Genomic DNA, 1,110,537 nt, shown 5'->3' with positions numbered 1-1,110,537 from the left:
TAAAAGCATTTTTCCTGTTTAACTGAAAGAAAATGAAAGTCCACTCAGGATGCTGAAACTTGAGCGAAACGTATCTGGGAAGCAGAAGAAATTGTGTTTTGCTCAGGGTGAGTCCCCCTCCAAAAACAAATCTATCGTAAAATTTAGTTCAAGTCAGATTGGAATTTAACTTACAAGCTTTGTCTTAAAGTTTCGTTTGAAACAGGGCTAGTCGCTTTCACATTCTGCATGCAAGGAAAGGCCAAGCAGCGGGTTTCTCATACATAAATCACATTTTAGTGTTGATTGGTTGTGAGAAGATCGCAAAATACCTCGTGTAAGATGGAGAAATGTCTATCAGCGTACTTCGAAATTCAACAGCTGCAGAACAGTGGCCTATCAAGACTTGGATTTATCGTTCAGTGATATCACTGTTCGCGATGCTCGGAATATTACGACTGGCATAAAACTGATGCGCTCAGCGAAATTGTACTGGACACCGTGCAGGATATGAACAGCCTCACGCGACCACCATCCGACAAGGAACACGGTGCACTCGGTCTTGCAGAATTCTACATGCCGTGTTGCGCATCTCCAGTCAGGACTCAGAAGATGTTGCTTTTTGCATGCACGCGGACGGTGCAACGATTTTAAAGGAACACCAGGGTCGAGGCTTGTGAGAAAGACAGACCACGTCACGTGCATCACAGCGTGGCGCACTGCAGGTCTTACGAGTCCCGCCTGTGCATTTAGAAGTTGCGGGAAATTCCTCTGAGCAAATGGCCAAAATTCATGAATGCCCGGGAAATTATGTATTTTAAACATTAACTGATAATCGGCATTTACAAAAAATTTAAGCTGATATTTTGTATTGTAAAAGGTGGTTAGCAACACTGTTTATGTAGTGGTTGCGTAATCAAGTTGAAAAAACTGCTTCAGAGTTAGAGGAGAGCTATTGGGGGAAATAAATTGGACTGTAAACATAACTTTTACATCTTTAATGACGTCAATTCTTGGGGTGGTACATAATAAAATAAGAAAACAACATACAAGTTTAAAAGTAATTATTGAAACGAACTATAGTTTATATCAAGTGGCTACCCTGTATGTAGATTTTTACTTATACTATACTACTGCAAAAAAATAAACTAAAAAAAGCTACCCACAGTAATTTTATTTAAGGATGTATCGTATTCCGATTACATGATTCCGATAATCGGCGATTCTCTGGGAATCGACTAGTATCGGAATCGAATGATTCCAGTATCTTCGGCATCAGTTCTTTGCTGTTAAAACGCTTTTTTTGTTAATATTCTCATTTTAAATTCACAGCAGCGCACTCATACAAAAGAACATAAAGAAAGCAGCAGAACAGAAAACTACAGTTTGTCCCAAACGTCGCTACATCTAACAATACAGCACTTTTTTTTTATTGAAAACAGTTTAACTATTAAGAATACATTCGTCATCTAGAAACACATTCCAGCTGTTTAATACATTCAATAATAATTCTGTTCGCAGTAATAATTATTTAATAATGTTCAGGGATTTAAGAAGGATTATAAAGCGTGTTACATTACATGGCGATGACCTAAGAACAATGTCTTTTTTGTCATACCAGCGTATAATTACACAGCTGTTCAATGTGATGTGTGTGTGAGAGAGAGATATATATATAGAGAGAGAGGGAGAGAGAAAGACAGACAGGCAATAGAAAGTGAAGAGGAGCAGTAATACAAAGGAAAAGGACATTGTAAATGATAAGCAAATGTCAACACGCGCCCTCCCTTGGTTCAGAAAGCTGGAATACAAGTAAAGAATATATATATTTCTCTCTTCTTTCCTTCCATTCTTAGTAATAAAGGCAATGAGTAACATACGTTCGTTTAAGTGTAAACATTTACTAACATTTAACGTCGAGAGTATCGTCCCATCCCTTCTTTTAGTTCGTATATATTATACATTTCAGCAGCAAAAACATTAAATATACTTTTTTCTACATCACCCAGATTTGGGCATTTAAAACTGCTTTGGGATAATTCCTGGGAAAATGCCCATTTAATAACGTGCTGCCCACATGGGCAGCCGGCCGTGCTGGCCGAGCGGTTCTAGGCACTAACGGTCCGGATCCGAGCGACTGCTACGGTCGCAGGCTCGAATCCTGTCTCAGGCATGGATTTGTGTGATGTCCTTAGGTTAGTTAGGTTTAAGTAGTCTAAGTTCTAGGGTACTGATGACCTCAGATGTTAAGTCTCATAGTGCTCAGAGCCATTTGAACCATTTGGACCACCTGGGCATTTGCCAGGCCCATGTCGCTGGCCAGCAGCCTTCTCCGGCGGGGACTGAGTAACTGTTTCAGGCGAATTTAATCATTCTTAACTCCATGTTTAAATGCAAGCAAGTTCTTGATGGCAGACGACAAAGTTAAGACCTACAGTGGGTATATTTTCACTGACTAGTGATATCCCGTTGCGTGCACGGTGCAGAGTGTTTGTGATGTATGGTGGGCAAGGCAACTTCACTAGTGCTCGTTGGCATCACACCAGTTGTGAGTCTCAGCACTGCAACCGATGTTGCGGCTTTGCTTGACGCGGCAGCGGAAACGGGCGTGCCAGCTTGGTGCGACCAGTCACAATGCGAGAAACAAGTAAGGCGTAATGTCGTATGTTGCTCCTGACGAAGACGATGGAGGTAACCCTGAATTGACGTGGCAAGAAGTCCAAGAATATATTACACAACAATGCAGTGAAAGACTTCGTTCTTACAGCATTGCTTGGCATATCTATAAATGGTTATGGCATACCTGCTTATTCTTATTCCTCTTACATCGATAGCTTTCAACAGGCAATATACGTGCGTTCTCTATTTCATGGCTGAAAACCCTAACAAAAGACGGATAGGCCGGACTTTCATTTGTTTTTCCGGAGACGACCGTAAAAAGCCGGACGCGTCCGGCTAAAGCCGGCCACCTGGTAGTGCTTCGCGTGAGGGCGACTTGAGAGCCGGCCGCCGCCGCCGCGGTTCAGCGTCCGCCGGCGGCAGGTGCCGCCCGCGCTCGCGGCCGGTCGCGTGCGCCGCAGGTAACCCGAGCCCCCGCCAGCGCGGCTCGCGCCCGCCGCAGCCTCGAGGTCGCACCGTTGTGCCCGTGCCAATGCGGCGCGGCGTCGCTCAGCGTCGCTTTCCGGCGTGTGGACCAGCGCGGGCGACCTGCCGAGCTGTCGCCCGCATTAGCATGCGGCGCCGTCCGACTGTCGCAGCGGCCGCGTGGGTGGTCGCCGGCCGGACCCCTGCCGCGCCAGCCGCGTCACATTCCGCGGCTGCGGCCCGGGAACGCCTTTAAACCACCGCCAGGTGTTGCAGCGACCCCGCGGCCGGGCAACGACCTGACTTTAAGGAGCTCAAGAGGCACCATTAATAGAAGGTAATTCAAAGAAAAAGGGAACTGAAAAATTCGGATTGAGGAGAAAGACATGCTCAGCTGGTCCGTGCAGTTCTGCAAAATCACTGTGCCACGATGACGTAGTGTGGTATTGGTTAGCGCATCTGCCTAATACACTACTGGCCATTAAAATTGCTAAACCAAGAAGAAATGCAGATGATAAACGGGAATTCATTGGACAAATACATTATACTAGAACTGACATGTGATTACATTTTCATGCGATTTGGATGCATAGATCCTGAGAAATCAGTACCCAGAACAACCACCTCTGACCGTAATAACGGCCTTGGTGCGCCTGGGCATTGAGTCAAACAGAGCTTGGATGGCGTGTACAGGTACAGCTGCTCGAGAAGCTTCAACACGATACCACAGTTCATCAAGAGCAGTGACTGGCTTACTGTGACAAGCCAGTTGCTCGGCCACCATTGACCAGACGTTTTCAGTTGGTGAGAGATCTGGAGAATCTGCTCGCCAGGGCAGCAGTCGAACATTTTCTGTATCAAGAAAGGCCCGTACAGGACCTGCAACATGCGGTCGTGCGTTATCCTGCTCAAATATAGGATTTCGCAGGGATCGAATGAAGGGTACAGCCACGGGTCGTCACACATCTGAAATGTAACGTCCACTGTTCAAAGTGCCGTCAAAGCGAACAAGAGGTGACCGAGACGTGTAACTAATGGCACCCCATACCATCGTGCCGGATGATACGCCAGTATAGCGAAGACGAATACTCGCTTCCAACGTGCGTTCACCACGATGTCGCCAAACACGGATGCGACCATCATGATGCTGTAAACAGAACCTGCATTCATTCGAAAAAATCTTATTTTGCCATTCGTGCACCCAGGTTCGTCGTTGAGTACACCATCGCCGGCGCTCCTGCTGTGATGCAGCGTGAAGCCATGGTCTCCGAGCTGATAGTTCGTGCTGCTGCAAACGTCGACGAACTGTTCGTGCAGATGGTTGTTGTCTTGCAAACGTCCCCATCTGTTGACTCAGGGATCGAGACGTGGCTGCACGATCCGTTCCACCATGCGAATAAGATGCCTGCCATCTCGACTGCTAGTGATACGAGGCCGTTGGGATCCAGCACGGCGTTCCGTATTACCCTCCTGAACCCATCGATTCCATATTCTGATAACAGTCACTGGATCTCGACCAACTCGAGCAGCAATCTCACGATAAGATAAACCGCAATCGCGATAGGCTACAATGCGACGTTTATCAAAGTCGGAAACGTGATGGTACGCATTTCTCCTCCTTACACGAGACATCACAACAACGTTTCACCAGGCAACGCCGGTCAACTGCTGTTTGTGTATGAGTAATTGGTTGTAAACTTTCCTCATGTCAGTACGTTGTAGGTGTCGCCACGGGCACCAACCTTGTGTGAATGCTCTGACAAGCTAATCATTTGCATATCACAGCATCTTCTCACTGTCGGTTAAATTTCGTGTCTGTAGCACTTCATCTTCGTGATGTAGCAGTTTTAATGGCCAGTAGTGTAAACAAGAGGTCCGTGTTCAGGTCCTGACGTTGGTAAAAATTTTCATTCGCCGCTTCAGTCTGCACGTATACGTCGTGAATCCGGCCTGACCAAACAGCGCTACGCGAGCGCGACGCCCTCGGCCGCTCTCCTGTCTAGCGCTCGGAGCGCAGCAGCGGGTGGGTCTGAAAAACGAGGAGTCACACTAAAAGGCTGTTATCGGACGCCGCTAGACCGACGCAGTCTGCTTGTAACATTCAGCTTACAATACGAACTGTGTTAAGTTACATTTACGTTCCGTGTTAGGAACATCAGGACGTCTACGCAATTGTGAAAAAAAAGTGAGAGGAAGTGCAGAAGCCGCATTATTCAATGCTGATTTTGCATTACTTCAATTTCTGTGTAGTTTGAAGGCCATGCAAAGTGCTTAGTTCTCATATCTCTTAAGCGATGCACTTTAGATCCCTTGTTTGCTAGATACCTTTCTTTTTTTTTTTGTGTAAGGAACCTATCCCTAAAGTTTGTCGGTGTCTCTCTTTTTTTACACCCTGTATAATACGTCAGTAATATTTGAGGATTGAAATGGTCTCTGGGACGGTACTGCTTCATTTGATTAAAAACTGTTCATTAGAGATAATACAATTTTAATGCAACACCTTTTTAGAACGGACTGAAAAGCGTAAAAAATTTCATTTTTTTCAGTTTTAACATTTTGTTGCTGCAGAATCTGTAGCTATTTTTAACATATCACGAAGCGCTTATTACCAAACCTGATACAGCTGCAGTACTTTTGGTGACTAGTTTCAAACCAACTGGTTCATTCTCAAGCCTGACCTACTTATGCTACAAAAATCTACGTAGTTTTCACTGAACAGTGAGTACACATGTGGAAATACAATATAAACAGTTCAAATTTAACAGAAATTAATACTTTGAATTCAGACACACCTGCACTGAAAGTGCCTGATCTCAAGAATAAACATCAAAATGGCAATACGCGCTTTATTAAAGTATCGCAATGACAGATAAAATCAATATGTGCCTACATAGCAAGTCAGAATCAAACTGGAGGCCGACACAGCCAACAGTAAAAGGAAATTTTCTATGACACTAGTGTCACGCCTCATGCACAAGCGCATGGATTGGATTGGATTGGATTGGATTGGATTCTTTTGGGGGAGACCAAACAGCGAGGTCATCGGTCTCATCGGATTAATGAAGGATGGGGAATGAAGTCAGCCGTACCCTTTCAAAGGAACCATCCCGGCATTTGCCTGGAGCGATTTAGGGAAATGACAGAAAACCTAAAGCGGGATGACCGGATGTGGGATTGAACCGCCGTCCTCCCGAGTGCGAGTCCAGTGTGCTAACCACTGTGCCACCTCGCTCGGTCTTAAGCGCATCTCCGTAGCCAGTGAGCGTGTCGGAGTTTACGTGTGGATGCATCGAAGCACCTTTCTGAGTATTTTCATCATTGTAGTAAATCACTAGCAAATGTACGAGTATTGCACAAATGCAAATAATTGTGCTATGCACACACATTTACATATTCGAATATATGTCAAGTGTTCTTTGTCCATGTGCGATTCCACAGCCAATGGGATCGTCGAATCAGATAGAAGGCATCGCAGCATCTCTATTAAACAGTCTCTGATGTATCCTCCCTACTCGTCAAATATGGGGTGCCTAGAAAACCTGATTTCTCGTATCCCTAGACAACAGTTCAAGCAAATCGTATTAATGAAGCTTTTATTACAGAAAATATATAATACTCTGAGAAATACAGATGTGTCACGAGCAAAGGGCGACAGACAAACAAGACATCTCTTCAGTATATACAATGCGTAATACAAGAGAAGTAATGCTACTATCCAGGTCACTGGTCCTGCTTCTCGTAGAACTCGCAGAACTCTCCTGCCGCCAGTCGGGTGCAGCGCTTCTCTTCACGTAGAGAGCGCTGCCATCGAGTTGCCGTCCTAGATAGAGATCAGTCCGTGTGGTAATGGCTGCAGGGGACATCAGGCTCCAGGTCCTACCCAGCAATCTGGCCTTTGCCTTGGGGAAAACTTCCCCCGGGAAAGGACCAGAAGGGTACGGGCCCACCTCCTGAGGCCCATAACCAGATGTAGAAGACGTCGGTTGCTGCAGTGTGGGCGGGTCCAGCTCCATCGATAGGACGAGAGGAGGCAGAGGAGGCGAGGGCTCCATCTCCATGGGGTCGTCCCGCGATGTTGTGAGGACACCCTCTGGTGGCTGCTGTGGCCGCGCTGTCCTCGGGATCCGTGAATCTGAGGGAAGAGATAAAGAACGATCACCGTGCACATGACAGTGGCGAATTTGATTGTTCTATCGGCGCTGCAATCCGTCTGGGCCTGAAAAGAAATACACGCATTCACCAATTCGACGAAGGATCTCACCTCTGCTGCCGCTAAAAACCCTGTAAAACACAATGTCATGCGGCACGAAGCGATACTTGCGGCCTTCATTGGGCGCCGGATTCTGAGGAGGGTGGAGCAGGTGGAGCAGTGTCCGTTGGCGGCGGCCTCTGAAGCAGTTCCGACGGCGATGTCGGATGGATGTGAACGATAGGAGGCGAGAAACAGTTCCAACGCTTCATCCCTGGTGCGAAGTTCGGCTATCTGATGCTTGAATGTCCTGACGAAACGTTCCGCTTCGCAGTTTCACTGTGGATGGAACTGTGCACTAGTTAGATGCTGTATGCCATTGCGTTCACAGAATGTTTCAAATTCGTTTGACGTGAACTAAGTAAGGGCCGTTGTCCGACACTATGACTTCAGGCAAACCTTAGAAGCAAAAATAAAAAAATAAAAAGGACGACGCCTGAATTGTGCTACGTCGTGTTCTCGAGTTCATTGGCACAGCAAGAAAAACTTGCCATAAAAATCCACAATCAACCTACGGGTGTTCCAAAATGGTGCCGTAACGTCGATGTAAACACGTTGCCATGGATATTGCGACGGGACAAGCAGAGAATTATTGTGGCAGAGCGGATTGATTTTCCGCACGTGCATGACACTGTGACGTCCTCTGTTCTGTCAAGTACAGTGTCGACGCGCTAAATGTTTCTTAAGAAATTTAGGTCTTATGTCAAAGCGGTAGATGGATCAAAACAAAATCTCCAGACACTCTGTGACCAAATTGGTACTGAAACAGAGGATGACAGACTAAAGGCCGAAACACTAAATGCCTTTTTCCAAAGCTGTTTCACAGAGGAAGACTGCACTGTAGATCCTTCTCTAGATTGTCGCACAGATGACAAAATGGTAGATATCGAAGTAGACGACAGAGGGATAGAGAAACAATTAAAATCTCTCAAAAGAGGAAAGGCCGCTGGACCTGATGGGATACCAGTTCGATTTTACACAGAGTACGCGAAGGAACTTGCCCCCCTTCTTGCAGCGGTGTACCGTAGGTCTCTAGAAGAGCGTAGCGTTCCAAAGGATTGGAAAAGGGCACAGGTCATCCTCGTTTTCAAGAAGAGACGTCGAACAGATGTGCAGAACTATAGACCTCTATCTCTAACGTCGATCAGTTGGAACACGTATTATGTTTGAGTATAATGACTTTTCTGGATACTAGAAATCTACTCTGTTGGAATCAGAATGGGTTTCGTAAAAGATGATCGTGTGAAACCCAGCTCGCGCTATTCGTCCACGAGACTCAGAGGGCCATAGACACGGGTTCCCAGGTAGATGCCGTGTTTCTTGACTTCCACAAGGCGTTCGATACAGTTCCCCACAGTCGTTTAATGAACAAAGTAAGAGCATATGGACTATCAGACTAATTGTGTGATTGGATTGAGGAGTTCCTACATAACAGAACGCAGCATGTAATTCTCAATGGAGAGAAGTCTTCCGAAGTAAGAGTGATTTCGGGTGTGCCGCAGGGGAGTGTCATAGGACCGTTGCTATTCACAGTATACTTAAATGACCTTGTGGATGACATCGGAAGTTCACTGAGGATTTTTGCGGGTGATTCTGTGGTATATCGAGAGGTTGTAACAGTGGAAAACTGTACTGACATGCAGGAGGATCTGCAGCGAATTGACGCATGGTGCAGAGAATGGCAAATTGAATCTCAATGTAGACAAGTGTAATGTGCTCCGAATACATAGAAAGAAAGATCCCTTATCATTTAGCTACAATATAGCAGGTCATCAACTGGAAGCAGTTAATTCCATAAATTATCTGGGAGTACACATTAGGAGTGATTTAAAATGGAATGATCATATAAAGTTGATGGTCGGTAAAGCAGATGCCAGACTGAGATACATTGAAAGAGTCCTAAGGAAATGCAATCTGAAAACAAAGGAAGTAGGTTACAGTACACTTGTTCGCCCACTGCTTGAATGCTGCTCAGCAGTGTGGTGTCCGTACCAGATAGGGTTGATAGAAGAGAGAGAGAAGATCCAAAGGAGAGCAGCGCGCTTCGTTACAGGATCATTTAATAATCGCGAAAGCGTTACGAAGATGATAGATAAACTCCAGTGGAAGACTGCACGAGAGACGCTCAGTAGCTCGGTTCGGGCTTTTTTTTGAAGTTTCGAGAACATACCTTCACCGAGGAGTCAAGCAGTATATTGCTCCCTCCCACGTGTGTCTCCAGAAGAGACCATGAGTATAAAATCAGAGAGATGAGAGTCCACACAGAGGCATACCGACAATCGTTCTTTCCACGAACAATACAAGACTGGAATAGAAGGGAGAACCGATAGAGGTACTCAAGGTACCCTCCGCCACACACCGTCAGGTGACTTGCGGAGTATGGATGTAGATGTAGATGTACGAACAATTCCTCAGTGTCCTTGGTTAAGTGACTGCAACACTTCTTTGAGCAAAGTTTTGGGGAAAACACATGTGACTGTCTACTGTCATTTTGAACAGGAAACACACCTTTCTGTATAGCAAGGCTCTGCCAACGTGTAAAGTATCGGCCACTGCTATGCAGTGAGCGATGCCAAGATGTATTTTAGCAAAATGTTCAAATCTGAATCAGCTTCCTATAGTTTAGAGGTAAGGGCTGAAGCAATTCAAATTCCTGAGCATCGATGTGACAACATGATGCAGACGAAGCGCAGAAGTCTATATCAAGGCCAACGGATGACGTGAAAGTGCGTCATTATTAACATGTAGAGCTGTCGGACGATCTCGTACTGGTATTGATACAGCAACAAAGCCCATCTTTCCAATTTTTCGGTAGTTCGTACGGTAACCGGCTTCGTCGAATGAAACAAGGACTGCAATGGCTTCTGATACGTTACTAAGTGGAATTTTCGTCCATACAAATAGTGGTGGAATTTGGTGACTCCATACACAATATCCAATGCCTCTTTCTCTCTTTGTGAATAGGTACACGGAGCTTTTGACAACACGTTTGATGCGGAAGCAGTAATCATGTCTTTACCACCAAATCTGTGCGAATACACTGCACCGATTCCGTAAGAGGAAGCGTCAACTTGCAACACAGATGGTTTTTTAAGATCAAAATGAACCAAGTATCGATCACTGAGCAATGCGTCTTTAAGTTTTTGAAAGGTTCTTGGTACTCATCTGTCCAAACAAAGGGGACATTCTTACGAATCAAGCGATTCAATGGAACTGCGATTTGTTCTGCATTCGGTATGAAACGAATACAATAGTTCATTTTTCATAAGAATTATTGCAATTCTGTGACAATGTGAGGAACAGGCAAGTCTCGTATGGCCAACAAATGTGACTGAAGAGGATGTACACCTTGACTGTTTATGACATGACCGAGATATAGCAACTCTTTAAAAAATTACACTTGTCCAGTCTACACTTTAGTCCTGCATAAGATAATATATGAAACAAAGCACGCAAATTTACAATGTGTTCTTCAGGTGTACGACCGGCTTCAGCAATATCGTCCAAATACTTTGAACAGTTTGGTACCTCAGCAGTCAGCTGTTCCAAATATCTTTGGAAAATTGTGGGTGCGGAAGTACTGCCAAGAGGCAAACGCAAATACTTGAGCAAGCCCGCATGAATGTTCACAACACAAACTTTTTGAGATTCTTCATCGAGTGGTATTTGAAGATATGCGTCCCGCAAAACAATTTTTGAAAGGAAGCGACCAGCGCCTAATCTGTCCATGAGATCCTCTGGGCGTGGCAATAGATGAGAATCGATCACAGTTTGTGTGTAGACTGCAGACTTAAAGTCAAGACAGAGGCGAATGCGACCTGAAGGTTTGGGGACCAAAACCAGTTGACTGGCCCACTGACTAGCTTGTATTGGCGCAATAGCTGCTCTGTCTTGGAATTCGTTAAGTTCAGCAGTGACTTTGCCCTATAATGCAATGGGAATAGTTCTGGCCCGGCAAAATTTCGGCTGAGCATTTTCTTTCGTAGTAATACGTCCAAAAAAATTGTTAGCCTTTCCTAAATCTTAAGAAAATAGTTCACGGAATTCTTTCAGCAAGCTAGCTACACTGTCTTTAGCACTGACTGCAGTCACTGACAACACGTGGTCCTGAATGTGAAAGCCAAACAAATCAAGTGTATCAAAGCCGAAAAGGTTCTCACACTCGCGTGATTGTGGCACAGTAAAAGTTACAGTTCGCATACGCGAGTGACACGTGGCAGGCAAAGTACATTTTCTGAGAATGGTAATGTCCTGTCCATTATAAGCCGTAGCTGCGTGCTAGTTTTAGACAGGCGTGGGGAGCCTAGCACTTCACATCTGTTACGATTCAGCAATGTAACAGAGACACCTGTGTGACAATTGAAATATCACACGTTTTCCACTAATATACAAATGTACAAAAAGCTTTTTGGACTGGCGTGGCACTGAAGAAACCGTTCGCTTGCTAGTTTTGCTAATGCCTGCAGCAGGCTTTGAATACACTGCATTGGTAATATGGGCCTTGTGGAGAGCATTATGTGAGTGGGCAGAATTCTTATGTTCGTTATGTTGCAAACATATGAATTGTACATGACCTTTCTTTCCACAAGCATAACACTGTTCTACATCTACATCTACATCCATACTCCGCAAGCTACCTGATGGTGTGTGGTGGAGGGTACTTCGAGTACCTCTATCGGTTCTCCCTTCTATTCCAGTCTCTTATTGTTTGTGGAAAGAAAGATTGTCGGTATGCCTCTGTGTGGCCTCTAATCTCTCTGATTTTACACTGATGGTCTCTTCGGGAGATATACGTAGGAGGGAGCAATATACTGCTTGACTCCTCGGTGAAGGTATGTTCTCGAAACTTCAACAAAAGCCCGAACCGAGCTACTGAGCGTCTATGGTGCAGAGTCTTCCACTGGAGTTTATCTATCATCTCCGTAACGCTTTCACGATTATTAAATGATCCTGTAACGAAGGGCACTGCTCGCCGTTGGATCTCTCTCTCTTCTATCAACCCTATCTGGTACGGATCCCACACTGGTGAGCAATATTCAAGCAGTGGGCGAACAAGTGTACTGTAACCTACTTCCTTTGTTTTCGGATTGCATTTGCTTAGGATTCTTCCAATGAATCTCACTCTAGCATCTGCTTTACCGACGATCAACTTTATATGATCATTACATTTTAAATCACTCCAAATGCGTACTCCCAGATAATTTATGGAATTAACTGCTTCCAGTTGCTGACCTGCTATATTGTAACTAGATGATATGGGATCTTTCTTTCTATGTATTCGGAACACATTACACTTGTCTACATTGAGATTCAATTGCCATTCCCTGCACCATGCGTCAATTCGTTGCAGATCCTCCTGCAAAATGTAGCAGTGAATGTACTCGTACTCGCGACATTTTATCTACGGTGCGCAGCGCTTACCATTACGCTACTTGCTGTTCTAGTCTTGGCGTTTGTGCTACGAATTTTGTCGTTTTATGCAAGGTTTGGCAGACCTGCATACTAAAATCCACCATGATTTCAGAGGCTCATAGGGAAGTACCTGAGTTCCGAACTAGCCGAACGCGAGACCGCGTGTTTGCATACTTCGGGCGGGCGCCGTTAATAACAGATTACTACCGTCCATGACTTCAGTCGCCGAACGCATCGTGGTGTGCCGCTCTGACCAGAAGGAGGGTAAAGTATTCGCTGCTCTGCCCATTGCAGCGGCGACTTCTCGGCGCTAGTCAGCCAACCTGGACGTGGCCGCCTTCCTACCGGTGCCATCCAAAATGTCTGCGCAATGAGACCGCAGAACTCGGCATTCCGCAAATGTTTTCACCCAGGTTCCGCAGAAAAAAACGCTCCCCTCAGCCCTCAGCCGCCATACACTTTTGCTGCAGTTGTTTAAATTGGCGCCCTATTCCTGTGAACACAGTCGGGCGAGGCACTTACGTCCTCTTCGTATAGAGGCGGCCGCTGTAGCGTTGTCATTCCGGAGAGGGGACGGTCAGCGTGCAATTGGCTGACGTTTTCTTGACAGCTCTCTCTGCTCTCTCGTTCCAAACTGGCGTGCCAGCGTTTGACTTTACGCCATGACATGTGGTGTCTTGAAGTGATTGCTAAAGTCTCTGCATACAGCATCCATAGTCTCGTTATCTTTGCAAAAATCTTCCATGCAGAAATCATGTGCTGATGGTTGGCATCTTAACTTGACATGATAACAAAATTCTCTAGATATATCCTCCATACTGTCGTTGTCTTTGCAAAAATCTTTCACCGAAAAAGAGTGTGTTGATGGAACTTAAGTGTGGCGTCTTAAACTGAAGTGATGGAGAAATTCTCTAGGTCCAGGCTCCATAGTGTCGTATTTGCGAGAAGCTTCCTTAGAAAAAGCATGTGCTGATGACAGTTAGAAACTTCACAGAAGTTTTCCTACGACACTTCAGGACAGCTTCTGGAAAAAAGAATATTGCGGAGATATGGCCTAACAACAGCTTGGGGGATGATTCCAGAAAGGAACAAATGTAAAAGGACGGGTACTGGGTCGTTCTTTGGAAGCTCAATCACTTCCCAGTATGGCAGTTAAACTTGTTCTGTCAGAGGGTTGGCTGCCCTGTTAACAAACAAAAAAGAATAAATAAATAAAACTGAGCGAAATCTGCATCTACAGCTACATCTCCACGGATACTCTGCAAATCACATTTAAGTGCTTGGCAGATGGTTCATCGAACCACCACAACTTTCTGTTAATCCAATCTCGTATAGCGTGCGGAAAGAACAAACGCCTATATCTTTCCATATGAGCTCTGATTTCCCTTACTTTGTCGTGGTAATCGTTTCTCCCAACGTAGGTCACTGTCAACAAGATATTTTCGCATTCGGAGGAGAAAGTTGGTGATTGGAATTTCGTGAGAAGATTCCTTCGCAACTAAAACGCCTTTCGTTTAATGATGTCCAGAACAAATCCTGTATCATTTCCGTCACACTCTCTCCCATATTTCACGATAATACAAAATGTGCTGCCCTTCTTTGAACTTTTTCGATGTACTCCGTCAGTCCCATCTGGTAACGATCCCACATCGCGCAGCAGTATTCTAAAAGAGGACGGACAAGTGTAGTGTAGGCAGTCTCCTTAGTAGAACTGTTACATTTTCTAAGTGTCCTGCCAATAAAATGCAGTCTTTGGTTGGCCATCCCCACAACATTTTCTAAGTGTTCCTTCCAGGTTAAGTTGTTTGTAATTGTAATTCATAGGTATTTAGTTGAATTTACGGCCTTTAGATTTGACTGATTTATCGTGTAACGAAATTTAACGAATTCCTTTTAGCCATCATGTGGATGACCTCACACTTTTCGTTATTTATGGTCGACTGCCAACTTTCGCACCATTTCTTTTCTTAATTGTTCTGATCTTCTGATGACTATTAGTCGGTAAACGAAAGCGATATCTGCAAACAACCTAAGACCGCTGCTCGGATTGTCTCCCAAATCGTTTATATAAATAAGTAACAGCAATACTACTTTGGGGAACGCCTTACATCACTTCTGTTTTACTCGATGACCTTCCTTCAGTTACTACGAACTGTGACCTCTCTGACAGGAAGTCACAAATCCAGTCACATAACTGAGACAATATTCCATAAGCACGCAGTTTCACTATAAGCCACTTGTGTGGCACGGTGTCAAAAGCCTTACGGAAATCCAAAAATACGGGATCGATCCGATATCCCACGACAATAGCACGCAACACTTCAAACGAATAAAGAGCTAGTTGTGTTTCACAAGAACGATGTTTTCTAAACACATGTTGACTGTGTGTCAATAGACAGTTTTCTTCGAGGTAATTCATAATGTTCGAACACAATATATATTCCAGAATCCGGCCGCATATCGACGTCAATGATATGGGCCTGTAATTAAGTGAATTAATGCTACTACCTTTCTTGAATATACGTGTGACCTGTGCAACTTTCCAGTCTTTGGGTACGGATCTTTCGTTGAGCGAACGGTTGTATATGATTGTTAAGTATGGAGCTAATGCATCAGCATACTCTGAAAGGAACCTAATTGGAATACAGTCTGGACCAGAAGACTTGTTTTCATTAAGTAATTTAATAAGCTGCTTCACTAGTCCGAGGATATTTACTTCAACGTTACTGATGTTGGCAGCTGTTCCTGATTCGAATTCTAGGATATTTACTTCGTCTTCTTTTGTGAAGGCACTTCGTAAGGCTGTGTTTAGCAACTCTGGTTTGGCAGCACTGTCTTCGATAGTATCTCCTTTGTTATCGCGCAGAGAAAGCATTGATTGTTTCTTGCCGTTAACATACTTCACATACGACCAGAATCCAGGTTTTGAGACAAAGTTTCGTTGTGGAAACTGTTATAAGCATCTCGCATTGAAGTCCTCGCTAAATTTCGAGCTTCTGTAAAAGATCGCCAATCTTGGGGATTGTGCGTCTGTTAAAATTTGGCATGTTTGTTTCGTTGTTTCTACAATAGTGTTCTCACCCGTTTTGTGCACCAAGGAGGATCAGCTCCGTCATTTGGTATAAATCTTTCAATTGCTGCCGATACTATTTCTTTGAATTCAACCACATCTGGTCTACAGTTAAACTATTAATTTGGAAGGAGATTGTCTTGCAGGAAGATGTCAAGTGAATTTTTATTTGTTTTTTGAGTAGGTATATTTTTTGTTTATTTTTGGAGGATTTGGGGGTTACAATATTCAATCTCGCTACGACAACCCTGTGTCCACTAATCCTTGTATCCGTTTTGATGCTCGTTATTAACTCAGGATTATTTATTGCTAAGAGGTCAAATGTCTTTTCACAACCGTTTACCGTTCGCGTGGGCTCATGAACTAACTGCTCGAAATGATTTTCAGAGAATGCGTTTAGCTCAATTTCTGATGATATTTTATATGTACCTCCGGGATTAAAAATGTATTTTCGCCAATATGTCGAGGGTAAATTAAAGTCACCACCAATTATAATCCTATGCGTCGGGTACGTGTTTGAAATAAAACTCAAGTTTTCTTTGAACCTTTCAGCAACTGTATCATCTGAACTGGGAGGTCGGTAAAAGGATCCAGTTATTATTTTATTGCGGTTGCCAACAATGGCCTCTGCCCATACTAACTCACAGGAACTACCTACTTCAATTTCACGACAGGATAAATTACTTCTATCGGCAACAAATACGCCATCGCCAACCGTGTTTAGTTTATCCCTTCGGAACACCGTTAGGTTCTACGCAAAAGTTTCAGCTGAGCTTATTTCCGGCTTTAGCCAGCTTTCAGTGCCTATAATGGTTTGAGCATCAGTGCTTTCTATTAGCGCTTGGAACTCTAGTACTTTCCCAACACAGCTACAACAATTTACAACGGTTATAACGATGGTTCCTGTATCTACGTTCTTCTTGTGCTCGGCCTGCACCCTTTGTGACTGAAGCCCTTCTTGCGAGTTCCCGAGACCCTTAACATAAAAAACCGTCCATTCCACGACACGCAGCCCATGCTACCCGTGTAGCCGCCTCCTGCGTATAGTCGACACCTGACCTATTCAGCGGAACGCGAATCCCAACCACCCTTTGGCGCAAGTTGAGGAATCTGCAACCTACACGGTCACAGAACGGTCTGAGCCTCTGATTCGGACCCTCCACTCAGCTCTGTACCAGAGGTTCGCAATCGGTCCTGTCGACTATGATGCAAATGGTCAGCTTTTTTTTTTTCGTCTTGCAAGCAAGACTGACAGCATTTGCCACTTCTGTTAGCCGCTCGAAACCAAAGAGAATCTCTTCTGATCCAAAGTGACATAAACCATTGATACCGACGTGAGCAACCATCTGCAGTTGGATGTACCCTGTGCTCCTCATGGCATCCAGTAGGACCCGTTCCACATCTGGAATGACTCCACCCGGTATGCATACGGAGTGCACATTGGTTTTCTTTCCCTTGTTGGCAGCCATGTCCCTAAGTGGCCCCATAGCGCGCCTAACGTTGGAGCTCCCAACTGTCAATAATCCCATCCTCTGTGATTGTCCGATCTTGCAGGCAGACATGAACCTGAAGGGGTGTCATGTGACGCCAGCCCAAAACAAATTCCCAGAACAATGACGAACAAATTGGAAAAAAAAGAACGGTAGAGCATTTGTCCCCGAAAGGCAAATGTCCAAAGTTCGAGAGTCGATCCTTTACACAGTTTTAATCTGTCAGGTAGTTTCATATCAGCACATAGTCAGCTGTAGAGAAAAAATTTCATTCTGGAAGCGTCCCCCCCACGCTGAGGTTAAGCAGTACCTTCGCAATATCCGTTCTTGCGGAAGGACTTGTCTTGCATGTTTCGCCGTAGAGAATTTGTGCAGTTTCGAAGGTAGGAGATGAATTAAATTGGAAAAAGTAACGTTGTGAAGACGGGTCGTGAGTCGTGCTTGGGTAAACGGTCGGCAGAGCACTTTCCCGCGAAAGGCATAGGTCCCGAATTCGAGTATTGATCCGGCACAGAGTTTTAATCCGCAAGGAGGTTTCATATCAGCGCACACTCCACTGCAGAGTGAAAATTGCATTCTGGATAGTTTAATTATGTTCTATAGTGACTTTTCAGGCATAGAATATTAGGAGAAAATTTACATTATTCATTTTGAGTATAATTTTGGAGTTCGCGAGTGTTTTCGATTGTTACTTGAGTTATACTCTTTGTATAAATCGTTTGGCTGTCACGTGGGGTGATACGACAAAGGAACAATGCGTATTTAGTTATGTTGTCAAGTTATTTCATCCTCAGTTCTTTAGATAAATAAAATGGGTTTATTTGTGCGTGACGTGGTTTTGGAATTCAAAATTTCCCGATTTTTAATGAACTGTGTAGTTTTAGCCACATTTTCCTGCGGTATTGTAATAGGATAAAAAAATGGCTCTGAGCACTATGGGACTTAACGTCTGAGGTCATCAGTCCCTTAGATATCACATACATCCATGCCCGAGGCAGGATTCGAACCTGCGACCGTAGCGGTAGGCCGGTTCCAGACTCAAGCGCCTAGAACCGCTCAGCCACCCGGCGTAATAGGATCGATGGACAAAAACTTTTCTAGTCTTTCATAAGTGTTTGCACCTTCAGTGGTGGTCTATAAGGTGGGTGGTTTTTCATTAAGATGTGGTTTTTGTAGCTAGTAGTCTGATTTTGTACCTCGCGTATTAGTGTTCTGCTACATGTTCACTAGCTAATGTTGAGGTAACTATTCGTATTCACCGTTCAATTTTTCCTTCTTAAATTGAAAATCTGTTGTAGCTAAAGTCTATTCTACTGATTACCGATTTAATGTCTTTTGTGATTGGTTCCGTCCGCCAATGTGCTCATCAGATTATGCTGGGGTGTGCCACAGCTATCTGTAATCGATTCCTCTCTTTACTTAATGCATAATGAGTACCCACATATATAGCAGTATTTTATTAATTTTTATTTTTCTCAATTTAACGAAATTTCTCTATTTTCTTACCTATTCTTTTTGATGACTTTCTTGTCTGCACAGTCTGCAGCAGTTTCAGTAGATACGATAGTGTGGTAGAGTCTTTCTTGCTAAATCCAGTTTCGCATGAGTTATCGAGTGTGTGGCTCTACATTTAGTAATTTTCCTTATGAAACAACGTGTTTCCTTCCCTAACCTCACGTTACGACACAGTGATCTAAGCTTATATCTGCAATAAACGAGAGATGATTCCGTGTAATTCTTTGCTGACAGTTAGATTTATGAGCTCATAGTATTACGTTATGAAATGTATTGATTGCCTTATGTCGATTTTGGTTTCTTGTAGACTTGAAAATCGGGGTCAGGGATTTTCTCTGCCTCGTGATGACTGGGTGTTGTGTGGTGTCCTTAGGTTAGTTAGGTTTAAGTGGTTCTAAGTTCTAGGAGACTGATGACCATAGATGTTAAGTCCCATAGTGCTCAGAGCCATTTGAACCATTTGGACTTGAAAATAAATTTAATTTGTCAAATCTTAAATAAGTCCTAGGTCTTCTGCTTTACAAATCAGATCCTATTTCAGATCCATTCGGATGCTTTTAGTGAATAAGGCACTTGACCTTTGATGAAATAGAAAATACTGCGTTTCTGTTGCCCAAATTGATTTTGTATGTTGATAAAGATTGATTTACGGCCACAATTAGTGAATCAAATTCAAGAGCCAGTAGGGCAACTGTCTTTCCGTTATCTTGACCATGTTTCTCTTCACATAGCCTCCAATGTAAACCAACAAACAGGAATCTTTCAGCCTAGGGTGTACAAAAGTGTTGAGACTATCACGACCACTTTTTATCGCATTACGTGTTGGATTCTGTTTTGGGAATTTTCGCCCGTCGTTTGTTTGACGAATTTCCTGACGTTTCCACAGTAAGTGTAACTGGCATTGTCATATATTCATCCTGCGTTGCTAGTGACAGAATGTAGTCGACCTCTCGGCTGATGATTATATTGTCTGTTTTCAGCAACTTCTTTCTAATCGGAGCGCCTTGCAGCGTTGTTGACCAAAGCATTGCGTTCAGAGCGCAGGTGATTGTGGAGTACTGGTATCTAATGTAACAAGTTTTGCTCTGCGACAGTCATTTTCGTTCACTACGAAGAAATTTGAAGAAGAGCCGGAGAGGCTGAAGGGAGTGGAAGTGACGATAGTTGCAGCTCTCCCTTTTGCGAGAAGCAGAGTGTTTTTTGTAGCGGAAACAGAGAAAACCAGCTGGCTACCTACAATGCGCTCTTCTGTCATCAATAACTTTTTCTTTGACATTGCAAATATTATAATACTGAATCAGACTGAATACCATAGCTAAACTGGTTAGATGAAAAGCAATGGCAACCTGACGGCAAAGGTAGCTTTTGTGACAACTGGAGCTTGATGCATTATAGGTCACAAATTAAATATCCCAATCTTTAGCGAACATCACATCTTACTTAAATTTTTTATATCATTTCGTCCCTTTTATTAACTTCAGCAGAGTTTTGTTTGTATGTGCTTGTCATTTATCACCTGCTTGTTTTCTGCCATCGATGTGGTAATTTTCCTGCTTTGGGATTAGGCATTTGTCCCGATTATTTGTCCTGGTTTTCATGTCGTTTTCTATGTTGATGGGTTGTGTTGTTTTAAGTGCTCTGCGACTGTGGAATGGTTCGTTACACACTTCCATCATCTGATGTGTTCCTGCTAATGTGTTCTATACGTCATTCCTATCTATGTTGTGTCACAAATTTAGCACTCAAGTCAGTATATTCTTGGTCTTTGGAATTCTTCCCTCTTATTTATTGGTTGGCTTGAGTCTGTTGCGATTCAAAAAAGTAAAGATGACATGCGAATGGACATAAGATTGGTTCTACGTAGACGGAAGTAATGTGCAAATTATCATCGTAATATTTCAAGCAACTGAAGTCGAAAGAACAATAAAAGTTAACGATGTCTTCCGAGATTTTTTTTAAAAATCGTTATTTTTTTACTGGCTGCGGATCTGTTTGTTTTGTATACTTTCTCGGGAACTGAAAAATCTTTGGAAACCTGAGAAGTGGTCCAGCAGTGGGAGAATCAGCTGACGGCGCGAGTCGGCCAGCGGCCCGAAAGAGAGAGTGCGCACTTGTTGCGTAACAGGTGTCCCGGGGCCCGGGCGGGAACCTGTTCCGAGGCAGGGAAGGGCTGTCTGAATGGATCGGAGCGGAGTGTCGCTGCCCCGCTGATCCACATCGCGGCCCGGAGCGGCGTCACGGTCAGCGGCAGCCGCTTCCGCCGTGCTTTCTCCGCGGCAAGTGGGTTACCCAGTCCGAGGCGGCCGAGACTGTCGCACCGACTCGCAGCCTGCCAAAATGCGGTCGGTACCAACGACAATGTCTTCTGCCGTATGTCCGGAGTTTGAAGTGCTACATTGGCGTAGCCTTCCGGTAAATATCGTCTCTATGCCGACGATCTTCCTCTCTGCTCAAGTGCATGACCTCAGATATGCCGCAATCGTAGAGACGAATTTACCGCCTGTTTTCAATCCTCTGATAAGGCAAAATCTAAGACTTGATCTATATATGAAAAACTATTGGGGTAGCAACATTTCGAAACGTGTAACGGACTATTTATTTCAGTCATCCATTACCCTCCCTCCTCAGATGTACAACAAACGAAACAAAAATGTCCGGTAGGTGGAAGATGCCAAGCCACGTCGGGTGTCTATCTTATGGGTCGTCAGGTGAAATTTCTCTGGTGTTTCCGTTCAACACGCCTCACATATGACAACCAGCTTCGACAGAAAGCGTCAGCTTGTTTCCAGTTACAAATAAAATGATTTTTAATGAGTAATTTCGTGCACGTTGCATAGAGCGGTCTCAAATTAGTGTAGTGCATTATTCTTTTTTAATGATATGTATTAACAGGACCGCTCTATCGAACGTGCACGTAAAATTCCAATTTAAAAATCATTTTGTTTGTAACGGAAAAGAAACCGACCCTCTACACCGACGCTGGGCGTCGCATGAAAGTATTTGTCTGGACTGACGCCAGCTACAGGTTGCAAAAACGAAACTGCAAATATCTGCCGAAGCAACAGAGAAAATGCGCCTGATGGCTCCCACACCATACCGTACCTATTATGGCGTTGGAAATACGATGGCATTCAGAACATCTTTTAATCCTCTAGTCCATCCGGTATTGATAAATACAGTCCATGCACAGTTTTCAGGGGAATATTATTCTTCCTGCAAAATAGTGGAGAGTTTATGTAGGATAGGATGGAGGTGGATTGCGATCACGGACGCTTCTCTCCAAAGTTGACCACAAAGAATGAGTAACAGAGATTAAGTGTGGTGGCGAGGGAAGATCTGACAATTGATACTCAAAAAATGCTTCAAATGGCTCTGAGCACTAAGGGACTTAACATCTGAGGTCATCAGTCCCCTAGAACTTAGAACTACTTAAACCTAACTAACCCGAGGCAGGATTCGAACCTGCGACCGTAGCAGTCACAGTCGCGCAGTTAGAGACTGAAGCGCCTAGAAGCGCTCGGCCACACCGGCCGGCAATTCACTTTCGTGCTCACAAAATAAAAAAATAAAAAATGTTCCAATGTGTGTGAAATCTTATGGGACTTAACTGTTAAGGTCATCAGTCCCAAAGCTTTCACACTACTTAACCTAAATTATCCTAAGGACAAACACACACACCCATGCCCGAGGGAGGACTCGAACCTCCGCCGGGACCAGCTGTCACAAAATCAGTCCTAACGATGCGAGCCGTGTGAACAGGTGCCCTGTCTTCTTGGAACACAGCATCACTACTGGGAAATAAATGTTGTACCATGGGATTTACCCGATCAGCCAAAATGGTGCTAATATGGTGACAAGGATTATATTATAATCCTTGTCAAAAATGTGACTATGAACAGCAACCATTGGCTCATGAAATACGATATGGCTGTCCAAACCATTACTGAACTCCCGCCATGTTTCATACTTAGCAGTAAAGAGTCTTATCGTAGGCTTGGGTCGACTTACATCAGAGATAAACTCGAAGTTGAAAACAGTGTGAAACAAGACTCATCCGACCAAATAACTTTCTTCCATTGCTCTGCAGTCCAAGCTTCATGTCTTTGGCACCACGATTTCATCTTACCAGCATTTGCATGAGTGATGAGTGGTCCTGAAATTGCAGCTTGCCCTGAAATTTCCTGCTTAAGAGCTCCTTTCGCGTTGTTTCGGTGCTGAACCGTTCTCGACTGCGATCTTCATTTCTGCAATGACTTCTGGTGCTGTCACTCTTATTCTTAGTCACAGTCCTCTTCGGTGACCGTCCGTCACTGTTACCCATCACACTCAACAAACTGTAGTCCGCGCCTTGACTTAACGGATGATGGTTTCTCATTTCGCTGTATGCGGTACAAATCTTCGATACGGTGCCTCTGAAAACACCAAACACTTCGGCTATCTTCTACAGAGGCACCCGCCATAGGAGCATCAACAATTTGCCGACGTCCGAATTCAGCTGGCTCTGACATAACGCACTCGGAACTACACGGAACACTGTTCTGATCACAACGTATGCTTGCAACGTCTAGGATTAGCAAGCATCTGCATTTATGTTTGCCATTTTGGCCTGATGGATACACTAAACTATTACATCCACATCATTACTTCATGCTACAAGTAGTTTCTAATCATTGAACTGTAGAATCAAATTTACAGCGCAAAGGGTTTACATTTACATCGTACATGAAATATAGAAACAAATGCGTTAGTTCTTAATCTCAAAATCAGGCACACTTGGTATATGTCGATTACAGCTCCAAAACAATGGTTTGAGTAATCCGCACGTATGTTTTAGTGTACAGTCCGAATATGCTATAAAATCAGGCCGGAGGGGGGGGGGGGATTCTCATTTGAAAATACAAATTTGACCTTGTCCGAGCAGGAGATGTGGTTAGGAGATGATCAGTTCTAGCTCAGACAGACGTGTGCTTTACTAATGTTAGCTTTTCACCTAGAATTTTTTATTTTCGTATGACGCGTTGTTTTCGAGGTATTTAATTGTCTCAGGTTGAAGCATATCCCCTGCATATAAGGACGCATGTTTGTCTGACAGTATGTCAGCTCATAAGAAACTCAAAAAATCGTACTTAATATGACGAAATCGTCAGATGCAGAAATAACTTCGTTAGTACTGCAGCAGGCTTCATCTGTTCTCCATTCATGATCTGTTAATAACATCATAAGCTTAGTGAGACCGCATTATCGATAAGTAACTTGAAAAAAACGAACGATCTTATAAAATTTGTTGTAGAAAAAACATCTGTCAGGCTGAGATTCACTGAGAGAATCCGAAGGAAACGTAACTTAAAGAAGTGATTTACGAAATATTTGTGACTGTTTGTAGGTGAGAGTCTCTTACCAGGTAGAATTAACAGAGTTAATTCAAACAAAAGCGGCGTTTTCGATAAGCGGTTCATGTAACAAACGTCAGATCGGTACGAAGATGCTCATGAGACTGCGAGGGCAGACGCTAAATGTGAGACAATGTGCACTGCTAGGAATTTCACCTTCAAATTCGGAGCTCATATCGTAGTTCTTCCCGCACAACTTCCACGGATGGAACAGTAAAGAAGGGAAACGGCAGAAGTGACAGAAATACATTCCATTACAGACCTTATGATGGCCAGCCGTTTGCAAAGATAGACGAAGATGTTGCAGACGTACCACCAGTCCACCACTCAGCGGACGACGTTGAACGTTCGACGCAGACTGATTCACAAGTGCGTCATTGTTGCAGCACGGAGCCAGCGCAGTGGAAGAAGATGGAATGGCTTGTTAAGGAAAATTGGGGAAACGTTGCCGTCAGACCTTTCTGTCGGCCACCATTTTGTCGTCGCTCAGTTTATGTCCTTCCGTCCAACAGTTACTCACACACACTCGTCTGTCATGAACGACGCAAGAATACAGTTTGAGAAGGACCAGTCACTTCACCCAACTGAACTCGCTCACGTAGTGATACTGCACAATCGGACAGTCGCGAGAGTTTCGGTATTCGTTTTCAGGTTTCCACATCGTACGAAAAGTTTGTACTGAAGTAGACTTGGCGTAACTTTGACAATTCTGGGGTAAAAGAGAAGTCGCTGGTGGCTCTACGGTGGTTCCATTGCCCGACAATCTTTTTAACTTACTGATCTTGGTAAATTCTTTTGTGCTGCAATATTTGCAACCTTAAAGTGCATCCAAAAAACTTACATGTTTAAATTTTGTATTATGTCACGAGCATTTAACAAATATTCTTGTGATCTTCATCCTGAATTATTGTTTGATACAGCTTTCGACGCTAGTCTGTCCAGTGCAACACTGCGTAACTACTGCGTCCTACAACAATTTAAACCTATTTACGGCACTCAAGCATTGTTCTCCCTTACAGTTTTAACGTCCCACATGTTTCTCCCTTGCCAAACTGACGCTTCCTTGATACCTCAGGACGGATGCTGTTAGCTGATTCCTTATTTCAGTCAAGTAGTCTCATAAATTTATTTTCTTCCCTATTCGATACAGGACGTTCTGAGAGTGGTGGGTTCTTCTTCTGTATTTACAGTCGGTCGATCGGAGTGAAGATTTAAATAGATCCCTTCTCCTGACCCGGTTACACGTGGTATGGATTAAATTGATTATAGCTTATGCTGAGGGAATTAGAGTAGGAAATGAGATACTTAAAGTAGTAGATGAGTTTTGCTGTTTGGGCAGCAAAATAACTGATGATGGCCGAAGTAGAGAGGATATAAAATGTAGATTGACAATGGCAAGAAAAGCGCTTCTGAAGAAGAGAAATTTGCTAACATCGGGTATACATCTAAGTGTCAGGAGTCCTTTCTGATAGTAATTGAGTGGTATGTAGCCGTGTATAGAATTGAAACAAAGTGAAACACCGACGAGAAACAGTTTAGCCAAAAGAATAGAAGCTTTTGAAATGTGATGTTACAGGAGGATAATGAATATTAGATGAGTCGATCACGTAACTAGTGAGGAGGAACTGAATAGAATTGTGAAGAAAAGAAATTTGTGGCACAACCTGAGGGAAGCGCGCGGGGGTTTGGGGGGGGGGGGGGGGGGGTGCGGCCAAAATCGTAGTAGAGGGAGACCAACAGTGAATACAGTAAGCAGATTCAGAAGGATGTAAGTTGCAGTAGTTACTCGGAGATGATGAGCCTTGCACAGTTGCACAAGAGAATAGCATGTAGATCTGCATCAAATCAGTCTTCGGGCTAAAGACCACAACAACAACAAGAAATAAACTGTCTCACATAAATATATTATTACCCTTTACTGCACACTCTTTGCATAAGGAAAAGCTTTCTGCATGAGGACAAGGAAATGACTTGGGATGAAATTATTTTCTTTAATCGAGTTTGATTATAGATTCCTCTGTGAATGGAACCGCAATACCGCTCCGGTCGCAGGTTCGAATCCTGCCTAGGGCATGGATGTTTGTGATGTCCTTATGTTAGTTAGGTTTAACTAGTTCTAAGTTCTAGGGGACTAATGACCTCAGTAGTTGAGTCCCATAGTGCTCAGAGCCATTTGAGCCATCCTCTGTGAAGCAACCCATCTTCACATAAAACAGATATTACAGATATGAAACAAAAAGCTAATATCTTAATGTAATGTTTTATGGAGATAGCAGTTAAATGTAACGAAAGCAGCTCATGAATAATGTGCTGGGATGAAAGAAGGAGAAGCGTTACTTGGATACGCAGTCAAGCACTCCCTGAATACATAAAAGCTTGTATTCTCCAATCAAATAATTACTCAGAGGAAAGAGGAGTCTGCAAGCTCCGAGATAAGACCCACTAACGACACGTGGCAGCGAGTCTGCACTCGTGATCCTCTTCCAATCCAAAAATACATTCCCGTATTGCGCAAAATAATTTTAGTAGCGGTACGTCTTGTTTTCAGGGATTGCCGACTTCACGAATGATTGCTAATGGCAATGAACTTCTATGGACGGACAAACATAAGTTGTAATGCTTCACGTACACACACACACACACACACACACACACACACACACACACACACACAAACCAGATGAAATTTGTACACGAATAGGAAGTAAATCAGAAACAAGACATAGCTTTTATCAGAAGTAACATCATACCGAATCATTTAATGAAATGCAGCAGCGGGTTATTCAAATAAAATACCACTGATGATTGCAAGTGGTCGTCACCAAGTCGAACAAACCGAAGTAATTATCCGGATCATTAGCTCTTAAGAATTAACCAAACTGTTTCATCAAAATTTAAAAACACTCCCGGAAAAAAAATTAGTATACCCTTTTGGTGGTTTCCAATCTATAGAGCATATGGAGTACAGGAAATGATTACATTTACAAATCAACAACACAAGCGATTCTAAGTTTCCACATGTCGACCCATGCTGAAACACCGATATCCATACGTGGTGTAGCATCGATGGGCGGCAATGTAGGCTATCGTACAGATGGCGAATAATGTCTTGGGATACGTTATTCCACGTCTGTAGGATCTGTTCAGTAATACTATAATCGTGTTGGTAGAAGACTCACATGAGTCACTTCTCGTCCCATCATATCCCACACGTGTTCGATTGGCGACACAAGTCCGGAGATTAAGCTTGCCAGGGAAGTTGCTCCACGTCCTGCAGAGCATTTTGAGTTTCCCGGGCAGTGTGTGGGCGAGAGTTATCCTGTTGGAACAACACGTCATCTTCCTGTTCCAAGAAAAGCAAAAAGAACACTTCTAACTACATTCTGGTACCGAGAGCTGGTTAGAGACGCTCCAGAAACGCCAAAGGTGAACGAGACTTTTAGCTTATCGCTTTCTAGATCATAAGGCCTTGGGAGGTCAGTGTGTGTTGGGCGTATGCACTCTACGAGACGGCAGTGACCTACGTCGTAGGCACAAGCGACTTGCATGCAGGCAGAATCTGCTCTCATCGTTGAAGACCAAGGAGAGCCTTTCCGTCTTCCAAACTGGTGTGCAGGTCAATGGCAGCATGTCATGACCTCATACAAATGCGGGATGCTTTTCGATCGGTACCCCTGGGATTTGTAGTGGGATGATAGAGGCTAGCACGAGTGGGGGAGTGTAAGAATCTGGAACATTCTATAATAATTAGCCGACTGGAGTGGCCGTGCGGTTCTGGGCGCTACAGTCTGGTGCCGAGCGACCGCTACGGTCGCAGGTTCGAATCCTTCCTCGAGCATGGATGTGTGTGATGTCCTTTGAAACGTCCCCTTAGAACAATTATACATGACCGTGCTTAAACTGATACACAATATTTTTTTTAGCGCAACGCAATCTGACTTTCAAAAAATCCCTACGAAAGAATGGCCCTGACTAACATTAAACTATACCCTTCACAAATCACTTACCTCACAAAAATCTTCGCTACTCAAGCTACTGCAATACAGCGAGCGCCACTACTGCCAGCTAAATAAAAGATTCAAACTATGGAAGGCACTAACTACTGATAGGGATAGTTAGCAAATGAAAGATATTAGTAGAGAACAATCAAAGTATTTACCTTGATATCATCATATATAAATATAGCAGTTCATGACAAATTACAAATCTCCGCCATCTCTCTCCCCACATCCACCACTGCTGGCGGCTCACCTCCAACTGCGCAACGCTACGCGCTGTTCACATCCAGCTGCCTAACACTACAATGGCGAGTATTACAACAATGCAAAGCAGACACAGACTGCCCACAGCACAGCCAGTGATTTTCATACAGAGGTGGCGTTACCAATAAAAAACCTAAACAGTCTACTTACATAGCCCCCATGCTCCCCACAAAAAATTTTACAAATTTTTTTGGGCACTGGCCAATACATATTTGTTAAAAATTTTTTTCACAATTACAATAACAAAGAAATCAAATGCACACACTTATTGATACAATGTTGGTCAAAAGCTCAAATTTTCTCACAGTCCATGAAGACAGTCCTGATTATGAAACGTCCCCTTTGAACAATTTATACACGACTGTTCTTAAACTGATACACAATATTTTTTTTTTCTACCTGTGCCGCTAAGAAGGGCTCGCAATAATGGCTTTTCCTCCAGGCAACTGGCACACCTGGCCGCTCGCAACGCATTACGTCACGGTCACTTACCTTTCTTACCTACATATTTACGACAGCAGTTTCCGCTACAGTGACAGTCTCATATAAACATTTCACAGGTCGAAAATTTGCGTAACAAATGTGTAGAAAAAAAATCCTGTAAATATAACAGTGTCCAAAAAATTTTCGCCAGCATTGTGATACATTCACGCATATACACACATTTCATAACTCTTAAAGTACGATTCTTGGTTTCCAACATCCTTTTTCACAAGTCAAGAGTCCCTACCCACTATTCATTACTCCTTACCTTATTACACATATACGTATCCATCGCCACTCGTCAATATTTCGTCATTATAAATATGAAGCATAATCAAATAACTCATATAGCCTCAGCCTATTAATCATAAACATACCTCAGCAGCATAATACACATCGTCGTCGTAAAAATATCATCATAACACCTCAGTCAAATCTCAAAATCGTCGTAGCTTCCTCCAATAATTAAAAAAATTCTCTGCTCATGTCAAAAGTGTCATCTGCCTCAAACATACTTTATAAATCATGAATCCATACTAAATACATCATTCAAAGCTCTCATAGTATCACAATGGTTCCGAAAAAATATGAAGAGTTCACACAGTACAGACAAAATACAATTTCATAAGTGTGAAGTTTTCCAACTGTGTAATTGCGTAAACATGAAGTTATCCAACGGAGTAATTAAGTAAACATCTGTCACTGACGTAGTAAAAAAAATGTTTGTCTCTCTCAGTTAAATGATCAGATAGCTGTGTAATTATGTGTTAGAGAAATATGGTACCGGTGTGTAAAGTTGTATAAGCAAATACCATATTAGCTAGGGCTCCTTGTGTTTGCCAGACACATGGTACACAAAGTAAGCATGTACCCCCCTGAGGATTAATGTAATTATACCCTCAGGTGTTACAGATTACAGCAATGGAATGAAATGTATCACGGAAAATTTTCTTTGTAATTCAAAAAATCTTTAAAAATAAATGTTTTAAGTACAAAATTAATCACTCAAATACGTGTACTGTAGCGCTAAATGTGCGTCTTGTTGCAACATAATCTGTGTGTAAGTGTCGTAGTTATCGTCCTCCAAAAGCTAAGTTCCGCAGAAGTCAATGTACTTACCTCATAATACACAAAAGTGAAATGCTTTGCGTATAAATGTCTTAGTTATTACGCTTATTGCCGTGATGAAGAAAGTACTGTACTGTAACGTATTGTTGTGCTACGGAAAAGGCAGTCTCATTGTAGCTATACTACAAAAGTTACTACTAAAACCTGTTTTACTTTCCAGAATAAAACAGAAAACTGTGCAGATATAAAACAGAAACACTGCAAAAGCAACATTGTAAATTTTCACTCATTAGTAGCGTCGTGATAAAACCGTGTAGTTGTCACATAAACTAACCACTGTGTCGTCTGGTATCTCACAGAAAGTACTTTAAACCCAGAATGTATTTTCAAGTAAACCAAAATGTTGCATTAGAATCTCATTAGCAGTACCAGTATGTGTCCTAAGTATGTAAGCCTGATAGTCGTTACGTAATCGTGCAACTAACAAGCAAGAATGTACAATTAACAACACTGTGTCGTCTGTTCATTATAACAATGCATTTGTAATTTCTGTTTAAATAAGTTCTCTTGGTTCTTGACTGGATATTTAACTTCAAACATTGTTGTATGTTAACAGTTTCTAAGTCTGACAATGCATACTAGAAATGTGAAGTTAAGAGTTTTATGGCAAAGACAAGCAGATTATCTCTCAATAAGCGGTTTTACATGTGAAGTGTGGTGCAATCCTTTACTCTTCATAGTACTCAGAGTTTGAACTTGAATGCAATTGTCATGCGGTATACGTTGGTAAAGAATACTGGAATTTTTCCCAAGGTTAGCGTCTATGTTATTTTTCTCTGAGCCACCTGGCGCACGTGGGTGCCTGCTGTGCGAGTCATTGTCTGTCTCTTTGTTGGCGCGCGCCGTTATTGGGATTTGGAGACCTAACTTCTACAAATTCGCCTTGCCGAGAGGGCCCAGCTCTGTTAGAATCCCGCCAGTTCTGATGAAATTCAGGTCTGTCGTTACGAATATATCGTCTGTCGTCATGTCGGTAGATTCCGTAGTTTCTTCCTTGTCCTTCACGTGGTGGAGAATTTCTCCCTGAATCGTGACTGTGCGCCGAACTGTTGCGTCTGAAGTTATTCTGTCTCCCGTAATAATAATTATTTTGGTTCCCATATTGTCTGTTTCTCTGATTGTCTCTGTGATAGTCATTACTACGGAAATGCGATGTTTCTCTGTAACTATTATTACTCTGCCAGTGGTTGTCATATGGGTGGTGTTTGTTTTGGTCACGATTTGCATTGTAAGAATAGGCTTGTCGTGTCCAGTTATTGCTTTTGTCGTCACGGAATTGTGACGGATGTGACCTGTAGTGATCGTTTTCCTGTTTTCGCATCCCGCGACTGTCTGTGTCAATTTCTAATTCCTGTAAGAGTCCTTGAAAAGCTTCAATGTCATCTTTGCAACGTCCTGCTAAAATAATATGTCGTAAATGTTCAGGCAATTTCATTAAGCAAATGCGGATGAGTTCTGAAGGGCTGTATGGGTTTGAAAGATATTGATTCTTATGCAACATGTCTTCAAAATATTTGACAAGACTGGAAAATTCAGATTGTTCGAAATGTTTCATCATTATGATGCCATGTTTTACTCGGTCTTGTGTGGCTTGAGACCAATATGCTGAGAGGAAGGCATGATAAAACTCTCCTTCACTGTGGCAATCGTGAATTACCGATCGCATTCTTACAGCTGGTTCATTCTCCAAGTAGCCACACATAAATTCTAATCTGTGTTCTAACGACCAGTTGGGAGGAAAACAATGAGAGAATTGATGGAGCCATGCTTGTGGATGAATGTCGTTGCCAGAATTCTTAAATGTTTTGAATTTACGTGTAGTAATGAACAGCTTATAGTCAAAATCGTCATGTCGGCGAGTCGCATGTCGGTCATTGTTACTTCGTTTCGGCGGTTCCATCTCAAAATCCAATGCGCCTTGCCAATTTCTTTCATAATTTCCGAAGTGTCCTGTGTTATTATTTTGTGGTTGTTCCGTATTTCTATGTCCCTCTTCCCGTATTGGAGCGCGAGTGTCCTCTGAAATACGTAATTCTTGTATTACCTGCGTCAACTGATCTTGTACTTCCCGGATTTCTCTTTTGTACTGTGTATTGATTTGATTTTGATTTTGTTTGAATTTTCTTATTTGTTCATACTCTTCTGTGTCAGTGAAGGCTACGGGTCTTGTGTCATTCAGATCATCATCTACCTTTGTAGATAAGTTAGTGACCTGATCCGAAAGTTCGGCTACTTTCTCCGATAGTGTACTTATTTCCTCCATGTGTCTTTCTGAACCAATTTTCAGGGTATCTACTGTGTCCTTTAAGTTTTCCTGAGTTCTTGCAAGTTGCGTAACCTAATCGGTAGATGCAACTGAGTCAATTTTAGCTTGCAAGGTCTCATGATTTTCATGAACAATAGTTTGCAGTTCTTTTATGGCTGCTTCGTGATTCTGTAATACATTTTCATGACGCGAAAAAATAGGTTGGAAATGCTCACAAATTTGTGTTTTTACGTCATTACAGACTTTTTGACATTTCGATTCAATGTTATGTAACTCACTAGTTAAACCTTCACGTGTTTGTTCAAGTGTGGTGTCTAACTTTTGAAGATTTTGTCCCATTGCGTCTAACTGTTGCTGTGTTTGTCTCTGATTTTGTTCCATTGTGTCTAACTTTTCAAGCTTTTGTCCCATTTGTTGCATTAATTGTAATAACAATGCACTGGTGTCTGAAACATGTTCCTCAGTGCTTTTCGGCAGTGAATTTGCACCGGCAACATTCACATTTTGACAAGCGGAAAATGTGTCTTGACTCATTTGAGAAAACGGTGAGAACCCAAAACCTGAGTCTGCAGTATTTGCAATATTGTGTTCTGTCATTCCCGATTCCTGAGGCGAGCTGTTGCCGACCAATCGATCGATAACGCTTCCCTGTTCACTACCTGTTTCACTGTCTACACCATTGTTTGCCGCCCGCTCCATTTCCCTATGCGCAATTACCAAATTACTACTTTGAACATTAGTTAATTCATTACTCTGCGGCGCTAACACACTGCCTTCGCCTTCACTGTCATTTCTCAGTTTACTTTGGAGCCTAGTATTACGTTTTTCACACGCCATAATCGTCACAATATTTCACACGATAACACAGAAAAACGCAATTTGAAGATCAAAAATGAGAGAACACATTAACATAGCACTGAAAATAATATCTAGTTAATTGCAGCTGCGAAATACTTGGTGCAAATCTACATGCATGCCACAACTGTTTTACAGTACAACAATGAAAAACCACAACTACCAAGGAAATTCTCTCTATAATTACGCGCTAGCAATAAACAAAAGCTACACTAAATACACAAACTACAAGAAAAAAATCAGAAGATTCCAGTGAGGTATCCTATGCTAAGGGTCGACATATGAAACGTCCCCTTAGAACAATTATACATGACCGTGCTTAAACTGATACACAATATTTTTTTTAGCGCAACGCAATCTGACTTTCAAAAAATCCCTACGAAAGAATGGCCCTGACTAACATTAAACTATACCCTTCACAAATCACTTACCTCACAAAAATCTTCGCTACTCAAGCTACTGCAATACAGCGAGCGCCAGTACTGCCAGCTAAATAAAAGATTCAAACTATGGAAGGCACTAACTACTGATAGGGATAGTTAGCAAATGAAAGATATTAGTAGAGAACAAACAATGTATTTTCCTTGATATCATCATATATAAATATAGCAGTTCATGACAAATTACAAATCTCCGCCATCTCTCTCCCCACATCCACCACTGCTGGCGGCTCACCTCCAACTGCGCAACGCTACGCGCTGTTCACATCCAGCTGCCTAACACTACAATGGCGAGTATTACAACAATGCAAAGCAGACACAGACTGCCCACAGCACAGCCAGTGATTTTCATACAGAGGTGGCGTTACCAATAAAAAACCTAAACAGCCTACTTACACCTTAGGTTAGTTAGGTTTAATTAGTTCTAAGTTCTAGACGACTGATGACCTCAGAAGTTAAGTCGAATAGTGCTCAGAGCCATTTGAACCAGCCATATAATAATTAGTACTGGAATACTTTAGTAAATAACTTTTACTTAACTTTGTCCTGCGACTGCTCTCCAAGAACATAACTAGTAACAACTATCTTTCTTGAATACAAATAACTCATTAACAAACAAACATTAACTGGATTACACAACAAGCAAGAAAACACAATTCTGGTATAACATGCGTAATACATGCGCGAACTAGAGGCTGCGAACCTAGCGAGCTGAAGGCAATTCTGATCTGACTTCGCTCACGACCTGTAGCTGACTTGGCCGGTGTTAACTGCAGGTCTCTGTCCTTGCCATAAGGCGGCGCTGCAAGCGCCAGCGAGTCCAGAGAGGTTGGAAGTGCTGCGCCGCTATCGATTATCACAACCTCTAGCGTGGTGTCTAACGTTGACACCACACAAACGATCCTCTGACGGCACCAGGCGAGCCGCGCACGTCGATGATGTGGTGTGAGTGGAAGACGGGATAGAAGCGCGCGAGCCGGAAGTCACACTGCTAATAACCGGTTCGCAACATTTCGTGTTGACAAATCTGAGTTCACAAGCCCTTTTATCTGTGCTGTGATAGCTGTAAGATCTGCCACTGCTACCCTTAAAATACGCTGATCCCAGCGCGCGCCTTTGTTGCGTATACGTCCAGAACCTTGTCTATACATGTGAGAATGTTCACGTGACTACTGAAAGAAGTATCGTTGCACAACTGACGCAGCACGTCGAACTTGTGTAGCAATTTTTCGAGAGGATCGTCCCGCCACTCGAAAGGTCACAATTTGACCCCTTTCAAACTCGCTTAGTTGACTGTAGGAAACATGAGTGCTTCTCCGTGGAATGGTTGCCTTGTTGTTTCACACGACTGCAGTACACTGAGCCTTCTGGCTGTGAAAATTCCCTATTAAACGGTAGACACGAATGGCGCTCTGGTAGCTATACCACTACGCTATTTGTTGGCGAACAACGTTGAAACCATTATCGGTACATCTACTATCGCCCAGGAGACATTAGCAGTCATCAGATCAAAGTCGACGTCGTCTTACAAGATGTAATAATTTTTTTTCCTGCAGTGTAACACTCCCGAACATCATTGAAACTAACGTCAATGACTTTCATCCACTTAATTATCACTGGACCACCCTAACTGAAATCAGCTCATCTTAAATTATGTTCCGAAAGAACAGTGCATCTTAACCATACTGCATCTCGCCCACAGCTAATAACACGACCACTGAGTGCGTGCTGCATTAAGATGACGCTGCCGCCTCTCTCAGCTCCGTTGATAAAAACATGTAATGCAGCGACTTATCATTTAAGGAAAAGCATAATGTTGGGTTCGAGTGAGAACAGTTATTGTTAGCGGATCAGGAACTTTACGGTTTGTTATTCACAACACTACTCGTCGCAAACACTTTTAAATATGCACAGCTTAGCAATATTCCGCATGCCACCATACGACATGAAACTTTTCTCACAGAAACTCTAAAGCGCTTGTAATCATATTCTAAAGAAATTAGGAATTTCATCCGAACAGTGCTGACCTGCGTATCGTCTCAACCCAACTCCTGGACTCGGACCCACGATCTGTCCTCTGGTAAGATTGCCACGCAAAGTGCTCGCTCACAGCAACAAACCAGTCACACATTATTCTGAACACTGTCAGTGGGCAGCGATTACTTTGGAATGCTGGCTAGGCAACACCAAAGGTAGCAACACAGACACGCGATGAAGCGGATCAACAAATTTACTATCGAATGTTACATAAAACGACAAGTATCTTGACATTTGACTATGTAGGATCCTCGGGAACTGCCTAGTCCTAAAGATTGTCAGACTCGGCTTTAAGTTTCGTAGAACGTTTTTCACTACCACTGGTAGGAGGACAACTAATACGCTCTTTGCTAGAGAGCGAGAACGTTCCTGACTGGCCGAAAGAGAACTCGGCGAAACGTTCCAGAAAAAGATACCAATATCAACAGGCGGGAAGCGCCCTAATTCGTCGAAAAGAAAACGAGCAGGATCCCCTGCAAGAAGCTACAAAAGACTACAAAAGAACCACTCTGTTTCCTCCAGCAATCGACAGAGACGCACAAAGTCTCAGACATTATATAACCTGAGCATTACCTGTAGAACTGGAGAGGAGGTGGAGAAATAGGTAGCCAGCTAAAACATGAAATAACTTCCAGAAACACACATACATGGCGGCATTCTGCTCACGAGATATTGGGACACAGGGAACGGTTCTGTGTTTGTGTCGGAATATTGATTGAAGCAGATTAATTAATAATGAAAGATGGCTTACATGGTGGGCTTTCATTTCAAATCCTTCTATTCACCTTGTCTCAACATTTTATCTTCCATGATACACTTCCGTACAAAACTACACTATAAGCAAATACCTTCGGAAATGGCATCCCAACATTTACATTTATATTCTTTATTAACAGTTTCTTCTTTTTCACAAATGATTTGCTCGCTATTGCGAATTTTTATTCTATACCTATTTTAATTCGGCTGTCGTCACTTACTTTGCTGCCGAAATAACAAAACTCGTATTCTACTATTAGTGTCCCGTTAGCCAATCAAATGCCATTAACTTCGCCAGATGAAATTCGACTTCATCCCATTAACCTTGTTTTGCATCTATTGATGTTAGTTTTACATCCGCTTTCCTTCACGCTATACATTCCGCTCAGCTGATATTCCAAGTTTTTCGCCGTTTCTGACAGAATTACAAAGTTCATCATGAAATCCAAAATTTTATTACTCCTAACTTTTGAACCTTAATTTCCTTTAGAAATTTCTCCTTTGATTCCTTTCGGTTTGCTCAGTGTATATATTGATTGGGATAAGGGATACGATTAGTGATATGCTGTACTTGCATCTACGTTCGCAACCCTGTCTCACACCCTTTCCAACTAGTGCTTCCCTTTCGCACTCCTCAGTTCATACTCCTTTGATTTGGTTTTTGCACAAATTGTGGATTCCTCTCCTCTCCCTGTATTTTATCCATGCTTCCTACAGAATTTTGAAGAGTTTATCCAATCAAAAATTTTCTCAAAATCTACAAAACCTGTAAACGTAGGTTTATTGTTCTTCACTCTATCTTCTAAGTTTAGTTGCAGTCAATGTTGCTCTTGATTTGTATATGTTACCAAGAACCCAAATCAATTTTCTCTCAGGTAATATGGATTACAAGGTTACTCATAGGTATGGTGCGGGATGCCGATACGTCCTTGAACCGGCACATCTCTGCTTCCTAGTGTCTTTGCATGCGACGGTGGCGTCACCGAAAGGCCGTGCAGAGCCGAGAGTGGCGGTCTGGGTTGAGTGGGAAGCGGAGACACCAAGGTTTGGTTGGCGCGCCATCAGTGTTGCCAACTTACAAGGGTAGGCCGCCAATTGTGAAATTCAGATTCGATTCATACGCGCATAAGAAAAGCTCATGGCCAGAGGTGTAATGTGGCAAAGCACCAAGATGCACTTCTCAGCCGTTGTCGAGAAAATCGACAGTTAAAAGAAACCGTTGTGGTGAAATACTCTCTACGATTAATAATTTTCTACAGCGTCGTGGCGCAGCGGCAAGCGCTCGGGTTCGTAATCCGAACGTCGCCGGATCGAATCTCGCGCCATGCAATTTTTTTATTATAATTAGTTTTTTGTAATTCAAATATATATATATATATATAAACTATTAATGAATTTCTTATGCATGTTGGTGAAGGCGGATCGCTCTCCAATTGTACGGTCTCCATTTTTCCGTTTTTTTAACAGGGTGTACCAAAGCTCTCCCGTCCGCACTGATTTTCGACGATGTTATAAGTTGCGCTAGGGACCGCATCTACCTTCTTTCGAAGTTAGCAGGCAACTACGCTGTTATGCGGCGGCTCGTTTCGGCCCATTCAACATCTGTCCTTCAAGTGTAACGAGCGAGTAACGGAGTTTATATTTCATACACGCCGCGGCAAATTTGTGTTCGTGGGGTCTCTATTCTAATTCGAACATTTGACTTACGCTACACGTATTCGTTTCGGAATACCGTTTCTACGTCTTCCGTTAACTATACGTGGTTAACATTATGAAGACAATTAATAACATTTGTGAAATACAACTTTGTTTGCGGAAAACATAATGATGTTCGAAGTCGCCAGTTTTTGCACGACAAACGACTTTCAACAACTTATTATATGCATAATTGTTGCAACTTTTTGCCGGGAATTATATATATATATATATATATATATATATATATATATATATATATATATATCTGAATTACAAAAAACAAATACAAAAAAAGGGGTTGCATGGCGCGAGATTCGATCCAGCGACCTTCGGATTACGAACCCGAGCGCTTACCGCTGCGCCACGATGCTGTAGAAAATTATTAATCGTAGAGAGTATTTCACGACAACGGTTTCTTTTAACTGTCGATTTTCTCGACAACGGCTGAGAAGTGCATCTTGGTGCTTTGCCACATTACACCTCTGGCCATGAGCTTTTATTATGCGCAGTATGAATCGAATCTGAATTTCACAATTGGCGGCCTCCCCTTGTTAGTGGATTTGCCCCTAGAATTGGAGGTGAAATATTGCTTCAAGTGGCTGGTAGATTTTATAGTGGTTTAGTAGAATTCAGTTTCAGTTGCTGAAAATGCGATCTCTCAACCACTAAGGTATTTAAATGTTTCGAAATATGTTTATCTACTTTATCTGAGTTCCGGAATATTTAGCTTTTACTGCAAAGACAACACCGATGCATTATAATGTGGCATCAAAAGAACCATCACACTCGATAGACTACATGCGGGGATTACCCGTGAAATGAACAGTATTTAGTAGCACCTAGTTATAGTTCATTTCAGGAGCGAAGGCGGCTTGCGCAGGTGCAGGGAGTTGAGCAACCGGTTGTTGTGCAAACGGTTGTTGTTTGAAGGTAGAACCCTGTTGAGTGGGCTTTGGCTTCGCTCTGCTAATATGGATGGAATGTGTAACACTTATATCGATTAGAAGTAGGTTTATATTATGTAACTGTGTATCTATATTGCGAAGTGTGTATTCTTCATTGATTAAGGTCATTGATTTGTGACACGAAATTTGTTGTTGTTGTGGTCTTCAGTCCTGAGACTGGTTTGATGCAGCTCTCCACGCTATCCTATCCTGTGCAAGCTTCTTCATCTCCCTGTACTTACTGCAACCTACATCCTTCTGAATCTGTTTAGTGTATTCATCTCATGGTATCCCTCTACGATTTTTACCCTCCACGCTGCCCTCCAATTCTAAATTTGTGATCCCTTGATGCCTCAGAACATGTCCTACCAACCGGTCCCTTCTTTTTGTCAAGTTGTGCCACAAACTCCTCTTCTCCACAATTCTATTCCATACTTCATCATTAGTTACGTGATTTACCCATCTAATCTTCAGCATTCTTCTGTAGCACCACATTTCGAAAGCTTCTATTCTCTTATTGATCAAACTATTTAAATTTAAAGTATTGTAATGTATATATGGGAAAAGCTAAGTGATGTTTAAAATAATGAAATTTTATAATCTGTGTATATTTAGAAGAAAAGAATTGTATATTGGAAGCTGGTTCATGCTTAGGGCACTTGCGTTGTGAAATGCAAAAGATGTAGAGACGTCCCTCCACAACGGAAGTGGCTCGGCTCGATGTAAAAGGTGTTTCTGACGGTCGAACATGGCGGCTACTTGGTGGGAACGGTACGTAGTCAGTGGCTAGCAGTTGCACAGTACACATTGACGGTGCCAAGCAGGCAATAGGAAGCCACTTTGCAAGGAATTTTGTTTCGAATGTGGATTTCGCTGTTGCATGATACTCTCGGCAATAACTAATGGCTCGAACACGTTAAAAATCTGTAGCCAAGAAGAAACTGTATAGAGCATTCAAACATCAAGAGCCGTGAGTACAGTTAGCCACCACGTCACTTGCCACAACTACTTCGCCAATGCTCCACCAACTTCATGCATACACATATGTATCAGAGCATGGACCAGTTAATTTCTGTGAGTGATTTTAATAACAATCCAAGTGCTATAAACCTGTGTTTAGAACCATAGCTTTTATCCTGATTATGAACGCATGCAGGATCCCCTCCTAAGTGTTTATAAAACAGAGTATCCTGTTTCACACGGACTATTATTGCTTATTTATGTTTGTCAGTTGTTCAAGGATTATTAAAAGTGAAGTTAGTTAGAATTTTACTAAAATACTCTCAACTTATTGCAAAGCATCGTTTTGCAAAAATCCACTGCCAGACTGTGTAAACGTTACTGTCTAAAATACCTGCTTCACAGGCGATGAAAGAACGGCAAATAAGTTACACTCGTTTGAAACTTAATTTAGCTTTGATTACTATCATGAACGAATTTTTTATGTTAATTGAGCTCAGTGTTGAACAATTTTCCTTGAAAAGAGTAAAAACATAAATCATTTCAAGTGAAGCTAAGAACTAAATTTAGTTGAATTTTGTTACTTAAATAATCATGGAGTTTGACTAGTGATACAATATCAGTTTATAGGTCCCCACCATATTCTTCTCATATTAGAAAGATAGTAGGAATATTATTGCTACTAAATAAATCTGATACAATTTCATAATTGGGAGTATAAACAGTGTAATTGTGGCATTATTTAATTTTATTTGTGGTATTTATATGTCAGTTAAGTTAGAACCCCCTCCTAGACAATTTTAGTTCTGCACTCCTTGCGGTAACTTTTCAGTACTTATCCAAGTAACAACCTTGAGTGTAGATCTTATTAGAGTGAGTTTGGTACAAATTTTGCTTTCTATGATTACTAGTACATGCAGCATTGGTGACTGCTGCTATACACAGCTCAGAGTGCCCTGTGTTTACATCCTGTGTATTATTCAAAGGGAAACATTAATGAAAGTATCTGCAATAACTAATATTTAATTTTGTTAAACACATATTTCCAAATTCATGTGCCTATTTGGGCTGGAGACAGTTCATTTTTTCATTCGTATACGAAATTACTGCTTTCATTAAACCCCAAAGTTTAAAACCTGCTTAGTTTTTCTGTTAAATTCACCATATTCAAAATAACTGTCCGATACCTTTATCCGTTAGACATAGATGCACGATCAAAATTATAAATCCTCTCAGAGGGTACCGTAACGTTAATTTGTGTAACGACAGGCTAGTGTTATAAGTGGAAAACGAGTACCAGGCAGTAGTGCATGGATTCTGCAGGAAATGAAGTTGTGTTAAGGTAAATCATTGTCTGAGTAGAGCTTCTGCCCTTCAACATTGCTGAATTTGCATTATACTGCAGAAGTAATTCAGATACGTCCACAAGTAGGTTTAATTGTTGTGGATAGCCACTAATTACCTTTTAAGCTTTACATTAATGCAATTCTGTAATTTTGTTTTAACCGCTTCGCGTATTCAGTGGAGTACCACCCGTATTGTGGCTCTATTAAATTCAGTGGGCGTTAAATGGCTAAATCTTGATTTGAATTTCACTATTTATGGTTTATTATTATAAATCTGTTGTAAATACTTGTGTGTTTTTACCTTCTCTTCAGAAGAATGAATGTGGTATGGAAGCTATAAAATATGAAAAGTGGAATGTAATAGCTTAATCTGCATAGGATTTGTGGTTAGGTGAGTTTAGGATAATATCAACAACAGCAGAAAATGATAAAACGGGAGTAGGGCCCGTTATAAATAGAAAGGTAGTGGAGAGAGTGTGTTACTGTGAACAGTTCAGTGATACGGCTGTTCTGATCGGAATCGACAGCAAACCGACGCAGGTAACGATAGTTCAGGTATATGCTCCGACATCGCAAACTGAAGATGAAAAGCCAGAGAAAGTATATAAGGTTACTTAACGGGTAATGCAGTACATATAGGAAGCTGAAAATCTATTAATCATGGGGGACGGGAAAGAGGCTGTAGTGGAAGCAATAGAAGAAAGGTTTAAAAGATAGTATGGGCTTTGTACTAGGAATGAGAGAGAAGAAAGACTAATTGAGTTCTGTAACATATTTCCGCTAGAATTTCCAATACTGTGTTCAAGAATCACAAGAGGAGGAGGTATACTTGGAAAAGGTTAGAAGATATAGGAAGATTTAAATCATGGTCAGACAGAGATTCTGAAATCAGATACTGGGGTAAAGCGTACCCAGGAACTTCTTACCACATTATCTGATTTCGTAATCTCTGTCTGACCATGATATTTAAGAGATTATTCAGGAAGAAGTAGTGCACAAAGAAGTAGGATACAGAAGTACTAAAGAATGAAGAGTTACGTTTAAACTTCTCTAAGGCTATAGATACTGCAATAAGGAATAGCTCAGTAGGCAGTACAGTTGAAGAGGATTGGTGATCTCTAAAAAGCGCAATCGCAGAAGACGATAAAAGAAGGAAGTACAAAAACGTTCAGGGAAATTCAGGAATACAAGAATACAAGTCGCTGGGGAATGAAATAAATAGGAAGTGCAGGGAAGCTAAGACGAAATGGCCGCATGGAAAATGTGAAGAAATTGAAAAGACATGATTTTCGGAAGGAAACACTAAGCATATAGAAAGGTCCAAACAACCTTCGGTCAAATTAAAAACAAGGATGGGAACATAAAGAGTGTAACGGGAATTCCACTGTTAAAAGCAGAGAAGAGAGAGGATACGTGGAAAAAGGACATTGTAGGCCTCTATGAGGGGCAAGATTTATATGATGTGATAGAAGAAGAAACAAGAGTCGAGTTAGACGAGATAGGGGATCCAATACTAGAATCAGAATTTAAAAGAGCTTTAGAAGACTTAAGAACAAATAAGGCTGATGGGATAGGTAATATTCCATCAGAATTTCTAAAATCATTGGGGGGACGTGGTGAAAAACCGACTACTCATATTGGTGTGCATGATGTATGAGTCTGGCGATATACCATCTGATTTTTGTAAAAATATCATCCATACAATTTCCAACACTGCAAGGGCTAACATGTGCGAAAATTATCGCAAAATATGCTTAATAGCTCATGCATCCAAGTCGCTAACAAGATCAATCTACAGAAGAATGGAACAGAAAATTTAAGATATGTTAGGAAAGGTAAAGGCACCAGTGAGGCAATTCTGACGTTTCGGTTGATAATGGAAGCAAGACTAAAGGAAAATCAAGGCACATTCAGAGTATTTGTCGACCTGGAAAAAGCATTCGGCAATGTTAAATGGTGCAAAATGTTCGTAATTCTGAGGAAAATAAGGATAAGTTATAGAGAGGGACGGGTAATATACAACATCTAGAAGAGCCAAGAGGGAATAATAACAGAGGAGGACCAAGAATTAAGTGCTCCGATTAAAAATAGTGTAAGACAGGCACACACTCTTTCGCCCCTACTGTTCAATCTATAGATCGAAGAAGCAATGTTTGAAATAGAGGTTCAGGTGTGGAATTAGAATTCAAGACGAAAGGATATCAACGATATGATACGGTGATGACATTGCTATCCTCAGACAAAGTGAAGAACGTGATCTGCTGAATGGAATGAACAATCTAATGAGTACAGAATATGGATTGAGAGTATTTAATAAAAGGAAGACGAAAGTGATAAAAGCAGCGGAAATGATAAAAATCGAGAAATTTGACATCGGGATTGATGATTACTACATAGGCAGGATAATAACCGATGGCGGACGGAGTAAGGAGGACGTCAAAAGCAGACTAGCACTGGCAAAGAGGACATTCCTAGCCAAGAGAAGTCTACTAGTACGAAACACAGACTTTAATCTGAGGAAGAAATATCTAAGAATGTACGTTTGGGGCACACCATTGTATGGTAGTGAAACTTGGACTCTGGGAAAACCGGAACAGAAGAGAATCGAAGCATTTGGTATATGGTTCTGTACACGAATGTTCAAAATTAGGTAATCTGGTAAGGTAAGGAATGAGTAGATTCTGCGCAGAACCTGAGAAGAAAGAAATATGTCGAAAACACTCACAAGATGAATGGACAGGATGATAGGACATCTGTCAAGGCATTACGGAATAACTTCCGTGGTTCTAGAGGGAGTTTAGAGAGTAAAAACTGCAGATGAATACAGAGATTGACATACATACATCAAATAAACGAGGATGTATCCAGAACGAGATTTTCACTCTGCAGCGGAGTGTACGCTGTTATGTAACTTCCTGGAAGATTAAAACTGTGTACTGCACCGAGACTCGAACTTCGGGCCTTTACCTTTCGCAAGCAAGTGCTCTACCACCTGAGCTACACAAGCACGACTCCGGGCCGGTCCCCATAGTTTTGCTTCCGTCAGTACCGCGTCTCCTACTTTCCAAACTTCACAGAAGCTCTCATTCGAACTTTTCAGAACTAGCACTCCTGGAAGAAAGGATATTGCGGAGACACAGCTTAGGCACAGTCTGGGGTATGTTTCCCGAATGAGATTTCCACTCTGCAGCGGAGTGTGCGCTGTTATGAAACTTCCTGGCAGATTAAAACTGTGTGCTTGAACGAGAAACGCAAAGGTAAAGGTCCCGAGTTCGAGTCTCGGTCCGGCACACAGTTTTAATTTGCCAGGAAGTTTCAGTTGAGGAGGTAGGTTGCAAGTTCTACTCCGAGATGAAGTGGCTGGCACAGGAGAGGAATCGTGGCGGGCTGCATCCAACCAATCAGATGACCGATGACTAAAGAAAGATTCAGTAATGCTTTCAGCTGCACGGCCTCCCTATATAAATTACCCCTTTGGCGGACCCATTAAAATTTAATGATAAAAGATTTTGATTCTTTTTAAATAGTTGCTTTGATAAATTAACAAGTCTTGAGCGAGGGAGAGAATATGTAATGTTAGGTGTCGTCAGTAATGTAATGTGAATTTCAAATACCTTGATTGAAATAAATTTGTCAAAGTGTTATTCTGTACCTCATCCACTCAACCATTGCTCCACACTCCTATGTGGTACAGTACCTCCACTGTACATTCCTGAATGATCAATCTGAGTGGGATCTGAAATTTATGGTAACTTGCCAAAATCGCTAAAAAACGCATTGTGTTGGATGGCCAGTTTCAGCAGAACTATGCTGTCATCGTAAGATCCGATAATAACGGTATAGTTCTGTCTAAAACGGTCATCTAATAAAATGCTTTGTTAGCGATCTTGGCAACTGAAGTTTTCTTCATTTACTATATCTCCAATGTTTCAGAGGACGAATGTGCAAAAACTACAGAATATAAAGGATAATGACACGTATCAGTATACATAGCATCTCTCCACGTGCCGATTCGTTATACGCGCCGTGGCGTAGCTGCACTACGGGAAGGCCCGTCAGACCATGTAGACAAAGTCACATCAAATTTGTTCTCTCCTGCAAGAAGACATGCCGATGAACAAATTTCCAATATGCACTGCTGTGGGCAATTCGTAGTAGCAACGTATTAATATTTCATACATCACAAATAGTGCGTGTATTGAGTTAAAAACTTGGCGAGGTACTCTATTCATTGATACTGTGATGAGCCAAAATGTTATGACTACCTGCTTATTAGCTTGTTTGTCTGTCTTTGGAACGCAATTTGTCATGATTCTGTTATCAGGGGTCTGACAGTTCGTTGCTAGTTTTGGAGAGGTATGGGGCATTGTATGTCTAAGCACAGGTCATAGAATTCGGGTAAATAATGGGCCTCTATTTGCGTGTGCGATGATGGCGCCTGATAAAGACACAGGTGGGTTCCATAGAACCTACATCAGGCCGCAGAGACATCAACATGAGTTCACTCTAATTCTCCTCAAACCACTGTAGTATTGTTCTGGTTCTGAGACACGGACGGTTATACCGCTCAAAAATGACATCGCCGTAGGGGAGGACATCAAGCATGAAGGGATGCAGGTGGTTCGCAGCTGTCAGTGTGTCTTCTATTACTACCTTAGGTCCCATGTAAGCACAGGAGAATGTCTCCCATAGCATAATACTGCTCTAACCAGAGTGCGCCCGCGACGTGCTGTACGTTTCGAGCCATCATTTACCGTAACAACGTCGTCTATGGAGACGACCATCCACTTAGTGCAGCAAAAATGTGATTCACTGGAAGAGCCGACACGTTTCCATTCATTGACGGTCGAATCCCGGTAATCCTATGCCTACTTCAACGCAATTGACGATCTCGTTGGGTCAACATGTAATCATAGGAATGGTCTGCCGCGGAGTTCTATGTTCAACAAAAAAAACAAAAACAAAAAAAAACAAAAAAAAATTGTATCAAATGGCTCTGAGCACTATGCGACTTAACTTCTGAGGTCATCAGTCACCTAGAACTTAGAGCTAATTAAACCTAACTAACCTAAGGACATCACACACATCCATGCCCGAGGTAGGATTCGAACCTGCGACCGTAGCGGTCTCTCGGCCCCAGACTGTAGCGCCTAGAAGCGCACGGCCACTCCGGCCGGCAACGTTGTACTCCGAAACACTTGTTCGTGCAGGAGCGTTGTGCTCTTTTGGCAGAGATGCTTTACAGAGCAGCCAAGTCTCCGAATCCCATCTTCTGTGAAGTGTCGGGGAATCCAACCATTTAGCACCTAGTGGTGGTTTCACTATTCTTCTACCTTTTTCTGTATATGTTCGTGACAGTAGCAAGTGAATATTCGACCAGCTCCGTCGTTTCCGAAATATCCGTTCACAGGCTCTACGTGATAATAATCTGCCGTTTGTCAAAGTCGCTTATCTCAATGGAAATGGTAAGTCCACATAGACGCTGAGCGACGGGTTAATACGAAGGGCATTCATTGAGTAATGCAACACTTTCTTTCTGGACCAATTCCGTTCTATTGTTGTGGAATATTTCCACTTAAGCCCCTATAGTTTCCTGAAGGTCCGATAGCTATGCGTCAGCTTCAAAGTGGTGTCTGCACTGACGTGCGTTCCAAGCGGAGAGCTGTCACTGAGTTTCTTTCAACGGAAAACCAGAGCATTGCTGGTATTCATAGCCACTTGCAGAATGTCTGGAAGACTTGGCAGTGAACGAAAGCACAGTGAATTGTTGGGCAAAGTGTTTGTCATTATTGCACCAAGGTCGGCAAAACTGTGCGATCTCCTTCGTGCCGACTGACCGCACGCAGCTTTGACTCCTGAAATGTTGGAGCGTGCGGACACTCTCATTCGAGGTAATCGACGGGTCTCAATCAGACGTCTCACTGCATGACTGGACGTCTCTGTTTGCAGTGCTGACACTCTCGTTCCTATCCAGAACACCATAAAGAGAAACAAAATACCACGTGTGTAGAATCACTTGCACGTTATGAGACTAATCTTCGCAATATTTTTTGTCGAACATCATCACATGTGATGAAATATGTGTTCATCACTTCGAACTGGAAACCAAACGGCAATCCATGTAGTGGCACCATGCACCCTCTATTCCAAGGAAAAAGTTCAAAGCCGCTCCCTCAGTCTGCAAAGTGATGGCGGCGGACTTCTGGGACTCTGAAAGGGTTATTCTGCTTGATTTCGTACCTCACGGGGCAACGATCAACTCTGAAGTGTAATATGCTACCCCAGGAAATTGAAGAAAGTATTTCTGCGTGTTCGTCGCCATAGTTTTCCATGACAACGCAAGGCCTCACGCAAGTCTGCGCACTCAGAGGAGCTCATAAAAAATCTTCCTCATCCATCATACAGCCCCGATCTCTCACCTTCCGACTTTCATCTGTTTGACCCAATGAAGGGTGCACTCCGCGAGAAACAGTACGTTGATGATGGCGAGGTGATTTATGCAACAAGACGTTGCCTCCGATGTGAGCATTAGAGTGGTACCACATCAGTATGTAGGACTACCAGTAATGTGAAGTAAGGCCGTCGCAATGAATGGAGATTACGTCGACAAATAAGGTTTTGTAACCAAAAGAGTGGGGTAGAATGTGGTGTTTTGGAATGCTGAAAGAAAAAACAACCTTGCTATGAGAAAAAAGTGTGTTACGTTCCTTAATGAAAGCCCCTCGTATAGAACGAGAAATTTATTTTAGCCTGATGGACACAGGTCTCCTACATACGTCATTAATACGTTTCTCTGTAACGACGATTTAACTTGTATAAAAGACGTAAATAAAGATAGCGGACGTATGTTTCTCTTGATATAAATTATGTCGTTGGACGAAATGCAACACTTGTATTCACCCCACAATTCTTTGAAAAAATATAGTGTAGTAGTTATGTATTATTAATATGGATAAATTAAGTATGTTACACAGTCTTAAGTAATAAATGACAGTGTACTCTTTCTCAAGCAAGACATTGTTCTTAAAATTTTTTCTACATTTCAATGTACTACTTAGATTTATATCATTCCCGGTATAGCTCATAAGTTCAAGTCAACATCATTTTAAGTTTTCTATTTTTATAAGATAATTCATCATAAGTATTTTTCAGTTCACGTCCGCACTGAGTAACCTAGACATCGGGAGAAGTATGCGATGATGTAGATGAACATTGTATTGACATGGTTAAAATTATGTAAGTTTGTTACTATTTCTTAAAGTCTATCTCGCTAGTATTGTGCGTATGGCACTGTTTTTTAAATAAAAAAGCAAACACATTGCCTAGCCGTTATGGTGAGAAAATAGACACATAAAAATGGGCATTCAGATGTAAATTACAAACATGACACAGTTTACACTACAATACTGATTTCCTTACTTGAAGATAAATTTCTTCTAAAGTTCTTGTCTATATTTAAACACTGCGAGCGTAAGAATTTATTCGTTCCCTGATGTATGTCATAAAAAATTTTGTCTTTCAAAATTTATCCACGTTATCTGCTTTAATTATACATAAAATTCCCATATTTGTTGATTTGTATTATATATTAATGTAAATAAAAATAGTCCTTAACAATGTATTAAAATTTATATAGAACTATGTTTAGTGCTGTATACTAGATGATAATCCAGTCAGCCGCCACAGCGCTACCTAATGAACGTACGTAGTGGTCGTTGTGTTTACACCAAAATTTATTCTACATTTGACGTGGCGATTTGTAGTGATCTTCATGTTAGTGGGAAGTTTATATGCAAAGCGAAATGACAATATATCGTAACATTTCAAAGCACAAGATATGTTACGGATCCATAGTTTGTGTTAAAAGACAATTTATCGTGTTGCGATAGCACGATTGCAAAATATTTTTCCTGCCAATTCCTCTTCACCCTCTTGCAGATCCGATGATGACAGCATAGCTCCGTCGAAACCGCCCATCCAGTAAAACCCTTTTTTACTGATCTTGGTTTGAGAAGTTTTCTTCAGTTGCCGTATACTGTATACCTGCCCTGACTGGCAATGACAGAAATAAGTGAAGAATTTTATTAAAAAAATATTACGATATTATTTACAAACAAGCAGGCAATATGGGTTACAGGAACTCATGAAGCTGCTAGTGATCGAAATGAAGGGTGTTCTATAGACTGAAGAAATATCGACAGTATGTGTCTGCAAGGCAGTCCCTTCTAGTGGCCGTACGGCCTGTCTGTATTGCATTGCTTCCTGTGACATCCTGCCTGGACAGCTTCTCTGCTGCCATCGCACACTGATGGGACAACAAATGGAGAACCTTGAAAAATAACGGTCTAGTCTTTGTCGTTCGCCGTAGCTTGCAAGTGAAGGACTTGACATTGTATCCAAGCACGGCTCAAGATACACGCAGGAAGCAGAATAAAATCAAGCAATAGCCATGAATGCATAAGCGATTATGTTAATAGCCTTTTCCCTGAACCAGCTTTCTCATGGTCAGGGTGGCATGTTAAAAGTATGCAAAATAAAACCAGTTTAATATGCAATCCCAAGAAATCAATCAGAGGAGAAGATTTCTTCTTCTCATGCAAGGAGCATCGTGTGTCTAGAATGTGATCTGTAATTGCTCAACTGAGGTTACAACGATACGTGCATGTGAAGTTTTGAGATATATCCTTGATGCTGTGATTCCAGAAACAATATGTTCCTGTGTGACTGTTACTCGATTTATTAGTAACACAACCACGATTTCGGCATTTGTGCCATTATCTAGTCGGTTTACTGCAGAATTCTTCAGCATATTCTAGGTTCGAATGCAACAAGTTTCCTTGAGAGAGAATAGTTTATATCCCCAAATCAATACGGATTTAGATAACATCGCTGATGAGAAACTCAGATGGCGTATTTCTCGCACGATATGCTAAGAACAGTGCATGAAGGGCGACAGAAAGATTCCATAACTCTAGATTTCTGAAAAGTGTTTGATACTCTGCTACACTTCACACTGTTGACGAAGATCCGAGGATACAGAACAGGTTTCCTGTTATGCGAATGACTCGAAAACTTTTTATATAATAGAACCCACTACGTTTCCTGATAAACGAACGTTCATCGGAGACAAACTTATGGTCAGAAATACGTCAGGAAAGTGTGACACGACCGTCCTTATTCTCTGTGTACGTAAATTATCTGACGGAAAGGGTGAGCAGCAGTCCGCGACTATGTACTGATGGCTCTGTGATGGACCAGAAAGCATCGTCGCTGAGTGAATAATGTAGGGTACAGAATGGCTTATATTTTCTGGTTGGTATAGTCAATGAAACGGAAAGTGTAAGGCATTGAGATTGGTATAATAAATGACATCCTGCTACCCCCCCCCCCCTCCCGCCGCCCCCCCTCCCCACCCTCCTATTAACCATGGATCTTGCCGGTGGTGCAGAAGCCTGTGCGTGCCTCAGCTATACAGAAAGCCGTACCGTAGGTGCAACCAAAATGGAGAGGTATCTGTTGGGATGTCAGACAAACATGTGGTTCCTGAAGAGGGGCAGCAATTTTTTCAGTAGTTGTAGGAGCAGATGGCTGTCTGAGCTGCCCTTGTAACACCAACCGAAACGGCCTTGCTGTGCTGGTACTGCGAAAGTCTGAAAGCAAGCTGTAATTTCCCCCTAGTTCATGCATCTCTGCTCTATGGTTAATTTATGATGCCATCCTCTTTGGTAAAATATTCTGGAAGTAAAATAGTCCCTCATTCGGATCTCTGGGCAGGGACTACTCAGGGGGATGTCGTTTCAGAAGTAACAAAACTGGCGTTCTAGGGATTGGAGTGTTGAATGTCATATCCCTTAGTAGGGCAGGTTGGTTAGAAAATTTAAAAAGGTAAATGGATAGGCTAAAGTTAGATAAAGTAGGAGTTAATGAAGTTCGGTGTCAGGAGAACAGGACTTCTGATCAGGTGAATACAACGTTGTAAATACAGAATTAAATGGGGTAATGCAGGAGTACGTATGATAATGAATAAAAAAATTGGAACGCGGATAAGCTACTACGAACAGCAATGTGAACGCATTATTGTAGCCAAGATAAACACGAATCATGTACACACCACTATAGTACAAGTTTATATGCCAACTATCTCCGCAGATGATGATGAGATTGAAGAAATGTATTATCAGATAAAATAAATTATTCAGATAGTTAAGGAAGACGAAACATCAATACTCAAGTAGAAAAAAGAAGAGAAGGAAAAATAGTAGGTGAATATGGACTGAGGGATGGAATGAATGAGAAATCCACCTGGTAGAATTTAGCACAGAACATAATTTAATCGCAGCCAACACTTGGTTGAGATGTGGAGACACTGGAAGTTTTCAGCTTAATTATATATTGATAAGACAGAGATTTCGGAACCAGATTTTAAATTGTAAGACATTTCCAGGGGCACATTGGGGTCTGACGACAATTTATTGAACTGCATATTAAAACTGAAGAAACTGCGAAAAGTTGAGAATTTAAGGAAATGGGACCTGGATAAACTGAAGGAACCAGAGGCTGTAGAGAGTTTCAGAGGCAGCATTGGGGAACGATTGACAAGAACAGGAGAAAGGAATACAGTAGAAGAATAGTATGTAGCTTTGAGAGATGAAATAGTGAAAGCAGCAGAGAATCAAGTAGGTAACGAGATGTGGGTTAGTAGAAATCCTTGGGTAACAGAAGACATATCAAATTTAATTGATGAAAGGAGAAAATATAAAAATATAGTAAATGAAGCAGGCGAAAGGGAATACACGCGTCTAAAAAACGAGATTGACAGGAAGTGTGTAATTGCTAAGCAAGAATGGCTACAGATCAAATATTTAGAATCGTTTATCACTACAGGAAAATTAAAAAGACCTTTGCCTCAAAGAGAACCACTTGTATGAATATCAGGAGTTCAGATGGGAAACCAGTGCCAAGCAAAGAAGGGAAAGCAGAAAGGTGATAGGAGTATATAGAAGGCCTGTAGGAGGGAGATGTACTTGAGGGCAAAATTGTGGAAATGGAAGACGACGTAGATGAAGAGGATGTGGAAGATATGATTTTGCGTGAAGAATTTGACATAGCACTGAAAGATCTAAGCCGAGACAAAGTCCCAGGAGTGGACAACAATCCGCTGGAACTACTGACAGCGTTGGGAGAGCCAGCTATGGCAAAATTCTTCCATCTAGTGAGCAGGAGGTGTGAGACAGGCGAAATACCCTCAGACTTCAAGAAGAATGCAATGATTTCTGCAGGTGCTGACAGGTGTAAAAATTACCGAACTCTCAGTTTAATAGGTCACCGTTGCAAAATACTAACACGAATTCGTTACAGCAGAAACTCGTGGAAGCTGACATCGCGGAGCATGAGTTTGGATTCCGGAGAAATATAGAAACACGAGAAGCAATACTGACCCTGCTTCTTCTATTAGAAGACAGACTAAGAAAAGGCACGCCTACGTTTATATCCTCTGTAGACCTCGAGAAAACGTTTGAGAGCGTTGACTGGAATACTCTCTTTCTAGTTCTAAACATGGCAGGGGTTACATACAGGAAGATGAAGGCTATTAACAATTTGTACAGAAACCATATGGCAGTTATGCAAGTCGAGGGGCCTGATAGGGAAGCAATGGTTGAGAAGGGAGGGAGACAGGTTTGTAGCCTTTCCCTGATTTTATTCAACCTGTTCATTGAACGAGCAGTACAAGAAACCAAACAAAAGTTTAGAGTAGGAATTAAAGCCCAGAAAGAAGAAATAAGAACTTTGAGATTTGCCGATGTCACTGAAATTTTTTCAAAGGCAGCAAAGGACTTGGAAGAGCGCTTAAACTGAATGACAGTGTCTTGAAAGGAGGATATAAGATGAAGAACAACAAAAGTAAAACAACGGTAATGGGAAGTACTCTAATTAAATCGGATGATGCTGAGGGGATTAGATTATGAAATGAGACACTTAAAGTAGTGGATGAGTTTTGCTATTTGGGCAGCAAAATACACTACGGGCCAATAAAATTGCTACACCAAGTAGAAATGCACATGATAAACGGGTATTCATTGGACATATATATTATACTAGAACCGACAATTGATTACATTTTCACGCGATTTGGGTGCATAGATCCTGAGAAATCAGTACCCAGAACAACCTCCTCTGGCCGTAATAACGGTCTTGATACGCCTGGATATTGAGTCAAACAGAGCGTGGATAGCGTGTACAGGTACAGCTGCCCATGCAGCTTCAACACGATACCACAGTTCATCAAGAGTAGTGAGTGGCGTATTGTGACGAGCCTGTTGCTCGGCCACCATTGACCAGACGTTTTCAGTTGCTGAGAGATCTGGAGAATGTGCTGGCCAGGGCAGCAGTCCAACATTTTCTGTATCCAGAATGGCCCGCACAGGACCTGAAATATTCGGTCGTGCATTATCCTGCTGAAATGTAGGGTTTCGCAGGGTTCTAATGAAGGGTAGAGCCACGGGTCGTAACACATCTGAAATGTAACGTCCACTGCTCAAAGTGCCGTCAATTTGAACAAGAGGTGACCGAGACGTGTAACCAATGTCACCCCATACCGTCAGGCCGGGTGATACGCCAGTATAGCGATGACGAATACACGCTTCCAATGTGCGTTCGCCGCGATGTCGCCAAACACGGATGCGACCATCATGATGCTGTAAACAGAACCTGGATTCATCCGAAAGAAATGACGTTTTGCCATTCGTGCACCCAGGTTCGTCGTTGGCGCTCCTGCCTGTGTGATGCAGCGTCAAGGATAACCGCTGCCATGGTCTCCGAGCTGATAGTCCATGCTGCTGCAAAGGTCGTCGAACCGTTCGTGCAGATGGTTGTTGTCTTGCAAACGTCCCTATATGTTGACTCAGGGATCGAGACGTGGCTGCACGATCCGTTAGAGCCATGCGGATAAGATGCACGTCATCTCGACTGCCAGTAATGCGAGGCCGTTGGGATCCAGCACGGCGTTCCGCATTACCCTTCTGAACCCAGAGATTCCATATTCTGCTAACAGTCATTGGATCTCGACCAACGCGAGCAGCAATGTCGCGATACCATAATCCCCAATCGCGATATGTTTCAATCCGACCTTTATCAAAGTCGGAAACGTGATGGTACGCATTTCACCTCCTTACATGAGGCATCACAACAACGTTTCACCAGGCAACGCCGGTCAACTGCTGTTTGTGTGTGAGAAATCGTTTGGAATCTTTCCTCATGTCAGCACGTTGTAGGTGTCGCCACCGGTGCCAACCTTGTGTGAACGCTCTGAAAAACTTATCATTTGTATACCACAGCATCTTCTTCCTGTCGGTTAAATTTCGGGTCTGTAGCACGTCCTCTTCATGGTGTAGCAATTTTAATGGCCATTAGTGTAACTGGTGAGAGTCGCAGTAGGAAGGATACAAAATATAGACTGACAATGGCTCGTTTCTGAAGAAGAGAAATTTGTTGACAGTGAATATAGATTTAAGTGTCAGGAAGTCTTTTCTGAAAGTATTTGTATGGAATGTAGCCACGCATGAAAGTGAAACATTGACGTTGCTGAAGATTAGGTGCGTAGATCACGGAATTAATGCGGTGACACTGAACAGAAATCGTGAGAAAAGAGATTTGTGGCATACCCTGACTGGACGAAGGAATCGGCTGGTAGGGCAGATCCTTGAGACATCAAGGGACCACTAGTTTAGTACTGGTGGTAAGCGTGAGGAGTAAAAATCGTGGAGGAAGACCAAGAGATAAATAGAGTAAGCAGATTCAGAGGGATGTAGGTTGCAGTAATTACCTGGAGATGAATACGATTGCACAGGATAGAGTAGTGTGGAGAACTGCATCGAAGCAGTCTTCGGACTGAAGACCACGACAACAACATACTGATTGGCTGGTTTACTCTAAATGGAAGAAAATGTAAGTTAATGAAGATGAGTAGGAAAAACAATCTTTTGGGGTTCGAATACATTATAAGTGGTGTTCTGCTAGATAATGCAACGCCGATTAAGTTTGTAGGCATTACGTTCCAAAGTGACATGAAATGGAACGAGCACATAAGGTGTGTTGTAGGGAAGTAGAATAGTTTATTAGGAGAATTCTACGGAAGTTTAGCTTATCTATAGAGGAGACGGTGTACAGAGGATTTGTGCGACGCATTCTTGAATACTGCTCGAGTGTTTGGGATCCGAACCAGGTCGAATTAAGGGAAGACATGGTAGAATTTGGAGGCGTGCTGCCAGATTCGACGCCGGTAGTTTCCTTAACACTCAAGTATTACGAAACGGCTACGTGAACTCAATTGGGAACCGCTGGAGGGAAGAAGATTAGAGAACCGGCATTTAGGACACATGCAGAGCGATTCTACAGTCACCAGCATACATCTCGCACAAGGGCCACAAAGAGAAGAGAAATTAAGGCTCATACGAAAGCATGTAGAAAATTAATTTTCCCTCGCTCCGTTTCCGAGTGGAAGAGAAAATGACTAATAGTGATATAGAGTGCCCCTCTCTATGCACCGCAGAGTGGCTTGTGGAGTATGTGTGTGGATGTAAGACTACACATTTTATGCCACCTGCAGCACATTGTCTACCTAGGCAACAGCCGCGCTCTATGTACTCATCTGACAGATGGAATACCACCAACAATAAGTGTCATATGCGTGCACTCCACGAGACACTGCAGTGACGCTCGAATTAACCAAGGGCAATGGCGCAAATTCTGGTAAACATTTAAGTCATTACGTGTCCTCCCCTTGCCGGCCAAATTAAAGGCAGCGAAAATTTTCTTTACCACCAGGAGTCGAACCGGATCCGTCCGAGAGCCACTGTTAAGGTTGTTTTTGTGTCTACGTCCAACAAGGCGGTTTTTTAATAATAATAAAAGGAAGGAATATACAATAAACTATCAATACACTTGGTTGGTTGTCATGTTGAAGACTGTTGGTAGTTGAAACAAAGCGTCAGTTGCGATTTACTTTTAAATTAGAGAGTTTCTGTAAGCACGTCCGACGTTACCTGAATGACACCATTCCACGACGTTAGATTGGGAGAGGAGAAGCAGAAAATTAATTTCATCGCCGGTGACTTATCTTTGGGATTACGTAAAATACCTCGTTTTCATCCTTCCTATGCCTGACGCTCTATAAAGTCTACAGCATCACCTTCATGAAGCTGTGAGTTCGATAATGAAAGACCAGCTGCTGCGCGTGTGGCAAAAAATGAGCCACCGTTTTGATATTTGTCGTGTAAACATGGTGCTCACATTCAGTGCAAAAAAATTTGAACTTTTCTTTTCCCTTTCCAGGAACGTTATTGCTATCTTATGTAGACTGGAATCAATAAATGTCTCATATCTGTTCCTTCTTTTTGAATAGCCCTGTACTATTTCTACCCACACGTATCTCTCAAATTAACCACAACGAGTTCTTAATTAAGCTTAACGACAACCACTCTTCCCACGCGTCATTTGAACAGGCCAAGAAGTGTAGAAAACAGAGTGGTAGCAGGAGTAGTCTCCACCACGAGTATTAAGACACGTCACAGCGACATACTGGATGGATCATATGTGTGGAACTACCCTTTTAAAAAACAAGCGGATAAACAGAATTTTCAAGTAAAGTAGTGCCAAATGAAAAGGGGTTTGGTAGCTTCTCACGCCCGGGTTCCCGGGTTCGATTCCCGGCGGGGTGAGGGATTTTCTCTACCTCGTGATGACCGGGTGTTGTGTGATGTCCTTAGGTTAGTTAGGTTTAAGTAGTTCTAAGTTCTAGGGGACTGATGACCATAGATGTTAAGTCCCATAGTGCTCAGAGCCATTTGAACCATTTTTGAAAAGGGGTTCAAGGGAACTACTAAGAAAAACAGTTGCATGTATCATTTGAGCACAGTTTCATTCATTCTCGAATTCCGCCGCATTTTGTAAAGAATAACGCAAATACTGGTGATAAACCTTTAAGGCTACAGAACGTGTTTCACGTGTTGCACAGCACATCGTTGTCATCCGCTTTAACAATTCCTCTTGGAATTCAATCTACACATGTACCGGAACGCGAACACAAGCGTAAACAATGCTCATTATTGATGTACGGTTGACCCCTGAGAGATGCGGTGAGTATTGGGCTCTGGGTTCTCACTGGATAAAACTAGAACAACCGCTGATTTTGAACCCATTTTGACTATTTTTCGACCATGACTGTCTCAAGAAATATGTAAAGGTTTTTTTAAAGCACCGCTACCAGTCACAAACTTTGTCAACTATTGAGGATCTCGTTATATCCCATGTGGTCATGGATGAATATTTCCATTTCTTAACGAGATCCAGAGTGAAATGACAGACTTCAAAAATTCACATTTATTTTCCAATTTCATTACTCCTAGAATAAAAGATACATAACATGACAGCCGTTTGACTCTGGCCCCAGCAACAGCTTAGAAATACGTAAAATAAATAATTTATATCATGATGTATTCAATAATATTGTAACAGGTGCTCAATTTGTAATGTATTTCGTCAACCTACATCTGTAATACGATAACAAGACGTGCAGAAGACATGTAAACATCTGACACCATATAAATCGACAAATCGATAGTCAAATCGAAACCAGCTGTACTTCGACCGCCATCTTGTCCACTTCACTACAGAACTATTTATGATCGTGTTTCCAAGTTACGGCTATGTTAGTGACAATTTGTGAACAGTGACCAAGAGAGCCACGGAAATGGACACACCTTAACGCATTACAACGAGACTGTCACGCCAAAAGAACAAAGATAACCACAACGTTTACGAAAAGACTATGTAACATCAGTATGACCTCATTGTAAAGCTGTTTTTGTAATGCCATTTAGCCTGAAGATGGGGTATAACCCTCGAAACATGTAGCTAAATAAATAAGTAATACAGTATTTGACAAAGTTTGTGACTGGTAGCGGTAATTTTTTTTAAAAAAAAGAACCTTTCAAACCGCTAATTTTGCTTCATCCGTAGCTAGTTTCAGTCGTCCTGCTTTCTGTTAGTCGGCGACAGATCCAGTTTCACGGAATTCTGCGAGAACCTTCAATACGGCACTGTGGGTAATGGGTGGTCTGTCAGTGTGGCGTTTGTTGAAATGATCACCGATAACACGATATCAGGACGATCTCAGTGCATTCGTCTTGTGTAAACGTCATCAGCTATCACATCAGAGGTAGTAATTTGCTGGCTGGTTTCTCGGAAGGTACGCTCATATTAAATCACTCCTCAATATACAACGACTGTCTTACAGTGTACGTCACCATTGTTTGATAGGACGCCTGTAAGGAATAAACGACACTCATAACACGTGAATGGAAAAAAGCTAACCTCAAATGAAAGGCATCATTACTTTGTTCCATCAGTTTAATGTGCCATTTGACTCCCACCCATATGAAAATTACGTGGTTCCTTCAAGATGGAAACTTCCAATAAATGGCCGCTAAGCTGGTAACACAGCTTCACAGGTTCTCCTCCCTCTTTGACCAAATACTACTTTAAATTGCTATTCATCCACCTGATTTGTTTTAGAAGAATCACCCAGCAGATATATATAGATATAAAAGTAAAATTTATAGTATTACCGTACTGTTCAACGGTTTACTATTGAAGAAACTCTCCTCCTGCAAATGTTAATACTGTGTCCACGGTACTGGTCTCATTTCTACTGAGACTTCAGTCGCTAACGGGGTCGCAGCTGGATGTTAGCGAGTCGGAAAACACCCTACAGTTCTGATAAGTGCATTGACAAGGCATCTTCGTTCCTAGCAGTTTGTAACAGTGCAGTTAAAGGCGAGGCAATGGAACTAGCACAGGTACCATTAGCTTAAATCGATTGCTACTATACTTCACTCGGGTATTCGGGCTTAGGGACATTATTAAGTGGTATCAAAATTTCTCAAGCGATGCTAGGTACAGTAATTTTTCTACGTTGTTGTTGGTACACACGCCAAATAATCCATATTTAACACAAAATACATTAAACACACAATGAACAACAAATAACTTTCCTACCTCGTAACTGGTCTGCGTTGCTCACAGACTCGGCCGAAACACAAACTCATCGCTGCCGGCAAGGCGAGAACACCACAGCTAACTGCCAATGCCTATCACTTGTTGGGGCATTATTCGTGACTATGCGATGCAGCACAAAGTGATTCAGGCTGTTCCTGTCTTTCATTGCACAAATATTAATCAGATTATTTTAATAAATACAGCTTAAACAGTACACAAAGGAGAGATCTTTACTCTTTTGCTAATTCCAGTTTGACGTCTTGTTTAACTAACAAATAGTATTGAAGTTATAGGTTGTGGCAAGCAAGTTGTACACTACTAGCCAGTCAGAACGTAACAGGTTCCGCTGTTTGCACTTCTGTAGGAGTTAAACGAACTAAAGCTTAGTTTGTGCAGAAATAGACGCGTGGCAACTTTCCTTGGCCTCAAACACAAAATCAATACTTTTCTTCTGAAGTCATTTGCCTGCTTTTGATGACAATAAACTAATCGTAGTTGGAAAAGCCAGAAATTTTACGACTGGGAACAAATGATATTTTCCTTTTTACGAGCTGCGACATAATCGCGAGTAAAAGGGAAGTATAAAATTTGTTTCTTTAAATCCAGTCTACGATCATCAAAATTGTCGTCAGATTATTGACTTAGTACCCTAGTTACCACCTTCAGATCTGCAATAAAGCGGAAAACTTAACTTTTTTTCCAGCAGTCTTCTGACTGGTTTAATGCGGCCCACCACGAATTCCTCTCTTGTGCCAACCTTTTCATCTCAGAGTAGCACTTGCAACACACGTCCTCAATTACTTGCTAATTTATTCCAATCTTTGTGTTCCTCTACCGTTTTTACCCTCTACAGCTCCCTCTGGAACTATTTCCTAATGTCTTAACACATGTTCTGTCATCCTGTCCATTCCTCTTGTCAGTGTTTTTCATATATTCCTTTCCTCGCCGATTCTGCGGAGAACCTCCTCATTCTTTACCTTATCAGTCCACCTAATTTTCGAGTTTCTTCCGTACCAATACATATCAAATGCTTCGATTCTCTTCCGTTTCGGTTTTTCCAGAGTCCATTCATTGATGTGCTCGAAATGTGCATCCGCAGATATTTCTGTCGCAAATTAAGACCTAGGTTTGATACTAGTATACTTCTCTTGGCCAAGAATGCCCTTCTACCTGTGCTAGTCTGCTTTCAATATCCTCCTTTCTCAGTAAGTCAGGGGTTATTTTGCTGCCTAGGTAGCAAGATTCCTTAACTTCATCTGCTTCGTGACCATCAATTCTGATCTTAAATTTCTTGCTGCTTTCATTTCTGTTACTACTCATCACTTTCGTCTTCTTTGGATTTACTCTCAAGTCACTTTTTGTACTCATCAGACTATTCATTCCAATCAACAGATCTTGTAATTCTGCTTCACTTACAACGAGGATAGCAATGTCATCAGCAAATATTATCATCAATACCATTTCACCTTGAATTTTAATCCCATTCTGGAATATTTCTTTTATTTTCGTCGGCCGGCCGAAGTGGCCGTGCGGTTAAAGGCGCTGCAGTCTGGAACCGCAAGACCGCTACGGTCGCAGGTTCGACTCCTGCCTCGGGCATGGATGTTTGTGATGTCCTTAGGTTAGTTAGGTTTAACTAGTTCTAAGTTCTAGGGGACTAATGACCTCAGCAGTTGAGTCCCATAGTGCTCAGAGCCATTTGAACCATTTTTTTTTATTTTCGTCAATGCTTCTTCGATGTATGGATTGCGCAATAGGGGCGAAATACTACGTCCGTGTCTTACATCATAGCATATGTAATAGAATAACGCTTCATTCTTGGTCTTCCACTCTTATCGTTCACTCTTTGTGCTTATACATATTATGTATCACCCGCCGTTCCCTACAGCTTACCCCTATTTCTCTCGGAATTTCGAACATCTTGCACATTTTATATTATGGAACGCCTTTTCCAGGTCAACAGATCCTATGAACGAGTCATGATTTTTCTTCAGTCTTTCTTCCACTATCACCTGCAACGTCAGAATTTCTTCTCTACTGCCTTTACCTTTCCTAAAGTCAAACTGATCGTCATCTAGCAGATGCTCAGTCTTCTTCTCTTTTCTTCTGTATATTATTCTTGTCAGCAACTTGGATCCATGAGCTGTTAAGCTGATTGTGCTATAGTTCTCGTACTTTTCAGCTCTTGCAGTCTGTGTGGATGAGGTTTTCCCGCAAACCTCATGGTACGAGGGCTGTTCAATAAAGAATGATCTTAATTTTTTTATGATCATACTTTCTCGCGCTAAAATTTAATGTTATGATATTCTGTTAGCTTAGTAAGCAACAAACACGTCGTAGTAGTTTCACTGTTGGGACTCCTGGTTCTCGCCTGTGAGAGGCAGGCAATATCAGATACGTTCAGTATCGCCTACCTCTGCAATGGAGGTAACGCGCGAGGAACAATATGCGGCTTTGAAATTCTGCTTTCGTCTCAACAAATCTTCAGCTGAGGCCTATACAATATTACAGGAGGCCTATGAAGAGTCTGTTCTTCCCTGCAGCACAGCTCGAAGGTGGTTTAAAATGTTTAAAGAACGGAGACAATTTCAAAGGAAGGTGGACCCGGTGCTCCAGTTACAGCTCTAACGGAAGAAAACATCAACACTGCTGCTGTCATTGTGGGAGGGGATCGACTAATTACCGTAAGATCACTTTCTGAAATGCTGAACATTTCATTAGGTGCCACCCACACGTTGGTGACAGAAAAATTACACATGATACATGTTTCTGCGTCATGGGTTCCAAGACTGTCGATTCGCAAACAAAAGGACATTTGCGTACAGTCCTGCATGCAGTTAAAGTTTATGTTAGATGATGATCCGGAGTTTCTTTCAAATGTAACCACTGCTGATGAAACTTGGCTACATCATGTTGATCCCGAGAGCAAACAGCAAAGCTCAGTGTGGAAATCTCCTTCATCACCAAACCCCAAAAAAGCAAAAGCGGTTGCTTCTGCTGGGAAAGTTATGGTCATCTCATTCTTTGATATTCATGGAATGGTTTATCAGCATGCTGTGCCTGCTCACACACCTGTAACAGGAAAGATCTACAGGGATGTCCTGAAAACATTTCAAGTCCTTATCAAGTGCAAAAGACCACATTTCCGTGAAGCAGCCTGGATGCTGCACCACGACAAAGCGCGGCCGCATATTGCCAATGTTGTTGCTGAATATCTTGCAAAAATCAACGTGAAGTGCTTCCATCACCCTCGTTCCCTAAGATGGAGAAGCGGTGGTGAAGACTGCGGAGGCGATTTTGAAGGACCTCTAAAAAATGGCTTCCAGCATGTATTTGAGGAGAGGCAGAAACGCTGGGACAAGGGAGACTACTTTGAGAAGGACCACCAAAATTATGAGGATGAGTAAAGGTATATTGTCAAAAAAAATTATAATCATTCTTTATTGAACAGCCTTCGTATATCGCGAGCCTCATACATTCCATATACTAAAGTGAACAGTTGTTTTGTTGAGAATGCCCCCAATGATTTTATAAATTCCCTTCTACCTTATTTTGTCTTAACTTTTCCAAAGCTCTTTTAAATTGTCATCCTAATACTGGATTCCTATCTCTTCCGTTTCAACTCCGGCTTCTTCTTCTTCTGTCACGTCATCAGACAAGTCCTCCCCATCATAGAAGCCTTCAGAATACTCCTTTTCTCCTCTGCATTTAACAGTGGCATTACTATTCCACTCTTAATTTTGTCGCCCTTGCGTTTAATTTGACCGAAGGTTGTTCTGAGTTTTCTGTGCGGAGTCAGTTGTTTCGATCAACATTGCTTTTTTCGATTTCTTCACATTTTTCATGCAGCCAATTCGCTCAGCTAAACGCTAAACGTATAATATAACATCCAAGCAAAAATTGGCCAAGTGCATCCCTTTAAATACAGGCGAAACGCGTCGCAAATGACAAACTAATAAAACCAATTTTTTTGCAGCCACGACTGAATTCTCTCTGTAACACTACGGTGGTTGCTGTACCAGCGCCTAGAATTTGAGAATGTAGAGGAAGGACTTTTGTCTAGTACCTATGTTTTTCTTTCACACTTCCGTTACTGCCATGTTTAGAGATATCCATTCCTCCTCTTCAACTGAACCGCTTACTGAGCTATTCAGTATCATAGTATCTATAGCCTCCGAGAAATTCAATCGTATTTATTCATTCCTTAGTGCTTCCATATCAAATTCCTTTGCGCAATGATCCTTCCTGACAAGCCTCTTAAACTTCAGCCTATTCTTCATTATTACTAAATTGTGATTTGCGTCTATATCTGATCCTAGCTACGCCTTACAAAATTGTGATTTGCGTCTATATCAGCTCCTAGTTACGCCTTACAACCCAGCCTGAGATTTCAGACTATCAGTAATAGCCAGCTACCCTGCTATGTAAATTGTTTATACACTACTGGCCATTAAAATTGCTACACCACGAAGATGATGTGCTGCAGACGCGAAATTTAACCGACAGGAAGCAGATGCTGTGGTATGCAAATGATAAGCTTTTCAGAGCGTTCACGTAAGGTTGGCGCCGGTGGCGACACCTACAACGTGCTGACATGAGGAAAGTTTCCAAACGATTTCTCATACACAAACAGCAGTTGACCGGCGTTGCTTGGTGAAACGTTGTTGTGATGCCTCGTGTAAGGAGGAGAAATGCGTACCATCACGTTTCCGACTTTGATAAAGGTCGGATTGTAACCTATCGCGATTGCGGCTTATCGTATCGCGACATTGCTGCTCGCGTTGGTCGAGATCCGGTGACTGTTTGCAAAATATGGAATCAGTGGGTTCAGGAGGGTAATACGGAACGCCGTGATGGATCCCAACGGCCTCATATCACTAGCAGTCGAGATGACAGGCATCTTATCCGCATGGCTGTAACGGATCGTGCAGCCACGTTTCGATCCCTGAGGCAACAAATGGGGACGTTTGCAAGACAACAACCATCTCCACGAACAGTTCGATGATGTTTGCAGCAGCATGGACTATCTGCTCTGAGACCATGGCTGTGTTTACCCTTCACGCTGCATCACAGACAGGAGCGCCTGCGATGGTCTACTCAACGACGAGCGTGGATGCACGAATGGCAAAACGTCATTTCTTTCGGATGAATCCAGGTTCTGTTTACAGCATCATGATGGTCGCATCCGTGTTTGGCGACATCGCGGTGAACGCACATTGGAAGCGTGTAATCGTCATCGCCATACTGGTGTATCACCCGGTGTGATGGTATGTGGTGCCATTGGTTACGCGTCTCGGTCACCTCTTGTTCGCATTGACGGCACTTTGAACAGTGGACGTTACAGTTCAGATGTGTTACGATCCGTGGCTCTACCCTTAATTCGATCTCTGCGAAACCCTACATTTCAGCAAGATAATGCACGACCGCATGTTGCCGGTCCCGTACCGGCCTTTCTGGATACAGAAAATGTTCGACTGCTGCCCTGGCCAGCACATTCTCCAGATCTCTCACCAATTGAAAACGTCTGGTCAATGGTGGCCGAGCAACTGGCTCGTCACAATACGCCAGTCACTACTCTTGATTAACTGTGGTATCGTGTTGAAGCTGCATGGGCAGCTATACCTGTACATGCCATCAAGGGCGTTACTACGGCCTGAGTTGGTTGTTCTGGTTACTGATTTCTCAGGATCTATGCACCCAAACTGCATGAAAATGTAATCACATGTCAGTTCTAGTACAAAATATTTGTCCAATGAATACCTGTGTATGCTCTGCATTTCTTCTTAGTGTAGCAATTTTAATGGCCAGTAGTGTATTTTATCTCATTCACAATGAGCCCCTTTCGGCAAATTGCCATCGTCAGGTGCTCTGTAAATACATAAATAAGCGATGGTCTTAATACAATGGTCTTGTAACCATGGTTTGAAAACCTATAATATATCTTACATGTAACATCGTTGCTGTCATGTCCTGTCTGTTTTGGAATTATTACTTTCTCCCAGGTGCAGACAGTTTGTCAGCGATGAAATGAAACGATCGTATGGCACTTATTGGCCATGATATCCTCTTCGGAGTTCGGCCTCCGTCTTGTAAGTCTTTTTAGTAGCCGCCACTTCGGCGACTTGCGTGTCAATCATGATTAAAATGATGATGATGGACACACAACACCCAGTCCCCTGCCGGTAGTCGAACCGGGGCCCCTTTGTGTAACGCTAACGCTGCACTCCGGAGGCGGACTGGGTCAGCGATATTACATGTTTAGATAGTTACCGTTATAAATAAGTGATGTGTGACATTCAGTTGTTTTTTATTATTTTTATTTTTATATAGGTTAGTTTCTAATTATGTTTTTGCCTAAAATTTGTTCCAGTTTTGAGTTTTTTTTACGTTTTTATTATTTTCGTGATGATTGCTATTGTCTATGATTTACGTTGGTGTTCTGTCTCTGTTTTATACTATTCATGTTGTTATCGCTGTTGCTATGGATATGTGTTGTTTATAATCTCAAATTTTATTAATTTAACGATTTTCCCGATTTATAATGTGAATAAAGTTTCGTGTATACTTTTTTGCTTTAGGTCGGTGTGTTCGTTCAGTAAATTCGTTGGGTTGCTGTATGCATGTGAATATCTCTCTTTCCTCAAGGATATTCATAAATGTTCCCTTCTGCTTAATATGGGGGATTTCTAGTACTTCGTTTATGGGTTTTATGCCTTGTTTTTCTGCTTGTAAATGTTGGAAAAACGTGGTTGGGTTGTATTTACTTAATCTTAGAATACATAGTTCAGCTAAGCGATTATGAACCCAACACTGTAACACAATTATACTAAAATAAAACACAACCTGTAAGGCACAATATACATAAAGAAATAACACTAAACATATACACAACGAAAAAGAAAGAAACAAAATACGTAACTATGGCTTATCTAGGAAACATCTCGAACTAAATCAACAAATTATTCAACTAAACCGTCATCGCATTTGCGTTTCAAAATATACGCAGCGTCAAACACAAAATTCACAAAGACATCTCGAAAATTTCTATACACAACAATCCCGGCGTTTCCAAAATTTCGTGTAACACGCCACAAATTCTACATAGGGCAAACCGGCAGAAACTTCAAAATTAGATATCAAGAGCACACCATACAAAATGAAAACAACCCATCCACATTTTTTCAACATTTACAAGCAGACAAACACGAAGCAAAACCCATAAACGAAGCACCAGAAATCCTCCATATTACGCAGAGTGGAACATTCATGAACATCATTGAGGAAATAAAGATATATTCACATGCATACAGCAACCCATCAAATTTACTGAATGAACAAACCGACCAAAAGCACAAAAAGTGTATGGAAAACTTTATTCACGTTATAAATCAAGAAAATCAGTAAAATAATAAACTCACACATATGCATAGTAACAGCGATAACAACATGAGCAGTATAAAACAGGGACAGAACACCAACATAAATCATAGACAACAACAATTATTACGAAAAAATTAAAAACGTTGCATGGGGGCTTAATTAAATAAATTTGAAAATACTTTTGGATTTTTAGTAGCTGTAAGTCCGATTACGCTGTTTCGTAAACGGTTGGCCCTGACTAGTTTTATTACGCTATCTGACTGCATAGAATAACAACAAACAATGAAAGAAAATTTTCGTTAACACAGTTAATTAATTAAGTCCCCAGCAACTATAAAACCTACTAAACCAAACCACAAGTATAACTGTTCTGTATGTGGGAGTGTGACTCAACGTACATCTGGCACGGTTCTACTTCAACAAGACAAGAATTTTAAATACCAATTATACTGACGTGATAAAAGAAAATTAGAAAAACTATAATTACGCAAGAAAACCAGAATTACACTCTAATACAAGAACACATGCCAGATGCTTTGTTGACTGAACCTGTAATGACGCATTATTTAAAACATGGAAATAATGAAAAAGCACGCAATATTTTACCTTCATATATATTGACGAAAAGCACTCTGATCGTTACAGTATTTCCATTCGAATCATCTGCTGTCCATCCCATCAAACAACTGCATAAAACATGGAACAAGCACTCCTTACTACAACATCTCGACAAGCCTTGCCCACTAGCACATCTCGACAAGCGCTGACTACCACGAGTTCTCAACAGGCACTGTGGATGCGGCTTAATAATACTCTTTGGCGCAATCTCTGGCGCAGTGGTTCAGTGTAGCCACCTTTCAACGTAAAATAAAAATTTCAAATAAAACTAAAACAAACTTTAGGCAAAAATATAATTAGAAACAAACCTAAATAAAAAATAACAATTAAAAATTACTGAATTTCACACATTACTTATTTATAATGATAACTACGTAAATATGTAATATCGCTCACCCACTGTCATCCAAGCAGTCAGGAAGGCATCATACGTGGAAAAGAAGTAATATCCGATATACATCCACAGTGTACACCTGGGAGAAACTAATAATTCCAAAACAGAAGGACATGACAGCAACGACGTCACATGTAAGGTAAAACACCTATGATATATTATAGCTTTTCAGATCATGGTTACAAGGCCATTATATTAAGACCATCGCATATTTATGTATTTACAGAGCACCTGACGATGGCAATTTGCCGAAAGTCACTCATTGTGAAAGAGATAAAATATAAACTCTTTACATAGCAGCATAGCTAGCGATTATTCATAATAACGATATAGTCTAATTGGAATCTTCTCGTATCCCTAAGCCTTTTCCGCATATACCTCCTCTAATTGTGATTCTCCAAAAGGAGTATTCGCTATTACTAGCTGAAATTTATTGCAGAACTAAATTAACCTTTCTTCTTTCTCATTCCTACTACCAACCCATATTCTCCCTTATGACTTTCCTCTTTTCCTTCCCTTAAAATTGCATTTCAATTGCCCATGACTATTAGATTTTCATCTCCGTTTACGTACTAAACTACCCGTTCAATATCTTCACATATTTTTCCTTTCTCTTCAACTTGAGCCTGCGACATCGGCGAAATATCGTTGTCGATGTAGGTTTGCGCCGATACTGGCGAGAGCAATCCTATCACTGGACTGTTCACAGTAACTCATTCTCTGCTCTACCTTCCTATTCACAACGAATCCTAGTCGTTATATTATTTTGTGCTGCTGTTGATATTACCCTATGCTCATCTGGCCAGAAATTCTTGTCTTTTCCTCATTTCTCTTCAATGACCCCCGCTATATCTAGAGTGGGCCAAGGAATTTCCATTTCAGATTGTCTACCTTCCCTACCACATTCAGACTCCTGACATTTCACGCCTCTACTAGTAGAACTTTACCATTTCGTCCTTCATTCTTTTCCTCGTGGTCACCTCCCCTTTGGAAGTCTCGAAGATCCGAATGGGGGAATAGTTCGGAATCTTTTGCCAATGGAGAGAGCATCATAGCACTTTCTTTTTCAATGAAGGCCATTAGTCCTTTGGATAGACCAAATGTGTTTTTATGCTGTGGTTTCCATTGCCTTCTGCATCTTCATGCCGTTGATCATAGCTGATTATGGCACGTTTTAGTGGCAATTTCCCATCCCATGGGTAAGACAGTGCCCTGAACCTCTTTCCGCTCCTCCGTCCTCTTTCACAAGGCCGTTGGCAGACAAGGGTGACTTCCTACACCGGAAGTCTTTGGCTGCAACTGCTGATGATTTTTATTCAAAATAAAACTTTCTTTGAGGCGTTCGCGTAGGAAGCACTTTTTTTGCATTAGAATTGTACCCCAGTTTGCTACGAACAGTAATGTAGTTCACATTAAGGCTCTGACTGAACTATGGCCTATTCACACCACATTTTAAGTTCCGTTCAAGGTGCTTATGCCATTTTGCTTAATATCACTTGACGATGCCATTCTGGCTTTATTATATCAAGACATGTTTTAAATAGATTGCTAAACCTATAGTACAATTGCATTTACACTATGCGATCAAAAGTATCGGGACACCTGGCAGAAAATGACTTACAAGTTCGTGGTGCCCTCCATCGGTAATGCTGGAATTTAATATGGTGTTGGTCCACCCTTAGCCTTGATGACAGCTTCCACTCTCGCAGACATACGTTCAATCAGCTGCTGGAAGGTTTCTTGGGGAATGGCAGCCCATTCTTCACGGAGTGCTGCACCGAGGAGAGGTATCTATGACGGTCGATGTGGCCTGGCACGGAATCGGCGTTCAAAAACATCCCAAAGGTGTTCTATAGAATTCGGGAGAGGACTCTGTGCAGGCCAGTCCATTACAGGGATGTTATAGTCATGTAACCACTCCGCCACAGGCCACGCATTATGAACAGGTGCTCGATCGTGTTGAAAGATGCAATCACCATTCCCGAATTGCTCTTCAACAGTGGGAAGCAAGAAGGTGCTTAAAACATCAATGTACGCCTGTGCTGTGATAGTGCCATGCAAAACAACAAGGAGTGCAAGTCCCCTCCATCGAAAACACGACCACACCATAACACCACCGCCTCCTAATATTATCATTGGTACTAAACACGCTGGCAGATGACGTTCACCGGGCATTCACCATACCCCCACCCTGGCTACGGATTGCCACATTTTGTACCGTGATTCGTCACTCCATACATGTTTTTCCACTTTTCAGTCGTCCAATGTTTACGCTCCTTACACCAAGCGAGGCATCGTTTGGTATTTACCGGCGTGATGTGTGGCTTATGAGCAGCCACTCGACCATGAAATCCAAGTTTTCTCACCTCTCGCCTAACTGTCATAGTACTTGCAGTGGATCCTGATGCAGTTTGGAATTCCTGTGTGATGGTCTGTAAATGTCTGCCTATTACATAATACGACCCTCTTCAACTGTCGGCGGTCTCTGTCACTCAACAGACAAGGTCGGCTCATACGCTTTTGTGCTTTACGTGTCCCTTCACGTGTCCACTTCACTATCACATCGGAAACAGTAGACCTAGGGATGTTTAGGAGTGTAGAAATGTCGCATACAGACATTTGACACAAGTGACACCCAATCACCCCATTCTGCTCTCTTACGATGTCTAATGACTACTGAGGTCGCTAATATGGAGTACCTGACGGCAGCACAATGAACCTAATATGAAAAACGTATTTTTGTGGGGTGTCCGGATACTTTTGTTCACAATGAGTACGTCCTAATCCCCTTCCCTCCCTCTGTCACCTCTTCCTTCGCCCCTCCCTGTCCATCTCCTCCTCTCCACCCTGTCTGTATACGTCTCCTCCTCCTCCTCCTCCTCCTCCTCCTCCTCATCTCACAGTCCGTCTCCTCATACCCCACCCCAAACTCTCTCCATCACCCCCTAATCTCTCTCTCTGTCCATCTCATTCTGCCCCCTTCTCTTTGCCCATTTTCCCCCTCCCCTCTCTGTCCATGTCCTCCCGCGTCTGTCCTTGAGCCTTGTTTGTTGTTGTTGCAAACGAAACCTCGATAGGGAGATGGAGTCATGTGGTAAATCTGTTGCGATTATTAATGCAAGGAGTATAGGAAAGGCCTCTCAAGCTCCTGGATCTGTGAAGATAGTAGCTTCAATGAGAGTATTTCTCATAGTTTTAATCTGTGAATGGGTATGACTGCAAAGTTTCGGTTGATTCAGATTCAATATCAAGTATTGTAACCTTTAGTCGATAAGCCATAAATACAAAATTCCTCTTTCCTCTTAAAACTGACTGCAACGAAAGAAACCAGACTGTTTTGCATGTAAGGAGAAAGAATATATGTGGAGGGAACAATCTGTCTAAAGGTTTAAATGCCCTAATATCTGAACAGAAACTGACTGCGAGGAAGATAAAGAAACAACACAGATTCAGAGCACAGCATTTTCTTTCCCGCATTCGGTTTTAACAGAAAATCTGTACATTGTTGTTTCAAATAAATTTATAGCCTGTTTCCCTCTCAAAGCTATTATCATGTAAAAATTTGAGGTAAAACGATCAAGAAATTTTCGAGCTTTTGCTAATAGTGTTTCCCTTTTGTATACTCATATGTCTTTATGTATTACATATACTTAAAAAATACAGAGCCTGTGTCTCTCCATGTGTTCACAAAAGCATCCTGTAAAAATTTAAAATATACTGGTCAAGAACTTTTCGAGATTTTTGCTGACAACTTTTCCCTTTTGTGTATTTAATATATATTTATTTAACACATACATTTAAAAAATATCTAGCCTGTGTCATTCGGAAAATTTATTAGAGTACCATGTAAAAATTGGAAATACAGCAGAACCCCTCTAATCCGACCTTGGATGGTCCTTCACTCCGGTTAGTCCGACCACGCTCAGGCTCGCGAGCCTGTGCCGACTTGTCCCTGACTGGATGCCTGTCGGGTCATTGTTGCGGTATCTATCGCTGTGCATATTGTTATACTATACGTTATTGTGGAGTGTGTACAGTCGTCTGTTTCTCAACATGTCTGGATTCAAACGTAAACACGTAACTCTTTCACTAAATGAAAAATTAGCAGTGCTACAAAGACTGGACGAAGCAGAATCGCTCCAAAAAATTGCAGTGGAACATAATGTAGGCGTTACGACAATTAGCGATTACAGAAAGAATATACAGTTACTATTGATGCTGAAAACACTCTGAGGAAGCGCAAAACATTAAAAAAGCCTAAACTTGAACTGCTTGATAACGCATTGTGGATGTGGTTTTGTCAAGAAAGAAGAAAATGAGTTCCAATATCCGGGCCAATTCTCAAGGAAAAAGTGATAGTTTTGCACAAAAAACTGGAAGCCGAAAGTAAATTTGCTGCCATTGAAGGCTGGAATGATCGTTGGAAAACTCGTCACGGTGTCCGATTTGTTTCTATTTCCGGTGAAAAACTATCTGCCGATGCCGCAGCTGCTAAGGAGTTTTCTGTTAAGTTTCAAGAAACTGTTACCCTGCCGAGTGTATAACATCGACGAAACAGGGCTGAACTTTAAAATGTTGCCAACAAAAACGCTCGCAGCTTCAAATGAATCCGTGGTAGGAACGAAACTTATAGAAGACAGAATAACAGTCATTCCTTGTAGCAACGCAGATGGTACCCACAAGCTCCCATTGTTCGTCATTGGCAAATCTAAGTAGCCAAGGGCATTCAAAAATATAAACTTATCTTCCTTGCCGGTTTATTACCGCAATCAAAAATCTGCTTGGATGGACTGCAATCTTTTTAAATCCTGGTTTTTCGACGAGTTTGCGCCATCGGTCGAAAAAGACTTGAAGCAAAAAAAATCTGCCTGTTCGTGCTCTACTGCTGTTGGATAACGTACCATCACAACCATCTGAGGAAGATTTGGTGAAAGGGGACATAAAAGCTCTCTTTCTGCTTCCTAATGTGACCTCACTCATCCAACCAATGGATCGGGGCGTTATCCAATGGTTAAAAAGGCGATATCGGAGAAAGTATATCAGCTCAATTTGAAGGATGTCATAACTTATTTGAGGCAATGAAATGCCTGAACATCAAAGATGCTGTCTACACAATCGTTGCATGGGAAGAACTGAAACCTGACACACTGCGGAAATCGTGGCGTAAGTTTTGGCAACAAGTTATGACTGAAAATGAGCATACCAAGGTGAGAAAAACAACGACGCACTGGAAATCGTTAAAGATTTACAAACTCTGGAGCCGAACGTCCCTGCCAATGAAGTTGAAGAGTGGATTAACGAAAGTGACAAAGACTGTGACACTTTTGAAGAGCTCAGTGACGACCTGATTGTTGCCACTGTTAGCCAGGAAACTGTGAATGAGGACTCGGACGCCGAAGACGAACCCCCACCCGGATTTCACACAACGATCCAAAAAACCCTTTTGACATCGAGCAGAATCCACCTTCAACTCAAATGGACGTTTTGTTGATAAAAAAATGGAGGGACACTGCAGGTAAATCTAGAATAACATCTGCTAAACAAAAATGTATCACTGATTTTTTTCCATGTTATTTGTTTTCGTTTTTACTGTAAAAACAGTGCATACAGTATAATCATTTCTTAGTTTATACGTACAGTAGTTTATTTCTTTGTAAAAAATTTCTTTTTCATATACACTGCTATAAACATTTTTTAGTTTATAGTATATATCGTTTATACGTTATGAAGTATAGTACAATACTGTAATTTGTTTGTCGTTTTTCCTTTTAAAACCAATACATATTATTGTGAGTAGACGTTTTTTCGTTAGTATATTGTTTAACACTGTGTAAAAAACATCTTTTTATATTACCGTAGACGTCTTTTAGTTCTTAAATCGTTTAATTGTTTTACTAAATGTCTTTTAATATTTTTTGCAATAAATATTAGATTTTTCTGATAATCCGACCTTTTTTTCGTTCCGACCATGGTCCTGGTCCCGAAGGTGCTGGATCAGAGCGGTTCTACTGTAAAGCGGACAAGAACTATTCGAGATCTATACTTACAACGTCTACCCTTTACGTATTACAAGCACATTTATGCACCATGTATATTTTAAAAATTGTAACCTATATCTTTGTAAACGTTTATCAGAGTATAGTGAAAAATCTGAAGTAAATCACTCAAGAACTTTTCGAGATATTTACCAAAACCCCTTTCCCCTTTGTATAGTATACATAGAGTTATATACCATTTATATTAGAAAACGTGTAGCCTATATCTGTCCGAACTCTTATTGTGGTATCGTCTAAAAATTTGAAGGAAATCGTACAATGAAAATTCGAGCTTTTTGGTAACAACGTTAAACAATGGCTTACTTTTATAAATAGTATAGACAGAACCATGAACCATGAACCATGGACCTTGGCGATGGTGGGGAGGCTTGCGTGCCTCAGCGATACAGATAGCCGTACCGTAGGTGTAACCACAACGGAGGGGTATCTGTTGAGAGGCCAGACAAACGTGTGGTTCCTGAAGAGGGGCAGCAGCCTTTTCAGTAGTTGCAAGGGCAACAGTCTGGATGATTGACTGATCTGGCCTTGTAACAATAACCAAAACGGCCTTGCTGTGCTGGTACTGCGAACGGCTGAAAGCAAGGGGAAACTACAGCCGTAATTTTTCCCGAGGGCATGCAGCTTTACTGTATGATTACATGATGATGGCGTCCTCTTGGGTAAAATATTCCGGAGGTAAAATAGTCCCCCATTCGGATCTCCGGGCGGGGACTACTCAAGAGGATGTCGTTATCAGGAGAAAGAAAACTGGCGTTCTACGGATCGGAGCGTGGAATGTCAGATCCCTTAATCGGGCAGGTAGGTTAGAAAATTTAAAAAGGGAAATGGATAGGTTGAAGTTAGATATAGTGGGAATTAGTGAAGTTCGGTGGCAGGAGGAACAAGACTTCTGGTCAGGTGACTACAGGGTTATAAACACAAAATCAAATAGGGGTAATGCAGGAGTAGGTTTAATAATGAATAGGAAAATAGGAATGCGGGTAAGCTACTACAAACAGCATAGTGAACGCATTATTGTGGCCAAGATAGATACGAAGCCCACACCTACTACAGTAGTACAAGTTTATATGCCAACTAGCTCTGCAGATGACGAAGAAATTGAAGAAATGTATGATGAAATAAAAGAAATTATTCAGACTGTGAAGGGAGACGAAAATTTAATAGTCATGGGTGACTGGAATTCGAGTGTAGGAAAAGGGAGAGAAGGAAACATAGTAGGTGAATATGGATTGGGGGACAGAAATGAAAGAGGAAGCCGCCTGGTAGAATTTTGCACAGAGCACAACATAATCATAACTAACACTTGGTTTAAGAATCATGAAAGAAGGTTGTATACATGGAAGAACCCTGGAGATACTAAAAGGTATCAGATAGATTATATAATGGCAAGACAGAGATTTAGGAACCAGGTTTTAAATTGTAAGACTTTTCCAGGGGCAGATGTGGACTCTGACCACAATCTATTGGTTATGACCTGTAGATTAAAACTGAAGAAACTGCAAAAAGGTGGGAATTTAAGGAGATGGGACCTGGATAAACTAAAAGAACCGGAGGTTGTACAGAGATTCAGGGAGAGCATAAGGGAGCAATTGACAGGAATGGGGGAAATAAATACAGTAGAAGAAGAATGGGTAGCTTTGAGGGATGAAGTAGTGAAGGCAGCAGAGGATCAAGTAGGTAAAAAGACGAGGGCTAGTAGAAATCCTTGGCTAACAGAAGAAATATTGAATTTAATTGATGAAAGGAGGAAATATAAAAATGCAGTAAGTGAAACAGGCAAAAAGGAATACAAACATCTCAAAAATGAGATCGACAGGAAGTGCAAAATGGCTAAGCAGGGATGGCTAGAGGACAAATGTAAGGATGTAGAGGCCTATCTCACTAGGGGTAAGATAGATACTGCCTACAGGAAAATTAAAGAGACCTTTGGAGATAAGAGAACGACTTGTATGAATATCAAGAGCTCAGATGAAAACCCACTTCTAAGCAAACAAGGGAAGGCAGGAAGGTGGAAGGAGTATATAGAGGGTCTATACAAGGGCGATGTGCTTGAGGACGATATTATGGAAATGGAAGAGGATGTAGATGAAGATGAAATGGGAGATACGATACTGCGTGAAGAGTTTGACAGAGCACTGAAAGACCTGAGTCAAAACAAGGCCCCCGGAGTAGACAATATTCCATTGGAACTACTGACGGCCGTGGGAGAGCCAGTCATGACAAAACTCTACCATCTGGTGAGCAAGATGTATGAAACAGGCGAAATACCCTCAGACTTCAAGAAGAATGTAATAATCCCAATCCCAAAGAAAGCAGATGTTGACAGATGTGAAAATTACCGAACTATCAGCTTAATAAGTCACAGCTGCAAAATACTAACACGAATTCTTTACAGGCGAATGGAAAAACTAGTAGAAGCCAACCTCGGGGAAGATCAGTTTGGATTCCGTAGAAACACTGGAACACGTGAGGCAATACTGACCTTACGACGTATCTTAGAAGAAAGATTAAGGAAAGGCAAACCTACGTTTCTAGCATTTGTAGACTTAGAGAAAGCTTTTGACAATGTTGACTGGAATACTCTCTTTCAAATTCTAAAGGTGGCAGGGGTAAAATACAGGGAGCGAAAGGCTATTTACAATTTGTACAGAAACCAGATGGCAGTTATAAGAGTCGAGGGACATGAAAGGGAAGCAGTGGTTGGGAAGGGAGTAAGACAGGGTTGTAGCCTCTCCCCGATGTTGTTCAATCTGTATATTGAGCAAGCAGTAAAGGAAACAAAAGAAAAATTCGGAGTAGGTATTAAAATTCATGGAGAAGAAATAAAAACTTTGAGGATCGCCGATGACATTGTAATTCTGTCAGAGACAGCAAAGGACTTGGAAGAGCAGTTGAATGGAATGGACAGTGTCTTGAAAGGAGGATATAAGATGAACATCAACAAAAGCAAAACAAGGATAATGGAATGTAGTCTAATTAAGTCGGGTGATGCTGAGGGAATTAGATTAGGAAATGAGGCACTTAAAGTAGTAAAGGAGTTTTGCTATTTGGGGAGCAAAATAACTGATGATGGTCGAAGTAGAGAGGATATAAAATGTAGGCTGGCAATGGCAAGGAAAGCGTTTCTGAAGAAGAGAAATTTGTTAACATCCAGTATTGATTTAAGTGTCAGGAAGTCATTTCTGAAAGTATTTGTATGGAGTGTAGCCATGTATGGAAGTGAAACATGGACGATAAATAGTTTGGACAAGAAGAGAATAGAAGCTTTCGAAATGTGGTGCTACAGAAGAATGCTGAAGATTAGATGGGTAGATCACATAACTAATGAGGAAGTATTGAATAGGATTGGGGAGAAGAGAAGTTTGTGGCACAACTTGACCAGAAGAAGGGATCGGTTGGTAGGACATGTTCTGAGGCATCAAGGGATCACCAATTTAGTATTGGAGGGCAGCGTGGAGGGTAAAAATCGTAGAGGGAGACCAAGAGATGAATACACTAAGCAGATTCAGGAGGATGTAGGTTGCAGTAGGTACTGGGAGATGAAAAAGCTTGCACAGGATAGAGTAGCATGGAGAGTTGCATCAAACCAGTCTCAGGACTGAAGACCACAACAACAACAGACAGATTTAATGTTACACATATAAACCGTGTAGTACATATCCGTCTAAACGTTTATTAGAGTATCATGTAAAGATTTGAAGTACATCAGGTCAGGATTATTTCGAGTTTTTTGCTAACTAGCTTTCCCTTTTTATGTAGTATATATTTATATACCGGAGATGCTGAGTAGCATTCCATACATTCCTTCCCGGATTTCACATTGTTTCATATAGTTATATACCATGTACATTAAAAAATTATGTCGCTAGCACGCAGAAGAGCTGTGACACGAAGTGGTCTGGACTCGAATAATGTCGGAAACAATGCTGGAGGGAATTTACACCATGAATCCTGAAGGCTGTCCATAAATCCGTAAGATCTCTTCTGAACAGCAGGTTGCAATGAATCCCAGAGGAGTTTTGAGACTATCGTAAGTGTTTGAACTCAGAAGTGTGTTCCTAGGTTACATTCTGTAGCAATTCTGAACGTATAGGGTGTCTCATTGTCCTGCTGGAAATGCCCAAGTCCGTCGGAATGCACAATGGACATGAATGGATGCAGGTGATCAGAGGAAGCTTACGTGCGTGTCACCTGTCAGAGTCGCATCTAGTAGTCCCATATCACTCCAACTGCACACGGCTCTTCATTACAGAGCCTTCACTAGCTTGAATAGTCCCCTGCCGACGTGCAAGGTCCATGGAGTCATGAGGTTGTCTCCATACCCGTACACGTCCATCCGCTCGGTACAATTTGAAGCGAAACTCGTCCGACCAGGCAACATGTTTCCAGTCGTCAACAGTCCATTGTCGTTGTTGATGGGCCCCGGCGAGGCGTAAAGCTTTTTGTCATGCAGTCATCAGTGGTACACCAGTGGATCTTTGGCTGCGAAAGCCTTCGGCTCCAAAAGCCCCTATCGATGATGTTTCGTTGAATGGTTCGCACGCTGACGTGGAGTATCGTATAAGAATTTGAAGTAATTTCGACAAGAACTTTTCGAGATTTTTGCTACCGACATTAAACTACAATTTGTCTTTATATAGTATAGCTATGCCTGATGTTAGTACTCTTTACTATAGCTTAATTTTTTGTTTTACAGAACTCTGATTGATTTTCCCCTTTATCTGCAGTTCTGAAGATGGTCACTACAGTACGAAATCGATAATCCGACGACAATTTTAGTGATCATTGACTGGAATTACAGATATAAATCATCTTATCTTTACAGTACATCACTAATTTTTATTGGTTAAGCATGCTTGAGATGGGGCAGTGACAGGTACACTAACTGAGCCCAGTAATTGTCGATGTGCTTGGTTTTGGAAGCATAAGAATTTAGTAACAGGAGAATGAGGCTAGGAGAGAAGGTGTATGGTTGCTGTCTTTTATTTAAGAGCGTTTGATGAACACTACGTGGCGATTGGAGTTATGGATCACGAGATATTTCAGTTTTAAGTATTAAAATCGGAGTTCGTGGCAGCGCATGGAGGGCAGAAGCAACCACTGTCACCAGATGCGGTGACAGGAAGTCCAAAGATGGCAAGACATGGCGACTTAGAGCGTGACGTTGGAAAGTTTTCGGGAAGTCGGCGTAAGGATATGAAGAGCAAAAACTTGAAGTTAGGTGCAACCTTGGTAACAAACAGGTAGATGAGTCCAAGGCGTGAACGAATGGGAAAAGAAAAACAGTCCGTCCGAAAAGTACATTTTATATGAGTGATAATTAAGAGAGGGTTATTTCAGATAGTATTCTAGAAGAGCTGCCATTTAAGGAACCAATATAGGTCAGTACAATTTTCACAGAAAAGTATTTGTACAGGGGTTTGTGTGACGTCACAGAAGTTGAAAAGTTATAAGTTGTTGCTAGTTCATAATTCTCAATGACACTGTATGTTTACAAAGTGATTACAGCTAGTTAGTGGTGTTGTTTGAGTTACAGGTTTTTTATTTAATCTTTGGTTGCTTATTTCTTATCCATTGTCAAGTTCCAGATTATTGTGCAGAGAAGAACACATCGGGGCGTGACTGGGGTAGGAGCTATGCCAGGTGTCAGCCAAACTTAATTAGATCGTAAGCGTAGTATATGCTCATATGTTGTCGACTAATTGTGTATATGTACAGTCGCATAGGCAGTGCTTTAAATAGTGCTTCAATGTATATTTTGATGATGACAGCATCTACAGACTTACAATAACTGAACAAATCTTATGGCGTGGCGTAAGTCATCGCTCAACCAAATGTGGGCGAGTTTGACGATTTTCATTATCTAGCCGCGTATTGCCTCAGTTTTATGATGGATTGACGCTGTTGGCTATCTGGTCTCCCGGACTGTAGGATTAGCGTATTCTGTGTCTTTGATAAGTCTTGTGACTTACTGCCGGCAAATCAAAAACTATTATGGCCATTCGCGCCAAAGCCCGCCTGACAGAGCATAGTGGTGATTGTAACGGTATATACAGGTGGCTAATTCGGTAGGGTATAGCTGGTTTGTCAATTGGGGGTAGTCTCAGTCTCGGAATCTCGTTGAACTCTAATTAGTGCTACTGTAAGCTTTGCACAAATGTCATAAAATATGTATACCAAATTAATTGGATGACAAAGGGCTTCAATAATATATTTCCTTTTGTGCTTTCTTTAATGCATTCTTTAACAGTGTACCGACTCCTCAGGAGTCCATTTTGTTTCACCTATGGGAGTGCAGCAAAAGAGTAATGCATCACAGGCAAGGACAGGTAGGTTAACAGGTCGAGTACTTATCGCTGGACGTCGGAATCAGAAGGTAGGTCTGTGTTAGTCTCCTGCTTACCGTACCCGTCAGCTTGTAATTACATTGCAGAAGTGAGTTTTTGTGCCTGGTTCAACCAATGTACCGTACAATGCTTGAAAAATTTATCTGTGCAGTTTTGCATAGTGCAGGTTTTATTTCAACGAGCATCAAATTGCTAAACTATATATTAATTTCATATTCGTTAGGGAGTAAACCACGTTCCAAGCTGTTGTCTGGACACTATTTTATGCAAGCGCAGATTGAATATCCGGGAGAGATTGGAGGGAGGGGGGGGGGGAGGAAAGGAGAAGGAGAGACGTAGCTGGCTGGACGCCGGCGGCGGATCACCTGGTCCGGACTGCGGTCGGATAGAATGTCCGCCGGGTCACGTTTCTCGGTTTTTCTTGGTCCGCAGCCCCGTTTCACGCATCGCTTGTCGTTATGCGAAGCTGCTAAAGGACACCTGGCCGCCAAAACTCGTCGCTTCCGTCCGTCGACCGCGCTATAAATATCGCCACATCGGCGCCACGCGGTGTATCAGTACGGTCACTAAACACGCGAACACGTTTGTCAAACGTATTTCCTACAGATCTAACAAGTAAATTACCAAATTAGGGACGAGCAACAGAATGTGGCCACACCGGCTGACATTATGCTTCAACGAAGATGGTGGAGCTACGATGCTAGGAACAGACTTTCTTCATAAAAACAACAAAAAATTACTGATTAATTTTCACCTCCAGTTTTTGAATCGAAGGAACACAGTACAGTCTATACCGCTGGTTACTGGCTGTATGCCGATGTACGATGTTGTTCTCCAAGCTAATCTGTCCTGTGCAGGTCTCGTCATTCACGTAACAACAGTACCTAAACCTACACCCATTTGAATCTGCATACAGTATCCGAAGCTCTGTCTGTTCACAGTTTTAGATTTGTGTGTTTTATAGTGTGCCTGAATTTAGCGGATTCATTTTAGTGCTTATGTGGATATTTCACCCTTTTAGTGATGTAGAATCAACTGCCACTTTTTACGCCATACAGATATTTTCTCCAAATCATTTTGCAATTCGTTTTGATCACCTGATGACTTTACAAGGTGGTAAGTAATACCATAATCTCCAAACAATCTAAGAAGACCGCTCTTCTAAATCGTATATGTAGATCAGGAACAACAGAGGGCCTATAAAACTTCTCTGGGGATCGCCAGATATTACTGCTCTTTTACTCGACGACTTTCCATCAATTAGCAACTGACATTGTTGCTGAAATAGAATACTGTATTTTGAAAAACTAGACGATGCAATTCGATAGCAATTGTTGTATTTAAGAGTCCTTAGTTAAACAAATCTTGTTCCACTACTCAGTTATTCAGAAACAGAAATCTTTAGTTGCAACTTTTATAAAGACAGTGAACAACAATACCTGAAAGTAGTTTTAATTGTTGTAAACTTCCAAAAGAAACACTTCGGGAGTCATTTTAGTCAGTCTGCCGGAGGTTATGATATGAGCAAGATCTGTGCTCGAAATTTCGGCACAATGTACGCAGGCGAGTTAGCACAAAGTCGTAAAAAGTGCCGTCTCAGTGGTGTGTTTATGGTATGTCTGTTTTTAATGATTCACTGCAAACATGCAGTTAACCTCAAGAACTGTGTCAAACTCCAGTAATGCATTCTACTACCTGTGACAATAGTAATGCGCTCTGAACTGTGTTTCTTACAAATGATATTTACTGTGCACATAGTTTACGTTTCGATATGACTATCTACTTGGAAGGGATGTGTAATTAACAATATGATAATAATTTTAATTATTGTGAGTAAGTAAGTCTATATTAGGTTACTGCACTCGAACAATCACCATTATAAGACATCAGTCGAGTGTAGTATATGGCCTAACCTTTATCACTGCAAACATTGCACTAAATGAGACACTATCTCGCCACAAACAGTAGTTTATTTAACATCAAAGTGCACTTACAGTGTTTTGGCTTCTAAACCTGTAAATTTGGAAATTTATGGTAAGGTCTTATGGGACCAAACTGCTGAGGTCATCGGTCCCTAAGCTTACGCACTACTTAATCGAACTTAAACTTACACTAAGGACAACACACACACACATACACACACACACACACACACACACACACACACATATATGCCCGAGGGAGGACTCTAACCTCCGACGTGGGGAGCCGTGCGAGCCATGACGAGGCGCCCAAGACCGCGTGGCTACCCCGCGCGGCTCTCTAAACCTGGTGTTAAGAACATCATTGGAAATAGCCTACCTCTGTTTCGAGTGCTCTACCACTTGTATAATTTTGACCCAAAAGGCTTGGGACTGACTGTGTAATACTGTTCTGCAATACAGGGATAACTGTGTGGTATAGCCTTTACTTCATCGTAGAATCACCTGCCTGCAAGCTTTTTTAGACAGCTTCTGCGTAGTTTCCAGAGATGATTATTGTAGAGCTGAGTGCTGATTCTGAGGGACTGATGACAGCAGATCGAGTCATCCAGTCGCTGGGCAACATATTCGGATGGTGAGGCTCCTACCTCAAGATCTCGTGCCTGCCAGATTTTCAGTCGTGGTTGTCTCCCTGAATCAGACAACCACAATTTAAGGACTCTATGGAGCTGCGTCTCACACGTTCACTTTTGATGAGCTCTGAACTGAGAACAGCGCCTAAGTTCCTAGGGTGCACATTGCTACAACAATGTATACGCTTAAGTACGGTAGACATACTAGGAAATAGTGGTGGTGTGTTTTGTCAGTTGTTTAGAATTCTAGTCGACTCAGCAAAGACAGGGGGGGGGGGTCTTGAGATCAAACTAGAATGTATCATTATACAAAGAATACAAAGAGATTTTATCGTGAATGTTGTACTGAATATCCATAGTACTTTATCAGTAAAAGCGTCTTCTTCTATCGGGTACTTTATCCCAGTAACACCCAAATACACTAAGCAACAATGATCTGGAAAAACCAAGAGACTGTACAGAGATATTGGCAGAGAATCTGATATTTCACAATGAGTGTATGCTAGATGAGCAAAATTGAGTACTTTTCAAATAATGTGCGTTAATGTTCTGTAAATTTCACCATGAAGATTGTCTGAATATTTCTCAGATTTACTCAGCCTTCAAAACTCTCGAGCTGTTGTGCTTTACTTAAGCCCCCTTCCATTATCTTCGTCATGATGAATAGGTCCTAGATTGTTTACCCTGGCCTATTCTGCAGTAAATTTCGAAAGCATTGATGGAAGCAAATTGTTTTTGTAAATTTTCAACAGCATAAATTACGGTAAAGTCTGTGTAATTTAGCATCTTTTGGCACAAGTGTGACACGAGTATCTAATCTCAAGCTCGTCTTCGTAACCTTATTCTAAATAAAGTAGTTTCAATTGTAATTACATGAAGCCTTCCGTATAAACATCTAAGTAGGTGAAGACGTGGATGACTGGAAACGGGTGGAGTTTCCTAGTGTATAAGCAGTTCTGTCCACTATTTTATCAACAGTCATGGAGATATTTTTTTTAAAATGTGTGGAGATTATTTTCACTGCTTTTTCTTATAATTCATACGAATGCAGATGCAGTGTCTGCAGTCGGTATTCGTAATGACGACTGTAACTATCACGATATACGAGTGATATTTGGAAAGTAAGGAACGATCGGTCGCGAAATGGAAAATACAGTGAAAATCTGATGGAGCTTTGCACAGATGCGTTGGGCACTGTGTCTAGTACGCCAGTCTATCGCATCATGTCGCTCTTTTCAATTCTGAGCTCACAGTGAGAACTTAAGGATGGGTAGAAATTAGCACCCCCTGCCAAGTATGAGGACCTGGCGAAAGATTTCGCCTGAAGCTATGCAATCCACATAACATAACTGTCATGCAGTTCGTTCTACACGACAATTTTCGGCCGTACTCTGCAGGGGCAATGAAGATGCTCCTGCAGCGTTTTCGATGGGAAGTGTTTGATCACCCACAATACAGCCCGTAATTGGCTACCCCTGATGTTCATCACTGCTAAAATGAACCGCTGGCTATGAAGACAATATTTTGGCACAACGAGCTGCAGTCCAGAATATAAAATAGTCGAAAAGCAATGGCACCTGTCTTCTATAACGAGGGAATTGAAAAGTTGGTACAACGCTATGACAGATGTCTAAGTCTGAGCGGCGACTGCGTAGAGAAGTAGCTGGAAGGTGTAGCTAACCGTTGCAAATAAAACAGTTTTGATTTTCACTGTGGTTTCCATTTCGCGACCTATCGTCCCTTACTTGCCGAATAGCCCTCATAGATATTGGTAATGGTTCTTTTTGTTGAAGTTGCAGTGGTTATGACAGAACCTTGTTGCTCGTTATCATACCAGTGTGTTTGCTGTACAGAAACAGATGGCAGTGCCGGTAATAGAAGGTGGTGACTTTATTATGACGCAAAGGGAACATTAAAACAACAGCTATACGTATCGCAATGCTCAGCCTTGTCTTTAAAATACTGCACCATGCTAGATAGAATTTTTAGTTGCTGAACAGCACTTTGAATTTCCTTAGTGTTTTCAAAATATGTAAAGAGTACATTCCAGTCTGCCCGTGAAAGGATACTCGACCTTCTTTCTCAACTGTAACATCCCATAATTGCTTTTCACTTCCTGAAGTGAAAGCCCGCCCTTCACCGCAATGGCGAAGTTACTCCGTAAATTTCCTGAAACTGCGCCTTGCGCAATGCTGGGATACGCTACATTACGCTTGAGCAATGTGAATGTGGTGGATCAAGAAACCTGAGATCACGGTCTTTCCTTGGTTGCGTTTGCAAGTCGCCTTGTGGAAACCCATACGAGGCTTGTAGCCTCCTAGCCCTCCCACCCCCGTCCCCCCGCCCCCAGAAGAGAGAAAGTTATATCGGCATGCACAGCGCAGATACAAACACAGTGAAATGCTAATGTAGGTATTAACTGGCGTGGAACGTAAGCTTGTAGTAATGCATTAAACTAACAAACCATTGAACGAAACATGAACAGTATAGGGAAACAACTGAATTATCCACATATGAGTACGAATTACCGCAATTTCAACCACAGTTAGTACACATACGACCTACTGTTTGTGGGAAGCATCCCTAGTAACACACAGTGTGTTACTAGCTGGCCGGCACAGGTGGCCGAGCGGTTCTAGGCGCTACGGTCTGGAACAGTGCGACCGCTTCGGTCGCAGGTTCGAATCCTGCCTCGGGCATGGATGTGTGTGAGGTCCTTAGGTTAGTTAGGTTTAAGTAGTTCTAAGTTCTAGGGGACTGATGACCTCAGAAGTTAAGTGCTCAGAGCCATTTGAACCATTTTTTGTTACTAGCTGTCGATATTAACTTGCTTCTTGACGAAAATTATCGTACACAGTCATTACTGTGAGAATTTTTTTTTACGTACTATGGTGGTCTTAAAAGAGCAAATTACTTTTGTTGAAATTATGGTTTAACTTTGCTGCCCTTTATGCCAGCTAAGCTTGATAATGGTCATTGAACGAAACTAGTAGAGAATTCGGCAAAATAAATGACAGCTGAAGGTTTCATCATGAATTTTAACAATTACTTGGCGGCTGAATACCCCCACCTGTAAACATACATAAATATAATTCTGTAACTCTTGATACAGTTTCAAACAAACCTGGTACACTTGTTTTATAAAGTGGCCTTTCCATGCAAACTGTTTATACTCTTTCTGTATGTTAAAATAAAGTAAAGTAAACGTCACCTTCTGCTGGATTTCTCAATGCATTTTAAGTATTAAGTTTTAAATGTTTACTTGCACAACAGACATCTATATATGTTTATATGATGTAATCTTACTGCAATGCAATAATCGTGAAAGAATCTGCTGCATGCAAACTTCAATCTGGATCACTGAAATTCTCAAGCCTGAAATCAGTTTTCTACTCACACGCATATAATCTGCTCCGTGTTACTTTAAGATGGTGATGAGCACACCCTGTGGGTTTCGATCCTGCTGATGTTGATTCGTAGATAAGTGATTAAAAGGTCTACATTCATTCTTACTGGGCAACTCAATCATTTAATCTCTAAGCGTCAATAAAAATAGGCTGCTTAACTGGGTGACTTTTCTGAACTTTTTCCAATGGTGCTTTTAGTATTTCTAATTATTTACGGATGTTGCACCATATTCGAATGCAAGTGCAATACTACCTGTACATGTTGACGGTTCTGAACTATGCCATATCTGCATAATTTAATATAATCAAAGCCTTCTGCAAGATTAAAGGAAACATTATGTATCCTGACGCAATTTCGTCAGAGCTAAAAAACTGACGCACTCAGCAGTCATTTGTATCTCTGTTGCGACTATGACTTTATGCATCTATATCCAGTTAATTTTTAAAAGTATATTGAAGAATCATTAATCTATGTAAACTGGTATAAGTATCATACTTATCTTAGTAGAATCATCCGGTAAACTCAGTGCTTTGGAATCACTGACGCAATCATTTTGGTGTATTTGGAGTTTTGTACGGGTAATGTGGAAATTGATTTTTGTTTTGTTGACAAAACATTCTTTTCTTAAGTAGGCACGAGGCCTGCCATTGTGACTTCTTGCGTGAACACAAGTAACATGGTCGTCACCACTTTGACACTGTGGCCGGGATAGTTTGCAAGCCGTCGCTTCCTTTAATCATAAATATATCTCCGAATGATGCTAAATGTTATTGTCTTTACATAAAGAAAAGTATTATCTTCTGAATAACCTTCAGATCGTGAGCTACAACTTTACTTTTTATGTATGATGTTAGTGACTTGACTCATAGCTCTTTTGTTGCCTGTGTCTATGGTCGCATTCAGAACGCACATTAATAATCAATTAACTAATTTAATATGAGTGAATTTTGAATTGCTAGCGTATCTGCGTATCACCACAATAAAGCAAAGACAGTGAATAGCTGAAGGAGTAGGAATGAGAAGAGTAGATTAATTAACTTTACAAAAATAATGAAAAGTTTTTATTAATCCTTTTATAACTACAACGAGATGATAAATCTTACGGAGAAAATGACAAACACAAATCGGAAACGGGATGATGGTTGTTTGGCAAAGCATGCATTGGGGAGGAAACTATACAAGTGCTCCTCGAATTAATTCCTTTTACAACGCAATCTGACTTTGTTTACATGAAACCATTGTGAGGCCCAGTTCTGTTCAAATGGTATCAACTACCACCAGGTACACCACAAACTATGGTTCACTGAAGAACGGGGATTTGTGTATATCATTTAACAACCTACGCCAGTGCAGCAATACTTTACCCTTTACTCTTGCTTCAGGTGGGTGCAGAAAACAGCACGCTGTGGGTGAGGAGTGACGTTCTGCAGCAGCTGTAATGTTATGAGGTTTGCTGCTCTGCCCAAACAAATTTGACCCACAGGCACTATAGTGTGAGCTGAAATTGTCGAATGTCAGATGGCCGACTCCAGATGAATTAGTTTACTCTCATGACAAACGACATCTCCAAAATGATATGCAGTTCTACTGTTGGTACAGCTGAAAACTGTCACTGCCTCTTAGTCCACCACAAGACACAGACCACAAGTCTTACCCACTAGGAAACGACCTGAAGGTCTCCACCAGGGCAGGACCAGAAGAAGGAGAAGGCAAAAAATCACAACCGCTTACCGCCAAGCTTCGGCACAGGAGCCGAATCATCAAAAGAAAAGCGATCCCACATAGCACAAACCAATCAAACTATCCACTACTCATTGGATCTCCCCTCTTGACAGTTCTGTTGGCCTGATAGCCAATCCAGACACACCACTGGGGTTCCCACAATGGGGAAACAAACCTCCACTTTGCATATCCTGAGAGGAGCCAATCAGTGACTCAAAATATCTCTTGTCAGAAAAAAGAAAATTTTAGACTAGGAAGACGTCGTTCTCACAGTACGTATGCACATGTTTTGGCAAAGAACGTCTACCTAGATGGAACCATAGTCCCTAATTTACAAAGAGACCTACATGGAACCATAGTCCCTCATTTACAAAGAGATCTAATCTTTCCGTGCAGATCACTTCTAATTTCTGAAAGAAGACTGCTAAGCTTCGGAGATGATCGTGTCCATGAAACATAAGTTTTTGTCGCTCGGTAAAAGAACTTGGTGACTTCCTCGCATCAGGGGGTTACAGTCTTGCTTCCACTAAACATGTGTACCAGCTGCTCTGTTCGTATTGTCCCAGCTTCAACATGACAATGCATGGAGTTTTATGGCCTTCCCACTATTTGCGCAAAGGCTCAGTTTTCAGCAGTCTCTCTTAAATGACTTCTGCCACCCATATCCCACTAACTTGGTGCCCTCATGATGGACTGCTGCCGGCCTCATGTAAAATGTTTTGCAAACCAGCGCCCTCCTCTCCAATCCTAAGCAGAAAGAGGAGAGGGCTTCACTGATTGCTACTTCCCAGAATCACTCTCACAGCCAGGTCGCTTCACTCAGTATTTATGGCCCACAGTTCGTCTCTCTCCTTGTTCTCTAATGGTTCAAATGGCTCTGAGCACTATGGGGCTTAACATCTATCGTCATCAGTCCCCTAGAACTCAGAACTACTTAAACCTAATTAACCTAAGGACATCAAACAACACCCAGTCATCACGAGGCCCTTGTTCTCTGTCACCCCACTACAGCCCCACGGGCACAAGTTCTCTACAGGTTACACATACAGTTATAGAACACTCTGCCTACAATTTCCTGTTGTAAATACGTCTTAAACCACACCTACGAAGCGCAGGATTAGCCGAGCGGTTTCAGGCGCTGCAGTCATGGACTGTGCGGCTGGTCCCGGCAGAGGTTCGAGTCCTCCCTCGGGCTTGGGTTTGTGTGTGTTTGTCCTCAGGATAATTTAGGTTAAGTAGTGTGTAAGCTTAGGGACTGGTGACCTTAGCAGTTAAGTCTCATAAGATTTCACACACATTTGAACATTTTTGAACACCTACCAAATGTAATACTTGGGAACGCTGAGATCATGACCTGAAATACAAATATTAACTTGATTGACAGTGTTGTTAAAGCGAGAGAGTGGCATGCCACCTCTCAAGTTCAGACCAATGTCTTCTTTCCTTCGATACGAAAAACCCAGACATCCTCATAGGGTTTATCGACCTAGAAAATAGTTTATACAACTCACGAGAGTGCAAGATGTTTGGAGTACTCAGATGAATAGGTGTAAGCTATAGAGAAACAGCAGGGATATACCATATGTACAAGAACCAAGCAGGAACATTAAGAATCAAGGGCCAAGAGAGAATTACTCTGATTTAATTTGGCATAAGTCAGAGATACAGTCTTTCTCCCCTGTTGTTCAGTCTGTTCATAAAAGGAGAGATTACAAAAAGAAAAGAATGTTCCAGGAGTGGGGTTAAAGTTCAGAGTGAGAGAATGTCAGTTAAATTCGCTGATGACATTGTTATCCTCCTTGGAAGCGAGGTAATATTATAGGACCTTCTGAATGTAGTGAGCTGTGTAAGGAACTCAGAACTTAGATTTATAGGAAATCGATGAAATTCGAAAGTAATTAGGAGTAACAGAAATGAGATTAGCGACCAATGTAACATCAGAACTGGGGTCCACGAAGCAGTCACAGAGAAGGAATTCTATTACTTTGAAACGAAGCAAGTAGGATATGAGAAGCAGACTAGCGCATAAAAGAGGGCATTCTTCACTAAGATAGTATCAAACACAATCCTTAATTTGAAGATGAAATATTTGAGACTGTAAATTTATGGCATGCAAGTGGATCATGGACTGTGGGAAAACAAAACAAAACAATAAATTGAGACGTTTGAAATGTGGTGCTGCAGGAGCATACTGAAAATTATATTGACTGACAGATTCTCCGAAAAATCAGTTAGGAAAGGAATAAGCAGGGAACATCGACAATCAGAAGCGACAGAGAGACAGGACTTGCATAAGACATCAGGCAGTAACTTCATTCGGACTATAGGGAACTGTAGAAGTTAAAAACTACAGGAGAAGACAAAAATCATCGAGGTAGTTGGGTTTAAGCGCTGCTTTGAGATGAAACGGTTGTCACAGGAGAAGAAGTCTTGGCAAGCGGCATCAGACAACCAGAATAATGATCATCCATAAAAAGAAATAATGAAATCGGATGAGATCTTTAGTAGTATGAATGCTCTTCTAAAACTAAACTAAACTCCAGAACAGGCCACGAAGCCCCAACGGTACCGACCGGCGGCCGTGTCATCTTCAGTCCACAGGCGTCACGGTATGCGGATATGGAGGGGAATGTGGACAGCACACCGTTGTCCCGGCCGTATGTTAGTTCCGAGACCGATGAATGCTGTTATAGCATACGTAAATAAAAACAGTCGCAGGATCACTTTGTAAGTGAAAATAAATGAAATGACTGGTTAAGCTTTCGGTATCCATTAATAACCGATTCTGTGTTTTCACAGGACGGAAACCAAACGGCGCCTTGTCGAATCGGAGACTTCAACGCTTCATCAGAGCAGCGGCTCTTACGAGATAGACGCCAGAGTGACAGGACACTCGGTAGGCTCTCGCAACGCGTTATAAATAGCTTGAGTTGTGCCGGAGCCACTGGTAAGTGGTCCCCGACTTGGACGCAAGAGGGCGACAGGTGAACCTTGTTGCGACACGCGAGGCGCTGTCGGGTGATGGATTAGCCGGTCGCAGCCGCGGCTCGCTGACGGCGGGCTGCTCGGCACCTGCGCGCGGCGACGCGGCGGCGTGTCACGGGCTCCGTGTCCGAAGTGCGCCTAGCCACACTTACTCGCCAGCTCCGAATGATACTGTGTGACACCATTCGAGTTTGAGCCAAAGAGGAGTTCTCTGCGTCTGTGTAAACACCACCACCTCTATCACAGCATTTTCTGCCACATCGTGCACAGGCTAGATTTGTTGCACTTCGTTTCTGTTTTTCCATTTCCGGCAGGAACAAACAAAGAGCCGGTCTCAAGAACCAGTCAACTCCAACTTTTGATCAGTTTGGTTCTTTTTGCTGTAAGCTACCACAAGTGCTTTATTGCCGCAGCAGTCCGACAGCTCTTGGAGCTGTGTTTCTTGCAGCGGCAATGCTATAGCATTCATAGACAGTGTTCTCTTCAAATGGTGATAACATCCAGGTAGATCCAGGAACGCCAAATGCCAGCCCGACCAACAACACCACGCCTACTGCTAAAAGAGAGAAGTGCCACAGAATGGAAGCACCATGGAAGAGGAGAAGGAGAAGATTAGGGTCTAACGTCTCGTCAACAACGAGACCATTAGAGACGGACCACAAGCTCGGATTAGGGAAGGATGGGGAACAATAACTTCCATTTGGTCCATGTTTGCATAGAAAAACAACATCAGAAACTTAGTCCGCCTTGATGCAAAACACCATGTTATTTGTTTACTTATTTACTTTCTCAAACCAGTTTCGGCGACAAATGTCACCATCATCAGTGGGTTTTTTAATCTAAAACATGCAGAAAATAGCATAGTTATACAAACACAGTGACACATTATTATATTTTTACTATTCGTTCTCTGAAATATAGTTTTCAATGGATGCTTTCACTCTACCTTAAATATATTATGTTATAGCATGTTCTGGAGAAGGAAATCGGCCGGGAACTTCAAAAGGAACAATTCCACTATTTGCCTTAAGCGGTTTAGGGAAATGACGGAAAACCTAAATCAGGACCACCGGACGCGGGATTGAACTGTCGTACTCCCGAATGAGAGTCCAGTGTCATGGAAGAGGAATGTATTAAAAAGTCCAGCTAGTGTTGTTATAGCCGGCCGCAGTGGTCTAGCGGTTCTAGGCGCTCAGTCCGGAACCGCGCGACTGCTACGGTCGCAGGTTCGAATCCTGCCTCGGGCATGGATGTGTGTGATGTCCTTAGGTTAGTTTGGTTTAAGTAGTTCTAAGTTCTAGGGGGACTGATGACCACAGATGTTAAGTCACATAGTGCTCAGAGCCATTTGGTGTTGTTATAGTCGCTGGTATTACAGAGCCTGACTGTAAACGCAAAGCGAAATGTTTTACCAAGGTGGCGGCTAATACTAAAACATAGTTAATACAGCACTTCAGTTCAGTAGGGGACAGAAACAAACAAGTTACATATTTAGGCGAACTTTAAAGTATTACTTTTATACGAAGACGCACGCCTAAAACCGGCAACGGACCAAAAGCGAGCTTACGCATATAAGTATAAAATAAAGCAAGCTGACTTTGAGGGTAAGGTGTGTAAATGGGCTTTCTTTCCTTTGGGCGGTGTGGGTTAAGGGAGGACTGAACGAATAACCAAAAACCTACAAGGCATCAGCCCGTCTTCTGTGGACAACTGTGAAAAGCACAATAATAGGCCAAGCAAAATACCTGGCAATGTTCTGCAGACTACTGGTGACAATATAACTAGCTTCACCAAACAAAGTTCTCAATACAGTCGCGAAAGAACCGAAGAGAAATGCAATATGTCACCGAAATAAAATTTGGCAAAAATGCGTAGGCTGTTCTTGAAAAACTATACAGCGACCGTCTATGAAAATAGGTTAGGTTAGGTCAGGTTAAGTTTAGTCATTTCTCGGAGTACCACAACGTATCCTTTTGGGTGCCAAGAAATGACAAATGCCGTTTGGACAATCAGATCAAGGGGGGGAAAAGATTCTGCTATTGTCAAGAAACTCCAAGAAACTCAAGACTGAACTAGAGTTGCATACGCGGAAAAGTGAGGAATTTTACTCAGATTTTCAAGATAACACAAAGCAGGCTAAGGAAATGAAAACATTGAAGTGCTATCTTTTGGTTTTGAGCAAAATCTGCCACTGCCGGTAATACCGAGTGAATATATATTTTATAAAAGATAGTTGTGGTTGTATAACTTTGTATACAGTCTGGAAAGACAGGTAAATAATTTCGTTGTATGTACGATGAAACTAGTGGTAGGAAGAGTCGAAATGAGGTAATTAGCATGCTTAATCATTTTATACAAAGTGAGGTAAGTGATGACATGACAGTATTGTATCTGTCCTCGGATAACTGTTCGGCACAGAATAAGCAGCACGGTTTTTTTCACTTTCTGTATATACTTGCCAAAAGACTTGGGAAATTAAGCAAATAATACACCGGTATCCTCAGCTCGGACACAGTTTTCTCCCCTGCGACTGGAACTTACATGTAATTTAGAAGGAAAAACGAATGTGAAAGAGTATATATTTGCCACGAGATTATCTTACCTTGGTACAGATTGCGAGTCGCAAGTTTATTGCTCATGGTGTAACTCGAGCACACTACACAACTCACTTCTAACTCATCCTCAAATCGAAGGTCAGTCTTCGTGAAAGTTCAACGTTGACTGTGTCCAAATGTGGATATGTTGAGTATAACAGTAATAGTCTGTTGTGCAGTGTCAATGGGAGTACAACGATAAAGGATGCCTTGTTTTAGAGAAAGCAGGAGCTATTCTTTCCTTACCAGACGCATCAAGTGCCCTACATCGCAATGTCTTAAACTTCAATACAAATAAGGTGAAGGATGTTAAAGATATAGCTTCTAAATATGTTCAACCTGAATGTTTGTGGTTGTACAACCACATAGTATCATTGGTGATGATGTTGGTGCTGAATAATGTCAGACTTCCTATGAACGTCGTTTTCTTGATTTATATATATCTTATTGTATTGTAACGATATTTAGTCTCACTGTAAGTCTCCTGTTTAATAAACTATCTCACTTTGATAACTCAGGTAAATAGTGCTGGTTATTGCGTTCTCCACCGTAAACAAAACTTACTGGGGCATCAAATAGGACAGCTCTAGCGGATGTGCGAATAAACTGAGAGGAGTCCAGCAACACAACCCGTACCATCTCCACTTCAGTATGTACGTTACTACCGCTTCTAGCTAGTGAACGTAGATAATCCTTACTTTTTCAACATATAATTATTTTAGAGGCTTTTACTGCCTCCTGAAATTTTTATATGCTGGAGCTGTCTGGCTCTCCAATTGTAGTACTTTAATTTGGTCATACAACGAAAGAGACTTCTAGATCGCAAAATTTTTTAATTAATTTCCTTCACTGGAATTAGAGACAATTCCCATTCTTGAGACGCCGTGCTGCCTTAAATTCTAGGCACAAAATCTGGTTCACCGTGGATAATTTTCTTCTTTCGCGCTTGTGCTCGATATCCTTAAACCCTGGATGAAAGGCAACGGGAAGATTCCAAATTCCTAGATTTCCAGAAAGCGTTTGTCACAGCGCCACACGGCAGTCTGTTAACAAAGGTTCGACCACACGGAATAGGCCCTCAGATATGTGAGTGGCTCGAAGACTTGTTACATAACAGAACCCAGTAAGTTGGCGTGTGCGGTGAGCGTTCATAGGAGACAAAGGTAGAGTCAATAGTGCCCCAGCAAACTATGACTGGACCGCTGTTGTTGTCTATAAACACTAACGGCCTGCCAGGTAGAGTGAGAAGCAGCCTGCGACTGTTTGCTGGTGACGCTGCAGTGTGCGGAACAGTACGTTTTAAGTGGTTGTAGGAGGATACAGGATGACTTTGACAGAATTTCTGTTAGTACGATCAATGGAAGATTGCTCTAAATGTGGAAATATTCAAATTAATGCAGACGAATAGAATAAATAATCTTATAATATTCAAATACAGTATTAGTATTCCGCTGCTTGACACAATTGCGTCGATTAAGTAAGCTCATTGTATATCGATGCCTCTTCTTTAGTCTTTTTCTTCTTCTTGTTTATCCCGGCTTCTTGAGATCTCTTGTGAAGAGAGACGATACAACAAGTTCCGTAGTGGTGTAGGACAATCACTGAAGTTACACAACAGTTAATAATTTAACTTTTGAAACTGCCGGTTTATTCGCATTTACGGAAAGAAAAACACTCTCATACTCTCATACTCTCAGCAAACTTCGTGTAACATTTTGAGTGGGTAATGGGCCTTACTACGTCGCAAATCGCTATAATGAATTAATTAAGCTGCTTTATAGTGTTGCTAGGCAATGTAATCAACAAAGTGATACGAGTCTCAATTAAAACTGGACCTCGATATTTTGAATAAACTTTCGGTTCATTTTTTTTTTCAAAATCAGCACTTGTCTCAAAATTAATTTCCAACTTCGTACATTAGATCCAAACGCATTTGCAACTATTATACGCGATTTACTGGACAGCTCGATCACGCACTGGCGTGTAACGTATTTCAAATCGAGCACGCAGGTTTCGGTGTTCCCTAATGGGCTAAACGACTCTTTTGTAATAACGTGATGTGTCTATCTCACGTAAAATTTAAATGAAACTGGATTTACTCTCCATTCGGGTCAAGATCACAAAATAAAAAATCACCACATAGGTCAGCAAACTGTACACTGTACTCTAAGCGATAACTCGTCTCATAGTAAAAGTCACACATAAATTCACACTTTTGTCTTATGCGTACAAAATTGAAAACAGCTTTGTATTAAACAAATAAAATACGGCATGTAGTTACTAATTAAACATTTCCGATTCTGAATAATCTTCAAGAACTTATATTTCATGATAAATAAAATTTTATCGCCTGAGAGAAATTATTCGTTTGCTAAAACGGATTCAGATTACAGTTAACTCGTGTCTGGACGATGACGTCACGAATCGACACTTGTTTGGAATGAACGAAATACCTATACTGAAAAATACCGTATGTTGAGTAATTTACTGACTTTTATAACAAATTTGGTGCCATTTGCATCGCCACAACTGGAAGAAACAGTAGTCATCCCTAGAGGAAACATGCAGGCGTCATTTAATACCGTGTAATTCCGCCTCTGGACTTAATAACCGCCTGGATTCATTTAGGAAGCGAGTCCACAAGATTGTGCAGGTACGTCGCATCTAAGTTAAGCAACTCGGTGAAGGTTTGATCACGAAATTCCACCAAATTTGCAGGTATGCTGATGTCGGCGATGTACCCGCTGGTCCAACATGTGCCACAGACTTTCTATAGTTTTAAGTCGTGTGATTTTGCACACCAGTCGTTATTTAAAAGAGCAGGGAAGTGTTCAGAAAACCGTTCACATATTCTTCCAGGCGTATGAACTTCGCTGTTGTCTTCGTGTGTCTGTATGGGCAATGGCCTCTTGAGAGGTGGCCGTATCCAAATGTTCATTGCAAACAGCTCCGGTCGCTAACATGCTGGAATGGACCTTCATTCACTGCCCGCCAGTGAGTCCTGTTGTGTGTGAAAGCGATTTTGATTCACAGGCCGTGAAACGCGTCTGCAATACCTCTGTCAAGATCTTTTTCCGCTCACATTTCCGACTAAGCTTTTATTAATTAAAACTTCCGGGCTAAGAGGCCGTTTTCGAACAGTAGAAATTCTTCCTCCTGACGTTTCGTTGCCAACTGCTGACAACATCCCACTATGGGAACCAACGACTGGCCTCTAAGCCGTGGAGTCCCGTTTATGTAAAGCACCTAGAAGGCGCCACCACTCGTCACGTGTTGCCGACAGTGAAACTATCTCTGACTAACGTCATTACTCTCGATCAAAGGTAACCGATTGTCACATCGTTCGTGCAAAGTCGACCCCCATATCTAGCTTTAAGCCTTCTTCTTTCCTGTTAAAATTATTGTGGTGTTTATAAATCTTTATGCCCGCCCCGATAGCTGAGTGGTGAGCGCGACGGTCTCTCACGCCAATAGGCCCGGGTTCGATTCCCGGCTGGGTCGGAGATTTTCTCCGCTCAGGGACTGAGTGTTGTGTTGCCATTTTCATTTCATCATCACCAGTGGAAGGCAACGGGAAACCACCACTGGAATCACTTCCCTAGACGCTCATGCGGTGCACCCCTCTGACGAGGCTTCCCCCATGACAAGACCTGCCGTACGGCAGGACACAACGTATAAATATTTTGGCACATAATTGCATCAAATGCTATGTCTTAGTTAGCACGCGCATTTCACTGAATTTTATTTCATTATTACCATCTTGAAAAACATGTTCTGCGGCAGCCATTTGTTGGTGTGTGCCAGACGCAGTTCCTTTTGTGGTCAGTTAGACGGGTATTAACACTTCTTTTCGTTGTTCCAATATAAACACTCCCACAACTACACGGAATGTTATACAACCCAGGTTTTGCAAAATGGTGTCATGCACCTTTCGCCGACCTTAAACATTCGCTAATCTTCTCGGTGGGTCTGAAGATTGTTTCAACTCGAAACTTGGCCGGAACTTTGGCAATATGATCCGTAATATTGTGGATAGATGGAAGAAAAACTTTCACAGCCGATGCTTATTGACTAATTTTTTCCGCTGAGCTTATCTAGGTGTAGCGTTGCAAAGCGATTTGTGTAACGATCACGTGTGGCCGGTAGTAGGGAAAGCGTATCGTCGATTCGGTTTATCGGGAGAATTGTAGGAAATTATAGCCTACCTATAAAGAAGACCGCGTACAGAATACTTGTGTGACCCATTCTGGAGCACTGTTTGAGTGTGTGGGACGGCTAAAGGAAGACATTGAAGCAATCCACACGCTCGTTGTTAGATTTTAAACCAGTATGTTCGATGAAAGTGCTAGTATTGCGGAAATTCTAAGTGAAGTCAAATAGCAATTACTGGAGGGAAGAAGATGTTCCTTTTGCAAAACACTATTGAGAAAGTATAGAGGACCGGCATTTGCGATGGAATGCGGAACAATACTACTGGCACCAACCAACTACACATCTCCCGTAAGGACCGCGAAGACAAGAGAAATCAGGACTCGTACTGGTGCATATAGACAGTTGTCCTTCCTTCGCTCTATTTGCGAGCGTAACAGCGAAGGGAATGACTTGAGGCAGCACTGTAAGGTGCCTTGTGCGGCGTGTGAGTCCTTAGGTATACGAGGTGGGCGGGAAAAGTAATGAGATTGACAACACTGCCAGCGATCTGACAACGCTGAGTTGTTCTACTTGTGAAGAAGATTGTGTTCATTCCTCCCAGATGCTCAGTCTGAGTGTTTACCTCCGTACAGCCATCACGTGATTTTTGAGATCATCGGTGTAGTTGTGTTTTTATTGTGTGTTACGGAAAATGGAACAATGAAATTTAGAGCAACGTTATGCTATCAAGTTTTGTGTCAAACTTGCGGAATCCACTGAGATCAGCCCGACGTCAACAGTAAAGATGGTAGATGACCTGTTAAATACTTCAACCTTACATCACATTTTGACCAAAGTTTTGCACATGCTAAATGTTTATTGTTAAACAGTGCTGATAATCCTCACAATTGTTCAGAAGGACAATCGAAGAAATGTGTACGTTGATCTTTTTGGGAGAACTGCCACGAATGGTTCTGCTTTGTCATCACAGGTGATGAATTCTGGATTTTCTAGTATAATTCTGAGACAAAGCGAAGAAGTGAGGAGTGGCACACTGAGATGTCTCCTAGACTGATGAAAGCTCGAATGAGCAAATCAATGACCAAAATAGTGCTGATTTGCTTTTTGACAGTAGGTGTAAACGTGCATAAAGAATTCTTTCCTCCAGGACAAACCGTCAACTAAGTGTTTTACAAAGATGTCCTTGAAAGGCTCAGGAAAAGGATAAATCGCGCGAGACCGGACATTGCATACAAGAGGGTTGTGTGTATTGTGTATTGAACCAGGAACTTAGAAAAGAGGAATAGGCTTCGTCCCGCCGTAGCCCACAGTGGTCCACAACCCTACAACAGGCCACAGTAGTCCACCCACCCCATCGCCGCCTCACACCGAACCCAGGGTTGTATACAAGAGGATGCTTCTTCACGAATGTGCCCCATGTCACACGGCCACTTCCACCACGCAATTTTGACTTCAAAGGCATTCCTGTTGTTCCACAGACCCCTTTTTATCTGACCTGAATCCTTTTCACTTCTTTCTTTTCCCGAAACTAAAAAATATCTTAAAAGGACGTCGTTTTAGGACATTGTAGAACATTCAAAAGAATATGACCGACATATTAAAGGCTCAATCAGTTGAAGCCTTTCAGTGCTGCTACCATGACTGCGAACGACTCCACCAGTGTACAGCTGTCGAAGGGAACAACTTTGAAGGAGAAAAATGGTTGTTTGGTAGATAAGACAATCAGTCTCATTATTTTTCTCGCACACCTTGTGTAGGTAAGCTGTCTTCCTTTCTGGCAGCCCAAACAAGCGTATGAGTTTGTGAGCATTTGCTCTGGTGCCGGTTGAAGACACAGTTGCGAAACAATCGTCAGTGAAGTTCAGAGACCTCACTATTATTAACCGCCTCATGCCAGTTCAGGACAAGTCCGTTACTCACAAGCAATGATGCACAGCACTAAAGGTTTCGGCTGCTGGTAGCCTTATGTGACGGGAAATGTTCAGCGTGCCATCCTCTCGCCTTACATCCCGCTGCTTCTTTAGCAATGTAAATGCCTGCTAGCTCGTTGCTGGTGCACGTGTTCATTGTGGCTCCTGCTTGGTACTCCACACGATAGTAAGTGCAGATGAGCGCAACAATTACAACATACCAGAGCAATAGTTTACCGGCACAAAACTGCGCTGCTATATACACCCCAGCATGTTCGCTTACTGTGCAAACTTCCGAGTACTCTTCGCTGATTGTTGTTACATGCCTGTAGCTGCACAACGGTACATTTTCGACGAAAGATTCTTTGGAAAATGTTGCCGAATTCTCAGTGAAGTCCATTACCCTGATCTGGCGTTATTATCAGGTGCTTTTTTTCCATCCTGTATATTATGTCAAACGTAGGAAATACACCTTAAAAAAACAAAACAAAACGAATCATTATAAAGGTATTACCCGAATGGGATGGAAAAGCGGTAGATGTGATGCACATTTACTGGCAAACAATTTATTAAAATTTCAGAAAAACTGGATCATTTACCCAAGAGAAAGAGCTTCACAAATTTAACAAGTAAAAACGTAATGCTCCGCCTCTGTCCCTTACGCAAGCAATTATTCGGTTTGGCACTGATAGACAGAGTTGTTGTAGTCCTCCTGAGGGATATCGTGCCAAATTCTCTCCAACTGGCGCGTTTCATCGTCATAATCCCGCGCTGGTTGGAGGGGCACGCCCATAATGCTCCAAAAGATCTCAACTGGGAGAGATCCGGCGCACTTGCTCGCCAAGGTATGGTGTGGCAGTCGGGAAGACAAGCACTATAATTACATTAACTATATTCGCTATTGTGAATATGGACAACCATCAGTTGCAGAATGAAATAACAACCGTAAAAATTTATGCCGGCCAGTCAGTGATGACCATCTTCAGATCTACAGTATAAAAACATATACACCTAGTGGGCAGTCTATCTTTGGCTATCTGTGCACTGCTCACGCCATACCCATACCGTGAGTATCAGAATTCATTTCGTTATCATTCCCAGCATCCTTACAGCACATCGGTTTGTCGAAAATATTCTACGCCCCATTTTGTTGCCCTTCATGGCAAGCCATCCCGGGTTTACACTCCAGCAAGACAATGCTCACCCGCCCTACCTTGGCCAGCCAGGTCGCCGGATCTCTCCGCAGTTGTGAACGTTTGGAGCCTCATAGCCAGGGGCCCTCAGCCAGCTCAGGGTTTTGACGGTCTAACGCGCCAGATCGACAGAATTCGGCACGTTAGTCTATCCAACAACTCTATCAATGCCGGGTAGCCGCTTGCTCAAGGGCCAAAGGTGGACCAATGCGGTATTGACTTGCTCCTTTTGTGAATCTCTTTCTCTTGAATAGGTAATCCATTCGTTTGTCTGTACATACACATCTCATCTATAGATTACCGTCCAGCCCAGATAATTCATCCGTGGTGCGTCGTCTCTAGTGGCCTTATAATAGCTGAGACCTTCAATCCCATATTTCTTATTCGTTTGTAGCTTTCCATTTGAGTCATAAGCGTTTCAAATTTTTTTCCCCAAATTTCTCACGTCTTTCAGTCGGTAACCACGAAGTACTCGTAGAGAATGAACAAAGATCAGATATAATATTAGAGGATTACTATAGATTATGTTTCAAAAGAAATTGCTAAAGGTTATCATTTTCGTGTCACATCCCAGCGATATCCCCTCGAACCTTTCATGAGATTCATGAAAAATCTGATCAATAACAAATAAATTTGATCGTTGTCTAATACATTCAGCAAATTATCTCTCAACGCAGACATTTCCTAAATAAGCAATAAGTTGAAACGTCTCGTGTGATGCTGAAGTTCTGTCTGTTCATTTGAGCAAATTCCCCTGTTCTCATAGTGAGGAGATAGTTGAGGACGTGTTATATCCTGGTCTACTCCATTTTGCTTTAGCCACTAGAAACAGCTCATGAAGTTCCATTGCTGGCCAATACACTGCTGGCCGTTGTGCTCGCTGTCCATACTGAATGCTGTCAAATCAGCAATTAATATTCACTGTGGCGCCAGTCAAACTGACAAGCGCAGAATTCTCTGCTAATTTTAATCACTTTATGCTTGCAAACCGCTATGTATTGTTGAGAGTGCCGGGTTTGCGCATGGTAATTCAGTTTCAGATCTCTTTAACTCGTCACGTGTTGAGACATATTTGACAAGTTACTCTACATCGCATATTACCGGCACAGTAAACTGATTTTGTATATCGTAAAGAACCACTTAACAGACCATGAACAATTCTACCCATTGAAAATCAAATTTATTGGGTAAGTGAAGTGTGCACCTTATTTTGATATAGGTAGTCAGCTTTTTTGGCGAATATTTATCAAAATTTTCGCAAAATATACTTAAAATCATCCTCTAGCGGCAGAGAGCTGCAAATATATAGGCGTGAAGAATAAAGATGTAGACTACAAATAACGTTCGTTTTATTTAAAAAGCTCTTAGAGTTTTCACGAATTCGGTGGCATTACTTTTCAGCATGTCCTCGTATTTCTACGACGTTGTGGACTTCCTCATCCCACTCACAGCAGACGTGACCCACTGCCACCGTAGCATCAGGTAACCAGAACCATGGCAGACAGAAACAACACCGAATCCAAGCACTTTTATTATTTCCACAGTTGTAGCTCTCTTTACAGATGGCACGAATATCACCATTCCTTTTGTTTTTTGACTTTTGTTATCCCTTGGACACTGGTTTAACTGTGCTATAATGGTTATGGATTACTCGTTTAACTTTCAGGTCGAACCTTGTTCCCCGCATTCATACTATGAAATTAACTAACTTCCAGTTCACTCTTAAAGGCAAACGATCTACCCATTTCCCAACGGTCACATTGTCTTTGCCACCATCACTGCGGTCTAGATAGTGTTTTAAAGTATTGTGTGAAGCTTTGTATATCTATCACTTTTCTTCCAAAACATTCTGAAGTGCTCCACGAAAATCTTCTCTTGCCCACATAACCCATTTTTGGCTTGTTCTTCGCACATTTGGTTGGAGATGGAGACATTGTTTCTGAAATGAGCAGAAAATTTGGAGAGTTGTTCTCGTTTTCCTAAGCTAATGATTCAGTAATAAGGCATTTAAATCTATCATGATGACTAAGATTATAATTATGTTCCATTGTTAACACAGATGTATATTTCTGACTAATTACTTGAACAACTTACCTTAATGAATTTGTATTGCAGGATCAGCGCAGCAAACGAGTATTTACTTCCACACAACAAACAATAAACTACCTGTACCGCGCACAGCGTTTGGTCCCACCCAGAATGTATTTTTCCTGTGTGAAGACACTTCTATCATTTCGTGAGAACAGTTGCAACTGTGTGCAGTAGGCCGACCTTACTTAAGGACGAAGACTGTGTCTGCTATTACGAAATAAAGTATATCACGGAGTTAGGTAGGTTTACCCTATTACTGCCTACCACATGCATTTCTCGGCAAGACCACATCGATATAAATCAGAGGAACTCGATATCATACTCAGTCTTTCCGAAAGTTGTTCTTCACGCTCATCATTCGTAAAAGGTGGAGATAAAACTGTCATTAGCCAGAAGTTTGATATGAATGCCAGACTGCTTTAGATGTCATAAGGAGTTTGTATGCTATTGGCCTCCTCCGACCTTTCAACTGAGGCGCCTGTCTCTAATAAGGAAACCCACGATATTTTTCACACTAGTGAGTGTGGCCATAAGGGAAATGAGTAAGTGGTGACAGATACAAATTCTAGGGCTGATTCGAGACTGAACTCCAGACATTTGGCGGTAAGCCACTTTGCAACTGAGCACACTCTATTAGCAAAAAGAAAGAGGGGGAATGATAATATTCAAACAATAAGTCAAAAAATGCACACGCAGAAATTACCCAAGTTGGACGGAAATCAGTAGATGAATTTACATGTCCAGACAAACAAATGATTACAATTTCAGTAAAATTTGGATGATTTACTTAAGAGAGAGAGCTTCATAAACTGAGCATGTCCATAACGTGTTGGTCCACATACAGTCTTTAAAAAGCATTTATTCGTCTTGGCACTGATTAATATATTTGTTGGATGCCCTCCTGTGGGATCTTGTGCCAAATTCTGTTCAACTGGCGCACAAGATCGTTAAAATCCGGAGATGATTGAAGAGACCTGCACATAACTCTCCAAAATTTCTCAATTGGGAGAGATCCAATGATCTTAGTGGCTAAAGTAGGCTTTGCGAAGCACGAAGGCAAGCAGTAGAAACTGTCACCCTCTGCAGGTGGGCATTATCTTGCTGGAAGTTGAGCTCAGGTTGGCTTGCCATGAAGGGCAACAGAACTGGTTGCAGCATATCGTCGGCGTACCGGTGAGCTGTTGGGATGCCGTGGATGACAACCAAATGGGTCCTGCTATGAAAATTAAATGGCATTCCAGACTATCATTCCTCGTGATCGGGCGATGTGACGAACGGCATTCAGTTTCGTATCCCATCGCTATCCGTAATGTCTCCAGACAAGTCTTCGGTCGGTAATCTCTCAGACTGGGGGAGAACTGTCTTCAGGGATGAGACCAGCTTCGAGCTGGTCCCCGATAATCGGCGGAGACGTGTCTGGAGACGCCACAGACAGCGCTGAAATACCAACCTGACTGTCACACACCATACGACCTGAAAACCAGGAGTGATGGTCTGGGGTGCCACTTCTTTTCATAGAAGGACCCCTCTGGTTGTCATCCGCGACACCCTTACAGCACTGCGGTACGTCGACGATATTGTACACCCCGTTTTGTTGCCCTACATGGCAGTTCATCTTGTGATTATATTTCAGCAAGATAATGTCCGTCCGCACATGGCGAGAGTTTCTAATGCTTGTCTTCGTGGTTGCAATACTCAGCCTTGGCCAGCAGTTGAGAATGTTTGGAATATTACAGACAGGGCCGTCCTGCCATCTCGGGACTCTGACCGTCCAACGCGTCAGTTGGACAGAATTTGGCACGATATCCCTCGGAAGGAGATTCAACATCTCTATCAATCGGTCCCTGGCCGAATAACTGCCTTCGTAAGAGCCGGAGGTGGTCCAATTTGTGAAGCTCTTTCTCTTGACTAAAACACCTAGTTTTTATGAAATTGTAATCATTTGTTTGTCCGTAAATGTACATCAAATCTCCCGATTCGAGGGCCATTCCTTAGTGGAGCGTCGTATTTTTCGTTTTTTTTGTGTTAGTGTATTAATTCTGAAACATCCCCACAGAAAAATTCATGAATTACTGTGCTGGTTAACCCCTTACGTTATTTGATTTTCAAACATCTGAGCAAAACTGAACGTACTCAGACATTTCTCTCTTTACGTATTCTGATCATCACTAAACTGACACACTTTTTTTTTTTTTTTTTTTTTTTTTTTACCGCAACGCAGTCGGACTTTCAATAATCCCTGCAAAAGAATGGCCCTGACTAACAATAACCTATGCCTTTCATGAATCACACTTACCTCATAAAAATCTTCGTTACTCAAACTAGTGCAATACAGCGTGCGCCAATACTGCTAGCTGAATAAAAGATTCTAACTACTGAAGGCACTAACTACTGATTGGCATAGTTAGCAAATGAAAGATTTTGATAGAGAACAAACAATGTATTTACCTTAATCATGTTCAAAAGTCATTACATATATATATCAGTTCATGATATCCAGTATTACAAATTTACTCTTTCTGATGGACACACGTCCAGATTGTCCGCTCTCAAAATTCTGCCATCTCTCTCCCCACATCCACCACTACTGGCGGCTCACCTCCAACTGCGCAACGCTACGCGCTGTTCACATCCAACTGCTCAACACTACAATAGCGAATATTCTAACAATGCAAACCAGCCACAGACTGCACACAGCACAGTCAATGATTTTCATACAGAGCACTACGTGGCGTTACCAACATAAAAACCTAAACAGCCTACTTACAGTTCTACCAAAAATATCTTCCGTCACACACCGTTGACGTGCGAAGTGTAATTGTAGATGTGAGTACTGACAGATTCGTAACGGTAGCAGATTAAGTGGCTCCATCAGAAACTGATAGTCTATACAACTTCAGATTCACAGCAACAGGGGAGCAGTTCACTCGTTGCGCATCCAGTTGGTCAGTACTATGCCACCGACACACTGAGTGCCCAGTCTCGCAATTACACAGGCCTCCTATAAGAGTTTATCGTTGTATTTATGCATTCTAGAACAGGTAGCCACAATAGCAAAGCACTGCCTATTTTGCTAGACACCGTTATCTCCTTTGAGGCATTGCTTCTCCGGCAGGACGGACGGGAGCATAACTTTCACGTTATCGCAAATATCCAGTACTTTCCAAAAGAGGCCTGCTATCGAGTAGCACGCTAATGCACCGTACACAGCAAAGCCTCGAAGCCTGCCTGGGTTGCGCTTCTGCATTCCTGGCGCCGTCTCATTATCTCCACGAACCTGTCTCTTTATACTCTTCCAGCGACGAACGTCGGCAGGCGGCTCTCCATGAGGAACTATCAATATTCTCTTCATAGCCGCTCCCGCAAGACTAGTTTTCCGCTTCATTATAAGGCTCGTTTGCACGCTTATTACAAGCTGAGTCTGCTTAAAATTGCTCGGTCTTCGGAGTGGCTGTATTCCCCTCGGTTCACTATCGATTTCGGATGGTTAACCGCGATACCGTACACCGCATTAATTGTGGTAAGAGGACCACCGTACTAGGGATGGCATCACCACCTCATTACCGTCTATCTGTACTCAATAGAGAATTTATTGCATTCCTGGCGTCAGTGAAGAGTTTTAGCATCCACTATTCGTCTCTCATGTTTGCTAAGCGAAATCACTACTTGTTAGTGTCTCCTTTTATTGTCATTTGAGAGTCTTTCACTGCTAGTATGTCGAAGAGGCTAATATTTTTATAGGTGTTGCGTGTGAGTCCTTAAATGATCTGACTCTTTTGAAATTCTATCTGTTAACCTGCATGTATTACAGTCGAATCTAGATAAGAGAGACTTCAAGGAAAGAGGCATTTTTCATTATTCCCAATTTCTCAGCTGTCATGAAACTTCAGCCTTCACGCAAGGCAGACAGAAGTAGTGTAGCGCAGGAATGGAAAGCTTAACAAGCACAAAGTCCCTTAGTAATAATCACAGCAAAAACTAAGGTGATAAAGGATAGCAGAAAGGAGACCAGCGATTTGCTCAACATGAAAATTGCGACCGATACTGTAGAAAAAAAGTGAAAATATTCTTCTGTCTTAAAAGTGGGACGTGAAACAACGGCCGACGGGAGAAATCAGAAGCTTATTAGCACAGACGAAGAAAACTTTTTCAATAAACGTACATTGTCTCATAAACAACATGAAACACTCACAAGGGGATGAGGAAGTGAAATGAAACTTCACGGGTTGAGAGGGTATGTGTGGTTATTTCAGTGATTACAAAATCGAGACAAATTAATAAACCTGGCATTATAATCCCACTTATCAGTATGACGGTGCACAGTTCTTGCCTGGTTCGTGCACTAATTACTTTGGGGAGGGTGTTATAAAGCCACTGTATCTTCTCGTAGGACTGTTGTAACTGGTTCTTCATATCCTTCATACGGTCACTGGGATGGAGTTGACGTCCAGCTGACCCCACACATATCCTGTCGGGGACAGATCTGGCGAAATTATTGGCCACGGGGCGCCTCAGCATCACGCAGCCACTCACAGACCCACGCGACATGGATGGACAAGAATTGTCATGTTGAAAAGTTGCCTCAGTCACTCCCAGCCGTGAACTGAAATCATACCCAATCGCTCCACACATCGTGACGCCAGGAGTAATATCGCCTCTCCAGAACATTCTAAGAAAGGGATCTCTTTTCAAGTCGTCACGATTGCCTGTCAACATACCTATCGATCATGGTCATCTGAGATAGTGCAGAACTGCGATTCATTTCTGAACACAATGCGACACCATTGATCAGCAGTCCACGCTTCCTAGTCGCGGCACCACTACAAAAGCAACTTTCTTTGTGTGGCGTTCACGCCAGACTACACAAAGGACAATAATTTCCTAGTTCGGCTGCTGCTAGTCTAATGGTGCAGGATGTCACGGAATATTTCAGGGCGTCCGTTACATGTTCTCGGATGGCAGGCGCAGATGTGAAGCAGTTACAATACCAGGGGCGTTTGAAAAGTCTGTGCAAAATCGGAGAGATGGCAGCACCGGCGCGTATCGTGGTCATGTTTAATTAGTAACATCTTTGGAAAGAACGCACACCAAGTTTCAGCCATACTGGTCTATTTCTTTGTGTTTGGCATTCGTGTGAATCAACGAAGTCGAGTGATTGTCAAAAAATGGACGAAAAAGAATTTCGTGCGGTGATTAAACATTACTTTATGAAATGCAAAACGCCTCGAGAGACTAAAGAGAAGATTTATAAACATTATGGTGACTTTGCACCTTCGATTATAACAGTTTATAAGCGGTTTCAAAATTTTCAGAGTGGCCATATGGGCACAAACGATGCTGAACGTTCTGGACGCCCTGTGGAGGTTACGACTCCATGAATCATTGATAAAATCCATGATATGGTGATGGATGACAGAAGAGTTAAGGTGCGTGACATTGCTAGTCCTGTGGGCATCTCGAATGAATGGGTATATAATATTTTGTGTAAACATTTGGACATGAGAAATCTCTCCGTAAGATGGGTTCCGTGATTGCTCACGCTTGACCAAAAACGGAATCGTGTGAAGTGTTGCAAGGATTATTTGTAGCTGTTCAGGAAAAATCCGCGGGACTTTAAGCGTCGTTTTGTCCCTGTGGATGAAACATGGGTACATACTATACTGCTGAGACCAAACAACAATCTAAACAATGGGTTATCAAGGCAGAATCTGCACCAAAAAAGGCGAAGACCTTCCTTTGGCCGGAAAGGTTATGGCGATTGTGTTTTGGGATTCGCAAGGGATAATCCTCATAGTCTATATGGAAAAGAGTAAAACTACTACAGGTGCATATTATTCATCGTTATTGGACTTTTTGAAAACCGAGCTGCAAGAAAAATGCCGGCGATTGGACCGCAAAAAAGTCCATTTCCATCACGACAATGCACCAGCACACATCTCAGCAGCTGTGGTCGCAAAATTAATGAAAATAGGATTCTAACTCGTTTCACATCCCCCTATTCTCCAGGCTTAGATAACTCGGACTACTATTTGTTCCCCAATTTGAAGGCATGGCTCACGGGACAAAGATTTTATTCAAACGAGGAGGTGACTGCAGCACCTAATAGCTATTTTGCAGACTTGGAAAATTCCTATTATTCGTAAGAGATCAACAAATTAGAACAGCGTTGGACAAAGTGTATAAGTCTAAAAGGAGACTGATGAAAAATAAAGAAAAAGGGTTAACCCAAACACGTAAGCAGTTTTTTTATTTTTGCACAGACTTTTCAAACGCCCCTTGTATGCTTGGTGCACAATACAACAGTTTTCCGTTGTGATGGTCAGCCGTGGCCGACTGGAACCTGCGAACTCATTTTTATGTCCTGCAGTATATACTACGAGGGAGAATGAACTTTCAGGTATCGAAAAGTGAAAAGGTGGTCACTACATCAATTTTCAAGTTTATTTCATTCGAAAGAGAATGTTGGATTTTTACATGATATCGGAGTTAAATACAAGGAGGTGACAAAAGTCATGGGATGGCGATACGCACATATACAGATGGTGATAGTATCGCGTACACAAGGTATAAAAGGGCAGTGCACTAGCAGAGGTGTCATTTGTACTGAGGTGATTCATGAGAAAAGATTTTCGACATGACTATGGCCGCACGATGGGAATTAACAGACTTTGGACGTGTAATGGCAGTTTTAGATAGACGCATTGGACATTTCGTTTCGAAAAGCATTAAGGAATTCAATGTTCCAACAACCACACTGTCAAGAGAGTGACGAGAACACTAAATTTCAAGCATTACTTCTCACCACCTACAATGCAGTAACACTTGGCCTTCACGCAACGACCCAGAGCAGCGGCGTTGTCAGTACTAACAGACAAGCAACAGACCGTGAAATAAGAGCAGAAACCAATGCAGGACGTACGATGAATGTATCCGTTTGGACGGTGTCGCGAAATTTGGCGTTCATGGGCAATGGCTGCAGACGAGTGCTTTTGCTAAAGGCAACTCCCCTTGGCTCGTGGCCACATCAGCTGGAACGTAGACTACTTGTTGCAATGGTTAGAGTGTGGCACAGACTCCACAAAGCCATGGACTCAAGTTAAGGCATTCTGCAAGCTGCTGGTGGCTCCACAATGGTCTGAGCTGTGTTTACATGAAATGGATTGGGTCCTCTGGTTCAACTGATCCGGTCAGTGACTGGAAATGGTTATGTTCGGCTACTTGGGGACCATTTGTAACTATTCATGGGTTTCATGTTCCCAAAAAATGATGAACGTTTTGTGGATGACGATTCTCCATGTCACCGGGTCACAACTATTCGTAATTTCAAGCATTCTGGACAATTCGAGTGAATGATGTGGCCATCGCGATCGCCCGACGTTAATTCCATCGGAAATTTATGCGACATAATCGAGAGGTCAGTTCGTGCACAAAATCCTGCGCCCACAACACTTCCGCAATTGTGGACGGCTATAGAGGCGCTATGACTCAATATTTCTGAAAGGGACTTCAAACAGTTTGTTGAGTCCATGACACGTCGGATTGCTGCACAACACCGAGAAAAATGAGGACCGACACGATATTAGGAGTTATCCGATTACTTTTGCCACCCCCCCCCCCCCTGTATGATTACAATTCCCCATGTGCAACTGTAATTTTGTGCTTGCAGTATGTTGAAGAATATATTTATTGTAAATGACTTGGTGAACAGTCATTTCCAATCCTTTCACCTTGTTCATTAATGTTTTGCTTAAATACCAAGTACGTAGACTGCTGCCATCCTGCCAAACTTAGTTTGGAGAAATAGAGCCTGAAATAAATCAATCCGATGATTAGAACAACGAGCTACGAAATACGGAAGGGCACAGATAGTGTGATATGGCACAAACCATACACTTGGTAATTAGTCAATTTTCAGACAAGGTAAGGCTACATTGGCTACTCGTGGTGTACACTGGATTCCTAAATGTGATAGCATTGACTCAGATTGTGTTATTTGGTTTACGTACGAGGAGTGTGGAATGAGGCTGAATGATTCCTATGCATGTACTTTCAGTTGTTGCGAAATGATGAACAATATCGTTAGCCGGATTCCATTGTTGGAGGACACTACAATAAAACTTTACTCTCGGAAACCGTGTCTCCGGTATAACTACCAACATATAGCTGTGTTCCACGAATAACGTTCTAATATGAGACAGCGGGGTAGACAAATGTCCAACACATACCTGTGTGGGACCACCTCTGCTATCAGGGTTGTAGTAAGATTACCTGTTAGTGGAAGACCGAGTCGCCGCACTGAACGAAGGTACAGCGACAGCGCTCTATGCTTGACGTGAGTGAGTCCAACACCTCCTTCGTGGAAGGGTATAGTAAGAGGAACAAACGGATCTTGAAAACTGCACCCTCGTTCACCACGTGTCCGAACACTTCCTGTATCCTGGAATCCATCGTGTTTGTCACGCGTAATACATGGGCGTAGTGGTTAAGTTGAGAAGCCATGTACACACTGACGAACCGAACTCGTCACATGAGAGCCAACGACCTAAATTTGTTGAGGTGAGCCTGTGTTCGGATACGTAAAGGCCGCCGTAGGTTGTATTTGTTGATGGAACGATAGCCCTAAAAATTGGTCATTGGGATCTTCGTCAAGGGTACATCCATTTCCGCAGGCATACTTCGTCCCACCTCCATATAGCGTGATTTCCGTATGTTGATCATATTACGCGCCACCGACCCATACTGTTGGAGCCAGGAAAGTGACGTACGCATTTCGTCATCAGTCTGTGCTAAGAACATCACATCATCGGCGTACACGCCACATCGAAAGGTCACGGAGCGGAGGTTAAATCCTTCCAAACGTCGCCTCGCCGCAGTCCGTGAAGAGCTGGTTCGAGGGTAATGGCGGATAGTATGGCTGGGGTGGACCGATAGCCATTTACCATAATCCTCGCGGGCGCCCCAAGGATCAAACGAAGCACAACAGATCTCATTACGCGCGGGATACCGATGTGTTCCATAACTGCACGCAGGAGTCCATGATCGTCGCGATCGAAAGCCTGGTCAAAACCCAGCACAACAAGAGCGCCGAGGTGTCGGCATGTTTGCATCAGTGCCACTACATCTCTATGTGTGCTCAAAGTCGTAAACACTTAGTGTTGAAAAAAAAGTGGTTCAAATGGCTCTGAGCACTATGGGACACAGCATCGGAGGTCAACAGTGCCCTAGACTTAGAACTACTTAAACCTAAGGACATCACACACATCCATGCCCGAGGCAGGATTCGAACCTGATACCGTAGCAGCAGCGCGGTTCCGGACTGGAGCGCCTAGAACCGCTCGGCCACTGCGGCCGGCACTTAGCGTTGAATCCGAGGCAGATTTGACCAGTGTGAATGGCCGCCTGTACCGTAGATTTGAGCCTCTCGCGGACGATGCGTGTCAACAGGTTGTAGTCGGTGTTTAGCATTGTCAATGGGCGAAAATCAAGCAGCCGACGGCCTCCGCCGGATTTGGCACCAGAATCAAGAGGTCCTCAGTAAATTGAAATGGTACTTGAAAAGCGGGGTTCAGGAGTTCTCAGTACACCCTGACCCACGTTGGGCGCATGAGATCAAAAAATCGTTTGTAAAACCGGCCTGGCGTTTTGTTGGCAGCACCACACAATATAGACTCTCGTAGTTCTTCGAAAGTCACCTTCGACAAGAGCACAGCCTTATCTTGTGCATTCTGAGAGGCGGGTAGGTCGGATAGGACTTCCCGAACTCCACCATCCTTGTTGTAATCTCGCTCGTAGAGAAGTGTATGTGAATGTGTGAACGCTCGGACGATATCCATATGTGTTTAATCGCGTCGTCAGTCCTCCGTCTCGACCTCTGCAACGAGCTGCCTCTTGCGTCGTCTCCTGTCTTGAATGAATTGTGGAAGGAAGGTCGTTTTTCATTGATATCATCACTTGTTCTGGCCCGTACCCGCATACACAGGTGTTGTGTCACGGTGATACGTAGCACGCGTGCTTTGACATAGTCTTCTGCCGATTATAGTACCGGCGAGGACGGTTGCACAGCCAGATTACGGAGCGCATGGATTAGAAATCAGTGGTCGCGGTGTACCAGCGCGCTCTATCACGTCCATAGCTTGGTAATGTACGGCATAACAAAGGTTTGACATACCTGTCCCCACACTGGTAGACCCGTGGTCTAGGGGGCCGGCTCGGTAGCTCAGTGTGTTCGGTCAGAAGGTTACCTGCCCTCTGTAATAAAAAAACTGAGTTAATCAATCAACAACGAACTTAAGCGGATGTCTTACGACGTCAGCTCCGAGCAGATGTAACGAACAAAAGTGAACAAAATGAGATTAAATATATATATATATATATATATATATATATATATATATAAAAAAGGGGGTAGCGTCTTTAATTCATAATCAAAACGCCCTCGGTCACGGGTTCAAAACCCGCCATCGCATAAATTTTAATTAATAATTACCAATGGAGGCTGAAAACTTCCGGCACAAAAAGTCGCCCTTATTCTACCAACAGCTTTGTCAAAAAGGGCGGACGAGCGGACAGGTGGGAAACTGCACGTAAAGGCGGAATAATCAGCAATGATCAACGGCATGCGGATGCAGAAGGCAATGGAAACCACTGCATTAAAGACACATAGCGTTTATCCACAGGACATGTGGCCTGTAACTGAAAAACTGTCATGATGATCTCTCCATTGGCAAAAGATTCCGGAATAGTCCCCCATTCGGATCTCCGGGATGGGCCTGCCAAGGGGGAGGTGACTATAAGAAAAATCGTGAATAATCAACCAAAGGATAACGTACTACGAGTCGGGGCGTGGAATGTCAGAAGCCTGAATGTGTTAGGGATGCTAGAAAATCTGAAAAGGGAAACGCAAAGGCTCAGTCTAGATATATAAGAGGTTAGTGAAGTAAAATGAAAAGTAGACAAGGGTTTCTAGATGAATAGAGAGTGATATCAACGGCAGCGGAAAATGGTATAACAGGAGTAGGGTTCGTTATGAATAGGAAGGTAGGGCAGACAGTGTGTTACTGTGAACAGTTCAGTGGTAGCGTTATTGTTATCAGAAGCGACAGCAAACCAACACCGACAACGATAGTACAGGTATACATGCCAACGTCGCAAGCTGAAGATGAAGAGAGAGAGAAAGTATATGAGAATATTGAAAGGGTGATACAATATGCAAAGGGAGATGAAAATCTGACTCAGCACAAAGGAAGGTCAAAACAATCTTCGGTGAAATTAAAAGTAAGGGTGGTGACATTAAGAGTACAATTGTAATTCCATTTTTGAAAGAGAACATTGAACGCCTTTATAAGGGGGAAGATCTGTCTGATGTCATAGAAGAAGAAACAGGAGTCGACTTGGGGTGTGCAATACTAAAATCACAATTTAAAAGAGCTTTAGAGGAGAGATCAAATATGGCAGAAGGGATCGATAACACTCCATCAGAATTTCTAAAATCATTAGGGGAAGCGGCAACAAAACGGCTATTCACATTGGTGAGTAGAATGTACGAGTCTGGCGATATACCGTCTGACTTTCGGAAAAATATCATCCACACAGTTCCGAAGTCTGCAAAAGCTGACAAGTGCGATAACTATCGCACTGTCAGCTTAACAGTTCATGCATCCAAGTTGCTAACAATAATAATATACAGAAGAATGGAACAGGAAATAGAGGATGTGTTAGATGACTATGAGTTTGGTTTTAGGAAAAGCAAAGGCACCAGAGAAGCAATTCTGACGTTGCGGTTGATATATGGAAGCAAGACTAAAGAAAAATCAATACACGTTCGCAGGATTTGTCAACGTGGAAAAAGCTTTCGACAATGTAAAACGGTGCAAGATGTTCGAAATTCTGAGAAAAATAGAAGTAAGCTGTATGGAGAGGCGGGTAATATACACTCCTGGAAATGGAAAAAAGAACACATTGACACCGGTGTGTCAGACCCACCATACTTGCTCCGGACACTGCGAGAGGGCTGTACAAGCAATGATCACACGCACGGCACAGCGGACACACCAGGAACCGCGGTGTTGGCCGTCGAATGGCGCTAGCTGCGCAGCATTTGTGCACCGCCGCCGTCAGTGTCAGCCAGTTTGTCGTGGCATACGGAGCTCCATCGCAGTCTTTAACACTGGTAGCATGCCGCGACAGCGTGGACGTGAACCGTATGTGCAGTTGACGGACTTTGAGCGAGGGCGTATAGTGGGCATGCAGGAGGCCGGGTGGACGTACCGCCGAATTGCTCAACACGTGGGGCGTGAGGTCTCCACAGTACATCGATGTTGTCGCCAGTGGTCGGCGGAAGGTGCACGTGCCCGTCGACCTGGGACCGGACCGCAGCGACGCACGGATGCACGCCCAGCAAATTAGGGACACTGTTGCTCCTGGGGTATCGGCGAGGACCATTCGCAACCGTCTCCATGAAGCTGGGCTACTGTCCCGCACACCGTTAGGCCGTCTTCCGCTCACGCCCCAACATCGTGCAGCCCGCCTCCAGTGGTGTCGCGACAGGCGTGAATGGAGGGACGAATGGAGACGTGTCGTCTTCAGCGATGAGAGTCGCTTCTGCCTTGGTGCCAATGATGGTCGTATGCGTGTTTGGCGCCGTGCAGGTGAGCGCCACAATCAGGACTGCATACGACCGAGGCACACAGGGCCAACACCCGGCATCATGGTGTGGGGAGCGATCTCCTACACTGGCCGTACACCACTGGTGATCGTCGAGGGGACACTGAATAGTGCACGGTACATCCAAACCGTCATCGAACCCATCGTTCTACCATTCCTAGACCGGCAAGGGAACTTGCTGTTCCAACAGGACAATGCACGTCCGCATGTATCCCGTGCCACCCAACGTGCTCTAGAAGGTGTAAGTCAACTACCCTGGCAAGCAAGATCTCCGGATCTGTCCCCCATTGAGCATGTTTGGGACTGGATGAAGCGTCGTCTCACGCGGTCTGCACGTCCAGCACGAACGCTGGTCCAACTGAGGCGCCAGGTGGAAATGGCATGGCAAGCCGTTCCACAGGACTACATCCAGCATCTCTACGATCGTCTCCATGGGAGAATAGCAGCCCGCATTGCTGCGAAAGGTGGATATACACTGTACTAGTGCCGACATTGTGCATGCTCTGTTGCCTGTGTCTATGTGCCTGTGGTTCTGTCAGTGTGATCATGTGATGTATCTGACCCCAGGAATGTGTCAATAAAGTTTCCCCTTCCTGGGACAATGAATTCACGGTGTTCTTATTTCAATTTCCAGGAGTGTGCAATGAGAACCTAGAGGGTGTAATAAGAATGGACGACCAACAACGAAATGCTCGAAATAATAAGGGTGTAACTCAGGGATGTACTCTTTCGCCCCTACAATTCAATCTATACATCGAAGAAACAATGATGGAAATAAATAAAAAGGTTCAGGAGTGGAATTAAAATTCAAGTTGAAAGGGTATCAACGATACGATTCATTGATGACATTGCTATCCTAAGTGAAAGTGAAGAAGAATTACATGATCTGCTGAACGGAATGATCAATCTAATGAGTACAGACTGTGCATTGAGAGTAATTCGTAGAAGGATGAAGGTAATGAGAAGTAGCAGAAATGAGGACAGCGAGAAACTTAACATCACGATGGATGGTCACGAAGTAGTTGAGGTTAAGGAATTCTGCTACCTAGGCAGCAAAATCACCCATGACGGACGGAGCAAGGAAGACATCAAAAGCAAACTCGAACTGGCAAAAAGGGCATTCCTGGCCAAGACAAGTCTACTAGCATCAAACATAGGCCTTAATTTGGGGAAGAAATTTCTAAGAATATATGTTTATTACGCAGCATTGTATGGCATCAACCATGGACTGTGAGAAAACCGGAACAGAAGAGAATCGAAGCATTTGAGATGTGGTGCTACAGACTAATGTTGAAAATTAGGTGGGCTGATCAGGTAAGGAATGAGCAGGTTCTGCGCAGAATCGGAGAATAGTAATATGAGGAAAACATTAATAAGGAGAAGGTACAGGACGATAGGACATGTGTTAAGACTTCAAGGACTGACTTCCATGGTACTAGAAGGAGCTGTAGAGGGTAAAAACTGCAGAGGAAGATAGAGATTGGAATACATGCAGCAGGTAATTGAGAAAGTAGGTTGCAAGTGCTACTCTGAGATGAAGAGGTTGGCACAGGAGAGAAATTCGTGGCGGGCCGCATCAAACCAGTCGGAAGACTGATGACAAAAAAAAAAAAAAATCATACTGAAGAAGTGCGGAACCGTAGGCGGGTAAACGCCGTTCGCATCTGCTCCACGTGGACTCAGCTTCGCATTTTCAATTTAACTCATCAAGAAGGACCACATTGAGACACCACGGACCACTACTACGTCGAACGCGTTGGCAGGGAAGGGTGAAAGAACGCACATACGCTAGGTAGGCTAGGTGGTTCGTGAAGGCTGTCAACCACATCTCAGCGTCGACAACTGCCGACCCCAGGTCTCACGAGTAGGTTAGTAAAGTAGGTGTATTCCTGTCGGTCGCCGTGTTGTATGACTCGCTACAAGCGCCTGAAGTGCCGGACCGGTGATATAGTGCGGCATCTGGTCGGATTGTCAAAGAACGCAATTGAAATCTCCACTTACTACAAAGTGGTCCTTATTGCCCTGGAAAAGCACTGCTATGTCTTCGGCGTAAAAGGTGCGGCGTTCTCTCCGTCTGTCAGTTCCGGAAGGAGCGTACAGGTTTACCAGACGAATTGTGAATGCGACCCCTCAGGCCGAGCAGGATACTTCAGTTGCCATAATCCTTTTTCTGGGCAGAATAGCCTACTTCCTCCACCCACATCTAAATGCAGGATGTAGGCGTCATATCCATAGGTAGCTAGACAGAGTCCTGGTCGAACTTCTTGAAGGAATACAAAATTCCGATCCGCAGCTCGTAACGTATCCTGCAGCAAATGGGTTTCGAGAGCAGAAGTAATGCCGTTGACAAGGGTCGTGGCGAGGCGGTATGCCTGTTCCCTCAAGTCGCTGGGACTGGCCTTGGTATTACTGGCGGACAGTATTCGCAGTGTGGGGCTTCTTGAAGGCGAAGAGATAGGAAGCGACGGGTGCAGGTTATGCCGGCCTAGGCGTCTATCAGCGTCAACGCGGACGCGGCCAACGGCAACGGTGTATCATCCGGGACCTAAAACGCATCCTGCATATCCATCTCCTGCGCCAGTCTTCCAGGGAGGTCGACAACAATGGATCTCGAGATGCAGACGTAGTCGTGAGAGCATCCCCAGGGCGAGGTTTCGGTGACCTTCCGCGTCCCCACAAAGCGCGGTCACGCAGGTAGCGCGGGAAGACATCGACCCTTATGTTAGAATCGGTGGATCGGCTGACACACCTTATCACCATCGTCGCTTCCTTGGGCTAGTCTACTGCCTCGGTCTTTAAACACCCTTTCGCACGTCGGTTAGGGGAAGTCTGTTTATATCGTCTAGCCTCTGTGCCCAGCGCAGAGTAGGGGGTGAATGCGGCGTCCTCTTCTTCAACTGCTACCTGAGCGCTATCTTGTCGTTGCAGCAGTGCAAGCGTGCCACCTGGGCTCGACGAGAAAACAACATAGACATCGGCGCTAGAAGACGCTGGGGCTCCTCAGGAACGATTGCAGCGTCTTCCAAGGCTTGTACAACAATGGAAGGGTCGTCATTAATACCTCGCATTTCCCGTCTCGCCTCCACAACAAAGGCATAGAAGTCATTATCAACCGTCAAATCCGACTGCCAGAGGGCGTCTGCACGGGACGGCATTGCAGGCATTCCGTAAGTACATGGCCTTCCTGTACACATCAGGAGCAGGTCCTCGGTTGACCGCCGTAATTAAATATCGCCCAGCAACCAGCCATCGTGAGATATTAAGGTATATGGCGGCGAAGCTCAATGCTGACCAGTCGCACCCCGTTAAGGACAAGGCTAAGTTCCGAAGTTCTCCCATTTTTCGGCCGTGTGGCCGAGGAATGTGCCGTAGGGTGGAAGAGCATGGGTGACCAAATCCGCTGGTACGTCAAATGGTAGCTCAGACAAGCGCACATTTTGCATTCCCAGTCCTGTGCGTTCAAGTGTTACCACATCCACGTTTCTGTCAGAATGGCAGAATCGGTAACCTGAACTTGAGATATGTAATGCTGTTGCGATAGAGACATGGATACCCAGCTGCTCTTTCGGGTCAATGTTTCACGTCTCGTAAAAATCTGTCAAATTCGTGGGTCTTGAGTCTGGAGTACGTTGCGTCAAACTGCGTTCCGACACGAAACAGCCGTCGGATGTCAGGAACGTAGCTATGACACTCGGCACTAGCGCAGTGGCACGGTAAACAACAACAGACCCGGGAACGCGACAGGGAGCGGCGGGGACACACCGCACTGCCCCACAGCCTAAGGACGATTGAAGAGATCACTGACTGTCCAAGCCTTAATTATGTACATGTGGCGTCTGTTCTTTCGGTCATGTCCGAGAGAATAGACACCTTATATATTTTCGTGGATATTGAAGCTTTTATTTATGCATGCGTTTCAGTAGAGCTAATGTAGGAATTCGGCGCCCGTCCATTACGTAAACAATGTGATTTGTGAGACATACGCAGCCGATAACTGCCGCTGGAGCGCGCTGCGACCACATATCCCACGTTGAGGCACAAGTACCGTATGCACAAGCCCCTTCGTTTCTGAGCCGTCAGCATCCTGGCGAACTCAGCACGTTCACCGTCGACGTTCATATACACAGTCCTTGGGCCGACGTCTTAAGCCGTGTGAAAATCTTGTACTGGTTGCCCTCCGTTCTTCAAACCGACGCTCATTTCTTCTTCTATCACGACAGTAGCCAGTTCTCGGCTCCACACTCCAGAATCACCCGCACTCGTCTTTGAGTTTAAGGAGGAATGCTCATGAAAAACACACACTGTTTAAACGGTGCACCAGATCTACAATTTTCTAGATACGGCAGTAAAATTTTGTACCATGCGCCACATGAAATTAACAGATTTACTATTGATTATATATATTTAAATTTCTTATGGAATTTAAATCTCATGTGTTTACCTTTTTCTCGGAAACTATTCGAAAGATTCGAACAAAATTTTCACTGTTTAATCTCTGTGCCTACTGTAAGCTTCTCTCTTGAGTTTTCTTTCAGTATACGGAATAAGAGAATTTTAATAATTTTTTAATTGCTACTTTGTAAGCACAACATAAAATTCGTGCAAAATACCGAGCACTTTGCCTTTATCTCAGCTTACACTCAGAATTTCAAAATTTACTCTTGAGCCATTTGTTGGGTTTACAGAAATAAGTGTACGAAATTCATAATTCTTGTCCTCATAGAATCTGAGAAAGAAGTACATAAACTTTATTAAACATAATTTCCAGAAAATTCAATTTCAAGGCGAACCTAACGTTTTTTCTTACGTCACCCATTCAGAAGACCCCAGATTTGTAGTCAGGGTCCTCTTTCCCTTCAAGGCGTCTCTTGTGGTTTCTTGTTTCCTATCTTCTATCCTTTTCTAGATCTTCAGCCGCAGAGTCTGAGATGTCTAGAAAGAAATTTCCTATCTTAAGGGTCTCTAATACCTTCACCCTCCCAACGTTCCCATCACTGTACACAAGAACTGCATCCTTAGTTGCAATTCTGACTATTGTAGCAGATGAAAATGTACTTTTAGGGCATTTCTGTTTCACAAAACAAAGCAACTGGTCTGTTTTTGTTCCTAAGATATGGAGCAGAGTCACAAATGACCTATAAAACCAAAGAGAATTTTAATAATTTTTAATTGCTACTTTGTAAGCACAACATAAAATTCGTGCAAAATAGATGTACCCCGCGCAAATTTGCTTGGAAGTAATCCAAGGGATCGTCGTTCACCGAGCTAGTAATGTTGCTTCAAAATGTGGGCGCGCAACGCATTTAATTATTTTTCAGGCACTTCGGATCCAATTTCATCATTGAAAATTTTTTTTGTGGTATGGTCTTATGGGGCCAAACTGCTGAGGTCATCGGTCGCTAAGCTTACACACTAGCTAATCTAAGTTAAACTAAATTACACTAAGGGCAAGGACTCGAACCTCCGGCAGGGTGAGCCGCACGGGCCGTGACAAGGTATCCTAGACCGCGCCGCTACCCCGGGCGGCTTTCATCATTGAAACTTTGGATACTTACTGTCCACGAGTTCTACTAATAAATGAAAAATAAATTGAAAATCGACGATTTTGTTCAGGTTCATGATCGTCCCACCTTAACAGTCGTGTGCTGTGTGGAGTGTTTTCTCGTGACAGGAGATCACGATGATAGGGCGGTACCCTCTTTGCAGCGGCAGCAGGCGTGGCACACTGGCAGACGCGCGGGTTGTGTATGCCCGTTGCACGACCCGCGGAGAGGGCAGATTACTCACGGAGAGCGCCTATCCATTGCAGCTGCTCGGCTTTCTCGCCGTTAACGTCCGCTCCCGTAAGGCCGCGTGGAGCGCCGCGTAATTGTGGGGGCCGTGTGTGGCAGCGCTACCGCCGCTGCAGCCGCTTCCTTTCACCTCCTCCGAGCGCAGGCAGCGCTCTTTTTACGAATATGGCCGTAATGCGTCACCTTAATGGAGAATATCTGTCCGTAGCGGCTGCCGGGCTGCGTGGGCCTAATGATTATTTAAAAGGGCCACCACAAGGCACGGCGTGGCGTGTCCTCCGGGCAGAGCGTTGCTCTCTAGCAGCTGAACACTTGGTCCAGGTGCTGGCCTGCAACTCGCAGTCTGACAAGTCGACTACCTCCACCCCTCCCTACCCCCTCCTCGGCCACACCGCACGCACACACACACACACACACACATACACACACACACACACATACATACATACTCAGGGCGCTGGATACGGGACAGACTCACGAATTCCTTTGTCTTCAGGAAAGGCAAAGCCAAACGTTCCTAATGGTTGGAAAAAGGCACAATTCACTCCCCTTCGTAAGAAGAACTGTAGAACTACGTCTAACGTCGGTCAGTCGTAGAATTTTGGAACGTGATTTATGCCTACGTACTGGGACATTTCTAGAGACCGAAAACCTCCACTGTAGGCTTCCGAAGATAACGATCGTGTGAAACCAGCTCGCTCTGTCGACAACGAGACCCAGGAAACAGCCCAGGTTGCTGCCATGTTCCTTGACTTTGCGTGGCGCGTGCCCCCGAACGCCAACAGCGTGTTGATGTAGTCGATGCCGTAGAGCTGCTACTGCCACAGCTCTCGCGGCAGAGCCACGATGTGATATAACGTCAGTCCCCGTAGATTAACGGGAAAAAAACCTCAAAAACTTCCGAAAAGGCGTTCCTCGCGTAGTCGTTGTATCTCAATTACAAGTCTGCAGCGTTTCCACTTGTGCGAACTCGTATAATTGTTGCTTTTTATTATTAACATTGTATTGTTAATTGCCCGAATTTGCAGTAGTTATTAATTCTCCTCTCGTTCGCATAGCACACACCACTGATTGCGAGGAAATATTTTAGTTAACAGTTTTTTCTTGAGCTGTTGTCTCGTTGCTATGGAATTGTTGTGCCGGTATGCGGCGAGATCCAGAGATACTCTTTGATTCAGTCGTAATACGAAAATATATTAAAGTTCACTTCTCAACTAATGACATGAATATTTGCACTTCAATGAAATAGTCTTTCATGAGTAGTCGTTGATTTAGCCATTTATCAAACTATTTAATGATGTAGTCCACACCAGGTATTTAACTGATAACGAACAGTTTATTGTTATTTTGTCACTAAATACTTATAACTCTCACACCACACGCACACGGAATAGTTTAGTTAAGTCAGTCCGATTGAGTTATAGTTTCTTGGCAATTACCACAACTCAACACTTTAGCGTAATTGTTTTATCTTCATGATGTCGTGTACTTGGTCCTACTCAAGACTAATAGCGTGTAGTCTTTCATAGAATATTCACATCTCCTTAAGGCCCAACTAATTCAAAGTCAAGTCCAATGTTCACTAATTCCGTTATTAGATTTCAATTAACACGTAGTGTTGCTGTCTCAGTTCATACTGAGCTTCTTAAGCCGTGAATCCCGTCACGCAACAAACACTTCTAAACTCGAAAACAATCTCGTCACGATTCGCAATCTCAATAATTCGGATCACAACTGCTCTCGTACGTCTGCACTGGATGAGTTCTAGCAAGCGACTTCTTCTGTGGAAGAGCATTGTAGGCGCATTGAATTTCTTCGTTGCTCTTTCAACTCTCTTCCACATAAAAGTTATCTCTGATGACATTACTTTAGACCTAACTTTTGAGATATTAATTTCACATTTGTTACATGGCTATTTGTCCATTGCTGAAATAAGATGTTTCTTCTTTCTCTTTCGCCAACAAATATGCCCAGTGGTGTACAACGTAGTTGTTGACAAAACTCTTTCGTGTTAGCTCATCGGCAAAGATGTTGTAACTGCCAAGATAACTTTCCCTACTGCATGTTCTTTCTTAAATGACATTAAGGTGATCGTTGGGGCCTTACAACTTCCGGAAGGCGTTCGATATGCTTCCGCACTGCCGTCTAATGAACAATGCATGCGAGCGTTCTTAACGTCAGATCAATTGTCGACTGGATTTTAAGAGTTTGTAGGAAACACAAGGCAGCATGAGAGACATCTTTAGACATAAAAGTAGCTTCGGGCATACCCCAATGTAGTGTTATTGAACTATTACCTTCCACAGTATATGTAAATAACCTAGTGGATAACTTTGGAAGTTCCATGAGGCTTTCCGAAGATGATTCGGTTATATAAAGAGAAGTCACAACGTTATAAAATTGAAGCCAAGAAGATCTACAGACGATAGACCCTTGGTGCTGGGATTGGCAGCTGGCCCTCAATGTAAGCAAATGTAACTTATTGCGTATAAATAGGCAGAAAGACCCATTATTGTGTGGCACGGAAAGCGTTTCTGAAGAAGAGAAATTTGTTAACATCGAGTATAGATTTAAGTGTCAGGAAGTCGTTTCTGAAAGTATTTGTATGGAGTGTAGCCATGTATGGAAGTGAAACATGGACGATAAATAGTTTGGACAAGAAGAGAATAGAAGCTTTCGAAATGTGGTGCTACAGAAGAATGCTGAAGATTAGATGGGTAGATCACATAACTAATGAGGAGGTATTGAAAAGAATATGGGAGAAGAGGAGTTAGTGGCACAACTTGACACGAAGAAGGGACCGGTTGGTAGGGCATGTTCTGAGGCAACAAGGGCTCACAAATTTAGCATTGGAGGGCAGCGTGGAGGGTAAAAATCGTAGAGGGAGACCAAGAGATGAATACACTAAGAAGATTCAGAAGGATGTAGGTTGCAGTAAGTACTGGGAGATGAAGAAGCTTGCACAGGATAGAGTAGCATGGAGAGCTGCATCAAACCAGTTTCAGGACTGAAGACCACAACAACAACAACACGGTTGCAGAACAACCACGCGAAACAGTCTTACATAAAATATCTACGATCATGCGCATGTAGCGGCTTAAAGTGTAACAACCATATGAAACCATTCTCAGGTAACGCCGATGCCAGACTGACATTCATTGGAAGAATCTTTATGAAATGTAATCAACCGAAAAAGGACGTATCTTACAAAACACTCGTTCGACTAATATTTAAATATTGGTCATCACTCTGTCATACGTACCATTTACGATTGATTAGAAAACAGTGACGACCGAAAGAAGAGCAACGAGTTTCGTTAGAGGTTCATTAGGTAAGCACGAAACTGTCACGGGTGTGCCGAAATCAACACCAATGTCAGAAGCTGCAGGCGTGGCGTTGTGCATTATGGAGCGGATACCTGTTTAAGTTTCGAGAGCATACGTTCTTACAATATCAACAAATATATTGTTTTCTCGAACATATACCTTGCGGAGAGACCATGGAGACAAAGTTAGAGGCATTTGAGCGCTCACGGAGGGACATTAGCAGTCGTTCTTATCGCGAACCATAGGCGACTGTGACAGGAAAAGTGGAAGTGATTGTGGCACACAAAGCATCCTCCGCCACACTCCGTAAGGTGATTTCTGGAATACAGATGTAGATATAGACATAGCGAGCCAGCTACGACTAGGGACAAGGTGACAGTATGAAAACTTCTTGGTATCTATTACTTCTAACTCGATAAGCTTTGCTTGATGCTTCTCACGTCAGTTCTTTATACCAGTCATCGTATCGATTTATCATAGTATTCATTTATGGCATTTGTTTTCTTTACCCTAAATTTTGTCCAAATGACTCAGTTTCAACACTTTCAACAAATGAACGTGTGAGAACCAAATCAACACACGAAATACCGGTGTGTGTGCGAGCTGCATTGAGAGTGCAGGAAACATTTGCGAAGCTACACCAACCATGACAAGGTTTCCTTTGAATCCTGTTCGCTTGGATTTCCCCCAGTTTTCACACCTCGACTTAGTTGACTGATTTTATGTAGTTGCATAAAACAGATTCAGAGCAGACATTGTCACGGTCCAACTATACCGGTCGTGTACACTACTGACCATTAAAATTGCTACACCAAGAAGAAATGCAGATGATAAACGGGTATTCATTGGACAAATATATTATACTAGAACTGACATGTGATTACATTTTCACGCAATCTGGGTGCATAGATCCTGAGAAACCAGTACCCAGAACAACCACCTCTGGCCGTAATAACGGCCTTGATACGCCTGGGCATTGAGTCAAGCAGAGCTTGGATAGCGTGTACAGGTACAGCTGCCCATGCAGGTTAAACACGATACCACAGTTCATCACGAGTAGTGACTGGCGTATTGTGACGAACAAGTTGCTCGGCCACCATTGACCAGACGTTTTCAATTGGTGAGAGATCTGGAGAATGTGCTGGCCAGGGCAGCAGTCGAACATTTTCTGTATCCAGAAAGGCCCGTACAGAACCTGCAACATGCGGTCGTGCATTATCCTGTTGAAATGTAGGGTTTCGCGTGGATCGAATGTAGGGTAGAGCCACGGGTCGTAACACATCTGAAATGTAACGTCCACTGTTCAAAGTGCGGTCAATGCGAACAAGACGTCACCGAGACGTGTAAACCAATGGCACCCCATACCATCACGCAGGGTGATACGCTAGTATGGCGATGACGAATACACGCTTCCAATGTGCGTTCACCCCGATGTCGCCAAACACGAATGCGACCATCACGATGCTGTAAACAGAACCTGGATTCATCCGAAAAAAATGACTTTTTCCCATTCGTCCACGCCGGTTCGTCGTTGAGTACAACATCGTAGGCGCTCCTTTCTGTGATGGAGCGTCAAGGGTAATTGCAGCCATGGTCTCCGAGCTGATAGTCCATGCTGCTGCAAACGTCGTCGAACTGTTCGTGCAAATGATTGTTATCTTGCAAACATCCCCGTCTGTTGTCTCAGGGATCGAGACGTGGCTGCACGATCCGTTACAGCCATGTGGATAAGATGCCTGTCATCTCGACTGCTAGTGATACGAGGCCGTTGGGATCGAGCACGGCGTTCCGCATTACCCTCCTGAACCCAACGATTCCATATTCTGCTAAGTGTCATTGGATCTCGACCAACGCGATCAGCAATGTCGCGATACGATAAACCGCAATCGCGATAGGCTACATTCCGACCTTTATCATCGGAAACGTGATGGTGCGCATTTATCCTCCTTACACGAGGCATTACAACAACGTTTCACCAGGCAACGCCGGTCAACTGCTGTTTGTGTATGAGAAATCGGTTGGAAACTTTCATCATGTCAGCACGTTGTAGGTGTCACCACCGGCGCCAAACTTGTGTGAATGCTCTGAAAAGCTAATCATTTGCATACCACAGCATCTTCTTCTTGTCGGTTAAATTTCGAATCTGTAGCACGTCATCTTCGTGGTGTAGCAATTTTAATGGCCAGTAGTGTAGGTGCCTTTCTACTTCTTCCTGCAAGGTTGTAAGCCTAGAGCGACGACGTAAAAGTATTGACTGAGAGATGGAATTAAAGTTGCATGTTGGGCATTATCTTTGTATTATATTGCTTGAAAAATGCCACGCCGTCCTGTTATTCAGCCAGGCAGGGAATGGAGAACCTGTTGTAACGCCGTCAGCACATGGACCGTGCAGTCGAACGTTAACGCTGAGCACGCCGAGTTTCTGACGTCATAGCGTGGAAAAACCACGTTGGGGAGTCTTTCTGAATGTGTAGGGCAATTCAAGCGTGACAGAGATTCTGAAAATGCGGCTAAACGTACACCAATAAGATGGAAGAAAGCTACCTACTTCACAGGCACACCATCTTTTTTCAGTGAAAAGTCGGTAAATGCCACACTGGCAATTGGTGTGTTTCACATTATAATTCATCTCCAACGAAAATACGCCGTTTCAAAGTAGTAGGAAATTGAAATCTGGAAAACCTGTGTGTTATTGGTACGATTTATTGTGATAAAAAGGAGAAAAAGAGGCTCTGAGCACTATGGGACTTAACATGTGAGGTCATCAGTACCCTAGAACTTAGAACTACTTAAACCTAACTAACCTAAGGGCATCACACATATCCATGCCCGAGGCAGGATTCGAACCTGCGACCGTAGCGGTCTCGCGGTTCCAGACTGAAGCGCCTAGAATGTGATAAAAGGAGAGGGAACCCCATATTGGTGTTTAAATAAATTCCGAATTGTAACTTGTGTGTTATGAAACTATCGCGTTTCAAGGCAAAGGCACAATGAAGACCCATCAAAAACACATTTTTCTTTGTGCAATTTGTTATAGTTAAAGTCAGTTATAAGTACATTTACTTTAAAAGCCTTTATACGATAAATCATAGAAGCCAAGGTCACATTTCCTGGAAGTTCAGTGTAGTGTCATCAACAGAGACGCAGAGTTACAAGACGTGTATGGTGTGTTGCAGGTTGCTGTCTCACTACTTCCAAATTTGTGTGTGTGTGTGTGTGTGTGTGTGTGTGTGTGTGTGTGTGTGTGTGTGTGTGTGTTCGATTGGCCTTATCTACAAGACAGCTTGCACTACTTCCAGTAGGATATTTTGCACTTTTTTGTTTAGTCTTGCATTGCACATATTCTAAAGTTTCTGCTACTGAATAAAAACAGTTATATCAAATAAGAATGACATTAGGATTTTGCTAAAAAGTGAGAATGATTACCTCATGTGGAAGACTATTGTAAATTTGCTTCGTAGTTTTTGCAATGGAATTTTTGCAAGCTGATGTCCTTACTCGCTGTATATGGAACTTTCCTTTTTGATTATAACATGTTCATGGAAACTGAAATTTTTGTTTATGTATACCACAGAAGAAGCAAAAGACTAGCACGTGGACAAGGGAGGAACCGTACGTTTCAATAGTCCATAAGTAGCAGCTCTACACACGTCCATTTAATAAATAAACTCTGTGATTTTCGAACCAGATACAGCCGACAACTGCCGCTGGAAAGCGCTGCGGTCGTGTGTACCACGTTGAGATACGCTACGATAAGCACCAGTCGCACCGTTTCTTTGTGTTCAGTAGCATGATGAACTCGGCACGCTCAACTTTGACTTTCGAATGCATGGTCTGTGTGTCGACAGCTTAAGCGGCGTGAGTAGTTACGGCAATCTGACAATCAGCTGACCAGCAAAGAACGTCCGGAAATCATGGCAGATTAATTGATGACTAGTCTGATGTGGAAATAGACGATACTAAAAGAAAAGCCAAAGTTTTAAATTTCCGCATTTAAGAAGTCGTTCGCACACTGCAATATAAGCCCAGGATAGCTTGCCATGAAGGGCAACAAAACGGGGCACACAATATCGTCGGCGTACCGCTGTACTGCAGGAGTGCGGCGAATGACAACCAAAGGTGGTCCGGCTACGAAATGAAATGTCAGCGCAGACAGTCATCCTGGCAGTTGGGCTGTACGGTAGGCGACAGATAAGATAGTACCTCACCGCTATCTACGGCGTATCCAGACACGTTTTTCACCTGGAATCTCACTGACTGCAGTCTAATTGTTTTCAGTGATGAGTCCTGCTTCGGACAGAATTGAGATAGCACCCTGACTGTCACCCACCATACGGCCCAAAAAACAAGGAGTGATGGTCTGAAGTGCCATTTCATTTCACAGCAGGACCTCTTTGGTTATCATCCGCACCAACCTTACAGCCCTGTTGGTACCCTTCATGGCAAGCCATCCTGCGCTTACATTTCATCAAGAGGCAGTAGCTTCTACTGGTTGTCTTTGTGCTTGCCAAATCCTACTTGGGCCATCAGGGTCGCCGGATCTCTCTGCAACTGAGAATTTTTGGAGCATTATGGGCAGGGCCCTCCAACCAGCTCGGGATTTTGACGATCTGGCGCGCTAATTGGACAGAAGTTTGCATGATACCCCTCTGGAGGACATCCAACAATTCTATCAATCAATGCCTAGCCGACTAATAGCTAGTCTGCACGAGCATTTCGGCAACTGCACGACTTGCATGGTGTTCGAGGAGTGCTGTGGTGAGTGTCCTCAACACATGGCGAAATCAAGGCGATACTGCATCCTGACGTCGTGGGGTTGTGCGACCACCCCTCATTAGAGACGTTGGACGACATAGACTGAGCACAATGGTAAAACTAACATCAGACTTTTATGATGGGCAGAGTACAAGTGTGTCTAGCTAAAGACACAAGGATGTGTCAAGTTTAACATCATGACATCGGCAGCTATGACTCAAGTGGCCACGTGACCATCGGCAATGGACGTTGGCGCAGTGACAGAGCATTGTATGGTCTGAAGAACCCCGAAACCTTCTTCATCCTGCCGATAAGAGGGCACGAATCCGTCTTCTTCCAAGGAACCCGTCCTGCCGGGATGGAGGCAAACTGTTGGCGGGTCCATTATGCACTGGGAAGCATTCACGTGGGCATCCGTAGGTCCAGTGGAGCTGGTGCACGGCACTTTGATGACCAAAGCGTATCGTGCACTCGTTGCAGACCACGTATACTCCTTCATGACGATCATGTTTTCACGATGACAGTGGCATTTTTCACCAAGATAATTTGCCATGTCGCAAGGCCAGGAGTATGATGGTGTGGTTCGAGGAACACATACCTCAACCCGATAGAACATATGTGGGATTTGATTGAATGTAGCGTCAGAGCTCATTGCCCCCCTCTCCGAAATTTGCGGGAAGTAGGTGACTTGTATGCAGGTGTATTACCAAATTCCTCCAACGACCTACCAAGGCCTGACTGTTTCCCTGCCACTACGCGTTGCCACTTATGCGTGTTACAGGCTATTAGGTAGATGTTCATGATGTTCTGGGTGATCAGTGTACCTAAAACAGTGCAGGAAACAGGGTGGCATTCGAAATAGCATCCAGCCGTCTCGGTAAGTATAAATATAATTCGTCTATGGTTTTCAGGGGAACAAATGCCATACATTTTGAAAAATAGTGGCTAGTACAGGTAACGATGATGAAGGTGGAACTCGCACCCTTCTCTCCGAAGTGCACCACAAAGGCTCCATAATACTGAGATCTGGTGACTGATATTGCCAGGCCAGATGTGACAATTCATCCTCATGCTCACAAAATCAGTCCTGGACTGTGTGAGCTGTATGAACAGGGGCCCTGTCGTCTCAGATCAAAGTACCAATAGTGGTGAATAAATATTCTGCCACTGGTTGGACCTGAGCAGCCAAAATGGTCACATAATCCTTGGCAGGAATGCGACCTTGCAGAATAGCCATGGGGCCCATCGAACGCCACGGAACGGCTGCCCAAATTCGGATGGATAAAATTGTACTCGTCACAGTTCGCATAGAGGCGTACAAGTGTTAATTCCTCCCACACTACATCCGTGAATGGAACGGGACGAAACATTAATACATGGTACAGTTGTGAAGTGCAGTACTACCGATAGTGGTGCGCTCCCTTCACATGTCGCTAGTTCTCTGGAACTTTGGGAGCTGGGCGCGCCTAACCCTAGAAGAGACTCCGGATTGGGGATCATTTGCGCAATTTTGGGGAAAAATATTTTTTTGGTATTACATCTGGGGAAAGGGACACGTCGAGAAAATATTCGGGGAAGAAAGTTCCGGTACTGGCGATATCCGGGAAGTATTTTATCTGCCTTGTCCTACGATTAATGTCATCCCTGATATTTTAGTTCAGACAACACATACGTAGTTCTCTAGATATTTACAAAATGTCACACTCTTTCTTCACATCAATCGATACCCCGTTCTCTTTGTGGAAGACGTTAGGCTCATCGCTGACATACTTCACCGTGGCATCACTGGGACGTGTACATGGCTAGTTTCGACCATTTAGGATGTCTATCGACCTTCTTTGTCGTATCGTGTTCTTAGGAGACGCCATATTGCATTTAGTCGTTTTATTTGAAGCTTGTATTTGATGGGTTTTATATTAAAACATATGTCCTGTGAATGTACGCTGTTTCCTGTACCGAGGATATCTCGGAAATGCGTCGGTATTGGTATGAAGTATTATAATTAAATGTAAGGTAATGAGAGATCAGCTTTTATGAGCCCTTCAGGCGTGTAAGTGAAAACACGATCACAGGTTTTACGTGTTTACGATACGACAGTGGATAGCGATGTTGAGCTGTGAAGCGAGGTATACGAATAGTTGGTGCGCTAATTGTGAATCAAAAGAATCAAAACAGGACGAAGAAAGAAAATGTGGCACCGCTAGAGCAAGTTTTTTTTATTTTTCTGATCAGTTTATATGTTTTTGTTTACAATTAGAAATTTCAGTTTATGTATTATAATTTCTTGATATGTACGATAATTTTACGGCGCTGAACACATAATTCCACCTCTTCGGACTGCCAGTTCTGATAATAAATAGTAGTCTCTAGGAATGGTAGATTTAAAATATCTGTGTGAAAGTTGCCGAAATGGTATCATTCCGGGGAGTCTTTCTTTTTGGTATGGGGGAGTTTCAAAAATTCAGCCTCGAAACGTTGAGTTCACGGGCCTTTCGTGCGAGGCTAGATCAGTCGCTGTTCTGGTTGCGTGTAAGACGTTAGCATACGGTCGAGTCACAACAAAAAATATACGAACAGTGTGCAGATGTTGATAAAATATGAATCTGGAAGTTTTCCGTCGAATCGTAAGGCAACAGCTAGTCGTTATTGGTTTCTTTCACGGAGGGAGTGCATAATTACATACGAAATCAGTGAAGAAATTTTCCGAACAATTTTTAGGGGTACCGTGAATGGCTATAGCGTGGTAGTTTAATTTGGAAGAGCAGTACTGCAATAGCAAACTTCGGTGTGAATGTGGAACGAAATTAAACTGCTAATATGAGCATGGTTGGGTCTAACAATTGTTTTAAAGTGTGTTACAAACTCAATAAATGAAGCAACGGTATGAAGTGCTTTTAGAAGGTATGGAGTGTTTCCTTTTCAAAGCAACTCTAATAGTCGCAAAGACAAGAAATGCTTTTTCTCTGTATTAATCATCCCTTACCAATGTCCGATTGTCGCTAAGACTGGCAACACGAATGTGCATTTCGTGGAACTGTTTCAGCGTCACGATCGGCCTCATCTTAATACAGCCGTCAGGCGTAATAACATGAGACTTGGGGGTGCGCTGATGACAGAAGGCATGAGTCACATTTCAGTGGTGTCGGTGGAGTCTATCAGTAGGACGGGTTTCACTAGACATGGCCTGCACCTCAACAGGTATGGGAAGGGGAGGTTGGCAAAACTTATAGGTGACAGCATAGGTGGGGGTGGTGGGACCACTCATGGGAAAATTCCGGTAGTTGTGGGTGTTAGAGCTGTACCTTTTTTAGATTGAAGTCAGCTGATAGGTATTCCTGCTTAAGGGAAGTCTCTCTAACAAAGAAACCACTTTCTACAAAGCTTGGGTATCCGATTAATGAGGGAATTAGTATATTTCATCAAAATATACAAGGTATTAGAGATAAAGTTAGTGAACTGCTTATTGATGTTGACTCTGAAATTATTGGTATATCTGAACACTTCTTAAATAAGGAGATAATTCAGAGGCTTCCTTTACCAGGATACAGGTTGGCTGGCAGCTTTTCTAGGAGCTCTTTGCGGTGTGGCGGAGTAGCCATGTATGTGAAAAACGGTATCCCATTTGAGTCAATTGATGTTTCAAAGTACTGCACTGAAAAGGTGTTTGAATGTTGTGCAGGTGTGGTTAAATTTAGTGGAGCTAAACTTCTTACTGTTGTTATTTATAGATCCCCAGACTCCGATTTCACAACATTTTTGCTAAAGCTAGAGGAGGTTCTTGGTTCACTTTATAGGAAATACAAAAAGTTAGTTATATGTGGTGACTTCAATATTAATTGTATAAGTGATTGTGCAAGGAAAAGGATGCTGGTAGACCTCCTTAATTCATATAATCTTATGCAAACCGTATTCTTTCCAACGAGAGTGCAAGGGAACAGTAGAACAACCATAGACAATATTTTTGTTCATTCGTCATTATTAGAAGGGTATTCTGTTAGCAAAAAGGTGAATGGCCTTTCAGGTCATGATGCACAAATTTTAAGTCTAAAAGATTTTTGTGCTGCAACACATGTTAAATGGACAAGGACAGTGTTCTGCTCATGGGAATACAAGGTCTACCTGTCAGGAGTCAAAGCAGGAATAGCACAATGGGGTGTAGGGCTTTACATCAGGAAAGAAATGGAACCCAGCGTAGTTGCAATAAGGTATGTAAACGAACGACTGATGTGGATAGATTTGACAGTGTCTAGCAAAAAAATTAGGATTGTGTCAGTATATTCGCATTGTGAAGGGACAGATCAAGATAAGATGGACAGTTTTTATGAGGCACTCAGTGATGTAGTTGTTAGAGTAAAGGACAAGGACAGTGTTCTGCTCATGGGTGATTTTAACGCCAGGATTGGAAATCGAACAGAAGGTATGAAAAGGTTATGGGTAAATTTGGAGAGGATATGGAGGCCAACAGGAACGGGAAACAACTCTTGGATTTCTGTGCCAGTATGGGCTTAGTAATCACAAACTCCCTTTTTAAACATAAGAACATTCACCGGTATACTTGGGAAGGCAGGGGAACCAGATCTGTCATTGACTATATAATAACAGATCAGGAATTCAGGAAGGCTGTGAGGGACACACGTGTATTCAGGGGATTCTTTGATGACACTGATCATTATTTAATCTGCACTGAAATTGGGATTGTGAGGCCAAAAGTGCAAGAGGTCAGGTCCATATGTAGGAGGATAAGAGTGGAGAAACTTCAGGATAAGGAAATCGGGCACAAGTACATAACAGCGATCTCAGAAAGGTACCAGTTAGTTGAATGTAGTCAATTACAGTCATTGGAAAAGGAATGGACAAGGTACAGGGACACAGTACTAGAAGTGGCTAAAGAATGTCTTGGAACAGTAGTGTGTAAAAGTAGGATGAAGAAAACAGCTTGGTGGAATGATACAGTCAAGGCAGCCTGTAAAAGGAAAAAGAAGGCGTATCAAAAATGGCTACATACCAGAACCCAGGTAGACAGAGAAAGTTATGTTGAAGAAAGAAACAAAGCCAAATAGATAATTGCAGCATCCAAGAAGAAATCGTGGGAAGACTTTGGAAATAGGTTGGAGACTATGGGTCAAGCTGCTGGAAAACCATTCTGGAGTGTAATTAGCAGTCTTCGAAAGGGAGGTAAGAAGGAAATGACAAGCATTTTGGACAGGTCAGGAAAACTGCTGGTGAATCCTGTGGATGCCTTGGGCAGATGGAGGGAATATTTTGAAGAGCTGCTCAATGTAGGTGAAAATACGATCAGTAATGTTTCAGATTTCGAGGTAGAATGGGATAGGAATGATGATGGAAATAGGATCACATTTGAGGAAGTGGAAAAAATGGTCAATAGATTGCAGTGCAATAAAGCGGCTGGGGTGGATGAAATTAAGTCGGAACTCATCAAATACAGTGGAATGTCAGGTCTTAAATGGCTACACAGGATAATTGATATGGCCTGGGAGTCGGGACAGGTTCCATCAGACTGTACAAAAGCAGTAATCACACCAATCTTTAAACATGGAAACAGAAAAGATTGTAACAACTACAGAGGTATCTCTTTAATCAGCGTTGTGGGTAAAATCTTCTCAGGTATTGTTGAAAGGAAAGTGCGAGTATTAGTTGAGGACCAATTGGATGAAAATCAGTGTGGGTTTAGGCCTCTTAGAGGTTGTCAGGACCAGATCTTCAGCTTACGGCAAATAATGGAGAAGTGTTATGAGTGGAACAGGGAATTGTATCTATGCTTTATAGATCTAGAAAAGGCATATGACCGGGTTCCTAGGAGGAAGTTATTGTCTGTTCTACAAGATTATGGAATAGGAGGCAAACTTTTGCAAGCAATTAAAGGTCTTTACATGGATAGTCAGGCAGCAATTAGAGTTGACGGTAAATTTAGTTCATGGTTCAGAGTAGTTTCAGGGGTAAGACAAGGCTGCAACCTGTCTCCACTGTTGTTCATATTATTTATGGATCATATGTTGAAAACAATAGACTGGCTGGGTGAGATTAAGATATGTGAACACAAAATAAGCAGTCTTGCATATGCAGATGACTTAGTTGTGATGGCAGATTCGATTGAAAGTTTGCAAAGAAATATGTCAGAGCTAGATCAGAAATGTAAGGACTATGGTATGAAGATTAGCATCTCCAAAACGAAAGTAATGTCAGTGGGAAAGAAATATAAACGGATTGAGTGCCAAATAGGAGGAACAAAGTTAGAACAGGTGGACAGTTTCAAGTACTTAGGATGCATATTCTCACAGGATGGCAACATAGTGAAAGAACTGGAAGCGAGGTGTAGCAAAGCTAATGCAGTGAGCGCTCAGCTACGATCTACTCTCTTCTGCAAGAAGGAAGTCAGTACCAAGACTAAGTTATCTGTGCACCGTTCGATCTTTCGACCAACTTTGTTGTATGGGAGCGAAAGCTGGGTGGATTCAGGTTACCTTATCAACAAGGTTGAGGTTACGGATATGAAAGTAGCTAGGATGATTGCAGGTACTAGTAGATGGGAACAATGGCAGGAGGGTGTCCATAATGAGGAAATCAAAGAAAAACTGGGAATGAACTCTATAGATGTAGCAGTCAGGGCGAACAGGCTTAGATGGTGGGGTCATGTTTCACGCATGGGAGAAGCAAGGTTACCCAAGAGACTCATGGATTCAGCAGTAGAGGGTAGGAGGAGTCGGGGCAGACCGAGGAGAAGGTACCTGGATTCGGTTAAGAATGACTTTGAAGTAATAGGTTTAACATCAGAAGAGGCACCAATGTTAGCACTGAATAGTGGATCATGGAGGAATTTTATAAGGAGGGGGGGGGGGGGGGGGATATGCTCCAGACTGAACGCTGAAAGGCATAATCAGTCTTAAATGATGATGATGATGATGATGACACATGTTAAATATAGTTACCAACTTTTTAGGAAAGCTGATCCAGTTGCTGTACAGACTTTTGTAAACCTTATCAAGGAACAAGAGTGGCAAGATGTTTATAGTGCTGATACAGTAGACGATAAATATAATGCTTTCCTCAAGACTTTTCTCGTGCTCTTTGAAAGTTGCTTTCCGTTAGAACGTTCAAAACAGGGTACTAGCACAAACAGGCAGCCTGGGTGGCTGACTAAAGGGATAAGAATATCTTGTAGAACAAAGTGGCAATTATATCAAAACGTTAGAAACAGTCAAAATCTAAATGCAGCAGCCCATTACAAACAGTATTGTAAGATGCTTAAAAAAGTTATTAGGAAGGCAAAAAGTATGTGGTATGCAGATAGAATAGCTAAGTCTCAGGATAAAATTAAAACCATATGGTCAGTCGTAAAGGAAGTGGCTGGTCTGCAGAGACAGGTCGAGAATATAGAATCAGTGCGTAGTGGGGATGTCCGTGTTACTGATAAGTCGCATATATGTACAGTACTTAATAATCACTTTCTGAATATAGCAGGTGAACTAAATAGAAACCTAGTCCCAACAGGGAATCATATAGCGCTCTTAGAAAAAAGTGTTCCGAGACTGTTACCTGAAATGCTCCTCCATGATACTGACAAGAGGGAGATTGAGTTAATAATTAAATCTCTAAAGACCAAGAATACTGAAGTATTGTTCCACGTATGTTAGCTCAGTACTTAGCCATATCTGTAACTTTTCCTTTAGGAGTGGTCGGTTTCCTGACCGATTAAAGTACTCGGTAGTGAAGCCACTTTATAAAAAGGGAGACAGGGATAATGTTGACAATTATAGACCTATTTCTATGCCATCGGTGTTTGCTAAAGTTATCGAGAGGGTTGTATATACAAGGTTACTGCAGCATTTAAATTCACATAATTTGCTGTCAAATGTACAGTTTGGTTTTAGAAATGGCTTAACAACTGAAAATGCTATAGTCTCTTTTCTCTGTGAGGTTTTGGACGGATTAAATAAAAGGTTGCGAACGTTAGGTGTTTTCTTTGATTTACCGAAGGCTTTTGACTGTGTTGACCACAAAATATTACTGCAGAAGTTGGAACATTATGGAGTAAGGGGAGTAGCTTACAATGGGTTCGCCTCCTACTTTAAGAACAGAAAGCAGAAGGTAATCCTCCGCAATATTGAGAGTGGTAATGATTTTCAGTCCCAATGGGGCACTGTTAAATGGGGCGTTCCCCAAGGGTCGGTGCTGGGGCCACTGCTGTTTCTTATTTATGTAAATGATATGCCTTCTAGTATTACAGGTGATTAAAAAATATTTCTGTTTGCTGATGACACCACCTTGGTAGTGAAGGATCTTGTGTGTAATATTGAAACATTATCAAATAATGTAGTTCATGATATAAGTTCGTGGCTTGTGGAAAATAATTTGATGCTAAATCACAGTAAGACTCAGTTTTTACAGTTTCTAACCCACAACTCAACAAGAACTGACATTTTAATCAGACAGAATGGGCATGTTATAAGCGAGACGGAACAGTTCAAGTTCCTAGGCGTACGGATAGATAGTAAGCTGTTGTGGAAAGCCCATGTTCAGGATCTTGTTCAGAAACTAAATGCCGCTTTATTTACCATTAGAACAGTATCTGAAATAAGTGACATTTCAACACGAAAAGTAGTATACTTCGCATATTTTCATACGCTTATGTCATATGGTATTATTTTTTGGGGTAATTCTTCTGATTCAAAAAGGATATTTTTGGCTCAAAAACGGGCTGTTCGAGCTATGTATGGTGTAAGTTCGAAAACCTCTTGTCGACCCCTATTCAATAGTCTGGAAATTTTGACATTGCCCTCACAGTATGTATTTTCTTTAATGTCGTTTCTTGTTAGCAATATTAGCTTATTCCCAAGAGTTAGCAGCTTTCACTCAGTTAATACTAGGCAGAAATCAAATCTGCATGTGGAATGCACTTCCTTGACTCTTGTGCAGAAAGGAGTGCAGTATTCTGCTGCATCCATTTTCAATAAGCTACCACAAGAACTCAAAAATCTTAGCAGTAGCCCAAACACTTTTAAGTCTAAACTGAAGAATTTCCTCATGGCTCACTCCTTCTATTCTGTCGAGGAGCTCCTGGAAGAGCTAAAAAATTAAGCAAATTCCAGTGTTACGTTCTTGATTTTCTTTATTTAAACTAACGACTTGTCGCCTGAATATGTTTCTTATATTTCATTTTATCTGTTTCTACAATCGTGTTATAATTTCATGTATTGACTCGTTCCATGACCATGGAGACTTCTCCTAAATGTGGTCCCACGGAACAATAAATAAATAAATAAATAAAAAATAAAAACTGTTTCAATTAAGAATCAGCAAAATACTGTGGGAGGAAAATTACACAATAAATAGTTATATCCGTCGGACATGTCAAAGTGATTCACGGAGTATAGGTTTAGATGTAGATTAACGAAATGAAACGTTGAAATGCGTCTGAATTCCTAAGGGATCAATCTGCTGAGGTCATCGGTCCCTAAACTTACACACTACTTAAACTAACTTATGCTAAGAACAACACACACACCCATGCCCCAGGGAGGCCTCGAACCTCCGGCGGGAGAGGACGCGTAATCAGTGACATTGCGCCTCTAACCGCGCGGCGTAGATTAACGTTCCGATCGATAAATACCATAGGTGCCTGAAGTTGTTTATGGTCGATATAATTGTGTAAAGACAGCTCACAACATTATAACCTAAATGCGAAATGCAGGAAGACCGGCAAAATCAGAATTTTTAGTCATCACCGAAATCAGTCATAATCCTTTCAGTGCCTGTCCTTAGCGGCATATGGTGGAACAACAATCAAAATCTTGTTTTGGGGAAGTCAGTAGCCAGACTGATTAACTAAAAGACTCGCGTGGCAGAGTAACTCATCCACGAAGGAGATCGCTTATAGAGCTACTGATGACACACACCGACTTCACACGGGTAGCACTTTGTACCTATGGTCAGATGATTTGTCTGGCGTTGCAATAATTTTGTTTATTGGTCATTGCATAAAGTAAAATTCAGATCACAATATTAGGTAACTGAGTATCATTACATTCATAAAGGAAACGATTTAAGCAGGACCCCCCGACGAAGTTCTCAGAAGACACGAATGTTATCTGTTCCCTATTTAATTCGCTTTCGGAGTGAAATTATATGTATGTGGCGGGAGCTGCAAGCTACCATGCTGCCCAATCTACCCGACTGCGGTCGTACGTCCTGCATTGGTTTCTCTGGTTATTTAACGCATTGCTGCTTGTATATCAGCACCGATAACTCTACGCTAATGTCGCTGCTCTCGTTCATTAAGAGAAGACCGGTGGTCAGTGTGTGGGCCCCGGTGAGAGGTAATGCCTGAAATGTAGTATTCTCGGCACAATTTTCACACCGCATCTAGGAATGGTGAATTTCCTAACGATTTCCTACATGGAATGTCCCATGCGTCTAGCTCCAATTACCAACCCGCGATCAGAGTCTGTTGACTCCCGTCGTGTGGCCACAATCATGTCGGAAGCCCTTTCACGTGAATCACGTGAGTACAAATGACATCTCCGCCAAGGCACTGTCCTTTTATACCTTGTGTATGTGATATTAGCACCACCTGTATATGCGCATATCGCTATCCCATGACTTTTGTCTTCTTCGGTGTATTTGTAGTAGATAGAAGAAGACTGTCCAACTGACTATTAATTGCTATTAGTCAGTCTAAGATCCTTACCAGGTTGGTTAAATGAGAAGAGTCAGAGATATGTGCACCTCATAGCAGGTTTATGTGTCAGCTTGAGAGTGTCACAGAAGATCTGTACAATCACTACTGAAAGACATTTCGGAAAGACGTTGTGCATCAGAGGCTTACGATTAAAGTTACTAGAGCGTAAACTCCAACTGTATTTAAACACTGAAATATACAGGTGGTACAAAACGTGTTTTGAGTGTTGGTAAAGTTATGTTCACTATCACCCCCTTGTTCTACAGGAGTTTCTCCATTTGCCTGACGAAATATAATGCTCTCTGAGACCTGATAAGTATTTAGTATTGTGTGCTGATCTGCATTCTTGTGACCGAGCGAGGTAGCGTGTGGTGTAAGTACTGAACGTATATTCTCAACGAATGGACTCCAAGTTCGGGGTCGGTCATCCAGATGTACGTCCCCATTGATTTAGCAGGTGAATTACGGTTAATGGCAGGAGGGTCACTTTGGAAAGGACAAGGTTCTCGTTCTTCCATATTCTTGTCCTATTCCAGCTTGTGCTCTCTCTCTCTCTCTCTCTCTCTCTATATATATATATATATATATATATATATATATATATACTGACCCTGTCGTCGACTGGAAGTTTAGCCCTAAACATCGCTCTCTCCACCCTTTTTCGCTTTTCTGACGCGTCCTATTATATACATCTCTGTTACATTCATCCAATTTTTTTTAGGGAGTTGCTCAAAGCCCTTTCTTCTCTATTGCTTTTGTTGCTGCTGTTTCATTTCTTTTATTATTTTTTATTTCATAGTCAAATTTTAGAGAATTTTTTCCAAACGTATTACGTTTCATCTTCATCTCGTTGATATGCTGACTACTGGGCAGCAGCTATTGGCTCAGCCTCGTCGGACCAAGTGCCTTTCCTCGCTTCCTGAGTGTCACATTTTCACGCATTCCTGCACCTTTTCGGTGCGTTCCACCAAGCACAGATGTTTTCATAGCACACGTCTAAGCTTTTTTCATTAGTTTGTTCACCAGATATATTTCTCTCCCTTTTTTTCGAGGATACTTCGATTGAAAGCGTAAGAAAAAGGAGTATCATAAATGTTAAACAAATTACGCTATGACTTGTAAGCCTTCTGGGCCCATCAGTAATTACGGTACAGCAAATAAAAGCGTTACTAAAATGGTATTGAAAAAAAAGTGATTTCCAGAAATTTACATAACGATAAGGCTAATCTGATTACAACCGACGTAAAGAAAAGGGGAAGACGAAGAGGCAGATAAGCGACTCATCTGGAATTCTGACTTTCCGAACAACTCTGTTCCTTCTGTCTGTCTGTTGTCTGACTACAACTGCTAAGCCAAAGCGACGTATCATTAAATAATCTTTGCCGTTTTTCTGCTTCATTTTCCTTCAAAATTGACGTCTTCCCAGCAATTATTTCCTGACTATCTTATTCAGACGTATGGTAGTTTTCCTTTGGTTATCATAGAATGCTAGAAATGGAAATCCCCTTTAAAATACGAGCTCTATACGAAAAGTAAAGCCGATCATTAGAGAAATGGAAACCACAGTGAAACTCAAAAATATTTTATTTTGCTACACATTCCAGCTACAGCTCCACACAGTCGCTGCTCCGATTTTGAAATTTATCGTAGCCTTGTACCATCTTTCCAATACCCTCGTCATAGAAGGCAACCGCATGTGGTTTCCACCACTTCTCTAAGTTGGTAAGCAGTTCGTTGTCTGTGCCAAAATGTTGTCTTCATAGCCACAGTTCCATGTGAGCCGAAATGAATATCAGAGGAAACCAAGTCCGAGCTGTATGATGGGTGATCAAATAGTTGTCATCGAAGACGCTGCAGGGAGCTCTCATTATCCCTGCCGTGTGCGGCGAAGAATTGTCATGAAGAAGGACATGCCTAACAGGTATGTTGTGTGAGGTTGCATGAAATCAGGCGAAACCTCGCAATGGCACCCATGTGTGGCGGGAGACATTATTGTTTTACGCGTCTATGCGTACTCACTGAATGCTCCAAACGGAAAAGAGCAACGTGACGCGATTGACACATACAGGGTGTTACAAAAAGGTACGGCCAAACTTTCTGGATACATTCCTCACACACAAAGAAAGAAAATATGTTATGTGGACATGTGTCCGGAAACGCTTACTTTCCATGTTAGAGCTCATTTTATTACTTCTCTTCAAATCACATTAATCATGGAATGGAAACACACAGCAACAGAACGTACCAGCGTGACTTCACACACTTTGTTACAGGATATGTTCAAAATGTCCTCCGTTAGCGAGGATACATGCATCCACCCTCCGTCGCATGGAATCCCTGATGCGCTGATGCAGCCCTGGAGAATGGCGTATTGTATCACAGGCGTCCACAGTACGAGCACGAAGAGTCTCTACATTTGGTACTGGGGTTGCGTAGCCAAGAGCTTTCAAATGCCCCCCTAAATGAAAGTCAAGAGGTTTGAGGTCAGGAGAGCGTGGAGACAATGGAATTGGTCCGCCTCTATCAATCCATCGGTCACCGAATCTGTTGTTGAGAAGTGTGCGAACACTTCGACTGAAATGTGCAGGAGCTCCATCGTGCATGAACCACATGTTGTGTCGTACTTGTAAAGGCACGTGTTCTAGCAGCACAGGTAGAGTATCCCGTATGAAATCATGATAACGTGCTCCATTGAGCGTAGGTGGACGAAACTAAAATGAGCTCTAACATGGAAATTAAGCGTTTCCGGACACATGTCCACATAACATATTTTCTTTATTTTTGTGTGAGGAATGTTTCCTGAAAGTTTGGCCGTACCTTTTTGTAACACCCTGTATAGTAGAGACACTGTTCAAACCTCTGTTCAAAGCTTCATCGGATTTTCACTGTCGTTTCCTTTTCGCAACCTATCGGACCTCACTTTCAGAATAGCCCTCGTTTATCGAACTGGGAACTACTTTGGCCGATCCCCAGATGTGTGAGATTTCGCTAATAATGACGGAAATTTACGACAGCCCGTCCTGTGCTCTGGGTTATGACGTGGAAGTGTAAAGAAAGGAACAGACAGAAAAACGCACTTTTTTTTTCTCTGCCCAGCCCCCAAAAAAAAATTAATCTTTATCACGAAATTCATACTAAACTGTCATCTATATATCACTGTATAATGTTTGATCTACTTTGTGAAGCTCACAAGGAATTCGCATTTGGAAATAACTGCATGGTATGAAACTTCCTTGCAGATTAAAACTATGTGCCGGACCGACACGAACTCCAGTCCTGTCTTTCGCGGACAAATGCTCTATGGACTGAGCTACCCAAGCACGACTCAAGAGCCATCCTCAAACCTTCACTTCCACCAGTACCTCGTCTCCTACCTTCGAAACTTCAGAGAAGCTCTCTTATTTACCTTCAAGACAACCACTCCAGAAAGAAAGGATACTGCTTCGAGAAGGCTTAGCAACAGCCTGGGTGATGTTTCCAGAATGAAATTTTTCCCTCTAAATGGAAAAATGCGCTGATATGAAACTTCTTGGCCGATTGAAACTTTTCTTCAAGGACAGCAAGTCTTCCAAGGTTCCGCAGGAGAGCTTCTGTGAAGTTAGGAAGGTAGGAGACGAGGTGTTAGCGGAAGTGAAGTCCTGAGGACGGATCTTGCACTTTCCCGCGTAAAGCAAAAGTCTCGAGTCCGAGTGTCGCTCCAGCACGCAATTTTCATCTGTCAGAAAGTTTCATATCAGTGCACACTCCGCTGCAGAATGAAAATTTCTTTCTAGATCTGCATGGTACGTGTTTCCCCCTCCCTCCAATCATTATATGTTTTCTCCCGCCCCTCCACCCCACCCCCAATCATTACATGTTTTATTTTTCCTTTTCATGTTACATTTGTCCAATTCCATTTCTAGCGCATACATATTCATTCAAGTAAGTTATATCTTACGCTGCTATTCCGACGGATTTGTCTTCGGAGACAAATACAATCTGCTTATTCAAGTGAGAAATAGTGTTACGTAATCGAGACTCCGGCCCAGCGACGTGGCGTTATAAATGAGAGGGAACCGCGAAAAGGTCTTCAGAAAACCAAGATCGAGTTTTAGCGTCTGTTGTCTAGGAAGCTGTATTTCCTTGTCCAGGCAACAACCAATCAGTGAAGGAGATGTTAATTCAGCTCAAAAACTGTGACGCATCTAACTGGTAGCAGACGGAAGAACGCTGAGTAACTCAACGGTCCGCTGCTCGTTCGCGGTTCGTCAGGGTCGAACGGCCTTTCGGTGCGCGGTTCTTCGCACGGATGCGCATCTCAGCTATGCGAGTGAAGGGAAGGCGGTTTTGTAGGTCGAGCGCAGATAGGCGGGAACCGGAGGAGTCGTCCTGTTGTTTCGTCCGTAAGAAACGACGCAACCATGACGAAGCCCAGACACTGCTGAGAGACCAGTAGTCTTAACTAAAGTAGACCCGTTAAGCGAAAACGCTCTTGAGAGCAGTCGCTCGTAGTACTTAAGTATTGAGCTGCTCACACATGAGATCGACTTTTCTTTGTACACTGTGTGATCAAAATTATCGGAACACCTGGCTGAAAATGACTCACAAGTTCGTGGCACCCTCCATCCTTAGCCTTGATGACAGCTTCCACTTTCGCAGGCATACATTCAGTCAGGTGATGGAAGGTTTCTTGGGAAACGGCAGGCCATTGTGCACAGAGTGCTGCACTGAGGAGAGGTATCGATGTCGGTCGCTGAGGCCTGGCACGAAGTCGCAGTTCCAAAACATCCCAAAGGAGTTCTGTAGGATTCAGGTCAGGAATCTGTGCTGGCCACTCCATTACAGGGATGTTATTGTCTTGTAACCACTCCGCCACAGGCCGTGCATTGTGAACAGACCCTCGATCGTGTTGAAAGATGTAATCACCACCCCTGATTTGCTCTTCAACCGTGGGAAGCAAGAAGGTGCTTAAACCATCAATGTAGGCCTGCGCTTTAATAGCGCCATGCAAAACAACAAGGGATGAAAGCCCCCTCCATGAAAAACACGACCACATCATAACATCACCGCCTCCGAATTTAACTGTTCGCACTACACAAACTGTCAGATGATGTTCACCGGTCATTAGCCATACCTACACCCTACCATCGGATCGCCACATTGTGTACCTTGATTTGTCACTCCACACAACGTTTTTCCACTGTTCAGTCGTCCAATGTTTGGGCTCCTTACGCCAAGTGAGCCGTCGCTTGGCATTCACCGGTGTGATATGTAGCTTATGAGCAGCCGCCCGACCAGGAAATCCAAGTTTTCTCGCCTTCCGCCTAACTGTCACAGTACTTGCAGTGGATCCTGATGCAGTGTGAAATTCCAATGTGGTGGTGTGGATAGATGTCTTCCTATTACACATTACGACCCTCTTCAACTGTCAGCGGTCTCTGTCAGTCAACAGACGAGGTCGGCCTGCGTGCTTTTGTGCTGTACGTGTCCCTTCACGTTTCCACTTCACTATCACATTGGAAACAGTGGGCCTAAGGATGTTTAGGAGTGTCGAAATTTCACGTACAGACATAGGATGCAAGTGACACCCAATCATCTAACCACGTTCGAAGTCCATGAGTTTCGCGGAGCGTCCCATTCTGCTCTCTTACGATGTCTAATGGCTACTGAGGTCGCTGATAGTGAGTACGTGGCAGCAGGTGGCAGCACAATGCACGTACTATGAAAAACGTATATTTTTGTGGGTGTCCGGATACTTTTGATCAGACAATGTATATACGCAGATATATTTTCGTACATGAAAGGCTGAATTTATTTCTTCTGGAGCACATGTTCCCAACACGAGTCTTGAACCTAGGAGCTTTGCCTTTCACGGGCAAGTGCTCTACTGACTGAACTATCGAAGCACGACTCACGATTCACCCTCACAGCTTTACTTCCGGCAGTACTTCATCTCTTACCGTCCAAACTTTACAGAATTTCTTCTATACCTTGCGGGACTAGCACTCCTGAATGAAAAGATACTGCCGAAACATGGCGTAGCTACAACCTAGGAGACTGTTTCAGGAATGATTCGTGCGTGGATAGCTCAGTCGGTGGAGCACTTACCCGCGAAAGGCCAGATCGTAGGTTTGAGTCCCGGTCAAGCTTACAGATTTAATCCTCCAGGAAGTTTCAAATCATCGCTCGCTACGCTGCAGATTGCAAGTTCATTCCTGAAATTAAAAATAGTTCGTATCTCCAGCATTTACCAAGGTTTTTCCGGATATTTCCGTTGTTTTTAACGTAAATGCCACAGTTGGAAATCAGCTTCCAAGTTTTCAGAACTAGGACTCTGCTCCCGCGCCAGGTTGCCTGGTATTTGGCTGAATTGCCGTGTTACAAAAGTGCTACGTAAACGTAGAGCACCTCACCTCAGATTCAAGAGAAATAAAAAGCTATCTGACAGACAAAAGCTGAACGAAGAGAAAATGAGCGTAAGGAGAGCAATGAGAGTAGCGTTCAATGATTTTGAAAGTAAGACGTTGTCAACCAACCCGAGTAAAAACCCTAAGAGATTTTGGTAATATGTAAAATCAGTACGTGGGCCAAAATCATCTATTCATTCTCTTAGCGACCACACTGGCACCGAAACGGAATATAACAGAGAGAAGGCCGAAATACTGAATTCTGTCTTCCGGAATTGTTTCACCGCGGAAGACGGTAACACAGTCCATCCTTTCAATGGTCGTACGTACATCGGAATGGCACATATTGAGATAGCTGATCGCGGAATTGAAAAACAGCTACAATCGCCTAGTAGCGGAAAGGCTTCAGTACCAGATGAGATACCGATAATATTCTATAAACATTATGTGAAAGAACTTGCTCCCCTTCCAGCAGTAATTTATTGTCGATCGCTTGAGCAGCGAAAGGTACCTAACGAGTGGAAAGAAGCGCAGGTCATCTGTATATTGAGCAGTAAAGGCTACAAAATAAAAATTCGGAGTAGCTATTAAAATCCATGGGGAAGAAATAAAAACGTTGAAGTTCGCAGAAGACATTGTAATTCTGTCAGAGACAGCAAAGGACCTGGAAGAACAGTTGAACAGAATGGACAGTGTCTTGAAAGGAGGATATAAGACGAACATCAACAAAAGAAAAACGAGGATAATGGCATGTAGTCGAATTAAGTCGGGTGATGCTGAGGGAATTACATTAGGAAATGAGACACTTATGGTAGTAAATGCGTTTTGCTATTTGGGGAGAAAAATATCTTATGATGGTCGAAGTAGAGAGGATATAAAATGTAGATTGGCAATGGCAAGGAAAGCGTTTCTGAAGAAGAAAAATTTCTTAACATCGAGTATAGATTTAAGTGTCAGGAAGGCGTTACTGAAAGTATTTGTATGGAGTGTAGCCATGTATGGAAGTGAAACGTGGACGATAAATAGTTTAGACAAGAAGAGAATAGAAGCTTTCGAAATGTGGTGCTACAGAAGAACGCTGAAGATTAGATGGGTAGATCACATAACTAATGAGGAGGTATTGAATAGAATTGGGGAGAAGAGGAGTTTGTGGCACAACTTGACTAGAAGAAGGGACCGGTTGGTAGGACATGTTCTGAGGCATCAAAGGGTCACAAATTTAGCATTGGAGGGCAGCGTGGAGGGTAAAAATCGTAGAGGGAGACCAAGAGATGAATACACTAAGCAGATTCAGAAGGATGTAGGTTGCAGCAAGTACAGGATAGAGTAGCAAGGAGAGCTGCATCAAATCAGTCTCAGGACTGAAGAAAACAACAACAACAACATGGGGGAAGCGGTAAAACATCATACGTTAAGTCACAACGCAGACGAATGTTGCTGAATGATCGCGATAGACGGTTATTGAAGAGAACTGTGACGAAAAATTAAGAGAACGACAGCAGCAAAAGTCACTGCAGAACGGAATGTAGCAGACGCAAACACTGTCAGCAACGAAACAACGCGAAGGGAGTTTCATAAGCTGGGAATCGCAGGGCGAGCAGTCATGCAAATGCAAAATGGTTCAAATGGCTCTGAGCACTATGGGACTCAACTGTTGTGGTCATAAGTCCCTTAGAACTTAGAACTACTTAAACCTAACTAACCTAAGGACATCACACACACCCCTGCCCGAGGCAGGATTCGAATCTGCGACCGTAGCAGTCGCACGGTTCCGGACTGCGCGCCTAGAACCGCGAGACCACCGCGGCCGGCCATGCAAATGCCTGTAACAGGCAAACGTGGTGCCGAAGCCATAAAGCCAGTGTTATGGAGCAATACAGGAAAATCATTTGGTCGAATGAGTCTTGCTTCACACTATTCCGGCCGAGTTTACGTCTGGCGTAGGCCATTCCATGCCTACGATGCAGATTGATTGCTGCCAAGAATGAAACACGGCGGGCGTTTCGTGATGATATGGACAGAAAAATTGGTTAAATACTCAGTGTGTATGACTACGGTGCTAATTCAAAACGTTGAAGACGCTATATTAGCAGCAACTGGAAGTGGAGGATACAATCATTGGCTCATTATAGCTCGCGTCGAACAAATGTAGCCTGTCACATTGTTTGTCGTATTTGCTGTCAGTGTTCCGATGGAGCTCACTGTCTCGCTGGTACTAGAGACGACCGTGGGCGTTTGTTGTTGAGCCGAGTGGAAGAACTATACCAGTGACTTCAGTAATTCTATGACCACCTTGCTACTTTGCAATGTTTCGTCAAAGGGTTGCGGGTTGTAGAATCTCCCTAAATGGGTCAGGGGTACACTGCACACCAGGGGCGACCACCAGTGTACTTGACTGTGTGTGGAACGCATAGAAGATATTTTTCAACAACTTATTTTTCATCCTATTTGTATCGACGTCGTTGCAGAGTGTTTCAAAACATTAATTTATCCATTTTAGTGTACATTCCTTAAAAAATATTATATTAATTACGTATAAAAGGCAATACCTGTCTGTTGTCCATTCCAACGTGAGTCCATCCTATATATGTAGTAACTCTCTACCTTCTAAGTAATTTGTTCCACATTTAATCACTCTAAATCCAAGTCCAGTACGTCAGTTTATTAACTCTGGGAAAACACGTAATTCTATTTTTACGTAAATATTGCTGTATTACTTTTGTAAACTTGAATATAATTTAGTTTATCATTGAATGCTGCACTTCATTAATAACCATGCACGTCAGTAGCTAAACTTTTTTTAAGAAATAGGTCTGTAAAAGAATCTAGAATGGCACAGTATATTGCATGTTAATAAATTTTATTTTTAATCGCACAGAAGCTTACATCAAATTTAAGATCAACAATATTTAAAGTGTTCAAAAATGGTTCAAATGGCTCTGAGCATTACGGGACTTAACTTCTGCGGTCATCAGTCCCCTAAAGCTTAGAATTACTTAAACCTAACTAACCTAAGGACATCAAACATGTCCATGCCCGAGGCAGGATTCGAACCTGTGACCGTAGCGGTCGCGCGGTTCCAGATTATACACCTAGAACCGGTCGGCCACCCCGGAGGGCCTATTTAAAGTGTACACCCAATTGAATTCATCAGTGCTTTCAGAACTTGGAAGGAGGTGTAGCTTTGACTTTAGAAGTAATGTCCGATGCAAACAAACATATCAGCCGGCAAGATAGAGAACGCTGCGCTATTTTTGTGCACGTCCGCAGCTCGTGGTCGTGCGGTAACGTTCTCGCTTCTCACGCCCGGGTTCCCGGGTTCGATTCCCGGCGGGGTCAGGGATTTTCTCTGCCTCGTGATGACTGGGTGTTGTGTGCTGTCCTTAGGTTAGTTAGGTTTAAGTAGTTCTAAGTTCTAGGGGACTGATGACCATAGATGTTAAGTCCCATAGTGCTCAGAGCCATCTGAACCATTTTTGTGCACTAGGCAAAGAGAATAAAAAGCTGAGGTTGCACGCTTATACACTCTGAAGAGCCGAATAGGACGGAAATCAGTAGATACATGTACATCTACAGGCAAACAAATAATTATAGTTTCAGAAACAATGTATGTAAGGGAGTCGCGGATGACAAGAAATGGCACTCCAGAACATCACTCATGGTTGTGGGCCAGTACAGCGGGCGACAATCAGGTGTCTCCAGACACATCTTCGGCCTGGAATCTCATTCGAGTAGAATCGTCTTCAGTGGTTTGGGTTGGGTTGTCTGGTGGAGGAGATCAAACAGCGAGGTCATCGGTCTCATCGGATTAGGGAAGGAAGGCGGCCGTGCGCTTTCGAAGGAACCATCCCGGCATTTGCCTGGAGCGATTTAGGGAAATCACGGAAAACTTAAATCAGGATGGCCGGACGCGGGATTGAACCGTCGTCCTCCCGAATGCGAGTCCAGTGTGCTAACCACTGCGCCACCTTGCTCGGTCGTCTTCAGTGATGAGTTCCGCTTCGAACTGAGCACCGATGACCGGCAAACAAGCGTCTAGAAACAGCTCAGACAGCGGTGGCTACCAGTGCAGTAAACAGATGCGACAACAGAACAGAAAGTAAACGCAGAACGGAAAGTAAGTGCATCTAACGAATATTAAATTGTAAATATACAACTCACAAAGTATAATAGCTAAGCAAATAATTACTTTGCACAGGGGAAATCCAGCATTCAAAATACAGTCACTGTGTTAATGATGTGCTACTGAAGACTGTAATATATATTACGCCAACTGAAGATAGGCGAAAGCCCGAACCGCCTACTATTGTACGCAAACATACATAAAAAGTGACTGGTATTCCTTCAAGTATTATGCTTAAAAATCCTTACATCAGACCTCAATAATTACCCCAGATAGCTGAGAATTTCGAGACATTAACGACAAATGGTAGAAGCGTTAGCGAAAAAGAGATTCAATTTGAAGCAGTGCTGAAAATCTGTTGGATTTACGAAATAGAAAGTCAGCTAAATCTATAAATTAATAACAGTGAGAGCTTCGAAGCAAACCTAAGTGATTACCGGAAATACAAGATATGCGGGATGGTAGATAGCGTATTTTCAGCTGTAAGCATGAACCTTAAATCAACTGAGGCACAAATTGAGGCTCAGATTCAGCTGCAAAGCTAACTTCAAACTTTAGTAAAAAGCTTCGTTCCCTGGTACGTATGTTTCTCAGGTACACTATAGTAAATGGAGGAGATCTTAATCACGTCACCGTAGTTTTGGAGGGTTTGACAACTTCGTAAATGATGTAATCTAAAAATAACCCTTAATATTTATAAAACCCTTTCTCTTTTATGTTTATAATCAAATGTAAAGTTTCTTGCCCACTCCCTGTGGTTATGACATGTTTCCATTAAAACCGATGTAGTGAGTCTATCAACTTGACTTCGTATTTTCAGGAGCAGAAAGCATGCTTTTAATGTATCATCCCCAATAATCTATTCTACACGACAATGTTGGTCATAATTCTGATACCACTAATTTGTTACCTGAATGTACAGCTTTTAAACTTGATCATGACTCACTCCGTCCCATTGCAGCAGCATAACGCCCGAGAGCAAAGCAGTTTTCACTGAGAGTAAGAAAGAGTTTTGTGTTAAGAGAGTGGGCAAACCAACAAGTGACAGGCCACACCTCCGGGAGTGGTACGGAATGACGATCAAATTGCAAAGTTTAATAGCCACAGAACGAGGGCACCAGAAAGTCGTGACTGGTAAGCATCATTACTCGTGGCTGTTTGACTATATTTTATACGTTATTGATGGTTACAATGTCTATGGTTATGTAGTATCAGTATCTTCTCTAATGTTAAGATACAGACCCTGTACTAACACAGACATTTTAACCATGCCTCGACGGGCAAAAATGACTCTAAAATATTCGTCTGTGTACGAGAATCACGAAATGTGTGAGGATAAATACCGTTGACTCCGTGACATATGGAAGCTCGGATCTGTCGTAGAGGCGTACTCGTATAGCCGACGTGGCTAGGGCGACCACTCGCAATTAGCGGAAAATCTGGGTTCGAGTCCCGGTACGGCCCAAATTTTCATGTCTAACAAACAGCTAAAGTCAGTCCGGATTCGCAAAATGTGAATCCATTTCGTATAAAGTTTATACAAGGCAAACGAAAGCGTACAGGGTTTTCTTTGTGCTGTCGTTTATGTAGTTTAGTTTCGTTGCGGCTATTATATACAATTTCAAGAATGAAGACGTGTCAGATATAGAGCAAAATAGGGAACTTACGTTCGATACTTCTTTAACTGACGTTGACAACGATGATGATGAGGCTGCTGAGCCGTGCGCGGCTCTTGTTCATCCAGTTTATTGTTTGTCGTCGTCTCTTACGGTACTGCCGCCTGGTTTTCTTATTCCATTTCCTTAAGTCAAAAACTTCCTGCCTTACTTGCCCGTGAGTGGCAGCAGCAGCGCTTATCGATAAGTGCACTGTCGTACCATCTCTGGAGCGACCGCTAGTATTTCCGGGTTGTCGTGTGTGTGTGTGGTGGTGTTGGGATCTCACACGGGGTGCAGCAGCAATGGAGTACGGACGCAGCAGCTGTGAAGTGGGTACATAGCGCCAGTGAGGTGCGGACAGCCAGTGCTCGCCGACCGCTGGCGGCACACATTAACTGTCCGACGGAAGGAGATCGGAGCGGGACGACAGTTGGTCGGTCGTTTGGTTGGTCGTGTCATCGGGTGACGTGTATTTGGTCTTTTGACAGTTTCTGGGCCACGTCACTTGGTCTTAGTGCCGGACGCGGGTCGGTTCCTTCTTTGCGCAGAGATGTCGTGGCCAATGGGCAAGAGTTACCTCTGCATGGATGGGTCCGAACAAGTATGCCCGGGACACCGTGTCTCCGAGTTCCGAACGGACATGGCGTTGAATCGGGTTGGAGCTGTAGTCAGTTTCGGACGGCCAAGACTCACGCGACCTATGCCGACACATGTAACTTGAGTGGAAACGACCTGGGTTGGTCGTTCGGTCGGTCGTCTCACCGGACGACGTGTATTTGGTCGCCGACCGCTTGTGGAAACTCTCTGTGTGTCGAATTCATTCGTCCTTCTGATATTCTTCACGGGTTTGCAGCCGGATCATGTCGTCGTCCAGACACAATATTTTGGTGGACCAGCTGGCCGCCTTCTTCGGGTGAGTTAATGCTCGTGCACTGCCTCGCCGGAACTGAATTCCAGCCACAACGACGGAAACCTTTATACACCACGGACAGAGCACCGCGCGTGCGCGAGATGATGGGCAGCGCCTCCTGGCGGCAAGTAGACACGCAGCGGGCCGGTGGGAGAAGAGGGTAGAAACGATAAATCGCAACAGCACTAGTTGGAAGAATCCAATGATCGAAAAGAAGACCGTTGTTGCTTAATGTCGGTCAAAATCGGATTCCATATCTTACTTAGAGGAAAACCTTTATCCCTGCCAATAATATACTTCAAAGCATTAATGCCATGTGGCCAAACCATTGAAATGTCATCAACGTATCTCAAAAACCACTGTGGTTTAAGAAACGAAGTTTTGAGTGCCTTGTCCTCAAAGTCTTCCATAAAGAGGTTGGCGACTATGGGGGAGAGTGGACTCCCATAGCCACTCAGTCAGTTTGCTCAAAATATACATCATCAAAAATAAAATACGTTGAAGTCAACACATGACGACATAACTTGGTGGTTTCTTCATCTAATTTCTCACCGATTAGTAACAGGGACTCTTCAAGATTCGTCCTTGTTGTTCCACAGTGATTGCTTTTACGATTGTTCGAGTTCTTGTGCAAGTGTGTTTACGTGGAACTGTGTGTAGCTTCTGTGATTTCCACTGAGCAGATGAATGCTGTCTGCGTACTGGGGTAGTCAGTCGGTCGATTGAAAGAGAGCAGCGAGAGTGTCAGGTGGAATGGAATTGATTAGGCTGTTGGTTGGTTCCTCAGACGTCCCTAGGTCGTGTTGCCACCCGATTGTGCAGTCTTACGCTTGGCTGCCTGTCTCACCCAAACTGTGGTTAGAGTTTCCTCCCCAGGCCGACCCTTGGAACATTTCTGAGTACCACTGTTTATTGTTTGTGATTGTCATTTTATTTGGTCGCAGGAATTGTGCCAGGCTTTCAGCCGGATATTAATATTGTCTGTTTATGTTTAGTATATAGCCTTCAGCCGAACTTCATGACAACTATTTTAAGATTAGGCCTTCAGCCATGTTTCATTTAAAATTTTTGTTGCTCTGTATTTAGGCCCTCGGCCGCGTTTGTTTCAGAATCTGTGGCTTTAATATGTAAATCCTTGTCTGTAAGGTTTCTCTTTAATTATCTAGAATTCTTCAAACGGCCTTCAGCCGTGTTCTGTAAATGTTTATTTTAAGGTTGTCTTTAATTATTCTTGAGAAATTGTTTGGGCCTTCAGCCGACAAGATATTTCAAGTTTTCTTAAGGGTTATCTTGAAAGCCTCTCTTTTATAAGGTAAAGTTTTTTTTTTTTTTTTTTTTTTTTTTGGGCCTTCAGCCGAAGAATTAACTTGAATTTTCCTTAATATGGCATTTAGCTGTAATTTGTAAATGCTTGGCTTTTAAGCAATATCCTTAGCTGATCTGAAATATTATTGTAGAAGATATTGTAATTTTGCTTAAGTAAGGCCTTCAGCCGTTACTCTAAAGCCTGGTGTTTCAAACTTATTCTGGAGAAGTTACTTGGGCCCTCAGCCGTGAATTGATCTTTGTTGTTTTAAAGAGAAAACTGTGGATTGGTTTGAGCAATAAAGTTGTGTGTCTTCTTGTATAACTAACAGTAATTGATCTTGGCCCCTTTCCACACCTTGATCCGCTCTGTTTTGCGAAGCCAGATTTCAGCTGCCCTTTCATCTCAGTCAAGTTCGTCGATTAGCTTCTGTGGTACTACGGGGCAGAGATGTAAAAGCGAAGAAGTAAGTTATGGTGAAACCTGCCATGAAGATGTAACATTGAATACGACTTTGCCCCTGTCCGTAAGAGGGGAGTATGGGAAACAAGCTGTCACATGTGGGAAATGTGAAAAGAAGAGAAAACTTTGTTTCAGGAGCGTCAAGGAGAACGTTAAATTATTAAAACACGGAAAAGAAAAATCGGAATTTCGGTATTGCCGAAACCATCATCTGGAACAAGACACTGTCAACCAGAGAATGTTTTTCGTATCCGCATTTTCAAGGGTTCTGTCAACAGGTTTGCTACTCGGCAAGACTTCCTGGCGTCGCTGTGAACTCCGCTCAGCGTGGCAACATACTTGAGGTGCAGTTTGTTCTTTACAGGCAGTTACGTGTGCCAGTATTTCAGCGCAGCTGGTCATCCAGCACGCAGGTATCGAAGCTTGTGCACCAGTGACTGGCTAGATAACTTCCAACAGCCGGTGAAATAATGTTTTGAAATTAGTATCGTGCTTTGTTCTGAGGGGCAAAGTGCGAGGTATCTAAACCGCAGCTGGTGACAGAGATATCTTGGCATTTTATGTAGCGATTCACAAATTCAATGAAAAATGAATAAAATGGATGGGTGTGTCATTAAAGAAGTAGCACAGTGCCATTTAATTATTAACATCTCTGTTGTGTTTTTTATTGTAAATCTGACACTGTTAAAGTGAAGTATATTGCAGAAGTTGCATCTATACAGCATACTAAGTACTCATATTACTTACATTTTTTCACGTAAAATAACATGTGTTCTCGATCAAGACTTCAAAACACTTTTACCACAAATGGCCTTCTTCCCCTTTACTCTTCCCTTGCCTTCAATATCCCTCGAATAGGAGGGCTCTGGCTGCCACTCCGCTGCAGAGTACTTCGCACCCGGTCACCAGACAGCTGCACCGGGGAGGAGCGAGTGAAAAAAAAAGATGAGCTATAAAGTTGCGGACTATCGGAATTGTGACCCAGACTTTATCACAGGACTGTTTACAGGGCCGATATCCTTGCATGCGTGTTTTTTTTTTCTTCTTAGAATATGAGTTCAGATTGGTGATGGCCTGGTTCAAATGGCTCTGAGCACTATGCGACTTAACTTCTGAGGTCATCAGTCGCCTAGAACTTAGAACTAATTAAACGTAACTAACCTAAGGACATCACACACATCCATGCCAGAGGCAGGATTCGAACCTGCGACCGTAGTGGTCGCTCGGTTCCAGACGATTGGTGATGCTTCCCTGTGAGAAGTATTCAGTCGAGTTACGTATATGACAATACATACAGATGATTTATTCTAATGAATAACGTCATGAGACTTTTTGCAGACGATTTTGTTGTCTGTGGCAGAGCTGCAACACCAAAAGACTGTAGCAATTTACAGAATGTTCTGCCAAGAGACGGTAATTGGTGGATTTGATCCTCAACGTAATTAAACGTAACATATTTCGCGTAAACAAGCGAAGAGATCCATTATTGTTCGATTTTGCTATAGGGGAAAAATCATAGGAAACATTAACAACCGGAAAATATTTAGGAATAATCGTTTCGAGCTACCTGAATTTGAATGAACACATGCAACAAGGAAAAGTAGATGCCAGGTTGAGGTTCACTGGGTGAATCTTGAGGAAATGTAATTCACGGAAGTGGTGGCTTAAAAATACTTCTCCGACCGTTTTTGAGTACTGTTCATCAGTCTGAGATCCTACACAAATAAAACTAATAACATAAATAGTGAATATACGGTAAAGTGCTGCACATTTCTTGAAGGGATCGTTTAATAAGCATCAGAGCGTTACGGATAAGCTAGACAAAGCCCAGGGGCGGTCGCTACTAGAAAGTCTTTCTGTAAGGTTACTGCTAAATCTCCGACAGCGTTCATCCGAAGAACAGTTATGCAACATATCAGTTTCTCCCACAAATCTCTCGTGAACTGACTAAAACGAAGAAATAAGAGAAATTTGATGTCATACGGAAGTTTGTCAACAATCCAATCGTTCCTCTCACTCTTCCACGCACAGTTCGCGAAGGAAAGAGCGAGGGGGGGGGGGGGGGGGGGTAAGAAATGACCATAAAGTAGAGTGCGGGAATATAGACGTGGACGTACGTTGTATGTCATTGCACGAGCATGTAAGAACAGAGAGGTAGATGTATCCAAGAGAAATCAAACGCATAAGATCAAAAGAACAACACAGTGATGAAAGAAAAGTGTGATTTCAAAAGATGGAGGAACATAACAAGTGAGTAGAAGCATAAGACAATAGATTTTAGTCAGTTGTCACCATTTTCTTTTCCTTTTTTTTTTTTTTTTTTTACTGTATCGAGCGAACTCGAACTGAAATAAAACTGTCGAAACGATTTACTCTGATCGTCTCGTACTAGAACGCGTCTCTATTTTGCGTTCTCCCTCGTTCTGTCCTCAACATCATAAGAAGTACAAACTCCTGTTACCATGACCCACCACCTGCGACGCTCCAGCGCCGAATGCAAGTCTCCAGCGGCACGCGGCGCTCTCGCGAGCTGAAGACGACGGCGGCGGCCGAATGCTGCCGAGATGTGCCGACGCGGGCCGAGCGGCCGGCGCCGCGGCTTCAGGCCACTTTCCCCAGCAGATCTGCGCGCTGCGCCACCGGTGCAGGACGTGTCGCCCACAGCCACTGTGCGTCGGCTGACGCGTGTGACGTGCCGCGAAGTGACGCGACGCGCCGCGCCGCGACTTGACAGTGCCGACCGTCGGATCACAACCCAGGGGTCGCCACAGCCGCAGCTTAAAGCATTTGGTGCTTAGGGTGAGTACATCACAGCGACTTCTCAGTTCGCCCGCCTGACCGCTTTGTTTACCTTAACGCTCTCTTAAGTGCAACGCACTTTCTCCCTCATTTAAGTGAGGTACTCACGTTTCCCGCTGAGTTACAACAAATGTCAGTGTTTCTGATGCCAGGAAGAAGTAAAACTGCGAATCATTGTTCCAGTGTAGTAGAACTATTTTCTTATTTTGACATGTGGAAGCTGTTTTGCTCCTTAAGTGATGGGTTATTTAATAGGAAAGGCAGATCTAAGGACTGATTGTTTGTAAATCTGATAACTGTAATGTGCGAAAAAAATGACTGTTGATAGAAACTGTTATGGAACTACTTTCTTCCTGTGTTTTAATTATTACATTTTATCATTTACTCCCTTTCCGCAGTCTTGTTTTTGTTTTGCCTCCATCTGAAGGACAGTGATCGAACCCGAGTGAAAGTCGAGTTGTAAAAGACACCGGTATGAAAAATTTTGTTATGGTCCAGGAAGACTGAAGTGAATCAAGACTGAAACAATCCCTGCCTCCACCTGTAAGAAACTATAGAATATATTTCCGAATGTAACCAAATGAAAAGCAATGAGACAAAAATTTTCATTACTACTATTACAATTTTTAGATGTAAACCCAATAACCAATTTTTCCCCGACGTCTTTCAACTCTACAGCTTTCTGTATTACTTCACCACAGCTTTGAGTCGCAACATTGAATACTAGATCCGTACCGCTACTTTATTTTTAACCTCTCTACTTTGCTTTTAGCATAGTGTCAAAAATGTTCAAATGTGTGTGAAATCTTATTGGACTTAACTGCTAAGGTCATCAGTCCCTAAGCTTACACACTACTTAACCTAAATTATCCTAAGGACAAACACACACACCCATGCCCGAGGGAGGACTCGAACCTCCGCCGGGACCAGCTGCGTAGTCAGTGACTGCAGCGCCTAAGACCGCTCGGCTAATCCCGCGCGGCTAGCATAGTGTCCACTGATTTCCCGCTCCATTACCCGCACTTTCGTCTCATTAAACGCGGTCAATATAGTGACATAATGGCCTTATTTCTCGTTTCCTTGAGTGCGTAATTCGTGACACGCGTCATCAATTGTTACGACAGACTGCATCTTATACTACGCCATCCTACAGCAGTATGTTCTGCCGCTCAGTGCTACAGCTACTAGAGGAGATTCAACGACACTCTGCTTCAAAATTAATTGCTGTAATAGTTCTTTCAGTGACAAAAGAAAAACCGCAGTGTACCAGAATGTATTTACTCTTGGTGTCAGCCGAATTGTATTGCGCTGTTTTCATTCCGTTGTCACCCTGTGTATACGGATAGTGATGTAGCGAAGTCAGATCAGGATACGATATGTACGAGTAGACTAAATGTTTCGCCTGATGTTCTGTTCTGCAATACCGTCTGCTGTCATTGATAACTGTGATATATTTCCCTCATTTAGTCCGTATTGTAGTAGTTAACCGTCTATGCATCGTCCTTAATCGTCCTCTCACATCGTGATTTCTCTAGAACTGCAAAGAAATTTTTAGTATGCATGCCAGTAAAAAACTCTAAGAAAGTGTTTCAGAATTTATGTGTCTGATACAAGAGTTCAAATATTGTGTTAAGGAATCGTAGTACACATCTTCGATTGTATAGTTATTTAATATGCTGAGCTTAGGCAGTCAAAATGTTGCCTCTCTTCGCTGGCAGAGCAGTAACGATGTAAAGAGAGATTAAAATAATATGGGTTCTATGACGAGACCCAACTCAACGCGGACTTTGTGAAACGACAGCGACTGGTATAAGGATTTGAGTAGGTCGCTATTAATATTAGTTAATATCAACTTACAATTCACAGACACCTTTCTGCATCTTGTTGCTCATCCAATTTCAGCGCCTCTAAAACGTTCACCTACTCTCTCTGTCAACAGCGAGTAGTACAGGAAGCTGGCAACGCTATTGCACACTGAGGGCAATCTTTTCGCGTAAGTAACTAAATGCCAGCTTGTCACCTGGCGGCGCAACAGTTGTGGTACAGTACAAGGAGAGTGACACGAAGCGAATGTGTATCTGTTCCAGTTATGACACTTGATATCTTTGAGCTTGCGAAATCAGATGCTTCGAAAGGTGAACGACCTCATTTCGTTTCCATGCTTCCAGACGTACAGTCCTGCTAAGTGCAGTCTTCACATGTAAACAGCTCTCGCTGGATTGAGAGCACATCTTGCATTGGCTTTAGAATGGTTGTTGTACACGAAACTAATGGGTCTCACGCTGTCAAAGAGCTGTCGAAGTGTCGTTGTGCTGTGGTACTGACATCATTTCAATAGACTTCATCATTGTACCTGCCTGTGTACGTATGATTCATACTTTTGAGAAATTGTGTAGATAAGTTACAAATGCGATTAAAGGTAAATTGCGTTAAAAATAGAAAAAAGTGAGTAATGAAACTGATATCAAGTTGTTTTATCTTCTTTTCTTACAGCTGATTGCGCTAATAACGAGAGGCAAAATCAGTGGTGATCAAAGTATGTGATGAAAGGTAATAAACGAGAACCACCACAAGTAATCGTTTACAAATAAAACGAAACCCTTCAAGTGAAAAACTTTCTTAACTTTCAGTACGCTTAAGACTGGGAAAACCAAACGATACTGGCTAATTTATCGACTTCTGCAATTTTAGCCATTCCAGCTGAATTGCAAATGTGCGCGTGTGGTATAGCTGTTACTCCCGGTATATCGAATGATTGGAAAAACGTGCTGCTCGAAGCCGTGACAACTATTGTTAACTTACGGCACTGTGCAGTTCAGCATACTGAAACGTCACATCGCAGATGAACGCCGACGAAATGGCTGTCAAGGGAAGAAAAGGAAGAAAGTACAGTATGAAAATGTTATTTTCGTGCGAGCTGTTTTGTGTCTTTATTCGTTGAGGTATTCTGATCCGATTCTCGTACAGATATCTGTATATCTGTAGATGGAAACTTATTCTGCCGAAAAGCGACAGTTTTAATATGGTTGTATTTTAATGTTTATAATAGTATATAAATTTTGTTGAAAATTACTGTCTTAAATTATTAGCCTCTCAATGGCTCTGCCATAGTAAAATCGCTACATCGATAAAAAAGTAAGGAAAAATGATGGAAATTATAGAATTTGTGGTGTACGTCCCGTTAGCGTATAGGAAGGATGCTGTCATGTATCACGTCGGAGAGCTGTCATCAACATCAGCTGCGTCGCAGTTAGGAAACAGGAAGGCAGGGCTGGAGTTGTGCGTAATGCACGCCCACCTCCCTCCCCCGACTGCCAGTGGGTGTCCGCCGCGACTGATCGCAGCGTCGGAGGCGGCTTGTGGCCGGGCAACACTGACCTAGGGCAAGCCGCCGGCGACCCGCGACAGCAGCAGCAGGGGGCGCGGCGCAGAGAGGAGCGGCTGCGAGGAGCCGCCACACCAGTGCAGAGGCGGCGGCACTACAGGCTGGTCGGAAAGTAACACACATCAAACATAATCAGGTGTGCACAAGAACCTCGTTTATATTGGCTACGTGAGACCGCTTGTAATCCGGATTATCGAAAATCTGGATAATCTTGAAATATTTTATGAAACGCTAAACCTCTAATATGTAGCGTAAGGTGCCCTATTTTCGAAATCGAAGTATATCGTTGATTAAAACTCAGCTGAAAGCTCCAGAAAACGACTCACATACGAAAACATAATAGATTTGGGTTATACAGGCTGGTCCATTGATCGTGACCGGGCCAAATATCTCACGAAATAAGCGTCAAACTAAAAAACTACAAAGAACGAAACTTGTCTAGCTTGAAGGGGGAAACCGGATGGCGCTATAGTTAGCCCGCTAGATTGCGCTGCCATAGGTCAAACGGATATCAACTACGTTTTTTTTTAAATAGGAACCCCAATTTTTTATTACATATTCGTGTAGTAAAGAAATATGAATGTTTTAGTTGGACCACTTTTTTCGTTGTGTTCGGGGTGGCGCTGTAATAGTCACAAACATATGGTTCACAGTTTTAGACATACAGTTGGTAACAGGTAGGTTTTTTAAATTAAAATACAGAACGTAGGTACGTTTGAACATTTTATTTCTGTTGTTCCAATGTGATACATGTACCTTTCTGAACTTATCATTTATGAGAACGCATGCTGTTACAGCGTGATTAGCTGTAAATAACACATTAATGCGATAAATCCTCAAAATGATGTCCGTCGACCTCAATGCATTTGGCAATGCGTGTAACGACATTCCTCTCAACAGCGAGTAGTTCGCCTTTCGTAATGTTCGCACATGCATTGACAATGCGCTGACGCATGTTGTCAGGCGTTGTCGGTGGATCACGATAGCAAATATCCTTCAACTTTCCACACAGAAAGAAATCCGGGGACGTCAGATCCGGTGAACGTGCTTCGACGTCCAATCCACCTGTCATGAAATATGCTATTCAATACCGCTTCAACGCGACCTATGAGCCGGACATCCATCATGTTCAAAGTACATCGCCATTCTGTCATGCAGTGAAACATCTTGTAGTAACATCGGTAGAACTGTACGTAGGAAATCAGCATACATTCAACTATTTAGATTGCCATCGATAAAATGGGGGCCAATTATCCTTCGTCCCATAATGCCGCACCATACATTAACCCGCCAAGGTTCAAAAATGGTTCAAATGGCTCTGAGCACTATGGGACTTAACATCTATGGTCATCAGTCCCCTAGAACTTAGAACTACTTAAACCTAACTAACCTAAGGACAGCACACAACACCCAGCCATCACGAGGTAGAGAAAATCCCTGACCCCGCCGGGAATCGAACCCGGGAACCCGGGCGTGGGAAGCGAGAACGCTACCGCACGACCACGAGATGCGGGCTAACCCGCCAAGGTCACTGATGTTCCACTTGTCGCAGCCATCGTGGATTTTCCGTTGCCCAATAGTGCATTTTACGCCGGTTTACGTTACCGCTGTTGGTGAATGACTCTTCATTGCTAAATAGAACGCGTGCAAAAAATCTGTCATCGTCCCGTAATTTCTCTCGTGCCCAGTGGCAGAACTGTCCACGACGTTCAAAGTCGTCGCCATGCAATTCCTGGTGCATAGAAATATGGTACGGGTGCAATCTATGTTGATGTAGCATTCTCAACACCGACGTTTTTGAGATTTCCGATTCTCGCGCACTTTGTCTGCTACTGATGTGCAGATTAGCCGCGACAGCAGCTAAAACACCTACTTGGGCATCATCATTTGTTGCAGGTCGTGGTTGATGTTTCACATGTGGCTGAACACTTCCTGTTTCCTTAAATAAAGTAACTATCCGGCGAACGGTCCGGACACTTGGATGATGTCGTCCAGGATATCGAGCAGCATACATAGCACACGCCCGTTGGGCCTTTTTGATCACAATAGCCATACATCAACACGATATCGACCTTTTCAGCAGTTGGTAAACGGTCCATTTTAACACGGGTAATGCATCATGAAGCAAATAACGTCCGCACTGGTGGAATGTTGCGTGATACCACGTACTTATACGTTTGTGACTATTACAGTGCCCTCTATCACAAAGCGAAAAAAGTAGTCCAACTAAAACATTCATATTTCTTTACTCACTACATAATATATATTAAAAAATGGGGGTTCCTATTTAAAAAACAACGCAGCGCCATCTAGAGGGCCAACCATAGCGCCATCTGGTTTCCCCCTTCAAGCTAGACGAGTTTCGTTCTTTGTAGTTTTTTTTTGTTTTATGCTTATTTCGTGAGATATTTGACCCGTCGCTATCAATGGACCACCCTGTATATGACCTTTTACAGCGAAAATCAACAGATTACGATTAATAATTCATGTCAAAGAAACTTGTGAATTTTGGAGAGCGTACTAAAATAGCGCGCAGTTTCAGATAGTACGGTTCTTAATTTAGGATAGGATTATACCACAAGGAAAATTCAAGATTTCATTTCTATAGGAATTTTGTTTTATTCGAAAAAGTAATGAATACATTGAGGCTATCATTTGCAGTTTTTATATTTTTACGTCTTCCAGTCATGTTTCTTGGTCCCAGCACACAGTTCACGTACCCACCGGAAACGTCTTACACACATAATAGACGCACTCCTCATCTGCACTGTCTTCATTATCCGTCGTGACAAGGGAAACAGAACTTTGGAATCCTCAGTAGAAGATAACACTCACGTCCTTTTCTTTGTCCCCTACTCATTGTAGCCATCTTTGTATTCTTCTGTCTGGCCTTTTGGGTGCTTGACGTTTTCCTCTTTTTGAAGAAATGGTTCAAATGGCTCTGAGCACTATGGGACTTAACATTTGAGTTCATCCGTCCCCTAGAACTTAGAACTACTTAAACCTAACGAACCTAAAGACATCACACACATCCATGCCCGAGGCAGGATTCGAACCTGCGACCGTAGCGGTCGCGCGGTTCCAGACTGAAGCGCCTAGAACCGCTCGGCCACACCGGCCGGCCTTTTTGAAGAATCTCCTAGTTCTTCATAAACTGCCCACTTGCATTTTAACTTGTCTTGAGCAGAAGGCTCTTTCTAAAGCACGTTTTTTGCTACCCTACAACTCAGTTTCTCTTCCAAGTTTCCTGCCTTAACATAATCTAAGAGTGTAAATTTTGGAACTAGAAACTCTTTAGACATCTTTAATAATCTCATTTCTTTATTTCTAATGGCATCCATTGGCTTTCTCGTATTTGCCTCTCTTTTTTTTTTTTTCTTCCCAGCCATCTCCTGAAACAAAATAAAAGGGGAATTTTTACAGAGGCCTATTAGTCAGTTAGTAGAAATTAGGCACCTTAGCAGTATCCGAAATTAGACACATTTACCACCTGAGAAACGTGGATGAATTACCGAAGTATGTAATGAATTATTGCATTTAAAAACTACTCACAAGTTTCATTAAATATAATATATCACTAACAAATATGGCTAAATCAAACATTGGAAACTCAAGGTAGGAATATCAACAAAATATGAAAAGAGACATTTTTACTTACGGTAAAGAAGACACTTTAAGTTGTAGACAGGCAAAATTAAAAGACACTTGCATAAAGCTTTTGGCCACAACCTTCATTAGCAAAAGAAACACGCAACATTCATACACAGAGAAAGCTTACCTCAAGCACACAAGATCGCCACCTCCAACACCTTGTGTCTCACCTGCCTCGAGATGACTGGGTGTTTGTGGTGTCTTCACCATTTCATCCTCATTCATGAAAGTGGCGAGATTCGACTGACCAAAGGTTGGGAATTTGTACGGGCGCCGATAATCGCGCAGTTGAGCGCCCCACAAACCAAACATCATCATCGTCATCCAACATCTTGTCCCGGAATGCAACTATCAAGTGGGACGCAAGCAGCAATCTGAAGGGAACGGATAACAGTGTACCGGGGAGGGGGGGAGGAACACTATCTGGCGGAGTGTGCAGGAACTAGAATGCCAGAAAGGTGCAGCTTCAGGAGGTTGTGCTTCAGGGAGGTGGGAGGGAGGAGCGAAAAGGAGAGAAGCGGGGAAAGTTGGGTGGGTGCCTTGACAGAGGATGGCAAACAAAGAGAGTGGGAGACGAGAATGGGAAGGAGATGATAGGACAGAGGGGGTGTAAACTTTTGATTGGAAGATGTGGGGACGGTATGCCACCGTAGGTTGAGGCCGGGATAATTACGGGAATGGAGAATGTGTTATAAGGATAACGCCCATCTACGCAGTTCACAAAAGCTGGTGGTGGAGGGAAATGTCGGAGGATAGGAGGATCGGAGGATTTGATTTCAATGGCTTCTTCACTGCCCGAACCATCTGGGTCTATAACGAATTCTGCAACCACCCATGTAGGCCATCATATGTCAGTACAGTTAACTGAACGTACTGAGGGGTGGCTATGGAGCTTTTGAAATAGGGCGTTTTTTAAATTAATTGGATGAATATACTGTATTCTACTTCTCCTCTTTTCAAACGAACTAAACCCCATTTTTTCACATTTCTCTCGCTGTAACTATGCTGAAACACGCGGAAGGAAGAAAATGACGACAGTTACCGTGCCGCGCAGTGCACAACAGCTGCCAGCTAAATGTGTAACCGCGGCAGCGGCCGTTTGGACGGCTCCTTGACAAGTGTAGAGCTGAGCTTGGATGGCGTGATCGAGATTTAATCCACACTCCTCTCTCAGTTCAAGCTGCTGTTACTCCTTACATATCCATCCTTGTGAACGTCTAGACGACTCGATTTACAATATTCTGAAGGGAAAGAGCATGGAACATCCAGTAGTACTACAACTAGAAGAGAATTGGCCACTGCTATTAGGACAGGTTCCTCTCCGATTTGGTAACTGTTCTGATATCGGAGTCATAAAATTGCATCTTTAGACACCTGAATTGGACGGTCGGAATAGTCCAGAAGTAACAAGCTAATACTTTATGAAGAAATCAGAAAAAATGAAGGCATCCAATGATTTGGAACAACACGCGGCATGTACCAGGATCACCACCAGTTTCTGTAAGTAGTTGTTACCTTAATACCACCATGATCACAAGTGCTATCTATGCTGACGAGCCGGCCGGAGTGTCCGAGCAGTTCTAGGCGCTACAACCAGGAACCGCGCGACCACTACGGTCGCAGGTTCGAAACCTGCCTCGGGCAGGGATGTGTGTGATGTCCTTAGGTTAGTTGGGCTTAAGCAGTTCTAAGTTCTAGGGGACTGATGACCACAGCAGTTAAGTCCCATAGTGCTCAGAGCCATTTGAACCATTTTTATGCTGACGAGTGTAAAAACAAGTCTAATGATTCCGAAATCTTTACAGTTTGAGCACTGGAATAAATAATATTTGAGCGGAAAATATATTTCGCGTAATACATAAATTGGAAGCTGTCAACCACAAAGCTTTTTTCGTAATTGCTTGGATCAACAAGATTTAAATATATTATTCTACTTGGAATTTACCAGAAGATTTCAGGCTAGTAAATGCTAAAATGAATCTGTCAATAGTTTGAACAACGCTGCGTATCACAACCTCCAATACTGCCCACATGTTGCATTCGGCATCCCTCGTTCTCGAAGGGTGAGCAGTGCCCGCTCATACGACTAGTTTTAGAAATTTGTGGTGAGGACTATGGGACTAAACTGCTTAGGTCACTGGTCCCTAGGCTTACGCACTACTTAATCTAACTTAAACCAACTTACGCTAAGGACAACAAACACACTCATGCCCGAGGGAGGACTCGAACTTCCGACGGGGGGAGCCGCGAGAACCGTGATAAGATGCCCCAGACCGCACGGCTACCCCGCGCGGCCATACGACTACTGTAGACTCGTTCAACCACCACTTGTCAACCAATGAGTTGAACCGATAGCCTCGTAACAGTTTCCAGTCTAGTATGATCGAAAGTAATAAGTTTCTTGAATTCGCCTTGAAATTTTCTCTCTCGGAAATTGAGTGGTAAGTCTTTGCATGAAGCGCAATGTCTTTTCTGAGGCCGTTTGCGGATGATATTGCTGAGCATTTGTGTCAGGCTCTCGTACTGACTGGATATTCCCTTCACGGCTCGTTCAATTGTACTTTTTACACATCCAGTCAAAGAAGTGGAGCACCCTGAAAGGGAACGAGGAAACGAGAGCTCCCGAATCGAGATGTTACAAGATGTTGTTTCAGTGATTACAAAATCGAGTCAAATTTACAAAGAACTTGGCAGTAGATCCCACTAATCAGTATGACGTTGCAAACTCTCAAGCTTCCATGCTTTCACTGACTAGGTAGACAAGGGTGTCATGAAGCCATCGTATCCTCTCCTGAGACAAACTCGCCCACTGGTCTTCGATAACCACGCTACTGGCATTGGGACGAAATTGACTTCCGAGGTAGTTCCACATATGTTCTATCAGCGACAAACCTGGGAACTTGCTGGTCACGTGCGTCCCTCAACATCATGCAGGCAGTTCAAATACACACCTGCATTTTCCTGTTGAAAAAGCGCGTGATGATGCTGTCACTTGAGAGATGACACTTGAGGACGCCGGTGTCCGTGACGTACAGTTGTGACGTCATAGTTCCCTCAGTCACCACCAGTCGTTTCGTGATGGCATACCCGATGCCTGGTCACACCGTGACGCCAGTCGTAATACCGCTGAGCTCCTGCAAAACGTTGGAAGAATGGACCTCTCCCAAGGTCGCCAACGACTGTCACCTGTGGTACTGCTGAACCCGCTCAGTGCGACGACTTTCATCATCAGTCCATACCGCGCCGACACAGCACCACTACAAACACAGACGTTTGTGTTGTGGTGTTAACGGCAACCTAGGCACGGGACGGTAATTCCTTAATTTGGCTGTTGCTACCCTCCGACCAGTGGTGGGGGATGCCGCCGAATGTTGCACATAATTCATTACTTGTTCTTCGATGGCAGGCGCAAATGCGAAGGGGTTTATGATGTGCTTGGTCGGTAGAACAGTGAAAACAGTAATTCCATAATTTGGCTGTTGCTACCCTCTGACCAAAGGAGGGGGATGCCACAGAATTTTTCAAATGATTTATTACTTGTTCTTCGATAGCAGGCGCAAATGCGAAGGGGTTTATGATGTGCTTGGTTGGTAGAACAGTGATCCTACTTTGTTGTTGGGCGTCGACTACTGGGAGTTTGATGAGTATGTCTGTGCTCACGTTACCATGCAGTCCAACATCGCGACAATGGCAGGTCCGAACGCCCTATAAATCTGGGTATTGCGCGATTCGACCAATCGACCGAACGGAGACCGACAATGAGGCCCCTTTCCAACTCCGACAGTTGCTGATAACGCATCTCTATATCCTTCACAGTGCTTACTCAAAATCTGACTCTTTCTTGCCCCTTATGTCCCCTACCTGGTCTAGTAACAACAGCAAAATTTGCAACACTATTGCACACTGGTGACCGTCCTACCTGTCACAGAGAACTGCAACTCTGTTGACTTACATAACCGGCGATAGTTTTTAAGTGTACGAAGCTAGACTGACATCAGACCATGTGAAGTAGTTGCTTTACTTTTTTGTGACATCTTCCAGTAATCCATTTTCGTAATGGTCACTCACTGATTAACAATAACTGCTGAATGCTTGGCTCATAATTTGAAGGTCTAAATGTAGTATGCTGTACTCGTTCACCAAGGCAACATGTGCCGAAAATCCATCATCCAGCAGAGCCTTCAGAGATGTGGAACAAGTTACATAATAGCACCCATTGCCGACCGCTTGGCCAAGATATACTGACAGAGAAAGCTGCTACTAGTGGAAGTCTATTCACACTGATAATTATGCAAATTTCTTATGCTTTATATTATGTATACAGAACGAGTTGCGCAACGCAACACCCTTGTTATTTCGTCTATGTTTCTAGTGGTTCGGCAAATGACAATACGCAGAGTTCGTGTAATTTTATTATCCACAGTCAGCCACACACAAAACGCGACTGAATTTATATTCCGTAACTGCCAATGCCATCAGTGAACGGATGCATGAAATGACTAACGTGATATTTCGACTACCTTCCGTTTTAAATTTAACAGTGCTGGAGCACATTGCTCTTAATAACCGAAACTTTAATATTATATTTTGAACGTCGGTCGTGAAAGAAGCAATAAAGCAACGCTCGCTGTTTTGTTTTAAATAGCAACGCTCGCTGTTTTGTTTTAAATCGCGTAAAAGTGCCACAGACACTTTCGAAATGATACAATATGTTCACGGTAGTGAATTAGTGAGTGGTGAAAATGTTTTTAACTGGTAGGCAAGGTTTTGTGATGGTAGAGTGACCATCGAAGATGATGTACCTCCAGGAACATTACTGATAGTTTGAGTCGAAGAAAATGTTCAAAAAGTGGCTGAAGTTCTGGAAGTGGTCGTTGCGCATCTACCGAGCTAACTGGAATTTCTAAAACAACTGAGCATCGCTTTTAATTTGGGCAAAAAAATGTCGCTTTGTGCACCACTCACTCACTGACGAACAAGAAGATGGCAGTGTGGAACACATTTTATGTTAATATATACTATTAGTTTCTAACATTTACATGAGTTAGATAGTTCTTCTTTGATATTTGTTTTATGGCAGGACGTGATATATAAACGCATTCACACATGAATGTTGTTCATCCTCCATAGGTTCTTGTGCGAATTTTTCGTATATTCTTCATATGTTATAGCTGGTTTCCCATATTTGATCTTTTGACACGTCTTAGTCATTACGTTTTGTAACTAAGCATTTTATAACTTTGACATGACACATAGATGCATTTATGTTGTCATTTTGACAGCTTTACTTATATTGACACTTAGATTTTGTTGAGGCTGTCCTGTTGCAAGGGCTACTTTCACATTGATGCGTATACGTCGTTAACCTGAGCGTTATTTTGCGATCTGTATATTCTGTGCATTGTACGTTAGCGTGGTCTTCTGCATTCGGTCTTTTAACATTTTTTCGAAGTTCATTTTATGGATATGACATAAGTATGCCCCTCTACGGTTTGCATCTCAACATTTTATACTTTGACATGACACATAGATGTATTTATCGTGTCATTTTGACAGCTTACCTATATGAGACATATTTTGTTGAGACTGTCTTTTTACAAGGACCTGTTTCACACGGGTGCGTGGATGTTGTTCATAGTGAACATTATCTTGGCTTCTATATACTCTGTGTTTGATATAAGATCGGTGGTTTTCTACATTTGGTCTCTTGACACGTGCTTGGACATTCACTTCATGAATGTGGCATAATATGCCTACATTCGGTTTTCAGCTTAGCATTTCGTAACTTTGACGAGACGTAGAGATATATTTATGCTGTCATTTTGATAGCTTTAGTTATATTGACGCTAAGACATTCTTGGTGCTGTCCTTGAGCAAGGTCCGGCATGGATGTTTGTGATGTCCTTAGGTTAGTTAGGTTTAAATAGTTCTAAGTTCTAGGGGACTGATGACCTCAGCAGTTAAGTCCCATAGTGCTCAGAGCCATGTGAACCATTTTTTGAGCAAGATCAAATTGGAGATAGGTGCATATTCCTTCGGTTCACTTTTCTCTGGTGTTGTGGTTGCTATCATACGTTTATCATTCTCTACAGTTATTTTTGTAAATTAGTAGGTTACTTCAGGATTGTACAGTTTAATGTATGATTCAACTGATCAATGTTAACACTGGAATATTTAAGTAATTATTTTATTAATAAATAGTACATTTGTACAACGTATAGAGTAGAAATTCGTTATGATATGCTATATACAATTCTATTAAGTAGGTGAGAATGGATGCATCCGTTGGTTTTATCAGATTATTACTGTAAATTCAGTTGTATAGTATTGTCCTTTATTCTTATTCCATTTTTAATCTGTCTTTGTATTTGCTAGAGTAGAAGTTCGTTATGATATGTTACATTCAATTCTATGTTAGGTATGTCAGAGTGCATCTGTTGTTTTTATAAAATTAGTACTGTAAATTCACTTGTATAGTACTGACCTTGACTCCTGTTCTGTTTTTAATCTCTCTTTATTACAGTCGGTCACTAGTGACTCGGAGCCGGCCGCTGTGGCAGAGCGGTTCTTGGTGCTTCAGTCTGGAACCGCGCGACCGTTAAGGTCGCAGGTTCGAATCCTGCCTCGGACATGGACGTGTGTGATGTCCTTAGGTTAGTTAGGTTTTAGTAGTTCTAAGTTCTAGGGGACTGATGACCTCAGATGTTAAGTCGCATAGTGCTCAGAGCCATTTGAATCATATTTTGAAAATCCCTCTAAAGCTGTCCAAGCTGACTGTTGGTAATGTGACTGTTAAGTCGAAACGCTAAAGAGGAACCACAGTTAAAACAAACCCGGCAGATCTCATGTACTGAACTGCAGGGACCGCCGAGCACTACAGAGGGTGGCTGTAAAAGTCACGTGGAATCAGCTGAGGGAAGCACTTGTGCGATACAGAGTTCTACCAGCAGTCCAGGTAACCCAGTGTGGGTGGGGATTTAGAAGGAATGTTTAGTGGTCAAACATCTCCTGATATTTCTCCAGTCAGTGCTCGGCGACGCTTGAAGTGGTGTAAATAGCGACGCCACAGGAAATTGGACGACTGAAAATTAATAATCTGGAGTGCTGAATCACGCTGTACCCCATCAGTCCAATAGAAGGGTTTGGGTTTGGCGAATGCCTGTAGACCTTTACCTCCATTATGTATAGTGTCAACAGTGCAGTACGGAAGAGGTGGTGCTACGGTATGGGGCAAGTGTGCGGTCCCATTATTGCGCTTACAAAAACGATAACTGCGGAAGGTTTAAGAAATGTGTACTGGAAAGAGCTTGGGGATAGTGCAGTCTGTTATAACGTAGCATTTTCGAGACAATGTTTTGTGGACAGTAACATTCTTGAAATGGACTGGCCTGCCCAGAGACCGACCTGAACCCAATGGTACACCTATTGGATGAGTCAGAACGTCGACTTAGCTCCATACCGGAGCGTCCAACAGCGGCTCTTGAGGATGAATCTACTAACATTCCTCCACAATTATTCTGACATTGGAAGTGTTCCCAGGAGAGTTGAAATCGTCACAAAGGCGGAGGGTGAACACACCCAAAATTTATGTTCACTAACGGATGTCCGGATAGAGTATAAACATCCATCGTGAATTACAAAACCGCAGCTGTTTATATCGCGCGTCTCTTCTAAGAGCCATCAGGCGCATTTTGGTTCAAATGGCTCTGAGCACTATGGGACTTAACTTCTGAGGTCATCAAGCCTCTAGAAGTTAGAACTACTTAAACCTAACTAACCTAAGGACATCACACACATCCATGCCAGAGGCAGAATTCGAACCTGCGAACGTAGTGGTCGCTCGATTCCAGACTTTAGCGCCTAGAACCACTCGGTTAACACATATCGATAAAACGAATCTATCGCACTACACTAATATGGGATCTCTCTATCGAATGGTCACGTAACATTGCGCTTTAAAAATCATTTTGCTTGTAACTGCAAGCAAATGAACACTTTCCTTCGACACTGTGCGTCGCATGTAAGATGTAATGAGAACTGTTCGTCTGCGATGACCCAAGCTACACAATGCAAAACGAAGTTGCAAATATCTGCCGAAACAGCAGAGAAGGTGCTCCTGACGACTCTTAGGAGAGACACCATGTATATTAAAGTAAAGGCAACAGAATAATTCAGCACATCATACATCGAAAAAATCACACATAAATACCACAATACACGAAAAACCGGACTCATACCGTAATACACGAAAAAAGCACTCATTTCTCGGAAAACGTCGTACAACGCTGTAACTGGAAGCAGTAAAAGTTATTTTATAAATAAACCCGTTTGCCACTTTCTCTCGTCGATTCCAAAAATGGCATTCGCTACTGCGAAATAAGGACGCGGCTAGAGACGCGGTCGCTAAATTACCCCGAGTCAGAAATATAAATTTGGCGCCTTCCTTTACGTAGTCCACCTCTGTTGTGGGGAAGCAACGTGCAGGTAATGAGTTTCCGGTACCCTTGGGTAATTACCTGTAGTTTGTAAGTGGAGGGCGCTTAGCCGTCTTCCGTAAGCAGTTCCGGGAATCCGCGGTCCGAAAAAGCTACAGCAACATTCCCTCCCCTCCTCTCTCGCCTCCCATCACCTCTCCTAAGTACGCGGTGTCCCAACGGAAAAACTGCAGTCCTACATTACCTTGTAATTTATTCGGGCCTTAATGGTCTTGCAGCTGTGTAAAAACGTCATTTATTCTCGAAATAAACGGGCGAGTGCGAGAGTGTTTTTCACCTCTAAGTTAGTGTAGTGACACGCACTGCGGGACAGGATTAGCTAACGCAGGCGCTTGCCCGCGGGTCTGGTTTCCTTTTATTGCCGGCCTACTGCACCGTAATACTAGCCGATGAGCGAGTGGGCACAGCTCAACGCAACTTTCTCTCGACAGCGCGGCGCGCTCACGACGTCTTCCTCACTATCCGCCGAGAAATTACATCCTAGCCAACGACGGCGGCCGAGCAGCTGTTTCCCCCTAAAGCCTCGCCTAACGCCGCTGTAATGTTGTATTCCCTCGCCGGCGCAGAACAATAAAACTTGTCAAAGGACGGGCGGGCTTTTCAGCTCGTCGCGTACAACTGCACGCTGAACGCCTCTCCGCTTAAATGCGGTGAAACCGCGTTTCTGTACTAACGGCCGAGGCAGCTCTTCTTCTAAGAGCCGTACCGTGCTGTAACTTAGTACCCCATCCTCATATTTTCAATGGACGGTGATTCACAACTGCCATAAGGAACGAGCTCTTCTATTACGTCGTCGTGGAAATTGTTTCTGCTTTGCACAAGTATTCGCATATTCGAGCTGGACACATGCGTTGTGGATGTGGTGGGAGGGCCCTATAAGGCGAGGGAGGTAAGTGCAGTTTATTGCGTCTTGTGAAAACGAAGTGCGCAAATTTGCGTCTGCCGGTCTCTTCGGCTGCATTTAATATGACACGTAATGGGGTTTCCACTTCACCTATACATCCAGGTCCACTGAATATTTGCCATCTGGTCCATATTTAGAGACTTCTTAAAAGAGCAGTTCACTTATACTGACGAACCAAACCATTACGACAGCTGCCTACCTCACGATGAATGCGTTCCGTTGGCACTGCGGGCACGCGACTTGGTAAGGGAAGTATAAAAGCGGAACAGAGTTGAACGGGGGATCATTCTAGCGACTATATGTCCCCCGCAAAACGGGGAGGACCAATGACGTAAGACGCTCTCACAAAGGGAGACGCCTGAAAACGAACAACTCAGAATCGACGAAGTTAGTCGGCATTTCGTGTGCTACTATCGTCAGAATCTGTGGTAAGTGGTTGAAGGACTGTGAAACCACGAGTACCTAACAAGCTGCTGCATATCTAGGCCTCATCACAGCTTGCCTGCTCTGTATAGTAGGACAAGTGGTGATAAGTGACTGACCTGTCGACAGAGTACGGCAGATTAATTTAATTTTAAGTTTGTGATCGGATGCCTTGTCTGTCACCACAGTCATCATGTAAACGAAGTGATCGAAATATTGTGCTCCTTATCTCTGTGAATCGAGTAAACATTTTCTGCGTATCATCGTTTTTTAACTGTTTAAGTCCTTTCTGAAGCAGGGACGTGACCATTCGCCCAAACGAGAGTGGGAAACAGTCTAAAACCCTACTCTGGCTGACCAGAACACCAGATCGTCGGTCAGTAGCACTCGCTCTGGTCGACCTGTGGCTGGTTAACCTCCCTATCTCGTTAGCTAATGAACTGTGTGCAAAGCTACACGAGCTGGTGACAGTGAGCTTACATTCCAGTGGTGTAATGGTAACAGAGCATGTTGCCTGTAATTGAAAAAATCTCATGACTATTTCTCAACTGACATAAGATTCCGGAATAGTCCCCCATTCGGATCTCTTGGAGAGGACTGCCAAGCTGGAAGTGACCATGAGAAATAGATGGACTAACCAACGAAAAGATAAAGTTCTACGAGTCGAGGCGTGGAATGTGAGAAGCTTGAGCGTGCTAGGGAAGCTAGAAAATCTCAAAAAGGGAAATGTAAAGGATCAATCTAGATTTGGTAAGAGACAGTAAAGTGAAATGGAAAGAAGACAAGGATGGTAGTATCAACAGCAGAAAAAAATGGTATAACGGGAGTAGGATTCGTTATGAATAGGAAGGTAGGACAGGTAATGTGTTACTGTTAAAGGTTCACTGAAAGGGTTGTTCTTATCAGAATCGACAGCAAACCAACACTGACAACGATAGTTCAGGTATGCATGCCGACGTCGCAAGCTGAAGACATGTAGAAAGTATACGAGGATACTGAAAGAGTAATACAGTACGTAAACGGAGATGAAAATCTAATAGTCATGGGGAACTGGATTGCAGTTGTAGGGGAAAGAGTAGAAGAAAAGGTTACAGGAGAATATGGGCTCGGGACAAGGAATGAGAGAGGAGAAAGACTAATTGCGTTCTGCAATAAATTTCAACTAGCAGTACCGAATACTCTGTTGGAGAATCACAGAAGGAGAAGGTATACTTGGAAAAGGCCGGGTGATATTGGGAGATTTCAGTTAGATTACATCTTGGTCAGGCAGAGATTCCGAAATCAAATACTGGATTGTAAGGCGTATCCAGGTGCAGATATAGATTCAGGTCACAATGTAGTGGTGATGAAGAGTAGGCGGACGTTTGAAGGACTAGTCAGGAAGAATCAATACCTAAAGAAGTGGGATACGGAAGAACTAAGGAATGACGAGATACGCTTGAAGTTCTCTAAGGCTAACGATACAGCAATAAGGAGTAGCTGAGTAGGTAATACAGTTGAAGAGGAATCGACATTTCTAAAAAGGGCGGAATTTAAGGCAGCTTTGAAGGACTTAAGATCAAATAAGGCAGAAGGGATAAATTCCACCAGAATTTCTAAAATCATTGGAGGAACTGGGAATAAAACGATTACACACTTTGATGGGTAGAATGTATGAGTCTGGCAATATACCATCTCACTTTCGAAAAGATATCCGCACAATTCCGAAGACTGGAATTGCTGAAAAGTGCGAGAATTATCGCACAATCAGCTTAATGGTTCAGGCATCCAAGTTACTGACGAGAATAATATACAGAAGAATGGAAAAGGTGACTGAGGAGGTGTTAGATGAACATCAGTTTGGCTTTAGGGAAGGCAGAGGCACCAGAGAAGCTATTCTGAAAGTGCGGTTGATAATGGAAGCAAGGCTACAGAAAAAGCAAGACACATTCACAGGATTTGTCGACCTGGAAAAAGCATTCGACAACGTAAAGTGCCTTAAGATGTTCGAAATTTTGAGAAAAATAGGGGTAAACTATAGGGAGAGAAGGGTAATACACAATATGTGCAACAGCCAAAAGGAAATAATAAAAGTGGACGACCAAGAACGAAGAGCTCGTATTAAAAAGGGTGTAACACAGTGATGGTCCGCAGCTCGTGGTCTTGTACTAGCGTTCTCGCTTCCCGCGCTCGGGGTCCCGGGTTCGATTCCCGCCGGGGCAGGGATTTTCTCTGCCTCGAGATGACTGGGTGTTGTGGTGTCGCCTTCATCATCATCATTCATCCCACCAATCCCATTCAATCACCAGTTTTCTCCTCCAAATGTGAAAATATTCTATTGGCAAACACCTACATAAGGAGGAATGATCATCATGACAAAATCTGAGAAATCAGGGCTCGCACAGAAAGATTTAAGTGCTCGTTTTTCCTGCATGACTTTCGAGAATGGAATGGTAGAGGGACAGCTTGAAGGTGGTTCATTGAACACTCTGGCAGGCACTTTATTGTGAATAGCAGATTAATAACGTAGATGTAGATATAGATAAAGAAGAATTACATGATCTGCTAAATGGAATGAACCATCCAATAAGTACAGAATAACGACTGAGAGTAAATCAAAGAAAGGCTAAAGTAACGAGAAGAAGCAGAAATGAGAACAGCAAGAAACTTAACATCAGGATTAATGTTCACGAAGTAGATGAAGTTAAGGAAATCTACTATCTAGGCAGTGAAATAACCAATGAAGGACGGAGCAAGGAGGACATCAGAAGCAGACTAGCTCTGGCAAAAAGGGCATTCCTGGCCAAGAGAAGTCTACTAGTATCAAACATAGGCCTTAATCTGAGGAAGAAATTTCTGAGAATGTACGTTTGGAGCACAGCATTGTATGGTGGAGAAACATGCACTGTGGGAAAACCGGAACAGAAGGGAATTGAAGCATTTTAAATGTGGTGCTATGGACGAATGTCGAGAATTAGGTGGACTGATAAGTTAAGAAATGCGGAAGTTGTATGTAGAACCTGAGAGGAAGGGAATATGTGGAAAACTCTGACGAGTAGAAGGGCCAGGATTATAGAACATATGTTAAGAGGAATTCGTGGCGCGCCGCATCAAACCAATCAGAAGACTGATGACTCAAAGAAAAAGATTAGTACTTCGTTAAGCCATCTGGATTTAAGAGTTTCCTACAATGTCTATAAATCACATTTTCAGGATGCGGAAACTGTGTCTTCAGTGTTACTCCTCAGACTGAATTAGCGGTCAGCTCTGAATACCATAAATTAAATACTGATTTTTCCTTGTATTGTTATAAATCTTTCAGAACAGTTTCGCTTGTAGTTGCATCTGTAGTGGATATGTGTTAGCGTCATTATAACCAAGAAATTGTCTTACCTGTGCAGGTTCTCCACATTTGATGATTCCTTCTATGGCAGAGTAAGTACCGTGGTTATCGGCTCATTTAGCAAGCCAAATATACGAGGATGATCACAAGGTAAGGCAGAAAAGACTGAGAAGTAGCGTAACGGGTCACGAAAACTGAAAACGGCTGGGAGAACGGTATGCTGACCACATGCCCCTTCGTATCCGCATCCGGTGACGCCTAGGGACTGAGAATGACAGGGCGACTAGTCAGTACAATTGGGCCTTCAAGGCTTGTTCGTAAGGTGTTTGTCTTATACAGACTACGAGAGGCTGATCTAGGAGCCACTTAACAACTGCCTCAAATCATGTAAATATTTAACCCATGCCACGATCCACCTGAATCAGTCCCTGTCATTCGAGGTGGACATGAGTGGCTGCTCTGACGTTTTCGCATCTCGTTCATCTGCCCTACTTTTCCTGTTACCAAAATCACGCCTTGTATTAAGTAATGTTTGCTGCTTCAGTCACGTTTGTTTAAATATTTGTTATCAAATTGCGTTGCGGTAGCATGCTGCCGTCATCAGGTGCATTAGAGTTAAATGTTCGTTAATCAGAAATACATCAGCATTATTTGGTATGTGTGCTTGTCAGATTATGTACCAAAATTTAATCACTTTTGTTGATAATTTATTTGTCTGGCACACAGAGCACAGTAATAAACACATTACTTAGATTTTTACATTGTAAACACAACCATTTACACAAACGCTATCTGAAAAAGAAACATTCAGTCAATTTTCGCACAAACTAAAACAACATCAGTCAGAGACGAGATTCGTGCACTACATACAAGTTAAGCCAGTTTGCGGGACACTACTTTGGAAATTTACACAAGATTGCATTTCGCGAACAAATGAAATAGCCAGCTCAACAGCCCTAATATACAATGATCCTTGTAGTTCGCAACCCTTAACTACTTGCGCCCGTGCTTGGTAACCCTTATTCGGCTTATAACTGATCAGTGTGTTGACAAATAATAAGCCACAACCTGAACAGCCTGTATTACCTGAGAGTGAACAAAAAGAGTGTGATAGCGCTGTTATGATTGCGCCTAACATTCATTTGAAATCATTGCACTTGAATGAGTACCGGTAGCGAACTAAAGTACAAGTCAAAACATAATTAAAGCTGACATACTACTGGGTGGTGCAACAAATGATCCAACATTTGTTTCTGTAAAAACGATGTTTATTTCAGCCAAAATGAATAAATGTAAAATACAATGTGTTAACAATATACCTGAAGATTATGTTCTGCTTTTTACTTGTTCAGCATGACCACCATTACGTCAGGCAACTTGTTGAGCATGAATTCCTATATCCTGAATTACTCGCCGGTACATATCCACGGTTATCTCTTTTCGTGCGTCATTTACCAGCAATCGCAGTTGCATCACTGTACGAGAATGTTTAGTGAAAGTCATTTATTTCCCATTGAAGAAAAAGTGTCGTGTGACGAGGGCCTCCCGTCGGGTAGACCGTTAGCCTGGTGCAAGTCTTTCGTTTTGACGCCACTTCGGCGACTTGCGTGTCGATGGGGATGAAATGATGATGATTTAGGACAACACAACAGCCAGTCCCTGAGGGGAGAAAACCTCCGACCCAGCCGGGAATCGAACCCGGGCCCTTTGGATTGACATTCTGTCGCGCTGACCACTCAGCTACCGGGGGCGGACCCCATTGAAGAAAATCACATGTATTAAAATCAGGACTGTTCTTGGACCAGTTTTTTTCCACACGCGAAACTATTAGGAAATCTGTGGGATAAGACATTTGCCTTAGAAGTTTAATGCAGTAAGTCTAAGACAAAATTATCTGTGCAGTTTGGCTCCATCCTGCATAGTGGTTTTCTAATTGAAACCCTTTTACAATAGCATAAGGAACAAAACTATTACACAGCATATTGAGATAGCGCTCACTATGTTAAAAAGAAAAAAAGAATGGCTCTGTTACCCTTGACTTGAGATAGGGGAACTTATAATAGTTCTTGGAGCGTGATACATCTTTTCACGAAGCACTTTTGAATTCTCGGAAGCCCAAGAGCGAACATTTTGCTTATTAACAACTACATCAAGGTGAAAATATGCCTCATCTGAAAACCAAATACTATTCAATAATACGCCTTGATTCACAGCCTATTCAACGATTGTCATTCTTCGATAATTTTGTCCGTCGTTAATTCAGGCAACACTGTTATTTTGTACGGATACAATTGCAAATCATTTCTTAAAAATTCGCTGTACAGTTTGTCTAGAAATCCCAAGCTGTGCTGCTGTTCTCCTGGTTGATTTGGGTGGGCTTCTCAGAAAAAGCCGCTCTGAAAGCTTCGACATTCTGTGGAGGATGAACATTGGCAGGCCGTTCGCGCTTCGTCTCGAACACTGAACCATCACTACTAAACGTTTCATGATGTCTACACATTTTTTTAGATAAGGGCGGCCATCGAGTTTTAAAAAACGCCCGATTTCGTCTATGTGAAAGCACCGCGCTTCTCAGTTCATGAAAAAAATAACGGTTTTAACGCGCGTTTCAATAGCCATTCTTCCTTTGTCATCCACCTTGGAACAATACACAAACAGTGCACTCGAAAAAGAGAAAGTAATCTCCATGAGCTACTCCCATTTCTGACAACATAATACACACAACCCATAACATAAAAAATTTATGCCAAAACAAATGTTTGATCATTGCGTGCACCACCCTATACATCCCAATGACTCTTCGCGCTACTGGATTTGTGCAATGACCACATTCCCCTTTTATGAGGCAGTCAAACTACTATGGTACCCAAAAAACATTCGCACCTTCTTCGCTCCGAGCATTAACTGTGGAAAGTGAGAATCGGCACGTAGATTTAGACGCCGCTCTATGTACGCTGCCCGGTAAGCGTATCAGTACTGCAGTTTGCCTCTCATAAGGCGCCCATTTGAACTCGTCGAGTGTTTAAGCCACACGGCGTTTCCTCTCTTCGATCGTAAGAACGTCCCAAACTTTTATTTGCTGGCTTCAGGGGCAGCGTTCTCAAAACAGCCCCTAGTTGTGACTGTTTGTCTGTATACATCAGACACTTATGCACACTTTTCATTCTGCCTCATCTATTTACCGAACGAGATGACGAAGTAGTTAAGTCACTAAACTCGCACTCTCCTGGATGGGGTTTACTTTCCCCTCTAGCTATATAGATTTAGACTGTCTGTGCTTTTCCCTAAGCAGATGAAGACAAATGCCATAATGATCCATTTGATAAGCTCATGGTTGATTTCCTTCCTCATTCCGCGCTTGTACTTCGTCGCTAATGACTTCAACGTCTTAGTGTGCGCTAAAGATTTGCCTTCCTTTTTCTTCAAATTTATATGCAAACTTAACTGTCACCTTTTTGTGGGGAAGTTGCTGATATGGTCTCGGCCTCTTAGCGGAATCAGACATGGTTGCCATTTCCCGGTGACTTTCTTTTCATTTAGCCATCGTTCTCAAATTCTTTGTTACATGTCAACTTTTTCTCATACCTATCTTCTCTGCTGGCCGTTATAACAAGTGAATGTCTGGGGTCTTTTTCTGTCGTAGTGGCTTCTATGAAGCGTAAAAATACAAAAATATTTAATCTGGTGGTCGTAAACCAATACTGCATATTACGTTATCTCAGTTCTCATTTTTCAAAGAATAAACCCATATTGCTGGAAGTTTATCATTCTCTTTGTACGTAACATTACGTTGGACGTATCATCATATCACATTACTCGTTATAAGTGACAAACATGAGTTCGTTTATTTCATGAGTCGGGGTTCGAGGATATATGTAGACGCCAATCCTAGGTTCTTATTGTTCACGTAATATCTTTCTTCCAATAAAATTGAAATTACTTTTCAAATGGCTACTTGCCAACGTACTCGGATAGTGTACTCTGGTACGGACGAAATAACTGGAAATTATTAGAATCTTTTGAAATAAACATTTAAACTTTTGTCAAAGTAAGGAAATTCGGCAGTTGTCTTCTGATAACAACGGCTCCTCTGGCCGTATTCAAGCAAATTTTACTGAATGCCGTAATGGCGGGCAACAATCCAATAATGCGAATACGCTAAAGGCGTTATTCTTTATAGAAAACAGCGTACAGTAATACAGGGCGCGAGTTACTCTTCCACATGAATGAAAAACATCTCCGTTTAATAGTACTCAATTTATTTTCATATCAAGCTAAAGATAATATACTTTACAGACCTGAGCAGATAATGGCGACCGAATGCGTCGCACAGTGCTCAATAGAAAAATAATGAAGCTCGTACTAGTTAATTGATATCGCCGTTCTTTTTCTTTATAGCGTCTTTGTATACTGATATTCTCTGTTAGACTGTTCGTTATCACCATTTGTCATTGGGTCTTTGACCTTACGACACTTTGCGCTTGACGCCATCCGACAGTCCTTTTGTTGTTGTTGTTGTTGTTGTTGTCATTTATGGCATTCCACGATACGGTTCACCGTGGCAGGGACGTTTAACCCCACAAAATTTTTTCCCACGTTTTAAACCACCTGTGTACTGAGTGTGGTTGAAATTGTTCCAGTCGTTCCTAGGTTATCCTGTACATATCCCTTCTTCCAGCCACCACATCCATCACTAGATATTAAATGTCATCGGGACAGTCATCAATCACTCGAACAATTCCAATAACTATGGATTCGATACTAGTGCAGTCTATGGACAAGACTTTGAAAACAAATCTCTCTTCCTTCCTACCTACAAGTGTAGTTCGTTCTTAATTATTTTTATATTGATCACCTTCACGTCCCAAACACATCTATGGGATTCTAGGAGTATCTTACTTCTATAGTGCCTTATTTCAGACGGGAAGATATGTAAGACATCTACTAAATTAGGTTTAAATTGCTCCTGACATTCAGAGTTTTTGAATCCAGGGGTGTAGCATGAGAAAGCTGCACGAGATATTATTCACCCAGGTCTCCGGGCTCTAAGCATAAGCTTCTGACGTTTGCTGGTGGTTTCCGTCCAGTCACACACAGCTATATCTTGGGTTTTCTCGGCGTTGTTAATTAATGGTGTGCTTCCGGGCGTTCTGTCTCGTCGTTGTTTACATTTGTGTACAAGACTTCGACAACTCACCAATCCTTTTTCTTTAGGTACTGAGAGTTGTGCTGTTACTATACTCGCTGTCTAATCGTCAACTAGACTGTGAACTACTGCTGGCCTCGCTTCGCTATTTATATCCGACTTCGGCTCCTGACGGTCGCTAGGCCCTCTGATGCTATTTTGTTTTTCAGTCCGCACAGATATTCCGTGAAACGCGCACTGCTGCGACTTCTGGAACCACCCTCCAATAGTCGCTGGATACCTCTTGTAACACCGGTCTGATAAGCATGGGATTCACACGAGCAGAATTCCAATACGAGCTATACATTTATTTTGTTGACAACTCTAAATAATCTGCAATTTCACGGTTTCCACTTTTTTTAGGTACAGCTCCATACCTCTACACATACTTCACATCCTTAAATAGGATACTTCCGTCTCAGAAAGCTACCGATGCATGATCCTTTTCTCTCAAGTCTTTACACAGTTGTGTAGATTGTTTTTTTTTTTCATCTCATTGTGTATATTCTCTTTTGCTCATCTCCTCTCTTCATTTCATTTGAAGGTGATAATTTTCTACATTTTCGTGGCCCATAACATAGTTTAGTTCTGGAACATTATTTCTTTTCAACTGCAAATTCCTTAACGTTTAATATAAAGGGAGTGGAAGGACTTGACCCATACAGTGACCATTTCATTTCAACACATTTATTTGCATCATAGATAAATCATTAAGAGAATTACAATCATAAATCAGTTAACAATTTCTTTACGAAACGCCACTAAGGCAAAATTTACAAACTGCTTGTTATAAAACCACAAATGAATAAAATTGACAATAATAAAACTAATTTCATTCCTTTAAGCACAACCACGTACTCTAATGATGCAAACGAAACTGGCTCATTAAAACCTAAGCATCACATGAGGCACCTCATGTGGGCCTGTAAGGTACCACACGGCAATATTTAGACACAGAATATAGACCGCTCGATAAGGCTGCGTACATGTATCAATTTATTTATTTGTTTATTTATTTATTTATTTTTTGACACTTGCCAGCTGAAGTAAGAACTGTACTATTAATAAGCGAAGCACACACTTAATAAGAGGCATAATATATATCACATCAAAGTCCTTGCAACACTTTGCTGCCTCAAGAGCAATCATTCTTATATTTCACTAATCGTTGGTAGGACTTGAATTACTTAGCTTGATGCCAGCTGCTGGATCGATGTGGCGAAGACGCCAGACGTTGCTCAGTCCGATAGTAACAGCGTGTTCCTTCACGGAAGCGAGCACGTGCACAGCTTCACAAGGTTTCCAAGAAGCTGTCACTGACCCCAGTACGATCAAGCGCTAACTGCCGCCCGTACTCAGTCACACCGTGCTCGCTTCCGTCTATCCAACGTCTCGCTAATACGCGCCGTGCCCAACGTTGTTCTCCCCCCTCCACTCGGTACTGCCCGCTATATCCTCAGCCAGCCCAGGCTCCAAAGACAAACTTACGCCAGAGGGAATCGATAGTGCCTAAGCCAAAGATATCCCTGGCGCCAGTCCCGCCACGGCTCAAGTTCCTTATGACCTACACGTGTTTAGGCGTTGCTGTGGTGTCACCAATGGCTGCGCAGTTTATTCTTTTGTTTTATGGTATGGAGCGTGAGACATATTGCAGAGCTGTAGATCACTAGGGTATCTGTACCAAAGGCGACAGTATTGACTTTGTGTCAAACACAGGAATAATTTTATTAAGATTGTATAGCAACTCCTATACTGTATATCTTAACGATATAGGATCAGAATTGTACATATTAACCGTGTGGAACAGAACTTATAACAAGCTTCCAAAGATGTCTAGAACAAACCATAGAAAAAGAAAGGGAGATTTGGGCGTGACTTCCCACAGCCGATGAGATCACTAGGGAATGAGCACTGACGGTTTGCGGAAGGATAGGGAACGAACTCGACTGTGTTTGTTTGTTTGTTTTTTTTTCTTTTTTTGGTAAGGAATTATCCCTACATTCACCTTAAGCAATTTAGAGAAATCGTCGAACCCTAAATCTGGTTGGCTGTACGGGAATATGCCAATAATAATCCATTGTCTTACCACAGCGCCACCGCGTTCAACAACAGACGATAGAGATAACACGGAAAACATTTTTATCCTCAAATGATGTCCTAGTACGTCACAAAGCCTTCCACGTCATACTATTACGCAATAAAAAAAAATGTTAACCACTCATCTTACCGCAGCGGTATCGAATTATGTTCGGATTAACAAGAAACCAAACTGTTTTCCGCATAAGGCCAGATTTCTCTCCAGATGCTGAGGGTGTGTCAGAAAACAAAGTTTTGGGTCACACCGTTATAACAGCAAGTAAATAATCCGTATGACTTATAGCCAGAAATCATCCGTTCTTTAATTGTTAATGGAAGACTTCTTCAATTTTTCGAGACGAAAAGCCAACAACCGTAGTTTCTAAATAATAATTTAAATTAATTATATTATATAATCTACTGATACCATCGACACAGTAACCCGCTCAATGTAACCTCTGTAGCAATATGCTACTATGTAAATGGGCTCACATTTGATATTCGTGTACATCAGGGAATTTTGTGTGCTCTCGTGAGAATGGTAACGCATAAAAGGCTCCACACCCGTATCAAAACACTTTTCATGAGTTATCCAGCCTTTGATGCTGCTTACCAAGTCGTTGCTAAAATAGGATTAAATGGATCAGCCGAAGAAGCAAGAGAAAACATTAAAAACATCAATCCACAAAACTTTTAAGCAACTAGAAATAGCAGTAACATTCTGCTCTGACATTAACAGAATTCCAAAAACTCTAAAAAACAAAAGCTCATATGGTGATTATGGAATATCAAGCATAATTCTGAAAATGTGTTCTATCTTAATAAGTAATGACCTTAGTGATGTACGTAAGGCAACGTTTGCACGGGGAATTTTTCCTGGCACATGAAGATATGCAATTGTTAAACCTCTTTGTAAGAAAGATGACAAGAGGGACCGAAATGACTATCGGACAATTTCCTAACTCACTTTTTATTTCAAACCATTCAAAAAAGAAATGTACTAATAGTCAAGAGTAATCTCACATTCAAGCAGAAGTAATTTAACTAGTGCATCACAGTTTGGATTCCAGAAGGCTTGTTCAACTGAGAATATTGTTTATATCTTCAGTCACCAAAAATCACAAACGTTAAATAAGAAAATAGCGCCAATTAGTATTTGTGCATTATTTTCGAGGTCTTTGAGTAGATCATGTTGAAAGAAAGATGTGAGGAAGACTATGTTTAGCGCCTTGTCGACATCGATATCATTAGAGGGGGGACCACAAGCTCGGATGGTGTCAAGGATGGGGAAGGAAGTCGGTCGTGTCCTGTCAAAGGAACCCTCAAGGCATTTACCTGGAGCGATATGGGGAAATAAGGGAAAATCTGATTTGGATGGCTGGACGCGGGTTTGAATAGTCGCCCTCTGTAAAGCGAGTTCAGTGTGCTAATCACTGCGCCACCTCGCTCGGTGTAGATCACGTTGCTACCTTAGAAAAATTTAACTTTCATGCAACTGATGACTTTACACATGACTGGTTTGAATCACATGGAACAAACAGAATACAGAAAGTTGTGTTGAATGATTCGATGTTGGTAGGACAGAAAATTTCTGTGATTTGGGAGGAATTACGAGGCGAATGTTCAGCCGCGGCCGCCATGTAGAAACCTCTTCAAGGACTGAGGCACTTTAACTGGGCCAAGACAACACATGTATTGGCTAAAGATATTCCTCTCACATTATCCGTAAAATCTGAGAATAGTGATATAAATACCTACAATACTAAATGGAAAAATTGTCTTTATTTCCCATTATTGAAGCTGTCAACGCTGCAGAAAGGAGCTTAATATGAAGCAACATTATTATTATTGTTATTATTATGTGCCAAATAACATAAAATGTGTGCAAATAATCAAACAAATTTTAAATCAAACCTAAAATAATTTCTCCTGGCCAGCTCCCTCTATTCCATGGACGAATATTTACTTAAAGGCGTCGACTTGCAGTAGGATTTTGGGCACATACTGTGTTCGAACTTTATGAAGTACCGAGAAGTGAACGACTTACTGACAAACAGTCAGCACGGATACAGAAAACATCGTTCTTGTGAAGCACAACTATCTCTTTATTCTCACGAAGTTATGAGTGCTATCGACGTGTGATGTCAAATTGATTCCATATTTTTAGATTTTCAGAAGGCTTTCGACACCGTTCCTCACAAGCGTCTTACAATAAAATTGCGTGCCTTTGGAGTATCCATCAGCTGTGTGAGTGGCTTCGTGATTTCCTGTCAGAAATGTTACAGTTCGTAGTAACTGATGGAAAGTCATCGACTAAAACAGAAGTAAAATTTAGCGCTCCCCAAGGAAGTGTTGTAGGCTGTCTGCTGTTTCTCATCTACGTAAACGACATAGGAGACAATCTGAGCAGCTCTCCTAGATTGTTTGCAGATGATGCAATGATTTACCGTCTTGCAAAGCCATTAGATGATCAAAACCAACAGCAAAATGATTTAGACAAGATAACTGTATGGTGCGAAAAGTGGCAATTGACTCTAAATAAAGAAAAATGTGAAGTAATCCACATGAGCACTGAAAGAAATCCACTAAATTTCGGTTACACAATAAATAACACAACTCTGAGGGCTGCAAATTCAACTAAATACCTAGGGATTATAAGTACGAATAACTTAAATCGGAACGATCACACAGATAATGTTGTATGTAATGCAAACCAAAAATTGCGACTTATTGGCAGAGCAGGTCTACTAAAGAGACACAGGTCTACTAAAAAGACTGGTTATACCAAATTTGTCCGCCCTCTTCTCTTCTGGAGTACTGCTGTGCCGTGTGGGATCCGTACCAGATGAGACTGACGAAGGACATCGAAAAAGCTCAGAAGAGGTCAGCTCGTTTTCTATTGTCGCGAAATAGGGAAGAGAGTGCCATCGACATGATACGTGAATTGGAGTGCCAATCATTTTTCGTTGGGGCAGGATCTTCTTGTAAAATTTCAATCACCATCTTTCTCATCCGATTGCGAAAATATTCTGTTGACACTCACCTACATAGGTAGGAAACGTCATCGTGATAAAATCAGAGAAATCATGGCTCGCACACAGACATTTAAGAGCTCGTTTCTCCTCGGCGCCGTTCGAGGGTGGAACGGTAGAGAAAAGCTTGAAATTGATTCGATGAACCCGATGAACCCTCTGCCAGGCACTCAATTGTGAATTGTAGAGTAATCATGTATGTGTATATGTAGAAAAACTCATATATGTATGAAAACATGATTTTTAAGTGTAGCTGTATGAATAGGAATGGTTCAAATGGCTCTGAGCTCTATGCGACTTAACTTCTGAGGTCATCAGTCGCCTAGAACTTAGAACTACATAAACCTAACTAACCTAAGGACATCACACACATCCATACTCGGGTCAGAATTCGAACCTGCGACCGTTGATTAGGAATCAAAAATAATATATTCTCCCTAAATGGTAATATCATTCATATACAATTACGTATACATTTCTTGTAAAATGACTCGTTCCTCGTTATTTAGAAAATCGTTCAAATTATCTATGAAACACGTAATTAACTAACAAATATATATAGCCGTAGCGCCTGGCCTCGTTTACGTCACAGAACAACGTGGACGATGCTTGGCCATCATTTCCTGTAGCTTTATCATCTTCAAAGGGTGCAAGATGTGTCACCTCCATATCAGTGGCCATAGAAGCATTTTGCCGGTGTTGTAGTGAGCAGGCAGTAAACGCTTTAATGGTGTGCTTCTGGGTGAACCGCCGAATTGCTGCTTCCATTTTCGTGCACGAAATTTCGATGCCCGACCACGTCATCTTCTTCAGCTGCATTCTCTGGGCGTTTTACCACTCCGATGACGAACGAAACGACCTACGAGATCATGGCGAATTCCTTCAAATAATAGCAAGCATGCAGTTTATGCGTGAGGGGACCCCATATCTGTCGTGACTGGAGTAAGACTTAGGTAAGTACATAGGGAAGACGAAGTTCCATGGTCAGCTCGTTCCTCTGACTTCATTATTATAGTGATTATCATCATCATCAGTGGAGCCGCCTGAAATATTAGGGTACCGGAAAGAAATGTCGTTTCTTATATTAAATTGAAACAGGTAAATTGTTACGAAGTTTTTATTTTTAACCAGTGATGTAATCACCCCAGTTATCAACAATGTTTTGCCATCTAGTACGCAAATTTTCAATGCTGGATCACTAGAAATCAGATAGTTTTTAGTAAAATATCAGGAGATGGCGTTTTTGGCGTTTTAGACATCAACCGAATTTTCACACTTTTTGCCACGTTCGAAATGTAGTGGCAAAATTAAGAGTAAATGGTTCAGCTGAAGAAGCAAGAGACGATATCAAAAACGCCAATTCAAAAAACTTTAACCAACTAGAAGTAGCGCTAATATTCTTCTCCGAAATGAATAGAATTCCAAAAAACAAAAGCTCATATGGTGTTGATGGAATTTCAAGCATAGTTTTGAAAATTTGTCATAGTTTAATAGGTCATTTTCTTAGTGATACGAGTAATGCATCGCTGACACAGGAAATTTCTCCTGGTACATTAAAATATGTAGTCGTTAAACATCTTTATAAGAAAGGTGACAAGAAGGACAAATGATTAATGGCCAGTTTCCTTACTGACGATTTTTTTTCCAAAACAGTCAAAAAAGGAATGTACTCACACTCAAGAGCAATCTCACATTTAAACAGAAATAACTTACGTAGTACGTCCCAGTTTGGATTCCAAAAGAACTGCTCGACTGAGAATAGTGTTTATATTTACTCGATCCATTTGTTCACAACAAACATCTGCACTCACATTTTGTCCAGGTTCCGTTAAGAGCGACGGGTTGGGTTACACACGCAAATATATTCTGAATCATTGAAGGACATTGCAGAACTATATCAAATTCCTGGCCACTAATGTGTACGGCGCTCTGTATCTCAAGGACGAACAGAAGAAGCAGAGGTCCGCAAGGACTTTGTTAGCAGGATCCATGTTGATTTTTGCGAAGGAGATTTTCTTTCTCCAAAGACGTTTTAATGCTTCAGGAAAAAACACGATCCATAGTTTTACAATTGACGTCAGCGATACAGGCCCCTACATTAAGCCCCTCTGGCTCAAGTCTTTTGTTTAGTCTCGTTCCTATTACGAATTTTTCAAGGACACAGTTGAATAGTAACAGGGATAGGTCATCCCTTTGTCGTACTCCTATAGCTACTTTAAATTATTTACTCAGTTCTTCCACAAATGTTGCTTTTTATTATTTCTGTGAGTGTTATCACTATGAAGTTTGTTGTCTTCTCATCTACTCCAAATTCAGATTGTCTTTCGAATTTTCGCGTATATACGTTCAAATTTTTCTCTGAGTTCATGCCACGTCTTGTCTAAGTGAAAACTCTATCTTTCGAAGATGTTCGCCATTATCTTCGCCTGGAGATGACTTACCGTCGGGCCTTGTGAACTTGGGTCTGGAATGACATGTGGGAGCGGCAGTTGCACGAACAAATTTTATGCATGGATACCGCCTCAAAAAAACGCAGAGGCTATGTATTTCTATTGGTTTGCCTTCTTTTTTGTGTGTGAGGATACCGTACTCCAAATGTATAAACTTGTTTCTCATGCATCCTGTAGTCACACGCAAAAACGGTAAAAACAGAGTCTATGAATACGACTACTGAAGATTGTTATAGATGTTCGATAGTTAGAAGTTACCAGCAAACTGCGCTTTGCTCTTGACCTCTAGCTATGTCCTCACCTTGTTTCTTTCCTTTCTCCGCAGACTTGCTTTCACGTGGTACATTCCTGATAAGCGACAGCGCTATCTTCATGCCAAGTTAGCGCGAGCATTAACCAGGAGCGGAAAAACTACTCTCGGAGCAAGTTCTATTCCCGCTAAGGAGTCGCCTGACGCTGAAATGCTGAAGCTGTCGGAGAAGCGGCGGCGACCTCATGCTTTACTTCTGTCGTGGGCTGGGAACGCCAATCAGTGACGTACAAGCTCTGCGCTGCGATAGCGCCTATCCGGGGCCATTAGCGAAGGCCATTGTGTGAGCAGCACCTGTTTCACGCCCCTACAAGGGCTGTAATGCAGTCGATTAGCGATTGCCAGGTGTGCGGATCCGATGACGTAATAAATGAACCAGAGGTCAGACTGCTGAACCCGGCCGGATCTAAGAGCAAGAATTGAGTTGTGTGGGCTCTTAAGGAGCATGTCCGACATCTGTTGTAGCGGCCGCAGACAATAGGGCTAATTGTTGAGCGTACTAGCGGCTGATAGCGGTGTGCGTGAAACATACGAAACATTCTTCGAGCGAAAATCATCGTCTTCTCTGACTGTATTCCACTACTCACGCCATAGTGTGCCTACTGGGCGGTACAGTCTACAGAAATCCTTAGTTCAGTACATATCGAATGTCTTCTATCTCCCGCATTCGACTGATGGACTGCACGTACGAGGTAGGGAACTGACTGACTGCTCCAGTTTTAAGTCATAATATAAATTTATGTAATATATCAGTTAGATTTCTGTGACACAAAAGTTACACTACTGGCCATTAAAATTGCTACACCACGAAGATGACGTGCTACAGACGCGAAATTTAACCGACAGGGAGAAGATGCTGTGATATGCAAATGATAAGCTATTCAGAGCATTGACACAAGGTCGGCGCCGGTGGCGACACCTACAACGTGCTGAAATGAGGAAAGTTTCCAACCGATTTCGCATATACAAACAGCAGTTAACCGGCGTTGCCTGGTGAAACGTTGTTGTGATGCCTCGTGTAATGAGGAGAAATGTGTACCATCACGTTTCCGACTTTGATAAAGGTAGGATTGTAGCCTATCGCGATTGCGGTTTATCGTATCGCGACATTGCTGCTCGCGTTGGTCGAGATCCAATCACTATTAGCAGAATATGGAATTGGTGGGTTCAGGAGGGTAATACGGAACGTCCTGCTGGCTCCCAACGATCTCGTATCACTAGCAGTCGAGATGACAGGCAGCATCTTATCCGCATGGCTGTAACGGATCGTGCAGCCACGTCTCGATCGCTGAGTCAACAGATGGGGACGTGTGCAAGACAACAACCATCTGCACGAACAGTTCGACGACGTTTGCAGCAGCATGGACTATCAGCTCGGAGACCATTTCTGCGGTCACCCTTGACGCTGCTTCACAGAGAGGAGCGCCTGCGATGGCGACGAACCTGGGTGCACAAATGGCAAAACGCCATTTTTCGGATGAATCCAGGTTCTGTGTACAGCATCATGATGGTCGCATCCGTGTTTGGCGACATCGCGGTGAACGCACATTGGAAGCGTGTATTCGTCATCGCCATACTGGCGTATCACCTGGCGTGATGGTATGGGGTGCCATTGGTTACACGTCTCGGTCACCTATTGTTCGCATTGACGGCACTTTGAACAATGGACGTTACATTTCAGATGTGTTATGACCCGTGGCTCTACCCTTCACTCGATCCCTGCGAAACCCTACATTTCAACAGGATAATGCACGACCGCAAGTTGCAGGTCCTGTAGGGGCCTTTCTGGATACAGAAAATGTTCCACTGCTGCCCTGGCCAGAACATTCTCCAGATCTCTCGCCAATTGTAAACGTCTGGTCAATGGTGTCCGAGCAACTGGCTCGTCACAACACGCCAGTTACTACTCTTGATGAACTGTGGTATCGTGTTGAAGCTGCATCCACAGCTGTACCTGTACACGCCATCCAAGCTCTGTTTGACTCAATGCCCAGGCGTATCAAGGCCGTTATTACGGCCAGAGGTGGTTGTTCTGGGTACTGATTTCTCAGGATCTATGCACACAAATTGCGTGAAAAATGTAATCACATGTCAGTTCTAGTATAATATATTTGTCCAATGAATACCCGTTTATCATCTGCATTTCCTCTTGGTGTAGCAATTTCAATGGCCAGTAGTGTACTTCTGTCAACACCTTAATTTTACTCATAATATCTGATTCATCGTGTGGTTATTTGGGTATGAATCCAGTTACGAGGGACTGTTCAACAAAGATAGATTAATTTTCAAACATGATGAAAAGCCCATTGCACTTTCACCTACAGGCTGCCTCATGTACTACTAAGTATCCTCGATTGCTATCAGTCTCCACCCATGTGTAATCTCAGTCCTTCTCCGGAAGTAATGTCTTAAATGTGGTTGTAGCTTGAGCCGTCTCTAAAATTTACAATGAGAAGTAGCTGAAGCAACGTTATGCAATTAAGTTTACGGTTCTGCTGAAGATCACTGCTTCAGAAACGCTTCAAGATCTTCGTAGAACGTATGGTGAGTCTAAAATGTCTCGTGCAGCGTGTTTCGGATGGCATAAAGCTTTGGAAAATGGGGCTGTGAGCTGAAAGGAGGGGCGGGAACCCCTCGAGAATTCTTGTGTAACTGTTAGGCAACTTGCAAAAATTCTAGAAATTTCGGCGGGAAGTGCTCAAACTATTTTGAAGACCATAGAAACACGCCACGAGCGTGAGCTCGTTGGACTCTCAGACTAGTGATTCCCGCTCAAAATAGACTTGACGGATGCAGCTTATAAAGAAAACGTGTCCAGTATGAAGGGGGCAATTGATGGAAAACAATCATCAATGCCGACAAATCTTGGGTCTGTTGTTATGACCCTGAAATGTAAAGTTGGTTCAAAAGGGACGGTCTCGCTCGACAAAGTGTGCGTCCAGAAACGAGCCAATAAGATCTTAGTGATCATATGTCTTGATTATCGCGGTATGGTACACACACATCAAGGTCTCACACGTCTGACTGTAAATGCAGAGTACTACAAGAATGTCCTTCAATAACTAATGAAAGGTCATGTTTCAAAGAAACGGAAGTAGCTCCACGGAAAGTGGAAACCCACAGCCTCTTGTTGAAGCCTCTGTTACGACGCTTTTAGCCAAGTATGGCATTCCGTAAATGACGCAGTGAAGGACTCAGAGGCGATTTTGAGGCCATTGTCAAGAAATTTGATGATGTCTTTCAAAAGTGGTTGAGAAGACGAGACAAGTGCATTTCTGTCAATGGTAACTAACCTGAAGGGGAAAATGTTGATTTTTGATTAATTATTTCGTAATAAAATGTTTTTGTAGCATCAGGCTAAGTTTTTGTTGAACAAGTCTCGCATACGCCTATCCATCAGCTTCGTTTACACGCCAAATAATAGGAATTTCGCAATAGAATGTGATTCCAGTGGATAATTTCCGTAGAATGCGTTACGAATAGAGTTGGTAGTAAAGAAGTTAAAAGGCCTTGCCTAATGCTCCCGTTGTACTGCACGACCAGCGAAAATGTAGCAGGCGATAAACTTTTTTTCCTTTCATAATTTTGTGTGTGTGTGTGTGTGTGTGTGTGTGCGTGTGTGTTTGTGTTGCGGGGGGGGGGGATCAGGATGGTGACAGCGAGGAAGAGTTTCAGAGTTTTTCTTAAAGGTTTGTAATTATGTGTAAAGTTTGTTGGAATTCTCAAAGAGCTCTCATTCTCAAATACTGGAGTAACGTTGTCTGGATAATTTGCGCGCCGTGAGTTACGCTGTCTCAACTCAGTTTCTAACTGTAATATTTGACTTATTGTGTTAAACTTTTAACATAAGATAGTAGTTCCTAATGAACAGATTATATGAGAGCCTTTCATATTTTTCGATTTGGTCAAAGTAACTGTATGAAATATTGAAAATCAAATTTTTGTTGCCTCTGGAAGCCGTTAGATAGGCAACCTGCAACTAAAGCCGTGCCTAGGGTTAGCCGTTTAGTAATATAGACTCTATCCTTATGACTGGATCACAATAACGAAATGGTTGACAGCTATTCATTTACAGTACAGCAGATAAAGCAAACAACCTGAAACGGGTGATCAGAAACAGGGTGAAAAGCTCTTAAGGGTATTATTGGTAGGTCGTGCTGAGAATTAGTTGTTAAAACAATCGATCATGTGCGCCGTTTCCGACCTAATTGGCATTGTTGTTAGCCAATCAGCTCCTTGGGCGCGCGCAAATTCAAGCAGCCTGCCAGAGACAGTGTCGCCAAACGTGTTGTTCGAATGGTTTCCTCAAATGAAAAAACGTAGCTTTTGCTAACCTAGCCTAAATTTAAAACTCCGGAAAAAGGCACATTTTACTTGGTAATGACCATTTGAAGAAGTGCTAACTCACTGACGCACTCTGTGTATTGTCGAACGCGGGGCAAGTGCTTGAATTTGTACACGCAACGATCTGTCTGACTAATGTAAATTTAATCGAAAACGGCGAAACGTTCACATTTTTTTCTGAACTATTATTCCTCGGCACAATATACTCTGGAACACCCTCACAAGCTTCTCAGATTGTTTCTGACCACCCTGCACGTGATCGCACGTTCTCTCCTGTGCACAGATATCGCTGGCGTCCACCAGCCGGCCGCGGGCGACGATTACGTCCTACAGCATATTAACTAGGCATTGTTGGCTGGCACATAATATGGTCCTAATGGTAGAGGGGGTAGTACAAGCTCCGACCCATCATGTTCGGGGCCTTTGCAGTCAGATTCCAAACAAAGCGGCTGATGGACAGAGGAAGACCTAGTTGGAAATAATTTGGAAGGGGACTTCCCATTCTAGTTGGCTTACTTTTCCCTTATCGTTGACACTTCCGTATGACTGATAATATTTTAATTTTTTTTCTTTGAATTCGTACAGCTATGTCTACACCACCAATTATTTGTATTTATTAGTTTGCAGGTTCGTCCTCTTCAGACAGAATAGACACAACAGTGTTTAATCGCTTCTTGTTAGAGTCACTGTAGTATAGCTGATTGCCGTGTTACTTGGCCAACAAGCTATTATGATTAATAGAGCGCTCACTAAATACACTGACTCTCTGGATTTTGAGCTGTTATTACAATATAAACTTTTATATATTCTACTCTTCACCCATGTAGTTATTTTAAATAAGTGAAAATTAACTTTCTGTTACCTCCCTGTAGTAGATTACACTGTTCTTTACAAAGAGCTGTTACTCAGTTCAAATGAATTTAATTGGCTTATTTCAAAACCAAAGATATCGTTTCTTGATTTTTGTTTACTTCACTATTCAAATCCTTTTTCTTTTCAAAGTCAACAATCGTTACATTAAATATTCGTGAAGGCACAAATTCAAATAATGTTACTCATAGTACTTTCAGAAATATTCAGAATTCCAGGAATATTTTCTCTTTGCAAGCACTTCAACCCGATATATTTATTGGCAAGTATTTAAAACCAGTCAGTAACGTAAAACATACACATATTCCAAGGTCGACCACGACGTGCAGAACTCCACGCGAGCATGATATGCTGGCCGTATGGGGGCCGAGGCTACGTGTGTTTCCGCTTTGCTTGGTCCTCCTCGCAATATTCGTTATAGCGAGACATTTCATTTAGCGTCGAAGTGCAGCATTTCTCGGTCGGCACCACATTCCTCAGTCAAGCATACTCGTGGTATCAACGCTTTTTACCCTTTGCTATTTGTTCATGGAGTAAAGGAAGTTGACAGGGATAGTGGCTGTTTGCACAAAAAGAGGCAGTCACGTGCCTTTGAAAATGAATGGGAATGACAGAAGAGAAGGATGAGAATTCTCAGTATCTATTATGCAGTCACATAAACGATCGGTACCACAAATTTGAAAGGGAACGACATTAAAAAATCTATGGAGAAAGAATGTGCAGATTTCGTTGATGGAAGAACAAAAATTTGCAATGATCGACGGATGGGAGTCACTGTTTTGTCAATCGAGAAGGAGCCATTGATCCGTACATCAAGAACAACTTTGTATTAATTTGCAGACATGGAACACGTGATCAAATTGGTGGTAGGAATAGTAATTATCAGAAGTAGCATGCATTATTACACTGTCAGTTACAAGAGTTTCCGATGGAATTGAACGAAGAGTGTGGAGACTTGGCACGTTACCGTAAAGTACGTTGGTTAAGTCGAGGGGTACGCCTGGAACGATTTTTCCATCCAATACCCGCTATTGTTGAATTTCAGAAGGAAAAATGAAAGGCGGAACCAAAATTAGAATGGCTCTAAGCACCATGGGACTTAACATCTGAGGTAGACTTAGAACTACATAAACCTAACTAACCTAAGGACACACACACACACATCCATGCCCGAGGCAGGATTCGAACCTGCGACCTTAGCAGTCGCGCGGTTCCAAACTGAAGCGCCTATAACCGCTCGACCACCGCGGCCGGCGAACCAAAATTAGAATGGCCCTAAGCACCATGGGACTTAACAAAAAAAAAATGGCTCTGAGCACTATGGGACTCAACTGCTGAGGTCATTAGTCCCCTAGAACTTAGAACTAGTTAAACCTAACTAACCTAAGGACATCACACACATCCATGCCCGAGGCAGGATTCGAACCTGCGACCGTAGCGGTTTCGCGGTTCCAGACTGCAGCGCCAGAACCGCGCGGCCACTTCGGCCGGCGGGACTTAACATCTGAGGTCATCAGTCCCCTAGACTTAGAACTACTTAAACCTAACTAACCTAAGGACATCACACACATTCATGCCCGAGGCAGGATTCGAACCTACGACCGCAACAGCAGCGCGGTTCTGGACTGAAGAGCCTAGAATGTTCTGAATGGATTGCAGGCGTCACTTTTATTGGACTGTACTGCACACTGCCCACAAACTAAGAAACAACTTATTTCTGGTTTGATGCGGATTCATTTCAAAATAAAATCGCATGTGGAAGGAACTACTTTTGACAAGAAGCTCTATCCGTTTCTCTGAGCTTACTGGCCTGAAAGAAAACTCGAATTTTGATCAAGTAATTTTGGCGCTTAAAGAATTGCAAGAGAAGCTTTCTAAATGTTTTGAGGGCACTACCAATCAATAGTTGTTTTTGAGACTATTTTTCTTTTCAGTAGAAAGTCCCTCTGTGCTTGTGCGGATGCAACTGATCGATCTGCAGTGTACTTCCCATTTAAAAGACAAATTCTTTTACGTTAAAACCGTCCATGAATCTACGTTGCTTTCTTTGGGAAGACTTTCCACATATCCATAATGAGGTTGCAAATGTGAAACAATATATCGATCGACATATGTGCATGTAAGGCTTTTTCACTATTATGAATCTAAATAAGTCACAATTACATGTCAACCTGAGCGACGAAAATCAGCGAAATTTGTGTGCCGTCTGTTCATAGGCCGACATTCTGTACAGATAGAAATTTCATTATGTCTTCAGCGTACAAATATTAATTGAATAGTATTGAAATTTTTTATGTTTGTGATCTATGTTGCTGCAAAATACTAACAACTTAGAAATTCAGTCTTTCATACATTGTTCATTTTGTTTCATTGAATATTAGTAATAGCTGCAGCAGATGTGACATGGCTTTGGGATTCTTCTTGCGGTAGAAAGCCATCGACTCAGTAAGTTCTAATCTGGTTACATGAAATTACCATGTGACACGAAGAACAGCCGTCAGCTGTCGACCGATCTCCGTGATCGCGCAACAAAGAAAACAGTAAACAGATTTTTGTGGTTCTATGTTAAACAGTTACTACTACAACAATCATTAACATTCATATATAACACATTGTACAGCTTACTTTACCATGTCTCGTGGTGGCAAAAATACTGTATCACCTCACCATTCCGGCAGTTGCATTGCAAGCAAGGAAAAACGCCTGAAAACCTTAATCTGAACCAAGTGACAGTTCATTTAATTCTGTTAACAGTAGTTCCCAGAGAAAAATATGAGAACTGCTAGCGCATGTGTAACTGTATATTTTGATATGTATATACAATGAAATCAGTGACTTGCTCGACGTTTAGTTTCGCTATCCCCTGTTAGTTATGAGACCTCAATGTGTAGATCAAGAAACCTAATCGGAAACTGTTTGCTTCCGCCTTGCACGATAGCCACTTTTCTTGTGATGAATGAGAGTTGTATCTCAGATTTGTTGAGTATAGGTGACTGTAATGCACGTGTGTATGGTTGTAGAGATAAACAGAGCAGGATAGCACTGTTTTAAACAGACTGGCCTTGTATTCGGGAGGATGGAGGGTAGAATCTTTATGTCTAGCCATCCCCATGTAGGTTTTGTGTGGTTGCCTTAAATTACTTTTGGCAAATGTGACAATAGTTCTTTGTCAGATTACACTTGAAAGTGTATCATTATTTTTGTTGTTATCAAACAGCTAATGCATGACATATCCAATATCCTTGCATAACGATCCGTTAATGAATAAAACTGCTGCTACTATTACTACTACTACTACTACTACTACTACCACCAACATCACCAACAACACCAAATACCTCTTAGCGTGCCCATCCAATCGACAGTTCACCATCAACAATATCACACGCATTCACTTAACCCCATTCTGCCGAGAGGTTTGGAATTTAGTCCAAGACACTTGCGCAACGTTTAGTGATCGGGAGCTTTATGCCACAACCTGTTCTTCCCTTGCCGAGCAACTCATGGGGGTGATAATTTCTTGCACCTCCAACATTCGAACCACGTACCTACGAATTGACCACCACCACGCAGGCTTGCGTTGCGACTACGAGGGCGGTGTATACTGGACGACATGAGGCCACACGGCTCATTGTGACATAGACTATGTATAGGACTGCTTTGTTTCAGTCATCTGCCACATCTGATTTGCATCATATATCAGAGTAATTGGGTGTCAAACTACCTCTGTACAGGGAATCGAATGCGAACAAAAATTTGCATCTTAATTAACAATGCATTTTATTTCAATTACAAGTTTTTACTGCATTATTTACTTATTTACTCGCTGTTACGCAAGTTAGACGACGAACTTGTTTCGGCGCTTTGCCAATATCGGGTGTATATCTTAGCTATTGGGACACGGTCCATATGGCATCTTGGACGTACATATCGGCTGTCTCTTTGTTGTGATATGACCACTTTATTTATGTCTTTACTTTTTACTTGCATGATATTGTAAAGTTATTTTTAGACAGCTTTTAATTAATCATCTCATACATCACAGGGCGATTTTAATGTCAGAAGCAGCCTATACGCACAAAATTAAAGTGTACGACATAGCGAAAATTATTTTTACAATTTCATATTTTAGGGAAAAGGTATGTATTTTTACTTTTAAGTGTCACTCCCATTGCCTCCGTCTTAGAAATTCAGTTTAGTCAAATAACTATGAATCGTACACACAAACCAAAAAACTGGCATCCTCGGAACGAAACTACGTAAAACTGAACTCAGTTAATATATATTTGTGGTCTTCAGTTATAAATATTATTACTCGAAATTACTTTTTTATTCTTGACTGATTATGTGGACATAGGTGTCATTAATCACAACCGCATCAAGCTGACGTGGCAGTAGTTGTTGAGCTCACGTGAGAATTAGACGAGTGAGAATTAGACGAGTGAGAATTAGACGAGTGAGAATTAGACGAGTATGTCAATAAAAGTTTATAAAACTGACAATATCTCTTTGCTTTGGTGACACAAAACCCAACAATCGAGTAACTCTACAGCTTACCTGATGACATTTAATTATGGGTAACGCTATAGACCAAGTGATGAGTTCATTTACGCACAAATGGACATAACTGCAGTGTGGCGTTACGAGATTCAACTAAACGTGAAAAGGTGTCAGCCGTAAATGTCATACTCCCCTCCTCCCCACAAAACATACACACACACACACACACACACACACACACACGCACACACATACACACACACCAATCCACAGCTTTTACACTTTTCTTTTTCGTTCGTGCATGGAGCACGGGAAGGGGGATTCTCTAGTCCAGATTACGTTAGATTTACAGTCGAGCTCATTATGTGAAATGTAAGCTAGAGGTTGTATTAGAAAGGGAGGAAGGAAGAGTTTAACGTCCCGGCGACAGTGCGATTATTAGAGACGACGAACACGCTCGGATTACTAACGGGTGGGGAAGGAAATCAGCCGTGTCCTTTCAGAAGGAACCATCCCGGAACTTTCCCGGAATGATGTAGGAAAATCACGGAAAACTTAAATCTGTATTGCCGGACGGGGACTTGAACCATCGTCCTCCCGAATGCGAATCCAATGTAATCACCACTGCGCCAGCTCGCTCGGTACAAGCAGTATTCAGTGTCTTCACCCGCAAAGGAACGTGTGTGCTAGGTATCTCGACATTAAGGCGGTGCCCTTCTTGTACCATATTCCACTGAAAAGAGAGAGCCAACATTAACGCCTCATGTCGCAGTATCGTTACTTCATTGAAAACCGGTTTCGCTATCACAATGCCAACATCTTCGAAATCGTGTAACTGCACATATTATGACATAAGTAGGAAAATACTAATTCATATCAATGAGAGTAACATGGTGTACTCTTTAGAATACATTTACACAAATGGTAAATTTTCTCCAGTTTCAAGTGAACGGTGGACCTTGACGCATTTCTTGTGGCTTGCGTGCCTCAGCGATACAAACAGACAAACCCTAGTAATTTTTTGGTTATGAAATACAGAGAAAAGCAGAAGAAATTGCAAAACAGACAAGATAAAGAGGGGATTAGATCTGGATATCGAGAAGCAGGTACAGATCCCGCGTTTCAAAGATAGCGTTACGTAACGAATAACTGAAACAGGGGAGAGATATACAGTCTATAAGAAATGAGTAGCAAGATGAAGTAACGAAGGCAGAGGCGAGAAAACGTTTTATACACAGTCAACACCCAACCTTGTAAAACAAAGGAGATTCGCTTTATTGATGGAAGCAAAAAATACAAAGTGCAGAAAATCAAGCAAACGTATCTGTAATATGTTCAACATCTCTGAAGTGACAGTGTAAACATAACGTTCAATAGAGAAGTACAATTTACTGTCACAAATTCGTGCTCTTTAACTTTAAAAGTGCCTTTTCTAAAAACAAAAAAATAAAAAAATTATCATCAGCTAAAGCCGTAACATAAGCTATATTGACCCTGGCCTGCTGCTGTGAAAAGGCGTATGTGCTTTTGTCTAACACCAGCTATGTAACTAAACAGTTCTTCACCTGAAGGTGATGGTGTGACTGATGCAGAAAGTAGCTTTATTTGTTTTTATCAACAGTCACAGCCCTGACGATGCCGTCCTATATGGACGAAATATTCGATAAAGTGATGTTTATACAAAATGTAGACAGACAATAACAAGATAAGTATTTCCAAAACTAATAATAATAATAATTATTATTATTATTATTATTATTATTATTATTATTACTATGTTAGCATCATAACTTATGCGTTAGGGGTATTTTCAGAATGCATTTGTCTGGCGTGTAGCTTTATACATAAGTGAGTCATGCACAATAAAAATTAGAGATAAAGAGAAAAGAAGAAAGTGAAATGTGATGCCTGAAAAGGATTTTGAAGATTGGATGGGAAATTCTAGTACCTAATAAAGAGGTACTGAATCGAATTGGGGAGAAAAGAAATTTACGACACAAATAGAATAACAGAAGGGATAGATTTGTAGCACCCAGCCTGATGTATCAAGGTATAGTCAGTTTGGTAATGAAGGGCAGTGTAAGGGTTGGCGTTTGTGGAGATAGATCAAAGTTTGACTGTATTAAGCGTGTGTAAATTAATGTTAGTTGTTGTAGTTACACCAATATGAAGAGAGTTGCACTGGAGAAACCAGCATGGAGACGTAGTTCTGTCTTCGTACAGAAGACCACAACATAAATTACGGCCCCCGTACCTACCAGTGAGTCCTTGTGCCTAGTCAGCTGTCCTCCAAGCCGTCAATATGACCAATACAAGGCGTTTAGCACTGCGGCCTGAAAGCAGAAAGCTGCTGCAGTTATCGGGTTTAGCACCGTGTGAACCAACGGGGCCCTGCCTATGTATGAGGAGCGGCGTAGCACAGTTCGGTCACGCGTGGGTGTCCGTTAGAGGCAGCCCGCCTGTCAGCACGTCCCCGAGACAACGGGGGCTGCCGGGCTGTTCAGCATCCTAACACACACATTAGCTTTACTTCCAGAAAACTTTTAAAATTTTATCTTCCTGTACGTGAGCGAGTTTATAGCCTCCGTTCTCTATCTTTTTCGTTGTTAGCAAAATGGTGTAGATCCTGACAGTACAGGACTTGGAACAGATAAAATGTTTTACCTTCATCATTTTGGCGACAGAAAATGGAAGCTGTGTGATTAAAATAAGGTTGGAAAGTTTTGAAGATCTGTAAGGTTTATTGACATGCAAAAAGAATTCCGATAGCACTTACGGTGAGATTCGCCAATTGTAGTGTTCTATGGCTGTGAATTACGGACTGTCGAAGAGAAAGAGGATAGTTTTGAAATGTGGTCGAGGATAAGAATATTAAACGCGAAATGCCCTGAAAGTATGAGGAATGAATAGGTACGTCTAAGCGCAGGACAAAAATGTTGTGGAAACCTTAAGTATGATGAAGTCATCTTGTCTGGGACAAGAAGCCTGCAATGAAGAGTCGCCGAAGAAAGATTACAAGACAGAAAGGCAGAGGAAGAAGATGGCTTAGGACTGTTTGATGATATTGAAAATGGACGATGGTAACAGCAAAAGGCAGACCTACATGACACAGGAAGAGGAGAGCGTCCATCCATACCTGTCGTAAGACCGATATACCCAACAAAGAAGATTGTTCTGCATAATTGGATATGGGCCCAGATTCTACAACGGACGTCTTATACCAAAATGGATTCCTTAACGCGCTACAATTCCGTTCAGTTCCATAGTAATTTTGTATAATGATTCGTAGGACGGGATTGGTTTATACGCCAATGCACACGGCGGCATGAATTTTATGTACAATTTCCGAATCCAGTTGTCTTTTAGGGAAAACAGCTACAAGTCATTGGTTGGCACACAATTTCAAATTACCATGAGTGCACGCCTTGCGGTTTTTCCACCCCACTTAGTACTTTAAGTATTTTGCAGTTTTCGTTATACTTTTTTTTTTCGAGAGCGGATTGGTAGGAATGTTGTTTTAAAGTGGTGTAATGTAGGCCAAGGTATTAATAACCTTGGAATCCGTTTGGAAGCTCTTTGGATCAAATGTATGTTTTTCTTTTTTATTTTTCCTGTCAGACAGAGCAATTCGTTTCAAACAAGACGTCTCCAGCTATCACACGCGAATGAACGCTATTTTTAGAGTTCGGTATCTCAATCAGTAAAAATGGAACCCGTGTAGGATCACTTTGTTGTTTGTCTGTCCGATTGTTACGCCCCCTTTCTCCGAGAAACAGGTGGAGGCAACGAGTTGAAAATTATGTCACTTACTAAGGTCCACGGTCTCTCGGCGCAGTAAAACATTTAAGCTTTTAAGTCAATGCAATAAAAAGATAACGGCCATTTTTGGTACTCGCGGACACATTCATCAAAACCTATAGGGTAGTTCCCGTTGACCTACAGTCATGAAAGTTGGCAAGAAGCAAGATTTCACAGTGCAAGTAAAGCAAAAATTCGAAAATTATTAATTTGTAACTGTATCACACAAAGAAATGCTTTTTGCCATTACAAACTTACATTGCATTCGTAAACCGTCAAAAAACTCAGGAATTGTTGTAGTGATTTTGATTGGTTTTCAGTAATAGGTAGAGAGATTCACGAGGCACGTTTATGTGCATAATTTACTGATATTTCATACTAGTTGGCTGATTTACGATGAAGTGCTGCCACATGCCTCTATGAAAACGATGCCTTTGCCATCTAGCAGTGATTGTCATAAAGCCACCCGATTATCGCGCCACGCCTGTGCTAACATCGCGGTCCTTTACGATCTGCTCAATCTACTCAAAAACATTCCCTGACAGTCTATCCCTACGAAACGTACAGCATCTGTAATGTTTAAAAGCAATAATAATACAGGTAATCCATGAAAGATAGTACATCCATTGTTTGGGATGAAGTTCCGACGTCGCATAAAGTATCCGTTGAAGCTGTCTGCAGAACGATTCGACATTCGCGTAACAACAATGACCGACTATATCATTTACTTCTCTGGAGGTTTCTGTCAAATCTTACCACTCACTGCCGGCCGAAGTGGCAGCGCGGTTCTGGCGCTGCAGTCTGGAACCGCGAGACCGCTACGGTCGCAGGTTCGAATCCTACCTCGGGCATGGATGTGTGTGCTGTCCTTAGGTTAGTTAGGTTTAACTAGTTCTAAGTTCTAGGGGACTAATAACCTCAGCAGTTGAGTCCCATAGTGCTCAGAGCCATTTTTTTTACCACTCACTAATCGCAACAGCGATGAAAGCAGACGATGCCAGCGCATTTACAGTTGTCAATTCCTCACCATAGCACGTTAATATATCTCCAGAATTAATCAAATGAATGAGAAATTACAATAGCGATTGCAAAATTACACTAAAATTTTAAACGTAAAATTAAAACGTTATCGAAAGTATCGGAACCCCTGTGATCGATCTCTTGCCAGTATCGATATCGACAACAGACAAAAGTCGTTGATATTCAGGGTTCCCTGGATGCATGAACTGTCTACATGCATAATTTTGTACTTAACCCTCGGAGGGTGAGCCTTCCCCTCACTTGCCCGATTTTTTCTTATAGGTTGTCAGGAGTGGTATCACCCTCATGTTTTCATTACGTAACTGACGTTTATTATTATCAATCATTATCATTTAGTTGCTCACTTTATTCTACGTAACAAAGTTCAGTTAAGGTGTATTTTTTACGTTATATTGCGCAGCGCTGCAGTATCTGCAGGCACTGTTGTTAGGACTGAGAAGCCTGTCCATTGTTGCGGAATCAGCTTTCTTGGAGCTAACTGTGGATTCGTTTTTAATATCATTAACCATTTGCCTGGCAGAACGATGACCGTTTTCGCAATCATTAGGATTTTTGTGGCTTTCTTTTTCTTGGTTATAAGAAAGCATTAAAAAACATGTTGCTTGAAGAAAAGTTATTTTCATTGAGCTAAGGTTTCAAAACACACTATAGTGTCCAGTGAAAATATATTATTAGACTGAACTAAAACTCACAACAAAACAAACTAAAGCTGTGATGGTGTGCGTTCTGTGGTCGTCAGAATACACGTACACGAGAACGAAAAAAAAAGATAATTACCGCATATAAACGTTTGAGCCGGCCGTGGTAGCCGAGCGGTTCTAGGCGCTTCAGTCTGGAACCCCGCGACCGCTACGGTCGCAGGTTCGAATCCTGCCTCGGGCATGGATGTGTGTAATGTCCTTAAGTTAGTTAGGTCTAAGTAGTTCTAAGTTCTAGGGGACTGATGACCTCAGATGTTGAGTCCCTTAGTGCTCAGAACCATTTGAACCATTTTTTTAAACGTTTGAGAGCGTTACTGGAATCGTTGTTGCAAAATAGCTGGCGTCAGAAAAGTATAGCAACTTCACAATAATGAAGCAAGCCATTCTAAGCAAAGCTGACTTTGATTTACCCAGGATGAATCACAAGTGGTTCGCTTTACTGTACTGTCGCAATGAACTGTATGCCAACAACTGAACTGAGGACAGGATCAGCGAACTTCTATTCAGTGCAGTAATTTTGCGAAGGTGTCAACCTCACTACAGTATACTGACGATTTGAATTAAGCAATATCAAATATAGATTCCATGGATACAAATTAATGTTTAAATTAACACGTATAGTGATGAATATCATCCGTTTTGAGCTTAAAAAATGCGGGTCCGTTTTTTGCCGTATTATCAGGCACATGAAATTCAAATGGTGTTACAGATTCGCAGTTGGTTGTGTTACTGTATGTCCAGCAAATTAATAAAATAAATATCGATTGATGCTAGACTATTACAAAGTATAATTATTGCAAAAATAAATCTGCACGTAATACACCTTATTTTATTTGAGTTTTTTCTGGCTTCTTTTTGTAGACACATTAAGCTTCTTTCGTTTTGGAGAATTGGCAACACTGACAAACACACTCTAGCTTCCACATCGGTAAGACGCATGCGCGCCAGTGCGCACGTCACGGACATCTGTTATGCTTAAATTGAAATGGCAGAGGCCAAAATATTAACAGAGTCACTGAGATAACACATGGTGTATTCTATAAAACATTTCAATAATCCATGAAAGTTTATGTTATTAAGTGTTGTTGTTGTGGTCTTCAGTCCAAAGACTGGTTTGATGCAACTCTCCATGATACTCTAACCTGTGCAAGCTTCTTCATCTCCGAGTAAATACTGCAACCTACATCCCTCTGAACCTGTTTAGTGTATTCATCTCTTGGTCTCACTCTACGATATTTACCCTCCACGCTTCTCTAAAATACTGAGTTTGTGATCCCTTGATGCCCCAGAACGTGTCCTACCAACCGATCCCATCTAGTCAAGTTGTGCCACAAATCTATCTTCTCCCAATTCTATTCAGTACCACCACATTAGTTACGTTATCTACGCATCTAATCTTTAGCATCCTTCTGTAGCACCACGTTTCCAAAATTTCTATTCTCTTCTTCCCTATACTATTTATCGACCATGTTTCACTTACATACATAGCTACATTCCATACAAATAATTTCAGATGGGACTTCCCGACGCTTAAGTCTATACCCGATGTTAACAGATTTCTCCTCTTCAGAAACGCTTTCCTTGCAATAGCCAGTCTACATTTTATATCTTCTTTACTTCGACCATCATCAGTTATTTTGCTTCCTAGTATCCTTGTTTTTCTTTTGTTGATGTTCATCTAATATCCTCCTTTCAAGACACTGTCCATTCCATTCAATTGCTCTTCCATGTCCCTTGCTTTTTCTGACAGAATTACAATGTCATCGGCGAACCTCAAAGTTTTTATTTCTTCTCCATGGATTTTAATTCCAGCTCCAAATTTTTCTTTTGTTTACTTTACTGCTTGCTCATTATATAGATTTAATAACATCTGGGATAAGCTACAACCCTGTCTGACTCCCTTCCCAACCACTACTTCCGTTTCATGCCCTTCGACTCTTATAACTGCAATCTGGTTTCTGTACAAATTGTAAATAGCCTTTCGCTCCCTGTGTTTTACCCCTGCCACCTTCAGAATTTGAAAGAGAGTATTCCAATCAACATTATCAAAAGCTTTCTCCAAGTCTACAAATGCTAGAAACGTATGTTTGCCTTTCCTTAACCAGTCCTCTAAGGTAAGTCGTAGGGTCAATTTTGCCTGGCGTGTTTCAACATTTCTACGGAATCCAAACCGATCTTCCCCGAGGTCGGCTTCTATCAGTTTTTCCATTAGTCTGTAAAGAATTCGTGTTAGTCTTTTGCAAACGTGACTTATTAAACTGATAGTTCGATAATTTTCACTCCTGTCAGCATCTACTTTCTTTGGATTGGTGTTCTTTCTTTGTGATTAACTGTTATGTGACAAAAAATTGAAATATGTATTAGTTAATATGCCTGTCATTGTCAATGATCTTTGCACTCCATTATGGCTGCTGCCAGTCCCTGTAACCAGACGACAAAGTTCCTTTCTGCCCTGGAATACATTAACTGGATCATGTGAATTTACCTACAGCGACCGTGAGAAGAACTAACGACGAGAAAGAGGTGGCTGTATGTGGGATACCTATTACTTGATCGCTTTCTCTGACAGGAAGATCCCGATTTAACGTCCGCCGACAACGAGGTTATTAGAAATGGAGAATGTACCTAAAGGAAATGTCTCATTTTGCCACCGACATCAACAGGGTTACTTGCATAGTAAGGAGTCCAGTCTAATGCACCTTACGGTGGTGAAATGCACGAAGACCTGCACAGGATCGACAATTGGTCACAGGGCTGATATTCGACCCTCAACGTAAATAAATGTAGCATATTCAGCATAAATATTCAGGAAGATCCATTATTGATCGATTGATGATAAATCATTAAATGGTCAACATCGAAAAACATCTAAGAGTAACCTTTCAGAAGGACCTAAAATGGGGTAACCACATACAAAAACTTGTAGGAAAAGGTAACGCCGGTCTGAGGTTCAATGGAAGAATCCTGAGATTGGAAATATAATTCATCCATGAAATAAATGTCCCACAGAATGCACATACAATCGATTGCTAAGATTTTATATATGGCGTCTGTTCTTTCGAACAAGTCATCTCCATGACTTTTACAGCTACGTCCACACTCCGCAAGCCACCTTGTGATATACGGTGGACGAAGCTATCATTTCGACCCTTTCCCGTTTCCATTCACGAATAAGGACACTTTCTGTAAAATTCCGTCTAAGCTCTAATTTATATGATTTTCACGTCGTGCTCATAGGAAATGCTATGTTTCCTGACGCAGCTTGAAACGTACACTTCGGAATTTTAACAGCAAACTTCTCCGTGATGAACGGCGCCTTTTCTCAAACGTCTGCCAGTGGAGGTTTATGGGTATCTCCGTAACGCCCTCGCGCTTATTAAACGAAACTGCGAGGAAGGGGGCCACTCTTCTTCAGATCTAATATCTTCTACTAATCTTACCTGTTAAGGATCCCAGGCTGACGAGCAATACTTAATAACCAAGACACAAAGAAATTAAAGACATTAGCTGCGAGTGAGCACTGATTTATGTCATTGTCATAATGAACAGACAGCACATATATACTTAAGGCGATTATCGCCAATGATCCCTTAAGTGCAGATGCACATCAAGCTCGAAATCTTAGAAGAATCGGCGAGGTGCCGCGAGTAATGAGGCTAATGAACACGGGCACTACATCAATAGTGTGTGGCATAAGTTGAGAATTTTGGTCTGACGGGAGTCGCGCTAGGGCAGTCCGCGTGATTGTGGTGACCACTGTGTCCGGATGGTGTAGTAATCAGCGCATCGGGCTAGTAACCAGGAGACATGGGCTCGAATCCGAGTCCAGCAAAAATTTTCAGTTGCCCCACTGACGTAAATCAGTGCTCACTGGCAGTTAATGTCTTTAATTCCTTAGTGTCTCGATTATTAAGTATTGCTCGTCAACCTGGGGTCCTTAACTGGTAAGATTAGTAGAATAGATAGGATGACGAATTTATTAAGCGTGAGGGCGTCACGGAAATTCTTATAAACCTTCACTGGCAGACGCTACAGAAAAGGCGTTGTGCATCACAGAGAGGTTTGCTGTTGAAATTCCGTGAGTGTACGTTCCAGGCTCAGTCCCACATATATCTCGTGACATGCCCACGACGTGAAAAACAGATAAATTAGAGTTTAGACGGAGGCTTACGGACAGTCTCCTTATTCGTGGAAGTAAAAGGAGAAGGCGGAGGGGGGGGGGGGGGGGGGGGGGCGACGAAATAACGGCTCCGTCCACCACATACCACAAGGTAGCTTGTGGAGTGTGGACGTAGCTCTTAAGTCAGAGTGATAAAAAACATCGACCAATGGAGACGAGAAATAATGTTTGTCATTAACCGAGTAGTCGGCTCACTATCAGCGATTTTATCAAATATAACATTCAAGTTACAGGAGATACTTTCTCAATATATATTACTGTAAAATTGAATTCGTTCAAAAGCAACTTTGCTCTAAACAGTATTGGTAGTCAGCACGAACGTAACGTACTGGAAGCTCTCACTATCTTGATCAAGATCTTATAGCCTACATATTTGATCACTTTCATGATAAGTCTGCCCTGGAGTATTAATTTTATATTCGGTCGAACCGCGGATGAAGAGCGAAATACACGATACGGGTGCGGTTGAAGGCATTATTTCTTGCAGTTTCAGCGCTATGACGTTTATTAGAAACGTCCTACCTGCTAGACATAAGTTTCTTAAAATTTTTCACACAAGTCACAGCGAGAATAACATAGCCTGAAACTCCCAGAATTGTTGAGGTCGCCATTCTTCCCATATTTTCAATATTGACAGATCTGTCTTTATATTTCTGTACATAGAAACCTCTGCATATAATACACACTGATCATATGAAAAACGGAACCTGCAATAATAATTATAGTAATCATACAATAGCAAGAGTTTTATACACTCCTGGAAATGGAAAAAAGAACAGATTGACACCGGTGTGTCAGACCCACCATACTTGCTCCGGACACTGCGAGAGGGCTGTACAAGCAATGATCACACGCACGGCACAGCGGACACACCAAGAACCGCGGTGTTGGCCGTCGAATGGCGCTAGCTGCGCAGCATTTGTGCACCGCCGCCGTCAGTGTCAGCCAGTTTGCCGTGGCATACGGAGCTCCATCGCAGTCTTTAACACTGGTAGCATGCTGCGACAGCGTGGACGTGAACCGTATGTGCAGTTGACGGACTTTGAGCGAGGGCGTATAGCGGGCATGCGGGAGGCCGGGTGGACGTACCGCCGAATTGCTCAACACGTGGGGCGTGAGGTCTCCACAGTACATCGATGTTGTCGCCAGTGGTCGGCGGAAGGTGCACGTGGCCGTCGACCTGGGACCGGACCGCAGCGACGCACGGATGCACGCCAAGACCGTAGGATCCTACGCAGTGCCGTAGGGGACCACACCGCCACTTCCCAGCAAATTAGGGACACTGTTGCTCCTGGGGTATCGGCGAGGACCATTCGCAACCGTCTCCATGAAGCTGGGCTACGGTCCCGCACACCGTTAGGCCGTCTTCCGCTCACGCCCCAACATCGTGCAGCCCGCCTCCAGTGGTGTCGCGACAGGCGTCAATGGAGGGACGAATGGAGACGTGTCGTCTTCAGCGATGAGAGTCGCTTCTGCCTTGGTGCCAATGATGGTCGTATGCGTGTTTGGCGCCGTGCAGGTGAGCGCCACAATAAGGACTGCATACGACCGAGGCACACAGGGCCAACACCCGGCATCATGATGTGGGGAACGATCTCCTACACTGGCCGTACACCACTGGTGATCGTCGAGGGGACACTGAATAGTGCACGGTACATCCAAACCGTCATCGAACCCATCGTTCTACCATTCCTAGACCGGCAAGGGAACTTGCTGTTCCAACAGGACAATGCACGTCCGCATGTATCCCGTGCCACCCAACGTGCTCTAGAAGGTGTAAGTCAACTACCCTGGCCAGCAAGATCTCCGGATCTGTCCCCCATTGAGCATGTTTGGGACTGGATGAAGCGTCGTCTCACGCGGTCTGCACGTCCAGCACGAACGCTGGTCCAACTGAGGCGCCAGGTGGAAATGGCATGGCAAGCCGTTCCACACGACTACATCCAGCATCTCTACGATCGTCTCCATGGGAGAATAGCAGCCTGCATTGCTGCGAAAGGTGGATATACACTGTACTAGTGCCGACATTGTGCATGCTCTGTTGCCTGTGTCTATGTGCCTGTGGTTCTGTCAGTGTGATCATGTGATGTATCTGACCCCAGGAATGTGTCAATAAAGTTTCCCCTTCCTGGGACAATGAATTCACGGTGTTCTTATTTCAATTTCCAGGAGTGTATTATCTGCCTAAATAGTTATGTTTATCCTCAGCTTATTCTGAGCATTAAGCAGTAATTTCTTAATGATTTTGCATGTACGTTCGTCCATTTCTCAATACATTTTTCAAATCAAATTGCTGTACGTTATGGGCTGCACAATTTTTCAAATCTGAAAATTGTACAGTCTACAATGGACAATGTTTTCATTTTAAATATTCTATCATAACTTTGTTATATATATATATATATATCCTTTCTCTGTTTTCTTTCTGTGCTGTACGTTACATGTTTATTCCGTATTTAAGGTGTTTCTTTAAGGCGAGAAGTTCACGTCAAACACACACTATTTAAAAGATGAAGCAGATCCATAATTATAGAGATACAGCAATGAAATTTTGTACCATTCTTTACATGAAACTAACACATTTACTTTTAATTTTATTGGCTTACGTATATGTAACTGTTTATACAATTTAAAAATGTTATTTTCAAAAATAATATATTCTCCTTATTCTCAGAAATAATTCAAGAGATTTCTACAAAATTTTCTTCTTTAATCTGTTTTCTTTTGGCAAGCATCTCTCATGAGGTTTTTTTGAACATATCAAAAAGCAATAATATTTTTGAAATTTTGTATGTATAATATAAAATTCAAACAAATTTCCAAGCACTTTGCCCCATATGTAAGCATATAGAGCAGTTCAAGATTTACTCTTGATGCTACATTTATTAGGTTTATAGAATAAGTGTACATAATGCCATAATTCTAGCGTTTTTAGATTATGAGAAAAGGGTGCGTAAACTCTAAAAAACGAATTCCAGGAAATGCAATTTAAAGTTCAACATAACTTTCTTTTTTATGTCACATCCTCAGAAGATCCCATATTTGTAATCAGAGCTCTCTTTCCCTTCAAGGCTTCTCTTCTCATTTCTTGTCTTCTGCCTTCTTTCGTCTATCAGGTCTTCAACTGACTCCTCAGACGCAGAGAGGCGCTGCAAATCTATTTTCTCAAGATTTTTTCAGTGAAATTTCCTATCTTAAACTCATTCTCTCTAATACCTTCATCCTCCCTACTTTCCATTATTAAGTACAAGAACTGCATCATAAGTTGCAATTCTGAGAATGTAGCAGATGAAAATGTCTTTTTAAGGCGTCGTTTCCATGTGAGTGAACTTACAGACTCATCTGGATTCTGGATTTTGTCTTGAACACAATCTAGAAGTTCAGGATTCACAGCCTTCTAGATGTATTCCGTGCAGATTTGCTTGAAAGTAATCCATGAAATCATTGTCACGGAGCTAGTATTGAAGTGTTGCTTCAAAAAGTGGACTTGGTGGGAAGGTCGCATCAAACATATTATTTTTCACACATTTCGTATGTGATTTCATCATTGAAACTTTGAGAACTTATTTTTGATGAGATCTACTAATAATTAAGTAAAAATTGATATTTTTGGTCAATTACATGAAAGTCCCCACTTAGTTTCGGTGAGAATAGATATTTAGAGACCTTGCAAGTATGTACTTAATCATTCTTGAAATTGTCCTGGGTAATAGGACGATCCATCAGTTTTTAATAGAATGACCCATCAGTGTTTCATTCTAAGGCAGGGCCGTCATTATCTCTGCTTTCCTATTTCAATCGTCATTCCAGATATTATAAAGGCGAGTCGGCGACTGATGCTCAATATCAGTCACATATTTTCTTCGGCTCTTTAAGACATTATCTATGCTGCATTACGCCACGTATTGTCTTCCACCTTCGACCGTTCCATTAAACGAAAGTTTTTCTGCCATCTGAAACTTCAGCTATTTCTTGTTCGTATGGTGCTGCATATTCTGTTCTACACAGATAACAACTACTCTTTATCATAACGTTTCCTAGTGTTTCGTTCCCACGATGACGTAAGATCAGCTTAGTACTTTTACGTGAGCTTACAAATCCTGTATTGAGCAAACCTGATTTCTCAATAAAGCTTCTGATTAGTCATAGACTTCAGCCCCTGCGTATCGCTCCAGTATGCTACACGAAAACAACGATTAAATACAGCACGTAAAGAGGAATTTTTGCAGTCATTATTTCCTTACTCCATACTGGAATGGAAAGGAAAGAAACTCTGATATGTGGTACGATGGAAAGGACCCTCTGCCATGTGCTTCAAAGTTGTTTAGAGTGTAAGGATGTAAACGAAGACGTAAACGATCCTCTAACATTGTGGAAGAGCTGTTTTTTCTGCCGGATTATACCTTCCACAGTCGATAACCTCTCTCAGTTATTGCATTTATATTGTGATTGGGTTGTCAGGTTGCTACTTGCGTTCCAAAAGCATATTGGTATTATGATTTTGTTTGGGTTAGTATCCTAATGTTGCTCTGATGTGGGTCTACGGTCCTATCACTGGTAAGCTATCTTTTTCGTTTGAGAACAGCTATTGCAGAGAACCTTCTTGCTCGGATTGGTAGCCAGTATTGCCAACTTTGTGGATTTTCCACTAAAACTGGTGACTTCTACCCTCCTTTTAGTAGCGAAATATTGCTTCTTGTGGCTGGTGGATTTTATAGTGGTTTAGTGTAATTCAGTTTCAGTTACTGAAAATGCGATCTTTCAACCACTAAGCCATGTATATGCTTCGAAATATGTTATTTCTAATTTATTTGATTTCAGGAATATTTAACTTTTACCACGAAGACAACACTTATTCATTACAATGTGACATCAAACGAACCATCACTCCGATAAACTGCATGCGAGGATTCCCTGTAGAGTGGACAGTATTTAGTAGCACCTAGTTATAGTTCATTTCACGAGCGAAGGCGATTTGGGCAAGTGCAAAATGAGTGCTCGCTTATTTCACTGTCGCTTTGAATAACCACTGAGGGTTTGTTGGCTCACGCAGATGCGCAGAAAAAGTAAGTCGACTGTTGTCGTTCGTAGTGTGCACTACACAATGCTGATTCTCAGTGTATGGTATTATTTCACGACTTCATACATGTATGAAACCATAATAAAAGCAAAAGTTATGGGATTCTTGCCTTCAAGACCCACATTTAAAAGATCCGCTTCAAGTTGTTGAAAGTATTACGAGTCAGGTAGCGAAGTTCAAATTTTGTGGCACAGTTTTAAGGAGTCAATATGGAGATTTGAATTCTCATGGGATGTCAAAGAAGCATCTACAAGATAAAAAGGTAATCAGCCTTTTTTTGATTGATTAGTCATTTATTGATCGGTTTTACATCTTTGAGCACTTTCTGACTAAGTAAATTGTTGCAGGTTGTAGCTATGCAGCCTAAAATTGTTTATAAGTCAGAGTCCATTAGGGAAAAAAAAGGAAGAAACAAGACTTGGTTATTCACAGCCATGCCTAGTAGTATATGTGCAGTCGACCGTTGGGAGAGGTAATTAATCACAGTCATGAAAAAAATATCGAAAAAAGTTCAGATGCACCGAATTAAGCACACCTCAGTTATAAGAAACGTATTCGCACCGCATTTCACTGACGTTCTAATACAAGATTGCAAAGATCAACCATTTAGCTTATGAACTGATGAATCTACTGATATTGCTGTACATAAAAACTTGGGATTGATTATAGTTGCCGGCTGGTGTGGCCGTGCGGTTCTGTGCGCTTCAGTCTGGAACCGCGTGACCGCTACGGTCGCAGGTTCGAATCCTGCCTCGGGCATGGACGTGTGTGATGTCCTTAGGTTAGTTAGGTTTAAGTAGTTCTAAGTTCTAGGGGACTGATGACCTCAGAAGTTAAGTCCCATAGTGCTCAGAGCCATTTTTTGATTATAGTTTATTACAGTAAATTACGCCAAGAAATAAGATGTACGTATCTTGGCCTTGCTGAACTGCACGAGTGTAATGCTGAAGCTATTGTCTCTACTATAAAGAAGACATTACAACGATTCGATTTGCGACTTGAATGTTTAATGGACATAGGTATAGATAATACCTCTGTCATGGTTGGAGTAAATAACGGAGTATTTACGAAATTTAAAGAAGAGGTACCATACCTGACTTTAGTACATTGCTTGAGCCATTCCTTGAAACTAGTTGCTTCAGCTGCTGCAAAAGAATTTTTACCTGGAACAGGGAGTTTTCCATTAAAGAGACATATGATTGGTTTAGTCGCTTCTCATCCAGACAATCTCTTTTTAAGGAGCTATACAAAACAATCAACTACGGACAGAAACCGGTAAAAATAATTCAGGCGTGCCAGACAAGGTGGTTATCGATAGAATCCGCTGTATCAAGAATATACACGCAAGGGTCAGAGTTAGAAACACATTTTTCTGTAGTTGAAGTGCACGAAAGGTGTCACATGGCAGAGTTATTGCACGCTATGTATGTGAACGAGATTAGTTATGTGTATGTTTCATTTTTATATCCAATATTCCTTGAAATAAACAGAGTCAATAAAATGTTCGAGTCGAAAGATACAGATCATACCAAAATCTGATGAGTTGACCAACCTGATAGATATGCTTGTCAGCAAAGTTACTTTACCTGAAAATAAAGATGTTATCTGGGATTTCACTTGAAATAAGAGAAAAAGGATTACCACGGGAAGATGAGTAAATGTTTTGTAATTGGTGCATAACATTTATAGTAAGTCTGATTGAAGAAATAAAAAACAGGTTCCCAGAAAATTTGACGTTGATGAAAAAAAAATTCAAGAATAAGTGTTGAACAAGCACTTAATCACAACCAGGAAAATGTAATTGACATAATGGCTCAGTTCAATAAAAGTGTAGAATTTATAGGAACAGACGATAATCACTGGCGATGAATTCATTTGTTGAATTGGAAAGACACCAAAGATACAAAAAATTTTGGAATGAAGGATTGCATTTCAAAGATGCTAAAGGGAAATCCAGATTTGAGGAATTAGTGACTTTTGTGATTACTCTCCTAACACTGTCTCATTCCAGTGCTGACGTTGAGAGACTATTTAGCAGTATGAACGTCATAAAAAGAAATCAGAGGAACAGAATGAAGTTAAATCTTTTAACTGCCATATTAAGAATACGCTGTGGTTTCAGGTTGGAAGGAAAATGCTGCAACGAATATGAAATCCTAATAAATGTTGTAAAACAAATGGGTACCAAAGAATCGTATCAATATGAAATCACTGATAATAATGATGCACACAAAAATGATTCATCTGAAGAAGACGAATTCGTTAAAATAATTAACTGTTCTTATAGAACTTTTTGTATGTTCCTGACCTTGACTTGCTGATTTATTTATTGTATCTTCATTTAATGATGGTGAATATTTTATTACTTAATAATAAAGGAAACTCATTACAAATATATTTGTTGTTTCCTTAAATAATAATTTTAAAAAATTTTATTGGAATTTTAGCGATTATCAGAGTAGGATCACTTTGGTTAGTGGTTTTCTCGTGGTTTTTTTTGCACTTGAAATTAGTGTGGAGCTAACTTCAGTTGTTGGCAACACTGTTGGTAGATCCTCTTGACGTTTTTCTGTGTTTACGATTTAAAATTTGATTTTCAATCCGTCTTATACAAAACGCAACTTATTTCTTTTTTTCACCCAGACATGTTTTGAACCTATGTATCGTCTTCTGTGAGTAAAATTTTTTACTGTAGAGTATAATAAAAAATTCATAATCGTTTATCTATTGTATGCTTAAAAATTGTAACAGCTGCATTTAGTTTGGTTTGTTTCGATTGCTCACCGGAATATTACATTGCTAGTGAACATGTATTTGTGCAGATCGATTCTTTGGATCCTTCCATGTTGTCTTGACAACATTTCATCTGCAAATTAGTCACAAAGAAAAAATTTGTGGATTTTTAAGTAATTTTTCTGGGAAGCGGTTTGGTATGACACTGTTCTTACATTTTGCTCCCTGTTGTGTATCTCTGATGGACATCTCTTTCTACTGCTACAGTGAACACTGTTTTCACACCGTTTTTCATATCATTTCACTCTCACCTTTTCTTCACACGTGTTTTCCACAAAACATATTTGAGAAAACACTTATGCCTCCATACACATTGGGGGATACTATGTTATTGTCACTGTTCGCTTGTTCGACGTCTGGCTTATGTTTAGCGTCACCCTAATTTTCCTGATGTGTTCATGAGTGAGTGTGTGTGTGTGTGTGTGTGTGTGTGAGAGAGAGAGAGAGAGATACAGAGAGAGAGAGAGAGAGAGAGAGAGAGAAGAGAGGTGTTTTTGGATATTTCAGGATATTCTGTTATTATGTTTTATGTGGGGATGTGTCTTTGTATAGTTCACTGAGTGTTCCAAACAGTGTTTTGTTGCACAGTGTTGTACTATTTTTTTTCAAGCCATTCCTTCCATGTCTGATTACCTTTGAAATGTGATAGTTCTCCTCTATTGTGCTTTTTTGATAGATGCTATTTCTGTCTCTAAGGATCTTAAGATCAGTCAGTGCTGCTTAGATGGTGGTTTTGGTGGTTTTCTTGTGGAAGATGAGCTGCGAAAGTCGAGTATCTACCGTAACTTTTTAATCTAAGGTGATCAGAACATTTCCTATTGAAATATCAAGTTTGGCCTATGTAGACACTGACGTTAACTGCAGGTTAACATATGGCATCTTTGGAGAATTTGTCTCTGGAGATGCTCTTAGTGTTTTCTACAGTGTCGTCTGTGCGGAACGATATTTGTAGTCCTTGTTTCTTCAGCATGTTCCCCAGCCTGTAGACGTTTTTGTTACTGTATATTAGTTTGGTAACTATTACATTTCAGATTATCAGCGGTACATCTTACATACCTAGAACTGCTAAATCGATTCTTTGTCTCTGCCACCCCTTCAACTACAGGTTTCAGCCAACTGTTAAATCTCTTCGATTTAGTAATGTTCTTTAATAGGAATTTCATTTATCGGCGGAGTGCATTCCATCCTCAATCAATCCGTCGGATTTTCAACAGTCTCTAGCATCACCACATTTCAAAGCCTTCTAATGCCTTAAACTCAATCTTACCCACTGACAGTGCTTCACACCCACATTGGGAGTGCGGCCCACATTGATCATTTTCTCCTGTGAATGTGGCAACTGTTCCTTTTTGCGAAAAGCCTTTTCACCTTGTGAGACCCCTGCTACTATGCCTTTTCCGCCCCTCATTCCCCATCCCTCCTCCCCCCATCCGATCCAGTCGTGGTATGTATGCGCCCAGACAGCCGGCGCCGGCTGCGCCGACGCACATAATCCCTGTCTAGCGGCTCGGCGCCAGGGCTTTCACAGCCTCGTGGCTCTTATCCTTGTCTAGTCGCGGTAGGGGTTGGAGGTACGGGGGAGGGGGCAGTCCTGGCAACCCGCGCAAGGCGTGCCAGAGCGCTCACCTTTACACCCCCGCTGTGGCCACTTCCTGACTCGTAAACCCCACGAAACCGTTTGTTTCTCAGGAAAATAGAACCAGAGCGTGATGTAAAACTCAATGACAACACTCTGGACTGCTTTATATGCTCTGGGTCGATAAAAATAAAGTTTGAGTCCCCTTTCAATACACCATGCCACAAATCCAACTTGTGGTTTTCATTAATGTTATGTGACGAATTTAATGCCTGCAGCTGAATACAGATGTCTGGTCCTAAAGTTCATATGCGCAATCGGTTTTTTGTTAATAATGATAAGTCAAAACATATATCCACAGCTCAGTATTTACTGCTTAAGCAGTTCACAAAAGACGCTCACAGTCACAACTGTCATCGGACATGTTTGTGCATTGTTGCCAACCGACATTTGGTTGGCATTCAGGAAACTTGTAGGTCACCGTGATCTTCCACAGTGTCAACTCACCTTCAAGTGTCTCTTCGCATCTAGAAAAAATATATATTGAAAGACACTCTCCTCACCTGTTTAGTGGCTCTCATGTCACAAAGCGAAGTATGGGGTGATTATAATTGAGCTTCTGCTACTAGAGATAAAACTATTTACCGTCAGGGTATCTAATTTTATAGGAATAATGTTAAAAAATATTAAAACTATTTACCGTGAGGGTATCTAATTTTATAGGAATAATGTTCGGACTCTGCACTGCAGGATTTGCGTTGTTAGTAGTGGTAGTGTCATGATTTCCCGTTAGAAGTCAGTACTTGTACGTCGACCTAGGGTTGAAACACAAGTATCAGTGCGTATTACATTTGATGACAGTCAAGGTGGGTCTCGACAAGCTTACCAGGGCTTTACTCGTAAAGCTGTATCTTCAAAACAACAGCAATAGTGCTGCTACTCTTTCCGAGTATCGACGCATTAAAGGAATACAGAGAGGTCCTCTTATCGCACTGGGTTAAACAACATGACTCGGATGTTCGAATTAACTGATGATTTAGGAATTGCTCCTGGGAGAGGCCGACACAGAATTGCGCCACAAATTGCTGAAGAAGTTACTGTTGCACTGCGTAAGCACTGTAACGACAGCTGAACATTCCATGCAACATCATTCGAAAAGTGCTGAGAGCCGGTATCTCTTGTGCAGTTCCAGGTTGTCGTGGACGCGTATGGTCGTCACATTGAGTAACGTTTGTAACGTGGAACGTAAACGTGGTAAACCGTTGACAAATGTTACCCTCTCTTGTGACAACTGAAATGTGTTTTCTTCAATGTTTTATTATTTCTCTTCCGCATTTCCGTAAAAATGTGTCCACAAAGTTCCACTGCCCTAGGACCACTCGTTTTTCGAGGGGGTCCTTGCGAGTAGTGAAAGCTTAATTATAAGAAGCCTGTATAAACATGTATTTAATAACAGAACTCAGCTTCCTGATTATCTATTCCTGTTTTTATTTCATTTTAAATTTGTTTGATGTACAAGTATATTAACATGGTAGCAACCATATTTGAGTCCGCTATTAGTTCCATGTCTGCCATCTTAGAAAAATAAAATGAATGAATGAAATTTAAAAGGATTGGGAATTAATACGACTGGGAGCTAGTAAATTGTCTCATCTTAAAGGAATGTTCCTGCTGACACTTAAATTGTCCTTAAGTTTTCCGACTCTGCAATATTTCCGGCGTTACGGAAAATTTAATATTGTGATTTTTATTTTAGTAACATTAATTGATGTGGTGCGTTTGATTTACATTTGTGTGTGTAAGATAATCTTTACAACTCCAACATCTGAGAATAAATGTTACTTCCCAAAATAGTCTTGTAATTGAATTTTAATATTACACAACAGCTTGCTCTGTTAACACATGATACAATTTTGGAAATAGTAAAATGAGATGGTCCCCCATCAAACTTGTTATCTTACTGTGTTCTCATTTCGTGGCAGCAAAATATGGAGTTATGTATTAAAGCCATTTCATATTCGAAATAAGCTTTTCTTAAAGGATTCCTAAAATACAATTTCAGATAGGTTGTATGATATCTATGGAATAATCGGACAATCAGCAATGTTATGCTGTTGTCATTATTAAGTGTAACGTTAAGGAAAATGGAACTCACTTGGTGTAAATTTAGCCTGGGGTCAAAAGCACTGGTGTTTGGTGTAGCGATCCTGATTGCTTTGGTAATTGATTGTGAAATTATGTCACACATTTAGGTTCTGAATGGTTTCCCAATGTCACTCAAGGGATATGGCTGAATGGTTTCTTTGTAAAGATCACGACCTGTAATATCCCGCCACTCCAGTGATATGAAGACAGTCTCGGAGAGTGGCAGCCATGATATTTGTGTGGCCCGGAGTTCCGCTTTCGGCTGCCAAGTCCAGGGTTCGCTCAAACACGCCGATGGCACGCTGCAGAAAATAAATGGCCGTCTCGACGATAGGATCGTCAGCTTGTACAATGCCACTGAAACCTTCGAAGCGCAGATATCTAAATACAACTATTACCTCAATTTCCTGGACTTTCTCATGTATCTCTTACTTCTACCGTTTCAAAATATAACAAGTCAGCAAACCTGACAAGTCATTTCCATGAACATGTTTGCATGATGTGATCTCCAAACACTCAGAACAAATACGAAATAAAATTAGAACTGTTCAACAAATATTTTATAAATGAGTCTAGCAGTTTTTAACTTAACGTGCGTTCTTCATTTGAGGCTTCAGGACGCCTCTGCTGTTGCCTCTGTAAATTCAGCGGCGTGAGATATCCTACCTACAGGATGACTTCCAACTTTTAGATTACAATGTGAACGTGATACTTCGAAGAAAATGTTACAAACGTGGTTTTCTTTCACACATAACTCTTAATTAATTAATATATTCTTTACAAATTTTTGACACTGCACAAGTTACAATTTTCCAATTCGTTCCAACATGTCAGATCTTCCAAACACAAATCGACATACACTGTAAAGTGTTTTCCCGCCAAGTCCTATGGACCGGAAAGGAACAATGATAACATATACAGCAAAGAGAATACACCAATGAAAAAAGAGAGAATACACCAAAGAGAAAATAGTTACTTTACGGTAATCTTTTCTTCAGTTAATTTGAAAGTTTTAACTAACAATAGCAATGACAATAAGTTCGAATGTAATTACATATTAGAAAAACTTCGATATAAATTAAGAATATGAAAAATATCTTTTTTTTTTGGAAAAAGACCAAATTAATATTATCCATATTCAGTTTCTGTTAAAATGTATATTATTGACATAAATACACACAAACATTGTATTTGCGTGACTTAAACTACAAATAACTTGTATAAACGTGAAACTACAAATTGATTCTTGTTGGATTGCATAGTGATTTTATAGCATGCATCGCGTTCTTTACTAAGTACTAACAGTGTCCCACTGACTAGTCCAATTAGAACATGGGCTTCAATTTGGAGTTCTGTGTGATTCTGTATTGCAGTTTAGGACGACACAAGCTTCGTTCACTGGTACTGATGTGAGCTCAGCAGCTGTAACGTTCGGGCTCTTCGGTCTCTACTGAGTTTTCGGCCATCGACGTACGGTCGATCTTGGTTTGCACATAACATGTGCCTAATTTGTGTCAGGCTACGATATGAAGGTCAGATTTCCCTCCCGTGGTTCCCAATCTGAGATTGTGCTCCGTTCTGAATGACCTCTTAGTCGATCTAATCTCCTTCCTTCTTTGAACGTTCCTGACTAATTTAAAACATCTCCTTCCTTCACCAACAGGAAATGTTTGAATGTTCCTGACTAGCATAAAACATATATTCGATAGGAGATTCTTCACAGCGGTAGCAAATTTTATGAAAGTCATGTTAGAAAACACACCTAGAATGTGTTTTCTAACATATTTATTAATCAACTTCAGTCTACATCATCTGGTTCAAAATGGTTCTGAGCACTATGGGACTTAACTGCTGAGGTCATCAGTCCCCTAGAACTTAGAACTACTTAATCCTAACTAACCTAAGGACATCACACACAGCCATGCCCGAGGCAGGATTCGAACGTGCGACCGTAGTGGTCGCGCGGTTCCAGACTGTAGCGCCTCGAACCGCTTGGCCACTCCGGCCGGTTACATCATCTGGCCATAAAGTGTCACTTATCAACAAAACTTACACTGAGCTGATGAAAGTCACGGGATACCTCCTAATACCGTGTCGGACCTCCTTTTACCTGGCTTAGTGTAGCAACTCGACGTGGCATGGGCTTAACAAGTCGCTGCTTCCCCTGTGGAAATTTTGAGCCATGCTGCCTCTATACCCGTCCATAATTACGAAAATGTCAGAATTTTGTGCATAACTCTCTCGATTATATCACATAAATGTTCGATCGTATTCATGTCAAGCTATTTGGGTGGCCCAATCAGTCGCAAGAACTGCCCAGAATGTTCCTCAAATCACTCGCAAACAGTTGTGGCCCGGTGACATAGAGCATTGTCATCCATAAAAATTCTATCCTTATGTGGAAACATCAAGGCCATGAATGGCCGTAAGTGGTCTTCAAATGGTCAACATAACCATTTCCAGTCAATGACAAGTTCAATTGGACCAGAGGACCCAGTCCACTCCACGTAAACAAAGCCCACGCCATCATGGATCCACCACCATCTTGCACAGTGCCTTCTTGACAACTTGGATCCACGGCTTCATGAGGAATGTGTCACACTCGAACCCTTCCATCGGCTCATAACAACTGAAACTGGGGCTCTTCCGATCAGGTCAGAGTTTTCCAGTCGTCTAGGGTCCAACCGGTATCGTCATGAGCTCAAGAGAGGCGCTGAATGCGATGTCCAGGAAAGTCACTCGCGTCAGTCATCTGCTGCCATAGCCATTAACGGCAAATTTCGTCGTACTGTCCTAACGGATACGTTCGTCGTACGTCCCACATTTATGTCTGTGGTTATTTCACGCAGTGTTACTTGTCTGCTGGCACTGACAACTCTATGCAAACGCCGCTGCTCTCGCTCATTAAGTGATGGCCGTCAACCACTGTGATGTCCATGGTTAGAGGTAATGCCTGAAATTTGAAATTCTCGGCACACTCTTGACTCTGTGGATCTCAGAATGTTGAATTCCCTAATGATTTCCGAAAATGAATGGTCAATGTGTGCAGCTCCAACTCAAAGTCTGTTAATTCTCGTCATGCAGCCATAATCACATCAGAGACGGTTTCACGTGAATCACTTGAGTACAACGGACTGCTCCGCCAACGCACTGTCCTTTTATGCCTCGTGTACACGATACTACGACCATCTGTATATGTGCATATCGCTATGAGTTTTGTCATCTCATTGTGTAGTTCACCATGATTTTGATGCGACAGCCGGCCGCGGTGGCCGTGCGGTTCTGGCGCTGCAGTCCGGAACCGCGGGACCGCTACGGTCGCAGGTTCGAATCCTGCCTCGGGCATGGGTGTGTGTGATGTCCTTAGGTTAGTTAGGTTTAAGTAGTTCTAAGTTCTAGGGGACTTATGACCTAAGATGTTGAGTCCCATAGTGCTCAGAGCCATTTTTTTTTTTTTTTTTTTTTTGATGCGACAAATATCTCTCAAGTTTACAAATGTAGGCTTAATGTCAAATTTACTTTTAAATTTCTATCTCTGAAATGACGATATGTATAAAATTAAGGGTTGAACGAATTTGATGGACTTCATTAGGCAGCTTAGTTTGGAAAGACAGTACCTTTTCAAACACTGCTCTATGGCAGTTATTCACTGCCAGATGTAATTACCCTGTTATTTGTCATCTTAAGCATAGTAAAGGAAGGGGAGAACGTAAGTGTTACAGGTCCTCATCCATTATGTTGGTAAATGCTGAGTTGAACACAGATTTTAAATATGATCTGACGTCTTATTTTTGAATTCTAAAGTTTTGAGGGTACTACGGGATGTTGCTTTCTGATCTATTTATAAATTCAGTTTCGGCTTCCGAAAATCAAGCCGGCCGCTATGGCAGAGCGGTTGTAGGCGCTTCAGTCCGGAACCGCGCTGCTACTACGGTCGCAGGTTCGAATCCTGCCTCGGGCATGGATGTGTGTGATGTTCTCAGGTTAGTTAGGTTTAAGCAGTTCCAAGTCTATGGGACCTATGACCTCAGATGTTACGTCTCATAGTGCTTAGAGCTATTTGAAACATCCAAAAGTCAACACTCCACATTTTAAATGATTTTCCTTTCTCAGAATTTCTGGGCACACGAAATTAAACTGTGAAGTTAAATTGTGGCTGCTTAATTCTAATTAAACGATTCCCAACTGAAAGATAAACAGACAGATATTACGTGGAGCGATCAGTAGCACACGCTACCCGGAATGCGCGCGCGTGTGCACACACACACACACACACACACACACACACACACACACACACACACACACAATCTAATTCTACATACATGAAACTGATTACAACTATCTTTCCTGTACACTATAGTTACACTTTTGTATTATGATGAACAGGTTTGTGTGTACCGCAACTCATCAAAAACGGGTAAGTAATAGTGATTTTTTTTTGCATCGGTCCAACTTCAGTGTATCCACTGCGAGTCGCAAATAACATGCCACAATCTTTAAACTACTCCGTGCTTTACATATGAAGTCGTCCTTACGGCAAGGGGACGCTACGTGTTACTGACAGTCAGCGACAACATCTGAATTCATGTGTATCGTATTACGCTAATGTTAAAATACTAGCGTTAAATACAGCACTGATATTTACTGCATGCAGGTATTTCGTATCTACAAAACTGCTTACGCTGTTCAGTGTAAAGGTCAGACTGGACGGTGAAAGTTCAAAGAAGACGTCAGCGCTTACTGCTACAGCATACTCGTCTGTACATATGACGCAAAGCTGATACAGTTGAAAGGACTTGATACTAGAGTCAACAGCATTTCAGAAGTCATGCTTTCAGAAAATAATGTTGTTCTTCTTCTTCCACTGTGCCTTTTCCCGTTTCACTACGTGGTCGCATTGGTATTTCGGTTCTGACAATGACGGTGGTAGCTGGTAGCCGGATACCCTTCATGACGCCACCATCTCCCCTGCCCGCGGGGAAGGAATCTGTGTACCCTGACTCTCTGTGTGTAGCATAGAGCTCATTTTGGAACTTCTCTGAATGTTTTCGCATAGTGTAACTAAGGCAGAAAGTGGATACCAGCATGGAATTTATCTAGCTGGATGTGGAAATCAGCCTGAAAATCACATCTACTCGAGCCGTCTCGCCATCCCTCGTAGTTAATTAGCAACGCGGATTCGATGCGGGTCTGATTCGTCTGCCCATGTGCCGGAAGAGGCGTGTTAGCGTGCTTGGCTATCCGGACGAGTCCGAAAATAATGTAATTGGAAATTTATTATTGCCAGCTCATGAATATTTTGGTAATTCCTTTGTTTTAATTAACAATGAATGCAAACGTTCTTTGATATCTTGCTGTAACATGTGCCTACAGTCATATTTCGAAGCAGAACAAAAATTATGATCTTTATTATTTATGGACATTATTATTTATCAACATTTTCATTATTATTTTGCCCGAACTGTACTGCATTTGTAGTTTGTATAACTAATTTTTAAAACTATCTTAGGAACGTTTATTTGGGTAACTCTGGTCTTTTCATTTTGGATATCATCTGAGGATGTGCACTGGAATAAATAAAAGTGTACATCTTCGAACAGTTTCGTTCTCTTGCTATGTTGGCCAGATGCAATATTTGTGAGTTTAGTGCTACGTCTGTCAATCTAGAGCAATATATAGGGCAAAGATGGATTTGTTAATATGCTAGACTGGTGTAGATAAGTGCTATTATCGACATGATAGAGTGGTCGACTCGTGACGCACTCTGAAGAGAAATGTTGTAAAAATATGTGTGACGATGGATGACATACCATCATGAGAGATGCTGCGACAATATAAAGGGTGACTTGGCTGCCGCCGGCCGCGGTGGTCTAGCGGTTCAGGCGCTCAGTCCGGAACCGCGCGACTACTACGGTCGCAGGTTCGAATCCTGCCTCGGGCATGGATGTGTGTGATGTCCTTAGGTTAGTTAGGTTTTAGTAGTTCTAAGTTCTAGGGGACTGATGACCACCGATGTTAAGTCCCATAGTGCTCAGAGCCATTTGAACCATTTGAACTTAGCTGCCCCTACCTATCTGTTTTATGCAACCTGCGACGCATTGTAAAACCACACGTGATATTTTCATACTCTCTCGCTTCCCACGTGCACTACAGAAGAAATGAGCAGCACCTTTATGTGGGCAGTTTAATGTAATCAGATGTTATAATGGGATACGTTCTGCTGGATGCCACGATTTCCAAGTTATTTAGGAAAAACACATTTGAAGGTCACTTTTGTATGTTTTTCTTGAGTAATTGGAAACGCACAGCCTCTAGCGAAAACTTATCTCAGTTCAAAATTCAATCACACTAAATTTCCTGCAAACGGGACCTGATCAGTTTTTTTGTAGTAGTTTTAGTTTGTACGTAGTGCGTGAGAGGATACAAAAATGGTGGATGTAATATTAGATGTCGCGGGTTGCATAAAACCCGAAAGTAGCGGTAAATGAATCACACTGTACATATTTTCCAAAGGCCTTGCCCCAGTGGTAATACCGGTTTCCGTCAGATCACCGACGTTAAGCGCTGTCGGGCTGGTCTAGCACTTGGATGGGTGACCATCCCATTTGCCGAGCGCCGTTCGCAAGCGGGATGCACTCAGACCTTGTGAGGCAAACTGAGGAGCTCCTTGATTGAGAAGTAGCGGCTCCGGTCTCGTAAACTGACATACGGCCGGCAGAGCGGGGTGCTGACCACTTGCCGCTCCACATCCGCATTCAGTGACGCCTATGGGCTAAGGATGACACGGCGGCCGGTCGGAATCGTTGAGCCTTCATGGCCTGTTCGGGCGGACTATATATTACACAATCTCAGTTGCAGTTAGTCACACTTGATAACTAGTTTGATCATATTTAATGATCATCTTACGATCTAGTCAATCGGAAGTTGTGAAAAACCAAATTTCTTTAAAAGCTACATACACTCCTGGAAATGGAAAAAAGAACACATTGACACCGGTGTGTCAGACCCACCATACTTGCTCCGGACACTGCGAGAGGGCTGTACAAGCAATGATCACACGCACGGCACAGCGGACACACCAGGAACCGCGGTGTTGGCCGTCGAATGGCGCTAGCTGCGCAGCATTTGTGCACCGCCGCCGTCAGTGTCAGCCAGATTGCCGTGGCATACGGAGCTCCATCGCAGTCTTTAACACTGGTAGCATGCCGCGACAGCGTGGACGTGAACCGTATGTGCAGTTGACGGACTTTGAGCGAGGGCGTATAGTGGGCATGCGGGAGGCCGGGTGGACGTACCGCCGAATTGCTCAACACGTGGGGCGTGAGGTCTCCACAGTACATCGATGTTGTCGCCAGTGGTCGGCGGAAGGTGCACGTGCCCGTCGACCTGGGACCGGACCGCAGCGACGCACGGATGCACGCCAAGACCGTAGGATCCTACGCAGTGCCGTAGGGGACCGCACCGTCACTTCCCAGCAAATTAGGGACACTGTTGCTCCTGGGGTATCGGCGAGGACCATTCGCAACCGTCTCCATGAAGCTGGGCTACGGTCCCGCACACCGTTAGGCCGTCTTCCGCTCATGCCCCAACATCGTGCAGCCCGCCTCCAGTGGTGTCGCGACAGGCGTGAATGGAGGGACGAATGGAGACGTGTCGTCTTCAGCGATGAGAGTCGCTTCTGCCTTGGTGCCAATGATGGTCGTATGCGTGTTTGGCGCCGTGCAGGTGAGCGCCACAATCAGGACTGCATACGACCGAGGCACACAGGGCCAACACCCGACATCATGGTGTGGGGAGCGATCTCCTACACTGGCCGTACACCACTGGTGATCGTCGAGGGGACACTGAATAGTGCACGGTACATCCAAACTGTCATCGAACCCATCGTTCTACCATTCCTAGACCGGCAAGGGAACTTGCTGTTCCAACAGGACAATGCACGTCCGCATGTATCCCGTGCCACCCAACGTGCTCTAGAAGGTGTAAGTCAACTACCCTGGTCAGCAAGATCTCCGGATCTGTTCCCCATTGAGCATGTTTGGGACTGGATGAAGCGTCGTCTCACGCGGTCTGCACGTCCAGCACGAACGCTGGTCCAACTGAGGCGCCAGGTGGAAATGGCATGGCAAGCCGTTCCACAGGACTACATCCAGCATCTCTACGATCGTCTCCATGGGAGAATAGCAGCCTGCATTGCTGCGAAAGGTGGATATACACTGTACTGGTGCCGACATTGTGCATGCTCTGTTGCCTGTGTCTATGTGCCTGTGGTTCTGTCAGTGTGATCATGTGATGTATCTGACCCCAGGAATGTGTCAATAAAGTTTCCCCTTCCTGGGACAATGAATTCACGGTGTTCTTATTTCAATTTCCAGGAGTGTATTTATAAGCCGTAAAATGAAAGTAACAGCAGTATAGTCCACTTTTGACCACATTAAATCTTCTTCTGTTGCCTTTAGCCCGTATGTATATGTGGGCGGAATGGTTGTTACCGCATTTGACCTTGTTAGTGTTGGATGATGACCGGATGCCGTTCCTGTTACCACCCTTCAACGCCTTGTACGGAGTTGGCGAACTTCGAACTGTCTGCGTGTAGTGTCACGCGTTTGAAAATGTGCGAACGTTGCCTAAATGTTTGTGAATCGTGCAACAGGCGGTACATGTGTATCATCGCGGTATTCACCTGGATGTGGGTGGCCGCCTAAAGACGACAACCAGACTGGCTGGCACATCTGCACTCGTCGTTAAGGAGGTAAGCAAGGGTATACATTTTTATAGCCCAATTTTCTATTGGCTTAAAATATTCCTTAGAGAGACTATTTTTAAGATTCTTTTATATAAAGTGTGCATAAATATTGAAATATCTTAAAACCGCAATTTATTGCATGGTGATCTAAGGCATCGAAGCAGTAGAATGTAGCCGGTGTAATTCTGGAATAGTTACGGACGGAATAGTAGCCCTTTTAGTTTCGGATAGTATCAGAGAGGGTGTTAGTATCAACTAAAATGCAGTTCTCAACAAGCGTTCTCATCGTAACAAGATTCGATTATGGTAAACAGTTTGAAAGCATGTGCTTGTCTCTCGTCTGCTCAACTTTTCATTTCGATTGTTTTTTATATGAAGTAAAATACGAGTCCTTGAAAATGACAAATAAACGTCTTTATACTGATAGAAAAGATTCGACTGGTAAGCGGAAGTGACTTAATCGATATAATTTCGTCAAAATGAGTGTGTTTCGGCATCGGCGAAAAATATTCACTGTCCGGTTTCAATGTTGAAAAACACAGGATGAAATTTTAAAGATTTTTCTTCTTTTTTTCAAAACAACGTTTATTCGAATTGGTGGCCGAGCGGTTCTAGGCGCTACAGTCTGGAACCGCGCGACCGCTACGGTCGCAGGTTCGAATCCTGCCTCGGGCATGGATGTGTGTGATGTCCTTAGGTTAGTTAGGTTTAAGTAGTTCTGAGTTCTAAGGGACTGATGACCTCAGATGTTAAGTCCCATAGTGCTCAGAGCCATTTGAACCATTTTTTTTCGAATTGGCAGGATCTATAACACTTGAAATATACAAGTAGTGCCTTGTGAGTCGGCGTCTCTTCTTTTTTAGTACGGAGTATTTTTGCAATTATTTTAATTTAGAATTTGTTGTACATATTTATAACGATTTTTTTTTGTCGAAAAACAAACTTTTATCTCATAGTGCCGCTACTCCGTTAAAAGCCATTTTTTAAAATATCCCTCGATTAGACAGTATCATCAGTTTGAAAGCGATTTTTGAAATTTTGTGCTAAACTGAAAATTGTGACCTTCAGAGCTCCCACCAACCCTCACTCCGCGAAGGCCTTCCGTCGATTAGTGTCCTCTGGGTGCAATTCTTTTGCTCGAAGTTTTAAGGCTGTGCAATAAAAGTATAAAGCCGGTTTTGTAATTCCTTTCTTATTTTATTGAAAAAATCATGAGTGTCGGTTTCAAAGTCGAACTTCACCCCGGTCTATCCCTTTAATCTGCTGGTGCGACTGCTCGAATTCGGAAGCGGCGTGCTAATACGCGCTACTGTCAGAGAGGGTTGTGATTATATTCAGTGGTATCTGGAAGAATAATGGATACCACGATGTGGTCACATGTGCACTATACTGCTATTCCTTTCATTTTATATCTTATGACTGTCGCTTTTTAAAGAAATTTGACTTTTCACCGCTTGTGATTAATCAGATCTGAAGATGACCACCAAATGTGGTTGAAGCTAATTATCGAGTGAGAGTGTTACAGTAAATATTAGGGGCTGGGAGACAAGTTGTGAGGACGGCAAGGTGGCGCCGCTGAAACGTGTAACAAAAGCAGACGGCGGGGGCGCCTCGCACTGAGGGGAGCGCCGAGACAAAAGCCGAGCGCCGGGCCACTCCAGCGGCCGCGTGTTGTAGCCGCCGCCGCCGCAGCGCGCGGCGCGCGCCTAATTGTAGCGGCAGAGCCAGCGGCCTCGGCGGGCCTTTTAAAACAGGTCCGCCCCGCCCTGCCAGCAAGTGTTTGGCAGGCTGTCGCGCCGTAGCGGTCTGCGGCAGACCGCAGCTATGCAGACGGCCGGCTGGCGCCCCACCGATAACGGACCGGCCAGACCCCTGCCTAGCCCCGTGTGTGTCCCACGTCTGCCTGCCTGGACGCGACAAGCCTCTCGCCAGTTACCCTGCGCCGCTGGCTGTGGGAGTTCCAAGAGAGGGCATCATTCAAAACTTGCCAGTTTTGATGTAAGTTTATTCGCAGGGTTTAAAAGCTGATCATGCCCCAGACCTACATTTGAAAAGGTTTTCGGATACCCCCTACCAGCCACAAATTTTTTTACTACTAAACTATTTATTTACCGACATGTGAGACCTCATCATCAGGCTATACTGACATTACAAAAACCTTTCACGTAACAATGGAAAATTATACTGTAATGCAGGGGGATCTGCAACGAATTGACCCATGGTGCAGGGAATGGCAATTGAATCTCAAAGTAGACCAGTGTAATGCGCTGCAAATACATAGAAATAAAGAACCTTTATCATTTAGCTACAATATAGCAGGTCAGCAACTGGAAGCAGTTAAATCCATAAATTATCTGGGAGTAGGTATTAGGAGTGATTTAAAATGGAATGACGATATAAAATTAATCGTCGTTAAAGAAGATGCCAGACTGAATGGTTCAAATGGCTCTGAGCACTATGGGACCTAACATCTGAGGTCATCAGTCTCCTAGAACTTAAAACTACTTAACCCTGACATCATCACACACATCATCACACACATCGATGCCCGAGGTAGGATTCGAACCTGCGACCGTAGCGGTCGCGCGGTTCCAGACTGAGGCGCCTAGCAACGCTCGGTCACCACGGCCGGCTGCCAGACTGAGATTCATTGAAAGAATCCTCAGGAAATGCAGTCCGATAACAAAGGAAGAAGGTTACAGTACACTTGTTCGCCCACTGCTTGAATACTGCTCACCGGTGTGGGATCCGTATCAGATAGGGTTGATATAAGAGATAGAGAAGATCCAACGGAAAGCAGCGCGATTAGTTACAGGATCATTTAATAATCGCGAAAACGTTACGGAGATGATAGATAAACTCCAGTGGAAGACTCTGCAAGAGAGACGCTCAGTAGATCGGTACGGGCTTTTTGAAGTTTCCAGAACATACCTTCACCGAGGAGTCACGCAGTATATTGCTCCCTCCTACGTATATCTCGTGAAGAGAACATGAGAATAAAATCGGAGAGATTAGAGCCCACACAGAGACATACCGACAATCTGTCTTTCCACGAACAACACGAGACTGGAATAGAAGGGAGAACCGATAGAGGTACTCCAGGTAACCTCCTCCACACACCGTCAGGTGACTTGCGAAGTATGGATGTAGATATAGATGTACTGTATACAGATAGTAGTTTTCTTACATGACTGCTGTGATCATCCTGTGGATAAGGATAAACTAGTATGTGGCAAAACAGTCACTCACGTTGTCCTTGTGGCTTTGCATTCTTCTTGTGATGTGCTGAGGTTTCGCTGTTTCTAAGCGTTTTTGGATTTATTCATCATTGTTCACAATCTTCACAAGATTGACTTTATAAAACGATAACACAAATCATAACAGCTGTGCAGGAAACAAGATGGCGGTCAAAACAAGGCTAGTTCCGATTTCACTATCGATACGTCGATCCTGGTGCTGTCAGTAATAATATCTTCCGCATGTCTTGCTGTCGTATTACTTACGTTGGTTGGCATAATATATTAGAAAATGAAATTCTGTGACAGTTTTATAATACAAATGACAGCGTAAAAACTTTTTATTTTTAGAATTACGATAACCTTTGAACTGACTGAAGTATTTAGTGTTTTTAGTTAATATGTAGCTGTATTATCAAAACGTTTTTAGGTTTATTACACTTTCTGCTTCTAATCCACTCATGTAGGCATTCCTAATGTTAAATCTTGAATAATGAAACTTCGGGTTAACAGTAATCATTACAGACAATAATTGAAAACGGATCCAGTATTCGAGTATGTAAGCAAGCCCGTAATCTTACAGATGAAATTGCCTTTAGAGCCACTGTAATCTAAAGAAACACATCAACAGGTTCAAAGAAAAATTTTGCATTCATAGTGGAGTACAGTGTGATGCAAACTGAAACATGGAGACTTACAACAACATTATATTCACTGGGCTGTTACCAGGTTGGTTGGGTAGATCTAGTAAATTTCCACGAAAGAATGAAATACTTTTGTTGGGCCTTCATGGTTGGTAAACTTGATTATTTCAAGGTTCTTATAAAGAATTTCAACAATTTACAGCGTGCAGTTCATTGTTGGCAGCCGTCTGAATTGGTCAGAGTGTCGACTGCGATTGAAAACGGACAAAATCGAGTTTAGTGCTGTTATGAAACATCTTCAATTGAAGGATTGGACTGCCGCACAAATCAAAACAGAACAGGATGCAGTTCACGCAGACTGATTAAGACTGAAGAATATTAAGACTATTCACTTTTGGGTTAATGAATTGAAGCCTGGTCGGACAAGTGCCGAAGACGAAGCGGCCTCCGCTCGTCCAACTGAGATCGCCACAAATGAAACCACTGGCAAAATCAATGATATGTTAATGCATGACCGCCGAATAAAAATTCGTGAGGTTGCTGAGACTGTGGGTATCTCTGCTGAACGAGTGCATAATATCCTGCACAGGAGATTGCCTATGAAGAAGCTGTGTGCGAGGTTTGTGCCGTGATTGCTCACAGTATATCAGAAACGCAACCGGCACATCATTTCAGAACAATATCTGGCGATGTTTAACAGCACTGTGCAAGACTTTTTGTGCAGATTTGTGACTGCTGATGAAATCTGGATCTATCATCACAGTCAAAACAATGGACAAAGTCTGGTGAAAGTGCACTGAAGAAAACAACGACCATTTTGTAAGCTGGTAAAGTGATGGCCCCAGGTGTTTCGGATTACCAAGGAATAATCCTCGCGGGTTATTTGGAAAAAGGCAGAATCGTTATTGGACTCTGATATGCTTCGTTGTTGGATCGTTTGAAACTCGCGTGAGATGAAAAAAGACCATAGTTGGCATGCAGAGAAGTACTCTTTCACCAGGATAATGCACCATACAACAGACAAGCAACAACAATGGTGGAAGTGTATGGACGGCGCTTTGAATTGGTTCCTCATCCACCCTGTTCACCAGACTTAGCTCCAAAAGCCTTCTTCTGGTTCCTTAACTTGAAACTTTAGCTTACTGGGAAGAAATTTTCATCAAATGGGAAAGAGATGATTGCAGTTAAAAGAGTATTTTGCAGAATTTCACAGAACCTGTTTTTCCGATGTGGTGGAAAAACTGGAGGATCACTAGACCAATATCACTAGTCTATATACCTCGATTGAGACTATGTGGAGAAGTATGGTGAGTTATTTACCAAACAAAAAATGTTCTTGCTTTTTTACGAGACGTTTCAAATCACTCTCGTATTCTCACATTCGTTTCCTGATGCGTCTGAAGGAGAATCCTTCAGAAATGTGCAGCACCACATCTTAAAAAGAGTATACAATTACTACAATTTTCAGACGACGTGTAATCTGAATCATCATCAAATACTTCGACTTCATCGTTTATAGGCCCGTCAAGGACTTTGTAAATCAATTTCTCCAAACGTTTCTCGTCTTCACTGCATAATCTGAACATAACATCAACAAAAAAGCATGTAAAACGTCCGAAACAGAGAGAATTCAAAAATCGCAAAGCAAGAGACAATAACAAAACTTTCAAAAACGTTGAATTGTTCATGTGCTACCGTTTCTGTCATCTACGAAGCCTACAGACCTCACAAAGTATTCTGGAAGGCATCACAGTACTTTAGAAACTGCGGAAATTCATCGTAACTGGCGTCACGTAATATTACGTCCGCCGCAAATTTTCACTTCCTGCAAGCACCTTATTATTATATCAGCTACACGTTACATGTTAAGGCAGATTACTTTGCTACATAAACGCTAAGCATATTTCAATAGTGTATGCAAAGCTTAGCTGCTTATGTTAGTAATATGAATGTAGATATGAATGTCATATTTTTGGTTCAACGTGTTTACATCCTCATACGATTAAATGTAGGGCATAGAACGAGTTGTGAAATGAAGCTAAAAAATATACATAAAAATAAAAAATAATTTACTCATATTCCTGTATTGTTACACTGAAACCAAAACTTAAAAGCCTGAAATAAGAAACAAAAGTCAGAACGGGTGAGATTATCTCACTGGGTAGCAACAAAAAAATGCCATACTAATGCTCCTCGAAGTGGAGAAACCGGGAATGAACTTTTAAAAATGGCTTATTCAGTTACGTTGTCATCCACAACACTTTGCCTACAGAATTTCGTAGCTTGTCACATTAACTGATTTATTGCATTACATTCAAGATTTCTATTTTTCAGTGTATAGTGTCAAAATCGAAGCTTAATAAAACTTGTTTGGATTGGGTTGGTTCAATATAGTGTGGTCCAGGACCAGTATACGATTAGATGAATGTTGGAATCCTCCGTAAACCATCCTCGAATTCGCTAGTAGAATCAATTTTTAGCAGCCACGACTGCACCAATGTAATCCTCGTCTCTCCGGTTTGTCTCGTTATTGTGCTGCATGCCGACTAAAACACAGAATTCGTAGCTTTGTGACTGCATGTGGCGCTGTATTGTACCCATAGACTTTGAGAAGTTCCCAATACTGGAAATCACACACTTTTTCTCAAAATTTCACATTTTTTCCCTACTCCTGGCGTAGAAGATGGTGTTTTCTTTTTTCGGTCGATGTGTTGTGGATTAATTTACATGAACACGCCTGCTATATAGTTTTTCTGTGTTCTTTCGAGTGTACTACTACAGTAGCTCTGTCGCCTAAAACTGGATGCAGAATCTGCAAGCCATCATGGGCATCTCTTCTCCACAGACAAATGGTAAGGCTCTGTTGTGATTCCATTATGCATAAGAGGGAGTGGGTGTGCTTATGGGAACTGTGGTCAGATGGCTGTCACGTGTACATAGCTGCATGTTTCGCCGCCCGAATCCGTGAACCAGGGTGACAGTCCGGCTCCCTTCTTCCCGCTAAGATCTTAATGAGAAAGCGACAGTGCAAAGATTCAAGTCACTATTTCGGCACGGTTCTACAAAGGTTCACATCAATCTTGACTGCACATCAGCGGCGAAATCACAACCTTACCAAGAAATCAGCATAATTTCCCGTGTACAGGGCGAGAACTAAGAAAACCCCAGAGACATAGTGATCTCAAAGTTACAGTATCTTTCGCTGTGGTCGGCAATGTTAAGACCGCCGTTTATTCGAGTCAGACAGCGATTGCCAGAAATTCAATAGAATTCTGTAATCAATAAAAGCTACTGCCTACAGACCAGCAGGGGCTCTTGCTACCCTCCTCCCCAGGCACACCCCCTTGCGGACGACTATGGTGCTGGCCCGAACCGCCACGCATACGAAAGTTCGGCCCACTCTTCTTGGTCTAGTCCTTAGCGTTGCTGCGTCTAGATCCTGTGGCCCCGGATTCTATTACTGGCCGGGTTCGGAATTTTCTCAGCTGGGGGACTGGGAGTCTGTGTTATCCTCATCATTATGTTTCATCACCATCAGCATCGTCGCGCAAGTCGCCAAAGTGGCTTGGAACAGAAAGAATTGCACTAAGTGACCAAACTATCCCACATCCTGGCCACTAATGCTGTAAGATCATCTCATCAACAAAATAACAAATATGCTGACTTTTGTGGAGTTTACAACGCCCACAATAGCGACAATGGACTCAACCTCGAAAGATGTGTGCAACAATATAGTTCTGCATCTAGGCACAAGTAAGTTGGCGGGCGCGTGATGCCTTCCGCACACAGAGGGACAGAGCATTCCTTGCGGTGTCGCCATGCTCTCTGTCTTTGCCTCATGCTACAAGCCCCAGATGGTTTCCGTTCCGGTGACTGGCAACGCTGGGGTAAGCGCCACAAGTGGCCACTGTTTCTGATTCTGAGTAGTGCTAGATAAATTTAAATGCACAGAAAACTATCGTTGTCGCTTTTTAACGCTCTACTTGTTGTGTTTGCTTTGTACAGTGGCTAAATGTCTTCACCATATCAGACTAGGATGAATATCAAAACTACTACGCGCATCCGTTAGTGCCTGCTGCAGTCACACATTATTGGCTGAGTGTCTCGTGGTGCTCTGCTCCTTAGGCCCGTATTATAGTACACTCTTAGAGTTGTTACACAAATCTTTTACAAAGGCTCTAACTTTATAGAAAACTAGTTGAGTACCTGAGATTTTTCAGCTAAGTATTTATTCCAATCTTCTGTTCGTCCATCTCCTCCTTCCCCCTCTCTATGTCCATCTCCACCACCCCTCTCTCTGTCCATCTCCTCTTGCCCCTCTGTCCATATTCTTCCCCCCCCCCCCTCTCACTGTCAGTGTGCTCCTCCCCCATCTGTCCTTCTGCGCCTCCCCCTCTACCTATCTTCTGCTCCTCACTCCCCTCTGTCCAACCGCTCTTTCCCCCTCTGTCCTTTCACTTCTTCCCCACTCTAATTCCATTACCTCCTCCCCTCTGCAAGTCTCCACCTGCATCTCTCTCAGTCAATCTCCCTCCCCGTCTGTGTACATCCCCTCCACCGTCCCTCCCTGTTCATCTCCTCCCCTTTACTCTCTCTGCCCACTTCCTCCTCTACTCTCTCCATCCATCTTCTCCTATAACATTTCTGTGTCCATTTCCTCCTGCCCCGGTGTCTATTCATCTCCTTCTCCCCCCATTTTCTTTTCCTCCCCCAAGCCGCGTGGTCTTGGGCGTCTTGTCACGGTTCGCTCGGCTTCCCCCATCGGAATTTCGAGTCCTCCCTCGGGCATGGGTGTGTGTGTGTGTGTGTGTGTGTGTGTGTGTGTGTGTGTGTGTGTGTGTGTTTTGTCCTTTGCGTAAGTTAGTTTAAGTTAGACTAAGTAGTGAGTGAGCCTAGGGACCGATGACCTAAGCAGTTTGGTCCCATTAGACCTCACCACAAATTTCCAATTTTACAGAGTAGACGTTATTTGTCTGGTGCGCTATGATTTAGAGCATCATACAAGTGCCTGTGTGATGCTTCTGTGACCAATTATTCCACAAAATAATCGGTAGTATTTTTTTCAAACCCTTTTCATTTCCAAGTTTTATTCATAAAGAATGAACGTCAATCGTCATTTAATGTCATTAAGAAGTATATAGATCAAGAGGAAGCAGAGAAGATTCCTTTATGCTATTATTTGATATTTACTTTATTTTTTCTAACATGACCAAAAGAATTTTCCCTCAAACCACTAATTAAGTTTTTCTTTACTAACGTGATTGCTTTCAAGCAGTTAAACCTTCGTTTGAAAAAGTAGACCTGTTCTGGTCCATCTGATATTTTTCCACACTCCATTTGGCTACGAAAATTCAGATGAAAATTTTCCATTAAATCACTCTTCTGATTCAATTGCAAATTAAGTTTTTCTTAATCACCCTGATTTCTTTCGAGCAATTACATCATTTCTTACAAAACTAGATTTCGCGTTGGTCACTTCAGTGCCCCATTTGCCCATTTCCCACTCTTCGTTTGGCTATGAAAATTCGGAGAAAAACCAGCTGCGTAATTTCTAGGGAGTTTTGTTTTCATTCCTCTCAAACATTCCACCTCAAAAGGTGTCTACTTCACTTAAAAACACGCCTCGTATTGCACGCAATAGAATATTATTAACGATAGTGACTTACAGAAACAACGTGCACGGTGGGAGCTTAATTAAGCAAGGGAACTGCGTACGTTACGCAGAGATATATAAAACTCGGTCCGTCGCAGGCGAGGACAGAAGGTGGCGCGCTGTTCTCTTGGTCGTCCGGTGCCCATTGAGGCGGTCGCCGAGTCGGCAGTCGCCGCGTTCTTTCAGCCGCAGAGAACGCAGTGAGCGCTGAAGGAAATGCGAGAGCCCATCCCAGGACGCTGAAAGCGCGTCCCACCGTGCCGCACGGACTAATGAATAGAGACAGGCATCCGAACCCGGGCGGCCGCGATTCCGCGGGGGCGCCCCGGCGCTGAAAGAAGTGCAAACAAGATTACCGCCGCGCGGGACTGCTCTCTCTCTCTCTCTCTCTCTCTCTCTCTCTCTCTCTCCCCCTCTTCCTCCTTCCCTCCCTCCCCCCCTCTTTGCCTCTCTCTCCGGAGGGAATCTCCGCTGCGATGTCAGTCCGCGCCTTGAAGCTGATCTCTCGCTCTGTCTAACTGGAACTTTTCCTTACTATCCAGTTCAACAGACCAGCTAGCACTTCACAATTCCTTTTCTTTCAGCTACTTACTGAGTGGAAATTCCGTCTGCTTCTGACCCGAGAGAACTCCTCACTACTCCGAAGTCAATTATTAATAGCCTTGTGCTATCTAAATAAAAAGCGACCCGTAAAGAAAGCTATCTTTAAACTGAGCGCATCTTTCAGTTTTTTAGGTTGCTGGACCCGACATTCAAGCGACTGTCATCTGCTGATATTGCGATTACCGATGGTCATTGTCACTTGGAATTTGTCCACATTGTTATCAGCTAAAATGGAACGATACACGAAGGATCAACACATCCACATTTTGAAAGTGCATTTCAAGTACGGTGAATGCTATGCAGAGACCATCCGAAGACTTCGTGTAATTTTTGGTAGGCGAAATGCACCTAATATGTCAATATGAAACGTCCGCTTAGAAAATTAAGAATGACAATGCTGGAAAAACTCTTACGTTACTCGATTTTCAAACAGCTGGCCAAAACTGAAAGTACTCAGACAGTTCCCTCTTTACTTATTCTAATCATTTCTAAACTGACACAAAATATTTTAGCGCAACGCAATCTCACTTTTAATAATCCCTACAAAAGAGTAGCCCTGGCTAGCAATAACCTATACCCTACATGAATCACTTATCTCACAAAAATCTTCGGTACTCGAGCTACTGCAATACAGCGAGCGCCAATATTGCCAGCTAAATAGCTAAATAATAGATTCTAACTACTGGAAGCACTAACTACTAAGAGGCATATAGTTAGCAAATGAAAGATTTTAATAGAGAACAATGTTCAAATGTCATTATATATATATATAATTCTCTTGACATCTATTTTGACAAATTTCCTTTTTCCGACGGACACACGTCCAGATCGTCCGCTCATATTAACATCTCAAAACTCTGGCATCTCTCCCCCCACATTCACCACTGCTGGCCGCTCACCTCCAACTGCCCAACGCTAAGAGCTGTTCACATCCAACTGCCCAACACTACACTAGCGAATAATCCAACAATGAGTCCAGCCAGCCACAGACTGCACACAGCGCAGTCAGCGATTTTAATACAGACTGCTACGTGGCGTCACCAACATAAAAACATAAACAGCCTACTTACAAACAGTGCAGAGAGTGGTAAGGAAAAGTGAAGATACGGTATCGACAGTGAACATCAAATCAGTTGGACGTCCTTGTCGATCCTTACGGCGCTCAGTCCGGAACCGCGCGACTGGTACGGTCGCAGGCTCGAATCCTGCCTCGGGCATGGATGTGTGTGATGCCCTTAGGTTAGTTAGGTTTAAGTAGTTCTAAGTTCTAGGGGACTGATGACCACAGCTGTTAAGTCCCATAGTGCTCAGAGCCATTTGAACCATTTGATCCTTAGAGAGTGTCGCCCTCATCAGTGAGAGCGTCGCTAAGAGTCCAGTGAAGTCGATTTCCCGCCGTTCTCTACGGTCAGCCGTTCCGAGAAGCAGTTCGCATCGAATTTTAACAAAAGATCTGCAGTTGCATCCTTTACGATCCAACTAAAAGAGCTGAAGAGCCGAAGCCGATGGATCATTTGAAGCGTCGAACATTTGCCGATTGATATATTCACAAAACAAGATAGTGATTTTCGTAAGAAAATAATCTTCAGCAGCGGGGAACACATCCAGCTTAATGGTTATGTGTGTGAATTCCTAGGGAACCGAACTGCTGGGGTCATCGGTCCCTAGATTTACACACTACTTAAACTAACTTATGCTAAGAACAACGCAAACACCCATGCCCGAGAGAGGACTGGAACCTCCGGCGGGAGAGTTTAATGGTTATGTGAACAAACAAAACTGCCTGATTTGGGGCGCAGAAAATCTTCGCATGATCATTGAGAAGTGTCTTTATCCAGAACGAGTCACTGTTTGGTGCGGGTTGTGGCCTGGGGGACTAACTGGGCCACATTTTTTTGAAGACGAGACTGGAAAAGCAGTGACAGTGATTGCTGACCGTTATCGCCACTTGACAACACAGTTTTTATGACCGCAGTTGCAAGAATAGGTTGGGGAACACGTTTGTTTCTAACGGGATGGAGCAAACTGCTACACTGCCGTTGAAATAATAAGGTTGCAGAGAGAAAGACTCTCTGCTCGACTGTTCTCTCGTAATGGTGATCAGAACTGGCCACCGAGATCGCGTGACTTTTTTGTGGGGGTATGTCAGATCTTGTGTTTTTGCGAACAATTCACGAATCACCTCTCGACTCAAGGTAGAAATCGCACGTATCATGGCTCTAATTCAAGCAGAACTTTGCACTGGAGTCGTTGAAAATTTTGTCCTCAGAGTGGATGTGTGCAGACGAGGTCGTGGAGGACATTTGCCTAATACAGGGTGATTCAAAAAGAATACCACAACTTTAAAAATGTGTATTTAATGAAAGAAATATAATATAACCTTCTGTTATACATCATTACAAAGAGTATTTAAAAAGGTTTTTTTTCACTCAAAAACAAGTTCAGAGATGTTCAATATGGCCCCCTCCAGACACACGAGCAATATCAACCCGATACTCCAACTCGTTCCACACTCTCTGTAGCATATCAGGCGTAACAGTTTGGATAGCTGCTGTTATTTCTCGTTTCAAATCATCAATGGTGGCTGGGAGAGGTGGCCGAAACACCATATCCTTAACATACCCCCATAAGAAAAAATCGCAGGGGATAAGATCAGGGCTTCTTGGAGGCCAGTGATGAAGTGCTCTGTCACGGGCTGCCTGGCGGCCGATCCATCGCCTCGGGTAGTTGACGTTCAATTCAGACGATAAGGTTTCATAACTAACCTTTTTCGTAGGACCCTCCATACAGTTGATTGTGGAATTTGCAGCTCTCTGCTAGCTCTGCGAGTCGATTTTCCTGGTCTGCAAACAAATGCTTGCTGGATGCGTGCTACATTTTCATCACTCGTTCTCGGCTGCCCAGTACTTTTCCCTTTGCACAAACACCAATTCTCTGTAAACTGTTTATACCAACGTTTAATACACCACCTATCAGGAGGTTTAACACCATACTTCGTTCGAAATGCACGCTGAACAACTGTCGTCGATTCACTTCTGCCGTACTCAATAACACAAAAAGCTTTCTGTTGAGCGGTCGCCATCTTAGCATCAACTGACGCTGACGCCTAGTCAACAGCGCCTCAAGCGAACAAATGTACAACTAAATGAAACTTTATAGCTCCCTTAATTCGCCGACAGATAGTGCTTAGCTCTGCCTTTTGTCGTTGCAGAGTTTTAAATTCCTAAAGTTGTGGTATTCTTTTTGAATCACCCTGTATTTTGTTTCGTGTTAATCGTAGTCTTTGTGTTTCATATTGACATAATAGTACAAGCAATTTTCAAATAAATTATGGGTTTCATTATTAAATTAAAAATTGCGTTCTTTATGAGACACATTGTACGCTCAGGAAGATTCGGAGATCCGAATATAGAACTGGAACTTGTTCTCCGCCAACAGTTCACACGGCTTCCAATTGGTTGCTAGCAACTCCCATCGATAATGTCCACAACAACAGAATACATCACAAACAGCAGGGGAAAAATCACACGAGAACACCACACGCTAATTTCCACGGAAACAAATGTAATTTATTGGCTTCCTCCGGAAGTCCGTCTCGTTCACTGAACATCACCGTCTTACCGTCTTGGCTCCACAACCATATTTGAGGTCTCTGCCCACTCTATACAAGCATCACTCATCTAGGAAACCAGAATGATTCAGTCAGAAATTCAAGTCCGACCAAACTCCATTGATTTTCCGTATTGCAAGAAATAACGTGGATAATCATAAAGCTCCTCCCGCTCTACGCAAATGGTCCAACGGAGAGCAGCGCGCTTCGTTACAGGATCATTTAGTAATCGCGAAAGCGTTACGGAGATGATAGATAAACTCCAGTGGAAGACTCTACAGGAGAGACGCTCAGTAGCTCGGTACGGGCTTTTGTTAAAGTTTCGAGAACATACCTTCACCGAAGAGTTAAGCAGTATATTGCTCCCTCCTACGTATATCTCGCGAAGAGACCATGAGGATAAAATCAGAGAGATTAGAGCCCACACAGAAGCATACCGACAATCCTTCTTTCCACGAGCAATACGAGACTGGAATAGAAGGGAGAACCGATAGAGGTACTTAAGGTAGCCTCCGCCACACACCGTCAGGTGGCTTGCGGAGTATGGATGTAGATGTAGAAAGTCCCCCCCCCCCTCCCCCTCTCCCTCCCGACTTCTACACGGCTGTCGGCCGACCCCTCGATTTCATGAGCTACAAACCCCTCCACTAAACTGTCATAAAATCTAGCCCTTTCAGTCAGTCATAAACAGGAGGAGAATGTAGTCATCTTCGCTGGCCCATTCTTGCTTCCACTTTCCCACCTACAGCACTTCTGTAATGACTGAGAGCGCATGATGTTATTCTGAAATGAAGGCGCAGGAGAGGAATTCGTGGCTCGCGCCGCATCAAACCATTCAGAAGACGGATAACAAAAGGAAAGATATTGCTTCCTGCGAGGATTTTTAAATGAGGATGGTTGTTGGCTAACACTGTTAGGGAGGTTATCTGCTGTCGCGTATTTTTACCTGTGAAGCAGACTATTCTGCATCCTAAACTTAATAAAAAATGCAGTAAGTATTTCTTTTAACATATTCTAGAGGCTCTAAATCGTGCGCTGTACAGCGGGAACGATATCGATAGATACGTTTGCATTTCCAGATCCATTCACGTTTTCCTCTTCGAACTTCCCTATCGTTCTGTTGTCAGTACGTGAGTGGAGCTTCACAGGCTGCTCTCCCAATAGATTGGAGAACTCGCAGTTAATTACGACCAGCGAAGGAAACGTCCCTTTGCTCTAGTTCCCTTCAGTACCGCCAGATATGGGTTTAGGAGAGTAATTATGTGAGGACTTGGATATTGATCTGACCTTTGACGCCTCTGAACGCCACAGTTTCCTTCTGGCGACCTCTTTGTGTTCTGAACTTCCATCTGAAGGAGCAACTGCGGTTCCTATTAACTGTTAAGTGATAGCCCAGACGGTTGAAAGAAAAAGTACTTCTACAATGCAGTGATCTGAATGTGGATCCTCGGCAGCGTGTCAGTCATGAAACGTAGTAGCCGCTTTTCCACGTCTGTTTAGCAGGCGAGGTTCAACATTATAGCAACATATCGGATTCGCATTCGTTGGGAGTGGGATTGAAATTCCCATGCGACATCCAGGTTGACCTAAATCATATCAGACGAATTTCGAGACAGTTCCCTTGAAAACAACACAACCGATTTCTTACCTTCATCCGCATCCACTTGTATTCCGTCTCTAACGATCTCGTCTTTGGTGAGGCGTGAAACCTTAACCTACCTACCTACCTACCTTCCTTCCTTCCTTCCTTCCTTCCTTACTACAAGTTATTACAGCATCTCATTTCGTAACACTAAAATTATGTATCGTACTTAATTACAATGCTCGAAAGTGCAGTACTTTGTAATAGATTTACAAAGAAAATTGTGACGAGCGTTAGCTAAACCATTATATTGCTGGTAAGGCGGGTGCCAGGTTAAGATTCATTGGGAGAGTCCTTAGAAAATGTAGTCGATCAACAAAGGAGGTGACTTACAAAACACTCGTTAGACCTATACTTGAGTATTGCTCATCAGTGTGGGATCCGTACCAGGTCGGGTTGACAGAGGAGATAGAGACGATCCAAAGAAGAGCGGCGCGTTTCGTCACAGGGTTATTTGGTAAGCGTGATAGCGCTACGGAGATTTTTAGCGAACTCAAGTGGCAGACTCTGCAAGAGAGGCGCTCTGCATCGCGGTGTAGCTTGCTGTGCAGGTTTCGAGAGGGTGCGTTTCTGGATGAGGTATCGAATATATTGCTTCCCACTACTTACACCTCCCGAGGAGATCACGAATGTAAAATTAGAGAGATTCGGGCGCGCACAGATGCTTTCCGGCAAGTTCTTCCCGCGAACCATATGCGACTGGAACAGGAAAGGGAGGTAATGACAGTGGCACGTAAAGTGCCCTCCGCCACACACCCTCGGGTGGCTTGCGGAGTATAAATGTAGATATAGATGTGATATAGATTACAAACTGGTCTTTGATCTTCAATGCATTTCGTCTTTAGATTGGGTACGGTGGCTACTTTTGGACGTAAAAGAAAGTACGGCATTTAGGTCGTGTGGTCATGTACGGATGTTATCTTTAGTTTCGTGATCACCGATACTCTGAGACTGAGTATCCACCTAGAATAATTTTAAACCATTCTTCGACCTAGAAGAGCGAACACTTAAGAACACTGAATGTGTTCGTTGATTACATTTTCTTAAATAAAATCTTTCGAAATTACGATATTAACTTAGCAGATATTTTCTATGCATTTAAAATATTTATTTCTGTACTACATTGATATTCTCTCCATGATTCATTTATTATACTGTTATTTTACTGTTTGTTCCTCACAGTCCCTATTTTGAGAAAGTTCTTAGCAAAATGCAAGAGGACATGCTGAAAATTTATGCCTCCGAATTTTTTGTGTGAAACTCATACCTTTTCAAGTAAAATAGTCTTTATTAACATTTAGCATCTTTATTCTTCATGTACAGATTTTTGCTTCTATACATAGTCACCAAGACGACGAACACGTTTCTCTCAACTAAAAACAATTTATTGATACCGTCAACGTAGACTGTTTGATTTCGTTAACAGAGCCACAAACTCGCCTCTGCTTGCACTGCCTCATCTCTATCAAAGTGAGTTTCTGGAAACAGATGAAATCGGATGGGGCCATATCGGTGAACCCAAGGTGTGGTATTGCTGCAGATGTCGCAGCGCCCGTTTGTGGTCTGGCACTGTCGCCCTGAAAGAGAGGGTGCCCCATGTGCGGACGAACACTTCTAATTCGAAACTCGATTACAGGACATTGTTTCTCACGCACCGACATGGTTACGTTACACGCCGCCACGTGCTACGTACAATTCTCAGTCCTCTAGCGGCAAACGGCTGCGGATATGTAGACATTAAGAATAAAGGTGTAGGATATTAATAACATTTCTTTTATTTAAGGACCTTCGAGTTTTCACATTAAAAAAATCGGAGGTATTACTTTTCAGTACTTCCGCGTATATAATTTGGTCCGGAAGATAGAACTCTCATATTACTTTTAAGTTCCAATTTTTTCATATGCGGCCATGGATGCGATCTTTTCAGTGTTGCCTTGACTTCGTCTTTCGTCACTCTTGAGAATACTGGAAAGATCTGACGGAGGTCTTTAGAGAATTCATATTGTTGTTATGCAAATCTCGCATTGTTTCGTATAATGCTTCAACGGATGTTTTATGGGACATGAAAACCTCGTCCCAAACTATCAATGTGCAATTATGTATCACTTTACCAATATTACTTGCTTAGAAGTAGTACAGGCATTGTAGGTGTCGTCACCAAAAAATTTGAGGAAAGTTTGAGTGTAGAACGAGCAGTTCGGCCGGCTTCTGGAAGTGTGACCAGCAGTGCCAGACGTACCCACAGGAAGGGAAATTTTTACACTAGATTTTACTTCTTCAAGAGACAGACCAATTACAAATGCCTCTAGGCGCATCTAAAAATATAATAATTCCCTTTCGTTGTTGTTGATTGATGACATTATCAGCCGGCCCTTGTGGCAGAGCGGTTCTAGGCGCTACAGTCTGGCAGTCTGGAACCGCGCGACCGCTACGGTCGCAGGTTCGAATCCTGCCACGGTCATGGATGTGTGTGATGTCCTTAGGTTTAAGTAGTTCTAAGTTCTAGGGCACTGATGACCTCAGATGTTAAGTCCCATAGTGCTCAGAGCCATCTGACATTATCAAGTATTCAACTTTTTTTTTTTTTTTTTTTTTTTCTCGTGATTCAAACGACAGTCATTTTGAGCGGTGTGCAAATGTCGGTAATGATCGAATACTGTTTTTCGCAAATACTCCTCATTGGTTGATGTATTTATGTTGGAATTTATTGATAAATAACTTCCAAAATGCGTTATAGTATTACGTGATAGATATTTAACCTTAGGGATTTAATCTCTTCACTCGCTCAGTAGAAGCTTCATCAAACCTATTGCGGTTGTTATCTGTATCATCTGATGACAGTTCTTGTCGTTGCAGTACGCCTTTAGCTATGCTTCCGTGATGATTTTGTCAAAGAAGCATAGTGTCAGTAACTGCACAAAACGAAGTAGTGATACCACATAGATGTGTGAGTGATTTTGCAGTCGGTATATCGCAGCTTCGGATAGCGGTTCTTTTCTTTTTTTTTTCAGTGAGAATCGTCTTCTAGTACACCCATGGCTTTAGACGCTCCTTGTATTGTAAGCTGCCTGTCACAGCTAGATAGTAACTTTCACAAACTGTGGTAATAGTAATACCTTGTGGATGAGTGTCCTGGTGCAAGTCTTTCAACTGGATGCCGCTTCATGGACTTGTCTCCCTAGCCAGGAACAGGGACCTATGGTTTAACGCGGTATCTGAAACACATTTAGTTTCTGGTGAATGTCCACATCATTGAGAAATCAATGTTAAGTTAAAATAGAGACTTAAAAATTAATAGCCCGACCAGGTTTCGATTCTACAACCTTTCGGTTTTCAGGTACGCGCTTTGCAGCTCCACCACCAGGACCGACTCGAGTTCCAAACAAGATTCGCTCATCTCTAGTGATGTAGCAGCTGTATCGTTAGATGGCAATTCCATAGTTTGCATAACGGCGGTAGACTAAAGTTCCTCATAGTTCAGTCAATTTCCATGAAATATTTACGTAAATAATATGAACAACCTTTCTTGTGAATCAATCTATCTATTAGTCAAAAGCCGGCCGCGGTGACGGAGCGGTTTTAGGCGCTTCAGTCCTGAACCGCGAAACTGCTGCGGTCGCAGGTTCGAATCCTTCCTCGGGCATGGATTTGTGTGATGTCCTTACGTTAGTTAGGTTTAAGTAGTTCTCAGTTCTAGGGACTAATGACCTCAGATGTTAAGTCCCATAGTGCTCAGAGCCATATGAACCATTTTTATTAGTGAAAACCAGATCAAAATCTCTACAGTAGTTCCTGAGAATATTCCGAACATACTGACAGAAGCGAGCATGGAATTTCTATTTATGTACTCGCTAAGACAAAAGGAAAACGACACACCATGAAGAAATTATCCGAATGGGACGGAAATCGGTAAATGTGATGTACATGTATAGACAAAAAATGATTGCAACTTCAGCCAATTGGATGATTTATTCAAGATTAAGAGCTTCACAAACTGAGAAAGTCAATAAGCAGTGGTCCACCTCTGGATGTTATGTAAGCAGTTATTCGACTTGCATTAATTGATTGACTCACAGAGCTGTTGGATATCCTCCTGAGTGACATCGTGCCAAATTCTGTTCAACTGGCGAGTTAGTTCGTCAATCTCCTGAGCTCGTTGGTGTCCCCGACCCATAATGCTCCACACGTTCTCAACTGGGGAGAGATCAGGTGACCTTGCTGGTCAAGGTAGGGTTTGGTAAACACGAAGACAAGCAATAGAAGCTCTTGCCTTGTGCCGAAGGAAAGTATCTTGCTGAAGTGTAGGCCCAGGATGGCTTGCCATGAAGGGCAACAAAATGGGGCGATGAATATCTTCGGCGTACCGCTATGACGTAAGGCTGCCGCAGATGACAACCAAATGGGTCCCGCTATGAAGTGAAATAACGCCTCAGACTATCATCCTGGCTGTCGGACTGTATGACGTGCGGCAGTCAGACTGGATCCCTACGGTGTCCAGTTTCACGCCGGATCGATGATAATCATGAATCCGGTGCTCTGAGTGCCTCTGACGACTGCTCGGTCCCCACATTCTGGGGTCCCTTTAGGTGGACAGCTTCCTTACGCTGTGTTCTGCCATGGTTCACACATTCCTTCCAGCATCGTCGAATAGCATCATCGCTCCTGTTCATATGTGAAACGATTCACCGATTACACCAAGCCGGCCGGTGTGACCGAGCGGTTAAAGGCGCTTCAGTCTGGAACTGTGCGACCGCTACGGTCGCAGGTTCGAATCCTGCCGCGGGCATGGATGTGTATGATGTCCTTAGGTTAGTTAGGTTTAAGTAGTTCTAAGTTCTAGAGGACGGATGACCTCAGCAGTTAAGTCCCATAGTGCTCAGAACCATTTGCACCATTTGATTACACCAACCGGCATGAGACAAACTACACGTACTCTCTCAAATGCTGATATCTGCGTGCGAGGCATAGTTACTGTCCAGCCGAGTACACACAATGAAATTTGCAATGGCTTTATGCCCTGGTATCGACATGTCCCCTGTTTACCATCCTTGTCAGCGGCGCGGTGAAACTCCGCTGCAGCGTCACACATTCAGCAATAGGCCGCCAAAGTTTACTGTTTTCCACTTTTCGTTGATGCCTGTGTGAATATCATTCTGTGACAAATTTTTATAACTCAATCGTGGTGCTTTGTTTGTTTTTGCCTTAGGGTGTATATAGAGAAGAGGACTGCATTCAAAACAGCTGTGTGCAAATCAATTTAAATCGAATTACTGTCAGTTTCAGTTATGAAGCTAGAAACGCTGTACTTGTCATGGATGGATGCAACATACTATACGTAATTAACTTTGTTTATATGGTTGTTCTGGTGGAGAAATATTAATTTAAGTAAGGAATTCAACCGAGTAACGGTTTTTCTGCATACACAGCTCAACCCGTCCTCTAAACGACTAAGGACGAGATGTAAATCTGCTGGTGTCACAGAGTGACAAGCTTCCTCGATGCCCTGTTGTGTTAGATGTCTTCACACGGCCGCACACAAGGCAGGTCGGCATGCACAAACAAGATCCTGACTGCTATGGATATCGACGTGAGATAAACTTAGCCTAAACGTCCAACGAGTACAATGACATGCGGCTGATGCTCGCTAAATGTCGACATGATGCCTGTAAAGTAGCCATGGCTTGTGCAGTGGAATCCCCTGGCCCGCACGGCGTTTATTAGAAGGCGCATTCAGTGCATATTCAGGGAAATGTGCTCTCCCTTGAACAACTCAGATAAATGAACATTCTGCCACCATAAAATCCATCTGAACACAGCAAATTATGTAGAGGATGTTTTGTAACCATCAGTGTTCTGAATGGTTTGATGCGATCCGCTATGAATTCTTGTCCTGCGCTATCCCCTTCATCTTAGAACAGCACACTTGCAGCCTATGTCCTCAGTTATTCCTTGCGTGTAGTCCTATCTCCTCTTTCACCATATGCAGCTCCCTCTAGTACCGTGGAAGTTACTCCCTGATGTCTAACACATGTCCTATATTCGTATCCCTTCTTCTTTCCAGTGTTTTCCATATGTTCCTTTCTTCGTCGATTATGCGGAGAACATCCTCATTCCTCACCTTGTCAATCCACATAATTTTTAACATTCTTCTCTCCTGTTCCGGTTTTCCTACAACCCATGTCTCACCGTACAATGCTGTACTGCAAAAGTACATTCTCAGGAATTTATTCCTCCAATTAAGATTGATACTAGCAAACCTCTCTTGGCCAGGAATGGGAGTCTGCTTTTTATGTCCTCCTTGCTTCTTCTGTCAAGCGTTATTTTGCTTCCAAGGTAGCAAAATTGCGTAACCTCATCTACTTCGTTATCATCAATGTTGAGAATATTTTATTATTCTCATTTCAGCTACTTCTCATTACTTTCGTCTTTCTTTGGTTTATTCTGCATTAATTATCCTCTTCATTCTATGCAACAGATCCTGCAATTGTTTTTACCCTTCAATGAGGATAGCAATGTCACAAGCTTATCGTGTCACTGATATCATTTCATCCTGAATTGCACTCTTGAACCTTTCTTTTATTCCCGTCATTACTTCTTAACTGTATGGATTGAACAGTAGGCGCAAAAGACTGCATACCTGTATTATACCCTTTTTAATCCGAGAGCTTCGTTCGTTGCCTTGCAGTCTTATTATTCCATCTTGATTCTTGTTCATATTGTATATTATCCATTTTTTCCTATAGCTTACTCCTATTTACTCAGAATTTCGAATATATTACACCATTTTCCAGATCGACAAATCCTATGAACGCTTCTTGATTTTTCTACAGCCTTGCTTCTAATAGCAAGCGCAGGATTGCCTCTCCATTGCCTTTTCATGAGCTACTTGACACAAGAATATAATGTTCCATTCAAAAAGTTATGACTCGTTGCTTACCTCTATCGAAAATAAATGGACTATTTTCGAAACTCTCCAGAAACGCTAAGTCTCTTACGTTTATCTGTCAACACAAATATTCATTTCCCTTATTTCAGTCCGGAACCGCGCTGCTGCTACAGTCGCAGGTTCGAATCCTGCCTCGGGCATGGATGTGTGTGATCTCCTTAGGCCAGTTAGGTTTAAATAGTTCTAAGTCAAGGGGACTGATGACCTCAGGTGTTAAGTCCCATAGTGATTGGAACCATTTGATATGAACCGTTTCCCTTATTATTTTGTAAGTTACAGAGACAAACACCTTATCTGAAACACCTTATATATGACAGAGGGCGCGAAGCCCTATAATTTTGCCCGCTGAAATAAAAGCATAAATAAATAAAGACTTGATAAAACGTTTCGCATCGTATCGCAACAGAGGTGAGCATATCAGCCGTGATATGTGAAAAGTCAGGAGTCCCGTAGTATGGGGGTGTCAGGTTACAACCGACCCTTACTTTGCTGGCGGAGGCTACATGTTCGCGTCGCATGTCTGGCCGAGTGTGCTGAGGCGGACGCGAGCCGATCGCAGCTTGTGTGAATGCTCAGCCGAGCCAAAGCGCGAACGCATACATGCAGAAACGCTTGCAGTTGCTACGTGTAACGCACGGACATACATCATTTACGCTGCATTATAAATACTATAAAGTACAAACGCACGAAATGCTAACCACTTTTGATATAGGCATCTGATAGCAAACATATAACTGCTTTGTTAACTCCTAAAGGTCACGCGATTTTAAATGAAAGTTTATGGAACATTAAAACAGCGTTATTGCTGAGCTCGGATTTCTGCATTTCAAAAACATAACAGATTCAGCGATGCGAGGACATCTCACTCTCAGAAGGAAATAGTAGTGGAAGCGCTCGGTTCGAAGCCAGTCGACAAAAGCGGTGATGAACTCAGGAACTTCCACAGCAGTGTTTTGGTCGGAAGGGGGAGGACAGTTCGTAATTGCCAGATCATAATACGTTGCACAGTCAGAAATGTGATTTATGGAGGGCGTGCTAAACGTGCTGCTGGTGGCTGTTCGTCGTACAGGTTTTTGTGTTCAATTGTTATTTACTTCTCGTGTCAGAAACACTACATTACGTAGAAGAAAGAAGTTATATACGGTATTGAGACCATTATAACTATATGTTCCAAGTTTTTTTAATATATGTTGCTGCCATCAGCATACATGATTTGTTCTCTAGTTCGCTACAACTGGTCATACAGTAAGAACATAGCTTCCTGTTTATATAGGGTGACAGCAGTCCTATATTCAGAAATTTACTGTCTTCTTTATCGTAATACAATATCAGTAATAATGATAATAAGAAAAAAACACTATGAATGTTTTTTTTTAAATGGGAAAGTACCGTACGTTAACAAGATAAAATCATCATTATTCCGAAAAATAATGCATATATATATCTACACCAGATAATAATAAACTATGAACTGAAACTATACTTGGTTCTATACATACATTTCAGAGTTCTGTTCAACATATGAAGCCCACTGGTTTTGTGTAACTCAGTAGGAGTCAAGTCACCGCGCCCCATGTGGGCTGCGAGTTTTCAGTTTTGTGATATGTAGTATGAACGGAAATTATTATGTACACTCAACTTATTGGACACCCACTGAGTCTGCCTGCACTAACAGTAAACAGAATACCAATTTCGACAAAACGCAATATAAGAAATAATAGAAGAATGCAAACAGCTGTCAAATGTACGTGTATAATTCATTCAGTACCAGTAACACGAAGGTAGCGTCACATGTACTAATAATGTTAGCAGCTCCCTGTGAGGTATCTTGCAGACAATGTATTTAAATGTGCCTAGCAATCAGAATTCAACAACGCAGTGCGTAGTTACACATCTGCAGCTTCGTTGCATCACAAGTTTAAAGGACAGTAGCATAACATGACGTCGTTATCGTTATTTAGGACACAACACACAAATGTGAAGATTGCGTCCCACAACTTGTGTGTTGTGTGCTAAGTAACGCTAACGCTTATCTTCGCAGCCGCCACCTCCAATCCTTACGATGGATAATATTAGACAACATGACCTGGTGTTATAACCTCATTAAAATCTGGATGTACTGCCGCTATCTTATGTTTGCTATCTTATTAAATAATTAAACCGGAAAAATTACTAAAATTCTCAAGACATGAAGCCAGAAGGACTTTAATGAGATTGACAACTGCCGCGGAATTTTACCTACTTATATTGGATTTTCGATGTCCCTGCATTCACGGTTGTCTAATTGTCTTTTATAACATTAGAAGCCAAGATCGCCTGAAGTGAAATGGTTTATTTCATGTCCGGTTTCGACAGTAACTAGCTGTCATCCTCAGATTCTCAGATCTCCTCAGATGTCGTCGACCCATCATCTTTACTAATGAACCTGTTTTTTCTCCTATGCTCCTTATTGATGCTATGGATATTTTATTTAGCTTCTTTTATATATTTGAAGAATCAGTGTGCAACTGTATTATTATAACTGGAGCACGTTCTCAGTATATCGATGAGACTGCTGCGAAATTATATTTCTGGGATATCTGAGTATCTGAGGATGACAGCTGATTATTGTCGAAACTGCTCATCAAATAAACTATTTCACACCAGGTGATCTCGGCTTCTAATATCATAAATTATAACATTAGATCGCCCCAACGATGTGATTTATTATAAGTCTTTTGCTCCTTTCCTCGTGTAGAGTAGGTACTATGTCCCACCATGGAATGGATCGTGCCTCTAATTAGGTTCATTCAGAACAGCTTCTTTCTTCCGCGAATGTCTGGCCTGCGTTCACGACGTAGAATTTTGTCACAATTTCAGTCCAGACATCAGCGACCTGGAGTGCGTCTGCCGTTGGCTGGGTGGGGTCTCGATTAAATTCTTGCGCACGGCACGGGACTGTACTGATATAGATCAGACATCGTTTGTGGTAATCTGCAATCGCGCTTCGTTGACTTGAACTTCAAGCCCCACTTTTGCTGCCCGTAATAACCGGGTCGCCGTGGGAAGCAATTCCTCGGTGTAAGCACGTATCTGGAAGACTTAAATTTCACACGCTCTTTATTGGCTCGTGCTAGCTGAGATGTTTCTGTAAATGTGTCTGTTGTTCTGAGGATACTTTTTTTTCTTACTTTAGCCACACTGAACAGGAGGAAAAAGTATGTCTTCGGAAGGCAATATCATGCACAAATTATGATTTCGCACTAAAACAGGTAGTACAAAGGAAATCAGGCTTTAATCTGAAAACTTACCTAGCATTTTTGGATCATGACAAAGCGTTTGACAGCCGGACGGTGTGGGCGAGCGGTTCTAGGCGCTTCAGTCTGGAACCGCGCGACCGCTACTGTCGCAGGTTCGAATCCTGCCTCGGGCATGGATGTGTGTGATGTCCTTATGTTGGTTAGGTTTCAGTCTAGGTCTAGGGGACTGATGACCTCAGATGTTAAGTCCCATAGTGCTCAGAGCCATTTTTGATAGCGTTTGACAGAATTCTCAGAGATAAATTACGAATAATAACGGAGAAAAGAAGAATCTCTAGAGATCTGATGCGAGTCGCAAAATCCCTGTGAACACCGGCCGGTTTTAGACCTTCTTCTCACATCTTTATCTTATTCCCAGACTTGTTTCCACATGAGATTCTTCTTACGTCGTTTATCTTCAGATTCGGTTTTTATTTGCTGGCATGTCACTTGTACTGCACGCTGCTTATATGAGTGGTTACTGCATAGCTTGTACCAATGTAGAGACCTCATCTCTCTGGACTTCTTTAACATGTAGTACCTTATATATCTGGCTTTGGGACTACGGGAACTCCTTTCGCTTGTGACGGGCTACAGGTGAAGAGTTCAAACGGTCTTGAGGATCCAGCCGTCACTCAAAGTGCGGTTTTCGCGGTAGCAGACCACACACACACAGCCAAGCGAGCCTTTCAGTGCTAATCTTGCTGGTACCCTGGACAATGGGACGGTAGGATGTTCGGTGGAGCGTCCTGCGCTTTCAATAGCCCAAGGGCAAACCGGTTGCTGTAGGGATGAGAATTTCACCTGTTAGCAAACATTCGGTGGTGCTTTCCTCTGACCATTTGCCGATACTCTGCTGTGTTGGTTCATCAGACTGTGTTCCACAATCTGGATATTGGCCACACGTGTGTCTGTAAAATTTACCAACTCTGCCTTTCTCTAGGAACGCAGGGCAAATTTCACACAAAAATTTCAAGAATTTCAGACGTGGAACTTATATTTCAACTCGTCTCCTTATTTCTTAATCTGTTATTCGCTCCCTTCTGATTTTACAGTTTTATGTGTCTGAACACGACTTCAACTGTCACCAGCATTATTCAGTATCTAAGTAGATTGAAAAGGGATAGAACACAATCAGGCATAAGTACCGGGAGGAACACACATATTGTTGTTGTTGTTGTTGTGGTCTTCAGTCCTGAGACTGGTTTGATGCAGCTCTCCATGCTACTCTATCCTGTGCAAGCTTTTTCATCTCCCAGTACCTACTGCAACCTACATCCTTCTGAATCTGCTTAGTGTACTCATCTCTTGGTCTCCCTCTACGATTTTTACCCTCCACGCTGCCCTCCAATGCTAAATTGGTGATCCCTTGATGTCTCAGAACACGTATGTCCTACACATATTAACACAATGTTATTCGTGAATGATCAAGTTATCATACAAGGTAGCTCAGACAAAATACGTTTGGCATTTCATGAACTAAACAAGATCACAAGATACTATGTGACTATATAAATAAAACTAAAACAATGGCCGTTTTAGGTATTCATCAGTACGAAGGAAAATAATCCTCTATGATAAACCGGTAACACACGTAGCCCATTTCAAATATTTGGGATGTGACATATCATTTGATCAAGACATGAATATACAGTAAAAACTAATACTTACCTGTGCATATGTGGCACAGTAAGGAGAACACTTAATGACAAAACAACGAAAGAGACGCAACTGAATTTTTATGAAATCATGACACTTTCCAGTATATTGTACTGACGGAAAAAAAATCACAACACCATGAAGGAGTTATGACACATAAACGAAAATTGGTAGGCGTTTTTCTACATCCGAAAGATCATATCTATTCAAATTTTGTGCCAGTCACAAATCAGATTTTCTTTAACGTTCGTAGGCGTTAATTGCTTTAAAATTGGCTTTAGTTACCTTTGGGACTGGACATGATGATGTCTTAAAGGCGACAAAGGCGCTGTTATCAACACGTCCTTGACTTTGAATGAGATCGTGTAATAGGACTATGATAAGATGGATGTTCCTTCTGCGATACTGCAAGAAAGACTTGGCAGGTATGTAGCAAACTGTACGTGAATGCTGGAAGCGGAGGTCACGGGAATACGCTCTCGCAAAATACCGGGCATCGAACGTCCACGTGTCATTACCGACAGGCAACACCATCTTGTTCGGTATATGGCTCTGGCGCATCGTACTGCATTTTCAACTGCAAATTGAACAGCAGTTGGCACCACCGTGACTCAACGAACTGTTACAGATTGGTCACTTCAGGGACAACATCGATCCACACACCCTGCAGAGTGCATTTCATTGAACCCAAACCACCGTCATTTGCAGCTTCGGTGGTGTCAAGCGAGAGCTCGTTAGAGAGCTGGATGGGGGTCTGTTGTGTTTTCTGATGAAAGAAGGTTCTGACTCGGTGCTAGAGATGGCCCTGTGTTAGTTATATGGGTTCCAGTTGAGGGCTTGCAACCAACCTGTCTGCGTGCTTGTACCTACGCCTGGAGTTATGGTGTGAGGTGCCATTTCATAAGACAGCAGCAGTAGTCTCGTGATTATTCCATGCGTCCTGACGGCATTTGTATGTCAGTCTGTTGATTCGACCGGCTGTGCTCCTATTCATGTGCAGCATTCAAGGTTTGTTTTCCAACAGGATAACTCTCGCCCCCATACCGCTGTTGTAACCCAACAAGCTCTACAGGGTGTCAGCATGTTGCCCTGGCTTTTTCGATCACCAGATCTGTCGCCAATCGAGCACATATGGGACTTCATCCGACGACAAATTCAGTGTCATCCGCAACCAGCATTAACAGTCCCTGTGTTGACCGACGAAGTGCAACACGCATTGAACTGCAGCCCACAAACAGACATCCGGCAGCTGTACAACATAATGGGTGCACATTTCCATGCTTGCATTCACCTTTCTGGCTGTTACACACGTTGTTAACGTAGTAGCATTTCACATTTGCAAATGCTTATCTCGCGCTTGCTTATCCTGCAATCTTGCAACGTTAATCACTCAAATATTTATTCCCGAAATTTCATTACTCTACATTAACCATTTTTGGTGTTGCCATTTATTTTCCGTCAGTTTACCTGTTAAATTCTGTATGTAGAAACAGCCAAAGTCTCAAGATTCAGTTTTTCATTTACTTTACCATGTTCAAATTGTACATAAACATGCATCAGATTCAAGTTTTCTTACGAACAGTGGTAGGACAAATACTGAGAAACAGTGATATTCTAAAAAGTTTGGAAAGTAGGAGACGAGGTACTGGTGGAAGTAAAGCTCTGAGGACGGGGCATGAGTCGCGCTTGGGTAGCTCAGATGGTAGAGCACTTGCCCGCGAAAGGCAAAGGTCCCGGTTCGAGTCTCGGTCCGGCACACAGTTTTAATCTGCCAAAAAGTTTCATATCAGCGCACACTCCGCTGCAGAGTGAAAATCTCTTTCAGTGATATTCTACTTCCTACGCTGTCACAAGGAAACCACAGGTAGGGGATTGTGGCACCATTGGAAGTAGAGTATGTTCTGCCACCGTTCATAGAAAAACTTGACGCTGATATACGTGTATTTAACTTGCTTTGCATGCTATTACCAAAAATACTGTTTTGTCTGAGTGGTATGTACATCCTGGCACGATATGCTCTCTATCATGTAATATGCACTCAGTTTCTGTAACAGACTGTAATTTTAACTTTCAGTCTCAAAGGATGGCTTGAAAATGGATTCAGGTAACTGTAAATTAGTCATATATTAAATAAAAAACTGTATCTTGCAACTCTGGCTTGTTTCTAAATCAGACAAGCAAGTTGATGTCCCGTTATTAACACAGCATGATGAAAATCATAAAATAGTTTCCATTTTCAGATTGAATCACGTTCATATCTTTAGACCATCGGTTGTGTATCAAATGGTCATCTTGAATTCAACGCGTAGCGCAGAAGTATCACGCACTGTTGAGTACGTCTTTCAACTCGTTATTGTATCATTATAATGGAGCGCCGCAGCTGATCAAAGGAAAGCCGCAGTAATGATACTGAGAGTCCTCAGCACGGAAGGACGGCTCTGCGGTCTAGAGAGGAATACGAATGTTGCGAAGCTTACGACTTCGTTTTGCTGCCTAGTCACAATGAAATGAAATACAGCAATTGGCTATATTTGAAATGGTCTGGTATATGCGACACGATCGATGCTGGATGAGCAGCTGGTCGGTAATTTTTCATACATTCTGCACTCCCACCACTGTCTGCCTTTTTTCTTAGTCACAAATACGATTTCGTGCTTTACTTGGACCTAGTGCGTCATAATTATCAGGTCACTAAAGGCAACGTCTCGTTGATGTACCCATACTTACTCTATCTGTCACTATCCGCATCACTTGGTTGTAGTTGCTGCGGCTCGTTCCACTTATAACACTTTGTAATATGGATGTTCTCGGCCGCTCTTTTGTTTCTTTCCCATAATTTTTCCTTCCCAGATGTATTTTTTATGAAATTGTTAATAATGTTCTTTTTCTTTAATTTCCTTTCAGTCCCGGAAGCTTTTATGGCTCTCCTCCATGTCCACCTTTCTATAGATTTTAATTTGATCTTTGCATGTTTCCCTAGAGTTCACCCGTCTTTAGTCGTTGCAGTCGTTCTTTTAATTTCCACTATATTACTGTTGTCACCTGTTGTCGTACTTCCCTCGTAGCAATATTCATTTGCTTGCATTAACATTTTATTTCGAATCTTAAAGTTTGTCTTTATTGGTCTGTTCGATTTATCTATTACTGTTGTTTTCACTTTGGCACTATCCAAGACATCAGACAACATTTTAAACAAACAGTTCATGTTCTTTTCAGAATTTACTAAGACTGCCATATTTTCAGAAAATCAGTACAGTGATCTCGGTTCGTGTTTATAAATTTTTAATCCTTTAGCGCTGGTATTCACTGTTTTTATTGCACTTTCTATAAATAATTAAAAAGAGAGAGACTAATCTTGTTCGACATCTTATACTATCCTCTTTCTTAGTGCCATTGACGTCTACTTCTATATTTTGATTTTTGTGTAGACTGATTCTCAATCTTTTAACTCTTTGTAGTTCGTGATAGCCCAAAAACAATAGTAGAAATTTTTTTCAGGGTAAATAGTCTTTTGAGTGTCTTAATGATGTCCTCCATCTTCTCTCTACTTCTACTAATCTTTTCATGTCTATATAAAAACTGTACCCAGTAACCTCAATAACCTGTTCAGAATGTTGTAGTCTTGGTCTGCTGCTACTATCTTTTCCCCTCTGCTGCCCCTCCCAGCTCCAAGTTAACTGTTCCTGAATTCTGTAGCAGATACCCCCTGATAGGTGCCTCCCATAAACTTCTTTCCCCACCTACTCTTTTGAATACTTCTTCTTTCTAAACTTTATTTTGCATCTATTTTAAAAAATCGAAATTCCATTTCGGATGCTTTCATTTTCATACCCTCCGTATTTCCGGTAGTATTTTCACTTCCATACAATGCTTTTCTTCAAACATGAAGTTTCAGGAACTTTTTCTTCATTTCCATACCAATATCTGACCGAGCGAGGTAGCAGAGTGGTCAGCCCACTGGACTCACATTCGGAAGGACGACGGTTCAAACCCGTGTCCAGCCATTCTGATTCAGGTTTTTCGTGATTTCGCTTCAAATGCCGGTTCCTTTGAAAGGATACGGCCGACTTCCTTCTCCATCTTACCCTAATCTGATGGGACAGATGACCTCACTATTTTGTCCCCCCCCCCCCCACCCACCCATCCACCCTCCCTGAAATCAACTAACCAGTGTCTGATACCAGTTGTGCTCTTTTATTAAAGAAAGTCTTTTTCGCCTGTCACAGTCTAATTTTGATATCTTCCTTTGTTATCTTACTTCGTACGTAAGAGAATCATTCCATTCCTTACATTTTTGTGTCGTTTCGAATTTTAAATATGAGTGAGTCTTTATTCTCCTTTCCACTACTTTTCATTACCCTTGTCTTTGTTTCGTTGATCCTTAAGTATATTATCTGTCGTTTCCAAGATGCCTAAGTATTCCTTACTAGCATGGTGTGAGCTGTGGGAAGTGGCAAGGTGCCGCACTACGATTACTTCAGACATGTTCTTAAACAAATTTATTAACAACAAATTTCTACTCAACATTTACAAAAAACACATTACCCAATAAAAAAGTAACCACTACAATGTCCTTCATTAAACAGTAACCATGATCCATAATTGAAGGCTAATTGCGGTGATAGAGTGATGTCAAATTAAAGCACAAGACAATTACAACGTCATCAATTAAAAGTTTCAGCTGAAACTAGGTAACTAATTGACATTAAAATTTAAATCCCCATACCTCTCTTACAAATGCATATACTAAACCCTTAAACAAAATTTATAATTATAAAATGACATCAGTTAAATTTTCAAAACAATCTTCAGATGAAATCAGTTTATCAGCACAACTTAAAAGACACAACAACAATCACAGCGGGACCCCCGTCCACAAGTTTAACGCACACCGGTTTCGCTCGTGGCACAATTTAAGATTTACTCAACCACTGTACGGAAGTGCGAGATAATTTTAAAACAAGCTTAGGCGCCGAGCGTCTTCAGATGAACGCCACATAAAGAGACACAAGTTGTTCAGTTACAAAAGTCGATAACTCAAAGAATGATCTGCTGCATTAGAATGGCTAATTCAGTGGCTATACCTCTTTTTGGCGATACATTTTACACATCATTAAGCTGGTTCATAAATGCAACCAGGCTGCAGTGACATAGTAGTGAAAGCTGCACAGACCTTACGGCTTTGCTTTGACCGATAGTCTCTTCCGGACAACGGATACGAGATACGACAGCGCACACACCGTTCATTGCCAAAACGTTTACAAACACCAGCACAGTGCGACCAGTGAACACTTGAATCCAGAAGAGGTGGTTCTTTCTAAATAAACGGCCCCCAGCCCCAAAGAGACCGTGTTATCGCTCCAGGTCCAGATAAGACGTTTTCCGACACAAACACGGGTCTATTCCCAGTACCGGCCCGGCTCGAGATCACCTCGCCGCTTCTTTTATTTTTTGAGTCATCAGTCTTCTGACTGGTTTGATGCCACCCGCCACGAATTCCTCTCCTGTGCCAACCTCTTCATCAGAGTAACACTTGTACCATACGTCCTCAAAAGTTTGGTGGGTGCATTCCAATCTGTGTCTTCCTCTACAGTTTTTACGCTCTATTTTTACGCTCTACAGCTCCCTCTGGTATCATGGAAGTCTTTCCCTGATGTCTTAACAAATATCCTACCATTCTGTCTCTTTTCCTTTTCAGTATTTTCCACATATTCCTTTCTTCTCCGATTCTGCGCAGAACCTCCTCATTCCTTACCTTGTCAGTCCACCTAATTTTCAGAGTTCACCATATCTCAAATGCTTCGATTTTCCACTGTTCTAGTTTTCCCACAGTTCGTGTTTCACTACCGTACATTGCTGTGCTCCAAAGGTACATTCTCAGAAATTTCTTCTTCAAATTCAGGCCTATGTTTGGAACTTGTAGGCTTCTCTTGGCCAGGAATTCAGGAATTTCCTTTTTTTCCAGAGCTAGTCTGCTTTTGATGGCCTCGTTGCTCCGTCCGTCACTGATTATTTTGATGCGTAGGTAGAATAATTCCTTAACTTCATCTACTTCGTGACCATTAACCCTGATGTTAAGTTTCTCGCTGTTCTCATTTCTGAAACTTTTTCATTACAGTCGTCTTTCTTCGATTTACTGTCAGTCCATATTCTACACTCATTAGACTATCCATTCCATTCAGCAGATCATGTAATTCTTCTTCATCTGTATCATCATCTACGTTATTACTCTGCTGTTCACAATAAAGTCGTGGCAGAGGGTTCAATGAACCATCTTCAAGCTGTCCCTCTACCGTTCCAATCTCGAACGACGCGCAGGAAAAACGAGCACTTAATTTTTCTGTTCGAGAAATGATTTCTCTTATTTTGTCGTGATGATCATTTCTCCCTGTGTAGGTGGGTGCCAACAGAATGTTTTCACAGTCGGAAGAGAAAACTGGTGACTAAAATTTCGTGAGAACATCCCGTCGCAACGAAAACGCCTTTGTTCAATGATCGCCACTCCAATTCGCGTATGATGTCTGTGGCACTATCTCCCCTATTTCGCGATAGTACAAAACGAGCTGCACTTCTTTGAACTTTTTCGATATCATCCATCAGCCCGTCCCCCACCATCCCTCGAGGCGGATCTCACACCACACAGCAATACTCCAGAATAGGGCGGACAAGCGTGGTATAATCAGTCTGTGTAGTAGACTTTTTGCACTTTCTAGGTCTTTGGTTTGCTCTACCCACAACATTGACTAAGTGACCGTTCCAATTTAGGTTATTTGTAATTGTAATCCATAAGTATTTAGTTGTATTTAGAGCTTTCAGATTTGAGTGACTTATCGCGTGATCGAAATTTAGTGGATTTCTTTTAGTACTCTGTTGAATAACTTCACACTTTTCTTTGTTCAGGTTAAATTGCCACTTTTCGCACCATACATATATCGTATCTAAATCATTTTGAATTTGGTTTTGGTCATCTGATGACTTTAAAAGACGGTAAATGACAGCATCATCTGCAAACACTCCAAGACGGCTACTTAGATTGTCTCTTATGTCGTCAATATAGATCAGGAACAATAGAGGGTCTATAACACTTCCTTGGGGAACGCCGGATATTACTTCTGTTTTACTCGATGACTTTTCGTCTATTACTACGAACTGTGACCTATCTGACAGCAAATCACGAATCCAGTCGCACAACTGAGGCGCTATTCCATAGGCACGCAGTTTGGTTAGAAGACGCTTGTGAGAAATGGCGTCGAAAGCCTTCTGGAAATCTAAAAATACGGAATCAGTTTGACGTCCCATGCCGATAGCACTCATTACTTGAGGAGCATAAAGAGCTACTTGTGTTTCACAAGAACGATAATTCCTGAATCCGTGCTGACAGGGTATCAATAAATCGTTTTCTTCGACCTACTTCACAATGTTCGAATACAGTATATGCTCCAAAATCCCACTGCAAATCGACATTAGTGATATGGGCCTGTAATTCAGCGGATTACTCCTACTTATCTTTTTGGGTATTGGTGTTACTTGAGCAAATTTCCAGTCCTTAGGTACCGATCTTTCTGTGATCGATCGGTTGTATATAATTGCTAAATATGGAGCTATTAAAGCAGCATACTCTGAAGGGAACCTAACTGGTATACAATCTGGATCGGAGGTCTTGCCTTTATTAAGTAATTTAAGCTGCTTTACTACACCGAGAATATCTACTTCTGCGTTTCTCATCTTGGCAGTTGTTCTTGACTGGAATTCAGGAATATTTACCTCGTCTTCTTTGGTGAAGAAGTTTCGGAAAACAGTGTTTAATGACTCTGCTTTAGTGGCACTGTCATCAGTGGCTTCACCGTTGTTATCTCGTAGTGAAGGTATTGACTGCGTTTTGCCACTGGTGTGGTTTATGTATGACCAGAATCTTGTGGGTATTCTGCCAGATTCCGAGACAGACTTTTCGTTGTGGAAATTATTAAAATCATATCGCATTGAAGTACGTGCTATATTTCGAACTCTTGCAAAACTATGCCAATCTTAAGGATTTTGCGTTCATTTAAATTTGACATGCGTTTGTCGTTGCTTCTGCAATAGCGATCTGATCCACTTTCACTCAGGATAGCAATGTGAATAGTGTCATTGATACCCTTTCACCTGAATTGTTCTTTTTGGAGATGTCCATTCCTCTTCAACTGTACTGCCTACTGAGCTATTTCTTATTGTTGTATATATAGCCTTTGAGAACTTCAAGAGTATCTCGTCATTGCATTGTACTTCCTTAGCCCACTTCTTTGCGTATTGATTCTTCCTGACTCATCTGTTAAACTTCAGCCTACTCTTCATCGCTAGTACATTGTGATGCGAGTCTGTATCTGGTCCTGGGTACGCCTTAAAATCCAGTATCTGATTTCGGAATCTCTGTCTGACCACGATGTAATCTAACTGAAATCTTCCCGTTTCACCCGGCGTTTTCCAACCATATCTACTCCTCCTATGATTCTTGAATAGGGTATTTGCTGTTACTAGCTGACAAATATTACAGAACTCAATTAGTCATTCTCCTCTCTCATTCCTTGTCTCAACGCCATATTTTCGTGTAACCTTTCCTTCTACTCCTTCCCCTACAACTGCTTTCCAGTCCCCCATGACTATTAGATTTTCATCTTCCTTTACGTACTGTATTATTCTTTCAATATCCTCATATACTTTCTCTGTCTCTTCATCTTCAGCTAGCGACATCGACTTGTATACCTGAACTGGAGTTGTTGGTGTTGGTTTGCTGTCGATTCTGATAGGAACAAGCTTGTCACTGAACTATTCACAGTAACACACTCACTGCCCTACCTTCTTACTCATAACGGATCCTACTCCCGTTATACCATTTTCTGATGGTGTTGGCATTACCCTATACTCACCTTTCTCATTGTCACCTCCCTCTTGGCAGTCCCCTCCTCGAGATCCGAATGGGTGACTAATCTGGACTATTGCCACTTTTTCAAATAACGGCTACATGTCCTGTGGCTTCCCATTGCCTCCTGCGTCCTCAGGCCGTTGATCATTGCTGATTCTTCCGCCGTTAGGGGTAGTTTCCCACCGCAACGACAAGAGAGTGCCCCGAACCTCTGTTCGCTCCTCCGCCCTCTGTGACAATGTCGTTGGTAGAATGGGGGTGACTTATTATGTCGGAAGTCTTCGGCCCGCAATCTGATTATTAATCAAAATTTAGGTGGTGGCGAGTTTCGAACACGGGGCAGACGATGCTTTGATTACTACACTACTGGCCATTAGAATTGCTACACAACGAAGATGACCTGATACAGACGCGAAATTTAACTGGCAGGAAGAAGATGCTGTGATATGCAAATGATTAGCTTTTCAGAGCGTTCACAGAAGGTTGACGCCGGTAGCGACACCTACAACGTGCTGACATGAGGAAAGTTTCCAACTGATTTCTCATACACAAACAGCAGTTAACCGGCGTTGCCTGGTCAAACGTTGTTGTGATGGCTCGTGTAAGGAGGAGAAGTGCGTACCATCACGTTTCCGACTTTGATAAAGGTCGGATTGTAGCCTATCGCGATTGCAGTTTATCGTATCGCGACATTACTGCTCGAGTTGGTCGACATCCAATGACTGTTAGCAGAATATGAAATCGGTGGGTTCTGGAAGGTAATACGGGACCCCGTGCTGGATCCCAACGGCCTCGTATCACTAGCAGTCGAGATAACAGGCATTTTGTCCGCATGGCTGTAACGGATCGTGCAGTCACGTCTCGATTCCTGAGTCAACAGATGGGGACTTGTGCAAGACAACAATCATCTGCACAAACAGTTCGACAAAGTTTGCAACAGCATGGACTATCAGCTCGGAGACCATGGCTGCGGTTACCCTTGACGCTGCATCACAGACAGGAGCGCCTGCGATGGTGTACTCAACGACGAACCTGGGTGCACGAATGGCAAAACGTCATTTTTTCGGATGAATCCAGGTGCTGTTTACAGCATCATGATGGTCGCATCCGTGTTTGGCGACATCGAGGTAAACGCACATTCGAAGCGTGTATTCATCATCGCCATACTGACGTATCACCCGACGTGGTGGCATGGGGTGCCATTGGTTACACGTCTCGGTCACCTCATGTTCGCATTGACGGCATTTTGAACAGTGGACGTTACATTTCAGATATGTTACGACCCGTGGCTCTACACTTCATTCGATCCCTGCGAAACCCTACATTTTAGTAGGATAATGCACGACCGCATGTTGCAGGTCCTGTATGGGCCTTTCTGGATACAGAAAATGTTCAATTGCTGCCCTGGCCAGCACATTCTCCAGATCTCTCACCAATTGAAAACGTCTGGTCAATGGTGGCCGAGCAACGGGCTCGTCGCAATACGCCAGTCACTACTCTTGGTAAACTGTGGTATCGAGTTGAAGCTGCATGGGCAGCTGTACCTGTACACGCCATCCAAGCTCTGTTTGACTCAATGTCCAGGCGTATCAAGGCCGTTACGGCCGGAGGTGGTTGTTCTGGGTACTGATTTCTCAGGATCTATGCACCCAAATTGCGTGAAAATGTAATCACATATCAGTTCTAGTATAATATATTTGTCCAATGAATACCCGTTTATCATCTGCATTTCTTCTTGGTGTAGCAATTTTAATGGCCAGTAGTGTAATTGAAGACCCTTGTGCTAGAGCACGGGTGCCGCTGTTCACCCAGAAGCTCTTGGCTGACCAGCACGCACCAATTCGCGGTCTACGTCTACACAAAAAATTGCTCTTTGGCAAAGTGTATCTTTACCACCACTGACTCCAAAGAGGACAATATAAAACCACTTTCGGAAGGGTTGCACTCGCGATACACTTACGTCTTGCTACGTGATCTATGTCGTCTATGAATTATACTATTGATGTCTTCTTCCCTTTACTCTTCTTCCTCTGAAATTTTCTTTCGCTTTTCTCATAAGCTGCAAGCCTGTCTCACGCCGTTCTTAATACGAATTTGTTTTCTCAATTTTTTCTGCTTTACTTTGAAGATGTTACAGATTGCTAGCGTGTCCCCGTGATTGAACAAAAATGTTGTAGGGATTGTGAACAGCTTGTCGAACCAGAAGAATAAGAACCCCATACCAGTCACTGTGTGCCGGGGCACAGTGGGGCCTCACCCAGACAGATCTCGCGTCCCGCTGGTGCTCGCTGCATGGGCCTCCTCCTCAAGAGCCACCTGTAGCCTGTATCCTGAAGCCTGCAACCTGACCTTCACGCATGGCGTCCTCCGCGCTGTCAGGCTTGACCGCTCGGCATCTTGACTGGAGTTGGGGACGTCCCTGCTGGAACGTGGAATCGAAAAGCATTTCGCTCCGTCAAGGCATCTCTATTTAGTGCAGTTTCAAATGATGACCATACCTCTGGCGCCGTAGAGGACAACGCAAAATTTCAGCACTTCTCACGTCGCAGACGCCAGACGTCATAAATTCCCGCAGTTCGTAAGTTCGCTAACTGGGTGAGGCAGCAGAAAATTTAAAGGCATCCAGACTATTTACTTGTAGATAGGATTCGTTTGACCCAATAAGGAACACTCGTTTTCAATGCCTTCATAGTTTGAGTGAAGCCTTCTTTCAGATTTTTCTTGCGGTTATCGATCAGTCTTCTCGGCATTTACGATCTACGCGTTCGTGAACCGTTGTGATGCACTTTCAGGAAATCGATCGCAGGTTACTATTCCTGCGTGTTAATTCAAAAAATGTTCAAATGTGTGTGAAATCTTATGGGACTCAACTGCTAAGCTTATCAGTCCCTAAGCTTACACACTACTTAACCTAAATTATCCTAAGGACAAAGACACACACCCATGCCAGAGGGAGGACTCGAACCTCCGCCGGGACCAGCCGCACAGTCCATGACTGCAGCGCCTGAGACCGCTCGGCTAACCCCGCGCGGCAAGTTTTCACTTCCATTCTCTTTGAAAACGTGTTTTCTTCTGAGTGTTTCATCGATCAGTTTGTAATTCTGAAGTTACGTTTCTTTAGTAATACTTTTATCGCATAAGTTTATATTACGACCGATCGAAGATAACGAGTCTTGAAAAGACGACATTTAGATCGCCTGTTTACGGGTTTGTTTAGCTAGCGAGAGAGTGTTGTTATTTCACTCTTAATTGGCAGACACTCCAAGAAACAGGAAACATACCCTTCGACTATCCGCTTAGGGAATTACCAGAATCGTCTTTCAGGGCAGCAAATACGAATATTCTTGAAACTGATACGACAGATGTTGAACAAAAATATGGAAACACCGCGAAAAAAAAAATGTTTCAAATGGCTCTAAGGCATGGGACTTAACATCTGAGGTCATCAGTCCCCTAGACTTAGAACTACTTAAACCTAACTAACCTAAGGACATCACAGACATCCATGCTCGAAGTAGGATTCGAACCTGTGACCGTAGCAACCGCGTGGTTCCGGACTGAAGTGCCTAGAACCGCTCGACCACAGCGGCCGGCCATCGCGAGAAATGCATGCTTGAAGATAAATACTGTTGCATTTCACCACGAATAACACCTGTGGGATGTCCTCAATGTTGCAGTTGTCAGTCGGGGTCATAACAGTGTTCTGTGTACTTGTGAATACGTTATGTCGCAGCTAAGTGAATTCGAACATGGGAAAGTTGTTGGTGCTGGTAAGGTGGGTTCTTCTTTAACCAAGGTAGCAGAAGTGTTTGCTTTTTCAAGAGGCACCGTATCGAAGATTTATACCGCATACTAGGAAAATCGGAAAAACATCAGATAAGTCACACGCGGACGAAAGTGTATATTGAATGATCATGAGGGACGATCACTGAAGAGGATTGTGAAGAAAAAGTAGAGGACACGGCTGAAAAACTTAGTGCAGAACTGAATGTTGCACTTGCGGACCCCGCCAGCAGCAAAAAACAACGTGGAAGTTCCAGAAACAGGGAACTGTAGAGATATTTGGAATTCTAAAACCACTCCTCATAGTCGCAAATGGCTGTAACAGGGGAAGAGTGGTGCCAAAGCCATAAAACCCGGATTATGAAGCAAAGGAAGATTAACATTTGGTCGCATTAGATTTATTTCATTTTATTTCCAACTTCTGGCCGAATTGATTCTCGAAGAATGAAAGATGTCGGTTGCTCTGTGAAGATTTGGGTAGCCACATTCATGGGCTTCGTGGCTTCTCTGCAGCGTCGCATTATTGCAAACTTTATGTGATCAGGTCCATCCCATGGAACAGTGTTTGTTGCAGAGCGGTAAAGCTGTCTTTCGAGGCTACAGGGCTCCCGTTCACACAGCTCGCATCGTCCAGGACTGGTTTTGTCAGCACGAGGACCAACTGTTGCATCTCCGCTGGTCACCACGGTGTGCAGAGCACGATATTATGGAGCCTCTGTGGTCTACTTTGGAGAGATGGGTGCGTCATGGCTATCCATATCCACCATCATTACCTGAACTCGCCACTATTTCGCAGGAAGAATGCTATAACATTCCCGTGACAACCGTCTAGGGGCTACATGTATCCATTCCGAGACTACTGGGAGCCCGTTTTTAACTCCAGTGCATTTCATACATGATATTAGGCGTGGTAATGTTTTGTGACCTTTATCTGTCCATTGCAGATAAAAGTTAGACAAAAACCAGCTCTCACGAAAGAGTACAAGCAGACATTTTCCCCACACTCCTCCGAAGAAAACCCTTCGTCAAGCAATGCATAATGATTCACAGAGAGAACCTGTATCTGCAGAACTTTGATCCGTTTGGGCCAGTCATTCCAGGTGTGCCCAGTGCCATAAACCTTAATGTACTTGAGCGATTAAATGGCTAATAATAGTTTATTTGCAATGCACATTCCCAGAACCTCATACTGTTGATTTATCTTTTGGAAACAAGATTAACAGTTCGTCTGTAATTGTTGTTAACACACCAGCTTTATTTCCTGCACTAAGTAATATGGCTAGGAACTGAACCCTCGGCCAGGCACTTTATTGTGAATAGCAGAGTAATAACGTGGATGTAGATGTAGATGTAAACAGGACTGTTGCTGAGGGGCAGAACTGAAGACCTCGGCTTTAAACAACGGTGAGGACAAGTTCGTTGTTTAGAAAAATTGCGCAGAAGATTTTCAATAAAATCTCATAAGAATGATATTTCAAGTACATCCGATGCGAGTTTTCTTATTCAGATTAGTCCTTATTTTCAAGTATTTCTACAGGAATAACTTGTTTTTAAAAGTGCGAATTCCATCCAAAATATTATTCTTAAAACACATCATTGGGTACGTAACGTTGTTTACTTGCAAAGTGAGTGCACTTACCGTGGACTACATTTGATGTACCACTACTTACTTGCTGGGTGAGTTAACGAAACATTACTGTAGAACTCCACAAAAACACAAATTTAAAGGGATCGAATTGTTACAGTTTATGATAACAAGAAGCAGTAATAAAGCAAAACAACCTCGAAAATTAACGTATAATTCAGCACAGTATAAAATTAATAAATTGTCGCCTTACTGCAGCATGTAAAAAATGTTAAGGATTGGCCTTAACATTTCTGCCATCTCATTGTCACTTAAATTCACGTAAACTATGGTGAGGGACACAACATTGTTTACTTGCTTAAATATGTATTCATATTTCCTTGGTTATGAACCACGTTTGAAGAGCATTGGCTTTCAGGAACATATTCATATCGTTATCTGAGTCGTCGTTATCCACAGCATCCTCAGATTCGTACAAGTCGTCCCTGAAAAGCAGTTAACTCCACACGTTACTGTTATTGGCAGCCATGTTTTGGCATTTACCATTGTTTAGATGGACACACACTGACAAATTTGCCATTAGTGAGAATTTAAAAACAGAGATACAGCTGAAATTTCGCGGTTTATCGTGCAACAATTATCTAATACGAATCAAGCCAACCATACACCATGCCTTAGATGCAGTATCTCTGTTTCTCGTCGACTGTCGCTTACCGGTGTTTACAGCAGATGTCTCCAGTTAAGCTGCAAGTGTATTAACTGTTCGGAAAACTGTTGCTAGAACAATACGCTGCCACGCAGTTGTCAGAAGCGCATGGAAATTAAGTACCTGGCCTTAGTAGCGTGCGCTGACAGATGTTCGGCAATGGACCGGCAGCTAAGGAGCGTCCAGACACCACTGCAGCTATTGCAGAATTATGTTAAAAATACATACCCGTCAGTCATTGCTCCGTGTAACTAGCAGCCCGACGTACTGACCTATGTTGCGCCAGGTCAGATTATTTAAATGATTTTGTTGTAATTACTAAGTGAATTATTTAAAGAACAGATACGGAATTATTTGGCGCAGGGTCTGTAACCGATATTTACAGAATGTAGTGTGAATTTGATGTTCTGTATTTCGTTGTTCCTGCTAAAAGTTTGGAGATATCTGAGAGATTATATCGAAGTGTAGTAAATGATTTGATGCTTCATATACAGTGCAACCACAGTCTAATACATACAGTCGCGACACTTTTTGCGGCAGTAGCTATTACCGTTTGACAGCTGGAGCGATACCAGCGATGAGAAAGCAGACATATATGCATCGTAAGGACAAAGATTCTTATTAACCATTTTTGTACTTAATTAACGGACAAATTATTATATTTGTGCGTTCTATGCATTTGCAAATTTACAAGTTATATGAATATCGTGAAATAAATGTAACAATAGCAGAATCTCACTAATCCAGCAACATAAGCTACAACTCCTTCCTGAAGAAATACATTCGAATATTTGTTTAACTGCAACTTCCTCCGCTGAAAGCAAGATAATGTTGTTGTTGTGGTCTTCAGTCCGAAGACTGATTTGATGCAACTCTCCATTCTACTCTATCATGTGCAAGCCTCTTCATCTCCAAATAACTGCGGCAGCCTACATCCTTCTGAATCTGCGTACTGTATTTATCTCTTAGTTTCCCTCTACGATTTTTATCCCAAACACTTAACCTCCAATACTAAATTCGTCATCCCTTGATGCCTCAGAAAGTGTCCAATCAACCGATCCCTTACTCTAGTTAGGTTGTCACAAAAATTTCTTTTCTCATCAGTTCTGTTCAGTATCTCCTCATTGGTTATGTGATCTACCTATCTAATCTTCAGCGTTCTTCTATAGCACCACAAAAAGCCTCTAGTCTCATCTAGGCTAAACTGTTTATCTCCACACTTCATTTCCACACATTGCTACACTCCAGACAAATACTTTCAACAAAGATTTCCTAACAGTTAAATCTATATTCCACGTTATCAAATCTCTCTTCTTCAGAAACACTTTTCTTGCTATTTCCTGTCTACATTTTGTGTCCTCTATACTTTGGCCATCATCAGTCATTTCACTGATCAAATAGAAAATCTGATCTACTACTATTACTGTCTCATTTCCTAATCTGATTCCCTCAGCATTGCCTGATTTAATTCGACAACGTTCCATTATCGTTGTCTTGCTTTTGTCGATGTTCATCTCATGTCCTCCTTTCAAGATACTGTTCATTCCGCTCAACTGTTCTTCCAAGCCCTTTGATGTCTCCAGTTTTATTTCTACTCTAAATTTTTCTTTGGGTTCCTTTACTGCTTGCTCAACGCCCAATTTGAATAACATCGGGGATAGTCTACAACACTCTTTCACTACCTTCTCAACCACTGCTTCCCTTTCATGCCTCTCGACTCTTGTAACTACTTTCTGGTTTCTGAGTAAATTGCTAATAGTCTTTTGCTCCCCGTATTTTACCCTTGCTACCTTCAGAATTTCAAATAAACTACTCCAGTCAACGTTGTCAAAAGCTTTATCTGACAAGTGGAGGCCGCCAATTGCGAAATTCAGATTCGATTCATACTGCGCATAATAAAAGCTCATGGCCAGAGGTGTAATGTGGCAAAGCACCAAGATGCACTTCGCAGCCGTTGTCGAGAAAATCGACAGTTAAAAGAAACCGTTGCAGTGAAATACACTCTACGATTAATAATTTTGTACAGCGTCGTGGCGTAGCGGTAAGCGCTCTGGTTCGTAATCCGAAGGTCGCCGGGTCGAATCTCGCGCTATGCAACTTTTTTTTTCTTAGTATGTTTTTTATAATTCAAATATATATATATATATATATATATATATATATATATATATAATTCCCGGCAATCAGTTGCAACAATTATACATATAATAAGTTGTTGAAAGTCGTTTGTCGTGGAAAAACTGGCGACTTCGAACATCATTATGTTTTCCGCAAACAAAGTTGTATTTCACAAATGTTATTAATTGTCTTCATAATGTTAACCACGCATAGTTAACGGAAGACGTAGAAACGATATTCCGAAACGAATACGTATAGCGTAAGTCAAACGTTCGAATTAGAATAGAGACCCCACGAACACAAATTTGCTGTGGCAGGTACGAAATATGAACTCCGTTACTCGCTCGTTACACTTGAATGACAGATGTTGAATGGGCCGAAACGAGCCGCCGCATAACAGCGTAGTTGCCTGCTAACTTCGAAAGAAGGTAGATGCGGTCCCTAGCGCAACTTATAACATTGGCGAAAATCAATGCGGACGGGAGAGCTTTGGTACACCCTGTTAAAAAAAAACGGAAAAATGGAGGCGGTACAATTGGAGAGCGATCCGCCTTCACCAACATGCATAAGCAATTCACTAATAGATATATATATATATATATTTGAATTACAAAAAACTAATAATAAAAAAAAACTGCATGGCGTGAGATTCGATCCGGCGACGTTCGGATTACGAACCCGAGCGCTTACCGCTGCGCCACGACGCTGTAGAAAACTACTAATCGTCGAGAGTATTTCACCGCAACGGTTTCTTTTAACTGTCGATTTTCTCGACAACGGCTGAGAAATGCATCTTGGTGCTTTGCCACATTACACCTCTGGCCATGAGCTTTTATTATGCGCAGTATGAATCGAATCTGAATTTCACAATTGGCGGCCTCCCCTTATGAGTCTACTAACGATGTAAATGTAAGTTTGCTTTTCCTTAACCTATCCTGTAAAGTAAATAGTAGGGTCAGTATCGCTTCGCGTGTTCCTACATTTCTTAGAAATCCAAGCTGAGCTTCCCCAAGGTCGGCTCCTACCAGTTTTTTCATTCATCAGTAAAGTATTTGTGTTAGTATTTTTCAAAGATGAGTTATTAAACTGATAGTTCGGAAATTTTCACATCTGTCACCACGTGTTTTCTTTGGAATTGCAATTATTACATTCTTCTTGAAGTCTGAGGTTACTTTGCCTGTCTCATACATCTTGCATAGCAAATGGGACAATTTTCTCACGGCTGGCTCTCCCACGCTCTGGCTGAATGTTGTCTAGTCCCGGGGCCAGTTTTCGATTTAGGTCTTTCACTGCTCTGTCAAATTCTTGTTACTTTCAAGGTCATCTCTCTTGCACAGACCCTCTATATACTCCTTTCAGCTTTCCCTTCTTTGGTTAGGACTGACTTCCCATCTGAGCTCGTGACATTCATATAGCTGCTTCTCTTTCCAGCTGCTTCTCGTTTCTCCAAAGGCCTCTTTAATTTTCCTGTAGGGAGTATCTATATTTCCGCTAGTGACGTATGCTTCTAAATCCTTACATTCGTCCTCCACCCATCCTCGCTTAGCCATTTTGCACTTCCTGCCAATCGGATATTTTAGAAGTTCGTATTCCCTTTCACCTGCTTCATTTGCTAAAGTTTTAAATTTTCTCTTTTTGTGGCGGTGTTCGTAGCGACAAACACTTGGCTGTAGAAATGGCTTACGAAGTCACCGCCACACTTTTAATAGCGGGCCGACCGGTCCGCTGGAACAGTAAACAGAAAGATGAAAAACCAAACACTCTGATTAAATAAAAGTCGGTACTTATCTTTATTGATAAAGATACAGAAACACAATAGGGAACTCCGTGTCTACAGAGATCTGTCTAGTTCGAGTCGGAGCGGCTAGGTCAGCGTCGGCTGACGACAAACAACAACTCTGCTGCGATGAACACACAACTGACTAACAAGTACACAATTCGGTGGCGAGCATACAACTGAGCGGCGAATACAGAACTGTCCTAGCGCTCGCGACTCCAGCGCTTAAGAAGCCAGAAGCCAGCGGTGGCGCGCGCAGACTTGCAGCGATTTGCTGTCTCGCTGGCGCTGCTTATGCGGACGGCGTCCGGACTTTGATGCTGCCAACCTTTTGGCAGCGGGCTCGGGGGCATTACTGGCTAGGACATAACATCTCTTGTCATCAATTGAATTCAATATCTACAGTGTTATCTAAGGCGATTGCTAAATTTGACCTTTTTACCTGTTTGTTTCTCAGCTGCCTTCACAATTTCATCTATTTAAGCTACTTATTCGTCTTTCACCGTGTTCCTTTCCCCTGTTCGAGTCATCCGTTTCCTAATGGTCCCTCTGAAACCCTCAACAACCTCTGACTATTTTAAATTATCCAGGTCCCATTTCCATAATATCCTACCTTTTTGCAATTTCTTCAGTTGGTAACCAATACATTGTGGTCAGAGTCCACATCTGCCCCTGCAAAAGTATTGTAGATTAAAATCTGGTTCCGAAATCTCTGTCTTATCATTATATAATCAATCTGAAACCTTCCGGTGTCTCGAGATCTTTCCCACGTATATAACTGTCCTTTATAATTCTTAAACCAAGTGTTAGCGATGATTAAATTATGATCTGCACAGAATTCTAGCAGGTGGCTTCCTCTTTCATTCCTTTCCCCCAGTCCACATTCACCTACTATATTTCCTTCTCTTCCTTTCCCTGCTATCGAATTCCAGTCCCCCATGACTATTAAATTTTCGTCTCCCTTAACTATTTGAATAGTATGTTTAATCTTCTCGTACGCCGGCCGCTGTGGCTGAGCCGTTCTAGGCGCTTCAGTCCGGAACCACGCGGCTGTACGGTCGTAGGTTCGAATCCTGCCTTGGGCATGGATGTGTGTGATGTCCTTAGGTTAGTTAGGTTTAAGTAGTTGTAATTCTAGTGGACTGATGACGTCAGATTGTAACACTACCGCCATAATCGGACGTAGGTTAGCTATATAAAGCCTGTACTGTAATAAGTTCACGGGCTTCACCTTATAAACAAGGATTTTTAGTACATTAGTTGACCGCGTGTACCTAATAGAAGCAAAATCGGACTTATCTTCAGTCAATAACTACAGTGATGCATCAAGCAAATGTACAGTATAATTACTCTTTCGCATGGACAAGAAGTACACACAGTAGATGCTACCTATAACTAACAATTCGGTCGCCAGCCTACTTAGGCAATTAGTGAGTTTTTTCCTTGTACAAGTGGGTGCATGTACAAGCATAGTAACACGTAGTAACGATACGGTATATGGCAAAGTTTGGAATCCGAAAAATCCACTGAACTAAAGTTTGCTCTTTTTTGTACTAATTTGGACGAACTACATTTACACAACACCACACAGTAATGATTACTACTAACTACATTTTTGTATGTTGAGCAGACTGACATCGGGCATAGATTACCCTATAATTAGCAGTTTTGAAAGCACATATACAATGTTACTATTAAAGATGGAAAAACACTAATACACTTAGGTATAATATAGAATTTAGCTTTACTGGTCAAATCTGAGCAGTACACATCAAGGTTTTAACGAATGGATAAGAGAAAAAAGAGGGGGGGGCCCTGAAACTGTTATAGTGGTTATACTGAAACTGTTAAGTACTGAAGGCAAATTAACACACAAAATTTATCAATCTCTGGATAACTACTCTTTTGTCTTACTTCTGAATAATTTAACTGTCATTATTTCTGTTTCAAATTAATTAAATAACATCGCTAACTCAATTAAAAAAAAAACTCTTTTGGTCTTTACCAATATTTGCAACAACACACAGAACTATAGATTCCTTTATGGCATAGATTACTCTGCTGATAATTTTCGTCAACACAAACATTAAACTTTCTGTTTAGGATACTCGGATTGCACAATACGAGGTAAGGATCCTGTCTAGGTCAGTGATCAGGATAAGTCATGGCTAAAGCAATTCTGGTAAAAGTCACGTTATTATTGAACCATTAGAAACAGTTTCGACACTGGTCCACACAGATACACTTCTAAAGATGAAATAAATGTTTGACCTGTGCAAGTCGGTGCGGCGGATGGCGGGCAGCGAGATAGCGGGCAGCACGGCACACATACAAGCACGGCTAAGGCTCACACAACATCGGCACTTTCCATCTTCTTAGCGTCGTAATTTTTCCAATTTTGTGCCTCAGAATATAGCCATGCCAAGTAGTCGTCGGAATCGGTTCATCCGAGGCTCAATGGAATCCACTTTTCCTGGGTAGCCTCCTCGGTACAGTACGTGTACTTCCGACTGTTGCTCGCCTCCGACTGTGTTACTGAGCCCGTTGTGTCGAACCGCGCCAGTGTGCGTTTTCCCGCCTCGCCTGCCTCCACCTTTTCCCGCTCCCCTACAGGTAGGGTATTCACCACAGGTTTTCTACTACACATATCCTAATGCATTACCTACGTATGGACCAAGTGTATAAATTACAATTTTCACATCTTACAATAGTTTTAACATTAAATACACGTCCCTTTGATTACCACATTATTTGAAATCTAACATAAATAATAATATTCGTTTCAAAAGTTGCTCACAGTTTCTTTAACATGACACGAAAAGAATCGAAAAAGAAATTCAACACATTGCTATTATTAATTTATCTAAATTCATAAAGAAAAAAATTCTTATACGTATAATTCTCGTTACAAGATGTTAGGTCCCATAGTGCTTAGAGTCATTTGAGCCATTTTCTCTTCTCGTAAATTTCTTCAATCTTTCCATCATTGCGGATCTAGTTGGCATATAAAATTGTACTGCTGTCGTGAGTGTTGGTTTTGTGTTTATCCTGGTTACAATAAAGCGTTAACTATGAGGTTCATAGTGTATTACCTGCATTCCTATTTTCTTATTCATTGTTCAATCTACTCCTGCGTTACCCCTATTTGAGTTTGTATGTATAACAATGAAATGAAGTGAAATGATCGTATGGCATTGTTGGCCGGGAGGCCCCATGAGGGGAAGTTCGGCCGCCGTATTGCAAGTCCTTTTTAGCTGACGCCACTTCAGCGACTTGTGAGTTAATGAAAATGAAATGATGATGAAGGAAACATAACAGCCAGTCATCATGAGGCAGAGAAAATCCCTGACCCCGCTGGGAATCGAACCCGGGACCCCGTGTGTGGGAAGCGAGAACGCTACCGCAAGACCACGAGCTGCAGACTGTATAACAATGTATTCACATGACGAGAAGTCGTTTCCCTCCCGCCACTTCAACCTGTCCATTTCCCTTTTTAAATTTTCTAACCTACCTGCGCGATTAAGTGATCTAACATTCCTCGCTGCGATCTGTAGAATCTCAATTGTTTTTCCTGATGATGACATCCTCTTGAGTAGTCTTCACCCGGAGATCGTAATTGGGAACTATTTTACCTCCAGAATATTTTACCCAAAAAGGTGTCATCGTCATTTAACCAGAAAATAGAGCTACATGCAGTCGGGAGAAACACAGCTGTACTTTGCTCTCATTTCAGCCGTTCGCAGCATTAGCACAGTAAGGCCATTTTGGTTGATGTTACAAAGCCAGACCAGTCAATCATCCAGACTGTTGTCCCCACAACTACTAAAAAGGCTGCTGTCCCTCTGCAGGAACCGCACGTTTGTCTGACCTCTCAACAGAAACCCCTCTTATACTGCTGAACATACGGTACGGTTAAGTGTATCGCTGAGGCATGCAAACCACCCCACCGGTGACAAGGTTTATGGTTCATGGGGGGGGAGCAAGATAATATAAACACTTATTTCATGCACGAGAAGTACATACTTCTATTGTTGTCTGGTTTTGCGACGTATCTGGTACTTAAATAAAATAGGCGTTACATTCCCCATAAATTTCGTACGTTGCACATCCACTGATCTGGAAGAAAGAATAGGTTGTTGAGTAAATATACACGATCATTCTGCAAAAAGGTCAGTTCTTCTGGTTGTTATTGGCAGTTTTTTGTTCTTAAAGGAAAACTGCATGATTCAGTAAATATATGTACATCACAAGAGAATCGTAAATAAAGAGTCTTCTAGTGTACCGTTTCATACCTCACGGAGTGCTTAGGAAACTAAAGAAAGGAAAGTGCGATGTCCTTTTATGTGTTGGTTTTTATAACACTACATACGCTGTATACTGTAAAAAAACTGTGTTACAAAAGAACGTAAACGATGCTATTCGCGCTAATGCAATATCGTATTCAGAAGTGTAGCTTGCTGGCCGCTTGGCGCGCTGCTATCGCAGTGGGGTAACAAAAACGAGACAGAGCGTCGCAAATGTTATGTTCGACTGCCGTGCAATTTTTATTTAATATGAAGCACATTACGAGGAATATGTAGAACAGCTGTTCCTTGGAACTGATAGAAGTTCTTATGACTCTGAACTTTAGACTTTTCATACGGAAGAACTTTATTCAACTTGCACCCAGATACATATTTAGGCCCATAAATTGACACCTTCGATTAAATATCCGTTGCGCGCAGACGAGTATTTCGCATCATAAGCCCCTATAGGTGGATGTTTCGGTGGATGGATCATTTTTGGAGCCTCGAGGAACGGAAGTGTGGAACAGACAGGTAGACAATTAATAATTCTAGCCTCCAAACAACAGAATCCCCACAACAAGTAGGTCACTCACTTGTCGCCACCCGCCTACAGCTGCCGTGACACAGCAGAAAACACCGCCGCAGCGCGACGGGCGCAGCATCCACTGGACGGGATTGTCTCCAAGTCTCCTCGCTCCGACCAAAAGTTCCACCCGGCGCTGCTGTGAGAGGTGATGGAACGCCAGCAGCACTGAGATCTGTCCGCCAGGCCACGCCAGGCGGCCGGGCATTGTTAGTGTGCTGTGCTGTGCTTGGCGCGCAGCTGGACGGCCTGGCGCAGTGAACTCCCAAAAAGCGACCACGGAGAGCGCCTTCCGGTGGCCGTCGTCCGCTCCCAGCAGACGGGCGCACGTGGTCGTGCCGACTGTTGCCTCTTTAGCTGCCCTGAGGGCGCCGTCAGCGGAACAAAGAAAACACTTCGGCGTTCGACGCGGCACAACCCTCATTATCATCTCTGCAGAAAAGCTGTTTTCTCCAAAGTGATTCACGGCATCCCAATAAATCCACTTGTCGTTCCCTACTGGCACAGTAGAATTTAAATTCATTGCACGTCAATTGGAATTCGGCACTGTGTTCCTCGAACCACTCCATCACACTCCCGGCTTCGTGACATGGTGCGTAATTTTGTTGCAAAATGCCACTGCCGCCGGGAAACAAGATCGTCACGAAGGCGTGCACAAGATCTGCAACCTGTGTGCAACATTCCTTGACCGTCATAGTGTCTTGCACGAGGTCCACTGCCGCCAGCGTGTCTCCATCCCGTAGTACAGGTATCAAGTAGAAGACGACGGATTCGCTCCCTCACATTGGCATGATGATGAAGGTATCGGGATTCATCAGACCATGAAACGCTCTGCCACTGCACCAGCGTCTGGTGCCAATGGTCACGCATCCATTTCAGTCATAGCGTTAACACTGACTCATGCAGGAGTCGTAGGCTACGCAGGCCCATCGTTAGGAGTGTTCGGTGCACTATGTACTCAGACCCATTGTACTCTGCCCAAAGTTAAAGTCTGACGTTAGTTCCGCCACAGTTCGCCGCCTGTCCTGCTTTACCAGTCTGCCCAGCCTACGACTTCCGGCATCTGTAATGAGGAGTGACCACCCAACCCCACGACGTCTGGATGTGATCTCACCTCGGTTTCACCAAGTATTGAAGACACTCACCGCAGCACTCCTCGAACACCCGACAAGTATTTCAGTTTCCGAAATGCTAATGCCGAGCCTTCGCGCCATCACAATCTGCCCTCAGTCAAACTCAGATCGCACGCTTTCCCTAGTTTGCACAATGATACTACATGCAACGTGCATGTGTCTGATTAGCAGTCATTCCTCGCCACGTCAAGCTGCTATCGTCTTGACGGGTTTATGCCTACAGTAGGGCCGGCCGCGGCGGCCGAGCGGTTGTAGGCGCTTCAGTCTGGAACCGCGCGACTGCTACGGTCGCAGGTTCGAATCCTGCCTCGGGCGTGGATGTCTGTGATGTCCTTAGGTTAGTTAGGTTTAAGTAGTTCTAAGTTCTAGGGGACTGATGACCTCAGATGTTAAGTCCCACAGTGCTCAGAGCCATTTCAACCATTTTCAACAGTAGGTCGGTGGTCATGATATTCTGGCTCACCAGTGTATATCTCCGATAACAAGATCTTTTCACTTGTCACCGAAATGGAATAAAAAGAGGATGAATATAATTTTTCATGGTGTATGACAATCCTGTAGAACGACGATAAATCTAGAAGTGCGTTTTTAACTGACTGAAACAATAGACGGAAGTTATTATCATATTTGTGTTGCCTACGTCACTGAAAATCCAAATCGTTTAAATTATATTGCATGTAGTAGCAGCAACAGTTCATATGCAGCAAGAAGCGTGGAATTACATTAGAATAGCGATTTGGAAGGAGTGGAGACAGATTTGAAGCTCAGCCACCATGTTATTCAATGTGTACACGAAGCGAACAGCAAAGTAAACTAAAGGAAATTTGTAAATGGATTGTAAAGAGGTATAAAAGTGAAAATAAATAATTATTGGGTTTGGCGAAGACGCTGTATTTCTGTCGGAACGGTGAAGTACTTCGAAGATCAGTTGAGATAAGCAGATAACTTCTCGTAAAGACATCAGGTTTATATTACTTAAACAAGGATATTAGATTGTGGTGTAATTAAGACAGGGGATGCTGCACTAATTACATTAGGAAATGAGACGCTAAAAGGTTTTGGGCGAGTTTGGCAACTTGGGTAGCAAAGTAACTATTTACGGCAGCAGCAAAGAGGATATAAAATGCCGACTGACAACAGCAAGGAAAATCCTTCTGAAAATGTAAATTAGTTAATATCGAATATTAACAGAAGTGCTAGAGAGTCTTTTCTGAAAGCATTTGTTTGACAGAGTTTTCAAAGACTTGCAGTCAACCCCGCCAGAAGGTACAGACAGCACTGGTTCCAAGTTTCTCAGATCATTAGAGGAACTTCCAACCAATCGATTACACAAGACAATATTTAGGATTTATAAGACTAGACGCATACCAACGGATTCTCAGAAGAATATCATCCGCACAATCCCGAAGATACTTATGGCAGATAACTGCTGAAACTATGGCACTACCATGTTAACAGCTCGTGCCCCCCTGCCCCCCCCCCCCTCCCCATCTGTAGCTGACATAGTATACGGAGGTATGGAAAAGAAGATTCAGGACGTTAGGTGACGATTAGTTGGGTGTTAGACATAATGAAAGCAGAAGGGAGGCAGTTCTGACGTAGCGCTTGGAAATAAAGGTAGGGCACCCTCATAAGATCTGTCGACCAAGAGTAAGCCTTCGACTAGATAGACTGCTGGGAGAAAGAGTTACAGATTTTCTCCCCTACTTTTCGGCCTGTGCATCGAAGAAGCAGTGACGAAATAAAAGAAAGATGAAGGTACAAAATTAAATTTCATTGACAAGACTGGCTGATGGCATTATGATATTCAATGAAATTGAGAAAGTATTACAGAAGGGAACGACCTGGCAAGCACAGAATATGGATTGAGAGTAAACCAAACAAGAACAAACGTAAGGAGAGGTAGCGGAAATGACTTTAGCAATAAAAGTGTTATCAAAGTATGGAGCACGTAGTAGACGACATGAATAAAATTCTGCTACTTTGGAAGCAAATTAAAGAGTGACACCCATAAGCAATGAGGATATAAGAGGCAGGCAAGAGGACATTCCAAGACAAAAGAATTCTATTAATATTAAACAAAGGGCTTAGTCTGAGGATTATTTTTTGCGAATGTACGTCTGGAGCACTTAGTTGTTTGGAAGTGATTCATGGATTGTGAGAAAAAAGCAAAAGAAGGGAAATACATAGCCTAAGATTTGGTTTTACAGAAAGGCACCGTAAGTGATGCGCTATTTTAGCGTTACAAGAGAGTTAACAGTGACTCTTCCAAACGTACAGACGAAGCAAGTGTAGTTTTATGCATCTAATGAAATGTTGACATGCTCGGCACCATGTTGCAGAAGAGCGATTTGGAGATGTGGAGTTCCAGATGTTTGGAATACTCGTTGTGCAACAGCCGGTGCAACAGCCAGCCCTTGTGGCCTAGCGGTTCTAGGCGCTTCAATCTGCAACCGCGCGACCACCGCGGTCGCAAGTTCGAATCCTGCCTCAAGCATGGGTGTGTCTGATGTCATTTTGTTAGTTAGGTTTAAGTAGTTCTAAGTTCTAGGGGACTGATGACCTCAAATGTTAAGTCCCATAGTGCTCTGAGCCATTTGAACCATCCGGTGCAACATGCTTGATATTCCTTCGAAAGCGACGCCATCCTCAACGTTTAAATAATATGAACAGTATAATGTGGCATTAGGACCGAGTAAGAGATGGTAGCCAACGAACTTGCCGCAGTGCTAACACAGGTTCCCGTCATATCACTGAAGTATAGCGCTGTCGGGCTGGTCTAGCACTTGGATGGGTGACCATCGGGTCAGCCTAGAGCTGTTGGCAAGCGAGGTGCACTCAGACCTTGTGAGGCAAACTGAGGAGCTACTTGATTGAGAAGTAGCGACTCCGGTCTCGTAAACTGACACACAGCCAGGAGAGCAGTGTGCTGACCACATGCTCCTCCATATCCGCACCCAGTGACGCCTGTGGGCTGAGGATGACAGGGCAGCCGGGTCGGTACCGTTGAGCCTTCCTTGCCTGTTCTGGCGAAGTTTAGTTTTATGTAAGAGGTGGTAGCACTAGTTACCGTAGTATACCTAGGCTTGATTACGTTACTAGCGTGATTGTTTTATTCAAATGTAGTAAAATAAACGTCGACAGTTTAATTCAAATTGGCTTCTTCCTTTTTTGCGAACTTCAGTATCTCGAACCCAAGTTTTGTTTCTTCAGCACAGTAACGGTAGCTCGCAGACGATTAAAGTGGTTCGTTTGCTCAGTGTGTTGCGGAGGTTTCAGCAATCCGATCGGCGGAAGTGGACCGTGAATGAATTTTCCGCCGGGTTGAACTCCAGCGGAACATGATACGCGGGGCTGTAACTGCAGGCGCTGCTCGCAAAACGACGCTCGCATTCGAGTAGCTAACGCGTAAAAACTTGACTTCGGAGACGTCTGAAAACATCCTGTATAGCAACCAACAAGGATTCTCGAAGACCGTTGAAAGTACCCTCTATAGCAATCAACATAGATTCCGCAAATAGAGACGTTGTGGAACTCAGCTCATTTTGTTCGCCAGTGTGATCCAGAGCGCAGCAGGTAACGGGTCCCTGACGCTGTGTTCCTTGTCTTCTTTCAGGCATTTGATACGGTCACGGACTATCGCTCAATGAGCAAAATAGGAGCTTACCGAATATCGGACCAATTTTGTGATGTAAACGTGAAAGTAACTGCAGAAGTGCCCAAAGGAAATTTTGTGAGGCTGTTGGTGCTGCTGGGTAACGTACGAGGTTCTGTGTTTGTGGGTGCTCGTGTCGCGTACAAGGAAAATGCAGCCCAAAAAGTAGTTATTGAAACGTAGAGAATGACGCTGTGGTCCAACGCGTGGCGCTTTGGCTGGCAACTGGCCATCAGTGGAAGACACCTCTCTCATACTATGCATGTTGTACTCACGAAGAGTTCGGTGGTAAATGTAAATGGCAGCAGGGATCGAACCCCTTAACACAGGAAAGTACACTACTGGCCATTAAAATTGCTACACCAAGAAGAAAATGCAGATGATAAACGGGTATTCATTGGACAAATATATTATACTAGAACTCACATGTGATAACATTTTCACGCAATTTGGGTGCATAGATCCGGAGAAATCAGTACCCAGAACAACCACCTCTGGGCATTGAGTCAAACAAAGCTTGGATGGCGTGTACAGGTACAGCTGTCCATTCAGCTTCAACACGATACCACAGTTCATCAACACTGGCGTATTGTGACGAGCCAGTTGCTCGGCCACCATTGACCAGACGTTTTCAATTGGTGAGAGATCTGGAGAATGTGCTGGATAGGGCAGCAGTCGAACATTTTCTGTATCCAGAAAGGCCCGTACAGGACCTGCAACAGGCGGTCGAGCATTATCCTGCTGAAATGTAGGGTTTCGCAGGGATCGAATGAAGGGTAGAGCCACGAGTCGTAACACATCTCAAATCTAACGTCCACTGTTCAAAGTACCGACAATGCGAACAAGAGGTGACCCAGACGTGCAACCAATGGCACCCCATACTACCACGCCGAGTGATACGCCAGTATAACGATGATGAATACACGCTCCCAATGTGCGTTCACCGCGATGTCGCCAAACACGGATGCGACCATCTTGATGCTGTAAACAGAACCTGCATTCATCCGAATAAATGACGTTTTTGCATTCGTGCACCCAGGTTCGTCGTTGAGTACACCATCGCAGGCGCTCCTGCCTGTGATGCAGCGTCAAGGGTAACCATGGTCTCCGAGCTGATAGTCCATGCTGCTGCAAACGTCGTCGAACTGTTCGTGCAGACGGTTGTTGTCTTGCAAATGTCCCCATCTGTTGACTCCGGGATCGAGACGTGGCTGCACGATCCGTTACAGCCATGTGGATAAGATGCCTGTCATCTCGACTGCTAGTTACACGAGGCCGTTGGGATCCAGCACGGCGTTCCGTATTACCCTCCTGAAGCCACCGATTGCATATTCTGCTAACAGTCATTGGATCTCGACCAACGCGAGCAGCAATGTCGCGATACGATTAACCGCAATCGCGATAGGCTACAATCCGACCTTTACCAAAGTCGGAAACGTGATGGTACGCACTTCTCCTTACACGAGGCATCAAAACAAGGTTTCACCAGGGAACGCCGGTCAACTGCTGTTTGTGTATGAGAAAATTGGTTGGAAACTTTCCTCATGTCGGCACCGGCGTCAGCCTTGTGTGAATGCTCTGAAAAGCTAATCATTTGCATACCACAGCATCTTCTTCCTGTCGGCTAAATTTCTCGTCTGTAGCCCGTCATATTCGTGGTGTAGCAATTCTAATGGCCAGTAGTGTAATTGTCGTATTTAGGTGGCGTGTTTGCAGTATTACAACCAGACTTCGCAAAGGTCGATCACTATTATAAAACATACCACTGGCAACTCAATAATAATCCACTACTAAAAAGTTATTAAAATATTCGGCGCGAAATCTCATTGACTGGAGTAGAATTGTCTTGAGTGACGAGTCCCAATTCGAACTGAGCCCTGATGGTTAGTAGAGATGTGTCTGGAGAAGCCCGAGACAGCGTTGGGATACAGACTTGACTGCTACCCCCATGCGGCGTGACACCTCAGATGATGGTCTGTGATGCCACTTCATTTCATAGCAGGTTCCCTTTGATTGTCATCCGAGTCACCTTTACACCCCAGCGGTACGTCGACGATATTCTACGTCCCAGTCTGTTGGCCGTAGTGGCAAGCCATTCTGGGCTTACATTTCAGCATGATAATGCCCGTCCACACGCGTAGAGTATTTCTACTACTTAGTCTCGTGTTTGGAATACCTTAAGTCGGCCAGCTAGGCCACTGGACCACTCTCCAGTTGACAACATTTGGAGCATTGTGGGCAAGGCCCTCGAATCAGCTTGTGATTTTGATGATCCAATGCGCTAGATGGATAGAATTTGGCACGATATCTCTCAGGAGGGCATTTAACAACTGCATCAATCAGTGGCAAGCCTAATAACTGCCTGCTTAATGACCAAATGTGGATCACCATGTTATTGACTTGCTCAGTTTCTGAAGCTATTTCTCTTGAATAAATCATATCTTTTGTTTGTGCATGTACATCATATCTAACGGTTTCCGTTCCTTCCAACCATTCTGTCGTTTTTTTGTCCTAGACTGTGTAGCGTTAACAAACTGCAACGTTTGAAACTGGAAAGCATTCATGCCCAATGAGGATGGGCCGCACAGAATCGGAGCTGTGAACGGCGAAAGAGAGGCCTCAGCAGCTGCTGGAACAAGAACTCGAGCTCTCCGTGGCACGTCTCGGGCGCCGGTAAGAAACTGCGCCTCCGGAGGCGCTGCCAGTGGCCTGCAGGGAAACAGAGCGTCATTGACCGGCGATGGCGTGGAGCGGGAGGACACACAGGGAGCGACGCAGGCGTCCCCGAGAGCTTCCTGGGCAGCAGACCGCACCAACTGTGTCCGCCGCGTTGTTCCGCCTCTGCCCAAATACCGAGATGCTGGACCACGTTCTGCTTCAGGCAGCCCCGTCCCTCCCTAGTAATCACCTTGCTCAGGTTAGAAGCTCCTGTTACCGTTTTCTCTCCGTATTCGCCAATTTAATAGAGTAACGGAAATGGAAAGATTTGTAGCATGGACCATAAGACAGATAATATCAAATTTGTGTGACGATGTTCGTCGTACAGCTGCCATGAAATGATTAAACTTTTATTCCGTTAAAAACTGATCTCAACCTTCAACATTAGTGTAATACACAGACGGAAAAAAACCACAACACCATGGAGCAGTTGTGCGACATAGATGAAAGTTGGTACGCGTCCTTCATCATCTGAATGATGATGTCTATCAAAATTTCGCACCAGTCGCATGAAGTGGGGCTACTAGCGCCACTATGAGGTTGGTTATAAATACACGCTATAATGGACGTGAGACTGGAGATGGTGAGTTCATGATAGTGAAGAAAGCCCTTAAGACGACAAAGACGTTATAATCAACACTTCATTGAGTTTGAACATAGTCGTGTCATATGGCTACGAGAAGATGGATCTTTCTTTTGCGATACTGCAGAAAGACTTGGCAGGGATGCATTCACTGTACATGACTCTGGCAGCGGTAGTCATGAGAATGTGCCGTCGCAAGAAGACCGGTCTCTGGATGGCCAAGAGGCACTGCGGAGAGGGCAGGCCATCATGTTCGGCATATGGCTCTGGCGCATCGTACTGCATCTGCAACTGCAATTTGAACAGCAGTTGGCACCACCGTGACTCAACGAACTGTTACAAATCGGTCACTTCAGGCACAACATCGGTCCACACACCCTGTAGAGTGCATTTCATTGACCCCAAACCACCGTCAATTGCAGTTTCGATGGTTTCAAGCGAGATCTCATTAGAGAGCAGAGTAGAGGTCTGTTGTGTTCTCTGATGTAAGAAGGTTCTGACTCGGTGCTAGAGATGGCCCTGTGTTATTTAGATGGATTCCAGTTGAGGGCTTGCAACCAACTTGTCTGCGTGCCACTGCAACTGCAATTTGAACAGCAGTTGGCACCACCGTGACTCAACGAACTGTTACAAATCGGTCACTTCAGGCACAACATTGGTCCACACACCCTGTAGAGTGCATTTCATTGACCCCAAACCACCGTCAATTGCAGTTTCGATGGTTTCAAGCGAGAGCTCATTAGAGAGCAGAGTAGAGGTCTGTTGTGTTCTCTGATGTAAGAAGGTTCTGACTCGGTGCTAGAGATGGCCCTGTGTTATTTAGATGGATTCCAGTTGAGGGCTTGCAACCAACTTGTCTGCGTGCCACGTAATTTGTACCTACACCTGGAGTTATGGTGTGGGGTGCTATTTAGTAAGACAACAGATGTAGTCTGGTGGTTATCCCACGCGTCCTGACGGCATTTGTATGTCATCTGGTGATTCGACCTGCTGTGCTGCCATTCGTGAATAGCATTCAAGGTTTGTTTTCCAACAGGATAACTCTCGCCCATATACCGCTGTTGTAACCCAACAAGCTCTACAGGGTGTCAGCATTTGCCCTGGCTTTTTAGATCACCAGATCTTTCTCCAATAGAGCCAAAAATGTTTCAAATGACTCTGAGCACTATGGGACTTAACATCTGAAGTCATCAGTCCCCTAGAACTTAGAACTACTTAAACCTAACTAACCAAAGGACATCACGTACATCCATGCCTGAGGCAGGATTCGAACCTGCGACCGTAGAGGTCGCGCGGTTCCAGACTGAAGCGCCTAGAACCGCACGGTCACACCGGCCGGCGCCAATAGAGCACATATGGGACTTCATCCGACGACAACTCCAACAGCATCATCCACAACCAGCATTAACCGTCCCTGTGTTGACCGACAAATTGCAAGAGCATGGAACTGCAGCCCACAAACTGGCTTCACAAGACAGCTCCGTGACGGATGCCCCGTAGCTCTCATTCCACTGACGCCAAACCACCGCCATTTCCAACTTCAGTGGCATCAAGCGAGAACTCACTGAAGGGCAGGGTGGAGGTTTGTTGTGTTTCCTGATTAAAGGTGGGTCTACATCGGTGCCAGTAATTTCTGTGTATTCGTTATAGGATGCCAGTTGAAGGGCTGTAACCGACCTGTCTGCGTGCTAGACACCTGGACCTGCACCTAGAGGTATGGTCCGGGGTGCGATTGCGTATGACAGCAGAAGCAGATGTAGTTACGCCACACGCCCTTATTGTACGTCAATCTGGCGATTCGAGACATATTCTGCTGCTGTTCATGAACAGCATTCCAGGATTTTTTTTCCAACAGGATAATGCTCATCCACATACCACTGTTGTAACTCAAACGCTCTACAGTGTGTAGACGTTTTGCCTTGGCCTGCTCAGTCACCAGATCCGTCTGCAGTCGAGCACATATGGTACATCATCGACGACAGCTCCAGCGTAATCCACAACAAGCATTAATCATCCTTGTATTGACCGACCAAGCGCAACAGGTATGGAACACTGACATCGGACACTTGCACAACACAGTGCATGCACGTTTGCATGCTTCCATTTAACATTCTGGCTGCATTTCACCTTGACCTAGCTCATACCGACTTTAACCTGTGATCTTGCAATGTTAGTCACTTTCATATGGTACAAATGTATTTCTAAAATTTTTCTCTGCCTCGTGATGACTGGGTGTTGTGTGATGTCCTTAGATTAGTTAGGTTTGAGTAGTTCTAAGTTCTCGGGGACTGATGACCAAGTATGTTAAGTCCCATAGTGCTCAGAGCCATTTGAACCATACTACTAAATTGCTAAAATTTCATTGCTCTACATTAAGTTTTTTTGTGGTGTTATTTTTCCCGTATGTATGTAGCGCTCAGTGGCACTAATACGCTCTTCTATTCATTGTGGTATGGAACCAAACAGGTTCCCAAATTATCGTATTGAATTTCGTACCATGCCTGGAACACATGCCAAGCCAGTTCACGAAAATTCCCGGCTGGAGGCTACTATATGTCTTCCCATCGCATTTGGACGTTCTCTGTAGGTGACAAATCGGGACAGGGCAGCCGAGTCAAGTAATCATACATTCTTCGACGTATTTGCGGTGTGAACTGCAGCGTGAGTTCTTCCACTATCCTGCTGAAATATGTCATTCTTGCATTATCCTAATGAAATATGCCATTTGGTCTCCTCGTCTAGAAGGGTATGCGACAACAAGGTTTGTCATTCTTGACACATGCTGCTGAGCATTCAGCCTCCTTCAGTAATTACCAGAGTAGTACTGTTATCATTTTCAGCGGCTCCTCACACCACAGTTCCAGGTATTGCTTCTTGTGGCCTTTCGTCTGGTCTTTATAAAGCTACCGTCAGGATTTACCATTTAATCACTCTCTTCAGTTAGGAAAAAAGACCGTGAGCACTGGACCCCCAGTGTGGTGCTACAACAGAAATTTCAAGTCCATGCAATAACAATGCATGCAATTTTACTTTGACGTCCACAAAAATAAGACACTGAAATTAAAAAGAAACTAAATGGTGATAATAGTTGGAAGGCACGCTTGGATATTACTAGTGATGTAATATTGTATACTACTGGTTTGCGTAGAAACAGTGTGGAATAATGATAATAAATAAGCACTCGCAGACCCATAGTTTATGTAAACGTAGTACCGAAATAATAAGTATCGCAACTTTATCCTTTCAAATAACGACTGCTATGCTTTTGTAATTATCAGTTGTGAAATAAATTATTAACCAAGAACTAAGTCATTAAATGCGTTTTAAAAAAATTAAGTCGAAGTAAGTATGGAAACAGTCACTGAGAAGCTGTATGTCACAAATTGTCTTTGAAGTTATCTGGTTTGGTGCTATATACAACGTGAATGTTATTTTCATTTGGTAATCTGGTCGACAAGGTTAGTGACAACAGGGTTTTGTCCTTCTTGCCACATACTGGTGAGCCTTCAGCGTCCTTCAGTAACTACCAAATTCAATTTTTTTTATGATAGAGCTTTATCTCCACATCCTGTAGATAACGTTCTATTAAACTATTGATTTTGAGGTTGTTCTCACTCGTTAATGTTTTAATATTTGTTGATGAGGGAATCTTCATTTTTGCAAGACTTTTACAAAGTTTATTTTGATTTGAAGCGTACTTGGGACATCCCAAAATGATTGGTCAAGATCTCTGTTGTTTTCTAAATGATTATTGCATGTGAGAGAGTCTGTCACTCCAGACCTGTAGAAGCGTGCAGGAAAACATGCGTGTCCCAACCTTATTGTAGTAACTGATGTAACGTACCTCCTTGGGAGATTTTTCTGACTACCGCTCGACTGAAGCGGTCGAAAAGTCCTTTTTCTGCTGTGATGTTTGACATTGTTTGCACCTATTGTTATTTTTTTCGGGCAGGAAGTCAGAATTCCGAGGCTGTGTAAATATTGACTTCCCTTCTTTGATGCTGTCTTTTGTAGGACCATCTGCTAGTTTCTTATGCCGAATACCTGAGTGCCCCTTTATGCCCCGAGTGCCCCTTTAGATGTACGGATTTTTTTTCTTTGTTGGCTTCCGTTATTAATTCCACCAAAAGCGCAGATACAACTGTTTTCAGTTTTCCACTTTCAACGCTCTAATTGCTCCAAAGCACTTCTACGGTCAGTCAGAATTAGTGTCTTGTTTCCTTTTTCGGTTCCAAGCTTAACTGCTTCTTTAATAGCTGTGTAAATACTTCTTAATGGCGGTAATAAAAACTTTTTAGCTATCAGCATGCTAGGGAAATAATAAACGGAACCAACTCGCTCATGAGTTTTGGACCCGTCTGTGTACATATATGCAAAAAAATCTGGCCATTCGCATTCCTGTTAATTTATTACTTTCATATATGCTCGAAGCTCTTCACCCTATCTGTCTGGTAGATAAAAAAAATTCAGGTTGGTAAACTGTTTTTCCATATTCTTTACTAAACACTGGTAACATTCGGTCCTCCAATGTGAAAGAGAACGTAAATCTGAGACATCGGAAGCCTGTTACTAAGAGTGGTATTCATTTGTATTCAGCTAGGTATCCTCTTTCTGCGAACCGCTTAACTTTAATGAGATGATTATTTACTCTGCCCCAATATTACACAGTCTACGTTTTGTAAGTTATCTGAACTTTTAAAAAATATGCCACACACATAATAACAAGGAGCAAAATTACAATTTTGCACATAATAAGCATACAAGGGCTGTTCAGGAAGTATGGTCCGACTGGGCGTGAAATGAAAACCACATTGAAAATCCGACGAAGCTTTGCATATACGCTTTGGGCAGTGTCTCAAGTATGCCTGTCGATCGTGCCACGTTGCTCTTTTCAGTTCAGAGCGCATAAAGATGCCTAGAAAATAGTGTCTCCCGCAAAGAATGGCTGTCTGCCGTGAGATTTCACCTGATTTCGTGCAGCCCACTTAACATAACTGTCATGCATTTCCTTGTTCATGATAATTCTCGGCAGCAAACTGTAGGAGAAACGAAGACGCTCCTGCAGCGTTTTCGGTGTGAAGTCTTTGATCACCCACCATGCAACCCTGACGGGGCTCCCTCTGATTTTCATCTCTGTTCGCACGAATCGCTGGCCGTGAGGACAACATTTTGGCGCAGACAACGACCTGCAGACCGGCGTAGAGAATTGGTGGGAAACAAAGGCGGCTGGCTTCTATGACTGCGGCACTGGAAAGTTGGTTCAACGCTACAACAAATATCTAACTCGGAGCAGCGAGTATGTGGAGAAGTAGCTGGAAGATGTAGCTACCTAATGCGAATAAAATATTTTTTATTCCTCTCCAGATACATTGTGGACCCAGGACAGCAGCTGGTCAGATATTTATCAAAGAAGACTGCCGAAGAGCCGTACTTATTTGAGAAGTTATTTTATTTTATTTTGACCGTTAGTTTCGGCATTTCAGTATGCCATCTTCAGGCCCCAAATTCAGTTCATATATAAATATTCAGCGGTGTCAGTAATGGCATACTGGAGCCATCAGTGTTTGGATATCGTGAATTCATTATTCGAAAACTTGACAACAACTTAGTACACCTGCAGTCCGCACCTACTCGGACTGCAGATGTGCTCAATTGTTGTCAAGTTTTCGAAGGCAGCACTCGAATAACGAATTCGCAATATCCAGACACTTATGGCTCCAGTATGCCAATATTAATACATCTGAATACCTATGTATTAAGTGCAAAATGGGGCCTGAAGATGGCGTACTGAAACTCCGAAAGTGGTAGTCAAAATAAAATAAAATACGGCTGTTTGGCTATCTTCCTTGATAAATATTCACATAACTTATTTTCTGCGCCAGTAACAGATGGAATTAATTGTTAAATTTGCGGAGCATTTGTGTACACATTGAAATACTTCAAACTGAGTTATAAACCATTTTGAAACTGTGCGTCTTAAATTTATGTCAATGTCTTGAATTAACTGTGACATTACGTCATGTTGGTGATGATATGACTGCCACAAACAGAAGCGAGACTCAGCATTCAGCACTGAGCACCACTGAATGCCACTCCGTGTCTCACTTGACCCTAGCTTTACGTCGCGCAAGTTAGTGCTGTCTGGGGCATGGCGTTCCCAGTATACGATGCTCGGAAACTCGATATCTCAACCCAGCTTTCAGCAGCCTGGGTAAACAAGCAGCAGCGTTTGCCGACGACACTGTGGTGCACTGCAAAGTATCGTCGTCGAGATGATTTTAAATTTCTAATTGTTGAGATGAATGGCAGTTTGTTCTAAATGTATAAAAATATAAGTCAATGGAGATGAGAAGGGAAAAAAATTCTGTAACGCTCGAATACAGTATTGTTGGTGTGCTGCTTGACGTAGTCACGTAGATCAAATATGTAGTTGTAACGCTCAGAGTGATACGAAATGCAGCGAGCGCGCAAGAGCCGTAGTCAGGAGCCGAATGGTCGACTTCGATGATGATGATACGTGGTTTGTGGAGCGCTCAACTGCGCGGTTATCAGCGCCTGTACAAATTCCCTATCTTTTCACTGTCCAGTCTCACCACATTCCCCAGTGATGATGAAATGATGAGGACAACACAAACATACAGTTCCCGGAAGGAGAAAATCCCCGACCCGGCCAGGAAGTAGACCGAGGGCCTCGTGATCCAGAGGCAGCAACGCTAGCCACGAGACTATGAGCTGCGTACTGATTGGGAGAATTTTAGGAAAGTGTAGCTCATCTATAAGGAAATCCGCTTATAGAACTCTAGTGCGGCCAATTCTTGAGTACTGCTCGAGTGTTGCGATCCCCACTAGGTCGTATTAAAGGAAGATATCGCAATAATTCAAAGGCATGCTGCTACGTTTGTTACTGGTAGGTTCGACCAGCAGGCGAGTATTGCGGAGATGCTTTGTGAACTCAAATGGGAATCCCTGGATAGAAGACTACGTTCTTTTCGTGAAACATAGTTGAGAAAATTTAGAGAACCGAAATTTGAAGCCGACTGCAGAACGATTCTGCTGTCGCCAACGTACATTTCTGTAAGGACAACGAAGATAACAGAAATCAGGGCCCACAAAGAGGCAAATAGGCAGTCGTTTTTCCCTTATCCTGTTTGCGAGTGGAATAGGGAGAGAAATGCCGTAGCGGCCGTCACCAAAATAGCCATCTCAGGGCCGTCTCACCATCCTACAGCATTGCCACTTGGTGATGATTTCGGATGTTAGTAAAAATTGGGAAAAATATTACACATCTCTATTTATAGTCTAGAACGTGATGGAGTACTTTCCAAAAGAAAATTCTTTACCAGCTGCTACAAACATAAATAAATAAGTAAAAACCAATATCACAAGAAATTTTGGAGAAATACATTTGTTTACTTCAACTTGTGGAAGAAACCGAAACACTGACATATTTAGACCGAAAATAATATATGAAAATTCTCACATTCTTTTAGATGCATGTGATTCATATTTCATCAAGAAAATAAAAAAGAATTCCGAGATAAAAAATAAAATACTGAAAGAGGTGTGGAACTGTTCCGCCTGTGTAAAGATAAATGCGTCGTTGATGAGTTTATATTCTGCTGGACCTAGTAGAGACTGCCAACGAGAAAATTGTTAAGGAAACTATGAAATTAATTTTGGTAACAAATGATTCAAATGGTTCTGAGCACTATGGGACTTAACATCTGCGGTCATCAGTCCCCTAGAACCTAACTAACCTAAGGACATCACACACATCCATGCCCGAGGCAGGATTCGAATCTGCGACCGTAGCGGTCGCGCGGTTCCAGACTGTAGCGCCTAGAACCGCTCGGCCACCACGGCCGGCAATTTTGGTAACATCTGCAACATTATTACTGCATTGCGTCACGTATGAAGGCATTTTATTTGTGAGAGATTCCGTGCGTGGCTGCGCAGGAGTACTTGTATGCCGTCACCTGTGTTTTTAGTTCCGACGGCTCGATTGATTATTATTATTATTATTATTATTATTATTATTATTATTATTTTTCAGACCATCCAGATCGCCGATATACGCTATATAAAAGTAACGTTAGGTACATTCAGGCTATGATTTACGTTGGAGTTGAGGAAAACATGTTTTTGCGTGTGGTTTTGTGAAACCCAAATCGTATCTAATTACCCAAGAGTATTGTCCTCAGAATTTTACACAAAACTTCATTCTTACTGCTGCAAGGTCCACTTCTTTCTGAATCGAAAACCAAGTGACGGGAGAAGGCAAAGAACGGAGATCTCTGTGCCACAGTAATGAATTTTTTCACAGAGGTCGCTCTATATCTTTCTAGCTGTCGGATACTCTCCTCTGTCCTAGTATCGAAGTACAGTTCTACGCACTAATTTTATGTCAAAATCGTGAAACTTCATGATTTCTGTTTTCATTTATATTCCTACCTTGGAGAATCAAACCACGGGCTCAGATCTAGAGATTCTGCCAATGTTACTGCAGTGTTAATACGGAGTAAGGTCAATTCGGAAACATCATAAATTTTTGTTGTCATTTTATGAACTTGTGTAAAATTCATATTGTTCCTGGCTCGACTACCGTTTGGTCTTCGGGGGCTGATAGTGGGGTTTTCACTGTTGGCCTCATCAGTACCTTCGATATGACAGTTTTAGATTGTTTTCTAATGTCTTTACGCCCTTTATGCACGCCGACCAGAGTAGCAGTACACGTAGGCCCCTGCTCCTGCTTTTCGCATACTATCAAACATGCGTCAATGCACCGTTCCACACGTGATAAACGATATCACTTGGAGAAACAGAACGTTCAGCTGGCGGTGCGCTGTTAACACTGTACACGCAGCTGCAAGGCTGTTTGGAGAGCTAATCAGAGCGCTTAGCACTGGCAGGCTGCAGGGCGTGGGTGTGACCTTGAGGCGTCTAATTTCGTGACGGCCACTGTAGTAGAGATACAAAGTGCTTTCCGCTATGCACGATACAGTGGTTTGCGAAATGTGTATGTAGATGTGAAACAATAAGGAAAACAAAAACATTTCAGGACCGCCAGGAGATGCTGATAAAATAAATCTTAATTAACTGCCGGTTTCGATAATCTGATCACATACATGAATCATAAAATTATTTACTGTAGCTTGTATGATAGTCAACAGTAAAATACAGTGATTTTTTCCAACTGTATCATTATACTTCGCTGTTGACCGTGTAGTACATTTTACATTGACGGTAGTGATGCAGGATGGTTTTTATTTTATGTCATACCACGGTAAGAACGTTGCCATACAGGCTACTGTAAATAATAATATGGTACCTGAACTTATTCCAAACCGGTAGTTATCAAACATTTGTCATTAGCTCATAGTGCAGCTGAAATGTCACTTTTTTCTAATATTTACGAAGAGGTACCAGCTACACAAAATGTATTGAAAACATCGTGTTTTGTAGAAGACTGAGGTTTATAACAATCAAGCCTCTCTAGCGCATATGGTATATTGTCACCAGTACGACTACCCCCATGTTCAAACTGCTTCTAATGTCATCATATTAAACGGTGTTTAACCCGTGTAGATTTATTTATTCGCTTCATTTTCGTTTAATTGTGCATCGGCATCTGTGGTACAAGGCCATACAATATGTCAAAACAAATCCAGAACTTATTAAAAGACAAGAGATCTTGATCTTAAAATACTAAACTTTATAATTTCAGGTACAAGTTGTGATAAAAACAAGAACTGTATTTATTAGTTATAATAACATTTCACATTTGTTACTTATTTGCTGGCTTCACAGAACAACACACAGTTTAATTCTTCATACAAGATTTCTCAAACCTACGTGATACCGAGCGTACAGACGTCAAGAATTTCTACAAGAAACAAAAGAAGTGATTACTGAATATAACGGGGTTGAATGTGTAATTATCGTTGTAATGAAAAAAGAGTGATCAGTTTGGGATTTATACCCCAGGTGAATGGATGCTGGATGGAACAAGGAATTTCTGTCCTAGATTACAAGATCTAAAGAAAGACAAAGACAAGGACCTAATAGAAGGGGCACAGGTGACATCAGAAAACTTTCGAGACTAAAATTGATGGTTTTAACTTGAGGATGTAGTGCCATGTTGGTTCTTTTGAAGAGTTTAGTGCTGCTTACCTGCTATTTGACTATCTGAGCTTGTAATCCTTTATTCCTTCGTTCTCCTAGTATTCCATTCCGCCGAGCGGGAGGGAAGACTTCCTGGGGAGCCAGCAGCACAACTATTACGTGGCCATCAACCGCCGTGTGACTTTCAGCTAGCTTGGTGTACGGCTTGTTCTAACCTAGACTTCATTACAGGCGATTATGCTATGCTCACATGATGAAGTGCCACATTTGCAGTGTCTGCTGATGTAGCATGGGTAGTTCCGTAAGAGTGTTTATTCAACGCGTATGCTTTAACGAATGTGTAATCCCATTTCAATCATTGTCGGGGTAGTGGCTTGTTGTAGCACTTGTACGGACTTAAAAGAAGCAAAATCAGTCCATGAATCTGCCGAATGGACTTGCTAAGTGACCTAAGATTTTTGTGATAGCGTAATTCATCGTTTTATGTTCCAAAGATAGATTTAATTCAGAATGGGGATGATTAGCCTTTCTCCTAGTATTGTAGGCATGCACATTGCTATTGTTTTCGAATTGGGATGGGTTGTTAATAAAAAGATTTCATAACTGAATACATATGTACTGTGTAGCTACTGTGCAATGAATACTTTTTTCCTTAATGATGAATTTCTGCAAAATATTCTGCTACACGAAAGCAGTGACAGAAAATAGGCGTAGTAAGCTAATTTACTAATATGTTTATCACCAGAATTTGCAATACCCCTGTAGCGTAAGTAGCTGAACTAAAATTTGCAAATAATCATAATAGCATTAGTAACTGAATTCAACGGTTTCAGTAGATCATCAATGTGTTTCTTCCAGTTCAATATCAAATCAGTGCATACAATCAAAAATTTGGAGTATTCTGCCTTAGCTGTAGACTTCTGTTCCAACTCTATTTTTATTAATGGTGTTACGCCTTTTGCTGTACAGAACTGTACACACTGTGTATTATTAAAATTTAATGAGAGTTCATTTGCAGAGAAACACTTAATAATTTTCTTAAAGACATTATTTACAATTTCCTCAGCTATTTCTCGTTTGGGGGGTATGATTACTGTACTTGGGCTGAGCCACCGCCGGTAGTGGGTCTACCCTAGTAAAGGACGTTGTGGTATAAGTGGAATTATATTTAGTCTACAGAAAATCGATAGTTTTGTATTTATTTGGATATTATGTATTTTAATAGAATCACTGCCAAATTGTCTCGTTTTTTTCAAGAACAATGCCATATTTAAACAAATATTTTGTTCCTGACAGCTTGACTGACAAAGAGTACAACTGGAAGCAAATATACCAGGAGACAATATGATAGACTACTCGTGGTGCAGAAGAAGCTGCTGCGACTATTTCTCTATCATGATGTCATTGTTGTTGTTGGAACGTGATGTAAGTAGAGGTGATTTCATATAGTCACGAGGCAGATATTTCCCGATGACGAGGCTGCTACGGTAATTACAGAAATCAAAACAAGTCTCCTAGTTACTTCCTCCGTTGTATGCCTCTGAGTCAAAATGATTACCACAGGTAATGTTCATTTGAAAGAAGCTTTTTTTACCGTATCTGATAAAGAGCGTAATAAAGAAGAAGACTCGTCTCTGCTACGTATTTCGCTACGTAAGCAGTGGTGGCAGGCACAGGACTCGCATTCGGAAGAAGCGGGATTTAATTTTGAGTCCTGACATCCATATCTAGGTTTCGTGGTGCTTCCTTAAACAGATTAACAAAAATGCGTGATGGTTTCTTCGAAAGCATTTCGACTGTTTCCCTTCCCGTGCCTCGTTCAGTCTAAGTTTCAGCTATTCTTCAGTTACCATATCGTCCACGGAACTTCGAACTATAATCCTCCCTTTTTTTCTCTGCAGCCACGCTGAACACTGTTAAGGTATAAAGTCTTCTGTTATGCATTCTTGCTAACTGTTTGACCCTAAGAAACACGTAAACAGTTAAATAACAAAGTGAAAACCAGGTCGAAAACGTTTGTGGTGCTCCAAGCAGTTATCCAACACAACGAAACAAAAACTGACGTTTAAAAATACAGATGGTTAAAGTTGCCAATATAGGAATTATATTACACAAAAGATTCACAGATTCGCCAATTACAAGTCCCGCAGAAACTGTGCCTAAACAGTCAGCTCCTCTTTTTCATTTAAGACTTTTGCTTTTATAAGCCCAATTAAGGTTCAGTTTGAGATGTAATTCAGTGCCTAATAGTAGGACAGACAGTCTGTTACAGACTGCTGATTACTTAAACATGCAAATCAGGTTATAGTATGTGAGTGAACCAGGTTCTTTTGGAGATATTAACACAAGTAATACAACTAAACAAAAATTACTAAGCCTCGAAACGAGCCTAAGGCCAAATCAGTGAGTGATATGGTCGAAGCTATTACTAAAATAAAAGCTACAGTTTTGGAGCATTGCATATCAGATAATATCATTTTGTCCAAACAACGCAAATCTGGGGTTGCATTTTTTCTATGTTACATGTTTTTACTGACTTTTAATATATATGAGAAACTTTAGGCATGACATTTCAAAGTAAACCGAAAGTGAAGTATGGATTCATATCCTGATATCTATTTGAGTTAATGTGCGTAAAGTATATGTTATCTAAATCACCTTTACTCTGTTTCGACTTAACTTAGAAAATCAAAAGGCTTCTAATTTGACTCATTCGAATAATTACAGATTGTGTGCCCAATATCGATCTTACAGTATGGGAATCGGTGGATCCATGGGAACTGTGTCACTGAGGAACATCGTATACGTTCGACTGTTCTCTGTCAGGTGAATGATTGTAGACCTGTCATCAGTTGCTTGATAAGATGTTTTATAGTTTACATTAACACAATGTATCGTAATACAGACAAGGACAAGCTGTTTATTGTGTTTTATTAATTGTAATGAGGCCGACAGGAAGAGAAAAATGGCTAACAGGGATGGCTAGAGGACAAAGGTAAGGATGTAGAGGCATACATCAGTAGGGATAAGATAGATACTGCCTACAGGAAAATTAGAAAGACCTTTGGAGAAAAGAGAACAAATTGTATCAATAACAAGAGCTCAGATGGAAAACCAGTCCTAAGCAAAGAAGGGAATGCATAAAGGTGGAAAGAGTATATAGAGGGTCTATACAAGGGCGATGTACTGGAGGGCAATATTATAGAAATGGAAGAGGATGTAGATGAAGATATATGATACTTCGTGAAGAGTTTGACAGAGCACTGAAAGACCTAAGTCGAAACAAGGCCCCGGGAGTAAACAACATTCCGTTAGAACTACTGATAGCCTTGGAAGAGCCAGCCCTGACAAAACTCTACCACCTAGTGAGCAAGATGTATGAGACAGGCGAAATACCCTCAGAGTTCAAGAAGAATATAATAATTCCAATCACAAAGAAAGCAGATGTTGACAGGTGTAAAAATTACCGAACTATCAGTTTAATGAGTCACGGCTGCAAAATACTAACACGAATTCTTTACGGACGTATGGAAAAACTGGTAGAATCCGACTTCGCGGAAGATCAGTTTGGATTCCGTAGAGATGTAGGAACACCTGAGGCAGTACTGACCCTACGAATTATCTTAGAAGATAGATTAAGGAAAGGCAACCTTACGTTTGTAACATTTGTAGAGTTAGAGACAACTTTTGTCAATGTTAACTGGAATACTCTCTTTTAGGGAAGCAGTGGTTGGGAAGGGAGTGAGACAGGATTGTAGCCTATCTCCAATGTTATTCAATCTGTATATTGAGCAAGCAGTGGAGGAAACAAAAGAAAAATACGCAGTAGGAATTAAAATCCATGGAGTAGAAATAAAAACTTTGAGGTTTGTCGACGACATTGTAATTCTGTCTTGGACAGCAAAAGACCTGGAAGAGCAGTTGATCGGAGCGGACAGTGCCTTGAAAGGAGGATATAAGATGAACATCAACAAAAGGAAAACGAGGGTAATGCATTGTAGTCTAATTAAATCAGGTGATGCTGAGGGAATTAGATTAGCAAATGAGACACTTAATGTCGTAGACGAGTTTTGCTATTTGGGGAGCAAATTAACTGATGATGGTCGAAGTAGAGAGGATACAAAATGCAGACTGGCAACGGCAAGGAAAGCGTTTCTGAAGAAGAGAAATTTAACATCGAGTATAGATTTAAGTGTCAGGAAGTCTTTTCTGAAAGTAGTAGTATGGAGTGCATACATGTATGGAAGTGAAACATGACGATATGTAGTTTAGACAAGAAGAGAATAGAGGCTTCCGAAACGTGGTGCTACAGAATAATACTGAAGATTAGATGGATAGACCATGTAACTAATGAGGAGGTACTGAACGGGATCGGGGAGAAGAGGAATTTGTGGCACAACTTGAGCAGAAGAAGGGATTGGTTGGTAGGACATGTTCTGAGGCATCAAGAGATCACGAATTTAGTATTGGAGGACATCGTGGAGGATAAAAATCTTAGAGGGAGACCAAGACTTGAATATACTAAGCACATTCAGAAGGATACAGGTTGCAGTAGGTACTTGGTGATGAAGAAGCTTTCACAGGATAGGGAAGCATGGAGAGCTGCATCAAACCAGTCTCTGGGCCGAAGACCACAACAACAACAATTATTAATTATGCTGCTTTATGATGACCTGACAGACTTTCAAGTGTATGAAATCGGTTTCGATGCGATGTGGAAGAAGATAAAGACCTTTGGATTTGGAATTGATCTCAAATTACCAAAATCGATTAGAACAACTGGCTGTAGATATTATAATAATAGAGTTAGTTACCTTCACGTTCCATGGATCATTTTGCACGATAAATATTCATGATGTGGAAAGAGTCATTTTACATTCATATTGCAAATTAATTTGTGCATCTATTTGTACTCTAAACATTATCATGTGTATATTTTTCTTTCCTCGAACTGAAAACAAGATGTTCAGATTGAGCTGGAAATTCCTACCCATCACCTTTTACACATTGTAAACATAGTAATTCTTCTACGGAATAGAAGGAGTTGTCAAGGAGAAACTTTTTTAATATAAAACTTTTTATTCTCCATTATAAAACATATAGCAACTTACTTCCCCATTTTTTCCACCTCTACGGAAACAACAAGATACACAATCTTACTAACAGTATTCGGACACCCCTATGTAATGCTGAGCTGACGACTAAATATGTCGAGAGGTAGGCTCACCATTAGAAAACGAAATGGGGAGCATTAAGTTGCCAGTATGAAAGCTGTAATAGCAGGATGGATAGGTCAGAGTAATTTAGTGACTTCGAACGTGAACTACTTATGGTGTATCACCTGAATACAAATCCATCAGTGACATTTCAATCCTTCTAAATCTGCCCATATCGACTGTTGATGATGTGACTGCGAAGTGGACAAGCGAAGGAACAACCACAACTAAACCAAGACCAATTAGACCACACGTGCTGACGGATGGTGGTTGTAAGAAATCGTATAAAACCAATGGGAGGAACCTCTCGTGAGTTTCAAATAGCTACCAGCAGACGAGCAATGGCTGTGCGTAGGGAGTTAATGTTGTACAGTGGTCGAGCAGCTCCTCGTAGGCCACGCACCTCTTTAGTCAGTGTTAAGCGACGCTTGAGGTGGCGTAAAGAGCGACGCCACAGGACAGCGGATTACAGAAAATGAGTAATTTGGAGCTCTGAATCAAGATATACCTTGTGGCGATGCAACGGAAAGGTTTGGGTTTGGCGGATGCCTGGAGAACGCTACCTGCCACCAGGTGAAGTGGTAACAGTGAAGTGCGGAGGAAGTGTTTGGAGTTATACGGTATGCGGGTATTTTTCGTTCCTTAGGGTTTCGTCCCTTAATGTGCTTAAGAAAAATCTAAATGCGTACTGTGTGCAATAGAGGAACAATTCAGAGACGATGGTTGTGTCAGCAGGTGAAAGCACTCTGCCGTAAAGCAGTCTTGGTTAGGCAATGGTTTGTGGACAACAACATTCCTGAAATGGACTGGGCGCTGTGGAACACTTAGGGATGTGTTACGGCGTCGCACTCGTTTCATAGCCCGGCACCCAACGTCACTACCTTCTTTGGTTTCGGATCTTGAGGAAGAATGGACTGTCATTTCTCCAGACATTCGGACACTCCGTTGAAAGTCTCCCCAACTGAGTTCAAGCTGTCATAAAGACGAATGTTCGGCATTGCCCATATTAATGTCCACCAACTGGTGTAACGATACATTTGATCAGATAGCGTGCATTATGTGTTCCATTTATCGTCGTGTTTCTAAAGTTCGTTCACGTCTATTTGTCCACAGTGCAGAAATTGTACATGTAGTGGAGGATGCTAAACTCAGTATTTTGAGGTAAGGGATTGATGAAAATAAGTGTTTTTTTATTTATAGAACTTATCCCTTACAGTCCCCCCCCCCCCCCCCCCCCCCCAGTGAACCATGGACCTTGCCGTTGGTGGGGAGGCTTGCGTGCCTCAGCGATACAGATAGCCGTACCGTAGGTGCAACCACAACGGAGGGGTATCTGTTGAGAGGTCAGACAAACGTGTGGTTCCTGAAGAGGGGCAGCAGCCTTTTCAGTAGTTGCAGGGGCAACAGTCTGGATGATTGACTGATCTGGCCTTGTAACACTAACCAAAACGGCCTTGCTGTGCTGGTACTGCGAACGGTTGAAAGCAAGGGGCAACTACAGCCGTAAATTTTCCCGAGGGCATTCAGCTTTACTGTATGGTTAATGATGATGGCGTCCTCTTGGGTAAAATATTCCGGAGGTAAAATAGTCCCCCGTTCGGATCTCCGGGGGGGGGGGGGACTACTCAAGAGGACGTCGTTATCAGGAGAAAGAAAACTGGCGTTCTACGGATCGGAGCGTGGAATGTCAGATCCCTTAATCGGGCAGGTAGGTTACAAAATTTAAAAAGGGAAATGGATAGGTTAAAGTTAGATATAGTGGGAATTAGTGAGGTTCGGTGGCAGGAGGAACAAGACTTTTCGTCAGGTGACTACAGGGTTATAAATACAAAGTCAAATAGGGGTAATGCAAGAGTAGCTTTAATAATGAATAAAAAAATAGGAATGCGGGTAAGCTAATACAAACAGCATAGTGAACGCATTATTGTGGCCAAGATAGACACGAAGCCCACGCCTACTACAGTAGTACAAGTTTATATGCCAACAACCTCTGCAGATAACGAAGAAATCGAAGAAATGTATGACGAAATAAAAGAAATTATTCAGATAGTGAAGGGAGACGAAAATTTAATAGTCATGGGTGACTGGAATTCGGTAGTAGGAAAAGGGAGAGAAGGAAACGTAGTAGGTGAATATGGATTGGGGTAAGAAATGAAAGAGGAAGCCGCCTGGTAGAATTTTGCACAGAACACAACTTAATCTTAGCTAACACTTGGTTCAAGAGTCATAAAAGAAGGTTGTATACATGGAAGAAGTCTGGAGATACTGACAGATTTCAGATAGATTATATAATGGTAAGACAGAGATTTAGGAACCAGGTTTTAAATTGTAAGACATTTCCAGGGGCAGATGTGGACTCTGACCACAGTCTATTGATTATGAACTCTAGATTAAAACTGAAGAAACTGCAAAAAGGTGGGAATTTAAGGAGATGGGATCTGGATAAACTGACTAAACCAGAGGTTGTACAGAGTTTCAAGAAGAGCGTAAGGGAACAAATGGCAGGAATGGGGGAAAGAAATACAGCAGAAGAAGAATGGGTAGCTTTGAGGGGTGAAGTAGTGAAGGCAGCAGAGGATCAAGTAGGTAAGAAGACGAGGACTAGTAGAAATCCTTGGGTAACAGAAAAAATATTGAATTTAATTGATGAAAGGAGAAAATATAAAAATGCAGTAAATGAAGCAGACAAAATGGAATACATATGTCTCAAAAATGAGATCGACAGGAAGCGCAAAATGGCTAAGCAGGGATGGCTAGAGGATAAATATAAGGATGTAGAGGCTTATCTCACTAGGGGTAAGATAGATACTGCCTACAGGAAAATTAAAGAGACCTTTGGAGAAAAGAGAACCACTTGTATGAATATTAGGAGCTCAGATGGAAACCCAGTTCTAAGCAAAGAAGGGAAAGCAGAAAGGTGGAGGGGTAATATAGAGGGTCTATACAAGGGCGATGTACTTGAGGACAAAATTATGGAAATGGAAGAGGATGTAGATGAAGATGAAATGGGAGATATGATACTGCGTGAAGAGTTTGACAGAGCACTGAAAGACCTGAGTCGAAACAAGGCCCCGGGAGTAGACAACATTCCATTAGAACTACTGACGGCCATGGGAGAGCCAGTCCTGACAAAACTCTAACTTCTGGTGAGCAAGATGTATGAGACAGGCGAAATACCCTCAGACTTCAAGAAGAATATAATAATTCCAATCCCAAAGAAATCAGATATTGATAGATGTGAAAATTACCGAACTATCAGTTTAATAAGTCACGGCTGCAAAATACTAACACGAATTCTTTACAGACGAATGGAAAAACTAGTAGAAGCCGACCTAGGGGAAGATCAGTTTGGATTCCGTAGAAATATTGGAACACGTGAGGCAATACTGACCCTACCACTTATCTTAGAAGCTAAATTAAGGAAAGGCAAACTTACGTTTCTACCATTTGTAGACTTAGAGAAAGCTTTTGACAATGTTGACTGGAATACTCTCTTTCAAATTCTGAAGGTGGCAGGAGTAAAATATAGGGAGCGAAAGGCTATTTATAATTTGTATAGAAACCAAATGGAAGTTATAAGAGTTGTGGGGCATGAAAGGGAAGCAGTGGTTGGGAAGGGAGTGAGACAGGGTTGTAGCCTCACCCCGATGTTATTCAATCTGTAAATTGAGCAAGCAGTGGAGGAAACAAAAGAAAAATTCGGAGTAGGTATTAAAATCCATGGAGCAGAAATAAAAACTTTGAGGTTCGCCGATGACATTGCAATTCTGTCAGAGACAGCAAATGACTTGGAAGAGCAATTGAATGGAATGGATAGTGTCTTGAAAGGATGATATAAGATGAACATCAACAAAAGCAAAACGAGGATAATGGAATGTATTCGAATTAAGTCGGGTGATGCTGGGGATATTAGATTAGGAAATGAGACACTTAAAGTAGTAAAGGAGTTTTGCTATTTGGGGAGCAAAATAACTGATGATGGTCGAAGTAGAGAGGATATAAAATGTAGACTGGCAATGGCAAGGAAAGCGTTTCTGAAAAAGAGAAATTTGTTAACATCGAGTATAGATTTAAGTGTCAGGAAGTCGTTTCTGAAAGTATTTGTATGGAGTGTAGCCATGTATGGAAGTGAAACATGGACGATAAAGAGTTTGGACAAGAAGAGAGTAGAAGCTTTCGAAATGTGGTGCTACAGAAGAATGCTGAAGATTAGATGGGTAGATCATATAACTAATGAGGAGGTGTTGAAGAGGGTTGGGGAGAAGAGAAGTTTGTGGCACAACTTGACTAGAAGAAGGGATCGGTTGGTAGGGCATGTTCTGGGGCATCAAGGGATCACAAATTTAGCATTGGAGGGCAGCGTGGAGGGTAAAAGTCGTAGAGGGAGACCAAGAGATGAATACACTAAGCAGATTCAGAAGGATGTAGGTTGCAGTAGGTACTGGGAGATGAAGAAGCTTGCACAGGATAGAGTAGCTTGGAGAGCTGCATCAAACCAGTCTCAGGACTGAAGACCACAACAACAACAACAACAACAACATTCCTTACAGTAGCTGCTCAAAGTGACCCTGCGTTAAAGCTACGCAGAACATTTTAACACTGTGTCTCAAATATCTCTACTGTCTGTTATACAACGGGGAAACATACTCTCACTCTACCAGACAGTTTCCCTTCCGTTACTGACGGGGTTTCACGCACTAACGGCCTCTTGTAACTCATACAAATAAATCCACCATGGACAGAAGATAGGCGATTCTGTATCTTTACGAAGTTAACTCTACCAAAGCCGACGCAGAAACATCAACAGTTTACTGACACGGCATCACACAGGTTACTACTTCGAGACTTCGTGCATTGCTTCCTCATTTAAAAAAGAAAAAAGTACAGTTTAGGACTGTCCACGCTCTGTATAATTATTGCGTTAAATGTCGACTGGAGGGACAATCAAGTGCCCTACGAGAAAATAAACCCACCCCCCTAACGAGATGATGACAAACGATATCTTGATTTGTATCATACCTACCGCCGTTTTTCGGTTTTACTGTTCTGGTCCGTTACAATGCGTTACAAATTGCCTCTCCGTGCATTCTGTTGTATGTTCTGATCGCTCTGTTTCGCTGAGAAATATAGTAACTAGTACTGGGGTTCTTCAACATTTATATCGATACATTTTATAACGATATATTTATATCTCGTTATTGTGTTTTCATTGCTATTACTTCACTTATAAAACCATGAAAGTAGTGTAAAGTATTACAGGAATAATAAGGCAATCATTTCAAAGCATTCTTCCGCGGGTTTTTTTTCGGTTTTTCTAACTATATGAGAACATGTTCGTAGAGTGAGTCAGCTTATACTGCGTCAATGAAACTAGGCTGCATTCACTGAGCTTCAAAGAACTGGTGCAGAAACAAGTGAAAGCAGACATGAGTGCATAGGTATGTCGAACAATGAACGCGAATCTCTGCCGACAAAGGAATTTTTGATTTAGTAAAATTCACTGCACGTAACCAAAGTACTGGCTCGCGGCACCGAAACAAAAGAACGATGCAATATGCAACGCGACCCACGACTCACGATGCAGGCAGCGCTTGTGGTTCACTTATCGTTGTATACGGAAAGTGGACTGAAAACAAAGCATCGTTGTGTTAAATTAACAAATAATCATTGACTGGCAGTTTTTTGCAGTTTGGAGAATATTTATACAACATAACTTTTTCGTGTTCCACGTAGAAAATTTGGAAGAGTGGAAATAGGAACCGTGACGGTTGTACATTTAATATGTGGACCTTATCACTTCGTTTGATTCTCAGTATTCTCACGTACCGTTCACATTACTGTTGCCACTAAAAACTTCCTTATTCTACAATTCAGCCACGAGTTCCTAATCTAAAAAGTGCGAGAACTATTTCCAATCATTTTAGCCTCATAGACTAACAAGAAGCTTCCTGTAGGGCTACAGTGGGTGAATCAGTCGACTGCTGAAGACTCAGAGGCCGTTTTCGCTAACGTGACAACCGCGGCGCGAAAAAGAGGGCTGATCGCTCGTCGACGGAGCTGAGCAACACGTTGTAGGTAATCGCCTGATACTTGTTATCATCGATGGCCTTCGTTTCGTTTCTCCGTTTGATTAAGGACCCTTTCCCTCGGTACTCCAGTTAGCATGTTTTTCGTCAATCCCCACTGCCACAAGGAGTTTATTCCACCTCATCACGCAAGTAGGTTTGTATTCTACTCTCTTTAGGTGAATGCTACTTTCATAAACATTTTCGTTCGCAGTTTAATCGACAGCCATTCCTTGTCTTTAGATGATGATATCATTGGGTCGTGATTGTCTCTCATATTCTTACCTGAAAAATATATTATTGATGGCCAACTTTAATAAGCTGCTCCTATGCGAACATTCTGTTGGGTTGTTTGGGGGAGGAGACCAGACAGCGAGGTCATCGGTCTCATCGGATTTGGGAAGGATGGGGAAGGAAGTCGGCCGTGCCCTTTCAAAGGAACTATCCCGGCATTTGCCTGGAGCGATTTAGGGAAATCACGTATGCGAACATTAAAACGATTACCACATAACTTCAGACTTAACAAAATCCTCCTTTTCGAACGCATGTTATAGTTTCTCATTTCCCTTCGTATTTCTTTCCCTCTCCAAGGTCTTAATTTGGAGTCATCTCCCCATCACAGTCATCCCACTTCCTTTCCCAAACACACTCCAACGAAAAGCAAACATTTGTCAAATCCGAATGTAGGCTTCACTTCATCGTTTTAACATGGCTCACTACATATTAAAGTTAAAAATTGAACTATCCCCGGAAGATTCAGAATTTACTACTCAAGAAAAGATGGCAGCCAGACTCCACTTATCATACGTCAGTTGGACAGCCCCTTGTGGACTGAGAACAGGGATCTCTACACGTAGGGACGACGTCGTGATACGTGGTTAGACAAATACTACTACGAAAAAACCCAGACTTTGGAAAATTTTGTCCACTGCGCAAATGTAGACGATGTTGTGAGTCAATGAGATACTATTGAACTAAAATACACAATCTAAGGAGCCGTTGAATATTGGAAAGCAGAAATTTAGTGCACTCTAAAGTAGCTACTTGTCTTCCATCCCTACTCTTTGATTGATTCTAAACCTTCATCATGAAGAATGCTAAAAACTGGATGTAAGAAGTGTGAGTCAACGAGATATGATTGAACTAAATGACACAATCTAAGGAGCCGCTGAATATTGGAAAGCAGAAATTTAGTGCACTCTAAAGAAGCTACTTGTCTTCCATCCCTACTCTTTGATTGACTCTAAACCTTCATCATGAAGAATGCTAAACCTGGATGTAAAAATTAGGATTTATTTATACAGTCACCAAGGCTCCTGGGTTTGCCTTTCAAAAAAAGACTTTCGTCGGCTGAAAAGTGTAGCTAGCCACTACTACTGAACGTTATCCACTATGTGGGAGGAGTGAGAGGGATGAAATAATAATTCAGAAAAAAACTTGCTAACATCACAAATATTTCAGTTTTTCTTTTTTTTTAGTCAACAGTCTTTTGAGAGGATTGATATGGAACGCCACGGATTCCAGTTTAACTCACGAATAATATCCCGTGGTGCACTGCTGTGGATCCTTTCTTCCCACTGCTCTGGAGACCGTTGGTACATGGCGGAGTGCTAAGAATTTTCAGATTATGGAGAATTTGTGAGCTGTGGAGAATTTGCAGACTTTACAGGATTTGCGAACAGTGGAAAATTTGTGGACTGTTGTGAATTTGTGTACAGTGGAAAATTTGTGTACAGTGGAAAATTTGTGGACTGTTGTGAATTTGTGTACAGTGGAAAATTTGTGGACTGTTGTGAACTTGTGGACTGTGGAGAATTTGTGGACTGTGGAGAATTTGTGGACTGTGGAGAATTTGTGGACTGTGGAGAATTTGTGGACTGTGGAGAATTTGTGGACTGTGGAGAATTTGTGGACTGTGGAGAATTTGTGGACTGTGTAGAATTTGTGGACTGTGTAGAATTTGTGGACTGTGGAGACTTTGTGGACTGTGGAGACTTTGTGGACTGTGGAGACTTTGTGGACTGTGGAGACTTTGTGGACTGTGGAGAATTTGTGGACTGTGGAGAATTTGTGGACTGTGGAGAATTTGTGGACTGTGGAGAATTTGTGGACTGTGGAGAATTTGTGGACTGTGGAGAATTTGTGGACTGTGGAGAATTTGTGGACTGTGGAGAATTTGTGGACTGTGGAGACTTTGGAGAATGTGGAGACTTTGGAGAATGTGGAGACTTTGGAGAATGTGGAGACTTTGGAGAATGTGTGGAGCCTTCAGGGAGTCTGTGGGGAGTTTTGAGGGCGTGTGAAGAGTTCGAGGAGTGTGTGGAGTGTTTGAAGAGTGTGTGGAGAGTTTGAGGAGTGTTGATGGTATGCGTGGGGGAGAGCGTACTTTGGGGAGTATAAGGAGAGTTTTTTGGTGGTGTATGAGGCGAGTGTGGAGAGTACAAAGACCGTCATCTGTTGCAGGCGGGTGCAGCATGCGCCTGTTCCGCGGCCGGCGTAGCTCGGAGACGCCGTCGCCACAACCGCAGCCGCCCCCAGCCGGAGGGCAGCAGAATGGCGCCGACAGCCCGCCCCCAGGCACCGACTTCCAGACCGTCAAGGCGGTGCCAGCGCTCGTTCTCGAGGAAGCTGGCCCCCGCGAGGTCAAGAAGAGTGAGTACACTTGAATAAATGTATTTTTTTGCGGTTACTGTATATATTGAAAAGTAATATGAATATTTTAGAATAATTTTTACAGGAGCAGTTAATGGATTATTAAGCTACCAAATATATATATATATATATATATATATATATTTCGAGTTGTTAGCGGAAGACTGAGAATTTGGAAGTTACAGTGTTACTGCTTCCTAACCGAGAGTGACACTTGCTGAAAGGTATGGTGTGGCCACTCATAGCTCACAATTAGCCAGTCGTGACAGCTATTTAAGATCCGCTACTCTAAAAAACAACGATGATTTCATTACTTTCCCAACATAAATTGTCACTGTAGAGTTAACAAATATCTCCTATGACCATTAAGGAATAGTTGCAAGTGCTGACAGTAAGTAATATGCACACTGCACTGCAATAACAGAATCAATTACGGCTGGTTATATCTCTGTTGTCGTATGCATACCACGGTATCTTCAGTAATTGTCAGACAGGCTATTACATTTCTTTTAACATCAGCTCACTTTCTCAGCAACAAGAAAATTTAAATTCTTATTCATTTTCAAATATTCGATAAGAGAATGTATAACCTACTAACAGTTACAAGACTTTATGTGTCAAGACGTGCGGAATTGTTGTAGTTACATCCCTTTAAAGAATTTGAGAAGTACTTTTAAACGAATTTTTTACTTTTTCGCCGTTCGGGCTCAACATTGTACCACTTGTATTACAGTGGGAAGGTGCGGGAGAAGGTTATTACTCGTAATGTAGTTCGTTAGCCACTGCCCATTACAGTGATAACTGTGCACTAATTTTCCAGTCTATACCCTGAATAGCACATTCAACTTGTGTAGTAACACTTCCACTCACAGTAAATCGCTGTGTAACTTCGTTAATATTCTCCAGTAAGTTCTTTTTGCGAAGTCACAGCTCACATTACTAGACACTTTGACGAGCACAGTTTGAACTATTATCAACAGTTCCATTACTACAAAACCTATTTATAAATTCACTCTAGAACATTTACCACTTTTTATTTGCCAGAGTCAAGAGACAAGATCACTATGCAAAACTTTCGATATACGCTTCCTTCGCAACCCACTTGCAACAATACACTAGGTGTCCGTCCTAAGAGTCGTCAGACCAATTTTCTCTAGTGTTTTGAGAGATATATGCAATGTAGTTCTTGTGATGTGTAGCTGTAGTTACCCCAAACAAAGTCTGCTCTTCACGTCTTTCTTCCCACACCCAGTGTCGACGGAAAGCGTCGATTTGTTTCCCCTTACGAACAAAATTATTTTTTAAGCGTAATTTTACATGCACATTCGACAGAGCGGTTTCAGATTAGTGTAGTACAATAGTCGTTTCATCGATGTATGTTAACAGCGACCTTAAAAAACGAAGAATTATCGGTACACTAGCAACAACTCGGGTGCTGCCCTGTGTGCTACCGCCATGCAGAAGCGCTGCTCAGTCATTGCTGGAGTACTGTCTATTCTTCCTGTCTTAATGTGCATCTCAATTCGTTTCGATAAAACGAATATCACACTTCACTGATTTGAGATCGCTGTATCAAATGGGCACGTAAAATTCCACTTTAAAAATCATTTTGTTCATAGTGGGAAACAAACCAGCGCTTTCGTCCACACTGGGCTTCGCATGAATGTACTGATGAACAGTATTTGTTTGGGGTGCCTCCAGCTACACATTCCAAAATGTTAATTACAGATACCTGCCAAAACACAAGGTAAAATGCGTCCGACGATTCTTAGAAAGTACACCCTGTATACATTTTCTCACGGCTCCCGATACATATGCAGACAAGGGGCAACGAGTTTCAACAGATCCACGTCTCTCAAAGAATACAAAAGTAAACGGAAGTAAAGTATACAGAATATTGTCTCGAAACAATTTTCAATTAGTTGGTTACACATACAAATGATTTTACAGGTATTAATTTCATAATAGTGGAATTACAATCGGGAACGATTTGGTAATTTTATCGATTAGTCAACAAGTATCTCTAGTTTGCCTCATAACAATCCACAGAAATAAAGGTTCATCACAAGATTTTACAAACATCCAACATGTCTTGTGTTCATCACTACGAAGTTTAAAACCGTTATGTGGAAATAGGTAAAAAGAGCTCCAAAGGTATCTTCGTTACAGTGTGGTTGACAATATACCAAAATAATAATGGGAACAATTAAGACATACTTCTAATCAGCGACGCATCAGAAATAATAATTCAAACCAGATCAACAATAACTCCATAAAGTCCTATTTAAGAGACAGTGAGAGAGATAAAACTTTATTTCGCTGTAACTAATTGTGACAGCTTCGTCGTCATCTGGCAGGATTTAAAGAATTAAGAAGTGTATACCAAGCATCCATAATTAAAAAAATATGTTAGACAGGGCTGTTGAAACAAGTCGACTCGGTGTATGGCACGACGTCATCTAGCATCAAAACACGCCGCTAATATCAGTTGCATTACGAACGAATACACAACCACATCAAATTATTAAAGGAACAAATTGGAGATGTTAGGTCAACTACAGATGTCAGAGAGAATGTTCTACAGTAGTAATCTCATATTACTTTAACACTTCCATCAGGTCATTGCAAACTTGGATTTTATTCACGAGAATTCAGGTGCACCGATACAGATAAATAAATACGTATGTAAATAAACATGGGAGTCTGGAAATGTGGGACAAAATCGCTCCACATTTGCAAGTCTATTGGACGACATAATCACAAGCATACGTCTTGAGAAGTTGTCATGAAAGTAATCACAATAATGAACAACAAAAAACTTAAAGTGAGGACAAAATTATTGTATATGCAAAAAACTAAAGAAGGAAATAAGACGCTTTTAAATGGATACGTAAACACGATAAACAGCTCACTGTTTACATTAACACAAAAATTAGTAAAACAGCATCCCAACGGGTAACCATCAAAATAATACAACACTATCTCCTTTCCTCTTAAACTAATTTGACCCTTCCAAATAACATACAATCATCATCCATTTTTCCCCTCACTTAGTACCCCCCTTCCCTCTTTATCCACCCTCTCATAAATATTCTAGCCGTATCCAACATACTGTAACTCCTTACCACTGTCACTGTAATACCACTCTCCAACCGTCTTAACAACCGAGCGAAGTGGCCAAGTGGTTAGCACACTGGACCCGCAGTCGGGAGGACGACTGTTCAAACCCGCGTCCCGACATCCTGATTTGGGTTTTCCGTGATATCCCTAAATCGCTTCAGGCAAAGGCTGGGATTGTTCCTTTGAAAAGACACGCTCGACTTCCTTCCACATCCTCCCTTAATGTTTGGTCTCTTCCCCTGAATCAATCAATCGTCTTAATATCGTGTTTAATAATACGCAGTGTTTAATAAATAAGCTAGTCTGTCTCTTCTCTCCATTCACTGAGGAGAAGAAAACTGAAATGTGTCAGACAACGGGTTGGCAACACTTCTATACACAAACGAAGAAACGGACGTAAAGTTAACTAACACGTCTTCAGTCAAAATCGCCTCAGTTTACGTGATGACCATTTTAACTGACTGCCTGGAGTATTAATGAAATGTTGACATCATATGACACTCAGAAAACTAGGTCTGCGAAGTATGGAAAATGAAAAATTTCGTTGCTAGTACATGTCAAATTTTCGTAAGTGAAACAAAAGTGTTTCAACCTGTGGTTACATACCAGCAAGCACAGTGAACATCAATATGGACAAAACAGCTGCCATTGCTGTTTTATTAGTGCAAAATGATGAGAACTTGAAATACACTGAGATGACAAAAGTCATGAAATGGTGATATGCACAGTTAGATATGGCGGTAGTATCGAGTACACATGGTATAAAAAGGCAGTACATCGGTGGAGCTGTCATTTGCGCTCAGGTTATTCATGTGAAGAGGTTTCATACGTGATTATGGACACACGATGGAAATTAACAAGTAGGAACGCGGAGTGGTAGCTGGAGTTAGATGCCTGAGACATTCCATTTCGTAAATCGTTAGAGAAATCAGTATTCCGCTATCCACAACGTCAAGATTGTGCAGTGAATACCAGATTTCACGCATTACCTCTCATCACGGACAACGCAGTGATCGACGGCCTTCACTTAAAGACTGAGTGTATCGGCGTTTGCGTAGAGTTGTCAGTGTTCACAGCAAGCAACAATGCACGCGAGAAACGTAGAAACCAGTACTGGACGCACGACGAATGTATCCGATTGGACAGTGCGGTGAAAAGTGGCGTTAATGGGCTATGGCAACAGTCGACGGACGCGAGTGCCTTTGTTAACAGCACGACATCGCCTGCAGCGCCTCTGTTGGGCTCGTGTCCATATCAGCTGGACCCTAGATGATTGAAAAACGGTGGCCTGGTTAGGTTAGTCCAGATTTCAGTTGGTAAGAGCTGATTACAGGGTTCGAGTGTGGTGCAGACCCTATGAAGCCATGAACCTAAGTTGTCAACAACGCACTGTGCAAGCTGGTGGTAGCTCAATAATAGTGTGGGCTGTGTTTACGTAGAATGAACTGGATCCCCTGGTCCAATTGAACAGATCGTTGACTGGAAATGGTTATGTTCGGCCACTTGGGTACACCATTCATGGACTTCATGTTCCCAAACAACGATGTCATGTCACTGGGGTACAATTGTTCGTGATTTGTTTGAAGAGCATCTTGGACAATGCGAGGAATCATTTGGCCACCCAGGTCGCCCGACATGAACCCTTTCGAACATTTATGTGACGTAATCGAGAGGTCAGTTCATGTACAACATCCTGCAACTGCATCACTTTCGCAGTTAAGGACGGCTGTAGAGGCTGCGTGGCTCATAATTTTGCAGGGGATTTCCAACGACTTGTTGAGTCTATGCTTTATTGAGTTGCTACACTACGCAGGTCAAAAGGAGGTCCGACACTATATTAGAAGGTATCCAATGTTTTCTGTATCCTCACTGTATTTACAATTTATGGTAATCCACTGAAGCAGTACTTTATGTAAAAGGCGAAACGAGTCTTGAAGATCAGACATCAAAATTGCGTCGAGAGAGGTCCTCTCATTTTTAAACACGTGTTTTACATGAAAATTGCGAAGTATGTATCAGTCTGCGTACGGATGTGTGTGTGTGTGTGTGTGTAACTCGATGGCCGCTTCCGAGGAGTAACTGAGCACGGACAATTTCAATGTCAGTAGTGCTGGAGAAGATGACTGCAGCAGAGCAAAGTGACGCTGCTTTAAAGACCGCTTTAAAGGCCGCGAGTCTCGCTTGGCTTGGCCTCCAGCAAGGTCAGCCGGTGCGGACGGTAGCGGCAGGACTGGCGCACACTGCACACAGCAGACGGTAGACAGAAGTCGCTAGGTGGCACTTTGCCATCCCTCCCAGCGCACCAGGACATGAATAATTCGCAGGGAGCGCCCAGACATCGTGCTCGCACGCACCACGCCCTCTCGGAGATCATCGGCGTCGTGCCAGCTGCCGCCACACTTTGTCCTCGGCTCGCCTGACGCCGCTCTGACCGCGGTGCCGCTGCTTTGTTGTCTGAGACGCCACCTCCACAGCGTGGCGTAATCACCATTACACCTCGGCACCTCAGGAAACTATGCTTGGATTCGTAACCGCGTGAGGTGCGGGGCTGTGGAAGGGAGTTGTGCGTGGTGGCAGCAATGTTGTGAAGAGCAATCTGTCAGTAATTTAGTCGCGGTGGTCAGCGATCATTTCTCTCGATGGACCTAATTAATGCTACAGCATTTCTGCTGAGGTCCTTCTGTTTGTCGTCGCTACTGCTGTCACCCTACAGACGTACTTTACTCCACTACTGGCCATTAAAATTGCTACACCACGAAGAAGACGTGCTACAGACGCGAAATTTAACCGACAGGAAGAAGATGCTGTGATATGCAAATGATTAGCTTTTCAGAGCATTCACACAAGGTTGGCGCCGGTGGCGACACATACAACGTGCTGACATGAGGAAAGTTGCCAACCGATTTCTCATACACAAACAGCAGGTGACCGGTGTTGCCTGGTGAAACGTTGTTGTGATGCCTCGTGTAAGGAGGAGAAATGCAAACCATCACGTTTCCGACTTTGATAAATGTCGGATTGTAGCCTATCGCGATTGCGGTTTATCGTATCGCGACATTGCTGCTCGCGTTGGTCGAGATCCAATGACTGTTAGCAGAATATGGAATCGGTGGGTTCAGGAGGGTAATACGGAACGGCGTGCTGGATCCCACCGCACTCGTATCACTAACAGTCGAGATGACAGATATCTTATCCGCATGGCTGTAACGGATCGTGCAGCCATGTCTCGATCCCTCAATACAACCATCTGCACGAACAGTTCGACGACGTTTGCAGCAGTATGGACTATCAGCTCGGAGACCATGGCTGCGGTTGCCCTTGACGCTGCATGACAGACAGCAGCGCCTGCGATGGTGTACTCAACGACGAATCTGGGTGCACGAATGGCAGAACATCAATTTTCGGATGAATCCAGGTTCTGTTTAGAGCATCATGATGGTCGCATCCGTGTTTCGCGGCATCGCGGTGAACGCACATTGGAAGCGTGTATTCGCCATCGCCATACCGGCGTATCACCCGGCGTGATAGTATGGGGTGCCATTCGTTACACGTCTCGGTTACCTCTTGTTCGCATTGATGGCATTTTGAACAGTGGACGTTACATTTCAGATGTGTTACGACCCATGGCTCTACCCTTCATTCGATCCCTGCGAAACGCTATATTTCACCAGGTTCAGCAGGATATTGCACGGCCACATGTTGGTACGGGCCTTTCTGGATACAGAAAATGTTCGACTGCTGCCCTGGCCGGCACATTTTCCAGATCTCTCACCAATTGAAAACGTCTGGTCAATGGTGGCCGAGCAACTGGCTCGTCACAATACGCCAGTCACTACTCTTGATTAACTGTGGTATCGTGTTGAAGCTGCATGGGCAGCTGTACCTGTACGCGCCATCAAAGCTCTGTTTGACTCAACGCCCAGGCTTATCAAGGCCGTTATTAAGGCCAGAGGCAGTTGTTCTGGGTACTGATCTCTCAGTATCTATGCACCCAAATTGCGTGAAAATGTAATCACACGTCAGTTCTAGTATAATATATTTGTCCAATGAATACCCGTTTATCATCTGCATTTCTTCTTGGTGTAGCAATTTTAATGGCCAGTAGTGTACTTCGACGTATCACTTCGGAACCAAGTGGCATACGCAATTCATGTTTAGTTTTGAGACATTCTCTAACTATTGCCAGTCGTACGTCTTCCAATCTTTGAATTTACCATCATATTTTTTCCTTTGTGTCGCCCTCTCATATCAAATAAGTTACTGCCTCATATCGTAATAAATCTACTCGCGTTTCCGAAAGACACTACAACGCATGGTGGAGTGTATATTGAACCAACACTACCGAATCTACGCTGAGGTTTCATTACGTAAGACGCACAAGTCGTCCAATGCCTCGACCATTTCGCAACACACAGATAGGGACATTGTGGCTTCGTAGACTTTCCCGGAGTAATAAGTCTTGAAAGTCTCCTCGGGTTTGCTGTCCGATCCTATAATCAACTTGGTTCAATATTTCGACGATCCATCTGTCCGCCATCTTCAGGAGCATATTGTTGCTGCTGCTGAGTCCCACTAAAAACTGGTGCCAAGGCTGCAAATTGCCCTCTGTAGGCCTCTATAAGTTTCGCAGTTGCTGCCCTCCAAGACTAGGCTGACGGCGCCTCCCAGAGTTTTGATGCGGGATAGTAAAGGGTTCCACGTCCTGCTAAGAGAAAAACCATTGCCTCTATTAATCAAATTGTCTGCCAACCTAATTCCAATAGCCTCTTCAAAAACGCTGTACCAAAAATCGGAAGTGTTTGCAAGTATAACAGTCTCTTCAAAATTCGTACTGTGCCCCTCGTTAAAGCAATGTTCTACTACCGCCGATTTTTCCGGCTGTTGTAGCCTCGTATGACGGCGGTGTTCCACGCACCTATCCCGAACTGTTTGAATCGAAAAGCAATGTAAGCCTTCCCCCACGGACATGGAATTTTATACATGCGAGACTTCTTAAGTCCCAAATCGTCTTTCACAGAGCCGAGTAGTGTTATAACTTTGGAAGGTGGCCGGAACATATCCTGATTTTAAAACTCTTTAAAATTCTTCCAATTTCAAGCGATACGACATAAGGATTAAATGTCACAGATCCATGCTTCTCTTCATACATCTCTGTATATGGCCTAAACTCCGTAGTCCGGCGAATCTGCTTCTAACGGTATTCATTGTCCTTCAAAACAGCCATCAATTATGCAAGTTCTTGGTTTTTTTTTTTTTTTCGATCGGGCACTTTCAGTTCAGTCTCAGTAAGCCGCACTTGATAATAACACGACCACTGTGAAAGCGATATGCTCGAAAGAAGGTTAGTTGAAGCACAGTGGAAAAGCGCAGTGTACCATGTGACATTCGACCCGTTAACGTCACTCTGCTGCGTTTGTCTGTAGCGTCGCGTAGATATTTAGTGTTGGTTATCATGTTACTTTAAGTATGCTGAAGATATTTAGCCGCTACTGTGTCCATCATAAGAGAAGCAGGTTAAATACCAAAAGTACACTGTCTCATCAAAATAGCCGGACATCCGCATGTAATGCAGAATTGACGACTAGACGCCACTGGAGATGGACCCACAATATGAAAGGAGACGGGGAGTACTGTGTTGTTAGTAGAGAATCAGTAAGAACAAAATGTATCCATCAGGAGAACTCAACGACTTCGAAAAGCACTAGTCATTGGGTACACCTGAGTAAAAAATCCATCAGGGATATTTCAGCCCTACTACAGCTTCAATATTCTGAACGTGGTTCCACTTCAGCAAAGGTTACAAAATAGCAGGTGAACAAGATAGCCAACCCCGTTGCAATAGCCGGCCGCGGTGGTCTCGCGGTTAAGGCGCTCAGTCCGGAACCGCGCGACTGCTACGGTCGCAGGTTCGAATCCTGCCTCGGGCATGGATGTGTGTGATGTCCTTAGGTTAGTTAGGTTTAAGTAGTTCTAAGTTCTAGGGGACTGATGACCACAGAAGTTAAGTCCCATAATGCTCAGAGCCATTTGAACCCGTTGCAATAAATGGTGGTATTCAGTTAACCTTAACCGTGGTTTCAATGGATTTAAATCCGTCTTCAGAAAGACAAGAAACGGACTTCATATTAGCAAACAGCCAGTTAGTAAAGCAATCTAACGTCTCCACATAAAATGCGTCGCCTTCTCAAGTCACCATGTAGCTCTTAACATGTCTGGCATTTTACGTGATCGATTTCATTAATGTGACAAGCCCTTGACTTTAGACGCCTTACCTTTTGCAAATGCATGTACAGATCGTTGTCGACGCTTTTCATGTGAGTCAGCCGAAGGAATCACGCGAGAGTTCCAAAGTGCTAAGAACAGTCCAGCTAGTTCAGTGGTCGTTCGTAGGGAGATAAAAAGATTCAGGTACAGTGGCCGAGAAGCTTTCATAAGCCACACACTTCCCCCTAGTCAGTGCTAAGTGACGCATGATGGCAAGTAAACAGTGACGCCGCTGGACGGTGGATGCCTAGAAACGAATTATTGGAGTGATGGATCATGCTATGCCCTAGGGCAGGATTTGGGTTTGGTGAATGTCTGGAGAACGTTACCTGTCATCAAGTCTAGCGCCGACAGTGAAGTGTTGAGGAGGTGATTGGTGTTACGATACGGAGACGTTTCTGGTAGTTAGCGTGTGGTCCTGTGATTGCGCTTAAGGAAACGCTAAACATGGAAAGATATGGACACTTTTTAGAACACTGATAGTGCGTGCAGTAGAGGAACAGTTCGAGGACGTTTCTATTGGCATGGCAATGGGCTCTGTCATGAAACAAAATACGCGAGGCAGTGATTCCTGGACAATAACATTTCTGAAATGGACTGATCTGCCCAGGGCCTCGACCTCAACCCAATGGAACACCCTTAAGTTGAGGTAGAACGTCGACTCTCGAGGTAGAACAGGCTAGCATTCCTCTACAGACATTCAGAAACTTCACTGAAACTGTACCAAGTAGAGTACAAGCATTCACAAAGGCGAAGGGTGTACACGTAGTAATGTCCACTAATAGGTATCTAGGTGTTTTTGATTAGATAGTTATTACCGTAAGATGTTACAGTGTGAGTTTTACAAGTAAACATTTCTGGAACGAGTCAGAGTAGAAACAGTGGTGCAATGAGGTGTTTACCCCAGCGTTGCCAGTTATTTGAGCAGGCAACGGCTGGTGCGCGTTGTGAGAAGTACAGGCAGAGAGGAGGAAGCCGAAAATTATTCTCCGTCTGTCTCTGTGCAGAGCACATCACGCACCCACCTTTTTACTTGTATATCACGTATAACACGAGACTTCTTCCAAAACCGACACGCTACTCGTTGCTGCTTTCGTCGTCCACCATGGCAATGCATTCCTAACTTAAACAGCAAAGTCCATGTAGATTAGCGGAAATTTTGGTACGATTCAATTACTTCGTATGCCTCTCGTTACAGGAATCCCTACACAGGGACGAAGGTATCACTTATTTGAATCATTGGACCACGGATCTCGTTCACATGCTTTTGGTAATCTCGCTTTTTGAAAAACCCACTTGCGAAAAAGACCAAATGTTGTGTGACCAAGGAAGTAGGGAATTGGGCCAACACTAACCAATGCAATGTTCTGGAAACTCCAAGTCGTATGCAGGGCTCTTCCGTGGTGATATTTATATCAATCTGAGCTAAGGGACCCCAGTCCGGAAACAGAGCGCTCAAACTAAGGGACCCCATTGACGATCCCTCATCATGACGTACGGAATTTGCACTAAATATTCCCCCAATATCCCCAGATACTTTTCTCTGTTGATGGACTAGTAACAACACATTTAGCTTGGTGTCAGAGAGACCGAACGTTATCTCTGATACAATAATAATGAAATCCATTTACATGCAAAAGTTCCACAAGAGTTTTACAAAATGGCATCTCCCAGCGTTAATGCACGCATGGCATCGTCACACAGAGCTCTCTCGTATCCGTTCTAATATCCTTGGTGCCGTTTGAACAATGTCACAGAAGTCTTGTCTGGCGATCATCTTCAGTCTCGACAGGCGTCATGTGCACAAGACTTTTCACATGGCCCCACAAGAAGTTCTGATCCAGGTGTCCACGAATCATCAGTCCAAAGTGAGGTAGGAGTCCATCATGTTGGAAACTAAGTGCTCGTCGGGAGCCTTCAGTCCAAAGTGAGGTGGGGCTTCATCATGATGTAATCGAAGCGCTCGTCAGGATTGTCCACCCTACAATCTTATCTAAACGGCACCGGAGAGGCGCTGCAAGACGATGTCATGTGTTGGCAAAGGCACCCGCATCTGTCTTCTGCTGCCATAGCACACGTCACGCCGCACTTCCCTAATGAGTACGTTCGTTGTACGTCCCACATTGCTTTCTGCGTTTATTTCACGCAGTGTTACTTGCCAGTTGGCACTGACAACTCTACGCCAACGGCGCTGCTCTCAGCCGTTAAATGAAGGCCTTCTGCCACTGGAACGCCTGGAATTTTATATCCTCGGCACATTGTTGACACTGTGAGTCTCAGAATATTGAATTCCCTAACTATTTCCGGAATACGACTATCTCCAAAATTCCGCGTTCAAAATTTGTTAATTTGCCTCGTACGGTCATAATCACGTCGGATACCTTATCATATGAATCACCTGAGTACAAATGACAGCTTCGTCAGCGCACTACCCTTCTACATCATCTACACTACTGGCCATTAAAATTGCTACACCACGAAGATCACGTCCTACAGAAGATAAATTTAACCGACAGAAAGAAGATGCTATGATATGCAAATGATTAGCTTTTCAGAGCAGTCACACAAGGTTGGCGCCGGTGGCTACACCTACAAAGTGCTGACATGAGGAAAGTTTCCAACCGATTTCTCCCACACAAACAGCAGTTGACCGGCGTTGCCTGGTGAAACGTTGTTGTGATGCCTCGTGTAAGGAGGAGAAATGCAAACCATCACGTTTCCGACTTTGATAAAGGTCGGATTGCAGCCTATCGCGATTGCGGTTTATCGTATCGCGACATCGCTACTCGCGTTGGTCGAGATCCAATGACTGTTAGCAGAATATGGAATCGTTGGTTTCAGGAGGGCAATACATAACGCGGTGCTGGATCCCAACGGCCTCGTATCACTAGCAGTCGAGATGACAGGCATCTTATCCGCATGGCTGCCACGTCTCGATCCCTGAGTCAACAGATGGGGACGTTTGCCAGACAACAACCGTCTGCACCAACAGTTCGACGACGTTTGCAGCAGCATGGACTATCAGGGCGGAGACCACGTCTACGGTTACCCTTGACGCTGCATCACAGACAGGAGCGCCTGCGATGGTGTACTCAACGACGAACCTGGGTCCACGAATGGCAAAACGTCATTTTTTCGGATGAATCCAGGTTCTGTTTAGAGCATCATGATGGTCGCATCCGTGTTTGGCGACATCGCGGTGAACGCACATTGGAAGCGTGTATTCGCCATCGACATACTGGCGTATCACCCGGCGTGATGGTATGGGGTGCCATTGGTTACACGTCTCGGTCACCTCTTGTTCGCATTGATGGCACTTTGAACAGTGGACGTTACATTTCAGATGTGTTACGACCCGTGACTCTACGCTTCATTCGATCCCTGCGAAACCCTACATTTGAGCAGGAAAATGCACCACCGCATGTTGCAGGTCTTGTACAGGCCTTTCTGGATACAGAAAATGTTCGACTGCTGCCCTGGCCAGCACATTCTCCAGATCGCTCACCAATTAAAAACGTCTGGTCAATGGTGGCCGAGCAACTGGCTCGTTACAATACGCCAGTCACTACATTTGATGAATTGTGGTATCGTGTTGAAGCTGCATGGGCAGCTGTACATGTACGCGCCATCCGAGCTCTGTTTGACTCAATGCCCAGGCGTATCAAGGCCGTTATTATGCCCAGAGGTGGTTGTTCTGGTTACTGATTTCTCAGGATCTATGCACCCAAATTGCGTGAAAATGTAATCACATGTCATTTGTAGTGTAATATATTTGTCCAATGAATATCCGTTTATCATCTGCTTTTCTTCTTGGTGTAGCAATTTTAACGGCCAGTAGTGTATATATGTGCCTATCACTATCGCATGACTTTTGTCACCTCAGTGAATATTTTACGTGTGAATGTTCTAAATACTATTAGGTAGTGATGGTTCTGGCATGAATAAATAAAAAAATAGCGTGGAAAACTTACCATATAAACAATGTAGTACATTTGTTATGCATTTGTTTAAATGGTTCAAATGGCTCTGAGCACTATGGGACTTAACATCGGTGGTCATCAGTCCCCTACAACTTAGAACTACTTAAACTTAACTAACCTAAGGACATTACATACATCCATGCCCGAGGCAGGATTCGAACCTGCGACCGTAGCGGTCACGCGGTTCCAGACTGAAGAGCCTAGAACCGCACGGCCACACCGGCCGGCCTATGCGTTAGTTTTGGCCTTTGATAAATTCTACGATCATCCTTCAGAGATGGCCGCGTCATCTCTGTAGATGTTTACATTCTGACTTTCCATATGGCTTCAGTGTGAGATGTGGTAATATGACGACGCTCTGTGCGGTCTGAACACAGATTTGGAAGTGACGTCCCCACTGTTCCGTTGCCGCCTGATGTGAATCTGCTCGAACGGTGGAAACTGACCCGATGAACTTACGCGGCGCTGTTGCCATCGACGTAATGAGCAGCCAGACGGAAGCTGACTCCTTGCAGGCGCCGCGGCTCAGTAGCAACAAGAATGAAACAAAACCGAGGGCAGGCGTCGCCCTGTCCGATTAATCTCGCCGTCGCGGCGGCCACTTCATAACTTTTCGTCTCCCCTTTTTTATCCCGCGGCGGCAAAACATACATAATCCGTGGCCGTAATTAATATCGGGTGCGCGGCTCGGTATTTCAGACCGCGTAATTGGCCACCGGCCGTGCTCCACGGGGCGGTGCCCCCCTCCCCCTCCCCCTACTACTGTCGCCTTACTGCCGTCGCTTGTTCCGCAGACAGCCGGGACGTCGGACAAGTTAAAATGACGGAGAAACCTCTGGTACGGCGACTTGTGCATGGGAGGACTTGGGAGCATTTTCCCAGGAACTGGTATTTCGACACTATATGTGGGGTAAGTCCGGGAGAGACGGACCGCTGGGTGAGACACACCAGCGGTGTTTTTCACAAATGCGCCGCACCTGTCAAATGTGAGGAAAATCCTTTTGTGAGTGAACTTGGTGCAAAGTTTTGCTGTTATTTTCGTGTTGTTTCTGGAGAGAAATGTTTTCTAGTTAATATTAAGACTTAGTTTGCACAATGTCGATGTAGGTTTTTTGCTGTGAGTTTGACAAATGTGCAGGCATGAAACTAACCTAAGATCGTCAGTGAGTTAGCCACCAGCAGATAGAGTCGGTGTGTTCTGTTTCTCCCAGACAGTCGGGAGAGGTAGACCAATGTGATGGACCACTTGTTTTAATGTAATCTCCCGAATATGGCCGCAGCACCAGGCTATGCTTATTTGTCGGAAGATAAGTCTGCGCTAGCAAATGGAACGGTAGAATCTCATACATAGGCCAACCAACTACTTCAGAGCTTAACAGAAGACCTAGTGATCCCAGGCATATCAAAAGAACAGAGCTAGCTGCAAACGTTAAATTCTTTCACTAGCATAACTTGGTACTCCACTCGTATTAAACATAAAATTTCCAAGATCATCACTTCCATACTTAGTAGGGCTAAGCCAAAACAGACAAAACTTTTGTAAGAAATATCGTCTGTGCAGCTGGGTACGAGGGGCCCTCTGGCGGTCACGTTCCTCTAACAACTTCTCGCCTATGCGTAATTCTTGGGTTAGCGCTAACAGAGGGCGCTGATTACGTGTAGCAGTATGTTTTCTCTCATTGTGACTTCTTAAGCTATTTGCTTTATAGTTTTTATATTATTCCGTGCACCATGAAAGCTGTTTACTACTTATGCCATTTTCTAGAATATTGGAATCATACATTACATATATCTGATTGGCAATGCATATTTTCCTTCCTGTTAGTTAAATTGTGCACACAAAGAAGGATTTAGGGATTATTATTCGCTTTTAACGCAATTTTAGTAGTGTTTCATGTCTATATTATTATCTCTAAGAGTAACGGTTTGTCACCTAGACTTATAATACCCCTATTTAGTTCAAATGTCTGGTATTGATCTATAATGTAAATAACCGTGTATATATAATCTCATTTGTACTTGTTTGTACCATATAAATTGCTAATGTCTCACATTGTTTGTTTTATGCATGGTGTGTTGTATAGGGCCTGAAGATGGCGTTGACGCAAAGTCTAAAATAGTAGCCAAATAAATATGAAATCTTAAGTACAGCTGGAGGAGTTTCATTTTTAATAAAAATTATACCAGTTGCTGACCCATAATCATCCAAACTAAATATGGATGTATGAAGATAGTCATAATAATATTTGCAGTTTTTTTTCGGATAAGGAGAGTTAAGGTGATGTGGGGGAGAGGGGGGGGAGGTTTTAGTGCGTTTTCTAAATGGTTTAACGCGGCCCAACATGATTTACTCTATTGTTCCAATTTCTTCGCCTCAGAATAGCAGTCATGTCAAATTCAACTTGACTGAATTCGAGATAACATCATCAGAATTCGAGGTCCTCGTAATCACCAAATGCATAGCCGGCCGGTGTGGCCGTGTGGTTAAAGGCGCTTCAGTCTGGAACCGCGTGACCGCTACGGTCGCAGGTTCGAATCCTGCCTCGGGCATGGATGTGTGTGATGTCCCTAGGTTAGTTAGGTTTAAGTAGTTCTAAGTTCTAGGGGACTGATGACCACAGATGTTAAATCCCATAGTGCTCAGAGCCATTTGAACCCTTTGAACCAAATGCTTCATGAAGTGACCCGATTAAGTTTATTCCCGTATCAGGACTACCCATGGAGGCAACACACTGGACCCGCATTTACGTTTTCCGCGGTTTAGTTAAATCGACGAATGGTTACCTTTAAAATGTGTATAGATAATTTCTATTCCCAATCTCATCATATCAGAGCGTGTTTTCCTACGTCAACGTCTTTTTCTTTGTCATGGCATTAAGCTGAACTCATTTTAATCAGAAAGCAGTGCGAAATTGAGAGAAATTATGTCAGTCATCATGTCAGATGAGCACTATGTACCGTGAGTCCCCTGGAGCTCTACAGATGCCGAGACACATCGTCTCTTTGGGCTGGAGCGAGCAGCCACCAAACGGCGCCTTCATTCGCCTCTCCAGAGGAGTTTCGAGGTCGATGAACCGTGTACGGCACGACAAAACCACAGGCATGCCTTTCGTCTGTGGCGAACACACAACTCCTGGCCATCGCTACACGTTCTGTCAACAGCCATTCCGCTACCTCACCGTATTCCTGCGCTTAAAACACGTAGCGAACCAGTCAACATCGACCAGACACCATTCTCAATCCGAATTTATCACGTCGTCGTCATCGTTGACAATACGGATTAGATCTACGGCCTGTTCCACCTCCGAATTGTTCACGCCATCTAAGATTGTATACGCTGGGGTTCTTATATTGTCTAGTGCTTCCTATAATATTTTTCTTTTCTTCCTGTAATAAGTGAGTAAATTAAACTCGTTCTGTTAACAGTTATCTGTGCAAGTGTAAAAATAGTCTGAACGTAGTCATCCTTTCTAAAGCCATGTTTGATGTCTGACATACTGTGTATCAACAATAGTGCCTATTCTTTTATTAACTACGTTGGCATATTCTTTGTAACAAGACTTTGGGATAATTATTCCTCTGTAATTTGTACAAAATGGTATCACATTTCTCATACAGTGCGTATATTGCAGCTCCATTCTAATCTTCTGGTGCATACACTGCCTGGCAAGAAGTGTTCATAACTCTCAGAAGCTTCAGTAACAAGCTATGTGACGCATATTTGTTTTGTTTCATACTGATAATGCCAGTGCGTGGTGATTACTTACTTTACGCATCTTTAATGGAATTCTTTTATTGATATCATTTAAACGTACTTTAATTTCGGTGTGTTCTTCGTTACTGGTCCATAAGGATACAAAATAATTTGGCATTTTGTACAGGAGTTCCACCGAAGAGTGAAGTCCACGACGGTTACTGCGGGCTTTTCGACCCGTAAGACTGTACTTTGTACGCTAACGTCGCTCATATGCCAGGAATAAAATCAGTCTTGCAACTGTTTGGTCAGACGGCACATGTGTAGGATTTTTATAAGTTAAGTGTTAGTGCGTCTCTCTATCAGTGGCCACATAAGAAAAATGTAAATTTTATCACTGATGATACTTTTCTCATGCACTACTGGCCGTTAAAATTGCTGCACCAAGAAGAAATGCAGATGATAAACGGGTATTCGTTGGACAAATATATTATACTAGAACTGACACGTGATTACATTTTCACGCAATTTGGGTGCATAGATCCTGAGAAATCAGAACCCAGAACAACCATCTCTGACCGTAATAACGGCTTTGATACGCCTGGGCATTGAGTCAAACAGAGCTTTGATGGCGTGTACAGGTACAACCGCCCATGCAGCTTCAACACGATACCACAGTTCATCAAGAGTATTGCCTGGCGTTTTGTGACAAACCAGTTGCTCGGCCACCATTGACGAGACGTTTTCAATTGGAGAGAGATCTGGAGAATGTGCTGGCCAGGGCAGCAGTCGAACATTTTCTATATCCAGAAAGGCCCGTACAGGACCTGCAACATGCGGTCGTGCATTATCCTGTTGAAATGTAGGGTTTCGCAGGGATCAAATGAAGGGTAGAGCCACGGGTCGTAACGACCAATGTTCAAAGTGCCGTCAGTGCGAACAAGAGGTGACCGAGACGTGTAACCAATGGCACCCCATACCATCACGCCGGGTGATACGCCAGTATGGCGATGACGAATACACGCTTCCAATGTGCGTTCACCGCGATGTCGCCAAACACGGATGCGACCATCATGATGCTCTAAACAGAACCTGGATTCATCCAAAAAAATGACGTTTTGCCATTCGTGCACCCAGGTTCCTCGTTAAGTACACCATCGCAGGCGCTCCTGTCTTGTGATGAAGCGTCAAGGGTAACCGCAACCATGGTCTCCTAGCTGATAGTTCATGCTGCTGCAAACGTCGTCGAACTGTTGGTGCAGATGGTTGTTGCCTAGCAAACGTCCCCATCTGTTGACTCTGGGATCGAGACGTGGCTACACGATCCGTTACAGCCATGCGGATAAGATGCCTGTCATCTCGACTGCTAGTGATACGAGGCTGTTGGGATCCAGCACGGCGTTCCGTATTACCCTCCTGAGCACACCGTTTCCGTATTCTGCTAACAGTCATTGGATCTCGACCAACGCGAGTAGCAATGTCGCGATACGATAAACCGCAATCGCGATAGGCTGCTATCCGACCTTTATCAAAGTTGGAAACGAGATAGTTTGCATTTCTCCTCCTTACACGAGGCATCACAACAACATTTCACCAAGCAACGCACGTCAACTGCTGTTTGTGTGGGAGAAATCGGTTGGAAACTTTCCTCATGTGAGCACGTTGTAGGTGTCGCCACCGGCGCCAACCTTGTGTGAATGCTCTGAAAAGCTGATCATTTGCATATCACAGAATCTTCTTCCTGACAGTTAAATTTCGCGTCTGTAGCACGTCATCTTCGTGGGGTAGCAATTTTAATGGCCAGTAGTGTAAAAGGCGGAACGTGTCTGGGAAGTTAAACAGTAATAGTGGAGTAAGAAACAAACAAATGTTTCAACCCCATGCTCCAATCTAGCGCAGTTGGCACATCTGCCCACATATAACAATTCGTCTGCCCAGGGAACTGCGGAGTCAAAGCGTAACGTGTGGATCGTCCTCACTGCACTTGCGTCGAACCAGGTATGAGCTAGCGATAGCGGTTATCGCCGAAACAACCGGTTTTAGGTTATATCGGTTTTTTCCACGCCAGTTTAACCTTACTGTTAATGTTATTTTGCTAGAGACGGCCGAAATGCACGCTATAAGCTCACGCAGGATGGCGTGAAGTCTGAAACAGGATACGTAATGAATGCTATAAAGAAAAGTACGTAGCTTCCGGAATACTTAACTTTAATTCATCATTTGTATACATCGTTCTTGATGAGACATGCTTCATACGATAACTATCAATTGCTATGGCGCCTTGCTAGGTCGTAGCCATTGACTTAGCTGAAGACTATTCTAACTATCTTCTCTGCAAATAAACGAGGCTTCGTCAGTGTTGCATCGCTAGCTAAGTCGTCCGTATAACTGGGGCGAGTGCTAGTAAGTCTCTCGAGACCTGCCGTGTGGTGGCGCTCGGTCTGCTATCACTGACAGTGGCGACACGCGGGTCCGACATGTACTAATGGACCGCGGCCGATTTAAAAGCTACCACCTAGCAAGTGTGGTGTCTGGCGGTGACACCACATTCCTCCCCCGCAAATCGGCGTACGGTTGTGTTATAAGGCTTCCGCCCGCCGTGGAGAGGACCCCATGTTGGCGTATGCGACGAGGTGGGGAGCCTAACAACAGGCGAGGCTGTGCCACCCGCACCCGGCCATTCGGTCCGAGGGGAGCTAAGAAACGCCTGAAAACCTAGTCCAGGGTGCACGCCAACATGCGGTGTATGCGCCCGTAAAGAGACAGGAGGGGCCGAAGGGTCGACCTCCATCGCGTCGGGGTACCCGACGCGCGAAGACGACATCTGGTCCGGAGCGGGCAAAAGGTCCATGTCGGAGGACAGCTGGTCACGGGAAGCGATCGGCGGCGCGGGACCCATGGAGGCGCGTGGCGGCTGCCGCGTAGCGTGCACTACGGGCGGCGCCGGCGGGAGAACAGGCGACGGTGGCGGCGGCGGCGGCGCGTCGCTATGGGGCAAAATGGAAGGCAGCGTCGGTAACACCTGGGGATGAGGCGAGCCAGTAGATGGGTCCCCAGGGCGCTGACCGGACGGCACCGTCACTGAAAGCAGACGGGGAGCGGCAGAACCCTTGCGACGACAGAGGCGCAGATGATTGAGATGCCGACGCACCTCACCAGAGGCCCCCAAAACCAGATACATAGCGCGGCCGAGGCAGCGAAGAATACGCCCTGCGAGCCAACGCCGTGAACCTCGATAGTTGCGATTGTATACAACGTCGCCTGGAGCAAAAACAGGAGTCTGCCGCTGCACAGGAACCTGATGCGGCGGATGCAGCAAAGACATCAATGTTCGATGAGGACGACCGTGGAGCAACTCAGCCGGTGAGCGACCATTTCGGGGCTGAGAGCGATACGATGACAAAAAGAGCAACAACGCGTCCTCCCGAGAATGCGACTCTTTCAACTTCAACATCTGTGACTTGAAAGTCCGGACCAATCGTTCAGCGGCACCGTTTGATTGAGGCGAAAACGGCGCGGATGTCAGATGTTGAATACCATTGGCTTTGCAGAATGACTGAAATTCTGCGGACATGAATTGTGGGCCATTGTCGGAAACAATAGTCTGTGGAAGACCTTCAATGCAAAAGATAGCAGATAACGCTTGGATGGTGGCAGATGACGTCGTGGAAGACAACCGGACAACAAAAGGAAAATTACTGAATGAATCGACAACAACCAACCATCGAGCATTCCAGAAGGGACCAGCAAAATCGATGTGTAAGCGTTGCCAAGGGGAAGTGGCTTTCGGCCACGCAAAGAATTTCCGCGGTGGGGCGGATTGTTGTTCGGCCACCTCGTCGCACACGCCAACATGGGGTCCTCTCCACGGCGGGCAGAAGCCTTATAACACAACCGTCCGCCGATTTGCGGGGGAGGAATGTGGTGTCACCGCCAGACACCACACTTGCTAGGTGGTAGCTTTTAAATCGGCCGCGGTCCATTAGTACATGTCGGACCCGCGTGTCGCCACTTGTTATTTTGCTAGAGACGGCCGAAATGCACGCTATAAGCTCACGCAGGATGGCGTGAGGTCTGAAACATGATACGTAATGAATGCTATAAAGAAAAGTACGTAGCTTCTGGAATACTTAACTTTAATCCATCATTTGTATACATCGTTCTTGATGAGACATGCTTCATACGATAACTATCAATTGCTATGGCACCTTGCTAGGTCGTAGCCATTGACTTAGCTGAAGGCTATTCTAACTATCTTCTCTGCAAATGAACGAGGCTTCGTCAGTGTTGCATCGCTAGCTAAGTCGTCCGTACAACTGGGGCGAGTGCTAGTAAGTCTCTCGAGACCTGCCGTGTGGTGGCGCTCGGTCTGCTATCACTGACAGTTAAAACTTCTCAAAATAACAGGTTTCCGAAATAACCGATTTTCGGTTTTTATTCTTATTAATTCCTGTAACATACGTAAAATCGGAGAGAGATTGAATAACTTTTAATCTCAGTTTCAAGATACATAGAATCAAAATATTAAATTAAACAGGCAAATAAAATAAAACTTTGTCTGTCCACTGTTCGCAGGTTTTCTCGAATATTGGTAAGTGGTTGGATGTTACAAAAAATCGCCAGTGTTGTGCTGTAGGGATGGTGCCGTTCTGTAATACAACTACCGTGTGACGATAACAGCGAAATACTACCACATAGACCAGACAGGGCAAGTCGAGTACACCGCGTGAACACGAGTACAATGCAGCAGGCTACGCCACATGGTAACTGGTACATTATTGTCTCGGCAATGCTGTTCCAAGTCTTACGTGATAAGTTTATCGCTCGTTTCTGTCAGCGTTGTTATTAAAACAACACTGACTGCTTTTCCCATTTTCTATAATAACGCAATATTTCAATGCGATGTAAACTTTACGAATAAAAACTACTCGTTCTTTAAAAATAGGTTTATTTAAAAACGAAAAATTTTAGCACTGCTACTATGGATAATTGATATTTCGGTTACTTTACACATTAGGAGCAAAAAAATGTGAAACATCTATTATAATCTAGACCAAAGACATACCAAAAAATACCGGTTACTTACAATTAAAATGCCGGTATCAGTTTTAGCCGGTCGGTTTTTCCCGTCCCCAGGTTATGCTGCCCGGGTGTCAGACTGCTGAACAGAGATGCTAGAGAGCCCGCATTCGGCGTGCTGTGGGAGAAGTCTGGAGGTTCGCAAACCGGAAGCCGAGCTGGGCTGCCCTTCCCACGGGCCACGAGCCACAGGTTCACGGCCGTCCCTCGCGGAGACGTCACTTCCAGAACGAAGCGCGGGAGCATCCCACGACGGAACAACTTAGCAGCGTGCTTCGCGCGAAACCAAGTTCTAATATCTCGGACCGTTTCTTCGCCCTCACATATTTATCTGCTCTCTTGAACGCCTTGTTGATCTGTTATGATCTTATCAATACTCCAGAAACTTCTTTGAGGAATAACATCACCAATTCTTCAACAGCAGTAGTGCTTTTCAATAGCCTGGAAGGCGCTCGGAAAAAATTTCTACCGACACACATTTAATCCCTGATTAGTGTACATCCACACTATCGACAGTTAACACGTCGACTGCGACGACGCCACCGGCGAACACAGCAAGTCTCACGCTTCACTCTGTTTAGTACAGGTTTTAGTGCACTAGTGTACATCAATTTGTATTTATTGACTGTGATGACGCCGTTATACATGGAATCCGGTGCAACAACTTGATCAACGTTTTGCAATTCGTTCTTTTACGCCATTACTTCCAACAGAGTTTTAGTTATTTATTTCTACGAAATTTCAACTTCACTCAACGTTCATTATTAAGTTGACTGCTAGTTCATAGTTTGATGTGAACAGTGACGTCTGCTTTTTATATACACTGACGGAAAAAATCGCGAAACCAACAAATAATTAATGTAGAGTAATGAAATTTTGTCAATACATTTGTCTAGATAACATATGCAAGAGATACATCACAAGATCACAGCTTAATGTAAATGCGAGATAAGCCATTGCAAATGTGAAATGCTGATACATTGCTGGCCGGAGTGGCCAAGCGGTTCAGTCTGGAACCGCACGACCGCTACGGTCGCAGGTTCGAATCCTGCCTCGGGCATGGATGTGCATGATGTCCTTAGGTTAGTTAGGTTTAAGTAGTTCTAAGTTCTTGCGGACTGATGACCTCAGAAGCTAAGTCCCATAGTGCTCAGAGCCATTTGAACCATTTTTTTACTGATACATTAATAGCCGGTGTAATCACCAGAATGTTGAATGCAAGCATGCATCCATTGTGTTATGCAGGTACCAGATGTCACTTTGTGGCATGGAATTCCATGCCTGTCCCGTTCGGTCGCCCAATACATGGACGGTTACTGCTGGTTGTGGATGGCGATGGACCTGTCGTCCGATGATATCCCATATGGTGATCGAGCAGGCAAATGCGTCATGTCGACACTCTGTAGAGCATGTTGGGCTATATCAGCGGTATGTAGGCGAGCGTTATCCTGTTGGAAAACACGCCATGGAATGACGTTCTATGCGCTACAGTCTGGAACCGCGCGACCGCTACGGTTGCAGGTTCTAATCCTGCCTCGGTCATGGATGTGTGTGATGTCCTTAGGTTAGTTAGCTTTAAGTAGTTCTAAGTTCCAGGGGACTGATGACATCAGAAGTTAAGTCCCATAGTGCTCAGAGCCATTTGAACCATTTTTGAATGACGTTCATGAATGGCATTACAACACCTCAGTCTCCAGATTGTCGTACAAATTTGCAGTCAGGATCCTTAGGCAACTACGAGAGTGCTCCTGTTGCCATACGAAATCGCCCCTCCCCCCTTCCCCAAGTCATAACTCCAGGCACAGGTCCAGTATGTTTACTATGCAGACAGGGTGATTGCAGGCCCACAACTAGCCTCTTTCCAACCTAAACACGGCCATCACTGGCACACAGGCAGAACCAGCTTTCATCATAAAACACAACAGATCTCCAACCCGCCCCAGAACTGTTTGTTGTGCCACTGTGGTTCCAACTGCTTCTCGAATTACTGATGCAGATGCAGTAGCATGCTCCAGAGCCATAAGCCGAACACAGTGATCCTCCCTGTCGGTGGTAGCACGTGGCTGTCCGGAGCCTGGTCTACTTGCGGTTGTACATTCTCGTGACCAATGCTGACATCAGTAATGTACGGTGGCTACATTCCTGCCAAGTCTTTCTGTAGTATAACAGAAGGAATATCTTTTCGTGGGCCTATTACACGACCTAGTTCAAACTAAGAGAGGTGTTGATAATGGCGATTCTCTCCCCTTAAAGGCACTCTTGACTGATATCAACTCACCATGTCCAATTTGAAAGGTAACTAATGCTCACGACCGTTACAGCGTCTATTTACAGCAAACCTGCTTTGTATCCTCATAGTGGCGCTACTGGTGCCAGCCTTAAGCGAAATCTGAATAGACATCGCCTTTCAGAAGTAGAAACACGCCTACCAACTTTAATTTACGCTTCACAACTTCTTTTTTTCGTCAGTGTAATACGAGTGTAAACTAAAATCAAGAACTACCAGCCTCAGGGAAATGACATGGAAGGACTAGGCCACTTTAACTGCCGTCATTAATTCTTGGACAACAATGTACATACTGGTAAGCCGGGCGGAGTGGCCGAGTGGTTCTAGGCTCTACAGTCTGGAACCGCGCGGCCGCTGCGGTTGCAGGTTCTAATCCTGCCTCGGGCATGGATGTGTGTGATGTCCTTAGGTTAGTTAGGTTTAATTAGTTCTAAGTTCTAGGGGACTGATGACCTCAGATGTTAAGTCCCATAGTGCTCAGAGCCATTTGAACCAATACATACTGGTAACAACAGGTCCCCTTTGAAAAACAAGCAGGAAAATTTGAAATTCATTTGTCGTTACAGACATAAACGCGTTCAAAATGATGAATGACACAGCTGTTGCATTACAATAATAATAATAACCTCAAACAAATTCAATAGATAAAATCCTAACAATAATGGCCCTTTAAATTTTTTTAAATTAAACATTTTTAAATAAACATCTACTTAAAATAATTAAAACAGCTCTAGATAAACTCCTTCAAGCCAATTCGAATCCAAGATATTGGGCAGACTCCAAAAAGACAAATATTAACTAAAATAACTCCTGGCTTTTAGGGGCTACTGAAAAAATTTATAATAAAACTTAGAACAAGGATACAATGTGTGTTAAACATTGAAGTGAAGATTTCTTGCATGAAGCCAGTAAATCAAGGGCCCCCTGGCCGACAGCAAAATTTCGTTTACAGTGCAAGTCAGGTAACAAAAGATACTCAACTTGAGCGCAAGCAGCCAGGACGCGCGACTGGAATCAAATAGCAATGAAATTACAATTAACTCAATACAATTAAATGAATAACCTTAGCTGCATACAGGCGTCGATTTACGTCAACGGGGACAGTTGAAAATGTGTGCCCTGCCCGGGACACGAACTCGGGATATCCTGCTTACATAGAAGACGCTGTAACCAACTTTTTTTTTCTTTGTTGACCGTTGTGTTAGGTCGTTGCGGACGTCACATGACATCATTCGTTTGTTGAACCTTCCACTCAGTTTTTTATTACAGAGGCCAACCAGCTCTCTGACCGAACGCGCTGAGCTACCGTGCCGGCATCTGAGCCAAAGAGGACACAGAGGGCAGTGCGACTGCAGGGATTTATCACTGGAACACCTCCCGTGAGACCCACATTCCCAACTTATTGTCCCGCACTATATTCGTAGTGCCCCTGCCCATTACAATCATTACTCGCGGCTTTACCGATTCCCGTAAGAGTTCGGGCACTGTTTGTGCATTCGCACATAAGATGGTCAAATGGCCGGTGAGCCTTAACTATATATAAGAAGATGGTGTGTGTTCTCTCGGACATGTCCGAAAGAACAGAGACCATCTTCATATATAAACAAATAGCAAGCCGTACCAGGAAATACTCGAGAGCCGCGTACACGGCCACAAGTCAGCCAGGCCCACACGGCAACAAGCCGCCGATATGAAAAACTCTCCCAGCAGCTTGGTAAGTGCTGTTAACAAACAGGAAAGATAAGTGTCTGACTGGATTATACTACAAGTACGGTTATGGTTTAACCCTGATTCCACTTATAAAGCCTTTTATATAAACTGATACGCCCTCGGAAATAAGCTTCACTAACAGAGAACTACTGAAATGGAGCTGTAATCTCTTCCAGGAAGGAATATAACAACTCGCTAGGGTCTTGCCATTATCCGGAGCTCACAACATGCTTAAATAGTTGGATAATAGTGATACCAGAGAGCCTACCAGCTTCTAAAACATAGTGAAAACAAATTTAGACACCGCTGAATTTTAAAATGAACACAGTTTTTTAAAAAAATAAGACAAAGTAGATGAAGCGTAGGCCCCTAATATAATTATGTGTGACACCTGAGCACATTACATAATCAAAATGACATTAACCATGGCAGTTTTTTTGAGAATATAACACAAGTCACTTCAAAATCACGAAGAAAATAAAGGGCAACACACTAGTCCTAGAACCGCAGGGTCAGATAATAAGGCGTGCATGACTACTCAATGAACATTAACATGAACATCTGCTCAAACTGCTCGTGGAGCGGGAAATCTGTGCACACAGCTGAACAACTAGTTGCGCGCAACGTAAGCAAACCAAACCTTGTGCCTCCTTCCCAGTCCTGGCGAAGAAGAGTGAACAACGACCCAGGAAAGGCGTCATGCCGATTCGCACCGCATGTGCGTTGCTCCAAGCACTCAAGCACTGCTGCTGCCCCTAGCGCACTGTACGGAAACTTCCCTCCCCCCCCCCCCCCCCCTCAACTGCCTGCGCCGCGCTCTTTGGAGGCATCTCCCCAGACGCGAGTCTAGTGGCGGCTTTTGAAGAACAGGCGAGCAGCGAAACTGCACAACAAGGGAGTGACCCCCCCCCCCCCCCCCCCAGGTGAGACACAACTAAAAGTTATAGATAGTTGGAAGGAGAAATGAGCCGCCACGGCTCAACCTCCCCCACTAAAGCCAAGCCCCACTTCCTTTTAAGAGAAGGAGGGAAAGAAATCACCTACCCTCAAGATTTTCCCAGTTACCACGCTGCGCACTAGCAGATCAACCGGACTTCAGATGTTAACAATTGCACAGGGTCCCGCAAACCTAGAAACAAGCTTCCTGGCAATACCATTACCCTTATAACCACGAATGCTATGAGTCCGAACAAAAGCCTTATCCCCAACTCAGCCCCAAAAGGGTCTCCTTCCCTGATTATACCGTCTCTCTTGACCGCAGTGGACTAGGTCGATGTTTTTCCTGGCTCTATCCCAGTTTCCCTCAATCAGAAAAGTGGTAATCCGCTCAGGTAATATATTGTTTATACTTCACAAATTATCCGGGAACATCAAAGGAGCATGAATTACTTTAGAAGCCCTATGCTGTGCCAAATTGAAGGTACATTAATCCAAGGGGTAGAAACACCCCATTTGGTCTGATTCTTATCATCGTTAATAATTAAGGGGACCTTAAGATTACGATTAACCCTCTCCGAAAAGAAAGACTGAGGGTAATAGAGGGTGGTCGCAATGTGCTTAATGGTATTACCAAAACAAAACTGTGCAACTTCTCGTGGCGCAAAGGTGTGGGCATAGTCACTGACAAGAGCCTTTGGAGGACCGAACCAGGAAAATGTTTGATTTAAATGACGAATAGTTAGAGAGGCTGAAATCCCAATAATTTGTGCAAAAACTACACCAAACAAGAAAAGGCGTCCACGACAACTAATATATAACGGTTCACAGCTTTTGTTTGAGGCAGGGGACCCACATAATCAATTAACACTTTATCATAGGTCTTTGCTCCCGCTCGGAATGTAATAATCCTTTATGTGAATTGGAATTGGGCTTCGCCATTTTGCAGGCTTCACACTCCTGAACTAATCGGCGAATATCCTTATACAAGGACGGCCATGTAAGATAAGCACGGATCTTAGCGAGGGTTTTATAGAGGTCCGATGCCAACCTAATCAGGAACTATAAAAATAACAAAATACAGATGGCACCAATTCAACTAGTAAACAAAGTTTAGGATCGGCGAATTTCCCAACTTCACCACAAATAATACCCTTTCTCAGGGAATAACTGGGAAGTTGCTCATCTGCTAACAACCTCCTTGTTATTGGACCTAAATAAATGTCTCGGTCCCGCTTTTTCCTGAGATCAGAAAATAATTGAGCTATCTCAGTTAAGATATTAAGAACGGAAGAGCGGATGACAGAACAACACTCCCCGGATTCGTGTGTACCCTCCTCAAACATGGCTGAGTGCATCGGCCACCTAGTTATCTCAACCGCTGATTCTTGAAACGAAAGGCAGATATACGTTTCGCTCATCTCGCAATCTTGCCTGTGTTGTTGGGCAAGCCAAAACCCAACTTATGCTCTCGTTGTCAGCCTCTTGGTCAAATTCTCTGTGTTCAAGATAAACGTTTCAAGCTCGAACAGGATATCCAAAGCTTCACACTCATACACCGAATACTTAAGTTCAGGTCCCGCCAAGCATCACCAGGCAAAGGCTGTCTCTCACCTGAGTCTTCCCGTAAAAGGACTGTGGCCACCCCGGAATTCCACGCGTCAGCCTGGAGAATGAATCTCCTTTCAAAATTAGAAACCGCTAATACTGGCGGCTTACTTAGAGCCATCATAATCGCCTCAAATGCCGCCTGCTGGCTCTCAGCCAAACAAATTCCCGTCCCTTCTTAAGAAGATCGCTAAGACGGGCAGCTAACTGAGTCATGCATGGATACCAGTTTTACAGCAAACAAGCCTCTTTTCAGACTAAAGTATAGCAACGTGGCACGTACAAGCTTCCTCGGCCATGAAAAATGTGTTTGTTCTCTTGAGCGTTCCATCGATTTCACATTCGCGTGACTGTCATGGAACCCCGCCCAGTGAGAGGGTCTCTGGTAATCCATCAAGGAAAGTGGGGCAGCAGCCGGCCTGAAGAACTTAAATAATGATAACAAAACCAACAGCTGTACTGGAATATAACGTTCTTTATTCTTTTTAGCACATGCTACCAGTTTCGACACCAAATGGTGTCATCTTCAGGTCCCAAGCGCCACCTGCTATCCACAACTACAATAACAAGAACTAAGCAAGTCTTCCAGTGGTAACAGCTATGAAGAATGTACGCCAGTATGTGCATCGAGCCGAGTCGTATGCAGGGAGGCCAAAATTAACTGGCTTCCGTACCTTCGTAGCTGTAACAATTACCGCAGGGTCAGACGACGACTGTCACGATCGTGCCACAAGGATTTCTGACAGTTGCCGGTGACGTTTCTCCTTCTTCCTCGCGGACAACACGATTTTCTCACAAAGAACCAACATTAAAATGTAATTTGTGAATGAGAAACCTGCTGCGTAATCTTTCCTTGAACACAGAATGAAGATTGCGTTACTCGTAACTACTCTGTGTCGTTGTTCGAAATGTTAATCAGTTACATGCATTGCAATTCATAGTAATGCGAAATTTGTTGCATCTCATTTTCATATGCTGTAATTTCATGGCCAGCTGTGTATTTTGTCCAGTTCTTACGTATCAGACATTTTCTACGCTATTTCGTACATTATTCTTTTTCCAACCGTACTTTCAAATTTTATTCATGACATTTCATGAGCTTCTCAGAAGACTCTGGCCATCTTTCAAGGATATCATACAAACAACTAATTTTCTGGGTTTTATGTTTTTATTTTTGCACTGTGTTGGTCGAATTACCAACTCCAGTGACGATCCAGTCATCACTTTGGCCGGGTTTGGGTTCCAAGCAATAACTTCATTTATTTACCCATTCGGGATCAACTTGTGACGGCCAGGAACTTGGACCCTAAGGTACCTCCTCCAATTTGTTTACGTTCTGCGTGTTATAGTGCTGTTGAGCATTGTACCTTGTACATACGCCACTCAAGACTTGCTGACAGTTTGGACGTTATGAACAGTGTCCTTCAAATCGTCTATTCTCCGATAAAGTTTCGTCGTTCTTTTCCTAATAGCTTCAGTGATGATGTCCACGCGCAGTTCGGGGTGGAGGTCGGCAATGGGCGCGAGCCTAATCATACCAAGTACCCAGAGAAGTACACTGACGGAAAAAAAATCTCAGCAGCAAGAAGCAATGGTGCGACGTAAACGACAGTTGGTAGGCGTGTTTCTACGCTTTAAAGATGACGTCTACTAAAAATTTGCGCCGGTCGCATAAGACTGGCGCAAGAAGCGCCGCTATGAGGATCCAAATCAGGTTTGCTTTAAATATACCCTGTAATGATCTTGAGCGTGAGTTACCTTCGAGATTGGACGTCGAGAGTTGACGCTAGTCGAGAATGCCTTTGAGGCGACGAAGACGCCGTTATCATCACTTCACTGAATTTAACTAAGGTCGTGTAATAGGGCTACGAGAAGTTGGATGTTCCTTCAGCGAAACTGCAGAAAGACTTGTTAGGCATGTAACCACTGTAGATTACCGCTGGCAGCGAAGGTCACGAGAATGTACAGTATCAAGAAGACCGATCTCCGGTCGGTCACATGGCACAACCGAGAAGGAAGACCATCGTGTTCCGCTAGTGGCTCTGGCATATCGTACTGCATGTGCAGCAGTAATCTGAGCAGCAGTTGGCACCACTGTGACACAACGAACTGTTACAAGTAAAGAAAAACGCCGAGCCAGACACCGTGTAGCGCGCATTCCTCTGAGCCCAAACCACCGACATTTGCGACTTCAGTGTGTCAGCCGAGAGCTAATTGGATGGCAGGGTGGGGGTCTGTTGTAGTAATCTCGCTACATACCGCTGTTGTAACCCAACATGCGCTACAGAGTGTCGACATGTGGCCTTGGCCTGCTCGATCACCAGACCTGTCTCTGATCGATCAAATATGGAACATCATCGGACAACTCCAGCAACGTCCAGAACCAGCATTAACCGTCCTTGTACTGAGCGACCTACTGCAACAGGAACGGAACTCCATCCCACAAACTAACATCCAGCACCTGTACAACACAATTCATGCACATTTGAAAGCTTGCATTCTACATTCTGGTGGTTACAGCGGTTGTTAATGTACCAGCATTTCACACTTGGAATGGCTTATCTTGCGTTTACATTATCCTGTGATCTTGAAATGTTTAACACCGAAATACGTTACCTAGAAAGATGTATTCCCGAAATTTCATTAGTCTACAATAATTATGTTTTGGCGTTGCACTTTTTTCCGTCAGTGTACATTGATTTGGAGTATATGAATGCATTTGCTTTCAAAGGTCTAAATCCCATACTGAGCTGCCATATACGAGGGTCACTCCAAAAGAAATGCACACTATTTTTTTAAGTCCATCTTTTATTCTACATGTTTGAAAGTTTTACAGTGTGTAGATACATCCTTTAGGAACAATATTTTCATTTCTCCACATAATTTCCATCCCTCTCAACTGCCTTACGCCATCTTGGAACCAGCGCCTGTATACCCGAACGGTAAAATTCTGGACCAACCTGTTGGAGCCACTGTTTGGCAGTGTGCACAAGGGAGTCATCATCTTCAAACCTTGTTCCACGAAGAGAGTCTTTCAGTTTCCCAAAGAGACGATAGTCACATGGAGCCAGGTCAGGACTATAAGGCGGGTCTTCCAGTGTTGTCCATCCGAGTTTTGTGATCGCTTCCATGGTTTTTTGACTGACATGTGGGCCGGGCATTGTCTTGCAACAGCAAAACATCCTGCTTTTACCGATGTGGTGGAACACGACTCAGTCGGGCTTGAAGTTTCTTCAGTGTCATCACATATGCATCAGAATTTATAGTGGTTCCACTAGGCATGATGTCCACAAGCAAGAGTCCTTCGGAATCGGAAACACCGTAGCCATAACTTTTCCAGCAGAAGGTGTTTTGAATTTTTTTCTTGGATGAATTTGCATGACACTCCACTGATTGCCTCTTCGTCTCTGGTGAAAAATGATAGAGCCATATTTCATCACCTGTCACAATTCATCACCTGTCAAGAAATTCATCTCCACCATTCTCGTACTGTTCCAGAAGTTCGCTGCATACCATTTATCTTGTTTCTTTGTGAGCCACTGTCAACATCCTGGGAACCCACTTGGCACAAACGTTTTTTAACGCCAACTCTTTCAGTATTCTGCAAACACTTCCTTCCCCTATCCCAACGTAGCGTGACAATTCGTTCACTGTGATGCATCTGTCAGCAGTCACCAATTAGATAACTCTCTGCACATTGTCTGGAGTGTGTGCAATACGAGGCCTGCCGCTGCGAGGACAATCCTCAATATTGCCGTGCCCGCTTTCATCACGTAACCTGCGTGCCCACCGACTAACTGTACTGCGATCGACAGCAGCATCTGCGTACACCATTTTAAACCTCTTGTGGATGTTTCCCACTGTCTCGTTTTCACAGCACAGGAATTCTATGACAGCACGTTGCTTCTGACGAACGTCAAGTGTAGCAGCCATCTTGAAGACATGCTGTGACGGCGCCACTCACGGGAACAGGTTGAACTAAGTTTGGAAACAAGCGGAAAGGATGTATCCACACACTGTAAAGCTTTCACACATGCAGAATGAAAACTGTATTTTTGCAAAAATAGTGTGCATTTCTTTTGGCGTGACCCTCGTAAAATCTTTGAAATTACTGTTGTTTGTAGAATCACAGTTGGGCCAATGTATTTAAATGCTTGTTGACAAAAAATGGCTCTAGTTGCTTCGCCATGCCACACGCCTTGTTCTTGAAAGACTCAAAGTTGTTATCCCAAATAGGTAACTGTTCTACTCCAAGAAAGTCTTTTCCATGCAATCTCAAGTTGATAGTAAACTGAGGTCGTTTTTTACTTAAGTAAATCGACGTCGTCTTCGCCAGGTTCAATTGGACCTTGTCAGTTTTGCACCAAACAACTGTCGCATCCATTTTGGTTGAAATCGACAAATGTATGACGCCCACTAGTGATGAAGACCGTTATCATCGGCAAATTGTGCAATATGAACCTCCTCGACTGTTGTCATGTCGTTAATATAAATACTGAAAATACTGGGGACGGTGAGGACTCTTGGGGAAGTCGTTCTCTGGCCAGTCTTTCATTAGATGACGGGCGCTCAATGGTAACTTGTTTTGTGATTTCTTTCTTTATTTATAGAATGCAGTGCACCTTTGTAACGGTCCAGAACTTAAAGAACGCGGTCGGAGCTAGCGCGTCCTCACTTTGTTTACGTCCGCGCCATCTGGCGGCCGATGAGATGCGAGATAGGGCCGAGGCACGGTCGGCAGCTGCCGCCTGCGTGTGGTCCCAAGGCCTTCATCACCACCAGCGGCCAGCCGAGTTCCCACCCTGGACCTGTCTGCCTATACCTGGACGCCCGCCGCAGACCGCTGCTCCGTCTTCGCTGTTTAGCGAGCACACATCTGTACTGTGCTCATCGCAAGAATAAACCTAAAGTAAACATTATACCAGGTATTCTCGTCGTTTGTTGGAGTCTCATTGAATTTCGTTCCACGTGGAGCGGATGCTAAGCTGTCTCGAGTGCAGTCAAGTGCAGGGTGGCGCACGAAATATGTTACCAATTGTTTCTTTCATAATTTACGACGCGCATTAGATATCCCGCTGGGATCTCTACAGCAGTACCAGCAGAGCTTGGAAAAACAAATGAGTTACGAAATGACGTGTAATTCACGATATTGCCGCTAGGAGACTAGTAAGCAGCAATGGATGACAATGGAAGACTGACGACACAGCAACGATCGGCAATTGTGTTGCTTTTTCATGAAACGAAAAACCTCGTTGTGACTCAGAGGCGTTTTCGACAACAGTTTAACACACGATGGGTCCCTTGCAAGGAGACCATCTACAGGTTGTACGATAAATTTGTACGGGAAGGAACAGTATTGGAAGCGGAGCGACCTCGGCCTAAGCCTGTTTGTTCACTGGAGAATACTGAAATGGTACGAGTTGCTGTACGGAGAAGTCTCGGGAAATCGTGTAGAAAGGAAGCAGTGCGACTGGGAATATCGAGACGCTCCGTTCAACGCATTCTTAAAAGTGACCTCCATATGTACCCATACAAGATGACCTGTGCACAGAAGCTCACTGAAGAACATAAGCAGCAGACACTACTGTTTGCTCAGTGGGCGGAGGATAGGGAAGAAACTCTCCAGAACGTTTGGTTTTCAGACGAGGCGCATTTTCATTTAGACGGTGTGGTTAACAAACAAAATGTACGCTTCTGGGTCACTGAAAACCAACAAGTGCTTCATGAACGACAACATTATGCTCCGAGCATTACAGCGACGGCAGCAATTTCCAGTCACGGACTTATTGGGCCGTTTTTCTTTGAAGAAACTGTGAACAGCGAGCGTTATTTGAGCATGCTTCGCAATAGCTTCATTCCACAGCTTCTTGCTTCTGCGTTGCCCTTCAACACGCACTGGTTCATGCAAGATGGAGCAAGGCCACATATTGCAAACACTGTGTTGGAGTTTTTACTTGAGCATTTAGTCATGCGGATCATTCCACTCAGGTTTCCAGGTCGCTTCAATGACGAACAAAACTGCCCCCCCCCCCCCCCCCCCAAGTAGCCCAGATCTCAATCCATGTGACTTTTTTCTTTGGGGATACCTAAAGGAAAAAATTTTCCCGAAACGTCTATGTGATTTAATGGAGCTCAGAAGACTTATTCTTCAAGCTTGCAGTGAAATTACGGAAGACATGTGCCGTAGGGTAATCACTAACTTCAGTGTTCGTTTGAAGGAAGTTAGGAAACGAAATGGTGGACATATTGAGCATGTGCTGAGTTAGAACAAATCTCCATGGATGGCTCTTTATTGTAGTATATGTTCCTTTCAGATTGTATTGACAATAAAGTTTATATTCAAAAACAAAATGGTAACACATTTCGTGCGCCACCCTGTACGATACTGAGAATGCGTTTCATGCTGTGCGTTGCGCGCACATCGCCTCAACAATAACACGGGACAACAGCTTGTACATCACTGGCTAGACAGCTGGTCCACATAAGCTGCAGTGATGTCAGCAGTCGCAGTTACGACGTAAAAAGAGACGACCATAGAAACAACAGAGTGTAAGTCAAACAGGACTTTACAACTTCGGTACGATATGGAAACTTACTGAGATAACTTGCAGAATCGGTAGGTGTGTCATTTTGTAGCAAACAACCACAACTTTCACAAACAAGTTCATGTGTCATGTTGGTTTGACGTGACTACCATCTGTGATGCGGCAAACATCCTACCGGCAACCAGTTTCTTCCCACACTCGTTGCAACAAATCGGGTGTAGTTTGTGCAACTGCAGCGTAGAACTGATTTTTCAGGTCGGCTAAATTGGTGGCAGGGGAAGAACATATACACGGTCTCTGATGAAACCCGACAGAGAGAAATCCAGTGGTTTCAAGTCTGGGGAGAGAGGTGGCACCGAGCGATGTGGCGCAGTGGTTAGCACACTGGACTCGCATCGGGAGGACGACGGTTCAATCTCTCGTCCGTCCACCCTGATTTAGGTTTTCCGTGATTTGCCTAAATCGCTCCAGACCAATGCCGGGATGGTTCCTTTGAAAGGGCACAGCCGGCTTCCTTCCCCGTCTTTCCCTAATCCGATGAGACCGATGACCTCGCAGTTTGGTCTCTTCCCCCAAATAACCCAGAGAGGTGGCCATGCAATTGGCCCTTCACGGGCAATTCACCGACCTGGCAAGGGATTATTGAGAAAACCTCGAACTTCCGAGAGGAAATGAGGTGGCACGCCGTCTTTCTGGTAGAAAAAACATTCCACTAGGCCATCTTCATCGATCTGTGGAATTAAAAATTCATCAAATCAAAACAGTCAGCGAACACGCTCCGCACCAGTGAATAGCATAAAATTGGTACTGAATTCATTATGAATTTAACTATTCACTTCTGCAGATGTAGAAACTGCGGCCTTATGATCTCAGAAAGAAGTAGATGTTTTGTGGGGATGTTACGGCCATTGTGAACAAGATGAGCGTGTGCCGGGACGGAATGTAGAACAAACACTTCATTTATCTGAAAAAGCGTGGACGACGTCTGGTAATCGGATCGGAAAAGCTAGAGTTTGATGTTTGCAGCCCAAGAAAGGAACATGCTAAATTAAGATTATGCATTATGATACTACACATTAATATTAAATAAAATACCAAATACACTTATAAAATAATTCTTTTATCTTCTTGAACCAGCTTTCTAAAGGGCGCCATACAAAATAAGCAATCTCATTCAGTATAAACAATCCTAACAAGGGAACCTCCCCATCGCACCCCCCTCAGATTTAGTTATAAGTTGGCACAGTGGATAGGCCTTGAAAAACTGAACACAGATCAATCGAGAAAACGGGAAGAAGTTATGTGGAACTACGAAAAAAATAAGCAAAATATACAAACTGATTAGTCCATGCAGAAGATACGCAATATCAAGGATAATCTGAGCTCAGGAGCGTTGTGGTCCCGTGGTTAGCGTGAGCAGCTGCTGAACGAGAGGTCCTTGGTTCAATTCTTCCCTCGAGTAAAAAGTTTAATTTTTTATTTTCAGACAATTATCAAAGTTGAGGGACTCACACATAATTAACTTCGCTCCCCAAAATTCCAGGACATGTTCAGATTTGCTTGGACATATGCAGGATTTGATGGTCTACACATGGAAAAATTTGAAAACGTTAAAAACATATGTTTTGACAGAGCACAGGGAAAACTGTGCGACTGTGAAACTGTTGCCTTCATGTGTTGCAGTTTATGTGACAAACTCTTATGTTTCCATCACTTTATGGGAGTGATTATCACATCCACAAGAAAACCTAAATCGGGCAAGGTAGAAGAGTCTTTTTACCCATTCGCCAATTGTACAAGTTAGGTGGGTCGACAACATATTCCTGTCATGTGGCGCACGTGCCGTCACCAGTGTCGTATAGAATATACCAGACGTGTTTTCCTGTGGAGGAATCGGTTGACCTATGACCTTGCGATCAAATGTTTTCGGTTCCCATTGGAGAGGCACGTCCTTTCGTCTACTAATCGCACGGTTTTGCGGTGCGGTCGCAAAACACAGACACTAAACTTATTACAGTGAACAGAGACGTCATGAACGAACCGACAGATCATAACTTTGTGAAAATAAAGAAAGTAAACTTTTCGCTCGAGGGAAGACTTGAACCAAAGACCCCTCGTTCCGCAGCTGCTCACGCTAGCCACGGGACCACGGCGCTGCTTACCTCGTACTATCCTTGATGTTGCCTGTCTTGCGCATGGACTACTCAGTTTGTATATTTATTTTTTTTGGTAGTTCCACACAACTTCTTCCCGTTTTCTCGATTGATCTGTGTTCAGTTTTTCAAGGCCTATCCACTGTGCCAACTTATAACTAAATCTGAGGGGGGTGCGATGGGGAGGTTCCCTTGTTAGGATTGTTTATACTGAATGAGATTGCTTATTTTGTATGGCGCCCTTTAGAAAGCTGGTTCAAGAAGATAAAATAATTATTTTATAAGTGTATTTGGTATTTTATTTAATATTAATGTGTAGTATCATAATGCATAATCTTAATTTAACATGTTCCTTTCTTGGGCTGCAAACATCAAACTCTAGCTTTTCCGATCTGATTACCAGACGTCGTCCACGCCTTTTCAGATAAATGAAGTGTTTGTTCTACATTCCGTCCCGGCACACGCTCATCTTGTTCACAATGGCCGTAACATCCACACAAAACATCTACTTCTTTCTGAGATCATAAGGCCGCGGTTTCTACATCTGCAGACTGATGATAGCTGTCTCCAGTTGTAATGTGAACACATCGTCGGAAACCTGCTATGTCACTGTACATTTTTATTAACTGAAACATGTATAGGTAAGTGAATAGTTAAATTCATACTGAATTCAGTCCCAATTTTATGTAGAAGTTCGACAAGAGAAACGAAAATCTTTGGAAGAATATTGGAATTATCGGCAAATCATATGAAACCATGTGCCGCTATCTATGAAAGGCATATCGTGCGACGCTAAGCGCAACACAGAGGGGCCTAGGACGCCCAGAGAGATAGACGTAAGAGCGAACGACGGGGAAGAGACGGGAGAGCACTAGGAATCTGATATAATTAACAGTTTTTAGACAGAATACGAAGGACATAAGATCGGTGTAACTGTTGAGTAAGAAAATTATCGAACAAGTTTTAGTTTTATGAAGTGGTGAATACAGCGAAATAATGTAGCCTGATCAATGGTAATGTATAGTTATAGTTGTAAATAATCAGTTTTATTTATTTAATAGTATGGCTAGGGCCCCCCATCGGGCAGCCCGTTTGCCGGGTTCCGGTCTTTCAATTTGACGCCACTTCGGCGACCTGCAGTCGATGAGAATGATAGGATGATGATGATACAGCACAACAACCAATCCCTGGGCGGAGAAATTTCCCCGACCCAGCCGGTAGTCGAACCCTGGCCTAGAGGATTGACAATCCGTCACGCTGAACATTCAGCTGCCGGGGGCGGACAAAGAAGTAAGTGATAAGTCGGAAGGGATAATCGTTGGTCTTTTATTTCATTAACTAACTTACTTACAGATCAGTGGCAAGAAAACATCGACTCACTCAAGCAGAGCTTATCATAATATAGACGGTAACACATCGGAGATTCTACGCGTGTATGGCAGAACACTTCTTCAAAGCAGACGATCCCTCACAACAATATTTCAAGATAAAGATTCGGGAATTTTAAATGACAAGATTAACGTTTGCATCTCGCAGATTCTCACAATATTTAGTTTCAGTCGGATTACATCAAATGAACAGGTATAAAAAGCCGTTATGCAAATAAATGATTCAAAACTATCACTTAAAAGTTCAAAAACAGTAGAAACACAAGAGTAGACATACTATACTTGGCTGGTTATGCCAGAATTTTAACAGACAAAGCCAGTATAAACAGATATAAGGGAAGGGCACGTTATAAAGTTTACCGTAATGATCTCTGCAGATTCCGTTACAAAATTAATCGAACTTTTTCGTCTTTCCCTTAAAGTAGGCTTTAAAGTCGAAAAAACAGCCACGCACTTAATACGTCATAACGAATCGGTCGTTAGTATTGGGATATTGTTACTCCTTTGGTGTCGAGCTAGTAGAAATAAGCGAAAGCCGTCCCAGCCCCAAAGCACAACACAACCACCACCGACCTGTTGCTTTTGCAGTTCTGCAGTTCCTTTCTGTTAGGATGTATTTACGACCACTGTTCTGAAGCCGCATTACAAGGCTCAGAGAGATACACGTTGGACAGTATGCTTTGATAAACCAACATATCAGGCAATTTCATTCATGGTATGGTGATGGGCACGTTCAAACACATTAACTCCCTTCTGCCAACCAGTCAAGTCTCCACTTCGAACCATCTTACTCGGCACATACCGAGCAACTGCTTAACCGCTGTGACTAACGTCAGCGGTGGAGAGTCACATGACCGACTGGCATACCATCTACAGCACACCAAACGGACTAGTTCAAATGGCTCTAAGCACTATGGGACTTAACATCTGAGATCATCAGTCCCCTAGACTTAGAATTACTTAAACCTAACGAACCTAAAGGCATCGCACACATCCATGCCCGAGGCAGGATTCGAAACTGCGACCGTGGCAGCAGCGCGGTTCCAGACTGAAGCGCCTAGAACAGCTCGGCCACAGCGGCTGGAAAACGGACTAGTATACTCTTTCGTAAAGTGGTGAGTAATACGCTGTCCGTTGAGCTTACGTTGAGCTACGAAGTGCAGCGTGAGGATGTCGTTAACGTAGCCGTGAACGCCACGAAGCAGACACACACGTTACGCACCTCCTTGGTCTGCTGAGACTTGGGCGCTGTGGAGACGAGACGGCTGTGCTTCCGGCCCGCGGGCTCGTTGTGGGCTCGTTTGTCGGCGCCACAGACGAGGTGGAAGCGGCAGGTAGCTGCGCCGCGCGCCGCAGCGCTCATTACGGCGAATTGAGGGCGCGGGCCCGCCCCACCACCCCCACACAACCCCCCTCCCCACCCCTCCGCAGCGCGGCAATTACGGCGGGGGGCGCGGCCGCTACCGCGGTGCGCTACGGACCGGCAAAAAACCCCCACAGGAATCCCGACTCCTGTCGCGGCCGATTCACTCCTCTCGCAGTCGACCAGCTGGCGCTTCTTCACACTTGTCCAAGACGTACGGTACGTACAAGCCTTGCGCGTCAGAGCTAGAACGGCGTGCAAATTACGAAGCAGTTCCACGCTGAGGTGACGAAAGTCATGAGATAGCGATATGTACAAATACAGACGGCGCTAGTTTCGCTTACACGAGGTGTAAAAGGGCAGCGCATTGGCGGAACTGTCGTTTGTGATTCATGTGAAAGGGTTTCCTGGTGATTATGGCAACATGACGGGAATTAACTGACTTTGAACACGGAATGGTAGTTGTACGAATGAGACATTTCATTTCTGAAATCGTTAGACAATTCAATATTCCGAGATACACAGTGTCAAGATTGTGCCGACAATGATCTGCTACATTGTTTTAGCTCCCTCTACCACTTTCTTCTTGTGTTGTCCATGTTTTACTGCTGGCGGCATGCTTCGTCCCACGTTTCGGTGTGGGTAGGCACATATTTTTCCAACCTTGTCACCTGTGTTTTACGTCCTGTTTTACCTTACTGTCCGGCCGGGGTGGCCAAACGGTTCTAGGCGCTACAGTCTGGGACCGCGTGACCGCTACGATCCCAGGTTCGAATCCTGCCTCGGGCATGGATGTGTGTGATGTCCTTAGGTTAGTTAAGTTTAAGTAGTTCTAAGTTCTAGAGTATTGATGACCTCAGAAGTTAAGTCCCATAGTGCTCAGAGCCATTTGAACCATTTTTACCTTACTGTTCTGAGTATTTTCTTGACACCCGTCTCAACCTGTTACCGAGCAGGCGCTGAAGACCTTGCCGTCGTGCGCCCATACAACCCTCTCCATCCATCCCACTACCAAATATCAGGCATTAACCTCTCTCCATGGACAAGCAGTGACCGACGGCCATCACTTAACGACCGAGACAAGCGGAGTTTGTCTGCAGTTGTCAGTGTTAACAGAGAAGCAAAAGTCCACGAAACAACCGCAGAAATCAATGTGAGACGTACCACGAACGTATTCCTTAGGACAGTACGGCGAAATTTGGCTTTAATGGGCTATGGCAGCAGATGAGCGACTCGACTGTCTTTACAAATAGCGCGATATGGCTTCCAGCGTCTTTCCTGGGCTCTTGACCATGTCGGTTGGACCCTATACGGCTGGGAAACTGGTCAGATGAGTCGCAGCATCAATTGGTAGGATTCAAGTGTGGCGCAGACCGCAGGAAACCGTGGACCCAGCTTGTCAACAAGGCACTGTTCTAGCTAATGGTGACTGCATGATGGTGGGGGTTGTGTTTACATGGAATGGTCCTGGTCCCCTGATCCAACTAAACCACTCATTGACTGTAAATGTTTATGTCTGGCTACATGGAGACCGTTTGTGGACGTCACGTTCTCAAACAACGATGTCATGTTATTGAGCCACAATTGTTCGCGATTGGTTTGAAGAACATTCTGTACAATTAGAGTTAATGATTTCGCCACCCACGTGGCCCGATATTAACATTTATGGGACGTAATGGAGAGGTCAATTCGTGCACAACATCATGCACAGGCAACACACTCGCAGTTATAGACGGTCATACAGGCAGCATGGCTCAATATTTCCGCAGGGAACTTCCAATGACTTGTTGAGCCCATGCCACGCCCAGCTGCTGAACTACTCCTGGGCAAAAGGAGATCCGACCGATATAAGGAAGTATCCCATGACTTTTGTGAGCTCAGTGTAAGTCATGTGTTCTACAAGTGGACAGGTACATTGTGCGCGTGTCCGGTACGACGCTATTTTTCGCAGGAAATACCGTCATTTGCAGAACGAGTTTACGTTTTCTTTTTTTGTTCCTTTTTTTTAAGCGAGTTTAGTAAGTAATCTGCGTGTATCTTGCCAGTAAGTGAGTCAGCTATCTTCTTAGTACCCACACGAAATCATAACGTAGGTTAAGTTTTGTAAAAATGAAAGGAGTAAATTTTTTTTTCCTCGTGGCAAAAAAAGTTTGTCGTACACTCTTGAGAAAGAGACGCTCAGTGACAGGCGATGCGAGTGAGATCTGACTGTGGAACGTGAAAACTTGGAAGAGAAACAGTGACTGACGAGACGAATGCCATCTGGCTGTGAGTCGCGAAAACCTGGAATAGGATAACGACAGACGATGCGAGTGCCGCTGCCGTCTGGCTCTGACTGGCAAAAGTTGAAAAAGACTCTGCGACAGTTTTAATTATACAGAATCTGTGACGTTATTTTAAAAAATGCGTTGTTCTTTGCTTTAGATATGTAACAACGTTATCTATATATTTTCTTTGATTTTTTAAAGACATCAGAATGTTTCAGACTACAATACAGTGTATATTATTGGAAGGAGCTGATTCTTAGTATCCAGACTGTCGAGTACTTAATTTTCAAAAACATGCAGCTCCATATTGCACTTACGTGGCGCTGATTATGACTTTCTTTTTGGAGAGCAATACAGTTTTCCACCATATCTCCATGCAAGCAAAGATGAAATCAGTTTCATGAGATTTGATGGATCTGTAACAAATTGTAGGGCAGCGATGGTATTGTATTCTTCTATTCTTATGAAATTACAGAAGAGAAAGAGGTGCTAGCTGGATATTTTCTGTTAGACATGCATCCACAATTCTTGTTTCAATATGATGATTGACTCCTATTGTGTGTGACATCGGGAGATTGCATATATATATATATATATATATATATATATATATATATATATACACTCCTGGAAATTGAAATAAGAACACCGTGAATTCATTGTCCCAGGAAGGGGAAACTTTATTGACACATTCCTGGGGTCAGATACATCACATGATCACACTGACAGAACCACAGGCACATAGACACAGGCAACAGAGCATGCACAATGTCGGCACTAGTACAGTGTATATCCACCTTTCGCAGCAATGCAGGCTGCTATTCTCCCATGGAGACGATCGTAGAGATGCTGGATGTAGTCCTGTGGAACGGCTTGCCATGCCATTTCCACCTGGCGCCTCAGTTGGACCAGCGTTCGTGCTGGACGTGCAGACCGCGTGAGACGACGCTTCATCCAGTCCCAAACATGCTCAATGGGGGACAGATCCGGAGATCTTGCTGGCCAGGGTAGTTGACTTACACCTTCTAGAGCACGTTGGGTGGCACAGGATACATGAGGACGTGCATTGTCCTGTTGGAACAGCAAGTTCCCTTGCCGGTCTAGGAATGGTAGAACGATGGGTTCGATGACGGTTTGGATGTACCGTGCACTATTCAGTGTCCCCTCGACGATCACCAGTGGTGTACGGCCAGTGTAGGAGATCGCTCCCCACACCATGATGCCGGGTGTTGGCCCTGTGTGCCTCGGTCGTATGCAGTCCTGATTGTGGCGCTCACCTACACGGCGCCAAACACGCATACGACCATCATTGGCACCAAGGCAGAAGCGACTCTCATCGCTGAAGACGACACGTCTCCATTCGTCCCTCCATTCACGCCTGTCGCGACACCACTGGAGGCGGGTTGCACGATGTTGGGGCGTGAGCGGAAGACGGCCTAACGGTGTGCGGGACCGTAGCCCACCTTCATGGAGACGGTTGCCAATGGTCCTCGCCGATACCCCAGGAGCAACAGTGTCCCTAATTTGCTGGGAAGTGGCGGTGCGGTCCCCTACGGCACTGCGTAGGATCCTACGGTCTTGGCGTGCATCCGTGCGTCGCTGCGGTCCGGTCCCAGGTCGAAGGGCACATGCACCTTCCGCCGACCACTGGCGACAACATCGATGTACTGTGGAGACCTCACGCCCCACGTGTTGAGCAATTCGGCGGTACGTCCATCCGGCCTCCCGCATGCCCACTATACGCCCTCGCTCAAAGTCCGTCAACTGCACATACGGTTCACGTCCACGCTGTCGCGGCATGCTACCAGTGTTAAAGACTGCGATGGAGCTCCGTATGCCACGGCAAACTGGCTGACACTGACGGCGGCGGTGCACAAATGCTGCGCAGCTAGCGCCATTCGACGGCCAACACCGCGGTTCCTGGTGTGTCCGCTGTGCCGTGCGTGTGATCATTGCTTGTACAGCCCTCTCGCAGTGTCCGGAGCAAGTATGGTGGGTCTGACATACCGGTGTCAATGTGTTCTTTTTTCCATTTCTAGGAGTGTGTATATATGCAATCTGTCGACTGCAGCCTATTACTCTCTAAAGCCCCCACATTAGTATTACAAAAGAAGAAAGATACTTTTCGTGAAACATAAAGATCTACTAGCTTCACTGTTCATTAACTTTCTAACACCAGACTTGCTTTTATTTGCAGATATAGATCTGTCAGTCATTAATATCTTGGCCATCAAATTCTCCATACAGTTTAGTTAAAACTATGCTCCGTTCACCTCGCAGATGAAGTTTGACTTGTATGAATACCACTGTGCTACTGGCGTAGTGGCCCATTATAAGTTAGTGTAATGAACTGAATTTGGAGAAATGTAAGATAATTTTTACAACAAAGAGACTTTGTTATAAACTGAATGCTGAAAATCTTGGGCACATCCGTTATATAATACTAAGAAGTGATATGAAATGCAACATCACATACAATCAGCATTAGGAAAAGTGAATTAACGATTTAAATTTGTTGGATAGATTCTCGGAACATGCAACTCATCTCGCAAGGAAATCGCACGCAAGACACCAGTGTGACAAATCGTAAAGTATTGTTCCAGTGTTTGGAGTCTTTATCAAGTAGGCATGACAAAAAACAGCGAGTGAATTCATTTACGGTCCACAAGGACTGTAACGGGTCAGTGTGGCCCACATTAAAATACTCGGGGAACCAAAATAGTAATCCTTGGGGAAAGACGAAGCAGTTATCCTCAAAATTTTTCGGCTAAATCTGGAGAATCCATACTTGAGGGAAACTGTGCGACCATCATACATCTCGCGAAGCAATCATGAGAATAAAGCACGAGAGATTATTGGGACGTACAGAGGTATATAGACTGCCATATTTCCCTCACTCAGTACGCGAATGTAATAAGAAAGGAAACTGATAATACTGGTACGGTAGTACCCTACGCCATGCAGCATACAGGGGCTTGCAGAATACACACACACTGCGGGAAAAAGTTAGTACACCGAGAAATATGACGTTGATTTTTATCCGATGACGGCATATGTCACCTGGGGGACAGTAAATGTACTGATAATGGTTTCAACATCGTCCGCCAATAGATAGTGTGTCTACCATTTAATAGGGAATGCTCACAATCAGAAGGTTCAATGTGGTGCAAATATGTGGAGCAAACAGGCAAGCATGCCACGGAATGTTCTCGTGCTTCCTACAGCCAACTGACTGAGTTTGGAAGCGGTCTCCTTTCGGAGAATTGCCACACACGTTGGCCGTGCTGCATCAGTTGTGCAACGATGCTGGTATCAGCGGTCACGTGAACATTCTCACACCCGTAGACAGGGTTCGGGACGTTCATGCTTCACAGATGCCCGGTAGGATCGTCGTATTGCAAGGTCAGCAGTGGCAGTTGGTACAGTTGCCACAACACATATAAGAGGTTTTGTGAGCCCAGACATGTAAACACGAATTAAAGAGGGCTTGTGAGCCCAGACATGTCAGCACGAATTGTTGTGAGCCGATTGTTAGCAGTGGGACTACGGGAACGTACACCTCCAACCAGTCTTCCAGTCATGCCACAGCTTCGCCGTGCATGGCTCGACTGGTGCTGCCAGAGGATCACTTGCAAGATGCTCTACAGTGATGAAAGGAGATTCTGCCTGCACGCAAGTAATGTCCTTCTGCGTGTACGACGTAGACCTGGTGAGCACTGTTTCGAAGAGTACGTTCGTCCAAGACGCACTGGCACCACACCAAGTCTTATGGTCGGATATGAAGGCCTGGGGTGCGATAATCTACAACTGTCGTTCACTCTTGGTGTTTCTGGAACAAAAGTTTCTTTTTCCATTTGCACGAGAGGAAGGTGAAGTGTTATTGTTCCAAGGGGATAATGCTCGTTCACACGATGCCCATGACACTTAAACGTGCTCTGCAAGATGTGCAGCCATTTCCCTGGCCAGCACGATATGTGGACTTGTCTACAGTCGAGCACATGTGGGACATATGACGGGACAAGGAGTAACTCGTGCGACTCGTTAACCAACAAATCTTACAAAAATCTTACAGAAGTACGTGAACAGGTCGAGCAAGCGTGGAGTAACGTATCCCCGGATAGTATTCACCATCTGTACGATCTAATAGGTGGAGAGTAAGCGCTTGCATTGCCACCCGTGGAGGCTATACCATGTACTTATATGGGTATTTCAGCATGGATCGATACATGGTACTGCATAATTGCTTGTGACATTGACCCTTAAATGTAATCATTTCATGTACTCCATATGCACTGTCACAACAATAAATCTTAAGTGAATTGTAAACGTCTGAAAGGGTGCGCAATTTTTTTTTTCAGCAGTGTATATATGGATGCAGATGTGTAATGTAGCCAGTGTGCCCTCTGTCTCTGACTTGCAGCATAGGCTGAGCTGGCAAGTGACGGCCCTGGGTTGTGCTCTGCTTGGAGGCACTGTTTCCTTCTGATTCTAGCATTCCCCTCCCTCATATCCCCTTTCTCTCTCTATTTCTCTGTCTATCTATCTATCTGTCTTTCTCTCTAGAAAATTAAAATAACAGGAGAAATATCCCTGTTACCACACTGATATTCGTGAGTCCTTCCCAACGATATTGGTTCCTGAGCATCTCTGATATTCACATTTTGTTTCTTGAGTTCATTTTTCGTTCTGCAGCTGAGTGTGTTCTGCAGCAGTGCGTATTATGCTACGGAACTTCTTGGCAAATTAAAGCTGTTTGCCGGGTTAGAACTCGAACGTGTGGACTTTGGCTTTCTCAGGAAATTGCTCTATCAGCCGAGCTGTCCAAGGACGAATCAGTCTGTGAACATCACCCCATCGTTTGGCTAAGCCATGTTTCCGCAACTCTTTTCTTCCAGGAGTTCTAGTCCTGCAAGTTACACAGGAAAACTTCTGTGATGTTTGAAAGGCAACAGATGAGATACTGACAGAAGTAGACCTGTGAGGGCGGGTTGTGAGTCGCGCTAGGGCAGCTGCTGTGGTAGGACACTTGCCTGCGAAAGGCAAAGGTTCCAGATAGACTCCCACTCCGGTGTACAATTTTATTTTGCCAGGAAGTTCCACATTTTGTTTCTCATTAAATTAAATCAAATTATAAATAAAGGTACTCTCGGATCGGGTAATAATAGAGTAGCAAAATTGATAGCAGCAGTTGTCGTGATGCGATTTTTGGGTGTGGGGTGACTCCTCCCAACAGTAAAGACGGTATGTTTTTATGGCTCTTTCTACCCACTGCTTTTCACTCTCATTGTCATCTTTAGAAAGTGAACTATATCCTACGCTATTTTATTCACCAAGCGAGGTGGCGCAGTGGTTAGCACGTTGGACTCGCATTCGGGAGGACGACGGTTCAATCCCGCGTCCGGCCATCCTGATTTAGGTTTTCCGTGATTTCCCTCAATCACTCCAGGCAAATGCCGGGATGGTTCCTCTGAAAGGGCACGGCCGACTTCCTTCCCTGTCCTTCCCTAATCCGATGAGACCGATGACCTCGCTGTTTGGTCTCTTTCCCCAAAACCAACCAACCAACCAACCTATTTTATTCCGTATCTCATTCAACATCAGATCAGACCCCCCTGTGTCACTGTCTTCACTGTCACACCTGTCATCGTCTTCGCTTGAGATTAAACACTCCAACAAGAGTTTCTGAGTTACCTGAATATCTTTTTCTCTATGAGATTATGTATTTTCCTCGACATAATTTTTATAAATACATATATTTTTAAATACTTTTTACTTGTACGTGTATACTCCACAAGCTACTGTATAGTATAGCGCATGGGGGATGGCACACTACATCAATATTACCGATTTTCTTTCGTATGAAATTTACGTATCAACCGTGGGAAGACTCTGTAGGTGCACCAACCCCCTCTTAGCTTATTCTAATGATCCCTACGAGAAATATGCGACGGTGACATTACAATGGTCACACAGCCTTCTTCGAATATAGTTTCTCTAAATTTACACAACAGGGTTTCTCGAGAACTATGTTGTCTAACAATATACATTATACACGGAAGAGCCAAAGAAACTGCTACATCTGCCTAATATCGTGTAGGGCTTCCACAAACTCCCAGAAGTGCCGTAACACGACGTGGCTTGGACTCGACTAATATCTGAAGTAGAGATGGACGGAATTGACACCATGAATCCTGCAGGGCTGTCCATAAATCAGTAAGTGTATGAGCGGGTGGAAATCTCTTCTGGACAGCACGTTACAAGGCATCCTAGATATGCTCAATAATTTTTGTGTCTGGGGAGTTTGGTGGCCAGCGGAAGTGTTTAAACTCAGAAGAATGTTCCTCTAGTCACTCTGTAGCAATTCTGGATGTCTGGCGTGTCGCATTGTCTTGCTGGAATTGACCAAGTCCGTCGGAATGCACAATGGACATGAATGGATGCAGGTGATCAGACAGGATGCTTACGCACGTGTCACCTGTCGCAGTCGTACGGAGACGAATCAGGGATCCCATATCACCCCAACTGCACACACCCCTAGCCATTACAGAGCCTCCACAGACTTGAACAGTCCCCTGCTGACATGCAGGGTCATGGCTTCATGAGGTTGTCTCCATACACGTACACGTCCATCCGCCCAATACAATTTGAAACGAGACTCGTCCGATCAGGCAACATGTGTCCAATAGTCCAATTCGGTGTTGACGAGCCCAAGCGAGGCGTAAAGCTTTGTTTCGTGCAGTAATCAAGGGTACACAATGGGCTTTCGGCTCCGAAAGCTCATATCGATGATGTTTCGCTGAATGGTTCGCATGCCGACACTTGTTGATGGCACAGCATAGAAATCTGCAGCAGTTTGCGGAAGTGTTGCACTTCTGTCACGTTGAACGATTCTCTTCAGTCGTCGTTGATTCCGTTCTTGCACTAACTTTATCCGGCTGCAGCAATGTCGGAGATTTGGTGTCTTACCGGAGTCTTGATAGTCACGGTACACTGGTGAAATGGTCCTACGGGAAAATCTCAACTTCATCGCTATCTCGGAGATGATGTGTACCATCGCTCATGCGCTGACTATAACGCTACGTTCAAACTTACTTAAATCTTCATAATCTGCTATTATAGCAGCTGTAACCGATCTAACAACTGCGCCAGACACTTGTAGTCTTGTATAGGCGTTGCTGACCGCAGCGCCATCTTCTGTCTGATTACATATCTATGTATTTGAATACGCATGCCTACACCACACTTTTTATATGTGCGTCTGTGTACAGTATGCACATTATTAATGAATTTGTGAAATCCATTCTAGGGAACAATAATATGCAGCGATCTAATGGACAGGGGTAACGAATGTGGTCCGGGACATCTTTCAAGACGGAACGTTTTAACGAGAATCTGTCTAAAATACCATAAATGGAAATCCTTGTAAAAGGTAAAGCTAATGGATTGTTAGAAGAAAACTTATTTTCCTTGAAGCAAAAAACTTACACAATGGCTCACGTTTCTTCTCGTAAATTCAACTCAATTCTCATACCCGTAATAATGCTCACAATACGTTTACAAAACAATACTGACAAAATTTGCGGCAAAGACCTTCAACAAGCGCCCACCGGTCTTAACGCAATTAACTGCAAGTGCCTAAAACTTCAGTATCCACCAAGTTTCTGTGCATGATGAAAATCTAATACTTTCTCGCCACTGAATTGATGAAATTGTTGATGAATACCTTGCACATACGGTTATGAGTTTACAGACGTCAGATTTCGTTTGTCTACTTCTATATCCGTTCTTTACAAGTAGAACATTAACAGAGTTATTTGATATGAAGCCATCGTACAGCTGTCTCATGAAATAGTATTGAGAAAGTTACGCACCACTTTTGACAACATCAGTACTGTTTTATAGCATTGTTCATTGTTTGTGGATTTCCTCGTTCCGCAAATGTTCTGTCAAAAATTTTGCAAACTTGTTTATTACTCTTATTTGCTTTTTAAAATCTTATGGGACTTAACTGCTAAGGTCATCAGACCCTAAGCTTACACACTACTTAACCTAAATTATCCTAAGGACAAACACACACATCCATGCCCGAGGGAGGACTCGAACCTCCGTCGGGACCAGCCGCACAGTCCATGACTGCAGCGACTAAGATCGCTCGGCTAATCCCGCGCGGCTATTACTCTTATTCACGCTTCTGACAATGTAAATTCTGTCATCTTCATGCACAGAAGTTCTTCTTTTTTCACACCTCGAATGTCTCTACGCACTTGATCTGGCATTTCTTTCAGATTTTTCTACCAGATTTCGTTATCAGCTGTTTGTGTTTCTGATTTATTCCTGAACTACACAATCATTTATAGAAATCTTGAACTCCGTCTTCAATTTCCTGTGCATTTTTAGGTAATACGCCGTCTGTCATCTTAAGTGATGAAATCTATAATCTCTTTCGTCCCCTTCCCAATCTATTTCTGTTGGTTTCTGTAGTATCTTCTACATGCTACATTATTTACAAAAAATGTTTACTGCATGTGAAATGCGAGATAAAACGGAGGCCTTATTAACTACCTCCAGATCGAGTCTTTGACTCTGCGGAGGAGCGTGTATTTTTGTGAAACTTTATGGCTGATTGATACTCTTGTGTTAAAGCGGGTCTCGAACTCGGAAACTTGACATTCGCGGGAAGTGCCCTAACCGAGCTACCTTTTTTGTTTTCTTTTGAATTTTTGTAGTTTGTTATTCTGTTGATAGATTAAACCAATGAAATATTCTTATGATAAGGATTTTCTTGAAGAACTACAGTTTAAAAACTAATTTCTCCTTGTGACACGCAATGACTTCGAGAAAAATAAAGTCTTCTTGAAACTTAAGGACAAATTGTAGTTCCATCTACTATAATAGCTAAAGAAATTCTTACTGGTGATGAAAACAACACGGTGATCAAATTATATAGAAAGTTTAAGAGAACACTCCCTTCTGTTTGTCTCTTAGTAAATTAAATAAGACATTAACTTCTTGATTTCCCTTCTTGACTGCTGTGCTGAACGAATGATAGCCAGCCGGTGTGGCGGAGCGGCTCTAGGCGCTTCAGTCTGGAACCGTGCGACCGCTACGGTCGCAGGTTCGAATCCTGCCTCGGGCATGGGTGTGTGTGATGTCCCTAGGTTAGTTAGGTTTAAGTAGTTCTAAGTTCTAGGGGACTGATGACCGATGTTAAGTCCCATAGTGCACAGAGCCATTTGAACCATTTGAACGAATGATACTTTTCCTAAAGGAAAGCTTCCCCTCCTCGTGGCTGAAACACTTGTCGGCAGCAGGAGTGTGTAGGTTCCCTGTATTGAATTTGTATAGTCCTCGCTTCTTACGCGATGTTCCTGTGACTAGCACTGGATTACGGTAAGCAGCTTTCGCGGTGGCGACAGGCCACGTGCTCCTTAGCTTCAGCAGTTATCTTGTGGCTTTCTAAGGGCTCTGATGCCATGGGCTGCAGGAGTCCCTCTCCCTTGTTCTGGTTTAAGTAGTTGCCTTCGGTTTGTTCCCGAGGTTCCAGAGCAGTAAGCGTAAGGATTCAAGTTATTACTGTACAAGCTCTTTTTTTTTAATTATAAATTTCGGCTTCAAACTGACAAGAAGACCACTGTGTTTGCCTAAGGCACTATGACTGGTCTGTGGTATCCTTCTGCACCTGCCCCCCCCCCCCCCCCCTCAACGTAGTTGCACAATACATCGGATTTTCTGTCAGTGAGACGCAAGGGTTAAGCTCTTCAGTGGGGAAAGGTGTACAATTTGATCTCCAGATATTGTCGTTGTCGATTAGTGGGTTGCGGTCGACTAGATAAACACAGCTTTTTACGGGTCCAATTCCAAATGGCAATAGTTTGCTTGCGTAGAAAAATGTACGCAGCAATTCCCGACAAATGGCACCTATCGCGAATCGATTTTGGGAACAGACTGATTAGTTTTCAAAACTAAATATAACCAGATTATTCGTAACTCGCCCTCAGAACTCTAATTCTGGCTACATGTCTCTCCTAATTCCAAACGTCACGGAAGCTCTCCAGCGTACCTCGCTCGAATGAGCTGCCACAGTAACAAAAAGTGTTATAAGCGTGAGGTTTAGGGTCACTCTGCAGCTGTAAAGTCAGCTTAATGCGGTGTGAAAGCGCAACCCCTGGATCGCCCACTGCAGGCTGCGGCTGAGAGAGCGTCCAGCGTCCAGCCGCCGGCCCTTCCTTCGCCTCCCGTCACCCTCGGTCCCCCCCCCCCCCCTAATCTCCTCACCATAAATTATTCATCCCCGGCCGCCTGCCGCCCGCTGAGCGCCACAAATGAAAGCTTTAGCCGCCGCAGACACTCCTCTACACTCCACTGGCCCCATAGCAGGCTCGAGCGTCTGGTGTCTACCAGCCGATGGTGAAGAGACAAAAAAATGGTTCAAATGGCTCTGAGCACTATGGGACTTAATTTCTGAGGTCATCAGTCCCCTAGAACTTAGAACTACTTAAACCTAACTAACCTAAGGACATCACACACATCCATGCCCGAGGCAGGATTCGAACCTGCGACCGTAGCGGTCGCGCGGTTCCAGACTGTAGCGCCTAGAACCGCTCGGCCACTCCGGCCGGCAGTGAAGAGACAAATCACCATCGTGGCGTCACCAGAGATTTGCAAAATACGAGGGTCATTCAGTAATTAAAGAGAAAATTGGTCTGGGGAGAAAACTGCTAGTAGGGTAAGTTTGGTACTTTTATGACTTGAAGTTGGCATCACTGGGATGAGAACTGATTAGCTGACGTATCAACATTGTTTTGTTAATAACCACAAAAATACATTTCTAGATGGCGACTCCGCTTGAAACGTCCACATTAGTTGAGCAACGTTCTGTTATTCGTTTTTTACTTGCTGAAGGCGAGAAACCAGTAAATATATACAGTGGAATTTCTAAGGTTTATGGTGAAGATTGTATGAATCGTGCAAATTTTTGCAAGTGGGTAGAGCAGTTCAAAAATGTTCGCGACTCAGTGACTGACGAACACCGTTCTGGCCGACCAGTTGCAGTTCCAACTTCCTCACTTGAAAGTCGAATTGATGACATTATTCGCGGTGTGTGACTGTGGAAATGATAGTTGATAAGTTTCAAGTTAGTACTGGTTCAGTTCTTAATATGACCTGTAACAAGTCGAAGTACCGCAAAACATATGCAAGATGGTTCCCAAAGGATTTGACGCGGCTACACAAGGAAACAAGGTTGAGAGTGAAACTTCCTGGCAGATTAAATCTGTGTGCCGGACCGAGACTCGAACTCGGGACCTTTGCCTTTCGCGGGCAAGTGCTCTACCAACTGAACTACCCAAACACGACTCACGCCCCGCCCTCACAGCTGTACTTCTGCCAGTACCTTGGTAGAGCACTTGCCCGCGAAAGGCAAAGGTCCCGAGTTCGAGACTCGGTCCGACACACAGTTTTAATCTGCCAGGAAGTTTCATATCAGCGCACACTCCGCTGCAGGGTGAAAATCTCATTCTGGAAGGTTGAGAGTGTGCACAGAGCTAAAGGGATGCTACGAAAAAGAAGGTGAGCACTTCCTCGACAAAAATTTTAACTTGTGATGAAACTTGGTTTCACTATTATGAGCCAGAATCAAAAGACAAAGCAAAGAGTGGAAGCACACCAACTCATCTGTCAATAAAAAATTCAGAACCCAAGCATCAGCAGGAAAAGTCATGTTGACGATGTTTTGGGATGCTGAAGGTCCATTTTATGTGATTATCTCGAAGAGCAGCGTACAATGAACAGCCAACACTGCTCGGATTTGCTTTTAAACAAGGTGAAGCTAACCATGACAGAGAGTCGCCGTGGATCTCAAGGGAGAAATGTGATTCTCCAGCAAGACAACGCACGTCCTCATATTGTTCAACTAAACCGTGAAAACATCGACAAAATGGGCTGGGAAGTACTGCCTCATCCCCCTTACAGGCCTTATTTAGTACCTAGTGATTTACCATCGTTTGGTGCACTGAAGGAGGCATTACGTGGGAAGAGGTTCCAGGACAACGAGGACGTGGAAACGTTGGTGGGAAATTGGTTCAAACATCAACATAAAGAGTTCTTTGCAGCCGGCAAAAAAGCTTGTAGCTCGTTGAAACAAGTGCATAAATGTTCAAGGGGATTATGTTGAAAAATAGAAAAGTATCGCTTTGTAAAAATAAACGTTTTTTTCTCCAGACCAATCTGTCTCTTTAATTACAGAGTGACACTCGTAGTTTATCATAAGTATTTAAATCCAAAATACAAATACCTCATTTTTTTTCTATTTCAGATGTAAATACAAAATGGTTTTAAATAAAAGTATTTAAATATAAAATACCAACACTGTATTTTCAAAATATTTTATTCAAATAAAGTACCTCTAGTTACTGAATATTCTACACGCCATTAATTTCACTGACTTTATCACCAGTAATTGTTCAAATACTTCATCTTTCATGTTCCGTTTACGTGGCCTCATTATTATACCACCAGAGGCAAAATAGTCATTCAGCAGAAGCAGAACTTGGTAAACTGTTACTGTTTTTAGGGAACACTTTTTTACAGTTGGATATCTCTTGAAACAATCAAAACTATTGACATTGTCTTTTAAACATTGTAGTGTTTCCAGATGCATCGTAGCGTCACCACCATCACTGGCTACGGAAGAGTAAGAGTCCTTAACATACATATAATGAGATTCAACTTTTTTTATCAGAATGTTGCAAGTTCTTGGCATGTTCTTCTTTTTGTTTCCTCTTCCGCACTTCTGAACTAAGCAGTTCTTCAAGGTATTCTATACCAGCCTTCGGTACCCATTGCAGTTCGGAAATAGGGTAAGATACGGATGCTAACATCCCATCTTTTGCTTCTGTTTCCTCTAATTTACAGAATCTCTCAAAACCCCTATTAACACTTTCTTTAATAACTTCTATCTGTACACCACATCAAAGGTTTATCCATTGGCAAGCTGCTTGCATTCTCGTTAGTGCTGGTAGAAGATATGCATAGTAGTTATCTTTGTTCTCTTATAAACTTCTAATGTCATCAGCAAAAGGCTTTGAATAAGTTATGTATTCATTAAGAAATTAAGTATTTCAGTTCCTTCAAAAGATGCTAATCCAAGTTTCCTTGAAGTGTCATTTAGAGTGTCCTTAATAGAATATAGTGTGTATTCTATCATGTGGGACATGGATAAGTAGGGGATTTTCCAGTTGATTTTAAATAAGTTTCACAAGCTTCAGGGGACCTTGAACGCAATTTGCAGAGTGCTTGATATTTTGACATGGCTACGTATTAATTACTTTGACATCTGGCCGTGTGCAAAGCTCTTGAAGCTAATAAATACAATGTGTATGGTCTCGCTCCCTCCTTTAATCCGATCCTTTGGCTTATCAGATGTTTTAGCTACGTTTTATATTACGCAAACAATAACATCCCTTTCCTAATAATTAGGGCCATCCTCATATTCACTTAACAGATGTACCTTCGAAGATTATTGCGCCATCTTTATCCATCATAGAAGTACTTTTGTTGAAACAAATGGCTCATTAAATAAATAAAAACTCCCAAGTATGGAATAAAAGAAGCCAAGAGAAGCATTCTGCATTTTACAAATAAAAAATATCTATAGTGTAAGTATTTTAAATAAAATAGTTTTCTGAAAAAAAGTATTTGAAATACAAAATCAAAGTATGTATTACGCATTTCATATTTGCATTTCAAGTACATGTATTTCACTTAATTCGCATCTCTGGACGTTATAAGTTGGTTGTATTCTTCCGCTGATAATACCTAGGAAGGAGTACTGGAAGCCGGATGTGAACTTACTTGTAGCCTGTTCCTCTCGTTTGTTGTCCATTCGCAAAACCATTGACAATATGTTCTTCATGTAATTACCTTACCTTCTGATGAAGTCACCCTTAGAGGTGACGAAACCTGGTCAAGGTATATAGAAAACCTACGCAACCGGTTGTCAGATTTTTACATATTTTTCAAATTTGTGTATACGGTTGCTGCAAACGTCAGCCATGTTCAAAGTTGGATCTACAGAAGAGTGTTTTCGATACCTGTCTTGGGGATAATCATACGAATCGTGCTCTCGTGTTATACAAAGCTTAATTTCTGTTGTGCGGAACTTGGATGACCCTCAAGCGCTACGCTACTTGCTTCTAGAAAGAGACGGGTTTCAAAGAGACACTTCCGACTTCACAACGTTATCCAGTGAGTCGAAAAAAAAGTCATGGGACAGAGATATGCATAGATACAGAGAGGGCAGTAGTATCGCGTACACAAGGCATAAAAGGGCATTGCATTCACAGAGCTGTCATTTGCACTAAGGCGGTTCGTGTGAGTAGGTTTGCGACGTGATTATGACCGCACAACGGGCATTAACAAACTTTGAACGCGGAATGGTAGTTGGAGCTAGACACATGGGACATTTCATTTCGGAAATCGTTAGGGAAGTCAATATTCAGAGATCCATAGCGTCAAGAGTGCGCCGAAAATACAATATTTCAAGCATTACATCTCGCCACAGACAACGAGTGGCCGACGGTCTCCACTTAACGACCGAGAGCACCGGCGTCTGCGTAGTCAGTGCTAACACACAAGCAATACTCCCTGAAATATCCGCAGAAATCAATGCGGACCGTACGTGGAGCGTGTCCATTAGGACAGTGCTGTGAAATTTTCCGTCAATGGGCAATGGCAGCAGACGACAAAAGCGAGTGTCTTCATATTCCTAAACAACGAAGGAATTTCATGAATGACAATGCTCCATGTTACAGGGACACAATTGATCGCGATTGATTTTTAGAATATTCTGGACATTTCGAGCGAATGATTTGGCCACCCTGGCCATCACCTGGAGCACCTCTACTGGTCTCGTGAGCATATCGGTTGGATCCTAGACGACTGGAAAACCGTGATCTGGTCAGATGAGCCCCCCTTTCAATCGGTAAAAGTTGATGGTAGGGTTCGAATGTGGCGTAGACCCCACGACGACATGGATCCAATTTGTCAACAAGGTACTATACAAGCTGGTGGTGGCTGCATAATGGTGTGGCCTATGTTTACATACAATGGTCGAACTATACTGGTTATTGACGGGAAGCAGTTATATTCGACTACTTGGAGACCATTTGCAGCTATTCAAGATCTTCGTATTCCTAAACAACGAAGGAATTTCATGAATGACAATGCTCCATGTTACACGGACACAATTGATCGCGATTGGTTTTTAGAATATTCTGGACATTTCGAGCGAATAATTGGGCCACCCTGATCGCCCGGCATGAATCTCATCGAATATTTATGGTACATAATCGAGAATTTAGTACGTATACAAAATTCTACACCAGCAACACTTTCGCAATGATGGGCGGCTATAGCGGCAGCAGGGCTTCTGGAATCCATGCCCCATCGAGTTGCTGCACCACGCCGGACGATTGGAGATCCGACACGATGTTAGGACTTATCCGACAACTTTTGTCACCTCAGTGTATCTTCTATTCTCATGAGGATAGAAATTTGGGGTGAATTTTAACTTATGCATAGGACTACAAATTTTTTATAAAAGTCTGTACAATTCTTCAAACTAGTTATATAACGTGTAGTCGTTTAAGCCACAATTCGTCATTCGGGCACCATCTTGCACCTTTAAACGGAAGGTCTGTTTACCACGAACACGTGATATTTGCAAATGAACTTAGTTTCATTAATGCTTTAACAATTTTCCCTGTCTCGAAACTGGGCATTTGTGTTACTTGCCAAGAGCTTCTATTTCAAAACCTTTTTATCTTGTAAGTGATTCTTTATAATACTTTTTCCTTAATTTGATTTCATTTGTTGGCTGTTGGTATGTAGTGCAGCAACAATGTAACAAATGGCTCTGAGCAGTATGGGACTTAACTTCTGAGGTCATCAGTCCCCTAGAACTTAGAACTACTTAAACCTAACTAACCTAAGGACATCACACACATCCACGCCCGAGGCAGGATTCGAACCTGCGACCGTAGCGGTCGCGCGGTTCCAGACTGTAGCGCCTAGAACCGCTCGGCCACAACCGGCTGGCAACAATGTAACATATAGGCTATTAAATTTAATATTGACAAGATTTCCTCGTTTCCGACAGTTTTAAATTTGAATAGAATATTTGTTCCTAGACACATGACCATTGAAAGGCCTGCGTTTATCGCACTCCTTTCATATTTTTTATAATACTTAATCCTGAAATGGTATCTTTACCATATTTGATCTGGAAATCTCATTCCCTGTTGGTTCTTCATTTTCTACACCTAAAAACATACTGACACTTGAAAGAGAATGTGAGCAAGGTATTTCTGTTTTTATTTTCTTAAAAAATACACACTCTCCCAAGTAGCCGTAACGGAGTCCTTTTCCCTCCTGGACCTTTTAGCTTAAAAGCATGGCTTGCTAGTTTGAATCTCTTGTATGAGCCAAAGAAGCCCCTTTATTCCCACCAATAGCAGTACCAAACTTCGAAACTTTGCCTCTCTTGCATGTGTGGTGAAGCAAAGAGGTCCTCCCGCCTCAATTTTGGCTAATCGCGAGCCACCTTGCTGCATTATGGCTACTTTCCAGAACAGCATGTAGTTTACGCTGCAATCTTACGCGACCTCATTGGCGAGAACGGCGAGCGGCACGTTCCGCCACCTCAAAGTCGGGTCTCCACTTTGAACACGGGAGAATGGTAGACTTCGCTAGGGGTGTTTTGTTCCTGCCGTCAATGGGTAAGGATGTGATCCTATTTGACACAGATAATTAGATGAAGTCCCTATGTGTGTATTAAGCGAGGAATCACGTAAACTTAAAAGCACCAGCGCTTTCTCTTTCTCTTATCTGCTATTACCCCAATTTTTTATCATTTTTCGTGTGAAATGCATTGAATGTTGTGTGGAGCTCAGTACTCGAGCTTTGTGCGTTGGATCGCATGCACGCGGAGACACTTGATAACCGCTTTAAGGAAATTCATCCGACTTTCATGGATTCGTCTAGCTCTGAGAGAGTTGTATGATTCAGTACTTCTTCAGTGAAGTGAATATTTTTGGACATGATCTTGTTGCTTTGTTCTGATTTAAAACCACGTGGCAAGTAGTTAGTTTTAGTATTGCTTAACAATAATTATACGTGGCTGAGCAACACATCATGAGCACTGTAGTAAGTTACAGATCGTGTGACGAATGCTCCAGTAATTTACCTATCATGGGGATGGGATTATCCTCTGCTATGCTACCTTCCCTGTAGCGACTTATTATCCCGTTTCCGTATCTCCAATTGCTGTATGTTAATCCTCCCCATTTCTTTGTAACCACAAACGCGATTTTCCCGTTGTAACGGTCAGGCCCCGTCATTCTTCTCTTCTTCCCACTCGATTCTGTATTGAGAGACAAGACTCTTTTTGTTCGTGCAGATATAATGTTAAACTGTGGTAGGCTAATCATGTACCGCCAGTAAGCAATACTGAAGTTCGCTGTAATAACTCCCTGTAATTCCTTCTTTTAATGATATACAACCCCAACAAAACCGTAGATGAAACGCATGAAATTGCGAAGAATCTGTCATGGAGATCAAATAAGTTATAGAAATGGCATTTGGTTTTCGAACGTTCGTCATGGATCTCGCGTTGTCGTTGTGCTACTGTTTTGTTGAATTAAACCTGGAGGTCAGGGCGCCACATTTGAAGATCTGTTCCGACCACTGCGCTTAAGAAAGCCTAGTTGAATATCGTTCCTTCTAGTAAAGTAAGCTTCGTGTCTTCTTCTTTTTTTTGCGAGACACGAAATGAAATTGTAATTGATGTCGTGAAAGAGGATGCTTGGTTTTGTTCCTTGAAATTATTTTATGAAGTCAGTTTTCCTTACCTACCCTCCCGAATATCCCCGTTTATGACAATACATTATCTTCAAGGAACTATAACCTTTCCCTCTTGCTTTGTTGGGTTACGAATCCTAGTAAAACCTTATTTCACACCACCTGGCACCTCTTTTACCACGTTGTTCACATTTGGAAAAAACTTTATATTTCCGGAATAATTTTTGTGATTTCAGGAAAAGGCTGCAGCGCACATGAAGTAAAGGTTATAATTTCAGAATGGGATGAGAAATAATATTTTAAGCTTCTACTGAAGAGCTGGAGGGAAGCAACGTCCTGAGAAGTGTTACATGGTGCAACACTATCCCCTGTATATTTTTCATGCATCCCTTTGATTGCTTGTTACAATTATCGTTAGGTTCAAAGTTTTCAGTTACCTTCCACAAATGTTCATTGTGTCTTCCATTGTAAGCTTCTCGGGAGGTTAAAATCACAGTATCACCAATGCGGTTCCTCCACGGAGGCACATGGACCAGAATATTTAATGACCGTGTGTCTGTTTCCGTTCGTCTCCTTTATCCTTGATGCTCCAACCACCGATGAAGATTTGATCACATAGCTCTTTATTAATCAGCTCCAGGTTGTGGGAGCATGCAGATAATGAGGACCACAAATACCTGGTAAAGGTTCAAATACAATCTACTAATAAAACACTATAATTTGGGTTGTACTGTTCACAACTGGGCTGATTACAGAATAGATGTAATAGTAATTAATACTTCAGCCACGTGGTCTATTTTCAGTACAATGCAACCTACTGACTTGCCGGTCACTCACGCTGTTCTATTACTAGCAACGGAACCACACAAAAAGCAGGTAATTTGCTCTGGTTTTGATAGGCACAGTTCTCGCGGTTCTCATCAGTTCACCCTCACAGTGCTACCAATGATATCACGTATGGATGCGTAAGTGTTTAGCGACGCAGCTGACCTTAGATCTCACGACACTACATGCGAACGAAACTACGAGGGGCGTTCAGTGAGCAATGCAAGACTTGTTTTCTCAGCCAATTTCGGTTGAAAAAATGCAAAGTTTCATGAAGTTTCTATAGGTGACGACGCTATGCGTAGTCATCAAAATGGAGTCTGTAACGGAGATGTGTTCCAAGCAGAGAGCTGTCACTGAGCTTCTTTTGGCGGAAAACTAGAGCATCCTGGATGTTCATAGGCGCTTGTAGTATTTCTGTGCAGACCTGAACAAAAGCACGGTGAGCGTTTGGACGAGGTGTCTGTCGTCACTGCAACTAAGTGGTTCAAACCTCTCCGATCTCCCGCGTGCCGACTGGTTGCACACAGCTGTGACTCCTGCAATGTTGGAACGTGTGGACACTCTTATTCCAGGTGATCGACAAATCACAATCAAACATCTCGCTGCTGAACTGGTAGTCTCTATTGGTACTGCTGACACACTCGTCCACCAATTGGGGTATTCAAAGGTGTGTGTGCGCTGGGTTTCTCGCCGCCTGACAGAAGACCATGAGAAACAACGAAGGACCGTCTGTGCGAAACAGCTTGCACTGATCGTGACAATTATTTGTCGATCATCGTCATACGGGATGAAATGTGGCTTCATCACTTCGGACTGGAAACAAAACAGTAATCCATGGAGTGGCGACATACCACTTCTCCTCCGAAGAAAAAATTCGAAGCTGTACCCTCAACTGGTAAACTCATGGTGACGGTCTTCTGGGATTCTGAAGGAGTTATTCTGTTTGATGTCCTCCCTCATGGTGCAAGAGCATTTCGCTACAGTCAGGAAATGAAGAACGACAACCGCTTGTTCGTCGCCACAAAAATGCAAACGAACTTCTCTTTCTCCATGACAACGCAAGGGCTCACAGATGTCTGCGCACCCGAGTGGAATCCACAAGGGTCATTGCACTCTCCTTCCTCATGTATCCCACAACCCTGATCTCGCACATTCCGATTTTCGTCTGTTTGGCCCAGTGAAGGATGCAGCAAGACTTCGGCTCTAACATTGACCGCATGGGCATACAGCCCCTCCAGTAGGGTGGTGTAAGTCCGTCGCACTGAAGTTGAAAAGTAGGGTTTCGTAAGCAAAAGAGTGGGGAATAAATCATGTATTGGAATGCTTAATAAAAATAATCTACTTTCAGAAATAAATGTGTTGCTTTTTTCTTATTGAACGCCACTCGAGTCTGCACTCCTCAGTTTTAGTTACACAGATTATAAAATCTCTCTCAATTAGAATCATCGCTGAATTGCGATCAATACAATGTTTGTTAATTCCGTAACCGTCGTGACGCGCCTGACTGTTATCTCGACGACACGACACGTGAAAGCGGAAATCAGTGTTTTCGTGGTAATTCACTGACACTGCTTTTGTTGAAATGTATGTGAAATAAACAGCTTTTGCGGTGAAGGTCTTAACAGCTTTTTGTCAACGTAGTAATTTGCGTTTTTGAAGGCCACGTTCCCGACTCTACACGTGATGCTCCGCTCACCACGACTCGCTAAAACACGACTTGCGCCCCCGAGAGACGATAGTCGATGTCGTGGCGGAACTGGCAGCGATGTTACCGTACGCTGCGCACGCCAACACCTTACGAGCATGTCTGGAGTCAACTGCATTCACTGCTGTTGGTTTGATGCAGGGGGAGATCCGTACACCAATTACGGCTGATACATCGTTGAGTCAGCTCACTGTTAAGAAATGTACCAAAGCCACGCACAAATTTGCCACTGCAAACATGCTTACATCGCAAATTTTGTCGTATTGTTTTCGTGTCGTTTGCTACGGTACGTCTAGGGACGAGGAAACTGTTGTGACATATGGTGTTGCATTATTAATACCGAGCGAGGTGGCGCAGTGGTTAGCACACTGGACTCGCATTCGGGAGGACGACGGTTCAATCCCGTCTCCGGCCATCCTGATTTAGGTTTTCCGTGATTTCCCTAAATCGCTTCAGGCAAATGCCGGGATGGTTCCTTTGAAAGGGCACGGCCGAATTCCTTCCCCATCCTTCCCTAACACGAGCTTGCGCTCCGTCTCTAATGACCTCGTTGTCGACGGGACGTTAAATACTAATATCCTCCTCCTCCTCCATTATTAATAATCGAAGATTCACGCAAACAAAACGAAAGGAGTCGTCGTCGTTGGTAGACGAAAACATACAACAGAAGAACTGGCAGGAATAATTTGTTACGAGAGCTAAATACGGGAGACGGCTCTGCTTTCCGAAACTTCACACGGTTGCATTTACCGATTTTTAATTTCTGGCAAATATGGCAGCACAATTTATTTCAAAAAAAGACACTAATTTTGAGAAAGCAATTATAGTCGACCAATGTCTGTTATCGTTCGTTTTTCTACAACGATAGATTCGTTTCAAAAATGGTTCAAATGGTTCTGAGCACTATGCGACTTAACTTCTGAGGTCATCAGTCGCCTAGAACTTAGAACTAATTAAACCTAACTAACCTAAGGACATCACACACATCCATGCCCGAGGCAGGATTCGAACCTGCGACCGTAGCGGTCACGCGGTTCCAGACTGAAGCGCCTTTAACCGCACGGCCACACCGGCCGGCAGATTCGTTTCAGAGCCTTGCATATTTATTTCACCTTTCAAAGCATGCACTGCATCAAATAGCACCTGAAGTTTGTAGAATACTGGTGGAAGCCCTGAAGCATTATGTGAAGGTAAGTAAATGAAAAAACCTCGTTTAATATTAAATTGAATTTTTACTCATTTTGTATGATTTTACACAAATCATCGAAAATTACTTCCACAACAGTGTCGTCAGTTTCGCGGTTGCTTGTGAATGTGACAGAGGAATCAACACTACTTGCCCCTGACACGTCCACGCCCAGTTAACGACTCCACACACTCAAAATAGTAGAGTTTTTCTTGTATTAAAACAGCATAGTGTCGCCGTTGCCTTTATTCTCTGCACCTTTGACAGTTTTCGTAGCATACATGCCACTTACTGACCGTGGGCACCGAAATTGTATACTGTTCATCCTGTCTTTCCGAGACGAGTTTGCATATTTTTTTCTAATCCCATAATGAAGTGTATCGTGGCAAAATAACTGTGTATGAATGTTACTGTACAGTGTAAAATACAAATAAAGACAACCAAGCATAATTATTGTACCTCTTTGTCCACGTGTCTCTAGTTTCCTTCGTGTCGTGAGCATCATCAAGGAACTATAGGACTAAATAGCCGAAACAAGTTAGTTGGCAGACAGTGCCCTCAACACTGCCGATGTTTTGCTTTTCACCACCTTCTTCTTTTCCCGTCGATATGCGACGACGGGCGACCTTATTTTCTCTTCAATGCAGTAGCTGTCAGTACCAAACGTAGCAGCAATTCTGCGCAGAGCGTCTTGTTTGGTACTGCTGTTCTTGTACTGCTTCCTTCGTATATTCCACAAGTAGTTCTCAGCCTGGTGCAGCAGTAACAACTTGACAGAAACAGTAACTAGCATGCGGAAAGACAACACGCAACAATTTTATACAATAGACAAAACAACTCCAGATATAAACATACGCATCCGCCGTGCAGCGATGACATGTGATAGTTGCTGGAGAACATGTTTCAAGTTCAGTGTGTACGCTGCTTAACATGCAGGTGTGTTCTCGTAACTGCGAAAAATGGCTCATCTCAAACATATCCACGTATGTGGTTTTTTGCTGCTGTGTTTCCCGTATCCTTCGATTATGTCGGTCCCCTTTTCCAGTCAAACGAAATTTAGCCTCATCACAAAACATAATTTATGGCCGGCCGCGGTGGTCTAGCGGTTCTGGCGCTGCAGTCCGGAACCGCGGGACTGCTACGGTCGCAGGTTCGAATCCTGCCTCGGGCATGGGTGTGTGTGATGTCCTTAGGTTAGTTAGGTTTAAGTAGTTCTAAGTTCTAGGGGACTTATGACCTGAGATGTTGAGTCCCATAGTGCTCAGAGCCATTTGACCCATAATTTATGAAAGAAAACAGATATCTTCCAACTTCATGCTCAGAATTAAGTCGAAAAGCTCTACAAGTTGTTGTTTTTCATCACCATGAAACGCTTGCGCCGGCTGAATTCTGTATAGTTTGGAACGCATATGTTGCCAAAAAACAAACCACATGGGTTGGTTGGCTGCCATGTAACGTATATCAAAAATTAAACTTTCTCACGGGAGCAAAATGTTTGTTCCTCATAATTAAGACGAGATAGTAACTTCTGAATGTAAACTTTCTATCATAACACTCAAATCTGCTAATGAAAGACTTTAAACAACACAGAATTGAAACACTCAAAATCTTTGTTTGGAAAGGGGAATGAGCTTAAATAAAAGTAGACGAACTACTCCAGAAACAGAACTAATATTGTATTTACTGTCAAACGATACTAAAACAAAGGAAAGTTCAAAAACACGAAATGAAATCTAGACAATGTCATTATTTTGATGTTTTCGTGGTATCACGAAACTGATTGTTACTGTTGGAGAAGTTGCCACGACCACATTGTAAAACTTGAAAGAAATTATACTGATTAGGATGTATAACGTTTAATAGAATTGCCATATTTTTTCTTTTACGCCTGTGCCATCGCGGGAAGCTGTCTAAAACTGAGCCGTGCAAAGCTCAATGACAGGCGCCCAGGCAGAAGCATGTTCTTATCTCGAATCAGCCCCCTGAAATTCACCCCTGTAATTCAGGGGTTGTCTACAAAAAGTAGATGTACCTTGCGCTTGATATGAGGCGTTTTCAGCCAACTGATTTCATTTCCAGCAACATTTTTCAAGTTTTCATCTCTTCATGACACACTCTTGAAGCTCTCTGTCAGAAAATGTGAGCGTTGCATTATATAAACCACAAACTTATTCATCATCAGGCCATGGTAGCAGACCTCAGTGTCACGAGCATTTGGACGTACGTCACTCGACAGACAAGATGCTCAGCAGTTTCGTTCAGTGTGAGCGAACTACTGAACTAGGACTCATGCCGCTGGGGGATATAAAGATCTGTCCGTATAATAATAATAAATGGCTCAGCGCATTTTCCAACTTTTGTATCGTACATGGCACCAATGTGCACTGTCTCTCACCTGCGACAACGAGCGGACTTCTGTGGATTAAGTGCAAAACTCTGCTGAATGCAGTCTCCTTCTTGAATGAACGCATGGGACTACCTGTGCATTTCCTCTTACATAAACAACCAGTGTATCCAAAGTGCTGGGGCCATCGTCGAATACTTAGAGCTGTAGGAGGTGCAGTGCGGTACTTTCGATGAAAATCGCACAGTACAGTTGTAACCGAACTTAAGCTCTTAAAACGAAGAACGTAAAACGCCTTTTGTATCTCTGTTGTCGTCATTCATTGGTTAATGAACCAGCGAACGAAAGAGATACCTGCACGACGCAGAATACCAGCGACCACACGAACAGACAACAATATACAGCTGGCGCCGAAGTAAAGTTTGAGATTCAATGAAATCGGATGAATCTTTTTAAAAGACACTGTATCACCAGTGTTGTCTGAAAAGAACCCCCAGAATAACTGCCCAGACCAGAGTACTAACTCTAGTGTCCCATAAAAGCCTATATTACTAGCATCATGGTGACAACATCAGAGCCGCGCGGGATTAGCCGAGCGGTCTTAGGCGCTGCAGTCATGGACTGTGCGACTGGTCCCGGCGGAAGTTCGAGTCCTGCCTTGGTATGTTTGTCCTTAGGTTAATTTAGGTTTAGTAGGGTGTAAGCTTAGGGACTGATGACCTCAGCACTTAAGTCCCGATAGTGCTCAGAGCCATTTGAACCCATTTAGTTAAGTCCCATAATATTTCACACACATTTGAACATTTTTGTCAACATCAGCTTCGGTGAACTGGTTATGTGCATCATATGAGCGATTTTCGTCTCCCCAAACGAATCATGTAGGCTCATGTTAAGATGGGGCAGTTTACCCGGGGAATACAGCGTAATACGTATGAAGATTCTCTGAAATCCAGTGTGCAGACCTACTTCAACAGCCTATACTCGAAGGCTCACATACGTATTAACGGTTGTAAATGATGAATGAATACAACTCGAAGAAACAATCTTCATTACGTTATGACTGACGTAGACATTTGTGACACTGTGGAAGAGTATACGGCTAAGAATTCGTCACTAGAATAAGTAGATCCAAAAGAAGACATCATTACAGTTAGAATGCTACTGTGTTGGAACTTGTTGTTTTGTGCTTAAATAGGACATATCGAGGGGCTGCATTAAGTCAGACAACGGAAAATAACGAGAAGCAAGGAAGGTTCTTTCAGTCTATCCAATGTTTACATTTAATGACAGGAAAATAGTGTCGTATTAACATTGTTGTTTTGGATCTTAAATACGTGATGAGCCAGCTAAGACACGCCATCCAGTAACAGTAAATGTATCGAGATGCTGTGTTCTCTAAGATATATCTGTAGTGAACACTGTAGTCAAGTTTCTGAAGTTTATAGCTGCCGAATAATGACAACGATCCTGTTTCTTTTTTATAGAACTACCTACATTTCGGAGTACGAGATTTTAAAGCGCCTACAAAGACGGGACACGCCTACTTGCTGTAACATGTCAAAAATGGAACCACCCCTGTCGAAATTACCGGCTATGCGAACGAGAGGTCGCCATGTTGGGTACCCAGTGCACTCCTTACAATCTCGCCAACTGCTGGACTGTGGAACTGCTGCGACCTGTGGCCAATGTTGTCGTTGGGTACAGAACAATCACTGGGTCTTCCTATGTTGCCACGTCGAGGGAACCCACAATTGTCACCATAATGACAGTCCGTCCAGACGCGGTCGCACTGTCCATGTCGATAGGTAATATATTCTCCCCTCGGGCGCTACTTGCGTGAACCTGTAGAGGTCCTGCATTGAGTCAGGGCGCTCCTAAAAAGATGACGTAGTAACACTCCTGTGTCTAGTGTTGTCGTTGGGCGATCACTAACAGTGAGCCTATCTATGCTGCCGCATCAAGGGAAGCCACAACTACGGTCGCCATGACGACATTCTTCCCAGTCTTGTCTCACTGTCCATGTGGATACATAATAAATTTCTCCTCTTGGTCGCTATCCACATGGGCCGGCCGAGATCTGCATGGATCTGTAATGCTCCTGAACAGACGACATAGTGGCACTCCTGTGTCCTGTGTCCAGTGATGTCATTGGAGGCACCACTGTCAGTTGGTCTTTCATGCTGCCACGTCGGAAAAAGCCACATCTATGACAGTCCATCCAGAAGTCGTCGTACTGTCCATGTGGGTACTTAATATATTTCTCCTCTGGTGTGTTGGCCTGCCGAAGTTCAGCATGGACTTACGGTGCTCCTGAAACGACAATGCTGTGACTCTGCCGTGTTGTCGTTGGGTACACCTCTATCAGTGGGTCCTACGATGCTGCCACAACTGTGGTCGCTCTGATGACAGTCCATCGACATGTCGTAGCACAGTTCATGTGGATAATTAACAGTCTTTTTTCCTTTCGGGTGCTAGTCGCGTGGGCACGCCTGCATGGAGTTACGATGCTCCTGAAAAGACGACGCAGTGGCACTCCTGTGTCCAGTGTTGCCTTTGGGCAACCACTGTCAGTGGGATTTTATATGACACCGTGACAAGGGAAGCCACAATTATGGTCTCCATGATGATACTCCGCCCAGGTGTTATTTCACTGCCCACGTGGCTACTTACTGTATTTCTCCTCTTGGGCACTAGTTGTGTGGTCCTGCCGAGGTTCTGCAAGGAGCTATGGTGCAACTGAAAAGACAACACAATGGCACTCCTGTGCCCTGCGCTCAGTGTTGTAGTTGGGAGACCACTATCACTGGATCTTTCTATGCTTCCACAACTATGGTCAAACTGAAGCCACTCCACCCAGATGTCGACACACAGCCTGTGTGGAATTCACTACATCTCTTCCTCCCAAGCGCCAGTTGCATGGGCCTGCCGAGGTCCTGCATCGAGTTATGACGCTCCTGAACCCATCGGTTCCATATTTTCATGATAAGAGTGGAATCTCCGCCAACATGGGCAACAGTATAGAGCAATGATAAAAGTGCTGCCTCGATATGTCATATGTCGCTTTCGAATTGCGACACGTGTTGATAAACGTCTCTCCTCCTTAAACATAATCTTCTAGAAACAAACATCTTTCAAATAAGATTCCTGAATGATAATTTTTCTTTATACGCAAAGTACAGATGTTATTATTCCTACTTTCTATGGTTGCACTGAAATGCTATTCATTTGTATATCCAAACGTGTAGTACATTTCATGTCAATTTGACGTTCTTTGCATGCCACTTTCATTCTGTTACTATTTTCATTGCCGAAAAAGCAGTATAAGATTGCCTCTATTAACGAAATCATTGCGGAGTGCTGTGAATAATATCTCTTTTATTTGTAAGACTTGAAATCGTCTAGTGATATAACCACAGTGATCTCTGTTATTTACTACAAATTTTAGTAGTCTTGATAGCAATAAAGTGCATAGTGTATTCCTCATAGCAGTTGCGAACACAGAAATGATCTGAGGATGCTTGCTCTTTATTCGAAACCGGTAGTCATCAAGTTTTAATTCATTTTATTGCGAGAAAGACTTAAAAATTGTAATCTGTTATTATTAGTGAGTTAAATATTACCGATAGTTAAAAGTTAAATAACTTAATTGAAGTGAAATTATAAATTAAATGTGCCTACAATAAAGACGTGGTTAATGATTAAATCGGCTGCAACATTTATCTAGGCTGCTCTTACACTTCTCAACAGTTGTTGTGAAGTGACAGGACTTCAGACTGTTACAATCCTAATGGAAATCAGTTTGTCGCTGTTACCCCGCTGAGCATGTCGCGGTCACATTCGTTCTATCTGGAAGGAAATAAGGCATTTCTTCCGTTCTCCATGCATCTAGATTCATTAGTGCAACGCGATAGGGTTGTTCTAGCTCACAGCTAAATGTATTAGGCTCACCATCTTCGGTACCTGTACACCTGGGTACCGGTAACCTGAACACTTACTCCATAACATAAATCTGTTCGGCGCTCTTATTTTGCGTAACAATAGCGAAACCTTCATTCAAACAAACTCATGCCTAACTCCCAAATACTTATTTACAGACTATTTGTTTTAATGGGCGGCCGGGGTGGCCGAGAGGTTCTAGGCGCTCCAGTCTGGACCCGCGCGACCGCTTCGGTCGGAGGTTCGAATCCTACCTCGGGCATGGGTGTGTGTGATGTCCTTACGTTAGTTAGGTTTAAGTAGTTCTAAGTTCTAGGGGACTGATGACCTCAGAAGTTTAGTCCCATAGTGATCAGAGCCATTTGAACCATTTATTTTAATGGCTCTGAGCACTATGGGACTCAACATATGAGGTCATCAGTCCCCTAGAACTTAGAACTACTGAAACCTAACTAACCTAAGGACACCACACACATCCATGCCCGAGGCAGGATTCGAGCCTGAGACCGTAGCAGTCGCGCGGTTCCGGACTGAAGAGCCTAGAACCGCTCGGCCACCGCGATTTGTTTTAAAATGATAGAAAATATTTATGACGAAGGCTTTACAATGAAGGCTTTAAAATGCAGTAATACAACATTTATGTTTTTATTTTATTTCACGATATGCGAATGTTCATATAGTTGAGCCTTGAACATAAATTGAAAAAAATTTAATAAACACACGAAGGTGTCCCATTGGTTTTTGATTTTATGAAGCGTACAGGGCCCTATAGACAGTCGTTTATCTTCCGTACTATGCACGCAAGGAAAAAGACAGAAAATCTCTTCCATTGACACAAAGTGCTCTCCACAGCTTACAGTAGATCGCAGAGTACGTTTGTAGATGCAGAAAGGACGTACGCGTCATTCTGATGCCGAAATGATAAAGACTGACTTACCATCATGAAGTACATTCATTACGCTTTATGTAACGCATGATGCAACAGAATATAGGCAGACATGATAGTAAGATTTCAAAAGATCATCTCTTTGCTACTTTCTCCACTATTTCGTTTCCCTCGATCCCCATTCAATTAGAATACCATCTCTCATTCCTGCGTTTGCAAGACAAGGCTGCTGTTAGTATCATTTGGAAAAACATATCTGCTTGGTACGTGTGCTGAATTCCTTGTAAGGTACTAAGTAGATTGCAGAAGAAGAGGAACCTCCAACCACTTTGAAATCTCTTTTGTTACAACTTTTTCGACCGTCCATAGCCTGCTACGGTCGCAGGTTCGAATCCTGCCTCGGGCATGGATCTGTGTGATGTGCTTACGTTAGTTAGATTTAAGTAGTTCTAAGTCTAGGGGACTGATGACCTCAGATGTTAAGTCCGATAGAGATTAGACATATTTTTGAATAAATATTCACCCTACGAGAAAACTAGACTGTGATTTCAGGCTATTGAGGCTTACTGCCGTCCAGGAATCAGGTTTCAGGTTTTAACGTTCCGAGGTCAATAGTGGCGGAGCATCGGCTCGGAAGTATCTGGAACAGAGTGAGCTCATCCACGCCAACCAGTATCTATTCTGAAAATATATATAACGCGAAACGCGCTTTTCTAATAAGACGTCATCAAAGCCATGGACCAAGGAACTCAGGTACTACGCCAACGTTTATTACAAACTTAAGATTATATAGGGTATAAGAAAATAGTGATTGGCTTGAGGATTTTTAGTAGGAAGGTCGCAGAGCGTTACCTTGGATGAAGTCATCGACAGAAGCTGAAGTATCTTCAGAGGTGCTCCAGGGAAGTATTTTCGGACCCTTCTTGTTCAAGATGTACATTAATGACGTAGCTGACAATGTTACCAGTAAAAATCATACTTTCTGCAAAGGAATCAGTTAGCTATGCTGTAGTGTTGCCTGCAAAAAACTGCACAAGTATTCAGTCAAAACTTTATAGCATTTCAAAGTGGTACAAAGACTGGCAACTTGTTTTCAATGTTCAGGAACGTAAAATAGTCCGTTTCACAAAAGAAACGGCATTAACGCAGTGGTAACATCGGTTCTCGTCAAATTACCGAAGTTAAGCTCTGTCGGGGTTTGCTAGAACTTGGAATGGTGACCGTTCCAGCTGCCGAGCGCTGTTGGCAAGAGGGGTCCACTCAGCCTTCGTGAGACCAATCAAGGAGCTATCTGACTGATAAGTAGTGGCTCCGGTGACGAAAACTGCCAACGGCCGGGAGAGCGATTTGCTGACCGCATGCCCCTGCTTATCCGCATAAAGTGACGCCTGTCGGCAGAACATCACATGGCGGTCGGTCGGTACCGTTGGGCCTTCCAAGACCTTTTTTTGGACATAATTTTTTTAGTTCCGTATAACTACAACATCAATTACTCTCAAACGAGCCAGTCAATTCATACAAATACCTCAGTTTCTAACCACTGGTCAAGTGTGTGGGATCAGTACCAAATAGGACTAACAGAAGAAATCGAATGTATACAAAGAAAGGAGCCCGGTTGATAACAGATTTGTTAGATATACGCTAAAGAAACACGAAAATGCTGAAAAACCTTAACTGGAAGACGCTTTTAGATACAGGGCGTGGACAACATTATGGAAATACCGAGGTCACAACATATTACCGAGTCTAGTATAGTGTATGAAAACGGTTGCTTCCATTCCTTTAGAAGAGGATAAACACAGGTCATGTGTGGTTTTCAAGGGAATCTTATACCATTATTCCTACAAAATAGTGTCAAGTTCAGGCAACGGTGATAGACGCGGATAGTGATCAGGCACCTTTCTCTCCAGAGGAGACAACAAAGGATAAATAATACTGAGAAGTGGTTATTGTCGTGGTCAGACGAGATGCGAGAATTCATCTTTGTGCTCATAAAATCAGTCTTGGACGGAGCGAGTTGTGTGAACAGGAGCTCTGTCGTCTCGTAATACAGTATCACCACTTGGGAACATTATACCATGGAGTGGACCTGATCAGCCTAAATAGCCCTATAATCCTTGTCAGTAGTGCGAATTTGCAGGGGAACCATGGGGGTCACGGAACAGCACGATGTGCTGCCCAGATCTTCACCAAACGCTCGTCATGTTTCACTGTTGGGAAGTGAACTCGGCCAGACATAGGAAACAGGGTGAAAGAAGATTAGTCCGACCAAATGATTTCCTTCCATTGCTGCATAATCCACGTTTTATGGCTTTGGCACCACGTTATACTGTTACGGACATTGCATCGCTGGTGAGTGGTTTGCAATTCCAGCTCGCCCTTGAGATCCTTGCTTATGGAGATCGCTTCGTGCTGTTTTGCTACTGACAGAGTTCGCGAGTGCGGCATCTAGGTCTGCAGTGACGTTTGCAGCTGTCACCCCGTTTTTCGTCATAGTCTTCTTCAATGACCGTCTGTCACGACCACTCAACGCACGCTTTCGTCAAGTTGTGACTTAGCGGCTGATGTTTCTCCGCTTTCCCTGTATGCGTTATAAATCTTCGATACGATGCTTTGGTTACGCAGGCGCCCACGTACGAGCACCAACAATTTGCCCATGTTCGAATTCACTTTGCTCCGACGTAAAACACTTATAACGACACAGAACGCTTTTCTGAGCACTACTGACGCTTGCAACGTATTGAGGGCATTCCACAGGTGCCGTTCGTAGTCAGATACTTGAGTGCAACATGCAGGTTTGTCTTGAATCTGCGTTTAAGTTCAAGAATTCGTGGTGTTTCCACACTTCTGTCCAGACATTGTAGACGTCAGTGGTCCCACGAAAGCCTGCTTACAGACTTTCAATAACTAGTGTTAAATGAAGAATCTAGAAATCTTCTTCAGTCCTTTAGTTTGATCGTGAAGACTACACACACAGAGGCATTCATCAGTCTTTTTTGTGTGCGCCTGGAACGCGATAAAACTGCAGCATGTGGCACCATGCTTAGTTGCCTCTGCCAAGCATTTTACGGGTGTAGATACAAACTGGGGAAGCACGGGAAAGGAAACGGCTGTGTATTTTTCAAAGAAATCACTTCAGTGATTGTTTTAAAGGGTCTAGTTAAACAACAAAAACAGAAATCTGAATAGCCTGTTGGTGACATGAACCACCGTTCTCCCAAATGCGAGTCCAATGTTCTAACCACTGCGCCCATTCTCTCGCTATTTCAGGAATTCGTAGAAGGTGGAACGTACTGCGAGTGCCTGCCCAAAGGCACAGTGGCCGTGAGACGGCCAGACTCAGGTGGAAAGCTAGTCTCTCCGAAGGACGAGGAGAGCGCCCAAGCGTCCAACTGCGACCAATTTATTACCATTTACGCGGAAACGCACAGTAGCTGCAAACTGGCTGCTGGCTGTCGGCGGTGCTTTTAACGCTGAACACGTCACGAGGCTACTGAACAAGACTGTTCGGGAGAGGCAGAGGGGAAGACAGGGTGAGAGAGAGAGAGAGAGAGAAAGAGAGAGAGAGAGAGAGAGAGAGAGAGAGAGAGAGAGAGGTCTTGATAGCTGGCAGAAGGCGCACGATTTCTCCGCAGTCAAGGGCGGCCGTTGGCGCATCTGTTAGCGTCCATTAGCGACCTAGCGGAGAAAAGCCACTGCACTTGCGAATAAGACTCTGTCTAGTGCGGGTATGTTATCTCGCCTGAACCCTCCTCAAATAACGGTGCCGTATCTGAGGGCCGTATAGGAAGAAAAAGAGTAAATTCTTGCGTTTTATTTGCTGACAAAATAGTCAGGTGTGTAGATAAATTTTTGGTGCATTGCATCTTGCGGAGCGAAATAGATGTGCATTTGAGAGAAACGTATCCATGATGTTGACTGTTAAGAGATTATTCCGACGGTGACAGTAAGCTCCCCTCAGTATAGACGACACTCTTATTGTGCAGTATCTCCTGCCAGTCTCGTAAGAGAAACGAAACAGGCCTCACCTGTCATCCTATTGTTACAGCAATAAGTGGACGCTGTGACTAAGCTAAACCAACCAGACCAAGCTGTGGTCAATTACTTCTATTCCTAAACTCTTGCAGTTATATTTTCGTTTTTCGGAAACGTTATGAACAAAATTTATACGCTACGTAGCTACAGTGGCCGCATGTTCCGGCGCCCACCGGTCCTGATAGAAAATGCTGATCTGCGAATGTTTTCGACAAGACAAAATTTAGAGATAAGGAAATCATAATCAGTAACTAAATTAGTCTTCGGAAGTCAGCATCAGCTACAGATATTCACAAATTTAGACAGCATAATCTATGGAGAGCAGCGACCTGATGCTGTATATAAGTTAAAATGAACATTATAAAATAGAGGTTACTGTGATCTCAACTGTTCATTTTAACTTAGCTACGGATATTGCTGTGTTGTGTCGTGTTAATGAACAGGAAAAAATGGCGTAAAATGGAAAGAGCATCGTCATGAAATATCAAAACATGTGACATTGACGGCCGCCTGTGTCCTCATCTAATTCAGTTCTTTATCGTAACCTACATCTATACCCGCAATTCGCAATCAGGTTGGTGCTTTACGAGTTTTGTGACATCATTTCCTGCTAGTTCATGTTGAGAAGCCATTTCCACACGTGAAACACAAAATAAGATCTGCGGTATTTCAGCAGCGTGCCACATGAAGTAGAATCAATAGGTAGCAATAACGCTCCCTACGTCACAAACAGTACGATTACTTTTTTCCCTTTTCCATTCTATTCACTAATGGTACAAACAACGAGTGAACTTCGACGTATCTACGTAATAGATCTAATTTCTCTGATTTTTCCGTCGTCGTCGTTTCTTATGATTTTTGATGTAGGAAGAAATAAGTAGCGCTACTGTCCTTGGAACGTACGCTCTCCGAATTTTAGTAGTTAAGCCTTCGGTACACGGAACGAGTTAGTTAACGTTGAGGTGGTGCTTTACGAGTTTTGTGACACCATTTCCTGCTAGTTCCCGTTGAGAAGCCATTTCCTCACGTGAAACACAAAATAAGATCTGCGCTATTTCAGCAGCGTGCCACATGAAGTAGAACCAATAGGTAGCAATAACGCTCCCTATGTCACAAACAGAAAGCAAGATGACGTACTGTATTGACCGTGTTCAGTAGAAGCCCCTTTACGATGAGTTTTTGTGTCATACTCTACGCCTCGTGAATATACGCTGTTTCTAATCACCAGCATATTGAATTTCTCGCAAATAAATCGTTATTGGTATGATTTGTTGTAATAAAATAACGGGAAACGTCATATTGGTGATTAAAGAATATTCATATTTAATTATTTTCGTGTTATAGCTCGCGTATCATGAGAGTAGGCAACGACCCATTGAAGATCGATGTAAAAGTGTCGTTCGTTTTAGGATTTGTTATAATTAAGAATTAACGAAACAGAATTTCGTCTATTAAAGATGAATGAAGAGATCGCTTGCAGAAGTTTCAGCATAGCATAGTTGGTTGAGACGCCGTGAAATGGAACCGAGGATAGATCGGTAGAGGACTCGCATCCTGCGGTATACATTTTTTTTCACCTTCACGTTTTATAAGAGGTTTCGGTCGCTTCCTACGAAATTAATAGAAATAATTTCTGTACTATTTGATGCTATGAAAATTCACTACTGACCATTAAAATTGCTACACCAAGAAGAAATGCAGATGATAAACGGGTATTCATTGGACAAATATATTATACTAGAACTGACATGTGATTACATTTTCACGCAATTTGGGTGCATAGATCCTGAGAAATCAGTACCCAGAACAACCACCTCTGGTAGTAATAACGGCCTTGATACACGCCTGGGCATTGAGTCAAACAGAGCTTGGGTGGCGTATACAGGTACAGCTGCCCATGCAGCTTCAACACCAACACGAGTAGTGACTGGTGTATTGTGACGAGCCAGTTGCTCGGCCACCATTGACCAGACGTTTTCAATTGGCGAGAGATCTGGAGAATGTGCTGGCCAGGGCAGCAGTCGAACATATTCTATATCCAGGAAGGCCCGTACAGGACCTGCAACATGCAGTCGTGCATTATCCTGCTGAAATGTAGGTTTTTGCAGGGATCGTATGAAGGGTAGAGCCACGGGTCGTAAAACATCTGAATTGTAACGTCCACTGTTCAAAGTGCCGTCAATGCGAACAAGAGGTGACCGAGACGTGTAACCAATGGCACCCCACACCATCACGCCGGGCGATCCGCCAGTATGGCGATGATGAATACATGCTTCCAATGTACGTTCACCGCGATGTCGCCAAACACGGATGCGACCATCATGATGCTGTAAACAGAACCTGGATTCATCCGAAAAAATGATGTTTAGCCATTCGTGCACCCAGATACACCATCGCAGGCGCTCCTGTCTGTGATGCAGCGTCAAGGGTAACTGCAGCCATGGTCTCCGAGCTGATAGTCAATGCTGTTGCAAACGCCGTCGAACTGTTCGTGCAGATGGTTGTTGCCTAGCAAACGTCCCCATCCGTTGACTCAGATATCGAGACGTGGCTGCACGATCCGTTACAGCCATGCGGATAAGATGCCTGTCATCTCTACTGCTAGTGATACGAGGCTGTTGGGATCCAGCACGGCGTTCCGTATTACCCTCCTGAGCCCACCGATTCCGTATTCTGCTAACAGTCATTGGATCTCGACCAAAGCGAGCAGCAATGTCGCGATACGATAAACCGCAATCGCGATAGGCTGCAATCCGACCTTTATCAAAGTCGGAAACGTGATGGTACACATTTCTCCTCATTACACGAGGCATCACAACAACGTTTCACCAGGCAACGCCGGTTAACTGCTGTTTGTGTATGAGAAATCTGTTGGAAACTTTCCTTATGTCAGCATGTTGTAGGTGTTGCCACCGGCGCCAACCTTGTGTGAATGCTCTGAAAAGCTAATAATTTGCATATCGCAGCATCTTCTTCCTGTCGGTTAAATTTCGCGTCTGTTGCACGCCATCTTCGTGATGTAGCAATTTTAATGGCCAATAGTGTATAAGTTTATTGTCTTTGGTGAACTTTTACAGCCTGATGTCCTAACTGAGTGGACACGTATTTTTTATTTTTGTCTGATTGTACGTTCACGAAAATTGAAGGTTTTATTTCTGTGTTGCACAGACAGAACATTAATAGAGCTAACGTTCGAATTCTACGTGCGTCCATTTTCGTGAAGAAACTGTATGGTCTGCGAACCATGCAAAGCCGACAACTGCTGCTGGATAGCCCCGAGAGCGCAAAATCACGTTAACCGGCTTGTCCCGTGTGCCAACGCTTCTGCGTCTCGTGATGACGCTGGATATCTCGTTTGCATGCACGTCAGCGTTAGCTGCCTCGTCCCGCGTGCCAACGGCTCAACCCTCAACGTCATATGTATCGCTTCTCTTGTAGCGTATGCCAATGTGGTTTGGCGAACAAACCCGTAACGCTCTTCCGCGGACTAAACCGCTCTTCGTTAGATCTTCTTTACCTCTCGCATTAATCCAACTTGATAATACCAAATGGGTGCATGTAAGTCACCAAAGTAATGCGTTACGTTTACTGCCTTCGACAATAAAGGTGGCGGAAATGAGAATATGAACGGTGTTTTGCTTTGGTGCTCGGGGTTTTTAGTTCGGAGGGACAACTAAACACAGAAGACAAAAGTCTGTGCAGCCTGCCTACAGGTTCCGTCCTTTCGAAGCTGTTCGCACAAATATTCCAGGACATCGCCGGAGAGTCAGAATTTCTCTTTTAGTTTCCGGGCGCAATGTAGGTCGCCAGGCGCGCCGACTATAGTGAATGTTTGCCTCGTGCTACAAAACAGATGCTCGCGTTCGGGGCCCAGTATCGATTCGTGTATGCTATTAAGCGCGAGGTTTTTCATTAGCCGGTAGAGTCGCATGATGGCTCGCATTACGGTAGCTGGCGGCGGCAATTCTCGTCAGCGGATAAATTGCGGACTCCCGCGTAACTCACATCACGTTTACGACGAACCGCCTCATTCATTTTCCAAGCGTCAGCAGAAGAGTCCAGCATTCAGGTCCACCCACCCCACCCCTCCCTCTCATCTATACTAAAAGCACCACTTTTCTCTTTCCTTTCCGCCTACAGCTGGTGAGGCAGACAAAGCGCAGAGTTCAAACCTGAAAAACGTTTATTTTCTCTGACTCTTCAAGGCGAACCACAAATTATTTTTCTTCTATTTGTTGATTCGTTACTAATCCATTAACTTGGGAACTAGCGTACACAATACCAAGGAGGGGGAGGGGTAAGGGGTACGTTGTGCTCATCTTTCGAAACTATAGTAATCTCGTCAGTTACATCGAATTTTAAAATTTTGAGAAAACAGATTATTGTTTCTAATGAATTCTTCTACCTCATTCCATAGATGTTTTAAACTTAACCCAAAAATTTAAGTCTCACACATATATGTCAGCTCCCTATTGAACGTTATATTCAATGTATTCAGGTTCAGCACCTTACTTACACATCAATATCTCTTTAAAAAGTATGTTGTGAGTAAAATTCAACAGTTAACGAAACTTGCATGTTTTAATTTTTTTTAGTTTGGGCATAAAGTACTCTTCCCCTTCCCACGCCCCACTGGGTGGTACGCGTTACTGAAAATGTGTTGATGTTGCTAACAGCGTTCTAAAACGTATTTTCATATTCTCGATCGTAGTAACATATCAGTATCACTTTAAAAAGTATGTTCGTAATATAAGTCAACAACAATTAACGAATCTACTTTTTTAAATTTTTCTTAGGGTTGGCATAAAGTAGCCCTCTCCCTCAGTGTAATACACGTGTAGAAAAATGCGTTGGTACCGCTAGGGCGAAAGCGTACGTTTACAGACCACATTCACAGCTTTTCACCAAAGGAAGATGGTTACATTCTTAACTTCTTTTTATGTAGCCTGCCACGAATTCCACTATATTTTTCTCTAGTACATGGAAATTCTTCCCCCATGTCTTAATGGGACTAGTATTTGAGAAAAGTGTCGAAAGATACATAGATTTTTAATTTTTGTGTTAAAAATTCTCTGTAGTTTTCTGAACAAGAAAAAGTTTACTTCGAGGAAACTGCACCAAAGAATACCCCAAAATTCGAGGAATTCAAAAGTGCTCCACACATGACGACCAGCCATGTCACACAGACAGCCCTGTTAAAAACAGAATTTTGATCTCCCTTGAAACTTCCTGGCAGATTATTAGAGTCTCGGTCTGGCACACAGTTTTAATCTGCCGGGAAGTTTCATACTAGCGCACACTCCGCTGCAGAGTGAAAATTCCATTTTGATCGCACTTACTGGTTTTTATTGACTTTATTCTCTAACGTCTTAGTGACATAAGATTATTAGAGAAGTAATTAAATGGTGCGATTCAAAATCCGAATGTGTGCTTTAACAACTGTATATGGGGATGTATGCCAAAAACTGTTCTGATAAGACTAAATAATTTGAAAATAGGTGTGTATTCACTGCTATGTTTCATTGTTGGTGCAATGTCAAGGTTTAAGGGTATGGAATTGATGGGAGTGCCTGGTAGACTAAATATACAAAGAACTTTTAATTGCCGTTGACCGCAGGAGATTCTTCGAAGAAACCAAGGAAGTAATAACAATGCGAAGAAGTCTGAGACATAAAAGGGAGGGAAAAACACCAGAAACAAGACGGATAAGGATCTGGGACGCATCAGTGTTATGCTGAGTAAGTAAAGACGCTTTAACTTAGTTTTTCGGAAGTTCACTTTTTCGATTTTCACATACACATTGGTTAAAAACTATTAAAGATAGAGGCCTGAAATTTTGCATACTATCTTAAAACATACTTAACTAAAAGGTAGAATATGCTTATGACATAGATCTGAAAATTCAAGCAACATATTTTTAAAAATTTGAAAATAATTGCGTAAAGAACATTCAGAAAAAATCAAGCTTCTACTTTTTTATGTATCTATGCTGTACATAAATAATTAACATGCTTTATTTCACTTGCAACACAAAATACAATTCAGAAAAAACTGTGAGACCAAAAGCTGCATTTCTTGCTTCAAATTGTTCCCAAAAGTCCTGTTAACAGATGGTAAGCATAACATGGTCTTGCAGCTCTTATTCTTTGAGCTACACTACGTAGAAAAGAGAAAAATTTTTCAAGATTTCCCCTTAAGTCCACTAAACAGTCCCCTTAACCCACTTTCCATCATTCTATCCCTTCTTGTCGTTGGCCTTCAAAGTCATTTCTTTATTTCTTTATGCACTTATTCCGCCTGGCAATATTAGAGCCTTTGGGCCTTCTCTTATGTCTACCTAGACGTTCTCACTGAACAAACATTACAGTTCGTATGCATATAACAACAATAACAATAATAATAGTAGTAATAATACGTACGGAATGTGAATAGTAACGCATATTGAAATTTAAGAAATTTCAGTCTTATTAACATATGTTCCGCTAAGTTACGTCACTATTAACGACTGTGCCACTGTAGCGTTCTGAAATTACTTCACAAATAAATTAGCCCAAGTAAAATAAATCTTATTCATTATAGCTCACAGATTATCTTCACATGAACTTTAGAGCACAAGTATTCCAGTATGACATCTTTCAGTAGTCTATAGCAAATGCGGGTAACTTTTTAACTGCAGCTATTGGCTGTAGAACGCGACTGTTCACTGTAGTCTGTGACCCCAGAATATGACGGGCTCCGCAGGCATATCACCTCGCGGGTGGCTAGGTTAGATCCGCATCATTGACTGTCGATGTTATAGATTAGCTCTCCTGGCCTGTTGATGCCATCTTCGCCTGTGGTAGGTGCGGCAATGCAATTCTTCCGTCGAGGGTGACCTCCGCTGAACAGATGCCAAGACTTGAGTTGCTCTCCGCCTTGAATGAGGAGCGGGCAACCCGGAACACAGCGGTGTGGGAAGGGCTGTATCCAGCACGGATAGCCAGAGAATCCAGCATACGTTAAACAATTTCCTGATTATGTTCTTATTGAATTTGAGTAGTGCCATCTAACAGAAAAGTGTGAAAATAGTACTGGAGGAAACAATGCGAAGAAGTGAACTTATCAGGGGAACAGCGAGTAATACTAGGATACGATTAGCCGATACAAAGGAAAGAAGAGAACAGAAATACAAAAGGGATGAGAGTACAGACATTTTATAATGTGACAGTTTATAATGTTGGGCAGAAAAAAAAAATGGGGAGCACCATGAAAGAAACTTCGCTGACGAAAAAACATAATACTTTAATCTCCTCTAGAACACAGAATGGTTTTGAATGTGACGCAAATTACAGGATATAATTTCTCCCACAGCTGTATGGCTGAAGTGTGTAGGGAGACACAGAAAAATTTAGTGTGACGCGAAAGTATAGCCAAGATGCTGGACCTATCCGACATGACATTTCAGTTAATCAATGATGAAATGTATTTGATATGTGGGGTCAGACATTGAGGACAGATGTGATTAAGAAACAGATGAAGTAAACAGAGCCGCGCGGGGTAGTCGCACAGTCTTAGGCGACTTGCCAAGGTTCGCGCGACTCCCCCCATCGGAGGTTAATGTCCTCCCTCGGGCATGGTTGTGTGTGTTGTTCTTAGAATCAGTTAGTTTAAGTTAGATTAAGTAGTGTGTAAGTCTAGGGAACTATGACATTAGCAGTTTTGTCTTATAGGAACTTACCACAAATTTGCAAGTAAACAGAGCGTGTGATAATCAAACTGCCCATTCGGTTGCTTCCTAGTACAAGAAGGGCAGATACTATCAAACAGCGGACTGTTGCACATACAGCCTTCCCTCCCTGATCTTGCAGAGAACCTCTTCATTCCTTATCATTCAACCACAATTTTCAACTCCTTCTGTAGCACTACATCCCAAACTCCTCAGTTCTCTTCTTTTCCACTTTTACCTCTGCCACAACTGTATTGTTACTGTCTGTACAGTACCTCTACTCTCTCTAGGATATTCTTCTGCCTCTCATTTCCACTTAGTGTCAGGTTTCTACTGTTACCGGCTGATGCATCTGCTCCAGTACCAGTTTGTACGTATTAAGTAGTACACAGTTCCGTTTGCACAGCAAAATTTACTGAACAGCCGGTTTGGTGTGTCAAGTTCCCATTTTTAACACGTTTTTATTAGGTTGCTTTCTCGCCTGTTTGTCTGCACGGTACAAATTTTGCAGTTCAGTTTGAACTAACTTCCCGATGAGCTAGAGACTTGAAACTTTCAACATAGCTCACAATTGGACAAAAACGCAACATTAACTCACTTTCTTGTCTGGTGTGTGGCTAAGGGTACTCTGTGTACTAGTGTTGTTTTACCTTTTCCTGTTCGGTCACGAATGTTCGCGGTAAGAATTGTTGCCAATAAGCCTACTTGTGAGCTCTACTCCCTCTAATTTGTACCTTCGCGTTCTTTTCGCGAGATGTGCGTAAGACAAAGCAGTATGTTGGCAGACTCAGGTGAAAAACACAAATAAACATAAGATTTAGCACTTGTCCCTGTTGGAATCTCATCAACATGTTTGAAATTGATTGAAAAGTTTCGCACACACAAGACTAAAAAGCAGAAAATAATTTTTTAAATAAAAGTCTTTTCAATAGAACACGTTTATACAAGTATAAAATAATTTCTCCTAGCCCCATACAGATTCCAAACGCCATCTTGAAAATTTGTCCTTGTGAATTTTTAGTAGCTACGACAATATTTGTAAAATTTAAAACGAAAAATGTGTGGTGCACTCAATACAAAATAGTAAGGAATGCAGAGAATAGCTGCCGTTGGGAAAAATCACGCAACACGTCATATCATTTGCTCTACAAAAAAATTGTTTATGACTTAGGTGCTGGGGGCCGACGTCTTTCGTTTTACAAGTACTGTCATAGCTATTAAAAAGTCACAATAACAAATTTTCAGGATCATTTGTAATAAGTTAGATATTTTTTATGCTTTGTTCTCCGTTTTAAAAACATGTTATACGAGAAAGGTTTTTCTTTACATAATTATTCTTTCAAGTCTCTAAAACTAACATTTTGTCACGTAGATTTTACTTCAAAAGTGTCCTTCACAAAGCATCACTACATAAAATCGAGCCCAACATGAGGCTGAGAAACTGATATATATTGTTTTGCATGAGAGGCTAAGCATAGACACTTCATTACCAAATTGTTAAGGCTTTCGTGGCCACTTGTTGACAAACTGCGTATTGGCTTCTGTCTCGGGTTCTTCGGCCGACGTTCATCTAATGATTTTGCTGACGTTTCGCCAGCACGAGTGGCTGGCATTGTCAAAGCTTCACCACCGGCAATGGAGGGTGAAGCTTTGACAATGCCAGCCACTCGTGCTGGCGAAACGTCAGAAAAATCATTAGATGAACGTCGGCCGAAGAACCCGAGACAGAAGCCAATAGAGCAAATGATATGACGTGTTGTGTGATTTTTCAGACACTTCATTGTTATATTAACTGAATTACTGAGCCGAAACGGAAAATCTTTTCAGTTTCAGTCCGACTCAAATATTCAGTCGTTAAAGGTGTGCAGGCGACTAATAAGTTGTGGGTATTTCCCAATAGGCGCTCGTGTGTACGCTTACCACTCACACTGTGATAAACAGAGAAGCACTCGCTTGCGCGCTGATTTACAGTCGAATCTCCATAAGTGAGAAAATTCTATAAGTGAGGCTAATTCCCATGCCCCGTCATTTTTATCCCCTAAAACCAAGTTTGTAAAAGCCATTTTTCATGTTTCATCGGTAGGTGAAAATGCATCAAAAATACGAGAGTGATTTGATAAGTCTGGTAAAAAAGTAAGAAAGTGTGTGTTTCGTAAACAACTCATGTTGCTTCTTCACATAGTCCAGCAGTCATCCAGTTTTTTCATCCCATCGGAAAAATAGGTTCTATCAAACTGTGAAAAACACTCTTTGGCTGCAACTATCACATCTTCGTTTTGATGAAAATTACTTCCAGCAAGCCAAAGTTGCAATTTAGAGAACAAGAAGAAGTCACTCGGACTATGACTGGTGAACAGGGTGATGAGGAACCAGTTCAAAGTCCAATTCACGCACATTCACCACTGTTAACGCTAATGTGTGGTCGATGCATTATCCTGGTGAAAGAGCAGTTTTTTGTGTTACCCTTGTCCTTTTTTCAGCCAGCGACACTTTCGAACGATCAACAATTAAGCATAATGTGTCCTATTACGATTCTAAATTTTTCCAAGTAATCTTTGAAAATTATTCCTTGGGAATCCCAAAAAACAGTGGTCATGATAACAGTGACTATCACCTTACTAGCTGGCAAAATAATCTTTACCTCATCGGTGCACTTTCACCGGCCTTTGTCATTGTTTTGACTACCGATTTGACTCAGGTGTGTAATGATGGATCCAGATTTCATCAACAGTCAGAAATCACTGTAAAATTTATAGTGGATTGCAATTAAACTTCGACAGACATTCCGTTGAAATGTGCCGGATGCGCTTTTGGTCGACTGTGAGCAATCGCGGCATCAACCACGCACACACCTTCTTCATAGCCAATTATCTGTGCAGTATATTATGCACTCGGTCAGTTGATATGCCTGCAGTCTCAGCAGTCTCACGAATTTTTATTCGGCGGTCTTGCGTTACCGTATTATTGATTTAGCCAATAGTTTCCTTTGTGATAGACGGCTGCAGCACGCTTCGCCTTCGATGCTTGCCCGACCATGTTTAAATCAATTAATCCAAAAGCAAATGGTCCGCAATAACGGTACAGAGTCCGCGTGAACTCCATCCAATTCTGTTTTGACTTGTGCTGCAGGCCAACGCTTCAAAATAAAATGTTTAACAACAGCACTCTGTTTTCTCTATTTTCAAATGCAGTCAACACATTGATTAGTTCAGACAGCTATCAACAATGAACTGCGCACTGTGCGTTGTTGAAATTATTTAAAAGATCCTTGGAATAATCAAGTTTACCGATCATGAAAGCGCAACAAATATCTTCCGTTCTTTCATGGAAATTTACCAAACTTACCAAACCACCTTCGTAATGTGGTTTAGTATCCAGTTCAAGATTAACTCTACTTTGCTTAGTTATTCAAATAATTACGAACTTGTAGGTACCTCTCTTCAGTGTTGATTGCACGCTTCCTCATTATAGTAGAATGATGGTAAGTTACTTCAGAAAGATCAGTTATAAACGTCGATGTCAGTTTCATTAAGTACGGAAAACTATTTGGACGAACGAAGAAAATCAGCTGCCGCCTATTTGAAGGAATTCAAATTTCAAGAAATTTCGAACTCCATCGAAAACGAAATTAGATTTCCTAAATGGAGTCTTGGACCGCGCACCTTGCGAATAAGGGTGCAGTAGTATGCCAGCTGATTCAGTAATGGCATACGCCTAGATCAGAAAGAATGGACGCATATATGCCCGCCTTCGTAACTATGTTAGTGTGGACAAGAGACGAAAATAGGAAATGGCTCACAGGTGAAAACGCTGACGTGAAAACGTGCAATGAAACCAGGAAAAAGTATGCATCAAGCGAGTAGCACTTTGCGATTCCTCTGAATCCTTTTCTGAGACAGTTGCAGGCTTCAGACCGCTCGAACAAGTCGAGGTTGAACGTGGGAAGTCTGCTTCTCACGATTTGCAGACAATCAGATGTAAGCGAATTCCAATGTCCGTGCTTTTTGGATGCGGCGATTATTGTGACGTGCTGCCTCTCGTGACAGCGGTGGACGGGCTATGTAACTGACCGTCGGCAAGGTGGCCACATATAAGGGCCGCAGTGTCGCCTGCACGGCAGCTCGCCTCGGCTCAGCTCAGATCGCAGCTTATCGCCGCATCTGCAGCAGCCGCGCCAGCGCGCCGTCAGCCCACGCCGCTGTCTGGAGACCACTCCCATAAAGGTGACGGCGCTCTGCAGACTGCGTGCCTCCCCTCCACATGTTGCCACATAGTAGGAATACCGCGAGACCATAGAAACAATGGCGGATGAATGTAATTTGTCATCACGTATTGCGCAGATTCAACCACGATCGCCGAGACAGCTCTCCATTCAAATAAGAGTTGATCTGGAACCTCCCCCTTTGAATGTAAAGAATGAATGTGCTGATAAGGCTTCTAAGTTACTTGATTTTCAAACTCCAGAGTAAAACTGAACGTACTGGGACTGTTTTCTCTTTACTTATTCTGATCATTTCTAAACTGACACACAATACTATTTTAGCGCAACTCAGTCTGACTTTTAATAATCCCTACAAAAAATAGCCCTGACTAACAATAACCTGAACCCTTCATGAATTACTTACCTCACCAAAATCTTCGTAACTCGAACTACTGCAATACCGCGAGCGCCAATACTGCCAGCCAAATAAGAGATTCTAACTACCGAAGGCACTAACTACTGATATGCATATAGTTAGCAAATGAAAGATTTTGATAGAGAACAAACAACGTATTTACCTTAATAGTGTTCAAAAGTCATAGTATATATAAATTCTTGACATCCAGTTTAACAAATTTCCTTTTTCTAAAGGACACACGTCCAGACCGTCCACTCACATTAACATCTCAGAACGCCGGCATCTCTCTCCCCACATCCACCACTGCTGGCTGTTCACTCCAACTGCCCAACGCCATGGGCTGTTCACATCCAACTGCCCAACACTGCACTGGCGAATGACTTCCAACAACGAGTCCAACCTTCCACAGACTGCAGACAGCGCAATCAGCGATTTTAATACAGAGCGCTACATGACGCTACCAACATAAAAACTTAAACAGCCTACTTACAATACTTACAAGCCCTTGTTGGAACAGAACTGGTTGGGGAGCCCACGCCATAATTCTCCAAATCTCTCAATTGTGGGGAGACTCGTAGACCTTGCTGGCCAAGGCAGTGTTTGAGAAGCACAAAGACAAGCAGTAAAAACTCTCGCCCTGTCCGGGCGGCCACTGTCTCTCTGAAATGTAAGTGGAGGATGGCTTGCCGTGAAGGTCAACATAACAGGGCTTAGAATATCGTCGACGTACCGCTCAGCTACAAGGGTGCCGCGGACGACATCCAAAAGGGAGCTGCCATGAAAAGAAATGATACGCCAGACCGTTGCTCATGATTGTCAGTCGTTTATCGGGCGACAGACAGGTTTGTACCCCACCGCTGTCTAGGGCGTCTGCAGACACCTCTTCGCTGGTCATCATGACTCAGTTCAAGGCAGGAGTCATCACTGAAGATAATTCTACTCCAGTCTGCCGAATGTGCACGACACCACTGCAAACGGGCTTCTAGGTGTACAGGAGTAAATGGTAGTCGGCGCAAGGGGCACCACGAGCTCAGCCCCGCTCTGTGACCCACCTGTTATTGGTCTTTGAGATCATTGAAGCACCAGCAGCAAGTCGCATCAATGACGATGGCGAATCTGGTACTCTCGAGTGTCTCTCTCTGACATCACGTTCTGTCGTCTCTCTAGGTCGACTGCTTCCTTTTTGACGCTGTACTTGGCCATGGTTCACCCATTCCTGCCAACATCGTCGAACAGCGGCATCGTTCCTATTCAAATTTCAAATGACACGCGATTCACCGATTACTCCAGCAGCCTTCTTTGTGCCCAACTACACGTCGTCTGTCAAATGCGGACATGTGCGTACATTGTTCATGCGCCTGTCTGCCAGGCGTAGTTACTGTTCAACTGAGTACGCGCAATGAAATTCACAAAGACTTTATATGCCTTGGTATCGACATGTCCCATGTTTACTATCCTTCGCAGCTGTGCGGTGCAAAGGCGCTACAGCGCCACGCATTCATACATCGGCCGCCGAAGTTCACTTGTGTCTTCCGTGGACACCTGTATGAATGCAAATATGTGACCAATTTGCCTAACTCCTTCGTGGTGCGGTGTTTTTTCCTCTTAGTATATGCATCACTTCAGGGGAAAAATGCCGCATCCTCAAGGACAAGGTCGTTTTACTGACAAGTGATGAGCTATGTAGTACATCATAGTAGGAGAATATGATAACAAATTCAGACCATATGAAACACGCATGACACAATAATAAACGTCCAGAAAGTCGCATCAGTACACAGCGTACTTGCGTAAAGACAGAACCTGCTCTCATCACTGACGACAACAGAGCGCCATTCCACCTCCCAGTTGACTTTTTCATCGCACCAAATAGCCATGCTTCGTGTTCGGTCGGCCACTGCTGCTGGACATGCGCCTATGCTACGCGGATGTCCAGAACCAGATCTACGGGCTCGAGAATGTTCCACAGAGCAGCGACGCAACACATATATATTGTATATGAAGACGGTATCCTCTCGGACATGTCCGAAAGAACAGATACCATTAGTGATCTTGCAGCTCTCGAAGAATTAAATTACAACGAAATCCATGCCATTGGCTGCTTGCAGGCGTTGATAACTATCAGCGGGGACAGTTGAAATTCTGTGCAGCGACCGGGACTCGAACCTGGGATCCCTTGCTTACATGGCAGACGCTCTGTCCGACTGAGCAATCGAGGACACAGAGGATAGTGCGACTGCAGGGACTTATCTCTGAATTTCACAAACCTGTCGAAACACGAACTCGTTCTATCAGAACTAAAGTATGCACCGCATTTAGCCACAACTATGAATATGGGAACAAGACAAACAGATGTTTGCTGCACACTGTATCCATCGACAAGAACAGAAAAGAGATAGCTGTAGAAGAGGTATGTTTCGCAGCAGCGAAAAAGAAAAGGTGCTATGCATTTTTAAGCTCATGTTTACTGTACATTTTTGCTTGTTATGGTACATACTACCACCACGCACAATACGTTATAAATTTTTTAACATGTTCGTATCCCATGTAACTTGAGAACCACAAATAACTTATTGTACAGAAACATAAAAAAAGCGTCAGGCAGATTTTGAAGTGTTGTTTAGCTACCAGATGGGACACCCTCTCAGCAAGATCTGTACAAAAATGTAATACCAGGTACCGTTCACGTAAACACGACGTTATTAAAAACATAACAGATAACTGACTTCGAGTCTCCTTTATTAGAAAACCTCTTGCTGGAGTCGATAGTAAACAAGTAGAAACACAAGGAAAAGCACACCGGTCACTCGGTCAACCGTGTTCTGTGGAAGGCCTGTATGTGCAAAACGTACACCAACGAAGACAATGTAGAAATGCAACTCGTCTGCTGAGAATGTAAGTCAACACAACAGTAATAATGTATTCTTACTTAGAACTAGCAAACTCGGCATCGCTTGGCAATTGCTGAATATGTGTGGGAATTGGATATGCGTCCTAACCTCCTTATCCCCCCTCTTTCTCTATATCTCTGTCCGCCCCCGGTAGCTGAGTGGATCAGCGTGTTCGGTCAGAGAGGCGGTGGCCGTCTGTAATAAAAAAACTGAGAAAGGAATCAACGATCAACTTGAACGGATGTCTTGTGACGTACGTCCAGACCAAACGCAACGAACAACAACGAACAAAATAAAGAGAAAAAAAGGTGGTCAGCGCGACAGAATGTCAATCCTCAGGGCCCGGGTCTGATTCCCGGCTGGGTCGGAGATTTTCTCCGCTCAGGGACTGGGTGTTGTGTTGTCCTAATCATCATCATTTCATCCGTATCGACGCGCAAGTCTTCGAAGTGGCGTCAAATCGAAAAACTTGCACCCGGCGAACGGTCTACCCGACGGGAGGCTCTCGTCACACGACATGTTTTTTGTATCCCTCGCCTCCTCCCCTCCATTTGTCCTCCTCCTCCTCCTCAGTCCATCACTTTCTCCCAGCTCCCTTTACATCTCTTATCCCACACTCTGTCTATCCATCTCCTTCTCTCTCATCTGTCTGACCATATCCTCCTTCCCCTTCTTTACATCCATTTCCTCCCCCCTTCTATGTTCACTTCCTCCTCCCTCCTCTCTCTGACATTAATTATTATTGCAAACGGAATCTTTATTGGGAATAGAAGTCAAAATCAATGGGTAAATCGATTGAAATTATTAGTGCATGGGGTACGAGAGAGACTTTTCTAGCTGCTGGATCTGTAATAGTAGTTTTAATAACAGTAGTTTGCATGGTTTTAATCTCCGAACAAGTATGATTATAAAGTTAGCCATAAACACAACTTTCCTGTTTTCTGTTAAAAATTACTGTGAAATGGAAAACAAAACCTCACATTCTTTCTCGCAGCTGGTGTTGATTCAAATGGTTCTGAGCACTATGGGACTTAACATCTGAGGTCATCAGTCCCCTAGAACTTAGAACTACTTAAACCTAATTAACCTAAGGACATCACACACATCCTTGCCGGAGGAAGGATTCTAACCTGCGACCGTAGCAGTCGCGCAGTCCCGGACTGAAGCACCTAGAACCGCTCGGCCGCCACGGCCAGCGCAGCTGGTGTAACAGAAGGTGTTTATTGTAATAACGTTATGAAAAGGAAAGTTGCTACTCACCACCTAGCAGAGATGCTGGGTCGCAGATAGGGACAACAAAATAAACTCAACTCACACACACATGACTGCAGTCTCAGAAAACTGGTGTAGCTTCAGTTGCCTGAGACTGCAGTCATGTGTGTGTGTGTGTGTGTGTGTGTGTGTGTGTGTGTGTGTGTGTGTGTGCGTCTCCGTCTATTTTCGACGAAGCCTGTACTGGCTTACAGCTTTATTTGTGACAGTGTTTTTGTTGCACATATCTGCGACTCAGCATCTCCGCTATATGGTGAGTAGCAACGTTCCTTTTCGTAATATTATTACATTCCATCTTGGATTTTACATTGTTTGAAGTGTTTATTGTGTAATTCTTATTCGATTTGCCTCCAAACGCTGTCTATGCTCTCCGTCAGTCTCATAGACTCGACGATCATGTAGCTGGCCTGCGTTGCATGTACGCCGACTGATATTTCGACACGTCATTGGTGCCATTTTTTCCAGTGAAATAATCCACGAACTGAAACCAATTCAATGTTTGCTATACCAAATTACAACAAACTGACATCAAGTCAATCTTTATAACACACCAACGATAACACACTGAAGTATCTCTTTCATTTGTATTACTTTATCTCAAAACATCAAAATTCAGTGCGGAATTTGTTCTTGTTATGAGAGTATGCGGCAACAGGACTATCGTACTGAATGCCACTTTTTTTATGAGAACATGTGACAGTAGAACTGTCTCAAACCGACCGTCATATTTCTTTCATTGAGATTTTCATAAAAAATTCCACCAAAATTCCCGAATGCTCTGGTGGATTTTCCAAAAGTTTTCTTCATATAAACGTTGTCCTGACAGTCAAGAAAAAACAGCCAAATCGGTCAAGTCATTCTCAAGTGATGGTCTTTCATACAAGCGGCAATTGATTTCTTATTTATATAGATACAAGTGCAAGTAGTACAGTATTGTACAAATCTTCTTTGGTTTACATTGTACTCACACAACCCTCCAAGGGAAATAGGTTGCCTGAGTGACCGGTGTGCATTTTCATTTCAAGCTGTTTGCTGTCAAAATGGTCAAATGGGTCTGAGCACTATGGGACTTAACTGCTGTGGTCAGCAGTCCCCTAGAACTTATAACTACTTAAACCTAACTAACCTAAGGACATCACACACATCCATGCCTGAGGCAGGATTCGAACCTGCGACCGTATCGGTCACGCGGTTCCAGACTGTAGCGCCTAGAACCGCATGGCCACTCCGGCCGGCATTTGCTGTCAACTCCATCAACTGGGTGAGATACGTTATCCCGGATACTTGCATTGCTTGCTAGTATATGAAGGTCAAAATCAGTATTGTATTACGGTTAATAAAGCCATGTTTACGTGAACCATAGATTACGACACATTTTTGAACAGATCTTGAGGAGATGATGTCCCCCAGGTAGCTAAATAGTAATTGCTTCATACATTTTTTAATTTTGATTCTGGACAAACAGTAACTGGGATGTGTGTGTGTGTGTGTGTGTGTGTGTGTGTGTGTGTTTGTGTAACGTTAGAGATAAAATAGGATCGTTTTTTCCGGATTTTTGTGTCTAACAGCCAAATCTCCAGATGTCAGTCACTCAGATCGGTACCAAATGTTGTACGTCGATAGAGTATCAAGAGTATCAGCCGAGACACCGATTTAGTTCGTGTTATGTGCTGTCATCCAGTCGACCATGCGTAAACAGTAATTAAAAGTAACGCCAGAACTACGGAGCACTGTCAAAGCGTATCAGTGAGGGAGTGGTTCTAAAATCTCTCGTAGGTCAATTGGTAGAGCGTGAGGTCGACATACTAAATGTTACGCATTAAAATCCCCCGATGATTATTAACTGTTTATGTTTGAAATTGTTATATGGGAAAACATTTTCATGACATGTTTAAGGGACTTTTTGAAGTTAGTAGCAATGTGCGATAGAACACCACACCTACAGTACAAATGTACTCTATAGGTTTGCTACTTTCAGCTAACGAAGAGAAAGCAGACTGCCAAAAGAACATTGCTACTGACTCCGAAAAGTCCTTCCACATGTGAAGAAAATGTTCTCCCATATAACAGTTTCACGCGTAAATATTTAAAAAAATCATCATCACTGGATTTTTACTGCTGGACCTTTGATACTATTACCTCACAACCTACCAACCTATAGTCTGTCGGTAAACTGAAGAGCGAGCGAACGAGTCCCCACTCTACCTTGCTACGTCACAGGGCGCTTCTACAGGCTGTTTCACAACGTAGTACCGGCCCTGCCACGGCGCCCGCTTTAAATCTGTGGCGACGCCGTGTACAGATACGTCCCGGCTGCGTTTATTTTTAGACAAATGCGTTAAGAGTATAAGGAAAACAAAAGACGATAGCTTCTTCGAAACAAAACACTATACAGTAAATAATATTAACATATAATAATATTAACGGAAGTCAGGATTCTACTACAAACATACATTCACCTGAATAGGCATTCGGTTCTATGTTCCTCTGTTCATAAGACGAACCAGGTATAGTGCAATCAATCTGTAGAATTTAAGGCTTGTTATTACTTTGTGTTTTTACTAAAAGGTAAAAGTTTTCTTTGAAGGGCTGCATTGAAACATAACAATTCTTGCAACACGAAGAGTGTTTAAAAAGTAACCGGAAATTTATAATTTCGTCTGTTGTATTGGTTCGATTCGCACTGCATTTTTTGTCACTGTCTTCGTAAACATGTCTGAAAAGTATTTGCATCCATTTCACGCATTGTCTTGTGTAAAACATCTTTCTTTGAAGGAAAATGTATTTTTTGTTTCACTGCAGTAAGTAATTTCCGTAACGTGGGTACTATTTTTTGGTTTATGTAAAAGTCCTCCATCGTTTGTCGAATGACCGATTTTGTGAAACTGGGCTATAACGATGGGCTCCCACCCTAAATTATTAGTTTTCCTTCGCGGCGATTCCAATAAACCATGCGCCTTGTTTTCGCGTTCCTTCCTTATGCATCCTATTTGGGGAGGCTGACGTTTGCATGAACTGGAGCCTTTGATTGGGGCTGGTAATATTAGCCAACAGCTCTTTTTGTGTTGCCTCCTTAACACACGCTGTAATAACGTTAGAGACGATCTAACGCTCGTTACTTCGCAAATACTTCCGCTTCTTCGTATTCTGCACATTTTTTGCAATGCAGGAAGATTATCCATCACTTCCGGATACTGAAGTATATCAGTGAGTACACAAAGTCAACTGACTGACACTGGCAACCAAGGTCCCAAGAACAGAAACGACGTATATCACTGCACGCCGAGCTACACCGCTAGACAGGTAACGGGCAACTGATTTTGGGTGGCCCTGTAGGCCAGTGGCAGGGTTCTTCCGGGAAAGGCCACTTCCTCCACCAAAAGCGCTGCTCGCTCTTGAGTTTACAGACAGACTATACCTATGTGACGTATTCAAAATTGTTTGCGCACAGATATGGTTTTCCTATGCTCCACAGTTCTGGTATTACTTTAGATTATAGTTAACGCATGTTCTACTGGACGACAGCACACAGCACGTACCACATTGGTGTTTTCGTTGATACTCTATCGTCATACAAAGTTTTGTAACGATCTGAGTGTCTGTCATCTGGAGGTTTCGATGTAAGGTTACAAGTGATTACCAGACCAAGGAACAAAATCGGTCGTGACACAATAAATGTGTATTTACCCAGCTGTGGTGGTTTCTCTTTCTTCTTCTTCTTTTTTTTTTTTTTTTATTCGTTCGTTCGACTGGGCCCGCAGCATTGTACACGTCATAATTGGACATTTTGAAAAGGAGGTGTCTTCAGTAGCTGCAATAAGTTTAACATTTTTTATTACTATAGTTGTTTCGATTTTATTTCTATTCTCAAGCAACCTGCGAATACAACATTGGTGAAATTTTCTACACATACAGTGGTTGTTAATGTGAATTATTATACACTAGAGTTGTACATTGGCTTTTACGTCTAATTTCATTCGACGTCCATATTGCATCTATAGTAAAATGTCATTGTCTAATTCGTAGAGATTAAGTGACATGTAGTAATTATATACTTGAGGAATACATTTTGTCAGTAGATAGTTCGTTTACTATAAAGTACGATTTGGCATGTATTTGATAGTTTGTTTACTCCGATGCTACATGTTTACAAAGTATAGTTAGCTAAGCTACGACAATGTTATACACCACTAACTGGAATTTGCTGTGAATTATAGTTTTCTTCTGAGTACGTTTTTCTATCTATATGCACTATCCCTTTTCCTGTTTGAGTATCAATAAAGTTTTCCAGATAATATTTATATTTAAAGTGTGTGTGTTGGTGTAGTATTTCGTCTGGATAGCATTTTGTATATATCGAGTTCTTCAAGTATATTCGTAGTGAGTCCTTTCGGTGTTCTGTTTAGTATTTGCAATGCAGTTTGTTTCCTCAGCTGTGTGATATTGGTGTTTCTTGTATAAAAAGAAGCTACATTTATTACTGTCTCTGTTTCTGGTGTGTTCTTTGAATCTAATACTGAAATTTCGTCCTGTTTCGCCAACATAGAAATTATTGCAATGAACACATGTGATTTTGTGTATTCTGGGATTCGAAGTTTCTGAGATTCTTGTATTGTCTGAATGCAATTTCCTTACTAGGTTGTTATTAGCAACGGAAGGCAGTTGGATGTTCGTGGTTTTGAATAGAGCATTTATTTTGTTTGATATGTGCCCTACGTAAATTGCAGGCACGTACATTGTTCTTTGTTTAACTGAGGTTCCTCTGGTTACACTTAAATTTATCCACGTTATATGGATGTTATTTGATGTGTGCGACTTTACCATACGATTTTTATGAAGTAATATATACTGCAACAGTCACTTGTTGTTAATATTTTATTAGCATGAATGGTTCCAGCAGCATGCTGCCATCATCAGATGCATTATTAGTTACTTTTTACGTTGTAATTATTGTAATTAATGTGAAGTAAGGGTAGATTTCTTCGCTGTGTGTGCCAGTGAAATTACGTGCCGAAAAAGAGCCTATTCAGGAAGATAAATATGTTATAGTGTGCACATTATGTAATTGGCATGATTTGTCATTACGTTACTGCATTTATTTACATTTTGGTCGGTAATTTTGTTGTCTGCCACACAGACCACAGAAACAAGTACATTACAACTTAACACTTTCATGATCATTTATTTACATCAATCCAAAGAATGTTAAAAGCTAAGATAAGCTAGTTTATGTTACTAAAACAGTAGCATACAGTGAAGATGAATAATTTGTACCTAGATGTCTTTCTGCCATGTAAATATTAGGTGAGTAGTTGGTAAAGACAATATCTTTTTTTTTTTTTCAATGAAATAGGCATTCCGCATTGTAGAAGTTTTTAAAGAAGTTAATATTATTACTTTCAAGTTTATCAATTAGTAACTTGTCTCCGTGTACTGTGCTATGAATGACTATTTCCGATTCTTCATATTAAGTCCATTTGGTGTACCTTGTCCATTTTATGTAACATATGAAGATTGTGCGCAATATCATTGAACGAATATGAAATTGTTAAGTTGTGATGTACTTGTTATATGCTCTGTGTACAAGACAACAGGTGCCTTTTTCAACACATAACCTCATTAGCACACACAGCAAAGGAAACTAATCTCACTTTATATTTCTTACAATGTAAAAAGTAACTGTGAAATGCACCTGATGATGGCAGAATGCTGCCGAACCACGTCGTGCTAATGAAATATCAGTAACAAGTGACTGTTGCAGTATATATTATTTCATAAAAATCTATCCCTAGTTAGATGTGAGTAGTATTGTATTGTGTTTGGGTTTCGTGTGTATTTTACATGTATGTAACGGAGAGTTTCAAGTTCTTTTTGTTTTGCTGGTTTTCCTCGTAATAAATTGATTAGTCTATTGATCTTTGAGTGGAAGTACGAGTGCTTTTGTGATTTCGGATGACATGAGTTGGCGTTTGTTTGTTGTTAATCATTAAAATATTACTTTTGGGAAATGCCTCCCTTTTGAGCGAGCTACTGACTCCCTCTGCTCACCCACTCATTGATCTCCGCTTAACGCCTCCCCTCCCACCCCTCCCCCACCCCTCCCTTCCACTCCCCCAATATGACCTTGTGAGGTCCTGACGCTGCGCCAGCCCAGTACGTAGCGGGGCCACGCGTCCTTTGAGCCAGCCACACAGTGAGCCAGCGGGTTCGTGTTTTCACAAATTGCTTGCACGCCGTTCCGGCAGCACCACTGGCTCACACAGACCCAGAGAGGGGGTCTGAGCGGAGGCTGTGGTGCGGGCCTGCCGAGCTTCACATGCAATATTCAGGCCGCCAGATTGCAGGGGCGACAGCTATGGCGCCTTAAGCTCCAGGCGCGCGCCCCACTGACGTGACGATCTGGCGAGATCTGACAGTCTCTTTTTGGGAGGCAGCAACTTTGCTTTCTGATGAGTGCACGTCAAAGCCGAATGCAAAGCCTCACATTAATAATCTCTGAGAAAATACACAACGAACCAACGTCTTTAAATTGTGGGGAATAATCACGACGTGTGTGCAGCAGGGCTCTGTTATTTCTGCAACACGTAAAATTGCTCTCATTGTGCACCAAAGAAGCTGAAATAGTTCTCTGCGCTCTCACTGCATGTATCAGGTCCAGCCTAACGGTGAAACATGAATACTTGGAAATGTAAATAAAATTTTCTTCAAAATTACAAGGGGCGTTCAGTAAATAATGTAACACATTTGGCTTCTGAAAGCAAATTGGTTTTATTCAGGATTCCAATACACGATACTACTCTCCACTCTTTGGCCTACATAACCCTATTTTTCAACATAATCTTCGTTCAATGCAACAGTCTTACACCACCTTACCAGGAGGACCTGTATGTCCGCATGGCAGTACTTTATTGGTAGACGTCGGAACCAAAGTCTTATCACATCAATAACTTCCCCTTCATCCACGTGCTGCTTCCCGCGGAATGCATCCTTTTTTGGGCTAAATAGATGGAAGTCGGAAAATACGAGATTCGGTCTGTATGGTAACTGAGGAAGAACAGTCCAATGAAGTTTTGTGAATTCCTCTGGAGTACGCAGACTTGTGTGAGGCCTACACGCTATAGTCACCTGTTCAGTATGTGTAGCTGGCCGGCACGTTGGAGATTGGACAGGTTTGCACAACCTTGCTGCGATGATGGAGAGACGCCTCGCCCAACAACTCACCGGTCTTTTATTCTCTGCCGGGCCTTCGTAAACATTCAGCAAGCGCCTATGAATGTCTGCGATGTTCCGGTTTTCCGCCAAAAGATATTCAATGACAGCTCTCTCCTTGGATTGGACCTCCGTTCTACAAGCCATATTGGAGACTACTTACAGCGCCGCCACCTATTGTAAAATCGTGAAATTAAAGGGGCTGAAACGAGGATATTCCACTATGTCCCAGAATAAATTCCGGATTGTTTCACCGAAATTTGCTGAGAAAAAAATATATTGAATTACTTATTGAACGGCCCTTGTATTAACTGTTCCTGTTGTTGTTGTGGTCTTCAGTCCAATATATTGAATTACTTATTGAACGGCCCTTGTATTAACTGTTCCTGTTGTTGTTGTGGTCTTCAGTCCAGGGACTGGTTTGATGCAGCTCTCCATGCTACTCTATCCTGTGCAAGCTTCTTCATCTCCCAGTACTTACTGCAACCTACATCCTTCTGAATCTGTTTAGTGTATTCATCTCTTGGTCTCCCGCTACGATTTTTACCCTCCGCGCTGCCCTCCAATACTAAATTGGTGATCCCTTGATGCCTCAGAATATGTCCCAAAATGCGATCCCTTCTTCTAGTCAAGTTGTGCCACAACTTCCCAATTCTCCCCAATTCTATTCAATACCTCCTCATTCGTTATGTGATCTACCCATCTAACCTTCAGCATTCTTCTGTAACACCACATTTCGAAAACTTCTCTTCTTGTCCGAACTATTTATCGTCCACGTTTCACTTCCATACATGGCTACACTCCATACAAATCCTTTCAGAAAAGACTTCCTGATACTTAGATCTATACTCGATGTTAACAATTTTCTCTTCTTCAGAAACGTTTTCCGTGCCATTGCCAGTTTACATTTTATATCCTCTCTACTTCGACCATCATCAGTTATTTTGCTACCCAAATAGCAAAACTCATTTACTACTTTAAGCGTCTCATTTCCCAATCTAATACTCTCAGCATCACCCGATTTAATTCGACTACATTCCATTATCCTCGTTTTGCTTTTGTTGATGTTCATCTTATATCCTCCTTTCAAGATACTGTCCATTCCGTTCAGCTGCTCTTCCAGGTCCTTTGCTGTCTCTGACAGAATTACAATGTCATCGGTGAACCTCAAAGTTTTAATTTCTTCTCCATAGATTTTAATTCCTACTCCGAATTTTTCTTCGTAAATGGATTGCTACTTAATACAGATCAAAACAGTACATGAGCATAATTACTGGTCAACGCCTGAGAATACTATTTGAAATAATTCACTAGGAAAATTTAGTAAACCAAACGGAATAATGTAAATTATCGGGTGTTTTTATTGATAAGAACCTGAATTACATGGAATGTGCTACTGATATTTTAACTCAGAGTTCTGCAAATTTTAGATTACAGATAGTAACAGACTTTGGAGATGCAGATGCCAAAAAGTTGACTTAATTTTCCGTTTTTTACTTACCAATGCCTTATGGTTTCATATTTTGCAACAACTCTTCAATGATGAATAAAGTATTCGTTTCAGAGAAGCATGTAAACGGGATAATATATGACATCCACTGAGAACGGCCTGTCTATGTTTGTTTGAGCAGCTAGATATGCTAACAACTAATTCACAGTTTAATTATTACCATATCCGTCAACAATCATTCACCGTGAAATTCGTTATTATAATTCTATTAGGAGAAAAGTGTTACATTATCTATTACTCAGCATTCTTTTGACGCAGAAAGGACTGAAGTATTCGGCCGTATATGACTTTGGCAGCTCACCCGTTGACGTAAATAATTGAACAGGTGACAAAGTTAACTTCAGTCACAAATTGAAATTATATCTGCTTGACAACCCCTACTCCATAAAAGGCTTTTTGAGTGTATAGCCGCGCGGGGTAGCCGCGCCGTCTCGGGTTCTTGTCGCGGTCCACGTGACTCCCCCCCGTCGGAAGTTCGAGTCCTCCCTCGGGCATGGGTGTGTGCGTTGTCCTTAGCGTAAGTTAAAAAATGGTTCAAATGGCTCTGAGCACTATGGGACTCAACTGCTGTGGTCATCAGCCCCTAGAACTTAGAACTACTTAAACCTACCTAACCTAAGGACATCACACACACATGCCCGAGGCAGGATTCGAACCTGCGACCGTAGCAACAGCGCGGCTCCGGACTGGAGCGCCTAGCGTAAGTTAGGTTGTCAGATTAATTAGTGAGTAAGCCTAGGGACCGATGACCTCAGCAGTTTGGTCTCATAGTCCTTACCACAAATTTCCAATGTGAGTGCGTAACATTATAAGGGGACCGCGCTGTGTGTGTGTGTGTGTGTGTGTGTGTGTGTGTGTGGTAAAGAGAAAGAGAGAGAGAGAGAGACAGAGAAAGATTAATGTAGAACAGAAGGTAATCATGTAAACGATTTCCACTGGTGCCATATTTGTCCCGTTTTGCAGTATATTACATTTGTAAACTAACTGACTCTTTTCACATCATAGCGATCAACCATAGAACATAGAACTGACGCAGTTGATTCTGCTAGGACACTCCACAGGCCACCTTCCGATAAGCGTAATGTGTGCAGTTCTCTTCAGACGACTTGCTAAAATAAACTCCTACAGGAAATAGTCTGATTCCAGCATCGCTCTCAGTCAAAACGCAGGCAGCGCTTCTTAGCTCGTACACACATGTTTTTTAAAGACTATGTTGCTGTGCTGCTGGGCGATGATGTGCAGATGCAACGTTTCAAAACGACGAAAGCGGCGCTCATTGCACGATGGGTCTAGAGAGCAAGTACTCAACGTGAAGCCAAAACAGCGAGGGCGCTTTTTTCCTAAGAGAGAAACCAATTGTGAGCCTGGAAAGAATGCATAGCAGTGTTCTACGTCCAGTTTACTCATCGCGTCTTTGTTAATCATTCTAGTGTTTATTTCCTGCGATTAACTGAACTATTACATATTTAAAGCTGTATCCTCAGCCATTTGAAATCCACTGCAGAGTAAAAGCCTACCTCACACTTCTCGATGCGTTTCAGTATTGAGATATAGGTAAAACTTCTACTTCTACATATTTTAATAGTGTCTATGTAATTTCCATTAGGTCGTCGAATCGGTCTTTTATTATATCTCGACGTTCGGCAAAGAACTTTCATGGTCTATCTACTATCAGTGCCCCTGGCTACATTTTCTGTCCATTTCATTTTCATAGAAATTTTAATTACGTCTCACATTTCGGTCTCTTCGCTCATTTTACGTAATGTAATGTAATATTTATTGTATCTTTATACAACATGCGTTTATGTATCGAACAAAATTTGTACATGGAACAGTCTACGTGTGTCTAATAACTACCATTTACTAAACTATAACTATGTAAATCTTTCATTCTATGCCTATGCCTGCATGAACCGATTTTCTGGACAAAATTCAAATATGTTCACGATATTCTACATCTCGAGACATAAGATAGCCGTGCCACAAGGAAACAGAACTTCTTCCACGAGCCCGGACACCGTACAAGCACATCCTATGCAGGACTAAATCTCCTAGTAAAAGCCGCTTCGAACTCGAGTGACATAAATGCTAAAAAGATTTTCAAAACATCTCTCAAGACATTTTTGAAACAAAACTCTTTCTATGATTTTTGAGAAAGAGTGAAGTGGGGTGGCGATACAAATCCTACGCCTCTTGAATGGCAACGAGGGGGGCAGCCGATCTTAACGCCTGCATACAATAGAGGGACCACTGTCAACAGTGTCACATGAGACACTGCAGAGGGGTTTCGAGTATAATCAAGGATACAGGCGCAAAATCTAGTAACAAAGAAATTCACGCAACCATCATCTCCTTCCTCTGCCTGCCAAATATTGCTGCTGAAAATTTCTTCGAACACTAGGATTCGAACTGGCTACCTGTGTCAAGCGTCACAGCGACGGGCATGCTTTAGCAACCTCAGCCATAGCGCTGAGAGCAGTCTCGAAATTGAATGAGCTTAACATCATAACAGTTTATTACAGCTGCATGGGGAAATCTTCGCTGCTGCTGGAACAAATCAAACGACAGGGTAGAAAACGCTCATTATGGAAGCCTTATCAACAATGAAGTCATTGGAGGAGAAAAAAGGAAATTGATATAATACGCTGACGGGAAACCTTGCAACACCAAGGAGTTGTTTGATATGATATTGATAGGCATCTTTCTACATCTGAAAGATGATGTCTATTCAGATTTCGCGAATCGCATTACAGTGGCGCTAGTAGTCGCCGTTATTAAGATGCAAATCAGGTTTGCTTTAAATAAACGCTGTAACGGCCGTGATCGTTAGTTATCTTTTAGACTGGACATGGTGAGTTTTTGTTAGTCAAGAAAGGTTTTAAGGTGACAAAGACACCATTTTCAGCACCTCACTGTGTTTGAACGGGATCGTGTAATAGGGCTACGAGAAGCTGAATATTCCTTCTGCAGAAAGACGTGGCAGGAATATAGCCACTGTACAAAAGAAAAATTCGGAGTAGGTATTAAAATTCATGGAGAAGAAATAAAAACTTTGAGGTTCGCCGATGACATTGTAATTCTGTCAGAGACAGCAAAGGACTTGGAAGAGCAGTTGAATGGAATGGACAGTGTCTTGAAAGGAGGATATAAGATGAACATCAACAAAAGCAAAACAAGGATAATGGAATGTAGTCTAATTAAGTCGGGTGATGCTGAGGGAATTAGATTAGGAAATGAGGCACTTAAAGTAGTAAAGGAGTTTTGCTTTTTGGGGAGCAAAATAACTGATGATGGTCGAAGTAGAGAGGATACAAAATGTAGGCTGGCAATGGCAAGGAAAGCGTTTCTGAAGAAGAGAAATTTGTTAACATCCAGTATTGATTTAAGTGTCAGAAAGTCATTTCTGAAAGTATTCGTATGGAGTGTAGCCATGTATGGAAGTGAAACATGGACGATAAATAGTTTGGACAAGAAGAGAATAGAAGCTTTCGAAATGTGGTGCTACAGAAGAATGCTGAAGATTAGATGGGTAGATCACATAACTAATGAGGAAGTATTGAATAGGATTGGGGAGAAGAGAAGTTTGTGGCACAACCTGACCAGAAGAAGGGATCGGTTGGTAGGACATGTTCTGAGGCATCAACGGATCACCAATTTAGTATTGGAGGGCAGCGTGGAGGGTAAAAATCGTAGGGGGAGACCAAGAGATGAATACACTAAGCAGATTCAGAAGGATGTAGGTTGCAGTAGGTACTGGGAGATGAAAAAGCTTGCACAGGATAGAGTAGCATGGAGAGCTGCATCAAACTAGTCTCAGGAATGAAGACCACAACAACAACAACATAATTGCTGCCAGCGATGATCGCGAGAATGTACGGTCGCAAGAACACCGGGCTCCAAAAGGCCACGTGGCACTACAGAGAGGGAAGACCGTCGTGTTCGGCGTATGGCTCTGCTGCATCATACTGCATCTGCAGCAGCAATTTGAACAGCAGTTGACACCACAGTGACACAACGAAGTATAACAAATCGGTTACTTCAAGGATAGCTCCGAGCCAGACGCCCTGAAGCGTGCTTTCCCTTAATCCCAAACTACCACCATTTGCGATTTCAGAAGTGTCAAGCAATAACTCATTGGAAGGCGGGGTGGAACTCTGTTGTGTTTCCTGATTAAAGCTGGTTCTGCCTCGGGGACAGTGACAGCCCCGTGTTGGTTAGAAGCAGGCCAGTTGAGGGTCTGCAACCAACCGGTCTGCGTGCTAAATTCCTGGCCCTACACCTGGAGTTATGGTCTGGGATTCTGTTTCGTATGACTGCAGGAGCACTCTCGTGGTTATCTCACGCACCCCAACTGCAAAACTGTATATTAATCTCGTGATTCGACCTGTCGTGTTTATATTCATGAACAGCATTCCAGGGGATGTTTTCCAACAGGATAACGCTCGCCCACATAGCTCTGTTGTAAACCAAGATACTCCATAGAGTGTAGACATGTTGCCTTGGCCTGCTTATTCACCAGATCTGTCTCGAGTTGAGCACAAATGGGACGTCATCGGACGGCAATTCCAGCAAAAACAGCATTAAGTGCCCCTGTATTGACTGACCAAGTGCAACAGGCGTGGAACTCTATCCTACAAACTGACATCTGGTACCCATACAACAGAATGCAAAGACGTATGCATGCTCGCGTTCCTCACTCTTGTGTTTGCACCTATTGTTAATGTACGAGTATTTCAAATTTGCAATGGCTTATCTCGCGCTTACATTAACCAGTGATCTTGCAGTGTTAATCATTTAGCCGGTCGGGGTGGCCGAGAGGTTCTAGGCGCTACAGTCTGGAACGGCGTGACTGCTAAGGTCGCAGGTACGCATCCTGCCTCGGGCATGGATGTGTGTGATGTCCTTAGGTTACTTAGGTTTAAGTAGTTCTAAGTTCTAGGGGACTGATGACCTCAGAAGTTTAGTCGCATAGTGCTCAGAGCCATTTGAACCATTTTTGTTAATCATTTAAATATGTTCCCTTGACAAATGTATTCCCGAAATTTCATTACTCTACGTTAATTATTTTTTGAGTTTGCAATTTTTTCCCGCCAGTATATTTTATCAGCTTTAAACCAATGCCAAACAAACAAACAAAGCGTTCAAAACTATGCAGAGTCCACGAAAGGAGCTGGGATAGTAAGGAACAGACGTTGAAGGACAACAGTGCAATTTCTCGATTGACTGTAAGCAGGAAGGGAGGCATCTGGATCTAGCGCGCAGTATTCCCGTTCTGACCTGGACGGGGCGTGGGCGTCAGTTGCGGGGGTGGAGTGCCGCCTGCTGTCGCTTCGCAACAGCCATAGAGCCTGGCTGCTGTTGCCGTCACCTCACCTGCTTGCTCACGCGGCTGCTTCCTCACGCCTCGCTTCCCACGCAGCACATTATAAGCAGCCTTGCGCACATACAAGCGTGTACGCAGAAAACTCAACCATGTGAGTTACTGCTGGCTTGCTTTATGAAGGCAGGTCCTATAACGAAGAGTCTCTTATTTAATGACTTCATTTCGAAATAAGTCACTAGTTATGAACGGAACCATCATTCATTAATGCAACTGAAACGTTCAACCTTAGATTTGTAGGCGCGTCCACACAGCATCAACTGTGGGTGCAGGAGGGTATGAACGAGCAATTTGTCGACAAACCGTGTCACAGGCATGTTCGGTGGGCGACGTATCAGGCGAACGGGAAGGATAGGGAACCAGTGATACCCGTCTTTCTGCGAGGAAGGTTTGCACATTCCTCGCCACATGCGGCTGGGCGTTGTCCTGCTGAAATATGGCATACGGACCGGCCTGCAGGGAGGGCAGTGCCTCAGACTATAAAACGTTCCTTATTTAGTGGCGATGATGATGATGATGATGAGGTCCCATACTCCGAGGAGCGTAGGGGATGATGCAGGAGACCCGCACCGCCGTACTAGACAAGGTCTTAGCGGAGGTGATTTGTCATTGCCTTCCTCCGCCCGTAATGGGGATGAATGGTGATGAGGAAGATGACACAACACCACCTAGTCATCTCGAGGCAGGAAAAATCCCTGACCCCGCCGGGAATCTAAGCCTGGACCGCGTGCGCGGGAAGCGAGAATGCTACCGCAAGACTACGAGCTGCGAACCATGTAGTGGTAGTTGCTCGAATGGTCCTCAAGAAGTATAAGGCGAGATCGCGTGTTACAGGCAATGACACACCATACCATCATACTTAGCTTTTGTCCGCTATGCTGCTAACATTACAGTCCACCCAATTGCACTCACCAAGGTGGTGTCGAACGCGTATACGAAAATCACTGCCGGAAAAGCTGAAGCTGGACTCGTTTTAAAACACTACATTTTGACGCTCAGCGCACCAGTGTCGCTGTTCACATATCCATTGCAGTTTGTGGCGTTGGTGGTCTCTGGTCCGTGAAACCCAGCGCAATGGCATGTGTGCCACCTTTCCAGCCCACAGGAGACAGCATCGAACCATCGACGTACGCTTGTCCACACCCGTTGCAGTGTTCCAACATCGCGCCAACGCTATGGACAAAGCTGTTCTGACCGCCATGGCCAAGCGGACAAGATGGCGGTCATCTCGAGCTGTGGTCACGTTTTATCGTCCAGTACCCTGTCGGCGATGTGGACGCCCCTCTCCTCTCCACTGGTTCCACAAGCGCCTCGCTGTTGAAGCAGCATGCCGTGTACGAGCTGCAACGTCACGGACCATCCTACTGAAGGCCATCACTCTACCCTATTCGAACGTACTCCCACGCAGACAATTCCACCCTGCAAGGTCGGCGAGGCATAGTGGCACTTGTTTACGCTTTTCCACTTCGTATGAGGCCTCCGCACCGACTGAGCGTTGTGTAACAGTGACCTGTCTGGCCACACAAAAGGCGGCGCTACTGCGCCTACATGCATGCCGCCTATCTGCAATTTAAATAACTTATTACAGTTCCGCTGTTCTACATGTCCTCTTATCGTGGCGTGTTGCAGACCGTTGACAGTGTTTCACTTTTTAGAATTAGTAGTGTAGTTTTATTGGCTAAAAATCATGGCCGGTTTCGGGCGATCATAAGCCTATCTTCAGGTGTACAGGACTGCAAAAGAGAAAGTGAATAAATTATAACAAGAAACTGTACAAATTCCGTGTAATCCATACAATAACATACACCTATTCTGGTAGTGAGCTGATGACTCAGAAAAAGCTGGTGTCACAGCGCGATTTTTTATACCAAGCAGGATTGGTCTACATTATGAAGTTAGGATCTACAACCGCCACATGGGCTCATTCATTTGTCAAACTAAGTGAAATGATTGTTAATGCCTCAACATCACTCAGCTGGGGATGTACTTTTAACATCCAGTTCAAGGAACATCTGCACCTTAACAACTCTAGGTCCACTTTACCTAGTCTTTTTAAAACTAATGGTCACTCTGTTGGAGACATATATACCAATTTGTGTATCCTTCATCGTCACCACAAAGGAGCGTCCTTAATTTATTACGGGATATATAAATTATGCACAGCTTTAACAAGCACCCTTAAACCATCCTTAACCAGCAAACCACGCTAAAGCAAATCATATAAATAATTATTCATTTCTGAAATAGCACTCAAACCTCACCAATATCCCTTCAGACTTTGTTCTCAGAGGAATTTTCTTTTTCTTTTTATCCCTTCAATTTTAGTCGCCTAATTGATACTACTTTTTCTTCGTAGTTACTTGATGTCGTTATGTTTATTTTATTTTTGTGCAACCTCCCACTGCTGGCTCGTTAGCGTCTTAATTATATTTTATTTTGTATAGCATTTTTAACCCTATTTATGCCCATATGCATAATTTTCACCTTACTTTTATGTTTTCATGATGAGCATTTAAGTATCTTTTGTTCACTTCTGTATTCACCAGTTGTTAACGCGGGCTAGACAGTCACCTCTTACACTGTTCGCCACTAGATGGCTTCACTGTCCTTTGTAATATGACTGTCGCCAGTTTTCGTGCGCCGCTGCTTTCTGCCACTATGTCATTCCAAATCTCGGCTTCATGTGCCGGTGTCACCTGCCTGCAGCCTGGTGATCACGGTCTGCGGAAACCATATATCTCATGGTCCAAGGTTTCTTACATTGTTCGGTGACGTTCTCTTAGTATTTCCCTCTCTTTTTTCTTCCTCTGACGGCTCAGTTTTCTTAGGTCATTTTGTGACTATCTGGTTTCACCAATGTTTTCATGCCGACTTTATCAACCTAATATTTATAGTCGAACAGTGAATCCACATTACTATCATAACAAATAAGTGTTAAGTGTTATAGAATCTCTTATTATTGTTTCTTCATTTTCCCTTTCATTGTCTTGTACACCTGAAGACAGGCTTATAATTGTCTGAAACCGGCCTTGATTTTGAACCAATGAAACTATTTACAACTGAAGCGGTTAATTATATGACTCTGAGACGCTATGCACGAAAATGTAGACTTATCGGTAATTTTCGCTGTTGAAACCTTCTCCGGTTATCGGCTGAGTCGCAGTGGCCTCTTGAAGCACTGTTTCAAGAAGTTTTCCAGTCGTCAACTTAAGGTGTGGGTCTGAAGACGACTAGTAGGACACACGTTCAAACTTTGCGTCGAGACTATGCCTCCACTCAGCTTGTAACCCGAGCTAATTTTATGATAAAAAGATGTTTCTAGAAACAATCTCCCCAGGTTGTGGCTAAGCCATGTCTCCGCAATGTCCTTACTTCCAAAAGCACTAATTCTTTAAGTATCGTGGGAGAACTGTGAAGGTTGGAGGGCAGGGGATGTGATACTGACGAATTAAAGCAATGAGGATGAGTCGTGAGTCGTGCTGTGGTAGCATCGTCGACCGACACGGTAGCTCAGCGTGTCTGGTCAGGGGATCGCCCTCCCTCTGTGACAAATACTGAGTGAAGATCTCGATGCAGGAATTTCAAAGATGCCATGCGATATCAGCACAGAACTTCTGACGAAAAAACGGGGAGGAAACGTATCGAAAAAAGACAACAACAAAAAAATCTCAGTAGAGCAACTGCCTGCAAAAGATGAAGATCTCCTGTTCGAGTCCCGGTCCGGCACACTGTTTTAATGTGCCATTAAGTTTCATACCAGTGCACACTCCACTCATCATCACCACCATCATTTTCGTGGGCCTTTGTCCAGCTTCAACCTATGATCGGCCTTATTACTATAGACTTGGCGATGTTAGTGTCAGACAGTGGCCGGATGCCCTTCCTGTCGCCAGCCTGTACCCCCTGGGATGGAACTAGTGTACCCCAGCTGTATGCGTCTAGCGTAAGCCATGAAATAGTGCGAACGTTTTCAAATGTCTGAGAGTAGTGTAACTGATGCGGAACGTGGGGACCAGCCCAGTATTCACCTAGTGGGATGTGGAAAACCACCTAAAAACCACATCCAAGCTGGCCAGCACACCGGCCCTTGTCGTTAATCCGCCAGGCAGATTCCATACGAGGTCGGACCGCCTACCTGAGTCCAGGAAGCAGCACCTTAGCGCCATCGGCTAACCTGGCGGATGCCAGTGCACACACATTCCGCATGCAGTCCTTTGAATCTTTTGTATCTCTTGCATTAATCGAACTTGATAATGACCCTGACTGACTAACGACACTGCACAATTAATTGAAAGATGATTTTACAAGCGACTTTTATTGCCCGTTAATTTCATTTTGATATGTTCCTTTCCATAAACATGAGTCTGGCACCTGCATTCCCAGCTCTAGATTCATGTGCTCGTTCTACTTTAAATCGCTCTGCGTGGATTCCCCTAGCTATCTGAAATTTGGGTTGAGACTGATTTCATTGCTTCCATTGACTGATGCTCAGTGACATAGTAAAACAACGTTATACCCTTTGACTACTACTTGTATACATTACATTTATTAATATCTAAGAATCAGTTTTTGATATAGCTACATCTACATCTGTTTACCACGAGCTACCTTAACGTGTGTGGTGGTGGGGGGGGGGGGGGGGGGGGGAGGTATTTTCTCGTACCACTATCATTTCATCTGTTTCCCATTCCTCCATGAAAGGTGCATGTGAAGAACGGCTATGAAGTCATATCACTTTATATTTTCTGTTTTCCCATTGTAGTCATTTCATTAGATGTGCAGTGCAGTGGCAGCTCTACAAAAATAAACAGAAAACAAATTTACAAACAATGTAGTAAAATAAAAAAGCTGTGCTCAGTCTACAGTCCGCTGCCTTCAGCTGCAGAATTTATCTATAATTTTGGATATGAAAACCTCAACGTTCGTAACCATATTCTTCTTAATTCTTCTGCCTAACCACACACTCAGAATACACGACCTATTCAGATAAAACGGCCAAATATTTATGACAATGACAATCCCAAAGAAGGAAAAAAAGTAATGTTAGGATGCAACAGGCTGTGACTCTAATTCTTTAGATTCTGTAGTTTGACATCTTTGTCCACATGGACTTAAAACACACACAATATTTGACAATGTTGTTATTTATGTTAGGATCTCTTGAAGGTTTATACCGCTAATGTGTCATGAATTGACATTTAATTATAAGAATTCATACCAAGGGTGGTATATTTGTGCTAAATCTTCAATGCATCAAACACCACGTTAGTAATGTAAACATAACCACAGATGAAACATAGCGCTTTTGATTGGCCGCCAGTTCAGATTTTTCATTGGTCGCTTGATTAGTGCTCAGATGGGGTTGTTTTCGTGGTGCTACACGGACTGTAGTACCGTCAACGCCGGCGGGGAAGGCGGCACATCAGAGCATGCACAGCCGCACACACGCAGCTGCATTTTTTCTCTGAGTGTATCATAGCGTGACTGAAATCATTTCAGCACACGACACTGTTGTTGCAGGTTGACATCGAGGAAGTGCTACAAAACATGTTTTTGTCCATTTTCTTAACATACCAGTATTCATTCGAAGAGAAATGGCGTAATTTCAGCGAAATTTCTGGTTCGTATTTGAACAAAAACGGCATAATTTTAGAGCGGTATTTATAGTCTGCTGTAGTACATTAGCAAATGATCACCTGCTGCCACTGATGCAGGGTCTTTCAAACATACAAAGAACTTAAAAAAAAGTGTCACACATCCCTGTAGGAGGTAATATTGGTCAAAACTAGGAGATAAGTCCCTGTATTTATGTCTCTGGAAACGAATACTTGGAGATATGGGCCACTGAAGATCCACACTTCACAGCCAGCATTTTATTTCCATATGAGGCAAGATTCACAAGAGATGACATAGTAAACTGCCACAATATGCACGTGAAGGCAGATGCCAGTTATTGAACAGTCATAGAAATGAGGCATCATGATCGCTTCAGAATCAGTGTATGGTCAGGAATTTTCACTGACAGACTCATAGGGCCATACATCTTACTAAACAGGATAGAATATGCTTTATATCACCGATTTCTGCACGATAAGTTAGACTGCTATTGAACACATTACTCTTGCAATATGCGAATGTGTTTTTTATACGGTGGGGTACTACCCCATTTTCTATGGATCATGCGACAGTTCCTCACTGCAACATTTCCTGGGCGAAGGATTTCTCGAGGAGATCCTGTAGTGTGGCCTCCTCATTCACTAGGCCTTAACCCGTTGAACTCCTGGCTTAAGGACATTTAAAGGCACTGGTGTTCATCCACCCAATTAACAATGTGCAGACGTTACAGGAGCATGTCACCAATGAATGTAAATCAGTCATAATGGATCAAGGTGTATTTAAAAGAGTGCGTGATTAACTGCTAAGAATGGCTGAAGGAAATGACAGGACCACATACAGCACTGCCCGTAGTGATACTTCCACGTACCAGACAGATGGGAGTGAGAGATCGCATTGACCCATATCTCATTAGGTACTGGTTTCTGGACATATTATTATAGGAACATATATCAGCTTTGAATAAACCATAGCTACCTCGTGTATGGATATGTGACACTTTCTTTTAAACTCTACATATTCATCTGTTTTCACACGACTATAACGTCTACATCAACGACGATAGGAATGGTAGCTAACTTCAGCTTGCCTATGGGGCTACAAAGATTTTCATTTACAGACGAGTCATACGATTTTACTAGGATATAATTGAGCCACTTTTTACAATTACTTTTAGGATCATTATTTTTATTTACCCTCCACAAATGTTCTAGATGCTCTCACCTGATGCACGACAAACATAACGACGATAATCAAACTTGTCCCTTACGTTCGTGACCATGTTTGGAGAATCTGCATTCTCTTCTGTTGCTATGCGACGTCATAGTTCACTCGAAGTTGTTGGAAGAGAAGGCTCATCGACAAGAGTCTTACAAAACTCGTCATAAAAAGACACATACTGTGATATAGAGCGACCTTGGATGCCTATGTTTCAATGCAAGCTCCGTGCGCTTCTTAAGCAGCAAGATGCGCAGTGGCGCACTCTCGACGACAATAATAGAGCTCGTTTGTAACTGAACTGCACCTGTTGAAGGCGAAACCGGAAATGGTCTTTTGTTGCGGTGTTAACGGCGTCTTGACTCGACTCTCGTTGGACAAAGAAGAAGGTAGTTGCTCAGGAAGACTCCTATCATCAAACACGAGAACTGCCGGCTAACAACTGCCACCACGGTAAACGTCTAGTTTCAGTGCGTAAGTTGGTAATTTCCAAAAACGCTTGCAAGCGATGTATATCGTACACTTGACTGTCTTGGAGCAAGATATCGATTTTTTTTCAGCAATCGGAAGTACTACAACAAAAGACTAACGATGTGGATTTCGGTTATGGCGTTGCCAGCGACAAAAACAATACATGAAAATTGTCCAGATACGACATTAAATGTAATTTCACTTACCTTACTCGGTGATATCTTCGTCCTGGACAATTCCGCATAATACTTATGCTGCCGGTAGAAGTCCTTTCTTTTGATGCCGCGGCACACTTTAGCAGTATCTCTTAAGAAAATTGGCAAAGTCCCGCAGGGAGGTTTTATACCACGTAACCGCAAATTGTGTAAGTAGATGTTTAAAAATATGCAGTTCATCTCGGCCTCCCGGTCGTCCTTCTCTTTTGATGGGTGATTTCAAGGATTTCCATAATTGCTTCATCTTCTGTGTGTGCACAGATGGATCATCAGAAAACAAGAATTCGACAGAATGGTTTAGAGACTCTTGGTGAAATCCCTCTTCCTTCAAAGAGTTGTAAGAGTTCCATCCAGCTGTAACGACTTTGGTGCCGGGCAAGATGAAGTTTTTAATAAGAGGCACTATAGTTTGCTTAGTCCTAGAATTCACTTTCACAGTGAAACATTTTCTTGCGTCTCTTTCTATATCTCCCCATACCAAAACCTATTCAGTTTCGTTCTTGAGAAGTCGTCCTTTCCCGTATTTTCGAGTTATGTGTGACTCATCTATTTCCACAGTCTTGTTGACACCACCTCTCATTAGTTACAATTACGTGACACACTTCTCGATAAAAAACCGTAATGCTCACAAAGAGTATTAATCGACAGTCCAGTTTCGGATGCTGTGTTTTCCAGTACATAATCTCTACTCCAGCAAAAAATCAAGATAATGCTCTGCTGTATTGTCATTGTATACTTCTCAAACCACGTGTTTTTCCTTATACTTGTCGTTTTCGGACATTTGCTACAATACAATTCTAATTGAAACTCACAATCGCTACTATTTGAACCAAGTTAGGCGCAGTTCTCACCATAAGAATCCACCCAATTTCTGGTGTCGTGATTCCGCAGAAAATGGCACTCCCAGCAGAAGTCTAAACAGTTTTCAACGGAACTCAACTTACGTGTAGGAATCAAATCACGTCACGTGAGACTAACGCTATTGGAAACTGTAGCTGCTTCAGTCGTCCCTACGAGACTCCTGAAAATAAATATACTTTTCCACTTATTATACGTCAATGCTGTCACCCGAAGCGAGATTCTTTGTCGCTGATTATGTTTCATCGCTGCAAACAAAATCGATATCTTGCTCCGCGACAGTCGCTCGCTCTATATCGCTTGCAAGCGTTCTTGGAAATTACCCGTTAGTTAAAAATTCAACCCAAGTCTCTGTCCTTATTCGCGTGGAAGAAATAGTGTTTTGAAATAGAATGAATTTTTCTCAAACGCACTACACATAAGAGGGAATAACATACACTATTATTTGTAAGCACCTCTGGAGTTCTATGTGTCGATTGCGCGAGAACTGCAAGACACATAAAAAAAACGGCACATGTCAGTGGTCAGAGCATCTCGCCAAGTTTAGATTCGCAACAGACCCCTTGCGTAGCTGTACTACAGGGCAGAAATGTCAGTACGTGAAAACAAAATACCCTCCCCGTAATGTCACATCCAGTTAATTCTCCCTGCAGATAGGCAACCCAGTGAACGGATTTCGAAAGGACACTGTTTTCACGCATTCGAGGCTATTTGTATCAGCGACGTCAATGAATTCCACGTAAGTACTGACGTTTACTGCATCACAACCAGTGCCAAAGTGAGTTAAGAATTTGGAGAGGTACACTATCCACAGACGTATGTCTGTGTTGTGCATATTTTGTAGTTTTTCCCCAGTTATGTTCTGAAACCCCACAGAATGACCCTGAGTTATCCGACACTAATCCTCTCTGTGAAACCGGCCGGGGGGCCGAGCGGTTCTAGGCGCTTCAGTCTGGAACCGCGCGACCCCTACGGTCGCAGGTTCGTATCCTGCCTCGGGCATGGATGTGTGTGATGTCCTTAGCTTAGTTAGGTTTAAGTAGTTCTAAGTTCTAGGGCACTGATGACCACAGCAGTTAAGTCCCATAGTGCTCAGAGCCTCTCCGTGAAGGAGGATGGCTCTCCTATAGCGTCTGCCTCTGGTGTTCTGGAGAGAACTTCTGTAACGATCTCGTAATTAATGGAAAGCGCCTTTCTTCTTTGAATCTTCTCTAGCTCGAACTTTAAGTCCACGTCGTAAGGTGTCAACTTGAAGAACGGCTCTCGAAAATCTGTCAAACTATCACTTTATGGCCAACGTCCTTACCGCAGTGGTAACACCGGTTCCGGTCAGATCACCGAAGTTAAGCGCTGTCAGGCTGGGCTAGTACTTGGACGGGTGACCATCCGGTGTGCCGAGCGTTGTTGTCAAGCGGGGTACGCTCAGCCCTTGTGAGGCAAACTGAGGACCTACTTGACTGAGACGTAGCGGCTCCGGTCACGGAAATTGACATACGGCCGGGAGAGCGGTGTGCTGACCACATGCCCCTCCATATCCGTATTCACTGACCCCAGTGGGCTGAGGATGACATAGTGGCCGGTTGGTACCGTTGGGCCATCATGGCTTGTTCACGGGGGAGTTCAGTATTTTTTATAACTTTCATTTGAGTAGGTCATTTTCTTCGACTCCTATTTCTACATCTACATCTACATTTATACTCCGCAAGCCACCCAACGGTGTGTGGCGGAGGGCACTTTACGTGCCACTGTCATTACCTCCCTTTCCTGCTCCAGTCGCGTATGGTTCACGGGAAGAACGACTGTCTGAAAGCCTCCGTGCGCGCTCTAATCTCTCTAATTTTACATTCGTGATCTCCTCGGGAGGTATAAGTAGGGGGAAGCAATATATTCGATACTTCATCCAGAAACCCACCCTCTCGAAACCTGGCGAGCAAGCTACACCGCGATGCAGAGCGCCTCTCTTGCAGAGTCTGCCACTTGAGTTTGCTAAACGTCTCCGTAACGCTGTCACGGTTACCAAACAACTCTGTGACGAAACGCGCCGCTCTTCTTTGGATCTTCTCTATCTCCTCCGTCAACTCGATCTGGTACGGATCCCACACTGATGAGCAATACTCAAGTATAGGTCGAACGAGTGTTTTGTAAGCCACCTCCTTTGTTGATGGACTACATTTTCTAAGGACTCTCCCAATGAATCTCAACCTGGTACCCGCTTTACCAACAATTAATTTTATATGATCGTTCCACTTCAAATCGTTCCGCACGCATACTCCCAGATATTTTACAGAAGTAACTGCTACCAGTGTTTGTTCCGCTATCATATAATCATACAATAAAGGATCCTTCTTTCTATGTATTCGCAATATATTACATTTGTCTATGTTAAGGGTCAGTTGCCACTCCCTGCACCAAGTGCCTATCCGCTGCAGATCTTCCTGCATTTCGCTACAATTTTCTAATGCTGCAACTTCTCTGTATACTACAGCATCATCCGCGAAAAGCCGCATGGGACTTCCGACACTATCTACTAGGTCATTTATATATATTGTGAAAAGCAATGGTCCCATAACACTCCCCTGTGGCACGCCAGAGGTTACTTTAACGTCTGTAGACGTCTCTCCATTGATAACAACATGCTGTGTTCTGTTTGCTAAAAACTCTTCAATCCAGCCACACAGCTGGTCTTATATTCCGTAGGCTCTTACTTTGTTTATCAGGCGACAGTGCGGAACTGTATCGAACGCCTTCCAGAAGTCAAGAAAAATAGCATCTACCTGGGAGTCTGTACCTAATATTTTCTGGGTCTCATGAACAAATAAAGAGAGTTGGGTCTCACACGATCGCTGTTTCCGGAATCCATGTTGATTCCTACATAGTAGATTCTGGGTTTCCAAAAACGACATGATACTCGAGCAAAAAACATGTTCTAAAATTCTACAACAGATCGACGTCAGAGATATAGGTCTATAGTTTTGCACATCTGCTCGACGACCCTTCTTGAAGACTGAGACTACCTGTGCTCTTTTCCAATCATTTGGAACCATCCGTTCCTCTAGAGACTTGCGGAACACGGCTGTTAGAAGGGGGGAAGTTCTTTCGCGTACTCTGTGTAGAATCGAATTGGTATCCCGTCAGGTCCAGTGGACTTTCCTCTGTTGAGTGATTCCAGTTGCTTTTCTATTCCTTGGACACTTATTTCGATGACAGCCATTTTTTCAAAAAAATGGTTCAAATGGCTCTGAGCACTATGGGACTCAACATCTTAGGTCATACGTCCCCTAGAACTTAGAACTACTTAAACCTAACTAACCTAAGGACATCACATACACCCATGCCCGAGGCAGGATTCGAACCTGCGACCGTAGCAGCCCCGCGGTTCCGGACTGCAGCGCCAGAACCGCACGGCCACCGCGGCCGGCCCATTTTTTCGTTTGTGCGAGGATTTAGAGAAGGATTTCTTGTGATAATTTCACTTTAGGTCGCTCCAGGCTCTCAATCTCACATATTGCACGGTTGTTGCTGTCTGCAAAAGGTTTACCATCAGTAGAATAATAGAGCAGTAAGTTGTCTTTCTTGTTATTAAGACTAATTACGTAACAATGATGTTCGCTGAACGTCACTGCCAGTCCCAACACCAACGGTCGATTCTCTGTAGGTATTCCTGCATTTCACTACCGTTTTGCCGGCCGATGTGGCCGTGCGGTTCTAGGCGCTTCAGTCTGGAACCACGTGACCGCTACGGTCGCAGGTTCGAATCCTGCCTCGGGCATGGATGTGTATGATGTCCTTAGGTTGGTTAGGTTTAAGTAGTTCTAAGTTCTAGGGGACTGATGACCACAGATGTTAAGTCCCATAGGGCTCAGAGCCATTTGAACCATTTGAACTACCGTTTTCTGCCTAGCGACATTCTTATATATGGGAGCATCAGCCGAGAACAACTTGACAGACTTCAAACGTTATTCGGCAGGACATTTACACCGGGTTGCCTCACAATTCCTGTTATAGGCATCCTGGGGTCGTAACGAGGTCTTAGCAGACGAATTTTAATATACGCTTAGTGGGACATCAATAACAGTTGCTTGTTCATGGTCAGTAAAATCCGGTGCTTTAGTAATTTCAAATTTCTTTTATTTATATAAAGTCACGCACTTTACCCGGATTTCAGGAGACTAATCCCACCTTCAGCTGCTATTGCAACAATTAATGAAGACTAAGTAGGATTGTAAACAAAACAAATTAACATTAGAAGTTCCATTAAGGCTGTAATCCACCAGTAGAATATGCCTTAATTGCGTACAACACAACCGTACAACTCTTGCAGAAAAATTAACAAATTTATCCAGTAATATGAGAAATCCTGCGCGAGGGATTCATGGAAAATCTGGGTACAACCTATAAAACTTGAGGTAAGCAGGATTAGCCCGAAAAGCCAGGAACAAACGCATAAGAATGTACTGCAGTTCGATAGTTGGTATTTTGGTTATTTGTAACGGCATTTAGGCCCTGAAGTTGACTTCCTCAAGTCTGTGCCATATCTCGGCCGGTTCATAGTAGGACGTCAGGTTATATTTTTCGTTGCATTTTTACCGATTTAGTCCTGATCTTTTTTTTCGGGATGACCCTGTTTACGCCGAGTTTTACCGGTCGACTTTCCATTTTCCGCGCCTCACTCGCACAGGCTTTCTCATACTACTGGACAAATTTTGTAGGCGGACGAAAATGGTATGTGGTATCATAATTATAAAGGGGCTTAAGGATGGCGCCTTTGCCTTAGTGTGAATATTGTAGAGCAGGATATTTGAAAGTCATTCGGCCTCCGAATCATGTTGTATTCAAACGGTACATTTCCAGATAGAGGTTCCTAATCAGATCCCCTCTACAGCCCCTAGAAACCCATATAAAGAATTGTGAAACTCCCTGCATATACTGTGAACAACTCCCGTTCCATACTGCCAAAGTTATTACACGGCGCAAAAAAAGCAAAAGTGGTGGTCTCCAATTGCAACGTATAAGAGTAAACCCCTTCTTCGACATCCTTTAGGTGGGGTTGCCTGCCATCGGACGCTAAAGCAGCAGCAAGGCAAAAAATGGTTCAAATGGCTCTGAGCACTATGGGACTTAACAGCTTTGGTCATCAGTCCCCTAGACTTAGAACTACTTAAACCTAACTAACCTAAGGACATCACACACATCCATGCCCGAGGCAGGATTCGAACCTGCGATCGTAGCAGCAGCGCGATTCCAGACTGAAGCGCCCAGAACCGCTCGGCCGCAGCGGAGGGCTCATCATACTGTTCAAAGCGTCGCTGTGCCCGAGGGTGACGTCGGAGGGCGCCACGTTTCAGTATCATTAGAGGAAGGTTGTAGACACCTTTGAGCTACTTTTCATTTCTGATACTCTGCAGTGGGATACTATTACGGGTTTTCGAAAAAATTATACTTTTTTGTGTAGTGTATTACAGCTGGCGATTTCTTCCCTCTATGAACGATGCGTTAGTTTCTATCCATCGGAAAGTCTCGAAACCAGTTACACAGCTGGGCTGATATTCCGAGCCGGCCGTTGTGACCGAGCGGTTCTAGGCGCTTCAGTCAGGAACAGCGCGACCGCTGCGGTCGCAGGTTCGAATCCTGCCTCGGGCATGGATGTGCGTGATGTCTTTAGGTTTAATTAGTTCTAAGTTCTAGGGGACTGATGACCTCAGATGTTAAGTCCCATAGTGCTCAGAGCCATTTTTGATATTCTGAAAGTTCCTATCTTGATGAGATAAGTAGAAGGCAGCAATTTAGTGTCGTACACTGAACTGCTGTTTTTTTTTTTTTTTAAGAAGAATATGGACGTCGATTCGAGGATGTAACCTAAGCTCCCACAATGAATACTACACTCCGCTACGAAAAAAGCGTTCTTCTGTAACTTTTTAGCAGATTAAAGCTGTACGCAGGAGCGGAATTCGAACCTGGAACCTTGCCTTTCGGCGGGCAATGCTCTAACTCATTGAGCTATCCTGAAGTAAGGTTGTCAGTGCGGGTCGTGGGTGTGGCTTGAATAACCTGTTTGTACTGATATCGCGTGTTTTAATAGCAAAGAAGAAAGCTGAATCGCTAATTAACCCTATAGCGGGCCGTGGGGGGATATACTTCCCACTAAATGTATTTCATTACAGCTCCTGGCATCTAGTGGCAGATGGCTGCACCAGCTTTAATTTATGTTTGTTGTGAAATTTAACCTTCAGGACTGCGGGAAGTATATATCCCACCAAACAACGGTGTTTTAAAGGTTCTTGGGAAGTGTGGTTGCTATCAAAGTAGTTTGTGGAAGGGGCTTGTGAAGTATACTTACCACAAAGTTAATCTGTCATTTGTGGTCCTTGTGAAGCATACATACTACCAACTTAGGGGTATCCCAAAGCTTTTGGGAATACGTCCTGCCATCTCTATCTATGCCTGACATCTTTTGGTAGTACACTGCACCAGGTGTACGAAAACTGCTACAACATCAGTTTCTGTTTGTCGTGAGATCAATTGTTATCGGATCACATTGTTTCGCTTCTGCATATACATTATTGTGACCTGCATCAGCTCATACCTTTGTTGCGTGATAAAGTTTCTAGGACTCTTTTTCACGTTGCAGTAAGTAAACTAACATTGGTAAAAAAATATTTCTTTTAAATTAAGTAAAAAAACATAAAATGAAACAGAAAACGCTGTTCATTATTTTTTATGTGTAATGGCAACGGACAGCACCTCACAAAAGGGAAGTGGGAAATCCATTTACCACCGTAGTTTTAATACCTCATAATGGTGCCGTGGTGATATATTTACCATAATTGTTTTTGGTCGTAAATCACAAAAATAAAATTATCAAAAAATAAATATAGTCAGTTGATCACAATTCTAATAGCATAGCAAAAAGTTATCTTCGCCGAGCCCCTACAAAAAATGCGCCAGCGAAAAGATTAGATCGAAACAATGTTTTGATCGCTATGTTGTTTCTACTTCCCAATAGAGCTGATTGTGATGTCGTGTTTTAAGGGTCCTCTGCAAATTTATGAACAGCGATTAACAAGGTTTTTGGTTTATTTATTAGGGTTAGAAGCCGTTAAAAACTTTACGTCACAAGACAGTTTTGTGGGACACTACTAAAACAATATTTTATATAATTTACATAATGAACTAAAAGATCTTCGCCCAGAACTGAGCAACAGCAACTGCGCCACCTTCAGCCTTCATCAGCTTTTCATCATTGCGTAACTCAGAACAGCATTCCTGATGTGTCGATACTCTTGAAAGTTCCCATTTGACTAGGCTGCCCCTGGGTTTACCGACATCTGATCTTAGCCTGTCTAGTGAGCTCCATGTTGACCAGTCGACAGTACCCGCAAACGGTAGACACTCAGCAGGTTTCATCCACGCTTGAAGCTGGTCGCATATAGCTGCTTACAGCTGTTCTCTAGCTACTCGTGGAGACGACGTGAAATGAAATGATTGAATGGTACTGACAAGGGAACCTCTCCATCGCACCCCCCTCAGATTTAGTTATAAGCTGGAACAGTGGATAGGCCTTGATAAACTGAACACAGATCAATCGAGAAAACAGGAAGAAGTTGTGTGGAACTATGAAAAAACTAAGCAAAATATACAAACTGAGTAGTCCATGCGCAACATAGGCCACATCAAGGATAGTGTGAGCTCAGGAGCGCCGTGGTCGCGTGGTTAGCATGAGCAGCTGCGGAATGAAACGTCCTTGCTACAAGTCTTCCGTCGAGTGAAGAGTCTATTTCTTTATTTTCAGACTATCATCACCACACGTACTGTTTATCAACAAATGTAGGAAATAATCATACAAATGTTCGACAATCGTTCGATCCCTTAAGGAACTTTCCGATTCCTTACAGTTCGGAAAATATTCATTGACCTTGTTATTGAAGTCGCGAGCTATATTTGCTGGATTCATATTGCCCACGGAATACATCTCACCTATTTAATGCACTCTCGTCCAAAGTAGTGAACAGTCAACTGCTAGCCCGGGAGCCTCGTTAGCAGGAATACTCTCTCTTCCGTGCGCTGTAGTCGACTGACGTCGTGTGTTTCGATGTTTGTTTAGGTGTAGCGTCCCCATACTACGGCGCAGTTACCTCGCATCAGACGGACGGACAGATAATAATTGTCTGAAAATAAAAAATTAAACTTTTTACTATAGGGAAGACTTGAACCAAGGACCTCTCGTTCCGCAGTTACTTACGCTAACCACACGACCACGGCGCTCTTGAGCTCATACTATCCTTGATGTTGTGTATCTTGCGCATGGGCTACTCAGTTTGTATATTTTGCTTATATTTGTCATAGTTCCACACAACTTCTTCCTGTTTTCTCGATTGATCCGTGTTCAGTTTTTCAAGGCCTATCCACTGTGCCAACTTATAACTAAATCTGAGGGGGGTGCGATGGGGAAGTTCCCTCGTGAGCGCCGGTAGTTCCCACGTGAGGAAATTCGGACCCCGAGTTGCAGGTTTTTTCAGTCGACGCCGCGATGGGCGACTTGGGCGTCGATGATGATGAAATGATGATGAGGACAACACAACACCCAGTCCCCAAGCGGAGTAAATTTCCGACCCTGCCGGGAATCGAACCCGGGCCCGCCGCATGGCACTCAGACTCCTGACCACTCAGCTTAGGCGGCGAACATATAGTTAGTGCTAACGCCGAATTAACGAAACTACTTATGGATTTCAACCTAGATATTATTGGTTGATGGTCTTTGAACATCTGAAGCTACTTTACGACATATATTTACGTAATTTACGTTTCACAAAACAAGGGATGAGTAACGACACAGAAAACCGTAAGCGGGTGATAATTCGGAATTATTACACCATTATGGCGTGACACGCGTAATGCCGACGTTCCCCGAGGCCGCGGTTGCGATACATTGTAGCCAGCCAGCCACCTGCCGGAGACCGCGCTCTCAGCATTCGACAGTGGCAGTCGGTGATCCCGAAAACGCCGCAGCGGTTCTCATTACGCATTCCCGCGGCAAGCATTGCAGTAATCGCATTACCCGCTAGGCGGCAGTCGTGAATTAAGACCGGCGACCCCGCTAATGCTAAAGCAACAAGCGGCCGGGCAGTCCTCTTTTTCTGGTTGCCAGCGCAGCACTCTTCTGAGAAGCGTGGCGAATGTTTGACGAACGGAAGCCGAGCGCACGGGGCCAGGCCCCAGATTCGCTTTGTCATTTGTCAGGCAGGGAATTAAATTACCGGGGCCTCTTAGTGTCCATTACGGGCACGCTCTATATTGAGATAATCCGGCTCACGGCGATTTAATGAGGACATCGCTCCAGAGGGCGCCGTTGGAATAAGCGGAGCCCAGAAGCTCCCTCGGGGGGGAGGTATGGCGGCAGTGGGGAGGATGACGTAGTGAAGGAGGACGAGGAGGAGAGAGGATGAAAGGTGAAAAAGCGAATTGCCACCTTGCCCGCGCAAAGTGAAACACTCTGGGGTACTTCCCACTAAGCGAAGCGTTTGGAACACTCCACTGTTCCCGCGAAAACACTGCAATTAGCCGCCGTGGCACATAGTAGATGGTACCAAAACAAGACCATAATGAACAAAGTCATTCACTGACTACAGTAGAACCTCGCTGATCCGTCCTCTACGGGAGTAGGAGCATGGTCGGAACGCGAAAGATCGTATTACCAGGGAAACACTTTTATTGACCCATAACACAACTTTAAATTTTCAACTGGAAACACTGTCTGAAACATTGTTCCTTGTTATAACAGAAACAAAACGAAAAGAAAACGGCAACTGATTAAAAGATCTTCCACGACTGTGTAATGTATAGTAGTTAGTGCCTGTGCTATGATATACGTCGGTATCGTATAGAGTTACCGTGAGTAAAAGTTTAACGTCCGTACATATCTTATTACAATATTGCATTGACACACAAGTGATTTGCACTTAATTGTTAAAAACATGAGAAATCACACGGTAAAAAATGTTCTGTCCTTAAGCAGAACGAAAAAAATATTTTTCTTTTTAGCAGACGACGACTTTCATTTTGCCGCGATGTTCCGGCATTTCCTAATCCACAAAATGTCTATTGGGCTACACGTAGAGCTTGGTTCAATGTACTGAAGAGCTATACGAAATGTATTTTTAGCATCAGTGTGTGATACTCGAGCCGTAGGTTCATTGTATTCGTTGTCGTTCTCATCGTTTGTTCGGGTTAGAGCGACTATGATTCGATCGTCAGTTAATACTGCTTCCGTTCCACAGTCAACATCAGCTGTTCCGATCCACTCACTCACGCCACTGGGCTCAATATATGGTTGTAAAGACAGGGTCACATGTTTACGTTTAGTTGGTGTCATAATTTAGTTTTACACAATTTAATATGTAAAAAGAACATTGTCACTCATTTATAAAACAAATGCGTGCACAGTAACTGATCGATCCATAGCATCTAGCAACGGTCGACTGCCTACTGATCCATTTCACTGACGATTAGTCGCCGACATGTACAGACCTGATTGTAGAAGCCGCATGTGTACGTAAATAAACATCAGAAATGGGATGGTCGGACTAAGCGGGGAGTAAGACCGTCTGAGGTCGGGTAAGTGACGTTCTACTGTACATCGAAATCAGTACACATATGAAGAAGTCTTTCAGAAGTTGTTACTAGTCACAAAGTTTGTTGACTTACTTAAATTATTTACTGAAGCAATTGTTTCGAGATACAAAGCTCCTCTCCAGGCTGCAGTTTATTTATATTTGTTTTTTCCGGGCTTGGCATGTGCTGTGTTTATCTTGAAGAGAAACAGGATAGTCTAACATGAAGGAAGATTAACTTCTTTTGTTGATCTAATGTTAACGTAAACGTGTTTTAGATTATCTCATTTTATCCGTATAAAATACTACCATCTTCTGGGATATATTACCCAGGGCAGCTACTTTATGGCTCGTGCACTGTCGAATTCTTTAATAATCGCTTGACGGAAGCAGGTCCCCAAACTAAAAAAAAAAAAAAAAAAAAAAAAAAAAAGTTGTTGTCTCCTCGAAAACTGAGGGAGAACCGCCCAACCCCAAAAAGTTATCGACTTATTTCACTCCTATGCTGTGGCTTCTTGGGGCTTGTTAATCACTATTCATAAATTTGCAGAGAACCCTTAAAACACGACATCGCTGCTGTGCGGTACAAACAACATGGCGGTCAAAAAAAAGTTTGTTTGTATTTAACTGTCGATTTTTCGACCTTTGTGTTATTCACGTGCACGTCTCTGATATTGGTTGACGAAGTATACTATAGTCAGACAGACTGTGATAATGTTAAAAATGACAGTATAAAATTATTTTAATGGATTACAAAGATCATAGATTCAAGAACTGACGGAAATAGAGGTAATTAAAGTTACAACGAGAAGACAGTTACTTCACATGAACCAAGTTAGTGATAATCTGAAAAAGTTTTATGTGAACAGCAGATCAGCAAATGAAATGAGAGTTCCCCCACATCAGGCTGCCCTCTCTCTTCGTAGGATGACCACAACATGTGCCCAAACTGGAAAGAACAACTTACGCTTCTACGTGAACTTCTTAAAAATGTTTTTCTATTGCCATTGTATTCTGAAGATGAGGCTTCTTTAAGTCAGTAAATTTCGCGACACGTAGCTGTCCATGAAAATCCTTCTCATTTTGTTAAAACAGTTACGGGCGATTAACTGTCAATATGACTTTAATCTGAAGTATACAGAGTCAACCCGAATTTCTCCGACAGCATTTCGAAGGGTTTTTAGGGAGATTTTTTGAATATTTTGGTGTAAGGGATCCATGGTCTCAGGTAGTTGGTTACAGTGAAATTTCATTTCGTTTCATTTTTTTACTCCTCGTTTATTTTTGTATCTGTGCTCAATGAAAACATCTGCAAACCTGTGTAAAAGTCAATGATCAGCGTTGTGTGCCTTGTCTGAAAACAAGCTTGTTCCCTATACTCACGGTATTTGCTGCTGACAACAGTATCGCTCACTTTACTTATCGACCTCAATGCTTCTTTCAAGTACTTCTCGGTGCTGCCTTGAATGTGTTTCTCCGGTATTGTTAGTTGTACATTAACAGTGATGCACTGAGTTTGAGTACGTTTACCAGTGAAGAGCGGGCCGAAATGTAACTCGTGCAAAGGTTCGATGGATCTACTGTATGAGCCGTACAACCGAGATGTTCCCTCAGCGACAGCAGCCACATCATAGTTTCATTTGAGAATTGTTATACTGCATTGTGTTTTGTGTTTCACGTGTATTTCATTGTTCATTAATCTCATTTTCACTCTCGTGAAATCATTATCACAGAAATAAAGGTAAATGGGTTAAAAACGTAACAAATTATGATGTCACTATTCGTCCGTGACGAATCACCGGATACCACGGTCCCCTCTATACAAATACTCGGAAAGTGTTCCTGAACAGCTTCCGAAGTTTTGTCGTTGTAGTTGAGATTCATCCTCTAGACTGAACAGTTATGACAGATATCAGTCACATGTGATGAATGGACTTTACTTCGTTATACCATAAACTGTTTCACGCATTTCTTTCTCCACTAATTTCCCATCCTGGTACGTGGATGGCCCTTGGCCAATATATCCCACCTTCTGCAGCTTCACCCATTCCATCGATGCAACACATGAACATGTATCTATATGCACTTCGCATCCTCTCCTGCACAATTTTAACATATCATTAATCCGAGTAATCTTCTTCACCGTCTATTCCTGTTACCAGTCTCGTTTATTCCAATTTACCACATCGTGCCTATCCTTCCACCTTTTCCTTTTCTCGGATGTCCACAACCATTGCCTCCCTCCTTCCTTCTTACGTATACCACAGGTTGTAAGCCATTCTACCATAAACTTTTGGGTATTACACTATCCGCAGCGTCTCTGCCTCCTAGCTCTATCAGTATTCCACGTGTTACACTGACACAAAACCACTCATCTTTTCCTTTACCAATATTCCCCTCTCGGATCCTCCCTACTCAGTCAAGTGCATATCTTCCCTCTTTCTCTCCTATGTTCTGTGGTAACAGCCTTCGTTTTTTATGTATATGTACATTTTAATAATTTTGCAGCACACGTAAGTATTTCGCCTTCTTTGAGTGTTTAATGACTGTCTTTATACTTTAAAATCGTGAAATGCGTCTGCCGAGTTTTAGGAGGGACATCAGGTATAGTTAACGTTGAACCCTCCCAGATAGCCGAGCGCGTTGACACACTGCTTTTGGGATTCATCGAGACGAACCTGAGGCTTAACGATGATGGCTGGTGAGTCGGCCACTCTGGATATGATTTTTAGGTGGTTTCCTACATCCAACCAGATAAATACCGGGCTGGTATCCACGTTCAGCCTTGGATACATATTATACAGACATTAGGAAAACGTTCTCACACTTGAACGTAGATTTGCTCCAGCTGCACACAGAAAGGCTTCGTAGGTTCCATACCTGGGGGAGTGACGGCATCAGGAAGGGCATTCTGCCACCCACTGTCACTAACTGCTTCAACACAGATAATGATGGTGACAACGTATAAGGAACTTAATGATGTGGAAGCTTCTAGTGACAGCTGTTTATTCGCCATCAAAATTTTAACAGCAACCCGTACTTAATGAATAACGTCTCTACTACAGTGTCTGCTAAAAGGGTTTGATGAGTACAGCCATAACTGTCTCGCGCTTATTAGACGATCCCGTAACGAAAAGAGCCGCTCTTTTTTGGGTCTTCAACCTTTTATAAATTATGTTCGGTATGGGTCTCAGATTGACGAACAACATACCGTGGAAGTAGTGTTTTCTAAGCTACATCTTCCGAGGGTGAGTCGCGTATGTCTAAGGAGCAATCAAAAAGAAACGACCCGGAAGCTGTAAATTTAAAGCCGCTGAAGGGACTGTAATTTCCTGCGGAGGAAGTTGTGATGAGGCCCCAAACTCGACTTTAGAGGGACATAGGCGCACACATACGTTAAGACAGAGCAAGCACATGGCTGCGTCAACCGTCCATTGCACCCAGTCGTGCTTCAAAAAACAAAAGTGCAAAGGGATGTAGTGCGTTGCCTTAAAGCAGAAGGAATGCAGGGAACGGAAAGTCAGCGAAGAATGGCACAAGTGTACGGAGAACACTGAATGTCCTTTGTAGTTCCGACGCTCGATTCCATTTCTGGGGCTATCGCAGCCACCGAAACTCGCCGATCTTCTATAATGAGAACACCCACCAGCTGTACAATGGTACCGATAATGCGGTGTGGTGTACCAGGCCGTGCGTCACCGGACAACGACATTCGTCCTTCCTTCAGTTCGTTGTCGAAGGCCTTGACCCTTGAAACGGACATGTTGTCCTCCTCGCACACTTGTACCATCCTTCAATGAATTGCCGTTCCCCGCACCCTTTTCGCTATCAGGAAACGCACTACACCTGTTTGCTCTTCTTCTGAAACCTCTGTTTCAAAACGACTGAGTCTGATGATGTTCGATTTGCGGGGCGCTCAATTGCGCGGCCGTCACCACCCGTACAAAGTCCCAGTTTTTACGCAGTCCACTTTTTTCAGAATCGAATCTAGCCACTGCCACGAATGACGATGATGATGATGAAATGATGAGTACAGCACAAACATCCAGTTTCCGGCCCCAGAAAAATCCCCAACCCGGCAGGGAATCGAATCCGGGACCCCCTGATCCAGAGACAGCAACGCTAGCCATTAGACCACGACCTGCGGACAACACGACCGAGTGCAGTGGATCGTCGATGCGTGAACGTGCTCGTTCTGTCGTCACGTGAGTGTGCCTCTGTCTCGTTTCTTTCTGATTGACCCTTAGAGTTGTTCCACTTTAAGCTGCTCTCATGGGTTAGTGATGTTACGACCCACCGACCTCAGGGGTCGTAATGCGCCATAATGACTGATACATGTGGTTTATGAAAGAGGAGAGTGCCGAGGTACACAGACAAGTTTGGCACTGACTTTTATTCCGCCGATGCGGGGTGTATACGTGTATCCACGCAAACGCCAGCGCCGGAATTTGCTGCTGTGGCACCCCGTCGCTTCGTTCTCGTGAACTAACGCGTAGCAGCAATGTGCATCGGCTCGGCAGCGAGTGTTGGTCGAGCCGGAAGCTGCGCGCCTGCCCTCCGGGGCGCAGCTGGGTATTCCCCCACAAGCTTCTCGTGGTCACCATGTAGAGTGAAGAAGGGTAACAGCCAGCAACAGTCGTAGTAAAGCCTCAGTAACCCCATTCGTCCTTCCAGGGTGGCTCGGTCGGTGATTGAGGACAGTGTTGGACCCGAGGGCCGTGAAATCGCGCCTCTGCTCCACCCCCTTGAAGTCCATTGGACGACGACAACCAGAGGGTGGAGGCTGGCCGCCACCATGATCCCCGCACCTGTGCAGAGCCAAGTTTCGGACCCGCCTCGCCATGGTTGAGGCGCGTCCATAGAACAGAGCTTGGTGGTTGTATCAGTAGGCCGGTTGGTCACCGTGATTCGTCAACATATGGTCGTCGTGGTTACCCTGCAACTTAAACAATTGTCATTCTCCCTGGTTCCAGAGCAGACAGAATGGCGACACGACTGCCGGCCTTGAGCTTCTGGGTTCCCTTATTTAACCTCCTTTTCTTATACCTCTGACGTAGTTCGTCTTGAGAAGAAAAGTGGATGTTCCTTAATAATTACAACGTCAGCTTCTTCCAGCCCACTTCTGCCTCTACACACAATTGCTAGGCGTTGTTGTGTCTGCAACATACAGGTTTGTCATAGAACGTCAGTGCCCCGTGTTGCACCTGATTACTCCACACCTGTCTCCACATTTGTTTATAGTGCCCGCCAGACGGTGTTTCCTCGTCTGTGGATGGTATTGTGAACTTTCCTCTCAGAACCGTTTGACTAACAACATCATTGCGTGTACCCCTTACCCGATGTGTCCATCGGTCCCTTAACTTCTACCTTCTGGCGACAGCTGCCCAATATTTACAAGAATTTCCAAAATCCATGCTTATACTTACTCACGGCGTATCAGCGCTAGATGTTTTATGCTTGTTACTATTTCTTCTAATTTATCACCAATGGTGCAATCGAACATTTATGGGTTTTTCTGCCTTTCTAAAATTCACGTATTAAATGCTTGTGTGCCAGTGTAAAGAGCAGTGCCTCATCTTTGGCGAATAGTCTCGAAACAGTAGTAAACTCCACAGTGGACACATCACAGGCCATAGTACAGACGGCTATAAAGACGTGCTTGCTCATTCAGAACTTTGTAACAATTAAAAGAGTCATTTACAGTCATTAGTTCCTGCAGTCAAAATACTCAGTTTGGAATCTGCTATCATCTGTGTAATTTTGGCTCTGTAACTTCGAGACATCCTATATTATCGTTTCATCCAGCGTCTGTATAGACAAAGGAAAAGTTCGGCACTGTGAACTGTGAAGCAAGTTAATTTCGCGCCTCCTACGTGCATTTTAGAGTGCGCCACTCAGCCACGGACAAACAGCCTGACAGAGTGTAAACGCCGGCAGCGGCGGCGCCGCCTTGCATCAGTAATTTGCTCTGCGGCGGCCGACGTGTCGCAGAGCGTCGTCTTCCGCCTGACGAAAGCCCGCGTCACCGCGCGGAATTAATTAGGCCGCAGACAGCCCGTAGTCACGGCGTTTTGCGGCTCGCGCAGACGAGCGAGGAGAGAAAGAGCAGATGTCGCGACGCCGAGAGGGAAAGCAGATGCGGTTTCAGCAGCCCTGCCACTTGCCGGGCGTGCCGGGGCACTCCTCGTCTCCAGGCGCACTCACTGTCTACCCAATCTGCTGCGTCCTTCGTACTGTCGGTCGTCACTGTCTACCTACAGAGTTCAGTACCTGACCCAGTGAAAAGTAGAAGATAATACACTTCTGGCCATTAAAATTGTTACACCACGAAGATGACATGCTACAGACGCGAAATTTAACCAACAGGAAGAAGACGCTGCGATATGCAAATGATTAGCTTTTCAGAGCATTCACACAAGGTTGGCGCCGGTGGCGACACCTACAACGTGCTGACATGAGGAAAGTTTCCAACCGATTTCTCATACACAAACAGCAGTTAACCGGCGTTGCCTGGTGAAACGTTGTTGTGATGCCTCGTGTAAGGAAGAGAAATGCGTACTATCACGTTTCCGACTTTGATAAAGGTCGGATTGTAGCCTATCGCGATTGCGGTTTATCGTATCGCGACATTGCTGCTCGCGTTGCTCGAGATCCAATGACTGTTAGCAGAATATGGAATCAGTGGGTTGAGGAGGGAAATACGGAACGCCGTGCTGGATCCCAGCGGCTTCGTATCTCTAGCAGTCGAGATGACAGGCATCTTATCCGCATGGCTGTAACGGATCGTGCAGCCACGTCTCGATATCTGAGTCAACAGATGGGGACGTTTGCAAAACAACAACCATCTGCACGAACAGTTCGACGACGTTTGCAGCAGCATGGACTATCAGCTCGAAGACCATGGCTGCGGTTACCCTTGACGCTGCATCACAGGCAGGAGCGCCTGCGATCGTATACTCAACGACGAACCTGGGTGCAAGAATGGCAAAACGTCATTTTTTCTGATTAATCCAGGTTCTATTTACAGCATCACGATGGTCACATCCGTGTTTGGCGACATCGAGGTGAACTCACATTGGAAGCGTGTATTCGTCATCGCCATACTGGCGTATCACCCGGCGTGATGGTATGGGGTGCCATTGGTTACACATCTCGGTCACCTCTTGTTCGCATTGACGGCACTTCGAATAGTGGACGTTACATTTCAGATGTTTTACGACTCGTGCTCTACCCTTCATTCGATCCCTGCCAAACCCTACATTTCAGCAGGATAATGCACGACCGCATGTTGCAGGTCCTGTACGGGCCTTTCCGGGTACAGAAAATGTTCGACTGCTGCCCTGGCCTGCACATTATCCAGATCTCTCACCAATTCAAAAAGGTCTGGTCAATGGTGGCCGAGCAACTGGCTCTTCACAATACGCCAGTCACTACTCTTGATGAACTGTGGTATCGTGTTGAAGCTGCATGGGCAGCTGTACCTATAAACGCCATCCAAGCTCTGTTTAACTCAATGCCCAGGCGTATTAAGGCCGTTATTACGGCCAGAGGTGGTTGTTCTGGGTACTGATTTCTCAGGATCTATGCACCCAAATTGCGTGAAAATGTAATCACATGTCAGTTCTAGTATAATGTATTTGTCCAATGAATACCCGTTTATCATCTGCATTTCTTCTTGGTGTAGCAATTTTAATGACCAGTAGTGTAATTAAAACAACGGTCTGTGAGAGAAATACGCTCGTACAGAGAAAAGAAAACGACGCACCACGAAACAGTTACGCCAATAGATCACAAATTGATATCAATACAGCTGTCGACAGATAGTGCAAAGCTGTTAATTTTGGCAGACAATTGGATGAATGTCTGACGCTGTAGCACAATTTCACTGCGCAGCTGGCGGGGATAGTAACCAGGTGATATGCCGACACCAGTGTATGAAGTGTTTGCGAATTTCATTTCATGTACTAAATTCGAGAATAACTGTGCCTCGCAGACTGGCCCTTGCACAAGATATATGTCAGCATTTGTGAGAGGACGTGTAGTTGGGCTCATAGAAACAAGCAGGAATAATCAGCGAATCTTTCGAAATTTGAATAGGAGCGATGTTGGCGGGAATGGCTGAACCATGGCCGAATACAGCATCAAGAAGGAAGCGGCCGACGTAGAGAGACGGTAGAACGTGAAGACCCTACAACTGTCAGGGAGGCAGCCAGAGCACCGGATTCATTCAATAAAATTTTTTTGTGTTTATGAGTATTGGCGCGCCTCGACAGGCGCTAGAAAGCAGGGAAACAACGCCACGTCATAGCTGCCTCCTGGTTTTCCATTCGCCAATTTCCACCAATTACAAGCAGTAATGCAAACACCAATCAAAACGTTGGGTATCCACCAATGAAAACAAATAATAAAAAAAAGCAATAAAGACTTCTAACGTCTTTCCCCTTCATCCTTAACAGCCCGTCATAATTACATAACAGCCTTCTTCAGGGTGTTTTGATTTAATGCTGAATGAGAAAACTTTATTTCTGATACTGGGTGGTCCATTGAATGTGACCGGGCCAAATATCTCACGAAATGAGCGTCAAACGAAAAAAACTACAAAGAGCGAAAAAACTACAAAGAACGATACTTGTATAACTTGAAGGGGGAAACTAGAAGGCGCTGTGGTTGGCCCGCTAGATGGAAGTGCATAGGTCAAAGGATATCAACTGCGGTTTTTTTTTTAATAGGAACCACCATTTTTATTACATATTCGTGTAGTACGTAAAGAAATATGAATGTTTTAGTTGGACCACTTTTTTCGCTTTGTGATAGATGGCGCTGTAATAGTCACAAACACATGGCTCACAATTTTAGACGAACAGTTGGTAACAGGTAGGTTTTTTAAATTGAAATACAGAACGTAGGTACGTTTGAACATTTTATTTCGGTTGTTCCAATGTGATACATGTACCTTTGTGAACTTATCATTTCTGAGAAGACATGCTGTTACAGCGTGATTACCTGTAAATACCACATTAATGCAATAAATGATCAAAATGATGTCCGTCAACCTCAATACATTTGGCAATACGTGTAACAACATTCCTCTTAACAGCGAGTAGTTCGCCTTCCGTAATGTTCGTAAATGCATTGACAAAGTGATGAAGCATGTTGTCAGGCTTTGTCGGTGGATCACGATAGCAAATATCCTTCAACTATCCCCTCAGAAAGATATCCGGGGACGTGAGATCCGGTGAACGTGCGGGCCATGGTTCGACGACCAATCCACCTGTCATGAAATATGCTATTCAATATCGCTTCAACCGCACGCGAGCTATGTGCCGGACATCCATCATGATGGAAGTACATCGCCATTCTGTCATGCAGTGAAACATCTTGTAGTAACATCGGTAGAACATTACGTAGGAAATCAGCATAAATTGCACCATTTAGATTGCCATCGATAAATTGGCTGCCAATTATCCTTCCTCCCATAATGCCGCACCATACATTAACCCGCCAAGGTCGCTGATGTTCCACTTGTCGCAGCCATCGTGGATATTCCGTTGCCCAATAGTGCATATTATGCTGGTTTACGTTACCGCTGTTGGTGAATGACGCTTCGTCGCTACATAGAACGCGTGCAAAAATTCTGTCATCGTCCCGTAATTTCTCTTGTGCCCGGTGGCAGAACTATATACGACATTCACAGTCGTCGCCATGCAATTCCTGGTGCATAGAAATATGGTACGGGTGCAATCGATTCTCAACACCGACGTTTTAGCGGATTAGCCGCGACAGCAGCTAAAACACCTACTTGGGCATCATCATTTGTTGCAGGTCGTGGTTGACGTTTCACATGTGGCTGAACACTTCCTACTACCTTAAATAACGTAACTATCCGGCGAACGGTCCGTACACTTGGATGATGTCGTCCAGGATACCGAGCAGCATACATAGCACACGCCCCTTGGGCGTTTTGATCACAATAGCCAGGCATCAACACGATATTGACCTTTTCCGCAGTTGGTGAACGGTCCATTTTAACACGGGTAATGTATCACGAAACAAATACCGTCCGCACTGGCGGAATGTTACGTGATGTTGTGTGATGTCCTTAGGTTAGTTAGGTTTAAGTAGTTCTAAGTTTTAGGGGACTGATGACCATAGATGTTCAGTCCCATAGTGCTCAGAGTCATTTGAACCATTTTGTTACGTGATACCACCTACTTATACGTTTGTGACTATTACAGCGCCATCTGTCTATATCAAAGCGAAAAAAGTGGTCCAACTAAATAAAACATTCATATTTCCTTACGTACTACACGAATGAGAAAAAATGGTGGTTCCTATTTAAAAAAACGCAGTTGGCAGTTGATATCCGTTTGACCTATGGCAGCGCCATCCAGTTGGCCAACCATAGCGCCATCGGGTTTCCCCCTTCAAGGTGGACGAGTTTCTTTGCAGTTTTTTCATTTGATGCTTATTTCGTGAGATATTTGACCCGGTCACTATCAATGGACCACCCTGTATAAGAAACAAAGTTTTCTCATTCAGCAGTAAAGAAAAACACCCTGAAGAATGTCGCTTGTAACAGGGACCGAAACGTCGATTCCAATGCGGTCACAAACCCAGAAAAAAATTGTTGTTTGTGACAATGGCCGCGGAAGCCTACGTTTGTATTTCACCGGATTCATTATTATCATCGATTCGAAGTGCAATTGGTGTTCCAGCAACACGAGGACCATTAATAGGTGGCTTACAGAAAGGGGGCTGAGCTCGCGGCGTCTCTAGCGCCCAGTACGACTGACCTCTGTACACCAATAAGCAGTTTGCAGTGGTATCGGGCACATTCGGCCTGGAATCTCTTTGACTGGAGTAGATTTCTCTTCAGTGATGAGACCCGCTTCGAACTGAGGCGCGACGACCAGCGAAGACACGTCTGGAGATGCCCCAGACAGTCGTGGGCTGTCAACCTGACTGTCGTTTGGTATACGGCCCAACATCTATGAGTTATATGGTCTGAGGGACCATTTCATTTCACAGCAGGACCACTTTGATTGTCATCCGCAGCATCCTTGCAGCACAGCGGCGCGTCGACGATATTCTATGCCCCGCTTTTTGCATTTAAGGGCAAACCATCCTGGGCTCACATTTCTGCAAGACAGTGCCTGCCCGCACACGGCAAGTGTTTCTACTGTTTGCCTTCGTGCCCTGTAAACCCTACCTTGGCCAGCAAAGTCGCCTCATCCCTCCCCAATGGAGAACGTTTGGAGCATTATGGGCAAGGCACTCCAGCAAGCTCCCTGGTGTTCATAAGATTTCAGTCCAGTTATACCTACCGATTTGTAGACCATCGCTCCCAAGAATACCAGAATACGGTATTACGAGGGTGAGTCAAATAAAAACCTTAAATATTTTTTAAAACATTATTTATTGTGCAGAAGTGGTGCAGAGCTGTATGATTTTTCAACATAATCTCCCCTACGCTTAATGCAAGTCCTCCAGCACTTACAAAGTGCATAAATTCCTTTAGAAAAAAATTATTTTGGTAGTCCGCGCAACCACTCACGCACCGCGTGGCGTACTTCTTCATCAGAACAGAACTTTTTTCCTCCCAGTGCGTCTTTCAGTGGTCCAAACATATGGAAATCACTTGAGGAAATGTCTGGTAAGTATGGTGGATGAGGAAGACTCAATGCAGGTCTGTGATTGTCGCAACTGTTGTACGGGCAGTGTGGAGCCTTGCATTGTCATGTTGCAAAAGGACACCTGCTGACAGCAATTCACGTGGCTTTGTTTGATTGCAGGCCGCAAATGATTTTTCAGGAGATCTGTGTATGATGCACTGGTGACACTGGTCCCTCTAGGCATGTAATGCTCCAAAATGATGCCTTTTTCGTCCCAAAAGAGAGTCAGAATAACCTTCCCTGCTGATGGTTCTGTTCGAAACTTCTTTGGTTTTGCTGATGAAGAATGGCACCATTCCTTGCTCACTCTCTTCGTTTCCGGTTGGTGGAAGTGAACCCAGGTTTCGTCCCCAGTACCGATTCTTGCAAGGAAGCTATCACCTTCTCGTGCAAAGTGCCGAAGAAGTTGTTCATAAGCATCAACACGTCGTTCTCTCATTTCAGGAGTCTGCTAGCGTGGCACCCATCTTGCAGACACTTTGTGAAACTGGAGCACATCATCCTCAATGTGGTGTGGTGACCCATGACTAATCTGTAAACATGCTGCAATGTCATTCAGTGTCACGCGGTGGTTTTCCTTCACTATGGCTTCAACTGTTGCAATGTTCTGTGGAGTCACAACTCGTTGTGCATGGCCTGGACGAGGAGCATCTTCCACTGAAGTCACACTACTTGCGAACTTCCTACTCCATTCGTAGACTTGCTGCCGTAAGGAACAAGCATCGCCGAACTGAACCTTCATTCGTGGATGAATTTCAATAGGTTTCAGACCTTCACTACGCAAAAACCGAATAACAGAACGCTGTTCTTCCCTAGTGCAAGTCGCAAGTGGGGCGGCCATCTTTATACTCATACTGCGAGGGTATGTGTGCATCTGAACAATGCTGCCACCTACAGGCCATTCTGCACGCTGTTTGTAGCACTCTTACCAACTTACAGGATAACGGAGCGAAATTTCGATTTGTTATTACAAATTTAAGGTTTTCATTTGACTCACCCTCGTAGTTGGTGTGATTTCGCTCACATCTATCAACGGGTAACCGCCGAGGACGCCTGCGTGTTACCTTCAGCAAACATCTCAAATTGCCTGAACTCCCGTTACCCTACGACGATAGGAGCACGGATAGAGTAGTTTGCCAGGATGGTTGTTGCAGCGTCGCCCGCATGCGTCAGCGAGTCGCGCTATCACCTGACCCAAAAGCCACCTGCCGCCTCCATCCAGTGACACACGCACTGGGAGTTACTTTTACCGACCGGATTCCGCGTTTGGGGTCTGGAATAAACAATACGAGTACTCACCTAAAGCGGCGCAGGGAGCCGGGCGCTGCAAACAGCTTGAATTTTTCCAGGGCAATCAGAAGGCGCAAACATGGAGACATGTGACGTATTTGAACAAATAATATTTCAGGTCCACAGTTCCCCATTCCCCAAAGTTTCTATGTGGGCTAGCGTATTATCCTGATGAAAAATACGGGGTGCGACTAAAATGATCTTACAGTTATTAGTTAATAATACTTCACTGAATAATTCTGCGAATGGCGGTGTTTACTTTAGCCAAAACTTCCGGACTGAAAGGCCTTGGTCTATTAATAAAAGTTGTTGCTAACGATTTATCCCCCAGCTGCGAGCGTGACTTTCACAAGTCTAACAGGTAACTCCGGTAACTTCATCGAAAGATAATAGGGCCCTAATTTATAGGTGCATTATGAGCTATATAGAGGGCACCGCCACTCGTCGTGATTGCCTCTGACCGGTGACCACGCTCAATTAATACTCATCGGTCGTTTGTCTCTTGCTGCAAAATCGGCATCCATATTTTAATAAATTCAATTCCTCCTTCCGTTCCGTTAAAATTGTTACAGTGTTTATGAATTTCTATTGCCTCTCTATACATGAGCGCATGATAACGTGTTGTCTCAATTAAAACGCTAATTTTGCACTATATTGTATGTTCCGCTACCGTCGACTAATCACTTTGACCCAAGCGACGGTTTCTCTTACGATCTTCTAAGCGAGTGTTAATTCTTCTTTTTCTGGTTCCAGTGTTACCGTACACTTCGTCACAAATGCACAGAACTTTATACACAGCAGCTATCGTGTTCATACAACATATTGGGGTACATAAGCCATTTAAAAATGATAAGAAATAAGGCTATAAACAAAGTCTTAGGATTTGGAAAATACGTCATCTAAGTGGTGTCAACTTTTCGCTACGCTCTCGTCAAGTCTGCTGTCAGAAACAAACCCGAAGTACTTAGTATGACAGAAATTTCTTGGCGAATGATTGTTGTACGTTCGTTCAGTGTATATGGCTTGTTTACGTACTCCCTCGAAGTAGGATATTATTTTTATGCAATATTCTGCCTAGTGGCAAGTACGTGCCTTCGTAAGGAGTATTTCTATCCCAAATGTACCCTGTCTTCAGCTTCTTCCTTTAGTCCGCTGTATCTCCTTCCATCTTTCATGTTATCCAGATGCTAAATTCTTCTTCTTCCTCGTCCTGTTGTTTCTTTTATCGTCCCTTCGATGACTTCGTGTATGCGCCCCTCTTGTCTAAGTTTGCCTCTGATGCTGTTGGCCTTTCTCTGAAGAACTGTATTCAGAACAGTTTTCTTCCTTCCTACTCTTCTCAGTACATCGGCGTTTGTCACCCGATCTGTCCATTTCATCTACTCTATTCTTCATTTTCCTCATGATCCAGTCTCTGCTCCGTACAGTTCAATGCTCCAGGTGTAGCATTTCACCAGTTTCGTCCGTAATTCCAATACCGAGCGAGGTGGCGCAGTGGCTGCACACTGGACTCGTATTCGGGAGGACGACGGTTCAATCCCGCGTCCTGCTATTCTGATTTAGGTTTTCCGTGATTTCCCTAAATGAAGAAGTGAGTAGACTTCCCACAAATCTTCACTTACTATGAAGTTCCGTTAGAGACGAAACGGCCAAAAACAAAGAATATGATAACTACGATATCCAGGTCTATCTGTTTCAAAGAAACGCAAAACGACTAATTCGGACATCCACATAATGAAAATTATTACTTACATCAAGTTTATATTTGCATGACAAACCAATAATATCACTGATTTCATCACCAGCTTAGTGACAAGCTGAATAATTTCTACCTTGGGCTCATATCTGGGTAGCCGCTGTCTGTCTGCGTCATAAGAACTTAAAGAGAAAGAAAATAAAAGAAAAACTACAGTTGCAATAAACCAGATAAAATTCTCAGTGCTACCGTAAAATGCGTGTAAATGAAGCAATAATGAAGTTACTTTCTCTAGTAGTTCTTTCATTTTTAGAAACAAACGATTTGTACAGCTGTAGCGGATTTTATGATTGACAATAAATAACAGTTATGAATGTCACGTGAAGAGAAACGTGGTTTTTTTTTGTGCCTGTTCATCCTACAATCACTTCTTGAGCGTGGTCCTTTAAAAATTCACTTAATGCGATAGCTTCTTTGTTTAATCAGTTTTCCAGTTTGAAGAAACATTAATAGACGCTTTTGTAAGAAAAACAAGAACATACTGAGTGTGAAAGACGCTTTCGTCGCACAGTATTACGTGGTCGTTTTATGAGAAAGTCACAGCTGGATGTAGACAGACCCACGTGGCGAAACCGTGCGCTACTACCCTTCGGCCCCTCAACTTGGGTCGGAGTTTAATGGCACTTTGTGAAGTTCCGCCTTCTTCAGCCACCGCGGGAGCGGTAAACTCGCTTAGTTAAGCACGATCAACTCAAAAATTTAGCTCCATTAATATGAACATACTTCGTTTCAATTGGTTATTGATTGGGATTAATACTGCATCTACTTCCCACTGTAATCCGGACTCACAATGTGTAATAATGTAATGTACTTGAATTTGCCATATTGTGGTGGATCATAATTAAATATCAAATTTATTTTCACAGCCGAAAACAAAGTTTACAGCTATCACCAGTTTGGACGTTTGTCATCTTTAGATAGTGGATTCAACTGCGACTCTCGATCCTCGATAATCTTCCGCAGCTGAAGTCCACCTGATGGTCAGCTCAAGCTGGACTTGACCAGCAGGAGCGAAAAATCACTGAAGACGTCTCCACACGGATCAGGAGCAGCCATAGTACCGATTATCTCAAGACGACAAACGTCGAATCTGCTAATAGTTGGAATAGTTGATTGCCGCCTTGCCTTTAAGCAATACAGTTTTTAATGTAATAAGGTCGACCTAATATCCTGTTCCTCAATTTTTTTATGTCGTTTTAAGGCAACCAAGAACAACATGAATATAACTCTTTATTTTTCTTTTCCTTCATTCTTCATCTTTCATTTTCTCAGAATCATAAATCTGACCTTTCGACTCCAGTTGTTTTTCTGTTTCTTTTATCTTCCTGAAAACCTGTGAGGCAATAAAGGCTGCCTAAATGATCTAGTGGAGAATTTCGGAAGTCCTGAAAGGTTGTTCCGAGATGGAGCTATTCTAGGTGTGAAAGGCCTACATATAATAATAATTCCGTGTGGTTCAACGGCCTGGCGCATGTTTCTCAATTGGAAACCATTTAAACGACTTGAGTGTCCTTAACCCCAGCAATTATCCACCAGATATAAAGTTCAAAATGGAATCTAAATCATCGTTCCGAGTCTTCATATCCTTGAGAGATGAAGGTTAGGTTAAAGGCAGAATGAAAGTTCAGCGGTCCGAGCGGGATTCGATCCCACGACTTTCCGGTTTCCAGGACCGCGCATTACCACTAGAACGCTAGACAACTATAGATAGCGTAATGCAAGAAGACCTGCAGAGGATTTACCACTGCTGCGGGGACTAGTAGTCGACGCTCAACGTAAAAAAAAAAAGGACGCACTGTGCATTAACATGTGTAGTGACTCATTAAGTTGGCATGACACAATTGGCCATAAGTCGCTGGAAACTCATAAAATATGTAGGAGTAACCGTTCGGATTTTCGTGAAGTGGAACGACCACAGAAAACAAATTTTGGGACTAGCAGAGGAGATAGAAGAGATCTAAAAAATAGCGGCGTGTTTCGTTCATGACTTCGTTTCGTAGTACGAGAGCATTAAGTAGATGCTCATAAAATTACAAATCTGCCCCCCCCCTCCCCTCAAAAAAAAAGTTATTAGATATCACGGAGTTATTTAGTGCTAAAATTCCGAGAGCGTACGTCCAATGAAGAGTCTGGCAACATATTACTTGTTCCCTCATACATCCACGAAATCGCAAAAACGAGGAAATCGGATAAATTATTGCTGATACGGAAGCTAATGGACAAAGTTCTTTGGGTGCATAATTTGCGAAAGCAGCTGGAAAAGGGGAGACCATAGTGTTCCGTCCACCACATAACTTAAGGTGGCCTACATCTACGTCTGCACCCCGCAATACCTATTGGTATGTGAGGGAGGGTACTTTGTGTACAAACCTCGCTTTCCGTCTTTTCTTTTGTAGTAGAAAATTATGAAGGGTAAAAACCATTATTGTTAAGCCTGCGTGTGTGCTCAGATCCCTGTAGTTTTACCTTCATGGTGTTTTCGAGAGATATACGTAGAAGGAAGTATTATATTAGCTGACTCTTCATGGAGAGTACCCCCTTGAAATTTTATCAGTAAACCATATGCGATGCACAATGCCTTTCTCGTACCGCCTGACCGTACAGGCTTGATGAACATTTTCATGACTGTTTCACGCTTACTAAATTAAATTCTGACAAAACATGCACCTCTTCTTCGGATCTTCTCTATTTTCTCTTTTAATCCCATTTGGTACGTGCTCCAGGCTGAAAAGCAATATTAAAGTATGTGTCGAACAAGGGTTTTTTATGCTATCTTCGTCGCGGGTTCTTCCAGTGATCCTCAGTGTGGAATCTACCTTTCGTAGGACTAGTTTCAAGTGTCCATTTCACTCTAAATTGCTACATACGCATAGTCTCAGATAATCCATGGATTGACTTTTTCCAATGATAGTTCGCCAATTACGTAATCACACAACAATGGGCTTATTTCTGTGCAACACGTTACTTTAGTTTATGCTGCGTAGATGTAGACTAGGGAATCACACAATACACACTGTCTGATAAATTTATTCTGACGGCTGTTAGTGAACATTTATATGAGGTGTTTCTACACTTCGCCTTTACGACGGTTTGAACTCTGCTGGGACACTTTCAGTGAGGTGTCTGAATGACTGTGGAGGAATCCCGGCCCATATTCATGGACGGTCCAGATGAGAGAAGGTAGCAGTGTTAGCCGCTGTGGTCTGAAGCGAAGTGACGTTCTCACTCATCCCATAGTTGTTCCATTAGTTCACGTCGGATCTCTGGGTAGGGCACTACATTTCAAGAATGTCACTCTCCACAAAACATTGCCCCACATACGCTGCTTTAAGACAACACGCATTATCATACTGATGCAATCGTCACCAACTTTTTCTTCCAATACACGCAGCACACAGAGCTCTAAATTGTTTACACATCCTTCCGAATTTAGTGTTTTCTTAAGCACAATAAGGGAACCACAACCTAACCACGGAAATCACTTTCGCATCCTACCGCCACGTCTTCTGTACTCCACTATGCATGATGTTCTCCACGCATTCGCGGAATCCATACATTTCCGTCGGATTTCCACAGTATACAGCTTGATTCAGTACTCCAACTCACGCATTCCAGTCACTCATTTTCCATTGGCGTCGCTCTTGACATCACCTCAAGCTTCGCTCGGCACTGGCTACAGAAATGAACGGCTCATAAGAAGCTACTCGATCACTGTGTCCCATTCTTTTTAAACCCCTACGCGCAGCCATTGTGATACCTGGACTGCTGGCAGCACTCTGAAACATACGAGTGACTCCTTCCGTTGATTCTACGCGATTTTTTATAACCACCCTCCACAATGCTCGATACTGTCGGTCAGTGCACGAGGTCTGCGTGGTCATGGTATTGCTGTGGTTGTTCCATCGCGTTTCCACTTTACAATCACATCACCAACAGTCGATTTGGACAGCTTCAAGAGGATTAAAATTTCCCTTCAAAAATGGTTCAAAGGGCTCTGAGCACTATGGGACTTAACAGCGGAGGTCATCAGTCCCCTATAACTTAGAACTACTTAAACCTAACTAACCTAAGGACGTCACACACATACATGCCCGAGGCAGGATTCGAATGTTCCAGACTGAAAGCGCCTAGAATCGCTCGGCCACTTCGGCCGGCAAAATTTCCCTGAAAGATCCAGTGACTAGACCACGTTCAGTGTTACTGATTTCTCCTGACCGACTTTGCTGTTACTACTTCTCTACTAACAGCACAATACTCCTCGTCTCCTCTTTTATGGGTTGGTTTGTTCTTCGTGACACGTATCACTTGCTATATGGAAAAATTTACAGGGACAGTACGGCACCACGTGGTTGAGGGATTGCGTTCGAATGGCGTGACCCAAAAGCGTAAGCCAGGAATGCCTGGAGGAATTGCAACCAAAACTGTTCTATACATCACTCACTATTTGCTAAAAGTGCTGTGGGTTAACATATTCCACTAGCGCTAGGGACGACGTTCGACAAAAACTTGTCACTATTAGTCCCGTAAGGCGCAAGCAATTCCGCAGACAGTTCCTCGTTGCTCTCTATGGTTTCTGTTAGGTGATGACGACCCCAGCGGGCACACAGTTTTGGGTAGTCCAACTGGCGGACGAGTGTGTCGGCACTACCAACAGAGGCCTCCACTTGAGCAGGGAAGTGTTTGATAGTGATCCATCAATCACCTCGAATGAGAGTGTCCACACGTTCCAACACTGCACGAGTCACAGCTATGTACGGCCGAACAGCACGCGGGGAGATCGCACACGTTTGGGGGACCTTGTTGCGATGATGACAGAAGCCTCGACCAACGACAAAAAGTGCTTTTGTTCATTGCCAGGCCTCCGTAGAGATTCTGCCAGCGCCTATTAATATGTGCGATTCTCTAGTTTACCGCCAAAAGAAATTCAATGACAGTTGTCTTCTTGGATCGCACCTCATTTACAGACGTCATTTTGAAGGCTACGTATAGCGACACCACATATCGGAACGTCATGAGACTATAGGGACTGAAGTGGGAATATGCCACGATGTCTACGACAAATTCCGCATTTTTGCAACCGAATTTGCCCCTCGTACATAGGGTAGTCCGAATACTTTTGATGACGAGCCGTTCATTGTGGCTGCCCTGTAACGAGCACTCTCCCGGGTTTCATAGACTTCCGCTGCCATTTGTGGTGGCAGGCAGAGAACTGATGACGGAGGAAGAAACCAATTCAGGCCGGTTAATGAAGGACCGCGGAAGAGGAACTGCCTCTTGAACTGCCTGTTGAAGGCCGGGAGACGCGGCTCGCGGCGGCCGTGCTTGCGTTTCGCCGGCCTGCCATTAGGAAGCGCCGCGGTCCATTTGCAGATGGACACACCCGCGAGCTGGCGCTGGAGGGCCGCTAAGTGCCGCCGGCAGATGAGATGAGAGGCCGGCGCGGCCGCCGCATTAGCGGGAACGCACAGTCACGCCGGTGGCTGGCGGAGACGGGCCACAGGCTAAGACACCTGCTGGGAGCCCAGGGCGCCGGTTGTTGGCCCTCCCAGGCAGCTCCTCGCTTCGTCGCTGCGAGTCAGCTCCTTAAGCCGTCCCCTTAAGGCTGGCCATGGAATACATCTTCATGGCCTTTTGGCAAGATGTAGGTGGGAGGAAGCAGCATGTAGAGTACGATGTTGCAGTGCCTGTTTTGTTCATAGTCAACGGCCTTGCCGCAGTGGTAACACCGGTTCCAGTTAGATCACCGAAGTTAAGCGCTATTGGGCTTGGCTACCACATGGCTGGGTGACCGCCCGGGTCTGCTGGCAAGTGAACTGCATTCAGACCTTGTGAAGCCAATTGGGGAGCTACTTGATTGAAAATCAGCAGCTCCACTTACGAAAATTGATAACGGCCGGGAGAGCGGTGTGCTGACCACATTCCCCTCCATATCTGCATCCAGTGTCGTCTATGGCCTGAGATGACACGGCGGTCGGTCGGCTTCGTTGGATCTCTCGAGACCTGTTCGGATGAAGAAGGGGGTTGTTATTCAGAACTACGACGCAATGTGGAAAGGGCACTGTAGCAATTACAGCCGTTACCTGGATTCAAATTTGTGAAAAAGGACTACCGTCAGCTGTATGATGGAGCGACGACAGTGAAAATTTGCGCCAGACCGGGACTGGAACCCGGATTTCCCGCTTATCACGAGCGGTCGCCTTGCCACTAACCTACCCGAGCACCCCTCACGGCCAGACCCAAACACACGTGAATGGACGACAAAAGGAAGTTTGGCGGTGGAGCGTGCTCAGTTAGCCTCATGGTAAGGCGACCGCTCGCAATAAGCGGGAAATCCGGGTTCAGGCCCTTGTCAGGCACAAATTTTCGTTGTCGTCATTCCATTATACAGCTGATGTAGTCCATATTCGCAACCGCGAATACATTTCATGTACAATATGTGGAGGCTCATTCTGTGACAATGGAACAAAATTTCAGGGATGATGGAAAAGGGCAATGTATCAATTTGAGATAACGGACGCCCTGGTCCGGAAACGACCGAATCTAAACTTATAAGCGGAAGTCGTTCTGATACCTTCTTCAATTGCATGCTCTTTACTTTCCACACTTTGGGAGAAGGTAGTATAGAACAAAACATGTTCAGTTTCACGTCTCTTCATCTGTTCATATCTCGGCAGCCTCCCGTCACCTCTATCGTGTATGGACCGTTGTGCACTACAGCTGCCTCGGCGCCGGTTTAGGACATCGTCATTGTGCCATGCACGGTATACTTTAACCACGGCGGCACGTGAACGCTTCACCAACATAGCCGTTTCGGAAATGCTTCCACCCTTGGACCGAAAGCCAATGATTATGCTCGTTTGAGCGTCAGATTTCCGCATTAACACGACTGCCTGTTTTCCAAGTCCCTCCAACGCGCTTTATATGTCCTCCACTGCTAGTACTGCCTCGTGCCATCTGTGAGTGGTTATTGCAAGTTGACATTGAACAGAGGCTGTGATCACATTACTGTGACTGTGGCGTATATATCACACATACATCTAATACATTTCACACACATTTATACATGTATTTCATCCGTATCTCTAGCGAGTTTCGCACCGCAGTTTCACCTAAATTCTGAGCAAGCCTGTAATTCTGCTAGTAACTGATCGCAGTTTCGAAAAAAGAACTGACGCCGGGAACTGTTTCATTCTCCGCTGAATCACACCATGTGACTCTAGAGAGGACGTTAAATTTGTAAGTGGCATTGAGCCGTGTTGCATGATCTTTGGTCCCAAAAAACGCCAGCGAAATTGTTGGATCACTCCAGTGCTCATTCTCGCGATGTGGTTGATGCAATGACAATGCAAATAAATTCAAAGGCAACTAATTACAGGAAAGAAATCGCAGCACATAGATTTCGGACTTTCCTACATGTCACCTCTGCTCGTCGCCATTCCCATCCCTAGCGCTAGTGGAATATGTTAACCCACAGCACTTTTATGCAAATAGTGAGTGATGTATAGAACAGTTTTGGTTGCAATTCCTCCAGGCATTCCTGGCTTACGCTTTTGGGTCACGCCATTCGAACGCAATCCCTCAACCACGTGGTGCCGTACTGTCCCTGTAAATTTTTCCACATAGCAAGTGATACGTGTGGCGAGTTCCGTATAAATTTTTCCAGGCGATGCAGAAATACCCTGATAGGTAGCGCGTTAGCAGCGTCCCCCCCCTCTCCCCTCCCTCCCCCCCCTCCCCCCCCCCCACGCTTTATTCACGACTCTACATGTAAAGTCATCGTGACTGTCCCAAATATTGCACCCAGAGACTCCGGAAACTATGGATTTAATACTAATATCGGTCGTTATATCATACTTTCACCTGTTACGTTTTCTCAGCCTCACCTCCAGCGCTAGGTGTGGTCCGGCTATATTACAGCACAATATTTTTTTGGAAGTTCTGTACAAATAGTGACGCAAGTATGTGAAAAATTTTCATTGAAATTGCTCCAAACGTATCTGAGTTAAGCGTGCGTGTTACCCTTTTTCACCCCCCACCACTAAGTAAGTGGTTCTTATCCCCATAGAAACCTTCGCGGGCATCCACGTAACAATTCACCAAAATTTCATCGTAATGAAATGAGTGGAGTAGGAACGCACAAAAGACAGATAAGCAAGTAGATTGTTCATTTCCATAAATTGGACTTCCCATTATTGGGCCATATTGAAGTTGTAGCTGAAAAACTACAGCTCGAAAATGGCATAGTACCTGACCATCACTAGAAACTAAATAGTAATTGTCTAAAGCGAACAATATTGTCATTTCAGGAATTCTGTACGACTGTAGCACTTTCCCGAAGAAAGATATTCAAATAGAAATTCTTTTCGGGTCGACTTCTGAATCCCTCCCACTGTAACATGACGATGACAGATTCCAGTACAAAACAGCGTCATCAGCTAACAGCCTCAGATTGCTGCGCAGCGTATGCAACAGCTGTTTATGCAGACGGAGAACACCAGCGCTGCTACAACGCTTCCTCGCGTTACTTTTGTCCCTCCGTAGTATCGTAGTGTTGTTGCTAACACTGTGTACAGGGAGACCGGCAGCTGTTCCGTGACACTACCTCGCATTACCTGTGCTCTGCCGTGTTGTTGCAGTGCTGTCGACGTGGGGGCGGCGTATGGGCCGCAAGCTGGAGGCGATGCGGCGCCAGAGCGACGGCGGCGCCCCCGCCTCCGCCGACCGCGAGCCCAGCGTGCGCAGGAGGCCGGGCTGGCGCCTGGGCCGCGCCTCCGCCCCCGAGGTGTCGCCGCGCCGCCCCCTGCTGCCGCCCGCCTCCGGACCCACCCCCTCCCCCGCCCATGCACCTTCCGCCGGTCCACCGGTACCCGCCCACGTGGCGGTGTCGCTGTCTGCGTCGTCGACGCCGCAGCCGTCGCCGCGGCACGAGCTGCTGCACGCCGCGCCCTCACCCCTGCGCAACTTCTTCACTCGCATCGGCTCCACCGGCATGCTCTCTAGGAACCAGGTACCTTTATCGACACACTCTCCAGGAACAAGGTACATCCACCGACATGTTCTTTGGAAATCAGGTACATCTACTGATATGCTCTCCAGGAACCAGGTACATCTGCCAACATGCTCTCCAGAAATCAGGTACAACTACTGACACGCTCTACAGGAACCAGATACCTGTATCAGCATCCTCTATAGGAACCACGTACTTCTACTGGCATGCTCTCTAGGAACCAAGTACCTCTACTTGCACTCTCCAGGAACCAGATACCTCTCAGGTACCTCTATCAGCCTGCTCTCCAAAACCTAGGTACCTCTGTGAGCATGCTCACCAGGAATCAGGTAAATCTACTGACATACTCTCTAGAAACCATGTACATCTACTGATATGCTCTCCAGGAACCAGGTACATCTGCCATCATGCTCTCCAGAAGTCAGGTACAACTACTGACACACTCTGCAGGAACCAGATACCTATATCAGCATCCTCTATAGGAACCAGGTACTTATATTGGCATGCTCTCCAGGAAACAAGTACTTCCACTTGCAACTCTCCAGGAGCCATGTACCTCTATCAGCATACTCTGCAGAGGCTAGGTACCTCTGCGAGCATGCTCACCAGGAATCAGGTAAATCTACAGATATACTCTCTAGAAACCAGGTAGCTCCACGAGTATGCTCTCCAGGAACCAGGTATCTCCATGAGCAGGCTCTCCAGGAAATAGGTACACCTATCGACATGCTCCACAGGAACCAGGTTTCTCCATCGGCATGCTCTCCAGGAATCAGGTAATTCTACTCCCATGCTCTCCAGAAACTAGGTACATCTACTGGCTTGCTCTCCAGAACGAAGATACCTCTACCAGCATGCTCTCCAGGAACCAGTGCGCTGTTACACCTAAACCGTCTGGCATTGTTCTTCTAATTCCAAGTGGCGTAAATGAAAAGAAATTGCTCCAGTCTGTAGACGAGATAAATATTAATACGCCGCCGGGATTTCAGATTTATTTTCAACCCAGTATCAGACTGTGGAAGGTATGGACTATGTCCCTACTTGCATGAACCGTTGATTTCTGTGGATACAAGAGAAACGTCGTACGATTTTCAAGACTAATATAAAAAAGATATGTTACTGTTGTTGTGGTCTTCAGTCCAGAGACTCGTTTGATGCAGCTCTCTATGCTACTCTATCCTGTGCAAGCTTCTTCATTTCCAAGTGACTACTGCATCCTACATCCTTCTGATTCTGTTTAGTATATTCAACTCTTGGTCTCCTTCTACAATTTCACCCTCCACGCTGCCCTCCAATACTAAACTGGTGATCCCTTGATGCCTCTGAACATGTCCTACCAACCGATCACTTCTTCCAGTCAAATTGTCCCCAGTTCTATTCAGCACCTCCTCATTAGTTACATGATCTACCCATCTAATCTTCTGCATTATTCTATAGTATCACATTTCGAAAGCTTCTATTCTCTTCTTATCTAAATTATTTATCGTCCACGTTTCACATCCATACATGGCTATACTCCATACGAATATTTTGAGAAAATACTTCCTGATTCTTAAATCTATACTCGATGTTAACAAATTTATCTTCTTCAGAAATGCTTTTCTTTCCATTGCCAGTCTACATTTTATATCCTCCCTACTTCGAACATCATCAGTTATTTTGCTCCCCATATAGCAAAACTCATCTTCTACTTTAAGTTCTCATTTCCTAATTTAATTCCATCATCATCACCCGATTTAATGAGACTACATTCCATTTGCTTTTGTTGATGTTCATCTTATAGTCTGCTTTGAAGACACTGTCCATTCCGTTCAACTGCTCTTCCAGGTCCTTTGCTCTCTGACAGAATTACAATGTCATGGGCAAACCTCAAAGTTTTTATTTCTCCTCCATGGATTTTAATTCCTACTCCAAATTCTTCTTTTGTTTCCTTTACTGCTTGCTCAATGTATAGATTGATAACATCGGGGATAGGCTACAATCCTGTCTCACTCCATTCCCAACCACTGCTTCCCTTTCATGTCCGTCGACTCTTATAACTGCCATCTGGTTTCTGCACCAAATGTAAATAGCCTTTCGCTCTTTGCATTTGATCCCTGCCACCTTCAAAATTAGAAAGAAAGTATTCCAGTCAACATTGTCAAAAGCTTTCTCTAAGTCTACAAATGCTAGAAACGTAGGTTTGCCATTCCTTAATCTATCTTCTAAGATAAGTCGTAGGGTCAGTATTGCCTCACGTGTTCCAACATTTCTAACATTTCTACGGAATCCAAACTGATCTTCCCCAAGGTCGACTTCTAACAGTATTTCTTTAAAGAATTCGTGTCGGTGTTTTTCAGCCGTGACTTATGAAACTGACAGTTCGGCAATTTTAACAGCTGTCAACACCTGCTTTCTTTGGGGTTGGAATTATTATATTCTTCTTGAAGTCTGATGGCATTTCGCCTGTCTCATACATTTTGCTCACCAGATGGTAGAGTTTTGTCATGGCTGTCTTTCCCAAGGCTTTCAATAGTTCTAATGGAATGCTGTCTACTCCCGCGGCCTTGCTTCGACTTAGGTCTTCCAGTACTCTGTCAAATTCTTCACGCAGTATCGTATGTCCCATTTCATCTTCACCTTCGTCCTCTTCCATAATATTGCCCTCAAGTACAATGACCTTGCATAGACCCTCTATGTGCTTTTGCCGCTTTTCTGCTTTCCCTTATTTGCTTAGAACTGGTTTTCCCTCTGAGCTCTTGATATTCATACAAGTAGTTCTCTTTTCTCCAAAGGTCTCTTTAATTTTCCTGTAGGCAGTATCTATCTTACCCCTAGTGATATCACTAGGGTAAGAAAAGATGTAGAAGTAATAAAAATATAATTCTGAAATTCGAATATAATAGGATGCTTTTTATCTGAGGGCAGCCTTCATTGCCATTAGACAAAAACAAAAAGAAATAGAAGTCAATTATTGGACTATAGCCACACGCATACAGCTCAGAACCCATCAGAGAGAAAATTCTGAACGATGAGAAGCAGATATAGGCGACAAAAGTGGAGAAGATTTCTACGAACCTTACTGCATGGCTGGCGCTACTGCCCTGCCATTGTAACGGGAAATACCCGCTATCGCCAAGCAGACGAAAGGGCGATCGAGATTGAGAGACATTGCTAAGCTGAACTGCAGTAAACTATAGCAAGACGAGGCACCTGCTGGTACTTTCACGAAGATCTCAGAGAATGGGCTGATATGAAGATGGCCAGACCGTCTAAAAGCCGACCACTGCCAAACACTGGTGCTCCTATTCCTGTGTTCGCACTCATCTCACGAACAAGAAGACGCATCTTTCGATCTTGAATCGCTGTTAATACTCACTGCCGTCTTGAGTAAATTGTTAACTCAGAATTATGTCAGTCGAAATCTAATTCCAGATTTTGGTTCCTCTGTATGCCTGAAATTATTATTATGAAGCTTATTTCTTCTGTGAAATTTCTTTCATACTTTAATTTTCCGATGAATTTCTGAACACTTAGAAATAAGATTGACTATGACTACACCATCGGGTTGTTCTTCATCAAAAGATCCTCAGTCTGTCAACTTATTTATTACTTACTATTTCTATTAAATTCTCCCCTTGTTTTTGGCCTCATGCTGCCACCCACGCGAGCATCACGGCACGTAGCGACCTTGACGGAGTTCATAACAAGTGGAGTTATTCCAGGTACTTCTGCTTGCACTTACAGTGAATATACTGCTATTATGGTAGCACTACTTGCAGAAATAGCATCATCATGGAAGGCTCCTGTCCCATTACCTCACATCGTTTGTACAAGGTGGGGCAAATAAAAGTGAATTTGTGGCAGCATTAACGGAGGAGGAATAGACCTACAGCTACTTCCGAAAAGATGGGGCAACTGTCCATACAGCCGACCGAACCTTGGAGCACATTTATACACTCTGCACCCTTGACAGAGTCGTTAACAGAAGTTAACCGGCCGCCCAAGTCACTTGATCTGTCAGTGTGCAGTTACTTTGTGTGAATAGCCCGCGGTCTAAGGTGTATCGCAACAACCGTCATAGTCTTCAAGAACTGCAGCAGAACAGTTCGGATGAGAGCAATTCCAGCAGTCCAGCTTCCATCCGCCTTCATAAACCTCCTGACCAGGGCCAAAAATTGGCAAGAGACAACAGGTGGTCACATTCAATATCTGCTATAGTCAGGATCGTAGCGTATTTTCACAGTCACCATCTGTTATATAGTCAGGTTAGTAGTATATTTCCTTTCTTCTGCTGTGTAGCTTTCTACTGCGGAACGCTATTCTTCGGGCCAGTTTTATTAGTCCCGCCCTGTAATTATCCTTTACTGTGTCGATGATGGAATGTTTCATCAGGAGTAATCTTTAATAACAGGTTGGGTAAAGTTCATAAAGCGTAATGGATCGAGGTGCGCCTATTCGTTTATTATATCCTTTGTTGTAAGGTATTATTGAATCAAAGTTATAAAATGATTCCACGAGATTCGAATAAAACTTTGACAAAATGAACGTTTCTGTATGACCTATATTCTCTACCTGCGAATTATTGTTCAATGTTCTTTCTACACGCCGCATTAAAATTTATTACACAACTTGGCCTTCTCCGACCGCTAATTCGCGACCGACCAAATCTGAAGACGACTCATTAGTGAGTACGGCGCGGGCGTGGGCTCCAAGACAAGCAACCCTGAAACTCATTGCTAAGCACTGAGGTGCTTAACAGCGCGTTGCCGCAACTCACAAAGGTTGTGTTTGTTCTCATATCGATTGACTCGCAACAATCGTGACCTTACAAAAATACTATCCAATCACATTGCCCATTTATTTATTTCTTACGACGCAATGGGCTGACGCAAGTCTTTTATTTGGACGCCACTTCGGCGACTTACGTGTCCCTCGTCTATCCCAGTCATTCAACCGGGGAAAGAGGACCTACATCTTAACGTGGGATCCATCGTTCCCGGCGGCTCCTCACATCGTTGAGAGGTAAAGGCTAGATTAAAGAAGGACTAAAAGTTTCCGTGGTGCGGATGGATTTGATTCCATTCGGTTTCTAGGCAACGCTACCGGCTAAACGACCACATGCTAGTAGCCAAACTAGCCGATAAGTAGTACTTCAGGCGAAACAGACTGCGGACCTTGGACTACCGATAGCACAAATGGATGTCTTACAGTCAGTGTATAAAGATCCTACGCAACTTTGCTCTCGGAATCTACATGAGTAAACAAGTTCTTCATTAGCAAACGATTGTATACGTATGATTAACTGGAAGCACCTGAGGGGTTTTGTGAATCAGTCAGTGACTACTATCCAAAAGATGTGTGATTCAGTCCTGGATTTGAAATTTTTTTTCATTTATCTCATCTTTCACATAGCAATTTGTTACAATAAAAAATGCCAATTTGGAGCAAGTTGCATCCAAGCTAAACTAGATAAGCCAGTTCTATTGTAATATCGGTATCCCCCGTTAGTCCTATTTCTTATATATCCCATATGTCTGGGGAATTTTCAAAGATGTTAAGTACGAGTGTTTTGTATACAGTGTCTTTTGCACACTCCCCCCTAAAAAGTTTTTGGTCGTGCTGCTTTACAAATATTTAATTAGTTTCCATCTCAGTTTAGATGTTCCATTTATTCGAGGACTGGACTGTCTAATCTCAATGTCATATAGTTATCATATGTCATGTCATATGTCAATGTCATATAATAATGTCATGTTGCTGGCAATGCTAAGAAGAGTTTTTATTATTTAATTAGCAGCCACAAACTGAGCACAATTCAATTCCTTCTCAGACCTGGTTCCTACTGTACACTTAAAAAAACATGACGCATCAAACAAATTACATCGTGTAAACTTTTACGACGAACCATGCCCTGGGAGCAACGAGAGGTTTCGTGTATTCGTTTAATATGCACTTGTTTGAAAAATTAGAAAGGTACCTCACACAATCCATTACCGTGCTCAGACTGCAGACATCTGACGCTCATACTTAACGACCAAGATAGCTTTCTTACGTCGTTAGAAGGTTAGCCAAACAGCACTAAATTACAGGGCTCAAGTTAGCACTGCACTGTTCGTCATTCGGCTACCCTGTGCAAGACGGAGACAGAATAAACTTCGCATAGCTTGGCGGAACTTGCCGGATATGACCGATACTACCTCGCCTACTGACGTAGCAGCCTGACCATACATATTTTATTTTGCACATAGGCTGAGTAGTTGCAATGTGTGCAGGCTCGAAGTGCTGTAATAAAACCGCCTTGTTTCCCTATTTCCTAGGAAGAGCCATGCGCCATTCGGGTCGCTCTCGGCAAGTGCTCGCCCACGTGAAAGTGAGTGAGAGAATTGCCGCTTGAAGCGAGGTTACGTGGAAAGCAAGTGCTGAGAAACTAGTGCCCTTCAGTCGGCTTCCACACGCAGATACAGTGGTCTGTTAGTTGACATTTGCAGAACGTACAGTGACTCATTGAACTAAAGATACACCTGCTCTGTACAGTTTGCAAGCCATGTGCTTCTATGCAAGCACGCTACTTGTGTGTGAACACTGTTTCGAAATTCACTTGCTGCGTGTCTTCAGTGATGTGGTGCCGCTGGTGTCGACACCTACAAATATACCCATGCGGATTTGATTTCACTGACACACGTTAATAAAAAAGATCAGCGAGAAACAAAGTGGTGGGGACTGAAAGAAAGTACTCCGGAGCTCACTCAGTTACGCATGGTGTTTCGCAGTTCCTATTAAAGGCTTCTTGGGGATAAAGTTTTCATGATGAACCAATTTCCATAATTTACTGTTGGATATACAATAAATTTGAAGATCAGATCACCTTTAAATCTCCCCTACGTCAATTCCTGTTTTAATTATGACATCACACATCGTTTGAAGAAGACGTACTTCCTTTCGTAGAGGAGAAAGTGACGACGATTTCTCGAAACATTGCCCATGCCAAGGGCACGTTTAAAACATAGATCAGAACTCACTCTCCCCGCTGTGTACATATGACGACACAAAAGATTTGAAGTGATCCGATCGTCAAGCTTATTTTACATCCAACGGTACATTTCTTAACATGGGTCCCTTATCAAAACCTTATCTACAAAACTGTCTCTACAGCATCTAAAAGCCTGTAATAGGAATTGTGAAAAATCTTGTACATGAAGAGCATTTTCTTACGAAGCTGCAAAATACCGTATGTGTTGACGACGTGGTGTGACGGACACCAATACGTCCGTAAAGGACATTTTGTCGACAAAAAAATTTATGCCTCGGAATATTAACAAAAAATCCTTTTTTAGCCGTAACCTATCTGTAACAAACTACATAAACATGACGGTGTAAATGAAAAGAGTTGTGAAATGATCGATAGCATTTCCCCACTCCTGCTCACCTAAAACCAGTCTGTACTCCTGTCAAAAAGAGTCTCTCACAAATTTACATACTAGTTACGACTGTAATATACACTACTGGCCATTAAAATTGCTACACCACGAAGATGACGTGATAGAGACGCGAAATTTAACCGACAGGAAGAAGATGCTGTGATATGCAAATGATTAGCTTTTCAGAGCATTCACACAACGTTAGCGCCGGTGGCGACACCTACAACGTGCTGACATGAGGAAAGTTTCCAACCGATTTCTCATATACAAACAGCAGTGGACCGGCGTTGCCTGGTCAAACGTTGTTGTGATGCCTCGTGTAAGGAGGAGAAATGCGTACCATCAATTTTCCGCCTTTGATAAAGGTCGGATTGTAGCGTATCGCGATTACCGTTTATCGTATCGCGACACTGCAGCTCGCATTGGTCGAGATCCCATGACTGTCAGCAGAATATGGAATCGGTGGGTTCAGGAGGGTAATACGGAACGCCGTGCTGGATCCCAACGGCCTCGTATCACTAGCAGTCGAGATGACAGGCATCTTATCCGCATGGCTGTAACGGATCGTGCAGCCACTTCTCAATCCCTGAGTCAACAGATGGCGACGTTTGCAAGACAACAACATCTGCACGAGCAGTTCGACGGCGTTTGCAGCAGTATGGACTATCAGCTCGGAGACCATGGCTGCAGTTACCCTTGACGCTGCATCACAGACAGGAGCGCCTGCGATGTTTTATTCAACGACGAACATGGGTGCACGAATGGCAAAACGTCATTTTTTCGGATGAATCCAGGTTATGTTTACAGCATCATGATGGTCGCATACGTGTTTGGCGACATCGCGGTGAACGCACATTGGAAGCGTGTATTCGTCATCGCCATACTGGCGTATCACCCGGCGTGATGGTATGGGGTGCCATTGGTTACACGTCTCGGTCACCTCTTGTTCGCATGACGGCACTTTGAACAGTGGACGTTACATTTCAGATGTGTTACGACCAGTGGCTCTACCCTTCATTCGATGCCTGCGAAACCCTACATTTCAGCAGGATAATGCACGACCGCATGTTGCAGGTCCTGTACGGGCCTTTCTGGATACAGAAAACGTTCGACTGCTGCCCTGGCCAGCACATTCTCCAGATCTCTCGCCAATTGAAAACGTCTGGTCAATGGTGGCCGAGCAACTGGCTCGTCACAATACGCCAGTCACTACTCTTGATGAACCGTGGTATCCTGTTGAAACTGCATGGGCAGCTGTACCTGTACACGCCATCCAAGATCTGTTTGACTCAATGCCCAGGCATATCAAGGTCGTTATTACGGCCAGAGGTGGTTGTTCTGGGTACTGATTTCTCGGGATCTATGCACCCAAACTGCGTGAAAATGTAATCACATGTCAGTTCTAGTATAATATATTTGTCCAATGAATACCCGTTTATCGTCTGTATTTCTTCTTGGTGTAGTAATTTTAGTGACCTGTAGAGTAATAAGGTAATTACATTATTGTTACCAACAAACGTCTTTATCATTTCGTACGGAACCATAAGATGGCACGGATTTTGATATATATAAGTCTTTCATAACTGCGATTATATCGCAAACTACCCTTCGTGCAGTTGTGTTAATTGATACTGCGGCCAGACAATGATATGTTACGCAAACACTTTACAAAAACAGAAATAAAACAAAGCACGCTGACAGGGACACCTGTCAATCTCTCTATGCAACCGAAGAGTTCTTGGGGGATAATACACGCAGTATAGATGACGATCAAGCTGACTCCTAATATCCAGTTAGGTACAGATATGGCGAATTCGTAGGTCAGGGAAATACGGTAAAACTTTTATAGTAGAGGTCAAAGAGAATTCCATTCGCACTGTGACACTTTTCGCGTCATCTTATTTTCATGCAGCAGTTCTAGACAGTGTTTGTCGTTTTTTGCCACACAAATGTGATGGTACCTCACAAAACAGCATTCTGAAGATTTCATATTTTATTAAACTCCATCAAATTTTCGCATAGAGTTGATCTGTAACTTCTTTACGCGTTCATGAACTTAATTAAATGTTTCTAGCGTCTGTAAATTTCTTCCAACTATGAAATTCGAAAGACATCCCTCTGGATCGAGCGCAGTTGAACAAGCGAGGGTACAGAGTTGGTGTCGCCATGCCTTTGCTTGAGGAATAATATGATCACCTGCTTTCGTGAAGAATTTTGTCAGTGCTACGGAAAGTTATATAGATCTCGAGTTTCAACGAAGGCCAGTCACCTAAAGGGTTTTCATCTCAACCACTCTTGCAAGTTGTAGAAACATCTCAAGTACGTTCTTTGAGCCCAAAAATAGACAAGTAAAAATCAATCCTTAAAATTAATTATCTAGTCATAGTAGCCCGAGGTAATGGAAAATTAAAGATGATTGCCTTACTTTTCCAAATGAACTTGCATTCTTGACTGGTAGTATCACAACAGCCCAGAAATAATTGAGCTCCTAAAACAAATGGAAGAAACAGAATTTATTCAAAAAGACAGAACACATTATTTGCAACAAACACGAATATAGAAACAAAACAGCACCAAACCATGCAAGTCCAAGAACTTAATATCTACGTCAAATAATTCACGAAAATGGAACCAAAAGAAAGCTAATGGTTTTAGATGAAAAACAGGGAAACCGCATTCCGTTTTATTAGAAGTTTCTAAAACAAGAATTTAGTCTCGAAATGCGCAAAGGGGAATATTACAATTTCGTCATTCAATCAATATGTCTTTTTTTCCCCCAGAAACACTACTTTTGAATGGGAACGGATATGTCTAAAAGATTGGAAAAGGAGAAAAGAGAATGAAAGGTAATATGAAAAATTCATGACCAAAATTCACAGGTAATCAGCTCAGGGTAAGTGCAACCAAGAGATCGAATAGTACACAAACAGTCGCAGCTGCATTAGAAGATGCAGATTAAAACTTTGTTCCTGACAATATTCTCTCATTTTTTTAAATGTGCAAATGCTCGTCGCTTTCATCAACTTCATCTACTATCTTACAATTACATTACCCTGCACATGCATGTCTTTACTATATGATTAATTCAGTCATGTTACTGTGCTAGCCTTTGCAAACGCTAGTAGAAGAGTAATTGACTTCAGTTTAAAGACAGCATAGAGCTACGCATGTCTATTAGTAATGACCTATGGTGCTTATCCACTGCTCAAAATGTTTTACCAACTACGACCAATTGTTTAAGGTATATTCACATTTGATTATTGCATAATCCAGACACCTTGTGTATTAGACACATTATGGCTAAGAATTTTGCCTTCTATCCTTTCTAGATCTGAAGTTATTTGTCTAAAAGTCTATCCCTGTAAACCGAATAATAATTTGCGATCAAAATAAATAAAACTTGTATTGATCAATCACATCACATACTCCCCAGTTTGGCTATGGCAAACTTCATTTCTGTATAATGTGTGTTCAGTTTGGAACAGCTGTCTTCTGTTCTTCTCGTGCTGACGTAACAGTTTCTTCATTTGGTTCAAAAGAAGCACTTTCCAGCGCTTCCGTCTCTGAAGTATTTTCGTAATAAGTATTATCTCCCGCCTAATGAACTCGCAGTGCACAAAGCACGAGTGGTTGGCATATGGGCCTTCACCACCCCTCTCCCCCCCCCCCCCCCCACACACACACACACACTGCACAAACGACGAGTGTGTTGCATGTAAAAATCAGGAGTAACTATAGTACTTACGGGTGATAATCATACTGGCCCAGTCCGCTAATATGGTTACATAAATAACTCATCATCATCATTTTGTTCATCATAATCATCTCCTCCAATGATTATGCCATAAGCCACAAAAGATGTCGTTGGTTTGTTTCCACTTTTAATAATATTTCTTAATGAATAATCCTACATTTAATATACGTTTTTGTGTATCAGAATGTGCTGTGATGAAGAGATCAACAAGGTATTCAGCGAAAAATGAACAGCCCCAGTGTAAATTTGTGAGTTTGCGTGTAACAAGAAAGTTTATGAATTAAAATTGGAGAATAAATAGAAACCTAATGAAATTCTAGTAAAAGTGCTCCTGAAAACTGGAAAATGTGTCCAGTTAATGGGCTGTGCAAGTATAGACTTAACCTCTTCTGACAACGAAAGGAAAAACCAGTTGTCATTATAATATATGAAGGAGAAACAAGCAGTGCACGGTAATTACCCCAGAGGCTGCTTTACCAATAAGGCAAAATACCTCTCCTGATTTAGTTTTCAATTTTTAGTACTCTGAGGACAGAAAATAAACGTATACAAATTCGTAATTTTTTTTTATTTTTTCAAACACAACGTTAGCTATTTGTCTAAACGAACTGTTGAGAATCCCTGCTCTGCAGCTGTGAAAAACAATCAACATTGATGTGGAGTGAACTCGTAAGTGGCCATAATCAATAACGGGTTAATAGTCCCATTTTTGCGTCGTCTCACTAAAGTGCACCAGCGTACGTTGAGTTTCTGAGACACACACTGCCACTTCGTTAAAAGATATTCCATTTGATGGTCAGAAACACGTGTGGTTCCAACATAGTGGAACCCAGCCCACTGCGCACATCTTGCTCTCAAACACGTGCAATAGATGTTCCATGACAGGGAAGGAAGGCCACCGTTCGTGGCTAGCACATTATCCGCAAAAAAGACGAATATCCTAAAGTAACAAAATGTCGTGAAGAACACTCCCGTTAAACCGAACGTCGACACGTAAATAACCACTATCACGTGGTATTTAAGCGAAAGTTCAACTGCTAAAAGCCTTTTGGCGCCATAATAGAGGCATGTCGGAAACGGACTGCAGCGGAGGGGCTCTCTTTTAAATCAGAAACATAGGTAGGCACCGATGCGGAAAGTGAAGACCAGAATGCCAGGGATTACTGATTAGCCCTGAAGTAGTGCCGTGAAATTCTGGTCTTCACTTTCCGAGTCGGTGCCGATCTCTGTTTCTGGTTTTAATGGGAACCCCTCCACGGCAGTCCGTTTCCGACACACCTTCTTTACGGTGGCAATATATTTTAAGCAGGTGGAGTGTCACTTACATACCACGTGACAATGGCTGTACGCCCCTACACGTTGACGTTCGGTCTTACTAGCGAGAGTTCTTCACCATATTTTACTACCTTAGAACATTCGCCTTTTCTTGCGGATAATCTATTGCATAGGGCTGACTATGAATTTGGGTCTTCACGTAAAATGTATGTCATGACTTGACTGCAGTTTGCATCTGAAGATACAGCTGTAAGTGCACTGAAACCGGTAGTGCCCAAGAACAAAGAACGATTTCGAAGCTGTAGCGGTTTTTTTCTCAACATTTCGGTATAGGAAGCAAACTCGGCGCACAGTACCACATGAGGTGAGGTGCCGGTTGGACGGCATGTCTCCGACCCCTTGAGTTGTGCTCACTGTCGCTGGCGGCTGAGGGAGCAAGTAAACAGTCGCACTATCTGAGTCGCTGGCTACAGTAGACATAATTGATTTTTTGAATAATCGGTCATTTACGGAAGCGTGTCGTACCAGTGTTCATGGGAATATGAAACAAAGAGACACTCAATCAAACACGAAACAGCTATTTTGACCATCATAAATAACTTCTTTTTTCCAAAAGCAAAATAAAAAAATGTATTAAGCACATGTTGTTTGTTTGACAGGGTATGGCAGATTTTCTTCCTCATCTTTCCCCAACTCGGGCTAGTGCCCATCTTTAACAACCAAAACATAACCTTTCTTTTTTCTTTTTTTTTTTAATCATCAGTTTTCTGAATGGTTTCATGTTACCCGCCACAATTTCATTCCCTGCGCCAACGTTTTCATGTCAGCACAGCACTTATATACATCATCTTCGCCGGCCGGAGCGGCCGAGCGGTTAAAGGCGCTACAGTCTCGAACCGCACGACCGCTACGGTCGCAGGTTCGAATCCTGCCTCGGGCATGGATGTGTGTGATTTCCTTAGGTTAGTTAGGTTTAAGTAGTTCTAAGTTATAGGGAACTTATGACCACAGCAGTTCAGTCCCATAGTGCTCAGAGCCATTTGAACCATTTTTTTCATCTTCAATTATGTTGAACATATTGCAATATCTGTCTTTCCGTATACTTTTTTGCATTCTACAGCTCCCTCTAGCATCATAGAAGACATTCTCTGATATCTTTAACGGATATCCAACAGCTGTGAGCATGGGGATGGGATGTGAAGCGTGCTCGAGTCAGTTTGGACAACTAACACTTTACAAAAGTTATTAATAGCAACAAGATCTAGAGTTTTACACCTAGTTCTAAAAAGACATCTTACAGTAACAAAGATAGGACAACAAACCAGAGTAATTAAACACTTAAATGACAGTTAAATTAATCTGAGACACATGCTGCCACTTCATTAAAAGGTATTCCATTTGATGGTCAGAAACACGTGTGGTTGCAACATAGTAGAACCCAGCCCACTGCGCACATCTTTCTTTCAGACACGTGCAGTAGATGTCCCATGATAGGGAAAGGAGACCAAAAAAATTAAGCCTCAATAACACTTTTCAATTACATACTCTACGTTCTTAAATATATAATTATCCTGACACAGCACATGAATAAAAGGACAAAATTTCAACTGAATTAATATACGGCGCCACCTGCACTCTAAATGCTTTGACAGAACAGTTATGTGTGGTCACCTTTGATGAACTAGTTTAAATATGCACTAAAATACATACGTATCAACGTGCATAACCAATAAAATAAAAGTGTTAACTCTACTACTGCCGACAACAAGAACAGGGAAAAAAGTTTTACTCTTAGACAATCAGACAGACAGTCAACTTACACCAAAACGAAATTTGATGATCAGAAACAATAGGGACACAATATTCTGTTCTAGGTCGCAACCTAGTACCATTTGACTCGATAGGGAACGCGGGTCGGAACCTTAGATAAGAAACTCAATTTTGTGACAAAACCAAAATTTCTGCAAGACAGCGCCGTCCAGACACTGCTTCAATATACTCCTGGTCCAGAAAAAAAAGGCCAACTCAAATGGCCTTTACCGAAATTTTGAGTCCACTGAACCGCTCACTCGCAAGAAAGTTCACATCGGCCTCTGCTACAAGTTATGCCCTCTTCAGTCCGCTCCCACGACAGCGGGCCGAAACCAGTCAGTTCCACATACAACCTTATCGAAAGCGACCGCAATAGCTCACGACAGTGCGCTGTCCTCGCTACACATCTCAGCGAGAGAGAAAGATAAAGGGAGAGAGAGAGAGAGAGAGAGGAAGGAGGGAGGGTCGGATAGCATTGTATAGTAGGCACGTAGTAACCTCTTTGGGATCGATAGCCTCAGACATTGCAGTAATGGCTCACAATCATCCAGTTCATTCGTCCAGTCAGTATTTTCCAGTTATTTCTTTCCTCGCTGATTCTGCAGAGAACGTCTTAATTTTGTATTTTATCTTAATTTTCAAAATCCTTCTACGGTGCCACGCCTCAATCGATTTGATTATGGTCTACTGCGGTTTCCCTAATGTCCATAATTCGCTTCCGTACATCGTTGTGTTCCAAACGTCCATTCTCGGACACTTTTTTCTCAAATTAGGTTCTATTTTTGATACAAAAGCACTGACGAGAAAAACTGCAACACCAAGAGGGAGTTTTGCGGCATCAGCAAAACTGATGGGGGTGTTTCTACATCTGAAAGATGATATCTATTCAGATTTAGCACCAGACGCATAACAGTGGCGATAGTCGCGCCACTATGTGGATGCAAATCAGATTTGCCTTAAATACACGCTGTAACGAAAAAATGGTTCAATTGGCTCTGAGCTCTATGGGACTTAACTGCTGAAGTCATCAGTCCCCTAGAAATTAGAAATACTTAAACCTCACTAACCTAAGGACATCACATACATCCACACCCGAGGCAGGATTCGAACCTGCGACCGTAGCGGTCGCGCGAGTCCAGACTGTAGCGCCTAGAACCGCTCCGCCACCACGGCCGGCACACGCTGTAACGGCCGTGAGCGTTAGTTACCTTTGACGGTCGACGTTGTAAGTTGATGTTATTCTAGAACACCTTTAAAGACGAGGAAGATGCCGTTATCAGCACGTCATTGAACGAAGCTGTATAACAGGGCTACGAGAAGGTCGATATTTCTTCTGCGAGACTGCAGAAAGGCTTGGCAGGATTGCAGCCACTGTACATGACTGTTGGCAGCGGCAGTCATGAGAATGTGCGGTGGTAAGAAGACCAGTCTCCAGACGGCCACGTGGCACTACAGAGAAGACCAACGTGGTCGGCATATGGCTCTGACGCATCGTACTGCAACTGCAGCAGCAATTTGAGTAGTATTTGGTACTACAGTGAGACATTGGTTCCTTCAAGGTCAGCTCAGCGAGGCGCCCTGCAGCGTGCATTCCACTGACCCCAAACCACCGCCATTTGCGACTTCGGTGGTGCCAAGCGAGAGCTCATTGGAGGACAGGTTGGAGATCCGTTGCGATTTCTGATGAAAGCTGGTTCTGCCTCGGAGCCAGTGAAGACCGTGTATTGGTTAGAAAGAGCCCAATTGGGGGCCTGCAAATCAACCCATCTGCACTCTAGACACAATGGATATACATTTGGAATTATGGTCTAAAATGTGATTTCGTATGCAAAATTGTACGTCAGTCTGGTGATTCGACCTGTTACGCTGCCATTCATGAACAGCACTTCAGGGAATGTTTTAATAGGATAACGCTCGCCAACATACCGTTATCGAAACCAAACGTCCTCTACTGAGTATCGACATGTCTTCTTGGCCAGATCTGTCTCCAGCCGAGCAAATATGGCACATCATCGGACGATAACTGTAGTGTCATCCACAAACAGCACTCATCAGCCCTACCTTGACCGACCAAGTGCAAGAGGCATGAAACTGTATCCCACAAACTGACATCTAATACCAGTACAGTACAATCCACGCACGTTTGCATGCTTGCATTCACCATTCTGGCGGTCGTACTGGTTATTAATGTACCAGCATTTCAGGATTTCACAATTGGAATGGCTTGTCACACGTTTACATTAATCTGCGATCTTGCAATGTTAATCGCTTAAAGCCGGCCGCGGTGGTCTAGCGGTTCTAGACGTTCAGTCCGGAGCCGCGCGGCTGCTACGGTCGCAGGTTCGAATCCTGCCTCGGGCATGGATGTGTGTGATGTCATTAGTTTAGTTAGGTTTAAGTAGTTCTAAGTTCTAGGGGACTGTTGACCACAGATGTTAAGTCCCATAGTGCTCAGAGCCATTTTAATCGCTTAAACATCTTAATCAGACAAACGTATTTTGTGGTGTTACGATTCTTTTCTCTGTGTACATTTCTCTCAGTAAGGAATGCCTCGCCATCTGTGGGTAGTTAAACATCATTCTCCAAGATTCATATAGAGCTTATATGAATAGCACAGCTTTGCATGCGCGTGAGGCTGCGTGGCGGCGTTTCGCTGACAGCTGCGCGTCCATCCTCAGGTGAGCCCGTTCCGCGGCGGCTCGGCATGCAGCAGTGCGGCCGGCTCGGCGTCGGACGTGAGCGCGGCGGCGCTGTACAAGAGCTGCAGCACGTCGCACCTGGTGCGCGACGACGGCCTGCGCTCGCTGGCCGCCTCCGTGGTGGGGGTGGCGGCGGGAGCGGCGTCGGACGCGGAGGATGCCGCCTCCACGGCGTCGGGCTGCACGGAGGCCGACCTGAGCGGCGGGGGCAGCAGCGCCGGCGGCAGCCCCGCCAGGGACGCCTCCTCCGCCCCCACCGCCAGCAATGGCTACGTGCCCACCAAGGCCGTCTCCTGCGACAACATCAACTCCATAGGCACCGCCGGTGAGTCCCACCACGGCGAAATATTAGCTTACATTAGGCACCCTGTTCTATTCATTCTACATATTCCGAATGAGATGCCCCGAAAGTGTGGATATGGAAAAAAATAAAACCATGTAAACAATCATCATTTTGAATCTTGATATGCTCATTCGTGCTTTTTCAGCGCTCAGTGAAGCTGTGCCCTTCCATTGCATGGGCTGGCGCTTACAGTGAGTCCAAAAAGTATTCGTATAGTCGTAATTTTTTTAAAAAAGCTAAGTGTATGTCACGTGAAAGGAAGGGAACATAAAACGTGAACATCCAGTCATACGCAACGAACCTTGGAAGTTATTTTTATTGATGGATAAGAAAATAACTACCTCCATAGCGATAACAAATTTGACAAAATGGAGAATTTATTCAAGGGCTACTTCAAAAAGTATTCGCCCACGCTTTTTTTTAAATTTACAACCTGAAAATATTATTTCAGTTACGAAAATTAATATTTAGTGCGGTTTCCCTTTGCAGCTATTACTGCTTGTAATCGTCTGGGCATCGACTTGACCAAGTGTGCCGTCAGAGAAGCTGGAATTTTCTCACATTCGTCTTGAAGTGCTTCTTTTAGGTCTCTCTTTTTAGAACTGTGTCTGCTCCTCAGGCTATCTTCCAGTACATTCCAAAGGTGTTCAATAGGATTAATGTCTGGGCTCTGAGGAGCGGTGTTAAGTCGTTTTCGGGTATTGTACAGGAGCCACAGCATTGTATTTAGATCCGTATGATTTGGGTCGTTATCTTGGTGAAAAATGTAATTTCCTCGCAGATCCAATTTTTCGGCGCTAGGATTCAGATTGTCCTTTAAAATGTTGATATATATATGGTGATCCATTGTACCTTCTATGAAATGTAATTTTCCAACACCTGCAGCACTCATACAGCCCCACAGCATCATGGAGCCACCACTGTGTTTAACCGTTGGCACAAGATTGAGTGGCAACATCTCCGCATTCACCTTCGCCTACCATCCGACGTGAATACGTTATATTTACTCTCATTAGAAAAAATTAATCTATTTCATAACTCTTCTTTTTTGAATCTATGTTGCATCGTAAAATGAAGACGTTTCTTTCGATTCTGTTCATTGACCCAAAATTTCTTGCGCGCTACCCGGTCGTGATACCCATACGTTTTGAAGGTATTTCTGATTGTGTTGGCACATACCTTCTTTCCCCTAGACTAACTCACCAGCCAACTTAGGAGCGCTGATTTTAGGTTTCTTCTTCATTTAAATCTCACGTCTGCATCAGTCAGAGTGTCAGGGCATCCGGTACATGGTTAGTTTCTTAGTGATTTTGTTGCGCAAAATAGATCTATTATCGACTGAACCGTCGATCTAGGTGTACCGACTACTTTAGCAATCTCGTAAGAAGATTTGCACTCTTTATGTAAGCGCAGAATAAGTTTCCTTTCGATCAGCGTCGTCTCACTACCCTTACGGCCGATGGTGCTAATTGCACTGTATCGGCGCCTTTCAGAATCACACACAAGCGATAGAGTGGGGCTGCGCGCGGTTGACTCTAGTGTGTGCCGTGGGCCAGCGTCATAGTTTATTCACTGCGCGCAGACTCGGCATGTTCAGATGGTGGACGAATACTTTATGAACTAGCTCTTGTATTATATTTTCTATTTTGTTAACCTTGCTGTCGATTTGGATGCATTTCTTTCCTTGCTTTTCAACAAAAAGAACTTACGCGGTACCTCTTACATGACTGGCTCTTTAGATTTTGCATACATTTATTTTCATGTTACACGGAATTTGTTTCCTAAAAGACATGCAGCTAGACGAATACTTTTTGGACTCACTGTAGTTTCTGGATGACAAGTGAAAAACCAAGATTCGTCAAATGTTATGACCCTTTCATAGAAATTATAATTATTTTCAGTCGTATTCATAGCTTCAGTACAAACATTTACACGACCTTATTTTTGTTCGATCGTCAGAATTTTCGCCACCAGTTTTGCACACACTTTAATCTTGTTAAATTGGTGGTGTAAGATTTGCCACACTCACTCTTTGTCAATTACTTCAGTTTCCTTCGCTCGATTGCTCAACCGACGGTCAGATCGAATCAACTTACCTCCCTTTATCGACATTTTCATCCGTTTTTGACGTTGAATGGCGGCCTGGGCGTGAATCTGCCTCAACGGCTTTTCTTCTGTCTTGGAAACGCTTGAAACACTCAAAAACTCGCGTACTGTACGTGATAAACAGTTTCCGCCAGACACTTATGTTAGTAAAAGATACGTTTCAGTAGCAGTTTTTCCAAGTTTCATGTGAAACTTCACGGCAGTTCGTTGCTCTATTATTACACTTATCATTTTTGCGACAAAGAAAACAACAGCTCTTAAACAAACGGAGGCCATAACCATATTGATTTCTCTGCAGACATCAGAGATGCCGCATTCGACTGTTTAGGATTCACGTTTCGCAGCAACTGGTCGTTCATCTTTGGCGCATGCGTACTTACTCGGTGAAAGCATCAGTTCTGTTATTTTATAGCCACACGTTGTATTTTTTCATTTATTTAAAAATCTTACGACAGACATACTAAATTGCATTAAATAAGTAGTACGCTTTGCAGTACCCGGATGATAACAACAAATGATTGACAGCGAGCGCAGTTTGGCGTGGATGGTGGCAATATTGTCGGTTCGCCGGTTCGTGTGCCCCATTATGGCCGTAGCAGCAACGGCTGTGCAGTTCCGTACTGAATACCTTCTCACGCCACCTTTCAACGTGCGGTATTGAGTTCGCTTTACAGGAGAGTAATATACTCGCCGCTTAATTAACGCACTCCTGTGTATAAAATGATACTGTGTTTCTATTGTTTGTAAATGTCTTCAAAAGCATCAGGAAGAGCAATGTCTTTTGCTGAAATCAGAACGCTTCACGTTCAGCCGTAGTGTTCGATACGAAAGGGATGCTAAGATGGGTCTGAATAGACCATTTAAATACAATAACTAACAACACTAAGATAAGCATTTAAAAGGAAAATTAGTACTTAAATATTTACATTAAGTTATTAAGCACTTACCAGTCACTATAGTGTGCATACTTGTGCAGAGGGGTATTCCTTAATAATGAGATGAGATTTATTACACATCATTCAGTCAAAAGTATGATACACAAACACAAAAAAGACGAATTACGGCAAAAATTAAACACCACTTAGTTCAGAATCACTGTCTTCGTGTCACTTGAGTTGCCTAAGAACATAACTGTATTTTCAATACTACTTTCTACACTCATTCCACCTTTGCATGCTCCCTCAAAATCTGTGTGGTGTACAACATTACTCCTCTTCTCTGGCGCTATTTGCGCTACTGGCTCCTCTAACAATTTTTGAATTTTTGGTACAGTGAAGTTGTTATTTGTTACCACATAATGTTTGACCTCCGCCCAAACATTTTCGATGGTGTTGAGGTAGCGGTAGTGGTGGAAGTCTAAGGACTCTGTGGCCATGTTCTTTAGCTACCTCGTCCACAACAACTGTTGAAATTGTGGCGTTTTTCCACAGTTTCCAAGAGCTTCGCGTTTCATGAAACACCCAGAATTTTCACAATATGGTTTTTGAACCTTTCAACAAAGTCGGCTGTGTACCTTGCTAACCTCGAAGCTTTATCTTTAGTATCTGAATGCTATGATGCTCCTTGAAACACTTCAGAAAACTGTCGTGATCCATCTCCTCGTGGTAGTCGGTTGTTTTCCTCGATTTGTACACGAGGATACAGTTAAGTACGAAATCAGTTCCAGCATTCAAGACAATAATCCTTACGCCCTTTCCAATGGGAACAGCAGAACTTCAACATATGCTATCATCTATCCACCCTTTTCTGACGGAATGACCGGCGTTTATCCAGGTTTCTTAAAAATCGACAACGCCACACTATGATGTCACTTCTCTCCATTATTATTTTTAGTCCATTAACCTTTCTTGTATCACAAACCGAGGGCTCTGACAACCGTTAAGAAAGAAGACTTGCTGCTGCTGAATAACTCCACCACGCCAGGAGCAACGCACTGTTTTTCTATAATTGGATACTCTTTTCTCTCGTAATATTAATGTTCACACACCAAAAAAAGTTTTGCATCACGTCGGCTCCTAGAATTCCTGAAACTGTACAGAAAATTGGCATAGAGATCAACATAAACATCATTTCCGCCCTTTTTATTGTTCACGAAAACCACACATTGATGATGCACCACAATACAGCGAGACCTTCAAAGGTGGTGGTCCAGATTGCTGTACACACCGGTACCTCTAATACCCATTAGAACGTCCTCTTGCATTGATGCATGCCTGTACTCGTCGTGGCATACTATCCACAAGTTCATCAAGGCACTCTTGTTCCAGATTGTCCCACATCTCAACGGCGATTCGGCGTAGATCCGTCAGAGTGGTTGGCGGGTCACGTCGTCCATAAACAGCCCTTTTCAATACATCCCAGGCATGTTCGATAGGGTTCATGTCTGGAAAACATGCTAGCCACCCTAGTCGAGCGATGTCGTTATCCTGAAGGAAGTCATTCACAAGATTTGGGCGATGGGGGCGCGAATTGTCGTTCATGAAGACGAATTCCTCGCCAGTATGCTGCCGATATGGTTGCACTATCGATCGGAGGATGGCATTCACGTATCGTACAGTCGTTACGGCGCCTTCCATGACCACCAGCGGCGTACGTCGGCCCCACATAATGCCTCCTCAAAACAGCAGGGAACCTCCACCCTGCTGCACTCGCTGGGCAGTGTGTCTAAGGCGTTCAGCCTGACCGGGTTGCCTCCAAACATGTCTCCGACCATTGTCTAGTTGAAGGCATGTTCGACACTCATCGGTGAAGAGAACTGAAACCTGGGAGAAAAGGGAAGGTAGGTTTCGGTTACGATTGTGGACGGGGTCGTAATCAGTTACTATTGTTTGCCTTTTACAGTTACACACAATTTATTAACCAATAATTCCAGACTCAAAAAAATGGTTCGAATGTCTCTGAGCACTATGGGACTTAACATGTGAGGTCATCAGTCCCCTAGAACTTAGAACTACTTAAACCTAACTAAACTAAGGATATCACACACATCCATGCCCGAGGCAGGATTCGAACCTGCGACCGTAGAGGTCGCGCGGTTCCAGACTGAAGCGCCTAGAGCTGCTCGGTCACAACGGCCGGCTAATTCCAGACTCAACAATAAATAAAAAAATACTACACATTATTAATGAAGGAATAAACAGTTGTGTACATAATAGTGTTTTCAGTGAGCTACGATTTAGTAAATCACCATTAAACATAGATACAACAGATAATCTTTTAAAAGCAAGCCACTGTGATTCGGGCAGAAGGTCTTACACGCCAGGAACGGCAATAAATTAAGAACTGTTTACAACACGCTGCAACTACAAATTACAGATATTGAAATATTAAATGTAAGTTGCCACAAACACAGCAGACGAGATCAGACGCCAGGAATGGCAGTAAATAAGGTTTTAAAGGCTTCCAGTACGAAATTAGAATTTTAAGGCAAGCGACGACAATCACGGCTGAAGGCTTTACACGGCAAGCATGACAATAAATTAAAAACAAATTGAAACCTGCTGTAAAACAGCAAATGCAATAGCAAAGTTAATTAAAAAAACAAGCAACTGATCCAGAGAGTGCACCAGGAATCGACCTCTGAGAAGGTCTGGCAACAAACAATTTCGCGAGTAATGAGATAGGCAGCCAAAAGTTGCATTCACTTCACAAGATGGAAACTCGGACTAGTGGCAGTCTAACGAATGATTAATAATACTCTTGCTCAAGCCACCTGACGTCCGATAAACCAAATTCAACGATGGAACAATACGCCAAAGCCGGAACCGGCGGTCTGCATTACGTTCCCAGAATACTGTGTTTAGAGCGCCCAGAACGAGAAAGTAACCACTACCACCAGAGTAGAAAACACTCCACTCACTGCTCTTCGACTCGGTGACACTACGAAGAGCAACACTTAAAGCTTGCTGCGGTTTACGACGAGGTCGTGCAACCTCGTGACCACATCTCTGCCATCTGGCAAACATTGAGTGCCGCAAGCGGTCCCGGCGTGTTCCCGCGCTGCGTGGACCTGGCTCCTTCTGAGTCCCCAACCGAACTCGCACACTCACACTCACACGACCCGGCAAAACAGCGACTTCGCCCCAAAGATAGGACAACAGTTACCACATATTGCCACTAGTGGACAGATAACGCTTGCGAAACCGAGTGGCACCAGTCAACACAAGAAGAAGACAAACAACCGCAACCATGCCAACTAAACGATACCGTCTGGTCTCCAACAGGGGACGGAAGCCTACAAAGAGCACCAATGCGAGCTGCAGAGCGTCTCAAGAGCGTGATGCCAATCCTGAGTGGTCCATTCGGCATGTTGTTGGGCCCATCCGCACCGTGCTGCACGGTGTGGTTGCAAAGATGGACCTCGCCGTGGACGTCGGTAGTGAAGTTGCACATAATGCAGCCTATTGCGCACAGTTTCAGTTATAACCCCGCCGGAGGTTCGAGTCCTCCCTCGGGCATGGGTGTGTGTGTTGTTCTTAGCATAAGTTAGTTTAAGTTAGTTTAAGTAGTGTGTGAGTCTAGGGACCGATGACCTAAGCAGTTTGGTCCCTTAGGAATTTACACACATTTGAACATTTTGAGTCGTAACACTACGTCCTGTGGTTGCACGAAATGTATTATTCAACATGGTGGCATTGCTGTCAGGGTTCCTCTGAGCCATAATCCGTAGGTAGCGGTCATCCACTGCAGTAGTAGCCCTTGGGCGGCCTGAGCGGGGTATGCCATCGACAGTTCCTGTATCTCTGTATTTCCTCCATGTCAGAATAACATCACTTTGGTTCACTCCGAGACGTCTGGAACTTCCTTTGTTGAGAGCCCTTCCTGGCACAAAGTAACAATGCGGACGCGATCGATCAGCGGTATTGATCGTCTAGGCATGGTTGAACTACAGACAACACGAGCCGTGTACCTGCTTCGTGGTGGAATAACTAGAACTGATCGGCTGTCGGATCCCCTTCGTCTAATAGGCGCTGCTCATGTATGGTTGTTTACATCTTTGGGCGGTTTTAGTGACATCTCTGAACATTCAAAAGGATTGTGTTTGTGATAAAATATCCACAGTCAACGTCTATCTTCAGGGGTCCTGGGAACCACGGAGATGCAAAACTTTTTTTTATGTGTGTGTGTGGCTACGAACACCATGTTGCTGAAAAGAGTGCAAGTTCGTTACTCTTGATTCAGTCCTCTTACCGGGTGTCCGTACTCTAGACAAACCAGACTCGCCCCCTTCCGCACAGTATCTTCCTTACAAACTTTGACGACAGCGTTTTCATGTATCTTCGAAGCGGTTGCAGTTCTGTAGACTGCGTTCGTAAGAGGCTCGCACGGAGTACACAGACTCACATGTCTGACCACGCAAAACATGAGCAGGTTGCTGAACTTTCCGTTTAGCGATCACAGTTTTTTGAATACTTCCGCTGCAAGCTTCAGACATTCTGCAGCGCAAAATAAGTTCAGTGCACAGTAAAACAAAGCACTCCACGATATGTACCACAACTATCTATGTCATCGGCCGCGAGCATCGTCTACAACTGATTACAGTAGCCACTACCCGCAGTAGCAGACAGATTTAACAACAGTGAACGGAACAGAAGGTGCGACCAAGCGCGTTCTCTCATTGGCTTTTGCTATGGTAGCAGCCCTCTAAACACTTTGTTATTCTGATATCGTCAAAAACAAAAACATTTTTTAAATCTTACCCACACGGATCACTTTACTGTACTGAAACTTTGCCAGAGTCAGATATTATGGAGCACTCAAATCATGTGATGTACTTTATAACTAGCACTTCATTGGTTCTGCTATGAAATTCATCAATGACGTAGAAGGAATTGGCCACCAATAAATGCTTTATGCTCCTCCTCCTAAAATGTACTTTACTAGTAGCTTAACGTCTTGTGTTTGCTGACAAGCTGTTTTCAATATACGATCAGATCAGTAGTACCCAGATACCTGTACGTAATGCACCGTTGACCACTAGACGTCATAGGATGCGGACCGGCAGGCGGGGAGTGTTAAGTTGACAGCAGAGAGGCAGGAACAGCAGAAAGGGTCGATCAGGAGGGCCCGCTGGCTTCGAACGTAGACTAGTCACTGTACTCTAAAGCTGCCCAAGTCGATTGTTGACGATGTGATTCTGAAGTGGAGCCATAGAAGAACAACAATATCTAAAACCAAGACCAGGCGGACGTCACATAATGAATGACACTGACCGTCGAGCATTGAAGAGGTTGGTTGTAAAAAAATCGCATGAAATCAGCAAAAGGAATTACTCGTGACTTACAAAGTAATACCAGCAGTCTAGCTACCACAACGGTCTGCGCTGGTAGTTAAAAATAATAGAGTACAATGGTCCAGCAGCTTCTCATAAGCCACGCATTCCTGTAGTCAATTCTAAGCTTGAGGTGGTGTAAAGAGCGACGCCAGAGAACGGTTGATGAACCAAGCTGTCTCTCTCTCTCTCTCTCTCTCTCTCTCTCTCTCTCTCTTTCTCTATTCGTTTAGTCGGTTCCGACTCTTCGTGACCCCATGAACCAAATCACGCCACTTTTTTCTGTCTTGCACTTTCTCCCGTAGGCCTTCCAGGTTGGAACACATTGCTTCTGTGATGCCATCGATCCATCTCATCCTCTGACGTCCTCTTCTTCTAGTTCTTTCAATCTTCCCCAGCATTAATAATTTTTTCCATCGAGGCATGCCTTCGCATTGTGTGTCCAAAGTAGGTCAGCTTTTGTTTTAACATTAGACCTTCCAGGGAGAAATCTGGTTTAATTTGCTCCAATATTGATCTTTTGGTTCTCTTTGCAGTCCATGGAACTCTAAGAAGTTTCCTCCAACACCACAATTCGAAGGAGTCAATTCTTCGCCGTTCAGCCTTTCTAATGGTCCAGGTCTCACATCCATACATCACAACTGGAAAGACCATAGCCCTCACAATACGGATCTTTGTTGCTAGTGTTATATCTCTGGACCTTATAACCTTGTCAAGGTTTGACATCGCCTGTCTACCGAGCAACAGGCGTCTCCGGATTTCATGGCTGCAGTCGCCGTCAGCAGAGATCTGGGAACCGAGATAACTGAATGCGGTCACTACCTCCATGATTTCTCCTGCTATATCCCACGGATTGGTAGGTGTAGTTGCCATAATTTTCGTTTTCTTCACATTCAGTATAAGACCGGCCTTTTCACTTTCGTCTTTCACCTTCAGTAAGAGTGTTCTCAATTCTTCTTCACTTTCTGCCAACAGGATCGTATCTTCCGTGTACCTGAGGTTGTTTACATTTATTCCAGCTATTTTAATTCCTGTTTCTCCTTCATCTAGCCTCGCATTCCTCATGACATGTTCTGCATACAGATTGAATAAGTACGGTGACAGTATGCAGCCTTACCGGACCCCTTTCTGAATCTTTATCCATTTCGTTGTTCCATACATAGTTCTCACCGTGGCTTCTTGGTCAAGGTATAAACTCCATATCAGATGAATGAGGTGATCTGGTACACCCATGTTTTTCAGTACGTTCCATAATTTGATGTGATCGACGCAGTCAAAGGCTTTGGCGTAGTCAATAAAGCAGAGGTACACATCTTTCTGGAATTCTCTCGCTTTTTCCATAATCCACCGAATGTTAGCAATTTGATCTCTAGTTCCTCTTCCTTTCCTAAATCCAGCTTGTTCTTCTGGCAGCTCTCGATCTAGATATTGGCGAAGTCTATTTTGTAAGATTTTCAACATAACTTTGCTAGCATGTGAAATAAGTGCGATTGTTCGGTAATCTGAGCATTCTTTAGAACTTTTCTTCTTTGGAATGGGGATGAATACTGATCTTTTCCAGTCTTCTGGCCACTGCTGCGTGATCCATATTTTTTGACATATTGAGTGCGGCACTTTCACAGCATCCTTTCCAATGACTTTAAACAATTCTGCTGGTATTTCATCATGTCCACTAGTTTTGTTATCAGCCATATTTTCAAGGGCCCACAGGATTTCGCTCTCCAAAATATCTGGCTCTAGTTCTAAATTAACATTAACATCAGCAGTAGGAGCCCTGTCATGATGCAGTTCTTTCTTGTATAGGTCTTCTACATATTCTGCCCATCTTTCCTTAACATCCTCTGCTTCACTCAGATCTTTCCCGTTTCTATCTTTTATCATTCCAATTTTTGCCTGGAATTTTCCTTTAATTTCTCCAATTTTCATATAAAGATCTCTTGTCTTCCCCATTACGTTACTATCTTCAACTTCCTTGCACTGTTCATTAATGAATATATTTTTATCTCTTCTAGCTAATTTCTGAAAATCTTTATTCAATTCAAACATAGCTGATCTATCTCCCTTGATTTTTGCTTGAACCAAGCTGTACCCTGTGGTAAATCCGATGGAAGGATTTGGGCTAGGAAAATTGGTGGAGGACGTTAGCTGCTGTCGTGTGTAGTACCACCAGGACACGTACAGTGCAAATTCGGAGGAGCTGTTTTTACCCTTTGGGGACATTTTTCGTGGTTGGAGTACGGTACCCTTATTGCGGTTAAGATAACGTTAAATGCGTAAGGATGTGAACATGTTTTGCAACATTTTGTATTGCTTACAGTAGAAGAACAGTTTAGAGATGATTATTGTTTCTATCAGCATGACAATGCACCCTGTCATAAAGTAGCATCTGTGAGTCAATGGTTTGTGGATAGTAACATTCCTGAAATGGATTGGCCTTCCCAGAGTCCCGACCTGAACACTCTGGGAGACATTTGGGATGAGTTAGAACACCGAGTTCACTCCAGGCCCCAGTGTCCACCATCACTACCGTCTCTCTGTTGCGGGTCCTCAGGGAGAATGGGCTGCCATTCCTCCACTGACATTCACAAATCTCTCCAGGAGAATTTATGTGGTGAAGTCTCGGCTTACCAACCAAGTGACATCGTTATTCTCCACTTATAATCCAAGATTTGAGCCCTGAAATAATCAAAGAATACCTCCTTCTGGCTCAAGGAAAGGCATTTCTGGCGTTAATTTGACAATGGAAGAATGTGTCAAGAAACATTAGGACAGTTTCATACGATATGTCGACCTAGCAAAATTGGTGAAAAGTATTAAAAGAAGTTTTAACTCAACGGAAAAATAAATATACACTAAAGGTTAATCGGGTAGTAGTAAAATATCTACTAGAGCCAACAATACGAATGGAGACCCATGGGCTTATCGGCTATTCTTGGAGCTCCTCGGTGATTCCCAAATTGAGGCAACTGCTGGCAGTTGTCATAAGTGTAGAAGGCGAGTTGCGGGCGTTTGGCCGTTGTGGGTGATGTGTTAATTGTGTTGTATATACCTTATTGAGATTGATCTAATCTTCATGTTCCATAAGGTAACTTTTGTGTGCAGGTACAGACTTTAAATTGATCTTTTTCTGGTTATCTAGGCGGATGTTGCGGTTTGGTGAGCACGCATGTGCTCCGAAGAAAGAAGCTTTATATCAGATTATGGAAGCAGAGACTTGATGGAGGTGGTGTCTCATGAACAAGATGGACTTGGAACGATCTAATGAAATTATATTTGTTTCTATAAGAAACTTTGTGGGGCGGCGGCTGGAATAAGAATTATTGCTCGCTGCCTTTTATTATTGCCTGAAAACTATTTTTGCGGTCAGCCAGAAAGCGATAGAGAACATACTGACCACAGTTTCCAATCTGCAAGTCGACATTCTTCTTGTGCTCACTGGAAGAAATGCTTCTACTCACTGTTTACTCAGCGGGATCAGGTATTATGATTGTAAATAAAAGTTTTGAGCTGTAACTGATTCACATATTCAATAAATCTTCAGACGCGGAACATAGTAAAATTCCTGATAACAATAATAATAATAATATCTCCATCATAAACAGCACTATAAGCAGTTCAGAGGCGACCTCTTCGGTAAGTTTCCATTAAATGGTCTTTCGCCCTGACCACTAGTAATCAGAATTAATTGCTCGCCACAAAAGAGGAAAATAATATCACCACCAGCCACGAAGTTTCATTAACATTACGGGCGGCACACAAACAGTTACTTCCGGGAAATCTAAAGAATCCAGGAAGATGTACAGTCCTCGCGAGTTCACTTCCTATGTGTACCGAAAACATGCGTTTAGCAGCAGGCCGTCTGTGACGTCATCCGAGGCAGGCGTAAGCCGGCGTTTAACTGACGCGGACCGATTGGTAGTTGAGTGTGTGTCATTACTACTCAGGCCCTATCTGTATTTGAGAGCAGCGGACGGCCAAAGAGAACATCTGCCGTCATCTGCTGTATGCCAATGGTAGCAGCATCTAAATGGACGCTTTCTCAGGTACATATATTTTAGTAACTCGATCATAAATCAATTTATAAAATTCATATTTTTTATATGAGTGGAGTCAAGTTGGTTTTAATCACAGAAAAAGTTTGAGCTCGACTGCATTTAAACTTTGCCAGCTAAAATTGTAGACGAAACTGACAATAGAACATGAACTCTGAGCTACTTCTTTAAAAGGCCTTTATTTACATTAAGGTCTTGAAAGTTGCTATCACTTCACCATTTAATGGATGTAATCAAGTGCTGTGAACTGGACTTTCTATCATTAATATAACTGATACTTAATCTATTACAAATAAGGACGTTTTTGTTCCAGATTTAGTTTTTAGTAAATTACTTGAAAGCTATTAGAGGTAGCTTAATGATGTTACATTGTTAATTTTTTTTTCAAACTGAAGCTTCATAAGAATTTTCAAATTTCTGAGTCTAATATTTAGCGTCTTCTATATTTCGTAAAAACGCTGATTTTGACCAAAATATTGCTCCTATCAAGTTGAGACTTGTTGATTGCGACATACATATGCATATTCTGGACAATCTTTAGCTTTCTGTCTTTATTATTTAGCGCCACTTGTTTTTTATTTAAAACGTTGTATTTATGTGTGGTGTCACCGCCAGACACCACACTTGCTAGGTGGTAGCTTTAAATCGGCCGCGGTCCATTAGTACATGTCGGACCCGCGTGTCGCCACTTTCAGTGATAGCAGACCGAGCGCCACCACACGGCAGGTCTAGAGAGACGTACTAGCACTCGCCCCAGTTGTACGGACGACGTAGCTAGCGATGCACACTGACGAAGCCTCGCTCATTTGCAGAGCAGATAGTTAGAATAGCCTTCAGTTAAGTCAATGGCTACGACCTAGCAAGGCGCCATTAGCCTTACATAGCTTGTATCTAAAGAGTCTCACTTGTATCGTAAAGAGCGATGTACCACAAGGATGGATTAAAGTTAAGTATTCCAGGAGTTACGTACTTTTCTTTATAGCATTCATTACGTATCCTGTTACAGACCTATCTCTAGTCTGCGTGAGTGTAACGCGTGCCTTTCGGCTACTTCCGAGTGGCGTGGCTGTCTTGTTACGCCACAACATTATGGATACATATTCATCTGATCACCCAGAATTTTAATAATTTTAAGAGTATGTTGACAAAGTTTGTAAAAGCAACCTGAATTTTTAATTTTCATTCTTAGATTATGGCGCAATACTTTGTATGTTACGCACAGGCGCGCAATTAATAGCAGTGAATTGGGATAATTCCCGGCACACTCGCTCACCCCTGTATCTCTCAAATGATACAGCGCTTGTTTCGCCGCAAGTTGAACTCTGTTAGTGTTGTGTGTCTTTTGACCAACTAATTTTGATCTGTATTTCAGTTTTTGTCTTTGTGGGTATAATTATAAGAATCCGCCTGATTAGTTGGCTGGTAACGTGCTTGCCTCCCGTGCATCGGGCTTGGGTTCGATTCCCTGCCGTGTTGCAGATTTTCTCCACTCGTGGACTGTCTGTTATGTTGTCCTCATTATCATTTCATTCTCATCACCTGCGCTCAAGTCGCCCAATGTAGCGTCGATTGAAATAAGACCTGCACTTAGCGGCCGAAATTCCCCGTACGGGGCCTCACGACCAACGATGCCACACGCTCATTTACTTTTTTATCACAAAAAGTTGATAGGAGACAGCGGCATCTGATGAACTGCTAGCAGTGTGCGTTTTTCAGTCCGCTGGTTGTATCCCGAACACTCCCGAATGCAGCTTTATAGCTACGGGACACCGATCACAAGTTTTTTAGTAGTGACCAGTTTGATCGTGTCAGCTGGTTCAAAACATTTTCTTTTTGATTTGTAATAGTACTGAGCATTAAAATCCGTTCCGCTAGTAAATGTTTCTCCACTTAATGGGGAGATACATTTTCTTATTGAGTTATAGTAGCGCTGAGCATTAAAATCCGATCCGCCAGCAAACGTTTCCCCGCCTAATCTTGGGATTCGTCTCGAACGCCCAGAACAACGGGATTCCGACCGCAGCCGCGACTGAACCTTATTGTGACGCGGCGGAAACGCCGAGGACAACACGAAAGAAATGTTTCAATATAGCTATAATCAACGACTTTAATATCCGTAAAAATGAAGAATGAAGCCTCCGTAATTGGCAGCATTTAATAACGTGCATTGTGTCAGAGGCAGAATTTCGTTTACTGCTTTCAATGGAACAGAGCAGTGCGAGTCAGTGGTACGACAGCCGACTCGTAATCGAAGACAGCAGTTCAAAGCCCCGTCTGGCCATACGGATTCGGGTATTGCGTAATTTCCCAAAATTGTTTGAGGCGAATGCCGGGCTGCGTCACATGATCGGACACGATCAAATTCTATTTCACATCTCCCGATATTTCCCCTATCTGAAATTGTGCTCCGTATCTAATGTCCTAATGTCCTCGTCTCTGAGGGAGCGTTGCGCCCTAATAATCCTTCCTTCGTTTTTACATCTAATAAATGCCCAGGATACTTACAAACATACTTTCTTTACGTACACTATCTGATCAGAAGTATATGGGCATCTGTTTCTGGACATTAATATGGAGTGTGTCCACGTTTCAACTGTATGACTGCTTGAACTCTGCAGAGGAGACCTTAAGTGAGGTGTATTATTCTCTGAGAAGGCATGACAGCCCAATCTTCCACAAGAGCCGAAACCGGAGAAGGTAGTGGTGTTGGACGCTGGGGTCTGGAGCGAAATTGACTTGGAATTCATCCCAAAGGTGTTCCATTATGTTCAGGCCTGGACTCTCGGCGGGCCAGTCCATTTTGGGAATGTTGTTGTCCACAAACCATTGCCCCACAGTTGCTGCTATATGACAGGATGCACTGTTATACTAATAAAAATAAACATCATCCCCGAACAATTCCTACACTTATAGTACCCAATATTCTCCCGCATTTAGCGTTTCCTTAATTTCAATAAGGGAACCATAGCATAACCATGAAAACCACCACTGTACCTTTGCACCACCTCCTCCATACTTCACTGTTGGCACTAAACATGATGGCAGATAACATTCTCTAGACATTCGCCAAACCCAATCCCTTACATCTTACTGCCAGGGGCCTAAAGTGATTCAGCTCCTCCAAATCATTCATTTCCAGTCATCCACGGTCCTGTGGCGATGCTCTTTACACAAACGCAGTCTCGCTTAGCACTCTCTACTGCTCGACCGTCTTACCCTACTCTTTTTTATTCCCAGCGCACAGTCATTACGCCAGGTGGACTGCTGGCAACACTTTTGAACTGACGAGTAATTCCTTCCATTGCGCTCATGCGTTTTTTTTACAATAACCCTCTGTAATGCTTGACTGTCCCTGCTATCGGCAAATGAGCCCTGTCTGGTCTTGTTCTAGCTGTGGCTGTTTCTTCGCATTTCCATTTCCAAGTCCCATTACGAACAGTCGACTTGAGCGGCTTTTGAAATGTCTCTGCTGAATATAGGGTAGGGTGGGGCTTTCTTAATCATGGGGATATGTGGATAGAAATAAGAAAATGTTATACTGCTCAACCCGTGTGGTCAGCTTGGATGACATTATGTTTCCAACAGCATCACAAGACAAGTCGCGCACTTGCGCAAGAATCTTTTTCCAGATATATTTAATCTAAACAGCAGACATCCAGAAAGGAATAAAAGAGGTAAGTCAGCACCGCTTATAACAATCCGCAATACAACATTAAACCTGTTAAAAAAAAAAAAAAAGTTTCATATGGCTCTGAGCACTATGGGACTTAACATCTGAGGTCATCAGTCCCCTAGAACTTAGGACTACTTAAACCTAACTAACCTAAGTGCACCACACATATCCATGCCCGAGGCAGGATTCGAACCTGCGGCCGTAGCGGTCGCGCGGTTCCGGACTGAAGCGCCTAGAACCGCTCGGCCACATCGGCTGGCTTAAACCTGTTTATAATTAGGTCTGTTGTTAAAGTTCATGAATGTTGGTCATAAATTTTTCCGCTGCCAGTTACATAGGATCCACCAGGTCTGCATCAGTACAACTAGCGACGTCTGTTATAAACTTGAGTAATTGCTCACATCAAAAAATAGTATGGAAATGGGATGTGCGTCAGTCCTCGTGGAACTTTGTGAATCGGAATATGTTATATATTATATCTTCTTTATGAAAGTATTCACGTAGCCTAATTATACAAAATAATACCTCAACCTCCCTTACAGAATTCGTTTTTGTTGAAATTTTCGACGTCACCTGGAGACGTGGAGCTAATGTAGGAAATGCCGTGAAGGGATCTGAGTGCAAGGGAATTTCCCCCTTCAGTCCCAACAAAATACCATCAAATTCCTTCCGTCAACCACATTCCTGAATGTGAGTCTTGCTCTTTTACCACAGAATCTGAATTAAACCCAGAGCCTGCAGCTCCTTTTAATCCTACAATAAATTCGGAAAGTCAGTGCTCAGAACCACCATCTTCATCATTTTTTTCTGTATCACCAACAGCTACGAAAACCATCGGTACCACACGCGCGAGGAGAGGAAAACTCACCACTCCATCTGATTTCACCAGCCCATCTCACTGTTCAAAATGGTTCAAATGGCTCTGAGCACAATGAGACTTAACTTCTGAGGTCATCAGTCCCCTAGAATTTAGAACTACTTAAACATAACTAACCTAAGGACATCGCACACATCCATGGCCGAGGCAGGATTCGAACCTGCGACCGTAGCGGTGGCGCGGTTCCAGACTGTAGCGCCTAGAACCGCTCGGCCACTTCGGCCGGCTTCAAAGAAGGAAGAGAAAATTGCTGTTTGAAAAGTCTCAAAGAAAGAACGTCAAGGACTACAGAAATGCACTGGATGTCAAGAGGACAAATCCGGAAGAGAATTCATCTTCAGCTTTACCTGAAGCTGGATCAAAGGAAGAAGACGTACCTCGAGGTTTCTGCAACATCAAATATTACGATCATAGATCTGTGAAGAAAGGGGATTGGATCAGGTATGATAAGAGCAATGAGTCATTTCACGAAATTTGTGTGGGGAGGCTGCTGCTTGTAAACATATCAGTTGTAGCAAATGCATGCAACAACTATTAGAACAGTTAATAAGTGAGAACTGCCATATTGTGTAGCCCCACAAATTTTTAATTTTTTCGTTGTTTCAACATTTTAAATTTGAGATTGGATCAGGTATGATAAGAGCAATGAGTCATTTCACGAAATTTGCGTGGGCGGGGGGGGGGGGGGGGGGCTGCTGCTTGTAAACATATCAGCTGTAGCAAATGCATGCAACAACTACTAGAACAGTTAATAAGTGAAAACTGTCATATTGTGTAGCCCCACAAATTTTTAATTTTTTCGTTGTTTCAAAATTTTAAATTTTGCTATTTATAATGAAGGAAAATAGATCTTGGAGAAATCTCCCTTTATTATACAAAACTTATTCACCATTACAATTTAACGCCTGTAATAAAATATTTTGGGGCGCAAAAAGTTGAAATAATTAATTTAAACCCATCTTACCCTATTACTCAACGGGCATCTGTACTAACAATGCAGTATGGGTCCGCCTCTGGTGACACCTATTGGTCAATTCTGCATTACATAGAGGCGTCTGTATACTTCTGATCGGGAAGTGTGTGCGGCTCCTTGTTAACTCTGCCGAGAATTCAAACTGTCAGTGTGACATGGTTATATTCCTGGTGCCACTAAGATTTTCTTCCTTGGGCAGAGGGCTATCAGGTCTTCTTGCGTCGCAGGTGGCGCGGCAGCGCAGGGCGCTGCCGGTGCGAGGCGGACGTCGCATTTCCCGTACGCCTTCCTGCGTTCCAAGCTTTCGGTGCTGCCAGAGGAGAACGGCGCCGGGGGCGGAGGCCGGGGGGCGGCGTTCCGAGCTGCCATGGCCGCGGCGGCCGGCAGGGGCAGCGTCGGAGGCGGCGATGTGACGGCGGCGACGCTGCAGCCGCCCACTGTGGGCGACGCCCGCTGCGGGCTACGCGCGCGCGCCAGCTCCGAGGAGTGCGTGACGCGGCTGGCTGAGAGAGCGCGCAGCGCAAGTGACGCGGACGTGGAAGCCGCGCGGCGCCAGCTGCAGCTGTGCGGCACCCTGGGCCGTCCCGGCGCGGGGGCGGCGGCGGCGGCGGCAGCGGGAGTTGGCAGCAGGGAGCAGCGTCGCAGCTTCCCGCCCAACGTGGCTGCCGCCGCCGCCGCTTCTGTCTACCAGTAAGTTTCGCCAGCTGCACTCTGTCGTAGTCTCAATGTATAAACGTTCTTCCCAAAAGAAGAATGAAATCTGAGGGGGGCGCGGGGAGTGGGGGAAGTAAGCTCCGCTATTAGAGATATGCGTGTTTATTGCGGTGAGAAAACTTATCTTAAATAGCCAAGCAGTACTGGTAGAACAAAAGCGATACAATATACATTACTTCATTATTGTAGCAATTATATTCTAAACAGTAATATTGACACTGATCAGCCATAACATTATGACTACGCCCTACTATTGATAAGAAAACCCGTCCACGAGATAGCAGCGTCACCTGGCGAGGAATGACTGCTAGTCAGACACAGGCACGGTGCATGTAGTATCAGTGAGCCTGCTGTCCGTTTGTAGAACGGGAAACGCGCACGATCTATCTAAATTTGACCGTGGGCAGATTATGATGGCATTTCTGAAACTGCGCAACTTGTCGGGTGTTCGAGGAGTACTGTAGTGACTCTCTTCAGTAAGTGGCAAAACCAAGGTGAAACCACGTCCAGACGTTGTGGGGTTGGGCGACCACCCCTCATTACAGACGTCGAACGTCGTGGGCTGAGCAGACTGATAAAGTGGCGAACTGTGGCGGAACTAACATCAGACTTTAATGCTGGACAGACGTCTCTTGCTTACCCCACCGTACTGCTGTTTGGTGCGGTGCGGTATAGTCGAAGTGTGCAGTAGTACTGCATCTACTCCCTGACCCGTTTTAAGATTTGCGAGGTGCATCCATATCGACGTATAATCCCAGTATGCAATTTGTGTAAGTTGGTTGCGCCCTGTTAACGTTTTGTACATCGTGGAAAATCTTTCCCGTGCCGTATGTGATCCTGAAGGACGGCACGGTGCACAACAGCGCATGACCTCGACGAAATCAAAAGATATGTATGGTAAGATTTTTTTTAACGGATGTAACCACTGAGCTTAAGAGTTGATTTGTGAGTCTCTCTTAATTTAAATTGAAAGGAAAAGATTTACATACCTGGTTAATTATAACATCTATGCTTAATTATTTGTCATAATTCGTTGGATGTAGCATGCATCACATGTAGGGAGGTTTATGGTGTACGTGTTTAAAAGGAATGAAAATATTTTGTGATACGGTGCCCATCGTAGAGGCTACGGGGTTTGAGTGTACGTTGATAGTAATCAGATTTTATTGCATTTAATTTGTTGTTTCTATTAAAATTTTGTGATCACTATTTTATTGCCTCTAGAGATCACAGGTGATATCGAGGAAAATTCTGGTATTGCCATGTGGCGTTGGAATCTTTTATTTAACCTTGAATTATGCATTTGTATTATTTTTCCATGCTTAAAAATGGATTTTGAGTTTTAAGTGTTGTAAATTGATTCTGAGAGCTGTTCTTTGATCTGTTATTATTAAAGAGACTGTTGATTAAATAATGCTTCAGGAATTTTCATTAAGGAACTATATTGAGGATCTTGCTGTTCATGATAACAAATGTTCACTTACTATTTTATAATCAAGTTAATAAAGCTGTAAAATTTTAAAGGCAAAAAATATTTTATTAGGGAAACGGTGCCTGCCCGTACTCCCCACAACTTTGACGTATTCAAGGTATTGGCCTTCGGGCGTTGTCTGATGTTTTCCCCGGTATCCCAACTAACGCCTACGGGGCCATGTCACCCTTCTTTTGGTCAAGCTGTGCAACAAATATCTTGTATTCCCAATTCTATTCAGCACCTCCTCATTAGTTACGCGGTCTACCCATCTAATATTCAACATTCTTCTACAGCACCACATCTCGAAAATTTCTGTTCTCTTTTTGTCTAAACTGTTTTTGTCCACGTTTCACTTACATACACGAGAACACCCCTTACAAATACCTTCAGACAAGACTTCCTAACACTTTAATCTATATTTGATATTAACAATGTTTATTGTTCAGAAATTGCCAGTCTCTATTTTAAATCCTCCATACTTCGGCCTTCATCAGATATTCTGCTGCCAAATAGCAAAACTCATCTACTCGTTAAGTGTCTCGTTTCTAATGTAATTTCCTAGCAGCACATGATTTAATTCGACTACATTCTATTATACTTTTTTTTACTTTTGTTAATGTGCATCTTATATTTTTCTTTGTAGACACTGTCAAGTCCGTTCAACTGTTCTTCCTAGTCCATTGCTGTCTCTGACACAATTACGATGTCTTTGGGAAACCTTACAGTATTTATTTTCTCTCCCTGAACTTTAATTCCTGCTCCAAAGATTTCTTTGGTTTCATTTACTGCTTCTTCAGCGTACAGTTTGGATAACATTGGGGATAGGCTACAATCCTGTCTCACTCCCTTCGCAACCACTGCTTCTCTTTCACGTCCCTCGACTCTATAATTGCTGTCTGTTTTCTGTACAAATTTTAAACAGCCTTTCATTCCCTGTATTTTATCAGTGCTACCTTCAAAATTTCAAGGAGAGTATTCCAGTCAATATTGTCAAAAGGTTTCTCTAAGTATACAAAGTTAGGCTTTGTCCTTCCTTAACCTATTTTCTAAGATAATCGTAGGATCAGCATTGCCTCGCGCCTTCCTACATTTCTCCAGAGTCCAAACCGATCTTCTCCGAGATCGGCTTTCACCAGTTCTTTCATTCTTCTGTAAAGAACTCGTGTCAGTATTTTGCATTCAAGAATTATTAGACTGATAGTTCGGTAATTTTCACACCTGTCAGCAACTGTTTTCTTTGAAATTGGAATTACTACATTATTCTTGTAGTATGAGGGTATTTTACCTGTCTCATACATTTTGTACACGAGATGGAAATTTTGCCATGGCTGGCTCTCTCAAGGATATCATTAGTTCTGACAATGTCGTCTGACCCTGGGGTCTTGTTTCGACTTAGATCCTTCAGAGCTCAGTCACATTATTCTCTTAGCGTCATATCTCCCATCTCATTTTCATCTACGTCCAGTTCCGTATCTATAATATTGATTTCAATTTCATCTCCCTTGTATGCACCCTTTATATACTCCTTCCATCTTTCAGCTTTCTCTTCTTTGCTTAGCACTGGATTACCATCTGAGCTCTTGATATTCAACAGCTGCTTTTCCCAAAGGTCTCTTCAATTTTCCTGTAGCCAGTATCTGCCTTTTCCCTAGCGAGATATGCTTCTAAGTCCTTACATTTGTTCTCTAGCCATTACTGGTTAGGCATTTTGCCCTTGCTGTCAATCTCATTTTTTAGGTGTTCATATTCCCTTTCGTCTGCTTCATTCTTTGCATTTTTAAATTTTCTCTTTTCATCAGTTAAATTCAATGTATCTTATCTTATCGAAGGATTTCTAACCCTCGTCTTTTTACCTACTTGATCCTCTGTTGCCTTCTGTAGTTCATCTCGTACAGCTATCTCTGGTGAGGGTTCCTACATTATGCCACATGGGAGTTTGTCTTTGACTTGTCGTAGACGTGTTAAGATAAATTCTGACTCCAATCTTCATTTATGGGTTAAGGCCAGTGGGTCACCTTCTTTGGAAGATTGTCGCATTGTGGGCGACTGTACAGTGTATAACCATTGAAGCAGTTCTCAACAAAAGGCCCTTTTAAGGGCCACAATACTACACATTGATCTTGCCAAAAGCCGAGAAGCGATTCTTCTTGGTGTTGTAGCTCTCTGGGGCATCCTGGAATGCTCTCTGGGCAACTCTCTGGGTGCTCAATAGATGGCTCCACAGTAGAGCGCGTGACCTTGAGCGTGCGAGAGAGAGCACTGTGGAGTGTGTTTAATCACGACACGAAATTCTTTTTCGTTCATTTTTTGGCAATCACTCGACTTCCTTGATTCACACGAATGCTAAACACAAAGAAATAGACCAATATGGGTGAAACTTCGTGTCCATTCCTTCCAAAGATGCTACTAACTAAACATGACCACGATACGCGCCGGTGGTGCCATGTCTCGGACTTTGCACGGACTTTTCAAGATGTTATAATTAACCAGGTATGTAAATCTTTTCCTTTCAAAATAAATTAAGAGAGACTCACAAATCAACTCTTAAGCTCAGTGGTTACATCCGTTAAAAAAAATCTTACCATACATATCTTTTGATTTCGTCGAGGTCATGCGCTGTTGTGCACCGTGCCGTCCTTCAGGATCACATACGGCACGGGAAAGATTTTCCACGATGTACAAAACGTTAACAGGGCGCAACCAACTTACACAAATTGCATACTGGGATTATACGTCGATATGGATGCACCTCGCAAATCTTAAAACGGGTCAGGGAGTAGATGCAGTACTACTGCACACTTCGACTATACCGCACCGCACCAAACAGCAGTACGGTGGGGTAAGCAAGAGACAAATCAACAACTGTTCTACGGTAACCTCAGCAAAGGCTGCAAGAAAATATATGGGGCTTTAAACTCTTGGGAGGGCCACACAAAACCACAGAATGACGTCCCAAGCAAAATTGTGAAAGTACTATCGGCGATTTTGCCACGACAAGTAGAACCATTAAATACCATAAGAAGTAAACTGCAATTAACACGATTCATAAGTGTCCGACTGAAAAGCTCCACAGTCAATCTTTCCATCACTACAAACACTTAACAGTACCTCCAAAGTTCACTCGTGGGCACTGCCAGAGTGTCAAATTACTCGTTACAACTGTAGATAGCAGTTAACACGCCGGGAGCCTACTTAGGTTCCTTAATAAGACAAGCAATGATTCGCTGCCCCACTTGGATCCACCTTCGATCCAAAACAGTCATTTACTTTAAAACAGGTAAATAGATGACAATGCCGATATCAACGCTGTCCTCCCAAGCAGCGCTGCACCTGGAGACTGCAGTACCGAAGCAAAGCTTACACCACTCACAAGTCTAACACACGCGTCACCAACGTGCACCTTTTTAGAATTCTTATGTTCACCTCACATACAAAACTTCCCGTAATTCTTCGTCGGAATCCAAGGGCAGAACCAAAAAATCACTTCTCGGCCCTTGAATGACCACACGATGATAGCCATCGGGACGACGCCGGCCCTCCACACTAGGGTCTTCGAGCTCACGGCGTTCCGTCCCCAACCGACTGCTTCCGTGGGGCCCACCGACCAAACGACCTTGCCCTCCAACATCGTCGTCGCTCCTCACACACTTCCACAGTTAACTCTCAGCAACCCCCTTCTTCGTCGTTCTTTCGCCTCGCGGCGCGCGGGAAGCTAACTCGCCAAAGATATGCGACGACCAGAGGCTCCAAAACTTCACTGGGAGTACTGAGATGGCGGGTGATTTCAAAAACAAAAAAAATGAAATAGCGAGCCGTACCGACTCAAAGCGATCGGTTGAATAGGACACATTCGGAGACATCAAGGAATCTCCAATTTAGTATTGGAGGGGAGTTTAGGGGAAGGGGGGGGGGCAGGGCTATTTTATTTTGACAAAGATTTAGGGAAATTTGGGTTAAAATCACACTTAAGGTGGTAACTCTATTTTTTATAGTAGAATTTGTGGCCGCAACGATGTATTAAAGGGGATTCCCACCCACTCTTGTTGAATGTAATCCTTCTAATTGTAGCTTACTATATTAACTGAGCTGTTACCGTTGTTGAGGGCATCATAAGAACTTAGTCGTATTATACCTACAGTAATCGCACGAAAAGTTGACCCGTATGAAGTATAGATGAAAAACAGATGTTCCGCCGCGTGGTGTCGGGACGCGAGAAGGGAAACCTTTACGTGTTTGTCTTCCTCCAATCCTCAAGTAGCACTACTTGCTGGTGTCAAAAATCAGCATGCAACAAGCAACAGTGATTGGCGACATCAAGCTATCATCGAAGCCAAGAATTTTGAAGTGAGGAAGAACTAGAAAAAGTGCCAGCTGAAATATATTGGAATAAATTAGTAAGCTTGAAAGATAATCATGGCTATTTTTTTATGAAAACCACAAAATTGGTCATTTCACTTTTATTACCAGTTCCATCGTAAAATAGATAATTATTCAGTGTCCTCAAAAATGTAAAAATAGACAAATGAAACAGACTTAACATCGAAACCGTTAACGGGTTCTTTGATACAAAACTGGAATACTAGCATTTTCAGAACCAACAGTGCTATGCTGAATGCAGCAATAGGTGTAAAAGTAGTGCTTCATTCTCTGGCCCTGTAAATCTATGAATGTTTTGTGTAATATACTATAGTTATTTTATGTTATTAAATACTTGAAGTAATATGTTCTTCTTTATTATAATTATGAAACCTAAATATATGTATTTTTAAAGTTTTCAGGGTATTTTAGAGATAATTCCGAAAGAAAGTAGGATAAAACCTAAATCGTAAGTGGTTTTAAGACTCTCAAGTAGGCACGTAACGCACAAATTATTTACCTCGACTGAACTCATGCGGCAGTACCCTGGCTAAGAGAACGACTCGGAACTTTTCCACTCATACCTTTCGACGAACTTCTTTCAGACATTGTTCACTACCGTACAATAAATAAAGTAATAATAAACGCAGTAACAATTCCTGAAAGAGTAAAAATGACAACAAGCAAAAAGTCACAGTGTGCAAAGATCACACAGACAGCAAGCTGCCTGAAACTCAAACACAGCCGGAAGTGTTCTGGTGGTGGGCTGAAGGTTTGGCAACTTCGGGTGGTTGCTGCGGCAACAGGTATCCCGCGTGAGCTCCCCCTAGAGGTGCGCTCTACCAAGACGATGGTCCGGTAGTTTTGGTGCACTACATAAATGACGTAGTAAATTGTAAGGTTACCGACAGTATTGGTAGGGAAAGAAATATGTATGAAGATGTGAGACAGAAAATGGCAGCCGACAGCTTCTCTTTACTCTTTCGTTTGTTTGGTTGTTTGTTGGCACATAATTGTAACTGCACATCATTCAGTGTTAGTACAGTGTATATTGGTTATTTGGTACTCAACAGAAAGTTCTTCATCATGGTCAATGGCAAGAGTTTCTTGTTATTATTGATAAATGCAAAAGATATTTATGAATAACAGAAACATGTTTTATGTAAATTCGTCGTAGCGTTGAAGTGATGTTTGATACATTTTTGTTTTGCAGTTTATTTTATTTTACCTTTTTAAAATTTAGTAGGATGAAATCTTCTTGTAGAAACAATAAGCAGCTAATCAGTTGCGAAATAGTTTCAACATTTATGAAAAAGTCTTCTTCAGAACTTTTTTGGAGGGTAACTTACTATTTGTTGCCATTTTATTGCTTTTAAATATGTGCGCAGCTAATCATGATCTGTTTTTTAATGTCATAATTTTAATTTTAACTTTTAAGCAACTTTAGCATGAGAGAGTTTCATTCACTGTCGTGCACCCTCCTTGCGTATACTAATAATGCCCTGTCTTGCCAAAAGCTTTCCTTAGCCCAAGCGTTGCGTACGTGACTCTAGTGCACCAGCTATGCATTGGTGAAGAAATATCAAATGACAACAACCATGTTGTGCATGTCTCAATTATTATGGAGGAGAGATTTCATATTTGACTGACGCCTTTCGTGCCTTTGTCATAACATGTAATGCAGTGAGTCCCAATAATTTTTTGCATTCGTTTAAAGAGATTATTGTACCTCTATATACAGGGTGTAAATTTTAAGTTGACAAACCAGAATAACTCGAAAAATAAGCGTCATAAGAAAAAATTTGTAGAATCCAAAGTTGATTATTTTCGAGAGGGACATCTGCTGGTGCTAAAATTAGCCCGCCACTCCAGCCTCCTGGGGTTGGGGCGGGAGGCAACTTTAAAATTACAAATGGGAATTCCCATTTTTTATTGCATTTGGGTCAACATTTGTAAAACACTAATTGCTCTCTCTCTCAAACCCCACCCTGTGAGGAGAGAAGGAAAGTTCTAGTTTTAGTGAATCAAAATACACGAAGTAAATGAGTATTTTTTATTTATCCGTAACCATTTTCCAAGCCAAAATGAGAACACGGATTTTCTTGAATTACTGCGCCAACTACTAAGAATCAAAACAAATGTTTAAGACAAAATGTACGTAGTTTTTTATGTAAAATCTGATTCTGCAATAAAAAAATGGGGATTCCCATTTGAAATTTTAAAGTTTCCTCCCACCCCACCCCAAGGCGGCTGGGGTGGAGGGTTAATTTTACCACCAGCAGATGTCCCCCTCGAAAATAATCAATTTTTGATTCTACACATTTTTTCGTGTGAAGTTTATTTTTCGAGTTATTCTGGTTTGTCAACTTAAAATTTACACCCTGTACATCTGAATATATTTTCACTGTAAACGCCACCCATCGCGTGGCTGTTTCAACCGTTCTCCAACTTGTTATGCGCCTGCCATACTTGGACTTATGTATTTTAATTCTCACAGTGTGTGGTTCTTTATGTGTAAAATACTTTTTATTCATTTTACAGTCACCCCTTTTTTGTATACTTTCTTCTATTATGTTCCCCCTTGTTTATATCTCTGTTCACCCAAGTTTCTCCTTTTTATAATTTTAAATGTCCTCCTGTGCAATTGTACCGTCTCTAGGCTGAACAGCAGCGCCTATGCTGCTGCCAGCCTGCCCCGGCTGGGGAATTCAAAATACAATAAAGGGAAAAAAAAATCACTGTTAACTTTCTTAGTTGTCAATATTTTCTGCAGAAGACGACGTTCTTTCAAACGTTGGAACCATAGTAAAGGGGTTTCAATAAACCTTCCTTTTTACAGCTGATTGGCTGTTTAATATTCCTACAAGATGATTTTATCTCTTTATTGCGGAAATTGCATTTTCTAGAGCTTTATGGTAAAACTGCAATATTCCTCTGCTTCACGTTACGAATCAACAACTTTAAAGAAAAACCTGAATTAAACATTCGCAGTTTCAGTTTTGCTTTAAATACTGTCTATTCTTAAGTAACAGGAGGGTAGTTATGTAGATCGAAACTGTTCCGTCAGTTAGCCTCCCCTTTATACATCCTCGCTCGGTTTCTAGATAGTTCACCGCTTCCAGTTTTTAGGGGACGCTGCTAAGACACTGATCGTATAGAGTGAATCGGGGAAGGTAGTATTCGGGTTATGAGGCTTATTTGCTCGTATTACTTTACTGTATCACGAGAGTACGGCACTCAGCCGTCAACTGCTTCCTCGAGTCGAAGTCTCGAGCGGCACGAGGCAGGTGCAGTTGTAAAGGAAACTTTTCGTCTTTGAGAGCAAAAAAACGGTGGTACCTATTATACGATTTGAATGGCTGATGTATTTAAAACAATAATAATGATTTCTATACGTTTTTATCACTTCTAATAATCTGTTTATACGTATTCTGTATCTTGTGGAGCGTGTTCGTCCAGTTACTTCCAGTTTGCTGCCATATGAGAATACGTATTTCAACAAGGATCTCACAGTGATACCTGGGAAAGACGCCATATATTCTTTGGGGTAGGGTGGACACTCGTAATAACTGTTTTTTTTTTTAACCTCTATTTCCAGATGCTGCCTAGAAATGATGAAACGACCACAAACAGAGATCAGTCGAGTGAGGAAAGCCTCCAACTAGCAACAGAGCACGTAAAAGTGATGGCATGAACTGTTTTCTAGTTTCTCAGTGTACGGGATTTCATATCGGGGGTATAACAGTAAATGTCAACCAAACAATGGTCAGTAATTGCAACACAAAGTTTCATTTAGTAGTACTTGACAGCAAAATGTACAATCAAACTGGAGATATACTACATTCATTTTGTCATCTTCCCTCGATCTTCGCGACGAGATGCCTAATATTGCAACCTGTAAAAAATCAGTTACTCTAGGTCATAAAGTTTATGATTCTGTCTTATACATCGCTTTTAAATTTGAAGAAACCATGCCAAACATATGGGCTTAGGCTTGTTTTGAAAATCGCATGATTTCCCACTAAAATTTCGTGTAGAAACAGGAAGTATGACATCCTCCCCCGATGCACTATACGTAAAGAAGGCGATCGTTCTGAAGTAATGGTCGATAGGTGTGACGTCGTCAGTGATACGACCACACCGCCGCCTGAGAGATCGATCCGCAGGATGTGATTCTCTCGATAAACGGAACAGAAGAGCGGCTGTGCTAGCCAAAGAATACACAGACAGTCGCAGTACTTACGCTCGCCGCGAGGCCACTTCAAGAGTGTAGTGGAGTTGTGCCAGTCTACAGTTCGTAGCCGCATTCAGTGGTCAGCCAGCGCCGATGTTAGTCAGTCATCGTGTGCTGCTCAGTTATTGCTGCCATCAAGTCATTGTAGCCCAGTTGTAAAGTTCCGTAATAGTACTACAGTAAAGTCAACAGTACTAAGTCGGCGGTTATAAACAATACTACGTTCTCTCATGTCGACAGCCAAGTCAGTCTTCAAATTCACCGGATTAGACATTCAGATTACGAGAGATTAATTCGTCACTCCAAGATTTGTCACTTGTAAATTATGTCATTCCAGAGATGCTTAGTCTAGTTGCGTCTTCTATAACTGTCAACCAACAGACCATGGACTACAACAAATTTAAGTAATAAATACGTTCTTATTTTGTACTCCTGCTAATTAACTGTGTTTTCCTGTTGTAGCTACGAACCACCTTGGCATAGTAGAAACCACGTTTCCACCTCCTTGGCTACCTCATATTTGCTACCTCATGTTGATGGACTCGGTTATGGTGGAAGATCGAGAGCCATCAATAGGTATGCAACACACACAATGTACCGGGTGATCAAAAAGTCAGTATAAATTTGAAAACTTAATAAACCACGGAATAACGTAGATAGAGAGATAAAAATTGACACACCTGCTTGGAATGACATGGGGTTTTATTAGAACCACTCTATATTGCTAGACGCGTGAAAGATCTCTTGCGCGCGTCTTTTGGTGACGATCGTGTGCTCAGCCGCCACTTTCGTCATGTTTGGCCTCCCAGGTCCCCAGACCTCAGTCCGTGTGAGTATTGGCTTTGGGGTTACCTGAAGTCGCAAGTGTATCGTGATCAACCGACATCTCCAGGGATGCTGAAAGACAACATCCGACGCCAGTGCCCCCCTATAACTCCGGACATGCTTTACAGTGCTGTTCACAACATTATTCCTCGACTACAGCTATTGTTGAGGAATGATGGTGGACATATTGAGCATTTCCTGTAAAGGACATCATCTTTGCTTTGTCTTACTTTGTTATGGTAATTATTGCTATTCTGATCAGATGAAGCGCCATCTGTCGGATATTTTTTGAACTTTTGTATTTGTTTGGTTCTAATAAAACCCCATGTCATTCCAAGCATGTGTGTCAATTTGTACTTCTCTATCTACATTATTCCGTGATTTATTCAGTTTTCAAATTTGTACTGACTTTTTGATTACCCGGTACATGTAACGCGTGTACACCCATAACTGACTAGGAATGCTGGAATATTCCAGAATTTGAAACACGAACAGCTGCTAGTATGATTTTCTTAGAAGTAGATACCTTAGGGGTTGCGAAGCAACTCAAATCGCTTGATACGGGCAAGTCTTCAGGTCCAGATTGTATACCGATTAGGTTCCTTTCAGATTACGCTGATACAATAACTCCCTACTTAGCAACCATATACAACCGCTCGCTCACCGATAGATCCGTACCTACAGGTTAGAAAATTAGCGCAGGTCGCACCAGTGTTTAAGTAGGTTAGTAGGAGTAATCCATCGAACTACAGACCTATATCATTGACGTCGGTTTGCAGTAGGGTTTTGGAGCATACACTGTATTCAAACATTATGAATCACCTCGAAGGGAACGATCTATTGATACGTAATCAGCATGGTTTCAGAAAACATTGTTCTTGTGCAACGCAGCTAGCCCTTTATTCGCACGAAGTAATGGCCGCTATCGACAGGGGATCTCAAGTTGATTCCGTATTTCTAGATTTCCGGAAAGCTTTTGACACCGTTCCTCACAAGCGACTTCTAATCAAGCTGCAGGCCTATGGGTATCGTCTCAGTTGTGCGACTGGATTCGTGATTTCCTGTCAGGAAGGTCGCAGTTCGTAGTAATAGACGTCAAATCATTGAGTAAAACTGAAGTGGTTATCAGGTGTTCCTCAGGGAAGCGTCCTGGCACCTTTGCTGTTCCTGATCTATATTAATGACCTGGGTGACCATCTGAGCAGTTCTCTTAGATTGTTTGCAGATGATGCTGTAATTTACCGTCTAGTAAGATCATCCGAAGACCAGTATCAGTTGCAAAGCGATTTAGAAAAGATTGCTGTATGGTGTGGCAGGTGGCAGTTGACGCTAAATAACGAAAAGTGTGAGGTGATCCACATGAGTTACAAAAGAAATCCGTTCTCAAGGCTGTCAATTCAACTAAGTACCTGGGTGTTAAAATTACGAACAACTTCAGTTGGAAAGACCAGATAGATAATATTGTGGGGAAGGCGAGCCAAAGGTTGCGTTTCATTGGCAGGACACTTAGAAGATGCAACAAGTCCACTAAAGAGACAGCTTACACTACACTCGTCTGTCCTCTGTTAGAACATTGCTACGCGGTGTGGGATCCTTACCAGGTGGGATTGACGGAGGACATCGAAAGGGTGCAAGAAAGGGCAGCTCGTTTTGTATTATCACGTAATAGGGGAGAGAGTGTGGCAGATACGATACGCGAGTTGGGACGGAAGTCATTAAAGCAAAGACGTTTTTCGTCGCGGCGATATCTATTTACGAAATGTCAGTCATCAACTTTCTCTTCCGAATGCGAAAATATTTTGTTGAGCCCAACCTGCATAGGTAGGAATGATCATCAAAATAAAATAAGAGAAATCAGAACTCGAACAGAAAGGTTTAGGTGTTCGTTTTTCCCGGGCGCTGTTCGGGAATGGAATGGTAGGGAGATAGTATGATTGTGGTTCGATGAACCCTCTGCCAAGCACTTAAATGTGAATTGCAGAGTAATCATGTAGATGTAGATGAAAGCCACTGTAGTCTACGATAACTTACGGTAGTCTTTGGCAGCCTACGGTAGTTTTCCAATCTAGCTTCCCCTCCTACTTCCATCGTAGCCGTCTATCGTAAAGTAATTTTGAACAGTATGTAACTGTCTACACAGTCGTGGCCACATTCACGGCAAGTGGCGGTTGTTTGCAGCGGGGAGAAGACGACGCTGCTGCTGCCGGGAAGCTGCGTGGGCGGCGGCGGCGTCAGCTCCAACGAGTCGGGCTACGACAGCGACGGCGCGGGCCGCGGCGGCGGCGCCACCGAGAGCTCCGACTCGGGCAGCCTGCACGAGGCGGACCCCTACGGCGGCGGCATGGGCGCCCTGGGCTCCACGCCTCCCCCACCGCCCCCGCCGGTGCCCGCGCGCTCCGCCGCCCACGCCCCCATCCACGCCCCCGCCGCTCCCGGTGAGGAGACGCGCACGGCCTGGCCGCGGCGCGGACGCTGGGCCAGGTCGTCTTCGGCCAGCCTCCTACTGCCCTCCGCCAGCAGGTAGGCCTACGCCCATTCCTCGCAGAATATACTAGGTCAGAAAAAGAAGAATACGTACGCAATAAAATGAAACGACGGCAGCGGTCGTTTTGATGTTACTTTATTATACTGCAGTCAGTTATAGTGACTCAAAAAGACACGCCATCGCTTTTACAGTACTCTGCGGAAGCCACTACATAGATGTTGGTCGCTGAGGGGATCGTGCATACGAGTGGCGTTCACCCCGTCAGCGTCAGTTAAGGCCCGCAGATGGTGGGTGTACTTAAGTCACCGGAACTGATTGCAATATAATAAAATAACATCAAAATGGCGGCTGTAGGTGTTTCATTTTATTACGTGTGCGAACGACTGAAGTCCCGCAGACCATCAGTCAGAAGGATAGACAAAAAAAAAAAAAAAAGCAGGAGAACACCGTCGTTACGTAATGTCACCACTTATGCTTGGTACCTGGATAAATAACTAGAGGTACCGGGTGATCAAAAAGTCAGTATAAATATGAAAACTTAATAAACCACGGAATAACGTAGATAGAGAGATAAAAATTAACACACATGATTGGAATGACATGGGGTTTTATTAGAACCACCCCATATTGCCAGAGAGATAAAAATTAACATACATGATTGGAATGACATGGGGTTTTATTAGAACCACCCCATATTGCCAGACGCGTGAAATATCTCTTTCACGCGTCGTTTGGTGATGATCGTGTGCTCAGCTGCCACTTTCGTCATGCTTGGCCTCCCAGGTCCCCAGACCACAGTCCGTGCGATTATTGGCTTTGGGGTTACCTGAAGTCGCAAGTGTATCGTGATCGACCGACATCTCTAGGGATGCTGAAAGACAACATCCGACGCAAGTGCCTTACCATAACTCTGGACATGCTTTACAGTGCTGTTCACAACATTATTCCTCGATTACAGCTATTGTTGAGGAATGATGGTGGACATATTGAGCATTTCCTGTAAAGAACATCATCTTTGTTTGTCTTACTTTGTTATGCTAATTATTGCTATTCTGATCAGATGTATCGCAACCATCTGTAGGACATTTTTTTAACGTTTGTATTTTTTTGGTTCTAATAAAACCCCATGCCATTTCAAGCAAGTGTGTCAATTAGTACCTCTCTATCTACATTATTCCGTGATTTATTCTGTTTTCAAATTTTCACTGACTTTTTGATCACCCGGTACTTACAAATAAAACAGTCTACATGGTGCTCAGAGTAAACCTGCCTTACAACAAGACCATACGGCAAGTCGATTTTTGCAATCTTTTTTTTTTTAATTTTTATTTTATGTGAAGCTCAGAACTCAAATATCAGTCCCGCAAAACAGTTCAATGCACCTCTCAAAAATTCTAGAGAAAATCGACTTTGAAGTTTACCGGGTGTAATTAGTACCCTAAACCAAGGAATATTCTTTCGATGGGAGGTGTGAACTGTGGTAGAACGTTCATGTGCCAAATTCGATTGCTGGCCGACGCAAATTTTTTAACAAAGGTGCACGTTCAACGAGTATTTTCATGAATGGTAGAGACACATGAAGACGAAAACAAAATATTTGCAATGTCTTTTATTTAAATAATCTTTATTAATAACTTTTTACAAATACTCGATAATTTAGAAGTTACACTGAGGTGACAAAAGTCGTGGGATACATCCTAATCACGTGTCGGCCCCGCTTTTGGCCGGCGTAGTGCAGAAACTCGTGCGGCATAGACGCAACAAGTCGCTGGAAGTCGCCTGCAGAAGTACTGAGCCATGCTTGCCTCTATAGCCATCCACAATTGCGAAGGTGCTGCCGGTGCAGGATTTTGTGCACGACCTGACCTCTCGATTACGTCCCATAAATATTCGATGGGGTTCTTGTCGGGCGATCTGGCTGGCCAAATCATTCGCCCAAACAGTCCAGAATATTCTTCAAACCCATGGCAAACAGTTGTGGCCCGTGACAAGGCGCATTGCCATCCATAAAAATTCCATCGCTGTTTGTAAACTTGAAGTTCATGAATGGCTCCAACTGGTCTCCAAGTAGCCAAACATAAAAAATTCTTCCCATATAAACACAGCCCATACAATTATGGAGCCACCACCCGCTTGCACAGTGCCTTATTGACAACTTGGGTCCATGGCTGTCACACACTCCAACCCCAGCATCTGCTCTTACCAAATGAAATCGGGTCTCATCTGAGCAGTACACAGTTTCCCAGTCGTCTAGGAACCAACCGATACGGTTAAGAGCCCAGGAGAGGCGCTGCAGTCGATTTCATGCTGTTACCAAAGGCACTCTCGTCGGTGGTCTGCTGCCATAGACCATTAACTCTAAATTTCGCCGCAATGTCTTCAAGGATACGATCTGCGGTCATTTCACGCAGTGCTGATTGTCTGTTAGCACTGACAACTCTACGCTGCTCTCGGTAGTTAAATGCAGGCCGTCGGCCAAAGCGTTGTCCGTCGTGAGAGGTAATGCCTGAAATTTGGTTTTCTCGGCACACTCTTGACACTGTGGATATCGGAATATTGAATTGCCTAACAATTTCCGAAATGGAGTGTCCCATACGTCTAGCTGCAATCACCATTCCGCGTTCAAAGTCTGTTAATATCCGTCGTGCGGCCATAATCACGTTGGAAAACTCTCCACATGAATCACCTGAATACAAATAACAGCTACACCAAAGCACTGCTCTTTTATACCTTGTGTACGCGGTACTACTGCCATCTCTATATGTGCATATTGGCCGCGCGGAGTCGCCGCGCGGTTAGAGGCGCCAACTCACTCACTGCGCGGCCCCTCCCGCCGGAGGTTCGAGTCCCCCCTCGGGCTTGGGTTTGTGTGTTGTTCTCATCGTAGGTTAGTTTAAGTAGTGTGTAAGTCTAGGGACCGATGACCTCTGCAGTTTGGTCCCTTAAGAATTCACACACATTTATTTGCATATTGTTATACCACGACTTCTGTCACTTTAGTGTATGACACTCCGATTTTGGTATTTTTTTTTTTATTTTTATGGTACGTGCAGTTAAGAACTCAAACATCAACTCCACAAAGCAGTTCAGTACAACTCTCAAAAATTCTCTATTTTGAAGTTTAACTAGCATAATTAATACACTAAACCAACAACGATTATTTGGATCTAATGTGTGAGTCTATGGCAGAATTTTCACGTGCCAAATGGGGGTCAACCAGGATCTATTGCTGGCTGATGCACATTTTTAAACAAACAACGAACATTTCCGTGAAGGATAAAAATTTGAATTAAATTTTTTTCTTCTGCAAATGCAGATGAAAAAAACTTAATTCAAATTTTTTTAAATTTAAATAATGTTTATTGACAATCTCTTATACGAGGTCGATAATTTAAAATTTATATTTGAAACGAAAGCTAAATTCTTAATGTGTTATAAGTAGATAAAAATAAGAAGTGCTTTTTTTCGTACAAAGGACAAATATTTGTGTGTTAATTAGCACTCATTTGATGAATTTTATATTTAAATGATGTAGGTATTCCAACTGGACAGGAAAAACAATAACATGTGTACCAACAAGATAAAAAAGTTTTGAAAACCGGATGTATAAAGCCCGCGAAATTAAAACAAATCCCGTTACTTTTTGATCAAACTTTGCATATCTCATTCCTATCCGTTCCCTGATGTTGTGGAGCAAAGTATAGACTCTCCTCCCCTTATAACAGCTATTCCATTCCCGTTGCCAGCTATCTGTCCGCTTATCTCTTCTTTAGTCCTCTGATACGATAGTGATCTTCTCCACCCTTCCCATCTTGAGTCAGTAAACTGGGGCCCGATGTCCGTTGGTACAGTTACCGGGTGGATTCCAAAGATCAGGACTGACAAAGCGTGGCTGAGCGACACACAACTTGACCTAACCCACTCATTTCACTGCAGGCCGGCAGCGCCCACGCCGGAAGGGACGCCGCCGACGCTGCGCAAGGCGTCCGCCCCCGCGGCTGCCCCCGCCTTCGTCGTTCGGAGACTGGTGCAACAGTCTCCGCCTCCACCGCTGCCGAGGAGAGGCTCCACTCCGCCGCCCACCACACCGCCGCCCCCACCGCCGCCCCCGCTTCCGCCTCCGCCTCCGCCGCCGCAGCGCTACTACCACCAGCAGCAGCAGCTCAGCCCGCTGCTAGAAGCCGCGCCTGCCCCCGGCCCGAGCATCCACCGGCCGCCACCGCCACCGCCACCCCCACAGCCGCCCTCCGGTGGACACCACCAGCACCACCATACGCCGACGCCCATTCCATCACCCGTAAGTCTCGTGCCCCAGTAACCTACACACGAAGTCGCAGTACCTAATGATTAGCTTAGTGGTTTATGTGAACTGACAATGTTAATCACTAATCAAATGTTGTTACAGTGCCCATTTTGCCACGCATGTGAGCACTGTAACAACATTTGATTAGTGATTAACGTTGTCAATTTACATAACAAACTGTAGGGTTTGTTATTTAACTAGGGCGACTTAGCTCTAAAAAATATGACTATGTGTAATGAATATCACACACTGAACCACATTTTGGAGAGATCTGAAGATGCCTCGGTAATGAGCTGAATCCGGTAATAAGTAAATGAAATATACGATCTTGACGTAGTTTTTTTTATCCACATACGTTTTAAATCATAACTCCACCCTTTGACAATGTCGGAAAAAAAGCCCTGATTTTTGTTGTTAATGCCGCCAGTAGCCTCTACCGTTAAGCGTTTGTTGACGATTCTGTCAACAGTTGTGGTACTTATATTAGGCAACTAGTTTCAAATCTTACACTTTCATTTTCAAGCATGGCCTACTGAGGCTGCACTGACAGCACTTGGTCTTAATAATAAGTGGCAACACATGTTTTATAAATGTCTGCAGAATAAATGTCACGAACCACACGTACCTCTTGGTAAGATGTTTATTAATAAGATCAGGCACTGTCAGAGCAGCCTCAGAGGGCGAGGTCTGAAAATGAACCTGTAACGTTTGAAACCAGTTGCCGAATGCAAAAACTGCAACTGTTGACAGGATCTTTAGCAAACGCTTTAAGAAATTTGATAGAGTTGCTGGTTCCACGTCAGCAAAATGTGCAACTGAAAGATTTCTCTTTTTTAGTACAGCCGGTGGCCTGTCCTGTTAGTGTATACCTTAGATCTCAGTGTATCTCTGACTTTTACTATTTGTGTAAACATCGACCTTTCCTGTTGGTGTATCGCGTGGACTTTATTGTTAGTGCGCCCTTAGGCCTGCGCTACTAGCACAGCCCTGGCCATTGTTGTCAGTGCAGCCCCTGGCCTTTACTGTTTGCGTAGGTCCACCCACTGCCACCCGCGCCTTCACCTTCGCCGTCGCCGACGCCGCTGAGCTACTCGCGGACTCTGCAACCGTCCCCTCCACCGCCAGTGACGCCCCGCAGTTCGACGCCTCCGGCGCTGCCCCCACGCCCCCACACGCCTCCCACGCCGCCCCCTCGCGGCCAGACTGACGCCCGCCGCCAGCAGTTCCTTACGTCGCAGCTGCAGGGCACAAAATCTCCCACCACCACCGCCACTACTACTACCGCTGCCGTTGCAGACGACGAAGAGGCAGCGGAAGCCAGGGACACCTTCCAGGTGCGTCTCTTCGTGCAGTGTTGTTACTTCATTATTTTGACAATTATTATTGTTCTACTCGTATTTGTCCTGTATTAATAGACGAGAGTCACATACAACCTTCAGTTCCATTTCTTTATTCATTGCGGCATATTCAAATTTCTTCCATGTTATTTTTCTTTATTGCGTCCATCCTGTTCCTAGTTTTCCTTTATTTACATCAGTATCATAAAATTATTATTTAATTCGTAATATCGTTTTAATGTGCCATTTATTATTCTTAAGGATTGTTTCTTTCTAGACTGTTCTTTTATTACTCAAACCATATATGGTTTCTTTCTTTAGAAATATTGAAATACGTATTTTTTTAATCCACTGTTAATCATTGATGAAAGGAAACTAAATGACAAGGCAATCTTGCACAATGAATTTGCAGCGGAAGATATGTCGTATCAGAGATGTGCAAGAATAATGTTTCTTTCATGAAATCAAAGGAACACACGCTACTTACCAATGGATCGAAAATAAAGAGTCCCGAGTCCTTTTGTGGATGAGGACCTTTTGCGTCTAGGTTCCCGTCTGCTATAAGCCAAATGAACCGTCGAGGAACGACATCCTCTTATCGTGGACAGAAAAAAAAGCACTCCGTCTTCAGGCCACGAGTGGCCTACCGGGACCATCCGACCGCCGTGTCATCATCGGTGGAGGATGCGGAGAGGAGGGACGTGGGGTCAGCGCACCGCTCTCCCGGTCGTAAGATGGTATTCTTGACCGAAGCCGCTACTATTCGGTCGAGTATCTCCTCAATTGGCATCACGAGGCTGAGCGCACCCCGAAAAATGGCAACAGCGCATGGCGGCCTGGATGGTCACCCATCCAAGTGTCGACCACGCCCGACAGCGCTTAACTTCGGTGATCTCACGGGAACCGGTGTAACCAATGCGGCAAGGCCGTTGCCTTCTATCGTGGACAGAAACTATCATTTAATGTGGCTTTTAATTCTACATACTAAGATCCGTTTACATCATCTTGGGTTCAGAATCATGCTTCCAGACCTTGGTTTCTCCTTCTGGATATACATGTCTGCAGTGCCATAAAAAATTTTACACGTCGCTGCCTCTCAGGTAGAAAACCACTGGTAAAGAAATGGTGACAGGGACGGAGCAACTAATCGTAACTGGCTTGACGATAGAATTCAGACGCCATCAGAAAACAGAAGATTTTTGGAAGCGCTGGACGAAAGAGTATCTCATGATCATGCACAGTTTCCACCAAGTGAGGATGCAAGATCGGTGAAAATCCATGTTGGTGGCGTCGTCCTTCCGCAAGAAGTACTTCTCCCACAGCACATACGGAAGAAGGTAGAGATGGAGTCCCATGCACAGCCATTCTTGTCACTGGCGACGGAAGACTCCTTGCCATGCTCGTCCAGATGGTCATACCCTAAAGGAAGACCACGGCGGGGAGGATGAGGGAGAATCATTAAATGACAACTCTTTATTTGTATCTATATTCATCATTTGTAACTAAAAGTATTATGTAACTTCGACGATCTGCAATTTATGTGCAAATAAGTTCGGATGTTAACATAAAATCACTCTCTAATTGCTCCCACAGGCAATTTCCCAGGAAAAAAAACTCAGAGCTCTTCGATTACTTTCCTTGGCATTTGGAAGTTTTAATTGGAAGTCGAAGAGTTCGACGCCTTGCGATCTTTCAGAGATAGAGACGAGTTAATGATTTACAGCATTCCAATCGTGATCGTTGTACCTAATATGCGCTACATAGCTCATTTCAGACATATCATCCTTGGTTTTGCAAATTCCACTAACGTTGCAGTGCTCATCAACACGTCTTAAGTCATCTTGTGCAGGATGAGAGAGAGAGAGATGAGTGGACAATAGAGAAGATTATGGATGCGGGGTTGAGAGAGCGATAGGTAAGCATGGGAGAGAGGCGGCACAAGCATTCTATGATATTAAGCAATATAAGGTGTTACTGTGCAGAACAACAAATAAAAAAAATTTTTTTTCGCCATTGATGAATGGGTCACCTACAGTCTGGAGACGAGTTTTGTCATTCAGTGTTATGCTAGTAAGACATACGAAAGAAGTCTAGCTCTCGTTGGCCATCAGCCGTAGTGTACGTGCCACCGCCTACTGTGTAGACTATTTGCCGTGCGTTTGTGACGGTTGGGTTGACTGCTCGCAGGAGGACCCGACGCGCTGTCCGTCGCCACGGAGGCAATCGCAGCAGCAGGTGCAGCAGCAGCTGCAGCTGCAGGCGCAGCAGCAGGCGGCGAGCCGGCGGCGTTTCAGACTAGTGCGGCTGCTGCGCGAGACGGCGCCCGGCCGCGCCGCGGAGCTTGGCATCTCGCTGCGACAGCTGATCGAGCCGCCGTCGGCAACGCCGCGCTACCTCGTAACGCACATCGCGCCCGGCAGCGTGGCCGACAGGTACATGCAGAGAGCCACCTAGTGTATCTGTTTTCTCCAAAACATTGAAAAATTACCGTCAAACTTCCTTGCCTAGGGACGCCAGATGTAAGTTGATTTCGTCAAGCCCTGAATGAAAACTACGCAACGGATAACTGGGGAGGGGAGCTTGAGAGCACTGCCTAGAGAGCGTGCTCTTTCTGTACGATACTAGGCAAGGGGCTGGAGGGCTCACACGCTGATGTGTGGGTCCCTGCATTCTATATCTTCGATTTTTAAATTAATTCCTTTAACTGGACTCCTATGTGATTTTTTAAAGTTATGTTAAAGATTGATGACAATTGATTACCTATATATTTTAAACATTATCACTCGATTTTACAGCGATTGCAGCAATTGTTCCAGTTTACAGATATTACAATTTTACAACTTATAGCTCGGGTACATTATATACTAATCTGCACGCACATTTCTACGGGCAAGACGGAATTGCGTTGGCCAAATGTATAGCACCAAAGTCTCCCAATATTTTACATGGGACATCCACTATGTGAGGAGGATAACGGGCAAACTGGGGACCAGATACATTAACACAGGGGGTCGAATTTCCGGAATTAAACGAGAACATTCATTTCCTTACACAATCCGAAGCTGGAAATAAAAGAATTAGTAGAAATATTCAAATACCTCTCTTCCTTGCTTGAACATTGAGACAGACGCACTGAGGGCACGTCTGCTCACTTACCAGTCTTCTGTAACAAGCAAGAATATGGTGGGCACCCGCAGGTCTTCCTGGGCCCCGGTGGAGAGGGTTGTCGAACCACTTGGCTGTGACCAACCTCTCCACCCCAAATCTTGTGACACTGGAAAGTCTTTGACTTTTACCTGCCTGTGCTGTCTCTCTGATCCCCTACCCAGGTGTAAGGTTGGCACTACTATACTGCAGAACTACTTTCCAACTAAGATTTGGCCACGCTTTACGGAAAGGTGTGAGGAGGGTAAGGAAAGTTCATGTGCAGATTCACATTCACGTACAAGAAATGCATAATACACGACACATATAAATACGTATTATGAAGCCTGACACATTTCTTTCCACCCGTCCACATGGGTTCTGTTGCACCCGCGGCCGGCCGCGTCGTGTTTCCCGGTGCGAGCGAGCAGCGAAACCTGCTGCTTATGGAGCGGAAACTACTCTACAGTTTCAACATATACCAATTACGGCGTAGCGCTACCTAAACAGGGAACGCTTTTGTCATTTACAATGGTATACATATCAATATTTGAAAATTTAGAAAATTTTTTGATAATGTTGACTGGAATACTCTTCGAAATTCTGCATCTAGCACGGAGGAAATAAAGGGAGTGAAATGTTATCTACAACCTGTATCGAAATAACAGTGCTCAAAGGACGTGAAAGGGAGGTAGTGCTTGAGAAGGAATAGAAGCAGGGTTTATATTATCCCCAATGTTATTCAACCTGACCAACGAGCAAGCTATGAAGCAAAGTTCAGGGCGAAGAAATTAAGACTTTGACGATTGCCGACGACATTGTAAACTGTCAGAGTTGGCAAATGACTTTGAAGAGCAGTTCGACGGAATTTTGAGTGTAAAAAATGAACGTCAACGAAATTAACTATAGTAATGACGAGTAGTCGAAATAAAGCAGGTGAAGCTAAAGGAATTATGTTAGGAAATGAGACGCTAAAAGTAGCAGATGTCTTTTGCAATTTGGGCAGTAAAATAACACGATGGCCGAATCAGAGAGCTTATGAAATGCAGACTGGCGTTAGAAATAAAAGTGTTTCTGAAAAAGAGAACTTTCTAATATAAATTTAAATGTTAGGAACTCTCTTCTGAAGGCATCTGTCCAGATTGTGGCGTTTTGTGAAAGTGGTACATAAATGATAAATAGTTCAGACTAGGAAATATAGAAGCTTTTGAAATATTGTGCCACATAGGATCGCTGAAGGATAGGCCAGTGACTGGGTAACTGATCTGCTGGATCGAACTGTGGAGAAAAGCATTCAGAAGGGCTCGGTTGATAAGACATATTTTAAGGCATCAAGGAATCACCAGTTCATAGATCTTTTGGTTAACGTTGCTGACTCGATCACGGGGGCACAAGTTCGATTCCTGGCCGGGTCTAGGACCTTCTCCACGCGGGACCGGGTGTGTGAGTATTTTTGGGAAGAAGTGTGTGCGCGCTTGGGGGGGGGGGGGGGGTTAAACTATTGTAGCGGAAACCCACGGCTCAAATACCCTAAGCAAGTTCAAATGGGTGTAGGATGGAGTAGTTACACAGAGATGAAGAGGCTTACTCGGAATAGACTAGTGTGGAAAACAGCTTCAAACCAGTCCTCGGACTTTAAATCACATAACACATAATTCTGACCTGCTAAGCATAGCTAATAGCTAACACTTGAGTACGTTAGTTAATGTACCTCGATATAGTTTTTCAACTAGAGAAGTAAATAGGATTTAATTTCTATAGAAGATAATTCCTTCCATTTCAATATCTTCCGCAAGGAAACATATTCTGATAATGTCATTCCTGCTGACTCAACCCATCCAAAAGCTCATAAATTGGCATTTTTTCATTCCGCCATTCACCGAATGGTAACCACTCCTTTATCACCTGCGGATCAAAAAAAGGAATTGAATGTCATCAAAGCGATTGCGGTTAATAATGGGTATAACCAGAATATGATCGATTACCTGCTCAATAAGAAAATCTCCCAAAAATGTTCGACTTTGAGAAATATTCTCCCCACGGATACCACAGAAACTAAAAAATTTATTTCCATCCCTTTCCTGGGTAACTTATCGTATAGGATTAAACGTCTTCTAAATAAAAAATATAACTGTAACGTCTCCTTTTCTACAGATAACAGTTTAAAAAGAAATCTTGTACAGTCAGTAGAGATTGCCAGCGATTGGTTTTCTAATTCAGGTATTTACAAGCTAACCTGTAATAACTGCCCCTCTTATTATATTGGTCAAACCGGCAGAGCTGTGAAAACACGACATAAAGAACATCTGTTAGGTAAAAAAGGAACGAATACTCGCAACTCTACCTTTGCTGAACACCTCTTGATAACCGGCCATACGCCTAAACAGTTAGAAGACACGGTTATCCTACATAGACAGGTCAAAGGACGGAGACTAGATCCGTGGGAAGAGCTATTTATTTTTAAACATCTAGAGCTCAAAGACGGCAATATTCTGAATGATCAGTTGAACCTTGCCTGTAAACAATTTTTCGAAGGCTTTAAACCCGTACTGTGTAATATATAACATTAATGCTAGTAACCTCAGTAGTCTATTTCCTCAGGAAGCTATAATGCACTTTCAAATCTTCCATTTTACTATCGTTCATATAATGTGTTCTTTTCACGATGTATGGCTGCCACTACAGCGGCCCTCATGTAATTTTCTCTTATTCTATATTACGTAGTAACTGGATTGTAGACCAGGTCTCGTAATTTTCTTAAAAGCCATTACTGATTGTTCTTGATGTTTTGACTTATATACGTTCTATGGGCTTCACTAATATGGTAATATAACTTTATATTTTGCCTATATAGACCATTGCATGTAACTCACGGCGGAAGCGCCACCTGTCTTTTTGATGTATGTATCTACGTTATTATTTCTATACCTCCCACAATGTCATAACGGGAGTGTTAAATGCTTGCCAATTTTTTTATTATCACTCTATTTAAGAACGCATTTAATATTGATGTTTCAAATGTTACTTCAGTACGCCTATCGGCACATAGTTCGCGACATGAGCGCCACCTGCCCTGGCCGCTGTGCTACTACGCTGGCCGATTTTACTCAGTCGCTTAGGCGCTCTGCAACTTCTATGTACCTATTTTAATTGTTTGACAAACCCTGTTGTCAGGGCTATATTTTATATGATTAATGTAACTATGCAGATGTTTGCCTAAACGATAAGGACATATCACTTCATGTTGTTATAATACTGTAAGTACCAAGAATCTTTCTCACATCTTGTAATACAATATTTTCCTAATATATGTTAAACTTTATTCTTGACTCATGTTTCATACCTTAATATATATTACGATGTTCATTGTCCCCAGGCCGTCTTCTGAAGAAGATAGATTTATATCTATTGAAACCTAGGTAAAGATTACTTTATCCTTTGCAACTGGTCGGCTGTTCTTAGTCTGATATAGTTTGTGTGATCCGAGACTGAAAAATTAAATAAAAAAATCTGCTTTTCTTTTAAGGCATCTGCAGTCGTTACCGTAGCAGATGTCTCACTTACCTTTCCTTTCTTCTGGTTCTTAGAGCTCCATGTGCTTCTTTCTACGACGTTTTTCTTTAATCTTTCTTCATTTAGTTTTCTATCTGTCAACTTAAGTTTTCATATGCTTCTGTAACACCATATTTAAAATGCAACTAAAATGAACAGCAATTAATAATTCCGCATATTATACATTTGTAGTTATTGTCTGAGAGAGCGTACGGTTTTGGAAATGTCACGTACGATTTAGTTCCAACTGTTACATTTGTTTGGCATCCTGCTGCCGGGATCTGTTAGGATGTGTGACATGTATTCCGTAGGTTAGGAAATACCGTTAATCTCAGCAGCACTGGACCAGTGTTTGTATGAGAGACATAGACACTTTGAGACACGAATAAAATATGAAGTCTTTTTTTCAGCGAGCTCACACCATGTACGCATGTGCGTTACAGGGTGGCTATTCCGTATTTTTATTACAATACCTTTCGCTTTACACAGGGCGGTACAACAGACATTATTATTCAACAGAGTTACAGGAACAGAATTTGGATCAAACACCTGTATACACGCATATATTTCCTTCCGACGCATTTCAGAGATAGACCGCGTTTGCCGTACAATGGCTAGTGGCCTTCCATCTCTCCTTCAAAGTTCTGTGCTCTGAACATCTTTGCTGCCTCGAAAGGGTACCACTGAATTATCGATTGGCTGCTGTCAGTTACGAGTCTCTTGAGCGTTTGTGATTACAGTGCATCACAGGGAAACATAAATCCATTTTGCATCGAGTAAGATTCGCTGTAAACTTGCTTGCTGGTTCACGTAACAGCTCCCAAGCGGGCTTCCATCGACGATGAAACTAGTTCCCTACAGAGAGCTTCATCTACTTTCGCGTGAGAGCTCCGGTGCTTTTGCACTTGAGGGATTCTGTGAATGCTACCTGTTCTGGCAGTCAGTAGTACTGTCTACGTCTGAAAGGTGCGGCCTCATCGCAAGTGCATCCACGCCAGGGAGGCACTCGTCTAGGAAATAACCTCAAAGTGCGTCTTAGTTACCATAGATATCACCACAGTGGAAGATAAAAAAAGCATTGTTGTTTTAAATGATACATATAGGGGAGAGTCTTTAGAGTTTGAGAAACCTCCCAGTTCTAACAAACAAGAGTAATTGAAGCGGACATTTTACAGCGAAACTATTTTCGTTAGGCCTTACATAATGAGTCTCCTTTGCCGTGCGAGCTGGCCGTCGCAGCTTACTACTAGACAACAATCAAGCACGTCAACTTGAAAACTTACGGCGAATCTCACTCAATGTGAGACGGGTTCTAGGTAACTGTTTCATTGTGTGAAAGGAAAGATAGGAGGAAGGAAGGTTATGGCTGAATGTCATTGACGGGACGTATTACACTTGTAACCTCGCAACAGATAAATTAAAATTTATAATAACCTCCCAACAGTAAAAAATATAACTATAACATTGACATTTAGCGTAACCTAGCGACAGTTTATTATTCCGTAACCTACCAATAACAAAAATGTGACTGATGACTCAGTAAAAATGTGGGTCACTTATAACCTTTCAATAATTGACTGTGAATTTAAACTGGTAGATTTTGGAGGTCAGCAGTGCTGCGTCATGGCCCTGAAAGATCATACTGAATACATTGAAAATTCTTACCTCAATGAAGTCGCCGGATAACGCATACATATCTGCTCTTGTAATAAATTTTTCTGACACAGCCCAGTGCAATGCTGGCCGATAGATTTGTCATGTATAAAAGGAAACAACTGATTTTTCTTTACAATAATCGGAATGACCATGGATTGGAGAAATTAGTAAATTCTTTAAATTGAGATGAATTATTGTCAAAAGTTAATTTTTATAAAAAAGATTATTATTAAGAGATTTTTTAAACATTTACATGGGACTTGATATAACAATACTACATATGCGCGAGGCTGCTTTTACCTTATATCGCTCAGGCTCCGCCATCGCTCCCCACGACCAGCCCAGCCAACTTCATACACACGACTGCTAGTTACTACTACTCCTACTGCTACACAGTTCCGACTGCTGACAACAGTACTCTCTGGTCTGAGATTCTCTTATGCCTTACATATCGCAGGCAACAAGTGAGCAATCCATCGAAATTACATCTGCTCGAGTGCGCTAGCAACAAATTCCTTAATCATGGACTTCTTACACACTATTCTACCTAGTACCCCTCTTCTTCCTTTTTTTTTTTTCTTTCGTTCCTTCCTTTCTTCGTACAATACACAGAAGACCAACTGATCCATAATTGTATCTCTCACTGGCGCAGTGCGGATTGTAATTAGTAATACAATAGTAATAAAAGAGAGTGAAGCACCTGGAAGGGGAGGAGGAAGAGATATAAATCTTCATTGCTTTAGAGAGTATGTGATGTTATTCCGGTGATTACAATATCGAGTCAAATTTACGAAACACTTGGCATTATGAAACCATTTATCAGTGTGACGTTTCGTCCCTCTGGCCTGGATGAGTGCACTGATTAGGTTAGGAAGGGTGTCGTGAAGCCATTGTATGCTCTCTTGATACTGACAGCCCCAACTGCTTTAATTGGTTTTTGATATCCTAGATACTGGCACTGGGTTAGAGTCGACATGCGAGCTCGTTCCACACATGTTCTCATGGAGTATACATCTGCCGGGACGTAAATAATGGTTGTATCATTCGAACTTTACACGCAAACGGAGCATCTATATTTTTTATTTGCGTTTACTTACATGTAGGACGAGGAATCTACTGACCAATCTGCGGACCTTGCAAGTCACCGGAGTACCTCAACATCATTCAGACAGCTTATAGAGACACGTGCCGTTTGTTGATGACCATAGTCTTTTTGGCATCACGATATTGTCGCATGAGAGGTAGCATATTGCGACGCAAGATGCACGTGAAGTACAGCTCTGCTCTCCCTAAATCACTATCAGCCATGACGTGAAGTCATACCCGATGGCTCCCTCCCCACAACATAACGCCAGGAGTAACACGGATACGCCTCTCCAGAACATGGGAAGAATATATCATCTCCCCATATAGCTGTCGTACTAGTCGACGATAGTATTCGGATTAACACAGAACCGCAATGTATCGCTGAACACAATGCGATGGTATTCATCAGCATTCCATGATTACCAGTCCACGGCACCACTCCAAATGCGATAGTTTGTGTTGTGGTGTTAACACCAGCATTCGCATGAGACTGTAATTCTCTAGTCCTGCTGCTGCTAGTCTCTCACCAAGCGCGAGGGATGACACATAATGTTGCAGGAGCCCATTACTTGCTCTCGGATGACAGACGCTGAGTTTAAAGGGTTACGACGTCCTTGGTACATTATACAGCCATCCTCCCTCGAGTCAGTAAGACATAGTCGACTGGGACATAGACGATGAGTATCTCTGCCCTCACGTTCCCATAGAGTCACACGTCAGGCTACTGGCACAACCAAACTCCCCACAAAACTGAATGCTGCACGATTCGATCTGCCCTCCAAATGGAGACCCACAGTAAGGCTCCTTCAAACTCTGTCATCTGCTGATAACGCTGCCTCACCCGAGTAGGGGGCATAGTCGTGTCCTTGAAATTGATTACTCAACATCTGATGCCTTCACGCTAGTTATACAATGTGAGTCACTAACTATTGCCACCTAGAATAACTCCGAAAGTATGATAGCACCTGAAAAGTTTGTGGGACAAACACTGCGTGGGATAACGGGGTTCATAACATGGCGTCGGTTTTTTGTTGCTGGATGGGGTCGCGTCAGAGATATGAAGGTCAACTTTCTCTTTTTAAATTGGATGCTGTAGTTTGGTACTTATTTTCTGATAGCTGCTATCGAGACGAATCCAATGATGTGTAACAGTAAGGTCTTTGAAGGTCAACGAAGTTCAAAAAGGTGGCATGAACGTCCGTTTACAGAAGGTGTTCGAAGTGATGACCATTGGTATCAATGCAGTGCTGCAGTCTTCGTTTCATGGATTTAGTGGTGTTCCTTATCACTTCAGCACTTATCGAAGTACATGCTCTGACTATTCTCTCTCGTATATCATGCAAATAGTAAATATTCTCCGAATACGGCGTATCCATCTCACACCATTGACATGGAAACACCATTCGACGGTGTCGCAGTACAACACTAATAGGAACGGTAAGACTAGTGTCATCGAATCAAGCGAATGTGAATGATTTACTCCTCCGAAGAACAAGTCGATATGGTTCTCATTTACGGAGAATGCCAACGAAATTCAGTGAGAAGTAGAGACTTATACGCTGAAAGGTATCCTCAGCGTACTCACCCTACAAGTCGTACATTTAAATATGTGTATGATAAATTGAAAACAACTGGATCTTTAACGCATCGGAAACATATCCGGCAAAGAAAAGTTACTAACGAGGAAACGGAAATTGGTACTCTTACCACTGGTTCGAGATCCTTGTGTTAGATCGCGTCAAATCGCAAGGGTATCTGGCATGAGCCTGAGTAATATTGTTCGTGTTCTGCATCGCCTAAATATCATCATATCAGTCTCCAGCAAGAATTAACTGTTACGGATTGTATGCATCGCATTGAATTCTGCCGATGGGATCAACTTCAGATTCAGAGGGATGACACATTTATTAATTTGATTTTGGTTCAAATGGTTCAAATGGCTCTGAGCACTATGGGACTTAACTTCTGAGGTCATCAGTCCCCTAGAACTTAGAACTACTTAAACGTAACTAACCTAAGGACATCATACACATCCATGACCGAGGCAGGATTCGAACCTGCGACAGTAGTGGTCGCGCGGTTCCAGACTGTAGCGCCTAGAACCGCTCGGTCACTTCGGCCGGCAATTTGATTTTATTTACTGACGAGGCTACATCACGAACCATGGAAACGTTAATTTGCATAACATGCATTATTGGGCAACTGAAAATTCATGTCGGCTGCGACAAGTTGCACACAAAAAACCGTGTTCGGTGAGTGTATGGTGTGGTATTCTGGAGGACAGAATTATAGATCCCAATTTCATCGGAGGAAATCTTAATGGTAGGAAGTATACCACATTCCTGCAAGAAACATTAGGTCTCATATTGGAAGAAATACCTTCAGGAACAAGGAACAGAATGTATTACCAATACTATGGATGTGCGGCACATTTTTCGCTGATGGCTGGAAATGAGCTGCAGAGACAATTCCCATATCGTTGGATTGGACGCGGAGGAGATGTGTCGTGGAGGACTGGTTCGCCAGACTTGACGCCTCTGGAGTTTTCCTTGTGGGGATTCGTAAAAGACATTGTTTATAAAGACGTTCGAACTACACCTCAAGATGTGCGAGATAGAATCCACGCTAAGAAGATTGCAGGACTGCATTGATACCAATGGTCATCACTTCGATCACCTTCTGTAAATGGATGATCATGTCACCTTTGTGACCTTCATTGACCTTCAAAAACCTTACTGTTACACATCAGTGGATTCGTCTCGATAGCCGCTATCAGAAAATAAGCACCAAGCTATAACATCCCCAAAAAAAAAAAAAATAAATAAAAAATTGAACTTCATTTCTCTGAAACGACCGCACTTACAACAAAAACCCAACGTCGTATTATGACCCCCGCTGCCCCATGCAACTTTTGTCCCACAAACTTTTCAACTCCTACTTTCGAAGATATTCTCGGTGGTAAAAGTTAGTGGCTCACTCTGTATACCCAACCGGTCATCGTAACAACACTAATGGACTTTGGAAGCTGTTCCAACAGTCACAGAGAATTACCGCTCAAATCATTTACGCAGCCACCAGTGATGTGTCCGCATAGGAAATTACATTTACATTCGAGCTGGTCTTCTGAGTGCTTCACTTTTTTATTAGGCGGTGTATTGCAAAACAGTACACTGAGGTGACAAAAGTCATGTGATTCCTCCTGATATCGTGTCGGACCTCCTTTTGCCTGGCATACAGCAGCAATTCGACGTGGCAGGGATTCAACAAGTCGGAAGTCCCTTGCAGAAATAATGAGCCGTGCTGTCTCTGTAGCACTTCATAATTGCTAAATTATTGCCGGTGCAGGATTTTGTGCACGAACAGATCTCTCGATTATACCGCATAAACTTTCCATGTGATTCATTTGAGGTAATCTGGCCAGCGAAATCATTCCCTCAAATTGTCCAGAATGTTCTTCAAACCTGTCAACAATCGTGACCAGGTGACATGGCACGTAGTAATACATAAAAATTCCATATGTGTTTAGTAACAAGTCGGCGAAAATAACGATTTCTCGTCAATGATCTGTTCATTATGGAACCACCACCAGTCAGCATAGTGCTTTGTTGACAACGTGGGTCCGTGGCTTCGTGGGGGTCTGTGTCACACTCGAACCCTACCATCAGCTCTTACCAACTGAAATCAGAATTCATCTGACCAGGCCAAGGTTTTTGAGTCGTCTAGGGCCCAAACGATGTGGTCACGAGCCCGTGAGAAGCACTGCAGGCGACGTCGCGCTGTCAGAAAAGGCACTCGCGTCGGTTGTCTACTGCCATAGCCCATTAACGCCACATTTCGCAGCAATGTCTTCACCGATACGTTCGTCGTACGTCACGCATTGATTTCTGAGGTCATTTCACGCAATGCTGCTTGTCTGTTAGCAGTGACAACTCTACGTTAAATGAAGGCCGTCGGCCAAAACATCGCCCGTCGTGAGAGGTAATGCCTGAAATTTGATATTCTCGGCACACTTCTGGCACTTTGGATCTCGTAATATTGAATTCCCTAACGATTTTCGAAATGGATTGTCTCATGCATCTAGCTCCAACTACCATCGAAATTATGTTAAAGCCCGTCTTGCGGCCATGTTCACGTCGGAGACCTTTTCACATGAGTCACCTATGTACAAACGACAGATTTTACACCTTGTGTTCACGATACTACCACCGTCTGCATATCGGAATTACGTGACTTCTGCCATCTCAGTGTAGTAAAAGATTTCCAGTGATTTAAAGAGGATCTAAGGAATGTAGAGTAAAAGATAGTCGTGAGGTATTTTGCTCACTCCCTGAAAAAGGTGTGCTTCGTATTGGTTATGTATCTGTATATAGATCTTACACAGCAAACCAGAGGATATAGTGGCTGCTTGACTACTGCGGCAGTGACGTTCACCAGACACAGAGACGTCCACGTTCGCCACTTTGTGTAGGGACGGCCGGCTGCGCGTGGACGACGAGGTGGTGAACGTGGACGGGCGGCTGGTGCGCGGCCTCGCCACGCTGTCCGAGGCGCGGGCTCTGCTGACGGACGCACGCCTGCCGGAGGTGGAGCTGGTGGTGGCGCGCGACGAGCAGCCGCCCCCGCCGGCCCCACCCGCCCCCGGGCAGCCACCCAGCCCGCCCCCTCGCGCCGCCAGTCCTTGCCCCAGCGGGCGCATCAGCCCGGCGCACTCTGAACACCACAGGGCACCTGGTGAGTACAGCCAGACAGTCAGTGGCACTGCTGGAGTTAACACTGGGAAATACACACGGGAGTTCGCAGGGTTCTCTCCTCGTAGGAGGACGGAACCTCAGTACAAACACTGTACAAAGATAAATCGTAATGATATGGAATGAGTCATTTTACGTTCACATTGCAAATTAATTTGTGCATAACGTTACAATCTGAACACATTTTTATATTTATATTTTTAAAGAAGAATGGAAAGATGACGTACATACGTGAGTTAGTAATACCTACCCACCACCATTTAAGCATTACAATGATATAAATTCTTCATCGGAATAGAAGTTGTCCAGGAGAAACTTTCTCAGTTTGTTTTCAAATTTTACTTTCCTGTCTGTCAGACATTTTATATCACTGGGTAAATCATCAAAAATTTTGGTTTCAGCATTGAGCACCTCTTTTTGTGCTAAAGCCAACCTTAATGTGGAAGTAATCAATGTCTTTTTTCCTTCTTGTATTGTAATTGTAAACAGCATTACTCCATTTGAACTGTACTGGATTATTTACAACAAACCTTATGAGAGAATAAATATATTGTGAAGCAGTAGTCAGAATACCCAACTACTTGGACAGATGTCTACAAGATGTTAGTGGATGAGTACCATATATTATTGTTGCAGCACATTTTTGAGCAACGAAGACTCTTTTTTTAAAGATAGTCTACCCCAAAACATTATTGAATGAAAATAAGCAAAATTTGTTAACCTACTGCTTTGCCTCTTCCCAAGATATGCAATGATCCTAAGAACAAATGTGGCTGAAATAAGTTGTTTTAGGAGTTCCAAAATGTGCTTTTTCCATATTAAATTCTCATCACGATGAACTCCTGAGAATTTTGAAGTTTCCACCTTATCACTTATTTCCTCAGCATGTGCTACACTCATTACTGGTGTAGTACCCCTATATGTTCAGAACTGAATGTTCTGAATCTCCATTAAAATTCAGGATGAGATCATTCGCAGAATACCTGCCAATGAGGCTTTTAAGAATTTTGTTTACCATTACTTCTGTTTCTAAGTGTATGCTTGGGTCGATTCAATACTAGTGTCATCTGCAAAAGAAGTAATTCTGCTCGTATATAAGACGGAGATTCCTTTACAGCTATGACGAATAATATTGGACCTAACACTGAACCTTGGGGAACACTGTACATGATTTCTCACCAGTCAGACTTACGTCCCCGGACATGACAACCATCTGCATCCATGTCAGCCTGAACCGAACTAGAGATATCATTTCATAATTGTTATCAGCACTTTTCGAATATGGAATGATCAACTGTTGTGACACGGTTCGTGCACAATATGTTCAGTATTCTCAGCCCTAAAAACAGTAACTTCTTCAACTATTTGTGGCGCAATCGGTCTTTCCCAGAAGCAACTCCCAAATCGTCAATTGATTCGAGTTTCGATTTATGTTCTTCAATCCCAGTGCGGAAAGAGGACCTCTCTGTATTCCTTTAATGCGCGAAGAGCAGTAGCACTATTACCCTGCAGGCCCCACCCCCGTCGAGCGTTTGAGACGGGACGTCAAAAATTTTTAAAAATTAATTTTTCAAAAATATGTTCATTTTGTAGCGCATATCTTTCTGAAGAATTTGATACCTAAAACATATATGTTCGACGAAATATAAGACATTGTATTTGGTCTTAATGTGCCAAAGTCCCACACCTATTCACACAGCATTCTTCTATCGCTCGTCGCTGTATTTCGCTCAGTGGAATTCAAACGTGTGTATTTTGTAATAGAAGCCATCAAACCTGTATTCAGAATGGTGGAAATTAAAACGTCCTGCTGTACGTCTGTTGCTCCCAGTCGGCCTGTTTGGCCGCCATTTAAAAAGCTCACCATTAATACTGGTAGGAGAATAAGCACTCTTCAGAAAATTTGCATCCTTCATTGCGTATTAGCTTATAACTTTCTATTTTGTGTGGCATAAAATTAGATATGGGAAAACATAAAACCATTAAAGACAAGAAACAAGCAAGACAGTACCTATATCTTCAATTTTTTACCCTCTAATCTTGCTATAGCTTCATATGGCATGCTTTCCTTTCTGCGAAAATTTGTTACACGTTTTACCACATAAAATTCAAAAAGTGGTTGCCTAATACTGAAAAAGCTGTTAATACGAATATTACCCATGACACGTGTGGTATGTCGATTTGATTACGTCTATTTTGTCGTCGTCTGCTAGATAAAACGAAATTGGCCTTTGTAATATTGCAGCAATTGTAACACGTTCCAAATAGCGAGACTGTTTTGGCACAAATGGCCATTTTTTTCTAGCTCATATGTTAATAATACTATAGCAAGTAATTCACGAAGTACCAATATCAAATGCCTATTGGGCCTACTTCAAGCAAAAAGTTTTATGTTAGGAAATAGTTTCACATTTCATTCATACTCTCCAGTTTCTCAAGCACGAGATCGAAAAGTAGTAGTACGAAATTCAAATACACTACCGGCCATTAATATTGCCACACCACGAAGATGACGTCCTTCAGAAGCGAAATTTAACCGACAGGAAGAAGATGCTGGGATATGCAAATGATTAGCTGTTCAGAGCATTCACACAAGGTTGGCGTCGGTGGCGACACCTACAACGTGCTGACATGAGGAAAGTTTCCAACCGATTTCTCATACACAAACAGCAGTTGTCCGGCGTTGCCTGGTGAAACGTTGTTGTGATGCCTCATGTAAGGAGGAGAAATGCGTACCATCACGTTTCCGACTTTGATAAAGGTCGGATTGTAGCCTATCGCGATTACGGTTTATCGTATCGCGACATTGCTGCTCGCGTTGGTCGACATCCGATGACTGTTAGCAGAATATGGAATCACTGGGTTCAAGAGGGTAATACGGAACACCGTGCTGGATCCCAACGGCCTCGTATCACTAGCAGTCGAGATGACAGGCATCTTATCCGCATGGCTGTAACGGATAGTGCAGCCACGTCTCGATCCCTGAGTCAACAGATGGGGACGTTTGCAAGACAACAACCATCTGCACCAACAGTTCGACGACGTTTGCAGCAGCATGGACTATCAGGTCGGAGACCACGTCTACGGTTACCCTTGACGCTGCATCACAGACAGGAGCGCCTGCGATGGTGAACTCAACGACGAACCTGGCTGCACGAATGGCAAAACGTCATTTTTTCGGATGAATCCAGGTTCTGTTTACAGCATCATGATGGTCGCATCCGTGTTTGGTGACATAGCGGTGAACGCACGTTGGAAGCGTCTATTCGTCATCGCCATACTGGCGTATCACCAGGCATGATGGTATGGGGTGCCATTGGTTACACGTCTAGGTCACCTCTTGTTCGCATTGACGGTACTTTGAACAGTGGACGTTACATTTCAGTTGTGTTACGGCCCGTGCCTCTACCCTTCATTCGATCCATGCGAAACCCTACATTTCAGCAGGATAATGCACGACCGCATGTTGCAGGTCCTGTACGGGCCGTTCTGGATACAGAAAATGTTCGACTGCTGCCCCGGCCAGCACAATCTCCAGATCTCTCACCAACTGAAAACGTCTGTTCAATGGTGGCCGAGCAACGGGCTCGTCACAATACGCGAGTCACTACTCTTGATGAACTGTGGTATCGTGTTGAAGCTGCTTGGGCAGCTGTACCTGTACACGCCATCCAAGTTTGACTCAATGCCCAGACGTATTAAGGCCGTTATTACGGCCAGAGGTCGTTGTTCTAGGTACTCATTTCTCAGGATCTATGCACCCAAATTTTGTGAAAATGTAATCACATGTCAGTTCTAGTATAATATATTTGTCCAATGAATACCCGTTTATCATCCGCATTTCTTCTTGGTGTAGCATTTTTAATGGCCAGTAGTGTATAAATTTGTAATCGTCTTATTCTTCCATATAATTTGTGTGCTGTCCTTCCTCGTTCTTACAAACAGTCTAGTTATCATTAATTCTGTAACTTTTCCTGCTATTCTCAAAACACCGAGCGAGGTGGCACAGTGATTAGCACACTGGACTCGCATTCGCGACGGTTCAGACCCGCATCCGGCCATCCTGGTTTAGGTGTCCAGTGATTTCCCTAAATCGCTTCAGCCAAATGCCGGGATGGTTCCGTTGAAAGGGCACAGCCGACTTCCTTCCCCACCCTTCCTTAATCCGATGGGACCGACTACCTTGCTATCTGGTCCGCTCCTCTAAATCAACCAACCATTCTCAAAACTTATTCTCCGGAGCCCCCCCCCCCCCCCCAACTTCACAAAACTTGCCACAATCACCACTGTAGTTATCCCGCGTTTATTCTCCGGTTAGGTATTATTACGTGTTCATACAACGCTTCTTCCGCGCTAATCTGAGAATAGAAGTTCAGCCGCTGCTAACCAGGGACTGTACAAAAAAAAGGCTCTGAGCACTATGGGACTTAACATCTATGGTCATCAATCTCCTAGAACTTAGATCTACGTAAACCTAACTAACCTAAGGACATCACACAACACCCAGTCATCACGAGGCAGAGAAAATCCCTGACCCCGCCGGGAATCGAACCCGGGAACCCGGGCGTGGGAAGCGAGAACGCTACCGCACGAGCACGAGCTGCGGACCAGGGACTGTACAACAGGCTCTTAGAAGTGTAGCGATATGGCATAAATTTCTGTCAGAATTTCATTTTCTTGGATACAAAGAGAAGATTAATATCTAATCTTACTTACCGGTTATTCCTGTTAGTCGTTTATCCATTCTGGTAGTCTTAATCTATGGATTTCGCTAATAATTATAACATAGCTGATCATTCGCACACCCAATCAACCATGTAAACAAACAGCTATTGGCATTTACTCGTTGGGATTTATCCGTCTCAGCTCGTAAAGCCCGCCCCCCCCCCCCCCCCCCCATTTCGTCTGTGGGAAAGCTTTTTGTTCCTATATGCGACGGGGTTCCCACTGGCAAATGCATAATGTACACTATACACGCATTCAAAAATCAACTTATGATTCGTTCAGAAATCATCTTAGAATGTGTTCAAAATTGTTCAAAATCATATGAATAATCGATAGATCAACGTGCGCTTGATGCTAAGTGCTTTATGAAGCAAGGTTCTTTTCTTCACGAATAAGAATTTGGCGCCCCTTGAAATTATCATCCGGGGCAAATACACTGGTTTGCTCCACCCAGATCCAGGCCTATTCTTACTAGTGCAGCCACACGCTACACGTCTGTTCACGCCACTGAATGAAGTGCCCATCTAGAGCTTGAACAGAAACAGAACGTATAGTATAGGTCACATTGGCTGCTCAAGACGCTTCACTGGCAGTAGCTTAAAACTTCCTTCCCCGGTGATACCGTCATTTTCGTCGTTTGCTGCTTCAGCTGCAAATGATGATTACCGCCTGATTTGTTTCCCCGTCCGTCAAAGTACGTCGCTCCAATCATCATCAAACACATTTTTGGTGTGATACTTGACCTTTCTAGTTTCCTAATGTTACCTCACTGAATCCTAATATCACGCCAATAAAATAAACCCCACTGCATTAGTGATTAGCGGTTTTTGCTAGTAGCATCGAGGTCAAGGTCTGGAGTGGGTCTCTCAGCAATTGGAGGCCAACTGAGAAGCTATTTGAATAGAGAACCAGCGAAAGTGATGTTCAAGTCGCCGAAGTAGTGTTTTACGTGGAAGAATTTCCACGAGGCTAGGTGACGAACGAGGTTTATGTAGTAAGAGAAAAAGCATCAGACTTTTTCGGGTTAGAGTACGAGATTCCTGACGTATTGTGACTATTGATGTTATTCTTTGCAAGACTCCAGGCAAGTTCTATAGGAATTTAGGTCCAGATTGTACGGCGCAAATAGGAAGGGAATCATTTTCTTCGTAAGTTTTGTCAGTGGAATAAGCAGAAGAGGGTTGATGGTCCTTAATTAATGCCAAAAGTTCGGTTTTCCTTCTCTTTACGAATTTTAATTATTTTTCTCTCCATTCCAAAACGATAGTCTGACTTTTTTTATTGTAGCCACAGAAGAGAAGTGAATACAAACCGATACTCAGCTTTCACAACAATGAAACGTTGACCGGCACTTTTTTTACTGTCAGTACTCTTCATAAACTGTCACTTCGCAAACTTTATTCACAGTTTAGTCTGTATTAATCCTAGGTTCCTCTAAATAAACTTCTGGCCCCTTTTTGCTTCATTTTTTGTGAAAATGTAATGTAGCATGCTCATTTTCTCCTGCAGAAAATGACGTATTCATTCTGACATCTTTTAATATCAAATCCTGTAGATGGAACAGTATTTTTTCTCAAGGTTTCTTTGCTACCATGGAATTCCAGTTCTGTGAAACAAAACCTACAAAGTTTTTACAAAGACGATATTTCTTTGTACTGTTCATAATATCGCAGATATTACTGGCTAATAACACATTTATCTATTGTTGTTGTTGTGGTCTTCAGTCCTGAGACTGGTTTGATGCAGCTCTCCATGCTACTCTATCCTGTGCAACCCTTTCATCTCCCAGTACCTACTGCAACCTACATCCTTCTGAATCTGCTTAGTGTATTCATCTCTTGGTCTCCCTCTACGATTTTTACCCTCCACGCTGCCCTCCAATACTAAATTGATGATCCTTTGATGCCTCAGAACATGTCCTAGCAACCCACCCTTTCTTCTGGTCAAGTTGTGCCACAAACTTCTCTTCTCCCCAATCCTATTCAATACTTCCTCATTAGTTACGTGATCTACCCATCTAATCTTCAGCATTCTTCTGTAGCACCACATTTCGAAAGCTTCTATTCTCTTCTTGTCCAAACTGGTTATCGTCCATGTTTCACTTCCATACATGGCTACACTCCATACAAATACTTTCAGAAATGACTTCCTGGCACTTAAAAATCTATACTCGATGTTAACAAATTTCTCTTCTTCAGGAACGCTTTCCTTGCCATCGCCAGTCTATATTTTATATCCTCTCTACTTCGACCATCATCAGTTATTTTGCTCCCCAAATAGCAAAACTCCTTTACTACTTTTAAGTGTCTCATTTCCTAATCTAATTCCCTCAGCATCACCCGACTTAATTAGACTACATTCCATTATCCTTGTTTTGCTTTTGTTGATGTTCATCTTATGTCCTCCTTTCAAGACACTGTCCATTCCATTCAACTGCTCTTCCAAGTCCTTTGCTGTCTCTGACAGAATTACAATGTCATCGGCGAACCTCAAAGTTTTTATTTCTTCTCCATGAATTTTAATACCCACTCCGAATTTTTCTTTTGTTTCCTTTACTGCTTGCTCAATATTGAACAACATCGGGGAGAGGCTACAACCCTGTCTTACTCCCTTCCCAACCACTGCTTCCCTTTCATGTCCCTCGACTCTTATAACTGCCATCTGGTTTCTGTACAGATTGTAAATAGCCTTTCGCTCCCTGTATTTTACCCTTGCCACCTTTAGAATTTGAAAGAGAGTATTCCAGTCAACATTTATCCATATCGTCAAAGAAATGTTTATATATTTTTGTATGCATTTCACTTACTCTGCTTTGTTTATCTTTCTATAATTTGAACATCACTGACTTACTTTAACTTTTGTGTGTTAACATTCGTGTGTACCTTCCGTCGCCTCCTCTGTCAGCGCTATCATAACATTCTCGTTCTCATTGTCAGGGAAGTTAATAACGTCAACAGCAAGCGATCGCTGCTTAGCGCGACGGTATTTTTCGCCATCATCTTTCGTGTTCGTACTGCGGGTTAAATAATACACCCCAGTTTGAATTACAGTGCGACCGTACGTCATCACGTGACCAAGTTATTCCACGCAATAGCTGCCTTGCTGAGTGTTAGTTTTTATTGCTGCACTTGTGTTTTCTTTATAGATACTGCATACAGTTTAATGTTCATTAAAATAGCAGTGTCTGTGGGTACTCCCAGTACTGATATACTGATAATTGTTACGATGCTGTGAAGTTATCGCACTCTTGGTATCAATGTCAATGCCATAAGTATCTATACAACAGTATCGACACTTAGATATATCAATAATGTCCAATCGTTCCTAAACACACGATACCGACTTAACGCATGTTAAAAAGCAAACGGATCAAAGAGATTGATATTTTACAGCTTGGGCTACTCGCTGAATGGCCAATTATTATGATTACAGCTTAACTGAAGTGATTTAATTGATTTCTGGAAACCAGAGTGCGCTGTCAATACTTAAGAATCTTCTGAAATAAGAAATAGACACAGACAAAACTACTGGATGTTGGGGAACGATTTCATTCAGTCGACCAGTGAATTTTTTTAGGAATTAACTCTCGCGATGCAATGACTTAACTGTAATTCAAAGAACTATGAAACCCAACTCTCGAAAGACGTTTTACAGGAGATTAGCCTTGAGTGAGTTTAAAGGGTTGAACTGTAATGTGGTTATAAGTCAACTGTAGCTACAGGTGTCCCTGGTCTCAGACATACCGTGTCTTGTGTTTATAAAAGGTCTACAGAGCCATCTCTGAGAAGGATGACTCAGATCAGCGCTGGAATTCAATGTTAACCGAATACTGTACTTTTTTTGTCATAATAGCTTGAGCCTTGAAATTCGTCAACAACAAATGCATTTTATAAGGCTTCTTGTGTCCATCAAATTCTTCACTATGGCCAGTTCAAATAACAGACAGTGTGTTTCCGTGACCACCGATGTTTCAGTCCTTGGATCTACCTACAGTCTCGGTATTGATGTTCACTCTGCAAGTAGAATCTACCTGATTCCTTTTGATCCACAGTATATCTGTGAATACTATTTCGGTAATTTTGAGCTGTTACTCTTTCGACATCGTCGACTAAGATTAATGAATCATGGGCAGTTAATTAATACTGACAGGGATGCTACCACAACCAGAGAACTTCCCATGTTCTACTTCTGACTGGTTATAGTTGTAGGTCTTTACAATTTCTAGGCATATTAGTTAAAATACAGATGGTACTGTCTTTCAGTTTCATCCATGACCAAATTTTAAAAAAGGAAAGGAAGATTAGGGTTTAATATTACGTCAGTGAAAATCAGCGCAGAAGTGTGATTGTACGAGAGAGAGTGGGGAGCAGATTGTGTGTGAATTTTAAAGGAAAGCATTTGTTAATTCCAGACCTGTGGTACACATGCAGGACGATGAGTCATCACAAAATGCTAGGGCTCCAGGAAAATGTTACTATCGCTTGTGGTGACAGTGCAACATAGCCTGCACACGTGACAAAAATGAGGAAAACCAGGAGAAACGCAAATGTCGGCGTTTCGACAGGCAACTGAACGCTGATGCTCCCAAATGTAAGCCCAGGGCCTAATCATTGTACAACTTCACCGTGTCAAACAGAAAAGGATTATTAAAGAGAAGTCTTCATTTTGTCGAGCCCATGTTATAATTTCGTCTACACAAAACTTTCGTTTGAAGCAACTCTTAGTTACGGCCTGTTATTGATGGCACACCGCTGAAGTCTGGGACTCAGTTGTTGGCATTTTATTTATATGTCAGTATGTAAGGCAGAACGTGCCAGGGAGAGTGAGCGAGGCCTCTCTGCACTTACAGGTGGCAGCCCTGAGCACCGCGTGGCTGTCGCGGCTGCAGCTGCTGCGCCAGTGAGCCGGCGGGACAGCGACGTCGTGGTGCCGTCGCCGTTCGGCAGCCCAGAGCACCGCGGCAGTCTGTCCGCGCGGCGGGACAGCATGGGGCTGTCGCGGCGAGACAGCAGCGGCAGCGCCGGCAGCCCAGCGCTGGGGCGGCGCGACAGCACGACGAGTCAGCGCAGGCTCGGCCACCGGGACAGCGTCTCGAGCACGCGCCGCGACAGCACGGCTCAAGGTGCGTGCACCACACCTGCTGCTTGTCGCTACATTACAGCTCAGCGATCGTACGTTGCAGATACAGCATAGGTCAAGATGCACACAGTGCACTCAGTGCATATCGTGACAAAATGGTTCAAGCTGTGGACACTATTGTTGGCGCATGTCCTGAAGGCACCGCTAAAGGTGCACATAAAGGAACAGGCCCACACTGTGACAACACGGTTCGAGGTATGCACGGCGACAGTACATCTCAAGATGCACACAAGGCATCTTGCATGCGGTTTGACAGCACGTCTCAAGGTACATATCCTTCAAACAGCGTGCATCCTGGTGGCACAGCTCAAGGTGCGCTGACTGCAGCTGCATTAATTCTGACAATCTGGCTCAAGATGCAATGTCTACATGGCAGCTAGGGCTCATTGTTGCAGAGCAACTACCCCAAGATGTTTGCATTGGACTGCAGTACAAGGAGAAGTAGATTAGTGTTTAACGTCCCTTCAACAACGAGGTCATTAGAGACGGAGCACAGGCTCGCATTACGGAAAGTTGTGGAAGGAAACTGGCCGTGCCCTTTCAAAGGAACCATTCTGGCATTTGCCTGAAGCCACTGTATATTGACCACTCATAATTATTTAAATAAAAATATATTTTTAAAATAACATGTTTTCATATCCAACTTAAAAAATCAAATAATTTTTCCAATCTGCATCCAGATTTCTAACCCCATACTGATAGTCCTGAAAATTTGTGCTTGTGAGTTTTTTATAGCTATTACAGTACTTGTAAGACTTACAACGAAAAACGTGGACCCCATGTATTACATGATTGATGCATGCATAGTTCACCATCCATCTACTATCTATTGCATGCCCATGACTTTTATCATTAATAACACTACAGATTTTGGCATAGCTATTAAGAATTCACAAGCACAGATTTTCAGGACTATCTGTATTGGTTTAGGAATCTGTAAAGAGGTAGGAAAATTTATTTTCTACGCTTGTACATTTAGTTCATTCCAAAAATACGTAATATTAAAAATTTATTTGTATTTAAGTACTTATTTGCTGAATTTTAGTCTTGCATGTGTGAATTTTCTCTGTTGGTTTTAAACATTTTAATGAGATTATATTTTTGTATTTAATTATTTATTTCTACAAATGTACTAGATTTCTACCCATATCTTTGCCTGTGTATGCATATGTCACACGAACTGCTCACATCTCCTTCTCCCCCTCTCTCCATCCCTCTCTTCTTCCCCACTCTCTCTGCTCAGCCATGCCCATCGACTCATATACTACCTGCAACATACATTCCTACAGGGAAGCTGAGATGTCAGGCGTTGCAAGGCTTCTTCACTCCCACCCCCACCCTTACTGCACAGAAAGTGACTTAATATTGCAATGTCATCCAGTTCTGAACTATGTTTAAAATTTTAAGTCACTAGCTCATTGGGAAGTTATTTTCAAATCAATTTCAAAATTTGTACAGAACAGACTGACAGACAAGAAATCCACCTAATAAAAATATACAGGGTGAGTCACCTAACATTACCGCTGGATATATTTCGTAAACCACATCAAATACTGACGAACCGATTCCACAGACTGAACGTGAGGAGAGGGGCTAGTGTAATTGTTTAATACAAACCATACAAAAATGCACGGAAGTATGTTTTTTAACACAAACCTACGTTTTTTTTAAAATGGAACCACGTTAGTTTTGTTAGCACATCTGAACATATAAACAAATACGTAATCAGTGCCGTTTGTTGCATTGTAAAATGTTAATTACATCCGGAGATATTGTAACCTAAAGTTGACGCTTGAAACCTCCGACGTTCAGTTGCGTGTTGTAACAAACACGGGCCACGGTCGGCGAGCAGCATCTGCAGGGACATGTTTACGATGACGACCGTGTTTACGAGTGTGGCTGTAGTGTACTGTTGTGGTTTGGTCTAGCTGTCGCAGTGTCCGCATGTAGCGCTTGCTGCTATTGTTATTCTGCATTCGCCTCCGCACGCAGACTAACTGTAGTACACCGTGTTACCAGACGTCCGTGATAGTGTAGTGTTGTAGGAACTGTGACCATGGTGTATTCGAACTCTGAAAAGGCGGAGATGATACTCATCTATGGCGAGTGTCGACGAAATGCAGCTGAAGCCTGCAGGGTGTATGCAGAACGGTACCCGGACAGAGAGCATCCAACGTGCCGCACATTGCAAAACATCTACCGCCAACTGTATGCAACAGGTATGGTCGTAGCACGCAAACGGGTCCGTAACAAGAGAAGCGGCTGCAGTTGGTGTGTTAGCTGCTGTTGCCATGAGTACATGGGACATTGCGAGAGCCAGTGGACTGAGTCAAAGTAGTGTCATGCGCATACTGCATCGTCACCGCTTTCACCCGTTTCATGTGTCGCTACATCAGCAATTACATGGTGATGACTTTAATCATCGAGTGCAATTCTGTCAATGGGCGTTAACAGAGAATGCGTTGCAGTTCTACCTGTTTACCGATGAAGCGGGTTTCACAAACCACGGGGCAGTGAATCTACGGAACATGCATTACTGGTCCGTGGACAATCCCCGCTGGGCCCGACAGGTAGAGCGACAGCGACCGTGGACTGTAAATGTATGGTGCGGAATCTTTGGCGACCACCTCATTGGTCCTCACTTCATTGCAGGGGCCCAAACAGCTGCAACATACATCGCGTTTCTACAGAATGATCTGCCAACGTTGCTCGAAAATGTCCCACTGGAAACGCGTCGACGTATGTGGTATCAGCATGATGGTGCACCTGCACATTCCGCAATTAACACTAGGCTGACCCTTGACAGGATGTTCGACGGGCGTTTCATAGGACGTGGAGGACGCATAAATTGGCCAGCCCGTTCTCCTGATCTTACACCCCTGGACTTCTTTCTGTGGGGTACGTTAAAGGAGAATGTGTATCCTGATGTGACTACAACCCCAGAGGATATTAAACAACGTATTGTGGCAGCCTGTGGCGACATTACACCAGATGTACTGCGGCGTGTACGACATTCATTACGCCAGAGATTGCAATTGTGTGCAGCAAATGATGGCCACCACATTGAACATCTATTGGCCTGACATGTCGGGACACACTCTATTCCACTCCGTAATTGAAAACGGAAACCACGTGTGTACGTGTACCTCATCCCTCATGGTAATGTACATGTGCGTCAGTGAAAAAGACCAATAAAATGGTGTTAGCATGTGGACGTAATGTGCTGTTCTAGTCTCTTCTGTACCTAAGGTCCATCACCGTTCCCTTTGGATCCCTACGTAATTCGGTGCTCTCCGATACACACGATCGAACAGCGGAGGAGTGGTACTCAAGCGTCAACTTTAGGTTACAATATCTCCGGATGTAATTAACATTTTACAATGCAACAAACGGTACTGATTACGTATTTGTTTATATGTTCAGATGTGCTAACAAAACTAACGGGGTTCAATTTAAAAAAAACGTAGGTTTGTGTTAAAAAACATACTTCCGTGCATTTTTTTATGGTTTGTATTAACCAATTACACTAGCCTCTCTCCTCACGTTCGGTCTGTGGAATCGATTCGTCAGTATTTGATGTGGTTTACGAAATATATCCAGCGGTAATGTTAGGTGACTCACCCTGTATAAGACATACGAGATACGTGCGACCATCAAGTAAGTCACAGAGAATGTACAGCCCAATTAAGCTGTCTCCGACCTCTCGTGGCGTTTGCAACCCCTATTTTCTATGTGATTATTGATCCTAGTTGTATTCCCGATGCGCCATGACAATTTGTAACTCCTCTCCTCACGTTCGGTCTGTGGAATCGATTCGTCAGTATTTGATGTGGTTTACGAAATATATCCAGCGGTAATGTTAGGTGACTCACCCTGTATAAGGCATACGAGATACGTACGACCATCAAGTAAGTCACAGAGAATGTACAGCCCAATTAAGCTGTCTCCGACCTCTCGTGGCGTTTGCAACCCCTATTTTCTATGTGATTATTGATCCTAGTTGTATTCCCGATGTGCCATGACAATTTGTAACTTTTTTTTAATCGCTCTGTATAATAAAAACATGTTAAAATGGCCCAGATCTCAACAACTATTTGTTACCAGACTTACTTCTATAGCTCTTTGTACTAGCTTCCACCTGTACTATCCCATATATTAAGAGGTAGTAAGTACCGTTTTGAAATTAAAAAAAGACGTGCTAAGATTTCTCAATAATTTTATTTTTACATGAAAGCCTGTACCTTAATCTACTTTTCTACATAATTTCCGTCAATATTGAGGCACTTATCATAACATTGTGCCAGTTTTTGAATATCGTCCTCATAGAAGTCTGCCACCTGACTTGTTAACCACTGCATCACCACTGTTTTGACTTTGCCATCGTCGTGAAGATGCTGGCCTCCCAGGTGTTTCTTCAAGTGCAGGGACAGGTGGTAGTCACTGGGCGCAAGATCGGGGCTGTAAGGAGGACGATCTAGAGTTTCCCATCGAAAAGATGTGATGAGATCTTTGGTCTGTTTCTCTACATGCGCACGAGCATTGTCCTGCAGCAAAACGATGCCCTTGCTCAACTTGCCACGTCTTTTGTTCTGAATTGAACGGCGCAGACTGTGCAATGTCTTATAGTAAGCTACTGCATTGATTGTCTCATCACGAGGCAGAAATTCCACAAGCAGTACTCCTTTTCTGTCCCAAAAAACTGTGCACATGATTTTCTGGGCAGCAATTGTTTGCTTAAACTTCACTTTTCTGGGTGAATCTGAATGCCGCCATTCCATGGACTGTTGCTTTGATTCTTGTGTGAAGTAAGCCACCCACGTTTCATCGCCTGTAGCAATTTGGCTTAAGAAATCATCACCGTCGTTGTGGTACCGCTCAAGGAAAGTCAATGCACTGTCTAAACGTTTGGTTTTGTGCACATCCGTCAACATTTTCGGTACCCAACGTGCGCAAAATTTTCGGTAATTCAAGTGCTCAGACACAATGCCATACAAAACACTTCGAGAAACATTAGGAAAGTCGTCCCGTAAGGAGGAAATCGTAAAGCGTCTGTTTTCTCACACCTTATTGTCCACTTCCTGCATAAAACTTTCATTAACGACCGAAGGACGCCCACTCCGTTGTTCATCATGCACATTTGTGCGGCCATCTTTAAGTGATCTCACCCACTTTCTTACCTTTCCATCACTCATAATGATTTCTCCGTAAAGCGCACAGATCTTACGATGAATATCGATCGCTTTTAGGCCTTTAGCACTAAGAAATACACTCCTGGAAATTGAAATAAGAACACCGTGAATTCATTGTCCCAGGAAGGGGAAACTTTATTGACACATTCCTGGGGTCAGATACATCACATGATCACACTGACAGAACCACAGGCACATAGACACAGGCAACAGAGCATGCACAATGTCGGCACTAGTACAGTCTATATCCACCTTTCGCAGCAATGCAGGCTGCTATTCTCCCATGGAGACGATCGTAGAGATGCTGGATGTAGTCCTGTGGAACGGCTTGCCATGCCATTTCCACCTGGCGCCTCAGTTGGACCAGCGTTCGTGCTGGACGTGCAGACCGCGTGAGACGACGCTTCATCCAGTCCCAAACATGCTCAATGGGGGACAGATCCGGAGATCTTGCTGGCCAGGGTAGTTGACTTACACCTTCTAGAGCACGTTGGGTGGCACGGGATACATGCGGACGTGCATTGTCCTGTTGGAACAGCAAGTTCCCTTGCCGGTCTAGGAATGGTAGAACGATGGGTTCGATGACGGTTTGGATGTACCGTGCACTATTCAGTGTCCCCTCGACGATCACCAGTGGTGTACGGCCAGTGTAGGAGACCGCTCCCCACACCATGATGCCGGGTGTTGTCCCTGTGTGCCTCGGTCGTATGCAGTCCTGATTGTGGCGCTCACCTGCACGGCGCCAAACACGCATACGACCATCATTGGCACCAAGGCAGAAGCGACTCTCATCGCTGAAGACGACACGTCTCCATTCGTCTCTCCATTCACTCCTGTCGCGACACCACTGGAGGCGGGCTGCACGATGTTGGGGCGTGAGCGGAAGACGGCCTAACGGTGTGCGGGACCGTAGCCCAGCTTCATGGAGACGGTTGCGAATGGTCCTCGCCGATACCCCAGGAGCAACAGTGTCCCTAATTTGCTGGGAAGTGGCGGTGCGGTCCCCTACGGCACTGCGTAGGATCCTACGGTCTTGCCGTGCATCCGTGCATCGCTGCGGTCCGGTCCCAGGTCGACGGGCACGTGCACATTCCGCCGACCACTGGCGACAACATCGATGTACTGTGGAGACCTCACGCCCCACGTGTTGAGCAATTCGGCGGTACGTCCACCCGGCCTCCCGCATGCCCACTATACGCCCTCGCTCAAAGTCCGTCAACTGCACATACGGTTCACGTCCACGCTGTCGCGGCATGCTACCTGTGTTAAAGACTGCGATGGAGCTCCGTATGCCACGGCAAACTGGCTGACACTGACGGCGGCGGTGCACAAATGCTGCGCAGCTAGCGCCATTCGACGGCCAACACCGCGGTTCCTGGTGTGTCCGCTGTGCCGTGCGTGTGATCATTGCTTGTACAGCCCTCTCGCAGTGTCCGGAGCAGGTATGGTGGGTCTGACACACCGGTGTCAATGTGTTCTTTTTTCCATTTCCAGGAGTGTATTATAATACCCCGCACGTCACAGTCAGCGGGACTGATGATTATCGGAGGCATCTTAAACACTCAATACACAACGTATACCAGGAAATATGGCGTCAGTGCGTAGATTAAGGTACAGGCTTTCATGTAAAAATAAAATTATTGAGATATCTTATCACTTCTTTTTTTAAATTTCAAAACGGTACTAATTAAGAAACACGCCTCGTAATATAGGACACTTACTTTTAAAGAAAACTGTAATATCTTAGTCAACAAATATCAGTGAGTTGGCCGTGCTCGGCCTGTGACGACGTGCGGCCTGTGCAATTGGCAGGCCTGGGCCACCGTGACAGCCTGGCGGCGCCGGTGGTGCCGGAGCCGTGGCGGCGCCACAGCGACAACCTGTGCCTGCTGAACCACCGCGCGCGTCTCTTCGTCACGTCGCGCAACGTGGCCTCCTGCGACGAGGCGACGACCATCGTGCCGGTGCTGGCCGCCGTCACGCCGCCGCTGCTGCGCGAGCGCACCGAGAGCCACGACCTCGACTCCTCGCAGGAGGACGTCTCCGGGGAACCCCCGCCGCCGCCAGCGCCCAGGTCAGCAGCTGCGTCTACTTATCTTCTCAGCATTCGCACCCATACTGCTGGGAAGTGCATAGCAGAGGGTACTTCCCACTGTACCAGTTATTACGGCTACCTAACGTTCCATTCAAGAATGTAGCGCGAGATGTATGACTGCTTAAATGCTAATTTACACGTAATTGATCTAATCTTGTGAGACCTGAGTTTCTCCTGGCGTACACAACTTTCAAATAACTCCCGGCAATTGAGCCAGGTAACACTTTCAGCGACCGCCGATATTTCGGCGGGAGAACACCCCGCCATTTTCAAGGCAAACTGCAACGGACAGGCGACGTACATGCAAATTTAAAACCTCGGTTCTCGGACTGAAGCAGGAAAGATAAGACAAGATAAGACACACACTGAACACTAGTGCTCGCAGGTGATGTGCCATTGACTATGTCCCTCCGACTTTTTTTTTTTTATTGACAAGGGAGAGAGCCGGATTCCAAACAGACTTTAAGCAAAAACCTCCATTCCTGTTAACGAGGTTGCTCGCTAATTTAATCTCAACTGCCTCCTTAATACACTGTCCCAACAGCTGGACGCTCATGCCAATATATCGGTATTATTATATGCCATAGGGCGACTAGTATCCAAGCAATGTTCGGTAAAAGCAGATCTACTTGGCTGCTGTAATCGTGTGTGCCGTTTATGTTCAGTAGGGCTAATAGGGGGTATTGTAGATACACAGAGAAGGGTATCACGAATAATCCTAAGTTTGTTTGACCTGCAGGAGAGTTTCACAGATGATGATGATGTTTGGTTTGTGGGGCGCTCAACTGCGCAGTCATCAGCGCCCGTAAATTGTCCCAATTTTTACACAGTCTAATTTATACACAATCCAGTGTAGCCGTTCTCACGAATGGTGATGATGAAATGATGAGGACCACACAAACATCCAGCCCCAGGCAGAGAAAATCCTCAGCCCTGCCGGGAATCGAACCCGGGCCCCTGTGATCCAGAGGCAGCAAGAGTGTCACAGAAGTACTACGGAAACTTAACTGGCAGACATTTGAAGATCCCACAAAACACCACTTAGATTCAAGAAATGGTTATAAAAGATGGCTATAGGAATATACTATGACCCAATAGATATCGCTCCGTTAGGGATAGCGAGGACAAGGTTAGATTTCAAATAATTTCCGGGAATTCAGCCAGGTAACACTTTCAGCGACCGCCGATGTTTCGGCGGGAGAACACCCAGCAATTTTCAAGGCAGACTGCAATGGACAGGCGACGAACATGCAAATTTATAGCCTCGGTTCTCGGACTGGTGCAGGAAAGATAACACACACACTGAACACTAGTGCCACTAAAGATGACCAAAGTCAGAGCTATCGATAGTGTGAGACTACGAACTCGCAGGGGATGTAGCATTGACTCTGTCCCTCTTTTTATTTTTTAACAAAGGAGAGAGCCGGGTTCCAACAGAGTTTAAACAAAAACCTCCATCCCTATAAACGAGGTTGCTCGCTAATTTAATCTCAACTGCCTCCTTAATAACACTGTCCCAATAGCTGGACGCGCATGCCAATATATCAGTGTTATTATATACCATGGGGTGAAAGCCATGTTCGGCAATAGCAGATCTATTTGGCTGCTGTAATCATGTGTGCCGTTTATGCTCAGTACATCGGTGCTCCACGGTCCTGATAGTTTGACCAATATATGCCATGCCGCAGCTACAAAGAATGCGATATACACCCGCCTTACGCAGACCAAGATCATCCTTAACAGAACTAAAAAAAAATGGTTCAAATGGCTTTGAGCACTATGGGACTTAACATCTGAGGTCATCAGTCCCCTAGAACTTAGAACTACTTAAACCTGACTAACCTAAGGACATCACACACATCCATGCCCGAGGCAGGATTCGAACCTGCGACCGTAGCGGTCGCGCGGTTCCAGACTGAAGCGCCTAGAACCGCTCGGCCACGCCGGCCGGCCAGAACTCAAAAACGCTCTAATTTTAGATGGAGGACGGAAAACACATTTCACATCGTATTTCCGTAAAATCTTGTTGCAACTGTTTTCTACGTAAGGCAAAAAGGCAGTAGACTTAGATGTCGACTCAGAATTATCATCAATCACTCGATGTACAGTTGGTCGATAGCGCAAAGCAGTCTACAGGAAATGTACTCACACCGACTTGTACTTACAGGCTAATAGTTGTCACCATCCGGCTCAGCGTGAGAGGTACTTCGTATCTTGGTACATAGGGCACATGTCGTTTCTGACTTTTCCAGCTGAGCTTTCCCATCTTGAAGTTACATTTCGTCAAAATGGTTATAGAGATAGACAGATTGACCGTGCGTTGCGCTATCGACCAACTGTACATCGAGTGATTAATGATAATTCTGAGTCGACACTTAAGTCTACTGACTTTTTGCCTTACGTAGGAAACACTTCCACCAAGATCGGCCGTATTTCACGGAAATACGATGTGAAATGAATTTTCCGACCTCCAACTAAAATTAGAGCGCTTTTGAGTTCTGTTACGGATCATCTTGGTCTGCGTAAGGTGGGTGTATATCGCATTCCTTGTAGCTGCGGTATGGCATATATTGGTCAAACTATCAGGACCGTGGAGGACTGATGTACTGAGCGTAAACGGTACACACGATTACTGCAGCGAAGTAGATCTGCTATTGCCAAACATTGCTTGGATACTGTTTTATAATAACACCGAGTTATTGGCATGCACGTTCAGCTATTGGGACAGTGTTATTAAGGAGGCAGTTGAGATTAAATTAGCGAGCAACCTCGTTAACAGGATCATTTTATACGAGATGTGAGAGAAACCTCACCAGCTGCCGAATCTGTGAGGATATTACCTTCTATCATGGGATAATTTTAACGTGCCAAAGGGCAGGATTACAAACTTTTCGACGGTTCAGATACCATAGTAGTATTCTAATCATAAGCCGATAAGTCATAAACCAAATTTCCTGTTTCCTGTTAAAACCGACTAAGAGGAAGAGAACGAAACAGTACATTGTTGTGTATATAAATGTACTGCCGTAATATTTAAAACTGGATGTGAGAAAGAAAACGAAACCGTACATTTTCACAGAGCAGTATTACCTTCCTCGCATTTAGTTTTAAAAGAAAATCTGTACAGTGTTGTTTAAAAAATGTGTATCCTATGTCTGACTGAGTGCTTATTAGAGTACCATGCGAAAATTTGAAGTAAATCAGTCAAAACCTTTTCGAGACTTTTTCTAACAACGATTCCCATTCGTACACTGATGGAAAAAAGTAACAACACCAAGAAAGACTAGTGCGACGTAAACGGAAGTTCGTACGCGTGTTTGAACGACTGAAAGAAGATATCTATTCGAATTTCATGCCAGTCGCTTGAGAGTGGTGTTAGTAGCGCCACTATGAGGAAGCAAATCAGATTTGCGTTAAATACTAGCGGTAACGGTCAAGAGTGTTGGTTACTTTTGAGACTGGGCGTGGTGAGTTGATGTAGTCAAGAATGCCTTTAAGGCAACAAAGACGCCAATATCAACACCTCAATTAGCTTGACGAGATCGTCCAATAGGGATGCTCGAAGCTGGATGTTCCTTCTGCGATTTTACAGAAAGATCGGTATAACCCGATGGTTCCTGTATCTACGTTCTTCCTGTGTTCGGCCTGCACCGTTTGTGACTGAAGTCCTTCTTGTGTTTTTCCGAAACCCTCTAACCCAAAAAAACAGCCCATGCTACCCGTGTAGCCGCCTCCTGCGTATAGTGGACACCTGATCTATTCAGCGGAACCCGAAACCCAACCACACTTTGGCGAAAGTCGAGGAATCTGCAGCCTAGACGATCGCAGAACCGTCTGAGCCTCTGATTCAGACTCTCCACTTGGGTCTGTACCAGAGGTCCGCAATCTCTCCTGCCGACTATGCTGCAAATGGTCAGCTCTGCTTTCATCTTGCAAGCAAGACTAGCAGCCTTTACCACTTCTGTTAGCCTCTCGAAACCAGAGAGAATCTCTTCTGATCCAAAGTGACAAACATCATTGGTACCGATGTGATTAACCACCTGCAGCAGGCTGCAACCTGTGCTCTTCATGGCATCCAGGAGGACCCGTTCCACATTTGGAATGACTCCACCCAGTAGGCACACGGAGTGCATATTCGTTTTCTTTCCCTTCTTGGCAGCCATGTCCCTAAGGAGCCCCATAACGCGCCTAACGTTGGAGCTCCCTCCCACCCTCTGTGATTGTCCGGATCTTGCAGACTGAAAGATTTCCTCTGAAACAGGACGGGCGACAGCATCTGGCTCGCGACAGTGTCAGTCAGACAGCGCCTGGAACCTGTTTGTCAGACAAACCGGGGAGGCCATAACGTGCGGCTGCCTGGGAAGTCTTTCGCCGCATGCTACGCCCCAGGGCGACCTCCCACTCGCCCACAGGTGAGCGTCAACCTCAGTGCGAGCAGTAACTGGGCTGGCCACAGGTGAGGACCGATCGGAGGACTCGGCCGTGCTGGACTTCCGTTGGATCCCCACGGCCGGCCCACAACTGTGGTGACCATCCACTGCAGCCTCTAGCTGTGTAACCGAAGCCATCACAGCCTGAAGCTGAGAGCGAAGTGTCACCAACTCGGCTCGATTCCGCACACAACAGTCGCAGCCCCTGTCCATACTAAAGACCGTGGAAAATAAACTATGCAGATAAACGGACTATCGTCACGTGCTGCGGAACTCTACTGTAGACCCTGACGAAAACGCAATAACTGTGTCTAATAAATTGTATTAACACGCAAAGATTCAAATACCTAACTACCGAAGCACTCAGGTGAAACTAAATAATTCGCCCCTGATTTAGAACTTTTAATTTAGCACAAAATCGGTTTAATTTCCGGCGCAGAAGGAAACGCGAGAACTGTTGCTATTAGATATTAAATGAACACGCAGAAACTCAAGAAACTAAACTATTAAAGCACACAGTTGATATTATAAAATTCACTCCTGGTTAGGAACTCGTAGAAGTCACAAAATCGGTCACTTCCTTGTTGCTGCTTGTGTCTCGGACGGGTGCTACTACCTAACTGAAATCTTGTCGTATCTCCCGACCTTTTACAAGTATACCTCTTCCTCTTGTGATCCTTTAACACAGTATTTCCTATTACTAGCTGAAATTTATTGCAAATTCAATTAATCTTTCCTCTCTCTAATTCCTAGTACCAAGCCCATATTCTCCCGTAACCTCTCTTCTACGCCTTTCCCTACAATCACATTTAAATATTTCATCATCCTTGGCGCACTAAATTTCCCATTCCAAATCCTCATATACTGTCTCTATCTTTTCTTCTTCCGCTTGTGACGTCGGCAGATATACTTGCCGGTGTTGGTTTGTTGTCGATTCTGACGAGGACCACCCTATCACTGAGCTGCTCACAGTAACTTATTCTCTACCCTGCCTTCATATTCATAACGAATCCTACTCCCGTTATACCATTTTCTTCTGCTGTTGATATTACCCTATATTCATCTGACCAGAAATCGTTGTCTTCTATCCATTTCACTTCACTAACTCCCACTATACTGTATCTAGATCGAGCCTTAGCATTTCTCTTCTGAGATCTTCTAGCTTCCCTACCACGTTCAAACTTCTGACATTCTACACACCGACTTTCAGAACGTTATCCTTTCGTTTGTTATTCAATTTTCTTCTCTTGGTCACCTCCGCATTGGCAGTTCCCTTCCCTAGATCCGAATCGGGGACTAGTCCGGAATCTTTTGCCAATGGAGAGATCTTCATGATACTTTTCAACTACAGACCACGTGTCCTGTAGAAACACATTATCTGTCATTAATGCAGTGGTCTCCATTGCCTTTGCTTTCTCATTTCGTTGATCATTGCTGATTCTTCCACCCTTAGAAGCAGTTTACCACCCCAAGGACAAGATATTGCCTTGATCCTCTATCCGCTCCTCCGCCCTCTTTGAAAAGGCAATTGGTTGAATGAGGCGAGACTTCTTAGGCCGGAAGTCTTCGGCAGCCACTACTGATGATTTTCGTTTAAAATTTAAGCGATGGCGGGGTTGAAACACGGAATGGAGAACATCTTGATTACTAATCAAATATGCTACCCGTAGACTACGGTGGAGTTGCAATGTTAACCACTAAAATGTGTTACCTAGACAAATATATCCCGAAATTTCATTGCACTACATTCACTATCTTTTGGTGTTCCGTTTTTCTCCTGTCAGAGTATGTTACACACATATTTATTCATTAGAAATATATACAGCCTACATCTGTCCGAATTTTTATTAAAGTATTATTTAAAGATTTGGAGTGAGTCGGTCAAGAACGTTTGGAGATGTTTGCTAAGAAGATTTCTACGTTATATATTACATACATATTTATATATTATATGCATTTAAAAATTATATCACCTACGTCCATCCGAATGTTTATAGTAACTGATGTAAAAATCTGAAGTAAATTTCTCAAAAACTTAACGAGATTTCTGTCAACAGCGTTGCTTCTTTAAATACCCGTGTGGAAATGTATCTTACTGAAGAATTCTTGAATCAGTGTAATTACTATCCCAGTCTCATGTTCCCTGAGTCAGTTCCTTAGACTATAGCAAGTCCATGAATAATTCCATTAGTAGTGAGCGAGGACTAAGGCAATTTTCAGAACACAGGTAAGTCGTATGCGCTTTTTAATAATATTATTACAGCGTTCTGTACTATAAAACATCATCTTTAACACACCCCACTCGGCATGCAGAATAATTTGCTATGAAGTGCATTTTGTCTGTACATCACACATCACACTGATAGATGTTACTGGCTATGATGAGGGGGATTAAGCACTGGATCCACAGCCCAAGTAAAATTAACGTCTCGTATCTTATAATTTATCATGTTGTAACATATTATTCCTGGCAGCACCGGTGTGTTCGTCCTGTTGGATATTGTGAACGCCAGAGGCGGTTTCTGGTACACAGTGGTATGGACTTTTTGGGTGAGATTTTCCGTAATCTTTCTAAGTGGGGTGTGGCTGGGGATTTCCAATAACAGCAGATGTTTTCCATCAGTCGCTGAAAAGTTATAGTGGGGAAACAGCACCTTCCACTGAAGTTCTGTTAGAGGGAGTAGAAACTGACGAATGAAATGCCTGCAATTTAGCTCCTTAGTTCTGACTGGCGGCAAGTACAGGGTGCCCACAATGAGACTCCAACATTTTAATATCCTATATCTTTCTCATTTCAGATGGTAGACCTGTGATTCCTGAAGGGGCAGACAAAGCAACTCAACAAGTTTGTGGTGTGCAAATTTGATACGCCAAGTGGCCGTAGCGGAGGTGCAATGAATTGCTTTAGCAAAATTGAGGATATGAAGGAGCGTGCACCAGTGGCCTGGTCGTATGCAGAGACACAATCGGCGACTCAAGTGGAAAGAAACTTTCGTCGAGTTTACAACAAATCACCCCCGTCTTTCAAGACTATAAAGTAGTGGTGTCATCAGTTATTGGCTACTGGGAGTGTTGCGAAAGGGCATGGTGGTGGTAAGCCTGGGATCAGCGAACATCATGTGGAACAAGTGCGGCAGTCATTCGAACGAAGTCCAGAGAAGTCAGTGCGACAGGCAGCACGAGAACTTCGTATGAAACGATCAACAATGCACGAAGCGCTTCATCAGCGATTACGTTTGTACGCATATAAAGTGCAGATTGTGCAAGAAATGAAGCCTGATGATCGACGAAAGCGAGAAGAATTTGCATGTGTCATGTTAGATCGCATTGCCGCGGACGAGACATTTTTATCACGCGTGATGTTTACTGACGCGGCAACCTTTCATGTGTCAGGGGCTGTCAATCATCACAATGTGCGCTTCTGGGGGTCCTAAAATCCACATGCACCTAGGGAACACATGCGCGACAGTCCGAAAGTTAATGTGTGGTGTGGTTTGATGATGAATCGCATTGTTGGGCCGTTTTTCTTTCAGGAGCCGACTGTGGATGGAACCATCATGTTTCAACAGGACGGTGCACCACCCCATTGGAGCCTTGATGTCCGAAAATTTTTAAATGAGACATTCCCGCAACGATGGATTGGCCGTGGAGGTCCAATTCCTTGGCCGCCACGTTCGCCCGACATAACCCCCTTCGATTCTTTCTTGTGGGGTTATGTGAAAGACCGGATATACGCTACACCAGTAAAGGGCCTGCAAGACTTGAAAACAGCGCATAAGAATTGTCATCAACTCTGTCACAGAACAGATGCTCCGCAACACAGGGCACGAAATCGATTATAGACTTGATATTCTTCGCGCTACCCGTGGGGTCCATGTTGAAGTGTACTGAACCGTCCACCCGTGTATGAAAACTTGATGAGCTGCTGTATGATTTCCCTGTATTTGTTAGTCAATAAATTGTGTTTCCTCTCAGATTTTATGAGTTCAGATGTTGGAGTCTCATTGTGGACACCCTGTATTTTAAAATTATTTGGATTCGGGTTTTGTTATTGAAGGTGAGTACTTCCCTTGTAAGAGCGCTGCACCACTAGATAGCTAAGGGTTCCCCTCGCCTGCAGGCCGATCATCCCGCCGGTGTCGCTGACGAACCGGCGTGACCCGTACCTGGCGACGCGGCGGGCGTCGCGCGCGGCGCTGCACGTGGCGGCCGTGGCGAGCGCCGGCGGCGTCGGCGTCGGCGTCTGCAACAGCGCCAGCGGGCTGCTCTCCGCCGGCAGCGACGCCGCGCAGAAGCGCACCCTCAGCGACAGCACGGGCGCCCGCTCGCCGCTCGCAGAGATGGTCGACGACGTCTTCGTGTCGACGCCCGCGCTGCGCGGCGCCTCCCCGGAGACCAAGCAGCGCCAGCAGCAGCACCCCATGACGGTGAGTCGCGCCTCGCCGGTCTTAGCACCGACAACTGACTTCTATTTTTTGTTACGACCTCTGAACGACAAGGGTAGCCCCCTTAATGGGTTCTGTTTTCTTCTTCTCCTGCCACAACCTCTTCATCCAACTGTTGTGCTTCCGAGATCTTCAGCGTTCTCTTCTCTCCTCCACTGGTGACTCTCTCTCTCTCTCTCTCTCTCTCTCTCTCTCTGTCTCCATTTCCTCTATCCTTCTCTTTTGTTGCTCTCTAACATATTGGTAGGTGTGCACTTTCTTCTCTAGTTCTCCTTGTTCGCCAATTCCGACCAATCCTTTCAGAGTTAAACAAATCACTTGCTTGCCCTACCCATTGTTTCTCAGAGTCTTTTGATCATTCTATCTCAACCGTGGATTTAATTTTCAAAGAATATTCTTAAAAATTTATTTTATTTAGTAGCGATTCATCAAGAACATTAACACATTTAATCGCACTTTGTGAGCGTGGAAGTAGTTGCCAGGGAGTAACTGAAGAAATCAAAATCAAATTGCTTTTAAAAAATGGGAATTTTATTCCTAAAAGATTTTTTTATTTTATTTTTTTGAAAGAAACGTATTTTTAATTATAAGCAGAAAGCACCCTCTAAATATCAAGTTACACTTTATTCACAGGCAGAAAGAAACAAATTTTTGAGTGTATGAGCTTTCGGGCTGAGAACCTTGCCGCTCCCTTTTGACACGGCCGTAGTCACGACCGCTCACAACAATCTCTGAAAGACTACACTGGTGCAAATCTGCAACACACCAGATTATCTTAAAGCAAAAGTTTTAACAATTGACACAAACACACAAACTATGCACCCCGTAGGAGGGATGGAAATGGTACAAAATACTAAAATTAAAAGATTAACTTGCCACCGAAGGTGCAACTTGATTTTGACTTCTAAGAAAAGTCTGACGGTGGAAGGGTGGCAACTTTATGTACTAAAATGACCATTTAAATAAAAGCCCATGAAATGCAATCTTATATAAAATTATACAAGGTTGGCCAAACGAGTTACCATGCTCTACAGTACACATATACCGCCTCTCAAGATTATAGGCACGATAAAAATATATTTCAGGAATTAGGCCGTTACACTCCAAGCAATAAATTCTTTAACACACTGAATCCGACAAACATGACAGAGGTAGCTCCGAACGACAGACATACAGAGAATATCGGCCGCTGTCGAGTAAACCAAGATACCTACACCTTCTAACTCGGCCTCACCAAGATCAAGGCATCAAACACCACTCAAGTCAAGTTTAAAAGAATACAGAAAACACAAGTCACAACTGTCAAATCACTACGGAAGAAGGCTGAGGGTTCTAGACAACAACACACACCACTTTTTATCACACGCGTGAACGGCTGAGGAAACAATAATCCACAAATAACGAACAAATCGTAACAGTCGACATTTAAAAGGAAGTAACCAATTACCCAACTTGAAGATCCTGCTTCGGAGGAAAGCGAGAAGTCGCTCTCGCAGCTAGCGCCTCCAAACGCAACAGCGCGTGCCCGCCGCCAAAAGCCTCGGCCTGGCTTCGCGCTGTGGAGACTGCGTCGCTGCTCAGTTCCAACGAACCAACAAGGTCCAACCACATCCCGACTCGGAAAATGGTGTTCATCCTGAGAATCCAAGACGTCGTTGACTAAGACGACCGGCCGAGCAAACGACCAACGGCAGCCCGCTTTCGCCGACAGCGGTCCCGGCGAATACTAAAACCATACGTACCCGGCTGTTGCTGGCTGCCTACTCTTCCCGACTGATCCTGGTGTCGACGCTCAGCAGACTACATGTCGCCATCCGACGACCAGCCGACCGATCGACCAACGGCCTTCCGTCTGCTTCGACCACGGTCCCGGCGCGTACTTGCACCGTGCGGACCTGCCTGCTGCTGACTGCCAACTCGTCCAACAGCGGAGTAACGACGAACCCGACTCGGTCCACATCCTAACAGCGACGGAGACTTAGGGCCGACTGACTAACATGCGAGTGTCTGCCATCCGACTGACTCTGTCGACTCACTGCACCGACTCCCAGACTCACCGACTGGCGAGCTCATAGCGCCCCCTCAAATGCACGTGAACAGGCTACCTTTCCCCTTTCCCACTAGAGGGAGACACCAAAACTGCGATTGTCACAGCGGCGCCACTGCCAGAAACGGAGGGAGACTGCTTCACCCTACGCGCTGCGGCGCGCTCTTCAAAACAGCAATTCTTACCACGGTTCACTATCCATATTCATTCTGATCAAATAACCCATGACCTCTTACCAACAATCAACTGAAATGTCAGAATGTTGTGTAATATTTGATTATCTTTACCACTTACACATGAAAAAGCAGGCTGGAAAATCAAGACGCGTGAAATCAATGTCGAAACTACAAATTTATGTCACACCAGTACCCTGGTCTACGGTGTGTGACGTATATTGCGTTTCAACTTTCTTTTTACAATGGCTCCAAGCAATGCGCATCTCCGCTCTTTCTACTCGGGCAGCTTCTTTTAACATAGTGGCTAGTGACGCCCTTGTTAGAGCTATACACGGAAGCGACAAAAGTCATGGGACCACCTAGTATCGTGCCGGACCTCATTTTGCCCGGAATAGCCAGCAACTCCACGTGGCATGGACTCAACAAGTCATTGGAAGTCCCCTATGGAAATACTGACTCGTGCTGCCTCTAAAGCCGTCCATAATTGCAAAGTGTTGTCGGTACAAGATTTTGTGCATGAACTTACCTCTCGATTATGTCCCATAAACGCTCGATGGGATTCATGTCGCGCGATCTGGGTGGCCACATCATTCGCTCGGAATGGCCAGAATATTCTTCAAACCAATCACGAATAATTGTGACCCCGTGACATAGAACATTCAATGGGCTCTAAGCACTATTGGACTTAACATCTGAGGTCATCAGCCCCTAGAACTTAGAACTACTTAAACCTAACGACATCACACACATCCATGCCCGAGGCAGGATTCGAACCTGCGACCGTAGCAGCAGCGCGGTTCCGGACTGAAGCGCCTAGAACCGCTCGGCCACCGCGGCCGGCGACATAGGACATTGTCAACCATAAAAATTCTATCGTTGTTTGAGAACACGAAGCCCATGAACGACTGAAAGTGGTCTCCAGGTAGCCGAACATACCCATTTCGAATCAATGATCGGTGCAGTTGGATCAAAAGACCCAGTCCATTACATGTAAACACAGCCCACAGCGTTATGGAGCCACCACCAGCTTGCACAGAGCCTCGTTGACAACATGGCTCCATTGCTTCGTGGGGTCTGCGACACACCCGAACCTTACCATCAGCTATTACCAACTGAGATCGGGATCCGTCCACCACGCCACGGCTTTCCAATAGCCTAGCGTCCAACCAATATGGTAACGAGCCCAGGAGAGGCGCTGCAGGGCATGTCGTGCTGTTAGCAAAGGCACTTGCGTCGGTCGTTTACTGTCATAGCCCATTAATCTGAAATTTCGCGGCACTTTCCTAACGCATGCGTTCGTCGTATGTCCCACACTCATTTCTGATATTATTTCACACAGTGTTGCTTGTCTGTTAGCAATGACAACTCTGCGCAAACGCCTCTGCTCTCAGCGGCCGTTAAGTGGAGCAAGTCGGCCCCTGCGTTATCCATGGTGAGAGGTCATGCCTGATAATTTGGTATTCTCGCCAGACGCTTTACACTGTGGATCTCGCAATACTGAATTCCCTAACTATTTCTGAAATGGAATGTCCGATACGTCTATCTCTAACTCAGTCTGTTAATTCCCGTCGTTCAGCTGTTATTACGTGGGGACAGCTCCGACATTGCACTGCCCTTTTATACCTGTGGACCTGGTACTACCGCCATCTGTATGATGTCACTACCCCATGACTTTCGACAGCTCTGTGTGTGACATAATAACGACTTTAATTCGAATTCAAGTGATATTTTGTATATTGTTTGAGGCTGAAAGTTAATTTTGTGTGTAACTCAACAGAAATGGCTGCCCGCCACGCAATTTCTAGACGCTGCGAGTATTACCGTGCCTATGGAGTTCTGTCAAAACTTAATGACAACCCATTTGCCTCGACGTGCATGTTGCTATTTAAATGTATTTCGGTAACTACTCAAGGAGATTAGTCCTTACGTCTTGGTTCCTCTGTGGGTATGATTGTGCCATTAAAGGAAAGTGATGCTGTTGACGTAGGGGTACCTTTTCCAGGTGTGACGTGCTCACCAGTGTCAGAGTATCCTGTCGGTGTGTGCAGGTTCACACCGTGCTGTTCGAGAAGGGCCCAGGCAAGAAGTCGCTGGGCTTCAGCATCGTGGGCGGCCGCGACTCGCCCAGGGGCCACATGGGCATCTACGTGAAGACCATCTTTCCCACGGGGCAGGCCGCCGAGACCAAGACACTCCAGGAAGGTGAGCACATTCCAACATTCAGCGCTTTATAAACGAGCCCCTCCAGTATCTTCGTTTGTGTCGCCACTTACCGAAGTCACCGTTGGTAATGGTGTTGCAGAATTGTAAAACATTGTCTACATGTAATTTCTGACAGTGCTCGTTTTTTGTACATCGAGGTCTTCTATAATCTACTTTTCAGAACATCATCAGTGATGTGATTCTTCAGTTTCTCCCGGCGTATTTGTTGCTCGAACAGTCCACGGGTATGCTGCCGGTTCATAGTGTCCAACGGGCACAATATTTCGGCGATCAGTCATGTCGCCATCGTCAGGTGCGCTGACGAACGAGCTCCTGAGGGCATGCGGCCGATTTAAATCCCCTACCCCCGCCGGCGTCATCCAATTGAAAACCTACTTGTTTCTTCCGTTATGTCGATGACACGTTCGTCATCTGACCCCACGGTAGGGACAAGCTCCTGGGTTTCCTTACACACCTAAAACCCATACATCTAAACATCAAATTCACTATGGAGACCGAAGCAGTAGGAAGATTACCATTCCTCGACGTCATGGTCAAGAGAAGAGCTGATGGTACCCTTAGCCACGGTATGTACAGGAAGAAAACGCATACTGACCTGTAACTGCATGCAGACAGTTGCCACCACCCTTCTCAGAGGAATGGAGTACTAAAAACACTAGTACACAGGGCGAGCAGCATCTCAGACGCAGAGAATCTGCCCTAGGAATTGGAACACCTCAAAACCGTGTACTCGGAATGGCAGATTAGACGCGCTCTCCGTCCCACCACCACAGCACAACCTGTGGAGACGGATGAAGTCACGGAAGAAGAGGTAGCCACTGCCTTTATTCCGTACAACGGCGCACTATCGGGGAAAATCGGCCGTATATTAAAGAAACACCGAGTTAAAACCGTCTTTTGCCCGTCCAATAAAACACGAGCATTACTGGGAAGTGCGAAAGATGACCTCGGTTTGAGGAAGGCCGGCATATACCAAATTCCCTGTGAGTGTGGGAAGACTGATATCGGACAAACAGTACGCACCATCGAAGATCGTTGCCGAGAACATCAAAGCACACTCGACTGAAATATACAAATAATTCGGCGGTAGCAGAGCACTGTTTGTCCGAGAAACACGAGATGGATTATGAGCGTACCAAGATCCTGGCTCAGACCTCTAAATATTGGGACAGCGTTATAAGGGAGGCTATCGAAATTCGCACCAGGGAAGATCTTATCAACCGAGATTGCGGCTACAATCTCAGCAAGGCTTGGGACCCGGCACTGAATGTAATTAAGAAGACTCTCAGCAAGAAGCACGAACTGGCGACCAGGGCGGACGTAGCAAGCACATCGACGCTACGACAGATTCCGACGCCCACGTCTTCGCGGCCGCCGGCGCGCGGGCGCGGACGGCGAAGAGAGTGGCCCGCGGGGGGAGGGAATTTAAATCAGCCGTTGGCCCTCAGGAGCTCAGTTCGTCAGCGCACCTGACGATGGCGACATGTCTGATCGCCGAAATATTGTGCCCGTTGGACACTATGCACCGGCAGTATACCCGTGGACTGTTCGAGCAATCATCAGTGATGTTTCTCTCTGTTATTCTAAATCTACATACAATGATCAGCCAAAACATTTTGACCACCTACTTAATAGCTTCTTTGTCCGTCTTTAGTACTAAATAGATCACTGATTCTGCGAGTTAGGGATCCGACAGTTTGTTGGTAGGTTTGTGGAGGTATGTGGCATTAGATGTCTATACGCAGGTTTCGTAATTCGCATAAATAACGAGCCGCTGATTTGCGTATGAGGCGATGGTGCCCGATGCCGACCCGGATGGGTTCTACTGAATTTGCATCAGGCGAATTTCGTCGCCGAGATATCACCATGAGCCCACTACAATGCACCTCAAACCACTGTGGCACGCATCGGGTTCCGAGGCACGGACAGTTATACTGCTGAAAGATGACACCGCAGTCAAGCATGAAGGGATGCAGGTGGTTCGCAGCTGTCAGCATGTCTTCGGTTACTACCACAGGTGCCATGCAAGCGTAGGAGAATGTCTATCATAGCTTAATATTCGTTCCACCTGCGTCCGTGGTGCGCTGCACGTTTCGAGCTGCCCTTCAATTAGGTGACGGTATCTGTGGAGACGACAATCGACCTAGTGTGGCAAAAATGTGATTCGCCCGAAGAACCGACACGTTTCCATTGATCGCCGGTAGAATTCCGATGGTTCCGTGCCTACTGCAGTCGTAATTACGACATGTGGGCTCTTTGGGTGAATCACATTTATACGTTTTCATTGATCGCCGATAGAATCCCGATGCTCCCGTGCCTACTGCAGTCGTAATTGACGATCTCTTTGGGTCAACATGTGAACACGTAGGGATGGCCTGCTGCAGTGCTCCATGTTCCACAATGTATGATGAACGGTGCGCTACGAAACGCTTGTGCGTGCACCAGCACTGTGCTCTTTCGGAAGAGATGCCACAAATCACCATCTATCCTACATTACACACCAGAAAAGCCTGCGAACGCCACGTTCTGTGAAGAGTCGTGGACGTTCAATCATTTAGCGACTAGTGGCAGTTTCATTGTCCTTCTACCTCTTTCCGTATATGCTCACAACAATAGCGCTAGAACATTCAACCAGCTTCACCGTTTTAGGGATACTCGTTCTGGAGCTCTGCGTAATAATAATCTGCCCTTTTCAAAGTCGCTTATGTCAATGGATTTCCCCAGTTGGAGCCCATATCTCCGCTAGGGTGATCCTCCATCCGTGTCTGTACCGCTTTGATACTTTAGTTACCGCGTCACGTGCCGAAACGCCAACAGGTGGCATCCAATGTCGCTGTGGGCTGTGGTCATAATGTTTTGGCTGATCAGTGTATGTATTATGCAAGCCACCTTACGACGTACCTCTGGTACCACTATCTGTTTCCAGTGTGGCAGGAACGGTTTTCGATGAACTCCTGTGTGAGATCTAATTTCTTGGGTTTCCTCGTCATGGTTATTTCATGAAACATACACTGTACGGTCTGAAGTATCCGGACACTCCTATGTAATGGGGAATTCGCTACTAGATGTCACTAGAGGCGGACCCGCACTTAAAAGGAGGCAGTGAGTATTGTGTTGTCAGTAGAGAAGAGGTAACAGCGGAATGGACCGGTCGGTATAGCTCAGTCTCTTCCAATGAAGGTTAGTCGTTGGATGTCACATGAGTGTCCTATGTATCACTGACATTTCAATCTGGACAGGGACCGTCGAACATCTGGAAGGATGGCTGTAAAAATCGCTTAAAATGAGCAGAAACAATCAATCGTCAGTTCCAAAATGCTGCTAGCAGTCCAGCTAGCACAGTAACTGTGCGGAGGGAGTTAGAAAGAATGAGGTAAATTGGATGAGGGGCTCCTCATAAGCCACAAATTTCCGTAGTCAGTACTATGTGACAATTGAGGTGGTGTAAAAAAGCGACACCATTGCACAGTGAATGACTAACAACGAATGATTTGGATTGATGAATCACGCTATCACGCTATACCCTGTGGCAACCCTATCGGAGTATTTCGGTTTGGCGAATGCGTGGAAAACTTTACCTACCATCAAGCATAGCGCCAACATTGAAGTACAGGGGAGATGGATGCTATTACGGTACGGGACTGTTTTGCGTGATTAGGGCGTGGTGCCCTTTTAGCGCGGTACACTCTCTCTCTCTCTCTCTCTCTCTCTGTTCAGATGTGTGTGAACTGCTAAGGTCATCAGTCCCTAAGCTTACACACTACTTTACCTTAATTATCCCAAGGACATACACACACACACCCATGCCCGAGGGAGAACTCGAACCGCCGCCGGGACCAGCCGCACAGTCCATGACTGCAGCGTCTTCCTCTCTCTCTGTATGTCTCTCTTCTCTCTCCTTACATTCTCATCTTCAGTTTTCTTTGGATTTATTCCAGTCTCCGTCGTCCATTACAGATTTTACCCCCTACAGCTCCCTGGAGCACTATGGAGGTTATTCCCTATTCCTTCTTCTTGTCAATGTTTTCCATGTGTTCCTCTCTTCATCTATTCTGCAGAGAAACATTTTCATTCGTTATCAGTCGACGTCAACATTCTTCTGCAGCACCACATCTAAAACACTTCGATTCTTTTCTGTTTCGGTTTGCCCACTGTTCATAATTCACTACGATACAATGCCGTGCTCCAGACGTTCATTCTCTGAAATTTCTTCCCAAATTAAGGCCTATGTTTGATACCAGTAGGCTTGTCTTCTCCAGGGAAACGCTCTTTGCCGCGATACTCTGCTTTTTATGTGCTCTTGCTTCATACCTTATGGATTATCTTGCTTCCGAGGTAGCAGAATTCCTTAACTTCGTCTACTTCGTGGTCACCATTCTTGATATTAAGTTTCTCGCGGGTCTCATTGGTTCTCTTATCAGTTGACTGTTCTTGTTCTGTTTATTATCACCTTTCTCGATTATTTTGGATATTTTACTAACTACGTTGTTCTGCTCTACTACGGGAAGCTTTGCTGTATCTATTGTAGTCCCTATATGTTCAGTCGTCTCTGTTGTTCTACTGTGGCACTGTTTCCTCCAGTGCTGTAAGTTCACCCTTTCTGTAATATGTTTGTTTCACTTTCACTAATGTTCACATTCAGTACTTTTGGTAACACTTTTTGAGAACAGCGATCTTATAAGCTATATAAGACTAGTGAAAAACTGTCTTGATCGCAACGGTTATTTTATCCAAAATGATCAGTTTCGTCCTAGTCTTAGGCAATCTTCAGAATAGCACTGTAAAGTATAGAAATCGTGCTAGTTACATAAACAAGTCAGTAACTTAAAATGAAGTAACTTATTAAAACCGAGGAGTTGTCACCCATCAGCTGAAGTCGAGGATGTCCAGAACAGTCAGTAGACGCCTCAATCACTGAAATTGCTGCTGTTGTCTAGGAAGCATTGTGTTATATAGATCTTGTGATGGTGTGTTTGTGCCGACGTTAACGTCAGCCAATGAGGAACGATTTACATAAATTACGTATCATTTGAAGATACGATTTACCTGAAAGTGAATAATTATAAAAAGCAGAGCCTATAGGACAGAATAGATTATTCAAAATAATGACTAACTGTAATGAGACTATTTAAAAATTATTTCTTATATTTCTCTTATTTCTTGTAGTACCATCTGTCGGAAATAATTTTTTTAAGTAGTATGATATATTCATAGCATCGGCTATTTGATCAATAGAAAGTGTATATAGAATAAACAAATGGATTTATGTAAAATAACTATAAACTATGACAATTATACAGTAATTATGCTGTGATCTGAGTAATACGAAATTAAATAGAACATTGGCGCACTCTTCTGGCCTGGACTTCCTAGCTACGGACGCAGTTGCCAAGGAGACGTCGTAGTAAGATGGCCAGCAAATATCAAAGGTGTGTATCATGGACATCATTCGTTAACATAACGAGTGAGGGCGATCGCAGCTGGAAGATAATCAAGATGGTGTTTCTGAAGTGGCGGCAGAACAATTTTTTCTATAAGTTGCCAGCAAAAAGCTAGTCATACTCGTAATACAGACCTGCTTTACGAAAGAACAATAGTACTTGGAAGCCAAGCGCGGGATTAGCCGAGCGGTCTTGGGCGCTGCTGTCATGGCCTGTGCGGCTGATCCCAGCGGAGGTTCGAGTCCTTCCTCGGGCATGGATGTGTGTGTTTGTCCTTAGGATAATTTAGGTTAAGTAGTGTGTAAGCTTAGGGACTGAGGACCTTAGCAGTTAAGTCCCATAATATTTCACACACATTTGAACATTTTTGGAAGCCAATAAATTGTTATTTGTGGTAAAATTACGTCAACGCATAACATATGATTATGAAATAGCCCCTGATCATATAATAAAACTGGAATGCTGGTCACATTCTTTAATATAGAACTGTTTTCACAAAGAACAATGTACCTGGAAGCCCATAAGCCGTTATTTGTTGAAAAATTTTGTCACCGTATAAAATCTAGTGATAAAAAAATGTACGGTCAATTAATTAAACTGGAAAAATTCTAGAGTACTCACTCGTATCAAAGTTTTGTTAATAAATCCTCAACAACATAATTATACGTATCTATCTGTTACGAGATTATACACTCCTGGAAATTGAAATAAGAACACCGTGAATTCATTGTCCCAGGAAGGGGAAACTTTATTGACACATTCCTGGGGTCAGATACATCACATGATCACACTGACAGAACCACAGGCACATAGACACAGGCAACAGAGCATGCACAATGTCGGCACTAGTATAGTGTATATCCACCTTTCGCAGCAATGCAGGCTGCTATTCTCCCATGGAGACGATCGTAGAGATGCTGGATGTAGTCCTGTGGAACGGCTTGCCATGCCATTTCCACCTGGCGCCTCAGTTGGACCAGCGTTCGTGCTGGACGTGCAGACCGCGTGAGACGAAGCTTCATCCAGTCTCAAACATGCTCAATGGGGGACAGATCCGGAGATCTTGCTGGCCAGGGTAGTTGACTTACACCTTCTAGAGCACGTTGGGTGGCACGGGATACATGCGGACGTGCATTGTCCTGTTGGAACAGCAAGTTCCCTTGCCGGTCTAGGAATGGTAGAACGATGGGTTCGATGACGGTTTGGATGTACCGTGCACTATTCAGTGTCCCCTCGACGATCACCAGTGGTGTACGGCCAGTGTAGGAGATCGCTCCCCACACCATGATGCCGGGTGTTGGCCCTGTGTGCCTCGGTCGTATGCAGTCCTGATTGTTGCGCTCACCTGCACGGCGCCAAACACGCATACGACCATCATTGGCACCAAGGCAGAAGCGACTCTCATCGCTGAAGACGACACGTCTCCATTCGTCCCTCCATTCACGCCTGTCGCGACACCACTGGAGGCGGGCTGCACGATGTTGGGGCGTGAGCGGAAGACGGCCTAACGGTGTGCGGGACCGTAGCCCAGCTTCATGGAGACGGTTGCGAATGGTCCTCGCCGATACCCCAGGAGCAACAGTGTCCCTAATTTGCTGGGAAGTGGCGGTGCGGTCCCCTACGGCATTGCGTAGGATCCTACGGTCTTGGCGTGCATCCGTGCGTCGCTGCTGTCCGGTCCCAGGTTGACGGGCACGTGCACCTTCCGCCGACCACTGGCGACAACATCGATGTACTGTGGAGACCTCACGCCCCATGTGTTGAGCAATTCGGCGGTACGTCCACCCGGCCTCCCGCATGCCCACTATACGCCCTCGCTCAAAGTCCGTCAACTGCACATACGGTTCACGTCCACGCTGTCGCGGCATGCTACCAGTGTTAAAGACTGCGATGGAGCTCCGTATGCCACGGCAAACTGGCTGACACTGACGGCGGCGGTGCACAAATGTTGCGCAGCTAGCGCCATTCGACGGCCAACACCGCGGTTCCTGGTATGTCTGCTGTGCCGTGCGTGTGATCATTGCTTGTACAGCCCTCTCGCAGTGTCCGGAGCAAGTATGGTGGGTCTGACACACCGGTGTCAATGTGTTCTTTTTTCCATTTCCAGGAGTGTAGAATACAAAATGAAAATGCCACTCAAATTAAGGTAAAACAGAGAAACAGCAGTCTTCTTAAATGAAGCCGCCAAATAATTCGAAGAAATCTTTTCCTCGGAAATCCGCCTGTTCATTCAACAGGGTTGACGGATTATTTTTGAAATAAACAGTTATTTCTATTTCTTCCAGAGTGTTCACGAGTAAACCTTTTGGAATAGAATTCAGAATTTTGATGTTATTCATGATTGCTCGGAAATCCGCCTGTACATTCAACAGGGTTGACGGATTATTTTTGAAATAAACAGATATTTCTATTTCTTCCAGAGTGTTCACGAGTAAACCTTTTGGAATAGTATGCAGAATTTTGATGTTATTCATGATATCTCCTTCTGAATGATTTTTGCAACTCAGATGTTGTCCAAAGACTGATTTTTTACGTGCTGTATCCGAGATATGTGCTTTGAACCGTGTTGTAAAGTTACGCCCAGTTTGACCAATACATATTTTGTCAAAATCACTGCACATTAATTTATAAACTCCTGATCTACAATGGCGATTATTAGTACTGCCAGGCACATTATAGCGTAAAGAACTGTTATGAATTAGCAACAAAATGATATTCCGCCAGGGGCTAGATTTGCATCGCTCGATACAAAAAACTTATAAACCAACATTTTAATAGGAGAAACTATAGACATTAAAAACAATCTCGTAATACCTAGAATGTTAGCCCTAAGTACATGTTAATCCGTTTATTACATCGTACGAACGACGATTCATTCATCCCTGCATTTCTCTGGTAGAGCTCCCGCATAGCACGTTTCTCTTCTTACTATCCGAATCACCCATTTCGGGAGCTGGGTTCTGGATCTACGTTGACTTTCAAAGACAGAATAGCCGACGGAAGTTATAGAAGAACAGTCTCCTTCAAGGAAGCGTATTGGCGTCAATCCCGTTCAATATATTTACTGATGACCAACTTCTGGCCTCCAGTACCAGAGTTCATTGTATACCGATGATCTCGCCCTAGCCATACTGAGCAAACACTTTGAATCGGTAGAAAACATACTCACAAATGCTCTTGAAAGGGGCGTCAAGAGATTACAGTGCAAATCAGCTTAAACCAAATCCATCGAAGACGCAGGTATGTGCTTTCCAGTTAAGAAGCCGGGAAGTCACTCCCAAATTAAAGGTTGTCAGGTCAGGGGTTGAATTGAAACAACATGATACTGCAGAATACCTAGGAACGACACTCGAACTCTCTCTTATACACAAGAACCATTACTTGAACACCAAGCTAAGAGTTTCTGTCAAGAACGGTCTCCTTAGAAAACTGATTCACGATGGCGTAGTAAAGCCGAAACAGTTCAAACTTCTGTAATGGCACTGCGGTATTTCGCTGCAGAGTGTGATGTTCTGTTTTGTATAAATGTAGTCATACATTTGAATGTAGAGGTCAACAAGAAATGCAGACTTACTACAATATGTTCAAAATCTACTCCAGCCGTGTGACTTTATCACCTAGTGTTCGAAGTAAAATAGCTGCGAACAAGGAAAGGAAGTAAATGGAGCCGGAGGTAACACATCCATTACGCGACATGAAATGCATGCGTAAAGAGTGAAATCTGGAAGTAGCTTTCTCAAAACATCAGATGAACTGAGCACCAGAGACCAAAGCTAAAGACCCCTTCGCCCTGGCTGGAAAAATGTGTCTGAAATTTTACCATCAGGGATGGCTGACATGGAAGTCCTTGACTAGATTGATTTTAGCATTGGGTAGGTTCAGGGTTAATACGGCAAGACTGGTCGACGACAAAGAAGACAACTTCAAGTGCGACGGTGCAGAAGATCAGACAGTTACTGTGTCCGATCTCTTGCATGGAAGATGACTTGTATCAAGCCTCGGATAATGTACTAGATATAGCCAAGTTTTGATTAAATGTAATGTTTGTTAAGTGTGTAAATCTGCATATTTCTGACACGAGAATAACAAAAAAATGCCAAACCGATACATTTTCCGTTTTCTGTCAGTCCTGAAAATTTGCATCATCAAGTAAACATTCAACGGGTAGTGGAGGGAAGCTGTTGGTGTTTAGATCCTCCATTTCCTCGGCTGTTCATTTTGGTGATATGGAGAATCCGCCACATCGCAAATTGAGGTCTTACTTCCTTAATATGCCAGGGCTGAAACATGAGATAGACAGACACCAATGAGACGAGTCTAATAGCAGAAACACTAGTTACTGTTGCAGCAGAATTGGCAGACATGCCCAACCCAGCAACTCCACAAGAGCGCCGTTTGTTCGACGTTGTGCTACTCTTAAAAAGGAAAATAAAGAGAGAGAAAAAAACCACCGATTGCTTTTGGGTGACTCGTGCTCTGTTTTGCGTGTGGCAATCAGCTGTACTTCAAAGTTCAACTGAAATTGGATTCTAAAACTGAATGCTGGTCCAACAAGTTACTCTTGTGTCGTCAGAGCACAGCCGGCCGTCAGGCAATCACCGTGTTGCGTGTGTGTGTGTGTGTGTGTGTGTGTGTGTGTGTGTGTTTTGGAGGAGGGGAAAGAGGTGTGGGTGGGTGGCTTCCCCACCCCAGGCCTGAGTAATAAATGGGGCAGCGACGGGCGACGCCGCTAGGGAGCCAGGGGCGCCGAAATGGAGTAAAGTTTGTTGATCGACAGGCCACACCTCAGGTATTAGCGCTTCATTCATCACCGACGCATTCCTGTAAAACGTGACGGCGGAAACCCTCTGCCCCGTCGTTGCTTGACTCAATCCCACACTTCTTAGCTTATTGTAGCTGTATTTCTCCAAATACTGTTAATGGTTCACTGTAATCCACAAGTATTGGTCATTTACAATTGTTTGCAGATCGCAGTCTAACCGTCCGCATTCTCTCTCTACCTGCAGACGGGAGTAACTGGAAACGAAATGATTAGCGGTACCTTCCTCTAGACATTAACATGTTGGCGTGTTACTACATCCCACTCGATGTAGGTGGTTGGGATTTGGACCATTACCTGTTAATATTAGTACCATGCCCCCAGTAGGAGAGATGTCGCGCTTTGTGAAACTGCTTCTCTATATTTAAAAAAAATTCATTTTGTTTCTGAATTACAGACTTTTGTTTAACAGTATTCAGATTCATTGTGTTATGATACAGATGGTAGAGTACTACCAGTTAAAAACTACAGTGCACCCACTCACAGAGGTCCAGTGTGGGCTGTAATTATCGTATGGCAGCGGCACTAGTGCATAATCTAATACGTTAATGCGGAACCAATTCAAGCTGAACAAAAAAAATTGGTTCCAATGTTGACCACCAGGTGCAAACCTGACGCTTGAATGCAAGAAACGCCTCCAGAAATATTTCCATATGTAATGGATTAGTAAAGGGAATGGGCAGAAAACGTCAAACAAGGGAGAAAGACATAACTTCGATTTTATTACTACCCACTGCTTTCAGAGTTTGTTCAGTATGACCACAAGGAATGTCGAAGAGATGCTGCATACGTAAACCGACGGGATCAACAGTTGCCCCCAACAGTTCTGTTGGAATCTGAGTACCGTGTTCTTGAACAATGGCCTTCAAATCATGCAGAGACTGAAGGCGTCCATAATATCTTTTAGATATCCGTAGAGTCACATAGATTCAGATCACGTGATCTTGTAGGCCATACAACTGGAAAACTTCCGGAGATGATTATAAAACATCCAACATTCCACATAACACCTTCACTTTTTTGTTTTTTTCTCCTTCTTTTTTCCTTTCTAGAAATACTTACCCCCAAGCTACGCATAGCACAATACTAACACCTCCTCCTCTTTCTGAGCTCGACATCTCACTCATTATGGAGGGATGCTGACTCAGTTTTTCAGGATAGCAAAGGGGAAGTTGCGGTACAGAAAATGACCCAGAAATCATCACTGTGTGTGTGTGGGTTGTGTGTGTAGTGAGTGGAGTGTTATGAAACAATGTGTGTATAGTGTGTGCAGTGACTGATAGTGAGATATGAGTGAACGACGTGACATTACATTATTTAATAAGTTATTTGTAAAAAAGTATTGTATACCAGGAGTAAATCTAATGATTGTGTCTAACTAGAAGTCTGTAAATATATGTGTATACGAATTAGCTTATTTTAAATTGGTCTAAACTTGTAAATACTTTGACATGACCTATATCCTTGTACAAAGAGATCTATGGACAAATAAAGCTACTACTACTACTACTACTACTACTACTACTACAACTACATAACACATTCACCGGGCGAGCGACATGAAGTGCTGCCGCATCTGCATGAAAACAGTGGTTTCCATACAGCTGCGCTCTTTCAAAGCAGGAATCACATGTTGTACAAGGTGGTCTCGATAACGTGCAGACATCACTGTACACTGACAGACCCTCTGGGTGTATTCTTTTAAAAGAACAGACCAAGAATAAATGTGCTTGTGAATTCACACCACACAGTGACATACGGTGAATACAGTGGCTCTTTGTGTACAACATGTGGTTTGACAATACCCCAAATTCCGCAGTTCTGTGTATTCTAGCGTAAAATGCGCCTCGTCAGTCTGTAGAATATTTCCCAGCCACATGTCCTCAACTTCTATCCCTGTCAGAAATCAAAGAGTAGATTCAGAACTTTGCTGCAAACAATGAGGCTTCAGTTGTTGCATGGGCCGGATCTTGTACGGGTAGCAGAGTAATATAGGCTGCAAAAGCTTCCGTACTGTTGACCAGGGGATGGACAAGTGTCGTGACACTGCACGAACACTAGTTCTATCCGGGGCAGGTTCTGCATGGTCAGTTACAGCAACAGCAACCTCGTCAATAGTTTCCACCAAGACAGGACGCCGTCCTCCTCCAGGCGACACATCAAACTCACCCGTGTTATTGAATTCCATTATCATCTTCTTTAAACCATTTAGTGACATTGAGCCTCTCTTCAGATCTTTCACTCGGCGATACTTTCTCAATGCAACACTGTAAATGCTGCCGTTCACATAAAACAGTTTCACTAACCATGCACGGTCTCTCTTGTCGATAGCAATACTGTTCACTCACATGATAGCTGAAATGATCAAATTCGTTTGTTGATCCTTCTACTTTTTTTATTATAGAGGCCAGCCAGCTCTCTGACTGAACACGCTGAGCTACCGTGCCGGTGCCCATCTGAGCCATCGAGGGCACAGACGATAGTGCGACTGCAGGGATTTATCCCTCGCACGCTCCCCGTGAGAGCCACATTCCCAACTTAATGTTCACACACTACATTCGTAGTGCCCCTGCCCACTTCACTCATTACTCGCGGCAGACAACCTTACCGAGTCCCGTAAGAGTTCGGGCAATGCGTGTGCATCCGCACAAAAGAAGAAGATTAATGATCGGTTAGCCTTAACTATATGGAGATGGTATCTGTTCTTTCGGACATGTCCGAAAGAACAGATGCCACCTCCATACACATTATAGTGCCGGAACGTTCACAGGAGCTCAGTCCGTCAGTTCACCTGATGATGGCGACATGTATGATCGCCGAAATATTGTGCCCGTTGGACACTATAGACCGGCAGCACACCCGTGGATATTTTGATTATCAAATACGCCGGGAGAAACTCAAGAATCACAACATTATAGCTTGTCAAATGGGAATTTCATACCGTCATACAAACTGTACAGTGCTAGATTTGCGCCCGGTGGCAAGAACTGAAACTATTTTTCTTTCCAGTCTGAATCGGATCCACATAACCGCATTAGCATAGCTACCAAGTTGCACTGGCATATGATAATTACAGCCCACACTGGACCTAAGGGATTAGCTGCAATATAATTACAACCACTCGGTACATCGCTAACACCTAGAAATTGTCGTAGTACATCAAAACATGTGCAAATTAGTAGTAATCACGGGTTTCAAGCTGCAATTTGTATATCTTTACTGCCACCTCATAACTTTCCCATATGTTCGTAGTTAGAATAAAGGTTCATAAAAGAAACGTTATCTTTTTTCTGATCAAGTCTACGGTTTTTCCTTCATGTTAAATATAATTCTACTGTGAAAACTAAGTTGCTTTTTGATGAAATATACTTCTTTTCAATATAAAGATTCTTAATCTCCGTTAAACTACCTTGGCGAGGAAGTTGTTGCTCCACTTCTTATTTTTTCATTATTCTGCATAATTCTATGTTGTTGAGTGATGTAACACGTATGTATATTCTTGGAGTGACGGACATTTTTTTGTTAGAATGTACTAGGCGCCATTCCCGATGAGCCAAATGCAACTGTTGCTTTTCGTCTCTGACAATAATCTCCAATCCTTTTTTATTATTTATAGCGCTGTTATGGCGTTCTGTTTAGTACTGCCGATAACTGATAATTTTTTCCTGGTCCATGTCCAAATCTGAGTCTGGTTCCGAAAAGTAAAGATATGTTGCAGGGTTTCAATTATTTGGCATTTCATGCACTGCGGTGAAGATCTTAGTTTTATTTTGTGTGCCTTTCCTCTGTTGGTACGAGCTTGTTTTTACTGTGTCATACCATACAGTCATGACTGCTATGTAGAATTTGATTATTTATGTTGTGTCAGACATTCCACAATTTACCTGTGGATACTTGCACTCGATTGGGTTTCGTGTAAGTCCCACTGTTGGCTCACTGTATAGTTTCGCCGTACTGACAGGACACGGATCGGAATTCATCGATTGTAGATAACTTGACCATAAGCTGACCTCGCGTACAAGGCTAATTATTTATAGTGGCGAAATTTTTTGGAATTGCCTTATCTGTCGGCTCGAACAGATAAACAATTTGCCCGCCACTGCTGTTGAGTTGTTATGTACTACATACTCCAGTCACGTTAATGTGACCACCGTCTGTGTTAGCTGTCAACACGCGTTAACCACACACAGACATCAGTTGGCAGCACTAGCAGTGGAGGGTCTATAACCACGTCGGGAGGATGCAGGAATCAGTACAGTCGTTGTCGTAATAGGGCAACGGAGCGATTATCTGACGCCCAAAAGGGCATCGCGATTAGCGTTCGGGCCAAGGATGGAAGCATTTCATCACAGACCATAGATGACAGGGGGTCAACGATGGCTGCGGAAATGTGTACAGGCGAATAGATATGCAAGCTTTGAGGAACAAAGTGCCCATATGAACCAGGGAGCTGCCAGCCATACCTCCTTATTGACCATTCAGTGAACATAGCTGTGTACGGCCCTCCGCACCAGGCGCCTGTTTCATGCACCCATGCTGAGTGATGATCATTGGCGACGAAGGCTAGAATTCGCACGACAATACTGCATGCAACTGGGCGTCCACTGCGTGGCGACAGGTGTCCTTTTCAGATGAATCACGTTCTATGGTCCATCGGAAAGGTGGCCAGTGGCTTGTACTGCATTAAACGTCTGAAACCAAAGACCCTACAAACAGGGAGCGTTGTGGTCTGGGGAATGTTTTAGTGGCATGCTCTGGGGGATCTCGCCATTGTAGATGGCTCAATGGATCAACACAACTATGCATCTATCTTTAGGGACCATGTCCACAACTACATGCAGTTTGTTTTTCCTCGGCACAGTGGCATCTACAAGCAGGACAACGCAACGTGTGACACAGCTCGCAGTGTATATATGTGGTTCAAAGAGCATCAGGATCAGGTCACCATACTCCTCTGCTCACGAAACCCACTGGATTTTAACCCAAGCGAGAATTAGGGCTACCTATATCGGTTTCTTCATGCCATAATCCTCGACTGAGAAACCTAGCACAGATAGCCATGGCACTGGGGCTCCACACCTCTGTTAGTACCTTGCAGAATCTCATTAACTTTCTTTCTGCCCGTCTCGCACTGCAAAAGGTGATATATCAGAATTATGACAAGTGTCACATTAATGTGACTGGACAGTGTATTTTTGTGGGTCTGGTGACGAATAAAGCTTTGCATAGCTGTTGGATATTTTAAAGCCCAGTCCTTCTTGTGGGCATATTTTTAAGGCACCATATGAATAGATTACCGTGCTAGAAATACCGACCATCGTAACCTAGGAACGTCGTGCCATATTGTATGGGAGCGGTACGGTGGATGCAATGAAATATAATTTGCTTTACATGGAAGCTTTGGTCACTGCAATTTTCTGTACATGGTTCAGGCCACTGGTGGTATGTTCTTTGAAGGTTGTCGCTATCATATTGAGCTTCCCATTCCAATTCACGTTCGTTATTTCTTTGGGGTTGGCAGTGATCAGGAACATGCTGCATGCCCGCCTTGCAATGGTTCCATTGTCCCAGTCAGACTGCCATTCATCTAAATTCCAGGCTCGTTAGTGTCTTTTATTAGCAGCTGTGTGCTCGTACACACAATCATATTGTTCATGTCCCAGTAATACACAGTTGCCCTGTAACATGCCACGACTCATTGGCCATATCACGAGGATCACCAGTGAACCTTCGACTGATGTACTGCGAAACGCACCGGCGAGCCTCAGAAGTACGTACCTGTAAATTCGTCGCAGTATTTCTCTGCAGGTCTCCAGCCAAAGGCGATGCGCCCGGAATCTGGCTGCGAAGCCCACAATGACGTTGAAAATATCCTCGGGGTATGACCGCGCCACATTCAGTGACAGTTTGTAGTCGATAGTAACAGCACGGGCAATCTGGCTCATAATTTTAGCCGCTTTGCTTATCAAATATCTAAGAAGCGACTGCTCAGGTTTCAACCTTTGACATTCAGTTCATGCTCTGAATATAAAGTTAACGTCATCAGTTCAAAAGAAGTGTTTCCTCCGTTACAAAGAATGATTGGCACTAATGAAATTTGGTTAAGAGAAACTATTAAAATATAATAACACTAAAAATTACATAAAAATGCGGTGGCCAAGCAGATGGGTATGCGCAGACTCGAAGATTGCTGAGGCACGCAAATACCAAAGGGGTAATATAGAACAGTATAGCAAGAATAGGTCTAGGAGTAGTTATAGTTGAGGTTATTCGGAAAACCTGGAGTCTTTCCGAAGCTGCCAGTAACAGATCTAGTAATATAAGCTGGGAGTTATTCAGTTAGCAATTGGATTAAATTCCTATTATTTTATATTAGCATCATTTTACTGCTAACATAGTTTATAATTATATATAATACGTATGTCGCCATGAGTATTGATTATGTTCGGCCTATTTAGATTTCAAGATAACATTTCTAAAATTCATTGCAATAAACTGAACTGAATTGAATTGAATTGTTTCATATTAAAAGACATTTGATTGGCGATTCGAACGGTACACGCAGTGAGCTGATTGCGAAATTTCTCAGAATCAATTTAATGGATTTTTGGTATCACTAGCCACTTCATTAGGCTGATGCATAAATTCGTAGCGTTTTGTTTTGCTTGTTGATATTCTGGTTGGTATGGGCTTATTTGTCGACTTTCATATTTTGTTTGAAGTTCACTGTTGCTATTTGAGCTTACATATAGACATTTTGTCATTTGGATTTAGTGCGTGGAGCTGTGAACGCTACAAAACGGACTGCCAACTAGAGAAATCGGAATTTTTCCTATATATTCTTTTGTTTGAGTTCAGTGGAGGTCTGACGGCATCAGAGGCAGCCAGAAACATATGTGCCGTGGTTTTAAGGAATATTGTGTTGACGTTAGTGCCTCTCCATGTTCAGGAAAATCTTCGGACTGTGATGCAGATCGTTTAAACGCATTAATCCACAATGATTCACGTCAGTGTATTCGAGAACTGTGTGAACTGTGATCATACAACCATAATGCGACATTTGTATGCAGTGGGGAAGGTACCGCAGTCTCTTAGCCAAAAATCAGCGGGCGGCCATATTTGCATCTCTGCTCGCTCCTTTTCAATTTACTTGAGAACAGCACCGACTATTCCTGTCCTGCATCGCTACTGGCGACGAGAGATGGTGTCTTTATGATAACATAAGGAAAAGAAAGGAATGGTTGAGCTCAAAAAGAGCAGCAAGTCCCCGTACAAAGACCTGCACGCATCCACAAAAGATAATGTTATGCATCTGGTGGAGCAGCGACGGTGTGGCGTATTACGAATTCCTTCTCCGAGGTGTAACCATCACTGCTGACATTTATTGTCAACAACTGAGATGTTGCAGCCGTAGTCCAAGAACAACGACCAGTAAGATTGCGTGAAGTCATGCTACGCCACGATGACGCCCGCCCGTATTCTGCTAGACTGACAAAAACACTACACGCGAGTTGTGTTGGGAACTCATTCTACACCAGCCTTATTCACCTGATCTTGCGTCCTAAGATTTTCAGGTTTTCCTCTCTCTATCAAATAATTGTCAAGGAACTTCCTTTCGATGTAACAGGAAGGAGTATGTAAAGGCACACTATCGGGCGGCGAAGACTAAAACTCCTCCGTGCTTAAAAGGGAACAAAAAATATAGGTGGCACCAGTGCCGACACGGCACACCGGGTGAAATTGCGCTCCGAATGTTCTTCGCCTCAAAACAGCGTGATTTATACAGTCGAGGAATCTAAAAGTTTACCCGGCGTGGAGCAGACAGTTGTAAACAGTGAAGGAGAATGTGTTATTGATAACTAAAGTCTCTGTTCTGTGTATCTGTTGTGTTTATTTACCTTATGGGAAAACGTTACGAACTTATGCACCAAGCCAATATTATGAAATTATGAAGTTCCCCGAAAAAAAAATTCCGTGTTTTCCAGGAATTTTTCTAAAGTAAATTATATCGCTTCTATATCCACAAGATTTTATTCGTGAGTCTACTCACATCCAAATAACCTTTGTGGCCACCCTTCATGTATAGTTCTGTAAACGGAGAGAAAGAGACACACTGTAATGTTTGCCTAGCTCACCCCAACTTTACACTCTTTTCTCTTGGTTTTTCTTGGGCATTGTATTCGGTAAGACTTTCGAGTTTTGCTGACTGATGTAATCAAAAGTCATTCGGAGTCATTCCCATATGTGGAACTGCCGTCAATGCCAAGGTTGCCGTTCCTTCCTTCAGTCTGTTACGAAATTTCATTTGCGCATCTCTTTCTTACGGATGATTGCGATGAGTACTTGTACAGTGTAGTGTTATGTTTGTGTTGCTATGGTGATGGGAACCGAGAAATTTGGAATTCATTTGAACGTTTTTGTATAAAGCCTTGTTATTAGGAGCACAGCGCTACCTCTTCTCCTTGCCGGCCAAATACTGGAGATGAAAATTTATTCCACCAGCAGTATTCAGAGCGACGACAGCCGAATCGAGCACCCCACTCAGGTGTATTCAGTCGTGGACAAATGCAAGATAATGACTATAACAAGAAGAGAGATCCGGACTGCATACGATTACAAGATTACTACTACACATACAAATTAAATACGAAGCAGTAATAAAGTGTAAAGATATCAAATGCAAAGACCTCACTAAATAAGTAGCAGCAAGGACGAATGGAAGACAGATTTGTAACAAAGATTTCAGAAAGTACAGTTCAGCTGTAGGTCGGCCGGTGTGGTCGAGCGGTTCTAGGCGCTTCAGTCTGGAACTGCGCAACCGCTACGGTCGCAGGTTCGAATCCTTCCTCGAGAATGGATGTGTGTGATGTTCTTAGGTTAGTTAGGTTTAAGTATTTCTAAGTTCTAGGGGACTGAAGACTTCAGATGTTAAGTCCCATAGTGCTCAGAGCCATTTGAGCCAGTTCACCTGTATGGGAACTAGCAGTTCCAGAAAGTTGCTCACATGGTTTTAAAATATTACTAACATTCGATATAAAATGAAATGAACACAGTCTGCAGTAGGGAAGCAAACTGGCAGATTTAGATTTGTTGGAAGGGTTCTGGGAAGAAGCGGTGCATCACTTAAAAAATCGCTTACAAGAGGCTAATGCGACCAATTCTAGGACACTGCTTCATGCTTTGGAGTTCTTATGAAGGAGATGTGGCAGGAGACATCTAAGAACTGAGATACACGCTGCAACGACCGTAACAGATCGGTATTAGACCATGCGACAGTGCGACAAAGATGCTCGGAGAACTTAAAAAGATGTCTGTGGAAGAAAAGTAACGTTGTTCTCGCGAAACCCAGCTGGATATATGTAAACGATCTGTTACCAAGGAAAACTGTGCAGTAGTCCAACAGCCATCAACGTGTATCTCGAGTAACCATCATTGTAATAGCCGGCCGGTGTGGCCGTGCGGTTCTAGGCACTTCAGTCTGGAACCGCGTGACCGCTACGGTCGCAGGTTCGAATCCTGCGTCGGGTATGGATGTGTGTGATGTCCTTAGGTTAGTTAGGTTTAAGTAGTTCTAAGTTCTAGGGGACTGATGACCACAGATGTTAAGTCCCATAGTGCTCAGAGCCATTTTTGAGCCATCATTGTATTAAAAAGAGAGAGATTAATTTGCATACAGAGAAATAAACAGTTACTGTTCCCTCACGCAATTCGTCGATGTAACAGAACATAAAATCGCTAATACTGATGCTAAGTATCTTCCACCACGTTCTTCACACTAACTTGGTAGTACATGTAGACATAGGAGCATGCGGTTTGACATCACTCACGGACGCTAACATTTTTTATCCAGAATCAAAATAAAAAATTGTTGAGTTTGACAATGTATGACCATTTCCGCGTGAAATGCCACCTATAGGATCTGAAGATGGTGCTGTGATCCGAACCGATTATGATTGTCTCATAAAGTGATCGTGTCAGTAATAAACAGAACTTTTTAATAAGTCAGTCAGTCTCCTTAAACGAAAAGTTTTTCCAAAGCCCATCATGCTCGTTAATGCCTCTCTGGTCCCTAAACAACATCTTCTTGATACATTTTGTACTTTCTTTCTGGACAAAAAACTATTTGGGATAGCAGTGACACCCTCCATACGATACAAATTGAAGAATAAATTGCAGCTGAAGAGAATAGGGCGCGTCGCGCGGTTCCAGACTGTAGCGCCTAGAATCTCTCGGCCACCGCGGCCAGCTTTCTCGTCTCAGTCCACTGATATTTATACACCGTTTATTAACTTCTGTTTCTTCATTTCTGATGAAATATACTTGTAGAACTTTATGGTCTTCGTTGGGTAGTGTCAGTAACGATCCTATGCTGTGATGGACTTGTCCTTGGATGGAAAAACCATAATCGATTTCATCTCCGTTTGTGTAGATCGAAGCGTCATCGAAAGAAGTCATTTGGAAGCAAGCGTTGTACGCTTTTATATTTTTAAGGAAGTGTTTTGATTCTGGAGTTTTCCCGATCATATATTGTAAAAATTCCCGCAGAGGTAATTCTAGTGGTGGTAATCGAATTTTTCAATTCATGCAACAGAGTCCTGGTGTTTCTATACTGAATTTTTTCGCTTTGAAAAATTGCCAGATGTTATCCATTTTTCCTATTACGATGTTGTTGTGTTTGTTATATTCTTTCATCGGGTGTTAGTGGAATACATCGTTTGTTACGTTGTACCGTTTACTTGTCCGCGTTCGCACTTCTCGTAGGCTTGAGTTCTCAGTCTTTTATTATAATCTTTTATTATAAGTGTGTGTCGCAATTCTTGATTCTTCAGTCCCTTCGTTTCGTTGTTCTTCGGTTTCTCTGCGCCTCACGGTGCTCATTCTCGTTCGTTGGGAACTTAAACGAGCTTCACGCTCTTCGTCTGTTTCGTTTTCTCACTGTTCTCTTTATTTTCGTCGTTTTGTTTCAGAAATGGCAAGATCTCCTCCTCTTTTACGTTTCGGCATTGTCTAGGATATAAATCACATCAACTTTTTACTAACAAATACACTTTACACTCTTTTCACACATGTTTTCAGTCACCTTATCACTTTTATTCGTGAGTGTTCTGGAACGTTTCACAATGACCTGGGATGTTACTGGATGTTCCCAAACATTCTGGAATCTTCTCTAATGTTCCAGATTATTCCAGAACATACTGCATCATTGTGGAATATTCCGGAACATTGTGGAATGTTGTAGAATGCTCTCGAATACTCTCGAATGTTCTGGAATGCTCTCGAACACTCTGTAATGTTCTAGAAATTTCTAGAGGACGAAACTTCCCAGGTCTTATATTTTCAAAACCACGCCCTTCAGGTAAAAACGGGAACCTCCTTCGTGGATAGAGGGCTACCACACCATATAACTCTCTCGATCGTACCGGGACTTGCTTCTGAGTTTTATCGGCACGCATATTGTACATTTTCTTTTATAATATATATTGATTTAAAAGCCACGTAATGAAAACAATAAAAAAGGTTTAATTACCCATCCTTCACTCTCTCGCTCCGTCTCACTCATCTTTGCCGCCTCCCTCCCCTATCCCCACCTGCCACCTTGCCACCTGCTCTCCCCCCCCCCCCTCCCCCCAATCACTCCCATCCTACCTAGCGACCATTTAGATCTTCAACTCCTACTCCTTCAATTTTCGTACACATTAAGTAAATGCATTGTAACTTATTCAAACGATGTAACACACATGTGAGAATCGCAGAGGAAGAGCACATTTTTAGAACAAACGAAAAGCTAATGGTTAAGTTGGTAACACTACTGCCGGCCGTTGTGGCCGAGCGGTTCTAGGCGCTTCAGTCTGGAACCGCACGACTGCTGCGGTTACAGGTTCGAATCCTGCCTCGGGCATGGATGTGTTTGATGTCCTTAGGTTAGTTAGGTTTAAGTAGTTCTAAGTTCTAGGGGACTGATAACCTCAGATGTTAAGTCCCATAGTGCTCAGAGCCATTTTTTTTTTTTTTGTAACACTACTCACACAAACGCATAAAGACAACTCATAAAAATGCCAACACATTGTGTTGTGTTTGATGTTAATAAAGGCATCTCCAAACCAACACGCGATTAAGCGTTAAACAACAGTGCCAATATCTCAAGGAAGTGCTAGCAGACGGCATTTCCTGATGTGAGCGAAAATCACACACATAGTATCCCATGTAAAGTTCACATCTTTTGCTGCGAACTGTTTTTCGATCATAAATCAAACCAAATTGTAAGTATATAAATCACCTCTGATGACGTTTTATTTCAGTGAAACAAAACTTCTTTAGTGACAAAAATATGCATTTTGTGTAGTCGCAAAGATAGATTTAAAATATCGTCAATAAAAAAATACGTTATGTTCAACTTAGAATACGATCTCAAATATAATAAGCATATATAACTCCCTGTTTAGTTTGTAGAACAGCGGAAGGTGAAAGGAGAGTATTATCCACTGGTACACCATGTACCAGATGAGGAGTGTGGTGGCTTGCAGAAAGTGACGTAGAAGTAAAGGACGTCCGAGCAGCTAATAGCAATGCAGCGCGCAGTGGCACGCACGTGTTGAAGCAGCGTCGTTAAACCGACAAGACAAATCAATTAAGAGGGGTCGCGAGACCTCAAGGCCGTGCTGTCGACTGCCGTGGACACGCGTCCCATGAGAAGCCGGCCGCCGCCTCCGGTGTGTCCGCAGCCCGGCCACTGACATTCCGATGCAGCCGCGGCGACCGCCGCATTCTCGGCACGCACCCGGCGCCCGCCGTGTCCTCATGCCTACGCAAGGAAGCACGCAGCACGCAGCCGCCGTGTGTCCTCTACCATCCCTTCCCCCCCCCCTCCCCCCGCAGTGACTTTTCATGAAGGAATCCACGCAAGGCCGCCCAACATCCTTTACGATCATCCGATAACAGCTCTAACATGGCAACGAACTTCACGGGATACAACGTGGATACTAACTGACGCCATCACCAACTGCATAGACAGAAATAATTCATTTTAAACAGCCTAAGGAACGGGCCGATTTTAAAAGTGTATATCGCACTGCAGAAAATTTCCATGTCGCGAATGAGATTATAAGCTCACCAGAGAAAATATTAGCCACTTGCTTATAAAGGCTTACTGGTCACTGTGGAGCTTTGCAAGATGGCTTAGAACTGGTACCAGGCGGTTCACGTGACCTCCTGCCGTTGATATAAGTCCAAGCAGTGAAATGGTAGATATGTGCCACCTGGTTGTATAGAATCCGCACAGTAATACAATGACTGACCAAAAAAGCAAAGCATCCAGAAGACATGGTCGGAAGTCAATATAACTTCATACACGTACATGATATCGATTAGCATGTAAGTGATTAAAGCTGAATTTCTCAGTGATAAGTAGAACTGCTACCAGAGTGCGTTAGCATTGTTCATGTATAGTGCAGTTATCAGGACTGGTAGTGTATACAGGGTGGTCCATTGATAGTGACCGGGCCAAATATCTCACGAAATAAGCGTCAAACGAAAAAAACTACAAAGTACGAAACCTGTCTAGCTTAAAAGGGAAACCAGATGGCGGTATGGCTGGCCCGCTAGATGGTGCTGCCATAGGTCTAACGGATATCAACTGCGTTTTTCTAAATAGGAACCCCCATTTTTATTACATATTCGTGTTGTACGTAAAGAAATATGATTGTTTTAGTTGGACAACATTTTTCGCTTTATGATAGATAGCGCTGTAATAGTCACAAACGTACTAGTACATGGTATCACGTAACATCCCGCCAGTGCGGACGGTATTTGCTTCATGAAACATTACCCGTGTTAAAATGGACCGTTTACCTGTTGCGGATAAGGTCGACATCGTGTTGATGTATGGCTATTGGTTCAAATGGCTCTGAGCACTATGCGACTTAACTTCTGAGGTCATCAGTGGCCTAGAACGTAGAACTAATTAAACCTAACTAACCTAAGGACATCACACATATCCATGCCCGAGGCAGGATTCGAACCTGCGACCGGAGCGGTCGCTCGGCTACAAACTGTAGCGCCTAGAACCGCACGGCCAGTCCGGCCGGCTATGGCTATTGCGATCAAAATATCCAACGGATGTGTGCTATGTATGATGCTCGGTATCCTGGACGACATCATCCAAGTGTCCGGACCGTTCGCCGGATAGTTACGATGAAACGTCAAGCACCACCTGCAACCGGCGTTTTAGCTGCTGTCGCGGCTAATCCGCACATCAGTAGCAGACAAATTGAGCTAGAATCGGGAATCTCAAAAACGTCGGTGTTGAGAATGCTTCATCAACATCGCTTGCACCCGTACCATATTTCTATGCACCAGGAATTGCATGGCGACGACTTTGAACATCATGTACATTTCTGCCACTGGCCACAAGCAAAATTACGGGACGCTGACAGATTTTTTGCACAAGTTCTATTTAGCGACGAAGCGTCATTCAGCAAAAGCGGTAACGTAAACCGGCATAATATGCACTACTGGGCAACGGAAAATCCACGATGGCTGCGACAAGTGTAACATCAGCGACCTTGGCGGGTTAATGTATGGTGCGGCATTATGGGTGGAAGTATAATTGGCCCCCATTTTATCGATGACAATCTAAATGGTGCAATGTATACTGATTTCCTACGTATTGTTCTACCGATGTTACTACAAGATGTTTCACTGCATGACAGAATGGCGATGTACTTCCAACATGATGGATGTCCGGCACATAGCTCGCGTGGGGTTGAAGCGGTATTTAATAGTACATTCCATGACAGGTGGATTGATCGTCGAAGCACCATACCATGGCCCGCACGTTCACCGGATCTGACGCCCCCGGGTTTCTTTCTGTGGGGAAAGTTGAAGGATATTTGCTATCGTGATCCACCGACAACGCCTGACAACATGCGTCAGCGCACTGTCAATGCATGTGCGAACCTTACGGAAGGCGAACTTCTCGCTGTTGAGAGGAATGTCGTTACACGTATTGCCAAATGCATTGAGGTTGACGGATATCATTTTGAGCATTTATTGCATTAATGTGGTATTTACAGGTAATCACGCTGTAACAGCATGCGTTCTCAGAAATGATAAGTTCACAAAGGTACATGTATCACATCGGAACAACCGAAATAAAATGTACAAACGTACCTATGTTCTGTATTTTAATTTAAAAAACCTACCTGTTACCAACTGTTCGTCTAAAATTGTGAGCCACATGTTTGTGACTATTACAGCGCCATCTATCACAAAGCGAAAAAAGTGATCCAACTAAAACATTCATATTTCTTTACGTACTACACGAATATGTTATAAAAATGGGGGTTCCTATTTAAAAAACGCAATTGATATCCGTTTGACCTACGGCAGCGCCATCTAGCGGACCAACCATAGCGCCATCTGGTTTCCCCCTTCATGCTAGACAACTTTCATTCTTTGTAGTTTTTTTCGTTTGACGCTTATTTCGTGAGATATTTGGCCTGGTCACGATCAATGGACCACCCTGTATATGTACCACTTGGTTGTATGGAATCAGCACAGTAATACACAGACTGGCCAAAAAAGCGAAGCACCCAGAAGACATGGTCGAAAGTCAATATAACTCCGTACACTTCCATGATATCGATTAGCATGGAAGTGATTAGAGCTGAATTTCTCACTGATAAGTAGAACTGCTACCAGAGTGCGTTAGCGTTGTTCATGTATAGTGCAGGTATCAGGACTGGTAGTGTATATAAGGGGTGCGAGCAGTGTCAGATGTTAAGTGATACCTGTGAAGATCATGGAGATGTCGTGTACCCGTGTCAGACAGTGTTATCAGCTACTGACAAAGAGTGATAGGGACCTCACTGTGAGTCCCGTTTCGCTGTCTGGACGAGTCATGCAGTATCCAGATTTGTGGGGCATTTGGATGCGATACTGGCCCGGTATTAGACTGTATGCGAACGTGAGGGATAGGCATACTCATCGTCAAGATTCGGGTCGACCACATGTGACCACCACTAGAGAAGATCGCCATAATGCACACCAGCACATCATAGCCCCCTCACATCCGCACCTGCCACCTGAGAACGAGTAATGGCCTCCCGAAATTTTCTGTGTCATCCCAGAGAACTGGTCGGAGACTTACTGTCCCATGCGGGAATTAACGTCCCATGCATAGATTGTGGTTAGCACTACAAAACAAATGGCTGCATTTGGAGTGGTGGCTGACTGAGAGGCTTGGACTGCTGATGAATGGTGTGGCAATGTCTTCAGCAGTGAATCGCAGTTCTGCACTTACCCAGATGACTAGCGTCGCCGAGTACGCTGGCGACCTGGGGAGAGGTCCCATTCTTCCATTATCTTGGAGAGGCGCAGTAGTGTTCCTTGTGGTGTCCGTCGGATATTACTTCAGATCACGGAGGTACTGATTAAGGGAACTCTCAAGACACAACGGTATGTCATGAACATCCTATGTCCACATTTGTTTCCTCTCATACGAAAATATAGTGGTGCCATTTTTCAAAATGCTTGTACACACATGACACATGTCTCTATGAACTGTCTGCGTGGTTTTGAGGCACTCTTGTGGCCAGCAAGATCCCCAGCTCCATCCCCTATAGAACATACGGGGACCCAGCACGGATGTCAACTCTGTCCCAAGGTCAGTGTCCAGGATATTTAGGACCATTTCAGCAGCGGGCCAGCTTGGTTCATAAGACGATCCAACGGCTTTATGATACCGTTCTCAAACGAAACAGTGCATGCATCCTGATCATAGGGTGTGCAACGTCGTACAGATAAGTGGACTTATACTGCCAAATTGTTTGTAAATTTGATTCGAATATACAAGCCTTTTTTCCAGACAATGTAGTAATAATTCCGTCTGATTCAACAGCCTGGTGCAAGTCTTTCAGTTGGACACCATTTTAGTGACTTGCGTATCCCTAACCCATCCCAGTAAAGGGTACCTGCTGTTTACTGTGGAATCCGAAACAGTGTCTTTCCTAACGATTCACTGAGACGTGTAGGCTAGATTAAAGTCAGACTGAAATACTCCCAGTCCGACCGGGATTCGATACCACGAACTTCCAGTTTCCAGGTACGCATTTTACCACAAGACCACCAGGCCCAAGGAACAGTACAGTGATACGGGTCGATGTGAAGAAATGATAAAATGTTACGAAGAAGGTATTGTATTTCGACTATCTCATAACCACACTGTGAATTAAGTTTCGCGATTTGTTGATTTACCAACGCGCACTGTCCAACACGTCAGCATGAAACGGTGTACCACCTGCAGCCATGTTACACAGCATAACTACGGTGATCGTAAAATGATTCTGGCATACAGAGGCCAGAGACGAATGTCACGTGTTCTCAGGGGTAATCAGTTTCCAGCCTAACAGGAATTCGATGAATACCAAATACGAGTGCCTGTGTTATTAATAAGTACAATGCAATGTTCCTTAAGACATGCATACATCTCCAAAGGACAATTGCATCGTACTTCTTAATAACAGAGGCACTGCCATTTCGTGTTTACTCGCCAGTATCAGGCCCTCGACTTTCAATAAATATGTCCTTCCTGGACAGAAACAGGCGTTACGTACGAGTACAGACTGTGACACATGGGCGACGAAATATGGAACTTTGGGTCTGATTCGTGCACGGATGGCCGAAGCGGGTAAGGCGACCGCTCGCGTAAAGTGGGAAAATCCGCATTCGAGCCTCTCTGCCCAGCACAGATTTTCATTGTTGTCATTCTCATATACACCCGGTGGTGGATCATATTCGAAAATTGCGAAATACATTTTCTATAACAGAATTGTTGTTGTCAGTGAATGCTAGCCCATCGAAACTAGTTCAGAACGAACGCTGCAAAGAGAATTGTGTACAATGGACGTTTAGAGAGTGGTACCTCACAAAATACCGGTGTTCGCCGTGTCACATAGAGCACCCTATCCTGAATTGGCCAAACAATCCAGAAACTGAACTGTACATGAGGGAAGGCGTGTAGTGTGGACTGACGAGTCACGATTTCGTCTCTTTTAAAATGTAAGGCGTCTAGTGCATCTAGTGCACTGACGGCAGAATCGGATGTTCAATCCGCAATGTGTGGAGTGTGGAGTGCAGGCTGGAGATAGTTCTGTGATGTTTTGGGGCCTTTTTGGTACCATGACTTGAGTCCAAGCATTCATTTTACCGTGAACGTGAAACAATATTTTTATTTCAGCATTCTCGATGACCAGCTGTTGATCTTTCTCCCACATGTTCACTTTGAACATGTGCACGCTCGAGGGCTGTAAGCATTAGGGTGTTCCAAAAAATCGAAGTCGTTTTTTCGAATGCATACACTCTTACTTACTTTTTACGATGTCGAAACAATAGCAGACAAAATTTTAGAAACGGGGACATCGGCAACACGTGCCGACTTGTATTGAAACATGTCAGGGAGCAATACTTCCTAAGTAAGCTGAACACGCGCTCCCGCGTCGAAGTGCGTGTAACACTGTTAGTAAAAGTATTGTTGTCAGTATGTGAACATGTCAGTAGAATTAAATAGTAGTTCTAGAAAGTGAAGATTTTAATAGCTGCCGTAAAACACCAAATAAAAGGAACTGGCTCTTAACGGACAAGTTCTGACAGTTTTATTTTATAATATCCGTGAAGCTAATTTAACTGTCAGTGAATATACAAATCTCACTATTCGCGAATGTATTATCTTTTGGGAGAAGGAACATGTACATACCAAATCTTTGCCTAATTGTGTGAGGAAATTAGTAACCCAACATCAAGGCTGAAGGGAGTTACAAAAAAAATGCACAAAAACCAAAGGCGTATTTGAACAGCGCCGAAAAGTGTTTGTCAACAAGTCTGATGATTTGTTTGACATTTCACACGCCAATACACTTCAGTTAATGAAAATAAATGAAGATAGAGTTTTCTTACAGCGACAGAGAGAGCCAGATCGTTTTGGTCACTTGGTTGAAGTGGGCAAAAAACTGGCTAATAAAGAGGAAAGGTCGCGCCTCAGAACTATGGAGGAAGAATAGCGATAAATATTTTTCCATCTCACCTCCTTGGACATCATCTTATGAGCCGTTACAAAACGATTCATCTTCTGATTCTAATGAAAATAAGGTACAATTACAAGAAGATTTCCCCGCTGTGATCGATAACATACAACCTACAACCAGTAAAACAGCTATGCAAAAAAATTTCATTACTCCAAAATTTGTAGCAGCGCCAGATATGTGTCATTTAAGTATGAGAGATCCAGTGTTTATTCCTGAAGCTACCACTGAGGCACTTGGACTTAATGCTGATGAATTTTCTAAAAGTAAGTCCTCAATTCAAAGAGTTCGCACGAAAAAATGGAAAGAGTGAGCGCAAGCTACAAAAACTAATTTTTAAAATGAGCGAGATGTTGTGACTCTTCACGGGAATGAAAAAATGTCACTTGCTTTACATGACAGGAAGCCAAAAGAAGAACATCTTCCGATAGTTATTTCATATGGAAATAAAAAACAACTTATTGCTGCGCCATGGTTGGAAAGCTCTTCAGAAGGCGAACAGACGAAGGCTGATTAGCACGCGATTGTAGGCTGGAATCTCAACGATAAAGTGCAGTTTCTATGTTGTGATTCTATGGCTTCAAATACAGGTCAATTGTGCCTGTGTGCTCCTCGATCAAAAAGTTAAAAGAAATCTGATTATTTTTGCTTGCCGCCATCAAGTGTGCGAAATGGTGTTAAAAAGCGCGCTCGGAGCAAAAATCAGTCAAGTTACAACAAATCCTGATATTCCACTCTTCAAAAAGTTCCGAGATCACTCGAAAAGTGTCGATCCAAATAAAATACAGTGCTATAAAGAAAAGCTCATATTGCACCTGCCTGCTTTCGAAATTAATAATCTGCTTGAATTTTACCGAACTGACCTGACCGAAGAAATAGTCAGAGATGACTATCGAAAGTTGAGAGAACTTTCTGTGATTTTTTAGACGAAGATACAATCAGAAAAGTTGAGATTCGACCTCCATGTATTATGCACCAATCTCGATGGGCGGTGAGTCAACAAAGCGCTGTTAGACATTTGCCTCTTCATCGTGACATCCTACGTCAAGCCATGGATCCAGTGTAATTTTGCAGCAAAAGCACGCTACCACGCTTTACGCCTTTTGAAGTCCATGAAGAATTACGAAAAAAATGATAAAAGCATCTCACAAGTAGCTTTACAGAAGATAAGCCAACTTTTACGATATTCAACTAATGAAATTTATGTCTTGCCACTATTTGTCGATGATATGGATCTAGGGATTAAAGTAAATACAGTTTAATATTTAACGAAAGACAATTTACCATCTCATGGTAAACGTTACATTCCTCTGAAGGAAGAACCTTGCCGTCCATCGGATGGTAAGTTAAAAAAGTAAATATAGAAGTTGTTTCTTTAGTTTCCCGTTCACATCACAATTTTGTTAACACACTTTTACTTTTTTCTCTTTTTCAATTACAGAGAAAAACATCTACGACTTCATTTCAGTAAGAAGCAAGTTATTGTACGATCGTCTTAAAATCGATGACATCTTTTTCAAATGGCTTTGAGCACTATGGGACTTAACATCTGTGGTCATCAGTCCCCTAGAACTTAGAACTACTTAAACGTAACTAACCTAAGGACATCACACACATCCATGCCAGAGGCAGGATTCGAACCTGCGACCGTAGCGGTCACGCGGTTCCAGACTGAAGCGCCTATAACCGCACGGCCACACCGGCCGGCACATCTTTTTCCTCGAACGTCCTATCATATAGTCAAATAATGCTTCATTTCAAGAATCCAGAAAGAAGAGTTCAACCCTGAGGGCAGTGAACGATACAGCGGAAAGGGCGGTCAGTTTTATGAAGGACTTTCATGGTTTCGTCACTGTTGAGGAGAAGCAAACGCAATTTTTGTTACATTGTGTCCAAGAACACAGAAACATTCATCCTGACTGCAGAAAGCAAACTTTGAAAAGAAAATTAAAACACTAACTTTTTTACATGTTAAACAGTATATGAACACGATTTGGGTGTATTGGTGTTTAATGTGCCACATAAACATTAAGTTACAATATCCTTCCATACTCTGAACGTATTTTAGTCTCTCACATTTAGCATCGATTCGGCACATGTTGCCATAATTTAATCGTAATAATATTTAGTATGTGAATTATTAAGGTCAAACAGAAAAAATAGAGGGTATGCGTATTTGATTTCCCGAAAAAAAAGTCTCCCTTATGTCTTGGGACATGCTATCATGCACACAGTCCTGATCCAAAGAACACTCAAGTACCGTATAACACCCTAGTGGTCCGTTAACTTACCCTGTCTCAATCCCATTTACAGTATGGTATCTAAGATTATTTGGTACAACGATATACATGGAGCAATCAACTTCGAAGCAATTTAGTGGCCCCACGAGATGCAGTCATCAAAGACTTCCCCTTAATATGGCGTACCTGAAGAAACTCGTGAACCCTCTTCCTTGCTGACTTGAGGCTATTATCAAGGCGGTGTTACACAATATTAACATGGAATCTCCTGGGGGACGGGGTGGGGCTGATGTTTTGACCAGCGCGCTTAGAAAGAAGCAGTGAATGTGAAGTACCAATTTGCCTGGGAACTGAAGATTTTAAGATCTCTTTTGAAAATTTTCTTGTTGTATAGATGAGTGATGCTGCAACATGACTACTAATAAACGCATAAAACCAACGTTTCGGCCACTGTTCCCATGTCGTCCCACCGGACCTATTAAGTATGGACTGCTGATTTAAAACTCAGTTTCCTGTGATCATGGCAGAAATGTCGGTTTTGTCCACCTATTGACTGTCATTGCACCACATTACACGCCTCCCACTCAATAATTATTTTATGTCAGCTAACTCCAGCCACGGAATCCTGTACAAATACTTTTGATCCTCTTTCAATAAAAAGTGTACTGACAAGTTTTTTGAAACAAGATATTGGTTTACCATATGTTACTATAGTCCACAATACGTACAATGGTGTGCGAAAGTTCAGGCGTACTGATTTGAAAAAAAAGTCGGCCTTTTCGGCCGTTGTCGGTACTATTGTGGCAGCAGCCTCACTAAATAAACCAGTGATGAAACGCTCTTCTCTTCTTTGGATATTATCTACCTCCTCCGTTAATCTTACCTGCGTATCAGACTGACGAGCAATATTCATGGATATGCGAACGAGACCTTTCGTAAGTCACCTTTTTTTTTTTTTTTTGGGTGGGCTGCTTTTTCTTAGCATTCTTCAGTGAACCTGTTTGCCTCTGCTTCATGTACATATTGTTTTGCTATTGCGTTCCACTTCAGATCACTCTGAACAAGTAGTTCCAGATGCTTTACAGGTGTCTTACAGCGTAATCCAGATAGACTGAAATACGCTATTGTTAAACCACTGCATAAAAAAGGGGGTAGATCTGATGCTAACAATTACCGCCCAATCTCACTTCTGACAGCTTTATCCAAAATTCTCGAAAAAGATATATATTCAAGAGTAGCATCACACATTTGTAAAAATGAAGTACTAATAATATGTGAATTTGCTTTTCAGAAAGGCTTTTCAACAGAAAATGCTATATATGCTTTCACTGATCAAATATTATATGCATGGAATAACCGAATATCACTCGTTGCGATATTTTGTGATATCTAAAGGCTTTTCATTGTGTGAATCATGAAAATCTTCTAGATAAACTTAAGTATTGTGGTATGAATGGGACAGTGCACAGATGGTTTAATTCATATTTAACTGGAAGAATGCAGAAGGTTGAAATTAAGAGTACAGATAGTCTGCAAAAATAGGAAGAGTCCTCTAACTGGGGAGGTATCAAGAATGGTGTCCCACAGAGTTCAGTCTTGGGTCCCTTATTGTTCTTGATATACATTAACGATTTGCCACTCTATATTCATGAAGATGCAAGGCTAGTTCTTTTTGCTGATAATACAAGTATAGTAATTACACCCAAGAAGCAACAATCAGCTGAGGAAATTGCAAATAATGTCTTCCAGAAAATTATTAAGTGTTCTCTAAATTTTGAGAAAGCACAGGTTATACAATTCTGCACAGTAAATGACATAACACCATTGATAAATATAGGCTATGAACGAAAGACTGTTGCTAAGGCAGAATGCTCAAAATTTCTGGGTGTGTACATTGATGAGAAATTTTATTGGAAGAAACACATCGGTGATCTGCTAAAGCGGTTAGGTTCAGCTACTTATGCTATTAGCGTTATTGCAAATTTTGGTGATAAACATATCAGTAAATTAGCCTATTATCCCTATTTTCATTCACTGCTTTCATATGGCATCATATTTTGGGGCAGTATTCATTGCACAAAAGCGTGTAATCAGAATAATAGCTGGAGCCCACCCAAGATCGCCTTGCAGACATTTATTTAAGGAACTCGGGATATTCACAGTACTTTCGCAATACCTATATTCACTTATGAAATTTGTCATTAATAACCCATCCCAATTCAAAAATAACAGCCAAGTGCATAGCTACAACACTAGAAGAAAGGATGAGATTCACTATTCTGGATTATATCTCACTTCGCCACAGAAAGGGGTGAATTATGTTGCCACAAAAATCTTTGGTCATTTGCCAAATAGTACTCAAAGTCTGACAGATAGCCAACCAACATTTAAAAGCAAAATTGAAAGAATTTCTGAATGACAACTCCTTCTACTTAATAGATGAATTCTTAGATATGAAGTAGTAACTGAAAGAAAATTAATTAATGATAGTGACACATCCTACATTATTACGAAATGTCGTATTCATTATCTACGGAACAACGATTAATGTATGTATGCAAAGAATTGAACAGAGCTTTCTGCGTCACCTTCCAAATCATTTATATATTGTGGACAGTAGCAGCTTGTAACAATAAAGGGAGGAAGAAAAACTTAAACGTTCTTTCGAAGAAACGGCGGTCGTAGGCGAGACATAACATTCGCCTGGGGTACTACCGAAGTTGCTTCTACATCTGACGATTTCGCCTCTTTAAAAATGACGAGTTGAGTTCCAGCTGACAGGAATTTCTGAGTCCTCAGATGGATGACACGCCTTGCCGTAAGCTAGTAATTTGCTTTCTAGGCTTCGCTGAGGAATTGTACTGAATTATAGATATGAGCGGTGTGTTTTCTGTTGGACATATTCGGTGATGATGATTTATGGCGGAGTGCGCTAAAGTAATCAGCGCCCTTGCATTAATGATATACTGACGAAGATTGTGAAAATCCATGGAAAAGGATCGATAAACTGGAAAACTAAGTTTCATCCCACCACAAAATCGTAAAGCAACCCTAAGGAAGTGAGCTTCAGAAAAGCCCGTAATAAAATCCCAACGAGACACAGCAAAATAACTAAATAAAGTCGTCTATAAAACACCCGTAAAGACTGTTAAAAAAAAGGGACAGGTAACAGCGGCTGTATGTCGACTTAGAAATAATACGTGACCCAGCCACTTTGTGACACATTAAGGTCTCACAACCAGTATTCTGGGAGGAATTCCGGACACCACGCAATCCGACAGTACAGACACCACTCATATCTGTGCTCCTATGGGCGCGACAGCAGTTTGATGAAAAAGTTTCAGTGCAGATGCACAACCAACGTCCGAATTCCTACGGGAGTTAGTTAGAAATCTGCGAATAGTGGGTTAATGGGAAAGAGGGGGGGGGGGGGGGGGGTTGCGTTGCAGCGAGCGAGAAGTTGGCAATTTGGGTCTGGACGGGAGCGTGTTCTAGAGAAGCAGGGTATCCGGGCTCGAGTCCTCGACGGACACAAATTTTCAACTCTCGCCGTCGCATTGCCGCAGTGCCCTGGAAGTCATTGTTTCCTCCCTATCGCCCTGCCATCCCGTTGCCTTCCCATTCCTTGCACGCCACTCATTCACTGTACCGAATGCCTTACGGAAGTCAACGAACACGCTATGAAACTGGGCGATGTTGTAGTCTGTCTGCAAACTAAAAAGTGAACAGGTGAGCCCCCACTGCCACCACCCAGCTGCGTCAGATTAGCAATTACCGGCTGTTTCATAGGTTATACCAACCCTTAAGTAACTCGCGTTTTAAGTCAGTGTTCAGGCGCGCAGTGAGTTTGTTTAGTTGCCAGTAAATGCCATAACAATGCACGGAATGCAAATCAGTAACTAATACAACTAACGCAATAAACGCTCATGAACAGGATCTACGTAAATCAGCACAGACTGTACTACACAGCCAGAAGAGAACCTAATACGATAGTTATATCTTTTTCCAGGGAAGGTCACATCCCCAGCGATTGTTCACAGACAGACATACATGTCTTGTCCTCTGGAGGTGATAAAACAACACAGCAAGAGCCGTTCAGCAAGAGCCAGAACACTTGTTTTCTTATAGAGGAGATTTTCGAACCTCAAAACATTCATTTTACATGAAAATTACAGCGCAGTAGATAGGTATTTTTAGTAGAAGATACTACAAACAATTGTGTTTAGTGGTTTTGTTTGCGCGTTGTCTTTCCTTGCCTCTCAACTTCAACACAATGAGGTCTAAAGACACGTGCAGAATGATTTTTCCCATTTTGTTACTGTTTATTACAAAAAAAACGGAAGGATATTTAAACATAGGAGTGATTTGGTGAAATTCCATACAAATAGAATCTCCACACGAACTTAATTTTACTGCATAAGCTCTATCAGCTTGTAGCGACGGGAACTTGTTTAAGCTTTCATTACACAACAGCAAAGTTTCTCATTTATTTTGTATTTCGTACGTTTAGGCTGATGAAATTAAGTCTCTGCAAATTTCGATTCGTTATAATTTTATTTCATTATCTTCACCTTCTTTTTATGTCAGAAACGGACTGAAATGCGCACCTAATCACGATGGAAACGCGAAACCCATGTCTGTGTCAGATATAAAACTACTTTACGTCCTACTAACTTCTAATTCTTCATTAAATCTGTGTCCCGCGTACAAAAAAGTGGTTTAGTAATATAAAGCCCCTGTGCGTGAAAAGATCAGACGTTAGTTCAGTTAACGAGACCCGTATCATAAAAGCGGGTTCATTTCTGTAGCGGCTAATGAGGCGAAAGGCGCTGCAGTAAAGACATTCTCAAATTAGCAGCAGTAAAACGTATAGAAAGGCACTTAACAACAGGTTTTTTTTTTTTATCTACTTGCCTGTCGGGTTCTGTGGGACCAAGCAACCAATCGATGTGGTGCAGTGGTTAACATACTAGATTGGCATTCGAGAGGACGACGGTTCCAACCCGCTTCCGGCCATCAGGGTTCAGGGTTTCCGTGTTTTCCCCAAATCGCTACAGGCAGATGCCGGGATGGTTCGTTTGAAACGGCGCTGCGGAGTTCCTTCCACATTCTTGACACAATCTGAGCCTGTGCTCCGCCTCTGATAGCCTCGACGACGACGTGACGGTTAAACTCTAATCTTCCTTCCTTGGGATCAGGCTACCAGTCAGTTTACAATTCTGATTACAAAATTTGTAAGCAGAAGAATTCAATAATTGATAAAACGAGAAAAAATTGTAAAAGACTATACGAATAAATAGCCCGTTCTACATCTACATGTACATACATACTCCGCCAGCCTCCGTACGGTGCATGACCGTGGATACCCACACACTATTAGTCCTTTCCTATTCCACTCGCAAACAGAGCGAGTGAAAAAGGCGAAAGGGTTCTCTATATGCCTCAGTGCAAGCCCTAATTTCTCAAATCTTATTTTCTTGGTCCTTACGCGAAACATACATTGGCTGCAGTAGAATCGCTCTGCAGCCAGCTTCGAATGCCGGTTCTCTAAACCTTCTCAGTAGTGTTCCTCTAAACGAACGTGTCTTGCATCCAGGGATTCCCATCTGAGTTTCCCAAGCATCCCTGTAATACTTGCGTGTTGTTCGAACCTACCGCTAGCAAATCTAGCATAATTACAAAGAAAATGTCTCCACTGTTTCGAGGAACTTCTGTAGAGAATAGAAGGCGTGTGTCACAAGGAACCCTTTCAACTTGGATTAAAATTCTTGGAGTTTATTATTCACCTTTTTTCAGTTCTGCAGCAAGACTTTTGAAAACGAAACCTGCTGAAAAATCCAAACACTTCTGTGCACTGCTTAACCCTAGGATGCATACACAGGGCCTCCGAGGCCCTTGTAAGTCTTCATTTTTGAAAAAATTCTGTAATTTTTTGTTTGATTTCAAACTGCTTTCCAGTACTCTTTCACTAACACTGTGACATTACTCCTATCAAGTCTGTACGAGATAGCTTTTTAAGTTTTTTTTATAATTCAATGCGTTTACCCATACACCGCGAATGCATAAGCAGGGCTTCAGTAGCCCTCACACATTTGTAAATGTCCTTTAGCCTATATTGTCTTCAACATTTGTTTGGGAGCAGTTATTAATTCAACAATAACTGTAATGATATTTCCAGCAACAGGAGTGTAAACAGCAGCAGTAGCTGTAGTAGTAATAGTATAACTAAAAAATAATACACACTACTTTCACAAATTGGCGATGTTGGTGTATTGTTGATCTTTCTGCTATCAAATGTTTTATTATTGCATAGTATTGTTTTCCTGTGCTGCTCTTGTCAGCTTCATTGTTACTCTAGTTTGTTTGTTGCTGCAAGGCCCATATTGATACGAGTATGACTCGATTAGTGCTGTACAAGTTGCTGTTCGAGAGACACGCCTTTTGCTGTGGCTTCGACACGCAAAGCAAGAGAGTCAGTACGTGCAAATGCAGCTAGATTTGAAAGTGTTATGGCTCAGTGGTTTGAAGAAGATGATTCTTGCGAGGAAGGAAATATTTTTGAAGATGCATGTAGTGAAGAATCAGCCAATGAACCTGTAGATGTGAATATTGAGGCAAATGACAGTCCTTCCTTCTGAAAATGAAGAATCACCACAAAAAGGTATAGAAGACCACACATACATTAGTTGGAATGGAACGATTTGGAAATTAGATCCTCCTGCAACTTTTCGTACGCCTGTCCATAATATCATAAAGAAGGCACCTGGTCCAGCCTGTGGTTTGAAAACCTGTAAACCTAAGGATGCCTGGAACTATTTCATTTCCAAGGAAATACTAGAGAAAATCATCAACTGCACAAATATTGAAGGTAGAAGAGTGGCTGCTTTACGTGGTAAGACGTGGAAAAACGTTTCGCTTGCTGAAATGGAGGGTTTTCTTGGTCTTTTACTGCTTTCTGGTGTTGAGAAGAGTTGGGATGTCCCTAATAGAGTATTATTCTTGGATGAAAAGGCAAATCCTACATATAAGGCCACCATGTCAGTAAATAGATTCGATGATATAAGGAGAATGATTAGACTTGATGACAGGCATACCTGTGAAGCTCGATCTGTAGATGACAAACTTGCAGCTGTTCGCTATGTATGGGAACTATTTCTTGACAAGTGTAGAAATAGAATGATTCCCAATGATTTACTCACAGTTGACGAACAACTAGTCCCATTCCGTGGAAGATGCAGCTTCACCCAGTATATGCCCTCTGAACCAGCCAAGTATGGCATAAAAATATTTTGGTTATGTGATGCTACATCTGCATATGCTTTAGACAGAATTGTTTACACGGGAAGGAAGCCCAATGAACCTATTCAGAAAAATCTTGTATTTAATGTGGTGAAAGATCTTGCTAAAAGCATTGAAGTATCATCAAAAAATATTACTGTTGGAAACTTCTTTACTAGTGTGCAGCTGGCAGAAGAGATGCTTCAGAAGCAAATTACAGTGATGGGAATAATCAAACAAAATAAACCAGAAATTCCTAATGAGATGAAACCAGTTGCCTCAAGAGCGATTCATTTCTCCTCATTACAATGGTGAGATATGTTCCCAAAAAGAAAAAGTCCTGTAGTTCTCATTAGCACAATGCATCACGACAGAAACATTGATGAAACTCATGCAAAAAAGAAACCAGATATAATAAAGTTCTATAACTGTACGAAGGATGGAGTAGATCAAATGGACCAGAAAATTCGTTATTACACTTGCAAAGAGACAAACAAGAAGATGACCATTTGCATTATGGATGAATATGATGGACGCCGCAGCAATGAACAGTGACATTTCATTTTCCGCCCAACATCTGACATACCATAGTGGAAGAAGTGATAAAAGGCGTTTGTTCCTAAGAGATTTAGCAGAGGAAATGGTAAGACCACTAATGGAACTTCATATTCAGATCCCTAATCTTCCAAAGAAAATCGTTGATGCCATGCAAATATGTGGTGATAAAAAGATGTCATATTGCCGAACCAACTACCTGTTTCAGGAAAAAGAAGAAGATTCAATCGTTGTCCATATAATAAACACAGGAAAAGTGCTGACATGCATTAAGTGTAAAACCAATATTTGTAAGGAACATAGTGGCGTTCTTTGTGCTTCTTGTTTGTCACGTGTTGAAAACTAAGAAAAATGCAATTTTATGTGAACAATGAATAATAACTTTTTGTCAAAATATTGCCTATATACATAATATTGTGAATAATGAGTATGTTTTAATTGAAGGAATTGGTTGTAATAAATGTTATAAAATGTAAACTGCGACTTATAAGTGCATTAATAAAATTATTTGTATATTTTGTATGTAACTGGATGTAACTAATAAAAATTCACTCTTAGAGTTTTTTAAAAAAATTAATAAAATGTTAATTAGGCCCAACAGATCCTGTTACTGTATCTTAGGAATCTTTCAATATGACAACAAATTTCACAGAAATAAATTTAACTCCAAAGAATGATTATATGAAAAGAGGAAAATTTTAAATTAGGGCAGGGCCTTGGAGGCCCTGCATATGCATTCATGCGAGTTTACGGCACCATGCATCCTAGGTTTAAGGAAGTTTTTCCAAATTCGTATTGTTTTCCCCCTAGCTGCTGCCATTTCTTCAGAATGAGTCAATATTGTCAACATGATGGAAGATACAGTCTGATACAGTTCCCTCTATAGATAGGTTTTATACGCCCCCACAACATTTTCAAAAACTCCATGCAAGTTTTTCATACTCTCTCACTCCTACGTGCAAAGTGTTAGTCCTACAGAAAAAATGAACGGGGGCTTTTTGTAGGGAATTTAATTTAGTTGAAGTTTTTACTGAGAGGCAACGGTTTTCGAGTTATTCAAGAAAAAAGTGTTTGAAAGTCACTTTTGTACGTTTTCATTGAATAATTCGAAAACTTGAAACGACCCCTTAGAAAAATTAAAAATGACTGTGCTGGTAAATAAGTACATTATTTGATTTTCAAACATCTGAGTAAAACTCGACAGGCTCAGACAGTTTTCTCTTTACTTATTCTGATCAACACTAAACTGACACACAATATTTTTTGCGCAACGCAGTCTGACTTTCAATAATGCCTGCAAAAGAATGGCCCTGACTAACAATAACCTATACCTTTCATGAATCACTTACCTCACAAAAATCTTCGTTACTCTAACTACTGCAATGCAGCGAGCGCCAATACTGCCAGCTGAATAAAAGATTCTAACTACTGATAGGCATAGTTAGCAAATGAAAGATTTTGATAGAGAACAAACAATGTATTTACCTTAATAGCGTTCAAAAATCATCATATATACCATCATCATATATACCACTGCTGGTGGCTCACCTCCAACTGTCCAACGCTACGCGCTGTTCACATCCAGCTGCCCAACACTACACATGCGAATATTCCAACAATCAGTCCAACCTGCCACAGACTGCACACAGCACAGTCAGCCATTTTCATACAGAGCACTACGTGGCGTTACCAACATAAAAAGCTAAACAGCGGACTTACAAACTATATCTAGCGAAAACATATTTCAGTACTAAACTGAACTACATTAAATTTCCTACAGAAAGGTCCTGTTCATTTTTTTCTGTAGGTCTAATAGCTTTCACTTAGCGAACGCGAGGATATGAAAATCTTGCACATGGTGTGTGAAGCTGTTGCAGCTTGTACGAAGTCCATCGGTCTGGGTAGCTGAATCCTGCTGCATGTACAGCGATGGCAGAGCTAGAATTCTGAGATACCTAAACAATGGCCCCACAAAAATCGCGAACTAACACGACAGATCAGTCAGACAGCCCTTTTCTGAGCTAACAATGTTCTTGATGAGTGCATAGACTTTCCCCAAAATGTGACACCATATGGGACATCAGAGAGAAAGAAGACTGTCCTCGATATGAAGATTGGTTTGTACTCCTCAATACCTTACTAGACATGGTCTTATTGGAGCGGGTTTATACACAGGATGAGGAAAAGATTATACGCCATAGTAACGCCATGTTGGAATCACCCAACTCTTACAAATACCTGGGTGCAACACTTTGTAGGGATATAAAATGGAATTATCGCATAGGTCCGGTTGTAGATAATGGTTCTGAGCACTATGCGACTTAACTGCTGTGGTCATCAGTCGCCTAGAACTTAGAACTAATTGAACCTAACTAACCTAAGGACAACACACACATCCATGCCCGAGGCAGGGTTCGAACCTGCGACCGTAGCAGTCGCTCGGTTCCGGACTGTAGCGCCTAGAACCGCACGGCCACTGCGGCCGGCGGTTGTGGATAAAGCAGGTGGTAGACTTCGGTTTATTGGTAGAATACTGGGAAAGTGCAATCATCTACAGAAGAGTATCTACATTGATACTCTGCAAATCACATTTAAGTGCCTGGCAGAGGGTTCATCGAACCACCTTCACAATTCTCTATTATTCCAATCTCGTGTAGCGCGCGGAAAAAGCGAACACCTATACTTTCCGTACGAGCTCTGATTTCCCTTATTTTATCGTGGTGATCGTTCGTTCCTATGTAGGTCGGTGTCAACAAAATATTTTCGCACTCGGAGGAGAAAGTTGGTGATTGGAATTTCGTGAGTAGATTCCGTCGCAACGAAAAACGCGTTTCCTTTAATGATGTCTAACGCAAATTCTGTATCATTTCTGTGATACTCTCTCCCATATTTCGCGATAATACAAAACGTGCTGCCTTTCTTCGAACTTTTTCGCTGTACTCCGTCAGTCCTATTTGGTAAGGATCCCACACCGCTTAGCAGTATTCTAAAGAGGACGGACAAGCGTAGTGTAGGCAGTCTCCTTAGTAGATCTGTTACATTTTCTAAGTGTCCTGCCAATAAAACGCAATCTTTGGTTGGCCTTCCCCACAACATTTTCTATGTGTTCCAACTTAAGTTGTTCGTAATTGTAATACCTAGGCATTTAGTTGAATTTACGGCTTTTAGATTAGACTGATTTATCGTGTAACCGAAGTTTAACGAGTTCCTTTTAGCACTCATGTGGATGACCTCACACTTTTCGTTATTTAGGGTCAACTGCCACTTTTCGTACCATTCAGGTATCTTTTCTAAATCGTTTTGCAGTTTGTTTTGATCTTCTGATGACTTCATTAGTCGATAAACGACAGCGTCATCTCCAGACAACCGAAGACGGCTGCTCAAATTCTCTCCCAAATCGTTTGTATAGATGAGGAACAGCAAAGGGTCTATAACATTACCTTGGAGAAAGCCAGTAATCACTTCTGTTTTATTCGATGACTTTGCGTCAATTAATACGTACTGTGACCTCTCTGACAGGAAATCACAAATCCAGTCACATAACTGAGGCGATATTCCATAAGCACGCAATTTCACAACGAGCCGCTTGTGTGGTACAGTGTTAAAATTGCTTGCAAAAGTGCTTGCAAATCACTCGTGCGACTGGTTATAGAATATTGCTCAAGTGTGTGGGATCCGAAGCAGATAGGACTGGCAAGGGATACTGAATGTATACAGAGAAGGACAGCACGAATGGTCACACGTTTGTTTAATCCGTGGGAGAGTGTCACAAAGATACTGAAAGAACTGAATTAGCACGCCCTTGAAGAGAGGTGTAAACTATTCCGAGAAAGTCTATAAACAAAGTTTCAAGAACTGGCTTTAAATGATTACCCTACGGATACACTATATCTCCCTACATATAGCTCACATAGGGATCGTGAGGTTAAGACTAGAATAATTACTGCACGCACAGAGACATTCAAACAATCGTTCTTGCCGCGCTCCATACGTGACTGGAACAGGAAGAAACTCTAACAACTGGTACAATGGGACATACCCTCTACCATTCACCTCACGGTTTTGGGCAGAGTATAGATGTAGATGTAAATGTAGATGTAGATGTAGTAAGCCCGCTAAGCTCTCCTATTTTCATAGTACCTGTGGGAGAAATATGACGGAGGCAAAAGAAGTCTCACAGCCCATCTCGAATACATATTCTTCAACTTTCAGGGGAGTATCACCGCCTTCCGTCCAAAGATTAGTCTCTTCCATGTGGGTTGTGCCAACCTATTGTGATCCAAGTTACTCTGAGTTCATGTCATGCCTGCTGTTGTAATGCTTCCAAATGCTGTAGCAATATTTTAGAGCTGGTTACACTAGCGCCTTATAAGATTTACTTTACAGATGCACAGCATTTTCTCAAATATCTTCCAACAACTCTTAAGTCTTTATTTGCTTTCTCCAAAATGGATTTGACGTGAGTAAGAAGTTTGTCGCTAAAACATTCTTGTATTAAATAATCACTGTTTTCTTGCCGCGTCAAATCTAAATAAAACCTCAGTCCTTCGACAGTCACCTCCATAATCTTCGTCAGGAGCTCTTAGTAGTCATGATCAGAAGTGACTGTCGAAAGACTGGATGTTCACGCAGGTTTCACGTGCCAAGAAAAACAATGTTTTATACTTGAATTTTACGATTTCATCTGATTTCCTATAGTTTTACAGCGATACTCGAGGTAACGATGTGTCATCGTAAAAAGTTTCACGACTTATCTTATAATGGCTTCTTTCTGTTTATTATGAACATTATCTTCAGTTATTCCATATTTCAAGTGAGCTGCCGTTCATTGCACCAAAAGGAAATAATGTCAAACTCGTCTTATATTTACTTGTGACCATTGATAAGTCGTTTACCTGTATTGAGAACATTAGTGGTAGTATAAAGCTTCCCTCTATCATATCTGGTATTACTGTCTATTCTTTTGAACATTCGTTGTCCGGTACAACGTATATCGTTCAGTCACTCAGAAATTCTTCGACTGTATCTTAGTTAACAATCGATACTCATCAAATGCCTTTTGGAAATTTAGGAATCTACATTTTCATGTACATCTGCTATTTGCAAGATATAGTGTGTGCAAAAAGGAATATGTTTTTCACAGGATTGGTTTTCCTTGAAAGCGATCTGCTTCTTTGATAGAAAGTCCTTTTTCCCCAGAAATCTCAAAATGTCGGAGCCTAGGACACGCTCGGATCCTGCAAGAGACGGAAGTTAGCGATATTGGTCTGCAATCCTACGCATCCGTTTTCAATCCTTTTATAATCAGAAATGACCTACGGTCTATTTTCACAGTCATCTGGAACTTCTAGCTGTGTGAGAAATTCTCAACAAATATGAGCTGCAAAAATGCTATTTCTACGACATAGGCCTATTCAATGTATATTTTAATAGAAACATCGTCATGGCCTGATACCTTGTTCATTTCGAGTAATTTCAGTTGTATTTCAACCTCACGAGTATTAATTTCAGTACCTTAGACTTTTGAGTTTATGACAGTGCAATAAAACTCACAGTAGCAACACCTATCCTGAGAAAACTTCCTAGTGGGAAACCTCGTCTCACGATCTTCTAGAGAGACCGCTCTTTAAACTTTTCCTTCAGACGTTCTTGTGCAACCAGTAGTAGTGGCTTCTCTTCTTGGTTGTCATTTCTGTCCTGTCTGTATCGATCTGAAACACACGAGAAAAGCCGAGCGAGGTAGAGCAGTGGTTAGCACGCTGGACTCCCACTTGGGTGGGCGAAGGTTCAATACCGCGTCCGGCCATCGTGATTTAGGTTTTCCGTGATTTTTCTAAATCGGTTCAGAGAAATGCTGGGATGGTTCCTTTGAAAGGGCACGGCCGACTTCCTTCCCCAACCTCCCCTAATCTGATGAAACCGATGACCTCGCTGCTAGGTCTCATCCACCAACTCAACCCCCCCCCCTCTCCCCCCAAGAGACAAAAATGGCTCTGAGCAATATGCGACTTAACTTCTGAGGTCATCAGTCCCCTACAACTTAGAACTACTTAAACCTAACTAACCTAAGGACATCACACACATCCATTCTCGAGGCAGGATTCGAACCTGCGACCGTAGCAGTCGCGCGGTTCCAGACTGTAGCGCCTAGAACCGCTCGGCCACCCCGGCCCGGCCCGGCCCGCCCTCCCCCCCCCCCCCCCCCCAAGAGAAAAGTTACCTCAGAATCCTGCAAAAAAATAATGATACTCCATTAGGACAAATTTCATTAAGGAGTAAATATACTGAGAGGCAGTAGTTAGTACACCCAGTTCTTTGAAGAGGTTTCTACAGGACGTCCGTGAATTTACTCCACAAATAATACGTATTACACGCTTTTAGACTCTGAAAACATTTGTTTGACATTAAGAGTTACCCCAAAATATTATACCATATGACATTAAGGAATGAAAGTAGGAAAAGTATGCAAGCTTTTTCATTTTTATGTCTGCTAACACTCGAATTGCAAATACGTATTTGTTAAGGCATTTCTGCAGTTCTGTGGTTTGCACCTCCCAACTGAATTTATTATCAAGTTGTAATCCCAGGAATTTAAGACTGTCAACCTCTTCTGTCTGCTCTTCTTCATAATTTATGTATATGCTGGGTGGAAACCTCTTGCAGGTTCTGAATTGCTTATAGTGAGTCTTTTCGAAGTTTAATGTCAGTGAGTTGGCTTTAAACTATTTATTAATATCCATGAAAATATCATTAGCAGATCTTTCTAGAACTGCACTCAACATACTATTTATTGCAATACTTGTTTCATCTGAAAACAAAACGAACTCTGTTTCTGGTAGTGTAACTGATGAGAGATCATTAATGTGCACAAGAAAAAGCAATGGCCCTAAGATGGATCCTTGTGGGACACCACATGTAATTTCTTCCCATTCTGATGATGACTAATGACTTAATTCACTAGTCCCTTGCACTGACACCCTTTATTTCCTGTTAGCGAGGTATGGCTTGAACCATTTTGCAGTACTGCCCTTGACACCATAGAATTCTAATTTATTTAAAAGGATGTTGTGGTTCACACAATCAAATGTCTTTGACAAATCACAGAAAATACCTGCTGCTTGTAATTTGTTATTTAATGAATTAAGTAGATTTTCACTGTAGGTGTAAATAGCCCTCTCGATATCAGAACCCTTCAGAAATCCAAACTGTGTTCTTGATAATATGTTATTTGTGGTCAGATGGTTGAGAAGCTGCCTGTACATTACTTTTTCTAAAATTTTTGAGAATGCTGGCAAAAGTGAAATCGGTCTGTTTTTGATGGTATCTCTTCATCCTCTTTCTTGAATAGACGCTTAACATCTGCATATTTTAGCTAGCCAGGAAATGTCCCAGTTATAATTGACTGGTTACACAAGTAACTTAGAATTGTACTAAACTCACAAGAACATGCCTTAATTAACTTTGTTGGTATTTCATCGTAACCACTAGAATGCTTTGTTTTCAAAGATTTTATTATGGAAGTTATTTCTTTTGGTGAAGTGAGTGACATATTCATGTAGCTGAAGCTATTTGTAAAGGCTAGTTTCAGATATTCAAGGGCATTATTTACTGATCCTGACAATCCCATTCTATCAGTAACAGATATAAAGTACTTGTTAAATAGATTTGCCACACTATGCCCATCGGTTACTAATGTGTCATCTACCCTTAATGCTATTTACTCCTGTTCCTTTCTGGTTCTACCAGTCTCCTCTTTCACTATATCCCATATTGTTTTTATTTTGTTCCCTGACATTGCTATCTTCTTTTCGTTGCGCATTTGTTAAGATTTCTGAATTACTTTTTTTAATATTTTACAGTATTCCTTGTATTTAGCTAAATCATCAGTATTGGAGCTATTCTTGGTCGACAGATACATTTTCCTTTTTGTCTTACAGGAAATCTTTATTCCTTGTGTGATCCATGGTTTTATTATCGACTTCTGTTTAATTTGAGTACTTTTAGAGGAAAACAGTTTTCAAACATGGTACTGACATTGTTCAAGAATGTATTATATTTTTCATTCATGTCATGGGCACTATAAACATCTTTCCAGTTCATATCTTTGAGCAGTTTTCTAAAACACTCAATTTTTGGTTGACTGACTGCTCTCCTGTACTCAGCAGTCTTGATAATCTGCTCAGAATTTACATCTAAAACAAGGAGCTGCATGTCATGATCTGATAGTCCATTTATTACACGTTTTATGATATGATTTTGTTCCTTTGATTTGTCTATAAAAATGTTATCAATGGCTGTCCTTGAGGATTTAGTGATCATAGTTGGAAAGTTTACAGTGTGAGTTAGATTGAAAGACAACATTACTAACTGCAGTAAATGTTTACTGGAAGATTGCATTAGAAAATCTGTATTAAAGTCACCAGCAATCAAAATTTCTTTGTTTCTTCCTGTTAAATAACCCAAAAGAGCTTCTAGATGATTTATGAATAGATTATAATTTCCTGCAGGTGCTCGGTAAATAGTTACTATTATATAGGATCTGTTATGGAACTCTACTTCTGTTGCACATGCTTCTAGATGCTGGTCTAAACAGAATTTATTAATGTCAATGTTCTTGAATTTATGGCAGTTTTTAATAAATGTGGCAACTCCTCCTCCATACATATCTACTCTGAAGAAGTAGGAAGCTAGCTTAAATCCTGAAATGTCTAACATATCTATGCCAGTGATCACTTGATGTTCAGAGAGGCAGATTATGTCAATTTGGTTAGATGAATTCATTTCATCAATACAGATGAGTAGTTCATCAATTTTCTTTCTGAGTCCTGGAATGTTCTGGTGTAATAAAGATAACTTATACTGCATACTATGGGATTATAACTGCTTTAGCGAAGATGAACTGGCAGTTTCTGATTACTTTCTGTTAAACATTGTTTAAATGGAATCTGTATGCTGAAATCTGACTCCTGTTCATCTGTTTCTAAAACTGGGTGTGTCTGCCAATCTCTCTTAAAACTCGTTTTCTTTCCCCCTTCCCTATCCTAAAAAAGGCATTCCTCTGACACCTGTGACCACTGGTATTTTACCACTAGTGACAGTGCCCCCCTTACGTTTTCTGCAGTCAACCCAGACAGTTTTCCCTTCCCTTTCCTATTGAGGTGAAGGCCATGCCTAGTGTAGTTCCACCTATCGATAGCATTCACAGGAATCAAACCAATATGGGACCCCATATCCGTCCTAAGCAGCCACTCCAACTCCAAGTTCACCCCCGTTAACGGAAGAGTTCAAATGAGGCTGATCATGGCGTCTCAACACAGACACAAATCCCACACTCGTATGCTTCGTTACTGATCCTATCTTCACCAGGTCACTCTCTATGGAATATTCAGAGTCTCTGTCAATGCTATTTCCCGGACCACCCACTATAACCACGGCATCCTCCTTCGTGAAATCTTTGCATAAAGAACCTACATCCTCTGTTACCTGACCCAGATCTGCACTAGGCTTGAAAAAGTTTGTGACCTGGTACTCTGGACCTAGATTTTCCTGCAGTAGTTGGCCAACACCTCTACTATGGGAGCTACCTAACAACAGAACTTTCTTTTTCTTTACAAATTTCCCTACCTTTTTCAAGTTATTGAAAGCTTGTTGTGCCCTTTCTACAGCTTCGGCTACATTAGGCTCATCCGATTCTGACCGAGGCAACAGGTCAAATCTATTTTCAAGATTTATGACAAAGCTGTCTGATGCTCTCCTTTGCCTGTTCCCCCTATTACCTGTTGCCACTTCCCACCTCTGTTCACCCTTCTCCCTCTTTAACCTGTCCAGTTCCTCCCTTGCCTTGTCTAAGTCAGCTTGAAGAGCTGCAACTTTCCCTTCCTGTTCCAGTATTTTCCTGTCTCTACTGCAGATCCTACAATACCACTGGTGAGCCTCATTTATGTCCCCATTTCCCACGTCAATACATTCGCCCCAATGAAAGAAACTACAGCACCCATCACACCACACCCCGGAACTAACGATCCTACGGCATGTGACACACTTCTCACTCATGGTAAAAACAGAAATCGTATAAACTGGTTTCAGTATTGACTAAAACGTAAACAAAGACCCTAGAAACTATTCAAGCAGATATAAATAAATTGAAAGATTACTGAATAAAGAAACTGGTGATTACATATAAGTTTAAGTCACTGTTTACTTACGATACGCGCGCTTGAAATTAAGCCTAAAATCCGTGCTATAGGCGCGAGAAGGAAAATAAACTTCTTACCCCGTTTAATCTTCTTTAACACTTTTAACACTTCACTACCACCTCCACTGCTTCTTTCTCAAGTAACAGTTGTTCAGATCACGCACGGATCCAAGGGAGAGGCGAAGCGTCAAGGGGGCCAGAGCATCCCCCCCCCCCCCCCCCACACACACACACACACACACACACACACGCATACACGCATACAAAAAAATCACGTGGAATACAATGCCTGTGTGAGAGAGAACTCGACAGTGCGTTATTATAAAATTAGTTGTGAACAACTGTCTCATACGTATTTAGTGGTAATACCAAGAAGCTTTATGAGATGTACAGATACGAGTGACGCGCAATACATAATGCAACGCTTTTCTTTCTCGGCCAATTTCTGTTGAATAAATTGGGAATTTGTGTGGGTCGTAGTGGAGTATTTCCGCGTCAGCCCCTATAGTTTCATGAAGTTCCGATAGGTGGCAGCGCTATAAGTAGCCTTCAAAATGTCGTCTGTAACAGAGGTGTGTTTCATACAGAGAGCTGTTATTTCGTTTCTTTTGGCGAAAACCGGAGCATCGCTGATATTTATAGGCACTTGCAGAATTTCTACGCGATCTAGCAGTGAAGAAAAGCACGGTAAGTTGTTGTACGATGAGTTTGTCATCATCGCAACAAGGTCGCGGAAACCCGTCCGATCCCTCACGTGTCGGCCGGTAGCACACAGCTATGACTCCTGCAATGTTGGAAAGTGCGCATACTCTCATTCGAGGTGACCGACGGATCACAAACAAACACCTCGCTACGCAACTGAACGTCCCTGTTGTGCTGACACATTCGCCCACTAGTAAGGTACTCCAAGCTGTGTGACTGCTGGCTTCCTCGTCATCTAACAGAAGACCATAGAGAGCAAAGAAAGGCCATCTGTGAGCAATTGCTCGCGCTTTACGAGGCTGAATGTGACAATTTTTTGTTGAACATCGTCACAGATGACGAAAGACGGGTTTTTCATTCCAAACCGGAAACAAAGCGCCAATCCATGGAGTGGCACTAAACCAGCTCTCCAAAGAAAATGTTCAAAGCTGCGCCCTCAGCCGGTAAAGTCACGGCGACGGTCTTCTGGTATTCTGAAGGGGCTATTCTGTTTTATATCCTCATTCATGGTGCAACAATCAACTCTGAAGTGTATTGTGCTACTCTCAGAAAACTGAAGAAACTACTTCAGTGTGTTCGTCGCCAAAAAAGTGCAAACGAACTTCTCCTTCTCCATGACAACTCGAGGCCTCACACATGTCTTGCCCACCTGAGAGCAGCTCAGATAACTTCGTTGGACTGTTCTTACTCAGCATCCCTACACCCCAGATCTGAACAGTCCGACTTCCGTCTCTTTGGCCCAATGAAGGATGCGCTCTGCAGGAAGCAGTACTTGGATGATGGGGAGGTTACTGATTCAGCAAGAAGAATAGTAGAGTGGTACCATGAGGGCATATAAACCCTACCAGTGAGGTGGCGTAAGTCCGTCACATCGAACGGAGATTATGTTGAAAAATGGGGTTTTGTAGACAAATTGTGTAATGGAATCCTGAATAAAACGAACCTGCTTTCAGCATTCCTTATTGAACGGCCCTGGTAATAACAGATTTAGAGAAACTGAATGGAAGACTTGGGTTATTTTGAATGACTTTGAACAAATATACTGCATACACAAAGGAAATCGCATACAAACACTTGTACGACTAATTATAGAGCATGGTTCCAGTGTTTGGAGTCTTTATCAGGCAGATATGACACAAGAATTCGGAGACACGCTGCCAGGATCGTAACAGGTTACTTTGGCCCATTCGAAAGTGAATGAGAAAGTCTCGAGAAACTTAAATCGAAATCCTTGCAAGAAAAACGACATAGTTCTTCTGAAACCCTGATCGGTAACTTTAGATAGCATGTATTCGAAGAAGATTGTGCTATCGGTACGCTACATTATACTCGCTTTATTTCGTTTTGCGTCTCTCACTGATTTGATGCGACACACCAGGAATTGCTCTCCTGCGCTAACCTCTTCATCTCAGAATAGTCCCTGCACCCTGTGCCGAGTTGCCTGTTGAATGTTTTCCAATCTCTGTCTTCCCCTACAGTCTTCACTTTCTGTAGCTCACTCAGGTATCATGGAGGCTATTCCCTGATGTCTTAACACATGTTCTATCATCCTCTCCCTTCTTCTTGTCATTGATTTACACATGTTCCTTTCATTACCTATTCTCCATAGAACTTCCTCATTCCTTATTTTATAAGTCCATCTAATTTTCAACAGTTTTTTGTTGCACCACATCTCAAACGCTTCGGTTCTCTTCCCTTCCTGTTTTACCACTAATCATGATTCACTACCATACAATACTGTTCTCCAATAGTACATTCTCACACATTTCTTCCTCAAATTAAGGCCTATGTTTGATAGTAGTAGACTTACCTTGCCGGAAATGCCCTCTTTGATCGTGCTAGTGTGCTTTCTATGTTCTCCTTTCTTATATCCCTTCCAAGGTAGCGGAATTCCTCCACATTGTCTACTTCTTAATCAGCAAGCCTGATGTTAAGTTCCTTGCTGTTTTCATTTCTGCTACTTCTCGTTACTTTTGTCTTTATTCCAGTATACTCTCAATCCACGTTCTGTACTGATCAAACAGTTCATTCCATTCATGAAATTCTGTAATTTTTCTTAACTTTCACTAATGGTAGCAATATCATCAGCGAGTCTTGTCATTTTTATCCATTCACCCTGAATTTTAATTCCACTCTTGAACCTCTCTTTTAATTCTATCATTGATTCTCGGATGTACATATTGAACAGCATAGGTGAAAGAGTGCATCCCAGTCTTATACCCTGTTTATTCCAAGCACTTCATTCTTGTTCTTCCAGTCTTATCCCTTTTGGCCCATGTACGTATTGTATATCACGTCTTTTCCTATAGCTTACTCTTATTTTTCTCTGAATTTCGAACTTCTGCACTGTTTTACATTATCGAACGCTTTTTCTGGATCGAAAAATTCTATGAGCATATCTTCTTTTTCTTCAGTCTTGCTTCCAGTACCAAGTGCAGCATCAAAACTGCCTCTCTGGCGCCTTTAGCTTTCTTAAACCCAAAATGATCTTCATCTAACAGATTTTCAGTTTTCTTTTCCATTTTTCTGTATATTACTCTTACCGCCAACTTAGATGCCTAAGCAGTTAAGCTGATTGTGCAATAGATCTCGTACTTATCACCTCTTGCTATCTTTAGTATTGTGTGGATGACTTTTTTTCCGAAAGTCTGATGGTACATCACCAGTTTCATAGATTCTACACACTTCCGCCAATTATTTTAGAAATTCCGATTGAATGTTACCTATCACTTTTGCCTTACTTGATCCGAGGTCTTCCAGAGCGCTTTTAAATTCTGAGTCTAATTCTCCATCACCCATCTTCTCCATATCAACTCCAATTCATTCTTCTATCACCTCATCAGACAATTCCTCTCCCTCATGTACTCTTTCCACTTATCCGCTCTCTCCTATGCGTTTAACTGTGGAATTGCCATTGCAATCTTAATAGTATCACCTTTCCCAACATTTCTGTATACCGAGTGAGACCTTTCATCCATCACTTCTTTTTCGATTTCTTCACATCTTTCCTGCAGCTATTTCGTCTTGGCTGCTCTGAATTTATTGTTGATTTCATTCCTAAGTGGTTTACGTGGCTGTATGCCTATCTTTTCCTAAACATTGTTGTTATTTCTTACATCGATCAGCTGAAGTATTACTTCTGTTCCCCTAGGTTTCTTAGCTGTTACTTCCCCAGAACCTATGTTTATCTGTCCAACACTTGAAGCCGAGCGGTTATAGGCGCTTCAGTCTGGAACCGCGCGACCGCTACGGCCGCAGGTTCGAATCCTGCCTCGGGCATGGATGTGTGTGATGTCCTTAGGTTAGTTAGCTTTAAGTAGTTCTAAGTTCTAGGAGACTGATGACGTTAGATGTTAAGTCCCATAGTGCTCAGAGCCATTTGAACCAATACTTGAAACTGCCCTTTTTAGAGGTCTTCTCTCCTCTCTACTCTTCAACGTAACTGGCCACTCCACACACTTTATGAACTTCAAACGTGTCTCGTCATTCCTCAGTACACGGTACCCACTTTCTTCCAGACTGATTTTTCTGTACGATTATCTTAAGCTTCAGTCTACTCTTCTTCATTTTGAAGTTATAGTCTGAATCTAGAACTGCATCTGGGTACGCTTTAGAATTCAATATCTGATTTCGGAATGTATGTCTGAGCATCATGTAATCCAACTGGAATCTTCCCGTATCTCCAGATCTTTTCCAAGTATACCACCTCCTCTTGCGATACTTGAACAGAGGATTTCCTATTGCCACTTGAAATTTACTGCAGAAGTCACATAGACCTTTTCTGTCTCATACCTACTGCCAATCCTACATTCACCTGTAACTCTTCTATTCCTTCCCCTACAACCGCGCTCTGGTCTCCCGTGATTATAAGATTTCATTTGCCTTTACGTACTTAGTTGCCCATTCAGTTTCCTCATATACTTTCTCCATCTCTTCATCTTGTGCTTGCGATGCTGGCGTGTTTACCTGAACTATCACTGCTGACGTTGGTTTGTTGTCAAATATGATGAAAAAATCCTGTAACTGAACTATTCACAGTTGCTCACTGTCTGCCCTAAAGTCCTATTCATAACGAATCCTACTTATACCATTTCGTCTACATCCACATACTGTTACGGCCTAAAGTCAAGCGCCGGCTCGCCAGTCAGGAACGACAGAGCAGAGAGGACTGTGAGAAGACGTCAGCCAATTGCATGCTGACCGACCCCTCTCTCGGACGACAACGCGGCAGCAGCGGTCTCTATGCGAAGAGAACATAAGCACCGCGCCCGACTGCTCGCGGCCCAATTGAAGAGCGGCTTCAAGTTTTGACGCTTGTATCGCAGCGACTTGGAATTGTTACACTGAAGAAACTTGATTATTTCGTATGTCACCCTTTGCTTGCGACACATCTGTGTAACACAAAGTATTGTAATTGCTCATTTTGTAATAGAACTCATTAATACGATTTGTTTGAATGTCGTCTAGCAATCCGACAAAGCGGATTTCCTAGACACCTCACATTTGCCGAATAGGCTGGATTCAGCACATACATACTACCCAAGCCACCTATAGTGCGTGGTGGAATGTACCCTGTACCTCCACTAGTAGCTTCCTTTCCTGTTCCACTGTCAGATAGAGCGAGGAGAAAACGACTGTCTAGATGCCTCCGTATGAACCTTAATTTCTCGTATCTTATTTTTGTGGTCATTACTCGAAATGCATGTCGGCGATAGTAGGAGCGTTCTGTAGTCAGCTTGAAATGCCGGTTCTATGAGTTTCCTCAACAGTGTTCCTCCAGAGTTCCAGGGATTCCCATAAGGATTCCCAAAGCATCTAAGCATCTCCATAACACTTGCCTGTTGTTGGAACCTACCAGTAACAAACCTTGCAGCCTGTCTCTGAACTGCTTCGATGTCTGCCTCTAATGAGACCTGGTGTCGATCCCAGTACTGTAACATATAAGGGCTCCTTTACACATGATCCACAATTTCCCCAAGATTCTCCCAATAAACCGAAGTCGACAATTCCCCTTCGCTACCACAATCATCACATGCTCATTCCATTTCATACGCTTTACAACGTTACATCCAAATACTTAAACGGTGTGACTGTGTCAAGCGGACACCAGTAATGCTGTACCCAAACACGCTGGGTATATTCTTCCTACTCATACACATTGACTTACATTTTTGTTCATTTAGAGAGATAAGAGCACGTACAGAGGCATAAAGCCATTTTCCCCTCGCTCAGTACACAAATGGAATGGGAACGGAAATGGACAATACTGATGTGATGTACAAGGTGCGACAATAAAGTAATGAGATTGATTTTCTTTGCAAGATGTGGCAACCCTGCAGTCTTGTATAGGCACAATATCTTTGACCTTGGTCTATAAGCTGCTTCTAGTCCAAGCGGCACATGGATGCAACTGCTCAGTCGGGAGTTGCGCTGTAATAAGTTAACATGTCTTTGTGTCTCTCGTCACGGAAATGGAACCACATAATATTGCGCAACGGTATGCCATTTCTTTTTGCTTTAAATCGGGTGAAAACGCGGTGACAATTTACGGTAAGCTTGAGAAGGCTTTTGGAGAGGAGGTTATGTCAAGAGCTCAAGTTTTTCGTTGGCATAAAATGTTTAGTGAAGGCAGAACGAATGTTAAAGATGAGGACCGCAGTGGACGACCATCAACCTCACGGATGGATGTCAACTTGACCAGTGTGCATGAACTCATATGATATGATCGAAGATTATCCGTGAAAACGATTGCAGATGAACTGAACATGAATCGAGAAACGGTTCGTCTAATAATAACTGAAGATCTTGGCATGAGAAAGATTTGTGCAAAAATGGTCCCCATACTGCTCTGTCAGTACAGCAATTTTTAACCTCAAAACAAATTTCAGTACTACCACAGTCACCTTATTCGCCAGATATCGCTCTGTGCGGCTTTTTTCTATTTCCAAGAGTCAAAACGGCGATCAAGGGACACCATTTCCAAACAACACACGATGTCCAGAAAGCTGTGACGACGGTCTTGGAGGATATTACAGAAGATGAGTTCCAGAAATGTTACCACCAATGGCAGAAGCGCTGGAAAAAGCGTGTGCAGTCAGAAGGGAAACTACTTTGAAGGAGACAACACGAAACTTGACTAAAACGGTAAGCAACAAATTTTGTTTCACATGATTCTTGTTACTTTATTGTCACACCTCGTACTCTCTGCCATTCATTGTACAGTCACTTGAGGAATTGTGTAGGTGGAAATGCGGTAGTCGGACCCACATTTCCAGAATAGATGTTCAAATGTTTACATAGTCAATAAAAAGCAGTATCGACATTGGGATATTTGTTTACGAAAACCGGGTTTTGGGGGGTCCTATGTAAAAGTAGTGAACGAGGTACATGGGTAAAGAAGGTGGGAAATCGTGTACTCGCTCTACTGTTGCCGCCAGACTACAAATGCGTGCCGTACTCGTGCAGTACACAGCCATCATACGAATCACTGAGACTGACCGCGTGGCCGGAAGGCGTAGCCACGGAGGCACAAACCACAGCACAGCCGGCGTGTCTGCGGGGGCAGCGCCGCCGAGTTCCAGCGCGTCCGCAATGTCGCCGCGAGGCCGCAGACCCCCATCCCTTACCCCCACCCCCTAACCTCCCACCCCTACATGCCGACGCCCAGGCATCCGCCGGACGCGCTGGTACCCCGTGCGCCCCCGCACCTGGCGGCTGGGCTCGACAAAGAAACAAATGCCAGCCACCTGCGTGTATTACGTGAAGCGACGAGTGTCGAGGTCCGATATTGCTTGCCTCCACACATGGGCCCCCAAATACGGTTTCCCAATACTGTGTGCTGCCGGTCGTGTAAACACTCCAAATGCTGATTTGGCTGCCAGATTTCAGCACACACAATCGATTTCCGCTGCATGTAAATTCTGTACGGTACAGTATTTGAGTCGTGACTATGCCATCAGGTTCTTACTAGCTTTCCAAAATGTTGGTTGATGTGGACGAAGTGATTGTATATACAAAAAAGATATTTAAGTGAATCGGTCTACATGTCATCTTTAGTACGTACGAAGAGATACATAAATTTAACGAGCGCAGGCATTCCCTGAATGCGAATAGCGACCATTAGAAATTAAAATTGTGGCGCAGCCACAAATCGTATGATTTTATTTTGACATGTTTCACTCTACGAACGTGGATTTCTTCGGAACTGTGGGAATAAAATGTATTACAACAACATACAATGAAATAAAATCACACATTCAGATTACAACTTGACAACGTACATTAGGTAGCCGAGGGACACATGTTAAAAATACCGTGAAATGTATTCGCAGTTGCGACTATGGACAAAAAAAAATGGCTCTGAGCACTATGGGACTTAACATCTGTGGTCATTAGTCCCCTAACTAACCTAAGGACATCACACACATCCATGCCCGAGGCAGGATTCGAACCTGCGACCGTAGCAGTCGCGCGGTTCTGGACTGAGCGCCTAGAACCGCTAGACCACCGCGGCCGGCCGACTATGGACAATCATCAATTATACAACGGTATGACACTGAAAATTTGTGTCGGACCAGGAGCCAGACGTTTTACGCTTTGGGTATCCGTGTACGACTCAATGCTAGATTCAAACTTACATCTGTCGTCGTTCATGCGCCACAACTTGCACTCGTATAATATTACATATTATGTAATTCTCGTACAGGAGTACTGGTTGTCACACATGACGACATATGCGATGATGTCCAACCAAATTTGATGATGTGTTCCCGAGTTCTGAGTCTTTTATGTAAGTGTGCATTGTCAAGATGGAGTAAGATTTCTTTTGGATTCTTTTCAGATCGTGCGCGCCAGAAACGGTTATTGAGTTTGTGCAAAGTCTGCACATATGTCCCTGAAGTAACAGTTGACCCCTTTGGCAACGCATCTATGTGAATGACGCCATCACTAACCCAAAAAGGCGTCATCGTGACTTTGCCAGTAGAGGGAACGGATTGGAATTCCTTTCTTTTTGCTGAGTGTAGGTGGTACCATTTCAGTGGCCTTCTCTTCTGTTCTGGTTCAACGTGTTGCATCCAGCTTTCGTCACCTGTAACGATACGTCAGAGAAAGACCATTCCTCACGCTGCTCCTGGAGATCAGAAGAACTGCTTTTCCTCGAATCTTGTGGTCTGTTGTTGGCATTCGTTAAATCCACCTTGAGCGCACGTTTAACTATCCAAAAGTGCCAATCATTGCACATGCGTTTCCAATGCTACAGAGCCAGTTTTCGAGTTGAGATGCGCCAATCAACACGAACAAATGCACTCGTGCGATTCGCTATGTCGGCGGCAGTCGCAATGAAAGCACGTTCCGAACGTAGCCTGTTGTTGAGCTCAGTTTCTCCACTTCCTGGTGTTTTCTCTCTCATTATTGATCGCCCAACAGCACACCTATTACCTACGTCATTACCATACACTGCACACAAACGTTTATGGATGTTCACCACAGTTTCTTTTTCCGCTTCCAAGAACTCAACTACAGCATGTTGCCTGTAACGAGTGTCTTGCAATGACGCCATTTTGATGGTTCACTCCGGCTCTGCCATCTGTCGGAATTGTTCAGAAATTGACACATGTGCAAAAGAAACGTCAAATCTGAAGCACCTAAAGGGACGCTTTCATGCTCATAGTAATGGCTTAAAAATGTAAAAAACAAATTGCTTTTACTCGCTCCTTCGCTCGCATATCAGTAGTTTTGTTATGAAGAGTGATGGTGAGTAATTAAGCTACTAATTTTATGAGATGTCTGTGTATACAGTAGTATACAGATGTAAGTATAAAACTGCATGCAGTAATGATTTGTAGATACATAACGAATGTGTTTCTATTGTTTTGCTGTATGTCGAATCTGAAAGCATGCATTGTATTTCCTAATGATATTTAAAAAATACCTGTTGTTGTTGCGGTCTTCAGTCCTGAGGCTGGTTTGATGCAGCTCTCCATGCTACTCTATCCTGTACAAGCTTCTTCATCTCCCAGTACCTACTGCAGCCTACATCCTTCTGAATCTGCTTAGTGTATTCATCTCTTGGTCTCCCTCTACGATTTTTACCCTCCACGCTGCCCTCCAATACTAAATTGGTGATCCCTCGATGTCTCAGAACATGTCCTACCAACCGATCCCTTCTTCTAGTCAGGTTGTGCCACAAGCTCCTCTTCTCCCCAATTCTATTCAATACCTCTTCATTAGTTATGTGATCTACCCATCTAATCTTCAGCATTCTTCTGTAGCACCACATTTCGAAATCTTCTATTCTCTTCTTGTCTAAACTATTTATCGCCCACGTTTCACTTCCATACATGGCTACACTCCATACAAATACTTTCAGAAATGACTTCCTGACATTTAATCTATACTCGATGTTAAGAAATTTCTCTTCTTCAGAAACGCCTTCCTTGCCATTGCCAGTCTACATTTTATATCCTCTGTACTTCGACCATCGTCAGTTATTTTGCTCCCCAAATAGCAAAACCCCTTTACTACTTTAAGTGTCTCATTTCCTAATTTAATTCCCTCAGCATCACCCGACTTAATTCGACTACATTCCATTATCCTCGTTTTGCTTTTGTTGATGTTCACCTTATACCCTCCTTTCAAGACACTGTCCATTCCGTTCAACTGCTCTTCCAAGTCCTTTGCTGTCTCCGACAGAATTACAATGTCATCGGCGAACCTCAAAGTTTTTATTTCTTCTCCATGGATTTTAATACCTACTCCGAACTTTTCTTTTGTTTCCTTTGTTGCTTGCTCAATATACAGATTGAATAGCATCGGGGATAGGCTACAACCCTGTCTCACTCCCTTCCCAACCACTGCTTCCCATCTGCTTTCTGTACAAATTGTAAATAGCCTTTCGCTCCCTGTATTTTACCCTTGCCACCTTCAGAATTTGAAAGAGAGTATTCCAATCAACATTGTGAAAAGCTTTCTCTAAGTCTACAAATGCTAGAAACGTAGGTTTGCCTCTCCTTAATCTTTCTTCTAAGATAAGTCGTAGGGTCAGTATTGCCTCACGTATTCCAACATTTCTACGGGATCCAAACTGATCTTCCCCGAGGTCGACTTCTATCAGTTTTTCCATTCGTCTGTAAAGAATTCGCGTTAGTATTTTGCAGCCGTGACTTATTAAACTGATAGTTCGGTAAGTTTCACATCTGTCAACACCTGCTTTCTTTGGGATTGGAATTATTATATTCTTCTTGAAGTCTGAGGGTATTTCGCCTGTTTCACAGATCTTACTCACCAGATGGTAGAGTTTTGTCAGGACTGGCTCTCCCAAGGCTGTCAGTAGTTCTAATGGAATGTTGTCTACTCCGGGGGCCTTGTTTCGACTCAGGTCTTTCAGTGCTATGTCAAACTCTTTACGCAGTATAGATTCATTATATTCGTGCAAGAGTAGAGTTTTTAGGGATTTCTCTGGCATACTTAGTACTGGTTGTGAGATTCTGCCGCCAGAGCAACGCTTACCAACCGTTTCTCCCTTACATCTTAATGCGTTTGGTGCCTACATTTTTGATACGTTCCCCTATGACAAATAATTTATGATTAACATAGTTAATCAAATGCAGGCTCATCAAAAGCCTCCCATGTTACACATGTAAAGGTAACACACTCTGCATGTAGTACAGCCTTTAAATACCGCCGTTGTTGTGAGTCTTCAAGAGTCTTGGAAGGTGTAAGAGATGCGTGACGCACAGTGTCTAAAATGCGACTGGCTTGTGACTGTTCTAATGTCTCTACAGCTCTTAAGGCCGCTTGACGTTCCGCATCTAAGTTCTGGCGGGATAGATATTGTTCTGAGGTCTACTGCATACGTGTAGCTTTCGCAGCATGAGTTCTCTTAGAACTATGCGCTAAGTCAGACTTACGTTTGCGAGGCTTATAGTAATAGTTTTAAATATGGTTCTTTGGCTTACCAGATTTCATTGTTCTACCCCCATCAAAACTCTCCAGCTATACCAGGTGGTGAAAGAACTCAATATCATAGACCGTGTGCACAATAACAGTGATTTTCACTGTCATGGGGATAATCTACACGCATTAAGTGTCGCCTACCATCGTGCCAGGGTCGTCTGCGTGCCACACACGTATATCATATTTAAAAATGTTAATAATACACAAGAAGGTACAACTTATTGGTACCCTACGGTCCTCCTCAAGGTTCAAGCTATCACCATACCAAATACCATCGGAATTGATTGAGTGGTAGAATCATGAAAACTTGAGAGAATGCATTACTTTTGCAATTAGTAATACTGGTTTGGTATGGATTAAACACGTTAAGAACTGAATAAGCATTGTATTGATTACGTTGAATCATGTTACGTAGAAAATATTAACCAATAAAGGCGTTTTTACAAATATGATAAAGTTCAAAAGTGAAAGAGTAAATATTTTTTTCGAAGAGTAAATTTTTTCCATAATTTGCGTAATATTTTTCATAGTAATAAATAACTTGAACTACACACTAGGTAAAGCAGCCTAGCTTCTTCACCAGGGTTCAAGCTATATCACGCTAGACCTCATGGATATCAGTTCAGCGGTTAAATCATGAAAATGTAGCAGTGAGGGTTACTTTTGCATTTATAATGTTATTATGAAAGTATAGATTGGCACGAACTAAACACGTTGAGGATTATATATACTATATGATCAAAAGTATCAGGACATCCCCCAAAACAGACTTTTTTCATATTAGGTGCATTTTGCTACCACCTTCTGCCAGGTACTCCATATCAGCGACCTCAGTAGTCATTAGACATCGTGAGAGAGCAGAATGGGGCGCTCCGCGGAACTCACGGACGTCAAACGTGGTGATGATGATGTATGCTTTCGGGGCGCTCAACTGCGTGGTCATCAGCACCCGTACTAAGTCCCAGTTGTTACACCCTCCATATTTTTTTTACACAGTCCAATCTATCCACTGCCACGAATGATGATGATGATGATGATGAAATGATTGGGACAACATAATCACCCAGTCCCCGTGTAGAGAAAATACCCAACCTGGCCGGGAATCGAACCCTGGACCCCGTGATCCAGAAGCAGCAGCGCTAGCCACAGACGACTTCGAACGTGTTCAGGTGATTCGATGTCACTTATGTCATACGCTTCACACTCCTAAACATCCCTAGGTGTGATAGTGAAGTGGAAACATGAAGGGACAGCACAAAAGCGTACAGGCCGACTTCGTCTGTTGACTGACAGAGACCGCCGACAGTTGAAGAGAGTCGTAATGTGTAATAGGCAGACATCTATTCAGATCATCACACAGGAATTCCAAACTGCATCACGACCCACTGCAAGTACTACGACAGTTAGGCGGGTGATGAGAAAACTTGGATTTCATGGTCGAGCAGCTGCTCATAAGCCACACATCACGCCGGTAAATGCTAAACGACGCCTCGCTTGGTACGAGAAGCGTAAACATTGGACGGTTGAACAATGGACAAACGTTGTCCGGCCGGCCGAAGTGGCCGTGCGGTTCTAGGCGCTGCAGTCTGGAACCGCGAGACCGCTACGGTCGCAGGTTCGAATCCTGCCTCGGGCATGGATGTGTGTGATGTCCTTAGGTTAGTTAGGTTTAACTAGTTCTAAGTTCTAGGGGACTAATGACCTCAGAAGTTGAGTCCCATAGTGCTCAGAGCCATTTTGAAACGTTGTCCGGAGTGACGAATCACGATACACAATGTGGCGATCCAATGGCGAATGCCCGGTGAACACCATTTGCCAGTGTGTGTAGTGCCAACAGTAAAATTTGGAGGCAGTGGTGTTATGGTGTGGTCGTGTTTTTTATGGAGGGGGCCTGCACTCCTTGATGTTTTGAATGGCACTGCCACAGCACAGACATACTCTGATGTTTTAAGCACCTTCTTGCTTCCCAATGTTGAAGAGCAATTCGGGGATGGCGATTTCATCTTACAAAACGATCGAGCACCTGTTCATAATGAACGGCCTGTGACGGAGTGGTTACACAACAATAACATCCCTGTAATGGACTGGCCTGTACAAAGTCCTGACCTGAATACTGTAGAAAACTTTCGGGATGTTTTGGAACGCCGACTTCGTGCCAGGCTTCGTCGACCGACATCGATACCTCTCCTCTGTGCAGCCCTCAGTGAAGAATGGGCTGCCATTCCCCAAGAAACCTTCCAGCATCAGACTGAACGTATGCCTGCGAGAGTGGAAGCTATCATCAAGGCTAAGGGTGGGCCAGCACCATACTGAATTCCAGCATTATCGATGGAGGGCGCCACGAAGTTGTGAGTCATTTTCAGCCACGTGTCCGGATACTTTTGATCACGTAGTGTAAACATTGGCTTCCAGCTGTTACCGACGGCTGCGCTCGCGTACCAGTAAAATGAAATTACATGAAATATGCGCGTGGCTTTATTGGCTAGGAGAGCGCTTTTGGGATGTCCATCTCGGTGCAAGTCTTTTTATTTGACGCCACTTCGGTGTCTTGGACTCGATGATGATAAAATGGTGATGAGGACAACACATACATCCGTCGCGAGCAGAAAACGGACCGCGGCAGGAATTCAATCCACGTACGCACGTTCATAAAACGGCAACGCTAACCGTATGACTACGAGCTGTACAGGTAAGTATGGGTGCAACTGATGAGTTATAAGAGACTCATGACGCTCAGCGGCTAAATTTTGACGTATTGTGTTTGATATTAGAATGGAAGCGTTGATGAAAAACAGAGCATTGTTTAAACATTTTATTCATCACAATGAATCGTACTATGCAAAACATATCAAACAATAAAAGTATTTTCACAAATATAAAATCCAAAAGTCAAGGAGCAAATAGCTTTTCAAAAACTAAGTATTGTTTCATGTTTCGCGTTGTACTCTTCAAATCAATAAATATGCAGTACTACGCACTTTATAAAGTCGCCTATGTTCTTCCTCAGCTTTCAGTCTACCTCCACACTAAACTTTATCAGAATCGGTTTAGTCGCCAAAGTGTAACAGGCAGAGTTACTTTCGCATTTATAATATTAGCATTGATTGGGGAGATGCGTACAAGTCGCACGCTCTTTATGTGAACCAAGGCATAAACAACTCGTTGTCTAACTTATACATAGAAGAGATGCCCAATTAATGGTATGCTCGGGTAGAAAACGGATATTAAATCAAAGTAAAATAGATATATTCACACTCCATTGTTTGCTGATTATCATGTTATTTACGAAAGAGAAATTGACGTCAAGGTGAAACCATCTTCTACTCGCTATGGTTAAACTGAAACATTGTGGTTTGTGGACAACTATTGTCAAGTTGTGTCCGTTGATTATTATGCTGTGGATGATGGTACGCTATTTCTGTTGTATGCATACTGCTTACGAGTACGATGTGTCCACATCCACAGTGTACTTGAAAATGAGCACAAACTCGAAACCAGCTATTAGTGATGAATAAAATACTCATTTAAACTGACAGCCTCGTAGAAATGATGTCGTTCTTTAGCTTATAGCATTGTTTCAGTCTCGGGTCACTGTCTGCCTCTTCAGACAACCTATAAACAATTTTGCGTATTTCTTACGTTTTATTTTACTTTCAGCATCAATCATTTTTACGACAGCAGCAGCATCGTCTCCAATATAACCTGTATAACTACTAAAGTATTTTACGAAGCGTAAATTATTCTCTGGCTACTAAATTAGACGCCCATGTAGAGCAATGGAAGTGCTGAACAAGAGTCTTGTGTGAACTGCTATTACAAGAGTGGTTATTCTAAATGGCTGTTTCCTTGGTAGGTGACGAGATACTGGCGCTGAACGGAGAGCTGATGACGAGCTTGTCACACGCGGAGGCCATCGCAGCTTTCAAGAGGATCCGCTCAGGACCCGTGGCACTGCGCGTCGCCCGCCGTACTGGACACGGCGCCAGGTGAGAAGGCCTCAGCCATGTCGTAACATCACAGAACACCAAATTACAAGAAGTGGAAGTTCCATGATAAGATACGGAAGCAGAGCACGAGAGCAGCGCTCCTAGTGGCCTGGCAGTGAACTTCGAACGTGAGAAAATATGAGGCGAAAATCCACATTTTTAATACGAAATACGAGATTTAGATGAGAATATTTTTCATTTATGCTTTATGGGTGGGGCCTCGTAGACCAGGAGTAAAGTGTGTGCCGAGAAACAGAAAAATATTTTTTTGTGATCTTGCAGAGTAGCATATTCGTAGAAATCTCAATCTAGTAGCTGGGGTAGACAGGCATGCAAAATTATGTAAATGATGTTGTGGTCGTCTTTTGACCTAAAATCTTTTATTTGTAAAACCCAATTGCAGTTTCGACCGTGTGGAAATTATCAAGTGGAATAATTGCGTCTTAGCTGATGTCAAAACATAAAAATATCTTCTGACATGACATGATACGGAAGCTGGTTTCACGGCATTTTCTTCCTGATTATGGCTTCTTGTATGCATTACACTCTTTGAGTTGCATCCTGGATATGCTGATCGTAATCTGCTTTATTTTCGCATGCATCTACAACACTCAGTATGGAGTAAATGATTCCGTATTTGTTTTTCTTTCATATGAAACAGAAGATAGTAGCGGCACATAGTGTTCTGTGGGCTCATATACACTTGTTTCTGCTTACTAATCCGTGCGTGAACTGCTCGATTTAAATACTTTGTAAGAATATTGTTCTCTGCCCCCGGTAGCTGAGTGGTTAGCGCGACAGAATTTCAATCCTAAGGGCTCGGATTCGATTCCCGGCTGGGTCGGAGACTTCTCCCACTCAGTGACTAGTGTTGTGTTGTCCTCATCTTCATAATTTCATCCCCATCGACGCGCAAGTCACCGAAGTCGCGTCAGATCGAAAGACTTGCACGCGACGAACGGTCTACCCGACGGGAGGCCCTAGTCACACGACATTTACATTTAGTATATTGTTAGTATTCTACTTTATTTTTAGTTTACATTTATTTTTCATACTTTCCCGCATTTAATGGAGATCTCCATACTAGCTGCTTTCGACAGAATTGTCGTTCAGATTTCTTAGATCTTGTCACGAAATGGGTATGTATTTCTTCTTTGAACGGTGTTGCTTCTTGCCACTGAGTATAGTTTGCAGTATTAATGACTAAGGCATTCATTCTTCCTTGAGAAAGCTAAAACTGCAACAGTAGTAACGCGCATGTGTTCATACGTTAGAGTGGTACTGCAAACAATACGTTTTAGCAGAAGTCAGAGTACTACAGTAATCCTCCCACTCCAATGGAAATTTGAAAACAAATAATGCACATTATCATACTTTCATCACCGGATCTTCTAGTAAATTCTGTATAACTATTGTTTACTAAAGGCAGTAGCATTAAGTACGGCGGAAATACAGGGTGTATCAAAAAGAATCATCCGATTTGGCACGTCTGTATTTCTGAAACTAATAAACGTATACAATGAATTTTGTTTGTTGATGAACGAGAAACTCAATAAGTTTTATTTCATAGCTTTTCATAGGTATTCAACACGCCCCCTTGAGATGCACGGTATATGTCAATGCGGTATTCAAATTGTTCCTACACTGCAGCGAGCTTGTCTTGAGTTACAGCTTTCACAGCTGTTGTTATGCGATGCCTCATCTCAATAATTGTTGTTGGTAACTGAGGCACATAAAAAGAGTCTTCTATAAACCCCCCCCCCCCCCCACAAGAAATAATCACATACAGTCAGATCTGGCGACCTTGGAGGCCAGTAATAGAAGGCTAAATCACTTTTTTCCAGTGCGACCGATACATCGTTCAGTAATCCCTTGATTTAAAAATTCCCGCACTTCCAGGTGCTGCTACCTAGCGGGAACCATGTAAAACTTGAGAGTTTGCTCTTTCTAACAGTACGTTATTCACGCACATATCTCAAATAACATAATAGTTATTATTTTCATTAAATCGAAAGATTCTTTTTGATACGCCCTGTACTCGTACTTTCACGCTATACCACACAATCCCATGTACAATAATATGCACTATGATGTAGACTATTTTTGCTGCATAATAACACCTGGCACAATAACTACATACTCTGTCACTAATACTACAAAGCATACTCAGCGGGACCGAGCGAGGTGGCGCAGTAGCCCACTGGACTCGCATTCGGGAGGACGACGGTTCAATCCCGCGTCCGGCCATCCTGATTTAGGTTTTCCGTGATTTCCCTAAATCGCTCCAGGCAAATGCTGGGATGGTTCCTTTGAAAGGGCACGGCCGACTTCCTACCCCATCCTTCCCTAATCCGATGAGACCGATGACCTCGCTGTTTGGTCTCATCCCCCAAACAATCCCACACATACTCAGCGGCAAGAGGCAATACCATTCAAAGCAGAAATACATACTCATTCCGTAGCAAGAGTTATAAAGATGAATATCGTTCTGTCAAATGATGCTAACATGGAATTTTCAACTAAATATGGGAAAGTAAGAAAAACAGACGGGAACAAAAATAAGGCAGAATTATGAGCATGCATTTAAATCAAGAAGTTCACACTCAGATTTGTAAGCAGGAACAAATGACCCCAGAGCACCAAGTCACAAAACCAAATTGTTTCACACTGTCCAGTAACATTGATGTCACCACTTGTGAAAAGTCTGAGTAACCACTTTTGCAGTAAGGACCACTACGAGACGTGCAGGAAGAGTTTCAGTGAGGTTCTGGGGGGTACCGACAGGGATGTTGAGCCATGCTGCCCCCAGTTCTGTGGCCAGCTGCAACAGCTTTCTCGATTATGAATCCATGAGTCATACAGGTCCAGTCGAGGTGGACCCACAAATTCTCGATTGGCTTTAAGACCAGCGAGTTTGGTGACCAAGGGAGTACGGTAAACTCATCCTGGTACTCTTCAAACCATGCACATACACTGTGAGCTGTGTAACAAATTGCACTGTCCTGGTAGTAGATGCCATTGAACTAAAGCAAAACAAACAGCGTGTAGGAGTAGACATGATCCACAAGGATATGTGAATATTTGCGTTGACAGATTGTGCCATCCAGAATGACGAGATTATCCAGGGAATGCCACGAAAACATTCCACAGACCATAACGCTCCCCCTCCCAGCCTGGACCCTTCCAAGGGTTGTTGCGGCGTATCTGCTTTCAGATGTTTCACACCATGCATGCCAACAGCCATCTGTCCGATGGAGCATAAAACGTGATGCATCTACAAAGACCACCTGTCACCACTCAGTGGATTTTCAGTTGCAGTATTGGCTTGCAAATTACAGATTTCGTCACCCTTGAACAGCAATCAGCATGGTTGCATTAACCAGGTGACTGCTGCAGAGGCCCATACACGGCAACATTCGCTGAATGGTCGTTGAGGAGATACTGTTGATAGCCCCTTGGTTTATCTGGGTGATCAGTTGCTCAACAGCTGCACGTCTGTCGCCCATACATATCTCTACAGCCATCATTCACCCCTGTCATTTATGGCCCGTGATGTCATACATTTACCTTGGCACCAGTTTTGGATAGCGACATTTCACCGTGAACGGTACACTTTATCCATGGTGGCATGCAAACTGTTCATAAACTTACCCGTTTTGAAAATACTTCCACACTTTGCCCGGATGCCAATTACCATGCCGTTTTGGACTCTGTTTATGCACTGCGACGATTGCACTTTTTCCCGCGTCTCTACAACACCCTTCATATACCTTCTGCCGCTAATGCTGGCATCTGTGAGTTGTTATTGCATGTTGGCATAGGCAGTAGTCACATTAACGGGACTGGATTATGTATGGAAAACAAAAACAGGCATGGAATCATTTACTGCACACAGAATTACGGATTTGAGAAGAATTCGAGCAAAATACGAGTAATATATTCACACTGAAATACACACACGAAATCGTAACAAGGAACACAATGCTATGACTCCACTTCTGTTTTGAATGATACCAAAATAAATATGGAAGATTTTAAACCACCCTATAAGAAACTGAGATGAGGCATTGATACACTTGCAGTGCTCCATGGGTCTAGCAGTGAACTAACGCTTTGTTACTGGAAGTCCCTGTATGAGCTTCACCTCTTGCATAGCATGCTACCGTCACTCTTGCTGTCTCTCCAAACATCTATAGGCCTCACTAGTGTTCTCCCTAATGATGGCAGCCACATAACTTTGGTAAAGTCTAGGAACTCCATTTGTTACTGTGGATTTTACCCCGAGATGGGGAAAGGTAACGTGTAGTAATGACACACATACATATAATATGCATTTTATCGCTCCATCCACATGGGGGACGGTCGCAATGATGTCGATCCCACTCCATGGCATATAGAAGGTATTCGTTGAGGTGAGGTGGATGTCGGCCATAACGAGAATGAACGATGACGGATGTCGACAGTGCGGGGCTAGAGTGTGAATGTAAGAAAGCAGCGGAGGTAGTGAGGCCAGGATCTGCAATATTGGTTGCAGGCCATTGTGATATCCTGGGGCCAGGACGATGATGACGAAGCCCTCAGACAAAAGTTGTGAAATGATTGCGACTTTGTCCAAATTGCTCAGAAGTTTGTATTTATGAGATAAATGTCAAGTCATAAATTAATTCTCGTGTTTACATTCCTCACGCCACTCCTGAACCATGTAATGTGATGTCTGACTCGTGTGATGAGGGTGGGGAGTTCTGAAGTATCCATCGATAGTACTTGTAGCTTGAAGTCTGCAGGCAGATCGAGCAATTCACTGTAGAGAACTTCTACGAGGTAGTTATGGAGATCATTTTTTTGAGTGGTGTGCATATGTAATAGCACAATACGTAATGCTTCTGTCCAGTGACTTCCTTCAGACATAAGAATGGCTTTAAGTATACAGTGCTATCATTCCTTTGTGGATGGTAGTTCACTGTGTGGGAACATTGTACACTGCAGAGATCACACAGTTTGCTAAATAGGAGCAACTCAAACTGTCTCATCCTTGGTCAGTGGTTATAGAGATCGGGCACACAAAACATGATATTCATATATTAAGAAATATTCTCGTTGTCGTTTTTGCCATAATGTCCTTGAGGGGAATGGCTTCCACCCAGTATGTCAAATTTTCAGTGACAAAGAGAATATAACAACACCCTTCAGATTCAGGGAGAGGACCTACCTGGTCGAGATGGGCACGTTGAAATCGACCTTTTGGAATCCCAAAACGACTGAATGGCGGCTGCGCATGACAACCCACTTTGCTGTGCTGGCAAACTGTGCTCATATATGTCCACTCTCAGCAATCATTTTTGACGTTAGGCCAAACAAAACAGTCCACGATGAGTCATGCTAATGGACATTTTGTGGAGTTAGTTAAATATGGTCTTCCACACTTATTTGAGGTCAAATTCGATTTTGTGGAACTTCACGCATCACTTGCTTGGTTGAGCCAGGGAAGGGACGACGTTACATACTTAAATTGATTGTAGAATCTTGAAGGAAGTCCATAATTTGTCGGTCTTGAAACTGTGCTTCTGCTAAGTTATAGTTGACGTGTGTGGAGAGAGTGTTTATCCTTAACAGACAGTCTGCGATGACACTGTCTGCTCCGTGGAGACGTCTAACATCAGCTGTGAATCGTGCTATATAGATTAGGTGACGGAACCGTGGAGGGTAGAAAGCTTTCAAAGGCTGCACATCAAACCCACCAAATCTCAGTGCTCTGTATAAATGATGAAAATCTGCTCTCTACATCATCTTTAAACTGGTGGACTGCCTCACACACCGCCAAGATTCACGATTGTGGGCAAGCCACTTGCACAGAGAATCCGTCACTTTATGAGTACTGCCTTGATGGCAAAGTCACTCGTGTCCAACATAATCGTCAGTTGGGCATTAGGTAGTGGCTGCACTTAAGTCATGGCTTGTGCAAGACACTCTTTTATTATGTCAACGTGGAGTCTACTCAATCTTGCATCTCCTGTTCGTGCTTTTGCCAGTTAGAACTTCTGCGAGCGGTGCCTGAATGGTGGCAGCATTAAGGAGGTGTCAACGATAACAGTTAATCATGCAGAGTCAACACGTATTTCAGGGAAATCTTGCAGTCGACTTAGTTATTTGACAAACTCGGTTGGTTGTGGCTTAGGATGGATTGGAATGGCATTAACTACGTGGCCGCAAAAGACTACTTCTTGCTGATGAAGATGTCGTTAATGACGAACTGTTATCAGAAAACGCATCGAGAACGTGTTTGAGATGTAACTCGTGCTCTTCTCGTGAAGGGGGGACAATTAGAATGTCCAAAAAAAAATGGTTCAAATGGCTCTGAACACTATGGGACTTAACATCTAAGGTCATCAGTCCCCTAGAACTTAGAACTACTTAAACCTAACTAACCTAAGGACATCACACACATCCATGCCCGAGGCAGGATTCAAACCTGCGACCGTAGACGTCGCGCGGTTCCGGACTGATTCGCCTAGAACCGCTCGACCGCCGCGGCCGGCAATTAGAATATCGTCCAAATACACAGAGCAGAAAAGGAACTTAAACAGTGCACTATCAGTAGATTGCTGCCAGTTCTGAGCCGCGATTTCGAGACCGTAATGCATGTGCAGAAATTCATATAAACTGATGATGACCATCTTTGGCATGTCCCCCTCACTCACTGGTATCTGCAGGGATGCCTCTTTGCAATCTAAGTCACTGAGAACCGATGCTCACGCAAGGTAGTGGGTGAAGTCCACAATATCAGGGGTCAGATAGCCGTCAGTGACTGTTGTGGGGTAGGACAGATTCCAGCGGCATTAACCAGATGGCAGAGGAAGACTATTTCAGGCTGGTGAAGATGACGTTGTCATCATTAATGACGTACCCTAATTGTACCATCTTTCTTGGGCACAAATTTGATAGAGATGAACTATCTGAAAGTTACAAAATTCTGGTTTGTAGTAGCCGTTATGGCTGCATAGAGATCGCCTGGCAGTAACCACCATAGTCCGTGGCAGACAGGATAGCCCAGGATGGTGATAATATTGTGAACTCTCCCACTGCAAATAGCAATTCACATAAACTAAACTCACAGCTGTGTGGTGGGCGTGGTAATACACTGAGTCGAAACAGAAGGATCATGAAAAGGATGCACATTACTAACCTGGGTTGTGTGTACAGGTACTGTTGTCACGCATACTGCAGTGGTAGGTGTCCCATTTGTGCAGAGTTCTGGCTGAGATGCCACGTTGGAGTCCATGGGAGCAGACGGATGAGATTATTGTGTCAGAGACCAGATGGACTCATGAGGTAGCAAATTCAACTAAAACTGCGCAATTGGTTTTTCATATGGTTTCATTTCCATCCCACAGGCACAATGATTGTTACCTTGTGTCGAAGTAACTTTGTTGCAGTTGGACCAGTGATGTGAAGCAGTTGTGCAATTATCGTTGACGTTCATCAGTCATGTCATGATATTGCATGCCTTTCGAGAGAGCAGTAGTAGAAGTCTGCCGCGGCAGTGGGGACCTGCAACTGACGACACCAGGAATGAAGTGATTGTTGTCTTGATGTTCTAGTGTGATGCATGCTAAATCTGGTGATACATGGAAGTGTCTGAGCAAGTCAGCTCCGAGCACTAGTTCAGCGACATCTGCAACGAGACCAAAGGTACGAGATGCGTATTTGTATATGGTAATAGAGAAGCCATTTGCCATGTGGAGCTGGATGGCAGGTAATCGCTCATCGCTGGAGAATGTCCAGGGGGTGGGGTACTCATGTCCAAAAACCAAGTCAGGGAGAAAATATCGTCTTATGTATGCAGCCAAACGTGTACTGTCTGCCACTTTGCTGAAGGGGTGACATATTGCTATGTTGCAATGTGAGGTAACTTGAATTGACACTACAATTCGTTGTACTTACTCTGGATCGTGCTTCTCTTTTCGCCAGTCACATGGTGGCTGAAAATTGTGCACCACATCGCCAAACAGTGTGTGGAACCAGCAGAGCTGTCCCCATACAGTAATGTAGAGCTGTCCCCATACAGTAATGTGAACGCATATTGCATGTTTGCCTCACAAATTTTTGTTGTGGTACGCTGAAGGTCACCATCCCCTATGGTGGAGATGACGTCACACTTGGCTTCTTTTGGGCATGATTAGTCTGGTTCAACTGTGCCTAGGCAGTTGGCACAGCATAGTACCTGCGATTCAAAGTGAGGGGCATTGATATCTGTGACGTTTATGCATTCTCGTTGTTGTAAAAAAGTAAAACTCCTGTCTGCCAGTATGAATTTGGTTTCCAGTGATTCACAGTCGTGTGAACTCATAGCCAGTTGTACCTGAGGCAGGAGCTTGACGATCCACAGAGTCCATTGTGTATGATCAGACATGAGGTTAATATCCACCAGTGTACATAATCGGCGCCAAAGTTGTGAAGGCATCCTGTTCCCCAGGCATTCATCTTAGATTATTTGTTTTAATGGCTGCCCCAAACATCTGTGAAAGAAGTTGGAGCAGTGCAGACTTTGTAGCATTGTATTTATTTCTATCTGGGGGGGAGAGAGAAGTGGAGGCATAATAATATCATTGATTACGTCAACATGTCCACCGAGGTGCCTGAGCAAAGTGACGAATTGTGTACTGTCCTCCAAGAGGCTTTGTGTGGCCGGAATGCACTCAGTGACCGCAATTGCTGACCCATGATTACTGTGTACTCAGCTCATCTGAATGCTCCTACGTTCCCAGTCTGGATACTGTGTGTTGACAATGGAGCCATATTGCAACATCACTGAACTAGTGCACGTTGGTTTGAATGGAAATGAGACAGGTTAAGTTGTCAACCGAAACAGTTGGTAGATTCGTTGGTGCATGGTTGTGCTGATAACCAAGATGACATCTGGAGAGGCACAACAGACATGTTCACAGTACCTGTACACAACGTGGATGTACGTTCAGTGGCAACATCTGAAAACTGTCCAACCAGTTAGACCACATGATGCAGTACGAATGGGTTGATAGAGGTTGGATGTGGCGTGGCCGCACGTCAACATCAGTAAACATTCGAGAATTTGCTTGTCCATGAAGCTGGTGCACGGTATTGGAAATGCATACATGCAGAATAAAGTCGGGAATGAAAGTACCAATAGATTGTCTGTAGGAATACATTGTTGGTACCATAGGTAGCATTGTCAGCACTGGTGACACTTAATTGAGAGTGGTCATTTTCCTGCTTGAACAGAAACAGTTGCCGAGTATTCCACTGTGAAGCACTAAGCACATTTGTCCAAAAGTCATTGTCTTGTAAGAAATTCAGTACTCTACAGATGCAAGATGGCTTGATTGTCAACTCACAGTATCCAAACTGGGAATGTAGGAGCATTCAAATGAGCTGTTCACAGTCATCATAGGTCACAAATGTGAATTTTACCCCAAGATGAGATAGAGATAACTTAAATAAATAATGCAGTAGGTTATAATATGCAGATTGCTCCATAATCAACACAGGACAAACACACGTTGAAATACACGGCAGGTATAAAGCACATCGAATCATAGTCCCTCAGTCATTCCATACCTGGCCATCGTCATTTGTCAGAAAGTTCCCTATCTGCAGCAGCTGCTGTCACTTATGGAGTGCCCACATTACTATATCATACCTTGCCTAAATAAAAATGTCCCTGCATCAATAAAACAAACATTCAGACATAGAAAAACATTGGTTTACCTCAGATCAATAATTCAAATATTATAGCATATAACGAAAATGATTGCTCTGTGCCTCTATGTAGTTTTGTGTTCATGAAATTGCATTCAAACTAACTTTAAGCACAACTGTTCCATCGACTGTTTCAGTAGTCTGGCTGAACAATTCCTTCACTTGGGCTACCATCTCAGTGACACAATCATATACTTTTCCTTTTAAATTACCCCGTAAATAAAAAAATAAGCAGATGAGGCAACCACAACTTTTGTATATTTCTCTGTGAAGTTTCGATGAATAGAAGATGGCAATTTATGAGACATGTGGCACATTGTTCCATCTTGCTGGGAAAAAAAAGGTTAGTGCCCTTCATTTTCTTTTTACTGATAATGGCAGTTCATGAAAATCTGCAGATAAACTTCTATATCAACAGTGGTCTCAAAGAATGTCAGGCTGATAACTTGACTACCAGAAACAGCACAACAAACTTCATGTTATTTATCATGTAGAGGTATCTGATGAACAATGTGAAGGTTTTCAGTGGACCAGTAGAGATTAGTCTGTCTGTCTGTCTGGAGTAATCAGAAAGGTGGAGTCAAGTTTTTCACTCTTAAAATACCGTGTCAGGTCAAGTTCGTCATCCACAACTCTTTTAAGTAACCACACACAAATCTTAACCTTCTTTTCCTTGTCAGCTGGCAAGCATGCATGAATGCACTGAATGCCACAAGATTTCAGGTGTATGGATGAAAGTACAGATGACAAGATATATATTTAACAGCTGTCTGTTGTGAAAGCTGTCTGACTCACTTTTTTGGGTAGGCAGTAATTTTCTACAAAATGCTTGCACCTACTTCCATAAATCAAACTCAAGACTTACATTTATGCTTACAATTAGAGATAATGCCATGGTGCCACCATTTTGTTGTCAACTTCTGAACATTATTATTTGCAAGAATACTACAGATAAGAAGTGAAAATTTTCAGTGGTTTTTTTTTAATGGACCGGTATGTTTGTGAGATTCAACCATACAAACCCTTTCATTCAGGGAATATGGCATACTTTACTTGAACAACTCTGTCAGCAAAGAAAAGTGCAAAAGACACTTACAGCGCTTTTGAACAACAACCAACAACTAAATCTTGTGATAGTGATTCCTGCCTGTCACTTGATTAGATCAGGAAATAGAGAAAATTAAAATCACGTTTTGTTTCTTGTGGTACTACAGTGTTTGATGTTTGTAAGAGGCTTTCCACTAAGTTCTCATGTCCTGAAGGTTGAATTTGTATCCATTTATCCCGGAACTTGGCCAACAATTGGATCCCCATTATCATTTTAACATCTCCTAACCTCCTACATTACTGCAGAAACCTTCAGTCAGCTGGAAGTTACCATCTACCAGTAGCTTTCCCACTCAATGTTTCCTACACAAATTCATTCTGCAGATACCATTTTCCAGTGTCTATCTATAAAATATCCAGGACTATTCCCACATAAGCACCTACAGTAACTCCATTAATACCTGAATATAATCCACCCCATGATCACTCTGATCGTATCCCTCATACTGCATCATTTCTGCAGCAGAGTTTTGTGAAGATTTATCTGCCACCACCCCCAAAAAATCCATCCATCCTTACTGACTCACACTTTGTCCATGATCCTCCTCCTCCACAACTTCCAACAGCTATACCATCACCTTTTGTATACTTCTGACCAGTTACATTCATACACCACTAACAAATACACACACATACTGTGAAACTATTCAGTGTGACATTATGCCAGGACTGGCCCAGACATGTACCAACCTGAAGTCTCTAAGTATAGGATTGCTTTCTGTTGTCTCACAGGTAAAAACTACTTCCAGTGCTCGCTTCTGCACAATAATTCTCTTTTGCCTGTTAACTGAGCATTGCTACCCTACCTTGTTGTTACCTCTATAAGTCCTGTACACCCTCATTTTCATTATTATTTTTTCCTGACCGTCCATGAACTCATTTGTAACTTTGCCCCTGTCTTGCTTCCCTTTCCAGTACATAGATAACATACTACACACAGGAGTTAACTCACCAATTACAGTATAATGCATCAAACAGATATATCATAAAAAAATGAATTCTCTTGATCATGACTATAGACACATGAAAGAATCTCCTTCTTTCTTCATATCCTGATCTCTGGAAAATCTATAGAACTGTACTTTTCCTTATATGCAAACCCCCCCCCCCCCCCACAAGTGGCACCTCCTCCTACTGACCCATCAGTCTCATTTTGTGATTCAGTAAGGCCTTGTTCAACAGTTGGCTTATGTTTCAACCTTTCTCCTCTAGAAAAATTCCTGTTCCACTCATACCTCTTGTGGCATCAACCTAATAATAAAAAACCCATCCTTTAAATGAACCTTCAATTGAGAGAGAGCCTTTAACCCTGCATGACATCCAGTTACCTCTTCATGCTCCAGAACACATCTGCAAACTATGTCTGCCTAATTGCTTCCTTTCTGTTGAATTACTAATCCCTTGTCACCATTAACAACAGCAATTGCTGTGCTGTCCATGCCTTTTGCAGTTGGGTGAAAGTGCTTTGTCCTCTCTCCTCTTGCGTATACCTTTTTTACACTGCCAACATGCCAAAATCATTTTATTCTGTTCATCTCAAATAGTACACCAATGTCACCACTTTCCTAGCTCTCTATCTGTGCTCCATAGCTCTTCACAGTCACTCTGGCTCAATTTTGAACAGTATGCCTCCTGGAAAAACTGATGGCTCCTTAAAAGACATCCTTATAAAACCCAAGCAATAATTATTTGACATACAAGCCAGCTGGGATCCCCATGAGTTCTATTTAATCAACCTTCCATCAGTTTCCACACTTACAAAGCCTTGATCTGACAAAAGTGCTGATGTCACCTGAATATCCGTTCTACTCATATTCTGTCAGCTCCTCTAATTCTCTGAATATCTTTGCCAAGTTTTACAATGGTAAATCCAGGATGGAATGTAACAATATTAGAGAAGGAAAGTGTGGTTTCAATTGTCTGAGACTGCAAACATGGGTGCAAGTTGCATTTGTGTGAGTGTGTGTGTGCATGTGTGTCTATTGCTGACAAAGGCTTTAATGGCCAAAAGCTATAATTGTGTGAATCTTTTTGTTGTGCCTATCATGACTCAGCATCTCCACTATATAGTGTTTTCCAAGTCGTCTTTTATTTGTGAGTAATGTGTCTTGAAAATCTTGATGTACCCTTTTTATGCTATGCTCTTTATATAACAATAATTTTTCATAATATTATTATATTTACAATTTAGAGCCTGTCTCTTTATCCCTCCTACTAACAGAAAATTTTTGTTACCCTGAGTACTACTGGGGTGAATATGACTCCAAGCAATTACCATGGGATATATTGGCAATATTGAAAACAGGTAAACTATGTATATAAGCACTTATAGCTCTTGTTATAATCCTTGATCTTATAGATCCTTACATCTAAAACAAAGCAACTCTTTACATTTAAAACAAAGAATCTCTTAATATCGTTTACAGACAAAAGAAAAGCATCTTCTACATGTTTCTGAATGTTTTTTATCCATTGAAGGTTCACATAGAGAGCACCATCCATGTTTTCCCCCGTATGCACTTCTGCTGAAGGAGGAGGATAAGGAAGAGAAGCTCTGCTGTGCCAACTTCTGTTTTTCTGTACTAGACTTGTTCCCAGTGCCAGAAGAAATTGTCTTCCTTTGTAGTGATTTCTTTATTCCAGTTAGGATTTAAGTCCCGCCAAATTATGAAAGCATTTAGGGCACTAACATCCAAAATTTTATAAAAATAACCATGGGCCATCTTCTTGTCATACATTTTGTGGTGTAGGTCCTGACTAACTTGTCCATTGTGTCTACACATGATTTAGTTGCATTATTGTCTAGGATTATAATAGGTTTTGCTGCTTTGCCATCACCTGTTTCCTCTCTGAAATGCGTGGTATTCAGCAATGTCAGTATCTTACTCTTTTTTTGGCAATAGGAGACTATTGTAGCTGATTCCTGGAATCTGAAGCGACATGAAGCTGCATTTCTTCCCCTTGCTTCGATAAATTCTGCAGGTACTTCACAATGACTTTTTCTTAGTGTCATTTGTTTTCATTGTAGTTCCTTTGCCAACTCCAACTTGTAAAGAAATTATCTGTTGTGATATTTCTACCAGCCCAGGATAAATGTTCTGTCAATCCTAACACTACTCTTTTTCCCTGCTTTATTTCTTTAGGCTGGCCTTCCCCCTTCCCTGTATACACCTGCAGGTGTGTGACACAGTAATTAAAGCTGCCACATGCAGCCCATATCTTTATACCATACTTTCCAGGTTTTGAGGGGATGTAATGGTGAAATGGGCACCTACCTCTAAAAGTTACCAGTTGTTCATCAACTGTAATATTCTCATGTGGTTCATGTGCATAATTTAATGTGCTTACCCACTGTTCAAATAAATGCCTTTTAGGAGCCAATTTATCAGGGCTATGATTCTGTCACCGATGCTGAGTTCATCAAACCAAATACAGTGTGATATTTCTGTAAAATGGTTCCTAGTCATAGAACTATTGAAAATAGGTCAGCCATGCCCTTCATTCCATAAATTCACTATGCCCTCATTGTGACCTTTTCATGCTCCTGCAAGAATAAACAGGCTAAAAAAGCATTCAAATCCTTCTCTATCGAGATCTGTCCACTTGTTTCCAAAGGTAATGTTACTTTCTCTGTTGGTCCACTTCAAAATAATCTGGAAAATCCTGGGTTTCATAAATATTTCAAATGCTGACTGCACAGTATTTATGTTCCTTACAGTATGCCTTATGGGACCTGGAGCCATCTTCAAAATATTTCATGCTGGCTGCTTCCCATGTAATCTAACAGGATTTTGTCCCCATGTTTCATTTCCATTTCTCAACCTGAAAAAAGTGGGATTACTATTTTACATATGTACTTACATTTTATTATTATTAATACTATCACTAAAGTTTTTGCAAACATATAGTGGATTATATACACTCCTGGAAATGGAAAAAAGAACACATTGACACCGGTGTGTCAGACCCACCATACTTGCTCCGGACACTGCGAGAGGGCTGTACAAGCAATGATCACACGCACGGCACAGCGGACACACCAGGAACCGCGGTGTTGGCCGTCGAATGGCGCTAGCTGCGCAGCATTTGTGCACCGCCGCCGTCAGTGTCAGCCAGTTTGCCGTGGCATACGGAGCTTCATCGCAGTCTTTAACACTGGTAGCATGCCGCGACAGCGTGGACGTGAACCGTATGTGCAGTTGACGGACTTTGAGCGAGGGCGTATAGTGGGCATGCGGGAGGCCGGGTGGACGTACCGCCGAATTGCTCAACACGTGGGGCGTGAGGTCTCCACAGTACATCGATGTTGTCGCCAGTGGTCGGCGGAAGGTGCACATGCCCATCGACCTGGGACCGGACCGCAGCGACGCACGGATGCACGCCAAGACCGTAGGATCCTACGCAGTGCCGTAGGGGACCGCACCGCCACTTCCCAGCAAATTAGGGACACTGTTGCTCCTGGGGTATCGGCGAGGACCATTCGCAACCGTCTCCATGATGCTGGGCTACGGTCCCGCACACCGTTAGGCCGTCTTCCGCTCACGCCCCAACATCGTGCAGCCCGCCTCCAGTGGTGTCGCGACAGGCGTGAATGGAGGGACGAATGGAGACGTGTCGTCTTCAGCGATGAGAGTCGCTTCTGCCTTGGTGCCAATGACGGTCGTATGCGTGTTTGGCGCCGTGCAGGTGAGCGCCACAATCAGGACTGCATACGACCGAGGCACACAGGGCAAACACTCGGCATCATGGTGTGGGGAGCGATCTCCTACACTGGCCATACACCACTGGTGATCGTCGAGGGGACACTGAATAGTGCACGGTACATCCAAACCGTCGTCGAACCCATCGTTCTACCATTCCTAGACCGGCAAGGGAACTTGCTGTTCCAACAGGACAATGCACGTCCGCATGTATCCCGTGCCACCCAACGTGCTCTAGAAGGTGTAAGTCAACTACCCTGGCCAGCAAGATCTCCGGATCTGTCCCCCATTGAGCTTGTTTGGGACTGGATGAAGCGTCGTCTCACGCGGTCTACACGTCCAGCACAAACGCTGGTCCAACTGAGGCGCCAGGTGGAAATGGCATGGCAAGCCGTTCCACAGGACTACATCCAGCATCTCTACGATCGTCTCCATGGGAGACTAGCAGCCTGCATTGCTGCGAAAGGTGGATATACACTGTACTAGTGCCGACATTGTGCATGCTCTGTTGCCTGTGTCTATGTGCCTGTGGTTCTGTCAGTGAGATCATGTGATGTATCTGACCCCAGGAATGTGTCAATAAAGTTTCCCCTTCCTGGGACAATGAATTCACGGTGTTCTTATTTCAATTTCCAGGAGTGTATATTTACTTGAAAACATTCTGATTTGAGATGTCAGCAACTTCAGGAAATAGAGTTTCCAAATCTACATCATCTTCATCAGAATCTTCAATTGATTCACTAACTCTAGAAATAATAGCATTAATCTCTTCATCGTCATCAGGAGGTATATTTACTAATTCCTCCTCTACTTTTAAAACTGCTTGTATTTTAGCACTACTCAAACATTTTCTATTCACAACGCATTTCTTGCACACAGCAGGTGAGACTGGAAACTGCAACAATGGGTACAAATAATAAGTGGGAAATGTTAGTTTAATTATTGCAGGTGTTTCATATAACATCTGTTCAATGTAACATTTGCCATTCTGTTTTCATAATGTTACATTCAAGAAACAAAATAAAAATTTAGATTGGGTTCATGCTGACCCCAGTGGTACTCAGTGCATAGCCCTTGAATAAATTTTACTACATTGTAAAGGTAAAACTGAACAATATGTCATTGCATACTAGCAACTTCAAGAGACAAAGTCATAAATTTTTAAAATAATCATTTTGAAAATTTGCTTGTGGGGTCTTATTGATCCCAGTGGTACTAGGAGGGATACTTTATGGATGTTCCCTCTTGTCATGATTGTACATGTTATTTAAAGTGTTTCAAATTACACCAAATTGCTAATTTTGTCCTGTTTCTAGATCCAGCAAGTCCAAATCTTGTGAAAACCTGGAGTGAAAAATACACTGCTGCTGCAGCAGGAAATGAAACTTCCACATTACTTGCAAGTCAGCATAGTGTTTGCAAGAAGAAAAGTTCCACTAGTCACAGAGATCAGAACAACAACATACTGGGAAGTGGTATCAAATTCTTCATCTGGCAACTGTAATCACTTCTGAACATTTCAAGTACAGGTTATTCATTCTTCAATAAGAAGACAGTCTGTTATTTACAACATATGCTAAATCATTTGAAATTTCACTTCTGGGATTCTTTACCTTTTGTTGAAAGGAAGACACTTTATATTCATATCTCCCTATTAGTTGTAACTGTTTATGCCTTGTCACATACTATGCACATTTCCTAGTCGTAACTGTTGATATGGCTTGATGATGAAAGAATTATTTTCCATTTTGAATAAAAGACTACAATGAAAGGCAGATATGCTTGTCAAATACTCAGTTATGGCACCAGTAATACAAAATTGGTGGAAACATAGAAACAAGTTCTTCATCCAGGCCCTGAAGGCCCATGGGATGTCAATCAGCTGCTGTGCCATCTGCTGCCATGTGGCATCAAACAGATGCAGTATGAAGTGGCATGTGGTTAGTACACCACTCTCCCAGCCATTTCGCCAACTTTTCAGACCTTGGAGCTTCTGCTTCTCACTTCTCAATCAGGTAACTCCTCAGTTGGCTCCACAAGGCTGAGTGTAACCTATACCAATCCTCCCACCAAGGGAAAATCCTTGACAGTAGTAGGAATCAAATCCAGATCCTCCACATGGCAGCCATCTACGCAGACCACTCAGCTAAGAAGGTGGATGTAAACCTGTAATGGAAGGAATAAATGTAATGACTTAATTCATAGTTGAGGTTTTTTGGGTGGTCAGCAGATACATAAAAAAATCCTAGAAATTCTGCAAAGTTTTCAGACAGGATCTTTCCTCAGAGCTCTGTAGTGTGAGGACAATATAGGCAGTCAGAAAAGTCACCTTATGAATGTATTTGTGTTTATATTTTTGCTAATCATTTAACTCTGAAGAAGCAGTCCAAAAGCTTAGCAAGAGTTTCAACATTTTTGTGTGCCTATTAAGTGTTCACTGCCTCAACTGTATGATGAGAGGCTTCCTGAACTCCTTCCATCATTTACAGCACCAGTTGTTCACTGCATTTCACAGAGCAACCATGAAGCAGAACTTTCAGGAAAATGAAACAAATCATGGTACATGAGTGGACCCAATGAGGGCCATTGACATGTGGTTGTCTTTGCCTCTCCCTCCCCCACCCCCCCCCCTTACCCCTCCATCAAGAAACAAAGAAATTCGGTATCAGTTTGAAGAAAGATGGAAAAATTAAAGGATACTGATTGGTAGCAAGTGTACTCAGAGCCATTTGCAATAAAATCTCAAAACCATTTATCATTCACTGTGATACCACCATGAATTGTCTGCTCATCTTAGCTGACATCTGGGTATACACTTGTCAAGGTATGTCTTTACTAAGAAACTGCTTTTATCAAACAGAATATAATTCTTTCCAAATAATGTTAGAAACTACATTAGCAATTATATAATGTCCAACTGCTACAAACTAGCTGTACATGCTGATACTAAATTAAGTTCTAGGTTATTTATATTCAGTCTTTAAGTAATTGATCCATTCTCAACATTAACACATACGAAATGTGCATTGTGCTTGTGTTATTACCATACCACTAAAATTGAAAATTATTCAAATTGTCACTGTAGTTATGGAGTTTGTCATAAATTATATAAGAATTTTGGCTACAGATATCTTCAAAGTTGTATACAATTTCCCTGAGACCACTTCTCCTCTTGCATTCTACATTTTCTGTCTGATTACAAAATGTGCTTGTGTGTCATGTGCCAAAGTTTGATAAGCATTTTTCATTTCTTAAATGTGCTATCTGACATAACACGATGAAACTGACAATTCGGTTGGAATTGTGTAAACTTTTAACAAATTTCTAAGCTGGTATTATCCCCAGTAGAGTTTTAATTAAGTATTATTTTCACATGTTAGTATGTATTTGTTTATATACTGGATGTTTTTCCTTCATATCTATGATCATTGAAAAAACAGTGATGATAATACTGTTGCATATATCTCTCTCCCATATTCATATTCAAACTATTATACTGTACAAAATACCCATGTTGGTGTAAATAATAGTTTACATTCCAAAGATATTACTGCTGTTGCTGTCAGTGTCATGTTGTTTGCATATATGTATGTCACATTATTTAATTTTTGTGTAATTTAATGAGATATGTGAATTGAAGTCTTGTGTCATAATGACATGGAAAAACAAATTTTTGAAATAAAAGAGAAAGGAATATGTGGACTCAAAAGTACAACATATATTTATCAGTGTCATTAAAGTGAAAGTGTTTGTTGTAAATAAAATTACTGGTTACAGCTCAAAACTGCTTTCATCAAAAATTACCTCATTGCTTTGTTGCTTCTGCCTATTTTGCATATGGCAAAATTCTCTGTGTTTTCATTTACAATACAAAATGTACCACAAAAAATTTCTTATACTTCAAATTTATGAAAAACTTGGTTTATTTAAATAATTTGGTTTGTTTATTAAAAAATATTGTCACTGCATTAGGCTTCTATAACATGCACAATTGCTACGAGTGGTTTCTCTTACTTCTGGAAAGTTGATACACACTACCTTAGAAGCAAAATATGGATTTTTAAGAGGTTGACATAACAAATCACATGAATGTTTATCCTACTTGAAAGAATATTCACTTGAGAACATTATTAAATCACAAAAAAGACTGAATGACTCGTCAGTACTTGCCATCAAAAAGCAAAATTCTGGAATTGATGAGACACAAATGTAAAGTGGAAAAAACTGTTTCTGGCTTTCAGAACTCTTAGTTCATTTGTCAGAGGAAAATGCAAAGTGGGTTGGAAAAAGTCAGAATGGAGGGCAGGTAGCTCAGACCCTCGACTGAGAGGGCCTCACTTGTCGTGACTGAGGGGAAACTTGTTACTATGCGATCAACCAGTATATATATGAAGATAGCATGCAGTGGCTGAAGCTGAATGACTTTTATTTATTTGTTCCTTATTGACAAATAAAGACTTAGGTTTGGATTGTGCACATGTTTTATGCTTCTTGTCATTGCTTTTTGGGAACAATTACAAACCATAAGAAAACGCTTTATATCTTGATTACTGGTATTTATGAGTACTATTGGCACCATTGAAAGAAAATTCTTCAATACTGTCAAAACAATTATTGATAAGAAGCTCCTTCAGGGGCACTTCTGTATGATCTTCATTTGAGCTTTATAAATTTTTTTGAAGTCTGTTAGATTAGATTAGATTAGATTAGATTAATACTAGTTCCATGGATCATGAATACGATATTTCGTAATGATGTGGAACGAGTCAAATTTTCCAATACATGACATAATTAGGTTAATTTAACAACATACTTAAGTTAATATAACAACTTTATTTTTTTGTGTTTTTTATTTTTATTTTTTTTATTTTATTTTTTTTTATTTTATTTTTTTTAATTTATATCTAAAAATTCCTCTATGGAGTAGAAGGAGTTGTCATTCAGAAATTCTTTTAATTTCTTCTTAAATACTTGTTGGTTATCTGTCAGACTTTTGATACTATTTGGTAAGTGACCAAAGACTTTAGTGCCAGTATAATTCACCCCTTTCTGTGCCAAAGTTAGATTTAATCTTGAATAGTGAAGATCGTCCTTTCTCCTAGTATTGTAGTTATGCACACTGCTATTACTTTTGAATTGGGTTTGGTTGTTAATAACAAATTTCATAAGAGAGTATATATACTGAGAAGCTACTGTGAATATCCCTAGATCCTTAAATAAATGTCTGCAGGATGATCTTGGGTGGACTCCAGCTATTATTCTGATTACACGCTTCTGTGCAATGAATACTTTATTCCTCAGTGATGAATTACCCCAAAATATGATGCCATATGAAAGCAATGAGTGAAAATAGGCGTAGTAAGCTAATTTACTAAGATGTTTATCACCAAAATTTGCAATGACCCTTATTGCATAAGTAGCTGAACTCAAACGTTTCAGCAGATCATCAATGTGTTTCTTCCAATTTAATCTCTCATCAATGGACATACCTAAAAATTTGGAATATTCTACCTTAGCTATATGCTTCTGATTAAGGTCTATATTTATTAATGGCGTCATACCATTCACTGTACGGAACTGTATGTACTGTGTCTTATCAAAATTCAGTGAGAGTCCGTTTACAAGGAACCACTTAGTAATTTTCTGAAAGACGGTATTGACAATTTCATCAGTTAATTCTTGTTTCTCAGGTGTGATTACTATACTTGTATCATCAGCAAAGAGAACTAACTTTGCCTCTTCATGAATATAGAATGGCAAGTCATTAATATATAATAAGAACAACAAAGGACCCAAGACTGACCCTTGTGGAACCCCATTCTTGATAGTTCCCCAGTTTGAGGAATGTGCTGATCTATGCATTTTACGAGAACTACTTATTTCAACTTTCTGCACTCTTCCATTTAGGTACGAATTAAACCATTTGTGCACTGTCCCACTCATGCCACAATACTTGAGCTTGTCTAGCAGAATTTCATGATTTACACAATCAAAAGCCTTTGAGAGATCACAAAAAATCCCAATGGGAGGTGTTCGGTTATTCAGATCATTCAAAATTTGACTGGTGAAAGCATATATGGCATTTTCTGTTGAAAAACCTTTCTGGAAACCAAACTGACATTTTGTTAGTACTTCATTTTTACAGATATGTGAAGCTACTCTTGAATACATTACTTTCTCAAAAATTTTGGATAAAGCTGTTAGAAGGGAGATTGGACGGTAATTGTTGACATCAGATCTATCCCCCTTTTTATGCAAAGGTATAACAATAGCATATTTCAGTCTATCAGGGAAATGCCCTGTTCCAGAGAGCTATTACACAGGTGGCTGAGAATCTTACTTATCTGTTGAGAACAAGCTTTTAGTATTTTGCTGGAAATGCCATCAATTCCATGTGAGTTTTTGCTTTTAAGCAAGTTTATTATTTTCCTAATTTCAGAGGGAGAAGTGGGTGAGATTTCAATTGTATCAAATTGCATAGGTATGGCCTCTTCCATTAACAGCCTAGCATCTTCTAATGAACACCTGGATCCTACTATATCCACAACATTTAGAAAATGATTATTAAAAATATTTTCAACTTCTGACTTTTTGTTCGTAAAGTTTTCATTCAATTTGATGGTAATACTGTCTTCCTCTGCTCTTGGTTGACCTGTTTCTCTTTTAATAATATTCCAAATTGTTTTAATTTTATTATCAGAGTTGCTGATTTCAGACATGATACACATACTCCTGGATTTTTTAATAACTTTTCTTAATATAACACAGTAGTTTTTATAATTTTTGATAGTTTCTGGGTCACTACTCTTTCTTGCTGTCAGATACATTTCCCTTTTCCGGTTACAAGATATTTTTATACCCTTAGTAAGCCATGGTTTGTTACAAGGTTTCTTATGAGTATATTTAACTATTTTTTTGGGGAAGCAGTTTTCAAATGCATTTACAAAAATGTCATGAAAGAAATTATATTTTAAATTGGCATCAGGTTCACGGTACACCTCATCCCAATCTAACTGCTGTAGGCTTTCCCTGAAATTTGCAATTGTTAAATCGTTGACTGAACGTACTAATTTGGAGGACTGTTTAGTATTGCTGAATGGAGCTATGTCATATATTGTAACTAGCTGTGCACCATGATCAGAAAGACCGTTCTCAACAGGCTGAGCATTTATCTGGTTAAACTTATCTTGGTCTATAAAGAAGTTATCTATCAGTGAGCTGCTATCCTTTACCACCCGAGTAGGAAAATCAATAACGGGTGTCAAATTGAAAGAACCGAGTAATACTTCAAGGTCATTTTTCCTATTACCCTCTTTCAGAGAATCTACATTGAAGTCCCCACAAATAATAATTTGCTTCCCCCTGTCTGACAGATAGCACAACAAGGAGTCCAAATTTTTCAGAAATAGATGAAAATTTCCTGATGGGGACCTATATACAGTTACAATTATAAATGTGCCTTTATTTAATTGAAGCTCACAGGCACATGCTTCTATATGTTTCTCTACACAAAACTTTTTTGTTTCTATACTTTTTGCACAATGATAACTTTTGACATATATGGCAACTCCTCTTTTCTCCATATTTTCTCTCATTACATGTGCAGAGAGCTTATAACCACTTACATTTACCTTATCCATATCAGTAACAATGTGATGCTCAGACAGGCATAGTATATCTATTTCATTCTCAGCTTCTAAATCTTCTGAACAAACCAGAAGCTCATCTACTTTATTCTTTAAACTCCCAATATTTTGATGAAATATACTTACATTATTTTTAATTATACTTTTATGAGAACCTTTCCTTATTCTAACATTTGCAGTACTCTCCTGTCTGAGTTTCTCATTGTGCTTAGGCCTAGTTCCTATACCAGTGGTCACATGGTGTTCAGAGAGGCACATTATGTCAACTGGGTTGGGTGACTTTAATTCATCAATGGAATTACCTAGGACTGAGATACAACTTGGTGGAGATAAAATTTCTGGTGATTGGTGAAAATTTATAATTGATAGCTGTGATTGGTGATCCAATGTGCTAGAATTGTGCTGTTTAATTTCTTTCCTAAACTGAAGATTTGTTTCAATCCTGACCTCTCATAGAACTTGACATCTTTCTGTCTTACCTATCCTAAAAAAGGTGCTGCTCCAACACCTGTAACCACTGGTATTTTACCATTCATGGCAGTGCCTCCCCCCCTTAAATTTCCTGCTATTACCCCAGCCAGTTTCCCCTTCCCTTTCCTGTTGAGATGTAGGCCGTGCCTGGTATAGTCCCACCTACTGAGATAATCAACAGGAACCACACCAATATGAGCCCCCGCACCCGATCCAAGCAGCCGTTCCAACTCCAAATTAACTCTCCCAACAGAAGAGTTCAAATGAGGCCGGTCATGGCGTCTCAGGACAGATACAAATTCAACATTGGTGTGTCTCGATGCTGACGCAATCTTTACCAGGTCACACTCTATACTGTACCCAGGATCTCTGTCGATGCTGTTCCCTGGCCCTCCCACAATAACCACGGTGTCTTCCCTGGTAAATCCTTTACAGAGTGAACCTAAATCCTCTGTCACCTGATCCAGACTAGCACTTGGTTTGAAAAAATTTGTGACCTGGTATTCTGGTCCTAATTCCTCCTGCAGAAGTTGGCCTACACCTCTGGCATGAGAACTGCCTAACAACAAAACTTTCTTCCTTTTCGATGACTTTCCTACATTCTTTTTCAATTTCCTATTGAAAGTTTGTTGTGTCCTGTCTACACCTACCTCTGCTTGAGGCTCATCAGTTTCTAACTGAAGCAACAGGTCAAACTTATTTTTGACATTCACCACAAAACTGTCAGACTTAGTTCTAGGCCTATTCCTTCTGCTACCTGTTGCCACTTCCCACCTCTCTTTGCCCTTCTCCCTCCTTAACCTGTCCAGATCTTCCCTAGCCTGATCTAGCTCAGCCTGAAGGGCAGCAATTTTCCCCTCCTGTTCCACTATCTTCCTATCTCTGCTGCAAATCCTACATAACCACTGATGAGCCTGATCCACTTTCCCAACACCCACGCCACTGCAGTCCCCCCAGTGAAAAAAACTACTGCATCCATCACACCAAACCCCGGAACTAACAATTCTATGGCAAGTCAGGCACTTCTCACTCATGGCAAAAATAATACTTTAGCTAGAATAAATCAATTAAATTACCGAAAATCAAAAAAGACGTTACAAGAATTAAGCCTATTCACAAATGTATATAAGCAAGTTTCTGATTTAAAATTCCGCTGTTTTTCTGAGATCTGTATTAAAACAACGAAGGTATACGCTATTTATTATATATTTCACTCGATGGAATGAAAAAAAGGACAATTAAACGAGATACTTTAACTTTGATTCTCCAAAAACGTTACGAGAATTAGGCCTATAAACAAATGTATATAGGCAAGTTTCTGATATAAAGTTACGTTGTTTTTCTGAAATCTGTATTAAAACAATTAAGTTATACGCTATTTACGGTAGTTTACTTATTTGTTACCGAGAAACTAGTTAAATTACCGTGAAACAAGAAACAAACACGTTTACAAAATTTAAGCCTAAGCGCGACTTCGCGAGTTTACGATCTTTTCGTGTTTTCTGAAAAAATACGCAAAGAAAAGTCAAACCTTTAACGGCAAGACTAAACGATACAAATGCACGGTAGTTTACTTATTTGTTACCGAGAAACTAGTTAAATTACCGTGAAACAAGAAACAAACACGTTTACAAAATTTAAGCCTAAGCGCGACTTCACGAGTTTACGATCGTTTCGTGTTTTCTGAAAAAATATGCAAAGAAAAGTCAAACCTTTAACGGCAAGACTAAACGATACTAATGCACGTATTTAATTTGTTGTCGGCGTTAAACTAAATTATATTCCTGTCTAAATCACTTAACTTTCTGGAAATGGTTTCTGGCGTCACTTACTCGGCGGCCATTTTGGAGCGAACATAAAATTTGCTTCTCAAGTAAATGGACTACTGTCTTCACTTTTTGTGGTATGCCTTTCCAGATGACAATCATGGTCTCTCATAGCATTGAAAAGGTGTACATCTTTATTTACATTATGTACTGGCTGTATTTTAAAATTATTTGAACAGTTTTATAAAAATAAATTTATAACAATGCTGTAAATTCTTGCTTTTGAACATCCTGTTGCAAGACTCAATATAACTAAGTTTGCACAGAGTCTTACTGCCTTTTTTGATAGGTGAATACTCTGTTTATATGTTTGTCTGTAGCACATGAGCACATGCCCATATTTCAGTTTCTTATGTGAGGCATGGACACAACACAATAGTATATCACACTCATCAGCTCATAATTCTGAACTTGTGACACTGTTCTCATAGCATAAATTGATTTTCTTAATTTTTGGTATAAAAGATCAGTGCTACGTTCACAACAGAGAAGCTTGTCTAACAGTACACTATAGGAGGCAGTTGTATCGTCCAATTTTCTTTTTGTACCATCATCAGACATAACATTCCAATGCATGCCATCAGGTTAGTAGTGTATTTCAAAGTTAATGACACATGTTTTACTAAGGTTTAAGCTACCACAATTATTTTGGAAGTAAGTCTTCAAGGAAAATAAGACACAAGAGCAGTTCAGGGAAAGAGCATTCTAGTTGAGTCTCCAGTTAAGAGCTGTTGTGTCATATGCCTAGTTAAGTACCTTGCTATTGTGCACTGTGGGTAGATCATTAATATAAAAGGTGGTTTTGTTAATGGGCACAATCTGAAGGGGATAACATAACAGATGCACTGTATTACAAAAATCCTTCAAGTATAAACTGTTGTGGGAGGCATTCTATTTCTCCGTGAGTGGTTGTGATACTACCTCCGCTCTGTTTGGACAGGGTAAAACTAAATTTTGTGCCACACGTCGGACTGATGCTTCCCACAGTAAAAGTGTTTGTATTTTCAAAGACCCAGTTACAGTGAAAACAGAAGATCATGGAAGCGACTGAAAGTTTTCTTGTGGTACTGTATGGAGTTGTCTCAAACACTTCTATAGATGAGTTGTGATATCTTCGCTTTGCTAAAGCTGCTTCAGACAGAAAATTCGATTTGGCATGACTTCCTCCAACAAGGATTGCAGCTCAGTATCATTTATATAGAACTTGTCCACACGCAGTTCATAGTAATAGACAGCAAATCATCGAGTAAAACTGAAGTGATATCAGGTGTTCCCCAGGGAAGCGTCCTGGGACCTCTGCTGATCCTGATCTATATAAATGACCTGGGTGACAATCTGAGCAGTTCTCTTAGGTTGTTCGCAGATGATGCTGTAATTTACCGTCTAGTAAGGTCATACGAAGACCAGTATCAGTTGCAAAGCGATTTAGAAAAGATTGCTGTATGGTGTGGCAGGTGGCAGTTGATGCTAAATAACGAAAAGTGTGAGGTGATCCACATGAGTTCCAAAAGAAATCCGTTGGAATCCGATTACTCGATAAATAGCACAATTCACAAGGCTGTCAATTCAACTAAGTACCTGGGTGTCAAAACTACGAACAACTTCAGTTGGAAAGACCACATAGATAATATTGTGGGGAAGGCGAGCCAAAGGTTGCGTTTCATTGGCAGGACACTTAGAAGATGCAACAAGTCCACTAAAGAGACAGCTTAAACTACACTCGTTCGTCCTCTGTTAGAATATTGCTGCGCGGTGTGGGATCCTTACCAAGTGGGATTGACGGAGGACATCGAAAGGGTGCAAAAAAGGGCAGCTCGTTTTGTATTATCAAGTAATAAGGGAGAGAGTGTGGCAGATATGATACGCGAGTTGGGATGGAAGTCATTAAAGCAAAGACGTTTTTCGTCACAGTGAGATCTATCTACGAAATTTCAGTCACCAACTTTCTCTTCCGAATGCGAAAATATTTTGTTGAGCCCAACCTACATAGGGAGGAATGATCAACAAAATAAAATAAGAGAAATCAGAGCTCGAACAGAAAGGTTTAGGTGTTCGTTTTTTCCCGCACGCTGTTCGGGAGTGGAATGGTAGAGAGATAGTATGATTGTGGTTCGATGAATCCTCTGCCAAGCACTTAAATGTGAATTGCAGAGTAGTCATGTAGATGTAGATAAACTAATGTGGATTGCATATAAAAAAGACGCCCTCAAGTGGGATTGGAAGCAATATTGGTTGTCTAACTGTAGTGCCAATGAATAAATAACACGATTTCGTGCCAATGCAAAAAGACTTGTGGCAATAGATGCAGCTACAAAAAAGCAGGACTTCGATGCTCCAGTGTCTACTCGAATCATGCGGAAATGCACCACAGGCTGAACTCAACATGGAAGGAGATGGGCCAGACGATCCATTGCCTATTGGTCGAAGTGATGAATTGTACACATCAACCATATCTGAGCCAAAACAACAGAAATTGATGAACTTTTTGCTTAAAATATTGTAAATATCGTTAAAATAATATTTAAGACATATTTATAAACTCTATTTTGTCGAATTATAAGTATGTGGGAAAGCGGTGAAAATTTATGTTTTCCTTTTTCAAAAGTACTTATTCCCGAGAAATTATATTAGTCGCATGAATTACATGTATATATACATTGAATACATAATGGCTTAAAAATGATAGTGCATTCAGAACACTTTTACTGTCTGACGATTGTATTTTTACTTTCGAGACAACTTTCTCTAAGATTATGGTCTTGAGATTGAAGCTCTTCTGTCTATATTTGCTTGCAAATAGATCTGTTTTTGGAGAGGGTCCACCTTCAGTAAAAACACATTTTTTATTTTTATTTTCCAGACATATTTCACTGAAGCTTCAGGATCATCAGCGCTTTTTTTATTACCTTCCCTAAAAACAGGAAAAATGCTTTTTCCTACTTGTACACATATAAATATGAGTTATTAAGACAGTATTTACATATTTGAGGAACAGACAAAATTTTGTATACATACACTACGTGATCAAAAGTATCCGGACACCCCCAAAAACGTACGTTTTTCATATTAGGTGCATTGTGCTGCCACCTACTGCCAGGTACTCCATATCAGCGACCTCAGTACTCATTAGACATCGTGAGAGAGCAGAATGGGACACTCTACAGAACACATGGACTTTGAAAGTGATCTGGTGATTGGGTGTCATTTGTGTCATATGTCTGTATGCGAGATTTCCACACTCCTAAGAATCCCTAGTCCACTGTTTCTGATGTGATAGTGCAGTGGAAATGTGAAGGGACATGTACACCATAAAAGCGTACAGGCCGACCTCGACTGTTGACTAACACAGACCGCCGACAGTTGAGGAGAGTTGTATTGTGTAATAGGCAGACATCTATCCAGACCATCACGCAGGAATCCCAAAGTGCATCAGGATCCACTGCAAGTACTATGACAGTTATGCAGGAGGAGAGAAAACTTGGATGTCATGGCGGAGTGGCTGCTCATAAACCACACATCACAGTGGCAAATGACAATGATATCTCGCTTGGTGTAAGGAGCATAAACATTGGATGATTGAACAGTGGAAAAACTTTGTGTGGAGTGACAGTACACAATGTGGCAATCCGATGGCAGACTGTGGGTATGGTGAATGCCCGGTGAATGCCGTCTGCCAGCATGTGTAGTGCCAACAGCAAATCTCAGAGGTGGTGGTGTTATGGTGTGTTTGTGTTTTTCATGGAGGGGGCTTGCACCCTTTGTTGTTTTATGTGGCACTATCACAACACAGGCCTACACTGATGTTTTAAACAACTTCTTGCTTCCCACAGTTGAAGAGCAGTACGGCGACGGCGACTGCATCTATCAACACGATCAAGCACCTTTTCATAGTGCACGGCCTGTGGCAGAGTGGTTACATGGCAATAACATCTCTGTAATGGATTGGCCTGCACAGAGTCCTGATCTGAATCCTATAGATCACCTTTGGGATGTTATGGAACGCCGAATTCATGCCCAGGCCTCATCGACCAATATTGGTACCTCTCCTCAGTGCAGCACTACTTGAAGAATGGGCTGCCATTCCCCAATAAACTTTCCAGCACCTGATTGAACATATGTCATCAAGGCTAAGGGTGGGCCAACACTATACTGAATTCCAGCATTACCGATGGAGGGTGCCACGAACTTGTAAGTCATTTTGAGCCAGGTGTCAAGATACTTTTAAACACAGTGTATCTTGTTACCACATAGTGTGGGTTTCCTGGATTTTATATTATTTAATGCAGTCGTTTTGTTTCACAAATTGTCACATGCTGTAATACACAACATAATGTAGAACAGTTATTTACTTCGACACTTTGCAACTGGGCATGTTTTATTATGCCTACCATAAAACCAGATATTTGTGTGTGTGTGTGTGTGTGTGTGTGTGTGTGTGTGTGTGTGTGTGTGTGTTTGGAAGGGGGTATGGGTTGTTTATGGGCTTGTGTTGCCTGGTAGTTCTTTGGGGACAGAGAACAGAGATCCATTGATGAAAACTACGTATTCATTTATTACTTGTTTTTCTTTAGTTACGTTTTTTTTTATTTGATAGTTTCTTCAAGTATTAGGTTTTGTGAGGGGCTGTAGCTTTATTTGAGAATTTTCAGGGCATTGTTGACGTTTGTCAGGTTGTGCTTCATGTTCATAAGGTGTTCAGCAAATGTGGGATGACAGCTGTTACTTTTTAATGCTCACCCGTGTTCTGTGTATCTGGTACTAAAGTTTCTGCTTTTCTGTATTGTACAAATTGATTTGCAGTCTTGGCATGTCAGTTCATAAAGAACAGATGTCTTGTGCTTATATGTGCTTGTGTTGGTTGCTCTCAGTTTTCTCTGTGGTAATGAAATGAGTGTTTGGCATCATTGGCCAGGAGGCCCCTTACGGGGCAGGTCTGGCTGCCTTGGTGCAGGTCTTATTACATTCGATGCCACATTGGGGGACCTGCGTGGGGATGAAATGATGATGAAGACAACAAACACCCAGTCCCTGAATGAAGAAAATCTCCGACCCAGCCAGGAACCAAACCCGGATCCCTGCAGTCCATCACACAGACCACTCAGCTATCAGGACGGACAGTATTCTCTGTATTGAGTTGTCTGTCTTGTACACAATTTTTAGTCTTTTTTGTTTTTAATATGTTGCCTTTTCTATGGGCTGCTTTGTTGTTGTAAGGGTGGGTATACCATTTGCTTGTTGTTACAGGTGTTTCATGTACATGTGTGGTTGTGTGTGAGTTCTGTGTTTTTGTGTTATGTGTGTTTATGTTCTGTGTGCATGTTTGTAAACTGGTGACAGGTTGTTTGGTTTTATATGCTAGGTGTACCTTTTATTTTTTTTTCATCTTTGTGACTTAGTTCCTCTATAACGTGTGTATCATGACCATTCTCTATAGCCATTTGTTTAATTGTCTGTAATTAATTTCTGTAGCTATCGTCACTGAGGGGAATTTTGTTCAATCTGTGCAACATATCCTGGAAATCAGCTAGTTTATGTGCAGTCAGATGATTAGATTATTTGTGTATGGCCTTGTTGGTGGTGGTGACTTTCTTGAATATGGAGAACTGGTGTTGGCTATTGTATCTGTATGTGACTGAGGAAGTCGGGATGAGGGGTACACTTAGCATGGAATGTCAAGGCCTCTATAATGTCACTCCTTAAACACAACAACTATCAAATCAATAAATTAACAATTTACTCAAAGACAATATTTATAAAACAGGTAAGAGACAATCAACACGTGGCCATCTTTAAGACAATACCAAAATATCAGAGATAGTGTTCTTCTTAAGCAAGGCAGCAAATTACAATTACGAAAACTGACTTAAAGAGATGAGCCACAAAAATTTCAGTACTTAAAGGAACAATAAATTACATTCTTGAGGTGATTTAAAGAAATGTGGAACAGATAATTTTTTTTATAGAGCAATAATTTGCAATACGAAAGTGATTTATGAAACACACACCAGTTCATTAAGAACCCAAATAACACAATCAGCACAACACCTTACAAATTAATACAATTCATTCCAAAGAAAAAAAACTTATTTTCTTAAAATATACACGAAACACTTTAAATGTTTACCAAACAGGCAGTGACGCCAGGCTGCAAGGGCCAAAAGGTGACTTAACATAAAATGCTGGAAGCAGCAGACAAGCCATTCAAAACACCTAAACGCTGGGGCCCAACCGGGAGTCACTTCCTATTAGATGTCACGTCACAGCTTCTGTTTACCAAAGCAAAACATGGAGCTGTTCCCACACACCCTTACTCCAGAAAACTGGAACAAAAACAGACCACAGAAGACATGGCAAACACCAACCAAACATTAATTAATATGAGTTCAGAGATCAAAAAATAACAATATAAATGAAGAAGCAATTACTCTTTTACTAATACTGAGTGAGTGCATTCAAATAAATGCAGGTAAATAAAGGAACTATGTATAAATGACTAGCTTTACAGAATACCAGTCTTTACTAATAACTGAGTGAGTGCTTTCAAATAAATGCATGTGTATATAAGTGACCCAAATTTTGCAGCAATATACAAGGGACATCGATTTCATGGCAATCAAAATACACTGAAGATCTGTTACAGACAATACACAAACTTCTGGATACTGTTGGTGGGTTGGTTGTTTGGGGAAGGAGACCAGACAGCGTGGTCATCGGTCTCATCGGATTAGGGAAGAATGAGGAAGGAAGTCGGCCGTGCCCTTTCAGAGGAACCATCCCGGCATTTGCCTGGAGTGATTTAGGTAAATCACGGAAAACCTAAATCAGGATGGCCGGACCCGGGATTGAACCGTCGTCCTCCCGAATGCGAGTCCAGTGTCCAACCACTGCCCCACCTCGCTCGGTGGATACTGTTCCAAAAACCCAAAATATAACACACACACACACACACACACACACACACACCTTCGTGCTTATCAGCTTCCTTACAGTAATCCAACCTGCGGATTTTTAAATAGAAGTAATAACTGCTGGTCTCCATGCGGTCACACACTTTGTCGGCTGCTCTTACTTCAACAACGCGTATATTCGGGGAACCAAGCAACAAGTACACTCGCTGCAACGCAAATGGTTCAACGAGATGAAGGCACCAAAATAACTTACACCTTCAATGGAGAGCTTTGTTCAAGATGGTCTCCAGGGATGGGTCTCTCATAGAAAACACTCACCAAGGCAATGCGACGAACAGCGCACGGAGTTGACATCAGGCAGGTCCACCACAGACTTGTGACCGTCTTACGAGGTAGACCCGCCGTGCCGCTGCTGGCCGAGCACGCGTGTTTTCCTCTTTCGACCATGCAAGCACGTCCTTGCGCCTCATAGCGAGTCCAACACCAACTGCCGCGAGCATGAAACACCCGCGAAATCACAACAGGGGCAAAGATCCTCTACGGCCGGGTAATCGATAATGTCGTGCCGAAGAGCTGGTGTGCCAGAAAAGGAGCACCACGGCTCAGTGAGGCCAAGGAAATTTAGCGTTTTGTCATTTTCTCTTTCTATGGTGAATTTTATTTTGGTGTGAAAGTGTTTATATCATTGTGTTGTTGGCTGCGACTGGGTGTTTCATCTAGAAGATGTATGAAGTCATCTATATAGTGATAGCCTGAGCAGTAGTGCCAGGAGCCAGTCATAAGTTTCTAGGACCTATTCTACCTTCATAATAACCTCCAAGCTTTTTGACGTGACAAACACGTAATGTGTTGAGCTCAAACTATTTCGTTTACTGCCTGCTAAGCATTTCTGCTACACATCTCCGACAGAGGATTTAGCTGAAACAGAGAATGACATTCACATAACACAACATTAGTTCCTTCCAGGAACATAATTTACGTGCCATCCACACACTGTGGCTTTCAAGGTGGAGTGATCATACAGAACTATTATTTATCGCCTTCACACGAGATCTTAGTCTGCTACAGCAGAAATTAAATTTTCTTCCTATTTAACAAATTGTTCAGTGATACTCAGTAATTAACGGAATCATGGAATTACATGGATGTAATGTCGAATGATTGAGTATGGCTGTTGGGGGTATGTTGATGTCTTTCATTTTTCGCATCATCTCTTCAGTGTTGTGTCTGCTTCTGTTGTCTGCGCATACACAAAATTGCTGTACGTATGTGTGTGTTTCTCTTGCTAGGTGATATGTGGGTGAAATTTAGCACTGGGCGTATCGGAATTTCGTTAATCTAACATTTCTTGGCTTGTATGGGGAGTAATTACAAATGTTTTTTTAATCTTAAATGAAATTAAATCCTTTACAACACTGGTCGTTACGCATTGTACACAAAACTCCACTAAAAAAGTTATTTAGCCCAAACCACTGACATATCAAACTTTTTGCGATTTCTCGACAGTTTTGTGGATTTTCACAGCCTCGTATTTCGGTAGCTGTTCCCAATTTTACAAATGTCGTATTTTTGTCTAAAATGCGCTGAAAGCGAATTACTGAGGGAAAATTGAAAAATGTACCATTTCTTAGAGATTTTTTCAAGATATCAGATAACGCGCAAGGGGAAGAAGGTCAAAAACTTGGATTTTTCATGAGAGGACCGATACATACAACATATGTGAAAAATAAAATTACTCCACCTTTTTCAACCCAACGTCTTTTCCAAAGCTATCTCTACTGCGCTATATAGAGCTTTTGTAGGACTAATCCGAGGTTAGCCCTCAATACTTACGCTACAGAAAATCGGACGGAAGGTTCGCCTTGACGAGTCAGCAACACTGTCGAGAACTGACACGATATTTTTCTAAATTCCTCAGATTCCCCGAACGCCTCTCAAGATTCCTTGAGGAAATCCCCGCTTAACATCCACACCGAAACCCTACCACCCTTACAAAAAGACATTCACAGGAACGTCCTCAAATACAAAAATTGCACAGCTTCAGGAGCAGACGATGTCACCCAGAGGCCGTCTACGTCCGTCAGACGCCCGGGCGCAGAAACCAAATGAGGCTCCTGGGATGATGTATTTGTAGTGCACATTTTCTAAAAAATGATTAATGTAGATGCAAGGGCTGACAAAAAAACAATTACCTACTTATAATGTGTGTACTCTACGCTCTAGCAACTGCAATATACTCGTACACACTTAAAGATATAGGTGAGAAATTCAGAATACGAATCAGCATTTAGCACTGCAACTATCAGGTAGCAGACAAAAAAAATTGTTGTATTTTTATTTCACCTGCTTCGAAATGAAGACTGTACAATTATAATATCAGTCAGTTTCGTAAACTGACTACGAGGTAGTAGTTATTATTGATATTATTGTAGTATATTACATGTTTTCGTCCCTTTATTTTAATGAAATTCTCAAGAAAGTCTTTGAAATCTGTTTCATCTGAAATTTTTCTTTCAGTAGATAAAGTACACATACTGGCTAGCATTCTTGATTCATCGTAGAGTCAAGAAAATTTATTATTAATTTCAATTTAGAAAAATTTCTGTGGAATGATGCGGCTCATACACAGGGGTCAAGAAGTATTGGTTGTAAGTGATGTACAGAGCAATGATTCGCTGCAGTTCCGTTTACTTATGAATTGAAGAATTTCTTGGATGTCCAACCAGCAGCAATGGTCACACCTTTTCCGGGCGCATGTGGATGCCTACAATACGATTTTATGTCTTGCGCCACCTGCTCATCATCAAACTTCCATATCGTAAATTTCTACCAGATTCACCAAGGGATTTTTCGATATTCCACCCCTACGGGGTGGAGACTGAAGGTTTTTTGAAAATATGTCGCCATTAAGGCCGAAAACTGGTATTTGGTTTCCCTGACAGAAATTTAAAGAATACGTGTTTCAGCACTTTTGGAAAACAGGGTGAAGTACTGGATAAATGTTTTGATAAATCATTGTCAAAGAACTACTGAAGCATTTTTAAGGCTACGTCTATGAAAACTGGTACTTGACTTCTCGGTTACAAATGAAAAAAAAAAACCATACGTTTCAGTGTTTTTGGAACTTCAACGCTTAAAGAGGTGAATTTTGTAGCTCGCTATATGAAATTACATTAAACCCACTGGGACACTTTAATTATACAAAGACTGGCAGTCATGTAAAGGGTCACTAACGCTTTTATAATGTGCAGATTTACATATGAGCCATGAGAGTAACAAAAAACAAGTACAATTAAAGAAAACAAAAAGGTTTCTGTGCAGACCATAAAGTCTATGAGAGCGAGCAGTAAGCTAGGTCTTGTATAAATCGGTCTATGCATTAAAAACATTGATCGACGAACTTCGCCTTGAATCAATAACGCAGCGTCATGAGAAGTCCACTCAGCATTGTTTTATTTATCCTTCTTTCTCACTGGTCAATGTTAGTGTCCGTATCATATCATTTACTTAGTGCGAAAACCAATAGCACTGTCAATTATTGTTGTTCGTTTCATCATTAAAATCTCATTATTAATTTGGTGAGTCCTTTATCCAAAGTCATTTTAGGAGACCACAGACACTGTTAGACTGAGTTAACTTTTTCCAGTATCGTGTGCCAAAAGATGATGTAGGTCAAAAAGGTAAAATCACATATAGCTGGAAGGACCAAGCTTGCTGCAGATCTAGTATGAAGATTTGACTTGGAAGGGTTTTGCTCATATTCCAAAGCGCTCACAATTGTGTTCACATTTTCTTTTATGTCTTTAACTGAACTGTAAAGAGCTTTCCAGCGAGTATCAATAATTTCAAACTTTCTACTGCTTTTTCTACAAGTAATGGCCATCTATACAAAGGAGACAAGTAAAGTGAATATAACTCCTCTACAATTTCAAAACGGGTGACGCTTGAGGGGACACAAGAGAGTGCACAAACTGCACAAAGATTTAAGGAATGACTAGCACAGTACTTTTGGACTGAATTCGCGCTTTCTTCATTGTACTTCTCTGTGTGTACCTGACTTTGACACTGCATTGACATACCCTTGAGCCTCGTAAAACATAATCTCCATTCCAGCCTAACTCTTCCCAGATGTTTTGAAATATCCTCTGCGGTGTTTATCGACATACAAAAAGGTTACAAAACGTTTTTCTGTGGTTATTTCAAGCGAACAAACCCTAGGCGATTCTAGTGTTTATCTTAATATCTAGAGCTGGTAACAACTGTTGTTTAAATCTAGATCACTCTACTCTGTTTCATCTAGTTGGATTTTCGTATTCGTATAATGAGCTTTACTATAATTAGGTATAACGTTCGAAAAAGTAGAGCTCTTCACTGCACTTATGCGAGTATTTTGAACCCAGGAATACTACCTGGTGTACACCTGTACACCAGAGGGGGAATACAATTTGACCATTGCCACTAGGTAATGTCGCCAGTTTGTCCATCACAGTAGTTCCATATGACAGGTGGACAGTCTTGTTTCCGTCTAGGATGCTTGGTTTTGTCTGCATGTATTTCAAGTGCAGACTGGGGTATGTCTACACACTAGGGTAGCTGAACTGCCTGGTTATTTCCACTATTTTCTATCACGTGGCAATTATGTACCTAATGAAACTCTGTTCTTTGCTTACCGTTAACTTTTCGATTTTCATGTTTACTTTTTATCCTCATTTCAGACAGAAGCTTGAGTTTCAAACAGATTTTCGATTTGACGAAGGGAGCGGATATAGCAGAAATTCATATGACACATCTCAATTCAGATTCTGAAGACATAGATGTAGAGTCCTATGAAGATGCAGTTATCGCCGATTTTAGAGAGGATACTGCAAGCGCACACAAACTACCCAATACATCGTCAACTACACTTCACATTCATAGTACGTTACCTCGAACTTCCGATTCTAGCCGAGAATGATACATCTCAAAACAGGATGAGCTGCATGTTTCAAACGAAAATAGACTAGTAGGTGTGAATGCGCCTCCTAAACTGTTTAGCAAGGATGGCTTCAAATGGAGTGGCAAGAAAGGAAAGCTTCATAAAAGACCGAAGAAAAATTTGATAGTTCATTTGCCAGGCAACAGGAAAGAGGCATAGAATGTAAAATCAGCCTTAAAATCATGGAAATTATGTTTTACTGAAGAAAATTTAAACTTAACTACGCAATTTACAAACAAAGAGGGCTGGATGTAAAAGTGACCAACACGTGGAAGACGATGTTTAAAATGAAGCTTCGGGCCATCGTTTGCCCAGACAACTAATGGCACAGAAATTTTAGCCTTAATTGGGTTATTATATTATGCTGGTGTAATGAAAATGCACGGAATGTTCACTAAGGAATTATATTCAATATTTCATTCAACAATGCTTCAGACTAGCTTTCGATTTTTACTGAATTGTCTCAGACTTGATGATAAAGACACTAGAAATAAAAGTAAAAAAAAAAAAAGAAAGAAAAAGAAAAAGAAAAACACGGTAAATTAGCGGCCTTCCGAGAAGTGTTTGAGAGATCATTTTTTTAAAATGATCAGAATGCACCACAACTGATGAGCACCTGGTGGGATTCAGGGACCGCTGCCCATTCAAGGTGTATATTTCATCAAAGCCGGACAACTACAGTATCAAAGTCCAGCAGCTCAGTATTACCGTGAAAAACGGACCGCTTCGTTCCATCAGACGTACAGAAACGTGACCACAGTTAACTAGTTTACGCCATTGAAAACAACACAACAGTTGCTAGAAAAGAATAACGGTTGTTGAAATTATAAGGGCCGGCCGCGATGGCCGAGTGGTTCTAGGCACTACAATCTGGAACCGCGCGACCGCTACTTCGCAGGTTCGAATCCTGCCTCGGGCATGGATGTGTGTGATGTCCTTAGGTTAGTTAGGTTTAAGTAGTTCTAAGTTCTAGGGGACTGATGACCTCAGAAGTTAAGTCCCATAGTGGTCACAGCCATTTGAACCATTTTTGAATTATGAGGAAAAAGAAAAGATTCCTCCAACGTTTCACGAAGTAAAAACTAAACAAATGAATTCTGCAAAGCATATAGTGATCAGCTCACTCTTTTGTCTTACTATCCGTCGAAGAAGAGGAAAAATATAATACTTATGCTTTACACTACACACCAGAAAGAAGATGACTCAAACGAAAATAAGACATCGCCAGATATTGTAGAATTTTACAACCTGACCAAAGGGGGCACTGACACTTTTGACCAGTTGTGTCATACGTACTCTACATTCAGAAAAACTAGACACTGGTCATTATGTTTGTTCTGTTACTTGCTAGATGTTATTGGAGTCAACAGTGCGATCCTTTTGAGGCGTCCCGCTGCATGAGGGAAGGAAACGATCAGGAGAAGGCGTTCATATTTGTAAAAAAACTTGCCATGGTCATGGTAAGGCTGCAGATCAAGGGCCAACTGAATATTCCAACACTGCCTCGCCAGCTCCGTTGGCCCATGTGTTGAAAATAAACAATGAAATTCAAACACCTGATGGATCACAATCACAACAGGAAGATATCCCTTCTATGCTACGCCATGTGATCAAAAGCATCCGAACACCTGGCTCAAAATCACTTACAACTTCGTGGAGCCCTCCATCGGTAATGCTGAAATTCAGTATGGTGTTGGCCCACCCTTAGCCTTGATGACAGCTTCCACTCGCAGGCATACGTTCAGTCGGGTGCTGCAAGGTTTCTTGGGGAATGGCAGCCCATTCTTCATGGAGTGCTGCACTGAGGAGAGGTAACAATGTCGGTCGGTGAGGCCTGGCACGAAGTCGGTGTTCCAAAACATCCCAAAGGTGTTCTGTAGCACTCAGGTCAGGACTCTGTGCAGGCCAGTCCTTTACAGGGATTTTATTGTCCTGTAACCACTCCGCCACAGGCTGTGCATTATGAAAAGGTTAACTGGAAATTTGTGGTAAGGTCTTACGCGACCAAGCTACTGAGGTCATCGGTCCCTAAGCCTAAACACTACTTAATCTAACTTAAACTGACTTACCCTATGGACAAAACACACAATCATGCCAGAGGGAGGACTCGAACCTCCATCGGGGGAGCTGCACGGACCGTGATAAGGGGCCCTAGACTGCGCGGCTACACCGCGCGGGTATGAAAAGGTGCTTAATCGTGTTGAAAGATGCAATCGCCATCCCCGAATTGCTCTTGAACAGTGGGAAGCAAGAAGGTGCTTAAAACATCAATGTAGGCCTGTGCTGTGATAGTGCCACGCAAAACAACAAGGGCTGCAAGCCCTCTCCATGAAAATCATGACCACACCATAACACCACCGGCTCCGAATTTTCCTGTTGGCACTACACACTCTGGCACTTGACATTCACTGGGCATTCGTCATTCCCACAACTTGCTATCAGATCGCCACATTATGTACCGTGATACGTCACTCCACACAACGTTTTTCCACTGTTCAGTCGTCCATTGTTTAGGCTCCTTACACCAAGCGAGGCGTCGTTGTCATTTACCAGCGTGATGTGTGGCTTATGAGCAGCCGCTCGACCATGACATCCAAGTTTTCTCACCTCCCGCCTAACTGCTACAGTATTTGCAGTGGTTCCCGATGTAGTTTGGAATTCCTGTGTGATGGTCTGCATAGATGTCTGCCTATTACACATTACGACCCTCTTCAACTGTCGACGGTCTCTGTCAGTCAACAGACGAGGTCGATCTGTACGCTTTTGTGCTGTGCGTGTCCCTTCACGTTTCCGTTTCACTATCACATCGGAAACAGTGGACTTAAGGATGTTTAGGAGTGTGGAAATCTCGCGCACAGACGCATGACACAAGTGACACCCCGTCACCTGACCACGTTCGAAGTCCATGTGTTCTGCGGAGCGTCCCATTCTGCTCACTCACGATGTCTAATAACTACTGAGGTCGCTGATACGGAGAACCTGGCAGTAAGTGGTAGCACAATGTACCTAATATGAAAAACGTATGTTTTGGAGGTGTCCAGATACTTATTTGATTACATAGTGTAGGTCCCAAGACAGAAAATCCAAGGTTAAGTACACCATATGTAACAAGTTCGTCTCTTTGACACACCAAATGAAAATATTTTTTCCTGTTAAGAATGGTGTGTCTGATCACGATGCACAGCTAGTTACAGTACATGACATAGCTCCATGCAGTAATGCAAAACAGTCCTCCAAAATAGTGCATGCCATTAACGATTTAACACTTCAAAATTTTAGGGAAAGCTTGCAACAGTTAGACTGGGATGAGGTATACAGGGAACATGATGCTAATTTAAAATTTATCCTATTTAATGATACCTTCGTAAGTATATTGGAAAGCAGTTTCCCTAAGAAAACAGTGAAATATAATTGTAAGAAACCGTGTAAAAAGTCATGGCTTACTAAAGGGATAAAAATATCTTGTAAACAGAAAAGGGAAATGTATCTTATAGCTAGGAGGAGTAATGATCCCGAAACAATGAAACATTATGAAAACTACTGCACTGTATTAAGAAAAGTTATTAAAAAGTCCAGAAGTATGTACATTATGTCTGAGATTAGCACATCTGATAATAAAATTAAAACAATTTGGAGTATAGTGAAAAGGGAAACAGGGCAACCAAGAGCACAGGAAGACTGTATTTCTATCAAACACAATGAAAAGTTTGCTAGCAAGAAGTCAGAAGTAGAAAATATTTTTAATAATAATTTTTAAGTGTTGTAAAGAAAATAGGTTCCGGCTATTCATCAGAAAATGCAAGGCAGTATATGGAAGAGGCAGTACCTACGCAATTTGATAAAATTGAAATTCAACCCACCTCTCCTACTAAAATTAGGAAAATAACAAATTCACTTAAAAGTAAAAGCTCACATGGAATTGATGGCATTTCCAACACGGTACAATAAGTATGATTCTCAGCCACATATGTAGTAGCTCACTGAAACAGGGAATTTTTCCAGGTACACCGAAATATGCTATTGTTAAACCATTGCATAAAAAAGGGGATAGATCTGATGCTAACAACTACTGCCCAATCCCACTTCTGACAGCTTTATCCAAAATTCTTGAAAAAGTTATGTATTCAAGAGTAGCAACACATATTTGTAAAAATGAAGTACTAACAAAATGTCATCTGGTTTTCAGAAGGGCTTTTCAACAGAAAATGCTATATATGCTTTCACCGATCAAATTTTAAATGCAATGAATAACCGAACATCACCCATTGGGATATTTTGTGATCTCTCAAAGTCTTTTGATTGTGTGAATAATGAAATTCTTCTAGAGTGCAGATAGTCTGCAAAAACCAGCAGAGTCCTTTAACTGGGGAGGTATCAAGAATGGTGTCCCACGGGATTCAGTCTTGGGTCCCTTATTGTTTATAATATAACGACTTGCCACTCTGCAGTCATGAAGATGAAAAGTTAGTTCTTTTTGCTGATGATACAAGTATAGTAATTACACCAAAGAAGCAAGAATCAGCCGAGGAAATTGCAAATAATGTCTTTCATAAAATTATTAAGTGGTTCTGTGCAAATGGACTCTCACTAAATTTTGAGAAAACACAGTTTATACGATTCTGTACAGTAAATGGCATAACACCATTGATAAATGTAGACTATGAACGGAAGTCTGTCGCTAAGGTAGAATACTCAAAATTTCTGGTTGTGTGCAATGATGAGAAATTGAATTGGAAGAAACACATCGATGATCTGCTGAAACTATTAGGTTCAGCAACTTATGCTATTAAGGTTATTGCAAATTTTAGTGATAAACATATCAGTAAATTAGCCTACTATGCCTATTTTCATTAACTGCTTTCATATGGCATCATATGAAATTTGTCATTAAGAGAGAAAGTATTCATTGCACAAAAGCGTGTAATCACAATAATAACTGGAGTCCACCCCAGATCATCTTGCAGACATTTATTTAAGGAACTCAGGATATTCACAGTACCTTCACAATACATATGTTCACTTACGAAATTTTTCATTAATAACCCATCCCAATTCAAAAATAACAGTGAAGTGCGTAGCTACAACACTAGAAGAAAAGACGATATTCACTGTTCTGGGTTAAATCTCACTTTGGCACAGAAAGGGGTGAATTATGCTGCCACAAAAATCTTTGGTCATTTGCCAAATAGTATCAAAAGTCTGACAGATAGCCAACCAACATTTAAAAGCAAATTAAAAGAATTTCTTAATGCTTCTTTTACTCAATAGATGAATTTTTAGATATGAAGTAGAAACTGTAAAAAAATATTAATTATTTTGAGCAAAGAAAACTTATGTTAAAGTGACAGGTTCCACATCATTATGAAATGTCGTATTCATGATCTATGGAACAAAGATTAATATATATATATGTTCTACCTGTCGTTAAAACAACTTCTTTGTTCTATCGACTGTCGTTCTTTATGTTAAGGCAATGTAATTTAAGTTTTATGTTAACTTAAAATATATACTTATTAAAAACAAAAATTATGTCCTTTTTCTTTTGGGGTACACCTGTACCCCATTGTACTATTTTTGTACTGTAAAATATGGGTAGAATTCCGGGGTTAAATTATACTTACAGTACTCCTGTGTAGAAGGTACAGGTATCAAAAGCCTTTCATAGATGCTTATTATTTCACAGCTTTTATGTTTCATGTGATATTTTACAAACATTCTAAAATTCTGAACACACCCATTGGCAATTGTCGTCACTTATACGGACTCACTAACTAAACTAAGACACTTCAGGTAGTTTAATAAAGTGTCTTACAACCACCACACCAGGCAGAAAGTGGACTGAAGAGAGAAAAAACTCAACTAAGAAAAAAATGACAGCTGCTTGAAAACTCCGATGACTTAACAGCGCTGCGTGATCCGATAAGGCCTAAGAACACATAATAATAAATATACGATGCGACGTGCTCCCGGTGTTCGACACTAATCTTCTAATCGTATACTATCAGGTTCTTTTTCTTTTTTGTGGACATTAATCTGCCTTTTACCCACATTAAAAGAAATCTGCCATTCATTTCACGACAGAAACTGTTTCAAAGGACTCCATCAAAAATTTAATGAAGCATTGCACTGCAAAGAATTACGATATACTGAAGCTAAATACTTTTTGTGAAGGCTCACATCAGCACATTGTTGGTTTGAAAGATGGCCATTGTTTGATCGCAAAGGCGCCGCAGCATGCTATTGTTTCTGCGCCAGTCTGCTGCATGGTTTCGGGGAGTGTATTTTCGGGCTCTGCTGGTGAAGATACGGTAGTCATAGGTCGACAGTTTTACGGACCTTAAGTAGAATGACTCGTGCTAATGCAGTCTAGCGAAGTAAGTCAGCAATTCTGCACTCTGCTACAACTGCTCTTGGTACTGAAACGGGCACTTGTAATTGTAAAAATCTGAGCTGTCCTTCTAGAGTCCCTTTATCGCAAAATAAAGATTAAGTCACTGTAATTGATATTATTCAGAGAATTATTATCCCACCGTCATTGTATGGGCCTGAATTGCTGTTGGATCGAAAGTTTTTATAACAGTAGGATCAATCTGTAACAATAACTTTATAAAAGAGTAGATAACGATACCACGTCATTCCAAAAATTAGTGATTATTTTAGTAATTTTACAGTTGTTTATTGTCTTTTATTGTATACGCAGACAGTGTCCTTAACGCCATTGTTTTGTCGTCTAGTGGTAACGAGTGCACACTCCATCATGCTCCGCATTATCCCGCAGCGATAGTTCAGTAATCACCAAAACTAGAAATTTAGATTCACCGAACAGCGAAATTAGTAATTACCATGTTTCTGCATATGAAGCGTTAGGAGACAGTGTGATCAATATGCACCAGGTATGTGTCATGATTACGACGAACAGGAAGGGTTTTCTTAAGTCGCAACTATATTTTTCCCAGATGTAAGTATACAATCAACCATTTTGGGTTACGAGATCCTGCTCATTGATATCTTTCAGCAAGTGAAGCCACTAATATTTTCGATTTGGTCTTTTTTGTTCCATGCATATTAGTTTCTGTACTATAATTGCCTCTGTGTGAAACTCCAATTCTTGACACAAATTGTGTAACTTTTTATGGGTGTAGCTTAGGGTGACCGAACGTCCCGGAAAACCGGGATTGTCCCGGTTTTCATCCCTGTGTTCCGGTGTCCCGAAAATTTGTTTCGGGACGCTCAAAAGTCCCGGAATTCAGTTTTTAAATACATTTCGTGAAACTTTCTCAAATTTTTGGGATTTCGCTATCGTGAAACTTTCTCAAATTTTTGGGATTTCGCTATATTAAAGGAAATACAACACAAGAAATTAATATATTTTAGCTTATTTGTCTAAAACCTCCTTTGTCCCATGCTAGTAATCACAGTAGCAATATTGATACACTCAGACAATAATTTACTTTGAGCGGAACTTTGGCCAACAAGTAGTAAGTTGTATTATTGTAACAGAGCTATGAAACCGTCCGATTGTCGCGCCACTTACACACTCATTGTCAGAACAGTGTAGTAGTTCATGTTTTGTCAGACAAACGGCAATAGTTTTTTCTCATATCAGTGGTATTATTGTTGCAGTACTGTGAAACGCAATGCCGAAACGTGCCTGCAAGTTCTGTGACTGTTATTCCAAGGAATGGAATTTCATTAAGAAAGGTCGTTTTGATTACGAAGCAGAGTGTTCCGTATGTAACTGTTTTATTAGTATAAGTCATGGTGGACGTTCCGACATAGTTGATCACATCAGGTCAAAGAAACACATAACAGATACAGTGCACCGAGCTGCAGTAAAGCTCTACAAAATTATTTTGTGAAACATCAGTCAAGTGAAGAGACGAAAGTTCGAGCAGCCGTGCTTACACTAGCCTACCACACGGTAAAACATCACCAAACTTATAGATCTAGTGATTGTATTAATAAGCTTCACAGCATTATGTTTGATGATTCTTCCATTGCAAAAATGTTTAGTTCAGCAAGAACTAAAGGGTCAGCCTTATCGAAAGGAGTTATTGCTCCCCAGAGTGTAAAAGAAAGCCATGAATACATCAAAAAGTCTTCTTTCTACGGGATATCCACTGATGCCAGCAGTCATAAGGCCACTAAAATATTTCCGTGTGTTGTTCAGTTTTTCGATATTAATCAGGGAATTCAGGCCAAACTTTTGAAGGTGAGTTCCCTACCTAATGAAACATTTGACGAAATTTCAAGATTTTGTATGAATACTATCGAAATGTTTGATCTTGAGAAAAATAAATGTGTGGCATTTTGTGGAGACAACACCAACTCAAACTTTGGTGGTTTAAAAAGACAAGGCAAATGCATCGTATTTACCAAATTAAAGGCAACATTGCATGAAAACATTGAAGGCATAGGGTGCCCTGCACATGTTTTACACAATAGCGTGCAGACATCTGCTGACAGTTTAAGCTGTGATTTTGAAGCTATCGTCATGAAGGTATACTCACACTTTTACATTTATACTGTTAGAACAGAGAGGCTTAAGGAGTTCTGTGATTATGTGGGAACTGAATATGTGAATGTAATGTGTCACTCGAAAACTCGCTGGTTATCACTGTTTCCAGCAGTTGAAAGAGTAATCCCCCTGTTTGAACTGTTAAAAGATTTTTTCCTAAATGAAGGCAAAGCCCCCAAAATATTGGTTCAGTTTTTCAGTAACCCTTTAAGTGAAGCCCACTTATGGTTCTTTCAACTCAGCTTAGAACTCTGCAGCATGAGATAAAGGAAATTGAGGGAAGCACGAAAAGTGTAGTAGAGGTAAATGATGTTTAGAAAAATACTCTGGAAACTCTTACTAAGAAGAGAGAGCAGCAATTCATTGCTTTTAATGTTAAATCTGTCCTTAAAAGAGCAGAAGTATCAGAAGCAGCGGAAAGGAGTTTTAGAGAAGAAGTTAACAAGTTTTATGACACTTGTGTAGAATGTCTCAGCAAGTGGAGCGCCTCATATTTACCCTCATCGCCGGTGTTTGATTGGATGTTACTGAAGAGAGTGCCAAAATGGGAAAGTGTTGAAGAGACAGTTTCTTATTTGAAGAGTAAAGAGATTGAAATCAATGATTCCATTCTCTTTGATCGGTTCGGCATACTGACACATTTTGTTGAAGAAAGTCTTCGCAAGTGGAATGATGAAAAAAAAAAACACCATTGGAATGTCATGAAAAGTGGGTGAGTTTTTTGAAAGCTGTGACTGTCTTCAGCATTACTCTGAGTTGGTAATAATTGCAAGGTATTTATTTGCAATCCCAGCCCATAATGCCAATGTGGAAAGAATATTTTCGTTCATGAATATCCAGTGGACTGATGAAAGAAACAGAATGGGGGTGGACTCTCTTGAAGCAATCCTGCAAATCCTGTACAACTACAAAATGGATTGTGCCGAGTTTTGTCACTGTGTCTCAAAGAACAAAGACATGATCAAGAAGGCTGGAGGCAGTGAAAAATACCCTTTTCTCCAAGGACAAAAAAATGGCTCTGAGCAATATGGGACTTAACATCTGAGGTCATCAGTCCCCTAGAACTTAGAACTACTTAAACCTAACTAACCTAAGGACATCACACACATCCACGCCCGAGGCAGGATTCGAACCTGCGACCGTAGCGGTCACGCGGTTCCAGACTGAAGCGCCTAGAACCGTACGGCCACACTGGCCGGCTCTCCAAGGACAGTTAATTCCATCTACAAGCGCTCAGTAATATTAAAGCTCATGTTAATATTAATTGATTAAAAGTTGAATGGCTGTACAATTTTGTAAAATCGTAATACATTTCTTTACTACAGTATACGTTTATTAAATGTCATTAATTATGCAGATAATCTAGATTATATCAATCTTTTGTATCCTCTTATCAGTTATAATAATCGGGTTAACAAAATGTATCAACAATCCATTGATATTTAAAATTAAGAAACTTGGGTACATGTGGAATGAGGTGTCCATTGGCACCCGGGTGAATGTGTCCCGGTTTTCACCGGAAATAATTTGGTCATCCTAGTGTAGCTTGATGTAGTGACCTGTGCTGTGTGTTTCATGTTATGTGGTTGTCTTTAGCCCACAGAACATAAAATGTGCTTTCTCTAAATGAACACCTATATTTAGTGCTTCATGATGTGTTACACAGAAACGCTAGTTATTTTCACAAAACGAGCAGAGGCGAATTTTTCGTAGAAAGTTTTTTTTTTTTTAATTGCAACAGTATGATTTTAAACAGACGTCTTTCTGTGTAAAAGATGCTATATCGTGTGCTGTGTGTTTCATGTTATGTGGTTGTCTTTAGCCCACAGAACATAAAATGTGCTTTTTCTAAATGAACACCTATATTTAGTGCTTCATGATGTGTTACACAGAAACGCTAGTTATTTTCACAAAACGAGCAGAGGCGAATTTTTCGTAGAAAGTTTTTTTTTTAAATTGCAACAGTATGATTTTAAACAGACGTCTTTCTGTGCAAAAGATGCTATATGAAAACCTCAACAATGCATTGCGGACTGGATCGTTGCCAAGCATTCGTCTGAGCGAGTCTCTGCTCGCATAACTTCAAGCGTATGGACATCTCAGAAAAGTGCGCGTTATGTGAATATTGCAGCATGAAGAGATTCAGACGCGAGGTAAGATAGCACCAGATAATATAAGTAAATAGTTGTGGTATGTCTGAACTCAGTAATATCGATTTATAGAAAAAATGCCTGTAAAGAGGGATGTATATTATAGGGGCTGTGAAATAAACGAATTGCAGTCTAGATCATAACTGAATATAAGACCAATATAACTTCAACCATCTTACCGCAAAAATGATTATTCTCTCGGTGAAAGTATTCATGATTTCAGAATTAATACAGAATTTCTTTTCAATTTTTAATTTGTTAGTTGTATTTACTGCGAAAATGCCACTTGATAGAAGGATTAACCGTAAATTTACCATCGGGTTTTTACATTCATTGGATGTTATCGGAGAATTTTGCAAGTGTAATATTTGTGGCAATTGTAAGGTGTTAACAAAAGTTTCTGCTTCAAGTGGAGGCGCAAAAGCAAAATTATGTGGAGGTTCATTATGTGAGAGACTGGTTCGAAAGAGCGAGGCTACATTTAGTGATAGTGACGTCAACCAATTATTTTTGCTATGAAAATTCTACTAAATGTGCCATGCACAAAACAGGGGTTGCGTGTAGTATTTAGGGAAGTTTGTGGGTTGTTGATCATGCACATCTTTTTTAATTATTGTTGTCATTTGGGTTGCTACCGCCGGCTGTTGTGCCCGAACGGTTCTAGGCGCTTCAGTGCGGAACTGCGCGACTGCTGCGGTGGCAGGTTCGAATCCTGCCTCGGGCGTGGATGTGTTTGATGTCCTTAGGTTAGTTAGGGTTAAGTAATTCTAAGTTCTAGGGGACTGATTGTTAAGTCCCATAGTGGTCAGAGCCATTTGAACCATTTTTGGGTTGGTACCTTTGCGGTTTCTTTGGGGGATGTTTTTCTGTTGTTTCATTATTTTTTGGGCAGGAGGATGGGGAGAAGGGTTTGTTGTTGTGTCTTGTGCGCGAGCGTTTGCGTGTTTGGTGTGTGATTTCCTGTGTGTTTTTTATTTAACAATTTGGAGGGTGGGGGCGGCTGGTTGGGAGGGAGAATTGAGTTGGGTGGTATAAGTTTCGTGCTTGACATTTATTACTTTTTAGTAATTTATTCAATCACTTTCGTTTTGTTAAATGTTAGCATTCTTACTGCATTTTCTGCCCATATTTTTGCTTCTTCCTGACATCCTCGATGTTTCATTTCTCTGATAGTTCTTGTTGAGTTTCCTTACATTCCCGAAGCACAAATTTAATGTTCGTCGTTTTTCGAGCTGGTGTGTGTCACAAGAATTCTAGTTACCGATTCCAAGGTTTGTCATTTTTGTATTTTCGTACTTGGTATGTGCGGTGATGTTTTAAAAGATTTTCAATTTTGGAAATGTTGTTTGTACTTCTTTGGAAGATATATGTCCTTTGAAATATATAAGTAAATTTGTCCTGGTAGGTGAATTATACTTGTAGACTCCAAGATATTGCAAGTTGTACCTTTTGCCAACGTGTGCTTGCAGTGGTATTTTCAGCATTTCCATTGTTTTTTTCCTCTGTATTTCTGCGACAAACAACCAATTTATTTATCGCAGTAGCACAGAAATAACAGTAAAGTTACGGGGGTTGAAAATCATCTACAAACAGCGTGTTTCGAGATGAAGGCGAAAGAAATTTTGCAGAAATAGATTTATCACTGTTACCACCAAATTCACATTGCTGATAATTGTGATATCTCATGAATATTTAATTGTGTTAACATTCATTCAACAATTTCCAGCTTTAACATTAAGACAGTGATGAAGCAGATATGTCAAAATGGCCAATTTTGTAGATACCAGTAAGTTGTTATGACTCTAAACCCTTGAATGGAAACCCTACAACATACCATGACACAAACATACATAAACTGTAAAAACAATGAATTTTACTATTGGTAACTAGAGTTGACCTCTATGGATTAAAAATTTACCATGGAATGATTGGAACCAATAAACAGAATTTAACTCTACAGGGTGTTTGGGGAGGAAAGGTCAATGTTTTACACAGTGATAGTATAAGTAATTCTAATAATAAATGAAAAGCACCAGTTTGCTTTTGTTCTACAATATTATTTTTATTGCTAACCGGTTTTCGGCTTACAAGGCCATCTTCAGGCATTTACTGAGTATTATCACCAAAGAAGTTAAATGTTAGCAGACAACACTGGAAGAGAAGTAACACATCTAGAGTGAAGTAGAAACATACAGTGAGTAACATCTTTGCAATGAAATAGTAAAAACTGAACAGTACATAAACAACAATGGAGTTGACAGAAAAACATTTAGCACAATATAAGAATAACATGCCTACATAACGGTATCTATTGATAAACAAAACTATTGAAATAAGATAAACTTAGTACTAGGCAAGGCTGCATCAAGAGGTATGAAACATGGAGAGTGATACACAACCAATTAAAAAAAAGAAGAGACAGTTGTCAATGTAAATACAGAATACACGAAGAACTTAAGCTATATCAATACGATAAACAGAAATTAATAAATGCAGGAAAATTGAGGTGTTTGAGGGAACCTACAGTTTGAGAGTGTGGTGGTACTGCATTTTAACATTAACTTTATAATCAAAGCAGTGGCTGTATACCAGTTTACATTAAATAAATGAGCAAAGTAAAATATGAACAGTATTTGATGAGACAACTACAAGGGGAGTTAAACATGGACAGTAATACAAGTACAAGTTAAAAGCAAACCCTTAACTATTGAAACTACAGCATATGTGGAATACAAAGACAACTGCAACAAATAAAACAACTTAATGACTACAGAAAAATGGGAATATGTAGGAAGAGAGGGTGTGACAACGTGTGTACACATCTAAAAGTGGTACATATGGCAATCACATCTAAGTTACACCCGTGTGAGTTCGATGTTTTCGATCGAGAAGTTCGTCAAAGTGTAAGTGATCTTATTCACGACGTATTTTTGCGTCAGAACAAGAAATTATCTATGATTAGGAAGGTGAGTGAACCTCTAACCTCAAACTGTAAACAAAATTTTTCGCAACGTGTAATTAACTTATCGAACTTGGTTCTGTCCCCAAAGGAACAAAAAGTGCTTGAAAAAGGTTTTAAATATGCTCCTCCCCACCCTCCATCAGAAAAACAACTGGATTTTATGAAAGTTGATATTGAATATGCCTTAACGAAAGACACCACTGCAAAATATATAGTTGCCAATGCACTAAAGAACGAAACCAAATTCGTGTGTAACATCCCACGGTCTATTGACTTTCACACCCTCAAGTCCTTAAAACAGAAATTACAACACCAAGGTATCGTTGCCACAAAATCTGATAAAGGCAACAGCATTGTGCTTTTGAACAAATGTGATTATGTGGATAAAGTTAATGATTTTCTGAATACCACAGGCTTCCAAGTCTGTCCTAAAGACCCTACTAAATTGTTCAAAGAGGATGTTAAATATGCAATCATTTCATGCAAAAGCATATTCTCTGAATCTGAAGTAAAACTGTTAATTAACATGAACCCAATGCCTCCTAGAATGTATGGCCTTCCTAAACTGCATAAACAAGATATTCCTATTCGTCCAGTTGTATCATCATTCACTGCTCCATCTTACAAACTAGCCAGTAAACTTGATGTCCTAATTAAGAGCAAGACTAAATTTAAATCAAAGCATGGTATTACAAACTCTGTGGACCTAGTAAACAAGTTAAAAGGTATATCTGTCTCACACAGTGATAAATTAGTATCCTTTGATGTCAGCAGTTTGTTTTCTAACATACCAGTAGTAGAATGTATAGACATTCTGACAGAGCTGATGCACAAGTCTAATGTCAATCCTGTGGAATTGAATGACTTGAGACTTGCCACACAGACCTGCCTTGCACAGAACTATTTCCAGTTCCAAGGCACTCTTTATAAACAATTAGATGGCTTAGCTATGGGTTCCCCTCTTAGTCCACTGTTGGCTGAAATATTTATGGACCATTTTGAACAAAATTTTCTAAAAACAGAACCTTTGAGTGCAAACATCAAATACTGGTTTAGATATGTAGATGATGTCCTGTGTATGTGGACTGGTACTACAAGACAACTCAACACATTCTTGAAAAACCTAAACGGTCAACATAAAAATATCCAGTTCACTATGGAAATTGGCAACAAATCCATAAACTTCTTAGATCTCACCATTGACATCAGTACACACACACATTGTTTCAAAATTTACAGAAAAACAACAACTACAGACACAGTAATACCTTCTTGCTCACAACACCCCATAGCTCACAAACATGCAGCTTTCCACTCAATGGTACACCATCTCATATCCATCCCCATGTCCAGAGATGATTTTAAAGCAGAGTTAGATACAATAAAATTTATTGCCTCAGCCAATGGCTACAATCCAGTTCTTATTGACCACATCTTGCACAGGAAACAAAAACGGAAAATTATATCCCTCCTCTATGCCCCACCTGCTTCCCCATCCACTGTCTGCAAGAAATGGTGTACTCTACCATTTCTAGGTAAGGTATCACAGACTATAGCCAAAGCACTGAAATCCTGCAAGTATAGGGTTTCCTACTATGTCAGGAACACTACAGCCCAGTGTGTTTTTAATAGCAAAGATAAGATCCAGTTATTAGCCAACAGTGGGGTATACAAAATCACCTGTTCTGATTGTGACAAATTTTACATTGGTCAGTCAGGCAGAGACATATCAACTAGGCTGGCTGAACATGAACGCAGCTGGAGGTTGCAGAATTCAGACTCTGCATTTGCTGAGCATGTACTGAGTGAGGGTCACAACTACCAGCCAGTGTCCCATGTACTTCACTTAGCAAACAAAGGCCATAAACTCAACCTGCTGGAAGCCCTGGAAATTAACAAACATCTTGCTCACAGTCCAGATCTCATCCTAAATGACCAGACACAACTCAACACTTCCCCTCTCCTAAACTTCATATAATCATCTTTGTTGTTCATTACTTCCCACACCCTCTCTTCCTACATATTCCCATTTTCCTGTAGTCATTAAGTTGTTTTATTTGTTGCAGTTGTCTTTGTATTCCACATATGCTGTAGTTTCAATAGTTAAGGGTTTGCTTTTAACTTGTACTTGTATTACTGTCCATGTTTAACTCCCCTTGTAGTTGTCTCATCAAATACTGTTCATATTTTACTTTGCTCATTTATTTAATGTAAACTGGTATACAGCCACTGCTTTGATTATAAAGTTAATGTTAAAATGCAGTACCACCACACTCTCAAACTGTAGGTTCCCTCAAACACCTCAATTTTCCTGCATTTATTAATTTCTGTTTATCGTATTGATATAGCTTAAGTTCTTCGTGTATTCTGTATTTACATTGACAACTGTCTCTTCTTTTTTTTAATTGGTTGTGTATCACTCTCCATGTTTCATACCTCTTGATGCAGCCTTGCCTAGTACTAAGTTTATCTTATTTCAATAGTTTTGTTTATCAATAGATACCGTTATGTAGGCATGTTATTCTTATATTGTGCTAAATGTTTTTCTGTCAACTCCATTGTTGTTTATGTACTGTTCAGTTTTTACTATTTCATTGCAAAGATGTTACTCACTGTATGTTTCTACTTCACTCTAGATGTGTTACTTCTCTTCCAGTGTTGTCTGCTAACATTTAACTTCTTTGGTGATAATACTCAGTAAATGCCTGAAGATGGCCTTGTAAGCCGAAAACCGGTTAGTAATAAAAATAATATTGTAGAACAAAAGCAAACTGGTGCTTTTCATTTATTATTATAATGTTGTTCTACCAAGAACCGACGGAAGATTCTGTTAATATGATAAGTAATTCTGATCAAAAAATGTTAGATGAACATGGGTCCGCAAATGCTCTGTTAGGGAGGTATGGGTACTGAAAGGAACTTCAATTCTGCAAAATTGATGTGCACAACGTAAACACAATACAACTAGACCGTAATGTGATTTTCTTGAAAAAAATATTACAGAGAAGTACAGTTACGTTACACATTTTTACATAATATTTATTTACTTTTCATTTAGTACATAATGTATTATAACATGCATGTTACATATATTCAGTTGGAAAAGACTTACTACGTCATTTACAAATCTCTTTTAACACTTATCGTGCAGATGTTGTACAGTTCATAGAACAGATTCGAATCCCACCACGAACGCTCCAGTGATAACGTGATGTGTTGCTTGTTCAGTTGGTTATGGTTGGTTCTTAATGAATTCAGCAGCATCCGTGATGCGACATAGCAGTTCATCTCGTTTATTTATCTTCACTTTGTGCACCTCTGATTTCATCCTACCACATAAACAGAAATCTAAAGGTGTAAGGTCAGGTGATCTTGGAGGCCAGTTAATAGCACCCCTAAGGCCAATCCAGCGATTAAGGTAGGTGCGTTTGAGATGGTCCCTCACACACAAGGTAATGTGTGGAGGGGCACCGTCATCCTGAAAGTACATTCCAGTTTGATTGGCTAAAGGAACATCTTCCAATAGTTCCACATAAATGAATTTTCCAATAAATGCAGGTACCTCTCTCCCTTCAAATGCTGATTGATAGTAAATGGACCTATCAAGAGGTTACCGGTCATCCTCCACCAAACATGTATGGCAAAACAAATTTGGAAATTTCTATCCACTGAAGTGTGTATATTTTCCCCCGATCATCGATGATTATTGCACATGTTGTTTATGTCATGAAAACTGGGCTTCCTCTGTGAATTGTATGTATCAAAGCAAATGACTATTCTCAATTACCCAGTGACAGAGTTGAAATTGTTGGGCATTGTCGCCAACATGGAGATTTTGGACACACTGTATGTGAAATGGATACAGGTTTTCTGCATGTAATGTTTTCCATACACGTGTCTGTGGAACATTCATATGCAGGGACTTTGTTCATATGCTCATACCGGGACATTGCTCAACACTTGAGATAATTTCTTCCCGTTCTTGCAAAGTCTGTTGACGTGCACACTTGGTCGAAAAATGTCTAGTTGGAAGAGAGTCTGTTGCACGCAAGGTGATAAACACTTTGGTAAACACCCTGCGATCAGGTAATCGTTGAGTCAGAAAGTGCCTCTTCTATTCTTCTCTTACAGCAGTAGCACTACTGTTGCAGAAGCCATAAACATACACCATATCTGCCTATTCCTCATTACTGTAGACGTGTGGCATTGTTAGCAGCGTTTGTACGGACACAGTTAACACCATACACTATACAGCTAACCGATCTGTTGCCAGTACACTACACAATGCGGCTTACATGGCACAACTGCTCAAACAACGGATAATAGTACTACGTATGTCACATGAGCGTAATATGTGTGGTAGGTTGCACAGTGCAAACATGGCATGTACCCGTGCATTGTCTGCAAGAAAATCACATTACGAGCCAGCTGTATTGTGTATACATTCTTACTGTGCACATCAATTTTGCAGAATTAAAGTTCCTTTCAATACCCATACCTCCCTAACAAAGCATTTGCGGACCTATGCTCATATGACATTTTTTGTTCAGAATCACTTATACTGTCACTGTTTAAAATATTGACCTTTCCCCCTCAAACACCCTGTATAGCTCAATTCTACTTACCAATTCTCGCCATTCCATGGTTCGTTATGTAGAGCATTTTTCCAGCAGGTGTGTCTTATGAAATGTAATAGGATGACTGAATTTGTGATCACTCTCAAAACTACTGCAGAAAAATAAGAAATATTTGAAATGGTAACTAGAGTTAAGCTATATAAGTTAATTCTGGTACTGATTCCAGTAATTGCACGGTTTGACAAATAGAGCTTTTCTACAGCGAGTGTGCACATTAAAGTGTTACAGAATTTCTACGTTGGGTATACTCTCTTAACTACTGCATGCGAAAAATTAAAAAAAGCTTGTAATTGGTACCTTGAGTATTTTTTACCTTTTTGCAGTAGTTCAGATATCAATGAGAACTGGAGAAATAATACATAAACCCAACCCGCAGACTTCTGCAAAAACAGCCAAAACTAAATATCAAATGGTTGGAATTGGTGACTGAAACTGAGCACGGGTTAATTCTAGTTCCAGTATTTCATTTTTTTTCTGCTGTAGTTTAGAGAGCAGTTACAAATGTAGTCATCCTATTACATTTCAGTGTACATCTTTTGGTAAAATGATGTACATAATGAACCATGAAATGGTTAGAATCGGTAACTGGGTTTGGGCTATATAGCTTCATTTTAATCAGTAGTTTCAATATTTGATATTTTTTCACAGTAATTCAGAGAGCAATTACAAATGCAGTGCCATGGTACCAATGAAACATCATTCAGCTAGCAATCACTTACTGGTGAGTGCATATAACTCCTGCAAAATTGATTTACATGCTGAACCATGGAACGGTTCAAATCGGTCACTGGAATCGACCTATATAGGTTAATTATAGTTAGGCTACTGATTCTGATACTTGTTACCCTTTGTGAGTTTTCATTATTTGTGTACTTTCTTTTCTTTTATGATGTAGTGTGTCAGTTTCTCCACATTTCATGCTACTGCTTCATACATGTTGTTATTTATTTCATTTTCCTATTGCTCCATTATGTTCTACCAAAAAATAGTTTCTCCCCAATAGTTATTATTAAAAATTAATGCTGTTTCATAATATTGCAACATCATCATGCACTGTACTGCAATGTAATGTAAAGGTTCCCTGTGCTTTTCTTACTTGCATAAATTATTATAATATATGTCAAGACACGTATATTTCTTTTTCATTTTTGTTGTTATTTATTTTCGTTATTTTTGGTTTGTTTCGATATAATTCGTCGCTAACAGTAAATAAATAATCATGTGAAATGTGATTGTAATTTTACTGCAGGCTACACTGATTTGTTTACGAGTATAATCAGTGCCACACACCTACAGGCTGCGACACTGACCACACACAACGCCAGGATCTGCAGTCAGCAAGTTCCTCGCCAGGCACTAATGAGCCACCCCACGCTTTCAAGCAGTGCAGACTCAACATGATAACTGCTAGGCAGCGGTGGGAAGAAAACAGAATAACTGTGAAACATTCGCCAATAAGGGATTGCTAATTGAATGATGTTTCATTAGTACCCTGGCACTCGACATGATTACTCATCCCTGCTCTTCGCTCAACCTTGTCATAACAACACAACCCCTTCTTGGTTTTAACAATTGTATGCCATAGTGCGTGTATGAGAAAATTATCTCCTTAATCACACATCCATTCAGTATCCTTAGCAGATTTAATACTCTTGTGAATTTAATTCAGATCTCTGATATGTGGATCTTTCAGCATAATTTATTATCTGGGTAAATGAATTAAATTTTTAGAGTTCTTAAGTTCATTTTCTTCATTATCAGGATTTTTAAGGGCATGGGGCAAGTGATTTGCATTATTGTCTTTTAATGACAACATATTTTCCTGAAACAACTGATTTACAATTTACATCATGTTAATAACAGGCCCACAAGAAACAAAGCATGTTTAGATAACATCTTTGTAAACTTCAAGACCACTGAAAACACATGCGAAGTTGTAGTGTTCCCATTCTCTGACCATGACTCCGTATCTCTAAATTATGCAAGTAAAATTCCCCTCAATAGGAGCAATGCAAACAGACCTGTCCCAACAGTTGTGATTACCAGACCCATAACTGAGGATAAAATTAAAACATTTCGTAATTCCCTTGCTGACAGAGACTGGTTTGGCCATTGTAGTGTCGATGGACATTACACATCAAGTAATGATCTGCCAGCCAAAATAATATTTGATAGATTTTTTAATGCATTCTTGACCCTATTTAACCATAGTATTCCCATAAAGAAAATCAAAATAATGGACAGCAGCCACAAATCCAGATCTCAAAACAGACAAAATATATGGTACACTAAACAGCTGACAGACCTAAAGAAACAAGTTTTGTTACTGTACAACATATACAATAGTATGAAGTCTGACTGTGCCAAATCAGCCTATGTGGAATGCAGGAATGAATACAAAAAAGCCATCCTGCAAGCCAAAAAAACCTACAATGCCAACAGCATACATAATTCCACCAATAAATGCAAAACTGCTTGGAAAGTAATTAACAGTGCTGCCAGAGATACTAAAAAAGACAAAATTAGTATCCCACCACAAACTCTCAATGAGTTTTTTTATTAATTCAGTGAGAGAAATAGGAGAGACAATTATCAAACCAGACATTAGTCCATCAGAGTTACTCTCCCAAAATTGGGGTAGACAGTCACTAAATACAAGCATGGTAACCTTCTCCGAAGTATCGCCTAGATATGTACAAGGGGTCATAAAACAACTGAAATCATCTGATAGCTTAGATATATATGGCATATCATCCAACCTGCTAAAAAAAGTGTGTGACTGCATTCTCTACCCCTTAACCCATTGCATAAACAAGTGCTTACTTGAGGGATATTTTCCTGATGAGTTAAAACTGTCTAGGATTGTCCCAGTATACAAAAAGGGAGATAAAGACTCTCCATCTAGCTACAGGCCTATTTCAATAGTACCCACATTCTCCAAGGTAATAGAATGCATCATGTACCAACAATTATCATCTCACTTTGAGAATCTAGGAATAATTAATGCTACACAATACGGGTTTAGGAAGAATCTGTCGACCATTGATGCAATCAACACGGTAGTCAGTTACATCCTCAAAGTTTTTGAGAACAAAGGCTTTGCTCAGGTCTCATTCTGTGACCTAAGCAAGGCCTTCGACTGTGTTGAGCACATGCCACTACTAGAGAAACTAGAATTCTACGGCATCAAAGAAAACAGTCTCAGACTATTAAAAGCTTATCTCAACAACCGTAAAAAGGTAGTTTGTGTTGGTAAGGAAATGTCAAACATAGAAAATGTTAAAGTAGGTGTGCCTCAGGGATCTGTACTGGGGCCCTTCCTGTTTCTGATAATGATCAATGACCTCCCCTCGTTTATTAGATCCACCACTGTATTGTATGCAGATGATACGACTTTTCTCCATAGCAGTAACAGTCTTAATGATCTTAAAACCTGTGCTGAAAATACACTCACTCATGCAGCATATTGGTTCAGAGCAAATAGTTTCCTGCTAAATGAAAATAAAACTCAGCAGATAATCTTCACTCTAAGAGACAAGCCACTATCTGATGACCCTAGTTCTGTTAAATTCCTGGGAGTTTATTTAGACGAAAAGTTATCCTGGGGCCAACATGTAAACTATATTAGTAGTAAACTATCTAGAGTAATTTATTTATTAAGACAACTCAGAAATTGTGTACCTGAAACATACATCAGATCATCTTATTTTGAATTTTTCCAGAGTATAATATCCTATGGCATTATCTTGTGGGGTAACTGTAGTCATATACATGACATCCTATTATTGCAGAAGAAAGCCATTAGGATAATTACAAATTCTTCACATAAGGCTCACTGCAAACCCTTATTTACTAAACAAAAAATTATGACTGTAATAAACCTCTATATATACAATGTCTTAATCTTTACGAAGAAGAACCTACAAGATGTGAAACGTAGAGAAAATGTACATTGTTACAACACAAGAAGCATCAAACACATATACACGCCTTACCACAGACTATCAAAATCAATAAATAGCTATGAAGTCACAGGGCACAAGCTATTTAATAAGCTGCCACATGCCATACAGGATCTTCCTGAACATACATTCAAAGAAAGACTGCATGAATGGTTTATTGCCCACCCGTTCTATGATATCAATGAATTCTTCAACTGTAAAATGCAGTAATCCAACAGATGACCCACTGTACATTTATTGTAATATAAGCTAAAATATTTCAGTAGTCAATACCTTATCACACTGTATTATAAATTGTAGCTTCATTTGACGTTGTCAATTGCTGTAATGGCTTAAAGACAATAAAATCTTTATTATTATTATTATTATTATTATTACTACTATTTTCATCATGGAGCTGCTTGTTTGCTTGACATCCACTGATCTGCTATTTACATCATGGAGTTGCTCATTTCCTTGACATCCACTGATCTGCTGTTTCCATTATGGAGTTGCTCATTTGCTTGACATCCACATTAATTATCTGATGTCATGTAATTTGTGCTATCAGCATTTTATGGTAACCAGTGAACCCAGCAATGCTTCACACTATCTAATTATGTATGGGAATTGAATACATGTTCTAGTCTCCTTCTCCTCCCTCTTCTCTCTCTCTAATCCTCTACCCTCCCCCTTCCTTTAGTCTATCTCTTCTGCTTCCCACCTATTTCTCCCCATCACCTTCCCCCAATCTGTGTACATCTCTTATCCTACTCTGTTCCTCCCCCCCCCCCCCCCCATCTCTTTGTTCATATCATTGTTCCCCTTCTGTTTATCCATCATTTCCTCTCACCTTCTCTGTCCAACTCCTCCTGCCCCCTACCTCTGACCTTATTTATTTTTATTACCACCTTTCATGCATTGAAATGAGGAATGTCCTATCCACTTCCTTTCCACAGGGATATTCCACTGCCTGCAGAACCTGTACACTATCCATGTCCATCCCATTTCAATCCCTGCTTCCAATCCTCTGCCTCATGGCGCATCACCTATCCATCAAAGACAAGGCTACTGTGAAATCAGTCAAGTGATATACGAGCTAAGCTGCAACCACTGTGTTGCGTTCTGCGTGGGCATGACAACCAACAAGCTGATCAATGGACATTAGCAACCTGGCCAAGAAGCAACTGGACCGCCAAGTTGTTGAGCACGCGGCCGTACACAAAAGGGACCAATATTAAAAAGTGTCCCCAGTCGACCATCTCCAAAAACTAATGAAATTTAGAGTGGAGGTTCTACATGGTCTTTGATGGTTATATACCAAATTTCATTCCAGTGTCTTGCTGAATTTTCTGGAGCTTTAAAAACAGGCTACTCACCTTTGCATCATGTACAAAGGTGCAAATGTACAAAGTTTGCTGGGCTTTTTAAAAGTTCCAGCAAACATTTGGTCATTTCTTTTAACATACATAGACAACTTTCTATGCTGAATAACACCATGGAAAAAATTTGGAATTTAACCACACCTAAATGTAGATATAGGTCTCTAAAGTGGCTAAAAAATTTGTTGCGCTATTCTGAGAGCCAAGGTTTGACCAACCACTGCTACTTTTCATATGAACCAATCACATGGAAACTACAAGGGGTTATTCCTATTTATGATGTCTATATATGGATCAAATTTAAATAACATTGGATGCCTAGATGAAATTATATGCATATGCAAAGTTGATCAAAATTTTCTAAAAAGCAAATTTTAGGGCCTTTAGGGGGGCAATATTTTAACTGTGTCTTGTTAAGTCTGTTTTTCTAGCAACAGATGGAAAGAGCATGTTTAGGAAGCTACATGTTTAATTTCTGGAACTTGCATTTTGATGAATAAAAATGCCTATCAAAAGTACGGAAAATGTGTTATCGATAAATACAAAAGTTAATATAATTTGAACCTCTAAATCAAAATATGCTTAATTGTAGTGTCGTTTAACAGTATGAGATTTGCCTGTGGTTTAGGAAATGTAACTGTACTAATAAGAAGTGTTTACATTATTTTACGGTATAGAATATAAATATAATAAAACCTCAGAAAATGCTCTTAAGCTTATAAAATCTAGAAGATCATAATGAAATGCTATGTTGTTTTAGAACATTTTAACCCTCCTACAATGCATGGTGGTGCATATATTCATTGCCACTAAGTTAACATCGGCATTGTAAAGCAGATATTGTTTTTTAAGCTCTATCCTCACAGCAGTGATACTTTGTTGAATCACCAATTTCACCTGTTGCTTCCATTATTGGCAATTTTCCCAGTGACAGTCTTCTGTGTGGTGTTATCTTGGTGTTGACATTGTACAATCTTAGCTTTGAGTGCTGAGTGTTTGAATAATCAATAACCATTATTTTAGCTGAAGGTAAGCACTAAAACAATGAATTTTGATAGCCTAATTTGTATATTTTATACACAAAACAACCTGTTACAAGTAATTTACAAAAACTGTGAGATGCATCAGCATGTGTAACAACATCTTTCATTGTGCTTCAAGCCACAATATTCATGAGCTCTCAAAATTGCTTGTTATAGGTTAATAAACTGTTGTATAAAATGAACTAAGAGATAATTGCACCCTTCTACTTTGTTGGATCATATGGAGCTGACTGTCGTAAGTAATCATCATTCTATTATGGCAAAAGTCAACTACAGCTAGTTAAGGAAATGTCACCAATGGACATGGAGCCTCTACGATGTAGGTCTGGGTTGATTTTACTGGAGATGCTCAAATATGTTCCTACATTAAGCCTTGTTGACGACAAAATTTCAGTTCCTGCAGAAGACTTGTTGCAACCAATTTGGTACAGAAAAACACTTAACCAAGAACACTTTAACACCAGTAAATATTGAAATTTATTATAGGTTGAAGTTACTGACTAATGTAGCTTTTAAACCTGGTCAGAAAATTTGTGCCAAATATAGACATGAAGTGGTCCAAAAAGAATCACCCCACCAGGATAAGCAAGAATCACCATCCAGTGAAGACATGGATGTTGTCAATGCTTGCTGTACTGCTAATACTTCACCATTAAAGCTTCAATGGATCAGCAAAAGGGATTCAATGGGATACATAAGTCCTAAAGTTCAGAAAGCCCAAAGCAGCATCAGTAAGGTAACTGCCATGGCTGCTGGTATGACCCAAGTAGACATTGCTGAGATACAAATGGAAGAGTGCCGAAAATATAAAGATATGGACATCTTAATTGAAGAACTTAAAATTATGCTTCAGATTTCAAGCAGTAAAGTTCAAATTTTGACTGTGGCCACAAATAGCTGGACTGTTGAAAAAATGGCTAAAGAGTTTGCTGTTTCAACTTAAATGGTGAATAAGGCTAGAAAACTGAAGATGAAAGGTGGGATTTTGGCAACACCTGCACCCCAAACAGGGGAAAAGCTCAATGATGAAGTAAAACAAAATGTCTGCACTCTTTTGAGGATTTTTCTCAGGATTGTGTTTTTGCAATAAGTTCAAATTTTGACTGTGGCCACAAATAGTTGGACTGTTGACAAAATGGCTAAAGAGTTTGCTGTTTCAACTAAAATGGTGAAGAAGTCTAGAAAACAAGATGAAAGATGGGATTTTGGCAACACCTGCACCCCAAATAGGGGAAAAGCTCAATGATGAAGTAAAACAAAATGTCTGCACTCTTTTGAGGATTTTTCTCAGGATTGTGTTGCAATAAGAATAAACGAGGAAAAGATTCACAAGTAGAAACTCCTGCTCCTATGTAAACTGAAAGAAATGCCCATTGCTTATTGCAAGTAATATGGGAATCAACTGAGCTTCTCAAAATTTTTTCAGCTTAGGCCAAAATGGTGCACTACAGTTGGTGCCTGTGGACTACATTCAGTACGTGTATGTGCAATTCATGAAAATGTCAAATTAATGTTGTCTTCAGCAACATCCAACCAAGATGATTACAATACAAGGATTTTATGAAAACAAATGTATGCAGTTTGGAATCACAAGACTGTATGCTGAAACATTGTGAGGAATGTCCAGGAAAAATGCAACTGGAGGCTTTTCTTGAAGACACATTTAAAGACTGTGACCGTGAAGAAATAGTGCAATGAAAGCAATTGATCCATACTGACAGAAACATTGGAGACAAGTCAGAGAACTGTTGAAGATTTCATGGAGTCAGTGGTTTTGAAAATTACCGTTGGAAGAAGCCATCACTTTGTGTCAAAACACCAAAGTTTATACCTTAAGCAGCCAAAAGGAAATTGTGCAGAAAATGAATTAGTTATATTGATGGATGTTGCTGAGAATTATTTATTTGTTGTTCAAGGTGCTGTGCAAGGATTTCATTGGGAGAATAATCAGGCCACATTACATCTATTTGTTGTCTATTTTGGTGGCAAAGAATGTCAGAGTATTAGCATTTGTATGATTCGTGACTGTCTACATCACAATACAATTGCTGTCCATGCCTCTCAATGAAGTTAATAGCATATATAAAGACAAAGACTGAAAACATTATGAACATTTATTACTTTAGTCATGGTTCAGCTGCTCAATATAAGAATCTCAAAAATTTCATCAGTTTATGTCTGCACGAAAAGCATATGTCTGCATTTTGGCATCACTTGCCAAATGGAATTGTTTTTTGGAACAACCCACGATAAATTGCCTTGTGATTGTGTTGGGGGAACAGCAAAAAGACTTAACATGCCGTGCCAGTCTGTAGATACCCTTAGATAACCAAATATTGACTCCATATGATTTGTTCAAATTCTGTAGTGATAAAGGTTTTTATGTACCAAAAAAGGCATAAAGTTTTTTATGTACCATAACAGAAATTAAAAAAAAATTGGACAGATGAAGAAACAAGGTTTCCCAGGGGACATACAATTTCTGGAACTAGAGAAAATCGTCAATTAAGCCAATTAGTTGTAATCAGATCATAGTAAGAGTTTTCAATGAGGCTACAGCATTTCTGTAGATGAAGAAATTCTAGCAATCTCAATTGCAAATTTACAACCAAGTCAGTATGTTGCATGGGTGTACGACAATTTTTGGTTGGTTGGAAATGTGTGTGAAGTTTCACATGAACAACAAGATGTCCTCATCAGCTTTATGCACTCATATGGTTCTGCTTGTTCCTTCCACTGGCCAACTGCTAGAGACACCTGTTGGATTCCTGAGCAACATATTTTCATGACTTAAGAAGCACCATCATCATCATCATCAATACAGTTATCTGCAATCTGTCCTTGAAAAAACTGTAGAAAATGGAACTGACTTTTTAGTATTTTTGTTTTGTAAATTTGTGTTGTTATGTATTATACTTGTTTGTATGTCATGACTTAAATTAATATTTGAAACTGATTTATTTAAGTGAATAAAAAATTAATTATGGGACTTAATGAGGAGAATATTTCACTTTTCAGTCTTCTCAGAGTGCTGAAATAGTAACTTTTGAAATGTATTCTTGTTCATCAAAATGCAGGATCCAGAAATTAAACGATCTAGCATTGAAACATTAAAGCGTGCTCTTTCCAGCTGTGGCAAGAAAAAAAATTTGACATGATACAGTTGAGAAATTGCCTCCCAAAAATACCTAAAAATTTGCACATATAAAATTTGGGCCAACTTTGCAGATGCATATCATTTCATCTAGGCATCCATTGTTTATTAATTTTGATCCATGTGTAGACATCATAAGTATTAATAACTCCTTGAAGGTTTGATGTGATTGGTTCATATGGAATGTAGCAGTGGTCAGTCAAATCTTGGCTCTCAGAATAGTGCAACAAATTTTTTAGCTCCTTTCGATGCCTATTCTGTGTTTAGGCGTGGCTAAATCCAAAATTTTTGCCATGGTGTGATTCAGCATAAAATGTTGTCTATGTATATTAAAGAAAATAACCAAATATTTGCTAGAACTTCTAAGAAAGCCTAGCAAACTTTGCACCTTTGTACATGATGCAAAGGGAGTAGCCTCTATTTAAAAGCTCCTAAAAATTTAACTACTGGAGATACTGAATTGAAATTTTGTGTATAACCACCAAAGATCATATAGAACCTTCACACTAAATTTCATTAGATTTGGAGATGGTCTGCATCTCCACTATATGGTGAGTAGCAATCTAGCCATTTCGTAATATTGTCATTATTCCATCCTGGATTTTCCATTGTTTGACCTTATTTATTGTTATTGCAAACAGAACCTTAATTGGGAATAAAGTCAAAATGAACAAATAATTCGCTTGGAATCATTAGTACCTGGGATCATTCTTCTGGCTGGTTTGATGTGACCCACCACAATTTCCTCTCCTGTGCCGACCTCTTCATCTTATTCATCTCAGAGTAGCACTTGCAACCTACATTCTCTGTTTTCCTCTAAAGTTTTTGCCCTCTACAGCTTCCTCTAGCGTTATGGTAGTCTTGCCTGATTTCTTTAACGGATGTCCTACCATCCTGTCCCTTTTCCTTGTCAGTGTTTCTCATATATTCCTTTCCTCTCCAATTCTGTGCAGAATTTCCTCAATCATTTACGTTATCAGTCCACCTAATTTTCAACATTTGTCTGTAGCACCAAATCTTAAATGCTTTGATTCTCTTCTCTTCCAATTTTCCGACAGTCCTTGTTTCATTACCATACAGTTCTGTGCTCCAAACGTGCATTCTTGGAAATATTTTCCTCAAATTAAGGCCTATGTTTGATACTAGTAGACTTCTCTTGGCCAGGAATGCCCTTTTTGCCAGTGCTACTCTGCTTTTGATGTTCTCCTTGCTACATCCATCATTGGTTATTTTGCTGCCTAGGTAGAGAACTCCTTAACTTCATCTACTCTGTGTGACCATCAAACCTGATATTAAATTCCTTGCTTTCTCATTTCTGCTACTTCTCATTACTTTCATATTTCCGAGATTTACTCTCAACCATGTTCTGCACTCATTTAACTGTTGATTCCATTCAGAAGATCATGTAATTCTTCTTCAGTTTCACTCACAATAGCAATATCATCAATGAACCTTATCATTTTTATCCTTTCTCCCTGAATTCTAATCCATCTTATGAACCTCTCTTTTATTTCCATCATTACTTCTTCGATGTACAGATTGAATGGTAGAGATGAAAGACTACACCCTTTTTAATCTGAGCACTTCATTCTGGAGCGTCCACTCTTTATTATTTCCTATTGGTTCTTGTACATATAGCACATTACTCATCTCTTTCTGTAGCTTACTCCTATTTTCCTCAGATTTTTGAACATCTTGCACCATTTTACATTATCAAGCACTTTTTCTGTGTCGACAAAACCTACAGATGTGTCTTGATTTTTCTTCAGTGTTACTTCCATTATCAACCGCAACGTCAGGTTTGCTTCTATGGTTCCTTTAGCTTTCTTAAAGCCAAACTGATCATCGTGTAACACTCACTCAATTTTCTTTTTCATTCCTCAGTATATTATTCTTGTCAGCAATTTGGATGCATGACCTGTTAAGCTGATTGTGCTATAATTCTTGCACTTGTCAACTCTTGCAATCTCAGGATTGTGTAGATAATATTTTTCTGGAAGTCAGATAGTATGCCACCAGACTCATACATTATACACACCAATATGAACAGTCATTTTGTTGCCACTTCCCCCAATGATTTTTAGAAATTCTGATGGAATGTTATCCATCTCTTCTGCCTTATTTGATCTTTAGTCCTCTACAGTTCTTGCAAATTCTGATTCTAATACTGGATCCCCTATTTTGGCTCCTGTTTCTTTTTCTATCACACCAGACAAATTTTCCCCCTCATAAGGCCTTTAATGTGCTCTTCTCAACTATGTGCTCTCTCCTCTGCATTTATCAGTGGGATTCCCATTGCACTTGCTTTTAATTTCAAAGAAAGTTGTTTTGACTTTCCTATAGGCTAAGTCAGTCCTTGCAACAATCATTTCTTTTTCAACTTCTAAACATTTTTCATGCAGCCATTTCATCTTAATGTCCCTGCACGACCTCTGTATTTCATTCCTCAGTGACATGAATTTCTGTATTGCTAAATTTCCCGGAACATATTTGTACTTTCTTCTTTCATTGATCAACTGAAGTATTTCTTCAGTTAGCCATGGTTTCGTCACAGTTACCTTCTTTGTACGTAAGATTTTCTTTCCAAGTTCAGTGATTGCATTTTTTGGAATCTCTTTCTGTTGTTGTTGTTGTTGTTGTTGTGGTCTTCAGTCCTGAGACTGGTTTGATGCAGCTCTCCATGCTACTCTATCCTGTGCAAGCTTCTTCATCTCCCAGTACCTACCGCAATCTACATCCTTCTGAATCTGCTTAGTGTATTCATCTCTTGGTCTCCCTCTACGATTTTTACCCTCCACGCTGCCCTCCAATACTAAATTGGTGATCCCTTGATGCCTCAGAACATTTCCTACCAACCCATCCTCTCTTCTAGTCAAGTTGTGCCACAAACTTCTCTTCTCCCCAATCCTATTCAGTACTTCCTCATTAGTTATGTGATCTACCCATCTAATCTTCAGCACTCTTCTGTAGTACCACATTTCAAAAGCTTCTATTCTCTTCTTGTCCAAACTATTTATCGTCCATGTTTCACTTCCATCCATGGCTACACTCCATACAAATACTACCTGACAATTGAATCTATACTCGATGTTAACAAATTTCTCTTCTTCAGAAACGCTTTCCTTGCCATTGCCAGTCTATGTTTTATATCCTCTCTACTTCGACCGTCATCAGTTATTTTGCTCCCCAAATAGCAAAACTCCTTTACTACTTTAAGTGTCTCATTTCTTAATCTAATTCCCTCAGCATCACCTGACTTAATTTGACTACATTCCATTATCCTCGTTTTGCTTTTGCTGATGTTCATCTTATATCCTCCTTTCAAGACACTATCCATTCCGTTCAACTGCTGTTCCACGTCCTTTGCTGTCTCTGACAGAATTACAATGTCATCGGCAAACCTCAAAGTTTTTATTTCTTCTCCATGGATTTTAATACCTACTCTGAATTTTTCTTTTGTTTCCTTCACTGCTTGCTCAATATACAGATTGAATAACATCGGGGTGAGACTACAACCCTGTCTCACTCCCTTCCCAACCACTGCTTCCCTTTCATGTCCCTTGACTCGTATAACTGCCATCTGCTTTCTGTACAAATTGTAAATAGCCTTTCGCTCCCTGTATTTTACCCCTGCCACCTTCAGAATTTGAAAGAGAGTATTCCAGTCAACATTGTCAAAAGCTTTCTCTAAGTCTACAAATGCTAGAAACGTAGTTTTGCCCTTCCTTAATCTAGCTTCTAAGATAAGTCGTAGGGTCAGTATTGCCTCACGTGTTCCAACATTTCTACGGAATCCAAACTGATCTTCCCCGAGGTTGGCTTCTACTAGTTTTTCCATTCGTCTGTAAAGAATACGCGTTAGTATTTTGCAGCTGTGACTTATTAAACTGATAGCTCGGTAATTTTCACATCTGTCAACACCTGCTTTCTTTGGGATCAGAATTATTATATTCTTCTTGAAGTCTGAGGGTATTTCGCCTGTTTCATACATCTTGCTCACCAGATGGTAGAGTTTGGTCAGGACTGGTTCTCCCAAGGCCGTCAGTAGTTCTAAGGGAATGTTGTCTACTCCCGGGGCCTTGTTTTGACTCAGGTCTTTCAGTGCTCTGTCAAACTCTTCACGCAGTACCGTATCTCCCATTTCATCTTCATCTACATCCTCTTCCATTTCCACAATATTGTCCTCAAGTACATCGCTCTTGTATAGACCCTCTATATACTCCTTCCACCTTTCTGCTTTCCCTTCTTTGCTTAGATCTGTGTTTCCATCTGAGCTCTTGATATTCATGCAAGTGGTTCTCTTATCTCCAAAGGTCTCTTTAATTTTCCTCTAGGCAGTATCTATCTTACCCCTAGTGAGATATGCCTCTACATCCTTACATTTCTCCTCTAGCCATCCCTGCTTAGCCATTTTGCGCTTCCTGTCGATCTCATTTTTGAGACGTTTGTATTCCTTTTTGCCTGCTTCATTTACTGCATTTTTATACTTTCTCCTTTCATCAATTAAATTCAATATATCTTCTGTTCCCCAGGATTTCTACTAGCCCTCGTCTTTTTACCTACTTGATCCTCTGCTGCCTTTACTACTTCATCCCTCAGAACTACCCATTCTTCTTCTACTGTATTTCTTTCCCCCATTACTGTCAATTGTTCCCTTATGCTCTCCCTGAAACTCTGTACAACCTCTGGTTTAGTCAGTTTATCCAGGTCCCATCTCCTTAAATTCCCACCTTTTTGCAGTTTCTTCAGTTTTAATCTACAGATCATAACCAATAGATTGTGGTCAGAGTCCACATCTGCCCCTGGAAATGTCTTACAATTTAAAACCTGGTTCCTAAATCTCTGTCTTACCATTACATAATCTATCTGAAACCTGTCAGTATCTCCAGGCTTCTTCCATGTATACAGCCTTCTTTTATGATTCTTGAACCAAGTGTTAGTTATGATTAAGTTGTGCTCTGTGCAAAATTCTACCAGGTGGGTTCCTCTTTCATTTCTTAGCCCAAATCCATATTCACCTACTACATTTCCTTCTCTCCCTTTTCCTACTACCAAATTCCAGTCACCCATGACTATTAAATTTTCGTCACCCTTCACTATCTGAATAATTTCTTTTATTTCATCATACATTTCTTCAATTTCTTCGTCATCTGCAGAGCTAGTTGGCATATAAACTTGTACTACTGTAGTAGGCGTGGGCTTTGTATCTATCTTTGCCACAATAATGCGTTCACTATGCTATTTGTAGTAGCTTACCTGCATTCCTATTTTTTTATTCATTATTAAACCTACTCCTGCATTAACCCTATTTGATTTTGTGTTTATAACCCTGTAGTCACCTGACCAGAAGTCTTGTTCCTTCTGCCACTGAGCTTCACTAACTCCCACTATATCTGACTTTAACCTATCCATTTCCCTTTTTAAATTTTCTAACCTACCTGCCCGATTAAGGGATCTGACATTCCACGCTCGGATCTGTAGAACGCCAGTTTTCTTTCTCCTGATAACGACATCCTCTTGAGTAGTCCCCGCCTGGAGATCTGAATGGGGGACTATTTTACCTCCAGAATATTTTACCCAAGAGGACGCCATCATCATTTAACCATACAGTAAAGCTGCATGCCCTCGGGAAAAATTATGGCAGTAGTTTCCCCTTGCTTTCAGCCGTTCGCAGTACCAGCACAGCAAGGCCGTTTTCGTTAGTGTTACAAGGCCAGATCAGTCAATCATCCAGACTGTTGCCCTTGCAACTACTGAAAAGGCTGGTGCCCCTCTTCAGGAACCACATGTTTGTCTGGCCTCTCAACAGATTCCCCTCCGTTGTGGTTGCACCTACGGTACGGCTATCTGTATCACTGAGGCACGCAAGCCTCCCTACCAACGGCAAGGTCCATGGTTCATGGGGGTTCTGAGGATCTCTTTCTAATAGTGATTTAATCTAACTGAAATCTGCGTGTATCTTCTGGCCTTTTCAAGTATATGTTCTCTTGTGAGTCTTGAACAGAGTGTTCATTGTTACTAGTTGAAATTTATTGCAGAACTCAGTCTTTCTCCTCTTTCTTTTTTTGTCCCAAGCCCATATTTTCCTGTAACCTTCCCCTACAGCTGCATTTCAGTCCCTCATGAGTATTAGATTTTCATGTTCCTTTATGTAGTGTATTACCCTTTCAATATCCACATATACTTTCTCTATCTCTTCATCTTCAGCTTGCTATGTCAGAATGTATACCTGAACTGTTATTGTTGGTGTTGATTTGCTGTTGATTCAGACAAGAGCGACTGACCATTATCTATACCATTTTCTGCTGCTATTGTTATTACCCTATACTCATCTGACCAGAAATCCTTGTCTTCCTTCCATTTCACTTCACTGACCCATACTGTACTTAGATTGAACCCTTACATTTCCCTTTTCAAATTTTCTAGCTTCCCTACTACCTTCAAGCTTCTGAAATTCCACGCCCCAACTAGCAGAAGATTATCCTTCCATTGGTTATTCAATCTTTTTCTCTTGGTCGCCCTCCCCTTGGCAGCCTCTCTCAGAGATCCGAATGGGGCACTACTCTGGAATCTTTTGCCAATGGAGATATTATCATGACACTTCTTCAATTGCAGATCTTGAGTCCCTTGGATACACATTGTCCGGTTTCAGTTGCCTTCTGCATCCTCATGCCATTGATCATTGCTGATTCTTCTGCCTTTAGAGCCATTTTTCCATCACAAGGACAAGAGAGTGCCCTGAATTTCTGTCCACTCCTCCACCCTCATTGCCAAGGCCATTAGCAGAATAAAGGTGACTCCTTATGCCAGATTATTAATCATAATTTAAGCAAGGCAGGTTTCAAACACAGGACCGAGGATGTTTTGATTACTAACCAAAGACAGTACCACTAGACCAGAGGTGAGGATAGTAGCTTTTATGACAGTATTTTACATGTTTTTAATCTACGAACAGGAAGGATTATAAAGTTAGCCATAAATGCAGCTTTCCTGTTTTCTGTTAAAAGTGATTGTGAAAAATAAAACAAAAAATGCATGTTTTCACAGGATAATGTGTTCTTTCCTGCAGCTGGTTTGCCACTGTTTATTGTATAACATGCCTATATCTCAAGTTGTTTAGGCTGTGCATTGTCTATTAGTCAGTCAGTCGGTTGGTCCCGACTTGATTTATCCAATCAAATGTTTCCTTGAATTGTAACAATACCAGGGAAGGAAAGTGGCTACTCACCATATAGCGGAGATGCTGAGTCGCGATAGGCACAACAAAAAGATACACACAATTAAAGCTTTCGGCCATTAAGGCCCTGGATTTTCCATTGTTTGATTCTTTCTTTGACTTTGTGTGAATTTAATGAAGTTGGCTTGCATTGGGCATATGTTGATCAATATTTTGATACCACACTGGTGGCGTTTTTTTTTTTTCTCTAAAGAAATAAACCACAAACTGAAACCAATTGAAAGTTTACAACATACCAAATTAGTGTAGCAGCTCAATCTTTGCAACACACTAAAAATATGATCAGTTTTGTCGATGTCCAAATTATTTTGTGTGTAAGATCCAACTAAGTGTACTCAACTATATCCATTGTTCTGGAATCATAATGGATTGCACTTGAGAAATTCTTATTTGATTTGCCTTCAAATGTTGTCTAGACTCTTCATCAGTCTCATTTATTCAATGGTCATGTAGTTGGCTTGGGTTGCGCGTACACTGACCAGTATTTCAACGCCTCACTGGTGGCATTTTTGCCAAAAAAATAAACCATGAACAGAAATCAATTGAATGTTTGCAAAACACCAAATTACCATGAACTGACGTCAATTCAGTCTATGGAACACACCAGGGATATCATCACCACTGATAACGTACTGAAATATTGGTTTCAGTTGTATTCTTTTTTGCAAGATATCAATATTCTTTGCAGAATTTGTTGTTGTTATGAAAAGATGTGACAACAGAGCTATCAAACTGAAGGTCTCAATTATAATATATATTTATGTATGAATGAAAACGTGACAGCAGAACTATCAAACTGAGAGTCACATTTCTTTCATTGAGGTTTTCATGTAAAAATGCCATCCAAATTTCCAACTTCTCAAGTGATGATCTTTCATACATGCAGCAATTGATTTTATTTACATAGATAAGTTGGGTAGATCACTCACATAGACAATAAATAAGAACATTCACAGCAAAAGTCTCCTGGGGCCCATGTATTACATTAAGAAGCTCAGATATTTTATTTAAATTAACAGGCACCATTTTGTTCCTGTTTGCCAATTATGATTTCACATCTTCTTTACTGTGTAAGACCATGGAATCCACATTGTACTTTTTACTTTAGAGAAGCAGTGGATTTCTTCCGTTCTGGAGATACTCAGAGACCTGACTGCATCAATTTAACCGTGGGACAGACAGCTCTCCACCCAAAATTTTTAAAGTCTACCTTTAGCTCTGTTGCAAATATGTAAGTCTGTCAACATTGCCTGATAAATTATTTTCATTTAACATAGCTAATTTACTAGAATTTATGGAACTATTGTTGAAATCATTTGTGAGTAGAGGATTTATTTATGTTTTCATCCTTAAACCATTCAGCAGAAGAGTATCAGACATGTCAGATACAGCACAGAAGAAATATGTACATACAAAAAGGATTAATCAAGGTTGGGGGCAAGGATGTGGCAGAAAGCTGGCCATGATCTTGTAAATGGAACCATTGCAACATTCATCTGAGCTACTTGGAAGAATCCAAGACAGTATGATTGGACAGGATAGAACTCTGCTTCTCACAAATGCTGATCCAGTGGTCTAATACTTGCTTAACCACTTCACTTAGTACATGATTAGGAAAGTGTGTTGGGGAGCATACTCTCCAGTGGCTAGCTTGCTGTGATGGTGACCTACATCATCCTGCATCCACATCTTCCTGTTCATCTTCATTGTCCCGGAGTTGGCATCGGCTAAGATCGGTTTGCTGTCTTCTGGCTCGGGCGCCATCAAATATCCGCCACTTTTCTCGACAATAGTGCACCCCATGTCCCAGTTGTCCACAGGGGAATCATACTGGTAGGTTATCCTGGGTCCTCCAGACGTCAGTCTTCCTTGGTACCCAAACAGATTCCTCATGTGGTGTTGTAGGAATGTAACTCCGCCTAGATCTCGACTTTTTCACCATTTTAAAGGGAAATGAAGGATGAGAGACTGGGTTCAATGTCTGTTCCACTTTCTCCCTTATCACCTATTGCAGCATCTCAGTTTTTTGCTCGCCAAGCGCTCCAAGTGCCTTCTGAACTTCCTCTCTCACTATCTGATGAAGAACACTTTTGAAATCAGTTGCTTCGTCCATCACAGACATCGATACGATGTTTGAAAGCCATTAAAACTTCTTGTGTGTAATTCTTTTTTGATGCATTGTCTCGATATACTGGCACCCGTTTATGAAGTCGTCTGCTGTTAAAACCTCCTTCAGGAGTAGGGCTTGATACATGTACTCAGCAACACCCTTCATGAGATGTGCAACCTAATCTTCCTCCTTCATTCTAGGATCCACTATTTTACACAGCTCTAAGATGTCTTGAATGTAGGATGCTGTAGTTTCTCCTAGATGCTGTGCTCTGCACTTTTAATTTATTTTCAGCCTTGCACTTCTGTGGCGCAGTTCCACGTAGAATACTTCCCAGCTTGTGAACTTCTCCTCATTGTTCCCATACCATTGCTCGGCAGTGCCCTCCAAGTAGAAAAATATGTTAGCCAAACACACAGTGTCATCCCATTTGTTAAATTTGGCTATACGCTCATATATCTTCAGCCACTTGTTTGGATCTTGGCCATCGTCACCAGAGAATCTGGAAAGATGTCTCATGTGGTGGCATATAGTTGCTGTCATCAGAACATTCTCTTGTTCTGTCTCAGAGAGATTGAGATCTGTTGAATATGGCTCGAACTCAGGTTTCTCGCCATGTAAGCAGCGACTCTGTCGTGGCCTGATGGGAGCCACTGTGTCATTGATAATGTGCGCTATCACAAGTTCCAATACCCAGTGCCTCCACCAGAATAATGTCACATAGAAGAAAGTGTAATTAGTTCAGTGACACAACACTAACTTCACTTAACGAAGGTTTATTCAGCACTTGCACATACAAGAGTGTGGAGCAAACTGCCTCTGGCTAGAACACGTACAGTATATATACAGCTACAGAACATTCCAGTACAGTGATTCTTGGCATTTGTGGATACTTCTAGAATGTACTTGAACCAAATATAGAAATTAAAAAATTGTACAGTCCAGGTGAATTTTGGACTCGCGACTCTCCATGCAATAGTTTAGTATCATAACAACTACACCATGGTGCTACTCAGCTTCTTCTGCGACAATATAGTCAGACGTGTTTCTTTTCTGTTCTTTCTTAGCATCTCATTAGTAACCTTTTAAACCTGATATTATAATCTGCTGTACTAACCTGTTCCTTCAGTTCATATTTTCTACTGCAGAACTTTATCAGAGATGCACAGATTGGAGTTGCATGAGGCTTGCCATTGATCAGATTGTGGATCACCCCTCACTATTCGTTCTTGTAAAATTTATTCACTGATCCTTCATCCACTTCCAGGAAGGAGAGGATGGGTTGTTGTTCTTTCGAGCCATGCTGATCTACCCCGGAATTGGGGCATGGGGATCTCAGTTCAGAATAACTAGTAAACGCTGACTCTCAAAGAATTGAACTTCCATGTATAAAACAGCTTCAGACATGATTACTTTACAGATGAGTTTCTGTGTAAAATATTTTTTGTCAAGTATGAAACCAAGAAAAAGTTTGGAAAAGGTTTGAAATTATGCTTAAATTTTTTTGGAAGTCACTAAATGTAGTGTTGTAGTTAAGGGCTGGCTGGGCAGGTAGTTCCTGGAGGGGGAGGGGGATGGGCAACATTCACCTTACACTTTACAGATGCTCAATCTGCAGATAGCTGGGGCACAGGAAAAACAAAATTTAAGCACAGTGTTAACTCATTTCAACAGTGAGCATAGCATAACACTTTATGGAAATTCCCACTTTTCTTCCATTTGTAAAGAAATCTCCTATGCAATACAGTAGTTTTCCTTGCGCAAAACATTTACATTGCTGGGATAAAAATATTCTTTTGCGCACTGAAAATGGATTATTTTGTTTTATGTCACATGAAAAAGTATGACAGTCATCAGTCAGTAGAAAAAGTAGATAACTAGGTTCAAAGTTAAGTTATAATTTTAGTTTAAAGTTATATTATTTTAATTGTTTTTTGTTATTTAGAATGCCAACTCTGGAAAAATCTTTTGGTTCTCAATTCTGAAAGATCACAAGTGCAGAGAAAGAGGAACAAGGTCAGTCAACACATTAAGTAAATGAATGTCGTCAAATACAGAACATGGTAGTGCAGCTGCTACATGACAGCTACAAAGTAACGCCACAGCTTCTTCTATAGAAGAAGTTGATGCCTCGCTGGATGGACACAAAAAAAGAACAGTAATGACACTGACAATGAAGCATCTCCAGATGAAAAAGAAAAGTATGGTATGCTTTGATTAATGTATTATATTTAGTATTGTGTTATATACTTAGTTTATATGCAGTTGCTCTCTCGTTAGTTACCTGATGCCCCTGTTTCTCAAATTTTCTTCTTTTCTTCCTACTCTCAAGCCAAGCATATAATTTTCACAAAACTACCTAGTGTTTGCTTAAGAGTATTAGCATTTTTTTTTCTTTTTAAAAAAAGATTAACCATTACACTTGTTTATGAGCTCATTGGTATTGTTACCTATATAATATTTAAAAGTGAACTGGGCAGTATGCAATCATAGACAAAGTCATCTGATAGCAACACAACATTTTGTGCATGCCTGCAAACATTCTGAGTTAACACAATCATTTTACAGTAAATAGTAGAGCAAGAGTGGCTGTGGCCAAAACTTTTATTTTTTACCAGGCATTCTACAGGCATTGTACTGATACTGCGTTTTTTGATTTGGAAGATGCTAATTTTAATAAGCCAAAGTGCATAAATTATAATGGTCTTAGAGGAAGTGTTTTGTTTACAGTGTAGGACACCAAATCTGTTTTTTTGTTTTCTCCTATTATTCAGTATGAAAGGAAAAGTTTTTTAAACATTTTTGTGATTGGAAGCATTTAAATTCAGGAATAGAAGAACACTGGAGAACACGCAAATTTTATATAACATGGAAAAAAATGGAACTGTGGCCGATACGAGGTAAGAGTTTTGATATCTAGTTGCAGTGAGGTATGTTTGCAAAAAAAGAAAGTGGAGGTACTTTCCCAGGGGGGTGATTCATCTGGATAATCTGAAATTCTCAGGGAATTAAATTTTGTCTGAAAAGTTGGGGAAATCACAGGGAATTTCACAAATTCAGGGAATTTTATTAAGTTTTATAACTCACAAATTTCAAAATACATAATATTTTAGAGTGTGGTAATTATATGAATATTATTCCATGTAAAGTATCAATGTATAAAAACAGTCTTCAAACTACTTCTTATAGGTAGTAGCTAGTATATTTCAGTCACGAGGAAAGAAAAGTCATTATTGTGAGAACTTAATCACACCTTCTTGCTCCTCATACCTGGAATTTTCAGTCCTCCCTCCCCCCTGAGTTCGCGTAGCCTCCCTGATTCTAAGGTACCAGTAGTAACAGACGTAGTAGTGTTTTGTGCCAAAAACAACTTGGTACTGAGAGGCAGGCTCAAATAAACTGGACTCATAAATCTGGTACAGCACATATTTTTAGTACTGTAGAAAAAACTGGCAGTGGACTTATGAACAAAATTGTAAATAAATTAAGCCAAGATGGTCTTACACTGTCAGACTGTAGGGGATTGTCATATGACAGTGGTGCTAATATTGCAGGTAAATATTAAGGTGTTCAAGCATGAATCTTAGTCCTCACTCACTAAGTTCTGTGGAGTTCATTTGTCTTCTATACATTTTGGCACAGTGTAAAACATTTTTAATTGTTTTTCCAGGTCAGTTGAACATTGGCAAGCTTTGTCACATGTAAAACTGACTTTCAAGGGTCATTTTGATATGGAATTGTCATGAAATATAATTAAATTCACATATACACACTCAGCTACTGTAAATAATGAAAACCTTACATACTATTGCAGCAGGAATTGATGAAAGCCGATTTTGTACCTTCAGCTAAAATTGTTTTAAAAATGATTAATTTTGAATTCACTGGTTATTGGCCATGTGTGATTATCTCCTTAGAACTGTTGACACAATTAATCACATTCTATGGGAAATGATTGCCTCAAAACGTTTGCCCAGGCTTGTGGATTTTTTGAACGAGTCCAGAGAAAAAAGAAAAAACGTAGTTCTGTGTTGATACAGCAAAAAAATTTAACAAAGAGCTATTGGAATTTTCTGAAAAGCATAAACTAAAGATTAAAACAATATTTAACGAAAGAGCCAAGGATGACGCAACCATAATGACTTCCTTTACTGTGAATTAGACACACTTATTCGGCAAATGGGATGGTGATTTCAAAGTTCAGCTGTTGTAGCTTCGAATTTTGGTTTTGAGTTGTGTTTAGTGATTAAAAGCTACAAATCCCAAATAAAATCATTATTGTCTGGTTTAAAAAAAGTAAAATAATTTGTACTCCTTAATTGCACTGAAGAATATGGCTTAGTGACTTATTATCCCAATATAGGAATTCCCCTTTCCCTAGCATTGATGCAACCTGTGACTTCTGTCAGCTCTGAAAAACCATTCAAAAAATTAAAATTAATAAAAAAATTATTTATGATCGCAGATTGTCAGCAATGTTTTGAGTATCTCACTAGTCTATCGATTGGGTATGACAATGCAATAAGTGTTAATGCAGTCTGTATTACCGACAAATTGCCCTCAGAATAAGCCAAAAAAGTAAACTTGTAAAAGTTTCTCTTCCTACAAATTGTAAGTAAGAACTAATGTATACATGATTTGAATTAGACTTTCAAAGTTATTGTGTTGTTTCTCTCCTTATAAAATAAGCCCTTTTTTAGGGAACGGGGTGTGCAAAATTCAGATCTTGCCAGGTGCGCATATGACCCTAGCTATGATACAGGCATAATATGAAACACCAGACGAATATAGTGTGGATAATTTTCATTCCATGTCCTCAGGTAAAGGAAGAAAAAATAGTGTAGCCAGATGTTTTTCTTGCAAGAAAATTATTTAAAAGTCAGTGTTACATAGGTTTTTAACAGAGTCACAACTGGAACTTTCTTATGGCTACTTAAAAGTCACCATTTGTCTTCCAAAATAATAAAAATACTCCATACCCCAGGTCTTGGCTACCTGCTACAAACTATCATATGGGCTCCTTTGTTATACAATGATATAATTTTGCAGATACAGTGAGTGACATGTGCAAACTGTATTGCAGATAGTGTTAATAGCAAAGAAGTGTAAGTAATACATCCCAGGACCTGTGCAGAATGAGCCACTAACCTGATATGAGGGGTGTTCGGAAGAAAGGAACAAAGCAACACTAAGGGTATAATTGAAGTCTTTATTCAAAAGTAATCAAAAGAGGCCTGAGCACAACTATCCCACTATTTCATGAGCCGAACAATTCCCTGTTCCCAGAATTCTTGTGCCTGTGACAGGAGACAGTCTTCCACTATGTCCTTCAGTTCATTGTCTTGAGTTGAAGCACCGTCCTTCATGATGTTTTTCAGTGGACAACACATGGAAGTCACGGGGCGAATTGTCCAGGCTGTAGAGCGGATGTTCAAGCTGCTCCCACTTTAATTTGACTGTCACACTTTGTGTAACTTTGGAATTGTGTGGATATGCATTATCATGGAGCAGAATCACTCCCGATGCGAGCATCCCAGACCGTTTGCTCTTGACGGAGTTGTATAGGCTACAAAGTGTCTTACAATACACATAACTGTTAGTGTTTTCTCTATGTTTGAGGAATTCCATGTGTATCATACATCTAAATAGACAAAGAGCATCTCCTTGCCTTCTGAAGGCACAGCTTTGAGTTTTTAGGAGGAGATGATGTCACTATATTTGAGTTCCCAAATGTCTAACTATGTTATCCCAAAGTGGCATATGCAAATTTCATCTGGCTTGGTTGTTTCGACATTTCATACCTTTTCATCTGAACACTCCTTATGTAAACTCTGAATAATTTTTTACTGCTCTTAAATCTAACCAACATACATGTGAGTGTCAGATCACAAAGCTGTACAAAACCAAACTGCTTGGACACTAAATACGCCACACATGTCTCTACTACTTTGTTCTCTTACTCTCAGTTGTTTATATCAATACTATTTCATCGTTCCATTGCATCTTGCTGTGGGAAAGTCCCACAGAGCCCTCTCCCAGCCAACCCTCCATGATGCAAAGTACTGGGGAAGGCAAAACCATGACTAAGGATCCAGTTGTGTTGAATACAAGTCTTCACATTTGGAAATGAGCTACCCTTCAAGATATACTGAACTATAGAATTCTGGTCATGACACTGGAGCTAAGTAAACAGTTGAAACTGGAAATTTGCAGTTTGTGTGGAATATTTAATATGTTTGAATTTTATGGGAGGATGGGAATGATGGCAGCTTTTGTTCTATATACCATGGTCACTGAAGAGATGAAATTTTTGACAGCAGATTTAAAAAGAAAAATTTTTGCATTTTTAAAAATAATGTTGTAGGATACATACTTTACAGTCTGAAGTATTAAATTCATATTTGGCAGTATACATGAAAATCAGTGGAGTTTGTTACATATCCAAATTCAGAGCTGTAGTACTAGCTATTAAGTTATGTTTGAAACAACATAAATTGCAGAACAAGCTATATTGCTTTAGGGAATGAAGAGAAGTAATTTTCTTAGATTCATCACAGGTGCTTAGTTTTCTCTGCATAAATTTAATACTATATGACAATAAACAAAAGTTTAAACATTATAACCAGTGTGACTCTTCAAGCTTTCCTGGTGGATGTGTTGTAAATAATCTTCATAGGTTTCACACTGGATCACATTGTGTAAATTCCACAATATTTCCTTGGAACAATTGTCAACATCTTCATGTGGTTCAACCTTACTGGTGGCTAGGTAAGACTGACGGTATCCACACATTGACACCCCATTTCTCAAACACATGCACGAAAAATGCGCAGGCGCAGAAATTCCTCATGCACAATGATTTGCAGATAGATGGTGCCATATTCAAACTCCCTCTACCGAAAATCACAGACCAGCTCTCCTGTGCATGCACTGTACAGTGCTTTTGCCAACAGTGTGGCCAGATGTTATAAATGGCCATACTAGACCAGTGTTATGATGGGCCTGTTATCGAAGAATCTTGATTTTCGCATTGTGATTTAATAGCAGCCAATGCAGGGTTTCTGGCTGTGCTCAGTTGAAATCCTGCATCCTTGTTGATGATCGGCTGTACAGATATGTATTGCTTCCTTAGTGATACAATCCCAGAAAGATGATGCTGGGGATAAAACTTTCATCTTTTCATAAATCATTCAATGTCCTGTATTCAGACAGTGTTCTGCAATTGCCAACTTTTCCAGTTGACGAAGGCATGTATGACACTGATGTTCATCACAGCATTCTTGTACTGTGCAGCATGTCTGGCTTACATACACTGCCCCACAATGACAAGGAATCCTGTACACACCACATTTCCTCAGGCCAAGGTCATCCTTAACTGAACCCAACAAGTTTCTCAGTTTTGCAAATGGTTGAGAAACACACTTAATTCCATATTTTCTGAGGACTCTTCCAATTCTTGACAACATGTGCACATTTCATTCACCTGATGATTTAAAAGATTACTTCATGCAAAAATGTTGTGTGTACTGATGTCTATTTGACAGCAATGGGTTGATGAGGAAAACAAAGAAGTTGTCATTGTACAATCTTTTAAATCAAGCACCTGAAAGGAATATTGACAATAACAATTTGAAGTTCTTTGTTATAGATGGAAGGTTTCTTATCCACCATGTCGGTGGCCCAGGAATGGAACTTTGGTGACATTTATACAAACTTAATAGCCTATATTTAGAGACATTATAAAGATGTTGCTATTTATTTGATGGATATTCAGAAAGTTCTCTGAATATAAAAGCTATTGACGCCAAAGATGAACAATGTAGCGGACATCATGAGAAGTTTTCTTTGATGATGAGATGTTATGTGTTGAATCACAGTCCACTTTTCTTAGCAACCTCAGCAATAAGGAAACTTTATTACATAGCTAGTGCAAAAACTAGACAGCTTTGGTATTGAAACCAGGATTACAGATGATGTTGCAGATGTTGAAATTGTTGTAAAAGCAATAAATGCCCCAAAATTTTACCAGCAAGTGATTATAGTGGGTCAAGATGTAGATCTTATTGTGCTACTTATCGCTCTCACTGCAGACAACAGAGGCATGATCCTGATAAACGAAGGTAAAGATGTTTCAGTTCTAAAAATATAAGTAACTTATCACTCATTCATGAATGCAAGAATTCAGTGCGGTTTCTTCATGCAATAAGTGGTTGTGATAGCACTTCAGCCTCGTCTGTTCAACTGGTATTCCCAGCTTAATAATATTCCATGGATATTCTACAAACCTGCTTTCTCTCCTGATACCATTGCAAAAGCAGGAGAGAAATTTATACTCTCTCTCTACACAAAAACAGTAGAGTTTCCTCATGATAACTTAAATGTCAATCGATTTAAATGCTTTAATGTACTTGTAGGTCAGGCAAACAATGTTGTCATACTCTCTCGTTTGTCACCCGCTACTGATGCAGGACGCCTCCACTCTTACTGGCTCTGGCTGGGAAACAACTTGAATCTCAGAAACTGGAGCTGTAGGGAGTAAAAATTCATACTTATCCACGATTCACATGAAACAACCACCAGCTCCAGAGAAAGTACTGCTACCGATTTCATAAGGCTGCACTCAAGGCTGCGGAAGGAAGTGCAGATGTGTGAAGCCTGTCCAGTATTGCACTACAGTGTCCAAAAACTGTAGTGGACAAAGCTGCACTAATGTACCTCACAGTGATCTGACAGAAGATTTGACAAAAAAAAGTTATTTACAAGAATTTATTTGTTTGATAGATACTATGGTATTTTCATTGTCTACATGCTTTACATATGATTGTAAATATATCACGGCAAAAGTAATTGTTGATTAGTTTTACAGTAATTCTTAATTTTCATGAAAAATGCTTTTCATTCCAATAATTTAAGTTGCATAAATCTAAAGTAAAAGACTATAAAGCAAAATTGTTCCATATAAATAAAAGTCTGTTTTAAAAGAAATTTCACTTTTTTTACCATCAAATTTTTGCAATCATAAACTACCTACCTTGTTTAAACATGCATTTGACCTTTTCTGAGTAGAATTTCACCAGAAATATTTTCTGTTATTTGATACAGTTCTCCACACTACTCTATCCTGTGCAAGCCTCTTCATCTCCGAGTAACTACTGCACCCTACATCCTTCTGAATCTGTTTAATGTATTCATCTCTTGGTCTCCCTATACGATTTTTACCCTCCGTGCTTCCCTCCAATACTAAATTTGTGATTCCTTGATGATTCAGAACGTGTCCTACCAATCAATTCCTTCTACTAGTCAAGTTGTGCCATAAAGTCCTATTCTTCCCAATTCTGTTCAGTACTTCTTAATTAATTATATGATCTATCCATCAATTTTCAGCATTATTCTGTAGCACCACATTTCAAAAGCTTCTATTCTCTTCTTGTCTAAACTGTTTATTGTCCATGTTTCAGTTCCATACATGGTTACACTCCATGCAAATACTTTCAGAAAAGACTTCCTGACACTGAAATCTATACTCAATGTTAACAAATTTCTTTTCTTCAGAAACACTTTCTTTGTCATCACCAGTCTACACTTTATACTCTCTCTTCTTGGCCATCATCAGTTATTTTGCTGCCTAAATAGCAAAACTATTATACTACTACTACTAGTGTCTCATTTCCTAACTTAATTCCCTCAGCATCATCTGATTTAATTTTTGTAGCAGAACATTATCTTCACAGCCGATGACCGTGTTCTTGGACGACCACTTTTATTGCGAATCTTGTGTTCAGAGATGTTGGACTGTTATCATTAATGCAGCACCAACACAAAACAGTCATTCACAACACTTGACTGTAGAACACTTCAACGCCAGAAAATGTCACTTTACTATGAGAGCTAATGGACGTAGGTGCCTCCAAAGCATGACACCCCGTGGTACTGTTTATGCATGGCATGGCAACAGGGGTGCTTTACCAAGCGAACTGCTGGTGGTGTGGTAGGGAAAGCTGGCTCACCATTGGTGTTACCGGGCAACAGCACTGTGTCCCCACCGGTGAGCCAAACATCAGAAGTCACAACTGATTTTAAACGTACTATAAATTTTTGCCTCCCTTAACTATCTGAATAATTTCTTTTATCTCATCATAAATTACTTCAATCTCTCCATCATTTGTAGAGCTAGTTGGCATATAAAGTTGTACTACTGTGATAGGCATGGGCTTCATGTCTATCTTGGCTGCAGTAATGCATTCTCTATGCCGTTTGTAGTAGCTTATCTATGTTCTACTTTTTTATTCATTATTAAAACAACCCATGCATTACCCCTATTTGTTTTTGTATTTATAACTCTGTATCCACCTGACTGGGGGTCCTGTTCCGTCTGCCACTGAACTTCACTAATTCCCACTATACCTAACTTTAACCTACCCTTTTCCCTTTTTAAATTATCTAACCTATCTGCCTGATTAAGGAATCGACACTACATGCTCTTGATTCCCAGATATTGCAGTATACTAAGCACTTTATTAAAGCAGGACAAGAAATCAGTAATGATTGTCCTTCAGCAGAAGAAAGTCCAGGTAAGTCTGGAAGATACACAAATAATAGAACTTGGATAAATTCCTTTAAAGATAGATAGTCATTTGGTAAACAAGTGGATGGGTTGAGATGAACAAATACAGAATTTCAAAGTACTGCAGGGCCTACGTCTTTGATGGCAACTACTTGAAGTCTGATTTAGTAAGTTCACCAATCAGGATGATTCAATACAGATATTCCATATCTGGGGTGGATCTTAGTCACTGTCTTAAATTTCTGTTAGAATTGAAGACCTTTCTGTTGTGACAGTGCCACGACATTTAACAGTGCCGCCACGACAGTACGCGCAAACGGCGATAGAGGCGCTCCACAACTCGGCTGAGTGCAGGAGCGCCACCTAGCTACGAACGGCGCCAGCCGCATGTCACGGCACGGCAGTCGAATGAGAGATACTGAGTTGTTATCATGTAACCAGCTATTGTTCATAAGTGAGTGTTTGAATATCCACCCAATTATTGGTGATTAAAGGTTATAACACTTTTTGGCAATGAGGTCGGATATTTTCACTGCGTTGTGGATTTGTGTGTTCGTGACGGGGCAGACATGGAACAGCTTATGCAAGCGCTCATTGAACAACAAACACAGCTGACGGCTGCTATTCAGGCACAACAAACACAGCTGACGGCTGCTATTCAGGCATTGTCGACGTCGCTTACTCTTCGTCTGTCTTCCTCTTCCCCACCTCCATTCCCTCCTTACGACGAGGCCGCTGAAGACTGGGAGGATTATGAGAAGCGTTTGCAGCAACACTTCTTGGCTTTCGGCATTGTCGACGCTCCTATGTGTAAGTCGTTATTTCTATCTTGGATTTCCCCGCGGATCTATCAGCTGCTATCTCAGTTAGCCCCTCTACGGGAACCTGCCTCCCTGTCTTTCCAAGAAATGTGTGACTTACCGTCTACCTATTACCGCAAAAACACTCACGTCGTTGCCGCCTGCGTGGCATTTTACCGGTGTCGTAAACAGACCCATCAATCTTACCGGGCTTGGGCGGCGGAACTACACGGTCTGAGTAGGAAATGTCAGTTTGTCACGGACACTCATCATGAGTGTTATGCTGATTCAATGGTTAGGGATGCTATTCTACAGCTTGCTCCTGATAAAGAAGTTCGGCAAGGTGCGCTACAACTGCCAAACCCATCGTTGTCGGAAGTTCTAAGCATCGCTCAATCCATTGAAGTGTCTCACGCTGCTGGTGCGCAAATAGACGCGTGGTGTGATGTAGGTGCTGTACAGTCAACTTTCGACACGGACAATTTGCCTGTTTCACAGGAGAACGAAGATGTGGTGGCGGTTCACTCGCGTAAACAACGTCGCGTTGGGCCGCAATGCTCGCAGCGAAAACAGCAACCACAGGAGGTTCGTTCCGTACTTCTTTCTTGTCCACGTTGTTTCGTACAGCATGACAGGGCCGCGTGTCCAAAATGTTGGGTCACGTGTAATTCATGTAGGAAAAAAGGCCACATTGCTTCTGTGCGTCAATCCCCTAAAGTTCCTGTCGACGAGGACGAGGCATCGGACATGGATGTTAACTGTGTGCTTTCTCAAACAAATAAGTTGTTTGTTACTGTTCGTGTTCTGGATAAAGACATTCACATGCAAGTGGACACTGGCTCTGCAGTAACTCTCATTAATTCTCGCACGTATTTGGAGTTGGGCTCCCCTCCCTTGTCTCCAGTTACGCGAAATCTGAGAACTTATAATAAATAGAAAATTCCTATCATTGGCCAGTTTGATGCTTCCACTGCCTACAAGTCTGTTGTTAGGCCCCTCACGTTTTATGTGGTGGATCATGCGGGCACTGAAAACCTGTTCGATTATGATGCTTTCCAGTTGTTAGGGTTCTCCATTGATGATGATGTGCACCTCATATCTGAGGATATTCCGTATCAACAGCTGGATGGATTGTGTTCTGATTTTTCATCCGTGTTCTCTGCTGGTCTGGGTCGTGCCAAGGATTTTGAAGCCCACATTACTCTTAAACCTACAGCTCGCCCTAAGTTTTTCCGGGCACGCCCTATTCCGGTGGCGTTGCCTGCACCTGTAAAGGCTGAGATAGACGGGTTAACAGCTTCAGGGATTCTCCTTCCTGTTACCTCCAGTGAATGGGCATCGCCAATTGTGGCGGTTTCTAAACCAAACGGAAGTCTGCGATTGTGTGGTTATTTTAAAGCCACCGTCAACGCTCAGAGTCTCATTGACACTTATCCTCTTCGCCATCCTGATGAGTTATTTACCAAGCTCGCTGGGGGCCAGTTCTTTTCCAAACTTGACTTATCGGAGGTGTACCATCAGTTGCTGTTGGATGCTTCTTCCAAGGAATTTCTCATCATCAACACTCCTTGTGGGTTGTATCAGTACCAGTGGTTACCATTTGGCGTCACTTGCGGCCGGCCATTTTTCAGCGGTTTTAGGAACAGCTCACGGCTTCCGTTCCCAGCTGCATAAACTATCTGGATGACATTGTTGTCACAGGGGCCTCCACTGAGGAGCACCTTCGCAATTTACATTCACTGTTTCGGGTTTTGCATTTGGCTGGGTTGAAGTGCAATCTGGACAAGTCACAGTTCTTCCAACCCGCCATTGTGTATCTTGGTTTCCACTTGTCCCGTGCCAGTATACGTCATCTACGTCAGCACGTTGTGGCCATTAACGCTCTACCCCAGCCGTCTACGGTCAAAGAACTTCAGGCGTTTCTAGGCAAGATTGCTTATTATCACAGATTAATTCCATCCGCGGCGGCGGTAGCTCATCCTCTGCATCAGCTGATACGCAAAAACGTCCCTTTCTGCTGGTCCGACGAGTGTGAGCAGGCTTTTGTCCACCTGAAGGCTCATTTGCAGTAGGTGCCTTGTCTTGCCACATTCCGTCCGGGTCAGCACTTGGTTCTGGTGACTGACGCGTCACAGTATGGCCTTGGGGCTGTTCTCGCCCATCGGTATGAGGATGGGTCGGAACGACCCATCGCCTATGCTTCCAAGACCCTCAATGATGTGCAACGGTGTTACTCTCAAATTGAAAAGGTGGCGCTCGCTATCATTTATGCTCTAAAAAAGTTCAGCATTTTTTTGTATGGTTCTAAGTTTCACCTCCTCACTGACCACAAGCCGCTGGTCTCTCTGTTCAGCCCATTGGCGTCGCTTCCGGATAAGGCAGCTCACCGCCTGCAACGTTGGGCCTTATACTTGTCTCATTTTCACTATGAGATTCACTATCGCCCCACGGCCCAGCACGCCAACACTGATGCATTGTCGTGATTGCCGATGGGCCCCGACCCGGTTTTCGATCATGATGAACTACTCTGTTTCCACATTGATGAGGAAGAACATCGTGCGGTCAAGGGTTTTCCCCTTACAGGTTCGCAGGTCGCGTCGGCTACTGCGCGGGACCCGGTCCTGCGTCAGGTGATTGGTTTTGTTCAATGGGGTTGGCCGGACAGGACCAAAGGCCGGGCATCGGATCCCCTTCGCAACTACCATGCCTTGTGCCTTCGTCTGTCTGTTCATGATGGTGTTGTTCTTCTGGCCACGGATGGCGCATCTCCACGGGTCGTGGTGCCAGCCTCTCTTCACAAAGATGTTCTCAAACTGTTGCATGAAGGCCATTGGGGGATTTCTCGGACTAAGTTCCGGGCCTGCAGGCACGTTTATTGGCCCGGTATTGATTCAGACATCGCCCACATGGTTGCTGCGTGTGGTCAGTATGCTCAACAACTGGCTGCACCTCGTACAATGCCCTCTCCATGGCCTGATCCGGCACAGCCATGGGAACGGGTGCACGCTGCCTTTGCCGGCTCCTTCCTCAGTACTTATTGGCTACTGTTGATTGACGCCTTCTCGAAGTTTCCGTTTGTTGTTCATTGTCCGTCGCCCACCACTGTGGCGACATCGGTGGCTTTGTCCAAAATCTTTGCGCTAGAAGGTCTTCCATCCACGATTGTCACAGACAATGGCCCTCAGTTCTCTTCGCAGGCCTTCTGTGATTTTTGTACTGGACAAGGGATTCATCATGTTACAGCACCGCCCTTCCATCCGCAATCGAATGGGGAGGTCGAGCAGCATGTCCGCACTTTCAAAAGCCAGATGAAGAAATTCCTTAGTGATTTTTCCACAGATGACGCTCTGCTGCAATTTCTGAGTTCTTATTGCTTCACCCCTCTGGGTGATTGCAGCCCTGCTGAACTCTTGCATGGCCGCCAACCGCGCACTCTACTGCACCTGCTTCACCCTGTCAGGCCTTGTGCTGTGTCCCCTAGTGCGGGAAAATACTCGGTGGGCGCCGACGTGTGGGCACGAGGGTATGGATCTCGCCCTAAATGGATTCCAGGGGTGGTCAAGGCTCTTCGCGGCCGTCGGCTTTGTGAAATACGTACGGACGACGGCATGGTTGTTCGCCATTATGACCAGATGCGCCCACGAGTGGTGACCACGCTGGTGCCATCGCCCCTTCCTTCGCCTCCACCAGCCCGAGAAGCCAGTCCTGTCGCTGCTGCCACTCTACCGTACGTGTTGATGCAGCCGACATCGCTACCGCTTCCGCGTCTGCCGGAACCAGCCCCAGTTGCGACGCCGCCTTCTCCGGGACCCATCTTGCTGGAGCACACCCCCAGGTCCACGACACCTATGGATGCTGCTCCGGAGTTTTCACCCATCATCTCGTCCAGGAGGCACGTTCCACGCACGAGCTTCCGTCCTGGACATTTTTGACAATACTCTCGTGTCTCTCCGCGGGATCTTCTCGGGGTCTCACAAGAGGCCATGGATGTCTCCGCACTGTCCATGTCTCCAAGGAAGTGAGTGGTGGGTTTTTTTTTTTTTTTTTTTTTTTTTTTCCAAGGGGGGAATAGTGTTGTGACAGAGCCACAACATTTAACAGTGCCGCCACGACAGTACGCGCAAATGGCGATAGAGGCGCTCCGCAACTCGGCTGAGCGCTGGAGCGCCACCTAGCTACGAACGGCGCCGGCTGCATGTCACGGCACGGCAGTCGAATGAGAGATACTGAGTTGTTATCATGTAACCAGCTATTGTTCATAAGTGAGTGTGTTTGAATATCCACGCAATTATTGGTGATTAAAGGTTATAACACTTTCAGAAAGAAGCGGTTAAGTCCATTTCATAGATTTTTCAAGAGAGCAATTTTAAAGTTTAAAACATTACAGTTTCATTGGTTATTGAAATCTGCTTTCGTAAGTTGTAAAGTATATTCATCAGTCTTTTCTTTAGGATTCCTTAAAAGTGGAAAAAAGTACTATAGGAAATTAGACCCTGTATGTCTTTTTATCTGAATGTCTATTTTTTAATTTTTTTGTGCAATGCACTAATTAGATTCTAAAAGTCAGACTGTAATGTGATATTGGGATGATACTTCACTACAAAACTTCCCTGCAATTCCCTTGACAAAGATCTATTCATTTTTGAGTCTGGTCATTATTGTACAGGATGTTCGTGACTAATCAGGTTTTAGGAACAATACTGTTTATCAGTATTCTGCTTTTATTTTCATTGAACTCATTTAAATTATAATGATTAATAAGCCCATGTCTCAACTTTTGTATCTTTAAATCACCTAATATACAACTACCAACAATTACTGAATAAATGGTTACAATACGTACATTAAAAATATAGTTAATAGGACATAATTTCAGTTATCAGCATAAATCACAGTTTTTATAACCCGCAGTCTTCATTTCTCACTTTTCACAAACAAATAACACAAAACATGTTTATAAATTCACTGTCAGAAAGGAATATTTGTATAGTACTCTTGGGCCACTGTTTCACAGAGCACCTTCAGTTTTTGCAGATCTAATACTTTCCTTGGTGATAGGCAGCAGTCCTGAAACACTGGACATGCGACCTCTTATTAGCATGGTATCTCAATAGGTTTGTTATAATAAAGCAGGACCTGCTATTTCATACACTGACATGATCTAGTTCCATTTAATTACTGTGACTAAAGTCTTTACCAGCCTGTCATCATAATAGGGTGAAAGGGAAAAGATCTCTCCTTCTGCAAGTTCTGGTTTCTCTTCCATTCATCCAGCAGGAGCAGTAACAACTGATGTGATCCGAGATCCATTGTAAGTGTCATGTATGATAAGCCTTGGATGATGACATTCTGTCTTCATCTCCTTAATAATTCATAATGGGAATGGACATTTTGGTCAGTATCTTGGTTGCAAGAAATCAGTCAGTCATGTATCATTGAGACATCAACTTCAACAACCTGAAAAGGAGTGAGTTTTGTACGCACATCTTTAATTGTGTCTGTCCAGTCCTTTGGAAGCTCAGCTTTTGTTTTACATCTGATGAGGCCCATGTCCCATGTCTCTGTCACTATCCACGCATGAATGTCCTCTTACTGGGAATGTCACACAAATTGATTCAAATCCCTTTGCATGATGGATAAGATAATGGATGAACCTGAAAATGGTGTGGTTTTTGTTTTGACCACCACATGAGTTACAGATGATTTCCAAATTTTTAACCTCTGGATTCAGAAACGCAGTAACATAACAATACAGGAAAGAAACTACACCATTTGAACTTTTCATCCCCATAGTTTCAGGACCAACTTAAAACAATGTTGGTGCTGATGTTTGGACATTGAAGATTTCGTTAGAAATCCATACATATCAATTCTGTGTTTGTAAACTTTCTGCTTCTCTGTCGAGATTGTCTTTTACACTGATAGAATGCATCAGCTTTGTGGCGGACCAGTTCATATTAAGTCTTCTTCCTCTTAATATTACTTTGAACGTCTGATCTTTCCTTTCCATGTGTTGTGTGTGTGAGTTGTGCCTCTAGAGCTTTGAAAGGTGCAGAAAACTTCTCACAGGTACTGCATGTATCACTTTGAGGGAAATCAAATAAGATATTAAATTTTTTATTAAATATTTTATGATAAATTTCATATGATACAGAACAAGTAGAATGTATCTCTTGAAACATCTTGAACATCTTCTTGATTGTGAGTTCTTCAGGCAAATACAGTTTCTGTGTTTTATTCATGCTGTTATGACTGGACCATCCTTTAAATAACTTGATGTGAGTGCAGATGTTTTGCTCTGTTTCTGTTGAAAGCTTACGAACTTGGTTTCTGTGTTTCCCTCGTTTATCAACTGGCACCATGTCTTCATTTTTTATGGAATTCCTGATAGTTTCTAATGTTTTCTTTGAAATACCATGCCATGATATAAAGGCCTTTTGACAAACAGACAATTATGTCACAGTATTGTCTCTCATTATTCTGACCTTATAATGAAATATATAATCACGCAAAGTAGCTACTGTCTCATCTCTGTGAGGCCTTCGGCATTGTACATTGTCAACAGAAATCAGTCCTGTCAGGTGACAACTTTGCTCATTCCAGTCCTTCAGCAAATTGAAATTAGATATTAGTGTAGACTTCTCTGCATAAGTTAGCAAATCAGTACAATTCTTCTTGCAGTTACAATGCTCTCCTATTTCATGCAACATTGTTCTTAGCTTTTTAGATACTTCAGATTGCCTACCATAGTTCTGTCTTTTTTTAGACTTACCACTGCAGCTTGACTCTGGATATTCTATCACCAATTGAAAACTGACTGCAGTACACAAAATTCAATTCTGTCTACCACACCACAAAATGCTGAAGTGATTGTCAAGGCTGCACTGTGTTAGCACAAATCATGGCACAAAATTTAGTTCCACCACAGCACAAAACAAAGAAACTAATGCCAAATCTGCTCCATGTTAGCTTCAACAATATATAAGAAAGATCACCAATGACATAGCATTTAACAATGTCAACAATTAGACTTCTATAAAAGCAGTCAATAAAATCAATACAGCTCAGAAACCCACATCTGCTGGACTTCATCTTTTCTGTCCATATATTGGACAGACTTGGCCCAATTTCTCTGTGTATGAATCACAGTCCATTTGAAACCTTGGTCTGTAGAGAGCAATGGCTTCTGGTTACTGCTGGACTGCTTATTGTTGGTGCCTTAGTGTTGATCCTCTGGGATGCTAGCTGTGGCTGAAACTTCCATAGACCGTACAAAGAGTAGATCCTGGAATGGCACGACAAACAGAACTGCTTTACTGCTGACCAAATGGCATCTTAAGTACATGCCCAGCAGATGAATACCTGCTCTTCACTCGCGGACATGTGATGTGTGTTGGTAAAATGGTGTCACAAATGCATTGATGTTGTTGGTGATTCAAGTACTGTGGATGGTGATGCTTGTGCCACTCGTTTCTGTGGAGTCTGCTTTAGGCTCCCTTGTAAAAACTTTGGATGATTGCTGTGTGTACACTGATTGTTCCGTTGATTTACATTCAGTGCATGCCAGCCAGTAATGTGATTGATCAGCTCTGCCTGCCAACCCATGTTGATCGAGCACAGCAACCCCCTGGTCTCATCTGCATTGCTGAATAGTTGTAGTCTTCTGGGATCTAGCACAACTTATCATAATGAAGGCAGTCAGATATTTCACATACTAAGGAGTATTTCATTAGTATTTGTGTGCCTGGGGTATACTGTAAGGGGTGATTAAAAAGTTTTGTTTGAAGGACGTATAGTCTAGAATCAGTATGCCAATCAGGCAAAATCACCACAAGCCCACTGATGCAACATGTTGAAGATACCTGCTTGGCAAAACATTGTGTCCTGTTGTGTGAAGAAGTCCATACTTGCCTGCTGCATATCCTCATCCGATGGGAACTGTTGACCCTTGGAGACCTTTTTTAAGGAATGACTATAGGTCTGGTTTTCAAGAATCTTCCACTTGAGTTGGTATGACTTCTGCCCCTTGTGTCAAACTGTAACCAGTGTGAGACATTGCACACCATTGTGCAACAGTGTTTATTGACAGACATGCTGCCCCATACACATTCTTCATTTTGGATGGATGCCTACCAGTGTTTGACCTCTGGCAGCCAAGATAAGAACAGCAGCATGTCAGTCCTGTTTGGACGTGTCTGGTAACAATGTCACCTTAGTTTACATTTCCACTTTCATGTAGCTGCCAAGCTTCAGAAGTGGCTGGCAGTAATAACATGGAAAATATGGAAGCAGTTTTGGAAGGGGAGGGGGGGTCCTTAGATTTTAATGTCCCATCACATCGAGGTCATTGAGAGATGGCGCCAAAGCTCATATTGCATCAAGGATGGGCAAGGGAATTGGCTATGCCCTTTCGAAGGAACCATCTCGGAATTTGCCTAGAGTGATATAGTCAGAAAATTCTAATAATTAGAACTGTGTTTTAGGCCTGTAAACACTGTATTATAGACACTTTCTGGATCCAAGTAAAGAAGATTTTCCAATTAAAACAACAGTACATCAAAAACCTAAAAATCACTTAAGTAAGCTTTAGGAACTTAAGTAAGTACTTAAGTAAGCTTTAGAAACATTACTGTAATTTACAAATACTGCAAAATCAATACACTTATGTCTATCAAACTATTAATTAAGAGGAAACTAAAACATGTTAACAAAATCCTCTTACATCATGAATGTGGCTTGTCTTCAGTGTTCTACACAAAAATATTAGTCTTTCTCATTCACTACCCCTTCTTGCTGGATCAGTAGCATCTAATTGTATAATAAAGGATCTTCACTGGTGACTGATGACAATTTTCTCTTGAGTGATAAACTTTTTGCAGCCTGAATCTGATCCTTTAAAAATTATTTTGGTAACGTGCTCTTCCTGAGGATAAATGGTTAATTTTACTGATGATCAAGGCACTCAAGATTCCTGTATTCACACTAGATCAAAATTCAGTACTGTTTTTCCTAACAATACTAAAAAATCTCTCACACGCAGCATTACTATGAAGGACAAGCAATAATGCAAGCATACTTTTTAATATCTGATGCATCACACAGAGCATATATTTTGCACCAAGCAGTATCATTTCTCTCTTCTTCCACCATTCTTGAAAATGACTCATTGACCTTTACAACTGACAATAAAGATTTTCTTTTCCTAGGTCTGATATCTTATAACTTTTAAGTATTTTGAGAAGTCATCATACAGTGGAAATTTTTCTTTGATGTAACTAAATGAGTTGATGAAAAATCTTCTGACATCTTCATACAATTTTGCAATTACGGATTTTTCAAGCTTGATGTGGTGAATGTAGCCCCCTTTTGATATTTATTTTTCAGAAATTTCAGTTCCAGCAGAGTACCAGAAGTAGATACTTCTGAAGGACTGATAAACATCACAATTAAATCTGTAAAAAAGTTATTTAGGATGCTATGAAGTCTGTGAATTACTGGCTCTTCTTTCTGAAGGAATACATTTGCTTTGGTAAATAACAAATAGGTATTGTGCAAGAAAAGAAGATACAGCATAGTTACTAGATCATTTAGAACAGGGTGCACTCTAGATAGGCGAGAGTTCTCTATGTTTTTTGAAGCTTCCTTATTGACAATTTTTACAAGAGGTTCCTGCTATTCAGTTATTATTTATATTGATTGGAGCAGAGAGAGCCATCTTGTATGAACATACTTCAGTATTTTATGGGGTTTAGTGCCATATATATTTTGACTAAGTTTAAAAGTAGACTGTCTTTTTGAACTCTTGAACAAAGTATAAAATGTCATTTACAAATTCTTCAGAATCAAAATATTGTTAAGCTTTTTACACCTTTTGTGGAGCTAAATGAAACAAGTGGCAGGAAGCAGATTGAATTTTCTTCAGAAAAGCAGCAACTTCTTTTATAAGTCCCACCATTGTATTTACGTTATCAGATGCAAATGAAATGCAATTTTTCCAAGGAATTCCTTTTCTTAACAGTTCATCACTCAAGAGATTAAAAATTCCTTCACCAGTATTTAAACTTGATTCTAGCAAGGACAGTATTATGGTACACATCTTCGCCTGTTTAACATCAGAGTAAGAAACAACAGTTGGATATAGTTTCACATCTTTAATATCTGCGTTACTATCTGTTGCAAGAGAAAAGAGGTTTTCTTTTAAGTAATGTACTACATCATTGTGTGTTCCAGATGACAAAGAATTTATAATTGCAGTTCTTTTAGTTCTTCCACAAAAGTATTTTTTTTTTAGAAATCTGAGAAATAGGAAACATTTTTTTTGAACAGCTGTGACTTATGATTGCACAAGAAATTTGCAGGCAGTGTTCAATAATAAATGAACTAAAAAGCAACTCAGCTTTGCTGACCAGAGTCTTCCTTATCAGATTTTATTCAAAATGATGACATTGATGCATTTTAAGACTTAAGGTTTGTTAGATCTACATGTACTTTAGACAGAACATGATGATGGCAATCATCATGACCAGTATGCTTTATAGAAATGTCTCATGAACACTTGTACAAAACATGTTGGTCTGATTTATTGGATCTTACCAAACATGGCCGTTCTTTACTGTACTGTTTCTGAAATTTGTACTAAACACATGTTAGTCTGATGTGTTGGATCTTACCAAACATGGCCATTCTTTACTACACTGTTTCTGAAATTTGTGTCCAGTTTTACATTTTTTCATTACACTGCCATCCACTATACTAACACTTATGTACTTGACAATATTTGATTTGATTTGAGTTTGGTACAGTATTTTTCTCACTTTCACCCGGGATACCTTTTCACACTGTTTAATTTCGCATTATTGTTTTTGTCAGGCTTTTCTTTGCAGACACTACTAACAGTTGCTGAAGAAATAATTCCTTGCATTTTCAACAAACAACTAAAGCATTCCTTGCATTTTCAACAAACAACTAAAGCTTTCCTCAGCTGCTAACACAGTGTTTTCAAATTCTGTATTGACAAATATTACCAACGAACACAATGTAATGATTATCAAAAATATCTGGTCTATACACAATGCACGCGGTATAGTCTCTGTGAGTTTTTGTGCATGCATAGTAGACTGAGATGGATATCCTCATCACTGGAAATACCATGCAAAACTTGAAGGGGACTGTCTGATTTTTTGTAGAGTCATTCATTCGAATTAAAAATTTAAGAGAACTTAGGGTTCCTATTTATTAAGTAATTGTTTTTTGTTATTATTTCTTGTGTAATTTTTGTTCTATTATGTAAATATCATGAAACTTTGTTCTGGACACGTGCAATGTTGCTGCCTAGTATGCATGCACAGATTCTTAGGTGGTTACAACATTCACGCACGTATGACATGTCTACCAATTTTCTCATTTCCAGCTCTAGATTGCTGTCACACTAGAGTTGTTTGTTGAAATCATTCATAGACATATTTACTATGTACTCTGCAAAGAAATCCTTACATTCTGTAAAACATTTAAGCAGCATATGACTGGCGGGAAACCAAACAGTATCTTCCCCAAATTTTTTTAACATGAAATGGATAATGCCCCTTTTTGTAATTTGTTAGTATCTTCCATAACTCCATAATGAAGGTAGTAAATCTGTAATAATTATGGACAATTTATAACAGTTGGTAGCTATACATTTACTGTGCACACTTTGGGAAGACAGATGCCACACTAAATTCTTTGCCTACATGTTGGTGCTTATATACATGCATCAGAGTCATGCTACAATGCATATGCACTGCAGCAATGCCCTCAAATCGAAACGTTTTGATCATCTGTCTATAAAATGGTGAAATGTAACCTGTGAATTATTCAAGTGCAATTGCTGTACTTCATTCAGAATGGTAAAGGAGTAATTCTCTGTAGAGTCACAAACAACAATATGTTCACTTACTTTGAGCTCTTCTCAAGCGATTTTCAGAAATTGTCACTGTCACTGTTACTGTTTGGTAAAATGAATGTGGTAGAAGCTGTTGTAAACTCAATGCAAACACCTCAAAGAAATCGTCTTTTGGTTTTCTTATAGCCTGTAGAACTGCCCTGGCCATTGTTATTCAACACTTATATGTAATTTCACTAATGCGGTTCATTCCAAACAGTTCAAACAGGTAATCAGTCAGTCTTTTCACACATGGACAGTAGGGACACACACCTAAGAAAAGGGCAGGAAGAGCAGGATTGCATGCAAAAGATGGTGCTTGTGTGATGATAGTCTATGTTCTTCACACTTCGTTAGTTCTTTAAATTTACACCCGTTGACCACCAACTTAAAATTCTGATGTGAGGCACATACACAAACAGCATGGGCACTACTGCCATTAACAAGAACACAGTACTTTTGCTGCAACTCACAAAATTTTGAGAATCTGATTTCTGCATCTGGGTATGTGTCTTTGAAATATGCATACAATTCCTTAAGATTGTGCAGCACTAGGTGCTTCTGCTTATGTACTCCAACTTCGTTTCTTTCACAGACACACAGTCTTTCCTTCTTTGCATTACACAGCTCGTATTATGATCACAGTAAAAGTAAGATATGCATTGAATTGTTTTCACACACAATGTTGTACTAATATACATTGTTCTGCTACTACCTGTTTTTCTCTCTGTACCAATCTGAAACAGTCTGTTCCTTCATGGTTTTCTTATACTCCAACTCTTTGGAAGTACAGTCTAGACTTGAATTTTGTCACACACAATGTCTGTATTATGAACTTACCTTTTAGCTTGGCTATAATTTCACTTTCTGGATTTTTTCATGCACTCAAGTTGTACCACTGGAGAATGATCCAACACTGGGGTAATATTTTTCAGTTTTTGCTTGGTATACTTTTTCCCGTGTTGAAGCCTCTTTTTCTTCACAAGAAATTCACCTATATATGAAGGCTAGTGCTTAAAGAATACAATGCCACATGAGATGCTGTTTCATCTTCACTTACATCTTCTGTGGAAATACCTAGCATAACTGAGGCTGTATCTGCAGGCTCATTGTGATGTTTGGCCTCTACATTCGCTGCGAATTTTTCCACCTCTAGTAGTACGTTACACACTTGTTTACTATTCACTTCTGAATATTTGTCAACATCATCTTTACTCTTGCTTGACGTTCCCCTTTAAATGGGTTGCTTGCTGCAATGCAATTTTAACTTAAATCTATTTTTTACAAAGTAACACTGAATATTTGATTCTGTTGCTCACAACTAGTGGTTAGCATGTCTTGCTGCTATGCACAGGACCCAGGTTTGATTACCAGTACTTCCAAGGATTTTTCATTGGTGCAAGGACTGGCATGCCAGTTGAAGAACTACTTGATTTAGAAATCAAGAAGCCTGACAGTGACCATTAGAATACTGTGTTGACCCCAAGTCTACACTTCCCTCCCCCCACAGCGCAGCCAAATGATGGCATCGGTGGAAAATGACAAAGCGATCATATGGTCCCAATTAGCCCATGTTGGCAAAAGTGCAGAGCTTTGGTGTCTGTTTCTTTCCTTTCTAAATACTACTTCAACTTAGAAGTGCATTGCAGTTTGGGTAAACAAGCCACATACATGAAACAAGCTAATGATGACTGGTTGAAAAAAAGATGTGTCTGATTGGCTGTTCACAGCAAGAAATGTTCACTGATTGGTCAGAATAATTGACTGCTGTTCTCAGGCTTCATTCGAATATGCAATAATCAAACTCTACAAGATTGCCAGATATTTGACTTGATTTCTACATTTTGTTAGTGCAGTGATCTAGAAGAAATTAAAATTTTTGGGCATGGTGCCTTTGGTGCATCACGTTCAGCTGCTGATGAAAGGTTTGTATTTCTATGAGTGTAATATCAATGGGCCACTGCTGGAATTGGCCAACTCATATATGTACCCGGATGTAACACTTTGTAGGGATATGGAAAGGGATGATCACATAGGTTCAGATGTGGGTAAAGTAGGTGGTAGACTTAGATTTGTTGGTATAATACTGGAGAAGTGCAATCAGTTTACAGAAGTGATTGGCTACAAATCACTCGTGCAACCCATCCTAGAATATTGCTCAAGTGTGACGAACTTGTACCAGATACAAATAACAAGAAATATTGAATGTATAGAGAAAAGGGCAGCACGAATGGTCACAGGTTTGTTTAATATGTGGGAGAGTGTCAGAGATACTGAATGAACTGAACTGGTAGACTCTTGAAGAAATGTAAAGAATCCTGAGAAAGTCTATTAGCAGAGTTTCAAGAACCGGCTTTATAATGATTACTCTAGGTATATATTACAAGCCCTTACATATTGCTCACATAGGGATCATGAGAGACCCAAGGGCATACAAACAATTAGTCTTCCCACACTCTGTACATGAATGGAAGAGGAAAAACCCTAATAACTGGTACAATGCGACATGCCCTCAGTCGTACACCTCATGGCGGTTTGCAGAGCGTAGAAGTAGAAGAGACTAAACATTCTTAGGTCAACAATCTCTTATTCTCTCTCCCCCCCCCCCCCCCTATCCCCCCTCCCCATGGCTGGAATCTGTGCACCCCATTTGTCTTCATCAAGAGTTAATCCTTTGTGAGGTTGTTTTGTAAATGTTTGAGTAGTTTCTGTCTGAGGTGGGACAGGGGTGACAGGCCAGTCTTTGCTTAATGGTGTGTGGGAAATCATCTAAAAACAGCATCAAGGCTGCCCAGCTCACCAGCTTTATTACTATTCCCAAACTCCTGTTAGTGGTGTATTTTGAGCTTGACTATACGGAGGGTGGTATGCCATGCAGATTTTTACCATTTTTATAGTAACATAATGGTTACAATCATTTATGCTAAGACACATATGTTTAAAACTTTTAACATAACTTCAAGAATTTGCAGACCCGCAACTTCCTTTGCAATTGCAAATACCTCTAATCTATCACAAAAAAAGGCTGAGAAGAGTCTTTTAAGGAGAGGATGCAACTGTCTTTTCGCTGCCAAGCTCTACTGCCCACTTTTTACAAGTCTGGTCGGTCAAGCTGAAATGCTCATTGGCACCCATTTGTACTTTGGCCCTGTCATCCTTCATGGAAATTAATGGCCTGGACTGCATCCTTAATCAAACCAGCAGTGTGCCACCACTCATCATTCAAACAGCCTACATGTTTGGCTTTCCCTATACAGAACTAAGACAATGCAAAATACATCGGTGAATCTTTAGTTTCTGTCCAACCTTGGAATAATTCTTTGTTGATTTCTATTGTGCCTAATTACCCCTTTGCAAAAGTAGCACTTGTGCCTCTCAAAAAGTAGCAGTTATGCCTCTACATATTATGTTAAGTTTCAGATAACTGTGAGCCTTTGTGGTCTGCATGATATAATCGTGATCCGTGATCCATGTGTGTCCCTCTGCCTGTGGGGACCTACTGGATACATATTGCTTATAATAGGGACAAATTCCTTGATGTTTGTCTTGTCAGATGTTTGATATCATTGAATATTCTATCCATGCTGTGGTATGGATTCCAGAAACTTCTGTGCAATAGTTTGACAGAGCAATTCCACATCTGTCATATACAGGAGTTACAACTCTAATGACTACATCTCCAAACTACGTTTCTCTGTCCTTTACCCCAGAGTTAGTGTTTTCTTTCCTGGCTGCTGTCTCACAATTCTGGTCCCACTTTCCTAACCCCTTTAAATCATGTCATATTCTTTGTCTGGGTAAATACCATCTTGAGATTGGTGGAGTGTTTAATGGGAATCAAGATGCTCATTAACACTGCATCTTTCCTTGTCTGAGTAAGATTCAGATGTGCCATAATATTGTATGTCAGGCTCAACCCACATCACAACTTCTGCATCTAAATCTTCTTCGTTAGCATTTGTTCCACATGCTGGCAGGCTCCACTGTTTTGGCTTCTTGTCGCCACTTCTTGCGAACTTGTGCCTGATCAGGGAGAAGGCCTGAGATCTTGAGGTCTACATGCAGAGTGTCAAGCCTTCACTGCCTTGGTCATCCTGCTGGCCATTTCCCATTTACATTTGGGTTGAAACTACTCTTTGCCACTATTGTCTTGTCTGCTCTAAGGACATGCCCATACCAACATAGGCAACTTTCTCTCATTTTCTCTACTATTGGTGCAATACCATATAGCCTGCGAACTTCATTATTTGTGACATGGTCATGCAATGTTAATCTGATGTCTACCTAAGCATTTTTGTCTCCATAACAGCAAGTCTTTCAAGTCTTTGCCCTGCTTCCTTTGTTGGAGGCCAGCATTCAGCCCCATACAGTGCAACTGGATGGATTACCGATCGGTATATCTTTGATTTGAGCCTATTTGGAATTTTCTTGTCGAGCCTATTTGGAATTTTCTTGTCGAGCCTATTTGGAATTTTCTTGTCACATAGTACTCCAGTAGCCAAACACCATTTGAGCCACATTCTGCTAAGGCAATTGGAAATTTCTGCACTGAGATTTCCATCGGCAGCAATTGTCGAGCCCAAGTACTTAAAAGTCCTTGCTGTTGGGAGGTCAACACAGTTGATTTTGGTGGTGGTGGTTACAGAGTCATTTAAATCTGTTGAAAGGTAATACATTTTCAACACATTGAGCCATAGTCCCATAGTCCTCCATCTGCAAGGCAGTCATCCTGGGCTTGGACTTGGAGTTGTAGATTATTCTTATTTTCACTGGCCAGTAGCACATCATCAGCATACACTAACGTCCAGGGTGAGGTTTTCTGCAGGTTTCTTGTGACAGTATCCATGACAGTGATAAATAGGAGTGGTGAGAGAGCAGATCCCTGATGAACTCCCACGGAAATAGGGAAGTCGTCAGATAGTCCGGTAGCTGACTATAGAGCAGTCGGGTTCTGGTAGAGCAATCTGACTCACGTAACGAGCTCTTCAGATACTCCATGCTCTTGCCGGGCAAACCAAATTAACTCATGAGGCACTCAGTCAAAGGCCTTTTCGAGGTTGAGCAAGGCAGACTGTAGATATTTTGGCTTCTCATGGTGCTTTTCGATAAGCAGGTGAGCTACATGGATAGAACCTGTCATCCCACAGCCCTTCATGAATCAACGTTGATTGGTGGAAAGACTGTTAATTTGTCAGATCCTATTATTGATGATGTGCTAGAATACTTTCATGGTGTGTGACAGAAGGTGTATCCTGTGCTACATGTCCAGTCAGCTGGAATCTTTTCCTCCTTAATGATCTTATTAAAGTAGTCTGTCAATCCTTCAGGTGAATCCCAGACTCCTGATTTTCATAAGTCTGCAGGAAGATCATCTGGTCCCATTGCCTTTCCATTTTTAATTTTCCTTAATGCTTTGACAATCCCATCTTTGGTGACAAGTGCAATGGGTCCCTGTATTGGAGTTAATACTGAAATTGGAGCATGTAGAAACTCATCATTACAAACTTCCTCAAAATATTTCCTTTCTTTCTGTTGGTGATAAGTTTGCCTTCTTCATCGTTGATTTCACAGAATTTGTTTGTGGTGCTGCTTCACCACTTGATAAATTTCTCGTGCTCCAGTAGGTGTTTATAGTTTATCGCAGACTTGCTGAAGTGGGCTGATATGGCTGCCACAACTGCATTCTTTGCTGCATTCCTAGCTTCATGGTAATCCTTCCAGTTCTATTTTAGATGTGAGGAACTTTTTGTATAGTTGCATTTTAAAGTGCACAGCCTCCTTACCTCCTCAGTCCAGATCCATGTTTGGTGATCGATTTTAAGTCTGCCTGGTTTTGTGGTGCTTGATTTTTCCTGGGCCGCTGTTATGACCTTGTCTTTCAGGGTATCCCATGTTGTTCCTATGTCAGTAATAGGGGGAAGAGTGATGGATAAATAATGTCTCTTTCTGCTGCTTTGATTCGCCACCATTTAGTAAGTGCTGGGCAATTGCATCCTCTCTTTCTTTAATTTGGAGGTTTGAAGTGCAATTTGACAACTAGCGGGTGATGTTGTGAAGAAACTGTTTCAGATGGAATAGTTTTTGTATCCAAAACGAAGATTAGGTCACGTCACTGTACAAGAATGAAATCTATCTGGCTCATGTGGTTACCACTGTAGTAAGTCAAAAGGTGGGACATCCTCTTCTTGAAGTAGGTGTTCATGATGACTAGTTTGTGTGTTTCTACAAAGTTCAATATTCTCTCCCCATCTACATTTATAAGTCCAGCCCCATTACTACCATCAAATCGGTATCCATCTGCATTTGAACCAACATGACCATTGAGATCGTCAGATACTATGAGAATATCTTCAGGTAAGACTTCTAAGATCTTATCATCAAGCAACGTCCAAAAGTCATTTTGTCTTTTGCATGCAGCCTGTTTGTGGAGCATAACATAAGAATGTATGGATGTTCCTCTTGTCCGTAGCCAAGACAACTTTCATCATATCGCCCAACTTGTGGTGCAGAGTCCTGAAATTTCAAGCTAACATTTATCCCAACTCCTTTGATGATGTGACAGAAGTGTACTGGCTGGGCTGTCATAATGGTCTGTCGCCAATCCACAGTTTTAAGCTGTGGGCCTAGTCCTTGATGAGCCAACATCCGACTGCAAGATGGCAGTTTGTTGGTCCATGGGAGGTATTTCATTTCCCTCCTACCACCCATATCTGGGAGGCATTCCCCTATCTGCTAACTGGGGATGTGCCCTCTAGGGGTTACAGACCACCTGAGGGAACTTCTGCATCTAAATGCCATTCACATATGCTCTTTGTGAATTTGAAGTGCTTGTAGATGCACACTTTCAGTGTGTTGTTATTGCGAGTAGGGGAAGGTTGTCTTCAGTGCATGGTTGAACCATTTGGTTTCTTGGAAGTTGTAATCTTCTATGCATTTGTTCTTTGTGATCTGTCTGTCTCTGGTCATTAGTTTACAAAACTCTAGCACTTTTCAAGAATTCATAAACTCCCAAAATTTATCTCCATCTATCTGCTTTGCATCACTCATATAAATCTTCACTCTGGCAAATAAATCCCTGACATCACAATTTGGGGAAGAAAGGCCTTAGTATAGACATAAATAAAAACAAATTTAACATGATCCTCAATAGAAAAATGATCGGTTTAAACATATCCATTTTCTTATGCTCGCTTGTAATTTTCTAATGCTACCCTGCAAAGTATAAGAACAGACATAAGTCTGTTAGCTAGATGTGATGTGCCATGGTTCATTTATGGCAAAATGGCAAACGGCTATAAGGACCAAGTGCTTGATGGCAGAAACAAATCTGAAAGGACACACAGAGAGTAATTCAAAACTTGAAAAACATGAATTGTCAGCAGTATGCAAACAAAGCCACCATGGCAAATAAGAGTGAAGAACCAAGAGCAAGCAAGTAACTGTATGCGAAACTAATGTCAATGATCAGGAAGCTTTGGTAACATCAGCACATCTGGGTTAGGAAAGCACATACACTTTCCTACTTGCTTACATTATCAGAGGGTCTTGCCTATTGGCGCGAGGGCTGTGCATATGTGAAGTTTAACAACTCTAGATGACCAACGCTGGTGCATCTATCTTGATCTCAATGTCTGCATCTGGTGAGGACACGAAATCCCCAACCCCTCCCCCCCCCCCCCCCCCTCCCTTTAGTAAGTGCATAGTATCAAATGTGACCAGACCAGAGTTTGGCTATGGGAGGCAAGGGGGAGTGTTGTCCATTGGTTTCAGCAGCATTTCAAATTACGGGGTTTCTAACCTTGTGGCATCCTGTACATGCAGTGACTGGTCCACTTGCTGCAGTTGCTGCTGAGGTGTTAAGTATGTTGATGATTACAGTATTGAAAGATATGACTCAATCTCTGTTGGTTGCCAGTTCTGTATCGTTACTGTTGTTGCTGTTGTTGTGGGTGCCAGTTGTGGCAGTGGCTGGGGTGCGAACCTAGGAGCACCAGCTGTCTGTGAGGGAGGCCTAAAAGTGTTTTTGCTGAGAATGGTAGGGCTAGAGTCCTCTGCTTTGGCTCCAGTAGTGGGGACAGCTTCGTGGGCACAGTTGATTGCTGTTAAGGATCAGGTGATCCTGTATAATTTCACAACACTGGGTCTGATCCTTTGGGAGACACTCTTGCCAACTACTTTGCACTGCTGATTGACTACACAGAGGTTGTCCTGACTAAGTGCTGCTGCTGCTGCTCTTAAACAGTGATCAGAAAATCTTACAAGGTGTGGTGCATATTCTCATCCACTTTATGGTGCTCAAACTCAACACTGGTGACAATGGGGTGGTGTGAGAAAGTGTTGGCATTTGCATTCTGTGCAGTGGTACAAAAATGAATGTTAATGATAATTGCTGAAGAAAAATATCCAACTTTCCAAAAGTTGCACAATTTTGTGTAGAAGGTGAGAACAAAGACCAAAATGAGAAATGAGGGCTTTGTGATTTGTTAGTAACTAGAACTTTTTCCCATGTAGGAAAATGTGAAATTTTTTAACACTGTACACAATTGCCAATCACTCCTTCTCAATCTGTGAATACTTCTGTTGAGCATGTGAGATTGTCTTAGACTTGAAAGCTATTGGCTGCTTATGGCATCAGCAGTCTTATGCTATGGGATGCATTGGTGGCAAGGGTCATAATCTTGCCCATTATGAATGTTGCTAAGTGCAGGGTCAATCAGTTCAGGGTCAATCACAGCTGATTTTTCAGCTGCCAGAATGCTTTGTAACACTTGTCAGATCAAACAGTCACAATGTCGTTCTTCCTCAAATGGTTCAGTGGATGCGTGAGGTTAACTGACCAAGGAATGAGCTATTTGCAGTAGTTCATGTTCACCAGAAAAGACTACATTTCCTTTAAGATTTTGGAGCTAACAGTTTCTCAATAGTATCAACATGCTCTGTCATCAGTGTGATTGCTTTGCTACTAAACTTACGCCCCAAATTTGGTGAAGACTTTGCAAAGAACTTTCATTCCATCAGGTTACAATGAAGACCACACACTAGCAGCTACCAAAATAGTGTTTGTTTGTTTTGCATGTGTTCTTCCCTTGTAGCATCTGTCACCCAGATGTAACAACTGCTTTGGAATACCTTGAGTTAGTTGTTGTGTATCTTTCGAAAATTCTCAGTGCTGATGTAATCCCATATGGTAATCTTTTGTATTGAGGTGAGCTTAAATGGTAGTTTTTGTATTAGTAAATTCCAAATATGTGTTTATTTCCAAGGTTTTCTGTGTGTCGCATATCAAGATAACTGCAAGAATCCATGCTTTGAGTCAGTCTTTGAAAAGTTTTGTGCCTGTACAAAATTTGCTACTACTGTGATGGCTGTAGACAGGAGAAGCACAAATGCTGATACGTTTTTTGGGTAATCATATTATAAACTACTGCCTCTGTGTCACCTTGAAGTTAGACCATAATAATATTGACATTCAATTTAATTAGGAGTTTATTTGGTGGTTGTCCAGATCTGACAACACCAGTTAAAGTGAACACCAATGTGTGGTTAAATTCTTCTGCTCATAGTGTATTGGTTGTGAATCGGACATTGAGATGGAGTGACATTGGAGGTGAATCTGACACGTGTGGTGATCTCTGAGATCCGCTACAGATATGGAAAGGTAACGCTGTCTGTCTGTATGCCTCTTTCCAGGTGAAAATTCTTATGCAGTGGGGAAACCTAAGAAATGTAAGCTACTTCTAGATGCTAGGTTGTGTCTGTGTACCAAGTCTACTGAAAATTATTTGAGAACCAAGTCTACTGAAAATTATTTGAGAATAAGAAATTCCTCCTTGCTCTGGATTCACTCCCTGATTCCTGATTGTCATCCGGGGACTAACTTTTCGACATCAGGCAAAGAGCTGAGCTATTTGTTAACTGTCTGAAAACTCATTTCGAGTGTTGCAGACACCTCAGATGTTCTGGCAAGATTTACTATCATGTTTAACATGGGACAGGATGATACCAATGCTCTAATCTGGACTTCTTTGTTAGGTGCTAAGTTTGACAATAAGGGGTCTGCTTAAAGAATAAGTACATGAGACACCAAAATTAGTAAGTACATACTTTTAGTTTTTGCAGGCCCTTTCAAGTCTTATACCCGGGACTGGTTAAACTGCAGCTAGGCTGTAACTTTAGTGTCAGAAATGCCCACTCAGCAAATTGCTCAGTTCATTAAATTCTAAAGCATGAGGGTCCATGTGTGGGGACACAGCTTTCACACAATCTTTATTAACTTTTACTACTGCTCAGTGACAGAGCACTCTGGACTTCAGCTCTTGCATCTGCTCCTGCTGTAATCATTGCAGACACATTTGTTCCTTCTGTTTTTGTCATTGCAGTTGCAATGTTCCTGCTGTTCTTCCTGCGGCATTATTTGACACTGCATAAGCTCCTGAAATTTGTGCTCCATCATTATGAGCTTGTTTCCATATGAGAGTCAGAGTTCCCACTCCTTTATTAATACACTAACCAGATGTGGAAGTGTCACAAGTCAGTCTCTGAGAAAATGTCAAGTACTCAATAAAACCAAGTGGTGAAAGCAAAAATCGTACACAAATCCAAAATGGGAAACATATAATAATCCAAAACATGAAAAATGCACACACTTTCCTCATATCTTACACCACCGGATAAAATTGCCAACTGATGTGAAGTCCACACTGTCTGCATTGTGGACATGAAGCCAAACAATTTTGGATGGCCAACACTGGTTTGCCCATCTTGTTCTTGATGTCCAAGTTTGATGAGGATACTATAGTGTGCACAAATTTAAAATACAAGGAAAATTATCCAATTGTAATAATATAATCCATATAGATGTAGATTACATATATTTAAAAATTACTGGATTCTTCTTTTTTATTTTTCACGTGACTTGTGATGTAGGATCTGTTATTCCAATAATTTTGATTTCCCAAGGATTAGCATTCTGCATGCTCTCACCTTTTCCATGCTTTGTCCCAAAGTTCTTCTGATGATATTTCCTTGATAAGTGCTGTATTTCTCATTGTTTCATCATCTACTAACATACAACCAGCTACTTATTCCTTTAGATACTCACTGCTATACCCCTTTACCTGATGCTTTCTCTCTTATTAAATGATGAATTTCCAATCCTCAGTCCATTCATTTAGCAAAAGTTCAGTTATATTTCATTGTATTTCTTTCTGCTTCCCAAGACACTTGCTCCAAATACATTTTCAAATCCACATCTCTCTACACAAACAGGTGCATTTAGATATCTCATTACAATTGTGTTCTGTCCAGTTATCTGAATCTGTAATTCATCTTCTAACTACCCTTTTTCCTCTGATGCATATCCCATCACTGTTTTCCTATCCAATGATATTTTTGTCTTTATTATTCTCTCATTTATTCCAGTTACTTATTCTTCCTTTCTGCCTCTCAAAACTTATGTGCATCCCATCACTGTTTTCCTATGCAGTGATATTTTTGTCTTTATTAAGCTCTCATTTATTCCAGCAACTTATTCTATCACCCCGCTTCTCAAATCTTCAGTTTTTGTGTCCTCTGCACTGTCTACGAAGGGGTACCCAAAAAAGGAATTATTTTTTAAAAGCTACATATTTTCAAATTGCTTACAAAACAGCCTTATCCCCTTCAAAATACTCTCCATTACAACTAATATGTTTGTCCTGCCGCTGCTTCCATTGTTTGAAGCATTTTTTGTAGTTTTCTTTAGAAATGGCAGACAGCTCCTCCCTCATTTTTTTTCTTGACTTCTTCAGTGTTGTCAAATCAATGTCCTTTCATGCCCCTTTTCATGCATGGAAATAAGAAAAAGTCACACAGAGATGTGTGGGACAGTGGAACCACGCCATTTTTTTAGCCAAAAACTGTCTAACAGAGGTGGCTGTGTGTGCAGATGCTTTGTCGTGGTGGAAGAATTGGTCTCCTGTCTGCCACAAATTGTATCTTTTTTGATGAACTCTGTTGCACAATCTTCTTAAAACTTCCAAATAAAAGGTCTGATTGACAGTCTTACCTGAGGGAACAAACGCTGAATGAACTATGTCCTTGGCATCAAGAAAGCGAATCAGCACTGTTTTGGTTGATTTGACTTTACGACATTTTTTTGGTGGGGTAACTATGATGTCTTCCATTGGCTTGACTGTTGCTTGTTCCTGCATTGTAATCATAGTACCATGACTCATCACCTGACCTTTGACGGAAAATCTGGATCAGTCTCAAGTTGTTTCAATGCATAATATGTTTCAACTCAACTTTCCTTAACCTCTGACAGTTGATCAATTGTCTTTTGATGGTCCGTAAGCACAAGCTCTCGATTTTTTTGAATATTTTCATCGTTTTGGGCTTTGTCATCAATTACATGTCACCATTTTTAAATTGAGCAAACCACTTGTATACTTGAGTTTTTCCCATAGCATCTCTTGTTAAGCATTTTTCTACATTGAAACAGTTTCAGCTGCCTTTTTACTGAGTAGGGAACAAAATTTCACAACTGCACATTGTTCACTTAAACTTGCTATCATAAAAAATGAAACAAGAACAAAATAGAGCTAGCTGCAGGTGAACAGAACAAGCCAGGTCAACAACAAAGGTGGCACTGAACTGGCAATGAGTTGCATACTACACAAGTGTCACTCACGACAATGTTATTCCAATTTTTTTGGGTACCCTCTCATATGCAAAAGTGCTAAACCACAGTCCACTCTTTCATTCACCTCTGCACCTTTTTTCTCCAATCCGTAAAACACCCAGTTTTTTTCTTTATATCATGTCAGTGACTTCTTCTGCTTGCCCTTTCAAAGTTCAGATATTTAATGTTCCAAATCAAAACCCACAGACAGTCCTCTGTCATCTTCCTTTAGACCCACTATTTGTTTGGAGGCTTGTTTCATTATTAAAAATCTCTTTATTTATCCACTGTGGGCTTTCTGGGCCTTCCACAGCTACTTCTGATACGTAATTTGCAAGCGCATTGAAACATAACAAGTTGGAACTCCTCCATCTGTCATGTTTTCTACTCCCATGACTTACTAAATTCTTTCCTGAGTTTTCACTCTGTTTTCAGTACAGTAGCTGACGAAATATATAAAATGTACAGGAATATGTTAAAGTGTTTTTAAGCAACATTTCATTTAAATATGTTGTTCAGCTGATTGATTCTGCTGATCCTCCTGATTACAATGATGCATTTAGTTTAACAATAAGCTCACTTAATTAAAAGTCATAGCTAATTGAAAATCCTACTACTGTACAAAATGGATAAACATTGTGAGCTAATCCATAGAATCCAAGGTATTGTTACATTTCATTCAGTAGCAGATATTCCACTCTTTCTGAAAATATGCTTCAAATTAGCTGAAATTATTTACCTTACAAAATAATTGACATTGAAAGTTCAGATCAGCATGATTTCCATTATCTATGTTGCCTTTGTATTTGCAGATTCTGAACTCGTAACACTGTATTGTTGTTAATATAATTTTTCCAATTCATATAATAGCCATTTTTAATACATTATCCAGTCTTGTAAACCGACAGCAGCCAGGAGTGTTGTGTGCTGACCACACGCTTCTCCATCTCCACATCCAGTAACACCTAAGTGCTGAGGATGACACAGTGGCTGGTCAATACCATTGGCCTTTCAAGGCTTGATCAGACAGAGTTTAGTTTTTCTTAATAGATTAGGGCACTAATTAAGATTTTACATAGTTTTTCACAATGAGAAATTATTTTCAAGATGGATGCTATACTTATGGTATTCCCAATGTGAAATTATAACATGGTTCTGTGTACTTCTATAATCTACTAACCTTCAGCATTTCTCTTAGACCAGGAAATAGTTGAGTCTTAGGTGTGGTTCACACTGAGGTGACACAATATGTGATATGATACGTGATTTGATGCAGAAGCCACCTACATGGGCAGAGTACATAGAAACATAATGGAAGTGACTTCACTGGTTCTCACTGGTATGGCATCAATACAAACTAGTAGCACCTCTGTTGGTTTCCCGGTGCAACAAAGCATGCTGGTGAATCCATGCAACTCGTATTGTACAATACACGGGGAGGGAAATTTCAAGTCATCCCATGTGGCTTGTTTTATGTAGATGGAACCGAAGCCACATTCATCTTAGCAGTTAATTTCTCAGCAAAACTATTACTTTTGGAATAAAAAATAAAAAAAACTACTGTTTTATGTTTCTCATGGTGTTCTCCATAATGGAATCTTCCTCATTCGATTTTGAGAGAACTGTTTGGCAAAAAAAAAAAAAAAAAAAAATTGTGTCTTATAGTGTGATATCACAACTTGATAATGAACTTGGTTCCTTTTCACTATTGTACATAGTTGTTGTGATACTTTGAAGTGAAGTAATGTGTTGTGTTGAAGCTGTATGGAGAGTTGGGACACTATCCAGTCTTGAGTAAACATATGATATATTTTGACGTTTGGCTGTGGTGACCTATAATGTGCCACAGTCAACACCAAGGCCACATGCCATGCTGTGTGGAACCTCCTTGTATTTTCTTTTTTCGTTTTTTTTTTTTTTTATTATTTTTTTTTTATTTTTTTTTTTTTTAAATTCTGCTGATACAACTCAAGAATTCACATAAATCATATTCAAAGGAAGATGTGATCAGCTTAGTGTGGAGGAAGATAGCAGCAGAAATGAAAGAAACCATTAAGAACTTGCTTTGGAATCCACACTGTCACTCCTTATTTTCATTGTTGCTTTTTCTTACTCGGACAACAAATGTTGGGTTTTTGGCTGTGATTCTAAAAATTACTTCATGTGAAACTGAGATGAAGGAACCACTATTTAAGTTCTGAAAACCTTAATTGTAGGTATAAAACTGGAGCAGTCCCGAGTTTCAGTACATTTAAATGTGCAGTTTAAAATAAAATTTGTGTACAGTCACGAATCCATATCATTTGGCTCACACCTTTCATTTCTTTACTCATACATGAAGGGGACTCACGTCATCTGGACATGCACCACCACTAAGGAAAATGAAGGCCGAATGGCAAATGTTATGCAATGCTGTCCGCCACAGACCCTCATGTAGCGGAAAGTTGTCAGATGTCAGAAGAATCAAGCAATATGCTTAAATGTTCTGTTGAAGTACTACCAGCTTCCCCAGAACAAAAGCTATAGCCAGCAGGAGCGATGCAAAAAAAGCATTTGTGGACTGGCTGGCAATTAGAAACAATGTAATGGAAAGACACTCAACTTATGATGCTGACTGAATGTTTTTGCAATCCATGCTCCCTGATTTCAAGAAACTTAGTGACTGGTGTAGAAGGGCTCTAAATGCAAAATTCCTGTTACTTTTGAATGAGCAGTTGGATGAACCCAAGAATGAGACACTGGAATTTTTGTCTTCTTCATAGACTTCTTCTGTTTCAAACGCATTGTTTCCCCTACACACACTTCACCAGTCACTGCTACAACTTCAAATCCAGCAACATTTCTTGTGAATGAATCTGAAGCTGAATCACATTCTATCTTAAGATAATGAATAGTTGTAGCTTTTTAACTTGTACTGGTAACCATTATTTATATATGTATATCACAAATAAAGTACCACACGAGGTGGTGGTCTTACTAAAAACAAACTTTTGACATTTTTAACCACCGTCCCCGCACTTGCACCAACTTACCTTCTTAGCAGGAGAAATAGCATCTCAAAAATTTTTGTCCTGCTTTGTCAGAGTAGCTTATACTAGTGACTCCAAAAAGTGGAAACTGTCCAGACTCATTTGTAGACTTTGTGTTCATACCGAGAGAGCTGACGTAACACCACAACCAAATCATGTTTGATACAGCATTGTATGGATGCACCCAGTACACTTCCTTTTCTTTTTCAGTTGGTGGAGCTTAATGATATGACAGAATAACATCCTCTTCAGAAGAGCTCATAACTGCAACTGAGCCAGTAACATGATTTTTGCTGCCTTGTTGCTTGTTGTAATGCAGGTCACATTGTGTATCGTCAGGTCACATTGTGTATCGTATCACATATTGTATCATGCCAGTGTGTATCATGCCAGTAGGCACACATGTTTTGCACCAACAAGCATCCATTGTGTGAACTATAATACAACATATATTGCATGTTGTACCAGCATCCATGCTGAAATGAAACACATATCATCAGCGTAACATAGTTGTGAAATTCTGCTCAGACTGCATAACTGCTATGCATCGTAAAGTCCCAAGCATGATAGTAAATACCTGACATTCGAGTATAACTGTGCTGTAACAAACTGTCATTATCTAATTTAATTGTGGTTTTTTGCATTACAGGAACATGTGCACTGTGTTTGTTACAGGTCTTGCCACTATGTCAGATTTTCACTTTGATATTCAATAATTAACGTCACTGATAAAAGACTGGATTATTTCTCTCCTGCATGTGTTGACACAGGAAGAGATGTGATTCTCTTTACCTGTTCGATCTATGAACAGTAAGACTGGAACTTGCTATCAAAAACACTATAATGCCAATGAAATGGAAAAAGTCAATTATGAGTAAAATTCAACTACTGTGTGGTCTACATCATCCATTCTTGAATCAGTTTTCAGAATGTTATTTCAGGACGAGACATGAGACTTTGAAGTAAATCGATCTGAGTGCAAAACAAGCAAGGGGAACATTGCAACTTTACAAAAATTTTATGGAGCCTTCACAGGTATTACAGCTGTTGGGAAACAGGTTCCCACTATACTTTGCCTCTACAAGTAGTCTCCTGCTTCATAATGTTGCCCATTTCCCACTGCTTGGATAGTGCATTAGACCTTGATTGTCATGTGTAATTCATCAGTTCCTTTTGTAATCCACTGTTTGCTAACTGGAGCTACCTCAGCTTCACTAGAACCTGACTTGCCAGCACTTTTCAGGGTTGCTGTAAGGTCTTCACAGCTCATAATGTTCGCTGGGCACAGATCCTCACTGTACTATGCCTCTCAAGCAGTCCCCTCCTTAGTAACATTGCTCATATCGCATGACTTGTACATTTGTGCAAGAGATTAAATTTGATTGTCACATCTAATTGGTGACCTCATTTTGTTATCCACTGTTGGCTAACTGCAGCTATCACATATTCACCAAAGCCACTACTTGCCCACTATTCTTTGTGTTCCTGTGAGAACTTAATGGCATCCAAGCAAGTAAGGCTACACAAGTCCCTGCCACTGCATTTCACTCCTCCAGTCAGTCCCCTGCAATGTGGTGCTGCCTGTCTTCCACAACTTGATCGTAGGTTGGGAATTTTATTGGTATATGCAAAATGTCTACTCTTTTAACTGTTTTCTATTGCAGCTTCCCCAATGCCATGATTTGCATGATCCTTAATGTGTTCCTGTAGGGACTTAATGGCCACTATAGATGCAACGGGGACACTGTCTCCACTGCTCTTCATCCCTCCTATCAGTCCTCTGCTTCATTACATTACCTATCTCCAACAAGTTGGACAAAGGGTTGGACATTGATAACTACATGTAACTGGTCACCTTTCTGTCAATGGTCACAGACATCTTTATCATCCACTGTTGGCTTACTGCAGCTTCTTATCCAATCCATGTATCAATGTGTAGTAGGAGCATTCATATCCTCGGGTCCCCTATCTTCTTTGTTCCCTTGCTTCTATAGCCCCAGCTTCCTTTTTTCGGCAGTCCCCACATATGAAGGATGTTGTATCTTATTGATTCTACTTTTTAAACAGGAATTTCTGGTTTGTCCCATCATTTTCTTCCTTACAATCTTGCGTTTGAATATCATGCCTAATTACGTGTCCAATGAGATTTGATTTGCGTTGGCCTATAACTGTGAGTAGTTCTTTCTTTCATAGTTATTGTAGAACTATATCAGTTGTTTTTCTGTCAGTTCAGTGAGTTGTTGCAATTTTATTCCAGAATAACATTTATGCAGCTCAGCTTCCTTCATCTTCACTAATGTCCAAGTTTAGCATCCATATGACAGGACACTGTATAAAGGCCTTTGCAGATCTTTTCTTAGTGTGGGTGCTTATGTGCTTGTTCAGTAGAAGGTAGGTGGTCCTAGTCAATGTTATTCTTCTCTTGATTTGCTTAAGACATCTATTGTTTTCTTCCACGGTACTAACAAGCTAGTGAAATTTGATTGTTTCCTCAGGTTGTTGACTGGCCTGTTCTTGTCGTTCTTACTGCCAGCTCCTCTCTTATCTATAGCCATGACTTTTGACTTCTTGGTATTTATTTTTAGTTTTAATTTCATTATCTGTTCATTTAGGACCATAAGCATTTTATGTTGTTCCTACCCTGAGTCCACCACTGTTAAAAAGTCGTAGGCAAATCTGATGCAATGAATATACATACCATTAATTTTGATTCCAGTTGTGTTTTCTTTAATGTGTGTTATTGCCTCCTCGATGAATGCCTGTCTCACTCCCTTTCTCATTTTTCTTCTTTCCTGCTATGACTAATACCCAGTTCAGTACTTTGAATTGTGCATGAACTCAAAATTAGTCACCTGTCCTTCCACTCAAATCCTATTTTGCACTTTACATTCAATATGTATGTGCAAATCATGTGTTGTAGTCAGAAAATAAGTTGCAACATCATTGTATGTCAGAGCTAAGTTAGTAATATTTAGTTTTATGAAAATATCAGTAAATTTATGCATTTCTTGGTTTCATATAACTTCAGTATTTCAGTAAACTCTTGGTTGAGTAATAGTTATTGCAATTCATTTTGATTCTGTAGTGCCTTTGAAATAATCTCCATTTATTTGGTATTAGCACCTGTTGTAAAACATTCACTTATCAGTACTTAAGATCTAATAAATTGCTTTTGCTTATGATGTGACTGTATTATCTTGTAAATAATTTTAATTCATTTTTCTGTAGGAAGTTATCTTTTGGGAATACTTTTCATTTTATTTTGTATATAATTTCACTATGCAAGATGTATGTGATGGAAAGGTACGGTAACTTTAAATTATCTAACACAGTTGTCACTAAATAATCCCCATTTTTAGCCATTTGATCAAATAATCTGTCTTAGTATTACCTTAGATGCTACTTTTCATTGAACAAATTTTTTTAACTAAAAATCTTGACTGTCACAATGGACTAGTACGCAGTGTAAATCATGGAATACTTCTAGGTGAGCTCAAGTACTGAGGTATGAATGGGACAGCACTCAAATGGTTTAAATCATACCTAACCGGAAGAGTGCAGAAAGTTGAAATAAACAGTTCACATAATATGCAAAAAACCGGTGATTTCTCAAACTGGGGAACAATCAAGAATGGGGTGCCGCAAGGTTCGGTCTTGGGTCCCCTACTGTTCTTAATATACACTCCTGGAAATGGAAAAAAGAACACATTGACACTGGTGTGTCAGACCCACCATACTTTCTCCGGACACTGCGAGAGGGCTGTACAAGCAATGATCACACGCACGGCACAGCGGACACACCAGGAACCGCGGTGTTGGCCGTCGAATGGCGCTAGCTGCGCAGCATTTGTGCACCGCCGCCGTCAGTGTCAGCCAGTTTGCCATGGCATACGGAGCTCCATCGCAGTCTTTAACACTGGTAGCATGCCGCGACAGTGTGGACGTGAACCGTATGTGCAGTTGACGGACTTTGAGCGAGGGCGTATAGTGGGCATGCGGGAGGCCGGGTGGACGTACCGCCGAATTGCTCAACACGTGGGGCGTGAGGTCTCCACAGTACATTGATGTTGTCGCCAGTGGTCGGCGGAAGGTGCACGTGCCTGTCGACCTGGGATCGGACCGCAGCGACGCACGGATGCACGCCAAGACCGTAGGATCCTACGCAGTGCCGTAGGGGACCGCACCGCCACTTCCCAGCAAATTAGGGACACTGTTGCTCCTGGGGTATCGGCGAGGACCATTTGCAACCGTCTCCATGAAGCTGGGCTACGGTCCCGCACACCGTTAGGCCGTCTTCCGCTCACGCCCCAACATCGTGCAGCCCACCTCCAGTGGTGTCGCGACAGGCGTGAATGGAGGGACGAATGGAGACGTGTCGTCTTCAGCGATGAGAGTCGCTTCTGCCTTGGTGCCAATGATGGTCGTATGCGTGTTTGGCGCCGTGCAGGTGAGCGCCACAATCAGGACTGCATACAACCGAGGCACACAGGGCCAACACCCGGCATCATGGTGTGGGGAGCGATCTCCTACACTGGCCGTACACCACTGGTGATCGTCGAGGGGACACTGAATAGTGCACGGTACACCCAAACCGTCATCGAACCCATCGTTCTACCATTCCTAGACCGGCAAGGGAACTTGCTGTTCCAACAGGACAATGCATGTCCGCATGTATCCCGTGCCACCCAACGTGCTCTAGAAGGTGTAAGTCAACTACCCTGGCCAGCAAGATCTCCGGATCTGTCCCCCATTGAGCATGTTTGGGACTGGATGAAGCGTCGTCTCACGCGGTCTGCACGTCCAGCACGAACGCTGGTCCAACTGAGGCGCCAGGTGGAAATGGCATGGCAAGCCGTTCCACAGGACTACATCCAGCATCTCTACGATCATCTCCATGGGAGAATAGCAGCCTGCATTGCTGCGAAAGGTGGATATACACTGTACTAGTGCCGACATTGTGCATGCTCTGTTGCCTGTGTCTATGTGCCTGTGGTTCTGTCAGTGTGATCATGTGATGTATCTGACCCCAGGAATGTGTCAATAAAGTTTCCCCTTCCTGGGACAATGTATTCACGGTGTTCTTATTTCAATTTCCAGGAGTGTGTATTAATGACTTGCCATTCTATATTCACGAAGATGTAAAGCTGGTACTTTTTGCCGATGATACAAGTATAGCTATCACACCCAACAGACAAGAATCAACTAGTGAAATTGTAAACGATGCTTTTCAGAAAATCATTAAGTGGTTCTCTGCAAACGGGCTCTAATTAAACTTTGACAAAACACAGTATATACAGTTCCACACAGTAAATGGAATGACCCCGTTAATAAATATAAACTTCAATCAGAAATTGGTAGCTAAGGTAGAATATTAAAAATTTCTAGGTGTATGCATTGATGAGGGATTGAACCGGAAAAAACACACTGAGGATCTGTTGTTGATAATTCTTCCGGGTTATATGGCCGGGGTCCATGGAATATTTCTATTCCTAATGTTTCGTCCAATACTACGTTGGACATCCTCAGAGGTATTTTGCTGGTCCTGTTGAGTCCTGCCGACTGATGAGTTGGGCGTCGGAGAGCGGCCTAAACACCGAGAAAAGTGGGCATGGTCTAGCTTGCACATAAAAGCAGAGATAAAACTAGTCAAAGATAAAATGTTAATATCGATAATAGTCCATCGTAGATAAAAATCACTTATCGATTCTGTAACGCCACTGTCCATATCTCGCTTAATTTCGAGGCCTCTTCTTTTCTGTTAAAATTATCTTCATGCTTATAAATTTCAATAGCCTCCCTATACAGTCGTGGATAATAGTTCATGGTAGCACGTAAAACTGTAGTTTCAGAAACTTAACTACATGGTCACCAGACTGAAGTACATGTTCCGCAACGGCCGATTTATCTATTTTACCCAGTCAGCAAAGACTTTTATGCTCCTTTACCCCCTCGTATTCACACTTCTTTTCGTAGTACCAATGTAGACCTTGCCACAGGTACACGGAATTTGATACACACTGCTAGATGATAATGGTGGCCTTCTATCTTTAACAGAATGAAGTACTTGTCCTATTTTTATGGTAGGTTTGAATACCGGTTTCACTTTATTTCAGCAAAATTTTGCCGATTTGATCTGTAACCTTACTAATGAAAGGTAAAGACACCATGTTCTTCCATTTTTGCGTACCATCCTTGTCCTTTGGCCTGCTGTAATCAGGTCTTAAAACTCTGTTAATTTCTTTGTTTGAGTACCCATTCTTTTCGAAGGCCTGTTTCAGATGAGTCAGTTCCATATCCAGATGTTCCGGCGTACAAATCTGTTTTGCCCTGTCCACTAAACTTTTGATTACACCTCTTTTTTGTTGTGGGTGATGATTGGAGTTCTTATGTAAGTATCTATCAGTATGTGTGCTCTTCCGAAACACTTTATGTTTTAGACTGCCATCAGTCTGTCTCATGACTAACACATCGAGAAACGAAATAGCCTGGTCTTTTTCCACTCCAATAGTAAACTGAATTTTAGGGTTTATGCTATTAAGATAATCAAAAAATTCATCTAAGGCTTCATTTACCATGTGTCCAAACCACTAATGTGTCGTCTACATAACGATACCAACAACATGGTTTCTTATTTGCTTTAGCGTCAATTAGCGTTGATCCTAATTGTTCAAATTTCTCCATGTAAAAATTGGCAATCACAGGGCTCAATGGGTTACCCATGGCAACACCATCCACTTGCTCATGAAACTCCTCATCCCACTGAAACTGACTAGATGTGAGACAGTGTCTAAACAGAGCGGTCAAATTTTCAGGGAAAACTTCCGTTATGTAAACCATAACTTCATTGACCGGAATCATAGTAAACAGAAATACAATATCAAAACTGACCAAAATGTCTTTAGGAGCCAAGGTTAGACCTTCAATTTTCTCAATAAAATGACATGAATCCCTCACATAAGAATCAGTCTTACCAATGTATGGTTGCAGAAGAGTAGCTAGATACCGAGCTATTTGATAAGTAGGGGAATCAATCGCATTAACAATGAGTCTCAGAGGGAGATTTATTTTGTGAACTTTAGGTAAACCATAAAGTCTGGGACACTTAGCTTCACTCCTTAGCAAAACTTTTTTATCCTTCTGTGGAATGGAAGTAGAAGACTTTATCAGCTTATTAGTTTTCCTCAAAATAACAGCCGTCGGGTCTCTTCTAAGTTTATTGTAATGTCCCGTCACTAATAGATCCAAAATTTTACTTCTGTAGTCCTCTTTGTTCATCACCACAGTTGCATTGCCTTTATCAGATGGAAGAACAACTATCCCTTTGTTTGAATTTAAATCCGGTACAACAGTACCATCCGGTCGTGAAAGCCTTCATTGTATGACACTGAGGATCTGCTGAAATGTTTGAGTTCAGCTACTTAATGCTATTAGGGTCGCTGCAAATTTTGGCGATATACATCTGAGTAAATTAGCTTACCATGCCTATTTTCATTCTCTGCTTTCGTATGGCATCATATTCTGGGGTAACTTATCATTGAGTAAAAGAGTGTTCATTGCACAAAAGCGTGTAATCAGAATAATTGCTGGAGCTCATCCAAGATCATCCTGCAGACACTTATTTAAAGAGCTAGAAATATTCACTGTAGCCTCACAATATATATATTCACTTATGAAATTTGTTATTAACAATCCGAACGAATTCAAAAGTAATAGCAGTGTACATGGCTACAACACTAGGAGAAAGGATGATCTTCACTACTCAAGGTTAAATCTAACTTTGACTCAGAAGGGGGTAAATTATGCTGCCACAAAAGTGTTTGGTCACTTACCTAATAGCATCAGAAGTCTGACAGATAGCCACATAGCATTTAAAAGGAAATTAAAAGAATTTCTTAATGGCAACTCCTTCTACTCATTAGATGAATTTTTGGATATAGTAAGTGGGTAATTTCCCAACCTCCACCAAAAAATAAAAATAAAAATATTGAGTGTCATGTAATGTTTTGTCTAATGTAATATCTTGTATAGACACCTTTTATTAACCTGACACATTCCACATCATTACGAAGTGTCAGTATTCATGATCTATGGAACAAGTACTAATCTAATCTAATCTACTGCCGCAGAATCATCAAGACTGGTAGTCAGTGTGAGGAATGTCTTCATTAATTTCATGTGAGTTGTTGTAAAATAACCTACAAATATAGTGTAGTGATTGTCATAACTGCTACACAGTATTAGGAAAAGAGCGGTTTCAGGTTTTGACCTGGTCTGAATATGGCACAATAAAAGTTGGCTCTCTTGCATGCTGTAGTAATTAAATTGATTCTAGATCAGAAGACTTGGTTAGAGTCAAGCCTTCCAAATCAGTAGAAAGACCCGGGACATCCTGTAAGTTTTATAGTTTTTCACTGTAGTGGTCTCCAACAGCTTCAGTGCTTTGGAGACTGAAGACAAAATCCTTCAGAAAACCCAAGTTGCTGCAAAGCAATCTGACAGTTCAGAGCATAAGGTGTAAGCTAAGACCAGGAGAGAAACTTTTAAGAAGACCAGGAAGATCATGTTGTTGGGTAGTAATCATGGGAGAAGAATGTCGAAAATGATTCAGAATTCCTTGGGAAGTGATTGCCAAATAACTAGTATTTTTATGCCAAGTGCAGGGCAAAGTGACCACCCAAGAAACTCCTTGGTGATGTATCGTGGAAAGGTGGATAATGTTATGATTGTAGGGGTGCTGGTGACAGCGGTCTGGAACTTTAATTGTACAATGGAGGTGGAGGATGACAGGAACATTGCTCACAATACTTGTCACTGTAGTATGTACATCATGTCACTCATTGTGCAGTGTGATAAGCCTTGAATGAAATGTTCTGTGGAATTTGTTAATGCAGAGCTTGAAAAATTGCTTAAAGGGGCTGGACTTTCACATATGGATGTAATTGATGTGTGGCCCCTCACTCATACACAGACTAATTTGATTCTGAATGTTGCTTGTAAGAGGATACTTGAATGACTACTTTCCAGAAGGACACAGTTAGACAAAAATAGTATCCATCATATTCCAGTGATTTACATTGTGTTCACTAGGCCTTTTTTAAGGTAAATTCATCCAAAAGACACAGCTGGAAGTAACAGCTACTAATACAACAAAAAAGTGTAGGTTGAACAAAGCTAAGGACATTAAAGCAAATGCATTTAGTGGCTTTCATAAAAACACCAGAAGCCTTATAAATAAAAATGGTGAGACCATCATACCCGTTCAGGAAAATGAAAAGGTAGATGGAATTTTAGCTGAATTATTGTCAGCTCTCCAATGACAGTGAATATCCTCATTATTCTTGGTGATAGTTTGTTTGTTTGTGTGTTTGTTTTTGGGGGAGGAGACCAGACAGTGAGGTCATCGGTCTCATCGGATTAGGGGCGGATGGGGAAGGAAGTCGGCCGTGCCCTTTGAAAGGAACCATCCTGGCATTTGCCTGGAGTGATTTAGGGAAATCACGGAAAACCTAAATCAGGATGGTCGGACGCGGGATTGAACCGTCGTCCTCCCGAATGCGAGTCCAGTGAGGTGATAGTTTATTTTGTTTTAAAGATCCTCATTATTCTCAACTTTTGTTGTAACTGCTGTGTCATTAGAAAATAACACTGTTCTGTGGGCTTCAGTGCTCAAGTGCAGGTCACTAATATAGATAAGAGGAATGAGTGGTTGCAGCACAGATTCATGTGGAATGCTGTGAGTGTTTGATAAGCACAAAGAGACTAATTTAGTTTTGTTGTCTGTAAATGTAACACTAATTTTGTGTATATAATTGCTGAAAAGCAACTGAATCTCTTCATTTGATAATCCCTTATGTCACAGCTGTCAAGTTGTTAAAGTAGAATGGAGTGCTCCACGATATCAGATTTCTTTGCAAGTTTATGGGTTTTCCTGTTACTTGTCTCTTTTCATCCATAGTTTTAGGACATTGTACCGGACTGATAATTAAACTGATGGTGTTCCAAGTGATGTAGTGTGGACTGTATACATTATAGAATACCGAAATATTGTAGGTATGTTCATTAATTGGTGCACTTGCACGTAGCCGGCCGTAGTGGCCGTGCGGTTCTAGGCGCTACAGTCTGGAGCCGAGCGACCGCTATGGTCGCAGGTTCGAATCCTGCCTCGGGCATGGATGTGTGTGAAGTCCTTAGGTTAGTTAGGTTTAATTAGTTCTAAGTTCTAGGCGACTGATGACCTCAGAAGTTAAGTCGCATAGTGCTCAGAGCCATTTGAACCATTTGAACTTGCAAGTATGGCAAAAAAATAACTGTTCCACTCTCTGCCACCAGGTGAAAATATGGCACTGTAAGCAGTCAGAATGTGAAATGACTCTTGTTTTATCATCAGTATGCTGTTTGTCAGTTGGTGGCACATTTTGATTTCTTTTACGTAAATTGTAAGAAGATTGAAGTTTTCTATATGAAATTAAACGCAATACCTGTTGAGAAGGAAGACTGTGCGCTACTGGTAAAGTTCTCTTATCAGAACAGCAGTGCTGCATTTCAGGAATATCATTGACAGAAGCAGCTGCCAAGAGGCCCCACGTCAATAAATGGGCTTAAGAATTTGATAAATAAATTTGAAGAAATAACTGAGTTACGTGGTGCAGCAAGGAGAAGAAGGTGGCCCATTCCCATGGTATTAGTAGATGAAGTTGCTGTAGCTGTAGCTGATCATGCAGCACATGCCCCATGTTCTGCAGCCAGTGTTCAAACTGTGTTCTCTCCCTAGTCAACAGTTCAAAAGATCTTGCAACACATTTTACTCTGGTATCCCTACAAGGTTCACAACATGCACCAAATGAAGCACAAAGATAGGCTACAATACCATGATTTTGCCCTTAATTTTTTGGCATGCATGAAAATGGATGATTCGCCATGGAAATATTCTTTGGCCAGTTGAGGCACATTTTACTCTGCACAGTGCCTAGAATGAACAGAATTGCCACACATGGGCTTCTACTCCACCACATGTTGTGCTTATGTGACAGTGTGGTGTGGTTTCACATGCTCCTTCATTCTCAACCATTTTTCTTTGAAGAGATGACACCTCATGGGCGTGTTAGTTGTGGTGTGACATCTGTGCATTATATGGTTTTCCTTGTGCATTACCTGATTCCAGGTTTGTGTCCACACCACTTTTTTCATGCAGTATGAGATGACATCGCATGTTGCTTGCCTGGTGAAAAATTTGCTTCTAGAAACCTTGGGTAATGACCACATCATTTCTAGGTAGTTTCAGGATACCATACGATGACGTATCACTCTTATTACACCAGATATTCTGCAAGCAACTGACGACTATACCATGTTACAGATGCAGCATGTTGCCCATTCAGGGGACCACACTGAACACAGATCATAATTTGTGACCATATCCTAATAAACATGTTAGAACCACTTTTATCATGTGTTTACAGTTCCTCCTATTGCCCTGCATGCACACCACATTTTTACTGATTACAGTGCCAAACGTTCACCTGATAGCAGAAAGTGGAACAGTGCCAAACTTTCACCTGATAGCAGAAAGTGGAAGAGGTATTTTTTCAGTATCCTCTTCGAGCACACCGAATAATGAGAATACCTACAATATTTCAGCATCCTGTGATGTATACAGCCTGCACTGCAGCACTCAGAACACTGTCAGTTTAATCACAACCATCCAGTATATACCGGGCAAATAGCAGTCTCTGAATACATTCAAGTACCATTGAAAACCTGGAAATCAAAGTGATTGGGCAGCAATTACATACACTATCTTTCTCTCCCAGTTGATGAATGAGTTTGATTTTGGGTCTATTTAGAATGTCTGGAACAGTCCTGACTGGAATGAGCTATTGCATAAGTGTATTAGGTGTTCAGTTAATCTTTCTGACATTTATTTATGATCAGGTTAGGTGTACCATCAAAACCAGCCAAGTTTATATTTTTTAGTTCCTCAATGATGAAGTGACCAGATAAAGTCTCACTGCCAAAATTATGATGTGCCCCATTGGGACAGTATATGGGTTTCAGAGGCTGAAATCCAAAAAATGAGAGAACACAATCACTGTGAGACATACAGTGATATACTAACTTAGTACAAAGAATACTCATCAAAATTCTTACATGAGTCCTTGGACAATGCTGAGACAAGTTAAACAGCTTTCAGTTCACAGAATAAAACATAAGTCAAGTCTTGAGGCCAGTTCTGTTGTATTACACTTGTACAGAAAGTTGCGATTGCCACTTTTATGATACTTGCCTGCTGCTAAACTAGAACTACTCAACTTGGGAAAGCTGCTGTTGAGTAGCCTCTTTAAGCACATGAACTGTGGTGCCTCAGCTTGGGCAGCCAGAGGTTGATCGGCACCAATCGCTGCCACTGTTGGAGAACAGTGAAACCTGTAGTGCCAGCCTCTGTACCCAGAATGACAGCCCCTTGTGTGGTATCAACAGGCTACAATACCACAGATAACTTTTATTATGTCTTTGATTATGATGATGGTTAACATTGTGATCATGTACTCTGTTGGTTGTATGTTTCTAGAAAAATAATTTTATTGCAAATCTTCAGTTTGAAGAGGATGCTGTTTTTTTAAATCAACTATTTCCTTATTATTATGTGCAATACTAATATTTTTCCTCCTGAGGAGGTCCCACACAGATTTTACTTTATTTGTATGTTTATAGATATTATCATCATCATATATTCCTTTAAGCTGTTTAATAACTTTTCATGATATATTTTTGAAGTATGTGTGTATATATGTTGGAGGAGCACGTCTCTTACACATTTCATGCAGTTTTCTTAATATTTACTGGGCATGAAGAAAAGTATGATTAAAAAAGCATTATGTATAAAACTAGGTGTACTTACAATCTACACAGGCAGCTAGAGGGAAGTGATAATTCTCATTAATAATTCATGAAAGTTATTTAAGTTAACCACATTGAAGTACTGTTTCATATTCAGCCCAGTATTTTTGAAGATTGTTTCTTTAATATCCTTTCTGATGATTGGTAACTTAGGGTCATGGAAGTGTGAAGTGAATACACGGAAGTATGAAGTGAACACTTTCACTTGTTAATTATTATTTTGTCTAAAGCTTTCTGGGTGCTAAATGTGTTTCTAGTTGAAACATCTACTGTTGTTTCTATATTTTGGTTGCTTCACAGTTTATTGCACTTATATTGTTTGTATGGTTTTGCTCAGCTTTCCACAGTAGAAATGTAATGCCAACATTTGAACTAGGAATACCTGTGAGGAAACTGCATGTACATGGCTAGTGGAGTGGATCTGCCAGTCTACAAATGATGTGTTGAAGTACCACTTAGGTGAAGAATGGTAAACAAAGGAAACGTTTGTTACTCACTGTTATTAAAGTATGTTACTAACAGTTTTGTTACATGTTTGTAATGTTGTAGGTAATTAAAATAGTGTAAGACAGAGTAAGGTTGTTATGTAAATAGGTGAGGAGAAAACAATTATCTGATAAAAAGGTAGTGTTAATCTTCCAGTAATATCTTATAGAAAATGCATTTTCACAGATGAGATGGTAAAACTGAATGAACACAATACTAAGAGATAACATAGATGGTAAAATTGAAAGAGGGGCAGCCATGTAAATCTCATAAAAATGGTCATAAAATAAACTAAAATGTACTCTGAGTCTGACATATCAAAATCAGAAGTGAGACAGTGTATAAGGTTAGAGAGGTATGAGTGTAAATACGTGCCTGAAATATTTAAAAAGGTTCATGACACATTAAACACTCCACTTTACACTAGCATTAAGGAAATTGATATTAAATGTTGGCAATGACAGTAAAAATGTTGTAAAAGAATCATTAAACTTGTCAATAGTGGAAAGTGTAGTCAGTGATGAGCTGTTTGTGCCAAAATGTGAAACCGATTGTAACATTGAAAACTCTGGTAATGTAACAGTTGATAAAAGTGTTGTAATGAAAGTAATCATTGATATTCATGATGTATGTGGTAATGTTGTACTAAAAATGAATAATGAGAGGTAGAAAAGGATACATCAATGTTGTTGAGGATGGTTCTGCTAGCAAAATTTAAACTGCTCCAGTTTGAGGACATGATGGTGTTAGCACAGTCAACTGTGAACTGTCTCTAGACATACAGCTAAAATATGCTGATAAATTCTATCCATTATTGGAAGTGGGTCAGTCTACTGCTACTTTTCAAAGGAGACTAACTATGTGTGTACCACATTTCATTGTGACAGCTCAAAAAATTATAGCTTTTGTGAAGTTGTAAGCACACATTTGTTTTATTTATCTTGACTAGTTGATAATTTTGTTTACTACTTTTAGTTGTATCTTTAGAGAAAGGCGTTTACCAGAAATTCTATTCAGGTAATGCATATTGGTGCTGTGGAGATCACCTGCTACTTTCATGCCTCTTAGCACTTTTTATGGAGTAGTCACACACACACACACACACACACACACACATACACACACACACACACACACACACACACACACACACACAAATACAAATACAAATACACACACCTTCTAGACATGTAGCATAGAGACCAGTTAGCTACATCATGTCCCTGTGTTTGACTACTATATCAGAAGTTCCAATCAAGTCCTCTCTGAAGAGTTCCCTAACAGAATGTAACAAAGGAAAAATAAAAGTCCTTACTTCAGCAGGAGATTTCTCATATGAGAGGATTCTTTGAAGTGCACTTTTTCACTTTTGTAATGTGCAATTTGAAAATCAAACAAAGAAAATCCACTTGTAGTATATGAGTTCACTGCTATAACCTTACCAAACAACCAAATGCAATCAGTACTCAAAGACCCGTCCTTTCGTAACTTAAGTGAATGTAATGTGTTTACACCTATATACATATTAATGGAGTTCACTATAAATTAAAAGAAAAAATTTGTACACCTAGACCTGGGTCTATCGCTCTTACATTATTAAATGAAATAATTTGTCATTTTTCTGGTATGGTTTAAAGAAATGACAGAACACTCTTATCACAAGTGTCTGTTAGTGTTTTTAACAATCTTTGTCACTGAAAATAGAGTTTTTAAATTTTAATGCCATTTATTCCAACATAGCAAGGGGGTGAGGGAAAGTGTAGTGCAGTTTGTAAGAGAGCAGGGTAGGTCTGCTCTGGGAACAGACAGACGCGAGGTTTCGGGGGGGGGGGGGGGGGGGGGGTATCTCTCAGACAGAGTACAGAAAGTAGTGATTACATCAAAAATTGGTGAAAATGCTCAATCAGAGGAGCAAGTTGTAAGACAAGGTATTCCCAAGGCTCTGCACTTGGTCCCCTTTTATTTCTAATATTCATCAATTATCTGCCCCAAAGCATTCAGGAAGGTCTACCGGTAATGTTTGCTGACAATACCAATATACTGTTTTCAAATTACTGTCCTCATCAACCCAACTCCACAATTGCTGATACAAATTGTAGTCCGGTAAACTGGTTGAACAAAAACAAACTTCTCCTAAATAAAGATAAAACAGTGTATATAAATTTCCACTTGACACAAAAGGTATCGTCTGTGATAGATGATATCAGGATTGAGAATGTGCCCATACAGCGATATATGACACACTACAGTGGGACATACATAAAGATAAATTATTAAGTAAAATGAACAGTTTATGCTATGCTTGTTTTTCTATTTTAAGTAAAATCTGAGATATCGAAACACTAAAATGTGCCTACTTTGCATTAGTACACTCAGTAAATACATACTGCATTCCTTTTTGGGGCTTCTCCCATAAGAATGTATTTATTATGCAGAAGCAAATAATTAAGACAATGAAACAAGTACCCCTATCTTCCACCGCTAAACGTCTCTTGTAAGGAGCTCAGTATTTATATTCATGAAACAGTGTGTTTTATTCATGAAAATCTCCATATATTTACAAAAAATAGAGATGTTCACTATCACAATACTCGTCTTTCCAATGACATACACTCCTGGAAATTGAAATAAGAACACCGTGAATTCATTGTCCCAGGAAGGGGAAACTTTATTGACACATTCCTGGGGTCAGATACATCACATGATCACACTGACAGAACCACAGGCACATAGACACAGGCAACAGAGCATGCACAATGTCGGCACTAGTACAGTGTATATCCACCTTTCGCAGCAATGCAGGATGCTATTCTCCCATGGAGACGATCGTAGAGATGCTGGATGTAGTCCTGTGGAACGGCTTGCCATGCCATTTCCACCTGGCGCCTCAGTTGGACCAGCGTTCGTGCTGGACGTGCAGACCGCGTGAGACGATGCTTCATCCAGTCCCAAACATGCTCAATGGGGGACAGATCCGGAGATCTTGCTGGCCAGGGTAGTTGACTTACACCTTCTAGAGCACGTTGGGTGGCACGGGATACATGCGGACGTGCATTAGCCTGTTGGAAGAGCAAGTTCCCTTGCCAGTCTAGGAATGGTAGAACGATGGGTTCGATGACGGTTTGGATGTACCGTGCACTATTCAGTGTCCCCTCGACGATCACCAGTGGTGTACGGCCAGTGTAGGAGATCGCTCCCCACACCATGATGCCGGGTGTTGGCCCTGTGTGCCTCGGTCGTATGCAGTCCTGATTGTGGCGCTCACCTGCACGGCGCCAAACACGCATACGACCATCATTGGCACCAAGGCAGATGCGACTCTCATCGCTGAAGACGACACGTCTCCATTCGTCCCTCCATTCACGCCTGTCGCGACACCACTGGAGGCGGGCTGCACGATGTTGGGGCGTGAGCGGAAGACGGCCTAACGGTGTGCGGGACCGTAGCCCAGCTTCATGGAGACGGTTGCAAATGGTCCTCGCCGATACCCCAGGAGCAACAGTGTCCCTAATTTGCTGGGAAGTGGCGGTGCGGTCCCCTCCGGCACTGCGTAGGATCCTACGGTCTTGGCGTGCATCCGTGTGTCGCTGCGGTCCGGTCCCAGGTCGACGGGCACGTGCACCTTCCGCCGACCACTGGCGACAACATCGATGTACTGTGGAGACCTCACGCCCCACGTGTTGAGCAATTCGGCGGTACGTCCACCCGGCCTCCCGCATTCCCACTATACGCCCTCGCTCAAAGTCCGTCAACTGCACATACGGTTCATGTCCACGCTGTCGCGGCATGCTACCAGTCTTAAAGACTGCGATGGAGCTCCGTATGCCATGGCAAACTGGCTGACACTGACGGCGGCGGTGCACAAATGCTGCGCAGCTAGCGCCATTCGACGGCCAACACCGCGGTTCCTGGTGTGTCCGCTGTGCCGTGCGTGTGATCATTGCTTGTACAGCCCTCTCGCAGTGTCCGGAGCAAGTATGGTGGGTCTGACACACCGGTGTCAATGTGTTCTTTTTTCCATTTCCAGGAGTGTATTTATAGCTGATCAACGGCTACATAAAGGGCACAGTAGTGTAAGGCACAGGGGGAGTACTTCTGTACAAGAAGCTACCTGAAAATGTTAGGTCTTGCCAGAAAGTATTCAGATCCAAATTAAAGTCAATCCTACAGAAGCACTGCTTCTATTCAGTGGAAGAATTTATGAATAGTAATCTAAAACAATTTTTGTAATGTATTTTACTGCATGTGTTAAAATATTACATTCAACTGACTTATTTGACTCTATTCACAGATATAACTGTTCCTTGTTATGGCTAATCTGCACTTACGATAACACAATGTAAATAGTGTTACTCTGTAATCATTATCTGATGACTGTATGTAACCTACTAAAAAAGTTATGATTCGCTATGTACAGCATATAATTTATATAAATGTATATCTTAAGAATGTCTATACTTATGCATGTAACTGAATGCCTACAAAATAAGTATATTTATGTATCAAAGCATGTTAAATGTAACTTATCCTACATCTATGTGTAATAACACAACAAGATTTCTGGATGAATAAATAAATGAAAAATAAATAAAATAAATGAGAGACGGAAGGAGAGAAGCAGAGTAGGGGGTGTGTTGTGTGTTGGTGAAATGGAAGGCTGTGTTGGGAGAAGGGAAGGGGATAGGTAAGTGGCAGATAGGGCCAGCAGGGTTACAGAAACATCGGATATATTGCAGAGAGGGTCCCACCTGCGCAGTTCAGAAAAGCAGGTGGTGGTAGCAAGAACCCAGATGGCACAGGCTGTGGAGCAGCCATTGGAGTGAAGCAGTCATTCAAGTGAAGCACATTGTGTTTAGTAGCATGTTCAGCAGCTGGGTGGTCCAGATGTCTCCTGGCCAAAGTTTGTTGGTGGCCATTCATGTGGACAGAGAGGTTTTCGGTTATTATGCCCATCTAGAAAGCAGCACAGTGGTCACAGCGTGGTTTCTAGATAACATGATTGTTTTCACGTGAAGCTCTGCCTTTTAGGGGATAGCAAATGGCTGTGACCAGACTGTCATGTAAGTGGCAGTGGGAGGATGTAGGGAACAGTTCTTGCATCTTTGACTACTGCAAGGATATGAGCCTGAGGCAAGAGGTTGGCAGCAGGGGTGGAGTAAGGATGCACAAGGATATGTAGGTTGGTGAGTGAAACAATGCTACTGTGGGAAGGATACTAATTACGATATTCTTCATTTCAGGGCTGATGAGAAGTAGTCGAAATTCTGATGGAGAATGTGATTCTGTTGATCCAGTCATGAGGGGAGTGCTCCTTTGTGGCTGTACAGTGGGAAGTGGTACGTGTCTACAAGGTTGGGTGGCTAATTTTGGTCTGTGAAGGGCTCAGTGAGGCCATTGGTATATTTGGAGATGACTGCTGGTCAATGCAGGTGCTACAACCACAGGTGTATCGAAGGGACTTCTTGGCATGGAATGGGTACAGCCTCCCACCACTGCCTACTCAAGTCTGGTCACAGACATTTCCTATCCTATCATAGGGCTACATGAGAAAACAGTCATAGGACCTACAAACTAGGCTGCAACTGCTGTGCTACTCTCTAAATGGGCATGATGACTAACAGCCTGCCTGTCCCCATGAATGGGCACCAACAACTGTGGCCAAAAGACATCTGGACTACCCAGTTGCTGAACACGCTGCCCAAAAAGCAATGTGCTTCACTTCAGTGACTGCTTCACAGCCTGCGCAGTCTGGGTCCTTGCTACGAATACTGAACTGTGTCTGTGATAACTCACCCTGAAATATAATCCTAAGTTCCTGTTACCACTCTGTCCTCAACCTTCACTAGTCCCTGCCTTTCACTTATCTGTTCTCTTCATTTTTCTACTCACAGTCTTCCATTTCACCAATGCACCCATTTGTGCTTTTCCTTTTCTCAACTCCCCCCAAAACTCCAGACTGCATCTAGTGACCCTACATCCCCCACCCCACCCTTCTACTCCCCCTGCCTTGCCCCAGGCTTCCTCCTCCTTACTACCACCACCACTGGATTGCTGCTTTCATCATGTGCGGTTGCAGCTCAGTCCAGCTTCTGCAGCTAGAGACAGAACCCAGTGCTTGTGAGTTGTGCTTGCATTAATGTGTGTGTGTGTGTGTGTGTGTGTGTGTGTGTGTGTGTGTGTTTTCTTCATCAGAAGAAGATATTTTGGCTGAAAGCGTAAGTGTATAGCAGTCTTTTCATTATGCCTGTCTGTGACTCAAGATCTCTCTATATGGTGTGTAGCAATCTATCTTTTTCGTTGTGTTGTTGTTATTTCATCCTGGACTTTCCATTGTTTTATTCCAACTAAATTATTTTTTTCTTCACCAGCCAGTAAGGTAAAGTTGCTCATAGAATGGGACATGAAACCAGTATCACCAGGAAGTAGTATGTTCATTAAAAAACTTGATGACATATAGTTGAACTGAACTTAAAAAATGAGTCAAAGAAAATACAAACTGTTAGTAATTATTTTCTGTTAAAATCATTATTAAAATAAATTTGCTTAGCTTTAACATATAATATCAGCATTAAAAAACTTAAACAGTGTCACATTCAAGAATGTGTTACCTACCTGATCATCTCTCAGAGAAGATGAAGACCCTGTGACCCCACTCTATCCTAATGTACAGTTGTGTATAAAATCTGGAAATCAGATGCATAAGGAAGGTACTACTCCAAACTTACAGATGGGAAATTTTTCTTACAATGTGCATTTCATTTAACCTATGCTGTGTTTCCTGCAACAGGGAACTATGGCTATTGGTTGTTCATAAAAGGATGAGCTACATTGCGCAATATAACTTTTTGTTTATTGTAATTCTACAAATGAAAGATGTAATTGGGCTTGTTTCACGCCATGCATTTCAAGAACTGATTTTCATTTGAATCAGCTATTTAGATGAATTCTTACAATGTTCTCAGTGCTAACTTTGACAAGTTATGCCATATTACTTCACCTTCGGAAAGCATAAAATATTCTGATAAAATACTATGAATGCTATGAATCTTTTTATGGTGATTGACAGCAAAAATAATCCACCAAAATTAGTTTTTTTTCACTAATTGTCATCAACATACACACAACCCACTGCAATATCCCATAACCAAATCTCTCCTTGTGGGCCAAACCTATGCTAAGTCTCAAATGCACTCTTAGTGGCTTCTAACATGACTGTCAGGAACATCCTAGAAAAGGCTACGATATTTACAATGCTTTTTGAACAGAAGTTATATATTTTAGGAAGATGATTGTTTATGAAACTTCTTGGTAGATTAAAACTGTGTGCCAGGCTGAACCTCAGGTTGTCACTGTCTAGTGAATAGTCTAACTGACTGTGCTATCTATGCTTGACCAATGCCTTGCCCTCACAGCCTTACTTCTGGCACTAGCTCTCCCCCACTTTCTGAAGTTGGGAGAATGGTAGACAGTTACTGGTGAAAGTAGGGTTATGAGGGTAGGTTGTGTCATGCTGGGATATTGATTGGAGCATTGTCTGCAAGAAGTAAATCTGCAGGTTTGAGTTCATGTCTGGTTCACTTTGCTGCATATTAATTATGGAAAGTCTTGTACTTTTTAAAATTCAATATCATACAAACTTCAATGTTACTATAAACTTGTTCAGGTGGCTTCGCTCTAACAAATAATAATTCAGCTTAGGAGACCAGTCTACGTTTGACTAATAAGTCATCAATACCTATTGTTTAGACAACCTACTATCTTTACCTTGTGTGCTCTTTTTAATGATTCCTTCCAGCACATTGATTACTTTCTGTTGCTCAGAGCTCTACTGGCCATATTCCAGATGAGCAGAATCTCTTTTCCCCTCATTATTAAGTTGTGATGCTAATTTGTATTCATCACCAACTGACCTGTAATGATATCTAGGCATCAGAACCATACACGTTATTTCAGAAAGTTCATATTACGTTAGAAACAGTTCTTGTTATAGGCAATGAAAAAATTGATACATTCATAAACTAGATCTTCCAGAGTGTAGAAAAGTTATAATTTTGTCTCTCATGCTAAAATGGTTTTAATTTTTCCTGAGTATCCAGAACAAAATAATCTTAGATCTGTTTCACAGAACCACTCTAGGAAATATGTAACATTGCCACTCTCATATATTACTCAGTGAAAACAACAAGGCTAGTATTAGCTTTGAAAAAGTATTGAAACTCTTAATTATAGATGATGTCCATAAGAAATGATAGTTTTTACTTGTAACAGCAAGGCTTACCACTCTTAAGAAGGATGAAGTTTGGGCTCATAATCTGTTGTTATTGAAGAATGAGATAAAAAATGTTACAGTTTATTGATAAATATCAACAGAGTGTTCTCACAGAATTGCACATTAAATATTGCACTTGGTTTCATATACATTACTGTTATTGTCAGTCCATTGTCCAACAGACAAACTTTTCAATAAGTCCTCCTTTGTGCTTAAATTTTATTGCACTTCACCAAATATAAAATGAATATGGCTTGGAACTCTCCAAGGACAGTACCAGGTCTGTATAGCAATATAATAATGTCTTCTTTTGTGTTTAAAATGTTATTGCACTTAACCCAATATACAATGAATATGGATTGGAGCTCTTCAAGGACAGTGTCAGCACTGTATAAAAATATAACAATGTCCTCTTTTGTGATTAAATGTTATTGCACTTCGCCCAGTATACAATGAATGTGGGTTGGAACTCTTCAAGGACAGTGGCAGGTCTGTATATCAATATTTCAGCATCAAGTACTACAAGTCACAAGTATCAATTCAGTAACAGTCCAGAACTGCAATAAACAGAAAGTTAGGAAATTCTTCATTGACCATTAAGGTGTGAGGCACAGATTGCATATGGAACTTTCCTGGAGAAATATAAATTCAAAGGGACGAAAATGTTTCAAACTTTGTGCCATTTTATTTTGATCCCCCCTTATCACAACTGTATATAATCCCCAACAATTTTAGCTGTGGAATTTATGGATGGCTACCTTCTGATTCCTACATTAGAGTTAATGCTAGGCCAGTAATTTAGCCCATTGTAGAGTGACTCAGTAACTAAATACATTTGTATAGAGAAGCTTAATCAAATAGTTTAGTAAAATGAAGCTAATGTAGACAGTTAACTTCCCACATCCCAACTCAGTTACCAGTAGTGCACCATTGAACATGCCTGAGCAGTGTCTGCATAGTCATTAGTCAACTGCACATTTCATTCCTCTCTGTCTTATCAGTCATCTCTTAATTCTTGATTGATTATTTTGTAAAAAAAGAGGTGTTTTTGAAATGTTGACTTTCTGAAACATTATTTTAATGTTTTCATGAACACTTTAAAAGTGTGAATGCAACATTGGTTTTAAATCATTTCAACTTCAGCAAAAGTTCTATCACACCACATTTCAAAATCAGTGGTTCTGATTTCTTTTCTTCAGAGCTACCAGTATGGCCTACTGGTGTGTACCATTACAAGTGACAAGTCAAGCACTGACATGACTTGTTGGGATGATAGAACAACATATTTCTACAGTGTTAGGAGGGAACAGAAGTGCATTAGGAATTTAAAATGCCCACTTGTATAGTTAACCTCTGTAACTTAGAATAGTTTGATGGAGCTTAAGATGGGTTCGGAATAAGATACAACACTGCCTAAAGTAGTGATTTGGTAGCCCTCAGATGAAAATAAATTTCTTAGAATATAGCTTATATTTTTTCTTAGAGAAATTTGAATCAATTTTGTGACATTCTCTGTAAGGAAAGAGAAACAGAGTTTAATATTTTGTTCATGATAAAGCTGTCAGAGATGACTTGGAAATTAGAATGAGGAAAGAAATCAGCCACATCCTTTTTAAAGAAAATTAGCATTTGTGTTAACTGATTTGAGAAAACCTAACTATACTATACAAGGATGGAGATTTCATTTGTGCTTCTCAAGAATACATCTCCAGCGTGGTAACAGCAGCTTCACCTGACTCATTGACATTGTCTGTGAGGAAAAGTATTCCTTTGCATTTTCAGTGGTGACGTATTTGAGGTTCCATGTACAACTCATTCAGCCATTATAGTCTCACGCTTTTGTAATTTTTAATCTCTTCTTCCTCTGTGGGATTTCTGAAGTGTTTATTGCTTGATTCCTTCTTCCTCATTAGATAATTTTGCAATTCACACTTCCACAGCAGTCACCAGTTGTTAAACAACTAAACTTAGCCTTTTGCTGTTCATTGTTTAGTAAGGAAAGTATATTCACTTCTCATTGGACTAAATTACTGGCATAGTGTGAACCAGCATGAACTGACTGGAGAGTAGTTCTTCTCATGGCTGTGTTTTCATTTCTGATTACAGCAGTTATCTTACATGTAATTTAATCAACTAATTGGGAACTAGCACAAAAATAATGGGAGATAAAAGGTACCATGTTCATAACATAGTCATGAAAAAATGTCTGAGAATCTGTTCTGCAGTTAATAGGTGTGACCCTGAACACCTTTCACATGTCTACAATTAAGTAAGTTGAATACACATCCATTGGATGTGACCATATTATGGCTTATTAAAGCATGAGAAATGGTTGTGAATGTGCATGTAGACATGCACATCTCCATGCAATATTTTCATTATCCATTTCAACATATTAATATGCATGTGGTGTCATTGGCAGATAGTCTTTTAAACTCTAATATGTGTACCTGGGTCATTGTCCCAAGAAGATGTCTTACCAGGAAAGACTTTTTTGTCTTAACTAAAATTTTAGTTCATATTATGTAAGGACACTGATAACAACAGTTGAACACTGTAAAACCAATATTATTATCATCATCATCATCATCACTTGACACCCTGACTGAACAGAGCTGCTATGGAAAGAAGCTGCAATGGAAAACAAAGGAAAGTCCATTTCGATACATGTGTGAACCTGACCAGGGATGACCACACACACTGGAGATACGATGCTTTACTTTCAAGTCCATTTGTCATGTAAAATCTAGTTTTGTAGGTGAACAGAAAAGTTTTGTTTGGACCATTCAATCTTCAATGTATTAGGCACAGTTTACGAAGTGGTGGGTTCCTCCTCCTCCGTCAGCTGCGGTGCCGCTTGCCAGCTGCCAGCCCAGACAGTGCCTCCCTCAGCCGGTCATCAGGCACTGTGGCCACACATGTGGCTACCTTACGGAAACTGCCAAAGAAAACTGAGTCAGTGGCGACGCTCTCTCCACCAGACTCAGAGGCTCCATCACACAGTGAACCGTCTGCCTCACTGTCGCTGAGGCTGCCACAACCAGCACTCACACTGCCACCGAGGCCAGGACTTGAACTGTGACTCTCCTGTGGTGTCGCTGGGCTCCATGATCCAAGCTGCAACAAGTATGAAGCAGAATTAGTGGCAATGAAGTCATCAGTCAGATTGCTGGCTCAGATTGGAAAGGAATCCAGGCATCCACTTTTAAAAGCATCTGTCCAGCCATTTATGTTTGGTGATATGCTGTAAAATTTACTATATAGATAAATACTCACAATTAATATTTCAGTGTCTTAATTAAAGTTAAATAATTAGCTATTTTAAATAGCCCATTGGATTATCCTTAGCTCTAAAGCTGAGTCAGGTATTGTTAATGGTCACAATATATGTGTGGCTGCTACCAGATGCTCTATGTAGAAGTCATGCACATGTGGTGACCCTCAACATAACCATAGAGCAGGAATCATTTGATGAGAATAAATGCTATTGTAAAAAGAATTGTATTCACTGCTGCTATCCACCAGTAACATGGGAAGCACGAACAAATTAAGCCATTTATGAAAGTAACAGGTATCCAGAACCAGACTGGTGGATTGGGATTTGAAACAATGTCCTTCGAAATGCAAGTACAGAGTCTTGCCACTGTGCAAAATAGCTTGGTGTGAGCTTCAGCATGACACCAACTGCTACCATTTCTGCAAAATCTGTCAGCTTCCCTGAGGACTTCACTTTGCGAGCTTTCTATCACTTGCCCAAAGAGATCGTGATGTTTGGAATTCAGACTAACTCAACAGTTTATAGCGTCAATAATAACATGAAATGATTCAGGTTGTACCCTTTATGTCTACATATCCACAGAATCAAAGTACTAAGCTCCTCATAATGTGAAGATCACCTTTCATAACTATAATCATAACTCACTGGTTCTAAGTTGACCAGAAGGCTTGAACCGAAGACCAAAGCATCTGTGACAAACTACACACATCAAAAAAGTTTTACCTCACCTTGGTTCTGAGAGTTCTAGAACCTGTACAGAAAATTGGAATAGAGATCAACATAAACATCAATCCTGCGTTTTTTATTGCTCATGAAAACCACACATTGCATGTTGTACCACTATACAGCAAGACCTTCAGAGGTGAGGGTCCTGATTGCTGTACACACTGGTACCTCTAATACCCAGTAGTACATCCTCTTGCATTGATTTGACATGGCATACTATCAACAAGTTCATCAAGGCAATGTTGGTCCAGATTGTCTCACTCCTCAACAGCGATTCAGCGTACATCCCTCAGAGTGGTTGGTAGGTCACGTCGCCCATAAACAGCCCTTTCGAATCTATCACAGGCATGTTCGGTAGGGTTCACTCTGGAGAACTTGTTGGCCACTCTAGTCTAGAGATGTCATTATCCTGAAGGAAGTCATTCACAAGATGTACACAATAGGGGTGCAAATTGTCGTCCATGAAGACAAATGCCTCACCAATATGCTGTCATTATGGTTGCACTATCAGTCGGAGGGTGGCATTCAAGTATTGTTCAGCTGTCACAGCACCTTCCACAACCACCAACGGCATATGTCAGCCTCACATAAAGCCACCCCAAAACAGCAGGGAACCTCCACCTTGCTGCACTCACAGGATGGTGTGTCTAAGGCGTTGAGCCTTCACTGGGTTGCCTCCAAACATGTCTCCGACAATTGTCTGGTTGAAGGCATATGCGACACTCATTGTTGAAGAGAATGTGATGCCAATCCTGAGTGGTCCATTCAGCATGTTGTTGGGCCCATCTATACCATGCTGCATGGTGTCGTGGTTGCAAAGATGGACCTTGCCATGGAAGTTGGGAGTGAAGTTGTGCATCATTCAGCCTATTGCGCACAGTTTGAATTGTAACAGAACGTTCTGTGGCTGCACGTAAAGCATTATTCAACATGGTGGCATTGCTGTCAGGATTTCTCCGAGCCATAATCTGTAGGTAGCAGTTATCCACTGCAGTAGTAGCCCTTAGGCGGGAAATGTCATCGACAGTTCCTGTCTCTCTGTATCTCCTCCATGTCCAAACAACATCGCTTTGGTTCACTCCGAGACACCTGGACACTTCCCTTGTTGAGAGCCCTTCCTGGCACAAAGTAACAATGTTGATGCAATCAAACTGTGGCATTGACCGTGTAGGCATGGTTGAACTACAGACAACATGAGCCGTGTAACTTCTTTTTTTACTGAAAACAAGCAGAAACTAAAGATTGAGGTGAGCAAATCAGGATATAACTAGTAAGATTGCTGAATTATTAGTACTTTTGCTTGATCAGCTAAGGGACGTTTCAGTTTGATGTGTTAGTGAACATTAGTTAAAGGAAAACCAAGCGTGTACTGCTAGAGTAACAGAATTTAAATTTCTGTAGATTGTGTAGAGACTTTTATAGGTGGAGGAAAATGCATGTATGTTAAGCAAGGAACTGAATGCAAAAAAAATTAAGTTCAGCAACAAAAAAGATATTGAAAAAGTGTTTGAATATTGTGTTCACGAACTTAAAGAACCCAAAATAATCATTGTGTGCAATTACCATTCCTCATAACTTAATGGTGTTTTTGGACAGTGTAGAAAGACTCTAGTGAATTAAGGAATTTTAAAGAATACATTATTGTAGTTGGTTATTTCAATGTAAACTTTGAAATAACTTGTCAAAACGTATCTAAGCTGAATAATTTGTTATATTCACATAATTTATCTCCAACTGTCCATGAATATACCAGACTTGGAAAGATCTCTAAAACTACAACAAATCAAACATTTTTTGAGTTGCAGACAGTTGGCCGTAGTGTTCAAGTGATTGAAGTGGATTCTCAGGAATAACATTTAGCATAAATTATGTACTCAACCCAGATTCTAGGGAAAGTGAGAAATACTTCTACATAAGATGTATAAATGAGGACAACATTAGGATTTTATTTCTTTGTTAAAAAAATTCAGATTGGGACTTGGATAAACATGGCAATGCAGATAAGAAGTTTGAATCATTTTTAGCTTGTTACAAATATAACAATGAAATTGCATTCCCTCTTAAGAAAATGAAAGTAAAAACCAGAAATAACCTTTGGGTAACACAGGGCATAAGAAACTCTTCAGAGCAACTTAGAAAATTAATTAAATCAGCTGGGAAAAATCCAGCTCTGAAACAGTACGTGAGTACTTACAACAAAGTGTACAACAAGGTCATTACAGCCGCAAAAAAGTTCGGAAATGATTCATACATCAACAGAAACAAGGGTAACAAAAAATGAAATCAGCCTGGACTGTGTTAAATACAAACTTAGGCAGAAGCAAAGAAAGACACCAACATTGTTATTAAAAGTGAGGGTAAAACTATAAATGATCCTTTACTTATTGTCACTACATTTGTTAGTCACTATATAAGTATAGTACAAAATACTATGAAAAAACTAACGTCACATAAAGGCTAATCACAGCATCTGTAAATCCAAAACAATGTTTTTGTATCCTGCAGCAGCACAGAAGGTAGAGAACGCAATCAGAAATTTAAAAACAAATTATCCCGTCGTACAGATGGTATTCCAGATAAAGCAATTTAAGACAGCAAATATATTGTTGCTCTACTTGTTGATATAATTAATGCTTCTCTTGGCATTGGTGCTTTCCTTAGAGAACTTAAGCTATCAATAATAAAACCAGTGATGGTGCAAAAAACTACAGACCTTTATGAAAGTTGCCTTGGTTTCTTAAAAAATTTTGAAAGAATAATTTATGAAAGAGATACTGTTTTTGTTAGCAAAAGTGAAATATTTGCCAATGAACAAAATAGTTTTAGAAAAAACAGATAGACTGAAACTGTTATACAATAATTTCCTAAAACTTATTCTGAATTCCATTGCTCATAACAAAGTAAGGCATTTGATGTTACTAATCATAAAATATTGCTTGACAAAGTATACTGCTATGGAGTCTGTGGCATTAGTCATATGTGGTTTAAATCAGATTTATCTGACAAATACCAGAAAGTAAAGTAATTCGTGAAGGGAAATCCTACTTTTCTGGATACGAGAAAGTTACGGTGTATCAAAAGGATTCGTGTTGGGACCGCTGTTGCTCTTGATATTTGTAACTGTCTTAACCAAGTTATTTAACACAAGCGGATGCAGTGTTTGCTGATGATACTAGTCTCTTTGTTAAAGCTCAGAATGTTAACTGTCTTAAACAGAACAAAAAAATAGAAATAATGAGTGAAGAAGCAGTTAAATGGTTTAGAGATAACACCCTATCTGTTATTGGGAAGAAAACATTATGAATGAATTTCAGGCATATATCAAATATAGTAAACCTTAATATAATAGTGAAGTTAGTTGGAACAGAAAACACTACAAACTTGAAATACTAAATTTTTAGGAATTTGGTTAGGTGAGCATCTTGAATGGAATAAACATACAGAATGGTTCAATAAAAAATTACATAAATGCTCTTCTGTATTTAGAATGCTTGAAAATTCCTGCAGTGAAGAAACAATGATGAGTGCCTATTATGCATTCATGCATAGTCTGCTGCTATATGGTGTCTTATTTTGGGGTATTTCAAGTTAAGAAAAGACTCCTTTACTATTCAGAATTGAGCAATAAGTATTATAAAAGGGGTTGCACCTAGGGAGTCCTGTAGGTAAATATTCAAAGCACTGAAATTTATAACTCCTCCATCTATATGTACTGTTGAAAGTATATGATTTTTGAAAGCCCATTCCCAGTTCTTTTCTTTGAACAGTGGTTACCATCACTATGAAACTAGACACAGGACTGACTTTCATAGAGAAGTGCATGAGAAAGCCCAATATCATAATGTAATATAACATTCCAAAATTCTTTTTAGCACTCTTCCCTTAGGAATTACAATGATATCAAAGTTGCACATTTTTAAAAATGACATAAGGAAATGCTTATAAGTGAAATGTTGTACAGTGTTGAAGAGTACATAAGTTTCTGAATTCAGTGGCCTTCCGTAACAAGTTAAAGATATCCATGTGTCACTGGATGTGTTGTAAACTTAGAACTTGCGTGGTTTATGTATTTTGTTATCTGTATGAATTGTATCTGTATGATTTTGTTCTGTTTATGTATTTAATTATCTGATGATATGTATACAGTCACCCTTTTTTATATCAACATGTGACAAGTCTCGTAACATTGCATATGATAAAATGGATGACTGATAAATAAATAAGACAAATAGTACTAAGTACAAACATCTGGCTATAACTTGAAATTGACATAAGTGAGATTGTGGAAATCTAAGTTTATGTTGAATGAATTGGCTAATCGGTCAAAATGGATTTGGTGAATTTGTCACAGGAGACTGGAAATTGAAGTCCACTGAAATTGAATTGAAATTAAAGCTGAATGAGAGATTTATTGTGCATGACTCTGTATCAGTGGTGGAGAAAAACATTAATTTGATATTTGTATCACCTGCTGGACTCCCCTAGCCCCCCTCCCCCAGATGCAACCAGAAGCTTTTGAGAATATACCAGCTCCCCGGTACACAAGTTCCATTATCATACTGTCATCAAGAATTTTATTCACCATAGATCATTTTACAATGATATTGGCTTCGTCATACAAGATGTACTAGTACATACAGAATAACAAAATAAACTTCTGTCAATACATTATAAATACATTTGAAGCATGGCAGTGTACCAAATTACAAAGAATAGCTTTTAAAAGCTAACGCAACAAGCTATCTTATAATCTAAAATAAGGTATTTTATTGTTTATAGTATAAACTTTGTAATTACACACGATTAACCACAGCACAAAATAATATGTTTAACTACAGACAACTTTTAAATGCTTATATTCTCCTCAGGCATCTCTAAGAATTCTTTAATGTCATAGAATGGATGATCTGACAGCCAGCTGTAACACTTAATTTTAAAAGAATTTGTATCCATAGACTGAACATGAATTGGCAGTTTATTGAACATTTTGAGTGGGTTAACTTTGTGGGAATTTCTTGTTCTCGCTAATCTGTGGCGCGGTATGTCTAAATTACTGTTCGCCCTGGTGTTGTGTTCGTGTATTTCCTTTCTGGCAATAAATTCTGAAATATTATTTTTAATATAGAGTACAGACACATAGATGTATAAATTTATAATTGTAAGTATTCTGAGTCTGGAGAAAAGAGGACGACAGTGCTCCCTATGACCTCTTTTACATATTGTACGTATGACTTTTTTTTGTAATTTCAATACGTTTTTGATGTGAGGGGAGTGCCCCCATATAATAAGACCATATGAAATATGTGACTGGAATAGCCCAAAGTATGTCACCCTGAGGTACTCCAAGCTCACTACCTCCCTTAGTTTCAAGAGAAGGTATGCCACCCGAGATATTTTTTCACATACATGATTGACATCAAAGGAAACTTTATCGTCCAATAATCAGCTGGCATAGTTACAGTTTTATAAATAGAGAATGTGGCATGACATCTTAATGAAGCAATACTAAAAGTGCTCTTGGACAGCTTTTTAGAACAGACAGTTTGGCAGCCCACTCATGACAGAAATATAGTAGAGCTAATAGCAACAGACAAACGTACCTGACATTATAGAGGAGGTTCACATTGGTACAGGTATTGGTGACCATATGGCAGTTAACCAATGATTAATAAAGTAGAAAGGCCATCTAGAACAAATAGAAAGATTTACATGTTCAGTAAGCTAGATAAAGAACAGTAGTGTCATATCTCAATAAGGAACTTAAAGCAGTGGGTCCGAGCAGAAGCACCTACAGAAAATGTAAATTGAATTTTAGAAAATAACTGTTCAAGCTCTGGATAAAAATGTTCCTGGTAGAGCAGTTTGTAATGGGAGCAGACCCTCTACGTGTACAGTCTCTGTAAAGGAATTTCTAAAGAAACAGTGACAACTGCACAGTAGGTTTAAAACAAGGCAAATGCACAGGGCTGTAGATACATGATTTTATGAATGGAGCACATGTGGCCATCAAGAAGGCAACGTATGAAGCTGTTAATGACAACCTTAGCAAAATCCCACCGAAGGGTCTCTCGTAAGACCCACAGAATTTCTGTTGCCATCTAAGCATTGTCAGTAGCACTAAAACTAGTTTAAGGACACTCATAAATGATCAGAAACCATGAAATTGATGGTAGTAGTGCAAAATCAGAAATGATGAATTCCATTTTCAAATGTTCCTTTACAAAGGAAATTCTAGAGTATGATTTCAGTTTAATTCTCACATAACTTCAAATATGAGTGATACAAATGTTCGTACCGCTGAGGCTGAGAAACAGCATCAACAGTTAAAGCTGAACAAGGCCTGATGGAGCATCTGTGAGAATATCATATTTCAAGCTGACTAAAGTGAAAGATACCGTAGATGCCTCAAACAAAAAACTGTAGTTTGTGGTTGTAAGAAAGTAAAGTATGTGTTCCATCTGTCTACAAGAAGAGTAGCAGAAGTCTGATGTACTTGACATCCATGCATGATAGAAACTTTGAACATATTCAGAATTCTTGATGTAATGAGGTATTTTGAACAGACTGACCTCCTCCATGTCAATCAGCATTATTTCAGAAAAAATCAGTTATGTGAAACCAAATGTATGCCCTCTCATAACATCCAGACAGCCACAGATTAAGGCAGACGGAATCCGTGTTCAAAGTTATCTGATAAGCTTTGACTCAGTTCCGCACCAATGTTTTTTTTAATGAAAATACTATCACATGGGGGTATGAGGAGAGATTTGTGACTGTATTCTGAATTTCTTGTTTGGGTGGATGCACTGCATTATCTTGGAAGTAAGTTCAGGTATGTATGAGGGAGGTTGTTGGGACACTTACTGTTCATGTTGCATGTTAATGATCTTGCAGACAGTATTAGAAGGAAGTGGGGTAAAGCAGCTATGTTGGGATAAGTGGCCATTGCCTAATTTTTGCTGTGAACACTGTGGCTGCCAGGCAAAACATGGTCAAACTAGTTCTATAAACCATCATTGTGTTAAGTTAGTTTGGCAAAGGAAGCTTGTTCTGCTATTTTTTTATAAAAACTTTCCTATCAGTTGTTTGATGTAAGGTCAATTATTTATATTACTCTTGTTACTTCACTCACACATAGAGTATAATACAAATGTTTAAACATATTTTAAATTATAAATGTAGTTCCTTGTTGTTTCTCTCAGTTTGATAGTTTCATCTGTAAACCGCTAATGCCAACATTGCATCTTTGGGAAAATTGGTGACACTGCTCATCGGGAAAAGTGGCCACTTTTTCTAGCAGTTTATTTTTAATTTGTTTATCCCAATGAGAATTAGATACTTCCATACATCTTGCAGAACATTGCAGTTAGACTTCTATTTTTCTTTATATTCAAAGCTATCATTTGTCATTCTGTGTGTTTGTGATGATGTTGAATTAATTATGTTTAAAACCATCTCTGTTCTATCTGGAATAGTACAAAAATCTTATTGAAAGTGCTCTGATGCAAATGCTTGGTATTGTCTTAGGTACTAGGGCATTGAGATGCCTTGAACATATGTCCAAAAAACACAAAAAACAGAGCAACAAACACGGAATCCTGTTGCGACAGTGGCAAAGAATGATAAGATGCCCCTTTTAACTGCAGTAGCTGAAAAGAACATATATAAAAAAACAATAAAGATGCAGTGTTAAAAATTATATGGGAAGCTTAATCAGTGTGTTGAATGAAGAACAAGTACAAGAAATTCTTATCTCTCTCTCTCTCTCTCTCTCTCTTTTTTTTTTTTTTTTTTAAACAATGTTGCGACAGTGGCAAAGAATGATAAGATGCCCCTTTTAACTGCAGTAGCTGAAAAGAACATATATAAAAAAACAATAAAGATGCAGTGTTAAAAATTATATGGGAAGCTTAATCAGCGTGTTGAATGAAGAACAAGTACAAGAAATTCTTATCTCTCTCTCTCTCTCTTTTTTTTTTTTTTTTTTAATGGAAAAAGTAATTTCATGGGGTAGTGAATGAACAATAGAGGTTAGTATTCCAGTTATCAGAGCAAACCAAAGCACCACATCACTTTTATACTAACAACCCACATGGATTAGTGGGCAGGCACTGGCCGCATAACCTCCATGTAGGTAAGGAAAGGTGGCCACTACATAAGTCTTCTGAAAGGTACATATAGTTCCTATGTATCGCTCTCTTTTTTACTTGAATATATTTGTTGTGATACTTTATAAGAGGGAGATTCTAAAATGTGTAAGTAGAAAGCTTATATTAATAACCAAAGTTTGGGAAAATTGAATTTTGCTTACAGTGCCCTCTTTACCCCCCATCTAGTGGCTAGTGTTGCTGCCTCTGGATCACGGGGTCCCGGGTTCAATTCATGACCGGGTTGGGGATTTTCTCTGCACAGGGACTGGGTGTTTGTATTGTCCTCATCATTTCATCATCATTCGTGAAAGTGGGAAGATTGGACTGTGTAAAAATTGGCAACTTGTACTGGCACTTATAACTGTGCTGTTGAGAGCCCCACAAACCAAACATCATTATCATCATCATCATTTATGCCACATTCCCTCAAAAGCAACTAGAGACTTTTTCCAAATGATTTACTTTGTCTACAAAGAAGTACTGTCTGAAAAAACTTGTATAAGTACGCAGTTAAATCTTGATAATATTTCACTGGTTCAACGATTCGCAACTCACTGTAAATGTTCAGCAATGTAAAATTGTGCACTTCACAAAATGAAAAAAACATAGTATTGTATGGCTACTATATCAGTGAGTTACAGATGTAATCAGCCAATTCAATTCACACACATTCATGTAGGTAGCAACCTGTAGGTATATGAAATGGAATGATTACATAGACTCAGCTGTAATAAAAGCTGTTGAGATACTTCATTTCATTGGTAGGATACTGGGGAAAATGCAATCAATTTTACAGGTTTATTTCATTCATGAGAGAGCGTCACAGAGATGCTAAAAAATGTGAACTGCCAGACACTTGAAGATTGATGGTACTTTTTCCACAAAAGCCCACTCAAAAAGTTGCCGGAGTCAGCACTAAGTGAGGATTTGAGGAGCATTCTACAACACTCTACATATTGCTCCCATAGAGAATGGGGAGTCAATTTTGACTAATTACAATGTGCACACAGGAATTTAAAGGGGCTCTCAGATGCTGAGGGACAGGAATTTAATTGTAAGAAAGGAAGAGAAGGACAAGTAGTAGGTGGATAAGGACTGGGGGTAAGGAATGAAAGAGGAGGCCACCAAGTAGAATTTTGCACAGAGCACAACTTAATCATAACTAACACTTGGGTTAAGAACCATGAAAGTAGGTTGTATACATGGGAGAGGCCTGGGGACACTGGAGGGTTTCAGATAAATTACATAATGGTAAGACAGAGCTTTAGGAACCAGGTTTTAAATTGTAAGATGTATCCAGGGGCAGATGTGGACTCTGACCACAATTTATTGGTTGTGAACTGTAGATTAAAACTGAAGAAACTGCAAAAAGGTAGGAATTAAGCAGATGAGACCTGGATAAACTGAAAGAACCAGAGGTTGAACAGAGTTTGAGAGAGAGCATTAGGGAATAATTGACAAGAACAGGGGAAAGAAATACAATAGAAGAAGAATGGGTAGCTTTGAGAGATGAAATAGTGAAGGCAAGAGAGAGTCAAGTAGGTAAAAAAAATGAGGGCTAGTAGAATTCTTTGGGTAACAGAAAAGGTACTGAATTTAGTTGATGAAAAGACAGAATATAAAAATGCAGTAAATGAAGCAGGCAAAAATGAATACAAACGTCTCAAAAATGCAAACGACAGGAAGCGCAAAATGACTAAGCAGGGATGGGCAGAGGATAAATGTAAAGATGTAGAAGCATATATCACTAGGGGTAGGATAGACATTGCGTACAGGAAAATTAAAGAGGCCTTTGGAGAAAAGAGAACCACTTGTATGAGCTCAGATGGAAAACCAATACTAACCAAAGAAGGGAAAGTGGGAAGATGGTTGGAGTATGTAGGGGTCCTTACAAGGGCAATGTTATAGAAAGGGAAGAGGATGTATATGAAGATGAAATGAGAAATATGATACTGCAAGAAGAATTTGAAAGAGCAATGAAAGGCCTAAGTCAAAACAAGGCACCGGTAATAGACAACATTGTATTAGAACTGCTGATGGCCATGGGTGAAGTTAAGTCCCATAGTGTGCAGAACCATAATTCCAGTTCCAAAGAAAGCACATGTTGACAGGTGTGAAAATTACCGACCTATCAGTTTAATAAGTCTCGGTTGCAAAATACTAACACAAATTCTTTACAGATGAAGTCGAAAACTGGTACAAACCGATCTTGGGGAAGATCAGTTTGGATTCTATAACGGTACTTTGCGGGCAGGCGTGTCAATTAGCATCATATCAATTAAAATCGGGGATCAATAGACTTTATTTTGGAAGAATTAAAAAGTAATAAAAAGCAAAGTAGCAAAGACCAAGTGGGACAGAAAGATATAGGGGCGCGTTTGTTTTTTAATGCATATAAAAGAACATGTAACACAGTATTGAGCTCTCTACCTTCAGTTATCGCGATCGGGCTAGTCGATGAAAAAGTGGTACGCGACTGCGAAATTCGTTAAGGAGATTATTTAAAGACTCTTCAAGCATGTTTAAAATACATTACGTGTGACGAAGTGATCAGAGACGTTTTTTGTCGGGTGAAGTGAAAATGATTCCGACAACATAATTCGAACTTTGTGTTAGCTGGCAAAGATACCGTTGGGAAACTATTATGGTTTTGGAACCCACGAAAGTTGTAAGCAACGGAAAGCTATAGTTTACGTAATTCTACATTTTATAAAATTGTGAAACGCGGGGGCCCGGAACATTAAGAGAATTTTATCCTTGGACGGTAGCGCGGGGAACTGCTACAAACAACGCGCCAGCATAAAAATAGTTCGCTTATTAACTACCAGATATTAATTAACGGGGACCTAAAATTCCAAAAAAAAAAAAAAAACAGTGCATACACCGTTAAATTGAACCCTGCGTGTGAAAGACAGTCACATCGAACATTTCGAGAGCGAAGAATAGACATTTAAGTGCCGAATTGAGAGCCTGGATCGTGTCGATATTTGGACATTATATGACGTGCGTTATTCAGAACACGATATCGACCATTCTAATACTGAAAAGAAGGATAGGACCATCACCTCCAATCCCGATTCATATTTCATATTTAGTTAGTGAAAAGAAAAGTGTTAATAAACGAACTACATTTCAATTTTATCCACGATTTTGGCTTCTTTACGTAGTCTTGACTACATGATAAACAATATCTGTGGAAGTTGTATACAACGTATCGTCATAATATTTAGCCAAGCAATATTGTGGGACACCAAAAATGTAAATGCATGAATTTGTTCTCACAGCGGGTGTATAATGTGTGAGTGCGACGAACTATATTGAGAAACTGAACATCCATTACGTACTTGTATGTTTATCTGCGAAAATGGTCCTTGTCGGTACATCAGCATAGAGTTCGAATAGAATCGCTGGAACATTGCAAACCATTCAGATTAATCGAACATCTAAATACGCATAATGCTGGTATCACCAGGATGTGCTCTTTCTCCTCACTCCCGTGGCAGTAATTGAATTAAGAGTCAGCACTCAGTAGTGATGGGCTAAACTGCGATTTTCCGATATCAGTGATTTCTGTCAATGCTACTTTTCAGTATCTGTTATTCCAAACTGTGATTTGTCGCAGTTAAGGAACCTAGGTCGTTATCCCTCCGCCACTGCTATTTCTGCTACTTCCGCGATTTCTGCGACTTCTGTGATTTCTGCGATTTCTGCTACTTCTGCGACTCCTGCGATTTCTGTGACTCCTGCGATTTCTGCGACTTACCACCGTATGAAAAAGTTACATCTGTCCACACAGAAAATTGCATCTCAACAAACCTGTCATTGGTAAGTATGTTTTACGTTTGTTCTTCCGTTGGCTTTAATTTTGTATTGAAGAAACAACTGTGAAAATATTAATAGTGTAATTAATATCTAAGTAGCCATACAATAGCGTAATAGTTCGCGTTTATAAAATGAATTCTAACATATTGTTGTGTTCACAGGTACGCGAACTATATTTTAGTCACTCAGTAAAGTGATAACTCAAAATATCATTGTCAACAGATCTGGAGAAATTGCCACTGCGTCTTTAGACCGTTTTCGTCAGACGAGAGGTTAGCTTCTAAGTGTTTCGATGGACTTAATTACTTCAGTGAGATCGTTCTTGCAAATGTGAAATACACCCCATTGAGTGGCTTTCATTAGAGCAAATTTTAGCAATCTACTCTGTCAATTATATTACTTGTAATTAGTAACAGCAAAAATTGTTTAATAATCCTTGTGATTTTGCAGACACAGTTCTGACTCTGATTACTGGTTGCTGTAAGTATCTATCCACATCAAGGCTGTTGAGAGAGACTCGTGAAGATTCAAGACAGCTCTTAGAAGGTTCTGCAGTTTAAAAGTGACATAATTGTGAAATAAGTGTGCAGATGAGTGATTAAACTGTGTTTTATTGAAGTTGTTGTGCGATTTTAAAGGAATAATAAATGTTAAATACAGTGAGTGAATAATGAAAATCTCATTTTCCACATGTTTAAGCCGTCCTATACTCGTAATTTTGCAATTTTCCGCCGCTTATTTACTGGTAAACACTAGTTGGAGAGTGACATGCGCCCCCCCCCTCCCCCCCCCCCCCCCCCCCCCCCGTCTCCACAATCTTGGTGTGACACTGACCTGTAACATATCCCAAAGTCTACAATATGCATTTTGAGGCTGTTGATATGAAAGTGGGAAGTACAGATCTTACATTTAAATCAGGAATAGCTTAAGTGCATTACTTGAAAGTAACACAGGAAAAGCTTACTTATGTAGGTGGTAGTAGTGTCAGCAAAAAGTTCTTGTGTGTGAAGTTACCATGTAGAACACCAAGTGTAAAACTTTTATCCCGAGTCTTGAACTGTGTCGGAACAAAAGTGAGGCATTCATATGACCCAATAATACTGTTTTCATCTCACTACACTTATACAGATGTCTGAGTTCCTCTGTGTTGACATTGCAAAGTCCTGTAGGCATGTGGAGTATTAAGCAAAACTGTCATATTGGAAGCAGAATCAAACACATTTGTTACGTTACTTGATATTTTCAGGAGGAAAAGGCAATGTTGCTTCTTATTAATATAATACTTTCAGAGTCGCAGCTGTGTTTGGCCAACCATAACTGATGCTGAATGTGCATGTCGTCATATAATATGAAGGGCTTATTTCAATAGTGGTACAAGTCCATTACCTCCACTTTTCTGTCTATAATGCTTCTGAAATTAATGATCCAAACAAACATAAATAAAGGTTCATCTCTAGCAAGAAGCCATATGCTTGAATATTTCTGGTATCTCAACTGCAGATTTTTCAGCGCTCATTTAACTTTACGACTCTGTATCTCAAAATGAACAAAGATGGACTTGTACCACTAATGAAATAAGTCCTTCATATGCACACACAGCACACCGATCTCGTGAGGCACAAGGCTCTCATAACGAAGTATGTACGTCGTTCAACAGATGGCACTAGGAAAAGAATGTTAACTGCGCTTTTTAGTTGCTACTTGCGACTCTTAGTTGCGATTTGTCACAGAAATCGCAGTTTCTCGGTAGCGAATAGCGTAGTATGAACTTTGCTCAACAGATGGCTCTGCTAACTGCGCTTTTTAGTTGCTACTTGCGACTTGTCACGGAAATCGCAGTTAGACTCGATATCGTATCGCAGAGATGGACGTAGTACTAACTTTCGCCAACAGATGGCACTGTTAACTTCGCTTTTTAGTTGCCACTTGCGACTCTTAGTTGCGACTTGTCATGGAAATCGCAGTTGGACTCGATAGCGTGCCGCAGAGATAGACGTAGTACGATCTTTGGCCAACAGATGGCACTATTAACTGCGCTTTTTAGTTGCTACTTGCGACTCTTAGTCGCGACTTGTCACGGGAATCGCAGTTGGACTCGACTGCGAATCGCAGAGACGAGCGTAGTACAAACTGTGGCCAACAGATGCCACTGTTAACCGCGCTTTTTAGTTGCTACTTGCGACTCTTAGTTGCGACTTGTCACTGAAATCGCAGAAAGCAGTGCTAAATTCGACTTTGAATGTGAAATACTACTTGCGACTGCTAACTGTCACTGAAATCGCAGTTAGATTCTGTAAAGTTGTTATTGTGATATCTGCGACTTCTCAGTCACTGTGATTTCTAACAGATACGCGATTCCCTGCCCACCACTAGTCAGCAGGGAATAACTGACGGCCATTGAGCTAGCGTCACGAATTTTCAAACGTCCACTGCCATGTATGAAGGCGAGTGACACCACGAGTGCTAACGTCGATCGAGTGGTGTCGTCGTTATCGTGTTGAATGACATTGAGCGGTCACAATTCTATTGAAGGGTTGGAACATGTGAGGCAATGCTGACCCTTCAATGTATCTTAGAAGATAGGTTAAGGAAAGGCAAACCTACATTTCTAGCATCTGTAGAGTTAGAGAAAGCTTTTGTCAATGCTGACTGGAATACTCTCTTTCAAAATCTGAAGGTGGCAGGGGTAAAATACAGGGATCAAAATTCTATTTACAATATGTACAGAAATTAAACGGCAGTTGTAAGAGACACAAAAGGGGCACAAAAAAGGAGCAGTGATTGAGAAGGGAGTGAGACAGAATTGTAGCAAGCAGTAAAGGAAACAAAAGAAAAATTTGGAGTAGGAATTAAAATCCATGGAGAAGAAATAAAAACTTCGAGGTTTGCCAATGACATTGTAATTCTGTCAGAAACAGCAAAGGACCTGGAGGAGTGGTTGGATGGAATGGATAGTGTCTTGAAAAGGGAATATAAGATGAACATCAACAAAATCAAAACAAGGATAATGGAATGAAGTCGACTTAAATCAGGTAGTGCTGAGGGTATTACATTAGGGAACTAGACACTTAAAATAGTAGATGAGTTTTACTGTTGGGAAGCAAAATAACTTATGATGGCTTAAATGGAGAGGATATAAAATGTAGACGGCCAATGGAAAGAAAAGCGTTTCTGAAGAACATAAATTTAGGACTGAATATACATTTCAGTGCTATGAAATCCTTTATGTGGTGTGTATCTATGGAAGTGAAAGATGGGTGATAAATAGTTTAGACAAGACGAGAATAGAAGTTTTAAACATGGCTGCATTTACAATTTAAAATTAAAGCAATAACAGCCTTCAGTCGCAAAAATGAGGTCAATTTGACCTAGGTTTTGGACACTTCCAAGAGTGCTTTCAAAATGTGGTGCTACGGAATAATGGTGAAGTTTGGTACGTATATCATGTAACTAATGAGGAGGTATTGAAGAGAATTGGGGAGATGAGAAATTTGTTGCATGTGACAAGAAGAAGAGATCAGTTATAGGACACTTTCTGAGGCATCAAGGGGTCACCAATTTGGTACTGGAGGTAAGTGTGGAGGGAGACCAAGAGATGAATACAGTAAGCAGATTCGGAAGGATCATCAATCAATCAATCTCTCTATTCATCCATTAACAATATACATTGTATGGATGTTGTCAATAACAATATAATTTCTTGCATTTCTTTAAAAAAACTTGGGTAATAAATACAAATATTTTATATCAGTATATATTAATATTTTACTTTTCCATATTAATATTTTTTCCAATGTTATAAAAACTGTGTGTTAGTAAAAATTGTTTAAGATTGTAATGGTACTTGAATCACGTAACCATTATGGTACCTCACATGAACCTCTCAATACCAGTAATATTCTACTGTATTTCTGTTAACTACTTACATATTTCTGAGACAACATTCAGATTTGATTTCACTTGTGATACATCGATATGTTTATATTGCAATGATATTATTCTTATGTGTATTCTTTCTTTTGTCACTATGATATTTGACGTACTTGTAACTCTGATTTTTGGGCACGTAAGCAATAGTTATTTAGTTGTTAATAGCGGTGGGCCAAACGGTTATTCTGGAGTAACCATTATCAGTTCCAGTTATTCTTTGATAACCGTTATTGTTAACGGTTACTAATAACTGCCAAGTTATTTTTCGCTAGTGAATACCGAATACTCCGAGGAGCTACAGTTAAATAACGACATAGTTGGAATCCATCAGTTTAGTTATCAATATAACTGCGAGTAGTGTGAAATGGCAGAAATGTCGTATGAATCGTGTCATAACCTTAACTTATTAACTCCGGGTACATTTTAGTTGATGTTAGAACGATTATTAGTGTTTCATATTATATGTTTGTAGGTTATCAGTCGCTATTAGAAATATTATCTTCGCAGCTGCAACAGAAAGTACGCAGAACTTCGCCACAGCACTGTTTAAGTAAAATGTTAACAACATGTGTTTTCTAGGTATGAAGTAATATGTAAACTGAGTACTGTAGGTTAAATTCGAAGCTTAATTTCTTGTGCTGCTCACATAATAGACTAAAGTGTACAGCCTTGTAATACAACAAAAAATCTACGTAAAGTGACAGATTCGTTTACTCCTGTGCTGTAAAAGATAGTCCTATTGGGGAAAGTGTGAGTACGCTAATCCAAGTTTTATGTGAGATTTGGGAACTGCTCCATTTCTCCAGCTACAGCATGTTTATAACATATGAAGACATGCAGGTCGAAAAGGTTGACAGTGTTACATTTCTGGGACTACAACTCGATAATGAATTCAGTTGGGAAGGGCATACCACATTTTTTTACTCTATTATTTCATAAGGGAGCATATTCTGTGGTAAATGATCAAATGTAGCAAAAGTTTTTCGCATGTAAAAGCATGTAATAAAAATCGTTTGTGGTATAAATTCAAAAACATCATGTAGGAACCTGTTCAAGGAACTTTGTATTCTAACCACTGCTTCCTAGTATATTTATTCCTTAATGAAATTTGTTACAAGTATTTCCAACCAACAGCTCAATACGTAATATCAGTAGTAGAAATAGGAACAGCAATCTACATAAAGACCTAAAATCACTTACCTTGGTCCAAAAGGGGTCCAATATTCAGGAACATGCATTTTCAATAAACTGCCAGCAAGTCAGCAACCATTAAAAACTTGGTTTCAGATAAAGCACGGTTTACAGTGTGTTTGAAAGACTTTGTGATCATCAATATGCCGGAAATGGCTATTTTAAGTGTGTCTGTGACGTCACTACATACACATGGCAACAAACACGAAGATACATATAGATAATACAATAACATCTCCCACCAAAAATACAATCAAACCAACGGGACAACTGCGGGAAGTTGGAGGTTTTAGGGTGAGGACAAGCTAGTAAAAAAAAAACACACCATGATCCCAAAACACAAAATGAAGAACAAAAAGAAAAAAATACAGCATTCTGCTACACCAACAAAAATCTGCAGGAATCAGACACTTCCCTTGAACACTATAGGTCAACCATAGGTGACCATATCAAAACATTAATGCCCACAACTAAAAGCACGAAAATTGGAATCGGACATTTCCCTTGACCTACATAGGTAAAAATCAGATGACGATACCAAAACATCAACACGTACAACTATGAAAATGGGAATTGGTCATTTCTGGTGACCTATATAAGTCCACCACAGCTACGATGCCAAAAAACCAACACCTACAACTGCGAAAAATAAAACCACAATCCCAAAAATCCACAAATCAATCATCCCTACATAAATTAAATCACATTCAATACTCCATAAATACACAAAACATCACAGCTAGAAACAAAAACATTAATTACCACCAGCAAATTCCGGCACTCCAATCCAGATCAGCGAGCCCCCCCACCCCCCCCCCCCCTCCCAACCACACACAAAAAAAACCAACTCATAAACACCGTGCCGTAATGACATTCACACACCACAACACCTTTTTACAACGAAGCAGACGGGTGGAATCGGACGCTTCCATTGACCCCTCCTCCTACTCTGTAGATGAATATCGTAACAGAGACTGATAGACCAGCTTAGGTAAAAATTCTGCTGCATTTCAGTTTTGACAGCACTTGGTTGCAACAGTCAAGATCGGGTATTCTGTGTATGATGAATTTATTAAAAGTGCGTTAACTGTGTTTTATTCTGACAGTGTATCAATTCTGTAAATATTAGCAGTTACTGTAATATATTCACATATTTTGACAATCTCCTGACAAATGATGAGGATAATAATTATTATATTCAACTGTATTATGTTATACTTCCTGACATGTTATTTGTCATTCGCGATGACCAGCGGGTATTTCAGAAGAAGTAAGTAAATATTTGTTCGCTCCAGTAACTATCGTCTCTGAAATATCACCGGGGCCAAAGACTGGAGTCACTGTGTCAGGAACACAGACACACAGTTATTCCGTTACCAACTTCCAGGTTACCTGTAGGCTGTAATGGTAGCCCGATAACTGCCAGAGAGCGAGAACTGTGAACCAATAACGATAACTGCCAGAGGAAAATAACGATCTCTGACAGTTATTTCCATAGTCGCTCGAATTCCTTATGGTACCTCTCTTTATACTACCCGTCCAAGCTAAATTGACATATGAGGCGGTGGCTTAAGGGAACAACCGTACTTGTTAATGCCTGTACTGTATCTCCTATCAGCCACCGCTCGGACATTAACTTTAATTAATTGTTTGTGCTAAAAGTAACGAAGACGCACGATATAGTACACAGTTCTTATCAACAGATGGCGCGTAGTCTCACAGTTATTCTCATGGCCTATAGAACGCCTTCCAAATGGTCTACTCTCTCTGTAGTTCCTAGCCAGATCTCCGATGAGTTGACGGGAAAGCGTAGTATAATCTTCGGTCAACAGATGGCATGAGGCACTGTTGACATTAGACAGTTATTGAAATAACTGCCTGTATCAGAGGAACGGTTATCGCAGTAACCGTTACTTTTCAGTAACCGGTTATTTCTATCAGTTATGTTATTTTTTGCCACCTCTAGTTGTTAAGTTGTGAGAGAGTCGGACCTTGAAAAAATCAAGTCTTGGATGTAATGTAGGAAAGACGCATATTGTAGTCAACTTACAAAATGTGAACTTTAACAGTGACTGTGAGAAAGATGTTTTCAAGTACATTTTGTATTGTGAAGTGATGTTTGTGTGTCACGTGATATTGCAATAAAAGCAATTAAAAGGAAGTGTAACTTAAATTCGGAGTGCTGATTGCTTTTTCTGCATCACCATTGTCCTGCAAAAGTGTAATCTTCAAGAATGGTTTGAGAAGTGTATCTACAAAACTTTTGAATATAGCAGAATAAAACCTAAGCCTCTTTGCATCCGAGCTTGGAATCATAACCACCTAGATTTTCAATGATTGAGCCATGATTTTACGACGAGACCTGCGTAGGAAACACAAAAAGATGAGTGCCTAGTTTTTTTATTATTACACGAAATGTCTTTATTAACTGTGCACTAATGACACCTGCCACACAATATGACTGCTGTTGCCTGATAATGCAGTATTTAGCAGTGTGAGCAACACCACAATTGTTATTAAAATTTTGACCTTTGTTGTGATAGGGTTGTTATAAGGTCTACCTTGAATTTATGAAATTCTTTAATTTTTATTTTGTAGCAGGCAATGCATAAAAAGTATTTTGGGCTGGTAGTTTATACTCTTTTGGTAGAGCGCTCCTTTGTGGGGGTCTCTGTGAAAATCATCTCTGTTCCTTGTCTCATGGTTATGAACCTGATTATTTAATGTTGAAAATTCCTGGTGAGTTTTGAGAAGGCAGACACATTCATAGATGTATAAGCTAGGAAGAGTTATTATTTTAAATTCTTTAAATATTCCCCTGTATGACACTCTACAGGGAACCCCGTTCATTATGCTAATAGCCAATTTTTTAAGTTTAAAAGCTTGTTTTGCCATACCTGTATTTCCCCAGAAGATCACACCATATCTAAGCAAACTGTTCGTATAAACATAATAGGCACACAGCAGTGATTCAGTGTTGCAACAGTACCAAAGCAATCATAGCACATAGCAGCATTTACTTAGTATTTTACTCAAAACTTCTAGATGCTTTTCCCATCTCAAGTTCTCACCCACCGATATACCTAGGAATTTTGTGTATGGAGCTTGTGCAATAACATAGTTCCCTAACTCAGGTTTTATTCCTCTTCTAGCTTTACTATTAATATTGCTGAAATTCATCAATACCTTTTAATCCTTATTTGTGAACAAATTATTATTGTTAACTCATTTTCCTATCTCATTTATTGTTCTAGACACACTCTGTTGTAGATTATTCTCAGTGTACCCCTTTATGAAAATGCTAGTGTCATCAGTGAACATCACCAGTTCTGCAAGTGTCAGATGGTTTGACAAATCATTTATACACATCAAGAACAACAAGGGTCTAACATAGAACCCTGGGGCACTCCATAGTTAGTTTTTTTTAATCTGAAAGATACTCTTTGCCTTCTTGACATTTGTACTTCCTGTCGTCAATCAGAGAGATAAGACTTGAACCATTTGAAAGCGAGTCCCAGGACCCCATAAAATTCTAGTTTCATTAGCAGTAAGTCATGGCTAATTAGATCAAATGCTTTAGATAAATCTAAGAATATCCAGCAGCTTAATTCATTCTCCTCCAAGGCATTTAGGACCCTTTTCATGAATTGTAAGACTGTCGTTTCTGTGGATCTGTTCTTTCTAAACCCATTTTGAGCATTAGTCAGCATTTTATTTTTATTCAGGAAGTCAACTAGCCTTTTATATATTACTCTTTCAATTACTTTAGAAAAACCTGACAATAATGACACTGGCCTATAATTATTGTGAAGTGGCTTTATTATGGAGAGTTTTAGTTTTGATAGGAACACTCCCATCCGGAAAGGAGTATTTATTATGTCAGTTAGGTGAGTATCTATACTGGTAAAACTATGTTTGATTACCTTGCCTGGAATTCAGTTAATACCACAAGACATTTTATTTTTTAGCTTATTAATAGCATTTCTAACTTTACATTTTGTTACTGGGTACAGAAACATGGAATTTTCACAAGTTGGTACTTTTATGTTTTTGTTCTTTGAATTGCACAGACTTTTAATTAGGTTCGGTGCCATGTTCACATAATGTATGTTGAATAAATTGTCTATCTGTTGAGCATCTTCTATCACTTTACCCTCACTTTTAATTTTGAAATTATGGGTCTTGATTTTACATTTTCCTATGCTATTGTTTATAGCCTTCCAAATTGATTTTCATTTATTGTTTCCCTTGTTAGTGTATGAATCATTTCTTAGCCTTTTGCTACCTGTAAAACTTTACTATAGACCCTTCTATATTTCCTATAGTATGGTTTTATTGTTGTATTTATTTTAGCATGTTTGCTTGGGTTTCTAAGGGTGATTGCTGATTTTTTAATCTCTTGTGTTACCCATGTATTTGTCTTCTCACTGATTTTAATTCAATGCCACATCACAGCAATATTTATAATCAGAAAGAAAACTGTCATACTTTTTGTCTACTCTATACTTTTTGTTCTCTGCTTCAATACACCCTTTTTAGCATGTAATTAAAAACCTTTATGTCATTTGCATTAATAAGTCTTCTTTGTACATATTTTTCAGTGACTGTGCATTTCTTATTGTTGTCATTCCTTATCATTTTTAAAGCAATATAGTCAGAAAAGCCTGTATCTGTTACTTCAATATTATACTCACAGCTTTGTTTATTGGTAAATATCTGATCAAGTGTTGTTTCAGACCCATCACCATATCTGGTAATTTCCTGCACCATAGGTTGCATGTTGTATGAGTTAAACAGATTTAATAATTGTACCTTGTTCTTATTACGTTTGTTAAAATTAATGTAAAAGTCACCAAGAACTATTGTACATTTTGACCTGCCTCAGTTCATTTAAAAGTCATCTATATGATATAAGAATTGGGTGAAGTCACCTGACCTATAGATGCAAGCAATAATAGTTGGACAGTCTGTAAGTTCAGAAATACAACATTCAAAATCTTTTTTTGCACACTTCACCTTGTTAAGTTTTACCTCTTTTAGAGTTAACATTACTTTTAACATAGATGTAAACGCCTCCACATTTATGTTTCCCCTCAAAAGCTACTTATCAAGTCAAAGTCTGGTTGCAGCATTATGCAGAGATGAGGCTTGCACAGGTTGGAGTAGCATGGAGAGCTGCATCAAAGCAGTCTCTGAACTGAAGACTATAACTTACACGCTCAATATTTATTGTGATGTACTACATATCGCACAATAATATTGTGCGCCTGAGAGAGCTAGCGACGGTTGGCGCAATATAATGGAGACTGCAGTGCTTTAAAAATACTGACGTTCACTCAATATATTGAGCATTATATTGCATCATTTAAGAGCAGCAGTGCGCAATAAATGGCATTTTCAGCCGAAACAGAGAGAAATTCAATTCACTCCGAATGAATTTACGCGAAGAACTGAAAAAAAGATCGGCAAAAAGATCAGTGAGCGTGCTGCAGGATGTTATTAAAACAACATGCCGTACTTTGAGAAAAGAAATTTCGGACTGTTAAGGAAATGCCAGGGCCTCGCCCACAATAGCAGAAGATACTGCAGACCTTGGTGTCATACTGGTAACATTTTGGGTTACTGTTTATTTTGCTTGCAGCAGTTTTCAGAACTGGCAAATAAGACCAGTTCAGCTTCCAGAAGTAAGCATGGGTGATGTCCCCCCCCCCCCCTCCCCTTTCAACTGTTGGCACGCATCGGACATAAGATCATGTAACGTTTCAATCAGTAATCAGTAAATACAACTTAATTGTTTTATTTCGTCTGCAACAGTTGTTACAGTAGAGAAATACACAGAAAACGGGGCACGTAGGCCTCCGCAATAAATAACGCAGTTCACCTGTCTAAGTTGTAATTAGTTGTTGTTGTTTACGATTCTATGATGCAGTGAATGGAGCCCCTGGTCAATTGAGATGTTTACTGGTAGCTTTACAGACTTATTTCGTCCGTTATACATAATGTCTGGTTTTATTTTGCAAGGTAAACAACTGACGGCTTTATGACAGTAATATTTGTAGAAAACGATTGTCGAAAATAAAAACGAATTTCTGCAGTCTTGGCTGTCGAAAGTTTTTTACCAAGCAACCACCGCAATATGCGCTGAGGTGACAAAAAATCATGGGATAATTCCTAATATCATGTCGGGCTTCCTTTTACCCGGTGTAGTGCAGCACTTTGACGTAGTAAGCACTCAACAAGTCGTTGCAAGACTCCTGCAGAAAATTTGAGCCATGCTGTCTTTATAGCCGCTCATAACTGCGAAAGTGCTGTCGGTCCGGGATGCGTACTTCCTTTTCTGTGTACAATAGGAGGCAACGGTGGCTTGAAACACGCTCGGTTTTGTAACGCTAATTCCCTTTCTAAACTTGTGTTCAAATCAAGGCGTGCGTCCTTCAAAAGTGCATTCTTTTCTAATTCCCATGCGCACTGATTGAGCGCTACAAATCCGTTTTTGTTTCTGTGCATGTTTTGTGTATGATAAATGAGCAGTAAAACGCAAAGTCTGTAAGTATTTTTTATTATAGAAGATAGAAATAAAACTACTTTCAAAGGCGTATGCTATATGTAACACAATCAACATAACTAGGCTCATATAAAAATATAACGGGAATTTCGTTATAATCAATATTTGATGCAATTTTGTGAACACGTTTTCTTTACATCAGCTCAGATTAGGTTGGTCATCCTTATTGAATCCTTCCTTTGCCGCGCGGAAGACGCCTTTCTTTGTGGCGACCGATCAATGTAGGTTGTGCAGTAATTTCTCGAGATCTCCGTTGGTTATTTTTTTCTACTATAAATGATATAATAGTTGATGGAGTCTGTAGCTTCGACAAATCAGATCCAAAGTTCGTGAGAAATTTTATATGCTCAGCATTTGAATTCCTTTCTAAGATAGCGGTAATTCGTTTCCACTGTGCTTTCCTATTTTGAACAGCATTGTCAAAGTTTTCATTGCTGATATTTATACTGCTTTCTTCTCGATTTATGGAAAGTTTAAATGTTTCTGGTACTTCATCCGGTGTAATAGTCACTTTCACTGCTTTCATTATTTGCATTTGATTCACCCATAATATTTTCGAAGAATGCTGCTGAAAACTGGTCACCCAGAGCGTATTTTGCAAATTGTTGATGATCAGAAGTACAGTGATGAGGCAAGCAGCCAACAGTCCCATGGTCTTTTTTTTCCCTACAGAACAGAGATGTTACAGAATCGGCCCTAGCTCAATCTGAACAATCATACGTTGCCATTTCACAGTCGACAGTGTACAGATTAGTCTTCTGTTTGATGAAGTAAGTATTGTCATTCACGTTTACAGTATCTTCGGTATTGCTACTTGCTTGGCAAATTTTTTTGAATGCTAACGTAAGATTTCTCGCTCTCCATTTGACAAACTGAATCCGTCTTTTCTTTAGTGGCTTGCTTCAAAAGTCTTAGCGATAACTCCACTAAGATGAACACGTTAAAAACTTTACAGCGCAGCATTACTACCTCCTTAAAAATTCGTATTGAGAATTCACAGTAAATGTTTGTGTTATTTCCCCGCGTTAAGGTATTGGTGCGACATGCTAAATACCACTCCTTACGCCGTCCACACAAAATTTGGTGTTTTTCCAGCTTTTTATTTTTCTTTACTTCGTCCTCACTCATCATACATACTGACTTCGGTTCCTTGCATTGTACTGACATATATTACAGTTCGCAATTTCCTCATAACTGTTTGTACATCTTCTTTAATAACGCTTGATCCACAACCAACGCCAAAGATCTTTATTAGCATGGAATATGCAGAGAAGTAACCATCTGTTTGGAAGTACGGTTCTTAAGGCATTACTTTCTGCACTGCTGTCATAACTATGTTTGGGTGAAAAATCCGCTGGCATTTACAATCTTTTGCGGACTGAAAGGCATGTATGTGATTTTCTTGAGACTGACTTGTGTGCACAATGACAACAGGCAAAGCACCAATTTTCGATAAATATAACACAGACATCTGTTTGATCATAAAATCCAGTTCATCAGCCAAACCAGCAACGAACAATCTTTACATAATAGGTGTTGTTATAACGCACACATTTATTTCCTCTTTGTCACAAATGTATACATTTATGTTAGGTAACTCACTCTTCTTTTGCTTTAAAACGTTGATGACATCACTGATGTCTTGCATCCCGTAGGTTTGAGGACGCCATTGTTCATATAGATACATAACTTGATGGTCAAATGGAAATTTTTGTGCATTCCACAACGTAATGTAAGCGTTTTCATGACATTCCTCAACGACAGCCATTTCATGATAAGATTTGGCTGCTGTAGATGCCATGATCAATGTATGGGCGACATTGACTCGGGGGAAATTATTATAGTTAATCTCTGTTAGGACAATAAGTCCCCGTCTCATTAATGTTAATTTTGTAAGGGACGCTTATTTATTTTTAAAAACTTGATTCCTATATTTTTGTTCCGGATAACGTCTCATCATAATCCAATTTGTTTGAGCTCACTACGAAAATTTTTCTGTGCAACACACACACTTTGCGTCGTAATCACCTTCATATGGTATAGAGCATCGAATTTTACGATGGTAACTGTCATTGTCTCCATCATACACTGAAGAGCCATCATACACTGAAGTAGTGCTGGAGGGAATTGACACCATGAATCCTGCAGGGCTGTCCATAAATCTGTACAAGTACGAGGGGGTGGAGATCTCTTCTGAACAGCACATTGCAAGGCATCCCAGATATGCTCAATAATGTTCATGTATGGGGAGTTTGGTAGCCGGCGGAAGTGTTTAAACTCAAGAGAGTGCTCATGGAACCACTCCGTAGCAATTCCTGACGTGTGGGGTGTCGCACTGTCCTGCTGGAATTGGCTAAGTCCGCCGGAATGCACAATAGACATGAGTGGATGCAGGTGATCAGATAGGATGCTTACGTATGTGTCACCTGTCACAGTCGTATCTAGACGTATCAGGGATCCCATATCACTTCAACTGCACATGCCCCACACAATTACAGAGCCTCCACCAGCTTGAACAGTCCCTGCTGACATGAAGGGTCCATGGATTCATGAGGTTGCCTCCGTACCCGTACATGTCCATCCGCTCGATACAATTTGAAACGAGACTCGTCTGACCAGGCCACATGTTTCCAGGCATTATCTTTCCGAATGGTTCGCACGTCGACACTTGTTGATGGTCCAGCATTGAAATTGCAACAATTTGCGGAACGGTTGCACTTCTGTCACGTTGAATGATTCTCTTCAGTCGTCGTTGGTCCCGTTCTTGCAGGATATTTTTCCGGTCGCAGCGATGGTGGAGATTTGATGTTTCACCAGATTCCTGATAGTCACGGTACACTCGTGAAATGAATGTACGTGAAAATTCTCACTTCATCACTACCTCAGATATGCTGTGTTCCGTAGTTCGTGCGCCGACTGTAACACCACGTTCAAACTCACTTAAATCTTGATAACCTGCCATTGCGCAGCAGTAGCCGATCTAACAACTGCACCAGACACTTGTCTTACATAGGCGTTGCCGACCGCAGTGCCGTCTTCTGCCTGTTTGCATATCTCTTTATTTGAATACGCATGCCTATGCTAGTTCCTTTGGCGCTTCAGTGCATTTCACAATTTCAAAATTTTCCGCAATACCGCCAAGTATGTTCTTCTAAAGTTCCGTATTAACCAACAGCACACGCTAAAAACGTAATCTCCCATGCTGCATAACGGAAAACGAACGTGAGTGATGGACGAAAGGCGAGCGTCGTGAAATAAGTTCGCGAACTTCATGGTTATGTCCCATTAATCACTTCTTTAGAAGAACAGCTTGCGTTTAATACCCGTGCAAGATTAGCGGACGCGCTTTGAAATGAATAGAGTTTAGAGAAGAAACCAGAGTAACAAACCGGTGCGTGTTTCAAGGCATTATTTGCTTCATACTGAGAACGGAAGTGGAAATACGCAGCACAATGGGATTCATGTCGGGCTATCTGGGTGGGCAGATCATTTGATCGAACTGGTGAGAATGTTCTTCAAACCAATCGAGAACAACTGTGATCCTGTGTCATAGCACATTGTCATCCATAAAAATTCTATCGTTGGTTGGACACATGAAGTCCACGAATGGCTGAAAATGTTCACCAAGTTGCCGAACTAAATATTTCCAGTCAATGATTGGTTCAGTTGAACCAGAGGACCCGTTCATGCCAAGTCAACACAACCCATTTCACTATGGAGCCACCATCAGCTTGGACAGCGCCTTGTTGACAACTCGGGTCCATGGCTTCGAGGGGTCTGCGCTACACTCGAACCCCACCAGCTCTTACCAACTGAAATCGTGACCAGGCCACGGTTTTCAAGTCGTCTAGGGTCCAAATGATATGGTCACGAGCCTAGGCGCTGCAGGCGATGTCGTGCTGTTAGTGAAGGCACTTGCGTTGATTGAGCTGCCGTAACACATTAACATCAAACTTCGCTGCACTGTCCACGGATACGTTCGTCTTACAGCCCCCATTGACTTTTGCGGTTATTTCATGCATCGGCCACTGCATTGTCTGTGGCGAGAGGTAATGCCTGAAATTTGGTATTCTCGGCACACTCTTGACACTGTGGATTGTGGTATATTGAAATCCCTAACGATTTCCGAAATGGAATGTCCCAAGCGTCTAGCTCCAGTTACCACTCCGCGATAAAAGCCTGCTAGTTCCCGTCACGCAGCCATAATCACGTCGGTAACCTTTTCACAGGAATCACCTGAGTATAAATGACAGCTCTGCCAATCCACTACCGTTTTATACTCTGTGTACTGCCATTTAACGACATCGGCTAAAGATGAGTAGACAACGCTGCAGACGTCGGTGAGGGACGCCGTGCGGGACTTACCAGGCGTTGGTGGGCACTGCGGCTGACATCGCACTCCTCGTAGTCGGCGTCGGCGTCTGCGCCTCCACTGTCGAGGCTGTCGGAGCTGGGAGAGGGCGATGCGGCACGCCGGGCCCACGTCGTCCTGCCTGTTGCGCAGCCCCTGAAAGCACCCGCAAGCTGTCGATCAGCTCGCTCTCTTCACGCGAGGGACCGTCCAATATATTTTGTAGATTCTTACAACATATTTGAGCTCAAATGTAACCTCGAACAGAATGACATCCTCCTTACAAATTAATTGCGAAACACAACTAGTGGCTTTCTGAACTGACATCCTGAAAGCCATAGACCAAACCAGTTAGATAGATACAGTATTCCTTGACTTCCGAAAAGCATTTCATTGCTTGCCATATTAGCACCTAATAACGAAAATACGACCACACGTGTTATCAGAAAATGGAATTTGCGACTGGACTGAGAATGTCTTGGCAGGGAGAACGCAACCAGTTATCTTGGATGGAGAGTGTAACACTGCCACCTGATCTGTGGTAATTATTTTCGTCTCTAAAATCACTGCTAGTTTCGTTGTTGTTGCAAAATTTGTGTCTTTGCTAATCGATAGTAACTGGAGCTTTAGAATGTGTATGATTTTTATAGGTTGCTGCCTGAATTTCGAATACAGCTGTTTTCTTATGCATCTCGGTTTAATGGCCAACATACTTACACAAAATTATCTTTTATGAAAACCATATAAAACAATACTGCCCGCCATGCTAGTATTAATTAATACCCTACATGAACTTAAGTTACGTTCATAGACGCGAGAGTGATCTTAACTGAATACAACCTACGCAACAACTGCGCTCACTTTCCATCTGTCTATCTGTACAACGGTGTACTCTGTGCAACCAACAATGATATATTTTAAAATTGTTGTCACTGGTTATGAATTCCGCTGTTGTGTTGCTGTTGTACAATACAGTGATCAGCTGTAAAGAGCCTGAATAACCACCTTTTGTAGCGCAGGCCGTTGCGAGACGTGCAGGAAGAGAGTCATTGAGGTTCTGGAAGGTACCAACAGGGATGTGAGGCCAGGACATATAGCCAGAGACCACCCCTGTGTGTGCAGTGCTGGAAATCACGCATCTAGGGACTGCACCAAGAGAACAGATGGGGGTAGGGGAACAAAATGCTTTATCTGCATTGGACCTCACCCAGCCTATTACCACTGATGCCTCCTCTTAATGTTGGCTAAGGAGCGTCAACAGTCGGCCGGTGTGGCCGTGCGGTTCTAGGCGCTTCAGTCTGGAACCACGCGACTGTTACGGTCGCAGGTTCGAATCCTGCCTCAGGCATGGATGTGTGTGATGTCCTTAGGTTAGTTAGGTTTAAGTAGTTCTAAGTTCTAGGGGACTGATGACCACAGATGTTAAGTCCCATAGTGCTCAGAGCCATTTGAACCATTTGAACGCCAACAAGAGCAACAAGCTTCAGAAGAAACAACCAAATAGGGAAAAAGACACAAACAAGCACAAGGGAACACTAGACGCAACAAGGCAGGCGAGAGGGGCCAGAACACTTCCAGAGACGTCGGCACTGAACCGACACAATGTGGGCGCTGCCAAAAGCCGCATGATAGTAACCGCGACAGGAGGTCGCACCTACGCCCTAGTCACCATTATTGTCAGCAAAAATGTCTTCCAAGGACAAGCGCCATCTCGCAATCCCATCAGCACCTGGTTCTCAAATCAACGAAGGGAAGCAGAAGGCAGGCAAGACTGACCACCAAAACAAGAGCAGAATTGCCAAACAGCCGTGAGTGATCAACAGCCCTGCAGCAGCCAGACTTCCACACATCAGAGCGACATTTCGCTGTTGGCAAGTTCGATGAACCAGCTCATGGGGGCCTTCAACCAGCCACTGTCGATGAAGGAGCACCTAATAATGCAATTCGCAGAAATCTCCGCCACTACAGCAACGATGTCTTCGCAATCAGCTGCAAAAACCCCGGTAACATCCCCCCCCTCCCCCCCCCCCCCCACACACACATGTGATGATAGAGAGACATCCACACGTGCAGCGTCTAACGAAACGCGACTTCAACGCAAACGGAATCCATAAATAGATATAGGAATTTAGGGACTTCCTAAAAGACGAGGACATCAATATTTGTTTGCACCCAACAAGCTACCACAAAGACATGCCTACAGCAGGAGGTGGTGTAGCAGTCTTCGAAAAACGAGGCATCCCTCACCACCTAGTGCAACCCAACGCAACACAACAGACATAGACGGTAGCTATTGAAATAAACACAGCCACCGGCCCACTCACGGTCGTGGCAGCGTACAGACCTCTCAGGAACATCATACGCGAAGTTGGCATAACGGCACTAGCCCCGCCAAGAGGCAAAACCCTAACTGGGGGAGATCTTAGCGCTAAGCACTCAGATTGACACTCGAGGATAACCAATAGAGCTAGCTGCCATCTGCAAAGACAAGCGCACACACGTCAGCTCAATGTGTGGGGCTCAAGAGCCTCCAAGTGGTGGGAGAACTGATGGGCTAGACATAGCTATAACCAAGAGGATTACGAGCTTCGTGGCCGCGAGTTCACTGAACAGAATGTCGTCAGACCATAATCCTGTACTTCTAGAAGTAGACGTGAGCGAATGGCTCCCAAACCTACCACACCAAACCTCCTTCCGACTCAAAGATTGTAAGTAGCTCCGATACGAACTAACAGCGGATACCGACCACACCCTACCTCCAAACGCAGACAACACAGAACGGGCCCTGAAGCACATCACTGAAACGACCCTACAAGCAGCAGAGGGAGCCACACCCAGGCTTGCAGAAAGTAGTAAGCAACTTCCACGGCATCTGCTTGCACAAATCGACACAATAATAGGATCGCAAAAAAGTGAAAACTGACGCAAAACGCACGTACCAGCAGACTACTTAACAGAGTGAAACGAGAACTGAAAGTAACGCTCGATGAGCACAGAAACCAGGAATCCTCTGCTTGTATATCCGTCCTAAAGGTGGAACACAACAGCTTATGGCAGATGACCAAACAATTCACAGAAAGGTGTGCAATAATTCCGCCTTCCCCCCCCCCCCACCCCACCCCCCGCTCCCCCGTCCAGACGGTGAGCAAAACCTCAGACCTCACAATTAACGCTGCGGAAAAGGCAACGTGCTCGCAGACGTCTTCCAAGGACAGTTCCAACCAGCAGAGGCACAAGATAGGGTCCAAGAAACCGTCGTCAGAAGGCAATACAGTCCATCCTTGCAGCAGGAGACAATGAAAATGCCGCGCTACCATCCTCCACAACTTATGACGTAGTAGGTTCCATAAAAGCACAACGTACCGAAAAGGCGCCTGGCCACGATGAACTTGCTAAAGAGATACCAAAAAATCTACCATGAGTTGCCGTCGTACCCCTGGTGGATATCTTCAACGCGATCACGGAAGTTTCCGAAAACTTGGGAACATACAGAAGTAGTCGCGATTGCCAAACCTGAAAAGGACCCCCTATTCCCCAGACCAATTAGTCCACTCTCCACACTGAGTAAATTATACGAGCACCTCCCCATACAGCAGCACTCCAGAACAGAAAAAATCCTCCCCAAATCGCTGTTTGGTTTCCAGAAAGGCCATTCCGAGACACAACAACTAATGAGGGTGGCTAAGGCTGTCACCCTTGCATTCAGCTTCAGAGGCTATAGTGGGATGGTACTACTAGGTGTAGCCAAATCTTTTGATACGGTCTGCCGCACAGTACTCTCTACAAATTGTTTACGTTTGGCTTCCCAGGGTCGGTAGTGAAGCTGTTGTAAAGCTACCTCTCTGGTAGAAGCTTCACTGTAAAAGTAGACATAGTTCACTCTACGAAGAGATACATACGCGCGGGAGTCTCCCAAGGATCGGTTATAGGGCTCATGTTGTACAATCTCTATACCGCAAATAAACTGACCCCACATGTACACAACGCGCAATTTGCGGATGACATCGCGTTTTTCGCACTTGGCGGAAAACGTAACGTAGCACATCGATGTGTACAGGGCGTTCTCAACCGAACAGAAACATGGGTCAAAAGTTGAAGAATCGCCTAAATTAAAAAAAAAAAACCTCCCAAGCCATCATGTTTACGAAAATATTAGGGAAAGTACTACTTCTACGACACACAGCCCCCAGTATTATCTCTTCGAGGGAGGAATCTGCAGTGGAGACCAAATGTGAGCTACCTAGGAATCATTTTTGAAAGGTGGCTCACATGGCGGACCGCGATAGGAAACGTCGGAAAAAAAGGCAAGCGCGAGATTAAGCGTGCTTTACCCCTTATTAAACCGAAGTTGCGGGCTAACAAGAGAACTAGGAATCGGCATATACTGTTGTCTGGTGAGGGCAATGCTAGAGTATGCGTCCCCTGTGACGGAATACGCGGCAAAATCCTATTTGAAAAGACTGCAAACAGTGTAAAACCGAGCCTTAAAGAGAGCACTACATGTGGACCGCAGATTCGCGACGGCCGACCTACATCTACATCTACGTGATTACTCTGCTATTCACAATAAACTGCCTGGCAGGGGTTCAATAAACCACCTTCAAGCTAGCTGTCTACCGTTTCACTCTCGAACGGCGCGCGGGAAAAACGAGGACTTAAATTTTTCTGTGCGAACCCTGATTTCTCTTCTTTTATCTTGATTATCATTTCTCTCTATGTAGGTGGGTGCCAACAAATTTTTTTCGCAATCTGAGGAGAAAACTGGTGGTTGAAATTTCATGATAAGATCCTATCGCAACGAAAAACGCCTTTGTTTTAATAACTGCCACTCCAATTCATGTATCATATCCGTGGCACTATCTCCCCTATTTCGCAATAATACAAAACGAACTGCCACAGGGGTAGAGAAGCTGATAGACGGACACAAAGTCGTCACAAGAAAATAAATAAAAACCGGCAATCATGCCCACCAACAAAGACAACCAAGACACTAAAACAATAGAGCAAACCGGTAAACAGGAACAACAAATAAATATCCCTCTAAAGGTCTGGAGGAAATGTCTCTACTGAGACTCTTAATGCAAAAGCGCCACATATTTAGTGACCAGCAGCAGGAGCCATGCTGGCTCTAGTGCCGTGGCCATCTGCTATGTTCGTTGGTTGACGATCCATGGCGCGAACAGCCTGATCAAGGTTATCCCTCAGAGTCTCGACTGGCTTTAAATCCGGGGAGTGTGGTGGCCAGGGGAGTACAGTAAATTCATCCTGGAGTTCTTTGAACTACACACGTACACTGCGAGCTGCGTGACACGTTGCCTGTCCTGCTAGTAGATACAATTGTGCCGAGGAAAAGTAAAACTGCTAGTATGGTGGACATGGTCCCAAAAGATAGATGATGATGCCGTGTGGCTAGGGCCTCCCGTCGGGCAGACCGTTCGCCTGGTGCAAGTTTTTCAAGTTGACGCCACGTCGGCGACTTGCGTGTCGATGGGGATGGAAGGATGATGATAAGGTCAACACAACACCCAGTCCCTGAGCGGAGGAAATCTCCGACCCAGGCGAGAATCGAACCCGGGCCGTTAGGTATGACATTCCGTCGCGCTGACCACCCAGCTACCAGGGGCGGACAAAAGATAGATGCATAGCTGTGATGATCCACTGTGCCTTCCTGAATAATGAGATCACCCAGGGAATGTCACGAAAACATTCCCCAGACCATAACGCTCCCACCTCCGGCTCTGGGCCCTTCAGTGGTTGTTACATGGTGTTTGCTTTCAGATGTATCGCGCCGGTGGATAATAAAACGTAATTCGTCTGAAGAAACCACCTGTCGCCACTCACTGGGCGTCCAGTTGCGGTACTGGCATGTAAATTCCAGCCTTCGTCGCCTATGAGCAGCAGTTACATAGGTGCATGAACTAGGTGCCTGCTGGATAGGCCCACATGCAGTAGTGTTCGATGAACGGTTGTTGAGGATAGACTGCTGATAGCCCCTCGCTCATCTGGGCAGTAAGTTGCTCAACAGTTGCACGTCTGTTCGCCCATACATATCTCCACAGCCGTCGTTTATCCCTGTCATCTATGGCCCGTGGTGCGCCACAGTTGCCTCGGTGCCAGTTTTGGATAGTGGCTTTTTTCCATACACGGTATACTTTTACCACGGTGGCATGCGAACAGTTTACAGCATTCTAGCCATTTCTGAAATGCTTCCACCCTTGGCCTGAAAACAAATGATCATACCCTTTTGGATGTCAGATAAATCACCTTATTTCAGCATTGCGAAACGACTGTACTGTTTTTCGCGTCCCCCCTCCCCCCAACCCTCCGACATATGTTATATATTGTCCACTACTACTGCTGCCAGTAGAGGAATAATTTTCTTCTTGTTCTTGTTCTTCTTCTGATGACTAGAGTTGCCCCTGTTTGTCTGCCTCATTCCGTGGATGTACTGGACAGATTGCTGTCCCATCTCCTGGGTGGTCGTCTGGGTCGTCGTTTCCGTCGGGGTCGTCTACGTTTATAAATTTTAGCTAGTCTTGAAGGGTCCAGCCTTCCCCGATGATCCTTCCAATTTATTTTTCTTATCTTCATCCATTTATTTATTTATATTTTATATTCCACACTGTTCCCTTTTGAACATTTGTTTTTTTGTCTCACATGGTTACTCCTTGGATCTGTCTTAGTATATTTACTTCCACTATCTTTAACTTTTGTTTTATATTTTTCGTTTCTTCTCTAGTTTCTGCTGCATATGTCAAAACAATACGCACCACTGTTTTACATATTTTTATTTTCGTCTCAGCTGCCATAAGGCCGCGCGTGGTTGCCGCACGGTCTCAGCCACCTTGCCACAGTTCGCGCGGCTCCACCCGTCGGAGGTTCGAGTCCTCCATCGGGCATGGGGATGTGTGTTGTCCTTAGCATAAGTTAGTTTAAGTTAGATGAAGCAGTGAGTAATCCTAGGGACCGATGAACTCAACGGTGTAGTCCCACTGGAACTTCCCACCAGACTTACAACCGTGCTGGAGGATGACAAGACCGCCTATTACGATATCTTGGAGGATGGTTTGGTAAGACTGGTAAAAAAGCAAGACAAAATTTTTGTTTCGTAGACAACTGACCTTACTTCTGGACATAGCCTTCTTTGAGGGATATACGCTTGGTCCAGCGATCCTCTAGCTTTCTCGTCACATTGGAAAAATGGGTTCTGTCAAAGACTGGAAAATACTCGTTGGCTGCAACTATTACTTCTTCATTTGATGAAAATTTATTCTCAGTAAGCCAAAGTTTGAAGATGGGGAACACGAAGAAATCAATTGGAGCTCAAAGCCCAATTCATGCATTTTCGCCATTGTTAGCGCTGATGTGTGACATGGTGCATTATTCTGGCGAAAGAGTAGTTTTTTTGGGTGCCATCCTCATTTTTTTTCAGCCAAAATGTTTCAGACGGTAGAACAATGAACCATAATAGGGCCCAGTTATGGTTCTACCTTTTCCCAAGTAATTTATGAGGATTATTCCTTGGAAACCCCTCCTAAAAAAAAAGTGGCCATCACCTTACCAGCTGAAAAAATGGTCTTTGCATTTTTCGTGCGCTTTCACCAGCCTTTGTCCATTGTTTTGATTGCTGTTTTGGCTCTGGTGTGTTATGATGGATCCATGTTTCATCAATAGTCACAAATCAGTGCAAAAGGTCTTGTGGATTGCAGTTAAACGTCTCCAGACATTATGTTAAAATGTGCCGGATTGGCTTTTGGTCGACTGTAAGCATCTTCATAGACAATTCTCTGTGCAGGATATTACGCACACGCTCAGTTAAGATGCCTACAGTCTCAGCATTTTTCATGAATTTTTATTACCATACTATGGTTTTTGTCAATGGGTTCCTTTGTGCTGACTTGAACTGTGCAGCCGCAGCGCGCCGGGTCTCTGGTGCTCGTCCGACCACGTTTAAATTCATGTCCAAAAGTAAATGGTCCAGAGTCTGCGTGAACTTTATCCAATTCTATTTTTATTTGTGCAGCCATTCAGCCCTTCAAATGAAAGTGGTTAATAACAGCAGTCGACACACAGGAGTTCAGAAGACTGTCAACAGTTAATTGTAAGGTGTATTTGTTGTGGTCTTCAGTCGGAAGACTGGTTAGATGCAACTCTCCATGTTACTCTATCCTGTGTAACACTCTTCATCTCCGAGTAAATACTGAAATTTACATTCTTCTGAATCTCCTTACTGTATTCATCTCGCGGTCTGCTTCTACGATTTTTACCTCCCCCCCCTTCCCCCCACATCTCTTTCCAATACTAAGTTGGTGATCTCTAGATGTCTTCGAATTTGTCTTATCAACGGCTCCCTTTTTCTAGTCAGGTTGTGCCAAAGATTTCTTTTCTCCCCAGTTCTATTCAGTATCTCCTCATTAATTACGTTATCTACCCATCTAATCTTCAGGATCTAAACCGTTTATCATCCACATTTAACTTCCATACATAGATACACTCCATGCAAATAGCTTCAGAAAAGACTTTCTAACACTTAAATGTATATTCGATGTTACATTTCTCTTATTCAGAAACGCTTTTCTTACCATTGCCAGTCTACGTTTTTTATTGTCTCTTTTTCGGCCATTGTAAGTTATTCTGCTTCCCAAACAGTAAAACTCATCTACTATTTTAAGTGTCTAGTTCCCTAATGTAATACTCTCAGCACTACCTGATTTAATTCGACTAGATTCCATTATCTTCATTTTGCTTTTGTTAATGTTCATCTTATATCTTCATCTCAAGACACTGTCCATTCCGTTCAACTGCTTTTCCACGTCCTTTGTTGTCTCTGGTGGAATTACAACGTCACCAACAAACCTGAAAGCTTTTAATTCTTCTCCCTGGACTTTAATTCGTACTCCAAGTTTTTCTTTGGTTTTCTCTACTGCCTGCTCGGTATGGAGACTGAATAACATACAGGCAACAACCCTGTCTCACTCTCGTGTCAACCACTGCTTCCCTTTCACGATGCACGACTCGTATATCTGCCGTCTGGTTTCCGTACACGTTGTAACTAGCCTTTTGCTCCCTGTACTTTATCCCCGCTACCTTCAGAATTTCTAGGAGAGTATTCCAGTCAACACTATCGAAAGCTTTTTTCTAAGTCAACAAAAGCTGTAAGCGTAGGTTTACCTTTCCTTAAACTATGTTCTAAGATAAGTCGTAGTTTCAGTATTGCCTCGCATGTGCCCACATTTCTCCGGAATCCACACTGATCTTCCCAGAGGTCGGCTTCTATCAGTTTTTCCATTCTTCTGGAAATAATTCGTGTTGCTGTTTTGCAACCATGACTTATTAACTGATAGTTTGGTAATAATCGCACCTGTCACCACTTACTTTCTTTGGAATTAGAATGATTGTATTTTTGAATGTATTTTTCTTGAAGTCTGATGTTATTTCGCCTGTCTTATATATCTTGCACACCAGATGGAACGGTTTTGTCATGGCTGACTCCCTCAAGGCTGTCAGTAGGTCTGACGAAATATCGTCTACTCCTGTGGCCTTGTTTTGACCTAGGTCTTCCAGTGCTCTATCGAATTCTTCTCGCAGTATCATGTCTCCCATCTTATCTTCATCTATGTCCTCTTCCATTTCTATAATATCGTCTGCAAGTTCATCTCTCTTGTACAGACCCTCTACACAGTCCTTTCAACTTTCTACTTTCTGTTACTTGCTTAGGACTGCTTTTCCATCTGATCTCATAGAGGTGGTTCTCTTTTCTCCAAAAGCCTCTTTAATTTTCCTGCAGGCAGTTTATCTTTCCCCTCGTGAAACGTGCTTTTAAGGCCACACATTTGTCCTCTAGACATTCCTGCTTAGCTATTTTGCACTTCCTCTCAGTCTCATTTTTTAGACGTTTGTATTCCCTTTCGCCTACTTCATTTGCTGCATTTTTATGTTTTCTCCTTTCATCGCTTAATTTCGATATCTCTTGTGTTACACAAGGATCTCTATTAGGCCTTTTCTTTTTACTTATTTGATCCTCAGCACATTTTGAAAAATCTTTTACTATTCTTACTAACCACGAAGGCGTAGCAAAAAAGTTCTACATCTACATCTACATCGACACGGATACTGTGCAAATCACATTTAAGTGCCTGGCAGAGGGTTCATCGAACCACCTTCACAATTCTCCGTTACTCCAATCTCGTATAGCGCGCTGAGAGAATGAACACCTATATCTTTCCGTACGTGTTCTGATTTCCCTTATTTTATCGTGGTGATCGTTCCGCCCTATGTAGGCCTGTGTTAACAAAATATTTTAGCATTCGAGGGAGAAAGTTGGTGATTGGAATTTCGTGAGAAGATTCCATCGCAACGAAAAACGCCTTTCTTTTAATGATTTCCAGCCCAAATCCTGTATCATTTCTGTGACACTCTTTCCCATATTTCGCGATAATACAAAACGTGCTGCCTTTCTTTGAACTTTTTCGATGTACTCTATCAGTCCTACCTGGTAAGGATCCCGCACCGCGCAGCAGTATTCTAAAAGAGGACGGACAAGCGTAGTGTAGGCAGTCTCATTAGTAAGCCTGTTACATTTTCTAAGTGTCCTGCCAATAAAACGCAGCCTTTGGTTAGCCTTCCCCACAACATTTTCTATGTGTTCTTTCCAATTTAAGTTCGTAATTGTAATACCTAATTATTTAGTTGAATTTACGGCTTTTAGACTAGACTGATTTATCGTGTAACCGAAGTTTAACGAGTTCCTTTACGCACTCATGTGGATGACCTCACACTTTTCGTTACTTAGGGTCAACTGCCAATTTTCGCACCATTCAGATATTTTTTCTAATTCGTTTATCAGTTTGTTTTGATCTTCTGATGACTTTATTAGTCGATAAACGACAGCATCATCTGCAAAAAACCGAAGACTTCTTAAGTAATAGAACCCAGTACGTTGTCCTCGATGGTGAGTGTTCATCGGGGGTGAGGGTATCATCTGGAGTGCCCCAGGGAAGTGTGGCAGGTCCGCTGTTGTTTTCTATCTACATAAATGGTCTTTTGGATAGGGTGGAGAGCAATGTGCGGCTGTTTGCTGATGATGCTGTGGTGTACGGGAAGGTGCCGTCGTTGAGTGACTGTAGGAGGATACAAGATGACTTGGACAGGATTTGTGATTGGTGTAAATAATGACAGCTAACTCTAAATATAGATAAATGTAAATTAATGCAGATGAATAGGAAAAAGAATCCCGTAATGTTTGAATACTCCATTAGTAGTGTAGCGCTTGACACAGTCACGTCGATTAAATATTTGGGCGTAACATTGCAGAGCGATATAAAGTGGGAGAAGTGTGTAATGGCAGTTGTGGGGAAGGCGGATAGTCGTCTTCGGTTCATTGGTAGAATTTTGGGAAGATGTGGTTCATCTGTAAAGGAGACCGCTTATAAAACACTAATACGACCTATTCTTGAGTACTGCTCGAGCGTGTGGGATCCCTATAAGGTCGGATTGAAGGAGGACATAGAAGCAATTCAGAGGCGGGCAGCTAGATTTGTTACTGGTAGGTTTGATCATCACGCGAGTGTTACGGAAATGCTTCAGGAACTCGGGTGGGAGTCTCTAGAGGAAAGGAGGCGTTCTTTTCGTGAATCGCTACTCAGGAAATTTAGAGAACCAGCATTTGAGGCTGACTGCAGTACAATTTTACTGCCGCCAACTTACATTTCGCGGATCGACCACAAAGATAAGAGAGATTAGGGCTCGTACAGAGGCATATAGGCAGTCATTTTTCCCTCGTTCTGTTTGGGAGTGGAACAGGGAGAGAAGATGCTAGTTGTGGTACGAGGTACCCTCCGCCACGCTCCGTACGGTTGATTGCGGAGTATGTATGTAGATGTAGATGTAGATGTAGAAGACGGCTGCTCAGATTGTCTCCCAAATCGTTTATATAGATAAGGAACAGCAAAGGGCCTATAACACTACCTTGGGGAACGCCTGAAATCACTTCTGTATTACTCGATGACTTTCCGTCAATTACTGCGAACTGTGACTTCTCTCTTTCAAGGAAATTTACCTGACTTACCAGACCACCCTCGTACACCGCTCAAAAGCGACCAGTGACGGACATTTTGCCCGGTGAGTGAGCCAGCAGCACGGTAGCGCCTACCTGTCGTCGGTGAGGCTGCGGCTCCTGGGCAGCACCGGCCTGGCGGGCCAGCATGGCGCCTGGTAGATGGGGGCGCTCGTCTTGGGTGGCAGCGGCGGCGGCAGCGACTCGGCCTCCACCTCCGGCTGCAGGTGCGGGCACGGGGACTGCTGTGCCTGCGCCACCCTGCGCTCGCGGCCGCGCGTGCGCGCCTCGAAGATCTCGCGCAGGCTGCCGTAGGCGCGCGTGAACGGCGCCGCTGCCGGTGCCGGCTCCGTCGACGCTGCGGCCGACCTGCGGGAAGCGGTGGCGGCGTCTTAGGGATGGGAAAAACCGACCGTTTAACAGCGATACCGATATCTGAATAACCGCTATATTTTTGGTCTCGGCTGTAACAGGGCTATTATTTTTTACTAATACCGGTTAAACCCCCCCCCCCCCCCCCAAAAAAAAAAACAATTAAAAGAATCCGCCGCAGGCGGAACTAAAGTCGCTAACTTTCCATAAATATAGTTCTTTGGAAAAAAAAGGATATACTCGTCTGCTTCGATGAGCCAGACACAATTAGCACCAGCCTGAAGGCCTTTGTTCAAAAACTCAGTCTCGTACTAGGCTGAGTTTTTCCACGAACTAATACACACATCAAATAAGGTTTTGCATCACCCCGATTCCCAGAACTCCTGAGGATACGCATTGACTGTGGATGTTGTATCACAGACACAGTCCCTTTGACTGTTCAGAGATGTCACTACACGCGCCCAAAGATATAAACAAACATGCATAAGCATCGCCTATTAGACGGAGGGGTCCGAAAGCCGATCAGTTCCAGTCATTCAGCCAGGAATGAAGGTACACGACTCGTGTTGTCTGGCCGGCCGCGGTGGCCAAGTGGTTCTAGGCGCTTCAGTCCGCAACCGCGATGCTACTACGGTCGCAGGTTCGAATCCTGCTTCGGGCATGGATGTGTATTATGTTAGGTTAGTTAGGTTTAAGTAGTTCTAAGTCTAGGGGACTGATGACCTCAGATGTTAAGTCCCATAGTGCTTAGAGCCATTTGAACCATTTCGTGTTGTCTGTAGTTCAACCATGCCTAGACGGTCAATATCGCGGTTCGATCGCGTCTGCATTTTGCTTTGTGCGAGGAAGGGATCTCAACAAGGGAAGTGTCCAGGCGTCTCGGAGTGAACCTAAGCGATGTTGTTCCGAATTGGAGGAGATACAGAGAGACACGATCTGTCGTTGACATGTCTCGCTCAGGCCGCCCAAGAGTTACTACTGCAGCGGATGACCGCTACCTACAGATTATGGCTCTAACCCTGACAGCAACGCCACCATGTTGAATAATGCTTTTCGTGCAGCCACAGAACGTCGCGTTACTCCTATTAGACGGAAGGGGTCCGACAGCCGATCATTTCCAATCATACCACTAGGAATGCGATAGATGGCTCGTGTTGTCTCCAGTTCAACCATGCCTAGACGGTCAATACCGCGGTTCTGTCGCGTCCGCATTTTGCTTTGTGCCAGGAAGGGCTATCAACAAAGGAAGTGGCCAGGTGTCTCGGAGTGAACCAAAGCGATGTTGTTCGGACATGGAGGAGATACAGAGAGGCACTAATTATCGTTGACATGCCTCACGCCTCGCTCAGGCCGCCCTAGGGGTACTACTGCAGTGGATGACCGCTACCTATGGATTATGGTTCGGTGGAACCCCCACAGCAAAGCAATCATGTTGAATAATACTTTGCAACCACGGCACCATGCAGCGAGGTACAGATGGGACCAGCAACATGCCGAATGCATCGCTCAGGATTTGCATCAAGTTCTCTTCACCGTAGAGTGTCGCATGTGCCTTCAACCAGACAATCGTCGGTGTCGTGTTTGGAGACAAAGCGGTCAGGCTGAACGCCTTAGACACATCGTCCAGCGAGTGTAGCAAGGTGCAGGTTCCCTGCTGTTTTGGGGTGGCATTATGTGTGGCCGACGTATGCCGCTTGTGGTCATGGAAGGCGCCGTAACGATTGTACGACACGTGAATGCCATTCTCCGACCGATAGAGCAACCATATCGGCAGCATATTTGCGAGGCATTCGTCTTCATGGACGACAATTCGCGCCCCCATCGTGCACATCTTGTGAATGACTTCCTTCATGATAACGATATCACTCGACTAGAGTGACCAGCATGTTGTCCAGACATGAACCGTGTCGAACATGCACGGGATGGATTGAAAAGGGCTGTTTATGGACGGCGTGACCCCCTAACCATTCTGACGGATCTACTCCGAATCGCTGTTCAGGAGTGGGACAGTCGGGACCAACAGTGCCTTGATGAACTTGTGGATAGTATGCCACGACGAATACAGGCATGCATCAATGCAAGAGGCTATGCTACATTAGAGGTACCGGTGTGTACAGCAATCTGGACCATCACCTGAAGGTCTCACTGTATGGTGGTACAACATGCAATGTGTGGTTGTCATGAGCAATAAAAAGGGCGGAAATGATGTTGATCTCTATTCCAATTTTCTGTACAGGTTCCGGAACTCTCGGAACCGAGGTGATACAAAACTTTTTGTGATGAGTATATTCAAATAGTTCTACTGCTGCACACGGATATCAAGTTCCCTAGTTGACTTTTAGTATGTGCACAGTGATACAGATCCTTAGAAAAACAGAATACTATCAATGTTCTACCAAGTTTCAGAATCAGGTTACGACATACGACCACGGAGAGTGGACCTTCGGCCTAGCTGCAGGGGCCAGGAGGTGTCCGTCGAGGAGGCAGCTGGTCAACAGCAGGCAGCGTCGTCGTAGTGGAGCGTATCTGTCTTTAGTTCCGGCTAGACGTGAACTCACTCCGTACGGCGGTGCGCGGGCCTAAATACTGTCGCGTGGCAATATATTGCAGGAACTATTTTAGGTCACTTGGGTCGCGTATGCAAATAGGTCCTTCCCGATACGGGGATTCGGTCATGGAACTGCTGCAAAACTGTTTTCTGGTACAGACCGGTTGCATGGCAATTATGCAACACGCGATGTTGTTGTGCCAGATGGTTTGCCGGCCATACAGGCGGAGCGCCGCAACATGTCACAGTTAGCCATAACAAAAATAATTAATTTGCTGCCTGTGTCTACATAACATGCCTTTATGTGCCTGTAGTCTTTAAAAACAGGCAAAGTAACACGAAAAATATTCTTCAACCTCATTTTTCACCCTTTAGGACTGACTACTCGTAATATACAAATAGTGGTATGAATTTCTGTCACAACATGATTTTTGAGAGGAATTTCAAAAAATTAGAATCAATAGGATAGTACTGCTGATTTTTTGCAGTAGTCAACCACTTACAACTTTTTGAGAAAAGAGCGAACCGTGGACGGACTAAGTTTTCTTTTATTTCCATGCTTAATTGAAAATTTTGATTCTATGTATCTTGAAACTGAGGGTGTAAAAATTTTTCAGTCTCTCTTCGTTTTCCACGTTTATTATAGGAAAAAGATTAATGGAAATAAAAAAACCGATAGTCGGTTATTTCATAAACTGGTTGTTTTGATTAGTTTTGAAACTACGGGTAAACTGGCGTTGAAAAGAACCGATATAACCGAAAACGGATTGTTTCAGCGATAGCCGTCATCCCTACGGCGTTCAGGGGCTGGCAGCCAGCCAGGGGGGCTACAACATTAGTTTTCACGAGTCTTTGGTGACCACTTTATTTACGCGGTTGGAATGTCTGTATTACTAAACGACTAAGCCGCTGCACGGTCATCCGGTTCCCCGTCGCAGATTGCCTATCTAACGGTTTCCAGGGGCAAAAATCTGTATCCAATATCTGATACGGTTACTGACAGAATTTAAAAACTTCAAATTCTGTCTCAGTCTTCTCTTTAAGAGGTGTAATTTTATGTTCAAGGTTTAACACAATTAATCAAGTATTATAGTTCTAAGGGACAGTCAAATGAAAACAAGACTGATGAAAAGAAAAAGTTGGCCAGGTGCGAGTAGGACTCGCGCACTGGGGATTAAATACGAAGTCAGTTATGTATACAGATAGTTCATCCATTCAGTGAATCGAGAATCTCGATCATTTTTGCCTGTTATCGACATCGCAGGGATTTTCGAGCATTTTTTAATTTCAAGTTTGAATTCGGTTAACACATGACAAAAAGAAATATTTTTTCATGTGATATATAGCTACAGGTTTCAATTTTTCCAATGTTTTTCTTTCTTTCTTTGTACTGTGGGACCTTGCTTCTTGCCAAATTTCATGATTCTAGGTCAAGGGGAAGTACTCTATAGGTTTTGATAACCGGGTTTGCGAGTGTCAAAATAGGTGATGTTAAAGACCGTAACTTTTTAATACACTGTCTTGGAAGCTTAAATTTTTTACACCGCTAAGAGAGCATAGGCCTTAGTACGCGACATAAATTTCAATTTAATAAGTCCTCCCTTTCCTGAGAAAAAAGGAGTCTCAACAGGCGGATGAACAGACATAGAGTCAGAAGAGAAATGAGAAAACTTTTTTCCTTGTGATATAATTGCAAATTTACAGTTTTCGGATTTTTTTTCCTTTGCTCGCATGTGAAACCTTGCTTCTTATCACATTTCATGATGCTAGGCCAACGGGCAGTACTTTATACGTTTTGATGAGTGAGTTTGCCAACATAAAAATATGTGACTTCAATGGCCGTATCTTTTGGTTCCGTTCACTTAGAAGCCAACGTTTTTTATAGCGCCAGGGGACATAAATTTTAACTTGATACGTCTGCCCATTCCTGACAAGAAAACGTCTTAAGAGGTGGACGAACAGACAGAGAGTTAGATACGAAATGACATTTTTTTCGTGTGCTACAATTACAAATTTACAGTTTTTGGATTTTTTCCTTTGGTTGCACTGCAAAACCTTCCTTTTTGTCAAATTTCACGCTCCTAGGCCAACGGGAAGTACCGTATAGGTTTTGATGAGTGAGTTTGCGATTATTAAAATATGTGACGTAAATGGCAGTATATTTTGAGCGCATTGAGTTAGAAGCTTCAATTTTTACAACACCAAGGGACCTGGTGCTGAGAAAAAGGTCTTTTAACGGTCTAACACATAGGCAGACAGATAGACGGACAACAAAGAGATTCGGTAAGGGTTCAGTTGCTACCGACTCATGCACGGAACCCTAAAAAATAAGTAAACTGTTTATTATTTCAAAAGTAATAGCTGTAACTATGAACAGATTTTTCCCACTGTGATACGAGATGGTTAGTGCCTTCAAGGAAAAATGTATAGAAGATGCTTACGGAACGGTGATTGTATCCAGGCGTGCAACTCTTCATCCGAAGCAAAACGATGGCCATGAATGTCTCTATTCGGGGCTAAAAATATGGAAATCGCATGGGGAGAAATCAGGACTGTTTGGAGAATGTGTGAGCTTCTCAGTGAAACTTATGCAGGAACAAGTGTACAGTCACACAACGACGACCTAAAGTCTAGAGAAGAGGTTAGAAGAACTAAAGGCCAGTGCAGGAAAGGGGATTTCAGAGAACAGAGAGGAGATTTATAAGGCTGTTAAGAAGGTCAATTCCTATAGCGCTGCTGACTGTTAATGCTGAGCAGAGTTCATATGGCACAGTGCCAGTACGTGTTGGTGACTCGGTATAAATTTGGTCGCTATTGAGATTCAAAGTTGGTCAAATGGAGATTAATAGGAGGAGAGAAGTGGGTCACGAATTACAAGAGAGAGTTTTTAAGATCAAGGAGAAAGTAGGCAAAGATGCGTCAAGAAGTCATTGCAGTGGTAGAAGTCCGGTGCCTGACAAAGAGCTTGATTCAGGTCACGAAGATGAGCCAGAACTCATAACTCAATATTAGAGGAGAAAGACTCATCGGAGCAGAGAACAATTTAGTCATGAACGTGTGAACCGAGAAGGAACGTTCAAGTTCGATTATAATCATTCACTGTCAGTAAGCAAATTTCAAGTGTTTAGTGGAACATCAAATAATATTCGTTCTCCTACTTGATTACAGAAATTTGTTTCTCAAGTACTGAATGAATGTAGTCTGAGAGATTTTGGGCGCCACAAGTTAAGCTACATCAAGACATACATATAGTTTCTAAAAGGCCAGTCAAATGAAAACGAAACAGAGAGAACAAAGTAAATAACTGCTTATTATTTCAAAAGTAATTGCTATAGCTGTTAATACATTTATCCCACTGTGAGACAGACGGTAAATTGCTTTATGGAAAAATGTTTTCGGTTTCCACGGAAACGTGAGTGTACCCAGGCACGCACCTCTTCGTCCGAAACAAATCGACGGCCGTGAATGTCTTCCACTTGTCCTGCTAGTCATAGTACTGTATTTGTGTGCGGTTGCATGGAAGGTGAATCTGCAGTGCGTATACATACTCTATATCACTTGTACAAAGAGTTTCGTCATTTGCTCTTGTCTGTATATTGATCTGAAGCTGCTCAAGACAGAGTAAAGCATGGAATACTGTGATGAAAATTTTTAAACAATCCAATTTCACAACTCTTGATTGATACTTTGAGACGATATTTTTAAAAAATGCTGTCTTGTGCAGTTTGTACAGTCCTGCTGATTTAATTCCTACTTATTTGATGAAACGACCTTTAGAGTAATGGCAAATCATTTTTCTTGGGTGATGGGGGCATCAGGAGGATTCTGTGACTAGAAATGAAAGCAGTAACTTCCGCAGAGGACGAGATAATTAGAATAATAGGAGATTTGGGCACAGCCACATTAGCGGTGGCAATGGAGAAAATGGTAGGCAGCAGAGTTGAGATTCTGGTCCACGAATCGTTGAAGTACAATCAGCTGATCTACGGAATAACACGTGCGTAGAGAGTCGACCACCAAGAGTGCGGCAGTTGTTGTCAGCAAATGATACGGGAGCTGCAGAACGAGTAGGTGAGAGTTTCGAGCAATTGAACGATTGTAGCTAGCTAATCATCAGCATCAGTCCTCAAATTCTTTTTATATATCCTTTGGGTGTCATTTTTTACAATAACTGTTAGCCTTTCTACATTACTGAACAAAACAGTTTTGCACTATCTGTGTATCTGCAAACATGTTTGGGCTTGGCTTCAATGGGGGAAGGGAATTAAAAATGGCTTTACAAAATTCTTCAAAGGTGCATATCTGTGAAGTCATAATTCTGAATTTTGTTGCAATGTTGCATTCAATGCAGTCTTTCTGTACCATGTATCTTGCTATTAATGAGCGTTATTGCAATTTGAAATCGTCAAAACATTGTGAAACACCCTGCGTAATGTCCTCGATACGTTGCAGGTTCAGTCGTGATCAGAGCAGTGTTACGTGTAGTTGTGAGTGCTTTTGTCGGTGACAAGTGAATTAGAACGTGGGCAAATTGTTGCTCCTCGTACGGTGGCTGCTACTGTAGGCAGTGTAGCCGAGGTGTTTGGAGTTTCAAGAGGCACCAACCACAAAGATTCATTCGCTTACAGGAAAAGCAAAGCGAAGGATCACTATCCGCTCAGTGACATTACGACGAATGTATGTGTTGAATGATCGTGACAGACAACCGTTGAAGTGGATTGTGACGAAAAAGAAGAGGACGACAGCTGCACAAGTCATTGTAGAACTGAATGTCGCATTGCGAACCCTGTCAGCACCAAAACAACCCGAAGGGAACTCCATAAGCAGCGAATTGTAGGGCGAGCTGGAATTTTTAAACCGCACATCAATGATGCACTCCCCATAACAGGCAAACGTGGTGCCGAAAGTTTAACTGTGAAACGATGGAAGGAAGTTATTTGGTCGGTCGATTCTCATTTCACACTGTTTCCAACTTCTGATTAAGTTTAGGTCCCGAGCATGAAACACGGCCGGGGTTCGGCGATGATTTGGACGGCCATATAATGGTACATTACGAGCCCCATAGTAACTCTGAATGTCGGATTGCTGCAAGAATTATGTGTTCATTTTGGATGATCAGGTCCACCTCATGGTACACTGTTTGTTCCCCAATGGTGATGCTGTGTTCCAAGATGACACGACACCTGTTCACACAGCTCCATTGTCCAGGAGTGGTTTTGTGAGCACGAGAATGAATTGTCGCATCTGCGCTGGTCACCAGATTTAAGGTCTTATTTGGGGAGGAGTGTACCTGACCCTTTTCCACCTTCATCTTCGTTACCTGAACTTCCAACTATTTTGCGGGAAGAATGATCTAAGATATCCTTGAAAACCATACTGGACCAGGTTATCTATTCTGAGATGGCTGGAAGCTGTTTTGAATGCTAGCAGGTTTCCTCCATCGTATTAGGCAAGGCAATGCGTTTTAGTTTTGCGTTTCCATTTTGTCATCAACTGCTGTAGAAGCAGAACTAGTGAACTTATGCATCCCGCTACTTTGAATAAGAAAAGTGCGAAGTGTTCTGAAACACGAGCTGCACTACTAGTTGGTCCCACAAATGGAGCACGGACAAAGCAAATGCGCAGAACGCACCTAGTGATGGAGTCGTTGCGGAAGCTGCCGGAGGTCCTCAGCAGGATGTGCCCAGGCCTCTCCAGGGAATCCAGCGACCGCAGTGACGTCAGCGTGGCGTCCTGACCAGGCTGCGGCTGCTCGCGGGCCACGCCCCCCTCCCTGTGGTGCTGCGACCCCGCCTTGCGGTCCAGCGTGTCGGGCTCGAAGCTGCTGTAGTCGTCCGGGTTGTACTCGTAGTCCGCCGGGTTGTCCTCCACCTGCAAATAACGCGATGTCTAATGTGACAAAGCGGCAGAGCTGAACATTCGTTTCAGAACATTGGAAAATATTGACCAACTGTATCTGTAGATCAGTGGAACGGGTGGGAGAAACCGATGTGAAGGAAAATCGGTTTTAGTTCGAGAGAAATGTGGGAATCAGAGAGGAAGCACAGACCCTTCCATTGTCTCCGAAGATACCCTGAAGAAAGACAAAGCCACGTTCGCAGCATTTCGAGATTTAGAGAAAGCTTTTGACAAAAATACAAGAATATAAAGTTTGAAAACCTGAAGTGATCAGTGATAAAATACAGGGAGTAAAAGTTCATTGCCTACTCGCGCAGAATTCAGACTGTAGTTGTAAGAGTCGGATTAGTCAGACAACGTATTACTTCCCCCCCCCCCCCCCCCCCCACATAAATCTCGCGTATTGACCACGAGGATAAAATTCGAGAAATTAGAACCAATACAGATGCTTACCGACAATCATTCTTCCCACGCACTATTCGCGAGTGGAACAGGGTTGGAGGGATCAGACAGTGGTACCGAAAGTACCCTCCGTCACACACCATTAGGTGGCTTGCGGAGTATGATGTAGATGTAGATGTAGAAATGAAATGGAGGCAGTAGCTGAGACGGACTGAGAGAGGACTGTAAACTATCCCCGATGTTATTCTATCTGTATACTGAGCAAACAGTTAAGGAAACAAAGAAGAAATTTTGAATGCGACTTAAAGTTCAGGGAGAAAAAAAATAAAAACTTTGAGGTTTGGGGATGACATTATAATACTGTCAGAGATGCCAAAGAACTCAGAAGATCAGTTAGATGGATAGTGTAGTGTCTCGAAAATCGGTTATAATATGAGTAGCAGTGGAAGTAAGAAAAAAAAAGGCAATGGCGTGTAGTGGAATAAAGTCATGTGTCGCCTGGGAAGCTAGATTAGGAAATGAGACACTGTAAAAATAGACCAATTTTTTTCTGCCCATGCAGCAAAACGACTAACGTTGGCGAAGTGACCAGTAGCAAGTAAACGTTTTGTGTAAGAGAAAACATAATTTTTGAATCTACAGCCTTATACGGAAGTGAAACGTGTGGGTAATTGTACTCAACAAAGAAATTCTTTTGCAGTATGGTGTTGCAGAAATATTCTGAAGATTAGATGCGTAGGTCGGATAACTGATCAAGAAATACTGAATCGAACCAGTGAGAAAAACGTTTTCGACACAACTTGACGGAAAGAATGAACAGGTTAACATGACATATCTTGAGACATCTGGGAATAGTTGATTCGTAATTGTGGGTGTTGTTGCATATGCGGGGGAAGGGGGGGGGGGCAGCTTGATCACAGTAAGCAGTTTCAGACAGGCGTAGGATACAGTAGTTATGGAGAAATGAAGAGACGTTAACAGAATACGAGTCTTCGCACGGCAGACCACAACAGAAAAATCTTTAGCTGTTGTGTTAAGCAACACTGTCATTCACTTAAATAATTTATGTGCGCCGAGAAATAGAAACATGATTCTTAACAGTTTTCATTTGAAACACACTTTTTCACTGTGCGGTGCCTTTTTTCGTCTACGTTTTTCTATAGAATACAGTTTTGCAGTGAAAGCATTACTGTATACTACATAACTCTGACGTTCCGAAAAAATGGACGGACATTTACTAAACAGTCACAGCACGTTTTGGAATGAATGATATTTTTTAAATGGTTCAAATGGCTCTGAGCACTATGGGACTTAATTTCTGAGGTCATCAGTCCCATAAAACTTAGAACTACTTAAAACTAACTGACCTAAGAACATCACACACATCCATGCCCGAGACAGGATTCGAACCTGCGACCGTAGCGGTCACGCGGTTCCAGACTGTAGCGCCTAGAACCGCTCGGTCACTCCGGACGGCGAATGATATTCCTAGAACATTGCAGGAGGTACTGAAAACTTAGGTCATTGTGATTAAGGGAACTCTTACATAGGTGCAACTATTTCACGGGTTCGAATTTTGAGACTGGAGAACTACCATGCTATGCCATCCTCTTATGAGACCAAAATTGCCTGACTCTGCAGTTCTTGTAACACAGATTTCTCTTCCTGCAACTCGGTATAATTATCAATACGAAATTGGTTTGCAAGTTGAAGAGACTAAAAATGAATCTAGTTAGAATGTTAAGTTTCATGATTCAGAACTGTAGCAATGATTTTAGTTAGTCTTGCTATAGTTTTATTTCAAACACGACAGCATAAGAAAGAAAGAGAGACAGGTAGCAGTTATAATTAAGGGGTCTTCTGGTAAGCTTTTTCAAGAGTTGGTAAGAATCTGTAACTAAATGTTTGTGACATTTAGGTAAGAAGAGTCGCTACTGAAACGATCAGTGGTATGACAGCAGATGCAACAAGAACATTTGTTGGTGCACATAACTTCAAGTCTTCGTTAGTGATAATAAAAAGTAGTAAATAGTTACTCTCAGAAGGCCGTAATACAAATAATGCAGAAGAGCATATCAGACTCAGGGAAGCATTACAATTTCATTTCTTAATTGATAGCTTTCATGCCACTTGTGCTGTTATCAGCAGTCAGTGTTATCACTAACAGTTTACCAGGTTTCGCACTATGGACCCATAAAAGTGTCTGATGACGTAGTGTGATAAATGATAATCCAGCTCCAGGAGACTTAAGTCACGCACTCCATCAAATTTCATGATGGAAATTCGATCTATAGCATGCTTCCAATTTTGTCACAAATATTACCTACTTGGGAGAGGGGAAATTATGCTGAAAGCCTCTTGGTTGTTTCTTGGAGGCATATGACATCTACGAGAAGACGGAATTTGTGTTGGTGCTCTGCCTCGTGATGGCTGGGTGTTGTGTGATGTCCTTAGGTTAGTTAGGTTTAAGTAGTTCTAAGTTCTAGGGGACTGATGACCTAAGATGTTAAGTCCCATAGTGCTCAGAGCCATTTGAACCAATTTTTTTTTTGTGTTGGTGCAACATTTTTCAGCGAGTGAGGCATAGAACGAGAAGTGGATTGATAGTATTGCCTCCTGAGCACAGCACTGTTTTATCAAAGTTCTTGGAATGAATTCAGGGAATGACGCAATTGTGGGCAATTACACCTCATACCGTAACAATAGTTCTTCCAGCGATGTGGAAGCGTTCATCTACGTACAGATTCGTTGGTCTCCCGGTAGAGCAGAGAGTAGTAGGTGTGGTCCAGATGGTGTATGTTTTTGGTCCGGCGTTACCTGTATGGTGAGGTGTCCTGGCTGGCCCTGGTAGGTGACTGCGGGGTCTGCAGCAGTCTGCTGGTCGCACCCGGAGCCCTGATCTGCGCTGCCGTTGACGTACACCTCGCTGATAAGATTGTACGCGGTTCCTGCAACATGGGACCGTGATCTTGTAACAGAGCTAGCAACCTAGATGGATGAGCTCTAATATCTGTTGCTTGAGCTGTGTACATCTGCAGCTGTGTCCACAGAACGGTTGATGACATTGACGGTCACAATAGATTTACATTTTTGACATTTTTATTGAGTGATTAATTTTAAGCAGCATATTATTCTACGACAACAATGTCAGCGTCACAAATGGAGTCAATCAACTGATAGAAATACATGGGTATTACAAATTGTGTGATATATATTTGTACAGATTGTGTGGCATATATTAGAACAAACTGTGTGATAGATATTTGTAGCGGTTAGACCGCACATGCTCAGTCGTAGGTAAATGAAGCGGCAGACTTCTATTCGTCGGCAGGGAACTGGGAAAATGTAATCAGTCTATGAAGGCTATTATAAAACGGTCTTGCTACCCTTCCTAGACTACTACTCATGTGTGTGGAATGCGCACCAAATACGACTAACATGGGATATTGAATGTTTACAAAAAGGGGCAACACGAATTGCGAAAGGTTTGTTTGACTCGAGGAAGAACGTCAAGGAAACCATGAAAAACTTGAAGTCGCAGACAGCTGAAAATATATGATGATTGTCCTTAGAAAGCCTCATTATATGTTTGAAGAACCAGTACATAGCGAGGACTAGGAATATACAAACAATCCCCTTTGCGAATGGACTGAAGGGAAAATGATTGTCCATATGCCTTCTAGCATGTCCTAACGTGTCCCTGCGAGAAACAAACGCTGGAGATAGAAAAACTGTTACAAAATCTACCGTGAATACTGACTCTCTGGATCTACCGATCAGGATTTTGAGAGAGCTACGTCGCCTTTCTCCCAAAGATTCCCATTTCATTTCTCTGAGACTTTATTCTACCCATTCGTAAGGGCTATATCAATCTTTAGCTGTCATATAAACTGCAATTTTCCCAGAACTGTCCCAATAAATACGAATCTTTTGCTCACCTATCCTACTACCGATTTCCTGCGTTCAGTCGATGTGATTCGTAGCGTTAGCATCACCATTATTGTCATAATCTTCACTTCCAAGGATTGTGCTAGCTGACTGCTGAATCTTTAAGTCTCATTTTCGTCCTACAGGGGTTTCTTCTTCCTGTCGGCTTGTATATCAAAAGTTCTTTCCTTTTTCTCGCATTATGTTCAAATGCCTTTTCCACCTGTTTCTGTATTTAGCTGTTGTGATGGTTATCCTTTCAGTTTTCAGCTCTTCCCTAATTTGTTCATTCCCAATCTGGTATTGCCGTGTGCAGCCTTTCTTTGCTCTTAGAAATCTGATTTCAGCTGCCTGTATTGTGCTCTTATCCCTCTTTTTGAGAACCTAGGTTTCACTGTCTTACAGCAGATTTGTCGCAGCCATTGTTTTATGAAACTTAATTTTTGTTTGCTTTCAACTCTGTTCTTTAAGGTACGTCACATACATGCTGGAACTGATGAAGTTTATTGTCTACATCTCTATTACTCTCGTAACTTATATGGATCGCTAAATACTTAAAATAATTACTCTTTTAAATTATCCTGTTATTGACAACAATTTTTCATCTGATTGGCTCAACTCTTTTACATGCCATTACGCTCCTTTTACCAAATGAGATTCCCATTTTGTATTCCTTGCCCAGCAGGTGTGACGATCATATGAAGTACTGTATTTCTTTTCATCGACAATACAGTAAATTCATTGACGACAATGACAAACTGCAACCTTATCTGATATCCTGATTCACAGGTATCATATCTGAAAAATGTCCCTGTACATATCTTTCAGAACATGTATTTTGTGTTTAAGATAACCTCGTTTTTCTAGTATGCTCCATAGTATTTGCCTATTTACATGATCCAAAGATTTTTCGTAATCCACCCTGCATAAAGACAAGCGATAAGGGGCAGGCTATACCAATGCACCATGTAATGTATGTGGAAACCCGGCGTCAGACGTCGAGCAGTTGCGCGTGAAAAAGCACTGAATAACTCACAGAGCATGCCGCTCTGAAGGAGGAGCAGGCTGTATGCACTTCCGTATTAAATTAATACACTATCTGTGCAAGAAGTTTCCTTCCTGAAATCATTCTGTTCTCCTAAAATTAGTATTTCACTTTATCCAGTAGTCTCTTGCCAATCATTCTAGCAGGTGTCTTATAGGCTGTCTAACAAATAAATCCCTCTATAATTATCACAGTTATTCCATTTTCCTTTTTTAAAATGAGAGATGTCAATTCCACTCCTCCATGCACTTGGTATATGCCTATCATTTTAGCATATATCAAACAGATATACCAATGTACCATTTTATTTTATATGTACAGCGTTTATTCCATCCTTCCCGATCGTCTTTTTATTTATTGTTTCTTGACAGAGTTTCATCAAGTTCTTCTTGTGTCAAAAGAACATCTAGGTAAGGTTCATCTGTGAAACTGCGTATTGATACTTCTGTTTTTCATTGTACCAAAAACTCTTGTAACGTCTTTCCCAACCTTCCTCTGATATTGGGTTCAGATTAACTGTATCCTTCTCTATCTTGTTGAGATGTTTCACTCCTCGATGAGCTGTTGTTCGCTTGCCATGTAACTCATTCTCCATATTACTAATAAATCTGTTCCATTCTTGATCCTTAGCTTTCCTTATATCGGCTTTTACTGTATTTCTCTTTGTATCATATTTAATTTTATCACAATCTGTTCTTGCCTATAAAAACACATGATAAGCTTTCTTTTTCTCCTTTGTGGCTGTTGCTGTTTCTTTATTTGATAGTCTAAGACCTTTCTTATCCCTTAGTTAACGATTTTCACCAACTACTTCAAATGCAACATTGTGGATGCAACTCCTAATGCGTTCCCATTCTTTTTCAATATTTCCACTAGTAATTTGATTCTGTAAGTAAGCAAGCCTTGTGCAGTTCAGATCCGTAATTCCGTCGTAGCATTATTATCAGGTTTTTAAACGCACTAACTGGCTGCGAAGCTTTACCAGTAATCTAGTAGTCGGATACTATTGGATTCTTCCTCTCATTTAAGGGCATTACTCTATTCACAAGAGAGCAGTTGTACAATACATAAAAAATACGGTTCACTTTTTTCTGCAGTTTTGTTCATCCCACTATAGACTTTTCTAAAGTGACCCATAGTGTCTCATGTCTGGATTGAACATCGACTTAGTGGCACATGGTCAGTTGAAACTACTTAATGTAATGTGTTGTATAGCTTCCTGTACTTTACTACCCTACATACAAGTAGAACACAAAAGTTTTAAGTCTTTTGCAGTTCTTTACAGTCCAGAGACGATCAGTATGGTAATGTATGTCGTGAACGATTTGTTCGTCAAATGCCGCCTGTGATGTGTAGAAACTGAAGATGACCAATATATAGCGGAAAATGGTTATGGTTATTATCATACTGTGACACATTGTCTAAAATAAAAAAGTACGAGTATATAATACGTCAATATCACTTCTCCATAGAATGAACATCATATGTTCCAAAAAAAGTTTTAGTGATTTTAGTTTATTGTTGTTTTTATTATGTTGTTTAATAGTCCACTTCCCTCGTTAGTTGACTGTCTAGGTTCAGTTTAAGGAAGTTCAGTCTGTTAGTTGATAGGATGATCTTAAGTGCTTAGGCAAAAGCCATGTAGGAGGAAGGTATGAGTTGTCCGTCCCACAGTCATTGGCTGAGTTTTGGAAGGATAGGTCTCGAAGAACCACTGATTGCGCCAGGATGTGAACTGGTTAAGATGGAGCTGAAGGGACTAGTAAGGCGTTGTCATCAACGTACCAGGGTGTTGAACAGGATGTGGCGAGTCATATACGGTGAGTGTAAATGATATGTAGGACTGGAGAGAGAGCTGCAGCAGTTTGCAGTCTATGTCACTTGATCAGGTTGTTTATACCACTGCTGTGCTCTCTCAGAGCATCAAAAGGCATTTGTCTCGATGACATAAATAGATTTCAGTGCCGCTGGTTTGCACATTGTAACTGTGTTTTGTGTAACATTTTATTTTCTGTAACAATTGCTTCTATTTAAGGGGGAACGTGGAACGTTTGTGGTACTGACTAAAAATGCCAATTTTCAATTTATTTTTTATTTATTAGTAGAACTCATGGAGAATAAGTCCCCAATGTTTCAACGATGAATTGCATCGAAGTGCCTGAAAAATACAGACAATCATCTCATTCATCATCTGTGCCACATTAGCCCCTGTAAATACCTCAGGTTCAGAGGGATAACAACCCCTGCATTCACAAGAAGAGGCTGGATGTTGTCAAGACCACTTAATAGATTTCTGGCAGAGCATGAACTTCTAAAAAAGTGTGTTCATGGCAAAACTCAGAATCCAAATGGGTCTCTAAGTCCACTGATGTGGAAACGATGCCCTAAAAACACATTTTCATCTGCTACAGTAGTCAGAATTGCAACTCACGATGCAGCTCTGCATTTAATTATGGGAAAGTAGGGAGGATGAAGGTATTAGAAAGAATCAGTTTTAAGATGGGAAATTTCACTCAAGATACCTTGAGAAAAATAGACGTACATCGCCTCTCTGCAGCTGAAAAGTCAGTGGAAGACCCGGTGAAGGAAAGAAAGCAGAAGACAAAAAAGCAGAAGAGAAGCCTTGGAGGGAAAAGGACCCTGGTTACAAATCTGGGGTCTTCTGAAGAGGTGACATAAGGAAAATCATTACGTTGAAATTTAAACTGCGTTCCCTGAATATTGTGTTTTCTGAGAATGAATGACGGCTAGAATTATGAAATTTGGTCAACTTATTTCTATAAATCTAATAAATGTTGTCTCAAGAGTAAATTTTGAGATGCTTAATGTAAGCTGAGATATGGAGCGAAGCGCTTGGGACTTTGCGTGAATTTTATATTAAACTAGGAGAGTTACAATTAAAAATTGTTTAAGTTCTTCTACTCGATACACTCAAAAAACCTCATGGAAGAAGTTTATTTCATATAAAGGGATTAAACAGAGGACATTTTGTAGAAATCTCTTGAATAGTTTCTGAGAAAAAGGTACTTATATGATTTTTTGAAAATAAAATGTTTACGTTCCATAAAAAATTGAATATACAGGGTGTCTCAAAAGATAGTTTATATCTGATGTGTCAAAATGAAATAGAGGTTGAAGTCTATCGATAAAATCTTTATTTATTGTTGAAATATATACTTTAGGAATTTATTTCTTAAAAATAATGTCATTTAAACGCAATCCACTCCGCCTACAGCATTCATTTAAACGATGAGTAAAAGTTTGCATGACTGCCCGGCATGTAGACACTGGCATGGCTACCACTTCGCTACGAATATTTTCTTACAGTTGCTCCGGGGCAGTTGGATTATTGACATATACTGTAGATTTGATATATCCGCATAAGAAAAAAATCATGAGGCTCAAATCTGGACTGCTTGGGGGCAATTTATGTCACGTCTCCTGGAGATCAATTGGGCAGGGAAAATTTCACGAACTCGCAGTATAGACGCATTTGACGTGCGTGCTGCGACTCCGTCTTGCAGAAACAATGTTCTTTGGTTATAACCAGGAGAGTTTTGCAATTCAGGCACCAAAAAGCGTTTAACAGCGTCACATAACGTTCCGAATTCACTGTAACTGCACGACCACTCTCATCCTCGACAAAGTACGGGCCAAATATTCCTCGAGCCGACATCATAGCCCGTAAAGTAATTTTTTTGTGAATGAAAGTATTTATCATGCTTCCATTTAGTATTAGTTGCTTTGCAGCAGCGGCACCTTTGCTTATCGACGTGGCCGTTCAGGTGAGAGTGAGCCTCCTCAGAAAACAAGATGATGTTAAATGAAGGGCTCTCCGTCATATCATTAACGAACTGCAGCTTATATATGGCATCCTGAGTCTTTAATTCTTCCACCAATTGAATTTTGTAGGCGTGTATTTTAAGATCTTTTTGCAGAACTCGTTGCAGTGATGATGTATTCACGTTTAAAGAACTTGTTCGCTTACAAATGGAGAGGTTAAGATCGCCACGACCAGACCGATTTACACTCTCCACAGATTCGCTCGTTCTTGGTGATCTTGGTCGCTTGATTTGGGTTTGATCAGTATTGAATTGCTCTCCTCAAACGTTATGATTCATTTCTGGATAAGGGGAACATTTGAAGCGTCGTTTAAACTATGCAATCCACGATCACTGCAAAATTTCCTTCGTGCTACAGTCATCGAATCACCTTTTTTGTAAAATTTTCGCACACAGAACGCGCGTCCGCTTCCGAAAGCGCTCCATGTCTACGGAAGCGATGAACGTAGCCCCACTCTCCTCCGATTTGTAGCGCATGCGCAGAGACCTCTTCAAATATGAACTTTGTTTAGAGATACCCTGTATATAATTCAAGGAACTTAAACAAAAAATGTGTTGATCTTACGTAAAGCATGGTACAAAATTTCTTTGCCTTGTCTTCAAATTTGTGGATTTGGTGCATCTTTTAAATAGTGTGTGTTTTTCATGACCCTCCCCCTTAATCGAGTTACTGAAGTGGTTGTTTTTCCGTTAATCAGGATATTTACGAAACAACACAGCACTGGCACGTCTTTACAGAACAGTTGGCGGACACGCGGCAGAACAGCAGAGCCAGAGCGCGCCTACCGGCTTGTTCTGGAGCAGCCTGATGGAGCACATCGTTGGCGGCGGTCATCTCCTCGTCTAGCGGCAACGTGGCCGTGGGGCTGGGTGTGGCTGCGGGGGTGGTATCGGGAGCGGGCGTGGGGGCCGCCTGTGGTGGCGCCGCGGGGCTCGAACCGCGGTCCGCCGCTACGGCGGCCGCCTGCCGCAGCTCGCGCAGCACCTCGTTCATCAGCCGGCGGGCTTCGCTGTCAGATGTCTCCACTGGAAAACACCGCGCCGCTCATTATACATGTAATGCCAAATTCAGTTACCGTCATCCCACTGCTAATGTTACACTCCGAACAAGAACGCCCATACTATGGGGCGGGGGTCTAGACATGAGGTTTTGGGGTATTTTTAAAATTTTGGAAGCGAATGGGGACTTGTAAGTAGCCATAAAAAAGTTCCAAATCTGACGCTGTTAAAACCGGCATAATACCACATTTTAAATCAGAAAACTAAAAATTAAAGAAAGACACAAAAATCCTCTAAAAAGTAAAAAAAAAAAAAATAAGTGTTTGCTCTGTTAAGTGTAATGGAAGTAGTTATAATCTGATCCAAGCGTCGTCCCGTCGGGGAACCGCTAAATAAGTAAATAAAAAAAAGAAGTTTACAGCAGCTACTCTTACTAGAACAGAATATTTTAATTTTTACTGGGTCTGAGTCTCTTCTGTTTGGCGCCATCTCTTCCAGGCTGAAAGTCATGCGTCCACACCTCTAAATAGCTAGTGAAGTTATAATTACTTATTGTATAAAATATGAAAACCAATTCGTCATTAATTACCGAAATATTCTTAAAAATGGAGTCACCTATTAATTTTATATCATATTTTTACGTAATTACGTATGAACTTGATTTCATGCATTGATCTATCCTACAAGGAGTATGTCCTGCAGTAGTCTGAGGTTAGCGCACAAACTCAAGCTTCATTAAACCGAGAGCGCGAGTTGCGTGGTGCGAGGTATGTGGCGAGCGGGGCGGGCAGTCGCGTGACGGCAGGTGTCATTGACGATCGTGCCTTTATTGTGAATTTTTCGGAGTAAATTAATTAGGAGTTAGACTCAACGATTTGCTTCTGTTCTTTTGATATTTACCTACTCTGCAAAAATGGTTCAAATGCTTCTGAGCACTAAGGGACTCAACATCTGAGGTCATCAGTCCCCTCGAACTTATAACTACTTAAACCTAACTAACCAAGGACGTCACACACGTCCATGCCCGAAGCAGGATTCGAACCTGCGACCGTAGCAGTCACGCGGTTCCGGACTGAGGTGCCCAGAACCGCACGGCCACCGCGGCCGGCTACCTACTCTTCCTAGTTACCTTATTTGTATATAAATTTCATACTTTATCGTTTTTATATGTATTCTGTTTTTATTTTATTTACTTAGCAGTCTCCCGACACGTCAATGCTTAAATTAAAAAAAATTTCTAGTTATATTAAATTTAAAGGGGCAATACATTTTTATCTTTTACTTTCTAGAGGATTTTTATGTCTGTTTTTAAATTTTAATTTAAGATTTATGTCGTGGTTTTTAAACTTCGTATTTTATTAGCAGACAATGTACGATCGACACTCTCTCCCCACATTCACACAAATACTTTCCAGGGAGAAACACGAACTATGATGTGAGGCCTTCTCACTTAAGCAATTTACGTGTTTCTTTTTTTGATTCACCCATATATTCATCGATTATGTTTTAGTATATATTTAGCGAATTTAGGTGACACAGACAATCAGTGGCGATAATTAAAAAAAAAAGTTGGAAGAAAGTGTGCTGCCATTTCTCTGTTTTGCAATAGGCTGTCTAAGGTATCAGGGAAAAATCATTTGCTTTTTAGTACTGAATTTTAGACCTCAAGCAGACATACAAAAAAGTCTGAGAGAGCATATGTTTATTTTTTACAGCTGAATCACAATCACTTTTTTTTTTTTTTTTTTTTTTTTTTTTTTTTTTTTTTTTTTTTTTTTTTTTTTTGCTGGAATTGGCGACTTCAAAAGCGAAAAACCATCATTTGTGGTCAACTGTAAAAGTTGAACATTTTTCTCTCGGACTTTTATATAGATCTTTTTGAGTTCTGCGTAACTTAATTTTGCTCTTACACTATGTGATCAAAAGTATCCAGACACCCCCCAAAAACATACGTTTTTCACATTAGGTGCGTTGTGCTGCCACCTGCTGCCAGGTACTCCACATTAGCAACCTCAGTAGTCATTACACATCGAGAGAGAGAAGAATGGGGCACTCAGCGGAACTCACGGACTTCGAACATTGTCAGGTGATTGGGTGTCACTTGTGTCATACGTTTGTACGCAAGATTTCCACACTCCTAAACATACCTAGGTCCCCTGTTTCCGATGTGATAGTGAAGTGGAAACGTGAAGGGACACTTACAACACAAAAGCATACAACCTGACCTCGTCTGTTGACTGACAGATACCGCTGACAGTTGAAGAGGGTCGTAATGTGTAATAGGCAGACTTATATCCAGACCATCACACAGGAATTCCAAACTGCATCAGGATCTACTGCAAGTACTATGACAGTTAGGCGGGAGGTGAGAAAACTTAGATTTCATGATCGAGCAGCTGCTCATAAGCCACACATCGCGCCGGTAAATGCCAAACGACGCCTCGCTTGGTGTAAGGTGCGTAAACACTGGACGATTGAACAGTGCAAAAACATTGTATGGAGTGACGAATCATGGTACACACTGTGGCTATCTGATGGCAGGGTGTGGGTATGGCGAATACCCAGTGAACATCATCTGCAGTATGTGTAGTGCCAACAGTAAAATTCGGAGGCGGTGGTGTTATGCTGTGGTCGAGTTTTTCATAGAGGGGACTTGCACCTCTTGTTGTTTTGCGTGGCACTATCACAACACAGGCCTACATTGATGTTTTAAGCACCTTCTTGCTTCCCACTGCTGAATAGCAATTCAGGGATGGCGATTACATCTTTCAACATGACTGAGCACTTGTTCATAGTGCACGGTCTGTGGCGGAGTGGTTAGACGACAACACCATCCCTGTAATGGACTGGCCTGCACAGAGTCCTGACCTAAATCCTATATAACACCTATGGGATGTTTTGGAAAGCTGACTTCGTACCAGGCCTCACTGACCAATATCGATACCTCTCCTCAATGCAGCACTCTGTGAAGAATGGGCTGCCATTACCCAAGAAACCTTCCAGCACCTGATTGAATGTATGCCTGCGAGAGTGGAAGCTGTCGCCATATTGAATTCCAGCATTACCGATGGAGTGTACCACAAACTTGTAATTCATTTTCAGCCAAGAGTCCAAGTACTTTTGATCACATAGTGTGTGTATTATGTAGCGTATGTTAAGAAACTGCACTGGTGGAAAACATTTTTACTTAACTTGTCTGCTGAAATTTAAACGTCTGAACAGACTTTCAGGGAACATAGCTAAGAACCATTCTGATCAAATTAGATTTCAAATAAAAAAAATTAAAAAAACTGCATTAAAATCAGACTTTCAGTTTGGGTCTAAGATCATGCCACTGGCAGGTACACACGTTAAACATTAACACACCTCTGTTTGCATCAGGATTTAAAAACACTTCATTCATTATATTTTTTGAACTGTAGTCTTCTTTTGAAAACTAAGTTATTTGTCAAGGTTGCTACATTAATACAGTTACTGGGTTTCCTGTTTTGGCAATAATCCTCAGGTCTACAAAAAGACAATTTGTCGAGGTTCCAGATTTACAATCATACAAGAAAAGGTAGTACGGTATACACAACAGCTCAGTGATAAAAATTACATACCCATAAAAGTAGACAGAGGTAGTTATATCACATAATGCATACAGCACTATGTCACACTAGTACTGTACAATATACTGTAAAGTAGTAACTCTCATAAAATTCTGCTCATATGGACCGATACAATGCAAAGTCAACCGATAATAACGAATACCTCTAATAACCAAAACATTTTAAATAGAAACATACTATAAAAAAGGTCAAGATGTGCTACCATGGCCGGCCGGGGTGGCCGAGCGGTTCTAGGCGCTACAGTCTGGAACCGCGCGACTGCTACGGTCGCAGGTTCGAATCCTGCCTTGGGCATGGATGTGTGTGACATCCTTAGGTTAGTTAGGTTTAAGTAGTTCTAAGCTCTAGGGGACTGATGACCTCAGATGTTGAGTCCAATAGTGCTCAGAGCCATTTATGCTACCATAATGTACATGCAACTTAGAGTACAAATGGTGCGAACAAGGCAGACACATTCCTCATTTTTTATGGTATGCTTTTATTTAAAATTTTATGAGAGTTACTATTTTACTGCATATTGTATAGTGTTTCTCTGACACAGTACTGAACTCATTATGTAATGTAACTAGCACTGTCTGGTTTTATGGGGATGTAATTTTTGTCATTGAGCTGTTGTGAAAGCCCTACTACATTTTTTGCATGATTGAAAGCCTGTAACATCGACACGTTGTCTTTTCATAGATCTGACGATGGCAATAAATATTGCTGAAAAAAGTAATCCAGTAACTGTGTTAATGTAACGATCTTGGCAAGTAAATTTGTTTTCAAAGGAAGACTACAGTGCGAAATTATAGGTTGCCTCCTGCACTGAATGATCGTGTCAGATAACCATAACAACATTTTCAAAAAATGGTTCAAATGGCTCTGAGCACTATGGGACTCAACTGCTGTGGTCATCAGTCCCCTAGAACTTAAAACTACTTAAACCTAACTAACCTAAGGACATCACACACATCCATGCCCGAGGCAGGATTCGAACCTGCGACCGTAGCAGTCGCACGGTTCCGGACTGCGCGCCTAGAACCGCGAGACCACCGCGGCCGGCATAACAACATTTTTTTCTGCTCCCCTGAGAGCTAGAGGAAGGATGTCTGTACCCCTCCCCCCCCCCCCCCTTTCCATGTTCCTGTGGATGGGCGCCTTTGACTCTGAACGAATATCTATGAACACTCACCCTCATTACTTCGCTTTCACTAGGAGTGCAATTTGGGATGAAAATAGAAGGCTGGTTCTAGCTACAGATTAGCTGAACTATTAATTACGAATAACAGGTTAAAATTCACCAGTTATAACCAGGTAATTCATTCTAGAAACCTATTAATTGTTTAATAAGTTCAACTATACTGAAAAGAGCGAAATATGATGGGCAATCAATAAGTAATGGAAGACTTTTTTTCGAAATTGAGCTGATTTCATTCGAGACTCCAGGTACATCGTACTATTCCCACTCTTTTGGATACAAAATACTATTGTTCAGTATAATCTCCGTTCAATGCGACAGCCTTACGCCATCTTATTGGGAGTTAACATATGCCGGCACGGTATCAGGCTACTTGTCGACGCCGGGGCCAACGTCTTGCTGCATCAGTAAGCTCCTCACCATCCACGTATTGCTTCCCGCGGAGTGCATCCTTCATTGGGGCGGCAGATGAAAATCAGAAGGTGTGAATTCAAACATTGCAGGAGTCACAGCTGTGTGCAGCTGGCTTGCGTGTAATAGGACAGGTTTGTGCAATCTTGTTGCGATCATGACAGACGCCTCGGCCAATGAGTCAACGCACTTTTGTTCACTGCCAGGTCTCCGTAGACATTCTGCAAGCGCCTCTGAGTATCTGCGACGCTCTGGTTTCCCGCCAAAAGAAACTCAGTTACAGCTCTTTGCTCGGAACTCGCCTACATTACAGACGCCATTTTGAAGGGTATGTAAAGCGCCACTTTCTATCGGAACTTCATGAAACTATAGTGGCTTAAACAGGAATACTCCACGATGTCCCACAACGAATCCCGAATTTCTTCAATTGAAACTGGCCGAGAAAAAATGTGTTGCATCATTTATTGAACGCCAACGGCCTTGCCGCAGTGGTAACACCGGTTCCCGTCAGATCACCGAAGTTAAGCGCTGTCTGTCTGGGCTAGCACTTGGATGGGTGACCATCTGGTCTGCCGAGCGCTGTTGGCAAGCGAGGTGCACTCAGCCCTTGCGAGGCAAACTGAGAGGCTACTTGACTCAGAAGTAGGGGCTCCAGTCTTGTAAACTGACATACAGTCGGGAGAGCGGTGTGCTGATCCGCATCCAGTGACGCCTGTGGGCGGAAGATGACACGGCGGTCGGTCGGCACCGTTTTGCCTTCATGACCTGTTCAGGCGGAGATTAGAATTTGCTTATTGAACTCCCCTCGCAGTTTGCATAACTGTAGCAACGTTTTCTAAGTATTTTTTGTGGCTGAGTAAATCATTTTGAATTTGGATTTATGTAAGATTTGCCGAAGACGCGCCTTTGAACAAAAAAAAGCAGTAATCACAGCTTGAACAGAGGAATGGTGGCACTGCTTGCGCAGTGGAATGGCATAACCCCGGTGAGCTGTTGCCAAAGGAACGAATATCAGATCATTCAAAAAGAAGCGAGGCGGAAGTTCTAAAATGAAAACCGCTGAACGTATCGTAAAGCCATTGCCTACGGCAAGAAGTCTGGTCCCTGTAAGAGCGATGAGGTCTCGAATTCATCGCTAGAGGGACATGGGTGCACACCGTCGTGACGAAAAAAACGGAGCACCTGCACGCATCAACAGTACAGTGCACTCAGTCGTACTGAAAACAGAGGAATGGAGGGTTTAATAGAAGGGCAAACATAAATTCATCGAAGACTGGTACAAATGTGCGGCGAGCGCTGATCGTCCCTTGCAATTCCGACGCTCAGTCCGATTTCTGGGTAATGGCTGCCACTGCAACTCGCCGGTCCTCAATAATGAGCGCACCCACCTACTGGACAATGGTATCGATAATGTGATGTGGCGTTCCAGATCGTGCATCGTCGGCTAACGACATCCGTCCTTCCTTGAATTGCTTGTGCCACGCCTTGATCCTTGCAACGAACAGGCAATGCTCTTCATACACTTGTGCCATTCTTTGATGAATTTCCGTCCCCCGCACACCTTTCGCTGTCGGGGAATGCACTGCACGTCGTAGCTCCTTCATGTCTGCGTCTGCCATCCGAGAACAAGTAATGGACATTCTGCGTCATCCCGCATCAATGGACGAAGACTGCCAAAGAATGGCGACGCATTGTGTTCAGCGATGAACAGCGGTTCTGCACTACTCCGGATGATCATCGTCGGCTAGTATGGTAGGGACCTGGGGAAAAGTCCCATTTTTCCAGTGTTTTGGAGAGGCAGTCCTGGCACAATGGTGTAAGGAACCATCGTGTATGGCATCACGGCTGTTGAAAAATGGTACACTGGCAGCATAACGATATATCACGGACAACCTGCGTCTTCATGTGATACCCCTCACGCGACAGTATTGTGGTACCATTTTTCAGTAGGACTGTACTTATCTACACATGGCACATATCTCTATGAGCTGTCAGCGTGATGCTGAGGTTCTCCCGTGGCTAGCAAAATCCCCAGATCCTTCCGCAACGGAACGTGTGTGGGACCAGCTCGGACATCAACTCCATCCCAGTGCCATATCCAGGATATCAACTATTATTTACAATGATTGTGAGCCGGTTTGCCTCAGGAGAAGATGCTATGGCTTTGTGAGACCTTTCATAACCGCATCAGAGCATACATCTACGCCAGAGGTTGTGCGACGCCACACTGGTAAGTAGGTTCATACTGGCAAGTTCTTCATTTCGTAATCTTTGAAATAATCTCACATACCTCCCCAAACGTGAAGTGCTTAACTTGTTTTATCAGGCAGGGTACATAATGACGATATGGTAGTCATGTGCCATCTTTTGAGTTCCGATCGATGTACACGTGCTTTGACGTAGAGCGATAATACTTGTTTCTAATCTGATGTCATGTTTAGCGCTAACCAGAAAAGAGCGGGTCCCTAATTTTGCTAAAAGTTGTGTTGTTTTTGAGGACAGTCATCTTCGGAATGACGTTAGAATAATCTTATTTAACAAATATGTCAACTGTCAGAATAATGACATAGCAGGATATATCAGTGTAATTTAACTGAATATCTTTCAGCAATCGGTGTGGTTTGAGGAACAGTCCACGCCAGCGTAGCTGCTTAGGTGACTTCACTCCTATTGAGTACACCGAGAGAGAGAAGCGGGCCTTGTGCATCTACATGTGTTGTTGCCGCAGTTGATGACTGTGCATGAGGATTGTTTCCTAACGCCTTGAGTGCATCGCTATCGCTGTTTCGAATGGGATAAACTGACGCAGCAGTGTTCGTCTTTGACACTCTATTGTATGATGTTCTACTAAATCAGTTAACTCCATTATCTGCGCATTTTGCACTTTTATTGAAGCTCTTACGCCAACTTCCAGTTTTCTTTCGTCTGCGAGCTAGACGTGTCACAAAAGTTGGCTTCAAAGTTTTACGTTCTAACGTTTTAATTACGGAGTAAACGTGCTGTTCCTATTGCGGTATCGATAGCTACGATGCCACGGCGTAGGTGCAAGTTCTTAGGTTGGCACTACGACACCGACACCGACGACAGCGCCCTCTAACCGGCGCTGTGGAGATCTACGAGATCCGCTCCAGATTCAGCCCATTTGATTCCGAGTAGATGACCAAGCAACTTTGTTTGTACTTCATAGGGGGCCGTTACTGACTTTGTTACTTCAATGATAGGTTTTCTCACTACTAATTGCCCTTACCGTTGACACCTGTACGGCTTCGCAACTACGTGCTCATCTGTACGCAAAGTTAAGTAAAAGAGTTATTACTTATACGCAGTACCGCAGAACTTCCTTTTCCTACTCCTACTCGCTTCCTACGTTCGGCCTACCCTTCACTTTACAGCAGACCCACGCGCCGCCTTCCAGGGGGCATGCGAAACCTATCTTTTTCTTGTTATATAAGAGGATATCAAAAAATTTCCATCTAAGGTCGTTGCTGCAGCGTTTATCCAACCCAGCGTGACTACAGTGCAGTTACACATGCATCAACATGTAGGCAAGGGGACAGTGTGGTCTTCGACGGAAACTTTCTGATCGTCCCTTAAATTTCACTTATTATATAAAAATGTTTGTGCGTCGTGATATAGTGCGTACTTTCGAACGTTTACAAGCGTATAATTAAACTTAATTCTTATTATGTAGTCAGCTGTAAGCTAAATTCACGATTTATACAAATTTTGGCAGAAGTGTGCTCATTGTGACAATTGTTCCACCTACTTTCAGATAATATCCTCATTTTTAAAGGCAGGTTGTTGAGAATTTGGGGAAGCTTAAAAGCGTTGTGCGTAACGTATTTCGTAGGACATCGGCGGTCGTGTGTTACATTCGTGTAGTCTACAAATTTTGGTAGCATTAATTGTTCAAGAAATTATTTTCTCTGAATTGTAGAGCAGATAGTTTTGTGATTAGTGCAGTATTTTCATCTGTCTCCGCTAACTGACTAGTTTGTTCCGAAGAACTGTTTGAAAGTTCACGACCACAACATAGCTCTACACATATTTCGACAGCTCATATCATACGTGTGGTCTGACAAATCAGAAGAACTGCTGAGATTGAGAGTGCAATGAATGTGAAACATCCAACCGACTTGGGATACCGATTATTCAATACACTTTTTAAATTTTCATAAAATGCTAAAACTTTATAAGATACCTCGAAGAAAATGGTCTACTGATCCATAAAGAGTTGCCACACAGAAAACATATTTTGTGTGAAAGACAAATAGCTCTGTGTTTGCACGAAGTAGTTAGTGTTACTTACGTCATAAGGGAGTTAGGATGATAATCCTTAAAGCAAATGAAATATTTCAGTGTGGTGAACCCTATCTATAAGTTTCAAGGAATAAATTTCTCCACCGAATGCGTAAATATTTTGTTGGCAACCACTCACACACGCAGAAGAAGTAAGAGCCCATACGGAAAGATTTAGATGTTTATGTTTCCTTAGGGCTAGAGCGTAGAACGTCAGAGATGTACACTATTTTATCAAAAGTATCCGGACACCCCTATGCAATGCGGCATGACCACTAGGCGTTACGACAGGTGGATCCGCCAACATGAAAGGAGGCGGGGAATATAGTGTTGTGACCACAGAAGCAGTAACAGCTGAATGGTTCCGTCAGACGACCACAGTGACTTCGAACGAGGACTAGTCATTGATCGTCACCTGAGTGAGAAATCCATCAGGGAAATGTCTACTCTAAAGCTGAGTGTTGGTGACTTGACTGTGAGGTGGAAACGCGAAGGAACAAGCACAGCTAAACCAAGACCAGGAAAATCTCATGTAACGGATGACGGCGACGGTCGAGCATTGCGGGGGGTGGTTGCAAAAAATCGCATGGAATCAGTGGAAGCCACGCGGGGTAGCCGAGCGGTCTGGGGCGTTCTGTCACGGATCGCGGGGCTCCTCCCGTCGGAGGTTCGGATCCTCCCTCGGGCATGGGTGTGTGTGTGTTGTTCGTAGCGTAAGTTAGATTAAGTAGTGTGTCAGCTTAGGGACCGATGACCTCAGCAGTTTGGTCCCATAAGATCTTACCACAAATTTCCAAATCAGCGGAAGGTGTCACTGAAGAGTTCCACAGTGTTACCTGCACTCCAGCTAGCTTAATGACTTTGCGTAGTGAGCTATAAAGGAAGGGGTGCAATGGTCGAGCAGCTCCTCACAGGCCACTCATTTCTGTAGTCAGAGCTAAGCGACGCCCCTGGACAGTCGATATCTGGAAACGAGTGTTTCGCAGTGATGAATCAGGCTATACTCTGTGGCATTCCGCTGGAAGGATTTAAATTTGTCGAATGACTGGAAAACGTTAGCTACCATCGTATGTAGTGTCAATAGCGAAGTAAGGAGGAGGTGGTGTTACGGTATGGGGATATTTTTCGTGGTTAAGTGGTGGTCTCCTTATTGTGCTTACGAAAGCGGAAAATGCGGGATGAGGGGACGGTTTCAATATGATGATTGAACCAGCATGACAATGCAAAAAATGGTGCAAATGGCTCTGAGCACTATGGGACTTAACATCTATGGTCATCAGTCCCCTAGAACTTAGAACTACTTAAACCTAACTAACCTAAGGACATCACACAACACCCAGTCATCACGAGGCGGAGAAAATACCTGCTCCCGCCGGGAGTCGAACCCGGGAGCCCGGGCGCGGGAAGCGAGAACGCTACCGCACGACCACGAGCTGCGGACCATGACAATGCACCATGCTATGTAGCAGCATGTGTCAGGCAATGCTTTGTGGGTAATAGCGTTCCTGAAATGGACTTGGCTGCGCAGAGTCCCGATCTGTAACCAATGGATCACCTTAGGTATGAGCTAAAATGTCGACTTCTCTACAAACTCCATCGTCCAACATCAGTACCTTCTATGATTACGCCTCTTGAGGAAGAGTGGCAGTCATTCCTTCATAGACATTCAGAAACCTCGCTATATGTGTCCCCAGCACAGTTAAAGCCGCCATACATGTAGAGAGTGGACACACAACATATAACTGCCCGCTGATTGGTGTCCAGGTATTTATTGTCAAATAGGATAGTTTGCAATCTATACAGCAGAGATACCACCAAAGTGGTACTTGCGCGTAACAGGTTGAAAATTTGGGCCTGACGGGAGCCGTGTCCAGATGGCCGAGGCGGTGCCGGCACAGTAGCTCAGCTTGTTCGGTAAGAGGGTTAGCTGTCCTCTGTAATATAAAAACTGAGTGAACGGATCAACGATGAACTTGAACGGGTGTCATGGGACGTCCGCCCGAACAAATGGAACGAAGAATATGAGATTTAAAAGAAAGAAAAAAATACCGGTTAAGGCAAACGTTCTAGGTAAGCGGAGAATTCAGGTTCGAGTCCCGGTCAGGCACAAATTTTCTACCTTCACCACTGATTTACCTATTTCAATGCCTGTAGATAGCTGACGGTCCAGATTTCTAAAAATCTTGCAATCGCGTCCGACATAGCACATAATTCTATAGTGTAGTTTGAAAGTGATATCTAGCACTAAGTGTGCTTTGTAGAGTTGTCGTGAAGATGTAGAGCCTGGCTACTTTTTCGTGCGGCTCTCGCTTTTGGAGAGTGCTGTTGACAGAGAGGCAGCGCGGCAGCGGCCGCACAGCACACACCTGCGAGCAGCGCGGGCACGGCGGGTGCCGGCCCCTCGTCCTCGCCCTCGGCGATGGGCATGAGGCAGGGCGCGAACCGGCGCGCCGCCAGCCGGCTCTTGGACAGCGACACCACCTCCCGCAGCTTCGACAGGAACTCTAGCGCCGCCAGCGGCGGCGACTGCAACAACACGACGCGACACATAAGATCCGCGTCAGGACAGTATAACAACCTGCAAGCTACCTAGCTAACAAGAGGACCGTACGAACTTCTCACCGATTTCATTCATATTGACAGGATATGTAAGGCACCGTTTTCGGGAAAATCGAGTTTGAAAATTTTATGCGTACTTATATACGAGGGTGAGTCAAATGAAAACCTTAAATATTTTTTTAAATATTATTTGTTGTGTAGAAGTGGTACAAAGCTGTATCACTTTTCAACATTATCTCCCCAACGCTCAATGCAAGTCCTCCACCGCTTACAAATAATATAAATTCCTTTGGAAAAAAATTCTTTTGGCAGTCCGCGCAACCACTCGTGCACCGCGTGGCGTACCTCTTCATCAGAACGGAACTTCTTTCCTCCTATTGCCTCTTTGAGTGGTCCAAACATATGGAAATCACTTGGTGATGAGTAATGGCGCCTTTCCTTGCTCGCTCTCTTTGTTTCCGGTTGGTGGAAGACAACCCAGGTTTCGTCCCCAGTAACTATTCTTGCAAAGAAGCCATCACCTTCTCGTTCGAAGCGCCGAAGAAGCTCTTCACAAGCATCAACACGTCGTTCTCTCATTTCAGGAGCCAGCTGCCGTGACACCCATCTTGCAGACACTTTGTGAAACTGGAGCACATCATGCACAATGTGGTGTGCTGACCCATGACTAATCTGTAAACATGCTGCAATGTCATTCAGTGTCACTCGGCGGTTTTCCTTCACTATGGATTCAACTGCTGCAGTGTTCTGTGGAGTCACAACTCGTTGTACCTGACCTGGACGAGGAGCATCTTCCATTGAAGACACACCATTTGCGAACTTCCTACTCCATTCACAGACTTGCTGCTGTGACAAACATGCCTCACCGTACTGAACCTTCATTCGTCGATGAATTTCAATAAAAAACCGAATAACAGAACGCTGTTCTTCCCTAGTGCAAGTCGCAAGTGGGGCAGCCATCTTTATAATGACAATGCGACGGTATGTGTACATCTGCACTATGTTGCCACCTACAGGCCATTTTGCATGCGCTCTTTGTAGCACGCTTACCAACTTACAGGATAACGGCGCGAAATTTCGATTTGTTATTACAAATTTAAGGTTTTCATTTGACTCACCCTCGTACTTTTTATGGTCGAAAGCATTCAGCAAGTCTGTTCATAGGTTCATAAACGCGAGGTTATTGGATCGAATCTCGGTGCTGGTATTTTTTTCCGTTCCCACATAATCATAACAAATGGTATGGTTCTTACGACACGAAATTGTAAGATGAACGAGAACCTTTTATGAATTTAAATCAAGTTTGGTTTCCAAATAAATGCACATTCAAAAATTCATTATGTTTGCTGTATGTAGTATAAATTATTGTTTTCTATATTTTTGTGATCAGTATCATCCTGATTCATGAGCTGTTCCACACGTTACACATTATACTTGGCACAAATGTAGATATAAGTAAATAAAATGACTATACTGATATAACTGAACCTCCTTAAGGAAAAAAATGTTATTTTTTAAGGATAAAGTTTAGGAAATAATAAATATTGATAATTTGCACATTTATAATAAGTCTGTTGTTAGAATTACGTGCGAATGAAGAGAAGGCACCGGCAGCGAGATTCGATCCAGATACGTTGCGATTATGAAACTAAATGCTTACTCGCTCGACTGCAGACTCCTTGAACACTAGAGACCATACGAAGTTTATAAGTACGCCTAAAATTTAGAATTATTTTCTCGAAAACGGTCGAGGGTTGCGTCTTCCTGTTTACGTACGTTGAAGTCCTAGTCGTACACTGCACACCCTGTCATTATGAATCAAATCGATGAGGGGAAGTTCGTACTGTCCCCTTTTAAGCACAAAAGCGGCTGCTTTAATCCATCTATTTGTGGAGCTAGAAGGTAGACCCACTTCTGATGAGAAAATAAATGATTAGATATTCGATGTCCTCTCGGCGTCTTTGAAGCGCTAGGCACAAGAAACCCTTACCCAAAAAAGAGATTTCCGCTATTCGGAAATCAAACTGTTTATAAATGTGTCTACGTATCACCAGTTATCAGAAACTAGTCTGGAGAAATTACCCTGTCACGTACTACATCTACATCTGGCTTTGTATTCCACAGCCACCTTATGGTTCGCGGTGGAGAGTGCTTTTGCTGCCCCTCCTGCCTGTTCGATTCACGAAATGATTGTCGATAAACCTTACCATGAGCTCTAATTTCTCCAATTTTTTAGACTTGATCGTTTCGCGAGAGGAATGTGAGAGGAAGTAACATATTGTTCGACTCTTCGTGGAATGTACGCTTTCAAAACTTCAACGGTAAACCTCTCCGTGACGTACAACATCTCCCTTGTAGCAACTGAAATTTCTTGAGCATCTCCTTAACGCTCTCTCACCGATTAGACTATCGCGTGACGAAATGCGCCTTTTTTCCTTGGATCTTCCCCATATTTTCTTTTACTCCAGACCGATGAGCAATCCTCAAGAATCGATCGAATAAGTGTTTTGTAACCCACTTTTTACTGCTTGAATTACGAGGGGCATTCAATAAGTAATGCAACACATTTTTTTACTTGGCAAATTTTGGTTGAAAAAATGCAGTATTTGTTGTGGGACATCGTGAAATATTTCCGGTTTAGCCTCTACAGTTTTCTTTTTAAGTTGGGATAGGTGGCGGCGCTATACGTACCCTTCAAAATGGCGTCTGTAACGGACGTGCATGTCACGCAGAGAGCTGTCATTGAGTTTCTTCGCCTCGCGGAGTAGCCGCGTGGTCTAGGGTGTCTTGTTACGGTCCGCGCGGCTACTACCATCGGAGGTTCGAGTCCTCGCTCGGGCATGGGTGTGTGTGTTGTCCATGACGTAAGTTAGTTTAAGTTAGATTAAGTAGTGTGTAAGCTTAGGGACCGATGACCTAAGCAGTTTAGTCCCATAAGATCTAACCAATTTTTTTTTTTTTTTTTTAGTTTCTTCTGATGGAAAACCAGGTTATGGCAGATATTCATAGGCGCTTGAATGCAAAGGCGTCTGTCATCATCGCAATGAGATCACACAAAAATGTCTGATCTCCGCGTGCCACCTGGCCGTACATAGCTGTAACTCCTGCAGTGTTGTAACATGCGGACACTCTCATTCGAGGTGGTCGACGAATCACAATCAAACACCTCGCTGCACAACTGGACGTCTCTGTTGGTAGCGCTGACACACTGGTCCAGCAGTTGACTTACTCAAAGGTGAGTGCCCGCGGAGTTCCTTGCCGCCTAATAGGAGACCGTAAAGGTCAACGGAGAACCATCTGGTCTTAATTACTTGCGTGTTACGAGGCTGATCGTGATAATTTTTTGTCACACGTCGTCATAGGCAATAAACATGGGGTCGTCACTGAACTGGAAACAAAACGACAATCAATCGAGTGGCACCACACAACGCCTCCTCGGGAGAAAAAATTCAAAGCCGCACCCTCACCTGGTAGTATGACGGCGGTCTCGGCGACTCTGAAGAAGTTACTCTGTTTAATGTCCTCCCATGGTGCACCGATTCTCTCCGAAGTGTATTGTGCTACCATTAAAGAAAAGACCCGAGCGTATACGTCGCCGTAAAAATGCAAACGAACTTCTCCTTCATGACAACAATAGGCATCACACAAGTGTGCGTACCTGAGGGGATCTCACAAAACTTCATTGGACTGTTCTTCATTATCCACCCTACTGCCCGGATCTCGCACTTTCAGACTTCCATCTGTTTGGACCAATGAAGGTTGCGGTCCGCGAGAAGCAATACGTGGATGATGAGGAGGTTACTGATGCAGCGGAACGTTCACTCCGACGTCGACCAGTACTAGAGTGGTACCATGCAGGTTCAAAATGGTTCAAATGGCTCTGAGCACTATGGGACTGAACTTCTGTGGTCATCAGTCCCCTAGAACTTAGAACTACTTAAACCTAACTAACCTAAGGACATCACACACATCCATGCCCGAGGCAGGATTCGAACCTGCTACCGTAGCAGTCGCGCGGTTCCGGACTGAGCGCCTCAACCGCGAGACCACCGCGGCCGGCACCATGCAGGCATATAGGTCCTCCTAACAGGGTAACGCAAGGCCGTCGCATTGAACGGAGATAATGTTTAAAAATAGGGTTTTGTAGCCAGAAGAGGGTGAATAATATGGTGTACTGGAATCCTGGATGAAACCAACCTCCTTTCAGAAAAAAATGTGTTGCATTACTTGTTAAACATCCCCCATACATTTCCTTAAGGTTCTCCCAGTGAAACTCAGCCTCATATGTGGTTTTTCTACAGTTTTTCATGTGGTTGTTCGACTTTGACGTTTCGAATGGATATTCCTAGGTATTTTATTGTAATTATTGTTTCTAGCGGTTCATCGCAAGTAGTGTAATCGAACAGGAGTGGCTCTGTTCACCTGTCTATGTGTAATACGTTACATTTATTAACGTTTCCGAGTCAACTTCCAGCCCCTGCAGGCCTTCTGACGTTGCAACCTTCCTCTAAATAACAGCATCGTCCTCGAATAGCCTTCACGCAATTCCCATTGTAATCCAGTAACGGATCTATCACATTCCGTTGGAGTACAGTTGGAACTACTTTTAAATTTGTCGATTGCATTCTATTAACAACGACATGTTCTATTCTGTCTACAAGGAAGACCTGTAGCCAGTCACGAGCGTGGTTCGATAGTCGGTGAGCTCGTATTTTGTTCAGTAAGCGACAGTGCAGCAACGCATCGAAATGCTTGACTGAAGTGAAGAAAAGCAGCATCAACTAGTACGTCGTTGTCTAGCCTTCCGGACCTCGTGGACGAACACAGCGAACCGAGTTTCGCAATATCTGCGTTTGCGGTATCCATGTTCATTTTTATACACCAAATTTTAGTTTTCCAAAAACCTTTTAATTCGTGAGCATAAAACATATACTAATAATAAAACTGCAAAATCGCCGTGTCTGTCTGTTTGAACACCTAATCGCCAAATTGTCACGAGGTTTTCACAGGTACCTTGAACTTAGCTTCGGACAACCTATAGGTTTTTTTCATCGAAATCGGATCACGAAAGAGAAGATATCGTGATTTAAAGTTTCAGGAGTACGCGACAAGTACCATAACCTGATTTCCCAGAAACTTCGCTCAGTGGAGGAGGACCCACAGTAAGCGAAGGAAACGACTGTCAAAGTCTTCAGCGTAATTTAGATGCCTTTTAGCGCGTTACCACCTCAGTGCAATAGTTGATGTAGTGGTTTGCCGCGGTCTCACTTTTTACGCCCGTTTTGTAAACACGACTGTTGTTTTTATTTATTTTATTTTTTGATTTATCAATCCAAGTCCGTAGGAGATTACTACACAAACGATTCTTATTTAGTTACGGGATACAAGGGCGTTGTTTTACTTTTAATTGTAAAATTACAACTGGATTTCACAATAAGGGTCATACATTTATTATATAATGTGTATGTGTGTGTGTTAAGATTTTGAACATGGCTGCACTACAAAAACTGTTCATTTAATTCTGATATCAGTTCTCAATTTTTATATTTTATTTTCATTTTGATTCTTCAGGAAGGTTTGGTGCATCCACTTTGGATGATATTAATCGTAGAAATATTCGAAATATAGAAATTCCGAACACCAAGGCCACTGCGCGAAGGTAGGATGGGCACCGCTATATTTCTTCGTATGAAGCTCACTCGGGAAAGGCATGTTGTTAACGTTGCTGAAGATTTCAACCTTTTGCTTTAATTTTACGGCAAATCTCGCATAACTGATAACTTTTTCGAAAACTGGTGCTTCCAGTTGAGTGTGCATCAAGATACACCTCAGGAGTTTCACCGAAAACAACTGAAAATAATTTTTCGATTCAGTAATTGATTTTTATTTTTATTTTTTACTCCTAATTCATTAATCAGACATACAGTTAGTAGACGAATAAGGACAACATTATTTCAAAATACGTTTGAAAACATTTGTGCACTAATCTACCACGAAAATGGGTAGACAAATGAAAAACAAAATAAAAATAATAGTAAGGTTTCGAATATGGGACGCAAAAACGCCAAGACGCGACCCTAACCATTTTGCCACCTCTTCGGCTGGACTATTCAGTTGCTAAAGGGCACAGAACATGCCTCGAAAACTTTGATCGCCGTATCCTGAGGAACGGTCGAATATCTACGGATAAACCGAGATACGGGCTCGCTTATTTTAGGTCATCTTCCATTAAGCGAAGTTTCTGAGATATAATTTTACGGCATTTGCCGTGTTCTCCTCGTTGGTACTTCGGATGTTTACCTTAATGAAGGCGTAACACACCAAGGAAACAATCGAGGGCGCTGTTAGTTTTTATTACCTCAGTGATAGAAATATTTTCAGAAATTTACGTCAGTAACAGAATTAAGCGCTGCAATCTTATCTTTGCGAATACTAATTAATAATGAATATACTTGTCTAGGATATACGAATATAATATTTCGCTTTATGTATTAAAAAGCTTAACGAAAGTGCGTTGCTTCTTTCGATACGTTTCATTTATATTTGACTTCTTAACTAAGAAAAACGAATTTGTTGACGACGTGATGCTAGAAGGATCAATTTTTTACCAACTTAGGTGCGGAACTCTAAAAAGCGAGGGTTTTTAAAGCACACTTTAACCTTAGTTGCGAAGCACGGGCGTATCATTGGTGTTCCATAATTTTAGAAAACATTAACATCAGTAATTTCGAGCTATACTTGTGTGACCCAACGAACATTGTTGAAAGCGGAAATAAACTGTGCTTTTTCCAAACACTAGGTACTCTTCCGTTATTCTAGTGGCCCACGATAACCTACCGCTTGAAGGGCAGCAAGTTCTTTAGCATAATTCCTATCGTATCTTATGGTGATCACATCCGGTCCATACTCTTTACCAGAAATGAGCGTTTGAGTTGATTTTCTATTCTACCAGCGCTTATCTCAGTGTCTGACATTTCATCGTTCATGCAATGACGGTTTCAGGGTCACCTCCTGAAACCATCTGAAGATGAACCTGAAAAGGTTCGAAAACCGGTTCATTGAATAAAACAATTATTCACAAAAGTGACTGGTTGCAGTTTTGTATAACTTATTTACACTCTGTGATTAATTTTGTTGATATATTATCGCAAACACTAGAATACTTAGATTTTAAGGATTTTATGATGGATGCTACTTCTGTGGGAGATATGAATGTCATTTCCATTTTACTGAAGTTATTTGTAAAGATTGGTCTCAGATACTCCATTGCACTGTGTACCAGACCTGATAATCACAAGCTGTCAGTAACAGAAACAAATTACTTGTTTAAGAGGTTTGCAACACTACATTCACTTGTTACCAATGTCTCATTTGGTTTTAGAGCTGTCTGTTCCTCTTCCTTTTTGGTCCCATCTGTCTCTGTCTTCACTACATCCCCTATAGTTTTCGCTTTATGGCCTGGTGTGATTATCTTTTTCTCCTAATGAAGATGCTTAGATTTCTGAATTACTTGTTTCAATATTTTGCAGTATTCTTTGTATTTCATTACAATGTTAACCTCAGAGCTGTTCCTGGATAGTAGATACAATCTCATTTTTGTCCCACATGATATTTTTATTTTGTTGCCTGATGTAATTATCTTTTTCTCATAATAAAGCTGCTTAGATTTCTAGATTACTTGCTTCAATATTTTGCAGAATTCTTTGTAATGAATTACAATGCTAACATCAGAGCTGTTCCTAGATAGTAGATACAGTCTCCTTTTTGTCCCACACTATATCTTTATTGCTTGTGTAATCCATGGTTTATTTTTAGACTTCTGCTTGATTTGAGTTACCTTTAGTAAGGTAAGTAACTTTATAAGGAAGTAACTTTATAAATGAATGGTTTGTACACTCCTGGAAATGGAAAAAAGAACACATTGACACCGGTGTGTCAGACCCACCATACTTGCTCCGGACACTGCGAGAGGGCTGTACAAGCAATGATCACACGCACGGCACAGCGGACACACCAGGAACCGCGGTGTTGGCCGTCGAATGGCGCTAGCTGCGCAGCATTTGTTCACCGCCGCCGTCAGTGTCAGCCAGTTTGCCGTGGCATACGGAGCTCCATCGCAGTCTTTAACACTGATAGCATGCCGCGACAGCGTGGACGTGAACCGTATGTGCAGTTGACGGACTTTGAGCGAGGGCGTATAGTGGGCATGCGGGAGGCCGGGTGGACGTACCGCCGAATTGCTCAACACGTGGGGCGTGAGGTCTCCACAGTACATCGATGTTGTCGCCAGTGGTCGGCGGAAGGTGCACGTGCCCGTCGACCTGGGACCAGACCGCAGCGACGCACGGATGCACGCCAAGACCGTAGGATCCTACGCAGTGCCGTAGGGGACCGCACCGCCACTTACCAGCAAATTAGGGGCACTGTTGCTCCTGGGGTATCGGCGAGGACCATTCGCAACCGTCTCCATGAAGCTGGGCTACGGTCCCGCACACCGTTAGGCCGTCTTCCGCTCACGCCCCAACATCGTGCAGCCCGCATCCAGTGGTGTCGCGACAGACGTGAATGGAGGGACGAATGGAGACGTGTCGTCTTCAGCGATGAGAGTCGCTTCTGCCTTGGTGCCAATGATGGTCGTATGCGTGTTTGGCGCCGTGCAGGTGAGCGCCACAATCAGGACTGCATACGACCGAGGCACACAGGGCCAACACCCGGCATCACGGTGTGGGGAGCGATCTCCTACACTGGCCGTACACCACTGGTGATCGTCGAGGGGACACTGAATAGTGCACGGTACATCCAAACCGTCATCGAACCCATCGTTCTACCATTCCTAGACCGGCAAGGGAACTTGCTGTTCCAACAGGACAATGCACGTCCGCATGTATCCCGTGCCACCCAACGTCCTCTAGAAGGTGTAAGTCAACTACCCTGGCCAGCAAGATCTCCGGATCTGTCCCCCATTGAGCATGTTTGGGACTGGATGAAGCGTCGTCTCACGCGGTCTGCACGTCCAGCACGAACGCTGGTCCAACTGAGGCGCCAGGTGGAAATGGCATGGCAAGCCGTTCCACAGGACTACATCCAGCATCTCTACGATCGTCTCCATGGGAGAATAGCAGCCTGCATTGCTGCGAAAGGTGGATATACACTGTACTAGTGCCGACATTGTGCATGCTCTGTTGCCTGCGTCTATGTGACTGTGGTTCTGTCAGTGTGATCATGTGATGTATCTGACCCCAGGAATGTGTCAATAAAGTTTTCCCTTCCTGGGACAATGAATTCACGGTGTTCTTATTTCAATTTCCAGGAGTGTATTTTCCATTTGAGTCAAAAGTATTGTAAACATCTATGCAGTTCACGTCTTTTGCCAGTCTTCTAAAGTTCTCAATTTTTGATTCATTTATTACCCTCCTGTACTCAGATTTAATAGATTTTTTTATCCTAATGAGTTTCAACATTTAACACAAGATCCTGCATGTCTTGATCAGATAGCCCATTTACTATTTGTTTTGTGACACAGCTTTTTCCCTAGATTTGTTTACAAAGATATTATAAATAGCAGTCCCAGAGCATTTACATAACCTAGCTGCAAATATCACGGTAGGAGTTCAATTGAATTACAGTGTCACTGACTGCAATAATTTTTCACTGACAAAGCTTTTCAATAAATCCACATTAAAATCAACAGCAACCACTATTTCTTTGTTTTTCACTGTGAGGTGGGACGACAGACCTTCCAAATTTTTTATGAAGAGGTTAAAGTTTCCTGAAGGTGCTCCGTATATACTTACTATTATAAAGAACTTATTATGAAATACTACTTCTGTCGCACAAGCTTCTGAGCGCTGCTCTGAGCAAACTTTATTAATATCAGGAGTCTTGAAATCAAAAAAGTTTCTGACAAAAATGGCAACTCTTCCTTTGTCCATATTTTCCCTACAGAAGTAAGAAGCTAACTTGAATCCTGTAATATTTAGCATATTTACACTATATGACTCCTCCGCTGCTGTTAGCCCTCCAGTGAACTCAAACATAAGAACATGTCGGAAATGTTTCGATTTTTCTCTTGGCATACCATTTTCTAGCATTCACGATTCCACTCATTATCACCAAATGACAACACGGTTGTATGTAAACTCAAATATCAACATCGAACTACAAACAAAAAATGACAATCGATAAATAAACCCATAGCGACCGGAATACCGACATGAGAAACAAAAACGCTACGAACTTATAGACCAACGTAATAGATGCAAAAGATTTAAGAAGCAGCTTACATTACAAAGAAGAGGAATAGCTGTGGGACGCAGACCTTGAGCATGTCCGGCTCGAAGAAGACGGGGTTGAAGTAGAGCCTGCGGCGGTGGTGGTGCGCCTGCAGCGGCCTGACGGCGGCCGGCGGCCCCCGGCCCTGCATCTCCGCCCCCACGGGAGGCTGCCGCGCGTCTCCGCCGCCTCCACCGGAGCCGGTCAGCGCCAGGTCTGCCGTCTCGACGATCTGCAGCGCCTCCTCCGGCAGGCACTCGCTGGCACCGCTACTGGCGCCGGACACCAGCAGGCAGCCGGCAGGTTCCAGCAGCGCCGCCTCCACCTGTAATCCAGTAGACAACACATCAAGGGAGCCCTACCTCCGTAAATATCACCGTAATACTAGATAGTGAGTGCCAACGGCCGTGCTGCAGTGGTTAAACCGGTTCCCGTCAGATCACCGAAGTTAAACGCTGTCGGGCTGGTCTAGCACTTGGATGGGTGACCATCCGGTCTGCCTGGCGCTGTTGGCAAGCGGGGTGCACTCAGCCCTCGTGAGGCAAAATGAGGAGCTACTTGACTGAGAAGCAGAGGCTCCGGGCTCGTAAACTGACATACGACCGGGAGGGCGGTGTGCTGACCACATACCCCTCCATATCCGCATCCAGTGACGCCTGTGGGCTGAGGATGACACGGTGGCCGGTCGGTACCGTTGGGTCTTCCAAGGTCATTTCGGACGGAGACAGTAACTGTTACGCGTTATTACACACTGTAAACATATACAGTAGGTTATAGACCATTTAATGATACTAACAAAATGGTTCAAATGGCTCTGAGCACTATGGGACTTAACTTCTCAGGTCATCAGTCCCCTAGAACTTAGAACTACTTAAACCTAACTAACCTAAGGACATCACACACATCCATGCCGGTGGCAGGATTCGAACCTGCGACCGTAGCGGTCTCGCGGTTCTAGGTTGTAGCGCCTAGAACCGCTCGGCCACCCCAGCCGACAATGATACTAACAACTTAAGTAAAAAAAAGAGAGGGAGGATTATAGATTAACGTCCCGTCAACGAAGAATCATTAGAGACATGGAGAAGGAGCAGAATCTTAGTTAGGGAAAGGATGAGAATGGAAGTCGGCCTTACTGTTGAAAAGAAACCATCCAGGAATTTACCTTAAGAATTTTAGTGAAATCTCGGAAATCCTTAAACAGGATAATTGGACGGAGATTTGCACCGTCATCCTCCAGAACACGAGTCCATTGTGCTAACCAATGCGCTGCCTCGGCCGGCTTAGCGTATTTCGACAATCTTAGTCGTAACTTTGTGCTAAGCTATTGTCATAAGCGACGTAGTTGTAATTTACTAGCATAACACAGCTATATACGTATATCTTATAGATGTCTGTGACTTCAAAAGGTCTCTGGAACCATAAAGTTTCATTTGACAGCTCAGTACTGTCCTCAGCTTGTTGAACCTGGAATACACCCTCAATCAATTAAAAATTTTAACAAGAGCAGTATCACGACTTACTCTGCTACCTAGGCAGCAGGTTAAAACTCAATACCAACCAATAAATGGAAATAATAGTCTAATGCACCCTGTGATAAAGAAGGCGGATTCATTCCAGCTGTTATTTTACTCTCCAACCCCCCCTCCATTTGTTTTACAAATTCTTTCAATAATGTTATTTTTACGACATGTACACAATACCAAATATCTTAAACATTAACTCAGGGCGTATCTAACTTAATTTCATTATCTGTTACATTCATTTGGTTAGTTAGAATCCGTTAGATTACTTAGAAACTATGCTGATTACAAAACATCAGTGATTTAAAACTCCTTTATCATTGTTTATGTTCATACATATACTCAATTGCTAACTTTCGGGTAAAGTACATCAAAAGTATGTACATTGATCGGCCAGAACATTATGACCCTGGACCTACTATCGATATAAGTCCGTCTAGAAAACAGCAGCGTCACCTCGCAGGGAATGACTGCTAGTTAGACAAACGCACGGTGCATATAGCATCAGTGAGCCTGCTGTCCGTGTGTAGAATGGGAAAGACGTACGATCTATCTCAGTCTGACCGAGGACAGACTGCGGTGGCCCGGACGCTCGGAACGAGCATTTCGGAAACTTCACAATTTTTCGAGTTTTCGAGGAGTGTTGTGATGAGTGCATCCAGCAAGTAACGAAACTAAGGTGAAATCACGTCTAGACGTCGTGGAGTTTGGCGGTCACCCCTCATTACAGATGTCAGACGTCATAGGCTGGGCAGGCTGGTAAAATAGGACAGGCGACGAGCTATGGCGGAACTACCATCAGACTTTAATCCTGGGAAGAGTACAAGAGTGTCTGAACACACAGTGTACACCGAACACTCCAGCCGACGACCCATGCATGTACCAATGAGAACACAGTTACATCGGTGACTACGACTGAAATGGTCACGTGACTGTCGGCATTGGGCGTCGACGCAGTGGCAGAGCGTAGCATGGTCTGATGAATCCCGATACCTTCTTCATCATGCCGATGGGAGGGCGCGAATCCTCGTCTTCTAGGAGAACAGCTTCTTGACGCCTGTATTGTGGGACGGAAACAAGTTGGTGGTGGCTCCATTATGCTCTGGGAACATTCACGTGGGCGTCCATGGGTCTAGTGGAGCTCGTGTAAGGAGCTATGACGGCCAAGGAGTATCTTACGCTAGTTTCAGACAACATACACCCCTTCATGATGATCATGTTTCCAAACGGACGTGGCAGTTTTCAACAAGATAATGCGCCGTGCCAGAAGGCCAGAAGTGTGATGGAGCAGTTAGAGGAACACAATAGTGAGTTCCAATTGATGTGCTGGTCCCCCAACTCACCAGGTGTGAACCCGATCGAATACATCTGAGATGTGATTGAATGTGGCGTTAGAGCTCATAGGCCCCCTCCACGGAATTTACAGAAATTAGGTGACTTGTGTGTGCAGAGTGTGTGCAGAGGTGGTGCAAACTCCCTCCAGCGACCTACCATGGCCCGACTGCTTCCATACCACGACACGTTGCTGCTGTTAGCCGTGCCAAAGGTGAACATGTCGGCCATTATGTACGTGGTCATAGTGTTCTGGCTGATCGGTGTACAAATAAATGAAATATCTGTAGAGCGAATGCTGGAACTGTAGAAACTTTTGCATTCATTTAGTTTCAGACTAATTAACATACTTAACTACAACATTGTACTAAAACAAAACACCACATTTTGGCAATCTAGACAGTGTAACTCAACAGTTGTATCTAAAAGGTCACATTCAGAAGAATCCTTCCCCACTATTCAATTAATCAAGAATGTATATTTTTAATTGTGACTTGTAAAACTCCAGCGAACAATAATTGATAAATGTAATCTTATAGAAGAGAGGTTCATAAAAGAGCGATTGTCGGAAGCCAAGTCAGTCAATCCGCAGAAGGTTATGATAAGAGCTATATCTGTGCACGAAATTACTTCACAATGTATGCGGACTAATTATTACAAACCACAAGTCGTAAAAGATGCAGAGTTTTATCTAAATTTGGTTTTGGAGAGTTAACACAGTGAATCTTATTCATTGATTGACTGTGAACTCCTAATTAATTTTATGAACTGTGCTAATCTTCAGTAATGCGTTTTGCAAACTGTGGCAGGTTGATTGGATTGTGAACGGTGTTATTTCCAAATTATACCTACTATGCACATCGGTGCGAATGTGTTAATGGTTTACTTACCACACGTTCGTTATTGTCAATCAGTTTGTCTCTGTTAGGTTACTAGACTCAAACAATCACATTACAGGACATCAACAGAGTGTAGTATGTGGCTTACCCTTTATCTGCGCGTAAATTATATGGAATGGAACCATCTGGTCATAAGCCGTTGGTTATTTAATATCAAAGTGCCATTGAAGTTGTCTGGATTGTAAACTTGGTGTGGAATAATTTGAAACAGCATACTTTCACCAATTACGTTTCAGCCAGATTCAATGGAGGCGCAGCTACCGGAGGCATATTTGCATATGTAAATAGATAAAGTTACAACCCCTGCCAAAGGATTTTAGGTATTTTCAGAGAATGTGGTACATATAATGTGTATTAGATATAATTAAAAAGATTAGGGCGCAGAGATATAGCTGAACGTCTGAGCATGTTTACTTTGAATGTGACAAGTATACTGAATTTAGACATAGACAAGACACAAGACTAAACAGTGTGTGTGTGTGTGTGTGTATTTAGAGAAAAGTGGTAGCAGCTTGCCACTCTAACTAACACGGAAATACAAAGCTGAACTAGATAAGCACAAATGTACAAGAAGTATCCAGCACGAAAGAGAATTATGTCTCAATAAAAACACGTCATTTAGTATGGTTGACCTAAAAAGTGACAAGATCAAGACGTGGCCTTTCAAACAATCCGTACCTAGGGGAAGAGCGGAGACAAATATTTACTGACAGAATATGGGTTTTATCTCATTGAGAGGGTGGTGTCGAGTGTCTTGTCCCATGTGCTCGCCAGCCGTTCCAGGATAAATTTATCCTATCGGCGAGCGTGCGATGTTGAATACTGGCACCGCGCCGCTGTAGAACTTATGAGGCACTTTATGGGTTTGTTGGCATCGATGTGTCCTCAAGAAAACACCGCTTCCAGGATTCAGGGTGCTGCGACGGCCTCAGACCGAACCCGCCCGGCGGATTAATGACAGAACTGATGTCACGACCAGCCGGAATGTAATTTTTAGGCGGTTTCCCACATCCGCCTCAGTTACGCGACTCGCAAATACTTTCGAAAAAGTTCTCACACTTCCGTGTAGGATAATATTAAATGCAAACAGATAGCGTTGTTGTTCAGTCTTCAGTCCAGAGACTGGTTTGATGCAGCTCTCCATGCTACTCTATCCTGTGCAAGCCTCTTCATCTCCGAGTAATTACTGCAGCCTACATCCTTCTGAATCTGCGTAGCGTATTCATCTCTTGCGCTCCCTCTACAATTTCTACCCTCCAATACTAAATTGGTCATCCTTTGATGCCTGCCGGCCGGAGTGGCCGAGCGGTTCTAGGCGCTTCAGTCTGGAACCGCGCTACCGCTACGGTCGCAGGTTCGAATCCTGCCTCTGGCATGGATGTGTGTGATGTCCTTAGGTTAGTTAGGTGTAAGTAGTTCTAAGTTCTAGGGGACTGATGACCTCAGCTGTTAAGTCCCATAGTGCTCAGAGCCATTTTTGAACCTTGATGCCTCAGAACGTGTCCTACCAACTGATCTCTTCTTCTACTCAAGTTGTGCCACAAATCCCTCTTCTCTCCAGTTCTAGTGTAGAATACAGAAATTACGTCCTTGATGGACGGTGCGAGGGAGGGGGGGGAGGGGCGGAGGGAGGGAGATAGGAAGGGCACCTGGCGGTCCGGCCGTCACCATCACTGCTAACATTGCCAAATCCACATTAACATGCCGAGCCCGCGAAGAGACGCTAAGGCCAGAAAGAAGAAGAAAATCAGAGAATTTAAGTGGTAGTCTCATAGTAGTAATGTAGTTTGCAGTCGTAAAGGGTAGTGATGGTCTGCATATTTGAGTTTAATATAGACTGAATGTCAGAGTACTTAAGAGCTTCAGGAATATGTATAGAGTCATTATTGCTATATAGCATTGGACGTCTACTGAAAGTGATGTTGACCATAATTGATTTTTAGTTCCAAGAAGTTAAATAGTGATTTCTTACGACAGATTATTCTGCTGTAATTAAAACATTCAGCATTTCGTAATGATTTTACGAATTAATTATTTTCATTATTGTTAGAGTTAAAGTTGTTATTATGCAACCTGCATTAGGTAACAAGACTGCAGGTTTAGTTTGTAACAACAATAAACATATAGTTTACCCGCCAGGGTAGCCGAGACCGCTAATGCGGTGCTTCCTGGACCCGGGGAGGCGCGCCGACCCCTGATCGAATCCGCCCGGCTGATTAACGACGAGGGCCGGTATGCTGGCCAGCCTGAATGTGGTTTTTAGGCGGTTTTCCACATCCCGATTGGTGAATACCGGGCTGGTCCGCAAGTTCCGCCTCAGTTACACGACTCGCAGACCTATGAAAACGTTCGCACTATTCCAGGGCTTACACTAGACGCAGACAGCTGGGGTACACTAATTCCGTCCTGGGGGGTTCGGGGTGGTGGAAGGAAGGGCTTCCGGCCACCCTCTGCAACTAACACTGCCACATCAATAGTAACCCGGCTGCTCGCGTTTTGCAGCGGGACAAAGGCCACAAGAAAGAAAGAAAGAACATTAAACATATAGTTTAACACCTTGCAAGGTTCAAATCACCTGTCTCCTCATCTTATACTTTCCCTTATTTCTTACTCACACCAAGTAACTCATGTATTTCCCACTCATGTCTAACAGACGTTGAACACCATTATTAATGCCTTCGCTGTCAACTGGACGTTCAGAAAACCGAAAAGAAGCGTTTCCGAGTATCCTGTCCGTTGTCTGCTTTTTTCTCCTCGTTAATGGAGTACTTTCGTGACGATGATAAAAATCTCCAGGGATTGGAAAAGGGATAAACAGATCGCTCTCGGACATGGAAATCTGGTCCAAAACAATGGAGTCGATAGTTGAAAGAAAAATGTGAACATTTCCTATCGTTAGCAGATTAACAGTACAAATTAAAAAATCAAGTGGACACATTTTTGCTAAAACTTTATTTATCTGCATAACTAATACAAGGTGCTCCATTCACAGCAGCTGTTAAACGAGGCGTCCTCCAGTTCTATGCGGGTACGAGATCGTCATACAAAGTTCAGTCGCACCAGTTCGAACAATCCTGGTGATGTTCGGACAATCCTTCCCAGGAGATCTTCTTCATTTTCTAAAGGAGTCTCATACAAAATACTTTTGGCGTGACCCCACGAGGAGAAATTAAGTGAGGCCAGAACAGGTGAATGAGGTGACCATGGAATAAGACCTCTTCTACCTACGTATCTTTGTACAAGACGTGTAATGTGAGCCGGAGCACCATACTGCCGGAAACACGAATGTGCACGAAGATCAAGTGCAATATGTTCCCAAAATGTATGGATTCTCTTAAGAACACGGGCTACACCAATGCTGTTAAGCAGGGAGAACAGATACCTAAATATTAACCAGTCATTTTCTATGCCCAACCACAGATACACAGTGAATAATTGTTGATGATTTCATAGCTGTCGAATAGGGATACTCGTGCGCCCACACGTAAGTTTTGTGACCTAAAAATTCCATTGTCGGTGAAAAGGCTTCATCCGAAGAGTAACCACTCAGCACTACAGCACCCATTGGTCCAATAGGCGAAGTCGGTAAGATTTAAACTTGCACATTATGTGAATGTAGTTGTATGATGTAGCTGTGCGATATAGAGTCTGTTTCCGTATTACTTTACACACACTATCAGTACGCGATCTGTTTCTCTTCTTATGCCCGCGAGCAAACACTGCTTCTCCACAGTCTTGAGATCGTACAATTTGTTGTCCTTCTCGATCGTTGTGTCGTTGAAGCACTTCTGTTGTTTGCCTTAACCTTTGGAACAGTCCTGGGAACATGGTATACGTAAGAATTATCCAGGTAGGGGACAAGGTCCGGCAGATACTTTTCTATTTCAATGTCCGTGAAAGAAAATCATGTCCACTAATTTCGTAACCGGTTGCAGTCCTAATTCATTACGGCTGATCCACTATAAACCACAAGTTATAAACTTACAGAACATTACATCAGAACTGACCAACTGCAACGCGGCTTTAAAAGTTTCGTGCCCCCACTCCACATGATGTGCACCCGTATGTTGCCCGGATCTACGTACCATGCAATGTTAGCAGCTACATACATCATAAATTACGTTATTACATAGCGCAAACAACGATTAGTAGGATCTCTAATTCCGGTAGCAGAGTAATCCTACGTCTCATTTGACTTAGTTCCTTCTGATTCAGTCGTATCCGGGCAAAAGTTTCTTAGCACAAATTTATAAATTTTGTCTTCTCCATAGTCTCTGGAAGTGTGTATCGGTGTAAAGTAAACACAATGTTTAGTTTCTTCGATTTTCGTCATCTGTTATTTCCGTTCTTCCAATGCGTTTTTCTAGCTGCATTTGCTCTGGTCAGTAGCCCAGACGGAATAGAATCTCTTGTCACCCAAGCCAGCTGTTTCGATGTTATGGATAATACAGTGTCTATTGACAGACAGTTTACTCCTTCTGCGAGAAGACGCACCAGAAGGTTGTGGAATATCACTTTTTTTAAAAAGAAACATATAATATCTAGATGCTTCTAAAAGGGTACCTGCCTGAAAATCTAGATATCCAAATTCTGTTTTAGCTACCGGACGAGACAATATATTGGGGATGGGTTTGAAATCTTTGTTGCTGCACAGAATCATTATTAAAATATTGTACTGGCAGTGATCGCGTATGACTTATGACACTATTCGAGTGTCCTGAGTGGTATTCCTACATGAAAATCCATAATAAAAGTTCCTATTTATGGCCCGCTCGCTACTCACTTTGTTACTTTGCTGACTCTACGTACTTCTTTCCATCTGAGCACGCCACCTGTGGCTTAATGCCATTTTTAGCATACCCTTACCTATGACTGCTTCTAATCTTCTTAGATTTCCATCACTCAGTCTGAACCAAAAGACTTCGGCAAATGTGAAATGTGTGTGTAATGGATGAATGGAATTAGGGAAAGACGTAGAGCAAGGTCGTTTCTTATCACTTACACTCCTCAACATACATTTAGAGGATATGGCGCTTGAGATTTGTGAAGATATGGTCCTTGTCACCAATGATCGAAAACAGCTCCAAGAAATTGTAGAGGAGATAGTAACTACTGGAAAAGATTACGGAATGAAAGCAAACATAAAAAACAAAAATAATGGCAATAGGATGAGATGAAAGAGTAATATAATGTTCAATGGGCAGAAATTCGCAGAAGTAGCACAGAAAGCAATTGGAGATGCAGTTTAGACATTAACTCGAAAATATCGGTAGTAAAATTGTCATTCTCCAATCATATGGAAACGGGATAAAGGGAAAGACTGATAAAACGTTATGTCTAGAATGTCATGCCGTAGTGTCGGAACCTGGACCGTGAGAAAGGAAGTCATAAAGAGAACGGGAACCTTTTGAGAGGTTGATATAGTGGAGAACGGAAAAAAATCAAACAGGTAAAGTGCATTCGAGGATGTACTGTGAAGAATGGGAGTGGAAGGCAATTACTCGATGTAACTGAACTCAGAAAATGGAGATGGATTCGAAGCCTACTGTAAGAAGGTCGTGTGGAGGGAAGAGAAGGCAAAAATGACGAGGACCCAGAGCCCAGACGGTTTGCTTAACGAATTCAGCTATAACAACCAGAAGAAGGAAGTAACCGATCGCAAAAAATTGAAAAAAAAACAAGCATCAGAGGCCAGAAAACCGATGCTAAGGGTGATCTTCTCATCCACAAGAAATATCTTCCATTTACAGTTACATGAAATAAAATTACCATCTGGTTATTTCATAATATTCAACAGGTTGCAGTTTTCATTATAGCTACAGTTAATCCACTAGTAGAGAACGTAGTCTTGCCACTGTTGGCTCCCCCTGCTAACTGAAGCTGTACCTGCTTGAAATCTGGGTAGTGCTCGTCGTAGTCGGAGCAACCGCCCCCGCTGTAGTCGGTGTCCTCCGAGTCGAGCGAGAAGGAGTGGTGCCTACGCAGCAGCGTGGGCCGCCTCGCCGCTTTGGACGCCGCTGCCGCGGCCGCCTTGGATGCCGCCTCCGCCGCCCCCGCCGCCGCCGCGGCTTCCGCGTCCTTCTGCCTCTGACGGTCGGCGCTGCGCCGCCGGTGCCTGGCCAGGTAGAGCAGGACTGCCACCACGTAGGCCGCCGCCAGCGCCCCGCCCACCGCCCCCACCAGCAGGTACGTCGAGCCGCCGCCCGCCTCGCCCCCACCGCCCCCGGCGTCCTCCTCCGCCTCCAGCGGTCCGGCGTCTGCTAGATCCGCACCCAGAACTGTCGAACCGGAGGCGACTGCAGACGGCGGGAAGTGCGCCTCCGACGCGGAGCTGTCGCCGGGTTCTGAAACAGCCACAGTCGCCCCCACATATATCTTCCGGCATTTAGAATGACACAGAATACTTCACCAGTGGGTGAGAGACTGAAGACGGCAGCAGCACTAAAATCAACAACCTCAGGTCAGGCAATGTTGTCAAGACCGTGCATAAGGCTTTCGAGGTTGAATGGGTAAAGGTTTATTTCACACTTAACTGCCAGAAAGGAAAAAGTCGTGTTTGATTGTTCATGCAGCTCTCGTGATGAATATTTTTCTGAGTTGGAGCAAATTACTTGTGCGTTCCACAGAGTTAAATTCTGTAAGGACTCCTGTACTGCTATGTGCAGAATCCGATGAAAAGCATCTGTCCTCTTGTATGTACTGTATTGTATGTTAACCGCGGCCCAGAAACGACGGAGAGGCTCCGTCCCCGCCGCAGCCGCAGTGGTCGACAACCCCACGTCGGCTACCGCAGTCCACTTCACCCCTCCCGCCGCCCCACACCGAACCCAGGGTTATTGTTGTGCGGTTCGGCCCCCGGTGGACCCCCCCCCCCCCGCCCCATGGGAACGTCTCACACCAGACGAGTGTAACCCCTATGTTTCCATGGTATAGTAAAGGTGGTGTACGCGTATGTGGAGAACTTTTTTGCGCAGCAATCGCCGACATAGTGTAGCTGAGGCGGAATAAGGGGAACCAGCCGCATTCGCCGTGGCAGATGGAAAACCGCCTAAAAACCATCCACAGACTGGCCGGCTCATCGGACCTCGACACAAGTCCGCCGGTCGGATTTGTGTCGGGGACCAGGCGCTCCTTCCCACTCCGGAAAGCCGTGCGTTAGACCGCACGGCCAACCGGGCGAGCCGTCTGTCCTCTTACTTAGCTTGCATTTATCTCGAATCTCTCGCCCAGCGTAAACTACCATGCAACTGAAAAAGGGCAGATGATTCCTGTATATAAGAAGGGTAAAAGAACGGACCCACAAAAACACAGACTAGTATCATTAACATCGGTTTACTGCATAATTCTTGAACATGTACTGAGTTCGAATATAATAAATCTCTATGAGACTGAAAAGCTTATGTCCGCGAATCAGCATGGTTTTAGAAAGCATCGCTCGTGCGGAACTCATTCCCCTTTTCTCATATGATGTGAGTGGCTCGAAGACTTCGTAAGTAATAGAACCCAATATGCTGTCCTCGACGGCGAGTGTTCATCAGAGACAAGGGAATCGTCAGGAGTGCCCCAGGGAAATGTGATAGGATCGCCTTTGTTCTCTAAATACATAAGTGATTTGGCGAGCAGGGTGGGCAATAATCTGTGTTTGTTTGGTGATGATGCTGTGGTGTACGGTGAGGTGTCGAAATTGAGTGAGTGCAGCACGATACAATGTTACTTAGACAAAATTGCTAGATGATGTGATGAATTGCAGCTAGGTCTAAATGTAGAAAAATGTAAGTTAATAAGTGTGGGCAGGAGAAACAAACCAGTAGTATTCAGATACAGGATTACTAGTTTCCTGCTTGACACAGTCAATTCGTTTAAATATGTGGGTATAACGTTGCAAAACGATATGAAATGGGACGAGAATCTTAGGATTTTGGTAGGGAAGGCGAATAGTCTACTTCGGTTTATTGGGAGAATTTTGGAAAGGCGTAGTTCATAGGTAAAGGAGACTGCATGTAGGACACTGGTGCGACCTATTCTTGAGTACTGCTCGAGTGTTTGGGATCTGTAACACGTCAGACTGCTGGAAGACATCGAAGCAATTCAGAGGCGGGCTGCTACATTTGTTACTGGTAGGTTCGAGTAACAAGTGAGTATTACAGAGATGCTTCGGGAACTCAAATGGGAATCCCTGGAGGGAACGTGACGTTCTTTTCGAGGAACACTACTGAGAAAATTTAGAGAACCGGCATTTGATGCTGACTGCAGAACGATTTCACTGCCACCAGCATACATGTCGCTTAGGGACCACTAAGCTGAGGTACGAGAAGTTATGGCTCATACTGAGGGATTTAGACATTCGTTTTTCCCTCACTCTGTTTACAAGTTGCACAAGAAAGGGTATGACTAGTAGTGGTAGAGGCTACCTTCGGTCAAGTACCGTACGATGGCTTGCGGAGTGTGTATGTAGATACGTAAATCTAGTGAACAGTAATGTGGGGTGTGTTCAGCCCTTCACCTTTGTGATGAATTGCTGGGGACACTTTCAGTGAGGAGTGTGAATGCCTGTGGAGAAACGGCAGTCCATTCTTCCTCAACAGCCGAAATCAGGGAAGATAATAACGCTGGGTGCTGCACTCAGGTGCGAAGTTGACGTTCTGCGCAGGCAGCGGAACTGCACAGAGATCGATATCCTGACAAGAACCCACCTTCCTGTCGGATGTTTTCTCGTCTTGTTGCGACGATTCATGAAACGGGAAGTTTCAAACCACGACAACGCAATCGTCGTAGCACTCGCACAGACGAAGCTGCCAAGTTACTGTTCTCGCTTCCGTTGCTATGAATCCATATGTGAGCACACGGCGGATTGAACATGAGATTGGCATTCCTAAAATCAGTGTACATCGTATTCTTACACGTCACCGGTTCCATCCTTAACATGAACATCGACATCAAGAACTGCATGGGAATGGTTTCAAGAATCGTGTACAGTTCTGTCAGTGGGCGCAGCAGCAAATACTCGCCAACCGGAACTTCTCCTCCAGTCTTCTATTTACCGATGAATGTTCCTTCTCAATCAAAGGACAGGTAAATACAAGGAACAAGCATTATTGGTCCAGCGATAACCTACGATGGCTTGGACAGGTGGAACATCAGCGTCAATGGAGAGTTAACGTCTGGGGTGGGATGCTTGATACTACAATTATTGGCCCTTATTCCATCAATGGTAGTCTAAACGGCACAGCGTATGCCACCTTCCTCAGACGAATTCTTCCTCCTTTTCTGGTTGAAGTGTCGCTAAGAACCAGAATGCTTATGTGGTATCAACACGATGGATGTCCAGCACCTAATGCCTTGCGTGCACGTCGTGTTCTAGACCGAAGGTACCCTGCCAAATGGATTGGTCGAGGAGAAACAGTTATTTGGCCTGCAGGGTCTCCTGATTCAAATCCTCTGGACTTTTTCCCTTGGGGACGCATTAAATACGTTGTCTATCGCGATATTCCAAAACTCGAGAGGACGTGCAGGAACGTATCGTGCTTGCTTGTAATTTTCTTCAGCATGCAACACTGAAAGCAGTAAATAATTCTTTTATTCAACGAGTGCACTAGTGAATCGGTGTCCAGGGTCACCACTCTGAGCGCCTTTGAATGTTCTACTCCTGAGCAGTGGTACAGGAGAGTCAAAGTCAATTTTGTGATATGTTTTTACTTGGTTTTCATTTGTTTTCTGACAACTCCATCAAGTGGACGAGTTTGTGATCCCGGGCTCAAATTCAATGTTGTGTTATATAATTAATAACATTGTGTTTCAGTGAATGGTACACTGTGACACATTTTTGAATAGGTTTTTAGTAGAGGAAATGAATTACCAAATATAAATACAGGGTATCATTTAAAAAAGTCATACCGCTGTTCATATCTTTGTAAAAACAAAGCTACAACGAAGGCAATCATGCTGGTTGATCTCCCCCTGACAGCTAAAGAACACTTGCTTGAAACATTTTGTAATTTGCATCTGGACAAACAGTTGTTTAGGGTGGTCAAGATAAATGGGACACCCTGTATATGTACATTAATGAGAGCTTGTATTGAAAATCGTGTATTATAGATATTCTCAAATGTTCGAGTTCAGCAAAATTTTTCCTATTTGTAATTACTGATCTTGGTGATGGAAGAATTATAAAATTAATTTACTTTGCATTCTTCTATTTACTGTAGCCAGAAGGGATAATTTTCTCACATAAAAGCGAACTATTAATTGCACAGAAACGTGCTGTAAAGATAACTCCTGGTGTCTCTCCCGTAACCTCATAAATGCATCTGTTTAAAATCTTAGAAATACTAAACAGCAATACATTTACTGTCTTAGAAAGTTTGTTGTGACTGAAACAGTGCGTAATAGGCTGCATGATGCACAACTTCATTCCCGACGTCCATGGCGAGGTCCATCTTTACAACCACGACACCATGCAGTGTGGTACCGATGGACCCAACAACATACCGAATGGACCGCTCAGGATTGGCATCACGTTCTCTTCACTGATGAGAGTCGGGTATTCCTTCAGCCAGACAATGGTCGGAGACGTGTTTGGAGGCAACCCGGTCGGGCTGAGCACCTTAGACACACTGTCCACTGAGTGCAACAACGTGGAGGTTCTCTGTGTTTTGGGGTGGCATTATGTGGGGGAGATGTACGCCGCTGGTCGTCCGTCATGGAAGACGCCGTAACGGCAGTAAGATACGTGAATACCATTCTCCGGCCGACAGTGCAACCATATCGGCAGCATATTGGCGAGGAATTCGTCTTCATGGACGATATTTCGTCACATCTTGTGAATGACTTCCTTCAGGATAACGACATCGCTCGACTAGAGTGGTCAGCGTGTTCTCCAGACATGAACCGTATCAAACATGTCTGGGCTAGATTTAAAAGGGCTGCTTATGGACGACGTGCCCCATCAATCACTCTGAGGGATCTACAGCTAATCGCCGTTAAGGAGTGGGTCAATCTGGACCAACAGTGCCATGATGAACTTGTGGATAGTATGACAAGATGTATACAGGCATGCACAAATGAGTATTAAAGGTACCGGTGTGTACAGCAATCTGGACCACCACCTCTGATGGTCTCGCTGCGTTGTGGTACAACATTCAAATGTGTGGTTTTCGTGAACAATAAAAAGGGCGTAAATCATGTTTATGTTGATTTCTATTCCAATTTTCTGTACAGGTTCCTGAACTCTCGGAACCGAGGTGATGAAAAACATTTTTTGATGTGTGTGTGTGTGTGTGTGTGTGTGTGTGTGTATATATAAATACGGATTTTGCGCTTAACTTATTGTTTGTGGAAAATTTTAACGTAAAACAGATTTTTAACTGCCACAAGAAAAAGGGCATCACGGATGCCCAGATTCACACCTATATTTTACGAAGCTATCTCGTCGGTTACGATAAGACACTCCCTTTTCATATTACATTCTTACAAATATCATTTTCTTTGTTTTAAAGTAGTTATTAACTAATTTGTATACAGCATTGTCACAGATAATAACCTTGACCACTGCCGTAGTCCATTGTCTCTGCCCGTCGAAAAAGTTGACTTTTCTAAACGAATACACTTTCCGAAACGACAAAACATATTTGTCATTGTCTCCTTAAATTGTGATTTACCTGTTGCCACCACGGCCTAACGTGCTTACTGTGATTCAGAATGTTTGTCGAGCTAAAGCTACAGATTTTGTGGCCCCGCTGACGCTTTCTCGGCTCGTCGTACAAGCCAGGACAAACATTCCGAATGCAAAATACATTTTTGGACACAAGGAAATGTATACACAAGGATGTATCATAGATTCACGATTATTATTTCACGTCGTTTGATTTATTTTTAAAGGTGTTTTCTCCTCTTTCCCACAAATACTCTTATCCCAACGACTACGCTTGTTCAAAATACTGTGATTATTTAAAAGTAGCCGGCCGATGTGGCCAAGCGGTTCTAGGCGCTTCAGTCTGGGATGGCGCGACCGCTACGGTCGCAGGTTCGAATCCTGCCTCGGGCATGGATGTGTGTGATGTCCTTAGGTTAGTTAGGTTTAAGTAGTTCTAAGTTCTAGGGGACTGATGACGTCAGATGTTAAGTCCCATAGTGCTCAGAGCCATTTGAACCTTTTAAAAGTATAAAATGGTCCCGGCGGAGGTTCGAGTCCTCCCTCGGGCATGGGTGTGTGTGTTTGTCCTTAGAATAATTTAGGTTAAATAGTGTGTAAGCTTAGGGACTGATGACCTTAGCAGTTAAGTCCCATGAGATTTCACACACACATTAAAAGTGTAAAAGTGCCGTAGTCCCGGAAGGCTCATCTGGTTTGTAATTAAAAGTAATATTCATAAATCTAGCACTAGAAACAAAAATAGCCCCTACAGTCCGCAACTTAACCTTACTCTTTAACAGAAAGGATCAAAGTGTAAACTATCTGACCATTCACCAGTGAATTACAGCAGCTGGCAGATAATGAATTTCTTTAAAAAGAAGTCGAAATCATTTCTGCTTGAAAACTCCTACTACATAGAGGAATTTTGGAAATCAAAATATGGACGTGGTTTGTTTCCATTTATCAGATATTTTGTACATTAAAGTTTAGGTAGTCCAGTCCTATAAATGACCTCCATATAGCCGTCTTTCCACAGACAAAATGTTTCTGCCTTGTAAATCTACTGACACGTTCTACATTATGGACGATTGTCACTGATTTGAAACTTCGTGGCAGATTAAAACTGGAATCACTGCCTTTCGCGAGAAGATGCTCTAAAAACTGAGCTATCCAAGCGCGACCCATGACCCGCCCTCACTTTTTCTGCCAGTACCTTATATCCTACCTTCCAAATTTCACAGAAGTTGCCCTGAATACTTGCTGGCGTACCGCTCCAGAAAGAAAGGATATTGCGAGGGCATGTCCTAGCCACAGCCTGGTGTACTCGGGAGAATTTCTATGAAATGTGAAAGGTAGGAGACGAGGCACTGGTGCAATTAAACCTATGACGACGGGTCGTGAGTCGTGCTTGGGTAGCGCAGTTGGTACAGCACTTGTGGAAAAGATAAAGGTCTCAAGTTCGAGTCTCGGTCTTGCACACAGTTTTAATCTGCCAGGAAGTTTCATATCACTCTGCAGTAGAATGAAAATTCATTTCGTCACCGATTTAGTCCAGAGAATATAAGAAACATGTAAACTAATGTCACGAAACTTTTCCGATCTAAGATGCTAGCAGGAAGTGAAGGGCACTCCAGCGCGGAGTTGAGAAACACTAATTCTAACGGTAAGAAATCGAGAGATGTACCGAAGTCGATGTAATACGACAGTATACAGCGAATGACTATAGCTTTCACGGGCAGTGCACTGACTGTGACCTACTTTTATTTTGTGATACCTTTCATTTCTAGCTGCAGCAATCTGATCAAGTAATGGCCTATTGTAAGGTGGTCGACTTTTGGGAAAAATACGAGGCGAACTGGTAATGGGACAAATGCAACTTCAACAGAGGACATTTTGAAAAAAAAATTGTTAAAATGGCACTAAGCACTATGGGACTTAACATCTGAGGTCATCAGTCCGCTAGACTTAGAACTACCTAAACGTCACTAACCTAAGAACATCACACACATCCATGCCCGAGGCAGGATTAGAACCTGCGACCGTAGCAGCAGCGCGGTTCCGGACTGGAGCGCCTAGAGCCGCTCGGCCACAGCGGCCGGCGGACATTTTGAGAAGAGTTCCTAGCTTCGGGATGTGCCTTTTCACCAAGGCGAACACCTCGAATACCTTGGCCAGAATCGGGAATACGATCTGTTTTTAATTTTAACTCTGGGACATTCCTATTCAATGTACAGTAGTGCGCAAAACTTAAAGACTTAAACCATACATAGAAAGAACTGCTACAGCAGAGTACGGATCGAGAGGACAGAAATGACACTTTTATTCAACGACAGTAATTGCATTGAAGTCACCGCGATTTATGATGATTCCCGAACATTATAAAAGGTGGGACATGGTTCGTAATAGAGTGTGTGATCACCATGGATGGCAATTCGTTCTCTGCAACGAGTTCCTATGCTGGCCGTAAGGTTGGTAAGTAATTCTTGTGGTAGGGCGTTCCGTTTTTCAGCCAGCGCGACCACAATCGTTGGATGATCGTTGGTGCATGTAGACGTGAAGCAGTACGTCTCTCCTACACATCCCTCAAGTTCTCTACGGGAGTTAAGTCTGGGGAACGGGCAGGCCGGTCCATTCACCGAATGTCCTTTCGTTAAAAGAACGCTCCTACCTGCATTGTTCGATGCGATCGCGCATTGTCATCCATAAAAGCGAAGTCAAGGTTGAACGCACCCCTGAAAAGATGCACGTGGTATATGAGAACATTGTCACAATAACTTTGACTGGTGAATGTGCAAACGTCTGGAGTGCAGTACGTCCATGCAACTTTACTCCCTCCACACTATAAAACCTGGACCACCAAAACGACCATGTTCGACAATCCTGGACATAGTGTCATATGGAAAGAAGCTGGAACACATAAGGCATTCAGGAACGTTCTCGAACATCATCGTTTTGGTGGCCCAGGTGTTAATGTGTGGGGGGATTAACGTTGCATGGGCGTACTGGCGTCCAAATCTTTGAACACGGTACTCTCACCGGTCAACGTTATTGTACCCCTGTACTCCTTCCCCATGAGCGTCTTTCCAGGGCTGCATTCGGTCCTGACTTCATTTTTATGGATAACAGTGCGCGACAGCTCGAATTGAGAAGGTGGAGGAACGAGAGAACATTTGGCGATTGGCCAGGCCTGTCCGTTACCCCGACTTAAATCCGATCGAGCCGTTGTGGAATGTGTTGGGGAGGCGCACTGCAGCAGGCCCTATGCACCAACAACCATCCAGCAGTGGAGGAATGGAGCACCCTACGACAAGAACTCCTTGCCAACCTCGTGGCCAGCATGGGACACGTTGCAGAGCAAGCACTGCCGTTCCTAGTGATCACGTACCCTTAAGAGTAATGTACCGCAGTTTATAATTTCCGGGGGACCATCATAAATAGCTGTGACTTTAACGTAACTACTGTTTTTGAACGATGTTCGTCTCATTGCGTAATTGTTTCAGTTACCTTCTGTGCTTTACTGTAGGGGTTGTTTTATGTATGGTCCAAGTTTCATCAGACTCTGTTACTTGGCAGTGTCACATAATGCGACCCTTACCTACGTTGTCCGTAAGTTCTGCGCACTAGTGTACATTTTGTCACAGACTGTAAGGTGGCTTGCGGACTGCACGTGTGGATGTAGAGGTTGTTATTGACAAGATGTTCTGACCAAGCGGCTTTAATCTTTCAGATCAGCTGAATAAAAGACTACTTGATGTCCTGATGTCGTATTTTAATCAGTTCCTGCGCAAATTCCTCGAGAAAACTTGCGAGACGTCGTGGCTAGATGTCAGTAGCCGAGCGCCCTAGTCTGCTTAACCGCCTAACTTAGCCGTCAGGTGGGTTGCCGCACGGAGTTGGATCAGGCGCACACCGCACCTCTGCCACAAGCGAATCACTCTTTTTCACTGAGTTCACATCTTATGTAGCTACAAATGCCTCTACCCTATAATGTGTTCAGCAGGAAGATTTTCACCCTCAAACAGAAAATGAAGCAAAGGGACAGGTTTTTCTGTTACCATAGGGCACCGTAATATCACAGAGAGCCAAGCAGTATTCCAGTTTTCGTCGTCGGTCTCAGAAACGTCTTACGTGATGTGTTAGACGGGAGCAGTAATAACGATTGAAATCAAGAGAAAACTAGCCGTTATTTCTTCCCGAGGGCATACAGCTCTACTATATGGTCTGACGATGATGGCATCCTCGTGGGTAAAAGTATTTAAGAGGTAAAGTAGGCCCGCTTTCGAATCTCTGGGCGGGAACTACATAGGAGGATGTCGTCATCAGGAAAAGCAAAACTAGGTCGTATCACGGAACGTTAATCGAATAGGCAGGTGAGAAAATTTAAGAAGGGAAATGGGTAGGCTGAAGTTAGATATGGAGGGTTTTAGTCAACTTCGGTGGTAGGATGAAAAGGACTTCTGGCCAGGTGAGTATTTGGTTACAGACACTACAACAGATGGTGGTAATCCAATACCGAAAAAATAAAAAAACAAGAATGTGGGTAAGCTAATAAGAGCATCGTATCGAACGCATTGCAGCGAACAAGACAGACATGAAGCCAAGCACCACAACAGTAGTGCAAGTTTATATGTCAACTGACTCCGAAAATGATGAGAGTAAAGGAATGTATAACGAGATAAAGGAAATCAAAAATCGATTAAATACTTAAGGAAATTGTAGTGGGTGATTGTAATTTAATGTTAGCAAAAGCGAGAGAAGGAAAAATAGTAGGAGATAGTGAACGGGGGGGGGGGGGGGGGGGAGGGAGGAGGGATGCAGGCCGAAAGCCCCCTTGTATAATTCTGCACAGAGCATGATGTAATCATTGCTAACACTTGCAATCAGTTTAAGAATCATTATAGATGGTTGTATAAGTGGAAGAGATCTGGAGACACTGGAAGCTTTTAGACTGATTAGAAATTTCGAAACTAGATTTTAAACTGTAAGACATTTCCAGGGACAGATGTGACCTCTGCACATCCTTTATTGGTTATAAACTTCAGATTAACACAGGAAATTAAAGAGATGATGCCTAGATGACAGAAGGAACCAGAGACTGTTCAGATTTTCAGAGGGAGGATTAGGCAACGTTGGACTGAAACAGAGAGAAGGAATACAATAAAATATGAGTAGGTTCCTTTGAGAGATGAAATAGAGAAGATAGCAAGGAATCACATAGGTAAAATGACAAGCATATATTGAATAAATTGACGAAAGGACAAAAATTAAAATGTAGCAAATGAAGCAGGTGAAAGGGAATAATGATGTCTAAAAATTAGATTGATAGAAATGAAAAATGGCAAGGCAAAAATGGCTGCAGCCGCTTAACAACAGCATCCTGAACGACTGCATCGGTTCTAAAGTGGCGACCCTCAGATGTATCTTGAACGGTGCGTCGAAATGCATTCGCTTGGTGCGAGATCCGGTCTGAAGAGACGATGATCTAATACATTCCATCGGACACGCCGGCATGAAATGCGTTTAACCGTGTCCTACGCTCTCTGGTGTTGTCGTGCAACAAAATGGCATATTTCGAAAAAAAAATCCTGTTGGTTTCCTCCGAATCGTCTTCTGCAAAGTCTCCAGTGTGGCACATTCTTCACGGATACCACCGTTTTAAACTGCTTTGGAAAGGAAAGGGTGGGGGGTTTGGTGTTTCTATGACATATGAGGAATGTTTTCTTCGTCTTGGGCGTCACATGTTGTACACACGTCTCGTACCTTCTGATGATGTGGTGCACGGATGGAACACCCTCTGCTGGACACTGTATTATATACTGAGGAGACAACACCATCCACTGTCGCAGTACCTATTGAGAACACGTCTCCTGGAAGTTAAATATGTTGTAAACGATATCCACTACCGTGCCAGTGGAGACGCTGAGTTCGTATGCATTTTGTCTCACACAGTTTCGTTAGGCGATCGTCTTGAGGCAGCCTTTCATCACGGTACAAGTTGTCATCGGAGGTGCTTGGTCAGTTTGACGTTTGCTCCTCTCACACGTCTGTTCTGTCTTTATCAAATTTCTGGCATCGAATACACTACTGCTTTCGTGACATTACACTTAGCTAATAAAATTCCGCTGTATGGTGGTGAATTGAACATGGGACGTTTTATTTAAACTTAGAAACCTTATTATACTTCGCACTTCAGTCGCCGACAACGTATCCGTTTACGTCTCCACCTTGAAACTGTATTTGGAAGCGCAACGACGCAGTTACCTCCATCTACCAGTAGCATTTGAGCACCTCATGGGTTTGAGTCTAGCACGACTGCATGAGCCAACTTTGAACGTTCGTGCACATTCGTGATTCTTTCCCGCCTGTCGATAACGCCAGTTGCTGGCAACAGCAGTGAGTGAGGTAGTGTGTAGTGCTCGCGCCGGTTTTTCATTGCAAAGGAAATGACAGAACGACTGGAGCAGTGCAACTGCATCAGATTTTTCCAGAAACTGGGCGACAGCCAGTTGGAAACCATTCACCCAGATTACGGAGTGGTACTACCGGTTTAAAGACAGCTGCACATCGGTGGAAAGCGACCCTCGTCCTGGTAGGGCATCAACATGCCGAAATGACCAGGTCACTGCCAAAGTGAACGCTGTGATGATGCGGGTCGCGCAGGATTAGCCGAGAGGTCTAGGGTGCTGCAGTCACGAACTGTGCGGCTGGTATCGGCGGAGGTTCGAGTTCTCCCTCGGTCATGGGTGTGTGTGTTTGTCCTTAGGATAATTTAGATTAAGTAGTGTGTAAGCTTAGGAACTGATGACCTTAGCAGTTGAGTCCCATAAGATTTCACATAAATTTTTTTGATGATGCGGGACTCTCGTGAGATTATCAGAGAAATTGCTGAAGAGGTAGGCATTATCACTTTTTCGGCACATTCCATTGTGACCAGAGATCTGGCCACGAAGAGACTGTCGACGATGTTCGTGCCGAAGCTGCTGGCGGCAGCGCAAAAGCAACTTCGTGTTGAAGTCTCACAGGACATGCTGGACTGCACAAACAGTAACCCCGACTTCATGAACAACATAATCACTGGTGACGAGTTCAGGTGTGCGGGTACGACCTGGAAACCAAATCCCAGTCGTCACAGTGGAAGCATTCCTCGTCACCAAGACCAAAGAAGGCCCGCCAAGAGCGCAGCTATGTCAAAGTGATACTGATTGCTTTCTTTGACTCCCACGGTAAGGTACACGACGAGTACGCACCACAGGGTCAAACAATCACCAAAGAGTACTACAGGATTGTCCTACGTCGCCTACGTGATGCTGTGCGCCGAAAGAGACCGGACTTAAAAGCGGTCGATGGGAAACTGGCGCCTGATACAATTCACTACATACGTAGAAGTGCTCCAGCACCTTCCTCTCACTTGATTCAAATTTTTTGGTTAAAAACCAGATTCCTGTGCTTCAACAGGCTCTTAAGTCTCCTGATATGGTCCCCTGAGACTTCTAGCTGTTTCCCAGACTCCAAGAGGCCATTGAAAGGAAGGTGATCTCAGTCAAGAGATGGCATTATGGGATCAACTACAGCCGTGCTAAATCCATTCCGAATGAGGGATTTTCGGCATGCTTCCAACAATGGAGGCACCTCCGGGAGAAGTGTGTGGAGTCCCAGGGGAACTCCTTTGAGAGTGATTAGGTGTCCAATGGTCCAGGTAAGCCAGTTTTTTCCCAACTGGAGGTTGGATATTTTTCTAATAGACCTTGTATTTGTGCGCGAGCGAGAGCTCTTGCTGCTTTACCTGCTGAACCAGCTTTAGTAGGTAAATATACTGACCTGCGACAGAACCCGCGACTCTGAGGGCGACGCAGCGGCCGCAGCTCAGCGAAACCACCACCAGTCGGCCCTCCAGCTCCCTCCGGAGAGAGGCGGGGCCCAGCCACTGAAACACACGGGTACATAGTGCCACCACGGTCTACTGTCTGACAGTAATAACATCAATAAATAAACAGACTTGATAAGGTTTTTTTTTAATCTTACGGGATTTAACTGCTAAGGTCATCAGTCCCTAAGCTTACACACTACCTAACCTAAATTATCCTAAGGACAAACACACACGCCCATGCTCGAAGAAGGACTCGAACCTCCGCTAGGACCAGCCGCATTGATAATGTTCACAGTTCACAGCTAAAGACACGACGGCCAATGAAAACTCCATCTGGATCATCACACTAGTTAATGTTTCAACTATTGGTGCTGCCCATTTCGCTTTTGTACTTCTAACACAACGGGTTTTCTTGAATAAAAGTCTGACACCATGCACCGTACTAATGTGTATCGAAAACTTGTTTCTTCCGTGCTCTATGGCTGCGATCGTAGCCTTTGAGTTTCAGTGTTTTCTACCTGAAAACAACCATTTTAATAATTTTTTGTGAAGTACCAGTGCTTCTAGCACGAAACCACGAATGCTGTTGCAAGGCAGAGACATCTAATGATACAATGAAGTACTTGTACGTATGTAGTGTATTGTATCAGTAGCTACAGCGCTCAAAGAAACATTTGGAGCGGAGATTGTGCTACGTGATTGCAGGAGATTGTGATGTGACGCGTAAGGTTTTTTTTTTTTTTTTTTTTTTAATAGTGGTCATATTTAGGAGGTCATTGACAGGGAAAGCAAGCATAGCTAAAGTTACTGTAACGTAAATCTGAGTCTGTACTACGACATTTATGAGTGGTTTCGATGTGAAACCACTGGTGAAGTATACAATCTTAAACATATATTAAAATTTTATGCCCATTTTTTCTTGTTGTTTAGGACTATAATTTGTTTCAGGCATTATGAGTACAGGGAAGTTTCGAGATGTGGTATTGTGTCTAGGAAAAATGCGAATTTGCTTTCAAATATATCGCATGAAATGATGGGTGGTTGAAAAATATACACTACTGGCCATTGAAATTGCTACACCACGAGGATGACATGCTACAGACACGAAATTTAACCGACAGGAAGAAGATGCTGTGATATGCAAATGATTAGCTTTTCAGAGCATTCACACACGAGGTTGGCGCCGGTGGCGACACCTACAACGTGCTGACATGAGGAAAGTTTCCAACCGATTTCTCATACGCAAACAGCAATCCCAAAGAAAGCAGGTGTTGACAGATGTGAAAATTACCGAACTATCAGTTTAATAAGTCACAGCTGCAAAATACTAACACGAATTCTTTACAGACGAATGGAAAAACTGGTAGAAGCTGACAACGGGGAAGATCAGTTTGGATTCCGTAGAAATATTGAAACACGTGAGGCAATACTGACCTTACGACTTATCTTAGAAGAAAGTTTAAGGGAAGGCAAACCTACGTTTCTAGCATTTGTAGAATTAGAGAAAGCTTTTGACAATGTTGACTGGAACACTCTCTTTCAAATTCTAAAGGTGGCAGGGGTAAAACACAGGGAGCGAAAGGCTATTTACAATTTGTACAGAAACCAGATGACAGTTATAAGAGTCGAGGGGCATGAAAGGGAAGCAGTGGTTGGGAAGGGAGTGAGGCAGGGTTGTAGCCTCTCCCCAATGCTATTCAATCTGTATATTGAACAAGCAGTAAAGGAAACAAAAGAAAAATTCGGATTAGGTATTAAAATCCATGGAGAAGAAATAAAAACCTTGAGGTTCGCCGATGACATTGTAATTCTGTCAGAGACAGCAAAGGACTTGGAAGAGCAGTTGAACGGAATGGACAGTGTTTTGAAAGGAGGATATAAGATGAACATCAACAAAAGCAAAACGGGGATAATAGAATGTAGTCGAATTAAGTCAGGTGATGCTGAGGGAATTAGATTAGGAAATGAGACACTGAAAGTAGTAAAGGAGTTTTGCTATTTGGCGAGCAAAATAACTGATGATGGTCGAAGTAGAGAAGATATCAAATGTTGACTGACAATGGGAAGGAAAGCGTTTCTGAAGAAGAGAAATTTGTTAACATCGAGTATAGATTTAAGTGTCAGGAAATCGTTTCTGAAAGTATTTATATGGAGTGTAGCCATGTAAGGAAGTGAAACATGGACGATATATAGTTTGGACAGGAAGAGAACAGAAGCTTTCGAAATGTGGTGCTACAGAAGAATGCTGAAGGTTAGATGGGTAGATCACATAACAATGAGGAGGTATTGAATAGAATTGGGGAGAAGAGGAGTTTGTGGCACAACTTGACGAGAAGAAGAGACCGGTTGGTAGGACATGTTCTGAGGCATCGAGGGATCACAAATTTAGCATTGGGCCGGCCGAAGTGGCCGTGCGGTTCTAGGCGCTGCAGTCTGGAACCGTGTGACAGCTACGGTCGCAGGTTCGAATCCTGCCTCGGGCATGGATGTGTGTGATGTCCTTAGGTTAGTTAGGTTTAACTAGTTCTAAGTTCTAGGGGACTAATGACCTCAGAAGTTGAGTCCCATAGTGCTCAGAGCCACTTGAACCATTTCATTTAGCATTGGAGGGCAGCGTGGAGGGTAAAATCGTAGAGGGAGACCAAGAGATGAATACACTAAGCAGATTCAGAAGGATGTAGGTTGCAGTAGGTACTGGGAGATGAAGAAACTTGCACAGGATAGGGTAGCATGGAGAGCTGCATCAAACCAGTCTCAGGACTGAAGACCACAACAACAACAACGTAATTTATTAGCTTTGTCCACCAAGGTTTTAATAACACTTCTTTTTTGTATTGGTTGATGTTTCGATGCCTTATGGAGGTAACAGTCACGAGCACAGCTCTTCTGTACACCTTCTGACCCAATGTCCCATTCGCCCATTTGGCACAGGTACACCCAGAATATTACGCTGCCCATTGCTGTCCCTTTTTATCTTAAACTGAATTTTTGGGTTGTCTTCTTAAACAAGAATTTTTGTGTTGATAATATTGAGGGGTCCCAAGAAGACATCCAACTCCTCTTTAGCGTGTGGCCGCGTTGCAGAGGTATGATACACTTAGCAGTACCACTTATCTGGTCTTTTATTGGAAACGTGCAGCGTCCATTGTTCGGAAATTTCCGCAAACAAATTGACAACAGTTGGATGAAGAGGGATGCACATGGTCATCCTGTAAATTTTCTTATAAAATTGTAGCTCCACTGGAAATAGACGCCGCGTGGGATAAGCCGAGCGGTCTTAGGCGCTGCAGTCATGGACTGTGCAGTTGGTCCCGGCGGAGGTTCGAGTCCTCCCTTGGGCATGGGTGTGTGTGTGTGTCCTTAGAATAATTTAGGTTAGGTAGTGTGTAAGCTTAGGGACTGGTGACTTTAGCAGTTAAGTCCCATAATATTTCACACACTTTTTTTTGGAAATAGACTTCAGTGGAACTGTATCTAAACAAAGCTGTCACATTGGTCGAAAAAATATCTGCTGTGTATGAAAAAGCTTCGTTCACGGGAATCATCGTAATTAAGGTCACAACATCAAGGCTGACAAGAATGTCGCACAGGCCCACGTTCACGTCTTGTGTTAGTTTTTCAATAAAACTGTTTAATTTTTAGTACACCTGACAGTTCCGCCAACAGATTGTTGCAAGATTTTGGCTAGAATTCTGGCCACATCCTGGGTGTGAGACCCTATAGCGGTCATAATTGGCCCAAAAGAAACTCCTGGCTTGTCAAATATTGGTAAGCTATACAGACTGCATGGTTAACCTCCTGTCCTTCTGGAGACTTCCGTTGTGGGGTCTTTCTCAAGCTAGTTGGACACAAAAGAACTTTCATCAACGATTAACTCAAATGATAAATATTTTACTCTCATGGCTACAGAATGTGTGAGACATTATTCATTATAGATTTGCCAGGGATCATGGTAAATAATGAAGTAAGCGTTACGGTAAAATTAATGTTGTTCATTCAGAACCTTGTCTGGATTATTTCTTTTGGCATTGACTCTTCATCACAACTGTGGCGATACCTCTGTTAGTAGTAAGGACAATGATGTTATCATCGGCTGTGATACACCTCAGCACTTTCCTTACCGATTGTGACAAAGTACTTTTTCATGCCTTAGATTTCCTTAGTATGCTATACATTTCTATCCTAATCAGCGATCTTTTATCGTAACAGATGTATTACTGCCTCAACATTTGCAGTGGCATCCTCTGTGGGAACTTTCAGTGGCGTCATAATAAAATTACTTCCATTACATAGAACTGAACTTCCATATTTGGTTAATTCTCTGCCAGATGAGTTTATAACCTTTCGAAAATTCTCAGCAATTAAAGCTTCTCGGTTCTTTTGTAAACTAACAAACTACCTCAGTTCGTCTGTTAGTTGGCAACTTTGCACCAAGTTTCATAGTCCTGAACGTTGGTCTAATGTTCTTGATTAAAACACTTCAGACCCAATTTTGAGATTTAACGTAACATATGAATGATGGAACTGTAAAACAATGGCTGTTTGGGGAAACATAGGAAGTGGCTGTGACAGCGAGCCCACATCTATTGTAACTTCAGCGGTGAGCAGAAAAGTAGTGTTTTATGCGTGGTGTAGAAACCTGACCGCGAAGACCACCATCCATCAACGATTAACTCAAATGATAATTATTTTACTCTCGTGGCTACAGAATGTGGGAGACATTAGTCATTCTAAATTTGCCAGAGATCATGGTAAATAATGAAGTAAGCGTTACGGTAAAATTAATGTTGTTCATTCAGAACCTTGTCTGGATTATTTCTTTTGGCATTATGTATTTCTAGTTCTTTTAGCACTTCTATATATAATCCTTTGTTAACTCCATGCTAATATCTTGATGTTTATATCTGTGATCCTATGGGTATTGTTGGAAAATGTGTGCCCAATGCGATTTTATGTAGTGTACAAATGTGTTCGTTAAAGTGAGTTTTTAATGTTAGGTCTGTCTGCTCCAAGTACTTATGTTTTCTGGTATTGGTCACATGTAATTTTATGATCACTGGAGTGAAGTTTCATAATATTCGTAGTGACAGAAGACAATATTTTAATATTTTTACGGGTGTTTTGCAGCAGTCGCCGTTTCCCGCATCCAGTATGCTTACAATCACCATTTTGTGCAACATCTTCCAGCAGATGCCTGCTTTGCATGCCTTTCTGCGCTCCTTTTACGCATATTCTCTTCGGAATTCCACGCCATTGCTTTACAAGAAGTCCAATTTCATAATTTTGCAGAAGCTCTTTCCTCCATCACATTTCTAACATTGTCCATACCGCAGCACTCTATTTCGCTCTAAATCGTCCATAAACTTTTGCCGCCATCACCCGTTTTTATGGTTTGCTTAGAGCTTTTTCCACCAGCTTTATTCTGCAGGCTCTTCTCCTAACATTAGTCTCCAGACTTAATAATTTCCTCTACCTTTTTACTAGCACCTCGTACTTATGGTTGAAGCTAAATCTTCTGTTTCTGAATGTCCTTTTAGAAAGACAAATATTTCAACCTATTTTTCGAGTATCCCCAGTACATATCAGTTGCTCTTTGGTATCTCCTATATTAAGTCGTTGTTGAAGGTCCGGAAAAGAGACTGGATGCATTCGATGTGAGGGCAGTCGTTTGGTGTTCAAAATTAAGTGAACATATAAAGTACGAAATCAAGAAATACCAGAAAGTGTTGGCGAGGATAGAAACCTATGGAAGATGAGAAGAAGGGACAATCTACCTTGCACGGAAATGACTTCTCGTTGGAGCTCATTATCTTATTGTCTTTTATTCAACATTGCTGTGGAAAAAAGCATCACAAACCTGTAATTCTTTCTACCCTCCCGCAATGGCGTTTCCAGAAGCTTTCCAGTAACTCTAAGCACGGGATGTGTGGATATTAGCACAACATTCTGCTACGGTATATTTCTCGGATGACTCCCAAGTCTCAGACGGCAGCGAAATTGAATGGAGTATCAAACAGCGCCAAGCTGCGGTTGCATAGTAACAGCTGTCAGTTGATTACGTTCCGTCACGTTCGCATTTCGTGGCCGTTCGCCACGAGGAGTCCGCAATTTCCATCTGCTACGCTTGTGCCAGCCTGCCGCAAGCCGCTGATGCGCCGACGCAAGCGTTTCGCAATGCTGTCGGCTGATGCTGCCGAACGCTCACTTTACGGGATCCAACAGCCTTTGAACAGCAGTCACCGAACTAGGTAACAGATCGAAGCTCTCAGAAAAATGGTGTAGGATCTGAAGTCAGCTGAAATATGACTCATTTGTTTGCCTAAGGAGTTAGGAGTATTTAATTGTACATATGAGAAGGTTGTGGTGAAATTAAACGTGTGCAAATGACAGCTTAGTGATGATTTCATTCAGTCAAGCAGATTTTAAGCGCGAAACCGAAATAGATTGTTTTCCACTGGCGTTTTAAACTTAAGAGCGACTAGAAAGCTGCAGCAACACTTTGGAATGCATGTTTCTTTAGTTATGCTCGAGGGCAAGATGGAACTTTCCCAGCCTCACAGTGAAGCGTAGTGTAGTCAGATGCATTTCTTTTCCAGATAGTCGCCCTTTTAACTCAATGCAATTTGTTCAGTGATTTTCTAGTGAGTAGATTCAATTCCTGAAATGTGATTAAAAAAGGTTTGAAAAATACTGTCTGTAGTAGAAGATTATCAGTGACGATTCTAGGCGAGGTCCCAGTGGAAGGTTACATATCTGTGCGACTTATTCAAGGTTACCCCCCCCCCCCCCCCCGCCACTTCAGTGAACCACTGAAAATACATCATGTCACCCAACCCCTCCCCATCTCCCCACCCCTCCCCTCCTTCTCTCACCCTCATCCCCTCACTCCTGGAACAATAAGATTCAAGCCCTTCCCCACAGTTATCTATTATAACTGGAGCACTGTAGTTGGTGGGTTCACTCTGAAACTGTGCACCATAGTGAGAGGGTCTGTTAATAACAAATTAATATTATTTTAATTGCCTTAAGTCATGTCACTCGAGGACTAGGGAGTGGGTAATTGTTGATAACAAATTAAATGTAATATTAGCTGATTTTCGTCATTTGAGACACCAGCTGAGACCATAGACAGTGAGATATATAAGTACTCTAATTTTTTCTATGTTCCTAAATTTTCCACAGTTTTACATATTATTCTACAATTTTTATATTTTCATAATCTTCCATATATTTCACGTATTTTCAAACTTTTTTTTACAATTTTTCATATTTTCCACAATTTTAAGCATTTTATCCAGTTACGTGAGTTTCGTCTCACAACTCTCGACGTCAGGTCAAAGCCACATCACACCGCGTCGCAACGTCACGTCAGTGTTGGGTCGTGTCACATCAACATCACAATGCCCTCAGTCAGTAACAGTGCAACATATGTCAAAAGTATCCAAATTAATTATCACTGCTAAGCCACCACTACATTACTAGTGTGTGTGTGATGTCATAGTTTATGTGTATTGGTAGAAATAATGACATCATAGAAAACTCTGTAAGCACTGCAGTTGTACCGATTTCCAGTCAAAGATACTGTGTGACAAATACCACACCGCAATGATAAGCTCTTGCTAAGCCACCACTACATTACTTGACTGTGTGATTTCATGGTTTGTGCGTTACTGGAAATAATGATGTCACAGTAAGTTTTTGATTTCATAAAGAAATTCTGAGGTTTATCGATTTCTAACCAAAGGTGAGTTATGTGTGTATAAGAATTAGTACAGTGCTACTAAATACGCACCTAGAGAGGCGCCCAGTATCTCCAACCACTGTGGTTCATTCGAGACAGATAGACTTAAAGGATAAAGTAGGGCCTGTTGGTGTAGACCACACCTCGAACGCTGATGTGTGGAGTATGGCTGCCACCGTGAACACTGGGCCAGAAATTGTTGAGAGGTTTGCAGTATTTCAGGTGTAAATGTCTCCTACGCGACCAACCTTGTTGCTGGTGCAAAAGACACTGCAGGTATATCAAGCATTGTAAGGGGGCTCCCACCCACAGTAATAATGGCAAAGAAGTCCCAACACGTTGGTGGAAATATGTGGGCTGCTCTGTAAATAAGTGTCATCACCTCCCTCTTTCCTCTCTCTGGGCCAATCACAATCGAACTCCCCAACCAATCTGCTTTCAAAAGCTTATGCACGGGTGGCGTCAGTCTCGGTCAGCCAGAATTCCCATGCAGAAAAGATAGCCATGTTATCTACCACTACACGGTACAAACTATTGCATTATTATTAGTGACCGTTTGACATAGCTAGAAAACATACAAATAACTACGAAAAAAATCCTAGTAGTAGTGCGACCAATTCCTCTGTGTCCATCACACTGGTAAAGTTAGTCTGGAATTCCTTCAAATGAAATAGATATGGAAATAATCCGAAGTATATACAGGGTGTTACGAAAAGGTACGGCCAAACTTTCAGGAAACATTCCTCACACACAAAGAAAGAAAATATGTTATGTGGACATGTGTCCGGAAACGCTTACTTTCCATGTTAGAGCTCATTTTATTACTTCTCTCCAAATCACATTAATCATGGAATGGAAACACACAGCAACAGAACGTACCAGCTTGACTTCAAACACTTTGTCACAGGAAATGTTCAAAATGTCCTCCGTTAGCGAGGATACATGCATCCACCCTCCGTCGCATGGAATCCCTGATGCGCTGATGCAGCCCTGGAGAATGGCGTATTGTATCACAGCCGTCCACAATACGAGCACGAAGAGTCTCTACATTTGGTACCGGGGTTGCGTAGACAAGAGCTTTCAAATGCCCCCATAAATGAAATTCAAGAGGGTTGAGGTCAGGAGAGCGTGGAGGCCATGGAATTGGTCCGCCTCTACCAATCCATCGGTCGACGAATCTGTTGTTGAGAAGCGTACGAACGCTTCGACTGAAATGTGCAGGAGCTCCATAGTGCATGAACCACATGTTGTGTCGTACTTGTAAAGGCACGTGTTCTAGCAGCACAGGTTGAGTATCCCGTATGAAATCATGATAACGTGCGCCATTGAGTGTAGGTGGAAGAACATGGGGCCCAATCAAGACATCACCAACAATGCCTGCCCAAACGTTCACAGAAAATCTGTGTTGATGACGTGATTGCACAATTGCGTGCGGATTCTTTCAGCCCACACATGTTGATTGTGAAAATTTACAATTTTATCACGTTGGAGTGAAGCCTCATCCGTAAAGAGGACATTTGCACTGAAATGAGGACTGACACATTGTTGGATGAACCATTCGCAGAAGTGTACCCGTGGAGGCCAATCAGCTGCTGATAGTGCCTGCACACGCTGTACACGCTACGGAAACAACTGGTTCTCCCGTAGCACTCTCCATACAGTGACGCGGTCAACGTTACCTTGTACAGCAGCATCTTTTCTGACCCTGACATTAGGGTTATCGTCAACTGCACGAAGAACTGCCTCGTCCATTGCAGGTGTCCTCGTCGTTCTAGGTCTTCCCCAGTCGCGAGTCATAGGCTGGAATGTTCCGTGCCCCCTAAGACGCCGATCAATTGCTTCGAACGTCTTCCTGTCGGGACACCTTCGTTCTGGAAATCTGTCTCGATACAAACGTACCGCGCCACGGCTATTGCCCCGTGCTAATCCATACATCAAATGGGCATCTGCCAACTCCGCATTTGTAAACATTGCACTGACTGCAAAACCACGTTCGTGATGAACACTAACCTGTTGATGCTCCGTACTGATGTGCTTGATGCTAGTACTGTAGAGCAATGAGTCGCATGTCAACTCAAGCACCGAAGTCAGCATTACCTTCCTTCAATTGGGCCAACAGGCGGTGAATCGAGGAAGTGCAGTACATACTGACGAAACTAAAATGAGCTCTAACATGGAAATTAAGCGTTTCCGGACACATGTCCACATAACATCTTTTCTTTATTTGCGTGTGAGGAATGTTTCCTGAAAGTTTGGCGGTACCTTTTTGTAACACCCTGTATACATGCCTTCGCTTCTCAAAAGAGACTGACCAATGGCCACAGTGCAGCAAAAATGAACTATTTTTATTTACCAAGTCACTGGCTCACAGGTCACGACAGCTCCGGCACTATACAATAAAATGATGCTTCCGAGAACAGCAGCATACGCCGCCTGTTGATAAGTCTCCGAACAATTACGGACAAGGACCTGCATGTCTCTCTGCAGGAGTTACAGTCGATGCTTCTGACACTTCTGAGCCTCGAAGTCGACGGTGCAAACCTACATTCAGCCCTGGGAGTCGTGGCGGGGCCGCCCAAAGCCTTTGCAATGGCTCTCCTCACCTAAATGAAACGTCTGGCCCTCAGGAATACCAACAGTTCATTGGCTCCAAGTAACCGTGGGAAAGCATCCTATGCACTGGACGATCCCCACCCTTTTCGCTAGCAGTAAAGGTCAAGAAATCCTTTCAGTGTGTCTGAACACACGCATGTGCCTTCGTCAAATAACTCACACCACCTCTTAAAACGACCACCTGATAGGAGAGCCCACGCAGTGTGTGGTGTCTGAATCAGTTACTGAACGCTGTATGAAGCGACCTTAAAAATGTTCTAAAGTTATTTTTTACACGGCTAATGTACGTCTTTGAGCACGTCTATGAGCTGCTGGTTTTACCTGCACAGTCTTATTAACAAAAATGTGTCGATTATTCAGTAACAAAGACATTCCGACACGTACTTGATGCAATGAAGTCATCAGACGTAAAGTGTTGGACGTTAAGATTTTACTACAAATCGTCCTCCTCTCGCCTGATTCTGATATATCGTTAGTGCTCTTACCCATTCCTGTCTGTGACACTGTCATTGAAGTCGAAGCACAAATCATCTAAGGACGGAGTCAAATCCAGTGCCTAATGCTGCCGACAGGAGAAGCCATATTGTTTTGCTTATGACAAGTAGATAGTCTTCCACACAAGAACATACGTAGTATTTCACCAAGAGATAGTGCGTAATACGACTGTCAGTACCCCCATTTGGCATTATGTGTACTCCTATATCTTTCGTCGTTGTCTGGAGTATATTTATTTCCAGGCAAGTCGGCATATTTACATTAATCCTCCAGATGGTGTCGATTCGAGCCCACGTTACTCTATCTTAGCATTTGTATGTCTTTCACTTCTCTATTAATCGGTAGACGTTAAATAATTAAAACTACAGGGATACAGAGCATAGTTCTATAATCAATTATCGGATCTGACTGCCAGGAATACGGGTACTTCTTCACAAGTCATCCATATACACTGGATTATATCCCACATCAGTTGTGTCGGCTACGCGGGAGTCAGCACCGACACAATCAAGGAAGGAGACAAGTTGCGATGGCCGACGGCAGGGATCCAGAATCGTCTGTACAAAACGCTTTAAGATTAACTGAACCCCTTATTTCTAAAAAGAAAAGAAAATTAACCTCTTGTGCCTTCTAAGTGCAAGTACTTTTCACTTTAACTACTCGCAGAATGCAGGCGAAGTGTCGTCTTCCTATTACTCAATAGTGATGCTCTCGAAATCTGCGACCGAACTAGGCTGACCAGAGATAGGTGGCTGGTGAAATTTGTGTTGACAGGGGGTGCTGAACTCGTTTCTTCTTGGAGGTGCGGCGCTGCCCGTTCTTTCCACTGGCGCGCGGGTCAGCGCCTTCTTGATGCCGTTTCGTGGTGCTGCGCTGGTCGGTTCGCAGTCATTGCTCTAGGACTCCACATCAGTCTATCTCAGTATTTGTAAGTGTACAACAAACACAGGAATTTCTTTTAGCATAGCAATATAGTCAGAATGACCACAAATATCAGCAGAAAAAAATTTCAAGTAAAGGTGCAAACTCCGCTTACGTATTTTGACTTCCATATAATTATCTCAGTTAATTCGCAGTTCCATAGAAACTGGTATAGTTACTCTACTTACTAAACACTGACCTTCAAAAATTTCGTTATATTTCTTTAGCTCAGCATCAATTTTCGATGATTTCCCATGGGTACCCAGCCTTTCGATAGTTTCCCTGCTTTCTCAGTTTCGCTAAAGCCAGCTTCCTCTTCTCTTCCCGACTCATATTTTGCTCTTTCAATCACTGGCAGCGACCTCGGCGTTATCCACATAAACAGTTTTCTTAGCTAATAGCTCTACCACTCGTCTGGATTCCGTCATTGAATGCCGCGACAGATACATTTAACCCGAACGGCAGCACTTTGAATTCATAACATCTGTCTCTGTACACAAAAGCTGTGGACTGTCTACACTTTTTTGACAACTTTATCTGCCAATATCCAGCCGTCAGATCAAGACTGGAGAGTTTGCTAAGCTCCTTAAAATTTCTGTAGTAGTTTTTCTGATTTTTTGGCCTGTCATTCTGAGGTTCAGTTATTTTATTTAATGTCTTCACATCTAAAGCCATCCTTACTGATCCATCCTTTTCGTCACATACGCTAAGGGATTACATTACTGACTCATTGAGCCCTCTATAATTTGCAAATTCAACATTTTTGGATTTCCTTTTCTATAACATTCCCTTTTACTAATGATATCACGTGGAGGTCTCAGCTTAATCAGCTGGTGTGGTTTGACTGTAGATTCATAAGGCTCTTCTCTCATTACTCTTAGTTTGCCGGAAAACTTTTATTCTTTATGTACAAATCTTCCAGCTCTCTTTCTTTCTCTTGGTCCATTGTGGTAATTTACCTACTTTAGCCCTTATCTCATCATCTGTTACTTCTACTCCAACCTTAATTTTCGTATTCCTTCTCTTCTGTATAGTAATTTCGTTCGAACCTATTGCCCATTGAAACACTCATTCAACACCTTCAATTAACATCTCCCTGTGCCTTGTCAACATGCCTAACATTATTCTGTACCATTTATGGTCATGGTCTTGTTGTCTGTTTCCAAATGTACAATAGTTGGATGATCTATCAACAGATCAGTTGCTATTATAAGACCAGTATAAAGATCTGGTACCACCATGGCACTGACCTTCAACATTATTCGCTGAATTCTCAGTTCTAGTAACACCTGATCGTCTACCACTTCACTCTTTCTACCAACAGTCCCTATGACAGTAACTCCCCGTACACGTTTTATCGGTACCTCACTTTTGTTTACTACTTGTCTGTAAAGTCCGTCTGCAACGGCACATACCTCACAATCGGTGCCAATGACCGCAACCGGCTGCAGATCACTGATCTCAACATCTACTGTAGATTGACATTTCTTGTTAATTTAAATCTCATCTTTCAAAAGGGCTTCTCTCGTATCTCCTCGGTCCTCTTTTATCACTCGTGTTATTGCTACAGATGTGTCTACTGCTTGAGTTTGGCGCTCGGACCCTGCACAAACTCCTCTCCAGTTTTCCCTCTCTGTACTATCCTTCCCGTCATCTCCAACCATTCTCTTCTCATCATTTCTTTCGTCACGTTCCTCATAACGTCTATTCCAATGGCTATTCTAACCTTCTCGTTTTCAAAATTCTCTTCCTCACCTGTTGAACCAGTGTCTTTCTTTCTCCCTGATCGCATTGTGATTCCCATTACGACCACATTCGTTTTCACTTTCTCTAGCTCTCCAGCTCAGGCCTTTCCAACCATTATTGACTGTCTCTTCCCTGGATAATGTACCTAACTGTTTTCTTTTCAGGTATTCGTATTAATTTTTTGTACAGTTATTGGTAGTTTAACCAGTACCACCACAATAAGATCTTTTTCAATTAGGGGGCTGTCAAGATATAAATTCTTTTCACGATAGCTTTGGAAATAATATTTATAACCATGGTACCCAGTACTTGAAAACTTCCTATTCTGTGTAATGTTTGACCAATATCTATCGAGAAACTTCCTAATGAATTCCTCCTATGACTAACACTGTTCTCTTGCTCTCATTCACCAAGATAGAGCATCCCCTTCCATCCTGCGGGTGACTCAGCCTATATTCCTCCTGTCGTCCGAGTGTCCTTTAATACTCCGTCAAACTGTTTTACAAAAACTTTTGCATATAATTTCCCGTTTGCAGTGAAATTATGGAACGTACATACCTTTAAATAGTGGTCTTCATCGCCAAAAATTCCGCTATTTTTACTTACAGTTATTACAAATTTTATTTTTAAATTTAATGTCTTCTCTGCTATCTCAGCAAACACGTCAGTGCCTCTGGCAGTAAAATCACTGACCTCCTGCTGAATAGCAACTACATTATCAGACACCTATTTTGTATTATATGTTACAAATTTTTGAACTGAGGGGGAATCCATACTGTTAAATAAGTGTACGCTCATTTGCACCTATTTTATTACTCAATCCAGAAATTGTAACATCTCGTCTCTTAATCTCTACACTAAAAACATTATAATTCATTTACTGTGTTCCACTATTTTCGCTTCATCAGCAGTTGTTCTGCATGATATTTCATTGGTTACTTTCATCCGTTCTTTCATGATTTTGTCATCTTTTATAACAACTTTTTTAAACTCTTTCAAAAATGGTTCAAATGGCTCTGAGCAATATGGGACTTAACAGCGAAGGTCATCAGTCCCCTAGAACTTAGAACTACTTAAACCTAACTAACCTAAGGACATCACACACATCCATGCCCGAGGCAGGATTCGAACCTGCGACCGTAGCGGTCGCGCGGTTCCAGACTGACGCGCCTAGAACCGCTCGGCCACACTGGCCGGCTTTAAACTCTTTGTTAGTACCTTTAATATATGCGTGTAATCTGTTATTTATCCCTTTCAGTTCCCTGAATGGTTTTGCTAATTCATCAAATTACTGCGCTCACAAATTTTTTCTAATGTATCGTTGGCTGTATCTAGTTTACTATTAACCTCCCTAACAGATTTGTTAGTAGTCTCATTCACTCTTTTCATTTTAACAAATACAGCCCTAAACATATGGTAAGTTTCCGTAGAAAATGATTTCATTATGTTATCAAACTCATCCTTCGCAAATTTCATAATGTCTTGGAAGGATGTTCTTTGAAAATTATTCCTCATTATTTTCCACACTCTGCGATGTGTACAATTTTAACTCTATGCTGCTAATAGCAAGCTATAAATATTCGTCACTTTTAGCTCTCAGTTCACTTTCTACTTTTTTGTTCATCTCATTTGATTTCAAATTGCATCTTCTTTCCACAACACAGATGTTTCGACGAAATAGTCCATGTACAAAATTCACTATCCACCTCCTCTATGCTGCTTTTCAGCAGGACTTTCCCCACACAAGAGATGCCACGTGCAAACTCCATTCGCGTATTTGAACCTCCATACAAGTTTCTCACTTCAGTCATGATCCATAAAAAGTGGTATAGGTGACAAGAAATATAATGGTCAAGCTTTCCCACCACATGCTGCGCTAGTTAAGATGATCCTTGGATTACCTTAGTGAATGAATGCATAGGGTTCTCTCCCACCTTTACTCTCTGAAGCTCTCGTAGATGCTGTCCCCAAAAGCAGATCTGGTAGTGCACTTGATTCTTGCGACGTGTTTATTTGCAAACACTGTAAAACAGTAACAGTTTAGTAGCCCTATTATAAAACTATTCATTTCACAAAGTTAGGAAGTTCCGAGAGCATGACAAAGCTGAATATCAAATCTGAACAATATCTGAATATGTTCTGTCACTGGCTGTGACATATTGACGGACTTAGAGTACGTCCTATCGCCGTCTGACGAGCTTGGAGTGCAGCCGAAATCTCTTGTTCAGACCTAACACTTTGTAGCCTCTCGTATAACTTCGGTTAATTTAAAATGCCCATTTGTTTATTGAATTTAAGGGTTTATTGCATAGCATTATTATTGCAGTGAATGACTTGTAGGCTCCTCCTAGTACCAGTTAAGTCAGAAAATGTCATTAATAATTAATATTTAATAAAATAAAATGTGCACTCCGTATCAGAATACTAGTGGTTCCTTTGGCCTATACGTTTATTGTCTTGTAAGCTTAATTCTCAATGCTCGGGTTCCCCTCTCCACTGTCATGATTCACCATCGCACTATATCGTCTGGTCGCCACCTCCACCTCCGTAGGAACTGGTTTGCTGCTCACTGCCGGCTTATTCTGGAGCAATGCTTAATGTAGCGAATTGACTTTGGCTACTTGCCGAGTTTCAGTAATCTAAAATTTGGGAAAATAAATACCGCACAAAACAATAGGCATCTCACAAAGATCTTGATGACAACACTTACAATCATGTGATTTTCTGGTCATACCTTATAAATGAAACTGAACTTGCAATCCAATTACATTAACTTGTGTGTACTGTGAGGTGTACAGCCCAGTGCTATGGGATCGAGTGTCGGTCCTGCAACGACAAACAGCATGTAAGTGTTTCGTTTGTGTGCTTAGTGCTACTCTGTAGACCAAAGAAACGCATACTTAGCGTTGAATATTTATTATTAAAATATCAGTCGCAATGAATGTCTATAAAAAGGTGCGAGATGCCACTCCCAATGCCGACAACTATACGGAAGAAAGTGATAATCTTACCGTAGCAGGGACGGCCACCATGGTGTACAGATGACTTTGATAGAACTAAGAGGTGTATTTTGATAGCCGGCCAGAGTGGCCGAGCGGTTCTAGGCGCTACAGTCTGGAACCACGCGACCGCTACGATCGCAGGTTCGAGTCCTGCCTCGGGCATGGATGTGTGTGATGTCCTTAGGTTAGTTAGGTTTAAGTAGTTCTAAGTTCTAGGGGACTGATGACCTCAGAAGTTAAGTCCCATAGTGCTCAGAGCCATTTGAACCTTTTTTGTATTTTGAAAAAATAATGTACATAAGCTAGAAAAACGGCACAAGCTTGCATATTCATTTCCGCATTACATAATTAAAATTATAGACAGATGGATAATATTTTGTATTAGACCCCCACACGTCAAACGCAGTTTACTCAGTTATTTGCATTCGTATAAAAAATCTTATGAATAGTGACACAAATGGCACCACTTTCGGTAATACACTGTGCTGTGATGCGGATACATCAGATACAGGGGCAGGATGGACATGACTTTTTTTTGTATGTGTGACGTTACACAAGACGTACACAAATAGAGGAAATTCACTTTAAAGACTCCCAGGTCCACTTTATATGAAGAGTATTATCGTTTATTTAAAAAATAACGTATGACAGTAAGAAATCCTTAGTTAGTTTGTAGCGAAAAATAGATGTCGCTATGATTTTGTATTTCGTGCGTGTTAGGTTATATGTTGTTGCGTAACATACGTAGATAACACACTGAAGAGCCAAAGAAACTGGAACACCTGCCTAATATCGTGTAGGGCCCCCGCGAGCACGCAGAAGTGCCGTGACACGAGTTGGCATGGACTCGGCTAATCTCTGACGTAGTGCTGGAGGGAACTGACCATGAATCCTGCAGGCCTGTCCATAAATCCGTAGGAGTAGGAGGGGGTGCAGATCTCTTCTGTACAGCACGTTGCAAGGCAGCCCAGATACGTTCAATAATGTTCATGTCTGGGGAGTTTGGTGGCCGGCGAAAGTATTTAAACTTAGAAGAGTGTACCTGGAGCCATTCTGTAGCAATTCTGGACGTGTGGGGTGTCGCGTTATCCTTCTGGAATTGCGGAAGTCCGTCGGTATGCACAATGGACGTGAATGGATGCAGGTGATCAGACAGGATGCAGGTGATTAGACAGGATGCTTACGTACGTGTCACCTGTCAGAGTCGTATCTAGACGTGTCAGGAGTCCCATTCCACTCCAGCTCACACCATTACAGAGCCTCCAGCAGCTTGAACAGTCCCTGCTATCATGCAGGGTGCATGGATTCATGAACTTGTCACCATATCCGTACACCTCCATCCACCCGGCACAGTTTGAAACGAGACTCGTCCTATCAGAGAACACGTTCCCGGTCATCAACAGTCCTATGTTGGTGTTGACGAGCTAAAGTGGGGCGTAAATCTTTGTGTCGTACAGTCATCAAGGGTACACGCTTGACCCTTCGACTCCGAAAGCCCTTATCGATGATGTTTCGTTGAATAGTACACGCTGGCAGTTGTTGATGGCCCAGCATTGAAATCTGCAGCAATTTGCGGAAGGGTGCACTTCAGTCGTCGTTGACCCCGTTCTTGCAGGATCTTTTTCCAGCCGCAGCGATGTCGAGATTTCATGTTTTAGCGGATTCCTGATATTCACAGTACACTCGTGAAATAGTTTTCGGGAAAATCTCCGCCTTATTGTTACATCGGAGATGCTGTGTTCCACCACTCGTGCGCCCACTATGACACCACGTACAAACTCACTTAAATCCTGATAACCTGCCATTGTAGCAACAGTAGCCGATCTAACAACTTCGCCAGACACTTGTTGTCTTATACAAGCATTGCCGACCGCAATATTGTATTCTGCCTGTCTACCTATCTCTGTATTTGAATACCCATGCGTATATCAATTTCTTTGGCGCTTCAGTGTATATTGAATTATTCTTTACATTTATAAGGATATCGCTGCTTATTTCCAATCTCGAGAAAATGGAATGTATGTAAAGCGCTGCTTCACTAACTCGTGCGTCAGTGGAAAACTTGAATGAAATATTCATAAACTCCCCGTCTCTCATAAATGGTTTGAGGTATCGAAACAAGATTTTAGCAAATGATAGCCGCAGAGAGGAGAGTGTGTTGCCATATGATTAATGCGCTAAACTTCCATATCTGCCGCAATATGCAGGCGACTACAGATTTTTTTCAGTGAAATAAAGTTATTATTGAGGGCCATTGATAGTTGGTGAAACGAGAGCTGCTGCGAGTTTTGTAATAATATTAATGAAGAAACTACACGTTTGTTTTTGTACTGAGAATGGGCTGTTTCGTAAACTATTGACCTGACCTGCACTCAGCAGTTAGTTTAATAATACACTATTTCAGAATTTGACAAAAGAAGCAGAATTTAACATGGTAACAAAAAAAGTTACGTATTCATCAAACCTCATCACAGTCCATGAACCAATTTCTTCCCAGCCAACTTCTTGGTATGGCTGACAACTCTAGATCAGTCCTGTCGTAACATTTGCAGTGGGTTCTTTTGTCACCATTTCAACTCCAGTGAGCGTAAACTTCTTGTTGTTCTTTGCCACATCACTTTTCACCTAGGCCCATACACTTGCAGTCGGATTTAAATGTGCATGATACGGAGGAAGCCCGATTAAACTATGCGCTTCACTGTTAACCAATACTTCAACCTGGTAGCGTCACGTTTTGGTTTGTACAGCAATACAAGTTCCATTAACTTCGCCTTATACACGCTAGATTGAACTTTATGTCATGGAACATTTCTTTGTAACCAGAGCAAAATATTCGCTTTCATCCAGTGCATTATTAGAGTTACATGCATCACAACAGAGAGGTATAGTGTTTTGTCCATTACTGTAGTCGAATTTCGAGGAATTTTTAGCAGCAGAACGTTACCTTCCCAGCCGGTGAACGTGTTCTTGGACGACACTTTTATTGCAAAGCTCGTATTCGGATATACTGCACTATTGTTATTAAAGCAACGCCAACACGAAACACGTGTTCACAACACCTGACGACTACAGAATACTTTATCGTCAGAAAATACGACTTTACAACGAGAGCTGACGAATGTTGATGCATGTAATGCCTGACACCAAGTGGTACTGTTTATTCATGGTGTGGCAACAGGATCACATTGCCAGCAGAACCTCTGGCGGCGTGGTAGCGAAAGTCGGCTCACCATTAGTGATACCTAGACAACGGCGTCACATCCCCCTCCGGTAGACCAAACGTCATAAGTCGCAATTACCTTTATACGCACTGTACTCTGTGCAACGCTGGAAGCTGCAACCACAACTACCCAAAGCTAGATTAAAAGCTCACTGTAGCGTCTTCCTTCTGCAATAGAAGCAGGATACATCATTGAGAACACTGACCGTGGAGGTAGTGACATATAGTCTTCAACGAGTCAAGCGGTATCTTCTGTAAGCGTTCCGTAACTGTGAGCCTGCAGACAGTTGACATCAAAGCTTGCCAGTCCAGTGACGCAAGACGGTAAGCTGTTGGGAATCACTTTAGACACCTGTTTACGTGATGTCAGCTAATCACAGAGGCGCAGGGGAACTTGCTTCCACACCTCCTTCTTCCACACACCGTGCTAAGCCACGCACTATTACTGCCGCCGCACCTTGGCCGTCTGTTATTTAAGTCGCTCACTGCCTCGGGTGGTAGTGAAATGCTGTATACCACTGTAGTGTGGGCGGACGCCGCGACCTCACGATTGTAACTCTCGAAAGAATAGTGTGCTCTGTCTGACCTGGAACCTAGTCGACCACCTCCAACACCCAACACCTGCTGCACATCTACATCTACATGGATACTCTGCAAATCACATTTAAGTACCTGGCAGAGGGTTCATCGAACCACCTCCAGAATTCTCTGTTATTCCAATCCCGTATAGCGCGCGGAAAGAACGAACACCTATATCTTTCCGTACGAGCTCTGATTTCCATTTTATCGTGATGATCGTTTCTCCCTATGTAGGTCGGTGTCAACAAAAATTTTAGCATTCGGAGGAGAAAGTTGGTGATTGGAATTTCGTGAGAAGATTTCGTCGCAACGAAAACGCCTTTCTTTTAAGGATGTCCAGCCCAAATCCTGTATCATTTCAGTGACACCCTCTATCCTCTTTCGCGATAATACAAAACGTGCTGCCCTTCTTCGAAATTTTTCGATGCACTCCGTCAGTCCAATCTGGTAAGGATCCAACACCACGCAACAGTATTCTAAAAGAGAACGGACAAGTGTAGTGTAGGCAGTCTCCTTAGTAGATCTGCTACGTTTTCTATGTGTCCGGCCAATAAAACGCAGTCTTTGGTTAGCCTTCCCCACAACATTTTCTGTGTGTTCCTTCCAATTTAAATTGGCGCCTAGAAAGCGTGGAATCACAAATCGCGATGCCTGTTAACCGAGCGTATGTGGTCGCTGGTTCAGAAAATTCATCAAAGCGCTTCAACCATATTACTAGCCCTGCTAAATTGTTGGTTTGTTCAGTAATGAAGAAACAAGATGAATAAGGATACACAACGTAAGGACAAACAACAATATACAGTAAGGAAACAAAAATTTCCTGACTCCCCTGTGTAGTGCAGAATTGATCACTAGATGTCACGAGAGACTGGCCTGCCAGCATAGAAGGAGACGGAGAGTGTCGTACTATCAGTAGAGAAGAAATAACAGCCGTTTGGGTCGGTCAGGACAGCTCAGTGGCTTAGAACGTGGACTAGTCACTGGATGTTACCTGAGCAAAAAACTCCAGCAGGGACAATTCAGTCCTTCTTAGCTGCTCAAGTCGACTGGCGGTACTGTCACTGTGAAATGAAAACGCGAAGGAACAGCCATAGCTAATCCAAGACAGGCGAATCTCATGTACGGTCGGACAGGGATTGACGAGCACTGTCGAATGGCGTTGTAAAATCGCATGAAATCATCAGAAGGAATCATTCGTGTATTCCAAAGTGTTTCCAGAATTCCAGTTAGCACAATAATTGTTGCTATGGAGTTAAAAAGAATGGTCGAGCAGCTTCTCATAAGCCACACGTTTCCGTATTCAGTGCTAAGCGACGCTTGAGGTGGTGTGAAGAACGACGCACTTTACAGTGGATGACTGCAGACGAGCTATTTGGAGTGATGAATCACGCTGTACCCAGAGGCAATCCGAGGAAAGGGTTTGGCGAATGACTCGAGAACGTTGCCTGTCATCAAGTGTAGTGCCAATAGTTAAGTCTGGACGGTGTGTGGGGTGTTTTTCGTAGTTAGGGTATCGTCCCTTTGTTGCGATTATGAAAGCGCTAAACGCGGAACGTTATGAAAACATCTTACGACATTGTGTGCCGCGTACATAAATAACGGTTTGGAGGCGATGATTGCTTGTATCGGCTTGACTGTGCACCCTGTTATAAAGTAGCAAGTACGGGGCGCTGGTTTGTGGACAATAACTTTCCTGAGATGGACTGGCCTGCCCAGAGTCCCGACCTGAACCCAGTGGATACGTGCGGGGTGCGTTAGAACGTCATCTTCGCTACAGACCTCAGCGTCCAACATCAGTATCTTCTCTGGTTTCTACTCTTAAGGATGAATTGGCTTCATTCTTCCACAAACATTCAGATACGTCAGTGAAAGTGTCCCCAGCAGAGATCAAGTCATCATTAAGAGGAAGGGTGGACACACCACATAATGATGTCCACTAATACCTGTACGGATATTTTTGATAGTTAGTGTAGATTCCTTTAGATTAATAATAATAGGCCTAATTTTGAAGCTAAATCTATCAGATTGTAGAAATAGAACAAACTCAATGTGAGCATGAACAATCTTGTAACGATTCCATGTTTTCTGAAATGTTTATCCATGCTCGGTAAGCGAATGAAGCACATGGCGTAGATGGCATATGAAAGTTTCTTCGTGTTCGTGTCGCGGATGGAGCACGAGAAGAATTACTCCTTAAATGTCTCTCTGCATGCTGTAATAAACATAATCTTGTTATAATCTTGTTTTTGCTGTCCTTGGGGGAGCGATACAAAGACTGCCGTAGTAAAGCCTTATATTATTCATTCAACACAGAGTTCTGAAACTTTTAAAGTAGCTTTCACTGGATAGCTGACGTCTATCTTCAAGCATCCGCCAGTTAATTTTTAGCATTTGCGTGATGCTCTCCCGTGAGTGAGACTATTGACAAATCAAGCTGCCAGTCTTTCTATACGTTCAGTATCCACTGTTAGTCCTATCTGCTGTTGCATCCACACGCTTAAGCAATATTCTAGGATGGGTCAACTGTGTTTTCTGTATTTTCCCAGTGTTCTACCAATGACCAGAAGTCTGCCACCTGTTTTATCTACGAATGAGTCCGTGTACCATGACAATCTCCAAAAACTGGTCCACATAGATATGTGTAATAGTTGACTGATTGCTACTGTGACTCATAGGTGTTATTTTACTTCTTCCACCTTTCAAATGGTTCAAATGGCTCTGAGCACTATGGGACTTAACATCTGAGGTCATCAGTTCCCTAGAACTTAGAACTACTTAAACCTAACTAACCTAAGGACATCACACACATCCATGCCCGACCGTAGCAGTCGAGCGGTTCCGGACTGAAGCGCCTAAAACCGCTCGGCCACCGCGCCCAGCCTCTTCCATCCTTGCTAGGAGGGACTACAGGACGACAGCCGATATATATGTAACAGCGATAAACAAACCAACAGCTGTATTTTCATCTCTGATATATTCAGAGGTAACCAATCGGAATGCCATTATGTCATCATCAGGCCCTCTACGGTAACATAGTGGATGAGCTTATATAGCCAGATAAAATTTCATTCAAAAGCGAATCAGTATCCACACCACCGTATGCAACATGGTTATACGCTTGTAAACAATGTGAGCGCTCTGACTGTTTACGAGTCTATAGCCGTGTTACAAATGATGGTGCGGACACTAGTCTGTTTTGGGTGATATTTGTCTGGCAATATATGATCATCCACTATTTTACCTTAGATGGCTTGTTGATGATATAATGGAATGCCGAAACCAGCTGTCCCTGCAATAAATCAGAGATGAAAATACAGCTCTTCGTTTATTTATTGCTGGTTACACTGATGTGACAGTCATAATACAACACTATTCTACGTTTCGTGAAGCCTTCACTCGGTAAACGGAAGGGTGCGGTAGAGCAGCAGCCAGATTTTAAGGTTGTGGGCGTGCAGATGCTTACCTGCAGGAAGACGCTGCCGTCGACCGTGAAGAGGCTGAAGGCGTCCCCGGCGGTCACCGCGTCGCTCCACCCGCGAAGTCCCAGCGACTGCCAGCCCACCACAGGGCACAGCTCCGGGTCTGCAGGAAGACGTGCCTCCGTAAGTCACGCAGTCTCACACTTCAACCCACTGCAGTCACCGGCAGAATAGGCACTGGTCTTACCGTCTGTGTCATTCACTGCGAGTTTCGTGCGTGTGTATGAAGTAAATCAACGTTACAATAAGTGGTCAGAACTTTCTTACCCTGTTATTATAATATTCAGTGCCATTTTCCTAACAATATAGTGAATTTCAATACCCACTGAGAAGGTCGTACTAGTTTTTGTTTTCAATAGGCTCGCTGCTAACGGCAACCACGTAGAGGACGAGCGAAGTCACTCTGGAAAATGGTTGGGCATTTGAATGTGAGGTAACCACTCGGATGTACCCGGAAGGATCCCTTATTGTATGATTATATGATAGCGGAACAAACACTGGTAGCAGTTACTTCTGTAAAATATCTGGGAGTATGCGTACGGAACGATTTGAAGTGGAATGATCGTATAAAATTAAATGTTGGTAAGGCGGGTGCCAGGTTGAGATTCATTGGGAGAGTTCTTAGAAAATGTAGTCCATCAACAAAGGAAGTGGCTTACAAAACACTCGCTCGACCTATACTTGAGTATTGCTCATCAGTGTGGGACCCGTACCAGATCGGGTTGACGGAGGAGATAGAGAAGATCCGAAGAAGAGCGGCGCGTTTCGTCACAGGGTTATATGGTAAGCGTGATAGCGTTACGGAGATGTTTAGCAAGCTCAAGTGGCAGTCTCTGCAAGAGAGGCGCTCTGCATCGCAGTGTAGCTTGCTGCCCAGGTTTCGAGAGGGTGCGTTTCTGTTCAAATGGTTCAAATGGCTCTGAGCACTATGGGACTCAACTGCTGAGGTCATTAGTCCCCTAGAACTTAGAACTAGTTAAACCTAACTAACCTAAGGACATCACAAACATCCATGCCCGAGGCAGGATTCAAACCTGCGACCGCAGCGGTCTTGCGGTTCCAGACTGCAGCGCCTTTAACCGCACGGCCACTTTGGCCGGCTGCGTTTCTGTGTGAGGTATCGAATATATTACTCCCCCCTACTTATACCTCCCGAGGAGATAACGAATGTAAAATTAGAGAGATTCCGAGCGCGCTCGGAGGCTTTCCGGCAGTCGTTCCGCGGGGTATAAATGTAGATGTAGTAGATGTAGAATAGAAATATGCTCACTACTACTGAAATGAGCAAAATGTATTTTAAACCACTAGATTTATACTCAAGTATGTGAAACGCAGAAGTACGATAATACCACAGCACCGTCAGCATCAACACAAAGATGTGAGTTAACTCATGTGTTACGAAATTAAATCGAAATCAATAGTAACATATTTTTAAAGCATTTTTTCAACTAAATCATCACATTCTCAGACTACACGGAACATACGTTTTAACCATTCACAGCTCAGCAAGCAAGAGGCTTAGTATGCAGACGAAAATCCTTTCTCTCTGAACCTCAGAAAGCCGCTTAAATTGGTTAAGTAGCGGCCACTGTTTCATCTGTCAGTCTCCCTTGTTGTTGTTATTCTTGTCTTCAGTCCGAAGATTGGTCTAATGCAGCAGCTCTCCATGCTACTGTATCCTCTGCAAGCCTCTTCATCTCCGAATAACTGCTGCAACCTACATCCTTCCGAAGCTGCTTGCTTTATTCATGTCTTGGTCGCCCTGTACAATTTTTACCCCCAACACTTTCATCCAATACCAAATTTGTAATCTCATGGTGTCTCAGAATGCGTCCTAGCAATCGTTCTTGATTCTAGTCAGAATGTGACACAAATTTCTCTTCTCATCAGTTCTATTCAGTAGCTCCTCATTAGTTACGTGATGTACCCATGTAACCTTCACCATTCTCCTGTAGCTGCACATATCAAACGCTTCTATTCTGTTCATATTTAAACTGTTTATGCCGGCCGGAGTGGCCGAGCGGTTCTAGGCGGTACAGCCTGGAACCGCGCGAACGCTACTGTTGCAGGTTCGAATCCTGCCTCGGGCATGGGTGTGTGTGATGTCCTTAGGTTAGTTGGGTTTAAGGGACATTCCATGTTAAAGAGACTTTGTGACAAAAAAATTAAAATGACAATATTTCAAATATAATCTTAAAAATGCCAAGTTACAAGTACATTTGTTCATTGCAAAATAATCATGACTATGAAAAAATTAAATTTCTACCTTCACTAAGTGTTTAAAGTGCACTACTCTATTTCCAGATGAGTATTAGTTGTGTTTGAAGTCAACATTGTTATAGCTCACAATAATTCGTTTTGTTGAGCTAAGCTAATTGCATTTCTTTATTTTGTTAGTTTTATAATATATGTGCAGCTTGTAACACCCGTAACAAAAAGATACAAAAGTTTAATTTGTAATCTAGTAAATTTGTTCTGTACAATACCTTTATGTAAAAGTGAGGTTATGCACATGTTTCACAATTCATACCATTACATGGCATTTTGAAGTCTTATTTAACACTCTTAGAGCTGTTACGGGTGTTACTGATTTTTGTTTCTGGTGTTACTTAACACATGCGTAACACCCGTAACTTGAATTGGAAGGTTTAATGCCACCTTCATCTTTAGTAGGCCTAGGCCGTACATTTAAATTATAACCATAGGGTATTATTATGAATGGAAAAAGTTTTTTAACTATGTTTATTACATATGAAAACAGTTTTAAGCTTGAAAACAAAAATTTTTATTCCTCTGCATACACTTGTTTAAGCACTGCACCTACATTATAAAAGTTAATTGGGGCATTAACCTGAATCAACTGATGTTCTCCTAAAAAGTTAATTAAGCCCAAAATTCTTTAGATTACATATAGTTTATATTTTCAGTTCTAACTTTCCCAAGGGCATCAATATTGCTAACCTCAATTTTAAATTTTATATAGGCCCAGTAAACTGCTTATTGAGGCAAATTCTAGCCATTCATAAGAGCCTACAATTTCATAAGCATACTTGAGTCTTTGAGCAAAGCTGTTCCAAGCAATCACAAGGAATTATTGAACGAATTAAGTTGTAATTCACAGAACGAAAACTGTGTTTTTGGGTCATGCCAGGAATGTCAAATTAAATTGAGCAAATTTATCCCAGAAGGCTTTGACGTAACTAAAAAGATTGTCTGGCAGCAATGGGAAAATGATGGGAAACATCATCCTTGTCTTAGTGAACATTCCGGTTGACAAATTGCCGCAGTTTAAAAAACATTGCTACGTGAAGATAAAGCAGAGTGATTTCATCAAAGGAAAGAAAAACAGCCTTGATGCTGAAGAATGTGTTCTTCAAATGGACTTTGCTGAGAATTATGCTCTAATTTCGTAAGATGAGGTACAGAGTGCACACTGGGCACATTCACAAGTGACTATTTGCACTTTCTGCATTTAGTTTGCAAACCATGAAGTCAGGTCCTATGCAGTCATCAGTAATGACCTTTCACACACAAAATATTTTGTGTGGACTTCTCTTAAAACTGTTATAACGGACATTAAAAAAGCGTTTCCTAAAGTTAAAAGAGTTTTTATATTTTCTGACAACTGTGCTGGGCAGTTCAAAAATAAATACACTTTGCCCAATCTATGTTATTTTGAGAGAGACTTCGGATTGACAGTTGAGTGGAATTTTGTTGCCAGTTCACATGGTAAAGGAGCCATGGATGGCATTGGAGGTGCACTGAAGAGGAGCGTGTGGACAGCTGTTAGATCTAGGAAAGTTATTATTAACAACGTAATTGACTTTTATGATTACACTCTGATGAGCTTTTCTAAAATTGAGGTACTATGGGTTGATAAGATAACAGTGGAGCATAACATTCCTGTTGTTGTTGTGGTCTTCAGTCCTGAGACTGGTTTGATGCAGCTCTCCATGCTACCCTATCCTGTGCAAGCTTCTTCATCTCCCAGTACTTACTGCAACCCACATCCTTCTGAATCTGCTTAGTGTATTCATCTCTTGGTCTCCCTCTACGATTTTTACCCTCCACACTGCCCTCCAAACATTCCTATTTTGGATGAAAGGTGAAAAACTTTACAAGCAATCCTTCAAATCCAGGGCTGCCATCACTTTCGGCCTTGTAACACAACTGATTTGCTGGTTTCAAAAACGGCAGAGTCATTAATGACAAGGGTGTCAGTATTTAGCACTGAGGAGGCCAAAGTTAAAACATTACATGCAAAAGATGCATAAACTTCTATGAAGTGTGCAGTTCTGATGATTCTGATCTGGAGACTGTTTCACTATCTGAATCACAAGCAATATTGGAAGTGCTTGTGAGTTAAACCTTACTAATAAAATTGGAAAGTCTGATTTGAAATTTGGGTTATTTGTCTTGGTTGACATTCCAAGTGACAAAAAGAAGCTAACCCTATCCAAAACTCAATACCGTTACTTGGGAATCTGCCAGAGTGAGGTTGATGAAGAGGAGGATGTGAAAATAATGTTTCTGAAGTCAGTAGGAAAAGGTAAAACACTTTTTAAACTAGATGAAACATGTTTGTTTTTTGAAATTCAGTCAAGTATTGTCTAAGGTAACAACACCAGAAATCAAACAACAAGGTAACCGATTGTACTAAGAGTTCAATTTTGAGTTGGATGTTGCGGAAAAAGATTATTAAATGAAGTTTTTAAACCAATCAATAATAAGAAACAAAATGAGGTAAATGTTAAGTAAGTAACAATATCTTGGCCTAGTTGTACTATAAAACTGTAACAAAATTTTTTGTGTAATAAATAGCTTTATCCTTCAAATATTTTTCCTTAAGTACATACTTTTATTCCAAATAAACTACAATACTTCTTTTCTTTTTATGCAATTGTAAGAGGTAAATTTATTCCTTCAAGAATCAAATCTGATGCATCTATGTAACACCCGTAACATTTAATGTAACACCCGTAACAGCAAAAAATATATATTTACTAAGTTATGATGTCCAAAAAAATAAAAATTTATATTTCAAAATAAAATTTGGGGCAATACCTCTTAACAGGTGTTTTACAAGAATAAAAGCTTCATCAAGTTTGCAGGAATTAGAGAATTCCCTAACTCATAACAGGGGCCAGGTCTACTTTTGGTAACACCCGTAACACTACTTTTTTGATTAATAACTAGGAGAACAATAAAACAATTCCAGTATCAACATTTCTAAGATGAAATATAATGTAAGCCTTAAAAGTTTTCAATATTAAATTCAATAAATATTTTTCCTTACATTATTTTTCCTGGTTTTAAGGTGTGTACATGTAACACCCGTAACTGTGGAATTGCCCTTAAGTAGTTCTAAGTTCTAGGGGACTGATAACATAAGAAGTTAAGTCCCATAGTGCTCAGAGCCATTTGAACCATTTTTCTGAAACTGTTTATCGTCTGTGTTTCTCTTTCATGCTTGGTACGTCCCAGACAAATCCTTCAGAAAACACTCCATAACACTTAAATCTATATTCAATGTTAACAAATTTCTCTTTTTCGGAAAAGGTTTTCTTGCCATTGACAGTCTACATTTTATATCCTCTCTAGTTCGGCCATCAACAGCTATTTTGTTGCTCTAATAGCAAAATTCATCTACTACTTTAACTGTCCCGTTCCCTAGTCTGATTCCCTCAGCACTGCCTGATTTAATTCGACTACATTCCGTTATCCTTGTCTTGCGTAGTTGATGTTCATCTTATACCCTCCTTTAAAGACACTGTCCATTCCGTTTAATTGCTCTTCCAAGTCCTTTGTTGTCTCTGACAGAATTACAGTATCATTGGCAAACCTCAAGGTTTTTCTTTCTTTTCCTTGAACTTTAATTCGTACTCCCAATTTTTCTTTGGTTTCCTTTACTGATTGCTCAATGTAGAGATTGAATAACATCGGGGGTAGGCTACAATCCTTTCTCACTTCCTTCTCAACCACAGCTTTCCCTTCATGTACGTCGACTCATAACTGCCATCTGCTTTCTGTACAAGTTGTAAATAGCTTGTTTTTTCTCTATCAAAATCTTTCATTTGCTAACTATATGCCTATCAGTAGTTAGTGCTTTCAGTAGTTAGACTCTTTTATTTAGCTGGCAGTATTGGCGCTCGCTGTATTGCAGTAGTTAGAGTAACGAAGATTTTTGTGAGGTAAGTGATTCTTGAAGGGTATTGGTTATTGTTGGTCAGGGCTATTCTTTTGTAGGGATTACTGAAAGTCAGATTGAGTTGCGCTAAAATATTGTGTGTCAGTTTAGAAATGTTGAGAATAAGTAAAGAGAAAACAGTCTCAGTAGGTTCAGTTTCACTCAGGAGTTTGAAAATCAAGTAACGTAGAAGTTTTACCAGCACAGTCGTTCTTTACATTCAAAGGGAAAGTTTCACTAGTTAGACGACTTTTGAGCGGTGTAAATATTTTAGGGCTCATAGTTAAAAATAGGCCGGACCTTATCGAAAATGGCAGTATAGAGGAAGGGGTTATTAATCACGATGACATTATGGTAACAATGGTTACTAAAGTTAATAAATCCACAAAAAGGCTAGCAGCGTGTTTCTGCTGGGAGAACAGATAAGCAATTGAGTGGTCGTCAATTAGTTCAATCAACAAATAAACATGGTAGAGCACTTGCCCGCGAAAGGCAAAGGTCCCGAGTTCGAGTCTCGGTCGGGCACACAGTTTTAATCTGCCAGGAAGTTTCAAATAAACATGGGTTTAGGAAGCATCGTTCGTGCAAAACTCGGCTTACCCTTTTCAGGCACAGCATCCTGTGAACCACAGACGAAGGGCAACAGGATGTTCCTAGCTTTACGGAAAGTGTTTGACATAGTTCCACACTGTAGACTCTTCACGAAGGTCCGAGAATACGGAAAATGTACTCAGGCATGTGAGTGGCTCGAAGACTTTTAAAGTAACATAAGCCAGTACATTGTCCTCGACGGTGAGTGTAATTGGAAACAGAGGAAAGGGAAGTGTTATAGGATCACTATCGTTCTCCGTTTATATGACCGATCTGCGGAAAAGGTTGAGCAGCAACCTGTGGCTTTACGTGGATGACACTGTAGTGTACTGTTAAATGTAGTCTGTGACTGACTGTGGAAGGATACCGGATGACTTACTCAGGCTTTCTATTTGGTGTGATGAATGTCAGCTTGCTGTAAATGTGGAGAAGGTGACATGAGTAAGAAAAACAGTTCTGCAATGTTCTAATATAATACTAGCGGTGTGATACTTGAGACAGTCACGTCGATTAAAATAAATAAAAAAAATAAAGCACTCCGTCTTCAGGCCACAAGTGGCCCATCGGGACCATCCGACCGCCGTGTCATCCTCAGCTGAGGATGCGGATAGGAGGGGCGTGTGGTCAGCACACCGCTCTCCCGGTCGTTATGATGGTTTTCTTCGACCGGAGCCGGTCGAGTAGCTCCTCAACTGGCATCACGAGGCTGACTTCACACCGAAAAATGGCAACAGCGCATGGGGGCCCGGATGGTTACCCATCCAAGTGCCAGCCACGCCCGACAATGCTTAACTTCGGTGATTTGACGGGAACCGGTGAATGCACAGCGGCAAGGCCGTTGCCACACGTCGATTAAACAAGTGGGTATAACACTGCAAAGGGACATGAAATGGAACGATCACCTAAGGTCGGTAGTAGGGAAGGCGTACGGTCGACGTCGATTTATTGGGAGAATTTTAGGAGCTGCATAGAGAATGCTTGCGTAACCCTCGCGATAAACTATCCAGAAAATTTAGTAAATCGCCATTTGCGGCTGGCCGCAGAACGATTCTACTGCCACTAAAGTACATATCGCTTAAAGACCACGAGGACAGGATAAGAGAAATTAGTTCCCGTACAGAAACATATAGACAATTGTTTTTCGCTGATTCCATTTGCGAGTGGAACAGGAAAGTAATGAGCAGCAGTGGTACAATGTATCCTCCACTATGCACAGTACTGTGGCTTGCAGAGTAGGTTTGTACATGAAGGTGGAGAATAGCTGGAAGAAATAGGGACAATACTGAAGCTGCCATAGAAGTTTTTGAATGTTGTCAATTTTTTAGATACTAGAGGAAGTAAGAGTAGAGTTTAATGTCCCGTCGGCGCCTAGGCCATTAAAGATGAAGCACAAACTCACTTTGGAGAACGACGTGGAAGGAAATCGGTCGCACCCTTTCAAAGGTCAGGATTTGTCTTGAGAGATGTGGGGAAATCGCGGGAAACTTAATCTGGATGGCCAGACTGGTATCTGAACCCTCAGCCTCCCGAATGCGATTACAGCGTCTCACAACTGTGTCACCTTTCCCACTATAGTCACTGGAATATGTGCCGATATTGACTGTTAATTGATAGTCTGCTATTTAGAAATGGTTTGTATTGGTTTTACGTCCATCCGTCCCTTGCACGCAACAGCCACACTTAACAAGAGGTATCTCAATGGTTTACGGCGTTAACATGACCGTATTATCAGTGGTTATAATAGATAACTAAGCAGCAAGTTCCTAACTTCATTAATGAATTGTGCAATTCACAACAGTTCTCATAATGCACTTATTACTTCGCGAAATATTACGACACTTGAAAATAGGCGTCTACTAGCTCCGCTACTTCTCATGAGACTTATCACACACCTGTGATATGGAAGACTCGCCCACACACATCCATGCGCCAGAAGCACTGACCCGTACCGGTCTTGCCAACTCGTCAGGTTCCATCCTGGTGTTATTGAATAGAGTGTTAAAGTTGATTAAGTTACGTGATGTGATATTCAATAAAAAGCAACAGAACATACCTTAAAACCACAACGACGGCATAACTGCCCCAAATGATAATCATTTTCTCATAAAAAGGCGCTTCACTCTACTCGCGAGATTACCCGTGTGTGAGATTTATAGAGCTTCGACGAAGTCCGCTAACTGGTCCGGAACTGGTTTTCAGATCAGCGCCAGCACCGATTACGGAACGAATTACGCTAACCTAACGACACAGTTACCATATCTGTCAATCAGACCTCCTGATGAAGCTTTTTCGCACGGTAAAAATAAATTATTCTGCTAGCGAAGCAAGCTACGGTGTCAACACAACAATGGAAACAATATATCAGATTCAGTTACTGGACTAAGTTTTCTCATATCTCGGTTTTTTACCTGAATTGTTCCACACAAATTTTATTGCCCCTGTAGCAGAACCACAACGAAGCTGTGATGTGACGTTAAATTACACAGGTTATTTATTCGAGTCATGAACAAATACAGTACGTGGTTATTACTATTAAAGACAAATGAAAGAAAGAATAATAAAGTGACACCATTGCTGACTGCGGTCTTGCAACATCAATTGTACTCCGAGTCGCAAGCAGATGATCTTCTGTACCAAATACGGGCTGTTGGTCTTCTTGTACAATTAATCTCAAAAGACAATATGTTAAATTCGAAAATACTATTTGGAAACTTTCATTTGTTACAATAAAAACATCAAACACTCAAACAAAAAACTGATACCTAGACTTCTTACTTCGTGAATTTCAAAATGTCAGTTATTTAAAAACATAAAATCAACACAAAGATGAATTATTTATAGAACTATAGGTTATGAACATAAACGTAAGCCTAAATCATCCTTCCCTCCACATCAATATGTGAGGTAGCTAACTGAACGTTTTCGGGAAATTTCACAACTCGATCAAATCGGGCAACTTTCTTTGGCGAGACTCTTGGTGGTGTGTGTATCTCATTCACAGGTAAAGTGCACTGTAAGTTATCTTGTAAATCAGTAGTGTTTGATTTCACAAGGAAGTAGGTGGCTTTCAGTCTGTCATGCGAGATGTTAGTTGGTGCATCTTTAATTTGTAGAGTGTAATCCTTTGTTTTTCGCTCCAGGACTTCATTCGAGCCTTGGCGGGGAGTCATTAATTTGGCCTTCTCTTTGTCATTCCTCACAAATACAAGAGTCGTATTATGCAGATCTTTATTTACGAATGGTGTTTCTTTTAGCTTCTGGGAACATTCTAAATGTTGTGGTTTATCCATAAATTGGAGTAACTGAGAAGCTAATGCCGGTAGATTTACTTCTAGTTGGTTTTCCGACCTTACATGAAATCACGAGGCAAACTTAGAGTTGTGCTACTCAGCATCTCAGCAGTTGTTGAGCTACTTTCTTCTCTCACAGAGCAACGCAATCCTAAGAGACTTGTAGGAATGATGTCACTCCATTTATTTTTATCGTTTGCTCTGATGGTCTTCAATTTTCGATGCAATCTATTTTCTCATTTGTTTGTAGATGATATGCCATAGGTTAATTTAGAACCACAAATCTTAACTAACGCACGGAACAGCTCTTATTGGAACTGTGCTTCTTAGTCAGCTACTGTTTCTTTTAGTGAACGAGGATTTATAAAATGATCGTGCCACAGTTTCTGCGCGAACATGCACCTTACATGAGTCCAATTAACGTGATACTTTAGGTTTTGTTGGAGTAATGCTCTAAATTACGGTGTAGGAAATCTATGTGGAAACGCATCGACACACGAGAATTCCACGTATTTTAGTAATTATAAGATTTTGTGGAAAGGCAGTACACGAGACAGAGCTCGGCTACGTCCCCGCCTAGCCGCCGAAGGCCACAGCCTGACGGTATGAATGGTGAACTGGGGGATTTCTGTAATCCGTTTAGAGAGGCCACAGCAGCCGCCAACCTCTTGAGGGACGGGCAGCTGTGTTCAAGTGTTTACCAAAACAGACCAGTGGATAGCTGGATGGGCTTTCCTGTGCGTGCTCTCGCCTATGGTTTAAATGGTTCAAATGGCTCTGAGCACTATGGGACTTAACGTCTGTGGTCATCAGTCCCCTAGAACTTAGAACTACTTAAACCTAACTAACCTAAGGACATCAAACACATCTATTCCCGAGGCAAGATTCGAACCTGCGACCGTAGCGGTCACACGGTTCCAGACTGAAGCTCTCGCCCACTAATTTTACGCCTTCGAGTAACTCGAGTGGGGCAGGCCAGGAGTTCCGAATTACAAACCTTCAATGCAAGAATCTGTGTTCGCTACGACGAGGAATCTTGCTGGGAAAATCTCGAGTGGTCTCTTGGGAGAAAACTTCCAGTAAACGTGTTATTGCCCACAGCTGTGGTTCTTCCCAGCCGGCGAGGGTGGAGTTTACTTGTGAAATTTTGTAGAAATAAAAGAATTGTGGAAAAGAGTTCTGTCCCAGACCGTACATTGGTCGGCAGTGGCAAACTGGGTATTTTGAGAGCTTCTATTGATGTGATTTGCTCGGTAAAAGTTGCGGTGAGAAAACAAAGGTGAAGAGCGATCTTGCTGGACTCTCGGTAGGGGCTTCCGTTCTGAGAGGACCTTAGCCGAGCCAGCTCATTGCTGACGGAAACATTGTGGCAATTAGAGAAGTTTACAGACAGCAGTCTGGTGTTCGAATACTGTAGGATTGTACTTTCCGAGACGCCGCACGCCAATCGCACGGCCGCGCCGTCGCCGTCGGAGACTGCCGCTAAAACAGGAATATTACGGTGAGATCGCTCCCGCTTCGGCTTGTGTTAGGAGTAACGTTAAATAGTTGGATCAATTGCAATTGCTATTTCCACAGAGGTTTCACAGTGCTTTGGAGTGTAGTGGTTCTTCGTATATATGTTATAAGAGATCGCGTTTTGGACCGATTTTAACACAGTTACTAAGTTAGGAGGATAATTTGTAAATTGTTCATTGTGTTTTATTCAGCATTAATCTGAAGGTTATAATAAAATTATTGTGATTCAGTAGAGCCTTTACTTTCAGTAGTTGATCCTGAATTCACCCTTTTGCTTTATTTTATTTTTGTGTATGTGTTTGATGTCATTGAACAGCCTAAGTGTTCATGATCGTTCATGTTGGGAAGTAAAAATAGATGTGATTTATAGTCAACATTACCACCGCAGATTAATTAGGAGTGACAGGGCCACATTTAAATCCAGCGTTATCCATTTTTGCATACAGTTCCACTCCCTATTTCTCTGTAAGTTGTTTATTGGGGTCGAACACACGCAAAAATCGGACAAGCAACGGGTGGGGCGTTTCAACACCACGTAGTGGAGCGACTTCTTTCCAATTACTGAACAAATCGATGAACATTAAGCAGTATATGAACTCATCTGAGGGGGGCAGCGGGCTAATGAGATCGATATGTACCACCTTAAATAGTCCACCTGTGCTTGGAAACTGGCAAATAGCAGATTTAGTATGTCTAGTCACTTTGTGCTTTTAGCGTGCTATGCATGATTTCGCCAGTTTTGTATATTTTGTCTGATGTATAACCAAATAAATCTGCACTTGCGTAATTTCACAGAAGACTTAATCCCAGACTGTGGCATACTTTGGTAACGCTGAAAAAAGGAATATGTAACTTTCCTATGACTGTAAGGACTAAAGTTACTTGTTGATACATCGCACCATAATAGTCTTTCACCAGGGATTTCATACTGTTTGAACTTCTATGAGGTATGAGGACTAAAGCGAAGTTTGTCGAGTTCTTCACCACTCACTTGAGCATCTGCTGTCTTCTCGTAATCAACTGGTACTGTTCCTTTCATTCTGGATAGGTTGTCCTTCACATTATTTTCTTTTCGAGGAACGTGTCTAGTACGAGTTGTTAACTGTGATATCAACTGTAGGTGAAGCAACTGCATAGGGGTTGCCTTGTCGTTTCGTTGTTTTTTTTTTTTTTTTTTTTTAAGCATGAGTCAAAGGAGCATGGTCAGTGCACACTGCAAATGAACATCTTTCAAGATCTTTCAAGGAAGTCCTTAAAATACTTTATTGCCATGTACATGATGACACGTTCCCTATCGTAGGTTGAATATTTGTTCTGGAATGGCGAGAATTTTTTGGAGTAGAAACCAATTGGTTGCCATATTCCTTTTTCTTTCTATTGTAGCACTGCATCCGATGAAAAATCTGAAGTGTTTACAAATAATACAAGATCATTGATTACATTCGGGAATGTTAAAAGGACTCCGTTTGCGAGGTCTATTTTGCACTTCTCAAACTGCTTTGTTTCATCTTCTATCCACTGTATGCTTCTTTTGTCGTTTCTCTTTGTAGTCATCAAGGAAACATTTAGAACAGCTTTGTGTTCTGAGGCATGTTCCAAATGCCTTCGATAAAAATCCAGCATGCCAAGGAAACGGTGAATTCTGACACAGTTCCTGGAAGATTAAAATTAGTTATCACTTGCACTCGTTTTGAGTCTGGTATGATACATTCTGGAGTAATCAAATAACCTAAAATGTTAATTTCTTGAACTACAAAAACGGATTTTTCCAACATTAATCCTCAAACCAACGTTTTTTTAATCGTGCAAACAGGATAGTTAAACGTTGAGCATGTTCTTCTGGACAGATATAAGCTATCAGTATATCATCAAAATATGCAAAACAGAAATTTAAATATGTGAAAACTTCGTTAATAAATCTGTGAAAGGTACTGGGTGCGTTCCAGAGGCCCATTGACATGAAACTGAATTCATAAAGTCCAAAGGATGTGGTCACAACACTCTTTTTCTTAGTACTTTCAGCTTGGGGGGGGGGGGGGGGTTTGGTAGCATACTTCGAGGAAACCGCCTTTAGAGAACATTTTCTTGCCCACAAGGATGGAATTTACATCATTTACGTGGGGAAATGGATAGCGGTCAGGAAGGGTCCGGTCATTAAGAGATCGGTAGTCTCCACAAAAGTGCCACTGACGATCCGGCTTTTCTACCATGTGCAGAGGAGCAGTCCACTGGTATTTAGATGGGAGTGTTACTTTATGATTCATTAGAAAGTGGAATTCATGTTTAGCCAAATGTAGTTTATGTGGTTCTAACTGCAGGCTTTTGAGTAAAATGGAGCGCCACTGCAATATAATGTTTAACATGGTGCTTAATTTTTCCCCGCGTAAGGGTGGGTTTCGTCAGGTCAGGAAATTTTTTACGTAGTTCAGTGTATTTACAGTTAGCATGAAGTGAACTAACAGAATTAGGGAAATCAGCTGGACACTGTAGTACAGCCACATGTAACTGAGTATTACCATCAACTAATCATTTTCTTTTCAGGCCTATTAATAAGCCAAACTGATGATGAAAATCTGCACCGATGACACCTTATATTGTGTTGGCTGCAATGAAAGACCACTCAAAACTGCTTTTTAAACCTAAATCAAGGTTCAATAACTCTGATCCATAAATTTTAATCTCAGATCCACTTGCAGCATAAAGTCTGCCTCTTTAACCTTATCCTTGGGACACGCTAGTATAAGGGATCTTGACCATCGCTGTCACCCGGAAAACGCAACCCTCAAGTCTTATCTCTCACAAATAATCGATATTGGCGGCCAGATATAACCCTTGTGGCAGAACACTAAGCCGCTACTGTACCTACCGATTCGAGTTTCCCTCACTTTTCAGTTAGTAAGATTCTCTTGTAAAGAATTCGTGTTATTATTTTGCAACCACGACTTATTAAACTGATAGTGCGATAATTTTCACACCTATCAGCATCTGCTTTCGTTGGAATTGCGATTATTACATTCTTCTTGAAGTCTGAGGGTTTTTCACCTCTCTCGTGCATCTTGTACCCCAAATTGAATAATTTTAAGATAGATGGCTATAATTTAATGTTGTTGAGACTACCATGTAACAGTGGTTTTCGAGGGATGCTAAAAACCTATTTTAGTCAATCAGTACGTATTATTAATAGCTCTCCATTGGCTGCAGTCTCTGATACAGGCGCAGACCATCCATGACCATTCTGTTTGAAAAGGACGTCTATGCGAAGCACAGGGAAGTTAGGCGCCACCTCCATAGCTAAACCGCACTCTCTCCATTTATCGGACCAAGACACCAGTGTCTCTATAACAAGCTGCTTCTTATGTCTTTCAAGCAGTTCTCAATCACAAAATTACAAGTTATGCCTCACGTCACCCAGAATTTGACTTTCACATTGTGGTAAATAACTGTCGTATCCCTCTCGCAGGTGTACTACGACACCCAAAAATAATCTTTGACGCGATGAATTTCTTAATCACTAGAAACAATTGGTTGCAATCACCAGCGTCTGCTACACTGGTAACACCCCAGCCTGACCCATCGTTAATTTTACTAACATCGATCCATTCTCAAAATACTACAGCTCTCCTTGTAAAGACCACGGCCAGCATTAGTGCAGTTCTTTGCACTGCAGTGCGCAAGTGTTCGACGCGTCTCGTACCGGAGGTGTTTTGATTTCGTGCCGTCAATTCAGTTCCCGTCCCCGCCGCCAGGAGCGGTGTGTTATGACGCCATTCCCACGCTTGTTTATTCTTTGTGTTTTGCAACGTTCTTGTTATGTTTTCTCTGTGTCTTTACTGTTACAGACTACCATTCACGTTTTCTCATTGTATAGCTTAGTTATGGATAAAGAGTCACGCTTATTCTATCTCTCCGGCTCATTATTCTTCCACTCCGTTTAACGACGTATTGTAGAAGCTTGTAGACTGGGAGAATTAAGTTCCTTTCAATCTCCATAACCTACGGGAATCGTCCGTTATTTATTCTAATCGAAACAGGCAGGTTAACTGGTCGGACGAGTCGGACTCAGCCCAACGGCCAAATCCACAATATCCTTCAACGACATGGAATCTGCTTAGCTTTCCATGTGCGCTATCCTCTTCAACTACGAATCTTCCACCACCTTTTGTAACTACCACATTTCGATCAAAAATCGATGCACATGCTTTCTGTCCCCTACCCTTGATGTCAACCACTGCCGAGATTGTCCCCTAACCTCCAGTCCTGGTACTCTGCTAATCCAATAGCAACACATGCCATCAACCAAGCACCTAAACACTATATATCCTTTGATAATGAAGCTTTCAGTCGACTCCAACGGCTAGACCGGATGATGTGTCCTGAATATGCACACACTATCTCCCCCCTCTTCCTGCAGTTGGGCTGCTTTCGATTTCCTTGCATTTCTAAACGCCAGCCAAGAAACAACGCATAAAATAACCGTTAATTTCCTATAAAACCCTAAATAACACCAGTACAATGCTTAACACTCCATCTTCCAATGCATTTAATCGGGCTTTTCCTTTTTATATAGTTTTTCATTCCCCTACTGCACATATCTCATTTGAAGACCAATAGTCACCAGCATATTAATTCTTTACTGTAAAAGTGTATTAAATATTTGATACATCGTTCAACAATCATTTAGTTCAATTTTAAAATAAATATTTTAGCACGCCTTTTCAATTTTTTTAAAATACTGTTTAAAGAGAGAGCTGCAGTTATGCCACTGGAAGCATCAAACCTGACCTATGAAAACAGTGGGTCCAGAAAATAATAACACAAGATGAAAAAAAACTTTCATTCCATAGTGATTATGTTAGAGTCGACGGCACAAGATTCGAATACCGAGGGATGGAAGAAATTCCGCTGAATATCAAGAACAATATTTGCTTATGGCATTGCTATCCACAGTACAAACGGGGACAAACTACTGGCCACACTGAGTGAAATGAATGGTCTACTGGCCATATAATAAAACAGAGAGTAAACTGAAGAAAGACGAAAGTAATGAGGAGTAGCAGAAATGAGATTAGTGAAAAACTTACCATCAGAATTGGTGGCCACGAAGTAGACGAATTGAAGTAGCTGTGCTACTTCTGAAGCTAAACGACGCATGACGGATGATGGGACATTAAAAGCAGACTAGCATAGGCAAAAAAGGATTCCTGTCTAAAAGCACTTTGCTAATAAGGAACACAAGCCTTAATTTGAGAAAAACGTTTCTGTGAATGTACATTTGGACACAGCGTTGCATGGAAGCGAATCACGGACTATGGGAAGACCGTAAGAGAAGTGAATCGAAGCATTTGAGATGTGGCACTATAGAAGGATGTCGAAAATTTAGTGAAATGAGGAGGTTCTTCGCTGGATCGGCGAGGAAAGAAATATTTGGCAAACGCTGACAAGAAGAAGCGGCACGATGATGGTGCATGTGTTAAGATATCAGGGAATAACTTCGATGGCGCTAAGCGAGCTGTAGAGAATAAAAACCGCAAAGGAAGGTAGACATTGGAATATATATCAACAAGTAATCGAGGATGTTGGGTGTACACGCTAATCTGAGATGAAAAAATTGACACAGGAGAGGAAGTTGTGGTAAGCCACATCCTACCACTTAGGGGACTGATAATCATCCGCCCCCCCCCCACACACAAAAAAAATATGTGTATGAAACTGTCGGATCACATTCTCTTGCTCCTTGCCCTCCTACCAACTGCCAGTTCCCAACCGTTCTCCACCTCTCTATGATGCTTGCTTCTTCCTCATTTCCCCAAACTGAGCCGAAACGGCAGAGATTTTCCCTTGCTACTCCTCAATCAAAATGTTTCTGCTACATGATATACAGTTCCAGGAGAGCCCCTCTTAGTTTCGCAGTGTTTACCCCATCGAAACCCCCACCTAAAGTGAAAAAATTTCCTACAAGACTGACAACAAATACTCATTACCCTGTAATATCTCCCATACTTCTCACTCAGCTAAATGTGATTTAGAAAATAATAATTAAGTTGAACTTGAAAGATAGTATTAAGTTTGTCTGGCTGGACGTAGACAAAACAACTCTGACGTGTTTTGCGCTGTTGCCACTATTTTTGTACTGATTTAGAGATAGAATGACTGAAGAATGAATTAGTAGTTGCATTGTATTGAAAGAATTCGTCGTACTAACATTGTTTGGTCAGCTTTTTAACCATTTGTAGCTCTGAAAATTTAGACCTAGATCACATTTATCCAAAAGTAACAAACACAAAATGTGTCCGAAAATGAGATTTGGAAACGTTAAATTGAACTTGTAAGGCGCGAGTAGACACTGCTGAAACTAGTAGCTGCTGTGTTTTGAAGAAATTTATACTACTGGGAAAATTTAAATAGATTTTTCGATGTTTACAACACGTAAAATTTCTCCCTACAATGCAGCTATCGAGATTTCGAATAACACGAGTTGTTTTTAAGAAAATCGATAGATACACTAAACATTCACTCGAGTAACACGAATAGGAACTACGAAAAATATGCAAAAGAAAATAAATTCACGGTTCATTTTCAATTTTAAATAATGATAGTTCACCTTGTATATCGCCCATTTTACGCACCTTATAATGTTAACGTAGTAAGCATACTTGATAGCGAAAAAGAATGACGATGACTTAACTGTGAGACATGTCACTAACAAACGTAACATTTTCGCATTTTTCTCCTCGAAACTGCAAGCCAAAGTGATTGAGGTAGTGTGTAAGTCTAGGGACCGATGACCTCAGCAGTTTGGTCCCTCAGGATTTCACACACATTTGAACATTTTCGGAACGATGGTGTCTACCAGCAGGACAACGCAACGTGTCACACAGCTCGCAGTGTGCGTACGTGATTTGAAGAGCACCAGTATGAGTTTATCTGGCCACCGAGCACCCCGGCTTTAAACCCAATCGAGAACCTGTGGGACCACCTCGATCGGGCAGTTCACTCCTTGCATCCTCAGCCGAGGAACCTAGCGCATCTGGCCACGGCGATGGAGTCGTCATGGCTCCAAATCCCTCTCGGTACCTTCCATAATCTCATTGATCCTCTTCCTGCTCATCTTGCAGCGGTCCGAGCTGCAAAAGCTGGTTATTCAGGCTTTTGACAGATGGTCACAATAATGGAACTGTACCATGTAATAAGTACCTCCGGTATTTGAGAATACGACTGCACCGAAACTACAAGATATGCAGGAAAATGACGCACATCAGTGGAAAGAGCACCTCTAAAAATTTTAATTCACATTACAAGTGCTCGGGACAGGAGTTGTTTGTCACATGATTCAAATGGTTCTAAGCACTATGGGACTTAACATCTGAGGTCATCAGTCCCCTAGACTTAGAACTACTTAAACCTAACTAACCTAAGGACATCACACACACCTATGCCCGAGGCAGGATTCGAACCGGCGACCGTAGCAGCAGCGCGGTTTCGGACTGAAGCGCCAAGAATCGCTCGGTCACAGCGGGCGGCACACATGGCAAATGTGAGCCTGCTGGAAAAGCTCTCTACAATTACGACAGTGAGCGTAGTATGAACAGGATCTTGGAGGTATGCTCTATCCACTGATATGTGTCGTTCTTCTGTATGTCTTGTAATTTTTGTAGAGTTGCCATCTGAAACCCTGGAGGCGCAAATGAATAATCCTTTATAAGAAGGAGGTAAATGAGGTTGCAAAATTACAGACCAACTGGGAGAACGTCAGTTTAGTTTAGAATTCTTGAGCATATTCTAAATTCGAATATAATTAAATTTCTTGAAAGAGAACAGCTGTTATTCACAAATCAACACGTATTTAGAAAGAATCGCTGGTGCGAAATTCTACTTGCCGTTCTCTCGCACGATATCCTGCGAACCCTGGATGAAGGGTAATAGGCAGATTCCATATTGTAAGTAAGCTGTTTAGGTTTTTATGTTGCTAACGCCACGTAGTGCTCTGAATGAAAATCGCTGACTGCACTGTGCGCAGTCTGTGGCTGGTTGGACTCATTGTTGGAATTTTTTCTTGTGTAGTGTTCGGCAGTCGGATGTGAACAGCGCGTTGTGTTGGGCTGTTGGAGGGGAGCCGCCAGCAGTGGTGGAAGTGGGGAGAGAGATGCCAGAGTTTTGAGAAGCTACTAACAGCACGATCTGGACGTGTGTCCGTCAGAAAAAGGAAATTTGTTTAACTGGATGTCACAAATATATATTGACTTTTGAACGCTATTAAGGTAAATACATTGTTTGTTCTTTATCAAAATCTTTCATTTGCTAACTATGCCTATCAGTAGTGAGTGCCTTCAGTAGTTAGAATCTTTTATTTAGCTGGCAGTATTGGCGGTCGCAGTATTGCAGTAGTTCGAGTAACGAAGATTTTTGTGAGGTTAAGTGATTCATGAAAGTTATAGGTTATTGTTAGTCAGGGCCATTCTTTTGTAGGGATTATTGAAAGTCAGACTGCGTTGCACTAAAAATATTGTGTGTCAGTTTAGTGATGATCAGAATAAGTAAAGAGAAAACTGTCTGAGTACGTTGAGTTTTGCTCAGTTGTTTGAAAATCATAGAACGTAAGAGTTTTTCCAGCACTGTCATTATTTACTTACAAAGGAGGAGTTTCAATATTTTAAGATTCCTGGGAAGCATTTGACACAGTGCCACACTGTAGACCGTTAACAAATGTCCGAGCATACGGAACAATTTTTTATGTTGGCGAGTGTCTCGAAGACTTTTTAAGTAATAGAACCCAGTACGTTGACCTCGACGCGAGCCGTCGTCAGAGAAAAGAGTGTTGGGGAACTCTGATAGGACTGCTTTTGTTCTCTGTACACACAACTTATGACGGATAGGGTGAGCAGTAATCTGCGACTGTTGCCGATGACGTTATAGATTACGGGAAAGTGTCACTGTTGAATGACTGTAGGAGGATACAGGATAATCTGGGTAGAGGTCTGTTTGATGTGATGAATGACACCTTATTACAAATGTGAAAATGCAAGTTAACGCAGATGAGTAGCAAAAACAATCCAGTAAGCTTCGAAGGTAGTGGACTAAATCGCCTCGATTAAATATCTAGGTGAAACGCCGCAAAGCAACATGAAATGTAACAATCATGTAGGGTCGATTCTGGGGAAGAAGGATGGACGACTCTGATTTATTGCGAGATTTGTAGCAAAGTTTAGCGCCCCTATAAAGGAGACCTTGCAAGAACCTTGTGCGTCACATTTTCCGGTAATCATCGACTGTTTCGTTTCCTCACCACGTGGAGTTAATAAAATACATCGATGTAATTCACAAGCTTGCTGTTAGATTTGTTACCGGTAGATTCAATCAACACGCGAGTATTACGGAAATATTCCGTGAAGTAAAATGGGAAATCCTGGAGGGCAAAATGGTTCTGAGACAGTTTAGAGAACCGGCGTTTGCGACGGACTGCAGAACGACTGTGCTGCCACCAACGTGAATCTTGCGAAGACAGGTCAGTGCTTATACGAGAGAAGATAGCAGTCGTCCTGTTCCATTTTATGTCTCTAGGTTCTGATTTGTATAACGGGACAATCAGACTTGTATGTGTGCCCAGTGTTATTGTAAACTGCTCGCTAAACAAAGGCCCTTAAAATAGACACGAAAGCAATTTGAATCCTATTTAATAATTGATTTCCAATGTCTAGAATAATAGACACTTGGATAAGAAGTCAGAAGTGCTAAACACACGCACACACACACACACACACACACACACACACACTCTCTCTCTCTCACACACACACACATCAATTTTTATACATATAGATGGCATTCCTCAACTTCCTGGGAGTTTCTGGCAGTCAGCCTGCCAAGAGATGGACACCACATACAAAAGGACGTGAGCTTCCTGTGTCTGTGTGAGTGCCTAACGGTTATTTTTTCTGGTAATCTCTATTATTAAGTCCACCACTCTCACAACGATCTAATGTCAAGCCCCCACAGCCCACATGACAGCTAATTGAGCCGTACAACGCAGCAGTCTGCTTTTAGGTCAGTAGAATTACCTCTCTGAAAGTCCGTTAGCTCTTCATCCTGTTGTCTCATTCTTCTACCAGCTATTTGTATTGTTCGTGTCTACGGTATGTGTCTTTCGTGTAGGCTGACATGTGCCTTCCAGAAAACCATTGACACATGGCGCTAACGAAGAGGGAATACATAATCCTTATGAAACGTTTGTCAACGTGTTATCTCAGAAATGTGTAGCTGCTTAGCATTCAACGATTTAGCTATACCCCAGTTTTCCTGATTATTAACTGGAGGCTTTGTCTTTGCGCAGATGGCGCGGTTACCTTCCAGAAATTTCCGTTCTCTAAATATTGCAGTAATATCCACTTACAAGGGAATGGTCCAATAAGACACGTCGAAACCTACTCTGCAATTTTTTACACAAGAAGAAGACAACGAAAGAAATGCACTGCCAACATTTTAGCTGCTAAGAGGCACTGCAATTATTTTGTAGAAAATGTTGAAGTTACACAGTTTTGCCGCGCGAAGAACAGCTTATAACAGCGGATTGCACAGCCCTGCCCGCTTAGCGCACGACTCGGCGAATCACTCAAACAGCGCCGCATAGTGGAATTATTCGGAGTTCATAGACACCAATTTTAAGCAACTAAAGCCCGGTTTACAGTGAAGGGAATGTAAGTAACACCTGCGAATGAGCATTTGCAGAAAATTCACTACCGTTCGTGTGTATAAGGGTAGCATCGTTTGAACGGAAGAGACCACGAGGTAGCGAACATTGCCTATGAACGCTATGTTGTTAATTTTCAGTTTTGAAGCTAATATTCGTCATACAGGATACACCTCTATCTTGTTAGAGCCACAATGCGAAACTTTGTTATTCACTGAAGATTTGATGATTATTTTGCAAGGCGAGCGCACTGTTCTCGACGGAGTATGCAAAATGGCACAGGGAAGGAAGCTCAAGTTGTATGAAAGCGTGACATGCGTGGAGATCATGCACTTTACACATTATTGTATCTCCCGCTCTACTTAGCAATGGTCCAAAATTTTCCTTGTATTTCGGCTCCATTTTTTCCTGACCTCTCATTACTATTGAGGGAAAATTTATAAATAGAACACTAATTACCGACGTCGAGCATCATCTCAAGAGGTGACACAGCTAGCACTTCCACAACGCGTGTAAAGTCTACTGATCATATTCCTTTACTTTTTTTTCTAAAACAAAAATGGTCTAGTGGAAAAGCGGGCACTTCGTGATCCAGAGGGGGGAGGGGGCTAAAATCCCGTTCAGGCTACAACTTTTTCACTGTGATTTTTAACCGAGCGCTCACCTCTCACAGATGTTGGAGTATCCGAGAAAGAGATGTAGTTCGGATTGCACGTTAAACTGCAGGTCTCCATTTTCTGATTAGGTAACCGGAGAAGATTCGGGACACGTAAGTAGCTGCAGTGGCATCCAGTTGAAAGCCCTGCAAGAGACCTACCGAATACACTAGACAGAGTTCTCTTTTGCTCGTGCTTGTTAGTTTGTTTGCTCCGGTAAAAATCTCGCTTAAACTGTACAAACATTTTTTTTGAATAACTTCATATCGACAGTTCAATTCGTTGCACATGTAATTCTGATAAAAGTGGCTAGCAGAGAAAATAAAATCATGGCAGTGTTTGACGTCACAGACGACTTCCATCAATTTGTAATTTGTTGAAATGAAATGTATCTTGCAGTACCACATTTTATAACAAATCCTGTAGGCCATTCCTTATAATAATGTTTGAATGACGTACATTTGACTATCAGTGAAACGGTTCTATGTGTATTTCCTGCAGTCATCACAGAAATGAAAAGTGTCTATTGAATGATACAAACAAACATTTTCCTTGCACCAGACACACCACACAGAGGAAAAAAATGATGCAGTCAAGCAATTCGCAGTAGACAGAACTGGGATGAAGTCAGACATGGTCCCGGCCATTGTTATGCATATTGCACTGCATACCAGGCATACTTGATCAAAATCGTAAAGCGTGACGAAGAAAACTGGTAATGCACAAATGACTGGAGCTTAAGAATACTGTTCCGCTAATAAACCTGAAATGAGAGAGAGGTATCGAAAATTATGTTGTCTGATGATTTCCTGAAAAATGCTTTCCACTGTTGAAAAAATTCCTTATCGAGAGGTTGAATAGCACTAATAGTTCCAGGCGGAATCCACATTACATCTACCGATTTTCCGTCGTCCTCAACAAAAACATAGGCGTCGTTATGTCCAGACCATGATCCAACAAAAGCAATGATTTAGTTCCTGCAGCTGGTAGGAATACGTTTCGAACGAAATGTTGAAAATTATTCTTTCCCACTTCTCCAGATTCTGATACGTCGATTACAAGATTTTTGCAACTAAACAGCCGTTTTTTCATTTTTGGTCCTAATTTGACTTGCGGTCCTTGAAGACAGATATACAGCTGCGGAAACAGTAAACAACTCATACTAATCACTGGCATTATCGTATAAGAATGAGTCACTGCATTCATTGATTGGGCAACCGACTCCCTCTTTTTTTTTTTTTTCATCCCGAAATGATAAAGTGCGGTGCGCACGCAGTTCTTTCACGAAACCTGACTGATCAGCGTTATACATCAGTTTCCGGGATAGCAGCAAGTTTCGTCTTTAAGTCAGCTGTGAATTTCTCTGTAGCATTGTCTATCACTGGCAGCTGTTCTACACGTTTATGTGACGTAAACTTGGTAATTTTGCGACTTCCTTCTCAAGGGCAGTTCTAACTCTTTCGAACAGTTTTTCATTCAGATGGTTTTGGGTTTCCGTTTGGTGCACATTTATTACGCGTGTAATTCATTCTTCCATTTGTACATTTTACGCTCCGATTTTACGAAACGAAAACGCCTTTGCACACTATGTAACGTCAAGCGTTTTTTCCCTCCTTCGTTTAGCCAATATTTCACTGCCTTTTCTTTGTTGTCGCTGAAAGTTGTTGCAGGTGTTCATCTTCAGAACTGTTACTGGCACAACTGACGTCGTACAAACCACAGTTAATGGAATCGTCACAGTTTTTTCCAATTTCTTCTAACGTATCCACAATTTCAAACGAAATGTCGATATCATTCGAATGAATGTCAAAGAAATCAACTAACAAATGACACATATGTACGCCCTCACAAGTAGGATATTTCGGCTGAAAATCACGTTTTTAGTATTTAATCATTGCTAAATTGAGAACGGTAGTTGGATTTCACATTACTGTGAGCCTGGAAGAAGAAATAGGACTATTAGTAGGCATGCCTTACTAAAGCACAGTATACATTAATTCAGCTTTATCTGTATTGTCAATACTTACCAATACTGCAAAAAGCAACTGATAATTTATAATAGATGTTACTTGAATGGCTAGTTCGAGAGAATAGTAACTGTGTACTGTAGTGTCAGAAAAACTATCAACCAATGGTAACTTGAAACGTCGTTTACAAATTACGATCGCATTGGGTCGTGTTTCCTGTTTACAAATGTATCGCCGACCTCGGTTTTGTTTGTGCCTAGTTGCGTATGCGCGGTTCCTACAGTGCCAATTGGGGTGTACATTTCCACCGCCGTCTGACGCGCTACGAATTTGGCAATTTTCAGCTATTTTTGTAATACTTGCAGTGCATCTTAACAGCTAAAATTTTGACAAAGCATTTCTTTCGTTGTCTTCTTCCTGAGTAAAAATTTTCAGGGTAGGTTTCAACATGTCTTAATGTACCATTCCCTTGTTAGATCTATAAGAGACTGGAATATAACAGCAAATAAAAATTAAAAGAGTTATTAGACTGCCGCAAAGACTGGTAACAAAATTAGAATGAAGAGACGTAAGTTCCAGAAACAGAAGCCTTTCCCGAAAGTAAAATGTTGCGCCGAACTGAATAAAAAACTGGCTCTGAGCGCTATGGGACTCAACTGCTGTGGTCATCAGTCCCCTAGAACTTAGAACTACTTAAACCTAACTAACCTAAGGACATCACATACACCCATGCCCGAGGCAGGATTCGAACCTGCGACCGTAGCAACAGCGCGGCTCCGGACTGGAGCGCCTAGAACCGCACGGCCATCGCTGCCGGCCCGAACTGAATAGATGACGCTCTATTGAAAAACACTGCTCAAAGATATTTAATGGAGCATTTGTAGTTTAACTGAATCAATCATCAGCCAAATTCATGTGATGTGTAGTGTCTAGATATTCATTCAAATTCTGCGAAGACTATGAATTGCATGTCAGACTACATTTTCAGTTGTATCACTTTTTGGTGCTCATCCTGTTCCATTCGCGCAGCAAATGCTGAAAGAATAATTGGAATAATTGCTTAGGTGCCTCTGTGCATGCGGTAATAAATCTAATCGTGTCATGGCGGTCACTATGGGCCTACAACATTTACACTTGCACTTCAGATAATGTAACATGTTTATGGGCTCTATAAATATATTACGATATCTGAAGTGTAAGTGTACATGCTGAAGTTTTTTACCAATACTGAAGATGAACATTTCGTAACGGCATTGAGGTGATAAACTGATTAACGTCAGCCGGCCGCTGTGGCCGAGCGGTTCTAGGCATTTCAGTCCGGAACTGCGCTGCTGGTACGGTCGCATGTTCGAATCCTGCCTCGGGCATGGATGTGTGTGATGTCCTTAGGTTGGTTAGGTTTAAGTAGTTTTAAGTCTAGGGGACTTATGACCTCAAATGTTAAGACCCAGCCGGCCGAAGTGGCCGTGCGGTTAAAGGCGCTGCAGTCTGGAACCGCAAGACCGCTACGGTCGCAGGTTCGAATCCTGCCTCGGGCATGGATGTTTGTGATGTCCTTAGGTTAGTTCGGTTTAACTAGTTCTAAGTTCTAGGGGACTAATGACCTCAGCAGTTGAGTCCCATAGTGCTCAGAGCCATTTGAACCATTTTTGTTAAGACCCATAGTGCTTAGAGCCATTTGAACCTTTTTTTATTAACGTCACTATCGCCCTTGAGAATTTAGTTTTGGCTCCTAGACGCGTTGGACTAAAACAGAAAAAAATACCTAGTGTGACTGACGACGACATATTAATAACAGATATGTTGCTTATTTACAGTCATTTTTTCATCTTTCTAGCACTATCTTCCTGCAGTTAACCCACTCCAATAAGTTTCTTGTAAATATTATTTACACGCATGAACAAAACTACCACTGTGTGTAGGATTCTCTTCAGGCAGCGTGAGTTGACTATATATAAGACCTTAATGATTTACAAGCAATGTCGCCATCATGAATTATGGTTCGTATGGCGTTATTAACAGTGACATCACTGGCCACAGGCGAAAAGGAGCTGCCTAGGCTAACGCTGGGCAGTGTGTGTGGCAGTGACAGCTACAGGCGCCATGTTTGCCATAAGTGTTACAACTCTAGCTAAGAGCGTTTATACGGACACATTTTCTGTGTTCGCAACACTGATTTATGCCATGCGGAATTTTCAGCCATTGTATGGATCAGCGTCCATTGCGCTTGGAAAATAAAAATGCAGAGTTTATGATTTATTTTACTCGTTGTTCATACTAGCAATAACAACGTTTCATAAATATCAGTCTAATTAACATTGTGATAAATAGTTTCTCCAATACGATTTTGTCGAACGTAATACCTGATAGATATGTACAGCGAAATTAGAAAAAGAATCAGACCTGGAGAACGAGATCAGTGCTCTGGAGAATAGCGAGAAATAATGGGTAATATTAGCCGATGAGATGTAACAAGAATAAAAATCTGAAGAGAAGCTCCAGAACCATTATCTCACAATAATAATTGCACGTATACTATATGGTAAGCAGAAACCTGTAGCTGCTTTGGGGGGTATTCTGAGAGCGAAATTTAGTACATACACTCCTGGAAATGGAAAAAAGAACACATTGACACCGGTGTGTCAGACCCACCATACTTGCTCCGGACACTGCGAGAGGGCTGTACAAGCAATGATCACACGCACGGCACAGCGGACACACCAGCAACCGCGGTGTTGGCCGTCGAATGGCGCTAGCTGCGCAGCATTTGTGCACCGCCGCCGTCAGTGTCAGCCAGTTTGCCGTGGCATACGGAGCTCCATCGCAGTCTTTAACACTAGTAGCATGCCGCGACAGCGTGGATGTGAACCGTATGTGCAGTTGACGGACTTTGAGCGAGGGCGTATAGTGGGCATGCGGGAGGCCGGGTGGACGTACCGCCGAATTGCTCAACACGTGGGGCGTGAGGTCTCCACAGTACATCGATGTTGTCGCCAGAGGTCGGCGGAAGGTGCACGTGCCCGTCGACCTGGGACCGGACCGCAGCGACGCACGGATGCACGCCAAGACCGTAGGATCTTACGCAGTGCCGTAGGGGACCGCACCGCCACTTCCCAGCAAATTAGGGACACTGTTGCTCCTGGGGTATCGGCGAGGACCATTCGCAACCGTCTCCATGAAGCTGGGCTACGGTCCCGCACACCGTTAGGCCGTCTTCCGCTAACGCCCCAACATCGTGCAGCCCGCCTCCAGTGGTGTCGCGACAGGCGTGAATGGAGGGACGAATGGAGACGTGTCGTCTTCAGCGATGAGAGTCGCTTCTGCCTTGGTGCCAATGATGGTCGTATGTGTGTTTGGTGCCGTGCAGGTGAGCGCCACAATCAGGACTGCATACGACCAAGGCACACAGGGCCAACACCCGGCATCATGGTGTGGGGAGCGATCTCCTACACTGGCCGTACACCACTGGTGATCGTCGAGGCGACACTGAATAGTGCACGGTACATCCAAACCGTCATCGAACCCATCGTTCTACCATTCCTAGACCGGCAAGGGAACTTGCTGTTCCAACAGGACAATGCACGTCCGCATGTATCCCGTGCCACCCAACGTGCTCTAGAAGGTGTAAGTCAACTACCCTGGCCAGCAAGATCTCCGGATCTGTCCCCCATTGAGCATGTTTGGGACTGGATGAAGCGTCGTCTCACGCGGTCTGCACGTCCAGCACGAACGCTGGTCCAACTGAGGCGCCAGGTGGAAATGGCATGGCAAGCCGTTCCACAGGACTACATCCAGCATCTCTACGATCGTCTCCATGGGAGAATAGCAGCCTACATTGCTGCGAAAGGTGGATATACACTGTACTAGTGCCGACATTGTGCATGCTCTGTTGAGTGTGTCTATATGCCTGTGGTTCTGTCAGTGTGATCATGTGATGTATCTGACCCCAGGAATGTGTCAATAAAGTTTCCCCTTCCTGGGACAATGAATTCACGGTGTTCTTATTTCAATTTCCAGGAGTGTAGATCAGTCACCTATGGCAGCGGCAAAGGCCATAACCCGCCTGGTCATCGAGTAAACTGGTTTTGAATTCCAACTATGGGTAGACCATTCCACGCTATTTCAGCGGTACGCCAAAGTTTGTCATTCCTAGTGACTGGCGAGTAGTAGCGTTCTAGTCCATCGGCAAGCCATGACCAGAAGTTTCCAATGTGTGAGAGATCCTGCAAACATCCTGACCAAAGCATCAGTCCAACTCCTTATCTATTGATGTTTGTCAGAACAGTAAGGGCAACATATAAAATCTCTTTTTTATGTATATAAGCTAAAGCAGGGAGTGAAAATTTGTACCAAGGCCAGGCATCGATCCCGGGTCTTCTGCTTATTATGCAGGTGCGTTAGCCACTAAGCCACCTTGGAACAGCGGTTAACACAACTACACAGATTACCCTCGCACGCCTCTCTCCTCGATTCAAATTCCCACTGCCGTCCCAGTCTACCTTAAATTCCTTCTTACACACAAACACAACTGATAAGGCACTCCAAGTTCTCGAATAGCACTTCAGCCTCTAACATAAATGGGAGGTCCAGCCTGAAACTCAGGTGCAGGTACTTATATAAATGAAATGACAGGATTTCAGAGACCTCACTGACCTCATACAGATACCATTTTATGTATAAACAGTACTCTGCCAAAAATTAATTTCATATGCAACTGACCGAGTGCTCACTGCAGGCACCTCATCCACTCGAGGAAGCATCGCTTCTTCTAGGTCAGCCCATCGTCCTCATCCGTCGTTGTACTGTAGTAAGGGGGAATTTAACGTAGACTGCGGCGGCAATGGGAATTTTGTTCGAGGAGGGAGGCGAGCCAGGGTAATCTGTGTAGTTGCATGAACCGCTGTGCGAAGGTGGCTTAGTGGCTAACGAAACTACCTAGTTAGCAGGAGATCTGGGTTCGATCCCCGGCCTTGGTACACATTTCCATTCGCCACTTCAGTCTATATACATGAAATCATATCTGTATGAGAACAGTAAAGTCCCTGAAATTGTGTCATTTCATTTATATAAACTTGCGTTATCTTGTTGGAAAATGCGACAGGGATCTCGAAGATACAGCATAACCATCAACCTTAACACGACAGATACGTAACTTCTACTGTCTAAATTACTGACTCCACAGACTCTGGATAATCATTTTGTGAATCCAGTGGCACCCCAGACCGTCACTCCAGGGCACTGGGCCCATATGACGGCGTCGCATGCAGTCTGGTAACATCCGTTACCCCCGTTCCCTTCACAGGTATATACGTCCACGTGGTGCTGCACTCGTGTGTCGAATGTGGTCGCTGGGAGCACTACACTGGTGCACCTCTCTCTCCAGCCACGTCAAGAGAGGCTGTGCTACCAGCCAATGTGTACTGTTCCTATTGCCTGGGATGATAACAGCCGCAAATGTGGGGGACAAACGGAAAAAAGGTAAATCGTTTATTATTTCAAAAGTAATCGCCGTAACTGTTAGTACATTTACCCCCTATCCCCATGAGACGAGGCGGCCAATGCCGTCATCAAAGCCGGCCGGAGTGGTCGAGCGGTTCTAGGCGCTAGAGTCTGAAACCGCGGGACCGCTACGGTCGCAGGTCGCAGGTTCAAATCCTGCCTCGGGCATGGATGTGTGTGATGTCCTTAGGTTAGTTAGGTTTAAGTAGTTCTAAGTTCTAGGGGACTGATGACCTCAGAAGTTAAGTCCCATAGTGCTCAGAGCCATTTGAACAAACCGTCATAAAAAAATACTTGTGTCCGCCAACGGAACCATGATTTTATCCAGACACGCAACTCTTCGTCGTCCTCGTAGGCCCGCCCACGTGTTCCCAAAACTTTTTCGAGCATCCTGCAGAAGTTTCGCTGGGGAACCTTACACATCATCCGTAGAGTCCAGTTCTCTCCCCTTGCGATTTCCATATTTCTGGGGCACTCAAGAAAGACATTCATCAATGTCCATTTGCTTCGGATGAAGAGGTCCACGCCTGGGTACAGTCATGACCCCGTACGTAGCTGTAAACATTTTTCCGTGAAGGCATTGACCATGTTGGCTCACAACGGGAGAAATGTATTAACAGTTGTGCCGATTCATTTTGAAATTATAAAAATTTTACTTACTTTTTTCTGCTGTCTCGTTTTGCGATTGACTACCCCTTACATACTGTTATGGAACGATATCCAGTACTGACCAACAGGAAAGGATTAGTTTATACAAGATGTCCATAAGTTATCTTTACAACTTCAGACCTTAAAACTACACTAAAAATGAACAAATCATTTTCAACGTGTGATAGATAACTCATAAAGCTGTTTTTTACCTTCTGGTGACCCAATTTTGACGCAAAATTGTACTTGAAAACCTGATAAAATGTGGACGCCGCAGGAGAAAGCTCAGCTTGTAGCCTGGTTCGCACAGACGACATTTGATGCAAAGTGCAACGAAACTCTCGGATACGGTATGGAAGGCAACCACCATCCCGACCAACTATTCGGGATTGGCATTTATGGAAACAGGTAGTGTTCCCTGGGGTCGCCCATCTGTTTCCGAGTCCAATGTGGACAAGACACTACATGCGTTTGCTAGCAGTCTGACAAAATCGGTGCCTATGACGGTGAGAGAGTTGGGAATGAGTCGATCAACAGTGCACAATGTATTTCATAAGAAGTTATGGCTACATCCCTACAAGGTGGAGCCACTTTAGACGTTAAAGCGTACAGACAAACCTCAGTGAGAACAGTCTGCAGTGGATATGCTAATCAAGATTGACACAAACAGTGACCTTCTGGACAAGATTTGTTTTTCCTCTGAGGCAACGTTTCATGTATCCCACAAACTGAATCGTTATAATGATCATATATGAGGCTCACAAAGATCACAAGATCAATGTTTGGTACGGTCTAATGCAAAATTGCATCATTGGTCCATTCTTTTTCATGGAGTCTCCCATCAACAGTGGTATTTACCTGGACATGTTACAAGAGTGTGCCGTGCCACAATCGGGACACCTGCAACCTGATTCGAACAGGATACGGCGCCACCCCACTGGTCGCTAAATGTCTATCAATTTTTAGATGAAAATTTCCTGGACAGTTGGATTGGATAAGATGGTCCAACTCGATGGCCGCCACGATCGATTTGAATTCACTCCACTACACTTCTTCCTGTGTGGTTTTGTAAAGGATCTAGTGTACTGAACCAAGGTTAGATACCTACAGGACTTGAAGGCAAGCATTCGCATTGAATTTGAACATGTCACTATGGAGATCTTGAGAGGTGTTCCCCAGAACTACATATGCTATGTTAGGCTAATGACATTTTCTACATGAGGGAATCGGAGACAGAATGTTCTTGTAACTGGGTGTGTAACCAATAGAGAGTTTGTACCCAGGGGGCCGTAGTAGAGGAGACTGACAACAAAGGGAGCTGAATAGGGGGCCATAAATGATGAGAGCAGCGACCTGACTGTATGAATGATTCTGGGAAACAGTGTTCAGTGGTTCTTACCTGCAGAGGGACTTCTGGCCGAAGCTGTCCCTCCTTCCATTTAGGGTTGGACAGAAGGGCACCAGGTGCCAGTCCAGTACAGAAGATGGCTGAAAGTGGGTGGAGGGAGACATTTAAGAGAGACTGCTGTAAACGGAGTTTTTGTTCAAATGGTGGGAATGTCATTAAACTCCATGCATTCTCGTGTTAGAAGCTGGGACAACAGGACAGATTGGTGTATGTGTCTAGTTGAGGTAGTTCTCCGACCCCCTCCTCCGATGCCAGGAAGTCGCCAGATTTTTAAGTGAGCGGCATGGGCACGACTGTCTGGGAAGCTTAACAGCCTTCTTCCACAAATTGAAAATGGTCGGCCTGGAAAGATTAGATTACTGAGTAAATGAGGGTTGTGGTCCCGACTAGGTAGATGTTTTTTGCGAAAACACCAAAACATGGCCATCCTTACCATGAGAACAACGCCACTCTAGTCTGAAATCTTCTTTGGTGCCTCCCTAGTCTAAAATCTTCTTTTTCGGACAAGAGAGGTTTGGAGTCGCTGACTCGATCCCCTCAGGATATGCAAAGTACAGGCTTCCTCCCCCAGTGCAGGAACCCCAGTGCTGTGTGTGGATTGGCTAACTGGGCCAACAGAACAGTCATGAGGGGAGATTCAATCAGCACGAGCACAGCTGATGACTGAACCAGTAAAGGTAATACAAAAGAACAACAAGCGAAATCAAGGCGCGTCATTGCAGAGTCAGTGCTGATTGACATTCCCTCGTATTAGATTATAACATAGTTAATACTACTAGCACAGTGAAACTTAATATTTCGTTATGGTAGGACATTTCATTGTATAACATTTATTAAAGTGAAAACTTTCTACAGCCAAGATCGCATAAATATTTCTTTATTTACGACAACCGGTTTCTACAGACTTTACTGTCATCTTTAAGTCTTTAAATTTTTTTTGTTGCAAAACGTGTTCATTTTGATTTGGAACCTCATGCTAAAATGCCATGCTAGTAGATAAAACGTACCACGTTACACAAAGCAAAGCACTCCGTCTTAAGGTCACAAGTGGCCCATCGAGACCATCTGACCGCCGTGTCATCCTCAGTTGAGGATGCGGATAGGAGGGGCGTGTGGTCAGCACACCCCTCTCCCGGTCGTTACGATGGTTTTCTGTGACCGCAGCCGCTACTATTCGTTCGAGTAGCTCCTCAATTGGTATCACGAGGCTGAGTGCATTCCGAATAACATCAACAGCGTATGGCATCCCGGGTGGTGACTCATCCAAGTGCCGGCCACAGCCGACAGCGCTTAACTTCGGTGATCTGACGGGAACCGGTGTATCCACTGCGGCAAGGCCGTTGCCCACATTATACAATGATATGTCATAAATAAAATACTTATAAAATAACGTAACAGTCATCTGTGAGCGTTTCATATATGGACATGGCCACGTACCCGAGGTGCTTCTTAGTGTACGGTTGCAGGATTGCAGCTAATAAAATTTATATGATAATAAATGAAAAGCACCAGTTTGCTTTTGTTCTACAATATTATTTTTATTGCTAACCGGTTTTCGACTTACAAGGCCATCTTCAGACATTTACGCTTTTTCATTGTAAATGTATAATTTATGACAAACCTTTGTATAATGTGCTACATATTACCCACTAACATGGGCGCTTGCCGTTAGGTTCCAACTCAAAACGAACACGTTTTATAACAAAAATTTTTGAAGACCTGAAGATGGTAGCAAAGCCTGTCGAAACCGGTTGTTGTAAATAAAGAAGTATTTACGCGAGCTAGGCGTTAGAAAGTTTTTACCAACTAAAACAGAGTGCTCCTTCTGATTTCTCGACATGAGAAAATTCGATCAGTATAAATAAGACTGTCACTAGTGATTTTTTTTTCCACACACCAGACAACTGGCTCTACGAAATCCATGGAACGGGAAGTAGTGTAATGTAACAGTTATTCAGATTTTTCTCCTTCTCACTTGCTGTAGACAGGTTTGACAGTGTGCGACTCACCGGGCAGGGCGATGTCGGCGCTGGGGTGGACGATCTGCCCGCGCAGCGGCAGGAAGACAAACGGCAGCTTCTGCGGCGGGCCCGGCGGCGAGCGGAAGTCCAGCACGGGACACTCTGGAACAGGAGACACGTCCAATCCCACTCTGTTCACTGCGATTTACATCTCGTAGATGCGAGCTCCACGAGACAGCCCAGCTGCAACCGGTATCTCTATGCTTCTGTTCTTTGTTATTGTCTTGATATCTTTATTCTGTTTCAACGTGCAGATAAAATTCAACACGAGTGGAAGAACTTGACAGATGAAATCTGAAAGTAGGCTTTAACCCTTTGAATACCAATGGATTCTGCCTGAAACCACCATTTAATTAATTATTTCTTGAAGAACCAGTGCCTTTCGCATGAAATCATCGATGCCATTCCAAGACATAAACATCTATTGGTGCACTGAGGTATTACTATGAATGCTGTGCATTGTAGCAGGTACTCAGCGCTCATAACAACAGTCGATACGGAGACTGTGCTGCGTGACTGCAAGAAATTGTCACATATGATTTCTTTTTACAGTGATCATTTTGAGGTGTTTATTGACAGTGGAGGTAAGTATATCTAAAGTTCTTGTAAATTTGAGTTTATACTACTACGGTCATGAGTGGTTTCGAAATGATATCACTGGGGCAGTATGTACTTTTGATATGAAGTTATTAAATTTTAGCCCCATATTTGCTTGTTATTTAGAACTACAATTTGTTAGGCGGCATGAGTTCATGGGCGTTTCGAGATGAGGGACTATGTCCAGGAAAAATGAGAAATCGCTTTCGAAAATACCTCATGAAATAAAGGGTGGTTGAGAACAACACATCTCTGTACATCCAAAGTTGAACCACAAATCTGAAACAACTGATTGTTTAGTTTTTCCAGTTTCTTCTTTTATTCGTCGCTTACTAAGATGACAAAGACCGATTTTGTGAAAATTTTAAATTTAATTTTTTTGTGTTGTTGGGACTCAAAGGATTAAAATTAATTGTTATAAGGCAAAACGATACAGAACGCAGAACTATGGGAAAATACAGGAGAGAACTTCATTATAAAACTGGAAGAAGCAATTTCCGCATTATAGAACCTGCAGCGTAATATAGGTTACAGTATGGCATTTTAATGAATCTTTATTTCCTGTTAACTGCTTAAACTTTATTGTTCTTCCGTACGACAAACTTAGTTCGGCGTTATTGTTCTTTTATAGTACATTCTACAACCATTATGCGTAATATAGATGCCTTTAATTAGAAGGTATTATAGATCGAATATGTGCAGGAGTACACTTACGTTAAACAAAAGCACATACCTACCTGCCTCTTATATGGGAAATATTTAAAATAAACTAAATGCCACGTTGGAAAACACATCCACACAACATCTAACAACTTAGGCAGCGAAGTCCATTCAGCAAAAACCACAATACCAGAATACTCATATTGTGGAGTACACAAATTAATTGTGGAAATTGCGAAAAATATGCAGAACAAAAGGGACGTAGCTTCTACATCAGATATAGAGAGCAAACGAGAGATTCCGACATTAACCCGTCACCTTCTTTCTACAGTTAAAAACCTACAATCATAAAACAGAAAACATCAAAACAACAATCAGTTTAGTGCATAACATTACTAAATGAATCAACATGAATATTCCGGAAGAGATTGAAATTAATCTACACATAAAAAGCAAACCCCAAGACATTCTAAACATACAACCAGGTCTAAAGCATAAACACCTTTTAGAAAAAATTGTTATTAATTTGGAACGATAAACCAAATTACAGCATACACCAAAGATTGCACAAACAACAACTCAAACCACAGTATCTTTCTTATAAGTAAACAAATGTAAACAAACAGCATCTCTGAAAAAAAGCTATGAAACTGTCAAATATTACGAAAAATACATAGTTATTCACGATATAAGACCATATACTAGTCCAACATATAAATACGTTTTAAAAACTTAACGCTAGTTAACCTGGATGAAGCTAAAAACATTTCCAAATGCAACCATCTATAAAATATTATGGAAAATTTATACTTGTTCATGATATGACAGCAAGAAAATAGCGACAAGCAACAGTTACAGTGCGTACATACGTTATCAAGAACTTAACGTAAGTATGCCTCTATACATATTCTATCTAAAATACTATCTTCTTGATGGCATCTATAGTATGAATAATGATTGTAGGATGTACTAGAAAATGGCAGTAACCTCGAAGTAAGCTTATAGTACGGAAGAACAATAAAGGTTAAGCAGCTAACAGGAAATAACTATTCATTAGAACTGAAAGAAGTGTTTGATCAAGCCTGACGAACCAAAAAATCCGTAAAGATTGGAAGATGGCAATTTTACATTTTTTAAATAGAAAAGGAAGTAAGACAGATCCAAACAACTGTAGGCAAATCTCACTATCCACAAAATTCTATCCGAAGGTCTCCTCAGCCTGAGCCACAACTAGGTGTTCAGGGCACCACCTCATAAATTGTGCTGAAATAAGGACAAGCCATTACAAATGTCGTGTTAAAAAGAAAAAAATAGTTATTTAAATAAAAAACTTTTTAATATAACTCGTTTCTAAAATAGACTTAAGGTACAAGGTAATGTCTACCAGCCCATACAGATTCCTAAACCCGTACTGAATGACCTGATAAATTTTAAAGACTATCTCTATGGGATTATAAATCTGTACAGGGCTAGGAGAAATTCTTTTTCACTTTTTATTCAGTTTTGAAAACGTGTTATGTTAAGAAGTTTTAATTTAAATGATGAATGATTATTCTGCTTTTTAGTCTTGTGTACGTGAAATTTTTCAACTGATTTCCAACATTTTAATGATACTACATCAGAGACATGTGGCAAATTTCAAGTTTATTTCAGTTTCTATTCACCTGAGTCCATCAATAGTTCCTTGCGCCTACGTATATCACGTGAAAAGATCTTGAAGTTAAAAATTATAGAGATTAGAGATCACACACCGACTTATCAGTGATAGTTATTGCAGCAGCTGGAACAAGAAATGGGGGAAATAGCAGTGATACACAAAGTACCCTCTGCCACAAACTAGACACAAAAGCGAGTTAATATTGCATCGCCATCCAGTTGTGAATTGTGTTGAAAGTTCAAGTCTCTAGCGCGATGGGAAGTTAGTTTAAAACCAATTGCAAAATTCGTACCGAACAAACAGAGAGACAAGAAAGTGACCTACTAAGAAAGTGTAAAAAATGAAACATGTCTGTATAGACCGAGAACCTCTCTTCGGAATACTGGCTCAATTTGGTTCAAGTAAAAGACAACGAACATCAGAAAGGAAACTCCCATAGTGACGAAAGTAAAAGTGACATTTATGGAAGAATTAAGGAAATAACTTAAAATACACACAGAAATACTACTAGGGGATGACCTGTTACTATTACTGTTCAGCTGTGTCCTTGAAAAAAACTTTAAGAGACTAGAGAAGAGCAGGTGCACTAACACACCGACTAGGACCTAAACTCAAACTTGTAGAATTAGATTGTCGAGTGTTTGCAGATGACATTAATTAACAAATACATTAGTGAAGCACAAACACAGCCTGAAATGTTGCAGATATAGACAAGGAAAGTGGGAATACCAATTTTAACTGAAAAAATCTGACTGACGTAAAAACAACATCGGACTGGCTCAAAATTGCCAATAACAAAGCATTCAGTATCAAAAAATGTAAATACTGAATTGAATGGATAGAACACAGTCTTCATAAAGTAAAAACCGCATTTCAGTTAGCAAAAAAAGACGGAAATGTAAAATGCAACCTTATACAACAATGATGGAACCAAAAGCACGCTATGCATCAGTGATACCTGTTCCCCGACAAAGACGCTAAAAGTGAATGAAAGGTAAAAAGATGTACAACAATGAGGAAAAGTCTTAGGACAAATAATGAAAGATGGAATACATCACCCGAATTCACTGAGGAAATTACAGCCAAATCCCTACAAAGGCAGATACACTGTGTATCCAAAGAGTCCAACTAATGGTACACACAGACAAAATGGACATAAACACGCTAAGTCATCAGATTCACACACTCTTGATAAATGAAGTTACTAGACCAATACGGTATAAAGTAATAGAAAGGAAATTAAGGATTTAGGATCGCCAATTTTACAGAAGCTAGATATAACCAGAAAACTCACACGAACACGGGGTTTCCGGGAAGGAGAGAAAAGGTTCAAAGAACAGATATGGACGGAGCAACAGAAAGATGGTCACTCGTTGTGCATGAAAGAATGCTGGACTAAAAGGAAGGCCAAAAAATGTTAATTTCGCTTGACCCTAAGCGACCGATCCGCAAAAGAAGACTGCACAAACAACGTTACAAAAAACGAATAGTACTATTCAGCAATCAAAAACAATCATTGGGTGATTTTTCATTCTTTGAGCAGTTGAAGACACTGACTGCACGGACATGAACAGAAATAAACCGAAGAGTAAAAACAACCTGGGGTGCTTCTGGGAACCGTAGGTTTCCCGAAATTAATATTTCAACGCCTGAAAACGAGGATTTGTGTATTATGAGTTTTGAGTTTGACAGTGAGACATTGGGCTTCATTTAGTAACAGGTGAACTGGATGATGGCACATTTATCACTCCTGTGCAATACGATGAAGTATTCTTTCAATACAAACACGCAGACTACTTTAATCTTCAACAAAGAGACAACGTAAATGTGAAGTGCACACAGTATTTTTTTTTTTTTTTTTTTTTTTTTTTTTGGCTAGGTGATAGTTTGAGGTCCTGTGATGAACGCTCGCCATTCAATACGCAAAGAGCAAAATCAGATTATGTGCAAAGTGAGTATTCCGAATAACAAGACTTTAACGGTAAATTGACGAAGATAACAAGACTTTAACGGTAAATTTATGAAGAATTTGTAACAAAGTCCCTGAATTCCTCGCCCTTCAAGAAACGTGACGCTCTCACATTATATTCGGAAACGAGAGCTGGATAGCACACGAAGTGAAAATCTCCGAAATATTTAACGAAATATGTAACGCACGTCAAAATTAGATGTTAAACATCTAAGGTGGGAGAATGTTCATTGCAATCGACAAAAATATTATGTTTATCGTGGTCGAAATTGAATCTGACTACGAAGTTATGTGGTCACTAGCAACCGGTCTAGGTGACCTCAGATTAATGAGGGGTGTTGCTTCAGGGCACCCGACTTCGGTGTAACAGTTGCAGAATCATTCAAAGAACTCTACAATTAGTAGTGTGGAAGTACCCTGGCCATGTAATATTAGGTGGAGGTGACTTTCACTTACCCATTATAGATTGAGACGCCTACAGATTCGTAATACGCGATACGAATAGTTTTGTGAAGCGGTTCTGAACGCTTTCCACGAAAACAGTCTTGAGCAACTAGTGTAAGTAGGCTGTTTAGGTTTTTATGTTGGCAACGCCACGTAGCGCTCTCTATTAAAATCGCTGACTGCGCTGTGTGCAGTCTGTGGCTGGTTGAACTCGTTACGAGTTGGAAGTTATTCGCCTGTGTAGTGTTGGGCAGTTGGATGTGAACCGCCAGCAGTGGTGAATGTGGGGAGAGAGATGCCAGAGTTCTGAGATGTTAATATGATCTGGACGTGTGTCCGTCAGAAAAATAAATTTTTTAAACTGGATATTATGACTTTTGAACACTATGAAGGTAAATACATTGTTTTTTCTCTATCAAAATCTTTCATTTGCTAACTATATGCCTATCAGTAGTTAGTGCTTTCAGTAGTTAGACTCTTTTATTTAGCTGGCAGTATTGGCGCTCGCTGTATTGCAGTAGTTAGAGTAACGAAGATTTTTGTGAGGTAAGTGATTCTTGAAGGGTATTGGTTATTGTTGGTCAGGGCCATTCTTTTGTAGGGATTACTGAAAGTCAGATTGAGTTGCGCTAAAATATTGTGTGTCAGTTTAGAAATGTTGAGAATAAGTAAAGAGAAAACAGTCTCAGTAGGTTCAGTTTCACTCAGGAGTTTGAAAATCAAGTAACGTAGAAGTTTTACCAGCACAGTCGTTCTTTACATTCAAAGGGAAAGTTTCACTAGTTAGACGACTTTTGAGCGGTGTAAATATTTTAGGGCTCATAGTTAAAAATAGGCCGGACCTTATCGAAAATGGCAGTATAGAGGAAGGGGTTATTAATCACGATGACATTATGGTAACAATGGTTACTAAAGTTAATAAATCCACAAAAAGGCTAGCAGCGTGTTTCTGCTGGGAGAACAGATAAGCAATTGAGTGGTCGTCAATTAGTTCAATCAACAAATAAACATGGTAGAGCACTTGCCCGCGAAAGGCAAAGGTCCCGAGTTCGAGTCTCGGTCGGGCACACAGTTTTAATCTGCCAGGAAGTTTCAAATAAACATGGGTTTAGGAAGCATCGTTCGTGCAAAACTCGGCTTACCCTTTTCAGGCACAGCATCCTGTGAACCACAGACGAAGGGCAACAGGATGTTCCTAGCTTTACGGAAAGTGTTTGACATAGTTCCACACTGTAGACTCTTCACGAAGGTCCGAGAATACGGAAAATGTACTCAGGCATGTGAGTGGCTCGAAGACTTTTAAAGTAACATAAGCCAGTACATTGTCCTCGACGGTGAGTGTAATTGGAAACAGAGGAAAGGGAAGTGTTATAGGATCACTATCGTTCTCCGTTTATATGACCGATCTGCGGAAAAGGTTGAGCAGCAACCTGTGGCTTTACGTGGATGACACTGTAGTGTACTGTTAAATGTAGTCTGTGACTGACTGTGGAAGGATACCGGATGACTTACTCAGGCTTTCTATTTGGTGTGATGAATGTCAGCTTGCTGTAAATGTGGAGAAGGTGACATGAGTAAGAAAAACAGTTCTGCAATGTTCTAATATAATACTAGCGGTGTGATACTTGAGACAGTCACGTCGATTAAAATAAATAAAAAAAATAAAGCACTCCGTCTTCAGGCCACAAGTGGCCCATCGGGACCATCCGACCGCCGTGTCATCCTCAGCTGAGGATGCGGATAGGAGGGGCGTGTGGTCAGCACACCGCTCTCCCGGTCGTTATGATGGTTTTCTTCGACCGGAGCCGGTCGAGTAGCTCCTCAACTGGCATCACGAGGCTGACTTCACACCGAAAAATGGCAACAGCGCATGGGGGCCCGGATGGTCACCCATCCAAGTGCCAGCCACGCCCGACAATGCTTAACTTCGGTGATTTGACGGGAACCGGTGAATGCACAGCGGCAAGGCCGTTGCCACACGTCGATTAAACAAGTGGGTATAACACTGCAAAGGGACATGAAATGGAACGATCACCTAAGGTCGGTAGTAGGGAAGGCGTACGGTCGACGTCGATTTATTGGGAGAATTTTAGGAGCTGCATAGAGAATGCTTGCGTAACCCTCGCGATAAACTATCCAGAAAATTTAGTAAATCGCCATTTGCGGCTGGCCGCAGAACGATTCTACTGCCACTAAAGTACATATCGCTTAAAGACCACGAGGACAGGATAAGAGAAATTAGTTCCCGTACAGAAACATATAGACAATTGTTTTTCGCTGATTCCATTTGCGAGTGGAACAGGAAAGTAATGAGCAGCAGTGGTACAATGTATCCTCCACTATGCACAGTACTGTGGCTTGCAGAGTATGTTTGTACATGAAGGTGGAGAATAGCTGGAAGAAATAGGGACAATACTGAAGCTGCCATAGAAGTTTTTGAATGTTGTCAATTTTTTAGATACTAGAGGAAGTAAGAGTAGAGTTTAATGTCCCGTCGGCGCCTAGGCCATTAAAGATGAAGCACAAACTCACTTTGGAGAACGACGTGGAAGGAAATCGGTCGCACCCTTTCAAAGGTCAGGATTTGTCTTGAGAGATGTGGGGAAATCGCGGGAAACTTAATCTGGATGGCCAGACTGGTATCTGAACCCTCAGCCTCCCGAATGCGATTACAGCGTCTCACAACTGTGTCACCTTTCCCACTATAGTCACTGGAATATGTGCCGATATTGACTGTTAATTGATAGTCTGCTATTTAGAAATGGTTTGTATTGGTTTTACGTCCATCCGTCCCTTGCACGCAACAGCCACACTTAACAAGAGGTATCTCAATGGTTTACGGCGTTAACATGACCGTATTATCAGTGGTTATAATAGATAACTAAGCAGCAAGTTCCTAACTTCATTAATGAATTGTGCAATTCACAACAGTTCTCATAATGCACTTATTACTTCGCGAAATATTACGACACTTGAAAATAGGCGTCTACTAGCTCCGCTACTTCTCATGAGACTTATCACACACCTGTGATATGGAAGACTCGCCCACACACATCCATGCGCCAGAAGCACTGACCCGTACCGGTCTTGCCAACTCGTCAGGTTCCATCCTGGTGTTATTGAATAGAGTGTTAAAGTTGATTAAGTTACGTGATGTGATATTCAATAAAAAGCAACAGAACATACCTTAAAACCACAACGACGGCATAACTGCCCCAAATGATAATCATTTTCTCATAAAAAGGCGCTTCACTCTACTCGCGAGATTACCCGTGTGTGAGATTTATAGAGCTTCGACGAAGTCCGCTAACTGGTCCGGAACTGGTTTTCAGATCAGCGCCAGCACCGATTACGGAACGAATTACGCTAACCTAACGACACAGTTACCATATCTGTCAATCAGACCTCCTGATGAAGCTTTTTCGCACGGTAAAAATAAATTATTCTGCTAGCGAAGCAAGCTACGGTGTCAACACAACAATGGAAACAATATATCAGATTCAGTTACTGGACTAAGTTTTCTCATATCTCGGTTTTTTACCTGAATTGTTCCACACAAATTTTATTGCCCCTGTAGCAGAACCACAACGAAGCTGTGATGTGACGTTAAATTACACAGGTTATTTATTCGAGTCATGAACAAATACAGTACGTGGTTATTACTATTAAAGACAAATGAAAGAAAGAATAATAAAGTGACACCATTGCTGACTGCGGTCTTGCAACATCAATTGTACTCCGAGTCGCAAGCAGATGATCTTCTGTACCAAATACGGGCTGTTGGTCTTCTTGTACAATTAATCTCAAAAGACAATATGTTAAATTCGAAAATACTATTTGGAAACTTTCATTTGTTACAATAAAAACATCAAACACTCAAACAAAAAACTGATACCTAGACTTCTTACTTCGTGAATTTCAAAATGTCAGTTATTTAAAAACATAAAATCAACACAAAGATGAATTATTTATAGAACTATAGGTTATGAACATAAACGTAAGCCTAAATCATCCTTCCCTCCACATCAATATGTGAGGTAGCTAACTGAACGTTTTCGGGAAATTTCACAACTCGATCAAATCGGGCAACTTTCTTTGGCGAGACTCTTGGTGGTGTGTGTATCTCATTCACAGGTAAAGTGCACTGTAAGTTATCTTGTAAATCAGTAGTGTTTGATTTCACAAGGAAGTAGGTGGCTTTCAGTCTGTCATGCGAGATGTTAGTTGGTGCATCTTTAATTTGTAGAGTGTAATCCTTTGTTTTTCGCTCCAGGACTTCATTCGAGCCTTGGCGGGGAGTCATTAATTTGGCCTTCTCTTTGTCATTCCTCACAAATACAAGAGTCGTATTATGCAGATCTTTATTTACGAATGGTGTTTCTTTTAGCTTCTGGGAACATTCTAAATGTTGTGGTTTATCCATAAATTGGAGTAACTGAGAAGCTAATGCCGGTAGATTTACTTCTAGTTGGTTTTCCGACCTTACATGAAATCACGAGGCAAACTTAGAGTTGTGCTACTCAGCATCTCAGCAGTTGTTGAGCTACTTTCTTCTCTCACAGAGCAACGCAATCCTAAGAGACTTGTAGGAATGATGTCACTCCATTTATTTTTATCGTTTGCTCTGATGGTCTTCAATTTTCGATGCAATCTATTTTCTCATTTGTTTGTAGATGATATGCCATAGGTTAATTTAGAACCACAAATCTTAACTAACGCACGGAACAGCTCTTATTGGAACTGTGCTTCTTAGTCAGCTACTGTTTCTTTTAGTGAACGAGGATTTATAAAATGATCGTGCCACAGTTTCTGCGCGAACATGCACCTTACATGAGTCCAATTAACGTGATACTTTAGGTTTTGTTGGAGTAATGCTCTAAATTACGGTGTAGGAAATCTATGTGGAAACGCATCGACACACGAGAATTCCACGTATTTTAGTAATTATAAGATTTTGTGGAAAGGCAGTACACGAGACAGAGCTCGGCTACGTCCCCGCCTAGCCGCCGAAGGCCACAGCCTGACGGTATGAATGGTGAACTGGGGGATTTCTGTAATCCGTTTAGAGAGGCCACAGCAGCCGCCAACCTCTTGAGGGACGGGCAGCTGTGTTCAAGTGTTTACCAAAACAGACCAGTGGATAGCTGGATGGGCTTTCCTGTGCGTGCTCTCGCCTATGGTTTAAATGGTTCAAATGGCTCTGAGCACTATGGGACTTAACGTCTGTGGTCATCAGTCCCCTAGAACTTAGAACTACTTAAACCTAACTAACCTAAGGACATCAAACACATCTATTCCCGAGGCAAGATTCGAACCTGCGACCGTAGCGGTCACACGGTTCCAGACTGAAGCTCTCGCCCACTAATTTTACGCCTTCGAGTAACTCGAGTGGGGCAGGCCAGGAGTTCCGAATTACAAACCTTCAATGCAAGAATCTGTGTTCGCTACGACGAGGAATCTTGCTGGGAAAATCTCGAGTGGTCTCTTGGGAGAAAACTTCCAGTAAACGTGTTATTGCCCACAGCTGTGGTTCTTCCCAGCCGGCGAGGGTGGAGTTTACTTGTGAAATTTTGTAGAAATAAAAGAATTGTGGAAAAGAGTTCTGTCCCAGACCGTACATTGGTCGGCAGTGGCAAACTGGGTATTTTGAGAGCTTCTACTGATGTGATTCGCTCGGTAAAAGTTGCGGTGAGAAAACAAAGGTGAAGAGCGATCTTGCTGGACTCTCGGTAGGGGCTTCCGTTCTGAGAGGACCTTAGCCGAGCCAGCTCATTGCTGACGGAAACATTGTGGCAATTAGAGAAGTTTACAGACAGCAGTCTGGTGTTCGAATACTGTAGGATTGTACTTTCCGAGACGCCGCACGCCAATCGCACGGCCGCGCCGTCGCCGTCGGAGACTGCCGCTAAAACAGGAATATTACGGTGAGATCGCTCCCGCTTCGGCTTGTGTTAGGAGTAACGTTAAATAGTTGGATCAATTGCAATTGCTATTTCCACAGAGGTTTCACAGTGCTTTGGAGTGTAGTGGTTCTTCGTATATATGTTATAAGAGATCGCGTTTTGGACCGATTTTAACACAGTTACTAAGTTAGGAGGATAATTTGTAAATTGTTCATTGTGTTTTATTCAGCATTAATCTGAAGGTTATAATAAAATTATTGTGATTCAGTAGAGCCTTTACTTTCAGTAGTTGATCCTGAATTCACCCTTTTGCTTTATTTTATTTTTGTGTATGTGTTTGATGTCATTGAACAGCCTAAGTGTTCATGATCGTTCATGTTGGGAAGTAAAAATAGATGTGATTTATAGTCAACATTACCACCGCAGATTAATTAGGAGTGACAGGGCCACATTTAAATCCAGCGTTATCCATTTTTGCATACAGTTCCACTCCCTATTTCTCTGTAAGTTGTTTATTGGGGTCGAACACACGCAAAAATCGGACAAGCAACGGGTGGGGCGTTTCAACACCACGTAGTGGAACGACTTCTTTCCAATTACTGAACAAATCGATGAACATTAAGCAGTATATGAACTCATCTGAGGGGGGCAGCGGGCTAATGAGATCGGTATGTACCACCTTAAATAGTCCACCTGTGCTTGGAAACTGGCAAATAGCAGATTTAGTATGTCTAGTCACTTTGTGCTTTTAGCGTGCTATGCATGATTTCGCCAGTTTTGTATATTTTGTCTGATGTATAACCAAATAAATCTGCACTTGCGTAATTTCACAGAAGACTTAATCCCAGACTGTGGCATACTTTGGTAACGCTGAAAAAAGGAATATGTAACTTTCCTATGACTGTAAGGACTAAAGTTACTTGTTGATACATCGCACCATAATAGTCTTTCACCAGGGATTTCATACTGTTTGAACTTCTATGAGGTATGAGGACTAAAGCGAAGTTTGTCGAGTTCTTCACCACTCACTTGAGCATCTGCTGTCTTCTCGTAATCAACTGGTACTGTTCCTTTCATTCTGGATAGGTTGTCCTTCACATTATTTTCTTTTCGAGGAACGTGTCTAGTACGAGTTGTTAACTGTGATATCAACTGTAGGTGAAGCAACTGCATAGGGGTTGCCTTGTCGTTTCGTTGTTTTTTTTTTTTTTTTTTTTTTTTAAGCATGAGTCAAAGGAGCATGGTCAGTGCACACTGCAAATGAACATCTTTCAAGATCTTTCAAGGAAGTCCTTAAAATACTTTATTGCCATGTACATGATGACACGTTCCCTATCGTAGGTTGAATATTTGTTCTGGAATGGCGAGAACTTTTTGGAGTAGAAACCAATTGGTTGCCATATTCCTTTTTCTTTCTATTGTAGCACTGCATCCGATGAAAAATCTGAAGTGTTTACAAATAATACAAGATCATTGATTACATTCGGGAATGTTAAAAGGACTCCGTTTGCGAGGTCTATTTTGCACTTCTCAAACTGCTTTGTTTCATCTTCTATCCACTGTATGCTTCTTTTGTCGTTTCTCTTTGTAGTCATCAAGGAAACATTTAGAACAGCTTTGTGTTCTGAGGCATGTTCCAAATGCCTTCGATAAAAATCCAGCATGCCAAGGAAACGGTGAATTCTGACACAGTTCCTGGAAGATTAAAATTAGTTATCACTTGCACTCGTTTTGAGTCTGGTATGATACATTCTGGAGTAATCAAATAACCTAAAATGTTAATTTCTTGAACTACAAAAACGGATTTTTCCAACATTAATCCTCAAACCAACGTTTTTTCAATCGTGCAAACAGGATAGTTAAACGTTGAGCATGTTCTTCTGGACAGATATAAGCTATCAGTATATCATCAAAATATGCAAAACAGAAATTTAAATATGTGAAAACTTCGTTAATAAATCTGTGAAAGGTACTGGGTGCGTTCCAGAGGCCCATTGACATGAAACTGAATTCATAAAGTCCAAAGGATGTGGTCACAACACTCTTTTTCTTAGTACTTTCAGCTTGGGGGGGGGGGGGGGGGTTTGGTAGCATACTTCGAGGAAACCGCCTTTAGAGAACATTTTCTTGCCCACAAGGATGGAATTTACATCATTTACGTGGGGAAATGGATAGCGGTCAGGAAGGGTCCGGTCATTAAGAGATCGGTAGTCTCCACAAAAGTGCCACTGACGATCCGGCTTTTCTACCATGTGCAGAGGAGCAGTCCACTGGTATTTAGATGGGAGTGTTACTTTATGATTCATTAGAAAGTGGAATTCATGTTTAGCCAAATGTAGTTTATGTGGTTCTAACTGCAGGCTTTTGAGTAAAATGGAGCGCCACTGCAATATAATGTTTAACATGGTGCTTAATTTTTCCCCGCGTAAGGGTGGGTTTCGTCAGGTCAGGAAATTTTTTACGTAGTTCAGTGTATTTACAGTTAGCATGAAGTGAACTAACAGAATTAGGGAAATCAGCTGGACACTGTAGTACAGCCACATGTAACTGAGTATTACCATCAACTAATCATTTTCTTTTCAGGCCTATTAATAAGCCAAACTGATGATGAAAATCTGCACCGATGACACCTTATATTGTGTTGGCTGCAATGAAAGACCACTCAAAACTGCTTTTTAAACCTAAATCAAGGTTCAATAACTCTGATCCATAAATTTTAATCTCAGATCCACTTGCAGCATAAAGTCTGCCTCTTTAACCTTATCCTTGGGACACGCTAGTATAAGGGATCTTGACCATCGCTGTCACCCGGAAAACGCAACCCTCAAGTCTTATCTCTCACAAATAATCGATATTGGCGGCCAGATATAACCCTTGTGGCAGAACACTAAGCCGCTACTGTACCTACCGATTCGAGTTTCCCTCACTTTTCAGTTAGTAAGATTGGACAAAGGTCTGTAGTTTTAGACGAGACGAAAATGAAAATAGCAGTACTTTCCTGAACTGCTGTATCTCGGCTTGCTGAAGCCTCTGTTACGAGAACTTCTTTGGGATTGATACTGTCACTCCCTAAATCTAGATTTTCAAACTTCAGTTTCAAGCTGTTCGATACTTCCCAGACGTTCTTTCACTGATACAGAAAAATCACACGCCATACGTGATTTAAGTTACTGAGTGCTTCGCATTTCCATCATCCAATCATCCATTTGCGCTATTTTATCCACATTTTCTTCGCAGATTATTAAGATATTTCGGATGCTACCAGAAAGTTTGTCTAGCAAGAGTGTCTTTAAAATATCTGTAACATCCGTTCCTCCACAGCATTTCATTTTCCGAAGCAATTGACTGGGTCCCACGTCAGTGATTTCTAATTCGCTAACTAATTTCGTAATTTGACGTTCTTCACATTTCATAAAAATCATTAACAGTCTTTGTTTAGCGGACGAATACTTGTTGCTTTCGTCACTGTTCAAGAGATCCCACATATTTTCGACAAATCGGGGCTCTAAGTATGTGAATAAATAATTGAATCTGTTTGCTTCAGTCTATATTCCCGCGATTGAAAACTGCGTATCAGCCTGACAAAATCACATACCAGGGTTTTCATTCCAGAACGGAGGAAGTTTGAAAAAAAAAAAAAGGTTCAAATTGCTCTGGCCGGCGGAGGAAGTTTCATACAAACTTTGCCCACGTCTATTTTCGTATCATAATTTGGAATATCACTGTTCCCTCTATCTTCCATCATATTTGTTTCTTGTTTAGATCACGTCGCGTAGAGGTCACCAGTTGTTGATCTTCTTGTACAATTAATCACAAAGCACAGTATTTTAGATTGTAAAGTATTTTTTGGAGACTTCTATTTGTTACAATACGAATATCACGCACTCAAACATAAAAATTGATATCTAGACCTCATACTCCGTGCATTTCAAAAAGTCATTTGTTTTCAAAGAAAAAATCAACGCAAAAAAGAATTATTTACGGAACTGTGGTTTATGAACATAAAAATCCCTACACAGACCACAGCTGACAATCCCAGTCGGTGCTCCAAGGTCTGTGGTTCTTCGCAGTCACAGTTGGCGGTATTCACAAGAAAGTGCCATTTCTAGCGGTTGCTCCTGGATCTTCCAACTCAAACACGAAGAAAGTCCAGTAATCTCCACACTATTCAATTTTATTCACGTTCTGGTGGAACGGTTACTGAAGGGAGACTGTACTGTTACTGTAAAACACCATCCTATTTACGTAAATGTATAGGCGCTACTGTACACACTCTCAGCTCAGGATTACCACTACTTGCTCTATGTTGTCAGAAGGGGATCCTATCAATGGTCTACACTTCTTATACCGCTTGCAAAAAATATATCCTAGTAGGTAACAGTGTTTCACATTCACTGAATCAATAAACAACACTTACGTCGTGCTTAAGAAGGTGAAGAAATGTAAATACGTATTTCCGCTGAACATTGATTACCCAACTAATAGCCGGTATGTCCACCTTTGGCACGGATAATAGCGGCAGCGCGTCTTGTCATGGAAGGTATGAGGCCTTGGTAAGTCGTTGGAGGGAGCTGGGACCACATCTGGAGGGGGGGGGGGGGGCAGCACATCAATTGGAACTCACCGCTGTGTTCTTCGAGCCACTCCATCACACTCCTGGCTTTGTGACATTGCGCATGTTAGTTCCGCCATAGTTCGCCACCTATCTTGTCTTACCAGTCTGCTCAGTCTGTGACGTCCTACATCTGTAATGAGGGATGGCAGCCCAACCCCACGACGTCTAAAAGAGTTTTATCTTGGTTTCGCCACGTGCTTTAGACACTCACCACAGCATTCTTCGAACACCCGACAAGTCGTGCAGTTCCCGAAATGCTCGTGCCCAGACTCCGGGCCATCTCAGTCTGCCCTCGGTCAAAGACAGATAGAACGCGCGCCCTCCCCATTCTACACATGGAAAACACGCTCACTGATATTACATTCCCCGCGCCAGATGACACTGGACGGGAATATATCGATAATAGTCGATGGTCATAATGTTCTGGCTGATCTGTGTATGCCCAGTGTATAAATTCGATGTTACTCAGTTCCAGCACAAATCTATCATTATTTAATTTCAATTTCGTACTAGCAGCCGCGCCTTATAGCTTCTAAACTGCCAACTGACCAAAAGAACCAGGTGTCTTCAGTAAGCTGCAAGCTGGATCTGTACATAAGGAGTAGAGAACATCCGCTATAGTTAAATGCCTTAAAGAATAATGTAACATCATCGAATCTCTGCTTTCGTCTTCTATAAAGAAATACGCAGTTTGCAATAAAATCGCTGAAATGTGACAGGATTCGACGCCAAATATTTGCTGTGCATTATCTACCAGTTGTGCTCAACCAAATATTTTATGAATGAGATTTATGAGGTTTTTTCCCGATACCAGCTATCACTCAAATTTGATTGATTCAAAGCAGACCCACCGCTTCTTCAGTTTCCTTTACTTGCAGTATATTATTTTATGTAATGGTAAAACTTCTCCTCAGATTGTGAATAAATACCAGCTGTTTCAAACCAAAGAAATTATTTTAACCCTCAGTCAGCGATGAAATTTTTCTCGACACCATTTTGCTAATTTTATTTCGGTATAAAATAAATATTTTATTTTCTATTATGTCTGATTTATTATTTCTTATAAAAATATTTGCCATGAAAGATATCTTTCAATATTAAGTATTTATTAGAATAAATATATTTTTTCCTTTTCATCTGAAATTCCGCTCAGATATCGAATGCTAGACGTAGCCAGACACACATTACTAGACTGGCAGTACCGTATGTAGCATCATTGGTGTCACTGAAACCAGTACTTTAGAGCTGCAATATGGAGGCGAGTGCAAAGGATGTGTAAAGAGCTATTAATTTACTGATAAAACAGTAGTAATAAATGGCGATAGACTGATATTACTACGTTACTTGCAGAGTTTTGCATAATGATCAATACACAAATCGTGTTTGGCTGTAATTTTTCGTACAGCAGACGGAAGATAAAAAGAAAGGAACATTTCCCATTGCTAACGTAAATAGAAACATCGCACGTATTTTTGCTTAATTGTACTGTATGTAAGCGTAAATAATTACATTACAGATCTTCTTATCAGAAATACCGCCAGTGTTTAACTATTTTATATATATTTTAAGGGGTTTAATAAATCTAATATTAACAGACGTAGCTTAACGGCGTATTTTTAACCAGTTGTGATCAGCTTCGGCTTTTCTTCGAATAGTATGCTCCTTATGAAAGTGCACCTATAAGTAGAATGTGCTATTTGTTATTGATAATGGATGTCTTTATTCATTTGAGTGTTCGTAAACTACAGTCTGATTTAAACGTGTGTGTATGTAACTTGATGTCCTTCTCGTAACACGTTTATTGTCAATTAGCATGCAAATATTTGGTCAAATGCAGAAATTGTTTACACCACCTCGAAAAGCTTACAATATCATTTCGTTTCAGAAAATCGTATTAGTACCAAACAGAAATTTCCTGTCACCGCCATCTTATCCCACCAAACATTAGGCTACAATAAAATATACGCCTTTGCCTGTCTAGTAATTTACTGGTATGTCTAGCTAATTTAATGTACCTCTGGACTTTAATTTTTTGTTCACTCAACTAGTAGCAATCCAGTAATATCTTTGTCTTGATATTTTTTTCTCTTGCGAACTCCTTTAAAAGTTTCACTTACTTTAATTTCATATGATTCGCTTTCTTATTCTTTAGGGATTAAATTAGAGTGATTTGGATATAACTTTTCTTTTTCTTTTAAGTGTCGGAACTTATACCCACCGCAACTTTATTTACGATTTCTCATGCATAAGAAGTCGACAATAGTGGGCGAGTGCCAACAAAAATCTATCGCAGATTGAAGCGATTTAACTTAAGACAACACATACAAGAAACTTACGCGCCAACACCACCACTTTAGGCCCTGATGATATACAACCAATGCAGAATTGTCCTCTTCAGGTGTTAGCAAAAAGCGACCCACAATATTTACCTAACTGAAAGGTCACTCTCCACTTGAGAAAACGAAAGTAATGATAATGAGAGAATTAACCATGGCAAAAATCCTTCCATCTGGTATGTAGGATATATGAGGATGGCGAAATGCTCCCAGACTTCAAGAAGAATATAAATAGTATCAAGACGAGAGGTGCTGACAGACATGAGTGTTATAGGAGCATCAATCTAATAAATCATAGCTGTAAAAAATACTAATACAAACCTTCGTCTAAAGAGAAAAAATTTAAAAATTTAAATTTTCTTCTGTGAGACTGTAATCCTGTCAGAGACGGCAAATGACTAGGAAGATCAGTTAAACGAAATGGATAGTTTCTTCAGAAGAGATTATAAAATAATCATTAATAAAAGTATAACAAAGATCACCGAGTGTGATCGAGCTGAATGAAATAATGATGAGCCAAGTAGATTAGGAGATGAGACAGTAAGAGTAGTAGACTAATATTGCTGTAAGAGCAGGAAAATAACTGTCGACGGCAGATGTAAAGCGGATATAGATTTCAGATCGGCTAAAATTGTAAAACATAAACTTCCACGGCCGGGAAGTCACACTTATTACAATATTTCCAGTTATTAAGCCGTGGTCGGATGAATTTCTTGTGGAAACCCAACGTTTCGGTTCCGTCTGCGAGGGATATCTTCAAGGAGGTCCCTGGCTCGCCACTTGTAGTGCATTTGTCTTTCTACGACCTATCTTCAACGATAAGTCGTACCATCAGCATTGCCCAGCGTGTTCTCACATTTCTCTGGAACCCGTTCTGATCTCCCCCCTCCCCCCACACCCCCTTCCTCTGACCAGCTTTCTGTTGCATTATTCAGCGTCGGGTGTCCGAAAAAGTTACAACCCCCTCTCCAAGATGTCGTCTGTATACGGGGACGAAACGTTGGGTTCCAGTTAAAAAATCGTCCCGTCACCGCCTAATAGCTCGAACTATTTTAGTGTGTGTGGGTCTGGCAACAGGCAAAGCTCTACCGAACAAGAGAAATGTGTTACCGTGGAACTTAAAACGTTAGGAAGCAATTTCTGATAGATGTGTTTGTTATGTAGCTTTACACAGAAGTGAAACGTCGGAAGAGACAAGAAGGGAGCCGAAGACTTTCAAGTAGTTTAAATAAGATTACTGAAGATTAGGGGTGTAGGTCAGATAACCGATGGAGAGGTACCAAGTCGAATCGTGGAGAAAAGAGCTTCATGATAATGCCTAAGTACAAGAAGGAATATGTTGGTAGGACACATCCTGAGACATGAAGGAATAAATATGGGGAAGGAGGGAAGTATGAGGAAAGATGGTAAGTATTATAGGAGACCACGGTACTAATACATTAAACAAAGTCAAATGAGTGTAAACTAAAATAATTCTGTGTGATAGACTAACGTGAAGAGTTGCATGAAAGAAGTCTTCGCACACTCATCACAACTTGGTGAGCTGTAGAGTACAAATGCAGGTGAAATGTGGTACACGGGCAAGAGCCATCAGCAAAAGGCGACCATGGCCTCACAGGGGCAACTGACGAAACTACGTCGCACGGGTCGTGACCCGGACAAGGTCGGCATCGCTGTGGTCATGTGGGTATTCAGCACCTTAACTCATCCCCTCCCATCGCTCCTCTCGCTTTTACTCTCTGTCTTTTGACCTTTTCTTGTCTCTCCCTCTTTTTCTCTAGTTCTCTGGTACAGAGCGACAGCCGTTCTACACACTCGAAGCAGGAATCTGAAGTAACCGCTTTCTTTCGCAGCTTTCCTCAAACGGGAAAATGCCGACAGATTTATGAGGCGGCCAGTGCGTGGCCGACTCGCTGATGGGGACGCCTGCTGTCTCTCTCCAAGAATGCCTGCGAACCGGAATGAGCACAGGTGTGTCCGGCCAAAGTCTTCCGGACGACAGTAGTTCAGACGACTTCTGACGGGAACCGTCGATGAGTTTGCAGCAGGACAGCGCTAGGCAGTCGATGCTGTTGCACCTTCTCTAAACAATTCTGAATTTTCCCCGTTCCATTTTTATAACAGGAACTGTGCTGGAGAGCGATATTTTTAAAAAGAATAATTCTGATAAGTATGGCCACCTCGGCTTGCAACTTACACAGGATTTGATAAGGGGAAAATGTACCCGTCGCTACCGTGATCTATCATTCTGATTTATTAATAAAGGATATAAATTTCCTGTATGAGTCTGCGATCATTGTGAATATTTTGTGAAGAAAATCTTCTAGATCGCATAACATATTTATTTATTACTCCCTTTCCGCTACAAAATTGATGAAGGCAGTAGCCGAAACGGTGTAATAAATGAAGAAATATATCAAGGGATGTAGATGGTTTTATTCACAAACCAATCATTCTGATACCCTAAACGTGAGTGAAATTATAGGACTAAGACTAACCACTTTACGACTATCTTCGTAAAACATGGAACAAAGCAATTATTTATTGGTGACTTTAAGTACGTCAGTTGATAAATTAACCATGGAATTCGTCAGAAACATCTGGTGAATTTTCATCTAAATTATATCACACCTATTTCCAGGTGTGTGTACATGACAGCCAGAAAATGTCACTAACTGAAAAGAAGCAGGGTGAACAAGCGACCGCAAAACAATGTCTTCGATAAGAACACGACCGTTTATTCTCCTCTTCCTTCTATAGTTCAGCTAATGGTCACCTTACAATGTCGATAGGATGACGAACTCTAACCTGCTTCCTTTACTGCCTCTGTTACAGAGGCTTCATACAGATATAACGCTAACATTACATAAAAAAGGTAACCTATTAACAGGACTTCTATTTGACGGAGTGGATCGTAGTACTGCTGCGAAATTTTTCTCTATAGTCTACTCTGAGATGAAAAGGTTTCTCTTATATGGAGCTTCCACTAATCTCGCAGAGCTTCTCAGCTAATTTCTACATCTACGAGTACATATACGCTGCGTGGCGGAGGGTATCCTGTACCACTACTAATCATTTCCTTTCCTGTTCCTCTCGCAAATAGAGTGAGGGAAAAACGACTTAGCTCAAATGCCTCTAAGCACTATGGGACTTAACACCTGAGGTCATCAGTCTCCTCGACTTAGAACTACTTAAACCTAACCAACCTATGGACATCACACACATCCATGCCCGACGCAGGATTCGAACCTGCGACCGTAGCAGCAGCGCGGCTCCAGACTGAAGCGCCTAGAACCACTCGGCCACAGCGGCCGGCGAAAAACGACTGTCTATATGTCTCCGTACGAGTCCTAATTTCTCGTATCTTACCTTAGGGGTCGTTAAGCCACAATGTATGTCGGCAGCAGTAAAATCGTTTGGTAGGCAGTTTCAGATACCGATTCTCTAAATTTTCTCAATAGTGTTTCTCGAAAAGAGCGCCGCCTTCCCTCCAGTGATTACCATTTGAGTTCCCGAAACATCTCCGTGTTGTTCGAACCTACCGGTAACAAATCTAGCAGCTTTGATGTTTTCCCTCAATCTGACCTGGAACGGATCCCCCATACTCAAGAATAGGTCGCATCAGCGTCCTACATGCGGTCTCCTTTACAGGTGAACCACTCTTGTCTAAAATTCTCCCAATAAACCCAAGTCGACCATTCGTTTTCCCTACCATAGTTCTCAGATGCTCGTCCCGTTTCATATCGCTTTGCGCGTTACGCCCAGGTAAACGACTTGACCGTTTCAAGTAGGACGCTATTAATACTGTATCCGAACATTACAGGTTACAGGCACGCATGACGTGACATCTGCTCCTACAATCACAACATTAATAAATATGACGATTACAACGTTATTTTTAGTCCTTGTTGCTAATTTGTATGGAGCGGTCCAGAAGATTAAATCATTCACTGCGCGTGGTTCCATTTCATAGACATGATTATCTGTCTGCAGGAATTTGAAGCTATTAATTCGAATTAGAAACAGGGTGTTCAGTACCCAAACCAACAGGAATGATACAGGAGACATAAACAAATATGTTTCTTAAGACAACGATGAGTCAGAAACTGACATTGCCTGAGCGCTGAGCATGCGTAGATTAAATACGAGTGGAGCAGTTAAAACTCGTTGTGTGTAAAGTTGTTACACCATATGTTAGTTTGAGATACGTAGTGTGTTGTGATGTCATGCTCTTCGACACTGAGTCGATAAACAGCTGGTAGCAGTTGTAGTGTCAACATGGAGCGCTACACGCAGGGAGAACAGCAAGACATGCACTTCGTTTACGGTGCGGCAGAAGGCAATAGTTGAAGAGCTCAGCGAATGTACGGCGAACGTATTCAGATGTCCACATTATCGTACATTTACTGCAGTCCACGCTCGACTAGGGAATACCGACACATTGATGGCAAGCAGGAAAAATGAGGGCAGACCACGGACTGTGCGTACACGTGAAGTTGAGACAATCCATAGAAATGTACACGAGTCATTGCTGCTGTGCTCGGTATTCGCCATAGTTTAGTATGTGATGCGTCGCGTGAACAGCTGCTTCATCCCTACCATCCTATGAGACTGCAGGTCATGGGACCAGGTGAGTATGTACGCTGGTTCCTGCAGCAAGCTAATGAACAGCCTCGTTTTCCTGAAGTTGTTATGTTTACAGATGAGACTCGGTTTACTCTGAAAGGCATTTACAAATAATCAAAATTGGCATGCATGGACGTGTGAAAACCCACCTATTAAACATCTTGCTTAGGCTATGATCAACAGCAGGAACAAATTTTTAAAAATGCGTAACATAGTATTATCTGTAATAATGTTATTTTATTTTACTGCTAGTTTCGATTGTGAACCATCATCAACGGCAGGAAAACTATCACAGATTTATCACAAATCATACATGCTTTAACATAGGTTTCCACAGAAAACCATCATTTTCAAGATAATATAAAATCAAAAATTGTGATAAGATTAAAATATAATTACATCTGTGATAATTTTCCTGCCGCTGATGACGGTTCAGAACCGAAACCGGTAGCAAAATACACTAACATTATTACAAACAGCACAGTGCTATGCATTTTTTAAAACCACGTATAAAAGTTGTGCGAAGTCTTGAGAGACTTTTTGCAGTAAACATGTGAGCCGGTATCGTGGGTGACTACTTACAAGACCCTTACATGTAGCGGAATTGGTTCAAGAATTTTTGCAGCAGCCATACAAATACAGAGCAAACCACGCATTTCCCGGCGAAAACGGTACTACCTGCTACGTCGATACCGGCTCTGATGTGGTGCTCATTTTGGACATTTATTGTAATGTAACAGTAACCACAACAAAAAGGCAATGAAAATCTTTTAATACCGTTTTATTCTCAATCACACACAATAATAACATCCTGCATACTCAGTACTCCAACTATATGCCTTTCCGTCACATGGTACAGTCTCCGTCATATTTGCTGTTAGTTTGAGCACTGAATTTTTGAAAATCCTATACAAAGGGCGGTTAAGAAAAGTGTCAGGTAATCCTGCAGGAGGCAGTATTGGTCAAAACTAGAAGAAAAGTTCCCGTAAGGAAATATCAAAAAAATGGTTCAAATGGCTCTGAGCACTATGGGACTCAACTGCTGAGGTCATTAGTCCCCTAGAACTTAGAACTAGTTAAACCTAACTAACCTAAGGACATCACAAACATCCATGCCCGATGCAGGATTCGAACCTGCGACCGTAGCGGTCTTGCGGTTCCAGACTGCAGCGCCTTTAACCGCACGGCCACTAAGGCCGGCAAATATAAAAAACGGTCCGTTTTACTTGTGACGAATAATGTGTAGTATTGGGTGGCGTAGGCAGGATTCACAAGAGAAGGCACAAGTTTCCACAAGACGGACGTGTGGGCAGATGCAAATCCTAAGGCAATAACGGAGGTGAGACATCAGGCTCGCTTCAGTGTGAACGTATGCGCAGGAGTTGTCGTTAGCGTACTCATAGGGTCACGCCCCCTTTACCAAACAGATTAATAGCTGCTGTGTATCACTGATTTCTGCGCAATGAATTACCAGTAGTATTGGAGCAAGTAGCAATGCAGCAAGACAACGACTGGGGTTCGTGCATTAGGAGCACTACGACATTTTGTACAGCTCCTCACCTCAACTTTTCATGGGCGAGAGATTGGTCGTTGAGGCCTGGTGCTTGGACCTGAATCCGTTGGATTCCTGGCCATGGGAACGTTTAATGGCATTGGCTTACAAACAACCATTGACAGTGGCCAGATTTTACAGAAGAGTGTGGGCAATGCATGTGACGCAATCAGAATGGAGCCGTGTGTAATTCATAGAGTGCGTGATTCTCTCACTGCGAAGAAACACTGAAAGATGTGTGACTATCAGTGTTAACCACACGCAACACTGTTTTAGTTCTGTGTAACAGGCAGGCGGGAATGAGAGGACAGATTGGCCTTCATCGCAAAACATATTGGTTTCCGGACGTATAACGGTAGAAACTTTTCTTCTAGTTTTGACCAATACTGACCTCAGTAGAAATATAAGACACTTAAAAAGTACCCTGTATATCTTTATCATCAGCCATTTGACATCCACGGCTGTATAAAATCTTACACCAGACTTCTCCCTTCATTACGATCTTCAACGAATCGCATCCATGTTGCTCCTACGTGTTTTCTAACGTCATCTACCCAACTTCCACTGGGTCGTCAGAGTGTTTACCTGATCCATCCTTCGTGCGTCACAATCACATCAAGTTTCTTTTCCTGTCTCTTCAAGTAACTCCCAACACGCTATTCTCAGTTTTTGAATGGTTTTACCACTGAAATTCAAGTCTCACTGAAGTTTGTCCAATTAGTGCACTTCTTGGTGGAAAAATCGTACATACAACAACAACATACACCGTACGAAGAGGCTTTCTGTTGACACGTTACCCCGTCTGGAGCAATTTTAAACAATTTCCAAACGTTTTAGCTCGACTAAAGTGAATCCTAAAATAAGACATCCATTTTAATTGCTAGGTCCCTCACAGTTACTTCAGGGTGATACTAGGCCATAGACACAGGATAGTTTTGTATGTATGTGGATGGGACTGAAATATAGAAACACTTCCCGGCCAGTTTTCGTGACTGTGTGAGTTAACGAGCACTTCTCTCCCATTTAAGTATATGGCAGAAAGAGTCAGCCTTCAGGAATTGTGAAACGAACCCTGTCGTCCAGGACCGGATGCCACAAAGGGCGCAGATTCACCACGAGATGGGGAAACTCGCAGGCGTCAACTGTCTATTGAGGCCTAAGCGCTATAGTGAGTGAGTGAGTGAGACAGACGAGAAACTACGTCATAGGGAAACCCAGTAGAAGGCTTTTGTGACGAAGGAAACATAGCAGTGTTAAATATGGCGGACCTAACATCGCCCATAAAGGGAAACATTTATGAAAACATTTTAGTTCTGTAGTAATCCAGGGATTTAAGCCACAGTAATTTTAATCTGCCATCCTTCATAAATGTTCATTGTGATTCCAATAAAACTTGAATATCGATCATATATATAATAGTTAAGGATTTAGTGTTTAAGTGAAATTAACAGGTTTTGTAAGAAAGACCTGAATGCTAAGTCTCAACGCTTTGGTCGATCTTAACGATTGATATTTCATATAGAAGAGCATCATTAAAATGACAAACGTTGTAAATATGGACACTGTAACTATATTTGTTTAAAAGATATAGTAAACTTAAATTATCAGTATTTTCAGTTAAGCATCAGATCATCATTTCCTCCACGCAAAGAACATTGAACGATGACAGCATGAAACCTTACTGAATCATTAGGTAACAGAATATTTGTTGTAAAGTTTAGCGCATAATAATTACTTTTGTTCTTTACTTATTTATCAAAAAGCACACTGGTGCAAGGCTACTGGTCGTGACATTCAAAGTTAAGAAGGAAATTGTACTGGTTTTATGTAAAAGAATTTAACATTTAGTATGTAATGGATATTATTGTTACTTTATTTAGAACGTGAAAGTGGTCAAGCTTTGATTATTTAAATATGTTAAAATGTATAAGCTATAGCTAATGAGATGGACGGCTTCAGGAAAGGGAACTGCTCTAATCAGTTGAGAGAAGATGTTCGGGCGCGGGAAACGCGGCTGGAGACGGGCAGAGGGCAGTTCTGGTCAAGACACCAAACTGGGACAGTTCGGATGGAGACGCGAAAATGGACAGTTTGGCTGGAGTCACCAATGGGTATCGTTCGGATTTAGACGCGAAAGCGGAGAGTCGGTCTTTAGGCAGCTAGGAAGTGAAACGATTTAGAAAATTTCGCGTTGAGTGGTATCGCGGGACTTAGTCTCTGAGCGGTGAGCAGCCGCGCGCCTGGTGTGAACTCTAACTTTTCGCATAGTTGACGAGGTGGAGTATCGAACTTGTAATTCACGATGAGACTGTGAATGATCGAACTGTATCAAATGGATATGCACCCGAGTGTAACAGTAACTCTAAATACGACCACTTTCGCTATTAGTTCGCTTTCCGAATAAACATTATTCTAACCAAATCGCAATTGTGTGGCCTACATAATTTATGGGTCGTTAATTTAGTTCCACATATTATTATTACTGTTATTATATGTTACGTTAACTTTGTATTTCCCAAACTTGCCATCAGCCAGACAATTTAACCAAATGGTCACAAGTGTCTAATTTAGTGCGTGTAATGCGGTGCGTGCGGTTCAACCCGTAGACGAGTTTGAGCCAAGACATTTCGACGAAGACTAACCGCATGTGAGCCAGAACATCTTTGGGATGTTAGCTCGCAATTGGAACAGGAAAGAATGCAAATGACTCTGATATTAGAAGTGTCCTTTGCCACAGGTCGAAAGCCAGCTTGTTGAGAGTATAGATGCAGATTAAACCGTCATGTATTGACCACTGCTTCACATCGGTTATTGTCTGCCTGACGTTCGCTTTTCAACACCTTTTTCCGTCTCCTTAGCGCACTTTCAGAACTTGATGAGCTGTTGCGCTGAGGTCATCGTTAGCTGGGTCGCCGAAGACCGGTCCCATAGCGGACGTCCGTCAGCAAAGCCGCTCGCAGAATCGCGTTGGCTTCCTCTCAAGACGCGTTACAAAAACGGCGATCTTGTGCAAATCCTGTTCGTTATATATAGCGGGAAAAACAGCAGGTAACGGCATCGAGATTGATGAAGCGTTCCGTGACTTCCGGAGGACATCTGATACTGTTATGCACTGTCACCGAGTAAACAAAATACGAGCTTTCGGACTATTGTTTCAATTTTGTGGCTAGACCAGTACATCTTTGCAGGCAGAACGCGACACGTCGTTCTTAGCGGAGCGGAATCGTCATTAACTTCGGGCATATCACAAAGTAGCGTTATACGAGCGGTACTGATCCAAAAAGAAAGAAAGATAAGAGTTTAACGCTCTGTCAATGTCTAAATCATTAACGACGAAGAGTAATCTTGGATTCGCGAAAGAAATCAAAAGAATCGTAGTAGTATTTGTTGGTGTCATTTAGGAAAATCAACGAAAACTTGAATTTCAAAGGCCAACGGAAATCTGAACCGTACTCGACCCGAAGACAAATTCAGTGTCATACCACAGCAACGCCTCGTTCTGGAACTGAGTTTACGAGATATGTAAATCATCTATTTGGCAACGTCGGAAGTACCGTGTGACTGTTCATGTACTATGTTGTTCCGTTGTGTAAAATACAATGCAAGAAGACTGTAGTGAACAGCGATGCAGAAGGTCGACTCTTTTGATGAAGGTATTGGCAGCTGACCCACAACATAATAAATGTAAATAATTGCGCATAAATAGTCATCAACAGCCATTATTGTTCGATTACACGCCTGGTTATCAGTCACTAGACCTCTTCATTCCCTCGGTCCGCACATGTGGACTTTCTTTCATTTCTTTCTCTGTAAACAGCCACATTTTTCCGCTTATGGACCAATGGTCTCTGTGTGTGGGCAATATAGTTCTTAGTTTTAAAACCAGGATGCGTCAACCTGCAAGGAACGATTCGTGTTTAAGTTTACAGCTGGTAGTACGCAGAAAATGGTTACTTCTACAAATTGAAAACGTATTTAAATGATTATTGTGCCTAAATCTTAGACTGAGAATTTGTATTTTGTAGCTAACATTCGGTAACTATTCTAGGTATTGAGAATTAGTTCACATTTGCATATATTTTGTTCGGTGCTGTAAAATAACACTTTTTTTGAAGGTCCTCACATGTGGCCCTCAGATCATAGTATATATTTCCTAATTTTTATTTGTTCTTCGATAATGGAATACTGAAGTAACTGTTATTTCTAGCCGGTCGGAGTGGCCGAGCGGTTCTAGGCGTTACAGTCTGGAAACGCGCGACCGTTACGGTCGCAGGTTCGAATCCTGCCTCGGGCATGGATGTGTGTGATGTCCTTAGGTTGGTTAGGTTTAAGTATTTCTAAGTTCTAGGGGACTGATGACCTCAGCAGTTAAGTCCCATAGTGCTCAGAGCCATTTGAACCATTTTTTTGTTATTTCTACAGTCTATAGTACAGCATGTAATATTAAATGATGAGCAATTAGAAGATCTTATTAATGACGGCCAGGCGGAATCATCTGTCTGGGATGATAATGAATTCTCGTTTTTGATTGAAGATTATCCTGCCGAGGTTGATGGAACTGAGTGATATAAAATAAGAACATTAAGATGCCTCACTTGTACAGTGAATTTTCTGACAGTGAAGCTGTAGATAATGTAGAAAATGTGAATAAAATGCCAAAAAGAACTGTGCTGCAAGCAGTTTCAGAAATTAAGTCTTACAATGTTGGGCAACTACCAGAATTTGTTGAGGCAAGGAATGCCTCAAAATGCAGGATACCTGGCTGCAATTCCAAGGTAAGATATATGCGGCAAATGTGGAAGTATTTATGCAGAGTGCAAAAAATTGTTTTGAAGGCTACCATAAAACGTAAAGAGCTATTTACTGGAAGTAGCAAATTATTACTTCCCAGAAGTTATTGTATGATTATTATTCTGATCTGAATAACCACCGTTTGCAGCGAGGACAGCTGCGAGACGTGTAGGACGAGAGTCAATGAGGTTCTGGAAGAATCCTACTCCAGTGCCGTGGCCAGCTGCGCTGGATTTCTCGGGTGAAGATCCATGGCGCGGACAGTCCAGTCGAGGTGATCCCACGGATTCTCGACTGGGATTTAAATCCGGGGAGTCTGGTGGCCAGGGGAGTATGGTAAATGCATCCCGATGCTCTCTGAACCACATACGTACACTGCAGGCCGTGTGATATGTTGCATTGTACTCTTAGTAGATGCCTTTGTGCCGAAGAAATGTAACTGCATTTAGGGATGTACATGGCCCCCAAGGATAGATACATCTCGTGTTGACCCATTGGGCCTTCCAGAATCACGAGATCACCCAGAGAATGCCACGAAAACATTCCCCAGACCACAACGCTCCCTCCTCTGGCCTGGACGCTTCCGACGATTGTTGCGAGATGTTTCCTTTCGACGGTTTCACAGCGATGGAGGATAAAACGTGATTCATCTGAAAAGGTGAGACGGTACATCCAGAAAATGACTATGAAAAACCTTAACAAGAGATACAGCTAGGCCGAACGAGCTTTGCGGCGTGTTCGGTAGGTGGCGGCACCTCCGTCGCGCGATGTACGGTGGAGCTCGCAGTATGAGAAATCCTTACTGCAGGTCAGCTAGCCGGACGCTCTGAAAACGCGGGGGAAGTCCCGACTATTTAACCAAACTGCCGCAATGGCCGAGCTAGCCGAATAAAGAAAATATGAAATACGGGGAAATCTAAAAAAAAAACAGTAAGAGAGAAACGCGTCAGGTGGTTTTAAAATGGTTCAAATGGCTCTCGGCACTATGCGACTTAAGTTCTGAGGTCATCAGTCGCCTACAACTTAGAACTAATTCAACCTAACTAACCTAAGGACATCACACACATCCATGCCCGAGGCAGGATTCGAACCTGCGACCGTAGCGGACGCTCGGTTCCAGACTGCAGCGCCTAGAACCGCACGGCCACTCCGGCCGGCGTGGTTTTAAAGACAAAACTTAGATGAGGGCAGGAGTGACGATAATTAAATGTTAAATGTTTTGCATTTAAAATAATCTTTAACATCTTAAAAATTATCTTAAAAATTAATCATATGACTTAAACGATTCAGACAATCGTAGTGTCAATGGATAGTGCTCATTGAGCACTATCGATCTGTTCTAATACAATTTCTGTGAATATTTCGTATTTCAAATCACGGGCCAGAATGTGTATTTCGCGCATGAAAAAGTGAATTTTCTGGCAAATGAAACATATAACAGTGAAAGTATTGATTGCATTAGTAAGTAGATATGATTAGAGGTGTATGACTATAATTAGTTCAACTGTTTGACATTTATTAGTGATACAACGACGCAAACTAGCGTCCATATAAGCAAACCATTAAAACTACACAAAAACAAAGAGCAGTATTGAAAAGCTGATGAAATTTACATCCAAATTCATGTGTAATATATCTATACAACATTAAATTTGTGTTTTATAAATGTTTTCGAATGGCGGAAATACTTGACTCACGTTCAGTGCTGGACTACAAGTATCGGCGGCCATTTTTGTACGAGTACAGACAGATTTCGGCACCCGGTTGGAGCGAAACTCACGCTAGACGGGTCGTATATGCGGTTTGAAGTCCTCCCGTACGTGTAACCGAAATATTTTCTAAGTATTCGCTAGCGACTTGTAAAAGATTCGTCTGTGACGATCGTGAGGAGTATTGAAATAACATAAGCTTGTTCGTACTTTACGTCAGTTGAACGGATGGTTGGGACATACTTCGCGAGTATGTATCGAAAAGAGTTTGAAACATTTTCAGTTTTAGGACTTAGAATAATATTAGGTTAGGTGACTTTGTCTAAACATCTATTAACTGTTCTACAGTTAAGAATGTCGTTAGTTCGCGATTACAGAAACTCATCTTAGACGTGTGCTCAAGCATTTTGAATCATTTTCGTGGCTTGGTAAAGGTTAAGGCCAACAAGACATGCTGGCGACCTACATAGGTTCTCACACTAACAGATGTTATTTTTATAATAAACTGTTGTGTATAGTGTGAAAAAATATTTCGTTTTTTCTGGAATAAATTCAATCTGTGAAACGTGAGAAGTGAACATTATTTTAAGCAAATTCCTGCCTTCGATTTCAATCAGCTTGTGACTGCTTTCATTTAGGATTAAATGGGACGGATGCGTTGGTTGTTCCCTGGACAGTGATGAAGCCACCATTTTGAAATTCAACCACGCATTGGGAAGCCACATGAACGGTGTTTCCCTTGCTTTATGTAACATTTCTATTCGTGCTGACGTACTTGGGGGCTCACAAGTGGAACTTCGGTGGAAGCAACGGCGATTAACTTCGCCATTAGTCTTTTTTTCATCATGCAAACAACAAGAAGAACAGCACATTTAAAAAACAAGCTTTTTTGCCCCCAAATATTGTCTCTTCTACGTCGCAAAGACCACCTATAGCGACTAAATGGACGTCCAGTTGCGGTATTGGCGTGCAAATTCCAGTTTTTGTCGGGGATGAACAGCAGCCAGCATGGGTGCGTGAACTAGGCGCCGGCTGCGGAGGCCCACACGCACCAAAGTTCGCTGAACGGTCATTTAGGAGAGTCTGTCGCTGAACCCATGGTTCATCTGGGCGGTCAGTTGCTCAACAGTTGTACATCTATTCGCTGGTACACATGTCCACACCCGTAGTACACCTCTGTCATTTATGGCCCGTGGTTCATCACACTTGCCTCGGTCTCAGTTTTGGACAGCGCCGTTTTGCCGTGCGCAGTATACTTTAACGACGACGACAAGTGGGCAGTTAAAAAAATTAGCCTTTTGTAAATACTTCCATCCTTGGCCCGAAAGCCAATGATCATGCCATTCCGGATGTCAGATAAATAGCTCAACAATGATTGCAGTGTTTTCTGGTCTCCCCTGCCCCAAAATGTTTCATTTACTCTTCACTGCTATTACTGCCAGCTGCCGTCTGTGAGTGGTTATTGCACGTTGACGTCGAACATAGGCGATGACTACATTAATGAAACCGAATCGCGTAGATAGGGATGTGAATGTAATACCATAACAGCTTGGAACGACGCATTGCACCAACACCCTTCTAGCTTGCGAATCTGTGGTCATCTGTCGATGATAGCGTGCAGTCGAAACATCACGTGCCAATCTATTTTCTTATTAAAAGTGTCTGTCAACAGTTCCTTGGTTTGAAGATTACTGTGTTTTCTACATTCGTTCAAACTGTTTTTATTTTTGGATACTTTTATATAATCGATTTTGACTGTCTCAAGTGGTCACCCTCAGGTCTTATGTTCACATTTATTCTTTTAGGTAACCGACTTGGACTGTCGCATACGGTCATCCTCAGGTCTGATGATCATTTCAGACAGTCAAAACGAGTTATTTTGAAATGTGAATGTGGTTGAGCGTGGAAAAAAAAAACATGTGACAAAAGTGGCTCGAGCAGAAACTCTATGAGGAGGGTTGCATTAAATCACTTGAAGTGAATGCTTGTTTCGAAGAGCATATAGCTAATTTCACACCCATTCTGCTGCAGCTGAGCTAATCCTGCAACTCTGGTGAACCTACGTAAACAGGATATTTAATTTTTTTTTCATTCTCTCGAACTTCTCGTGCTGACCCTGAAGGCCCAGAAGATATCGACCGGCTGCCATGTCATCCTTTGCCATGTGGCGTCATGCGAAAGCGGTATGGAGGGGCATGTGTTCATCAGTACAAAGCTTTCTCGGCCGTTTTGCCGACTTCGCAGACCTTGGAGCCGCTACTCCTCAGTCAAGTAGCTCGCCAGTTATCTTGAGGCTGGGTGCACCTCGTACCAGTCCTTCCACCAAGAAAAACCCTTGGCAGTACCAGGAATCGAACTCAGATCATCCAGATAGCTGCCATCTACGCTGACCAGGCAGCTATGGATGTGGATTCTACAACGTAGTTTTACATTGGTAGTGAATACGCCTCTGAGATGGGGATGGAACTTGTATTTTCCGCTTCAGTCGTCAGTAATGTCTTTCTGCCGTAATTGGTGTAGGGAGATGGTACATCTTCTAGCTAGTCTTAGCACATACTGATGGTACCTTAAAAGATTTAGGAAGGATTCTGCTGACAGATCTAACTGTGGTAAACTATTCTCCAAAGCGTCTAATATTACACTTCAACAAATGTACATGTGTAAGAAATCATTTTTGTAAGGACATTTTCAAATATGTATTTTTATAATGTATTTTGAAAGACATTTTAATTTTTATAGATGTACTCGAATTTTTTTAAAGATAAACAGATATGTACAGATATGAGGTGTCTATACACACGCCCATAAGAGAGGTGACTAAAACGTAAATTTCGTTTTCAGTAATTGTAAATTATATTTCACACACGATACCATGGACGTTACAAGTACTGTTGTACAGTCGATGTCATCTTTGGCTCAGTCAGTGTCGTCATTTACAACTATACTTTAAACGTAAGTTTAAGTGCTGTAGTTCAGCCAGTTTAATCTATAGAGCTGTCAGCCAACTTTAAACGCAATCTTTAATATTGTGAGCCAACTTTGAATGTAAGTCACCACAGTGGAAACAGAATAGGTACTTCATGTAATGTCAATGTAAGTTTTCCATATTATCTGAATTTGTATCTTTTACAGTGTGTATTCTGATGATGCTCTTGTTCATTTGAAGAGCGAAACTGGTAAACAAAAAATACAAAGTGTGACTTGTGGCAGTTTCCAAAAACTTTGTTTTAACAGTTGCTCCCTCTGCAGGCAATGCCTGCTCTTGCTACCCTTTCTTGGTGATACGTAGAAGATTGGAGTGAAATGTGCTTGAAAACTTTTCACCTCTGTTTACTCATTCGGTTCTTTACAGTCAGCAATTTTCAGGTATACTGTATCAGCATTTTTTTCCGTTACTGTGAGAACAGTAATGCTGCTTGTGTATCGTGGCTGAGAATTTACTCAGTTGAAGAAAGTAACAAGCTATATACTTGTAGTGAATTGTATAATGATGCTTCCTGAGTCTTGTTGTCTTCGCGTGGCGGTGGGCTTTGACACCATACCCACTAAATAGGTGTAACACTGGTGCTTCTTCGTGTTTTTCTGTCACCACCAATGAACTAAATGTCGCACCGAACTAGTCAGACACTCATCTGTTAACTTGACCCATAAAACTACAATTCAGGGAAGTTTTGTTTGTAGGGAAAACTCAAACCAAAAAGCTACATAGCACATTGCGAGGAACATTCCATGGGCAGCCTTAATTTGTCTGACTCCACATATACAACACAGAAACAGAAATGAAAATATTTTTAAAACACGACAGAAAAGGCACCTTTTTACTTCATATGGGATACACTATAACGAAGACTCTATACGGTACTTACTGCGGCAAGCAAACTTCGGGAACAAATCATTACGTAGAGCGGGCGCTCTACGCTAAAAAAAGAAAAAAACTACAACCTTCTAGAGTAAACTGTTACAGGAATATGCTCAGTCAAATGAGTCAATCTAATTCGTTAGAAGACAAATTATCAGTGTAGAATAAAAGAACAAGACGACATTGTTTTTCATTTTCTGTCCTAGGTTCCCTTAACAGAATATCCTTATTGCACTTTCCTCCATTACAAATGCTTTAGTTTTACTTTAACTATATTTTACCAGAATATTACACCGTAGTGAAAGTGCGTGACGTACTCCAGAAATACCGTTTGCAGGCCGACTTGTTGAGAGAGATTTCTAACATGGTGCAGACGTTGCCAGTGGCTTTGACTTCGCCGACTCTCTGCCTGTAATTACTAAAACAGCGCCTGTATCCACTGCATCCAGGTGACGCACAGTGACCCATTTACCAAAAAAGATGGACCGGAGTTCTTAATTTCATCTGCAATATTCCGTAATCTGATAAAGATGCACCCCCACATAACATTATGCAACTCTACTCATTTGGCATTCAATTATAAGAAGACTTCAAAAAGTAAGTTAAGCATGTCGTCCCACACGAAGACCATTGTCAGAAGAGATTACATATTCTGGATTTCCTGTAGACACAGTTCTACTGCGATAAGCTTAAAAGAACTCATTTAGCCTTTCTCCTCTCTCATTCTTACCAAAAAGCCCATATTCTCCCGTAACCCTTTCCTCTTCCCCTAAAACCGCATTCCAGTCTCACATGACTATTACATTATCATTTCCCTTTAGATACTGAATTATCCGTTCAATATTCTCTTATAATTTTAATTTCTCTGTTTCTTCATCTCCTGCTTGCGACTTCGGCATCTATACCTGGACTACTGTTGTCGATGCTGGTTTGCTTCGATTCTGATCAGTACAGCCTATCGCAGAACTATTCAGAGTAACTCACTCTCTGCTATACCATTTTCTGCTGCTGTTGATATCCCCTCCCGTATCTAGATAAAGCCTTAGTAGCATTTCTCATTTCAGATTTTCTAGCTACCCTAACACGTTCAGTCCTCTGACATTCCACGCCCCAAATCGTAGAACGTTATCCTTTCGTTGGTTATTCAATCTTTTTCTCATGGTCACCTCCTCGTTGGCATTCCCCTCCCGGAAATCCGAATGGCGGACTAGTCTGGAATCTTTTGCCAATTGAGAGATCATTACGACACTTTTTCAATTACAGGCCACATGTCCTGTGTATACACAGTAAGAGTCTTTAATGCAGTGGTTTCCATTGCCTTCTGCATCCTCATGATGTTAATTATTGCTGATTCTACCGACTTTAAGTGGCACTTTCCCACCCCAAGGACAGGAGACTATCCTGAACCTCTGTGCACTCTCCCGCCCTCTTTGACAATGCCGTTGGCAGAATGAGGTTTACTTCTTATGCTGGAAGTCTTCCGTCACCATTGCCAACGATTTTGCTCCAAAATTTAAGCAGTGCTGAAGTTAGAACCGCAGGTTCCAGCATATTCTGATACTAATCAAAGACGCTACCCCTAGACCATGGGTGCATTATCGGAAAATGGACTGAGAGTAAATGGAAGAAGACGAAAGTAATGGGAAGTAGTAGAAATGAGAAGAATGAGAAACTTAACGTTAGAATTGAGGATCACGAAGTAGACGATGTTAAGGAATACTGCTACAGAAGCAGCAAAATAACCCTTGACGGACGGAGCACGGAGGACATAAAAGGTGCACTAGCAATGGCGAAAAGGGCATTCCTGGCCAAGAGAAGTCTACTACGAGGGTCGTTCAATAAGTAATGCCCCACATTTTTTTTCTCAGACCATATTTATTGTTAAGAGTCAGAATTTGGTGACAATGTACACCAACATGTCTTGTCTATGTCCTATTTTTCTACGTAGTCTCCATCACATTCTATGGCCGTACGCCAGCGTCGTGGAAGAGCATGTATTCCCTGCTGGTAAAAGCTCTTGTCCTGTAGGCGTAGCCATGTTTTCACTGCATGACTGACACTATCGTCATTTTCAAACTGTGTTTTCCGTAGAGAATCTTTAAGCGGCCCAAAGAGGTGGAAGTCCGAGGGTGCCAGGTCTGGACTGTAGAGTGGATAAGACAATGACGTCCAACCCAGTTTGGCGATGTGTTCCCGGGTTCTCAGACTTGTGTGTGGGCGTGCATTATCGTGTTGGAGCAAGATTTCTGCTGGATTCTTGTCCGATCCAACACGTCGGAGACGGTTCTTCAGATTATTAAGAGTCTTCACGTACGCCTCTGAACTGATGGTTTGCTCTCTTGGCATCACATCCACGAGAATGACGCCATCACGATCCCAGAAGACAGTCACCATTACTTTTCTAGCAGAGGGGGTTGTCTTGAATTTCTACTTTTGTGGTGAATGAGGATGATGCCACTCCATGGACTGCCTTTTTGTTTCTGGCGCAAAGTGGAGCACCCAGTTTTCGCCTGCGCAACGATCCGTGACAGAAAGGCGTCCCCGTCGGTCTCAAACGCTCCAGCAATTAAGATGAAATGGCCTTTCTTTGAATCTTGTGGTCCGCTGAGAGCATTCGCATTCGCAGAACTTATCGTGGGCAACTCTTTGAATATCTGGAAGTTTCGATCATAGCAGACGCACTTCCAATGCTGACCGACAACTGTAGAACCAATTGTCGAGTTGTGATACGCCGGTCGGTACGAATAATGGCATCCGCACGATTCGGCATGTCTGGAGCAGTGACTGTAACAGGACGTCCCGAGCGTGGCTGATCGTGGAGTTCTGTTTCTGCATTTCCTGTGGCTGTAACTTTCGCTAACCATCGCACAACTGTATCATCGCCATACACTGCACACAAACGTATATGGATGTTCACCACGGTTTCTTTTTCTGCACACAAGAGTTCAGTCACAGCACGCTCCTTGTAACCTGAGTTGTATGTAGACGCCATTTTGGTGCTGTACTATAGCTCTGCCAACTCCCAGACGGTTCGAAAGTTTACCGGCGCACAGAACAAACATCAAATGTGAAGCACCAACAAGGACGTTTGTTTATCTATATTAATGGCTTTTTAAAAAAAATGTGGGGCATTACTTATTGAACGACCCTCGTAGTATTAAGAATGGGCCTTAATTTGAGGAAGAAATTACTGAGAATCTATGTTTAGAGCACAGAATTGTATGGTAGTGGAACATGGACTGTGAGAAAACAGGAACCGAAGAGAATCAAAGAACTTGAGTAGTTGCGCTACAGAAGAATGTAAAAAATTAGATGAACTGATAAGATAAGGAATGCAGAGGTTCTGTGTTGAATCGGTGAGAAAAGGAATATGTGTAAAACACTAACAAGAACAAAGGACAGGATGTTAGGCGATATGCTAAGACATCAGGGAATAACTTCCATAGTACTAGAGCTGGCCGCGGTGGCCATGCGGTTCTAGGCGCTGTAGTCCGGAACCGCGTGACTGTTACGGTCGCAGGTTCGAATCCTGCCTCGGGCATGGATGTGTGTGATGTCCTTAGGTTAGTTAGGTTTAAGTAGTTCTAAGTTCTAGGGGACTGATGACCTCAGTTGTTAAGTCCCATAGTGCTCAGAGCCATTTTAACCATTTTTTGAACCATAGTACTAGAAGGAGATGAGGGTAAAAACTGTAAAGGAAGACAGAGATCGGAATAAATTCAGCAAAAAATTCAGGACTTAGGTTGCAGGTGCTACTCTCAGATGGAAAGAACGGCACAGGAAAGGAATTCGTGGCGGGCAGCCTCAAGCCAGTGAGAAGACAAATGACAAAAAAGAATTGGGTAACAGGCGCATCATAGTGCGGTAGTGAAACGGGGCAACAACTGAAAACATATTCCGAAGTTGAAGTTCTCGTTTCAGAACGATTCTTGGGCCCCAGAGACTGATCGTGGAATTCTGGTGGTATGTGGGCTGAGTACTGTGTCGAGCCCAGCCGTTGTGAAATGATGGCAACAACTTGACTGAGGTTACACAGACGTGGACGATGCGGATCGGGAAGGAAGGCCACAGACATCGACCGTAGACGATTATGTTCAGGCAGTAGACGAACTGATTCGTGGAAGCTGCAGATTTTTCAACCATGAAGACGTTCACACAGCGGTACTGGAATAGCTCCGTGACCAAGTATCGGACATTTATAGTCGAGGAACTGAACGATTGGTAGAACGTTCCGAGCGTTGTTTACACAGTCTTGGTGACTGTGTTGAAATATAGTATCATAAATCTGTGTCACTCAGACGTGCAGTGCAGCATTTAGTGGAAGTTGTATTGTATTGTATTGTATGGAATGGGGGACCTAGAAACGACGGAGACGCTTCGTCCCCGCCGTAGCCCTCAGTGGCACACAACCCCACAACAGGCTACAGCAGTCCACTCACCCCACCGCCGCCCCACACCGAACCCAGGGTTATTGGGTTATTGTGCGGTTCCGTCCCCGGTGCTTCCCCGCCCCCCCCCCCCCCCCCCCCCCCGCCTCCCAAGGGAACATCTCACACCAGACGAGTGTAACCCCAAAGTTTGTGTGGCAGACTAATTATGATGTATGCGTACGTGGAGAAAGTGTCTGCGCAGCAATCGCCGACGTAGTGTGACTGACGCAGAATAAGGGGAACCAGCCCGCATTCGCCGAGGCAGATGGAAAACCGTCTTAGAAACCATCCACAGATTGGCCGGCACACAGGACCTCGACACTAATCCGGCGGTCCGATTCGTGCCGGAAACCGGCACGTCTTCCTGCCCGAAAGCAGTGGGTTAGACCGCAAGACTAACGGGGCGGGCTCAGTGGAAGTTACTTGGCCAGCCATAATAATGAGTAACTTACTTTTTGAAGTCCCCTCGTATAAGCGCGAGAGCGGGTCAACCTAACCCAGTTGTACGACGCTCTCGCCACGTGTTGTTCGCTTCGCAAATTAGTTGTGTGGAAAATAGTTATTATTTTTGTTCGAAGTGAATTTTTTCAATACTTTTCACTGAAAATGTTGAAGGTATGTATCATTCATTCCAAATGTTGTGAAATACAGAGTAAGTCACGTAAGATTTCTTTCGTGAACCGTTCCTGGTATCGAAACGAGGTTTTTCCGCAACTGTTAGTAAACTAAGGGGCATGTACTTTGTTTGGTATGTGCTAAAGAGTCCCAACTTTTGTATCGAGTAGCATATTGTAGCAAGTATGATTTTTTAAACAGAATGATATACTTTTTCTAACGGTATCTGAAAGCACTTGAAAAATATGAGTTAATGTTGAAGTTGAAACACTTCGCAAAAGAATCCGAGAAATATACTAAAATTGGAAAGCAATGTGGCCAGGGCAGGCTAATGTGAAAACCACCCTGGTGCCCAAGTTTCACCTCAGAAACCTGCTCTGTCAACATTTGGAAAATGCTCTCGCACTCGCACGTAAGATTACCTCTAGCCGCAGACAGATGTGGTACACAGATTCCGTCCTGGGAAGTAAATGAGAGACTGATGACCTTAGATGTTTAGTCTCTTGAGACTCTTAATTGACAATAGCAGCAATCAGCAGTTCATCCACCATACTCAGTTTAATGGCGAATATAATATATTTTCAAAGGTGACAACCTTCCAAACCTGTATAAACCTATATTTTTCGAATGGAACTACATGGTTCCAAAGATTTTTTCAAGCCTCAAACATCTATGACGCACATATACAGACTGAAGCGACGAATGAAAATTTGTACCAAGGTCGGGATTCGAAACCATGTTTCCACTTCACTAGGCAGATACGCTAACAGCTACGCCACTCTGCCGCAGCGGCTTTACACAACTGCATGGGCTGCAACTGCACTCCTCTTCTCAGACCAGGGAATTTGGCTTGAGGAGAGAGGAGTGTTAGGACAGTCCGTGCAGTCGTGTAAAGCCACTGTGACCCACTTGCGTAATGGTGAGCTCATCTGCCTAGCGAGCAGCAGACTTGGGTTCGAATCCTATCTTTGGTACGAATTTCACTCGCCGCTTCAGTCTGCATCTCTAGTTTTGGAATGAATGAATTTTTGTTCACTTTTTGCCGAGAATTGGGCCAGTGTGTGCGACGATACGCTGCCGGAGAGGAAGCGCAGACGGAGTTGCAGGTGTTTCCGGCCGGGTGCGTCCGGCGTCCGTGAGAAGGTCGTGCCGCGCTGCGCATGCGCCCGCCATCCGGGTCAGTGGGACACGCCCCCTGCCCGCTGCCCCTTGGCCCTCTGGCGGGCGCGTCGCCTGTTCCCTGGACCTGGCCCCTGGCGCAGTGATGACGCCAGCCCAACTGGCTCTCACACCCGTCTTCCTCACAAACGAGGCGAACAAATCTCTCTAAAAGCAGAGGCTGTCCAGAAACTCATCTCTTACACATACGGAGTGGAGGAACACAACCTGATGATAAGATGAGAACTGGGTATGGGAAAATTAAAAATCAATCAGCAACGAGCGCGCGGAAGTTTGTCCGAGAAATGAATGTGTTTGGGAGTATTTTATCTTCGTCCCGGTCCGTAGTATAGAATGCTTTGTAATATGGCATTTTATAATGACTTACTACAGGCAAGCTGCAATTATTTAAATTAATACTGCTTCTTCCTTACTACAATCTTTTTTTAGTTGTTACAGTTGTCCGCAGCTCGTGGTCGTGCGGTAGCGTTCTCGCGTCCCACGCCCGGGTTCCCGGGTTCGATTCCCGGCGGGGTTAGGGATTTTCTCTGCCTCGTGATGACTGGGTGTTGTGTGATGTCCTTAGGTTAGTTAGGTTTAAGTAGTTCTAAGTTCTAGGGGACTGATGGCCATAGATGTTAAGTCCCATAGTGCTCAGAGCCATTTTGAGTTGTTACAGTTGATGAGGCTTGAGAATGCTGCTAGAGCCGAAACAAACTTGTAGTAACGAAGAAGCACTACTAATAAAACCATTTGCAACTTTCCTGGGATAATTCATTATAATAGTGTTTGGGAGTGTTTAGGAGTGCAGTTTCGTCCGAGAGACGAGGAGAAAACGGCAAGTGCCATCATGTGATTTCTCAGTAACTTCGCTCAGTGGAAAACGAGTCAAAATAAGCGAGGACGTCATACTCTACCGTTTCTGAAAGAACGAGGGTCAAAGTTTTTGCCGTTATTTATATGCCTTTTAGTAGGCTAAAAGTTGAACTGAATCAGCAGGACTGTGGATAGGGTTGCAGCTTCGTACTTTAGCACCCCGTGGTCGAAACGCGAGGCTTTTTAATTTTTTTAAAATTTAATTTATCTCCCCATGTTTGTAGAAGGTTACTACACAAACGTTTAATATCAAATTATGTAACACAATGGCTTTATATTAATTATGAAATTACAACTGCGTTTCACAACAAGCGTCATACATTAATTATAAAATGTATGTGTGTATAGTATTTTCAGAGGTTACAACCTTTTTAAATTCTCATACTCTTATATTTCATTCTTATATTAATTCTTACATTTTATTCTTATGTTTATTCTTCAGGAAGATTTGGTGCATTCCCTTGGATGATACCGATCTTAGAAACATTCGAAAGAAATTGCGGACACTATGAGCATCGCTTGGAGGCGGGTTTATCACAGAGTCATAGCTTCACATTAATCTCACTTGGGAAACAAACTTCGTTAACATTGCTGAAGATTTTACGTTTTGGCAGTAATTTCGCGACAAACCACGCTTAACGGATCATCTTATCCGAAAATTGGCACTTGCAATTGTTTATGAATGGAGATAATCGCTTATTACAGTAACTTCAGTTATTCAACAACCGTTAATGTTATTTGTTGCTCGGGCATGGATGTGTGTGATACCCTTAGGTTAGTTAGGTTTAAGTAGTTCTAAGTTCTAGGGGACTGATGACCTCAGAAGGTAAGTCCCATTGTGCTCAGAGCCATTTGAACCATTTTTTGTTATTTCTTGTTACCTCTAGCAGAAAGTGCCAATATCAAGACTCCACAATCCCGTAAGTGCCCAGTGGTGAACAGCGGACAAATTGAATGGCAGCCATTGTGGTTGTAAACTTACATGCGAAATCACCTCTTGTTTGCACTTCAGTTAAAGTAAAATACAATAGGCGCTATGGTTTCCAAAAATAATTTACATTCTGTAGTATATGATTCGGTAAACGAAAGATAGATGGAACAGCACCCTCTTTCAGCCTTCTGCAATTTACATAAATCGAAAGGAGACAACTTCCCTCGAAATGGTCCGAACATAGAAAATGGTTTTCTGTCCGTCGGAAACTTTGCCTCCTAACAGCATATAACCATTTTTCTAAGCGCTGTGGTTTTCAAACAGGCAGTCTGCAATTAACTGCACGTGTGTCACATTACGTTATAGATACATTTATAATCCAAGTGCACTAACACAAAAAACGTCCACGAACCTAAGAGAGGTAATAGTGTTCCCTTTATCGAATTCATCTGTGCAAATAAACACTGCGCAATACTTGGCCGGATTTTTTTTACATAAGCTGGTATGTGCAGAGGTACAATTACGGTTAACAAATACATTATATATCCTCCAATTAATACATAATTTTCGATCTGCGTCCTTAAAAGGTACAATACCCTTCTGCTTGAAAGACTCTTGTCACTTCAATGGCGTCCAGCCGAATGTTAAAAATAACCCGCACCCACGGGGAGTCAAGTTATTTTTACGAAGTCTTTGGTCAGTATACAGCCCTCAAGCGAGTCGGACGTGCCCGCCATTTATTCAGTCGGCTCTGTGTTTAGGTAAAATGTTGCCGGGCCTAATCCTCTCAGCTGCACACCAGTTTTCTAATTAATTTGAGCGCTTGGAGAACGAATGAATAGTCTTTTTCTTTCTAGATGGAACATACAGATTCAGATGTGAAACAGCTCAGTTGTATGGACTTCAGAATTACTTTCATGCAACGAAATGAACCAGTCAAACCGTTTGGAAGTACTGAACTTGCAATGTAATGAGTAGGAGATGAGTAACAGATGTTTGTTCCGGATAGCGCTCAATCTGCTGCGTATATCTAGCAGTCTCCTTAATCATCACGATATTTACTAATGAGCCGAAACATTATGAGCACCTGATTAATAGCGTGATGGTCCACATTTGTAAACGCAATACAACATCGATTTGCTGCCTGACTTGAATTCCAGAAGTCCTTGGTAGGTTTCCGGCCTAGTGTCAATCAGATGTCTACGCGCTTGGGCCAGTGGTATTTGGGTACGGAGCCGCCGCCCGATAACACCCCAGATGTGTTCCATCGGGTTCAGGTCAGGCGGTTTCGTTTGTCAAAACACAAACGTCAGTTCACTACCATGCTCCTCAAAACCACTGTAGCACGATGCTATACTTATGACATGGACAGCTATCTTGCTGGGGAACGCCATCGCCATCGCGGAAGACATCAAGCACGAAGGAATGGAAGTGGTCCGCAATAATGTTCACATATGAAATAACATTTTCCTGGAGACATTGAGTCTTAATGGTACACTATGTCATCAAAACTATCCGGATAGCCCCAAAACATACGTTTTTCATATAGGTACATTGTGCTGCCACCTACTACCAGGTACTCCATATGAGCGACCTCAGTAGTAATTAGACATCGTGAGAGAGAAGAATGGGGCGCTCCGCGGAACCCACGGACTTCGGATGTGGTCAGGTGATTGGGTGCCACTTGTGTCATACGTCTGTACGCGAGATTTCAACACACCTAAACATCCGTAGGTACACCTGTTTCCGATGTGATAGTGAAGTGGAAACGTGAAGGGATACGTTCAGCACAAAAACGTACAGACCGACCTCGTCTGTTGACTGACAGGGGCCACCGACAGTTGAAGAGGATCGTAATGTGTAATAGGTGGACATCTATCCAGACCATCACACAGGAATTCCAAAATGCATCAGGATCCACTACAAGTACTATGACAGTTAGGCAGGAGGTGAGAAAACTTGGATTTCATGGTCGAGCGGCTGCTCATAAGACACATATCAAGCCGGTAAATGCCAAACGACACCTCGTTCGGCGTAAGGAGCGTAAACATTGGACGATTGAACAGTAAAAAAACCTTGTGTGGAGTGACGAATCACTATACACAATGTGGCGATCCGATGGTAGGGTGTGAGTGTGGCGAATGCCAGCGTGTGTAGAGGTAACAGTAAAATTCGGAGCCGGTGGTGTTATCGTGTAGTCGTGAGTTTCATCAAGGGGGCTTGCACCCCTTGTTGTTTTGCGTGGCACTGTCACAGCACAGGCCAACACTGATGTTTTAAGCACCTTCTTGCTTATCACAGTTGAAGAGCAATTCGGGGATGTCGATTGCATCTTTCAACACGATGGAGCACCTGTTCATAATGCACGGCCTGTGGCGGAGTGTTTACATGACAATAACATCCCTGGACTGCACAGAGTCCTGATCTGAATCCTATAGAACATCTTTGGGATGTTTTGGAACATCGACTTCGTGCCAGGCCTCACCGACCGACATCGACACGTCTTCTCAGTGCAGCACTCCATGAAGAATGGGTTGCCATTCCCCAAGAAACGATACAGCACCTTATTGAACATAGGCCTGCGAGAGTGGAAGCTGTCACCAAGGCTAAGGGGTGGGCGAACACCATACTGAATTCCAGCATTACCAACGGAGGGCGCCACGAACTTGTAAGTCATTTTCAGCCAGGCGCCCGGTTGCTTTTGATCAGATAGTATATCTCCGTTAAGGACAGAAGCTGAAATAATGAATTAAAATTTGTGCTAAGGCCAGGTCTCGAACCTGTGTCTCCTTCTTAGAAGACAGATGTGCTATCCACTACACTAGCCTTTCACTGGACTAGGCTATTCCACATAGATATGTTAGCTGCAAGACAAGGGTGGTGTAGTAGCTATCACATCTGAGTAGTAAGCGGGAGGCCTTGGTTCAAGTCATGGCTTTGGCATAAATTTTAATTCAATACTTCATGTTCTACCCTTATTGAAGATAATGTTCATTTAGTTAACTGTTGTTGTCGTGCTTTCTATTACTACCACAGGTCCCTTGGAAGTCCACCTAAATGTCCCCTTAGCATAATATTACCTGCATCGAGAAGTTTTGCAAACGGGCGATCGCGCATAGAGACACGACAATCAACCTCGTGTAGCAAGAAACGTGAGTCATTCGACCAGACGACACGTTTCCATTGATTCACGGTCCAGCCTCGATTACTTTGTGTCCACTGAACTCGTAATTGACAAAGTCGTTGGGTCAACATAGGAATACGTAGAGGCTGTCTGCTGTAAAGCCCATGTTCAACAATGTGAGCTGAAGGTGTTCTCTGAAACAGTTGTGCCTGCACCAGCGTTCTACTCTGCCGCCATGACTGCTACAAATCGACGTCTACACTGCTTTACAGAATGAACAAACATCCGATCTCCACGTTCTGTGATGTAGCGTAGATGTCCAACACCTCGTCGCACACTCTTGGTTTCATCATCCCTCAGCCTATTTCCGTAGATGCTCACGACAGGAACACGCCAACAGCCGACCTGATTCGCCATTTCCGAGATGCTCATAACAAAGCGCCGTTTGTCAAAGTCGCATTTGGCAGTGGATTTTCCCATTTGCAGCCAGCATCGTCGCTACGATCGTTCCCCGTCGGTTTCTGCTCGGCTTACATACTTCCCTTACTGAGTCACGTGCCCACAACTCCCCCAGGCAGCACCCAGTTTCGCGATGGGCAGTGCTATGATTCTTGCTCAGGATGTGAGGAGGTTCGAAGGCCGAGGGAATAGATTTGGTCGACGAGTGTGTCTTACCCTACCACAAGATATACGTGGGTGAGTAATAAACTGGGCTAGAGACAGCAGAGCCGTGTCTATCACTCTGAAATTTACTTTCCTTTTCAATATTCTCCCCTTGCAAACATAAACAAAGCGTTAGATCTAGGAGCATAGAATACTTGTGACAGCGTTCGAATCTAACGAGCGGCCTCTCGGGATATAATAATTTTATTTGGTTCCTTAAATTACAGCAACCCAAAAGATCGATGTGTCCTGGGATAGCGAAATACCGCACTAGTCGAGGCAACAACCTGCCATCATTGGGCACTTGGACGGCCAGGGCGCTCAATGTTTTGATTTTTTCTTGTCCTTTGCTGAATTCCTGTATAGAACTGAACACAACTTTCTATGAAATACAGTTATAACCATATACGTGACGACATTCGCAACGGATGTGCTCTGCGGACAGCCCCTCTGCTCATAAAAATCGCGTTGTTCTAGTCGGGTACACACTCATATCACCGTGCATCTTCATCTGACTCCAGATCATTAACCATTGGCTGCGGAATACTATGTATCGGCTACTTTCCGAGCGACAGTTACTGTCACATTCTGGATACGTATAGGCGTGTAATTTAAAATTATATGTAGAATTCTGGCGTTTGCGACTTATTTATTGACTCACCTTCAACGAATTTTTTTATTGGGCACAACATGTTTCTTTAATTTTCGCCGTCTGTCCAAGAAATTCCGATGAATATTTTATTTCTGGTGTACAGACGACGTCAGCGCAGTAACTGCGGTGGCAGCTTGAATTAACAAACGTAAACAAGCCAGTTGCGAGCAGGCAGTTTTGAGTAGTGGACGTGCTGCCGTAGTGCGCCAACGCTGCTGTACCATAAACCGCAACAGAGCAACATCTCAAAGTCAGGTGTTCATAGATTCTTCATAATAGTTTTAAAAGGGGAACAGTTCATCTCGCACTTTTCGACTCCCGAACGACAACAACTTCGTGCGGTCGCCTGCCGCAATTTGCTTTAATACGAAACGCCGACAATTCTTTTCTGGAACAAATCGTCACGGGTGACGATACTTGGTGTTATCGATATACGAACCAGCCACAAAGCGGTGGAGTGCAGAAATTCGTGCTTTAACGACGTACTCAACGATCAAAAAAATGTGACGCGCAAGTTGAACAACAACCCAAAGAGTGACTTTTATGACACTTTCACATGGTTGTGTGAACGTTTTTTGCATTGTATTTAAGTGGAGGGGAGACTTTGTGGAACACCTGAAGCATTAAAACCACCATCTTAACTTTTCTATTTTTATTAATACAGTCCCGAAACTTTTAGGACTGGCAGGGTAGAATGCAGATGATATTTCTCGTACCTACTTTCTGTGATTTCGCTCAAATGGCCATCATTTGTATATAACACACTTTGTGGCAATTTGTTTTTTGCTTGCTGTTTTCAGGCTGTTGCAGTTTTAATGGACGGAAGCGTACTTGTCTTAGTGTATGTTCACAAATTCACACCAAATGAAACACGCATTGTACATTAACGGGTGCCCAAACAGTCGCATCAGTACACAATGTACCACTCTGGCAGCAACGAGGTGTGTGTTCATACATGAAAATGATCATAAAGGTGCCGAATGGCATGCTGCGATAGACTGTTCCAATCATCTTGCGACTTTTGATGCAATTCAGCAGTGGCTCTTACAGGCTCTGAAGAGCGAGCTAAGTTCCTGAATAACCATGTATCATATTTGTTCAGTTGATGAGCTGGTAATTTTACCAGCCAGGCAGTTGTTGTACACCACGAAGAGCCTGTTGCGTCATAGCACCCGTGTGTCGACGTACGTTGTCCTGTTGAAAAAGCATATCACCTTCCTATCTAAAAAATGACAGTAGCACGGGGTAACAACCTGCAGTGTTGAGGGCTCTGGTTCTCCATACTGCATAAACTCCAGATGTCACCGCGAGTTGTACCTGACGCCTCCCCCCCCCCCCCCGCCCCACCCACACACAATGAAGCCAATGGTGGGGTGGGACCGGTATGAAGTGAGTGAATGCATGCACTCCGCTATAGGCTCCTCACCAGATCAACACCATACAAGCGTCCGTCCATCGTTCTCATACAGACAGAACCTACTCGTATCACTAACGACAACAGAGCGTATGTCCACTCGCCAGTCGACTCTTTCACGACATCAGAGCAGCCATGCTTGGTGGTGTCGCGGTGCTGCCGGTAATCTGGCCAAAGGCACACGTAATCTTAATACTGCTGCCAGCAGACGGTTTCAAATGGTCCCTGGTAAAACAGCAGGTGCAACAAGCGCCATGAATTCATCCCTGGATAACGTTCGTTCAGCCACCACTGCTCGTAAAGTCGTCGAGCTTGATGTGCGCCTGTAATACGCTAACTTCCAGAAACCGTTCCACGAGTGTGGCAATGTTCCACAGATCACTGCTGAAACAAGCGATACGCCGCCGTCACACTACCATATTTTTCCTATTGTATTAAGAAGAATTTTAAGACCTATTTCATTGAAACAGAAGACTAGGAACCCGTGGCGCAGTCGCCGAGACGTTGCGTCAGACACTGTTGTTTTATTACTATTTATACATGTGCTTGACTGCTGTCATACTCCAGAATGAAATTTTCGCTATGTAATGAAGTGTGCGCTGATATGAAATTTCCTTTCAGATTAAAACTGTTTACCGGATCGAGACCCGAACTCGGGACCTTTGCCTCTTACGGGTAAGTGCTCTACCGACCTCAGCTACCCAAGCAGGATGCACGATCCATCCTCACAGATGTACTTCAGCCAGTACCTCATGTCCCACCTTCCAAACTGTACAGTTCTCCTGCGAAACTTACGGGACTATCACTTACGGAAGGAAGAATATTGCTGAGATATACCTTAGCTACACCCTGTCACCTTAAGATTTCTCGTAGCCTCTTTAGCACTAAAGTAGAAAGTGTTTTAACCCCAAGAAAAAGAAACATTAATTAAAAAATCTGAATCTAAGCTTAACTTCCTCAACATATCTAAATCTTGACTGAAGCGACTTCATCGCTCCGCTGCAGAGTGAAAATTCCATTCTGGAAACAACCCCCAGGCTGTGGCTAAGCCATGTCTCAGCAATATCCTTTCGGAGATGAGGTACTGGCGGAAGTAAAGCTGTGAGGACGGATCGTGAATCGTGATGGGGTACCTCAGTCTGTAGTGCACTTGCCCGCTAAGGGTAAAGGTCTTTCATTCGGGTCTCGGTCCGGCACACAGTTTCAGTCTGCCAAGAAGTTTCGTATCAGCGCACACTCCGCTGCAGAGCGAAAGTTTCATTCTGGAACATTACAGCAATGACACAGTCAGAAACTTCGAGTAGTAACGTGACGCAACTTCTCGGCCACTGCGGCTCTTATTCCTGGTCTTCAGTTTCAACAAAATAGGTCTTAAAATTTTTCTTAAAAGAAAGGGAAAATCTAGGGGGTGTGCGTGAAGAAACAAGGAATTTGAAAAAATAAGGACCACTGTAATATGGACCAATTCGTTGATATGCAGGCCCACAATGTACCCCGTTCAAATGGCTGAAGCTGTTCGATAGGAGTATGTACTCGTCGATGGGGTATGACTGCACCCTAAAATGATCTTTGAAAACTCTGTTCACCTCTAAACTCAGCACAGTTACTGCCAGCAGAGTTGAAACAGAGGGTGCAAAGACAGACCTCCAGCGAGACATCTGATCACCAGTGACCGAGACGAATGAATCTTTAGCACTACAATCCCTCAGTATGTATATATTATATCCAGGTTCCACTGCCCGCAGTCCTTGAGCGTGTTGCATTTTTTCCCGGCAGTGTACAATGCATTCAGTGCTAACGCAAACGCTTCAAGCGACCCCCGTGACTGGAATCAAGGTGTTACGAACTTACAATTCACCTGGCGAGAGGTGAATGACAAACAAAGAAGAATAAACGGTAATTGCAAGTTTATCTTCGTTTATCCATTTTTGAGCTGTAAGTTTTTTAACTAACGCAGCACACGAAAAAATACAGCTTACCGTAAGAGGAGGACGGACAGTTACTGAGAATCACAGTAGGTAGAACGCTTGGATGTTGACTCAGCCACACATTACCTGTGTGTTTTCCCACTAATAACGAAACCGAGCGAGACGGAGCAGTGGCAAGACACTGCAATGCATTCGGGAGGGCGTCGGTTCGAATTTCCGTCCGACCATTCAAATTTACATTTTCCGAAGTTCCTCTACGTAGTCGAAGGCAAAGGACAGGGTGGTTCCTTTCAAAGTGCACGTCCGATTTGTTTCCCTGTCCTTCCCCAATAAGAGCACGTATTCCGTACCTAATGGCCTCGTTGTCGACGGGACATTAAAAGCTTACCTTCCTCACGAATAAAGAAACCTTTAAAATAGGACATCGCAGGGCCTGTGTTGTTCAGAAGTATGATGCAATGTTTCTTCATACATGCATGCATGTCCGAAGGAACACGCACTGCGGCGACTACAGCCGTTATAAAACACATGCAATGTATACGTAGTTGCGAATATGGACAACGGTCAGCTGAATAACGGAATGAAGACAATGAAAAACCTGGACCCCCACCCCCCGTCCCCCCGCGGGACCGACCCAAACTTCAATATGTCACACTGTCCACATCCCTGTACCATAGTCTCCTACAATCATCACTAAATGCTCACAGCTACACTAAAGTGCCAAAGAAACTGGTATAGGCATGCGTATTCAAATACATACATATGTAAACAGGCAGAAGACGGCGCTGCGGTCGGCAACGCCTATGTAGGACAACAAGTGTTCGGCTCAGCTGTTAGAACGGTTACTGTAGCTACAATGGCAGGTTATCAAGATTTGAAATTTGGAAATTTGTGGTAAGGACTATGGGATCAAACTGCTCAAGTCATTGGTCCCTAGGCTTATGCACTACTTAATCTTAGACTAACTTACGCTAAGGACAACGCACACAACCATGCCCGAGGAAGGACTCGAACTTCCGACGGGGGGAGCCGCGCGAGCCGTGACAAGGAGCCTAGACCGTACGGCTGACCCGCGCGGCTTATCAAGATTTAAGTGAGTTTCAACGTGGTGTTAAAGTCGGCGCACGAGCGATGGGACACGGCATCTCCGAGATAGCGATGAAGTGGGGATTTTCCCGTACGACCATTTCACGAGTGTACCGTGAATATCAGGAATCCGGTAAAACATCAAATCTCCGACGTCGCAGCGGCTGGAAAAAGATCCTCAAGAACGGGATCAAAGACGACTGAAGAGAATCGTTCGACGTGACAGAAGTGCAACAGTTCCGCAGATTTCTGCAGATTTCAATGCTGGGCCATGAACAAGTACAGCGCGCGAACATCATCGAAATGGGCTTTCGGAGCCGAAGCCCTACTCATGTACCCTTGATGACTGCACGACAGAAAGCTTTGCGCCTCACCTGTGCCCATCGACATCGACATCGACATCGGACTGTTGACGATTGGAAACATGTTACCTGGTCGAACGAGTCTCGTTTCAAATTGTATCGAGCGAATGGACGAGTACGGGTATGGAGACAACCTCATGAATTCATTGATCCTGATTGTCAGCATGGGACTGTTCAAGCCGGTGGAGGCCCTATAATGGGGTGAGGCGTGTGCAGTTGGAGTGATATGGTACCCCTGATACTGACAAGTGACGCGTACATAAGCATCCTGTCAGATCACCTGCATCCTGTCATGTCCATTGTGACTTCTGACGGAGTTGGGCAATTCCAGCAGGACAATGCGACAGCCCACACGTTCTGAATTGCTGCAAAGTGGTTCCAGAGACACTTTTCTGTGTTTAAACACGTCTGCTGGCCACCAGACTCTTCAGACATGAACGTTATTGTACGTATCTGGGATGCCTTGCATCGTGCTGTTCAGAAGAGATCTCCACCCCTCCGTACTCTTAAGGATTCATGGACAGCCGTGCAGTATTCATGGTGTCAGATCCCTCCAGCACTACTTCACACATTAGTCGAATCCATATCACGTCGTGTCCCGGCGCTTCTGCGTGGTCGCGGGGGTCCTACATGATGTTAGGCAGGTGTACCAGCTTCTTTGGCTCTTTAGTATACATGTGTTATATTATCTGCATCCAGCGGACTTATTTCCACGTAATTTCTGATGGCTGTTTATCATCAACAATATCTGTTCATCCAGACATGTAAGTAAATACTACATGCCGTGGCTGGCAAAAGACGATAACACCTTAGGTCTCGATTTTTCACAGTGTCGTTCTCACTGGTGCTGGACTACAGAGTATAGCTGCTAGCATTAAGTGCTCAATGCAGGAGACTGTGGTATAGGGATGAAGGCAGTGTGACATATGGAAGTTTGGGTCGTCCGGGGGGCGTGCAGTGATAATCTAATGGCTAAGGCGACCGCTTGTGGCCGCCGGTGTGGCCAAGCGGTTCTAGGCGCTGCAGTCTGGAACCGCGCGACCACTACGGTCGCAGGTTCGAATCCTGCCTCGGGCATGGATGTGTGTGATGTCCTAAGGTTAGTTAGGTTTAAGTAGTTCTAAGTTCTAGGGGACTGATGACCTCAGATGTTAAGTCCCATAGTGCTCAGAGCCATTTTTCGACCGCTTGTGATAAGCGGGGAATCAGGGTTCGTGTCACATTCGGCCCAGATTTCAAGTCAGCAATGGAAAGTACCTCTATATCGAAGACAGCTGAAGCCAAGTTATTCGTATTCAAAGAAAGTATTACGAAGTAATTGCAAGTAGGTCCCAAGAAACATTATGTTTTCATCGGTTGCAAAAGAAATGTGATTTTCCATGAATACTTTTTTTAGTTGTTCATGAAACGTGACAGCAATTAAAGAAGTCATCCTTCGTCCTGTATTTGATATATCAGCATCAGGCGCTTCATTACGTTATTGTCTCAGCAGGCGCTCTCAAACTGCTCGTGCAGTCAAACCACTGGTGTACAGCTGTTGCCAGCAGAACGTGGGTCCGGATTCCAGAGCGTAGTACGCGTGTGGAAGATTTTAACTCAGAGTTCTCTCAGAAATAACTTTCTGAGTGTGGAAAACCTTAGCAATTGTGAATGCGAAGCAGCGCGATAGAGCAAGATTCCACGCAGCACGGAGCGTGCCGGCACCTGCTTAGAAAGCCGGTTAACAGGTCTGAGGAAGCCGGCCTTTAAACTATCTCTATTACGAATCTGACCGCTGCCTTGGCAACTCCAGCAGAGGCCAAGTAAAGCAAAACATTGACAGCTGGAGAATTTTATCTACGCGGTGTACCTAGATGAATCATAAGACTTTGCTTTGACTATGGCAGCTCTACAATGACGGCAACAGTGAAGAATTCTAATGTGCGACTGTTCATTCACTTCTGTTTATCTTGTGGCCTTTTGTCTATATTATGGTGAAATGAGGTGGATCTGGTGCAGCAGTCATCATTGTATAAGAAAGAGAAATTACGCCAGGCAGACACTAAATATGGACTCGTATACTTTACACGCCGCTTTCAAAGCATTATAGCTTTATTTTCAAATTTAAAAAAAAAAATCATTTGCGATTACACAAGTAGCGTATAAACGTTATGTAAGGGAAATGTCCCATTGACAATCATGAAAACAGTACAAGCACCCGTTACAAACGGCAAAGATTGATTACACGTAATATAAGAAATCTCAGCAATTACCAAGACAAAAGTTCTCAAATAATGCATTAAAAATCTTGTCCATAAATCTCTTTAAAAAGTGGGGTTATCTGCATTAGATTCAACAATCAAGAATCAAATATGAAATATGAGCAAATTACTCGTAAAAGGGACAGATGATTCAGATCTATTGGTGACATCATGGAAAAAATAGTGGTAGAAAATGAGGCACAGAGAATTAAATTATAGAAACTCAAGAGTGTTCGGGAGAACATGTACCAGTTAGAACCGAAGATTCATGTCTACACATTCAAATGTTAGACACTGCAATACAAATTGGAAGCTCTGTACTTGAGGGAAACTTTAGTTCTCAATAAAAAGGCGATGTGGAAAACTTTTGACCGACGATCGGGGGATAGTGAGGAGACAGCTTCGCCTTAAAAAAAAAAAAAAAGCTGAGGACAGATTCAAACTGAAATTCTACAAAGCAGTAGAAGAACTACGTGACATAGCAGCAGAAAACTAAGACTCAGATAATATTGGAACGTTCAAAGACCCCCAACAAAGACGTTTACACACAGATTAAGGAATACACTGAAATATTACACAGTAGAATGTGGATTCAACAAGTTAAAAAGTGTCTGGAGAAAACTCAGATACGAAGAGTGGAAATAGAAGACAGGGGCTTAATCTTTCAAAAGTACTGAGCACTATAGCCAGATAATAACGTTTTAAAGAGTCCAGGACCCAAATGGACTGAGAAAGAAATTCCTAGGAAGAGAAAACGATAGCCGTGTAGGAAGCCAGAAATATGAATCAATGAAGCTCTAAGTGATCGAACAAGGTACGTAGGCAAATAGTAATAACAATAATTCTAATAAAAATAAAAATAAGAGGATGAGGAAGAAGAGAATTGTTGTTTGAAACAGTCTGATGTTCAGTACCTGAAATAGCTTATGAAGAGAGTATTCACGTTTGCTCAACGGGAATGTAACGTCGCCAAGTTCGGGTGAAATCCCGGTTCGGTTTCACAGAGTGTGCTCTTCGGCACTGGCCCTGCACTTAGCAGTTATCGCAAATTTCTGTCTCAAAGTGAAGTCCCAAGCGACTGAATTAACAGCTCAGGTGACACCTGTATATAAGAAGGGTAAAAGAACGGACACAAAATATTACAGACCAATGTTCTTACCGTCGGGTTGCTGCAGAATTCTTGAGGATATTCTAAGTTCAAATACAATAAATTACCTTGAAAGAGAAAAGCTACTGTCTACAAAGGAGCACAGATTTAGAAAGGATCGCTTGTGCAAAACTCAGCTTTCCCTTTTCTAGCACGAAAGCCTGCGAACAGTGAGTGGAGGGCAACAGGCAGATTCCAGATTCCTATATTTCCGGAAAGCGTTTGGCAGATTGACAAACTGCAACAGTTATCGAAGATCCGAGCAAATGGAATAGTGAGTGGTTCGATGATTTTTTAAGTAATAGAATCCAACACGTAGACCTGGACGGCGAATACTCATCACAAACAAGGGTAGCGTCAGGAGTGCCTCAGGAAAGAGTGACAGAACCGTTTTTGTTTTCTGTGCTTGTAGTGGAAAAAAGGAACAAGATCGAAGTTCTATTATTGCATAAGGTGTAAGAAAGGATGTACTCAACCGAAGAAAGACCAAATGAGGAGTAGCAGAAACAAAATTAGCCACGAAATAGCTTCATTGGAAGCATAATAAAGTATGGCGGACGGAAGCAAGAAGGACATAATAAGTATACTAGCAAAAACGAAGACAGCATTGCTGAGTAAAAGAAATCTGCTAGTATCAAACATCGGGCTTAATTTGAGGAAGAAATTTCTGAAAACGTGCGTTTGGAGCACAGCACTGAATGGAAGTGAAACAGAAAAAGAAGAGAATCGATGCGTTTGAGATGTGGTGGCGTAGAAGGATGTCAAAAACGGGATTGGCTGATAAGATATGAGTACGTTGTCTGCAGGATAGTCGAAGAGAGCAACGTGTGGAAATCACTGACAAGAAGAAGGTACAACAGGATAGGACGTGTGTTTAGTCACCAAACAAGAACTTCTATGGTACTTCAAGGAGCTGTATAGAGTAAAATTTGCAGGGGAAGACGGAAATTAAAATATGTACAACAAATAATTGAAGACGTTAGTACCTAGTGCTACTCTAAACGAAGAGGTTGTCGCAAGACAGCAAGTCTTAATGATCCATGCAAGTAAGAAAAACAATCGTGTAATATTCTAGCACAGGTGTATTGCTTGACACAATCACGTCCACAGAAAATTTAGGCGCAACATTGCGAAGCGTCTTGAAGTCAATCAAGCATGCCAGGTCGGTTCTAGACAAGCGGAATAGTCGACTTAAATTTATTGCGCGATTGTACGAAACAGCGCATACGACACTAGTGTGACTCATTCTTGAGTACTGCTCGAATGTTTGGGAACCCAACTAGATCGGATTAAATGAAGATATCGAAACAGTTCATAGGCTTGCTGCTAAATCTGTTACCTGTAGGTTCGAAGAACACGCGAGTATTACGGAAATGCTCTGTGAAATCAAACGGGAATCCCTGAAGGGAAGAAGAAGTTTTTTTCGCATAACACCATTGAGAAAGTATATATAGCTGGCGTTAGCGATGGACTACAGAACAGGTCTACAGCCACAAACATGCATTTCGCGAAACTGAATAAGAGAAATCAGGGCTCTTTCGGAAGCAAGTAGTCATTTTCCTCTCGGTTCATTTGCAGATGGAACAAAGGAGGGAACGGCTAGTAGTGACACAAGGTACCTTCCGCCACGCACCATGTGGTGGCTTGCGTAGTATGCTCGTAGATGTAGATGTGGATTAATGTACAAGACATCCCAGATCATGTAAAGTTTGCGCGTAAACCCTCTGCACATTTTGAATGTCATTACATCGCTAACACAGACATATCCAGTGCGAAAATACCGTGGTATTTGTTCACCAGTTTCATAGATAACTTATTTATTTGACTTTAGAGACCTGAATGCACGCGACTTTAGATCCTGACTGCAAAGACATTTCTCTTCTTGGATGTGAGGTCCGCCAGTTATACAAAACACCGTTTTTTCTCAGTACCAAAAATGGTTCAAATGGCTCTGAGCACTATGGGACTTAACATCTGTGGTCATCAGTCCCCTAGAACTTAGAACTACTTAAACCTAACTAACCTAAGGACATCACACACATCCATGCCCGAGGCAGGATTCGAACCTGCGACCGTTGCGGTCACGCGGTTCCAGACTGAAGCGCTTAGAACCGCACGGCCACACCGGCCGGCTTCTCAGTACCCAAACATGTTTCGGCACCACTGTTTTTATTTATTCTGCAACGTGAACATTTTTGTTAAATGATTATAAAATTATGTGCATCTTTAATTCAAACAACAGATTGTTTCTTTTTGTAAATACCTTTACATTTGGTGTGCATGAATTTTCTGGATCACTTGTGTGTGAGTTACTACGCGTAGCTTGTCATCTGCAACCAAACGATGTTGATGAGAAAGTTTTTTGCTGGGATACAATTTAGTTTCTCGCGATGTTTTCGCGCCTGTATTCGTTTTTACATGCGTTTTCGTGTGGCAAGTACTTCCGTTCTCCGCATCATGCTGAGGTGTTGTGATGCACACGTAACTATAACAAGTATTTTCCACATATAACGTAGTAAAACACTTTTCACTTAACCACAACACAGTGTGATTGTGGTTTGTTGTGTGTCCTAGCCCAGTCAGTGTTCATTTGTTCACCAGAGAGTTCGGCGCCAAATTTGAATTTTGTTTACATTTTATCTTTGTGTGTGCGCGTGTGTGTGTCTTTTCTTTGCGCTTCTCAGCTGTCTGTGTTGTCTTTTATATGGTATTCCTTTTGTGTGTAAATGGTGCGTCTTAGCAGGTGTTTAATGTATCTGTTTTTCGTGCGTGTGTGTGTGGGGGGGGGGGGGGGGGAGGTGGTGGGTGGGTGGGTGGTTGCGTGCGTGCGTGTGTGTGTGTGTACACTGTATCTGTTTGTGCTGTTTTTATTTGTAAAGTTCCTTTAATTTGTCACATAGCGTGCCCTTGTAGAGTGTAGTGTATTCCTTTAAGACCTGTTTTCCTTCTGCTATTGCCTTCTGTATATGGAAGTTTTCCTCAATGGGCAGTTTGCTGTATTTCTTTTCTTCGCAGCAAGCGTCGAAACTCAGATATCACTTTTGTTATATAGGTACAGAAGAGATAGGGACCGATAGTTTTTCGCTTTTGTACTACACTTGATCGTATAGTCGACTCTCTGTTTTTTATTAAATTTTGCTTTGGTGGCATTGTGAAATAGCTTCTTAGCACACCACAGAGAAATTGCCCCGATAAGATTTGACGCTATGGCATGTAGCGATTTATGCTTGTTCACTCTTTTTATTAATTTTTCTGATCTTCATAATGACAACACACAAAAACATTTTATGTTTCACTACACGTTTTGGGTTCAATTTTTGAAAAGGTGTTCGATAAGTATTGCAACACTTTTTTTCTCGGCCTATTTCGGTTGAAGCAATGAGAAATTTATTGTGGAACGTCGTGGAATATTCACGCTTCAGCCCCTATAGTTTAATGAAGTTCCAACATCTGGCGGCGCTACATGCAGCATTAAAAAAGGCGTCTGTTATGGAGGAGCGCTCCAAGCAGAAAGCCTTCTTTGAGTTCCTTTTGGGAGAAAATCAGAGTATCGCAGATATTCATGGGCACTCGCAGAATGTCTGCTGAGACCTGCCAGTGAGGCCAGGCGCCTGCCATTATCGCAACAAGATCGCGCAAACTTGTCCGATCTCTGTCGGCCAGCCGTACAAACCCTCAGGAACCTGATGAAACAACCTCAGCTTGTTCGTCCCCAAAAGAATGCAAATAAACTTCTCCTTTTCCGTGGCAACGCAAAGCGTCACACAGGTCTGCGCCGCCGAGAGAATCTCACAAAACTGCATTGGACTGTTCCTCCTTCACCCCAATGGCCGGATCTCGCGCTTTCCGACATCTATATGTCTGGTCCAAAGAAAGATGCTCAAATGGGAAGCAGTACGTGGATGAAGGGGAGGTTATTGATGCAGCAACACGTTGTCTCCGACGTCGACCTGTAGAGTGGTGTCATGAGAGCATACAGGCAGTCCCAGTAAGGTGGCGTAAGGCCGTCGCATTGAACAGAGATTATGTTGCAAAATAGGATTTTGCATTCAAAGAGAAGTGTACTGGAATTCTGAATAAAACCAACTCGCTTTCTGAAAAAAAAAACATATAATTTATATCGAAAGCCCCTCGTACATAGGTCTCCACTTCGTCACAGAGCAAATACTGAGTGATAAAATTAAAATGCGTAAAGAATTGTGCAAAAAGACAACTATCTCCGGTGATCCCTCAAGTTTTATCAGTGAGACTGAGTGATGTTGGGCTTCCTGGTATTCAGCCAAGCAGGTGTTCCCCTTTTATCCCCATATATAAAAGTTAATGTCCTGACTGACTGAATCACTCACTGATTCATCATCGCCCAGCCCAAACCACTAATGACAGAAACTTGAAATTTGCATATGGTCTCGATCTTATACTGTAGGCGTCGTATAAGATGGGATTTTTCGATATTCCAAACCTAAGTGGGTGAAATAGGGGATGAAAGCTGTTTCCAAATGGGTCGCTAATAAGGCAGTTTTGAAGCCACAATTACGAAAATAGGTATTTGGTTTCTTGGTCAGAAATTAAAAAAATACTTATTTCGGTATTTTTGGAAACAGCCCCTAAGGGCTGAAAAGGAGGTGAATTTTTTTGAAGTATTTCATTATGCAAAAATTTTTGAACCAAACTGTATGAAAATCTGTATTTAGCTTCTCTGTTAGAAGTAAAAAAAATAGCGCATTTCACAGTTTTTGGAAATTCAACCCCTAAAATGGTAAACAGGGTGTGAATTGTTTTATGAAAATATTCCACTGTGAAAACATTTTTAAAGCTAAGTCTATGAAGATTGCTATTTGGCTTCTTGGTTAGAAATGAAAAAAATATGTGTTTCACTGCTTTTGGAAATTCAACCACTAAGAAGGTGAAACAGGGCCAGATTGATTCACTGACTCATCATCGCTCAGCCCAAATTGCTAAGGATCAAAACGCGATATCTGGAGAGCGTGTGGACCTTACACCAGAGGCGTCGATTAAGAAAGGATTGTTCGAAATTCCACTCGTAAAAGACTGAAATAGCTAGAACTACGAAAACTGACATTTAGTTTCTCAGTCAGAAATATATATATCTAAAAAGTGTCTCAGCATTTTTAGAAATTCAGCCACTAGGGGGTTAATAGTGAGTGAAATTTTTTTGAAAATAAATCATTACTGAAGAACTACCAATGCATTTTAAAGCTGCATCTATGAAAATTGGTGTTTGACTTTTCGGTTAGAAACAAATAATATATAAGTAAATAAATAAGTAAAATAAAAATTACGTGTTTCAGTGTTTTTCGAAATTCAGTCCCCTAAGGGAGTGGAAGAGGAGGTGAAAATCTTTAAGAAATTATGTCATTATAAAAACATTTTCGAAGCTAAACGTATGAAAATTTGTATTAGTCTTATCTGTTAAAAATTAAATAATCAGTGTTTCTCTGTTTGTGGAAATTGAGTATCCTAAGTGGGTGAAAAAGGAAATGAAAATTTTTGAGAAAATATTTCGTTATATTAAAAATCTACGAAAAATGGTATTTCAGTTCTCGATTAGACATAAAAGAATATGTCTTAGAGGCTGAAAGATTCTATGTAAATATCACCAAAAGAACGCATAAAACTTTGACTCCAGCTACCAGAATCACTTTTTGGTAAGAAGTACACCCGAAAAATGCTATGGCCTTAGTTAGTGTGAAAAGTTTAAAAGGTTTCGCAGCTTGTGGACAATTTTAAAATTAGCTTAAAGAAAAACAAAAAAAAATTGTGCAGACCATACAGTCTACGTGAGCGAAGAAGCGGATGCTAAGATGGCGTACAATATTTAGAGCACCGTTCCACTCATCTTCAGGTGATGCGAGTTGTGCTGTTACTTGTAGTTGGTGGAATCCAGGCAGCGAGTACATGTAGCAACATAATTTTCAAAACCTGAAGAAGACGAGAAGTCGGTGGTCGACATATTGTGCATAAAATGAAAACAACAACTCGGCTGAACACCTGGAGGCTCACCACTAAGTAACTCCTATTCATACAAACACACACAACACAAACTTCTGTAAAGTGTTTTGAACATACTTTGAAATTCAAGATTTATATTTTTGCGGTAAATCAATCATCCTAAGCGAAACTACAATACACCCTATGACATAAAGAACGACGCACCACGAAGGAGTTATGCAAACTGGTCACAAACTAATACTCATATAGATGTCGACGGAAAATGCAAAACTGTTTACTTTGGCTGGCGAATATGTGACGAACCAGTAAAATTTCGCCCTGAAGCTGGCAAGGATAGCAAACAGCGGATATGTCGATACCAGGGCATAAGGACTTTAGAATTTCATTCCGCGTACGCAATTGGGCAGTAACTATGCCTCGTAGACAAGCGCGTGAACAACATACATAGTTGTCAGCATTTGAGAGAGGACCCGAATGTAGGCTCAAAGAAAACATTTGGAGTAATCTGCGACTCGCTCGGCATCTGAGTAAAAGCGATGCCAGTATTTGAAGATGTTGGGCCTACCGTGTTGACCGAGCTGTTCTAGGCGCTTCAGTCCGGAACCGCGCAACTGCTACGGTCGCAGGTTCGAATCCCGCCTCGGGCATGGATGTGTGTGATGCCCTTAGGTTAGGTAGGTTTAAGTAGTTCTAAGTTCCAGGGGACTGATAACCTCAGATGTTAAGTCCCATAGTGCTCAGAGCCATTTGAAACATTCGAGCGATGTTGGCAGGAATTGGTGAACCACGACCGAGCACAGCGCCAAGAAGGAAGCGGTCGACCTGGAGAGACAACAGGAAGAGAGAACCGAGCAGTCGTCAGACACTCAAAGCCCCGAATTTATCATTTTCATCCATACGAGGTGCAACTGGGGCCTCAGTGAACACAAGGACCATTAATAGGTGGCTCACAGAAAGGGAGCTGACCTCATGGTGCCCCTGGAGCCTACTACAATTGATCTCTGTACACCAAAAGCGTTTTTGCAGTGGTGTCGGACACATTCGGCCTGGAATCTCATTGACTATAGTAGATTTGTCTTCGGTCACGACCCCCACTTCGAACTGAGCCCCAATGACCAACGAAAACATGTCTAGAGAAGCCCTGGACATCGGTGGGATGACAAACTGACTGTCGCCCACCATACGACCCAATAACCAGGAGTGTCGGTCTGGGGTGCCATTTTACTTCATAACAGCATCCCTTTCGTCGTCATCCACGACACTCTTACGGCTCAGCGATACGATGACGAAAATCAGTGCTCCGTCTTCGTGTCCTTCATTGCAAGCCATCCTGCGTTTATATGTCAGCAAGATGATGCCCGGTCGTCACGGCGATAGTTTCTACTGCTCGTATTCGTGCTTGCCAAACCCCAACGTTGTCCGCAAGATCGCCGGATCTGTCCGCAACTGAGAACTTTTGGAATATTATAGGCAGGACCCTCTAACCAGCTCGGGATTTTGACGATCCAACGTGCTACTTGGTCAGAATTTAGCACGATATCCATCAGGAAGACATCCAACAACTCTGTCAGTCAAAGCCAAGACGAATAACTGCTTCCATAAGGCTCAGAGGCGGACCGATGCGTTATTAACTTGCTCAATTTGTGAAGCTCCTGCTCTTGAACAAATTATCCAGTTTTTCTGAAATCGTAATCATTTGTTTGTCTCTACTTGTACATGTTTCCGTCCCATTCGGATATTTTTTTGTCTTAGTGTGTATTAACCATATATAACCATTCACTACATCATGACTGCTATAAAATAAGCACAGTCGTTTGTGTACGAGAATAATACGGTGAAAATAGACTGCCTTATATAAAACTTGTCTGCAGAGTAACAACGCGCGAGAGATGTATACATTGGACGAACTGACTAGTAGCACATTGACAATCTACCGAATTAATATATGGCAATATTCATATAAATTAGCCGTATAATAGTAAATCTTTACTTCACTGTGCCTCAATATTTTTCAACACATAAATCATCTTCACTGTTATGCTAACTATTAGTAGATCATTGTGGCTCTTACCTACGGAAAGTATCATTTCCCTAATTTCGATTTCACACAATGCAGAAGACAATCAATCACCATTGCTGTTACTAGTTAGTAAACGTGTAAAAACCGGAAAAATACATGTAATATTAAAGTTTTAATCTTAGCGAAGACTGTAACAAGTAGAGTTATTCTGAAGCCACGAAACAATTCCAGTTTGTAATTGGCGACTTGTACAGTGCCCTATGCTCATAGCATAGATATTTCAACCCTACGAGGTAATTAAAAAATGAGGTTGTATTACTTTAACATTTATTTCTCAAATTTTTACAAAGGTCTGTACATGTTTGTAGCCAGGTTTCCGATGACGATTAGTGGCAGTCGAAACTTTTAGCGATAGTAAAGATTTTCATGGTGGTACAACATCATTTTCGACGAATATGAATATCAGCAAACTGGGAAGGGGGGGGGGGGGGGGAGGACAGCACCAGGTACTGCGAAAATATTTCCGTCACTATGTTGTTCTGAACCAGGTAGAGAAGTTCAACAAGCCACGCCACATCAATACCAACGAAACTCGATAGCTAATGATGAAATTATTGTAGAGTGCATTAAGGAGACTTTCAAGAAGTGTATGTGGCGATCTTCATATCGACTGTACAGCGTCGCGGTGTCAACATTAACAGTCCAGGTAAAACCATCTCGCTCCGCACTGCTGCTGTAGCGGCCACCCAAGGGCAACAAGACAGGATTATTGGCAGGGTACGGCGAATCAAGGTCCGTATCGCAACGCAGGAGCAGCCAATTAGTGTTATTGGAAGCGGCCGCGTCCAGAGAGCGTTTTATGACTGCTGCCTGTGGCGTCGTTAAAGCACGCAGTGAGCCATTACGGCCTGATGGGACTGCAGCCGCCTCCTAGCGCACACTTGACTAGCAGTTCTAATCGGCGGTAAGTGTGGCTGTTCGTACCCGCTCACCCCAGTCAGTAGTTTAGCAACTTTCAGTAGGCTTACAGAACTAAACTGAAGTGCTGAGAAAATGTCGCCAGACAGGCTAAAACAATGTATTTAATCAAGAAAATAAAAAACTCTAACAACAAAATTAGAACTGTATGGTCAGTGGCGAAAGAGGTGCCAAGACAAAATGTTGGCGCTCAACATATTGCACTCTCTTGTGTCAGATGGAAACTGATAATGATCCTCCACTGTTATGGAAATGGTATTTAATAACCACTTCTTGTCAATAGCCGACAATTATAATTTTACTAGCACGGGTAAATATGTAGAACTCTTGCAAGCTGGTGTTCCGAGACAGCTACATGGATTGGACAAAAAGATGGAAAACACCACACAAACACCTTACCATGCCTAACAAGGGTTAAGAAAAGCGTTGGCAATCAAAACAGCACCGCGCGGGGTAGCCACGCGGTCTGAGGCGCCTTGTCAAGGACCGTTCTGTTGCCCCCGTAGGACATTCGAGTCCTCCCTCAGACATGGGTGTGGGTGTTGTTCTCAGCTTAAGTTAGCTTAAGTTAGCTCAAGTAGTGCGTAAGCTTAGGGACCGATGACCTCAGCAGTTTGGTCCCATAAGCACTTACCACAAATTTCCAAAAATGATTCAAATGGCTCTGAGCACTATGGGACTTAACATCTGAGGTCATCAGTCCCCTAGAACTTAAACCTAACCTAACCTAAGGACATCACTGACATCCATGCCCGATGCAGGATTCGAACCTGCGACCGTAGCGGTCGCGCGGTTCCAGACTCGAAGCGCCTAGACCGCTACGGTCGCAGGCTCGAATCCTGCCTCGGGCATCGATGTGTGTGCTGTCCTTAGTTTAGTTAGGTTTAAGTAGTTCTAAGTTTTAGGGGACTGATGACCTAAGATGTTAAGTCCCATAGTGCTCAGAGCTATTTCGTCACCAAATACAAGAGCGCAACCTGCAGGCTTATCTAGCATTTCCATTTATGTTCACGCACTCATTTCTCCCTGTGTTTTCATATTTTTGTCCAAGCGCCATACGTCACATGCAGCTACAGGAAAAAGGCAAAGATGGAATACAATCAGTTATTACTATATTAAAATGAAAAGCAAGCAGAACAATCGCAGAAGATTGGAAAAACGCGTTAATTCACCCTTTATACAAGAAGGAAAGCAGAACAGATGAAAATAACTACAGACGAATCTAACTAATATCAGCTGCGTTCAAAATTCTGTCCCAGTTACTTCGCGACAGAGCACAGACTAGCACGTTCTTGTCCAGAGAAATCTTGAACCTAAAACTAATTCTAAGACTTCAAACAACTTGTAGCCATACTGTTGTCTCCATATCTGTTGACTTAAAAAAGAAGCCTACGATCCGACTGACCGCGAATCATTCTTTCATACATTAAAAGAACAATGTCTAGATCTGAAAACACATGCAGTCATAAAACAAAGCCCAAAGCTAAATTTATGGGGGCAATCTCAGATCTTTACAAATCGAAACGGGAGTAGTACAAGGAAATGGGCTGTCTCCATTGTTTTTCCACAGCATCCTTGAAAGAGTGACATAAGGCGAAACATTAATCAGTCCTCAAAGTTGGCGAACCAATCACTTTAGGCAGAGGTAGTTAGCTATACATTGCCTAGGAGTTGTAGAGAATTTAATAATCATAATAAGCGACATTTAATCAGCCCACAATCAGACCGATATCTTGAAATCAGGTTCGACCTGCTTCTGCTCGACGTATGCAGCAACTCGACGTGGCATTGACTCAACAAGTCGCTGGAAGTCCCCTGCAGAAATATTGAGCCATGGTGCCTTTACAGCCACCCATAATTTCGAAAGTGTTGTCGGTGCAGTATTTTGTGCACGGACTGACTTCTTGATCATATCACATAAGTGTTGATGGGATTCATATCGGACGGTCTGGGTGACCAGATCATTCTCTCGAATAGTACAGAATGTTCTCCATACCAATCGCGAAAAATCGTGGCTTGGTGACATGGTGCGTTATCATTCATAGAATGAATGACTGCAACTGGTCTACAATCAGCTGAACATAACCATTTCCACTCAATGATTGGTTTAGCTGGACCAGAGGAACCAGTCTATTCCAAGTGAACGTCGCCCACACCATTATGGAGCCAGCATCAGCTTGCATACTGCCTTGGTGACGACTTGGGTCCATGACTTCGTAGGGACTGCGCTGCACTTGAACCCTAATATCAGCTCTTACCAACTGAAATCAGGACTCCTGTGACCACTCCACAGTTTTCCAGTTGTCCAGGGCCCAACCGCTATGGTCACGGGCCTAGGAGAGGCGCTGCAGTCGATGTCATGCTGTTAGCAAAGGCACTCTCGTCGGTGGTGTGCTGCCATAGCCCATTAACGCCAAATTTCGTTGCACTGATCCAACGAATACATTCGTCGTACGTCCCACATCCTTTTCTGCGGTTATTTCACGGAGTGTTGCTTGTCTGTTAGTACTGACAACTCTTCCCAAACGTCGCTGCTCTCTGTCGTCAAATGAAGGCAGTCGGCCAATGCATTGTCCGTTGTGAGAGGCAATTCCTGAAATTTGGTACTCCCACACACTTTTGACACTGTTGATCTCGGAATATTGAATTCCCTATTGGTTTCCGAAATGGAGTGTCCCATGCGTCTAGCTCCAACTACTACTCCGAATTCAAAGTCTGTTGATTTCCGTCGTGCGGCCATAATCACGTCGGAAACATTTTCGCATGAATCACCTGAGTACAAATGAGAGCTACGTCAATGCACTGTCCTTTCACAACTTGTGTACACGATACTACCGCCATATATATATATAGGGTGTTACAAAAAGGTACGGCCAAACTTCCAACTTTCAGGAAACATTCCTCACACACAAATAAAGAAAAGATGTTATGTAGACATGTGTCCGGAAACGCTTAATTTCCATGTTAGAGCTCATTTTAGTTTCGTCAGTATGTACTGTACTTCCTCGATTCACCGCCACTTGGCCCAATTGAAGGAAGGCAATGTTGACTTCGCTGCTTGTGTTGACATGCGACTCATTGCTCTACAGTACTAGCATCAAGCACACCAGTACGTAGCATCAACAGGTTAGTGTTCATCACGAACGTGGTTTTGCAGTAAGTGCCATGTTTACAAATGCGGAGTTGGCAGATGCCCATTTGATGTATGGATTAGCACGGGGCAATAGCCGTGACGCGGTACGTTTGTATCGAGACAGATTTCCAGAACGAAGGTGTCCCGACAGGAAGACGTTCGAAGCAATTGACCGGCGTCTTAGGGAGCACGGAACATTCTAGGCTATGACTTGCGACTGGGGAAGACCTAGAACGACGAGGACACCTGCAATTGGCGAGGCAATTCTTCGTGCAGTTGACGATAACCCTAATGTCAGCGACAGAGAAGTTGCTGCTGTACAAGGTAACGTTGACCACGTCACTGTATGGAGAGTGTTACGGGAGAACCAGTTGTTTCCGTACCATGTAAAGCGTGTGCAGGCACTATCAGCAGCTGATTGGCCTCCACGGGTACACTTCTGCGAATGGTTCATCCAACAATGTGTGAATCCTCATTTCAGTGCAAATGTTCTCTTTACGGATGAGGTTTCATTCCAACGTGATCAAATTGTAAATTTTCACAATCAACATGTGTGGGCTGACGAGAATCCGCACGCAATTGTGCAATCACATCATCAACACAGATTTTTTGTGAACGTTTGGGCAGTCATTGTTGGTGATGTCTTGATTGGGCTCCATGTTCTTCCACCTACGCTCAATGGAGCACGTTATCATGATTTCATACGGGATACTCTACCTGTGCTGCTAGAACATGTGCCTTTACAAGTACGATACAACATGTGGTTCATGCACGATGGAGCTCCTGCACGTTTCAGTCGAAGTGTTCGTACGCTTCTCAACAACAGATTCGGTGACCGATGGATTGGTAGAGGCGGACCAATTCCATGGCCTCTACGCTCTCCTGACCTCAACTCTCTTGACTTTCATTTATGGGGGCATTTGAAAGCTCTTGTCTACGCAACCCCGGTACCAAATGTAGAGACGCTTCGTGCTCGTATTGTGGACGGCTGTGATACAATACGCCATTCTCCAGGGCTGCATCAGCGCAACAGGGATTCCATGCGACGGAGGGTGGATGCATGTATCCTCGCTAACGCAGGACATTTTGAACATTTCCTGTAACAAAGTGTTTGAAGTCACGCTGGTACGTTCTGTTGCTGTGTGTTTCCATTCCATGATTAATGTGATTTGAAGAGAAGTAATAAAATGAGCTCTAACATGGAAAGTAAGCGTTTCCGGACACATGTCCACATAACATATTTCTTTCTTTGTATGTGAGGAATGTTTCCTTAAAGTTTGGCCGTACCTTTTTGTAACACCCTGTATATAATCCTGCCTCGGACACGAATGTGTGTCATGTCGTTAGGTTTGTTAGGTTAAGTATTTCTAAGTCTAGGGGACTGATGACCTCAGATGTTAAGTCCGATAGTGCATAGAGCCATTTGAACCATGTAAACCATTTGAACCATGACTTTTGCCACCTCAATGTATTTCAATTTTCACTCAAGTCGCTAGTTAAGTTTTACTTCATTATCCTGTTTCCTTTCAAGATATTAAACTTTTTTTTTTTCAAAACTATGTCTCATGCTGGTCAATGTGACACACCATTTGTCCGTTTCCCACTTTTCGTTGGCCCCTGAAAATTCGAACAAGAATCCATTGCGCAGCTTCTAGTCAGTCTTGTTTTCGGCGTGCTCATACATTTGAACAAAACATTATACGGCAGTTAATTGCATATATGCAGCTTTCCGCAGGGTGTACGACAATAGTCGCTTGGCAACGTGGATTTCACTACGGGTTGGAGAGGCCACTGCGTCTGTGGGCGCAAATCGTGGGAGCGGTAACCCGCAGAGCGGCGCCGCGGTAATGGAGTCGCGTTGAGGCGGCGATGGGCCATACGCCGGTCGTCGCAGCGGCGCGTGTAATCGCAAGGGTCGGGAAAAGTTGGCTCCTGCGGGTGAAAGGCCGGGGACCATCCCAGCAACCGGACCTGACGGAGATCGTCCTCGCCGCTCTACGGAATCCGCCCGGCGTCCGCGATGCGATGTGATGCGGCGGCGCGCGGTCGCCGCGTCTTTTTCGATGAGGACGACCCACTTCCGCAGCCAGCCGTCGGGCTAAGCCGCGTCAGCTGCCACGAGCGCAGCTGGTAACGCACGCGTCTTGAAATCCTGTTTATGCTTCACGAACGCAACATACGATATTATTGAAGTATGACAGCGACAATGTTGACAGTCTTTCAAATTCTGAAGGCAGGAGGGATTTAATACAGGGATTCAAAGGTTATCGATAACTTTTGCAGAACACACAATGCAGTTATAAGAGTCGAAGGACACAAAAAAGATAGGCACTAACGGATAGGGGACTTACACAGTTTGTTGCCTATCATCGATGACATTCTATCTGCACTCTGAGCTCCCAATATAGAGAACCAAGGAGAAATTAAAATTCAAGGAGGAGAAATAAAAACTTTCATGATTATGTTAGTGCAGTACCTGTGTTAAGGTGGGTAGGACGTCAAACGGGCCGACTTGGAGCAGGAGAGGCATCACAGGACATTTTAATTTCCACTGTCTATACTTTTACAAATAAATTCATAAAACTTTGTCAGCATCACCAGGAAGGAATCAGGATTCACACTCATTGCAGTGGAAGTTCGAAAAAATAACAAAATAATTTTTTTTACGTGTCAAATTTCATTATTTTATCACTTACTAATGGCTGTTGCTACAGGAACACTTTTCTTCATAAGTTATAGAGATTCTTCGATGAACTTTACACAGATGTATGAAACTCTAGAATTTATTTAATTTATGAAAAAACGAATGATCTGTTGCATTTTAAACTTCATGTTTAGAAAAAACACAAATTTTGTAGTTAATTACCTTAATTTTTACCACAGTTTTGGAGGGTAGCAACCATGATGGGCGGCGCATGCGCCGTGTGCTGGACGGTGGTCTATATAGGACGTCGATTTGCAACCTGGCGTCAGTTCTCAGCGGGACTCAACAGCAGAGGCAGCATTTTCCTGAAGATGGCGACCAGTTGGATCCCGGAATATGGAGTCAAGTTGATTTTAAGATTTGTCAGCAAACCCGAAGATACTTTCAAGATTTATTACGCCGGGAAAGCCTACGTAATCACATCAACAGTCCAATGTTTGTGTTAGCATACCCAGATGAGGCGGAAAGCTTTGTGTCGTGCTGTCATCAAGACTGCACGAGTGTGCCTTCGGCTGCGAAAGCCCATATCGATGACGTTTCGTTGAATGGTTCCCACCCTGACGCTTGTTGATGGCCCAGCATTAAAATCTGCAGAAATTTGCGGAAGGGTTGCACTTCCGTCACGTTGAACGATTATCTTCAGTTCTCGTTGGTGCCGTTCTTGCAGGATATTTTTCCTGCCGCAGCGATGTCGGAGATTTCATGTTTTACCGGATTACTGATATTCAGGGTACACTCGTGAAATAGTTCTACGGCAAAATCCCCACTTCATCGCTACCTCGGAGATGCTGTGTCCTATTGCTGTTACGCCGACTGTAACACCACGTTTAAACTCACTTAAATCTTGATAACCCGCCATTGTAGCTGGAGTAACCGATCTAACAACTGCGCCAGACACTTTTAGTCCTATACAGGCGTTGCCGACCGCAGCGCCGTAGTCTGCCTGTCAACATATCTCTGTATTTGAATACGCATGGCTATACCAGTTTCTTTGGCGCTTCAGTGTATATCCTGGTACAACTGGAAACAATCCTGGAGAGTGTTGCGTTTTTTCCCGGCATTTTAGTTGAGTTTTCCTATACAGGGAGCAAAACGGCGATGGCCTAAGTAGCGAGGATGTAAAACACACACATGCGATAGCAAGAAAATTCTTCGTGAAAAAGGTGAATTTGGCATCTTCGAATATAAATTTATATGTTAGGAAGCAGATTCTGACGATATTTACCAGGAGTGTAGCCTTCTATGGAATTCTAATGTGGACGAGTAACAGAACACACAAGAAGAGACTTGAAGCTTTTGAAATGTGATCCTACAGGAGCTTCTGAATATTAAATGGGTAGATCGAATAACTAATGCAGAGGTACTGAACCGAACTGGGTAGGAAGGAAACTTATGGGGCTCACACCCTGCCTATCTAACCCATGTTAATTTAGGCAAGTATTTGACCCATTTCTGAAAAAACTGTTTGATGCAGGACCTTAATATTTTTACTGTACGTTACATGATGCTAATAGAGTCAACTGTACTAAAATCTACTTTATCCATTTTATAGTTTTTAAGAAATAATTTTTTAAATTTATTAACAAAAATATTAAGCTTTTTCTCCAGAAAATATTTTTTGTGAACTTCCTAATGGGTAGTACCAGATGTGGCTTTATATGTTATGCAGAGTCTCTGAAAATTTCATTCATTTTTCTATGATAGTTACTGATATAATGGGGCATATGTACTGGAAATTTTAGTTTGCGGGAAATTGACTTTAAAGAAAAAACTTTTGAAATTTGTTACTTACAGTTAATTAAAACTGTCCTGCTGCATATGATGGCTCTTCTTTGGCGTCTAGAAGGTCTTCCAGCTTCTTTTTCACCTTCCTGGATGTTTGTTTTGCTTTCTTGGCCATATTAGAAGCAGACTTGCCTGCATCGGCCATCCACATTTTATCGCAATGTTGCAGCCCAGTGATCATAGTTTCACCAGGATTAATTCCCAGCTTTTTCAGTACCCAACACTTTCCAATATTACCACAATTGAATGTAATAACAGCATCATGAACTTCTAGTTTCATTGTATGTATGCCTGCAAATACAGTTTTAGGAAGGTGGTTCCAAATTACGCTGTTGAAACGTTCATTTGGGTTTTGTGTCTGCCCATGCAGACATTTCCTTAGAAGGTCAGGATGAGTCAAGTCTCTGAAAATAGGTTTAATTGCTGTAATAACAGCAGCAGGAAGAGAATACTGGAGAGAATAAGATTGTCCAGTTGCCTGAACCCTCTTGTATTTGCACCACGAATTTTCTCCTGATGGACGCAATCCATGACATGGCTTATCATGAGTAGAGGACTTATGGAAGAATATGGCCCAAACATCTCTCTCCATTGGCTCCAGATTTTCTTTATTGCTCCTAATTGCCTACCCATAGTATACCAGCAAGTTTTCTATTTCAGTTTTAGTTAACCGACCCTGTCCGGTCAACAATTTTCCATCTTCTAATTTTTTTCCTCTCATATCAACAATTAGTTTTCTCAGCCTTGTTCCCAAACGTTTTTGAACATGGCCTACGCATTCTATTTTGCTAATAGTGGCATCTCCATATGGCTTTGAGTTCACCACATTGTTGTATGCCTTACTGTCACCATCGCCCAAATATTTGGTGTACCGTACGCCTCTTGTTTCTACGGAGCGATGAAATATTTGTTGTACTCCATGAACTTCCATACCACCACTTGTTCCTCTAAAATTAGCCACATAGCTGTGTTCCTTATGTTCATTGACTTTACAACATTTGCAATATTTAGACATTATCTCCATATCTAACACTTTACTGGTGTCTACATTCATGGCAGTCACTGCTCCATTCAGAGAAGTATGTCCTCTTTTCTGCCAACTTCCATCAAGTGCAACTGCAATATCCGAACATCCATCATTTTCTTCCACTGCTTCCCTAGCAGCCAGTTTCATGCTTTCCTCACTGACCTCACATACAGCTTTCTCTGATATTGCAATCAGTTTTTCAAATTTATTTGGTGGTTGATGTAAGTTCATCACTTTACAAGATGTTCTCCCTGCAGCCATGCCCTTGCCAATGGATCGTAAGGAATAAACTAATCTAGCATTGATTTCATAAGGGCCACTTGTATCTGGTTTTGAAGAACTCATAAATGATATCACAGCTGAGCATTTAGTGCAGATAAAATCCAAAGCAATTGCTAAGCCTTTTCTCCCACTGGCACTCTCACAAATTTTCACACTCTGTGACTCACCACACTGTCTACGTTGTACAAATTTAGAAATTACATCTGACAATATTCTCAAATTTATAATAATGTTACTGCACCCCTTGTCACTTACGATAAATTCGTTGTAACTCTCTTGAAATGGTGAGAGCTTCTTTGATTATGCACTTGTTGAAGAATTACAATTACAAACATCGTTGCCAGGCGACATAACCTCTTGTACGGAAAGCTTTCTAAACTTCTTTCCTCCAAATTGTCGTTTCTTGAAAATGCTATTACATTTCGTCATCTTCAATAAACACAACAAAACACACGTAAACAAGCACTGCAAACGTAAGTATAACAACTACTTGCAATCGCACTTTAACAAAACTAACCACACGTTTGAAAGCGTATTGTTAACAAATAGAAGAAACAAAAGAATATCGAACGTTGCATTCCAAGGATAGCCAACACACTCGGGAGTAAAAAAAAATCCCTAACGTGCAATGTAGGGGATATAAAGATCTAAAATATATGCAGAAAAGTGGGTGACAGAAAAGTGGGCGTGGTCACATAAACGCACGTGGTAGGAAAATGCTCTTTAAATGCTAGAAAAAAATTTTTTTTCAGCAAAATCCTTTTCAGAGTACTTAAATAAAACCTTAATCTATCGAAAAATGATGAAAACCGAAAATCGATTTTTTTCGACCTGAACCACGGTGTGGTACCCTAATTGTTCAACTTGAGTAAAAGAAGTAGTCGGTTGATAGGACATAACCTTATGCCATAAAACTGTGAGGGAAGTGTGAGGGTCAAAATTGCAGAGGGAGACCAAGGGTGGAATACGGTAAGCAGGTTCAAATAGATGTATGTTTCAATGGTTAAGCACACATGAAGGCTCTTGCACGAGACAGACTAGCGTGAAACGCTGCTTTGGATTGAAGGCTCCAACGGCAGTAACTGGGAAGCGAATAGAGAGATACAGCTGGTGTCTATGGACATGTGGCAGATGATATGCAATTTTATGATAAGTGTACTTTTCTAGCATGGAAATTTCCATTCATCTTCAGAAAATAGACCTTAGAAAGATGGAAGGAAGTATGGTAGGGTTTAGCACCCCATCGATGTCGAAGTCATTAGAGACCGAGCACAAGTTCGGATTGGGGAAGGTGCTGGATGTGTTCTTTTTTTGAAATACGATCCCGATATCTGTCTCTAGAGATTAGGGGCAGGCATCGGAGGCTCACCAACTTGTTCGGGCGTCTCAACGTCAGATGGTGATTTAAATCACACACTCTTTTTGTATGAGTAGTATCATGATCAGCAAGTAACTTTGTGCAAGAAACTAAGCAATTACAAACGTCAATTTCCCACTAACATGACCAGATGTAATGTAGCAGCATACGCAATCACACTGTATTTATAATGAAAGGGATTGTAACCTACACATATAACTGACGGCCTATTCCCGTGAAGAGCTTCTGTAACAGGCCACAGATTGTCTAACAGCCGGTAGTACCATTATTCCATAATATTTTCCTTTCCCAAGCCACATTGCGAACAGAAAGTAATGCAGCAGCATAACTACAGAACAAAGTTATGCGCAGGAATCGGACAAAAATGTGGAAACATCCAAAACACAAAACATTATCATGCCTAATACGGTGTAGGAAAATCGTTGGCACTAAAATATCGTATGGCTAGGGCCTCCCGTCGGGTGGACCGGTCGCCTGGTGCAAGTCTTTTTAGTTGATGTCACTTCGACGACTTGCTCGTCGGTTGGGATGAAATGATGATGATCAAGACAACACAACGCCTAGTCCCTGAGCGGAGAAAATCTCGGACCCAGCCGGGAATCGAACCCTGGCCCGTGTGCATGGCATTCCGTCGCGCTGACCACTTTTTCTTTTCTTTTTTTTTACTTCATTTTGATCGCTACTGTTCTTTAGGTTTAGTCTGGGCGGACGTCACATGATATCCGTGTAAGTTGGTCGTTGTTTCCCTTACTCAGTTTTTTTTTTATTACAGAGGGCAACCAGCCCTCTGACCGAACACTCTGAGCTACCGTGCCGGCAACCACTCAGCTATTGAGGCGGACGTTGGCATTCAAAACAACTTTCAGTCGTCTTGGACTGGATAAATACAGGTCTTCCATTATTTTCAAGATAATCTTACAGCATTCTTCCTGGAAAACAGTGACAAGTTCACGTAACGATGATGGTGGTGGATAACGATCACGCGCCTTCCCTCCAAAGTGCACTTCAATGGGTCAATAACATTGACGTCTGGTGACAGTGGCAGCCAGAGGAGATTCGACTATTCATCCTCCTGCTAACAAAACCAGTCCTGGACGATGTTAACTGTGCGAACAGTTCGTCTTGGAACACGAAATCACCATTGAGGAACGAACATTGTACCATGGGATAGACCTGGTCAGCCAAAATGGTCACATAATCCTTGGCAGTAATGCGACTTTGCAAAATACATAGGGACCATGGACAGAGCACCATTCCGAAGTCTCCCACGAACATCAGAGGGTCGGCAACGGAAACAGCGATCACCAAAATGCCGGAAGAAGCGCCGCCTCATGGTGGAGAACGAGTAGCGAGATCGAGAAAGAAATACGGAGGCATTTCCGTGTACAAATCGGCCGATCATTAATGCACCAGAACTTCCTAGTATGGAGAGGAATGTGGGTAGGGGTAGGGTGGGGCGGGGTGGGGGGTGGGGTGTAGGGGTGGTGATACATGCTTTCCGCAACGACGCCCCAGAAGCTGTTGAGGAGTGCGACCCACGGCACGAGGATACTGGGGAGGCTATGGCGCTTGCAACGTATTACAACGATGGGACGCTGGGAGATTGGGCACAAGACCGCCCCTGTGCAGGCACACATGAAGTTCGAGGAACTGCACCCACATACTCTCCTGGTGTAAGGCTGAGAGAGTGCACAGAGTGACGGCTGACCACATGATGGGACTGAGGTGGCGGTAGAAAGAGTGCAGCCTGTGTACGGAGATATTAGCCACTTTAAGATACCCTGTCTATGATGAATGCCATGCAAAAAGTGTATCAGATGGGGTCAGTTAACAACAATAGCATTCGGACGCCTATGAAGATCAAGATGATGACTTGTTAAAGGTTGCAGACATAGACATAGCGCTGTTACAGGAAAACAGATGGCTTCCATTCCCCCGCCCCTCCTCCCCCCTCCCCGGATTTTTACGGTTACGATGTTCCACGTCTGACGAGAGAGAGCTATACTACTGAAGGAAGGGACACTTGCAGACGACGTGGTGGAGTATTTGCCTTCGCCTGTGGTACGGTCGTTACCGTAGATGGCGTGCGTTTGATAGATATTTAGGCGCCATCAGACTCTAATAAGAGAATGGAACGTGCAGGGTTGCACACCCGCGAGTTTACGCCGTTGTCTGGGGACGACACGATGCTTGTGTAACCGGCGGAGATAACTGTGTGATCGATCGAAAGGACCAACATCCCAACTACACTCCCAGCGAATAACTTTGTAAGCTGGTCAAAGGGGTGGAATTAGTTGATACATGGGACATAAAGCGCCGCAACCAACCGAATGCACAATTTTTACGAGCAACTCTGCGAGCTATTTGGATCGGATCTATGTTTCAAGGGAGTCAGTGATGTTGACGGTGGACGCAGAGATCTGGTCGCAGATTCTTACAGACCATAAGGCATATATTTGTGCGGTTACCCTTGCCAAGCAGCGGGTATGGAGATGGAGGGTTAACTGAAAGATGAAAGTCTCCGAACTGCGTGGTGGAGGGCACGTGGCACGGCTGCCTCCACTGAAGAGATTCTTATGGCTCCATCCTACAGTGGTGTATCGAGTGCGCAGAGCCAGCTTTAAGGAAGACGTTAATGGGTTATGAGAGGGAGGCTTCTCGGTGGCAGCCATCCGGGAACTGTTCGCTTAACCGCCTTCACCGGAATGTCAGACAGCCGTCCACCGAGTCAAGGCGAAGCTGGTACGACTTGTGACGGGAAAGATCGTGGATACAGTGACACACACGGGTCGAAGGACTGCCTGCCCAAGCCTCGATGCATTATATAGTACGGGAAAGACTACGGCGACGCAGGACGATAATCCATGAGATCGATCTTGGCGATGGTCGTTGTTTTACAGCACAAAGGGACATAGCACAGGCATTCACGGATCATCTGCACTTGCCTGGACGAGATCCCAGACGCGACACGTGCGAACTGGGAAGCAGACGTCTTATCTGAAATTTGGAGGAGCTGGTGGAAGCGATTACACGAGATGCCTCCAGGCCCGGACGGGCTCCAGTTGGAATTTTACCGTGTTCTTGTGATCATTATGACTCCGACGTGATTATGCATGTTTAACGAGCTTCTGAAGCTGGAACTGCCGGTTCCCGTTAAATTCGCGGAAGAGGACGTGATCCTGTTACCCAGGCTTTGTGGCAGCAAACGATCATGTGATGATCGTCCCCTGACCCTTTTTAATAGCGACTATAAGATCTTTATGCCATACTGGACGATCGTACAAAAACGTCACTGGCGGATCGTATACATGCAGATCAGACGTGTCTTGGCAGAACAAACAATATCCACACAGCGTCGGGTGACTATCGTGACAGCGTCGGCCTCTCTGTGGCATTTCGCCTCCGGGGAGCACTGGTCGTCATAGATTTCGTCCACGCCTTTGATCGTGTGTCTCATGCGTACCTCGATGCTGCGGTGATCAGGATAGCGTCCTGCCTTTACTGACCACTGCAGTAATGTGGGTGTTGCCTGGTGCAAGACTTCAATGATGATCGACGGGGAGAGAAAGGAGTATTTTGAGATCCTATGATCTGTCAGGCAGGGTTGCCCTTTGTCGATTCTCCCTTATGCGATCGCCTTAGAAATGTGCCTTGCAAGGCCATGCCATCAACTTACTGGGATCTCCCTAAGGCATTTATCATTCAAAAGTAGAGCCTACGCAGATGATATCGTGTTTCTCGTTCGGACTGACGAGACCAGTTCCGTACTGGACCAGATACAGACGTATGGGATGGCAGCTGGCAGCGAGATTAACTTCTGAAAATCACAATACATACATGGGTGGCGTGTGCTAGAATCAGGAACGGAAGGAACCTTACCTGTGGTGCAAACGTTTACGATGTCTGTAACGTACTGTGTAAGCTTGGAACAGCCCTTTATGGTACAGTATGAAACACTTACCCTCCCAGTGCTAGAAAGGGGTTTCTGTTTAGTCAACGCCTACTCGAAGGTGAGGATCATGTGGGTTAATATTATGAATAAACGGTAGCGCAACAGGAATCAACCCCTTAAGCGGGCGATCATGGAAGAACTAGTACCGCCATTGCGTTTCCCTCTCCCCCGCCCCTACCCCTCAGTGTCGGACATATATCGTCTCCGCTAACATACGTGCTGGTTTTCATAGTTGAGCATAGCTACGTTCGCAAGCGTTAACTGACATCCCGACCTCCGACATCTAAGGACGTGTACCGTCTGCTTCTTCTACAGATCGACCGGAACAAGCAGGAACGGAAAGATCCTGCCGTTAATTGGAGAGTGGTGTGGCACACGGTTCAGCACCCCCAACTACCTGCATCGTTCAGGTCGACATGGTAAATTAAGTACCCGACGAATGACAAAAAGTGCGCTATCCGTTTGGTGGATTCGCCACTGTGTCAATGATGCGACATGCTTGATACGGACGATCACCGGTTGGTCTGCAGCGTGGCGTTGAGATTTGGACTCTGGCAAGGAAGAGCATAGCGTTCATGCAGCGCACTACACTATTCGTCCTACGTAGTATTCCTTTTTTCCAGAGGAAACGTATTTTCCGCGCCATAAGACGAACGCAGAGGCGTGGGTCATGGGCATGAAGGTCAATTACGTATACCACGATACAGATACGATCTTAATGGATTATTGGCAATACTTGGAAGATAGATGGGGAGCGCGAAGATGAGCAGCGGTGATGTCGTTTGTGGAATCGATTAGAAAATCGATCATCTGAGAAAAACAACGCGAGTAAACGACCAGGAACATAGAACAGGTGCGAGGCTAACAGTACAAGGATTATTTTTTTTAATTCTATATTTTTCTTTCTTTTTATTTTTTTTAAATTATGTTGGTGAAGTGTTGAAGGGCACCAGAGATGGCCCCACCTCGTGTTATTTTCCTGCTGCGTGGTCGGGCGGCAGCGGGATTCCTTCCAGGACAGTTAAAAGGGTTTTGCAAATAGTATGGATTCCTGTTTCTCCTACTTTCCTATACCCAACGGACTCGATGGCTGTGAGAGGTCACTGCGGCCATCCCTCGAGTTTCATACATGACCTTAATACTCAGTTTTTCTCTCTTTTCAGCAGTTAACAACAGCGTCCCAGCACACAACTCACGAAAGGGTGGAAATGGTTCTTATCCATGCTGCAGGTACGAGTCTACGAGAAGCTGGAGAGGAACATCACAGACACCATGCAGATCCATCATCCCCACAACACGCAACAGCAACACATCATGCAACCTCAACTAGCGCATTAACTAGGCTGACAGTCCAACACGGTGAACAAGAAAAGTGGCTCGAGAACGTGGCATCAATCAACATCCGTGGGTAGGATATTATCTAGAAATCATTTCTACCCATATCCTGTGAATTTTGTCCAATAGCTTCATGGAGATGACACAGATAAAAGGGTGCAATCAGTGAGCGAATTACGGAAAGACGACCACGCTAGCCGTACCTTGAAGCTGATATTATTTTTAGCGAAGAGACCTGTTTCCATCTGAACGGAACAGTGAATAAACACTGGGCAACCAAGAATTTATATATCATCAGACTGACCCAAGGTTAAATGTGTGGTGTGGCATACTCGAGGATGGTCTCATCGGTCCCATATTTCTTAATAACAAGCTCACTGGTGAACTGTGCAGAGAGCATCTCGAGATGACATTCCTACCCTGATTGGATAATCTACCCCTAGTAAAACGACGAGGTTTTTTTTTTCAGCAAGATGGAGCACCGCCACATTTCGTGCGAACAACTCGCGAATCGGTTAATGAAGTTTTATCTGAGCGTTGAATAGGTTGAAGAGCTCCATTGGAACCACCGCCTAGGTCACCAGGTTTGATACGAGTTGACTTTTTCCTCTGGACCATCTCAAATCCGTAGTGTATAAAACATGCCCCGAACACTGCAGGCACTGCAGGAAAAGATCAGAGTAGCCTGTGCAGCAATAACACCTACGGTGTTACGTAAAGCGCGAAAGAGTTATTTGAACCCTGTTGGGTGAGCCATCAACAGGATGGCAAGCAATTTGGACAATTGCTCCTAGTAGTGTTCAAGTGGTACAGCAGCAAAACATGGAAATTCATATCATCGATTTGTTTCAGTTTCCTATTCTGTGAGTAATGAGTGTCAATATTGTTGTTAAGTCGTAAATGGCGTACGAACATGGCACTGATTTATTTGTGTTCGCTTCAGTTTGCCACTTTGACAGTCGTTTAGTTTTGTCAAATTTGTGACATCAAGCAGGCTAATAAAGTTACTCAATAACTAATTTGAGTGGTGATTGTTATGTCGTAACAATGAAGCTCATGACTTAATATATTTCCAACAATTTTGCCCTCTGTCGTTTTTTCTGTATCTGCATTAGATGTTCTATGTCGCACAACTTTTGAATTACCTCATATATATACTACCCGGGTGGAAATGTCAGAAAATGGTTACTTTCCATGCACCCAGATTCTCCTGAATCCGAATACACGTTCGTGAGATCACCTCTTACTTTCTGTCGACTCTGTGAAATATCTGCAACAACCCGTCCAACAGCTGTAGGAGGCATTTCGTGTAAATTAGCGTCAGGTAGTCGCCGAGATTTGTCAGCACCTGCTTCTGTCATTTGCATTTATAGTACACTGGATTTAAATTCTTCAAGCAGCCGTACGCTGGATTAGAACTACTGATAATATGACCTGACAGTTCAGATGATTTATTAAAATTCTCTGCACTGTATTTTTGTCAGACCGCATTAGAATGCCAGTGGTCTGACGTCCGCTGAATCCAGACGCACCGGAAGAAATATGGCGACTGCTCATCGACCTGCGAGAGAACGTGTTTGGGACGGTAACAGCTTAACCGGCCGCCCCGCCACGCCTCTTCACTTCGTGACCCCTGACGGCTTTCGGCGGCAGTGCACCGGTTTTCCCAGTTCGACCGACATCGCAGGCGACCGCGCACTAACGGGCCTGTCGGACTACGATAACTCTGCCATTGCTTTAATTGCTTGCAAGCACGATCATCCGAACATCTGCAAAAATTTTGGCTAACTTTGGGTAGTCTTGTAACCACATATCTCTTTAGACGAATACTTCCTGTCATATTTCACTTTATCTTGTAATCCCCTCCCATTAATTTTATCGATTTTACTCTCATTTATTTCTTACTGCGAAGCGATTAAAAAAACATCGCTGTTAAATTATTTTTATTTCTTATACAAGGTGTCCTGAAAAAAGGTTCCAATATTGCTGCTTTGCTGCAGAGCAGTGATGTACGTAATTGTGCTGTGCTAAACGTACAAAAAATGGATAGTTCTGCGAAGCAGCGTAAAATTAGACTACAATTTTCAGTGCCTAACGAAAAAAGAATTCAGAGACATGCTATAAGACACTTACTGATGTAGGCGAAAAGCAAAGCAGAAATTACCATAAGTAAAAACCAATAATTTGTTAACTAACCGTTTTTCGATCTAGAAAACAAATCAAACTGTAAATATCCTTAATGACAGACCAACGCCTTCTGGTGAGAAAAACGCTCATTTTCTTGTAGTTTTAGCGACAGTACAAAAATACTCTCAGAAATATAAAGTGCTGCCTGAAAGTGATTGTGAACCTGAGCCATTTCAATAGACTTTTCTCGTCGAAATCTCGAGCGAAGTCAATTCTAGTGCTGAAACGTCGGTAAGTCGGACGTATTCCGAGTATGGCTGAGCGTCTACTGGGACCGTATTCGTCCGACTAGGTGGATGGCCGTATAGGACCGCACGCAGACGACCAATGGCACCATATATTGCGGCGTTGGCAAGCGTCAGATGCATACAACCAAGTCGGCCACATACACCTGTACACGGCCGTCTGACGGACGGATTCCAGAGAAATGGGATTGGTTGCACGTAGTCGGACGTAGCAGGTATAAGCGAGCGCTGTTGTTGCTTGTCTGTGTGTGTTTCGCACTTAATTGCCTACTACGGACGTAGGGAATCTTATAAGTCTTCTGAATGAGAATAGGTGACTGTGGGATGTGCATGACAAGAGAAACACCACCGCCACTTGGCTGGACTACACCCGAAAGCTGCAGAGGACACGAGCGTGGAAACGTAAGTGGAAACGTTAGTCATAACGTAGCAAAAACACAGTACTGTGTGATCAGATTCAGTGAATATGTGATACGTTATGCACAGTGTACATTCAGTAAGACTGTTTAAAAAAGATTCTAGAAACTGTACTTAAAAACAAAGCCGAGAAGAATCTGCGCTACGCTACACAGACCTGTCTTGCGTGCGTCTGTCACTTCTTTTTAGTGCGGCGTCGTGACGAGAACAGTACAGATCGAAAAGCACATCGTGTGATAGTTTTCTATTGAATTCTCTGCTCGTTTTGTACATCAAGACCGACTGAAATCACTCCATTCAATAAGACTTTAAATATTTTAGAAACTGTATTTAAAATCAAAATTGAATAACACCTTCACTCTAGGTAACTAGCATTCTCTAAAGCACTCAAACCGCTTCCATTCGTGCTTTTCCCCTGAGCAAAGGAACATAGTTAATAAATTTATCTCATATGGAATACGCTGCAATGAGACCAGGTTCCTCACCAACATATGTGCACCTTCATGTCGACTGTGTAGCTAGAAACAGAATGCAGCTGCTGGTTCTGTATTCTTCCCATTACCTGTGAATTCCGATGTTCTATAGTCAATATGTACATTTGAATATGTCAACATTAGCAGACTTAACAATTTCAGTACTTGTCTGCAGAAATCTGCATTCACTAGTCATTATTCCAAACGTACATTTGACAACTTATCGAATTTTATAAAGACATTCGTTAAAAGAAGTTTGCTTTGGTCAGAGTTTTGACACTGGGACTGATCTCATCATGTAGGTCTTCAATTCAGTTGCCTTGCGACTGACTATGCATCGGATGTTGCTTGGCTGCAGTGGACGAGCTTCATCGGTCGTCCGTAGTCGTACTGTCAATCTGTTAGAAGGATGAATACGTCTCCAATGGACGCCCAGGCTAGGAATCACTCAGGATTAGACGAAGGAAAACGATGTACACTGAGTATATGTGCCCAGAGGACACATTCAGCGATTAGAGAAGGATATCGTAGCAGAAATTGAGGTCAATAAACTCCAATCTCACGTTTAAAGGGTGATACTTGGCGTGAACAGGCAAACTAGTCAAAGAGAAATATCGTTTTTCTGTGGAGCTGTGACCGTTCCTTGCAGTTCCAGAAAGAGAACTATAGTGCTGAAATAAAATTATGAGTGAAGGAAGGGTACACTTTCGACATTTAGAAATTTCCTGGCGTGGTGGGCGCTGTAGAGAGAGTACTTAATTCGGATTCAGAAAATACAATACAATACCAGTCATGTGTTCATACTGCAATTTTGGAGGTGATGGAAGTACACATGTACCTAAGTCGATCACCACTGTAAACTAGAATGAAGCGAAACACACAATAAACGACGATCTATTGTCAATGGCACTTTTCTGGCGTACCTGTTGATCCTGAGAGACCTCTCTTATTTGGTAAAGTGCATCCATAACGAAGGAATACGCACACACAGTCTACCGCAATCAGGCAGTTTGGAATTGCGGCCGTAAATTGCTAACTTGCATTAGTGCTTCCCATATAATACACAGGTTTGACGGGTTAACGAAGGCCCATCGGCAGAAAATGTTGAACTTTCAGAATACAATCTGCTTCGGACCTCCACTATTTTAGAATGGAACCATTCTTACATGAATCACGCTGCTGGTTCCATCACAGAGATGGGTGCTGGCACACTAACATAAAAAAGGGATGAGCAGATAATGTTAAACAGTTGTTCGAGGAATACATAATAGAAAGATTAGGGTTTACCTTACCATGGACGACAAGGTCATCAGAGATGGAGTTGGAGAAGGATGGGGAAGAATACCGGCCACGTAGTTTGCAAAGAGGCTATAGTGGCAATTGCATTACTCTGTTTAGATTATATTAGATTAGTACTTGTTCCGTAGATCATGAATACGACACTTCGTAATGATGTGGAACGTGTCAAGTTAATAAAAGCTGCCTATACAAGATATTACATTACACAAAATATTACATGACACTTAATATTTTTTTGGGTGGTGGGTGGGGAAATTACCCACTGACTATATCCAAAAATTCATCTAATGAGTAGAAGGAGTTGCCATTCAGAAATTTTTTGTTTATGGAGCTGTTGTACTAATTGGTAGCTGCTGTACTAATCGTATACACAACTATTGTGGGTGACATAAGGGCGTCTCTCCGAAGAGTCTTCAGGTGCATCTTCTATGGTGTTTCAGCAGACACTTGAAATCTGCGTAACTGGAGTCAGGCTAAACAAATATTGCTTATCGTGTCCTTCATGCGATGCCCTGTGTCGACAGAAAGCACCGGTTGGTTTCTTGTTACAGACAAAATTATTTTTAAAGTAAAATTTTACGTGTCCTTTCGATAGAGCTGTCTTAAATTAGTCTAGTTCGATATCTGTTTTCTCAATATGTGTTAATTAAGACGGTAAAATTCTAAGAGTGACCGGTACTCCAGCAGCGACAACACGCTCTGACTGCTACCGCCAAGCATGCAGTGCTACTGAGTCGCTCTTAAGTTGCTGTTTATTCTTCGTCTTTTATGCCCCTGTTAATACACATCGATAAAATTCGGATTAGACTAATTTGGGAGCACTCTATTGAATGGTCACATAAAAATTCGTATTAAAAATAATTTTGTTTGTTGATAATGGGCGTCACATGAAAGATGTCTTTCACTTTCACTGGCGCCTTATCCCGCGGTTTCGCAGGGTCGGCATGGTGAGGAACGGATTTGGCAAGGTTAGTTTAAGGGGTGGCCGGATGCCCTTCCTGCCGCCACCCCGTGCCCCCAGGATGTAAGCAGTGTACCCCAGCTGTCTGCGTCTAGTGTAATCCATGGAATAGTGCGAACGTGTTCAGACGTCTGCGAGTCGTGTAACTGAGGCGGAACGTGGGGACCAGCCCGGTATTCACCTAGTGGGATGTGGAAAACCGCCTAAAAACCACATCCAGGCTGGCCGGTACAGCCGGCCGTTGTGGCCGTGCGGTTCTAGGCGCTTCAGTCTGGAATTGCGTGACTGCTACGGTAGCAGGTTCGAATCCTGCCTCGGGCACGGATGTGTGTGATGTCCTTAGGTTAGTTAGGTTTAATTAGTTCTAAGTTCTAGGCGACTGATGACCTCAGAAGTTAAGTCGCATAGTGCTTAGAGCCATTTGAACCATTTGGCCGGTACACCGGCCGACGTCGGTAATCCGCCGGGTGGATTCGATCCGGGGCCGACGCGGCTACCCGAGTCCAGGAAGCAGCGCATTAGCGCTCTCGGCTAACCCGCTGGGTCGTCACATAAAAACGAGTAGTAATTATCTGAGACGACTCCAGCTACACAATGCAGAAACAAAATTGCAGTTATCTGCCGAAACACCATAAAAAATGCGTCTGACGGCTCTTAGGGAGAGGCATCCGGTGTATATTTTAAACCACTTGTCTGACAGTCCGAAAAATCGCTACAGAGTACCATAACTCCTTTCGCTCGGAATAACGCCTAATTACCGCAGAACATCTTTTGTTCTGAGTCAGTTAGTTGTTTATCCATCCAAAAAACACTGCACATTTATGTTACAGATTTTAGCTTAATATAATAAAAAACATAACTAAGAGTTAAACATTCTGGCGTATAATTACTTACAGGTGAAGTCAATTCCATAATTAATGTTAAGCTGTTTATTCACATCACGAACTACTGCACGAGTTACACTTCTTGCACAAACTACATCAACATCCTTTCAGCTGACAGCAAACAGTCATGATAGACCTGTCTCTTGATTATATTCTTCGTGCTGTCCTATTTGTCTGCCTGACAAACTAAGTCTAATTCGTCCATAAAGAAGGACATATTGAGCCCAGAAAAAATGAAAGGAAGTTATCATTTTACGTCATAGATATTGCACATACAAATTTCGAGTAGCATGGATTAGCGTCTGAAAGTGGATTTTTGAACGACAGAATAGATTTTTTTAAAGTTTTTGCCAACGCTAGTATTTTTAACCAACACCTCTTTTGTGTTATTTCAGTAGGGCCTAACCGTCTGCTGAACGGCACGTGTTATTTAAGAGGTATATTTTAAATGCCTTTTTGATCATGTTGCTATCAGTTAGGTGCTTCATTTTCTTGCTGTTATACACTTTGATTCCCTCGCAGGAAATCCTATTTTGAGTTTTTTTAATGAGTTTTTACATGTATGTTAAGCATAGTTCTAATTCCATTAGTTGGTGTTCGTCTATTAATTACTAATGTTGTTTGCTGCCATAATTAGGTTGGAAATACACGACCTGCGAATGTTAAAAGATGTGGGGTCTCACAAATAATCTTTTATTAATAAAGTTCGAAAAAATTATTTATAATCGTTGATAAGTAACTTCGACTAAAACTTGAAATTTTATAGAAAATTCCACATGGAGGAAAATAGTGTGACACAAACTGTTTTATGACAAACATTGCACAAAGTCGATACATATCTTATACGACAAACGTTGCTGTGCCTAATCGCCATACAGATAGAAGACAGATTGTAATCAAGAAATTACATACTTGTAATGCACTCAACAGCTTGGGCTATGGATCCTGTTATGTGCAAGTATGTAATTTATTAATAGCAATGTATCTCCTATCTGGATGGTCATTAGACATAGCAATGTTTGTCATATTTGGTATCTGTTGAGTTTGTGTAACGTTTATAATAATGACAGTTCGTGCCACAGTACTCATGTGTAGTTGTCTGTAAAATTGCTGAAAATAGCTAACTGTTTTATGATTATAAATATTTTTCCGATCTTGACTAATAGAAAATTATTTATAAGACTGCCTAACTTTTAAAATTGTTAATGTTTTTCTTAACGTGTGTATGGACGGGTAGATTTACCTAGATACAATTGCAATTCCAAAGTCTCTAAGCAGATTTTGGGCATTAAACATTACATTGTTGCTCAGAAAAGTGATCGCTTGTTTAATCCTTATTAACTATTAAAGGCCGGCCGCGGTGGTCTAGCGGTTCTAGGCGCTCAGTCCGGAGCCGCGTGGCTGCTACGGTCGCAGGTTCGAATCCTGCCTCGGGCATGGATGTGTGTGATGTCCTTAGGTTGGTTAGGTTTAAGTAGTTCTAAGTTCTAGGGGACTGATGACCACAGAAGTTAAGTCCCATAGTGCTCAGAGCCAACTATTAAAGGAGTCCCCCAAACTTAAGGAGTGAAATCTATGCAGAAGGTAGAGGATCCTATACGGAGTATTTTAATATAAGGAACCAATTGTTGAAAATGAACATTTCAGGTATGAACATTTCAGATGGTATGAAGTCTTGAATGCGTATGAGGAACGTGTTCGTAGACCCTAGATAATCTACTAACGTTTCGTAACAGAACAGCTGCGACCTCCGTTTGCTGCTATACTATGTAAGTTCTATATGTCAACAGAAAAGTAAATATTCATTTGTAAACATTGGTTCCTTATCTTAAAACACTCGGCTTAGGATCTTATACGACCTGGATAGTTTTTCCCCTGTTGTTTTCGACACGTAACATCAGTTTCTGGCGTTCCAACTTTGATGAGCTATAGTATATGTGCAGTGACTATATGTTAATTAGTAAATACTATGGCCGGCCGGTGTGGCCGAGCGGTTCTAGGCGCTACAGTCTGGAACCGCGCGACCGCTACAGTCGCAGATTCGAATCCTGCCTCGGGCATGGATGTGTGTGATGTCCTTAGGTTAGTTAGGTTTAAGTAGTTCTAAGTTCTAGGGGACTGATGACCTAAGAAGTTAAATCGCATAGTGCTCAGAGCTATTTGAACCATTTTTAAGTAAGTACTATGCAAAACAGAACTCACAGAGTTGTAGTTATAAACATACGCCTGAGAATCTTACTACTCGTTTCTCCCTGAATAGCTTCCAGTGCAGTATAACTCAGGGTCCTAACGTCGATGACAATCGGCGTTCATCTCTCACATCGATTGCTAGTGGTATTATGCAGTTATTCACAGTACTGCCCTCTGGCCATTTAATATAACGTTTCAGCGTAGCAGTGAGTGACCAATTAACAAACTGCGATCTTCAAGAACTTGAGTTTTCCTTGGCTCAAAGTATTTAATTGTTGCTTTCAAAAAAAAATGTTTCAGATGGCTCTGAGCACTATGGGACTTAACATCTGAGGTCATCAGTCCCCTAGAACTTAGAACTACTTAAACCTAACTAACCTAAGGAAATCACACACATCCATGCCCGAGGTAGGATTCGAACCTGCGACCGTAACGGTTGCGCGGTTCCAGACTGAAGCACCTAGAACCGCTCGGCCACACTGGCCAGCAATTTTTGCTTTCATTAACTACTATAAATCTAAATCGACCCCTTCACCCATCATAACAACGAGATATCTCGAAATGGCCTCCCGCTAGCTGCAGTCGCCTCCAAATAGAGGTGCCGTTGTATAGGTTAATTGCCGACTTTAGCAGTTGTAATAAAATTCGTATTAAGACCAGACGCATTTCGCTTTTTTTAAGCGTTTTCAAGTGGTCTTTGTGTATGGCTTTTTTTTCTCGATCAGTTGTGTTGGTTATGATCATTAACAGTTGGCTTGCTTTACTGATTACTACGAATAGTTTTTATTCCTTTCGTTACTCAAGGTTTTTTGTTGTTTATTGCATTGTTCTTCGACTTTCACGTGTATGTGTTGAGTTTTTGCACACATCAATCTCACTGCACTGAACATTATTAACACTAATCATTATGCGTGATTTTATTTTGCTATTGCGGAATGCGTTCGTGTTTTGTTTGTTTTGATAATGGAGGAAGATTCCGCTATCGCCTTGTGCGTGCTTATATTTTACGACTGGGGAGACAGAGAGAGAGAGAGAGAGAGAGAGTCTGTGCGCGTGTGTGTGTGTGTGTGTGTGTGTGTGTGTGTGTGTGTTAATGAAAGAGAGAGAGAGTTTACGTTATTTTCATTTATTTGTTTTGGTTTATTATTTTAAAAGTAGGGGTGATTATCTTACTTTGTTTGTAGGTGTGTGTTTGTGACGGGAGCTAACACGTCCTACACCTTGAGTGTGTGAGTTACTGCTTCATTATGGCATGTTGGTGGATGATCTGGGGTGTGAATGTTGCCTAGTTTTGGTATCGTTTTGTGGTGTCTAGGGGGGTTCTTCATCTACGTCTACATAGTAATTAGCAAGCCACATAATGATGTGTGATGGACGGTACTTTTTGTACCACTAATTGAGCCCTGCAACACTGTTCCACTCCCTAATAGCGCGTGGGAAGAATGATTGTCTTTATTGGCGGTAATTTCTCGAATTTTCTCCTCGTGGTCATTACGAGAGACGTATTGGGGAAGCAATATGTCCGAATCATCCCGGAAAGTGGTCTCTCGTAATTTCAATAGTAAATATCTCCGTGATGCACAACACCTCTCATATAATGTCTGACAGTGGAGTTTGTTGAGCATCTCCGTTATGCTCTCATGCCGACTAAGCGATCCCGTGACGAAACGTGCTGCTCTTCATTGGATCTTCTCTATCTCCTATCAATTATATCTGGTACGGATCCCAAATACATGAACAATACTCAAGAATCGGAGGAACAAGAGCCTTGTGAGCCATGTCCTTCGTGGATGAGTTAAATTTTATTAAGACTCTTTTTATGATTCTGAGTGTGGTATCTGCTTTTCCTACAATTTGTTTTAAGCGGTCATTTCACTTACGGTCGCTCTGGATAGTTACTCCTAGATATTTTACGGCAGATACTGTTTCAATAGTGTTGCCATACAGTAGTGGATTTCTTTACCTATGTATGCGTAGTATGTCACATTTATTTAAGTTCAGGATTAACTGCCATTTATCAATTCCCTGGAGGTCATTCTGCAATTCGTTACTATCTTCTGGCGTTGCTACTTTGTTACAGACAACAACATCATCTAAGGACAGCCTTAGAGAGCATCTAGATCATTTATAAATACTGTAAACAGTAAAGGTACTATCATGCTTCCGTAGACTACTTCGGAAATTACCTTTACACCTGCCGATTTGTTCCGTTAAGGACGACGTGCTGAGTTCTGTCTGAGAGGAAGTCTTGAATCCAGTCGCAAATCTGCTCCATTACTCGATAATCTCGAGTCTTTTTCACTAAATGGCAGTGTGGGACGGTGTCAAATGCCTTCCTGAAATCAGGGAACACGGCATCAACCTGAGAGACGGGGGAACGAAGAGAACTGAGTTTCACAGGATCTCTGTTTGAGGAATCTATGTTGATTTTTATAGAACAGATTTTCCTTCTCCAAGAACGTCATAATTCTTGAACATGGAGCATGTTCCGTAATTCTGCAACGGATTGACCTCAAAGTTATAGGTCTATAATTGAGTGCATCTGTCCTACGGCCCTTCTTAAAAGCGGGAATGACCTGAGCTCTCTTCCAGTCACTAGGTACCGTTCGTTGCTCAAGCAATCTACGATAAATTACTGTTACAAGGGGAGCAAGTTCTTTCTCATAATCTTTGTAGAACCTTATAAGTACCTCATCTGGTCCTGACATCTTGCCACTACTAAGCTATTGTTGTTGTTTTTTCTATTCCGCGATCGGTTATCTCGATATCATCTATTTCGACATTCGTACGACGATTGAAAGAAGGGGCCGTATTAGGATCTTCCACAGTGAGAGAAATTCGGTAGACCGAATTTAGTTTTTCGGCCTTCTCTCTGTTATCGTCCGTTTCGGTACCAGTATGGCCACTGAGTGAATGAATAATCTCGACCGACTTACTGATTCTACATACGACCAATACTTGTTAGGGATTTTACTCAGATCGATTGACTAAGTTTTACTTTCAAAGTCATTGAACGCTTCTCTCATTGCTCTCCTTATGCTCATTTTCGCTTTGTTCAGCTTATGTTTGTCAGCTAGGTTTTTAGTTCTCTTGAATCTGCGAAGAAGTCATCTATGTTTACGTAGCAATTTTCTAACACGACTATTAAACAATGTTGGATCATTCCCATCCCTTAAGATCTTATTCGGAAGTACTTGTTTAAGGCACATTGCATGATTCTTTTGAACTTTTTGCATTTCCTTTCCACACCTTCGTCCTCATCACCGAATATTTGATGCTGACTGGTCAGATAATCTGAAATTTGTGTCCAGTTACTCTCGCTAAGTAAAAATATCTTCCTGCCTTTCTTAGCGTTATTTGTTAGACCAGTTGTCACAGCCTTATGATCACTGACACCTTCCTCTGCGTCAACTGATTCTATAAGTTCAGGGCTGTTGGTTGCTAGTAGGTCTGAGGGGTTACCCTCAGCCGTGCGAGATTAGCCGAGCGGTCTCAGGCGCTGCAGTCACGGACTGTGCGGCTGGTCCCGGCGGAGGTTCGAGTCCTCCCTCGGGCATGGGTGTGTGTGTTTGTCCTTAGGATAATTTAGGTTAAGTAGTGTGTAAGCGTAGGGACTGATGACCTTAGCAGTTAAGTCCCATAAGATTTCATACACAGTTGAGCATTTTTTGGTTACCCTCATGAGATGGTTCTCTAACTAACTGCTCAAAGTAATTTTCGGACAAGACATCCTGAACAATGTCACACGAATCTCTGTCTCTGGCATCAGTTTTGATAGTATGATACTCCCAATCTATACCTGGAAAGTTGAAGTCACCCCCTATTACAACGGCATGATCAGGGAAATTATTGACATATTCTGCAAGTTCTGTCTGAAGCGCTCTACCACTAGAGCTCCTGACCCAGGCGGTCTATAAAAGCATCCGATTATCATTTTTGACCGATCTTTGGTACTTAACTTCGCCCAGATTAATCCACAATCGGAATCCGTGATACCCTTGCTAAATTTTATCGAATTCTTTACTGCAATGAACACGCCGCCACCACTGGCGACTGATCTATCCTTACGATAAATATTCCAATCTGAACTTAGTCATGATGCCATTAACGTCTGGTTTCAACCAACATTCTTTTCTTAATGCTATCTGTGCATTACAGCCCTTGGTAAACGGCACTAACTGTCGGAACTTTCCTTGGTTGCTCCTTAAATGCACTAAAATCATATTAACCTTTTCCGCCCCGATAGCTGAGTGGTCAGCGTGACGGATGGCCGTCCTATGGGCCCGGGTTAGATACCCGGCAAGGTTGGGGATTTTCTTCGCTCAGGGACTGGTTGTGTTGTCTCATCATCATTTCATCCCCATCCGGCGCGCAGGTCGCCCAATGCGACGTCGAATGTAATAAGAGCTGCACCAAGGCGGCCGGACCTGCCCCATAAGGGGCGTCCCGGCCAATGACGCCAAACGCTCATTTCCATTTTCCATATTAACCTTTTCTATCTCTGATCTGCGACGACGAACGTTTTCGAGGATACTGTGGCTAATTTAACAGGCAACTCGTCTTTGATCCAAATGGAGGGTTTCTCTAACCTAAAGAAGCCCTATGTGTACGCCAAACGTACTCCGCTACCCTAGTAGCCGCTACCTGCCTTAAGGGGAACCCTAGAATTCTGTACCCGATAGCAGAGGTCGAGAAATTCAGATCCGATATCGTCGCTGAGCCATCTAAGCCTCTGGTTTAGACCTTCCAATCTGCTCCAAACCAGAGGACCGCCATCAATCCTGGGTACGATGCTACAAATAGATAGCTTATTCTGCACCCCGCGTGAGATGCTATTTGCCTTCAGCAAATCAGCCATTCGTCGCAAGCAGCCGACGATGCCCTCAGAAACCATGCGGCAGGCGTCATTCTTGTCGACATCTGCCACTATATGTGGCCGGTTGCACCCAGAGCGCTTGATAGCCGCCGACAGGGCCTTTTCCACATCACGGACGAGACGTCTCGGCAAACATATCGAGTGCACACTGACATTCTTTCCCTCCTTACTTGCTATTTCCCTGAGGGGCTCCATCACCCACCTAACGTTGGAGCTCGCAATGACAAACATACCTAGCCTCTGAACTTGTCCGGACTGGGCAGGAAAATCGGCCGCGGGCCTAACAGCAGAGGCATCCCGTGCTGGCTCAGAGTTATAATCAACACTGGGAAGCACCTCGTACCTGTAAGGCGTATGGAACCAGTAGCACGACCTTCTCCCTCTTTGGCTTTCTGCCCAGTAGCACGAGAACCCACCAGTGCCTGTCAGTCACTCTCGAGTGAGGACGAACCGGTCAGATGGTGCGTAGCAGAAGATGCAGGTCATCAGGAGATTCCAAAGGCACCAAATATGTTGCAGGTCTCGTCCCCAACGCACCGAAGTCGTCGCAACTTAGAGCATTAGCTAGAATCTTATCGACGGTAGTCAACGCTGCTTCCAGCTGTTTACGGACAGCAGCCAATTCTCCTTGTGTTCGTTCACAACAAGCATAGTCCCTAGCCATATCGTAGAGTATAAAAATAGATATAAGATCCCAAATGTCACTACTGAGTTTGATTGTACGCTAAATATAACGACGAGAATAAAGAAACACTAAAAACCGCTCTGCAGATTTCTCACTATGCCCTGAGACAGCAAGCTCTCAGCTTACCACGATATATTTCATTTGCTAGTGATTTAATTTTTCATTAATTTTCCTCATTGTTCCATTTGAATATAGAAATTTGAAGTAAATCGGTGAAGATCCAAGTACTTCTCGAGGTGTTTGGTAACAAGATTTCTCCCTAAACAGAAATAAATTTCTTTACTGAAGTGGATGTATCTACAGTTACCTGCTGCTAGAAACTCTGATAACCCGAAAGCTACTGCATGAGATAAGTATGCACACTATAATGCTCTGATCAAATCTATGTGCTGTGTACCAGCATGAGCTTTAAACTTAGTGGCGTGTGGTGGCGGACTGACGGCAGAAAAATTGCACTAGGAAGCTGTCTTACACAAGGATATGCACCAAAATTTACCCAAAAACAAAAACGTAGAGTAATTTGCTAACCCTTAGTTTACACAGTAAATACACAGGTATAGCTCATTTCTTTGCAGATGCACGTGAAAAAGAAACAGAAACTAAACTAAATTACTGTGTATCAGACAACTGTTGCTCTGCTACCGCTATTGGTGCGTCTGCTTGGTTCAGCGTCTGCCGGTATACTCCTGTTCTTTCTCAACAGTATGTTTTATTAGTTTAAATAGCGTCTTGCTGCTGATGTTTGTTTGGTCATTTATTATGTGTTTCTTCTCTGTTACTGCTCTTTCCATTTATAGTTTTCTTGTAGGTGTGGGAGAAGTCTCTTGTGGCTGAATCTGAATATTTTCATGTCGTTTTCTATCTTGGTAAGGTGATTTTCTTGCCTGAGGTGTTCTGCAAATGTTGAATGGTTGATACCATATTTCCATGCCCCTTAATCCTCCTCATACCTCATTTCAAAAGTTCTGCTTGTCTCCTCTAGGTACAGAGCATCACAGCTATTACACTGCAGTTGATAAATGCCAGATTTTTGGTAGATGTCCATTTGATCTTTCTTTTCTGGACATTTCTATATAGAGTTATTGTTTTGGTATGTTATTTTTATTCCCTGTTTCTTGAGGATGTTCCCAATTCTGTGTGTCAATTTGTTTCCGTATGTGAGTGTGTACCAATCTGTCTGTTGAGTTGCTATGTTGTTCTCTTGTTGTGTAGTGGTGGTAATGATAGTGTGTGTAATTGTGATGAGTGATGCGAGTTTCTGAATTTGTACGATGTTTTTTTTATTTTTATGTTTTTCTGGAGGGTCTGAATCAGAGGCTCAGGCGGTTCTGTGACCGTGTACGTTGCAGATTCCTTGACTTGCCCCATCGGGTGGTGGGTTTCTGGGTTCTGCTTAATAGGTCAGGAGTCCACTACACACAGGAAGTGGCTACACGGGTAGTGGGGGCCGTGTGGAAGGGACTGGGATGGTTTTTTAGAGAGGGTCTCAGGAAACCACAGAAAGGGTGTCCGCCTAAAAGGGGGCAGGTAAAACACAGTAAGGCAGTTGCAGCAACAATCGGTATTAAAGTTGTAAATTACAGTAGCTGTGTTGGAAAAAAAACAGAGCTCCAGGCCCTAATAGAAAGCACTGAAGCTCAAATAGTTATAGGCACGGAAAGCTGGCTAAAGCCTGAATATACTGAGCCGAATTTTTTTCAAACGACCTAACAGTGTTCAGGAAGGGTAGATTAAACACAGATGGTGGTGGAGAATTTATTGCTGTCAGAAGTAGTTTACCTTGTAGTGAAATGGAAGTAGATAGTTCCTACGAAATAGAGTGGATAGAGGTTGTACCTGACAATCGGACTAAACTATTAATTGGATCGTTTTACCGCCCCCTGACTCAGAAGATATAGTTGCTGAACAGTTCAAGTAAAATAACGCGTACTTCAATGCGAGATGCTTTTATTAATTTCCACAATGAAACTCTGTCTCGGAATCTGGCAGAAACCCCAAAGAGATTCTGGTCATATATAAAGTCCACAAGTAACAAGACGCAATCAGTACCTTCACTGCGCGATAACAACGGTGAAGTCACTGATAAAAGCACCACTAAAGCAGAGTTATCAAACACGGTTTTCCGAAACTCCTTCACCAAAGAAGACGAAGTAAATATTCCTGAATTCCAATCAATAACAACTGCCAAGATGAGAAACATAGTAGATATCCTCGGTTTAGTGAAGCAACTTAAATCACTTAATATAGGCAAGGCCTCCGGTCCAGATTGTATACCAGTCCTATTAACGTATGCCGATACAATAGCTCCATATTTAGTGATTATGTAAAACCGCTCGCTCATAGAAAGATCCGTACCCAGAGACTGGAAAACTGCTGAAGTCACACCAATACCCAAAAAGGGAAATAGGAGTAACCTGCTGAATAACAGTCCCATAACACTAACGTCGATTTGCAGTGGGGTTTTGGAACATATACTGTGTTCGAACATTATGAATTACCTCGAAGAAAACGATTTATTGACACATAGTCACCACGGATTCAGAAAATACCGCTCTTGTGAAACACAACTAGCTCTTTATACTCATGAAGTAATGAGTGCTATCGACAGGGGATGTCAAATTGATTCCATAATATTTAGATTTCCAGAAAGCTTTCGACAGCGTTCCTCACAAGCGTCTTCTAACCAAACTGCGCTCCTATGGAATATCGCCTCAGTTGTGCGACTGGATTCGTGATTTCCTGTCAGAAAGGTCACAGTTCGTAGTAACAGACGGAAAGTCATCGAGTAAAACAGAAATAATATTCGGCGTTCCCCAAGGAAGTGTTATAGGCCCTCTATTGTTCCTGATCTATATTAACGACATATAAGACGATCTGAGTAGCCCTCTTAGATTATTTGCAGAAGATGCTGACATTTACCGTCTTGTAAAGTCATCAGATGACCAAAACTAATTACAAAATGATTTAAATAAGATATATGTATAGTGCGAAAAGTAGCAATTGACTCTGAATAAAGAAAAGTGTGAAGTTATTCACATGAGTACAAAAAGAAATCCGCTAAATTTCGATTACGCGATAAGCCACAAAAACGTGAAGGCTGTAAATTCAGCTAAATACTTAGGGATTACAATTACAAATAACATACATTGGAACGATCACATAGATAATGTTATGGATAGAGCAAACCAAAGACTGCGATTCATTGGCAGAACACTTAGAAGGTGCAACAAGGCTACTAAAGAGACTACTTACATCACGTTTGTCCGCCCTGTTCATGAGTATTGCTGTGAGGTGTGGGATCCGCATCGGTTGGGACTGACGGATGACATCGCAAACGTTCACAGAAGGGCAGCTCGTTTTGTATTACAGCGAAATAGGGGAGATAGTGCCACAGACTTGATACGTGAATTAGTGTGGCAATCATGAAAACAAAGGCGTTTTCGTTACGACGGGATCTTCTCATGAAATTTCAATCACTAGATTTTTCATTCGATTGCGAAAACATTCTATTGGCACCCGCCTACATAGGGAAACATGATCGTCACCATAAAATAAGAAAAATCAGGGCTCGCACAGAAAAATTTAAGTGCTCGTTTTTCCCACGCACCCTTAGAGAGTGGAACGGTAGAGAAACAGCGTGAAGGTGGTTAATTGAACCCTCTGCCAGGCACTTTATTGTCCATAGCAGAGTAATAACGTAAATGTAGACGTAGACAAGAACCACATAATAAATGACCAAACAAACATCAGCAACCAGACGCTATTTAAACTAATAAACCGTATTGTTGACATACAACAACTTCCCTGGACGCCACTAAATAATATCACGAACTAGGTAATATCCTCACCCTAGATCTTCCACCACTATACCATATTAAAGCAATAACTTACGCACACAATAGATAGATATTAGCTCCCTTCACAAACGTACAAAAATGGTTCAGATGGCTCTAAGCACTATGGGACTTAACATCTGAGGTCATCAGTCCCCTAGAGTCCGCCCCAGTAGCTGAGTGGTCAGCGTGACGGATTGCCGTCCTCTGGGCCCGGGTTCGATTCCCGGCTGGGTCGGAGATTTTCTCCGCTCAGGGACTGGGTGTTGTGTTGTGTTCATCATCATTTCATCCCCATCCGGCGTGCAGGTCGCCCAATGTGGCGCCGAATGTAATAAGACCTGCGCTATGGCGGCCGGACCTGCCCCGCGAGGGGCCTCCCGGCCAATGACGCCAAACGCTCATTTCCATTTTCCAGTCCCCTAGACTTGAAACTACTTAAACCTAACTAGCCTAAGGACATCACACACATCCATGCCCGAGGCAGGATTCGAACTTGCGACCGTAGCAGCAGCGCGGTTCCGGACTGAAGAGCCTAGAACCGCTCGGCCACAGCGGCCGGCACAAACATACACCTATGAACAAATCCTCCACTTTAAAATAAAAATCAAAGAAAAAATAAACAAATAAAAGTAATGTAATCTCTCTCTCATACTCATACAGGCACACTTTCTCTCTGTCTCTGTCTCTGTCTCTCTCTCTCTCTCTCTCTCTCTCTCTCTCACTTACTCACTCACTCGCTCACTCAATCGAAAAACATAAACACTCACATTATCGAAACAAACAAAAGACAAACACTACCGGCAATAGCAAAACAAAAAACACGCAAAATGGCAAGAGGACAGTGACACTTCACAAAACGAAAGTGTAAATGTGTGAAGTGCAGCGAAAGTGATGTGGTGTACAAAAACTAAACACATACATGTGGAAGACGAAGAAGAATGCAATAAGCAACAAAAACCCGTAATTAAATGAATGAAAACTGTTTATAGTAGTACTATGCGAACTGTTAATGATCTTAACAAACAAAATTGCAGGCGAGGAAAACCATATTGTTGCAGTGATTACTTGAAGATGCTTTAAAATAAAGCGAAACGTGTCTGGTCTTAATAAGACTTTTATTACTATTGCTAAAGACGGCAGTTAGCCTATACTACTTGTATATATGCAACTGCGAAAAAAGCGGCCAAAAATCAAAGACGACAACATGTAAAGGTTCAGTTGTTTGGAGTCATTATCACTTAGGCCTTACAACAGATATTGAATGAATTCATGAACGTGTTGCTGGGACCATGACAAAGTGGTATAGCCCACAGACAGTATGACAGAAAAGGTGAGTGAAAGTAAGAGGGCTCTTTGGAGGCACGGCGGTATTGTCCTCACGAAATCATGTTGAGCAAATGTAGAGAAACGATATTATTTCTTTATCAGCTTTCGGAAAGTGCCTATGCAGCCACCTTAGCTCTGGAAATCTAATGCTAAAATCTGTTTATGGCAATACAGAGCTTATGACAGTTGAATTCGTACCCCGGTACGAAATTACATAGCCTTAACAAACGACAGATTCTGACATAAAACAAATTTTCACACACGCAGCATACTGAAGGAAAGAAACTAGACGAGAATTTAATACATGATTCACAGAGATAGTAAGCTATAAGAATCTTACTGGTACTACGGTAAGAACTGATAAATCGCCATTGGTTCACATTTGTGATAGTTCGAGTTCAATCCATATTAATGACTATTTATCTAAAGTAACATTAAAATGTTCTTTCCGATGTCCTGTAAGAATTGTTTCAAAGGCTGCAGATACAGAATGGAATATGTGTGCAGGTATACGAGTACGATCTAGACGGAATATGAAATCAAAATAGAAGAACCAGATTTGGGTATTACAGCCATACATATACGTACACTAGTATTCAGAAACATACATATAGGTCGTGCTTAGCGGGGTACGTTTATGGGCTGAACATTCCATATCCTGCTGAGTACCACGTGGGAAAGTAGTCAGTTAAATTGTGCTTTGGTCTTCCCCTGATACTATCATTACCAAGAAAGTTAGATAAGCAGCGCAGGGGGATATCTCAGGATGCTGACACTGTTGACAAACTCGGACACTATTTTATAAGTCACTATATCATTGGATGCTAACAAGGCCGGCCGGAGTGGCCGTGCGGTTCTAGGCGCTACAGTCTGGAGCCGAGCGACCGCTACGGTCGCAGGTTCGAATCCTGCCTCGGGCGTGGATGTGTGTGATGTCCTTAGGTTAGTTAGGTTTAATTAGTTTTAAGTTCTAGGCGAATGATGACCTCAGAAGTTAAGTCTCAGAGCCATTTGAACTATTTTTTATGCTAACAAGGTTTTGGAAGCTGCTTGTAAACTGATGACCAGAATCCCAAAGAATACTGTCAAGTATGTTTATGTGGTCCTTATTCCGAAGACCCTGTAAGAATACGTGACTTGGAGTTTCTTCCTCTCTGGAAACACATAGAGGTGTGGCACTTGGTTTGAGCCGATAGAGGTGTTTGTTGAACTTCCAACGATTAAATTTCAGTCGTGCTTCAAGTGTCGCGAAGCTGCTCGATGTTTTGTCGTATTATAGCATGGTACTCTTGGAATCAAGGAATGAATTCACGCGTAGTTACTAAATTTGATTTTAGACGTCCACGACCATTCCTCCTTAACCAAATTTTTATGTTGTTCATAAATTGGGTCACCTTCTAAACGGTTCACGCTAATTATATCCATAGAAGCAGGGTATTTTCCAAATGTACTTCTGACCAAGAAGTGATCCTGGTAGCTGGAGTCCAACGTTTTTGTTAATCATGCCTTTGGCGTTCTTATGGAGATATTTTCATAGGAACTTTCATCCCGCAACACGAATTTCTTTATGCCTAACTGAGAAGTGGATCACCAATTTTCATAGATTTAGCTTTAAAGATTTTGTGATGCAACGAAATATTTTCGTAACTATTTTCACCACCTAAAAGACTGATCTTTCAAAGTCAGTGAAACACGGATTGTTTAATTTCTAACAGGGAAGACAAATACAAATTTCCATACGTTTAGCTTTGAAAATGTTTTTATAATGAAATAATTTCATAAAAATTTTCATCTCCACTTCCATTCCCTTAGGATGATGAATTTCGAAAAACACTGAAATACGAATTTTATGGATGTAGCTTTAAAAATGATATAGTAATTCTTCAATAAAGATTTAATTACAAAAAAATTACCCAATATTTCATCACCTTAACTGCTGAATTTCCAAAAGTGATAAAACACGTATATTTTTATTTCCGAAACTAAATACCAATTTTCGTAATTCCCTCTTCAAATCTGCCTTAACAGCAACATACTTTTAAAAAAAATTTCATCTCCTATTTCACCCTCTTAGAAGTGGAATTTCGAACAATCCCTTCTTAAACGATACCAACAATATAAGCTCCACACCCTCTCCAAATTTCAAGTTTCTGTCCTTAGCGCTTTCGGCTGGTCGATGATTATGTAAATCAGTCTCGTCCTATTTCAGTCCCTTAATGGTTGAATTTCCAAAAACAGTGAATCACATTTCTTTCATTTCTAATCGAGAAACCAAATACCAATATTCATAGATTTAACTTCAAAAATGCTTTCTCAATCAAATATTTTTATGAAAATTTCATCCCCTATTTGAATACATTATGAGTTAAATTTCCGAAAACAGCGACACACATGTTTTTTTTTTAAATATCTAACAAAGAAGGCAAATACAAATTTTCATAGATTTACCTTCAGTAAGGAAGATGTAGATATTTGTTACATTGTGAGCGCTGTGTGGGTGGCGTGTTTCGACTGTATAGCGTGTGCAGGACGGCACTGGGATGTCGGTAACGTTCGTCGTCACGTATATCTTTCTGTACTTTTAAGAGCCGGTTCTGTAACTACCTGAGGTCACCAGGAGGTACGACACTGGGAGGCCACGGTACGGAACAGCCAGCCTCAACGGTTGTCGGACAGGTCAACGACACGCAGCTTATGCCGACATCCCGTCGAGAGACTGGCAGAAAGAAAACATAAATAAATCAAAAGGCTGATCGCTGGATCCATATCGGAACTTGCAGACTATCTGACTGGACGTCACAGTTGTCGTGTTCGCGCAGGTTGTCTTGATTTATACCGTCACTCGTTTATTTCAAAACATATTTAGTCTAGTAAAGAACCAGCGTGCTACCAAAAGACGCACGTATTAATTGATACATTACTTTAATTTTCATTGCACGGAACACCAACTTAAACAGAGTAACATGTCATTAAAGATCTGTTGTCTTTGTAGAGGTAAAGTACACTACTTCCTCGGACACTCAAACGTATCGTCAGCCAAGACAGGCGGTGCATAAACCATGTAAATGTGATAAGATGAACCCATGGCCAAAATGTTGGCTGCAGGACTGGACAATAGGTTGGAGGATCCTGTCCCGATACTGGGCAGCCTTCAAATTACCCTCGATAGTGGCGAGAGTCTTCAGACGTCCGACATGATATGTCTGGCCCAACTCTCTGCTGAAACTGTGGAACTGCGTGCTCGCGACGAATACTGATGCGTGGCCACCTCTACACTCTTCTGCGATGATAATCAGGCCTCAGACAAACTCTGCACTCGCAGTTGAAGAGATGCCGAAAAATTTAACCCAGGTTGCGTTCCAGGTGTTTCCTTTCCCACCCAGTCCACACACCAGTTCTCCCAGTCGCCCCAAAAAATGCTACTTGTAGATCTGTTATATTTTCCTCAGGCTACCTGCGATCCCTAATTTGTGTATAACTGTTATCGGCTGGTGCTGCTTTGCTCGCCACGGCGATCTCTAGCAGACAGATCTTTCATGTTTTGTGTCGCATGGTACTAGTTGAACATTCCAATGACAGTGCTGTGATCTACGCCAATTTCGAGAGAACTTTCCAGTGCTCACAACCCTTCAAGCTGTAATATTATAATTCGTCCGCAGCTCGTGATCGTGCGGTAGCGTTCTCGCTTCCCGCGCCCGTGTTCCCGGATTCGATTCCCGGCGGGGCCAGGGATTTTCTCTGCCTCGTGATGACTGGGTGTTGTGTGATGTCCTTAGGTTAGTTAGGTTTAAGTAGTTCTAAGTTCTAGGGGACTGATGACCATAGTGCTCAGAGCCATTTGAACCATTTTTTATTATAATGCGCGTAAGGCCTGATTTTGGAAAGTTCCCTCAAGGTATGTTGACAGACTGACAGTGTACACAATTGGAGATCAACGGACTCCACTGAGCTGCTCTGAGAATACAGGCTTACTGTAACCCCAAATACATGGGCGGCTTTCAGTAGCGGTTTCCTTAGAAAAAGGGTTCCTTGCGCCAGCACTGATCGTGCTTTCCTGACGCACCAATTTTTTGTTTCCGAGTGCAGTACCACAGCGAGACAAGACGTGACACGCTGTCAGAGTGAAACAAAGTGTGTGGCACAGAACTGAAGGTGCAGGTGCTACTTATTGCCAGCGCCGGACTTTGGTGCATCGTTGGGGCCATGCGTGGCGCGACGGCCGAGCTTTGTTTGGTACCTGGCTGACCTGGAACTGTAGGTATCAGGGCAATTCCGCATAGACGGGGTAGGAGCAACCGTGGTGGAGCAGAGGAATATACACTGATGGAAAAAAATCAGAACACCAATAAGGAATTTTGGGACTTAAACCAAAGTTGGTAGGCGTTTTTTCTACATCTGGAAGATGATGGCCATTCAAATTTCGAGCCTGTCGCGCAAGAGTGGCGTTAGTAGCGCTACAACGAGGATGCACATCATGTTTACTTTAATACACACTGTAACGGCCGTGAGCGTTAGTAACCTTTTACGTGGGACGTGGTGAGTTGATATTAGTCAAGAACGACTTTAAGGCAAGAAAGAAGCCTTTATCAACACACCATAGCGTTTGAACCAGGTCATGTAATAGGGCTTTGAGAAGCTGGATGTTGCTTCTGCGATACTGCAGTCAGACTCGGTGGGAATGTAGCCACTGTACATACTGCTGACAGTGACGGCCTCGAGAATGTACGGTCACAAGAAGATCACGCTCCAGACGGCCACGTGGCACTACTGAGACAAAAGACCATCATGTTTGACATATGGCTCTGCCGCATTGCACTGCATCTGTAGCAGCAATCTGAGCAGCAGTTGTCACCACAGTGACACAAAGAATGATTACAAATCGACAGCTCCGAGCCAACCGCCCCGTACCATGCATTCCACTGACCTCAAACCACCACCATTTGCGACTTCAGTGGTGTTAAGCGAGAGTTCAGCGGAGGGCAGGGTAGGACTCTGTTGTGTTTTCTGATGAAACCTGATTCTGTCTGGGTGCCAGTGATGCTGGTTAGAAGGAGGCCAGCTGATGGCCTGAATCCAACCTGTCTGCTTGCTAGACACACTGGACCTACAGCTGGAGTTATGGGCGTGGATGTGATTTCGTCTGACAGCGCGAGCACTCTCGTGGTTATCCCACGCGCCCTGGCTGCATATTTGAACGTCAGTCTGGTTATTCGACCTGTTGTGCTGTCAACAGCTTTCCAGTGACTATTTTCCAACAGGGTAAAGCTAGCCCACGTACCGCTGTTGCGACGCGAAATGCTCTACAGAGTATCGAAATGTTGTTCTGGCCTGCTCTCCAATTGAGGACATACGAGACATCACTGGGCGCCAACTCTAGCGTCATCCACAACCAGAATTAACCGTCCCTATATTGACCGACCAAATGCAACGGGCATGGATTCCATCCCACAAACTATCATCTGGCATCTGAACAACACAATGCATGCACGCGTGCATGCTTGCATTCAACATTGTGGCGGTTACATCACTTGTTAATATACCAGCATTTCACATATGCAGTGGCTTAATTATTTTTTGGCGTTGCGATTTTTTTCCGTGAGTGTAGCTGGAGTCGACCATTGAAAGCGGAAACAACTGGCAAGTTGGAGCTCGAGAGCAGCCACTTGAAGACGGAGCTGGAAGCGTGACAGAGCAGCAAGGCAGCTGGCTGATGGCTGGGAGTGGCTTGCTGTCAACACGAGATGTAGTTCCGTCTGAGCAACAGACGGCGTTTGCCTTCACATCTCCAGGAGACACGCACAGCTGGGAGCGAGGAAGTGCTAGCTGAAGTGTGGTCTCCGTTACAAGTGGCTGGCAGTGGGTAGCGGCGATTTGTGTTGTCTGGTCGTGCAAACAGTTGATCCTGTGCTGACGTAGTTAAGTACCCATTGGTTAACGTTTGTGTTACGCGGCAAGGCTGCTGTTAGGTGCGTAATTCGTAGAGCAGTGTTTCATCTGACTTTTTCGTATTTTAGGGATAATTTTGCCTTTTATTGATTGTTGCTTTTCTTTGTGGCGTTGCCATAGGATGCACATTTAGTTCATTCATTAGTGTACATATTGTCTGTCTGTTTCTGCTGTCTGGCTGGTGTTTGCTTATGATGTCATCATTGGTTGGGTGCATTTTATGATTAGGTTATGAAACGAGATCCTTGGTTGCGTGTCCTCCTGTTGATAAATATGTGATAATTCGTGTCTCTTTTATTTCCAGGTTTTAATCTCAGTGGTGCGAAATATTGATTTTTAATGTTGTGTATTAGGTTAAGACTTTCTGAGACTGTATTTTGGTTTGTGTCACTTTTGTAAAGCCGATCGTTACCGTGGGGCAAGAGTTTCGTAGAGTATTATTTTATTGTACAATGTATCATCGTAATTTGCAAAACAGAGCTCTAGTTCCTGGTTTGTGGTTTCTCACGAATGCGGTATGACTTATTATATGGTTCACATTGGCTAATAAGATTGATTTGCATTTGGTTAAGAAAGTACTCTGAAAATCCCCAGCCACTTTCCATTCACACCGTCATACTGCGCCACAATATAAAACTTTTTCTTAGCCTTTTATATCGAAGAATGTATTTATTTCCTGATAGTACGCAGTACGCTTGGACTTTTGTGGTATTTTAAAGCTGAGACTCGTTCTCTTCCTGTTCTCGGTCGTCGAAAGGCCTCCTAGAAAATCCACAGCCCTCTGAGACTGACAAACATTCCAAATGACTTCCGTCGATTCATGGAACTCGTTTTAGTGTACGTCATAAGATAATACTGAACGAAGCAGCTGGCCAGTCGCTGTCCTTGCTTAAGAGTTTAGTTATTACAGCAGCATAGTTCTCTTACTTTTATGAACTTACTGCTGCTATTCGCCTTTAGAGTTTGACACGGATTTATTTAGTTCGTTTCGACCCTTTAGAATCACAAGTGACTTTTATCAGCGCGGTTTCCCTCTTCCCCGTATCTCTATCTTTTTTCCACTTGGTTCCCTCTGTTTGCATGATCTTAATTTTTGTCACGGTACTAGTCGAATTCAACTATTTCCCTGTAGTGAGACAGATTCTGAACCTCTGAGGATGTTTATTTTTTACACGTTATTTCAGTTGTCGTTCCTGACTTCTTTTCGCCATATGTTTCATGCTAAGGATCTCTGATAGCCAAAATATTGTGTCCGTTGGACACTGTGAACCAGCAGTACACCCGTGGACTGCTCGATCAACAAATAAGCTGGGAGAAACGGAAGAACCACGCGCAACATATTGTTCAGTTTGATAATTCTCTGAAGAAATGTACAGAACAATAAAGAGCTGAAATCCCTACAAACTATGAATCTCACTTTTAACAGTCACAAACAGCCTCAACTTGTTTCATTGTAATTCCATTAAGGCCTCTCACCAAAGCAATGGAGTTGAGACTTACGTGCTTCCTAGTATGTGCTGGGACGATGACATCATTTGAAGACTCCATGTTACTGGAAAACTGGAAATTCTATGTTTTGCTCCGACTCAACAAGACACAACGAGCGCCTCACACGTCCTGCCATGCCAGTACAAATGGAGACAGTTGCGTGCCATCTGCGATATCACAGATGAGGGAATCGCACTGAGTCTTACAATCATTGCGATTAACAGATCGGTATAACCTTCTTGTCCAGTTCGAGGCTATGCTTCGTCTCTAGTAAAGTCGACGATAAGTTAAATTCTAACCCTATTTATTCACATACCGAAGGAAAAATTGTAACTCTCTGGAGACATCGTGCTAATACCTTGATAACGACCTTTGTACAAAAGCTTTACCAGGTATGACGTATCGAAATAAACCCCGCAGTGATATGAAATTGTGGGTATGTTGAATGGTACGTTTCGACAGCTCTCTAAATAATCATAGACAGTTCCTGCGGTACTAACATCGGGTGATATAGGGGACTAGTGAGGTGCAATAGGATGGCTGTGTGTTCGCCACACCAGGGATGTACATTTGCAGCCCAATGAACACCGTGTTGTCATCTTGGAAGACGGGAGTATCCCCAGCTTATTATTCATGAAGGAGTATCAGGAAGGGCAACATTTGTCCATCGATAATGTCGAAACAAATATCCTGGTTGGTACTCACGGTAGCCTGAATGTGTAGGCCCAAGTGATGCTATGAAAATCACTCCTAAACCATCCATCTTCACTTATGGCCTGAACTACACTATCTGATCAAACGTACCCGGAAGCCATTGTATAATGCGGAATTGACCGCTAGATGTCACGAGAGGGACCCGTCAGTGTGAAAGGAGACTGGGAGTACTATGTTGTCATTAGACAAGCAGTAACAGCAGAACGTGTGGATCAGGAGAGTTGAGTGAGTTCGAACGTGGACTAGCCATTGGATGTCACCTGAGTAAGAAAGCTATCAGGGACGTTTCAATCCTACTAAAGCTACCCGACTGTTGGTGACACAACTGCGAAGTAAAAACGCGAAGGACCAAACAACAGATAAACCAAGACGAGGCAGACCCCATGTTCTGAGGGACATGGAGGTGGGTTATGTTGTTTGGGGAAGGAGACCAGACAGCGAGGTCATCGGTCTCATAGGATTAGGGAAGGACGGGGAAGGAAGTCGGCCGTGCCCTTTCAAAGGAACCGTCCCGGATTTTGCCTGGAGCGATTTAGGGAAATCACAGAAAACCTAAATCAGGATGGCCGGACGCGGGATTGAACCGTCGTCCTCCCGAAAGCGAGTCCAGTGTGCTAGCCACTGCGACACCTTGCTCGATGAGGGACATAGGCCCTGGAGCACTGCATAGGATAGTTGCAACAAATCGCATGAAATCAGCGGATGGAATCAAAATAATGTGCACAGGCCGTTAAAAAGAAAAGGGTACAATGTCCGAGCAGCTCCTCGTAAGCTACACATTTCTGCTGTCAAGGGAAAGCGAAGCTTGAAGTGGTGTAAAGAGCTACGTGGTCAATGTGTGCAAGGAAACAAGTGATATGGAGTGATCAGTTACGCTATAGCCTGTAGTAGTCCGATGGAAGGGATTCGGTTTAGCGAGTGTCTTGAGAAAGTTACCTGCCATCATGTTTTGTGCCTACAGTGAAGTACGGAGGGGTGGGTGCTACAGTGTGTTGATGTTTTCCGTGTTCAGAGTGCGGTCCCCTTATTGTGCTTAATAAAACGCTAAGTGCCGAAGGCTATTCTACACGCTTTACTACACTGTGCACTGCGTGCGACGAGGAGCAGTTCGGAAACGATGGTTATTTGTATCAGCATGACAATTCATCCTGTCATGAAGCAGTATCTGTTAGGCCATGGTATACGGACAATGACATTCCTGAACTGGACTGCTCCACCAGGAGTACCGACCGAACCCAATGGGACACTTTTTCCATGAGTTAGAACGTCGACCTGCCTTCAGATCCCATCGTCCAACATTACTACCTTCTCTAGTTTCAGCTCTGGAGGAAAAATTAACTGCCATTTCACCACAGACATTCAGCCACCTCACTGAAAATGTCCTCAGCGGTGCTCAAGCCGTCATAAAGACGAAGGGTGGCCCTACCTTATATTATTTTCCACTAATAGGCGTCAGCGTACTTTTGATCAAATACCCGTTTGGGCTCTGTTTGATAATACTTAATATCAGTTACAATATTTCAAAATTGCAACAGATTATGCTGTGAAATCCCAAAATGGAAAACTAAGTTAGAACCTCTAAGTGAAAATCGCCTATCAGAAGCGGAATTTGTCTGGACAAATCTATAATACTACAAATAAACTAACTGAAATACTTGGGCTACATGTTGTCTTGTATAGACGACCCAGATCTTACAATGTACAAACCTACAATAGTGCACTCAAAATCAAATTCAAAAACAAGCAAGATTAACAGCTTATAAAAGTTCTGACACGACAAACTTTGTTTTATGGTAGCGAATAATGAACCATTCCAAAGCATGAAAGAAATGAAATTTATGAGGAAACAAGCCGTCTACAGTCTTCTGTTAGTATGGTCTTCAGTTCAGAGACTGGTTTGATGCAGCTCTCCATGGTACTCTAGTCTGTGCTTGCTTCTTCATCTCCGAATAACTACTGCAACCTACATCGTTTCTAATCTACTTACTGTATTCATCCATTGGTCTTCCTCTACTATTTTCACCGTTCACACTTCCCTTCAATACCAAATTGGTGATTCTTTGATGTCTCAGAATGTATGCTATGAACCGCTCCCTTCTTTTAGTCAAGCTGTGCCACAAATTTCTTTCTCATCGATTATATTCGGTACTTTCTCATTACTTACGTGATCTACTCATTTCACCTCCAGCATTTTTCTTTAACACCACAATTCAAAAGCTTCCATTCTCTTCTTGTTTAAGCAGTTTATCATCCGTGTTCCACTTCCATACATAGCTACATTCCAGACAAATACCTCCACAAAAAACTTCCTAACATTTAAATCCATATTCGATGTTAACAAATTTCTCCTCTTCAGAAACGCTTTTCTTACCATTGCCGCTATACATTTAACATCCTCTCTACTTCGGTCATCATCAGGTAGTTTGATGCCAAAATAGCAAAATTCTCCTTTTCTAATCTAATTTCGTCCCCCTGATTTAATTCGACTGCATTTCATTATTTGCTTTGCTTTTATTGATGTTCATGTTATATCATCCTTTCAAGGCTCTGTCCGTTCCATCCAATTGCCCTTCCTAGTCCCTTACTTTCTCCGATAGAATTATAATGTCATAGACAAACCTCAAAGTTTTTATTTTTTGATTTTCTTTCGTTGATGTTCATCTTATATCCTCCTTCCAAGACATTGTCCGTTCCATGTAGCTGCTCTCCCAAGTACTTTGCTGTCTCTAACAGAATCACAGTGTATTGGCGAACATCAATTTTTTTTATTGCTTCTCCCTGAATTTTAATTCCTACTCCATATTTTTCTTTGGCTTACTTTACCGCTTACTGAGTGTTCAGATTGGATAATAACGGGGAAGGTTACAACCGTGTCTCACTTCTTTCTCAACCACTGCTTACATTTCATGGCTCTCAACTCTTATAACTGCCATCTGGTTTCTGTACAAGTTGTAAATAGCCTTTCACGCCCTGCGTTTTACCTCTGCTACCTTCAGAATTTCAAAGAGAGTATTCCACCCAGCATTGTCGAAAGTCTACAAATGCTATAAAAGTAGGTCTGCCTTTCCTTCTAGACCATAAATGTGACGAAATCACAGCCAAACAGCTCAAAATAACACACGTAACAGCTTACGTTTAGGATTAGTGACAAAACTGGCTTCAGCAAATTAGATTGAAACGACCAGTTCTAAATTATGTAGTCAAAAGAAAGAAAGCTGTTTGTCGGTCATACAAGAGATGAAAGGAAACCGTAATAAGCCACTAGGCTCCTTACTTGAAGGTACGATGATGACAATAGACGGAATGAACTGGGTCGCCACACAGTCGACATGGAATGAAGTCGACTGTCGAGTTTCGCGCCTTCTAATCCCATTGCGTTGCTACGAAATATCGTCTTAGCTGTACAACTGGATCCACAAATTCATGTCAGAAAGTTTAGTATGTAGTAACTCGTGGGAACTCGTCTGCTGACACCGATGTAATATCTGGCCCATGATCTTCCCCATGAAAGCGCGATAGGGCGTGTGCTGTTCTTAGTGTACATAAATTATTAACAAGACAAGTTCAACGTCTCTCTGAGATTGCTTGCAGATAATGCAGTCTAGTGAAGTCAAAAAATAAACAAAAAATTATAAATTGATTTAGACGCTTGAATAGTGTGAAAAGTGACAACTGATCCTGGATAATAAAAAGTATGAAGTCTTCCACGCGTATACTTACAGAATTCTGTTGACACAAGATTTGTAGATTTTCAGCACAACTAAAAGGGCTTACTGTAATGAAGAACACAAACTGAAAAGTGATACAAGAAACGAACCAACAGCTGCGTTTTATTGGCAGAACACTTGAAAGGCACAACAAATCCGCTACTAAAACTGGTTATACTACGCTTGTCTGTCCTTTTCTAGTATGATGCTGCGCAGTACCTTCTTATCGGATAAAATTGATGGAAGATATCGAAAAACGTCAGAGAAGGACGGTTCGTTTCCTGTTACAATGTAATAAGGGACAGTGTGTGACGGTTTTGATCAGCAAGTGTGGATGACCATTATTACAATAAAGCCATTTTCCTTTGAGACGAAATCTTGTCAAGAGATTTCAGTCGATAACTTTTTCCTTCAAATATCAGAATATCTTGTGGCATCTCACTTACATAGATGAGAATGACCAACACGATAAAATAACAGAAAGCAAGCTCATACTGGAACATTTATGTGTTCAAGACTGATTTTCACAGTTTGCGAAGATGATAGAACTTTAGTGCAATATATGGTGGCAATGAAAACTTGTGCTGGAATGTGCATCCTACAAGAATCACAGTATCTGTGCGAGCATAGGATGTAGTTAAACCGTGACGTATGGAAGTTTGAGTTTGTTTGGGGAGCGTGTTGGATAGCCGAAGTGGTTAAGGCGGGTGCCCGCGTGAAGTGAGAATCCAAGTTCGAGTCCCAGCCGGTATAAATTTTCGTTGTCACCGGTACACTACGCAGCTGGAGTTTCACCATATGCACAAAAGCTGACGCTCGCACCATTGCCTGCTCCTTCAAATATGCATGGATGTCTGAAGGACAGTGCGTAGTACACCGTAATAACACAGACGCTGCAAAATCATATTTAGGAGTTCATTTCCCCCGTGCAACATTCGATAGTGGAACAGTAGGAATCAGTGGCGTAGCGCGGTTGTAAATGTTAGGGAGACCCTGCAGTTATTACAGGGACACAAAATAGTACAATAAATAATAATTTAAACATATGAAACAAAATGCATCAAATAAAACAACAACAACTACTACCACTACCACTGCCACTAATAATAATAATAATAACTAACTGTTTCAAGAAATGATGACAAATTTGTAGAACTCCAGCAGCCAGAGAAGAAGCACTTATATTTTCTTGTACACAAGTTCAATGCGTCTGTCTTTTCTTTCCACGAATAAGTCTATAACTCGGTCTACAAAGATCTGATCACTGGTTAGCTCTCCAAGTAGTGTCTTTTCTATTGCTAACGTGCTCAATCACGACTACCGGATGTTGGACATTGAACTCCTTAAATGCTTTTTCACTCGTTTAAGAGTACTTATGATTCGTTGACTGCTTGCTGGTAGTTGCGGGTAGGGTCATAACCAAACGCAGGAACTTCATTGTTTCTTCATAAACGGAGTCTAAATCATTGTTGACAATGTACCTTAAGAGGATTCTTGGAAATGTTTTTTCTCATCAGTGTTTATTTTACACAGTTCATTTTCAAGTTGTTCTTGTTTGTAAAAAGGGTACTGTTCTAATAATTAAAGCAGTTTCAACTTTGGGAATTCTTTTTGATAGTTCAAAAGTTCAACAAACTGAATTTGGGGAATGTCTTGAAACCTTCTTTCCATCTGAACAATTTGCAAATCCAGTATCTCGTAAGTTAGTGCCCTAAAAGATGTCTTTTTGACTGTCACAGAATGATAAGTTGCTGTTCAAACACAAGCTGCATTTAATGCGTTTATCAACGAATGTTTCCGTTCATAATTGTCGTAAGTTTCTCAAAACAGTTCTTATTTCGTCGTGGCAAGCAGTTATACTGACATATTTTGACTGAAGAACATTAAAGAGATGATCAACATAAACAAAGCACCCTCGGTAGAAGCGAAGCAAGTAGACAAACGTAGGATCATCCATCCGTCGTTTCATTCACACAGCACAGCTCAAAGATTCTGGGTCCCACTGAGAGTCTGTAGCATCAAATAGATAATTAAGAACACTATATAGCCCTGAGAAATGACTAAATGTTGTTGAAACACCCCTGGAACGAAAGTTCCAGCGAGTGTTGCTTGCATGTGGCAGTTTAAATCCTTTCTCAGCAATACAGTCCGTTTTGATGATATTCTGAAAAACGAATGAAATGCAGTAAGATCGCTTACGAACATGCATACATGTCGTATGATTGTGGAGGCATGTAACAGTACCAAATTCAGTTGGTGCGCATAACAATGAATAAAGAGCGCATAGGGACAGAACTGCTTCACCAATTGTACTGTAGTCCTCTTTCTCTGCCCGCCATTACTGAAGCGCCATCATATGTTTGACTAACCACTTTTACTTCCACATTCCATTCTTTCAATACTGCAAGAAAAATGTTTGACAAACCTTCAGCAGTTTTATCTCCAGAAACATAGTAAAATCCAACGAATCTTTCCCCAATTTTGTCTGCAAGACAGCACCTGAATATTACACTCATTTGACTCTTGCATGACACGTCTAATATTTCATCACACTGAATCGAAATGAAATTGCAGTTCTGAATTTCAGATTTTATTTTCTCATCAACTGCGAGAGTTATTATTTCTATTACATCATTCTGTATATCTGGAGAAGTTCCTTTAAAGGTTGAAGATGATGATAGATGGTCTCGGATTACCTGCTTTTCTTGAGCTAGTAAAACCAACAATTCCAGATAGCTACATTTGTTGCTGGAGGATTCGTCTTCTCGATGACCGCGAAAGGCTAGTTCTTGTTTACAAAGAAATACAATAAGGCGAGCCAATACTCTCCTGCTGGATGCAACTTGTTTGTTGTATTTTATTGCTGTCAGACGAGCGGCTTCAGAAAGGGCGTGCTCAATTCTACTTTTGCCCAATAGCTGAAATGATTCTTTGTTCTGCAGGTGACGTTTTGATATTTGATGCTTTTGTGCTTTCCTGTCAAATTTCTTTATAGTAAAAATGCCCTCATTGCATCATTCCTTTTTACCACTAAACAGAACATATGTACACTCCTGGAAATTGAAATAAGAACACCGTGAATTCATTGTCCCAGGAAGGGGAAACTTTATTGACACATTCCTGGGGTCAGATACATCACATGATCACACTGACAGAACCACAGGCACATAGACACAGGCAACAGAGCATGCACAATGTCGGCACTAGTACAGTGTATATCCACCTTTCGCAGCAATGCAGGCTGCTATTCTCCCATGGAGACGATCGTAGAGATGCTGGATGTAGTCCTGTGGAACGGCTTGCCATGCCATTTCCACTTGGCGCCTCAGTTGGACCAGCGTTCGTGCTGGACGTGCAGACCGCGTGAGACGACGCTTCATCCAGTCCCAAACATGCTCAATGGGGGACAGATCCGGAGATCTTGCTGGCCAGGGTAGTTGACTTACACCTTCTAGAGCACGTTGGGTGGCACGGGATACATGCGGACGTGCATTGTCCTGTTGGAACAGCAAGTTCCCTTGCCGGTCTAGGAATGGCAGAACGATGGGTTCGATGACGGTTTGGATGTACCGTGCACTATTCAGTGTCCCCTCGACGATCACCAGTGGTGTACGGCCAGTGTAGAAGATCGCTCCCCACACCATGATGCCGGGTGTTGGTCCTGTGTGCCTCGGTCGTATGCAGTCCTGATTGTGGCGCTCACCTGCACGGCGCCAAACACGCATACGACCATCATTGGCACCAAGGCAGAAGCGACTCTCATCGCTGAAGACGACACGTCTCCATTCGTCCCTCCATTCACGCCTGTCGCGACACCACTGGAGGCGGGCTGCACGATGTTGGGGCGTGAGCGGAAGACGGCCTAACGGTGTGCGGGACCGCAGCCCAGCTTCATGGAGACGGTTGCGAATGGTCCTCGCCGATACCCCAGGAGCAACAGTGTCCCTAATTTGCTGGGAAGTGGCGGTGCGGTCCCCTACGGCACTGCGTAGGATCCTACGGTCTTGGCGTGCATCCGTGCGTCGCTGCGGTCCGGTCCCAGGTCGACGGGCACGTGCACCTTCCGCCGACCACTGGCGACAACATCGATGTACTGTGGAGACCTCACGCCCCACGTGTTGAGCAATTCGGCGGTACGTCCACCCGGCCTCCCGCATGCCCACTATACGCCCTCGCTCAAAGTCCGTCAACTGCACATACGGTTCACGTCCACGCTGTCGCGGCATGCTACCAGTGTTAAAGACTGCGATGGAGCTCCGTATGCCACGGCAAACTGGCTGACACTGACGGCGGCGGTGCACAAATGCTGCGCAGCTAGCGCCATTCGACGGCCAACACCGCGGTTCCTGGTGTGTCCGCTGTGCCGTGCGTGTGATCATTGCTTGTACAGCCCTCTCGCAGTGTCCGGAGCAAGTATGGTGGGTCTGACACACCGGTGTCAATGTGCTCTTTTTTCCATTTCCAGGAGTGTATAACAATATAATCTGTTATTAGCTGCATTCGCAGTCAGCCAAGCATACTTTTCGTACCAAGCTGTCTGAAAAGTGCATTTTTGTTTGGCTTCACTTAAAACTACAGGAGGTCGTTGTTCTTCAATTCGCACTTTTTTTCGTGCATTAATATAGAAAAAGGCGTTTTTAAAAAAGTTGTATAAGGTGTTCAGTTGCTGGCTCACTCATGTTGGCCACACAACGCAAATATGCACTAAAATCACCCAAGAGTGACTATGAACATAAACCGCGCGACTGTTCACTTCCGTGTTAAAAGCCAGCATAGAAGAGGCAGAGACTAGTCTCGATACTTGGTAGCAAGTGCAGCGCACCGGCCTTCGTGGAAGAGGGTAAGAGGAGGGGGTGCAGGCGCACACAGACAGGTAAGGGAAGGGAGGCAGAGACTGGGAGCAGTCGAGTCTCAGAGCACGCAAATACACCAATACTCAGGGTGCGGCGCGGGCTACAAGACTGATGTCTTCGCACATTTAGAGCTCTTAGTAGAAAGTTGTTAATATTTTTGTTATGAATTACTGTTGCATCTTTTTTAAACACGAATACAGGTGAGACTAAGTCTCAAAGTCTCCCTTCACGCTACGCCACTGGTAGGAATATACACTGATCAGACAGAACAGCATGACCACCGATCTGCTAGATATATAAACCCGTCAAGGCGATAGCAGCATCACCTGGCGAAGAATGACTGTTAGTCAGACACACGCACGGTACTTGTAGCATCAGCGAGCTTGCTGTGAGTTCCATGTATAGAATTGGAAAGGTGCGCGACCTATCTGAGTGAGACTGAGGGCAGATTGTGACAGACCGAACGCTGCACGAAACCTGCACGACTTGTCGAGTGTTCGAGGAGTGCTGTGGTGAGTATCTTCAACACATAGAGCGACCACCCATCATTACAGATAACGGACATCGTAGGCTAGGCATACTGGTAAAACAGGTCAGGAAGCGAATTGTGGTGGAACTACCATCAGACTTTAATGCTGGGTAGAGCACACATTTGTCTGAATACAAAGTACACCGAACACTCCTAAGGATCTGACGAACCGTGCGTGTGGCAGTATTAACTCCACGACATCGGCAGCTACGACTGAAATGGCCACTGGACGGTGGCGCAGTTGTAGATCGTTAGGTAGTCTGATGAATCCCGATACTTTCTTCATCACTCCGATGTGAGGGCGCGAATCCGTCGTCTTCCAGAGGAACAGCTCCTTAACACCTGTACTGCGGGATGGAGACAAGCTGGTGGCGGCTCCTTTATGCTGGGGGAACATTCACGTGGGCATCCGTGCGTCCGATGGAGCTCCTGAAAGGCAACATGACAGTCAAGGTCTATCGTACACTGGTTACACACCACGTACACCCCTTCTTGACGATTATGTTTCCCGACGGCAGCGGCATTTTTCACCAAGATAATGCGCCATGTCAGAAGGCCAGGAGTGTGATAGGGTCGTCCGGAGAACACATTGGCGAGTTCCAGTTGATGCGCTGGCCACCCAATTCGGCAGATCAGTACCAAATCGAACACATCTGGGATGGGACTGAACGTGGCATCAGAGTTCGTCGCCACCTCGCCGGAATTAGGTGACGTGTGTGTGCAGACGTGGTGCCAACTCCCTCCAGAGAGATGCCAAGGCCTCATTGCTTCCAAGGCACATCTCGTCACCGCTATCATCCGTGCCGAAGATGGCCATACCGGCTATTAGGTAGAATACCATAATGTTCTCACAGATCAGTGCGCACTGACGAACCGAAACATTATGACCTCTGCTCACCGTGAGATTAAGTTATCGCCTGATAGCGTTGTGGACATGGGACCCGGTAAGGGAAGTAAGCAAGCGTATCAGAGATGAATGGGGAATCGTTCTAGCGATGGTACGGACTGAAAAAGTGAAAATCCACTGACAAAGGACACATTGTTACGGCTCGCAATCAGGGAACGAACATCTGGAAAACGGCGAAACTGGTCAGTTGTTCGCATGTTACTGTCGTGAGCTTCTACGGAAAGTGGCTAACGGACGGTTAAGCCACGTGTACGCGACAAAATGTTAAACATCCACGCCTCCTCATAGTACGTGGAAGTCGGAGGCTTGTTCGTTCTGTAAATGACTACAGGAGGGGCATCCATAATCTAGGGGTAGTGTCTTCGACTTACGAGAAGTCACCACGTTCTGCCAAGGGCCTTGTGAAAAAGGGTGGAGGAGCGGACCGAGCTTCAGAGCATTCACTTGCCCTTGGGGTGGGAAACTGCCCCTAAAAGGCGGCACGAGCGATAGGTGACCATTAGAAAAATATTCAACAACCATCGAAAGGGTAACTATCTACGGGTCGGGGCGTGGAATGTCAGAAATTTTAACGTGGTAGGGAAGCTAAAAAGTCTGAAAATGAAAATGCAGACGCTCATTACAGATAAATTGTGGATCAGTGAACTGAAATGGAAAGAAGGCAAGAATTTCTGACCTGACGAGTATAGGGTAATATCAACAACAGCAGAAAATCGTACAACGGGAGCAGAATTCGTAATGAATATGAAGGTAGGGCAGAAAGTGAGTTACTGTGACCATTTCAGAGGGAGGGTTATTGTCATCAGAATCTACAGCAAACCAACAGCGACAGAAATAGTTACGTATACACGCCGACGTCGCAAGCAGAGGTTGAGGAGACAGGCAAAGTATACGAGGATATTTAACTGGTAATTCAGAAAGTCTGATTGCGTTGGAGGATTGGGACGAGGTTGTAGGGGAAGTAATAAGAGAAAGGATTATATGAGAATGTGGGATTGGTGGTAGGAACGAGAGAGAAGAAAGACTAATTGAGTTCTGCAGGAAATTTCAGCTACTAATAATGCATACCCTATTAAAGAATCACAAGAGAGGGAGGTATATTTGGAAAAGGCTGGGAGATAAGAGAAAATTCTTGTTAGATGCAAAGACATCTGGTGCCACATACCCCGGAAACCCAACGAGGTCTTGTCGAACGTATGCCACGCAGAATCGCTGCTATACTATGTTCCAGGAGTGGACCAACACGCTATTACGCTGGACGTCATAATTATTTTGTCTTATCAATGTAAGTCTGAAAGTGGGTTCTTCCACCCCCTGTCAACGACTTATGTGTAAATTGCAGAGAAATCATGCAGATGCATGACAGTCGGATCACGATCAACAACGCTGCATGCCTTCAACTGGTTACCGTATAGAGGTTTGGGATTTATCGCAGAAAGTTGACATACAGTCAGATGATAAGATGTTCTCCACCACATGTGAAGGTGTCTGTCACGTGTGGACGCGGCGCATCTCTCGGCGCCGGTGCGTGCGGACCGCTGCCCCGCCTCCAGCATGCAGTAGTGCGAGTCGACCGGTCTACGTGCAAAGCCGGTCGCCAGTCGTAAATAAATATGTTCTCTGCGACCGTTATCTGCGAGGTCAAGAATACGGTGCCAATATGTAGGGACAAAGTGGGAAGCTGTGTCGTTTGCAAAGGCGCACAGGAAGAGTGTGGTCGAATTTATGAATGAGTTTCCGCGTACCAAAAGACATGTCTCCGATTAGATGGCAATGAAACATTCTGTTGCAACGGCATATAAGTCTTATGGCTCAATTGCATCAACAGTTTGTACATTATTGCTCTTTTATTCTTTCTGTGAAGTTCAGTGGACGTTTATCTTTTTTAATTTTCGAAACGCTTTTTACCACTTCCTCAGCATGACTAAAGTTACTCGTTTTAAATGAAAGTTCTATCTACATCAATGTGAGGATGCTACGTGTCAGTGTGTGACGGAGGGTGCTTATGGTACCATTAACTGATCCCCCCCCCCCCCTCCCCTTCCCTGTTACATCCACGAACGGCACTTAGGAAAATCAGTGTCACTAAGTCTGTGTATTAGCTCTAATTTCTCGAATGTTTTCGCTGTGGTCATCTCGCGGTACGTGTGCGGGAGGAAGTAACACTTTCCCCGATTCTTTCCTGAAACTAAGCTCTCGAAATTTCAATAGTAAACACCTCAGTGAAGCACAACGCCTCTCTTGAAGCATATGCTAACAGAGTTTATTGAGCATCCCTGTAACGCTCTCACGCGGACTAAAAGATTCAGTGACAAAAAGTGCCGTTCTTCGTTGGATCATCTCCATCTCTTTATCAGTCCTACCCGTTAAATGTTCCAGACTGATGAACATTATTCAAGGATCGGTCGAACAAGTGCTTGTAAGCCACTTCCTTGGTGGATGCAAGGATGCAATAACATTTCCCTAGGATTCTTCCTGTTAATCTCAGTCTGGCATCTGCTGTTCCTACTACCTGTTTTATGTGGACTTTCCACTTAAGGTCACTCCGGACAGATATCAACAGATATTTAAAGGTAGTTGCTGTTTACAGCTATTTGGCATCGATGGTGTAGTTCCACTGTAGTGGATCTCTTTCCCCATGTTTGACTTCTACGTTACATTTACTTACGTTCAGAGTTACCAGTTCCTACACCATTCAGCAACACTCTGCAGCTCCTTCTAAAGTCATTACTGTCTTATGGGGTTGTTACCTTCTTACGTACAACTGCATCATTTGCGAGCGTCCTTAAACTGCTTCCGAAGCATTCTTATATAACATTTACATGCGAGGGGCTTTCGATAAATAATGCAAAACAATTTTTTTCTGAAAGCAGGTGCGTTTTAGTCAGAATTCCAATACACCTTATTATTCCCCACTCTTTTACTAAAAAGCTCTATTCTTCAACATAATCTTCATTTAAATCGACGGCTTTATGCCACTTTACAAGGAGGGCCAGTATGCCCGCTTGGTACCACCCTACAGACCGACGTCGGAGACGTCTTACTTCATCAATAACCCCCCCTTTATCTACGTTCTGCTTCCCGCCGAGTGCATCCTTTCTTGGACCAAACAGGTGTAAGTCGGAAGGTGCGGGATCCGGGCTGTAGGGTGGGCATGGAAGAATAGTCAAATGAAGTTTTGTTAGATTCTCATGGTTGCGCAGACTTCTGTGAGGCCTTGTGTTGTCATGGAGAAAGACAAGTTCGTTTGTTGCGACGAACACGCTCAACTCGTTTTTTCAGTTTCTTGAGGGCATCACGGTACACTTCAGAGCTAATCGTTGCTCCATGAGGGAGGACATCAAACGCAATAAACCCCTTCACAATCCCAGAAAATCGTCGCCATGACTTTACCGGCTGAGGGTGCAGCTTCGAACTTTTTCTTCGTGAGGGAGGTGGTGTGGCGCCACTTCATCGATTGCAGTTTTGTTTCCGGTTCGAAGTGATGAACTCTTGTTTCATCGTTTGTGACAATGTTCGACAAAAACTGTCACGATCAGCTTCGCAACGCGTAGGCAATGGCGCAAATGGTCAAATGACTCTGAGCACCATGGGACCCAACATCTGAGGTCATCAGTCCCCTAGAACGTAGAACTACCTAAACCTAACTAACCTAAGGACATCACACACATCAATGCCCGAGGCAGGATTCGAACCTGCGACCGTAGCGGTCGCGCGGTTCCAGACTGAAGCGCCTAGAACCGCTCGGCCACACCGGCCGGCCAGTAATGGCGCACAGATGGTCAGTACGCACAGATGGTCAGTTGCTGCACTTTACGGTCTTCTGATAACTGGCGAGGAACCCAGCGGACACATGCTTTTTAGAACCCCAACAGGTGAACGAGTGTGCCTGCACTACCAACAGAGACTTGCATTGTGCAGCAAGGTGTTTGACTGTTATGCCTCGATCACCGCTTATGAGAGTGTCCGCACGTTCCTGCATTGCAGGAGTCACAGCTGTGTGTCGCCGGTCAGCACGCGGAATATCGGACATGTTTGCTCGGCATTGTTGCGATGATGACAGACGCCTCGCCCAACGACTCATGTACTTTTGTTCACTGTCAGGTCTCCACAGATATTATGCACGCTCCTCTGAGTATCTGCTATGCTCTGATTTTCCGCCAGAAGAAATTCAATGACATCTCTCTGCTTGGAACGCGTCTCCTATACAAACGCCATTTTTGAAGGCTACGTATGGTGCCGCTACCTTCTGAGCTTCATGAAACTATAGGGCCCGAAAGGAAATATTCCACCATGTCTCACAATAAATTCCGCATTTTGTCAACCGAAATTGGCTAAGAAAAAAAATGTGTTCCATTACTTTCAGAATGCCCTTCGTACATTGTAAACGGTAACGGCCCCATTACACTTCCTTAGGGTACCTGCGAAATTACCTCTTCATCTGTTGATTTGGGCACGCGGGGTAGCCGCGCGGTCTAGGCGCCTTGTCACGGTCCGTGCGGCTCCCCCCGTCGGAGGTTCGAGTCCTCCCTCGGGCATGGATGTGTATGTTGTCCACAGCGTAAGTTAGTTTAAGTTAGATTAAGTAGTGTGTAGGCTTAGGGACCGAAGACCTCTGCAGTTTGGTCCCATAAGACCCTACCACAAATTTCAAAAATCTGTTGATTTCGTTAAGAGCGATTGTTAAGTTCTATCTGCAACGAAGTGTTGAATCCAGTTGCAAACGTGATCCGATACTCGGTAAGCTAGTTTTTTTTTCACTAAACGGCAGCACTTCACAGTGTGAAATGCCTCCCTGATGTCGAGGAACACGCTATTTCGTGGAGAAACAGAGCGAACTCAGTTTCGCAAGACCTCTTGCTGTTTTTCGTTCTCCAAAAATTTCATAACACGTGAGTATAAAACATGTTCCATAATTCTACAACAGACTGACGTCAACGATGTAGGCCTATAATTATGTGCCTCTGTCCTACGGCTCTACTTGAAAACGGTAATGACCCGCGCTTTTTTCCAGTCGATAGATACCATTCGTTGCTCCAGTGAACTACGATAAACTATTTCTAGATGGGAAGCAATTTACTTCACTCAATCTCTGCAGAATCTTATAGGTATATCATCCGGCCCTGATGCCTTTTCAGTACAAAGCGACTGTAAATGTTATTCTATTCCGAGATCTATTAAATCGTGCAGTAAATATGAATCTTGGATTGTGTATAAGCTACCAGCCACTACTAAATATAAATATCACAAACTGTAATTTATTTCATAAACTTCCTCGTGCATCGGTCAACAGTTGCGGTAAAGTTTTAAGAGATTAAAACTGTTTCGTCAGCTTCCACTGTTTAAAATTTTAGAAATGAATGATTCGTCCACTTATGTACTATACGTTGATTTTCGCACTTAATCATCAGTACCTCGTACAGCCATTTGAATAACATGAGAGAGTATGCAACATGAACTTCTTGATGGGACGACACGCTTTTAAAGTCGCACCAGTTCGACATTTAATGTTGTTCGATCGCCAGAGCACAAGCTATTTTAGATCAAATAGAGTACGAGCAAGAGCAAGAGACCCTGGTATAGTAAGAAGTTACTGATCTGAGTATAGTAAACCTGAAAGTTTCAATCCCAGGGTGGAGCAAATATCTTAAGTCGGCAATGAGGCATAGTGTATAGTTGAATTTGGCAAAATACAAAAAATGTATACAAGATTTAAGTATCAGAAAGTTTCATGGTATTTTAGGAAAGCTTTGACACTCTACAGTTTTTTTACGATAATATGCCTCTACAGAAAGATACTGTCGGATACTCTGTAGTGTTTTTATGGTGCACATTCCAGGAGACTATATTGTATGGTGCAGAGGTTTGAGTTATCCTAAAGCCGTGGAAACAGCTGAGGTACGATCAACGTAGTAGTTTTCCTATATGTTCTGATTCTTGAAGCTCCATTCAGATCATTCCGCAGATGTATTCAGCAGATTAAATGGTGAAAATCATACAAAACAACCTTCATACACTACCGTGGCAAGAGAAGTGCCATTCTCCTGACTGCTATTGATGCACATGGGAAAGCAGAAGAATCAGCAAGCAGACACAAAGATAACGAAAACTTGGAACGGAAATAGCGTACAACACGTTGCCGTCTTGCCGTACATAGATAAACTGGTGATATGTAGGTCAATTGATGTCGTATATTGGCAAACAGCTAATAATGCGTACCATGTAGAATATTAACAGGGTATGAATTTCTTTTCACAAATTCCCTCATATAAGTTTGGCGATGGTCCCGGCAGAGGTTCGAGTCCTCCCTCGGGCATGGGTGTGTGTGTTTGTCCTTAGGATAATTTAGGTTACGTAGTGTGTAAGCTTAGGGACTGATGACCTTAGCAGTTAAGTCCCATAAGATGTCACACACATTTGATGTTTGGCGACTTCCAACAGCGCTTACTCGTGGCAGCTAAGAAGTGGGTTGTTTAATGAGAGCTAACATGTAACAGGCAATACGACTACGGTCACATAACCACTTGCCATAGGTCACAGAGAAATGCTTACGGACAATTTGCCACTCTTTAACACGTCACTAGAATTTTCATGTCACACTCAAAGGAAGAGGGGATGAAATCCTACATCATTAAGATGTACTGCAATACTAGACCAAAAAATATCTGTTTACTCTTAAATGAATCTAATTTTGGCACAAAAAGGGCTGAAATAAAAAGGAAGGAAAATCCATAAATGGGAAGCACGACCTCTTATAAATATAATTTTTTTATTTGGTTGTATATGAGTGTTCTATGCTTGCTTTGCTGGCACGTTCCACATGATAATGTTTCGTACAAAGAGGTCTATCCAAACATGAAAGGGATAGAATGATCTTAGCTTAATTACGATCACTGGGATGATCAGTTGCCTGTAGTATGATCTCTGTCGATTTGAGTTACAGCTGGAAGAAGATTCTAGCCCGTGAACTTTGACAACTTAAGGACCATTCACAGACATCAGTGTAGTCTGTAAGCGGCCTCGTCAGTTATAGGTATTTATTGTCCACCGATAGGCATCAGTACGTTGACGTATGCTGACTTGGAACTGGTTGAGTTTTAACCTGTGGACTGTATGGTTTTATACTGCCGATCGTGAATCCTGTATTATTTCGTATAGTACCTGGAACAAGCTGCAACTCCGTGCATGAATCACCGAAGGTTACGATAGATAGTTAAAGCTAGACGCCTCCCCAGCTATGTGTGATTTTCTATTCATCAAATTTAAGTATTGTACACACACAGATACACTGATCAACCAGAACATTATGATCTCCCACCTACTATCGGCATAAACCGTCCAGATAATAGCAGCGACACCTGGCAAGGAATGACTGCTAGTAAGACACAAGCACGGTGCATGTAGTATAAGGGGAGCGTGCTGTCCGTATGTAGAAGGAGCGCGATCTATCTGAGTTTGACCGAGGGTAGATTATGATGGCCCGGACGCTGGGAACGAGTATTTCTGAAACTACACGACTTGTAGGGTGCTCGAGGGTTGCTGTGGAGAGTGTCGTGAACATGCGGCGAATCCAGGGTGGAAACACGTCCAGACGTCGTAAGGTTGGGCGGCCACTTCTCATTACAGATGTCGGACGTCGTAGGCTGGGCAGACTGGTAAAACAGGACAGGTGGTGAACTGAGGCGGAACTAACATCAGACTTTAATGCTGGTAAGAGCACAAGTGTGTCTGAACACACAGTGCACCAAACACTCCTAACGATGGGCCTCCGCAGCCGACGACCTACGCATGTGCCAATGTTAACTCCATTCCATCGGCAACTGCGACTGAAATGGGCACATGACCATAGCAATTGCACGATCTGACGAATCCCAATACCTTCTTCATCAAGCCGATGGAAGGGCGCGAATCCGTCGTCTTCCAGGGGAACAGCTCCTTGACACGTGCACTGCGGGACGAAGACAAGCTGGTGGTGGATCCATTATGCTCTGAGAAACATTCACCTGGGCACCTATGGGTCCAGTGGAGCTTGTGCTAAGAACCAAGGAGTATTGTACACAGATTGCAGACCACGTACACCCTTCATGACGATCGTGTTTGTCGACGGCAGTGGCATTTTTCAACAAGATAATGCAACATGTCACTAGACCAGGAGTGTTATGAGATGGTCCGATTCCTCGGCGAGATCCAATTGATATGCGGGCCCCGCAACTCACCAGATCCGAAACCCATCGAACACATCTTGTATATGATTTAACGTGGCGCCAGAGCACATCGCTCCCATCCCCGGAATTTACGGGAATTAGGTGACGTGTGTGCAGATGTGGTGGCAACTCCTTCCAGCCACCTACCACGCCAGGACGCGTCGCCGCTGTTATCCGTGCCAAAGGTGAACAGACTGACTACTAGGTAAGTGATCATAATTTTCTGGCTGCTCAGTTCACGTATACATTCATAAAGTTAATACCATATAAACTGTTCCCATAATTCCGAGAAAGCGCTCTTCTCTCTACCTTCAGACTTGCTAATAGTAACCCTCTCGTGATCAGGGCGAATCACTCCCTCTCACCTTCGTCTGGCTTAAAACAACGAGCTATGACCCCCCTACTTTCAAAGTCCCTAATGTTATTATTGAGGCGAGGACCAAGGCAGGTAGAACTTTCTGTGTATTCAAGTATGTACAAACACAACGCCTGTGAGAAACGACAGTCCCCTTGAGTGCTGTTAAGTCGTTGCTGAAGATGAAAAAACACATAACATTTTTGGTAACGTTTTTGGAAAAACAGCGATCTTGTAATCTATATAAAATCAGTGAAAAAACAGCCGTGATAGCGATTGTAATTTTATTAAAATGACCTGTTTCACTGAAACTACTGAATGAGGTGAACTGACTGCTCCACCCATCGTCAATTCCAACTGATGCTGCTGTCTGAAGATGACCTAAGCTTAGGCAGAAACCGATCATTTTAATAAAATAATCATCGCAATCAACGCTGTTTTTCACTGATTTTATATAAAAAAATATGACATGCGATGAAGAAGTGGCTACTGATACAAAGTAACGAACTGTGGGAGGTTGTGGCAATAATTTTCCCATAGCAGACATCCCTTAAGTAACATAAATAGAAACTACAAAAGCCAAGGCGATAACGTGTTCTCTATAAGGTGTCCACCCCGAAACTATGTGACCCGTGACACTGCTGTGCGAACACAAGATATACCGGGAAACTAGCCGTGGCCGTGGCTAATATTTCCAGTATGCAGTAGTCTTTCGCCAGTGGCATGCAGATTGACGGTATGGCAAGTGATGCCCTCGTATGGTAAGGCGGTCTGCACAGCGGATCCTCAGAGTGTGAACCGGGCTGTCCGGCACGGCTCCCATAGACTGCTAGACAAGGGCCGTCTGAATGTCAGAAAAGGTCCGCGGTGGTAGTGACAGATCCGCAGTACTTCAGCTTAGAGTGGCCCAAACAAATAAATTTTGACTTCAAAAAATTCATGTTGCTGTGCTGTCTGTAATAATATTTATTTGCAACCAGTTTCTGTTTTAAACCATCTTCACGGCAGGAAAAATATTACAGATGTGTCATATGTCACACATGTCTTGAGATAAAGTTAACGAGAAATACATGGACTTCCACTAAGGTCAAAAGATGTTAGATAGACCATTGACCAAACACAAAATTAGTATGAGGACTGACGCAGTTCTTTACGTTTGTACAGGCTGTTGATTTTCACCATAACCTCCCACACTTCGGTGCTTTGTATCAGTAGCCAATTTTTTCACATGTCATATTTCTATATATAAAATCAGTGAAAATATATTTGCATACATGTCTGGGGAGCAATCTTGACCACTATAGACGCTTCATTTCTCCACATCCCAGACACTCGAAAGCAAAATAAATATAACAGCCATATGGGTGCATGGATGTTATTTCTTCACAGGAAGAAGTTAGAACTCCACCGACCAAATAGTGGATGCTGTTTAGGAATATGGTTCAAATGGCTCTGAGCACTATGGGACTCAACTGCTAGGGTCATCAGTCCCCTAGAACTTAGAACTACTTAAACCTAACTAACCTAAGGACATCACACACATCCATGCCCGAGGCAGGATTCGAACCTGCGACCGTAATAGTAGCACGGTTCCGGACTGCGCGCCTAGAACCGCGAGACCACCGCGGCCGGCGTTTAGGAATATACTCAGACTATTTTGGTGTAGGGAAACCCTGGTCTCATGTGGCTCTTTACAGAGTAATAAGGTAAATATGAATTATTTTGTTTGTTTACCTAATTACCTTCGTTTCTGTGTAAATACTTTCACAATATTATTTTTTATTATTATTTATTATTTATTTTATGGCCTTCATCGGACCACTCTAGTCAAAAATACAAAGCTGTAAACAAGTTGTTACACAGGGATACAATTTGGCTCAACAATAACTTAATATGATATTTAGGTAATATAATTATTAGAGTCTATTCTTATATGAAAGGTGTTTTGCTCTTCTGTCTGCCCAATATTTCTTCATTCTTTCAGATATTTTCTTTCTTTCTTCATCTGAGACCACTCTTCCCGTACTACTTTTATTGATTTTCGTTTGTAGTCTGGTTTGCGGGTCTTGCAGTATTCTTGTTTTCACTGTCTTGTTTTTTAGGTCATCTACTGTAATATTGTGAAAAGATCTCGCTACAACCAAAAAAACCTTTGCTTTAATGATTGCCACCCCAACTCCCGTATCATATCCATGATACGATAATTCCCTATAATGTAAAACGAGCTGCCCTTCTTTGCACCTTTTGATGTCCTCCGTCAGTCCTATCTGCTAAGGATCCCATATCGCACAACGGTTCCCTAGCAAGAATGGTTAAACGTAGTGCAGGTATCTCTTTAGAATGCCTGTTGCGTCTTCTAAGTGTTCTGCCAATAAAACGCAGTCTTTGGTTTGCATTTTCCAGGGCACTCTCTATGTTATCGTTCCAGTTTAAATTGTTCGTAGCTGTAAGTCCTAGGTATTTAGTTGAATTGACGGCCTTTAGAATTGTGTTATTTATCGTGCAACCGAAATTTAACGAATAGCTTTTCGTACCCAAGTGAATGACCATACACTTTTCACTACTTAGAGCCAATTTCCAAATTTCGCATGTCTTGTCTAAATCATTTTGTAATTGGTTTTGATCTACTGATGACTTTACTAGACAATAGATGACAGCGGTACCTGTCAGGTTGTTACTTCGCGTATACACTTCACAATCACATCACCAACAGTCAACTTGGGCAGCTTTAGAACGGTTGAAATGCCCCTGATGGACTTACTGCTCATCGAATGATTAGTCCAGTCTGAAGTCACTTAGCTCTCCTGCCCAACCCATTCTGCTATTACTATTTCTCTCAAGACAACACAACACTCTCTGTCTCTTTTTATATTGGAATTTCCCGGCTCTCCTCACACTTAATGGTCAATTTCGCGTCACTTTGCAGTTCTGGATTTTTTTTTTTCAAATGGTGTGCATCTATCTTTGAATTTATCTAGTCTGTGGTGTCGAGCCAAACGAAATCAAGAACCATTATATCCTAGACCGCTCCTCTCTGAAACTGTTGCAGGAATACCAAGCCGTCGCGTACTGAAGTAATATCTACGTCTCGTGTTTTTGGTGTTGCCCCGAACGTATTGCTATGACGTAATGTTTTTCATCGACCTCGAAGCTCTCATAAATGTGACCACTAGTGGATATCTTTTCAAATATTATACTGCTGCTACTCATACACAAGACATAGTACGAGCGTTAAGGACCTCAATCACCTAAACAAAGCCACCATCATCGTCAAATGAGAGGACATGGTTAAGACACTGATATGGAGAATGCTTCATTCGTGTCCTGTCATACAGAGTTATTACGTTTCCCATGAACTCTCTTAACTGCTCGAAACAAGTTTCGTGATGACGTTAGGGTGATTAGAATTAAACGCTTCTTCGACTGAAAGATCATCAGTGACGGAGTACAAGTTACAATCGCGAAAGGATCAGGAAGGAAATTATATTTGTCCTTTTGAAAAGTAGCATGCTGATATTTACCATGAGCTGTTCATGGAAGCGAAGGAAAACCTATTTCTGCGAAGCTGGACGTCTCCAGAATGTGACTCCAGCCGATTGTTTGGGATGGACGATTCCTTCCGGGGAAGGTCCAATCATAGCTTGTGCTCACTGTTCCATCGACTTCGAAGCAGACGTAAAGTTCAACCTTAATCCTCTAACCTGCATTTCGTCGTAGAGCCTGTAGAACCACGAGAACATACAATGGCCGGGACGAGTTCTCGGCTTGCTGCTTTCCTCGTAACGTCAGTGGTCCTCTTCGCTCATCTCTGACGCTCTAGCCATCAAGTTAAGGAGCAGGCATTTACAGCAGCTACATGCCGCCAGAAACCTTGACACATCTGCGGTTTGCCGCTCTTTTAATGTTTCGTATCCCCTTGAAGTTAAACGCCACAGCTCGAAAGGAAGGAATGAGGTCACACAGTTATTACTTGTGGTGAGCTACCGCAGTAGAGTTCGTGCCTATGTAATTTTTACGCTACAGGAAATTCCGGTACTCGTTTCAGTCTGTTGCTTTAAAGCATAAGAAAATACATGCATTTATGGATTTCTTTTGTCTCTTTATAAATGATAATTAGAAGCATGAAACCTGTGATACATCTGTTTCAGCGTGAAACAGTTACAATCTGAATGTGCATAATATTACAATACTATGTTACACGAAGTCTTAATAATACATGTACTTCAGCATTAAACCGTTACAAATTGGAAGTGTATAGCATTTGACCATCTTTCATGCATTCTATTTGTACGTAGCTCCACCTCGCGAACAATATTTACAATTGTACTGTGGCATATTGGACGACCTCCGCATATTCACAGTTGCTTCGGCTACACGAGTGTATCTGCCTCGGGTCTTTGAGACGAGAGTGGCTTTGACCAGTGTCTAGTACGGGCGTCGTCGGCACACATGGTTTGCCAGTTTATGAGGAAAACAAGGCGTTCAGTTTCATGTCTATTCCGTTTGGGCTGCTCTGCAGTAAAAGTGTGTTTTACTCGTGTGTGATATGGTGCGCTAACAAACCTGACTGCGTCAACGTATACTGAAAGAGAGTGAATCACATTGAGAGCGGCAATGGGCTTTTATCGACGAAGTGGTCACAACAGATATAGCCTCTCTCTATGCTTCAAGCTGTCTGGCAAGCTAAAGTGGAACAGTGCGGTTGCTTAAAAACGTGCAGTAGCTATTAATGTGACGCAAATCCCTTTCTGATTTTTGAGTAGGTTTAGCAAGCCGATATCTCAGTCACCAAAGGTTGTGAATTTTATGCTTTTTTTTTTAAGTCGTCGCTGAGGGGGAAGGTCTTTGTATGATTGTTCTGAGAGCACAACGTGAGTCATGTAACATTAGTCTGACTGAATTTTTGGATCAAATAACAATCCTGAAGTTAAAAGAAAACCTCGTTTCTTTATTTCTGTTTCGTACCTTTCGTCAGTTTAATTAAATGAAGTACGATTTTGCAAGATGGTAATACTGGATAACCAAGAGGATTCCATTACACCCTTATTCAGAGGTGATTACAGAAATATTCTCTAATTTTCATTCGATCGCTACATTAATTTGGACCACTTCTGCTCCGAACAATCAATTCAAATATCAAGGATTTCATAGCAGCACTGAATTACTTCCTTATCACGAAAGCTAAATTTGCCTCGAGAATTTCAGGACAATAGCTGTCTCGTCGCCTCTTCTTCGTGCTCTGTGAAGACATTTTATTACCAGGTCTCAATGACTAGTAGATCATTTGATAAGCCAAGAGAATTTCCGATGCTTTAAGTCTGATTCCGACCAAACAGAGCTCGGAAGGCACAATGTCATCCTCAGGAGATGGGCGTCAATGGATACGCAAAAGGAGGGGCATGTGGTCAGCACACGCTCTCCCAGCCCTTGTCAGTTTTCGTGACCTCAGCCCCTACTTCTCATTCAGGTAGCTCCTCAACTGGCCTCGCAAGCCACGCTTGCCAACAGCACTAGGCTGGCCCGGACGGTCACCTATCCAAGTGCTAGCCAAGCCCGACAGCGCTTAACTTCAGTCATTTGACAGAACCGATGTTAGCACTGCTGCAATGCCGTGCCGTTGCGTTATGTATGCATATCAGTTATGAAATTTTCCTTAGGGTACTCAGATTGCGTAATAATATTAGCGTAAAAATGTTATTTCTTTTGGGCTTTGTTCAATTTTAAAGAAGTCGTCTTTAATCAAGGCAATTTCAAGTGGAAATTTAATTTTCACTGCTACTAGCGAAGTCGCATCCAATTTAACAGACACCACACACATTACAGTACTGTGTTACATGAGACTTTTTCCTAAGATCTGCCAGTGTGATTGCTTCGTACAAGGTGACAGATTTTTTCACATATAACCCAAAGAACATACAATCCTCTACGGGTGGATGAAGTACATAACTCTGCAGTGTGAACACACAAAATAATCATCACCCAGTAATTGTAAATGAAAGACAACTTTGAAAATTAAATGCAAATAATACCAACAAGTTGCTCAGATGGTTGTGGAGGATCGGCGATTAAAAGTGCATCAGATTTAAGACGTCGTATAGATACAAGGAGGAGTGTAATCAATTTCATGTAAACAATGAAGTATACGAAAGCTTTGTGCAAGATGAATGACACATTTGTTGAATGCTGAGCTAAAGCACAAACGAAAAGTAATTTCTCGGTAACGAGCAAACCGTTTAAATAACAGTCCAACTGTTTTTATGGATCGAGGTAAAGCTGCTTCCTCTGCAAAAATCGATACATATTTGTACTTCATGCACCCAGTCGTCTGTCTTACGTTTCACTTCGTCACAGATCGGTTGTCTAGTGCCATTTGCTACCAAACCTTGTGCTGAATTCGTAAATTATAAGTGATAATATAACCAGATCCACTTAAAAGATGATCCTACAAGAAACACGTTTCTGGCCGTTATAGACTGTGTTAAGTGCAAGTTTGCCAATCCAAATGTGGATCTGTAGAAGTTGGTAGAAGTCGAAAGGCTTCAGTAGGCAGTAATTTGTTTTTGGTTGCACCCGACGTTACCTAAGAGTACTGAATAAGACAGCTATTGTTGTCTCTGTTACTGTTTCGTACTTCGTTTCGTAGAGTTTCCTTTCCTTGTGGAAGTGTACGTAAGCGTCGCAATTAGGATTTTGTTACGCATGTCAGTAAATAAGACGATTTCATTTTCAAGTGCGAGAAATATTTAAGTGCTCTTTACCTCTGTGCGTGACTCCTGCTTTTGCGGAAGCATGAAGCATGGGTTAAGGTGGCTGCTATGTAGGGGGCAGACGTAGGTTGTTCCCGTGTACGATTCCTCGTCCTGCGGTGGCATGCATGTTGGTGGGAGTTGTTTGCTCTTGCTTTAATAAAAATAAACCCAGTCCCCCCACGACTTACAGTTAGCACACTGTGTAAATACATTTGCACAAATATGTGCATGTAAGTGGCTGCCTTTTGCTACGTGCTGGAAAATCTTGTTAGTAGCTTTGATGTCGTTTATGAGGTGTGAATCTACAGCCATATTATGATTACATGAGGCACATATCAACTAAGTAATAGCAAAGTGAAACGTTAGGCGGATGAGTGCCGCATCCAGGATGAGAACTACACGTGTAATCCGCTGCATCCACCTGTGGACGAGTGTGTAACACCTCTAAATGTGTTGCAGGAGAAAATAGAATGTTGCTGACGCTGGTTAATGTTCCTGTTTGTCTTTTTTCACTACAAACAGTTGATGTTTCCAAATCATCGACGAGGATGGACAAAACAAGGAGATGTACATAATATAAATTGCACCAACCCATTTGGTACAGATAACAGAGACTGATTGCTTAGAGGATAGCCAATTAATTATGTGAATAGTTTGTGAAGAAGTGCCTAAGACCAGAGTTTGCACTTCGACTTAAGGCGTGCGATTCGCTTCCCTAAATGGTCGACACAAGTAAGTTGGAGAAATATCATGAAAGTAAAATAATTAAGCAAAAATTAAATTTTAATATTATACTTTTTTATCGGACTAAAAAGTATACAGTAATTTATTCTGGCAGCATACAGAATCCTAACCTCGTATATACTTCTCAAAATAGTGTGTGTGAATTTTTAACAATGTGAAAATAACTAAGATTTGCAACGAAAAACGTGGGGCTCATGCAGAAGATTATAGAAGTGCTTGTACTGCACGCATCTCAAGTTTTTCGTTATCAATCTTAGAAGTACATTCATGGCTACTAGAAATTCACAATCTCGAATTTTCAGATCCGTCTGTATGAGTTTTGGAATCTCTATGGCGTTGCCGTTGTTGTGGTCTTCAGTCCAGAAACTCGTTTGATGCAGCTTTCCATGCCACTCTATCCTGTGGAAGCTTGTTCTTCTAGGAATAACTACGGCAACCTACATCTTTCTGAATCTGCTTAGTGTATTTATCTCTTAGTCTCCCTCTACGATTTTTACCCTCCACGCTTACTTCCAATACTAAATTGGTGATCCCTTCATGCTTCAGAACGTGTCCTACCAACTGATCCCTTCTTCTAGTCAAGCCGTGCCGCAAATTCCTCTCCTCCCCAATTCTATTCAGTACCTCCTCATTAGTTACTTGATCTACCCATATAATCTTCAGCATTCTTCTGCAGCACCACATTTCAAAACATTCTATTCTCTTCTTGTCTAAACTATTTATCGTCCATGTTTCACTTCCATACATGGCTACACTCCACACAAATACTTCCAGAAAAGACTTCCTGACACTTAAATCTATACTCGATGTTAACAAATTTCTCTTCTTCAGAAACGCTTTCCTTGCCACAGCCAGTCTACATCTAATACCCTCGCTACTTCGACAGTCATCGGTTATTTTGCTGCCCAAATTGTAAAACTCATTTACTACTCTAAGTGTCTCATTTCGTAATCTAACTCCCTCAGCACCACCTGTTTTAATTCGACGATATTCCGTTAACATCATTTTGCTTTTGTTGATATTCATCTTATACCCTCTTTTCAAAACTCTGTCCATTCCGTTCAGCTGCTCTTCCAGGTCCTTTTCTGTTTCTGACAGAATTACAATGTCGTCCAAAAACCTCAAAGTTTTTATTTATTCTCCATGGATTTTAATTCCTACTCCAAATTTTCTTTTGTTTCCTTTACTGCTTGCTCAATATACAGATTGAATAACACCAGAGATAAGCTACAACCCAATCCTACTCCCTTCTCAGCCACTTCTTCCCTTCCCCTTCGGTTCTTATAACTGCCATCTGGTTTCTGTATAAATTGTAAATAGCCTTTCGCGCCCTGTATTTTACCCCTGCCACCTTCAGAATTTGAAACGGAGTATTCCAGTCAACACTGTTAAAAACTTTCTCTAACTCTACAAATGCTAGAAACGTTGGTTTGCCTTTCCTTAACCTTTCTTCTAAGAAATGTCGTTGGGTCAGTATTGCCTCAAGTGTTGCAACATTTCCACGGAATCCAAACTGATAAAACCCCGAGGTCGGTATCTACCAGTTTTTCCATTCGTCTGTAAAGAATTCGCGTTAGTATTTTGCAACCGTGACTTATTAAACTAATAGCTCGGTAATTCTCACACGTAAAGCACCTGCTTTCTTTGGGTTTGGAATTATTATATTCTTCTTGAAGTCTCATACATCTTGCTCACCAGATGGAAGAGTTTTGTCATGGCTGACTCTCCCAAGGCTATCAGTAGTTCTAATTGGATGTTGTCTACTACCGGGGTCTTGTTTCGACTTAGGTCTTTCAGTGTTCTGTCAAATTCTTCTACGGGGTTATGAGAAATTATTTTATACTTTTTAGTCCGATTCCGATTTAAAACGTATCAGTAAATAAAAATCTCTGATTTTTAGTCTTGTCTGCGTGAAATTTTTCGATCGATTTCACGCGAGTTGATGAGTTGTGTATACGCCAAATTCTGTTGAAATTGCTATAGGCGCCCTTGAGTTATGCTTTTATATTACCTCTTTTCATTTGTAAAAATCTTTAACATATTGCAGCGTGTCAGCAACTGTGAAATGTACAGCAAATAAACAATTTTTTTCAGCCTTCAGTTGCAAGGTAATTTTACTCGTTTACCTAGGTTTCGATTCCAGTAATGGAATCTTCTTCAGAACAAAAAAATTCAGTTTAAAACAAAAACCTCTTTTCAACCCCACTCTTAGCCAATAGAGGTACTAGGGGTCTTCCTGTCACAATTTATTTTTTCAGGTTGCAAGCGATATGTTCGTCCAGCTCGGAAGAAATTGCTTCAAGCCTATACAGAGGTACAGTTATAAATCGAATGTCTTTCTACAGGAGGTAATTTATGCACATTGCGCCTGTAGGGACTGTGATGCAATCTGCTAAGCACAGCGACTTTTTAGGAACTTCAGTTGGACAGGCAGTGCTCTGCATTATGCATCTTTGTCATTTTGTCTTCTCCTCCACCCCCTATCCTATTGCAAACAGATGGTTCTTAGCCCAACACTATTGCGTTGCCATCCAGTTCGGAGCTATGTTTAAAATTTCAAGTCCCTGGATCATCGGGAAAATTAGTTTAAAATCAACTGCAAAGTTTGTACCGAAGACGTAGACAGACAAGAAAGCCACCTAGTGATACTTGTTAATTAAAGAGTTCCGCGCCAACACGGAGGCCTACCAACAATCGTTCTTGGTTCGTACCATCAAGTCTGGAAAAGTAAGGATGGGAAGTGACTGCCATTTGAAGTGTAAGGTGGCTTGTGGAGTACAGATGTATCCGTAGAGATGTTAAACGGCCACTCACCCGTGATGTCGGCGACGCAGGCGGCGAGATCCTCCCGGAAGGCGGGGGCGTTTCCAGGACAGCGGCAGGCGCAGCCCGTGGTCTCCTCTGCGGGGGCGGGAGCGGGGTTAGAGGGCCTGGCGCCCAGCGCAGAACACTCTTCCGGTCCGCACGAAACGCCACCTGGAACCGCAGTAAACAGAAATGCAGGTAAGTGTACAGTTTATCTTGCCACATCGGATGATGGTATCGAGGCAGCATATAGCAATACTTCCAGTTGCTTCCAGGCTCACCCAGGATTTCGGAGCATGTTTTCAATATGATTAAAACACAGGATTCTGAAACCGATCACACCATCGAACGTTCAGTACTGTTACTTTTATGCCGTAGCCTGGCAAAAACTAGGCAGGCCAGTCTGTCAGACCATGTAGTGTGTAGCTGCCATGCATAACAGGGGAGCCCACGCATCACATCGCTGTTGAGAGAATATGATTTAGCTGACGCATATCGTCAAAAAGTGGAGTGTGCGGCGAAGTACAGACGGTTCGAAGAGTACAGCTTGAGTGAGAAATTACAGTAACTTAATACTTTCGTGATATGAATGGCTGACGGGATAGAAGTTGGAGGGATTTTCCTGTGGTCAGCGCCCCAAAACCCTCAGTTTCAATCACTTTCGCGGTTCGGTGCCTCAATGTGTAAAAACAGAACCCTAATAGGATCGTTTTGCTGTCGTCTGCCTGTCTGTCTGTCCGGTCTTAAGAACCTTTCTTCTCAGCAACCGGTAGACGTGTCATGTTCAAATTTGTCACATATTAAGGTCTGCGGTACCTTGGCAATGTAAAAATTTAGAGCTTCTAAGTTCATTCAGTCAAAAGATACGGCCATTTATGTCACATATTTTGATACTCAAAAACTCACTCATCGAAACCTGTTGGGCACTTCCCGTTGACCCGAAATCATGAAATTCGGCAAGAAGCAAGGTTTCATAGTACAAGTAAAGGAAAAATTTCGAAAATTGTTAATTTGTTGCTATATAACACGAACAAATATTTTTGTCACTTTTTTAACCGTCTGTCTGCTTGTCCGTCTGTTAAGACCCCTTTATCTCATTTATGAGTTGGAGTATCAAATTCAAATTTGTTGCTTACTAAGGTCTATGGTCGCTTGGTGGCGGAAAAAATTTAAGTTTCTAAGTCGGCCATTTATGTCACATATTTTAATACTCGCTAACTCACTCACCAAAACCTACAGAGTACTTTCCGTTGACGGAGGATCACAAAATTTTGCAAGAAACAAGGTTTGACAGCACAAGTAAAGTAAAAAAAAAACTGAAAATTCTTAAATTACACTCCTGGCCATTAAAATTGCTACACCAATAAGAATTGCAGATGATAAACGGGTATTCATTGGACAAATATATTATACTAGAACTGACATGTGATTACATTTTCACGCAAATGGGATGCATAGATGCTGAGAAATCACTACGCAGAACAACACATCTCTGGCTGTAATAACGGCCTTGATACGCCTGGGCATTGAGTCAAACAGATCTTGGATGGCGTGTACAGGTACAGTTGCCCATGCAGCTTCAACACGACACCACAGTTCATCAAGAGTAGTGACTGGCGTATGGTGACGAGCCAGTTGCTCGGCCGCCATTGACCAGACGTTTTCAATTGGTGAGAGATCTGGAGAATGTGCTGGCCAGGGCAGCAGTCAAACATTTTCTGTACCCAGAAAGGCCCATACAGGACCTGCAACATGCGATCGTGCATTATCCTGCTGAAATGTAGTGTTTTGCAGGAATCGAATGAGGGGTAGAGCCAAGGGTCGTAACATATCTGAAATGTAACGTCCGCTGTTCAAAGTGCCGTCATTGCGAACAAGAGGTGACTCAGACGTGTAACCAATGGCATCCCATACCATCACGCCGGGTGATACGCCAGTATGGCGATGACGAATACACGCTTCCAATGTGCGTTCACCGCGATGTCGCCATCGTGATGCTGTAAACAGAACCTGGATTCATTCGAAAAAATGACGTTTTTCCATTCGTGCACCCAGGTTCGTCGTTGAGTACACCATCACAGGCGCTCCTGTCTGTGATGGAGCGTCAAGGGTAACCGCAGCCACGGTCTCCGAGCTGATAGTCCATGCTGCTGCAAACGTCGTCGAACTGTTCGTGCAGATGGTTGTTGTCTTGGAAACGTCCCCATCTGTTGACACAGGGATCGACACGTGGCTGGACGATCCGTTACAGCCATGCGGATAAGATACCTGTCATCTCGACTGCTAGTGATACGAGACCGTTGAGATCCAGCACGGCGTTCCGTATTACCCTCCTGAACCCACCGATTCCATATTCTGCTAACAAGTTATTGGATCTCGACCAACGCGAGCAGCAATGTCGCGATACGATAAACCGCAATCGCGATAGGCTACAATGCGAGCTTTATCAAAGTCGGAAACGTGATGGTTCACATTTCTCCTCCTTACACGAGGCATCACAACAACGCTGGTCAACTGCTGTTTGTGTGTGAGAAATGGGTTGGAAACTTTCCTCATGTGAGCACGTTGTAGGTGTCGCCACCGGCGTCAACCTTGTGTGAATGCTTTGAAAATCTAATCATTTGCATATTACAGCATCTTCGTCCTGTCGGTTAAATTTCGCGTCTGTAGCACGTCATCTTCGTGGTGTAGCAATTTTAATGGCCAGTAGTGTATAATTATATCACAAAAAATGACTTTTTGCCATTAGAACTTACTTTCAATTGATCATCCGCTAAAACCATAGTAGACGAACAAACTTCATGCAAACATAAGTAGTAAGTTGTGGTTATGTTTTAGTAATTAAAAAAAATATATATTTTATTAAATCTTCCAGATATACGTATATAAACTCAAGTCCCCTACTCGATTCTTTTTCTGTGTCCTGGCTAGTCTGAGGAATTACGGCGAAGATTTTGATGTGGTCATGGAATTACCGGGAACGTTATGTTGCCAGTATTTACATCGAAAAAGGGTAAAAATCTTTGAAATTCTCGATTCCTAGGATGGATTATATACCGGCGTGGCTTGGAAACAGTGAAACGGTAGGTCGCTGGAGGGAATTGGCACCACATCTGCACGCAGAAGTCACCTGACTCCCGTAAATTCCGGTGAGGGGGCGGTGGGCTTTGACGCCAAACTCAATCACATCCAAGATGTGTTCGATCTGACGAGCTGGGTGGCCAGCGTATCAATTTGAACTCGCTATTGTGTTCCTCGACCCATTCCATTACACCCTGGCCTTGTGAAATGGCGCATTATCTTGCTGAAAAATGCCACTTCCGTCGGAAAACTAGTCTGCAACTAGAGTACGGTACTCCTTGGCCGTCTTGGTACCTTACACGAGCTTCACTGGACCCATGGATGCCCACCTGAATGTTCCCCAAAGCGTAATGGAGCCGCTGCCAGATTGTCTCCGTCTCGCAGTACAGGTGTCAAAGAGCTGTTCCCCTGGAAGACGAAGCGTTCGCACCCTCCCATTGGCATGATGAAAAAGGTATCGGGACTCATCAGACCATGCGACGCTCTGCCATTGCGCCAACGTCCAGTGGCGATGGTGACGCGCCCATTTGAGTCGTAGTTGCCGATGGCGTAGTGTTAACATTGTCGCATGCATTGGTCGTTAGCTGCGGAGGCCAGTTGTTAGGAGTGTTCGGTGGACTGTGTGCTGAGACACACTTGTACTCTGCCCAGCATTAAAGTCACATGACAAATCCGCCACAGTCACCGCCTGTCCTGTTTAACTAGTCTGCCCAGCCTATGACGTCCGGCATCTGTATTGAGGGGTGGCCGCCCAACCCCACGAGGTCTGTACGTGGTTTCACTACGTGTTGAAGACAATCACCATAGCACTCCTCGAATACGCGAAAAGTCGTGCAGTTTTCGAAATGCTCGTGCCGAGCCTCCGGACCATCACAGTTGCCCTTAGTCAAACTAAGATAGATCGTGCGCCTTCCCCATTCTACTCTTTGCGGTGTGGGGGAGTAGCCATGTATGTGAAAAACGGTATCCCATTTGAGTCAATTGATGTTTCAAAGTACTGCACTGAAAAGGTGTTTGAATGTTGTGCAGGTGTGGTTAAATTTAGTGGAGCTAAACTTCTTACTGTTGTTATTTATAGATCCCCAGACTCCGATTTCACAACATTTTTGCTAAAGCTAGAGGAGGTTCTTGGTTCACTTTATAGGAAATACAAAAAGTTAGTTATATGTGGTGACTTCAATATTAATTGTATAAGTGATTGTGCAAGGAAAAGGATGCTGGTAGACCTCCTTAATTCATATAATCTTATGCAAACCGTATTCTCTCCAACGAGAGTGCAAGGGAACAGTAGAACAACCATAGACAATATTTTTGTTCATTCGTCATTATTAGAAGGGCATTCTGTTAGCAAAAAGGTGAATGGCCTTTCAGATCATGATGCACAAATTTTAAGTCTAAAAGATTTTTGTGCTGCAACACATGTTAAATATAGTTACCAACTTTTTAGGAAAGCTGATCCAGTTGCTGTACAGACTTTTGTAAACCTTATCAAGGAACAAGAGTGGCAAGATGTTTATAGTGCTGATACAGTAGACGATAAATATAAAGCTTTCCTCAAGACTTTTCTCGTGCTCTTTGAAAGTTGCTTTCCGTTAGAACGTTCAAAACAGGGTACTAGCACAAACAGGCAGCCTGGGTGGCTGACTAAAGGGATAAGAATATCTTGTAGAACAAAGTGGCAATTATATCAAAACGTTAGAAACAGTCAAAATCTAAATGCAGCAGCCCATTACAAACAGTATTGTAAGGTGCTTAAAAAAGTTATTAGGAAGGCAAAAAGTATGTGGTATGCAGATAGAATAGCTAAGTCTCAGGATAAAATTAAAACCATATGGTCAGTCGTAAAGGAAGTGGCTGGTCTGCAGAGACAGGTCGAGAATATAGAATCAGTGCGTAGTGGGGATGTCCGTGTTACTGATAAGTCGCATATATGTACAGTACTTAATAATCACTTTCTGAATATAGCAGGTGAACTAAATAGAAACCTAGTCCCAACAGGGAATCATATAGCGCTCTTAGAAAAAGGTGTTCCGAGACTGTTACCTGAAATGCTCCTCCATGATACTGACAAGAGGGAGATTGAGTTAATAATTAAATCACTAAAGACCAAGAACTCTCATGGATATGACGGGGTATCTAGCAGAATACTGAAGTATTGTTCCACGTATGTTAGCTCAGTACTTAGCCATATCTGTAACTTTTCCTTTAGGAGTGGTCGGTTTCCTGACCGATTAAAGTACTCAGTAGTGAAGCCACTTTATAAAAAAGGGAGACAGGGATAATGTTGACAATTATAGACCTATTTCTATGCCATCGGTGTTTGCTAAAGTTATCGAGAGGGTCGTATATACAAGGTTACTGCAGCATTTAAATTCACATAATTTGCTGTCAAATGTACAGTTTGGTTTTAGAAATGGCTTAACAACTGAAAATGCTATAGTCTCTTTTCTCTGTGAGGTTTGGACGGATTAAATAAAAGGTTGCGAACGTTAGGTGTTTTCTTTGATTTAACGAAGGCTTTTGACTGTGTTGACCACAAAATATTACTGCAGAAGTTGGAACATTATGGAGTAAGGGGAGTAGCTTACAATTGGTTCGCCTCTTACTTTAAGAACAGAAAGCAGAAGGTAATCCTCCGCAATATTGAGAGTGGTAATGATGTTCAGTCCCAATGGGGCACTGTTAAATGGGGCGTTCCCCAAGGGTCGGTGCTGGGGCCACTGCTGTTCCTTATTTATGTAAATGATATGCCTTCTAGTATTACAGGCGATTCAAAAATATTTCTGTTTGCTGATGACACCACCTTGGTAGTGAACGATCTTGTGTGTAATATTGAAACATTATCAAATAATGTAGTTCATGATATAAGTTCGTGGCTTGTGGAAAATAATTTGATGCTAAATCACAGTAAGACTCAGTTTTTACAGGTTCTAACCCACAATTCAACAAGAACTGACATTTTAATTAGACAGAATGGGCATGTTATAAGCGAGACGGAACAGTTCAAGTTCCTAGCCGTACGGATAGATAGTAAGCTGTTGTGGAAAGCCCATGTTCAGGATCTTGTTCAGAAACTAAATGCCGCTTTATTTACCATTAGAACAGTATCTGAAATAAGTGACATTTCAACACGAAAAGTAGTATACTTCGCATATTTTCATACGCTTATGTCATATGGTATTATTTTTTGGGGTAATTCTTCTGATTCAAAAAGGGTATTTTTGGCTCAAAAAAGGGCTGTTCGAGCTATGTATGGTGTAAGTTCGAAAGCCTCTTGTCGACCCCTATTCAATAGTCTGGGAGTTTTGACATTGCCCTCACAGTATGTATTTTCTTTAATGTCGTTTGTTGTTAGCAATATTAGCTTATTCCCAAGAGTTAGCAGCTTTCACTCAGTTAATACTAGGCAGAAATTCAATCTGCATGTGGAATGCACTTCCTTGACTCTTGTGCAGAAAGGAGTGCAGTATTCTGCTGCATCCATTTTCAATAAGCTACCACAAGAACTAAAAAATCTTAGCAGTAGCCCAAACACTTTTAAGTCTAAACTGAAGAGTTTCCTCATGGCTCTCTCCTTCTATTCTGTCGAGGAGCTCCTGGAAGAGATAAAAAATTAAGCAAATTCCAGTGTTACATTCTTGATTTTCTTTATTTAAACTAACGACTTGTCGCCTGAATATGTTTCTTATATTTCATTTTATCTGTTTCTACAATCGTGTTATAATTTCATGTATTGACTCGTTCCATGACCATGGAGACTTCTCCTAAATGTGGTCCCACGGAACAATAAATAAATAAATAAATAAAAATACAGCACGCTCACAGATAATACATTCATCGTGCGAGAATCTGACTAGCAGCCATTCCTCACCAGCTGACACTGCTGTCATCTGGACGGGTTTATATCGATAGCAAATCGGTGGTCATAATGTTCTGGCTTATCGGTGTATATACCCAACTAAGGTCGCAGGGAACCCTCACTGTACGAAACCTACTCGCAGTTGGTCATTTTTTATCAATAAAGTGTAATTCAGATTTTATTTATAATCACAAAGAAAAATCTCAAAAGTAAACTATCTCCATGCTTGCAAAACTTTATTTTAGGATCAATTTCTACAAAATAATTCAATAGAAATAATAATCCGAATCTCTTTGTATGTCATCGGCTTCCCGCCGGACGACTGCCTAGTGAAGTGATTCGCTTTTTCTCACTCCAGTCTTCGCCTAGGAATCGAACAGAACTGACACTATAGAAGGATCACATAATACAATCATAGGAATCGCGACTCGGTGATCAGAGCCGAGTAACTGAGCTTAGGAAATTTAATTTTATCTGGCGAAACATCTGCAACGATTTCCATAATGTTTATAATGTACGAGGATTGTATTTTTTAATTATATGGATGATAAATTACATCGCTTGTGAGTTTTGCAGGCATGCGTTGTTACCATACACTTTTGGAGATTAGTTTACAGGTTTCTTTAATGAATGTGCAGTTGAAAGACGTTGCAGCGCGTAAAAAAGCTTACAGGGTTTAATTTTAATATCATAGTGAACCTTAGCATGTTGCTTAGTAGCTCCATTACAGTCTCACAGGAAGAACAGCGGACCTGTGACCTACGTGCTACTTCTGTGAAAGGACGAGAACTGTATTTGAAGATGCCAGGTCAGTAGAGATTTTCAGATTTCAGTGTGCTGCTTTAATGCAGCAAGACACACATAGGCCACTCATAAGTCAAGGTACACCGGAACAAATGGGCGGTTGACTGCAATCTGTGGTAACACAGAGCAGGGATCCGCAAAGCACATTCGCTCTGACAACTGACATACGTCTCACTCAGGTTTTGGTGTGTGTAATAACTCACACATGAGTTCTGTAATTAGCGCCAAGTCTGGCAGAAAAAGCATTAGGGGCCGAACGTAAGATGAGCTCATATTAGTAACGATGAACAAAGTCAGAATGTCTTCACACAATAATATGCAGTCACACAGAGTTTCTTGACGAAGTCCACGTCCAGAAAGCGAAGTAGCATTTGCATTCGAGAATCGGCACGCGGAGACTTCAGTAACGAAATACGACCGGCCGACTCACTCTCGCGATGGGTATTTCTTCCTGTGTTGGAGTCAAAGTTTAGCAGAGGCATGGAAGATCTGAGGTCGGACTAGGCTTAAGACATCGATAACATTCATTTGGATTTTCTAAAACCATTAGGGGAAGTAGCAACCCATGGACTTTTCAAGGTGATGTACAGAACATATGAGACTGGAGATACGCCATCAGACATTCAGAAACACACCGTCCACACAATGCCAAATACATCAAGGGTAGATAACTATCGTACAATCATTTGAACAAGTCATACATCAAAGTTGCTGACAAGAATAATATACAGCAGAATGCAGAAGAAACTTGAGCATCTGTTAGATGATGATAATTTGGCTTTTAAGAAGGTAAAGGTACCAGAGAGGCAGTTCTCAAGTTGCCCTTCATAATGGAAGCAAGAAACAGCTATAGAATTAGTTTAACTAGAAAAAGCTTTCAACAATGTAAACTGGAGCAAAATGTTCCAAATTCTCAGGAAAAAGGTATAAGCTATAGGAAAAGATAGGTAAATACACTGAAGAGCAAAAGAAACTGATACACTTGCACAATATCGTGTAGGATCCAAGTGCCGCAACATGACGTGGCATGGACTCGACTAATGTCTGAAGTAGTGCTGAGGGAACTGACACCATGAATCCTGCAGAGCTGTCCTTAAATCCGTGAGAGTACGAGGGGATGGAGATCTCCTCTGGACAGCATGTTGCAAGGCATCCCATATATGCCCAATAATGTTCATGTCTGGGGAATTCGGTGGCCAGCGGAAGTGTTTAAACTCAGAAGACTGTTCCTGGAGCAATTCTGAATGTATATGGTGGCGCGTTGTCCTGCTGGAATTGTCCAAGTCTGTCGGAATGCACGATCGACATGAATGGATGTAGGTGATCAGACGGGACTATATAGACGTATCATGGGTCCCATATCACTCCAACTGCACACGCCCCACACCTTTACAAAGCGTCCACCAGCTTGAATAGTCCCCTGCTCACACGCAGGATCCATGGATTCATGAGGTTGTCTCCATACACGTACATGTCCATCCGCTCGACGCAATTTGAAACGAGACTCGTCCGACCAGGCAACATGTTTTCAGTCATCAACAGTTCAATGTCGGTGTTGACGGGCCTAGGCGAGGAGTAAACCTTTGTGTCGCGCAGTCATCAAGGGTACACGAATGGTCCTTCGGCTCCGAAAGCTTTCTGGCTTCTAGAGCATGGAGGATTGTGAAAACTGCTTATTCTCACTCCAGTACGTGTTATAAAATGACTTTTATCTTAATAATATGAATATTTATATATGTGGTTGGAGAGGGAGAGATTGATTTTCGATTGAGACTTTACATTAAGTCGTAACTGGTACCTGAATTTTGGTTGCTGCCTCCCTAAATGATCAGCTTCTGCACCAGTTGGTGACGTATTACAATTTGGAGGAAGTTATTGTTCTTTAAGATCTAAAGTACGACTCTATTGGTTACTTGGCCGTATTGCGGACAGCTTTGAGCCCAAGTTTTCGTAGCTTTTGATACCTAAGGGTCCACTGTTGTAAGTAAATCAAACAGCAATCAGCTTTTCGTGAGAAAAGGATCGTGCAAAAACACAAACTTCCTTCAGACTACACAAACTTCACACAAACTTCCTTCAGACTACACGTCCTGCTACATCAAAATTGGTCGGTGGAGTTCAGCACCATACAATCATGCAAGAACATAATCCAATTACTGTAATTAAGAAATTGTGAGAGCTTGTTACGTATTGAAAGAAAACTATAGAGAATGCATTTCCTTTCCTGTATTTTAGTGAACTTTGTACACTTACAATTCTGTCGATTGATAGCCGGCGACGACAATGAAGTTCACTTCCTTTTTCAAATACAAGATATTTCTGTTCTTCACTTCCAGAAAATTTGTATACATAAAGGTTTGGCAATTCTTACACATACTTTACTGGGTTTTATCACTGACATAGCAATTTTCATTAAATGTAACAACACTTTCTGAGTGACGGCCTAGCAACACGTCCTCTTTCCACAAGATACAATTTAACAGTTCTCTTTTTTTAAATAAATCAATTGTCTTTTTTTTTAGTCCATACTCAAAGATTCACAACTACTATCGTCGCGGGCATTGCGCGCTAAAGAGGTTCTTGCTGTCCAGCTACGCTTCAGTTCACTTCAAGTATTTTCTTTGCATGATCGGCATGAATGGATGCAGGTGATTATACAGGACTCTTATGCATGTGTCACCTGTCAGAGTCGTATATACCTGTATCAGGGGTCGCATATTACTCCAACTGCACACGGCCCACACCATAACAGAGCCTCCATCGGCTTGAACAGTCCCCTGCTGACATGCAGGGTCCATCGATTCATGCCTCCATACCCGTACACGTCCATCCGCTCGGTACAATTTGAAACGCGACTCATCCGACCAGGCAACATGTTTTCAGTCACCATCAGTTCAATGTCGGTGTTGACGGGCCTAGACGAGGCATAAACCTTTGTGTCGTGCAATCATCAAAGGTACAAGAATGGTCCTTCGACTCCGAAAGTTTCCTGGCTTCTAGAGCATGGAGAATAGTGGAAACCGCTTACCTTTACTCCAGTACGTGTGGAGTCTGTAGTTTTGCCGCTCACTGTTTAGATAACGGGTTATTGTCTAAAAATATTCTGCAAATGTAAACGCTCGAGAAGGAACATTCGACCGAGAAAGTTTAGGAACAGGTGAAACAATATATGTAAGCTGACGAAATGTAGATGTACCAAATGAGACTGTTAAAACATTCAAACTGTCACAAAAAGGCAGTAATAAGAGTTTAAAGAGTGCTAAAGAAGTACGCGAAGAGTATAGAGAGTATTTTATTATTTGCCGAGAGGAAATACCTTGACAATACAGATACATGTAAATAATTAAACTGGAATGAATAAGTAAAAATTGACGCATTATTTTCAGCTGCCATCGGTAAATTTCATATTGCTTGTTTTCACAACGAGCCTCCTTGCAGAACTGACAGCAAATTACAGCACAGCCATTTTGATACATGCAGTTATTCACTCCCGTGATTAGATTTGATGTTTGAACTTTTTTAAATTCATTGGTAAACTGATTTTTAAGTTATGAAGTTTTCTTTGGGTCTATTCTACGGTCTTACCAAATTCTTTCAGCATTTCCATTTGTGCCTAATGTTTCTTCACTCTATCTTAATTACTTTTGCCTGTAACGTATCATATTTCAGGATTACCGTGGAGCATTTGAATTAATTCTTCAGCTTCGACTTTTAACGACTCTTTTGGTCACCCATGTTTACTCGAGAATTACAGCTCACTGCAAGCAAAGTGGAGGAATAGCTAAATTCTGCGATATGTGTTTGAACTTGCAAACAAGCAGTGTTTACAACTGTTGACATAGATGTGTCTACACATCGCTGGCGGTAGAAATGTACAGTGTGTTTCACAATTCATATTACACACTTCTAGGGGTCATAGAGGGGACTTAGTAGATAAAGTGTTACTTCGGAACCCACGTCCGAAAACGTCATCCTAAGACGCTGCAGAACGTCAAAGTCAGTCTCCGGCGCCTGCAAACGTATGTATATACAAGGTGATTCCGTGATGATATTACAAACTTTCAAGGATGATGGAGACACAAAAATGTATCAGTTTGAGGTACGAGTCCCTGGTTCGAAGACGAATGACTTCAAAGTTACAAGGGAAAATCAGTCTGATACTTCTGACTGTGGAATTAATGTACCGGTACTGTTGTCACTAAGAATGTAGGGTACACAGATTCCAGAGGTGGTGTTATGGACCAAGACAAGAAAAAAAATGTCGAGTAAACATGGACTCGAAATTGAATTTCTTGGAAGTTAAGAGCTCTTGTTCATATTCGATAATTTGAAGCACATCTCTTTCACTACTGGCCATTAAAATTGCTACACCAAGAAGAAATGCAGATGATAAACGGGTATTCATTGGACAAATATTTTATACTAAAACTGACATGTGATTACATTTTCACGTAATTTGGGTGCATAGATCCTGAGAAATCAGTACCCAGAACAAACACCTCTGGCCGTAATAAAGGCCTTGATACGCATGGGCATTGAGTCAAACAGAGCTTGGATGGCGTATACACGTAAAGCTGCCCATGCAGCTTCAACACGATACCACAGTTCATCAAGAGTAGTGACTGGTGTATTGTGACGAGCCAGTTGCTCGGCCACTATTGACCAGACGTTTCCAATTGGTGAGAGATCTGGAGAATGTGCTGGCCAGGGCAGTCGAACATTTTCTGTATCCAGAAAGGCCCGTACAGGACTTGCAACATGCGGTCGTGCATTATCCTGCTGAAATGTAGGGTTTCGCAGGGATCGAATGAAGGGTAGAGCCTTGGGCCGTAACACATCAGAAATGTAACGTCCACTGTTCAAAGTGCCGTCAATGCGAACAAGAGGTGACCGAGACGTGTAACCAATGGCACCTCATACCATCACGCCGGGTGATACGCCAGTATGGCGATGACGAATACACTCTTCCAATGTGCGTTCGCCGCGATGTCGCCAATCACGGATGCGACCATCATGTTGCTGTAAACAGATCCTGGATTCATCCGAAAAAATGACGTTTTTCCATTCGTGCACCCAGTTTCATCGTTCAGTACACCATCGCAGGCGCTCCTGTCTGTGATGCAGCGTCGAGGGTAGCTGCAGCCATGGTCTCTGAGCTGATAGTCCATGCTGCTGCAAACGTCGTCGAACTGTTCGTGCAGATGGTTGTTGTCTTGGAAACGTCCCCATCTGTTGACTCAGGGATCGAGACGTGGCTGCACGATCCATTACAGCTATGTGGATAAGATGCCTGTCATCTCGACTGCTAGTGTTACGAGGCCGTTGGGATCCAGCACGGCGTTCCGTATTACCCTCCTGAACAAACCGATTCCATATTCTGCCAACAGTTATTGGATCTCGACCAACGCGAGCAGCAATCTCGCGATACGATAAACCGCAATCGCGATAGGCTAACAATCCAACCTTTATCAAAGTCGGAAACGTGATGGTACGTATTTCTCCTCCTTACAAGAGGCATCACAACAACCTTTAACCAGGCAACGCCGGTCAACTGCTGTTTGTGTATGAGAAATCGGTTGGAAACTTTCCTCATGTCAGCACGTTGTAGGTGTCGCCACCGGCGCCAACCTTGTGTGAATGCTCTGAAAAGCTAATCATCTGCATATTACAGAATCATCTTCCTGTCAGTTAAATTTCGCGTCTGTAGCACGTCATCTTTGTGGTGTAGCAATTTTAATGGCCAGTAGTGTATATTGAACAAGTTTTCGTAGCTCTTAAAGTATGCATTTTAGAGCCCATGTTTACGACACATTTTTCCTATTATCGCTGAAAGTTGCCTACCTTGCGATCTTAGCAACAACAGTACCGGCACATGTATTCCACTGTGAGAGGTATCAGGACGATTTCTTTGTATAGCTTACGACTCGTTCGTTAGCGATACAGCTACCCTCACCTCACATTGATACGTTTATCCGTCTCCATCATCCTTGAGTGTTTGTAACACGGAATCACACATTTGCAGGCGCCGTAGCTATAACTTCGACGATCTGAAGCGTCGTAAGATGACTTTCTCGATCATGGATTCCTATGTAAAAACTGATCTATTAAGTCCCCTCTACAACCTACAGAAGTATGTAGCATGTAATGTGAAACACCCTGTGTATCTCTGACATAAATTCTTCACTGTTTACATTACACACGATTCCGTGTGACATTAATATCTTGCATTAACTTTCAGATGTAAACGTACCTTTAGACTAATCAAACTACATACGTATAGCGAATTTTAATACAAATTTATGAAACTATATTACTTATCTCGTAAATGAATTTAATTTTTCCCTGCAATTGCAGTTATATTGTTATTAGTATGCATATTTCGTAAATAACACACAAAACTGACTTCAATGAATATTTATAAATTATAGACATAGATAAATAAAGAAAAGAAAGACAGCTCCTGTATTTCTTTCAGTGTTTGCAGTTAAATTATAAGATACAGGCTCCGCCGGTTTGCAAATACACTGTTTTTTTCTTTTTGCTCAAACATGTTTCAGCACCTCTGTGACATCATCAGAGGTTTTATTTACTGAAAAATGTAGAAAGTGAACGTATTTTAGGTTGTAACTGATCTAACAAAGTGAATCTCAAAGAACGTTTTTGTTCGTTTTGCTTCTTACCATGATTTTACATCATGTTGTTTTGCAGGACCAACGGTATGGTGTCCTGCATTAATAGTTTGCCAGCTGCTAACCAAATGATGTAAAAGCGAATTTCATCAGCGAGTTAACACATCCTTATATTTCTAAAAAAGGTGATTTTGGCGTCTCAAAATGTTTTGCTTACATATTTGTTACTGCTCTTGTTTTCTTGTGACTGATCGTTCTTCTTTTGCGCTCTGATGGCACTGCACACTCATACTAATGTACTTTGTGTAATTTCGTTTTTTATAAACGCCTTTTTACTTCGCAAAACGCGGTGAACACTATGTTGTTGTGTTTCCTAACCTTGTCGGCGTTCATTTGTTCTCTCTCTCTCTCTCTCTCCCTCTCTCTCTCTCTCTCTCTCTCTCTCTCTCTCTCTCTCTCTCTCTGTGTGTGTGTGTGTGTGTGTGTGTGTGTAAGCTTCTTTAGATAATTGTGTTGCCTTTTCTGCAAAGTTCCTTTAATGTGTTAAATAATGTGCCTTTAAACAGTGCACTGTTTTCAATTAAAAGTTGTTTTCCTTCTGCTATTGCCTCCTATATGTGGAAGTTCTCTTCTATTAGCAATTTTTGCTATAGGCTGTGGCTGGATTTCAGTATTTTTAAATCTGTTGCCATTGTAGTTAGGTAGTAGGTATGGGCTATTAGGCTGTCAGCAAATGTGCTGTGGGTGGTGTTACTTTTTAGGGCTCTAACGTGTTCTGAGTATCTTGTTTTAAAGATCCTGCGTGTTTGTTCTATGCATAGTGACTAACAAGTGTTGTATGTGAGTTCATCACGTTTTTTAAAATCAGAGGATGTGTTAGCTTGCCGATGAAATTCACTTTCGCATCGTTTCGTCAGCAGATGACAAGTTATCAATGCAGGACACCATACATCTGGCCTTGCAAAACCATAATATGTAAAATCACGGTAAGAAGCACAACGAACAAAAACTTTCTTTGAGATTCGCTTTGTTAGATCAGTTAAAGCCTAAAATATGTTCACTTTTTACAGTTTTCAGTAAAGACAACCCACTGATGATGGCATAGACGTGCTGAAACATGTTTGAGTAAAAAGAAAATACAGTGTATTTGCAAGAAAGGGGAACGCATATCCCACAAGGAAAAATAGCTATTTGGCTGAAAATTAAAAACGCAGCGTGTCGTTACTACAAGTCGTTGAGTGATAACTGGAGTCAGCAGCTCATGCAAGTATGTATCTGTAACAGTCTGCGGTGATATGAAATGAAATGATTGTGTATGGTCACTCTCATGTAAAGCAGATGGCCAACTTCAGATTACTGTGTAACACGTCGTCTTACGAATCCTCCCAAAAACGCCATGTGCAGTCACAAACACAAGCGGCAGCGCAAGGTCGGAGACAAAAAATAAGTTGAGAGTAATTAATGAATATGAAATCAAGTGACAGATTCAGGAACTTTTGATGAGGAACAAACCACTGCTCTACCCATAATTTCCGTATCAATTTATTTTTTCGAAGTCTCTAAAGATTCGACTGCGACCCATAATTTCCGTATCAATTTTTTTTCGAAGTCTCTAAAGATTCGACTGCGGATTGAGGCATCTAAATAATTACAGAAACAGAGAAGATCTTGTAATAATTTCTTGCGTACTGAGGAGGCGAAATCTATAAACAGATCTCGGCTGCTTTAATAAACTGTTCAAAATGGCCGTGGACCTAGCCGCTTGACCACCCAGCAAGTTGGCACCACAACCAGTTTTTTCGGCCGTAGACACACTTGTGCGAGGTGCCGACCAGATAACAAAAGCCTTGAGCATTGGCGCTCCAGCCATTCTGGAACGTCCTCTTGGAAAGTCCAGCAGCTACCGTCTCGTCCGCGACCGCCTATTGTCCGTAGATACGCTCCGTCATGCGACGGTATAGCTTAACGGTTCGCGAATTCGGGCACAGTCTAATAATGATGCTCGAATTCGATAGCCGTTTCGGTCGCTCTGGAAGTCGCGAGTATTTCGCAATATTAGAGGAAAGCAACAGCACCAGTCATGCGGCAAGTTCACCGAATTATGGAATTCTGCCATCCCCCCCCCCCCCCCCCCATCTATTTTTGTTGCCGAAACCTAGCTCTCATGGTTCAGGGTTCTCACCCCGAGGTGTTCTCAGTTCAATTTACGTGGCTATAAGTAAACGCTATCTCTATGTGTCATCTTGTGAACGCGTTTGTCACTGGAAGACTTACTTCGGCTAAATTTACATTGTTCTGTGCTAATTTCAGAATATCTCTTTGTGTTAATTTCTAAATCTTTTATTTGTGTTGAGATTTCAACCATCTTCCCGCATTACTTATTGATATCAATGGCTCCGTGCAAGTAGGTTCGTAGTCCATGCCTTTCCACTGTCTGATGCTGGGTAGAAAAATAATGTCAGATACCGACGGCCATCAGTATTTATCTCGCTCACTAACTGGGGCAAGCTATTTTCGTTCAGGCCCCTGGGATAGGAAAACTGGCAGTCAGCTTAGATGTGGTAGCGCACTTGCTGTGATTCTGGGAAAACGCATTTACTCTGTAAAAGAGACTGCCTTCAAAATACTCGAGCGATCCGTCGTAGAGTATCGCACAAGTGTGTGCGACACATACAAAACAGGAATAAAAGGTAATACTGAACATACGACAAAGAGGAGCCGCACGAATGGTAAAGGGTTTGTTCGACTCACGGGAGGGCGTCACGGAAATGCTAAAGAGCCTTAAATGGTAGCCGCTTGAATTTAAACGTCAGCTACCTCGCGAAAGCACACTTAAAAAATTCCACGAGCTAGCATTACGAAGGAACCATAAGGATAAAATTAAACTAATTGCAGCTCGCACAGAAGCATTTAAGCAGTCATTCTTTCCGCACTCTATACGTGAATAGAAATGGAACAAATCCTAATATGTACTGAAATTGGAAGTTCCCTTTCCATGCGCTTCATGGTGTCTTTTACTGTACTGATGTAGATAAAGATTAGAACAAACGTCTACAACCGCCTGCCCTATCCTCATAAAGCAGAACAGATAGGTGCAAAAATTGAAACTTACAAGCCCGCCATTCTTGAGGTTTCTGGTTAAGGATATGCTCACCCAGGGAAATGTCTGTGATCTTGGAAGTTGACCCCTGAAGTGGTTGCTGCGTGAAATATGTTTTGAATCATCAGTTTTCGTCGTAAATGAAACGTTGACATTTATGAGAACAATCTTAAACAGATGCTTTCTTGATGAGTGTAATTAGAAAGACTTCGTCGGAAGAGTAGTAATGCACTGACACCCACGTTCTCAGTGGGGCTGTGTATTTCAGGATACTTTGTGTCTAGGTTTTTGCAAGTTCAGCTCCTTCAGTATCACTGTGACTCCCACGTGTCAGACAAACCTGTGATCGTTCGTGCTGCTCTTCTCTGTATTCGTTCAATGTATCCTGTTAGTCCTACATGGTATATGTCCCATTTGGTAGAGCAGTATCTGGGACATATCCCACGAATGATTTGTAAGCAGTTGTAGACTGACTGCATTTCCCTAGTATTTTACCAATGAACCGCTATCCACCAACTGCTTCACCTACGTATCATCCTATGTGATTCTTCTGTTAGGTATATCTACAGGTACATATCTATTAGGTATAGGTATATATAGGTATATATCTTCTATTAAGTATATCTACAAATTGTTACACACAGGTATTTGTTCAAGTTGACTTATCCAGTTTTGACTCTTTCACATTGTAGTCATAGGATACCACCCTTTTTCTTTTAATGAAGTGCACAATTTTACATTTTTGAACACCTAAAGCAAGTTGCCAATCTTTGCATCACTTTCTAAATCTTATCAAAGATGTGACTGAACATCTGTGCAATTTTTTTCAGACAGTACTTCATCATAGATAATTGCATCACCTGTGAAAAGTCTCGGATTACTATTACTATTGCTTAGAAGGTCCTTAATATAAAACACAAACAGCAAGACTCCCAACATTCTCACCTGGGCGCATCTGAAGATATTTCTACATCTGTCGATAACTCTCTATCTAAAGTAACATGCTGCGTTCTCCCTATCAAAAAATCCTCAAACCAATTACAAATTTCCCGTGATACCCCATACGATCGTACTTTTGATAATAATCGTAGATGTGCTACTGAGTCAAGTGCTTTTCGGAAATGGAGAAATACTGTATCCATAGCTTTCAGGATGCCTTGTCAGAAAAGTGAAAGATATGTTTCAGATGGTCGAAGTTTCCGCAATCCTTGCTGGTTGGCATGGAGGAGTTCATTCTGTTCGAGATATCTCATTACGTTTGAGCTCAAAATATGTCCTATGTGTCTGGTGGAGACAAGAGGAATTTGAAGGTACTGGAGTCAGTAAATCATATAAAGACAAGATCAAGTTGAAAGGCGTCATTCAGTCCGCGTCTCATATAATTTTGTGGTTTCGTTTCGTCAAGTTCGGTAGAATATCTTTTCCTGTATAGATTTGTTAATATTTTTTATGCTCGTATTTTCCTTGACAGGGAGAATGTTTAGCTGGGAACCTGAATTGTGTGTCTTTATTCTCATTTTAATTACTATAGGTAGTCAGTATTACACGCACACGCAACCATAGCCCCGTGTCTCGATGATGGATGATCGCTCATTTTGATTGGATGTGGGCATAATTACAAATTCTTGCAGTCACGTAAACTCAGGTGGAAGCTCTTGGTCTAGCTTTGCAATAGCTGCCTGGGAAGGTAGTTGAATGTTGTTTTCGAAGCCAATTCCGGTGGTGAAGATCTGTCGCGAGACTCTTGTCACCAAACTCAGTAACGCGTCACCACGAGTGTGGCGACACTATTGGCCCTTTCGAATCCAAGCGTTGAGATCCAGTCTTCAAATTTTCAGTCGTTGAACGGAGTTCAACATCGTAACCGGCCGAAGCAGGCGTTACTCTCCTGACTTCTGATTGGAGGAAATGCCTGCTCTTACGGGCAAAAGCATCTTGGTGATTGGTGAGCGCTTACCCACCAAGTTCGTCGCTCTCTTCACGCAGAGACGGTGCAGGTTTTTAGTTTTGGACAGAACTCAGCAGGGCACAGACGAGGCGAGCAGTTGCTACTCCGCGATCAACTAAGTAGTGACTTTTCGATGGGAGTTATTCCGATTTCGAGTTAGGATCCTCTCTGACGATGAAACTCCATCGTTAGGAGGAGTGCGGAATCCTCACGACTTATGATTTCAGCATCGTTTCGCGTAAATTTAGATGGAACTGAATTCGTTCTTTAATCCGCCACGATTCACTTCACGTATCATGTGCCCAGTCAATTCTCACGACTCTTGTCGCTGTGAGTCACGAGCGGACTTTAATGGTTCGTTTATTATCGGAAGGTGGTGTACTTTGTTCTAAAATCTTTGTATGAGAGTAATAGCGAGAACATGTTGTGTTCCTTAGAAAACAAACATTTGCTGAATAATAATGACTGATACTATTGTTTGATCGTATGGAACCATGGGATTAGAATTTATTATGTATGTTCCACATAAATACAGTTTGAAGAGTGTGCTTCATTTGTTAAATAAATGTTAATTATCCAACCACTTAGTTCGTTAAACGTTGTCCCAATATGCATCCCAGCATGCTCTCCCCCTTCCTGCAGTCTTTAATCTAATGTACATGTGACAGAAAATTACTTGAAAAGTTTAGTGAAGTGTAAACCCTGATTGATCGCTCTGAAGTTCACTAATTAAATTTCCGTTGCACAGCTTTGTCTTTAGGATAGAGACTAGGGCCAATAATCGATTAACATTCACAAAACCTCACACTGTTCGTCATTTGAGGCCGAGTATATAATGTTAGGCACGGTATTTGTGCAACAGTTAGCTCTCAGCTATCCAACGTTCTTGTTGCAAATCAAAGGTCGGTACGGTACCAGAAATAGCCCCCCTACATTTGAAATGTTTCAGAGATTAGTTCCCTGTTGAGTACAGACGTTGTAACACTTGCTGGAAAAGCTAATAAACCTGTCATAAGGTGGCCGCTGTATGAAACGACGCTCCACAGTGATTCCTAATAACCTTTTATATTCAACACCTGGAATATGAATGTAGAAAAATGTAAACGTATGTGTACTTTTAGTTGTCTAATTTATCATGTGTAAGGCTTTTTTATGACTGATAACATGTTCCCTACCAAGAAATCAGAATGCATATCACATTAATTTCTGGCTAGAGAACTAGATATGTATAAAAGATGGTGAATTCCAGTGTGCCGCTACCCTTGGCATAGACTTGTGCGTGTCCCACATAGGGATACAAGATATTCAGACATTGGGAACAAGCCAGCAGAACGTATGCTAGTCGGCTTAGAGACTGGTTTCCCGAGCGACCCTTGTATTGGACATTAGCGGAGTGATCTGTGTTTCATATTTATGTGGCCAGAGCTGCGGCCTCCTCATTGTTCTCCTCTTGTGGAAGTAAACCGTCGGGTTCACTGCAGAATACCAAGTCTCGAGTTTCTGCGTAGCAGTTACCTTCTCATCATACGACCACGCCATGCTGTGCTCCCACACTGCCGGAAGTCTGCGGCCGCAGAGAATGCCATAGTGACGATCTAATTGTGACCAGTATATTTCCACAGTTCCCTGTTTCATTTTCCTCGCTGATACGTCTGATATGTTTTCTGAGATTATTTCTGTCTGAATGTTAAATAAATCGCGAATCAGCCTCGTCATTACAAGCCGTTCGCCTGGATCTCTTGTTCAATGTTTGTTCCACATATTACAAGTGTGCGGTTTTAATGTGAAGTTATTGTTACTACCATGTTATTTTGTTAAAGACAACTGCTCCTTTTTCTGTACCATGTTTCTTTAAATCGCCAATGGGCAGTTAACCCATACTGAGCACTTATTACATTGTGAAATCAGATTCTTCCCATCACTAGCTTGTTACACTGGCAACAGATCCATGACCATTATCAAATGTGAGGAGGCCCGATGTACAAGCCGGCAACTTTCTTTGTAATGAACCTAAATTGTGCCCTCTACATAAAGGTGAGTACTTTTAAAGCAACGGCACCGGCAGTGGAACAATTGTCATTGCATTTAGTGTCATCCACAGACAATATGATATTGAGGTACTCTCCTGGCCAGCAAGACTCGCAGAAAAGTCTTCGACAGACAATGTGTGAAAGTACACTTCTGGCCATTAAAATTGCTATACCACGAAGATGACGTGCTACAGACGCGAAATTTAACCGACAGGAAGAAGATGTTGTGATATGCAAATGATTAGCTTTTCAGAGCATTCACACAAGGTTGGCGCCGGTGGCGGCACCTACAACGTGCTGACATCAGGAAAGTTTCCAACCGATTTCTCATACACAAACAGCCGTTGACCGACGTTGCCTGGTGAAACGTTGTTGTGATGCCTCGTGTAAGGAGGAAAAATGCGTACATAACGTTTCCGACTTTGATAAAGGTCGGATTGTAGCCTATCGCGATTGCGGTTTATCGCATCGCGACATTGCTGCTCGAGTTGGTCGAGATCCAATGATTGCTAGCAGAATAGGGAATCGGTGGGTTCAGGAGGGTAATATGGAACGCCGTGCTGGATCCCAACGGCCTCGTAACACTAGCAATCGAGATGTCAGGCATCTTATCCGCATGGCTGTAACGGATCGTGCAGCCACGTCTCGATCCTTGAGTCAACAGATGGGGACGTTAGCAAAACAACAACCATCTGCACGAACAGTTCGACGAAGTTTGCAGCAGCATGGACTATCAGCTCGGAGACCATGGCTGCGGTTACCCTCGACGCTGCATCGCAGACAGGAGCGCCTGCGATGGTGTACTCAACGACGAAACTGGATGCACGAATGGCAAAACGTCATTTTTTCGGATGAATCCAGGATCTGTTTACAGTAACATGATGGTCGCATCCGTGGTTGGCGACATCGCGGTGAACACACATTGGAAGCGTGTATTCGTCATCGCCATACTGGCGTATCACCCGGCGTGATGGTATGGGGTGCCATTGGTTACACGTCTCGGTCACCTCTTGTTCGCATTGACGGCACTTTGAACAGTGGACGTTACATTTCTGATGTGTTACGGCCCAAGGCTCTACCCTTCATTCGATCCCTGCGAAACCCTACATTTCAGAAGGATAATGCACGACCGCATGTTACAGGTCCTGTACGGGCCTTTCAGGATACAGAAAATGTTCGCTGTTGCCCTGGTCAGCACATTCTCCAGATCTCTCATGAATTGAAAACGTCTGGTCAATGGTGGTCGAGCAGCTGGCTCGTCACAATACGCCAGTCACTACTCTTGATGAACTGTGGTATCGTGTTGAAGCTGCATGGGCAGCTGTACCTGTACACGCCATCCAAGCTCTGTTTGACTCAATGCCCATGCGTATCAAGGCCGTTATTACGGCCAGAGGTGATTGTTCTGGGTACTGATTTCTCAGGATCTATGCACCTAAATGGCGTGAAAATGTAATCACATGTCAGTTCTACTATAATATATTTGTCCAATGAATACCTGTTTATTATCTGCATTTCTTCTTGGTGCAGCAATTTTAATGGCCAGTAGTGTATGTCAGATGTCAACTCCACCCCCACTACCAGTATCTGGGACACGAAGAATCAGTTACAACATTTATGTGCCAGCTTGCCTCTCTAGAGCATACAGCGACTTTATGAAATCCTTCCCAACTGAATCAGTGCTTGCATCCAGGCCACAAGGGATACAATGTCGTGCTGATGTATGCTCGTGCTACCTAATTCTTTGTAAATTCGATTCAATTTTGTAATCACTGGAATAACGTCACTTACACCTCTCTCAACCGCGAAATTTCATTTTCCTCCTCTCTACTCCCCACCTCCCTGCCTCCAACTTCTGGGAGTTGGTCAGGCAGTGTATATCTGGCGACCGTGACAGGACATGGGCAGTCCAGAGTGCCGGCGACTCACCAGAGGCGACGACGACCATGTCCCCGTGGTGGTGCCTGTGGACGAACGCGGGTCGCGGCGCTGGCCCGGCGGACACCAGCCGCGGCGGCAGCCCCAGCCACAGGCTCAGGATCAGGATCAGGATCAGGCGGCAGAGCTCGGGCAGAGGCGGGGGCAGAGGGCGGCGGCCAGGCGCCCTCATCGCGCCTCTCTCATGGCGCCACGGAGGCCGCCTCGAAGGGCCTGACCAAACAGACATTACAGTACTACATTACCAACTACTTACATTATAGTATGGGAGTAGCTACAGCAACTTTACAAAATAAGATTCAGTTTCTTAGCCTGTAAGGGAAGTTAAGATACTAGATCTTCTGAGCCAAAGCCACATCAGGACTGTAGATCGGTCGGTTGGTTTGTGGGATTGAAGGGACCAGACTGCTACGGTCATCGGTCCCTTTTTCCAAAACTTCAAACACCCACACAGAATAAAAACGAACAATGGAGATGATAACAGACGACACAGGACAAGAAAGACGCAGACAGAGACCAGACAAAAGGAATTAAAATCACACAGTGTGACAGTGGTTGGCCGACCATAGAGACAAAAAAGGAAAAGCCAGCCACCTAGAAACATGCCAAAAAAGTAACCCAGTGTAAAATCGTGGGCCAAAGGCCAGACTCAAAACAAAAAAATGACAAACACTCAGATTAAGTGATAAAAGCCCCCTGCCCGAATAAAACGCAAAACTAAGCCTGTCATGGCAATGTCATCTCTTTAAAAGAGCAGGGAGCGTATCAGCCAGCGCAAACGTCTGCCTGAGCACAGCTAAAAGGTAACAGGCCAACAAAATGTGGACCACCGTCAAAGCGGATCCTCACGGCGCAATAAGTCGCCGTGCGTCATCCGGGTGTGCCCAATGCGTAGCCGGCAGAGGACAACACAGACTCCTGGCGGGAGACCCGCAAGGAGGAGCGCCACGCACCGGTAGCCTCCTTGATGGCCCGAAGTTTGTTTGGGGAGGGCAGAGTGCGCCATTCTTCACCCCAGGTGCGAAGTACATTCTCCTGCAAAACTGCCCTGAGGTCACTCTCCGAGAGCCTAATCGATAAGGCTGGTGCACCGAGAGCCTGTTTGACCAGCATGTCAACACGTTCATTGCCCGGGGTCCACACAAAGACCACAGAGCGGCCGCAACGGGCAAGAGTACGGAGGTATTCCTGGATAGCCATCACCAGACGAGAGTGAGGGAAACACTGGTCGATAGTTCGTAAACCGCTCAGGGAGTCGCTACAGATAACGAAGGACTCACCTGAGCAGGAGCGGATATACTCTAGGGCACGAGAGATGGCGACCAGCTCAGCAGTGAAAACGCTGCAGCCAGCAGGCAATGAGTGTTGTTCGTAATGGTCCCCTAGAGTGAGAGCATAACCGACACGACCAGCAACCATTGAACCGTCAGTGTAGCCCTGATACGCGGCGGCGGAAGGCCTCAGGAGGGACCGAGTCCTTCGAGCCCTGTGCCAATTCAGGACTGTAGAGAAATCGAAATATACGCAATGGATAATAAATTAGTCACTCTCAGAAAACATCACGCTTGTTCCGTGCGACGTGGTCCCTAGCCGTGATAACGGCCTCAGTTTGCTGAGGAAGCTACTCATAAATTATCAGATCTCGAAGAGCTACCATATTGTGGGGTGTTGCCTGCTATGTTTCACCCAATATTCCAATCACTGCCGAGCCTTCTCTATCAGATTAAGATCGGCTGATTTAGCGAACCAGTCCGGGTGCCATAGTATATCCGAATCTTCGTCAGACCAGGAACATACGCATGCAGGTTATATGAGCTCCGCTATTGTCACCTTGGTAGATGGGAAAGTCCACAGCATACTTATCATGTAGATATATAGAAGCAAAGACAACTCCTAGAAATAACCACAATTGTAAAATCAATATAAGTAATTTATGAGCCAAACTGTTAAGATAAATAACCTCTGTACAAAAGCATATCATAATCTGTGTAAGAACTATAATGTTATCTCTGTGGACTATCTGTAAGAAGTTCTTTGTAACTGTTTTGTTTATATAAGGTATTTTCGATGTGTAAAGTGTACAACAAGTTGTGTGTGATGCTTAGTGTGTGTGAGACTCTGCACAAATGGACCATTAGAAAACTGCAAATACAACTTCTTCTAAATTTCGCCACTAACTTCACCAAAAGGATTGATATCCAACTAAGAAATCGCGTGTTTCTTACGTATTGCAGTAAAAATCAACGAAATGAAGCAGACTCATACACACTGACAACATCAAAAGAAATGGCTTAATACAGACAAAAAACGCACTTGAAAATGGGAATTATTTTTCGAGACGCATCGTACGAAAAGTAAAATAAAGAAAAATCGTGATTGGTAGCGGAAGATTTATTTATTTTTAAACAAACTTATTGTTTCTACAGTCACAGGCTTTCAAAAATCATTTATAATGGATCAATTCAGAAGACAACTCATATTCATCGACAGTGAGTAAATAAACATCTTGGTTCATGTTCATGCTAACCTGAATGAGTAGGCTCAAGTCATGGTGCAAAAACCATGACAGAAACATTTACAGTCAAAACTGCACGCCCCATACACGGCGAGCTGAACATCTCATTGGGCCGTCGATGCACTTTACGCTTTGCATCATTTGAAAAGAAGTAGAATCGCGACTCCTCTAACCACACTACACTGTCCAATTTTTGCGTTGTCTAAGGCACGGAAGATATGTAGTTTATGTGCTACTGGTGGACTGTGGCTTTCTGCGAGGTAACAGGCTACAAATGTTCAGTGCATGCAGTTCCCTTCCCAGATTTCGCTTGAAGACATTGAAACGGACTGTAGACACTGGCAACAGAAAATCCTTTCAGGTTTGAAAATTATAGTCACTGACAAGGCATGACATTCGTCTTCGGTCCGTGCCAGTTAGGAGCTTTCTATAAACATATTTCTTACGCCGTGTTCCGTAGTTACGAGTTCCTTTAGACCAGAGGTGCTCAACCTGTCGATCGCCATCGACCGGTCGATCGTCTTGGATTTTTCAAAACCTATGTTCGGAATCTGTTTAAATGGGCTGTTTTTGCGAAATACCAGTTTGTTGACAACGAGTATTTCGCACGGTATTTGTAGGCGGTAAGTCTGACAACACTGTGTCCGCTTCTTTCTTCCATCTGCAATTCACCACCTTTAAACATCGCACCAAGCAACAGTGTTTCCTCCTGCATGGTGAGGTTACTACCATCGAACTGAAACTTGCCGCATTGTGAGTGGGGGTTGCGGTGAGCGGGGAGACCGCTCAGGGTTTGCTCCGGAACTTGCTCTTTGGATAGCATAGTTACAGAAATTAAATATGGAAGTCTCTCCTCAAATGCACTCAGAACTGTCAAGTCAACAAACATCACTGGATCAAGAAGCTGAAAAGAAGTATACAGCCAACCTGACAGCACTGTACACAGAATTTGAAAACCGACTATCATATTTCAAGGTAGTAGAACCTGCTCTACCTTTCATAGCTCGATTTTTCCAAAAAGTGTATGTGGAAGGTATTTCAAGTAAAATGAGTCCTCTTTTCTCTTGTAGTGAGACTGAACTTGGAAATGGAATAATTCGATTTCAGGAATGACATTTCCTTAAGGTCAGAATACAGTGACATTACTTTCGGTAATTAGTGTAGAAACCTACCCTAACACTGTAAAAGTAGCATGGTATGTTTTGTCGTTTTTTGTATCAATTTATCTATGTAAGGCAGCGTTTTCAAAGATGGACATAGTGAAATCTAAGTGTATCTTTCAGGCAGTGTAAGTTTGGCTCTGGCAAGTAATTCACCAGATTATAATAAACTTGTCAATGATGTGCAAAGCCAAGTATTTCATTAAATTTTTTTTAACATTTATGATGGTGTATTTTCTTCTACATATGTAACATCTTTAAACTTAAGTAATAGGCCTACAGCTTTTGACGCAGGGAAAACTACTTTTTTGTGTAATTAAAATGGTTTTTGGCTACGGCATTGTTTTGTGCTTAATCGTTTACGAATTTTTAAGTCAATAGATCTCTAAATGGACTATACTGTGTGTGGTAGATCTCAAGCCTAAAAATGTAGAGCATTTCAGATTTACACACACTGGACAGATAGCGCTGATACGCCAATAAATCGAATGACTAATTTCACGGTGTGACAATGGGCACTTTCAAAGACGATAGGTCCCTTCTGCCATTCTGCCTTGTCTCCATGTCGACTTATCTTACTGCGCTGATTCAAAACAACCGACAGAAATACTCATCATTTCACTGCCGTGAGTTATGTCAGCGGTGGAGATTCTGCACCCTTTACTGCCCTCCATAGCTCCCGCTACACTCTTTCAAGGACCCGATTAACATTTTTTCCGATGAGCTTAGTTCAAACGAAAAAATCGGACCTTGGGATGTAGAGTCGATATTTATTTAGAGACCACTAACCCGACGGCTGCGACGGGGGCCTAACCCATATCTCTTTCTATTTTCTTTTCTTGTTTTCTCTTATTAACTTTTAGCTAAATTTCTTCAATTTTCTGCATACTTTATGTCTTTTAGATTACGTAGTAATAGGCTGCAAAAAGTTGTAGTAGAATTACTTCTTTCTTCTTCGTTCTGGTCGACTAGGGACCACGTCAATTCAACAGCCTCTTTTTCCCAAGCTTTAATTGTCGCCCACTCCTCCTGCATTCGTTTCCGGTGTTGTTCTTTTCTCTCATGAGTTCATGCCTTCTCTATTTTCAACTTCGACTTTTCTTGAAAATCTTTGTGCGTTTGTAATTTTTCCTCAGCAGATAACGGTCCTGGATATCTTGAGGAGAAATTTCCAGTTGTCTTAGATCGAAGTCGGCTTCTGTGGGCCATGCCGCTTTGGTTTTCTTACCTTGAAGGTAGGTTATTATCCTTTTAGATATCCTTTCTGAGCTCATCCGTGTCACACTGCCGTAAAAGGCAATCCGTCTTTTCCGAAGCGTTATCTTCTCCACGTGTTTATATAATTTGTGGCTGTGACCCCTTATGTACTCATTGTTTTTTCTTTAATGGGAACCAGGATTTTTTCCAAATATTTCTTTCTCTAGCCTCAAGTTTCTCCATTAGACCTTTCTTGTTCACTGCAAGCTTCTCTGTCACATATAGATCCTCCGGTGTCATCATATGGCATCTACAATAAAAGGTCTATATCCTTAAACGCCAAAATTACCTTACTATCCCGTGCATTAATTGTATTATTAATTGAAATAGTTCATGCAATAGAATCTATATATAATTAAAATCATTGAATTTACATTTTTTAAAATATTGAGTGCCAAATATAGACAAAGTTGCTCATGATAAGGCTTTTTGTTACCATGATAAAATCCAGAACAGAACTAAGCTACTTCAATTTAAAAAGAAATTTCTTATTATTGGTCTTCATTACCGCCATGTAACTTGTTATAACAACTAAAGACATAAAAATTTTGACTATCTTTTAAAAATAATCGCAATGGGCTGCACCTTATAGTAACCGACAAATCCGAAATCGCCCAGGTATTCATTTTGCCAATTTTCTGTAAGAAACTAAAAGAAAACTGAGTTGTGTTTGTAACGTAACATCGAAAAAATTCATTTCCATGTATCCGTGTGAACATCTTTGAAATTATGAAACAATCTTGCAAAGAAATTCGCATAAAGTACAAATGTATAAGTACAAAATCCCGGACAGTTTTATATCCTGGGTGAAGCTGCTTCGCCTGTCTACAATGCGAGTTTGTTAACGTCTCTATGGCAACACCTCTTCATACATATATATATACGGCTATTGCTTTCATCTACAGCCATTTGCACTTCGCAGTTGAAAGCTGTCAAAAGCACCACCAGGTGTCAGGGATTTCCTCAAGTTGACTCATATGTAGGAGTGTCTTATTAGGAAAGAATAAATGTATTAAAACTTCTTACATAATGCGGCATTGTTTCACGCATCTCAGGGTGTATGGCATCATATCTCCTGATCTACAACGATACAACTTTGTAAGTATATTCAGCGGGATATGTCGATACTGTCTGCAAAATCTGTTGCAAACAGAATTAGTAGAAAGAAATAATAAATTTAAACGTCATGCATAATGTGACAGTTTTTCACGCATCTCATTGTTTATGACGTCATACCTCCTGAACTACAATTTGTAGGTAGTTCTCACACACACAGCTATTGTTGTTTGACAGTAAGGGTTACGGGTACCACGTTTGGTTCTAATCGGTCCAGTGGTTTAGGAGGAGACATAGCACACACACACACACACACACACACACACACACACACACACACACACACACACAAATTTATCAATTACTGCCTCAAAACTGCAAAACTTTTGTGTAGTTTTGATTTGGAGTACATGTATTATATGATGTTTGCGATGTGAAAAGTACATATAACGTGGCAGAAATGTTACATCAGAAGCTATCGGCACAAGTGTGCATCACGTCTCTTTAACGTGAGACCGCGGCATACCAAGGCCAGAAAAGGCACGCGCAGCTATTGAGAACGGCTGTGCCCACCCAGTTCTCATAAATGCTGGCTGTGGGTTGATATCTGGGACAGTGATACAGAAGGGCGTACGCTGCTGCCGGTAGCAGCTGCCAGACCCGCCGTGGGCGCATTCTGTGATGTAAAAGTAGTCGTGTCCTGTCCTCTGTTGTAATGCGATCTGCATCACATTGTAACGTTCCTTTTCCATTCTGATGCGAATGGGGATCTGCAGGAGTAATTACTGAATCCAGAAAAAAATCAGACAGTAATCTTACTTGCTACACCCTCAGTTTACCACTGCGAATTACTTTGGTGTTTCTTTAGAGTAAAGCAGTCTTTCTGAAGGTAATGAAGACATCACATAAATTTAGTTTTACTTCTCGTAAAAACATAGGATGTTGCTCTTAGGCTGTTAATACCTTCCATTTCCTAAATTATTGGTTTATTTTGATACTAATCAGTGCGATAGCATCTGTATATAAATGTTTATAAAAGAATGATCAAAAATTAATAATAAAACGCTTTACTACTTCACATGGACGAGCGTTACAGCATAAACAATGGCAGCTATCCAAGTTTTTGATGCGCTAACCGCTGTTAGCTTGTCATGCTTACTGCGCAGTCGCAGAATCTGTTTACAAGATGGCGTCGCAATAGGAAAAGACTATATGTGTGCCCCGTTATGAAGTGTCCAAATCTGTGGTTACAGTGCAGCTTGAGTTTCGTGCACTGTTTAGGAATGACCCACCACACAAGAACAACATAGGTAGGTGATAATGACAGCTCTTGGACTCTGGATGCTTTTGTAAGGGGTAGACTCCTGTTAGACCTCGTGCGTCTGATGCACAGGTTTATAAAAAATGAACCGACAAATTATGGTAGAAAGCCTTCCCTCAGTCATGAACAAACTAACAAAAACAGAATAAAAACAAAAGAAACAATAAAAAACAATACTCTTGTTGTCCACCAGCTCGTCGGTCGTTGTGGCCGAGCGGTTCTAGGCGCTTCAGTCTGGAACCGTACGACCGCTACGGACGCAGGTTCGACTCCTGCCTCAGACACAGATGTGTGTGATGTTAGTTAGGTTTAAGTAGTTCTAAGTTCTAGGGGACTGATGACAGATGTTAAGTCCTATAGTGCTCAGAGCCATTTGAACCATCCACAAGCTCAAAATTCTCATGAAACTCTCCACATACTGTATGTGCTATCTGGTAACAAAATACTGAGCTACAAAGGTAGGTGCTGCCATCTAGTAGTTGTATGAAGTTGTGTAGATTGAAAGCGACAATGTTAAAATGCGTTACGACTCTTTAACTCTCACACAAGGGGCGGTCACTAAGTAACGCAACACTTTTTTCCCCTGGAAGCAGTTTGGTTTTACTTAGGATTCCAATACACCGTATTATTCCTTACTTGTTTGGCTAAAAAACCCTATTTTTCAAATAACCTCCTTTCAACGCGACGGCCTCACACCACCTTATTAGGAGGACCTGTATGCCAGAATGGTAGCACTCTACTGGTCGAAGTTCCAACCAACGTCTAGCTGTATCAGTAACCTCCCCATCACCCGTGCACTACTTCCCACGAAGTGCACCCTTCATTGAGTCAAACAGATGCAAGTCGAAAAGTGCGAGATCCAGACTGTAGATTGAATGAGGAAGAACAGTCCATTGAAGTATTGTGACCTCCTCTCGGGTATGCAGACTTGCGTGAGCCTTGCGTTGTCCTGAAGAAGGAGAACTTTGTTTGCATTTTTGTTACGACGAACACGCTGAAGTCTTTTTTTCAATTTCCTGAGCTCGGCACAGTACGCTTCAGAGTTATTCGTTGCACCTCGGTGGAGGACATCAAACAGAATAACCTTCACAGAGTCCCAGAAGACAGTCGCTAGGACGCAACTTGCATCAGATGGAGTAGAGATGGAGTGGCGTCATGTCAAGGATTCCTGTATTCTTTCCTGTTCGAAGTGATGAACCGACGTTTCATCACCTGTGACAGACAACAAGTTACGACGATCAGCCTCGTAACGCGAAGCAATTCCACACATATGGAGACGTTATTTTGAAGGCTACGTATAGCGCCCCCACCTATCGTAGCTTCTTGAAACTAAACGGGCTGAAGCGAGAATGTTCCACGATTTCCGACAACAAATTCCACAATTTAAACCGAAACTGGTCGAAAGTGTTGCATTACTTATTAAACGTCCCTCGTAAAACAGATGGCAATCAGCGTTACTGACAATGCGGTAGTCGCTGTAGCAGCTGGGGTCGTTAATAGAGCGCGAAACTGAGAACTGGAGCTAGGACGCACCTTGCATCAGATGGAATACACCCTGTATGTCAGTTACTTGATAAATTTTCTCCAAAGTCGAGCATAGTTTCGCACTCAGGAATGTTTTCACCTCACAGAAAACTCAGTTTTTTTGATAGTGTAAAGCGGCTCGAGTGGAATGTGGGCGGCGTGGAAGAATCGAATTTTCAGGACGAATGAAACTCATAAAATCCAAGAAAGTACCTGGTTATCATTGCAAACACTGGTTTATGCTACCCAAGGTGTAGAGGTTGGAAGAGGGCTGTCATGGTCTCAAGAAATCCTTCGTGGTCCTACCCGAGATTCATCACTTCACTACTTCCGGAAGGTGGTTGTAGGTGGACATGGAAGTGCATATGATCAAAGCACTGCAGCGAAACAATGATCCTCTGCGGTATGCATTCGCGTGCTCCATGCTGCCCTCCACAGATGCTGATAATGGCTACATGAAAAAGCGCCTGTTTTCAGATGAAACAATCTTCCACATTTCTAGACAAATGAATCGCCAAAACATTAGAATTTGGGGATCAGAAAACCCACACAACGTACGTGAACACGTCCTTGATAGTCCTAAGCTTAATATTTGGTGTGGCCTAATGCACGATAGGTTGACAGGCCTACTTCTCTTCTCAGAGAAAACAATAACAGCACATGTTTACCTGATCAGGTTATAACAGTTCCTGCTAACACAGATCGAAGAGCTGCAATCGACCGTCTTCTTCCACATTGAATTTTGAACGTGGCATGTATGGTGCATGACACAGTTTCTGGAAAGTGGACTGGTCGCAATGGCCCCACTACAGACCCCCTGCGCTCTCTCGGTATCCCGTCATTATATTTCTTATTGTGGGGTTACGGCAAGCATCGCGTGCACACGACACAGGCGAGTGCACTAATCAATGAAGCAATCAAAACCGTTGATACTGCAATGATGAGCCGTACATGGGAAGAAATCGAATAACGCAGTGATGTTCTACGAGCGACGAGTAGGGATATACACTGAAAGTTTGGCATGGCAAATTGCCATTGTCCTGACAAAATACGGCACAGACAGTTTTTGATATATTTATCCGGGTATTCGTTCCACTCAGTCAGAAAAGCAATTTTTTATTGTTAGGTTTATAATTTGGCACAGAAACAACACTCATAGATCGCAGAAATGGAAACAACGAATATAAAGAAATATTCATTTCACACGATACCAAAGAGCGTCAGTTTATTTTGTTTTTAATTTAACTAAAGACAACGATTATCTGCACAGAAAAGCGTAATGTTTAAGGATCTCCATCAATACTGAAACTTATACCAACCGAAGAGTAGAATAAGGCCCTTTCTCTGGACCCACTCCAGTTTAGTGGATGGAAAATTTCCACGCCTTCGCGCCTTAGTTTGCTTGACCAACGGCAAATGTTGAAAAAAGGCGGGATGTCCTTTGTTCTCGGCCACATCAGGCCACAAACAACGTTTAAACAAGATTCAGCGGAAATGTACCAAGTAAGATAAACTATCCTGACTTCTGCTGGTAGAAGTGTACATCAAACAACCCACACATCCACGCGTTGCGGGGCTTATTCACGGAGGGAATTACAGGAAAAGCGTAAACCAGGTTGCAGACGTGAAACCCAAAAATAATAATTAAAAAATGGGTCCCTACGCAACCCTTGCCCAGCATCGAAATATAATGACAAAAACTAGCAAAAGATTAGCTGCTAGACTAATTTAGAGTAAACTAGGTATTACAAATGAAATTACATGAAATTGGCTGAAACAGCAAGAAACGTACTTCCTCCAAATACACTATATAATCAAAAGTATACTCAAACATCTACAAATAGTATGAGCACCTGACGTATAAACAGTACATATTTATCTAATAGTAAGAAGTTGGGCAACCATTGGCTTTGAGAACATGTGCAATTTTTCGCTGAATACAGTCTTAGAGTGCCTGAAGAGTTTCAAATGGAATTTTATCCCATTCTTGTACCAAAAAATCAGCCTCTCACTCTCAGCCCTGAAACTCCCCTTAACAGTTCAGTGATGTTGATGTCTGGCGATTGTGCCGACCAGGGAAGATGTTTGATGATACTCTGATGATCCACAAACCACGCCTGAACCTTCTTCGTTGTGTGTATGGGTGCATTAAAATCTTGGAATATGGCAGTGTCTGGCACAATATGATAGTCATTGTAAGCACTTCATTTCGTGAATGTCGAGATCTTCAGCCGCAATAACCCAGTCAATGAGGGTAATGATAGGACCAGCTGAATACCCTGATATAGTTGCCCAAATTATAACGGAACCTCCCCATGCTTGATTGTAGGAAGGAGGCAGGCCGGATCGTATGCTTCTTCTGGTATTCTCCATACACAACTCGGCCATTTGCATGGAACAATGTAAACAATGATTCATCGACCATACCACATTTTTCCAGTCGTACCACTTCTCTCGCAGCTTTGCGTTGGCTTTTGTTATTTAGTCTTTCACAACTGAAACCCTTCTATGAATGTTAGCCTAGTGAAGCTCCCACCGTACTGTTTCTGCCGATAAAGTATTACTCAAGTGAGTGTTGAGGTCTGCAGTCATTTCTGCCTGGGTAGTTTAATATTGTCTGGCCACAATCCTTTTTAATGCTCGTCTGTCTCTGTCAGTTAACTTCCGTTTTCACCCACTATTTCTCTTCACAGATGGTGTTTTACCATGATTTATGTATGCTGTCTTTACTGTGGTTACTGTCGCTCGTAAAGCATTAAACAGTTCAACCGTTTTAGTCGAAGATGCACCCGATACCCGCGCACCAACGATTCGCGCTATTTGGAAGTCTGAGAGATCACAGATTTCACCAATCGCTTGTGTTAAGGTCGCAGAACAAAGCGTATAATACACTGAAAGATAACCTCCAAAGCCTAGCTCGTCAAATGCCACTGCAGCTGCGTCACAGTATTTATACCAAAGCAATGGTGCCAACTTGCAACAAGATGTACTATACAGCATGACGTTCAAATTAGTTTGCCCACCCCCTGTATGTAATGCGGAATTGGCAACTAGCAGTATCGAGAGGTGGATCAGACGGTGTAAAATGAGGCGGGAAGTATGGTGTCACCTGTAGAGAAGGAATAACAGCAGAATGGGTCGGTCGGGAGAGCTCAGTTACTTCGGATGTCGCTTAGACATGGGATGTCACCGGACTAAGAAATCTATCTGGGATATTTTAACCATTCTGAAGCTTCCTAGTGTAACGCCACAAGGACAGAAAACCCCAATTAACAAACTTTGTGGAAACTTAAAATAGGGAAGTGAGTCATCTTGACAGTGACGGCAACTATTGACGATAAAATCTACACTGGTAATATTTTGATTAACACATATATCATTCAAATACTGAGAATAGCATACAAAAAGGGGAGATAAAAGGAAAGGATTATCATAGATTCTTTATCAAACATCTACAGAATAAATTCAAAATCACATGAACGAAGGTTAAATCCAAGAAAGTAATTCAAAGATAACATTTACCATGGAAGAGACTTATAGCCGAATCGAAAAGGAAATTCAATGCGACTACAAAGCAACTCGGATATGGAAATGTTCAGTTAGTTGCTCTTAAGTCGCTCTAGAGTACTTTTGCGACAGTTCTCTGGAAGTCTGATAATTCGTGAGGTAGAGACTGAAGTATTGTTCAGACATTCGACTGATAAAAGTTAATCTTCACCGTTCTCAACACGACGGTATAGTAAGACAGCTGTTAGACTTCAGTTGAATGATATTGGTTTATCGGACTTAGATTTCGTACTGATGAACAGTTACAAACCTTGAGAGCAATGGATCAACGACAGAAAAACAATTCGTAGTCTTGAGTAAGACATAATAAAACGAAGACACGAAGAAAGACAAATACGCCGATTAGTCAAAAGTTGTCGTCAGCGTACCGATTACTGAACTTAGCAGAAGTTAATCTTGAATGATATATGGCTGTGCGTGTGTTGTAGGGACAAACAATTAATTACAGAATGAACAATAAAATCTTAGTCAAAAGATAAATCTTAGGTGTCGCCTAACTCATTACACGGACAATACAATGTGTATTAATGCAAGTTGATTGACTCTTTAAACATTTTAAGTGATTAAGTGAGTACATGAATAATGGACAGTGAAAAGTGATTAGTTTAAACCAGTATTACGGAGTAAACAAAATATTTACTCCAGCGTAAGTTATCTATGGAGTTACGTCGGACCGTTGTTATAACTTGACGTAGCAACGGAATAGCAGACAGCAAAATTTCATCCTCTTGTGATGTGAAAAAAGACCGTAATGATGAAATCAAGAATCAAGATTTTATTTCATCGTGGAACTAACCGGGTATAATAATAAAATTAAACGATTGCAGTTTACCAGTTCGCGACGGCTGGGGTGGCCGAGCGGTTCTAGGCGCTACAGTCTGGAACCGCGCGATCGCTACGATCGCAGGTTCGACTCCTGCCTCGGGCATGTGTGTGTGTGATTTCCTTAGGTTAGTTAGGTTTAAGTAGTTCTAAGTTCTAGGGGACTGATGACCTCAGAAGTTAAGTCCCATAGTGCTCAGAACAATTTGAACCATTTTTTTACCAGTTCGCACAAGCTGAGAAGACTGTTGCGGACAGATAACAGAATATTTCTAAACCACAAGAGGAGTTGTGTTCTTACGAGAGTTACAGGTGCTGTTCCACGTCATACCGACGGGGACGAACATCGTTAGGAGTAGAATCTCATCCCGGCGAGTGAAGAAGGAGGGAAGGGACGTCACACTAGTCAACTGTCGGTGATGTAACTGCGAAATGGAAACGCGAAGGAACAGCCACAGCCAACCCAAGGCCAAGCACTGATGGACAGGCATTGTTGACCATTGTGGAGGATTGTAGTAAAAATCTTAAGATGTCAGCGAAATTGAGTTCCAAAGTGTTACCAGCAGTCTTGTTAGCGCAATGAATGTGGTTAGGAAATTAAGAAGAGTTGGCTAAAATGGTTGAGCAGCTCCTCATAGGCCACACGTTTCTGTAGTTAATGCTAAGCAAAGGAGAGACCCAACTGGACAGAGGATGACTAGAAATGAGTGATTTAGACTGATGGATCACGCTATACCCTATGACAATTGTACGGTAGAGTCTGGATTAGGCGAATGCCTGGAGAATGTTACCTGCGTCATGTGTAACGCCAATAGTAAAGTATGGAGGTGGTGCTATTATGGTATGGAGACTTTGCAGTTAAGAAAACGGTAAATGTGGAAGGATATGAACACAACAGCAAACAAAACATGAAAAAATAAGAGCCACTCTAACGTACGAGGTTCAAAAATGGTTCAAATGGCTCTGAGCACTATGGGACTTAACTTCTGAGGTCATCAGTCCCATAGAACTTAGAACTACTTAAACTTAACCAACCTAAGGACATCACATACATCCAAGCCCGAGGCAGGATTCAAACCTGAGACCGTAGTGGTCGCGCGGCTCCAGACTGTAGCGTCTAGAACCGCTCGGCCTTTCCGGCCGGCTGTACGAGGTTCATTCAGTAATTAAAGAGACAAATTGGTCGGGAGAAAAAAAGAGTTTATTTCTACAAAACAATACTTTTTCTACTTTTTAATATAATCCCCTTGGACATTTATGCACTTGTTCCAACGGGCTACAAGCTTTTTTGTTCTGGCTGCAAAGAACTCTTTTTCCTGATGTTTGTACCAATTTCCCACAAACCTTTTCACGTCCTCGTTGTCCTGGAACCTCTTCCCACGTAATGCCTCCTTCAGTGCACCAGACAAATGGATATCATTAGGCGCTAAGTGAGGATTGTAATGAGGATGGGTCAGTACTTCCCAGCCCATTTTTCGGTGGTTTCACGGGTTAGTTGAGCGATATGAGGACATGCGTTGTCTTGTTGGAGAATCACACCTCTCCTCTGAGATCCAAAACTTCTCTCTCTCATGCCTGGCTTCACCTTGTTTAAAAGCAAATCCGACTAGTGTTGGCCGTATATTGTATGCAGCTCTTCGAGATAATCACACAAAACTGGACCTTCAGCATCCCAAAACACTATTAATATGACTTTTCCTGCTTAGGCTTGGGTTTTGAATTTTTTAGACAGGTAGGTTGGTGTGCTTCCACTCCATGCTTTGTCTATTTGATTCTGGCTCATAGTAGTGAACCCAAGTTTCACCACATGCTAAAATTTTGTTGAGGAAGTGCTCACCTTCTCTTTCACAACGTTCCTTCAGCTCTGTGCATACTTTGAATCTTTGGGGCCCATCTTGCACATGTTTTGCGGTACTTCAGTTTGTTACAGATAATATTATGAACTGTACCAATACTAACTTGAACCTTATCCAATATCATTTACATAGTCACACGGCGGTCGCCACATATAATGCCATCAATTCAACTTTTAAGTGAGGGAATTGAAACTGCAGTTGGTCGGCTAGAATGGTGTTCGTCAGCCACAGAGTCGCGTCCATTTTTGAACTTCTCTACCCACTTGTAAAAGTTTGAACGATTCATACAACTTTCACCATAAACTTTAGCCATTTTACGGTATATATTCACTGGTTTCTCACCTTCAGCAAGCAAAAAACGAATAACATAACGTTCTTGAACGAATGTGGACGTTTCAAGCGGATTCGCCATCTTGAAATGTATTTTTTGGTTATAAACAAAGCAATGTTGATACATCAGCTTATCAGGGCTCATCCCAGTGATGCTTACTTAAAGCCATAAAAGTACCAAACTTGCCTTACTAACAGTTTTTTTCACAAGACCGATTCGTCTCTTTAATTACTGAATGATCCTCGTAGATAAGAAGCGAATACAAGCTATTGAAGTGTGGTGCTACCGAAGAATTCTGAAGACTAGATGGTTGGATCGAGTAACTGATGAAGAGGTGTTGAATCTAACTGGGAAAAGAAAGGGTTTTATGGCTTAAATTGAGTAAAAAGGCCGGCCGTTGTGGCCGAGCGGTTCTAGACGCCTCAGTCCGGAACCGTGCTGCTGCTACGGTCGCAGGTTCGAATTCTGCCTCGGGCATGGATGTGTGTGATGTCCTTAGGTTAGTTAGGTTTAAGTAGTTCTAAGTCTAGGGGACTGATGACCTCAGATGTTAAGAAAAATGGTTCAAATGGCTCTGAGCACTATGGGACTTAACAGCGATGGTCATCAGTCCCCTAGAACTTAGAACTACTTAAACCTAACTAACCTAAGGACAGCACACAACACCCAGCCATCACGGGGCAGAGAAAATCCCTGACCCCGCCGGGAATCGAACCCGGGAACCCGGGCGTGGGAAGCGAGAACGCTACCGCACGACCACGAGATGCGGGCTCAGATGTTAAGACCCATAGTGCTTAGAGCCATTTTTTTGAGTAAAAAGGGGGATTATGAGGATGGGACACATTCTGACTCTTCATAAATAGTTAATTTGGTAACAGAGAGAAATATGCATGTGAGGGGGAAGGAGGAGGACGCATTAGAACATTAGAGTGTAGCCGAGGTTCGAACACGTTAACTTGATTCAGATTAATGAAGGGGAAGAGCAGTTATGTAGGTATGAAAAGAGCTGCACGAGATAGAGTAGGATGGAGAGGTGCATCACTCAAATCTTCGAACCGATGGATACAACAATAACAATAATTTCTTATTGTAATACAACTGTAAACAACAGAAGACTGACGAAGAAAGAGACCACTACTATCCAAATTCTTAATGTGAAATGAGATGTAGCTCAGCATGGAGGCACAATTCTTTGCCTAAGAGCAGATATTTACCGCACTCACCAGAATACTGCCTTAGCAGGCTGCAGAAGCTCGGGAGCACCTCTGTGTGCCAGACGGGTACTGCGGAGCCGTTACCAGTAACTGCGGCGAGGCTGTCAGGTCCACTGCGAGAAAACCACACGGCCCGACGGCAACGGCAAACGGTACCCTTACAGCCAAAGGTCTCCTCCATAAGGATTCATTCCCCGTCTCGTGCCTCAGCAATTGTACAGACGGAAATTTTCGTAGCCATGATTGTCCGTGTAATTCCCATTCTTTCGTAGCAACAATACTGTGATGGGGTGACGACTGCTTACCGCAAATTTAGCTCTGTGGTCATGTGCTATTCCTGTCGCCACATCACTTGCCACAAGCCGGAAAATCAGGAAAATCGCAAGGGCTGCTGGACAAAATTCCACTCAGCACCGACAGCTACTCATACGACCCCCATGCCTTCAGCTCGTTAAAAAAATCGTTGTAAGATAAACAGTTCATGTGTTACAGGGAAGTGCAGTACATCGTAGAAAATTGCACTGGTTGAAGATTTAGGTTATCCATCTTCTATAGGAAACGGGACGGTGGCTGGTCAGTATGTGAGGGTTAATGATACCACCTTCAGCCATGTGCTTTTAAAAATTGCTTTACTCATTGCGACTCATTGCTATACCGCACCGTCTTCAGGCCCTCAACAGGCAGTAACTGAATCTACAGTTTGGCGTAGATCCAGTTATTGCCTATTGGAGACAGTGTAACACCAAAAACCGGTAGCACTGCGTAAAGAAATTCTAAAAATATGCGGCCGAAGCCGTGGAACCATCAAACCTGTCATGGTTGAAGTTTGGTTCTAACGGGGTATAGAATGTGTGTAGATGTAGATTTTGTAAGATGTGACCGTACAAGGATCACTACAGAACGCACATTACTGTCTACCCTAAAGTGACGGTAGTCATGGGATAGCGATATGCAGGTATACAGATTACGGCAGTATCACCTATGAAAGGTATAAAACGGCACCTCATTGACGGAGCTGTCATTTGTGCTCAAATGATGCGAAAAGGTTTCCAACGTGATTATGGCCACACGAGGGTAATTAACAAATGCTAGTTGGAGCTAGACGCATAGGACATTCCATTTCGGAAATTCAATATTTCAAGATCCCCAGCGTTAAGAGTGTGACTAGATTAGCATATTTCAAGCATTACCTCTCACCACCGACAACGCAGTGGCCGACGGCCTTCACTTAACGACCGAGAGCAGCGGCGTATGTGCAGAGTGTCAGTGCTAACAGACAAGCAACACTGTGTGAAATGACGGCATAAATCAGTGCGAGACGTACGACGAACCTATCTGTTAGGACAGAAAGGCGAAACTTGGCGTTAACGGACGACGTGAGTGCACTTGCTATCAGCACGACATTACGTGGAGCGCCTCTCCTTGGCTCGTGACCACATCGGTTGGACCCTAGACGACTGGAAAACCGTAGCCTGATCGGATGAGTCCCGAACTCAGCTGGAAAGAGCTGATGATACGGGATGTGTGTGGCGCAGACCACTCGAAGCCATGGACCCTAGTTGTCAACAAGGCGTTATACAAGCTAGTGGTGGCTTCGTAATGGTGTAAGCTGTCTTTACGTGGAATAGGCTGGGTCCTCTGGTGAATTGCACCGATCATTGACTGGAAATGCTAAAGTTCGGCCACTTGGAGACCGTTTGCATCCATTCATGGACTTCATATTCCCAAACAACAATGGAATTTTTGTGGATGACAATGCGCCATGTCACTGGATCGATTTCTTTGAAGGACATTCTGGACAATTCGAGCCTTTGTCCACCGAGATCGCCCGGCATGGGTCACATCTAACATTTATGGTACATGACCGAGAGATCAGTTTGTGAGCAAAATCCTGCGCCGGCAACATTTTCGAATTGTGGACGGCTACAGAGGCAGATTGGCTCAGTATTCCTGCAGGGGACTTCAACAGCGTGTTGAGACGATGCCACATAGAAATGCTGCACTATGCCGGGCAAAAGGAGGTCCGACATGATGTTAGGAGGTATTCCATGACTTTCATCACCTCAGTGTGTATTTGCAGCCTCTAGATTTCCCGCCTCTCAACAAGTCACATGGACCACTTCACTGTCTATGATCATGGCACAGAGGTCAACGTACCCCGGCATCCTTTCGTCCACTACATAGACACAGGACTTTCTTTTTCCCCCACCCTTGCCCAAACAGCAATGTCGGGATTGGTTCCATCGACTCGTCGCCGACTAACATAGATGCTATCAGGCAGACCAGGCAACCTACGGTACGTTACCGCGCTGCCCGGGCCGACACAACAAGTTAGTTTGGAAAGCCTGTATAAAGAGAGGGTGATGATAAAAAACACTAACTCTCACATCTTCCATCTTACAGCAGCTGTGCCCTGAAGCTCCGTTCTTTCTCCTCTCTTGTATACACAGCCGATATACCTAAGCACTCTCCTCCTGGCTACCTCTGGTACCCCGACGACATTGTTTTCCTAGTCCCATATCTCAACGACCTCTTCAGAACCATCCCAACCAATGTTCCACCTGTCGCAACCAAGGCCTCCTTAAAATCAACTCTTCCAGGCAATAATTATAGGACGAACCACTCACAGCTTCGCCCTCTAGATTTCTATCTCACCATTTACAACTGTCCTATCCAGTTAACTAACACACTGACCAACTAATTTTATTCTAATGTCAGTTTGATTTCCGCTCCACCAAAATTTCAACACTATCTCCAAATGTTTGTACGCTAAGTACTCCGTATCACATTCCGTAAGCTATTTAATTTCCCCCCCCTTCTTCTCCCACGTTGGACATTTTGAGATTTCTGACAATTCCTATAAACTCAACACTAATCACCTTAATCGCTTCGTCCCCAATTGTCAACTCTCGTACCCCATATCAGTACACCCCCCTCCCAACTACATAAACTACATACTCTGCACTTACTAGCCCAGTGATAGTTCATCCGTTTTCCCCTTTCTGTTCACAATATCCGTCCAGAGATCTATGCATCCTTCCAGCTCTGGCAGAACAGTCCTCTTCGTCTCCATGTCAGAACTCATCTTCGCCACCCTCTCTGCCTCCTCACCTCCTCACTTTTCTCCCCGCCTTTTCAAAGTTTGTTTAGGGGTACCCTACTCTTGCTGTTCCACCTCACGTCCTTTCCAAAACAATCTCCTTCTAAGAACCATCCTCAACTATTACCCATTTCTTACTAATTTTACTAATTTTTACTAATTTTAGTAAAGTGAAGCAGTCAATCAGCTGTATACACTGCTCTAAAATCATCAATGAAAAAATACGTTTTTACCCGTTCTAAAACATGTAAGCCTGCATATTTTATAGTTTTCCTCTTTTAGACACTTTGTATGTTTTATAAATGCTCTACGCTGCTGAGAGGCAATGTACCGCTGTCAGCCCACTCTCCCTCGGATGGACTGGAGAATGAAGAGAAAAATGAAAAAAATTGTGATCCCTGTTGAGTCTCAGTGGAGAATTGCTATTTAGGAGCATAAAACTTTCGCGTGCCAGCAAGTTTCTGTCGTCTTCATCATTCTGCCATGTTGTAGTAAGGCAAAAGGTTTTGATCGGTATGAATGTGACTAAGAATTACTTATAGCTCGTTATAAAATTCACGCCATTGATTGTAATAACGTCTGAAGTAGAGAACTATCAAATCATTAGAAGACGCCTTCTTTTATTCCTTTCCTTCACTCAAATTACGAATTTTATAATCCCTCTTGTGATTTTTCCAGAAAATTTTAACAGAAAATTTTGTGCTCCAGAAAAATTTTGCGTACTTCGTTTCTTTACTGTGCATATCACACCGGAAATGGAGGGACGTTTTCAACACTGTCCCTAAAATACGTTATTTTCACCTTGTAGCCCTATGTACGTCTCTGTTGCCAAAACAACCAAAACGCAAACCCATAAGCAGAGACAATCTTCCAACAAATTCTACATTTAACATCCAGTTGAGAGATGCACATTGTCGCATTTGCAGTACGTGTTCCACGGCAATGAAAGGGAATATAAGTGCTGACTTCAGATGCCAAATATGTTAAAATATACTTCGTTTTGGAATGAGAAGCAGGCGCCTTGAAATTTTAAGTATAGTTTATATTTGCAGTCTTCATTTGTAATTTTTATCACCTGATTAGTAGAGTATCTGAGAAAACGATGTCAACTTCTTTCAGGAGGCGTCTGCATTGTTTACGACACTTTGTTTTCATAATTATTCGTACTTAAAGGTTTGGCTAATAAAGTAATCGTTTTATCTATTTCTAGTGCCTCTTACAGCGTTGATTTGTATGGCAATAAGATGTATGCATAAAGTATAACTGAAATAAGGCAGAATCAGTCTTCTGATCAGCATATCAGTGTCCAGTCACACTAGAGTTAAAAAATAATACAACAGAATCAACAACATTTTTTACAGCAAGTTTGAATGTGTGCGAATTCCTAAGGGACCAAACTGCTGAGGTCGTCCGTCCCTGGACTTACACACTACTTAAACTAACTTAATATAATTTATGCTAAAAACAACACACACACTCATGCCTGAGGGAGGACTCGAACCTCCGGCGGGAGGGGCCGTGCAATTCATGACATGGCGCTTCAAACCAATTGGCCACTCGCGCGGCACCAAGTCTGAAAAAGATCATTTTCTCCTTCTTCAGAAATTTGGGATATCGAATGACAAAGAATCATGTGAGCGGAGAATCGTAAAGTATTTTCTTTTAAGTTGTAGTGACATTTTGTGGCGATCATGTGGTATTTAGGGAAGAAACGAAGTAAAAAGGATCCGTGCGTGAGAGCTCAGGACGCCATAATTGTTTACTTCGGCCAGTGCAATGCGAATGGTTCAAATGGCTCTGAGCACTATGGGACTTAACATCTGAGGTCATCAGTACCGTAGACTTAGAATTACTTAAACCTAACTAGCCTAAG

At 42.4% G+C, this 1,110,537-nt stretch overlaps 1 protein-coding gene and 6 pseudogenes across 1 annotated transcript; 4 read left to right on the top strand and 3 right to left on the bottom strand.

The window, feature by feature from the left end:
• The first annotated feature begins 157,540 nt into the window (after nucleotides 1–157,540).
• LOC124799063 (proline-rich protein 36-like) lies at nucleotides 157,541–646,456 on the top strand. The gene is made up of 18 exons (XM_047262601.1): nucleotides 157,541–157,698; nucleotides 313,672–313,860; nucleotides 461,953–462,323; nucleotides 479,243–479,588; nucleotides 497,786–498,248; nucleotides 511,472–511,681; nucleotides 515,583–515,943; nucleotides 516,984–517,283; nucleotides 519,474–519,718; nucleotides 531,193–531,366; nucleotides 531,448–531,455; nucleotides 541,047–541,319; nucleotides 548,338–548,599; nucleotides 557,026–557,107; nucleotides 557,256–557,477; nucleotides 561,767–561,920; nucleotides 627,057–627,189; nucleotides 644,048–646,456. Exons 2-18 carry the CDS (start codon nucleotides 313,683–313,685, stop codon nucleotides 644,082–644,084), a joined length of 3,819 nt encoding a protein of 1,272 aa, XP_047118557.1. The 5' UTR covers nucleotides 157,541–157,698; nucleotides 313,672–313,682; the 3' UTR covers nucleotides 644,085–646,456.
• LOC124799833 lies at nucleotides 429,284–429,401 on the top strand (annotated as a pseudogene).
• A 184,633-nt stretch (nucleotides 646,457–831,089) lies between the features above and the next one.
• LOC124799504 lies at nucleotides 831,090–831,207 on the top strand (annotated as a pseudogene).
• A 16,939-nt stretch (nucleotides 831,208–848,146) lies between these two features.
• LOC124799896 lies at nucleotides 848,147–848,264 on the top strand (annotated as a pseudogene).
• A 54,034-nt stretch (nucleotides 848,265–902,298) lies between these two features.
• LOC124799852 lies at nucleotides 902,299–902,416 on the bottom strand (annotated as a pseudogene).
• Nucleotides 902,417–928,470: 26,054 nt separating this feature from the next.
• On the bottom strand, nucleotides 928,471–928,588 carry LOC124799810 (annotated as a pseudogene).
• A 7,861-nt stretch (nucleotides 928,589–936,449) lies between these two features.
• On the bottom strand, nucleotides 936,450–936,567 carry LOC124799664 (annotated as a pseudogene).
• Nucleotides 936,568–1,110,537: the final 173,970 nt, after the last annotated feature.

The sequence above is a fragment of the Schistocerca piceifrons genome, chromosome 5 (genome assembly GCF_021461385.2).
Source record: "Schistocerca piceifrons isolate TAMUIC-IGC-003096 chromosome 5, iqSchPice1.1, whole genome shotgun sequence".
NCBI classification, from domain to species: Eukaryota; Metazoa; Arthropoda; class Insecta; order Orthoptera; family Acrididae; genus Schistocerca; species Schistocerca piceifrons.
The sequence above is the reverse complement of the archived record's forward strand: the minus strand, read 5'-3'. Positions and strand labels throughout refer to the sequence as shown.

What these genes read in the sequence shown, in the direction of transcription:
- LOC124799063 (XM_047262601.1), top strand. Translation starts at nt 313,683, where the DNA reads ATGCGCCTGTTCCGCGGCCGGCGTAGCTCGGAGACGCCGTCGCCACAA. An exon ending in GCATGCTCTCTAGGAACCAG is followed by an intron (nt 462,324 to 479,242) that starts GTACCTTTATCG and finishes GTCCATCCTCAG; the next exon opens with GTGAGCCCGTTCCGCGGCGG. An exon ending in AGCAGCAGCACCCCATGACG is followed by an intron (nt 557,478 to 561,766) that starts GTGAGTCGCGCC and finishes CGGTGTGTGCAG; the next exon opens with GTTCACACCGTGCTGTTCGA.